This window comes from Temnothorax americanus, unplaced genomic scaffold (genome assembly GCF_048541705.1).
Source record: "Temnothorax americanus isolate GAGA-0224 unplaced genomic scaffold, ASM4854170v1 Scaffold28, whole genome shotgun sequence".
Taxonomy (NCBI): domain Eukaryota; kingdom Metazoa; phylum Arthropoda; class Insecta; order Hymenoptera; family Formicidae; genus Temnothorax; species Temnothorax americanus.
This window is the reverse complement of record NW_027509421.1, coordinates 1,045,641-2,071,139: the sequence shown is the minus strand read 5'-3', so window position 1 is coordinate 2,071,139 and position 1,025,499 is coordinate 1,045,641. Positions and strand designations below refer to the sequence as shown.

At 40.1% G+C, this 1,025,499-nt stretch overlaps 63 protein-coding genes, 3 long non-coding RNA genes, 3 other non-coding genes and 7 pseudogenes across 146 annotated transcripts; 46 read left to right on the top strand and 30 right to left on the bottom strand.

The window, feature by feature from the left end:
• Nucleotides 1-20,919: 20,919 nt before the first annotated feature.
• On the bottom strand, nt 20,920-33,538 carry Drep4 (DNA fragmentation factor-related protein 4). Of its 2 annotated transcripts, none has more exons than XM_077409988.1 (6): nt 32,906-33,538; nt 31,767-31,868; nt 27,721-27,850; nt 26,633-26,844; nt 25,799-26,412; nt 20,920-25,440 (listed from the first exon to the last, which is right to left on the bottom strand). In XM_077409988.1, the coding sequence occupies exons 1-6, from the start codon at nt 32,966-32,968 to the stop codon at nt 25,281-25,283; spliced, it is 1,281 nt and encodes a 426-aa protein (XP_077266114.1). In that variant the 5' UTR covers nt 32,969-33,538; the 3' UTR covers nt 20,920-25,280. The 2 variants fall into 2 exon arrangements, with proteins under 2 accessions (XP_077266114.1, XP_077266115.1); XM_077409989.1 differs by lacking the exon at nt 32,906-33,538 and adding an exon at nt 32,235-32,711.
• Nucleotides 33,539-38,746: 5,208 nt separating this feature from the next.
• Nucleotides 38,747-50,873, top strand: LOC143899601 (very long chain fatty acid elongase 7). 2 transcript variants are annotated; one of them, XM_077409992.1, is made up of 5 exons: nt 38,747-39,003; nt 39,075-39,284; nt 47,002-47,072; nt 47,168-47,439; nt 48,046-50,873. In XM_077409992.1, the coding sequence occupies exons 3-5, from the start codon at nt 47,024-47,026 to the stop codon at nt 48,595-48,597; spliced, it is 873 nt and encodes a 290-aa protein (XP_077266118.1). In that variant the 5' UTR covers nt 38,747-39,003; nt 39,075-39,284; nt 47,002-47,023; the 3' UTR covers nt 48,598-50,873. The 2 variants fall into 2 exon arrangements, with proteins under 2 accessions (XP_077266118.1, XP_077266116.1); XM_077409990.1 differs by having other exon boundaries at nt 38,747-39,284.
• Nucleotides 50,874-57,318: 6,445 nt separating this feature from the next.
• LOC143899660 (very long chain fatty acid elongase 7) lies at nt 57,319-61,429 on the top strand. The gene is made up of 5 exons (XM_077410089.1): nt 57,319-57,730; nt 58,944-59,134; nt 59,653-59,733; nt 59,981-60,164; nt 60,438-61,429. Exons 1-5 carry the CDS (start codon nt 57,670-57,672, stop codon nt 60,782-60,784), a joined length of 864 nt encoding a protein of 287 aa, XP_077266215.1. The 5' UTR covers nt 57,319-57,669; the 3' UTR covers nt 60,785-61,429.
• A 6,310-nt stretch (nt 61,430-67,739) lies between these two features.
• Nucleotides 67,740-79,316, top strand: Bond (elongation of very long chain fatty acid james bond protein). 2 transcript variants are annotated; one of them, XM_077410109.1, is made up of 7 exons: nt 67,740-68,064; nt 69,760-69,877; nt 71,301-71,491; nt 72,424-72,513; nt 72,995-73,051; nt 78,503-78,745; nt 79,137-79,316. In XM_077410109.1, exons 2-7 carry the CDS (start codon nt 69,817-69,819, stop codon nt 79,293-79,295), a joined length of 801 nt encoding a protein of 266 aa, XP_077266235.1. In that variant the 5' UTR covers nt 67,740-68,064; nt 69,760-69,816; the 3' UTR covers nt 79,296-79,316. The 2 variants fall into 2 exon arrangements, with proteins under 2 accessions (XP_077266235.1, XP_077266234.1); XM_077410108.1 differs by lacking the exons at nt 78,503-78,745; nt 79,137-79,316 and adding exons at nt 73,735-73,977; nt 74,350-74,821 and having other exon boundaries at nt 67,798-68,064.
• A 1,067-nt stretch (nt 79,317-80,383) lies between these two features.
• Nucleotides 80,384-142,895, bottom strand: Sit (stuck in traffic). Of its 4 annotated transcripts, XM_077409966.1 has the most exons (9): nt 95,760-96,172; nt 87,391-87,502; nt 87,051-87,272; nt 86,663-86,959; nt 85,547-85,654; nt 84,734-85,005; nt 84,263-84,446; nt 84,009-84,130; nt 80,384-83,866 (listed from the first exon to the last, which is right to left on the bottom strand). In XM_077409966.1, the coding sequence occupies exons 5-9, from the start codon at nt 85,641-85,643 to the stop codon at nt 83,603-83,605; spliced, it is 939 nt and encodes a 312-aa protein (XP_077266092.1). In that variant the 5' UTR covers nt 85,644-85,654; nt 86,663-86,959; nt 87,051-87,272; nt 87,391-87,502; nt 95,760-96,172; the 3' UTR covers nt 80,384-83,602. The 4 variants fall into 4 exon arrangements, with proteins under 4 accessions (XP_077266092.1, XP_077266093.1, XP_077266091.1 ...); XM_077409967.1 differs by lacking the exons at nt 86,663-86,959; nt 87,051-87,272; nt 87,391-87,502; nt 95,760-96,172 and adding an exon at nt 142,755-142,895; XM_077409965.1 differs by lacking the exons at nt 86,663-86,959; nt 87,051-87,272; nt 87,391-87,502.
• On the top strand, nt 115,701-144,464 carry LOC143899592 (very long chain fatty acid elongase AAEL008004). Its single transcript, XM_077409969.1, has 5 exons — nt 115,701-116,342; nt 130,030-130,370; nt 134,921-135,058; nt 136,569-136,811; nt 142,819-144,464. Exons 2-5 carry the CDS (start codon nt 130,032-130,034, stop codon nt 142,996-142,998), a joined length of 900 nt encoding a protein of 299 aa, XP_077266095.1. The 5' UTR covers nt 115,701-116,342; nt 130,030-130,031; the 3' UTR covers nt 142,999-144,464.
• A 994-nt stretch (nt 144,465-145,458) lies between these two features.
• Nd-b18 (NADH dehydrogenase (ubiquinone) B18 subunit) lies at nt 145,459-147,186 on the bottom strand. Its single transcript, XM_077410055.1, has 4 exons — nt 147,132-147,186; nt 146,646-146,912; nt 145,788-145,956; nt 145,459-145,701 (listed from the first exon to the last, which is right to left on the bottom strand). The coding sequence occupies exons 1-4, from the start codon at nt 147,169-147,171 to the stop codon at nt 145,605-145,607; spliced, it is 573 nt and encodes a 190-aa protein (XP_077266181.1). The 5' UTR covers nt 147,172-147,186; the 3' UTR covers nt 145,459-145,604.
• Nucleotides 147,187-147,246: 60 nt separating this feature from the next.
• Nucleotides 147,247-148,746, bottom strand: U2a (small nuclear ribonucleoprotein polypeptide A'-like U2A). The gene is made up of 4 exons (XM_077410054.1): nt 148,518-148,746; nt 148,392-148,432; nt 147,707-148,283; nt 147,247-147,566 (listed from the first exon to the last, which is right to left on the bottom strand). Exons 1-4 carry the CDS (start codon nt 148,597-148,599, stop codon nt 147,526-147,528), a joined length of 741 nt encoding a protein of 246 aa, XP_077266180.1. The 5' UTR covers nt 148,600-148,746; the 3' UTR covers nt 147,247-147,525.
• A 20,262-nt stretch (nt 148,747-169,008) lies between these two features.
• LOC143899602 (very long chain fatty acid elongase 7) lies at nt 169,009-179,656 on the top strand. The gene is made up of 4 exons (XM_077409993.1): nt 169,009-169,257; nt 174,687-174,938; nt 175,019-175,262; nt 175,675-179,656. The coding sequence occupies exons 2-4, from the start codon at nt 174,687-174,689 to the stop codon at nt 176,151-176,153; spliced, it is 975 nt and encodes a 324-aa protein (XP_077266119.1). The 5' UTR covers nt 169,009-169,257; the 3' UTR covers nt 176,154-179,656.
• Nucleotides 179,657-185,285: 5,629 nt separating this feature from the next.
• On the top strand, nt 185,286-217,386 carry LOC143899696 (very long chain fatty acid elongase AAEL008004). Of its 2 annotated transcripts, none has more exons than XM_077410167.1 (6): nt 185,286-185,514; nt 200,814-200,886; nt 205,606-205,796; nt 212,605-212,742; nt 213,256-213,498; nt 214,048-217,386. In XM_077410167.1, the coding sequence occupies exons 2-6, from the start codon at nt 200,826-200,828 to the stop codon at nt 214,405-214,407; spliced, it is 993 nt and encodes a 330-aa protein (XP_077266293.1). In that variant the 5' UTR covers nt 185,286-185,514; nt 200,814-200,825; the 3' UTR covers nt 214,408-217,386. The 2 variants fall into 2 exon arrangements, with proteins under 2 accessions (XP_077266293.1, XP_077266292.1); XM_077410166.1 differs by lacking the exon at nt 185,286-185,514 and adding an exon at nt 188,580-190,220.
• A 2,764-nt stretch (nt 217,387-220,150) lies between these two features.
• LOC143899718 (cell division cycle and apoptosis regulator protein 1) lies at nt 220,151-229,055 on the top strand. Of its 3 annotated transcripts, none has more exons than XM_077410237.1 (15): nt 220,151-220,355; nt 220,865-220,992; nt 221,076-221,347; nt 221,447-221,701; nt 222,028-222,291; nt 222,363-222,588; nt 222,754-223,031; nt 223,775-224,030; nt 225,035-225,100; nt 225,188-225,391; nt 225,523-225,702; nt 225,787-226,137; nt 226,302-226,668; nt 226,768-227,111; nt 227,200-229,055. In XM_077410237.1, the coding sequence occupies exons 1-15, from the start codon at nt 220,298-220,300 to the stop codon at nt 227,482-227,484; spliced, it is 3,534 nt and encodes a 1,177-aa protein (XP_077266363.1). In that variant the 5' UTR covers nt 220,151-220,297; the 3' UTR covers nt 227,485-229,055. The 3 variants fall into 3 exon arrangements, with proteins under 3 accessions (XP_077266363.1, XP_077266360.1, XP_077266361.1); XM_077410234.1 differs by having other exon boundaries at nt 221,986-222,291; XM_077410235.1 differs by having other exon boundaries at nt 220,152-220,355; nt 222,025-222,291.
• A 502-nt stretch (nt 229,056-229,557) lies between these two features.
• On the bottom strand, nt 229,558-283,627 carry LOC143899719 (transducin beta-like protein 2). Of its 5 annotated transcripts, XM_077410242.1 has the most exons (7): nt 281,980-283,049; nt 262,754-263,002; nt 231,265-231,488; nt 230,716-230,902; nt 230,447-230,632; nt 230,024-230,218; nt 229,558-229,945 (listed from the first exon to the last, which is right to left on the bottom strand). In XM_077410242.1, exons 1-7 carry the CDS (start codon nt 282,131-282,133, stop codon nt 229,719-229,721), a joined length of 1,422 nt encoding a protein of 473 aa, XP_077266368.1. In that variant the 5' UTR covers nt 282,134-283,049; the 3' UTR covers nt 229,558-229,718. The 5 variants fall into 5 exon arrangements, with proteins under 5 accessions (XP_077266368.1, XP_077266365.1, XP_077266364.1 ...); XM_077410239.1 differs by lacking the exons at nt 229,558-229,945; nt 230,024-230,218; nt 230,447-230,632; ... (1 more) ...; nt 231,265-231,488; nt 281,980-283,049 and adding exons at nt 251,231-255,569; nt 283,057-283,627; XM_077410238.1 differs by lacking the exons at nt 229,558-229,945; nt 230,024-230,218; nt 230,447-230,632; nt 230,716-230,902; nt 231,265-231,488 and adding an exon at nt 251,231-255,569 and having other exon boundaries at nt 281,980-283,050.
• On the bottom strand, nt 231,820-234,679 carry Mrna-cap (RNA guanylyltransferase and 5'-phosphatase mRNA capping enzyme). Its single transcript, XM_077410243.1, has 3 exons — nt 233,361-234,679; nt 233,102-233,234; nt 231,820-233,010 (listed from the first exon to the last, which is right to left on the bottom strand). The coding sequence occupies exons 1-3, from the start codon at nt 234,272-234,274 to the stop codon at nt 232,285-232,287; spliced, it is 1,773 nt and encodes a 590-aa protein (XP_077266369.1). The 5' UTR covers nt 234,275-234,679; the 3' UTR covers nt 231,820-232,284.
• Nucleotides 283,628-287,726: 4,099 nt separating the features above from the next.
• On the top strand, nt 287,727-290,661 carry LOC143899575 (peptidyl-prolyl cis-trans isomerase). Its single transcript, XM_077409939.1, has 3 exons — nt 287,727-288,029; nt 289,202-289,555; nt 290,216-290,661. Exons 1-3 carry the CDS (start codon nt 287,826-287,828, stop codon nt 290,285-290,287), a joined length of 630 nt encoding a protein of 209 aa, XP_077266065.1. The 5' UTR covers nt 287,727-287,825; the 3' UTR covers nt 290,288-290,661.
• Nucleotides 290,662-291,162: 501 nt separating this feature from the next.
• On the bottom strand, nt 291,163-322,500 carry LOC143899574 (uncharacterized). 6 transcript variants are annotated; one of them, XM_077409936.1, is made up of 6 exons: nt 322,139-322,156; nt 311,452-311,690; nt 297,437-297,686; nt 296,383-296,709; nt 295,017-295,700; nt 291,163-294,602 (listed from the first exon to the last, which is right to left on the bottom strand). In XM_077409936.1, the coding sequence occupies exons 3-6, from the start codon at nt 297,677-297,679 to the stop codon at nt 294,390-294,392; spliced, it is 1,467 nt and encodes a 488-aa protein (XP_077266062.1). In that variant the 5' UTR covers nt 297,680-297,686; nt 311,452-311,690; nt 322,139-322,156; the 3' UTR covers nt 291,163-294,389. The 6 variants fall into 6 exon arrangements, with proteins under 6 accessions (XP_077266062.1, XP_077266061.1, XP_077266058.1 ...); XM_077409935.1 differs by lacking the exon at nt 322,139-322,156 and adding an exon at nt 311,890-312,402; XM_077409932.1 differs by lacking the exon at nt 311,452-311,690 and having other exon boundaries at nt 297,437-297,681; nt 322,139-322,500.
• Nucleotides 299,716-302,084, top strand: Def2 (defensin 2). The gene is made up of 2 exons (XM_077409940.1): nt 299,716-299,881; nt 301,194-302,084. Exons 1-2 carry the CDS (start codon nt 299,785-299,787, stop codon nt 301,388-301,390), a joined length of 294 nt encoding a protein of 97 aa, XP_077266066.1. The 5' UTR covers nt 299,716-299,784; the 3' UTR covers nt 301,391-302,084.
• Nucleotides 318,386-320,604, top strand: LOC143899661 (uncharacterized). The gene is made up of 3 exons (XM_077410090.1): nt 318,386-318,688; nt 319,020-319,195; nt 320,306-320,604. Exons 1-3 carry the CDS (start codon nt 318,622-318,624, stop codon nt 320,573-320,575), a joined length of 513 nt encoding a protein of 170 aa, XP_077266216.1. The 5' UTR covers nt 318,386-318,621; the 3' UTR covers nt 320,576-320,604.
• A 468-nt stretch (nt 322,501-322,968) lies between the features above and the next one.
• Nucleotides 322,969-327,191, top strand: LOC143899668 (uncharacterized). Its single transcript, XM_077410111.1, has one exon. The coding sequence runs from the start codon at nt 323,267-323,269 to the stop codon at nt 324,968-324,970; it is 1,704 nt and encodes a 567-aa protein (XP_077266237.1). The 5' UTR covers nt 322,969-323,266; the 3' UTR covers nt 324,971-327,191.
• LOC143899669 (uncharacterized) lies at nt 326,899-328,219 on the top strand. Its single transcript, XM_077410112.1, has 2 exons — nt 326,899-327,308; nt 327,590-328,219. The coding sequence occupies exons 1-2, from the start codon at nt 326,899-326,901 to the stop codon at nt 327,834-327,836; spliced, it is 657 nt and encodes a 218-aa protein (XP_077266238.1). The 3' UTR covers nt 327,837-328,219.
• A 4,704-nt stretch (nt 328,220-332,923) lies between these two features.
• On the top strand, nt 332,924-430,214 carry LOC143899694 (roundabout homolog 2). The gene is made up of 11 exons (XM_077410162.1): nt 332,924-334,388; nt 356,848-357,156; nt 411,444-411,597; nt 415,395-415,525; nt 416,720-416,986; nt 418,652-418,932; nt 420,283-420,795; nt 421,379-421,609; nt 421,993-422,331; nt 422,418-424,221; nt 424,349-430,214. Exons 1-11 carry the CDS (start codon nt 334,322-334,324, stop codon nt 424,525-424,527), a joined length of 4,275 nt encoding a protein of 1,424 aa, XP_077266288.1. The 5' UTR covers nt 332,924-334,321; the 3' UTR covers nt 424,528-430,214.
• Nucleotides 430,215-431,978: 1,764 nt separating this feature from the next.
• Nucleotides 431,979-433,338, bottom strand: LOC143899697 (uncharacterized). The gene is made up of 5 exons (XM_077410168.1): nt 433,130-433,338; nt 432,847-432,984; nt 432,619-432,725; nt 432,392-432,521; nt 431,979-432,303 (listed from the first exon to the last, which is right to left on the bottom strand). The coding sequence occupies exons 1-5, from the start codon at nt 433,167-433,169 to the stop codon at nt 432,221-432,223; spliced, it is 498 nt and encodes a 165-aa protein (XP_077266294.1). The 5' UTR covers nt 433,170-433,338; the 3' UTR covers nt 431,979-432,220.
• A 314-nt stretch (nt 433,339-433,652) lies between these two features.
• Nucleotides 433,653-436,802, bottom strand: LOC143899695 (kanadaptin). Of its 3 annotated transcripts, none has more exons than XM_077410165.1 (7): nt 435,717-436,802; nt 435,300-435,589; nt 435,016-435,158; nt 434,776-434,936; nt 434,329-434,688; nt 434,062-434,230; nt 433,653-433,956 (listed from the first exon to the last, which is right to left on the bottom strand). In XM_077410165.1, the coding sequence occupies exons 1-7, from the start codon at nt 436,554-436,556 to the stop codon at nt 433,796-433,798; spliced, it is 2,124 nt and encodes a 707-aa protein (XP_077266291.1). In that variant the 5' UTR covers nt 436,557-436,802; the 3' UTR covers nt 433,653-433,795. The 3 variants fall into 3 exon arrangements, with proteins under 3 accessions (XP_077266291.1, XP_077266290.1, XP_077266289.1); XM_077410164.1 differs by having other exon boundaries at nt 434,038-434,230; nt 435,717-436,801; XM_077410163.1 differs by having other exon boundaries at nt 433,653-434,230.
• A 7,811-nt stretch (nt 436,803-444,613) lies between these two features.
• LOC143899597 (uncharacterized) lies at nt 444,614-448,432 on the top strand. 2 transcript variants are annotated; one of them, XM_077409983.1, is made up of 9 exons: nt 444,614-445,470; nt 445,802-445,921; nt 446,704-446,821; nt 446,948-447,209; nt 447,300-447,416; nt 447,510-447,600; nt 447,761-447,906; nt 448,088-448,220; nt 448,292-448,432. In XM_077409983.1, the coding sequence occupies exons 1-9, from the start codon at nt 445,327-445,329 to the stop codon at nt 448,343-448,345; spliced, it is 1,185 nt and encodes a 394-aa protein (XP_077266109.1). In that variant the 5' UTR covers nt 444,614-445,326; the 3' UTR covers nt 448,346-448,432. The 2 variants fall into 2 exon arrangements, with proteins under 2 accessions (XP_077266109.1, XP_077266110.1); XM_077409984.1 differs by lacking the exon at nt 447,510-447,600 and having other exon boundaries at nt 447,300-447,420; nt 447,770-447,906.
• A 5,072-nt stretch (nt 448,433-453,504) lies between these two features.
• Nucleotides 453,505-457,292, top strand: LOC143899596 (uncharacterized). Of its 2 annotated transcripts, XM_077409980.1 has the most exons (9): nt 453,505-453,648; nt 453,988-454,107; nt 454,879-454,996; nt 455,123-455,384; nt 455,475-455,591; nt 455,697-455,787; nt 455,948-456,093; nt 456,275-456,407; nt 456,479-456,796. In XM_077409980.1, exons 1-9 carry the CDS (start codon nt 453,505-453,507, stop codon nt 456,530-456,532), a joined length of 1,185 nt encoding a protein of 394 aa, XP_077266106.1. In that variant the 3' UTR covers nt 456,533-456,796. The 2 variants fall into 2 exon arrangements, with proteins under 2 accessions (XP_077266106.1, XP_077266107.1); XM_077409981.1 differs by lacking the exon at nt 453,988-454,107 and having other exon boundaries at nt 456,479-457,292.
• LOC143899583 (fatty acid synthase-like) lies at nt 457,287-461,660 on the bottom strand (annotated as a pseudogene). Its single transcript, XR_013257545.1, has 5 exons — nt 461,650-461,660; nt 460,648-461,295; nt 460,343-460,581; nt 459,422-460,122; nt 457,287-459,093 (listed from the first exon to the last, which is right to left on the bottom strand). The product of XR_013257545.1 is annotated as a fatty acid synthase-like (transcript).
• Nucleotides 461,661-462,126: 466 nt separating this feature from the next.
• LOC143899598 (ADP-ribosylation factor-like protein 4C) lies at nt 462,127-463,182 on the top strand. The gene is made up of 2 exons (XM_077409985.1): nt 462,127-462,855; nt 462,995-463,182. Exons 1-2 carry the CDS (start codon nt 462,726-462,728, stop codon nt 463,069-463,071), a joined length of 207 nt encoding a protein of 68 aa, XP_077266111.1. The 5' UTR covers nt 462,127-462,725; the 3' UTR covers nt 463,072-463,182.
• Nucleotides 463,183-463,191: 9 nt separating this feature from the next.
• LOC143899595 (cytochrome P450 6k1-like) lies at nt 463,192-471,378 on the bottom strand. Of its 4 annotated transcripts, XM_077409979.1 has the most exons (8): nt 471,107-471,378; nt 467,791-467,957; nt 467,648-467,702; nt 467,333-467,569; nt 466,719-467,053; nt 466,378-466,608; nt 466,008-466,259; nt 463,192-463,472 (listed from the first exon to the last, which is right to left on the bottom strand). In XM_077409979.1, exons 2-8 carry the CDS (start codon nt 467,948-467,950, stop codon nt 463,309-463,311), a joined length of 1,434 nt encoding a protein of 477 aa, XP_077266105.1. In that variant the 5' UTR covers nt 467,951-467,957; nt 471,107-471,378; the 3' UTR covers nt 463,192-463,308. The 4 variants fall into 4 exon arrangements, with proteins under 4 accessions (XP_077266105.1, XP_077266102.1, XP_077266104.1 ...); XM_077409976.1 differs by having other exon boundaries at nt 467,333-467,702; XM_077409978.1 differs by having other exon boundaries at nt 467,333-467,702; nt 471,337-471,377.
• Nucleotides 471,379-474,746: 3,368 nt separating this feature from the next.
• Pp2c1 (protein phosphatase 2C) lies at nt 474,747-482,444 on the bottom strand. 4 transcript variants are annotated; one of them, XM_077409970.1, is made up of 6 exons: nt 481,507-482,444; nt 480,724-481,074; nt 480,418-480,638; nt 480,143-480,283; nt 478,467-479,953; nt 474,747-478,250 (listed from the first exon to the last, which is right to left on the bottom strand). In XM_077409970.1, exons 1-6 carry the CDS (start codon nt 481,970-481,972, stop codon nt 477,878-477,880), a joined length of 3,039 nt encoding a protein of 1,012 aa, XP_077266096.1. In that variant the 5' UTR covers nt 481,973-482,444; the 3' UTR covers nt 474,747-477,877. The 4 variants fall into 4 exon arrangements, with proteins under 4 accessions (XP_077266096.1, XP_077266098.1, XP_077266100.1 ...); XM_077409972.1 differs by having other exon boundaries at nt 478,467-479,911; XM_077409974.1 differs by having other exon boundaries at nt 478,467-479,908.
• A 4,941-nt stretch (nt 482,445-487,385) lies between these two features.
• Nucleotides 487,386-487,458, bottom strand: Trnak-cuu (transfer RNA lysine (anticodon CUU)). The gene has a single exon. It is a non-coding gene; the product is annotated as a tRNA-Lys (tRNA).
• A 703-nt stretch (nt 487,459-488,161) lies between these two features.
• On the bottom strand, nt 488,162-500,141 carry LOC143899682 (uncharacterized). 2 transcript variants are annotated; one of them, XM_077410151.1, is made up of 8 exons: nt 500,030-500,141; nt 499,584-499,957; nt 499,386-499,489; nt 497,132-497,200; nt 496,336-496,762; nt 495,178-495,511; nt 491,449-492,036; nt 488,162-490,639 (listed from the first exon to the last, which is right to left on the bottom strand). In XM_077410151.1, the coding sequence occupies exons 5-8, from the start codon at nt 496,728-496,730 to the stop codon at nt 489,122-489,124; spliced, it is 2,835 nt and encodes a 944-aa protein (XP_077266277.1). In that variant the 5' UTR covers nt 496,731-496,762; nt 497,132-497,200; nt 499,386-499,489; nt 499,584-499,957; nt 500,030-500,141; the 3' UTR covers nt 488,162-489,121. The 2 variants fall into 2 exon arrangements, with proteins under 2 accessions (XP_077266277.1, XP_077266276.1); XM_077410150.1 differs by lacking the exons at nt 499,386-499,489; nt 499,584-499,957; nt 500,030-500,141 and adding an exon at nt 498,234-498,969.
• Nucleotides 492,578-539,166, top strand: LOC143899679 (cytospin-A). 7 transcript variants are annotated; one of them, XM_077410142.1, is made up of 15 exons: nt 498,890-499,026; nt 501,769-501,885; nt 503,553-503,686; nt 512,368-512,462; nt 517,400-517,555; nt 528,200-528,566; nt 532,165-532,533; nt 532,623-532,835; nt 532,904-533,359; nt 533,529-533,964; nt 534,300-536,195; nt 536,655-536,849; nt 537,040-537,213; nt 537,350-537,732; nt 537,913-539,166. In XM_077410142.1, the coding sequence occupies exons 4-15, from the start codon at nt 512,380-512,382 to the stop codon at nt 538,000-538,002; spliced, it is 4,818 nt and encodes a 1,605-aa protein (XP_077266268.1). In that variant the 5' UTR covers nt 498,890-499,026; nt 501,769-501,885; nt 503,553-503,686; nt 512,368-512,379; the 3' UTR covers nt 538,003-539,166. The 7 variants fall into 7 exon arrangements, with proteins under 7 accessions (XP_077266265.1, XP_077266271.1, XP_077266268.1 ...); XM_077410139.1 differs by lacking the exons at nt 498,890-499,026; nt 501,769-501,885; nt 503,553-503,686 and adding an exon at nt 492,578-493,074; XM_077410143.1 differs by lacking the exons at nt 498,890-499,026; nt 503,553-503,686 and having other exon boundaries at nt 500,668-501,885.
• Trnac-gca (transfer RNA cysteine (anticodon GCA)) lies at nt 513,513-513,584 on the top strand. The gene has a single exon. It is a non-coding gene; the product is annotated as a tRNA-Cys (tRNA).
• LOC143899689 (uncharacterized) lies at nt 528,726-532,207 on the bottom strand. Its single transcript, XM_077410156.1, has 2 exons — nt 532,077-532,207; nt 528,726-530,251 (listed from the first exon to the last, which is right to left on the bottom strand). The coding sequence occupies exons 1-2, from the start codon at nt 532,174-532,176 to the stop codon at nt 530,040-530,042; spliced, it is 312 nt and encodes a 103-aa protein (XP_077266282.1). The 5' UTR covers nt 532,177-532,207; the 3' UTR covers nt 528,726-530,039.
• On the bottom strand, nt 538,687-560,414 carry Hdac3 (histone deacetylase 3). 3 transcript variants are annotated; one of them, XM_077410154.1, is made up of 3 exons: nt 560,294-560,414; nt 541,039-541,140; nt 538,687-540,950 (listed from the first exon to the last, which is right to left on the bottom strand). In XM_077410154.1, exon 3 carries the CDS (start codon nt 540,935-540,937, stop codon nt 539,636-539,638), a length of 1,302 nt encoding a protein of 433 aa, XP_077266280.1. In that variant the 5' UTR covers nt 540,938-540,950; nt 541,039-541,140; nt 560,294-560,414; the 3' UTR covers nt 538,687-539,635. The 3 variants fall into 3 exon arrangements, with proteins under 3 accessions (XP_077266280.1, XP_077266281.1, XP_077266279.1); XM_077410155.1 differs by having other exon boundaries at nt 538,687-541,140; XM_077410153.1 differs by lacking the exon at nt 560,294-560,414 and having other exon boundaries at nt 541,039-541,349.
• Nucleotides 542,865-545,121, top strand: LOC143899685 (cytochrome P450 9e2 pseudogene; annotated as a pseudogene).
• Nucleotides 546,968-549,729, top strand: LOC143899686 (cytochrome P450 9e2 pseudogene; annotated as a pseudogene).
• Nucleotides 551,607-554,322, top strand: LOC143899687 (cytochrome P450 9e2 pseudogene; annotated as a pseudogene).
• LOC143899642 (cytochrome P450 9e2 pseudogene) lies at nt 557,237-559,659 on the top strand (annotated as a pseudogene).
• A 141-nt stretch (nt 560,415-560,555) lies between the features above and the next one.
• LOC143899683 (protein unc-45 homolog B-like) lies at nt 560,556-565,777 on the top strand (annotated as a pseudogene). Its single transcript, XR_013257573.1, has 5 exons — nt 560,556-560,929; nt 562,055-562,462; nt 562,801-563,130; nt 563,217-563,660; nt 564,026-565,777. The product of XR_013257573.1 is annotated as a protein unc-45 homolog B-like (transcript).
• On the top strand, nt 562,100-576,167 carry LOC143899681 (protein unc-45 homolog B-like). Of its 3 annotated transcripts, none has more exons than XM_077410148.1 (5): nt 562,100-562,228; nt 572,525-572,687; nt 572,995-573,324; nt 573,405-573,848; nt 574,288-576,167. In XM_077410148.1, exons 2-5 carry the CDS (start codon nt 572,670-572,672, stop codon nt 575,974-575,976), a joined length of 2,481 nt encoding a protein of 826 aa, XP_077266274.1. In that variant the 5' UTR covers nt 562,100-562,228; nt 572,525-572,669; the 3' UTR covers nt 575,977-576,167. The 3 variants fall into 3 exon arrangements, with proteins under 3 accessions (XP_077266274.1, XP_077266273.1, XP_077266275.1); XM_077410147.1 differs by lacking the exon at nt 562,100-562,228 and adding an exon at nt 571,517-571,625 and having other exon boundaries at nt 572,262-572,687; nt 574,288-576,165; XM_077410149.1 differs by lacking the exon at nt 562,100-562,228 and adding an exon at nt 572,349-572,435.
• On the top strand, nt 567,299-571,011 carry LOC143899684 (protein unc-45 homolog B-like; annotated as a pseudogene). The gene is made up of 4 exons (XR_013257574.1): nt 567,299-567,703; nt 568,033-568,362; nt 568,446-568,889; nt 569,274-571,011. The product of XR_013257574.1 is annotated as a protein unc-45 homolog B-like (transcript).
• A 484-nt stretch (nt 576,168-576,651) lies between the features above and the next one.
• Nucleotides 576,652-580,174, top strand: Und (methionyl aminopeptidase und). Its single transcript, XM_077410033.1, has 6 exons — nt 576,652-576,876; nt 577,550-577,624; nt 577,735-578,060; nt 578,309-578,713; nt 578,993-579,260; nt 579,364-580,174. Exons 1-6 carry the CDS (start codon nt 576,732-576,734, stop codon nt 579,567-579,569), a joined length of 1,425 nt encoding a protein of 474 aa, XP_077266159.1. The 5' UTR covers nt 576,652-576,731; the 3' UTR covers nt 579,570-580,174.
• Nucleotides 580,175-581,149: 975 nt separating this feature from the next.
• Nucleotides 581,150-618,012, bottom strand: LOC143899631 (uncharacterized). The gene is made up of 6 exons (XM_077410049.1): nt 617,859-618,012; nt 616,594-617,086; nt 592,269-592,323; nt 584,154-584,313; nt 582,749-582,920; nt 581,150-582,290 (listed from the first exon to the last, which is right to left on the bottom strand). The coding sequence occupies exons 2-6, from the start codon at nt 616,987-616,989 to the stop codon at nt 582,201-582,203; spliced, it is 873 nt and encodes a 290-aa protein (XP_077266175.1). The 5' UTR covers nt 616,990-617,086; nt 617,859-618,012; the 3' UTR covers nt 581,150-582,200.
• A 2,542-nt stretch (nt 618,013-620,554) lies between these two features.
• On the top strand, nt 620,555-623,804 carry LOC143899618 (dihydrolipoyl dehydrogenase, mitochondrial). Of its 2 annotated transcripts, none has more exons than XM_077410023.1 (7): nt 620,555-620,817; nt 621,318-621,603; nt 621,684-622,050; nt 622,119-622,463; nt 622,577-622,668; nt 622,791-623,116; nt 623,389-623,804. In XM_077410023.1, exons 1-7 carry the CDS (start codon nt 620,689-620,691, stop codon nt 623,452-623,454), a joined length of 1,611 nt encoding a protein of 536 aa, XP_077266149.1. In that variant the 5' UTR covers nt 620,555-620,688; the 3' UTR covers nt 623,455-623,804. The 2 variants fall into 2 exon arrangements, with proteins under 2 accessions (XP_077266149.1, XP_077266150.1); XM_077410024.1 differs by having other exon boundaries at nt 620,557-620,733.
• Nucleotides 623,805-625,960: 2,156 nt separating this feature from the next.
• Nucleotides 625,961-629,887, bottom strand: LOC143899627 (prostaglandin reductase 1). Its single transcript, XM_077410044.1, has 4 exons — nt 629,576-629,887; nt 627,707-627,995; nt 627,133-627,406; nt 625,961-626,546 (listed from the first exon to the last, which is right to left on the bottom strand). The coding sequence occupies exons 1-4, from the start codon at nt 629,847-629,849 to the stop codon at nt 626,205-626,207; spliced, it is 1,179 nt and encodes a 392-aa protein (XP_077266170.1). The 5' UTR covers nt 629,850-629,887; the 3' UTR covers nt 625,961-626,204.
• LOC143899639 (uncharacterized) lies at nt 627,307-627,706 on the top strand. The gene is made up of 2 exons (XR_013257554.1): nt 627,307-627,440; nt 627,630-627,706. It is a non-coding gene; the product is annotated as an uncharacterized LOC143899639 (long non-coding RNA).
• Nucleotides 629,888-630,101: 214 nt separating the features above from the next.
• LOC143899613 (HEAT repeat-containing protein 5B) lies at nt 630,102-642,973 on the bottom strand. Of its 4 annotated transcripts, none has more exons than XM_077410009.1 (34): nt 642,693-642,973; nt 642,276-642,462; nt 641,971-642,182; nt 641,744-641,891; nt 641,552-641,662; nt 641,293-641,476; nt 641,059-641,219; nt 640,699-640,948; nt 640,485-640,628; nt 640,152-640,402; nt 639,934-640,045; nt 639,596-639,848; nt 639,395-639,504; nt 639,129-639,292; nt 638,691-638,723; nt 638,198-638,272; nt 637,536-638,093; nt 637,264-637,453; nt 636,994-637,163; nt 636,597-636,918; nt 636,246-636,512; nt 635,978-636,159; nt 635,650-635,895; nt 635,294-635,513; nt 634,914-635,189; nt 634,636-634,798; nt 634,439-634,554; nt 634,065-634,349; nt 633,754-633,990; nt 633,382-633,533; nt 633,092-633,305; nt 632,958-632,984; nt 632,709-632,854; nt 630,102-632,643 (listed from the first exon to the last, which is right to left on the bottom strand). In XM_077410009.1, the coding sequence occupies exons 2-34, from the start codon at nt 642,402-642,404 to the stop codon at nt 632,467-632,469; spliced, it is 6,285 nt and encodes a 2,094-aa protein (XP_077266135.1). In that variant the 5' UTR covers nt 642,405-642,462; nt 642,693-642,973; the 3' UTR covers nt 630,102-632,466. The 4 variants fall into 4 exon arrangements, with proteins under 4 accessions (XP_077266135.1, XP_077266136.1, XP_077266137.1 ...); XM_077410010.1 differs by having other exon boundaries at nt 632,970-632,984; XM_077410011.1 differs by lacking the exon at nt 632,958-632,984.
• Nucleotides 642,974-643,336: 363 nt separating this feature from the next.
• On the top strand, nt 643,337-647,713 carry LOC143899636 (uncharacterized). 3 transcript variants are annotated; one of them, XR_013257550.1, is made up of 11 exons: nt 643,337-643,528; nt 643,866-643,963; nt 644,791-644,853; nt 645,335-645,395; nt 645,651-645,715; nt 645,948-646,110; nt 646,493-646,598; nt 646,782-646,856; nt 647,039-647,098; nt 647,304-647,346; nt 647,631-647,713. It is a non-coding gene; the product is annotated as an uncharacterized LOC143899636 (long non-coding RNA). The 3 variants fall into 3 exon arrangements; XR_013257549.1 differs by having other exon boundaries at nt 645,633-645,715; XR_013257551.1 differs by lacking the exon at nt 645,651-645,715.
• Nucleotides 644,659-644,725, top strand: LOC143899721 (small nucleolar RNA SNORD31). Its single transcript, XR_013257580.1, has one exon. It is a non-coding gene; the product is annotated as a small nucleolar RNA SNORD31 (small nucleolar RNA).
• Nucleotides 647,703-654,592, bottom strand: LOC143899623 (carbohydrate sulfotransferase 5). 6 transcript variants are annotated; one of them, XM_077410035.1, is made up of 8 exons: nt 654,179-654,592; nt 652,718-652,845; nt 651,937-651,993; nt 650,868-651,001; nt 650,554-650,789; nt 650,275-650,473; nt 649,988-650,167; nt 647,703-649,798 (listed from the first exon to the last, which is right to left on the bottom strand). In XM_077410035.1, exons 1-8 carry the CDS (start codon nt 654,231-654,233, stop codon nt 649,477-649,479), a joined length of 1,311 nt encoding a protein of 436 aa, XP_077266161.1. In that variant the 5' UTR covers nt 654,234-654,592; the 3' UTR covers nt 647,703-649,476. The 6 variants fall into 6 exon arrangements, with proteins under 6 accessions (XP_077266161.1, XP_077266164.1, XP_077266160.1 ...); XM_077410038.1 differs by having other exon boundaries at nt 652,718-652,861; nt 654,179-654,591; XM_077410034.1 differs by lacking the exon at nt 654,179-654,592 and adding an exon at nt 653,463-654,032 and having other exon boundaries at nt 652,718-652,861.
• Nucleotides 654,593-655,241: 649 nt separating this feature from the next.
• LOC143899620 (beta-1,4-glucuronyltransferase 1) lies at nt 655,242-697,758 on the top strand. Of its 6 annotated transcripts, XM_077410026.1 has the most exons (7): nt 656,358-656,654; nt 656,754-656,890; nt 688,251-688,876; nt 689,348-689,728; nt 691,114-691,449; nt 691,982-692,224; nt 692,515-697,758. In XM_077410026.1, the coding sequence occupies exons 3-7, from the start codon at nt 688,490-688,492 to the stop codon at nt 692,710-692,712; spliced, it is 1,545 nt and encodes a 514-aa protein (XP_077266152.1). In that variant the 5' UTR covers nt 656,358-656,654; nt 656,754-656,890; nt 688,251-688,489; the 3' UTR covers nt 692,713-697,758. The 6 variants fall into 6 exon arrangements, with proteins under 6 accessions (XP_077266151.1, XP_077266152.1, XP_077266155.1 ...); XM_077410025.1 differs by lacking the exons at nt 656,358-656,654; nt 656,754-656,890 and adding an exon at nt 655,242-656,308; XM_077410029.1 differs by lacking the exon at nt 656,754-656,890.
• Nucleotides 697,246-698,509, bottom strand: LOC143899634 (uncharacterized). The gene is made up of 2 exons (XM_077410051.1): nt 698,275-698,509; nt 697,246-697,726 (listed from the first exon to the last, which is right to left on the bottom strand). The coding sequence occupies exons 1-2, from the start codon at nt 698,507-698,509 to the stop codon at nt 697,563-697,565; spliced, it is 399 nt and encodes a 132-aa protein (XP_077266177.1). The 3' UTR covers nt 697,246-697,562.
• LOC143899616 (RNA polymerase II-associated protein 1) lies at nt 698,329-704,551 on the top strand. Of its 4 annotated transcripts, none has more exons than XM_077410019.1 (10): nt 698,329-698,407; nt 698,492-698,596; nt 699,669-700,162; nt 700,231-700,948; nt 701,027-701,528; nt 701,674-701,843; nt 701,949-702,108; nt 702,185-702,467; nt 702,654-702,757; nt 702,832-704,551. In XM_077410019.1, exons 3-10 carry the CDS (start codon nt 699,701-699,703, stop codon nt 704,165-704,167), a joined length of 3,735 nt encoding a protein of 1,244 aa, XP_077266145.1. In that variant the 5' UTR covers nt 698,329-698,407; nt 698,492-698,596; nt 699,669-699,700; the 3' UTR covers nt 704,168-704,551. The 4 variants fall into 4 exon arrangements, with proteins under 4 accessions (XP_077266145.1, XP_077266144.1, XP_077266146.1 ...); XM_077410018.1 differs by having other exon boundaries at nt 698,492-698,597; nt 699,660-700,162; XM_077410020.1 differs by lacking the exons at nt 698,329-698,407; nt 698,492-698,596 and having other exon boundaries at nt 698,865-700,162; nt 702,188-702,467.
• On the bottom strand, nt 704,202-713,438 carry LOC143899633 (CB1 cannabinoid receptor-interacting protein 1). The gene is made up of 2 exons (XM_077410050.1): nt 713,084-713,438; nt 704,202-706,498 (listed from the first exon to the last, which is right to left on the bottom strand). The coding sequence occupies exons 1-2, from the start codon at nt 713,257-713,259 to the stop codon at nt 706,174-706,176; spliced, it is 501 nt and encodes a 166-aa protein (XP_077266176.1). The 5' UTR covers nt 713,260-713,438; the 3' UTR covers nt 704,202-706,173.
• Nucleotides 713,439-714,362: 924 nt separating this feature from the next.
• Pisd (phosphatidylserine decarboxylase) lies at nt 714,363-717,162 on the bottom strand. Its single transcript, XM_077410040.1, has 5 exons — nt 716,866-717,162; nt 716,536-716,782; nt 716,235-716,468; nt 715,863-716,151; nt 714,363-715,774 (listed from the first exon to the last, which is right to left on the bottom strand). Exons 1-5 carry the CDS (start codon nt 716,904-716,906, stop codon nt 715,308-715,310), a joined length of 1,278 nt encoding a protein of 425 aa, XP_077266166.1. The 5' UTR covers nt 716,907-717,162; the 3' UTR covers nt 714,363-715,307.
• A 297-nt stretch (nt 717,163-717,459) lies between these two features.
• LOC143899630 (ras-related C3 botulinum toxin substrate 1) lies at nt 717,460-719,740 on the top strand. Its single transcript, XM_077410048.1, has 3 exons — nt 717,460-718,529; nt 718,814-719,025; nt 719,438-719,740. The coding sequence occupies exons 1-3, from the start codon at nt 718,157-718,159 to the stop codon at nt 719,738-719,740; spliced, it is 888 nt and encodes a 295-aa protein (XP_077266174.1). The 5' UTR covers nt 717,460-718,156.
• On the bottom strand, nt 718,905-722,310 carry LOC143899637 (uncharacterized). Of its 2 annotated transcripts, none has more exons than XR_013257552.1 (3): nt 722,178-722,310; nt 719,472-719,736; nt 718,905-719,046 (listed from the first exon to the last, which is right to left on the bottom strand). It is a non-coding gene; the product is annotated as an uncharacterized LOC143899637 (long non-coding RNA). The 2 variants fall into 2 exon arrangements; XR_013257553.1 differs by lacking the exon at nt 722,178-722,310 and adding an exon at nt 721,378-721,640.
• Nucleotides 722,294-724,473, top strand: LOC143899617 (putative tRNA (uracil-O(2)-)-methyltransferase). Its single transcript, XM_077410022.1, has 2 exons — nt 722,294-723,253; nt 723,484-724,473. The coding sequence occupies exons 1-2, from the start codon at nt 722,294-722,296 to the stop codon at nt 724,360-724,362; spliced, it is 1,839 nt and encodes a 612-aa protein (XP_077266148.1). The 3' UTR covers nt 724,363-724,473.
• Nucleotides 724,474-724,578: 105 nt separating this feature from the next.
• LOC143899615 (uncharacterized) lies at nt 724,579-740,038 on the bottom strand. Of its 4 annotated transcripts, none has more exons than XM_077410013.1 (25): nt 739,765-740,038; nt 739,143-739,372; nt 738,711-738,826; nt 738,326-738,631; nt 738,012-738,146; nt 737,484-737,648; nt 731,707-731,838; nt 731,320-731,463; nt 731,124-731,241; nt 730,699-730,841; nt 730,397-730,622; nt 730,187-730,265; nt 729,920-730,055; nt 729,709-729,848; nt 729,213-729,566; nt 728,644-728,878; nt 728,341-728,578; nt 728,124-728,233; nt 727,797-728,042; nt 727,312-727,670; nt 727,110-727,239; nt 726,912-727,021; nt 726,581-726,830; nt 726,217-726,493; nt 724,579-726,023 (listed from the first exon to the last, which is right to left on the bottom strand). In XM_077410013.1, exons 2-25 carry the CDS (start codon nt 739,246-739,248, stop codon nt 724,852-724,854), a joined length of 5,427 nt encoding a protein of 1,808 aa, XP_077266139.1. In that variant the 5' UTR covers nt 739,249-739,372; nt 739,765-740,038; the 3' UTR covers nt 724,579-724,851. The 4 variants fall into 4 exon arrangements, with proteins under 4 accessions (XP_077266139.1, XP_077266141.1, XP_077266143.1 ...); XM_077410015.1 differs by having other exon boundaries at nt 739,775-740,038; XM_077410017.1 differs by lacking the exons at nt 737,484-737,648; nt 738,012-738,146; nt 738,326-738,631; ... (1 more) ...; nt 739,143-739,372; nt 739,765-740,038 and adding exons at nt 732,034-734,888; nt 735,288-735,511.
• Nucleotides 740,039-741,129: 1,091 nt separating this feature from the next.
• LOC143899635 (NADH dehydrogenase [ubiquinone] 1 alpha subcomplex subunit 7) lies at nt 741,130-742,524 on the top strand. 2 transcript variants are annotated; one of them, XM_077410052.1, is made up of 3 exons: nt 741,130-741,345; nt 742,016-742,187; nt 742,332-742,524. In XM_077410052.1, the coding sequence occupies exons 1-3, from the start codon at nt 741,277-741,279 to the stop codon at nt 742,415-742,417; spliced, it is 327 nt and encodes a 108-aa protein (XP_077266178.1). In that variant the 5' UTR covers nt 741,130-741,276; the 3' UTR covers nt 742,418-742,524. The 2 variants fall into 2 exon arrangements, with proteins under 2 accessions (XP_077266178.1, XP_077266179.1); XM_077410053.1 differs by having other exon boundaries at nt 741,138-741,345; nt 742,016-742,194.
• A 190-nt stretch (nt 742,525-742,714) lies between these two features.
• Nucleotides 742,715-753,171, bottom strand: Pi4kiiialpha (phosphatidylinositol 4-kinase III alpha). 2 transcript variants are annotated; one of them, XM_077410008.1, is made up of 23 exons: nt 752,944-753,171; nt 751,868-752,261; nt 751,244-751,749; nt 750,853-751,168; nt 750,545-750,607; nt 749,899-750,153; nt 749,600-749,792; nt 749,290-749,500; nt 748,954-749,208; nt 748,518-748,870; nt 747,910-748,330; nt 747,575-747,682; nt 747,302-747,508; nt 746,891-747,167; nt 746,287-746,779; nt 746,071-746,206; nt 745,605-745,934; nt 745,221-745,508; nt 744,829-745,056; nt 744,400-744,746; nt 744,035-744,311; nt 743,530-743,936; nt 742,715-743,354 (listed from the first exon to the last, which is right to left on the bottom strand). In XM_077410008.1, the coding sequence occupies exons 1-23, from the start codon at nt 753,031-753,033 to the stop codon at nt 743,129-743,131; spliced, it is 6,381 nt and encodes a 2,126-aa protein (XP_077266134.1). In that variant the 5' UTR covers nt 753,034-753,171; the 3' UTR covers nt 742,715-743,128. The 2 variants fall into 2 exon arrangements, with proteins under 2 accessions (XP_077266134.1, XP_077266133.1); XM_077410007.1 differs by lacking the exon at nt 750,545-750,607.
• Nucleotides 753,172-754,083: 912 nt separating this feature from the next.
• LOC143899626 (non-specific serine/threonine protein kinase Cdc7) lies at nt 754,084-756,903 on the bottom strand. Of its 3 annotated transcripts, none has more exons than XM_077410041.1 (9): nt 756,654-756,903; nt 755,994-756,240; nt 755,825-755,918; nt 755,604-755,746; nt 755,408-755,519; nt 755,150-755,333; nt 754,930-755,079; nt 754,677-754,792; nt 754,084-754,394 (listed from the first exon to the last, which is right to left on the bottom strand). In XM_077410041.1, the coding sequence occupies exons 1-9, from the start codon at nt 756,694-756,696 to the stop codon at nt 754,272-754,274; spliced, it is 1,212 nt and encodes a 403-aa protein (XP_077266167.1). In that variant the 5' UTR covers nt 756,697-756,903; the 3' UTR covers nt 754,084-754,271. The 3 variants fall into 3 exon arrangements, with proteins under 3 accessions (XP_077266167.1, XP_077266168.1, XP_077266169.1); XM_077410042.1 differs by having other exon boundaries at nt 754,086-754,394; nt 755,994-756,201; nt 756,654-756,902; XM_077410043.1 differs by having other exon boundaries at nt 754,090-754,394; nt 755,994-756,198; nt 756,654-756,901.
• Nucleotides 756,904-757,987: 1,084 nt separating this feature from the next.
• Nucleotides 757,988-760,574, top strand: Pgk (phosphoglycerate kinase). The gene is made up of 5 exons (XM_077410032.1): nt 757,988-758,253; nt 758,531-758,879; nt 758,987-759,325; nt 759,392-759,611; nt 759,734-760,574. The coding sequence occupies exons 1-5, from the start codon at nt 758,192-758,194 to the stop codon at nt 760,009-760,011; spliced, it is 1,248 nt and encodes a 415-aa protein (XP_077266158.1). The 5' UTR covers nt 757,988-758,191; the 3' UTR covers nt 760,012-760,574.
• A 1,825-nt stretch (nt 760,575-762,399) lies between these two features.
• On the top strand, nt 762,400-764,414 carry Rpn9 (regulatory particle non-ATPase 9). The gene is made up of 5 exons (XM_077410045.1): nt 762,400-762,552; nt 762,644-762,757; nt 762,902-763,228; nt 763,333-763,665; nt 764,022-764,414. Exons 1-5 carry the CDS (start codon nt 762,437-762,439, stop codon nt 764,287-764,289), a joined length of 1,158 nt encoding a protein of 385 aa, XP_077266171.1. The 5' UTR covers nt 762,400-762,436; the 3' UTR covers nt 764,290-764,414.
• Nucleotides 764,415-765,123: 709 nt separating this feature from the next.
• Nucleotides 765,124-774,979, bottom strand: LOC143899629 (choline/ethanolamine kinase). Of its 2 annotated transcripts, none has more exons than XM_077410046.1 (6): nt 774,111-774,979; nt 769,056-769,168; nt 768,492-768,971; nt 767,795-768,041; nt 766,202-766,366; nt 765,124-766,107 (listed from the first exon to the last, which is right to left on the bottom strand). In XM_077410046.1, the coding sequence occupies exons 1-6, from the start codon at nt 774,126-774,128 to the stop codon at nt 765,994-765,996; spliced, it is 1,137 nt and encodes a 378-aa protein (XP_077266172.1). In that variant the 5' UTR covers nt 774,129-774,979; the 3' UTR covers nt 765,124-765,993. The 2 variants fall into 2 exon arrangements, with proteins under 2 accessions (XP_077266172.1, XP_077266173.1); XM_077410047.1 differs by lacking the exon at nt 774,111-774,979 and adding an exon at nt 769,584-769,840.
• A 526-nt stretch (nt 774,980-775,505) lies between these two features.
• Nucleotides 775,506-777,164, top strand: LOC143899609 (zinc finger HIT domain-containing protein 2). The gene is made up of 5 exons (XM_077410002.1): nt 775,506-775,638; nt 775,773-776,067; nt 776,142-776,408; nt 776,489-776,692; nt 776,769-777,164. Exons 1-5 carry the CDS (start codon nt 775,592-775,594, stop codon nt 777,078-777,080), a joined length of 1,125 nt encoding a protein of 374 aa, XP_077266128.1. The 5' UTR covers nt 775,506-775,591; the 3' UTR covers nt 777,081-777,164.
• Nucleotides 777,165-778,043: 879 nt separating this feature from the next.
• On the top strand, nt 778,044-899,559 carry LOC143899603 (pseudouridylate synthase RPUSD2). Of its 3 annotated transcripts, none has more exons than XM_077409995.1 (8): nt 778,044-778,271; nt 783,438-783,694; nt 859,823-859,927; nt 866,400-866,487; nt 878,208-878,430; nt 890,817-890,904; nt 893,966-894,142; nt 894,322-899,559. In XM_077409995.1, exons 1-8 carry the CDS (start codon nt 778,070-778,072, stop codon nt 895,141-895,143), a joined length of 1,962 nt encoding a protein of 653 aa, XP_077266121.1. In that variant the 5' UTR covers nt 778,044-778,069; the 3' UTR covers nt 895,144-899,559. The 3 variants fall into 3 exon arrangements, with proteins under 3 accessions (XP_077266121.1, XP_077266120.1, XP_077266122.1); XM_077409994.1 differs by lacking the exon at nt 778,044-778,271 and adding an exon at nt 782,170-782,439; XM_077409996.1 differs by lacking the exons at nt 778,044-778,271; nt 783,438-783,694 and adding an exon at nt 814,904-815,949.
• On the top strand, nt 779,085-781,213 carry Nesd (SHC binding and spindle associated nessun dorma). The gene is made up of 4 exons (XM_077409997.1): nt 779,085-780,076; nt 780,162-780,369; nt 780,458-780,730; nt 780,813-781,213. Exons 1-4 carry the CDS (start codon nt 779,160-779,162, stop codon nt 781,098-781,100), a joined length of 1,686 nt encoding a protein of 561 aa, XP_077266123.1. The 5' UTR covers nt 779,085-779,159; the 3' UTR covers nt 781,101-781,213.
• Nucleotides 899,560-900,398: 839 nt separating the features above from the next.
• Nd-51 (NADH dehydrogenase (ubiquinone) 51 kDa subunit) lies at nt 900,399-902,676 on the bottom strand. Its single transcript, XM_077410000.1, has 6 exons — nt 902,524-902,676; nt 902,273-902,340; nt 901,434-902,102; nt 901,120-901,352; nt 900,849-901,052; nt 900,399-900,769 (listed from the first exon to the last, which is right to left on the bottom strand). The coding sequence occupies exons 1-6, from the start codon at nt 902,570-902,572 to the stop codon at nt 900,583-900,585; spliced, it is 1,410 nt and encodes a 469-aa protein (XP_077266126.1). The 5' UTR covers nt 902,573-902,676; the 3' UTR covers nt 900,399-900,582.
• A 435-nt stretch (nt 902,677-903,111) lies between these two features.
• Nucleotides 903,112-906,554, top strand: LOC143899608 (guanine nucleotide-exchange factor SEC12). Its single transcript, XM_077410001.1, has 4 exons — nt 903,112-903,540; nt 903,896-904,278; nt 904,354-905,048; nt 905,135-906,554. The coding sequence occupies exons 1-4, from the start codon at nt 903,403-903,405 to the stop codon at nt 905,218-905,220; spliced, it is 1,302 nt and encodes a 433-aa protein (XP_077266127.1). The 5' UTR covers nt 903,112-903,402; the 3' UTR covers nt 905,221-906,554.
• Nucleotides 906,555-916,916: 10,362 nt separating this feature from the next.
• Nucleotides 916,917-938,305, top strand: LOC143899611 (scavenger receptor class B member 1). Its single transcript, XM_077410006.1, has 11 exons — nt 916,917-917,265; nt 921,985-922,070; nt 925,904-925,995; nt 926,748-926,908; nt 927,085-927,229; nt 928,796-928,996; nt 932,817-932,977; nt 934,003-934,289; nt 935,378-935,496; nt 936,253-936,378; nt 936,808-938,305. Exons 2-11 carry the CDS (start codon nt 922,037-922,039, stop codon nt 937,102-937,104), a joined length of 1,623 nt encoding a protein of 540 aa, XP_077266132.1. The 5' UTR covers nt 916,917-917,265; nt 921,985-922,036; the 3' UTR covers nt 937,105-938,305.
• Nucleotides 938,306-938,407: 102 nt separating this feature from the next.
• Nucleotides 938,408-941,764, bottom strand: Pll (serine/threonine-protein kinase pelle). Its single transcript, XM_077409998.1, has 4 exons — nt 941,363-941,764; nt 939,694-940,269; nt 939,143-939,582; nt 938,408-938,933 (listed from the first exon to the last, which is right to left on the bottom strand). Exons 1-4 carry the CDS (start codon nt 941,466-941,468, stop codon nt 938,592-938,594), a joined length of 1,464 nt encoding a protein of 487 aa, XP_077266124.1. The 5' UTR covers nt 941,469-941,764; the 3' UTR covers nt 938,408-938,591.
• A 4,331-nt stretch (nt 941,765-946,095) lies between these two features.
• On the top strand, nt 946,096-948,965 carry LOC143899610 (uncharacterized). 2 transcript variants are annotated; one of them, XM_077410004.1, is made up of 9 exons: nt 946,096-946,544; nt 946,660-946,742; nt 946,806-947,016; nt 947,196-947,384; nt 947,462-947,558; nt 948,003-948,122; nt 948,330-948,410; nt 948,536-948,621; nt 948,714-948,965. In XM_077410004.1, the coding sequence occupies exons 2-9, from the start codon at nt 946,735-946,737 to the stop codon at nt 948,819-948,821; spliced, it is 900 nt and encodes a 299-aa protein (XP_077266130.1). In that variant the 5' UTR covers nt 946,096-946,544; nt 946,660-946,734; the 3' UTR covers nt 948,822-948,965. The 2 variants fall into 2 exon arrangements, with proteins under 2 accessions (XP_077266130.1, XP_077266131.1); XM_077410005.1 differs by having other exon boundaries at nt 946,787-947,016.
• Nucleotides 948,966-956,700: 7,735 nt separating this feature from the next.
• LOC143899589 (quinone oxidoreductase-like protein 2) lies at nt 956,701-959,095 on the top strand. 2 transcript variants are annotated; one of them, XM_077409960.1, is made up of 8 exons: nt 956,702-957,069; nt 957,301-957,534; nt 957,613-957,810; nt 957,958-958,139; nt 958,249-958,337; nt 958,413-958,539; nt 958,614-958,743; nt 958,840-959,095. In XM_077409960.1, exons 1-8 carry the CDS (start codon nt 956,830-956,832, stop codon nt 958,891-958,893), a joined length of 1,254 nt encoding a protein of 417 aa, XP_077266086.1. In that variant the 5' UTR covers nt 956,702-956,829; the 3' UTR covers nt 958,894-959,095. The 2 variants fall into 2 exon arrangements, with proteins under 2 accessions (XP_077266087.1, XP_077266086.1); XM_077409961.1 differs by lacking the exon at nt 958,249-958,337 and having other exon boundaries at nt 956,701-957,069; nt 958,399-958,539.
• Nucleotides 959,096-959,412: 317 nt separating this feature from the next.
• LOC143899588 (uncharacterized) lies at nt 959,413-1,017,338 on the top strand. Of its 3 annotated transcripts, XM_077409957.1 has the most exons (9): nt 959,413-959,599; nt 959,670-959,882; nt 965,053-965,215; nt 984,116-984,176; nt 1,007,698-1,007,759; nt 1,007,880-1,008,003; nt 1,008,927-1,009,083; nt 1,010,771-1,011,476; nt 1,011,651-1,017,338. In XM_077409957.1, the coding sequence occupies exons 4-9, from the start codon at nt 984,143-984,145 to the stop codon at nt 1,015,806-1,015,808; spliced, it is 5,241 nt and encodes a 1,746-aa protein (XP_077266083.1). In that variant the 5' UTR covers nt 959,413-959,599; nt 959,670-959,882; nt 965,053-965,215; nt 984,116-984,142; the 3' UTR covers nt 1,015,809-1,017,338. The 3 variants fall into 3 exon arrangements, with proteins under 3 accessions (XP_077266083.1, XP_077266085.1, XP_077266084.1); XM_077409959.1 differs by lacking the exons at nt 959,413-959,599; nt 959,670-959,882; nt 965,053-965,215 and adding an exon at nt 966,679-967,584; XM_077409958.1 differs by lacking the exons at nt 959,413-959,599; nt 959,670-959,882; nt 965,053-965,215 and adding an exon at nt 966,679-967,840.
• Nucleotides 1,017,339-1,018,080: 742 nt separating this feature from the next.
• Nucleotides 1,018,081-1,022,978, top strand: LOC143899590 (protein obstructor-E). Of its 2 annotated transcripts, none has more exons than XM_077409964.1 (4): nt 1,018,081-1,018,237; nt 1,021,447-1,021,725; nt 1,021,927-1,022,320; nt 1,022,588-1,022,978. In XM_077409964.1, exons 1-4 carry the CDS (start codon nt 1,018,222-1,018,224, stop codon nt 1,022,646-1,022,648), a joined length of 750 nt encoding a protein of 249 aa, XP_077266090.1. In that variant the 5' UTR covers nt 1,018,081-1,018,221; the 3' UTR covers nt 1,022,649-1,022,978. The 2 variants fall into 2 exon arrangements, with proteins under 2 accessions (XP_077266090.1, XP_077266088.1); XM_077409962.1 differs by lacking the exon at nt 1,018,081-1,018,237 and adding an exon at nt 1,019,322-1,019,478.
• The last annotated feature ends 2,521 nt before the right edge of the window (nt 1,022,979-1,025,499 follow it).

Sequence of the window (1,025,499 nt, the reverse complement as noted above, 5' to 3'; positions counted from 1 at the left end):
AGAGAGAGAGAGAGAGAGACACGACGTTCGCGACGTAATATCCCTTCTCGCATTTCGGAGATCGAACTCCGAAATTGCGAAATTGCGCCGGAGTTAAACCTCGAACGAGTAATAAAGTATCGCGCACGTAACGGGCGAATCAAGTCGCGCTTGAAAAAGTAACGGAATCCGCCACACAGGACAGCAAAATAGTAAACGAATGATAATTACTTACCCCACGGTTGCAGGCCTCCTCCTCCTCTCCGCGGTCCTCTTTCGTTGTCGACTCTCCGTCGGCGGCCGGCGCGCTCACTCGCGATGACTCGCGACGTTCACGAAAATCGACGATATCGTCGCTTTTACGCGATCGCGCGACACTTTCGACACTTTGCACGGCACTCCCGGTACTTATCAATCTCGCGACGCGGCACGCACATTGTTACACGGCGACGAAAGAATTACGTCGGAGAAGCCACGAACGAAGCTCGCACGATTTGCTTGACGCTCGTAACGTCGCACGTCGCACGTCCCGCAGGTAAGAGATGCCAACATGGCGGAGAGAAATTCGTAAATCGCAGTTAATCGCACAGCCAACTTCACTCGCCTGGAGCAACCGTCGCGAGTCGCGAGCAACCGACGCCGCCGCGACGCCACCACTTGTCAGGCGATTTTGATTAACTGCGATTAAATCATCCACTCACGAGCACCGTGTCCGTCACTCACGATCGTCGGATATCGAAACGCAATACGCAATTAAACGTACGACGTTAATAGAGACTGCTAATAGCAATCGCTAATTAAACACGTCGCGGTCGGTCGCGGCGTCACTCGATTTTTAGGATTTGGGATCCGCTCGATTCTATTCTCCGTGTTCCGAAAACGATCATGGCAATCGACTTTATTCCGAAGCCGTGCGACACGACGCCGGACGCCGCGACGCGACGCGAGAGTCGAAGTGAAGTTGGCGGAGGTTGAGGAAAGCGAGACCGATCGTCCGTAAGAACGTAATGGAAAGTCACTATATTGTCGAATGCGATATACCTCGGTGTCCGTACGCATTCCGCGAAGCACACAGCAGCACGCAGTTTTTCGTAAGCGAAACAGCCGGACCCGGCGATTCGCGCATTACTCCGTGCTACACGTACCGGAGCAATTACGTTAGAACTCGGACGCGAGCGGCGCGGCGCGAGGCGCGACTAACCGGACGCCGGACTAACAGCAGTAAAGGCTTCTCGGCACGAGTGGGAGGGGGGATAGGCCGACTACGTATACCGAAACGCGCGCCGTACGTAAACACTCTATCCCCCCCTTTATCGCCCCTACTCATGTTACCGCGGCGTCCGCGACCTCGAGCCAGATCGCATCGCGCATCGCGGAGTAAACACGCGTACTTATAGGTTCCGTTCGGATCGCGAAAAACTGCAAACATATATCGAATGTGCATTTGATACATGGTGCTTCGCGGAATTTGTATACGGATACCGAGATACGTCGCGAAAAGGCCGGTTCTACAATCAGTAGTACGTCGTAGTCGGATTTCGGAACGCAACCGATGGTCCAATGAGAAAATTTCTTTTTCGAAAGCGAATTTTCCCTCATTGGACCATCGGCTGTATGCGTTCCGATGACGTCCGACTTCGACGTATGACCGATGATTGTGGACTGGGCCTCACATTTTTTTGGATGATCGATCGATCTCGCTTTCCTCAACCGCCAATTTGATTTCGACTCTCGCGTCGCGTCGCGCGGCTATACAGAATAAAGTTGCCATCGTTTTCGGAGCACGGAATGAAGGAATCGAGCGGACCCTAAATCGAGTGACGCCGCGACGTTAATTAACGATCGCTATCAACAGTCTCTATTAACACGTCGTACGTTTAATTTCGTATTAATCGTGTTTCGATATTTGCAATGGCGATCGTGAGTGATAGACACAGAGTGCTCATAAGTCGATGGTTTAATTGCAGTGCAGTTAATCAAAATCGCCTGACAAGTGTATATACATACGCGTCGCGTCGGCGACGGTTGCTCCTGGCGAGTGAAGTTGGCCGCGCGATTTACGAAAAAATCTCTTCGCCATGTTAGCGCCTACCTGCGGGCGTCAAGCGGTTCGTACAGCTTCGTTCGTAAATATTAGTTTCTCCGACGTAATTCTTCCGTCGCCGTGTAACAAATGTACGCGCCGCGTCGCGAGATTATAAATACCGGTATAGTGCCGTGCAAAGTGTCGAAAGTGTCGCGCGATCGCGTAAGCGACGATGTCGTCGATTTTCGTGAACGTCGAGAGTCGTGTCGTGAGTGAGTGAGTGCGTCGACGGAGATGCGATTTGACAACGAAGGCGGCCGAGGACCTAGGAGAGGAGGAGAGCGGGCCTGGGAAGGCATCGGGCGACAGCGGAGCAACCGTGGGGTAAGTAAGTTTTACTATTTTGCTGTCCCGTGGCGGATTCTCCGTCACTTTTTCAAGCGCGACTTGATTTGCCCGTTAAGCCCGGTCTACGTAGGAAAGAGGTTAACGATCGACATGTAGACCGGGCTTTACGCGACGCTCGTTATTCGTTCGAGGATTAACTCCGGCGCAATTTGGCAATTTTGCAATTTCGGAGTTCGATCTCCGAAATGCGAGAAGAGATATTTTACGTCGCGAACACGTCGCGTCTCTTTCTTATTCGCATGCACGGTAATGTTACTCGCACGATTTTTCGCGGATTAATTAAGCGACCAAGTTAATATGCGGAAATATACAGCCGCTTGCTGCGCCGGCGGCCGCGATTGTTTCTTGTATCAAGCATTTTAAAGTCAGATCCATTAAAATGACGTTTTAAAAATTTAACGAGCATGATGTTTACTTGATTATCTCTTGGACACTTCTTTAATGTAAAAATATTTTTATGTTGCAGATCAACGCAGGACGCAGAGTTACCTCTCCGCTGTTGCGCATCGGCCGGTGAGTCATAGAGAAAATATTTTTATAATTTATAATCTTCTGCGCCGACTTTTTATTACACAAAGTTACGCGCACTCACAATCAGTGATAGTGACATCTGAATGGGACCGCGGCTTCTCCGATATCCTGATTGATAAATGATAACTATAAAATCACCTACATAACTATAAAACCAGCCTACTCTTACTCCGTTAAATTTGCAGTGTCAAATTATATATACTCAATGCGAATCATTTTTATATTCCTAGGTATGCCCATTCATTAAATTACATTATTTAATACGATTAAACATGTTAAGGAGCGTATTTTGTAGGCGCTTAAGCAGAGCCTCAGCAAACTCTTGTATATTGCATTCAACTTGTATAAAATCAAGTTACACGTGATTATTATGTTTTCGTATATAAGAAAAAAGTAAAAATATTATGTGTATTTAGAAATTTTTCATTTTTTGGTAAATTTTACTGTCAGAACAATATGGCAACGCTGCGCTTTTCAAAGCGCCGCGTGTAAAATGTGAAGTTGATGACGTCAATGTAAGTGTCACGTTCATTAATCAAAGAATATTGTGACATTTTCTTTTTATCAAAGAGAGATTTTATAATAATAATGAGTGATAAGAAACATAAAGTGAGGAGTAATGTGGGCAAAAATAAAGGACACGTTGTGAAAATCAAGTGTGACATAATGAGCGCACAGCTTGCAGCGTTGCCAAATAATTCCTTGAAAGTCGCCATTAAAAATATTTATCTATAAACCACATTTCAAGTCAACTTTTAACATAAATATTTTGTTTAAATATTCGGTGACTCTGTATTTTTATCGGCACTATCGAAAGTATAGAGTTTAGCAAATATGTAGCGCAGTTAATATTTAATATTTTAAGATATTTGATAAACAAATTATTACATTGAAATGTGGAAAATAGACTTTTTCGATAACGTCACATATAAAATATCAAATTTTCAAAGTCATAATTCTTCTTTATATGCTCGGTATAATGTGGTTTAATTTTCTTCTGGCGTAAAAATTTGCATTTTAACTTTCTCGTACCAAAAAATTAGTTAATTCTTAAGACTTTGGTGTCATGAAAGGAATATACCTTAAATGACGTAATTTAACACATAAAGAAACACGTGAAAAGAGCTTCAGTCTAATGTGTCATTTTTAGACGTTTATGCCGTGTAAAAATAACTTGGATTTGCGGTAAATATTTCGTATCTTTAGCATACAAATGCTTAGCGAAAAAATAATAGCTTTCTACATGCTGGTCGACGAGGATTAGACTTTCTTGTTGTACGCGTGACGTAACAGTAACGCACGACGGTGTTTAACCGTCGCGGATAAGGTCGGGAGGTAGGAGCAGGCACAAGGGCGGAGGCTGAGCGTCTTCGCATCTTCCACGCGCGTGAGAAAGATGCTGCCAATTATCGACTTTAGTGGAGAGGGAAGAGGTAGAGCGGGCGGATAGGAGCGAGAGAAGAGAACGCTTTTCTATTCCGCGACTTGGGTATTGGGTAAACGCGCGCGTATATGTATTCTCACGCATAACGAGGTCGTTCGGAACGAGGCACGGTATCCTATTAATGCCGTTGTAAAGGGGTACACGAGGCGGTGTCCCGTGCTCCTATAGGAGCCGTGTCGTCGTCGAATCGCGATCTTCGGGGAGCAGGCAACTCGGGGTAAACTTCTTAAGGAGGAGAAATGGGGTTCTTCGAAAGCGGCGGACGGAACCATACTTTCATAAAGAACGACCGCGAATATATCATGAGGGAATTTCTCATGTGATATTGGAAACTTCTATTTAGTAAGGAAGATGGAAACGACGCGGTCTCTCTGCCCGCCGCGCGGTCTGTTCAAGATCACTTTGTTACGTTAGCGTTAATGGATTACGTATAGACATTCCACGCTTCGTGCGCTAATATCTCGCGGACGTAAAAATTCGAGACCGACGGCGTCAGGCATACATCAGCGAGATACGCGTTCCCGCGTTTCGCAAGTAATAGTCGACTATTCGCGCATCGGGGAACGGTAATCGGAATAATAAGCGGCAAATAATATTACCGCGCGCGCGCGGTAATAATCTCGGATGCTACGCGCAAATCGCATTTCGTGCCATGCGATATTCAAGCCGGCGCGGCGCGGTGCCCGACCTAATGCCTCCAGGAATCGAGAATCTCGCGCCGTACGAAAGACAAAAGTGTCGTCAACCCGAGGTAAACTGCATCAGCGACCTTGAGTAGCGTGTTAATTTACACCGTAATTCACCGCCTGCATCACGCTCTCCTTCCGCCTCGTCCACCAAATTGCAAAACTTTCTTATGCCACTGCGAGCGGAGAATTAGTTTCTCGTTAACCAAGTTTACGTTCGCACTTAGGGGGGAGTGGGCCCCCCTCCGATGCTGCCAGCCCGGAGCTTCCACCGCGGATGTATTTATGACGGTACGCACGCAGGACACGCATTATACCGAAGCTCTCTACCGAAATAGGGCCGAAGGGTTCCCTTTGCGCGCGCGCGCGAAGAGCTCTTCTCTCTTTCTCCACCTGCGTCGCTCCCGCGCTCCCTTAACGGGCTTTTTTTATGGACGCAACGGCGACGGGATAAGCGTCGAAAATACGGGCGGGCAGACTAAACACGAGGCGTCGTTAACACCTGCTCCATCCCGCGTCGGAATTATCCGACACCCTTAGGACGGAGAGCGAAGCGGAGAGCGACCGACGACGACGACGATACGACGCGGCGACGGGATAGCAACGACGAGAATAGCCGAAACATCGCGCATTCGCGCCACGACCCTCTGTTGACAATGGAATTTCGAGAAGAGAACGACGACGCTTCCCCCCCTTCCCCCGCTGCCTCTCGTCGTATCGCTGACAATGACGATGAAAAATTCAAGCGTCCGCGCCAACGGAACGCGTTATCACGACCGAAACGTTATTTTTTTCGGGATATGAACAGACGCGTATCTCTCCGGAATATGTGTGCGTAATTCGCTCGATTTTCTTGGAGAGCAACTTACTTAATGCGTCTTGAAGAGCCACGGCTCCATAAGTAAAATCGATTTTACGTCCGCAAGTAAATTAGAAAACCTAATATAATTCTCCGTACTACACTGTGTTAAATTCGTAATCAAATTGTATTCAATTTGAGTCATTTTTAACCATTCTTATAGGTTGCCACTGCCCTCACTGCAAATATAAATGTGTTATTTTTACACGCATAAACGTCTAAAAATGTTACATTCGACTGAAGCTCTTTTTACATGTTTCTCTCGTGTTAAATTACGTCATTTGACACATTTAATTGTATCAAATTAAAAATTAATACATTCAATTATGTTAAATACCTGATTTAGAACACGGCAAGAAGAACTTGAGCTAAAATAACACTCAGTGATACTTTTTATGTCATTAATTTAACTAAAACAATGTTAATTTAACTATAAGCTAATGGAGTTAAAATAATACTATTTTGTGTTACAATAATAAATTTCGAAACAGTTAAAAATAAGAGGTAGTTGAAATAACAAAACGTTATCTAACTCAAAGTATTGATTTAAATTTCATCCTTTAATATTTAACAGTGTAATACTACATATATTCTGTATATGTTATTGAAGAAAACACGGATTTACTTTGCGTGCATTTCCAAAATTCTACGCGTCGTAAAATTCTGTATGTCAAAAAAATTCTTTAAAAAAGGAGCATATAAACACTTACCTTAATACTGTAGGCAATATCGTACAGACAGCAATCCCACATCATGCTTTAATTAGTCCATTCGGACGGTCCCTCGATGCAATCACGATAAGTTGCGTTTCTCGATCGCACTTGCAATTCGTTGCGTTCTTTCGATCACACTCGCGATTCATTACGCTGCTCGATCGCGATAACGAGTATAAACTACTAAACAAATGCGCACATTTTCGCAAAATGACAGAGTGACTACTATATACGGTCGCGCGCGGAGTTTGGCCTGGCGGAACTGTTGCACGTTTGCACTCTATTGATGTGACACAGTATATAGTTATATTCAACGACGTATTAATTTACGGGACGTAATGGACGTAAAAACGCGCGTGTGTTCAGGGCCTTCAACAACCTAGATTTTACAAGTGGACGGACAATTGTGAATAAGCGAGGCATCATTGTGGTACCGAAGATTTCCGTGCACTGATTAAGAGAGAGAATTGGATGAAGATTCAAGTTATATACAATTTGAAACGTGAAAAAATTGACAGAGTGATATAATTAGATTCAAATAGTTTAATAAGAGTTTCTGCGTATAACTCAAAGACAGGATTGAAAGCGTTTTTTCTCTTCCGAATCCAAAAGGAGCAAAATGTTCTACACCAAAAAAGTGCAAGAAATATTACTTACGTCGCTGTTATTAATCGGTACCTATATTTTTTCTTTAAACAGAGACACACGAAGTCGCGATATATCTTATATTTAATGACTCAAATTGAATACAATTTGACGAATTTAACAGTGTAGGCTTTCAAGCTTTTCGACAGTTTACGGACTGTCCGGAGACATTTTCGTTGTTTATTAATATAATTGTTTAATACACTTTGAAATACAATACTCTCGAAGCCTCGTTACGAATACTCCACTTCATAAAGTAGTTCGTACTTAACTTTTAATAGATTTTGTTCTCGTTGTAATCTATTTTATTTGCGTAAATTAAATGTAATGAAAAACGTATTTTGTACACAGCAAATTTGTACGAAATTTGATAGCGTCTCTTTCAGAATCTAGCCGCAGATTTGCTTCGCATCCATGATCATTCATTAGTAATATACCCTGCTGTATTACCATCCTCGTTAAACGAGGTCGTTACTAACTAACTAAAATATTTCTAGTTAGTACACTGAGTGTGAATGATGATGAGATTGTTATCAGTCGCTGTTAATCAATCTCATAATTACCTAATTTGCTGGGATTGACGGTAATGTCAGCGAGTCGCTTGATTAAATGAAAAACAACATGAAGGCAAACGAGCTCGCGACGGTAGATATACGAATTTAAAATTTAAAGTTGAAGTTAACTTTGTGCCGACTTGCCGTCGACAATGCGATACTTTGAGAGAAAGAGATACACATCCGCGTTGAATTCGCTAATTAAATTAGGCTTATTAGAGCTCGTGTCGGCTTAAGAAAGGGGAAACGGCATACCCTTCTACGAAAACGTCCGTTTCAGCAAGAAGCAAGAAATAGAACCCTGATGCTAAATATTAAAAGATGAAATTTAAACTACTACCTAGAGTTAAATAACATTTCGTTATTTTTAACTATCATGTGTGTCGAAATTTATTATTTTAACAAAAAAAACTGTATTATTTTAACTCCATTGATTTAGTTAAGTTTACATTTAACTTTAGTTAAATTAATGACATATTGAGTAGGAGCAGTGGCAATCTATTGGAATGATTAAAAGTGGCTCAAATTGAGTATAATTTGACAGTACTAATTTGACAGTGAAGGGAAGACTGAATAAGTTCTCCGAGTGTTTCGTTGCTTCAACGTCTCTAAATTCTCGTCGCGCTGCTTAAAAATTGTATTATGTTTCACGAAGAATCAATTGTATCCAACAGAGGCATGCCAGGCACCGCGACTTTGTGACTGGTCTTTTTTACGTCGAAAAAAAATACCGATCATTAACAGCGGCGTAATACTTCTGCCATAACTTTGTTCGTCGACTTGTAAAATCTAGGTTATTGAATACGCTCATATCGCTTTCCGATAAATTTCAGAACACCGTCATTCGATAAAACAAGCGATTCAAAGGAATTGCTGAAGCATTCTCCCTCCCATTTAGAGAGCACTTAGCTGTTACAAAGCGTTTCCTGGTCTGTTCTTGCGATTACAGCACGAAATTATGTCTCTCCGCTGAATACGAATAATAAGCGCGACGTCGCTAAAACGTCTGTTTTTCAATCGGGCTTTGTTTTACGTTCCTTCTAACTTCTCCGCGGATCTAATCGGGACTCAACGAGAGTCCACATTCATTCGATCAAAATTATAATCGAGTTGACGAGCAGCGTGAACGTCCCAGCTAGTTTAAATATAGATTTACTCGTACATCTTCTCTCATCGTATTTTAAGGAATAATCTCTCCAATTTGAAATTGATAATTTTCATAAACCGATTTTTGCGCCACTTTTTATTTAGATCGAAATAACTTGTAGCGACAACGTTATACACTTCAATAAGGTAAGTTGAGTTAAATTGAATTGTGAAACTTTTTCTGACATAATTGATATAAAAAAGCGTATAATAATTTTAATTAGAAGTGCTCGAATTAATTGCTTAAACAAAATCTCGACAACTTTTATGAAATTTTTCACTAAAAATTTCAGAGAATTAAAAGAGGCTCTTAATTTAATTTTTACCACTTTTCATCTCACGAATATGGCCGAATGAGCCAAATAACGTGTAACTCGAGAATATTTTAATTAGACAGGATGAATACAATTATCGTATTTTCTAAACGTTTTTGTCTAATTACGTCCCTCTCGTCGTAAACAAAGTACTCGTCGAAAGTCACGCCATTCTCTCATAGCCGTAACTTTCGCCGAGTCTACATAAACTTGAAATAATCCATTTGCCTTTTGTGCGTCGCGACCGTTCAAAGCGACGGCCGTTTTATGGAAGTGATAGGAACGTCCTCGGTCTCCTCAGGCGGGAAAAGACGAAATTTCGCCTCGCTGCATTTCTCCATTTCTGTAAGTCCGGGAAGAAGAAGATCCGCGACTAGCGCGCGGTCGAAGATAGAACGAATCGTGAATCTGCAGTACGACGGAGGCGTACCATGGATGGCCATTGTGAATTGTCTGTCTGCCGACTGCCGGCAGACAGAGTGACAGAAGTAAAAGTGCTCCTCGAGTGGCGTACCTCCGGCTGGGTTCATTAGTAAACTGGAGTACCGTATAGTGCGCGCGCGCGCGCGCGTTAAGGGTCTTTTGTACGAGGGTGCCCCTCGCCCCTTACATCTCCCTTTCCGCCTCTCTGTCTCTTTAGCTCTTTCCGCCGAGTACACGCGCGGTTCCTCCCCTGTGCCAATCACGCACGATTCAAATGACAAAGCGAGTACGTATAAAAATATATATAGCGCGAGATCGAGAGGTGCAGGAATGTGACGTTAAAAAAATCCAGTTAAGTTAGTATCGCTGCAAATTTGTTAAATTTTTATATCACATATCTAAATCTATTTTACTCAAGACGTAAATCATACAACAATCAAGATCAAGATCTTCACGCAAAAATAACAATTAAGATATATATATATTTAATTTTTTTGCCTGTGAAATAGAGATTAAATATCACTAATTATGTCGGAAATTTTAACGTCAAATGCGAAGAGATTTGCGAAAACAATGTTAACATCGAAAAAGCATTTTCCGAAACCGATAATAACTTTACTCATTTAAAAATGATGGTCGGTAGAAATCCAATATTCGTCGAATGGGGAAAACAATTCCGGGAATGTGTTTGAATAGAGAAATAATTACTACGAAATTACGGAGCGATGGCACATTGACGACAATGCCGACGTTGTGACGAAGCTGAACAATTAATATTGCATTGCGCGCCGGCTCGGCGGTTTTGAAAGGGCGAAAAAGGGTAGACAGGCACGATCGCGCTACCACATTTTCGTCTATCTGCATACAAAAACTTGGATACTTTGTGTGTACGCATCGATAGATTTGTATATTCCATAAGAATGCCGTTGTCGTCGATGCTTTGTGAAACAATCATCCCAGCACAAGTTTAGATCCAAACTTTACCAAACTGCACCGAACAGACTGTTTGTTGAAAGTATATATGTTCCCATAAGTATGTAAATTAATTGTTGCCTTTAGCAAATAATTTGCTTCGTCGTCGTTTCCTTTGTAAAACGACCAGAAATTAATCTAGTTCCCGCACAGAATTTAATCTTGTTAACCGAAAGCCTTAGATGTATATATTGATAAGATAATTTTAACAGATAATCTAAATTACCCATGTGTGTGTGTAACAAATTTTATGAGAATATCTTATAATATATTAATTCTTTGATACACGCAAAATGCATCATGCAAATTTTTAGCAATAAATGTGTAATAATACGATTCGGAAGAATTTTTATACAAACCATCTTTTTCTTTTATATGAATGTATACGAGTCTAATGTTTTAATAAGAATTGTGAAGCTTGTTTGAAAACCTTTGCTATTAACAGATTTCGTTCTGCATTATTAAACATCAGATGTATCAATAATTGACATATGGTTATACCAAAACGACGTGGCATATTTAAAGACGAATTATTTTCAAGAATATATACATACATATATGCTGCACATTACTTTTGCAATATATTTCCCAATTTTGCCCGGTGCTCGTTTCTAATTATAGTCTAGCTACTAGACTCTGGATTCATTTCACCTCGGTCCAACGAGCATGATTGTTTCTCTGTGCACGCGGCAACTGTATAATTGCCGGAGAAAATCGGGTTAACGTGGCAACGAGACCGCGACACGAAGTATAGTGTAACGACGCGCTGCGTTCACTGCAATTATTAGTCGAACAGGAGAGATAATCAGCCGCGAACGTAGGACAAGCGTATACTTAACCCGGTTAAACTCTTTCATAATTCGTCGCCGTGCCGCGCCGCGTTCAGCCGAGTTCAGCGAGTTTACGAGAGCGGTTTTTGCAAAACCCTGTTTGCAGGGGACTGCGTTTTATTCGCGCTCCCCGACGCGTTACTGACCTGATGACACCGCAAATCAATTTTAGCGAAAGAAACCCACGGGCCATATTTCCATTTTTGTTCGAGTAAGATACGTTTGTAATTTCAAAGATTTCGATACGTATCAATATTTACAGATAATAGACTTATAAATGTATATAATTAATGTTAACCGAATATATTTATGACGCTCGCTGAAAAATTAAAAGTGATATTTATTGTCTCGTCGCCATTGAGTATAATATATTTAAAGTGCTTTGAGATGAAATATATTTAATGCGCGTTGTCTACTGTGTAAATATTAACGATAAATTTCAAATCAAATTTATTGATTATTTGACGATATAAATTGTTTACTGATATGCTGCATGATTTCTAGCCACAAATATTACTGCTAAATATTGTTTAAATTTTATACAAATAAGTATTTTTATACTTGCAAATATAATTAATTTATCAGTCAAATATTTTATAAATTAACGTCTAAATGATTTGTTGTATCGCTTATTACCGATATACTATGTATGCTAAATTTATTATATAAATTCAAAAATTTTTTTAACATTGTTTTTCACGCTGTATAAATTCGAATACAGAGTGGCTCGTAACGTAATTCGCCGCGTTTCGACCTATTTATCGAGCCTATATGTAGAGAAAATGCACGATCGACTCTGATTGTTCGAAAATCGAGTTAACATATACGGCCGGGTAGGGCGGTCGCGTGTTCCCCCATATATACGTCGAAATAATAAAACGGTCATGAAACAATCAGCTACTGTAACGATCAACGATGCGGCGGTGCGTTGCCGCTGTTTCCAATCATTATCGGCTGTCCGCACCGCGCGGGCGTCCCCGCGATCGGCTAATTTCGGGAGTAAAACGGGGCGGGGTCTCTCGACTCAATTTCGTCGCCCCGGAAATCAGTTCCCTTCGAGTTGTTCCTGGCCAATTCGCCCAGCGCGATCTCATAAAACTTTAAATTACGCATTAGCAAATGTAGCGTGGCGCCGATCCCGAAAGTATACGAATCGCTCGGCTGAATATTTAATTTCGACGAAATAAAACTGTGTTGAAAAGACTCGCAGCGTGCATCAGTAAGCAATTTGTATCCTTCTTTTGCAATGTCATTTGTATAGTATTAATTAATTAGAATATATTGGATAATTTCGAATGCTATGTTTCTATATTTCGCGCATGTAAAACGGATCTCAAAGATGATAGACGGAATATATCACTGAACATACGTTAGAATGTTCCGCACAATATTGTTCGCTTAATGATGATATCTATGGGAATTTTAGACATTTCTGTTTCGTTTTTCTTCTTTTTGAAAAAATAACATTGAATTTTTAATATGTTAAATATTTTTATTACTTATCTTTTAATCACCATTATGTTAAATTAAAGTTTACCCTGCAAATTCAAGTATGTTATTTTAGCTGAAGCTCTTCTTACACATTTCTTATGTTATTTTAAATCTCGTCATTTAACATAATTGAATGTATTAACTTTTAATTTAATTATACGATTAAACGTGTTTTTTAAATAACGTAATTTAACACATGAAGAAACATGTAAGAAGAGCTTCAATTAAATGTGTCATTTTTAGACGTTTATGCGTGTAAAAATAACCACTTAGATTTGCTGTGTACTCTTGAAATAAAGTAAAATAAAACTTAAGCTTAAATAATTCGTTTATTAGATCTCAATTTGAAGTTTTGCGGAATTACGATCTGCACTACATGATAGACCGATGCGTTCTTGAATGAGAGTACCGGGCACTTTCGAGCGCGGTTTGCGCGAACGAAAATCAATGTGGTCGTCAAACGTAACGTCGTGCCACGACGGTGGCTTCGTTGTTACATAAACCAAAATTGACTCAGCCGACCCATCATGAAAACACAAAGCGAGTTGTGCGCTCGCGCGTTTGCGAGCGCCACGCGACTCCTCGTTTCATGAATCTTTCATCGCGATCGGAATTTAAGATTTTTCCTCGCGGCGTGCCTGAGCCTGCAGCTCGGAGTATAGAACGGGAATCGTGCGGGAATCAAAGGTACGAGGAGCTCCGAAGAAGGAGCCTTGACCTGGATCGCGGTGTACAAGAGGCGAGTTTCTCTACCCTGAGTTAGTTATATAGGGGTCGACGGCGCGGCGGGCGGCGCGGCGGTACGGTGGAAAAGACGCGAGAGGTGGAGGCGGTAAAGGCGGAATGAAACGAAGAAAGGGGAGAAAAGGCCGAGGAGATTCTAGGCGTATGAGATTATGTAAATTGACCCGGCTCGCACTCGAACCGCGGTATAAAGACGCATTTTCGAGGCAAGTTGGTAGATGTCGAAAAGTGTCGCGCGATATCTAAGAGGGATAGGTAAGGGTACGTATGTAGAGAAACTGAATGCTTTGGAAAATATTCTCTTCGCCGTTATCCGGGTCCTCACAGCCACGTTGGTGAAACGTCTTTGCGCTGCCCTTTGTCATCACGAGATTGTATTCCCGGTGCCCGGACTTTAATTTGCTCATTTTTTATTTTTAAAACTCATCAATTATTCCACAAGATTTTAGAGTTGAATTAAGGAATGCGTCGTAATATTCTTTCAGAGATACACGGACAAATGTAAATTGCAATATAATTTATCGGTATTATTAATTTATTTTTCAACGAAGCGCAAAATAACTTCACTATAATACGTACATTTTAAAAATAATTACCGAGTCGTTTACGCAGACAGCTGTGGATCTGTTCAACTCTGGTAGTTTCTGACAAAACATCGAGATAGCACAAAGGCACTGAGATCTTTTTAAAAATAAAGATCCTCCCGCGCTTCGTGTTCCGCAAAATTATACGGGAATATTCACAAGGCAAGTTTCGCGGGAAACCGAACTCACGTGACACACTTGCGAGATTTTTGGAATAATTCTCGTAGGATCTTCCAACAAGCGCATCGCGGAAAACACCATTTAAGCTCTCCTATAGTGATCTCCGGTGTGACCACGGCTGCAGCTAAAGTGGAAAAAGGATTGGACCAGCAGTCCGAGAGTGTAAAGAACGATTTTCGTCGTCTTGCATTCGCGTTTGACCACAGCAATATTGCGTCTTTCTCCTCGTAATTTACGACGTACGCATCTAAATATAAATACACCCGTGACGTGTATCCTGGTTCTCACGCAATTATCCTACTTTCCCAGAGAATTATTCTCAATAACACCACCCGACCATGCTAGTTGAATTATTGCTCTTTTACATCGATATAAAAGTCCGAAAACAAAGTTTCGCACAAGTACTTAATTCAAACTAATTGTAAGTTAAATATACTGTTCGGTTAGGAAAATAAAATAACCGAGGATTTCTTTGAAACATATATATCATGCATAGTTATTTAATCTTTCAGAAATTTATTTTAGGATTCATTCTATAATTGCAAGTCAATTCTCACTATAAAGATATTTTTATATACATGCAAGATTTTAATTATTTTAATCACTAGACATTTAATTGATTTAGAGACCTTCAAATTCTCTAATTCTTTAGATTGTAGTTTTATCAAATTTCTACAATATTGATGTCTATATAAACAAATAATTATATCCCAAAACAATAAGTAAAATATTTTGTATAAAGTGCAGGCAAATATTTTGCGTAATTATTCTTCCATTTTGCTTTAATACTAAATTGGCCAGAAAAATGTTTCCCTTTCCTTTCCAGCAAAGAATCGTAAAAAGGCACGCTTATACATTGTTTCTAAAGGATTATGGGAAATTTAATCTGCTCTATTGTTTTATCTTCCGACTTCCTTTTATTATTCCTTCTACTCTAACTTCGCTATCTTTTGTTCTAGCCGGAACATTTTAATCCCATTCTCGTGAAATTTATTGTTGATTTTTACATTATTATCCGCGAGAGTATATACACACCCTGCGTTACGTGATGACAAGAGCGAATTTAAAAATCAAGTCAATATTTTTTAGATATTTGTATATTAACTCACAATTTATCTGTTATTCTATAGTCAACAGTAATAAAAAATTTCCGTCTATTTCGACTTAAAATCATACTTTTAAGCCAATTGCATGCATTTGCGCTCAAAATAAAAATGAGAATTTGACCGAAAAACGTCAGCGCATTCTCCGCACACGAATTCGTCACGCATTAGGTTAAATAATTCAACGAATTCCGACCAAACATTAAGCTATCCACGACACATCCTCTCGATCTCCCATGCAGTCGCATCGAGCGCGGCCGGGCGACGAGAGCGGCGCCGACGATGCGAGGCATTTATTAGTTAGAGGAAGCGAGACGCGAGATCATCGCGTCGAAATTGCTTCTGAATTATGCGTCGCGGCTAATGCAGCGCGCTACCGCATTTAAAACATAATCGCAAACGAGGAGAATATCGCCCGGCCTTTTACATTTAACCGTCCGCGGAAACTTCCGTGCTATCCCGGCGCACGTTTGTTGTATTCAAGTTTAGCGAGGAAAAAGACGAGTAGAAGGCGCGAGAAAAGGGAGAGAAGACGGAAACGGATTGAAAACGTCGACTTATCAATAAATCCACCGCGAACCGCGAGAACTTCGTCGCCGAAAGAAAATATCTTTCCTCGGGACAGACGAATAACTGGGAATACCTAATTTTGCTAGATAAAGAGACAGAAACGAACGGATAATCCGAGAAAAGAGGGATCGGGAGGGATGCGCAAATCAAGATAGGGCAAAAGTCATGAAATTAATTTCTGATTGGAGAGGATTACATATAGGACAGGTGCCTTTCTGCTGTACGAGCAGACGTCGCAAATACTGTAGAACGAAAATTATTGTGTGTATCTCTGCCTTTGTACATGAGGCGTTTGAAGCAGAAGGAAAATCGGGAGATATTGTTATATGTCATAATATTGTTACATCGTCGCTCCGAACATTTAAAGCGCTTGAAGCAAGAAATCTTAGACGCTAGGAACTTTGGACTCCCGATCTGCTCCGGCTCCCTGGAACGCTTCAATTATGAAACACAAGCGCTTCGGCGCGGCGCGGCGGACGGCTCGCTTCAGCGGCGTTGAATTGTCGGCTGAAACGAGTCGCGAGAACGATAAGAATCGAGAGTGGCAGTTCTCCGGTAACGTGCCCGTAAGTCGAAGAGTATTGTTCCTTATCGCGCCGCGGATCGCACGAAGCGTATAGTTCCCCGAGCGCAAAAGATATGACGTATGCACGATTGGCATGTTTGATTTGCCGGTCTATGCCGCTACGAAATACGGCACGTTAAAAAAGAAACGGCAAAACAGCCACCGTATCCGCCGCAGTCCGAGGACGCCGCGCCGCCACCGGAAAGCGCGCACACGAACGGAGTATAATCCAATCTCACGCGGAAATTTAATAATCCGAGAGCAGGAACGGGTTGCACTCGCGTTAATAGAATTATAATCGAACGAAAAGAACGAGACGCACGCGCGCGCATCGCGATGTCACATATCTGTAAATAAAAAAAAAAAATTGGAAAAACGCACATAAAGAGAGTTATATGTATACATGCGAAAAATCAGACGCGTCCTGAAACGCGCACCGACAACGCGGCTCGCTGCCGGCGGTGGGTCGTATCAATAATTTTAAACGTGCCGCTTTTTTCGGTAGAATATTTATCCGCGGTCGTGCTATCGATCGTGAGGAAACGGAAGCGTATGCAATTTAAATGATACCGTTTCTCGGATCATAAATACACCTTGATTGACGGGTTGATATTTGTGACGAGAGGAAAAATTCAAAATACGAAATATACTGGCGTTCTCACTGGCGTTTGCTGGTAAGGAAAATACATCGCGGCCCATTTTTTCATATATACTCTTTAAACAAAACTTGTGCGTCTCGCGTGGAGTACACTAAGTAATTATAAAGTACAAATATAATTATACATAATTTTGTTACTACTGAACAATTAAAACAATTTCATCAAGTAGGAAATACAACGGTGTCCTCATTTGCTAATGAAAATTTTTTACTTTTACTGTTAAGCTTATTTTGTCTTTTAGTTTCTGCGAAATTCTTCAAAAGAATTATTTAATACCAAGAAATGTTACAAAAAATTATTTAACACATTATTACATTTTTACACGCACAAAAGGTTTAAAAAACAGTTAATTACTCTTGAAAATTTTGCAAACGTATATACATTATTTAGAAACATTTTACTGTAAATGATCGTTCTAATTAGCTCTTTATCAAGAAGTCGCGAGAAATAAAGGTGTTATAATAAAGTTTGAAAGATCTAATATCGTCGTGTTTCAACGAAGTTCTTAATCGAGCAAAATTAATCGCTAACGATAAAAGCTAACGATAAAAGGAAGCTTAAAATATGCGATAATAGCCTTTCCGAAATTAATCCAAAATGTAACAGACAAAATATTTAATGTATATATATTTTATGCTACCTTGAAAAAATAATTCGTGGAAGCACATGAAGAGCTCGACGTTCATTGTTTATCGTTGACGCGGAGCGTCTCGCGTTCGCGTCATTGCTTCTCGGAGCGCGATCGCGGCAGGTAGTAACAATTAATAAGAGACACCAAGCATTCTCGTTCCTTACCATTGTAACAATTAATGGTTATTGACCAGTGCGATTGGTTTGCTTTCTCAACTATCGGCTCGCAAACGTAACGAGATGGTGATAGTTTATCTCAAAATGTAAGTACTTATAACTCGGCATAACGAATATCTACAACGCGTCTATTTGCGGCGCACTTAAAACTTGGTGCACTTACGTACGTCGTTAAAAAAATGCATAGCTCGTACGACTGCAAATTAAAAAGACACGAAACTCTCTGCCGTGCTCGTACGTTTGCCGCGACTCTTGAGTGTATGCAGTACCTACTTCTTTAAAACAGTTTCTCGTGCGCTCTCATGCAAAACGATCCGCCTGAATATGTGCCGAGCGCATTGATATCGCGACGCACGCTTAAAGTTTCGCCTTTCGCTTGCTAGCAAAATTCATGGAATTTCATTGTTGCCGATGGCCGCTACGGTAAAGAATCTTCGTTATCGCTGCGCGATCTGGATCTCTCTCGTCCGTACCGTGCTTGAGAGTTTTACATATGTGTGCTGCTCGTCGGCCTGTGTCGGAGAGCGAGAGAGACATCGGGAAGCCATCTACGCGAAATTAAACGATAAATCAGTAAATCGTTTCGCAGTGAAGTGATTAGTGCCGGCAGTAAAGTCACTCGAGAGTTCGAGAGGGTGACCGAGAGAGTGGGAGGTGGAGTGGAGAGCCAACTCGAATTCCGTTCATAGGGTCGTAATGGGACTACAGCTCGCTCGCTTCCTCGTTCCCGCTCCTGGTCCGCTTTTCCGCACGCACGCTCTCGTCGACGGGGTGCCGACCAGGGAAGAAAAGAGAGAAAAAGAGAGAGGGGGGGAACCGAGGCTAAATCCGCACTTTTAAGGGGCGATACGTGGCATTTCCAGCGATCCTCCTTGCCCTGACATGTATCGATTTTCGACTTCGCCCGTACAATCGGCAACATATTGTGAGGTAATTTGCACCCCGCGGGGTTACCCATGGAGGGTCACTCAGCCGCAAAAACTCACCGACACGTGAAATGAAAATTTATTCTCGTTATCCGCGCCGGGGTGGTCCTCCGGGTGGTCTTGATTACAAATAAATCCGCCAGCTGCCACTTTGACAGCTCCTTCTTTGAGTTTGTTGCGAGGTTTTTCCGGTGAACGACACGTAACGGGGTGCACGCGGATCACCCCTCGATACCGTTCCCGGATCGGGAGAGAAAGTCTCACTGTCCGTAGGTTTAGTATTCATTCGATCCGCTCGATTAATTGGAAATCCATTTATTACCCGCGCCCCATTTATTATTGGTTTCGCTTCACCTTTTGCTCTTTAGTTGAAATTAGTCCTTCTCTCGTAGGATTAGCATAATTGATTTAATGACTGGTTCAATCAACGGAATGTAAAAGCTTAGTTCATCCGAGGCATTACGTATTACGCTGCGATAATAAAGAAACATATGCGCATGCATGTATCGAGCAAATTGATATGCAAACGAAATTCAATCAAAAATCTCAATTCAAACTCTACCCACGCTTAAAATAAACTTTCGTTGCGAGCTGTTCGTTTTTTTACAAGGAACGTAATAAAAACGAATCCCCCGGTCATAATAAAGAACACGCGGGTATATTTTATTAACAATTTTAAAAAATAATTAATCTTAAATAAATTAAAATGCATTAAAGATACCTGCCCATTTTTTGTACATTTTCTCTCCCTTTTTATTTTTTAAATAATATTTTTGCGATTTTTGCGATTCAACGTGAAACAGCAAACAATAAAAATAATCTTGATTACAGTATATATACAGAAGCAAAAATTAAATTATTCAGGTTGAATTTACGATAAAACTAATTAATCATGTGACTTACAAAAACACACCGGTAAAATTAAAACGCTTGATAAAATAGAGAAAGCTTAAATGTTATATAAAACAATATCCTATCAAGTCCTATCCTCTTACCGACTTTCAATTTTTTGTTCCTATTTTTTTTATCTTATTATTCATATCAGATAGCATATCATAGTATAAACGAATTAAAAAAAATTTGAGTGCAAACTCTGACGGTCAGAATATGTTATATAATAAATAATAATTATTTTTGTATATTGTTCTTTTTTAATTAATCTGTTGGGAAAGTTAATTATCGGATTAGTTTGATATATAAAATTTAACACGCAATGTGATCCAAGTTATTAATTAATTAAAAGAGTTCATAAATTCAAAGGAACAAAAATTATGATCGCTGTCAGAGTAAATTCGTTGTTCGAAATTGCCGATAATATTAACAGCCGTTCTCCCTCTTTTGTAACAATTTCATCTGCTTTAACTTGATTTCGATAGCATGTTTCTCGACTAAAAAATAGCGTTTAAATTCCTACGATCGGATACCGCCTAAGGATAACATTTGACGTATCCATAAACTTTTTACGACACCTTTTCCGACACAAAATGGCTCGGAAATCACGTATCATATTTTGTGCGCGATGCCCCGTGAGATGACAGATAAAATCTTCGTATTTTTATTTCCGTATATATGTAACATATAAACGCTTTATACAAAAGTAACTCAAATATACATTAACAGAAGTTAAGATTTCAGTTCTGCAAAAAGAAAAAGATTTCTTATATACATATTTAAATTTCATCAAGCTTAATAATTTTAGCGAAGCCCGTTTAACCAGCTAGTATCATATAGAACGAGAGTGAAAATAAAACTCTTCTCTCTGTATTGTACCTAAAATATATTTTTCTAAAGTAAAATACGCAGTTCTCTCTTGTACATTGAAAAATACTATATTTACACGTAACCTACATATAGGTATATATGTATAGAAGTATTGCACTTCTATGCAGTTTCCGATTACTTCATAATGTATATATGTCGATATATCATGATGGAGTTGAAATCTTTTCTTCCTTTCTCTTCTTTTAACACGAATTTTGTTTTACATCACGATAAAAGTTGACATTTTGTTATCATTTTTCAACAGAAATTAAAATTTATTTGTACATAAGTATTATATATAACATAATATAAGTTTTGAAATAACAATGATGCATGCAGCAACATATTCTTTCATTTTCTCTTTTTCGATAATCTATGCTTGAAACACATCAAAATATTTTTAACATTTAACATGTCTATTTTGAAGCTACATAGATCTCTGATGGCAGGGAATAAGACATGGCAGGAAATCGATATTTAATCGCTATTTCAAGAGTGCTGCTCTTGAATTAATGCCAGATAAACTTTGAATATCTTTGCTAAACATTAATTAACATTTAACATATATGCCACTTTACAACGTTTTTAACTTTTTAACAGTTCATTATTAAAACAAAACCATTATATCAGTTATATCAATTATTGTATGTAGATATACGAAAATTTCAAAAAAACAAATTGATTTTCATGAAATATTTCTGTTTTAAAAAGAAAAAGAGAAATTTAAATTGAGAAAATGATAAATTATAAAGTCTTTTTTAAAGAAAATATAATTATTGGCAAACTTTTAATAATATCAATTTTTTCCTCTCATCAATATATACATTATGTAACGAACGAAACTTTGAACTGCATTGACCCAGTTGATTAAAGATTTATCTAAAACAATTAGGTCACTCAAATTGCCTACGAATTCTTTACACAATAAAAGCGATGAAAAATATAGAGAAAAAATACCAAATATGGAGCAGTCACATCATTCACATTTTATTTTATAAAACATTTGTTTTTTAATTTACTCGTTGAATATTTATTTATTTGAAATCGTTGTATTATTCATATATGTGGGGACAATATTTATTAAAAATTTAAAAGATATATATTAATAAAATATCAAATTCTATATAAATATCAAATATCAAAAAATATTTAAAAAATGACAAATTTGCATTTGAAAAAAGAATTCATATTATTGATCTTTCTTTGTAAAATATTATAGTGTTTTATGTTAAGAATGTTTTCCACATTTGGTATTTTTATTCTACGTTGCTACGGTATAACTTGTAAAAATCGATTTTTTTAAACTAAAATATCATTATACGAAGCAATTTAGTCAGTAATCAGAAATTTAGACCGATACGTTCCATCGTTACCGTAATTAATAATAACATGAAATTAACGAATATAACTGTATAATAAACGTTCAGATATATTCTGACACAGTTTACCATCGACACATCACTAATTAACAATTTAATTAACAATGAGGTAAAATTAGTAAATATAGTTACACAATTAATTACGTTGCGACGATCATATAAGCTCCTATAGCTTTAGACAAAAACTGTAGATAATCGATCGTCAGTATGTATGTAATAAATCAGTCAAAATATGTTTATGCAGAATAAAGCGCTTAAACGAATAATCGAAAAATTTGCGTTGTTATCGAAAATATGGAATATACTTTAGTTGTTCAAAGAATAACTGAAAAAGAAATATAAAATGCAAGATTATTATTTAAGCATCCAATCAACTTAGCCAGAAAAAAAATTTACTTCATATTTTCGATAGCAACGAGATTAATTCTACTTCGTTTTAAGTTTAGTTCTGCATATTATCGCAACTTTATATAGAATAGGCGCATCAGTGAGTTTATTAAATATTTGTATAACATACCTATATAAAACAATAATTAAGAACTTATATCTTCAAAATCCATATAAAATAATAAAGTTATGTATATTTCTTATTTAATTTCATTTTTGTGTGTAAGATGTAAGATGTAATACACGACTAATTTTTTTAGTTACTTTATAACTTATGTCAATTATATTTATCGGAACTATTATTTGTGTTTTATTAACTTTAAAATTTCACTCGTATTACTTTTGTTATTTTTTTTTACGATATATAAATGTTCACTTTAATTTAATTTATTTCTTCTGATGCGTCCATCATAATATATAATACTTTTTAAACATCAGAAGCGATATGAGTGGCAGCAGTCTACTCAGAAGAGTAAAGACGTTATTGGTCAAAGCCATAACAATTGCTTCTGCACCCTGTAGACAATAATATACAGTGTACAACATACAAACATGTATGCGAAGCAGTCAAATTCTTCGATTAAATTAAGAACAATATCTTTTGACGTGATAAAATATACACATATGTCGGGATTTGATACAGCTCAGCGATGTGCAATGTAAATAAATGTAATCAAATACAAATGCTTTAGAATATTAATAAATCGGAGAATGACATATAAATATTATATAAAATATAAAATTACATTTTTGCATTACATTTAATATTTTTAGAACATCAGTCTATCACTCACATTGATGATAGGCGTTTTTAATTTCTGAGATTTGTAGTTATCTACTTATAATTACAAAATAAAATCCATATTTACAATATAAAAAACAAATAAAAGTAATAATTGAAAGAAAGACAAATTAGTAACATTGAGTACTTTTGTGCAATTTCTTCTGTTAACTAATACCATTTATAGCAATACTTGTTGGAAATATTACCATTTCGTGTATGGTGAAAGTTTCTAAAACATCATTCAGTATAATACATATAAAAGGAGATATATATATCTCTCTCAGAATTTCCGCAATTCCTTTTATTTATCGGTTTTTCTTTTATTTTATTATTAATTTTAATTATTTTAACGAAGATATCATAACATTGACAATTTTTTAGTTATAAGCAATCGAAAATGTAGATATTTTCACGAGTTTCAAAGAGGCGCGAATGGATAACAAGATTTTATCTTTTGTTTAATTTTATATCGAACTTTACTCTCTCTCTCTCTCTCTCTCTCTCTCTCTCTCTCTTTCTCTCTTCTTATTTAATAAAATTTTTATTTAAATTATAAAAATATTTATAGAAAAACATTAAGAAACAATTTTCCAATTTTCGTGAAGAAATAATTTACTTTAAATCAACGAAAAATTGATATAAATACGAATGCGGAATCACGGAAATTATGGGAAGCCTTATATCTATATAGGTATATATCATATATATATGTATCTTTCTCTAAATATAATATATATATATGTATATATGTATATATGTATATATCAGAACTTTGTTTTGTCTTTTATCGAACAGTCAGAATAAAAATATGTCTATAAAAGATAATCTACTTCACAGTTCACGGAGCTCAAGACGAGCATCGGTTCTTCGTTGAAGTCGAATCAGATCAGAAATTAAGCTGATCTGGCCCGATTCTAACGGAGATCTGTCGCTCAGACTCGTTTCTGATTTGACATGATGCTAACAAACAGCTGTCACTCGTTATATTAGATTTTACCTACACAAGCACTGAACATACTCAATGCTTAACGACATATCTGAAACAACAGCTTTTCTCTTTATAGTCGCTGAAGTAAATTAACGGTTCCTCCATTGCGTGCGACTTATGCAACCCTGTATTCGTATAATTGATTTATACAAATAGTTCTTTAAACTATTTGCGTAGAAAAATCGTTACGTAACTATATCGATAGAAACAGAATGATAAAGACAATCATCTTAGGAAATACGCATGGAATTTTTTTTTTAGCTACATATTTGCAGATCTTTTATCGAAACATTGGCGTTCGTCAAGTAATACTTAAAAGTGAGCACAGTTCCAACACCGTTTCCAATTTCGTTTTTGTATTATTCAACCCTATTCTACTTAAGTTTTGTATAATAAAATAATTATCGGAGTCACAAACTTGTGCCTTTTATTAACATATCAATATTATTTGAAACTGAATTTTCTATCCTCCACAAACAGAACCGATCTAAGTCAAATGTTGCAAACTTTGGAATGGACGCTTCATTATTAATGTTATTGCTTATTACTTCGTGCCGCAATGGAAGTACACCCGATAATATAACATTAATAATCACTAAATCTATATTCTATCAACACACACACACAGCGCTTAAACATATTAAATATACTTATTTGTAGAGATCTGTATCTGAAGAGATCGCAGGCGTTCTACGTGTATTACGTATCTGGATGTAACATCTCTTTCACGTGTACAATTACTCTTTGGTATTCACGTACGCGATCAGCACTTTTAGAAGCGTAATATATGTGTCAGAACTTTTATCTCTCGGAATTAGCGCTTTATTTGTGCGATCCTTTATCGTGGCATATGATATGGACTAGCCTTAAATTCTTCACCGTAAACAGATTGTCGTAACAATCGTAGATGTCCTGTTCATTGATCGTATCTTGTCGCGAGATCTGCAGCAGCTGCGGAATAAGCGTCCTTGACCTTTCAATTCTGCAAACAACAAATAACCGAATTGTTTCAAATCTACGAGTCTATTAACTCCTCTCCTGGCATAAATAAACTCTCTTAAACGGAGTTTATCGAATTTATATTTATTACAAAATAAATAAATCGTTTGCCATGTGTATAATATTGGGACGAACTCAACAGATAAAAAGTAATCAAGTTTCGTCGATTATTACGCGCCAGATATTGGTATTGCGTATATCAAATAAATGAAATTGTTCCAGATTTAAATTATCGCGGAAATTTTCACGCATGCAAGGTTGTTAATAATTTTCCGAAATCATCCGGCGCGTTAGAATGATTTACGTTAATTAACGACAAATACCATAACAAATTATCTTACTTGTGATCCAAATTCCATGTAGAGAATAAAGCGAGCTCCTCCTTGGATCTGTACGGATTAATCTTGTGTCTGTCGCCGTAGGGACAGCCGTCGGCGTTCCATCGACCCTCGCATTTAAACTCGCCCTTCCTGTCGCAAATAGCGATTTGCGTATTTCGCGGTTTTACGCGATAAGGACAACTGTCCTCCCATTTTTCGTCGCTCGCCGCTTTCGCGTTCTTCTTTTCGGAATCGAGGAATTTTCTCGCGTCCGTCTCGTCGATCGTATCCGAATCGGCGGTCACATTTGTGTCCAACGATTGAGGCAAACGGAGATACCGTTGACGGAGATATGTTTCGTAGCTAATACGACCGAAATTGCAGGGACAATGGTCGTAACATCGGCCGTAATCGGTCTCGTCAGTGTCGCTTTTAGTCTCCGCTCTACTCCTGTCAAAGTAATACCCGAAATAATGATCCTCCTTGAGCTGAAGCTTGAAGAACGCTATCGTACGCAACAGCTGCTGCCTCGCCTTGTAATCGTTCATGAACACGTCCGAGCACTTGATCTGCTCGATTGTCTTGTAAAGATAAGTGCGTATTCTATCCTGACATCTGCGATGCATGTACGCTTCCTGTGAATGAAGACAAAGATTGGTTTACGTTTTTTAATTCCAGAGTTCTAAATACCAAAAAAAAATATATTGCTTTCAAATGTAAAGAAATATTTTAATTATATCAGATAATATACGTATGCATATATATTAAAGACATTATTTAACAGATGACGTTCGTGGAATACATAAATTGGTAAACATTTGAGAGTTTGAGGGTATCTTACTTTATTAAACTCACCTTTGACATATAATTGGTTTCCAAATTTTCAAACCATTCAGGATGCTCCTGCCTTGTGCTAAGCGCCGTCTTAGAGTCATTCTTGTTCAATACTCTGTTCAACAAGGCGACTTTTGCTTTAAGATTATCCGTCAGGAATTGCGTCACCCTGTCGCCGGCGGTGAGGAAATCAATGTTCACGCGTCTCAGTGCATCGTAGAGAATGTCCGCGTCTGCGGGAAATCGTATGTCCTTGAAAAACATCGCGCGCCGTATCCTCGCTCATGTCGGAAAGATCGCGATTTCTTTTTTTCCCGTTCCGCGAGTTGCATTCGGCCTTGCCAAGAAGTTCGCAAACTTCGAAAGGCTGACACTGGACCCGGAATATTTAACTTTGGCGCTCGGCCAAACGCAGTGCATTCGTTATTGTACCGCGATAAACTTACGTTGAATTTTTAGACCATTGAATTTGTGACTCGGAAGTGCATTTAAATTATGGAGTATCAAGTGGTAAATGTACAATGTTATAGAATATATCAAGTGGATGTAGTGGAACGAAAACACAGTATCAGCTTTGGACAGTGGCGAGTTGCGAATCTATTGATGATAAAAAACGTTGAGAAATCGATTGTGATAAAAGCATCAATTGCAAGAATCGGCATGCATGTATATACAAGATTTACACGTATGTACATACATACATGTATTTAAAAAAGCGATACAGTTCTCTTTTTTAGAAAAACGGTAGTGAAATTTTTTATCGTTTGAAAAAGAAATAGTAAACTGTAATTTACTGAGTAAAGTTAAGGTTTAAAAATTCTATTGGCTATTCTATGATAACTTGGTAACTATTCATCGCCCTTTGACACTATATTATATTAATCCGCTTCTCTATAAATTTAATTTCTTTAGCACACGATAATTATTTATGTTATTGGTTGAAACTGGAACGATTATTAAAATCATCTCAAAGATCAGAAACAGAATATTCAAATTCTGAACACGTGATATCTTTTTCTATCGTTGCTAATATAACCACATTAAAAACTGCTCCAGTTTCAAAGAATATTGATATGTTTAATATTGTATTATGTATTGTTTGTACTAACCAGATAACACTTGTTCCCCTGGCTTCTGCAAAATCAAAGTAGTCTGTGGTGCCAATGTACAAAAATACTCTTCATCGATCAGTGATCCGTCTAGAAGAAAGACATTCACTTCCTCTGGATTGTTAGTTACCTACAAGAATGCATAATCGATCAGTTTACCATTCTATCTAATTAATATTCTGATTAATTTTCTTTGGGGAAGGATACCTGTTACGTTCGATATGTTTACATTGAAAAAACTCTTTTTCTGCTCGTTAATTAATTAACGTTCGTGAACTAACTATTTTGAATAAATGATGAAGTAATACGAGAGAATATTCGATATCTCAAACAAACGTCAAGGCTATAATACATTTCCGTTAGTTTCCCGAAGGGAATATTAATAATTTTTCCGAAGGCCGAATACAAGGTTTTTATCAACTTTTACATCATTTCTCTTGGCGTGACGGTATTATTTTCACATTTCTCTCGCGACTCTGAACAATGGAGATATTGGAGATTGATGCTGCAAATTACCGAGTATTCATGAGCCTTCAATTTTTCTCGAACGACGAGGTTGTTATAAAAGTTTGAACTCTGATAAATAACAAAAAAGAAAATTGATCGTATTACGTTAAGATTATTATTATAATTAAATGATACTATACTTACAGGAACAAATCATTTGTTATGGGCGCGATATGGCTGGCATCAATGTTATCAATATACATTTTAACCTTTCGACTCCCAAGAGGGGCAAGTCGTCCGCTCTATAAATGATTTTTTTAAATAATTCTGCTAGAAAACTTTGATAATTTTTGTGGATTTTCGATTTTGTAATTCATTTTTAAGCTATAAGCTTTTATTTGAGACAAATAAATGCATAATATATACAATTTTCAAGAAGATATACCTTATATACTCGAGCCATACGATCACTTGGGAACTTATGTCTAGGAAATCAGTATGAGAGTCGAAAGGTAAACGCAATCAAAGCGTTGTTTCGAAATTTAAAACTGCTGTTCTATCACATGTATACAATATGGTAGCTTTCTAATAATAATTTTTAATTGTATTGAATATATTGCGCAAAACTCTGACTTAAAGTTTACTTACATTCTAATTTATTTTAATAATAATTTATTCAAGAATGTTAATTTTAAAAGGCGAGTATTCGCGATTTTGCGTTGGCTCGGGTTGACATTTGCCTAGCGAACTATTTGGGTCGACCTTTAAGCCAGCGCGAAAAGCGGATTCACGACCTTAACATTGAGATTACTTCTTGTCCCTGGCCCGGCTGGTTCGATAGAGCCAGCGGTTGCGGGCGAGCGGATGCGGATCCTTTTCAAGGACGCACTGCAACCGGATCGACCTATCTATCCGTGAAATGCGACTATCATCGGCTACGCCGTACGTTTCCGGTCTCTCTCACTTCAAAGTATCTAGCTAAATTTTTAGATACTTCAACAAAATCGTTCTTTCTGTGAGGTAATTGTTGAAAAATGTTTTCAATACAATTGATATAATCCAGAATACATTTAGGGGAACGTGGAACAAGACGGAGTATCGGATTTTTTTTTCCATCACGTATAACACTATCCATGGGACTTTTTTGGAACTTGATCATGCGAAAATCAGCCTATGGTTTGACAGTCGCTGACTTCATTCCGATGCGTTTCGTCATTTCCATAAGTCGCGTTCAGTTTGTGCATTGTGTTACAATATTGCGACTTCATATTTGCTGTTTAAACTGAGACGGAAGAGACGTGAGTATTATTTTGAATTCTTTATTACACTATCTCGGCACTGTTTTTATGAGTTCCCAAAACAGTCGATGCTTTATTTTCAATGCACAAATTTTGCGTTATTATGAAATAACTTAAAAATGTTGCTTCGGAACAAGACGGGGTGGGGCATGACGGGGTACTATCCCGACAAAATTTTGTTATCGAAGTTATTGAAGATAATCAGTGCCTCTCTACTGTCAACTGTCATAATTGTTCCGACGAAGGGTGGATTCGTTATACCGCGCTTGTGCACGATGGGCCACGTAACTTTTGCGCAACTCTTGACAATGAGGATGAAAACGCTGTTTATGTCTGCGTTTTATGTGAGAAATAAATAAATATAGAATATTTACGATTGTCTTAACTAGCAATTAATATTTTATTTCTTTATTTTGACTTTTTAATGTTAAAATTAAATGTTTAAGGCGGGTAAATGGAGCTACTCCGTCTTGCCCTGCCTATGGGGCAAGACGCTGCAGAAGACATTTTTTTCAAATATTGCTTTCTAGACCAATTATTCAAAAAGGATTCAATAAAAGGATTTGTGTTGAAAAAATAAATGTTTTCTTTAGTAGTCATTTCATGTAATTAAACATTAAGTACCCCATCTTGCCTTATTTCTTTTGATCGATATTTACGTCACGTCATCGCAATTGTATTGAGTATTCATATACGCATATCAAAGAAAATAAATGTGACGTAACAGTGACCGAATATCGCAAGCGACATTTTACTTTTCTAATAATTAATATTTCTTCTTATAATATTGCAAAGAATAAAAGGAATTGAATCGCTCACTAATATAAAGATTACAGAAAAAAAATTATTTATTAAAGGATGTCAATATGCATAAAAATCATAATTACACAAATAAAACAGTGTAGTTGATGTTAACATGTAAAATTTTATTTTCTTGAGTATCTCTGGACTGCGCTATCGTATCCGTGCTTAATGAGAAGATATCTCAAGAGTGCCATCTGTCAAATTGCATAACTTCTAAGATATTCTTGTTACTCGATGCAAATCACTGTACACTTTTGATGAATGGCTTTTGTATTTTCGCAACGCTACATTAAGCAAACACTATGACCTATACCACATGTGTGTTCCAATTCTCTATGCCTGTTATCCTGAAGATCATCGCGTATACACTGCAAGTCCAAAAGTGTGTTATTTTAGCTGAAGCTCTTCTTACACATATTGTTTTCCGTTTTAAATCACATTATTTAACATTATCGAATGTATTAATTTTTAATTTAATACGATAAACGGGTAAAAACGTGTTAAATGATCAAACGTATATAATTAAACACATGAAGAAACATGTAAAAAGAGCTTTAGTCAAATGTGTTATTTTTAAACATTTATGCTTATAAAAATAACACACTTGAATTTGCGACCGATTAAAAATTATCATGGACAATAATAATGATCGCAAAGCAACTTGGAAGAACATCGGAACGAAAGCAGGATTCATTCGGAACGATTTAAGTGACTAAATGCGCGCTATAATGGAGAGAAAGAAATGCATTGAACGAGTGTCGAGAGTCGAGTAAATCTACACAACAATGAATCGTTTAAGTGCACATGCACTGGGCGCTATTCTTGCTTTCGACTGCAAGGACAAATTCCACATTCCATGAAGCATTTAATGGCCGTAAATCGAGCAGCAATGAGTCGACTTACGCTCATTCAACGCGCCTGAAACGGGCGTTGTTTTTGCTCTCCATTGTGTCATGGACACTTTGTTACCGTAAACAATGCCGGTGTTTTAAATTAAAAAAAAAGCAAGAGGTATTTAAACTACGATTGACAAGATATTTTCTAAATATTTTTCTCTATCGAGGATACGTCAGTAGTTGCATCAACGTTTATCTCGAACGTACTTACATCTGACGCTTAAAGCAACGCAAATTACTTTGTTACTTTAAATAAAAACTTGCGTTATTTACGTAACGATCGTATGATTTGTATGTCCGTATTACGTAAACCAGCACGGTTTGTCCAAAGTACATAAATCTAGCTCAAATCTATGCCAGTCATCGGCATCTAAATACTCGATAAATGTAAATGCGCGCGCGGCATTTACATGATAAACATAGTTACATTTTCGCGTGCGCGCAGTTTACATTGCGTGAAAATGCGTTGAATTATTCATACGATGTACGGTTTTTGTTTCGGCGCGCACATAGCGAATGAACGCATCGTCCGAAATACCGAAATTAACTTAATATAAAACAACGTAAAGTTCATGTTTGCTTTATATTGATATATACTTACATTTAATTTTAAGCACGCTTTCTGTTTCAAATCCTGAAAATCCCGGCAAGCAATACCGACTTTGCGCGTACGACTCACATCGGTCACTTTGTAGCCTTTGAGCTGAAATCAATTTGCCACATGGAAAGATATAAAGTAATTAAATTGATAAACATTTTTATTAAGGGTAACTTTTTAAAAATATTATTAAAGTCAAAGGACTGCTTTTTAATTTAATATTTTATATAAATGTGTAATAAAATCTTCTGGAAGCAAATACGCAATTAATAAAGCTCTCTGACATAATATAGACTATAATAAAATTTTTTAAATAAAAAATAATATAATTAGGTACAATATAAAATAAAAATAAATCAAATAACAATTATTAGTATTAGATTGAGATTAGAGCGCAGCAACTGTCCAGGCTCCAGGCCAATAAAATAAATTGCATTAAAGGACGTCGGGTAATATTAAATTATTTCGGACCAAGTAACCGCGTAATTGCATTCTGCATCACGTTCAAGGCCACCGGATTTCAGAGCTTTGCACGCGTACAATTTCTTCGAGTGACCCACATTTTATATTAAATGGCGTCCACTCGACACGTCACGTCAAAATGCAAATGTCATGAATAATGAAGCCGCTGATACTAAAATTCATCAAATCCCCTCGCATGCGTTATTACATATATATTGTTGATTAACGGCAAAATGACAGATTGGATACAAATCGTGATATACCATTAGATATCGGCATTTTTGCATGAAAATATTCTTTAGCAATAAACTTTACATTGTAACACATATTACAAAAATAAATACGACAAAGGTATTGCGGTATAGAGATATAATAGATATTTCACTATATACTGAACACTTAAACATTATTATTATATTAAATCAGCGATAGGTAGCTGAGAGGATCTCTTCGCATCCATAGATCCGAGTCTTATTTAATCCCAGAGTGCAAGTGCAACTTAATTAAAAAATAGCCGTTAAATAAATATAATTATTTAAAGAAAAATAAATCTTTTAAGAAGATTCCTCGATTGCCAGTCGCTTCTTCAAGAATGCAGTTAATACGTGCATTCTACTCCGATACATCCAGATGTTTATCGCGCAACTGACATGCCAAGATAAGCAGCACGTGTCGCCTACCTCGCTTTTGCAAGACGACGAGATGTCCGTCAGACGGCGAAAGCAGTCGGCGATGAGAGACATGTTCCGCCGACGGAGAACCGATGACGGTCGTTGGGCGGGAGAGAGAGACGAGGACGAGCCCCTTCACCCGTATTGCACCTCACCAAACTCTCCCGCGACGGTCGCTCTTGCACGCCGCCGCGTTGCCCCACTCACACTGACCCTGACACTGTCGCTCTTATCAGGCGTTCACGGACGTTCGGATAAGATCCGCGCGAGAGAACGGAATAATCGCTCGCGAAGAGAACAAGTGGAAAGACGCGAAGAGAGTAAAAAAATCATTGAATAAAAACAGAGTAGGCACACAGACAGAGCGCAGCGAACAACTGTTGCCGCATCAGGTACTAAACAGACTAGCAGTAAACTGGTCGCGGGATCAGGTAGTGGGGTCGCTGTGAAAACGGCTACTACCACGCAAGTACTGTGGAACTGGTACGTATAAGGACGAAGGTCGGAGGAGAGAAGGGTGCGGTGTGCTGTGGGATGAGAGAGAAAGAGAAAGAGAGAGACGGAACTAGCAATTCCAGCACCAGCGAGACACGAGGAAGGAATGCGTCCCGGTTGGAATATAGGAGATGGAGAACCAGTACATACACCGGAAGACGCGCCTGCGAACTGAACGCTTTTGCGTTCTGATATATAACAGAGGGCAGCATTTGATAGGAAGCCAGGCGGCACAAAGATAAGGCGGTATCGCAAATACCGACGTGAATACCCTTCCGATACCTGAATACTGAAAAGAAAATATTTTCGGCACCAACAGTTATAGCGCTGTTAGTTACATAAATATAAGTACAAGTAGTTAAGACAAAATGTATATAATTACACGTCTAAATACAGATACTGACCGTAAAAAAATATGAATACGGATTTAAATATCTTAAGTGTAATTAAATGATATTTTTGATTAGAGTATAATTTTAAGAAATAAAAAATATATATTATACAGTGAAGACATCATTAGTTATGAAATATTAAATTTGGTATATATCTTTAATTCAATTGTTTTCAAAGATTGCAATATAAATTAGAAAAAATGTACTTTTTGTATGTTAAGATTTTATGCGATAATAAATTTCATTTTATTTATACATACACTGAGAAAAAAATGTTCTGCATTTTAGTAAATATTAATTTGCATTACAACCGTGACACCATTTATTAAAGTAGAGAAAATTTTCCTTTTTATTAATATATTTTTTTCTCAGTGAATGCAAATGTACTAATAAAAAGGAAACTTTTCTTCATTTTAGTAAATAGAAGCAGTTGTTTGCAAACTAATATTTACAGAACATACAGAAATACAGAACATTTTTTTCTCAGTGTATAAATTCTAATTGAATTAATTTATATATAAAAGAGTTTAAATTAAAAATGTAATAAAATAATTAAATTGTATATATATATATACATATATATATATATATAATAATTAAATTGTATATATATATATATATATATATATATATACATATATACAATTTAATTGTTTTATTACATTTTTAATTTAAACTCTTTTATATATAAATTAATTCAATTTATATTCTATATATATATATATATATATATATATATAGATAATAATTTTAATTTGAATAGTAGAATATATAATACTAATAATAGAATATATGTATTACGTAAATTAAATCTAAATTAAATTAAAACCTAATGAGAAATAATGTTTATTTTTTTATTGATTAACATATGATCGGTAGTTACGTATCTAACCCAGAACATTTATATTTTAAGAGTTCAAAATTACTAATAATACGTGTTTATTATTTGGCTATTAAAACTTTTAATTTAGAAAGGCATTTAACTTCATATAAAGAACACATCAAGTCTCCGTTGCCAATTTTAATTTGATGTAACATAGTATTTTACGAAACGCTAAAGAATCGAAAACGAAGCAATATAAAAGAGCACTTCTCAGCAAAACTGAAGACAAAGAAAAGAAGAGATACATTAAAGCAACAAAATGATTTGCAAATTTTATGAAGATTTCAAAGGCCGTGCATATATACCTGCAGAAATGATAATCAAAAAGATTTTTAAGCGAGCCGAAAAATAACTAATTGTTTTTATATAATAATGATTAGATACAATTTCTTAAAATAAACTAAGCAGTAGACTTGATTATAAGCATTTTTATCTTATATATTTGTCATAATAATGGATAAATAATGTCACAGCACACATCGTGACGAAGACTTGGATTGTGATTTGCATTATTATCACAAATGTGTATTAATTGTATTAAATGTGCATAAAAAATAAAACCTCAATTAGCATAATCAAAGAATCTCAAAGTCAAAGATTATCGCGTCGAAAATAGTAGAATATATATACAAAACATATATATATAAAATTATAGCAATATAAGGCATGCTTTTTTTAGTCAAAGAAAATATTGTTGTGTCACATTGTTTTGGAATGTTAAATGGCAAAGGGAGAAACTAAAAGATTGTTGACGAAAAACTTGTTGCTTTACTTTGTTTTGGAATATTAAATGTCAAAAGGACATAAAAAATGTCAAGAGAACCGAAAATAAAAAGGATTATTGAATATTGTAGGAACAATAATAACATTATTTATGCAAATACCAGAAAAATATGGAGAAAAATATCTATGCATCTGTTTTAAAACTTTAACGCCGTTGCTGGACAAAGAGTACTCACTAAGGATGAGAAGAAATATACGATCGTGATAGAGAAAACAACCTGACTTTTCTATTCAACGAAAGCCATCTCGACGGCAAGATGCAATTAACATTATATATTATTGCGAAAGTATGTAATCCTCTTGTTATTATGCTCACGATAAACATTCCATGGAACGATGCTTCACATAAATACATATGTAAAAGCATTGTGTAAAACTACAAAATCCGAAAAACGTGCACGTAATTACTCCATACTAAGATATGTTATTATATAAATCATTATATAATTCTTGACATTTGACGTCATTATAGATTGAATATTTATAAAATCGATAAGTCCGACCTTCTCTCTAAATTGCGCTTGTTAAATATCTTCTACCTGCATTCAATTTTTTTCTTATCTGTTAACTATAAGCAATATAATTTAATAGGTGCACATTATGAGAGAGAAGCGTGCGATTATAACTGGGAAAAAATAACAAAAGAATACATATGAATATCTGTGCAATAATTAACACGCATTTACATATTATAATAATGGTTTGCTTATCAACGGAAATTTATACTTATGTCACGAACGATTGTGCTATTAAATAACAATTTATAATAAATTAAGTAGTATTACTCAGATATAATGAAAAGTAGTATTATCCAGAGTTCCAGAGAAACAGAGGAAGAGAGAGAGAGAGAGAGAGAGAGAGAGAGAGAGAGAGAGAGAGAGAGCGCATTAAATTTATTATAATTTACATTCAGAGTTTACAAAGATATTTGCATACTAAACAATTATCAAGTATAGCGCACAACAAAAGAACTAATTAATATTGCGAGAAAAAGTAACAATTAGGTACAATAATTACAACTTTATATAGCTTCTTAAAGAGTGGTATAAATGATAAATGACTTGATAAAAATTGTTAGAAATGTTTAAAGAAACAAATTTTGTAAATATTATATTGGTAGAAATAATAGATACGTTCAACAGCAAAAAGAAATTTATAATGTGTCAGAAAATTGCCTTGCGACAAAAGATCGGTAAGGCCTCAGGCAAGGTTAAAGGGAGCTGCAAAAAAGCTGCAGACATTACCTTCGTTATCATGAGCACCTTCTTCGCGAGTTCTTTCAACTCGCGTTTATGATCGACCTCAATATACGCGCATAAAATTCGATGGAAAGTGTCTCTCTTGCAACGTCTTCTTATCCATTTAACTACAGATCTAATGTTTTATTAGAGGAATCTTGCAATTTTAAAACCAAATTAGATACGGTAGCAAATTTTTCATACAGCTGGAGGAAAATAACGTTATTTGCAGTTGCTCTGACGTAAGCTGTCTTCTCATTAAAACACGGACATGATTACGGATTATTGTATAAATAATAATACATTACAGACAAGATGCAGGCATATGTATGAAATGTCATCTTGCTCTGGCTTATTAATTGAAGCGTTACTGTAAATAATATAAACAATATACAATAGTGATATATGGAAATATATGAAATATTACCATCTAATAACTGTGTTCATCATTTATTGCATGCTTTATTAATTTCAGTCGTAATATAAAATTGATCGATAGATCAAAGTATCAAATATGATTTATAACTATATTATATATATCTTAAATTTATGACAAGTACATGGGAGGAAATACATATTATTCGAATGTTTAATCTTAACGCTACGTTATCCGAAACATATTACTTATATGTAAGGTTTTTCCGATTATTACACATAATTGATTGTCTAACAGTTATTGACTAATTGCTAATAATCTATACAAATCATAATGTAAATTTTCTCTTGCAAACAGTGTCGCGATTACTGTGCATTTTCTTCTTTCAATCGTCACCACAAATTTTCCATCACTTGCATTAGTCACATATTTGCGTTGTAAGCTAATGGGTTTCAATAGCGAAGTTATAATGCAAGATAACAAAAAATAGGCTTGCAGGGAGTGGCGTATTGCAATTTAGAAAAATAAATTTCGAAAGTAACCAAACAAGTAGGTATGGATTTCGCGAGAAATCTCGAGCGATAGTTAACTAATCAACCAATAAAGCCGTAAGAAATTTGCCAATGTGCTAATTACTACTACGCGCGAAATATACATTGTATATAATTTAGAGAGAGAGAGAGAGAGAGAGAGAGAGAGAGAAAGAGAGAGAGAGAGAGAGAGAGAGAGAGAGAGAGAGAGAGAGAGAGAGAGAGAGAGAGATGTGTGTGTGTAAGCGCAATCGGTCTCTGTTACGCCAAGATTCACAATGACAATACAAATATTCCCATAATCTTCGGTAAGAATTACAAGAATTCTCGAGTCACATTGAGTCGAGTGACACGATGAACACAGATCGTAATTATGTAAATCGACATGTACCACTTTGTTCCTTTTCTAAGATAGCGATTATAAAACATGGATTCCCATGTGACTTACTGAGTATTGATTCAGTATTAATACGTTTTGTTTGATGTCCAAAGTGTTCGCGCTAGATTATTTTATGTATTAAATTCCTTTTTCATATTTTTATGCTTCTTCTGACGCAATTAAGTTACACGCAACGATAGTAAAAGATACTCGCTTTCATGGCTAGCCCATAATTCCCAATACAAGTTCGTGTTGTAATATGACTATTGTAAATATATATACGCGCGCGCGCGAAATAAGAAATTAGATTTTTTTTCAAGGTTAGAATAACTCAAAAACTTTTATACATAACTTCAATTTTTTATTTTCTAAAATGTATCGCGTTTTCGTTTTTTATATCTAATACGTTTTATATCTAAATTAATGGCACGCTTCTTTAGATTACGGAGTTCTAAACAATGTTATTTTCAAAGTTTTTATTAATGTGCTGATATAATTTAATTATCTATTATATATAATTTCTTTTTCGCGCAAAACTCTTTTGAATTATTTGTGAGACGCAGTTACAAGTGAATTACTGATTACTTATACATTATACATAAATCTCGCGTTGGTGGTAGACCTCCAAATACTTAATAACAACACGACGAAAGGAAGGACAGCGGTTTGATAAAAACACTTCGCTCGTCGATACATTGCGCTACTGCTGTTGCTGCTGCTGCTACTACTCCGGAGGACGTCCACGTCGTTTGCGAAAGGGGGAAAGAACCCGCGGTGCAGCGTCGTGCATCCGTCGTACTGTGATACGAACCGCCACTCCACACACGGTGTTCAAACAGTCTCTCGTTAACTTGCATCGGAGACTAATCTCTATTCATCTATCGCCGTCGGTTTTCCTTTTTTACTCTTTCCTATTTTTTCCGATTTTCCTCGTGTCTTGAATCAGATACACATTAAATACCGTTCGTCAGTCCGATCCGGTAAACAGTCGTGTGAACAACGACGATCGTGAGAAAAATCTGATAGACACGGTAGGCACCGATAATAAATAGTCTGATCGTAGCGAGCATCTTACTAGTGACAACGACGATCTTGCCGGTAGTATTGACGAAGACTGCCGGATTATTGAAACTGCGCAAATCTGGTGGATCAAGGATTTTATTGAAACTGCGCAAATTGGTGGACCAAGGGATCTTTTGGGATTGCGAAATCACGATCGAGAATAGCTATTCTAGCCGGCCATCCTAGCTTTGACTGGTGACAAGAAGATTCTGGTCAAGATTTAGTGACTGATTTTATTTTGTATTTTTATGTGAGTATTAATATTATAATTCAGCATCAATAAATTATATTTTGCGGGAATTTTATTCAGATGACAGTTGAAGAACATCCATAGTTGATCCAATTTGTTTTTCCTCTGTTATCAAACAGTATTACATAAAAAGATAACAAAATTTAAAAGAATAAGCATGCACGGATAAGACAATGTTCTATATTTTAAATTTAATCAATCCAAAATTATTTTTGTTAGAGCGAAACTCATATTTTCATAACATTATCCGATCGTCCATATATTATATTTTGTTATATATAAAAAACGGCCGACTTCATTTTACATTATAACTTAAAAGAATAATAAGATTTTAGAAAAATCTTGTAATTTCCTTCTACAAAGGTTAGGAATTTTCTTCTACATAGGTAGATAATTACGTATGGATTTATTTACGTCTGAGTTATGGTAGAATGATTCCTTTAGATCTAAAAGTATAATTCGATCAGCGCAAATTATTGGTTAAGTGCTTATTATACTAGTGTTTCCGCTGAACGTAAACATTACATAAAACATGTGACTTTTGTCTTCAAATACAATTTCGAAAACGTTGATATTTTTACACTTTAATATTTTATTTTATTTATTTTAATTTTTAATTATAACGCTAATTATACGCTAAAGAACTAATGTAAAAAATTCAACGTTTAATTATATAGTTATTTAATAATTATTTAATTATATTGTTATTATAATATAATTAAAATTTGACTATTACAGTATCATTGTTTGCTATCCCGAGATATTAAAATTGTTCCTTTGTACGCAGTATATATGAAGAAATTGTGATAAATACATAATATACGTGTTTATTTATTTATCTACTTATCTGTCTGTTTGTCACGCTAATCAGTCTGCTCAATTGAATCACATAAGTACAGTGTTTCTTTCTGTTTTGGACTTATCCCGATTTGATCAGCTATACCAATACTAGTTTTACATAAATAAAGTGGATTCACTTACGCGGTAAGTCGAGAAACAAAGGAAAACATCGTTATATTAAAATTTCTTCATAGTTGTAAATGCATATGGCAATGTAGAAAAGACTATCAATCACTTCCACGTTCACTTGCATGCCTCAATGAAATTATAAGTGAACGGTTTCCAAGTCTTTTGCAACCCATTGAATCTCATTAATACGTATATTAAAATTTGTAGTTCATACATTTGAAATTCGTTGTTTGACTAATTACTGTTTAATTAATTCCAGTAATTATTAAAGTTATATTAATTTTTAATATCCCGTTTTTTATGATATTTTCATGATATCCACATTATTATGCATTATTATGCATTAGAATTAATTTCACTCAAATTAAGCGTAGAAATGAGAACATACAATTGATAAATGATTTGTTATTTTGATTGGGAAAGCTTTATTTATTCGGAAAAAAATATTTTAATTTTATGAATATATACAATATTAAATTTAAAACGCACATCTAATCGCTGTAGTTTTCTAGATAAACTCACAAATATGGCGATGGTATGTATACCGGTTCTACAGACATTTCACAATTATTATGCGATTCGTGTATTCAATGACCCCCTTATGCCCTCTGCTATTTAAGAATTAACAACTGCAGGATATGTCCGTGTGTTCCAGAAGAGCAACATACATATTAATGTTTCCGTGACAAGACATTAAGAATATATATGTATATAAAGCATTGACCGATCGCGAAATCAGACAATTTCCTCGCAAGTCTCGACGCCGAAGGACGCGTGAATGGGCCGGAACTTTTTAAGGACGCGGCCGAGAAAGTCGCTGACTTTAACGCAACTGATAATGACGTGCCATTATTTTATTTAGATACCTATCGACCGCAAAATTAGTTACACATACGTATACGTATGAAGCGCAAATAAGGAAACGTGGCCGAAGGTCCATACGTTAATACTGAAGTATTAACAAGTATTAACAAGATAAAAATCCGAGAACAATATACTACAAAGACGAGTTTTAAGAAAGCGCAGAAAAAACCCCAGACATATCCGTAAATAACTTGTGCTACCGAACATTCGAAGCTTCCGTTATAAAAATTTTGTTTGGAGAGAAAGAGAGAATCTGATAATTACTTCTTTCCTGTTAATACAGTCAATTAAACATTTTGGACCCAGTATTTTTTTTTTTTTTTTTTTTTAAGATTCTCCGAGTGTTTTTCACTGATTAAATGTTTCGATATATCTACGTTTTATTCGCTAATTACCCCCGAACGTTGGATATTGATAGTAATTTACGTGGACCAATTAACGATTTGTAATACCGCAACGTATACGTGTTTTTACATTTTTTTTTAGTGTAGAGCGCATTTCAAACAGTTAGTAGAACATTAATTGTTTGAAATTAATAGATTACATCTAGAGCTATCGTAATTAATAACGTTTATTAAATTGGCCATTATCTGTTTATAAGTTCATAAAATTTGCATATTGAATCGAAAACTGCCTTTAACAAAATACTTCTTAAGTATCTATTTAATATAATTTTTGATAAAAAGTTTCAAATATTTTGAACTGTGGGTGTAATTATATTATAAACTAAATGAAAATTAATTACATTTTCTACGATATTTATTCCACATTTTTCTATATTCCACTCACTTTGTCGTGGAAATCGTGATAATACATAATTTGTAGATATTATTACCATTAGATATAGTATGATAAAAATAAAGTAAGAACATATATAAAGTTACAAAACGCAGAACTGCGGCAAAATTTAAAATAGGATTTTCAATTTTTTCCAAGATCTATAATTCTATAAGATTATTTTTCTACCATATCAAATATGCATTAATCATGATAAATTAACATTGAAAAAGAAAATTTGAGAGGAAACATATACTTTCCATTTAAGGTAAATTTTCTGCTTATCACAATGAATGAGTATAAAATATCTAGAATTATACAAAAAACAAAGTATATAAAGAAAATAATCAAATATAAAGAAAAATAATCAAAATGATACGCTCGTTTTGTGGTAAAATATTATTATTTATAATGCAAGACTAATAAATATGTACGTAAAGAGACACTGTATATACAATAAAAATAGTCTTACGTATTATATCATTATATCGATGTACGTGTAAAATACAGTGTAAGCAATAAAAACCGTTGTTATGCACGTGTATTTTTTGTGATTAGATGGAATCTGTATTTTCTACGTCAATCGTATAGCTGGCACGATAATTAACATTACCTATCGCCTTTTCATTGAACAATTCACTTTATTAAAGTTTAAAAATTTAAACAATTTAGTATTTGATATGAATTAGCTAATGTTTTACGTATCATTGTATCGATGCACGTGTAAAATATAATGTAAACAATAACAATTGTTATTATTATACGTACGTGTATTTTTTGTGATGAATCTGTGTTTTGTGCGTCAATCGTGGCTGACACTAATTACATTAATTAACATTATCATCTTTTTATTCAACAACTCGCTTTATTGAAGAAATTTAAATAATCTAAGCAATTTAAGATTTAATATGAACCAATAATTTTATAGTCGATGAATATAAAAACCCTAATCGATAAATCTAGGCGGTTCTTTTAGGTGTTATTCCGTAAAGAATGGCTTCCGGCTTTGAGGACGTAATCATTCGTGAGTTAACAGTATAATAATAAAGTATCCAGTTTAACACCGTATTTAAGAAATACTCAGCGACCGATCACGAAAAGGTCACTTTGTTGGAAATGTGAAAGAGAGCAGGCGAAATATTGCATTCTAATGTAATAGCTAGAATCTACGCATAAGGAATCCTTCTTTTGTATGTTCAGTTATAATCTATTATGCTATGTTTATTCATCATATTTTACTACAAGCACTTTTTCACACTTTACGTACGCGTAGTATTTTCCGATTCTGACATCATTATTGCGACTGTGAATATATTAATATTAAATGAGGTATATGATTTATCAATAAATGCAATTCAAATTGCTGCGGGTGGGAATCAGATTGTATTGTATTCGAATATAAAGAAAATATTTAATTTCTATATTAGTAAGAAACACACGATTGCATTATTTCTGAATTTTACACTATATACATATTCAATATCAGCATAGAAGACGTATTTATTATTGATATGAGGCACTTTATTTATAATTATTAAAACCGTATATTTTTAGGTTTACCGTATATGTATTATACAAAAGAAACGATTTCTTACGTGTAGACTCTACCTTATATTATCTTAGGATGCAATATTTCGCCTACTTTCATATTTTCAACGAAGTAGCCTTTTCGTGATCGGTCGCTGAGTACTTCTCAACTACAGTGTTGGACTTAATAAGCTGCTATTTTGACAAAACCAAGCAGATAAGCGGTTCGTAAATGTTTAAGAAAGGGTTTGGAATATTGCAGCTTTGAATTACGCACAACAGATAAATCCTTGTATTTACATCCGCATATTTACATGCGTACATATATACGCGACCGTGGATTAAATACAGAAGAAGAATATTTTTATTTTAAAAGTCCTAGGAAACGCGGATGCTGTTTATAATTTCTAAACCCTATTTATACTTTGATTGTAAATTATTTGCATAATTGTTTATGAAGATGTTTGTAGAATAATATGTGCGGTCAGAGAATAAATAGAAAAGCGTTACCTCTTAATTATGAATTTTCTATAGTTACAGAAAAAAGAATCGATACCGTTCAAATATTACTGTACTGTCTTCCTTGAAATTACTGCGATTTTTTTATGTTAAAACACTACGATTATCCACAATATACTAAAAAAGATTTAATGCAATTTACTACAAAATTATATTAGCGATATTGAATATATATTAAAATAATAATATTTCCGGTCCAAATGTAGTGTTTATGTATGACCAAACGCATTTCTCGGCTGGATGCATAAACTTTTGGCGGTCACCGTCTCGTTCAACAACTGGTCTCAAGGTGGAACACTTACGAAATTTATTTCAATCTTTCTTATTTTGTTAGTCTTAAAAGGGCGACCTTATAAAATTACACATAAGCAAGTACATTTATCTTTACCGAAGCCGCGAAGTGTCTCTTTATTCGAAAATATGCGAAATTTGATGTATTATTATAAGATTAGCGTTTCTTATTGATCAAATCAATCAATTTTGCGTGCAGGCGCGCGCGAATTTACAAACAATTTTGAGGTCATTTTATTGTAACATTTATATATGAATAAGATATAATACAAAGAAATAATTATCATACAATAACCGTCATACCGTACAATTAAAATAATTAAAATCTTATTATATATTTTGATTTTATACACATAATAAGAAGAAATATGTAGTTTTCCAACGGGAGCTAGTCATTCATAATCTTTAGTCACATCATTATTACGATTTCTTTTTATTTTCACATCTTGTCTTAGATCTTTATTTGTGGGAAGCCCCGTGAAACATCGCAACCGGTTTATGCTCAATTTTTTCGTCAAGGTTCTTCATTCAAGGACGCCCTATCCTTATAATTATATATCAAGAATAAAGTGTCCCGTAAATGCATATTATTTGCCGCAACTTTTAAACAAAATTTCATCTAATTTAGTTCTTTTTTCGTATTCGGATACATTTAATATCAATCCTTATTTAATATTGAATGAAAATTAAGCTAAATTAAGTCGAAAATGCTTCGTAGGTAGCATTAACGACGTAAGCGGCAACATGGGATGGTATTCCGCAAAGAGAAATTGTTTTTTTTTTTTCCGCGAACTGCGGTTAACCACAGAAATTTGGCCGCAGTCATATCGTTGTCCTCCAAAGATCTTGATCGTTTCTTTTTAAAACCCGTTGTTAAACGACGATTTACTGCTAATAATGATTTCATAAGACAACAGTGTGACTAGTCGGTTCTTCGGTTCTTGCGACACGCTCGCTGCACAAGTGTCATTATCGTATTACTTGTATTGAAGTAAATTATCAATGTTTTGCTGCTTAGAAAAATGATAATTGGATACATTTTTAAAAAATATATCGATACTTACGTAAGATTGCACTTTGTGAACACAAAATTACGGCCCGTTGTTAGTCTCTTTTAATCTAGGACCTCATAAAACTACGTACTTACGTAGTAGTTCAGTAAAATAAGAAAAAAATATACTTGGCTATCGGGTCTCTTGATATTAAAACAATTAAATAATTTTTTTTAGAATTAATTAAATATGACAAAGAGCTTTTTAACGTATCATTGCAAATAATTACGAGAGAAAATCGTTTCTATGAATCCCTTTTGAGCGAATCATGACGTGTAGAACGAGACCGATCATTGGGGAAGTCCGATCGTCTATCTGGTTTATGCAAGGGGAGCAGCAACGGGGAAAGACATTGCTTTGCTGCAACTTCACAGAAATCTCGTTCACCTTGATTCGCACTTGACCCGTAGCTAGAGAGATCTTTGACTTGAAAGATCTTTCAACTTGATGGATGATCAGAATTCTTGAAAATACCGCACATAAATGCAATCGTGCCACGAATATTTCGTTTTTGCTCCTACTTTTTATTCAACGTGTTCAGTTTTCTTTTACATTTTTTAAATAATACGCAAAATATTATTCAGATGCTATAATAGGAAGATTATATTAAAAAAGAAGTATCCGGTAGAAGTATACATTAAGAAGTTACGTCTTGTATTTTTACACACTAATCTAAATATTCGTTTATTAATTTCATGCGTGCCGCAGATGAAATCTTCGTAATATCGATTACACACTGCCTAACTTACCCGGTAATTTTCTTTAAAAATAGTGTCATATCTAAAATACCCGAATTAGACTTAGACTTCTATGATATCAGCTAATTTTAACTGAGTTTCTGAATGAGCTTTTCTGAGGTTCTGAATGTCTCTTCTAAAAAATAATATAATTAATGATTCTAAAAAAAGACAAAAATATAATTACGTTATAGTTGTATTTATATAGTTGGCGTTGAAGGAATCGACTTTTGGTCCATTTTATATAAAATTTCAGGGATTCAAAATTTAATTGTGTCTTTCGCAGAGTGTTCGTTGAATCCTAATTAAAATTGCACTTATACATCTTACGGCCGTTGCAATCGCTCGTTGCAATTTAGGAAAAGGCACAAACAAGTTTCCATTCCCTTACTGTCCCTTGTAATTTATATTGTCATTAGGACCACCAAGGACGGCCGAGGAGACAAGTAGAACACTTTCATAGTCATTTGTTTTTTAAATGCGCGTTTTCTGCATAACTGCATTATCTTGCAATACCAATGTCGCAACTGTTCATAGAGTAATCTAGTATTTTCTTCTCATAAGCGGTAAAATTAAGACATAATTAACTTTTAATTCATATAAAATTTATAAACTTATAATAAATAAAATAATTAACAATAATAAAATAATTAAATTGTATTATACTTTGTATAAGATAACGCATGTTGTTTCACACAGCGCTGTACTTTTTCTATTACATATTTATTATTAATCTCTATAAAAAAAGATAAGAATATCCTAAAGAAGATAAAATATTTTATTATTATTATTAATACACAAATATATAAACTATAATTTATTAAATTGGACTTTTGCATTCTATTTGTTAATTGTTATTTGTTATTAAAATGCGGTGAGAATAAATTTCTTCTTGAATTTCTGCAAGGAAAAGAATATAAAATTTATGTTAGACAAATCAAACTTTAATATTTTAAACTAATTTACAATGTATTTTTGCAGATTTACGAAGTTAGACTGCGAGATGTCGTACATCGTGGAGTGGTATAGAGATTTGATGGACAACAAACATGGTAATTTTATAACAACAGAATTATATTTAAAAAGAAATAATGTTACATGTTAACGTTATATTACATTATATGTTAAAACGCTTATATTTTTATAGATCCGAGAACGCAAGAATGGTTTTTGGTCTCTAGTCCCGGTCCTGTCCTGACGATCATAGCGACATATTTGTACTTCTGCGTTTCCGCTGGACCGAGATACATGAAGGACAAGAAGCCGTACGACTTGAGAAACACTCTAATAATTTATAATTTTATTCAGGTTCTGTTAAGTCTTTATCTGGTTCACGAAGGTTTAATGGGTGGCTGGTTGTACGAATATAGTTTTATTTGTCAACCAGTTGATTATACATATAAACCGAGTTCAATTAGGGTAAGTCTGAACGCCGTTATTAACATAATAACTTTTATAACAATCTATATAGCACGGAATATTTTAATTATATTCCGCAATATTGCAATTACTTGCAAATTGTGGGGCAAAGGACATTTCCTTCTCCATACGCTTTTCATATCTGTATCATTAAAATTATTTGTAAGCGTCTAACATACATCCTATATTGCTGCACGTTTATAAAGACGTTGCATTAATATATTGCGATAATATTACACCGCAAGTTCTCTCAAATCGGATGTTTTATTGGCTACTCCAATATTACAATAATTTTACGACAAAAAAATCTAATGTTACACAATGTATTTGCAACTTGTTCCGTGCTGTACGGGAAAATTATGGTAATAAGACTTTTGAAGACATTTAATGCACTTAAATTGAGTAGGTATTTTTCTAACAAGCTTCTACCGTTGCACCCGTTATTACGGCAACTTTAAACCAGTGCTCGAATTCAATGTAGATTCCAAGTCCGCCTTAGGTGAAGGGACGTTCCGTTCTCCTGGGAGAAATTGTCGCTTGACTTGATAATTACAATCTATCATTAGCGTATATCCGCACGATCTTTATATAATTATCCTTTTGTAGATGGCCCACGCCGTGTACTTATACTTCATGTGCAAACTGATCGAGCTGCTGGACACGGTGTTCTTTGTTTTACGGAAGAAAGATCGACAGATCTCATTTCTGCATCTCTATCATCACTCGTTGATGCCAGTCTGCGCCTGGATCGGTGTCAAGTTCTTCGCTGGCGGTCATCCGACCCTTCTCGGCGTCATAAACTCCTTCGTCCACGTCTTCATGTATACCTATTACATGCTGGCCGCGTTCGGGCCGCAAATGCAGAAATACCTCTGGTGGAAGAAGCATCTGACTACCATGCAGATCGTGCAGTTCATCATAGTATTTTCCCATAATTTTCAAATGCTCTTCACCAGCTGCAACTTTCCGAAGCCGCTGTCGTTCCTGCTCACGATCAACGCCGGCTTGTTCATTTACATGTTCGGATCGTTCTACGCGAATAATTTTATGAAATCGAATGTGCGAAGGGAATTGAAGGCCAATGGTGCTGCTAACGGCACTACTAGTGTTAATGGTCACGCAATCTCAAAAGAGATGGACCGTGGTAAATCCGATTAAAGGACTCGTTGCCAGAGTCTTTCTACCCGTAGAACTGTAAGTGTGAGAGCAGAAGAATGATTTTTTTTTTTTTCAAGATTCTTTCATAGTTAATTAGGGAGCGGATTAGATTCTTGTAACGTAATAAAATGTCACGCTGGATAATTTTCTCCCTCGCGATTACTCCGCCGATATTTGTACAATGCATGTTATGAAAGTAGATTAATACGTACGAGAGAATGGTATCTAACAAATATGAGTAAAGATAGATTTGACTTATTTGTATCAAGAACAATCTGCTTACAAGCGATCCTTACGCGAATTACGCGCGATCTATAGAAGATTGAAGTATTACTCTTGCATAAAAAATTTATGCCTTTTCGAGTTGCGAAGTGATATTAATGAGATGCATAATACGATCTGGCATGAAATATGTAGATAGAATAAGTTTATCAAATTCTGTTTCGAAGTTCTATACACAGAAAAAAAATGTTCTTGATTTGAAAATATCTTTAGTTTCAACGTGGAAATCTTGAAATGAGATTATATTGCGTTAAACTTGCTTAAAGAAAACTTGCTTGAATGAAGTCATTATACAGTGCAACCAAAAAAAATGTTGAAATAAAAAATTAAAATTCCTATAAGAAAATATAGATTGTTTTGTATATAAGCAAGATCACTCTAAAATTTTATAAGAATTTTAACTTTTTATTTTAACATTTTTTTTCTTGGTTGCACTATATAATGATTTCATTCAAGTAAGTTTTCTTCAAGCAAGTTTAACGCAATGTAATCTCATTTAAAGATTTCCACATTGAAACTAAAGATATTTTCAAATCAAGAATATTCTTTTTCTCTGTGTATTTAAAAAATTCATAATCTAGTGATGTACATCTTGATCACCGTAGTTGCGTACGTTCCAAATTTATGTTTTAAATTTTGCTTCGAAACACAGAAATTGTTTTACTTATACTACTTATAGTATATTCTCAGTACGTGAGAGTATATACTTGCAAATTTAATTCCAAATCTTTTTTTACGATGTAAAAAATAAACAAAGCAATTGAGACAGCGATAATCTTTGAGATGTATGTTTGTGTGTATTTATTATATATTTTTGCTGCACAAAAAATATGTTTTTTACAGAAAAATATAAAAATTTTAAAAATTTTGAAATTTTCGTTAGTGTTAAAGAAAATGACAGAACGCATTTTTGCGTTAGACTTTGTAATATTTCACGAAATGTATTCAACATTTTTAAAGAATACATTAATTTATTTTTTTTTTAAATATATACATCGTATTTGAATTATTGGGATTTTAGATATTATTATTTACATATTTATGTTATTAAGGATGTACTATAATTAATTTTTACGATCAAGAAAGTTTTAGAAGATAAACTGCGAAATCTGTAAAGGATACTTGTAAAAGATTTCTTGCCAAACATTGATAAGACAGAATTATTCAATGCTGTTATTGATGGTTGCACGAACAAATCAAACAATTACATTTTTTTATAATATAAAATCCAGCACCGATTTTTAGTAGAAATATATTGTACCTACTCTGTCTTCGTCGATATCTTCGTCGATATCTTGAATTTTTGTTCATAAGCAAATCACAGTAATATTTGCTTTGAAAAAACAAACTTTTATATATAGAGAGGTAAAAACTATATAGTGGTGTAAGTCAAATTTTCAAAAATATTGACTCCTGTACATAGATGCAATTTTTATATATTGTATAGATTGCATTTATGCGAGTCAATATTTTTAAAAATTTGACTTACACCACTATGGTTTTTACCTGTCTATAGTAGTGTTTCATATATTCTATATACATATACTATGTATACACTAATGTACGATAAGCACTATTGATTATTTAAGTGTTTGACTGATATGGTTAAGTATTCAGTATGTAATTATTCATCAAGACCATTGACTATTTAATTTTCTAATAAAGATTCAATAACTTTCTTATTTTATAAAGAGATATTATAAAATAAACGGGGGAATAATATAATTTATCATCTCATCACAAATATATATATAACTGTTTCTTGCCATATCAGTTAAAAACTAATTTCGTACAAAAAATATTTTTACTGTTTGCTAATGTTATTTTTTAACATATTTGCTAAACACATACATATTTCTGAAAAAATAAAAACTTACTCATTAAATATAAACACGGAGGCCCCTGTTACAATTTAAAAAGAAACAAAATATTATTAAAAGAGACTTTGACTATATCGAGATAATATTGTGTAATAAACATACAGAAAATCAAAATTTGTTAATATACCTACTAAATATTTCTATCGCATTATTTTTTGCGACAATTATTGAATTAATTATTGATCACTCTAACCAGTATAAATTTGGGTTTTTTATAACAAAATTTTATTAACAATTATTTATTGCATTTTTTCTAACTTTTAATGGTATTATTTATCTTTATAATCAATTTTTAATTAAAATTGCATGAAACTTTATTTAAAACAGAAAAAATGCAACTTTTTTTTTTAGTAATTTAAATTATAGGCAACTAAACATTATTAAAAAATTACGTTTTAAAAGGCCAAACTTATTATTATGAAGAATGTAATGTAGTAGAATTAGAATATTGTTAATATTATAAAATATAAATTGTAAGAACGATGATATAGAGAAACAATGGAATAAGGTATACATTATTTATAAATTGCACAGAAGAGAATAACTCGCAAAAATCAAACTACCAGTACATCAAATATACATAAGGAAATCTCATTTTTGCTTCCTCATAGAGGAAGCTTTATTTTCGTAAAAAAATTTTTTTTTTAGTTGCTTTTGCTAATGTGTTCAGAATGTTCTAAAACGTCGAAAAATCGCTATTTTAAAAAAATATCGGTATGTGTGTATGTGTGTATGTGTGTATGTATGTGCCAAATTTACCGAAATTTCTATAACTCCAGAACTAATCAACCAAATCTTAACGAATTATATATGAAATAAGGGTAGAAAAAAAACTGAAGAATATAATAGAATTAATAAAAATTGCTAATAATCAAGGGGTTCTTTTTTAATAAAATTTTGAATTTGCAGAAATGTTTGTTTATGCTTTAATTTCCGCAAATTTGGAGATATCGATCTATTTTTAATTTTATTATATTTTTCAGTCTTTTTTTTCTACCCCTATTTTCATATATAATTCTTTAAGATTTGGTTGATTAGACTAAGCTTTATACGCAATCAAAGGTCCCTAATTTTTAGAAAAATGTCTGTAATAACTTTAACTTCTGTAAATTTTAAGATATCGGTCTATTTTTTATTTTGTTATATTTTTCAGTCTTCTCTATTTCTATTTTATGTAATTCTTTAAGGCCGGTATTCATAGTCGGGTCTTATATTCAAGATCGTCTTAAGTATAGTCTTAAGGCGTCATCAGACAATCAGAGAGCTGTATTAGCATCTTAAGACGTCACTTCCTCTATGAGGAAGCCAAGTGCAAATTTCTAATTTGCACCATTTTTTCAATAACTAGTTTCTCTTTCTCTTTATCTTACCCTCTTTGTCTCACACATATTACTTTATTCCATGAAGAGCGAAATCCTTTTTGTTTACATTAATAACGTGAGAAACAACAGGTAAATTTTTCACGGAATTTAAATATCGCTCAAATAGCATCGAGATGACGTAATAACAGAGTCAAAGGTTGAAATATATATATATATATAAGTTGTATTGAATATCGAATAAATTATTTTTGTATTTTTAATTAAAAAATATTTTAGATATATATGTAAAAGTTTAAATATTGGTATAGTTATATAAAAATACATTATAGGATGCAAATATAAAAAGTTATGCATGCTGAAATTTATAATATGTGAAAATGCAACGTACTAATTGTGATATACAAAGGTAAGTATTTTGTGAAGTACATTACAGTAACTGGTTACGATTTTTCTAACTTACAATTTTTTATCACTAAAAATTTTGTAATAAAATTTTTGGAAAAGATAACAAAAAGTTAATTATACCATAGAGGTTTCTGCATTGAATATTCCAATAACTATTAAAATATTAATTATTAATTATATAATATATAATTATATATAAATAATGATAAAGAATTATATAAATTTATATATTATATTTATTCATATTTTATTAACAATTATACATAAATAATTCATCATTATTTAATAACAATTATTATTTTCTGATCAATCATTTCCTTTACAATCACAGCTAGGTTCTTGATCGCATGCATGGAAACTATAGATGTCTCGCAAGTCACGATATTTATAATCGGAAGCAATGACGTGCAGATTTCGAGCTTTAATATAATTAAACTAATCGGTTGCTTCTTATATTATAACGAAATAATTTCTCTTTCTCGAGCGATCTCCACACATTCGCATTATCGTACGCAATAAAAAAAATTGTCAATTTTTAAAAATTTTTTACATTAATACCATTTACATAGTATATAATGACATTATGATATAAACATTAGAGTAGAACTGATATAACGTATAGGCACACACACACAGATTTGACATCGTTTTTTATAATATTCGAATCTAATTTCTGTTAGTAAAATTGTTAAGACACTAATTACTTTCAGGTGAACCGTTAAATGAGAACTAGTTAGTGTTCGACGATAATATTTTTTATATTTTTATTTCAAATTTCTGAAATATCGAACAAATATTTGTTATTCTACGTGATGGGTAATTAAATATTACGAAATCAATGTGTGTGTGTGTGTGTGTGTGCGTGTGTGTGTGTAAAATCACTTGAATTATAAACTATCATCGCACAAACTGACGAATTCAAGAGTTCGAGGTCGCGGCCTTAGAACTCAGTAAGGCTTTCGTTTCCGCTCTATATGAACGTCATTCATCATATTGGTAACAAAACAAATATATATATAAGGATATCACATCAATTTTATTGTTATCCTTATCAAATAAAATATGTCAAATCCAAAAGCTTATCTCGAAATAAATAACCTATTAATTTGATATAATTCTCATATAATAAATAAACTTAACAGTATAATTTTTATAAAAATTAATATAATATATTTATCTAATAAGTAATTGTGTGGAAGAAAGAAACACAATTATATGTACACATAGTATTTTCTAAAATTCACGGAGACATTACTATATGCAAACTTTTAAATTAGTATATAATATTGCTATTGTTTTTTTACTATTTATACTCTTTATAGATTATAAAAATGTAAGATAAAATATATAAGATTCTACATATCTATAATTGAAAATCGTCATACTTACTACTTTTACTTTAGAAGTTTTAGAGCAATTCTATTGCTTCCTCATAGAGGTGAAATACCTTTGTAATGGTGAAACAATTTTTTTCGAGATTTTGATGGAAATAGGTTTAGAATGTTCTAAAATGTCGAAAAATCATATTAGTAAAAAATGTCCGGAAGTATGTATGTATGTGTGTGTGTGTGTGTGTGTGTGTGTGTGTGTGTGTGTGTGTGTGTGTGTGTGTGTGTGTGTGTGTGTGTGTACGGATTTTTGTACACGCATCTACTTCTACAATTTTTTTAGATACCAGTTTGAATTTTTGCACACAAATAGAGTATCATAGAAAGTATGTCCTCCTCAAATTTTATTGAAATCGGTCTACCGGTATAGATTTTATGCAGATTTTCCTTTTTTTGAAAAATGTGTTTTACGCTGCCGCTTTCTCAATATTTGAGATAGCGATTTATTTTTAATTTTATTATATTTTCCAGTTTTTTTTCTACCCCTATTTCATATATAATTCATTAAAATTTGATTGATCAGATCTCGTATTACACACATTTGAAATTTCGAAGAATTCGTACATACATAGAAGCTTTATAAAACTTGATCTGATCAACCAAATTTTAATCAATTATATATGAAATAGGGGTAGAAAAGACTGGAAAATATAATAGAATTAAAAATAAATCGCTATTTCAAATATTTATAATATCGGGCTGATTTTTTTTATCGATAAAGTATTGTTTTAGTTTTTAAGTGGACAAGTATTTTTAGTATTTTTTAGTGAATGTATATAATTATTTACGCAGTCCCCAAAAGAGTTAAGTGTGAAATCAGAACCTTTGCTAACAAAGCTTCCTCTATGAGGAAGCCAAAACAAATAAATACCGATAATTATACCTCGAATAAAATAAAAACTTGCACACTTAGGAACTATGAGGAAGCAATGTGCAAGTTTCTACTTGCACAATTAAAAACTACGAGGAAACAATGTGCAAGTTTCTACTTGTTTACGAGTAATAGTACACAATTCTTGCATTCTAGCAAGCATTAATTATAACTGTGAACTTAATTGAGAGATGTCGCTAATGTAACATGAAATATTGCATGTCAGTGACGGTACGTTAAATTGTTAAGCACAACAAACGTTGTTGATGCTTGATGTTAATTTTATAGCTCTTTTAAATTGATGAGAATGAAAATTAAACAGAAAAAAAAACAGAAAAAGGATATTAAGAAACATATGTAGTTCTTACATGGATTGCAGAAATATGTGTAATCAATTATAACATAACACAATAATGAATAAGGAGCCAAAATATCGAAAAAAAACTTGCTGCAATATTACTCTGTATATAATTATAATATTATGTGGGTAATGTTTCTTTCTAATTATTAAAAAGTTTTTTAAAGCTGTTATTTTTACATTAACCTTTCAGATGACAAGAATGCCTAAAGTCAATGAAACAGCTTATGTAATGTTTGACGTAAATTGTGTTTTTATTAACATTGAAACATCAATGAACAACAGCGATAAAAACCAACAGCAAGGTGAATAGAAAGAAGAACTCGTTTATAATATTTTTCAATTAAAGAATATATTTTTTATAATTAATACATTAATATGTCAGTGCCTGTTTTACGCGGTCAGTGACAGCACATCGTACATATATGTTAAACGATTTGTCAATATATTGTGAACTTGAATACATTTAAATAAAACAAAAAATGGCTTGTTTGTTCTCGGATTAAATAAATTTTTATAAAATTTCTTTATTTTGTTATGTAACCAAAAATCAAACAGTGCTTCAGTACGGTTCGGTAGAAAAAGTTCTTAGTATTATTATTTAATTTATTGGCATATTGTTATAAATTACTTCTTAAAATAATATTTAGTTAATATTTAAAACGATAAAATATTTTAAAATTACCAGAAAATAGTTTTATTTTTTTTAATTTTCTATTTTTAAATATCTGTGGCATCAGCAATTAAGTCATTAAAAAAGAAGAATGTTTTATTAAGGTTTAATAGCGCAAAAATAATAGTAAAGCATTATATACATTTATCAGTTTTATGCAAATTCTACTTTTTAAGATAATGTTAATTTAATATCACCTCATCTTTTGACATAAATTAATTTGAGTTACTAGCCAGAAAAAGTTAAGACGTACAAAGAAATATTGAAAGTAGAAACAACATATCAAATGATGAAATTTGAATAATTATAATAAATGATAAATTTTCTCAATATTTTTGACGAAACAATGTTGGTTAAATTGCCAATGTGGGCAAATAGGTTTTTTCAAACTGCAGAAATAATAACGTTGCAGTATACATATCTTTTCTTGAATGTCGGTGAATGTTCGTGATTGTTGCAATGCTCCATATTCGCATTCTTAATGATACGTCACGCGTCTGAGCATTCTGAGTAAGTGCAATTACGTTGTAATTAACCGTAATTATCCGCGAGATAGCTGAAACTAAAGAATTGTGTTGCCTACGAATTAGGAGCTTGAAAAATTTTGGAAATTAACTATGTCGACTATAGGGCTGTGTCGACTGGAAGAGATAAATACTTTATTTGGGCTTTATTTGAAAAACTATTTTTATTTATACATGCAGTACGTGAGATGTTAAAATATTATTGGTACTCTCTAAATCTGAATCAGTGAATAGTCACTGATGCGTTCAATGACTATTCACTGATATTAATGTAAAGTATGCCATTTCAATGACTTTTCACTGATTCAGATATACAGAGTATATAATGCAAAATTATATTTTATTTTGAAACAATTGTATATCTTTTAAGATTAATATAGCATTCTCTAGTGCTTTCTTATAATATCAAGCACAAATTTAAATTCACCAATATCTTTATTTTTAAATAGATCAATGACACATAACCTTTACTTCAATATTCTACATTAATTATATAATATGTAATAATTTTAAATAATTTTAATTAAAATTTTATAATAATTTTATGCTCTATTTTTATGTAAAATTATTCTAGAAAATATGAATGTGTGTGTGATGTGTGTGTGTATGTAATATATCTTCCTTACTTACTGCATAACTCTTATGATTAAAACACATATTTAATGAATGACACATATCAAATATTGATTCCACATTATATGCTCCAAAATATACCTCTATATTGTATAATCAATAGACTGGTTAAATTGGTCAAAGGTAAAAGACCGAAAATTCGACAAAGGGTGAAAGGTTGAAATTTAAATTTACAACTTGGAATTTTTGTTCTTCTCATAATATAATTATCTTTAAATATTCAATGTTTTTTTCACAATTGTAATGATGGGCAAAATTGCCTAAGAAGTCATGGTTAGCTAGAAGGGGTAGACATCAGTGCGATACTTGGAAGATCCCGTGTTTATTGCACAAGCTTACTATAATTACAATACAATGAGATGTTAACATTATGACGGAGCGGAAAGGGAAAACGCAATGTCGCAGTCGGTTTTGAAGCTTCGTGGTGACTAGTCGCGTTGAAAGAAATTGTTGAAAAGAGTGGTCAGTAAAGGTATCTCTCAAGTAGTCAAATAAAACGTCAAGTTTCGTGTTACTCAGTTCACCAGAATAAAAAATAATCCAGAATAAGTGCTTGAAAAAAAGCTGAAATTAAAAAACACGCTTTTTCATCGTAACTGACTTATTAATGAAGAAGAATAAGACATTAATCAATTAATGTTCTCCGTGTAAATATCGTGATAAGCCTGACTAATCGCATGACGATTCTTTCGGATTTGTATAAAGATACCACCAAAGTTTGTTCGGTATCGTCATAATGACTGCAATGTTAGAGGAACTCATAGCATTTTATAAATACGTTAACGAAGATTTGGCGGGTAAATGTTTTATCTTATTACCTACATTAGATTTTTTACATTTAAGGATATTTATTATATTTTCAAAATAATTTATGTATTAAAAAATTTCATAAAATATTATTATAAGAGAGAGCAAATAATTTATAATGTCCCTAAATTATAAAAATATTTTAGGAAAAAGAAATCTTCTTTAATAACATTGAATTTGTTTGAAAAATTAAGATAATAATTTATTAAAGATTATTTCAATTTTGCTTGTGTTAAATGTATATATATATGTACATGAGAATTATTTGAAATTTACATGTAGAAATACGCAAATATAAAGTACTGACTTACAGAAATATGCACATAATCCGCATTTAGTACAAGCACATCTTTAAATTAAATTAATCATTTTGTGTCAGTTAATATGTGCCTAGTCACTGAACGGACTTTAAAAATAAAATCTCTTTTTGTTTAGGAGCTATTAAGACAATAAACGATAGTTTTATAAGAAGCCTTTGAGATTATATATTTATATAAAGTATTTATAAAATAATGTTAAAAATTAATTCCTAATATTTAACAGTATTTAAGAAGCTGTATATGATTGTGTTATCTCTCGTAACACATAGTTTATAACACTGCAGTGACATTTATTTGTACATTATTAAGTCCATTTCAATTTATTAGTATTTTTTTGTGCATTCTGCTCGAATATGCATATCATTCAATATATATCATTATAATACGATAACAAGCAGATCAATTACCATCATTACTGAAACTGTCATTACTGAAACCATCATTACTACCTGTTTTTCATCTAGTAAAAACAAAATAACGAATTGAAATTTACGAGAAAGGAAATAACTGCAAGTCATACAGAAATATGACCATTTTCGTCATACCTTTATTTTAATTTTATTAGTTTAGTATTTCAAGATGATTTTCTTAATTTTGGCAATAAAAGTATTATGGCAATAAAGTATATAAGTATAAGTGATTATTATCAGTATATACTTTATATCAGTTTTTATGTACAATTGTATAATACATTAACATTTAATCGAGTAATTATATAAAGCATTATAAGGCATTATCTATGTCCAATTAAATTAAAATATTTAGAATAATTATTTATGAATAATTTTATTTATATATATTTATACGTGTTATAACACGCAATAAAAACAATTTAATAAACTTCTAATAATTTATTAATTTTATTTATTTCTTATATTGCAAGATCCACGTACTAAAGATTATTTCCTAATCGGCTCGCCATGGCCTGGCTTAACTTTGATTGGAGTGTATCTATATTTTATATGTAATCTTGGACCGAGACTTATGGAAAAAAGACAGCCTTTTAAATTGAACAGGATATTGCAAATATATAATGTGTCACAAATTTTATTAAACGCAATATTATTTTACAATGTAAGTCACATTACATTTTTAATTAATTATTTAATCTTTAATTTGTTTTATAAAAATATTTTCTATTCTTATATAAAGAAGAAAAGATAAAAATATTTTCTATTATTCACAGAAATTGATATAAATCTTTAAAAAAATTTTTTTTATTAAATTATGTAATTTAATAAGAACATTGAAAAATTGAGTTTTAAGATGACAATTCTTTAAAGTGTGACGATTTCTGCGAACTTCTGGCATTAAATAACTAAATATTGTGCAATGCAATCGCAATATGAGGGGATAAAAACCATAATAGTGTAAGTCAAATTTTTTATAATATTGACTCGTGTGCATATAGATGCAATCTATAAATATGTAAATTGCATCTATATATGCATACGAGTCAATATCTTGAAAAATTTGATTTACACCATTATGGTTTTTACCCCTCCATATAATAATAATCCAGTATAATTATAAATACTTATTTAAGCTCTCACTCTGTTTGAAAAAGTTTACTTTGTAATTATATATTTCAGGCATTAACAACAGCATGGTTAGGAGAATATAATTACTTTTGCCAACCTGTCGATTTTTCGAATACACCAAAGGCTCTATGGGTAAGAAGAAGTTATTCAACTAGAAATTGACTTTCGTTAAAATTATCTAATTTTAAGACATCAATTTATTTACATTAACAAATGCATCTTGTGCAATTTAAAGTAGCGGTATTATTGTAGTGATTTTTTTTTTAGCTTATATAAGAACAAATATCTTTACTTTTACAGTTTTATTTACATGAAAATAAGATATGAGCAAGAAAATTGCTGGATTAATGTCTATTGTATATATTTGCCTATTAAACAGATCACCAAATTGGTCTGGCTGTATTTTTTTATCAAGTTACTGGATTTGATGGACACCATCTTTTTCGTACTCAGAAAGAAGCAGACACAAGTGACGTTTCTACACCTATATCATCATGTTGGCATTTTAATGGGTGCTTGGGGTGCCGTTAAATATCTGCCTGGTGGTCACGCTACTTTCCTAGGTATATACAAAAAATGCAAAATTTAATTTACAGAATTTACAGAAATTAATGCTTTATATTCATGTCTTTTAATTTGAAATACATTGTAAATTTAGCGATATAATTAAGTAAATTTTATTTCTTTAAAACATAAAAATTGTAGTCAATATAAACGTAAGAAGAATAATATAAAGATGAGAAGACATTATATTTATTAGGATTAAATGTATCAACTAATAAGTTTGTACAGAAGAATTTTACAACGATTAACTAATTACTAACATTGTATTTCAGGATTAGTTAATACATTTGTTCATATGATAATGTACACGCACTATCTGTTAGCGTCCATGAAGATAAACACAAGCGCGTGGAAAAAGTACATCACTCAGCTACAGCTGGTCCAATTTTTCGTGATCACGTTACACTATTTACAATTAGCCTGGGTGAAAGACTGCGGTTTTCCATTGTGGCCAGCATACATAATGGTACCGCAGAATTTATTTATGATTATATTATTTGGAGATTTTTATTATAAAACGTACATCAAGAAAGAATCAGCAAGCAAAATGGCGACACCAAAAACAGAAGTAAACGGCATCTCCGCCGAAATCTTGAATGGAAAACTGAAAGAACAATAAAATCGAAACACGACGTTTAACCTTTAAAGGGCGGGTGTTTGTTTATTTATTTTTTTTATTTATTTTTTTTTTTTTTACTATTTTTCCTTTATTCAACACATCAAATTTTGCCTAAAAACATCAAATAGTTTGTGTTATTTGGGTGGTCGATATTTCGACCACCCCCGCCCTCTAAAGGCTAATATACATGATCTTTTCTGATTTTATTTTATTTTTTGCATTGATACAAATATTTCTCAAAATTAAATATTAGTTGCTGACGACCTGAGAATCTTATAAGATTATTATTCTATAACGTTTGTTACGTTTCAGTTCGAAAAATCTTTTACATATCGAACCTTTAACATTTAACACGTATTCCGTCTCTTCAATCTTCATTTTAATAAAAAAAAGACTGTATATCTAAAAAAATGCATAAGAACAAAAGTAATCATTTCTCATAATTTTTTTGGGCACTGAATACGATCCCGTTTATCAAATAGTTTTATCACATAAAACATGACAATGATATGACATAATGGTAAACGAGATTGTATTCAGCACCCAAAAAATTACGGAAAATAATTATTTTAACAAAAAGTGATTTTTTTGTTAAACAGTGTTAAATTAATACTTGTTACACTCGTCATAATGGAAAAAAAACAACATGATGTAGCATAAATTATTAACATCTAGAATTAAAAGGCTGTTTTTCTAGAAATGTTCTACAATTAGCAATAATAGCAAACTTGCTTGAATAATGCAATAGTTAAAATTGACTGCAAAATTATTCTTATGTCAAATTATTTTTGTGTTAAATGTTAAATGTTAAATGTTAAGAAAACGGCGGAAACTTAGTTGCCAACCTAATACATATATTACCATTCGTTGATAATAAATTTTGTAGCACATATTTCATTGCAACAATATTTAATATCTACAATCGTAACTTAAAATAATTTTTATAAAATAAGTATGAAAATATCTAAGATATAACATGGGCGACAGGAACGTAGTATATTCATTTATGAAAAAAAAAACTTACTATACCTTTCATGTTACTAGGATAAATACAACTCATCTCTTTTTTAGTTAACGGCGCAGTAATTTTTCAACTTCATACTCTATATTCGTCCAACTATTTCTGTATAATAAAGACAATACTAGAAAGTTTTCACAATATTGTACTCGGAATATGATAAACATTAAAGTTAATTAATTAAAGTTTAGCATTAAAAGAGAGATAATTGCGAATTTTACACTAAGTTTTATTTTAAACTTAAAGTTACATTTATTTTTTTTGCAATTTGCAAAAAACATTTACAATATACATACATATAAGATTTCTAATATCGACATTAACATAGTTAATAAATCATTATTATTAATATTGTTATTTATATACATGTAGTCAACAACCCCAACATACAATGTTTTTTCTTCTCTTCTTCTAACAAGGAGACCCATGGAAGTGTTCCCCTCCGATTTTGATGAGCTTTTAGTATGTTGTTCTCTAGATGAAAATAAGGGACACGTATTTTTTTCATATCCGTGAATTTCCTTGTAAGTATATTTAATTAAAAAAATATTTTAATTATATTTTAGATGTAATGTTTACTATATAAATACGCGTGCATTGATATTAAGCCACAACATAATTTGTATTTCATCTATATATAACTTAGATACATAAAAAAAGCAGATTATAATAAATTGTATATAACGTTTAAATATTAACTATATTTTTCCAGCGATATTAAAATTTTGATGTTGCCGATGCAACATCAATCATGTTAACTTCATAATAATTTTGTTTTGATAATGTTAAAAAATGTTGCAAAGGATATATAAAATATAGAAAGATGCAAAACTGGTACATATTTCTAATTAAATTTAATTCCAGGAAAGATAAAACATTTAGTTTGAAAAGAATAACGAAAATATACGTTTGATTGTTCGGTATATGTGAGTATATGCTATAAGGTAAATGTACCAATTTCTAGACGCGTACCTATGTCTGGACATTTTTATTATTTTAGTCCTTAAATAAGTTATAACGCGAATTAAAACCAAAGAATCAAAGATACAAATATTTTTTTGGTATTATATTTTTATCTTTGATTTTTTAATTTGCGTTATACTTATTTAAAAACCAAAATGATAAAGGTGTCCAGACATAGGTCTTAACTGTCACAATATTGGTACAGTTATCTTATAAGAGGAATTTCCTGTATGCTTTAAATTATCCTCTATATTTAAACATACAGAGAGTATTTTCTTCTTCTAACCTACCCAGATAACCGCGATTATCTCGCACTAGCATTATTCTTTTTTATTTTATTGCTCAGTCGAATATATCGGGTTAAACAATTAGTCGTGGCCATGACCGTGGCATGCACACAAATGGGTAGACGACCTACTTTTTCGAGAACACGTCCCAAACGGGGACAAGAGGAAAAAAAAGATGAAAGAGAAGATGAACGGAACATGTATCTAAAAGCATCTCGCTTTCATTACGAAGGTGCTGTCGAAGGTGCCGTTATATTTGATCTTTATCCATTCTTGAAGATCCACGCATGAACGTATAATCAAAATTTTTTTGATAGCATTGCTTTAGAAGTAGTGCTTCTTGAAATGCGTATTTAGAATATTGTGATATTTCAAATTTTAGGTTTTTGTGTATATCTTAAGTACTTTATGAAATTCTTGTAAAAAAAATAGTTTTTATTGAAAGAAAAATATAGAAAAATAATTAAAAAATGGTAAAACAGAATTGAAAGAGATCAATTTCTACAGCACGATTAAAGTTTCATGTCAAATTTAATAATGCGCAATAAACTATGAATTACCGTAGTCGTTCATGAGATATTGTTGCTTTTAGGTATCAATAGAAAAACAAAATAAAACTGTTATTAAAAATATTAAAAAAGACAATTAAAAACTCTTGTTTAAATAATTATATAAATCTTGTTAATTAAAATAACTTTTGTTAAAGAAATTTTTTATAACTCTTTATTATTTAAAAAAATAACTGAGTGTATACATTTCAACCAAATATACTATATTATATACATATAATACATACACCAATTTACAGTCAATGCATTTGTAAATATATTTTTCAATAAAGATAAATAATGCAAAAAAATATTTATAAAAGAAAGAACTGGATTATACTGGGTATTATACAGTTCACATAGATTTTAAACAACATATTTTCTTCTACAGCATAGACAAATATTTTGCTATTATCATGATAATTAGTCGTCCAGAGTCGCCACTATCAACTTTTCTTTTTACTCAGTTTTTATGATTTTTCAGATATTGTGTTATGTGTATAATAAGTATATTTTTACTTTTTTCTTTATTTATCCTTTCGGTTCTTGGAATTGTAGATCACGATTTTTCATCCATTACATGTGGTTTCACATGGAAATTCGCGTTACCTTCGACGCATCAATCGTTAAATGTTAAATCCGCTACAACCCTATCGATAATATCCCGACCGCGTAACCCACTAAAAAGAGATAATTCTACTTCTCAGCTGCAAATCATTAACTTACTTCCTAAGTTAAGAATAGATAGAAAGCCGCGTTGTGTAGGTTATTTTTGCTCATAACATCTTCGCGCCTTTTATTGGCTCGACCGCAATTGATTAGTCATATAATTATTTCGCATACCAATGACGACAATTTAAAATGCATTTATCACTCGTCATTAAGTCACGCGTCATTAAATCACGATACCACATGCTGGCGCTACGGGTGCATTTTCAACGATAATAAATTTTTGTCAGATCGTTAAAGTCAGGTATAGACGCGCGAGAAATTCTTTTTCTTTTTCTTTTTATAAACTTTACGACAGCTCCCGTTATTAAACAATACGTCATTCGTAATTTATTCAAACTGTCCGCGTTCTTGTCCTGAGTTACAAACTGTCCGGAACTTCGAATCTCGTACAATCACGTGCAAAATACGTATACGGTAAGTATAATTAACTTGTCCGCTAAATAATTTAATTTATACTATTAATTCTAATTGTTCTTTTATTCTATTTAAACCGTTCTTGGAACTTGTTTTATTTAAGTCGTGCATGATATTATATTCTGATTTTGTTTGTTATTAATAAATCACGCAGTATTTTTTTAATACTTTTTATAATATACGCACAGTAATCTTACAATTCTTGTTGCTATATAACAACTTGTTATAATATATTTTTATTTATATTTTATACGCGTCTTTTTTTATTCTTTTACGGTATTAACTATACATAAATTAACTGAATGTAAAATTAATATATGCAATCTGCTATATTAATATATAGATGACGTACTATGTGTCTCGACGACATAGCTGCCGACTTTTAAAGACAATCTATTTCTTGTTATACGATCCACTCATCAAATCACTTCCATCATTTAACATCCGGCCAATGTTCTTGAGTTCTAGTTTTGTTAGAGAAATAGTGTTTTTGGTGGCACCTTCTAACGGTACTATCAGTCATGCTTTCATTCTTCAGCACGAGTATTAGAAATATAAATGACTCTGCGTTTACCTTTCCTCTTGCAACAATATATCACAACTCAACGTCAGACTATATTTCTCCGTGGCAGACCGTAATATCCTATTCATCGGCCACACATTGCAGACGGACATACTATTATATACCTTGAAGGATTAATTAAGTATCAATTATTATTGAAATTTATTAAAGCTGGAACGTAGATTTTTTACTTTCTTTATATACGTACATAAATTTTTTATTAATGCTTTTTTGTATAATAAAATTATTTTATAAATCTAAGTTTGATTTTTTTGCGTAAAACATACGGCCGGTTAAATGCTAATAATCCATAGATACGTAAAAGCAACCAAAGTCAGATACAACGGTAGAGGCAGCGAATCTTTTCTATAGAATACTTTAATCTATTATTCTTGCATCGTTATTACTATATCTCACTAAATACGAAATTTCGACATAGTAGGTATTTGCGACGATTTCCATTGATAAGACTTTTATATATGTATACAATATGAATATATTATAACTTCACGCATATATGTTAATACATCAATAACATCTATAAATCATGGACATAGAGTTTTTATGTAAGGCGTATAAATTGTTTGTGTTTTTTTAACACTTTATGTTAATAATGTTAATATCTTCCTCATTTCGTCTAAATTTAAAATATTGATTTACATATTATATTTTAAGCAAAAAATTACGTTAAATAAAATAAATTAAGTAAATTCATGGATATGTATATTGTGAAATATTGTAGCGATCTTTTCTCGAAAAGCAGCTATGATGTCAGAAAATGATGTTCTAAAGACATTCGATAAATATTGACACATCTCAGGTACGGGATAAACTAGCGAATAAAATGATATCTAATTCAAGCCTTGGATATCTTTTATGGTACGAGATATGTCCATATTCATTCACTTATTCCGGGCAAACAAAAATCTGTCATTAAATATTTGAACTTTTTCTTTGCTTATTTTTAAAATGACTAATATTTTTAGCCTGTTTGGTTTTATTAGCATTAATAATATCTAAAAGGCATGTAGATATATATCGTAAATATATTTTAAACAAAGTATATGTTTCCAAAATTTCTTTTATATTGAAAAATAAATTATATATATTATATATAGTATTTAGAATATTGAAATTATTAATACTTAAATATTATAGATGGCATTTTTATGTTTTAATTTATTGAATAAAAGTTATATGAGTTAGTAAGAAATCCCATTACAAAATTACGAATAAATTGTGGTATTATTCATGTCATTAGTCATTTCTCGTTTTGACACATCTTACTTATTCCGGCCAAATATACTATGTCAAACATTTGAATGGATTCGTAACCGCTTTACAGTCCGAAATTCTTCAAAATTCGTAGACGACACTTAACTGATTTACATCGTAAACATGTTATATAATTCTGTATAGACGTAATTTTTTGGTAAAGGTTATGACTTCTATTTTCTTTATTGGTACACGGATGTATAATATCTATTGTCTTTTTATCGTCGATTGTTTCATTCTGATTAAACAATTACATACGGTGTGATACGGGAATGTATACAGATGTATAACGGAAACGATGCCGCAAGAAAATAATTTAATATTTAACAGCTGTTTTATTATTCAAAAGCGGAAAGCAAAATTGATAATACTCGTACGTGCAAGTTGATTTATATTAACAGAATCCATTCGCTGAGATAAATCACTTGTAAGGATGTATTCAGTAATTATTAATGTATATTTAAACATAAACCAAAATTTTCTAAATAAAATTGTCATTAGATAAACCAGAAGTGAAAACTACGCGAATTATTTCGTATAGTACAGTAATATAGGAATTATTTAATTAGTATAGGAATATATTATATATTAATTATACGATATTTACAAAGAATAAAGTCTTAAATAATTTTTATCAAACATGTAATGAGCAAAGTATCTAAAATTAAAAATAAGGATTTTTATTATAAGCTTCAAATATATAGATAAAAGTAAAAGCAAAAACATGTGCTCAAACAATTAATGTTGAAAATTTTTTAATTTTGTTTTGAATTTTTAAATTACACGCAATGTCACGAATGTTACCATGGACAATGTTATTTGTTCTTATTATTTTTTAATTGTCCCTTAATTATTTATTAATTATTATCCGCTTCTTTTTTTTAATTATCAAGTTAATTTTTCTTACCTCGTGCAATATCACGGTAGCTTGTACCTGTGCGTACCTTTTTCTTCAACGTAATCGCGGTCAATGTGATCATCTTCACGAATTCCTTCAGCGTTCTCCTTTTCCTTACTGTCTTTTTTACTACTCCCTCTTTTACGGTTCTCATGTAGACTTCTTATTTTCTTTCTGTACATTCTTTATCTCTTCTTTTTCTCCTTCCCTTAGTTTAATTTCATCAATTTAATTGATGACAAAACTACACTATTTCCACATTAATCGATCCGCATTCTCAATTTGAATGATCGCCGATGGCCTTTTATCGCGTCAATCAAGTAGCGGGATTACTAAAACGACGGTGGGGATTACAGAAAACGCGTTTGCTGGGCAACGGTCTTACTTCATGACATATAACCATCGTGCACGATCAGTTTCTGGTAGGCCGCGTCTCTCTTCTCATCGATCAGAACCTGTGTAGTTGTATTCAAGCTTTCCCGGAATTTCTCGTTCAAGCGTGTTGATCTCGGGAGAAGGTCGCGGTCACGAGGTTTCCGAGTTTGTGAAAATTGCAAGATTTCAATTGCTTATCAAAGAAGAGGTGAGCATGTTGCAAGAAATTTGCGTTTTGAAATTTTTTATTCAAGGTGCATCAAGTGGATTATTGATGCAGAGCTAATTGATTGATCAAGAGCTAATATATACAAATTTGTGATAGATTTTTATATCGATTATTTGTTCTTACAATTGTTTAAATATTAATGTAATAAATAGATAAAAGGTTACGTTAAATATTTATAATACTGGTAATGTTGCAATTAAATTGATCGCAGTGTTGTAAGTGACGATACGATTAATTACAGTTTGGTGATGATATCTGGATTAGTAACACTATGAACTAAATTTTATTATAGTGCGCAAGAATTTAATTAAATTTGCACATTGTGTGTTTATCAAATTCATGTGGAGCAAGAGTTAATAATTTACGCAAAGCAAAATTAAAAAAAAAAACATTTTATTAAGAGCATTTCTTGAAAAATATACAATTTACATTAATATTTTTAACAAAAAGGTAAAAAGGTAAATGTTTATGAATACATCTTTGCAAAAAATGTAACAGTTGTCACGTGCGTAATTATTTTAAATTAGAATTACACATATACACCTCTATATATGTGTTTCTACATTACATATATATTCGCTCATTTGCTGCAACAATTCAAAAATTGTGATTTTTCAGAGCAGACACGATTTCAAGTTTTGAATTATTATAACTTTCTATGAGAATTTTAAAATACCGTATTGGCATATCGCTTTTCTTGCAACTTTTGCGATGTTCTCACTATGACAATGGAGATAAGACTGAGATAAGACGTTATTGTTACCTACATAATTCCCTGAATGATATGTCACACTAGTGACACAGCTGCTTGCTCGAATGAGTTCGTGAAGGTTAAGCATTGTCGATTTAACTATAAATAGTACATGTAACTATTTTTTTTCCCTGTACAAATAACTCAAAAAGAGCGATTTTTTAGTTACGTCATATTGTTGCAGCAAATAAGCAATATATACATTCTCAATAAATATAAAGATACAATTGTTTTAATTTTGCAAATTTAAATTCTTATAATATTAAAAGAAATAAGATCGTGTTATGATATACGATCAAATTAGAACAAACTATTATTTATGGTCTGACCTTGGATCTTAATAGCCTATTACTAGTTCTATATGCATATTATACACATATATTTTTTAACTTGGTGCCGATTTTTTGTCGGACCAAGTTAAAACACATCAGTTATCGTTGGATCATTAAAATCTTTTCCTTCGCCCCCCTCCCCCCTAATTAAATCGATATCGATTTAATTAGGAAGGAGGGGGGCGCGACGATTTAATTAGGGGGGAGGGGGGCGAGGGAAGAGATTTTAATGATCCAACGATAACTGATGTGTTTTAACTTGGTCCGACAAAAAATCGGCACCAAGTTAAAAAATATATGTGTATAATATGCATATAGAACTAGTAATAGGCTATTAAGATCCAAGGTCAGACCATAAATAATAGTTTGTTCTAATTTGATCGTATATCATAACACGATCTTATTTCTTTTAATATTATAAGAATTTAAATTCGGAATTTGATGCCATCTTGGCGACAATTTGCTATCAAAGGTGTATTCTGTGTTTGCTGGGATATCTTTTATACTTCTTTTGTCACACTTACAAATAATATATCTCTTTGAGGTATATAAAATTAAAGTGATTACTAAATTCTTTTACACATATTTCAGATTTCCTGATAAATAATTCAAGAGCTATCCCTATCTTTTGAAAATTACATCACCAATATGACTAGTCTTATACGACTTGTTGTTAGCAATTATAACGAGGTTTTAAAAAACGTTAGAGGTAAGTTCTTTTCAACAAAACGACGCGAAATCTTTCATAAGTGCATTTAAGTGCGAGATATTTAAAATCGTGTACAGAGTTCATTATCGACGTCTCTCATGTACTCGCATAAATTACCACAGAAATTAATAAACATAACACAAGAACGTATGTTCCAAGTATCTATCCACCAGACAAATCACATAAAATTACTAAAAGTGGCGTGGTAATAATTTTTTTATTTCGCGTATAATGATACATTATTTTTATAATACTAATTTTTTGCAATGTAAGCGTAATAATACGCCTAACACTTCACAGATTTTAACAAACTGTTTTCTCGTACATTCTGATAATATAATTTACAATTATTTTGCTTTTTGTTTTATCACATTACACATAATTTAGAAGAAAGTACCCGATTATGAGATACCATATCTATTTTGTGTGATTGCTGGAAGTCTATGGGCAAATTTGAAAAATATAGTAGGTCATTTTGAAGGGAATTTAATAAGCTTTAAGATGCTGAAATGTAAAATTTAATTTAAATATTAATTTTGCTGAAAATTAGAAAAATGTGAAAAATGAGCTTTCGGCAAAATCGCAAAAGTGTGCTCCTATAATATGAGAGACCCCGGGAAATCGCTAATAAAGTGCAAAATACATGATATTGCAATTAAAAAACTTTATTTAAAGTTTTTGAAAGACAAATGTAATGGAGAAGCATATTTGCAACAATCGTAAACCCACTTATACTCAATATTGTACCTAATCTTCCCTTTCCACCCTTCCCTCTCAAATCAAGGACAGCACAGTCTTATAAATTCGTATAAATCTTTCCTTAACGTTAATATAGTATTATATTTTCTCTTCTTTTATTACTATACAATAACTTTCATACTTCAGCAACCCAGGAGTGCCCTGAGTATCTCATATAACGAGCACCACGCCTTGCGGTTTCACGATCACCAAATCGAATCTCTACAATTGAACAACTCAACATATCCCGTATTTTCCTATTAATACGACCTCACTCTATCGTTGCATGCAGAACTTATTGCCAAATATTTATTAATTATATAATAAACAAGATTTAAAGACTCATATCTCCATGACACTTGACAACATCCAATTTCACAATTTCTTTCTCTGCAACGACTACACGCACGATCAAACAATGAATTTTTCACTAAATAGGTTTTACCCCAAAGGCAATAAGTTCATGGTGGAACCAACAGATAGGGCCTATTAGTTTAGCAGAAACCTCGCTGTCGTATATTAGGAGCCTATCTCATAATAGGGGACTTTCCTTATTATTAGAAAGAACATAATGTACCTGCTATGTACCACCATTAGATATAAATATATATTCATAGTACATATAAAATATTTTATTTTTTCAAAAATTTGCCAAAAATTAATGAATTATATTTCTCTACGACAGATCCAATGGTGGATACTTGGCTTCTAATGGAATCTCCGGGTCCTATGTTATGTATTGTCGGCGCATATTTAATATTTGTTTTAAAAGCTGGACCAAAAATGATGGAAAAACGGCTGGCTTTTCAGCTGAATACCGTTATGATTTTATATAACGCATTTCAAGTACTCTTCAGTATTTGGTTGACAAGTTTGGTAAATTTAATCCCCTCTACAGTACATTTATTTCATCTGTACATTTAATATTGAAAACAAGAAAATGTGTCAAGATATACATATAAATACTCCATTCCACATTTTCTCATATTCTATATTCACACACAAAAGAGTGTTATATAAACCACTTGAAAATACTATAAAAAGGGTATTCTAGATAAATACTAATTAATTGTATGTTTGAATAGCTTGAAAATATTACATTATATAATTTATATACTGAATGTTATTCAAATTCAAAATTTTTTTATTTAAAAAATTTTTTTTTTAATTTTTTGAAATTTTTAAATTTTAATGAATACCTTTGAAATTAACAATATACAGAGTGTCTTATTTTAATTAATACACTCGAATTTCTCCGAAACCAGAGATATCGAAATCTTATTTTTTACGAGGTTGTATGCGGTATCAGAAAGAAAGTACTGGCTGCTTTTGCATTTCTAACCAGGCACTGCAGTTCGAACATGCACGAAGGCAATAATATTGTCAACTCGCATTTGGTCATTTGATCTTCGACGACCTTAAGTCATAGCGCGTTGAACTCGTAATGAGATGGGCTATAAACATAGGTTTTTATAAAAATTATTTTCACATTTTTAAAAATAAAGTTAACTTTTATTTGACCATAAAACCCGAAATCAAATTTTTTTAAATCAAAATATGTCCCCCTTGATATCATACAAAACTGAATTTTTGATATCTTGCATGATTTCTGAGAAATCCAAGTGCGTTGATCAAAATGATACATCCTGTATAGGTATACATATATATGTATATACCATTATTCTAAATCAAGTAAGATCAATACATGGAAATTAAATGAAAAATGATTTGATTAAATTATCAGCTTATTGTCATGTGCGTTTTGAGATGTACAATAATCTATTCTAGACAATGTTCGTCGATTTCAGATATGGGACGTTGATGTTAAAAATTTCTTTTTTAATCATGGATGTAATAGTCGTTTATCACCTAATTCACAGGACACAAACGCACGAGCGGTAAATACCTTTTTCCTAATTTTTAATAACATTTAATTTTAAATAATAAACTAAGTATAGGCTCTCCTGAATAAATCAATTAGGGAATAGAAATTGGAGCCACACGCGGTAATTATTGCGCAATTAATAAATAGTCAATAAGAGATAAGATAAGATAAAATATATTAGTCAATATACATATTCGGACTTTTCGACACTTTCTTTGTGTCATCTTCAGCGTGTAAACAAAATTAATATACATGAAAATTACATATTAACAAACGATAATATATTTTATCTTATTGATTATTTATTGATTGCGCAATAATTACCGCACGTGGTTCCGATTGCCTCTCTCACTATTCCCTATTTAATATATATATATATATATATATATATATATATATAGTTTAATTTTAATTTAAATAGTTTAAAAACAGTAGTTTTTAATAAATAAAACATATATTTTTCGCAATATTACATGTATGTATTGAATGTATAGATGTCACGAGGCGCTTGGTGGTATTTTTTCTCAAAAATTATTGAGCTTCTGGACACGGTAAGCGAACATTTAATTAAATTAAATAACAAAATTAATTGAATTAATTGATTAGTTAAAAATTAAAATGCTTGAGTTAGCCGACTCACAAAGATTTAAGAAGACAATGGAGCGTATACCCATGCTTCCGTTATCGATTAAAAGTGGAACCATTGTTTAGTCTTTAGTCAGTTACCCAATGAAAGCTATTGCAACGAAACGTTTTGAAATGTGAATAAAGCGTTTTGCTAACTCGGTCATCGGAAAAACATTTGTCGATTGTTCACATTACCTTTAACAAATTGAACAACCTTTTTTAAATGCTATTTTTTCAGACATAATAACAGAATATATTATAAAGCATAAAAAATATTAAATTGTTGAAACAAAAGCATTTTTGATGTAGAAGTAATACATGAATTTATCATAAACAATATAATTAATGAAAATTTTATTACTTACATACGTCTTTTTAAATTTATTTTTTTTTTATTATAAATTTTTACATTTATTAGTTTTATAGACATTTATATCTTTTTGAAATAAACATCATTAATAACATTACAAATTAAGATATCAATTAACAGATATTTAAAAAAAAAATTATCAAAAAACGTTTAAATAAAATTAGGCAAAGAATTTTATAGAAAAAATGTAAAAATGTAAGAAGAAATTTTTAATATTTAAATGTTTTGCTTTTTAAGGTATTTTTTGTTTTGAGAAAGAAGCAAAATCAGATTACTTTTCTTCATGTTTACCATCATACTATCATGGCCGTCTTCTCGTGGTGCTATTTGAAATTCCTGCCTGGTGAACAAGGTGTTATCATAGGTTTCTTGAATTCTTTGGTCCATGTTATTATGTACAGTTATTATTTCACCGCCGCTCTTGGCCCTAAGTACAAAAAGTATCTTTGGTGGAAGAAATATATGACTTGGATTCAGCTGGTAATTAACTTTTACATATAATTAACTGTCAAAGTTTTATTACAGATTTTTTAATATTTTATTACCATCAATTTTTGCCCATCTACTAATACAACCAATTGGAGGATTTGTATTTTTATAAATCAAAATAATATTATGAGTATAATATTTTTATATTATATTCTATCATAATATTTTTGGCGCAATAGACATATGAAATGATATGAGATTTCATTATACATATAAATGTCTGTTTCATCTTTTTTAGTTTTTTTCCATTAATATTGTTAACAGCACTTATTTATATTTTTATTTTAATTATTTGTTTAATTAAATAAACAGATTGTGGAAACGTTATACAAATTTAATACTTAAGATTCTTTAAAATTTCAGGTGCAGTTTGCTTTAATGTTAGTCTACTTAGTACTAACATTAATCTTGGATTGTCGAACACCAAAAGCTCTGACTTATTTCTTCACAATAGTCGTAATAATCTTCATGTACCTATTTAGCGACTTTTATCGTCAAGCGTATAAAAAGAAAATAACTTAATTATGAATGTTACATGTTGCAAACAATCAGTAAATACAAAAAAATAATTTAAATCTATTTATAACTAAATTTTATACAAATAATGAGGGAATAATATTATTACAAAAACATGAAACAAAGTGGCTACAGTCTACAAAGTGTGCAGTAATGTTTAAATTGTGTCATTGATTTTTTGTCACACAGTGTGTAATAGATAGATGTACATATAGATATATGTAAATAAAGAGAAAATGAGATTTATAATTTATAGAATGTCTGTGTAGCTTATTTTTGAGTTTTAATTAAAATATCTATCTTTTTAAATTGCACTTTTAAATTTTCGAATCTGTTTGTCGACATCAATATCTAAATATTTTTCTTAATACAACACTAAGTTTTTTTAGTCGTTTTTAAATAATTTGCAATTAATATATTAGGAATTACAATTTCCATAATACTATATTATTAATACTATTATTAATTTCTATAATATTATTAGATTTTATATTTATGTCAAGATATAAGAAGTTCCAATATTTATACATTAGATATAAATATAATTATCTATAAAAGATCATTTCTAATTATTATCAGATACATGTTTTATAATTATATTATATTAGATATCAGATTTAAAATTCTATTTTGATTTAAGTATGTAGGAAAATGTGGTTAAAATCGTTAATTGATTGCAGGATTTAACTTAATTGAAATCTTAGATTTAATAATTAAGTAAAAAATTTAGTAAATAATTTAGTAATTAACATAGATTAATGTTGAAAAAAGAGAAAGAGTCATTAGCGTTGAGGTAGAATTATAACAAAATTGTGTATGTATGTGGATTATTATGTATACAATTTTTAGATTAAATTGCACAGCTTCTATAGTCTGTAAGTTCATAAAACAACAAAATATGGATACATAATATGTCAAGTATGTATGATATATAATTTATTAAATATAAATCTTTTGGAAATATTTTTCCTATATATCCAACATATATAATTATGTAATAACTATATATACAATTATGTCCTACCTTATTTTGGATGATTTATAATTGTAGCATATTGCAATCAAAGAATTAAGGAAACATAACATATTGAACAGTTTAAAAAGAAACTTGGCTATTATCTTGGTGGGTTTAAAAACGTTTAATTTTTAAAACGTTTATCATGTAACAGTATATAATTGTATTCCCCTCAACATTGACATGATCCGATTTATCGGGAGTCCCTGTAGAGTATGGATATTATTCTATATGTAATCTGTAATATTGTTGCACTATTTAAAATGACTTAGGCGAGCAGGCAACGTATAGTTTTACATAAAGTAAAGTAGACGATATGAGAGGACTATTCGTGGAAAAACGACCCGTATTAGCCAAATTGTAAGGATGAGGAGAAGACTGCGATGTTAGCTACATTCCGATTCGACCCATTAGTAGGACCAATTAGACAAGGACGCCAAATCAGCTGTTGCCGGAGAAAGCCAAGAATCTGACGGGGCTGCCTGAATATTCGAGGTTCAAATCTAGTAGGCCTACCGGTGAAATTAATGACATGCGCACACGCCAGCTATCAAGGCGGCCCATGCTTTGACCTTTATCAGAGAAGCTGAAAACTCACTCTGCGGAAAGCTGTGTTACTGTGCACATCTTTTGTAATTTCGGGAGTCGTTCTCTTTATTAGTCGGATCGCCGTTCACTATTAAATAATCATCACTGAATAAAGCTATTGCGTAAGATCGTCGAAGTTAGACTACATCGCCGAAGTTATATTATATCGTTGTATTAAATCTGATAAAAATTTGTCGAGAAGGAATTCCAGTTGGCAACTATAAGAAATTCATTAATAAATCTGTATCCTCCTGTCTGAGTCAAAATCTTTTTGTTATTGATTTAATTATTTAGTATGTTATATATTGGATTTAACTTAGTATATATATTGTATATATCTATCGGATGATCAATTATATTGTAGGGTCCTTCCAACTATCCAGTCTTGAGTTCTATTTGTTTTTTTTTTTTTTTTTACCAATTTTATAAAAATTGATTGACGTCCAACAAATATTTTTGTTTTAAAATTTAGAGCTTTGACGGCTACGGACCGGCTGCGTCGAGTGAGGGTGATTGTTATAATTAATAATAGAGTCAGAATTAAAACCCTGTCTCAATCATTATTTTTATTTATCTAATTTCAACATTTTTTAAAAATATTTCTAACATTTTGAAAGTTATGAAATGTTAAACAACACTTATTATTCATCTAAACATTCTTTTTACGAAAATCAACATCATTTATATTGCAATGCACAATTATTTTATATTTTTGATTGGATATATTAAAACAATTTTGTACAACAAATTTTGTATAACAGTTTTTCATATACTGGCACACTTAATAAATACGTGATAATAATCTGTCCATTCAAATTAATTGAAAATATAAGAGACAGAGAATGAAAATATAAGAGACAAAAAATATAAGAGACATAATTTGTCAATGTGCGAATTTGCGTTATAAAATGTTAAATATTCCGCAGTCATTTGTTTTATGAAAAGTATGCTGACTTGATAATTGTTTAAACTACTCATCACTCGTGATGTTTACAATAGGTCGCGTCGTGTCAGCCACTTAATTCATTCGCGAATTGCGCGCCGAAGCTTAAGTAAATAGGTAATCGTATGAAAAAAACGTTCGCGTGTCACCGTATTAATTTCCTTCAAGATGCGATTGCGTCAAGTGTTACGAGAAAACGTAATTTTTCCCTATAAACAGTCTCATTGTTCTATTGGTCCGCTATTACTTAATTTTCGCTATTAACGATCTGTGAACGTATGTATAAAGGCGCAACAGTTATCCAAACAGGTATGAACGACATATTTGAAGATACATGAAAAGTAGATTTGGAATAAAGAATGAAAATTATAATTGTGTTGATATTTTTTTACGGAGGCAGCAATTCTATTTAATGGTGGCCTATTGACTCAAATTTATTGACTCGTTTTTTGACGAACTATTTCGTTTAGTTAATTAAGTTAATTAATTTATAAAAAATTTAATACAAAAAACATATCTTTCTTTAATTATCGACTTGTAAAAGTGGTACCATTGTTCCGACAATTAACTAACAAAAATTATTGCAAACAAACATTTTGAAACATGAACAGAACGTTTTGCTAATTCGTCATCAGAAAATTATACGTAGATTATTCGCATTATTTCTAATAAATTGAAAAAAATGTTTAATATTTTCTCCTTTAAACAAAATATCAAATATGTTATAAAAAAACATAAGAAGTATATTCAATATATCTTTTTAAAATATTAAAAATCTAAAATCATTAATAATGTATCAAATTAAAATTAATAAATAACTATTTTATATAACTATTTTATATAATATTAAAAAGAGCGTTTAGTTGAAAAAAAACAAGAAATTTTGTAAAGAAAATATGTAACTTCTAATGTTCTGCTTTTCAAGGTATTCTTTGTTTTGAGAAAGAATCAAAGTCAGATTACTTTTCTTCATGTGTACCATCATACTTTAACAGTCATCTCTTCGTGGTGTTACTTGAAGTTCTTGCCCGGTAAACAAGGCGTCCTCATAGGTTTTTTAAATTCTGTGGTCCACGTCATTATGTATAGTTATTATTTTATCGTGGCACTTGGCCTTAAGTACAGAACATTTAATTAAATTAAATAACATTTTTGATGTAGAAGTAATACATAAATTTATCATAAACGATATAATTAATGAAAATTTTATTACTCACATAAGTCTTTTTAAATTTATTTTCTTTTTTTATTATTAATTATTACATTTTTATCAGTTTTATAAACATTGATATCTCTTCAAAATAAAAATCATTAATAACATTACAAATTAAGATATCAATTAACAAATATTTTAAATATCAGAAAACGTTTAAATAAAATTAGGCAAAGTATTTTATACAAAAAATGTAAAAATGTAAGAAGAAATTTAATATTTAAATGTTTTGCTTTTCAAGGTATTTTTCGTTTTGAGAAAGAAGCAAAATCAGATTACTTTTCTTCATGTTTACCATCATACTATCATGGCAGTCTTCTCGTGGTGCTATTTGAAATTCCTGCCTGGTAAACAAGGTGTTATCCTAGGTTTCTTGAATTTTTTGGTCCATGTTATTATGTACAGTTATTATTTCATCGCGGCTCTTGGCCCTAAGTACAAAAAGTATCTCTGGTGGAAGAAATATATGACTTCGATTCAGCTGGTAATTAACTTTTGTATAATTGACTGTTAAAGCAAATTACAGAAATTAAACAAAGATATGTTTATAATATTATAAACATGTATTTTTATAATATTATAAATATATCTAATAATATTTTATATTATGTTCTATCGTAATATTTTTGACGACATACACATATTTTGTTATAAATTCCTGTGTTATTTTTCTTTGTCATTCTTTTTCGTTAATGTCGTAAAATAGTAGTATCTATTAATTTGACCAAAAATGATAAGATGTTCCGCCAATATCTATTAATTTAATTTATATATAATATATTTTTAATTTAATTGTTTGTCAAATAAAATAAACAAATTACGGAAACGTTAGCTATACAAAATAACTCTCTAATTAATTCTGTTTCAAATTTCAGTTGCAGTTTGTTTTAATGTTAATTCATCTTATATTAACATTGATTATGGATTGTCAAACACCAAAAGCTCTGACTTATTTCTTCGTAATAATTACTATAAGTTTTATGTATTTATTTAACGACTTTTATCGTCAAGCGTATAAGAAGAAAATAAAGTAGTAATTAGTTATAAATAATTAATTATAAATATTACACTGCAAATAATTAATAAATTTGACAAAACTAAATTTATATATAATCTATCTTTATCTAAGTTTTATATAAATAATAAAAGAATAATATTATTAAGGAAACACAGAACAAAATATATGGCTACAACCTATAATGCAGCAATTTAATTTAATGTTATGTCTTTTCTTTCTTAATTATTTATTTATTTATTTATATCTAAAAATTTAAATTTATTTATTTTATTACATTTTTATATATATATATATTTCACTACTTAAGCATTTATTATGAAAAAATGCACATAATTCTTTTTAGCCTCTTCCGGTTTGACCAAATATAATTACAATAAAGATCTTATTAACTTTTAAATTTTCCTATACAAACTATATATTTTTAATTTAAAAATTCAAATAAAAATTAATTTGATAAAAATTTAGTTCAAAAAAATATACATAAATATGTATATTTCTAATATGTCTTATTTAAAATTACTTTGTTATACGAAAAATTACATATTTTAAATAATTTAGACAAAATATGAACAACATGAAATATAACAAAAGAAGAAACTTATATAAGAACGATATAAAATTTCATAAAGGCACATAGCAAACACGAAGACATGGGCAACGTGTACGTATGATACAAATTGTATGAAAAATTCAACATCTTATGTCATTAATTACAATTGCCTTATCTGATATACACTTCTATAGTGAAGTTGTACAAATATTGGGTTACATTTTTCCATAGACGTATACATATATACATATAATAGACTGAACATTATCATTGGAGAGCTGTAGGCAAGATTTAACATTCTAAATTTAAGAAGATATATGCTTACTAAGATGCTTTCCTTGTCTCCCCATCAACTACACAATTAAACAAGGAAAGCATCCCAGTAAGCATATCTCTGTCTTTTAGATCTTGTCTACAGCTTTCCAATGACAATGTTTAGTTTATTATAAACTATGCATTTTTTACGGTAACTATGTTTATTATTTTCTCAAATAAGCAAAAGTCAAATTTTGCGAAAATTTTGTTAAAAGTTAAAATAAACAGTTACAACAATGTGTCATAATAATGATATACTTTTATTCTACAACAAAAATTACACGCATAATATATAATACAAGATTGCGGTTGACATAATTAGTCATCTATCCAAGTGAGGTCGTAGCATTTAAGCAATCGACCTTATAGTTCTGGAACTGCAATTCTTTGAAATCGAATAATTTCGAAATTAAAAGAAATACAGCAACTGATAATTATTTACATTAAGAATCCCCCATTTCAGTATTTCCAAAGCATAAACTGTACGCCAAACCTTACGCATATTTTATTCCAAGATATATTGAAATTGTTATAAAATTATTATTAAAATATAAAATGAGATGAAGATGAAAAGAAGAAAGAAGAAAGATAAGAAATTATGAGACATTTTATGAAGCACTCAGCAATTGACGCAAATTAGCAAGCAAACTTAAACCCATTGGATTTAATTAATCATTATTTTTGATATTAACGCTTTATTACAGCGTGCATCCAAAATTGATTTTCCTCGTTTAGATTAAACATTTATTTTTTTTAATTTGCATTAAAATTTATTTTCAATTTTTATATAAAAAATTAAGATTTAAAAAATGTAATAATCGCAATCTATTGCAGCGCCACGTACTTTTATTATCAAAGTGATATAAACAATGAGATAAAAAACTTCTTTAATAAACTAAGCATCTAATTATAAGTTTTATTAAATATTTTTGAAAAAGTATATATTAATTCTAGGAGTTTAAGTAAACAATTTTATAACATAAATTTTTGAAATAAATTAGTAGATAATATACATTTTTATAGAAAAAGATTTGATATCAAAATTTGTAAAGTGTAGAAAAAATGAACATGTATTGCTAAAAAAAGTCTAATCATAAAAATATAAATGTTAATTGAGCCACAAGAAACTATCAACTTTTGGATACCTCGAACTTGTTCGAACTTACCTAAATAATATCTAATCTTACAAATTAAATATGTATATTCAGTTATGTATAGTTTCTCATTTAAAAAACAGCTCTGACAAAGAAATATTATCCTTGAATTGCTTTTTTCTGTTTTCGTAACTACGTTCAATTAATTGACATATTTAAAGTTTATGAATATTGTTAATATCACGTACCTATATGTATATCATTGTTATCTTATTCAAAATGACGATTAGTCATATATACTCCTTGTCTTTATAACGACGTCTACAACTGTTTGACATACAGATTTGATTATTGACTTGTTCCGAACACATTTGACGCGTAACTTGGAAAACTACTATTCGAAATCTTGAACGCACATGTTGTATACCGCGCATATATTCATTATGTACACCTGATGACATCTAATGAAGATATTCTCAGCAGAATTCTAAATTATTTTCTCTTTCGAGCGTCTTTTATCAATAGAGAAAACTTAAGTAATAATCTCAAGTTTAAAATTTTTTGTTTTTCGTATTTGTGATTTTGAAAACACTTTTAACAGTTATAGCTACAATTTTGTTGGTTTTATGAATAATTTAAAATTTTATGAATACTTTTTATTTAAAAACGGTATATTTTATATATCTTAGAAATATATCTGTTTGTCTATACGGTAATAATAATATAATAGTTTATTAATAAGAGTTTATTGCTAGACAAGAAAAAAAAATTTTCTAGGAAAAAAATGCAATATAAGATAAAAAAAAATATATTACACATATTTATATATATAAGAGTATCTCCAATAAACCTCATCATCGTGTTGCATCAAACATCACACATGTCAAAATAGCAAAACATAAATCATTGCACTATTCTTAGAAGTAATGCGTTTAATTCACAAATTTTAATGAACGGTTTCATCCTACCTCCCATATTGGTATTATGAACTATCGATTGCGCATTTTAAACAGTGCTCAAAATACGTAAAAGAATACAGAGATAGAATGTACCGTCCAATTGCAAAATGACAATTGAGGAAAGTTTTACATTATTGTAAATTTGAAAATATCTCTCTAAATTCTTTCATTAATACACATAAGCAATTAATTTACGCATTAATTAATAATACCATTCTAGTATACCGTGATTGCGTCTAATCGTGTGATTAATCACAAGATACGTCGCTTATGTCATACATAAGGTACAAAACTATTAACTTCTCGTCACAGTGATCCACTCGTTTCTATTCGTACCCTCCTCACGATAAACCGCAATTTAATTCGCGATTATACCTTTACAACTAAATCTGTATAATCCTACAAGCGACTATCGCGCGCGTTGTTAATTAATATACTTACTACTGTAAAGCTATTAAACCTACCACGTAGTTTTTTAAAAACGGAGATTATGACAATAGTGTTTTAAGTGAACATTTCTCGGTATGTAATATCCTCTGCATTCCATGAAAAATGTGGCAGTTCGATTTTCTGAATAATTAATTTTCTGAAACCTCTCATTCATGAAATTCCTCAATATTGTTGCATAAAAATAATATTATTGTACTTCATATAACAATGACACGAGTGATACGAAGTGTTACGCATTCCGCGAAAAACAATCTTTTCATGTAACAATGAAAATTTTATGATATTGATTATTTAGAATTTGATGACATATAAATCATAAATCATAGATCATAAGCCATAAGTCATAAGAGATAAAATATTGTTTTGTGCATTTCGAAAATGCAGGACCAGGTATAATTTATTTTTAATCTAAAAAATCTGCGGTTTCAAAATCGTAAATTTTTAACCGTAATTAAACTTTGTCAACAGGCTGCAAGATATTCCGTATCATTTAAAATTATTAATATATAAATAATATAAATAGAGGCAAACAGAATGCAATAACCTTTTCATTATTTCTCCACTTAAATCACCATATATAAAATGCGACGATTTAAGTATCCTACACGCTAATTATATGCATGCATTGTATTCTCGAAGACTTAGCTGTTCGATATAACTCCGTTATCGTACAAGAAGATACGTAATGAATGGATCGCTTCCGTTTGTATAAAAGGCTTGAAAATTCAACCGTTGAATAGTCAGATGTGTTCAGTTTGCGCAAATGTCCGGTCGCCTCTGCGTTTTGGTTTACGTTGTCTTTTTTACGGCGCGTTGAACGTTCCCCAGCGTGGAACGTTCCGCAGCCGTAATACGTCGGCTAGATTAGCGGGTTAGAGACTGCGGTGCGATTCAAGTGAAATGGTAGTGACCGTCTCATTGCGATCGCATCGTCTCTTTCCTCGGCTGTACCCGTTTAGTCGCTTTTCCCTTTTCCGTTCGGTATCTTGTGGCTGGTCACTTTCTCCACGGCACCGTTCGCTTTGGTCGAGTTCTGAATCGACGGCGGCGCTGCGCCGTCGTTTTCCTTCTTGGAAGCATAAGCATTATTGTAGAAGGCCGAAAACAGGAAATAGAAGAACATCGCGTTCGGCAGCACCAGAACGACCGACCATTTCGGATAGTCGCAATCGTAGAACAGCAATAGGCAGCTGTGTATAAAGGCGATACAGAATTGGGTCTGTTGAACAAAGATAGAAACAATCAGTTAATTGTGGATTAAATAATTTGTTAAGATAAAATGATTGGTGAAAATTGTAAAAGAAAATGGCAGTCTTGGAAAGCAGATTCATCGATTAAATGTCGATTTATTTGCTCCGTACCATTTGTAGGTTGGTAATGTATTTCTTCCACCAGAGATACCGTTTATGCTGATGGTGAGGTAGCAATGCTGCCAGTAGATAATAAGTGTACATGATGATGTGCACGAAGCTATTTATAATTCCTGTAAAGAAAGTATACATGTTGAATCCACATATATGATCTCGATCCGATTGAAGCCGGCGAACATGTACAAGTAACATTACCAGAAAAGAAGAAATTCGATGCATTATATTACTTATTTATTTTAACGTACCTACAAAGACGCCATGGCCACCGGGATAATACTTCGTAGCGCCCCACGATATCATTGGCATCACGGTATGATGGTACATGTGAAGAAATGTGATTTGCTTCTCCTTCTTGCGCAATACGAAGAACACCGTGTCGAGGAGCTCTGTGAGTTTCGCCAGAAAATAAATGTAAACGTCTCTCGCGACCTAAAACAAATATCGCGCAAGCGGATGAAGATATAATTAGCAGACATTCCATTCCGTTCTCTCTTTCTGTCGCGCTAGAAAAATTTAATTACAATATTCGCATTGTCTCGAACGAATAAAAATATTTTACATTCAAGCCGGGATGATAATAAAGTAGCATATGTATAATATATAACGTTCTTTCAAGTTATGAACGAAACAAATGTCGAGGGTAAATTGTTAGCTAATTGAGAACTCGGTGAAAACTTAGGGATACATTTAATATGCACAAGAGAATATTTACATACTCTTAGAGCATACGGCGCGTACGAAAAATCCACCGGTTCGCATGTCAAGCTGTAATTATGGAGGAATATGGCTTCCATGCCTTCGTTAAATAGCCATGTGCTAAGAAGAATCTGCAAAAAGTTATAAACGACTAGAGTGTTTTTTAGTTGGAACGGCTTTCGATGTTCCATGTTTCTCGGACCCCATGACAATACGAAATAGAGGTAGCCGATCAAAAGGCTAAGGCCGGGTACAGGTGACGATATGAGAAACCAGTCCCTAGTTCGAGGATCTGAAAAAAATTTATATGCAATAAAATACTTATGGAAATTGAACGCCTGTCTTTTTTTATTTGAATTTCGTGCTCGGTTTTATTAATGCACATTAATATAAAGCCAATATGTAGATTATTTGAATGAAAACTAGCTAAATAAATTTTTAAATTAAATTATTTAAAACAATGAGACAAAACAAAGGCAATTTGATGTAAGGCTTATGTTTTCAATCAAATTGTTTTATTATAAATTCTGTTTTGTACACTGTTTATTGTCTCCTGATTTTTTTTAAATAGATTTCCATATTGTAATTCTAAATTACATGTTTATAATTAGCTATGCTGGTGGTACAAAATTAATAAGTGGAAGTACATTACATACAACAAAGTTACATTATCGTCGAAAGTTATGGAAATTAAAGGCTATAATAAAGTAAGAGAAATCATAATTACAGTGTTAATCAAATAAAAAGAAGTATATAAAATCAGAATTCTAATAGTCAAATAAGAAGATCAGAATCTTTTTTTAAGTGTAATTTCATCTGTAACATAAGCTTACCTGATAAATCGTGGAACAGAAATTGCCAGTATCGCACTACGGAGTTGTTGTAGATGTTGGACATTTTGTCGATCGTTGGCGGCGCGGTGATGTTCATTGGAAAGTCAACTGGAAACACCATTTTATGAGTTTATTTATTTTGCAGATATTAAGTTCTCCAGCTGTCATATAATAAAGTGATTTGATTATACTTTTATTCACTCAAAAGTTGAATATAGAGAAGAATACATGCCAGTAACATCTATTTAAAGAAAAGAGTCTACACTTTGGTTTCCGAGATAAATGCAATAAATATGGAATAATTGACGCATGCATGCGGTTTCGAGAGAAGTTTAAAGTCACGTCGTACGTACAAATTACTAACAAAGTTTATTATAAACCGCATATCTGCGGCGCTTATACATTCGCGCAAAGAAAAAGGAATTTCAGCTTTTATATCATCGTTAAACTCGCGAGGCCCTAATTGGGTTAACGTGGCGTTCCCTTGCGCAAGATGCGCGATTTACCGATTGCTGAAATCTGCATCCTTTCGATAAATCTGCGCCTGAACCGGTTCGCAAGTGTCTAGAACGATTCGATATGGTCAGAACTCAAAACGACAGGCACAACAACCCATTCATTTTCGCAGCCTCTAATAATAGGTCGCATTGCTACTTGCTCAATGCAACACCGTTAGAAAAATACGTGTAATCATGTATGTTTAACATAATAGACATCGTTTTCTTTTTTTTTTTATGATATCGAGAACGACAACGGATTTATTTAACTGTGCATCGACCACTTCGCGTGCGTCAATCAATCTTGGCGTTACTTGATAAACGAGTTCCTTTCGGATTTAAAAAAAAAACAGTACTACAAAATATTTTTTAAATAAGATATTCACGTGTTTATCTACCGATTGATACATCTTACAAATGCGATTGTATCAATTTTTTTTTAAACTCTCTTTAAAAATATACAATTTAATTCATTTACTTTTCTATTTATTTTGTGTACATTAACATACGTATATTCACACTCCATGTTGCATTACTATCGTTTTGCCCATATAATTACTACGAACAAATCTGTAATTGTTTGTTATCGAAAAACTGCAAACGACATGCCATTCCATACCATTAAAAATGATACTCCGTGATATTTCCCTACGATCGTCATCTCGGTACGTGCAACGGTTTAATAATGCTCTCCCACGATTAAATCGGATTTCCGTCAGTGCCGACACACTTTCGTACTTGCAGCCCGACGTACGTACAGCTCCTTCTGATTATTAGTGTTATTAGTACCATTATCCGCCTCGGATAACAGAAAACCGCGACCACTGTAAACACGTACGACTTTCCACGCGGCGGAACCAAGTGGAACCACTGCCGGTGCGAGCGACGGCCGACTGACTGCACGCCTGACTTTTCACTAGAGAGTGAGAGGAGGCAAAAAAAAAAGACTGACGTGATTATCGTGGTCGTTCGGCGATTAAAAGCGATTAGCTAATCAAGCTACCAACCTGGTATAGCTACCAACATCTCGATCAAGTACAATTAGGTATACTACGATCGATCTTCCCCGTTAGAGAAGGCTTGTCCCTCAGATGTCTGTACGCAATGAATTTTCAGAGGATGGGGAGACGTCGTCTTAAAATTTTTTTCCAACTCTCCAGCCACGACTTTTTTTCACGGTCTAGTCGCGACTTACGAAAATCGTGGAATCATAAAATTTTACCTTGTTTCTGTTTCGCAAAACCAAACATTACATCAATTATATAATGGCTCCCGGGAGATCGGTCGTTCTTACGAAACGTTCTTCACTTTAGGATATAGATAATCACTTTCAATCATCGAACTTACATGTCTCGACAGTTTAGCTTCACAAACTTATTGTTAGACTTCGCTTCCACCGTCACATTTATCCGATTTAATTTTGTACTCTTTCTTTTCCTCTCGTCTCATAATCTGTTAACTGCAAATTATGAACAATTCTCGTAAACACTCGCTTTTAAAATCACTTTACGCAGATAATAATTAACATAGAAAGTAATTATGTTAAAGTGATTATGTACTATAAGTAATCATGAATAAGTAATAAATAATTATACGGAACTGGAAGCTATGAAAAACGTTACGGTCTCTGTTATTATACTTGTGTGTGTGTGTGTGTGTGTGTGTTCTACAGTTCTTTTACAAATATGCATTATAAATTTATGTATAACGTACTAACTAAATTAGAAACGTACAATTTCGCTTTTATCTCATTGAATTGTCACATTTCACGCCAAATTCTCCTCACGCGATCACTTTTCTAATTTGACTGCTAGTTTTATGTTCTGGAATGGTAACGCAAATTGAATCGGCAAAAACATTATCGGAAATATGACGAGCGGAATCAAATGGTAACTTTTATAAATAATTAAATACGCAAAAAATTGATTACATTTGGCGGGCAAATTGTCAATGTAAAAATATATTTATTTTATTCAAGTTACGCAACTCATGTGGTGCATATCAAACTATACGCTTCTCCCATTACCATTGCAATTACCGTAATTTAAAATGCGGAGATAAACATCTCGAACTGCTGGGTTTGATGCACTTAAATTTATACAACTAACAATCATTTTCGCATACACGAAAAGAGCATATATACCATTGCGCAATGTACATTTTAGATATCCCTCTATTATCGGTATCTCGCATTTACACTTCGTTGATGCAGGAATCAACTCTCGTCAGGTTTTACATAATAAACCGCTAACGCTGTCCACCCCCCTCCCCTCCGCCGTTATCTTTTGTCTTCCAACGATATACACGACCTACTCGGCTGAAACCAACAATTGCTTCAGGACCATGCAAATGACCGCTAATAAATTCACCTTGCGAAACACGCCGTCGCGGCGATTTGTCCTTTTAACGGCAATTGCGACGTACCATCCACTCGTTTAGAGTATTCATGTCCGTATTGGTACACGCGTCTATCACACATGTTCCTCGGCACCGCGCGTCGCGTGCATCACACGCACGTTCCTATCGCCCATCAAGGGTCCGTAATGGTCCCGACCGCAGTTTCACCTAACTATTGCGACACGTATTTCCTTCGTTGTTTCGCTTTTCCCGCGTACCGCTTGGCAGTCGTTCCGATTTATCCCTCTCTCTCTCTGCCTCGTTCGTTTGTCGCACACTTCGCCGACGAATAATACAAATACATTGCTCGTCTTTCTCCTCGCTTTCTTCTTTAATGTCGCAATTCAATAATTCATTTATGATTTGCATAATTGAACGCTATACACGTCCTGAGATTGTGCCTTATTTCAGCATTCTATCTCTTATTATGCCTATGATGACTGGCAAATTAGAGTTGGGACATAATATATTACGCTATCATCACTGATCTTCATGCAAATTATATTTATTCCGTGTCGACCGATGAGTCACTCAGAGAAATTAATTGTCTCTCCGAAATTTTATACCAAAATTATTCTACCAAATATAAAAGTTATCCATCAAGAATGTTTAAACTATATACTTCTCTTTAACAATTTTGGTTAATTAAAAATAAATGATTACAGACGATTTTTCTTGCTTCTGTTGATCTTTCCTGAATGATTGATCTTTCTGCAATTCTGACCTGATCTTTGTGTAGATGTAACCGTTTAAGTTTATAAATAAAAATCGACTTCTATTAGGTGTAATGTACACAAGTGTAAATTATATCAATGTACACGAATAAATTATAGCAGCAGTATCAATGAGCAATTATGCGTTCATGGTCTTATACTAGCGGATCGTGTTGCCAACGTTCATGGTCATTGACAACAGGTTGTCTTAGATTGAATACTGATATACGAATGTTCATGAAACATTACACCTAAAATTATTAGGTACAGCAAATTATATTAAACTATTTTAATATAAACTAAATATGATATAAGCTGATTATAATATACATAAAACTAATGTTACACCAAATGATATCAAAATTCCGAAAGAGAATTTTCAGAATCGCCCGGAAAAAAATCGTCACAAAGCAGAAGAAATAAATAACATAAAAAATAAACACAGAAAGCAAAAACTGATTAATTCTTAGATTGATTTCCTGAAAAACTAGAAAACTTTAAGTCACACTGGAATTCTCTTGACGTAGAATTGTTAAAGTAACTCTATATTTTAGTTAAATAATAAAGTAATTTTATGGTACAAAAATATATATATTAGCTTGTATATTTAATCATTCTTTTAATTTAATTCGTCAAATTGTAAATTTAGTGCAACAATGCGATAATTAAATAAATATTGTAACAATAACACGGAATACCGCTAATGCAAAATGTAAAGAAAACATGTTGAATAAAGGGACGAAAATTTCAATTTCACCAACTGGAATTTTCAATCATCCGGACAAGTAATGCACGTTAGAGTTTGCGAATGTGTGTCACGGGGAGCTTTACCGGCTCCTCTTCCTGTCCGGTGCGCGTTTCTGTGCCACGTTGATCCGGAGGGCTCGAATACCGGTTCGCCAAGTAAGTCATGCACCTTTCGCTCATAGAACGCGTTTGCTCTGTCTGCCGCGACGCGAGTTTACTGACCAGCGATGTACTCAGGGACGGTCTGTGGAATCCACTTGCAACAGCATGCAGGAAATCGCGCAATATTTTATCTGCCGATAATGATCGCCGCGATTTCGATCTTAATAACTATCAGCTCATTGTATAGATATCTCCGTGAAAATAGCGCTGTAACAAAGTAAAGAAAGAACTCGTGCGACTTTTTGCATTTTGCCGTATCACACTATTATCGGCTATTTGCTAAGTAACGCTTGACTAATTCATAATCGGTGAGTCTAACGAGCGCGGGGAAAAAATGCTCCACCTTCCACTTGACGCACGACTACCAATTCAAATACACGATTATTTCATCTTAATTCCTGCATGCTTAAGATATCAAATACTAATTATTCAATCTCAGTCAGTGTAATTAAATTTAACAGTTTAAATCTAACTGGTATTTCTAAATTGCGCACACCGAACGCTATTGAGAAGTTAAGAATAAGTCTTGAGCCTTTTATTACGCAAAGGCTATTATTACCTTATAAGACAATCTTAAGTTAATCTTAGGATAATCTCAGAATAAAGATGTGTCCCTCTCCGTTGTTCTCGCTCTCTCCCACTCACACATCTAAATTCTACATGACCTTTTTTTTTCCACGTACTTAAGCTCGTTTACTTTACGCAAACTCTTTCGACAGCGTCCCATTGTACCGAGCATTTTTAACGTTTTATTAATAATTCTCTCTCTTTTTCTCTCTTTCTCTTTCTACGTACTAACGTCTTTAGATAGAGGTGCTTAAACGCGCGCGATTTCATCGCCACTTGCACAGTGACACTTCGGCAGTATTGCGTTTATGGCAATATGGCAGTAATGCGTTATGCTGTAATTTCACGGCCGTAAAGTCGGTCATCGTCAACAATTTATCTCGAAAAGATAAATTAGGATCGAAGAATAATCAAATGATTTATCGTTAATTACAGTTCTCATTGTGCAATATCATTTCCAAGGTTTACGAGGCGCTTAAACGAAACGGCATTTCTTCTCGCACTATAATTGGCCTTTAATGATCAGATAAAGGAACACACTTGAAAAAAACCGTCTATCGAAAATTATATCGGGAACTTCGACATTGCAATCTAAGAAAAACTCATGCAACGGATAATTGCCGCTGTCATACACGCAAAAGTCATCGATACCGACCTTATTTTCGTGACAGCGCGATTACCAAATTACATAGAGATCGCAATCTTTCAGTTGCAGAAGCGGTGAATGGAAAAGCGCAATAACGCTCACACGCTGCAATTTTATGACGAAGGAAAGACATAAAGAATGGCGTGGTCTACAGTATCGTAAAAAAGAAAGAAGATAAAGCCGCGGTGAGAACGTTGATCGTAAAAACGATCCTTGCAAATCAGGCAGAACTTGACACAGAATAATAAATCTAGAAAAAAAATTAATTTATTAATGCAATTGATTTCAGCTGTTAACAAAATTAGCGTAATTTATACATTTTAACAAATTTACACAAAAAGAAATATGATTGTTCCTATCAAAGTGAAATAATTTGTAACTAATTTTTTTCCTCTGAATGTTTAATTGACTTAAAATACGATCTAACGTAATTATTTGCGCGTTAAAGCTGGTATAAGCAATGTTAAGTAGCAGTTCCTGGTAAATGGAAAAACGATGGAGAAATTGGTTGCACAACGAAGTCGTATTCGCAAAGTATTCACCGTTTTAGTTGTCTTGTTCAAAATCCTACTCGCGCAGTGAGCCGATTGTCTGACAATGAAATATTGGATAGTACAGAAATTATTATTTCATATAAAAATAGAGTTTCTATCGAATATTAAATAGTAATAAGGTACATATTTTCTTATAAATTTGAGACGGTACAAATTTAAGAATTTTTCAAGGCGTTTTTATTTCACATATAAGTTACAGTTATATAAAAACTAAGTTAACGTTTTATTCGATAAAAGAGTACTCAATGATAGAATATAGGCTAAACATTATTCTGACTCTTTTAACTCTGTCTAACCTTGTCATGAATAAATTAAAATATATTATGAGAAAGTGATGCATCGCATATACTTGTTCATGTAATACTCTTTAAATATGTTGCACATTAAATAATACTCAAAATTATTACTTAAATATCATCATTTAAGAAAACATATTTGCTTGTAAGTCCAAATTTGCATTTCTGTATTATTTTAAATTTAATTGCTTTATCAGTTTAAATTCAATTTGCATTACTCATTTGCATTGCTGTACAAAATTGCGTGTTATGCAATTTTTTTATATATTTCCATACGTTACGTTAATAACAGAAATTTATATATTTCTCGTGATATTAAAAGGACATTTAAAGTATTATTTATTAACAATTACGCGATGTGCCGGATATGGAAAAGGTCATTCATGTTATTTGCATTATTCGCGGTAGTTTTTTAGAACTCCGTCAATCCGATTTTTTTAATTATTTAAATATTATTCCTGCCGCGTAATCAAGACCTTTTGCTCGGATATGATACGCGTTATTATATATTGATTCTCTTTGGTCTGAATATTTCTTAAATTGCGCAATTTTTACGTTTTATTTTGCAGAATTCGAATTTTCATGTATAACGAATAACGCTTCGTTTTAATGCGAATACCTGCATGCGCGCGGCTCTCGCGATCTCGCGATATCAACCTTGCGACCACGTACTTTCAGGATCACTTATGCTGTCTTACCAGTTAAGTCGACCAACGTAACAACGTGTCATTGATTTCCTGCTACGCTTTCTTCCCGTCGGCCATTTCACCGTCAATATATATTGTATATGTATATATACATATATACAACTATACGAAAGTTCACGTGCAATAGAGCAAATGGGTATTCGCGACATTCATGCACGCAATCGCGTGCGTGCACGCGTGCGAGGGATAGGCGCGACCGTCTGGTGTGCATGGCTGGACATGCCGTTATGGAGGCGATTGTCACTGACAGTGAAACGAACCTGCGACCTCCTGTATAGGTACATGATTATTCATCATATTCGCTTTAGAATTGCATTGTCGAGGAAAAATATTTAAATCAGCTGTATAAAGTAGCTTAATAATTGGCAATTCTCACGATTGAAACTTCTGTGAAAAGCAGGAAATGCTTTTTCGCAAATCATGATAATAACAATGACAGATAACATATAATTTTGTATGTATTAAAGATAAATTAACTGGTAGCTGGCGACAATTTTAACCGCGGATAAATTTATTTCTCCGCAAGCAGTCCCGCCGCTATCGGTAATATTAAACCTGTTAGAAACACAGGCATGCACACATTCGACCTTTAATTCTTTATTTTGTATCAAGTTCCGAAATTTTTTCAGAATATTATTAATATCACTTGCTGTTGCTTATTAATTGGTTTATATACGTAAAGCAACTTCTATCTTTTTATCGAATATAAAAGCGCCATGAGGCGTATATGAATATTTAACAGATATATTAAATTCTTCTTATTGGTACACGTTTAGTTATTAATCTGAGCGGCGTCTTTATTATTTCCACCGTTTCCGAGAAGGGAATTTAAAAAGTAATTTTTTAAAATCTCTTTTTCACGAGTAATTACATAAATAAAAACATAAACACACATGTTCCTAATATACAAGTTTTCCCCATTAATCCACTTCCTTTTTTTATTCAAGAGAATTCTATTTCTTTGGTCTAAAAACTCTTTATGAAAGTAAAAGTGACCGTCAAGGGATCGCACATGCCAACTGTTCTACACTATGTAACAATTAGTACAAACATAAGTGTGAAAAGTGAAATTATCCAAACTGATAAAGCAAAGCAGGTTGCATAGCGGAGTTCAACGACAGAACGGTCGTAACGGTAGAGGAAAGGATAAAAAGCAATTGTCTCTTTAATTCCAGCTCGATTATTTGACACGAAGATAACTTGTATTACGCGATAATTAAATTAAATTAAATAAGTTATAGAACTTTATATGAAAGCCAGATAAAATGGTTTTCCTTGCTCTCAGTTCTGTGTTAATTTCAGATAAAAGCGGTATGATATAAATTTTATAATCTGATATTCACTTGTGCGCGCCGCATTGTTACGTCGCGGGAAAAGCGACGTAACAATAATTTGTTTATTCAAAAAAACTCAACTGCTCATTCGCAGGATCTGAATCATTAATGAGAAAGAGAAATGATTGTAGCATCGCAATCTGTCTATGTTTGTAACGTACTATCACACGTATGATCAGCGCATATTACTTCCGTGAATTATATGCGTTTATCTTAATTTCCAGTGATCGCACTTTTAACGTGCACGTAACTTATAGAAAAAGAAAAACGCCTGAGCAACGTATCCATCGATAAAAAAATTGATTTATCCGAAAAAATAGAGAGTTTGTAAGAGTAATACGTTTCTATATCAGAGCGCAGAGGCCCTGGCATAATGTGAGACATTTTGTTTTCTTTAGTACTTTCACTAGCAGCTGCACAAGAAGATATTTACATTCCATATCACAAAAACCGCTACATTCAAGTAACTATGTAATGCTTTAGTCGATTTCTACGAAGTTGAAGTTGAATCTGAAAGGTTGATAGCAAACACATTAAAGAGCATATTTTAGCTAACTTTCTGTTCACGCCTAATTATTTTTGTAATAAAAAAGAAAATAATGAAGTATGAAATTGAATTACATATAATATTATAATAAGTAAAATATTCATGTTTTTTGTTTACCACTCTATTGTTTCATTCTACTAAACATGGGCACCATCTTATTAATTAAATTTAATCGTGTGTTGTACACATTTAAGCCATTAACGATCACATTAATGATACAAAGGTTATTGACGCAGCATGAACGGAATAACGCGCGTATTTTGGCTTTCATTTGCCTTATTTTTGTATAATTTATTTATAACAGTCAATGTATTTTAAACAAAAGTTTATTTTTCGATTTAGTTTTAATTTTTTAATTATAGTAAGATATGTTGCTTTTTTAATCGTTGTAAATTACATATAGTAAATATGTATATATACATGTGTGGTAAAAGTTGTAAGAGAGAGAAATTGCTCTCTGTGATAACGAATTTCCTTTCGTTTTATTGTTTCTTTTTTAGAAAGAAAGTTTAATACAAATCTTATGAAACAAGTATTTTTTTTACGTTTGTAATAAACGTTTTCTCTGAATATTTGTTTTCTTTCTCATGTAAACTTGCACATGCGAGTGCAAAACTTTTCGCGAATGTCAGGGCCTACATGCAGATGGTAATCGTAGCATGACACAGAGGAAGTGAAACCACGTAATCGCGAAGCTCGTTAAAATCTATATCAAGAACTATTTTTATTTCTCCTCTCTCTCTTGATAATGATGCGCAAGTAAGTATGTGACGGTGCTCGTAAAAACTGCAGCGCGACGAAGTCAAGAATCTCATGTTATATGAGAAACCCGTCACTTTCATTCAGGAAATATTATTAACTCGGAGTAGTGGTTAGCGTGAACGACTGGGTAACGGTAAAAACCAACGCGCCGATTTTTTACGGGAGTAACATAAGTCATCAGTCTCGTACATTAATTATTCTGCGAGTCTGCAGCGAGGAAGTAACGTCCGTTAATTTTTCCGTAAAAAGTCATGGATCTGCGGGCCGCTGCGGGCAGAGCTTACCTTTTGAATTTAACTTCGCGAGATCACGTGACAATAGGATTCACTAGTTCATCTCCTAGGATAATTTTGCGCAGTTCACTCGAGCGAACTCGCGCAATTCTGAGTGCTCTTCTTCCCTCGTCTTGCAAGCTCGCGCGAGACGCACAAGAAGATTGTGTGATGCGACACGATTCGATTTTCGGAATCAGCAGTAATTTCCCGTTTCACGATGTAACAAGAGAATTTCGTTGCAAAAAGAGAGTTTCGTTTAATTTCTCAGAAAGGGATTGAAACGTCACCGGTCTCTACACTGGCCGTTACTCGAGAGGGCACGATCGCGCGCCGATCCTTTTACGAGACGACTTTCGATCTCGTAATGATTTCGTTCTCACGTGATCCAATGCTCCCAAAGAACTGAACAACCGCGATCGCGATCGTTTGGAGTATGTCCGAAGTGCTTCCCACTTTCGGGATCGGACAAGTGCAAGAAGTGGGATAGTAAAACATTAGAATATACTGATGCTGTTGCAATCACACGGAGTTGGTGGGGTCTCCCACGAATCAAGGGGAACCGCATCGGTCCAGGGGGGTCTGTCTCTCCTCTCTTCTCTGCAAACCAATGACAGCTGCTGTTACGTAACTCAAAAATTAAGAAAGTTGTGCAATGCAACTTGCACGATTATCCCCGGTATGATCTCTCCCGGTTCACGCGCGCAACCCTTCATATCAAAGTTGCGTTTGCAATACACCCTCCTATAGATAAACTAATAGACCTGTTTCTGTCTCTTTCTCTGTCTCTCTCTGTCTCTCTCTCTCTTTCTTTCTCTTTCTTTCTCGAGAAATTGAGAAATTAATGCATTAAAACACCCACATATACACAAATCTACATCCTCAAACTTAAAATCCAAAAAATGTGAAATTAAATTATTTATAGGACGTGCTTTTTAATAAATTTTAATAAGATTGCTGTTTCGTAGCTTTATTTAAAAATTTGTCAATGACAGATTATCTTTCAAATTATCAAAAAGAATGTAATTTGAGCAGTATTTAATTATTTATTTACTTGTGTAAAAGATTGTGTTGTGGTGGCCACGTGTGCTCCTACCGGGATGGCACCACATTAATTAACCGCGTTTTCTCGCGGGCGCTCGACCGCGCCGACTTAAGAATATAAACAAATTCGACAACAATATTCATTGCCCTGATCGACACTCTCACCGACGATCTCATCGGACGACCAAGAGTTAGGCGGGCATATTGTGGAGTGGCACCATCGCGACTCGCAGAGAGTCGCATGGTATTTTTGAGGACGCATCATAACATTGTTACATCCAACCATACACTCTTCTCCATCACTATCATCCACGACGTATCCCCAAAGTGTGATTTTTTAATCATAATCAAGTTTAATTTTTATTAACTTTTGCATATTTCTGTATTTTTTTAACTTTTTATGACAATTGTGCATTATGCTAAAAATAATTCTGTAATTTTTTACGCGCGCTTTCGCTTTAGCGAGAAATTTTGTCTTCAAAGTATATGAAAACTCTTAGTGCCTAGAAAGAAAATGTTTTTTTTTTAAGCTATATTTTGAAGTAGGTATTCTAAGTAAGAAAACGCTGTCAAAATTTTCTTTTCCTTAATTTATCACACTAATGCCGTATTTATAGTCCTTTCTTGAGGAATAAGGATTCCTTGTTCCTTATTAGTTATTCTACATTTTCTTCTTTGATCGATCAAGGAACCTTAAAATTTATGAAGTGTAGAATGAGGAACAAGGAATCCTTACTTATAGCAATACGGCTATAAGACGTATCACTGCATCAATCGTATAATCAAAATCGCGGAAATCTAATGAAATGCGGAAATGTAATGATATACATAATGTAATGAGATTAAGAATCTGTATATGATACGTTGTATTAGTAAAGTAAAGAAAGTGTAAAAAGACCGTTTCCGGAGTATTGTGTAACAGAAAATTTGTGGCTTCCATTTCTCTTAATCATAACTAGACACATCCGAGAAAAAGATGTAATTATAGCTTCGAATATAGGCAACTATTTAACCTGTGTGCCACGTGTGTGCCACCTAAGCCTGCACGTATTAACACAATTAAGTAGTATAATGGCCGGTCATTTTTCTGCATTAGCATTGTAAATCGTTACAGCATGACTTTATCTTTTTTGTTCATTTTAATATCTGTTACGTATTCGTTGAAAAAGTTCACATGATGACATCAAATAGGAAACGCATTACTGTCAAAAAAATAAAGATTGGTATTGAAAATCTTCCTTAAAAAATGCAATATTGGGGACAGTTTTGATTCTGATACATTCATATCCAATTTAAAATTCGCTATTTTATTAATTTATACAGCCGACCGTTATCTTTAATTTAATCATTATATACATAACAACAATGCAGAAAATTTATTTAGATCTAGATAGTTTATTCAAATTATTGTTTCTTAAAAATGTTTGCAGAAACTGATGTGTAATGCAATTTATAATTAATCATTACAGAATAGCACAAAGTAGAAATGGGTTGTTTAAGAAGAAATCGTTGCATTGACGTTTAAATTGATGATAAACGTACAAAGCACTTCTTAATAGCTATAGATGCTTTCTTAGTAAATTAACTCTGAAAATTGGAAAGTGAAAAAATTTTTATCATTAAAACTGCATACTGTATATAGTCATTAAAACTACATATCTCTAATTTATTTGATCTTGATTGCATTTTGTGGCTTAACACATGTATAAGATTAGCACGATATACTTCTACACAACTAAATTCATAGAAGTTTCGCCGAAGGTAGAATTTAATACAATTTACACACACAATTCAGTAACACAATATACCAAATTCAAATATAACATGATATACGTGATATGTCTCGATGCATCAATTTAGTGATTAATTATCATATTAGTTTGAGTATTATGACAATCTATATTACGAAAAAATATTTAAAAAATTTACGGAATTATATTTTTCTTTTATGTATTAAAAATTATTACAAGAAAATTTTGAGAGATTTAATTTTCATGAAATTCGCGAAAAGAGCAATCATGCTTGATAGTGTAAGTTTATAATTTGTTGTAGGACAGGTAACCGCGAATGAAGCGAGGCAAAACGTACGCGAATATTTTATTTGCTCAATCTGCAACGTTAATAACTTGACAATCGTTTCAGAAAACGATGATATTTTACGACATTTTCATAAAGTAAAAATTTGTTCAAAATTGGCTGGTAAATTTAATCGTTAAAATGTAGAAATAGGATAATACGCACAATAATCTATCGCTAAATTGATATGTTGAGACATCATATGCAATCTTGCGTATTGCATCGTCATGATCCGCTTGTATTTTCCGAGAACACGAATTCCCCCCGCAAGACCTTCAATGTGATACCGTCGCGCCGGAGAAAGGGTAGGAGAAAGAATCAGGCGTGTGCGCTATTAAGGCCAAGAGAGAAATCGCGAGTGTATCGCAGAGGATCGCGCGTAAGTAAAAAAAGGAAAGAAGCTACCGATCGAGTGCACAAGCGCTGAATTCCAAGACCGGGAGAACCGATCGTTCGTCCTCCAAGGTCATTCGCACCGATCACCAGTGATTATATCATCGCCATTAAATGGCGAGTCGTCGTTCAATCTGCATTATGTTTCTGACGGTCATCGAAAGCAGCGAAGCCATCAAGCGATTTACAATGGTAGATTTAACGATTTCCACAACGTAATCTCACCGACTTTGTTGCCATAAACCGATATTTGCGAGTCAGATCGGCATGTATTTCGTATTACTAACTTAGCAATTTGTAACATCTGCGAATTATGGTTTTACAGTTTTGCCTAATCGGGAATAGTAATAATTTTATTAAATTTACGTTATAAAATAATTTACATTATAATGCAATCGATTTAAACATAATAGTTCAACGTGAGAGAGCTTTGAGATTTCATTTGCAAAGCATTTTGGAAATAATATCAAAATAAATTTAGCAAGTTTTGCATATGTGTGAAATTTCTCATAAAACATTTTTGAAAATCACATGTCACATGCCAAATATTTTAAGCAGCTATCTAGATTTGAAACAATAGGCATATCGTGTAACTGAGAAAGAATAAAATTGAAATATGCTCGTAAATTTCATGAAAAATAATTATCTCTGATAACGCAAGTTTATAATTTTTATGGAATAGATAATGCCACGAACACAGTTCAGTAACAAAGCGAACGAAGAAAAAAAATTATATAATATACAGTGTTTAAAAAAAATGTTAATACTCATAGGGAAGTAACTTTTTTAGCCGAACGTAACTGATAACACAAGATATCATAGTATACAAATGTATTTCGTCTTTAATAAAAGTTTTCACTCTCATTCATTATTATCGACACATTCTTGGAATTTTCTTCAGATGATCTCCAGAACCCTGAGGCACATTTCTTCGGATATTGTTGTAATAACATTCGTAATTTTGTGAAATCTGGCATAGTGGATACTTACAGTTGGATGGTGCTCTGCCCCACTATGCCTGTGACTGTCCCACCAGGGAATTCGAAGATGAATTGGAAGAGAAGGGCCTCTAACATGACCAGCACCGTTCTCCAGACCTTACGCTGGGTGATATCTGGCTGTGGGGGTCGTGGGGGATGGTAAAAGAACATATTTATGCTACGAAGCCACAATGTGACAAAATCACTGACAGAAAATTGCAAATGTGATTGCAACAGTATCCGAAGAAATGTGCCTGAGGACTTTGGAGACCACCTGGAGAAGATTCCAAGAATTGACGTTGCCAATAATGATGAACAAATTGGAGATTTTTTGAAGACAAAATACATTTGAGGGATATACAGAGAAAAAACACTTAAAGTCCATCCTTTTTGTCGAAATTGATATTATCTTTATATATTATCTCGTAGCATTTTCAAAGAACTTTCGTAATTCTTATCTGTTTCAATCAAGAACAGTATTGAAAATAAGGCCGAAAGATGTACCATGCTGGCGAAAAAACAATCATAATTCACGTGAGGGAGAACCATCAGAGTCCAACATACAATATGAACTACATCTAAAGCGTTTCGATATTCACTAAATTTTGTACTAATTCTTTCAATAGTTTTCTAAGATATTTGATGTCTTCGTGCTTAAAATTGGATTTTTCTCGAAAGTACTCCGGACAGACAATGACTGCTTTTCCTCTTATCCTTTATTTGTTACTATCATATCTTAAAATAGTTACTTCCATATAAGTATTCACATTCTTTTTAAGCGCCCTCCATATCTGCGCTACAGGCTACAACAGGCGTGCAATTTTCAATATATGCAGAGAAATTATTTTTATTCGCTCATAATAATAGGTTATAATTAACTTTGGTATGTTAATTACTTGGTTAGATTCCAATTACTCGGTTTATTAATTTTAAAGATAATAAAATACGTTAACATTGCGCTAAATACGCTAGTGCCATTTGTTATTTAATTAAGCAATCGCATGTTGGCGCAATAACGTTATTGATTTATTATAACGTTCTAATGATAGGTATAAATTACATGTACAGTATGAATTATTAGATATTGCAGCAACGTATCTCGAATTCCGCACGCTTATAAAAATATATCCGTCTTCACAAAATCATATAGCAAGAATTAATATGTAGAATAAAGAATCTCTAGATTCAGTAAAAATATATAAGCGTTATTTTTCCATAAAAATACAACACGCTCGCATCACGATTCATCAATATATACAAATTTTTTAACACCTTGTATTTAAATAAATATAAATATATTACTTTATAATTATTTCAAATATATACTTTTCTCAAAGAATTTAAAACAGAAAATAATTTTACATTCTACATATGACATTCCCTTTCGTGCTGTATAAAATATAACAAATGTCAATTTTTCATTGCATCAAAAAATTCCAAAGCAGCAATAAGTATAGAAAGAAAGAGAAACTTAAATTCCGCCTACGTAAAATCAATCTAGTGCAAAACACATTATAAATTAAATTTCAATTTTTCAATAATTAATAATACCGGTATCGTAAAATTGCCAAGTGTAAAAACAAGTAAAACAACTTGCTTTCTACACCCGAGGGGGAATCATCCGCGACGCGTGATCTTACAATTAAACTCATTTTCGTCCGTTCGCGATGTGTTCATTATATCCTGCGCGAAAAATTAGCACGTCGCACGACAAATTGCGAAATCGGTCGCGTCTAATTGGGAAATCCTCCTGCACATGGAACTGCTCGCAAAATCGCGCTCTCGCAAACGCGCTCGCGAAGCCATATCGCGGCTTCACCTCTCTTTTACCATGTATCTCTTTTACCGGTCCTTTACGCGCTTTTACGCCAACCAAGCGGCGAATGCGGGTCAACTGACGAAGACGAGAACGCGTTCGATGAAATCAGTCTGTTTTTGCAAGGGATATGCTCAACTGTAAAATGTTAATGCCGATGTGTTTCTCTTTTTAACCGAAAGCCAATAAAGGCCATTTCGTACCTCTTGCATCATCTCGCGATATTCCGCGGTTGCTCCGGCAAACGATTTACGGGATACGGTAATCAACGTAACAAAAATGCAATAGGATGCGTTTCTGTTCCGTTAATTTGATAATGACTTGGATATGAATCGCATGAATCTCACCGTTGCGTTGTGCAGCTGCGCGCGATTAGATGACGATTAGAAAAGTAAAAGGATAACGTTATTCCTTTGCTGGCAAGCACCGCAAGCACGAAAGAAGAATACACTTGCATTGTCAGGCGAGTTTCTATGATAGTAAATAGCGTAATAATTGTTTATAATTTATCTCGAATTATAAACATATACGAGAGAGCGAAAAGCGAAGTTACGCCGTCTCTTCGATAAGTGGGTCGCAACAGACAGGTAAAAACCAGTATGACGCAAAATAAAGATACAAAGAACCGAAATAATGTCCTCGATGCAACTTAATTGCGAGAGAAAAAAATGTATTTTCTTAATTTTTTTTTTTGATATGCATTTATGCCTGCAGTTGACTAATCACCAACGTATTAATTAAAATTATCAGAACTATAAATAAATTTCAGATGCGTTGAGAGTGTGTATTAAAAATGCACTATAAAACAATCGATTGAGCAGGAAATTAATCCGTGAACTGTACAGCATCCCGAATTCGCGCGCCGCCCTTTCTATACGCAAGGTAAATGTACCAATGCCGGGACACTTAAGACCTATATGTCTATAGACACCTTTATCACTTTAGTTTTTAAAAAAGTATAACGCGAATTAAAATCAAAAATAAAAATATAATATACAAGAAAAATGTTTTTATCTTTGATTCTTTAATTTAAATTCGGGTTATAACTTATTTAAGGAATAAAATGATAAAAATGTCCAGACATTGGTACGTGTCCAGGCATTGGTACATTTACCTTACATGGTACAAAAATCTTTCTCCTTACGAGGGACATAAGGACGATGAGAAAATAAAGAGGGTGTGTTGCACGAAGAATCTCATTATTACGGAGATGAATTAAGCGGATAATTGACGAGTACCGATTACGATCGTCCGGTGTGACATCGATTGCAACATCTCGAGATAACCAGCCACTGTAAACAAGCCGCGAATAGGGACGTCAGAAAATCAGGGGAGGGGATAAAGAGACACACGATCAGCATCGGGGTATTCGGGGTCTGACGATTGTCTGGCTCGCGTATCGGCGATCAGATTGACCAAGATCGTGGCTCACCGATCGCAGAAAATCTCGCCGCCACCGGTTGTTCGAGCAAGTCGAGCATATGTGCGAGCGAGCGAGTGAGTGAGCGAACGAATGAGGCGAATAAATGTCTGCTTTCTCTGCCTACTCGCCTCCGGTATTTGAACGAGTGTTGCAATTTCGTTGTTGTCGTCGTCGTCGTGTCGTCGTCGTCATTTATGCAGAATCAGTTGAAAAGAGCGACTCCAATTACGCTTTAACTCTTTATAATAGGGAGACAGACAGAGTTAGAGAAGCAGCAAGAGAGAGAGAGAGAGAGAGAGAAAGATTGCTTAATATAAGAATCACATTTTTAATATAATAAAAATGTATTTTGTTTCTTTTTACTTATTCTTTGCTTATTATCAATATAACAATATTATTTTTACACAATATGAATGTATTTTCTTTATCATATCATCACATAATATGAATGTATTCTCATTATCATTGATGTTTTGCACTTGTGATAAAACATATTAATTAAAATTATCAGAACTATGAATAAATTTGAGGTGCATTAAGAATGTGTATTAAAAAATATGCTATAATTAAAAAAATTAAACATAAAATATAGTATAAATTATTTTCTAAATTTGCTCTATATAAAAAATTAGAAAACTTTCAATTAAAGGAGTAATTACTTTAAAATAATTGATTATTATAGTTTGCGATGTGTGACAATAAAGTATATATTTAAACATACACTTATAAAACATACATTTTGTTTAATCTTTCAATTATTCTCAGACCGTACAGCTTCTACATGCAATTTCTATTTGCTACTTAATATATTGAGAAAAGCTTAGTGCTTTAGCTATACTCGTGCTTTAGCTATAGTAATCTCGTTTAAAACATAATCGATTAAAACCGTCAGCATTTATGTGGTACATAAAGGAAATAGGTATAGGTAAAGGTGATAGGTATATAGAGCTCAACTCTAATAAATCATCAACACACAAAACGTCATTGAATATCGTTAACTTATGAACCGAGCGACAAAGAACTCCTGACGTAACAAAGAATGTGACAAATTTGAATGTAAAATATCCTCCTGAATATGGATAATGTCTAGAAACTATATACTTAAAACTATACGGACAATCGCCAGTAGTAACATTGTACTTGAATCTATACTATATAAGCTACAGCCTACGCGTGCTATTTCTTTTATATAATACCTTTATATAATAGAGCTTCGTATTATAAGGCATTCAACTTTTCACGTTAAACGATTTGCGGTGATAACTTCTTTAGTCATCGTCATCCGCTCAACGCGTTGAACTTTTCACTTAACGATTATGTCGTTAGCGCAGCTCAGCCCAAGTGTATATTCTTCAGTAAACATGTAAAGTAAAGTATTCCTCCCTGGAATATTCGACGATAACACCACTGATAACGTAACTCTGGACTGCAGATGCATTTTCAACTCCCAAATGATTCATTTGATGTCCGAGAGATGCTTTATTTTATTTAAACATTAATGATTGTAAAAAAATGTTTCCTCTATTGAAAGCAATTAAACGTGCGATTATAGCCTCTTCTGTTATTCTGCGTCTTCTAATTAATTTGATTTTACGACGTCGTAACCACATCTAGCGTTGTTGCTGCAACTGGAAAGGTCCTCGGTGGATTTCACATTTAGTAAGTTTACCTCGGTAAGTAAATGAAAATGTCAAAAAGTCACGGTTTATGCATACACGGCTCGCTTATCTTGCCACGCGATTTATGAGAATCGCGAACGACGATACGCACGGCATATTTAACGAAGAAATACCTTTGTTTTAACGTTGCGCATTATCGGAACGAAACGCCTGGTGCTGACGGTATATCATTCGTATGAATATTTATCGGTCGCGTGTCGTGTTTACAGTTGCATCGTGTTTTCGTAACAAAACACAATTGATGACGCGATAAAATTATTGGTATCAGTCCGATACATTGTATAACTTCCTTGGAAAATTTTCTCATTTTCAACGCAGTAATATTTGATTTATTAGAGCAAAATTTATAAAAACCTAAGATAACATTTGTATACCTCATATAAGTCGTGTTTTATTATTTATATATTATTTATACTTCGCATGTATAACAATATATGGATTAACACGAGCGCGATTAAAAACATATATTTATGATCAATTAAATTCATAAATTTAAACTTCGTATATAAGGTAAATTGAAAGGAAGTTGCAGGCGTATAAAATTTTTGATGAAAAAGTAATAAAAATTATGAGCTTTATTGTAAATCTACCATATTTTGTAACATAATCTTCTTGGAATATAAATTTGAAACATTTTAAGTTTTGGACAAGAGATGCACAACTATTAAAGTTTTTTAAAAGTAATAAATGAACGGACATTATATATAAGAATAAATCTATAATTTTTGTTCTCACCTGATTACAGTTTTTTCTTATAAAAGAAAAGTCCGATTTTCCGTTATCATAAAACTCAATAGTGTATACTAAGCAACCACCGCGAGCCATAATGAACGTAACGCAATTGACTTGTTTGTCAACCATGCAGCACCTATTAACAAGCATTCACAGAGGTGTTTATTAGAAACAGGAAGAAACTTGCACGAGCAAAAAGAATTTGACGTCACTAATGGTGGAGTACAAAAGGAAAGATCGGCAATTTAAGATGACCTTACATCGAAAAGAAATAACATCCCAGCAGGATGACGTCTAAAGACGTCATTTGACGTCACTCTGCTACCTGGGATTGAACCAGTTTACTTTTATCATTACTTATCAGTAGAAATAATTTAAACGGAGAATTTTATGCAATGTGCGAGTATGAGCGCACTTGCAGATAATAATCCTTTGGATACAGATGAACTATGTAGCGATTGCACACGAATGAAGGAATGGGATTGAAAGAAAAAAGGGATTGCAACAGATAATGTATCTCTCTCTCCGCTTTTCTGCACATTTAAGCGATGACGTAGACGTAGGAAAATGAGTATTGATTAAGAAATTGTATTCTGCGAGCAGATACGTACATGCGTGGTACGCTCTTATAAGCGTATAATTTTCATGATTAGAACAATTGGGAGTTCATAATTTGCAATCATATTTTATGTTGTGCAATTGCACTATTTCAAATATCCGTTCAGGAATTTATTGACATTTATGTATTTGCATGCCTGAGAAACTGGAAAATATAAATATCGATAAATCGCGCTACGGTTATTTATTTTACTTTATTTAAAAAAAAAGAAATTATCTGTGACACAACTTATAAAAAGAGAGTCGAAGGCGACCAGAAGACCAGCAGACAGACACAGCATAAATAGTGGTTGCATTGCGGCAGGCGTGCGCGACTCGCTCTATAGCAAGGCATTCGCTGTAAATGCAACGCGTAAAAGAGTCACGGTGCAGTCTCGCTTCGCGTGTACTTGACGCGAGACACTACCGTGGCTCTTGATATAAAATTAGCGGTCAAGTTTATGAATATATACTTTTAATATCTGTTATATATATTTATCCTATAATTAGTACGTTAATATTTTTATTTATTACTTTATTTAGAAAACATATTCGGAATTATTATAATCATATATCAATTAATAGTTACCGTTCTATAAACAATAGTGGCTTTATATTTATTTTTATGAAAAAAGTAGAAACTCTATGTAAAATTTCTAATAAAATGGATATATAATATATAATTCATTAAAATAAGTAAAATAAAATAATATGTTAAAATCTTGTAAGAAATTGAACTAATTCCTACTATTGTGACAAGCCAAGAATTATCTCACGCAATAATTATAATTTCAGTCTAAATTTGCATATTAAATATAGTGTCGCGGAGGTGCTGAAAATAATTTAAAATCCAGAACGACGAAAGGCTTTACTAGGATGCAATGAAAAGATATAAAAATATCTCAAAATCTCTAGATATTTTTATCACGTATGTTTATATCTTTTTTTTTTAGATCTTTGCATATTTATTTATATATGCACGTTTTATATTATAATTTGAAATATCTATCATAATTCTTTTCCCTTTTGCCAGAAACGGTTACAATATTTTTTTAATTTGTTACCATACAATTATTTGCAGAATATTTTGATAACTTTATTTTTCTTATATTTCCAATAACATGCACACGTGCAAAATACCAATTAAAATATTAAATAAATTGTCTTCTTAAAGAACATTATTTATCAGTTCTTGGCATTATTAACTCAACATTACTGCAAAGCTGCAGTAATGCATATTACAAGGATCGTTTACTTGGATTTATTTCTTAGAGACATACGTGAATAATAATCGCTGGAGGAAAATACGTATTGATAAGCAAGATCTTTCCGCGTATATAAATTAACGATAAATATGTCACGCAATACATTTTACGATTATGAGACATAAAACTGTATATGTATCACATCAAAAAGCAACTTTTTAATATTTTAGATATTTAATATATATATATATATATATATATATGTGTGTGTGTGTGTGTAGGTCCGGAAGTATGTTCCGGGACTTTTATTTTTGATATCGGTATATTCCGGGACATTTGGCAGTTTCCAGGACTGTCCTGGAAAAAATTGATGTCCTACGGCAATTTTCGGGACAGTTTTTTGAATCTGATTACATATATATGCGTTATATTCCAGGACTGTACATTTCAAAAAACGTAAACAGTCCCGGAACATACCTCTGGACCTACATATATATATATATATATATATATATATATATATATGTATATATATAAGAATAATTTAATTTATATTTATAGATTTAAAAACTGTCAATCAAAATACCATCAAAGTAGAGAAGATTGAAAGAATGTTTTGTATATTACTGTGTTTCTATTAACTGACATATAAAACAAACTGACGTAACATTTTATTTAAATGAATGCTTAGTTAATGGATTTTCCTCAGAATAATGATAGTATAAAAATCTTCCACTAGTTCTTCAATCGAACTTTGCTACTTCCACAAATCATTTGTAAATCCCCGTATTGTTCTGACGTAAAATATATGTTTTGATCATTATTACGTGTACCAAATTAATCCTTTGTTAATCTAATTTAGTTAATCTAATTTAACTTTACATTCAAATATAAGCGCGATATTACTTTGGTATTTTATTTTTATTAATAAACATAAATAATAAATTAAAACGTTTAGAAAGAAATAAAATAGTACGTATTGTTATATACAAATAAATATATCAGATATATTATGAGTATTATGTAACTTGTTATGTGATATTGAGAGATAAAGCAAATTCATATTTAAATTATTTATCCTTTTAATTAAAGAAATATAAGGATGCGTCGATTTAATTCAGACAAGTGCACCTTTCGTATGCAACCAGAAAAACTAGTGACGAATGCTTCTATAGAGTTCCTCAATCATACCGTTTCTGCCTAAGCTCTATTAACAGTAAAAGTTCAATAAATTTTCGAAAAATCGACTTTGGAGGAAGATCTACTGCATCTATCACTTTCGAAATAAAATATAACAAGACATCCGAAATAAATCATGACTTCGAGTAGGAATATTCTTTCTACTATATATATATAGTCACAAAATAATTTTAAATAATTAATGTCTTAAATCTGTATTTCTTATTTAAAAAATAGTGAACTTGCGCTATCCGATAGGGCAAATGCGTGAATTCTTGCCACATTACTGAATTTCATTAATAATGATGTTACATGCATCTCGCTAAATTCCGCAGGAGTACTCCTGCCCTTGCTATATAAAAAAAACAGGTTTTACCCACATTCTAAAAAAAACATTAGATATATATATATATATATATATGATATAATTATTAATCCAATGCAACTTTTAGATTTTTCGATCGAATATAGCTTACATGATACTGAATATTTAATCAACACTCTTTCTATTCAATTATTCATCAATTAAATGTGTAATCTAATATACAGGTGACCTATGAATAACACGGTACTTGAATTGCAGAGTCTCGAATAGCAAAGTAAAAAATTGTGACAACCCTACTTTTAAGAAAATTTTTGAAAATAATTCCTTAGAACCATGCCCAAATGCCCAATTTTATTATAAGAATCTGGAGTCTTGAATTACAGTTTTCAATAACACGGGACTAATTAATCGAGGGTTACCTGTATTTTATCAGACAAAAGCATTTTAATTTCTTTACTTGTTTGAAATAATCAATCAAAATAAACATACATTACAAACAAGAATAATGTAATATTCTTGCATTTTACAAATTGAACGTTATTTTAGTAGCAAAATAACTAAATTTTATGAATCAGAGTTTTAACTCGCACATTCTGATTAAAATAAAATTCTATACATTAAAGAATTCAAAACAAGTGTCGCTTTTAACATGTTAAAAAATTGATTAATGGATCATTAATTATCATTTTTCTTTCCAATAAATGCTATATATTTTTATATTTCTGCAACACTATTTTTCAACAATTTACATAAATTAATTTTAAACAAAAAAGACTAAATTATATTACATTATACTATACATATATATATTATTTACGTAATAGGTTTTTTATTTCTTTACATTACAATACAAGCATGTAAATTAATTTATTTTTTGCACTTTGATTTGGTTTGATTTCTAATTAATTTACTTTGCTACATTTTTCTTGCAAAAACATAATCGTTCGAGGAAGAACAAATAGTACGAAGCAATTATTTCTATTTATTTGTTTTTTTCTATTTATTTTAATCAAGACTAATACACTTAGAGAAGAATAGAAGTCGCTTCGACGACGTTGAATATTATATTACTAAGGCAGCGATTGTTGATTCGCGCGCAATAAACCATTAATTTGTATGGAATCATCCGTAATAAATCTTTCAAATCTTCCTCCCTTTATTCGCTAAAACGACTATATTAATATTGAACAACTGATCTACAAACGACTGAGTAACAGAAGCAAGAACTTTACAAAATCTGAAAGATATGAAAAGCTATGCAAAAGATCAAAAATTTTATATGAACAATGTAAAAAATATGTAAAATAAAAATAAAAATAAAATTTTCGCGCATTATTTGCCGCGCTTGGTTTTTATAGTTGGCCCGTTTTCTATATTCGTAGATTTTTATTGGAGCCTATACTTCGAATATGAAAAATATAAATTCACCTGAAAAAAAAAAAGGATTTCTAAATATAGTACTAAGTAAAAAAACACAAAATTTCATATCGAAATCAAATAAACTTAAGAAATGAAATGGATGAAATTGTGTAATGTACAGTTTTTTTTTAAATAACATACATAATTATTAGTAATGAATTGTTGTCAGGTGGGAAAAAGAAAAAGCCCTTTTATGAAATAAAGAACAAAGGGAATTCGGTTTGCATACAGATTTATTGATACATACCTATATTAAAACAATTATAAAACAATTATTATCATAAAACGTCTATTAGTTTCTTAAAATGAAATTGTCTTCTTTAAACGTTTATTTTCGAATAATGAATTATAGATAGAAGTTTGCATTTGCTCTTTAACGACTAGCTGATATATTAATTATAATTAGGCTGATATGAAAAATTCATTATATCTGTCAAATAAAGTTAAAATAAAAACAGAATTTTAACAAAATCAAAGCAAAAATGTCGCCACATTTACAAAGTTTATTAATTCTATTTTTTCAACACGGGAAAAAGTATTTGCTACTATAGCAAATCTATTTGTTAAATATGGGAAAACTAACATTTTTTTGCTGCGAGAGCTAATTAATTTTGCTATTGGAACGAAAGGTTTCGCTATTATTGTAAAATTAATTAGCTCTCGCAGCAAAAACGGTTGGTTGTCCCTATAGTAGCAAATCCTAAAGAACGAACAAAATTTGATTATCTAATTTTAATAAAAAAAAAAAACATGATAGAAAAATAATCCAGAATCTTTTATCAACCTAACACGAAACTCGCGATCTGATTTTTTCGCAACACTCACGATTATGTAAACAAACAGAGATAAAAATATTGACATATGTATCGTTCGTTCGATGACCTAGACCCATTCGATGTTCCATTTCAATTAAACCGATGACGATTGAATTGCAGAAGTTGTATCAGCAGCGTCGATCGTGTTGTGCTGACAAACTATAATTTTCGTTGCTGCATCACTGCATAATGTAGGCAGGTTATCTTTTTACCAACTTCCAACATACCGAGCTCCTCATTGATCGGTACCCAGCAGGTTCTTGACTGGTTGAAATTCTTTGCAAGATTCTCTGTGACCGTGTCTGACACACATTTGGTCGATCACTGACAAACAAATTTTCATACAGTGCATCGGCCGTACAGTGGTCGTCCTTGCCCGATGTTGAGAATCGAAATTGGTTATTTTTATTTTTTCTTACGTTATATAATTTAAATTTCAATAAAAAAGTAGGTACATTAATTTTGGAATATTTTTTCCTTATTATAAAACATTATTATTGGACTTCATAAAGAGCTAGGTATTACAATTATTTGAATACGTTCAGGATAAATGTTAGAGTTTTAGTCGATTTAGAATTTATACAATTTCAGTAATTAATTTACAATTTTAATACTAATAAAATAAAATTTTAAAGTGCCAACGTAGAGTTTTTCGATATCTAAAAAATAGCTTAATAAACGATATAAAATTTAACAATGTGATTTCTTAAGTGTTGGAGTGCACATACGGTGGTAATAGTTCCTTTGTTCGTCGAAACGTTACATGTTGAAATCGCTACTTGTCTAATTTGCTTCCTGATCATTCGCCCGATGCAAGATTGCATCAATTAAGTGCTTAATTGCGTATGATAGAAATGAGAAATAAGTAAAAAATGCATTATTGTGCAATAACAACTAAGAACAAAGCAAGTGACGGGTATTTTTTTAGGGATGCCATTTTTGACGCAATATTTGGAAAGTCGATATATCTATTATATCTACATTGTCAAATCGAACGGTTTAAGAAATACATAATGTACTAAAAAATTACTGACATTTGTATAAACATTTTACAACTACTTCCTTTTTAACTTACTATATTCTTTTATTTGATAAAACTTGAACTACAACAAACATTACTATTTAAATCATATACGAACGTTAAAGACGCTAAGGAGCAGTAAACAAGTTTTTTTCTATTTTTATACCGATATCTTTTAAACGATCTGCGCAACGATCAAACAATGAATTCAAGCTATGACGTTAGACTTTATATTTCCTTAATGGCATTTAACGTCAATGCAGACAAAACCTAAACTTAAACAAGACAAGAGACATCTGAAAGATATTTAAACAATTAGAACAATTATAATCTGTCGAACTTTTACGATATCTGAGAAAAGACTTGCAAAACTTTAAATAAAAAATTGATGGTTATTTAAAAATCTGATTTGTGAAAATACATTTTATTTGTCTACATTGCATTATAAACTCGCTGATAGGAATTAATAATTTTAGTATTAAACTGGAGTTATAATTTGCGCGTGAAACTACTATAGTTCGATGCGCTGTGTGAATCACGTTGCGAAATTGATTAACTTTGGATGTGAAGTAAGCCGATTCAAGTACATCACTTCAAAATAAATATATCATCATGTCGACTGTTTCGCCATTACGTCAACAGCACTTTACTAAAATTGTATAATTTGTCCTCCTACAGTAAAAATAAACATGCCTTATAGTTACACGTCATTGCAAATTTTAACGAATCATAAAAGGAGCAGATAAGCAAACGAATGGACTCTTAAGCCGAAATCCAAGGACTGATAGTTCATCTTCCTGTATCTTCCTGTACGCTGTTAGGAACAAGGAAGTAGAATCCCTCTTGAAATGCACCTACGCGATGACGTTCGTCTTTTGGTACTTTGCACCTCTCGACTTTAGGAAAGACAAAGTAGTAAAATCCGTCAAAGAATAATTAAATCTGGCATTCAATGCCAATTGCTTCATCCTGCCAAAAAGATTTATAACACTTGTGTATTTTAAGAATAACGAAAGGGTGAAAAGAGGGATTCCAAGATCCTTAATTTCACGTTAATTTAACGATATATATTTTTAGTCTACAAGTAAAGGCAATTGTATGTACGCAGAACGTAATGTGTACGCTATACGAGTTATTTGTTCTTGATTCATAGTAAATCTTTTTCAACGTTCTTCTTTTTCGATACAAAATTGATATTCCCTCGAAATAGTATTAATTGTATTAATTGTATTAATTGTATTAATTGTATCTTACAAAAAGCTGCGTATTATGCTACATATTATGGGGAAGATGCTTGCCGAAGATTTGCTTATTAACGCAAAATCATCATTCCTCTTAATGACGAATTAGATAAAAAGTAAACTTGTATACATATAATTAAAACGCAGCAAGAAATGTGATTCTTGTGAGATACGAACAAAAAAACGCATTCTCGAGGAGGAAAATTTCCTCCATTACGTATACTGTATAGGTCTGATGCCTCGTCATCTAATTAGTGACGCGCATGAATGGATTACGAGATTCCCACTGTCCCTATCTACTATCTAGCGAAGCCACTGCCAAGGGAACGGGCTTGGAAAAAATTAGCGGGAAAGAAGACCCTGTTGAGCTTGACTCTAGTCTGGCACTGTAAGGAGACATGAGAGGTGTAGCATAAGTGGGAGATGGCAACATCGCCGGTGAAATACCACTACTTTCATCGTTTCCTTACTTACTCGGTTAGGCGGAGCGCGTGCCCCGAGGGTTTCGTGCCCCGGCGGTCACGGTGTTCTAGAGCCAAGCGTGTCAGAGTGGCGTGAGGCCTCGCGGCCGATCGCCGTTAATACTCCCGCGTGATCCGATTCGAGGACACTGCCAGGCGGGGAGTTTGACTGGGGAGTTTGACCCCGCTGAGTTTATTGTTCGACATAAGAAGCAGAACGTTGTTATCAACATGCACCGATACGCACTTCTTATTTGGACTTTTCCATTACGTGTCAATATTAATTATTACATTATTTATTTAAACGTTACAAGTACTTTTTTTATATCACTTTTTTGTTCTTATATTCTATTCGCTCATTCTTGTTTTACAACAAATACTGGATTTTTTGTTAATATTTTAATAATCATTAACTACTATAAAAATATTTATAATAATACGTAATATTTTATAATAATACGTTCAAAGTACCCGACGATTAGCAGAAAGAATACAAATAATATTAATTTTTACGTTTCCTTTGAAAACAATGTCTCTTTACAAAGAATAAAAAAGACAATATCATACTGCTATTATTTAAAAAATTTTTTGAGTATTTTGAAAAATATTTTTTAAATAATATTTTTTAATAATATTGCAATTTTTATTGCATTCTTATTTTCAGTCAAAATAGTATTAAAATTAACTTTATCTCAAATTGGATAAAGTCGCAATATTTATTTCTGTTCTTGAAATTTAATTTTTAAAAAGGTCCAATTTATCTTCAATAACTCGAAGAAAAATATTGGTGTTTTAATTAATAAAAGGCAACTATGAATTCAATACAAAATAAATGTTTTACATATCTATTTTTTATCGATACTAACACGCGTATTACGCATTCATGTATTACACATTATTGAAATATTACAGAAAATAAAAACTATATGAAATCACAAACGTTGAATTAATTTTCTCATGTAGATAATTAAAGTAAACTAGTGCAAATTTCTTTAAAGTCTAAAAAATCGATCGATATTAAAACATGTTATTCCCCATGAAGGAAATGTGTGCGTTACATATGTACATATTTAAGATATATTGAATTTTGATACAAATTTCGATTATTATGTATTGACATGCGGTTATTTAATATATCAATTTTGCTTGCATGTATAATTAAAAGAATTGTTAAGAATTCACACGTGAGCTCGACAGGATCACGAGTGTTGGAGCTTTCAGACCACGGATATGTGCAAAAGTAGTGTGAGAGGAAAACACGAGGTGTAATTTGAAAAAGACGGAATTGCTAAAAATAAGGAACGCGATACGGGCGTACCACCCTTCGGCCTCGGCATCCTCGATCTTCACCGGAGGCGCAGCGGAGTTACAAACGGCACGCGACCTTGGCCGAAGGATCTCATGCCCGTGGTCCGTCACCGTCGAGAAGACACCTTTCCACTTCCCCTCGGACGGCCACCTGAGTGAAGCGACCTTGACTGAGCCGCGGCGCGCGGGGTTCGCAGACGATCACTTAAGGCCCCACGGTGCAGCCCCTCTCACGCGCGCGCTTGCGGACCCCACTTGGGTAAACCAATACTTAAACCGCGGGAACACCGCGCCGCGGACTATTCCCGCAGCATCGGCCGTTGGACCCGTTAAGCTCACGTACGCACCACCCTCCACCGCACGCGCGTACACGCGTCGTACACGTCCGGATACGCGCTCACGCGGATACCTATATCGCGGCCCACGGGCGGACCGATCGTAACATTTGGCGTACGACTTACGCGATCGCGTATGCGACGTATGTCGCGGGGACATATGTAGGACCCACACGCAAATGTGCCTCGCTGATCCTGACCCCGCGAAAGAACGACCGCGTGTACAGTGACGAGAGCCTCCCTTCGAAGTCTTCCGCGAACCCTTCTGCACCCGAAAGAAGGGGACTCCCTCGCGATCGGCGCGATTCCGTCCAGTGCCCTGCCGATCGACGACGGCGTCCAGCATTTCGGACGCTAGGGAAGTACCAGTGCGAAGAGTCAAGGTTTAGGAGGACTCTCCGGATGGTCCGTTTGACGGGTAGCTCGGCTTTGATGCGGCGCCGCTGAATCACCCAGGGATTTCGGTGACGAAGCAGCTGTGGGAACGAGAGTGGTGAAGTGCACAGTGCCAGGCAGTTTCCGATCTCGGTGGAGCGTGAGTGGAAGGTAAGCGCGTTTCGAAAACTTTGGGGTGGAGAGCGGAACGTTCGAGCGCGAACGGTCGCTGCTGGAGAGCGACCCAAAACAAATTTTTCCGCGGCGAGAAATCGGGCCGACTCCTTAAACGGATCGGCGCGCGTGAGCTATAAAAAACCTGCGCTGTGTGAAAAATCGCGTGTGCGCGAATCATGTATCTTCGCAGCAGCCCTTCAAGAAAGATTGTACTGTTATGAGGCAAAATAATGGGAACGGCTCAACGGAGCAATCGATGCGGGACTATATTCCGTATTTTGGTAGGAGAGTGTAAAAGACGAACTTTTATCGGGAAAAACAAGCGTATTTTTTCTTGTTTTCTTTTACTCGGCTTCGCCTCGGGGCATCATGACGCGCAGGGCCGAAAATTCAACTTTCGGCCCTTGTAGTGTAATATACGATTTACCATTGTCTGTACAGTGCGACCTGATCTTTCGACTACTCACGTACGAAATGCTTGAAGTAGCAAAGCAATACGCTATAGTGTCCTGCAAAGGGTTATTAGGTATAAGGATCAAGGCCAAAATCAATTTTTAATTTTGGCACACATACTACAATGTTACAAGAAAATTCTGAAGTAATTTTATGTTGCAATATTAGAATACCCACAGTAGAATAAAAGAATCACAATATAATTTGTATCTTATACATTATGATTAAACTTATTAATATGCAAAGATACATTCAATAAGCAAGACAAATTCGAATATCACCAATATTTTTAGCTCTAGCCGCAGCATGTATAAGATGTATGTATACATTTTTTAATTTAAATTTTATCAAAATTTTATCTTTTCTAATATTTTTACAATTACAACAATAGCTCCTTTTTTTCAAAACTCATATATATTTAAGCTAAAAAAGAAATTAGAATTAACAATAAAAATCCAGACTGACCAGTGTTGAGTATCGATCTAATAATTTTTTGGAAAAAGAGAAAATTGTTTTAATGCAAAATTTTTAGATGATAAATTAGACGTTTTATAAAATTTGAAAAAAAGCGTAAATTATATTAAAACTATTAATAAAACGTTAAGATTATTGTAAGAAATTTAAAAAATGTTTTAATTAAATTATTAGTATTAATATTTAAATAAATTATTTTGTTAATATTAATATATTTCAATTTTATTAGTAAAAATTTATTAAAAATTTATTGATACTCAGTTATTAATGCATATAATGAATGCACTTATCAATAATTTTAAAATATTTTACATTTTTCTAAATATATCTATATATACGTATATACGTACATGCAGGTGCACAACATAAACTACTGGTAACTTATGTTCCTTTGCACGCAAAATAATTTATTCAATACAAAAATTACAATTATTCTATTAGTAAATTCCTATTAGAAAAAAAAAATCTTCGTGAAAATAATTCTGAATCTATTATTTAAATTATACTTTTCTCGCACACACACACACACACACACACACACACACACACACAATAAAGTATAATAAATGAATCTTTTTTGATGTAGCCACATTATATTTTAATAGCGTAACACAAACATATTTTTATATTTTAATAAGATTTTTGATAAAATTACACTAGTCACACTTATCTCGACATTAATCTTCGGATTGCAATAATATTTTAATGTATTGCTCTACCAAAATTTTAAGACTTTGGTTCGGCGAAAACATCTTGCGAAATTTTATCATAAGTGAGTAATATTGTCACATTGCGTGTAATATTTCCCAACAAGCAAGACGTATGATCATAATTTCTAATATATTCTCAACAGTTTTTAAAAGAAACATGCGCGTGTTATAATAAAAAATAAAACATCTATTTATTTTAAGCTTTTTAAACAAATTTTAAATTTAATTAATTTTCTTCGCAAATCACATATTGCTAAATTTATTTACGCAGTCTTTTAATTAATTTTTTACGCACTATTAATATTGAAGATCTAAATATACAAAAGGTGTAGTAGGCTAAAAGTACAACTCTTGAAAGATTTATTTTAAAAAATATAAAATTGTTAATTAATGCGTGGCAAAATCGTAATTTCTTAACCTGTGTAACGTTCAAATACGTCAATACAAATTTTTGGAAAGTTTGTAAGTAGCGATTCACCTGCAGCGTTTCACAATCGAGACGTTGTGCCGCAAGACACATCCGCACCGTTGCACTAGAAACATTGCAATTGCCTTAATTCAATACGTCTAACTCTGTCATGAATATCTATCATGTATTTCAGCAGACATGACAAAAAAAAGGAGACTCTTAAACATTAGATCATAGAAACTTTGCTCGCCTCACAGAAATCATCTGTCTGGACTGTCTGTATATCGCATGTGGTCAGCTACCTACCTTAATATAAATCCCCACGTACGTGTCCAAGCACGTGAAATGCGTCACATTACACAACCGTTCGAAACACGTTGTAATATTCGGCACAAGGTCGCTGGACCGTTTTCGAGTCAGTTTCTTCATAGCGTGACGTGATTTCGTGTATCCAAGGGAAATGGAGTCTATACCCTTTCAAAGCCGATATCAGAACCGAGCATCCGCAGATACGCGAAAAAATTGACGATTTTCTTCAGACAGGACTCGACATTCGTGTAATTATGAATTTAATTAGCTAGATAGCACGACGGAAATACAGGAATAATATTAATATCATTTCTATATCTAATTTTCGCGAGTTAAATGCTAAGTGACCTAAGTTTCACGCGTGAAATAAACAACTGGAAACACAATGAAACACTGATACGAATTGAAACCAATTATTTGATTAACCGATGTAATTATCGTCACTGCTGAACGCGAATGAATAATGATGGTACGCCAGACAGCTGGAATCATTAATATATACACACAACGGTTAACAATTATCCACCGTGAAACAGATGAAGAAGAGTGGAACGGGAAAGTTTAAACGCGAGTTCAAGGTTTATTTTTAAACACGAAAGTTTAAAGATATATAAATTGACACGCACACACATACTGATTTGATAATTATTGCCGGACAGAAATAATCTAAAATCATCATTTTTCAATGTGTAACGATATACGTGTCGTGCAAACGAACGTCTACGTTACTCGTGCTAACGGATATTGCCAAATTTCTGACGCTCTTGGCTCACATTTCGTACTGGAAACTTGTGTTTTATGGTGATAACATAGCTCCGCTTAAAATTGAGAACAATCGCCTTTAACTGCGACTATACAAGTAAATCATATGATGTAATTGCTCGTTATACTAGGCGAAGACGCATAGTAAATATCCAATTTGTTCCGCAAGAATCAGAACCTGCTATTTTTTGCGTTTGTCCCTTGTTTTTGTTAGAAACCCGTTGAAACGTGACCTATGATTATTACTTGGACTATTCTTACTATATTTCTCTCTAATAAATTCTTCGCGTCCTTATAATTAATTTAAATTAACAAATATTAAACGTTTTATATAATATATTTTAATAGCGTCCTTTATTTGTTAATGCTTAAACAAAAAAATCATACACGCTAATGTGCAGCTATTTTTATTTTTAAAGTATTCAATATAAAGAATATTGTGTGACGACATACAAAAGACTGACCTGACAATACATCATTACGATGAGTATGTTGTAACTTCTAAATAAAAATTTGGCAAATAACAGATTGCCAGTACAGTGAACAGTGAACACGGCATTACAAATGAACGTTATAATTTTATAATAATTTTGCAATAAATTGATCAAGACTTTGTGCGTGAATAGCATTAAATTTAGCTTAGTTTGCGACATGTACAATTTTGTCGGAATCAACAGTTTTCAGTTGTAAAATCTTTAAAAGTTTAACGTTAATATAAGAAGAAATGAACAAAACATTTTTTAAAAACTCCGTTATTTACACGCGTGCTCTCTTTGAGCTCGTTAGCCTTAATAGAATTTTTGAAATTCTTCTAGCCTCGTTAGACCTTACAATTAGATGAAGAGTAATCGTGTGTACTTAATTAAAGTTCTTTAACATCGTTAGTTTCCACCGAGATGAATAATTATCGTAACGCAGAAAGTGAAGAAAGAAGTACATTTCGCGTTTACACGATAGATTAGCGAACGGTTTCATGTGTGTGACACAATATGTCTGTGCAAAGCTTCGAAGATATTTTACTCTAGTCAAGGCTAAGATCTCTCCAACTGCAGAATGTCGAAAGAGCGGTAACGCACCGTTGCTTTTATCCAAATCGAGGACATTAAAACACTTGAGAATTGCAAATAATTACTTTCGAGTTGTATGTCAGTGTAACGATAACGAGACTTGCATCTTGCGTTATCCCTCAAATATTATCTAAGATTTTCCCTTTTTGCGAATCAGCTGACAATGTTTAATCTATACGATGTTGATATGCAACGTATGACTTAAACGAAATATTAGACATTCAAACCCTGAGATTTCGATCAAATGTGATTTGTCAAATATATTGTTACTATATTATTATTGAAAATATTTCGCCCGAAGGCACACACGTATGGATTATTTTTACATTTGAACAAGAATGTTAACTCTTTAGGAAAAAAAAGAGTTCCTCTTTCTTCTTTTCAATTGCTTTTCACAGAAAACTTGGTGCCTTTCAATAAGTTATCCTTTTTGCTGCACTTTTCTCTAATTGTAAGCCATCTATAATTTATTTTCCGGTCCGCTGGAAAAACACTCTTTATAAATAAGTGGTGCAAGGTTGGTGAGCTCGCACTATGGGAAATCTTAATGTGGAAACAATATTAGCCGAAAAACGTGCTTTCACGTCGGACAAAAAGCCGGGTGCAATTTTTACGTTTCACTGCGATCGGCACGTCGATACACGCGTAAAACGTTAGAGCGACAAACTGGGAAACTGTGGCGCGCCTTTACAATTAAGTTCCCAAAAGTGCTATCGGCAACAAAGAAAGTGGAACTACGTACAGCGACGTACGTACGATAAATACTTTAACGCGGTGGTTGATTACACCTGGCTTCGTTCCGCGACCGAGGACAAAACCGTCTGCAGCGATTAACTTCGATCATAAATTTCGGGGGGGGGGGGGAAGACAGGTGCACGATATTGCGAATCGCTTCGTTATCTACTTTCTTCGTGAAAAGAGAAATGTGTGCTGCGATCGCGGATCGTCAGATTTTTTTTCTTTCTTTACGTTTCCATCGAAGAGAAATGCTTAACACGGAAACTCGGGAAAGATCGTGAGGTATTATGTGGAGGATAAGATTAAAACAAGCGAGAAATGCATTTTTCTTTATTCAGGTTAATAAACATTTTATTCGGGTTAAGGAACATTTTACAATAGAACATCAGTAGCGTACGATTTTGTACCGTGTGGCAATCCGATGTCACTATTACGATACGATTTCGCCTTTAGACTGAAATAAGAAATTCGCGCTATATGTTATCAGATCATTTGAAATAACCACGAAATGAAAGATAAATGTGATTCGTATATAGTCTTTGATGATGACCTAATCATCGTTTATCCTTCACCTAATTAAATTTAAGTCTTCTCTTCTTCCTCTTTCCCTTTCATTTCCTTCTGTAGTAAATAACTCTTTCATAAATATTTTTTTATGACAATTATCAATCACACCGTTGAAAGATATTGCGATATTACATTTATATCCTAGTGCCACCATTATTTCGATTAATCCTAATCCTTAGGATTACAATTTGATCTTCTCGCCGCAAACGTAAAACGTTACACGTTAAACGGTAAACGTCAAATGTTACATATCTCTCATAGACTTCTACCTCTATTTTATTTGCTGTATCGTCATTCTATTAACGCGATCGTAAATCCGCGCGCTTCCATCCGGGCGTTTCTAAATAAATGCCGTCGTTAGTCTCGTCGGACGGTGAAAACGGTTCTTAAAAGTCGATACATTTCGATCACGCAAGAACAGGCTAGTAGCACAGAGAAATTAACGAATAATACCCCCGTGTTTTTTTGCCACAGTAAGAAAAGAGTTGCACGATGACGCTTAACGGATAAACCGACAAAGAACCCGTTTTGTGATGTAGGATACTCATTTCCGGACTCTGTAGAATGATAGTGGAGGAAGAGCAATTCCGCCGTAGGGGAATCGATAGCGAACAGCAGTGAGAGAGAGAGTCGTTGAGCAATGTTAAATTGGTGCCGTTAAACGAGCATCGAAGAAGAAGAAAAGACACTTGGCAAACATGTCTCCGTAAAAATCGAGGCAAAATAACAAATCATAATTTATCGTAATCATGCACAATGTACAATAATGTACAGTATTAATCAAAACGTCGCAATTTTTTCTCCTTTACCACAGTTAATTAATTGACGTTAATGAACGTAGCAAACGACTCCATAATGTTGCAATATCCTTCGCGAAGAGGTAAAGCGCATTTTTTTTTTTAAAGAAAGTAGACAGAAAATAAATAACTTTCATCAATATTCGATGAAAGTTTGTCAGAATTATATTTCTCTGTCTAAAAATTAAATGCACGTTAAAAAATTGTCATCAGAAGAATATTCAACGCAAGTTACAACGCAAGTTACAACGCAAATTCTGAACACGGCGAAACTTCTGATTTGTCAAAAATGACAGAATCGTAGAAAATACGTAAAAACCACTTTCTATTAAAAATTTATATAATAAAATTATATGAATATTACATTACAAACAAAGTATTCTCAATTTTTTTTGTTGAGGCAAACCATGCATAAAGATCATGAGAGTATGTATTACAGCTCTCGAACGTTTCCCATAAGAATGATTTCTCGTAGACTCATGCAAAATAAGTTACGGAATTGTAAACCTGAAGTATAGAATCTGACAATAAAAAGATAAGAAAGTGGCATCGCGATAAAAATTCACTGACATGAAAACCATGCGAGAATCACCGAAGGCGTAATACGCGTCACATTAATAGCCAGCGTTACCTACTTAGCACGCTCTTCTTCGACTCTCACCATGGTAATTCAAAGATTTAGGAATCAAAGAAAAATTGCTTAAAACGCGAGAAATGCAAACTAGCATATAACATTCTATCAATCATCGGCGTGATATTATTTTTCGTCCTCCATGCATACATTTTCCAAAAGGAAAGCTTATCGTAAGGAGGCAACGATGTACCATAAACTGTAGATTGTAGATTGTATAGACTGGACTGTTCATCATGTGCCATTCGTGATATCTCATCGAGATATTCCACTCGTAGCACTAGAATACGTCCAATTATCTTTCAATAATAACAATATACAGTCGAAAACGATAAATAATTTAACAAGCATAATTAAAAGACCGCGACAAAAAAATAAAAATTATTTATAAACGCAACAGCATAATGAGGAAAATCTCAAATTCTGTTCTCGCTCGGTGTCTGCTAAAAATTCAATTCATTAATCAATTCATTAATTACGTAATTAATGAGTTAATTGCATACATTTAAGTAACACATAGTTAGCTATAATAAACATAAGTAACAAATAATCGAAGCGTAGAGAAAGATAAAGCAACTTTGTAAATAATTTTACAAGTACAATATTTAACAACATTTGTTTGCTGAGCACTTGCAAAAGTAAACAAAAAGATAGCGGAGAGATGAGGAAACCAGTCTATGGACGCGCTCGGCGAAAGGTAGAATTGTCCTTTTATCGCACTTACGTATATACTAATGCTAACACTAATGGTTTTTCAAGCGCGCGGATGAGTTTTCTTGACACGATTGCAATCCGGTCAATACGCCGTATCGACCGCAATTTCTTAATTTACTACTCACGATTAAACGATAATCGCAAATGTATTCTTTTGCAAAAGCTAAACAGTCCTACACCGAGCGACTGTAGCAGGTACCATTCAATTCACTAACATATATATCTATAGCTGTATTTGAACAGAAAAATGACGGAATACAGTAAATCGAAAATGATTAGTATATATTTGAGATATTTTTAGAAAAATATGAGCCGTGAAAGAATAATAGCTCTTTAATTTTATCTCCAATGTAGAACGTAGTAGTTAAAAATATATAGCGTTTTACGAAATGACGTGGCAATGAGATCAGCTGATAAAATTACAAGTATTCCGAATATTCTTTTGATATCTATCTAAGACAAAATACTGAAACAAAACAGCCTTGGAATGATGAAACTCGAGGCAAAAGTGACACCGTGTTCGCGGCTCGGCGCGAGTTCTTAAAGCAAGTCTCTTTCGGTGGCGATTCGCGGCGCGAGTCCTGAAAGTAAAAAGGAACGTGCGTGTGGGAAAAGGAGTCGCGCTTGAGAGAGAGTACGAAAATATGGACCGAGACGCGATAGGAAAGGTCGAAGAAAATAAGAGGAAAGAGCCAACCGCTTCTTCTCCGCAGGCCCGAGGCCGTGACAACAGCCGTGAATGACGGACGGCAAATATCTCGCGCATGAGACGTGATACACCGCGAGAGGGGCCGCGATCGGTACGGTAATTAACCGGACGGCACACGACCCACTTACCCACTAAACTCGAAGAGCCATCCGTCGCGCGGATGTTACCTTCGTCATCATCGTCGGAATTCTCTCCCATTGAGAGAGAATGCCGCGCCGGCCGCGCGCACGCCGAAGACGACACCGGCCACACGACGTTTCTCTCTTTCTCCTTGTCCCTCCTCTCGCCACCTTCACCCGATCTCACCCTCCTTATCTCGCACTCTCGCGGGACTTTCTCTATATAGCAAGTACCGTTTGACTTTACGGATCCGTGCCGCGCGGCACGGCGCGGCGCCGAGATGAGACGTTAACGTCAGCGCGGATCGAGATTCACATACCGGATGTCTCGGGTGAAACATATGCCGCTATTAACCTTGTCTGATGACGATTCCCCGAGACAGTCGGACTTTGAACATTAGTGCGGTGATATTAGTTAAATTGAGGTGACTAGGGTGAGAGCTCATAAGCATTTTTCAACGTCTCATTTTTCTACTTCATAAAATAGTTAATATTTTCCTGATGGCTAAAAATAGATTTATTTGTTTACCCGATTCCACGTATATATAATAACCATAAGTTATTTATTTTATAATTTTTATTTATTTTTTATTTATTTGATGGTTCTTTCTCTAATGAAGTAGAAAACTGAAGGAATAAATTATGATAAATTAAAAGGCGAACGCGTATTGAGACGCCTATTGAAACGAGCTCTTGTTCGGCACAAACGCGCGCCTACACTCATGAATAAATTAATTTAAAAAATTCTAATTCTAAAGCTGACCCTTAATGGAAGATCCACGCGCGATACTTTCACTTAAGCAATGCAGAAATATTTATAGAAACTCAGATCGTTAACCCAGATTCTCAATAAACGGTGCTATGCAACATATTTTTTGCGCAATTGATTCCGGCTTGACAATATTGACATCGTCAATACATATGATATCGATGTTTTAATAATCGCGCATCCACAATGAAAAATCCACGCATATAAAATCCGTGCCGCGTTAAGGTTGAACATTTCGAGGTCCGCGCGGTGTGTTACGGAATGTAAGGTGGATTTTGCGCGCGCGAGCGCAAGCCGATGCGTTTCGGGACAATGCGCATGCACGGCGCGCGCAAAAAGCGCGACCGTTGAGGGGGAAAAAATGGAAAAAAAAAAAGACAAACCGGCCGCTCTAAGTCGGCGGAAAAGGCGAAGGGCCCACGCAACGACATCGGGCAACCTTCAGTCGCACTGTTGCCGTTACTCCAGTTTTCGCACTCCGCGGAACTGCAATAATCGATTACGCAAACTGCGAAACGAACTCTCCGCTGGCCTTAAAATGCCGCGCCGGCCGGGCGCGGCGATGACCAAACCCGCGGCTCGTTTAATTCTCTGGTCTACTTACCGCCTGCTCATCCCCCCGTGTCTAAGGAGAATTTACAGCCGTATTTCGATGCTCGTATGCATCGAAACGCGATATAACTGCTGTGATAAGCCGCTGCGTTATTTCTATCCGTATAATTCAGTATGATTGCGCTTATAGATGCAATTCACGCCGATATTCGAAGAAAGAACGATAGTCTACGTGCTAGATTATAGCGCAGATTTTAAAACGTTAAGTTCGATCGGGACCACTCCCACAGTCGAGACGACAAAGGCGTTTCAAGAACTAAAAAGATCATAGATTCAACTTTTCGCATGTTCGCATGGTTTTCTCGTAACTTTAACGATTCGGTAATTTTTTATAAATATTACGTATGAGATGATTCTTTAAAAAGTTCCCAAGCAGCGGGAAGACATTATAGTTGCATCACGATTACGGAAATCATCTCGTGCCAGAAATCATAAAGAAATCGCCTTCCCTTTCTTTCTCTGCAGGCGTGACTCTCGAAACTTTCTTGTAAAAATGATAATATATGTCTCGTGTCAGGTTGTCGTAATTACGTCACGAATACGGAAATCATGAGCAGTCGAGTGTTACAAATCGCAATCGATGTTCACACGCGGAGTCTCGCGATGAGCCCGGTGCCACCCGACGATGTGGGTGAAAAAAGAAGCGCCGAGAAATGTCTCCCGGGGAGATGCTTACGTGCGGGCCTAAATTGGGCACGGAATAGAAAACCTGTGTGAGACGAGAACGATTTAGGCGATTACGACCTCTTACCGCTTACGAGAACGAACTGTCGCCGCCGCCGATCACACGAATCGGTTGTCGCGCGCGAAAGCTCCGCGCGACTCATCGCTAATCGTCGAACGTCGTCGTCAGAACCCACGAAAACGCAATCTAACGATTGTGCGACATAACGCGTGCGGCGTGGTACGTAAGATTACGAAATTGACTGACTTCCTTCGTGATGGACGGCGAGAAAGTGTCATTCATGAATTTAATGCTGTCCAACGGCGACACAAGTCACGGCATAAGCATAAGTAATAGTGACAAGCTCTAAATGCCCGGTAAGTGTGTTACGACGCGACGGGAGACCGGGAGAGAGAGAGAGAGAGATGTGTCCCATGCATAACACAGTTGGATGGACGATATCGAATTGTCATCTTCGTCATGACTGTCCCCGCGATTACGCGAGGAGAGCTTATCGGAAAGAATCAAATGTTCGCGAGTGATTACGTGTGTATGTTTACGGTAAAACCCGCGAGATAATCTCCCGTGCGAGTGCCGCCGTTTATTTCTGTTAAATCTCTCTCCGTTGTCATCTTTCTTTCCGAGCGGCACAAAATGTAAACGAATTGCAGATGAAGAAATAAATGAACATTCCCGGTTACTGTTACGCAGTCGAACAAGCACTTAACGGCTAGATTGAAGAAGGATGTTTCCATTAAGAAGGTGTGTAAAAGTATAAATGAAAGTGAATTGAGATAAAATATATGAAAAAAGAACCGATTTAATTCAATATGTAAAACAAGAGGTAATCATGCATATCTATAAATATATATAAATAACATATTTTTTATATTTAACAGCGTGTAACTATAGAGTGACTCGGAGCAACAACGCACTGTCTTCTGATTTGCTGGCAATCATGCTATTAAAATGTTGATATTGTAAATTTCTCTTTGTGCTGGAGAAACGATGCTTTTCTAACATATTATAAATTTACATAATATTTATATCATATTTATAAATAATAAAAATTTCTCCGATTCGTTGTAAAATTAATTCTAAACTAAGTTTCTCTTAATTCCATTAGCGACAAGTTTCTTTCCGGATACATATAATCTATTCTTACACAATTATAATCACATTCTTGCACGTTAAAGTAGATAGATATTAGAACATGTGTAGCAATTTGTGGAGAGTAATACATAATTGGAAAATACAGTGCACGTGCTGAAGTGCTTAGATTAAAGAGTTAATCCGTTGACACCCATTAGTCTGTGTAAAATCGTATCGTTCGACAGCTTTAATCTGAAGAAACTGTCGAGAAATCGTTAGAAATCAGCGATTGATTTTGCGCTGAGTCGCAAGCATCATCGTTATCCAGTAATAAAGGTAACGCTGACGCGTGCGATTTAGCACAGAACACAGAATCACACGTGTTCGGCTCGTCTGCATGTAGCGACGTACACGCGTTAGTACTTGATTAATGCGTATATACACTACATTTAAAATTAAATTATTTAATATTTACCCATAATAATTTATTTTTAAATTGTTGAGTTTGTTACGGAACATGATGTATTATATTATAATGGAATTCTGCGTTAAATGATACCCGATTTACTAGATATCATATGTAACGTTTGTAAACACGGATAAATAAGCGGAGATTCGCCAGTGATGCTTTAATTTCACACGTCGCAGCACGTTGCATTTGAAAACTCCTGATTTCATTGCGTTCGCTCGGTGAGTAGACGGTGATTTATTAGGTCGTATAGAAAACGAGGCGAAAGAGAAAAATGTGGAGAGACGAAGGACGAAAGGGAAGGAGGAGACCGGTTCACATCCGTGCGTAAGTCGCAGCGAAAGCGCGCGGCACAATGACGATGACTTCGCGATAACGCCAGGATACTTAAATGACGTTCGCGACGAGCTTCCTGACCCATTGCGTTCGTCGAAGTCTTTTGATCGACGATTAGGACATGTATATGTAATCGCGTCCGTAAATGTGAACGGAAAGAGTTATCCAGGAATCTCGTCCGATTACAGAATTGCTGTAATCCTCGCCTCGACATACAAATATCTGATAGTATATATAGATATAAAGAAAGAAGAAGAAGAAGAAGAAGAAGAAGAAGAAGAAGAAGAAGACAGGAGAAGATAAATTTCTTAAAAGAAACTTTTTTATTAATTAAATATTAATATTCCAAATATATATAATTTTGCTATTATAGCGCGATAAGCTTGAAAAATCAACAAAATTTTCGTAAATCTTTCTAATAACACATATACATATTTTTTTTATTTTATGAGATAATCGTATTGATCCCCTATAGGGTTACAGAAATTTCCATTTATAAAATTAATTTATTTTATTAAGAATGATTATACACACTCATGCGCACAACTGTTTTCCTCGAGTAGAGATAACTGTAAAACGTTCGGAAAATACCAAACATCAAGGGACCTTATCCGAACAAGAAATTAATCCGTGTCCGAGCCCAACGAAACAAACTTGTGTGAATATAGGTCGCCAGGGCCAGGCTGTATCTGACAATAAACCGGATTGGGCCGGGTAATTTGCCTTGATATGCATGGCTCTAGAAATTCCATGAGGCTTTACCAGGGCACACACACACATTAACTCTTTCACTACTAAGTGAAAAGTGGCTTGCTGAACGCGTTAATCCTTCTTCAAGTTATAAAAAATGATCGCAATTCTCGTTTACGTGATTTTAATGGCACGTTAACACTGGCTTCAAAAAGATATAAAGAAACCTCTCGGAGAACAATTTTCATAATCTATGTTAATGATATTCAGAATATCATTACATATAAAAAATATGTAGGCATTCTCCCCAGGATCGCTACAAAGAATGTTTTTTCTTTATCAATTTCTTTATCAATTTTAGTAAATAAATATTGGATATATTACCCACTTTGCATATTATATATACATATATATTCAAAGGTATTCTAAAAATTAATAAAAATATTCTAATTTTAACGCATCGATCGGTATCTATAAGGTTTCTTGCTACTTTTTAGAAACGTCTGGTTTACGGTTAACAAGGTGTGACGATTATTACATATGTAACACGTTATAATTATATTTTTAACAATATTGGTTTGCATTTTTAGAGATGGCGTCGGCGGCAGCGGAATTAGTAGCGGAGCGAGAGCCGGAGCTGAGGCTCGAGATGACCGACTCGAATAGGACCTTCGTAGGTGCCCAGGGTCTAGTCAGGATGGCCCTGGATCAGTACACGGAAATCCTCACGACAGTTTCCGATCCACGTGTCAGCGACTGGCCGCTAATGGACTCGCCTATACCAACAATACTTATCGTACTTCTTTATCTGTACGGCGTCGTCATATTCGGCCCGCGTATGATGGCCAACAGAAAGCCGTATAAACTCAGAGGAGTCTTGGTGACGTACAACGCGTTTCAAGTCGTCTTCTCGCTAGGGATGCTATATGAGGTAAACATTTTCGATAAAAATTTCGAGAAAACAAGATGGACTTTCGATTTATTGTCGATTATAGTTTCGTTTATTTTCTGGAAAAATAAAATGCTTTTCCAAAATATTTTACTAATGTATTCGATAAGGAATCTTGTCCGAAATCGTTACATCGCGAAACAAAAGTATCGTAGACGAGGAGGAGATATAACCGTTAGATAAATAAGTAATACGGAATGATAATTGGGAGAATCAGAAAAGTGCAATGGTTGCCCCGATGAAGAAGCGCACGAGCTAGAAATCCTAATTTACGGAATCATGCAATCCTTGGGCAGGGAAACGTGTGCTCACAAGAGAATGCAAGAGCAATGGATAAGGAATAAGGAGAGAGAGGAAGAGAATAAGAGCTTGTGTATATGTAAAAGAGAAGAAGAGAGAAAGAGAGAGTCTCGATACGACCTTCTGTGTCACCCTTGACTTTCGCGTTTCCTTATAGCCATCATTAGGTTCTCGTTATAGCGTATATATACATGACGTGCAAAGTTCACGAACAAGCCGACGATCCGCCGGGATCTAAGGACTCGCGACTGGAGCTTGGAAGCCGGTCAGACAACTTACCCGGCTCGTTATATAGGTCACGATGTAAGTATGCCGCCGGTATGGAACATAAATCGAGATCGAAAATGATCGGATGGCTAATCGGGGGGAGGACTTACGAACGATCAAAGCGAACAACCACGAATGGTACTCGTTCGCGAGATCGATACGGCTAACAAAGTGTGACGGTGAAAGGAGATATGATGAATCGTGTAATCGTTGACAAAGTTTTCGACCTAGAACTTCGCCGATTATATCACGCGAGATCAACGCGTTTAGTTATCAAGCTGATATCAAATAGGCGATATAAATTCCCATACCTATGTCTTAATTAAGCTTCATCGGAGTATTACTTCTACATGGGCAATTAAGCAAATTAAATATTTTTTATCTCATTATCTTGTATCTTATTCTGACACTTGTGCAAAAAATGACAAACACATCGATCTATAATTATAGGGAAATTCATAATTGTAACTTAATATATAGATTAAAAAATAAATATAAATATCGTGACCGAATGGAATCCTAAATTTTGCACTCGTTTTCAACCAATTCCTACGCAACTGATTTGCAATAAATAAGATGGAACGGTTTAAAATTCGCTGCCTCGACTATACATATATCAACTTTCATATTTTAATATGCATTTGTGTGGAACCAATTGCGTGGAGATTCATATTTTGTTTAATTATTTTCAATCACTTTACATTAAATTTAATTAATTAGTGTCTTAATAATTAATAACCGGTTAGATTCATCCTTTAGTTGTTTATTATAATTAATTAATAATTCAGACTCATCATGAATCATAGATTCTAAATTAATATGTAATGGATGATAGGCGGTGAAATTTAATTATGCACATATTTATTCATCGACAGAATGCCAATGTCTCCATAAAAAATGCGATAATATAAGAATCAGCTCTATAATCTTTCAGATTATTTCTACAATTTTACAAAAAATATAGAAATTATTATAAACAAAGAATTGAAGATTAGACTAGACTTATTACAGTTATTACTTTTGCTTTGACTAAATCATTCTTCAAAAGATATAATTAATTTAGACGTAAACGACAACAAAACATTGATATAATTCCGATAATATTCAATCAATTAGCTATTTAGAAATTATAAATCATAAAATTGTAATATCAGTTATAGTATTTTTAGCACTAATTGTAAATATTCTTTTAACTCCATTTCGTAAACGTTTCTTCTTTTCTTTTCAATTGTAAGCCAAATGTTTACTTTGCCGTAAGCCCTATTTAAAATAATGGCACAAGATTAAATGTCACGCGTCGGGATTAATCATAGTTTTGATTTTATTGATTAACTTTTCAACAAAGGACTTACAACATAATTTTAAAGATAGAATCTCCACTTTTCCATCGATAGCCTTGACCTACTGAATACCAAACATATCCAAATTTAGTAGCTATACGTAACAGCTTTATTCTAAATAAGGTTGCCAAAATGTAACATCTGCTCCGAATATTAATGGCTAATTAGAATATTAAAGTCGCAGCGAATTATATAAGGCCGATTCTCACTATCGGTCAAGTCACGGTCCGGTCACGATCAAAAGTCGTTGCCATTAAATTCAACGCAAACTCGAAAAAGCAATTGAATCGTGACTTGGACCGTGACTTGACCAATAGTGAGAAACGACCTTTATTTTTCACAGTTCCACCTCATTATCGAATTCTTAGCCAAGGAACTTATTTACAACAGATTCTTGCATTCCATTATATCTATTTATTCTACTACAATCCTTATTAACCTTTAGAGAGCAGAAAAACTATTTTTTTTTACTATTTTTCTCTTATTCAACACACCAAATTTTGCCTGAAAACATCAAATAGCTTGTGTTTTTTGGGTGGTCGATCGGTAAAGGTTAATATCTCCACGAACTTCATCGATATAACATTTTTTCTCTCTATGCATACTCTGTGCATATTTTTACATATTTATTATTGCAATATTAACTTTAGTTAGTACAATAATATATGTATATTCTAAAGAAGATTTGGACATTTATTATTAAATACATCAAGATATTATTTAGCATCACTTCTTGAACGTAACAATCACGAACGAGAGGAAGGAAAAATATATGTACAATGATTGCAGCATTTCCCAGTGGCCGATCACTCGATCGTTACTCAACGATCGATCTGTGCACTCGTTTCGTTATTATTAGCGAGACATCCTGTTTTCGACTTTCCATAAAGTATTCAGTCTCGTGTGCACCACTCCCACGGTGCACGATCGAAAAGACAACGTAAAATTCTGCAATGTGCGGAAGGTCAAACAAGAAACGAATTTTCATGCACCATGGAATGGATAATGAACGATTGCATCCGCGCGAAAGTACACTTTGCAGAAATGACTAACCGCAATAACTGCCGCTTCTATTAGAGAGTCGGTCAGGAGAGCTTTTTATGTACACAAAATGGCACAGCTTTTCCAAGATAGTGTTCTGCTCGTTCGGTTATCCGATAGTTTCGATTCGCTTTGAAACATAAAATCGATAGCCCTTCGCTTCATATCGGAGCACACAAAATGTCATATAAATTATTATCATAGTCAAAATGCGACCACTAAAATAATGGAAAATCTATCTTAAAAATCCATATAATCAAATTCTATTTAGAAGAATGAAAATTTATTCTAGAAATATGAGAATATCTTAAAAACCATTTTTTTTGTCAATTTTTTCGATATTAAATAAAATTATTTAACTATGTTTGCTTCCAATTGCGTGGAAGTTAATTCGAAATCTAGTTCGGAAATCCGAACGCAAAAGAAGGAAAATCAAGATGTTTGCGTAAATGATTAAAAGATAAACATTAGTTTCGGGTGGCGCTCACGATTAGGACTACATAATTATGTATACGCGTGTATGCATTCACTCTATTAATTTTCACAGCTCAATTGACATTGACTTTGTCACTCAATCTTAACCCCGTTTTCTCACCTTATTTATATATCACATAGACTTCATAAATTAATCGGTAATTATAAATTGAAATCGGGTATAAATTTCGCGCAACCTGTGATTATTATTTACATATTGTTTACATAAATATTTTGAGACTTTGTAATCTAATTATACTTGCGGCTATCGACAGGAGATAAAAATACAACCGCGATTTCCGTTTGCGCAGAAGGAAGTGAATGAAATAATTTATATTATTATCAAACTGTAGAATTGTTAGAACTAATAATTTCTATCACGACAGCTGCTTACGGTTCGACGTATGCACCGCGTACAACGAAAGAATTAATCATCATCGTGGAAAAGAGCCAACATTGAGATGAGTATCTTAACGTGTTTTTTTTTTATTAAGATTGGATTGTGTTAAATGGAACGTGGCCTCAAAACCTACAGTTTCTCCTGAAACAGATTTATACTTGCTGTCACTTGCTGTATGAAAATTCGTAATATGTGTAACACACAGTCTTCTTAAGGTAGACTTTCCGATCGACTTATACCGAATCGAGGACATAAACATACCCATAAACAATAAAAGGATGATATAAAATTTATCGAAGACGCCAATGATAATTACAGACACACACACAGCGATCGGATATAATAAAAAAATATAAAAAATACATAAAGTACATCTCTCTATGAAGATTATCTAAATTGTACTATTCCTCTTCCGCTATAATTTTGTAATTTGTTTTACTTTCATCATCCTTCGCACCGACAGAGAAAACACCAGTTACCATTTTTCACGACGTGCGGCGAAATAAAATAAATATTTGTTCAAACTGATTTATTATATTACGTCAGCCTGCATTACGTCTGGCTTCAAAGAGTTTATAAACTTCCTTATCAATGTCGAAATAAACGATTTGTGGTAATCGATTTTTCTCAACGAGGCTCGCCCAAGAAACTAAATTGCTCCGTCGGAGCTAATTGATATAACTAACCGGGTGTTTCCCATTCTTTTGCAGCACTTAATGTCCGGATGGCTATTGGACTACAGCTATAAATGTCAACCGGTCGATTACTCCCACAATCCGTCCGCTCTGAGGATGGCGAACCTCTGCTGGTGGTACTTCATCAGCAAATTCACGGAATTCGCTGACACGGTACGGTTAACTTCCATAAATTCGCATACGTAATACCAGCCGGCGATATAGTCACGTGGATGCAAAGCATGCGATTCGATCAATTTATTCAAGAATAGATTTCTTTAAGTTTAAAATAGTAACACACAAAGAGGAAACATATAGATGACATAAATTAAATTAAATTGCGCGATTCCAGCCGCGCGATAATATAAAAATCTGGATCAAATCTAATTAAAATAAAAGAGCGATAAATGTTCTATATCCGCTTGCGCTTTCGATTCTTAATTCGGCGCGCAAAGTTATTTTTCTCTCGGAAATTGCGCGCATTCAACCAAGAAAAACCGTACCGCATATTTCTTGTTTGTCGTATTACATATATGATCCGGTGAATGCTCTGCATTTTCGATGAATGTATATACGCATAGTAAACAGACCGAAAGGTAGAGAGAGAGAGAGAGAGAGAGAGGGAAGTGGGAAACTATTCCCCGCTAGCTATTCCGCGAGAATCGCATAATTATGTACGGAACACTCGTATATCCCTTCTCACGACGCAATAACCCTTAAGCAATCATTTCCATTAGCGCGAGTGAGCAGGAACGGCGCCGAATCGCCGTATCGTGCACGCAATCACACCGGCGGATTAAAGGAGCAGATAAGATTTAATCGATATCGCCACTCGTTTGTTAGATATTCTGGCCGAATAAATCGACAATCCGCAAAGCGGGTGTTTAAAGCTAGGCGAGCAAGGCGAAGAAGTAGAGAGACAGAGAGGGAAAGCGCTTGAGCAGCACTTTCGACAGCGCGTGTGCGAAATTTCAACCGAACGTAGGAATCATCGCGAAACGGACTTTTTCATCATTCAATTGCTCAATTTTGACAGCGGTATATGTTGCCGCTATCGCGTTCTATCGTGCCTGGATGACGAAAATCATCGCGCTTCGTTAATGAACATAGATATTTTCCAGGAGATACAGCTCGGGAGCCTCGCATTGCCGGCAATTAACACGACCGTGGAATATCGCTCGCTCCTCTTTTTCAATATATTTAAAGAGAGAATATTAAATTAAGTCAATAAAATTCTCCATTAATTTTTTTTTTTATTTTAAAGCTTGATTCAAGGATAAGTAGATCGAAACGAATAGATAAAAATTATTTGAAATCTTATGAAATAAGATAAGTTATTTTTAATTTATATTTATTTAAATTAGGTTAAATAAATTTATATACGATTTATCACTAATAAAAATAACGAATTTTAAATAACAAAGTTCGGATCGAATCTTGGCGTCTCGATCACCTCTTTAATAAAAAAAAAAGTGCTTCTGCTTTCCTAATTCAAATTTCTAATTCCGGAACACGTGTATGCCTTTATTAATTTACTTTTAATTTATTTAATGTGGGTCACGACAGGTGAAGCAGACGCGGCCCTAAACCCATATAGGTCAATGAATCCTAAATCCAAGCTAAGTGACAGGAAATTACGAGAGCTCGTGAAATTTCGTAACAACGTTACTCATCGAAATTTCAGGTATTCTTCGTGTTGCGCAAGAAAGACAGTCAGGTGACATTCCTGCATTTATATCACCATTCTCTAACACCCCTCGAGACGTGGATCTGCGTGAAGTTTATCGCGGGCGGCCATGGCACCCTGGGCAATCTTATAAACAACGCGGTGCACGTGGTCATGTACGCGTATTACATGTTAGCGGCCATGGGCCCAGAATTTCAAAAGTATTTATGGTGGAAGAAGCATCTGACTACTGTACAACTGGTGAGTAGCCAATCGAGTCGCATCTCTTTTTAAACTGATAAGATTCATTCATACATTATTTCAAGATTTTGAATTAGACGACTTGATTAGAGAGGAACTAAGAAGAACCAGAGTTTAAACGAACGACAATCGCGATTTTTAAACGGTTACGTTTAAATAAAATCCAAAACAGTATTCTTTTTAGACTAATACGAATCTCTTATACGTCGTTTCAAGAGTTTGAATTAAAAATAAGAGGAATTAAAAAAGTTAAAATAAACAATAAACAAATGACAATACATGAAATTTTTAGATGCGTTTACATCAAATCTAGAAAAATATAATAGAAGTACCGGAATCTTTTCTTATATATATATATACGTATAATTACTTATACAATTTTAAATACGATTTAGGGCCGGTTGTTCCAACCTGTTGGTAAGCTAACTAATAGTTAAATCATATAAACAAAGACATATATATGATTTAACTATTAGATAGTTTACCAACAGATTGGAACAATCGGACTTTAACGCGGAAAACCATTGAGATAAAAGTCTGCTCCGAATTGTATAGATCGATTTAAAACGGATTATACGTTTGACGTGAAGGAAACTGGAAAAAATTACTATCTTTTAGAAAAGGAATTCTTTCCTCGTTATACGCAGCGTATAATTTAAGCCGACGTTTGCCGGCTCGCACACACTTCGGTTGTACGCAATAGTGCCGGACACAAAACTCCGGGCGGATAGAAGCGGAAAAATGCAACACGTGACCCAATGTGCCGAATCGCAGCAGGCGTGCGGTATAGTGGCGCGCGAGCGATTTTTTTTTTGTTCCGCGCGCGGATCAAAACCGATTCGTGATACCTTCTTCTTGCACAACGCGCCGGGTTTCGCGCCGAGACCGATAATAACCCGCGTCGTTGAAAGTGAATGGATAGACAGACACTACTGACCCACTGAGTGAGCTTTAAAGATTTAAAGGGTGCACATCGGCAATACGTGATATATGCTAATTATCCGTCGAGACGTGTCAGTGGTGTTTGCTCTCCTCCTACAAATCTATACTTTCCGACGCAATGTATGCCTTCGTTCCAACAACAGGCTCTTCAGATGCGAATCAAGTACTAATCGAGTACTAATTACGATGACGCAAATGACTTTATATCGTATTTCGGGAACAGTATTATTAAAAAGATATAACAGTATTATTAAAGATAGCGAGATAGATATTAAAAAACCGAAATGGAAAATTTCGATAATTAAAGATAGATCCTCGCTCGTCGCACGAAAGTCTAATACGGAAAGCGTACTTTATTGCCGGTTTTTCTTGCGTGCCACTTTACAGGTTGAGAGCAGTTTGACATCCAAAACGGATCTCGCTGCGGGTTTTTCGCAGCGATGACCATAACTACTCGAAATTAATCACGCGCTTTAAACAGTTAAATAATTAATAGGGAACACTGCAGTGATTGCTGCCTCGAACCTTCGTAATCCATGAAAACAGTATGCACGAAACTTGTAACGAAATACGTTGCGTACGCTTGAAACGAATTGCGCGAGGATAATACGTTTCACATTTATAGCTTCTAAATGTTGTTTACTCCTGAGTAGAAAGTATTACATTCTGATGTGTATGGAAAAGAAGTAAGATTATTAAAATTATTTTTTTTATTCCGCATTATATTAAAATAAATAAATAATTTTTTACTGTATCAATTACGCCGTTTAAAATGTTTAAGAAAATATTTTCTTAAATCTCTGCATTTATTTAAAAATAGATATTTAAAGTTTAGAAGATTTTTTTTTTAATTCAAGTTAACGTATTATAATATATATACATTTTTTAGCTAAAACTTATTTTCTCTAATTAAATATAACATATTAGGTATCAAATTAATACAACTTATCATCGGACGAAATATTTCGCAAAATGTAAGCTCGAAGGCTAGCACGGTAAATGTACCAATGCCTGGACACGTACCTATGTCTGGCCATTTTTTTATCATTTTAGTCCTTAAATAAAGTTATAATGCGAATTAAAATTAAAGAATCAAAGATAAAAATACTTTTTCTGTATTATAATTTTATCTTCGATTTTAATTGGCGTTACATTTATTTAAAAACTAAAATGATAAAGGTGCCCAGACATAGGTCTTAAGTGTCCCTGCATTGGTATACAATTACTTTACGCACATAAATGAATTAAAGATCAACTAAAGTTAGGCATTGCAGATAACAGTAGAAAATATTTCGCAAGCCATCCTCGCGTTGCGAGAACGTCGAAAAAAATCGTGGCGGAGCTCGTTCTTGTTACCGGCGCAATACGCGGAGTATCATATTAATCGGGGTACCGACTACCGACTAAAATCGACTTCGCCGCCGCTGAAAAGAGGGCACGTTCGAAAAACCGGCGCGGCGGCGGCGGTCGGCCCGGATACGCGAATTGCGCGAACGAACTCGCGATCGCTCACGGATTCTGGGCCATCGGCCATTGGTGTTCGTTAGATCGGTCAATCCTGGTCTCTATACCTAGGCAAAATTTCACGCCATGCGCACGTAGGTAGGGGTGAGGGAAAGTGAAAAGTACAACGCGCGTTGGGCAATTCGAGTCGACTAGACCTCGCTTTAGCCGGCCGCCGAACTCGGCCAACCACGTTGGCAGTGGCGCAACAATTTGGCATTCCGATATGCCGTACGGCACCTGTATACCACCACCATCGCCATCACCATCGCGACCACCATCGCCACCACCAACACCACCATCATCATCATCATCACCGCGACCCGCCGTCGTCGTCCTCGTCCTCGCCACCACCGCCGCGCCGCGCCGCCACGACCGTCGCCACCATACCGCCGTCCTCGTCGCCGTCCTCGTCGCCGTCGTCACCGTCGTCGCGAGCTACCACGAACCGGCCACATACCTACGAAGCCTCACCTATATGCCTCCAACCTATCCCAGTTTATCTCGCAAGAGACCATCGATTCGCTACATGCCGGCGCACATGTAGCGAATCTCCGGCCGAGATACAGGTGTACCAGTGGACTCGCTTTGTGTCCGCTCGTGACGCATTCCTTCGAGGGATTCCGTCGCGAGAGATCGACGAGAACGCATAGATACCATAGGGATACGAGAGGCATTCAGAAAAAAAAAGTTTCTTCGATGACGAAACCGCCTCGAATCGTATGGGAGATTTGTAGATACGCGGTCATTTAATCTTTCAACGTATCGCGGTTGCTACATCGATTACTGCACGCGCGCGAAGGATTTAAAAGATAATATCTGATTGTTTAAATGGGCGGTGATCGAAAATTCATAGTCTTTGCGTCAAAATTTAATTTTGCGGAACGAAATGAAACGAAAAGTTCGAAGAGTTCGGAAACACGATAGTCCGAAAACTTTTCAATAGAATCGATAGCCAGCACTTTTGTCCTTAAAACTCTTAAAGTAATCAATTTGTTTCGCGAAAGGATGACGATTGAATTACATTGACAAAAAATATTTCTAGGGCTTACTTGGCGAATCAAAATGCAAGATGTTTGGCATTTAAATAGATGGAAATTTAAAAAAAATAAAATTCCAATAAACTATCCAGTTCGGGAAAGTCCATCATACTGCAACGCGTCAGTCACGGAATTATGCGTCAATTATGATACACTGTACAAGTTGTAGAAAATGATACGAGCAACATCAATCAAATGATTTCACGGGTTAATTAAGTTACTAGCTAACTGAGATTATTACGGCAAAAAATATTTCTTTCTCGATTTCTTCGATAAATTTAATAATGAGATCTTTGACATTTAAAGTGGTCCTTTCGTGAGAACAAGTATTAGATATATACCTAAATTTGATATATATTAAATATGCAGTAATAAGGGACATGTGTACGAAAAATCAAGTGAGGTTACCGACACTTTACAAGAAATAAGTCATTCTAAATGTGCGTTCGCGGAGCGTGCCATTGTCATTCTATCCTTGTTTATATGTATATCGCCACGGCCGAGGTTTTCAACGAATGATACATGTACTTAGCGATCAGATGAATACATTATTCATGTCTTAAAATATTCCCTGAAGTTTCCGGATTTCGTACATACCTTGAAAATAAGGGCTTGCCGAATGTTTTGCTCTGATATATGAGGTTAAATAAGTAGTGGATCCACGCGCATATTACTTTACCTCGTACTGTCATGCCTGACCTAATCTAAATCGAGTCCAACCGCACTACTATTGTGATATTTTTTTAATTAGTAAATAATTAAATACGATTAAATCGTGCGTGTAAAATCATGTTATATTATAATAATTATTGGGATGTTGTGTAATGTTTGTCACTATGTTTGTTTTCAATTACCTCATGACGGACTGTTACTTGACTAGCTGGGTCCGCGAAAAGACCACCTTAAAAGTAAACACGAAGTAAAAGGCTTTAGCAAATTATCGAATTTGAAAAATTTCTCGCGAATGTCAGATTAGCACGATGTAAAAATAATTTTATTGGCTCGCTCGTAAATCTTACAACACGTCACCGCGTTTTTATTTTATTTATTTTATTAAATCCAATTTTTTAACTTAATTAGCAATATTTATTTTAAAAGATTGTAAGCCAAATTAGAAATGTTAAAAATTGCATAAAATTTAAAACCTGAGCTTCTTTAGAAATAATATCTCAGCGTGTGAATTTTTTTAGATTTTTTTCACCGGTTAATTCTTGATAACGTTTATAACAAGGTTCAAGATCTCTCTGTCACTTTTATGTCAATTTTTATGTAAATTTTAATTGCACAAAAATCATGTAATCACAAATCTTTGAGGATACTTTTAATAATTCTTTATATAAACATAAATTCATTCAATTCTCAACATTTTTAATAGTCATTTTTGTCGATAAATGATATGCAGCAGAGAGAGTCTCTCATTAGAATCCAAAATCTTGAACTTTTGTTATAAATGTTCTTAAGAACTAATCAGTGAAAAAAATCTAAAAAAATTCACATGTTGACATTATTTATCAAAGAACTTATGTGATAAATTTCATGCAACAGTTCTGATATTCCTTACAATTTCCTTAACAATATCTTTGAGACACTTAGAATAATCTCTCAGAGACAGTGTTGTTTATCCGTGGAATACAACATTCGCTCGCAAATCCCGTTTCATGTACCGCGAAACAGGATTGAGGTGGGATTAGACACGATGCTGAAAGAATCAATGACAAAGTAGCGCGAGTTTTTGCCAACAAATTCACGGTGAATTTATATAGCTATCCGAACGCCGGAAACTCGGCCATCGCACGCCTCTATCCGTACTTTCTATAAGTCGGTCAACGATGTTTGACATTTATGCGTGACGAGACTCACCCCAATGAATAAGAATCTCTTTTCTTTCGCCGCCTATTGTACCGATCTCCAAAGACAATTCAGACGTGAGAAAATACCAGTTGTAGTAAGTAAATCTTACACAAAAGTTGTACCGAGGACAGCGCTCGCGCGCTACCAATATTGTCTCATTCACGGACTATGGCCTCTCGATCGTTAAGAGAGAACGATATGCGCTGGGTATATTAGATATACGGACAGTTATTGCTACATACTGCATTGCGTTCTTTCTTCGAATCGCTTAATGAATTCGGTTGCAATACAGAGTTTATCGAATCAACCGAGTAATACGCAACGCACGGCTGTGCAGGAGTCGAGAAAAGCATAATGCGCGTGGATGTAAAATACAACCAAATCAGTCGTTAAGCTTTTATTTAAAAAAATTATTAAATTAATTAATATTTTCATAATTATAAAAGTACAAAATTTTTAAATAAATTACAAAATTTATAAGAATTATATCATGTCAAATTTTTATGTATAAATTATAAAGATTTATACGTTTGAATAGTCCTAAAAAGTCTCGTGTTTCTAGATTTAATATTTTTTTTTCTTTTTTGCTATCGATAGCTTTACTCACCTTATAGATTCTAATGTCCGAATGTATTGCTAAATTGTGCTGAATTGTCGAATCGATTTTGCAGGTGCAGTTTTTCCTGGTGTTCGTGCATAGCGCGCAGGCCCTCATCTTCGATTGCGGCTACCCGAAACTGGTCGCGGCCCTCCTTCTACTTCACTCGACAATTTTCTTCGTGCTCTTCTCCGACTTTTACAGGTCCGCTTACCGCAGAGGAAAGTCCGCGAAGGAACTCAAGGCTGAATAGTACACATACGAAAGGGAAAATCTTCGTTCCAGCGACGAACGAGACACGCAATACACACGTACACACATATCGCGTCGAAATGTGGGCTCCTTTCTACACCGGTGAACTTTTACGCTCGTTAATGTATCGATAGATGAGGGACTCATTGAGCAGCTCATATATTCGAAAATGTCAATTGTTGGCAAAGCGCGAGAGGAATAAATATCTAAATACGCGCGTTCTAGAGAATATCGAAATTTCTTATCTACTCTGCGAACGATGGAATTATCAAAATGTTAACAAAAAAGCGAACCGCGTGGCGCCGAGCAAAAATTGCGTCGGCAACGATTTATAATTTTTGTACAATATAAATAACAATTATAAAGAATTGCAAGTATCGTAGGAGGAAAACTGATAAATGAAAAAGCAGGGTCAGACGGTCAACGGGTTAATCTGCTATCCGCTATCAGTTTGGCAAGGCGATACAACGAAAAGTCTGCAATGTGGACACATCAGGAAGGACTATCCATTAGAAATTCCTTTTAGGCAGCGATCAAATGTAATTGTTTGGGTCGCTTTTGCAGCGATAAATTGTACTGACTCTCGATACATAAACGCGTTGAAACGTCTTCCCGATAGATAATCGAGGTCAGATATTTCACTGGTGCGGGGCGTGGAGATTGCTTCCGTAAGGAAGATGATTCTTATTCGTTGATACTCTCCCCGGACGTGTATTATCCGCAGGACATCTCGGGTCTCGCGCTCACCTTGGATTAACTTCAATATTACATAGCCTTAAATGTTGCTTCTATTATATTTTAATCGGCTTCCATCGCTCAATTAACTCGCTAAAGGAAGTTAAGGAACGCCATGAGGATTAGGTTAAATAAAATAAATGGTAAATGTAATTTTATCCTTTTTGAGGATATAAAGCCTGGAATTTTGAGATTGCGATAAGCGAGGAGGAACGCAAAGACGAAACGAAGCAATAATATAATACATAGATATGATTTGAAAATTACATGGTTACAGTTATAAAAATATTCTGTCGTGTAAAGTCGTGTTGGACTAATCGGTCCTGAAAATCACGCGATCGTGTTCAATATTCGTAATTTTCAGAATTAACGTGAGGCATTGAAATAAAAATTTGAAGCATGAAATTGTTTCTTCTAATTTGTAAATAATTCTGGAGAGCTAGTTAACTGGTGCAACGCACGAAAAAAATATATATCCGATAAGCTTATCTTTGCATTCTAATTAAAGTAATCGAAAAGTATTGCCGCAGCTTTTCGATTCGAGAAACGGAGCAATCGGGAAACATATGTATATATATATGCTCGTCGATGCTGAAGGAGGCTCCCGGATATACCGCAGTACGGTATGGATCACGACAGGCTGCTATCAATAAATTTATACCGAGCAATAGCTAGAAATGTGCGAACAAATTCACATATCCATATCAGCGATACATTCGTGATACAAAAATACCGTCTTCCCGAAAAACCCTGGCGACTTACTGGCGAGTAACTACGAATAAATGAGACTTACAATTCGTCGAAATCGTGCACTAATACATCATATGGAGAGAATCTTAAATTATTTTATATTAATATATCACATTTTATTGCTTCGATTCGTCTTATCAAACTCACCATTCTGTGAGGCACAGAGAGGCGGTATATATATGGAAGTATATTTATTGTTTGATTTTTAACGGAGAGAGGGAGAGAGAGAGAGAATTATCCCGCGAGACCACGCTGATGTTTCACAACTTATTCTACTTCCACGGGATTAACATAGCGAGACGCGAGATGAGACGAATGTCGCGAAGAGGCGATAGAACCGGCGCGGACGCACGGTCCGACGCCGTCGGAGAGGACCCGCGGAGTTGCACGTCCGCGCGGCGCTTCCCGTTTTATCGATTCCCTCGACGAAGCTCTGCCCCTGCGCAGCCACGAGGGGCGGCACGAGGCAATACCGCGCGAACGCCGCGAACAATCGCCGGATTACGGCCGAGGGGGTGTTTGCGACGATTCTCGAGGTTTGACACAGTTGTACGATAGGGTGATAAGTTATTAAGTCTCTCGACGCGAGACAATAATCTTAGGGTTACGGCTCTCGCGTACGCCGGTCGCGCATATGCACCGTCTTGTACATATTGTATCTCCCATTTTGTAACGATGAATAAAATATTAATTAAAAGATAAACGTGAATTATTTTCAATCTGCACCTGTAAATTAATTATCTGATCGACGTACGAAAAAGAAATTAATATCGAAGTGGACACAAAAATTATCTCGTACAAAGCTTAATTGTTTCCAAAATTAAATCTTCCATATTGGTAAATGAATTATTAAAGCTGTATTTTAAATAGTACGTAAAATATCTCATATTTTCTATAAAGAATCTGAAATAATTAACGTAAATTTCATATCGATCTAAATGCAAATTGTTGCAAGGATTATTATTGCGTTTGCCTATAATTTTATAAATTAGAAAATTTATTGTTAAATACATTTTATTGATATAGCTTATGTACAGTAACGGGAAACAATTCCACTTTTGTATATGTGCAGCCTAAGTTACCGACGACGATGAACAAAATTTATCGAAATTTTCTGGACTTTCACGCTGTTGCTGCCTGCTCACTCTTCTGGCGTATCCTCTTTTCTCTCTCGAGGAGACGACGTTCCCTTTCGTATTCCTTCAATCTTAGAGTGTAACTGTAACAGATATAATATTCTTACCAATGTACCTTGAAAACTCGCGTACAACGATACAGATATTTCAAACAACATAGGATACTTACTCTTCAACGTGGCACGCGTTATACTGATGTCTTTCATGCGCGCACTTTAACATGAAAGGATAATGACGCCTCTTGCACTCGTGTAACGCCAAATACTTGTGGGCGCAGTAATCGCGTCTGTCCTGAGGGATTTTCAAAGCCATCATGTCTTCCTCCGACAACTTCATCTCTGTAAATTCAGCAGATATTCCTGGTATATCTGACTAAACTTAGAGTTTGAATCGTTAAACACTGTTGCTATTCATTTCTCGAATATTAATAAACAACATAGACATTTGAAATATGATATACCCTAATTTTCCAAATTATGGCTCAATTGATAAAGCAACAAAACGCATCGTACTGTAAATCAGTCGAGTAGAGTATAGAGTGGAGCAATTATCCGTTAAATTAATCAAACGTAATTAGCCATATATAAAAAGTTACAACCTGCCGACATGATCTGACAGCAGATTTCGCGCTCAATTTTCGCAATCACAATCTGCCATCATATTCTACTACCAAATTCTGTTATGTTCCTGCTGGCATTCTGCCAACAAAATTTGTAGCAAACACTTAGCAACACAAATACTCCGTTTCCATTAGATTCGACTGTCTTTAATAATGGAGGGTAAATGTGAAGCAGATTACAACACATGTAATTAAGTAACCAGTAAAATCATCAAAAATCGTCAACTCCATAATTATATTATTCGGTCTCGGACAGAAAGATCCGTCGAGATCGGGTGACAATCGACAGTGAAACTCCGGCGCGATGCAAATGTTCCGGACGATCAGTCACATACGTGTACACATTCGATTGATAACAAGATACTGCGCGGTGAAAACGAATGAGAGGTTAGATTCGAATATACTTGCCTCTAGGTTTTCGACCATTCGGAAATCCGAACATCGGATCGAACGTCGTTTTACCGTCGGGCGTGGGCATCGTGTCAGGATGCGTTATATAAAGAGCGACCCAATTACCCATGATTTTTCTCAGGTTGTATCCAGCGGGGCGAGCAACTGCGAGAAAACCGTGAGCGCACCGTCGCGTCGCGCTGACATCTACCCATCTACTGATCCAGCTCTTATGTAATGTGTACCACCGCACGGGCGCACGCACAGAGCCGAAGCGTATACAAACTATTTTGAGCAATTATTTATTACATAAAATATTTAATCGCAAATATTTGGAACTTTTATATCCGCAGGTTGACTTTCTCAAAATCATAAGCCATTAAATTAGATTTCTCACAAGATTTGTGAGAGATCTTCTAAATTAGTGGTTTATAATTTTGAGAAATCTCAAAGATTTCTCTACCATTTTTTTGCAAGCTGAACATTACGAATAAAGATTTATACGTTTTATATTTATCCAATTTACGTGGCATAGAGTCTTCATTTTTCAATCAGCGAACTTATGGCACGTGTAGAATATGCATACACACGAGGGAAGATTCAGTGACAACAAGACAAGTCGCTTGAAGAAACTCTTTATTGACTTTGCTGAAATAAACATATTGGTATATTAAAATAGAGCGTAGTGTAACGAGGAGTAATTATAAAAAATCGCTTCGAGGCTAGTCTCCATACTTTATTTGTACAAAAATGCAATATCTGCGTTAACTCTAAAGATAGTAGTAGATCCGTGTAGTATACATTTCTTATCAGCATACGTTATGCTGTTATGTCACGACCTTACTCCGTCAAGCTGCATACTTACAATAGGGAATTAGTTTTGGACTTAAATCATAATTTAATCATCATCCTCTTCCATAGGTTCCGCAGCTCCACTACCTGGAATATAAAATACAATGTTGAATAACAGAATCCATACCGATAGTTCTCGTTTTTAGGTTTGCCAGAGCGCGTCCGACATGGTTAAGAAATATTGTATACATACACGCAATAAATAGAAAGCACGTAAGCTCACGTACCATTTTGCAATCGTTCCTCGCCAGGTATATGACCAGCCTGCAACAATTTACTGAGCCTCTGTACCTCCTCCAAGGAGGACGCGTTCGTAATGGCCTCTCGAATTTTGTTGCGCTCCTCGGGAGTGGTCAGAGGCTTATCCACCGATGTACCCGCCGTTTGTGCCTTCACCTTTTTAGCTATCTCGCGCGCCATCTCCTTGCCACGCTTGCTCCTAAAGTACTCCGTCGCCGACTCGCGTTCGGCCTGCTTGATTTTCCGAAAATCGAGCAGTCTAAGTTGAGGAAATCTATAAACGACGTACTGTCTGTACTGTGGCTTAGCGGACACCGGGTTCTGAAGCAGGCACAAGTTCGTAAGGTTCTTCAGCGGTATCAGAGGCTCCAGGTCGCCCAGTTCTTGTATCATGTTGCCGGTCAACATCAGGGTTTGCAGATTCGGTATACAATGTTCCAGGCCGTCGCCAATTCTGACGATGCGATTGTTATTGAAAAACAGGGTCTTTATCCTTTTCAGAAGCGGAAAACCGTCCAGCTTACGTATGTCGTTATCGGAAAAGTCTATCGTGTCAAATTGATCCTGCGTAAAAAGTAATGATAAATGTAGCGATAACTGTAAGGCTTTTGTCTATAGACACAGAGTATAAATACAGGTTTGTCGTTCCTCCCGACGAAGCCGTGTACCTACCAAGGTCGCGCCCAGATTCTCGATGGTGGGTATCTTATATCCTGCAACATACCAGCGAAACGAGAATTAATAAAACGAACGTAAAATGAACAATAAAGCAATTTCAGGCGCGATTCCTCCACAAACCTCGGAGATCCAATTCGCGATCCCGCACAGGATTTATGTACTGCATCGACTGCTCTATAAGTTCCGGCGTCAGTTTCACCATCGTGAGCGATCAGCGAATTATCGATCGAATCTTTACCGCTTTTACAACGATCTTTCTTCGGGTAGCTTGAACAATACAACCGGACGCATTACAAGCGCTCGCCGCTCACGGAAAACAGAAAACGAGGCAACGAGGTTAAAGCGCCGACAGAGGTAACTGGCGACGCCAAAGCGACGAAACCACGTGAAACGTTTATCGATATTAGGTACGGCAATTCTCCTTATCTGTTGAACATCAACATGTGTATAATAATCTTCGTTTCTTTGTAAGTTAAATAATAAAAAAACTAATAATTCGATTTATATCACACAAAAATAATACAAAGAAATTTCCAGAAAAAAAATTGTTCATATCGAAAAATAGAATAGATAGGGGCGTCGGTAATATCGCGACCTGTTAATTCGAGTGGAGCCACTTCGTATTTCCAACAATATAATTATGCATATATATAAAATGTGTCTATACATATATGTTTTCTTTCTCTCGTATAATCTTTGTTCGTATATTCGTACAAAAAAAAAATAAAAAGACGAAGAATTAAAAAATAATTAAAAGGATAATTTTTGTATTGTTCTTTTTACAAAAAATAAAGTTTTAGAAAATGAGAAAAATTGCCCATATATATAATTGTATATAAATATTTATGCGCGCCTGTATGCATATGCATTAAAATGTTGCTACATGTAATGTAATAAGGAATAAGGAATAAAATTATTCACGCGACTATAATCCTTGACATTTGTCGAATTCGTCAAAATATATCTGCAGCACAGTGTCGCGCTATTTCAGACGGCGATACTGCACGACAGAAAATAACGGTATAATATATATGAATCCTTCTTCCAGATCAACTTGTTGCAAACGTAGAATTTTTTTTCTCCGCGGCGTTTACTTTGAAAAAAACAAGGCGACGAAAACGTCAATAACAACTCAGTTAGTGATTGCGCAATAATTCTCACATAATGATTTATTGATATTATACACAATGTCTACACAATATCCTGTAATACATATGTTATGCCGTAAAGGTATATAATGATTCTCTTATTTGAAAAGATATAAGAAAATACTTAAAAAAAAATCTAAGTGCAACACATATATATGTATTCTGCCATAAAATATAGTAATTTTTTTTATCCGGAAGAATAAGAAAATGTAACAATAAAATTCTTACGCTATTCCGATTATCACCAAATACCCTGTATATTTAAAAAAAAGAAGATAGCAGTGGGTCTATTCTGTAATTCTTAAAGACAGTTTCGTTATATCGTTATATTGTCATTGCGCACCTTTTTACTATATATAATATCTGCGCCCAATTATATATATATATATATATATATATGGTATATATATATATATATATATATATATATATATATGTTATAGTCAAAGCCCGAAACGCGGGCATTCCTAGGATTGACTAGTCAATCCTGGGGAACGACCAAACGTCTTGGTCAAAGCCCGAAATAAGTTTTGCGTTTCGGCTTTTGACTAGTTAATCCTAGGAATAACTAATACGGCTGGTCAAAGTTTGAAACTAAGAAAAATCACTTCGGACTTTGACTAGTCAATCCTAGGTGTGGCTTAATTCGGACTGTGTGACTGTTAACAAATAAAATCAAAATTTTTTTTACTAAATTAAGTTCTTATTGTTAACATAATGTAGCTTTTTATTTAGTCGGGGGTCATTGTTTGTTAAAAAGTTATTAACAAAAAAAAGTTTAGAAAATATAGCAGTTAAATTGAGTATTAGAAGGCATAAATGACTAATATATATATGTCGAAATAGTTCACGCATACACTTTCCACGCGAAACGAGGTGCCACATGGGTTCATGACGCGCTTTACAAGCTCGTTTAAGTACATGCGTGAAATTTATCCTCTGACTATCCTGACTATATTAAATTGTAGATGTTATATGCATACACACACACACACGGGGGGGGGGGGTGCGAGGGGGGCCTTTGGCTTACAACTTAAAGTACATGCTAAGTTGTAAAGCGAGTTCCACGCTGTCTACCGTCGGGGCGGGTGCGGGGGAGGGGGGGGGCGAAGGCCCCACCTCGCACTCCCCGTGTGTGTGTGTGTGTGTGTGTGTGTGTGTGTGTGTGTGTGTGTGTGTGTGTGTGTGTGTGTGTGTGTGTGTGTGTGTGTGTGTGTGTGTGTGTGTGTGTGTGTGTGTGTGTGTGTGTGTGTGTGTGTGTGTGTGTGTGTGTGTGTGTGTGTGTGTGTGTGTGTGTGTGTGTGTGTGTGTATGTGTGTGTGTGTGTGTGTGTGTGTGTGTGTGTGTGTGTGTGTGTGTGTGTGTGTGTGTGTGTGTGTGTGTGTGTGTGTGTGTGTGTGTGTGTGTGTGTGTGTGTGTGTGTGTGTGTGTGTGTGTGTGTGTGTGTGTGTGTGTGTGTGCATAACATGTACAATTTAATACAGTCAGGATAGTCAGGAGTCAGGATAAATTAGTAGATTATTTTATTAGTTTATCCTGATTATATTAAATTGTAGATGTTATATGCATACACACACACACACATGCGGGAGTGCAAAAGGGGCCTTCGGCCCCCCTTCCGCATCCACTTCCGCCGGTAGACAGCGTGGAACTCGCTTTACAACTTAAAGAAATTATAAAGTACATGCATGGGGAGGGGGGTGCAGGGGAGCAAAATCCCCCCGCCCTCGCATGTACTTTCACCTCGTTTCGCGTGGAAAGTGTATGCGTGAACTATTTTGATATATAGGAAAATAATTTATATATATATGCAACGTAATTGGAGAAGTTGTTAGACCGATTCTTTCAATTCTAACAATATAAATTATTTACTGAAAAGAAAAATTAAAAACAGAAAAGGAAATAAAATATTTATAATTGTATTTTTTTTTTCTATTAGTTTTGATAATTTGTACAAAATTAACAATAATAGAAAATAGAAATACCAAAGATTACATAGAAGTTTGAAAACAAATAACAAATACTGTCCTTTCATTATCACGCATGTGTCAAAAAGGTTTGATTATTTTTTATTCGTGCGCGTATATTTTAAAAAAGGCTTCTTCTAATTAACTTAACAGATTACTATACTTACGCGGTGCTACTAATCCCCTCTACTTTTTCGGTAAACTGTCGTGTAACCCATTTTTAAACTTAAGGAGAAAAAAACTATGTACAAGAGTAAAAAAGTAAATAAAAAGCTACATTATGTTAATAATAAGAACTTAATTTAGTAAAAAAAATCTTGATTTTATTTGTTAACAATCACACAGTCCGAATTAAGCCACACCTAGGATTGACTAGTCAAAGTCCGAAGTGATTTTTCTTAGTTTCAAACTTTGACCAGCAGTATTAGTTATTCCTAGGATTGACTAGTCAAAAGCCAAAACGCAAAACTTATTTCGGGCTTTGACCAATACGCTTGGTCGTTCCCCAGGATTGACTAGTCAATCCTAGAAATGCCCGCGTTTCGGGCTTTGACTATAACATATATATATATATATATATATAACGATAACGAAACCGTCGTTAAGAGCTACAGAATAGGCCCACTTGGGATAGCAAGTCCGCTGCATAATTTTGTTCTTACGATCTTATTGTATAATTCAATTTCAACTTCAAATTTCTCGTTGGTTCTGCAAATGATATGCAAAACGTTGTACCTATTTAATCCGTGAGAGAGAAATCTTTTGAAATATTTTACAAAGATTGCGCGTAACTATCAAATGCGAGCAGCGATAAATAAAATCCAATTCTCAATTAAGCGATTTAGTAAACGAGAATAAGTATTAAGCGTTATAAATATTTTGCGGTCGCTACCTGAAGAAACACTTTTCTCGATGTCAGTATCAACGGATATCAACGGAGGCTCGGTGATAAAATAATTAGTAATAATTGAAGAATGTTTTTAATCCTTAGCTGGCACTGTGGAGTATTAAACGCCCCAGCGCTTGGTTCAGCTCTAATTTAAGCCTCCTTATAGTACGAAAATGGTACTAGAATAAAATAGATTTATTTAATTTCAGCTACAAAAAGCCAAGAAATGGACTTGGTTTACAATATACCTTATACACACTCATACAAACTTTTTTAACTTAACGCGTGCAACTATTAATTCATTATTCCGTACTTTATTAAATTTTTTTTAGAAAAACCATTCCTTAAGCCCTAAACGACTTAATCCATTATTTGCGCGTTAAACTCACAACCTAAACTCAAAAATATTTGAACCTAGTCCGCTTCAGCAGTAGGCCAAGAAACGGACATTATTCACCTATACACACACACACACACACACACATACCTTCATACAACAACGCGCAACAACTAATATTAATATTCCATATATTTTTAAATTCTTCTCAAATCTCCTTTAATCCAGGAAGAACCATCCTAAAACTTATAAAACTTGAATTCTAATGCATTCTCTCTATAAACCTTATACTCCAGAACCTATCATATACCTTAAACTCATATCTTCCATAACTTCTGCGTGCGAAACTCAAAAGCCTAATCTTAAAACTACAAAACATAATTCTCTCTCTTTTTTTTTATCCCTACCTCTACCTTAATATTACAACCATTTTTCTATTTTTCAACCACATATTGACATGTTAATAATTCTTTACCTTTACCTTAAAATATTAACGCAATTTTCTCATCTTACAATACTCAATTTAACTGTAAAACCCTTACACTCAAATATTTACATACACCTATATATAATAAACTCGACTAATAACAAATCTCCTGCTTCCTAACTAATACTTTCCTATGTCCCTCTATCTAACTCATCACACCTCCCTGTATATGCCCCTCCTTCCTCTTCTTTTCTTTTCTCTTCCAATATATTATCTTCCTAATCTTAATCTTCCTGATCTTTTGAGTTCATTCCTAATTTAACTCAAAAAACTTATGTGCTCTCGAATCGCTCCTTTCCTTTTCCTTATTTGGTAAATTTCTCAGCACTGCTCCTCTCCTCTCCTACTAAATTGTCTCCCAGCTCTTCTTCTCTCGTTCCCTCCGAAGCAACATTTATTTCCTCCGCGCGCGCGCGCGCGTTCTCTGGTTATCTTCCCGTACCTCCTATCTGCCGTTGCATAACCAATATACCTGTATTCGCACATCCGTGCCATCCAAAGATTCTAATATTTCCAGAAAACTGCTGCGTCCTTTCTTAAACTGTAACGTTCATACCTCTTATTTTTCCTCCTTCCACATTTCCTTCCTTTTCTTCCTCTCCTCTTTTCACCAAGCCTTGTGTCCTCGTTTACTTCCTTTCCTATTTCCATCTTCTTTTACCTTTCCTTTCCTTCAACGCAGATAAGTTTCGCCAATCCTTGTTCCAGGATTACGCCAATCGCTTTCCTTCACCTTTCTTCTGTTCAACTTCTCTCTTCTTCATCAATGGCTTAACCTTTCCTCAGTTACTTATCTTCTTTTACTTCCCTTTCCTAGAACACCTCTGAACCCGCCAATCCTTGTGTCCTAGCTTTATTTCACCTTTCTTTTATTCATTTCCATTAACCCGGAACTCAAGAGTTTTTACAACTACTTTTACGAAAATGGTACTAAAAAATGGAAGAGTTAAGATATAAGAGTTAAAATATAAGAGTTATGAATTTTTGAGTGAAAACAGTCATTTTTTCGTTTTCTTTTACGTTCTCCAATTTTTTTCATACATAATATTACATTTTATCAAAATATTAACCTATGACATTTGTTAAAACAACACTCGAAGACTATCTTGGAATTTTTTTAAATAAAAAAAAATCTACAGCTTCCTCGCAGCAAGCATTTTAGTGGTGGGGTCTGAAACAGCCCCAGTGTGCCAGCTATGCGTGATTCTGGTGAAGTGTGCCAGCTAAGGGTTAAAAGTGTCACATCAGTCAAGAAGATCATATGGATAATCTCGTAGAAGATTTACCGCGATGGAGATTAATAAAAGTGCAGTCAATAGCATAAATTAGTTAGACTATTTTAATATAAAAGCCAAATGAAAAGAATTTACGCGAATTTTAACTAACTGAATTATTTTATTTTAACTAATACGATTATTTTAAGTGTGTGTGGTGTGTGTGTGTGTGTGTGTGTGCTTCTTCAAAATATTTATTAAATAAAAACACCTAAAGCGCTCTGTGTAAAAATCGTCGAATTACGAGCAGACATAAAATTTTGAGGTTATTTTAATTTGTTTATCGTAAAGCAATTTTAGCAACATATTACAAATTACAATTATAACTCACTTGCAACTGTTACACAAATTATAAGATCCTTTTTATCATTTTCTGAGTTTCCTACGTTTTATATTTCCTTCAAATTTTTACATTTAAACGTAATATCGCTTGGACAGATTTTATTGTAAATATACGGCTATTGCGATATATTGACATACTTCTGAATTTCTAACAATGAGTTTAAGTTTCCTAGAAAAAAATAAATAACAAGATTTTGATAAAAACGAAACTAAATAAAAAACCCAAAGTTCAAACAAATATTATTTTGCAGAAATTTCAATTGCGTTTTACATAATAAAATACGTAATGTAACAAATTATGCAAGGTGTTGACGTTTAACGAACAAAGTCTCCTTTATGGAAAGTTACAATATAATAGTTCTATCTCTCTCAATATAAACGTAAAATACTCGGAAAAAAATTTAATAGCATTCGATTGCCGGAACAAATTATTTCCGTTTATTTGCAATTTGTTTTTAATAGAAAAAATTAATATGACGACTGATACTGACAATGCATGAGCATAAATTCATAAGTCTCATACAAATGTGACATAGCAATTTTCAAATAGAGGCTACAGCTTTTATTCGAGCTGCTCAACCGGAAATTGAAGATAAAAAGTTGGAAAGATACTTGTGTCATTAGCCTACGTACATTTCCAGTAACCTTTGTTAATTGCTTCTACGTAATAAATCTGTTCTTAATAACTCAATAGTATCAATTGCTCTTTCTGTAAATTATTCATGAATAAAGCGTATAAAATTTTTTGTAATTGCGAACTTTATCAAATAGATCCGGCAAAACAGGAAGCACCTTTCGCACTGTCAGTTGTTTAAATTACCACAAATTATTTGCAAACTGTAAAAATTCTTTTAACTTTAAGGTGGTCGTTTCGTGAGACCAAGTATTAGATAAGTACCTAAATTTGATATATGTTAAATATACAGTAATAAGGGACATGTGTACGAAAAATCAAGTGAGGTTACCGACACTTTACAAGAAATAAGTCATTCTAAATGTGTGTTCGCGGAGCGTGCCATTGTCATTCTATCCTTGTTTACATCTAATGAACGAGAAAGATAGAACGATGCAAATCGCCACGGCCGAGGTTTTCAACGAATGATACATGGACTTAGCGATCAGATGAATACATTATTCATGTCTTAAAATATTCCTTGAAGTTTCCGGATTTCGTACATACCTTGAAAATAAGGGCTTGCTGAATGTTTTGCTCTGATATATGAGGTTAAATAAGTAGTGGATCCACGCGCATATTGCTTTACTCGTACTGTCATGCCTGAGCTAACCTAACGCGAGTCCAACCGCACTACTATTGTGATATTTTTTTAATTAGTAAACAATTAAATACGATTAAATCGTGCGTGTAAAATCATGTTATATTATAATAATTATTGGGATGTTGTGTAATGTTTGTCAATATGTTTGTTTTCAATTACCTCATGACGGACTGTTACTTGACTATCTAGGTCCGCGAAAGAACTACCTTAACGACTTCCACATACTGTAGTAGTAAAACCAATTTGCGTGGATTAAAATAAAAATAAAAACCAGTTTTTCTAACACGAAGTTAACTACTTCGCTGTAACGTGTCATTAGGGCCAGGTAAAAGAAAAATTTCGTCAAAGTTTTATTGCAAAAAGATGAAGGCCTTGTGCTAGTAATAACGATAGCAGAAAAATATCCGAGTACGAATTCTTAACTATTAACCTTCATAAACCGCTTCCAGAGAATGCGCAGTATATAACTATAGAAAAGCCATTAAATAGGATTCTTAAGTGTCGCGTTAAAATAACTGCGTATATTTTACCCCATGCTTTTGCCCAGATAACCATTAGCAAATAAAATGAGGATTTATACATTTAGAGATGTATTGGTGGCCAGACATTAAGATGCATGCAGAATTAAATTTTACATGACATGAGAGATAAGTCTTTTCAGGCAAGTCTTTGCGCTGAGTTGAGTTGTAGCAGTCGCTGTATTCGCATTCATTCTTGCTTAACATAAACGAAACTTTCCTTCTATTCTATCATTAGCGCCGTCAGGAAAGCAATGTACCGAGTAAGACAGCTTAGTCTTACAAAATCTCGCGAACTTCCTCGCGTAATCTTTAAGAAGATTAAGCTCGTACAAAGAAAATTAGTACAAAGAAAATTTGCGTTTGTATCGATATACGCTAGTCATAAAAAAATGTACGTTTATATGTATACACATATAGATCTTTCTAAAGCTGAAAGGGAACGTGCAAAGAAACCTAAGAATATATCTGAGAGAGAGAGAGAGAGAGAGAGAGAGACATCAAAATATGCCACGTTTGTTTCTTGCATCGTTGAATCTCATTACGATCGCTTGGTATGCCATATGCTGCGAGAAATTACGTGCAAAGTTTAAAACAAAACAGAACTTTGGGGAGAAATTATACCCTGCGTTACGTAAATGGGCAATGCCCGTGTTTGGACGCTAACTTATCGGACAATGAACGCCATCGGCCACGGGAATGATTTACGTCACTCCCGCGACGTATTTTCGCATTTAATGGCATAAATTCCGCGTATCCTTACATCGTCAGGCTCTTCTCAAGAATGTATAATTATCAAATGGAAATTTTTATTATTCAAACGCGTAATTGAAAACATATTTATGTGCGAGAACGAGGTGCTAATCGAGGTAAATTTTATTGCAATGCCTTTGACATTAAGAACATTATAGTTCCTTCCACCTTAAATGTGACAAGTTTAAAAATAAAACAAAAGATTCACGAAAGACTTGAAAGATTTACATCTTTTGCTTGTTTATTACGCTACGCTACGATAAGTCACAAAGTTGCTGATAGTTTGAAAGAAGACAAGGGAGAATTCGTTAAAAGTATTGCGAAACAAACCTGAAAATACCGATGTAATATACAACATTTATCTGTTCTAGTAACATCTCAAGAATATCGAAAAGAACAACGGTAAATATTGAAAATATTAAGGAATGTGACATTCCCAAAGATGAATTCGTTCTTACAATACGACTTATTCTTGATTCCACATTTTTCAAATTTAACAACAACATAAACAGAATTTCGGAACTTCCATGGGCTCTCCCCTGTCTCCCGACCTTGCGGATTTAGTCCTACAAGATATTGAGATAAGGGCGATAAGAATTCTTAATTTTTATCTGCTGTTTTTCTTTAGATGCGTGGAAGACATCGCGATGGCCATTCCCTGCGATATGGTTGATTTGTCTCTAATTTCTAAAATGTACGACTCTTCGAATTCATCCTTTGACTACTGCGACTTTTCAATTTTTGTACCTCTTTGACCGCTGCAGACCTTGAGGTGAGCTCTCCCCTTTCTCTTTCTGTTTCTTTTAACGCTTGACTAAATATATTTTTCTTTTTCACAGTAAAAATGTCCACTATAATCGTAGGTACCAGCTCGCTTGTCGCCACATCTCCTCAAGAAGGGAGCTTCCTACCTCGAGCTCTGCAGGAATAGAATCGTAAATGCTGAAGATGGCTCGAAAGAAGAGCCGAAATGGTCGTCACATTTAAATACACGTTTTCAGTTTTATTTGCGCACCACGTTCCGCGCCCGACTCGCATTCGTCGTTAAATCGTTGACATTTTTACGAATCTAATTATATTATTCAAAATATTCATAAAAGAATGAGAAAAAACGCAACTCTCCATTCAATCTAAATAGAATTAATAAAGCTGTTCCTAGAGGATGGTATAAAAGGGATAGGGGGATTAGCTTTCCTCTAGACTTGAAATAACATATTTTGACTTGCTCATATTAATAATATGAGATATAAATAATATATTAATACAAATGTATTAATAATTATGAAGCTTAACAATTGCTGGCTAAATGTAAAATCGATTAGTGATATCCATTATGCACGGTAATTAATTGTATATTATTAAGACTACAAATCTAGTCTTAGCACAAACTAACAACTAATTTTAAAATAAACAAACTAGTTTTAAGATAAACAACTGATATAATATGCTCGTGATAGCAAATTATTATCATCTGTTTCTAATTTTAATTTGACCATATATAAGATCGTACATAGAATACTGACGTAAAGAAAGCATATGCTTCATTTAACATTCGGCCAGTCATGGTAAGTTTCCCAATCCTTCTATCATTAATATTAATTTAGGATTAAGTATATGCAACCTTTTACTAACGTTATATCAGCTTTATTAAATTATGGAGTTTTAAATCAGACCAAACAGACGCAATTGAATTACTGCGCAAAATCAATAGCAAATAGCATCCAGTTTTAGTAAATAATAAATAGCATTACCGAAAACGAGCAAAAATTTATATCAAAATTTACAAATATGTTTCATCTTGTGGTCCATGTAAAAAAAAGTGTTCGGTACATTAATAAATTTTTATTCACGATCATTAGTTCGTATTATCTAAGTCTGGATCAATCTCACAATTGTGTGCAAAAATGTATGCATAAAATGGATTAATTTAATTAATTGTCTATACTAATAATATTAGTCGCTTAATTGAGAAAAAAGTTGAGATCTTAATCATTAATTAATATATACAAAATTATATATATTGATTTATTCAATTATGTTTTATAAAAAACTAGACACTACAGACGCGCGCTTCGCACGCGCTATTTTATAGCTTTAACATTATGCTATTACTATATATATATTACACTATTAACCCTTGATACACACAACTGTCAAAATATACAATGACAGCTGCAAATGAAGTAAGCGCAGCAAGAGAACCAATCGGCATCGCGGAAAAGTGACATAATAATAATATTAACCTCGCGACACGACGCGAGCTGTCACATCACGACACACACGACGCACTACACGCACGAAACTCGCCACACTCCGCGATGACAGTCCCTCACGGGATGAAACAAGCTACGGCGCGGCAATCAATCGAGATAACCAATCGGCATCGCGGAAAAGAGGCTTCAATTTTTCGATACAAACGAAATTTACTCAGTTAACACGCCTTTTTTAAAAGTGCACAGTGGATAATTATTTCGCAAAAAAAATTATTATCTAAGTTAATCTCCAATTCTCTAGACAAATGTGACAAATGAGACTAAAATAAGATAAATTAGAAATAAAATTAAAAATTAAAAAATCACATTTTTTCGAGAAAATTATTCAAAATAAAAGTAAAAAGAAGGAAGCTATATATTTTTACAAAAATGGAGATGTTTGAACTAGCAGGTTCCATAGATCAATATATCTTGAAGATCAAATATATAACCTTTTAAAGATTTACAAGAGGTACATACACACCATCTTACACATAAAATAAATTTGTATGTTCATATAGGAAGCTAGTCAATTATGAACCTCGAGTTTTTAACAGCCAAATACGCAAATCGCGCAGTCTGAAGATTGATATGCAAATAAAATCCTATTTTGCATGCAGATAAATTTTATATTGCTTTAGAACGTTATCATAAATCTAGGTACAACATAAAAGTCATGCATAATAACATGACATTATTATGACTTTATTCGCTAAATAAAAGTTCCTCGGATATGTCCAAATAAATTTTAAGCGATGAAATGAAAGTCATGATAACGTGATTATCATGATGTTGTTATGAGATTTATGTTCTACCTGGAAACAGCAAAAATGCCGATACATGCACTGAACTTTTGCCATGTGAATTGGCAAAAATGCCGATACACTGAACTTTATTCGAATTAGATTAACCTCGGCGAATTGTACTTTCATAAATGGTAATTTGTCTGGTTGAAAAAACAAGGGAAAAGCACGAAAAGCAATGTAAAAAAGAACGTAACAAATGTGCGTCGTTCACGCGAAAATTGTTCCCTTTTTCTTTCGTCCTTCTTTCACATGATGCTGATACTGTTGCACGAACGAAAGATCATTGAACGCGGCATTAACTATTAAAGGTCAACGAGTTTCTTCTGAGCGGAATGCTTTCGATAGATTCGCAATTAGGATGTAATAAATAAATATATTATCGTGCGGTTTTATGAAAAGAATATTCGGTTATTTTTAATTTAATTTATTCACCTTGAGAACATTTTGTGTGAAAAATTTGAGAAGAAAAAGACCTTGATCTAACAGAATGCGGAATAATATGGAATGAATCGAATCTACATAAAAGTTTTAACATAAGAAAGGATATGTTAAAGAGATAAGCCATTTTACTTCCTCGTCGAGGAAGCTTTATGAGCGAAAAAATATGATGGGGCAAAGTGCAAATTTTTGATTTACACACTTTTTAGTCCATTAACTAAATGGACGCAATCTTAACTAATCACCGAATACTGTTTCTAGAATATCTCACAAACAGTTTCCAATGATTAGGTAAGGTTCCGTTAGTAGTCCAAAAATAGTTTTTAAATTTTTAATATTCTCACTAAGAGAAAAATGTATAATATTTGAAACTATATAATGATATAATATTCCTGTGAAATTCGTAATTTATTGCATATCCCCGCAGGGTTCGCAATCTACTACCAATACTATCCTTCTCCTCTCATTTTAACCCTTTGGACTAACGGCTTAACGTCTCCTTCCGAAAGACGGAGCCCAGTTTTCTCCGCACAAGAGCCTATCTTGCACGGAGGGGCGCAGCTATCGGAAAAACATTCCATGCTTCATGGCTCTAGTGGACTCGAACCTGGTTCCTCAGATTACGAGTCTGGCGCTCTACCACTAAACCACACTGCCGCCCAATGATATAATATAATAATTATAGATAATTGCAATATAAACATAGTATAACTGACTCATGTAAAATTTTTATCAAAAATTATAATTATTTGAAGTATTTTTGGTTTACAATAACCATTTCATGATTACACTAATTTGTGTCATAGTAATGATGACTATAAATATATGTTCACTCTGCTATATCTTGCATGTGTAAATAAACTATAAAAACATGTTTAAGGCCAAAACTAACTATAATATATAGTGAGATTATAGTTATTCCAATCATTTTTTTCTTTCAGTGCACCTTTAAATAATCAATTAAAATTATAATAAAGGATATTCTATGAAATCATGAATTTACTTCTTTATTTATTTTGTCGAAAATTTCTCTTGGCAATCTCAAAATGTAGAGAGAGGACAAAAATATATTTAAAAATTATTGCGGCTTTAAGAAAGAAAAATTTATTACGGTTTGTAACCGTTCGGAACCGGATATGTAAATATCTGACCTAGATATATATAAATAAAGTGACAATGGTTTAAATTTTCGAAATTGAGGAAATACGACATTGCACTTCATGAAAGTTAATAACACTGAACGTATAATCATTGACATCGTATTGACATCAACCGAAGACCTCTCTCACTAGTTTTAATTTTTAATTCCAATAAATTGCGTCGAGGAAAATTGATGACTGAAATAATAGCGCTCATCAAAGAAACTAAATTTTTCATTTCATTTCATCAAAGAAATGCGTTACTAAAAGTTACATTATTATATTGACATTTATATAAAAGAAATATATAAAATTATGTCCACCTATTAATAATATCGTACCTCTAGAAGAATACTATCACAATTCAAAAATTCACAATTTTCAGGAAAGAGGAAAAACAAATTTAATTCCATTTTTTTTTAATTGTTAGATAATTAACGCACGTACACAATTACAAATATTTTATTATAATAAAGTTTATACTGTTTCTTGAAAAAGTCTGCAGTGATTCACTTGTCAATTCACTTATAATATCTACTATTTATCCAGGAAACCGGTTTAAAAGCAGAACGACTACATTTCTGTTTCGGGCTGCGGATTTCCCACATATACTACGTTTACGCGAGCGTTACTTCTGTAGTAACTTACGATATATCACTCGTTTACGCGGAGTAAATTATCATAAGTTACTACAAAATCCCGTTTACGCGAAGGAATTATCGTAAGTTACTACAGAAGTAACGCTCGCGTAAACGTAGTAATAGACTTGTAGTGGAGGCAAATTAGACTTAAAAAATGCGTTATCTCGGAACCGGTTAAAGCTACTCGGTTTTGAACGTCTTTTTTTAAATGTAGGTAATTAAAAACACACTCTACAATGTTTATGGGTTAAAAATTGACACTTTAATTTATTAAATAATTATTAAATAAAAATTTATTAAATAAACAATTAGCGTCAATTTTTAACCCATAAACATTGTAGTGTTTTTAATTACCTACATTTAAAAAAAAGTACAAATCCTAGTAGTTTTAACCGGTTCCAGGATAAAAACCTATAATTTGCCTCCACTATTGTAATATTATTATAATACGTAGGTGACATTTTAGATTTTAGACATACCTACCGTCAAAATCGAAATTCTTTTAGTTGGGACAGTATTCTTCTAGGAATGCGATATCTTGACACGATATATCTTGACTTAGGTATTTAATAACACGTAATAATGAATTATTCTTTATCCGTTTTATTATATACGTTTAATAATCTATTTTATATTCTAGGAGTAATTTACTTCATCTTCCTTTCATAGAGCGACAGTTACCTTGATAATAAAATGAAAAAGAATAAAAACAGAAAAAAGAGAGATTAGGAGCAAATTGACAAGAAAGATCCTGGAGATTAGCGTGGTGCGCAGGTTGTTGGCTCGGTCCGCGAGGTATGTAAACAGCACGTATTGTAGCAACGTATGCGTATACATCTCCTGCGTGCAAACGGCGACTTAAATTCGAACGCGCGCGTTCGTCATCCACGCACCACGCGAATTTTAATTCCGCAAGCGATAATCGCACGACAATTAGTGAGTCGCGGAATGGCACGGCCAAGGTCGCCCCCGGCCAGCAGTCGCCGATATAAAAATTTCTTCGCGAGCTTGGTCTTTGTCTCCTTTATCCATAGTCCGCCCCGACCGCAAACCACTATGCGGATGCGACATCGCTTCCTTATCTGTCCCGACGCCCGGTGTCATTAATTTCGTACGACGCGTGTTTCGTTAATCCATCGTTATTCGTATTAGAAAAAAAAAAAGATCTTAGGCGTGCAGAGCCGCCGTGGATATCAAAGTCTGATAAGATAAATCGGTATTGATGTGTGTGTGTGTGTGCACGGGAAAAAAATTAGATATATAAATTTAGTCGCAAAATATGGAGAACCAACATTTTTTGCAGCGAGAGCAATAATTTAGCAAAACCGTTTGTTCTCGCGGTAATTATTTACAATAGGGTCTTTTCCGAATTTTTATATCGTCTTGCGGCTCTCTTGGTAAAACCTTTGTTGTGACTCCGACAGTGATAGTCAATCGGGGAGCCCAAAAAATATGTAGCCTACCTATTTTTATACCTATTCTTTCCGATATACCTACCAAAACACACACACACACACACACACACGCGGGAGGGGGGTGCAAGGGGGGCCTTCGGCGAATAGGCAGCGTGGACCCCGCTTTACAACTTAAAGTACATGCTAAAGGCTGCGATCCGATTCACGCTTACAACGTTGTAAAAAGCGATGCTTTCAGCGCTGTGAGCGTGAATCGGATCATCCACGAAGCATATCTTGTATATCTTATAATCCACAATTAAATACACAAGATACGTAAACGTGCAGCAAAAAAATTACAATTATTATACAAATAATTACTGTATATTTCAATATAATAATTTCTATACAATTATAAAACTATAATAATTCTATCTTTTTATTCAGAAAAATTCATAATATGTTCAAATTATATTTTTATAAGTTAAACGGCCTTATTTAAATTTTAAATTAAAACGATGTACGTTCAATCTACCTTATCTCTCAGTTCGCTCCTTTGTCTCTCCCATTCAAAATTTATTGTTATTATTTACAAACAAACTGTTGTCTTTACGTCGTAGATTCTTATCATTACCGTTATAAAAACTGCTCTCGCTAAAATCTCTATACCTCATGCTATTCTTCAGCTTCCGTCCGGCGCGATTCGAATACTCAAGCAGATACGAGGGAGCGCTAAACATCGCGCGCTCATTACTGTTTCACGCCACGCAGACCGCTAGGCTTGTTCGTTATATGCGCGGTCTCTTACAAATAAGGACCACCCAGTGCCAAAGTTCGTTGCGCGCATCGCGAATAGTAGTAAATTATATAAATAGCTAACTTGTCTCGATTGCGTCTCGATCTTGCGGAGTGGCTTGGTCGAACGTGGCTCGCCACGCATCTTGAATGCCGATTTCTATATAATCGACAACATATACGCCGTTTACGATTGTTACGCGTCACGGACACACGATGTTCCCACTTAGAAGTACCAGTCCAGTCAACCTAAAAATACGCTGGTCCACAGGTATGACCAAGGATTCAAGAAGTGACCTTGGTCTATCGATGTCAATTTCAATGTCAATTTTTTACCTATTTTTTAATTATGCTCAATATGTAGTTTTAAAGTGACGCTTTAAATTTTCCCAGACAATTATGTATTTACGTGCATCATTACCGATAATAACGATCTTTTACATGTATAATCATCTTGAGTACATCACGTAGATGCGTTGATACGGAAAAATTGAAAAACAGCACAAACAGAGCGACAAAAAGTTAAGTAGAATATTAATATATGTAGTGTCTAATGGAAATTCCAATATTAAAATTGAGACATATGTAAATTGTGTCATCACTTCAGAATTACTTGATATCTCAATTTATCTCTGTTCCTTCATTACCACATTACCGAGACTTCCGTATTTTTTAATTGAGTTCATCGTCCACTTTATGTTACGACAAAAAAAGTCAATATATTCAAGAATCTACGGAAAATTACAAAGAATACGATTTCATCGTATTGCGTCAGTCGTTCTCGCTTGATAAACTGTGATTCATTCGAAAAGTGGAAAATAAAAAAGCGTACTGTTCATCAAATTACCGTGCACAGTTATAGTCTTTAGAAACGTTTATTATAAGAAATATATAGATTCTATTATTATTAGTATTATATGTATTTTTTCCTTGTTATAACCATTATCTTGATGCAGACTATTAGTGTGTATGACAGACTATGTATATATATAGTATAATATAAAGACAATATGTAGACCATCCCTCCTCCCTCCACTTTTAAAAAAGGCGTGTTAACTGAGTGAATTTCGTTTGTATCGAAAAATTGAAGCCTCTTTTCCGCGATGCCGATTGGTTATCTCGATTGATTGCCGCGCCCGTAGCTTGCTTCATCCCGTGAGGGACTGTCATCGCGGAGTGTGGCGAGTTTCGTGCGTGTAGTGCGTCCTGTGTGTCGTGATGTGACAGCTCGCGTCGTGTCGCGAGGTTAATATTATATCACTTTTCCGCGATGCCGATTGGTTCTCTTGCTGCGCTTACTTCATTTGCAGCTGTCATCGTATATTTTGACAAGGGTTAATAGTGTAATAGTAATAGCATAATGCTAGCTAAATAGCGCGCGCGAAGCGCGCGTCTGTAGTGTCTAGTAGTTTATAAAACATGAGTACGATATTCATAATGTGTACGACAGCGGAAAAAATGACATGCTAAATGGAAATTGAAAGTCAGTCACAAGTGCATTAATGATTAAGTGACATTGAAGAAGGTATTAGGAAGTGCAATAAAAAGCTCGTAAATATTTTTGGTAAATGTTTAGTATAACGGTCTCCCCTCCGATTTTCTTAAAACTTTGTAAAAATGTTTATTTCTGTGTGTAAAAAAACATTCTGAGAAGGAAAATCGTCGCTCAGGTCTCGTTTTTTTTTAATTTAATTTCAAAGTTTTGATGTCGGTAAGTTAGGAAAATGATAATTTACGTTTGGGCATACACACACACGTGTGTGTGTGTGTGTGTGTGTGTGTGTGTGTGTGTGTGTGTGTGTGTGTGTGTGTGTGTGTGTGTGTGTGTGTGTGTGTGTGTGTGTGTGTGTGTGTGTGTGTGTGTGTGTGTGTGTGTGTGTGTGTGTGTGTGTGTGTGTGTGTGTGTGTGTGTGGAACCCTTCAAGTCGTGACACAGTCGCTACCCATGACGAAATAAAGTTGTGCAGTATTTTAAAAACGTAAATTATCATTTTCCTACCTTTGCCGACATCAAAACTTAGAAATTAAATTTTAAAAAAACGAGACCTGAGCGACGATTTTCCTTTTCAGAATGTTTTTTACACACAGAAATAAACAATTTTACAAAGTTTTAAGAAAATCGGAGGGGAGAGCGTTATACTAAACATTTACCATATTTTTATTCGCACAAAGTAACGCTATGTAATTATTTTTTTTTTTCATATAACAATATGACAGCATTTGATAACAATTGTAATCAAAGATGCAACGTTATATGGTACTATATATATATATAGATATGGTTCATGAAAATTAATCGCGCAAAAGGGAATTATATTCAAATTATATTCAATTATATTCAAATGGTACTATTCCAAGTTTATTACTGCATCATATTCTAATTTAACCGTAATTGAATACCTATGTTCACCGGATAAATAGTGCATAAATCACGATAGAACGCATTCAATGTCACCTTATATACTTTTTATTATCGGCACGTAAAGAATAAATTGTGCATTGATACAATCTTTACGAAAGATCATTAATAGTATTTGTAAAGAATAAAAAATAAGAGAATTTAGTCTGCGGGAATTCTATTGAACGTATTGTATGCATATCATGACTTGTTTTCGACAAAAATTGGGCAATCATCCTTGATAAGTATGCAAAATTGCACGTAAAAAGCGCTTGGTCACTTGGTCCTAAAAAAAAGCCACCAAAAGCAAGTATTATGCGCAAAATCAAGTATAATACGTAAATACAAAGCAATTTGCTCAAAAGTAATTAAATTTATTCGCCAATTTTTATATAATACAAAGTATTGATAAAAATCATAAAACTAATATTATTCAGCAAATTAATTTAAAATTTTATTCAAATTATATACAAATTATTAATGCCTATTATATGCATGTTAATGCATGTTATATGTATGTAAAACATTTATGTATTTAACTTAAATTATTTTAAAAAAATTTTTAATTAAATAATTTAAAATTATTTTTTTTCTTAAAACATTATACTTCACGCAAAATAAATAAGTATAAGTATCTTTAACTCAAACATTTATCTTGCATTTAAAAGATTAATATGTCGACAATATAATTAAATATTCTTAAATATTATCGATGATACAAATAGGATATTTGCATCAAAATTTCATCAATGCTCCATCATAAACTTTGTTTGTTCGAATATAGTTCTCTGATGCGCAAAGCCACACATATCAAGGATGAGATAATTAAATTCAGAGTCACGCAAATATTCTCGTAATAACTACAGAATAGACTTAGTAAATTGAGTACATTGTAAACAATATTCGAAACATTCTCAAAGGCTAACACAATAGGATGTATTTATAATACAAAATTCTACACACCGACACAATAGACTGATACAATTTACGGACATAAAAACAATTTCCTTTATACTTCGTATTGCGCACAAATTTTTATTATCACCAGGCTTACAAATATACATATATGTTTGCGTATACGAATATGTATTTTTCTTCAATCTTAAGAATATACATTTTAAAAAGAAAGAATTCCGAAATAATTTATTTTCCATTAAATTAGTAACCGGTCATATACATGAGAAGAATGATATTTTATGCAAAATCAATCGGTAATGAGCAAAGTAAAAATTTTTTACAAAGTACCTTTTTCTTGAAAGCAAATTGAGTTACAAGGAACAACAATAAATTAGTACACATATATATTACTCCAATTTCGATTGGAATTTTCTTGTAACAAATCGATATTAAAAAGATCACGAAACTGTAAAATATATATAAATGTAGGTCTGTTATCACTTTCAATTTCGATATATATCTTGTTTATAGTGCAAATAAAAGTAAACTTTAATTTAATTACTACGATTGTCAATTTTACACGTCGCCAAATAAATTTGTCAAGTCACAGACCTTCGCCGACACTCTCATATTCTTCGTGTCACAGCTATATGATTATGCATCGTCGATTCAGGGCGAGTTTTGACGAGAATCACCTTCAACGGAGTAATAAAACCACATGAACGAACGAAGCATCTTCATTCTCATCTACTCTTCCACGAGGATGATAGTAAGAAAGCGCGATAAATTAAGAAGACGTAACCTACGACACGCTCGTGGAGGTGTTCGATGAGAGACGATATAAGGCCCCGTGATAGCGGTGCGGCCTCAGTTTGTCGACTGATGCCTCGCGGAAGAGGTGTCTCACACCTTGCTCGTGCCACGATCTAATTACCTTATATTTTGTCCTTTCTTTTTTTTCTCTCTTCCCTTTTCGGATACGTCACCACGGTGGTACCACGGTCACACACTCGCGAATTCAGCACCGTCTCTTCAGTGAAACTTCTGCACGCGCCTGTTTCGCACCGAGAGGATTTCGCAACGATAAAACCACGCGAAGAGTGACACAGTGAGTATAGCACGATTTACGTGCTCCGTGTGCGAACTGTTGTTATCACACGGCGCAGTTACACAATTCTTTATTACGAGAAATATTCAAGTTAAGATTCTGCGTTTAAACAAGTTAATGATTGTCGGTATATTCCACGTGTGGTAGATCATAAGCACGTTTACAAATATTTATGCTTTTTTTTATAAATTAAAAAAACATACTTTACGAAAGATTTTTTTTCTACCAAGCAATCGATACAATGTTGATATGAAATGAAATAAATGAATATATGTGCGTTTCAATTTGTCATATGTGACATTCGAGTTATGCAGATAGATAGTGAATTATTCTTGGCTGTATTATTAATATGTTGAGTGCACATACCGTAACGATCACCGATTTTATGGTATATAGACTGTTTTCTGTTTCATGTATACACGTACAAAATGTATAATAAAAAAAAAACAGATTAAAAAGCAGATTAATAAATATACTTGGAAAAAGTTGCAAAAGTTGCAAATCTAAATGTAATATTCTTATTTCGAGTTCTACTAAAAAAAATGTTTTATTTGTACATTTATAAAAAAAAATATTTATTTTTTTATTGACAAAGTTAACATGCTCATCACCAAAAATCATATTTCAAAACTAAATATACAAAAAGATTTAGTCAATATAAAAATTTTACATTTATGATGTAAAAAAAAGAAAACGGAGGCATCGTAATTCAAGAAATAATATGAGTTTCCTAATATGAAAACGTTAGAATTTAGTCAATGTAGATCCATTTTTGCTGGATGATATTTCATTCATGTTTTTCTGAATCAATATTTTCTTGTTTGCCTAAGCTCATAAATTAATTTATACGTAATTTCAAATAGTAAAAAAAACCTGATTAAAATTGTATGTTAAATATTTATGTCAGATATATTGACCGTTTAAGGTAAAAACATATGATTAAAAATATCGAGAGGCGTTTAATTAAGAACAATAATTTAATATACATTTTAAAAGCTGCCAAAATTTATTTTTAGTAAAACAGACAAACAAAATGTAGGTATACTACTTACATTGTAGACATTATTAATTCATAAATATTTTCAAGCTAATAAATATTAATAATCTATTTACTTTTTATTTTTAGCATATCGATTAACGATTCATCTTCGTCACACGTCGCTAATTAATTTCTTAACAATAATATTTTAATTAAATATAATTAATAATCATATTAATAATTATTTAATTAAACATAATTAATAATTATATATTTAATTTTCTTATATATCGCACAAATAAACGACTTCCCTCCAAATCAAAAGTTGCAGATGTACATATTTCTAAATTTCTTCCGGAAAACTCTTGACTTTTGATCTCGGAAATATCGCACTTTGTTCTGCACGCCAACACAGAACTCGTTCGTCCTTCACAGATTTCTTCTACGGCACATTAGCGCGCTTGAAAAAAATGTTTTCTTCGTTCCTTAAGGTCGAGCGAATTCCGTTGCACAGACATAAATACGTTGCGCATTAATTAAAAGCGAATTAAAATACGTGTGCCCGTATGAACATACGCAGGCACGCGATCACGCACGTTAACCCGACATCATGGGCGCATGCCGTAAGAACAGCTCAAAGGTGTCGCAGCTCACTTTCGTTATCAAATACATGCGGGAGGATGCGCCTGACTCGTCAAGCAAATAGCAGGCTTAGCTCGTGATTGCCTCACGAGCCGAACGCCGAGCTTTATATCGCGCAAATCCATTATTCACTTCCCTTTCTTTTTTTTTTTCGTTCAAAAGTCATAGTTCACGTCATTGCTCGGCAAAAATACCCGGGGACAATTTACAATGCACGAGATGTGAATTCAAGAAAACTTCCTGTGAATGACGGAGAAGAAATTTCTCATCCGGCACGTGTGCGTTCAAGAAGGATGCAGTCGTCGATGACGATGTCATGGAAATTCCATTATGATTACCGTATTTTTCGACATGATTTACGACCGTATGTCGAAACATGTTTGCAAATTCTATGTTGCGCGTCTTGCGATGAAATAAAAATTATTCGTACAATCGAACAAACACGGTTTTAGGATAATTGCCCAGAAAATTGGCCGTAACGTTCGATCGCGGAAAACGTTTCCGAGACGTTTTGCGAATCAAAGTATTTTACGACGAGCGGGTTAACGATAGCAACGGTACTATTTCTTACATTAGATCACTTATACATACAACGTAAGGGCAACCTATAATCAAAACAATTCGTTAATATTACACTCACGAAGAAAGTAAGATCGTATAAGTTGCACGAAAATCACTTTATGCGAGATGCGATGATAAAAACTGTCCCAATTGCGTTAACGCATGTCAGTGCAGCGACTTTGTGCAACACACGCATATCTCTTCGATAATACTTTTACGTGATATGAAAAAGAAATCATCTGCGCGCTCGTGATTGATTATGGTTAAATATCATAACATCTTAAGGAAAGGATCATTTTAATCTCTCGACTGGAGAGTACGCTTGACGCATCGAGCACACTACGTATGATTAGAGATAAGCTCCCTCGTCGCCGTCGTCGACACATATATCGAACGTTCGGGTCTAAATGTTACGCATTTTTAAAAATACGTTCGCAGTAGAGTCGCCGTATTGCTGCAAGTGCAGGTCGACTCTATTAACGCGGCGGAACGGAGGAGCGAGCAGGATTGCGAGACGAGTATCGATACGACTGGGAACGCGTGTAAGGGACCGCATTTTTCCGCGGCGAGAAACGAGTTTTCAGTCGCATGTATAGTCTTTAACGAGACGGCGACTTTTCCTTTCTGCTGCGAGCACGCGGGTTGCGAAATTCGCGACCGCGGACTTGTGCGAGTCACGCGCGGCGCTGGACAGTCGTTTTTTTGTCCAGAATAATGGGTTTTGTTTTCGTGGAAGTCGGGAATCGCGAAGTCACGGGAACGGGCCGTTTTCGCGTCTCTGGCTCACCTCGATTGAGAGAAGAGCAATTAACCGGGAGACTGGCAAGTACGCTATGCTGTTTAAGACGTGACGGAATCGAATCGGCAAAGGGAACTAGATCGACTGGTTTCGAAATAAAATGCACCAATGAATTGCTAAATTGCAAAAAAATATGGCTTGCAAATATATTTAACAATTTCCGTCCACCAACTTTCTTATCTTGTTACAATAAAATTGCAACAGTAAAAAAAATTATCTTTTTTGGTGAACATTAAATCTTTAGTGTTATGATTATAACTTGTCACTCAAAATTATTTTTTCGCAGTGCTGTTGTATTACTATAGAGAAGTGACAGAGCTCGATAAAGTTCATTATTTAAGTACAATTTTTCAATTTTTTAAAGCGACTTATTCTTATGATAAAAGAACTGAGATTAAATTCCATTTGTTTAACTGAATTATTCTCGAACTTAGAAAAAAATCCTTTATCTTCACCCGCTAATTATGCTCAAAAACCTCTGACGTCTCGATATTTTCATCGAAAGAAGATCTACTCCATTCTAGGTTGCTTAAAGAATTTGTAATTAGTAGAATATCTATTTGATATATCTTGAAAAATATTACTAAAACGCAAACAGACGATCAATGCCTGTCCCAACATTGCTACTGTAGGAACATATATATTTAGTCGCAGCTTTTATGTCATAGAGACGAAAGTCAAATATTGACATATTTAATGCGTCAAAAGTATCACCCACTGAACATTGTGTACCACATTTGATGAGATAGAATCATTTACATATATCATAGTGCAATTTTCACAAAACATATGAAATTGCGTGCTATATATATATATATATATATATATATATATATATATATAGGCATATAATAATGTTAATTGAATAAAATTATTCGCGACGATTACTTTGAAATACTATGTTGCAAAATAATGAATGTCGAAACGGTAAAATCTGATATGTTGCAAACTGAATTGTCATCATTTTTTATTACGTAATAAAAAAAATGAAGATAATGAAGCTCCTTCGACTTCCATGCACGCAATTATTTTTCCAGTCACATTTTTCTGTCTCTTTTCCGGTGCAAATAAGTATTTTTCCTTTTACTTCCACGCAATAATTTTCTGCAAAAATAACAGAATCTTTTACATCCCTCCCACACGGAATTTATGGCAACTTCGGGAACATTTAAACAAAAAAAGTCACGTTTTGCAAAATTTATCTTCGCAACTATCGCGACGAATTACAAAAGCCAGACGAAACGCCGCCTTTTACGTTAACATTTTCTCAATGTTGAAAAATAAGATCCGTACCGATAAGAGCAAAGATCGCGAAGACAAGCGGGGAGAGCAGTGGCAAAAGCGGGTTTCCGCGCTCCTGGATAAACCATTTAGATCACTAGTTAGTTTCTGATCTGCTTTAATCAGGTGAAAGGAGAGGTGGTTTAACCTTCCAAGGCGAAACGTGGCAATCCATAAATCCTCGAAACTTTACGTTGAGCGTGCCGAAGATCGAGTCGCGTGCCTCGCGATTCAAATCAAGCGAGTGCGTTGTGGTGCATTATCTGTTCCCTTTGTTCTCGTTGCGCGCTTCACGGCCTATCTCGTGGAAATACTTTAAGAAATGAAAATCGCGATAACAATGTGCAGTTAATTCTGAGTTCTGAGTCACTGTTTTTTCTGAGTAAACCATGTTCCCATTTATAATATAAACATTATAAACAGAAGAAGAAGAACTGCTTTTATCAGGATTCTTATCGTTTCAAATGTAACTAATTTCAGAATTTTTTATTTCATTAAGTGTCCGTCTTTGAAAAAATTTTCAACGTATTCATATCTTTTTGTATTATATTAAGTGCGGCCGATATACAAGATGGAAAAGCAGGATCTAATTGAAATGATTGCGAGCACGCGGATGCTCTCTCTTGTTCTGGTTTAATATAATTTAAACATTTTCTTTTCTTGATTTAAAATTAGATGTATGCAGCAATGTTTGTTATATTTAGATCCTTACTTTAATTATTAGGCTACGACCGGTATTCTAACGTAACATTCAAAATAAACACTTTAGATCTCTTTTAATTGTCTGTGCCATAATCCCATAGTAGACATCAAACTTGACAAGCTTATCGATGATAATCAATTACATAATATAAAGAAGTATGATTCCGACGACTTCTATATTTCCTAGTTTTGCAACAAGTGTTACTTAAACCGTACACTTATTATAAATCGCGTTACTCAAGCAACAAATATAACCATTTATCTAGAACGATATCTATAATAATCGGTAGACTTTTATATAATAATATCAATTAAACCATAACAACACTGTTTTCCTCTACCATAAAACCTCATCAGTTTTATAACAAGACAGAACGGCATAAAGCGCATTATACTATGATCATAAACGACTTCGCCTTAATGAGAAGTAACACAATAATGACAAAAATATCACTTTGATTTTAGATGGCGCAATTAGTGCGATTGATTTACGATGGTTACCGAGACCTGATGGACAATAAAAGCGATCCGAGGGTCAACGATTGGTCGATGATGAGCGGCCCGTTTCCCACATTGGCGATCTGCTTGTTCTATGCCTATTTCGTTAAGGTCTTGGGACCGAAACTGATGGAGAATCGAAAACCCTTTGATCTCAGAAAAGTGATGATATGGTACAATCTCTTTCAAGTAATATTCTCCACGTGGTTGTTCAACGAGGTAAGTTGCCAAGCGGCTCTGTACAAAATGCAGAAGAAACTCATCGAGATAACCTTATCCTTTTTCTCTCGTGTTCGTAGAGTCTGGCCGGAGGCTGGGGAGGACATTACTCCTTCAGGTGTCAGCCGGTCGATTACTCAAACAATCCGATAGCGCTGCGAATGGCACGAGGTTCCTGGTGGTACTACATCTCAAAGTTCACGGAGTTCACGGACACGATCTTCTTTGTGTTGAGAAAGAAGAACGATCACATTACCACTCTCCATGTCATCCATCACGGCTGCATGCCCATGTCTGTTTGGTTCGGAGTTAAATTCACCCCCGGTAAGCATACAATCTCTATCTTTCATTAGCAGAGCGCAATCGATTAATATCAATCTTCTTGAAATTCGAGTCGATATATATGGGCTTCTACTATTATCTCTCAATATAAAATATTTACACATTTTATTTCGCAAATATGCAAAATGTGAATTCAAATTTAGCGAGATTAGTTTGATATTTGTGTTGTGATAATTAACCCATCAGAAAGCTTTTTATATGTTTAGTTTATTTAAAATTTGCTTTTTATTTTCCTTAAAATAATTATAACATAATAACAATTATATAGCTCGAGTTTTCTGTGTGGATCAACTTGCGACGGATTTTATAAGATATTACATATTCATCTGTTAATAATATCGGGATAAAACGCAACCCGTCTATATATAATACTGATGATTTTTATTTCTTGTAGGTGGCCACAGCACCTTCTTTGGTTTTCTGAACACCTTCGTACACATCATAATGTACTCGTACTATCTCCTAGCAGCGCTTGGGCCGCAAATACAGCCATATCTGTGGTGGAAGAAATATCTGACCACCTTACAAATGGTCCAGTTCATCCTCGTGATGGTCCATGCGTTCCAGCTGCTTTTCATCGATTGCAATTACCCGAAGGCTTTCGTTTGGTTTATCGGCATGCACGCCGTTATGTTTTATTTCCTCTTCCGCAACTTCTACAACGAAGCGTACAAGAAGAAGCGTTTGAAGGACACGTCAGGCAAGCAAAAGGACGATAAGAAAGAACAGAATGAGCACAGAAATGGCATCAAGAAGAACGGCAACGAAAAGGGCGTGATATACGCAAATCAATACAAAATGGCCACCGGTTACATCTCGGACAGCGGCCTCAGAAATCGCGTGTTCATCGACAATCGAGGCTTTGATGAATAATATAAGAAGCCCCGCCCCCAATTCAAAGAGACTTCAATCGTGTATCGAGCGTACATTACACTGCGAATCATTTAGAGCACTTCGCCACATTGCACCACTGCAGTCGCTATCCTCACGACGTGATCGAATAAAAGTAGTCCGTTAAATAGATAGAAGATATTAGAAGAAATAAAAAAATGAGAGGAGGAGCGCGTTGAACGCCTGCCGGAATTTCTGAAAGTCTGGTCTTTTGGTGTTCCTTCTGGGTGCTTCGCGGCGAAGTTTTTTTACGCGTATAAATGAATATGCACTATGTATATTATATGTATGAACGGGTGTACACGTGTGAATGTGTATATTATACTTACATTTCGTGTAAGTTTGCTAGTTTATCGAAGAGCGAAAACAGACTGTGTAACGAAATTGCCAAAATGATCTTTCCAGTTAGGAACCGAACTGAAGCGGAATTGCCAAAAAATGAACTTTCCAGTTAGGAACCGAACCGAAGCTCATTTTTTTTAGATTATACATTTCTTTATAAGAATTAAATCTGCGTTTGCTCATGTCCCCCTTTCTCCCTCTTTCAAAAATAGAGTAGTAACGTATCGAACTCTTGCCGCGTTTCATATCGAAAGAATAAAAAAGAATATTTATTTTGTATAAAAAAGAATATTTAATGAAATCATGGTTATTGTAATTTTGACTAAGCAACAACGATGGTGTAATACAAAATCCGAATAAGGCAGAGACAGAAAATTTATCAATTTATTAATTTAAAGTAAGGATTTACATATTTTTACTGTATGTTTGGAACATACATATTTATTTATTATTACTTTACAACATATATTAAATTTTTAGGATTAAAAAATCTTTTAGTTTTATCTATAATCCTGTTTCCGACAATCAGGTAATCTGTTTTTATTTTATATATTTTGTTAGATATTTTAATACTTTCATAAACATATTTGTTGTGATAAACTACATAATATATACATATAATAATTGTCAGAATTAATTATACTAAAAATTAACTACATTAATTTTATTTTTTACACACACACACACACATACATAAGACGCAACGTTTAATATAAAACTCAAAATTTTCCTTCGTCATATCTTTTGCATAAATAATAAATAATAAAATAAGATAACGTATATGGTCTTCAACAAATTGTAAACGCTTGCAAAAAAATCTGTATTTTTATAGTTTTCTCTTATCAATATAATATAAAAATAACTGCTGTTTAAATAAAAAATAAATAAAATAAAAAAATTATCTTCTTTTAGATTAAACCATGTTTTTTGACACATTCTATATAAATATCTTATTGCAATATTACAACACTGTCTCAAATCAAATTTAATATTTAAAATAGTATTTCGAAATAGTCTTACACGTCATAGTGTAAAAACCACCATTTAAAATATTCTTCTTGGACATTGAACTGCTGCTGATATTTATTTTAAATTTTCTTTTCGATCATCTGTAGGTCAGGTGATCGACTGTAGCTTGCGCAAAAGCAAGCAAAAAGAAACATGGTCACATATATACCAATATCAGGTAATGAATGTTAAGATTGACACACTGTTGATAATAAAAAATAGTTATAGGTATCTTTTTTTTTAGAGATGGAAATAGAAAAGAGACTAACAAAATCTCAGCAAAAAATAATTTACTGTTTAATTGTATCTAAACGTGTCTTATTGTACCTATTTAAAAATAAGAAGATTGTTATAAAAAAAAATTATTGATATCAATTTTTAATTTCTAGTTTAATGTTAAATGAAAAAATTGGTAGAAAGATAATAATATTAAGATCAATGACTTATCCATAAGTAATTCTTATAGATAAGTCATTGAGCTCAATATCATTGAGTTGTAAAATGTTTATGAAATTCTATGAAGTAAAAACTACAATGTTCTTTAATCTGTTATCTTTTGTAAGATTTGTCTTTCTATTTTATTACAATATACCTACACTTTAGTCGCATATAGTATCGTGCAGATTTCGTTGTGCAACAATTAATTTTAATAATTTTTAATAACAATTTGCAATAACTATACCTTAAATTTCTAACAGTTTATATCGTTAGTATTTAATCTTTATTGCATTTAATTAACTATTTAAAATTTTGGAAATCCGTGTTCAAGATTCTCAATCATATAAGGGAATTTTTAACGTAAAGTTAGTTAATAAAATATATCCAATCCAATCCAATTAATTATTACGTAAGCTTAATTAATAATAATTTCTAAAGATAGACAAGTACAACAGTAACAAGTAACAATGTAGTACAAAAAAAGCATGTAATTAATGCAGGTATCAAAGCGTGATAAACATCAATTCGCTATAATAATCTGGCAAGTATCGAGAACTTGAAGAAATTCGTACTGCTCGTGCAAATATTCAAAAGCACCTCAGACGGTTAACGGTAAAAAAAAATACCGGCTTCTAAACCCGTTGGATGAGCAATTTGCTGATTATTCCAGATCGCAAAAACAGCCTAATTGCACGCGCCTCTGCTCAGAATGGGCGAAATAGACGGTGCTAAAATTTCAATGGTGAAAGTAAACGAACGGTGAAAGTCTCGCAAGACGCGGCTTAAAACCAGCCACCGAGTGTATATGTAACCGGCCGCGTTCCGTTTAAATAATTCATATGCATCGGTATACGGGATGCATCATCCATAGATCGAGTATTTGCCGCGGTGCATTCCATGCATTAACGGCAAAAAATCTATTATATGGTAATACCATAGTAAGCCACATGAATATTGCTGGCTGTATGTGATTGAATAAATAATATTGTAATATATTATATATTATTGTACATGGGCTTGACTAGCCACACAGGATTATATCTGTTGTGACTTGCGAATCTATATCCATACAAATATAGTGCTATATGTCTGGCTGTATATAGGTCCAGATTAGTCACATGAATACATCTGGCTATATGTAACCGCATTGTACAGTTGTATATAATACTATACTGAGTTATACATAGGGTGCACTACTTACATATTATTATATCTGGCTTCACATACATTTATTTTATATACAATTAGATATGGTGCTATATCTGGTTGTATATGGGTCCACTGATTGCACATGAGACCATGTATAATTAGATATGACCCTATATAAAAACATATACAATTATATCTAATTATATGTATATATACCAGATATAATCATATATGATTATATCTAATCATTTTTTCTCGGAAAGCCCGAAAAAGCGCGCGACGCTTATTACACGATTTTCATTACACGATTGGAACGTGGAAGTATCGTTATAAACAATTAAGCTCTAATTATACAATACACGAATAAGATTATATATTGAGAAGTACGCGATCTTGTTACGAAGATGTATTAAGCAATTGATAGCAATTTTCTTGTAATAATTATCTTTCACACCTGCGTTTTGAGGTTGATAGCTATTGCAAAGGCAAGTCCCTGCAAACTCAAAATAAAATTCACATATTAAATTCTGCGATTTGTAACTGTAGGGGCCGGAGACCGGGGCTAAGCCGACACTATTTTTTCAAAGGCAATTTTTAATATTTAATTAAAATTTGTAGGCAAATTCAATGGTATATATTTAAAGAGTGTTTCTTCAGGTACAAAATTGATTCAGGAAGTTTTGCTATACGTCGCTTTGTTTTGCCGCCAGGAAAGGAAAAGTGACGCAAAGACAAATTTTCAAATTGAAAAATGCCGGGGTAAACTCGACACTTTGCCTGATCGACACAATTTGATCTGGAACTTATTTTTTATTGTCTGAAACTAAATATACATTTGCTTATCGTGTATTTAGAAAGTACAAAAATTTGGAATTAAGTAAAACAATCATTGGAAATAATGAGAACAAAAATTTTTGAACATTCAATTATTTTCATCTGAACTCATGTCTGAAAAACAATTTATGCAAGTAAATTCGCGATTACACGTGGGCACACATTTGTCATGGGCCATATGCTCCATTACAAGCATCGTTTATTATTGGGAACCAATAAAACAGCGTGTCGATTTAGCCCCTGTCGACTTAGCCCCGAACGTCGTTTTTTACTTTTGTTACTCCAAAAATATAAAAATTTTGAAAATATGCAAAAATTATTATCGGATTCGTATAAAGCATCGAATTTCCCATCAAAATCACTTACCGGTAGATTCGCAAGAGTAAAGCTCGATGAAAGAGTAGACATTTTCGAGAGATCAGAAAAATTACTTTTTACTATCAAAAACATTTTATGTCGCGTTAAAAATTACGCTATAACTCAGAATGTTATTAAATTCCGTTGATAATACTGGCACATAAAGACGCATTTACAGTAGGAAAGGCAAGTTTCTACGATAGATTTAAATTGGCAAAAAGCCTATAGTGTCAAGTTAGCCCCGTTGTCGGCTTAGCCCCGGTCTCCCCTATGTATGGAAAAAAAATAATTTTTTAGATAAAAATTTATTTCAATAGTTCATGGCATAAAGATAATACAGGAAATATAATCGAATGTAACTCGCAAATCTTAATAATTTCTATCAATAAAAACAAAATAAATAAATTATTCATTTTTTACTTTAATTTGGCCTACTTTATAAAAACTATTAGCTATATCGCTGACGATGGAGTGGAAATGTATAACCACAAAAATAATTCTAGAAATATATATATTGCTACACTCACCAACACACACACAAAAATAACACACAGTATTTTAACCAGCATTCGTAACATTGATGATATTATGAATGTAACACATTAAAACATTATAATTAAAATAATATAATTAAAGATAATACACTTGTGCTATCTTTTTAGCCGGGACTGTAGCAAGTATAGCAGTTGTGTAATCTCACCGAAACAATCCTTGCAATGATGCAAGAACCAAGCAAGAACAGCATTCATAAATGTTTATAAACATAAGTGCGTGTTCGCAATTCACATGTAACTTGAAAAATATTTTTGTATTTCATTAAAAATTTTAATTTAAAATCTGTTTTACAAATTTTGTTCCTATTTTCCTAAACACGTTTTTGTATTTTTACATAAGAGAAATAGTCGGAGAAACGTACGGCAAAAGATCTTCGATATTACCTTACTATAATTTGCGAAAGATACACCTGTACTATCTTTTTATTCGAGAATGTAGAAAGTATAGCAGTTTGCATAATGATATATCTCATCGTAATCCTCATAATACAAAAACAACATTTATAATATTTATTCAGCCTAGGGGCCGAAACGTGAACATTTATAAGTTTTTATAAATGTAAATCTGCATGTATTCGCAATTTGCATATAACTTCAAAACTATTCTTTGCATATTTTATTTAAAAAAACGCCATTTAACATCAATTTTGTAGAACAATGTTTCCGTTTTTAGAACTATGTTTTTATAAACATGTTTTTATAAACATGTTTTTACAAACATGTTTTTATAAACATGTTTATAAAAATGTTTTATAAAATTTATTTTAAATGGTTCAATGGTTAAAAATACATGCAGATTTACATCTACAAAAATTTATAAATGCTCTTGTATTATGAGGATTACAGTGAGATATCATTATGGAAACTGCTATACTTGCTTACATATAAGAGAAAAAATTGAAAAAACATAATAGAAGAAAAGATCTTTCGTATATATTACTTCAATATTACATGCAATGTTATCTTTAAAAAAATCTAGATAGCAAGTATTAGTTAAGAAATTTATAATAAAATTAAGAGTTTGATCGTGTAAAAAATACTTTATATAATCTCAATGTATTGTATTATATTTTAATAATTTTATTACCGTTCTCATTTACGAGAACATAAAATAGTCACGCTATAAAAATTAATAGGTATATATTATACTTTTATATCTTTTAAAAATACTATTTTGCATATGTAAACCGCTGAAAATTAAAGAAAGCATTAAATAAACTTTATTAAATAAGCTTACATTATATGAATATTACTTCTAATATTTTTCTCGAACGCATTTCTAATTCAAAGACATATTTGAACAGATAAAGAGCGATTTCTAAAACCGCGTATGTTTTATTAAAAAAAGATTTAATAATCTAAAACTAGGTAATGTCAAGATTTTAACCGAGTTAAGAAGTACCGCTACCGCATTGTACGGTATATCGCCGTGCAGTTCATAGAAGCAAGATCTCTCAACTCAACGTGTTTAAATATAGAGCACATATAACGAGATTTCCTTAAACACAAAACTATTTTCCTAGTTCGCGTTTTATAAATATGATAAAAAAATTAAAACAATTAAATTTAAACTTCTTTATGTATATTTTAAAAAGTGATGTCTTATACTATCTTTGCAGGAAGTAATTTTCTACTTACTTTAAATAAAATATGTCCAAAAGGATACTTTTTATTTATTGTATGTGTGTGTGCGAGAAATATTATATTTTAAAGCAATTTAATTATATTTTTTCTTACAACGTTAAACAAATTATTTAACATATAGAGCAAACGTTTGTCGTATCAATATGACGAAGCTTGTGTCATAATCCATAAAACCACAATTGTGATTTTCTATAAATTAGTCTTACATAAAATACATAAAATACAAAAGTAGTAATTCTCATCATGTTCGTTTCTTACAAAAAAGATATAAATAAATATTCAAAGTTTCTTAGAATTCAGGGTACGTGCATATTTTTCAAACATTTGCTCAGTAAACAGCATTCACAAGCGCTAAGTTAACGTTAATAAAAACCCAAATGCTATGTAAAGGCTCATCGTGTAAACTCATAAATAAAAAAATATCTTCTTTTCATCTTGGACATATTTAATTGGAAAGTAACTGTACACGCCCCAAGTCATCAAACTCGCGCACTTTTTTAAATCGATATTGATGTTCTAAAATTTTTACAAAACGGTCCATTCTTTAATGTCTCTAATCAGTAGAATTTTATAAAGATACTATGCGCAAAATCTTAAACCACCGTAACAATATTTTTGAAAATTTTGATATAACATTTTTATTTTTACATTTTTATAAAAATTTAGTCTTGACAAATTAATATTTTAATATTTTAATTGATATTTGAATATCAATTAATATTCAATGTGATGTTAAATATCTGAATGTAATGTATTGTGTGATAATATAATATTTTTTAAATATTGATAAAATTTATTATAAAGCATAAAAATAAATGGTATTATTGGCATTATTGGTTTCTAGCAGTAACAAATATTAGCTTAGCTAATAAAAATTATCTATGGACTTTTTAACGCAATACCCGATTTGTCCAACTCATCCATCTTTCTATTTCTTTAAATAATCAGAATCCATTTGCTATAACTGTAAAAGAATTATATTAAAAATAAACATCGCAAAATAACTGCTGATGATACACCAGAAATAAGAAAAATATTCTTGTTTTAAACATCTTTAGTTTCAACGTGAAACTCATCTTGAAATAAGATTATATTGCGTTAAACGAAGAAAACTTGCTTGAATGATATTACTTTATATATTTCAACTAATTGTAAGAAAAAAGATTGAAATAAAAAGTTGGAACTTTTGTAAGACGATTGTTGTATGTACGAAATAATGAATGCGTTAATTTGATTGAGTTTTGATTTAACACTTCTTTTTTTTCTGTGAAACAACCAAACACTTAGTTTTATATCCAGATAAGCATTCAATGTGAATGATGATATTGTGACGTAAAGTGTAAGATTGTAGAATATGATTAAAACACTCTAGTAGCTTTTCACACTTCTTCTATATCGCATGTCGATGTGCGTAGAAAAATTTGCATTTATCTATACCTGCGCATTAGTAACGTCTGGAATAAATTCCAAGAGCAGATTGCATCTTTCAATGAAAGATACACTGATTACACAGCAAATGGATAAATATTTAGAAAAAAAATTAGCGTTATGACTTCAAGAGTTATTGCAATCGAGCATCGGCGAGTTATCATGTACGAGAAATAAAATGAATGCGTAGTCTCACTGACAGCGATCAGCAGTTTTTACACTCGTGATTGAAGCTATAAATATCCACTAATTGTAAGTTGTGTAATTAAACAGATCGTAGTCCGATCATGATTCAAATATCAAGGAAAAACTCGATTTAAATATCGAGACAAGAAAAATATGGAAACGGAAAAAAATAAAAATAATGTTATAGAGAACAACAATTATTTCTTATTGTTTAATTTTTCTCATTAAAATAAAATACTTAGAAATAACTAAAACAATAAAGTAATTAAGAAACAGTTGCAAATAAATAATCTATAACTAAAATACATGCGCTAATAAATCATTTGTACACTCTCTATATCGTATCAAAATTTAAAAAAAAAAAAAAACAGAAATAATGTTAAAATGTTTTCTCTTTATGAAGAAGAGCATTAGTTTTTACAAGCTGTTTAACGAAAATCTACAAGAGATGATATTTGCCAAAATATGACAGCACAAACGCTTCACATTTTCGAGCGTGTTTATTCTGTCTGAAAACATCCAATATAAATTTTTTTTAATTATTAATTATAAATTAATAATTATTCTGTCTTCTCTAATTAAGAAATGAGAAAGAGAAAATATATAGTTAGATCATATTATCATATTATGTGCAATGTTATATGTTTTATATGTATATACGTCTCTGTTTTGACTATCAGGAAATTCTGACCATTAAAGTGGACCACTTCGGCGAATTTTTGGAAAAATGCAAAGAAATGTAAAATATACAACGTCATCTGCGTAAGTAGATTGTCAATATCATTAATGCGATTCTAAGGAATGCAGGTGTAGGAACGCGCGTTTTAGCATGTGTAAAGATGGTCGAGCCTTTATGAATATATCTCACATTGATCATTGTAAACACGTGGACGCGGTGACGTTTCGTGCAAACAAAAGCGTCGCTGTTCCTTGAAATTATTGAAAATTTCATTATTCATGATGTCATATCGAAAATATTGACAGCTAAGAATGCCGCGTATTGTCCACGTCCGTCGCGTCACGACGATCCTGTCATCTTTCATCGCAGCATCGGCACGATAAAACAAAATTCAACGGAAAAAACGACGCGCGTACGTCGTACACTTTAATTTTCATAGTAAGCAAGATCCCGGGTAACGTCACCTCGCACTGCGCGCACAAATCTACGAGCCAGTAACGCGATATCGCGCGAGACAGGCCGATCACGAAGGGAACGTGCGTCAAATCTGCAAAGTGCTTCGAAATATTTCAGAACGGGACCGCGAGAAAAGGGATTTGAGATGGGATTTGTTGAACGCCGTGCAATCACGTCGCGTTCGTATATAGATACAGATACAGGCTTAATTTGAAACGGTAACATACGGCATTGTTTCTTGGCTCGGCGTGAATCTAGATCTTGCACGGTAAGGTATATACTCGAGTGTTTCGCTCTGATTTTGACTCGCTTAGAAATATAAAAGTCGATCTCTCTGAAGAGGTTTATCTTATGCGAAAAAAAGATTTGTAAAGAATACACTTGTTTTCACTGGTCGTATACTACATATCTAGAACTTGTCAAAATCGGAAAGAGACACTTGCGTATGTTAGAAATATCGAATCGTTCGTCACGAGAGAAAGAGAGCAGAAAATAAAACATGGAGAAACGTTTACATGCAAGAATACGTTTGTTGGGACGGAAGGGGATCGGATCCGCTGGCCGCAGATGGAATTTCCTAATCACTCGAGATACGAGGGTCGGGATGAAGAATCGCCGTTCTAAGGCCGTGGGGAAAATCGATTTCCGTCGGAATAAGGCGCGAACGGCCAGCATCCCGCGGCCCAGCTCTCGAAGAGGACCAGCAGAGTAGATCGCTTTCGCTGACCGCCGCCGTTGTAACCGTCGTCGATACATGCCAACATGCCTGACCGGCATCGTGACTTGCGTAACTTTGGGGGAACTGTAACGTGGAACGCGGCGACTTCGCTTTTTTTTCTCTCTCTCTCTCTCTCTTTCCGAAGATAACCGGAATCGCTCCCATTCCGGTCCATTTACTCATTTTTTTCTCTAACGCGATCCCGCGCCGAACTTGAGGCCGGCGAACTTGCGCAGTTCTCGCCGATAGAAGAGAAGTCACGGTGTTACGAAGACAAATTCGCGAGTTACGGAGTTAACCCTGAGGACTTTACAGCCGACCTCACGTTGAATAAATGACTTTTTTCGACTCTCGACTTTTTCCCATTAAACATAAAATATTAAAAACTGTTTTAATTCTGCGCATTCTAAATTACAGTCGTAAATTCTCGTATAAAAATATTGAAGTCATTACAAATTGCGAGTGATTAAAATTAAACATTAAATAAATCTTGATCACTCAAGATCCGTAATTACACATGCATACGCACAAGTACACCGATCGTTTCATTAATCATATCCGGTTTTGATTTTTGCTTTTTAACTAATTACACATAAATCATCATTTATTTTAAGGAGGTTCGATGGCTTCATCGGAGGGAGTAGTGGGACGCGGGGGTTCTGGAAACAGCGCACTAGCGTTTGAAGTAGTGGGAATGAAAGGGATTGCTCTGATTGGTCGCCGCGTGCGTATAATTCGTGCTGCTGTTCACGTCGTTCACGACCGTGGCAGTCTAGCAGACGAAAAATCAAGCAATTTATGCTTTAATAATTAATTTTTCTACGAAATGTGCGGTAACCTTCCCCTTTCTTTCGCTCATTTATTTGTAGATTATTAAGTTACATGTGCATATTTTTCTTTCTTTATCATTTGCATTTTTTCTTGCACTTATTTCATTTTGAAGGTATATGCAATATATCATTTCCCATAAAAACCTATGTTAAAAATGCAGCCAGTTCCATGAAATTTTAATATGTTGTTTTAGAATGCAAAATAGAATTATGTGAATTTTTTGGGAATTTTTTACCGTCCCGTTTTGAAAAAAATCTAATCCAAAAATTGTACTTTTTAAGTTTTTGGAGTAGATTTTTTTCAAAACGGGACGGTGAAAAATTCCTAAAAAATTCACATAATTCTATTTTGCATTCCAGAACAACATATTAAAATTTCATGAAACTCTCTGCATTTTGTTGTAGCCATCGAACCTCCTTAATACAAAATAAGATTAAAATTTTAAATTTTTGCTCATATTTCTTCCCCTTATCGCTTATAAATAATATAAATTTAATTATATCCTACCGGTGTAAAAAATTATGTCATGCTAGATGAGATATGCACGACAACGGAATATTTTTGCGGAGAGAAAAGAAAAGTTTTATATATAACGCCGATTGTGTAAATGTATACGCTATAAATAATTTAAAAGAGGAAGATATATTTATATATTAGAGATGAGAGACTATTAAAGCATTGTATGTATCATACTGGATCTATTTTTAGATTTGTCAAATTTTGTATTTTTCAAAATAGTATGAGGACCCTCGAAATTAAAATAAGCGGAAGTAAATGCTATAAGAGTCAGACGCAGATCTCCGTGCGTAATATCAGAAATAACTGATTTTATTAGTCGTTGCGATTTACATCGATCCGTACGTTTCGACTCAACTTTGAGCCATCCTCAACGGATCGATGTAAATCACCACGACCAATAAATCAGTTATTTCTGATATTACGCACGGAGATCTGCGTCTGACCTTTATAGCCTTTACTTCTCTTATTTCGTATTTTTTTAACAATAAGACAAAGATTTGCAATCCTGAAATATACTGAGATCCTGACTTAAACTTTCAAATAAATCAAGACATCTAGCTTGACGATATAGGCGTGTATGGTAATAGACCGACACGATAAAAAGAAAGTAGGTTTCTGTAGAATGCATTTTATATGATGCAATAATTGAACGAGAGAAATAAAAAAAACGGTTTCGCGCTCGTTGCACAAACATATCGGTATATCCCGTTTGCTAATTAATTTTTCACAACATGCCTTCTGTGCAGAGTTGCAAAATAAATTATAATAATGTGATTATAACGTAATGTAGTATATAGGAGTGCATGTTACAATGTGTGTGTGCGTGTGACGCATAAACAGAGATATGTATATTGTCAAACGTTCTTCATACGACGCGCGACGGAACATAGAGAAGTTAAAGAACACTACAGACGTTCGATATTTTTCATAATTGACTTGTAAACTATATATTAAAAACTTTTGTTTCGTTAATTAATAAATAACCATATTTATGTGAAAATAAACTATATGCACAACCAAAAATAAAATAAGTAAATAAGCTATGTTCACAGCTAATGACAGCTGTCAAAAAAAAATTAACGATATATAGAAATAAATATAATTTAATACCTCCCCGAAACAAAAAAATTGTATTCGATATATGTTACAAGTCTCGATTTGTAAGTGTTGCTTTTTATTGAAGCATGTTTTCACTTTAATAGGATATACATTTAGCGAGAATTTTTATCGTAAATTTTCTCGGTTCTGACGTCACAATCTAAGATAGTAGTGGTGAGTGAACAGGAGCCTTAATTGCAATAAGATACAAATGAAGATACTTTCGGTCTCCTGGATTAGGCAAATTTCACACTTGGCGTTCACCATCCGGGATGCTGCGAAGCGGCCGAATCCACGGGCAAAATTACGGTTGAACGTCGTACCGCGGGATGGCGCTAGATTTCCGACGCGCCTCGCCGGCGCGGCGTCGGTCTCGCGGAGACCGTCACGACCGTCACAAGTCACAACCGCTCCCGCGCCCGTGGTGTTCGCCCGTTCCGTCGCTTCCGTCACTTCCATCTACGCGATCACCTATCCCCGGCGCGATTAGCGATTAAATAAAGAAGGACAGCTACCACAAGATTCGAGCGTGGACACGAGCGTTTTCGAACGTCGCGTAATCTCAGAGAGGAGGAAAAAAAAAGGGAGTGCACGCCGGTGAAAAAGAGAAAGAGAGAGAGAGAGAGAGAGAGAGACGAACGAGCCGGTCGGTGCAGAAGTGCGCGCAGGTAACACGGGCGTCGGGCGGAGTTAACGCACGGAGGGAGAGCAGAACGGAGCAGAACGGAGCAGAGGATGTAGGGATCGCGCCGGTGTCGAAGGGAGACGGAAGAGGCGACAACGGCGGTAGTGGCAGTGGCACTAGTCATAAAGTCACTAGTGGCGGCGATAGGATATGCAGGACGCGGTCGGGGGGGAGGCGATCGACTACGTTCGGCGGACGGCGGCTGGCGGCTGGCGGGCGAGCGAGGAGCGAGCGGCATAGGCGAGAGACTCGTCGGCGGCAGTGGACGGACGGACGGCACGGCAGCGGACGGCGGCAGCGTCGGTGCTAAAAGGCGGGGACGGTCGTCGCTCGAGCGTGACCGCGTGTGTGAGCTTAGCAGCGCGGCGCCAGTCCAGTCCAGAGTGTCCAGTCCCTCTCCCTTTCTCTCTCTCTCTCTCTCTCTTTCTCTCACCCGGTTCGCCTTGGTTCGTCTCTCTCCTCCGTCTCCGTCGTCCCTCTTCTTCCGCTTCGCCTCCCCCTTTCCGTGCATCCACCGCCGGGCGACGTATAGAAGAGGAGGAAGACGACGCGTGCCCGCTCGACGGCCGAAGAAAACTTGCGGCCGACGGCGGGCAGTCGTTACTCGAGTTTACCGAGCCGCAACGGCGAGAGGCATAATTTCTCCGTCATTCACCCGTTCGTTCGTTCGCTCGCTCGCTCGCGGCACACTTCATCATCATCACGAGGTCGCGGCCGCGCGGGAAGAAACCGACCGACCGACCGCCGGCGCGGCGCCGAGGGGAAGCGACGACGATCACGGAAGCAGAGAAGCGGCGCCGAGGTTGTTGCCTCCCCGCTCACCGTTTTCCGAGGGAAGGTGGTGCGTCGTGCGTTTTATGTGCGCGTTCAGGTGACAAAGGGAGGAGAGACAACGACGACGAACGCGGGGTATTGTCGCTGCTGCTGCTGTTGCCGCTGTCGCCGTTGCCGTTACTCCATCGCTGCTGTTAACGTTGCCGCGAGATCGCGTAATCGCCGACGTGCTGCTGCCGGCTACGCGGTGGTGCTCGCGAACGAAAGGTGCTCGGTGGCGACTACGGACGGAAACCGGAACGGACCATCCCACGGGGGCGGCGAGGAGAAGAGGGACGTGGAATAGCAGGTGGGTGTAACCCGCGCTGACGGCGATTCGCGCGCGGCCGCGTTAACGTTAACGGCCGGCGGGGCGCGCCGCGTGTACCGGGTACCGGCGTCCGCCGCGGCGGTTACTTTGAGGTTAAGTGACGCACCTGCGATCGATCCGCCCGCCCCGCGGAGAGGAAACCTATCTCGGAGCGACGATCGGGCGAGCCAGGAACGCGCGCGGAACACGAAGGACGCGACCGAGGGAAATCGGCGCGCGGTATCTCGCGTTTCTCGACGTCGCTCGGCCAGGATATGCGCGAGGAACGCGGCGGCCTCGTCCCCGCGAGCCGCGCGAGCGCGCGAGTTTTCACCCGTCCCTCGAGAGGATCGTCCCGCGGCGCGCCGCGCCGGGTCTCTCCGGTTTCAGCGTTTTGTTATTCGCTCGGCGTTTTATTCCGCTCTTTTCTCGTTCCAACCGGCATACCCCGGGCTTGTAACCCCCCAACTTTCTAACCCAAATTCTTTCAAATTCGCGAACCGTCGGAATGTCAAGTACGCAAAACTCGACGCGTGGTTCCTGTGTGATATCTGATTACCCTTGATTGTGAGAAAGATCGAAGCTAACGAGGAAGAGGTTTGACATTCGCTCGAGGATAACTTTTCGCTCATTAACATTCGAGTGTCCTCGATAATTTTTCGTCTTGTCGTGTCAGCGCGATTTATTGAGTCTTGCATCTCTGATCTCGATGAAATGTTCTCGCAAAAGGAATTTTGAAATTTAAACAATTAGGGGAGAATGCCATTTTACGGTCGGGACTGGGTCTTGGTAGCCTAATGATATTATTCATGAATTTGTACCACTGTTATTGTTCTAGCTTTAATTAGACAATTAGAGATAAGACCGTAAGTAACGGCGCGTGGTTTCTGTAAAACTAAGGCGAAGAACTGTTATATATAAAATTCACACGAATTAATATCTATTCTTATTAGACTACCAAGATCCAGTCCTGACAGTAAAATAACGTTTTTCTCAAATCGATTGTATACATTGTATCGTATATCGGTCGTGTTTTCACTTATTTATTTATTAGAAATTTATTTTGTGTGTATGTGCATTAATACTGATATATTATTAAAAATATAAAGTCGTATGATTCGGGAGATCAATAATTTCTACAATGTGATACATAATAAATGTAATTTTATGCGAGTAGTTACATTCTGTGTAACAAAAATGATATAAAAATAAGGTATTTTTATTCACTGTACGGGCACCACTTCTGAAATAAATTCATATAACAGTAAATTTAATTATCATTACTTCAACAAATAATGTAAATAGGTTAGTAATAGCTGTACTGTCAAGTAGAAAAAAAAAATAAAAAGCAGCGCTCGTCCAACGAATAAGTAAAGTAAATCACTAACATCAAAACGACGCCGGAGATTTTAACGATAAATGCGCGATCCGTTTAATTTATTCCAACCTTAATTACTATTGATTATACTATCATGACGAATGAGCGTCAGAAAATACAATTTTATTTCGCAAACTGCACATTATTTGCGACTAAAATTGTAGCAAAAACTTTTCGTGCCGTAAATAAGCAAGAAAAAAACCAAGGTTGTAAGACAAACAAGATTGAATAACGTTTGGGAAAAGAAGAACTTCCGTGTTTGTTCGTTTTTCCACGCGTGTTTTCAGGTCCTGTGAACTTGGCACACCATACCTAAAAATCTCAAGTTTTTTTAGAGTTCTGATTTTCTTTTGAATAGTTCTAGAGTTCTATATAAGCGTTTTAAATAGTTCCGATGATTAAATATAAAAAAATCGAATTTGAAAATATGGTGCGCTATAAGTTCACGCAGCGCACCAAATCATGAAAATCAATTATTTCTTCGAAGTTCTAGTTTGTTTTACAATAGTTCTACAGTTCTATATCAAATATATCAATAGTTCTAGCAATTTAGAAGCAAAAAATCCAGTGCCCAAATTGTAACACCTGTCTAAGAAAGATAACAGTTCCGACCGGATCGTATTTTTTCGATTTTTCCACAGTTTTGCAAAAAATTTTAATCACTTCCCAGTAATGCAATTATTTTAAAATTAAAAACCATATTTAACATATAAGAAATTTTCAAGAAAGCCGCATTTACGGGTTTCTAGGTGAGGCGCTGGCCGATTTTCGACAGTTCTGTGAATTTTATGATAATTATCTTGTAGATTTGAACGTATTCCAACATTTTCCGAAGAGTTCTATTGGTCGGAACTGTTATCTTTCTTAGACAGGTGTTACAGTTTGGGCACTGGATTTTCAGAAATCGATTTTTTGCTTCTAAATTGCTAGAACTATTGATATATTTGATATAGAACTGTAGAACTATTGTAAAACAAACTAGAACTTCGAAGAAATAATTGATTTTCATGATTTGGTGCGCTGCGTGAACTTAGCGACTATATTTTCACTTAGAATTATATTTTCAAATTTGATTTTTTTGTATTTAATCATCGGAACTATTTAAAACGCTTATATAGAACTCTAAAACTATTCAAAAGAAAGTCAGAACTTTAAAAAAACTTGGAGATTTTTAGGTATGGTGTGCCAAGTTCACAGGATCGTGTTCTCATCAACCGCCGCAACGTAACGATTCAATCAGCGTTTTCGATAAAGCACCGCGCCGTAATCATACGCTTTACGCAAAATTTACTTTCGTTGTAATCGCCAAGCCTCGCTATATACTGACGGCTCGAGAGCGGTTCATTTGGGCGCTTTCTCTCTTACGTTCAAGCGGCACACTACTGAAACGTTATATATAAGGTGATAACTAATACCCATAACTCGCGGTGAACTGGGTTGGTGTCTTAACATTCTTGTATCTTAATTATTTTCTATCCGCGCAAATAACTGATGGTTGAATCGTTTGCGACGCTCCTCGGCTTCCGCTCCGAAAAAAATTTCATTCCGTGGAATTTTATCGAGTTTACCCCTAATTGTAAATTGACCTCTTTATCAATTGAAAAATAAATTATACGAGGCGATCCACGTTCGTTCTAACGCCCCCCTCGAATCGCGCGTGTCACCTTCGCGACGTTATAATGCCCGCCAACATCGAAAATGTTGCTCGGAGCAAATAAATGTCGCGACCAGACACGGCATTGCCAGAAGAATAACTTGGTAATTTGAAACGCTGCAAACGGCTACTAGATTGAAACTTTACGAAGGCAATAACGTTACATCGTTGCGGGTATTGTCACTTTGTAATTATATCTAGTGCTAATTAAAAAAATATTAACTAGTCCAATGCCTTGCATAAAGTATATAAACTCAAAACATTTTTGATTGTTTCTTCCTTTTTTCGCTTTAGAATATTTGTGTAATCGACAAAAATTTTCCCACATTTTCATCTTTAAATATTCAAGCGTTATGAAACTCAAGAAAATGTTGGATGTTTTATATGTTTTATTAGTTTTATGGACGTTCAAAAGTCTAACGCGTTCAGAGTTATCAGAATTCGCCTCACGAAGTTTAAAAAGACACGAAAGATTTGATGCCGACTTTAATAAAACTTTGGAGATTAATGCCACTTTCGATTTCAGCATCGTAACGTACGATAGTCTTTCATGAAGTTTATACATAAAAATTATCGCTTCACATCGATCTCTTGTTATAGTCGAAACTGCAATAAAAAATTCTGAATCGTAACAAAGGGTAATCATAATAAGAAACCTTCCTAATCACCTTCATAGTACGAAATAATGAATATTTTCCCTACGATAGCATCAAGCTTATGTCAAGAAAAGTGTTACGTGAATTTTAGCCGTTACCTGTATTCTTAGATTTCTCTGATTAACTGCTTGAAAGCTAATTAAATCGCTAAAATGCATCTCATGCCTATATGTAAAAATACGCATGCTATTTGTGGCAATTTGTTTATTTGTAGCGTTGACTCAAATACCGTCAGAAAAATATTGCGGACTATCATTAGCAATCGCGCGTCTGCACGAGTGATTGGATGATATCGCATGTTGGTTGCGCCTATTAATAAATAACGTAAATAATTAAATACGACGCGGAATATCGGAAACGCGACGGGTGCTTTTTGTTTTTTGACCTCGCGGTTTTTTTTTCCCAATATTTATGCTAATCAAATGGGATCGCCTCGCGAGTCCTCGCACGCTCGCAGCTATTATACACTCCGCGCTGGCCGGATTAATCGAAACGGTCTCGAGCCACGATCCGAAAAAAAAAACAGAGAAAAACGCGAAGCACACGGTGTAAATATAGAATACACGCGCTTTGACTGCATAATCGCGTGCCAACGTTGGGCTATCGATAAAAGCCTCGTTCCTACGTTCGATCGTTGTGTTCTTACGTAGGGTATGAAGTTTAATCCTTCGCGTCTCGACCCTTTATAACAGCGGGATTTTTTAATTTTATATACGATTGACCTAAAATACGATAGTTTTGGTTAGCGTCTGATAATTATACCCGGTATATGTATCAGAGCCTGATGACCATGTATTTTGTGTATGATTACTAACATCATATATCTTGTATCAATATTGCAACGAGGACATTCTTTCGAAGAATTTGCTTACGAAAGAATTAAGAGAAAGTGCGACTTGCATGGCCGATTACGTACGCAAGTTTCAAACGATTTCTGCGTATGACGTATTTTGGCTAGAACCGATTGCCGATTGATTAGACATTAAGCACAATATTCTGTTTCAAGTAAAAACAATGAAACGTTGGGAAAAAAGAACGCGGAAGAAAGAGCAACGTGACTTAATATGCACCATGCAGCTTATACATCTTCCAATCTTCGTGCGTTCAATGTCAACTTATACTAATTATCTTATCCTGTCCGGGAATATCTTATTTACTGTTTGACACGTATTTATAATAAAGAAATTTCAAGCATCAAATTATCGCTTCTCTCGCCTTTATCCGCGATTTCTGCCTTGATCGTCGCGGCCGAACATGACTGCTTCGCGTTGTCATTTGTCGCGATAACGTAATCTTTCATTGCGATTAATCGAAGATGTACGAGGAACTCGCGATAATCATTATAATCAAGAGTCGTGGCTATTCTTAATTACGGATTACGGTACGAAAATAACATTCCATCCGCGATATAAAAAACGATAAAGCGATGATTACGTTGGCCGGTATTATTTAATCTTTATTACGTGTCGTTCGTATAATCGACTGTATTACAGCAAGACGGCGAGCGCATACAACTTTCTACTCTCATAGTACGCTATAAATATAACGGCGAAATTACGTTCATTTAAGAATTATAAATTAAACGCTACCGTTTTTTTTTCCAATTGAATTCGCGCTACAAATCGTGGAAACGTTGACGTTTTCTCTACTTTTCTATTTCCATTGTGTTTATCTTTCGCGGAATGCAACTTGTAACACATACTTCGCACGCGAAACCTGTTAAGCCGTAACTTATGCATGGCAGTTAATCGATTTATAACAATATATAATTTATCAGTTAATTATGCGGTATATAAGGATGTTCTTTTTATTATTTATTTGAATATTTGATACGTATTTTGATGTTAGAATTGTTGATGTTGAATCCATAATTCTCTCATGGATATCTACATCAGTCATGAAATCATAAATATCAAATTTAGATTTTTTCGTGTTTAAATGTTAGAAATATAAATATTACACTCATGCATAAATGCAAATTATTGCATTGCAAGGGATAATAGATATCGATTTAACTGACTATTAACGAGATATCGCTGTAAATTAGTATCAAAATTTTGATTAACCGCACAGTTCTGTTCAGTTCTATTAAACGACACGTAATTCGGTAATTCATGAACGACATTCGCGATAGAAAATTCGATAATTTAATTGATGATATTTAACCGATAATGCATCGCGATGTGAATCATGAACAAGCGGCTGTTTGACGATGTAATCAGCCGTGTTACGAACAATACGAATATGTCAGAATCAGAAAATGCTATAAGAGTAGACTATTAACTCCATATAGGTATTATGATATTACGATAAAATTACATAAGGCATCCTTGAATCTTTATTAAGAATAATCTTGAAAATAGATTTGAAATTGCTTTTTTGCTTGCAGAATTTAAATTAAATATAATGCGCTTTTTTATGATTTCCGGAATACATAATATTCGACGTTAAATATTTTATAACGTTTTTTTTTTTTAAATTGAATAAAGAGTAACATGTTTTAGTGAATATACATTTAAATGTTATTGACGTCTTAACAGCTTCATTAGAAGAAAACTTTATTTCCAAATTGATCAAAATATATAACTGAAAAGATTGGCAGCTTAATTAAAAATTACTCCAAACAGGCCAGTTTGATTGCGAGATTAGTTAGAAATTACGCGTGCGATTACGCATTGTTTCGTGTATAAACAAAATGAGTAATAACTTGCTTGCACTGCACGATTGGATCTGAAGAATATCATTCACGTTATCATTGCGATAACATTTTTATATATGGTAATTTTAAATGCGGAATCTTTAACATTAAAAGGATTAGCTGCGATCGAATAAATATTACGCAATGCTAATTTAAATGAAAGGAAATAAAATCAAGGCGCGTGTATATTTATTAAAAATTTATATTTATTTAAAAGTATGATAAATACCTGACCTATAAAAAGAACTGCTAATTTATTTTTCTGTTATGATTATTACATTTTATAATGTAACTCGACAGTAAGAAATAGAAACTGATCCTAAAACTACCTGTGTGGCAACAAAAATTATTGCGCGACATAAATTACACGATTTCCTGTTGAAATAGCAATAATAATTGCTAAAAGTCATAATAAAATTGATTGACGATACGTGAAGACCTTGCATTTCGCACAAGATATGCAATTAATAGTGTTTTATATAGAACGTATATCTATGAAAGATACAAATGCGAAAGAATTAAAAATGAACATTAAGAAAGGAATGTCGCACCGTTGTCGTAATTAGACGGAATATTTGCAATTTGAATGCAAGATTGATTTATTAGAAACGCACTTAAGCGCACACCTCTAGAAGAGAAAATGTCAAACTGATTAATCCGGTTTTGCGTCGCTGATAAGCCATCACGTGACCGTGCCACAATCGTGCCGATAACGAAATGAGTCTTGTACCGGTTATCTAAAAAATGCTTAAATGCCGTGCCTACTCTTTTAGCGCAAAAATACAACACAATTATTTTTCTCCATAAGTCAAATATCGTAATTTTATAAACCGCGTGCGGTATACGTCACACATACACATGCGTCCCTTCCGCGCCCTCCTTTTAAACTGCCTAACTCTGGTGCAATTGTTTTTGACGCGCCGTAATCGTGTATTTAGTAACTTTCTCGCGGCACACTTCGCGGTACCGAAGGTAGCCTCCTTCGTGTCACTTTTCCGTCTTTCCTTTTTCTCTTTCTCCTTTTTGTTACGAAGGCCTGCCACCGACGTCTACTCACCTGTCTGTTTTACGTAATACGCATAATCGACCGGGGAAGCTACGCCACGTCGGGAGAGCGGGGGAGAGAAATTTACGCGACTCGAGATAAGTCTCGGCTAAATCCCGTTTTGCACCGACAAATGCTTTGGTCGCTATCGGCATTATCTTCTCTTAAACATTCAATGATGGCACATTTGACGACAAAACATAAAAGTCTCTTTGATATAAAATTTCAACGATAAAAAGAGAGGATTGATAACGGCATTAACAAGTGTTGATACGGTTAATATTCGTACCACATATACGATGCCTTCTATAACGATCAGATGTTTTAATTCGATGGCAAATTAAATCGAGTGCAAAAGAAAACTTGATACGAATTTTTGGATCAAAAGAAAGCTTTATTAAATATTTTATGTAATGTATAATATGCTTTTGTACTATTTATGTATTTATTATAGAAAAATAAAAATTTATACAGTACAGGAGACAGAAAGGTCGTCCGGTTGAGTTTCGGAATGCATCCCATTTGGAAGTAAATAAGTATTAATGATCTTGCACAATGATTCATTATAATGCTATGGGTCTACAACGCGAGTCATAGGTCGTGGGTCGTGGGAAATAGACCAATCACAATCGAATTTAAAGAGAGAATAGTCGACTGCGATTGGTCAATTTCTTGCGACTAGATAAGAATAGACAAACAAGATGTCAAGGATATTAAAATGTTAAAAGAATTGACAACTGCTGACATGGTAGCTAATATAAGGATGATACATTCCGGAACTCAACCGGACAACCTTTCTGTCCCCACCTGCCAATCGCGCTAATCCGGTGCTATTAAAATCAAGTTGTGCCGAATTAATGAATTTGCCGAACTATCGGAATGTAAGGAATATATAAGGTATACATAAATAAAATTATATTATTCATCTGGCATAGCCTGGCTTTTAATAGTGTTGAAATTAGCAAGATATTGTACTATATTTGAATGTCTACTTAATCTGGCTATTTTATATTAATTATTAAAGCGACACAATTGGCATTTGTCTGTGTGTGTGCGTGTGCGTGCGTGCGTGCGTGTGTGTGTGTGTGTGTGTGTGTGTGTGTGTGTGTGTGTGTGTGTGTGTGTGTGTGTGTGTGTGTGTGTGTGTGTGTGTGTGTGTGTGTGTGTGTGAGAGAGAGAGAGAGAGAAATTAAGAAGTAAACCGTAGAATCAAACAAAGATCAAAGAGAGTAGGATTGAGTAAATGAATTAACATATATGTTAATTTAACATTGGAAATAATGTAATGTAATTAATTATAATGTAATAATAATAATAATATAAATAATTACTCGGATATGTTGAATATGTTGGTGTTCAAATAAGAGTTGACATGAAAAATGTCATCGCTACGAAAAAGATTAGGGAATTTTTGCAATACCGTCTTTCAGATACGATTACGGTATCTGAAAGACGGTATTGCAAAAACTTCTTTTTAATTGAATAAAATATCCTAATATATCATTGAAAGCAGTCGTGATGAATCTACACGTCATTTTGTGTTACATAATCGTAACCTAAAAACGTTATACAATAAACAAATTTCTTGACGTTTCCATTAAAAGAATATTGGCAGATAATAAACAAGGTACATAATAATGACCATATCGCATTTCACCCTACAAGAATAATTTCTTATTCGTGGCACAGCGCGCGAAGTCAAACTCGGCGCCGTTTTTACACCGCTTGAACAATCATCGTGCCCGTACCGCATGCACTAAGTGCACTTATCAAATATGAATTAACTACGTAACCGCACGTAGGTCCGTATTCACTTTAACGCGCGCGCGCGCGCGCGCGCGATCGAGCGCATAAATATACGCCCACATATACAGTCGGTCGCGCTCGACTACGCATACCTTCCTTACACCGAGATTAGAGCTCAGTGTGTCAATGGCAAACGTCATTGCGGTCGTCGGTTTCAATGAAGATATTCGACGAAATGTTAGCTCGAGCACATTCTACGTGTAACCGTTACTTCGACCCACTAAACCCACTAAACAGACGGCATATTTGACATACAAAATCGGGACGAGGCGTGAGCGTATTAAGAAAATCGCACGTGAATTTGCTCGGAAGAAAATTAGCTCGGGATAGTCGATAAATCCTGTTGATGTAAGACGAAATTTAAAAGAAAAAGTAATAGCTTTGCGCTGTATCTTTATTATTGTATTATATAGAAGAGACCGTTTCTCTCTTAAAACATTTATAAAAGTTAAACAATTAGTTCTCATGTATACATTTATATACATTTTATACATTTTTGGAGCATTGCTATAATATTGACGGAGGTATTCTCAAATGACAGTTATACTTGTTATTCGCAAAAGTATAAGAGACAAGTCACAAGCGGACGTATCCTTTGGAATTGATTGATTTTTCCGGTTTATTTCAGAATCATATATGATAACAAAAACATCGATAGACAAAGGAAAGCCCTTCTTTTTCGTTCGCTATCTCTCTCAATGCTGGTCATAATTGAAATATATTTCTATGCGACCTTAAAGGTTTCATTGAATTATGAAATTTTCAGCGAAGGCTCTTAGCGAAACTTCTCTTTCCTCCGCGCCTTTATAGGAATTTCACTTAACACACAACGTATACTGTGTATACCGTCATGGGTTTCATTCAGAATCGTTACTAACACGCGCGAGAGAGAAATAAAAGAGTCATCGTTTTCTAGTCAATGAAAGCATTGAGAATATTGCAAATATGTGTTCAAAGGAAACGATAGAATTGACTTTATTAGCATTACACTGATTTTAATATACATATATTATATTGAAACGTGTCGTTCTAAGTGCGTTATCCTTGACCGTACTTCGTTGGAACACTGTAAATCCAAGTGTGTTATTTCTACACACATGAACGTTTAAAAATTAAAGATTTGACTGAAGCTCGTTTCACACACATGTTTTGTTGCGTGTTAAATTAACGCATTTAATCGTATTACATTGAAAATTAATACGTTCAACCGTGTCAAATATGACGTGATTTAAAACGGCAAGAAATGCGTGTAAGAAGAATTTCAGTTAAAAAAACACACTTGGATTTGCAGTGGAAAAGCGTTGCTCTCTCGAAAGTAAAATACGAAAAATAATTCTTATTATACTTCACTTTCAGATACTGTTCAAGATGACGAGCGCAGTGACGAGCCTGGTGCATAGTTATAGGGACCTTATGGACAATCAGTCCGGTAAGTCCGATATATTTCAATTCTAAAATACTTGTAACTCCCGCATCCAAGATCCCCTGATATATTTTTAAACCATTCTATACATAAATTCTAATGTAGAATCTTGTTGTTGTTGTTGTTGTTGTTGTTGTTGTTTTTTTTTTTTACGAATTTATAAACTGGAATAAATTAAAAGAGTAGAATATCAATTCTTTACCTATAGACCTATACCATGAGGATAGAGCTTTACAAACACGCGTTATCATTCCGAAACGGTCTTCTCGAAACAAGTTTCGAAAACTCATTTGCTGTTACCATTCAAAAATTGGCCTTCACGGACAAATAGAGATCGAAGATTACGCGACCGTAAAAATGGATTGTTTCTCTGAAGAAGATCTCGTAGAATGCTGCTAAATTATTAAAAATGGAAAATTACCAACGCCGTGATCGATATTGTTGGCGGCGAGACGTTGACAAAACTGGAATTAATGCGTGACGTGCAAATCTAGACATTTTTTCATGCGCGGTACTTATATATACTCGAGTTTTGACATTTTCCCTGAACGACGATCGCGATAGGCGATAACGTTGCCATTGACACACCGAATTCTAATCTCGGCATAAGGAAGTAACGCCACTAAAAACTATTTGAGCTGTAGAATCGAATGACGGTAAAAATTGTTCGTTCCACTTTTGACAAGACTTGATAAATTCACGAGATTGAAAAGTAGCCCAAGCAATACATTCTATATGTTGACACATTGCGTCAATGAGCCACGTGAATTAATGTAATCAACACACGGTGAAATGTGTTTATGCGCGCCGTTCTTTTCTTACTGACATTATGTAACAGCCCAGTATAGTTTCGCAAATATGGTAATAGGGGAGAGATAAAGTAAAGGACATTTATGTAACGCGGCCTATTAAATGGTCCAGTATTGGATGTTTAATTAGATGACGTAACGTTCGCGTACGCGATGTGTTGACGGACAAGGAAGAAAGGGGATCGCGCATCTCGCCCCGATGTTTTCTCGCCGATCGGGTGACCGTGTACGAGAGAGACCGTACAAATTTGCTCGAGAGGTCGCATGAACGACGACGAGAAGCTCGCTTCTCGACAGAAATCCCGCGCGTATTACAACCGAAATTTCAACGATTCCGAGAGTCTGTTTACCGCGCGTATTTTCACGGCGACGAGAACCCTCCAGCCTCCCCCCCCCCTTCCTCCCCCCTCCTTCGGAATCTTCCGGCGTGGGGCGAGTCAATATCGTGTCGTAACGGCCGGCACAAGCGTTCCGTTTCTAATTTCTCCGAGAGCCATTCGGGGAATCCTTGACCCCCGTTTTCCATACGAGTCACTCGGCGATTCCTGTTTCGACATCCTTCGCGATATCCGCGTAGCGAGATACGATAGCGAAAACGAAACTCCCATGTAATTTTGATAGAATCTTATCCGTTTGTTTCCTTTTTTGCAGTTTAATTCTAAGAATAAATTATTTTTATTGCTAATATAACTGGACATATTCACAAGCCGCTGAAGTAAATTTATGTCACTTTAAGCTCTATTGCCGCTGTACGTAATTTCATGTACGCGTTATTTTATATCTTTAGGAAGGCAGATGACTTTTAATTCGTATTTATGATTATTGCGACTATCCAACGCTAAATTTTCCGCTTAATCTCTTCAACTATGCACTTTCGTGTCCCAGGCGTTTTTCAGCGTGTTTAGCTTTGAAAAATTCTCAAAAAATTATTATATCTTTATACCTTCGACTAAAAATCAATGCAAAGAAAATTTGGAAATTATTTATTTAAATATTTTTTTCAAGTTTTCATCAAAATGAGCGTTTGAAAGGTGGAGTTATTAAAAAAAAAAATGGTTTTGATCCGGAATCGTGAATTTGACTCGTGTCTCCCAGTTTGACGGTCACACGCTAAAATCGCCGGCGAATTAATATATCTTCTAGTATATTTAGAAAAGAAAAATTTATTCAAATTAAAACCAGAGAGCTTGAGTCGCCAGTGAATAATTAAGAATTAATAGAGATATAATGTTCGGACCCCCAACTGGCCAAATTTAATTGCTCAAAACAACGCTACGTTTCGACCATAGATTCCGGTCTTTTTCAAGGGTATGTACTGACAAATATTGATTGATCAGACATAATGTCCAAACTATGTCGAATCTAAAAACTAAGCAACAAAGTTGAGAGCTCCGCAATAAATATAAAAGAATATAAAAATTTCTATACATAATTATATAAACCTGAAACTTACAACGCACAAATATGTATAGCCTCTATTATTCAAATACCTCTAGTCTATTATTCAAATTAGCCGACCAAAAGATTCACAAACAAGTAAAAAGACGTTTTTACAAGATATGATTTGCAATTTATATTCTAAATTATTTCGAGTGGGTCTCGCGCGCAAATTGTTAAAGAAGAGAGAAATCAGTATAAAAATGAAATGCTTCGTAGCAAAAACCGGTTAAATACGGAAGGTACCTTATTATGACAGTTATGACAAACTTTTTATATGTTTAATTAGCGTGACTAAAATAGAATTGTGGAAGATAATTATAATTCAAAGATCGATCTTGAATCACGCAATAAACCACACACGTTTGCCGGAGCCAATTGCCGAGGCATCCCTGGTATACGCCTGTTCCACAGGAATTGAAGGAGAGCTAACGTAAATAATGGACGTTCGTCTGTGGCGTCAATACGGCGTTGACGGGGTAAGATCGGCGTTATCTTTAATTGGGGCGTGACGAGAGCAGGAAAATTGCACCATTGTCCGACATTTCGCCGCGACGCGACGCGTCTTGAAATCGATGAAAACAGTAATCCGCTAGTGTGGCGACCGATATAATATTTTTTTCCTTCTTTTTTTCCTCATTAATGCGGAGGGAAGGAAAGAAGGCTTTCGTGTCGCGCGGAAAAACAGCTGTAACTCCGACGAAGTGGCGTCGACGTCGCGGGTATACCTATCGGTTGGCGACTCGTATTTTCCCGCTAATATCGTAGATCGTAGGCCGTACAGACGCGGAGGCGCCTGCCGTTGCTCGGTCGTTGCGACGACCGCCGGGCCGCCCTTTTGCCGCATTGTTGATTTCGTCAAAGTCCTCCGCGAAGGGTATTACGTAACGGCCGAATAGACGCGGATATATAGACGAAATTCGATGCAATATTCACCGTCGCCTATAAGCGCTTCGTTTTGTCATTACAGGTTGCGTGCTTCGTAACTCGCCTGCTTGCACCCACTTTCCTTTCCGATACCAACCGGCGTGCGCTTGTTATTGGGACACCGCATCGCTCTCGCGTCGCTTTTTTTCTAATCGATTAGTGGAGCAAAACTTCCGTGTGTATCTGACTTTCCTACGTCAATATCGATGTCAAGAGACGCGACAGTGTCTCGCGCCGAATACATAAATCTTTTACGTCAAGATTGGATGTTTTGAAACCGTCAACGCCGAGTCAACGCCTCGTAATCGTAAACTAAACGGTCAAATTGGCTCGTTAATTATATCAACAGCGTGAACTGTTAAAACCGAAGCATAATATCGACGATAAGCCGCGTCGCATCGTCAGCGTGTAATCGAGTCGTCAATCAATTGTGTATTGACCAAGAGCTCAAGCTGAAGAATGTTGAAAAAAAAAGCAGAGAGAAAGGGAGAGGAGAGAGAGAGAGAGAGAGAGAGAGAGAGAGAGAGAGAGAGAGAGAGAGAGAGAGAGAGAGAGAGAGAATCGTTCCACGTATCAGTCTCATATCCGTCAGGTCGCACGAGTGCGAGGGCAATTTAGCGGAAGGCGACTGCTCACTCATTCGCGCCTCGTGCACGCACTCGCGCCTTTTTCTGCTTCCTCGTCGTCGAGGGTGGATAGAAAAATGACGATATGGCTACTTTCTAAGCTGCTCGGAAGACCGAACGTGTTACTGCATGAAAATCATCGCTCGGGATAATAATTCTCTTTCACAGGCGCGCGATTTAGAAATATTTTGATTCTGAAAGAAGACGCGCGCGAAACTGGTTAGAACAACCGTCCTGACATTTCTCTGCTAAATTTCCCTCTTAGTTGATACCCGGCGTTACAACACCGGCAGATTCGAACGCGCACTTGTCGACAATGGTGTAATAAATTCTCGTCCGCAACGGTACTTCCTGTCGCCAGTTACGAATTTTGACCCCGTTACAGGTGCGCGTCGCGGCGAGACATTGCATAATGCGGAGACAACTTTTAAATTGTCATCGTACGCTCTACTTTCCAATGTATATGATATACAGTAGACTCCCCTTTTCATATAACACGACGGAAAATTTTTAATATTTGTTTGTTTCAAAGTAAAATAGATAAGAAATATTTGACTGTTACACCTTTAATATTTATTTTTAAATTTTTTTTTTTATAAACTTACTATATTTTATAAATATGTTTTTACATGCATACATAATCTACATATGTCCAATCTACATACATATCTACGTATAAATCTATGTAACTCATATATATAACACGGAACGCATCCCTCGTTGTTACGGAGGTCTACTGTACATTGCGAAACGTCGATACTCCGCGAGGAGCGGAAGTTTCGCTTTGTTCTTGCGCCGGTTCTCCCTAAAATCTCATCTACTTTCTTTCTTAAATGACTTCACGCGCAAACTTTCCGCGACTTCTTTTCGTATGTGATTAAACAGTTTCTTGCTTTTCTAATGTTACGCGTTCTCTCTGTTTCCAGATTCCAGGGTGAACGATTGGGTGATGATGAGCAGTCCCTTCCCAACCGTGGCGATATGCTTGTCGTACGCTTACTTTAGCAAGGTTCTGGGACCGAAACTGATGGAAAATAGAAAGCCTTTCGATCTTCGGGGGGTCCTTATAACCTATAACTTCCTACAGACCCTCTTTTCCACGTGGATATTCTACGAGGTTTGTTTCTCTTACGTTATTTCTCTAACACCGGTTTTATCGCTAGAGGAATTAACACAATAGGGGGTTTATTGTAACTACACACGACGAAATTCCTATAAATAGAAACCTCCACGCACACAAACAGTTAATATTAATCATTCAAGATTAAATATGAATTAAGTAAAAGTAATTGCAATATACGAGATCTTTTAAATAAAATTAAATTAGATATCTCAAATTTGTTCACGCTCAAGAATAATTCATTTTATATCCGTTAATAAATATTGGAGTAACAGTTTTCGTCAAAATTCACGATCCACGATCGTTCGCGTTGAACGGAGTCGACGAGATTACTCCTTTTATAAATTCGTAATCACGGCGATTCGACCGCGATTGTCTTCCCGCGCGGCGATCAACAGGGAATTGCCTTCAATTATTCCTCCTCCGCCTTTTGTTTCGACATGGTCACAATAACTGCCGTTGGCTCGATCAGGCAACAGCCTGCGGTTCCGAAGGATTGCTTCGAGGGAAATCGCGATCTCCCGAGTTAAAATAATATCCTATCGAAAAGAAACAAAAACTTGCCGAGTGCTAAAAGCACCTCGAGATAAAACACCAATAAGTCACTGTTTTGTAGCGCCAAATAAATATTTTTTTCCATCATTAACTTTTTTTCTATCTCAATTTATTCATTTACTATCTTTTTAATTTACTCATTTACTATCTAGATTATGTGGCGTGCATGAATGACACGTTCTGATAATATATATACGCGCCGCGATTATCGGACAATGAAACTTTTCATAAACATGTATCCTGCATGGTCGCGATTGAAATGTTTTATTGTTGTCTTTCCCAACACGGTAATATTGGAATAACAAGGACAATGGAATTCGGTTAAAAATATGCCGAATCGTGGACTTAATTATTGTCTGCGAACGCAAATGGAATTTGCTCAATCGAACGTCTATTGCTATATCACTCGCAATAATCAACGTACATTACGTATTTATTAACGAAACGTACATATTTATCAATATTGTAATTCGATCGAGACGTATTTCCTGTAATCAGGTCAACATCTAGGTCAACTTTCTAATATCATGTTCTACTTCGGGAAAATTTTTAACACGTATACTTAATTTCTGCGTCCATTATCATGAATAATTTGAAGCAACAGAGCTAGGAGATAATGTTGCAAAATACAAAACTAACTTTCAATGCAATTTAAAAGATTTAATTTGCTTGAAAAATTACAACTGACGTCATTGAAGAAGTTATATTTTTGCTAATGCAATGTATTTGTACGTTGATTATTCTATGAATTGTATATATGATTATATATATGAATGTGTGTATATGTAGTTATATATCTCCCACACTTCCGGACTTGACCGATTGGCGTGGATATTTAAAGGCATACATGCTAATCATATCTGGGCCCGCGTAGTCACGCGGAAATGATTAAAAACTTTATCATCTCAAAAAAAAAAGATAAATCACGGTAATGGAAAAAAAAACGCCTTTGATCTTTTTTTATATCAAAGTTATTAAGAAGATATGAAAGAATTAAGGAAAGATATGTCACGAAACGTGTCATATATTACATGATGATTACAAAATACCACATCTATCTTGTATCGATATGAATTTAAGAAAGAGAGAGAGAAAAAGATATCCGCACAAAACGGTTTCTATATTATTACTTTCAGGGAAATTATTTTAAAAAACATAAATTAAAATTATAATATATTATAAATATATATAATATGATATATATAAAAAAAATATATATATATATAGATATACAATATATTATTTTCTTTAAGAATATCTTTTGAAAAAATTAGGCAAAAGAAGATACTGAATAAGTTTCATATTTTATAGACATTCTCACGAAATAATACGAAAGAAGCACTTGTTCTTACTTATTCTCACTTCTTTTTTTTTTGTCAATTTTTCATAAATCTTTACTTTATATAAATTGATATTTTATATCTTGTACTTTCCATTAAATTTTATTTTGTATATATTTTACAAACTACCTTTAACCTGTCCATAATCTTCTACAGTATCTAATTGTAAGACGAGTTTATCGAATTATTTTTTCTAATTTTCCTATTTTTTACTCATTTTTATTGCGAGGCTATTCTAGAGTTAGGACCGATATCACAGTCTCCGATTAACGTGAATACAGGTATAGTATAACTGAAAGAGATTAATGTTTCTTAAAATTCTCGTATCAAGTATTTCATTATGACAAAACGAGATTCTTGCATCTAATCGTAAGATTTTTTTATATTTCATATTACTTTCCGAAATAATTTTAAAAATTGCTTATATATATATATTAAAAATTGTTCAAGAAAAAATTTATAAACTGTAATGAGATTTTATTTTATTCGCAATAAATAATGGTCGTCTTGTATAAAAAAAACTTTAATTAAGCGGATTGACGTCATAAACATGCTTAAGTATTTCATTTAAATTCAGTGAAGCTATACATTTGGAGACCTACAAGAAGAACTATGTACCGTATATCACTTTAGGTCTACGAACGTCAAATGAATAAATTAGAGATTTTGTTAGTAAAATCGACTCATGTCAATACGACCGAATAAGTTGACTTGGCGGTAATTTTCGTTTGAACGGAAAATATCTAAGTAAAACGAAGTAAACGTCTAACTGTCCCCCTAGAAAGAGACGAAGAGTGAGTTTAATCGGAGGATCACGTTAATCGGAGACTGTGATATCGGCCCTTAGTTTATAATCAAATGTCAAAGTCCGTTATGAGGCGTGATTATAGTTGTGATATAATTTATTAGAATGTGAATCAGCACTTCTCAAAATGAACGCGGTTTCTTCGTTTAACATACATACATTTTTGAATTGATTCTAAACGAATACTTAGATATTTTCCGTTTAAACGAAAATTACCGCCAAGTCAACTTATTCGGTCGTATTGACATGAGTCGATTATACTAACAGATTCTCTAATTTATTCATTTGACGTTATCGTAGACCTAAATGATATACGGTACATAGTTTTTCTTGTAGGTCTCCAAATGTATATAGCTTCACTGAATTTAAATGAAATACTTAAGCATGTTTATGACGTCAATCCGCTTAATTAAAGTTTTTTTTATACAAGACGACCATTGTTTATTGCGAATAAAATAAAATCTCATTACAGTTTATAAATTTTTTCTTGAACACTTTGTAATATATATATATATATATATATATATATATATATATAAGCAATTTTTAAAATTATTTCGGAAAGTAATATGAAATATAAAAAAATCTTACGATTAGATGCAAGAATCTCATTTTGTCATAATGAAATACTTGATACGAGAATTTTAAGAAACATTAATCTCTTTCACTTATACTATACCTGTATTAAATTACTGAAAGGATATTACGCACGTATAATTTTACATAGTTATTAGGTACATAGGTCGAACGAACACGCGATAAATGATATCAATTCCGCGATTAAATCAATTTTTGCATATCGCTCACAACATGACCGATTCTGCGAAGTTTGTTATCGTATTTGGTGTATATTAGGTGAGACACGGATTAACGGCGACCGTTAGTTTTTAGGCCCGGTCTACAATGAGTCGTATGTCGCAAGGTAGCCGATGGTCCAATGAGAGAATTTCTTTTTCGGAAACGAATTTTCCTCATTGAACCATCGGCTACGTTGCGACATCCGACTCCGACATACGACTGATTGTAGACCGGGCCTTAAGCGGCAATTTCTAGCAGTATTCAACGATCGATGAGCAACGCAAGATGTCGAGCTGAATCGATAAAAAGAATTCATGGCTTCGCGAACGATTAGATATTTTACGACGCGTAAAATTGCCATTTATCCTTTTGGAAGTTGGAACGGTCGGAAGTCGAGCTATACTCGACCATCACATTTTATTACAGCAACTCGAATGTCGAGTGTTCGACATGGATATTTCTAAGAATTTATTGTATTTTTTTAAATGTTATTAAATCTTCAAATATGACAACGCATTATAATAAAATCCAGTGTTTTCGGAAATATATAAAAGGTTTGTATTTAATTATTATCGAGTTGTTGGAACGAAATGTTGATATTTATTGTAGAGTGCAAGAGGTTAATTATGCCTATTGCAATCGCGTAACGGTAAACTTTACTTGATAAAGTCGTACAAGTGTCGTAAGCTATAAGAGAATATCCTGTAAGACCAGATGTTACACATCGCTCTATAACTCTACTTGCAAGTTATGCAGAAAGGAAATCAGTAAAAAGACAAAAAAGTTTTGATCTTTTTAACCGTTATCAATGTTTACTTTCTTAAATAATATAGCACAAAATAGTATTTACAATTTTATGCAATATTTTAATTAAGGAAGTATTCTGGTGTGAGAAAATTAAGTCGTAGAAAAAGTTACATTTTCATGAATTTTTTGTAGGAAAACGAAAAAAAGCGAGCACATTAAACTTTGTATGTTCTTTTAATCTTATTTTAAGAATATATTTTAATTTTTTAAGTAACAAAAACGTTCTTTTTTATGTTGTATCCTAGTCACTAGGAATTCGCAAGAAAAAACGCATATGGACGGTGTAAATGATTCTAGCTGTTCTAGATATCTGAAACGCAAAAATAAAACATTTTCTCATTCAGAAGAAGTGTGGCTATCGTCTGAATAAACATTATACGTTTATTAGTTCTTCTTATAAATAAAATACTAACAATCATCATTCTTTTATGTTTAACATGTTTCAAATATTTTACGCATATTTGAAATAAATGTTTAAATTTCTTTCTCTCGTTTCATCATTTTTATTTCGCGAAGCAACTGAATCCGATAGCATGACATCATATTCCGTTCAGATACATATTATCGCATTGAAACAAAAATAAGTATGAAGAAATAATTTAAAAACAGTGTTAAAAATTCGTTCAAACTTGAGTGGAAGATGTGCCGAGCGATGTAATAGGTGTGTAACGTAACCACAGCTAACGAACCAATATTTATTCGCAATTTTCCAAGCAAATTACCAATCCTCGAATCAAATGATATTGATGTCTACTTCAAACTCGTGAGTATTATCAATGTTGAATTGCTGACAGTGACAGATAAAAACAATTACACAAATCAAGTACGTAAAGAAATCTCGACATCCGTGTGTAATTTTTGCTTTTTTTTTTGCTCTTTCGAGTATCACATTTTTGGATTATTCAATTCGTTCGATCTTCCACATTTAAATCTCAGTTAAAAATGGATTGTGATTCGATAGTTACGTAATTGAATGCGATTAAGGATCGGTATAAATGAGAGTGGGGAGTGGAAGATTAATTTACTTCGCAAACATAATGGTCGTCTTTTCGACGCGCAACAGATTATAACTCCGGAGTACAATTGGAACCATTTAGCGAATTAATTCCACGCTCGCAATGACCTCGTGAACGTCTGACGCCTTTCAACCACGCGAATCCATTCTTAAATTCAAGGAAATTCAGTTAAGGTAGTCGTCTCGTCAGGGCATGTATTAGATAAAGTTTTCGATTTTGGATTTTATATCAAATTATATGATCAGCTTTGCAGTCGATTTTTTCTGTGGCTCCTTACCGACTATTTACTCTAGAAAATCGATCTCGAAAATCACAAATTTTGCATTACTTCATACAGACGGCACGAAAAAGAAGGCTCTATCACGGTTTCAATCACATATTTTCGCATTTTTCGATTAGATGAAGTGAGAAAAAACATTGTTTTTGTACATTAGATTTCGAAGAATCCGATGCAACCATAAAATATATAGTTTACCGGAGATTTCGCTGCTAATTTTTTAGTTTATTTTAGTGAAAATGCGGTAATCGAGCAGACATTTTTTGGTCGAGGTGAAGTTGGGAAGACTTGGCAACGCCGCTGGCTAATCACTGTAGTTGCAGGTTATGAGGCTCGTCTTTCTTAGCCGACGTGGATAGTGATTGACACCCCTGTCATGCGTTTTGAAACCCTTTCTCAGTAATTGTCAAAATTCAATCGAAAAGTATTTTTCTCACTTGTAACCTTTCCCGACGACTCGCGTGATCAGCCGATTAAAACGGAGTCAAATGAAAAAAATCACATAATTTGGAAAAAGTAACATACTTTGTCACGTATGAAATTTTACACCATACGTCATAAAATTATTTTTCCCTTAGCAAAAATTGCCTGAAATATATTTCTGAACGTAAAATCCTACAAACAGTCACATGACTAGCACGTAGTGAGACGCCTACCTTAAACAAACCGTTAACTCAAAAATTACATATGTCCGTCTGGCGGACGTGTATGCATGCGCTTGCTTGCATTTCTATTTTTTTCACACGTTTTTAAACACGTTTCAAAAAACATTGAAACATGCGCATAATTTGAATAATAAATTTTCGCGAAAAAACCTTACCCATCAGCTAACTTGATTAGAGTTTTATAATTTTAATAGTGCATAAATTTATGAATTACGAACATTTTTTGCGTTAAATGTAAAAATTATATGTTCCATTTCAAAAAAAAAGCAAACTTTTATTTTATATCACGTCAAAGTTAAACAGTTAAAATTGAAATTTTTTGTATCTTTTTACTGATTTTCCTTGTTGCATAATTTGCAAGCAAAGTGAAATATGATTTTAATCCCGATTTTAGGTGCAATTATAATTGATAATCTTCCAAGATAATCTTCTCTCGCGTTTCATAACACGTGTCTAATGATTATGTCGGGAACTCACACATAAAAGATTTTATTGTCGCTACAAGCAGCGTAATCAAATGGTTCGAATATTCATTGTTTCAGTATCTTATGAGCGGTTGGGCGAAAGGTTACAGCTTCCGATGCCAACCGGTGGATTATTCGTCCAGCCCGATGGGCCTCAGAATGGCAAGAACCTGCTGGTGGTACTACTTTAGCAAATTTACCGAGTTCTTCGATACGGTGAGTATCGATTTTCTCTTGACTTGTCGATATCGGGTAAACCGAGGAACAGATGTAAAAACATAAGTTCCACTCGATAAATTCATTTATAACTTTGGAATAAATTTCAACAAGCATCTGAAATACTTGTCGAAGATTCTTTCAATAATTTGTAGAAAAATAGCTGGCTCCGTCTATATCTATTGCTTTATTTAATGTTTATGTTTTTAAAGATATATTGAAACTTCCCAGCTTGTAGATATATTGCAACTCCACCGTTCGTTCTATTACTTTTTATTATTCTTATTAATATGAAGAACCATCATCTCGTTATTTATAAGCGTTTTATATATTTATATAATTATTATATATATAAGGAATATACATAGAACTTCTTGAACTTTAATCGGAATGGTATTTATTATACCATTGGAGAATTAACGAAATAATCCGTTGGGAAAATACTTTAAGCAAAATTATCAAAATACCGAGAAAGATGAAGAGAGTAATCGAAAAGTTTGCATGATTTTTTAGCTGTTCTTTATTCTGAGGAAAAAGAACCAACACGTCTCAACGCTTCACGTAATTCATCATGGGGTAATGCCTTTTTCCGTGTGGATGGGAGTAAAATTTGCACCGGGCGGCCACAGCACATTTTTTGCCCTCCTAAACGCCTTCGTACACATCGTGATGTACTTCTACTACATGGTAGCCGCGATGGGACCACAGTTCCAGAAGTATATCTGGTGGAAGAAGTATCTCACTACCATGCAAATGGTAAGTTCAGTGTTACTTCGTATTATTATGGACTTAGACGTGACAATTGCAGCTATTACAGAACTTCATGCGCTATTATATCTTTTGTAAATAGCATTCTATTTGATATTTTGTCGACAATTGAGCGCATTTTATATTTAAAATATATTCTACATTTATATATATATATATATATATATATAAGATAATATATTTTTTTACACAATAATGGATTTGAGGGGCCGATTTCGAATACAGTTAAAAATTTACACGCAGAAAATGTGTAACTCTTAATCATAAAAATGACCAATGTCCAATAAAATTAGTTAAATAAATAAAATTGACAAAGCGGATTAAAATGAGCCGTTGACCGAGTTCTCAATTTGTTGAAATCCCATTCGCTCTGTAATCCCACTTATCTGTCTGTGTTACTACTTAGTTTCTCCAGCCTTTAAAATACATCAACATATTTCGGGCCACGGCGATTCAGCACAAATTTTGTATGCGTTTAGTTTTTATCATCGCTTTCATTATTACTTACCTGGCAGTTTATCCTTCTTCTGGTTTCAGATACAATTTGTGATGATCATGAGCCATCAGTTCCAATTGCTCTTCATCGAGTGCAACTATCCGCGCGGTTTCATGATCTGGATCGGCTTGCACGGTGTCCTGTTCCTCGGGCTGTTCTCGGATTTCTACAAGATGAAGTACACAGGCGGCACGAGGAAAAACTCTGGGAAGAAGATGCAAAACGGTACATCCGGTGGAGGAGCTTGCATGCCGGTTTTGGATGATAACGACAGTGCGACGCACAACGGCGTGTCCTCGTACACCACGATCTACAACAAGGAGTACAACAGCTGTTACAGCAACGGCACGAACAACGGTTACGTCGCCAACAATAACATTACGGAGAAAAAACTCGCTTAGGACACGTGGGAAACTCGAACACTTTTTTCGGTGTGCCGGTCAGCTGCTCGTCTTGTCGTACCTACAATTACCGTTCGTCTATCGTGAAAAATCATCTCGCAACATGTCTATAAACTTAGGCGTGAGAAACACGAAGCTAAATTACACGCGTGTGTAAAGAGGACAAAGAGACGAGATTCTCGGATGAAAGAATGGCATGCATAAAAAGCGAGACGTCTCGTTAAATATTCTGCGTTGTTAGCAGAGCAGTAGTTGTGTTCACTAACATAGTATCATCGACGACAGGGCTGTTACGACGTTCGTGTTAAAAATAATATAGGAAGGGAAAAGAGAAAAGAAAATAAACGCGGTACTGATCGCTAGAAAAAAAAATATTGCGGAATCTTCATTTCTGAGTTTTGGTGAGATTTGGCGTCGTTGAATTAGTGTGATTTGTGATCTGCCATACGAAAATAGAACATCGATAATACTATCGGCAATTGTTAATAGTACAGATAAGAACATTAGCGCAAAAAAAACGAGAAGACTACTTTTATGGTTTTCATATTTGGCATTATAGAAACTACGCTGCGATTTATAAAAATCTTTAAATTGCGACTAGTAGTTTGTGCTAATTAGAGAGAGATCGCATTCGACGTGAATGTGAGAACAAGCTGGGTAATTAAAGCGCACACGTACATGACGAGGAATGTAGAGCATTCGTCGTTGATAATTATACAAGCAAGAGCGGCGTGTTCGCTGAGCGTGCAATTTTTTTTGTACTGGTTACGTATGTATCGAATACGAGTGTGGATGTTTCTTAGTCGTACGTAATTTCTCATGGCATCTCCCATTGAGGCACATTGCTGAACCATTTCTCTCCTCTTACTATCATTACCAACTCTGTCTCTTTTTCTAGCTCCAACTGTGTTCAGAACTCTAGTGTTCTTAAAAATTATAATCAGCGTGCAAACGAATTCGAATATCGTACGACAGAGTTGGCTAAAATTATATTGCCTATTGGTAATTATAAGCTAATGATTCGTAAAAATGATCAACAAGTAATTGGAAACTGCCTCGTTTCTTTTTCCCCAACAACTGTCGAGTTTTACTCAAGATAATTATATATCTTGCCATTATTTAATCAATTTTTCAAACATGACAACATTAAATTATTATGATCTTAAATTTGCCGTGTTTGTTCTAAATTTTTTTTTATTTTAGGTCCCCATATGTATCCTATTTATAAAATGTATTTTTATTTATATTGTCCAATATTTTGTCCGAAAATATAGCAATAATTTATTTAACATTGATAATTTCTGTTTTTTATCGCTCGTCGTTCCATAACTTCACGGAAGCCTTACGAATTATTAGCAGCATGTATCAACGTCATCGGCTATACCTACATAATTTCCCACATATTTAATTCACTGCGTGGCTTGATTCTACTACTGACGGTACGGTGACGTCTATAGTAAGCTGTCGAAAATAATTTGCACGAATTTACTTTGATCGCTTTGTATTCAAACACGAATGACAAATGTAAGCCGCACTGCGGCTTGTTATTATCGTGCACGACGCGACACGAGCGCTTTAATCGATCGGAAAAGGTACACGGCATTCTCTCTCTCTCTCTCTCTCTCTCTCTCTCTCTCTCTCTCTCTCTCTCTCTCTCTCTCTCTCTCTCTCTCTCTCTCTCTCTCATGTCGCGAGAATCACGAAGCTCTAGTGTCGTAGAATCAAGCTTCAAAAAAGGGAGCGCGCACCGTGCTAAGCGAGTGCTCTCTTACACGCAAATCCGTAATAAGTTTTGATCACGCGGTCGCGGAGGAGCCGAACGAGTGCGAATGTGCCTCGAAGTTATGTATACACATACACGCGGATAATACTATATTCGAGGGGAAGGGCAAATGTTTAAGAGATCGTAATAGTCGCACTACAAGATTAATATATTTGTACACACTTCCTATTTTTATGAATATATTATTTATGGTGATCCAGACTTAAATAAAAATCTCTGATGATAAAACGTTTTTCTCTCGACTGTAATAAATTCAACTTCGGCTATTTTTACAGGCGAATAAGCTATAGCCCTAGCGAACGAGAGTGAGAGCATTTAAACGTTATAGTCTTACATCGTGTTCGTCATAATGAGCTTCCTCATGAAAGTATACACACATCGGATGACGATTAGTCTGCGAGACAAATGGAAATGAGTGTCCGTCATCGAAAAGCGTTCGCGAATTTCTTTTTATTTATGCGTTTATACAACGAGTCTCGCATTTGTAAAACGTTTAAATCCTGCTTTATCCAAACGCGATGACTTCTTCGATTAAAACGCAGAAGCGCATATAGGGTGATGTAACTTACGTAAGCCCCCGGAATTATAAAAATGTTAAACAATGGGACTATGTATATTTAATAGATTATTACACATAGAGTTAATTTATGTACGTAAAAGCGTCTCCTATGTTTCCGTTTATTGCAATGCATTTCGAAATTGACATTGCGGTCGCCGATTTTGCATCGTCAATTTTTTTATTCATTTATCGAGGCTTAGCTTTGTCGCTCCGGTTTCAGTATAAGCGTAATGGTGGACATTTAATTGTCATGTCTCCATTATAACGAAATACGAATGACAACGCATACGCATAATCTGAAAAACTGCCGTAATTGAATAAGAGCGTGCACGAAATTTCGTAAGAGGCGTGTGAATTAAAAAGCGGAAACCTAAATTAAGAGAAATATTTAGCGAGTTCTCCAAAAGCGTTGGAAGATAGAGCTTTACGTAATTTTTTTATCTTACGCACAATAAAAAAAATGCGATAAAAAAGTAAAGTTACTTCCTAACTAGTTAGACGTCTAGATGATAGTTAGACGTATTGTGTTACGTTACCTTAGTCTTGTTTAAGTTGTGATATTGCGGTGTAACAATACTAATTAACATGTTTAAGAAGAAAAGAAATTTGGCGAAATAAACGATGCAGCGTATCATAACTTTTTTTTTATGAGTATCTTCACAAATAACCGTTTTTAGCGAGAATAGTAGATCACGATAAACGGATTGTGAAACTTTTATTAGCAGAGATCAGGGAAATCTTCCGATTTTTTATCCTTATTGACGAACGCAATACTTTTCCTAGAATATTACTGCTTCTGTATTTTGCACTTTATTAACATAAGTAAGCCAGCGAGGGCTTTTTTTCTCCCGCATTGACCGCACAATATTTTTCTAACGGGAAACCAGATTGACTGCAACAGCTATCTGCGATTTCGCAGTATCCTTCATAAATCTTGTTATTTATCGAGGAAATGACTATCATTATTTATGACGGGGTAATTACTAATATTAATAATATCTCATTCTTCTTATATTTCCAACAACAGTTTTACGAAACGATTCCGGAAGTTTGTATGAAATAAAACAACCGAACATACGCCGTATTTTACTTGTTTATTTTATTCTTAAGGTTAAAATCTTTATATTTGAATGTTTTACTAAAACAATTGTTTATATTGTTTGATTATCGATAAGTTATATGTAAGTTACATATAAAACGCAAAGATCCGCGTAGTATTTGAGGGTTGAAGAATAAAGCGATACTTTCACATGTACATAACGAGCGATCTGTGCGCGTATGGTGTGCTATCACGTTTCACAATTTCATGTTTTCAAGCGCACTTAGTAAGGTCTACGAAGAAGTGCGAGAAACTGCGACAATGAGAGAGCGTATCGCGTCATGTACCTAAACATTACGAGCTCTTTAATGATTCTCATTATATTTTTGTACATAATTGGGGAAAATTACGAGAGAATAATAAAATGATTGAAATGAAAGAAACTTGGCGTACTTAAATATATTGCGAGGAAATTAATGACACGCATGCAATGTAAAATTTACCTACAATTAAAAAAAAAATTTGCCATATAGTTTCGATTTCTTTTTAAAAAAGGACATGTATAATTTATATTATAATTAATTAATGTTTAATTAATCATGTAAACGAGAATCTTCGCATACTTGAAATTTATCGCCATACATAAAAAATTATTATTAAATAATTTTCATTAGCCGAGACTATTTTGAATAGCAAATATAAAATAAATTATTTTATATATTTAATACATAAAACAAAATATATATATATAAATAATTTTTAAATTTAGGCAGATAATTATTTTTGGTAGCGCAAAGTGCTGCAATAGCAGAAAATGGCATCTCTTATTTTGGATATTTGCAACATTATTTAAATATTACAAAAAGTGCAATCGATGTAGCTAATTACAAAACACTGATTCCATTTTTCCGATTGAGTGAAAAAATTACGTGAAACATCTATATATATATATATATATATATATATATATATATATATATATAATTTTTTATTTTCTTCCTATGTGTGTATAACCATAATTCATCTTCAATTTCCCTTGATTCGCTATACTCATTCAATCACGGGCAGAAACGAGTAATCGCAAAAAGTAATTATATAAAGTAACAAATATAATAAATAGATACATCACTTACCCCCTGTAGTCGCTTCGCCGTCGCCCGACGTCTCCCCGGGCCTTTCCCCCCTCCGTCGACAACATGGCTGTTCCTCCGCGGCACTCGCGCAACATTCACGAAAACGCGGTCGATTGCGATCACGCGCGCGCTGATCGCGAAAATACAACGATCGCGCGACACTTTGCACGGCACTCCCGACGTTAATTGCGCGCGACGCGCACTTTGCCGCGTCGACACGGGGGATCGACGCGATTATAAGTTTACGGTCGACCGAGGTGCGCTATATACGATCCGTTCGTTCGATAAATGACGCGAACAACAACGGAGGAAGTTCGAAAGCTCGCGCCAACTTCGCGCGCCACGGGCGACTATATGCTACACCTTGTGCACTCTGCAACTTTCTTCGATCGATCTCGATCACTCTTCGAGATAATGACATGAACTTCTACACTGCTGTCTCGATCTTTGCTATGCTTTATCTCACGTTGCAACGTGAAGAAAAGTACAAGATAAAAAGTACAAACTTTATATCTATGGAATATGCGACGTGGCCGTTGCTTATTTCTCGATCGCTCGCAGGCTTCGATCGAGTCAATTTCGCGGAACGCGGATGTAAAAGCGGATCCCTGACAAATAAACGTTGAATTTGTACCGCGCGATTATCGGACATTGAGATATAAGACGCTAGTTACACTAATTACTCACTAATTAAACGCGTCACGTCGGTAGTCGCCATTCGGCCCGGAACTGAGTGCGTACCGTTTTGTTCCGTGTCCCCGAGACTCATCATTAACGACGTGAACTTTGTAAGGGACGGCGGCAACTTCACCCTCGATACGACGCGAGTCAGTTCAGCAATCAAAATTCAATGCTACTCGCGTGGAGATATAAAACGCGGCACTTAATTATATATTTTTACTTATATTATTGATAATTTCAAATATCTCGATAAACAAATAATGTTTTTAATATTTAACATATCGAGATATATTTATATATTTAATAATAAGTTCTGTTTATATATATATATATATATATATATATATATTATTTTTACGTGGCAATCGAATTTTTAGTGGCAAATAGCCGGTGATCCTCGTTGCTGTCTCATATCTTGCACGCGGAATGTCGCGGAATACTTTTGAAGAGGCACAGCGGCGACCGGAAACAACGGGAGGCAACTTCCGCGCTCTGGCGGCTCCGAGCGAGAGACGAGACATCGCAACGACTCGCGTAGCTCCGCGCTACGGCGCTAGTGGTGCGAGTACGTCCCGGAAACATGGCGCCCGAATGAAGGACGCTGAGCGCGAGTGCCTGCCAGATCCGTCGCGTTTCGCACACAGACGCATCCGCACAGAGTCGGCCCGCACGAGGTCGGCCCGCCCGTTCGCAAAATGAGCAATCTGTCGCCGTTCGGCGGCGGCAAGAACCCACCGTGGGTCCGCAATGCAGGTGAGAGAGAGGCTGGCGCGTGCGACGCGTGTTTTTTTTTTCTCCCTACCGACCAGCGATGATCCCGTGCAATCACCCTCGTCGTCGTTCCGTGCGCAACGTTACGGATGGCTGTGCCAAAATTTTTTTTTGCCACGTGCGCACCCTCGAACGCGCGAGGCCGCGGCCCGTTACGCAAGCCCGACGCCGCGCGACGTTTCGTTTCGCGGAGCACCCGAGAGTCGCCCATTGACCTCCAAGCTGGCCGTCGCCAGTGAGACCGTGATCCGGAGCAACGTTGTTTCCTTTGTTCCCCGTTATTCTTTCCCCGCGTTGCTGATTGCGTTTCGTGAAACTTTATCTCGAGTAAAATCAGTTTCTGATCTCCGGCTCCGGAGCAACGCAAGATAAAGTGATATCTCGGAACTTGATTCTCTCTCTTTAGCATATATATTCATTGTGTCGTAAAGAATATCGCGATATAAAAGTTTCTGACTGCATAATGATTTTTGATAATATCTTTGGGAAAGGACAAGGTATACAAAATATCCAGCAGCAAATGTTGGGACAAGCCATGGGCAGTATCGGAGGGCAGCCTATGGTGCAATATCAGCAGCAGACCCAACAAGTTTACCAACAGAGTCTGGGATTGCAGCAGGTAGGATATTCGTGACTTAGTGGTTTGCGAACATCCAGTGTCGGATTAATTGTAACGAGGTTAATATAAATGATTCTGCGTAGCCCAACATCACCATGGCATCCATGGCAACCCTTGGCTCGAATTTACCGTCGGGTATAGCAGGACAGCTGTATCCGCAAGTCGCCACGGTCTCTTATCCGACGCCGCGTGCGCTGAACACAAACGCTTTCCAACCCTCGGTAGCCGGTGTTCCGCAACAGGTTCAACAAAACGTCCCTTCGTCGTCGACGAAGCAGAGAGTGTTCACGGGTACTGTTACCAAAGTACACGATAACTTCGGCTTTGTAGATGAGGATGTATTTTTTCAAACCAGGTAAGTAAAAACTGACAATGAGCAAAGGAAGATACTTTTTTTCTTTTTCTTTCACTTTTGCATATCTTTTAACGATATCTTTTTCCCTCTTTGTTTTAGTGCATGCGTGAAGGGATCTAATCCCGTAGTAGGAGATCGTGTGCTCGTAGAGGCGTCGTACAACCCTTCGATGCCGTTTAAATGGAATGCCACTAGAATACAAGTTCTGCCTATGGGGGGTAATAATAGCAACAGTGCAAACACTCAGCAAACCAACCAGCCGAACCGTCAGCAGCAGCAGCAACAGCAACAGCCAAATAGGACATCCGGCACCTACAATGCTGTACCTCCTCCCACGGAAAATTCTAATAACAGGTGAGGGCAATAATAATAATTGTTAAATCACTATATTATGTGACCTATATCTACATTTCTGCGACATAAAATAATTCTATTTAAATTTGGACACCAAATATTGAGTATTCGAATCCTCTCGTACAATCACCAAATAATTCAAATTCATCAAATATTTATTTAATAAGTGTTTATTAATTTTTGGAGACAGTCATTAAGAACAAGATTTAAGTAATCAGAAATTTGAATCCAAATATTTAAATCTAGATTTCGAAATCAAGTACAAGTTTCAATGAATATTACAGAGAAGCGATATCTTATCGATGGAATTCTACATATTGTAGTAGGTTCACAACAAGTACGACAAATTCCAACACAACCAGCAACCGTAACAAAGTCAGTAGAGTAAGAGAGAGATCTCCTCGTGAACGGAGAAATGACGACGAGGAAATAGAAAGAAAGAGACGCCGCGAAGAGAGAATAAGAGAGCGCGAGAAGAAGGAGGACCGAAGCCCGTCGAGGACCAGGAGGAGCAAATCGCCGAGACCTCGCCGGCGTACGCGTGTCGTACCGCGTTACATGGTGCAAATACCGAAAATAGCGCTTGACCTGTAAGTGCCATTTATATCCGTCTTACGAACGTGCACCACTGGCAGAGTTTTATTGCTACTTATTATTACAGGCCTGAAGCAGATGTTCTTGAAATAAGAAGACGCTATCAAAATATGTACATTCCTAGCGACTTCTTTTCCACTAACTTCAGATGGGTCGATGCCTTCCCACCGCATATGCCATTTACTCTTAATAAACCGTGCTCCTTCCATGTTATGCATAAAGATGTCGATCCGTGTAGTGAAAATACAGCGGTACTAGAACCATCGGATGCCGATTATCTATTCTCTGCGAAGGTCTGTCAAGAAGTTGTGTCACGGTCGTCATAAAATGACAAGATACGAGCAATTTGAGATTTTGTACAAGCGCGCCGACATTTGTAGCGCGATAGAAATCGGGATATGCACACATATGCATATCGAGATGATTTCACGTATTGAATGTCTTTTAATTATTTTTAGGTCATGCTCATATCCATGCCCGCCATGGAAGAGATATACAAAAGGTGTTGTGGCGTTTCCGAAGACAGGGATCCCGATCGCGATTACGTTCACCCTACACGCCTTATAAATTTCTTGGTAGGCTTACGGGGCAAAAACGAGACAATGGCTATAGGTGGACCATGGAGTCCCTCGTTAGACGGTCCTAATCCTGAAAAAGATCCGTCTGTGTTAATTAGAACGGCCGTGAGGACCTGTAAAGCGCTTACCGGCATAGATTTGTCCAGTTGCACTCAGTGGTACGTTTTTCCAAATATAAATATACACTTTTCGTTGAATGTACATCTCTGGAGCACTTTCATAGACAGCTTTTTTTTAAAGCCCCGATTCGTTACAAAGAGCAATGTGATATCACTGATTTCTTCTGCCCGTTAATATTGCACATTCTGTATTTCCGTCGTTACTACTTTACAAACCGAAGGTCACAATTGCGGAACTCTTCATCTCTTAAAAATTCCATCCTTTTTTTTTTTCTTAATTGTCTAGGGCTACGTTTCTAGAGCTATCTCCTACGACGTAAAAACGAATTATTCGAAAAAAAAAGTCAAGATATATATATCTGATAGGTGTACTATCCACGATCTCGACAGAGAGTAACTTCTAACATCAGTTCTCTGACTTGATAAACTAAGATTGTAGCTCGATCTCTCTGCAGTGGAGGTATGTATTTATTCTAAACACGAGCGACCGATGGAGATTGCTGCACTGGATCCCGGTTTCGAGCACACCCTCCCCCCGTCGACGACGATACACGAGCAGTGTCGCGGCAGACAAATCATCACTATTGTTCTATTATTATATGATTGTGACCCACTGAGTTGTGCTTTCTCTCTCAAATGGTCTCTACGTTGTGCGCTGTACGTGGCTTTGTATGCAGTGCGTGGGCTTTACGAACAAGCGAGCGAACACTTAGCATATAAGGCAACACTAAGCGGCATTAATCTGAGTTGACGTTTGCGTATTGTTTTTCCTTGCGGCACAGGTACCGCTTCCTGGAACTCTACTACAGACGCGCAGAAACGACCCACAAGTCCGGGCGAGTGGTACCCTCTCGCGTTGAAACCGTCATACTATTTCTCCCAGATGTTTGGAGCTGTGTACCTACCAGATTGGAATGGGACGGGCTGCAACTCAACTATAAGAAACAACTGGAGCGAAAGTTGCTGCGTGCCGCCTCTAATCCCGACGATTTGGACGCTGCCAATGAGACCGATGAGGCTGCCGCCGCTGATCAAAAGGCACTGCCAACATCATCCCATATTACTTTATATTACCTTTTTATTACTTATTATATATTTATATATATTTTTTCGTGTCACCGTTTCTCCCCACTACTAAACTGGATTTTCAATAGGCTATACTTGTCCATCGATCCTATCAGTAAGTTTAATCTATCTCGGATACTGTATCTTGCCTTCGTTTCTTTTTCATGCAAATCACACTTGTCGATTAAAAAAATCATAATTTAGGTGTGTTTGAGTTAACGTATTGGGGTATGTTTCGATAGACGACAGTAAAATTACAACTTTACTTGTACCATTGATAGATGGTTAAACTCGGATCTCTTTCAATGAAATATATGTCTATGAATTTGACTTCTTCCGTAAGATAAGCTGTCTTATTTTATGGGACAAGTCAAGTTTGACAATATCGCAAAATTAAAGCATTATATACATATGCACAACTTTTAATAAGACAAAGTTTGTATATATATAATTATATTAAGATTACTGTTTTATTGTTGTAAATTAACAAGGACTCTTAACGCAAACGCTTTTAAATGTCGCAAACGAGGATCGACGGGTAATGTATCGCTCCCTTAGCCAATGGCAGTCACATTGCATTAACAAGAGAAGCAAGCAAGCCTAGCTCGGAGAAGAGCGCAGCTGAGCCATTCCCTTTCCTGAAACCTTCACCAACATTGAGAAATTATTCAAAAGTTTTCATTTGATTATCGTTTTTATATTACAACATTATTGATATTATCCATAACCTACCGATCACACAGACACCAGAGCCAGGACACTATGAGATTCTAGCAGTTACTTGAGTCATACTTGACGGTCATCGTGAATGAAGATATGTGTATATCGTTACAATGTGAGAGTGTTGAAAAAAGTAGAGAGTGATGAAAGAATGAAGAGGGAGTGGTTTCGTTTCGTTATAGGGGCTGCTTCTGTTTTGTAGTTTTCTCTCTGGGCTTTTTACTTCTCTTTCACTAACGCGCACTTTCTTTTTTCAGGACGAATCGATGCCCGAGAAAAAGGATCCTACGCACTATTCCGAGCTAGATCCAAAGTCGATGAATGTTAGTGTTTAAATGTGAAAACAAAATTTTTCCTATTTCTGTTCTGGTGCTTTCTAATTCAAATCTAATATGTCTTAATCAATATAGGTGAACGAATTACGTCAAGAGCTGGCAGCTCGTAATTTAAGCTCAAAAGGGTTGAAGTCACAATTGTTAGCTAGACTTTTGAAGGCCGTAAAGTCCGAGCAAGCCAAAGAGGAAGGTCGGCAAGACGAGGCGGATGAAAACGAAGAGGATGTCTCGCCACCGTCAAAGGAAGAGGACGATAAAAAATTCAGAGATAATAAAGATGTAAGCAGTACATATATGTAACATATGCACTTAGTGCAAGTAGTTTTATTGGACATGTAGATATTGAGTATCAAATTATTTCTTGAGAATATTTCAAATCTTTAATATCTATTCATTCACATTGTTTACAGCATGATGAAGACAAGAGAAAACTTTATGAACGCGAACGTACTGTACTCGAAAAGAGATATACCCTGCCTGATTCATCGCATATTATTGTTCATCCATCTAGAATGGCTAAAAGTGGGAAATTTGACTGTACAGTTATGTCTTTGAGCGTATTATTAGACTACAGACCAGAAGATACCAAGGTATTTTATACTTTAGAAATTATTTTAGAAATTATCACCTATTCCAAGAAAGATACTTTATACAAAAATTTTTTGAATATGTAGGAACATTCTTTTGAAGTATCTCTTTTTGCGGAACTATTCAACGAAATGTTGATGCGGGATTTCGGTTTCCGTATTTATCGTTCGTTATCCAGCCTTCCTGAAAAAACTAAGGAGAAGGACGAAGATAAGAAAAAAGATAAGAAAGATGATAAAAGAGATGACAAGAAAGACGATAAGAGGAAGGAAGATGAGAAGAAATCCAGTAAGAAGGATGAAAAACGAGACGATAAGAAGAAAGAAGATGTTAAGGATAAAAAGGATGATAAAGATGCAAAATGTAAGGTGGATGACAAAGACCGAGAAAAGGAGAAAAATGATGATGAAGAAGAAGATGAAGATGATGAATCAGATGTAAGAGAAAGAGAATTTATTTTTTACATTTTACACCTTCCATGTTTTATATAAAAACATTTTCTTTAACTGGCGAAAAATACGCAATATTTTATACGTAACGTATAATATAATAGATAAATGCATTGTATTTTATAATATAAACATTGTTATTATTTATACAGGATGATGATTCCGTGAAAGACGGTAGAAGAGACAGAGATAAAGATGGAAAGAAAAGGAAAACGAAATTATACACACATGATCCTTACCTTTTACTCTCTTTTGTGTATTTCGATCAGACGCATTGTGGATATATATTTGATAAGGATATCGAAGAACTTATTTATACCCTGGGATTGAATTTGTCAAGAGCTCAAGTACGAAAACTAGTACAAAAAGTTGTTACAAGAGATTCTCTGCATTATCGCAAATTAACAGACAAATCGAAGGAGGACGACTTGAAAGACGAAAAGAAAGACGACAAGGAAGGTGACAAAGGTGATTCTAAAGCGGAGAACGAGGAGGATATATTGCGTTCGCTTGCCCTTGGTAATGCATCTTTTCTCAATATGAAACACATTTTCTTAACATAAAACATCGTACAATATGCGACTAAATTTAATTATTACTATACATTTACGTTTACAGGAAATAAGAAATTGTTACCTGTATTTGTGGGTGGTGGACCGCCCTCGAAAAGAGCGCGAAGAGAGGATTGTATTTTAGATAAAGCTGACGAAGAAACGATTCCGGAAGGTATCGTTATGTACAAAGGCTCTTTACTAGATGTAGAAAAACTTGTCAGTCAGTTGAAAAGATCTGAGAAAGCGCGTTTAGATACCGAAGACCGCATGATGGAATTGCAGCACGAGCTAACTGTAGTCAATGAGAAATCTATCAAACAAACTAATAGTATTAAGGGTCTTTCAGAAGACTTGAAAATATACAAAGATAAATTACGAAGCTCAGACGAAAAGCTTAAGAAAGTCTCTGTGAGTATACTCGTTTTTCTGTTACACATATTTGATTCATAAAAAGTATGGAATTTTATCGCCTTACATTTAATTTAATTTTTTACAGGTGGATTGCCATACTTACCTGACTGCGGTAAAAAATATGTATCACATAGCGGCCAAAATGATGCAGAGTGATACGAGGAAAGTAGAGATAGTAGAAATTCAAGATGAAAAGGTTAGCGGAGAGATAAATGGCTCCGAGATGGAGAGCAAATTTAAAACTGACACCAGGTGGGGAGATAACAAAGTCCAAGTAAAAAAGGAACCCGATGTAGACAAGGATAAGAAATCTGACAATAAAACTTCTGTCAAGAGAGAAATCACCGAAGCGGACAAGGAGAAGAAATAAATCACATTATCTATTATAGTATACGTCTGCACCGACACAAATAAAAGTTTAATTACTTATTTCACACGCACGTGTGCATGCACGTGTGCTGTTAGTGACACAAAAAAAAAGAAAAAGCAGATGCAACTAGCAAGAAGTTCATCCGATACCAAATTACGTGATCGGGACTCGATTTTGTAATCTTTTTCACTCGAGTGATATGTGGTGGCATCTTCAAATAATAATTAAAAAACAAGCACTTAACCATGCATAACAGTTTATAGATAGGCAAATATTTTACGTTGCAATTTTCCAGAGATCATTCAGAATAAGTCAATAAATTAAAAAAAAGGGCTTTTGATGTACCCATTGATCTGCCGTTAAGTGCTAGATATTGATACACCGATATTTATCATTATTATAAGTTCAAAACCATGTTAACACCACGGTTACTTGACTCAGAAAAAAAGTGCATAAAGGTTTGTACTGGAAGTAATAATAATAACGCATACACGCGAAATGTATGCGTTTCCATCGTTGTTCCATCGCTTATATGTTACGCGAACATAAAATAATTTCTAAAATGAAACTTACAGCTGTAAGAACATGTTTGGAGCTATTTTGTGTATTTTAAATTTAAGTTATAATTAATATAATATTAATTATATTATAATATTAAATTACATTTTTGTTATCGAATCATTCATCACTTTTTTTAAACAATGTGTTTATTAATGAAAATTGATTATTTTAATTTATCTAACATATAATACATGATTTCACGCAATAAACATCTAATGCAATAAATGTAATACCAATGATGAACTTACATCAATATTTGGTTTCAGGCACATCTGTATTATTATGTTTTTATTAAACTTTGCGGAATTCTTTCTTATGTTGCTGCTGATTGATTTTATGATATCGGTGCAGCACGAAGTATTTAAAAATTATTTTTTTCGAAAAAAAGTTTATATCAGAATTGTCCAATAGCACCAAAACTTTTCGATAATTTCGAGAGTAATGAATCGTGTGTTACTGTTCCGCAATATAAAAATAATTTTTTTTCCTATATTTTAGATGAGAAAATGTATACAGTTTCAGAATTCAGAGCAATTCAAAATGAGAGCGTTTCTTTTCATAGCCTAAGCTAGTATAAATATGACAGATGCATAATATCCTTTAAGTTACGCATTGTAACGTCCACCGAAAATGTCAGACACATTTGCCCAAAAATTATACTTCACAAAAACGTGTTCTCGAACGTGAGCGATCATGCGTGATCTCGCGTTTCAACTCCCAGACTTGCAGTTTGCAACTCACGATGCCAAGGATACTATTTTGTACATAGTTTATCTATTATATAGAAATTTTTTGTAGTTTGTTAATAGAAGGCCACATTCTTGTAAAAAAAAAGGGACAAAAGTAGCATCATGCGAAAGTATAAAAATAAGATCATAAAATGCGCGAACAGTTTCGAATCTGTGAATGTCAACGTTATACAAATCTTATAAAAAAAAATTGTAATTATATCCTTGGGCACATGGTAGTCAAGAATACAACGGTAACAATAAAAATTATTCAAACAGTGACGTGTGTGTGCGTGACAATTTATGATGCATGCCGATTCGTTTTTTAATACAAACTATAATTTCTTTTTTTACTTATTCGGATTGTTCTTGAAATTTAATACAGTTGCGTACTTAAGCTTGAATATTTATTAATTTTTAATCGAATTTAACATCGTCGAAGAATTCGAGATAAATATAGAATACTGAAAGAGTTTTCTATAATTCGTCCTATTTTATTCACAATGCATGAGAAAATATATTACAGTCTATCTATAAAAAAAATTTTGGAAATTATAGTCTATTATTGTATTTACTCTGTTTTATTGTAATACTATATGGAACACGAATTTTCAAACAATTTTTCAGAAACACATAATGAACTAAGAAAATAAAGTAAAAGTAGGATAAAATTAAAAGAACAATTTATTCCCAATGTCGCCTACACAGATCTCTGAAATTTACTCAAGTTTAGGTACGTATAAATATCACTGTAGATGACATTAAGAATCAAACGTTTTAGAAATTCATGCATACGAAAATTATTTTTATTTGCAGAAAATAGGTAAATTCATGTATTAATATTTTATATGATATAGAAAGCATTAGACCCCCCGAGATAATAATTTTATTTTTGTCTTTAATCAATGTCGTCGATAAGACGATAGGTGGGATAGCGAATTAATGTCATTCTGGACATTTCTCTCCCATCTTATCGAGCAATTCCTTGTTATCGCGAATCATCTTTTCCAGACGTTCCTTCGTTGCCTGCGTCTGCCTCTGCTCCAGCTTGCGTTTAGCGGACTCTATCGCAGTTCGGTATCCGGTGACGTTGCGGAGAATCTTGATATGCTTATCGCCCGCGGCCAACAGATATTCTCCCATAGCGTCGAATGCCAGACATGTTATGGGCCCTGCAAAAAAAAATATTGAAGAGTTCCAAGTTCTCTAAACCGCGAAAATCAATATGCGAATTGTGCGTGTAATTTTACCGAGGAAGATGTCCTCTGTGGTAGTATCCAGAGCACCGGTAATAGTGGAGTAGAAAGATAAAGATGATCCATGGGCGATCACGAGGACCTCCGCGTTCGGAGATAAAGCGAGGCTTGCTGGCATCTCAGAGACTGTCGTGCTGTTCCAGGTGCCGGTCATCAAAACGTGCGGATCTTCCCCCTTTTCGAACTCGACTGGAAAAAGACAAATGCGTTGCGCGAGAGTTTCGTACGCTCAGATCCCAGTAAACACTAACTAACATTATAATTTCCTACTCAACGATGTAACTGTTATGTGCAACATGTGTTATATTACACTTGTATTGAGTGTATTGTCGAAATTATAATATTGAACGTAATGTCACTGTTAGAATTGGGCGTTTGCTGGGATCCTACGTTTTGCCGGTGATATTGTTACACTACTTTTTGTATTGTAGAAACGATACGTCCCGTCCTTGGACACGGTAGCCATGTGGCTGGTGTCGGCGCTAAAACCGAAATCCTGAACCCCGGATGTGTGCCCGGCGAGGTCAAACGCCTTGGCCACCGTCTTGAACTCCCCGGATTTGCTGAAGACTACCTCCCACACGTTCACGTCCGGTGTAAAGCCTTGCGAGTGGATAATCTTATCAAAGCCTCCGTATACTTTTATCACTGGCGAAATTCTGTTTAACAGCAAAACGTCTCCTTACCCGAGGCGGCAACGAATCGGCCGCAAGGTGATATGCGTGCGCGATAAGTAGATCCCAGATACATCTCCACCGTCGCCAGCGTCTGTCCTTTCAAGTCCCATATAATAAGATCGTTCGCTTTGCTGCACGTGATGATGTACTTCCCGGTGCACGCGATATCCATCCCAACAACATCCTCGGTGTGACGCTAATAAAAAGATTGATATTATACAAGGCATAAACAGATTCCATGTAAGGTTTAGAGATTCATGCATATGAAAATTATCTTTATTTGCAGAAAATAATAAATTCATTTATTAATATTTACGCGATATAGAAAGCATTAGACCCCGAAATAATAATTTTATTTTTATCTTCTAATCAATTTCCAAAGTAGCAGATTTATACAATAACCAAGTCGTAAATAATAGCAAATCAAGCACAAAATAAAATGTCTGATACAATTATATATTATCCGTTATTATATTTTAAAAAATCTTTCTGAGAAAAATATATAGGCAGCAACAAGAAATATTTTAAACAAGTGATACAGAGACAGGATCATAATACCTGTGGAAACTCCAGTGCCTTGGTCGCAGAGGCCAAATGACCGTCCGGTTTCTTCGCGATCTTGTACACCTCGATGGCATTAGCCACGGCTTTGTGAATAATGAATGCCTTTCCATCCGGGGACCAGCGTATCAATGTTGCGTGATCGAATTCTATGTTAACGCGCAGAGACTTGCGATCTTTCGACGTGAAGTCCTTCGCGTACCATAACAATACGGTACGATCTGCAATAATGCAAAATATGCAGATAAGTAGGATAAATTTGTGCCACATAAAAGAATTTTTAACTACGTGTTATTCAGTATTTTCCGATTTTTTAAATTATTTTTCTCAAGAAGAAACAATCTATATAATTTTATTTTATATTTTTCACTTATTTTTTTCATGAAGAATCTTTTTTTTCAAGTTCTACTATTAATTCGGAAAAATATCGAATCTATTATAAAAATAATATTATATTAATCTAGAAAATAGACTGACAAATAAATACGTGATCGATGTTTTACCATTCCATTAATTATAAATAATGTAGGATAAATAATTACAAAGCGTGAATATGTTATTACAAAGTCCTTTTTTATTCAACAATTAATAATCTCAATTCATCAAAATATGCTACATAAAACAAATGTGTATGATACACTGAAACAAATTAAAATAACTTGATGGAAAGACAATCATGATTAAGAACGGCACGTTTGACACAAAACTAAACGTTGGGATCCATAGTTGTTGTTCTTACATACTGCTCTTTATTCTAAAACGTTACCATGCATTATTCAACCTATTTAACATTCCTAAAAAATTAGGTCGAAGTGTGACCGTAGCTACAAAACATAGCTGCCTAAAATTAAGTCAAAGTACCTTTGAGCTTAAACACACTGCCTACATTCTAATTAAATAAATATAGATTATTCGGAAAGTCTTCATTTCTCAACAATCGGAGTCATGATACAATTGTTGAAACTGTAAAAATTGCAATACATTTATGATTAATAATATGATATAACGCATCTAGGATTATCTTGGTTTTTTGTTTGGTGGTGGCATAAGATCCGCGTCGTCCCGTGCAAATCTGTATTTCTCAATATAATCCAAAAGCCGTTCCTTCGTAACCGGCTTATTGATGCTTTTGCACACAGATTCGGCGGTCGTTACGGAATTGGGAAACGACTTGTCTATTCGTTGACGCATGAAGATCCATTGGCCGTTTTCGAATTTACACTCGACAATCGCGTTATCCAAATCTTTGATCTGCTTGGTAATCTTCATCGAGCCGTACGGCGCCTTCAATCCTCCCACGTAGAGATGCCCGATCTTCCGCGGCAGGATCCCCACGCCCGACTCCGTGACGATCTTCAGTTTAAAATCTACCGAGTTTAACGACAACGGTTTCCATTTTAAAACCTCCGCGGATACTCCCGTGCAGTACTTTTCCTTGGCGGGTTGAAATATCAGGCCGTCCGGTTCGTGAGAGAGCTGCTTAGCGAATTTCTCGCCCAACAGATTTTTGCTCTGCGTCACGTCCCAGAAATACTTCACTCGCACCGAGAACGGTTCGCGTTCCTTTATCAATCGTCCCTCCTTCATAGCCCTTAGCCTGCCGGCGATTATTTTGTTTTCGATAATGGAATAACGATCAGGGTGGAACGGTAATTTACTAACATCCTGTCCGTCATACATAATAACGTCGTACACCAAATATCTAGGAATATTCTTGCCCCTATCTTTGTCGATCACCATTTCCTGCAAAATTAAAATCCCGTGAAAGGTACGACTGCAACATTTTTCGCAACTTTATAAAAAAAAAACCTGTGGGTAAAGTTAGGCGACTTACGCCGTCCATCAGAGTATCTCTCAGACATCGGTTTTCTCGCAAATGTGGAAATGTCAAACCGTTTGCTTCAAAGACGCTGTTTTCCCTGTCTATGAAGAACACCTCTCCGTCACCTTGTACCAACATCATATACCTAAACAAAAACAAAAAACAGTGGATGAGTTTCCAAGATTATTCTCGATATTCGATGTATATAATACGAAAAGTGACTCATGTATACTCATGTATACTCATGTATACAAAAACATTTCCAACTGACCTTGTGCCGTCGGCCTTCCAAGATACTCTATACGGCTTTGTGTGTAGCAGCATTATATTTTCGCAATCCATGGATACGGGCTGAGAACCGGGGAACCCCGACTCCTCCCATCCACAGATTTCCTGGACTCGCCTCTGGATTCCGAACAGTCTCTTTTTTTCTAAGATAGGAGTGACACCAGGTACGCCGGCCATGAACACCGGATTTCTATTAAAAATCTCACGCCTCTTCCTCTTGCCCTTCTCCTCCCGGCCGTTCTCGTTCTCCGTGCTCGGTCCCTCGTCCGCGTCCGCGACATTGGAGTCGTCGTACTCCAGGCACCAAGCCGGTCTCGCGGGCGGCGGCGGCGCGTCCGCCACCTCGTCGTACCGCTTGTACAGCTCCTTAATGTAATCGGCTTTGTAAATTCCAGGTGGCCTCGCGGTGGCGAACTCCGCTATCCCGGCGTCGACACTGGTACCGTCTATCTCCACTAAGTAACTGATTATGAGAAACCCAGTCCTGTTGAAACCGTGCGTGCAATGCACGCCGATGATGTCCAGCGGATGCTGAGTGATAAAATTGCTACAGAGCTGCACGAAGGCGCGGGTCTGCTCTTCGGACGGGGTCTCGCCGTGGCCGCGGCACTGCAGCTTCACGTACCTACAATTGTAATCGTCTATCGTGTCCTTGTCGTAAAACCTCGACGTGTTGGTCAAGTCTATCCACAGGCCCATCTTCATCTTCTGACTTTTCAGATTCTCGAAGAGCATATCGACGTTGAAGCGGCACCCCTCGGGCACCTGGCTGTCGTAGTCCGAGGACAGGGGCGTCTTGAAGGCCAGGAACTTGCCCTGGATCAGCCTCATCGCCTTGCGCGGACAGTCGAGCCAGCGAGGTGGTACCTCGCGGAAACTTTTGTTGTCGCTCGACATTATCGCGGTCGGGTCGACGCGTTAAGGACGTGATACACAGGGTGAAAAAGTGCGCCGCGGCTCGGAATCCTGCGACGAACAGTCCAGCATCTCACTCGCTTAAGCTGCGACGAGAGATAATCGAGTCACACTTAATCGGGAGCAATCTAACCTACTTCCTCGCCTTCGGAGCAGCCGTCGCTCGTGGGCAGGACACTTCCCCGGTGCACTCCCGGCTAAGCTACGAAGTTGCACCTGGACTGGAGGCTGGAGACGATCTTTGGGATCGAAGATTGAAGCGGCGGAGCCGCTTTTAATCCATAACTGTACGGAATCACCGAAACATGCGGTAAGGAATGACATTAACCATGGTGCCCGCCATTGCGCGTAACTGCGCGCTGCGCGCTTGGCAACTCCGATACTCCGATATTTCCATCGGAATTCGGGACCATCGCCGTCGCGCGGCGCGCACAGCGCGCGACATATATAACTATCGAATTCCGAAAGCGATAAAGCGATAAACGAGAATCGAAACGCGCGTCTTTCGACATTCTTCTGAAAAATTGACGAAATTATTTATCTTGACGAGAGAAGCGGATTAAAGGCAATTTAAATGTCGCGTTGTCCAAAATTAACGCTCGAAAGAAGTAATATTGAAGCTGTGAGTTTTTGAGGTTAAATTCTGGGGACTTGAGCTTCAACAGAAAATTTGGTTGCCCGCTGCGCTACTCCGCACTAGCGCGCTCTAGAAGCAGCACGTAAATTAATGTATTAGTGTGGAAAAACATGCACTTTGGTCGATAAAACATTACCTATAAAAATATAATGTTGATTTATCAATCGAGAGGTAATTATTAAATTATTTTTTGTGTAATAGTTATTATATATTACACTGAATTTATATTATATATATTAAAAATTATATATAATTATATTAATTATATTCTCAGACAGCACACACACATATCTAAAAAAAACATTATAAAAACACCTTTTAGATGCATATATGTTTATATTATATGTCTAAAAGGTCTAATATGTTGATATATGTTAAAAAAAAAACACCTTAAAGACGTCTTTATGATATCTTTATGATATCTTTAGACATGCGTGCTGTCTGGTTAATTATATTAATTATAATCTTGAAAGGCTCAAATTATTTGAAATCAATAATTAAAAGTGGGAAGAGCATACTGGAGCCGTAACAAGGTATTAGTGTCGTAATCGTTAATTAAGTAAAAAATTGACAACTCGACATACGTTTCGGTCTGACATTACAAAACATCCTAATAAACTTTAGAGCCGCAGTACACGCGTTTTACCTCAATGTAATTTTTGGATCGAAACCGCACGTGTCTTATAATTAAAATGTCAAGAAGTAAAAGTAGTTAATGTGGTAAGAGAGCCTATACTTAGTGTTCCATGCAGAAAGTCATGTTGTAAAAATCACTAATAATGTTATAATTAAGTTACAGATATGGAGAGAACAAAGTGTCTTAGACAAAAGTTATATATAACTTTTGTAAACGTGTAAATATATCACTAATGATGCTATAAGTTCAAGATACGGAGAATAAAAGGGTTTATATATAATTTGTTCTCCGTATCTTTTACTTGTAACGTTATTAGTGATTTTTACAACATGACTTTACTCTTACCATATATTAATTAACTACTTTTTACTTCTCAACATTTTAATTATAAGACACGTGCGGTTTCGATCCAAAAATTATATCGCGATAAAAAAAAATAAAAAAAAAACTTGGGCGATAATGCGTGTAATACGGCTCTAAAGTTTATATATAAGGATGTTCTGTAATGTCAGGCCGAAACATATGTCGAGTTGTCAATTTTTGACTTAATTAAATTTAAGATTATGGTGACACCCGAACACCTTGTTACGTGGCCTTTTCACTTAATTATGTTAATTATATTAATATATTAGGTATAAAAAAAATGTATACAATTGTATAATGTAACACACACATACGCATTGCCAATAGTCTTTTTGTTCATACTTTAAAGAAAAATGAGATCGGGTGAGGGTGGAAGGATGCTATAGAGAACGATTTCTGAACATCAAGGCGAAGGATGACGCAGGAATTTTGAAACCCAGCCTCAAACACTCGATTTCTCAGTAAACAAAACACGTATGCCGTGCATGTGTATGTACACATTAACCGTACGTTCCCTTCGAACGAGAATTAGCCGCGATCACGGTCACGGTTGTGTCGTCGAAAATAGAAAGCACGAGGGGGGTGAAGAACGAGATGAGCGCGCGGGTAACAGCAGCAAGTTCGAAATCGCCGTGGTCGCCGGCGAAGAAAAATATTCCGGCCTTGAGAAAGCCTGGCTCTCGGCGGTGTCATCGGCGTCACGGCCGTGCCGTTCCCCTTTATTTCGCCGCCGTGCGCGCGAATTTAGCCGCGCTAAAAGCTGCACCGGAGAATAATTCGCGGGGCGAGTTTCGCAGAGTCATATGACTCATTGTCGATTCGGGAGAAGAGAACGAGCGCGATCCCCAGGGTGATCGGCGCCGAGGTCTCTTTTCGAACGTATCGAAACGAGCGTGTCCGAAAAGAGATCCCGCATGTGTGCCCGAACTATTCCCAACTAAACATCTCAACCAACAGTAACATTATATCAATATTATAATTTCCTACTCAACAATGTAGAGGAATGTGATATGACCAAAGGATTGGTTTAGGCAGAAATAAGAGAGAAACATTGGAAAGAATATGGAATGATGAATTAGATATTATAGTGTTAAAGGGGAGGAGTTGGAGCAATTATGGAGAGAGAAAGAAACTAGAATAAAGAAGAATAGATGGGATTAAATATTATCATGAATGCATGGATAGTATGAATGAGTTAAGTTACTTTTGTAAGTCAAATTCATTTCTTGGCATAACCTGAAGTAAATAAAGATTGATTGATTTGTGTGTGATTGATACTCAACAATGTAACTGTCATGAACATGTGCTATATATTACACTTGTATGTGTAATACAGTGGGAAATTATAATATTGATGCAATGTCATAATTAGTCAGTACTTACTGGGTTCTCTTCTCCCCGAAAACAACGGGGATCACGTTGCTGCAATGCTTTTAGCCAAGATTTTTAGCCGAAAAAAGTTCAGGTAAATTGCGGTAAAAATCTCGACTGAAGGCAACAGCGTGATCCCCGTCGAGATTTCTTCGGATGATTATTAAAAATATATAATAACAACTCTCAAATCTCTCGGCGGACACGAGTGAGTCCGAGAATCTCGCTTCCGCGACGCGAAATCGCGGGACGAATTGACAAGCGGCGCGAATGGAGAAGCAGATAAAAATAGATGCAACAAAACCGAATATAAGAAATAAATCTCACGATTTCTAAGTTCTAATTATGCGATGTGAGGCAGATACTCATATCTCATTTTATTAATTCATGAAAATCTAACTTCTCTATTAACACACCGTTCAGATCTCACTTTGAATCTTCATATTTATTACGATTTTGTTGCAATTTTGCTTGAAATTATCTACGACGAGAGAGAGAGAGAGAGAGAGAGAGAGAGAGAGAGAGAGAGAGAGAGAGAGATAAGATTAAAGTAAAGGTCATAAATTTCAGAGTTATTTGAATTTTAATTTATATGTTGCCGTAAAGAATCTTTCGATTCTTTCGAATTCGCTGTTACACAAGTAAGGCACGAAAATTTATGGAAGTTTCACTTTACTTTTAAGGCACCATAAATATGATTCCCTTTCCTTGAACTTGTAAAACGCAAGCCTCTAATTTTTCAGCGATTTTTCAACGGTGAATCGTCTATTAATTTTACGATTAGAACTTAAGGGGTTACCATTGACAGGCCTAAAGTTAGGTCGAAATTAACGAATTTTTATTGCGGGTAAAATTATGTTTTATTAAAAAATGAAAATACATGTCTTGTGTGTAGAATAGTCTTCGGAAAATATCTGCCAAAATTTTCAAAAATATCAAAAATTGAGGTCCTAGGCAGTTATTTTCCCGAAACAGTATTTTGAAAGTCTCAAAAGACTAATCTACACAAGACTTGTATTTTCATTTTTTAATATAACATAATTTTACCCATAAAATTCGTTAATTATGACCTAATTTTAGGCATGTCGAAGGTATATGTAACCCTTTAAAATCGTTTCTCTCCTTTTTCCGGACGGGCTGATCGAATCCGGCTTCAGGCGATCGTATTCCGGATCGATAAATATTCCGTAGGCGGGACGGGCCGTCAAGGATGATTGGGAAATTTTTTCCAAACGGAAAACGCGCGAGCACGCGGTGCCCGCCGCTTTTGTTTGCTGATTGCGACACGCGGCCGCGTCGTCGCCGATCCCGGAGCACCTTCTTCTTCGTCGTTCCCTTTGTGCCGCGAAAGAGAAACGGGAAACGTGGGCCCGCGGCAAAATAATCGGCGCGCCACGCCGCGCGCGAGCACGTATGCGACCGGATATCAAAATATATTATCCGCGTACGTGTCGTTCGTCATCGATAATTCATTTTCGCCTCTTACATCGTATTTTCATAGCACAGCGAAACGTGCTGCTCGATCGCTACTAATGTACCCCGTTCTACGTCCGATTAATTATTTCCAGAAGCGCGAGAAATAACGCGATTGTCGCTTGACGACCCAAGCAAACGCGATACGAAACATCTCCTCGCTTAGGAAAATTCCATAATAATACGCATTCAGAAGCGTCTGTTTGAGAATTAGTTCCAATCGCTCCGATTGCTTTCCCGGCGACGATCCTTTTATATCAGGTCTTCCCGTTTCACTCTCTACTTTCATTTTACCCTAATAAAATATGCAGTTCTTGATATCTTTCTTGTAGGATCTTTCTAGATATTACTTTCACGTCGCTTCGTTAAAGTTCATCAAGTTTGGTACGAAAGGTCTTCTTGTTTAAACGCGCTGCATTAATTTCATAATTTTTATATATTTCCTCAGATGGAACGTTCCTCGAGGCCTCTTCAAGCCTTATTATAACAATTGCATTTTTATTATCTCAGCGATAGATCAAATGACCCGTTTTCTTTTATATCAAGTTCTTTCTACACGCGAGTAATTTTAATGTATATGAAGAGGAAAAACGTTCAAGATCAATGAGAGATGCAACAAAAGAAATTTCGATTTTTATTTAAAATTTCTGACTTTATTATCTTTACTATCTTTTCTTAACTATATATACAATTGACGAAAAATCTTCGAAAATATGTATTTCGACTTGCACGCATTTCAAAAGTTAAAAGAGTAACAGTAGTAAATGATGAAACATCATGTAATATCTCACTAATAAAATATTATATATAAAGTATATACATAATTAAGTATATACATAAATCAAGCAAGCAGATAGTAATATAACCATCATGCTACAATAAATGCAATAATTTATATGATCTTCAATAAATACAATAATTTATCAAAATATGATTAAAACGGCGATGCGAGTTAGGCGCGGTACAAGGTGCGCAAACAAAAAAGATATATATGTATTTTAAAAGTATAACAAACGTTTCTCGGCTTTTCTTTTGAGCTATCTTCGGTGTTTAATAAAAACGATGATAATACATTCCTGCTCGACCCGAGATGGGAGACTCCTTCCTTAGAGAGCTGTCAAGTTGTGCGAGCTCGGAACAAGTGGACGTATTTCCACTCAGGATCGGCAGTGGTCACAAAATTATAAAAATTACATAAAGTCGCACGATTCGGAAATAATTACAGAACACGAATTATAGAACACGTCAGGTATACGTGTGGCGGGTCGAGATGAAATGAGACGTGGATCAACTGGACAATAATTTGTATTTCTATGATGCTTTTGTGTCAAAAAGATAGATGTTCTACCCCTGATAGGCCGATTTTTACGGTCATTAAACGGGTCATTTTTTTCCCGACATTTTCCAACGTAAACGTCTTAAAGTCAACAAATATTTTCATCATTTTCACGTACATTATTTTCAAATTTTGAAGTCACTTTCAACAAACGTTTCCCTTAATCTTTCAAAAAAAGAAAATGTCGAGAAAAAATATGGAAAAGCCGAACTTTTTTGGCAGTCAATGCCATTGATGCGGACTTTTCAAAGGAACAAAGACCACCCTGTGACTGTGATCACTGTTCACTATTATGGAATGCTTTTGATACCATTATGGTTTCTCATATTACAAAATGTGTTTGCAAAAAATGAATGTCATCATACATAAATAATTATGACTAACAATGTAAAGTAAAGAAAGAATAACCATGTAATAGTGTAATATATATTACACTATTCAACAAAAAATTACTTGTTTTCGAGCACAAGAACGAGAAAAATCATTTCTTATAGCTTTTTGGACGCTGAATACAATCCCGTTAAATTATTTAATCATATATTATATAATATGTGTTGTCATCATATATGTATACAATATGATATAACACAGATAATTTCTAGATAATAACGTAAAGTAAAAAATGCACTATATTCAACGCATTATCTATGAGATATTAATCTTATTTAATCACATTACACAATAATTTCATCATTATGAAATTCCTTATGAATATTCTACTGTGTGATAAAACATATACAAAAATCGCTGATAGATAACAATATTAACGTGTCGAACTGTTTCCCTTTTCGCGAGAAACTCGCCGGAATAGGCAAGGATTGCCAGTCAAGTCCGCGAAGTGCAAAATATGTCTATTTTCGGAACTCTCGTCGCTCGTGTCCTCGCGAGTGCGTGCGCTGCGTGCGTAACGCGCTACGCACAAGCGTTTTATCAAGTTCGTCGCCGACGGCCCCTTTGATAAGATCCAAACAAGGAAACGGCGCTCACGCCGTCGGACTTTCGTCAACAATTAATCCGCTAGTCTGATGAAATAGTCTGATCCACGAATATCTTTCTTTTCATCATTCAACTTTAATTACGGCACACGAAAAATTAAAGCAACTGACTTTAAATTCTCTCGAAGAGGAATCTTGTTGTAATTTGAATATTTAAAGCTAATTGAACGCGTGTTAAAAGTAATTGTATTTGCAATCGATATCTACTTGACAATCATTAATACGTATATTAGCGAGTAAAATCGAAAATTAATTTTTCTTCAATCGTACACTGAGAAAAAAATATTTAAATCCAAAAAAATGTTTATTACGGCTTTTAATAGCTTATTTACTTAATATAAATATTGAGTAAATAAACTGTTAGGAGCCATCCAATAAATATTTTTTTGGATCTAAATATTTCTTTCTCAGTGTATTATTCTTCACATTGACGGATGATAATTCTAGAAAAAGCATATATTAATTTAATATCCATTTGTTATCTGCCACGAAACTCCTCGTGAAAAATGGCAAAGCGTGCAAAAACATTCTGACATTTTACGAATCGGAATTTCTAATCGGCGCTTACGTAGAAATTTCATTAAATCGCCGATCGAACGCGATCGGATGTACGCATTAATTGGCCGGGCTCGCTGGCAGCTGCGAGCGGGATCGGCGCGCGCGAAAGGAGGCCAGGTGTGGCGAAGGAACAATGCGATTTATCTCGCACTTGCAAGTTCAATGCTGATTACTCATCCCGCCTCGCGCGCGTATATCAGACGTCTGTGGATTATGATTATCATCCTCTCACGGCACACTTTCTAAATGCCCGGCGATGCCCGCGGCCCCCCTCGAGACTCCGAATCGCGAGCCCGGAACGTGCTCGGGATCGCGCGGCTGCAACCGAAGCCTAAAAATCGAGCACGGATTGGAGCGACGTATCTAGAGCGCCGGGAAAATTCAGATTCAATGGACATCGCGACGAGGTCCGCTTGTGGAAGAAAGAGGGAATTTAAACGTAAAATATAAAAAATCCCGTTATCTCTATATTCTCTATACAAGTCGAGTCGCGTCTTCGAGTATCAATGGCTCGCGAGCTCAAGAAGGAAATGTCGTTATCAAGAAAGAACCGGCTTTCAACTTGGATCAAAATTTATCGCGACGCGATATGCGTCAAACAAGCCTTGCTTAATCGTGAGTTCGCAAACATTTGACGTAATCAATTTGCCGTGGCGATCTAGAATCTAGATCGCTTCCAACGAAATCGTTTAGGCAAGCGATGCTGCTTATATACGAGAGTCATCTGTTATCAATAAGAATACTTCGAGATCAGACGATGGCTGAGAGATCTTTTTAATACGTTTGATCTATATGAATCGGATTACACGTAATCAAACGCGGAGATACAAATATCAGCCACGATATGCATAATAACTTATCACGCAACAAAAACATATCATATGAAGCAAGATGCTCGCTTGCGCTTGTTAGATAAGCCCGATGAACGTTACTTGAACGATATCGGGAAAGCCCCGTAAAAATCGATCGAATCGCTATGCCGAATCGTGCAAACTTCTTTCTACATTTTTAACACGTGTTATACGCTCAGATCGATCAATCACGTTCATCAGACGATTTCGTGATAGTAAAGCCTAATTTAGCGACGGGATTAGTCACGTGTCGTTACATAAAAGAAATTATCCTTCGTTTAAGTTACAGCTGAAGCTAAATCGAGACGCGCTAACAAAGCCAATATGGTGTACCAATCGCGGCGTTGATTACTAACCCACTTTCTGCCTGTTGTCATGCGCGTCGCGTGACGTGGTCGATCTTAAATCTGAGATTATTCAGGAATCGCGTGCTCTCCTTTAATTGAAGCAAATTGTATCGAAATTGAGTCCCGGGATTAATTTATTAAAGTCAGGATTCAAATTCGGAATATATATCGCGTTCACTGATTTACCCTGAATCAGGAGGCGGGAGGGACACTGGGACGTCCAACCGGTCCAAGGTGGAGTATCGTTGACTTAGCGTGAACGCGAAGAGAAAGTTTAACGCCTCCGCGTCACGCCCTTCTTCTCTTTGCCACGGGACTCGCCGCGGTCCTTTCTATCGCGGAAAATAAAATGTGCTCGTCGAGAAAAAGAGAAAGAAAGAGAGAGAGAGAGAGAGAGAGAGAGAGAGAGAGAGAGAGAGAGAGAGAGATGACGCTGAAAGAAAGTTGTTGCATCGTTATCACACCACATCAGTGGTTTTCACCTTCGTAGCTTGGCCGGTCCTGATAAAGTCTAAGCTCATTAACGCCGAAATAACGAGCTTCAAATCATATTGCTGTACGTATTGTATTTTATCATGTTATATTTTATCGTCTGAACAAAACATTAATTAATTATTATATTAATATCGCGTTATAAATAAAGAAAAGCAAATATAATTACAAAATACATAAAAATCATAACGTTTATCTTCTTAATATAATCTTTCTGTGAGATATACTGTATTAATATTTCAATTTTACGAAACAGAATAATTTGGCTACCTAAAATGAAAATAAAAAGAAGCTGTTGAGTTCCTGAATTATATTTGCAATAATATTATTCATCCTACGCGCTACGCATTTCGCAATTTTTCGTTCGTAGTAAAAATTTGTAGTTCGCCAGATGTGCGATTCCGAAAGTTTTGTGATTCATCGAATAAGACAGAAAAATAGCAATGATTTTTTTAGAAATTGGGAGACAAGTGTAAATAAAATTTGCATAGGTCTCGAGGAGGATCTATACGATTGAACGATACTCTAAAAACTGATATTCGCCCTACTCGATCAAAACAAATACGCATTTGTGCAAATTTGGAGAACAAACGTTGCGCCATTGCTTAATACTTCACTCCATGTATTAGCGTACGCTTAAGTACCGTCGTTAACAAACAAGCAGTCGGCTGACGAGCATATATACACGCCGCCGATTATTGAGCAATAAACACAGAGGCCAGCGTACGTCGTTTAAAAGGACGCACACGCGACGATCGATGACGATGACTTGCTGCACCGCATGTGGCATTATGCAATTTATGCCAATTTCGACAGTATGGTCTATGACAAACAAGCCTGCGCATATTACTTTTAATGAAATTCCGGATCCTCGATAACGAACGTCGTAAACACTCGCTGTTGTTCATTAATTCGTCATTATTTTTTATTGATATAAAATATAAATAAATTATCAACTATGAATATAAACTATGAATAATACGTGTGTTTGTGCGCGATTGGCGTCAATGTGACGCACTATCGCGTTTTAAAATGCAACGCAATCGAGATACAGCGATCATAAAAAAAGCAGCATTATCCTTAACGCAATAATTGATATGTATATCAAATATGTCGTTATAGACTCGTGAAAATGTCAACAAATTAATAAACAAGCTATACGAGTCAGGCGCGATATACGTGGTGCGCAAATAATCGGCGCGCAGTTTATCAAGTTGTAATTCGTTACTTCTGTAACTATTAACTTCTTTATACTTGCGCACCACGTACCACGCCTGACTCGTATAGCTGTTTATTAATTTGTTGATATGTATATATACATCGGAAGTAATTAGAAAATAAGCTTTATCTTTTACCGCATTGAACCAAATGGAAAAGGGAAAGTATTTATCTCGAATTTACGTAGGCACAGCCGCATTTTATATTAACGATATTGTTGTGATTTCCTCTCCACGTTTGTACCGTCATTCCGCTGTTTAGTATACCTGCTGTTTAGTATTTTATTATGTTTCGCAACGCTTTCTACATCCGACTTATTCATTTATTCCGGAGCAGTCCGGACGTTTTCGATTAGCAAACTTCATCGACTAGAAAATGAAGAATAACAATATAAGTTAGATGATAGCTTTTTCCACAATGTTTATGTAATTAAGAAAAACTTAGGGTTCCTAAGATTGATGGTGCACGTCTTTCGGATGCCATAGAGACTCGTCAGATAGTTACGAAATTTTTATGATTCATGTCGCCGCGCGACGTGTTCGATTAACGGGAGAAAAAGCATCGGGTATCTAATCGAATCTCAACTCTCGCATGACGACAGACTGTGTATATTCCTATAATATATCGCTCATTTCGTCCACGCAAGATCCTCATCGCGGCCGATCGTTCACCTCGAATCTCCGTATCTCGGGGGCAAATTCAATCAAGTTGAACGGCCCGACGCGGCCGCTCATACGGAGACCGTTAATAAGAGGCGACCGTGAAAGATAAATTTAAAACGACCGACGTCCATGACCCGCGTAAAAATCTCCCGCGGCCGCGTCAGCTGGTGAGCATTGAACGCGCGCATTGATAAGTCGACGACCAACGTGTCCACATTTTTTTTCACCGTTTTTATGAAATATGTTTCTTTTTTTTTTAAGTTGTTTTATTCTGAAAAATGTACAATATTACAGCGAATTTTGGCATTAAGGCTCCTATTCACTATCTCACTGTATCATCTCAGATTGTGACATCCAGAAGCGAGAAAATATATAATCAAAATTCTTGCAAAATATATTAAAATGGAAATATGTTTTTATTAAACAACATTTACGATAGAACCGATTTATAAAATATACCGAAAACTCGAATTTTGTTTCGTTAATTAATAAATAATCATATATTTGAAAATGAACTATGCATAATCAAAATGAAATAAACTATGTTATAGAGAAATAAATATAATTTAATTCTTCCCCGAAACAAAAAAATAGTTTTCGGTATATTTTACGAGTCGATTCTATCGATTGCAAGTGTTGCTTTATATATTGAAACATATATTTCTATTTTAATACATTTAGCAACAACTTTTACCGTATATTTCTCGCATCTGACGTCACAATGAGATAGTAGTGGTGAGTGAACAGGAGCCTCTTAAATAAAACATAACTCTTGTGATGTTTTATATTATACATATATGTATTTTGTGCTTGTTTCTCAAACGTATTCGATAATATGTAACGCGTTCTAGACGGTAATTTTCCGATTATTCCGCTTTTCGACTAATACAAAAACAGATCTAGATACCGACGAATAGCTCTTCGAATAATTACGCTTACAGATGATCGCCAATTGACGTACATCATTGGTATATAGCTATGAAAAGAGATTTTGAATAAATGTCAGACCTTTTATAGTTTATGTAAAGATATATCAACAGCCAAGCCGAGGGTCTCGCGATTGTATCTGGGGGAAACCGATTACCGATTCCCTCGACGGAGCCGCTGGTAAGTCAAAGGTCAGGCTCAACGTGCCTATTGGGAATATATTTCGACATCTGATCTGATCGCTTTAGCAATATCCACGACGCCGACGCCTTGATCTTGCCCGTGGCGCGCAAGGAAAACGTCTTTGCTAAATCGATGACATAGCTTCGATCGTGATCGGCATATATTCCCGATCGCATAAGAAAGCGAGAGGTCAATTAAGGATATCAATTAAGGATGCATTCAAAATCGACCACCGAAAAACTTGTTCCTCCCACGTTGAAAGTTTCTCGATAAAAACTTTCACGGTTTAAAATGTTTTTCTGTATTTATTCATCGACGTCATCGTGCAAAGTACATTTATTCACATTTCAGAAAGTATTAGAAAAAAAATATGAAGAAGGACTTGAGCCTCTTTCTGCGTGCTCTCTCTTTCATCAGTATTCAAAAAGAAATTCTTTTTTTCTATTCAAGTTTAGTTTTCTAACTTGTCTTATTTTTAACCACGTAGCTATACACGTTACTTCTTCTTTTTTCCTTTTTTTTTTTACTTCGACTCAACGTTTGTGAAGAGAAAGTTCGTGACTGCTGAAGAGATAGTATACATTATATATATCAAACGTCGTTCGTGACTTCGTATATCGTCGGGGATCGCTTAAGTAGCAATTCCGTTCTCTAAACATAGCAAACGTCGATATCAGGCTGACTTTAGTTGTACCGATCGCGAACCGAACATAGAAATTGCGTCTCTTGGATACTCTTACTTATTTTGCTCTTTTTTAAGGATTTATAACTATAACTGACTTGGACATCGTCCAGATTTCTTTTAATTGATTCCAGACACGCGCAGAAAGCGTGTCGAGTCAAAGTTTTTATCCCGATATGAAGTTCTCGAGAATTTGTTGTAAAACTGGCTGGTATATGAAGATAGGAACGCTTTGTTATTTCTTAGTCATGCGATATTGCTAAATACGCAATTGCGAATGTAATTACTGATTGTTTAACTACTAAGCGACTCGTTGTTAAGAAGCACAATAACGATAAGACCCACCTAATGCAGAAGATAATGCGAAAAATAAATTATGTATCGTAGTAAATTGCGCAGTCGACGAAACATTTTAAATATATAGATACATGAACGATCGTTAACGTCACAATGTTCGTAGAAATCAACAGTTATTTTTCTGTTCAGCGAGTTTGAGAAATAAAATTTCGAGAAACTTTGAAATAAAGAGTAAGAGAATATCGCAATTAAAACTATCTATCTTAAGTAGAATCAAACTTTACCGCATGTTTGAAACTGACAGACGAGAATTTAAAAAAAACGGAGAAATAAAACTCTCATTACTCCGCCAGAGAGAATCTCTCCATATTATTCTGTCCCTGAAAAAATAAGTAGCGGCGAGATGATATTACGAAATCCTTTGAAGAAGATTTATTACGATTAGGTAACGCTTTCGATTTTCCAGACTATGGCTCTATCGCCGATTTCTCCCCGGCTTCTTATTCTTTTCTTTAATTCAATGTAGGCGCGGGCATCCTAGTATAAGCAAGAAACATTGAAAAACATTTCAACTACATTTAATTAACGTTATACAACGTTTCTACAATCTAGTTGAAATGTTCCTTGATGTTTCTTGCTTATTGGGATTGCATCAACGGGAAGTATTCGTCAATCTAAATCTATAATAAAATGGATACATCACGAAATGTAGGATTCTCGTTAAAATACCAGCGCCGTCGATAAAAATAGATTTATTGTCATTAATTACCGCTATATTCTTAAGCTAAACATTATTTTAATGTGATATCGCGTATCGCGGACTCCCGCGAATCGGCCATTCGCGAACTGGGCTGCTAATCGTCTGATAACAATAATCTGATCAGCATACTCGGCGCAATAACGATTGTTACCTTTCTGCCTTTGGATTTAAATACGTCCCAACCTAATTCCTTATCTAATCTAGCCTGCGAACAAGCCGCAAAGTACATCCGTACTAAAATCGCGCCGGTTGTTTATAAACTCAACAAACCTATCGCAGCATATTCCAAGCTATCGCGGAGCGGAATTTCCGGGGGTCGCGCTTCCGTAAATCGCACTTACAATTAGATTCACAAATAGATGATATACTATCGATGGAACTAAGCGAGCAGAAATAAGATCGAGATTCAATCGGAAAGGGCAACTATGAATAATCAAAAGTGAAATAACCGGAACCGTCTATTACGTTGCAAATGAAAAGAAGACTGGAGGAAATCAGAGTATTATCATGTCTTTATAGTCTAGACTGTCTGGAGTATATCATTAACATGTGATTGCCACGACGGTCATCCATTAACGCCTGATTTTTCAATGACTATTTTCAATCGAGGTCATTGGGTGACCGGCCCCCGCATTTCTTTTAAACGTTTATAAAAGTTAATGTCATCCGATATAAAATTTAGACGATATAGGCGGCTAGATAACAATGTAAAATAAAAAAATGCGCTATTCAACGCATTACTCATAAGAACATATCATTATGTATATTTATGAAAATTCTACTGTGCGTACCAGTAAGACGTACAAAATCTCACTCGCGGCAGACGTGTTAAGTTAAATAACCATCAAGGGAAGCGCTGGGATAAAGAGAAATTTTGCGAGAACCACACTAGTGCACCAGAGACCAATATTTGTTAAAAAAATATTGTCTTCAAAATTGGGGCACGGATGAATTAAAGACGTTGTATCCGAGTCTCCTACTCAATATTTCTGGCGATGAAAACGGTGATCTCCGACCAAACTGTGACGTTGCAATTTCGTGCTCGACGAACAATTCAGAAATAAAGCACGTGAGGAACGAGAGCACTTGATCATATCTAGTAGACGTTAATTCGACTGGCGCATGTGGGATCAACGCGACTGTTCGCCTTCTTCTTTTAAGTGCCCCCCTTCTCTCTCTCTCTCTCTCTCTCAAGGCCTAAAAATCCAAGACACAAAACGATTTCCCTAAACCCTGTCCAAAGGCCTCCAGTACCAACACCCACCGGACCATCATTATCTCAGCGAAGAGCCTCATTTAACGGTTGCTGTCCATATAACGGTTTCTCTCTTCTCTCTTCGCCCGCTCGCCGTCGTTTTCTCCTTGGTAACGTTATTGCGTAACCTCCTTTATGCATACACATCGTACAATTTTTTTTTTTTTTTGTTTAATACAACCGACCAGCCGTATATCTGACGACATTATAACTAAGTACCAGGTGAAAAAGAAAACGCAGGCCTGCAAGAGTTTTTTATGTCTATCGCGTATGCGTAACGGAAACACGGAAGAGAAGGAAAAATGCTAATCCGGCGAGACTTGAATCTTATCTTTTTATCAGAAACTTCAGGAGCTGCGTCATCATTTATACGACGAATATATATTTATTTATTAACTCGTTCGATTAATCTTCGGTCTTTCAGAAAAAATATCGTTGACTAATTTTTCGCTTATCGAGCCCGTCGCGTTTGGCATCAATCTAAAGATCTCGTGGCGGCTCGAGACGTTGAAAAGCGTCTTTGCCAGAGACGCGCGTGCAGCAACCGGGGTCCGGAGGGAACCGACGCGACGTGAAAATTTATCGCGGGTCACGCGTCTCAGCTGTGCCAACGATACAGTCATCGACGTGTTTATCGATGAGCGCGTTGCACCTCGCCGCGCCGATCCGATCGTTATCGCCACGTGCTTCGAACGGATGATATTTCGCGACGCGTAAATACGCATGGTCGAAGTTCATCCGGCGCGACGCAACGCTACGCGCCACGCACCACGCATCTCGTGCGTAGCGGAAACGCGCGCGCCTGTCAATATTTACGGCCGTTGGTTTGACTGGACTTTGACTGACGATAGAGAAGGCAACAACATAGGTACGCTTTTTAATGACGCGCGAGTCCACTTTCAGCACATTTGGACGAGTGCCGCCGAAATTCCGACCATAATGTCGTAAACATTTTACTGTTCCAACGCGAAATAATTATTCCGACAAATAATTCGACGGTGTTTCACAGCGTATTTTAATAACTTTTTTCTCGGCATCGATGTAAACAAGCTGGCAAAAAGCGCGACGATACATTCTTTTTACTCGTCCTTCCTCCGATCTTTCTTTCTCGTCCGTGAAAAAAATCGACACTGATTAACAGCACAGTGCAAAACTGTCAGCATCGTCGAAACCGAGGAATGTCTGTACCCATCAAGACGGCGCGGACAGGTAGCCTCGCAAATGCACTTTTGAACAAACGCATCGCTATTTACAGGACGGTACACGTTGATCGTAAAAACGTCGTCGTAATGTCGTGGGATGGGATGGGCGCAAGAAGGAGAGGATCTCGGACTTTCCACGTGAAAAATACCGCCAACACTTTCCAACGATTTCATTCGCAGCGCGACGTCGCGAAAAAGACGAAGAGACACCTTCGAGCCTCTGAGAATCCGGTCGATTACTGTAATATTTCACGTTTAGACCAGAAATCGGCAAATTAAGTACGGCCCGCGTGTTCTTGTAGGATCTTAAATAATCGAAAGAAAGAATAAAAGAAGAATATCTCGTGACAAGTAAAAATTATGCAAAAATTATATAATTCAAATTTTAGTGCCTTCTTTAGGCCGCAAAGCCTAAAATATTTAAATATACAAGAGAAAAGGCTCATAAGATTAATAAATCATTTAAATTACAAAGGGCTCAGAGCCGCACAGGATGTTCGTGTCGATAATAATATTTCTAATGAGAATTTTTATATACTTATTCTAAGTGAACTACGCGCCGAATATTTTTTGGTCCTAAAATATTTATTACCTTAGCCGTTTACAGAAAAAATTTGCCGACTCCTAATTTAAACCGAAACGCATATTGGGAGCGGGGAAGAGATATTCCAAATAAAAGCAAACACAAAAAAAACACTTCTACATATATTTCATAATCAACATATATTTATGTTCAGAGCTGTATGACAATGCCTTTAATCCTGAAAAAAAAAGCGTTCGTTGGACACTCCTCCCGTATTTTGCGGGACACTCGTCGTTGCTATGCGAAAGTCTTAAAAGATTGCGCTGTTTTAAGACTTGAGTATACCACTGGAAGAACCGAAGAAAGTAAGCGTTGAAATTTGAAATGATCAAATGTCACTCGCTTAGGTTGAGGTCCAATCGCCCGCCCTGACCCTCAAGTTAACAATCTTGTGACTTTCAGGGTTAAACATAGTACAGTCGGGATTACTGATAAAATTATAACGCGAGTGTGTGATAAGTGTGATTCTGCACGGAATCTGTAGTGAGATAGTGAGATCATAATCACCTGGCGCGAGTGCGCGCCTCGTACCTACTTGCTTCACTTTTCGTCATTCAATCGCTTCAATTCCGTCCGTCAAGCCTTAAGATTTATCGATGGCGATGAGTAAAAACTTACTGACTCCGGTTTTTTCCCTAACTGCAGTTTCTCCGCTAGCTTTCGATTCGCAAAATTCGCTTCGCAGTTCCGTTTCCACGTTGAAATTCAAGGAAAGAAAGAAACGAAGCGCGCTGAGAGTAACTTTACTCATCGCTAACGCTAATCATGTGTAAAATTACGGTACGCGAGGATAGAAAAATATATATAAATATATATATTATATACAAGGTAATACTATATTATATATATATATATATATATTATACAATATATATATTATACAAGTACACATATATTATACATATATATTTATACATTATATATATTATATATATATATTATACAAGGGGTAATACTATCGTTATACAAAATCCGTTGGGTCTCCACGTTACAGGCGCGATATTTACATTTAAATATTACATTCGTTATCACTATAGACAGACGATTCTGCCGTTATATGATCGTTAACTGACAATGAGGAATGATTACGGGCGATGGGGCATGAAGATTGTCGATAAAAGCGCTGGGCAGTCTCTCTCATGAAAATATTATACATATACGTCTATTTTGTTACACGCAGTCGATCGTTATGAGAACTCACCGTGTTCACATCGAAAATTGATAAGAAGCTACGCGCGTGTATCGTACACGTGGCGTAATAACAGTACGTGGCTCGCGAACTTTGTTTGGCGGAACATCGCCACTTGGTAGCACGTATAAAGAGAAAACCTTGCGGATGATAACGCCCAGGATATCAACTTGACGCGTAATTCCTCGCGTCTATTCGCACAAGAATGCAATTCGATTAATAAATAATCGATCACGCGAGTATGCATAAGCACGTGCGGAAAAATGCCACTTTTTAATAAGTTTCTTGTTAACGTTCAATGTTTTAATAAATTATTAACAGCGCGATTAAACGCAACGAGAATAATTTTAATCGGCGAATGAAACTAATTAATTAATCAATTTAAATTAATTAAGCTGTGAAACCAACGAGTTCAGCATTTTCCTTTTGCCTTTTGTAGTTGGCGAGCCACGTTAACGAATACTCGACGTCACGATGTTGTTCAAGAAAAATCCATGGTCATCTCGAGCGGAAATTAATGCGGATCGTCGGTGAAAATCAAACAAGAGGCACTTACCAGCATCATTGACGCCGCTCGTCCTCCTCGCGGGAAAAAAAATGGTGATATTGAATAATTGATTGAAATTGAATGAAATATGCGTGATGTCGGGATGGGATATGCATGACAGGATGGATGCGAAGTGATACGTTATACTGAATAACGAAGGCATACGTATCCATGTTAAATACGTAGATTTTCACGAATAGGTATACATATTTTTGCGAGTACAAAATTGCGATCCAAGGATGATATAATATGTACAAAGTATAAAACGCTATGAAAATTACGTATATACAATACAAAACACATACGGATATATTTAAAAAATGCACATCGGAGAAAGGTGAAGTTCAAAGAAGCTCTCCGATTAATTAGTCGAACTGTAATTAATTGTCTGAAAATATAATTAGGACTCAATCAGTAGTCGATCGTCGTTCAATTCGAAAATAAAATAATAAGTTCGAGATAAAGTTTTAAAGTAAATATCAGATCGATAGTAGTCAGGTAAAAGCGTAGTACACATAGCGTAGCAGTGTAGACATAGCGTAGAATAGTGTGAAAAGAAAGGAAAGTATAAAGAATAATGAAGAAAATAGTATAGATTTAAAGTCTTTGACAAATGTTCGACTGCGCGTAGTCAGTGTTGTAAACTTCTCCGTGATGATCGTCAATTATCTCTCCGCGCTGTACGTTACACGTCTGTGTTATGTATTGTGTGCGTGATTATACAATCGTCATCCCTTTATCATTAAAAACAAAAAACGCGGACGCAGGAACGCACGTGAGGAACGCATTGCATTATATATATATAATATCACAGATTTCACCCCTGGGGAAATGAACACTATAGGAAAAGGCGCGGTTCACCCTCAGTTTCTACGAGTCACTTCGATGACACGCGCTTCCCATCGCTACATGTTCTCACCGCGAGTCACCTTCTGTCAAATAAGTCCTTTTTTTTTCACGCAATGATGAGTCCTTTCTCTCGAGGTGACGATTTTATCTACCGATCTATCTACCAGACGAGATTGCCCTGCCACTCGTACTGGGCCTTTCGGAACACCAGATCCATGACGACCCGCGCGTCCTCGATGGAGTTGTGCGTCTCCTCCTGTATCTTCCGGTTGAGCACCCTGCGCGCCAGAGTCTTGAGGCCGTTGCGATACGGCAGGCCGAGGTAATGCGGGAACATCACGCTGGTGTCGACCACGTTCGTGTGGATCAGGCGCAGCGCCCTGAGGTCGTTCGCGAGACCGTGACCCATAAGAATCGTCTCGGCGTGGATAAATTTGAGGAGATCGTTCTGCACCTCCCGCAGAGTCTTGGTGACGTTCAACAAATCCTCCTCCGCGATGCCGCTGAACTTGGTGTTGTAGTCAATTACCTCGGAGCTCGGCTTCACGAGCGTGTCGTATACGATCTGGCCGTACAAATTGACGAGGGTCACTCGGGCGAGCTCCAGTCCCCGCCGCGTGTAGCACATCTCGCAGTCCATCGCGTAGACGCCGTAGTTGTTGTCGTGCAGGTAGACCGGGGACGGCATGGTGCGCACGTAATTCGCGAAGGGCCCGTTGATCCCGGGGACCAGGCCGGTCCATACGTGCGTCTTCCACTCGGAGCAGCCGCGCGAGGATCTCGCCTGATTGCAGCACGTGTAATACCAGCTGTCGTTGGTCATGCGGTTGTACAGCTTGCCGCAATGGTAGACGCAACGATCCGCGCCCAGATATTCGCCGTTCTGATCGACGTAGATCGTCTTTTCGCACCTGACGCACGTCCTCTTCAATGACCCCGTATTGCCGCTCACGCCGGATTCTTTTTTGTCCGGACTCTTCTCGCTGTCGGAACTGCTCTCGCTGTCGCAGTTCCTCACTTTGTTGCCGTGTCTCTTCTCGTCGAGACACATCTCGTCGTCGGAACTATTTTTGCTGCTGGAGCTGCCCTTTCTGTTGCAGCTCCTTTTGTGCTCGAAGCACTTCTTGCTCTCCGGGCTTCTCTCACTGTCGGAGCTGCTCTCGCTGTCGCAGCTCTTCTCGTTTCCGGAGCTGCTCTTGTCGTCCGAGCTCGTCTCGTTGTCAGAGCCGCTCTCGCTGTCGCGTCTCTTCTCGTTTCCCGAGCCGTTTCTGCTCTCCGAGCTTCTCTCTTTGTCGGGACGGTTTTCGCGGTCGAGATTCTTCTCGTTGTCGGACGAGCTCTCCTGCTCGGAATTGTCCGACGAACTGGAATTGCTGTATTGTCCGCTGTCACTCTCGATCTTGGGGCCCGACGGGTACAATACATTGTTTATTATCGCGTGACCCGGTGAGAGAGATGACGGAACGGGGTAACCGTGCTCCAACAATTCCTTCTGCGACAGCGCGTACTTGTTTATCGTCGATGCCAGGAAGGTGGGCACAGTGTTCGGGAACATCGTCTGCCACTGGCTCTCGTCCGGGATGTCGTCATTGCTGGACGTGTCGCTGGTCAACACCTCGTGCGACGAAGGCTCCTCCGACACCGTACCGTGCTGAGAAGACAACCGCGAAGACCCCCGACTCCTGCTCCTGGACGCTCTTCTCGTTTCCTTATCCTCGCGACGTCCGGAGCTCCGCGATTCCGTGCATTCGCGGACATTCGTCGTTTGCAGCGACGCCGATGCCTTCTTCTTGGACTCTTTTTTCTTATACATATACTGCCCGGCGGACTGGACATGCTTTCTCGTCTCTCGCAAGTTCTCATCTTTATTTCATAGGGACAAACAAATATATACGTAAGTTACTCGACCTTTCAAGATCTACATTGCTAAAGATGTCCACACACACACGACACGCGCATGCAAATCTTCTGACCCTTCTGACTTTTCTCTTTCTTTCTTTCTTTCTTTCTTTCTTTCTTTCTTTATCTAATTAATGAAGGGATCTACGTTAATATGCGGTACAGGAAAAATGGCTGGCACACAATGCGAAAAGACAAGCGAACCGGATGTCTAATAGTTCAACGAGCTTTTGCGAGATTGGTTCTGAGAGAAATTGAAAGCGACAGAGCGTGTTTTCGTTCCTTTCAAGGCGACAGATAAGAAGACTTTATGATAATCCGCGTTATCATACTTTTATTGTCGTTAAAATCGTGACGAAGAGGCTTTGTGCGGAGAAAAATGTAAATTTTCAGTAAAAAGTATGGCGTTGCGTTGCGGGCGGCCGCGTCGCGTCGCGTGTTCTTGACCCAAAAATTGCCTTGAATTTTTTCGGCTCGCGGTGACGTTCGTACTCCGACAAGAACGACAAAGGTTTGACATAGTTTTCGTTCGTCGTACGTGGGCGCACGTGGGAAAACAGGCGGATACGCGATCATCCGAAAAACAAACTGCTGCGCGCGAGATAAAAACGAAAGTACGCGCATATAAAATCTTTTAGAATCGGTCAGATCACTCTCACTTTATAGCGACGTTAAAACGCCCGACAGAAATGTACAAGGTAGAGGTAGGACCAGGTCAGATAAAATTAAAGGTGCGGGAAGGGGGAGAGAAGAAAAAGAGAAACGTCACATACGTAATTCGTGCCGGCCGTATCTCGTCCACGTGCCGTTGAACATGTCGCTCGGCGGCATTCGTGACTTCGCGCCGCTCGATTGGTGGATGCGGCGATACGTACTGAGGCAGATCCATAGCGAGGGAAAAGACATCCGAACGACCGTTGTTTTCGCGGCGACACATGTACGCGCGAATAATTTCGGGGAGACGAACCGTGAGTGAGAGCGCTTCGCGGCGTGGCGGCGCGGCGCGGCGCGCGGCGCGTTGTTCTTTATTCGCGCCTGTGTTATCTTGTGCAAACGCGTGACGCGCCGCGATATATTCGCCGCGAACGGAGGGGGGACCCCGGGATTTTACGTTGCCAGCTTCCGCGCGGAAAAGAATGACGCGTGGGAAAGAATGATCCGCGACTGGACGCGTTAAAAAACAGAGAAACTCTGCGAGAGAGGGGGACACACACCTCTCTTTTTCTTGAAAGAGCACTCGCCCGAATAACAACAGCTGCGGAGGCTCCGATAGCCGAAGCCGATGAGTAGATCGATTCGTTTCGTGTTGTTTTACTACTTACTGTCGTATTGTGCTGCGCTAAAGGCGCAATTTCAAAATTTGCTCCGATAAGGATTCCTCAGAAGAATATCATTTTATACGCTGATTGTGAGATATATATATATAGGATGATTCGCAAACATATGAGTCAAGACTTTCCTCACGAGGGAAGCGATCCTCTACTACATTTTCTACAATAAGCTCCTCTCGACGATCGTCTCGTTTCGAACGGATATCTAATTCGGTGCGATTATTTATCACCATTCATCACCATGATTCTCGCTAACGTCGCTTCGCGCTCTGATTGTTAACTGGGAGAGAGAAGAGAGAAATAATTCGCCGCGCGAGAGGGGGGGTACAATTAAGCTGTCTCCCCGAGATATAAAAGTAACGGCGGTAAAAATGAACTCAACGAGGCACGCAACTTTCACTAATTACATTACCGACGAAAAAAGAATGCAACGTATATCACTTTTTGCCGGTCAGCTGCCTCGGTCACGTCCTCGCGATAAATTTGCGTGACGTTCGCGCGTTTGGGCGCTCGTCGGGATAAAAATAGCGAGAACGCGCGGTTGCATTCAGCCGCCCGTGCTCTGGCCGAAGGAGAAACATCTCGCGAAGCGAGTCCGACGCGTGTACATACGACGTAGATGCCCCTGTTCGCAAAAGTCAGGTATTTGCCCCCGAAAAAGAATAGCACACGACCAATAATAAATTTAAATTAATAGATATTAAATCCATCCTGTGTGTATGCAGATTATATTATTTTATTCCTACAGCGCACTTTTACTGAATATAAAAATTATCGTTAAATTATTGTATTAAACATCTACGTGACTGTCCAAGAAGCGATACGTTCCTTGCCTATGCGGAGAAAATATTAGACATTATTAGGTTGATGCTAAAGATTCGTATCAAATAAAATTAGAAAACCGAAAAAGATATTTTAAAAAATAATATTTAGTTGAATAAAAAAAAAAAACAGGAAGAGAGTAAGAATAAAGTTCGTGGCAGTTTTGCTTAAGTTTCAATTTTAAATAAATGTTAAAATTGTTTCCAATTTTATTTAATAAATATGATGCACTTTCACGTCAACCTAATAGCCGAGATATTGGAATACCCGTTGTTTTTTAACAAATCTCTCTTAGTTAAAAATATACTCGAATATCCAAGTTTCGGGTTTTCCGGGAAACCAGATAGCTGGATGCAACGCTGGTCGCTCGAATTATTTAGAAATACAGCAACAATATGGTTAATAAGCCCGTGCACATCTTGCATATCAATTCAGCTCCGTTTACTCAGCTCAGTCTATCAGTGATTTTACTCTTACTTGACTTCCCCGCCAAATTTTTAAAAAATTCGAGATTTCGGCTCGTGAGCTTCCACCGCAGATACCTCCTCGGAGATGTCATCCGAATCACGCGAGATCGGATTTTAGTCACGTGTCACGATAAAGGACAAGCGCAGATTGCGACGTGGATCGCGAGTAATAGACGAAAACGCGCCGAAAGTTTTCGTCGGCGTCGCGCAACAAGCGAGATATTGGTAATTGAATTTGAGCCAACTGCGCGCCCAAACGGGAAAGAGCGAGCCGAGAACCGGCCCGCGAAGGCAACGGAAGGAGAGCAGAGGCAGGGGCGGAGACGCAGAAGGGAAGAAGCGGACATAAAGAGAGAATCGCGCTCGTTGCTCGCGGGTAACGGAATGCAGTATGACGACGTCCAATATATGTACCGTTGCGTCATTTAATAAAATCGTTCCGCTCCTCTCTTTCTCTCACGTTCGTTGGCTCGAAGAAATCCGCTGCCACTTTCCGGCGAAACGTGACCAACAATAAGTCACGAACGCGAGGATTCCCGCGATAATTTCCATCGAACGGATTACGACGTGAAATGAATGACGTCGACTGGTCGACAACTGCGTTCAAGAGCTCGAATTAGAGCTCTGACTAATAGGAAACATGCGATTGGTGCTGCTGCATGCGATGAATTAACGGCAGGCCGTTGAAGTTTATAACTACGTATTATAATTTAATTACTGTCGATTACTTGATTAAAAAGCTGGTTTATTATGCGATCTGATCGTGACTTCGTGTTATCTAGCTTCATTTGCGTGTATATATATATATATATATATATATATATATATATATATATTTAAGCGACGAATCTGGGAGATGGACAATCCCAGATAATATCATCGTTATGTCGTTAGAATCTCGTATTGCAATAAGTTAATCACTATAATATTGGATGTAATAAGGTTAATAAATACTTTACTACATACTTTAAGAAATATAGTTAATAATTAGGGGAGAAGTGCTACAAAATCGTATTACTTAAGACATATTATGTTATATTTCTCATTTGGTACTAATTTGCACGTAAATTAATATTAGAAATTAATGTTCAATGTTTAAGATACCTATTATTTAATTTTTTTTAAGAACAAATTAATTTGTTATGAAATATATTTTATATGATATATAAAAGATATACGACTCTTAAACAACCAGTTTCCTAAATCGTATTCCTATCGATTTCCAAAAACATGTCTCCTTTAAAAATTTATATAATAAATTTGCGAATAAAACCAATGAAAAAATAGTTTATATATAAATATAACAAGTCAAAAAGTATCCGACATATAATAATAATACGATTTGAGAACTCGTGTTTAACACGTTTGCTTATCACATTTAGCTTATCACATATAGGTCGCAAATTATGTAACTATATAGTAACTATCAGTTATATATAACTTATACAAATAATATTATATAGTTATAAAATAATAAATGTTGTAATATAATAAATAAGTATGAGTTATCAGATCGTATCGATTTAAGAAATCTCGTGGTGATAGGATTTAGGAAACATGATAAATTATACAGCACTTGTAACAATATGCAAAAAATGAATGTAAAATATTCAACAATAAATCTGTTTAAAAAAAAAAAAACATAAAAAAGCAGAATATGATACCGTATTTTTAAATTATTATCATACATAAATTGGTCAAAAATTACATTAATCATACCTAATTTAAAAAAATTTGTATAATTTTTGTAATACGTATACGAAATAAGATGTAATGTGGGAATTTTTTGTCAATATTTTTTATTGCCTATTTTTTGCCGTTTTTGTAGTCAATAATAAAAAATAATTAATGAGGTACGATTTAGGTATGTGACAGGTACATATTAGACAATGCCCTCCTAAATTAAGAGATATTTATCGCAAAAATGTATAGTCACATAAATAATGATTTATAAAAAGTTTTATTGCGTTCTATAATCTTCGTTAATAAAAAATACCTATCTCTGCAATTGCTTAGAAATAAACTTCCTTAGAAATAAATCTTCCCGAAAGCCAGTCTTTCAATTTTCTGGACTTTGCTCTTTCTCATATAAAAGCGGCGCTATATTTCCGGTATTGATGTTGTTAACTGCCAAGCTTGTCGATTTTCCTACGTCTACGCGACCGTGATACTTTCTCATCACGCAAAATAGATATACTTAGTAATCGCGTTACTAATGGCTCGCGCCGAACTGTGCCTGACCTACCGCAATACCGAATCGACTGTCTTGATTCAATTAACTTATTCATGCGGCGTCGCACGATATTTCATTCACATTTTATTCATCGATCGATATACAATATAAAACGAAAATAAGTAATGAACACGCGCATTCAGATTATTTAATTCTCTTCATATTCGGATCAAATTTTCAACATGCCAAATGAACTTTAACTCCGGAATGGAATCTCCGATTTATTCGCGTATCCGTCCGCGCCGACGAGCTGATTTATTTAAAACATTCGGTGTTAGCCGCAATTTTTGGCATAAATTTTCGTGTTGGTCCCCACTTTATCCCCTCTTTGTTGTTCGCGCCTCGGCAATGAACTTTCGAATGACATTGTCGCGTGATTAAGGCAGATGATTAAAGTGCATGATTAAGGCGTGCGAAGCTTAGTCCCTAAGTGACAGTATCATAACGGGAGTGATTGCTGCCAAACCGTCATTACAATTTTTTTTCAGTAACCTGAGACGAAGAGTCGCACTCGCACATCATATTTACATATATAGGTATGTTCGGCAGCTTGCATGCTGCCAAGATGTGAGCGACAAGGAAGGGATGGTGGGCGTTAAAGTGAAAATTTAACCCAAAATTGCAAGAATTTAACGAACCATTGATTCAGATTTATTAGGAAAATACATTCAGAAACGGGAAAGAACCTCGCGAGAAAAGGATTGCGAAGCACAAATTAATATGCGCCTCGCATCTTATCGTATCTTATCAAAATTGAACGCTTTAGGAGGCAAAAAAAAAAGAAAATCGCAACGCGTATTATAAAGATAAGTCATCACGAGTTTCATCGATGATCCATCAATGAAAGCGTATTTATTTTCTTTCTCCTGGATGTGTCACACGGAATCCGCCTTTATTCGCGATAGATTCTAACAGAATATTCTCATGTATGATATCTAATAGATATCCGGTATCTGATGGGCGCTATTAAATCTTCTCCGCGGTATGGTATCTATTCACGATATTTACGGTATTTTTCCTATTTAGCGGCATGGTATCTAACTCGAAATTTTATTATTTACTCAGCAAAATGTATTTAGTTGCCTCACAATTGTCAGTTTATACAAACAAAATAGTCGTATTCAACACTATTCAGACACGTCGGGATATTAGTATTGATTGAAGATACACAGTGTCCTCGACTGGTGTGTAATCGGGTTATATTTATTCACAAAAAGAACCAAAAAGAAACGACGGAGCTTGTTTTGTAAGAAAAGTTTTCTCATACGAGAGAAACGTGTACACGAATTTTAGACTTCAACGATTTTTAATTGCGGGACGCTTGTGATGGGAAATGCGGCTGGCAAAATGGAAAATCAGCTAAGAAAGAAAGAAAGAGAAGGGTGATACTATGCCGCTAGTATCTACGTACGAGTTAGTTATCTACGAGACACAATACGCACGTATATGCCCGGCGTAAAGCATAAAAAATTTATTGCTCGATTTGCAAGTTTAAATTGTTCGTCGCGCGATTTATTACATTCTCGCGTCGTGTGGATCGTGTTACATTAACAAATCGACATTAATATTGAAAACAAAGAAAGCTTTCTCCTGCTGTAACGTAACTCTTACGGTGGCGCTTGTTCGTTAACTACGACTTTTCTATATCCTCGAAAATTTTTTATATATTCAAACTTAAAAATAATTAAATTTAATTTAATCACAGATTTAATCTTTGAGACGAGACCGCGGACAATTTTTTAATCGTCAAATTAATTATCCAAATAATAAAATAGATAATTAAATTTTTATTATCGGCGGTAGTAGAAAAAACCACATTGCAATAAAAAAAATGAAATTGCTATCATCTACTCCTATGTCGAGAAGCTATAAAACTTTTAACATTTATCTGTGAAAACCAATTAGTGTAAACTAGACCTCTCTCAAAGCGAATGGTTTGCTTATCGGCCTTCGGATGACACGTTATGAATATCACATATAACTTGTTTAATGATGTAACACCTTCCGAATATAATTGTATCACCGATTAGAGTTACGCGAGCGAAGATAGTGAATATTAGAATCCCTCTAATCAGAGTCTGGCCATACGCGGTAGCAACTTTTGATTGATTCGTTATTTCTTGGCAAAAGCAAGAGAAACAGAAAGAGAAAGAGATATAAGAGAGAAGGAGAAAGCGATTTGAATGTATATTTCTCCCCTTCTTTCTCGCAGAATTTTGCCAGAATTGCAAGTTGGCCAGACCTCTGATTAGAGGGACTCTAGTGAATATTTTCTTATTTTTTTTCAGTACGTACCATCGGCACAGCTCGCGACATATTTGCCGTTGCTGGAGAAGGCCATGTCGTTCACCACGCCGGTGTGTCCTTTCAGCGTGCCTATCGTCCAAGGGTGATCCCGTTCTTGCTGAACCTCTCGACGTTTCTTGTTTTTTGCGCGTTTACCGGACTCACGAGTAGGCTGCATTGTTACCGGTGTCGATGGCGGTATATACATGGGCGATCTCGAATGTTCTGGAACGAATTCATTCCTATCGTAGAACGTCGCTGTAACACACAAAATGTAACAATTAGCGATTAAATACTCCGGGCGAGATTAGACGCTCCGAGAGTCCGAGCGAGCCGGGTTTCGCAACTCTAAGTCGAGACTCTTTCGTACTTGGACTCTTTATACGCATTTAAGATAAAAGCAAAGAAGATAATGAACGTGTTGGAATAATAAGCAGTGAGAATATGATTTTCGCGAGATGAAGTCAACAGTCTTTCGCGTATTCAGTAATATCACGGAATTATTAGGCTATCTCGCCTAATAATTCTGTGAATACGAAACGGACGTCGTGTGATGTTGTACAAAAACACTTATCAAACGCACGCACGCACGCACGCACTTTGAAAAAAAATATATGTTTTTTGAATACATTTATTTTATTATAATTGATTGTTGCTCGATTATTCGATCGATCGATTAATCGATCATTGCTCGATCGAATAATGAAGTAGATAAATACTTAGAATAGGGTTTACATTTTCTTTTAGTCTGTATTAGAGTCCCTCTAATAAGAGTCGCGACACGTGGAGTTTCGACAAAATTCAGCGAGAGATAGAAATATACGCCATTTCTGGGAGGAGACGCAGGGAGCAACAAAGCGGTTGAGGCTCCGACTCAGGTAGAGAGAACAGTCCCTGGGTGGAGGGACACTGCGGACTCCATAGCCCAGAACGAGAAGATGGCGTATATTTCTATCTCTCTCGCAGAATTTTGCCACGTGTCGCCACGTGTCGCGACTCTTATTAGAGGGACTCTAGTCTGTATTTTTACAACACACAGATAATTTAAAAAAAATGTAATAAAATAATAAATTTTGATATATTACTGCCATTGACGACGTATGACGTGGGATTATTGGGGATGAAAGAATTCCTTGCACAATTTTCCACTTCGGATGTAGGCTGATGGTTGATGTAATTCGGTGGAATGCCGAAATAGAGCCCATTGCAGTAATTGCAGCAACTGAATGTCCATGTAAATGGAAATAAATGTCCATTTAAACTAACAGGCACAGTATGTACTTCTAAGTAAGTCAGATGTACGTCGGTCATGTTTAATATGCTCGCGTAATACACGACTCTACTGAAATGCACTGCTCGATTTCAAATAGTTCTATTCGGTTTGAAATTCGAAAAGAAACTAAAGCTAAAACGCCTAAGCCTGAAAAGACACCCCTCCAAAAAGTCAAAAGTCACGACCAATCTTCAGCCTTTCATCCCTTCCATTGTTGCATCGATGGTGCATTTGCACCATCGACCTTGAAGTTGCGGAAAATTTGCCGAAAAAGTCTCGGAGAAAGTAATAAGGAATGGACTCCAGGTAGCAAAAACTATGGTGGGCCAGCGATTCTCGACAAAGTCAACGGCAAACCTTTAATCCCTTCCATTGTTGCATCGGTGATTCATCAAAACGACTGAGAATTTGCACAGAAACTAATAAGGGGGATTTATACTTCTATTGCACATATTTTCAAGAAAAAGAAACAAAATGGCGGACTTTTTTAGTTGCAAAAAACTGCAAGATATTCGTCGAGATATTCAAAAATCCGCCATTTTGTTTCTTTTTACCCAAAATGTTTAATTCTATAGTACCGGCTATAGCCACTTACTTATATATTTTAATATCCCGTTTGAATTTTTTGTTTCAGACGTTTCTAACTCGAGATATCATGTCAACCAGATTTCTATGGGATACCTTTACATTTGTCGCCATAAATAAGAAAAAGAAAAAAAAATGTTTTAAGGTATATTGTAAACCAAGTCCATTTCTCATGGCTTTGTATAGCTGAATTTAAATAAACGTTAAGAAAAAAAATTTTTTTTATGTACTTCAATATATGTGAGAAAATGTATAAAAGTTTCGAGATATTTCAATACATTTCACTATGAAAAAAAAATTCTTGAAAATATGTGCAATAGAAGTATAAAGCCCCCATAAGGAGTGAAAAACTCAAAAGTTTTACAAATCACGATAAAACACATTTGATTTTGCAGGCCTTGATACTAAAAAATATAAAGAGTATTTATTTTACCATTGCGCCATAAGAAGAACGAGTTCTAATTAACAATCACTATAAGCAATTAATCGCAAAAATTAAAAAAAAAACAGCGCAACGTGAGAAATAAAATGCCTATTAGTTATTTTCAAAGTTTATAAATCATAATTAATTAATGCTCATTGAATATCTGATAATAGAAATCAATTGTCAAGAATGATTCAATAGAACAAAGGCAAAATCTCAAATACGATTTATTTTCCACATTCGATTGGTGTAATATTTGCTTGAAAATATATATATTATTCTTAAAATTATCAAATGCACGCAGACAATTTTAGAAATCTCAATTGTAAAATATTCCGCGCGAAACATGTCGTTAGGTATATCTCAAATTTTCCATTACGCCTGCATAGAAATATTAATTTCTCGATAACGTAACCGTATGTAATTACATGTCGCGCATTCCTCAAGTATTCTTTGCAATAAGAGCATCAGAAAACATACAGTTTTTCACTATATAAAAAACAATTGTACACCGAGATGTATTGCACACTTGCTTGTTGAAATCTGAATAAATATCTAGAACTAAAAAACACCTTTATCTCAATAGAGATCATGTTTAATCTTAGACTGTAATTAATTCTTGTGCATCGCACATTCGTCACACGAAAATATATGTACTATGATATTTTAAAATATATATGTTTATATATTATAAAATATAAAATATACGGGCAATTATAAAGTTCTTGTGCAATATTAAACTTTTATAACTTCCGTTCTATACATAATAAAATTAATCTCTCAAAGATATTAGAATTGCAACCTATAAGTACATAAAATGCACAGGTTATTTCACAATTATTGCGTCATCTCGTAATTATTACGAGAAATCGAATTGCTGTGTTAAAACCAGTTTAATCGTCTCATAATATTACTTTATAATTATGAACGTAGACGATGGTGTTTCATTTTATATTAATCATTGCTCATCGTAATTCCATCCGCATTTCTAAGAATCACAGCTTTGCCTTTCCGTGATGGCGTACGTGTTTGTAAATATCGGAATATTCGTATAATCAATAACTAAATACTATTGCTATTCGTATAATCAATACTAAAGCAATTACTGTTGCTCGGACGATAATACAACTTCGTTGATGTTTTTCACCGTCATATATTTTATCAGACGATTCGTGCGTAACGTAACGCTTCGCGCATAAATACGAGCGATATTAATATGTTGATTGCGCGGACGATAAGTATTTGCGCGATCTACATGTTTTGCGATACGTTCGCTGGATAAAAGCTTGGAGAGTATCAGAGTATCGCCTTTGATACGAAAACTTGAGAAAAAACGTTGAATTAATTAAATAAAAGAAAAACGCACGCGCGACGCACATCACGTAATAGCAAAAAAATGTACGAAGTTGAAAAACTCAGCAATTTTTTCCTCTCTCTTCGAAAGATTCTTTCCTCGCGGATAACGCCGCTTATATTCACTCGGAAAAATAGATTCTGAATTATGACGATCGCACGGAATCCTGATAATTTTCCATCGCACGGGAAATCCCGGCAATTTTCTATTGCTTCGAAGGCAAAAATATTTTTATATTTTCACGATCTCTTCACGCATTACTTATACGTCTAAACATCTAAACGCGGCGTTTTAATTATAGATTACCAAACAAATTCATTTTACTATTTTTATCGTTACGATCATATAATTTTAATCGTTCGCACTGAATATTTTGGAAAATAAGATCTAGACAAAGAGAGAATTGAAATCATTGTTAAAATACGACTTTCTCTTTACGGGAACAATAAACGACTATTATAAAGTCGATATGCATCTCATAAAAAAAAACGACAATAAAAAATGTGTTCACATTTTTTTTTCTCCAACAGTGTAGAAGTGTTGGTCGAGTAAGTCGAGTTAATTACTTTATTTCACCTTTTCTACACGCATATTATATCTTAAATAAATTCTCAAATAAAGGTCTTTTTCCATGGCCCCGGAAGAATCATTGCATTTCTCAGAGCCCCTTCCTAAAGCGCATGGAGGGAACTCGTGGTGGTTTTAGCCGGTAGTATCCTATAGCGATGTACATGCATGGAATCCGGCACTTCTCCCCTTTTTGGGGGAGAGGGGGCACTGAGTGCGTGACTGGCTGCTGCCACTGGCGGCGCTGCCCGATCGTGTCCCAGTAGTTTGAAGATTTCCCCACGTTAAAAAAAAAAGGCTTTTTCCATATTTTCGCTTGAAAGAAAATTTATGTCGACGCCCATGCACTTTCTCTTCTTTGTTCGCGTTTCAATGAGTCACTAGACGTACATATAATGCTCTGTCCTAAAAATAGTCAAACCGAAAAGATTTTTATAAGTTTGGTAAAAGGTATGATCATGGTGCATGAGGCCATCACTGAAACAGAGACTCGCATGCCATTTGCCATTTGAGTGCCCAATGTAGTAAGGGATAGTGCTGGGCGTTGACGAAAATCAGGCCAAAAATGGCAGCCAATATATGTGTGTGTGACCGCTGATATAAATTGAATATATATTTGATAGCACATCTAATATTTTTCCAAGAATATTTTCTCTTTATAAGAAACAACAAATGTTACAAAATCCAATATAAAGCTTACAAAAAAAGATGATAAGAAATACGTTCGCAATTTTTCTTTATTTTTGAGTGCTGCAGAATTGTTAGTCGAGCTAATAAAATAATTTCACTCTCATTTTTTACACATGTTCTACACATGTTTTACACGTGTTTTCAAATAAAGGTCTTTTTCCATATTTTCGCTTGAAAAAAAATTTATGTCGACGCCCACTTTCTCTTCTTTGTTCGCGTTTCAATAAGTCACTAGACGTACATATAATGCTCTGTCCTGAAAATGTTCAAACCAAAAAGATTTTTATAAGTTTACGTCTGCCTAGCTGGCCCCCCCCCCACTTGCTCAAAATTTAATGATTAAATTATATAATAATGCGCTATTTATGCGCTCTTCAAATCCGTCAAAAAATAATTTTGCGCTCTTTTTGTTTAATAAAAAAAATTGTTTTAAATGGGAGGGCTGAGTAGGCTGTCAGTGAGCCCCCCCACATGTTAATCGTAAGCAAATCTAAAAAACAAGTACACAGGATTTATGCGCTAATTATGCGCACTTACATCAGGGTAATTTCAATTTTTGCGCCGCAACCCTTAAGGGACTTTCCTCTTGATGCGAATGCTAAAATTCTCTTGTAACTCGTTAAAAATACTAAAATTTGATTACTCAATTCGATTAACTATGCATAATATTTATCCGAATTAAGATGCGCTATTATTTTGAGATAATTACGATTTTTGCGCCGCAACCCTTAGAGGACTTCCTTCTTGGTGCAAATGGTCATATTCCCTTGTAACTTGTTAAAATGCCAAAATTTGATTATCCAACTATACACGAGACTTACCCGAATTATGCGCTATTATTTTGAGATGATTACGATTTTTGCGCCGCAACCCTTAAAGGACTTCCCTCTTGGTGCAAATGGTCACATTCCCGGTAAAGTTTTACAATTAGGACCCCAACGAGAAATCAATTAAAAAGAGGTAAATTCTATGTAATTTTGCCCCCCACCCGAATCCAAAACTGTTGATAAAATTTGAGCCTACGTAGTTAACGCGCTTTAAACACTTAAATACTTTTAAAGCGCTTCAACTAACCTATATAGATAAATTTCCTAGGTTTGCTCACACAATGGGGGGATGCAGGGGGCGGAGCCCCCCCCCGCCCATGCATGTACTTTGATATATTATATAGGATATATTGGATGAAAGCTAATTGTAAGTAATATGGATTATAAGTATACATGGGTTTTTTGACGATATCTTGAAAAATACAAGCGACCCCCAAATTTTATCAACAGTTTTGGATTGGGGGGGCAAAAATACATAGAATTTACCTCCTTTTAATTAATTTCTCGTTGGGGCCCTAATTGTAAAACTTTACCAGGAATATGACCATTTGTACCAAGAGGGAAGTCCTCTAAGGGTTGCGGCGCAAAAATCGTAATCATCTCAAAATAATAGCGCATCTTAATTCGGATAAGTATTATGCATGGTTAATCGAATTGAGTAATCAAATTTTAGTATTTTTAACGAGTTACAAGAGAATTTTAGCATTCGCACCAAGAGGAAAGTCCCTTAAGGGTTGCGGCGCAAAAATTGAAAATACCCTGATGTGAGAGCGCATAATTAGCACATAAATCCTGTGTACTTGTTTTTTAGATTTGCTTACGATTAACATGTGAGGGGGGGCTCACTGACGGCCTACTCAGCCCCCCATTTAAAACAATTTTTTTTTTACTAAACGAAAAGAGCGCAAAATTTTTTTTTGACGGATTTGAAGAGCGCATAAATAGCGCATTATTATATAATTTAATCATTAAATTTTGAGCAAGTGGGGGGGCCAGTTAGGCAGACGTTATAAGTTTGGTAAAAGGTATGATCATGGTGCATGGGGCCATCACTGAAACAGAGACTCGTATGCCATTTGCCACTCGTGTGCCCAATGCAGTAAGGGATATAGTGCTGGGCGTTGACAAAAATCAGGCCAAAAATTGCAGCCAATGACCGCTGATCTAAATTGAATATATTTGGTAGCACATCTAATATTTTTCTAAGAATATTTTCTCTTTATAAGAAACAACAATTGTTACAAAATCCAATATAAATCTTACAAAAAAAGATGATAAAAAATACGTTCGCAATTTTTCTTTATTTTTGAATGTTGCAGAATTGTTAGTCGAGCTAATAAAATAATTTCACTTTTATTTCTTGGTCTTTTTCCATATTTTCGCTTGAAAGAAAATTTATGTCGGCGCCCACTTTCTCTTCTTTGTTCGCGTTTCAACGAGTCACTAGACGTACATGTAATGCTCTGTCCTAAAAATTGTCAAACCGAAAAGATTTTTATAAGTTTGGTAAAAGGTATGATCATCGTGCATGAAGCCATCACTGAAACAGAGACTCGCATGTCATTTGCCATTCGTGTGCCCAATGCAGTAAGGGATAATGGGCGTTGACGAAAATCCCATGTAAGAATTGCCCGTAGTGACAAGGTAGCCAAAGCTTGGCCGGAGCTAGGGCGTTCAACCATTGTCCAAGAATCTGTCAGCCAATACTGGTCCATCATTGGCAATTTACTGGTTGTTGAATAGTCAGGCGTTACAACGAAGGCCGACGCTTGGCCAACGTAGGGCACCCAACTGTCGGCCAGAGTTCTGTCAGCCAGTACTCGACCAACAGTGGTAAATAACTGACTGCCTACTTATAGAATAGGCAGGCATTGTGACAAAGCCCTACGGTTGGCCAATAGTTGGCACCCGCACATCGGCCAATATTCTGTCAGACAGTACTGAACCATCACTAGCAAATGACTAAGCAAATGTCCGAATCATTCGATAGATGACATTTGATAGGATCCATTTCTCTTATTTAAAATTCGACCAACGATGCTATAAGAACGATATATAAATGACGAAACTGCACAACTTATATCAGTTGTATCGTGGAGTCCACTTTTATAATAGAAATGTGACACACTTTTGGATTGATGTTAACGTTAATGTCACCTTATTTTTTAAGACTGATAATAATTAAATAAACAAAACATATATATATATATATATATAACGCATGTATTTTATAACAAAACTCGATTCTTAATTAATTATCAACTAGTCTGAAATCTGGCAACCAGTACTGGCGCAGTACTGAGCCGATAGTAAATCCTATACTGGGGCAGTACAAGTAGACAACGGCTGGGCCAGTACTGTCTGCCAGTATTGGACCGGAGTTATCATCCATGGTTGCACCAGTATTGTTTCGGTACGGTTACCAGTACTGTGCCAGTCTACCAACTCTGGGAAACAGTAATGGCTTAGTACTGGGCCGGTCATAAAATCCTATATGGGAATCAAGCCGAAAATTGCAGCCAATGACCGCTGATCTAAATTGAATATATTTGGTAGCACATCTAATATTTTTCTAAGAATATTTTCTCTTTATAAGAAACAACAATTGTTACAAAATCCAATATGAATCTTACAAAAAAAGATGATAAATACGTTCGCAATTTTTATTTATTTTTGAGTGCTGCAGAACTGCTTCAATATTTGCGCTTGAAAGGAATTTTACGTGTTATATGACTTGCAGTAAATAAAACAAGAAATCTGTTCCAAAGAAATTTTTTTAAATTATAGAATGCTTGGATTGTGTGTGTGTGTGTGCGTGTGTGTGTGCGTGTGTGTGTGTGTGTGTGTGTGTGTGTGTGTGTGTGTGTGTGTGTGTGTGTGTGTGTGTGTGTGTGTGTGTGTGTGTGTGTGTGTATGTATGTGTGTGTGTGTGTGTGTGTGTGTGTGTGAGGATTACATTCGCGTGAAACGTGTGCAGTAATCATCTTGCTCCGTTTGCATTCTGCGACGACAGTTGGAACACGCCTCTAGAGTCTAGATCAATATTTTGTTATGTTACATGTTCGACCAGTTACATGTTTACATGTATTACAATAAAATCCACAATTCAAAATTATTCAGAAACTTTTAATCATACACAGTTACTAGCTTGCTTGCCCCTTTTTAATAGATTATATATGTAGAATGTTGTCTCGTTTAAAAAACAGTAGTAATATTCTTTCGTATAACGCGATGAAGATATTATTATTCAATGTATCTCAAACGATCAAATATCTTTATAACAAGAAACGTATATTTTTCTGAAATAATTTCTTTTAGTTAAATCTCGAATGTATAATAAATCTAATAATAGTCGTAAAACACGTAGTTTAAAACACTCGAGCTATAAATGGTATTTTATTGCGATTTTACTTTTTATATATACTTTACTTCGGAGTTAGATTTACAAACGTTCGATGCTTGCAATGGTTCTCTCAAAAATAAAAAAGTATTTCGCTCAAGAGGTTTCGCTATAAATCGCAAACGGCAAAACAGAAAAGAGTAAGAGAAAAGCTGTAGAGAGAAAACTCAATTCATCATAAAACATGAATATTCGAAGTCGCACGAGCGAACTAGGACTTACCTCCGAGACAAGCAAGGTCGCGCTCCAAAATTTTAACACCGGGAATACGTGCGGCTTTATGCATTCCATGGCACCCACGTGGAATCCTTTCATTGCGTCATGTTTCCGAGACATGTTCCTCTCGATCGCTATGATGAGATCCACGTGTACGCACGCGATACGTCCGCGTATACGTACGCAGCTTATTTATATCGTCGCACGCAAACCGCATATGCCAGGATGCCGCCCGATCGCGGATCGGAGTGGGTACACGGAGAGAATTTTGTCTTAAAATTTACCCTGAAATCATGGTAGTTGTGGGACAACATGTACCACCAAGAATTTTATGCGAGCTATTCTGATTAATATCTACCACAATAAAAAAATATTAATATCTATTACATTAAAATATAAATTATGTTTGATTAATTTTACTAAAATATATCTAAGAAATTTCAATAATTTTTCAAAATTTACCAATCTGCTTGGTAATTTTTATCACGTTGTTTGTAAAATGTCTTTTGTATATTTTAAAAATTCCTTGGTTGCCAAGTAATCCCAAGTTTTATAGTAAATTTAAGAGTAAAATATAACAAAAAATTCTCTCCGTGTACCACACGTGCTCCGGCGCCGCGGCGTCGCGGCGCGGCGGGGATCCTTCAAGTGAACAGGCTTAAATTTAACAAAGAGGCTTTGATAAATTACCTGCCAAATATCAAACTGGCGACAGCGTTCTCCAAAAAAATATTATATCCGTTAAAGAAAATTCTGTGCGTGTTTAGGCAAAAATTTGAGCTGCGTGAAAAGCGAGGTGAAAAGCTTATGAGTGTGTTACGCGAAATTCTACATGCGGCACAAAGAGAATTTATTCATTTCATTCATGAGATTATTCTTTCTCCATTAATATACACATATATATATAAATCAAGATTTGATTCTGAAGTTTTACAATACATTTTGCAGCTAACTATAATATCTCGAATTATATTAGGTATCCTAGATCGTGGATTGTCTAAATTTAAATTAACAAAAAACTGTTTTCTTTTTCTTCAAACCATAATTATATACAATTCAAAACTTAGGCCGGTATTCATAGTCGGTTCTTATTTTAAGACCGGCTTAAGTAATGTCTTAAGATGCTAATACGGCTTTGTGATTGGTTAATGACATCTTCAGATTGTACTTAAGACGGTCTTAAATATAAGAACCGACTATGAATACCGGCCTTATTTAGGCCGATGAAAGAATTTCCTTTTTGAAATAAAGAATGTGAATTGTGTTCCTAATATTCTGGCTTGTTCAAGTCAAAAAGTCAACTTGGAAAAACCCATCCTGTCTCATAAATTAAGTAATGGAGGGGAGAAGATAGGATAGATGGTTTTCGACAAGTTTTGAAGTAGATCTTGATCTATCATATTTACCTTTCAAGAAGGTACTTCTTTAATGACCACTGTTTTCACCATTTCTGCCGTCGAAGAAATCGATTGGATATGGTTTACTTCCGAATAGGCGGAAAAGGACACGCGCCAGATACTCCTCGCCGTGCCTTTCAGTTCGATCGACAAGAATCAGAGGCGAGATACATATTTAAGCGGCAAGTAAAATCGCGATAACGCGATACCGGCATTTATTTTATGACTACATAAAGTAGTTGCGTAATTGAGACACCACTGCTTTAGTTATACGAGACTTCAGATATTAGATAATTAATTCAAACACCTGTTGCGAACGTATACGCGAGCAGAAATTTTTGCTTGTGCATTCCGCGAACATCGAAGCGTGTGTACAATTATAAATGTACAATTATAAATAATTGTAACATGATAAAAACGTCACACATAATTAAACGGAAAGATGAGTATGCTAAAATTTATGTGCATAATGTAAGCGCTACAAAGGTCACTTTGCCGGTGCAATCGTTCCTTAGAATCTTGTATGGTCTCCCAAATATAAATCTTTCATTTTTGTTCACAAAAGTCTCTGAAACATCGCATGTATTTTGCAGAATATATAAAAACTAATGCAAGTCGGCACGATCAAAGATCTCCTTGTAAAAGAAAGTCGCACATAAATCATCACAAAAGAATTTTCAGTATTTAAATTTCCTTACCGATGTGATACTTAAAAAATTATTTAAAATAATAATTAAATAAATTAAATTTAAAATAATAATTTATAAAATGCTCAAGACAGAGTTAATTACGTCTTTAATGTCTTACGTCCTTCGCTGGGAAGATACGTGCATTATCTCTCCCGTGCTTTATTTCTCCCCTTCTAACTTCGACCGATTCGACACGCATGTAACGCCTTTCTCTTTACCGTTGAAGAAATGGAAGAAAATCGTCGGAAGACAGTGTCATCCCTTCCCCCTTTCACCGCACGTTTCGCACTCGATTAGATTACGTTCCTTACTGCGCATCGTTTCATTCGCGTTATCACGCTAGTTTCACTCGCGCGCATCATTCGTGCGTAACAACCGCTCGCGCGATACAAGAAAATAAAAAAAATTAGTAGAAATAAGACGTAAAGCATGTCGGATGAGTGACGCATGTCGTTCGACGTGCAACGTACATTACTTACAAGGGCAGGGGTCAGTGAACTATACGCAGCCCGTGGGTATTACATGAATAAAGAAAGCGACTTATACATGAATAAAAAAAACTGTAGAAATTCACTTTTTATCTTATTATACATGTAAAAGCCATAGTGGGGTGAGTCAAATTTTTTAAAATATTGACTCGTGTGCACAGATGCAATCTATACAATATATAAATTGCATCTATGCACACGAGCCAATATTTTAAAAATTTTGACTTACATGCACCGGTCACAGCTGCGGCTTTCACCCAGTCTATATATGAGCATCTGCGTAACGTCCTTAATTTTGTCAAACCCTTTTCAAAAGTTAACATTTGCATCTTTATACCTGAAAAAATCTTTAATAGCGTTTTTCACTGGCAGAACTGGTGCGCACTCAGTGCACATTAAAGCCGTTGTACACTGATTTAGTCTCTAATATTTAAAGTAATATAAAATGCAAATATTTCGACTGATAAAATACTCAGTACATATTTTACCAAATAGTGCAATAAAGAATATTGAGGATTTCATGATTTAACCCGATTATATTAAACATACACTTTACGTTGGTTTGTGTACGACGGCTTTAATGTGCACTGAGTGCGCACCGGCTCTGCCAGTGAAAAACGCTATAAGAGTTTTAAGGTCCTTAAGATTTTACAGTCTGTACGATTTTCTTTGGCAACGCCAAAGTTAATCCTCGGTCACACCTCCTTTTTCGAACACGTTTGTCACACAGGATTAATTTAACCTCAACCAATTTTCAAGCAGCTGCTGTTCAAAAACTAACAGTTAAGTGGATCGCAAAAAAATTCTAGAATTAAATCTAAACATTGTAGAATGTATTCTCATTATAAAAAAATTAACTTTTTGAGTGGCATTATGTTAAAAAAAATCCTTAAAAAATGTAAATTTCCAGAAAAAAATCAAAACCATAACTTTCATTTTCCAATGTTTTTGCTCAAAACTTTGCATAGTACTCTTAAAATATGTTACTTTAATAAAAAAGAAATATAGTCTAGGATTACTTTGACCCCGTGTGACAACCGAGAGTTGACGCCACCATAGCGATTAGCACGAGTTGTTATCGCTGTACCAGAAGCCGACGACATTCTGCGTATCTTTGATAATAACGTTCCATTCATAAATTCGAAGAAAATTCGAATCGTCCGTAAATTGATAATTGTAACTTTCCAATGCCGATTTAACCCTATTATTTTCACATTTATTTAAGCTAGAAAAAACATACGTGTTTGTATTTTTGATAACATCACCTCTGTAAAGTTAGCACCCCATCTTTAAAAAAATCATTTTTTTCTTTAAGTTCTGAATGCACCCCGAAGAGTTCTAGAGTTCCTTGTCAATTTTAGAAATAGTTCCGGCGAATAAAGCTAAAAAAACCGTTGATTAATCTTGGGGGTGCTAACTTCACAAAATGAAATCCCTAAATCAGCGATAACAATAAAAGTATTAAAAATATTTAATTTTGCCATTAGGATTTCTTTTAGAACTCTTGAGGTGCTACCCAGAACTCTCAACAGAACTCCCAGAACTGAAAAAAATATTTTTTTTATTTTACTCAAAAACGGAATATATCGAAAACTTTTTATATATCGGTCGTAGCGCCTCGAACATTAATAGTTTTTGGTAGAACTCGTGAGGTGCTACTCAGAACTCTCATAAAATTGCCCGGTTTACGAAAAAAAAAATGTTATCCTTCGGAACTTAGAAATTTTTCGACCTGACATACGAAAAATCGCGAGAACTTTTTATATATCGGTCGTAGCGCTTCGAGCATTAATAGTTTTTGGTAGAACTCGTGAGGTGCTACCCAGAACTCGGATAAAATTGCCCGGTTTACGAAACAAAAATTTTATCCTTCGGAACTTAGAAATTTTTCGACCCGACATACGAAAAATCGCGAGAACTTTTTATATATCGGTCGTAGCGCTTCGAGCCTTAATAGTTTTTGGTAGAACTCGTGAGGTGCTACCCAGAACTCGGATAAAATTGCCCGGTTTACGAAACAAAAATTTTATCCTTCGGAACTTAGAAATTTTTCGACCCGACATACGAAAAATCGCGAGAACTTTTTATATATCGGTCGTAGCGCTTCGAGCATTAATAGTTTTTGGTAGAACTCGTGAGGTGCTACCCAAAACTCTGATAAAATTTCCCGGTTTACGAAACAAAAATTTTATCCTTCGGAACTTAGAAATTTTTCGACCCGACATACGAAAAATCGCGAGAACTTTTTATATATAGGTCGTAGCGTTTTGAGCCTTAATAGATTTTGGTAGAACTCGTGAGGTGCTACCCAGAACTCAAAGCAGAACTTCCAAAATTTAAAAAAAAATTTTTTGATTATACGAAAAATCGCGAGATCTTTTTATATATCAGGGCAATTTTATCAAAGTTCTGGGTAGCACCTCACGAGTTCTACCAAAAACTATTAAGGCTCGAAGCGCTACGACCGATATATAAAAAGTTCTCGCGATTTTTCACACGTCGGGTCGAAAAATTTCTAAGTTCCAAAGGATAAAATATTTGTTTCGTAAACCGGGCAATTTTATCAGAGTTCTGGGTAGCACCTTACAAGTTCTACCAAAAACTATTAATGCTCGAAGCGCTACGACCGATATTGTATAAAAAGATCTCGCGATTTTTCGTATAATCAAAAAATTTTTTTTTAAATTTTGGAAGTTCTGCTTTGAGTTCTGGGTAGCACCTCACGAGTTCTACCAAAAACTATTAATGCTCGAAGCGCTACGACCGATATATAAAAAGTTCTCGCGATTTTTCGTATGTCAGGTCGAAAAATTTCTAAGTTCCGAAGGATAACATTTTTTTTTTCGTAACCGGGCAATTTTATGAGAGTTCTGGGTAGCACCTCACGAGTTCTACCAAAAACTATTAATGTTCGAGGCGCTACGACCGATATATAAAAAGTTTTCGATATATTCCGTTTTTGAGTAAAATAAAAAAAATATTTTTTTCAGTTCTGGGAGTTCTGTTGAGAGTTCTGGGTAGCACCTCAAGAGTTCTAAAAGAAATCCTAATGGCAAAATTAAATATTTTTAATACTTTTATTGTGATCGCTGATTTAGGGATTTCATTTTGTGAAGTTAGCACCCCCAAGATTAATCAACGGTTTTTTTAGCTTTATTCGCCGGAACTATTTCTAAAATTGACAAGGAACTCTAGAACTCTTCGGGGTGCATTCAGAACTTAAAGAAAAAAATGATTTTTTTAAAGATGGGGTGCTAACTTCACAGAGGTGATAACATCTCTATTTAGAAGTGTTTAAATACATGTGCTATCAAAACATGTGTTAGACCTACCTAACACAAGATTGAAAGGAACTAATAAATATATGCAATATTATGTTCAAGATAAGATTTAAAAAATACAGACGGATACTATTTTATTACATACCTAACTCTAATAGCGTTTTTTCATTGGCAGAACTGGTGCGCACTCAGTGCACATTAAGGCCGTTGTACACTGATTTAATCTCTAATATTTAAAGTAAAATGCAAATATTTTGACTGATAAAATACCTAGTACATATTTTACCAAATAGTGCAGTAAAGAATATTGAGGATTTCATGATTTAACCCGTTTATTAAACATACGCATTACGTTGATTTGTGTACAAGCCATATGGCTACAACGGAAGGAAACGAAAGGGTCAAAAGAATTCGAAAGTCATATATATATATATATATATATATATATTTTTTTTTTTTCATATATATATTTTTTCATATAAATATTAAAAAAACAAAATAATACTTTAATAAAAACAAGACTTATTTGTTTTTATGCGCGCTTTCATTATCGATGCAAAAGAAATATTCTCTAAATAGAGATTTATATATCTATTAAATTAAAATAATTAAGCTAACTATAGAACACGAAGATATATTATATATAATTATAAAAATTGCGAAAATGCTTTAGCAAAATTTCGATCTTTTCGGAAACGATCGATATACGTAAAAAAAGCATCTTTAATTTTTAAGAAAAGAATTACGAGAACAAAATTAACAATAAGGCAACAAATTATCGCTAATTCCTACACGTGCTCCGCGTTCGATGGCCCGCTTTTATTCTTAGATCTTATTGTTAGCTTTCAAAACGCCGCATATAAATGCAACCTCGCGTCATTTCTAAATGCCATTTTAAATGCCTGGTGACCTTATCAGCACCGAGCTGGCACCAGTTTTGCACCTGGTAATGTCGATGCAAACGCGTACGCGTGCACACAGGCACGTGCACGCGTACCGCGTCTGCGATAACCGGCGGGTCCTTCGCTCGCGATCGTCACGCGCGAATTTCACGCGCGCGCGCGCGCGCGCGCTAACGGGACCTGCGCCTCGTCCTAACGGAAACCGCGTGATCGCGCGTGTCTATTGAAACGCGAACGAAGGTCTCACGCGCGGCGGAAAGGTGCTTTTACGAACTATCTCGCGGACTTAATTTTTATGAGATAAAAAAACGACTAAAGATAATGAGATAAACGGAACACGCGCTGAATCGCGGAGTTCTAACGGGAAAACCCGCGATGCGAATCAGCGATGTGTCCGTCCGTTCGAGAGGAGACTTTATCGTTCTCGCAGGTCGGCCATCGTCCGAGCGTGGCAAAATTTCCTATCTCCTTTGCTTTTTCTTTTTAATTTTATTGATGATGAGACGAAGAAACTCGCCGTTTTCTCTAACGCTTCTTCGCTTGACCGCGACCGAGATCTTAATCGTACGGATCGGAACGATCGCTACACGTGCGTCGGATGTGTTTTCGCGTCTCTCTCTCCTCCAGTGGGAGGCACGTTCAAGGAGCCGGGATTTTTCGAAGGAAGAAACAGATGCCGAGACGAGACGTGGATTTTCTGCAAATTCGGACGAGGTTCTGCGAACACGTGCGAGGGGGAAGGATAAAAGTCGAGACGAGTTTGACACACCTGCAACGCATATGCTTATGTTGTATTAATACAGGGTGGACCATTTTAATCCATCCAGTCGAATATCTCGAAAACCAAGCCCGGGAGAGAAAAATGTTTCAGACAAAAGTTGTTGACATAAAATACAAAATATCTTGTAAAACATTAAGTTTTCGGTAATGTTATCTTAATACTTTTACGCACAGAATAATAAGACGAATCAATTGGTATAAAAAAAGATATAGTTGATTTTAAAAAAAAGTATGCAGATGCGTGTTGCAAATTACATATTTTTTCTTAAAGGAACTATGCCTTTTTTTATACCAATTGATTCGTCTCATTATTCTGTGCATAAAAGTATTAAGGTAACGTTACCGAAAACTTAATGTTTTACAAGATATTTTGTATTTTATGTCAAAATACTAGAACTTTCAAGCCTTATAATTCCAAAAGTTTTTAATGAAAAAAAAACTGTATTATAGTGTTTTGAAAAGCTCTCGAGATTAGCTACAAGAATATGCATTGAAAAATAGGGGTTTCCATTTAAGAAATTAAAGGTGTCGTTTACGTGAGCTTTAAACGACCCTCCATGGTTAAATCAATGACACCATCTTATGGCCCCCTCGAAACCAAACAACTTTTGTCTGAAACATTTTTCTCTCCCGGGCTTGGTTTTCGAGATATTCAACTGGATGAATTAAAATGGTCCACCCTGTATTTTGTTTGTCACAAGAAAAAGGACCCTTCACGATTCGAATGAGAAAAACGGTGTTGGCAGAAAAGGTGCCGGTGGAGCTAGCGGTGGTGGTGGTGGTGGACCAACTCGAACATTGAAAACGTTTTTCAAAAGAATCGTGTGGGGTCCTTCATCTTGAGGTGGCCTTATAGGACACCTGCGTTATTCTTTGACAGATGTATCGCCCCAGTCAAACTTCTCGCCTGGCAGTGTCTTTGAACCGTTCGAGAACATCCCTCCTCTCCTCTCCAATAAATCAATCAATACATCCGATAAACATCAAATAAAATATTATCCTAATCCATTAAGTCTTAGAAGGCCCCTCCGTGCTTTTCTGTTTTAAATCCTTGTAACCCGGTTCCTAATCAAAATTTTTAGACCGCGTGATTGGTATTTAGGAGTAAAGAAAGTTGCTTTTAATGGTACATAAGTACTTTAGCCACTTTTGAGAAATTATATTTTGTGAAATCTTTCCATAAATAAAAAAAAGATAAAATTTTAAATGTTTAAGCTTACCAACAAAATCAATTTTGTATACACTTACAGTTAGTTTAACATGTATATTATTAATTTATTAATTTATTTTCATGATGAGAGAGGTTGTTTGCTCAGTAATTGGGACATTCACAAAAAAAATGCACGTAGGCCTCCTAGGTTTTAATCCAATCCGGATATATGCACCTTGCTTCGTGAGCAACGTGCGAAAGGTTCTCGACACTGAGAGCAGTGAGAGCACCTAAAAATGCAGATCGGGACGTGTGATCAACCTCTGCTTTCGTTGTTTTTTTTTACTCCATTCTTTTAAAATCTTCCGCTTTTCTCTCGGTTTTTTTTTTTTTTTTAGTACAGCCGTAAACTTTCTACCGCAGCTAAACCAAGTTTTTTATTGCAAAACTTTTATTGCCAATTTCTTTCAAACAAAAAATTTATGGTCTTACTTTTTTTCGAAGAGAAGTCAAACATAGACATGAGTTTATGGCGCTTATTCATTTTACAAGCATCACTTCTAATTTTGTTCTTGAAAATACTACGATTACCAACCACTGTACCTTAGAAATTAAATTTAAAATTAGACACTATATAAAAATTTTCAATATGACTTTTTCTAAATATTGTATCTAAATATTGTAATAAACATAAAACCATTTACCATTATACAATTTAAGCTCCTGGTATATCGAAAAATGTATTAACTCCATTTTGACAAAAACTGAAGATACGATTCTTTACCTCTAACAATAAGATATATATATTTTTATTTATTTATTTATTTTGGAAGTGCCGCCCGCGTATAATAAACGAGTACCGAGTATGCGTTATATCGACGAGCCTGCTCCAAAACTACAACACGTGCGTTTTCATCGCGCGTCGACATTTGCGCGAGAACGCACTGAAGAAAGAAAGAAGGGAGAAACGTGGCCGGGCCGGCGCGAAACATCCGGAGCGCGCCGCGCGCCTCTAGTGTGGGACCTATAATAACAGCCCGGTTATCGCTCCGGTAGGCGCCAAGTGTGTCGCATGCGTGCATGCGTGCGTGCGTGCGCGCGCGCGCAAGCGGCTCCATCGCCCCGCCACCCATCTCGCGATCCGCGCGGCCTACGTATTATACATTATACTGATTACTGGACTGATGAACGATGACTGAGAGGGATGCTTACGTTTCTGCGAGTCCTGGCGGGAGCGCGATCGCCGGCTCACGGCGTAGCAGATCACGAGGACGATCCCGCCGGCGATCAACGTGGCGAGCAGCATCATCAGGCCGGGCACGCTCGCGCTCTCCAGCACGTTCGTCGGGCACGTCGTGTTCTCCATCTTCGGCACCGCCGCCGCGTGCGAACGGGGAGAAGCCTCAACCGGCACTTTTGGCCGCGCGAGTCGCGAGAGCGTAGGCACCGCGCACCACGTATACGCGCGCGCGGACGTAACAACACAACAACGGCGCGCACCCCTCACACACGCGCACGTAACGTACGTAGATGCGCGCGCGCGCGCGCGCACATACACACGTACACGTTCCACGCGCGCTCACGTGCCGGGACAGCGGCGCGGCGGAAAGAAGCCGCGGTTAAAGCCCGTGGTATACCGGAGGTGCCCGCGCGACCACGCGACTAAACGAAGCGGAAATCGGAGGGTGGGCGGCGCGCGCGTGTTATCTCCGCGTTCGTTCCAGTCCCACACGCACCAGTCACATGCACGGCGAACACGACGACGTGTGGCGTGTGCGTGCGCGTGCCGCCCGGCGCGTAAAGCGTAAACCGGGCGTTCCGAAAAGCCACAGGCCACTTGAATGATGGTGGGGGAAGGGGGGGTGAGCGAGCCGGCCGCGGTGCGTACGTTTCGCTAGATCGCCGTGTCGCCGAGTGATTTCGCGAATCGGCGCGGCGGGCGCCGGCCTCGCGCTGGTGCGCTCCGTGCTCCGATCGCGTGACCGCAGCCGTGAATCAACGGAGTCACGGAGTAGACGCGCGACACTACCGCCGGCGAAAGTTCCGTTCCGCGCGCGTTCTCGCGAAAGGGGGGTCAATTCGGCGAACACGGCCGAATTAATCGCGCGCCGCGGCGACGACGTTTCCTCCCTCTCCACGCTTCTCCCTTCTGTCTCTCTTTTATCCACCTGTCTAGGTTCACGGTGCGCGCCTCAGCTCCCGCCGTTTTAACGCGGGAAATTTCAAAACCGCTCGTCGTCGCGCCTTCTCTCGGCACGGCGCGCGCGCGATACAAGATTCGATACGTACATTAATATCACTCGTGCTGCAAGATGCGGCGATTTAAGCGCGCGCGATCGCATCCTCCGCCGTCGGGGTCCTGCACTCGTCCTGCACCGCCCGGCCGTGACCCTTGTGCGGCGGCGACCCGGTTATCCGCGCGTGCACGCGCGTCGGCGGGGTCCACGACGCTGTCCCGTGGTGATGGCGTCGCGCTGACATGAAAGGGCCGCCGTCGGTCACCATGCCACGGCGTGATCTGCTCGCGCGAAACGGTAGCATTCGATCCCTCGAAATTCCGAGGAAGAAATTCCGAAGATCCTTTTGTTTTATCCTCTCGTCGCACTCGCGCCGACAATCGTATCTGGCCGATCAGCTCTCCCCGACGTCTTTAAAGTCTCCCGCGGGGAGTGTGCCTCGTAAAAAAAAAAAAAAGCGGGTCGCGACTTACGTAAGCGCGGCGGCAGCGACGAGGACGACGACGATGATGCGCGCGCGGGCCCGGGCCGTGTATTAAAGCCGCGACGGTGACGCGAGACGCGACGCGAGGCGATCCTCTCCTCCTCCCGCGATACGGCTCGGCGCGTGTTTGCCGCGGCGAGTCATCGCGCGCCGGTAATATACCGCTTCGCGGAACCGCGCTTCCGAAGCGCGCCGAACTCCCTACCCACGACCCACGGCGCCTATCTTTTCCCCCTTCTCGCTCGCGAACGTCCCGCGACGCCGGCCGCGACCGACGATCGACACCCCACGCAGTATCGCGCGCGAGCGAACTTGATCTAAATTTGACCTTCCTCGATAAAACGCTTGATTGATTTTCCCAACCGGTGACCGACACCCTGAGCTTCTTCGTTTTATCGATCGTCAGTGACTGTCACGGAACGACTGTCAAATAAGTATATCATATATCATCCCAGACAGCACAGTGTCTAAAATTGGGACACAAGGCGTCATTAAGACAACTTAATGACGTCTTGTGTCCCAATTTTGGACATCGTGTTGTCTGGGATATTTTTATGCAAATCAATGCCATAAATTCAACAGTAAGAATAAGTGAAACAGAGGACCGTTATAAATGTGCAATCAATTAGAGAGAAAAACCTTTTACGGGACTGGAGCTTTTGATAATCTAATAATAACATTGTATGACTTTTGTATAGTTTTTTCAAACTCAATAAGCTACGTTGATTTTTTTTCTTAAATACTATAAACTCAGTATCGTTCTTATTAATATAAAATCATTTACTCCGGCGTGAATAGAAAATCAACTGAGATACGCTTGAATGTGTTAACGGTACTTCTGAACCCAAACAAACCACTGGACGTTGACTGGTATTGTCCTTCGTCAGAAAGCAGGAGCCATTGATTGATTATGAGATTATAAGATTGTTGATTGAAAGATTATAAGAATACCCGGTTCGGCATTATCTGGGGTCGAGAAGATCCTTATCTGTCCGAGGCGAACGCTGTCACGTGCCCAACCAGCGATTCATATAATTACGATTAAATATATTTATGCGCACGTACGATATCATTGTCCAATTTATTTTCAAGCGTGTAGTTTTTAAGCCGAAATCTCCCAACTTAGCAAATATGAACAGGTTTAATTCTCTTCTTTTGGCATGATTTCCCTAAGCTCAAACATAAAAAATTGTTGAGGCTCAGCTCTCCTGAGGACCGCACTCTCTCCACAAAAATCCGGATTTGGAAATCTAATTTTAGATCGCGCAACATCTCGGTTTGATTCAAACCGAATGGCTCGTGGAGAAGAACAAACCGCCTCACTTTTGTATTCTCGGTCTTTTATGTCTCTCGCGATTACGTCACCTCGTCACCTCTGCGATCGCATAACGGCTCGCGATGCATTTTCCGGAAGCGCGTTTATCCTCCAGCTGGAAGTAAATTAACTATTCGTGATGAAGGAAAAACCGTTTACGATCGGTCTTTCCCCGAATCCGCGTCGCCGATCCTGGAAAACATCGCTGGTTTCTCCTCTTCTCGATTCAGAGAGCGACACGGTAGCGATGAGTGTCGCTCTTCCGAGAAGACTCGACACGTGTGTCACGCCGCACGCGAATTGATAAACAGCTAGCCTGAAAACAAATGCGCATCACCGTCCTACGTCGTCTTCAGCGTGACGAAATTCCACGACGCTTTTGCGTAGCCCCGCGGTGTCGTCGGAGACCAGCGGGGACCGCTTTTTTCGTGGAAGAAAAATAACGCGTAATCGCAGAATTGCCAATATGTTGCCATAATCGTGTCCTTCGACGCAGCGCATTTTTTTTTGTGCCGCTCGTGAATTTTTATGCGTGAACGTTCATCCTCGCAGAGAGAGAGATGAGAGAGCGCGCGTGGCGTTCGCTTGAATAATTACCCTTACCGAGTAAGACGGACTCTCGGGTTTTTTTTTTTTTTAATTTTTGATTGACGTGCTAGAGAGCGGCATTTTGTCGCCGCACGAGGATACGGACATCTGCCTCGAGCGAGGATTTTGAACGCCGACCCGAGTCGAGCGTTCATCTTTGGTCGTTCATTCGATTCGGCATATAATTATTGGACCGTTCTCCGTTCGCTAGTACGCGGACGGACGGTCTATCGTAGGACGCTCTCGGAGCGGCTGCGGCAGGATGCATTATAAATGTCCAACCCGTTACTCGCCCCGTTACTTTTCCCTATATATTCAAGGCGCCTTCGTCCTCGATTCTCGACTCTCACGCTCGAGCTCGGGCACCGTGTCAGCAGCGGGTTTAAGTAGAAACAAGACAGTAGACAGGGGGATAATTCGTGGACGCGAAACACAATGGAAGCGTATACATGCATGGTTAACGGAATTAATAATTAATGATGAAATTATTACGTTTCAAGCGTCAGTACGTATAATCAACCGCTCGATTTGGCTGAGCGAATCCGTTTCTCGTGCAACGATTATAAAAGTTGCGACGACTTCGATCTCGAGTTCAGCCGACTTACGTTCATTTCTATTACCAATTTGGATTAACTTCAATCTCGGTTTAAATTACTTTTTACCTTTTTCTGGTTTCAAAATCAATTAAACCGAGATTAAAGTTAATCTGCATTGATATGGCAATAGATATGAACTATCGATTGATCTATCGAGCAGTGCAAGTACTGCCAATAGCGTTTCGTTGACGCAGATAAAAGAATTAATTGTTTAGCAAATTAGATTAGGGACAAAGGAGTCGCGCAATCGGAAGTTCTCCTGTAAGCAATTCGATCTCGGTTGAATTCGTCGTCGATGGGGTTAAATCGGAATTCGATTGAATTCGATTGATTGTTTGATAATTAAATTATAAATTATCGACGGATCGCGTACTGTCGGAAGTTCTGACGTAATTAAGCAATTTGATCTCGGTTGAATTCGTCGGCAATGGAGTTAAATCGGGATTCGCGATTGAGAATCGTTGGTTCTCAATTTTCTCTACTAAATCGCCAATGGCTATAGTTTGCCACGTTATACGCCTTTTCTTTATTGAATTCGTGGCACAAGATTTGTGGAGCTGGATATGCGACGGTACACACGGGATGGTATATTGACAAACATTTAGGATCCCAAGTTCTCAGTCTCCTCTATGTTTACAAACAGCAAATTTCTTCCCCCACCTGTTCCAACAATCGGCAGTTTCCTGTTGAGGTCTCATCGCTTATATGTATAGTGCCTTTCGACACATTCTTTGGGCAGAGCACACAAAATCAATAACGGAATAATAATATTCAATTATTCAAATATATGGAACATTATAGCGATCCGCAGAATCGATATTATTTCGTCACACGTCGCGACAATAATTAAAAAAAAAACTCATTTTCGAGTGATTTAAAAACGAACGCAGAGAATGATACGAAATTAAAAGAGCAGGTTTAGAAAAAATTAATATTGATCGTCAGCTAATGTCAACATTTATGAAGTAATGACAACATTCAAGTCGTTCTTTCAACGGAAGGATGTAATAACTAAAGAATTAGCTCTAGGGCCACTTCGACCAAGCTCTGATTAACTTAATTGATTAGTCGATCGGAAATGACCAATCGCATTTGCCAATCTGCTTAATGAGAAAATGTGATTGGTCATTTCCAATGGACTAATCAACGATTAAGTTAATCGGAGTTTAGCCCTTTTTTTTAGCTTTCGCCGTATATGAGTCTACTTCTTATCTTTTTTATTAGCAAGTGAGTTGGCTAAGCCCAAATGACTGTGTGAATCAGTTATTCTGGGGAAAAACAATATTTATTTAGATTTTAGAATTATACATGAGCTCATAAACCTTTGGGACATAAAAACATCCAAGTGGCGCACTCTAGCGGCAATAGTACGCAGTACGCATAACAAATAGTCGATATAATACCGGCGGTGGGAATGCGCGGCTATTCGTGAAATTTGATTCACAAATTGTTTAGATTATTCTTTGTTTCAAATTCAACTCCGTTTTTCTTCTCCTTCTCTCGCTAAACGCTCGATATATATATATTCGTTTGACGATTAGAGATTTTAACGCTGCAATGATGGCAACGCGCGGCAGTAAGAATCCACGAATAAGTATCTGATTGGCCGTCGAAGTCTGCCGGGAAGCGCGGCGCCCGATTGGCCGTCGCCGGCGGTCCCGCTGCCTCATTCGGCAGCAGGCAATTTTCAACCGAAAACGATCCTTTTATTACATAATATTTTCGCGGAATAACCGGCGAAAGGGCCGCAAAACCGCCGAAACCTACGACGCCGTGCGTACCGCGCCGATCGCCGCGCGTGGAATCGATTTCCGGCGGGTTTCCAGGAGCGGCAGAATATGGCGTTGAGATCGATTTGCCGGCTGTCAATTGATTCGACCTTCAGGCAGTCGAGCCATTTCGGAGCCACCGCCCGGCCGAGACGACCGTCCCACGACACGCTCCTACGAAGTATCGCCGCAGCAGCTGGGAACATGGCACTGCCACGCGTTTTCTTCGACATGACCGCGGACGACAAGCCCGTGGGCCGCATCGTGATGGAGGTGAGCCGAAATTAACGCCCGTACGCGCCGCAACGACCGCCGAACGTCCCGCGCCGCTCCGACCGCGCGCTTCCTACGCGGATCCCGGCGTGCCATGGCCATCTTGATTTTTCCACCGCGCCGGTTCGCGATTCAACCGGACCCCCTCGTTCTCGCGCGACGATCGGTTCCTCCGGTTTCTCCCCTTCGTCGTCGCTGCCGTCGTCCTCGTCCTCGTCGTCGCCGTCGCGTGGCTGGAGTAAATAATCGACGGACGACGGCGATCGGCGATCGGCGGCTGCCGTCCGTCTCGACGAGGACGCGATCGTGCGGAGTCACGGCCGAGCGCGCGACCGTCGTTGGCGATGCGTCACGCTCGCGCGAGCACGCTTTAACCATTACGAAATTTTCCATCGCGACGGCGAACCTGTCGACCGGCCGCGTGCCCACGCGTGCCCGCGTGGGTGCGATAAAAAATGCACCTGTCCCCCGCGCGAGCGCATATTTTTGCTCCGATCGGAGGAGCTACTCCGAAATCACGGAAAATCGAAGGATATTGTGATCGCTCGAGATAAGGGCGTGAGAAAAATTGTGACTCCCTCGCACGGAAGGTTATTACATTTTAGCAATACGGCCGATAAGATAAGACGCTCTTCTCTCTTCCCGTCCTTTTCCGAAAATTATGATGAATTGACAGATCCGTATTTACGTGAAACGTGTTTTTTTTTTTTTTTTTTTTTTTTTTTAAATAAAAACGAACAGATTTTTCCTACGTGAAAAAGATTCCATCGAATGAAAGTATACTGTGTATTAATTGGCGTGTTATATAATTAGAAACTTTGCGCTAGGCTAAACATAGGTTTCCGCTCACGATAGCAATTTTATATTTTGCATAATGCAGAAGCATCGGCTTTTTAACACGCGAGTTTAGAATTTTAAACACAGATGGCGCGAGCTGGAGTAATAGCGCATATTTATATCCTCTATCACGTTTTTTTTTAATCGTTAATATTATTAAAAAAAAAAAACGTTTGTCTTAGCGTGTTGTACATTTAGCTGTTGCTTACCTTTTTGCTGTTTCATTGCTCCACTATATTCTTTTAAGATAAATATATATTTAGAAATTATATATATACAGAGTATAGTCTAGAAATGTCCAGAGAGTTTAATCATATTTTTCATGCAATTTTCAGTTGAGGAAGGATGTCGTCCCCAAGACGGCGGAGAACTTCCGCGCGCTTTGTACCGGAGAAAAGGGTTTCGGCTACAAGGGTAGCAGTTTCCACAGGGTGATTCCGAACTTCATGTGCCAGGGTGGTGATTTCACCAACCACAATGGCACCGGCGGAAAGTCCATCTACGGCGCCAGGTTCGAGGACGAGAACTTTAAGTTGACGCACACCGAGCCTGGTATACTATCTATGGCGAATGCCGGCCCCAATACCAACGGCAGTCAGTTCTTCATCACCAGTGCCAAGACCAGCTGGCTCGACGGAAAGCACGTCGTGTTCGGAAAAGTCACCGAGGGCATGGATGTTGTTAGAAAAGTATGGTTTTTCTGTTACTATTTCTAACGATACTGCATATTTTTTATTAGCGAGGAATTGACGTCTAGTTTTTATTATTATTATTATTCTTTATATTTATTCTTTGGGTATCGTGTAAGGTTGGATGTTATGAGATGGCGGATGTGATATGATGAGGTGTCTCCAAAAATACGCTGGTTTCTGCGAGTTGACCTCAATATGTGCCCAATTTGATCTTGTAGTAGCGTCGATCGGTCGATAAGGGCGATGAGTATTTCCCTGAATTTGTTTATATACATTTAGGCAGCGCGGCCAACCGCTCGTGAGAAAGCGCTTGCCCACGTGCGACTATTTAGTGTGGTGCTGAGCTGCTATCTTAGTAGAGGCACATGCGGCCACCACAATTCTTGGAAATCTCTAACCTTCGATGCACGATTTATTTAGTTATTTTAAGATTCTTTTCTAAGTGCTTTATGCAAATTACAAATTAAAAATCCGTTTGATCAAACCCGAGATCCGCCAGTTACGAGTCAACAGTGAAATATTTTGTCACCTGAAATTATTTATATGTAAAGTAACAGGGTCAAGAATCGAGTCTAAGTTTTATGCTCGAGATAAGTTATTTTATATTCAAATATTCAACAGCCTGGCTAATACATGTTATTTACGTATTGTTTTCAGTTGGAGGCCATGGGTTCTCAAAGCGGCAAGACATCCAAAAAGATCATAGTAGCGGATTCCGGAGAGTTGTAGATCAACTAGATACTGTAATGACTGCATTTTTATTTAGCTGTTGCATACCTATTTGCTGTCTTTATTGCCCTACTTCATCCATTCCTATCGACCAAGGTTCTCTCATCGACGCTAATAATTTGTTATCGGGCACGGAATGTCAAACTTGTCGAATTTTGTAGAAACAAAAGAAATTGTCTGCATTGAAATATTTTCTACTCTATTTCAAGCAATTATACTTTCTTTTTTGTCAGAGGATAAAGAATCGTTTGCAGTGTGACTTTTTTTATAACGAAGGATTTGCTAATTCAGAAATCTTGCTTCGTTCCACAGTCAATACACCTGTGTGTTATAAGAAATATGTGTTAAACTTTTGTTGCGAAATCCATATTCTTCCACACACTCGCTTAGTATCGCTAAGTGATATAGCGGAAATGACACATGTATGTATATCACGATTAGAGAATCCTCATTGTATGTTTTTTTTATAAATATATATATATATATACCATTCCTCTTCTCTGCCGAAAAAAAACATCCCGTTTACCTATCGTAACGCGGGCAATGCCTGAAAGCGATACCATTTTACTGTAATACAACACCAAGTTGAAAAATGTAGTTGCAACAGTCTGAACAGTTTCGATTTCTTAAAAATAAAATTGTTTTCAGAAAGAAAAATAAGTTGTACGTTATTCGCACTACATACATTGTAATTTTGTACGGCTCTATTAAGTAAACTATATTCTATATATATATATCCCTTTAATTTTCAAAATAAATATTTTCCTGAAGATAATATCCAGATGGACATTGCATCTAATCCTTTCTTATCTTATATTTCAATATCTAGACAATAGATCCAGGTTGAGAAAAGTCGATATATAAATAACACACTCTTTGCAACATTTACGATCAACGTATATTTTACCTCTTTTTCATATTCATGTTTTATCAATCTGCTGCGAGAACATTGATAGAACATACAGCACCAATACTATTTACAACTTTGTATTAGGACACTTTTTCGATTGTAACATACGAACAGGAGGGGCGCTAATCTAAATATGTAAGCGGATTTTATCCCTCCACAATTCTTCTTTTTAACGTAACATAAGAATTATAACGAAGATAATTTGTCAACTAATTTTATAATTTCTTTTCATGTTGTTACCGTTACTAAATTAATAAAATTCATTCACCATCTATGTAAATAAAAAATCGATACGAATTCTTATCGAAGAGTCATAAATACATATGTATAATATTCTGACGCAAATAACAAGTAACTTATTTTTTTCTCTTTCTTTTAATCCCGCTAATAATTATAATTTTAGAATCGTTTAAGATATTAAGGATTAGGGATTACGGTGCTCAGAGAAAGACAGCTTGCTATCTGCTTCAGAAATTACCTACTTATTCGAGTTGTCACTCGATTCCAGTAAAATAAAATAACACGCTTTTGGTCTTTTAGTCGTTCGTTTAATATTTGTACTTCCGTCTTTTGTGTATTTATTTGTGTTGCTCCTCCTCGTCAAACAATGTTTACGTGATGTAAAGGGAGGCTCACGCGGAGCTAGAGATTCACGCGGATTTATATAGACTCTGATTACCAATCGAAGAACATTTCTACTCACATCGTATGATTTTCATAAATAAGTTCTAAAGTTCATACAGATCGGGGTAATCACATTACGCAATCAATTCCGTATAGATTTCAAAACTCTTAATAACAACGATTATTATCTTTGGAACATCTTTTTTTTTAACATTGATATATCAAGAGACGTGTAAGTATGTATCGAAATAATGCGTAATCTATAAGTCACGCCGTTTCGTTTAGACATATTTCATCGTAAATTTTCGAAAAAAATGTTTTACGGCTGTAGTTTATCTCTAAATCGACAGCACATAAAGTTCACACTTACTACGTTCTGAAGCTATCGATTTAATATAAATTGAACATTTTGTTTCAAATTTTTCTTAATAAAGCAGCATGAAGATTACGAACCATGTCATTCCAATCACACCGCAGCGGAACGATTATTGCCTCCGAATTAATAAAACACTTGATTGCACACCAAAGAGATACTAACTTAATACTTAAGGAAAATTGCATTTAGTACGCTCTTGTTTAATTATCGTCAGACGCTCCAGGAACAGAAATTGGAGAGTGCCTTGAGAAAATATAATATTCGACATAACTTCGAATATAGGAGGAGCATATAATGTGTGTCTTCTTCATTACCTTGCAAAATTTAAGGAACAAATTACCAAGCGCAAACACGATCGAGGAGTAAAACCGACCGAAGGAAAATACATTTGCGGAACATATCGTACTACTTATTAGTCTCATTCATAAGCTTTCATTTGCGGCTTCGTCAGATGTTTAATTAATTTGCGTTTCACTTAACGCAGTCGCGTATATATTCTATTTCTATACCTTTGAAAGATAAAATTTCCGGGAGGCTGGCTGCAACATGAATATATCTTTTACATCTCTTCTGCTCGAAACATATACATACACACACGCACACATTGTATACCCACAGCAACGTGTATACACCTCGTGCATACCGTTGCTGTACGTACATAGTTATTAAATGTACATGACGATTTTTTTATACATATATATCTCTACGTCCATCCATATATCTATATCATGTATCTGTATATCTATGTCAGTGGCGGTTTGTGCGGTCGAAACGATGTCGAGGAACGTCGACCGAAAAGGAGCAGGAAAACGGATAGAAGTCCGACCATTGAAACAGGAAGAAGGACGACAGATAAAGTTACGCGTAATTAACCGGACCAGCCGCCACCTTCTGTACTCTTCTTTCAGAATATATTATATATATATATATATATATATATATATATATATATATATATGTATATATAATGTACTATAATTATAACGTGTGCATTTCCTTTGGCCCGCAAAGGATACATTAACGTTTATGATTATCCACGTGTTATCTGCGTCGATATACGAGAAATGCCACGCAGAATGTTCTCTCTCTTATAATGTTATAATTTTATCCTAATATATTCTTTTGCGCCAACGTAATTAACATTATCTGCTCGCGACAACTTAAAAAAGTGACATGTTACTAAAAATAATTGTCCCTTATGAAAATACTTCTGTAATCGATTTCCTCGATATTTGCACTATTAATAAAAATTATATGGCGCAATTGTGTATATTGTATAATATATCGAGTTGTTGTGTGCGTAACTGTGTTTTCGCTCAGGGAGTGGACATCAAGGATGATAGATCGCGTTATCTGTCATCTCGCGGCGATCATGAGTGCAATCAGCCGCAAAAGAATCAAAAGATGCTGCGTGTAATCGGGATGAAATCGGGCGGGTAAGAGCGAAAATAGTCCGTGAAAATATCGAACTCAGTGTTTAAGTATTGCGCGAAGGTATTGGCAAAGGCTTTCAGCTTCGTATATATATAAATTGCCATATTTACTAATATCAATTCCCACAAAAAATTAAAATCGCGAATATTTATTATCGATAAATGTTATGCACCAAACATTAATTTCTATTTACTCGTTAAGCGAAATATCGTGTCGATCAAGATCGCAAACAAATTTCGTGTCGACAGAAATCTCACAAATTCGGTAAACACCTTATACGGGTTCATTGCTGATCTTCTGGGAACAGGATTAAGTAAACTCCGAATCCGAGCGTGAGAAGAGATTGCAGGTATCTAAACATATGCTTTATAGGAGATAGATGCGCGCGAGAATGAGTTGAATTATTTTACCGTGCGAAGAAATATGTAAAAAAAGAAAAGAAACGTAGTAACATCTTTTCGATCAAACCTGTAATCTTCCGCAGCTTTGATCTTTCTCTCTCTCTCTCTCTCTCTCTGCGTTTCCCGCCCGATCTTTCTCTCTCTTTGAATCCCTCTCAATTCAAGAGGATAAACAAGAGAACCATTCCAACAGATCGTGGGAGTTAGCTCATGGGATGTAGAACTCATTCGGCGAAAAGCGAAAAATAAATAAATAGCGGCTGTGCGCGCAGCAAATAACTCTGTCAATCCTGTAGATCTTGTTTACAAACGAAACATATGAATTGTAATCGCGAGAGACGGCCCGGCGGTGGTGCACTACTTGACGAAGAGGTCCTTGAGGGTGGAGCAGATCGATTCGCAGTCCGGTTGCTCCGGCTCCTTGTTCCCGCTCGTGAACCAACTGGCGACCTTGCTGGCGCGCGACTTGTTCGGCGACACGGCCGGCTTTCCGGATGAGCTGCCCGACGTTTCCGCGTCGCTTCCCCGGTGGCCCGAGGTGAGGATCTTCTCGATGGCACTACCAAGCACCTATCAGTACCGAATCAAGCGAAAAATTTTACCTTTACGCGACCTTACATTCTTTTTTACGACGTATTTTATCTTGGGTGCGCGAACGAAAATATCTATACCGCGAACATTGGAGCTTTGCTCAAAGTTAATAATTTCTAATCACGATTTTCTCGATGCTTGTAAACGCATCTGATGAAGAAACTGCGTTTGGTTATTTTTTAAATAAATTTTTCTGTAGTGTTAATATATTTAACGAAAACACTCTTCTTCTGGATAATTTGCTTAGTCTGGATTCAGACTAAGCAAGCAAGTGCGAACAAACGCGAACAATTTGCTTTCTTTCAACGACTGCGAAATAGTACAATATCATTATACTATATTCACTTGCTTAGTCCAAGCCCGTCTGAACGGAAAGTGATAACGTTCATTTACCTGAGCGTCCACCTTGGCACCACTGCTGTCGTCCCAGAGAACCTTGTGCCTGGCGTTGACGTTCTTCGCGAGCGTATCTTTTACGGTCTTGACCACCCGCAACTTGTCAAGCTTGAACGTCATCGCGTTCTCCTCGTCATACCGGTTCTTCTTCGACATCGGCTGATGTCTCTTGGCGAACCAGGTGCTCGGCGTGACGATCGCGCCAATGGCGTTCTTGCCACTGCTAGTTGGCGTCTTGACGCTCTTGGTGCTGTGCAGGATGGAGACGTCGAAGCTGTTGGACCGAGAGCTCTTGAGCCGGCTGCGCCTCTGCTCCGCCGTTTTGGCGGACCAGCTCGACTTCTGATCGTCCTTCGTGCCCGACGCGTCCGACGTGCCGCACATGTTTATCTCCGTCGCGGACGACGTCAGGGAGCTCAGGATGGATATCAGATCCGTGTTGGAGCACGTGATACCCGCCGCCGTCGTCGTCGTGCCGTCGGAGAGCGGCCTCGTCATCTCGGACGCGCGTCTACGTCTACGTAAACCCGACGTGGACGCCGCGATCGACGCCGAGAACTCGGAGAACCGGCGTTTCTGATGCTGTATGTATTTCTGCGTGGTGGAGCTGCCATTTCCCTCCAGTGGCTGAATCTCGCATACGCGCTCGTGAGACGGCGTCTTGTACATCTTTAAACGGACCTGGGACGCGTGTACGAGCACGATTAGAGCGCTCCCCGCTTAAACGAAACGTCAAAGAGCTGTCCATTTAACTATACATCAAATTAATGTAAAGTATCTATGAGTGGCTAATGGACTTTGCAGCGATTTCTCTCCGAGGCGAAATTTAAATACGAACTCGAACAATCTTTTTATATTTTTGAAAACTTGAATTATTCACTTGGAAAAATTCCTCGATTTAATTAGACGATCCTACTTTTCGTCTTCGCGTTTTTACTTTCGAAAAGCCGACTTTATAAAATACGAGAACTCTTAAATTTTGAATCAATGTCGTCTGAGAATGTCTGAGAATCGCGATTGGACTTCTGATGGACCGCGCTGCTCTTATATGTTTAATCTCAAAGATAGAAAAAAAAGGGCAGAAAAATACGGAGGGGCAGCTATAATAAAAAATCGATAGCGGACAGTCTAATAAGCCTAAGTGGTTATCATAAGATTACAAGTGATTATCATTGAGGCCCGGATTTTATCTTTCGGTTCTATTAGACCAGCAGGGAGACTATATATACACTCTCATCACTATATAATTTGTTATTCGTCTTATCTCATTTATATTATTTATGTAAGTATTGCCATTGTGTTGTAAACTCTCGATTACTATGACTACTCCTAAACATGTCGTTAATCCAGAGTTACAATCTACCTTTCTGGCCTTGATCTCGGCGATGTCGTCCATAATGTCGAGCTGCAGATTGTGAGTGCTCCCGCTGTTGCTGGGCGGCCCGCTTATCCCGGTGGACGACTCCCGCCGGCTCTGCAATATCCTGGTAGCGCCTCCCATGGGAAACGCGGCGATGGATTCTCGTCGATTGCGCCCGAACAGGGTGGTCGGCACCCTGGAGATCGTGACGACCGAGTGCCGTCGGCCGCCGGACTGCGGTGCCGGCGTCTGCGAGAGCGTCGCCAGGAAAGCAGCCTCTCTCGCCGATGGACCGGAGCCTTCTCCACCGCGTTCGCTCAACCGTCGCACCTAATCACCGCGTGCAATTAACGAGGAGGCCGAACTAATCGACACCGACACCCAATACGGTTTAGCTTATCGCTCGAGAGAGAAATTAAACTGATCGCTGTAAATCCAAGTGCGTGTTATTTCTATATATACACGTATAAACGTCTAGAAATGACACATTTGACCGAAGCTCGTTTTACATGCGTCGTTGTTTGTTAAATTAACAGAGTGTTAATTTAATCGTATTAAATTAAAAGTTAATACGAGCTTCAATTAAAATAACACACTTGGATTTGCAGTGATGGAATAGTGCCATCGAGAAGTTTTAAAAACTGAAATCGTACAACGTCAGATTTTATGCATCTTTGATGTAATTATTTAAAGATCTAGCTTCGTCGCAGCACTTTTGAAAATCTGACTGCGCGCATTACAAACGCTAATATCATTTAAATGCTAATGTCAGAATAATAAGATACTAAATTAAGATAAAATTTGAAAAGGAGTAAAAAAAAGCTCTTTTAAATATATTTTATTTCAAATTTTATCTCGATTTAATATCTTAGGTTTTATATCTATCTAATATCTTTCTCTCTCCGAGATCGATCATTTATCGAGATTATTCTGAACCGAATCTATTTTGGCTATCTCGCGCGCGCGCGCGCGCGCGCGTGTGTTGCAGCATGAAGCAATTGCGTATTTCGATAGCGCCGACCGCGAAGGACTTCCGGTGCACATGCACAACACGTACCTGGGATGCGGTTATCCCGGATGTACACTGCGGCGTCGGCAACGAGTGCTTCCTGGCGTCCCTCCACGGCGAGAGCAGATAGGGATTCAAGGATGGCGAGTCCGGGTCGACGCATCGCGGCGGCGATTCCGCGCGGCAGCACGCCCCTTCCTCCTCGCCCAGCGTGCTTTCTTCGACGACAATCAGCGGCTCGCCGGCGCCGTTTCCGCCGGTCGTGCTCGGGCAGTACGACTGTCTTCTCATTTCTATCCTGGCAAAAATTTTTGGTTTTTCATTTTCCTTTTCTATCCTTGTACAAAGACTTTGAAACGTTGATCTTATTTTCCGGTCCATCGAAATTTCGACGAATTAAACTTTTAACACGGAAAAGAACGCTTGTTTTTTTTTTTATAAATGGTTATCTGATGATGGTATGATTTTTACACCCCAATTAAAAGTCATTGTTATTAATTACATATTTCTAATTGTTCTGTTTGAAGACAATACGTATGTAGATTTACTCAACATTTTTAAGGAAAAATAAAAAAAATATTTAAAAAAACAAAAAAAGCATATTCAAATTACTGACGTGAGCTTTTTTCGATATCGGGGTGTAAAATTCACCCCAGGCGCTCGCGTTCCCGGGTTAATAAAAGTTCATTAAGGCCCAGTTTCACAAGTGTCGGTTAACTTTTAATCTTAGATTAGCTCATTCTTCGTCTCTTTCTAAGGAGGACGTTATGTGTGAAACTGGGCCTAAAACATTAAAACTATGAGCAGACACTTGACAACGGACACTTTATTTGCCCTTATTTTTTAATCGCTTTTATTACAAATATTTCCTTCGTTTCACCCAACAGACAAGCCGGTATTTGGTCCCACATCTATAAACGGAATCATCATCGTCTCGATACGCGCGCTGCTTAAGATTCCGAGCGGATACGAGGTTTCTCAAGTATATGTGCGATGCCGGGATTCGAGAGATTCCCAGGAGGACTTTTTATCTTCTACATCAGAGACAAGCATCTAATGGCGGGTAGCACTGCGCACATAATATATAGTCTCGTTCGGCTCGTGTAATTCCGAGCACGTGCGAGCATTTCGATTCGATATATCCGGAACGTATATCCCCCTCCTCGTTTATCACGTCCGTGTAAATGAGGATAATTTCGGCGTTAAAATTCCATCGATATATTTGCGTAGGATGTAACACCCTCGAATACGGCGGGAGGGGGGGGGAATATCTGTCGGGAATGACAGTAACCGCGTTTGAACGTTACATTTGCGCAAATATTTATAGCATTCGAGGAGAAGTCATATTTTTGTTTCCATAACTGGGTCAGCTGCTACAGCTCGAGCGATAATGAAATTTAGCGATTACCCGATTGTTTAATCACCGATTGTTTGTTCACAGCTTAACCGACACCGCGACGTGTCTCTCGCAAACAAATTGCTGACGAATGACGCTTCGGATATGCGAAACGCGTGTAGTTTTCGCGTTATATTAGCACGAGCAGCACGGCGATTAAAACAACGGGACTTTTACAATGGGAAACGAGTTGTTATTCCGATTGACTTTTATATTTCGTTCCGATAAATTTTAACTCTTTGCGGTCGTAATGCGGAAATTCCGAATTGTTTATAATATCCGTATGCGCCAGCAGGCTTTTATCATCATTAAAGATCAAATCTCGTCGATTTAATCGAAAATTTAAAAAACGGTTCCCTCATTCATAATTGAAACGTACGACTGAGGTAAATTGCCTTTGCTCAACATTCGGTATCGTTAGAGATTTCCTCTTTTACATAATACACCGGTGTGTCAGAAGGACGAAGGAAACGAAGAATATATATCCAAGAAACTTCTCTCTCCCTTTCACGGTAGTCGCCGAGTTATTCCGAGTTTAAAAATTCAATAAAACCGGAATGAAAATACCTGTCGATTTCTTTTTAATTCACCACTCACTTCTCGCAAACTATATTAGTCACGTCCGCGCTTCCGTTCAACGACAGAAACGCCACGATCGATCGACCCGCTTCGTCGCCTCTTTCTTTCACCCTCAGTCGTCGTCCGGGTAACAGCGATAATGCCGGAAATTAATATTCGGATACGCGGGTCAGTTTATGTGGCTGCGGATCTGGTCGGCGGCCGACGGGTCTAGAAATAGCGAGCCGCGAGAAGCCGCGGGGAATTCCGGTGACGGGACATCAGGGGAAAAACGGTGCTGGACGGAAGTGGACCGAGGAAAGTAGACGAGGATGTTATCGGCGGCGGCGATAAGGTATATAAAAAAACGCCGCGTCCTTAAGGACGTCATTGTTCAACGACGCATTTGAGTGCGCACGAGAATATACGTTCTTCCGCAGTCATGAAGCTGCTCGCTTTCCTCACTGTCCTCGCCGTGCTGGCTTACGCTTCGGCCAACACGCTGCCGGCTGTCTACGACGGGCCTACTTACGAATTGAGTAAGTATACATATCTCACCGAGAAAGACCGCGAATAAATTCTCTAATAAAAGTTCAAACAACAGCGAGGTCCTTATCGTTTCTATTCGATAACGGAGCGATCTAACAAGCTGAAATTGATCTCGAATAAATTTCAGGCGAAACCTTGTCAAAGATTTATTCGCCGAGATATCAAGTTCGGACACTTTTTGCCGATAATTGAGAAATTATAGTGAACGCTGGCTCGCGTTGAATATTAATATATTGTAATTGCATTTTCGCGGAGAACGGTCGTCGAGATGTAATACGACGATACTTTGCAATAGAGTAATAAATGTTCAGAATGCGCTGCCTTTTATCTCGCGTTGCATTATAGTTGTAGCATACATATTCTCTCTCTCTCTCTCTCTCTCTCTCTCTCTCTCTCTCTCTCTCTCTCTCTCTCTCTCTCTCTCTCTCTCTCTCTCTCTCTCTCCTCTCCCTCTCTGACGTGCACCCTTTTAACGTACGTACACTGATAATACGCTGTCGATATCCTTTCATAACGAGTTCGATACGACCTTCTCTAGTAACATTCCATTATCATTTTCGAACGCTGAATTAGAAATAATCTTTGAGCTTATTTATGTATGTGCTAGATGTAAGTTGTTTCAAAAGTTGTTTTTTTTTGCTATACCCTGTTAAATAAATAGCGTCATATTATACTCAATTTGAATCATTTTTAACGACTTCTGTAGGTCACCACTGTTCCTACTCAAATACGTCGTTCATTAAACTAAAAAAATATTAATTTAACTAAACAAATAATACTGTTTTGTGTTGGAATATTAAATTTTGATACACATGGTAGTTAAAAACCACAAAATGTTATTTAACTCAAAGTACTGGTTTAAATTTCATTGTTTAATATTCAACTAGTGTACGTTTCTGAAACATCAATTTAAATGTCAAAACTATTTTCATAAGAGTCGCATAAAAAAGTTTGAAGTTTAATTTGCAAGAATCGTATATAATTTCCAATATAAAACTTCGAACATTTGAAAACAGAAAGAAAGATAGAGCGAGTAATCAGTCTTCTTAAATTTCTTCGAAAACTGTTCACTCTTTTCGCTTTAAATGTCAGAAGTAGTGCAAGAAGAAAAGTTAATTTCGCTGCCGCAAAATAATATGTACATCCCTGATGAGACCACCCCCGCATTAATCTAACGATTTGCTCTTGATGCGAGCTCTCGGGACACCGAATACCTATGTACATAAAACGAGTTACCCCGCGCACAATACCCGCTTCTCTATTTTTGTATCGGAAAATAAAGCGAAGGGAATTGCGTTTCAGCGGCAATCGAGGATCCGGCGAACGACGAGATGCAGTCGAATCTGCCGCCCATCCGGAACCGGCGCGTGACCTGCGACCTTCTGTCCTGGCAGTCCAAGTGGCTGAGCATCAACCACAGTGCCTGCGCGGGCAAATGCCTGGTGCAGGGTCGCCGGGGTGGTCGCTGCCGCGACGGCATCTGCGTCTGCAGGCATTAAAGCGTCGTGCTCGCCTTCGAATCGTCCGCGACGACCGCGACCTCCCGGCCAACGCAACGTCCCATGGATCTCGCAACCGGGCTATCGCGCACCCGCCGTCCCACAGTATTGACTACGTATTGGTGAACGCCGTCGCGTATTGTATGTAATCCGAATTAATATTCATGGGAGATCACGAAGGGACATGGTTTAATCACCCGATCGATAGTCCTGGCCTCGATTGTCCCGCCGCGCGAATTTCCGCCGAAAGGGATAACGTCGTTATTAACGATAATTATTTTAATCACTCTCGCGCGCGCGTCGCTATCGAGCGTGTTGATGGTATATAAGAACAAAAGTTCTCGTTCGCATCAGGCGACGGGTCGTTTCAAGGGAAATTGACGGAGTACTAATATCGACGTTATTAATGAAAGTTAATTAAATTGTTTAACGTAATGGCATCGCGATAGAAGATTTGTATAACATTTGTCAGTCGTCTCTCGTCTCTCTATGGCGCGCGCATAAAATCTCGGTTGAACCAAATCTTGTGAAAGTTATTGTGATGAATGCATTGATATTGATATCGAATAGTCATACTATTTATAACGTATATTTCAAATAAAACCGATTAGATATCGGTTATTGCATCGATACCTACAGATTTTTCACCTGTGTACTTCATATTCTATTCGTTATTAAACGTAATGCAAGTATATTTGTGCATATATGTTACTTGTATTAGAACCTGCTCCACAAAGTAATGTAAGTTTGGCAACGATTACAATAATTAGCTCCTATTATTTTATAAAATAAAAGTTACTTGACTAGATTAGGCAGAATAATTGAAATAAATGCATAAAAAAATTAGGCCTTTTTAAAACTTTACACCCAGTATGCAAAACAATTGCTGTTTCATCAAAAATTGCTGAATATATCAGAAATTTATTAAAATTAATATTAACGTAATAAAAAAAAATAGGTGCGCTGATGATACAGCAATTAATCAGACAAAACGTCACATCATTCCGTGAATTGATAATTGACCTTTGCCCGGCCCATTCAAAATCTATTTTCTGATATAAAAGCAACATGTGGATCCGGTCGATAGTTCCACGTTGGCGAATCCAATCACTAACGTAATATCTTTCGGCGCGCTGTGTATATTGATTCGTGCGTTTGCGAACGTGCACAGAACACAGACCGCCGCTGAACAATAAGCTGTTCAACCTGTCCCAGGAGATGGAATTTGAAATTAAATTAAAAATGCGTCGAACAGGAAAATGATTTCTAAGGCTTATTCAATATATATGTATATATTGTGCAACCTATCTCCATATCAATATATTTGCGAGTATTGATCGGAAATTCAAATTTGCGGTATTCCGGATAGGATAATTATCTCTCCATATTACGAAGCATACCTTTTTAAGGTAAATGTATCAATATCTGTCTGGACACATACCTATGTCTGGACATTTTCATCATTTTAGTCCTTAAATAACTTATAACGCAAATTAAAATCGAAGAATCAAAGAAAAAATACTTTTTCTTGTATTATATTTTTATCTTTAATTTTCATTCGCGTTATACTTATTTAAAAACTAAAGTGATAAAGGTGTCCAGACATAGGTCTTAAGTGTCATTGGTACATTTACCTTACTTGGCAATCATATCAGATATCTTTCAAATATATCGATGGACATTTTGTACTCCCCTCGAAAAACGCAAAGGATCCAAAAAACATGAGGCAAAATTATATACGTGATTGCACCGATCCTGATACGTTTGAGAGATACTTATCTTGATTTATCAGATTTAATTCCAACGTTCGTTACTTAAGCATTGAAGGACACATTTCGGATGTCCTTTAGATTTATTCGCCCATTCAACTAATGCGACGTATAACGCCCGTATCATTTCTGCGCACGCACATATGAAAATCCTCTACTCGGAGTGCTCGTCCCGCTCGACCTTCCATCTCCTACCTCTGCTCGCGCGATAAGGGCCATCCACGATGAAAACTGATACCCTAGAAGGGCACTCTAAAAAGTATCTGGATGCATTCCCATAAGAAGATATTAGAGAGATCAAACGGATTAGGACAAAATCGGATTAGTCGGAGGAGTTTCTTAATGCAACGAGATAGAAGTTTCTACGCGGGGGTCATCCGTCTCTCGAATTTATACAAAACGGACGACAGTTTCATTAGCGGCACCGTGCGCCAGATGTTCCCAACCGACATTCGGACTGTACCTTTTTTGTCGCGACGAGACCTCGACGGTGGAAGGAATCGAGCAACAATTAACGGGCCAACTCGCGCGATAAAAAGTTTCGTCGACAAAACCACCGGTAATTAAGCGTGGCGTAGTTACGTGACCCAGGATACAAATTATCGGTCCGAGAATACTCGATATTCGCTTCGCGGAAGCACTTTACGTGCAATTTCCGAAGCGATGTAAAACACAGAGCTGGCAACTCTATTCTATATTCTCGAAAGATGGTCCATCGGTCGGTTCAACGTCGAATTGACGCTGAATTTGTTCCGATAAAACGGGATCTCTTCGGCAGAGAAGAGAGAAGAGAGAAGAGAGAAGAGAGAGAAGAGAGAGAGAGAGAGAGAAGAGAGAGAGAGAGAGAGAGAGAGAGAGAGAGAGAGAGAGAGAGAGAGAGAGAGAGAGAGAGAGAGAGAGAGAGAGAGAGAGAGAGAGGATGCATGTATAAAACCTCTTAATTCGATTCGCGCGGAATCGACGTGCGGCCGACGTCAGCGTTTCAAAGTCATCGGCTTCCGAGAAGAACACGGAATCTCGCTTTCCAAGGGGCGCGACTTTGAACTCTCTCGCTTACCCTTTACGGCGTTTCTCAGCCATTCAAAGTTGCCGCTGTGACTGAAGTCGGCAAATGGAACAACGCCTCGTCGACCAATATATCGGTATATAAAGCCCACAGCTGGTACTCGAGCCCCATTGTCCGCGCGACGTTAATATTGCACGGCGACACAGGCGAGAATGCCTAGAAACGCTAGTACACGGTACAAACGAGAGAAAATAACTTCTCCCATTGAATAAAAGAACATTAATCTTGCGAATGCGGGAACGTTAATCTTACGGAATTTTTCCGCGCGCTAGCTCTTTGCGCGAGGTCGACAAAAAGAGCCGTCTTATTGCCTAAGTTTTCATTGCTGCTTCCGCGAAAATGTTTCCTGATTATTCTTGCTGGATGTAGTTTTTAGAGATGTCTCTCTTTTTCTCAAACGGGAAAAATGTTTCATTAAACGTTCATTTATATTATATTTAAGGGCTCTTTTTAGTTTCGTAACGTGTTTTCAGTTTTCATATACTTTTCAATGAATATAACCATTAATTTTTCGCTTTCAACGAAAATATTAATGTCCATGATGTTCAACGCGGGTTCTCTCGAATTTAAATATAATACTCGAGCAAATATTACGATAAGCGCGATAACGTTCGCCGCTCGCGAAATTGCGTGTTGCGGCGCGTAAACTCGATTTACACGGTATATTTATTCACGCGCGCTCTCGTATGTACGTGCCAATATATTTCCGGTCGTTCGGTCGAGACCGCGTACGCGCGGTCGCTTGAAACGCGCGATACGATCACAGAGTCGGGAAAAGAAGAGTCGCGAGATTTGTTCGGTCTCTGCGAGAAAATGCGCAAAACACGGACAACGTAATCAATCAGATCGTCTGAATGGGATCCACTTCGAAGCTACCGTAACGAACTGCGCTGCGCGCGAACGGCGCGGGTTAAATTTAAGTCAGTTCATATAAGGGTAAGAGTTTATGGAGCGGGAGCCAATTACGACGTAATACCGCAAAGAGGATTCGATAACGGAGAGAGAAACGGAAGAGAGGAAGGTCAGCGTTTCCGTTGCATTCGAATAAATCACATCATCCCCGCATTCATCCGTCTCCCATTCTCCATCTCCATCACTCGTCTTTCGCCTCTTCTCTTTTCCACTCCGTCGATCCGCTCGAATTCTCTCTCATTTTCCCCCTCCCCCATTTCGCTTTCGATATCCTTTCAAGCTCAGCGTGCCGGAAATTTCAGCGTTGGCGCGACACTCAAATGAGATTCGAACGAAGAAGACGGGCGCGACAACCGATAAACCAAAGAGCCCGTGCAGAGTGCACCTTTAGTAGTAAACCATATCGATCGACAGTGTTTACCACAAGCGTGGCAGCTTGGCTTTTGAGCTTCAAAGGTGGCCAGCTGCCGAGCTGCCGCAAGATCGGGTGAGATTGTTCCGACGGGGTTACGCGTGGCATCGTCACCGGTATGTATACATTAGCATCGTACCGGCGAAAGGGCTTTCGGACCGACGAGCTTGGCCTCCGGGAAAAGGAGAGAGAGAGAGAGAGAGAGAGAGAGAGAGAGAGAGAGAGAGAGAGAGAGAGAGAGAGAGAGAGAGAGAGAGAGAGAGAGAGAGAGAGAGAGAGAGAGAGAGAGAGAGAGAGAGAGAGAGAGAATCGAATCGAATCGAATCGAAATTTATTAGACGCGCTGGGACTACGTCCTCTGAAGCGTAAAGACATTATTACAAAAAAAAAACTGTTACATAAACTGTAACAATGCACATAAAATGCAAAGGCGACAATAGAGAAAAAGAAAAAAAGAAATAAAATGTACATATAGAAAAAAAGCGAGAGAGAAGACAACAAAGAGAGAGAATAATCAACGGAGATGCAACGAGAATACTGGGGTGACGGAGTAAATAAATCCTCGCCCGATTATTTTCTCAGACGCGATATACTTCATTTACCGCTAGATGCGGCCGTCTACTACCGGATTTTATTTTAAGAGAAAACCACACTACGTGTCGATTAACGTGGACATTTATACAAAGCTTCTTCCTCTGCGTGTCTATTAATAGACGAAGGCACAACGAAAAAGCATTATGCGACATATTAAATGACGTAGAATGTTAACTAGAAGGTCTCCGATTATGATTAAAATTATTATTATTATTATTGTTATTATTATTGCCGCATTGTGGTTTGTCGGACTTGTCTCGTTTTTCTCCGAAGAGACGAAAAAGGGGAAAATCCGCATTCGCTCGGAAGGATGATAAAAATCCGCGCGAAGAATATATATAAAAAAGGTATAGAACTGAATTTAATATTATATTACGAGCTTCACGCGACCACCGTGTACGGATTTTTCAGGTCTGAAAATCCCTCTTTTACCCTTTCGCGCGAACTTTAATCACCGCGTTGAAGTAATCTCGAGGGGGGGGCGGCTCGCACGCTTCCAGCGTGTAACGGAAAGGTCTTTCGCGCGCGCGTACGTGTACGTGTATACGGGGACGCTGATACCTCACGGCGGGCGCACGAACCTCTACCATTCTTCAAATTCTATACGCGACGTAATACGGGTGCACCGTATTTGACGTCACACTTTTGTTCCGTCTCGTGCATAACGCGATCGACTCCGACCGCCGCCGCCGTCGACGGTCTATAAACGGAACCCGTTAATGTTTCGCGGTCACATGAAAATCGCCAGATGGTGATTTAATGGCGTGCGGAATAATCCCCGTGTCGTTACGGTGGATAAATTATAACGATATTACACACTCGTGACCGACTTCTCGTTAACAAATCCCGCGGATCATCGTCGTCCGCGGCAACCGCGAGATCATTTATTAATGATTTCCTCGACGTGTATCGTTGGATTTTACGGCTCTTTCGAGATGATAATAAATATAAAATTATCCTCCGCTATATCCATGCAAAAGAGAATTGTTGTTTGGGGAACAATATTTTTCGGTTACGTATTTATTCGCCAACATTTGTGTTAAATATTATAATATCGTGTTGTTCAATCCCAAGTCTATTTGTCCCGAATCAGACCGTCTGTTTTTTATGTTCGCAATTAAAGCATTAACTCATCTTAAATTATTTTGTGATTTTTTTACATGATTATTTATGAGAATTCAAAAATATAGAATTTCTATATTACAATAAAAATTGTTATAAAATTTGTTTTCGAAGAGGTCTCACATAACCATTATAAATACATAATATCGATCTTTAAAATTAATAGAAAAAAAATCTCCTCTCTCTCTCTTTACAAGAATTACATTAAATAAATAATAATAATTTAATGCTTACTGCTTTACTACTTTTAATAATTAAACATTTAATATAACTATAACATTTAATGTATAACTGCTCCATTTATTTATCAATGTTATTTCATGCATATGGCATAAATATCGTCTTTAATTTCTCTAATTATCTAAGCACTTTAAACTAGCCTTCCCGCATCAATTACAGATCGGATATTACGTATTTGGACACTATGCCCGTTCCAATATTAATTACCGTTAATTGCAAATTAGAGTAATAAGTCCGCGACGACGTCGCAAGGTTAAAAATGTTCCGTACCAGGCGCGGCTGGTTAAATAATTACACCCTCGCGGACGGAGGCGACAGAGATGAGAATTGTTAAATTCCTCTCATTTCCTTAGAACAGTCCGACGTAAAATGCTCCGGCGGAGCGCTTCCTACAGTGCAACGACAGAATGGTTATTAAAGACAATTCATTCGGCCTTCCAACTCTCACACCGTTGTCCCTGTTGCCTCGTTAACTTCCATTCTTTGTTCAATGCGCAGCCTCCCTCTGTGCTTGATGGATATTTAGTGCCGTGTAATTACGTGAGACGCGCGCCACTGTACGTTACGTTACGTTACGTTACGTAAGTACAAGCTCGCCACCAGACGAAATGAGGCGTCCAAAGGCGACGTGAGACGTGAGACGCGCGGCGGCGCGGGCAACTTAGCGAAGTTACGCGAAAGCAATATATCCGGGAATCGAACCTTTCACGGGGATTAATATTCCTCATCGTCTCCCGTCGAGTTTCCCCGAGGATTAAAGGCGGAAAATCTCGCTCGCCTTCGCCGATAACGAATCGCTCCTCTTATCGCGCGCAAAGAGGCCTTTTGGAGTAGGCCGAGCTTTTATTTGACGTTGAATCCCCATTCGTGGGAATTTGTTTTGCTTCGGGATACGCGCACCGAGAGACGTCAAAGCGCAGGGACATGCAACCGCGGGATTTTCCTCCGGACTTAATTAAATACTTCGGATACCGACTATCGTCGCAAATATTGCCGGAGGGTCGGTCATCTCGAGGATGTGGTACGCTTGGATTCTGCCTTCGCTCCGTCTCATCTTCCTCCCTTCTTTATCCCAAGCATACCTTCTCAAAGAATTTACGCGGCAAACGAACGATTTAATCCCGCCGGCTATATACCTCCAGTTTCTATTTATGTATAATAGTTCAGGAGCTCGAGAAAATACTGTTAAAGATGGATAAATAACGGACGAAAGTTTATGGCCGAAGGTTACCAATCTCAAATTGATATTTATTTTACGATAAAGTTTCCCGTGTACCGCACGTATGGAACATAGATTTCTCACGAAATCTAAATAAAAAATCAATATTTCTCTTCCAAACGATATTTGCATACAAACATGTAAACGGAAATTGTATTTCTGAATTTTATGATGCAGTGGCGTGCTTTTACGAATTTAATACTCAAGTTTAATACTTGAATTAAATATTTGATAATGTCATAATCGATTATTTAACATTTCTTATTATTATTATCTACACACATTAATAATACGTATCTTAATAATCTGTATACCTCAGAGGTATAAATAATCGTATCTCCATTACTAGAAATTTAGCTCCTGATATATTGAAAAAAGTATTAACTCTAATTTTGACAAAAACTGGAGACACGATTCTTTATCTCTAAGGTACAGATATTGTGTAACATAGTGGACAAATATCTCCGTGCTCCCCCGTTCTAATTTTGTCACAGATACAGTGATTTATATTTATTAGTGTCGATTAGACTTTAATCTGCATGTCGTCAATCGACATTTGTATATCGGTTGTTAAGCAAAATCTCTCCGGGTATATTCGCAGCAATTGTTATAGTAAACGGGGTAATTCAAAGCACTCATTCATTTGAAAGCGAAGTTCGCAGCGAATCATGTTACCAGGTGTAATTGATCGAAATCTCGTTACAAAAAGATCATGTATTGTAGAAATACTTTTGCCCGTCATTACTTCCATTTTCTCGCAGAGTGGGTAACAGATTTCATCGTCGCGATTTTCAATCGTTTTATGTAACGAATAGGATTTCAAGCAAACTTTTAGTTGAAATAATTAAATCACTCGCAGAATTTAATCGTTACGTGACAAATGAAATAGAGAAAAATACCGTATGTTTTCACAAAAAAAAAGTTTGTATAACTCAAATAAAATAATAATTTATCACGAAAATATTCAAATGCGGCCATCTAATAACAAAATTCACAAAAACAATTTTTATTGAAATATTATTTTTATTTTTATATTCTACATATATAATTCGTTATATTTTTCAAAACACATTTTGTCACTGCTCGCGTGCACCATTTTATTGTAGAAAATTGTATAGAAATACTATGTTAAATAAAATTGCATTAAAATCAAGCGAAAAAAGATTCGAATTGAATAGGATTATTTATAAATCCGCATATACGTCCTTGTTGACTTTGCTTCTCGCATCATTTGCTTGCCTTCTCGCACAATTCTGAGATTATTTCTTGACTGGATTTCCATCTAAATTTAGATTCGAAGTCGCTGATGAAAACTGCATTTTGAGCGCATCGATCAAGTGTCTCGGGAAGAAGAGGGAAGTTTGAAGGGCTACCGTTCTTTCCTCATTGACCTGTTCTGTTTCTGTACACTGTAACTACGGTATATACGAAGCGCGATTCATTTAGGGTACAGCAGCAAAAGGCCGAAATTACCGAGAGCAATTATTCGCTGGCGAATGCACAGCTATATAAACCTGCCGGTGCTTGTAATTGTCAATTAGACCGACCGTCAAGATTTTATCGATTCGTCGATAATCCCTGTATTTGGCCGTTGTCGATGAAAAGTTTGCGGCTGAAAGAGACCGTTCTCGGAGGACGGTCATATTTTCGGAGAGAAAAGTTTCTTAAGAAAATCATCCAACTGATAAATTATTTAGCAAGGTATTTTCTTTCTTAAGTACGAAATAAATATGGGGATAAATTCCACGATTATGAAAGAAAATATTTTGCTAGATAGCTTATCAACCTTCTAATCGCGGAATGGAATAAGAAAGTAAAATAAAAAATTTTTACCGATACTTTTGATATCATCGATCTGTTTTTAATGTATGCATGATTCCTCGTAATGTACATCGATTATTCGCGATTATCAACGCGAGCAACATCGCGCACCCTAATTTCCTATAATAACCAAACGCGTTTATACAATTGCTACAGTAATATGCAGAAGCGATAAACCGTCCCGTCAACCGAGTTTATATTTAAATAAACTCATATATATAATTCGCTTCTCTAACACTTGACAAATTCTATCCATCGCATTTAATTTCTATGGAATTTTAAGTGCTCCGTTTAACGCCGGGCAAAACTCACGAGCGAAACAATATAAACATTATAAACAATTCTATTTAATAGTCAGTAATTATTGCATAAATAATAAGGAACACGGACCTGTGGGGGAGGCTCATAACAAATTCCAAGGAAAATTATTTCCACATGTGTATATTCGTTTGTGCCTTTTCACTCGGATCGCCACAATAATATCGCATTAAAAAAAAAATCATGATCCAACACATAAGTAATTGACGCTCCAGGGCGAGTCCCAGAATAATCGATCTCCACTTATACAAGTTTCACGATACAAATCCAATAACGGGAGCTGATGTGTATGAGTTATGACGATGTATCTCAAGGGTTTCTGCCCTGAAGGTATGATACGGAGGTACCGTATAAATCCCGTCGCCCATCATTATCCTCCCGGGCTCGCTCTCTCGAGCCAATTAGGGGAAGTAATGTCGACCCCTTGGGCGATAAAGTTTCAAACGTCTCGCGAAGAAGCAGAGTAGTCGCGCGGTACCGCGCGACGTCGCGGGACATTCAAAAGCCACGGGACGACAGCGGGGGGATGAGATCGGCAAACGCGATACGTGGGGCCGGCGTGCGAGCGAAACGGGAAATATCTCATACCTTATACCGTAGAATTGTCGGCCGCGAGGCGATGTTGATCCCCGGGGGTTTGTTAACGCGGCCGCATTCACGGTCCGACTGCGATCCACTCGCTCTGGCACACCACTCGCGGATGTACTATACCGCCACTGCCTCTGCCGCTCCTCGCCGATCCCTCGCTGCTTTGCACACGCACACGCTCCGCGGCGGTGTTCGATCGGTTCCCTCGGTGTAACGACCCCGCGATCTCCCGGTTGCACCTACGTATGGCAGGCACCCTTAACTACACATCGCTCCTCCGCGATCGCGATCGTTCCGCGCGCGATCGTTTCGACCCCCTGGGATTTAGCCGAAGCTCGCCCTCCCGGGATCGCGAGATCGATGATCCCGGAGTCGGTGGTGGTTGTACGCGTGTGTCGATAGATTTTTTTTTTCTACGAGCGATTGCGACGAACTTACCAAGTTAAGGGAGACGACGAGTAAACCCGGCCGCGACGGTGGTCAGAGCGGCACTATAATACGAGCCTCGCGAAAGACCCGGCGCCCCCTCTCACCATCGACCCGGGTTCGCCCGACCAATCGACGCGTGCACCTTCCTGTCGTTTAAGTACATTCCACTGGATCCGGGGACGAGGTGAAGGGGTGGCTCGACTCGCACCCACAGGGGGGGTGGCAAACGGCGGACGGCGGAGGCGCCAACGGTGACGAAGGTACCGTGTTTCACGTGTTGCTTCGGTATGAACACACTGACACGTAATTTAATGATGTCAGCCAGTCGACCCGTGCTCCACGTTCCTCGGAGGAAAATTGATTGTGCAATTGACGCGGCGAGGCCATCTCGAAGAGAACATTCCCGGTATAGCGGGATAGAGAGTCGAGGCAACGCTTCCGATTTTTCAGCGTTGACTCTTAAGTGCGTAGCTTCGCCATAAGTGCAAAGAGACTTTTCGACGCTCCGTGTACTCTCCTTTATGAAGTTTCAACTGAAAACGTGCACACACACACACACACACACACACACACACACATCTGCAAAGATAAAAAAGAGTTTAAAAAAAGATTCAGAGGATTAAAAGGGTTCAAATCAGTAGAAGAATTTGTTAAATATTTATCTTTTAGGATTTCTTAAGCGCAGTTATTTATTTAGAAAAACACACAGAATGCTACGGAAAATTGCGCATTTAAGAGTTACCTCATCTGTCAAAGTCTAGCGACAAATGCACGTGCCTTAAACTGAAAGTTTTTAAATATGCGGAGATACAAAATTTCCAACTCGCAAACTTATTTCAGATTTATTTTTAGAACGTAAATTACTTGAAGTTAAAAAGTCGACTCGGAGGAGTTGAGCACCGTCACGCTGAGACATCTTTTACATTATGTAACACGATGTTCTGGTAACGCGGCGTTTTCCCGGTACACATTACATTATTACATAGCAAGCTGATGATGCTGTAACGGTGTTACTGGTTGGTAATGGTGTATATTGTAATGCGACACTCCTCTGCCAGACGTTACGATAATAAGCTCGAGTTAAAGTGCACGAAAAAATAACCGTGGAGCGGAGCGAAGAGAAGTTTTATGATCGCCTTATGTGGAGGAAATTTATTATCGCGCGCGTAAAAAGCGATATCAAGAATAATAAATTTAAAAAATAAACGTCTCGTCTCTCACATTAATTACTGCGACTCGAGCATCCCGTTGATTCAATCAATACTTTGTAAGATTAGATCATCGCCGAACCACAACAGGTACACATGTAATTCATTATAAATAGATAATTCGTTGAAGAAATTTAATTTTACCTATGTAAGAATTTAACAATTATTTAAAACATTTATTTATCTATTTTAAACAGATGTTAATCCTAGAATATAGTTTACTCTCTCTAACAGAAATATCTCCGACAAAAAAATATCCAAATATATATTTTAAGCCTTATATATAACTGAATGAAAAAGCAGTCACAAAAATGACAATAAAAAATTTGATCTTTTACATTCGGCGAGGGATCAGCTCTTATTATCCGAATCGTTTAGAAGGATTACAAATGATTTCAAGTATAATAAAAAATAAAATAAAATACCTATTTCTGTTCACTTTAAATCTTTCTATATATCTAGCTGTTTTGACAGATATTTTGATGACATTTTTCATGTCGACTTATAATAGGAAAAATGATGGCTCGGAGGTGCAGAACGTACGTGGCACAGAACGTGAAGAAAACGAGCGTTTCAGAAATCGAAGGTCGTAAATAAAAATCCGAACCACATTACATTTTTTACCGGCGCGGAATATAGGTATTATCGGCAATTTCAAGGTGCGACCACACGCGGAGAAGCTGAGGAAGATGAGGTAGTAAATTTTCAGATCAAAGGTCGTCACGAATGATGAAAATTTACGGAACCGGAACGAATGCTCGCGACGATTTATATCAATCGCGCGAACCTCTAAACAACATGAAAATATATATATTATTTTACAGCCAGTAAAAGAAAGAGAAAAATAATAATAATTCTAACGCTAATCATTCTAGCTCTATCGTACGTGACAGGAATAATATTTATTACTTTTTTTTTCTAATTTCTAAAACGTGCGACACATATAATAAAGGCGATGGATTTTCGCATCAATCGCAAAATTATAGAAAAGCAGTCGTAATTGAGACAAAGGCGGGCAGAACAAAGTGTAAAGAAAATGCGCTACTTATTTATACATATAACTCTTCAAAGCCACCCGAGTGCTTTCATCGCAGCGCGGCGAAATTCCGTGTATATACGGGGGATATTTGTCGCTGACAATACAGCGTGTAAAGGCAATCGAAACTTTATGCGATTGTTAAATGGCGACGGCATATCGCTGCGCCGCCGAGTAGAGGCAATCCAACTGCAAATAGAACGCTTAAAAGGGGTATGGTGCTAGGTAGATTTGCGAGGCTTAAACGTATTATGAGACTTGAAATCCTTATAACTACGCGCGAGCTGTTGCATCATTTATTGCATTCCATCGCGATTAATTCTAACGCGCATTATATGAGACAACGATTATCCGGCAGCTTCACTCGAGGAGGCACTTAATGTGCAACACACTATACGCGATATTATGCAAAAGTCAAGCTTGAAAGGTCACGCGTATTGAATTAGGTTTTCTTCCGTTGCTTACATTGAAAGTGAAATTACGGGGTTGCTTAATTAGGCTTAATACGTGTCACAAATTAAGCTTCAAGAAAGTAACAAAAACCTCATATACATATGTAACGAGACCTTGTCCAAGAGATTTCACAGTTCAATTGTCATATTTAATATTAAACATTCCAAAATCATGGCTACCGATCTCCCTCAATTTTTCTAAAGAATGCAAAACATGTCGTTAGAGTGGCGCTTGTGGGCGCCGGAATATTTTCCCTCAATTTAGCACGTCCCAAGTAGCAAAGAGACGTCAAATGACGTCTTAATAACGTCCTCATGACGTCTTTAGACGTCATCTTTGCTACTTGGGGTAACAGTATAAAACGCGTACAAAATTCACGTCGTAAACAATTTTCGTCATCCGAAAGTTATATTCGCCCTGCGAGACGGCAAAATGATATTAGAGCCACGAAACTTATTGCCCGACATTTCTCTTCTACGTCGCGACGCTACCGAGAGGTTTCTTACGCGTATACGTTCTCGCGCGAACGACGGGATGAGTGAGTGCTGGTCGGAAAAGCTACCGGTCTCTTGAGTAATTTATATCCCAGCGATAGTTTTCTTTCCGATATCTATCAAAACTCGTCCGCGAAATGCTTTGTTCACCGGAACCGTTCACCTGACGTCGCAGATGCGTCATTCCCGAAGAGCTGACCTACCCCAAGATATTGCTTTCGGACCGATAGATTTCGTTATTTTTATTCGCGCTTCATTTTTATCTCGCGCACGGGGTGAGGATCGATAGGATTATATCGACGGATTATATCTTCTCGCGCGAAATTCAGTAACATTAAGCTCCCGCGCTTGTCTATGTCGACTGCATGCGACACGAGGAGGTGTCATCGGTATATGTAAAAACCCGTTGTTGACGTCCTCTGTGCAAATATCGAAATTTGGTATTTCGGGAATATGACGGTTACAATTCGCGTATACTCGTGCCGCATGAACGTACGGTCGATGCGTCACGTACCTACGCCACTCGACACAGGCTTACACATGTGTCCCCGTGATTTGACTCTGAAAAGAACATCTTTACAATCTGTATGTATGATATTTATATTTGAACGAGAGTTCCAGCATACAAAAGCCTTCTTGCTGAATTGAAAATGTTTTCTGAAAAAAAATATCGCCAAGAAGGTAATCGCGAATACGCGATTCAATATAATAATGTGTAAATAATCTCACTCATATCGTTTATCAAAATGCTAATGATATGAAATGATGATTTATCAAAATGAAAATTTACAAATAGATGCCAAGGTAACAGGAGCTAATTGCCAATATCATTATTAAAATTAAAATTATTGTAATATGGGAGTAGAATTGAAAATTTAATATTATGTTAATTTTCAAATGTAGAGAATGAAATACGTTACGTCGCGAAAAATAACGCGCTAAAATTAGTTCTAAAAATACATATCTTGACCAGTATCGTTTCCGTCCACTCTATAGCAGACGTATCGCGGGTTATTTCGTATTTGCTCTGCCTTTAGTTTCCTCGAACATCGACTGAATGCAAAGAGGTTCATTCGCCGGTAAAAGTCATAACAGTCGCTGTCTGGGAAACCTGAAATCGATTCCCCTGCGGGTATTCACCCCTGCAATATGCAGGTGCAATATAGACTGTGGTGAGTATACCGTCCTGAAATTATTGAATGTTACATTTCAAAGAACAAATTCCTTCTGTTTCTTTTCACACGTGATAATGGATAAAAACGTGTTGAAATATTGATAGCCGCGTATAATTAACACTCGTACGAGTCGAATTATCGCATAAAAAATATATCAGCATGTATTTCAAAAGCATATATTATACGCTTACAAAGAGCTCTATAAAGAAGAATTTAATTTGCGGATTAATATTCCGTATTAATTTGCTACTTGAAAGGGCAATAGTTCAGCGTATTGTTTATTCACTGTTTATCGCTTTCAAAATTTTAATACATTGTTGGTTACGTACAGTTAAATGTAAAGACTTAAATTACAACGTGCATAACAAACAAAATCTCTGAAAGGATCATTTGATGAAGAAGATTAACAGGAAACTCTATTGTTCGGAAATACAATACAAATTACTTACAATACCGTTCGAAACACCCTTTCCTTACCGTTACGTAATAAACGATTAAGACGCACCAGAAGTAATTTTGCAACACAATAAACGAAGTTGATCAATCTACGTCGAAGATAAACAAGATATGGCCGACATCGAAACTGGAGCTAAACAAGTTTCAGGAAAAAAGAAAAGAAATAATGTACGCAGATAATCCGTAACTTTATTTAATACCGTTGAACGACGGGGGTATTCGTTACTGTGTAACACGGGCACAACATTAGGTCAATCAGAACTTTGCATTGTTAGATTGTTTCGATTGTTAGATCGTCGCGGTGCACGACGCTAAGTGTCCGGTGTGCGAGTTCAATTCAGCATGACCACGACTGCCCGGACGTACTAAAGTGGCGAAATCCCATCAGGTACACATGTGGATCCACTATAAACTTTGGTAAATCCGCTTCCCCACAAACTCTAACCGTTTTCCTATATTTAATCGTTCGAATGGAGTTAAAAAATAGAGACGTTGACGTTTAGAACCGCCAGTGGTGGCTCTCGCATTTTTAAGAGAACCGTCGCAAAAATATTCCGAAAGAAGAATAGTCCTCTGTAATATTGAAAGTCGCCGGCGGTTATAAATGGCGAAAAAGTCATAAAGAGACTCTTTATGATTCTTACTAACACGTGAGAAAAGTGCTTCTGGTGATTCTAAGGTACGATCATATATATATATATATATATATATATATATATATATATATATAAAGTAAAATAAGGGATAAAATTTTCAAGCATAATAGCTTCGCATAAAAAGGGTGAGAGAGATTTATATTATCATATCTCTATATAGCTAACGGCTTTACGTAAATGTATGTATGCTGTCCAACAAAAAATCACTCGAGATAATATGGTTAAAACCGGACTACAATGCCTTATCATACGCTCTACCACATCGCTTCTTTCCAAGCTAGATGTCACTAGCCTGCACTCCTAATAATTCAAGACGTAAGTGTGCTAAAAAGAATATTGCATCTTATACGTAGAATATTTATTCTATGCTTTTATGTATCATATAAATTAAATATTCAGAGCATGGCATATAAAATTGCGTAGCGTATAAAAGCATCAAATTTACATTTTAATAAAATAATTAATTAAAGAACTTGTTATTGTTCCAGTCCACGCTATTTTATAAATAAAAAAATCAATTCTGGATTAAGAAATATTTGCGAAAAATAGATTAAAAGACTCTTGGATATTATTAAGTGATATCGCGGCGCGCATCGAGTTCCGGGTTGTTCCGGAAGCTCCGTCGCAAGTTCCAGGCTTCCAAAGGCCTCTATCGATCGTTTGCGTTTTTATTTGATGACGCTGGCAACGAAACGAATTATTCTTCCCGTTGCCGACAATCATCACCGAGCAATTAAGTCCCGGCGAAGGGTTACGGGATCGTCGGTGCGGCAGAACTGCGTTTCCCAGCGTTCGCCCCCGAGATTGATCGCGCACCCCATACGGATGACGGATGATCGAGGAGAGAGGAAACACGCGTTCAAACATCCCTTTGTCTCAGGTTGTTGTTTCAGGTTCGTCCCGACCGCGGCGGCGATCGCGCACGCAACGGCTTTCGACATCGAGCGGGTCGTGGCTGCGGAGACAAATCCTTTCACCGGTCGCGATTATTGATTTTCGACTTTCGAGGTTTCTGGAGCAAGCCCGACGACGCAGCTGTCGACGCAGGCGTCGACGCCGACGCAGCATGGCGGAACCAGCTGCCGTACACTGGCGCTGGACCATCGTCCGGATCCCTTGCGAGTCTTGCGACTGCCGCACGTGCGAAAGCCCCGCGTGCGTATCGCGCGAAGGCATCAATCGTGGCGAAGATGTGAGCCGCCCACTTCTCGGATTGTCGCGTCGTTGCGATTAGTTTAGTCTCGCGACGAGGCCCCCTCCGAGATGAACGCGAACGCAGACGTCGCTATCACGTGCTTCCTGCTCGTCACACTGATCGCCCTTACAAGCGGTAAGTGCGGAATAATAAAACAATCAATAAATTCATCTTTATAGTAATATAATCTTATCCTTGATAATCTACAGATGCAAAATAAAAGAGACGAATTGAAAGCGAGAGAAATCTACGTAAAACAGATAAATTTATTTGATATAATCTGTCTCATTTTTTTATCCCTTCTTTCCAATTTCATTTCTCAATATAATATACATATCTCTACACGTAATGCTTTTGGAATGCAAGAACATTTGATTGGACGACAAATATGGCAGTCCGTAACTTTTAATATAATAAATTCATATCGATTGCGCGTGTGTGTAATACGGACGTTTATGAAATACAGGTCAGCTAATGTCAAAAGAGCATCGGACCCACGCGGCATCTGAAAGAGCCAACGACTTGTGGTGTTATCGGTGCTTCACTATGAATGACGGTGAGAAATGTATCGATCTCACTGGCAATACTGGCAATACCAGTACCTACAATCATAAATGCGTGGACGACAAAAGAATCTGCATGGTAAGATATAGCATTAGGTTTGTATATATCCTTCGATTTTACACAACACGCGATCCGCCTACATAATTTGTATCATAATTTTGCACACACACACACACAACATTTTGTACAGAATACAATATTACGTGGGAATATGATTGACCTGCTTTCAGACGAAAATTGGAATAGTTCTCCCAGTTGCGTTGCGAGTTTGCGGAAGTGCGATTTTAACGAACGGTTTCGCGGCAAATTCGCGCGAGCGCGTTTAACTCGTTACGACAATTTAAACCACGTTACTTGTTTATCTGAGCAAATTAATATCTAATTGAACCCACACACACGTATCGCGTTCACGAGCGAGCGTCTATCCATGCGGTTAAATTATTATACGCGCGTGAGATCTGCGAATCGCGGCTGTCTATTTACCAGCTACCATCAGCAATCGTCGAAATGTCAGGTGATATATTTTAGAGAGGATTTCATCCACAATTTCCTCCGATTTCTCTAACGTAGCAGAAAGCACGCTGAATAATATAGGACAATACCGTAATACTATCCCTGTAAATTTTTATTTTTAACAGAAATGTGTGTTTAAAATATTAAGTATACTTAATATTAATCAGTCGGGAGAGAAAAAAAACATGAATAATCCTTTCCATCTATTAATACCCTCTCGCGTATACGTTATTCATATATATGCGTTAAAAACGTAACAACCACCATATTTTCGCAATATTTTTTTTTTTTTTGTAGAAAAGGCTCAATCGCATATATCTACAAAATATACAAATCCACAAAGTATGCAGGATACGAGCTATCGGCTTTCCTTTATATGAAACAGATCCTCGCATGAAAATCCGTGAATTTTTCTACGCGGAAACATCGCCGCGTGAAAGCTCTTATAATGGCATAAAATCGCTCAACCAGAGGCCGGACGGCTAATTTATACAATGATAAAACAAATAGCTTTCTTTTTAAACGTAATTATGAATGTCTCTCGTCTAATTTTTCTCTTGCGCACAGATCTCACGTGCTGAGAGTCCAAACAGAAGGACGCTCGGCAAAACTGCACACGCCTAATAAAATTGGGGGGAAAAAAAAACCGATGTGACGAGTGCGCGCGCGTTGCAGGTGAAGCGATTCTCCTACACCACCAGCACCGAGAACTCGACCTCCAGCCCGAAGACGTGGTCCCTCGAGAGAAACTGCACGAACAAATGCGAGCCCGGGTGCATCGTGATCGGCGAGCGCACCAAGCTCTACGCCTGCACCGCCTGTTGCGAGACTAATCTATGCAACAACGGTAACGGCACCGCCAACGACCTAACGATCAAAGAAATCGACCTCCTGCTGGCCCTCGCGCTCCAAGCGATATTGACCGTTATCATGTACCCGTCCTGACAGTGTCAATAAAGCCTCTAATCACAATACATGCCCCTCGACAGCCGCGGCGCTCCGATTTGCCTCATTTGCCTGTATATCTCCCCGTTATATACATAGAAATTTAACGCCTCGTCGACGTGACGCGGAAAACTACGCTTAATATTATTGTGTGTATAACGTGGATTGTATTTATTAATGGTGTAAAATCTCCTTTTTCAAAAAAGTTTATTTACATATTTTAAAATGTCAAAATGACAATGTCTTTTTAAAAGCGTTTTTATTCATGGCGCGTTAAATTTGTTCGCTGCAAGTCAAAATGCCAGCAGTATATCAATCGCGATCGGCGGAACGTTATAACGCACTCCCGAGTTTTTTGAGCTGATAAATCCCAAAATCGTTTAGCTCTTAATGTATTAATTTTTATTAATTGTTTTCTAATTAATAAATTAATTATTCTTCTAATGCGGCTGTAGTTGGTTGTCTAACAATAAATCGAAACAATGTTTATAGAGCGAGAGAAGATTGATTCGCGAGAAAAATTATTAATTATTCTGCGTCGCTTTTTTACAATTGTTTTGCATCGGTCTCAAATACGGGGTAAATAACTTGATTTCTCTCATCTTTAGTCAACCAAACTGCAATTTTATTTGCAGTGCGAGATTAAATTAAATTCAAATCTACCACTGTGGAGAACCTGGAACAAAATGGAGAACAACCTCATTTAAATTTACCGACCGCGTGTCGTTTGAGAAAATGGCGTCATCTAGCATCGATACTCTATGTTGAAGCTGATGGGGTTGCGGTAATATCGACCGCGTGTAAGCAAGACGTAAAAATACGAATATATAATTCTTTTTTTCTAATTTCTTAAATAAGAAAACAATGTAAAAAAAAAAAAAAACGAAATTATATAAAAGAAACAGATGGATGTGGTTACTAAAAAAAAGAAATAATTTTCGGAGTAAATAATATCTGTGCAACCTAGCCGACGGATGGGCCATCAGTTATTGATCGCTATATCAATTATCAGTTGCATATAAATATTTTTATATAACACAAAACAAAATAATTAACCACCGGCTAAAAGAGTAGTTCAACGCGAATTATTTTAAAATATATTTTTATATTTCTATATTTATAATATATTATAGAAATTTATATTAATATAGAAATTTATAATAATATAGAAATTATTTATAATATCTATTTATATTTTTCTATTTCTCAGATAAATGTGTTATATTAAAAAATTATATTTTAAAAAACGTCTGAGCCAGTTCCATGCAACGATCTGAGCGATAATCAATCAAAATTTTCACGCGCAGATATACGATAACTGCATAAACCTAACCTAACCCTAACCTAATCTCATGTCTCATGTCTGATTAGCGGTAACTTCGCTCTCGCTCGAACCGGTTATTTTCGTAAAGCTCAGTCTCGCGATTTGCAACTCTCTCTCGAAAGGAGCGCGAGAAGTCGACGGTCTCTTTGCTGCTACCACTATATACCACCACCATTAACAGAGTAGTCATATTCAGTCATATTCGTCGCTGACGCACTACTCCAGTTGTATCATCTTACCTTTTCCTCGTCCTTGTCCCCCTTCTACGACGGCGACGGCGCCGCGGCGACGGCGTTCACCTTCATCCGCGGTGTTCTTCGCTATTCCGCGCTTGTATCTTCGCCTCATCCGCGAAAGATCAAGCTGGGGATTTATTGCCCGCAACAATCGCACTCTGCGTTGGAGCGCTTTCCGCACGTCGACACGCTTCCCCGGACGAATACTGAGAAACGCACGACAGCAGGAGAAAACTCTTTGCACAATCGGCACGCACACGTCGACATGACTGATGCGCGTTCGAGGCAGATGCACACGGCCGTGTCACATAAATATACGAAAAATCTCTCTTTGTGTCTCGCGATTAATTGGTCGTAAAATCGACAGCGCCCGACCCTACCATGCACGCGTTCCCCGCCGTACTACGTTGCGAATATTTCGCACTTCGCATACGCAGCTCGCAGCAGAAAGTTCCATGATGCGACCAAGTAAACAATTATGCCATGCCTGATTGACGTTGTGATTTGAATAACAATATTGATTTCAGGTCAATCTAGACACCCGGATATGTAGTCCTTTTTAAACTATGTTCATTAAAATATCTTTGTGATTTATTTCTGATTTTATTAGGTTTTTATCGGTCCTTTTTAAACTGTCTATTCCTTTAAAATATCTTTGTGATTTATTTATGATTTTCATTAAAAATAGGTAATAAAGCCTGTGTAAAGTCATTATTGACTAAGTTTTCATGCATTTTATTAGATTTTAAATCTTCTGAAATCCAATAAATTTTAAAAATCTGATGAATTTACATGAAAACTGATATACTAAATATATTAATTGGATGGATTAATAATGCCTTTACATGAAAGGAAATATCTTATTATAAAAAAAAGAAATATTATTTAATTAAATGTTCAATAAATTTCAAAGAGTTCAGCAACACGTGGCTTTCCTTCCTGTCTCCATCAGTTGCTTTTAAGAAAAAGCATCACGCAACGCGTCGATTGGCAAAATTTCCAAACTCTCGTTTCCGTAAGATTCATCGGTTTTGTTATAATGGTCAGTTGCGAAAATTGACCGCACGTGGCTCACAGCCGAAGACAACGTGTCGGTGTTCGAGCCTGTCTACTACCGCGATAAACATTCGCATGGCTGGCGTGGCTGCGTCATCCAGAGACACGGAAAAAAAATACGGCGGCGTTTTGTGCGGTATAGTAGTGCGCTGGCGAGACACCGGTCCCCGGATTGTTTCCGACTTGTCAAACGTCGAGAAGACACGTCCGCGGGCGATCGTTCGCAGTCTGGACACGGTCGGTCAGTGCGAGGAGGCGAGGCATCGCATATGTGCCAGCATGCACGCGCCACCACTCGCTGTGATTTTCCTGCTACGCCTCGTCTCGATCGCGGCCCATCCGACGACAACGAAGGTCGCGGCGCACCAGCCGGTCGCGCCGAAGAAATGCTGCGTCGCCGGTTACGCGTTCAACGAGGACCTCGAGTGCGTCCACGCGGTGCCGGACAAGCTCAACTACACCACGTACGATCTGGCCTGGCGAACGATCTCGTTCCAACATTTGCGGAGGATCACCACGGTGATCGCATCCGGCGTGCAGGGTTTGAGCTGCCGCGACGACGAGGAGGAGGATGACGCCGGTTCGAGGTATCGTCCGCGCGACCATCCGCCTATCTCTTCCATCTTTCACGGATCGAAGGACTACTGCGTCGAGAATATGATCAACGGTACGACGGTGCTGATCAAGTGCGCGAAGGCCAGTTCTTCGGGAGTGACTCCGGACAGAGAGAACTCGACGAAAACGAGAGTGATAATGAAAACTACGTCGACGACGACAACGACGACGACAATCATCACCGTGACGACTATTACTACCATTACCACCGTCAGCGTGGCGAACGTATCGTCGCAGGATGACGAGATGGAAGTCGTTCGTCACTGTGACGATCTGAGATCAGTGTTCTTCTGGGGCGCGCAGACCTACATGGACACCAACGTGGCCCACGTCGTCCTGTCCACCATCGTCGTCGTGGTGTACCTATCCGTTCCGGAACTCGGCAGAAGCATCTACAATCGCGCGGTGCTCCGCCACAACGTTTGCCTGCTGTTACAGGGGTGCCTGCTGACGCTTCTCGCCTACTGCAACTTGTGCGACGTCCCGATAAGCGACGACTCCGAGACGCTCCTGTGGATACTGATGCAGTACTTCACGAACGCCACGGTGTTCTGGCTGAACGTGATCTGCCTCGACATGGCCCTGTCCATCACGCGATTCCGCTGGATGACGGGATCCGGTCAGCAGACGAGTCAGAAGGAGAACAGGCGGCTGCTGCTGTACGGCGTTTTCGCGTGGGGCTGCGCCTTCCTACCCGCCGTCGTCGCCGTCATCCTGGAATTTTGCCCCGGCATCCCGGTGGACTTGCCGCTCAAGCCGAATTACCGCCGCTACCACGACGGGCCGAACTACGTGGTGAACATATACTTCTTCGGCATTCCGCTGCTAACGCTCTTCTGGAACAATGTGCTGTTCGTGTTCACCACGTACAAGATCATACGGATACGACGGAGCACGGAGATAGCGACGAGGAATCACACCAACGCCCTCAGGAAGAAGTATTTCCTCTTCTTGCAGCTGTACCTGCTGATGGGCGCGCCGTGGTTCTTCGGCCTGCTCTTCGCCTGCATGAACAAGCTCGTGGTGATGAAGATATGCCGGCTGATATGGCCGATTCTGTGGCTCCTGATGCTCGCTACTCACAGGAAACTACGGCGTAAGCTCGCGAACAAGTTGCGGTGCGTCAAGAAGAAACCGGAGACCGGAGTCGCGACCATCTCGTAAAACGGATCCGATGTCCGATGACTGTGCGCAATGTGCGCATTCTAGAATCAACGACTTTATTTTTCGACCGCCGAAAAAAAATATGCGTGTGACGCGACGGATCAAGTTCTTATCAGTTGCAACCGCAGCGTGCAAAACCGCGGGATGCTCCTTCCCTAAGATTACCATGTACAAGGTTACGTAATTTCGCGGCGACAACAGTTCCTCCTTGCTCGTCATTATGTTCACGCCAACTGCGCGCTCACGGGCATTCACATTATTTTCTTGCGCAATCCACGGAAAACCTCCGGTTCTCGAGGAAAAGAAGAAACAGAAAAAAAATCTGAGCGATGAGTCGCAGAAAAACTCGGGTTCGCGGCGTCGCGTCGTCGTCGTCATCGTTGCGCGGCAGGATAATAAAGGAGTCGGAGCGCGACGTCGTTTCCTGCCGGGGCATTTTAATTACCGTATTCGCGCGACGCGCCCCATCACTCGCCCCCGCTCGTATTATTTTTTTCCCGTTTTTACAACGTGTAGACTGTAGAATATTAACCTGTTAGTGTACAACGCGAGCGATACATCAAGCGGGCGCTTTTTACGGACGCGATCTTCCGCACCTCGGAAAGACGCAATAAGAACGTGATTCTCTCTCCTCGAGGGAAAGCCCCTCTATGCTAACGGGTTGAAATATAACTCGAAAATATGTACGAGAGATATATTCTTTATTTCCTACCCAGTATTAGGTAGATAACGAGATTCTCGTGCGAATATCGCGTGTATTATAGAAATTCCAATATCTAGTCAAATATGGGAGAATAAACAAGCCAATTAACAGCAAATGGGACTTGCTGGAAGAAATTATCTTGAATCACGATCCTCTCGATGGCGCAATAACGATCAGGTGGAATCGATAACGACCCACGGGCCGTTATTTATTAAAGACATATTGATTTAATGTCCTCGTCCGCGGTACGACATGATAAAAAACAAAGAAAAAGAGAATCATAATAGTTCTCTTAAATCAACTACGATACCGGGATCAGACATTTCTGAGAATGTGATAAAGGATAGATATTATTGTATCGCGCGCGCGTAATAGATAGCGTGTAATATATATACATATAGGAGAGATAAAAAGATTAATATAAGAACTAGCTCGTGCGATTCGGTAGTCGATAATTAAATATAGCGGTTTGATATAAATATGACTTGTATATACTAACTTGCAATACATTGTTATAAATACGACAAATGCATATTTTTCGCGAGAATATACTATTCGAGCACACTGCTCTATTATTTTAGAATGCAAGAGCACGATCTGGAAATAAATTTATATGCAAAAATGTAGAAAAATATTTAACGCAAACTCGGAAAAATCTATCAGGACGAAAACATATCCATGATCAACATTCACAAACAAAATGTGAACAATTTATAGACACAATTAAAACGTACGTTTGAACTGATAATGTTTTATCCATGTACATACGTCCTCTCACGAGCATATAAGAAAGGAAAAAATATGATACACCTCGTATGATATACCTCTGTATGCGAGACATTATTATCGATTTATTACTAGTAATTATTTTAATTGCACATATTCAAATATTATCTTGCTGAGGTCGATTTTTATTTTTATCTCTATTGTTAACATTTCGTACGTATTTTTTAACCGTGTGTACATAGCTGTTCATCTTGGGTTTTCCACACAAAGCTGTTAACTAGAAAGGCTTATATACATGTATAGTTAGCTAATCTTCACAAGTATATACATGGACGTGACGTGAGTCACATCGCCTGCAATAGGTATCGCTGTCATAGATTGCATCAATATTTATGCCGTGCCGTTGCATCGCGCGCGCGCGCGCGTGTGTGTGTGTGTGTGTGTGTGGTGTGTGCAGATCCGTGTATGTTATTTCGCGTTAAAACAAAAGCTAATTTATATGCGTCAAATTTTTTTGTCGGTCAAGTTACCTCCTGTATTTTACGGATCTTGTCGCGTCGTGTCTGCGCGCGATTTGCGCATGAATAAATACAAAAAATATTATATACGAAGTAATAATTTGAAATTTGACATACGTGGAGATATTACGTGCGACAAGCACGCTTCGTTAGCGCGAACTCCCTTGTCAAGAGATATTTCGGTGTTCATTATGTCCGACCAGCCTTTTAAAGCCCGAAACGCTTTTCATCCCGCGGATCCGCCGCACGGCATGCAAAATTACGATGTGGGCGCACTAACGAGAGATCAGAAACAAGCTTTGAACGAAATGAAAATGAACACTCGAAAGGAAAACGAAATTTATCTTAAATCACATCCGGAAATTAGAGGCTTTATCGGTATTTTACTGAGGTACTCGCAAGTGTCTAATAATTTATAATTGCTTTAAAAAAATGTCTCTCTCTCTCTCTTTGTTTAAATTTATACTTAATTTTATTATAATTACTTCGTTATACTTACGTTTTATTACTGTTGTTTACCTATACATGTCACTGTATGGAGATTTATATTTAATCTGTGCCTTTCTTTGAATAATAATTTTATAAAAAGCGCGAAACGCCAATTATAATATTTAATACGCGACAAGAACGTCGTTCGAGATTAATGATGCGTCATTAAAATCGCTCTCGCAGGCACGTCCTATCGAAGCAGCCGCTCATCGATATTCCCGAGGTTGTAGGTACATTTTTCAACAGGCCACGTCGTGAAATTGTTGCTGAACTTTTGGATTACTTGTCGTCCGCCGATGAACGATCGGACATAACGGACGATCTTCGACGGGAAGTATTTCGAACGACCAACGTTGAAGCCAGCGGTAGCAACGACTCGAGCTCCGATTCTGACTTGTGCGGCTGTAACCGCATGAATGAGACTCCATAATTTTGCATGGTTAAATCTGCTCGATCTACGTAAAGAAGAGAAGCGACGCGACTTACATAAATCTGATTAATATATAACGCGATACAATTTAGATACAAGATACAATCGCGCCAGACGTGTGTGAGCTTCTTTAAATATTTAAAATCAAATTAATTCGATTTTTATAGCAGGAGTATGTGCTCTTTATAGAACGCGGTTGTGCTCTTTATAGAACGTTATATAAATACTTGCCTGCCATTAATCTGCCATATATTGGAATCTGAGCCTTATTCTCTCCAATGTTTACCTCGCACACAACATGCGATTACACGGGTGCATTATTCACACAGTTACGTTACATAAACGATGCAACCGGTTCTCTCCGTACATGTTATTGCCTTATTAATCTACTCCTTATGGCTTATCCTATTTATTAAAATGGTCGAACAAGCGACAGTGCGAAAAACCATTATTTGTAATTAATGCGCGCGACATAGGGAAAGTAACGAGACTCCCGTATCGATTAGATAAAAATGGAGCGCGAAAATGTGGTTACGCCCGAGGTTACCTGACAATATTCAGCGACAATATATTTATCTGGTCGTGCTAACGACAGCGGTTATCTTGCAGAGTAATATGATGGGCGGTTAGGACCGGTTGCAGCGATGCCGATCGGCGTTAACCTCGATTAATTAAATTTTGTTACTTCATCCACGGGGTGTACCGCCACTATTATTTTAACGACTGCTCTCTTGCCGACCAATGCCACATACCAATTTTTCTTCGACTAAAAGCCGCGCTATACGCGGACGGTTCTCAAGCTGCGTGAAATTGAGTCGCATTTCCGGCGAGGAAAAGAAATGACAGGAAACGAAGTATCAAAACGCTCAATATCGTTTTGGACATTAATAGGCCGCGACGAATAATCACCCTGAAATTCTTTCCGAGAAAAAAAACCCCGAGATTTTGATCTCGGAAACGCGTGATCAAGATTAAGCGTATCTCTCTTCTGGGGCACCGTGTATATCTTAATTGGACCGCCGACAAGATGGAAACAGGGATCACCATTAAGAATCGGTTAAGGCTGTCAGTGCGATTTATCGCGGAGGGAAAACTCGGGCTCGTTTCCGCCGTCACGTTCGTCTCGATTGGTCGCCGTGTCACGCGATTAGTCGCAGAACGAGATTAATCAGGCCGCGTAAAAAAAAAAAAAAAAAAAAAACGAAGGAAAGAAACGCTCGTAAAGCGAACAAAGCCGCGCACGTCACGCGTTGTATCTCCGTTGCCGGGTAGTTTCCGGTTACTTGCGCGCGCGGAAGGGGTGGGTCGGGGAGTTCGCTCGAATTCCGGTACGCGCGCGGGTGTGTCACACGTCACACACAGCCGCCCTTTCATTCCGCCGTCTCCCGTTCACTTGATACCACTACCCGTCTTCCGATTGCGTCGCAAACACCGTCGCCCGAAGGGCGACTTCTCCCATTTTTTTTCGCAGGTGTCGTGGATCCTTGAGCGATACGCGGCCGGCACGTCTCCACGTGGGAGACCCTCTCCGGGCGGGAGAGGCTCGAGGAAAGGGAAAAAAATGCGACAAGTACCTTAGATAAGTGCCTTTTGATGCTAGAAACGCAGCTGTCTCGAGGCGGATCCGACGTCCTTCGGCGGGTGTTGGCACCGCGCGGATCATCGATGAGACGGTGACAAAGGCGCGCGATGAGCGTGCGCGCGCTGCTCGGGGGAAATATAGAGGAACTTGGAAAATATTCCTGGAGAGAGTACGAGGTCGAGAAAGTTTCGGGGAAAATACTTGGGATCGACAATGTTTATCCGGTCGGCCCCGGCGGCGGCGGCGGCGGCGCGGTTCCTTCCAGGAACTTACCTCGCGCGCGGCTCGAGACGGAGCGAGAGACATTTTATGAAGTCGACCATTTTGGCAACAAATAAATCTCGAAACTCGCCTGTGCCTCGGAAAACCGGAGGTAGCTCTCGTGATCCCTCTATACCGCGCAACTTACATTTTATAAAATATTCCGCGGATAAGAGCCGATGTATATTCCGCAATCCGATTTTAAATCATAATTCCTTCATGACCCAGTTCTTTGATGAATTAGTAAAACGTAATACGCGACCACCGCGAGATAAAGGGTTTTTGGGTAATCTACAAAACGCGTTTATACGCGACGAGCGATATTACCAGCAATTATTGATCACGCCAATGCTGATACATGAAATTTTCCGACCATTATCGGTCGCGTTGAGCTCCCAGGAAATTCGTAAATTTAATGTATACGCGATACATATTTAACCGCGCATACGTTTGATATCTTTTTCCAATTACAGCTAAAAATTCAACTTCGTAATACGTTCCCCGTCTCGCTCGCTCCCGCTTACTTGTTTTCGATGCGCCGCGGGCGAGACGATTCCCGGAAGATAAACAAGTCCGCGTACGCGCTCGGGTTCTAAGTAATTTCTCGGAATTTTTTCGACCTCGCTTACTAGGTAGTCTCCCGGAGTCTTTCGATATCTATCTTTTCGTTTTACAGGTGGATTCCTTTTACAACAATATTCCAGAACATTCCGGAATATTTACTTAGGGCAGCGCGCGGCGACGACGACGGCCTCGCCAGGTACGAGGCGAAACGCAAAAGTTTTATTCACGAGCACGCGACTCTCCTCAGGACGGCCGCCGCCGAGGAGTTTTCTATTCGCAAACGTCGTCTCTCTCGTCGTCGTTGCGCGCACGCAGCTATCAACACAAAGGCATACACGCGGTTCGCAACCGCGTGGTCGATGGGCAATGGGCATCGCCCGGCCGCCCGCCGGCGAGCCGCTTAGACGCCCGATGTTGCGAGAGCCGGTCTTCGGCCAGGAAACAGAGCCGGCTCTACGCGCCGCGCGAGCCCCGCGACGATAAACCGCCGAGATCAAGAAGACTTTGATGCGGGGGAGGCATGGCACAGTCACATCGGAGAATTCTGCTATATTTCACGCGATTCCGTGCCCCATTCGGCTTCCAGCTCGCGTTCTCGCCATTTTGTTTATCCGTTGTTGCAACGAAAGTTCGGAGTTGATGGTGGGCCACTATTTTTACCGTGGTTAACTTTAATGGTCCAAATTTATTGACAAAATTTTCAATATGAACAAAATGTCGCTAAAGAAAAAGATTTTTAACATTTTTTTCTCTTTCGATACAACGATATTTTGTTCTTTATTTTTAGAAATTCCGTTAACAAGTTGGAATCATCAGTTAGAGTTAATCGACGTTGAAAATAGTGGCCCTGTAACGTTGCGGCGCGCGGATTTCGATATAACATTTTGATATTTATCTGATATCGGAAGAACAATAGTGGCGTGTCCCATGTCTATAGAATCGAAGCTCTTCGGTGCACTTAAAAGTATGTCGTAATCTACTAACTGGGCGATATGTAAAGAAATCAATGTAAGTCAATGTAAACGTCTACGAACGGTCTTCAACAAACGGTCATCTATTAATTTTGATTTCTATCTTGTCCAGTACTTTTCAACACTTGATACGAAGCATCGTCGAAGCACTACTCCAATCGCGAGCGAAAGTATCTATCGACAAAGTTATATAGTTTCCGCGAGAGTATCCGATTAGGGACTAATTAAAGTAGTTGTTAAGAACGAGTGTCTACCTACACAGACTTCTATACAATATTATATAACATTATAATATAACATACATATAGGTATATCACATATGCTGTAAATACATTATTAGATATATATTTACGGTATATAATACATTTTATATATCAAGCATATGTTACGATATTTACTTAAAAGTCTGGATCAACCGCTCGGCTGTGGATATCGGCGGGGACTCGCGCGCGCTTAAGCACGATCCTGCGTCGCGGGGTCGCCGCCGCGCCGCGGGGGAAGCGGAACCGAAGGCGGCCGAGCGCGGGCGGGCGCTTACGGGGAAATCTGTTCGCGGCGGGTCCAGGGTCCAGGGTAATCACGAAGAAGAACAGCGGAACCGAATTCTCAAACGGTGCTTCTCGTAGGTGGCGCATTGCCCGGATGCGTGCCATAAATGCACCCGGAACGACCATAATCGTCGCGGTGGTGAGACAAATCCGTCACGCCTCGACTTGTCGCCTCGATAATAAATCGAACGATATCGAACGGTGATTTATTTACGAGTTCGGATCTCTCCAACATCCCCTTCCCTCTCCTCCTCTTCATCGCGATTCGCGGAACGCGGTTATCTCTGCGTTCTCACTTACCGCGGCGCCATCATTGAAATTTTCATCAAACGGAGGGAGCGAATCTGACGCGCGAAATGTCAATAAAGTTTTCACGTTGAAGCTTATCTTTTTAATAACAGATTAGGCAATAACCCCAAATGGGACGTTTTCTTGGAGATTCTCTCTGAAAGTGGTTAAGAACCTCCTTGTCGTGAAGTATTATATGATTCAATTCGATACGATATATTACTTCTTCACGTACCGACATGAAGTTATAGCGTTCTGTATTTTCGCGGATCCTCACTTATAAATTTAATCGCCAGAGCTATTCTTGAAACTTGAAACGTGTCAGAAATCGATTCGTTTCATCGTGTCTTATGTATAAATAAGTATTGAAGTATTGAACCGTGTAAGTATCGAAGAATCATCGGAAAGTGTATATTTTACGAGGTAATGTCATATTTCTATGTTAGAAAATGTCGATATAAAATATGAAAGTCTCGTAAAATATCCACTTGCACCTGACGATGAGGATCCCATCCAACAATTAATTTACATTCAGCCTGACGAGAGAACTCGATTTACCTTCGAAAAAAGCACTTTCAATTTGAAAGAATAAGGACGCTTGCTTTTTATTCCACGACGGATCCAGCGGCGACGGAGCTGCATTCGTCTCGAGATATCTAACTCCCGACGAATTTCAAATGACCGAAAAAAAATTCCACCTCTAACAGTAGTAACAGTTAACAGTTTTCCCACGCGGGGAAAAACGCTGGTAACATTTCACGAGGATCACCCTGTATATACACGAGCATGGGTTTAGTTCTCTCCGGTCGCGCAGGTGGCGCTGACCGGCGCGCTAAATACACGGGCGCTTGCGTAGCGCGCTCCAGTCGCGGATCGGCCTTCGCGTTCGGTGGTACCGCGTCAACGTTCGTATTCCCCGCCGTCGCCACCACGTCCACGTTCCCTCTTGTTTTCGTTCGCGCGAGCGACCGGACCGGCGCGGCGCGGCGGCGCCCCGAGGACGCGAGACACGTTTCGCGCAACCACTATTACCTGAAACGAGTGACACGCGCGGGCGATGGACGTCCGCGGCCGTCCGGATTGACGTCCCCCCGCGGGAGTTAACGGCTCGTTCCCCTGGCTCGTTTCGAGTGACATTCGAGCGGCGATAAACATCGACCGGGCCATCGCTCGCTCGTTCGCGACCCTGCCGTCGCTCTCCTCCCCCCTCCATTCTCTTTCTCGCTTCGATCGAGGATCGCCCACGCTCTCCCCCGCGCCCGCGAGATGGATCATCGGACGGGGCAGTGGCGCGCGCGCGCGCGCGCGACTGTTGACTGTTGACGACGCCGCGCCGACCGACCGACCGACCGCGCGCGAGACTCGGAGTCGGATTATTCTCCCCCTCGGCGGTGCTTTCGTCGGCTTCCCGTAGGAATGGACACTCGCCGTCGTAGCGACGGCGTTGTCAGCGGCGCGGTGCGCGCATCGATCAACCCGTGAGGACAAAGCGAGCGCGAGTTTTAGCCCCTCTCGCCGTAACGGCCAACGACGACAACGAAGCGCGCGGACGCCGAGACGAAGAGTTTGCCGCTCGCGCTGAACGCTCACCCCCCTCCCCCTCACCGGGCCGTCGCCAGCGGCAGTTCGGTTAATCAGTTTCCGCGTTATCGATAACGGATATACGACGCAACGACTACGCAGTGAAGGAGGGGAGGGGAATGGATATTCGCCGCCGCTCTCGTCCCCGTGCAATGGCAGACGCGGCCGCGGACCGGCGGCCGCGACGGGCGATCCGCCTGAAGTAAGCGACGGGTCCTCCACCGCCGGCGGATTCAACGGCGACGCGCATACATATATATATATATATATCGATAACCCCTTTGGCGCGTGAAAAGCGTGTGCGTGCGTGCGCGCGCGCGGCCGCGCGTGAACGCGGCGCCAAGTATTCGCGGAGTGTGTTCTGTGGTGCGTCGGAAATAAGAAGAGGAGAGAGAAAAAAAAAGAGAGAAGAAGGAAACCGTCCGTTTTCGTCCGTCAGCGTGTGGCGTCGAAGAGGAAAGAGAAGATCGACTCGTCGTTAACGAGATCGTCGTCGTCGTCGTCAGCCGATGACGCGCGAGTGTTGATCGGCGCCCCGGGTGCCTCGATCCTCCAGCCTTCTTTCCCTCCTCCCATCTCGTCTCCGTTTTGATTTCGTGTGTGCGTACGTGGGTGCGAGATCGTCTCGGACGGCACGACGGGGTAGAAAAAGGGTACGACGCGCGACGGGGGCAGCCCTCGGATACATTAATGAAGATGTGCCGCGGATTGATCGATCGGTTGCTCCTGCTAGCGGCGTTCGGCGTCACAGTCCAAGGTACGTTGATTTCTCTCCTCTCTTTCAGCCCCCCCCCCTCACCCATCGTTCGCCGTTTGCCACCCTTGGGTCTGCGCCCCCTCCCCTCCCGGGCCGTGCTTTCACGGTCCATCGTGGCCCCCGCGCCCGGCGGCGCGTCGCGCCGTGCGTAAATAATATTGTACATATAGGGTGTCCCCGTTGCACGCGGCGCGGCGTGGCGCTTCGTCGCGTCGTTCAAACGGAATCCCCGATTTTCCCACGAATTCTCTGTATGTGCGCGCGTGTGTCTCCGTTTCTCTCTCTATCCCTCTTCCTCTCGATCGCGTTTACAACAGATGCGAGCGCGGGCTGCTCTCTCAGCCTCGAAAACGTCGAAGCGATTCGATCAGCGGTTCGTCGCGGCGGCGCTCTCCGACGGCGCCGGCGAATCCTATTCGCATAAATTGATTTGCGCGCACCCTTCTTCCTCCCTCCCGTTGTTTCGTCGATCGCGCGCGCACCATCGAATCCGCGCAAATCGAGTTCGCGCGCGTAACGAGAACGCACTTCGGCGTTCGAGTATCACGGTTAAAAGTCGTCGAAGGGTAAATGGACCCGTTGCGGCTGCCGTCGCTCTTGTTGCCAGGCCGCCGGAGCCGTGGTGAACTCGGAAACTCGGAGGGATCGGGGAAACGCTGTTCCCAGCCCTTCGATTCGAAGTAAAGCAATGGGAGATATACGTCGATATCGCTCGTTGATTCTGGAGTATTTGTTTAACGGTAGATTAACACGCGCATCTCGCGTAGTCAAACATTTGCGTTTTAGATAATAAAACGGGAGATAAGATTCGTTAAGCGGGAAGTACGATTGGGGGGGGGGGGATGATGATTAATGTCTCGGTCGGAGCAAACGTGTATTGTTTTTCCAAACGTATTTTCCACATTTTTGTGTAGAATAGAGAAGAAAGGAGCGAAGAGAAAGGAGAGAGGAAGAGAGAACAATCCGCGGTGACAAAATGAACTTTTCCCTCGGTTTCTGAGGTTGCAATATTGGTTGCACGTTGCACGTAATTAGCCGCGATGTAGGACGAGTTGTAAATTATGGGGAATAACGCTCTCGTTATGTATTTTTCCCGCAACGTCACGCCGCGCGCGCATATTTATTATTAATCGCATCGAAATCGCGTAACAAATAATATATAATTGATTAAACTGGAAGAGCAACTTTTAATCGTTTAAACGGGGAACGATTATTAAAGACCTCCCGCGCGAAGAGCGTTTCGATTCTCGCACAGCCTTCTCCTCTATTAATGCTCACGAGGCCCCGGTATCATTTCGTCCGAAATCAATTCTGTTAACCCTCAATTACTTTGATGAAGGCACATCTGACCCCCGATGCAGATAGCTCGTGAGATATCACTTTTATCTTGGAGCTCCGACTCGTTAATATATTGCTTAAATTATTTTCACTTTCCCCCCCCCCCTTTTTCCCCCGTGTCCCTAATTAGCGCGCGAGTTATTTCCTTTGAAGATGACACACGCGATTTTCGACGAGTTTATTAAATTCTATCTTAACCCCCGCTGTCCCTGCCCCCCTCCCCTTCCTCTTTCGCAAAAAACGCTTTATTAATCAAAGCGTAGTCCGATTATTCTCGGCGGCCGTATGGCTGGCTAATTACGAAACCGTATGGCCGGCTTCGAGAGTTGCGCTTTTTAAATTTACTAGACATCACAGACGCGCGCTTCGCGTGCGCTATTTAGCTTTAATATTACACACAACTGTCAAAATATGCTATGACAGCCGCTCACGAAGTTAGCGCAGCAACAGAATCAATCAGCATCGCGGAAAAGAGCCAACAAAGCACGTCGAGACTTTCGAGAAGACTTCGAGAGATGCGAGTATCGATTTAACATGCCTTTTTTTAGAAAGGATGATGAAACGTGGAAAAAAAAAGAAACGCGACGTTATTTCCCCGCGAAATTATATCGCCCGCTTAAATCGAAAATAGGCGAGAGTTAAACTCCTGGCGGGGAGGGAGGGGGAGAGAGAGAGAGAGAGAGAGAGAGAGAGAGAGAGAGAGAGAGAGAGAGAGAGAGAGAGAGAGAGCAGATTGTCTTTTGAAAATCCGCGTAATAGAAACTAGAAACGCGACGATAACCACCGAACACGGTGCTCGCTCGCCATGTTTCCAGGTCGCGTTTATGTTTTCTCGCGGTCCAAATGGCCCACGCGTCGAATATTATTCGAACGTATAAGCAGCATTTTCGCTCGGCGCGCGCGCGCGCGTTACGCGTTGCATTTCACATTTTATCGCGGATTACCGATACTACGCGCGGGTGTAGGAAAAACAAGATTCGACGAATATTATGGGAAAGTTCGGATGGACGGGTTATTTATTTTAGTAGTTTCCGTGCGGCGGCCCATCTAAAAATAGACGACGATACACGGAACGGAGACGGAACGGGGGGGGGGGTAGGCTTCCCCGCGCTCTATTTTTGTTTGCGACGCGATGTTTATCGTTATTCAAGCAAAACTCCGAGAGCCTTCATTCTTATGCGTCCACTGCATTGTGCTCCGCGCGCGTGTATAGGCAAGCATTTGGTTTTCAAAACATTTCGCGTCCCCCCACGAATTTGTTTTTTTTTTCTTCTTTGAGTACATGCATTCCGTCGCGGACTACGAACGCAAATTATATGCGTTTAACGGAGTTAAATAGATCCCTTGGTGTTGTACATCGCAGGATATGATCAAAAGTTCAAGTGTTTAAAATATAATTTTGCATTCGTATATATTTATTACTGCCTAAGTCGGAAAGATAATTGATTACTTTTTCTCTCAGAGAAGACAAAGAGCGTCTTTCGCCCGTAGTCGCGCTATTTCGCCAATTGGGCGAAGTGATATTCATTGGCTTAGCCAACTATTTCCATTTCCTTAAGGAGGTATGCCAGCGAACTCCGCTGTTGAACGCTATATCGATTTCCCTATAATTACGCGCGTGTGCTGGAAATAAGGGCGGGCGGCACGCGACGATTATGTTGAGGCACGTTGGACGATGTGTAAATGATAAATTAAGCTAAGTTTATCCCGTTCCGTAACTCCTTGGATAATTCTGCAAGTCTCTGTGTCTCTCCCTCTCTCACTCTCTTTCTCTCTCTTTCTCTCTCTTTCTTTCTCCCTCTCTCTTTCACTCTCTCTCTCTCTCTCTCTCGCGCTTGCTCACTCGTTCGCGTGCTTTGATCATGCTATCGACTACCTCGTTTCCGCGTTCGTTTTTTTTCCTCCTTATTTTTCTAATTCTCGCACGACCGCTCACCTTTTACTACGAGTCCCGATATAATTGCTGCCGTGTTATTAGTTATTGCGTGGCGCCGAGCGCCGAGGCGCGACGATCCGTCGTCCTCGGTCGGAAACACGTTTTAAATGGCCATTACGGGCGATTGATCCCTCTTGCGCGCTGCGATTAATCTCCTTCAATCGCCGCCGCGACGACAATGCGCTCTGAGGAAAAAAGAAGAAAAACCGTGGCTCATACGACGAGAAGAAAAGCCCGTCTCTGCTTTCGCAGGTGTCCGTACACGCTGACGCGCGCGCGTAAGAAGCTGGTCCCGGACACCGCCGACTATTCATGCTCCCCTTAGAGATCCTTTTCACCCAGGCGGTTCTCTCTTTCAGCCTCGCGCCATATTTACCGGTTCCCAAACAGGAGACGCGCTTATAAGCGAGGATATACAAAGTGACAGTTTTATAAGACGCGAGTTAAATGCGCATCTCGCTAAAGCACGCCGGTTGTTTTTTATACGCTATCATCGTATAGAAATGATTCGATAAGTACTGGAAAGTAACGAAAAAGCGCAAGGTATTTACGTCTTGGAAATCTATATATGCGAATGTGATTCGGTGTGAAAATCTCGCTGAAACGTGAGAGAGTAAACTCGTATAAAATATATGTTAAATGCGATTAAACGTGATTTTGATACAATTACTTTCGCGAAAAGGATTTCTGTAATATATATCAGGAATATTTTATTTATTCTGAACTTTAAATTACGTTTTCTCAACGTACGTACATACCTTATAAAACGTATATACACGCGATCTCCAGCCTGCTTCTCGCGATAGATTCAGACGCGCGTTTCTGCGAAATTTTCCGTCCCGGCCGAATATCGCGGACAGAAAATTTCGTCAACGACAGGCGAACGCACGTATATCGGCCGTATCGCCCGCGTGTATGGGTATATATATATATATAGAGGACGCCGGCGCTCGCGAATTTTCGCATCGCGTAACACTTTACGAGGCATTTTCCCGGCCGCGAACTGGCGCCGAATCGCCGCCACACCGATACCCGGCCTCCCCTGCCTTTTACGTCGGGAGAGACATAAAATATATTTACCGCGCATTTTTTCCTCTACCGTGGAAACCCCCCCCCCTCCTTCCTTCCCTCAGCATACTTGCGATGAAAGTGTTTGCAAACTAGAAACTAGAAACCGTCGCGCGCGCGGCGGCCGACTAGGCGTGGTTACCGACGCGATTCGCGACGCACGATGCTCGACGACATTCCGCGTGTCGTCGTAATAAGTAAATCGTCGTCTTATAATCACGCCACCGCATTTAACATTGCGTCGAGTACCGTGCGTCGTGTGATAAAAACGCGTCTAAAGACGTCTAGATCTACCCGTTGAGGCCACGTTAGAACAAGATGACGATTTATACCCTCCCCCTCGATGTTTATAATTAATGTCATATTTATTATCGATATAACGTATAGAGTATTTATTCGTCAGAAATAAGAACCCGCGAGAATCAGTAGAATCATCTCTGCCTCCTCGTGTGTCTGGATTATATTTAATACGGTTTAATAAGTCATTAGTACTTTTACCACGCTATGCTAAATATATTGAATGTAATCTCTCCGACGCTATACGATCGATCGTTCAGCGCTTGGAATAGAGCGCGCTCATTTCTTGTCGAGCGGAAATTCTGACCAAACCGGGGTGAGTCGCGCGAGTTATACTCGTCGCCGGGTCGTCAAAGGTTACCGCGGATGTGCGGTTAACAACAGCGACAGACGACGCAACGAGGGAGACGAGGCTTCGCTCCGTGAACCAGTTCCGACTTTATCGATGCACCCGCACTCTCGGGATATCGCGTATACGCGGCCGGCGAAACAAAAACGGCACGCGGATGAATAATTTATGACGAAGGACGGCCACCACTAGGTTGCCGACTCCTTGCTCTCTCCCTCTCCCTCCCTCTCTCATCGTGTCAGACGACAACGAACGCGGACGCGTACACACGAATAATTAATCACCATCTATAGTAGGAATCTAAAGATAGTGTTTCGCGACTGACTGACGTGTACATATGGTCTTCGTTCCGCGGTTCGCTCGGCTCGCTCGTAAAAACGGCACGTGGATAATGCCGAGAGTTTCAACCGCGAGAGACAACGGCACGGCCGTCTAAAGAAAGGGTATCTTCCCTCCCCCTCTCTCCTCCTTTCGTCGATGAAAGCGTCATTTCGCGTAAACACGTCCGCCCCCCTGCCGCGTCCGTCCTTTTTGCGCGACGTTGATATCCGTGATACGCAATTAACCCACGTCGAACGGCGTGACAAAGTTCAATAAAGCTCGCCATTTACTCGAGCAGTATCGGGTATTCGCTCGGGTAATCAACGGGGATAATCGTCGAATTCAAGGTTCGGGGCGGTAATAGAAATTAAATTTCGATGTATTTTGAAAAATTCGATGCAATAATAGCAAGTACGATACGCGTTAATAATAGAAGTCTGAAACACGTATCTCGATAGAGCCACATTGTAAACCGCATCACGCCCGACCAGCTGGCATAATGACAGATATTATAAATCGATCGTATTCCATATACGGTTTGTAGAAGTTATGTACAGTCTGAATTATGAAACAAATGCACAGTTGTATTCAACGTTACTGATTAACTTGGGGTTAGGTCCATTTCTATTCCATTCAGGCATAGGAAATAGACTCGTTGGAAAATTATTGTGACATTCATTGTTAAAGACCAGAATATGTAATCGATTGTGGCGGATTATAGTAATTATCGCATGCATACCTTTATATGTAATACTCGTTATAATCTGAAACTGTAAGATACATCAGAGACTCGTTTTGCATAATTAAATTACGAATAATTAGAAATATTTTTCAGATGTGTTTCTATATATTTATCGTTGATGAATATGAAACAGATCTTTTCTCAATCAAAAATTAAATCAAAATTTTACGAAGCTCAAGCTTTCGAAATATTTAACTTAACGGGAAAAAGTTCAGTCTTCGCTATTTCTCAAATGCAGTTTGCTTTAATAACAGATTTTATATTGTGAATTTATAGCATACTTTATTTTTAATAGTAATTCTAAATTATATATATATGAGATTCTTAAAAATTCGAAATTAAAATTCAATCCGAAGCTTATCCTTATTTAACCATTTAACTCATTTTAACCATTTTTATAGAGTCGCCACTGCTCCTACTCAATATGTCATAAATTTAACTGAACCAATGAAGTTAAAATAGTACTGTTAAAATAATAAATTTCGACACACATGGTGGTTAGAAATAACAAAATGTAATTTAAGTTATTAATTTTTGAAATTTTATCTTTTAATATTTAACAGTAGGTAGGGGTAAGAGAAATCGATAAAAGGGTAACGATTATTTGATTTACTATTTATAAACTTGGTAATATCTTTGAAATGAATAAAACAAGATTTATAAATGAACTCGAAAGCGTAGGTTGGAGCATTCGCGTATCGAACCACTTAATCGATTAGACGATACGCTATCGCGGGAATTCGATGCAAATCTCACGAAACACCGTGTACCGTGAATACCGAGACACGAATGAACACGGCCGGGGATGGATAACGGAATGGGACGGCTGTATACGTTGTCTTTCGCATATTGCGGCGTCCACGAGAGGAATGTTGGTTACTTCGTCGCACACTCGACCCGTCCCCCGTCGCACCTTAGCACGTGTGCGCGAGTGCATCGAGCACTCCAATGAGATATGCCGCGTGTCGTTAGGATGCATTCTCGCGCTCGACTCTTTTTTCTCTCTCTCTTTTCGCTCTTTTTTCTCCTCTCTCCCCTTTTTTACTCGCCATCTGCCATTTGCACTCGCTCGCGTCGCCGGCGTGGAATCCGAATGAAGACTAAAAAGGGCTGATCAGAACTTGCTCGAAGGCAAGAGGCGGGCGTTCCTTTCTCCCGCGGAATGACAAGTGACTTCGCGTTATCTTTCACGGGCCGCGACACGTACGCGTGTCGTCCTGGGTCGCCGGGCGAATTCGGGCCCTGGAAATTAATCGCGGAGATTACGCGCTCGAGAATCGAAATCGACGGCGCTATGTATCACTTAACGTCGCAGCATGCGCCATATTTATATCTGGCGCGATATTTAGATTTTTTTTTCGTTATTGATGACACGAATCTTTCATGATATACTTTCGCGTCAGAATATATAAACGTTTTACTTCAAATATATTTTTTCAGCTATTTTTTGACACGATTTCGGGATTACCTAATTATTTTGAAATCTACCGTTTGATTAAATGATTCTTGATACTTTTTTTTTTTAGATTTTTTTCCGATGACCAATGGCATCTTTCGTGACATACTTTCAGAATAATAAAAAATTTAAATATATTCTATTTTTTTTTAGCTTTATTTTCCGGCAGATCGACGATTTCGAGATTACCTAAATATTTCGAAATCTACCGTTTGATTAAATGATACTTACGTGATACTTATTTTTTAGATTCTTTTCTCCTGACCAATGGCACGAATCTTTCGTGACCCACTTTCGTCTCTCAGAACAATAAAAAATTTAAATATACTCTATTTTTTTTTAGCTATATGTTTTCCGACAGATCGACGAATTCGAGATTATACCTTAATATTTTCGAAATGTGTCGTTTGACTGAACGACACATAATACATTGTGCATTTACATAATAAAGATGTTGCTTGGTCGCGTCGAGCTGAGGGTCAAGGACCCTGACATCGTCGCGATATAACGTTAAAAAGTTAGCGAAAACGCGATTTTACGTTTCAGGCAAGTTGACGGTGGTATATAGTCGTTAAATAAACTGTTAGCGCAGTCTAGCGAGCGCCACGGTTAAACTTTCCTACCGCAAACACCTCCGTCGTTCTCTCGTTCGGGGATTTAATGGGAGAACGAAGGTGATGGACTTTGAAGGGCGAGCCGTCAGAGCGAGCGCGGGCGCGGATTTTCAGTTATTTCATACGGTACAAAAGCGAGACTCCGGCGCGCTTTAACCGTGGGATGTAAAACAGCGCCGGGGACCTCTCGGCACCCGCGAGTACGACAAATCCGAGAATGTAAAGCAGCGGCGGATCTTGTCTCCGCCTTGGGCGGTAAAGCACCTCGCATAGCGAGGACAAGAAAACGTCCGCCTCGTCTATTTGACGCGCGCGCGCGCGCGCGCCTCCGCCGTGTTGCCGAGTAATTCGATTCACTCCGGTAATAGGACCGGTATTTGCACTGGCAAAAGTCGGAAATGTACACGCGGTAGTTTTTATATTATTAAACGTCCGCCATCAAATTCTGTTTCAGCTGAAAAAAATTTATTTTCCCTCTCTTGTATAAGTATGCGTTATGTACAGGATACGGTTTCATAATTTTAATCAACTTTGTATTAAGGTGGACCTACGCTATTTCCCGCGCTTCAACGGTAATTCAATTTCATGCCTAATTTCCGCGATATTTAGCGGCAAATTTTCCAGCGTTCCGGGGCAACATCGTATTATTTCCGAAGTAATTGCGACGAGACCGGCGCTCTCGCAGCTCCCGAACAACGGCGGCGATTTTCCACGAGTATGCGCTTTTGACTTGCCGCCAATTAAAATAGACCTTCGGAAAACGGCTTATTTCCAGGCTGAAACTCACCGCGCGTTACGGTCGTTTACGGCGCGCCGCTGCGCGCTGAAAGAAAGCTCTGTCTAAAGTAGCGCGCGATTAGGGCGAAGGAGGAAAGCGGGAAGCGAGCGGAGAGGGAAAGGGAGAGGGAGAGAGAGAGAGAGAGCAAGCGCGCGCTCGTGACACGTATGACACATCAAAGAGACTAATTTAACGAAACGGGGCTACGGGACCGCGATACCGCGACGCGACGCTACAGGAATCGGCTGTTCGCGGAGCAACAGCTTACATTTTGTTGCCGGCCACGCGTAACGACGACGACGATGACGACGACGATGATGAGCGACCGAGAGATCGCAGAATATCGCGCGCGATATATCGGACAAAGGAGCGCGTTGTTCGCGCGCGCGTTGCAGGCCTTCCTCGCCGCGCCGGTCGAGCGCCGAGATCCACCGAGATGTTTTCTGAACTTCGCCCGGCCGAGCTAGAGAAACCCGACGTGAGAGCGCATTCTCTCTTTCTCTCTCTCTCTCCTTTCTTTCCCTTCTCGTTCTCTCTTTCTCATTCTCTTTCTTCTTCCATCGTTGCGCGCTACTCTTCTGCGAGAGAGGTATTTCCGTCAGAGTAGTTCGCCGTCGCCTTCCGAAAGGGCGTATTAGGTCCTATTATTTCGCGCGAGTACCATTACGGATATAATGCCGCGCGCCGGCCTGGGCCTCTCTATCAAGATCGAGCGCGTACACAGATGGCCCGTATGAATGCGCCGAGAGAGAGAGAGAGGGAGAGAGAGAGAGAGAGAGAGAGAGAGAGAGAGAGAGAGAAAGAGAGAGAGAGAGTAGTAGTCGCGGAAGAGAGGCACAAAGGAAACTGGCGTGGCGGGTTGAAAATTTCACCGCGGTGGTTAGATAGAGATCGTAGCAATATCATTAAGCGAAAAGCGAATGCGTATAAGTGTACACCTTGGTTCTCCCGCGTCCTCTCCATCGATCTGTTAACAAGGGTTCTTTCAGCTAATCCATACAGCCGAATTTCCTCGGTAAAAACTCAAACGTTGTTTCTCTCACGCTTCGAGAACTCAAGCCGAATCTCTCTATTCAAGTTAAATCATGTGAACTTGCGTCGTTACCCGCGCTATCTCTAATAGTAATGATAATAATGATTACGCTAGCGCACTACAGCATGTACGGCATGTACGTTACTCGAAACCACGCGCAATAACCGAGCGACGATTTTGTACGTCAGGCAACTCCGTAATTAAGAGTTCCATTGACTTTCCGTATGGCATTGTGGCGGAAAGCGAAATAATCCCTTCACGTATCGCGACATTCTCGGGAAGGGTAGAGAGTCTCGATATTCCGAGATCATCTATTATTACGCTATTATACCCTGTCGCTCGCGATTAGGGCGCCTTTAATATTCGATGTTGCGCGCCGCTCTGTCGCGACAGACAATTTCGATGCTGGCACACGCGGCTGGCTGGCTAGATGGCTGGCTGCCTGGCTGGCTGGTTGGCAGGCAGGCTGACTGACTCTCTGTCTCTCGTCGAGAGAGAGAGAAAGAGAGAGAGAGAGAGAGAGAGAGAGAGAGAGAGAGAGAGAGAGAGAGAGAGAGAGAGAGAGAGAGAGAGAGAGAGAGAGAGAGAGAGAGAGAGAGAGAGGAGGACGTCTTTCCCGGCGCGGATACAGCGCGCGGCAGGACTCGTGAAAGATGTACGGCCCGAAGGTGTCTTCGACCCCGTTAAGTTCCCTTTCTCGACCGTAAAGGCCGAAGATGTGGGGTGCGAGAAGAGAATCGCAAGGGGGAAAACGCACGATCGATAAGAGCGCCTCGTAAGACAATTTCTTCTGGGGCGGCGAGATAGCGAGACAGAGATAGATAAAGAGAGAGGGAACGGGAGCGAGAGAAGCGGGCTTCTTTCTACATCGCCATTTTAGGTACAGGTGTATGCGTGCGCGCGCACGGGAAGAGAGGACGAGAGGGTGCGAGAGAGGAGCAGAGGCAGGGACGGTAGAGAGGTTCGGCGTGGGTGGAAGGGAAGAGATGAGCTCCCCTCCCGCGCGAGCGGCGCGGCGGGAAAGGAGCCCTTTTGCGAGAGAAACGATCGTGCGTTAGAGTCTCCCTGAAACGGTCTTATTTTTTTATAAGTTTCGGCGACCCCGTCGAAGGAGTCGTCCCGAAGGGTGCGCGTCTCGAGATTTCGTCCCTTCGTCAACGGACTAACGGCAACTGTGCGCACACACAAGGCACCCTTCCTTGGAACGTGACTGCTCCTTATACCGGGTGATTTTGCCACGTCGATCGTTAGCATCCGTCGAGATGTAGGACGAGAATAAAATACAAGAAGCAAGGGGAATAAATATATACGATACACTAATAAGATTACATTTAGAGAGAATAACAAAAATATTTAAAAATATTACATTTATGAAAAAAACTGAGAAATTCACGTTAATCTTTTCATGCGTTACGACGAGCCATATTCGTTTATGCCACGTACATCGCAACTTCGATCATTTGTCAGGTTTGGAATGCACGTTCGCCTTCTAAAATTCCCAATTTTTTTTACATATTATTATTTCATCGCGCGTTAGTTGCGCACTTCGTTCTGTCTCGGCCGTTATTTGGGCTCGCGATCGATGAACTTGAGCACGGATTTAAAGCTCTCGAAGCGCGTACCGGGTATCGATAATACGCAATCGGAGGGTATTGGTATCCGTAATACGCAATTGAGTACGGGCACGAGTATTTCGAAGCCCATAGTAGGCATCGATAATCGATATCGGGTAGATATCAACCGCCACTTTGAATTCTTTTGACTGGAGTTTCGCAGGTTTTTTTTATCCCGCCCGTCGTACGTAGCTCGATTTGTGCGACGCGCGCGTATCCGACGATGTAAAACAATATTTCAATTAATCATCTTGCGTGATATCGTCAGTCAAAGTACAATGAATCGTTGCGCGATTGGCTCTCTCTTTCTCCTTCCTGCATTGTAAATAGCGATATCTCGAATGAATAATTACGCAGCAGGAACAGATAGCAAAATCTCACTCTCTCTCTCTCTCTCTCTCTCTCTCTCTCTCTCTCGCGTGTTTTTTTTCCTCTTTAATTTTAACAGAATTTTAACGAACGAGAAAGATTTGAGCACGCTCTTAATTGTCAAATTAATCAACGTTAAATATTCACGGTTATTCCCACTTTTCTTACCTAAAATTTAATTATGTGGAAACATATGACGTCTAATTAACTTTTCGTGTGCCAGTTTCTACTGTTTCATTTTTCGTGCAAAAAATACTAGGTTTTATCTGTGGCCAGTTTAAGTATAAATATTTTTCAACTTCTTTTCTCTCTCTCTCTCTCTCACTCACTCACTCACTCACTCTCATTCAGTGCCTAAGGCTGTGAAATAACATCATTTTACCCGAAAGAACAACGTCAGCAGCTCTGGCATTTTCCGCAAAAATTCCGGTAGAGAATTCCGACATCTTTCACAAGGATTATTACCCTATGCAATGTCGATTATCGGACACCACTTTATAACCCCGCTATTATTATGATCGACGTAATGTTATTAACCAATGGAGAATCAATTAAAAACAGTGGATTTATATGCTGTTATAGATAAACGATTAATTGCGTTGCGAGGAATTAATCTCTAACGAGATAGATCCGCTGACAGGTCGATAAAGCGAAAGCAATTTTTCCAAAGCGGATCTCCCGTTTAAATCTAATTGCGCGCGACGCGCGGTGCATTCTGCCACCGTCGCGTCGCCCGCTGCCTTTTCTTCCACTTCTCTCGTTCTCTCGGAGAAATCAGCCCGTTCGTTAGCGGGACGACCGACGCTAGCCGCGCGACCGTAATAATTTCAGACGCACAAAAGAAGATAACGATCGAGAAGTGGAGAGCTAACCCGGAGGCTACCGAGAAAGAGAGAGAGCCGCCGCCACCAAATTAAAATCACACTAAACTACCGGCAGCATTGTAATTAAGTATTTCTGTGGTAAAAGATCCTTTGGAAGCCTGCCGAGAGAGCGAAATTCTCAGCTCCTTTCCCCTCTCTTTCTCTTTTTCTCTCCGTTTGTCCGTCTCTTCCATTCTGCGATCCCCCGAGTGCACCCACGCGCACGCACACGTGCGTGCACTCGCACGCGCACGCATTTAGCTGCGGAGCCGGTCTTCGCGTGTCTCTCTTTCTTTCGGGTCGCGCGCGCGTGAAATGCGCGCGCCGAGTCATCGCGCAAATATTCCTCCGTCCATGGTAGCCGCGCTATCGTCGTCATCGAGCTTAAAGGGAGGGGAACGGGAGAAAGACAGAGGGTGGAACTACTATAACGTCAATCTGTGAGGGCACTCGGAGTGTCCTCCTTCCCTCCGTAGATCGATCTAACGGCCGGCTCCTCGCCCGGCTTTCTTTACGTCTCTTCCCACTTCGGGCTTTCCTGCCCGTAGCAGCAGAACAAGGGAGGAAATGGCGAATTAGAGCGAATGGGAATGATAAGCGCCAGTGAGAGCATGGCAGAGGAGAGAGGTGGGACCGGAGAGAGATGGAGAGAGATAGTGGGCCGGAGCCCACACCAAACCGACGGTAAATCAATACTGACATCGCGGTCGTGAGGCCATACGCCAAGTCATCGGACGTACAACGAGTAGAATGCCTATTAAGCGACCAGCAACGCCGACAACTATTGGGAAAACACTCGCCAGTATCGCGGGTATCATTATTTGGAGATTATACTCCGGATCGATTACGTCGTAATATGTCTTCGACGACGCTGATGGTTTGGCCCCCGGGAGACCGTTATAGTTTTATCTTTTAATGTCGAATCCTTTAACGAATCTAAAGGGAGAATTTTGCACTGTTCTCTATACCATCTGAATGGTGAAAATATACATTCGGCTTTTTATTTAACAATAGAAATTTATAGATAAGCAAGAAATGCGCGGAATTTTACATGTTTGACATTACTATTCTGTCTATTCGCGATATAAAAATGACAAAATTTCATTCGCGCCCGATATTCAGAGAATTCAAGTCGCTTGAATCATCCGGATATTCCAATATTAGGCCCAGCGATATCCAAATATCGGAGTACGTCCGGAATTCGGAATTGCATTTGCGAAACCCGGTAGCGATACCGTTAGACACGCGAAGTGGTGTACTAGTATTGCGTTACGATTCCGTCGGAATCCGCGAGACGGAGAAAGACAGAGAGAGATGTCGACTTTATTTCTATTTTATGCCGCGCGAGTATTTCGGTTCTTCTCTTCGTGAGCGCGCGCGCGGCCTATCCTCTTTAAAAAGTGTATCGATTGCCGTCCCTCGCGGCGTAAAACGCGCGGAAGTGCCCGGCGCCTGTTATGTACCGACAATGAGAATATTACGTCTCCGGCTGTCGGGAGTCGCATACGCAATTTCTTCCTGTCGGACGGATATTCCCGGCTCCGCCGTCGCGGCCGTGGCGCCGTACGTACGTTTCGCCACGGGAGATGAGTTCGGTTTTTATCCCGACGCTAAACCTGAAGAGCTCTATTGTGCCGGACGCGGCGCGCGCGCGCGAATCAACCCTCCATTGAATCGCGCTGCCTTCCGGCAACAAATCAACTAAATACAATAAATCGTGCTTTATTAACGAAATCCGACATTTCGGACGTCTTTCTTTCGCTAGGAAATAAGCGTAATATTGCTACGGGAAATTACATTGAAGATTGAGTTATTAATAATTCCCGATGCACGTAATAAACGTTTACTTTCTCGCTCGGTCGCTTGATAATTGAAAGTGTCCAGGAATAAATTTATTATCTGTGTCTGCGTGAAGTTATTTATGAGTTAACGCAACATACGTTTATTCTTTTCTATTTTTGGGATGAGTCATATATATATTTAGATAAAAGAGATTTTGCATATCGCAAATTTAAACTTTTGGAACAATTAATATTTTCGTTTCTCATCGATATAAACAAAATCTTGTTATAAGAATATGTCAGGTGCACATAAGGTCACTATTTCCAACGTCTGTTAACTTCTAACCGATCGTTAACTTTCAAATAGCCAACTTCTATTGGCTATTCTGAAAAGTTAACGGTCGGTTAGAAGTTAACAGACGTTGGAAATAGCGGCTCTTAGTGCAACGAACGAGAGAACGCCGCGTTAGCTTTAAAAAGAAATTTTCCAAAAATCTGCTCTGAGTCAACCAAGTAAAAGAAAGAATGACTGGCGAAGTAAATGTTACTTATTTGGTTTTAGAAGAACAAATATTTCGAGAGATATGAGCGTGATTCTGTAATATAATATGCAAAAAGGATCTTCGGATCTTCGATAGAATGTATTCGCAGAATTACTGAGGCAGAAATATTACATCGACGTTGTCGTCGACAAGAGAAATAGACTCGAAAATCTCGAAAGTATAAAAGAAAAAAGACCCTATATATCGCTCGTGTACAGCTCTCTCTCTCTCTCTCTCTCTCTCTCTCTCTCTCTCTCTCTCTCTCTCGGTTGATACACGCTAGAAGCTGAAATGAAACGAGAAACGCCTAGGGGCGATTTAGCGCGAGAGAGCCACGAGCGCGAAGACTCGGCTCGTCGGCGAAATATGACAAGTCCGTAGGCGGTTTTAATTTCGCCGCGTGCACCGCCATTGTTTCCCGTCTCTCTGCACGACGGCGCGGGCGAACAAAAGAAAATCCGCGCGCCGGAGCCCGTGGCGAGGAGCGGCGTGTGCGGTGTGCGCGCAGGGCTCCGCTCTCGAGAACGGCGAGATAGAGCTTGTGAGATACGCGAGAAAAAGGGCCCCAGCGGAGAGTCTGCGGAGTCGACTCTCCGCCTCGACTCGTCTCGACTCGAGTCGAGTCGAGCCCGGGGTTCCATGCCGAGCGAGAGAGCAACGAGAGCATCCGAGCGCGAGATACCGGGAGAACGCCGACCCATAAATCACGTTATTTAATAGATCAACGGCGATGACATCTGTTGCGACGTAGGTGTAATGTAATTACGTGCCGCGGGCGGAGAAGAGGAGAAAGAGAGAGAGAGAGAGAGAGCGAAGGGGTGGAAAACAAAGTTTTCAGCGGGAGGGCGAGCGTCGGAATTAAAATTCGCTATTGGCGCAAGAGTCGATTTTGTAATTTCGCGTCGCGGGACAAAGCGGCGCGGCGCGAAATTTGCGTATTCCGATGCGTAACGCAATCCGTCGAGCGTTTTGCGACAATCGGCGCAAAGAAAAAAGAGGCTAATAAATTACGTATTCCTGAACGTGATTTCCGCGGGATTATTATCCGAATCCGCGAGACCAATGTATATTTGCATTTGATATTTTACATTTTACACGTGATAATTTTGGGCATTCCGGGGGGGGGGATAAAAGCGATATTCTAGCAAAATACCGAAAAATTAATCAAAATCATCGAAGAGGCTTTGTTCGATCTCTCTCCTCCTCCCCTCTGTATGTTCTGCCTTCGGGCGGTACGTATTTTCGTTTTAACTCGGAATTGATGAGAATTGTTGGTTTTGCGAATTTGGAGCGTTTAATAAAATCAAAGCTAAATGTTTTTTTTCCCTCCTTTTTTTTCGGCGGCGCGAACGCGATACGAATTTCTACGTCTCTACGTATATATCACAGTCGATGTCTCATGCGCGAATGTAAATGATGGATGGTACAATACCGCGACGCGAAATGAGGGTGTATAAACGATGGATCCATTTATAATTGCAAATTTCATTTCATGTTTCCATTGTGTAAAACTGCATTATTCCGCGCTTATGCAATTGAGCGCGCAACGAACGCCAAGCAGTTCTTTGTTAGGTTTAATGGTGCCCATCGATTTTCGTTGGCTCTCTCGAGCAATTTCTCGTATATATTAATGCCAATAGATAGGACTCTTCCTCTTTGCGCGCGCTTGTTCGGGACAAATCAAACTCCGTGGCAAACGGGTCTCGACGATCTCTCTCTCTCTCGCTCTCTCGCTCTCTCGCTCCCTGTTTCATAAACACGCGCGCACACACGGATACACATACGCACGCGCATTCTGTCGACATACCCTTGAGGACCGGAATGTGCGGCGCAGGACTTCGATTTCCAGTTAGTTAGGGCAGTTGCGATTTAAATGGCGCCATCGGAAATAGAGGAGGAAATGAACAACGCGCGTGTTACATCCACGTGCCGAGTTTTCCAAGTCGCCTACATTATTATTGCGCGTTGTACAGGAGACCTCCGAGTTGGAATTGCGCATTTAATTCTTCGTTTCGATCGCTTTAACTTTCACGAAGCTCCGTAATCGCATAAAATTCAATACCTGTTTCATTTAACACTGCATGAATAACAGAACGGAATTTTGCACGTTTTAAAAAAATAATGAGCGAGAGATCGTGATGTTTTTTTCCCCTTCAACTATCTAATGTGAACTTCAAACAAACATGAAGAATAAGAAAGAAACATCTTTATTTAGTTTATTAAATTTTTGAATAATATATCTATATGAAAATTAAATCTTTAATATATATTCAGATGTCTTTTCTCGGGTCTTAAAACTGATTGTTTTTTTTTCCTCGAACGTTTTCGAAGACCTTGGAGTGTTTACAGTGCATATGCATATCTATACAACGACCCTGTTCCGAACGAATAATCGGTTAACGCCGTCGAACTCGCAGTCATCGATGCATAAATTATTGGCGTGCAGTCACGCGGATCGAGACGAATTTAGTCGTTACGGCTTGCGATCTTAATCCGTCTAATATTTAAATATAGCTTTATAAATGAATAGCGATTCTAGTATTTTACCAGAGGTAATATCTCGCTAATATCAGGTTTGAAATTTTAACGAGGAGCTCTTTCGCAAATTGCAAGACGGTATATTTTCCCGGGGCAAATAAATTCTACTTATTTTAACGATTCGAGAAGTACCACACTAACCACACAGATGCAATTTATTGATAAACGCGCGGCGTGTATATAGTATATACGCATACGTGACCAATATAAATCTTCGCCGTTGGCGTAACCTAGCGCTATGCTGATTTATAGATATCGAGCGATTCTGCACGAGCAGCGACAGAAATCCGATTATGGCGGAACCGGCGGTGTTACACGAGCGTGTTTCGGGGTGGTATCGCACAATTTCGAGATCCGTAATCGAAGGAGACCCGGGAAAATTCGGAAAATTGATGTAACGTAAGTTATTCGTTAACTACAGGTTGTTCCTCGAGTGTGGGGAACGTGTTACGGACCCGCCGTTCTGTGTCCCGGGTTACTTTCCCATGGACGTAGAGGAGGGGAAGGGGGATGCGCGTGAACGTAGTTTGTTTCGTTTGCATATAAAGCGCGTATCCGTTTCTTTTCGGAAAATGCCCGGCGCGTGTTACCACTGTACCAACGCATGCACTTCTGAATAATTCAAACAAAGGATTAAGCGTCGTGCACCCAGCGTTGCTCCACCGGATGTCTAACCGATGTTAAGAACGGCATTCGACATCCCGGGCACATTCGGATCCTCGTTTAAATTTCACGGACTTAGGAAAGTTACGTTAAACTAGAGATCCGCGCCGAATTATTTTGGTATGCGCGAGACGTGACGTCTGTAAGTCTTCAAGCATGTCACATAAACGAAATTGTAATTGCTACATATAGTGCGTAATTAGCCATGTATAAATATGTGAAGAATAATCGTAATCGACGAGGAATATATTCTTATAGTTTTTCAGAATTTCGAGATCTTAAATACGGCGAGAAATTGTCGGATATTCAACATTGGACATTAATTTCCCTCGGTTTAGGTAACGAGGTGAGGGATTTTTGAAAAATCAAGATCGTTTACCGTTTCACATGAATAATTTATTCGCGTCTGTTTAAACAAAGTACTGGAAAGGTCGGAGCTCTGTTTGCGTTAACCTTGCGCGACGAACGCACGAGAAAGCTAAGTGAATACACAATGGCAACGAGGCGAATGACTAGTGAATATGACGCCTGGTTGGCCTTCCACGGCCAACTCCTCCACACACGGTGTGTCCTAGTGATAGCAAAAGTGGAAACTGGTATGATAATGAGTTGCAAACAGTACGAACCTCCTCGTACATGTCGCTTAAGGGGCTCATATAGCAAAACGGAGATTGAGCAAATTGCCGAGACATAAAGGCCAATTTAACTCTCGGCGATTTAAATTTAAAGGTCAATCGCTATCTAATCGTCGAAATTACACGCTTAAATTCGCTACCGGATCAAAGGTAGAGATTATACGGCATATACTCTCTCGCGTCGGATATTCGGTTTTTTAAATTAATAAAAGAATTTTATCGATGAAAAAATTTCGCGGTTTTATGAAAGATAGAAGTGGGAATTATACACAGCCGTGAAACTTCGATGTGAAGGTACAAATAGTTTGGATATCGTGTAGCTCTTCTTGCTCCCGCCGAAGTTAAAGCGAGCTCTTGTGCGCTCTTGTGTTATCGAGCTCTCTTTTTTTATCATCATCCGTCGTATACGCTTTCTGATTTCGACGGGGTCTCAATTTCTTACACGAGCGAGGTTATATTGCTGAAAAAAATAAAATAAAACATCCATGGCCATTATAACAGGCTAATAATAGGTGCACCCGTGTAATTTGCTTCGTCACTTTTCTGCTTCTCTTGTGCCCTCCTCCTTACTCACATTAGTGAGATCGGGAGATTGCACCTGCGCTTTTTTGCGCTCGTGAAAATAATCGGATCTGCTAATAGTGCGGCCTTTACGGGAAAAAAAGGCGAAGAGTCAATTTCAATTATTTTTTTATCGGAGATTCTGTTTGGAATTCTCTCCCTCTATAAATATCTATAATCTATACTTTATGTTAACAAGACTTAATGTGTGTTTTTCATCTCCATTCGTAATTTAGAGAATTAGATCAACATTACATTAAAATTTCAATAATTAAAAGGTAGATAATTGAAACCATTAATTCATCGACGATTGGATTTTATGTCCGTTTATAATCTCTGTTTTAAATTACATTGTTATATCAAAAATTACTGCTCGGAGAGAAATTACATATTTTGAATTATAAAATATGCAATTATACATTATATATCTGCAACAAATCCACCCTTATTTATTCAATCGCACTGTTTTTCCGGAAAAAAATTCGAAAAGTCCCTTTTTCTCACCTCTCATACAAGTATCGATTCTCTCCGCGCTAAAGTCATCCGATTATCGGTCTCTCCTTTTAATACACGTGTACGCGAGCGGAGGCACTTCGCGCGGAGGAATGCCCCGACTAGGCAGCAGCACGGTGCGCCTATCTAATAATGCGTGTAACCACAGGTAATCCGAGCCACTATCGATGACTAATACCTGCTCGCTCGTTGCTCCGCTCACACCGACGCGATGCGACGCGACGCGACGCGACACGACAATGTATAGCCGTCGCGTCGCGCCGCTCACGTACGTATGTGCACGTATGCGAACGAGCGCGCACGCATAATGCATATGGACGTTCGGCGAGCGACGTATACACCACGGCGAGCCCGAAATCTCGTGGCACGGAGATAGGACGCCAGAGGCGGCGATATTATCAAATTATATACCTGCACTACGTATACACCGGCGGCCAATAATTCATCCATAATTCAGTTATCTAAATAGGACACCCGCGCGCCCCACACATGCACACATGTGACTTTCGCGCTGGATGTCGTACACACGCGAGCGCACTGCACGTGCATTGCGGTGCCCGCGCGTGCATGTGCGTATGCGTCAAAGCGCGCTAGATGCGCGAGAGCGACGGTACGCGATGATCTCTGGTAGCTGTTAGAGCGAACGGCGAAAAAACTGCCGCGGAATTATCCTACCCGATGGACGTCGGATGGCGGTTGTGCACTCCCGTGCACGCCGAGTCTCTATCGAAACGCTTATCGCGCTTTTTATTAACGCCGCGATGCTATCATGGGCAGTAGTTAAAAAAATTTTCAATTATTTTATACTTTATTAACTATTCGCGCAGCAATCTATTAATTTTTTTTATTTACGTAGAAATAAACTTTGTATCCATGTACAATGTATTTTTGAGAGACGGTTTCTGCGCGAAAGAGAGAGAGAGGGATTTAAAAATTGAGAAGCAGAAGCTTCGAAAATCTCTTAAAAGACAGGAAAATGTGACATTAACACGACATGAAGCTCGCTAATAATAAACACGATGAATATTGTATAATAAATATAATTGCGCGTATATATATATATATATATATATATATATATATATATATATATATAAGTATAAATATAATTGAAAATAATTGTTTTTGTTCCTCTCGTTTTTACGTCGCTGTCAGGTTATTCGAGTTATTGTGATGCATAATTCGTACGTTCGTTATTTATAAAATGTCACGGCGAGATGCTACGTAATATTAGCCGGGGCGGAAAGCGCGTTGCACGTAGTGTGTCGCGGCAAATCGGTTTATGATTTGTTTACACCGCGTTGATGAAAACACATGTTGTATCGCATTCATCAATAAATCACTCCCTTCATCCACGCATAAAAACGAGAATAATTGAATTAAAATTAATTAATGCTAGAAATGCGATATCCATGGCATATGCGTCGCAAACGTCCCTGCATTATTTGCATTAATTCGTAGTAATGCGATTCTATATTGCCGCAAATTGCGGTGACTCGTAAACATGTCGAATCGAGTTTACATGGATTTAACTGCAATCGCGTTGACACAAATTACAGTTCGCGTCAACATAATTTTTTTTACTACAATAAACGCAAGCTATACGCATAATTCTTCTCTTTACATTTACGCGACGCGCAACGAGGGCATTAAGCGCTGAAAATTTTACGAGACGGCGCTTAAAAATAAGGCGGGTTGAAGCCGGATTTAATTTTCGTTTCTGAGCTGGTTTACGACCAGGTGTTTGAAAATTAACGAGATCACGGTGTGCACCTTTGCGCGCAGGGCCGCTTCCATACAAAATTGAGAAAGTAGAGAGATAGGATAGTCAACGCGGCAACAAGAAGAAAATTCATGGCGTTCGCGCGGCGAAGAAAGGCGAACTCGATCGCATGAGTACGTAAACAGCGGCTTCGTGATATTAATATTGGCAAGACGGCAGCTTCTTTGGAAGATTAATATTGGCAACGTGCCAATAAATTTATATGATCTCAGTGTTATAAGGTGGTGTCTCGACAGGGTAGTGTACACCGGACGGGAAATAGCGGCAAATTTATGTAAACCTTCTCAACAAACATCGATTAGCATAACCTAATGACGAGAACCTTCGTAAACGGATCTATAAGGCCACTTTGAACCAATATAGCGAAGTGCTCTACCTCGATAGAAACATCATTCGAATAAGAGAGCTAGATTATTTCTTCGAGCAAACTCGATACTCTTACTTATCGAAATGTCACGAGGCATTAATTGGACGTAATTAATCTCCGTTACCGTTTATTTTTATTTAAGACGAAATAAGTCAACGCGATGAAAGAACGCGATGCCGTGCGCGTCGCGGCGAAAATATCTCTAGAAGGGGTGAACTAATTAGATTGCCAAGACGACACGACACGCCGCACGTCGAGAGATTCGCTAAAGAGTTCTCCGTTCCCTTTTTTGCTTTCAGGACAGCTGAAATGTCCACGGATAACCGAGCACCCGTCCGACATAATAGTCGCGAAAAATGAGCCGGTGACGTTGAACTGCAAGGCGGAGGGTAAGCCCGAACCGGTGATAGAGTGGTACAAGGACGGTGAGCTCGTGCAGACGTCGCCGGGGGACGCCAAGTCACATCGGGTCCTGCTGCCTACGGGATCCCTGTTCTTTCTCCGGGTGATGCACGGCAAGAAGGAGCAGGATGGCGGTGTATATTGGTGCGTCGCGCGGAATAAGGCTGGATCCGTCCCGAGCAGGAACGCCACACTCACAGTCGCAGGTAAGATAGCCCCCGTCTCTTCTCTCGTCTCTTTCGCCGCGTCTCCTTTTTACGCCCGGATTATACCGGGTAGCGTGTCAGACACCGCGAGGGAGACCGCTCGTTAAACTCGGAACGAATTGAATCCCCCGTGAAACGGGCTTCTCGCCTCTCAAGGAATTCCACGGTTCTCACACGAGTCCGTTATTGTCGATCAAACAGTCCGACGATTCCGCGAAGAGCGACAGTTAAGCCGGGGAACGAAAGCTCTCCGGGACAGCATGGCATCGACCGGTCGCGCGCGTACACTCGCGTGAACCGGCGCAGTATGGATTAGCTATTGTCGCTGATACGACTAAGCGCGCTGTCCCTCGCCGGTCTGTAATTATTTTCCGCGCGCAGGTGTCGATTAGCGTAATCTTGTAGCCGGCGCCGAGCCGATAAGATACCTCGGGTCGTTTCTATGGAAATCGCGATCGGCGAAATTCATCTATTCGCACTCTGCCAAATAAACTTCATGCGCGATGTGTTCACGGACGTGTAAAGCAAAACCGTTGTAACCATTTAGCTGTACGGTCTCTTTGTAGCTTTGTACATTATCGCGTAGATCAAGCGCCGGTAATTTTTCAATGTCAGTTTACAGTTCAAGGGATTACTCTAGTTGATAAATCGGTTGAATTAATAAATCGCCGAAGCGTAAACACAGTTCATGTGTAAAAAAAGAGCACGCGAGCATCAATAAAACGTAATTTTATACTCGACGGTAAAATTTTTAAATTTTATATACGACTTCATAATTTTACGCGGCGCATTTTGCCTTATCTCGAAGTGCCATTCGTTACAGTCCCTTTCGCGCTCCCACTCTCTTTTTACGATAATCTCATACATACATTTCTCTTCCACTTTTTATAAAATATAGTCAAATAATAAAGATTAATTTTGCTCTGTTACGCCGCAACGTCGAGCTTAACGAGGAGATAAAATATTCAATGACTATACTTCTCGAATGCGTATATCTTACGTCGCAGAGAAGTAATTTACTTTCTCGTTTAAGTTTCTAATTGAACAATTATATGGGAAACTGATAAGCGGAAAACAAGCGCTTTCATAATGCGTTTATCGGCCAAATTCCGCACCGGTGTATTCCAATCTATTCTCAACCGTGTTAACAAGGGAACGAATGAGCTCCTCCCCCTGACGGCAAAAATGGTTGCATCCGCGACTCCGACGCCGACGTCTTCCTCGGTGCTCCCTCCGCGAGCTCACGAGAGCTCCTCGAGTGCCTCGAAATGACTTCTCTCACCTTCGTTCGCTCGCTCGCTCGCTCGCTCATCGCTTGCTCGCGGGATTGCGAGGCAAGAGTTGAACGGCGGCGGCGGTGACGACGGGCGATAGCGTGCGGTGTTGGTGTCACACGAACGAAAAGGGACACCCCGTATGTACGGGCGCAGGAAGGAATAACCGTGATTTATACGGGATAGAAGTCGACTCCTTCGACTAAAACGAGCCATGTTTGTTTAGAGACGATCGATATCCCGGGCGACGCACCCTCGCCTCTGCCCGTCCGTGGTATATGCCCCGTCCGCCCGCTTGCCTGCCTGCCGGCTTGCCTGCTTGCCTGCTTGCCTGCTTGCTTGCTGGTTGGTAACGACCGATTCACTCGCCTCACCTCGCCTCTACTACCTACGAGCGCCTGACGATGCGACACCGACCGACGCCTGCTATACTGGGCGAAGAATGCACTTCGCCCAAGTCCGTGTCCGTGTGTGTACGTAACGCAGCGTGGCCGGGGATCCCCCCCTATTGTGGCCCCCCTCCCCAATTTACGCAGCATCCCCTCGTCACCTCGCTCTCGCGCGCTCGCCAGGCAAATCCCGATTATGATCTCGAGAAAAGATGCCGTACAAATTGAATTAGTGCCCCCGGAGTCAATGTAGCGTTTCTGGAATCGGCCGAATACTGAGAAACATCTGGTGTAACTCGGCCGACTCTCCGGCGCGGCGCGCGGCGCGGCGCGTTGCGATATTGAATATCAGGTTATTGAATATCCGAACGTTCCCGTCGCCGATTGAATCGCTTCCATTTTTATTCCGCGGTCGTGGAGAATCGTACATTTTCAAGCAGGAAAAAAAGAGATCGAGGCGTACGACTGTCGAGGGGGGGGGGAGAAAAAAAAGGGAAAAATCGCGAATGTGCGCGTCGCATTACGGAAGATTAAGAACGATGATGGAGATTCCCGATACTTAATGCGAGAGCGGATTGCGCACGCCGCGCTCCCATGTTATTCCCTTTTCCGTCGGCTCGTTATTTCAAGTTCTCGTACGTATATAATCGCCGTTGTATACTCCGGCTATACGCTGCACACGCGTGCACAGCACTCGGCGGCGATCACGGATGCACCCGCGTGTTTCGCGTTTCGCGTTTCGCGTACGCGAGCATCGGTTACGCCGATGCATCCGAGCCTCGTAATTTATAGAACACGATATCGCTCGTTAATTGCTTATTGTAATACGCGCAGCTATCCGTAACGTGCATTTATGCGACAGCGCCACGGTTAAATATGCAGCCGTAATGGGAGTGCTTATAGCAGAGAACGGACTGGAACGCGCGCGCGGCGGCCGTTCTATCTCGCGGAACCCCGGAATCTCCAGAATATTGATATCGCGTCGCGATAAAATTTCTGCCGAGCCATCTATACGTAGCAATTACTCGGATGCCGAACGCGTGAGGGGGAGAGATGCACCCTTGTGCACGTTCGAGGAAACTGAATCACAGATCAACGTTTTCTATCATATTAATATATAGCGCGGCGCATGAATTTCAAATTTCCTGTACTAATTATTATCGTGCAAATTAAACGTCGGTTTAATCATTAGTGATGAATTAGCAATTGTGTAAAATAACCGGAATGATTATTATTTATGAAATGAAATTAACTTGGTAAAAGCAAAAGGTTTTATACGTTATTTTACAAAACAAAGAGAATCAATTCAATGAATGGAAAATTAATTTAACATTCAACATTTAACATCGTATAACGAGGAAACGAAGTTTATCACTTTATAGAATTATAGCTTGAGATATTCGAGTCTTTTTCGACCTTTTTAATTATTAGTAATAAATTAATTGCCGTAAAATAATTTGCATAATTATTATTTATAAAATGAAATTAATTTTGTAAGAGAACAAGGATTTATCTTATAAAATACAAAGGGAATCGATTCAATGAATAGGAAATTAATTCAACATCATACATAACGAAGAAACCAAACTTCTCATCTCATAGAATTATAACCTGGGAGATATTCAAGTCTCTCCCGTTCTTATGAAAAAAACAGCGGAGGTGCGAAGAAACACGAGGATCTCTCCGGCTTTGTCGCGTTCTCCTCCATCGCAGTTTTAAAGCATCACGAACCTCGCCTTTCTCGGTAACTAGATTCGCCAAGTAGCTGTCTCTCGCGCCCCTTTGTTGTTTTTGCTGCGGCTCGCGCCGGCTCGCTCTTTCCCCCTTCTCTCTCTCTCTTTCTCTCTTTCTCTCTCTCTCTCTCTCTTCTCTCCGTCTCGACTTGCACTCTCTCCGACTTCTAGCGTAATATAAATAGGCCCCGGAGATCGCCACCCGAGAGCCCCCTTTTCACTCTATACGGAACGCGACCCGGCACCCGGCGCGCCGCGGAGACAGGCGGACACGGCTTCTCGATCCGGGCTATCGCCGTATAATGCATAGCTTACCGCGTTATAATGGGAGCTTACGCACAATAGTCATGTACCTCGCTCACCCATAAGGCTCTCTCGACCATGGGCGCCGCTACGCCCATTTTTTTTCGCGTGGAGGAGCAACACGGGGCTTGGAGAGTTCTTTTCTGGGAACCTGTTAGTGTATCCCGGACCGGTCCTTTTTTTTCCGCCTTTGTCCATTCAAAACATTCCATTTTGGAATGTTCTATAAGAAACATTTATAAGGCTTAAGAGATTACAATATTTATATCTACTCGACTCTATATTCTCGTGTTCTCGGCGTCTACAATTATATATATCGATTTCTTATTGTGTCTTGCGATATACATATGTATGTGATGACGTAATTGTCGCACTTTCTCCAAATTTGCATAGATACCGGTTAATAATGTACATAACTACGCTCTTTATCTCAAATATCCCAAACGTTGTTACATAATAATATTGCTTCTTGATAAATGAACCTGTCATTTTTAAGTCTCCTAATATCTCCCGTTGATACGCGTAGTTTGTCTATATGTTCAATATCAATGAGCAATTTATCGCGTATAAAATATGCTTACGTACAGTTTTTAAAAATTGAGTAACATATTTATCACACTGACAGTGATTTATTTCCTGGCTAAGAGAATTATCAAGAGTCTCTTGATGCACTTTTCAATATAAAAGCTGTTGCGAGCGGAGTCACTTTCGTGTAACCGAGAAACGACGACGGACGTGCGGGTGACCCAGATATATTTTTAAAACGATAGAGGATGATCCCCCTTGACTAGTAGCTAGATTATCCCTAGACGACAGCTAGGACGCGACGCGCGGCGCATCAAACGCAATGTTACATCGCGGCGCAATATAGCTTCCGCATCCGAGATGTCTCTTTTTCCCTAACGGGAAACATAAAGAGATGTTTCCGCGGCATATCTTTACAAAATTTATAATTGGGTTCGGCTGAAGTTCGCGTCGGCGAAACTAAAGCTGAAATAAAGAGAAATGAGCGCCGAGGTATAAAGAACCCGGTTTTGAAATTAAGCAAACTCGACGAATCCTCGCGAGCTTTAGCGGCATAATTATCAAAGTTAGGACGCGTTGCGGATTAAAAAAAAAATGTATAAAACACCGAGTTTATACTTCACGGGACACGAAGATGTTTCAATTTTTGAATTAAAGTTTCGCTTTTTCGCTTCGCCAAATGATTTGAACAGGCGAGGAAAGATAAAGAGGACGCAAAACCGCGCTCGGCTGTTTCTTTCTTCTAAGTATACGGTCTCAAGTTTGATGTTTTTCAACTTTACGATATCCGAAGTATACAAGCCAGCCAACCGAAGAGCTCGTGCCAAGATCCGGCGACCGGAATTTCAACCGTTCTCCCTTCCCCGAGATAAATGTGACTGAATTTTGACAGATTAGCATGGCGCGACGGGCGAGTACTTATTCCCCTTAAACGTTATCAAGCGAAGGAGAGCAGGGGGATCTAGGGTTGTTTATTTTAACGCGACGCTATCGCACCTCACGACGCTCGAAACCGACGGCGCGACGACGACGGCGCGACGACGACGACGACGGTGGCCGAGGATGACGGGGGGGAGTCGAGAGAGCGCCAAAGAATAAACGGGAGAAAATGAAGATAAATTGGAGTAAATAGGTGGTAATAGGTATAATGTCGCTGCTATTTAATCTTCATTAAGGCTAACGTGCCTCCTGTCTCCTCCGGCTCGTCTTGCGACGACGATATCGGGTACGGTCACAGAGAGACAGATATGTTTTTAGTGGGAGCGTCACTTCTCGGGTTCGTCAGCTCGATGTATATCCGGGCGGACGGAGCGGACGGATGATTGTTAAAAACTGTGCGCGACGCGTCGCCGCCGGCTGATTATTCATCGGACTATCGAGATAATAATTTTGCAGCCGTGCGACAACGTCGGATGTGACGCGACGTGTTTGTCCTGCCAATAAAATGGAAAAAGCTCGATGGGGATTAATGAATGGTGCCCGCTGAAGTTTTCGCGCGCTCTTGGTGTCACACTCTTGGTTTCACATCGTCTTTATCAACACGATAACACAGTCAGTCCGTTCGATAGCTTCTGCACGATAGCTCTTCTAGCGAAGCTCATCTTAGCCTCCCGGCGATAAAAATTTAATTCTGCACTTTCAGAGTTTTGTATAGATTGAATATAGTTGGAGAATCATTGACAAAGTTTAAGTAAGTTCTTTGAAGTGTTCTTTCGCGCAGAAATGTATATTCCAGAAAAATAACGTCTGAAAAGTTAGTAGCTTGACGTGTTTTACACGCGGGAGTGCCTTATTAGAATGCGGGATATATTACAGGTTAATGGGTACACTTACAGTTAAAACGAAGTTTAACCGATGTCACGAAAAAGACCATGGTCGGGAACACGGGTCCCCTTTGTAAGAAATCGTAGACGGAGGCGGTGACAGGCAATTATAGGTCTGACGGTAATTGATTTGATGCAGAGACGGTAAAACCAATTGGGAATGGGAATGTGAAAGGAAATTGGAGAAGGGGGGGGTGGGAAATAATAAAAAAAAAGGGAAAGAGCAAGAGACTGTGAAAGCTTTATCGAGTTTAATTCTTTATTTTATGGGCCGATATATAATATATATCGTTCACTTTTTTCTGAAAATTTCATTTCCGTCTGTTCAACGTTATTAGTCGATCGATCGTTTATTCACCGTACTGGAAATTATTGTGAAATGCGTTAAATGATATTTATTAATATATATCAAGACATATTAATTGACATATCGTAAATGATATGTCCGTTAATATTGGCACATATCGGTATTATAATTACACATGCCCGTAATTATATACCGTTGTTAACGTAAAGTGCGTCTAGATCTCGATTAATACTCCCGCTCGCACGCTTATGCGCTGCCCCGACTCCTTTAAAATCCGTTCGCGAATAATTATACATCACGTTAGAAACTCTATCGGTTTTCACTTATCCCTCGCAGGCCCTCCCGCCCTTCGATCCCTTCGCGTTGCATGCATGCATGCATGCGCGCATGCATACCAAGGAGGAGAGGAAACGGGACGGAGGTATATAGCGGGAACAAATGCTCGAAGAGAGCTTACTGTATGATCTAACGAATGGACTATTCGGGGTGCACCCCATTTTCTATGCCTCCAACACGTACCGCGCCACGTGGTGCATACATCTGTCCGCCCCCCTGGCTCTCCCTCGGGCCGTCGTCTCGTCCCGTGACTCCTTTCTCTCTCTCTCTCTCTCACTCTCTCTCACTTTCTCTCTCTTCTCTCACTTCTCTCACTCTCTCTCACTTTTCTCTCTTTTTTTCTCTCTCGGTTCCCCCCCTGAGCCAACGTTCGAAAGCCTGGGCTCTTTCACGGCTCCACTCGCGCCCCGTTTCTACACTTTTTCTTCGACCCGGTCTATATTACTATACGAACTACGTACCCGGACTACCCTCATTATTGGCCGGGCTATTAAATGGTTATAACTTTGCGCTCTTTACAACACGTGCCGCCCGCTCGCCGGTTTGACAAGTTTCGCCGTGGCTGTAGTTTCCTTTGGGAGCCAAACCGCCGCCCGTCGCTGCTCTTTGTTAACCCGCGCCCAAATCGAAAATTATTCTCTCGTCAGGGCCAACAGCGATTATAACTGCCGAACTATAGTGGTTAACTTTTTATTTGCCTTTGCTTCCAATCTTCTACGGTAAATAGTCGATTGAAAGAGATTAGGAATAATCATCGTGATTGTTACACATTACGTATATGTAAATTGTACGTAATATTAAAGAATGATTAATATCGCGTGTTCTTAGGAGCGAACATAAATCTTTTGGTCTTTTTCCTCTCTTCCGTGGTAATGTCGCATTTCTTCCTCCTGCCGTATTTTCTCCGCCCGCATCTCTCCCGACTACGCGACAAAATTTTGGCAATGAATGCGCCGAGTCTCCGATGACGCTGCACCGCGCCGAACAATGGCGCGGATTTCCCTGACGCGACATTCACGGCGGAAGAATCTCTATAATCTCGTCGTCGCGCGATTTCGTCCCTTCGACGGGGGGCGTTTTACTCGCGGAAAACTTTATGATAATTCGCCGGTTCCCCCCCTGGTCTCTCCTCTCGCCTGCGTCGTGGCATCGTAACTTGATTGAATACGTCACAAGTGTGTACGCCTCCTCTCTCGCGAGTGCATTTCCTCTTTTAAAAGATATAACTTATTTATCTTACTTATCCGGAGAGAGTATAGCGCGTTTACGATTTTATTAGCGTGAAAAAGTCGAGGTATAAATTAACGGAACGCTACGTGCCGATCGATGTTGATAAATTTGGCTTGAGCTCGACTCACAGAGGGGTGATGGAGGGGGGGGGGCACATTGCACCCGGACTGCATCACCCTAGCTGCATCTCCGGCGCGCGGAACTTTTCTCAACTACTTTCCGCGCGACGGGACTGGGGTAAAGATTCCCCCGTGATGTTTGCCCGACAACTGTATAAACAGGCGGCGATAACGCCCAGTTCCTGTCGGAAATTTCGAAACGCTGTTGTTCGGTAAATGCCGTCCCACCGCGAATTCCGCGTGCGCGCATCCGGAATTACCGGTGGCGGCGGGCGCCGAGCTGTTTAACATTAACAATGAGCTGTGCCGGCGCCGGCAATTATTTACCACATTTTATTATGCGTTTTACGAACTACCGTCCGCCTACAATTTAGTTGTCCAATTCGTTCGGAAACACCGGATTATACGGATTTATTTAATACCGCGAGCCATTGCGCATTAAGCGGACGTCGATTTTATACCGATTCGCATCTAATTGGTTTTATCGCGTACAATTCGGATCGCGCATAATTGCATTTTCAGGCTGTTGTTTAGCTATAAAAAACCAGGGTGCGTGTGAATTTATTAATCTTGTATGGAATTAATTGAGATTGATATTTTTCTGAAGTATGTCGAATGTAAATACGTATATCACGTATAAACTCTGAAATTTTTATTTTAGTCTTTAGTATTTCCCCTTTAAAGATCAAAAATTGACAGTTATCAACGTTCATGAGAAAATCACTGGAAAATTTCACATGCTAAATCATAAACTTATAAAGATTTATATGCATCCTTGTATAACTGAGATATTTTTCGGTACTCAAATATATATTCTGGATATAAGCTTAATGTAATACGTTAAGCTGGTAAACGCAATTTAAAGCACGACGTATGTGATTTATACATTTGGTACATCAAGTATATTCTAGTATAGAAATATATTCCAGTTAAATGTTACAAATCGATAAAACCAGATGCGACCTGGTTCGCGGTTTTCGCTTAGGTTTTGCACGCCGGCAAAACTCGTGCCCGATGACTATACAAATTTCTCCCTTCTTGCGATCCACGAGTGCGCTGCGCAGTTACCTCACGGCGTCACGCGGGTTAATAAACTTCCTTATACCGATATATCTGCGAGCGTTTTGGACAAACGACAGAACGAGGGAGAAAGAGAGAGGAGAAAGCGAGAGAGAGTGAGAGAGGGGGGGAGAATCTATCGCGATAATGAAAAGGAACGAACAGCGACGCTCGTTAGTGCGCTAGATAAACCGGATGCGATGCAGCGCGATGCAATTTCGCGCGATATCGCGATTACATCGAGAAAAAGAGACGGTTCTACGAATTGGATTGCCGTCGTCACCCTCGTCGTCATCATCATCATCATCATCATTCTTGTCATCCTTCGTGATTGAACTTTCGTCGTCCGCGATCCTCGGCGCGCGCGCGTCTATTAGGCGCGTATGGCGCGGCAAAAATTTCCAAGCGGACGTCGTCAATTAGGCGCACACGCGCTGCCGGGCGTTCGTTCCCTGGGCCCCCATTGCCTCTTCCCTTCTCTCCCCGAGCTTCCCCCCGGTTTCGCCTCTATCTCTCTGTCCCGCTCTTTCTCCACCGTCCGAAAAGACCCGGGATAAAATAACACCTAGACACCCTCCGCTCGCTCCCCGACCCTCTTTCGCGTTCGCTCGCTCGCTAGTCTCTCGCGTGGCGCGCGCGCGTGTATCGATTAGCCGGCGCGCGGTGCGAAGCGGAGCGGGGCGTCGCGGAACGTATACGCCGCGCTACGCGACCTGGTGGCGATCACTCGCTCTCTGTTTCTCTTTACCTGTGCCCTGTGGACAAGCCGACGAAAGGTGGGAATCTCTTGTAGCTTTTAATCCATCGCTCTCTCGCTGATATTCCGCTCGTCGAGTGCCATGCCGTGCCAATGCAACGACTCTCGGCGCGGCGCGAGCGCGAGTTTTATCGTTGCGTCCCTGTTTCTTCCGCATCCCTCCTCTTCATCTCTCTCTCGAGTTGATCCGCCGATAGTCGCAATCGTCGATCGGCGAGTCGCGGAATCCGATCCGATCGACGATTCACTCTTCCTTTCGTTTTCATCCGGACGCTGGATTACTCCCCTTTGCCTCCCCTATCCCCTCTTAGCGTTCACCCTCTCGTCATCTGGTCACCGCGTGATCGTTCCCGCGCGCGATTCTACTACCATTGTTCTTGTTGGATACGAGCGTAGTGGCAATCCGCAGGATACGTTGACCCGAGCTTTGTAACTTGCAGTCGATTCTCATTAAAATTTGACTGTAGTTATTTAAAGTCTCTCTCTCTTTCTCTCTCTCTCTCTCTCTTTCTCTCTTTCTCTCTCTCTCTCTCTCTCTCTCTCTCTCTCTCTCTCTCTCTCTCTCTCTCCGTAATCAGCATTAATCAATACAATGTCCTGCTCGGGTTTAATGAATAAAAAACTGCATTTTGAAGAAATTAGTGTTTACAATGTAAGCGAAATGTTAACACATTATAATATTGTCATTTTATAATATATTCACATTTTTTTTAATGTGAAAGTCGAAATCGAGGCTATGAGGGATGATAATGAATCAGTTTCGTAACTCTAATCTTAGAAATCCTTAAATCTATTTTAGCTGATCCCCGAGAGCCCCACCGCGGGCGGGCAAGAAGTGCTAATTAATTGATTCCATATTTTCCGACGTATAAATCCCTCAATCTACTTGAGTAATTCCTTGGCTCCGGGGATAGAAATCCCGTATGGCACGGAGAGAAAAAATTGGCACATGCACGAATATCTTTTTCATCTCGTGCCAATAATTTCCTCCTACATCGTGCGGTGTCTCTCAAAGCAATCACTTACGTATATTACCGAAATGAGCTCAAAATAGACCCACATATGATCGATATTACGGGGAAAGATTTTTTCTTGATTACATTTTCCTCAGAAATACAATCGAGAGAAAGGGCTACACACACACTTTTTCTCGCTCTCTCGCTCTCTTGCTCCCCCGCTGACACCCTCGCGGGAACGGCTCGACAAAATGGTGGTTGTGGGTAAATTAAGTTTGGCGTGAGAGCCGCCCGCGGGGAGAATTTCATTCTATTGCCTGCCCGAAGCGGGCTTGCGAAAGCTCAAAACAAACACGTACGCCGCGGAGGGTAGTAACGCGATAGCCCGAACTTCTGGGCGCGACTTGGATACCCCTAACGAGGTAACCACGCTCTCTCTCCCTCTCTCTCTCTCTTCCTCTCTCCTTCATGTCGTACCTGGATTTATTTAATACGTATACAGCCAGCCGGTCGTAGTCGGATCCCCGAGTTTCTCGACTCCAAAGCCGCACCGAATCGAATCGGGCGGCCGATTCGAACCGAATCGAGTCGGGGTCGAGTCGGCTCAGCTCGACGAGCTCGCCCAATCCGCATATCCTTTCGTTTACCATCGATGGGAGGAGAGAGAGAGAGAGAGAGAGAGAGAGAGAGAGAGAGAGAGAGAGAGAGAGAGAGAGAGAGAGAGAGAGAGAGAGAGAGAGAGAGAGAGAGAGAGAGAGAGAGAGGGGGGAGGGGTCCATGACGCCGTTTTCCTGTTACATCGAATCTCCAGGTTACGTAACGACACAGCTATTCCTATTCTGTCTATCGCTTATCCGAGACCTCGCGGGTAATCAGTGATATATTGTAGATTTTCTTTCGACGGTTACAAAAGAAATCGACGTCGTCGTTGTTGTCGTGGGCGTCGAGCTGCAATTTGGGGGGGGACTTGTGAGCCCTGATTAATCGCTTACATCGTGTCTCTTCGGCTTTATCTCGGTTTTGATGCATGCGCTTTCTCGCGCGCGTCACGAATATTTAATTCCCCCTTCCAGCCGCGAGCTCGACTCGGCGCCAGATAAATCTCCTTGTAAATGATAGCTGTATAAAATGGAATGATAAGAAGTTGCATTAACCTTCTTATCAAAAAACGGTCGGATTAATTTAAATTTCTGAAATAAATAATATTAATATTTATTCTCTCTTCTTCTTCTCCTCTCGCGATATTACTTCCGGGCTTATATTCCGTCGCTGTCAAGAAGTGACGAATTATGCTAAATAAGAATAATCGTAAAATAGAAACATTTTTAAAAACATTATACGTCCAGAAAAGCTGTTATTTTCCGCGGTCACGAATTTAAATACTGAATTTGGCATAATCGGCATGTCTTCCGTTAATATAACAATGTTAATAACAACATTCATTTATTGATAATAACATTGTATGAATGCGGTATCGACATGTTCGCGTGCGACGAAGAGGGGATACTTCCTATTTACACCACGCTCATCCGGACTCTCGCCTTATAATTTGTCCGCTTTAAGTATAGGTGTTATAATCGCAAATAATAGCCGCTTCGCGCGTTCTTCGCCGTGCTAGCTAGTCTGTACTAATTTTCCTCGGCGTTAATGCGCTAAGTGCGTCGGGTAAGAGGTCGTCCGCGTATTTGCCGCTTGACGTTACATTTTGGCGAATTTACGGCAGATTGGTTGGCGGCCCATGACGAAGATTACGGTGTATGCGTATACGTGTGTGTATATATACTATATGTGTGTGTATGTGCGTAGGTAAGTGTGCATGGGCGCGCAAGTCTGAAGAGAAGAGCGTGAACAAGATTACCCAGAAAATGAGAAAGAGGGTATATACGAGCCAGGCGAGATGGCGAATATAAGTTTAGGCGAGTAGAGACGAACCCCTCTATTTGGCCAAGCGGGTATGTTACACCGGCATGGCATTTTGATTATATTGTAGTAATGACGATAATTGTGACGAACGGCGGATAGCGGAAATAGCGATAACATTGTAAAATAAAGACATCGCGCCACCCGCTGAAAATTTGTAACGACTCAGGGAAGACTGAATGAACGAACGAACGTAACGTTCCGCGAATCTCGCGATGACTGTTGATTACGGAGAAGTAGTTAAGCGCTTCCTCAGAGTGAATAGCGCCTCGTCAGATTAAGGACACCGGGAACGGTTGTAACGCCTCCTCCCCTTCCTTCCACGAAAAAAATCTCGAGGATTATCTCGATTAGCCGCATTACTAATTGATTGCGATCTAATTGACGCCGTTTAACACTCGCACTTACTCGGTGAAATACCAAGAAACTCATAGAAACTCATGGAAAAGCATATATATTCCACTATATAAAGTAGATTCTCTTCTGTTGTTAATTAATATCTCGTCATAGAATTATTAATTTCAATGCAAGTAATATTTATAATTTATAAGATGTATTGTAAGAAATGTGTTAAAACACAGTAATTAATTATTTCGTATTTTTTTTATTAAAGAAACTATCGTCGAATCTTATAAGTTTATTTTATACAATATACAAAATGGCCCGTAATTTTAAACGATCGCAACCAATAATATTGTGTAATTTTTGTTCGTAATTTCGTTTATACGAGTTATTAAATAACTACTAATTTTCACAGATGATATCAATTTTATCGTTCAGTTGACTTTATCTCTTGATTTTTGCGTAGATACATTGCTAATAACAAACTTCAAAAGTTACGGGCAAATTATTTTTACTTTTTTTTTAATGAACATTTGAGTGCTTGATTAAATTCTTCTTATTTTTATGACTACCTATATGTAAAAATTAAATATAAATTAAATATAAATTTAAAGCAATAAAGGTTTGTTTTTGTAGGAAAATTTCAAAATTTATTTATTATTAATATATTTTTAAATTATATCCCGAGAGACTATATTATTTTAATAAATCATTAAATGAGAGCCGCTATATTTATTTTACGATGATTTAATTACGTTCTTGATTTAACATAAAAATTATATAATTTCGCTGCTACTACTTTCATATAATTTATTTTCTCTTGTATAAATTTTTGTACTCGTGTATAAATATTTTAAAAGAGACGATTATAGTAAATTAATTTAACGTCAGTATTCTTTTCAAAAGATAAATTTATTTGATAATCAAAGTAAGTTTATTTAGGTGAATTTTACCGTTAAATTTAATGCGCGCGAGAATAACTCATTTATCGAAATTAATCTGCAACAAGAATATTTGACATATACGTTTCTTCTGTTTTGCGTTAAATATTTTGTGGTAAACAATTCGCGGTAACGGGTAGACGCGGTCACTATGTTGTCATTCGCCCGAGCGACTCGGGCGAGCCCAGGTAGTGGCAGTGGCACGAGGTGCTGCGTCAGCTGCGTGTGTCATTTACCGTGTACATCACCTTTCGAAACGCGATCGCATATTAGACATTATCATATTGCTTCCCCGCAAATAGCAAGACAAAATTAGCCAAGCAGAAATCGATATCACCCGAGCTGTGAAAATTAATAATAAATGACGATACGTGTATGTGCTTGAGCTTAGGAATTTTTACGCGATACTTTCGGCCACCTGTGATCGTTTTTCGTAAATTTGAAAGTTATTGTAATAATGTTTTTTGCATTAAGATTTTTTACGTTACTCTAAATTGACGTTGCTCGTTCTTATGAGCTCGCTATTGAAGTATTATATGATGATTATTTTTGATGCCCTCTTTCACCTGGGTATACATAATTAATTGCTGTATCGTTCTGAAGTTAATTAATTATTTACCCGCGTGTATATTTGATAGTTCTATTCTTAAAATTATTTTCCACAAAATATATTAATCAGCTTTGAATTCCGCGGAATTCTGTTACGGTCCTCCCTCCGCAAACCAACGATATTATACCTATATGCCGGATTAAGCTTACGGTTTTCCTCTACGTGTGCTGGGGCAGAAATTGTATTGTATTTCGAACTTCCTGAAAATTGCGGATTGCTTTCTATCTCCTATAATCGCTGGCAAGCAGCCCAGGGGAGGATACAATTAGATGGAACGTGTAGTGCTTTTCTCGGTGACAAGGGTACCATACGGTCGAGTATAGCGAGCGTATTATATACCAGGAGTCGTGAAATTTGGTGCAAAATTCGAAAGATTCGATATAAAAATTTAATAGTTCGTCCGTATTTTTTTTATTTCTTTTAGAATTAGAGGAAACATGTGCTATTACAAAAAAAAACGCGTTCCAAGACGGCATCCTAACATCACCGCTGATAGCAGACACGTGAGGACAAAAAAAGAAACGTTTCTTGGCTCCGCGTTGAAAGCTTTATATTTTTGTGTATCGCGATGAGATACATAAAAGTGCAGTCGAGATAACCCCACGGCGGGGTTATCCGAAACAAGCGTCACGGGGACTTTACTTTCGAAGGTCTTACATTTGGCGCGCTTTCCCGCCTTGGGCGAGAATTCCGACGAAATAAATTGCGCGTACAACACAATGTTCTTGCCTCGGAAAAGCACGGCCTATACACGACGTGTCACCCGAACCCTTGCGTTATACGGCGAATTCACGAAATACCGCGTGCGCGCGACGCGATACGGGGGAGCCGCCGTGTAGTCGCGTAGTCGCGCGCGTGAGGCACGTCGCGCGCTAAATATTTCCCGGTTTAATTACACCCAGGGATATACACGTCGGGCGCGGGTATACGTAAGAACATAATCGTAAAATTCGGGCCGCTCTACCACGGTGTCGCTGGAACACGACCGGCGCCAGGCGGCCTTTCTCCGTAAAGATCTGGCTGTGGTACGCCTTCGCACGCACGCACGTACGCACGCGATACACGTACACGCGTACGCGATCCGGACACGAGCGTACGCGCCAACGCATACGCATACATACGCGCAATTATACTCCTACGTACACGGCGAAACACGCCGGCGTACGCACGTGCTCGCGCACGCAGCCGAGGGCACACGCACACTTCCGTGCCACGGGGCGCTTCGTTCGGTCGTAAGACCGGACCGAGGGGGAAAGGGTCGGTGAAACATTTGAATACAAGTGGCCCTCATTCGCCATAGCGCACCCCAATCAGCCCGACCCACAGAGGGGGAGCCGTTTTCAAATAACGTTTTTGCGACGAAACACGTCCGCGAACGAACAAAACGGGAATGGAGAGCGTCGACGGAGGAAGGATGTGAAACACACCCTTAGCTGCAGTCCGCATCAACAATGATATCCGTCGGCCGCCTTGATCATACTTAAAGTAAGCGTTTATTTCCGTCTTCTTTCTAATACCGGTCGTCCCGGAGCAACGGGGGTCCGTTTCACCAAGCCTCTGGTCCATTCGCCCTGAGTATCTCATTGTCTTCGATTATTTATGCTGGGCTACCGTTTGGGTTACTTATAGAGTTTTCAATGCCTATGGTCGTAAAATCATTCTACGAAATTAAGATGACGATGAGGAAAGAGAAATACCGTAAGAATCTAAAAAATCAGAAATTGACGAAATCCCAACACTTCGCCGACGGGGTCAACACGCCGATGTTTTGGCTTGCAGCAGGCAAATCCAGCCATGCATAAAAAAAACACTTATAAAAAATTATTGTAATTTTTGTCTTTTAAAGCATGGCACGTAATTATCAACTTTTGAAAGAACTGTCACAAAGAAGGAGTTCACATATTAACAAATACACCTAAATAACAGGTAATTTGCGCGATACCCTTTAGTTTTACGCGTCCTGTCGGCACAATGTTAAGAAAGCTGATGACTGCAGGAAAAAAAAAACGTCGCTAAAAGGTTACACCTCCTCGTCCCACGAAAGCGGACAGTAGGGCAGCGGAGACACGCAATACGCTTCGACATTCTCATCACGGGAGTATAAGGGATCCGCGGTGGAGGAACGATGAAATTATAGCCCGTTCGCGGGCGTGAACAATGCGGTGTGTCAATCGCGGGGATTGCCGCGCGTTGCTGCAACGGCCAGGCCGGCGCGCGACAAAAGCACGCGCGGGCGGTCGCGAGGACAAGGAAGGCGGCGAGTGGTGCAGGCGAGTCGGTTTCCATGTTCTATTCCCGTCGAGCGTTCCCAGTGTCGGGTAACAATGGCGGGCATGGATCACCTCTTCCTGCTCCTTGGCCTTTCTCAGTCGCTCTTGAAAATAGAGCTCCAACTTCCCGGGGGGAACGTGCCGTTTCGGGGGAAAATAAGTTTCTCGCCCGCTCGCCTGTTCGCTCGCTCGGTCGGTCGTTCGCGTGCAACGCTCCGCTCCGAAAAATTCCAACTGGAATTTCGCCGCTCGCGGCTGCGAGGTGGAGTTTCTCGACGCGAAATACACCTCGAGAGTCGACTTGGCACGTTTCTCTTTAACGATCGCCTCTCGTAGACACATTTCCGGGGCGAGGCCCGGGCCCGGGTTCTTTCGGGACGGGAGTATCTCGATCATCATCGTCCGAAACGATTGAACCGATCCCTTTGTAACGGATCCACCCGGGCCTGCGTGCTGTACAAACATTCGAGCCCGACCCGAATGGGACAAAAACCGTTTACCATTTTTAGGTAGGCTGTATCGCGTTACTGTGAGCGTTGTTTAAAGTATGTGTGCCTATTTGAGAGGATGGAAAAGGATTCGTATGCGTCTTAAAATACGTTCCCTTCGAAATGGAGCCGTTGTTACACGTGGTACCGCAAAAAGTGTCAATTTATACTACATATGTCCATTTCTATCAATGTAGATTAATTTTAATCTCGGTTAAGAATTAGAAAAGGATGAAAAGTAAATTAAACCGAGATTAAAGTTAAATCTACATTGGTAGAAACGGACATTAGAGGAGACACCCATTACACCAGTTATTTTTTCCGTCGCCTATATCTGTCAGATTAAATTGAATCGTTAACACATTGATTCGATTTGTTCACTGTTACATTTTATGTCCGTGGATCTTAATTTCACTTATTGATTCAAGAACACCAAAAATAACACGGGCATATTGGGTCGCTGCTTTTATAGGATCGCTTTCCGGGAACAATCTAATTTAATTGATTTGGGTCCAAATGGACCCGAGGGACGGATATAACGGTCTCTCCGAAACGAAAGATAGGATCACGTCAGATAATTCTATCTTTTTGCCATTATAATCCTTCCCGGATTACACGCGCAGCGATTGAACGTACAATTTGTATTTTGCATAATAGATTAATAATAGTGGTAATTATATATTGTAAATTAACTGAATTTCGTGTTCCCGTTGTTTCGCTTTCCCGGCTCATAGGACGGGTGCCGAAAATCCCGCCAACGATGGGCCAAACGTAAACGGACAAATGAATAGAATTTCGAGGTAATTTAACATACATAACGTTGTCGCCGCGTTGTATAATCGGCTGCGCGGCAGGGACAGTGCTTGAGCCGTACATCCGGTTATTATCGGAAAACGAAACGGGCCACGAGAGCGAGCGAGCCTCGTTCGCGTTTGCAGCGAGCGCACTCCGATAAATTCCGCGCGCACGCCGCCCATATTCCGGGGCTGCTGGTGGCGCGAAGGAGGAACGGGCGACATAAAGGTTTATCGGGCATCTCTCGTCGAGAGAAGAGGAGTCGGGCGCAGGCGGCGAACGAGCTTACGCCAGCGCGGGACATTCGATCGGGTCGTTTCACGCCCGGGTTGCATGCCCGAATGTCTTATCTTGTCCCGGACCCTGGGACTTTTTTGCTTCGGGAGAATCTCTCGTGAGAGATAGAGAAGGAATGAGATAGGGATAGGGCGGAAGAGGACGGAGAAAGAGAGAGAGTGAGAGAGAGAGAGAGAGAGAGAGAGAGAGAGAAACGCCCCCAAACGGGTCGTCGGAGATGAGAGACATGCGCGCTCGCTTTTGCATGGGAATGGACGGGGCGTGGGAGTAAAAATGGGAATGAATGTAGAGATGGGTTGTACAAGTGGGCGTCATATTCTATTCGCGACGCTCTTGGGAGCGCGCTGACAAGCGAATAACTTAGCGTTAGGATTCAAATCTGTCGGAGTTCCCTGCGCGACGCGACGCGACGAGTCGCGACGTGACGGCGACGTGGCGCGACGCCCGCGGTTTTTCCTCCCCCGATTTGCCCGGATCGATAATCGATCGCCAATACGAACCGTCGTGTCGAGGAATGCGATATGACGGTTTATCTGTAACCGTGAGAAATGGCATTCTCAATTCACCGGAGGGACGGGTACGTGAGCTCTTTTAATTCAATCGTGCGACGGTCGCGACGCGAGCGTTTTTTCGGAGGCATTTGTAGTCAAATTATATGCGTGCGATGAGTCTCGATAAAAGATTTTTAATTCCACCTAAGATCCGTTCTCTCTGAAATAAATTTCTGTACTTTTGTGAAAATTCCATTAAAAACTTTTATCAAAATCGATACGCTCGCGTATGTATAGGGTTTCTTTTTTTTTTTTTTTTACGTAACGTGACTTTTCCAGAAAATAATTAACGTTCGCGTTCGGGAAATGGGTTGACGGATGAGGGGCTAAACTGGCGCAAAGTTGCAACAGTGCAACCGTGCGCGACGCAGTTTTCTCGCTCGCGAGATCCGGGGGACCCCGGTCTCGCGTGATCGTAATTGCCGGGCTCGGCGATCGAGCCAATAATATCCCGATGTCGAGAGAAAGAGAGAGAGAGAGAGAGAGAGAGAGAGAGAGAGAGAGAGAGAGAGAGAGAGACGGGGCGAGCGGGCCAGCGCACGTATCATCGCCGTCTCGCCGACACGAGCGCGCGCGCGGCTTGTAACCGGGCACGAAACATCGCGCGCGATCCGCATATAATTGATTGGGTAGGTTCATTGTGTGACAGTCGCCTCATTAAGATGCGACCGTCGGCGTTCACTGGCGTTCATTTATTTCATCAAGCCTGAACCCCCGGCACGATCGCCGATACGTGCCGCGCCGCCCGGCTGCATTAAAGCTCTCTCTCTCTCTCGCTCGCTCTCGTGCCCCCCCCCCCCCGTGCCCTCGTTCCCATTCGCTCGGTCTTGCTTCGGAGCTCATTCCCGCTTATATACGATGCTCTTTCGCGCCGCGCGGCTCTCGCAGTTGTTGCGCGCCGGTGTCAATCACCGAAATCCGCCCGCCGCCGGCGCACTTTCGAAAGTGCTTCCAAAATATAAGCGACGAGCTGAATTCCGAATATGTCAGGGGTAGACAGGGTTTGCGCGGTCGCAGAGAGGTGTGTGTGTGTGTGTGTGAGAGAGAGAGAGAGAGAGAGAGAGAGAGAGAGAGAGAGAGAGAAAGATAGAGAATGATAGAATCGTTCCAACTACTCCCTATCCTCTCGAAGCTCGCCTGGGATCTCGCGAAATTACAAGCGTGACCGCGTCCCGCTGCGAATTTCGGATTTATACGTCACGCTACCGCGGAGCTTAATCCGCGCCGCGTTTTAGCCGAGTTGTTTACGGCGCGGCTCCCCGTCCATGTGCTCGTTCCCAAAACTATCCCATGACGCATACGTATGAAAATTTTATCATACACGTATAGTAATCATGGTAATATAGCGCATAAAGTAATTTTAATAATATTTTTTATAGATAACTATATTGTCGTGACGAATTATTTCTATCAAGGTATAATCTACCGATCGAGTTTTAACCGAACGATTCCATCTCTGAAATGTCTGTCGTTATTTTCGAGATCTATACCTCGGTATACATAACGTTCTCAACTATCTAGAATTGTCCAACGGTATTTGCCCGGACAATCAACGATGTCTCGAATTTGCTCGCGGTCATTGTAACGTAACGGTACGGCAAACAATAGATTCGATTGATCGTTTCGTGCGCGCTAGAATTACACTTCGGGGAAGATGACTCGTTAGGCCCGAGAGCAGCCAGCTTGCTCAACGCTCGTAAAGTTTCGCTTTCTTCGTCTCGCGACGTTAACCATCTCTCGGTTCTCGCGTTTCGTCGCTCGGCGACCGCGCGCCACGGTCCATTAATTGGGAATGCTCGGGGATGAGTATTAGATTTTCGACAAAATATCCGCGCGCGAGATCGCGCTACTTTGAATGTTAAATAATTCGTTCGATTTAAGAGGATATAGGAACGCGTTACATATGTGATGCGAAATAATGTTTAGGATTCGAGATTAAATGTATGAAAATTCTGTTTTAACGTTCATTTATTTACACGTCGGAATTTCAGTAACAGTAATGGGATCGCAGATAACTTACACGCTATTCAAAATAATGGAGTAATAGATAATCGTGAAGAGATATCTCGTGTTTATTTTTTAAATATCACTCAATCATTTTTTTCACGCGTAAAATTCCATAATACTGGATCTAAAAGATATACAAGAAGGCGCATAGTATTTCACTGACGTTGTAGCGATCCTAACTCAATCGCACGTCTAAGCAATTGCCTCATTTTCGATATAACCGTTATTACAGTGAATACGTTCTATATATCGCAACCTGCAATCTTACTTCTGATATAATGGTTACTTCAAGCGTGTTCGCAAAATTTGCCACGCTCGATAGGTACGGACGCACAATCGCGAGAGCTCGCCAATGCGCTGAACTCCGGGGTTAATCCCGCGCGCTCGCAAACCGGGCTGCGGTACCGCTGCACAATGCGCCGCGAGACGTATCGTTCGTGCGCGCGAGGAGGAGGCAGCCGCGCGGCGCGATGCGGGCTTAGGTCGCGCCGGGGTACCGACTAGAAGCGATGCAATTGGAATCTCGGAACGGTCTTTAGGCGACGTAAAGTAGTATTCTCTCTCGCGCGAGAGAATCTCGTCGGAACAATAACCGGACAAACCGCCGCCGCCGCCGCCGCCGCTCACGGCTCGGTGAGCGTAATTTATATTCAAATGAGTATGCGCCGCATGCCGTCGCGCAGCTACGTCCAGGGTAGTGCTACAGCTTTCTCTTGCCTTTTGCAACGCCTCCGAGCATGGCGTCGAAGCGTTATCGATACCCGCTTTTACGGCACACGGGTTCTCCGCGCGACACGGAAGGGGAGAGAGGGAAAGGAATAATTAGAACGCCGTGCGTGCGTGCGTGCGTGTGTGCATATATACGTATACGTAATGCGCGACCGTCTCGAAGTGTGTCTCGCGGGATAAGAGCTCTCGTAATTACCCGTGGTGGGATTTATCGCGCGACGTCTCGCGAGTCGAGAAAAACCGCGAGGCCCGGAGTCCTATATCGTTCCGCCCGGAGTCCTACGCGCGAATGAATCCTGCTGCCGATACGAGAAGAGCTAATTGCCGTCGCGGACATTCGGATGGACGGTGGCTTTCGAGGACGGGCGACCGTGTCATCTCTCGCCGAGGAAGCGCGATCTTCGATGCGCCGACGCACGTCTGGGCGCTAGTTCGTTCTATCGGCGCGTTGAACATTTTTGTTATTTCAGTGATTATAACTCTTCGAGTGCCAGCGTCGGTCGAGATTTTTGCGGAAAATACCGGTGTCTTTGACAGCGATGAATTCGTAGGACGACGACGACGTTACCTTATAGCCCTGATCAGCTGCAAAGAAGCGAAGATATTTGTATACTTAAAGTGTTCACCGGCAAAACACGTCTGGTATTTTTCGCACGGGCAGCGGCAGAAGCCGGGACTCAAAAGATTAATCATGATGAGGACGATTTATCGGATGTAGTATAGAGAACCTAGTTATCGCTTCGAATAACGTTTCAATATCGATCGCACTACGTATTATTGTTATAATATTGAAATCTCTTCGATTAGATGCTACCATTTGCAAATTGTATAGCAACACGTTTTGCAACAAAAGATTAGCATGAAACTGAACACAGTTTTTGTTCGATCAGCGCTCAGGACGAAAATGCGAATGCAGAGAGAAACTCCGGGGAGAGACGAGAAACTTCTCGTAGCGGAGAGAATAGCAATGCATATTTTATTTCGCAAAATCGCTTGCTTTCCAAGATATTGATTCGACTGCAAGCTTTGCCGGTGAATTTAATCAGAGACAACGCGTTTAACGTGGCGCGCGCGCTTCGAAGTTATAACGTTTCCAATAACAATCCCAGGACAAGTCGGACTTGTCGTTACATCGCGATCGCGTTCAAGCGGATATTTTCAACACGCGCGCAAAAAAGAAGGATACGTCCCATAAATTGGCGGATCTCTTTATTTTTACGTGTTTTTATGCAAACGTATTATGCGCCCCAATTTCACGTCGCGGGCATTGTCCTCTTCAATTACAGATCCGGAACGATAAGATCCGTACGGTAACGTCGACGGGAAACGGCGCAATTTTACGAGTTGCGTATATAGTTTCGCGCCGTAAAATCGTGGGTATCGTATATACCTGGGCCGGAATTAAGGCTACCATTAAGACGTGCCAATATCACTGGTGAATTGATCTCGCGGATCTCTCGTTGGAGCGAGAGACCGCCCGTATTAATATCTCGAGTATCGCGGCGCTATATCTTTCGAAAAGGTAAATATTAATACGCCGTTTACTTAACATATAATCGCGGAGACAGGCACGCTTACCTGAATTCAATGAATGCTTTAACTACTGTCCGTTCACTGCATTCCTTCCACTTCCCGCGGCCGCGCGGCAGCTCTCGTCTCAGACGCTCGCGATTTTTCACCGCGACGCTCGCGGGCCGATCGTACGTACGTATCGTACGTACTCCGGCGAGAGATAGAATCTTCGACTTTATTTTTTAACCGTGCGAGAAGCAAGCGACCGGTATACACACCATATACACACGCGTGTCATTATCTGGAGCGCTTACCGTTGCATTATTCCGTAACGATATGCACGCTGCTGGGCGAAAAATTCCTGCAGACTACGCGTCGGCCGGAGCGGAGCGGAGCTCCGGGCCAAAACGGTGAAGAAGAGAACGGAGCGGGCGAGCGGGGAGAGAATGAGAGGGGGTACGGGGAGAGCCGGAGCCATTACCGGAGAGAGAAAAGGTGAAAAGGGGACGACGGAGAGGAGGCAAGAGTGGCCGCGCACGATGCGGAACACCGTGATTGCTAAATAATCGATGCCCGCGAGCAACCGTGTAAATGGAGCGAGATACACGATGCACGATGTACTGAATACTCGCCTAAACTCTCTCGCGCATCTCTCGATCCCGCGCGGCGCGACGGAGAGAAAGAAGAACGTCCCGCCGCTCACAGCGCGATGAAGAAACGACGTTCCAAGTATTCGCCGTCGCCGCCGCTCCTCGCAGCTGCCGTGTCCTCGTCGTCGTCGTTGTCTGGCTGTTGTTGACACGACGCTGAAAAGTTCCGGGATAAAGAAATGTCTCGAAAACTCAAAAGTTGTGAAACACCGTCGTGTTTCTTCCTATCTTACCTTTTTATTACTTTCTTTATCGATCATTATCGAGGTAGACAAAATAAGACGTGTTCAAGTCCCGGGGAATTTTCTTCGTAGCTCCGCCGAGGAGTTGTATAAACTAAAATGAGAGTTTTGAAAAATTAATTTAAAACGCTTCGGGGAAAACGTCAAGATCGTCTTTTCGTCCGTGGATTACGTGGAACGGGGGAGGGGAGGAAGATTTGATCGTAGATATCGGACGAAAAAACAAGTGAATACCGCGAGGAGCCCCAAAGGCCCCAAAGTGCGTCCAAGGGTTAAGAATGTTATCACCGTCATCATCGTCGTGCTCGTTATATTATATTATAACGAAGCCGCTGTAAACTTTGTGTCCATTAGATCTCCCGCGTGGTCGTTGTCGTCGCATAAATATTTCGCCTATAAGCAGTTCGTGTCGCGGGACCGATAATAGTTATTATTACCGTCTCTTCGGTGCCGCGAGAGAAAGGGAGAAGAGGAGACCCAAAGTGATACTTTAGAGGCCGGTATAAAATTCGATGACGGTGATCGATCGTAACCCGACAAAGGGCCGTCCCGATCGCGCGGGTGTACGGGTCGGGTAACATGGCGTTTTAAAAGCGCATAAAACCGCTGGAAATGTCGGGGATCCTCCGAATTTACCGCGCGCACCTACGGGTGGTCTCACACGATTCCGGGGAACGTTCGTAGATTGAGAGACGCGAAAAGGGCCGGGTGTGGGACGGCCCCGACGGTAGGGTCGAGCCGCATTTGTCACTCGTATCGGTTCGCCTCTCTCGCGGCGCGAACCGAAGACAGAAGTCTCATTCGCCTCCTGGAATAGATAGCTAGACCCTTTTCCCCGGATTTAAACGACGGCGGAAACTCGATAAGCCGACGCGTCTAACGCGAGGTGCATGGGTGGGTGGGTGGGCAACTCCGCTCCCCTCTCTCTCTCTCTCTCTCTCTCTCTCTCCACCTCCGGAAGTAGAATTTATACGCCGCGGAGGGAAGGAAGTCGGAGTCGCCCGGCCGGAAAATATCGATCGCGATTTCAGCCCCGCGATTGTCCGATTGACTCGACGAAACGGCGGAAAGGAAGCGGTTTTACATCGCAAGCGTTATGTTGCTTTCTCTCTCTTTCTCTCTCCCTCTCTCTCTCGCGCGCGCGCGCGCGCGCGCGCGCTTGCTCGTTTTCCGCGTGCCATTTAATTTTATGACCAGCCGCGCGCGCGGTGGACTGCTGCCCCCCCCCGACGCCCCCCGTTCGATGAGACTCGCCCGATCGAACGAAAGTGCATCGGCCGCGCGCGCTCCTCTCTTCCTGTCGCTATTGTATCGATATCGATGTTGCCTTTTTTCATTAGAACGGGATCAGGTTCTACGATACTAGATGCGCAACATTTCAGTTAGTTTTCGAGCGTATGATACTTTCACTGAAAGTACCATCAATATCTACTGCATTATTTTAATACTTTTAATAACGATAATATTTAGCTGCTGATATATATTGATTAGAAAGAATAAATATATGTTTTAGTATTATATGTAATTCGCGCGCGCGTATATAAGTCTTAATACATATCTTAATTATTAATCCGTAAACAAAGTATTAGATGAGACTTGTATTATTTCAAACTCACGCGAAAATTTCACACATCGTCATCAATTAATTAATGTCATTGAACCATTGATATTCATGACCATTCAATTTATATGCCAATTTATACGAAGCTTATACCGGCGAATAATCTTGGCCTACGTTTTACGTTTAAGTATGAATAATGTGTATGATGCCCACCGCGCGGGCGAGGATCCCGAAATGAAAGTGCATATATAGGGGCGGCGGGAACATAAATACACCCCGCCGTGCAAAAGGTATCGTTGCCGAAGTGCGAGAGTACGACCGCGTAATATCGAAGCGCGCGGGGGTGTCGAGCACTTTTAACGGGCGGGGGGGGGACCGGTCCGACACACATCCTCGCGGAATGTATGAAATAATCGCGAGGATCGCGATCGCCGCCCGCCCGCGCGGAATCGCGCGCGCGGCGAGCAAACTGCCGTGTAAGCGCATTTCGGTGTCGCGCACGAAGTATCACGCACGTACGCACCGGTACGGAGGACGAGGATACAGAGACATCACGCGCGTGCACGCGTGCATAAATTCACGGACCAGCGGTGTTCAGAAAAATGTTACCGCGCCCCGGACAGCGGCGACGGTTCTTTACGAGCTAATGCCGCATATAGGACGAGTTAATTAATCGGACGGCCCGGCCAAATTCATGGCGCGCGGAGCCATCGGCTGTCGGTGATCCAGAATGTCGGTACGTCCGCGCGCTGTTTCGAGGGGGGAGGGGGAGAGGGATAACCGGCAGAAGGGAGATTCAACCAGGGAGAGAGTGAAGCGTGTACGTTCTATTGGGTGTCCCCTGTGGACCCGGTGAACCCTTTCATTCTCGTAATTTTTCTTAAAATCGATCGGAGTCACTTTGTTCGTTACGAGCTTGCGACTTTAAATATTAAATATCTTGATAGTGAGTGTCTTTGATGAACGTCTATTTAAAAAAGATCCACTTGGGATTAGACACGAGGGGGCAAACTTTACTCGCCGTAAGTAACTTGCGAATTCGAGTCTCGAAGGACCCTTTGTACTTTCAATTATTCACAAGTGGAAACTTATTATTGATTCTTCGACGTTTTTGCGAAGGAGAAACCGACGCAGAATCCATGAAAAATGTTCGCGGACAAAGGTTGATCTTTGATACGTCCGGGACACCCTGTATAAGGGCTGGTCGTCTGCATCGCGTACACGTCGCATCCTCTCCGACTGTGTCTCGTCCTCTGTGTGTTCGCCGGTGATATATGTGCACGAGTGCGTTGGAGGGCCACGCCTACCAACACCGCGGCCTAATTGAGTGATCGAGTGGCCTCGCGGTGCGTTGGACCCCGCTAACCAGATATCGCCTACGTACACGCCGTTCCGGAGAGAGTCCCCCGACGTACAAAAGGAGTCTGCCCGTTTAGGTCTCAGGCGGTGGGATCTGGGTGTCAATTGTTTCTGGCCATCTGATCGCCGGAAGAGGCAGCTGCATTCCAAATTGGTGGATTAGCGGCCGATAGTTTTTAAATATGTAACAGACTCTACAGAGCTCAACGAGTGTTTATCCAACTGATTGGACAAAGGAGATCGGGCGCGAGCCTTAAATACGCGGAACGTGACGACAGTTTCACCGTGGAAATGATATTTAGATGGAAATTATACCGAAGAAACCGAGTGACACCGTGGAGCCTCGAGTGGAGTTACGAGATATCCGACACTACGCAGTATACACCCGACACATTCCGGGGGAACTCGACACATAAAGGACTCCTCTTCTACCATTGGGTCTCGGGCAAAGAGCCCGGGTGCCAATTGCTTGTTCACCGCCTGGTAGATAGAGGACGGAGACAGCTGCGTTCTCGCTTGGGAGACCGCCGCTCAATAATTTTATGCAAAGAGGACTGCTTCGACATCCGGACGAAAGACACACACGAGCCTGCGTGTACGAAAGTAACGAGGCTGAAAGAGGGATTAAACCCTTTATCGCCAGATTCTTTTTTTTCCGCTTATTAAAAAAATTATGTAACCGGTGACTTTTGAAAAATATAGATATATGAGGCTTTAATCTTTAAGTGTACACGCGTTATTTTTAGTAACATATAGGATCACAGGTGGGATCTGCAGGAATCCCCACAAGTTTTTTGTTTTCTCTAAAAGTAATGTAAGATGTGTATATATATATAAGTTTTAGAGTACATAATAAAACAACTGATATCTCGCATAACAGAAAATATATGTGTAACAAAAATAGCGCTTGGGGTCCAGTCAGACCTCGCACGTGCAGTTAAAGGTTAACTTCCAAGTTATATGGCGTTAAACTAACAAGATTCTGCACCACACATTTTAAGTATGCTCTTTTTGCAAAATTTATTTAAATTTCTCCCGCGATTTTGCATTCAGATACCATTTCGGATACATAACCGAAAGTGTAGATATATTTCGCCACTCTGTTCGCCACACCTCTCCTTATTTCGAAAATCGAATGTCATCACTATTAATGACGCTTACGTAGTTCCACTTCGCCGTAATCCACCGTACCGTATCGATGTTTACACGGGAAACGTGAGATTGGCGCGTATCCTACTAGGTTACACGCCTAGCGAATAATTGATAGGGAAGTGTTCTCGATGATAAAAAATGGAAGGCTCACGTGTCTCGGCTTTTAAAAATTGCAAAGTGTTCCCTTTTCCGTTTTTACTCGCACGTATATTATTCGTTATATGTTCCCGTCGCCGAGGTAAGAACCGACCCGGGAGAGCACCTTTGTAACCCGGGAATCTTCATCGCGCGCGTGAAACGCACGCCGACGCATTGTTCTCGGGTTCTTCCACGGTGCACACGTGGGCCGCGTTGCCGCGTCGCGCCGCGCCGCGCCGCGCCGACAGCGTTGAATTAAGCGATCTCGGAGGCCAGTAATTCGCCGCCGTCGCGTCTCTTTCATTCTCCCTCGCGAGATCATAGACACCTGTAATATAGACGCGGAGAGGAATATTGAGTTAACCAGCCTCGCCGTTAATCGACGCTGAAACGCGGCTGTCTGCGCCTCATCTCGCGCGTTGCCATTCAACGCAATCTTCATCGTCCTCATAATTCAGCGACGATGAAACCGCCGGCTGTCCCGGCGGGAGTATACCGCCGGAATAAAATCGCGCTGCGATATTATACGTCGCAGAGACATCCGCGCAGGGACTTTGATAAGATAAACTATATTTCTATAAAGCTAACAGCGCGACGAATAGAGATAAATATTTTTACGAACGTCCATCTGGGATATTCGCAAGTGCTCGTATCATGAAATATCCTGTCGATGTCGGAGAATTAGATATATACAGAAATAATACACAAATTTTATTGCAAAGCGTTTATTTGAAAATACGCGCGATACGTAACGTCCGATATTAAAACATGTATTCATAATTCGAATTTAGTGCGAGTTTTCGAAGGGTTGGGATGAAGGCGGCTGGCAGGAGCTCCAACATGGCGACACCTCGATAGGCCGCGTAAGCGTGAATTCTCACGGATTAACGCGAGCACATGTCGAGAACGGGCGGCATTTGGCGGCGAGGCGAGAAGTATATGGAGCCCCACGTCTGGCATTCACCGTGAAACTCTCCGTAAAGATATCTCCCGTCGACGGATCTTCGTGGAATCCTTGACGAGGCGGTTACCCCAACTGGGACGCGCGATACGCTTGACAATCACGAGTGCGCGCCATCGTCGTCGTCGTCGTCATCGTCGTCAACGAGTTACAGATGCGCGTCATCCAGAGAGTGACGCCTGTCTGTTTCTCTCTGCGGGGTGTGATGTGAAAACGCATATGTATATATATCGGCGATCGTTTATCGATCACGCGATATTGGATGTTTACATTATGCGGACAGGCGTATTTATACGCGATCACGCACAGGCAAAGACGTCCCTTGTTAGCTTTTAGCACTAATTGAAGATGACAGTAAGTAATCGTTATTGCAGGGTTGGGAAATTGGCAGTTCGAGTGTATAATCGGCTGGAGCGTTACGTAAAGAAAGATTAAATATCATGTTGTGTGTGCCTAATGATAATATTTCTGGAATTGATAATTGCTGGCTTAACAATTAGCAATTGTTGATTATTGAGAAGAACAACTGTGGAGTTTATATATATACTATTAGTTTATTTGTTTCAATATTATTTAAGAAGTTCGATCGTGCGAGATATAATTATATTTTTGAAACGAGGTCGAAAAATAATCTAAATTCTTAGCGCGATTTGATACGGCATATTAAACGCGCTATTTTAAACTCACATTTAAAGAAAGATCTATTTTCACATTTTCAATTTCGAACGCGAGGTAATAGCCGGACTTGATATTTCACGCGCATTTAGCAAATGTGATTGTGCGATTTTCGCCTTTATTTGGCTAATACGAGAATCGGGTAAATGTCAACGGAGACCGACAATCGGACGGGGCGACGTATAAGCGTTAAACACACGGGGCCGGGGCAAAGTGTCCGAAGTGCGATGTGGGGAAAAACGCGCGTTAATGGCGACACGACAGAAATCAATCCATCGCCGGCGCGATCGCGTAGCATGGGTCGATCGTATCTCATAATAGGAAGTCCGTGTTGCCCCGCTGCTAAACTCTCATATACCTGCTATTCTCCGACGAGAGGCGACCAAGAGCAAGCGGTAGAAAGACAGAGAAAGGGCGATGAACAGTGAGAGGGAGTTTACGGTAGTCGTTTGTTTCTGGCCGAACCGGTCTTGCTTGGTGGATACTCGTCCCGGCAGCGTTATCGCGTGCTGACCCGGCTACGGAACCTGGCGTGCCACGAGGGCGAGAGAGGGACAGAGATGCAGAGGGAGAGACAGAGATAAAGAGAGAGAGAAAGAGAGAGAGAACGGAGAGAAACGCGTAATCGTAACAACAGCTTCTTCGGATAATCGATCGATTCGAGACCGAGGCGAGCTTCCCGCCGCGTTTCCGCAAGACAGGGTGAAACGATACTAACCCCCAAGCGCGTGCGGCGTCAGGAAACGGGGGATGAAAGGATCCGAAGAGAGAGAAGGAGAAAAAGAAAGAGAAAGAGAGAGACGGCGAGAGGTAGAAATAGGAAGAGGGCGAAAAAGCCAGAGAGAGCTCATCCTCCTCTCCTTCCCTATCCCTTCGATCCCTCCGACGGGATCCCTTCCCGTCCTATGGGGCTACCCGCGGCCTCCATCAATAAACTTCAGCTACTTCGTTTTTCCCTCCCGCAGTTTCCCTCCGCCATTCCACCCGCCTCTCCCATTCTCTCTCTCATTCCGCGGAATGGCACCGACGGAAAACGTTTCGGGGGGGAAAAAGATATTTTCTCGACAACACTCTCTCACTTTCTCTCTCTCTCTCTCTTTCTCTCCTTCTCTCTACCCTCGGCCTCGGCAACCGGGGTAATCCCCACAGGAGCGTGAAGTAGCTTCGGCACAAGGGGCGTTTCGCGGAAGGAACCAAGGATCCCGGAGGGCGAGTGAAGAGAGTTCGAGACGAAGGCGAGAGAGAAGGCGGAGGGCGGGGGGAGAGGGTGTGCAAGGGTCGAATTACAATTCGGCGAATATGCGGTCTCGCGTCTCCTTTCTTAATATCCCTAACTTAATCCGCCGCGCTCGCGCGCGCGCCTCTAGAGAACGTGGGCGTAAATTGATGTTGAAAACAGAGTTTCTCGATTCCCGCGCGCGCTTAGCCGGCACACCGGCCGGATTCTTCATCTCCACTTCCCCGTCCCCGTCCCTCTTGTTTCTCCCCCTATCCGGAGATATGTCCGTAAAGGGATAATTCTTGTTCCACTCGAAGGAATTCCGTGTACGCATTAACCATCCGTCGCGTAGGATATTCTGTATGCACACGCGCGTGTGTGTGCGTGCGTGCGTGCGTGTGTTATTTTTTTCCTTTTTCCCCCCTTTTCGTCGCGGGCTAAAAAGTTATTCCAGTGAAAGCTTTCACAAATATTCTACATGGCTGTGTAAATTTGCCCAACCCGCTTCTATACCTTCGTTAATTTATGCGATGTGTGTACAGCGCGCGTCGGGTGCGAGATACTGGTATATTATATAGCGAATACGCGTATTCGACGAGTTTTGAATCGAGCGTTTCTTAGTCAAAAATAATGTCACCGCGTGTTCGCGGCACTGCAATAAGTATTAACATTGAAAATCAATAGAGCCCGTTTGATGTTTTTCAAATTCGACTAACAATGAACAGAGTACTTATTCTCTTAATTCTTGACGTCGAGCGACTCTGATGTACCCAACATCCGATCCGTTTTCTTCCAGATTCCAACTGCTCGTTCGCACACGAGCATCGACACAAATAATCCTTGCCCACTGCTCATAACTGCGATAACCACCTCGTTTCCCGTCGGAATCTCCGTCCAAGTCTGTCAGTTATTCTCCCGCGGGGTACCTTCTTGCGTCAGTTTTCCGTGGTTTGTCGGCTCGGGCGGCAGTACGGGAAGCAGAGGTGGAGTTGCAGATACAAATTGCCGCTTCCTTTCATGCGAGTCTACGTACGTCAAGGCGGAATCGCGCGTCAGAGAGAGAGAGAGAGAGAGAGCCCTGCGCTCGCTCCGAGCCGGCCGAATGGTACCGATAAACGAATAAACGCCAAGATTCAAGATACCGGCCCGCGCGCGCCGGTATATATTTCTCGCCGGCGGCGGCGCTCGGCTGAATCTAGATAGGGAGAGCGAGAGGTAAACGGAAGACTCGGGGCTGGAGAAAACTATCGAGATCTAGAAGACTGATTACCCGACGCATTTCTTCCGAGAGTGCGCGCGCTCCCGCCCGCCCGTTCGGCCGAGCGCTTTATTCGCGTCGATCGCGCGGCCCGAGGTCTTTCAATTATTTCCTTTTCCCCTCTTTTTTTTCCTGTTTTCGAAAGCAGCCCGATAAAAATCGGCGGTTCCCCTTCCCCTCCGCGCGTTTCGCCCGCACCGGCCTTCTCTCGTTTAAGATCTGAGAGGCTGTATCGTGCGTATCCACCTAAAATCTTGACCTTAAACTTGGAATTAATCTTTGAGCGTTTCGGGCATACTGATACTTTTATTATCTTTTTTCTTTCATAAATTAATAAAATTATTAACGTCTTAATATAGTAATAAAGTGTCTTTATTATAGATGTGCAAGCTATTCGAATACGAATCGAATCCGAACTATTCAAAAATTTTGAATCTAAATGTTTCAATACGAATGATATGTATTGTCAATTTTATAAAATTATATTTCCCGTTAATAAACAAAAGTACGGTTATGTTAGGTGCAATTTCAGTATCACAATTACTCACTGAGCGGCCAAGTAGTGGTAAAAAAGTTTATTTTTATTTTTTTTACATGGTCTGTGATCCGATCAAATTGTAAATAAAAGTATGAATATGCACAAAAAAATAGTAAACCATGAATATTCATGATAAAATAAACTGTATTATTTTATTTGAATTTCTATGTATGTAATTGGATAATGTTATTGGATATTACTTTAGTTAGAGTATTTAAATAATTTATTTTTTACCTAATTGTTTCAGTTACTGCAACATTAAAAAATATATTTTATTAATTTTACATTAAATATTTAAATATGTTTTTTTTGCTTTAAAAAGAATTTATATTACACATTAAAATACTCTCTTATTATTTACGTGTCAAAATTTAATCTAATAATGATTATATTGTTAATTAAAAATTATATTTCAACGATTCGATTCGAATTCGAAAGAGAAAATTCGGAGAAAATAAAATTTGATTCCGACATAAAAAAATTATTTATTCGCACATCTCTAGTTTTTAGATGCTACATTGAAAACAATGAGCAGAATTAAAATGACGAATACATTCTCGAATCTTATACACAATCCAAAGAAATTCAACTTTTATTTACAACTTTGAAATTACAGCCGTGTACAGACGCTAATTTATTTTCGTTTATCATTAACGAAATAGGAGAATTTTCTCTATGCTCGAGTGTTAAATTAAATTTCTTCGGGAGAGCCTTTTGATTAAATATCTCTAATCTTCTAATGCTCCTTCTTCAAGACTCTTTCATCACCCGCGCCGTATACGAGGGGTCATTCTTTGATCGCTCCCGCGCCCGCCGCCAAGAAAGAAGGCGAAATAATCATTATAGCCGTCGGTGAGGGATGATAACGCGGGAAGAGTAACGACGCGAGAGAGACAGTGATAACGAGAGAGACGTGAGAAACGAGCGATGTGCCATATGGTCCACCGCGCGGTTGCGTGTTCTTGGCGCGCAAAGCGGAACCCGCGAGCGGACTAATAAGTCGCAGGAACCCGTAACCGGTAACGAGCTTGCCGGGCGTTATACACGAACCTGCGAAGTATCTAGACAAGAAGGCGAGAGAGACACAGAGGAACTTCGATCCCGGGGGCTCTTTTGCGTTTGTAAATTGCGCCCATGAAGCCCCGATTTTACGAGGCCCGGAAAGATTAGATTCTCTCTTTCGCTGAATCGAGCCACCGCAGAATCACTTTTTGAAGAGACATCCTCTCGCTAGAACGAATTTTGGTGCCGCTGGGCGCCCGCGGCAAAATTTTACAGTGAGGTTAATGGAAGAGGCGGCTTTTGTATGAGAAATTAAAAAGTTATTGCATGTATGGCAACATAAATGTAAAGAGCTAACATATGTCGGTTAATTTTAATTATACTATGAAATTATCGTAGCGAAACACATACGCCCGCCAAAAGTGTTTCATATTAATAGCCGCAAATGAATTATTTTTGCGGCCGGAATAATATAATGCGGAAATTTTTTGCAATGAAATATTTTATGCAAAATCGCGCGAGGGCGCGTATCCAGGCAACTGAATAATTTCAAATGTTGAAGGGTGGAAATATAAAATCTGACGATTTGTTAGCGTGCTATCTAGGCGGGACGTGTGCGCTCGCCAGATTATCCCAAATTTCGCACTAAATCGAGCTACGAGATTTACAGCATCGATTTATTTTCAGTCAAATGGAGATTTACTAAAACCGGCCGGTGCGGCGGGGCGCGGAAATAGCGCGTCCTTTAAATAGAATTTTAGCCGGAATCGCCGGGGATATTTACTACATACGATTTCATTAAGCCGAGGGAACATTAAATCCAGATTTCGCTTTATATACGCAATGCAACAGCAACACACTTGCTTAATCCTTAACAGTATAGTAAGCGGTTTATGTTCACGGCGGCAGAAGCTAAACCGATTTGTCAATAGTCCCAAGTATATTTTCAATTTTTTGCCCGGAAAAACCGTAATTCACATTCTGCAGAACGGACAGACGTTCCTCTCCGCGGATCGGCGCTACAAGACTCGCGAACGAGGCAACAAATCGGGGATCGAATCGCTCGAAATCCCCGATGACGATGGGTGTTTTGGGCGCGAATTAAGGTCTTGGCCGCCGCCGCGCGCGCGGAGGGGGAGAACGTGCGCGCGAGTTTCGCGTAAAGCAGCTCGGAGATAAAGTGCCGGACGACAGCTTGATCGCGAGACAGCTGTTCGCGCTCTCTGCTCGGCGCTCTCCACATAAAATTAGAAAGACGCTCTCATCGTCGTCGTCGTCGTCGTAGTCTTCGTTGTCTTTCGTACGTCGAGATCACACGGCGCGGAGAAATGCACTCTCCTTGGATGTTCTCTCTCACATACGCGAGCTCTTTCGAGCCGCGTCCGAGAGCGAGTGCGAGAGAGGGAGAGGGAGAGAGAGGGAGAACTACAGCTGTCTCTCGGGTAAGAAGGGCTATCGTTGTCTATTAGCCGGCGTCGTGGCGGAGGACGCGGGGACCCGGGCGGATGAGAGCCGTGCGCGGGGCACGTCGTCGTGCTGCTATTTATACCAAATCCGTGGGCATACCGGATCGGTGGCCGAGGCAGAACGCGTTTGCTCGCCTCGCTCGTACGAGCGCGCGAGAGCGAAAGCCCGTTGTCGCGCCGTTTACCAAAAAGCTAGCGAGAGAGGAGAGAGGAGAGAGAGGAGCCCGGAGTCGCGTCCGGCGACGAGCACCGGCATCTCCGGCACTCGGATATTGCCATTTTCGCTCTTGCGGGATGGCGGGATGGATTTTGTACGTTTCACGCTACACGATTGATCTGTCGAAAATAAAAACTCGTTTTTTTTCTTTCAAATCTTATTCATTTAGAGTTCGTTAATTTGTTAAATTATTCAAATAGGAATATAATATAAGCATCTCTAAATGACATCAATTTTAGAAGGACCAAAATCCATGGTCGAAACTGCGTGACGGTTATATAATCGTTGCAACGATTTTATAATCATTGCCAGTAGGATCGATTAAAGTCCTTACTGCTAATTAGATTCGTTAATTTGCGTCGTAAGACGCACGTGCTAATTTGCCTTTACCGTAAATTGCATTTTTTGCTTCCTTATAGAGAAAGCTTTGTTTTCGTTAAAAAATTTTTTTGGTTGCTTTTGCCAATGTGTTCAGAATGTTCTAAAACGTCAAAAAATCGCTATTATAAAAAATGTCGGTATATGTGTGTATGTGTGTATGTATGTGCCAAATTTACCGAAATTTCTATAACTCCAGAACTGATTAACCAAATCTTAACGAATTGTATATGAAATAGGGGTAAAATTTTCCGGGGAGTACTATAGAGTGTATAGTTTTTTGTTATCTATTTTCTGGAAACCAATTTTTTTAATTTTTTTACTCAAGAATTAGAAAAATATTTCTTGCTTTTTTTTCCCGAAACGAGAGATATAGTGGTCTCCTAGATATTATGGACTGGGATTTAAAAACATTGGTTTTGGTATTTTTATGGTTATTTGAGCCCCGCGAGGCACAATATCGTATTTCATCTCTACCTTTCAGTTCTTTTTTTTTACCCTTCTTTTAGTCATGAATCATTTTCGGCTACGGATCTTTTTCAATTTTACAGTATCATCTCTATCTGATTTTTAGTATCTCACATTTTTGTAATTTTTATCTTCACGCTGTGTTTGCATGAAATTTTTTATTATTACATAAAATCTTTTTTTTTGTTATTTATTTTAAAATGTTTGATTTTTTTTTTACATTGGTAACGCGAAATGTCCATGTTCTATTTTACGTCGATACAGTGACGCACAGTTTTATGGTCGGTACATATAAAAGCACGTCGCGACGCGCCGATTATAGATATAAAAAAAAACCGTATAATTTTTATATCGATACAGAACGTCGACGTTACGACGTCGTGCGTTCAATCGTAACGCACGAAATATTAGTTTTTGCGTGATTTCGCGATGACATACGACGTTGGAACTTGCGCCCGCTCCGGCGAAAAATTTCGCGCCCGCCCAAACTTGTTCGGGAATGAAAGCACACGCTATTTTTCTGGAGAGACCATTTCGTATATTTCCCTCGCGAATATTGCCGCTCGCGCGGCTATGGTACGCCCGGCATGCATGCATGCATACTTTTCGACGAAGCCGGGGGGACGAAATTCCGTAGCGCGTCTCGCGCAAATGCGACGTTTTATTACGGACGACGACGACGACTACGAGCGCGTGCGCGCGCGCGCGCGGACGAAGCGCGGAGCCGAAACGACCAAGTGCATCTATTTTTTGGTCCTCGTCAACGTTTCTTCTCGGTCTCTCGCCCCCGCTGAATCCCACGGCGGTCGTCCTTTACCGGGGTCGCGGGGACCTGTCCCGATGCATTAGTCTCGTACAACTGTTTAGTCTCTACTCGTAAAAAGAATTGTGCGGTCGGGAAAGAGAACTTTTCGAAGGGAGAGAAAACGACGCGTCGGGCGCGCTCGTATCGAGGTGCGCGAACAAAAATAAAAAAGAGAAAAAGAGAGGAGAAAAAATATCAAGGAGAGAGAGCTGCCGGCGCTGCGGGCAGGCTCTATTTCCGTCGACAGGATACCGAAACGTAAACGAACCCCGGCATCTGCCCCCATCGCGCGACGGCGGCGGCGGCGGCGGCGGCGGGCCCTTTACGAAGAGCCGAGACGCGGATCACCGCGTGTTTATGTTCGCGCCACGAATTTTGCCGCGACGACGTCGACGAGCCAACAAGGAAACGCACGTCCGACCCGCGCGCGGACTGTCGCGTCTGTCTCTCACTCACCGATTTTCATGAACTTCGGATACGCCGCGCGTTAGGGCGCAGCCCGAAAGGAAAGACGACAGGCGGCGGGTGTTTTTCAACCGCGTGCCCCAGAGCGGATTCGACGGATTTAAAAAACAGTTCAACAGTCCTGGGCAAAACTATATAACTCGACCCATTTCATTCTACGCGAATATTTTCGCGGGACTGTAAAGCAGGGTCCACATTATCGAGCAGAACCGCGAGCCGAACTTCGCCGCGAACCGATCATGCGTCCAAATTATCGAGCCGAACCGCGAACCGAACTTCGTTGCGAGCCGATCATGCGTCCACATTGTCGAGCCAACGGGCTCGCGCGAGGCTCGCGAACCTCGAATCGAACATCAGTGCGAACCATCGCGTACTCACCCCACGAATTTACAAGGATTTTGATGATACGCGGTTTGGCTCGCAGTGTCCCACCAAAAGTCGGTATTTCGACGAAACATCAAAAGATGCTATTTATGATCAGATTACACGCTTTGTCGGGTGGTAGACTGGTAGTTAAGCTTCGAGCTAGACAAATAATGACAAAAAACAAAAAATGAACGATGAAAGAAAACGTGAGTAATTGCCCAGTCGCTGTATTTGATTCTATCCACGTATGTGCAGTCTACACGTCTACTGATAGACAAAATGGAATGGTCTGATAAAAAATGTTTAAAATTAATTAGTGATTATGAGCAGAAAAGATTATTATGTACGGGACGCTAAAAATCCCGAACATTATAACAATTAAAAAAATGCATATTTATATTTACAATCGTATTTTTAACGTTGCAATATATATTATAAATTTATTGCGTATTTATCATAGATTTAGAGTATGTGTTTATGCAATATTAAATATAGTTGTAACCACTCTAAATATATAGTTTTATGGTTTGAAAAGGAATTAAGCTTTGAATACAAGAAAATAATAAAAGCACGCATATGTATACACATATTTAGTCGTCTTTTCCTGTTTTCATACTTTTTTTATAAGAAGAAATAAGTAAAGAACTCGAATGTGATAGTGACATGTGATAGTGACAAAAAGATGACGACATTATATTGGCATCTCTGCAAAAAGAAAAAGCAAAAATAAAAAAAGTATGGAAACAGGAAAAGAGGTGAGTGAATATATGTATATGTGCTTTTATTATTTTTCTGTATTCAAAACTTAATTCCTTTTCAAACCATAAAACAAAATTTAGAATTAATATTGCATAAACATACTCTAAACCTGTGATAAATACGCAATAAATTTATAATATATATATTGCAATGTTAAAAAATTGATTGTAAATATAAATATGCATTTTGCATACATGTATTAAGAATTTATATAAATTTTATTATAAATTTCAATACGAGATTTAACTCCAAAAAATTTTAACTCATGTTCGCGGTTCGCGATGGAGTTCGATTTGAGGTTCGTCTGCAAGTTCTGCTCGAGATTCGGTTCGGGACTCGGTTCGCGGTTTGGCTCGATAATGTGGACCCTCCTTAAGATATATAAAAATAAACTGTCCCGAACGAGTTTCGTGTATTTTTTTTTTCTATAAATCCTATCCACGCGTTGTTTAATTCCGGGGAAATCTTCCGCACCCGGAGCTTCGTCCGGACGTGAAAAACGTCCGAGAGGATTTGATTATATAAATCTAACTGAGCGCGCGACGACGAGAAAAGCAGCGGGGGACGCGCAGTAAATACAATAAATAGTATAAGTAACAGTAATTACGCAGTGATAACAAGGTGTCGTTTGCACGCCGATCTCGTCGATCTCGCGCTCCATATCTCATGTGTATGTGTGCATTATTATCGCGACCAAATTGCGTTAAGTAATGGGCGCGGCATTTATATTCGCGCTCGCCGTCCGACGATAACGCATTTCATCGAGCCGCGGTATACACTCCAATAAAACAATGCTCGCACGGCTCGATTACCGGAGAAGATTAAATAAATGACCGGACGGGGACAATCGCGCGTCACGCTGATGAAAAGTCCACTCTACCCGCCGCCACGCCGCGCCGCCGCGCCGCATCGAGCGAACCGGCAGGGCTATTTCTAAATCCCAGCCAGCCAGCCGGCCGGCCACAGAAAGCCGAGAGAAAGTTTTCATTATCGTCAAACAAGCGGGCAACTATCCCGCGCTCTTGACTTTTCTCTTCTCCACTCGGCTGGCACGGCGGCCGAGCGCCGCGCGTATCATCTCCCGGGTGTGAAAAGCGCGATCGATTAACCCCTCGAGCGCACTCGCTCGGATCGCTTTTTGCTAACTTCGAGAGGAGTTTTAACGCGGTGGAATCGTCGGGAAATCTTTGCGGCAGCACGCACGGGAATTGTCCCGGAGTTTATCGCGCGCTGCGCGACAAAGCGAGCGACGTGAATTGAGTTGTGTAGTTTCAAGTATTGTTGTACATGACGTTCCTCTCGATTATATCCAGGGATAGCTTTTCTTTCCGTTTCTCACCGAGAAACCGATAGGTCATTACTTCTTTCTTTTTAGGTGGATTACTTATAAGTATTATTATTATTATTTATTTTTTTTTTTTTAGAGAAACGAAGGATTGCAGTTTGTCCTAAGTATCAAACGTTCCAGGGGCTTGGGTATTCCTTTAGATAAATCGGATTTATTAACTTGGCGCAAAGCTGTGACCTACTAACAACGGCGTCTTTGAGAAATTGCGTTTTAAACCACGAGCGACGAGCGTAATACGCACGAATAACAAGAACTGGGAGTAACCCAGTGATTCGAACTGACATTATTAACGTACGTCAGACATGTCCCGCTTCATGCACGCTTTATCACGCCGCGATAATAACGGCACAAATACGAGAGTGAGATAGTGGCCGGAGCCACGCACAAAGCGTTTTATTACTAACCGCGAGGGGGCCGCGGTATATCCCAAGATAAAAGGAAGTGCGGTGAACCTGGAGAGCACCGCATACACAATGGAAAACATCGCCTTTCGATACGCGTTTGAGCCAGAATACTTCAAACTCTCTCGTCCGCTTTCTTTTATCTACAAACGCTTCGAAACCGTTAGTGACTGTGCAAAACCTACTAACAAGTCTAAACATTCCAAGAAAAGAATTTATCGAGAATAATAATTAGAAACTTCTCGCGAGTTTCGAAGTCAACTCGATGCAGGTAATCCCCGAGACAATTTTCATCCGTAAATATATCGAAATAACGAGGATGAGATAATACGAATGTAAGAAGCCCGTGTAAAGCTCGAGATCTCGTTATCTTCTCGAAAACCGAGCTGAAAAATAATACACGTCTCTTTCGTGAGTTTCTTCATAATCTTCATTTGAGCGCAACGTTTCGCGGCTCGTCGTCGTCGTGACCTCTCTCTTTCTCTGTCGCTCTCGCAACGGGTCAACGCATTTACCCTCGAATACCGGCGCGGCGCGGAGAAGAAGGCTTCTGTCAGGACCGCGGCGGAATAGGCGTACGCACTTTTACGGAACCGCATTCCCGGCGCGGCGCAGCCGTCGGAGACGCTGTCGCGGACCGGCAATAAATTTGCGCACTCGCGCGACCTTGCTCAACTTAAGCCGACTTTAACGGAGCGACGACCGTAAGTAGGAATAGAAAACCCCGCGCTTCTCCGTCGGGATTTGGCTAGATTCCAGCCCGCGTTTTCCCGCGCGCGCGTTTATATTGTCCCCGGGGAAAATGGGTCGGCTATAATTGCGCACTTTTCGCGTTCGCTCGATATCGCGTCCTCCGCCGAAAAGCCCTCTTACGTATATAACTTATACGCCGTCCAAGGTTCTCTCCGGCTTCGAGAGAGGAGCGACTTTTCCGTAATCCCGGGAAGACGTCGTCCCGTATATCCACGTCCCGTTTCGGTAGAACGGGAGAATCGTCGTGAGAGAGACGTGCTTCTCGTCGATAACCGGAGATTTAATCTTTGAACGTTTTCCGTCATATCGTTTATATCGCGGAGGGTATTTTCTCGACGATCCAGTTATTCAGTTGGATTTGAGGAAGAAACAGAATACCGCAAGGATACTCCGAGATACGCCAGGGCCCCATCCTGAATGTAATTTCAATGAAAGTTTAAAAATTTGCACTTTACATATAAATCCGCGAAAATACGATCTAAGGCGTGTCTCTTCGTATTGGTAGCATATCGGAAATTGCATTCGCCAGGCATTATATCGGTTTCAAATCCCGATCGAAAACATTCGCGGGTGGCTTGGGCAAACGGTATCGGAAAGGGGGGGGGTGTGTTGACAATAATCCAGAGCTACTCTCTGTCGGGTAGCATCTCCCTCCGGCTGCCGCGTAAATACGGTGAACTGTGTAAAAAGCCGGGCATTGCGAATCCGCGAAACAAAACAAGATCCGCGATACAATTTCCCGTCGGCGGTCTCGCGGCCGCGGAAGCGGCGCGGCGGCACCGGGAAACGCATTTTTTCCGCGCGCCCCGGGAAAATAATTTTTCACGTATCTCGCAATAAATGCGCGCGGCGGCGCAACATGCGACGGTTTATCTGCAACTTAATCACATTGTTGCCCGACCAGATTTACTATAGCCGCGCGTCGCGCCGATTTTAATCCTCGCGTTAGCGCGGCTGGTCGTCGCGACGCGAAGACGAGGGGGGAGGGGGGGGGACGCGACTTATAAGGGCCTGGACTCGCAATGCCGGGGGTCGACGACGGTCCACGAACATTAAAAAATGTCTCCATTTAAGCGAACACGTAACCCGTGCGCGCACCCTCTAACGTTCTGGCGTGTTAGACCGTCCTATGCTTTTTAAGTTTATGACGGTCGTTACGGATACAAAAAACTTTGGAAATCAGACCGGATATTTTCCGCCGTGCCGTTAGGCATTTCGACCTTCGGGAGGAAGAAGGAAATTAATTTAAAAATGTGAGAGAATTTTTTTTCTACGATCCTTCGTCGAGATAACGTTTGTCGCTGGAAAAGGTCGGTAGCGGTGAAAATGCTAATTATCTCGAGAACATGCTAAAGTATATCGTTTAAACGCAGCCCTGCTCCGTATTATACATTATACAAGTATATTAAAATTAATCAAATCAATCTCCTAGCTTCCTTGAAAAAATAAATTTGTTTGAGAACGTAATCTTGACGTTTTTATTTGCACAAACGTGTTTTATATACATATACAATATATATATATATATATATATATTTGGTTAGGATTAAGAACGCCAATATATAAAATTTTATATTGATCGAATTCTCCGCGCTTTTGATACGTTTCCTATAAATATTATGAAAAGCCGTACGCGCGCCTTCGTGTTTTCGCAAGGATTTATGAAATTCTATGAAATTTTTAGAGAAGATTCGTTTTAGAGAAAAAACTCGGAAAGAAAGTATTCGATAGAGTCCCAATAGATTCCGATGGCAAGCCGCGAAAAGCGGAGCCATAGACGGAATCGCGAAATATCTTTCTCGATTCGTAACCACCCTGTATAACACGACGCCGTATCATATCCGACACGTCGGGAGAGGCGAGACCCGGTGGACCGAGCGACCGACCGGTGTGCATCCATTCCGGTGCATATCGCAGTGAATCCCCGCGAGACGCGCGCGCGCGCGCGCGTGAGAGAGAGAGCGCGGCATCGGCGTCGGATGACGGCGGCGCGGCGTGCTTGCGTATTCCGTCCGACCGACACGTTAAAAATGCAAAGCCGCGCGGGCCCGCGGCGAAACGCGCGGCACGGTACAGATAATGACCGGCGAATCAGACATGGCATTTGTGTGTGTGTGTGTGTGTGAGTAATGCGCGCAAGTATAAATCGAGGAGGAAGATAAATCCAGATTCGATAGCCTTCCGGTGGAGAGTGGCTTATAACGCGCGTGCACATCAGGTAGGCAGGCGTTCGCCCACAGGGCCTCTCCTCCTCGATCGAGCGTATCGCGCGCGGCCCGTATACGGGCCTCCACGTACGTACGTATACGTATGTATGTACGCGTAGTAGCCGCGCGGATGCAGCGAGCGGAGAAAGAAAGAAAGAAAGACTCGGGGGGGGGGAGAGAAGAGGAGGAGAGAGAGAGAGAGAGAGAGAGATCTCGGCGCAGCACGCGGTCGTGCCGGCCGAAGAAGAAACTCTCCGCGGGCATTTGCATTGAATACTCTCTTACCTTTCTTGCTCGCCTACCTCTTCGGCGGCGAATAGGTAGGCTGCGCTGCGCACCGTCTCGCGCCGACCGGCCGCCGGAGTCTCCTTGTACCATTGTGCTTATTTATGCACTTTAATTATATCGAATATGGTACGCGCTCTCTTAGCTCGAGAACGACTGTACCGCATGCTCTCCTTCTTCCTCCTCCTCCTCCTCCTCCTCTCTCTCTCTCTCTCTCTCTCTCTCTCTCTCTCTCTCTCTCTCTCTTTCTTCCTCTTCTTCTCTCTTTTTATCTCTCAGTAGCGCGGGTATAAAGCGGCTCGGTTCACGTTCGCGGCCTCGTATATACGTACTCGGGAGCCTGGATGGAATGCGCGCCGATGATGGCGTGTGCGGTGGGTGCACTCGCGCGGAGGAAACGCAATTCGATTCTTTCTCGCGGTGCAGCATCTCGCGCGCGCCGTTGAATAGCATCTCGATGAGCGCTTATACGTATAGATATAGCGGTACACGCGTGTACCTCTTTAATCTCCTCTCTGCCCGTCTCCGGAAGTCCATTCCGGAAGCGTATCAATTGAATTAAATTGTCGTCTAAAAGCATTAACTCGATACGTCCGTCCACTTCGCTCTCCCCTCGGCGCCTCTTTAAAAAAAAAAAATGAAATATTAAGATAAAGAAGGTATTTTGAGAAAAGCAGATTGTGTTCGAACGAATCTAAAAATCGCTTTACATTTTGTATATTTTTAGTTATTTTCCGATAGCCCGCTAAAGATAACGCGAATTGATTGGAACGGTATTTTCTTTATTTACACAACTGGCGAGAGGAGAGAATAAAAATATCTCGAGTAAAATTTGTTTTGTCAATTCCGATTCCGCCTTCGGATCCGATCGCCGCGTCACACTCCGCTTTGGATCGTGAATATTTTCACGACACGCCAGACGCAATAGCGGCGTCTAATGGATAAAACACGAGCCCCGAGAGAGAGAGAGAGAGAGAGAGAGAGTACCTACATCTTCCACGGTGCTTTAACGCACGCGAACAAATATGAGGCCGCTCGATTGTCGCGGCGAACATCGTCGAACGCGACGCCGATAAATATCGTTTATGCGAGCATTCAATGCGGGCTATTCTTCGCGCACACGGCGGTGGAAGCCGCGCGGAGGAGATTTACGAGACGGCGCGGTATGTGCGCGTGTGTCTGTGTGTGTTTGTGCGTCTGTGTGTGTATACAGACCGGAAAGGAGGCTTTTTCCGCGACGCATGGCAACGACGATGATCCGCGTTAAGAAATAGCAGCCCGGCGTTACGCGTGCGCGCGCTCTCATCTCTCGCGAATGCTTTGGTCATATCCCGGGAAATTTTTCAGCTCGCATGCACACAACCTTCTCCACGGGGTAACTTCGTTTACAACAACCGCCCTTCGTCGTAATGACAGCTGCTGCGCGCGCGCGAGACGGAGAAGAGAGGAGAGACGCGTTTTATAATATAAAATCCTCGTACTGAAACACGCTCGTTCGTGAATTATTAAAAAGGCTCTCTCTCTGTTATCTCGCCGTTGCTCTAGCTTAAGGCAACTTAAAAAATTTACCCGTGCTTCATCCATCTCGATTTCGCCGCGATTTATCCTCGGAAACCCCGATTCGATTCCGTACTCGCGGCGCTCACGAATTCAAATGAGACGGGATCGAGAATATAACGCGATTATAGAGCCAAGAAGAGGTATAATATCTCACACTTGTAACGCTGTCGGACACGTGTGCGAGTGAATTTTTCAATTAATCCCGCTCGTTCGTCGGGGACCCAAATTCCCGGAGCAGATACTTCGGTTAAATAAAGACCGGGGATTGGACCCGGAATACAGTGTAGCGCGCGATCCGTTAGTCGCAGATCCTTCTCTAACCACTAACGATGGGTTTCGTGTGCAAGCCTCGGAGCTCCGCTCCGATAGGAGGGCCACTAATGATTTTAAACAAACGGTTGCGCAAGCCCCGGCTGCACAAGCGAGGACCGTTTACTCGCTAATTGGCGGATTTGATCTTCGGCGAATCGATTCTCAAGGTGTGCGCAAATATTTTTTCTGTACTCTATTTCGGGTGAACCCCAGGTACGTACGTACGTGTGTTCGCACGTTTCGTGTACGTGAAAGTTCGTTATTCGAAGATTCTCTCTCGCCTGCGAGAGCTCCGCAGAGTTAAACGCCACGTCGGTTCCGGTATAGAAGATACAATGTAGGTGACGTAAATTGAAACCGCTGAACCGGAAAGGGTTAAGAGTCAGACTTCGAAAGTTCTCGTTCTTGCTGCTCGGTTGGATAACGCGATAGCGCTGCATATCACCGTACAACTCCGGAGCGCGGTTGCGTGAAAATATAGCCCGAGATTCTTTATCGCAGTTGGGGGGGGGGGGGATAAACGAACACGATATCCGCGATCGATGTAGAATAAGCGACCGTTGTTTGTATCAGCGCGGCACGCCACGACCGACGGGCCTAAACATACATCTCTAAGCGCGGGCCAAAATGTTGCGACGTGAGCGATTAACCCTTTCATCGCGGTGGGCGTTTGACGTGTTGACGTTGATTTGCGCGGGGCGTGCATAACACGCCCGTTTGGAATTAAAAGTTGTGCGTAATTCTACGTTAAAGAGCGCCCCCGAGTAGAATTAGCGTCCCCCATTCTTATACAACGAACGAGAGTCGTGTGCCTACGAGAAAATTATGCTTCGTTTAAAATGTCTCCGGCTTGTGTACGAACGTTTCTTATCTGGCCTATTATTTATAAAAGATTAACTTGGATTCTACGAGCTAAATCAAATAATAAAGAGAACGAGATAATCGAAAAAATAATAGAATGTCGGAGAAAATAATCGCGCGCGCACGCAACTCGTGCCTCTGCATTCGTGTATGATCCATCGATGAAAGGAAAAGATTGATGTGAGGCGTAGAGGCCTTGGGGTGCACCGGATCGCTTGGAATCCTCCGTTATCCCGATGAACGCTTTATTCTCTCGTCGTTACATTCCCGTCATTTGCTACGCGGCGTCCGAGCAATATTCGAGCTCCCTTTCTCTCTCTCTCTCTCTCTCTCTCTCTCTCTCTCTCTCTCTCTCTCTCTCTCTCTCTCTCCCCCTTCGCTCTTTGCGTCTCCCTCTCTCCGTGTCTCTCTCCTCTGCGATTCTCCCTCTCGATTCTCAAAGCTGGTCAAGTGCCGTGCATTCTGGCAAGCAAGGGAGTACAAGCGTTCCTAGATGGTTCTCGGTCCACACCCGTATACCGACGAGGGTTGCGCTTCGTGTCTCCCCCGACCCCCTTGTCGCGCGCAGATGTTTACGCTTGTACATGCCTGGACGTCTAGCTACTCGCTCATGTCCTCCTCGTCGTCTTCCTCCTCGTCTTCGTCGTCGTTATGTATACAGGGTGTAAGTAAAACGTACCGCAACTCGCGCGACGAAACTTCGCAAGAAGGTAGCACGAGCACAACAACCAAAAAAAAAAATAGAAGGAAGAACGGGACAAGTTGGCGTAAACATGACTCCGCAAATACCTCCTCTCCGAAGTTATACCCCTCTCGTCGTGTCGAGATACATCGATCGTCGCGAGAGTAGCGTTAAACTTCCCGTAGGAGGAACGATAAGTAATATAGCTGGGTGTATCGCGACGTAACAGGTATCGCACCGATCGATATTCTATTATTGCTACGGACGTCGCTGCATATTCATATTATTTATTAATGCAAATTAGCACGACGCTCCTCCGCCGTAGCTCACCCGCGACTGAGATTTACACGCCGCGAGTGCAGACGCGCGAGGTTCCCGGACGAAGAATCGCCTCGCGAGGCGTTCGAGCGTGACGATAATCCCGGCGTTAAGCGCGAGATAAGCGCGACGCTCATTTCGTATTCGCAAAAACCTTCCCCAACTTTCGGAGCGCGGTGTGTGTGAGTGTGCGTGTGTGTGTGGGGCCGCAGATTTTGCTCGCACCCTGTATGTCACGAGCACGTGCGCGCACGTCCGCTCGCTCCGCAAAAAGAGTGCATGGCATTCTCATTAGTTGGCCCGTAGCGCGCGTAGAACAAAACGGGGGCGCAGGAGTGCGGGAAGGACCCTTCAATTCTTTCGCTCCAAATTCAACATCTGTTAATTGGAGGTCGTTTGCTTACGCGCCGCGCACTACTCACTCCCTCCCCCTGCTCTCTTTCCCTTTCGTTGCAAGGGTTTCCAAGTACCGCCCGCTGTCTCATTACCGTGGAGGATAAGGCTCGACCGCTTATCCCTTTGGACGAGTAGTTAAGAAACGGCGGGGCGGCGCGGCGCAGAGAATGTCGGAGTGGAGGAGAGCGAGAGAGCAATAAGACGACAGGTTGAGGCAGCGGAGAGTAACGGCGACAGGCGGCTCGTTTTCTCCGGGATATCGTTCTTTTTGAGAAACCGATTTTAAGATGTAAAAGGCGCTTTGTGAGAGCCCCATTTATTAAGCCTTTTTTTAGGGAAGATCATGCAAAGGTACTTTACATATTTGGCGAAAAAGCGAATAAAATGGCTATTATATATTAACGTTTTAATATAACGCATTATACTTCGGCATTAAATTTCAGAAATGTGTATAAAACGACAGAAGCCTTCCTCTCCTCTCTCGTCTCTCCTTTTTTTTTAATTTCAGATGGATTTTAATTTAACGAAAGTTCGCGAGATACTTCGAGGCACAATTTCTTTTGTTAAAAATTTGTTAAGGAACGACTCGAGGATAAAGTGTCCGCGCATTACAACGTGCTTCGGGGGAAAAATACTAGCTGAGAAGAGATTCTACGTTGAAAGTGTACCGCCGCAGTTCCAACAGATTCGTCGTTAGGGCCGTTGATAACTTTTCACCGAGAAACGATGAGCCTCGTTACGCCCAGCCGGCCCAGCTGATGCGACACACTATATAGCGAGTGTAATATCGTCGCGCGCGCGCGCCCGGGGATTAAAGGGCGGCAGGGGGAAAGACGGAATCGAAGGAGAGGACGACGACGAAAAGTCGGACGAGACTCTCAAGTTCGACGAAATAAGAGCGGGCCGGTTACTGTCGAACTTTACGAGCTTTAAAGCACCGAATGCTCGTACCCGCCGGGGATAACCCATCGCACTTTACTCGCGTACACGCTCACAGTTTTCCTCCCCCTCCCCCTCGCCCATCCCCCCGTCGCGTAAAAGTCGTTATTACGGAAACGTGGATCGCGTCCCAAGACGACGACGCGGCAGCCGCCCCGTCGCTGCCGCCGCCGCCGCTGTTGCCTCGCGCTCCGGTGCCTACTTGTACCTAATTGGACTGGAAGCACGTATAAACTTGGATTAGATTTCGCCGGAGCGACTCACTCGCCACCAACTGCCGGCAACTAGCGTCTTTAACTTCCGCCCAGCGTTCGCTCGCGAAATGGGGGGAGAAAGAGAGAGAGAGAGAGAGAGAGAGAGAAGGAAAAACACGCGGAAACAGTCTCTCCCGTCGGCGGCGCGGCGGGCAGGAATCATCGTGCTCGAAAGACTTCAACGAAAAGCAAGGAGCTTTAGGTGCTATTAGCGCGATATCTCGAGCCCGCCATTCAGGCTCAATTAGAGAGAGGACGAGCGGTGAGAGAAGGAGAGGGGGAGAGAGAAAGAGAGAGAGAGAGTCGGACGATGACGTCCGTTCGAGCGCTTAACGTAACGCCGACGAATGGCCGACTAAGTAATTGCCCGACTGGAATTATCCTGCGAACGAGGGACCGAAAGCGACGTGACGGACGTTGATGAGTGCGATCGCCGATACCGCAAACGGAGACGCGTATCTCGAGCTAATTGGACCCCGGCGATCGTGCAAGAGGGAAGCTGCTCTTCGAATGGCTCGCTCTCATGAAAGAATGTTTCAACATGTCGGAACATTATGAATTTTTATGTTAAAAATAGTGAGACATTATGAGCTATTAGAATATTACAAATCGAAGTTTTATCCTCACATTTTATTTTCCAACAGTATAGATTCTTTGAAATATGAAAAAAATAATTTTTGTTTGGCGAGAAGTTAATCGTCTGCTTATTTCTTGCAATTTTTGACATTAAATTTTTTAGTGCCTTCACATTGTGAATTCTTATGTTAAAAATAGTGAGACATTATATATTAGAATATCTAGAAATCAAATTTTTATTATCACATTTTATTTTTTAACGATAAGTAATTTTTGATTGACAAAGCTAATCGTCTGCATATTTCTTGCAATTTTTTCCATCAAATATTTAATATATTTACATTGCATATAAAATGAGATGAAGCGAAGTTAAAGAATCCGCTTACGATTCGCGAAGGTATTCGTATCCTAATATTTGCGTTAAAAATTGACCTATATAGCCAAGTTTAAACCAAGTAGGATCGCAGTCCCGGGGAGAGGATCGTTGATTTCCCATAGAAAGTCCGTGAAACCGCGCGAAACACCCCGTGTCTCGTCGGCGCTAATAGTGCCAAAGTTTGGCCGTTTCGCCCCTTTGTTTCGCGACACGTTTCTTCTTGACCAACGACCTCCTTGGCGAAGTTTCGCTCCGCCGTCTAAACATTTCGGCGAAAGTGACACGCTCGCCCGTGCATGGTTGCGCGACGATGTTGCCGATTTCTTGTTCCACAATCGGGCCGGGGATCGTTAGACATTCGTTATATACGATTGGATCCACGCTTCATTAAAGCGCATTCAGCACGATGATAATACGGCGTCATCGAAATTTGGTCGATACTCCGCTCCCGGCTGGAAACCATTAGCCACGATCGCCTAATACAATACCAAATTAACGGCATTACACGGAAGGGTAGTGGCGATGTGCGTGAGCCCTCCGTGTATATATACGCGTGTAAACTTCCCCGTCTCTCCTGTGCGTGTATCGAGAGACGTACAACGTGCGTGCGTGTAGTTTACGGCGGTGGCTAACGATCCGCGACGCCGGGATACGTGGTCGCGGTGTGCGTTCGCATGCCGATTGTAGGAACGGCGCGCTTCCGACGCGACCGATAAAATGATTTCTCTTTTGATTCTCTCTCTTTTTTTTTACTCTCCTCTCTGCGGCTCGAACTGTGAAGTATCGATTATGCGCGGTCGTTGGCACAGAAAACACACTCGGGGATTCGGCGGCGGGATACCCGGGAGTGCTGCGATGATATCGATCGCTCGCGTAGGGAGACGCGCGGCTCTCTCTCTCTCTCTCTCTCTCTCTCTCTCTCTCGCGCGCGCAGAGGGAAGCCTTTCGGCGCGATCAGTAAATCGCAACCGGCCGCGGCGCGAGTTAATTCCCGTACGTGGTTTCGCGCCGACCATTTGCCGTTTTCGTTCCCGAACCAGGACCAGAAATGCCACGCGAGACGGCGGCGGGTATACAGGGGTGTGCGAGCGTCTCTCCCGCGCCGAGAGCCGGGGATCGCGTGACAACAAACGGCGCGCGCGGTTCGGCGCTCGCGGCATAAATAAAGCGGCTCCTTACGCGCGCGCTATTCCTATGTAAATGCGGGCACGGATACGTGGTATACACGACCAGATAATTTTGCCGCCGCGCGGTCTAATTTTAGCCCCGCGGCTCCGATACGCGCGCGCGCGCCCGTGTAATGTCGCGACATTCGCGCGCGCACCGCCCGACCGTGTCACATTATCGATTCGAGAGTCCCCGCTCTATGTAAATGTAAACGAGATCCGCGACGCGAGATTGAGATTTTCTTCACCGCGCGCGCTCCGCTCCGCTCCGCCCCCCCCCCCCCGGCCGACGATGACCGCCCGTAAAATGCGCGCTGTCGCGCAAAAAAGTAGCAGAGACCGACGCTAATGAGAGCAACTCCAATAAGATCTTAATCTGCATATGTCGTATTGGTAGTCTAAACACGGCAATGAAGATTTAAAAAGGTACCGCGAGGAGAGTTACGACTGCCTTTTATTAGTACTTAATTCGCCCAGTTCTTTTTTTACTTCAGGAAATCACAGAGAAGCGACAGTAAAGTGTAGCAGATAAAATATAAATCATAAATCTGTATCTTACAATTAGAGGTAAAGAATTGCATTTCCATTATCGTGAATTTAGAGGAAACAAGGTTTAAAGTTTTTAGTAGGAAAGTGGTGTATTTATTTTAGATACAAAATAAAAGTGGCGACTTGATTTATTGAGTTTTTAATTAAGTAACAACTGAATGTTTATAATAGCACATCCGCCAATACGTGTTGTACCTGACTAAAATTAAGGTACTATAAAAATTTTCGATATAACTTTCCAATGTATATATCTTGGGGACTAGTAGTAATAGATTTAAGACGCTTTACCGTTATACAATTTAAGCTCCTGGTATATTGAAAAATGTATTAACTTCATTTTGTGTGTGTGTGTGACCGGAAACAAACTGGAAATGCGATTCTTTACCTCTAAGGTACGGCACTGTAGTTGTGACGTAAGGCAATATTTTCCGTTTAATAAAAAAAGAAACGGTAATTGTTAGATCGTTAAACACACGCTTAAATAATTCCATTACAATTTTATTATTTGCAGAAGAAATAAATTCAGTGTCTCGCAATTGCCGTAATCGATTCTAGAAAGCCGTTTTGCGCTCCCATTTCGCATGCGCATTTATCCACTTGCTATCTTATATCCTTTTAGATTGAGACAGTGGGAGCCTCGAATAATCCGGAAAACCCCAGGCTATAAAGAGCGCGCTTGATCCCGATTCTGATCCTGATTCCGTATGCACCGTGTACCTATTTACGTGACGTATACTTGGCCCACGGGGGCGCAATCCTCATTTTTCACGTTGCCGCGTGCGCGCGCGTAGCCTATGGGATTCACGTGAATTCGGTATATACCGTATAAGGTACACACAGCGGACCGCGGAGGATTGGAAGAGCAAAGGACGCGAGGAGAGGAGAAGAGAGGAGAGGAGGAGGAGGGTGGGTCCCGACCTCTCCTGCGCTCACGTCACTCCCGGGGAAAGTTTACAGAGTGCCACTGCGACACGGCGAAAGGGGTTGAAAGCTGGACCCGGGACCGAGAGAGACTACGTGGACTCGAGGACGGAGTCGATCCCTTTATCTCCCTCCCCTCCTCTCGTTTTCTGAGAAATTGCGTTACATTTGATTCACCGTCGGAATCGTTAGGGTCTCGGGACCCGAGATAGCGACCCACGTTTTTCAAACCGTCCTTGCCGTCTATGAAAGCGACCTTTCTTCTGTCGAGAGCTCTCTCTCTCTCTCTCTTTCTCTCCCCGCCCCTCTCTCACTCTCTACCGACTCTCCCTTTTTCGTTCTCTTTCCCTCGGTTTGTCTCAAATTTCAATTCGTAGCTTCCAGGCTGGCAGCACGCGGCGGGCTTCGTGCTTCACGCTGCGTGTTTCTCGCAGTCTCATTCCGTAGTCATTCCACGCTTAACCCGGCAATGCACCCGATGGCATGCATCTCCGTTTCCCCTTATATCGCGCAGTTTTGTAACTTTTAGTTTACAATTCAAATATAAGCCTTAATCTATGCGGGGCGACCCGATTTAGAATTCTTCTGTTAAGGGAGGAATAATGTCAACTTCTAAATATTTTCACATTTATAGAATATATATAAAACGCTTTTATTCATCTCTCTCTCCTCTCCGTATTCTGACAAAGACTGAATAGGGCATCTAGTTCTTTTCATACACAAATTTCTAAAGACGCATGGGTATTCTGGAAATATTCTCCATTCGAAATAGCTGCTGTTTGAGTTTCCTTATCTGACCGCTGTCCAAGTAATTTTAGAGAAATCTTGAGAGACTTCTGAAACGTAAATGAACGTTACCGAAAAACTGAATTAAAATATTACGGCGCGCTCTGCGATTTCAACAGAGAATTATTCACACATGAGATCCGACTAGAATAACGAGACGTGTCCTGGTCACCCAAGAATGTCTCCTTTTTTTTCTAGTTGTTTCCCCGGACCCATCGCTGGGTATTTGAAATTCATTTTAGTTTGTCCTAGTTCCGCGCTCGCGGTACACGAGTGAAAAATCGGATGACTTTTGTGAAAGCTTGTTAAAACTTTAGAGCGCGCTTCAAACCGAACGTAGTTATGACACCCTCGGGGAGTAAGTCGATATCAAAATGATTTCAATAAAATATTTGATAATTTGATAATAAAGGATGGAAAAAATATAAATGTAAGAATGCCCTACTTCCGTCCGTCTGAAGAAAAAAAAAGAAAAAAAAACAAAAAGTACAAGCGCTCTTTCGCTCCCCCTGTTGTCACGTCTCTCCCTGTTGTCCCAGTTGCGCGCGGGGAAGTATTGTCGTGCTTCCCAGACGGACGACTGGCAACGTAGTGTCTTTTGTAATGCAACGGTGCATCATCGTGACGGGTTGTTGTCTGTTGCAGTGCTGCGGGATGAGTTCCGCGCGGAGCCGCAGAACACGAGGGTCGCCGCCGGGGAGACGGCTTTGCTGGAGTGCGGACCGCCTCGCGGCCATCCGGAGCCGACCCTCCATTGGAAGAGGAACGGTCACATAATAGACCTGGAAGCGACAAAACGGTGAGCTTTCTTTGTGACCCGCGGGTCCTGGTCCCTTTGAATTTCGTCTGACACACCGCGACGACGGCGACGGCCGAAAACGCAACGAAATTGCACGCCCGACGCGAAGCGAAAAAGCGGTAATGATTAAATGCGGGGTCGACTATTTTGCCGGCGTGGAGAGACCATCGCGGGCCACGGCCGGGGCCCCGTCGCCGTAAATTTAGGCTAGTGTAGCAGCTGCCGCGTGAAAATGACTTTAAGCCAGCCGCGGAGTCGGCGGAGCTTCCTTTTGCTTCTTCCTACCTTTGTCCGATTGTCGTCCGAGTCGTTAGCGCTGGAGCGGACGAGACGGACGGTTCGGATGGTTACACCGAATGTTGCAATGTTAATAAATAAACTGCGCGAAGAGAACCGTGCGACCGCTGCGATAAACATAAGCAAGTAAATAGCGGGAATTTAAATTCACCCGAAAATAAGCGCGGAGTGTTTTGACGCGCGCTTCGTTCGCTCGGCCGCGGTATGGCGATTAATTCGATCTTGTCACTCGGTACCTCGAACGAATGGTAAAACAATAATAAATATACTCCTCCCGTTCGCAATTTGCGAGCCCTTTAAAAGCGCGAGCGCATCCGCCGTCGCATCCGCTTCAAACTCGCCCATTCCCGATTAAATTGCAACGTCGCATCGCGCCGGTACGTATGAGGAAGCGCCTATACGGGAATTTTGCCCTGTGTGTCTCTCCACGCGCAATAATGTCTCGCTGCAGTAAGAGCAACTTTTATGCTCGCGGGATTACGGCCGGGAAATCTACTTTTATAGACGAGAGAGAGAGAGAGAGAGAGAGAGAGAGAGAGAGAGAGAGAGAGAGAGAGAGAGAGAGAGAGAGAGAGAGAGAGAGAGAGAGAGAGAGAGAGAGAGAGAGAGAGAGAGAGAGAGAGAGGATGCAAAAGGGTAGAGAGGAAGGAGAGGGATGGAACTCCGGATTATAACTTAATTCTAACAGCGACGCGCCGGGGTAAAAGGGACGTCGCCGGAACAAAAAAAAATCATATCAAACACCACCGCACCAACGCGAATACGGACGGTTATCTCGCCTTCGCTTTTTCGAAGTCTCGGTTTAAGCGTAGTTTCCTCATGAAGATGGACCGAAGATTCATCTCGACACCACGACTCGTCGATCGGTTGCACATTAAAATATCCTTTTTTACAGATTAAAACGTAATATCTAAACGTATCACAGTCTCTCTATTACACGTTTATTTTGTAATTAAAATGAAAAAAGAGCCGGAAGATTAAATTACTGCATTTATCGGCTCGGATTTAAACGTCATCCGTTTCTATTTGCGGGCGTTCAATGACGCGAATTGAATATTTCTGTATTTAACTCCGTCGCTGATAATATTTTCATCAATCGGAAGTAAATCCATTGCGCGACGTGTCAATAAAATTTTCCGCTGAGGCTTATCGGTTTTAATAAATCATGCAATGATATTCGATGTATTGTAGGTATACATATAACAAAGCGCGGAATTGCGAGAGGAAGTGCCCCGTATTTGCCTACTTGTTGTTCCCGCAATGATCGCGCTATCCGAATTTTACTTTTCCTCCCTCTTCCTCCCTGTCCGTCCCTCTTCCTCCTCTCTCTCACACTGGCTTTCTCCTTCTCACGTTCCCTTTTCCGCCAGGATCAAGCTTTTAAGCGTACGCTTGCGCGAGCTACCTCGTTGTAACGACCCGCGCGCACTTCCGCGCGCTCTTCCGCCTCTTGCCATTCGTATCTCGGAACGGGTGATTTTTTTCTCCCCCGAATCCCCGTGGATCGACTCGATCAAACTTTCATGGGGCGCTGAACGCCTCTTAGTTTTTTTCGCGCCGCGATCTCGCCCCCTCTCGTTGCGTCGTCTCTCTTTTCTTCTCAGGAGGGAACGTCGGCGCAAACCCTCGCGCGACCTCCCTTCCGATCGGCGAAACTCCGTCTGGAGATAAGGATAAAAAAAAAGACTCTTATTATCAAAGTTCTCCAATGCGCGATGAAGAAAAAAAACATAGGGATTAAGGAGAAATTTATCTGCGATGTTTAAGCGCGAAGACGCGGAGTATAAAAAGTTGAGGGTAATTTATCGACTTAATAAATTATTAATTGATTAGATCCGCTGCGATTTTTATTCCCGCGTTGTTTCGTCACGCGGAATGTTATATCGCCGCGCACAGTTCGGTTTTCCTCTATTTCACGTAATTTCACGTAATTACTTCCATTTACACCGTCGCTTTACACCGTATTGTACACGTTGGCTTAACGCTCTCGGGGATCCCGGCACACTCCTTCTTTCTTTCCTTTATGGATTTCCGTCCTCTATATGGGACGCGGCGGTACCCACGTTTTGACCCGGGAGCACGTGACATACGATTTTCCCTTTTTTCTCTCCTCTGTTCCTTTCGGATTTCCAAAGGGGCCGGAGGCGCAAAGCCGACGGAAACCGAGAATGGAGACATTTTTTTTCTCTCCCCGACGACGAAATCTCTCGCGCCTCGGAAACGAAACGAAACGGGAACTCGCACACGCTCGTTCATTCGCTCGCTCGTTTCGACGGCTATTTTCCTCTCCTTCGTCTCGATCAATAGGGTGCTCTCCTCCGTTGCGGCGGCCCGCGGAAACCCCCGTCTCCTCCCGTTTTCCCCTTACTTCTTCTCCCCCCTTGTTTCTCCTCTTCCATCACCACCATCCGTCCCCGCGCCGGATTTACCGATGGAAGCCCGAAGCCGCGATAAATTAGGACAACCGATAGGAATTAAATCCGACCGTATCGGAACGCCGAGACCGCGCTGCTTCTCTCCTCTGCTCTCTTCTATCTTTCTCTTTCTCTCTCTCTCTCTCTCTCTCTCTCTCTCTCTCTCTCTCTCTCTCTCTCTCTCTCTCTCTCTCTCTCTCTCTCTCTCTCTCTCTCTCTCTCCTCTTTTCGAAGCGCGCTCGAAACGGTGGTAAAACGGGACACGGAGAGCGATGGAAGAATGGTCGTGTGGTGAGGAGAGGAGAGCAGATCAAATGGGGCACGAAAGGGGGGAGCAGGAGGAATGAGGGGAGGTAATCGAGCACCACCGACGCGAAAATTAATTGACACTATAAATTAGAGAGCGCGATCGAGAGCCATCGATCGATTCGCGTCGTCACGAGCGCCCGTTCTCCATACGCGCGATATTGTGCATGTGCCACCCCCTCAACGAGACGGCCGTTTAATCTCGCGACCGCCGACGCGGGGAAGAACCGATCCCTCGGGGACATAAGGAACGGCTCGGGAATGTCAAGTACGCAGGCCTTGAGGTACGCGCGCCTTCGCGCGCTTTATTCCCTCGCATAAATAATATCGGGGACGGCGGCGAGAGGGCAAAGGGTGCGGGAGAGACGGGGGGGGGGGCAAAAGCGCGTGCGAAAACGCGCTCGTTCTCGAAAGTTCCTCTCCTCTCGGCGGCCGAACGGGTCGGGTAAGACAAACTGCGTCTCCTGGAACGGAACGATTAACATACGGGGTGCTCGCGAAATTGTCTCGCGCGACAGTTCGCGCGAAAAACGATCTCCCCCACTTGTGCCGGTCTCAAGTTGCGGAAACTTGGGGTAACGTAATACGATAATAATGCATTACGATAATAAATATATGATGTGATAACGTGAAGTATACGGGGAAACATTACTGGACTATTACGTCTACTCGATCTCCGCGCGGGCGGAAATTAATCGTCGTAATTCTCGTCGTCGCCGCTCTTATCGAGTGAGAGACGTCGCGCGCGGTTTCTGATTAATCGTTCATCGACCGTTTCAGGATAACCCTGGTGGACGGGGGTAACCTAATGATATCCGACGTGAGGCCGACCGACCAGGGCAAGTACCAGTGCATCGCCGAAAACATGGTCGGCATCAAGGAGTCCGCGATAGCGGTTCTCACGGTTCACGGTAAGCATTAAGCGAAAGCTCCGTAACACGAACGTGCCTCGTTTCCCTCCCCTCCCCCTCTCTTTCCCCGCATCCCTTTGCACGATCAGGGCTAAGAGGGCCCAAGCACGGATTCGTAGACATCATCGAGCTTAGCTCGGTTTAGCGCCGCACTTAACGCTAATCCCGATTGTCCGATAAGTACTGTTCCGTCTAGCGTAGCTGCCTGAAATCTCAAATTTGGGTGAAATATTCGACGGAAAGTTGGTAGTTAAAGTATCAGCTTTTACATTTTGCCGGCAGCGTTATTCAACTTTAATCGTTGTATATACACAGAGGAAATTTTTTGTTATATTTTACCCTTAAATTCACTACAAACTTGGGACAACTTGGCAAGCAAGGAATTTTTAAAATATACAAAAGACATTTAACAAACAACGTGATAAAAATTACCAAGCAGATTGGTAAATTTTGAAAAATTATTGAAATTTCTTAGATATATTTTAGTAAAATTAATCAAACATATTTTATATTTTAATGTAATGGATATTAATCAGAATAGCTCGCATAAAATTCTTGGTGGTACGTGTTGTCCCACAACTACTATGATTTCAGGGTAAATTTTAAGAGAAAATTCTCTCCGTGTACGTACGTGACATAATCAATTGTCACTCGTAGAACAATATCGAAAAGACCATAAGCTAAAAATGGGAACGCAACCCAGGCAGCAAGCCGACGTTATTTGTCGACATTTTAACGTCAAAATGTCATCAGAAAGTAACGACAAATAACGTCAGCTTGCTGCCTGGGGTTGTGTTCTTATTTTTAGCTTGTCGTCTCTTCGATATTGTCCTAATTTTGCGGGGGATAATTTATTTTCGTGCATTATGAGAACGAATTATTTATCGCCGATCTTTTGATTTTGAGCAAGAATTATTTATTCGCAACGTGATTATTAATATAACGTTTTTATTAATTCATTTATGTTATTTGTTCTTTCTCTCGAACCGGTCGATCGATCGCGCACCGGTAACTAAACGGCGTTAAATAAATAACGTCCACGTGCCCAATTTGTAACCACGGAGCCGTTCGGAATCCCGTTGAAAAGCCACGGGCCGTAATTCGGGATACACACCAGACCCTTCTCCCTCCCCCGCCCCCCTTTCCCGGCGCTATCGGGATTTTCCAACCAAATCCTCGCTTCTGTCTTCGCAGTGAAGCCGTTCTTCCTGGCCATGCCGTCGAACCAGACGATCCTCACGGATCAGACGGCGGAGTTTGCCTGCAGGGTGGGCGGCGACCCGGAGCCGGAGATTCTGTGGCGTCGGAACGACGGCAAGATGCCGATAGGCCGGGCGCACATTCTGAACGACAAAAGTTTACACATCGAGCGGGTGAACTCCCAGGACCAGGGGACATACATCTGCGACGCGGAGAACGGCGTCGGGGCAATATCAGCGAGCGCCACTCTTACCGTGCACTGTGAGTACTAATCCTCTCTCTGTCACTTTCTCCTCCGTCTCTTCGCCACCCCTGCGCGCGCTCGAGAGGATCCGCTCGACCGTGAAATTAATTACGCGCCCGGTGTACGATTATCATGACGAGTGAAGGGGGTGCCAGAGAGAGAGAGAGAGAGAGGGAGGAGGGCGGACGCGCATTATCACCGCATATCAAACCCCGCAATGTGCATCCTGTCGGATGTCGACTTTTGCGCCTGGCTTCGACACGAAATCGAATCTGCGGCTTGGAAAATTCGAACATGTTGTTGAGCAATCGGCCCCGGAGTATACGCGAGATAGGGGGGATCCACGATGGACACGGTATTACAGTCAGACAGCCCAAACTTTACGCTCAAGCGAGCGAGATGAATTCCGAACAGTCATATGTCATATATATAATTGGTAACATTATCGTCGATCATGTATGTCTTTTTTCTTTTCTCAAAATTTATCTTCTTTATTCAAACGAGAAATTAGAAAATTAAATTCTGTCCCGTAATCCCGTAATCCATTCTAATACAATTATGAAGTTTAACACAAATTTAGTTCCAGCCGATTAATTTTACATTAGCTGTAAATAATTGAGACAGACGGAGGATAGAGGATGTTCAATATTTTCGTCGCTTTTTTGAAGTTCTTCGACATTCGACATTCTCTACACGGAGAGAATTTTTCGTTATATTTTACCTGTACCGTTAGGGGCCTCGCAGTGTGGTCCTCGTGGGAAGCGCCAGACTCATAACCCCGAGGGGTACCGGGTTTCGAGTCCATCTGAAACGGGAATTTTTCCACCAGTATATATTTAGACCTGCGCCCCGCCCGCACGAGGGGGGGGGGCAGTTGGGGATTCGTGCGCAGGAAGAAACGGTGCATCATAAGCAATAATTAAGACCCCCCAAAACTTAGGGAGACTAAGAGTACCCCTAAAGACACTAGGATTTTGGAAAAGTGCTAGAGTGACAGACCTGATAAAACCTGGTACTTATGCTAAGGGCTGGCCCCAAAACCACTCTAGCAAAGAAAGTAGCGGGAGGTACAAAGGACTCTTAGGATCTAGGTGCCATTGGGGGCTCAAGTACGAACCCCCCCGCCTTACTACTACTATCTACCTACTACTACTACTACCTTACCGTTAAATTCACTACAAACTTGGGACAACTTGGCAACCAATCAAATATAATTGGTAACGATAGGAATTTTTGAAATATACAACAGACATTTTACAAACAACGTAATAAAAATTACCAAGCAGATTGGTAATTTTGTTAATTTTTGAAGAATTACTGAAATTAGTATATATTTTAGTAAAATTAGTCAAACATGTTTTATATTTTATTGTAATAAATATTAATATTTTTATTATGGTAGATATTAATCAGAACAGCTCGCACACATAAAATTTTTCGTAATACATGTTGTCCCACAACTACCATGATTTTCAAGATAAATTCTAAGAAAAAATTCTCTCTGTGTAGTAATCAATAAATTCGCATTTAAACGGGCAATAACATCGTGCGATAAACATCGTAAAATTTGCATTTTATTTACTTCGAGGATTAGTTTGTATTATCGATTAAGGATTAATCGAGCACTTTTACCGTTAAATGTACGACGAGGAGACGTGTCCAAATCGAGCCGTTTGTCACAGCGAGGCCGGTATTCACCAACTTCCCCAAGGACGAGACGGTAAACGCCGGCACCGACGTCACCTTCTCGTGCGCGGCGCGAGGCGCCCCGAAGCCGTCGATATTTTGGACCCGGGAGGGTTCTCAGGAGCTAATGTTTCCCGGCCACACGTATCAAACCCATTACACCGTCACGGAAGACGGAAGTCTGAGTATCAAGGGCGCCGTCAGGAAGGACGAGGGCCACTACGTGTGCAGCGCCATTAGTCAGGCTGGCGCCAGCACCGCGACCGTATTTCTTCAGGTACGTAAACCCTTGTAATCCACGTCTCGACGGTCGCGCACGATCCTGAAAATCTTCCCGATCAACGTCACGGCTTTTTTTTTTATTTCGTACCACGACGTTACAATAGGTTTGCTTTTTTTAGTTGAATTTCTCGCACGCTTTCTCTCCAACGTGAAAAGAAAAAGAGAAAAGATGAACCGTGCAAAGAAGTTCAGCTAAAAATAACGGGCCAAATATTACAAACTGGCAGTAATCATGCGTGATCTACTGAATCGTGCGCGTCCACACGTAGGACAATGAAAGTCATGTGCTGAACGGGACGCGCAACAGTTTAAAATATACGGGCAAGATAAATCTGTTCGTGTGAGAGAGGCGAGCACGCACATTAAGTGGTTCATTTTCTCGATACATATTTATATCATTCCCCCCTCCCCATCCTTCTTTCCGTTCCCTTTCGGATGAGTGCAGAATTACCATTCCGGCTGGTGCACCGTGGTACCGCGATCCTAGCCTGAGGGGAGTTGCCCCACATTCTGGAATAAAATTCTTATCTACATATAGGGAGCATTACAGCGATCTACTTTGGCGAATGGGAAACTCCATAACTTCTTTCCGCTCGCAGCGGCCAAAGTTGAAAGGTGGTAATATAAAAAGGAAACTTTTGAATTACATATTTCCACCGGCGTGGCTATTCGATGGAACTTGTTAGACGAGATAGCCGTTTAATTCAGTAGCCAGGTATCACGGGGAGGGGGGGCAGTTAGTAATTTACATTCTAAACGCTGCAGCAAAAAACAAATGTGGATTCAGCAAAGTTCCGAGCTAAAATATCAAGGTTCTAATCGCGGACATTTACGTAGTCACTCCATTTGCTCATCTCGAAGAGATATCCTCCAAGTAAAATTCGTACATTGATATAATAATCTAGGAACGGGCGCTTGATTTTTTTAAATGGTCACCCGAGGCGATTGTTACACTCCAATTAAAAGTCATTATTATTAATTACATATTGCATATTTTTGATTGTTCTATAATTTATTAGAATTTAAGACAATATGTATGTAGATTTACTCAACATTTTCTGAAAAAAGTAAGGAGAAACCAAAAAATAATTAAAAAACGAAAGAAGCACATTAAAATTACTGTGGCGTGAGCTGACTTTATTTTTTCATTTTACTGGGATGTAAAAATCACCCCAAACGCCCGTTCCCGGGTTAAAGTAGACCTCACGAGTCTCCTGGACTTGTCTCATTTCCATATCTCAGAATCGGGGGAAGGCAGAGCGTCCACGTGGCGTTTAGACTGCCTTTTCCACTCGACGAGCAGATTAGACTCCGAATAAAACCCTGTCACGTCGGCGAACTATAGGTGACGTCCGTCGAGGAGACTCCACCGCCCATAATCGAGCTGGGCCCGGCGAATCAGACCTTGCCGCTGAAGAGCGTCGCCTCGTTGCCGTGCCGCGCGGTCGGTACACCCACGCCGCGGGTTCACTGGCACAAGGAGGGCGTGCTCGTGCGACCGGGCGGCCGCATCACGATGGCCATCAACGGCACGTTGTTCATCGACGACCTGCACGCCAACGACTCCGGCCTGTACACCTGCATCGCCTCGTCCGAGTCCGGCAACACCTCCTGGTCGGCGTACCTGACCGTCAGCACCGGCGCCAGCTTCCATCGGACGCCGGACGTGTCGGCGCTACCGCAGAATCCGAGCAAACCGCGGATAGTGAACGCCACCAGCAATTCCGTCACCCTGACGTGGAGCCCGGGCCACGAGGGCCAGAGCAAGATTGTCGGTTACAACATCGAGTACTATAGCAGCAACCTGAACACCGGCTGGGTGGTGGCGGCCACGGGCGTTCTCGACGACATCTACACGGTGAGCGTATCGAGAATCTGACGATGATACTTGACCCTCTTTCCCTCGAGTGCTTGTATCCCGCGTCGAGTTTCAACGATCTTCTCGAGGAGGCATTTTCAGTTTTCCCTTCCTTTGTGCATTGTTTTTTCGAAAGTTTAGAGCGCGCACTGCCCGCTGCTGGCGAGGACAGTTGGCGACAGTTACGGTGTTGGGTAACAGGCCGATAAACCTAAGTCGCTTACTGCCCCGTTGAAAAGTCTAATATCAAAGTTTCTAAGCTAGAGCTACGTAATAAAGAGACCGAGAAGCCTAACGCTACAAAGCAAGGGTCTGCGTAAGAGACACTTTAATATCTTCTCGCAAACAGACGCAATATGCTTCGACTCGTTGCTGCGCACATTATAGGGTTTTAACCAGTTTTTCAAGGAGAAGGTAAATTGATTTCTCGAAGATGACAAATATCGCAAATAAAAAAGTAAACGTTTAGTGACCGATAAACAAGCGGGAAAGAACGTACGTTGTATGTATACTTTTTTATTTATTTATTTATTTTATTCGTCAGGCTCTAATGAATCCGGTTTTTCGCTCTGTTCATCAACAGGTGACAGATTTAAGGCCGGAGACCAATTACGTTTTCCTAGTACGAGCGGAAAATAGCCAGGGGCTCTCGCTGCCCGGACCGCTGTCGGACGTCGTGCAAACTACTAACGTAAATCAGCATACGGTACCGCAAGTGGAACTGACTCGCGCCCGAGATCGGCTGAACAGCGAGATTTTACATCTCAAAGAGGTGCAACCGTTGACCAGCACCAGCGTGAAGATCATGTGGGACGTAAGTATCGGGTAACATTATACGCGGACGTTCCGCTTATATCGATTTAACATAACAACGCGCCGGGACTTCGCGGCAGATGCTAACATGGAAATTTCAAAAAATACAACGCGGAAACAACATTTGTTCGTATTATTTTGAAAAATGTATTATTTGTTTATTTTAAACGCGTCTGTTTTAACAGAGATTTAATTTAGAAACTATATTTATATTAAAAATAACGGCGAGCTATCAACTTTTGTTTCATTTTCCTAAAAAGGGGAAAACTCGGAGAATTTCGCGATATTCGAGATACTCGCGGACGCCGACCGTTGGAATTGGGGAAATATTAAAATAACAACAAACGGATTAGAATAACACATTTGATAGAATCTGAATTTTAGATTCTCGGCGCGGCAGATTTGGTGGAGGGCCTTTATATACGGTATCGCGAGGTTTCCGAGAAACCGGAATATCAGATGGTCACGGTGCTCAACGCCGGCGCTACCAGCTACGTGCTGACCAATCTGAAGAAGTACACGCGCTACGAATTCTTCCTGGTACCCTTCTACAAGATAATTGAGGGTCGACCGAGCAACGTGAAGCTGGTCACCACGTTGGAGGACGTGCCCACGGGCGCTCCCGAGAACGTTCACGTGGGGATGATAAATATGACCTCGGCGTTCGTTCGGTGGTCACCGCCGCCGAAGAACACTCAGAACGGCCAATTGATCGGTTACAAGGTAAGGGTCGCCGTTAATTTTTTGCCCGATATATCGCGCGAGTACTTATCTATATTTCACCGTCGATTTGTATCCGCCCGATACAGATTCAGATCAAGAGCAACAGCAGCAACAAGATACTGGGTCAAATGTCCCTGAACGCGTCCACCACATCGGTGATCATCAACAGCCTGACCACCGGCAGTTTGTACACGGCTCGCGTCGCTGGGCAAACCCGCGTCGGGCTAGGTCCTTTTTCCAGTCCGACTCTGTTGAACATGGATCCGGGACAGCTGACGCAATTGCCGCCGCGTACCGATCCCAGCCACGGAGGTGCGTCCGTCGTCCGAGAAACGTGGTTCCTCGTATTGATAATAACGATGATATTCACCGTTATCGCCGCGTTGCTGGCCGCCCTGTACGTGAGACGCAGGCAAGCGATGAGCAAGCAACTGGGTCATTTGAATGTACCCGTGAGCACCGCAAACGATATCTGTCAATTGAATAAGGACACGCTCTGGCTGGAACGAGGTTGGCGGCCGACCAACACCCTGCAGGCTGCCAACGACAAGGACTGCGAGACCAAGTTGCTCAACAATCAGCACATGCTTGCGGCCGGCATAATGGGCATGGCCAGCTCGGAGTATGCCGAAGTAAATCTGACTACGTTCTACAACACGCGCAAGCAAATGCAGGCGCCGCCGCCGGAGCCGTACGCGACCACGACCCTGTGCGTGGGCAGCCGTAACTCAGATTCGATCGAGACCAGCTGCCAGAAGTCGAACTCCAGCGACTCGTGTCTGAAACCGGATTACTCGAGCCTGGACTCGAATCAGGAGCCCAACAAGTCTACGGTGTCGCCGAGCAGCGACAACATGAGCGGCGGCGACGCCGCCTACGCGGACGAGAATCTAGACATGCAAAGGAGACAGTACAGAATAGCGGGCGCCGCGGGCGACACGCCTCAAACTGGTATGCCGATGCCCAACTGGTGCGACATGTTGCCACCGCCGCCTGAGCATCCACCGCCCCTCGGCACATCCATAGCCACTGGCCGGATGCATCAGCAGCAACAGCACCAGCTGCAGCATCCGCACCAACAGCAACAAGTGCCATTCAGTCCACATCTCGGCAAGAGAAGCGTTCAGAACGATCTGGATCACTCAGGCGCCGGTTCGTGCAATCCGCAGAGTCCGCCCACGCCGCCCATCAGAGTGACCAATAGCTTCAGTCCGTCGCCGACACCCTGGAGCGGCGGCGGGCAGAGTCAGCATTCGGAGCCCGGCGCTCTCCAGGCGCCCGGCAACCTACAGGTCCCGCAGGGCAGATACACGACGCTGCCGCCGCAGACCAATCCCCCACCGTTGCCCTCGTTCCCGCAGGGTTTCAATCACTACGATTACAAAAACCAGGAGAACGAGTACGAGAGCGGCTCCGTTATTTACGGCCACCATCAGAACGGGCTGCCAGACGATTACGGCGCGCGCGTCGATCCCGCGTTCGCCCGTTCCAACAATCAGCAATCACATCTGACATCGTCCGCCGTGAGCGAGGAGTTGTATCGGCACAGGGACGAGATGTTCCACAACGACAATCTCTATCAGCCCGAGAATGACGAGTGGGACAGAAAGTCGTGCGACTCCAACACGCATTCGGATGCGTGCTGTTCCTGCTCGGAATCGAGCTGCCTTTACGCCGACACCGTGCAGTACAACGCGCAGCAGTACGGTACCGCCTGTGGCCACAGTAGCAGCAGGACGGGTTCCCGAAGCAGAAGTAACAGGAGTCCGCGAAGAAGAAACAGGACGTCTTCGCCCACGTACAGCAGCGACAGCAATTACTCCTGCATCCCCCAGCGGCAGTGCGGAAGCACGAATTCACAGGAGAGACTGAGGCATAATCGTAATAAAGGTAATCGTTCCAGCAAAAAAAACTTGATTTATTGTTTTGCCTTTAATTAAGCTTAATCCCTACCCAAGTCCCTATTCGAGCGATCAAACGCGTATTCCTAACGTATTCCTGTCTTTATCCCTTTCAGACAAGCTGCCTAGTTTTTCAAGGACGGGCAACTACAGTCAGCACAATTCTTCGGCCTCTAATACGATGAGCAGTACGGGCAGTCAACGATACAACAAGCTAAATAGTATCTTTGCAAGCGGCAATAATCCGAACGCTCCGACGGAGTCTAGTCGACTGGGTGACCATCGTGAAAGCTAAATATTACCTGGATGTAGTAAATACAGGACGTGCCTGAACAAACGGCCTTCGATCACAACGAACGATCACAGTCTCGACTACGGGAGGCCGTTTCACAATCAGCAATGTCGCGGATGCTCATCAAGTACGATTCGATCCAGCGCGCCGTATATATAATAAAAGATAGGCCGCGCAGCGTCTTTTTCGAGAAGGGTTGCTATATTTCTATATATATACCTGGCGCGATTAACGGCCCGCACGCTGGAAGAGTACATCGATTTGATTTGTTGATTATACGGGCTCATTAAAGGGAGCGAGCTCGGTGACAACGAGGCAAAACGAATCTCGCGCTTTCTCTGCGTATACTATCCCGTTATGTAATATCGAAAATATTTAACAGGTTTCGCGATGTAATAGTATTCCAGGACTGACAAACGTTTACGTTTAGGCTGATTACGTGACGGTAGTTTAAGCTCGTAGAGTATTTCTGTGTTCGTACGAAGCGCAATAACGGTCTTCTATCACGGTAGAAGCATAATTTCGACACTCGAGACTCGAGGATCGAACTCCGTAACCGACACTCGCGGCACTTTAACGCTACGCCGATAGACCCCGTTATGTATACACGTATAGTCGATTGTTTTATACTTTGTACTCGGATAAGGGCTTTCAAAAAAGATAACATCGCGAGAAGAGAGGAAGGCGTCGCGTAGGATTATCTTTCTTTGGACACTGCCAAATAGACTGATTAACGTATCATAACGGATCTCGCTTATGTTTTCTTTGTTCTTCACTTTATATCACGCGAAGAGATAGAAGTGATCCCAATTTTCGAGAGATATTAAGAAAAAGAAAGAAGGAAACAGTTTGCTGTCGCGACATGTCGAGTGAACATTTAACGCCTGAGCGATCACGCCGGACTGATATTCCAGTTGAACGCCTCTTGAACTTCGCCGTACTCTCGACTGCCATACATATATACTGCCATTCCCGCTGACGTACTGTTAGTTCGATTAAGTTATATCTTAAACGGTGACTTTAAAAGTCACAATTTAGCTCGCGAGTGCCAGCGAGCTACAAAAAGTTCTCGCGCGATCGCTCCGGGATGAACGTCCACGCGTATAAATGTCCCCTGTGACATGACACGTTTTTTTGACGTGGCGATAGCACAAACGGAGAGAAGAATGTATGATATAACGGGTTGATCTGCCTGAGCGCGAACTAAGAATTTGGATCGCGTAAAACGCGTACGAATCAAGCAAGCGCAGTCAACTGTATTGGCAATTTAATTGGCAAATTTTATCTACGAGAAAGTTTGACAACTCAAAGGCAAATAATATAGTTTATCCCCATAAAGCAATAGAAGACAGGACTGAACTCTTTGTAATTATATAAAATGTAGATTATTTTTTTAAGTAACATTTCTTTATGATATTTTAAATAATATATTTATTTATAACGAGCAGCAAAATATTTGGTCGAAATTATTGACACGATTGCAAATGTTGTGCTCTAAGAGAGGTAACGACTCCAATATACTATAGCAATAATAAGAGTATACGCGTATACGTTGTGGTATCGAGACGAATTTGTTTATGAAAACGAGACTTCAAGATTTTTAGAATAATTCAGTATAGGATAGATCCGCGATACTCTTCGAGTATCAAAGTGATTTCACTCCGAAATCATTATCTCGGAAACAATCGAGCGGGCAATCGTTTCACAATTGTTCCACTGTGCTGTACGGTGCTGTACACGAGATTAACTTATCGATCGACTGTGCCTGCTTGCTCTGTACGCGGAATAATCCTTTCGCTACGGTGGTTTTTGTCGAGAGGCTTCACCGCGTACGAAGCAATTGTTTTCGATCGTGAACCCCAATGTGTAATATATTACGGCTTGTACTGCGGCAACTGCTAACATTCTCGCGCTAAACGAACTTGTTACCGAGTCCATGATTGCATCTGTATGTTAAGCAGCTAACATTCAGGATTGAACGCGAACTGTATTTACATTTCACATTGAGCGTTTTGGTGAATATCGTCAATTCAAACAATTAGAGCAGGTTCTCCCACGACTCGCTCTTTCTTGCCCTCCTCCCCTTTGAGACATTTTTGCCTAAATGACCAAAACGCTGTTGGATAGCCTCCTCTCTTCACGTTTCCTCGTGCAGCTTTAACTCCCAAAATTCCCTCTAGTCGCTTTACGATTCTTCTTCTTCTTCTTCAAATGGCTCGATTCCTGATCCAGGTAACGTCGCCCTACGATGATTACCTTCGATCCCTAGTAAGCCTAGCATATTTTCAACGTATTAGCTCTACCAGCGAGCACCATCCGAGGAGTGCGCCGCGCCGTGCAATTACAGTCGCGTCTCTCAGTACGGATAGCGGATAGGCGGGCATGATCGTCGTAGCGAAAGGAATTAACGTGTCGCGCCCGACGGAACGATTCGCGCTCTCGGCATCGCGACCGGCCTCACAAAGCGTGACATTTATTTTCGACAGCCTGTACTGTACTCAGGCCACGACAAATGGAGCATATTATTTTGGATATAACGTTCCTAAATCCTAAGGCAACCGAGGGCTAATCTCCACGAAGAAGGGCCATGTATAATTCTTCCAAAACAAATGCACGTAGTAGATACGTTTTTAACGAAACGAAGTAACAATAAAACGCGTAATATATACATAAAAAATATACATATTATATATATATATATAAATATACATATTATCATATCACGTAAACGACCCCTGTATAAATTGTACAAAGTTACTTTAACGAGATTAGTCATTAGTTATTAATTTATACGCCGTATCGATTGAACTCGTATCATGTAAGCGACAGATACGTAAGGTATCTCATGTACTTTTTATTACACATGACCTGACATGTAAAAGTGAGAAACGTGCTCGCCGAAAATGTGCGCTCCAATACTGACGATACGAAGTGTGTTGTTTTCGAACGCGTACCTGATTCCGGTTTTATCGGATATTCTCCCGTCGTTATCGCAGTTTAATTCATTTATACGTCTAGACCGTTATATATCCCCGTTAGGAGAAAAATTATAGAATTATACGACAAATCCGGATGAAAGTTGGGATGCAATTGTTTTAATATTTGCAACAATACTTTTAGAAATTTAAACCTTATGAAATATTGATAAATATTTATAGAATTTATTTCTAAATAGTATTTCAGCAAAACAGTATCGGTGTTTGCTGAGATAATTTTGCTTCTAGATGTCGAAATAATTGTGCATAATTTATACCCAAAATTAAATTTATTAATTTTTGGACGAATATTCACAGAAATTTCACGCCGACAAGACCGCTGCATTATGACGAAAGTGTACTTATTGTACAATATTTGCGCAATTTTCTTATCGGGGATATTAATATCACTATCAGAGATAACAATGAATAAAATGAATGATAACGAATAAAACGAAACAATTATATAAAAAAACTAAAATTATTAAAACAGCAAAATTGACAGTAAGATTGCAGGTCTTGAAATTCCTGCTATTTTCGAAGTTTTGAAAAAAGAGGGTGTTTAAGCTCACGTATTCCTTTTTCCATTTATCTCTCGACTTTCTTCGCGATGGGACTTTAGATGGAGAACACAACGACGGTACATTTGCATTCGTAACGATCGACTTATTGAAAGCGTCTTTTGCATGGCAGTCGAAGAAGAATTGCATACTATTAGAACCGTGAAATTTTATTGTCGTCCTCGTCTTTCTCTCCTTTGAAGCGCACGTTTTCAACAGGATGGAGTACAACGTCGCGTCCGTTCGCGGCATCTATAGATGGATCGTCGCGTTTACGGATGATTCGGGCCGGCGTTTCTCGTAGACGGATCGAAAAGTAGAGCTGCAACCCATCCGGGAGTGCTTACATCAGCGAATGAAATATTTAATACAAAAAAATTGTTGGAGGATTTTATTTTTAACGAGCTTATCCGTATCTATACAAGTGTGAAAACACGACCAGGCGCACACATGTGTATTCCGCATTTGCTATTTACCGAGAGCTCTTTCATACGAATATAATTATTTGAAGAAAGATAACAAAAAAATTACAAATTCGCTAAGGAACGTCTGAATCCGTCTACGTTGAACGACGGCCGATTCGTAACGCGCGAAGCTCCATCGATATGTATATACACAACCGAGACATTTTGTACGTATTTTTAAAGGGGGTTTTTAGGCCCGGCCGAGATACGGGCTCCTTTCGACCGCGATAGCGGCGCTACGCGGAGGCCCGTGCGATGACCCCTTTTTCTTTCCTCCCCGTAACGACGCCGTCACGGGAAGAGCGTGGGCGTGGCTTTCCTTTGTACACGCGGGTGTGTAGGCGACTTATTTATTAATTACGACTTTCGATTAAGTGACGAGTAAACGGATCAGAGTTATCTTAAAGGCGCGCGCGCGCGCGCGCGTGCGCTGAGCACGTGGGCTCGTTTATTGACGCGCATGGTGAATCGCTCAAATGTTATACACACACAATACAATTAGCTTCACTCGATTCGAGTCCGTTTTGTTTGAATAGAAAAGCCAACCCACGCGACAGGTACCACTCATTCAGATTACTCGACGTAACAAATTGCCGCTGCCTATTATGTAAATTCTGTAAAAGAAGAAAGAAAAATAGGTCACACAGAGGAATTGCGATCTCGGCGGAGGTGGGAGGAAAGAGAGAAGAAGTAATTAATTAGCAGAGATATTGAATTAAATTTGTTGATTCAGAGAGTTGAACTTCAGATCGTACCTAGTGATACATGACTATATACATATTATACATATATAGTTTCGTAAGAGTCTCGGTGTATAAATTTATTTGCGCGTCGAATAAATTCATATCCAGCAAGACGAAAAATCCATCCAAGCAGGCAAAAAGAATAAGATAATGCGCGGGGAGAAGATATCATCTCGATATACTTTTAGGCTTAGAAAACGAAAAAGGGGGAGAGAAAAAAAAAGAGCGAGCGAGTCGTCGAGAGGAGTTAGACGCGAGACTATCGCTAGAAGGAAGCATCTCATTACACGTATAAATTAGATAGGATGCGTATTTTAAGTATCTCCGTCGTCACGTACGAGTGTGTGCGTCCGGTGCGAGTTCGCGCGACGAGAGTCGCGCTCGAGCCGATGGAGGGAAGACGCGAAGTAGGCGCTTCTAAAGGCCTGCTCCCCGCCTTGTTCTCCACCTTCGCGTGTCTAACGCCTCGTTGAAGGTACGACGGAAGTTTACCTTCTCGGCATTCTGACGAGGTTGCGGGACGTTGACCGCCGCAATCATCATATCATCGTGATGCCACAGCAACTCGTAGCTGCGGCTGACAGACCCGGTGACCCCTTTCCTGACTTCCGTCGTCGTCAGAACCCCCGGGGGTGTCGGTTCGTGTTCCGTTAGAGAAGCGAATGTGCATCCTCCTCGGGAGATAACTGCGTCCGTTAAGGTGCGAATCCACTGCGAACGTTCCGCATGAGCAGGCGAGACGCGAAGGCGTTTAGATCGATGATGATTTTTATCGTTTGATACTCGCGAACCGTATTTGATGCGACGAGCAGCAATGGATCCGCAGCTTCCAGATTGTGCGCGCGAGCTCGGATCGGCGGGACGCAGCCGCGTATTATTGAGGGAGAAAAGGGTTATTACATGCACATACGGGATATGCATACGTCTCTTCGAAGGCTACGGAATCGTGACCCTTTCGGAAAAGCACCGTATTCCTAAATGATCGTGATTCGGCCAACGGACATGCTGCCAAACCATCGTATCAATGCGCGAAGGAACGAGAAAAGATAACGTATTATTTTTATAATTTGTCATCTTTGTATTATTGTTACGATGGTTGAGAGGACTTGTATAAAACACAGTAGCGTTTAACTTAAAAAAGAAAGAAAGAAAGAAAATTGCGCGACTTATACACGTAAACGACATTTAACACGAACATACGAGACATATGATACATCGTACACCCCCAAAACACGTGACAAGTTCATCGAGCAAGTTCAGACGAACTCGTATATAAACGCGCGTATAAACGTTTTACACAATAATAAACGTTTCTCGATCAATCGACTAACTGACGAATCCTATTTGTTAATAAAGCCGCGGCCATCGGCCGTCGTGCGGCACGATGAGGGAACGATTGCATTAACGTTTGAGCGAAATTTTTCGATTTGTAAATTCATATCTGGTAGCGATATCGGGACAGCCGCTTTTGGCGAGAGACGCTCTCCGGACTTCAAACTTTTGGTGCCGCCAAGACCGCCGAATGCAAAGCTGAAGGCCGATAGCTGCGCCGATCGAACTGATCGAGGCATTTTTTCCGAGAGCACAGTTTACAGGGTGTTCGTAATCTGCCGGAAAATATTTCGATGATATATTGACAAATTTGGAGTGAACTTTTTTCTTAATGAAAATTTCAAAGTCCCGATGAAATAATAATATAGTATCTTGTTTTTCAATGAAACTTACTCGCCAAGAAATTCAATGTTGAGAATATTGTAGTAGCTTCGCTCGATATTTCTCCTGAGGGAAAAGTCAATTCCGCCGTTCGTCGAAGTGTTCTTTAATATTAATTTCCAGGTCTGGGGCAGCCTGTCTAACGCAGAGTAGAAAAATTAAATATATCGGAACAGCACTGATCGATCGATGTTGGTGCAAGCAAACTGGTCCTGGATCGCGCTTGAAGGATTAAGTAGGCCGTTAGAGAGCTAGAGCTACGTAAAAATAATTCATATCATTAAGAACACGAGATAGCGATTTCGAATTGGAGGCAATGTGGGAGAGAGAGAGAGAGAGAGAGAAGGAGATAGCCGTTATTCGTCTCTCTCTCTCTCTCTCTTTCTCCGGACCGCGCTTCACGGACCGCACACGTGCGATCACGGATTTCGCCGGAGGCGAACGTACGCGCGCGTGCACGTGCGGTCCGCGGGGACGCGTATTTAGCTCAAGCTTTCCTTTTTATATTCTGTAAATACTGCGAGTAAATAAAAATGGTGAGCATTTTTATATAGTTAATTTTATAATTTATTTACTACGGAAGAGAGACACGCCGCTCGTCTCTCTTCGTCGACCGTCGTCGCGCAAGTGGGAACCGATGGAGATTTAAGAGTTAAAATAGGAGCGTGCATACCACAGGAGACACAACGTTACACACGTATACATACACATAGACGACATACACGCGCACGACTGTAGATAATTTGTAACAGTTGCTATTATTGTCAAGTACCACGTACACACATATAAAGCGACGTATGCTGATATATATCATTGCATATTATACTGATAACGATTAATAAAAGGTAATGTTGAAAATTGAAGGGCCTCCTGTGCGAGAAAGTGCAAGTGCCTGTGCTTTATCTAGAATTTTTTTATCCCTTGTTTCCCCGACATTAAAAAAAAAACACACATTGGTTTTTAATCTTAATATTACTTACATAACGAAATCTATATTGATTTCGATAGGCAAAATCGATCTAGTTTATTAAAGCTTAAGAATTGTACATGTTATGAATTAATGTAACAATTGCACGTACACCAGTTTTTTGACAATTTTTAGAACTTGTAAAAATCGTATGTACCGCAGTTCAAGCATGTCTATTCGATTCCCGTAAGTTACTCTTCCCTCTTTGTTTTCACGGTCGTTAAATCGCAAGAATGTAAATGTCTATTTCTTGTGGGATCCCATAAAATTATGGTTAACCGCATCCACCCTTTTTACAACAGCTCCGTTTCGGAGGACGATACCCACGGGTATTATCACCGGTTAAGGGATTGTACTCTGCAAAATAAAGTGTATATATGGATAGCAACATCATTTAAATTTACCTTGCGATTAGAGGTACGACTTTATGTAACGTGAATCTCACCTGATTTGAACGACTTCGATTTTGTACTTGTACCAGGGGTCTCGTCGTCGCTTGCGGCACCACCGAGTTTTGTACCCACGTTTTTATTTTCCAGCAATCTCAAGACCTTTAGTCTCTTTTTCTCTTTTTCCTGAGCAAAAAAGGCAGATTGCTCCGGTTTATATTTCAAAAATATAAGGGTAAAAATTGTATCCTAACGTATCGAATAACGCGTAGCAAAAAGATACCTCTTCCTCTTTGACCTGAGCTAACGCACGACTCTTGTCGTAAGCCTCTTGCATTTTCTGTCGCGCCAGTTCCACGTTGGCTGACAATTGTGGCAATTCGTCGGTTTCTGGACATACAATCGATACAACAAATCATACATATTTGTATCGTGAGTAACGATTGCAAATTATTTGTTGCCCGTCAAGTGTCACAAGTTTGGGATTTTGAAACAAATTTTATTTACTCACTCTTGCCGAGCGCGGCATCTCGCCGACTCCTCGCGACTTTCCAACTCTTGTATTTCTCTTGGATATGTGGAAAAGTATAGAACGCGATGATGCCGAGCCCCACGAGGTACCATCCTACGGAGGCTATCGGAGCCCAAACTGAAAGGCAAAAAAAAAAGCGTTACAATTTGTTCCGCAAGCATAAAGCTCGTTCCAGGTAACGGGAAGAAAAAGTAATCGCAATGACACGTATGTAAGTATAGGAGTATTAGTAGGCACATATGCAAATTCCCACGATACGTACTCGTTTGGAGATAGCTCGGACTGTCTCGGAAGTTCTCCATGTTCCTTTATGTATTCAAGAAATTTTCCAAGACGTCACAACATGTCACGACTCGATGTGCGGTCCACGCTGCGATCATCGGCCGTTCGACGCTCCAATTTTTCGCTAAACTGGAATGTAAATTCGACACTCGACAGCTCGACTCACTCTGTCTAGGATGCGCGTTCAGAAACATCAGCCGAGTCACTCAAGTGCTGAAAATCCCACAAGCATTTATGTTACGTCGCTCGGTAATTGTGCCTGGTTCGTGTCCGTGCTATGGTTCATGTCCGAACTTCAGATTTTCAGATGGAGGGGATATGGTGTGCGTGGCCAACATGTATGTATGTACATATGCATACATACATACATACCAAACACCAACGCAAGCCCCTTTGTCGGACAGAGGAAGGAAGAGCGAAGAAAGTATCTCCAAAGATATTGAAAATGAAACATTCGTTGATATAAAAATGTTTTAGATAAAAGTTATATAGAGAGAGAGATATATATATATATAGATAATTTAATACATTTTAGGTGTATAAGAAATAAATAACTTTTTTTTAATTCTATATAATGTCAAACAAATTCTTAATCGGAGAGTATTTACATCGTTTTTTCTTACACGTGTATAACGCTAGAGCTAATTTAATATCCATATTTTTCGTTAAGATTTGTCCTGCCGTCCCCAGATTGATCTTGCGGCGGTACCCACGTGGAATAATCTTCCGAGTGGACATCTTGATCGTACTGTTTTTTTATACCTTTCAATTTCACCGATTTACTCTCCTTTTTTCGTTTCTTGTCGTCTGAAACGTTAACATTTAGTTTCCTTGTTTCCTGATCAACGTTTTTCGTGACGCACGGTTTATCGTCAGTTTTCGTACTACCGTTTGATGCCGTGTCGTCCTTACATGGTATGGATTTTTTGCATTCGGACTTGTGTACATTCGCATCTCCTTCGTCTCCTTTTTCTTTTACATCATCATTCTTTTCTTCTGGATCATCAACATCATCATCATCATCTTCTTCATTATCCATATTATTACCATATGATGAATCTCTCTCGGAATCATCTTTGTTCTGAAAAATGTATTATTTTTTTAGTCATAAGTAAAATATATAATAAAACGTTTCCATATAAAAAAAAATAAAAAAAAATACAAAAATAGATTGCTTACGTTTGCCTCAAAAAGCTTTCTTCTTCTTTCCAGCTGGGAAACCTTTCTCGCGGAAGGTTTTGATTTTTGCTGATCATCCTTATCTTCTGCTTGCACTTGACTAACAAGTGGCGGCAAATTGGCCGGCTTTGTTAGGTTTATTAATTTAAGAAGTTTCATTTCTTCTCTGCGTAAATTCTGCAACTCCACTTTCATTTTCGTTATGTCGCTTTTGCTCAAAGTAGACGTATTTAAACTAGACATAAAGGCATCCAGCGAATCCTCGTTGGACTCCCTCGCTTTAGCATTATTTTCTTGTGCTTCTTTTAAGCGATCGTTCAAATGTGAAATTTTGTTCGCGATCTCGTTGTGCTTCTCAGTCTGAAATAATATTAATGAATTAGTTGAAGATATATATTTGTACGTATCATACAAAAATGTAAACGTAAGTGAACAAAATGGCATTACCAATGAGCTATATGTTTCAACTTTTTCCTCAAATTTGCCAGCTTGTTTCATTCTCTGTTCACGTTTCTTCTCTACTGTTCCTGTTCTGTCCAAGAAGTTATCTTCGTCCGAATCGTAATAATCTTCCTCCTCCCAATTCCTCGCTTTCTTCCTTCGACTCTCTGCAATTAATAATCATCAATCATTAGGAATAAAATTTGCATTCGTCAAAACTTATCCTTCATTTATATTATACGGTACCGTGATTAGCTTGTCTCAATAACCCGTGTCTATCTAAGATTCTGCAGGCTTCCAGAGCGCATTGAACAACGGATTCTTTCTTCTTCCCTTTGACAAGAGCTTCCGCTTTCATAAAACGACCGCCAAAACATTCTTTAGGTAAACTGAAATTTTTATTTTTAAATAATATGAATAAAAAGAAGAAAGAAACGACAAGTCACACACACAAAGTACGATATAAAGCATAAAGAGTACTTTTAAAACAGCGCTTAAAAAGATTGTCTCTCATATATAACTATATTTACTTTATCCAACACAAAAATTGGCCTATTCCCTTCTCTTCTACTTGATATTGCAAATCGTATCCCTCTCTTTCGAACCAGCCTCTCAGTGTTTTCTTAGGATCGTCCAAATATAACTCCTCATCTACCATAGAAGCGTAGGGATTCTCCGTCAAATCTGTTTCCTCGTCAGCGTCCTCTCCCATTCCCCAATCAATACCCTCCTTCTCCGCCACCTGTCTCGCTCTCTCCTCTGCTTCTTCTTCCTCTTGCTGTCTGATCTCTCGTTCCCGCAATTCCGCCAATCGTTTTTCCTACGAACAAATATGTTTGAAAGTCTCGCCTTTTACGAGAATACAAGTCGCAACACCCGGCAAACTATTATTACATCGATTTATATGCGACTAACTACATATAAATTTAATTACAAATAAAACCAACTTTGAGTTGAGTAACCGACAGTTCGGATTCCTCCTCCTGATCGTCCGGTGGGGCTTGCATAATGTATTTTCTCTGGCTACAACCGAATCTTATCATATGGCCGCCGTGCAACCGTACGTAGGTCCTCGATTTTATACGATGCCCGTTCCAAAATGTGCCGTGCGTGCTCTCCAAATCGTACAAATAAAAACCCACGGAGTTCTTCTCGTTCCCTGTCGCTCTGTACTGAATAATCGCGTGATATCTCGAGACAGTCGGATGGGCGAGGGACAAGTTGCAGGAAGGCAATCTCCCTACCACGTAGAAACTTCTCTCGGTCAGATCAATCTCCTCCAGAATCATCCCCGACTTAAGGATCTCTAACTTGTACTCCCCGGTCGGTCTCCCGCCCCACTTTGGCTCCGAATAGGGTACAGGAACGTTTCTCGAGTCAGACGTGACAATTTCGTCCGCAGAACTTTCCGATGTTGACTTGTCGCTCTTATCTTCGGCGTCATTCGACGGTGATGGACGAGCAGGCTCGGCAGCCTCCTTACTCACGGACAATTCGGACGGTGGTGGTGGAGGTGCTGTGTCGTTGTTCACAGCGCGAATTTTTCCGGTCTTACCCCGCTTGGGGCCGATCAGTAGAAGCGGCTTCTTGAACCCCGGCTCTTGGCAAGCGTCACCGGCATTATTTCCGGAACGCTCAGACGTGCCCTCCGTTTCCGACCCGGTGCTCTGCTCGTCGCACGCTGGTGATTCGGGAATCGCTTCGCCGTTACTTGCGTCAACGTTGTCGTCGGGAACATCCTCGGGAAGGGAAGCCACGGAAGCATTCTCCCGTTCGCTCGCCTCCATGGTTGCAGCAGTCTCGTCGACTTTTATGCCGGGAGGCAGTCAAGTGTCATACACAAATTCCTGTTTATATTCTTATAAATGATTATTAATTTGTCGTTGTCAATGAGGATTTGAGTGGCACTTTCAATGTTTACGTTCGGATATTATGATCACGTTGAACTCCGCATAACCTATTAAACAAACCATCAGAGAGATACAGGACGATACGGCGGCACGGCGGACGGCGGTGATCCGCGAACACGATACGCCCTCTGGGAACGATGTAAAACGTGCACATGAACTACGTAGCCAATGTCCACGTTTGGGCCACGGGGTAACACATACGTGCACGATTTGTTGCGTTCCGTGCTAATGTCGGTAACGCAGTTATTGATTTTTCGTTATGTGAGCGAGCGAGACAGTAAATTGGAGTGAGCGAGATGCGAGATAAGAATAACACATGCCAGAATTAAGGGGATCCTAAAGCCGTCCGTAATACCACCAAATTAAGAAAATAATTAAGAAAATGTATTATTAATTTCTTAATTTCCAAATTTGATCTTCTCAAAAAAACTTTATACAAAATTTTTTAATATACATTATTTATTATATATTATTATATATTATTTTATATACACTTTTTGGAACTACTTTTCAACTGTATTTACAATCGATTATTTATTTAAAAACACATACAATTAAGAAAAAAAAAGAATCTATAAAAGGAGCAGCAGTGTTATGATGATATACAATTTAAAATACATATATCGGGCGGCAGTGTGGTCTAGTGGTAGAGCGCGAACAAAACGGTAAGTAAAACTTATTACACATATGCCATTTATTTCAATATCTGATACAATAAACAAAATATATTTGACATAAAATTAATATAATATAAACTATAATGTAACTTTATGTAACATTCTTATATTTTTAATATTGTTACTGGCCCTGAAAAATAATAGTTTTTGTAAAATGATATCTAATAAATGTATTATGTTCTTTTAAAGTAACTTGTTTTCCGTAGTAGTAAAATTTTATTTTAAAAAATTATGTAATTGATTTTTAATTATCATAAATTTGTGATCTTTCGTTACGCCAAATGTTTGTGAAACTTCACAACTATGCAAATCAAAATTATTAAATAATGCAGTCACGTGTGTATTTCTTAATGTTTTCGAAACCATTATATTAAATGCGTTTGAACTACTTAATTTATTGTTTATTCTAAAGAAATTAAAATTTTTTTTCTGCAGCACTTACAATAGTAAACGTATCTATTCGAGTATATCTTAACGATCCACAATTTTTTCTATAAATAAACTTAGATGTTACTCCCTCACATTCATTGAACAATTGATAACACATCTGACATTTTATAGACTTTATAAAATCTTTTTTTCAACGTATTTTGCTATCAGTACAAAATTACCTTTTTCAAAAAAGGTAAAAAAAGGGCGCCAAGTACACGCGTGGTTGTTACCTCGAAAAAAAACCCAAGTGGTAGTATCATTAATTTTATTCAAAAATAAATAAAATCTATTCTAACCTAGGTGGTAGTAGCTTTAATTTTTTTAAACAAAATTATTAAATTACAAAATTGTTACTTTATTTAATCCAAGTGATATCTACTTCGAAAAAGCCTAAATAACAAGTAGTATCTATTAAAAAAAAAAAAAGTGAAATCTTTTAATACTGCGCCAATTACAAAAAGAATATATACCTAAAAAAAAAACCAAGTGATATGTATCTTTGTATTCCGGAGAGTCTTTCTATCAACCCAAGTGGTAATATAATAGTTTTAATTCTCCTTGATAAAATTATAATATTACAAAGAATTATTTTAATCACAAAGAATTAAAGAGGTAACATTATAAAATAAAAATATTTAATTAAAATAAAATAAATAAATTTTTCTTGTAAAAAACTTGGCGCTGCTTTTTTAAGGTTAAACCTTTGCACAAGACTTTCGTATGGCAACGTAGTGTAACGAAACGTGGGTCAACGCACAAGAAACGTATCAGTTACGGCGTTAAGCGTCGTCTACAATGGCAGCAGGAGTATGCAATAAGACGTAAGCAGTAAACTATTCTATTGACCAATCACAGTCGATTATTCTTGAATTGTAAAAATCCCATTAGTCAATAACTTACTGCTTACGTCTTACTGTATACTCCTGCTGCCATTGTAGATGACGCTTTATACGTCAATACGTTTCTTGTGCGTTGATCTACGTTACGTTACCATACGAAAATTTTGTGCGGAGGCTCTAACCGATACGTTTCTTGTGCGTTAATCCACGTTACGTTACGCTACGATATCATACGAGAGTCTTGTGCGGAGGCTCTTATCCAGACAAATTTGCATAGCGCATAAACATAAGAAATTAATTGGTTTATATGTATATGTGCAAAAGGAAATAGACCAATCCATCTCTTTATGCATATGCTTATATGCACCTATGCAAGTTTGTCTAGGTTGACCTTGGACAAAGCAGCGCCAAGTTTTTTACAAGAAAAATTTATTTATTTTATTTTAATTAAATATTTTTATTTTATAATGTTACCTCTTTAATTCTTTGTGATTAAAATAATTCTTTGTAATATTATAATTTTATCAAGGAGAATTAAAACTATTATATTACCACTTGGGTTGATAGAAAGACTCTCAGGAATACAAAGATACATACCACTTGGTTTTTTTTTTAGGTATATATTCTCTTTGTAATTGGCGCAGTATTAAAAGATTTCACTTTTTTTTTTTTTAATAGATACTACTTGTTATTTAGGCTTTTTCGAAGTAGATATCACTTGGATTAAATAAAGTAACAATTTTGTAATTTAATAATTTTGTTTAAAAAAATTAAAGCTACTACCACCTAGGTTAGAATAGATTTTATTTATTTTTGAATAAAATTAATGATACTACCACTTGGGTTTTTTTTCGAGGTAACAACCACGCGTGTACTTGGCGCCCTTTTTTTACCTTTTTTGAAAAAGGTAATTTTGTACTGATATCATGCGTTTTGTAGTGTTACGCATCCTCTTCTAAAAAGGGCATGTCATCCATACGATCTATCGAATCTATCATGACAATCAAACTAGCCGCACAGAACCAGCCGCATTCAGGGGCGAATAGCCTCTGCGGGCCCCGGCGCAAAAAATTTTGCATTTTGCATTTAAATTAATAAAAATTTTACAGATCAGTTATATAAAGAATAAACATAGTCGCGAAATTTATTTCAAGTGCATCTGAGCATGCTGAGTGAAGAAATTTGCGATTTTTCCGCTTTTTTTTATAATAAAATCGCAAATTTCTTCACTCTGCATGCTCAGATGAACTTGAAATAATTTTTTTTTATATTGTTTATTCTTCGTATAACAATCTCCAGCTCATATGGAAGTGGCACAAGACCAGTAAAAATTATTATAGTCAATTTTTTCGCAGTTTTCGTTACGCGTTATAGAGATTTGTGACATATATTGAATTTAATGACTTTTGGTGGTCCTGTGCCACTTCCGTATGAGTTGGAGATTGTTATACAAAGAATAAACAATACGAAAAAATTTATTTCAAGTGCATTTAAGCGTGCTAAGTGAAGAAATTTGCGATTTTTCCGCATTTTTTATTACGCGTTATAGAGATTTGTGACATATATTTAATTTAATAATTTTTGGTGGTCCTGTGTGCCACTTCCGTATGAGTTGGAGATTGTTGTACGAAAAATAAACAATATGAAAAAAATTATTTCAAGTGCGTCTGAGCATGCTGAGTTAAGAAATTTGCGATTTTCCCGCATTTTTTATAATAAAATCGCAAATTTCTTCACTCAGCATGCTCAGACGCACTTGAAATAATTTTTTTCATATTGTTTATTCTTCGTATAACAATCTCCAACTCATACGGAAGTGGCACAGGACCACCAAAAATCATTAAATTCAATATATGTCACAAATCTCTATAACGCGTAACGAAAACTGCGAAAAAATTGACTATAATAATTTTTACTGGTCTTGTGCCACTTCCATATGAGCTGGAGATTGTTATACAAAGAATAAACAATATGAAAAAATTTATTTAAAGTGCATCTGAGCATGCTGAGTAAAGAAATTTTCGATTTTATTAATAAAAATGCGGGAAAATCGCAAATTTCTTCACTCAGCATGCTCAGACGCACTTGAAATAATTTTTTTCATATTGTTTATTTTTCGTATAACAATCTCCAACTCATACGGAAGTGGCACAGGACCTCCAAAAATTGTTAAATTCAATATACGTCACAAATCTCTATAGCGCGTAACGAAAACTGTGAGAAAATTAACTATAATAATTTTTAGTGGTCTTGTGCCACTTTTAAATGAGCTGGGGATTGTTATACGAAGAATAAACAATATGAAAAAATTTATTTAAAGTGCATCTTTCTTTTCTTCGCGTAAACGGGATTTTGTAGTAACTTACGATAATTTACTCGTTTACGCGGAGTAAATTATCGTAAGTTACTACAGAAGTAACACTCGCGTAAACGTAGTACACACACACACACACACACACACACACACACACACACACACACACACACACACACACACACTATCTGTCACTTATACTATGTTTACGCGAGCGTTTTACTTCCGTAGTAACTTATACGATAATTCCTCCACGTAAATGGAGATTCTGTAGCAACTTATGATAATTCATCCCGCGTAAACGAGTAATGCCGGGATTACGATGAATTTAACGTAACGGGACGCGACGGACGCGAAGTAACGTAACGTGAACTTAAGAAATTACGATCCCCGTAACGTGAAGCAGCGTGCATTTCAGAAATGATTTGACAGCTTGGTATGAATAGAAGGTTAAGATTAAGGTTATCTTTAAATTACGGCGATCGTAATTTCTTAAGTTCACGTTACGTTACTTCGCGTCCGTCGCGTCCCGTTACGTTAAATTCATCGTAATCCCGGCATAAATTATCGTAAGTTACTACAGAAGTAACGCTCGCGTAAACATACAGTTTGACAACTTTTACAAGGCAGCATATACGTACGTGTTTGTACGATTTTGTAGATACACCTTTCTTCTTAAAGATCTCTCGGCATCAGCTCTTTACGGTCAATACTTATATATATTTCACTATCTGTCACGACGCGGCAACGGTCACGACTATCACACACTTACACTTATCCTTTTCTAGGTTGTAAAAAACTGTCACGCACTGCGACAGTGCACGAGTGCACTCTCGTGTCAAAAATGGGAAAGTGACACACCAGCCGCCATTTTTGTCCGACGTGGACGTTTCTTAAAAAAAAATTTTCCACATTTGGTCTTTGCATTGCAATATCTTCGCTCGTAGGGCACGTAACGAAAAAAAAAGACTCTTATTTATAAATCAAACCCCAAGCTATCGATCGAACCTACTTAGAAGTTGGTCCGTTCACTCGTTATTGAGATCTCAAAATCTCGGATACTCGCAACTCATGCGTTCGCGTAAAAGAGTCACGGTGCGTCTCGCTTCGCGCGTACTTGGCGCGAGACACTACCGTGTCTCTTGATGTATGTATAATTGCGTGATTATTAGCAAGATTTATATGTAGCAGTGGTATATATATAATCGTCAATTAACATATCATTATTATTTTCATCTTCATTATTTTCATATTCTCTTTCTGTATTCGAACTAGTTGATGTTTTGTGCGATGAAACATTTACGATAGGAATATTATCCAACGGAACACAATTTCTTTGTGTGAAGGATTTAATTTCATTGTGATGCAGAAGGCGTTTATATGAAGCTATAAATTGCTTGATACTGGGATTATTATTATATCCTCCCATTGCTCGAATACATGAAAAGAATAATATATCTCCAAGTTATCTTGTGATAACTTATAAGACAATATAGATATTGCAAATATCTCTTCTCTACGTATTTATACAATAAAAACTGTACATTTTTCATATTATATTAACCCAAGAAAACCGGTTTTTGATGTTGTTTCTATCACTGGAACACGTTTCCCTTTGACTTCTAATGTAATAGATGACAAATACTTAATAGATGTATCAAAAAAAGAAAAAATTTCTTTTATGTTATTCTTAGATAATGGCTTCTTATATATATATATATTTACTGTAATAAAAATTTTTTGAATTAAGACAATCAAAAATATTGTTCATTATTCTACAAAATTGGGCTGTGGCAATACAATCTGTAAAATCTAGATGAACATCTTCATGAAACTGCTTTAAGGCTGCGGCACTACTCTCGCTTAAAATTGGTGCAGCTAGTTTTACGTTTATTTTATTTTTGTACTGTTCATTTTATTTTACCAATGTATATGTTTAGAAGTCAATTTGTTAGCCAAATGAAAGCAAGTAAACGAAATTCTTCTCATTTGTTGTCATCATTTTATAAATACAAATGTTCGACGGTATGTAGTTCCCGTGCACGCACAAAAGTTGATACTCTTTATATTACGAAGAAGCAGCAAAGCCTTTTGCTTTAAATGTCGGCCAAATATTCGTGGCATCTTTAGAATGTTTCGCCACGGTAATAATCATTAGATTCATACCAGTATCTTAAAAATGACTATTCACTCGATCTTCCACTGATAATGTAAAAAGACATATTTTATTACGGTTATTAAAAGCATCGATGTCTTATTTCACCTTTATGTTTTCTATGCAACAATAATATCAAGGTATACTATATACACGGAAAAAAAATGGTTACTTTAATTAAACGTCGACGTCACGGGCTGCCACAAGCATAAGTAGTTAATTCAACTAGACATTATTAGACCAAATATTTAAATTATTAAAACAATTATCTGATGTTTTTTATTCATTAATATTGATGTTGCATCAATCAATTTTATCTCAATAACACTGATGCTGTTGATACAAAAAATGATGCTGTTGAAACATCATTTTTTTTCCGTGTAATAAAAATTGATTATAAATTTTTATAATTTACAGAATAAAATGTGATTTAAATAAAACTTGCACAAATTAAATGTGTTAAGGTAATTGATTTTTTCATAGATAATATTTTTTGTAATATTGTTTGCGCGAGAGAAAATCGTTAGTTTAAAAATTATACAGAATGTAAAAATGACAACGTTATGTACAATATAAATTCGTCATTATTCAAGTTTTGTTTAATTATTTTTACGAAATAAGTTTTTTTTTGTAAATACAATAAAATTTTGGATAATTTAACTATTAAATTACATCAAAAATTGTCATTAGAGTTTTATTCTCATATATAAAACGTAAACATTATTTAATTCCGAATTTGATGCCATCTTGGCGACAATTTGCTATCAAAGTTGTATTCTGTGTTTGCTGGGGTGCGGGTGTTACAAAAATAATATCAAGAGACACGGTCTAGTGTCTCGCGCCAACTTACGCGCAGCGAGATCGCTCCGTGTATCTTTACTCGAGCCCGAGAGTTGCGAGTACCCGAGATTATATAATAACGGATCCTAATAACGGCTAAATCGATTAAGTTCTAAGGAAGCTTAATCGATAGCTTGGGTTCGATTTACATAAGGGGAAAGTGTTTTTATTTTTCCTCTACGTATCTTACGAACGGAGATATTGCGATATGAAGTCCGAAATGTAAATATAAAAATATGTCGTAAATATATCGTACAGATACAAGGTATGTTGAACACACATGGATGTAAGATTTTGGGAAATAAAATTTAGAAAACACACAAACGTACACAAAATAGAGATATTTTCACTGAAACATTTCATGATATTTATACCAACAATTTATATTTGAGAATTATTACGTCGAGGTATCGAGCTAAGATCCTTCTTCAAAAATCAAACGTCACTTAAATTAATGCCGATCTGGGACAGCACACACCCAGAAAGAAGAACGTTAAAATAAAATATATTACGCTGGAAGGGGTCGAACCGCACTTGCACAGTCAACTGTCGCACGCAAGTCCCTCAACAAAACACTTGCTGATGGAAACATCTGTTACTTTATTGTCACATAAAAATCGATCATTTAACTATACATCAAAATGTAAATGGATTCAATCGGCAAACAAAAGTAAGAAAACGCCATTTAGGAAATACAAAAATACTCGAATCAAAAATATTTTCAAGAAGGAATTATACACATTTATCAGCAATATACATTGACAACCGTTACATCGACATTTCAAGTGCAAGTTGTACCATTGCGAAGAAATAACCGTAACTCAAGACAGCACGCACTAGAATGAGGAACGTTACAGTATAACGCGCTGTAATGGAAGGGGTAGAAACGCGCATCTGCGCAGTCCGCTGTCACGCTGTCACGCGCGCAACCCTCTTCACGAAGTATTTCTTTATGGGAAATAAACATCTGTTATTATTATTACGTTGCTGCCGTACTCAAATCAATCGATTGCACCATACACACTTTTCTTTAAAAAAAAGGTGCAAATAGCCAGTAAAAGTTGTTTTATAAGGTACTTTGATCACACGGTGGTATATCGTCATATTTTGTCAGAGAATTTATAAGTATTTACCTATGAGAAATAAACATCTGTTCTATTATCTTATGTCGCTTAATCACCGACTTATTTACAGATAAAATAGTTAAATTGCGCGTGTTCCCATCTCTTGGTAATATTTTGTTACATTTTCGATAAATTATATAATTTACGTTAGAATTTAAGCTAGAGTATGAAAAAAATGGAGCAATACAATATGCAACTGATAAAAGAAGAAAAAATAAGCGAACTGGCCTCTCCGGTGTCACATACATTTGCGTGCTCGTGGAGAAATGATCTGTATCGACTCTTTACATATTAACCTCAATCGGTTTCTATTACTCACAGTTGGTCTGTGGCCTTATCAAAGGTCTAAACTTGTTCAACTCCAGTTCGCATTGCTTTTTAGTGTTTTAGCGACATTTATCCTAGCTCAGGTATGTTAATAATTTTAATTATATAATAACAAGATAAAGAATATAACGATTATTTTTAGCAATCTTTTATTTTGCGTTTTAATATATCAAAATCGTAAGACCGTCACAATATTAAATATATTGATATTGATTTTATAACATGTGTTTGTTATTACATATAAAAAAATTTAATTTATCTAGTTTTGCTTAATATATATTGCAGTTAAATAGCTTTCTCATGTTAAATTATGGTACATTGTAAAACAATTAAAGACTTAAAACCTTTCTCTGGTTGTATAAGAAAATAGATAATAATTTTAATGTAAAATTATATTAAAAAATTTCTTTGCAGTTTGCAACATTTCTGACATCACAATGTACTCCAGATCTCCTCATTAATGTTTTTGCATCTGCATTATTTTACATTTTCTTTGCAATTATATATAGTATATTTAGTAATAACATTGAAGTCGTAAGTAAAACATACTGGATGACAATTTGGAAGTTCGTGAAACTAAATCAATTTCATTTTATGATAAGCAGAAAGCAGAAAATAAATTAAACGCTACAGAAAAAACCAGGTTTTTGTACCAGCATGTAATGTAAAAGAAAAGTCATATATAAACTTGTAAAAATTAATATTATAAAAAAGGGTCAACAATTCAGTTCATATAACATAACTCAATAATCAGTTCGAGATGGTTACTGAACTGACACAATAATTGAAGCGTTCTTTAAAACTTTAAAAATTTACATATGCTATCTAACATTAATAACTGCAACTATGCTTTTAAAGAATCTTGGGGATATTTCTTTCATGAAAGTATCCATGTCAATATTTCCTAAATACACATGTTATATTATTGAGTTATGCAATTAACCAAATTTTTATTTGTTTTGTAGATTTTATTTTTACATGTACATAATAAACAGATATTTTTTTCACGCAATATGCAGATAATAATTATGAAATTCTTCTGTAGTGTAATATGTTTAATTTATTTCATTTTGTTGATTAATTACATAAATATTAGCTATTCAGCTTCAATAATTTCTCGAGTGTCTCGTGCGGTATATATATTATATATATATATTATATTCATATATGTGTGTATTATTTTTGGGAAACAAGTTGTATTGTATAAAAAGATCAATTCTTTAAAAACATTTCCGAAAAATAAGTCTTTTTATAGAATACAAACAAGAAAATTTTTTAAAAATGTGATTAAAAGAAATAGTATGCAATATTGATAGATAAAGTGTTTGCTGGAGCAACTGCAGCATAATTGTAACGAGTTAACTGACGAAAATGAAATCAATATCATAAAACAGTATGCTATCTATGCAAAACGTTACACGATTGCGTTAACATGTAAGACAACTGCTTTAGATTTACTTTGAATTATTATATTTGGAATATAGTATTTAGAAAACTAAACGCGCGGCCAGTTTATAATAAATTTTTTAGCAAAATAATTGACCCTTAAATATTTTTCAGTGGTTGGTATATTTATCATAATTATTTTAATTTTATACCCAATTTGGTCGCGCGTTTTTTACATCTTACTGTCTATAAATGAAACTCACGCACGTATTTCGCCGCTGCTTGTAACGGAATATTTTGTCGATAAAAGATATTTCTACTTGATACTTTTCCATACAAATGCAGCCTTTTTTATTGTGTTAATTGCAATGATAGCGACAGGAACAATGTTCATAGTTTACTCACAACATGCATGTGGAATGTTTCAAATTACCTGGTAAGGGAATAAACATAAAAACAAATAAAAAATTTATCAAATTGGAAAAATAGAAAGGGCACTTAATGATGCCAAAAGAATCATTTGCAGTTATCGTATCGCACGCACAATGACACTCGAAACTCTACGAAAAAACAGCTTGCAAAACGAATATTTGATATACAAAAGATTAATTTGTGCTGTGGATATGCATCGCAAAGCTATGAAGTTAGTAAGCAATTTAATAAGCAATATAAATTATATATATATATAATAATTAGGATATAAAATACGCGCATATAATAATATTTTTATTTGAAGATTTTCTAACTCGACATTATATAGATTTAAAATAATGTTCACCTTTTTGATAATAACCGGTGTAATGTGCGGAAGTCTTAATATTTTTCTGGTAAATACTGCCTTTGTTTTATGATATATATACTTATAAATAATAGTAATTATATTAATTACTGCTAAATTTTCATTCAAACAATTCTAATTAATTGTTATTTTTTTTATAATATTGAATTTATTTTTATGACAATTATTACAATATCCATGTATTTTAGATTTTTCAGATAACATCCTTTAAATCTGATATTGAAGAACTCTTATTACGATTAATAATTATGATGTATCTCTTGACTTACATGTTTGTAGGCAACTATTTTGCGCAAAAAATTATGGATCATAATGATAAGGTTTTTGTCGCCGTGTAAGAAATTATTTTATACGATAAAATTATATTATATATCCGTACAACAAATATGCACACATTCGTTATATGGATCACTGTAATATTAATATATACTCGTAGTTTAAGAAAGGTATGATAAAACTGTTTGTAGACACAGATTTTATTTATATTTTTCAATTATTAATTAATCATCACGCAGGTACAACGTTCAGTGGTACGTAGCTCCGTTGCTAATACAAAAAATGATACTGTTCCTCTTGCAAAGAAGAACCAAGGCGTTCACTATGAATATTGCTGGATTGTTTGTGGCATCATTAGAAGGTGCTGCTACGGTAAGAAATAACCTTTCAAAATAACTAACATATATTTTAGAGAAAAACAGAAAAGTCATGTCTTATTACAGTTGTTGAGTACTGGAATATCGTTTTTTACCGTTCTTCATTCTGTGCGGAATTGACCAAAAAACAAATTAACTAACAGTAAAATAGTGAAGTACTGTTACTAATAGTAGTTTTAATAAAATAGTTCTACTAATAGAGGAAAGACCCCGATTATGAGATACTACATCTATTTTGCGTGATTGCCGGAAGTCTATGGACAGAATTGAAAAATATAGTAGGTCATTTTGAAGTAAATTTAATAAGCTTTAAGATGCTGACATGTAAAATTTAATTTAATTATTGATTTTTTTTGAAAATTATTTTAGTTAATTTTTTAAAATTAAATATGCAACAAAAATTTTAATTAACAAGGGGACCTTCAGGCTAACGGATTTTTGTTTTTTTTTCGTACTTACTGTACTTGAGAGTTATCACTCGGACATCAATTTCCCAAAGTATTAAGGCGCGCTTTTCAAAAAAACTCGAGAAAATCGACTTTGAAGAATTCCGAGGGCGCTATGTACACAGAATTTTAATTTTAATGTAAAATTTATCAAATCTATGCTAATTAATATTTAATCGTTTTCAATTTTGTTTTCAATGAAAAACTTACACTTCTTATTTTGAATATTGGTACAAAAATGAAAAACGTCAGGTAGGAAATAAAATGGTTTTATATTTTTGAAAATTACGAGAAAATACAGCGCAAAAATGATATTAATAAAAATATTGTTTAATTTTTAAAAGTGAATTATATGATATGAAATATATAGTTTAAAATATATTGTATACAGTCGTTTTACACGTCAATATTGCACGAACCAGGATGATATTCATCGTAAAAGCAAGGGAAACAATAAGTTTCACGGCATCTAGCGCACCGTACGAACGCAGATATTTTACAGGCGCAAGGTTTTTTTTAAAATGTCTATTGGAAAACATACTTCATTGACGTTAATGACGTTCATAAAAATGTTTCTGTCATCACAAAGGTTTGAAGCGAATCGCCACGCGTATCGAATCATTTTCTTAAAGATTGGAGAGAACAGCTGGTGATGTACAATAGATTGAATTTTAATGCAATTTTCTCGAGAATTAATTAAAATGCCTGTAAATATGCCTGTAAATATCTGCGTTCGTACGGTGTGCTAGATGCCGTGAAACTTACTGTTTCCCTTGCTTTTACGATGAATTAATATCATCCTGGTTCGTGCAATATTGACGTGTAAAACGACTGTATACAATATTTTAAACTATATATTTCATATCATATAATTCTCTTTTAAAAATTAAACAATATTTTTATTAATATCATTTTTGCGCTGTATTTTCTCGTAATTTTCAAAAATATAAAACCATTTTATTTCCTACCTGACGTTTTTCATTTTTGTACCAATATTCAAAATAAGAAGGTGTAAATATTTCATTGAAAACGAAATTGAAAACGATTAAATATTAATTAACATGGATTTGATTAATTTTACATTAAAATTAAAATTCTGCGTACATAGCGCGCTCGGAATTCTTCAAAGTCGATTTTCTCGAGTTTTTCTGAAAAGCGCGCCTTAATACTTTGGGAAATTGATGTCCGAATGATAACTCTCAAGTACAATAAGTACGAAAAAAAACAAAAATCCGTTAGCCTGAAGGTCCCTTGTAAGATTCAAATTATTACATTTCTTGGTAAATATGCATAAAAAGTCAGCATTCACCGATTTTATCGCCACTTAAATATGTTGTAGGGGGAGGGGGCCTTTCTGTGTAATTCTACGCAAAAAATACCTAAGTGAGAGACGGCATTGGTTTAGAAAAAATAGCAAATTAAAGTTTTACAATTTTATTACTTTTCTTAGGTATTATAAAGTAACATTAGTTCTAAGAGAAGTAATTTATTGATATGTGTGTGTAGATAGTACACGTGTAGGCGGGGAGAGGCTACCGTTTCTCCCCCGCAAGCAGGGATGGATGGGGGTGGACCTTGGTTCGCGTGGAAAGTTTCTCACCCATACAACAATTGGGTTGGGTCAGACCTTCGATTACATTGAAGTTCACCCCACCCACCCCTGCATGCGGGATAGCCACTCCCCCGCCTACATACGTACCGTCTATACACGCACATATCAGTAAATTATTACTTCCCTTAGCACTGACATAAACTGTTATATTTTTTAGTTACATTATTTGTTCTTAACTTTTATATAAACAATGACCGCCGATTAAGATATAAGGAAAATTTATTCAAGATTACGTCCTTGACAACATGTCAAAGTCATTAAAATCGGTGAGGTTGCCCAGTTTCTGTATAATTACCTTTTTTATGTGTGTATTTTTTAACAAATAATTGTAGAGATAATTATTAAAAAGTGTAACAATTATTATAGCTTTTAAACTTGTTAAGATAACTTTTACTCTGTTCATCGCTCTGATACTGTTAAAACTGCTTGAGATGTAGACAACCAATGGATGTCACTTTTATAGCGAATTCGGTTGAACATTTGAATGCGCCAGTGCGCACTAGTGCGACCAACTAAATTCGTTATTAATTACAATTACATGTACAAAGGAAACTATGTGACAAACAATAGTAGAATAATTCGCTATAATTATTATTTGAGTAATCCCTAACAAAAATTCTATAAGGCAAAATTATTTATTAGTTGAATACTTTTGTGTTAAAAGACAAGGGCCATTAATTTATTTTTGCTATTACTTTCTGCTTTACATTTTTTTTCTTTCTTTTATAGATTTTATTTTATCGCTGACTAGATTTTTAGAAAAACAAAGGGCATATGGGTATAAGCATGGTGAAATTGCCCCGGGCGAATATTTATTTGCCACTTCGAGGATATGTAGGTATTGATAAAAGACAATAACAATTAAAGTAATTTAAATTGACCTGACTGGCAATATATATAACGTCTTTCCGATATGAACATTGAAAAACTGTGAGCCAACTTGGTTTGTCGGATTCATACAGCACTTTTTTCAGATCGATATCGAGACATTATTAATTTTGACCATGGTTTTGGTCAGTTGATGTTAATTCTAAATTAAATAGTTTTTAATTTAGAAACATTTACTATTTAATATTTATCCATATGTTAACATATGGAAGATATTTATCAAGGATTCCAAAACCAGCTGAATATCTGAATAAACTATTTGATCACGATCAAACTAATACAGTAATCGAAGAAGACAGTGATGAAGACTGAAAATCAATGTGCAATTGCAATATATGCTTTATTATGTTATTTTTAATTTTATCGACATGTAATTATTTTTGTTGGTATTGATGGAGACAAATGCAAAGTTTCTGATGATATTTTAATAAACACATAGATTAATTAATTAATTAATAGTTAATTATTAAAAAACCGTCATTGTTTGTTTTTTTAAATATTAAAAATTAATAAAGTGATCTAAAAATTATTTTATCGATTTTAGTAAAATAATTTGGATTTTTTCGCACAAATCTATAATATATAGATTGTTATTATAAAATAATGACCAATAAATATCAAAAACCGGAAAATTAATAGTAATAAAATAGTTTTTTTTTTTTTTCCCAGTACGGCGCACCATTTCGAATCAATCGAAAAAAATATATTTTATATAAGAGAGTATAAAGCTTCTAAAAAAAATAATTTCATAATTTTGCTCAAATCATATCATGCTTAAAAAAATAATTTTTGGAAAAAAAAACAATTTTTTTTACTGGATAATGAAACTCTATACGCGCGGTTGTTGCTCTGTCTCAAGAAAGTCTTTATATGTCCCTATAACATATTAAAATTTTATCAAAATCGATCAAGCCGTTCCCAAAAAAATTTTTTTTTATTTTTAAGTATTTTTTGATTTACTCGAAAACCCGTTGAGTTAGACGTCTGATTTTTTAAGGGTTATTGTCTTTTATCAATACCTACATATTCCTCGAAGTGGCAATTAAATATTCGCCCGGGGCAATTTCACCATGCTTATACCCCTATGCCCTTTTTTTTCTACATATTAATTATAATCTAGAAATTTTGATTAAGACCCAAATTATACAATAATTAAAATGAGAGAAACACGTAGAGGCCTCCTAAGACTTAAAGTGTTAAGTCTGCAGTAATTGTAAGATAATTTTCCAAATATTATAAGTACTCCTGTAATTTTGTGCAAAAAATATTTTTTTTTTAATATTACTTATTCCAATAAATATACTTGGAATAACATTTTGATTTTACTTCTATTTTATGGCCATTATATGTATTTAGTATCTTTCTTTGTTTAGCTTTGCATAAAACTGCTTACCCATTATATGAGCAACTGTTTCATAAATATTCATTGATCCGCCAATTTTTGCTTTTTCAGCAACAACTATACTGCTTACAACAGGTCGATCCTGTATAACAAAAACACTTTTAATGTTTTCAAACAGGAAGATATTCGTTGTTGTCACATAAAAATCGATCATTTAACTACACATCCTTTCTAGAATAAAAATGTAAATGGATTCAATCGGCAAACAAAAGTAAGAAAACGCCATTTAAGAAATACAAAAATACTCGAATCAAAGATATTTTCAAGAAGGAATTATATGTAACATTTATCAGCAATATACATTGACAACCGTTACATCGACATTTCAAGTGCAAGTTGTACCATTGCGAAGAAATAACCGTAACTTAAGACAGCACGCACTAGAATGAGGAATATTTACAGTATAACGCGCTGTAATGGAAGGGGTAGAAACGCATCTGCGCAATCCGCTGTCACGCTGTCACGCAACCCTCTTCACGAAGTATTTCTTTATGGGAAATAAACATCTGTTATTATTATTACGTTGCTGCCGTACTCAAATCAATCGATTGCACCACACACACTTCTCTTTTAAAATAAAGGTGCAAATAGCCTGTAAAAGTTGTTTTATAAGATACTTTGATCACACGGTGGTATATCGTCATATTTTGTCAGAGAATTTATAAGTATTTACCTATGAGAAATAAACATCTGTTCTATTATCTTATGTCGCTTAATCACCGATTCATTTACAGATAAAATTGTTAAAATGCGCGTGTTCCCATCTCTTGGTAATATTTTGTTACATTTTCGTTAAATTAGATAATTTACGTTAGAATTTAAGCTAGAATATGAAAAAAAATGGAGCAATACAATATGCAACTGATAAAAGAAGAAAAAATAAGCGAACTGGCCTCTCCGGTGTCACATACATTTGCGTGCTCGTGGAGAAATGATCTGTATCGACTCTTTACATATTAGCCTCAATCGGTTTCTATTACTCACAGTTGGTCTGTGGCCTTATCAAAGGTCTAAACTTGTTCAACTCCAGTTCGCATTGCTTTTTAGTGTTTTGGCGACCTTTATCCTAGCTCAGGTATGTTAATAATTTTAATTATATAATAACAAGATAAAAAATATAACGATTATTTTTAGCAAACTTTTATTTTGCGTTTTAATATATCAAAATCGTATATAAGACCGTCACAATATTAAATATATTGATATTGATCTTATAACATGTGTTTGTTATTACATATAAAAAAAATTGATTTATCTAGTTTTGCTTAATATATGTATATTGCAGTTAAATAGCTTTCTCATGTTAAATTTTGGTACATTGTAAAACAATTAAAGACTTAGAGCCTGTCTCTGGTTGTATAAGAAAATAGATAATAATTTCAGTGTAAAATTATATAAAAAAATTTCTTTGCAGTTTGCAACATTTCTGACATCACAATGTACTCCAGATCTCCTCATTAATGTTTTTGCATCTGCATTATTTTACATTACCTTTGCAATTAAATATAGTATATTTAGTAATAACGTTGAAGTCGTAAGTAAAACATACTGGATGACAATTTGGAAGTTCGTGAAACTAAACCGATTTTATTTTATGATAATCAGAAAGCAGAAAATAAATTTAACGCTACAGAAAGAAACCAGGTTTTTGTACCAGCATGTAGTGTAAAAGAAAAGTCATATATAAACTTGTAAAAATTAATATTATAAAAAAGGGTCAACAATTCAGTTTATATAACATAACTCAATAATCAGTTTGAGATGGTTACTGAACTAATTGAAGCGTTCTTTAAAACTTTAAAAATTTACATATGCTATCTAACATTAATAACTGAAACTATGCTTTTAAAGAATCTTGGGGATATTTCTTTCATGAAAGTATCCATGTCGATATTTCCTAAATACACATGTTATATTATTGAGTTATGCAATTAACCAAATTTTTATTTGTTTTGTAGATTTTATTTTTACATGTACATAATAAACAGATATTTTTTTCACGCAATATGCAGATAATAATTATGAAATTCTTCTGTAGTGTAATATGTTTAATTTATTTCATTTTGTTGATTAATTACATAAATATTAGCTATTCAGCTTCAATAATTTCTCGAGTGTCTCGTGCGGTATATATATTATATATATATTGTATTCATATATGTGTATTATTTTTGAGAAACAAGTTGTATTGTATAAAAAGATCAATTCTTCAAAAATATTTCCGAAAAATAAGTCTTTTTATAGAATACAAACGAGAAAATTTTTTAAAAATGTGATTAAGAGAAATAGTATGCAATATTGATAGATAAAGTGTTTGCTGGAGCAACTGCAGCATAATTGTAACGAGTTAACTGACGAAAATGAAATCAATATCATAAAACAGTATGCTATCTATGCAAAACGTTACACGATTGCGCTTACATGTAAGACAACTGCTTTAGATTTACTTTGAATTATTATATTTGGAATATAGTATTTAGAAAACTAAACGCGCGGCGAGTTTATAATAAACTTTTTATCGAAATAATTGATCCTTAAATATTTTTCAGTACTTGGTATATGTATCGCAATTATTTTAATTTTATACCCAATTTGGTCGCGCGTCTTTTACACCTTACTGTCTATAAATGAAACTCACGCACGTATTTCGCCGCTGCTTGTAACAGAATACTTTGTCGATAAAAGATATTTCTACTTGATACTTTTCCATACAAATGCAGCCTTTTTTATTGGGTTAATTGCAATGATAGCGACAGGAACAATGTTCATAGTTTACTTACAACATGCATGTGGAATGTTTCAAATTACCTGGTAAGGGAATAAATATAAAAACAAATAAAAAATCTATCAAATTGGAAAAATAGAAAGGCCACTTAATGATGCCAAAAGAATCATTTGCAGTTATCGTATCGCACGCACAATGACACTCGAAACTCTACGAAAAAACAGCTTGCAAAACGAATATTTGATATACAAAAGATTAATTTGTGCTGTGGATATGCATCGCAAAGCTATGAAGTTAGTAAGCAATTTAATAAGCAATATAAATTATATATATATATATATATATATATAATAATTAAGATATAAAATACGCGCATATAATAATATTTTTATTTGAAGATTTTCTAACTCGACAGTATATAGATTTAAAATAATGTTCACCTTTTTGATAATAACCGGTGTAATGTGCGGAAGTCTTAATGGTTATCTGGTAAATACTGCCTTTGTTTTATGATATATATACTTATAAATAATAGTAATTAGATTAATTACTGCTAAATTTTTATTCAGACAATTCTAATTAATTGTTATCTTTTGTATAATATTGATTTTATTTTTATGACAATTATTACAATATCCATGTATTTTAGATTTTTCAGATAACATCCTTTAAATCTGATATTGAAGAACTCTTATTACGATTAATAATTATGATGTGTCTCTTGACTTCCATGTTTGTAGGCAACTATTTTGCGCAAGAAATTATGGATTATAATGATAACGTTTTTGTCACCGTGTAAGAAATTATTTTATACGATAAAATTATATTATATATCCGTACAACAAATATGCACACATTCGTTATATGGATCACTGTAATATTAATATATACTCGTAGTTTAAGAAAGGTATGATAAAACTGTTTGTAGACACAGATTTTATTTATATTTTTCAATTATTAATTAATCATCACGCAGGTACAACGTTCAGTGGTACGTAGCTCCGTTGCTAATACAAAAAATGATACTGTTCCTCTTGCAAAGAGGAACCAAGGCGTTCACTATGAATATTGCTGGATTGTTTGTGGGATCATTAGAAGGTGCTGCTACGGTAAGAAATAACCTTTCAAAATAACTAACATATATTTTAGAGAAAAACAGAAAAGTCATGTCTTATTACAGTTGTTGAGTACTGCATTATCGTTTTTTACCGTTCTTCATTCTGTGCGGAATTGACCAAAAAACAAATTAACTAACAGTAAAATAGTGAAGTACTGTTACTAATAATAGTTTTAATAAAGTAGTTCTACTAATAGAGGAAAGACCCCGATTATGAGATACTATACCTATTTTGCGTGATTGCCGGAAGTCTATGGGCAGAATTGAAAAATATAGTAGGTCATTTTGAAGGGAATTTAATAAGCTTTAAGATGCTGACATGTAAAATTTAATTTAAATATTGATTTTTTGAAAATTATTTTAGTTAATCTTTTAAAATTGAATATCCAACAAAAATTTTAATTAAGATTCAAATTATTACGTTTCTTGGTAAATATGCATAAAAAGTCAGCATTCACCGATTTTATCGCCACTTAAATATGTTCTAGGGGGACGGGGCCCTTCTGTGTAATTCTACGCAAAAAATACCTAAGTGAGAGACGGCATTGGTTTAGAAAAAATAGCAAATTAAAGTTTTACAATTTTATTACTTTTCTTAGGTATTATAAAGTAACATTAGTTCTAAGAGAAGTAATTTATTGATATGTGTGTGTAGATAGTACACGAGTAGGCGGGGAGAGGCTACCGTTTCTCCCCCGCAAGCAGGGATGGATGGGGGTGGACCATGGTTCGCGTGGAAAGTTTTTCACCCATACAACAATTGGGTTGGGTCAGATCTTTGATTACATTGAAGTTCACCCCACCCACCCCTGCATGCGGGGTAGCCACTCCCCCGCCTACATACGTACCGTCTATACGCGCACATATCAGTAAATTATTACTTCCCTTAGCACTGACATAAACTGTTATATTTTTTAGTTACATTATTTGTTCTTAACTTTTAAATAAACAATGACCGCCGATTAAGATATAAGGAAAATTTATTCAAGATTACGTCCTTGACAACATGTCAAAGTCATTAAAATCGGTGAGGTTGCTTAGTTTCTGTATAATTATCTTTTTTATGTGTGTATTTTTTAACAAATAATTGTAGAGATAATTATTAAAAAGTGTAACAATTATTATAGCTTTTAAACTTGTTAAGATAACTTTTACTCTGTTCATCGCTCTGATACTGTTAAAACTGCTTGAGATGTAGACAACCAATGGATGTCACTTTTTTATAGCGAATTCGGTTGAACATTTGAATGCGCCAGTGCGCATTAGTGCGACCAACTAAATTTGTTATTAATTACAATTCCATGTACAAAGGAAACTATGTGACAAACAATAGTAGAATAATTCGCTATAATTATTATTTGAGTAATCCGTAACAAAAATTCTATAAGGCAAAATTATTTATTAGTTGAATACTTTTGTGTTAAAAGACAAGGGCCATTAATTTATTTTTGCTTTTACTTCCTGTTTTACCTTCTTTTTCTTTCTTTTAGAGATTTTATTTTATCGCTGACTAGATTTTCAGAAAAACAAATTTTTTTTCTACATATTAATTATAATCTAGAAATTTTGATTAAGACCCAAATTATACAATAATTAAAATGAGAGAAACACGTAGAGGCCTCCTAAGACTTAAAGTGTTAAGTCTGCAGTAATTGTAAGATCATTTCCCAAATATTATAAATACTCCTGTAATTTTGTGCAAAAAATATTTTTTTTTAACTATTACTTATTCCAATAAATATACTTGGAATAACATTTTGATTTTACTTCTATTTTATGGCCATTATATGTATTTAGTATCTTTCTTTGTTTAGCTTTGCATAAAACTGCTTACCCATTATATGAGCAACTGTTTCATAAATATTCATTGATCCGCCAATTTTTCCTCTTTCAGCAACAACTATACTGCTTACAACAGGTCGATCTTGTATAACAGAAATACTTCTAATGTCTTCAAACAAGAAGATATTCGTTGTTGCAATGTATGTACCTCCAATAACCAATTCCTTATTTTCTTCTTGCATATCTGCCAGGAGTCCGACATCACCAATAGCACCCCACTGTATTGCTAAACCGTGTAATCCTTCTTCCATCCTTTTTTCACAAATTTTCTCCATTACGGAATTAGCCATCTCATAATTTGTCTGGCCTGCATTTTCTCTTTCACAAGACACGGAGGAAAAAACGACAAAATGTCGAAGTTGCAGACAGATCTTCCTCGACAATTCGTCCATTGTTTTTGTCATCCATGCTTTTGATTTGAACGAATCCTCGAATGTCTGTGGTGATTGATTTTGGAATGTACAATCTTTTAAAACAACTGCAAGATTAAATATAAATATAGCGTCCACTGGTGCTTTTTTTTCAGCAAATTTTAATATAGATTCACAGTCTTCATGTTTCAAATTATCATCGACTGTAACAATCGGTACATCCACACCGTAAGATCGCCATAGCTTTACTCTTGATTGTTGATAACCTGTTCTGATCCCGGCTCGTGATGTTAATACCAGATTTTTTGCACCTCGAAGAGTCAACCAATCTGCTAGCTCTCAACCAAATCCGCCAAGTCCACCCAAAATAATATAGCATTTATGCTCCAAACTATATTATCGTGGATGAGCGAGTAGTGGAGCATTCAAAGGCTCTTGATCCTCTTTGTGAACTCTGATAATTATCTGCGAATAAGCAATTAAGAAACAATCGTTTTTTCTATAAAATAATAAATTATAAATAACAAAGATTTCATATTTTATTTTATTATTGATATTGTTTTGCATTTTATCATTAATTTTATTATTAATTTTAATTAATTAATAATTAACGTTATTTATTAATATAAATACAAAAAGTTTCTTGGTCAAATATAATTATTTAAATAAACCTACATTTGTTACTACCTTTATAGCATTAATTAGAAACAAAGAATTGTTTCTAATTTGATATGATAAAATATTCTGTATCATATAATAACATATTTCTGTGTATATTAAAAAATAATTGTACCTTGCCAATATGTTTTCCAGCGGCCATATATCTAAAGGCAGCTTCTATTTCATTTCTTTCGAACTCTTCTGCATAGTGGTTTAATAGTACCGTCTTTTAAACCTTCTGTTATTGTTTTCCACAACCTTAATTTTTGTTCTGCGTTTGAATAGAATAATTTGTCTAATAAAATTCCATAAAAGCTGATATTTTTTGAAAGATAGATATATCCAAGGAATTATTGGAAAACATATCAAATTTTCCAATTTCTAGAAAACGGCCACCATTTGCTAAACAGCGAACAGATGCTTGTAATTTCTCTTCGGCTAAAGAATTCAATACGATATCCACCCTACAACCTTTTATACGCTGCATAATCATTTGTTCAAAGCTTGTATCTCGAGAGTTTCCGATATTATCTTCGGGAATGGAGGGAAACGTTTTTCTTATAAACTGTCGTTTCTCGACAGTTCCAACTGTCGTAAACACTTCGCAACCTTCGTGAAGCGCAAGATGGATCGCAGCTTGACCAATGCCTCCAGTACCAGAATGGATTAAGATTTTGTCTCCCTTTTTCATTTTACCCCTCATGTATAAAGTATAGTAAAGTAACACGTGCTATACTATACACACACGGAATCGTTGCTGCGTCTTCCATTGTCCACTTGTCAGGTATAATCCAACTGAGATATTTATCGGCCACAAGAATGTTCGTCATTCCTCTATGCATAATATTTTTGAAAATGTATTTATTTATTTAAACGTTATTTTAAAATGACGTATATCTTGCTTATTTTTAATTTAATATTAAATTTAAGTTAATGTTACTTTTTTAAAACGTTATTAATATTAATTAATGATACTTATATAAATAGAAATTAATACTGTCAATTGCAAAAAATTCTTTTTATCACATATGTATTGATACTCGATCTATTTTACTCGTGTGAACATAATCCCATTATCCTCTGGTTATGCGTATTGAAACCAACAAATTATAAGCCAATGAAACAGTCGTTACCGCGTTCGAACGGTGCGATAGTTTCAGCATTGAGTCTGCCAGTAGCTACCATGATATCTCTAAAATTAACAGACCTATAAATTACATTAACGAGATTTTCATGGTTAATGCGAGACATTCTGCTCTGTGCCCAGCAGAGAGTACTCAGATCTCCTTGTACCTGTTATAAATAAACATTAATTAATATTATTTATTATAAAATTTATAATAGAACATCTTAACATACCATCTGCGTAACGTAAGCGCTCTGAACAAGTTTTGGTTCTAACGATGCATGGTAATGGTAAATGCCTGTATAATCCCCAAACGTTACCGGAACGTATAACGTTGATGGGTAGGTCCAACTGTAGCTGCTTCGTGTACAACGGTTCTTGCAAAGAAAATGTAGGCGCTTTGTCATCTTGAATAAATACGCTTCTAATTATTTCGCCGCCTGGTTCTTTTCGCAAACAATTAATAAAACCGAGTAGCCCGCATTCGAAGTCTTCTTCCGAGACGAGAATTATCTCCGTATCTACACCAGTTTCGTTTTCTACATTCATGATTGATTTCAGTTCGTCTACCCATATGAAAATTCGTAATTGCACCGGATTCTTCCAAAGTCAGTAGATAACCCTGTTGCATTAACAGAGATAGCAACTGTTTATATAATTTTTTGCTATTTTTTGTCAAAATATCGAAGCCAAAGACTATCAAACAATTCTCGTCCTTCGACAACTTAGTAATTTTCGTTGTAGAAACGTTGCCGGGCAAAGAAATATTTGGGAATTTCTCGTGGGTCGTCACGAGTTTAGTGTGGTGTCGAATCTGCGGTAAATCATTTAAGATTTCACTAATAAGTGGAGAATTTAAATCTTCTGGTACCACTTTGTCACTATCAATTTATATAGCTAATAATAATGTGATCATACAATTTTATTATAAATTTTTATATTTTTATAAAAATAGGTTTATTGTAAAATATTTTACGTTTTTTGCATATACATATTTGCAATTATCATAATAATTAAATCGATATTTTTATAAAATCTATCAAGTTTCCTAAATTAGTCCAACCGGACTAATTTCACACGGGTATGTCTTTTTTTTTGTATTATTGATTGCAGTTTTAACTAACAACCAACGGGAATAGACCACCAAATGTCAGCACGCGACTACTAAACAAATGCTTACAGTTATAATGATACACGCAGCCTGGAAAGCCGAGTTTTACAAGAGGGGGGCTAACTTCACGCGCATATGCCTTTTTTTCGTATTTTTAATTACAGTTTTCACTACCAATTATCGGGAATGGACTACCAAACACCATCAAACGACCACCAAATGAATGGTAATAGTTATTATTGGATTTTCAGTAGTAGGGAGGCTAACTTCACACAGCTCAGAATTTGATTATGTATTTTGCTAAAAAACTAATATATGATGCATGATATGATATTAGGAATGACATATTACAAAATGGAGATACGTAGCGGTACACTTTATGTGTAATTGTAATCCGAAGTTCTTCGCGAAGTTCTAACTAAGTTCTAACGGTATTTTGATGGTATTTTGATGGTATTTTGACGGTATTTAGAAGGGTGTCACCATGGAGAAGTGGCAACACTGTACAGTCTACGCTAAAAATTGTGGAGTGGAGAGAAGGTCGCGCTGTACGGAAAGACACCCAAATCTTTTGGCTACGATTATAACCGGTGAACGTCCTATATTTGAGACAAACTTTTCAACTGTTTAAATGCATTTATTTCACAATAATTGTACATTATAATAGAATTTATATTTATATAATAAATTTAAAATTATATTGCGTATTCACAATATCCATTGTTAACTTTATTTGTTAATCAAATTAGTATAAAATTGGCCCTGATCGAAATTGAGTCCTACTTATTAGACGAGATACTTCAGTCAGCGCACCTGTGTTTCGCGCGAAACCGGTTGAGAGACGTTAACTGTGAAACGCGCTTGCTTTTCAGACGATGCGGTAGTGGACAGCGCGTCGCAGCGGCGGAGTTCTTTTACGGGCATCGAAGGTTAAATTTGGAAAAAAAGAGATATTTCGCGTAGAACGGAAGGAAGAAGGGAATCTAGATGCTAGGCCGGATCAAAACAAAATAGAAAGAGAAAGAGCGAGAGAAAGAGAGTTCTTAACAGGAAGAGCAGGCGAAGACGAGATAGGGGAGGAAAGAGAACGAGAGAAAGAGAGAGGGATAGGTGCTGGGATGGGCAAGAAGCGGCACGACCGGCGCCGCGGCGGTCTGCTTGTATGAGGCACTTCCCACGGGAACTCCGCTCCATGTGGCGATGCTTGGTCTCGACAATGCCGGGAAGACGATCGCCCTGTACAGACTCATATTTGATCAGTATATCAACACCATGCCGACCTTTGGCTTCAATTGCGAGAGAATTTGCGGCGACATCGGGAAAGCTAAAGGTACGTCTCCTATAATTTTCCACCCTTTCAACCGTCTGTGTCTCTAATACGCTATGTACTCCGAAACTACCGAGTCTTTGCCCTTTTAATGGCAGTCTCTTTGATGACTAATCTAGATGATCTTTGATTTTCTTTTCAGCGGAATTGTCGTGGTATCGATGTTTCTCGAGTTACACGCGATCGAAGAGAATGAGCTTTTCGCAAATTAAATTTTGAGGAGCCAAGCAGATAGCTGTTACGTTACGCATACCTATATATATCGTATATAATAATTACACATATAAATCAAATACAACTTTATGACTGTTATTAAAAAATAAAATATTAAACCGGAACTCTGTTTCTAAGAAAACTTTTATTCCAAAGAATGAGTTTTGTTAAATAAATTATATTAAGATTTACATTAAGAATACGAAAAAAATACAAAAAACGGCAAATATATATTTTTCCTTTTTATCGTTGTTCGATAGTAAGGTGAATACCACCTTTTATAGCGAGACCAAATGATTTCTCATTGTAAACGAATGGCTTCGCTGTCCGGGGATGAGGTTTAAATTTATATTTTGACAGAAGACTCGCGAGTCCAATTTTTATTACTAATTCTCCAGATTGCCTTCCTAAAAATTAATAATACCAATGGAATAAAACTTATATAAAACATTTGTGTAGTGACTTATTATAGATTTAGCAAGTTTTTTCTTATCGATCTAAAAAGTATTTGCTCATCCTTTTCATAGAGAAAAAACCATACAAACATTTAGAAGTTTAAATTATTAATTAATTTATTAATTAAATATTTTTATAAATATTTTTGCGAAAAATAGGGAAACTAACATATAATTAAGTGTACATTTTAATTAAATTACACTTAATTCAAATATGTTAGTTTCTTTGTTTTTCGCAAAAATATTTATAAAAATATTTAATTAATAACGGTGATTATTTATAGATTAACATACCCTCCTTTGATGACTTTAATCTTGACATATGTTGTCCTGAGTAACTTTTTCTTATAACTCAATCGTCGGTCATTATTTAAAAGTTATGAACAAACAAATTAAAATGAAATATATATAATTTTCGAACAACGTGTATGTAAGAATAGTGAGTTTGTATGTAGACCTACTGTAGGATATCACAATGTTTATTATTGCTTATTAGAAGCTTTCATTTCTCTACTATTGCCAGTTTTTGCGTTACTCTTGTCGAGTTTTATTATGTATATCTACACGAATTTCTACATTTAACAGTTTGTGTCAGTTGTGCCAAGGCAAGTAATTTCCTGATATATGTGTATAGACAGTATCTTGTTGCGCTCTGTAAGCAAAGACAGGATGGGGTGGATCGAAGCGAGGTTCACCACACCCAACGCCGATCTACTTATAGGGCAAAACAAGGTTTCTTATTGTACGGTTACATGTGTACTGTCTGTACACACATATATCTTTAGAAAGAAATTACTTCCTTTAGCACGGACACAAACTGTTATATTTTTCAAACTTTTTTGTTCTCAACTTTTAAATAAGTAATAACCGACGATTAAGTTATAAAGAAAAGTTACTCAGGGTTATGTCTTTGACAACATATGTCATGGTTAAAGTTATTGGAGGGGGGGGTACGTTAATCTAAATATTCTAAATAATTACCAAATACACTGAGAAAAAAATTGTTGATTCAATAGCATCTGTGTTATTGAAAAATATTTAACTGCTTTAACTACAACGCTCTTAATACTATTATATGGAAAGTATAATCCAAAAACTACATATTTGTTTCAAAAAACGTAGTAATATTAAAAATATTTTTTTATTTAATGATACAATTTATTGCTTGAGATGCATATGCAATTTTACCAAAATTAGATATTTAATAGCAAATAAATTTGCTTGATTTTGAAATACTATAATTGATACAAATAATTATACTTAATGCGTTAATTCGTACTGTGATTGAAACAAGCACACTGTTGTAGAGATTGAGATTCGTAATAACGTCCGCAATGCGAGTGCAGTGTTGTCAATCCGGTAATTAAATTGACAGACCTTGTACTTCTGTCAAGTATTTTTAACATTTTTATATGAGTACGTTTCTATTTCAACGGAAAGTAGATAAGATTGGCTGAAATATAACTATGCAATCCTCTTAATCCCACGTTATTGCAATCAGTATACATATTTATTTAGTGTAAGTAAAAACGCCATTAAAAGCAATATCTGATTCTGTCATCAAAAAAATTCATTTTAACAAATATATATTTATTTTATTAGAAATAAAAATGTTATTTATATAATTCAATTTTTGCCGGAATTACCAAGATAAACGTTTTCTTATCAAATGTAAAATTCGATCAGAGATCGTAAATAAGGGCCCACGGCGAAAGCGTCTTTACTCGCAGTTCTATCATTGAAATCCATCACTCGATCGGAGTGACATATAGATATGATAATTATTTATTATTTATATATTTATATATGTGGCAGTCGACCAACCGCCACATGTATAAATAAATAAGTAATAAATAAATATTTAAGTAAAATAATGCAATTTGATTAATTACGGTGTCTTATCAATTACAAAAATCATTGCGATAACTACATATTCATTTTGTGAATGTAAATTTGCAATTGATTGGTGGTAAATACGTAATCCCCTCTCTATTAGCTATATCTTTTTTCTTTCCAACTAAACCTGTATTTCAAAAAATTTAAGTTGTGATTATATAATTCAAATCTAACAGGTAATCCTCCAATTTTGTATAGCATACTTTTGATAAAAGACTGTGTTTTAGCAATCAGAAAAAATATATAGAGAATAATATATGATGTTGAAACAATAAATTATAATGTTAACATTGCAATAGCAAATATTATTGCAATAAATACATCTTTCGTTGGCACCCCGCAATGAGATATATTTCGTTGAACCAATTTATATTTTTTTTTATCCAATTACTTTTTTTCTCAGTGTACATTTCTTAAATATAATCAAAGAAATTTTTAAGACGCAACTATACATATATTGTAAAATATATAGTTCCTCATTGTGAAATAAAATGCAAAAGACAGACATGCACAAGACTATAAAAATAATTCTAAACAATAATTCGATATAATAAATTATAGATATATTAATGGATTTATTCAAATCCTCACCAATGCAGCTACGAGGTCCTTCTCCAAATGGCAAATAAGCATAAGGATGCCTTCTTGCTGTCTCGTTTTCATTGAATCGTTCTGGATCAAAATTGTCCGGATCCGGGTATATTGTCGGATCTCGATGCAGCCCCAGCACCGGTATAACAATAGGAATCCCTTTGGAGACTCGGATGTTTGCTATTGGCAAATCTATATCCTGGGTGCAGATGCGGTTCAACATTGGAAGTGGGGGGTATTTTCTCAGAGTCTCTGGAATATGAAAAAGAAAAGTATGAAAATATATATTATCCAAAATACAAACAATTTTTATTTAAACTTACATATTAATAACGAAATATTTTTGTTACTTATTATAATATATACTTGCCATTTATTACTTTTTTAAGATACTTCATATCATTAATAGCCTCGTAGGTGAGATCAGCATGTTTTGCCAACATGTCGTCGATTTCCTCGCGAACTCTGTCCTGTATATCTTGATGTTGCGCTAATTCGTATAGAGCGAATGTTGCTGTCGCCGCGGAGCTTTCAAAGCCAGCAAAAAAAAAGACAAAAGCCTGCGCGGTAGCTTCCGTCATGGTAAGCTTATTTATGGTTGCTGCAAAAATAAATTTCATAAGTTTCTTTAATAATCTATTTCAAGAGAAATCTCTTAATTATTTGATATTAATATAATATATACATTATGTATTAAAAATATATATTTACATTTTACGTCGGTCTTCTTGTCATCGTCAGGATCAACGTAGCCTCTCTCCATAAATTGAATGAGCAAATTCATAAAGTCCTGCGTTACGATATTATTAATTTGTCTGCGTTCCACATTTTCTCGAAACATATTCATAAAAAAGCTGGTGGTCTCTCGGTCCGCAAGGGATATGGAAAAGAAATCCAAAATTTTTGGCAGGAACACAAACAGAATAAATCGTAATATTTTTATTCTTAAAAATTTTTTTCCTTGAATTAGACACTCATTATTCGGATTTTCAATGCAGTTAGACTTTATGCCAAAAGCAGTTGACATTATTACGTCTATGGTATATCTGTTGATCAAATTGGTAAATAATTTTTACTAACTTTTATCAAATTCTATCAAAATGTGCGAAACATCAAAGATGTTAAAAAATTATTGAAATTATGAGAAATAACTTAAATTAATAAAGAAAAATTGATATATAAAAAATTAAGTAAAAAAATTTCTTTACACAAATATGCTGTTTATCTTTTCATAATATTTACATTTTTTATCTTTAAATTCAGGAGTTTCTATTCCTTGTTGTTTGCAAAACTTTGTTTAAGTAACAATTAAAAAAAATGATTACCTTCCAAACATATCTTTCATCTCAACAGAATCTCTCGTCTGTGCTTTGCTTTCTAAATAATTTGCCAGTCTTTCACTACATTTCTTAGCAATTGGAAACATCCTCTTTATTTTTGCCGGAGTAAAAGTAGGTGACATCTTGTAGCGCATATCTCGCCATCTCTTTCCATTTACACAAAATACATTTTCGAATAATGGATTAAGTTTTGGATTAAAATTTATTCCACGATCATGAAAACTTGAAAAATTTTTTATTAACACTTCTCGGATAAGATCTGGATCGGCAATCATCAAATATGGTTTAAAAAATGCATACATTCCTATAGCTCGATGTTCCTTATACTTCATATAGGAATTTTGCAAAAATACACCTGTTGAAAAAGCTCCTTTTTAGATAATTCTGCGATTTTTTTTTTAAGTAGAAATACAAATAAAACAGTGTAAAATAAATGTACTCGCCTATTTGCTGTTTTCCAGTTATAAAATTTGTAATGTTTCCAGTTGGCACAACGGGTTCGATGTAAAAAACGTTTCTTCTTCGCCAAAAATTGAATATGACAAACTTATAATAAATATATAGAGCGCTCAGGGCAATGATGATTAATTCGATAAATACCATAGTGAATCTAAAGAAAGAAAAAAACCAACCTTTTATAAAAATGAAATAATAAGAAGATAGCGTGCTGTAAAAGACGATCCCTATAACGATCTTGCGCATAGATGTTATAAATATAAAAATTTATAAGCTCAATAAAACAAGAGCGGAAATAAAAACGATTCTTCAGTTTCTTTACCCCTGTTTCATAATAATTCTTTAAAATTTGGTTAATCAGTTCTTGAGTTATAGAAATTTTGGCTGTACTTCCGAAAACGTCCATGCTCAGATTTAGGTGAAACTTTGTGAATAGGTTCCTTTTAGATAGAAAACACATATACCAAAAGGATTTTTTGCGACTCCAAAGTTTAGCAACTTTTTTAACATTTTTAACTTACTGTCTCCGCACATACATTTTCCACGCGAAACAAACCAAAACAGCTCTCAAGTAATGTAAACAACTATAAAATCATACACAAAGTACAAATATATTAGTTTATATACAAAACAAATTAAAAAATTATATATATATATATTATGAAACATTATATATTCTCTAATTTTTCCTGAATACACATATTTTATATCATCTAGCAAACATCATTGGTGAAACTTCCTCTGTGAGGTGAGAAGTAGAGATGAAATACCACCTCTACTTAAACGAGCTTGTAAAGCGCGTCACGAACCTATGTGGCATGAAAAGTGCATTATGGACACGTAAGTTAATATACAATAAAACTCATCCCAAAAGACTATATATATTTATGTATTACACATATCTTTTCCAACATTAGTAAACTGCAACATTAGTAAAATAGCAATTTACTAATGTTGGAAAAGATGTGTGTAACACAAAGCTTCCTCTATGAGGAAGCCAAAAAAATAAATACTAATAATTATACATTAAATAAAATAAAAGTTTCCTCATATACATTAAATTTATACGTTAAATAAAATAAGCTTCCTGTAATAATGAGGAAGCAATGTGCAAGTTTGTAATTTGCACCTTTTTACTTACGTTTTCATTATTTGTTTATATATGAATTAAATAATTTCACATTTTTATTTATTTTTTACATAAAATATCTACTTTTTTTACCTTACATCTATATATTCCAATTATATATACATTAATAAAAAATATGCTCAAAATATTTTATAAATATACTGATAATATATCAGGAGATATTCTATAGTAGATACTGGTAATGTGATCAAAATATTTTTTTAATATACTCACAATATACACCAAGAAATATTCTCAGTATATACTGAGTAAGCTTTTAGGGCAGACAATAGAACATCCTCAGTACATTCTCAAAATATCATGGACGTATTTCGAATATCAACAGGATATACCCAATCTACGGTAGTGATATACTGAGTACATTCTCAAGATCTACCTGTGCTGTGTGGGAAGCAAATAAGTTGTTTTTCACGGAAAATCACACGACTCGATTGCCATATATGGAACCATGTTGATAGATTAGACGGCAAAGGGGACACCTGATAGATGAGAGAACCTTACAAAAATTAAATGTTCTATTGCTTTCCATTTTTTTATTAATTAATGAGAAGCTATACAAGTGTATAAAGAATTAATAACATAAATAAAGCAAAGTACTACACCCAATATGTAAAAGTATTTTGTTTATATTCTTACATGAAATTTACAAAGTTAACATTTAATTTAATTTCTAATTCCACTTTTCTTGCACTAACAAAAAGTTATTTTTCCAAATTGATAACGGAACATTTTTAAGAAAAAGGCGTACGTGTTGGCCCAAGAGAGTGCGGATTTCTATTATTATTTATTATTTTTATTTCTTTCTGTTCTTTATTTTTTGAACTTAATATCTTTTATGTATAAAATATATTTCTATTTCATTTTTAAAAGGGACATCATATAAGCGGCGAGATATAAGATATAATATACACGTTATACTTATAGGCATGATTCTTGCGGCGCGGCGATGCATCCGCGGCGGCTAGCGACGGCGCCCGAAGCGCGCTCCGAAGCCGGCCGATCGCCGAGCGCACACGTACATACACGGCTGCTCGCTTGTATGCGTATGCTGTAAGCGGCTTGAATCTCGGAAGAAATATATGTAGATCGAAGTAAACGGCGCAAACCTTCCTTACGTATCAAACGCGGGGTCTGATATTAATTAATACCCGTGCTACGTTGATGAGTTTGTCACGCACATTCCACCGGGAATATTATTAACAATAGTGAAACATTTACAGTACGAATATGAGAACTGCGTTTGAAAGCATTAAACATACTTTTCAAAATTTTCCACGTTACGGGTATTCATTATCCTCCACAAAGCGAGCATATATTTATGAAATTATTGAAGTAGTAATCTTTAATAGCCAAAGAAAATGTTTGAAAAGATATTCTGGTAGTGGTGATCCTTTAAGAATATTTCCCAGTTTGGTTTTTTGAAAAATTCGCAAAGCGATGTTATTAGCACGGATGTTATTATACCGGAAAACGATTCTGCCGGTTTTAAGGTTGCAGAATGCATTCTCTCCGCTTTCTGCCTGCTCTATGTTTCCATACCATCTATATAGGAAAAGGCTTTTTAATTACTCCGAACGGATAATCGCTAAAGCAACTAGGCGGGAGAATAACTTTGAAGAGGTACAGCGGATTGATGGGAGATCCTGAGCGAATATCGCTAAGTTAATTAAGCGGGATGAGAGTTGAAAATTAACGGGAGGTCCTGAGCGAATAGCGCTAAGACAAAAAATTATTAATTACTTGGAACGAGTAACGCTAAAGCAATTAAACGGGGGTATTGAGAGGTCCTGAGCGAAGAGCGCTAAGACAAAGGATTTTTAATTACTTCGAGCAAGTAACGCTAAAGCAATTAAACTGGAGTATTGAGAGGTCCTGAGCGAATATCGCTAGAACAAGAAGACTGAAAATCCTCTGAGCAGATAATGCTTGGGGGATTTCAGCTGATGATTGAGTCATGAGAAGCAGAATTATGGGCCGGTAGAGGAGTGCCTTGAGCGTGTTGTCGCTAGGGTAAGGATTCGATAATTACTCTGAGCAAGTAGTGCTAGAGTAATTTCGAGAGGAATAAAATGGCTATTATGATACAACTCATATACATATTTATATGTGTGCAGGCAATTGAAAGTTAGAGTGAACGAATATTTAGAACTTACTATTTGTTGGAATATATATTATGTATATTACGTATATATATGTATACGTAAAATATATATATATATATTTCTGTCGGGCGCTGGTGCTGACCACAGGTCTCGCCGAGTCGCTAGTGAGAGTGATTTGTGGCACTTAGCGCGCACAGAAATTACTCGCGATTCTTTAAGTTGACACAAACAACAGAAAATTGTCTTTAATATAATAGTAAACGAAAACTGGGTATACGAACTCAGAAGTGAACTGTCTCGTGCCGGATTGGAAGTGTGTCCAAGTGCGTAAAGTCGCGATATTTATACAGAATTAAGGAGGCGGGATTATTTTTTAATATGATTCGATTGGTGGAGTTCTCTTCCGATCGTGACGTACCTTTCGGTTTTTCCCCTATCCCTCCGAGCTAGATATAATTATCTATTTTTTGCGTAAGTGCAAATTCCTTCCCGTGTACCATTCTCTCGCGTTATGCATACGTTTTATACATAAATTCTTTCACGTTTTTAATACAAAAATGGATGTTGATTATCTGCCAAAGACATAAAAATGTGTAGTACAAGTAATCTAATTTTCTTACTTATTCATTTACATTGAATGGTATATGTCCGTTGAATAACGAAAACAATATCTGCGTTTTATTCGTGATTATCTATTTAATTATGAGAGCAATTAGTTACTATAGGAACGATTTACGTAAACTTTGATAAAACACTTCATAAATTCATAAATTATAATGTTATTAACGAACGACGAATATAGTACTTTGATATCTGTTTTCTCTATAATTTTTCCTTCCATATCTTATAGGTAAATTGCGTACCATGGTCACTCAAAATTGATTGTGGTTTTCTGATATTTGGAATGTATTCATTTATAACTTTACTAACACACGTATATGCCGTCGCTTTCTTTATTGGATACAGTGCTACATATTTCGTAAATACGTCTATCATCACAAATAAGTATTGAACACCTCCTCTGGAAGAGGCCCATATAGATCTACTGTTACTAATTCTCGTAGTGACGATGGAATGATTGCTTATTGATATTTAAAACTAAATGTTCTTACTCCGCTTACTCGATCGTATACTTATTACGATAATCTGACTTCTTTTCAAATTTATTTTACATGAACCTTTTGTTTTTGAATAAATAATGTAGAGAAAATATTTATGTGACATTTATTTAATATCTATTTTGCATTAATTATTTAAAATAATGATTTGTAAAAAAAATTACTTGATATAGTTATTTAACTATGTATGCTCTGCTTTAACGAAAATCACAACTTCTATAAAGCAGGGCATACACACGTGTGTATGTGCCCTGCTTTAACGAAAATCATTAAAAACAGTTAAATCGTGCAAAATAACCAAGCATCTCGATTCAAGCAGTAAGGGCTCACGCTGGGAGTTTCTTTAGTTTAATTATGCGTGGGAAGCACACACACACACACACACACACACACACACACGGGGGGGTGCGAGAGGGGGCCTTGTAAAGCGAAATTATAAAGCACATGCATGGAGGGGTGCAAGAGGGCTTACATGCGTGAGCGCACGTAAACAGGAAGGCTTTTCTCCCCTGCATTCCCCTCCCCCATGCATGTACTTTATAATTTCGCTTTACAACGTAAATAAAAAGCTACATTATGTTAACAATAAGAACTTAATTTAGTAAAAAAAATCTTGATTTTTATTTGTTAACAGTTACAAAGTCCGAATTAAGCCACACCTAGGATTGACTAGTCAAAGTCCGAAGTGATTTTTCTTAGTTTCTAACTTTGACCAGCTGTATTAGTTATTCCTAGAATTGACTAGTTAAAAGCCGAAACGCAAAACTTATTTCGGGCTTTGACCAAGACGTTTGATCGTTCCCCAGGATTGACTATATAGTCAATTCTAGAAATGCCCGCGTTTCAGGCTTTGACTATAACATAGGATGAATAATAATATCCGCTAAACTTTGATATCTGATGCATATGTAAAATCATTTTCGATTGTCAAGCGATGTCAAGTGTCAAGTAAACGGATCGAAATAACTGCAACTAACTACGTCAATGCATAAATGTCAAGGTGCTATGTATACCAAGTTTGTCTGGAACTTTTCGTTAAGCTTTTGAGTAAAATATCTCTGAAACTTTTAAGGAGGGTGGTTCCTTAAATCAATTTGATAAGAATGAATTAGTTTAAATTTATGGAGGATAATATACTACGTTTACGCGAGCGTTATTTCTGTAGTAACTTACGATAATTTACCCGTTTACGCGGAGTAAATTATCGTAAGTTTACTACAAAATCCCGTTTACGTGAAAGAATTATCGTAAGTTACTACAGAAGTAACGCTCGCGTAAACGTAGTAACTTACGATAATTTACCCGTTTACGCGGAGTAAATTATCGTAAGTTTACTACAAAATCCCGTTTACGCGAAGGAAAATCCCGTTCGTTTATGCGAACAAATTATCGTAAGTTACTACAGAAGTAACGCTCGCGTAAACGTATACATAGTCGGTTCTTATTTCGAGACCGTCTTAAGTAATATCTTAAGATGCTATAATACGGCTCTGTGATTGGTCCATAACATCTTAAGATTGTACTTAAGACGGTCTTAAATAGTTATTTAAGACCGTCTTAAGTTCAATCTTAAGATGTCATGAACCAATCACAGAGCCGTATTAGCATCTCAAGACATTACTTAAGACGATCTTGAAGACTATGAATACCGGAATATGATGAATACCGGCCTGTGATTGGTTAGACTCGTAATCTGAGGAACCAGGTTCGAGTCCACTAGACTCTAGTGACTAGAGACATGGAATGTTTTTCCGAAAGCTGCGCCCCTCCGTGCAAGATTGAGACCCTTGTGCGGAGCAAACTGGGCTCCGTCTTTCGGACAGAGACGGCCGTTGGTCTAATCCAATAGAAATATAATTTATTTAAGGGAATAAAAGAGATATTATTTTGATATTTTGATTTGTGTATCTAAATGAAAATATAGTTTGTTACAGGTTGTGTAATATAAAGCTTCATTGACGATTGTACTATTGAAGTAGGTAAATCGGATGGATCAGATGCAATGAGCTGCAGTGGAAATGGAAAGCTACAAAAAACAAAACAAGAATTTTCATTCGATAAAGTATTTGCTCCCATAAGAACGGCGCGCAAGGAAAGACTCGATGCTCGATCCTCGATCAGATCCCCACCCCCGAGCTTTCTTGCGTTTATATACGCTAATCGTTTAATTAGATATTTGTATCAGCGATCGAGAAGTTTATACCGATAGACGATACTTTTCACTTACCTTCGAATTCTTCCTCTTCCATTGATCGTCACGAAAATTTACTGTCGATTTTAAAATCTCTTTTCTCATCGGTGCTTACACTTATGAATTTTTACATTATAAAACTTAATTAAAATCCTAATAAATCCAATAAAAGCTTTTTACAATTAAATATGTTGGAGATAATTTTAGTTTAAAATTAAGATTCTCGGACTAAATTTTACACAGTATGCATATTCTTTAAAATTTAATCGATATCGAAGCAATAAATAAATATTGCTGAAATTATAACAGAATTTAATAATCCTTCACGATTTATAGGATGGTTCATCGCAAAACAAAATAATCGCAGAAACAGTCGAGAGCGTCAGTTTAATATAATAGGATTTATATATCTCAGTTTATTTAATTAAAATATACAGATTATATATATATAAACGTGATCACACATTTGTTCGAGTTCCTCCGATATTTATTCCCCCCCTCCCCGCAATTATCTTAACCTGAGATAAATCGCTATATAATATTTCTTCTCACTAACAGTTCTTCTCTTCGTCTCTCTTACAGCATTAAACTCTTTATTCTTTATCTCTTAAAAAATACTCGGTTTCATCATATATGTACGATATAACAAATGATAAATCTACAGGCGCGTCGGGTAGATTCGACATTTTCGTTTTAAAATCGCCTCTCCCCCCCCCCCGCAATTTGTTTCAACGCCTTGTTCCTTTCCTGTGTAATCGCTTAAGTTCATCTATACAATATCTCTGTTTATATATAATATATATGTCTATTAACACTGTATATTTACATGCAGCATGAGACCTATGAACATGCACCAAAAAGGGATAAATACTCTTAAAATAAAAATCTTCGCCGTTAGCTAACACGCATATGTCTCTCCCCGCGGTAACTCGGTTCTGCCCCCCCCCCCTCCTCGCAACATGCTTTTACTTTTGAAATTTTACCTCGAAACTTTCATCAGAAATATAAATCCTTTATTTACACGCACACACATACACACGTGTTCGCGAGTGGTAACTATTGTAGGCACGCGTCATCCTGTTCCTCTCTTTCGCTCTCTCCGTCTTTGATAAACAGCCGTCTCGCAGCGTGTACACTGCTTCGCAGTGACAATTTCTCTCCGAGCAGCTTCCCGAACGATATATAGCATATATTATCTGCGCGATCTTATTTACATAGAAAATCGAATCACCTTTTAAAAGCTAATTTAATAAATAGTCGACGTAATATCGATAAATATATACTTATGATTTACATTTTACCCTTCTTAGTAATATACTTCATCAGCGTTTTCATCATTTTCGCTCGCTTTTTTTTCTTTTCTTTAGAAATGTATAAACCCTAAAGTGACTACATTCCGTAAGATACACGTATTCTTTCTCGTTACCGAAATTGCTCTAAAATATTCTTCCTCACAGATTGCAGAGTTGATCACGCAAACAAGAGAGGAAATAAATGTACATTCGTAATATAAGTAAAACTCATCGCATCTCTATTCGTCAGGCAAATATAAAACAAACGCGTTATGCGTAATTTCCGCAACAAGAAAGATGGATATTCCTGAATCCGTCTTCTTTTCCTCTGCACGAGATGCAAAATGGATAGCTCCATGTGAAAGACTGATACAGAAGATTATATACGCTGTATTTTATATTCTGACATTAATATACGTATGTATATTAATGTCAGATATATACATATATCAGATATAAATCTTTCTTACCCCGATGACTTAATCATTATTATTAGATCACTAGTATGATAGTGCACGTTTGTATTTGGAACACAATTGTTGTACAATTGTTCGCACCGACGGAAATTTGAATTTCCTCGATTGTTTCTTTCCTAAGCTGTGTGCCTCGAACATTCCCTCTAGTTATAATCTATACTTTTATAACGCACAATAAACAGTCGTTTGGTGCTTCGTACCGAGTGGTCGTTTATTCGAGACCATGAGCCTGGAATCTTTTCCAGAGGTAGATTTAAATCCTTTTCCTTTTTTTTCCATATATTATTTATCTACGCAACGGTTTTATTATATATATCTATGAATCGATGTACTTCGCAGATAAAGGCTGCCAATTATTCTCATATATTAATTCTTATTGTAATTCTATTTACACGCAATTACAATTGTTCCAACAACCACTCCGTACTTAGCCAAGGCAGATCAGTGTGATTGCATATCCTACGTACTAGAAAATAGTTGAATGCCTTAATCCGTAGATTTATTCTCTAAATACGGTGTGCTTTTTTTGACTTGCGAATTCTTTCCGAGCCGTTATCGAAGACTTTTACGGATGAAGCGGAATCAACGAGGAAGGGAGAAGGGGAAGAAATTATTTTCCAGGAATACACGCACACAGCTACGAGCCCCGCGAAATCGTATTCCATATTCAGCGTTTAATCACCTCATTCGGTCTAAGGTAAAGATTGCAAACAATAGTTATCACTGAGAATGTGCAAGTGTGAGATATGCATACAGACCCATGCCTTTTAATGTGCAACCGTACCTTCTTATTGTCAGGCTACTTTACGCCCATATTATACTTTCATGTTTTTTTTGTCCTACGTGACATTTGCTAATCTACGCGAATATTGGAAAGCATACAAAAGATCGCGAATATTTTCTTTGCATTTTTTATATATTATAAATTTCTCGTGGTAATAATTTACTATATCGTCCTTCAACCATTCTTCTTGTATGCCAATTCGACTCGACTTAAATATAAAAGAACACTTTGAAAATTTGCATTTAATATCTGCCTTTGTAAGAGAAAACGATATAATCTTCCTTTATAAAGCGAAAGCACAGTCTTGTAAATTATACAGAGAATTTCGGATATAACGATACTCTTTCAAGGATGACTAGTTTAATTTCTTTTAGTTTAGTCCAAATGATATCGCAGTACATCCTTTATGAGGAAAAAAAAAAAATTAATGTGATCATGTTTAATAAATAGAATGGGAGAGCGTAGCAATTTATTTCCATGCAAGCAATATTATAAAATGAAATAGATGTATGCACTTTTTATGTATGAACATAAAAGGTCCGTGTAAATAATTCCAATAACAAAATACAATCGGTATATGCAATAAATCAATAGTAATTGTCACAAGCAGATATAAGTATATGTGTAGGTAGTTTGCGATACCAAAATTCAACATATATCAAAATAATCCTGCCTTGCTTAATCGATTTATATCTGATTTTATTCTACTTTCCAAAACAAAAAAAACAATGACTTATCATGCTCAGAGCCCCATTCGTAGTAAACATCTCGAATAAAAAAAATATATGGTCTCAAAGATGAAAGATGGAAAAGTTTTTTTTTTTTTAAGAGAGAGACATAAAATGCACGTAACAATCGCTGTTATATCGTAACTAGATAATTCGCAGACACAGTAAAATTAAGGGTAAGAATGTCATACCCTAAAAAAAAACTCGCAAAACTACAGTCCTTAACTACCACCTCACTTTCCAAGACGTTTGATTCGAGATCGCGTGCTCAGAGATCGAGCACTAGGATTGTACGGTGATTTGACTTTCTTAGCTATGCCAGAAGTGGAACCTGCTGTCGAGGGATTTATGGTCGCGCAAGTACTCACGCTTCCACCGTTACCGTTCGCTTGTTTAAGTTTACTGGCTGACAATGAGGAAGACCTGACTCTACTCGATTGCAGCGATCCACCGTTCGCGGACTGCTTCAACTTGTTCGGTAGAGGCAATCGATTTTGTTTCACTACGCCATACTGATGTACTAATTGCGCAGATATTGTATGTCCGGCGATGTCTACGTTGCGCGAACGTAGTGTTTTCACAGGTGTTGCTGCCATTGTGTCAGACCTAAACAAAATATGAAATAGCAAAGTTTAGTAAAAGTTCATGGAACATGTTTAGACGTTAGTAAAATGCAAACTATATTATTTTAACGATCCATTTAATTTGTTAATCTTCAATATAAGTGATAATATTATTAATATTTATATCATTTCATACGACTTTATTCCAATATGTCACGCGAAAACTATTTCCTGAAAAAGGTAATATAATTAAACCAACCTTAACCATCGCTGCGGTAATGACGTATCCGTAGGACCGATTATCGTTACCGTCCTATTTATAGTTCTTCTACCGTTACAATTAGTCGTTCGATTATTCCTCCCTTGGTCCCAATCCCTTAGGCCAAAACTACCTCTTAGATGTTGCAAACGAGGCGAACTGTTGATGGACGATCTCCTAATGGCTTTAACAGGCGTAGCCTTTTTGCCTAAACTTCTACGTTGGAACGTGTTCGATGATGCAGAGAGCGTCGTTAAACTGGCGCCGTTCAACGACGAGTCTGGTCGTCTATCCGACGTGGGCCAACTTAATCGGGCATTAGCATTCTTCATCGCTTGATTAGCCGGGTCGTTCTCGTCGGTGGGACTGTGCCTTTGGTCCTCGGAACGCGTCCTCCTCTTCGCGCACGGTTCTTGCTGCGCGCAGCTATTCTCGATTCCAGTTGAAACCGATGCTTGCGTGATCGCGCTGTGCTTGCGTTTATTATTTATGCCGCGATCGCTAGTCTTTAACGCACTTTTCGTCGTCTCCTCCACTGTCGTGCTTCCCGCGACAGATGATTTCTTTACCCTGCTATACCGCGATTTCACGCTCGCATAAGTCTTCGAATCCGGACTCGACGTAACGTCAGCGAAAGCATTTTGAGTTTGAGAAGAGTTCAGACTATGTCGTCGCTTCATCGTTCTGACGTCCACCCTCGCGGGAAATAAAGGGTGCTGCTTATGTCTAGATCCGTTCAAAACGCCATTCTTCACCTCGCCGTTGTCGAAACTGTTGCTCTTAACAGGAACAATGCCGCCACTCCGACGTAACCTACTTACGAAAGGAGCGGATTGAAGCGCCTCCTCGTTCGCACCGAGAAACGTACTCTGCCGCGTCACGTTAGATACTCCTGTCTCGGATATGACTTCTTTAGGCTCGGCGAACTTGATTGCCGATTTCGGATTTGATTGGATCAGAGTCTGCGCATCGTCGATTTTCGCTTTCTCGTTTTCATTCTCTTCAGCTACTTGCTTTATCTCGTTCTCAGGATGTTCCGATTTCTCGTGATTGGTTTCATTAGCTTTCTTACTTTCCGCATCTCCGGATTCTTCTGCCATTTGACTGGAGGAGATTTCGGCGACCTGGATACTCTCATCAGCATCAACAGTCCCGATACTCTTGTCTATCGCGGTATTCTCCTGTAATTCCGATAAAGTGTCAATATCGGACAAAGCTGATTTTTCGGGACACGGAACTGTCTCCGGCTGTAACGTCTGATCGACAGCCTCCTCATTTCCGTTCGACGAATCCGGTTGTTTGGGATCAATGTCGAGATCCGTGGAAGCGCTTAGCGGCGGTATTGGCATACACGGCGATATAATTTTTTGATTAACTGCCTCGATGTTTTCAAGCTCTTTCGTCGTAGTTGGCGTGTGCGTTCCGTGATGTATAACACGATCCTTCTTTTGATTAAACAGTACCTTAAACAAAGCCAAATGTGATCCCTAACGCATTAATAGTTTTAATAGTTCTTAGTATTGATAGTTTTTAAATTATCAATAATTTCATCAAATTTTTAATTTGTTACTCAAATTTTTAAGGCTTGAATTTCCCGTTTTAATTTCGTCAATATTTATATACAAATTACTTATGTATATATATTAGACCACAAATTTTACAAAACAAATATTCACCTCACTGCGACATGGTCCCGACGGGTCCAACATTAATGTTACAACACTGGTATTATCTGCTCGTAATCTCGTCGATGACCACCTCTCCAATGCACGATCCACGAGACTTTTCGAAGGATTTATCCACATTTGTGTATCAGCCTGTTATCAAAAAAATTTGTATACCTCACTGTTACATTTAAATTATCAACATATATACACCAGACAACTTGTATACACTTTCACTTTAATATAATAATATGTATAATTAATAACATAAAATAAACATAACTGACCCCATTACCGGTCTGTTGAGAAGCTATCAAATGTTTCTCATTGTGTCTGTCTGTGGCTTGAACAATAGCTACCGCAGCTTGCGGTGATAACATATTCCATAGGCCGTCAGTGCCGAAAATAAGACAACGGTTCGATTTAACGTCAACTGGAATAACCTTCACGTCCGGCTCGGGAGAGACGACAAAAGTGTTCAATTCAGAATTGTAACTCCATAAATCACCTGAAATCAATTTTTGTTTAAATTCTTTCGCACAAACTCAAAACCATCGGATACAAAGGGATACTCGCAAGTGTATAATTCTTACCCAGGGATCTCGCTACTGCAAGGAACGGAATTTCATCCATGTGAGTTGATCTTCGAACCGGACCTTTGTGCCCGATGCGTGGTCTGTTCCACACGACCCTCGGGACACCAGATTTACTGACCACTTTTCCACCCGATTCCTGTATGCGCGTCATCTCCGGCCCGCTCTCCGGCTTGTGATCCTTCGTCAGCGATTTCGCCCTCCATTGGGGATCACCTTCTGCCTGATAGCCCAATATAATAGCGGAATCTCCCACGTGACCTATGTATATCTTGCCCTTCCGGATGAAGGCGATGCTGGCAGTCGTGCCGGCCGTAGACGGCAGTCCGGACGCGGTTCTCGGCCATTTATCTGCTCAGAAAACAATGCCAGTTCAAGGTATACGTTTCACAATACAAAGCGAGCTCTTCGCGATCAAGGCCGACGCGCCCGTTACGCTTTACGCGCGCGCACGAGCGACGGTATCGCCGTGGGAATCGCCGCGATCCGGATTCGCGAGGTGACGGGAAGCCGTCGTTTTTTTTCCCCTCATCGATCCTCGACCTCAAATTTTCAGGTTAGCTCGAAGAATTACATAACCTAAATTCTAACCTAATTAGGCCTAGTCGCGGCGGCGATGGCGACGGTGGTGGGGGAAATTCGCGGGACGACGACAGAAATTGTCGGCCGTCGCCGCGGGGAAACCGTACGCGGGGGACAAAATCGTAAATTTAAAATTCGCGCGAAAGCTAAAAAGATGGTCGCGCGAGCGAGTCGCAGTCGACGCGACGATCGTCTTCGTACCGAGCTCCCGCCACATCGCGTAGTGCGTGTTCATGTATCCGTCCCTGATCGCCCGCAGCACGTCCTCGTCGCGCTCGCTCCAGAAGTTCCTCTGCTTCACGATGAGATCCATGAGGTTCTCCTTGGCGAAGGTCGCGGCCTCCGCGCCGCCGTGGCCGTCGAAGATCCCGAAGAAGGCGTACTCCAGGTCCTTGTCGTCCGATGTCGGCTGGAACGCCACGCAGAACATGTCCTCCATGTATTTGCGACCGCCCTGGTTACAGTGGCCGGTCACCCGCAGATTAACGCCGATACTGAGCGGCATGTCGATGCCGGCGTGAACGACGATCCGTTCAGTAACGACGACGACGACGACGACGACGACGACGACAACGTCGCCGAGGTGCGAAGAACCGTCTGTATATACGGTGCGCTTATTACGCACTCTATCACCGCTACGCACACTCGTCGAACGGAAGCCTCGCATTTACTGGGCAGGTCCATGCACGTCGCGCGCAAGAGAGAGAGATAGCGTTGTGGAGGGTGGTAGAGGAAGGTGGAGGGGGGACGGTGACGTTGCGCGGTCGGCGACGGAGGGCGACGCGGTGGGGATCGGCGCCGGACGAATGGCAGCGAACGACTGAGGCGCGAGAGGGGAGTCCCGTTTCCCCCCTCCTCCAACCGCTCTGCCCTCGACCTCACGCATACATGCACGTGCGCGCGCGCTCTTTCTTCTCTCTCTCTCTCTCTCTCCCCTCTTCCTCTCTCGTTCGTTCTTTCTTCCGCGGCCGCGGCGCGTCCACGATTTCACCGACACGAGCGCGGCCGACGTTCGCCGACGATTCTCGAGAAACGGCCGGAGCGGAAGATTTTGGAATGCACACACACGTTTCCGCTACGCCGTGCGTGTTTTCGAATATGCCGCCCGCGATCGATCGCCCGCGGGTCGCGCCGATCGAACTGAACTTCGACCGCGCGCGTTCCGTCAACGATTTCCCCGCGTTGTCGAAGCGCGACGCGCGGGAGAGGCGGCGGGCAGATACGCGACGAGGACAAGGGCTGGAACTGTGCGCGTACATACGTGTGCGCGCCTCGCTCCGCCGTCGTCGTCGTCGTCGCTCGGAGAAGCCTTGAAAGTCGGCCGCCCCGATACGACGGCGAGCGGAGTCGCGCGATGCGAACCTCAACGCCTTTAAGCCCCGTGTCTCGCGATATAATATTTGTATTTTCGACTTCGCGCTTTCCCCATTACGTCCAATTACTCGGCCGCCACGTGCTACCGCCCCCGCGGGCGGGCTTTCTAATTGGTCGCGGTGAGACTGCAAGTTAGAAATGCGCTTTAGCGCCCGAAGATAGACAAGTAGAGATAAGAGCGCGCGTTTCTGGACTTCGCGAAGTTCGCGGCCGGTTTGATTTCGTTTACGAACGGCGCGGGTAGAGGGATATATTGTTGCGAGCCCCGAATTTTACTTCGGATAGCGCTCGAGTTGTTTGCACGCGCGACGAACGAGGACGCGTTTCGAGAAAGAAGGACAGCGAGATGCTTATCGTACGCTCCCAACGTTTTCGTTGTCCTCGTAAAATAGATAACGACGAAATTTTGAGAAGAAAAAATAACAAACGAGAAGGCACAGTCTTGCGACTTCATCGCGGGAATTTGCTTCGAACAATCGATCTACATAAATCGCAACTAATTTTTGAAGAAGAGAAAGAAAGAAAAATAAATTAGATACGCGCGGTCGCGCATATCGCTCCGAATTGATTTACCCGCGATAATTATTTATCTACCGATTAAGCACGGCTTCCGATCTTTATTTCGAATCACCGTCGAGGCGCGTCGCCCCTCGAAAGAACACTCTCACACTCTCACCTATCGATAAGTTCACTTGTCGCAATTCATTTCTCTTTCTTTTTTTTTTTCCCAATTCGAATTACTTCGGTTTTCGCGCGGCAAGAAGAGAATCGACTTTCGAACGGAGATTTCGCGTAAATTTCGCGTTTTTCGATTATAGGCCGGCGCGAAACTGAAGACCCGTTCCTTTCGTTTACATTTTTTTACTTTTCTTTTTTCCCTTCTATTTGTATAAAAACGTGTCTTTTCGCGGAGACAGCGTGAAGCGCGCGGCCGGTCGAGCCGACTCCTCGAGTCGATCGGGGCGCGAATCACGTATAAGGTTAAGGATTTAAGGCACGCTCGTGTTAACCACGTGCTAAACGTAAGACAGACTATAGGGAGACGGACATTTTGTGAAATTTCCAAAAGGCGACCCACGGCTCGTATTCAAGTAACACGCTACCTTGGTCGTATTGCATGCGCGCGCGCGCGCGCGCGGCTGCGACCAGCCGGCGGCGCGTTCCCCTTTCCCCGCTCACCCCCAAGCCGTGCCGCTCCTCCGGCCGCATCCCCACCGCGGCGGAAACTTTTCCGCGCCCCCTTCGCCCCGCGCGGTTTCCCCGCTGCCACGCTCCCAGTCCCGCGGCGAGCGCACGATATCCCGCCATTCCCGCCATACTCCTCGTCAACGCGCTGGCCCGTCAAACTCCGGAGCTATATTCATGCCGCGCATCTCCGCTCACGCAGTCTCGCCACGTTGCCGCACTTCCTTTCTCCTCGATCTCTCCGTCTCCCTTCCTCACCGCGTCACTCTCTCTCTCTCTCTCTCTTTATCGCTCGCGCTCTCTCGCCGCCGCCGCGCCGCGAGCAAGCAACCTGATTTCTTGTCCAGCTCGGCCGGACGACGCGTTGTCGTCGCGCGAAAGATGACGCACTTGGAAAAATTGTCCAGAGCGCTCGATCCCCGAGCGAATTTTGAAATTCGTTCGGGAATCGTGTTACGTCTACGTTCGCATCGTGTCATGTCCGTTAATCTTTCCCAGAGACGTTTCCAGCGCGATTTAAAATTCGAGTCTCGGGTTTCTCGATACATATCCGCTTTCGGATATTTCACACGGCTTATCCCTCCATCCCTCCCCTTTCTCAACGATCCCTCGCGGTTGTCCAACGCAGGGAAGTTGAAATCTTGAATCTTATTGTTGGCAGCGAAAACGGCGACCCCGTTGGCACGGCGCAAAAGGCCTAAAAACGAGCCGAGAGAGCGATCCGGCGAACCGAAAAGTGCTGAACGTGCCGTCGCCGTCGTTTTGCCGTGGCGCGCGCGCGGCGCGGTTATCTCTCTACGCCGAGCAAGCAAAACACACGGTGTGGGGCACGTGTTTGAACTTGTTCGATCGCCACGACGACGAGCGGCGGACACGGCGCACGGCGGACGACGACGTGGCAACGTCGCATCGCGCCGTTCAAAATAGCTCTCACCAGCTGTGTAGCGACTTTCGCCCGACCCGACGGATTAAAGTCCGCGCGGGAACGCGCGCGATGACTCTCCCAGGGCGCGCGTCGCCGATCCGCCGGGCTTCGGACTTCGATCCTCGACGCTCGACGTTCGCGAGGCAGCGCGAACAAATCGGCCCCCGGGAAGCCCGGTTCCGCACCGTTCGGAAATCGAACGGTGGCCAATTATTCGAGATGCGTCATTGATTGCATCATTCATCATTCCCTCGGTAAACATGGCCGCCGACCGTAACGCAAGCATCACTACGTAAATCAAGCTTGCGAATCGCGGCGGAGATCAGGCGTCAGATTCGCGACGAAATAGAAAATAGCTGGAAAAAGCAGGACGGGAATGATTCCTCGGTCAAGATAAACGTTTCGGAAGTTTCTTCCGGGAGGAATTTAAGATTGTTCCCAATCGCAAATCGATAATTCGCATCAGGTCTGCCCGCGTCCGGCTTCCTGTCGCGGGCGTATCGAACGGCATTGTGTATGTGTGCCGGCGCCATCTGTGTTTTATTGGCTACAATAAAAGGACAGGCCGCTAATGTGTTATTTATTTTCCACAAGCGTGTGTACACACGTTATATCATAAATTCCTAAATTCTGTCAGCATCGCGGCATCGCTCGCACCTTTTTTACAACAGTCGTATTTCTCAACGTTATTCAAGATGGTTCTTGTTGGTAAACGATAAATAAACGCAAATCTCTGTGCCGTATTAGGTTTGTCCGTTTTGCAGATTGTAAACGGACCATATTCCGATTATTTAACTCGATCTCTCATTGGTCGAGCTGTTTCGAAGAGCTCGCGCGTAAGGGCGCGCGAATATGGACGTCGTCGCTCAAAAGAAAAAGACTCGCGGGATCGCGGATGCAATCCGTTATGTAATTCCGCTGAATTCAAACTCTATCGAACGAACGGAAATACCTCCGTCTATTCGTGGCGAACGAAAACGGGACACTCGGCCGCGATGATCGTATTTTATTTCCGCGTTATCGATAATTCACCGAGCTAGAGATCGCCGTATATCAGTTCCGATTTCCGGTCGTTTTTTTCTCAATAGAATATAACGGATGCGATAAAAACGTTCGTGTAACCTTTTACGTGCGCGAATATCGGTCGGCGAGCGAAAATTCTTCAACGCGCCGCAGATTATTCATACTATTCGTTTTCCGCGTGACGTTGCCACGCGCGTCGCGAAGGAGATGCGCGTTTGTGTGCGCTACGCTCGCGCGCGGCCTTCGCGGGGTTTTGTTAGCGTCTTTTTATCGATTGCCCGCGTCAGGTCGGCGCGATTACGCGGACACACACGTGGCATCCGGTACCGCGAGCATTCCTCAGCTATATAGACGAGACCGTGCAGGCGGTGCAGGTTCGTGCTTGTTGAGTCTCGTTGATGCCTCGCCCGGGCCTGTTACGCGTGAGTCACGGGACTGGGTGACGGACTTATATTGGTAGGATTGCTCATTCTCTTGAAATCTCGAGAGAAACGACGGTCGCGCTCTTTCAATTGGCGATTGTGTAGAATAAAGACGACCGTGCCGCTCTTCTACGTGCAGCAAACTATGAACTGTGACTAATGATTTCTTAAACAGAAATGCGAGACTTTTAAAGAAAGGCACGAATTAAGATATCTATAGTCCTATAATAACACATATAAGTATGTTTTTTTTTCCCAGATTTTCTAGTTTTTCGAAATTATTGCATCATTTTATCAGTCATCATTTTGTTATCAGTTTGACGTCGTTTTACGTTTCGCGCGGTTATCTTATATTTTCATATTTTATTTTTACATTTTGTACATACTGTAGATAAGATTTCTTGTCTTTTCGATTTTCTAAAATAATATGCCTTTCGTTTAAAAGCATTCTGGGAATGTCTCGAGAGTGTGCCTTTCGTGACGACAATAACAATTTTATAGTGGCATAACTTTTAATCATACTCTTAAAGCAATAAACAAACAAGACAGTAAAAAACAAATTTATTAACAATAAAAAATTATGTTTAAAAATAGCTGTAAAAAATATTAGTGCCAAGTTAATTTAATTAAACTATTATTATCAATATATAAAGGATAAAAAATCAAATTATAACTAAATTATTGTACTTTTTAAATAGAAATATATTGCGATGTTGATATTAAAAATTTGGAGGAAGGTCCCTCAAGAAGCAGAGTGGCGCAGTGGAAACGTGCTGGGCCCATAACCCAGAGGTCCGTGTGGATCGAAACCACGTTCTGCTAGTGAGGGGTTCTCTTTTACTCTCGACATACAAAAAGTTTATTTATATAACAAAAGTACTTTTGTTTTGAATTATCTACTGGCGACGAAAGTTATTGTTTTGTTTTTATTTATATATTTTTTTGTAAATTTCTTTATACTTATGCGTAACTTATTTTAATTATGTATAATTTTATATAAATTCTTTTCTTTAGATATATTTCATATATATTCTTTTATATTTCTAAAAATTATATTCGGTATTTATTCCTATTCCATTTAATAGTTCTTTTATCGAAGTTTTATAAATATCTAATTTTAATATATCACGAAAAAAATTAAAAAATAAATTCGCCCAACGTGGGGCTCGAACCCACGACCCTGAGATTAAGAGTCTCATGCTCTACCGACTGAGCTAGCCGGGCTACTTGGAATCCCCTATATTTAACACGAGTATTAAGGGGACCCTAAAGTGAAGTAGGCTGAACTTCCTCGACGTCGGTAATAATGTCAACATTTCTAATCCTGTTTTCTATGTCATATATCTATATCTGTCCTTGTCTAACGAGAGACCGCTGTCCTTGTTTCGCGTGCCGCGCCATCTCTCGCTACACGCAATGTCAACCTGAATGTGCTTTTGCACATATAAAAGTTTATTTAAACTAATCTTTTTTTCTAGGCTTTCAATCTTAGATCTAATTGCACGATATTGTTCTTAAATGTTGTCCCTAGGTCATGCCGGTCTAATTTTGTGGATATTTATTGTGGAAATTTTGTACAAAGCAAACATTGTCGTCGCGTATACCAAAAATTAACAAAAATATTAATTTTTTCTCGTTTTCGATATAACGTCGATCACCGTGACCTAGATTTTGATGCGTACTTTAATTCTAGACAAGAATTTTGCATTTCTATAAAGCCAATTAAAAGATTAGTGCTAAGAAAAAAAGCCGGTATTACAAACGGCTTTATTATTAGGATCCCCTTAAAGGTACAGTTAAACAATAACGATCAATACTTTCGTAGCCTTCAACACGACAATATTAAAACAAATCCAAAAAAAGGCATAAATAATTATAAATATAAAAAGGGAGTTGAAATAAAGAAAAAGTGACGAAAGTGAACGGATAATTGTTGCACAAAATAAATCTTTATTAAGACTGATTATACCTTAGTAACAAATAGCTCGTTACAATCCTGACGGTGAATATATTATGTACATACAATCGTTTCTTTTATATTAAAATGAACACAAGAAGTACTTTAACGTCGCACTAGTACGGATCTTTATGGCACGTGAATGTATTTACTGTCGTTATTGACGTATACGCTTTATTACAACGCAATGTACAATGTAATTTTTTTTCGTTACATTTGTAACCGGGATGATCGTTTATTGATGGTCCCTGCCGGCAGTATATGGTTGACCAACCAAAACATCCAATTAACTTAATCATTAATTTATATAAATATAATTATTAATTTTTTATTTTATTTAACACGTAGAAAAAGAGACTGATTAGGGAGATCGAATTATACAATTAGATTTGGACGAGGTTGCCTCTTCTGCACGAATTCTCATTGATATTTCAGATCGCATTTTCATCGCGATTTATAATCTGCTATGATATTCGTAATTATTCTGTGTGCGACAAACAGGTACTAACCATTAATCTAAGCGACCTAACAACCTAATTGTACTTAAGAAGCATTATCTCCCTATATACGATGTTAATCTAATAACATAATTAAATTAATCTAATATTACAAGGACTCCGAAGGGTTTAAGTTTATATATATATGCATTCGCAAAAATAAATATACGTATTTATTAGTTTATAAGCGCTTTTTCACGATATGAACACATTGTATGACAACATTAACAATACCAAATCTATCCTCGCCTACTGCAAAAATAACTTCACTCTCAGAACTCCGTTGATTACCAAAAATCACTCGCATCTGTATACTTTACCGAAATATCATTGTTTAACATTGACGGATAAACCTAAAAAACTATCTCGTCTATCGATAAAACGGGATCTTTGAGTAAATTGACTCTAATTTTTACTTTTATTTGCCGAATGACTAATGTATCGCGAAGAACAATACAAATGCCACAAACAACATCGGGTTCTTTCTCAGCTCGACGTTGCTGGCCGTCGAGCAGCCGGGCGGACATTCCACCTCGACGGTTCGATTCTCATAGAGCAGGTTCCTCATGATCTTCTTGCCCTCGCACGAGTTCTCCACCTTGACGAACTTGATCTTCCGCGTCTCGAGGAACTGCTCCAGGTCCATGCGGCATCGCCACTTGAGGGGGTTGCCGGCGAACTCGACGATGTGCAAATTCGGCATGTCCTGAAAATCGCTCGTAAAGATGCACCGCAGATCGTTGCCCTCGAGATTCAGGTAGACCAGCCTGCGCAGTTGACGGAATGCGCCGGGTGCGACGTAGCGGATCGAGTTACCGCGCAGATCCAGCCGCTCGAGACGTTCTATGTTGAAGCAGTTCGCCTCGATTGACGTCAGCGGGTTACCCCGAACGGTGAGCCGTTCCAGGGAATCCAGACCCTTGAAAGCGCCGGGTGAAATCGTCCTCAGGCCGCAGTTCCTGATGATCAGCTCTTGCAACTTTCGAAAGTTGTAGAGAGCACCGGTCGGGAGAACGGGCAAATGACCCTCGTAGAATTCGATGTAAACAGCGTCGCGTGGCACGTTTTTCAGCATCAGCAGATTACCACCCACGCAACGATACCGCGGTTCCGTGGACTCGGGAATTCGGGCGCAGGAACCCTCGAGCGTCTCGTTGAAGAGGCCGATCGAGGGTGGCTCGGTCGTGGTGGTCCACGGGATAGTCACCACCGTGGTGGGCGGTGTCGCCGGAAATCCGGTGACGTAACAGTCGTCGTTCACGTCGAACAAAGACTCGCGATGGTACGGTATTCCGCGGGAGTCCAGGAAACTGGCCAGCTTGGTGCCGCAGAGGCAACTCCACGGATTGCCCGACACCTTGAGCGAATAGAGATGCGGCATTTTACGCGCCATGTGTTCCACGCCGAGGCAGTTCATGTAGTTCTCGGACACGTCGAGGCTGTACAGTTGCGGCACCACGTCGAACACCTCGTTGGGGATCCGGGAGATGTGATTGCGCGAGAGGTCCAGGTGCCGCAGATTCGTCAGGCCCTCCAACGCCTCGAACGTGACCGTTTTCAGGTGATTGCTGTGCAGCGACAGGTGCTCCAAGTTGTACAGGTCGACGAAGGCGCGATGCTCGATCGTCTCGATGCCGGAGTCGCGTAATTCTAGTCTGGACAACCAGCCGTCGAAGCGGGCGAACGCTCGCGCGGAGATCGTCTTCAGGTTCGAGAGGACGATGCGAATCGCGTGGACCGAGCGAGGTAAAACGTCCAGTTCGTCCATCGAAGTGATGCCGCTGCAGGTGTAAACCTGTCGCGACATTTGGGTTCTGTCTCGCACGCAAGTACCCGTGCGAGGCGGCGGTCTCTCCGTGGGAGTTTCGACGATCGGCTTTATCACGGTGATGTTTCTCTGGCTCAGAGTGTCGTCGAAAGTGGTCCAATACACGTGGCCGGTCACCGAGGTCTAAAAAAATGAGAATAGATGTAGTACACAGTATTTTATTAACTGTTAATATTAATTTAATATAATATTAATTCGGTTTTAACATTTTTTTTTATTAAGCGGTATCCATAATTAATGTAAAGAATCTAAGCCGATTTTTAGTACTTTTCGAAAAAAAATCTAAATTTGAGAAAGTTATAGCTTGCTAAAGTTTTTTTGATGACGGCAACTTCAAAAGGTATGACGTCACAACAAACATACTATATTTTCTTCAATTTTGAAGATATTGCAAAAATTCAAAAAGTTTACAAAGAAAGTATGAAGCCATGATATCTATCAGACCGCTTAATAAAAAAAATTTATGTTAAAACCGAATTGTTAGTTATATAATTAATATTATTAGGGTCAATATATATATATATATATATATATATATATATATATAGTAATATTAACCCTTTAATGCACAATTTTTTGTAACATTCCGAGTATTTTTCTGACAAATAATGACTGCTTAAAGAATAAAAAAAAAAATACTTAAGAAAAATCTTTACTAATTTGAACTTTCCCAAGAGAAGAAGGTTAAAAGAGTCTTCCGGTCTAAAAGGACCAGAAGGGTCAGTAAAGACCCTTTACAGATGTGTAAAAACCGCACGTTTTCAGTTCGAACTTCATAAGGGAGAACATCGAACTTATAGTTCTAAGAATTAGAAAAGAATAAAAAGTTAAACGAAAATAAAAGTTAGAAAAAGTAAGTTAAATCGATTAAAGTTAATATTGGTAGAAATTAATGGAAATTAGATTTTTTTTTCTCGAGTGCCGCCACTCACATCCGGGTGCTGCCACACGTCGATCGGCTCGACAACCTCGTTCTCCTCGTAGCAGCGACCGGTGATCTCGAATCCCACGTTGCGGTCGGTCAGGTATCTCTGCAGATTCCTGCGGCAGTCGCAGGACAAAGGGTTACCGACAATCTCGAGGCGCTCGAGGTGGCGCAGGTGCGCCAGCTCCTCCAACGGCAGGCAACGCAGCCGATTGTGCCGCACGTCCAGATGGCGCAGGCTGCCGGCGAGCGGGCTCAGCGCGCCGGGCTCGACGCGCTCGACGCCGTTGCGCTCGAGCACCAATTGGCGGAGCGCGACGAGATCGCCGAACCAATGGGCGGCGACCGCGGGCAGCCGGTTGCCGACGAGCGCGAGCCGTTGCAGCTGATGCAGACCGGCGAACGCGCCCGGCTCGATCGTGCCGATCGCGCAATCGTGCAATTCCAAGCTGCGCAGGCTGTTGCCGAAGCGGAAGAACGCGTACGCGGGCAGCCGGTCGATCCGCAGCCCCGTGATCTGGATCCACGTCGTCCTGTCCGGCAGGCGGTCCAGCGACGTCAGCGCGCTCGTCTGGAAGCGGTTGCCGGGACGTTCCTGCGCGAAGAGAGAAAGATACGAGCGAGCGAGATTAGATAATCCGGGATCGCGCGATCGTGATTGCAATCGCGATCGCGACAAAGGTGAGCGTGCTCGCTCGTGCCGATATGCGCTGATCGCACCGGTTACGTCTACCAGTTCGTGTTATTTTATTGCCAAATTCCGTTTTGTGACGCTATACACGATCTTCAGTCGCTACATCGGCGACAGCCGGAATATCGGGACTCCGGAGTTTCGCTCTCGCGAATTTTCCGGAGCAGATTGGTGTCATTGGTGAACGGCTATCGACAACGACTGTGCGGAGTTGCGGAGCTCTAATCGCGATCGTCATAACGGCGATAGCGGACGGTAACCTTTGCCTCCTACGTGACTCGTATCGGCCGCGGCGCGTCGATTGCGCAGCGAGCGCGCGATTTTTCGTTCAATCCCACGGCCCACGGCGAGAGCCAATCGGGGCAACAGCCCCGGGAGTCACGTGACTGACGTGACCCGGCTTGCGCGAGCTCGAGTGTCGGCCGGTGTCCGTTCGCGAGTGTCGCGTCGCGTTCCGTCCCGAGGACGATCGTTCTCCGGGTTTCTACACCCGGCGCGGATCGGACGCGCGTCGCGTCGGCCAGAGACCGTCGCTCGTCGCTCGAGGATCGCGTGCGGGCCGGTAACCGCCTCCCCCCCCCCCCGGGGAACCGGCAAGGCCGGAAGGGGAAGTCGGGCGACCGCGAACAATCGCGTCGCGCGGATCACGTGACTCACGCGCGTCCGTCCGCCATATGTCGCGCGCGGTTTTCGCCGGAGCAGCGGACCCGAGTGCGCGACGTGCGCGTCGCCCGAGTGTGCGGACGTTCCTCCGCTCGCGTCGTTCGCATGTTTTCGCGCGTGGTTTTCGGCGCCCGCGAGGCGAGGCCGCGCGTCGCCGCTGGAGCCGGAGCCCGGAAGGAGCCGTCGAAGGGGGACAACGACGCCCGAGGGGATGCCGGACGACAAGCGAGGGTGGTCCGCGGTGCTACCGAGCACGCCGCTCCGTCCACCGATAATAGGGTGAGAGTTTGTTTGTTTACTGAATATAATTTCCCTAACACACACACACACACACACACAACGGCAATTTTGACTCACAAATAGTGAAGAGCAGCAAAAAAGCGAATTAAAAAAATTAAATCAATTTTAAAAGTAACAATTTTTTAAATCAAATTATTTTTAAAAATTGTTTAGTACGTAGCGAGAAGTTGTATAAAATTGTATCCATTGTTTCTTTCGAAGCAAGCGTGAGATTTTCTGCGGTATTGCTGCATCGAGCGGAAATTTCTATTGTGTGTTTTTTTTTTATAAAGTTTAATGCTGAAACAATCAGTTAATCATGTTCGCTTGATATAAAACAATTTAAATACACATGGCTGGCGAACAAGCAAGGTCTGTGTGCTAAAAATATTATATTATAAATTCAAAACATATATATAAACGTTTCGGCCCTAAATATAGCCTTCAGTGTAATAAACAATTATCGTTTAACGAAAATTAAATAATTAACGGAAATACTGAAGTCCTACATCGATATATAGATAAAAAAAATTCACAGAAATTATAAACTATTCACATAACTCGCCGCATACAAAAGACTCGCTTACGTCCCTTTATTCGTGTATGTACATGCGGCGAGTTATGTAAATAGTTTATTACCCTTGCTTGTTCGCCAGCTCTGTTTATTTATATTGTTTTAATGCTTAAACTATTTTTGGAAATTGCCAAGTTTGCGATCATAACGATGTTTGGGATTTTTTTAAATGGCAGTTTGCAAATCGATCGAAATGATCGAAGAGAATAATTCTTGCTGTGATTGGTACTTATTTATTATACGGCCACCATTTCTAAAATAAATAAATATATATACTATATACATATATATAACGGTAAATTTTATTCGAGCTTTACTTCTAAAATAAATAAATATATACAACAGTAAATTTAATTACTTCAAAAAAGTGTAAGTAGGTTAATAATCGCTGTACTTTCAAGTAGAAAAAAAAAATGAAAGTGGCGCTCGTATAATGAATAAGTATTCTAATTATACATATATGATGTGTAAAGCCTATAAGATTATATAAAGGATCTAAACTTGCTTAAAAGGATTTAAATTGATTTGATGTGAAAGCCCGATTTTTCACGCTACGAAAGACTTCAATCACTTCTAATGAAATGCCACCGATTTACACCCATTTATGGCATCTCGCATTGATGGTCGTATCAAATTAAATAATTATTTGCGCGCTTGGCTTTCCTTCGCGTGCGTATAACGCTTGGAATTAAGAGCGCCGAGACTAACGACATTACACGGTCGTTAGACCGCGCAATTACATCCTTAATTAGCTATCACGCGCAAACGTTGGCATTAAATTTCGACTTTCGCCCGTGATAGGCGCGCGATAAGGCCGGGCTGCTTTTTAGGCGATAGAAATCACAGAGCGCGGTGAGACACATTGTGCGATGATGTTATCGGATACGTAATTATAATCGAGGCGTTTCTGCTTCATCCCGCGATCCCGCGGTGCGACTCCCCGAAACGCGATACTTGGAAAAACAACGCAGCTCGACTCGAGCCGTATTGCCTTACTTGCCGGTATATCGGTGCTCGATATGCGGCTGCAGCTCATTCCGGATCGCGCGAGACGGACGATATACAGGTAACCCTCGAATAACACGGTACTTGAATTGCACGGAGGCTCGAGTAGCAAGGTAAAAAATTGTGATGACTCTACTTTTTGAAAGTTTTTTTTTCCTTTTTTTTTTTAATAATCCCTTGGAATTAAATGTGCAATTTTATACGGATCTGGAGTTTTAAATTGCATTCTTTTCAATACGTAACTAATAAATCGTGTTACTCGAGGGTTACCTATATATATTCAGGAAGCTCGCGATATTTTTCTGACAATTTGTCTTCACAAAGATCTGAAATTTCTGATTCAATTCGAATTGACCTGAAACGTTAATCTTTTCATTGCTGTTGGCGCCTGTGGGCTAAAAATTCCCGCAACGAAAGGATTAAAACAAAAACTGACTTATACATACGCAAAAAGAAGAGCGCTCAAAAGCGTATAAATAGGATAAAACGTTTGAGCTGTGTTATATCATAAACAATCGAGTTACCTGGAGATTTCCTATCGGCTCGATGGTTATCGTCGGAGGAGGAAGCGGGATTTCGATCTGCGTCATGCACTGCGGATTACGGTACGCGGTGCAGATTCTCGGTCGAAATCTGCACTCTATCTCCTGAATGATCGATCTTTCGCGGAAGAACCTCTCCATTCTCAGCCGGCAGTCGCACAGCCACGGGTTGCCGTCGATGCGCACGGTCCTGAGCGCGGTCAGATGCGACAGCTCCTCCACCGACAGACAATCGAGGTCATTGTCGCGCAAGTCCAGGGTCTCCAGTCGCGGTAACGTGCGAAAAACGTCGGGCTCGACGTGCACCAGGCCGCATCTGGAAGGAGAAACGCCGTGCGTGCTTTATCTTACTGTGTGCGTGAACACAAGCGCGTATTACTCCGCGCAACTCTCGCGATCTCGTAATTCTAGAACTGGGAGGAGAAGGCGCAAAAATTCCGAAACTCACGAGGGATCTTGTCATCTCGCGAACTAGACAATTTTCGTTCTTAGTAGCGGCTGGGGACGTCAAAGATTCTAATAATTATAAGAATTTTAATAATTAACGTCTCGGGACAATTGAGGTCAGAAATATTGTTTCAGTGAAATTTATGGCTCTTCGGATTTCGAGATATTTTTGACGTTTGAAGCGAACTCACTGAACGATCTCTGCAAATCGCGGAATTCCGAATGATCAGTTTAGAATATCTGATATTCGGACATCGAATGACGTCACCGTCGTAATGGTGTAATGAATAACTGGGTCATCGACATTACCGAATGTATAACTGACGCTTTATATAAGCTGCTGCACGCGTGGCCTCGATCTTATCGGTGTACTCGAATTTCATGAATAGGTATATGCGATGCAGGACAATATCGTCGATGACATTTTGCATTGAATCACGAGAGTGGCGTCGATTGCCACGGGTAAAATAAAACGAAAAGGTGATAGTAATAAAATTATTAATTTCTAAATCGCAATTATTTTATAAAAATGGCGCACTTTCCGCAGAATTAGCATTGAAAAAAGCTACAGCTTCTTGCATTTCCGAATTCCGTCACATTCTTTTGATATTTTTCATTCGAGCAGCGTTTTCTCGCCATATGCTCTTTCCGTAATCTTGCCAAGCTCAATTAGATCGTGCGAAAAAATGATACCTGTCCAGGACCAGTCGTCTGAGATTCGGCAGGTGACGCAGCCACGCGGACCTCACCGCGTGGATCCTCGTGCCGTGGAATATCAGCCAATCGAGCCGGTGCAGGCCGCGAAACGCCGCGGGTTCGATCAGGTTTACGTGGCAATTGTAGAAGGACAGGCGACGTAGATTCGGGAATCGGCGGAACGCGTCGTCGGGGATCGCGTGGAAGCGCGACACCGAGAACTCGATCCACTCGGTCTCGCCGGGCAGCTCGTTGAGGTCGTTCAGGTCGCCGTGGATGCACGCGTAGGCGATCGACCGATCGTTGTCGGCGATCGGCGCTAAGCTGCATTTGCCGTGCGCTCGGCCAATTAGGCCGACCAACGCCCAAAGCAGCAATATCGAATTGACCATCCTTCTTTGCGGTCGCGGTGCCAGTGGGTCACCTGCGGAAGAGGGAACGGTCTTTAACGTGATGTATATTGACGGTTTACTCTCACAATCATATATTCAAATCGGTGTACGCGACATAAAATTAATATGTTACATAAAATGTCAATCAGTGTATATAAACCAAATATAGTATATGACGCGAGTGTGCGTGAATGTAACATGTAACTCGCCATGCTTTGGAAACTTTCAAAATTAATACTTTTATTACGGATTATTTAATGATATCAGAAAACTGTATAATTGCCCTTTTAACTTATTATTATATTATTTAGCAATTGGTACACAGAAATACTCATTGTCAGTATTCAAAGCGAGATATGAATGCTTTCATGATATTGGAAATGTAGTAAACATCCCTCTACCTGGAAACTCGTACTGGTAATGCGCAATCTCTCCCGCTCACTTTGTGGCTCGTCGAAATCGTTTCAGCCCTGGAAACGTGCGAAACAGATTAATATCTTGACATTTAAATGCGCCGAAGAATAGCAACGGATCGCGTGAAATAATTCGAGCGGCATAAATCATCGTGTACGGGTTTTATTTACATTTACGTATTGCGCCAGTTATAATAAGTTTCGCGATGATCTCACGGTCAGAGAATAAATGCGGACCTAAAGTGTTGATGCACGTTAAGTGCACCGTGGTTAATGCCAAAATTTTCGTTTCGCCGCGGAGTTTTCGCGTTGCGTTTGACGCAACGCTCAATGTCATTACAAAGTAATCCGGACTTTACGGTACCCATTGTCGAAGATATTTTATCCAACGTGCGCTTTACGTAACGTCATTTGCACGGAGCAAACTGAAAGAGTCAAATAGATTTTTTTTGTATATCTAATGGGCTTAGTCTGCATAGCAGATGCGATCTCGTATGCATGACCATAATAAAGAAAATCAAGGTCGCGTTATTCAGTTTGCTTTTCAACAGACTCACGCGCTCAATGCGAAATCAGCCCCGCACGAATCCGTCTTCCGATCTTAACACATTCGTTATTATCATTTAGCAGTTGAGTAAAGATTACGAAATGGCATTTTGAAATCGCAATACGTAACTGTAATAATAAACGCACATCGGGAAAAGAAACTGATCTACGTTAGATGAGCCTGTATGAGATACTAAATCCAAATGTTTCTTTTTCCGTAAGAGATAACTGAGTTTTTTTTTTAGAAGATATCCTCGGCACACTCTGTTAAATTCGCGCAGTGTCAAATTATATTTTATTTAACTCGGTCTTGACCATTTAGGTCGCCACTGCTTCCACTCAACCAATTTAGTTAAAACGACATATTAATTTAGCTAAACCAATGAAGTTAAAATAACACTGTTTTGTTAAAATAATAAATTTCGACACAGATGGCGGTTGAGATATTTAAAATTTTATCCTTCAATATTTAACAGCGATAATCGTGACAGAATTATCCAAAACGTCGATACACGGATCCATATCTCTTCTCGCATTAACTCACCGTGAACGAGCGAACACTGCGTAAACAATGTCGCGAACTATGCCCGACCTCCTCGCTCGACGACAGGCACTGCGACGCGTCGCGCGGCACTGACGCTCGCATCTGTCAAAAAAGCGGAAGAACCTCGGCGATGATCTCGGTCGTGCCGCCGCCACCCACGGGCTATACCTCCGTTTCTGCCAAGACGAGACGTTGATTTTCCGCGTCGAGACGAGATCCCCACCGCGGCCGCCGGTCAGTCGATCAGTCGGAGCGGCGCGCGCTCGCGCTCCTTTAATGGCACTTATATTTTTCCGATCGCGCGGCTAGTGCGGCTACCATCTCGAGCGACGTCTCGCTCGCATTTTTCAGCAACGACCTCGCGGAAGTTTCCGATATCGCGGAGCGCGACCTCATCCGATCGCGATGGAACGAAAATTAATTTCGCAGCGAAGAGAAAAAATTCCGCGTGCGTGAAGACTATACGTTTTTAATTCGGCCGGCTTTTAATTGCGCGAAGAAAATTAACGCTTCAACTAGACGTTTTTGCAATTGGCGCGGAAAACGTTTTAGCGGTGCATCGGCGATGCGATTTGTATATATTCTCTCGCAAAAAGCACGAAGAGCTTTCTACATGACGCACGTTATACGTGTCGAAATCGATATAGGAGGTGCGGCGCGAGCATGCGAGGAGAGAGAAAAAGATAAATGCATCCGGAAATGATGTGTGCTCCGTGTCCGGCAGATCGCAATCGGCGTGTCGCGTCGAAACGACTGAGCTCGCGAATCGGCCGTTTCCTCATTATATAAGCTCGTAAGGCCCAAGGTCGCCCTTGTTCCCTGCGCCGGTAATGCACACCGATTCCTGCCTGCTGCAACGACCTATCTTTAGCACGGCGCGCTCTAGTTTGGCTTGTAATAAAACTAGACGCGTAATACAGGGTGACGCGTAATACGCGACGCGAACGAGTGGAGGGGGGGTTGGCTGACAGTGAATTTTTGTTCGCGACATTCGATGGGAAAGAGGGGGTGTGTGAAGATACCACGTTCGCGCGTGAATCCTTGTCTGTATACATCCGTAAGACTTATATTAAAAAGTACTTTATTTAAGTAGATCACTTCTAATGAAATTATACGTTCTAATTAATGTGCGCATTCCAAAGAGAATTATACCTTTGTTGACAATGAGTCATCCACGATCATTGTAAATTGATCGTGTTGGTTGCGAAGAACCTCGGAGAAGTCACAATTCTGAAGGCTACGGATGTAATATCGTTCTGGAAAATAATTTAATAGAAAAATTCTACGATGTGAAAAAACGAACGTTAGGATCGAATCTTACAATTAGTATTTATAGTATTAGGTCAATACCTAAATTGAACGATGCGAGTAAAGCGTTACTGTCACGATGAAAAAAATTGACAAATTTTTTTCCCCACGATTCGTCAGCTCGAGTCTCACGATCGAACTCCGTCCGCACCCCTTCGTGCCCTTGTTTCACCCCGCGTGAAAACGCCCGCGCCCCTTCGTGACCCACCCTGTACTCGCGTTTATTCCTATGGCACCGCGTGATCGGTCCACACCTGCGTCGAGCCGCTACTACGCCCCGCGAAAATGGTAACGCTCTTCGGGCCGCCAAGGTCTCTCGCGACGCGCCGATGACGATGTCGAGGCCCTCCTCGTCTCCCTCGGTCGAGCTTCTTCTCTTCCTCTTCTTCTTCCTTGCGCCTCTGTCTCGGTCCCTCCTACAGCGACTGCATTTATACGACGACGCACGTACGCGGTGCACACGCTATATAGCGTGACGAAACGCGTACCGTTTCAAAACGCTCCGCTTGTTGTCTCCCTTCGTCTGTATGGTGTCTTCTGCCCCGTCCTCTTCCGCGTGCGTCACGTCGATTTCTAATTTTTTGCGCGAATCGCCGATTCCGGTCATCTCAAGTATAAATATAAAGAACGAACGAACGTTCGGTGGACTGGATCCCTGGTACAGAGAGCGTACTTCTCTAACGTTTTCGAACGGAGTTGGCAATGTTCTCCTTGGCAAAGCGGAAGACTGAAAATTTAAGAAGACACGGGATGTTGCGGCAGTGGACTTGAACTTGTATTCGTCGACCGTTTTGCAATCGGCTGCGTTCTTCTCTCTTCTGAAGGAACATTTTCCGCGACATTGAATATCTTGATCTTGACATTAAAACTTTTATGGAATTAAGGTTGTTCTGTATTAAATTAACGTCAAGATTTTGTTATCTGATTACATTGACATTTTAAATTCAAGTAAAAATTTGTCTTGGCAGGCCCAATTAATTTTCGCAATGCTTAATCTTATCTGTCTAATTGAGCGTATGTTAAAGAGATAACGCGAAATTGGCGCGAATAAAAATAAATCGCTTAATTACAAATTGACAGAAAAGTGTATTGTTAAATTTAAGTAGGTTTTTCGACATCCTTGTAAACAGAGGAAATTCAGTTAAACAATTCGATTTATCAGCCTTAAATAAGCACATCTAGTTTTGAGCGAGAAGTAGAGCAATTATTTTCTTGCTCTATCGAGCCGTAAGTTTTGTGCGAGAAGTGGATCAATTATTTTCTTGCTCTATCGAGCCGTATCGTATTAAAAAAGCATATTAGAACATTAATGTAGACACGTAACTACCGGTAAAAAAAATTGTAATTACAATGAGACGACAAGGTGCAACGGTATATACGTGTGTTATTATCCAGTGCATCGATAACTCGCGCTATTTGCGTATTACGATACGCATTTAATGCGTTATGCAATGTCACGGCCTAGTCCAGAAATGCGCATTACATCATACAACCCACGAAGGTCTGATTGCACTTTGGGAAGAGCATACTTAATTGAACGAACGAACAAGCGCTTCACGCGCGTTTTTCATTTACGTGCCATTAGCTCAATTAAATCGCCATACATATTTCATGGAAGATGGCCGTACGCGCGAACTAAGCTGAGCATCAAAATATATATAGGAAGACATCTTGACGTCTTGACGTTGCTACAGATTTTTCTGAAAAATTTATCTCGTTTAACTTTTCTACTCTAATTTATGCCAGGCAAATTAATTTCCGCAATGCTTAATCTTATCTGTCCAATCGAGCGTATATGTTGAAGAGACAACGCGAAAATTGGCGCGAATAAAAAAGTAAAAGATTCAGGTGCGAGAAAGGACAGTATTATATCGCGAGATATCAAATCTTCTTATTCGAGGGGACAGGATCGGGGGCATCTGTCAACTTCATCGGTAGATTTTATTTCCGAGGGAAGTCGCTCGGAGCTTAATCGGATTTCGACGCACGGTACTCGACGTGATCAAAAATCGCGCCCGCGCGTTTCAGACGCGCCTCGCGGCGTCTGTCAATCGATCCATCTATCCCATCCACCCATCCATCCGTCTACTTTGCCCATATCCAAGCCGAATGCCAAAGACGATGCGGATGCATCGTCGTCGTCGTCGGGGGGCCGTCGGCACTCGGCAGTCTCGCGCGGGCTGTCGTTCGCGACGCATGCATATTGCAGTTCCGCGTTCGTTCGTAGGTACGCTCGCTACCGCCGGCGCCGACACGATCGACGCGATCGTCGTTGCAAAACGACCACCTCCTCCCGACCCTGCGATGATCAACAGCATCTTCGTGGTGTCGCGCGACCAGCTCCGTGAGTACACGCGAAATCGATGGTCCGCGACGATCTCGAACCGTAGGGGAGACCGAGGCTAAGCCGACAACGCGGGGCAAACTTGACACTATAGGCTTTTTGCCAATTAAAATCTATCGTAGAAACTTGCCTTTCCTACTGTAAATGCGTCTTTATGTGCCAGTATTGTCAACGGAATTTGGTATAACATTCTGAGTTATAGCGTAATTTTTAACGCGACATAAGCGTTTTTGATAGTAAAAAGTAATTTTTCTGATCTCTCGAAAATGTCTACTCTTTCATCGAGCTTTACTCTTGCGAATCTACCGGTGAGTGATTTTGATGGGAAATTCGATGCTTTATACGAATCCGATAATAATTTTTGCATATTTTCAAAATTTTTAAGTAAAAAACGACGTTCGGGGCTAAGTCGACAGGGGCTAAGTCGACACGCTGTTTTATTGGTTCCCAATAATAAACGATGCTTGTAATGCAGCATATGGCCCATGACAAATGTGTGCGCACGTGCAATTTCGAATTTACTTGCATAAATTGTTTTTCAGACATGAGTTCAGATGAAAATAATTGAATGTTCAACCATTTTTGTTCTCATTATTTCCAATGATTGTTTTACTTAATTCCAAATTTTTGTACTTTCTAAATACGCGATAAACAAATGTATATTTAGTTTCAGACAATTAAAATATAAGTTCCAGATCAAATTGTGTCGATCAGGCAAAGTGTCGAATTTACCCCGGCATTTTTCAATTTGAAAATTTGTCTTCGCGTCACTTTTCCTTTCCTGGCGGCAAAACAAAGCGACGTACAGCAAAACTTCCTGAATCAATTTTGTACCTGAAGAAACACTCTTTAAATATATACCATTGATATTTTGCCTAAAAATTTTAATTAAATATTAAAAATTGCCTTTGAAAAAATACTGTCGGCTTAGCCCCGGTCTCCCCTATACGATCGAGATATCTCGCGGCATCTCTTACGCCGCATATGAATTCCAGATTTGTCCTTCGCGTCACGTGCGATCGATTTTCCTCGATTGGAGAATACAGATCTCTGTTATGAATTTTTTTAATAGATTGTATTTACAGTAGAATATTTGTACACGTCAAAATTATTACAATTATTAATGCCAGCTGCTTTATTTTTTTATCAAACTATGAAGAGATTATACTGACGCAAAATTGGTATTTTATATTTCTGTGTAATATGCTTGCAGCTCAATGCTGTCGGAGTGCTATTCATTATAACGTTATCGTGCAATAAGAGATTGCATTCGATCGCGCCTTATCGAAATTGTATAACCGACGTTGGGATCGAGGGATCTTGAAGAATGTCTCAGAATTTCTCTATAACATCCATGTATGTGGCTTAAAAATTTTGTGTAAAATATTGATTGAGAGAGAGGTATATTTTATACTATATAAGAAAGAGAAAGACTATATTAAAGAACAGTAACATTTTATATATACGTTCACTTTTCTTATTAATTCTTGGTCGTCGTACATACTTGTATTATACCGACTTATATTCTGGTGTTAGTAAAAAAAAAATTGTTAAGCCACTTAGGATGTAATTGAGGAAGAGTCGGTGTCCCTCTTTCGATCCGGGGGAAAGAGGGACGATAGGAAAAAAAAGGAAGCAGGCTGCATTTTCTTATATGCTCTATACAGGGTTCTGATCGAGGGCAGCCGGAAGGAGAGTGCAACCGGCGGAAAAATGGATTCTCACGACGGTTGCGCGAGGTTCCCCCGTCGCGAGCCGCGGCTAGATTTACGTGGGACGCCACGAGCCATAATCACGGCAGGTGGGTAGAGCCGAACAGGTATTTGGAGCGCGACAGACAGGCGGGCAAAAGCGCTCTCCCGATGCTGCGGCGCGTAAAAATGCGAGCGAGCGAGAAGAACGCGCGACGACGCGTCGGTTTCGCAGCCGTGACGGCAAGTTTCTAGCAAATGAAATTAGCGGCGATTAGGTCAGAAGGTCACCCACTTAGCGAAGACCAAGGTCAGCGGAGGCCGGAAAAATTCCGCGGGGTGCTCGCGAAGAGAGCCGAGCATGAAATAAATAAGTTATGCCTACTTCGCATTGAAATCAGAAATGTCCAGATTTCGGACTTTACTTATTCTTCTGATAGTGAGATGATAATGATTCTTCGAGGTTTTATCACTTCGATAGTCTTTATTCTAAGAATTCGCGAGACAATTGAAACTTCGTACGGATTTATACATGACAACGAGTAAAATTTCTGAAACCGATTCCGAATTCCGCTTATAAACGCGACGACTTCTCGTATACCCCGTTCATTAGCGACGATCAGATGATGCATCATCGGTCATCTCGGAAGGGCAACGATGACGAGAGCGTCGCTCTTGGAGCTCTAGATTGCAATTTAGCGGAATGCGGGTATAACTCGACAGAAATGTTAAGGAAGATGAATCTGATACGACGCTTTTACGTTGTACGAGGAATAAATGAGGATCTATATAAGTCCGTGCACATGAATATAGGTATATCTATATAGAGGAGAAATTAACTCTTGAGAAATTAGATTGGAGCAACTATGTCGCATCAGACAGATTCTGGCGTTTATTCACAGCGTGCGCAACGTACGTCATGCATAAGCATATCTCATCTTTAATAAGATACGATTTATCTAAACTTTTCTCGAGCATTATAGTAATTTGGCGATACTTTGATTTGTCCTGCATGCCCCGTGAGACACTTAACTCGCCCGGTCGGATAAGTGTCCCTTCCTTTCCGTTAATTCCGAGACGAGCCTTATCTTAATGGACTAATTGCCGCAGCGAGACTCACCGCGGCCGATAGAGATCGGGTGCGGCGACACGATGAGAGTCTGAGTGATGGAGATCGCGAGAAGCCGGCTGAGAGGAGGGAGTCACACCGAGAGAGAGAAAGAAAGAGAGGTCACTCGCGGAATAAGACCGAAAGGAACGATGGCGGAATGGAATGGCATGGTACGCGGTCAGTTCGCATTGAGCTGCCGAATCGGCCGCGTTTCTTCCTCTCGCGAGGGAATCGATCGTCACGAGCGCGGATCTCTCGCCGCTCCTTGACTTCGTCTCCTTTGGACGGGAGAGGCGGCGAGCGAAAATTGGACACTACCTATGTGCAGGTGCGCCCCTCGTGATTCCTCTCACGTCGATTTCCGCGATTCGCATGCCGAGGACGTGTGCGACGCATCCTAAGGCATTCTAGTCGGATTGTCTCGATTGCTCCGCGGGAGAGACGTAAATAAGGCCCGCATGGGGAGTAACGGCGAAGTATCGAGTATAGCTGAGCTTCCACGATCCCGCTGGCGTGATCAGGCTTAATGAGCGGCGTGAATATTCGAGCGCTAAATCCCTTAACGATCGTAAGGTTTTTCGAACAAAATCGGTGGAATGACATTGAGAAGTTTAACGATGAAGCACCGTGAACAGAAACTACATAAACGTGTAAACGCGATATATGAGGATTATGCAGGTAAAGAATAGCTGCGCTGATTTGGGACTATAATTAGCATCGTGTTTGTTTTTTAACCACGGCAATAATGATTTACATTTGCAGAAAGTCATTGTAAATTAAAAAGACATTAAATTAAAAAAAAAAAAAAAAAAAAGGGACGTGGAGGTCATGGTTGCTCTCAGACAGCTTCGTCATTCGCCTTGTGATTTTCTTCAGAATGCTCATAACGGTACTGATGTAACATCGTGGTAACAAGGAAGGAAACGTTGCTGCTTCATCTGTGTCGAAACAAAGCGTGTTTAAATTCAATCTCGCGTGCACGTCGGCCGTTAATCCGTTAATCGAGCGTTAACTTGAGAAAAGATGCAGCACTCACGCTTACATTACGCGAAGACTTTTATTATTCAGTGACGGGTGTTAAACAAAAGAAACATTAAGCTTATTAAACTGGTCAGGAATGAAAATCATTTACATTATATGAGAAGGTTGGAAACGTTAATGGCGCTTTACTCGTTAAAAGTAAATTTCGCTTTTTTTCGATACTTCGAAACATTCTGAACATGATACACGGTTCAAATCGTTACAACGTCTCGATTCCTATACAAAAATTTCATCGTCATCTTCCTCGTCGCATCGGCTGTCTCGCCATACTATAGTCACGCAATCCGGAGCGAGATATGGTCGTTGCGGGTTGAACTCGCGTCGTCGCGTGTCATCTATCGATGCATGTGTCGACGCACTCCCGACTCCCGGCGATTCATCGCAATGATTCTGATGTCCGGGATGTCCCGGTTCGACGGCTCTCGCGAACAGCGCGGCGGCGCCGTGTCTCTTCGCGGAAAGCGAAATCCAGCGGTGCGTCGCGCTCGCGTTAATAAACACGCGCGCACCTGTCCGCGCGAGTCAATTTATTCGCGTTTCGCGAGCGGTCGTGCGAACGCGCGATCGCTATCGCAGACAGGCGATAAAGGTTGGCGATCCGCTCGAACGAGAGAACCGATAAGCGCGGTTCGAGTACGTTCGCGCGTGTAGGTTGCGCGATTCTAAAGCTGTCTCCACGCTGCCCGTGAAAATCAACCCGGGTAGGTTACATATTTCTAGGACGAAATCATCCTGGAATAGAAACATATAATAAAGTATATGATTGAAAGTACAATAGGGTTACAAGAGATAATATATGTGGGATTTGATGGACGAAGTCCGACCTTCGACATTTGAGTTGAAATTTCCCGAAAGTATCTCGTTGGAAATGTAAAAATACGGATAGCAAGGAGTTCGGGGTTTTTTAAATGGTATTAAATAAGACAAGTTTAGGTTCATATTTCCAATATATTTCTTCTTTCCCTTATAATGACGCGACTAAGATACACGTATCTCTCGTTTTAGAAATGCTATAGGATCTATCGTTTGCTTTAATTTCATTCCGCACTCGTATCTTTACGCTTCGACAAAAGATACAAGCCGAGTATATTCGAGTGCAAATCGGGAAAGTGATTGAGGAGAGCCGTTTCTCTTTGCGCGCGTATATTCGCGCGATGTGAAGCCAGCGTAATACGCGCGTCGCTGTTACATTGCCGCGGCTTGCTGCCGCTGTTGCCGGCAAAGTGTAGGCAAAAGACCAATCGTCGCCACACCCTGCGGCTAGAAGCGAGAAACATCGAACGGCGATGGCGACGAGGACGACGACGACGACGACGACGATGACGATGACGATGACGACGACGACGACTCGCCGATAACGCGAGCAATAACGATCATCTCCGATGCATCTGCGGCGGTCTTGGTCGATGGAACGCGGGATTGCCTTTTTAGCGCGCCTTCGGAGAGAAATTGGTATGTGATTGCTTAATACACACGCGCACACACGCACGTACGCGTGCATAATGCATAGTAATAGTATCCAAGGCAATTGCCTTGGACCGTTGAACCTATTAAAATGCTATAAGGGTATATATATTCGGATTTTGTTTCGGGTAAACGAATCTCTTGGATTTTTGGTTCCTTGGATTCTTTAAGTGTCAGCAATACGTGAAGAATTCAAGAATCTTGGAATTCTTATTGGATTTTCTCCTATATACTCTCGGTATCCTCCCTATTTTCGGATCCTCGAATCTCCGAGCTCCGCAATATTGGATACCTGATTTCTGGTCGATTTTTCTCTGCGTTATAATTGTTCTGAGTAAAGGAAAATAAAATGAAACAAATTTCTCGCGGAATGACATGTCCTAATTACATCGATGCGTTGTGCTTGTTTGCAGTGTTGGGTTTTTTCTATAGCGCGCGAGATCGACGACATCGCAATTAGAATAATTTTGGCGCGAACGTTTCGGTATACAGAGTGAACGACTGTATAGCGGGCGTCACTTCTGCTATGTCGTAAATATCAGTAAACACGAAAATATACCCGGCTCGTCCCGTTATCGCGCTGCGGCTCATCACGCAAAGCCGATGATATATCCTTCGTACACTTTCGCGCGTATACTATACGCGCGGCGACGTCACCCTCGACGCCGTCTCGCCGTCGATTTTTATCACGAGCGCGCGCGGGAATGGATCATCGGGAGCCAATGATCCGTCCCGCAGGAATTCCAATTCCCGCGCACGAAGGAAACGTGCGACGTAGTCGTCACTAAATAGGCAGACACATACGCGCGATCGTGCGTATACGGGGTGTGCGCACAAATTTTTCAAGGAAAATCTAAGGAGAAAATCGAAGGTAGTCCACTTACGTCGTAAAGATCTTGGGAACGAATGTCTTATTTCCGCATAATAATTAAAAAACTTAGATATATATTATATAATATATTACGTAATTGTATGTAATATAATAATTATAATAATATAAATATGCAATAATAATAAAAAATTTGGAAAAATAAAAGACCAATACATAATTTTAATTGTCAAATATAATATAGGTGTGTGATAATAATAAATCTTAGCAATAAATACTGTAGAAAAATTTAAAGATATGTCCCAAAAATCTTTCTCGGCGTGTTCAATGATAAACATTTTAAGTGTTTGAACTAAAGTTCTTTGAATAATTCGGAATATATTGCGATGATTAAAAATATCAGTAATTATGTCAAGAGGGATCCACAGAAATATATTGAACGTTTTCGATATATGCACTCTTAGAATATATCGCGAAGTAGATCGGAGTATCGCGTATATTTATCACAGAAACCAATCTCTTTAAAAATCCGAGAGAAAGACCGAGGAAGACGGGTTGACCGATAAGATCGTTATTCCGGAGATACGAGAAATCCCCGGAGATATTGCCATTCGCGATCCGAGAATTCGCGGGACGTAACACAGTCACGGGGACGTTGCGCAACCTAGAATCCATGATCCGAGAATGTAACGGGAATGATGCGAGAACGATTCGAAAAGTCGTGCCGAGAATGTAGCGATTCGGGGAGCCAGAAATTACGAGCTGTTGCCCGAACGATAGTTCACCTCGCAGTCGATTCGATCTACATCCTGCGGCCTCCGCGTAATTCGCAAATCATTTCGATTCACGTTTACCCTATAGAGCCGCAACGCTGCGATCAGCAAATGAAAGATTCACATGTGCGTGAGAACAATTAAGTGACCGCAAATTAATTTGACATTCGATAGTTGACACATCACATTTTCTTTCTTACTCGTTCGAGCGGAGACGCGGTAGATTCGGGACACCCCGTATACACTTTGAGTATTCGTGGCGAGAGAAAGAAAGAAAGAAAGAGAGGAAGAGAGAGAGAGAGAGAGAGCGGGTACGGGTGCAGGGTAGTACTTAGGTACGTATGTACGGAGCGTAGTTACGTACCGGGCGTGCATCTTTATTATTGGTCGAGAGAGTCCGGTACGTGCGCCCGAGGTTCGATGAACCCTCGCAAGGTATATACGCATGTATACGGACGTATAGCCTTCCGATCGAAGTCGCCTGGTGTTGTGGTGTCCGCGACGGTTCAAAATCCTGCATGCCACACGATCCGCCGTGTTTTCGCGGGACGGCGCCGATAACGCCGGCCGATCCGCGCGCGGCGGCGATTGGAGATCGGGGTCATCGGGATCGGAAAGGGTTTTGGATCGAGGTGTCAGAGATAAAGCCGACACTCCGGCGAGCTTTGAACGGTCTCCTGCGCTTCTTTCCTCACGCGATTAAATCGTGTACCTGCGGTAATGAAGTTACGAAAGAGAAAGCACAAGTGATTAATCGGGACCGTTAATATCAATGAAGAGATTGTTAATAAAAATGTGTAAAAATGAAATAATAAAACTTTATAAAGTTTGCGACGGCGGATTGTTCGTTTTGGATTTGGATACAACTTTGTGTTGGATGCAACTTTGCGTTTGTGTAGGCGTAAAGGCGCTCGTGAACGCATATATATATGTATACACACACCTATCTCTCTAGATATTTTCTAGCTTATCGCTGGCAACTTAATTCTTATCTCGTCAGTTCGAATTCCACCAGTCTTCGGCCGCGCTTCCCCGAGTGTCACGGCGTCGGCGAGGATCCGCGTCCGCTCGAAATAAAACATATTTCGCCCGCGGGTCGAGCACGAAATCGCTCGGTTTCGCTCGTCCGTTCCGTCGAATCGGCGCGCGATTCTCGGCGTTTTGCGAAAATCGCGAAGTCGCGCGCCGATAACGGTCTGCGCGGTGGATTGTTCGCGGACGATGTTTTTTCTCGCGGAGCTCCCGTTAGCGCTGAAGACGATCCTTTAGGAAGTATCGATCACGCGTCCTCCTACGGCGGGAGCGTTTAATCTCGCGGAGGCGTGAATCCTTGGCATCGACGACGATTTAGCGGGTGTGAGACCGTACGTCGTCCTCCCGCCGTGTAACGTGAGTCGTGCGTGGTGCGCGTTGCAGGACGGTGATTCAATGCGGGATTTTATCTGCTGCTCAAGATGATCCGGCAGTTTCTAGATGCGCTGGGCGGGAATTCGGTAATATTTCGCGATTACGCAGCTGTATTCGCGTATCTTTTCCTAGACGTGTTTTACAATCCTTGCCGTCTCGCGCAAGAAATGTCTTTTATAAATATATCCGATTATTCTTTAAAATGTCGATTGGAGATTATGGCCTAGAAAACGGCTTATGATATACAATATATAGTAACAGATAAGACGCCGATAACTGGTCTCGTGTCTATTGAATGTTCCGCAATCGATAAGCCGTAACACATATTTGGATAAAATTTTCTATAAAGTGTGATACTGTATATGAATTTGTAAATAAATATCGTAGATTCAGAATACTTTTCATTTTTGGTTACTGCTTGGTTCGAAATATTGATTGATATCTGATGTAATTCATTTTTATTTGAAGTTCTGTTATAATTTTGAATTTATTTTGTGCTCTCTTTGGTGGGAACGAGATAAAAAGATCTCGGTGGACCTCCCAATATCTAAAAAGTTTGAAATATTAATTGATATCTGACGTAATCCATTTTTATCTGAAGTTCTGTTATAATTAATAAAATTGAATTTATTTTGTGCTCTCTCTGGTGGGAACGAGATAAGATCTCGATAGACCTCCCATATCTAAAAAGTCACATTATAACTCAAAGTATATACGAAGTAAAAGTTGATTATAATTGTTAAAATTAAGCTTCATAAATCATATTAACTTTCTCGCTATGAAGTATATAGTACTTTTCAGATCATTAAGGTAATTTACACAAACATGTTAATCACACGTAATGCAATAAAATTAAGCGATTTCAACTCTCTACGCGTGAAAAAATAATTGTCTCTTTTGCTTGCGTTTCGTGTCGTCGTCGTCTTACGCGCGCGGGAAGGCCTACTGTGTTATAATTATTAAGGCGCGGCGGCAATAAAACGATCAATAATATTGATCGATGTTGCGCGTTTCCGAAGTGATCTCCGAGATCTGTCACCGCCCAGCGTGTAATTGCCCGCGTTTTACGGCGTCCGATTACTTATCCAGCTGTCGCGCATAAATCACGGCCGAATCAGAGCGTCACGGAAACGTTGGCCGGCGCGGCCACCGATAATTATTTGTTTTTAATGCGCGCCCGGGATAATTACGGCGTCGTGATTATCGCGAGCGCGCGGGCCCGCTAAAAGACATCGCCGCAAATCGGACGCGAGTTTCGCGGGCGCGATCGATCCGGCGCGGCGATAGCGTCCCGCTCTTCATTAAATCTCGTATCCCCGATAATTCCGACGCGTTTAACGGCTTTACCTCGCGATTTAATTGCCGGCTCTTTACCGCGCGCGAAACAGAGTGGAACGGCGCACGTTTCAGTGCGTTTTCGCCCCATCGCGCCCCTTTCCCAATTGTCTATTTCTGCCGGAGGCAGATTCTTCGCGGTCGCGAGACGTTATCGCCGCAGATTGCGCGTTATCTGCGAGCGACACGTTCTTTAATCGCTTGCTTATCAGAGCGTTTTTGTGCAGGGAAACCGATCGTACATGCGCGCGTCATTTTTTAATATTTGTGTCTTTCCGGCTTTCAACAATTAAATGAAATGTATACTCCCATTTGTGCAGAGGAATATTTATTTTGCTTATTGTATTCTTTGTGTGACAGTGATACATATTTTTCTGGTTGATAGTATTTTAAGTATATATACGAAAGTTATTTTGAATCTTTAAGATCAATTCTCATAATTCGTCGTCGATGCCTAAAACTTGTCACTAAAACTTTATTTGCATCACGTATACAACTGTCACAGAACTTTCGGACTTTAACTTCAATTATCATTATAAGATAATTATAGTTGTTCGTGAGTTTATATTTATACACAAACATATTTTCGTGAGTTGATGGGGGCACTCGTTAAAAAGTAATAAGTGAAACAGGATCGATATGAATCTTACAATTAATTGGAGAAGATTTTTGCATACTTTTTTCAACTCAGTAAACTGCGCGCCGATTAATTGTCGGTCTTAAAACACAGCTTTTTGTTGAATTCATACATAAATATTATTATTAGGCCACTAACAATCCCAGCCCGACCGAAAACGGCATTCTCTCATTGAAACGTGTTGTACCTTTCAGGCTCGAAGCGGGATGTCCGTGGGTTCGGGCGGCCGGGCGCCGTTTAAGCGGACCACGCAAAATATACAGCCGCCCAGGAAGTCCAGCCGAAGCCAGTGAGTGTATATCTTAATTGCCATATTACGGATCACTATATAAATTCGCGCTAGATTTTACTTGGCGAAACCGCGAGATTCTGCGGAAACACGTATGGCCTTACCCAGATTCGTCGATAAACTTCAAAGAATTATTACATACTGCAATCAATTTATTATACACAAATTCCAAAATATTTATAAACATATAGCAAACGCTAAAGAGCTGTGAAACAAGTATATAGGAACAAGTAAAATATCTAAATTGTAATTGTCCTAAAAGAAGTAAATTAAAAATCTAAATAAAATAACAGTTCTCAAGATGTTTAAATTCAACTTAGGAGAGCAATAATTATTACTGTAACTTTACAAGATGTACAGTCAAAGAAATAATTGTACGATTTTGTAAATTCCTGTATTATCGACCGCGCGTTACTCGCGACGCGATTTTCGTAGCGAGCGAGGCGCGACAGAGGACGACAGCGTGCAGTTTCGTCGTCGTAGCGTAATATATAGGAATATAGGCGCTAAAAGGCGCGCTTGTTACCGTAATCGTGATAGACGCGGCATAGCAGTAAGACGGATTCCTTGTCCGTCACGGATCGGGAAACCGGTCCCCCTCATTATTTTTTCCGGGAAGTCCGTTATCTATATATACCTGCCGTTACAAACGACTTCTCGTCTTTACTTCCGGGAATCTTTCATCGCGATTCGAGAAACTATACCGGCGCTTTATACCGTTTAATGCATCGGAAAATTGTACGCGTCTAACCGTGTCAGCCGTGAAATATTTTATTTAGGTCGAAATAATAGAATCTTCTTTCCATATAATATTCGAAGCGTCAGAATGAAGAGCAAAGCGTAGTATAGAAATACGGAATAAATTATGTTATGGAAATTTATGTTAAAATTGAAAACATTTTAATTGATAAAGCTTCTTTCGATATTTAGCACATACGTTTTCGTTTAGTCATATTTTAACGTACAATTTTATATAAATATTCATTGAAGTAGGATTTCAGCGTGCTGGTCAGGACGGAAAGCGCGATTTAAAGACGGACGAGTATCATCGGGGATATAGCTCAGTGGTAGAGCATTCGACTGCAGATCGAGAGGTCCCCGGTTCAAACCCGGGTGTCCCCTTTAATTTCTTTTTTTTTCGTGTTTAAGCTGTTTAAAATTATCATCTTCATTTGCCTACGTTGTTACTACTTCCTTTTAAGCAAATTACCGCTAAATAAACTATTTTAAGAGGGAGAAATCTTATCGACCAATTTTATCTTCCTACTAGATTGCATTTCTCTTACTCTCTTTCAGTAATTAATATTAAAGAGATATTTTCTCGTTGTAATAACGAAATCATTAAGTAGCTCCGCTATTAATTTCCGTTTTCGTAACAAGCCGCTGAAATTTTCTCGCACCGCGGAGTGCACGCAACAAATGAATCTCCCCGTGAAACTTATATATATAACTCCATCGTGGTTATAGATGTTACCCGTGTAACTTTCCTGGATTAATAATAGGTAGAGACGCAAGGTGTGTCGCAACCTCCCTTTGGCTATAGCAATGGCTATAGCATTAACGCGAGATCTGCTCTCGCAGATAGAATTACCGCGGACGCGCCCGTAAATTCACGTCGCGTTTTATCGCATAGAAAATCCAATTCTCGTGGACGAGCGAACCACGATCGAGCCACGTAACGGAGACAAACGGGCGATGCCGACGCACGTGCTGTGGACCGGTGTCATTATCGCGAGCCGGTTCGGCGACGACCGTCCTCTATAGGAGACTCGGCTCTTCTATATACCTGCGATGTGTCCGCGCAAGCCGGAAAAACGCGCCGCTGCACTGTAAATTTCTTTTATGTAACACGTGCATGGAAAGTGGCCCATTGCGCACGCTACGCGTGCGTGATAGACCACTTTTCACGCACTTGCTACATAAAATAGGGTATGCAAGTCGTGCGGTAACCGCACTCGGGAATTTTCATCTCACAGCACTTGTTGCACAAATAACTATTACTGCGACCACGACGCGGTGACTCGGTCTCGTTTTCTTTCAATTATAACGTCCGATAACAGCGTACGCGTACACGCACGAAAAACGCTTGAGGTTTATCTCTGATCTATCGGAAATGATGGGATAATATTGATCGGAATGTCAATCTTCACGTAAAAGTTTAGTTTCTCGTGTAATAATTTAGTTAACATATATATTGAGTGAGTCGTGACCGTTGTGATAACAATCAAATAAGTAGAAAATGTATCAATGTACGGTCGGGCTGGATCTTTTGTGCCTATATTTTTAGTGTAAATTTATGTAGGTATACATATTTGTCGCTTCGCAAACGCCACGCGCTGTTGCTGTCCAGTGCTGTTGATGGTCTTGAAACGCAATCTGAAGCTAAAACTAGAATAGCAATAACAATTACATAATTAAATTGCTAATCAATTTAACGATATCGATATACTAATACGCAGCTATAGAAACATTACAAAGGATATTTTAGTTGACGCATTATCGATATTGCCTCGGCGATTGATTGAATTAATTTCTTATTTTTTATATATCGCTTATCGAAAATATTTCAATCCTTTTTTTTTCTGCACCCTCACGAGAGGAGAGACAAGCATATCAGACTTCTCGCGTCGGCACAAATTACGGCTTGTGCCCCGGTGCTCGATTCTATCTGCGGCACGACAAATCGGTCATAATTTACGTAATGCCGGGTGAGCGTTGTTAACCAGGTGCGGTAACGCTGACTTGAAATGAAATCAATCCGTTCGCCGTGTCCGTCGAACGATCAAACGATCGATCGTCCGTTCGTTCGTTCGTTCGTAACAGGCGGATCCGACGAGGGGGCATTGACCAGCGTTCAGCGATCGCGGACTGACCTCGTCAAGTGGCCGATACAGACTGCTGGAACCCGTCGATACGCTAAACTCGTCGAATCGGGTTCTCGGGTGTCTCGAATCTTTCCCCACGTCCTTTTCAAATGCGCGATTTCGTCCCAGGCTCTCTCGACGATAACGCTGATGGGAACATTCAACGCATGACACGTTCAGCATCGAAAAATATCGGCTAGTTAACATTAACTTTTAGGATCGTGATAATCGGTTATAATTTTATATTCATATCTGTACGCAAATATGTCGACGAAATACTTCTGACTGAATATAACGGATCATAGGAACATTTATGTATATTTTTCTGATTTTTTATAATTATATATTCTTAAACCTATCTTGTTACGTAAATTAAATTTTATCTTTCTCTGTCTCTATGAATGTTCCCCTAATCTTTTGTCAGTCGAAAGTGTGTTTTGTCAGTCTAGAATAACAGAAAATCACTAGGAAATTAAGCGGCTTATTAGCAGTAAAGCCTTCGCCGTCATCTCATTAGTCAGCTTTCCCGACGACGTTGTTCTCTCGATTATGGCTTCGCCGCCGTATAATGTGCGATAACGAAATTAGCGTCGGTGCGTGAAACTGACCGCCCCCGTCCTTCCTGATTGTTCCCGCGCGGGGGGGGGGGATGGGGGAGATGTTAACGGCGCGCACGCACAAACGTTACACAATCCTCGCCGTTAATCATCTACGCCATGTACACGCACTTCTCTGCGCTGCCGCATTGCGTTATTACGCGCGACATTACGTAACTATAATTCTATCGATTCTTTGCGCAACGAGAAGAAGGACGAGAGAGAGAGAGAGAGGAGGAGAGTCCGCGGCTTTCCTGCATTCGCGTTAGAACGATCATTATCGCGCGCGGGCGGACGATCGTTCACCGCCTTCGATTTTTATTGTGCAACGAAATTGCGGACTGCACGCCGATTGTCTCTGCGTCGCGCACTCCTCGCTCCGTTGTGGGCGCGAATAAATGACACATCGTGCATGAAATCGACACGATCCAGAAATTGTCGACGGAAATGCAGAATATTCTAGCATGTTACTTTTAAATTAAATACATTTTTCTGCTAGCGTAAAATGATTCAACATAAATGTACCTTCAATCCTGGCCCGTAATTTGGTTAGTTAGAAAGTTATTTTTGTTCGTAATATAAAAGGATTAATGTAAAATACTGAGAGACGCATGGTGCAATGGACAATATTTATGAAGCAATTTTCTCTTTTTACTTAGTATTAAAAATATTTTTAACATAATCTTTGCGTATTACGTCATATTGTAAGATCGTCTGCTTTTTAAGGGATCAATATTAAGGTAGTTCGATGATGAAGGGCCGAAGTCAAAACAATGTTTATAATTTTTTTATTTATATGATTATAAAAAAATAGAATAACGCATCGCAAAGCTTCGTAACGACGTAAAAAGACAATTAGTAAATAATTTTTACGTTGTAGAATAATATTTTGCCTGAAATAGATTAAATAAAGTGTGTGTTAACGCGTCGCTTGACTAGTTTTCAACTTTAATTATTAATTTAAAAAAAACTGTACGGTGGATTGTGCATATTCACCTTCAACTATAGGCTTCCTCACAGTGTCCTCTTTCCATCGATGTATATTGTTCAGACATTTTTTGGCAAAAGATTTTTCGCAAACTCGTGTTATTCATAGGAAAATAACCTCTTTTCCTATTAGACCAATGTTTTAAAATCATTAAAATCACCTAATTTTAAAATTAAATATCTTGAGAACGGAACTGTGAATTATCTTTTTTCTGGGCTTAATCGATTCAGGAGAGTTCCTTTTTTCGATATAAAAAAAAAATAAAACCTATCACTTTTGGCAAAAGTTGTTCATCATCGAACTACCTTAAAGCGGCGCGGCGGCGCCTCGAAGACAAAAGACGTCCGTCTTCATGACTGCTCTCCGAAAAGAAAAATTAATTGGCGATTCGGCCAATTAACCGCGGCGCGGTCATTCCCCCGTTAATTAAGAAAAAAATATCAATCCCCGGTTTAATTTAATCCGCAGCCAATTAAATGTGGATTTCAGGGCGAAGCCAGCCGAGCCTGCGGCACCAGCACCCAGAGCAGCGCCGAGCGCGGGGCGGAAAAGGGACCCGGTCGCGTCGCTCTTCAGCGCGAGAAGACCGTCGAGAAGAGTCGTACAAGGAGACAAGGCGACGAAGCCGGGCGATCGACGGCTAAAGTGAGTCCTCGAGCATGGTTTCTCGCGCGATCTTCGCATGTGCGGATGTGAGCCCGTGTGTTGTAAAAAAAAACCGGGGAAAGAGAGAGAAAGAGGGAGAGAGGGGAAGAAGACGCCGCGTCGCGCGACCGCGCGAAATGCGCCCGTTCGTCGCTATAGTTCTCGCGAGCCGGGGTTCGACGACCCGGGGCTCCGGCGGCTCCTTTCCCCACGATTTCTCGATGCCACGCGTTGTATACGAGAATGGTATTAAGGATATATCTCCGGGTATTATCTCCGGGTATCCCGGTTGTCTGCTCGGTTACGCCGCTGAGAACGTCGCCAAGATCGCCGCGACGAATGTCCGACCGTAATCTTGATGCACGGCGAGATGTGTGGCGTCGGTCGTTTTACGTTTACGTAACAGGTGAATTCTCGGGCGAAAACGCGGCGCCTGATACTGATATACACATTTTTGTGCGGTTATATTTGTTTTACCCTGTTCTAAACGTATTTTTCATGTTTTTTTTACGTTTTATCATTTTTTCTTGAATTTTAATGACACGACACACGTTATGTTTTTTTTAACATCTACTTAGCACACCTTGTCTTGTGCCATGCGTGTTCTCCGGTTGACCTCGTTATACGTATCTGGTGCAGTATATTAGAGCTATTTCCGCGTGTCTGTCAATTTTTATTCCCGAGGTGAACGCCGCGGCACTTGGCGGTCAATTGAGAATTTCCTAGCGCGCGAGCGCGAGTTCTATCTTTTTCTGCCCTTTAATCCTGATTCGTTCGCGCTTGTCGTTTGCATATCGCGAAGCATGAAAAAGTGGTCGGTTAATTAAACGCGCTTAATTAGCGTCATATTTTTGACACAGAATCGACAGACTGATCTTTCCGCCGAAAATATGCTATAGCCAGTTACGTGTCGACCGGTCGATTTTTTGATTATTGATTTATAACGCGAGTTCAGCGAACCCAGACGTTACCTTATAGAAATAAATAAATTGTCAGACTCTGCTGGGCTGGAACGAGTTTCAATGATAATCGACGACGCGTGATAATATATTAACTCGATGCATTTATTTAATCTTGTGACATTTGGAGTGTGGCGAGATCTCTCTATAAGATACGAGAAAACTGATGCATGTTCGTTAATCGTCGATGGGCAGCTAAATGAAAGCTCGAAATCCATAGGAGAGCAGCTATTGAATAAAAATTTTCGGTATCCTTTTTACATGTTATCTAATTCTATCGAGTTTCTTGTAAAAAGAATCGAATTTTGTCCAGGAAATTAAAGGTTTATAAAAATGTAATTAACTGGTCGGGGCCGAAAATGCTTATTTTTCGCGCATTGTCGCGTCAACAACAGATATCGGGATTTTCTTAAACGCGTCACAAGGCGCATTCGCGCGTCTCGCGCGATTCGCATTCGCGCTCACTTTCTCTCATTTCCCGCTCCTCGGCGGTTGGATTTCGCGAATCTTTCGAAATATCGCTTGCGCCGATAAAAGGAGGCGGACAGTCATGCCGCACGATTAAAAACCAGTCTAATCCTCGAAGCTACAATAATATCCCGATGACTGGCGCTATCGAAACTGCTGGTGTCATGTTTGACACTAAGCACCTTCTGTTGGCGCAACAGGTCTCTTTTTTTTAATCGTATCTTAATTTTAGTAAAGGAAATTTGTATAGCTATTTCTAGCAAAAACTTGAAAGGAAATAAATGCGTGCGGAGATATATAGATACATAGCGAAAAATAAAAGTACAACGATGATTGGATTAGAATATTAGTCTTTTCAAGTAGTATGATTTTATTCCAACTTTACAACTAGCAACAAAAAAGTTGATAGATCTGTCTCTGGATTTGAGTTCAATGTTAAACGTCGTCGTCAGGATAACAGGCTTTTGAAATTTACTTATGAACTCGAGAGCCCGCAAAGCGACAGGTGAAGCTTAGCAGTGTGTTATAGAATGGAGCTGGTTCGCAACTTTGTGTCACGAATTTTTTATTTTATTCTTTGCACACGGGAACCTTGAATATTCGTGTTACGCGAAATAACGTTTTTCCTTCAATTTGCAACTGTGGGGATCGAAAAGGATATACGTATGTATCGCGCGCATTTATTTTTAGCCTTTAGAGTTCCTTGACTTTCTTCTATCATATATACATAATGCATGTACCTATCGTACATAAATTTAGTATCGCGTATCTCGAGCATCGCGCGTGCCGCGTAAAATCGTCGCCGACTTTTTGTACCTTCTGGGGTATTCGTTAATACTTGAGCGTCGATGCCCATGTACGCGTGGGTCTCAGGCCCATCGCTACCGACGACCCACTCCGGCAATGAGAGCGGCACTCGGCATCGGCACTGACGGCACTCCGACCCACATACCCAGTGAATCAAAAGTCAATGGGCGGCGCGACGCGCGCCGGCGCCAATGCCGGTGCGTGCGGTGCGTTCGCCGCAATTTACGCCGGTCTCGCGTAAAACCGCGAGAGAAGACATGCACGCGCACGTCGGTCGCGCATGAACTTGCCGTGCCGGAGAGTCGCGCGGGTAACCGGATTCTGGCGAAAGCGGTCCTGGGAGCGCGGTTCACCAGGCAGAAACTCACTTTTCAACGTAATACGTTGCGATCATCAATTGCGATGTCAGGATTATTGCGATGGTTCAAATGCCGACTACATTCATTTCGTCGAAAGCATGCATCAAGACTACTTTCAAAAGATGATTTTGAAATTAATTTTGAAAGTATCTAAATTTATGTTGAAGAATCGAAAGTGAAGAATAGCAGTTTATAATTTTAGGTTTTTCTTAACAATTATATCAGCTTGGACGTAAATATTATTACAAAATAATTAGAGGAAAGTCCCCTATTATGAGACAGGATCCTAATATGAGATACGTTAAGCTAAAAGGCCCTATATAGGCCCCATCTGTTGATCCCATCATAAAAAAAACCCCGCCATCTCATATTAGGTTGCCTATCTCATAATAGAGGGGACTTTCCTCTATTAAATAGCTAGATTTTTTATTTTCTTAACTTTGTTTCTTCAATATATAACATTGGACAACTCGATCTGTCGAGCATTGAATTTAATTGTACAATACCAAAATATTTTTACGTTATATCGTATAAGAAATTATCGCTGAAGAGCTGAGAAACCCGTCAGACTCGACTCGTATATAATAATCCATTGGAAAATCTGAAAAATGAAAACGCTGGGACAGAATGATAAGTGCGTAATGATTTTACAAGAAGGGGCTCTATTCCAAAGTCCATCGACATCCTGCGATCCCAGTGGCGTCTGCGCCCGATTTAACGACGTGGTAAGAGCGAAGGAACATACAATCGTGATGTATCGAGCGTTTAAACGCTGTCCCTTGGTCCGCGAGGCGGATGGGATCCGCTCGACAGAGCGGCCACTGTGCGCCGAGCGATTAAGCGGCCTCCGTCGCGCGGAGGAAACGAGTGGCTCTAAACGAAAGGGTCTCCGAAGAAGGGCAGGAGCCAATTGACTTCTCTCGCGTCCGAGAGAGAGAGAGAGAGAGAGAGAGAGAGAGAGAGAGAGAGAGAGAGAGAGAGAGAGAGAGAGAGAGAAAGGAACGATGAGACGAGCACGCGAGTGACGTCGTTCGCTCTCGAAAGAAATGCCGGATCTTATCGCGACGCTTCCATCCGGGTGTCGTTCTCGCCTCGTCGATCGTCGTGAACTTCTGGAGGTGCAGGACGGTTCGGAAGATCACCGCGAATCTCATAAAGAGATATTCTCTAATAAAAATCTGATGAAAATCAGAGCGAGAAAAATAACAAAAAATGTACAGCTCGAGGAACCGTATCACGTTCACATCACGAGCACGACATGCGTGTGTGATATACGACTGTTACAATATCTTGTAATATTTGTTTGCGCATATGGCTGTGCCGAGAACGTTTGCTGAGCAATAAATATGACGCTATTTTTTCTCGCTCTTGTATCTCCCGTTTTTTCCCGTTTCTTGAGAGAGATTTCGTCTCTCTTGTCACCCAGGCAGTTTTTTCTTTTTCTTATAGGCATCTAGTTTCGTGGAGAAGTTCCATTCTTGCGTAGTCTGCGACGACGCGCGCATCTCCGCCGTTGCTTTCTCTCTCGATTACGACAATTGCATAATTCTAATGCGCGATTCGAAGACATTTATCTCTCTCCAACTAGAAACACCTTTATGGACAGAGTGACGTCAGCGGTCGATACTTTTCTCGAACAAGCCGGCTTGTATCCTACACCTTGCGATAAGGAATATCTACTTATGTCTCGTTCGAGCGAGATAAAGGGTATATATGAGCGAGCCCGAGGCCGTTCGACAAAACGGAGTCGTTTTTTTCTCTTTCAAGCGTTCGCCTTACACCTCTGATGATAACGCTTGAAAATGGAGTAGAATTTCATTTCATTCCAGAATTTTTTATTCATCGAAACAACGCGATGCTGTAATAACAACAATGATTTTGCAAATAAAAGTACTGCGATGATAAATCAATCGTAATTGAAATAAGAAACAACGCGGAGATACGAAATATCGCAAGGCGCCGCTTTATCATATAACATTTAATTTTATCTTTCCGACAACGAGGAAAGAATAAATTTTGAACTCCAAGCAGTAAATTTACCATCCATAATTTTCTCTCTTCGCGGAATATTCTTGCCGGGAAGTTAAATACATTTTAAATTGAATTGCTAGTGGAGAATCAGAGATACTGGATTGTGAATTTAAAGCACGTTTAAATTAGCGACGCGCGCGATTTCGTATGCAAATGTGTTTGCTCTCAGGTGAGGCGACGTAATTCACGAGAGACGCGGACAAACACTTTTATCTCGGACTGCGATTGCGATGTATAAATTTCCAGATGAGGCTATGCTCATCGAATTCGACGACGACGACGACACACGTATCGTCTGCGCGCTCTGCATGAAATTTAAATCGTATCGCAGCCTTCGGCTCCGGTATGCGCGCTTAAATAACTGCTTACGCATCACCGTGATACGATATCGAAATATTAATGGCCGGATGAATAACGATTAATAAACAGATCCGTGAATTTCGAGGCGCAGAGACGAGTTTTTTTTTTCCTGAAGGCCTGAATTGACGTCCACGAATCGGCGCGATTCCGATTATAAATTCGCTGGTGTCTGCCGAACATAAAGCTTAACGTAAAATTGTCCAGTCAATTTTTATTCCGAATAACTTATTCCTCTCAATAAAACTATATACATATAATCTGTCATTCTTCATTTACAGTCTTAATTTAGACGATTAATTATTTTTACATATCATGTATTTTTAGTAGATCTCTTTTAAGCCAAGGTAGGCCAGAATGCAAGATTGTAATATATAATATACAATAATTCGAGTTATTTATATAAATCTAAACTACAATCAAGTCTCACACACGCGCGTGCATAGATTTTCCAGTTATATTCGTCTCCAGTGGAAATTTATATTCTGCTTTTAATGACCGAATGTAATATGCTTCATTCTAACGGGCGCAAATTTCTATCGGCATTCATCGTAACGGAATCTCATCGAACGGTCCGCGAATGCCGCACGAGGACACAGTGCCGTCTCTGTTCCGCGTTATCTCATCGATCGCGCGATCAGACAGAGAGCTTCACGGCTCGATCACTTCGTCTTCTGGATTCTGGACGTTGCTGTCGCGCGAGCGAGGACTCGTCACGTCTCGCCACGTGTTACGAAAATCGACACCGCACTGATTCGCACAAAGAGCAACCGTTGTTGTTTATTTCGTCCGCTTGGTCACTTGGGATCGGGATCGACGGGTCGAGAGCCATTGGATAATATAGAGCTGCGATACAAAAGCCTCCATACCGTTTTGAGAGACAAAATAATTCATGAAAGTGTGAGAGAAGCTTGGAAGTGAGATTTTAGTTCAAAATTAAATGAATAATTTTTTAATTCACACGCACGTTCGTTGCGCGTGCGCATTTATATCTGAAAAGTACAACATTATTATGACATAACTGCATATTTTCCTGAACAGCCGTTCACACTTCCTTTCTTCTCTTCGTGATATACTTACGGCTCGGATTTCTACTCCTTGCGCAGTATTCTTACTTTTCCTCGTTCTCAATGCGAGATATTCTTGCAGAGAGCGAAATCTAAGATCGTGCCGAAGCGATTGTGCGGGAAATCTGGAGTACATATTGCAGCCCCGCACATGCACATTTTTACTCGTGCAGGCCATTAAAGCGGCTCATATACCCGCTGACGAGGAGAGCTCGTCGAGGGACCGTCGTCGTCGAGGAGTGTCGTATTTCCGTCGGCCGGAAAAACGCATACATACCGGTTTGCCCCGGGCGGAGGTTCGGCGCGCGTGCAAATACAACCTTACCCGGGCCCTCCCCCCGGCGTGTGGCCCCTGCGGGATATGGGGCCCCCGTATCCCGTATCGCGGACGAATGATTTTACCGCACACGCTATGTGCATTCGTCTTTCTTTCAATTCCATTTTTCTTCGTCGAGCTGCGTCAAACTTTTATTATTGAGACACCTTTGCTCGAAATTTCTTTAAAATAAATTTGTCAAATAAAAGAATCTAGATTTTTCTCGAAATCATGTTAGCTCTGTCAGTAATACTCCCACACAATATTCCCCCATTAGTGAATCGTTTTAACGATTTAATGTTCTCCGTTACATTTTCTCATAATTGTGTCTATACTTTACGAAGAGGGAATTCTGATATAAACTTAGATTCACGTTTCCGCTGCGTGTCCAAAGCTAACTCCGATTTCTAATTTCTTATGTTTACCGTTCTGATAAATTTCGGGAGTTTATGGCCCCGTATAGAACCGGCACCGGCACACTAATAGTCACGTCGTAAACGGTATCACGAATGCCTTTACGACTGACGCATCGACAATAACTAAACACGGCCGATAGCAATATCTGCCTGTCATTCGACCATCTAGCGAGCGGCGAACGGTTAGGCTTGACGTTTCGAGCATTCCATTCTGCTCCTCCGGCGAGCTCCACTCAGCGATAAAAACTTCTTTGTTCTCCTCGTCTAGAGTACAGTTACGAGTACTCGTCGAGATGATCAAACTACATTGTCTATATACGTGCATGCAGCTACAAGTGTATAAAGCGCACGTAGATTTCAGACATTTGACTTTAGCGTGATTTTGAAAAACATGCATATAGCGAGCGATCAAATCGAGATAGCGCTGCATCATAGGCACGTCTGCAAATAATGAAGAACGTACCCGCGGAATGACAAGAAGAGATTTATCTACCTCGCGTCTCGTATATTGCGAAGGCGAAGGAGACCTTTCGGCCACCGGGTACATACCATATGTCGACCGTATGAGAAAACTGGTCGACCGGTGAGACGTCTGCGGATTCCGTGTGGCCTCCTTAAGCAGCTCCTCCGCTTCTCTCTGCCCTTCCCTTCCCTTCCCCGATCGTGCCATCCTCGACGGCGATGAGGCGCGTACCCGTTCCCAAGAGCTCGACGGTTGTCTCTCTCGTCCCACCCAGCCCATCCGAACAATTATCTCTCTCTCTTTCACTCTCCTGTCTCCCTCTCTCTCTCTCTCTCTCTCTCTCTCTCTCTCTCTCTCTCTCTCTCTCTCTCTCTCTCTCTCTCTCTCTCTCTCTCTCCCCCCTCTCTCCCCCTCTCTCTCTGATCGAAAATCGACGCGATTCCGAGTGATCGGAGCGCGTCAAAGGGCAATCGGCCGTGTAGCAGTCGATCGGAGATTGCTAATCCGCGATTACTACGATCGACTCTTACCTCCAACCCTTTCCTCATGTTATATGCGTATACACAACGCATCTTAGATTCTGCTCTCCGCACAGAATTTAATTTAACGAATCCGTTATCAACATTTCGCAAATTGTATCCAATTTAGACGTTGGTCTTCTTAGATCATGTTTCGTTCAATGCGCAGCCCTAAAATTTTAAAAATTAAGTTGATAGGATATAGTCAGTGATTAGGTATTGAATTTTCAGAGGCTCATGCGACGCTCTCTGAGTAGAGAAAAGAATTTGTTCAGTGTTCGAGAAAGGATGTCTGTTCGTCAAAATTAATCTACATTGTTGAATATAATAAGAACGCGCAAATTAGCATTTACATTTAAGTTTCAAAGATTCGCGTGTAATTTAATTCGAGGTACTATCCAGCGTCGCGCATCCCACGTGGCATCTGTACTCTCTCGGTCTGGACAGCCTATTCCCCGAGTGGCCCGCAATTACGCTCTTTAAAAGGCGACGCATGGATCACGAGGGAATTCGCGACGATCGAGGAGAATTCCTCAATGGCCGACGAATGCGGCGGTCCAAGTGCGAGACCTCTCTGGCTGCATTTACAACTCGTTGGCCCTTCGTACAGCGAGTCCGGCGAGGCGGCCGCCTAAGAAAAGCCTTGGTCGGCCGGCAGCGGAAAGGAGAGAAGAGGGATGGAGCAGAATTATGGGAGGGGAACGATTGTCGGGCTCGTGTATTCAGTACTCGATGCACCGTCGCGCGGTGTGCGTCGTCGCTGGTGCTCCACGACCGGTCGAATCGAATTATCATCGTCCAAGTTCCTCGACGTCCGGGATATCGTCGGGAGGACGCGTCCCCCGGGAATCATCCACCTGGGCAAAAATATTAACGGGGAAACGGGTATCTGACCGGGGATCGACGTCGACTCCCCTTCGCTTGGCTGAATTCCGATCGTTCTTGCGAGGACCGTCTCGTCGACCGTCCTTGGGGATCCTTGAGAGGTCCGCGCCTCCGCAAGGACATTCGGCCGTCCTTCCGCGGCGTGCACGGCGAAACGTCTCGCGGTCGTTGGCCGAATCCGAGAGCAACAAGTGGTCGCGCCACGCGACGAGACTGACGTCTCTCGTTCGGTTACTCCGGAGTCGCCTCTGTTCCTCCCGACGACGGGGCAGCACTTCCCCGAAAGAGAAAAGGAGGAGGAAGCGGCGAGGACTCTCTCGACGGCGATCGAGGAAGAAAGTGGCTCGAGGCCGCTCGCTTCCACGCAACGAATCTTGGAATTCCTCGGCGAAGTGCGCGCCACACGATGCGGCGATCGTCTGTCCGTGTCGTGTAACACGTCGCCGTCGCCGATCGGCGCGTCCTGAAACGGAAGGATAACGAGAGAAAGCCGGCTCCTGATGGGCCCAAGCCGTGCCAAGATCGCCGGCGGTGCTGGAGACGCGCGATAATGCTGCTCGGTGAAATTGGCGGAGCGACGATTCCTGCGCGACACGCGCACTGGCGGCTGAACGCGAGACACGCACTTGGACGCGTCCCGAGGGAACGGAGTTGATACATAGGAATCTGATTAGCGCGTGTGGCTGATGCTCGTCGCGCGAACCGAATGACCCGGAGACTGGCGAGAATAATAAGTTTTTCTATCTACACGTTCGGCTGATGTCCGTGCTGGATTTGGTCGCAGATCTGATGACTTTTGAGGGAACGACTGAGTGATCTGTTGAGGATTCTGTTGAAAGTGTATCGGACTTTAAACGCGATCGAGGAACTCTCATTGCGAATTTCGGGATCGTTCTTCAGAGACACTAATTATACAGACATGAGTTATCTGTCTTTATCTAAATTGATGACGGCTCACTCTCGAGCGTGTCGAGATTGAAGTGCTACGATTTTGGGAGGTGTTTCCGATCAGAAACAATTTCCCCTCAAAGTGACGCTAATGGATTAAATAATTCCCGATTAGGATAAGAGTTCCAAGTAGATTATCGGAGTGCATTCTGAATTCGAAGGGATCTCGTGAAGTTGGGATCGTCCTTCGGAGAAACCAATTATACAAACATAAGTTATCTGTTTTTATCTAGATTGATGACGGATCACTCTCGAGCGTGTCGAGATTGAAGTGCTCCGATTTTGCGATCAGAAGCAATTCGCCCCTCAAAGTGACACTAATCACGTGGATATGGATTAAGTGATTTCCGATTAGGATCGACAATAAAAGTTCTGAGTAGACTATCGGAGTGCATTTTGAATTCGAAGGAATCTCGTTGTTGCGAAGTGCTGATCTAAATCTTCTGTTTGTTTTTTTTTAACGTAATGTGACGTAAATGCAATCGGAAAGCTATATATTGATTTAAAGAACATTTTTAAAATGAACTGACATCTCCGGCGGGGCACACGTGCGACCACCGCCCACCGAAAACGTCTCCGTTCAGTCGTCTCGACGCATCGCGTCCTTCCGCGCGAATCCAATCGAGAGACAGAAACTGCTTATCAAACGCCCCCGCGCTCGCGATAGCTCGCCGGCAACTCGTATCCGTGACCTAGCGATGATTACGTTCGTTACGTCGTAACCGGAGGAGACGCGACAGGATGACGGTCGTGCCGACCCGCTCGCTCCTCTCCTCGCCCGAGTTCTGGAAACGCTCGCTAACGGGAACGACGATGTCATCGTTCGTTGACGGCGAGGGTCGGTCCAGGTCGTAGGCGTTCCTTCTCGTCGACGAGACTCGACTCGAAAAAGAAAATCATCCCGTTTCGCGCTGTTGCCCCCCCCTCTCTCTCTCTCTCTCTCGGACTCTCCCCGAAGTTTTCTTGTCGTGCCACGAGAAACAGGATCGTCTGAATTAGCGCGGCGACCAATCGAGTGACCATGATGAAGTTCAAATTGCTGTTTCGCAGAGGACAGCCTAGCCAGCAGCAGCAGCAGCAGCAGCAACAGCAACAGCAGCAATCGGCGCAGCAGCAGCAACAGCAACCGGCGCCGCTGCGCCAGGCGCCAAGCGCCTCCTCGCTGGAGGCGAAGAGCGACGTCTCGCCGACCGGGAACAACTGGGCCGGCTCCCTGGGCAGCAAGGAGCCGGCCAGACCCAAGGTGACGACGACGTCGTCGAAGGGCCCCGCTGCCAAGGCCTCCAAGATGCAAGAGCTGGAACGCGAGGTCGAGGCTCTGCGTAAGGATCGCACGCGTCTCGAGGCGAACTTGCGCGACGCGACGTCCGATGTTCAGAATCTGCGCGAGCTGCATGCCGAGCTGGCCGCCTTCAAGGTAAGCGTCCGAAAAACCCAGCATCGAATCGACAAATAAATTTCTGACTATTCAGGAGCGATTGTTATAACTAGTTATACATAAATATATATCTGTACCTTAGAGGTAAATAATATCGTATCTCCATTATTATGAATTCAGAGAAAACAAGGTTTAAAGTTTCAAGTAGGAAAATGATATGTTTTTTTAGATATAAAATAAAAGTAGCACAACTCTTGATTTATTAAGTTTTTAATAAAGTAATTTAACTGACATGTTTTTAATGGTACGACTGTCAATAACACGCTGTACCTGATTTAAAGATTAGGCACCATAAAAATTTTCAACACGACTTTCTTTTAAACATATTGTACTTAATAATTAGTAATAATATACATAAGATGCTTTACTATTACGCAATTTCAGCTCCTGTTATATTGAAAAATGTATTAACTCCATATTTTGACAAAAACTGGAGATGTGATTCTTTACTTCTAAAATACATATGTGTGCGTTCGATATTTACAAAATATCGAAAGCGTGACGATTATTCATAGAAGTCATATCTATAGCCACTCACTGGTTCATTCCCTGTTTATTTACGATTTCTCTACATTTACACTTGCATTTCCATTATTTGTATAATATCATGGTTTGTTTTCGATGCTAAAAAGGATGTACTTAAAAAAAAAAAATGTACCATAGGTGTATCCTAATATATTCTTAATTACCTTTATTATTCCTTTCGACATGCTTTTGAATTGTCTTTCATTTAAAATTAAAAATAATCGTTGTCTTTCAAGCATTGTCTCATCTCCAAGATTTCATACCTATAATATAAGATAGTCAACGGTAGCTTAAATTCGTCCCGATGGCGAAAAGATTCGAAGAAGTTTTTTCTTTATCAGAAGCGAAAGAGTGATATAAATAAACGCGTTGCCACACGAACACCTTCACACAATCCGATATTATTCTGTAATAATATCTCGCGCTTGTCCTTCTCCTCGTTTCGCGCACTGCCCGACCGAAAGTATACCGAAACCAACTTTAGCGCGCTATTTTGGATATGCGGTTACCTTGTTATGCAGAGAGGCAGAATCTTTTATTGCTTATTTTATAGAATCAATATTATTCAATATGCACACACACACACACACACACACATAGAGCTCTGACTTTAAATATAGAAATTTCGAGTACTTCTGATATCTCTCTCTATTAAAATTCGATCACGCGCAATAATTTTCTTTCTATTTGTGACGTTAATTGATCTTTCCGAACAATTTGCTAGAATTAAATCGATAAACCGACGTAATTCTTATAAAATTCAAAATCTGTTAATTCAGCTGCGGAAAATATCCTCTCCGCCGCATTTCAGACGTAACGTATCATCGATACTCCATTTCTGTCGGCTGAAAAATAATAACGTGCGGAATGTAAGTAAGGCGCATTTTAAGCTAGCGATTGCGACGCAAAATGCGCTCGATGAATGAATTATGTCGCGCCGCACCGTCGCTCTGATTCATCTGTACAGTTGACGTTTCTCGCATCAATTCCTTTCCCCCTTCGCAAGTGTGCGCCGTACCTGGCGTGCTCCTTGCACACGTGCATACCTGCGCCGTTCCCTCCCTCCTCTCGGGGCTTTTTTTCTTTCACGTCCCGTACAAGGAAGGCGACGTGAGGCACGGTCGAGGACGACTGGGCGGCTGTAAAAATATCCACTTTGCATCTAAATTACGCTTAAATAGATCGATCCAGTAAAAAAAACACTGCCGCTCCTCTTCTCTCGTTAAATCGCCGGTGTTTCGGCGCTACAGGGTGTCAAAAATTTACGTAATCGGGGTGCAACAGATTTCTACCTCGATCAATTCAGAGTCGATGCCCCTTCGAAGTTTAATCCAATTATTCTTTCAATTTTTCAACATCCGATGTCAATTATTTCGACATCTAAGTTCCAAATTATGAATTTCTATTGAGAAATTGTGCTGTACTCTCTCTCTCTCTCTCTCTCTCTCTCTCTCTCTCTCTCTCTCTCTCTCTCTCTCTCTCTCTGCAATTTAATCCATCGAAAGAGATCTTTCATTTTTATAATCTTGAACATTTCTCTAATCTCCACAAATATACACTGTTAAATTCGTAATTATTTTATATGTAATTGTTATAATTAAATTATATTCAATTTGAATCATTTTTAACTATTCTTATAGGTTGCCACTGCTCCTACTCGATATGTCGTTAATTTAACTAAACCAAGGAGTTAAGGGGTGGAGTTAAAAAAGTTTCTCGAAGAATCCCTCGCCAAGATATCTTCGGCCCGGAACACTGCGCGAAAACAATCCCATTGTTGTTCTCTCTCGGGTTTCTTTTACCTGCAAAATCTTCACATTTTTCCGCAATCGTCACGCTTGACGCTTGTTTCAGCCCGACCGCATAAAAATCCGCAGCTATTCTCAAAGAATACTCTACGTTCTGCAAAGCTATATCGCAGGGTGTGCGGTGCACGGTGCACCCTCCGTGTCATTACCCCCTCCCCAATAATCGTTGCTGGGACGATTGCGAAACCCCCCTTTCCGTTACGCAATCGAATTCAATTTTCGACGCTGCGAGATGGAAAATTCGCGAGTCGACAAATCGCGTTTCTCTCGTCGCCGCGAACAGCCGGGATCAGCGGGGGTATCATTTTCGGCCGGCCGCGGCGCGGCGTCGGGATCTGAACTCGGCGGAAATTATACCGGTTTCAGTCCCGGAGCTCGTGTAACCGACGTAACCGTTAGAACATTAGAGCGAGAAAGACGGAGAGCAGTGGAGGGGGCGAGAGAGAGAGAGAGAGAGAGAGAGAGAGAGAGAGAGAGAGAGAGAGAGAGAGAGGGCACGAAGAGTCGTTTTTGCGTGCTTGAAAGCGGAGCCAGAGGGCGTAGAGCGCGGCGGGGATGTTTACGCTGTTTACGCAGGAAGAGAGCCGGGGAGGCCGAGCGGATCCGATATGAAGAAGCGTTGCTTCTCGTCGCCCACGGTAAACCCCCTCGCCCGTCCTGACGTAGAACCGCGGGAGCCCCGTTTCCCCCTGCCCCCCGTCGCGATCGCCGTCGTGTGAACGTCGCGGAGTTCCGTCCTACCGGCGTTGAACCGTCTCCGCGTCGCACGTCGTTTGACTCTAACCTCGAATCCGGATTGGCTCCGTGTCGCAACCCCCCTCGCCCGCCCGCCCCCCCCCCCGCGTCGGTCGGTGCGTTATTTACGCGTCGTTCCTCGTGCGCCTCTGTTTTTCCTCGAAACGGGGGGGACGAGGGACGGGGGACGCGAATGTTATGATCGCGAACTGTCACGATTGTTTTCCCACGCTTTTTCCGAGCCCCTCTTCTCGGAGTGTGTCTCGTGCGAGGATATTGTAGCCCCCTATGTGCAAAAAGATCACGATACAGATATAGCTGTTAAACGTCGATTTACGGTCGTAAATAAGCAATTGCAGATGTTCTTTCGTTGTAGACACTGCGTTAGAACCTCATTTTGCTTGAAATATTGCATGCCTACCTTGAAACTGCTCCGTTCTATCGATCTCACGTTGATTAAGTTTGAGTCGTTGATTAACGGTGTTTGTATTTGTCGCTTTGACACATAGGAGCAGCATCATCTGGAGCTAGAGCGTCTTACTGAAGAGAACGAAGCTCTTCGCGTTCGTCTCAGGGACGTGGCGCACTCTCCGCTGTCGGATTCGGAGAAACAGCAGCTGCTGTTAGATGCCTCGAGGCTCCACAACTCCGCGCCAGCCTCCATCGCCATTCCTCAGGACGATGGTTCTGCACACAATGCCGGCACACCTCAGGAAGGAGCTCAGTGCACCACTCCGGACTGGGACAAGCACTCCTCCAGCTCGATGTCCGAGGTTTCGGTTGCGTGCTTGCAGGACAGGATCCTGCAAATGGAGGAAACGCATTATTCCACAAACGAAGAATTACAGGCTACCATTCAAGAATTGAGTGACTTACAGGTACGATTCTATCTTGTTAATATTGAAAAAAAAAACATTGTACGGAAATGAGAATACAAGTTTTTAACTAATTAATGCCAATCACACAGGCACAACTGACCGAATTACAAGCGGATAATGAAAGGCTAACAGAGGAGAAAGGAGTTCTTTTGGAGTCACTGTGTCGTCAAACAGAGAAGCTAGAAGACTCCCGTTCCAAGGTTGACACTTTGCAGGGACTACTTTTAAGGGAGGAACAGCCACAGGAAGCATCCAAAGGTTACAATACAGAAAGGGAACAGAAACTTGTAGACCTCCTGAAAGTGAGTGCGCTAACGTTATATGTGTAAACAGGAAATGGGCGATTGCTGATTTATTCGTATGGTTATAGAGTGCGCAAGAGGAACGAGAGACTCTGCTTCAAAAGCAGGAGGAGTTGACGAGTGAACTGAAGAGTCTGAGAGCGACTGCTGACGCTAGTGCGGCAGAGACTGAACGCTTGACGAAATGCGTCGAATTACTGGAGGCGTCAGTGGACGCAGCAAACGTCGAACGAAAGCAGTTGGACTTAGAATTGGCGGAAGCGAGGCAGGAGGGCGCGAATCGCAGTATAGAGATCAGTAGATTGGCGACTTTGTTGGAGAACGCGCGAGCGAAGATCGAGGAGTTGGAGCAATCGAGGCAGCTGGAGAACAAGAGCGAGGCGGACGAACTGCTAGATGCGGCCAGAAGGGAGAAGGACACACTCGAGACGCAGGCAGCAGCATTGCAGGAACAGTTGGCGCGCTCACATTGCGACCACGATCGATTGAGGGATCAATACTCGCAGCTTCAGGAAGAATATAAAGTATGTTTGTTTTGTATGTGTAGAAAAGACACAAACTTGAAATTTTTCAAGCAATTTTGATCGAGAAAGCGACTAGTTTTCCTTAAAACTGTGAAAATGTAGAAGTAAACTTTTTCGTTTGTGTAAATAATCAATCAAGGAAATAGCTTTTATACAAATGAAATTTCAGGTGGCTCGAAATAATGCGAAATCCGCTATAGACGACCTAGAATACAGGCTGAATCAGTTGAAGGATGAGCGACTGTCCGTGAGCACGGAACTGCAGCTCGTCCGAGATTCCTTGGCGGAATTGCAGACGCAATGCCAACGGCACCTGGAGGATAAGCGGGAGCTGAAAGCCGCACTGAGCGAGGCGCAACGAAGAGAGCGCGAAGCGCAAACGCGTCAGTACGAGTTGGAGCGCGCGTTGGCCGACGAGCGTAAGCTGAGACAGGAGGAGAGCGCGGAGTGGGAGCAGTTCCAAACGGACTTGCTGATGACCGTGCGAGTTGCCAACGACTTCAAGACCGAGGCTCAGAGCGAGTTGGAACGCGTGGTAATGGAGAACAAGGCGCAGAGAGATAAGCTGAGAGCGCTGGAGGCACAACTCGATAAACTTAACAAAGGTAAACAAACGGGAACGGTCGACTTCTCTTAAAACAGAAACTGTTATGTGATAGTATATTGTGATACGTGACGAACGTCCAGGATTGTGAAGATTTAATAATAACACGGTAAAAAAAATTGTATATGATATACTAACACATAATACTCTCTAGGCAAAAGAAAACATACGAGGAATTTAGTAAATATTGTCGGAAAAAGGGATATTTCTCAATAGAACGAAATTTACCGCGAACATTAATTTTGTTAAATCTATTTCACATATATAGCTATTTTGTTAGTAAGTTTTATTAATTTTGTAATTGTTCCTTTTTTCCTCAATCGGACTGCGTACTAGATAGCACTGTAGTGAGTTGCAAGACACTCGATGTCACTAGCGGGAATAAAGAGAAAATGGCGAGTGTTTTATTAAAGCGTGGTCGAATGATTTTAAAAAAGCGTTGCGACGCGAGAAAGCACGCGTTACGAAATGGCTTATTCAAAGCAACGATGAGTGACTGGGACTCACATAAAGCGAGGCTTCAGGATGTCGATACCGCGAATCAAGACGAACCCGGTTTGCCGAATGATAATCTGCCTACCAACACAACTGGCGCATCAACACTCAAGGAAGCTATCAAATTGGAGGACAAATTGATTTCCGGCGAGGAGATTGAATTCTGTCCTGCGTATCGCATCGACAGCCGAAATACTGAATGCGCCACCGATGATCCAGTTGAGCGTTTAGCGAGTGAGAATTCGAGACAATCAAAACCCTCGAGGAGCGATACGTCAAAGTTCTACGTGAACAATATTGAACTGGATAAGGCTCCTCACAATCCATCTGATAAATCTCTAATAATTGCGGAAGATTATCCGAAACTGTACATTACCGTTACGGGCACGTCCGATAAAGACGCGATAGCCAAGAGTGCCTTATTAAAAAGTATTCGCAGTATTCAAAATGGCAACGGAGATTCGTACGGCATTAACATTTCGAACAGTCGATTCTTCGTGCCGAAGGATTACATATTTTCCGGTGTGGAAAGCGCGATGAACGACCTGAAATTCGAGGTCGATCCGGAAATGGGGAAACTGTTGCAGAGAAGTTACAGCAGTCCGCAAGTCAACAGGAGTTCGCCTACTCTAGCCATCATGGACGCTGGTCCGTCGTCTTTAGATAATACAACTGCGGAAACTTTGACTGTGCCGAGCGACGCGATAAAACAACGGGCAGATTCAGACGTCAGGAGTGCAAAAGCGCTTTCAGATTCAGCCGTGTGTTTAAAATCAAAAGAAAGCGAGAAAAATGAGCAAAGGCAAAGGCTGTTTTTGAAAAAACGTGAATCAAAACCGAGCTGCGAGATAATTGACTCGAAACCAAAAACGACCGCAGAATCACAAATTAGATTTCATACCAAATCATTAGATGAATTTGATAATTGTCGTCGTATACATGAAAACGAAGAAAAATCACAGGAAATGAGATATGAATCTTCTCTGGTAAAAGCGTTTCACTTAAAAAACGAAGCAACAGAACGAGAAACATGCAATAATCAGTTATGGACAGCGAAACACGTGATCATCGATCCTATGCCAGGGGATAAAAAAGTTTTTGATATGCTCGAGGAATCGAAAATACCAAGCTCGCTCAATGAAAATATCGAAATAAAGTCTCCGAAATCTATGAATACAAATACTGAATGTGAGAAAATAAAGAGTTCTCACGATATATTAAGTGCTCCTCTAATGAGACGGAAATCGTATCCGTTGTTAACGCCCTCGGAAATCGCGTATAAATCAAAATTTCTCTCATCGATTCCAATTGTTTCATCGGACACACCGGGAAGAACTTTGAGTGTTGATTCGGAGAAAGAAACGGAGATCTCGGAACCATTGAAGTATTCCGTTAACGAAGAAAAAGAAACCGGATCTTCAGCGTTTAGCGAACAGTTACAAGAAGCAAAGTGCTCGAGTCCGAGCGAGACCAATCGATTGAATCGCATAAGATTCCTGCAAGGTAACACACAGGCAAACGAGAACAATTCTCAGATTGAGAAAGCGACTCCTTCCGAAAGTAAGCTTCGCGCAACGAGCGAGGAAGTGTCGCAAAGTAATGCGGACTTGGAGTCGGATCTACCCCCACCGATGGGACGGACGTCATCCTTAAGAGATAAGTTTGAGACGATCGTAGAGGACGTGGAATTGAGGACGCTGCCGGGACGGCGCTCGCAAATAAGCGAGTCTTGCGACCGTAAGTCGCTCTCTTAAATGTGGGAACCGCTTGCATCGCAAAAATTCGGCCTGTTGTCCGTCCCGGCTCCCCGATTTAGGCGAAGAATGCAAAATGCGTATCTTCGCAACGCTAGCACCTACATTGTGCCGCTCGTGTTGTCCCTGGTTAACTGTCACCCGGCTTTCTTTGTGTTTCTCGATCTCTCGGCATCTTTACACGCTATGATATACTCGCTTATTTATCTATCTTTATGTTTCTATCATGAAATCATCATTTTGTCCCTACTGAATTAATCCGTACGAGCGTGCCATTTTCCATCCGTGAAGTGAGGGGACTTTCGTCCAAGTATATTAATTACCGATTATCTGTGCTTTATTTTACGTACAAACTTACGGCTTATTGCTTTTACTATTTGTTCGCGGAATTATTTGTATATGGCAATTCGCTGAGTATAACGTGTATTTGGAAATCTTTCAGCTAATCAAAAAGTGATACAACAACCGCCTACGAGGCCGGCCAGCACACCGACGGAGACTCAACAATCCGTGCTGACGAGCGTGCAACAGGAGATAGCTGCTCGTAGGAAGGCGAACATTTCGCGTCAGGACTCGAGGCTTTCCGTTAAGTGTCTGATCGAGAGCATTGAAAATGCCACGAAACAAGCTAAAGCTGGTAAGTGACCATAATACAATTTCAGATACATTAACAATTATCAGTATACGTTGTCCGCGATGGTATTTACTTGAAATTGCGATATAAAATAATAGATAAGAATATTTCGTTTTATGATATATATTTCATTTTATTCATATATTTCAGAAACAAAAAGAAGTTAAAAGAACCGATATGTTTTATGTCTTAGGTCCTGGAAGCCGAAGCAGCTCTACGTCGTCTTTAAATTCGATTGGAACTACGGATATTATGTCTTTGAAGGCTCCCCTCAGAGACCAACAGCAAATCAACAATTTAATCTGCACGGCGAATTCGACAAATAACAATAAAACACAATCTACAATCACAAAGAAACCGGTATCAGGTAATTATTAGTAAAACCTCGCAAGAGCTTAAAACGCTCGTACGATAAAAACAAAATAATCGTATGAAAATTTACTATGCATTTTGGGACGGGGATTCTTCGTACCTAATCGTGCGCTTTTGTTGTTGTTACACAGAAACAAAATCAACGCCTGTGGTTTTGAGTCCGGGCGAGTTGTTGGATTCAGCCGCTTTGAACGCCAAGGCGATCGACTTCGTGCGTCGAAACAGCGTCACCGATCTGTCGGAGCGCAAAGATCCTCTGTGTGGCTTAGTCAAGAACGGCGGATCCAAGCGTAACGCCTTGCTCAAGTGGTGTCAAAATAAAACGATAGGCTACCGGAATATCGATATAACTAACTTTAGCAGTTCCTGGAACGATGGCTTAGCGTTATGCGCGATTCTGCACTCCTATTTGCCGCGAAAGGTACCGTACGACACGTTGACGCCAGTCGAAAAGCGGCGGAACTTCTCGATCGCCTTCTCTGCCGCTGAGAGTGTTGGCATACCAACTACTTTGGTAAATTGATTAATAAATTATCTCTGAATAACTATAAGTGTACATGAGCATGAAGTACGATAACTCATTAAAATAATTTATAATAAGCCGATAGTTTAATCGCGTAATTGTATATCGAATTGTTACGAATATAGTCTCTTGTGAGATTAAGAATAACGTAAATCAATTCTCTTTCCACAGAACATCGGTGAAATGTGTCAACTCGAGCGACCCGACTGGCAACAAGTCATGACGTACGTGACTAGCATTTACAAGCACTTCGAAACGTAACTGATCACTATTCCATTTGCATTGCCTGTCAGACGGCACGTGCTACTGTTGAATGCGCTCGGCATTGCGAGACGAGCGAGAAAGACCAACAGCATCTAGTCAAGCAATTTTATGTTGAAAAGAAGAAAGCTATGCAGCAAGAAAGATTCCGAAGATTTATCGAAGATCGCTGGATCAGCACTGCCTACTAATTATATCCTCTTGTACGCGTTGTATATAGTTTCGAATCGGAGGACGCGCGTATGAACCGCTGGAGTATATGCAGAGTTCGAGGGAAGACCAAAACACCAAATGGAATTGCCGTTACTATGAGACTGAAAACTTTATATATTATATATGCATATATATGTACACGTACATACGCATATGTGGCGTGTGCGCTTTGTAGGACACGAGCGAACTCGAGAATTTTTCGTACGTCGAATGAAAAAAAAAAAGGAGCCGTATAACTGTGTAAGCAGCTCCGTGAGCAGCTTTCTGCAAACGAAAATGAGCCGCGTATAACCGCGCGCGCGGTGTTCCTCAAAGAACGAAGCCCAGCGTAATACGCATTCGCGAAGAGTACGCACGCAATTGCCTCTGCATCGTAGTCTTTTGCACTGTTCTTGCAGAGTAAATCAGAAATCGAGTATTTGCGTTCCTCTCGTACCGAATATTTTTGTACGTGTATTATTTTTCGAGAGACTTTTTGTAGAGTTTACAAAATACGAATGTACAGAACAAAGCGCCTTAATTTAAGAGATCTAATTTATTGCAATTAGTCGCATTTAGTGCTCTTACCAAGCGGAGAGGTCCGTCCCCTCCCCCACCCCACATTATTTCCGAGATAATCTTTTTATGTTTCTATTCTAGTTAAGGAAAGAAAAAGAGCTCTAAAAGGAACAATTAATGCCGTGCGAAGATTAAGTTCTCTGTGATATAGCGAGATAGCCCCGAGACAGAGATACAGACGTTATCGTTATTACTATTACTACTATTACACTATTATTCGCTATTAATATCGTCCTCATCGTCGTTGTACCATTGTAGACAATACGGATATTGCTGTCTGATGTAAAACAATAAACTTGCCTAATGGATATTTAAGATCTAGATATCCTGAGTAAGCGTATCGCACGATATCGGTTTTTTTTTTCTCAATAAAGAAATAGTTTCCTCTCTCAATAGCAATTTGAGATAAACGAATTCTTCATTATCTAAAATCTATATCTAAATATAGATTTCACATATTTATCCAAAGTCTGCAAGATTTATTTGAGTAAAATATGCTTGTTTCGTCATCAATATAAAGGAATCGGTCTGTATAGTTTACATATTTACACTTTTGCATTGTAAAAAAAAGCTTAAAAAGTATGCACCGCATCAAATAGCCCTCGTTCATCTTGCTTCATACATCACTTTGAAAGTTTAATAATTAAAATTTAGTAATTGCACAATAGCGTCTATTGTCCTGGGACATCAGTCATAGAAAGCGATAATCTCAGTACGTTTTACGGCAGTTTCCGTGTTGCCGGTAAATCAAAAATAATTGAATTCCAATCGCGTACAATTGGCTGGAGTCTGCTGGCTCTATGTGAAGGACCGCGCGATCCTAAACGTGTTCACGTTCTCGTAAACCGTATTACTGTCTTTATCACGAATCGCCCACGTCCATCTTATCCTGATCTTTGTCACCGGCGTAATACTCGTTCGCCGGCTCGACGATCTTGTCCGTGTCCTGTGGATTCTGCCGGGAGTCCGGATCCGGTTCCGGCTGCCGCTCCTCTTCAGGTGGCAACGCGTCGCACGGGACGTCCTGCATCTGTACGCTCGGCGAGTGCTGAATCATTTTGAGATTATCGCACACGTGTCTCGTAATTGCCTCTAAATACTGCTTGCTGTTGGCGTTGTCCTGTCTGGTGACGACCTCGGGATGTAGGGTGAAGTCGGGTGCGAAGTACTCCAAGTACTCGGTATACGGTAACTCGTTGCTGATCTGCTCGTCCACGAGCAGAGACGTTTCGTAAGTCCAGCACCTAGCGACATTCCGCAATGTGTAACCGCCACCGCCGACAGTCAGCAACGGTACGTTGAGATCCCTCACGAATTTCACGCACTCGCCGTGCCCCTTCGTGCTGAGGCTGAAGCAACCGAGTCGGTCGTTCGCGAGGGAATCGGCACCGCATTGAAGGACTATCGCCGTCGGCTGGAAGAACTCCATCACGTGCGATATGACGGGCTTGAAGACCTGAATGTACGACGCGTCGTCAATCCCTTCCTTCAGCGGCACGTTGACGGAATAGTAACGGCCGCTCTCGGCACCGATCTCGTACATGTCGCCGGTGCCGGGGAAGAAGTAATTGCCGTACTTGTGAAACGACACGGTCATCACGCGGTCGGTCAGGTAGAAGGCTTCCTGCACGCCGTCCCCGTGATGCACGTCGATGTCGATGTACAACACCCGAGCGCGGTATTTGAGCAATTCCAGTATAGCGATGACGATGTCGTTGATATAACAGAAGCCGGACGCCTCGAATTTCTTGGCGTGATGCAGACCGCCGCTCCAGTTGACGGCGATGTCGCAGCAGTTGTTGTTGAGCTTGGTGGCGCCGTCCAACGATGCGCCGGTGTACATGGAGCAGAAGTCGAAGAGGCCGTCGAACACGGGACAGTCGTCTCCCACATTGAAGTGGCTCAGGTACTTGGTGTAGCCCTGCAGGTTCTGCGGCGTGACGCGCTGCAGGAATTCCACGTAATCCTCCGAGTGGAAGCGGCACATGTCGTGGGTGCTGGCGCGGTACGGCCGGTAGATCTGCATCTTCCGCTGGAGGCCGTAGTTCAGCACGAGGCTGTGAATGACGGAGAGCCGGTGCGGCTTCATGGGGTGACCCGGGCCGTAGTGGAAGTTACCCACCTCCGGGTTGTAGAAGTACGCCACCTTCTTGTTGTAGCTCATGTCGAGAGGTTATCTGCGCGACGACCGACGACAGGTTTTATGAGCGTCACCGTGAGGACAGACGGGTTTCACGTCCGTCGAAGATAAACGCAGATACGCACCTCATATTCCTCCCCCGGGACGATATTTCAACGACCTGGCCGCCGGCGATCCCGGAATCTTGCCGTCGCCGCCGTGGCGTAGAGTCGGGGAGGTTAGGGAAACTGAGAAAAGAGATGCAACTTTTAACTCGGCTTTAATTCCAAATTACCCGAGCCCGTCAACGAGTGCCGGAATCCTGTGTTCGACCCTCGCCGTCGAGCTCCTCGGCGTCCGGATAGACCAGAGACCAATTCACTGCGGCTATTTATCTCGCGACGCGACACAACTGAAACGAGACGCCCGATGTCGCCGTCGCACGTCGCATTCAGTCGCATTCGGCTCGAATCTTGAATCGGTCTTTTCCGTGCGGACTCGTGTCGCATACCGACAGGTGCAAAATTTGATTGATTGAAGAATGAGAATGGACACGCTCGCGTCAGTGAAATCTTTTTTTAGATGAAAACTAGCATTTCTCTACGTGCACAAGATATTGTATTTTAAATTACGTAGCTACGTGCGCGAATATTTGTAACACGCGCTATGTTTGATTCTGAGCGAGATAAAATTCCTGTGAAAAATCAAAAATTAAAAAACAAAATACCGTTTGTCACATAAAACACTCGAGTTAGTATGGTTTCACAATAATTAGCGCTTTATAAAATAATTATGGCCTGTAGATACATCGCGACGGAAAGACAACTTAAATTTATAATTTTCTCTTTACTTATCGCTTGGATTTCTATCGCTTAGATCTCGATTTCTATAATGAATATGTTTATTATAAAATTTCTTTTATGTAACACGTGCAAGTAACACGTGCAAGTCGTGCGTAAAGATGAAAATTCCCGGGTGCGGTGTGACCGCACTCGCCTTTCATCTTACAGCACTTGTTGCACAAATAACTATTATAAAACTCTTTTTGCCAGTGGCTCATTGATACCACAATTTCAAGTTTAAATCGCGATATGAGATTTATTCTCAACAAAGTAATAAAATAAAAGCTTAACAGATGCATGCAAATTCAACAATAAAATAATTTACAACATCAATCAAATAATGTCAAATAATAACGTTTTATTAAAAGAGAATACTATGAAAAATTGCCTCGATAAAAAACTCGATAAAAAAACAATCTCGATAAGGATATAAATAATTAATTAATTAATTAATTGAGTAGACTTATTGATTCCCTAAGTCCCGGTCTACAATAGTCTACAATAGGTTTCACGAACTTGTTAATCTCTATTAAATAATTTATAGATAAATAAGTCTTTCGCGCATCGGGTTCGTCAGCTACAAACCTTCAAAAATGACAAAACACGCGTTTTTTATATAGGAGGCTGCAACATCATCTTTTTCGTAAACGTGAGAGAACAATCTTGCTTGCGAATTCGGATTCAGCGCACAATAAACTATAAGAAACTACTTTTCTTTTCCATACCGCAAAAATCATGTAGACTTGTATTATCAGAAGATGATATCGCATTTCTGTATTATTTCATTCAACTTGTTGACAATAACATTGCTAAAATAGAAAGACAATTGACCTCTGAAGTTGGCAGAGATCAGAGATGCAAATTTTGAATTTAATCAAACTTTGCAATTGCTATATTTGCGACCGAAAGTATTAATACCGCTTGCGTTCATACAATTGGCTGCTTGCGATTAATATAGAGTGACCTTGATCCAATGTAAAAGAGCGATAAGCTTAATAACATATAGATAAAAATGTTTGCGAAGAAGTGCGCCGTCATTTCAAGGAGATAGTCATAGCGACCTTATGACATTCATATCTGAGCATTTACACAATTCATATAACTTTATCGTGGGTCGCGATGAAGAGTTACATGTAGCAGCCAGTCATAAAATCTCACTGATGGTGTGTACATCTCATCGCCATATCCAACGAGTCAACCGTTTCTAATAATTAACGCTGTTTTTCCTCGCGTCATTGAGATTACTTTAACAATCAAGTGTGGATATCCGTTTCATCAATCCGAAACGGAAACTGCCGACGACCAGAATTTAATCAGGAACGTCTTCTTCTTGTACAACGAATCTGTAGATTGATCCTGTCGCGATGGAGCCAATTACTTTGCTTCTGACTATTCTGACAACGATTATATGTTTATATTATTTTGTTCTAAGGAAACTATCTTACTTCGAACGACTAAAGATCCCGCACGTGAAACCGATTCCATTATTGGGCAACATGGCACCTTTTATTTTTCAACGTACATCCCATATGGAGCTGGTACAAAGATTCTACAATCTCTTCTCAAACGCAAAATACTTCGGCCTCCAGGATTTTATAACACCGACCTTCGTTATCCGTGATCCGGATCTGATTTCCACGATTGCCATCAAAAAGTTCGACAACTTCTGTGATCACGATAACTTCGTGATCCAAACTCTTGATCCGATAGCCGGTAGAAATCTGTTCGACATGAAAGGGGATCACTGGCGCGAGATGCGAAAGCTTCTTAGCCCTAGTTTCACATCCAGCAAGATGAAAATGATGTTCGGACTTATGAGTCAGTGCGCCGAGAACTTCGTCGATTTTGTGGCAACGCAATCCGGAAAAACCGGCAAGACATATGATATGAGAGACATGCTGGGCAGATACGCCAGCGACGCAGTGGCCACGTGTGCCTTCGGCATCAACGTGGATTCTTTTAAGCACCCGAACAACGAGTTCTTTTTGCTTGGTAAAGAAGCAATGACTTTTGACAGCTGCAGGTTGGCCTTCAAGGCGTTCATGCATAGAAACTTCCCGCTACTCGCAAAACTCCTGAATCTCAAAATGTTTGGCCCAAAGATAGAGAATTTTTTTAAAAATATCGTCTCCAACACAGTGAAAGTCAGGGATGAGAAAGGAATTGTTCGTCCGGACATGATTCAGTTGATGATGGAGACTAGAAATAAAGATAGTGGACCTGAGTTCGACATTGACGAAATGACCGCCCAGGCGTTCGTTTTCTTTCTCGCCGGATTCGATACTTCATCATTAACCATGTGTTTCGTCACGCACCAACTCGCTGTCAATCCCGATATTCAGAGCAAATTAAGAGAGAAAATTGATGACGTCGTCAGACAGACCAACGGTAAACCTACCTACGAGGCCATCAATCGCGTGAAGTACTTAGACGCCGTGATAAACGAAGCTCTCAGATTATATCCGGCAGCATCTTTCATAGACAGAAAATGTGTCAAAGAGACCGAATTGCCACCAGCGACGTCAGACGGCGAACCGATCACGATAAAACCAGGGGACAATATATGGTTTCCAACTTTCTCTCTGCAACGCGATCCAAAGTATTATCCGCAGCCAGACAAGTTCGATCCAGAAAGATTCCTTAACAATGATGTGGATAATTCGGTTTACATGCCATTTGGTATCGGACCTAGAATCTGTATTGGTAATAGATTCGCCTTGATGGAAACAAAAATTATGCTGGTCTACCTGCTTTGCCGCTGCGATCTCGAATCCGATGTTAAAACTGCAAATCCCATCGTGTTGACGAAGAAATCATTCGCCACATTGCCGGACAATGGCTTCTGGTTGAAATTGCGAGCAAGAGAATCGAAAATTCCTGTTATACAAGGGATATCGAACGGACACGGAGTTGAGGAACAGTAAATGAAGCATATTTACAATTTATCAAACATAAAATTATATACTTAGTAAAGTTGTTCTTTCTAATTTGTAGCTAAATTCCAACCTTTTCCTCAATTATATATTATGTATAAGAGAATAGAAATTTCCAAAAATTGTTTTTTAAATACCGTTACAATTGTTATATGACTTCATAAATGGTTATATGTAAAGTATTTGAAAATTACCCGCGTACAAAACTTATTTAACTTATACACATATGTGTAATTTTCAATTATGTAATATACTTCTACTTATGTAATATACGCATATGTATTAAGATAATATTTAAATAATCATCTTTCTTTTGAAATGTTTTTTAAATTAATAAACAAACAATAAAACATAGTAATACTCGATTGAAAAAGAGAAAGAAAAAGTGAAAGAGAGAGCAAAAAATGTATGTAAGACAAAATTAAGATTAAAATTGATTATAATATTATATGTACACAGGAGTATATTAATATATATACATACATGACACTATTAAAATAATATATTCTAAAATAATAGAATACTTACTTATCATTAAAATAGCGACAAAATTGTTAATTAATTAAAAATTGTTTTTTTTCTGCCCAAATAAAATTAATTTTTGCAACCAACTAAACTCTCGTTAAAATACGATAATTTACAATTCTTCATTTAAAGAAAGTACCTAATTATAATTTTTATATTTGGCAGTTCAATATAAAAGGTAATTCTCCATCTGCAATACAATATAACATTAATCGATTTAATATGTTTATAAAATATAAATCAAATATTAATTAACAATGCACAAGCCAAGAAATATCATAATATGGCGTTAGAAAAATCTTCAATAGGGAAAAGAGGGGTAGGATGACGACCTTAAGATTTGCCGATTTTTCCTAATTTCTGTGAGAATGTAAAAATAATGATCTATTATTTTTTTAGATTCACTAAAGACTTTCATATAAACTGTAAAAAAAAAATTTAGAAACTCTAAATAAATTAGAATTAATAAAAATTTACATTTTTTAAAAACGTGTCGTTTTCGTCATTTTGCCCCCATATGCGGGTAAAATGACTTTTAGTAGTGAATCAGAAAATGAAAAGTCAAATTAAATTAAAAATAAACTTCTTTACGAATAAGATTTATTTTATTGTAATAAACTTCTTATATTGTTTTGGTGTTATAACATTTTAACGCAATAAAAGAAAAATAAAAAACAAAAAAATCAGTGAAATGCACACAATAAAATTTGTTTACACAGGTAACCAATATTAAAATACTAACTAATTTGACGCAGTCACATTTACAATGCACATTAACAATTATAAATGCATTTACGGATACGTTATCTTGCACACGCATGACGTTCGTCATCTTACCCGCAGTCATTGGAATAATTTTTTTCATTTAATAAAAATGTTGCAATGCGAAAAATGAAAAATACTAGTATGTCATTCTATACATTCTTAGCTATACCATACTATACTATAATAGAGAAAGTGAAAGTATTTACTATGATTACGTCATTCCTTATGAACAAACACCAAAAAGTTACATATGGGTGCATCCAAAACACATTTCTTATTAGGTATATTATCCACTTTTGTAGAAAGATTGAAATCAAACTACAAGAGATTGCGTGCTATTATCTAAAGCCTTTAATGAGTTAAGCATCGACTCGTTATCTGTTATTAGTTTAGAAAAATTAGCAATTTGTCATCTTACTCCCCTTTCCCCTACTTCCTCTTATCTGTTTCTATTTTAATTTTATTATGTCTTAATAATATTTGAAATAAAAATATTTCCTTATTTTCTATTCAAAAATATTCAACAATGATGTAGTTAAAGTGAAGAAGATCCACGTATTTATCTTCAGTTAGTCCTTAACCGAACTCAATTCAAAAAATAAATGTGGCCTGCAAGGGTTAAGATTATAAAAAAGATATCAAAAATCAACAACATTAGCGGAACAAAAATAACTTATATTATTATCATTTATATATTGTATCAAGTACAAATACGTAATAAAAATTATGAATTATCAGATGAAGAAGATATCATCTTTCTCTATTGTCTTATTATTAGAAATTGTTGGATAATGACATTGTTAAAATAAAAAGCCAATTGACATCTGATCCAATTCATTTAAAAAGGCGACAAGCTTCACAAATTGATAAAAATATGTTTACGAAAAAGTGCGCCGTCATTTAAAAAAGATAATCAAAGTGATAAATGACTTAATAATCATATCTACGTACTTGAGAATGTTATATAATTCTATCCTGGCGTCCGTGCAAAAGTCAGTCGTAAAATCTCACGCATGGTGTGTATATCGTGTCGCCAGATCTATCGAGTTAACCGTTTCCATTTAAACAAAAGTTCTAAGGACAATTAACAAAACTAATACAATAATGTAATTTGCGCTTCTTATCGTATCGATAACATTATCAATTAAGTGTGGAAATCGTTTCATCAATCCGAAACAAAAACTACCGACAATCAGAACCGTTTCAGAAACTTCTTCTTGTGCAACGAATCTGGAGATTCCTGTCGCGATGGAGCTATCTACTTTGCTTCTGACAATTCTGGCAGCGAGTATTTGCTTATATTATTTCGTTCTAAGAAAGCTATCTTACTTCGAGCGACTAAAGATCCCGCATGTGAAGCCGGTTCCATTATTGGGCAACATGGCACCTTTTATTTTTCAACGTACATCCCATATGGAACTGGTACAAAGATTCTACAATCTCTTTTCGAACGTAAAATACTTCGGCCTTTACGATTTTATAACACCGACCTTCGTTATCCGTGATCCAGATCTGATTTCCACTATTGCCATCAAAAAGTTCGACAACTTCTGTGATCACACTATCTTCGCGAACGAAACTGTTGATCCTATGGCCAGTAAAAATCTGTTTAACCTGAAAGGGGATCACTGGCGCGAGATGCGGAAGCTTCTCAGCCCTAGTTTCACATCCAGCAAGATGAAGATGATGTTCGGACTTATGAGTCAGTGCGCCGAGAACTTCGTCGATTTTGTGACAACGCAATCCGGCAAAACCGACAAGACGTATGATATGAAAGACATACTGGGCAGATACACCAACGACGCAGTGGCCACGTGTGCTTTCGGCATCAACGTGGATTCTTTTAAGCACCCGAATAACGAGTTCTTCTTGCTTGCCAAGAAGGCAATGACTTTTGACAATTGGCTGGCCTTCAAGTTCTTCCTGCATGGAAACTTCCCGCTACTCGCAAAACTCCTCAATCTCAAAATGTTTGGCCCAGAGATAGAAAAATTTTTCAAAGATATCGTTTCCAACACAGTGAAGGTCAGGGATGAGAAAGGAATTGTTCGTCCGGACATGATTCAGTTGATGATGGAGACTAGAAATAAAGATAGTGGACCTGAGTTCGACATTGACGAAATGACTGCCCAGGCATTCGTTTTCTTTCTCGCCGGATTCGATACTACCTCAACAACCATGAGTTTTATAGCTCATGAAGTCGCTGTCAATCCCGATATTCAGAGCAAATTAAGAGAGGAAATTGATGACGTCGTCAGAAAGACCAACGGTAAACCTACCTACGAGGCCATCAATCGCATGAAGTACTTAGACGCCGTGATAAACGAAACTCTTAGATTATATCCGCCAGCATCTTTCATAGACAGAAAATGTGTCAAAGAGACCGAATTGCCACCAGCGACTTCAGACGGCGAACCGGTCATAATAAAACCTGGAGAAAACATATGGTTCCCAGCTTTCTCTCTGCATCGCGATCCAAAGTACTATCCGCAGCCAAACAAATTCGATCCAGAAAGATTCCTTAACAATCAGGTGGACAATTCGGTCTATATACCATTTGGTGTTGGACCCAGAATCTGCATAGGTAATAGATTCGCCTTGATGGAAACAAAAATTCTGCTGTTCTACCTGCTTTGGCACTGCGATCTCGAGCCCGATGTTAAAACTGCAAACCCCATCGTGTTGACAAAGAAATCATTCGCTATGTTGCCGGAAAAGGGCTTCTGGTTAAAATTGCGAATAAGAGAATCCAAAACTCCAGTTACACAAGGCTTATCGAACGGACACGAAGTTGAGAGACAGTGATGAAGCATATTTACAATTCATCAAGCATGGAATTATACGTATATTTAAAGTCCTCTCTCTCTTTCAAATAGTTCGGTCTTTTCCACAACTGTACATATAAAAAAATAGAAATTTCAAAAAACTATCTTTATAAATACTGTCACTTTAAAAAAAAGCGAAATAAAAATTTATTCTCATTTAGAATATGTTCTTTTAAAACAGTATAATTGTAATACGATTAATATCTTTACAGTATCTACTACCAATTTCTCTGTAAACAATATCTCTCATATTGTCTTTGCTTATGCAATATAAGTCAAATAAATTTTGTACGTAATAATTCGAATGAAAATATTATGAGTAGATCATTATTCACTTGTTACATGACCGCACATATATAGTTATAATATATGTAAAGTATATGTCACGTACAAAACGTATTTAACTTATACACACTTATGTAATATGCATATACGTTAATATAATATTTAAGTACTTACTTTATTGTTGATATATGTTTCTTTTCTCTTTAATGTAATAAGCAAACAATATGAAATATCATAATACTCGATTGAAAAAGAGAGAAAAAAAGAAAAAAAAGAGAGAGAGAAAATCAAGATTAAAATTGATTATAATAGTAGGTATACGTACGAGGAGTATAATTAATTTATAAGAAATTACAATGAATTTATGTATTCTAGGACAGTAGATTGTTTATCATTAAAATAGCAATAAAATAGTTAATTTCATCTAGAAATTTTTGTCTGGTCAAATAGAATAAATTTTTGTAGACAACTAAACTGTCGTTAAAGTACGAGTAAAGTATCTTTAATACAATATAATATTAATTAATTTGTTTTCGAATCAAATACATTAATGAACAAAACACAAGCCAAAAAATATAATTAATATTAATAAGATCTTATACTTTCTGTAATTTGACTTTAGTATAATGTTATTATGTTATACGTGTTTATTATGTTATTATGTTATTATTATATTATGTTATACGAATATTCTTATAACATTTGAAATAAATATTTCTTTATTTCTTTCAAAAATATTCAACGATGATGTAGAGTTGAAATAAGACCCACGTATCTTTAAGTGTAATATTTAACCCAACTCAATTTTTAAATAATAAACTTCATATGTCAATAATAATAATCTTAAAACAGTAAGATAATACAACTTATTATAAGACTATCAAGATGGTGCACAATTGCTATATAAGTAGAATGGATCATTCATTTCATTGTCAATTAATTCAAGTGAAAAGATCCAACAATTTATTAATTTCCCGCATTTGGATAAAGTATTAACGGGATTATTTAGGCAAATCCTTGGGGTGCCAATCATAGTAGCACACAATATAAGTGCCTATTCATTTCTCAAATCACCATTTCTATTATTATCACATTCAGTTGATAGAATGATGTGTCTTTAACTGCGAACTTCACCTTGATAAATTTTCTTGTTACATTGTGTATTGCATAATTTTCGAAAGCTCTGATAACATAAAACTTATATTTATTCATAGCTTAAAATAGAAAATTGCATCAGCAAAAACAAAAGTTAAAATTGTATTAAGTTGTGCCGATTAGACGTTCATTGCGGAAAACAACCGTGTCAATTTCATTAGAATTTTAGTCATGTTCTAATTCTACGATATCTTCTAGACAGATACCTGTGTTCTATAAAAATCGAAATTTACTCCGATTTATATAACTCTATTAATATTCATTTTATGAATCTTTTGATCTCTATTAATTTTTTAAAAATTAATTAATATAAATATATAATAATAAAAATATATTTAAAGTTATCACATAATATGTGTTTAATTAATATACGAAGCATTACTTAAATCCAAATTTTTTCTTGAAAATTATGTAACTAAAAATTAAATTATTTTCTTAAAAATTATGCAATCAAAAAATTATTCTGCAGCTTTTACTGTATTTATACAGTAGAAAAAAACTATCTCTTATTCGGTTCTATCAATGTTTTATATTGGATGTGATGCACATCAATAAATCATGCATACGTCATCGCGGTTCACCTTCACCCTGATAGCACAGTGTCAGTTGGTGCCGTCATGATGCCGTCGTGTTGCTGTTAATATGCACGAAATTCGTGTATATTAACAGCAACACGACGGCATTATGACGGCACCAACTGACACTGTGCTATCAGGGCACTTAATTCCCGCAATTCATTTAATGAAAAACAAGTTCTACAAAAATAGAAATGAATTCATGAAAGAAGTCAATGATAGTATTATCGTCCTTATAATTTTGGAAAAATTCCAGAACTAAAAGCTCTCTTGTTCTTAATTCAAATCCGATTTATTAAATCATTAACGTGTTCTTTCAGTACAGTGTTCTATCTTTTTACATATAGTTAAAAGAACATTGATTTATATTATTACCGTATTTTAGCTATATTTTTAGATCTATTTAAGTACATTAATTTTAAAATCAAGGGACATTATATTATTATGAGATGTGATTAAAAATGAACAAATAAATTTATAACTTGTAACAAAAATAACAATGGCTAATCTTATTTGTACTTGCTGGATTACTGTCTTTTTTATTTACAGTCACGATAAATTAAAACTATACAGAATATATAAGGTTATATAAAGATGATATAATAAGAAAATAAAATAAATACATATTATGCTTTTATCATTTACGTATTGAATCGTGCAAAATATGCAACAAAAATTATGAATTATCAGAAGAAAACATCATATCTCTTTGTTATTTTATTCAAATTTTTTAGCAATGGCATTGTTGTAAAATAAAAATACAATTGATGTCTAATCCAGTTTATTTAAAAAGGCGACAAGCGCATATTGATAAAGAATGTTTACGAAGAAATGCGCCGCCATTTAAAGAAAATAATCAAAGTGATAAATGACTTAATGACATTCATATCTACCCACTTGCGAATATATAATTCTATCCTGGCGTCCGTGAAGGAGTCAGTCGTAAAATCTCACGCATGGTGTGTGTATCGTATCGCCAGATCTATCGAGTTAACCGTATCCATTCAAACAGAAGTTCTAAGGACAATTAACAAAACTAATACGTTAATGTAATTTGCGCTTCTTATCGTGTCAATAACATTATCAATTAAGTGTGGAAATCGTTTCATCAATCCGAAACAAAAACTGCCGACAATCAGAACTTAATCAAAAACTTCTTCTTTTTGTATACAACGAATCTAGAGATTCCTGTCGCGATGGAGCTATCTACTTTGCTTCTGACAATTCTGGCAGCGAGTATTTGCTTATATTATTTCGTTCTAAGAAAGCTTTCTTACTTCGAGCGACTAAAGATCCCGCACGTGAAACCGGTTCCATTATTGGGCAACATGGCACCTTTTATTTTTCAACGTACATCCCATATGGAGCATGTACAAAGATTCTACAATCTCTTCTCGAACGCAAAATACTTTGGCCTCTACGATTTTATAACACCGACCTTCGTTATCCGTGATCCAGATCTGATTTCCACGATTGCCATCAAAAAGTTCGACAACTTCTGTGATCACAATAACTTCCTGAACGAAACTCTTGAACCAATGGTCAGTAAAAGTCTGTTTGATCTAAAAGGGGATCACTGGCGCGAGATGCGGAAGCTTCTTAGCCCTAGTTTCACATCCAGCAAGATGAAGATGATGTTCGAACTTATAAGTCAGTGCGCCGAGAACTTCGTCGATTTCGTGGCAACGCAATCCGGAAATATCGGCAAGACGTATGATATGAAAGACATACTGGGCAGATACGCCAACGACGCAGTGGCCACGTGTGCTTTCGGCATCGGCGTGGATTCTTTTAAGCACCCGAACAACGAGTTCTTCTTGCTTGCCAAAAAGGCAATGACTTTTGACAATTGGCTGGCCTTCAAGTTCTTCCTGCAAAAAAACTTCCCGGCACTTGCAAAACTCCTCAATCTCAAAATGTTTGGCAAAAAAATAGAGAATTTTTTTAAAGATATCGTCTCCAACACAGTGAAGGTCAGGGATGAGAAAGGAATTGTTCGTCCGGACATGATTCAGTTGATGATGGAGACTAGAAATAAAGATAGTGGACCTGAGTTCGACATTGACGAAATGACTGCCCAGGCGTTCGTTTTTTTTCTCGCCGGATTCGATTCTTTATCAACAGCCATGTGTTTTGTAACAAACGAAGTCGGTGTCAATCCCGATATTCAGAGAAAATTAAGAGAAGAAATTGATGATGTCGTCAGACAGACCAACGGTAAACCTACTTACGAGGCCATCAATCGCATGAAGTACTTAGACGCCGTGATAAACGAAACTCTTAGATTATATCCGCCAGGAACTTTCATAGACAGAAAATGTGTCAAAAGGACCGAATTGCCACCAGCGACTTTAGATGGCGAACCGATCATGATAAAGCCTGGAGACAGCATATGGTTTCCAGCTTACTCTCTGCATCGCGATCCAAAATACTATCCGCAGCCAGACAAGTTCGATCCTGAAAGATTCCTGAACAATGATGTGAATAATTCGGTTTATATGCCATTTGGTATCGGACCTAGAATCTGTATTGGTAATAGATTCGCCTTGATGGAAACAAAAATTATGCTGTTCTACCTGCTTTGGCACTGCGATCTCGAGCCCGATGTTAAAACTGCAAATCCCATCGTGTTGACAAAGAAATCATTCGCTATGTTGCCGGACAAGGGCTTCTGGTTGAAATTGCGAACAAGAGAATCGAAAACTCCAGTTACATAATACTTATCGAATAGACACAAAGTTGAAGGACAGTGAGAGGAGACATGTTTATAATTCATGAAGCATAGAATTATATGTATACTTAAAGTTACTCTTTCAAATTGTAGCGGAAATTCAATCTTTTCTCCACAATTGTACATATAAAAAAATAAAAATTTCAAAAAACTATCTTTATAAATACTGTTACTTAAAAAAAAAGCGAGATAAAAATTTATTCACATTTAGAGTATGTTCTATGTTCTTTTAAAGCAGTATAATTGTAATACTACTAATATCTTTATAATATTTACTACTAATTTTTTCTCTGTAAACATACAATATCTCTCTTATATATATATATATATATATATATATATATATATATATATGTTATCTTTTTGTTCATACAATATAAGTCAAATAAAATTTGTACGTAATAATGAATAAAAATATTATGAGTAGATTATTATGCACTTGTCACATGGCCGCACATATATGGTTATATGTAAAGTATATGAATGTCACGTACAAAACATATTTAACTTATATACACTTATGTAATATGCATTTACGTTAAGATAATATTTAAGTAATTACTTTATTGTTGATATATGTTTCTTTTCTTTTTAATGTAATAAGCAAACAATATGAAATATCATAATACTCGATTGAGAAAGAGAGAAAAAAAGAAAAAAAGAGAGAGAGAGAGAGAGAAAATCAAGATTAAAATTGATTATAATAGTAGGTATACATACGAGTATTATTAATTTATAAAAAATTACATTGAATTTATGTATTCTAGGACAGTAGAATGTTTATCATTAAAATAGCAATAAAATAGTTAATTTCATCTATAAAAATTTTTGTCTAGCCAGATAGAACAAATTTTTGTAGACAACTAAACTCTCGTCAAAATACGAGTAAAGTATCTTTAATACAATATAATATTAATTAATGTTTTCGAATCAAATACATTAATGAACAAAACACAAGCCAAGAAATATCATCAATATGTTATTTAAAAAATCTGAAATAATTTTTCTCGTAATTTTTCTTATTTGACTTTAGTATAATTTTATTATGTCCGAATACTCTTATAACATTTGAAATAAACATTTCTTTTGTACCATTCAAAAATATTCAACGATGATTTTGAAGTGAGATCCACGCATCTTATTGTTAGTCTTTATCCCAACTCAATTTTTAAATAATAAACTTCATATATCAATAATGATAATCTTAAAACAGTAAGATAAAAAACTTATTATAAGACTCAAGATGGTGCAATCTTACCGATATTCACATGTGTGCACTTAAAGTATAATTAACTGATATAGAATTGAAAAGTTGTTTTTATACCTTGCACATTTTTAGATAACATCAGAACGATGAGATATCGTTTATTGATCGCAAACATTTATAAGCTTCTAGATAAAAAATTAGAGAACTAATAAAATCAATGGTAGCAATATAAATTAGATTTATTTATAGCAGAGTTGACAATCTTGTATATTTTCGTGTTTTGTAGATTATGCAAAATTAGGATCAAAATAATTTTTAAGTTATATCAGCTTCTTAATAAAATACTATATAATATCTGATTCTAATTTACTTTGTTTAAAAATGTTACAAAAGTTTAGATGTATACATATCCAAAAGTAATTAATTTAAGTTTCTTGCACTGCATCACACACACACACACACATTCACATTTTGTTTTACATTAAAATCCTAACAAGCAATTTAAACAGACTACAATTTTATGCAAACAGATACAACATTTTGAATTATGCACAGACACAAGTTTCACAAGATGTGAAACAGTAACTGAAATAAACATGAACGAGCAATCCACAAAATGTAACGTTATGCATTCACCGGTGCATATGATTGCTAAATTATATGCGTGTAGAAGTTTTGCAAAGTGCAGCTAGTGTTTTTTAAAAAGTGTTTCTTAAACATGCACTTTCTTGTACGTTGTATAAAAGAGACTTTTACATTTCTTTTCACGTTTATTCAATTAATTTATAATAAACCACTGATAATTTTTATTTCAACTCAATATATTATCCATCAAAACACATGGCTTACATTGTAGTATAAAATTATTTTACTTTAGTTCATAAATAAAAAACACGAATGTAATAATGCGACTATGTATTCCGCAATTAATTCGATTTGATTTTTAATTTAGTTAAGTCATATTTGTTGAAGTGACAAATGTATGATCAATTTGAACAACTTTTTTTGTATTCTCAAATATTTAATTATATATTTATAAATTATACCTATATTTATATATTAATAAATTAAAAATAATTGTGAAATAAATTATTTATAAAAAAATGTATATTTTTTTAAATATTTAGAAAAGGATAAATTTTTAATACAATTGCTATATAAGAAGAATGGATCATTCATTTCATTGTCAATTAATTCAAGTGAAAAGATTCAACAATTTATTAATTTCCCGCATTTGGATAAAGTATTAACTGGATTATTTAGGCATATCCTTGGGGTGCCAATCATAGTAGCACACTATATAAGTGCCTCCTCATTTCTCAAATCATTTCTATTATTATCACATTCAGTTAATAGAATGATGTGTCCTTAACTGCAAACTTCACCTTCATAAATTTTCTTGTTACATTGTCTATTGCATAATTTTCGAGAGCTCTGCAGATAACATGGAAATTATATAAAGTTAAAATTTTATTAAGTTGTGCCAATTACACGTTTATTGCGGAAAACAACCGTGTCAATTTCATCAGAATTTTATTCATGTTCTAATTCTACAATATCTTATAGACAGATACCTGTGTCCTATAAAAATCGAAATTTACTCCGATTTATAACTCTATTAATATTCATTTTATGAATCTTTTGATCTGTATTCATTTTTTAAAAAATTAATTAATAAATATATAATAATAAAAATATATTTAACCCTTAAATGCCACACCTCTCAAGAATCTCGTAAATGACATGAGGGGTCTAATAGACCCCAGCATGAAAAATGTCTCCTTACTCATTGATTTTTTGATCTTTAGTTATGAAAATTTTTTTCAATGTCGTTCAAGGCTTAGAAAAGAGAATAAAATGCTTATATTGTTAAAATTTCAATTTCAACATAGTATAAAAAATTAAGTAAACTGAGTACTGCTAAGTGTACAAACGGGCAGGTCACGCACTCAACTATCATCAATGAGAGCATGAGCTCCATTTTTGGCAAGAACATTTAAAAAAATTTCATTCTAAAGGGTCTGGGGTCCGCTGGACCCCACGGGGCATTTAAGGGTTAATGTTATAACATAATATGTGTTTAATTAATATACGAAGCATTATTTAAATCCAAATTTTTTCTTGAAAATTATGTAATCAAAAATGAACAAATCAATTTATAATTTGTAATAAAAATAACAACAATTGCTAATCTTATTTGTAGTCTTTTTATTTATCAGTCACGATAAATTAAAAATATACAGAATATAATGTTATAAAGAAAATATAAGAACAAAAACATCTAAAAAAATAAAAAATTAATTTATATTGTGCTTTTATCATTTACGTATTGAATCTTGCAAAAATACGCAATAAAAATTATGAAAATTATCAGAAGAAAACATCATATCTCTTTTTGTTATTTTATTCAAATTCTTGAGCAATGGCATTGTTGTAAAATAAAAATACAATTGACCTCTAATCCAGTTCATTTAAAGAGGCAATAAGCGCGTATATTGATAAGAATATGTTTGCGAAGAAGCGCCTCATCATTTCAAGAAAATAATCAAAGTGATAAATGACTTTATGACATTCATATCCATGCACTTATAATGTTACATAATTTTTATCGTGGCGTCCGTGCAGACGAGTCAGTCGTAAAATCTCACGCGTAGTGCGTGCATCTTTATCGCTAGATTTATCGATTTAACTGTTTCCATTTAAACAAAAGTTGTAACGCCAATTAACAAAACTAGTACGATAATGTAATTTGCGCTGCTTCTCGCGTCAATAACATTAACAATCAAGTGTGGAAATTGTTTCATCAATCCGAAATGAAAACTGTCGAAAAACAAAACTTAATCAGGAACGTCTTCTACTTGAACAATTAATCTGGAGATTAATCCTGTCGCCATGGAGCCGTCTACCTTGCTTCTGATTATTCTGGCAGCGAGCATTTGCTTATATTATTTTGTTCTAAGACAGTTATCTTACTTCGAACGACTGAGAATCCCGCATGTGCGACCAATTCCATTGTTGGGCAACATGGCACCATTTGTTTATCGACGTACATCCCACATGGAGCATCTACAAAAAATATACAATCTCTTTCCGAACGCAAAATACTTCGGCTTCTACGATTTTATTACGCCGACCTTCGTTATTCGTGATCCAAACGTGATTTCCACGATTGCCATCAAACAATTCGACAACTTCTGCGATCACCGTAACTTCGTAAACGAAACTCTTGATCCGATAGCCGGTAAAAATCTGTTTGGCATGCGAGGGGATCAATGGCGCGAGATGCGGAAGCTTCTTAGCCCTAGTTTCACATCCAGCAAGATGAAGACGATGTTCGGACTTATGAGTCAGTGCGCCGAGAACTTCGTCGATTTTGTGGCAACGCAATCCGGAAAAGTCGGCAAGACCTATGATATGAAAGACATACTGGGCAGATACGCCAGCGACGCAGTGGCCACGTGTGCTTTCGGCATCGGCGTGGATTCTTTTAAGCACCCGAACAACGAGTTCTTCTTGGTTGGTCAAAATGCAATGACTTTTGACAGTTGGCTGTCCTTCAAGTTCTTCATGCATAGAAACTTCCCTCTACTTGCAAAGCTCTTCAATTTCAAGATGTTTGGCCCAAAAATTGAGAATTTTTTTAAAGATATCGTTTCCAACACAGTGAAGGTCAGAGATGAGCAAGGAATTGTTCGTCCGGACATGATTCAATTGATGATGGAGACTAGGAAGAGAGCTAGCGGACCTGAGTTCGACATTGACGAAATGACCGCCCAGGCGTTCAGTTTCTTTCTCGCCGGATTCGATACTACATCAACAGCCATGTGTTTTATGACGCATGTACTCGCTACCAATCCTGATATTCAAAGTAAATTAAGAGAGGAAATTGATAATGTTCTCAGACAGACTGATGGCAAACCTACCTACGAGGCAATAAATCGCATGAAATACTTGGACGCCGTGGTAAACGAAACTCTCAGATTATATCCGCTGGTATCTTTCCTCGACAGAATATGTGTCAAAGAGACGGAATTGCCACCAGCGACTTCAGACGGCGAACCAATTACGATGAAGCCTGGGGATTGTATATGGTTCCCAGTTTTCTGTCTCCATCGCGATCCAAAGTACTATCCGCAGCCAGACAAGTTCGATCCAGAAAGATTTCTTAACGGTGACGTGGATAATTCAGTCTTTGTGCCATTTGGTATCGGACCCAGAGTCTGCATAGCTAATAGATTTGCTCTAATGGAAGCAAAAATTATGCTGTTCTACCTACTTTGGCGTTGCGAACTTGAACCCGATGTTCAGACTAGATTTCCTGTGGTGCTAAACAAGAAAACGATCTTCATGATGCCTGACAATGGCTTCTGGTTGAAATTGCGAGCAAGAAAATAAAAGACTCCTGTTACGTAATGCTTATCAAATGGACACGGAGTTAACGGACAGTAATGAAAAGCATATTTACAATTCACTGTGGAATTATGTATTTAAAATTGTTTTTTCGAATTGTAGTGAGAGTCCAATTTTTTCCTCTATCATTACATATATAAAATATAAAAAAAAACAGTATAGAAACTTTTTAAATATACTTCTTAAAAAACAAAACTTATTTGACTTATATATAAACGACGACAACATGAAGGATATTATATATATTTAGTAGTATTATAATTATTGTGCTTTCTAAAAACAATATTAATGTTGGTAAATTTTTACCTCATTTTTTTATTACATAACTTTTAATTATGTAATATATTTCAACGTATGTGTGTGTGTGTGTAATACTCATATGTGTTAAGATAATATTTAAGTAATTACTTTATTGTTGAAATATGTTTTTATTCTTTTTCATTTAATACCTAAGAATAAATAAAATATAATCATTCTTAATTGAGAGAGAGTGTGTGTGTGTGTGTGTGTGTGTGTGTGTAAAAATTAAAATTAAAATGGATTATAATATTACATACAGGAATATAATTAATATATAAAAGATTCAAAAACTATCTTCTTATAATATTATGTATATATGACATCATTATATAAATTCACATATTCCAGATATCCAGATTCCAGAATTCACATAACTCTAGTAGAATGTTTATTTGTCATTAAAATAGCAATAAAAGTGTTAATTAATCTGTCAATATTCGCTTTCGTCTGGCTAGATAAAATAAATGTTTGCAAACCATTAAACTCCTCCTTAAAGTACAAATAAAGTATTTACAGTTATTCCTTAATACTTAATCATTTTTTTATACCTTGCAATTTAATGACTATATCTGTAATATACAGTATAATATTGTCGTAATCGATTTAATATGTTTATAAATCGAATACATTAATTAACAAAGCATAAGTCAAAAAATATCATTAATATACGAGAGAAATGTTCAATACACTTTTTTCTTATAATCGCGAAAGTCAAGTCATCATCAACGAACCGACATGCGCGAACTGTTAGTAAACAGAGATCATCGATGGAAAATAACGTGCGGATACGTACTCCTTTAATAAGAAGGAGTCGCATCCATTTTCAACGTCTAAACTATTTGACATACCTATTTTCCGGCATTGCCTCTCCTCACTTGACGCGTGTCCGTGCTACGCCCATAATTTTCATATTGAGAAACACGATACACTCGACCGAGTACATCACGCAGTCACACACACACACACACACACACACACACACATGTGACGTACGTAGCAAGTGTTTCTCGCCACGAAAATTATGGTCGTAGCACGGACACGAACCAAGTGAGATGACTTTATCGGTAGTGCCGGTATATGCCAAATAGTTCCAACGTTGAAAATGGTTGCGAGTGGCGTGCGAGGCGAGGCAGTCGGTGAAACCCGGTAATCCCGGTATCAAAACAAAACACAAAACACCGCCGGCGGCCGCTCGCAGGTAGTCGCAGGTTTCTCTCTGTTTATTTCTGCCTCATTTTACTCATTATAGCTTAATTAGCTACGCCGATCACGTGGTTACAACCATCGGCACGAGGTAGCCGCGAGCCACGTGTCCTCAACGCCTCAACTTGGCGTCAATTATTGCCGGTTTTTAGTCTGGTCACCCCCGTTGAGAAAAGTTGCCCGGTAAAAAAAGTAAACACGTGGCGGAGAAAGTAGAAAAAGTTCCGAGTGCTCGAGCAGCATCGAAAGAACGTTATACGAAGAGGAAGCTATCCGATCAGGTAAAGCATCTGCATTTGTTTCACCGACGATCTGAATCAAGATTCATCAACAATATAACGAAAGCTATTTTTAAAAATAATAGGTGTATGATGCGCAATGCGCAGTAACAATCGGGAAAAGAAAGAAATCACACGAGAGCTCGCACACGCGAGATCATTCGCTCAAGAAATGAACAAAGAATTTTAAATGCATTAAAAACCGATAAACACAAATACTCGCTTGACGGTACCTTAAATATTTTCATATGAGAAAACACATCGATGTGCATTATGAGATTTATCCTCGCGCAAATAAATGTCTCGCGTGTTACAGATTAACCCTCCGGAAGCGAACGCCGAACCGCTGCCAGTCTCTGGTGACCCATGTGTCTTGACTGTGTTTCGTTTACACTGTATATATTTATGGCTCCATGAGTATTGGGCTCTAAATAGTCTATAAATTCTAAATAATAAAAAAATAAAAAACCAGTAATCTGTCTCCGGAAAGTTAATTACACAGCTTTCACAATCTTTCTCGGACATGCTTTCGTCGAGAATTTAAATCTCTGACACGTGAAAAGGAGTGTAAATTTCCCCTGACTCTTGTAGTAAAGCGTACATAATTGCATCTCTTGCTTCAAGACTAAATAAAATACTTGCATGTAGTGTCATAAAAGTCGTCTGGATAGTTCCACATCGTCTATTATAATATGCACAAGCGTCTCTTGGAGATTCTGAGAACGAATTACTTAATTAATAATAATTACTTAAAATACTTAAACGATCGACTTCTTCTGTTGTTTTCCAATGTTCAACAAAAGTCAGCTGTCTAACATAAAGATTATTGCAACAATTGATTACAATTTACATGCAGGTCTCAGTAGAAATTGTATAGGCATTGGATAGCGTATTTATTTTTGATCCATTATATTTTGGGTTTGTTTTCTGTTGCTGAACTAGTGCAGCCAGTTCAGCAACAGACAACAGACCCTATTGTCTCATATTTGCACATATAATTATTTAGTATCTAATAATTGCATCTTCTATACTTTTTGCATTTAAGATAATACATACCATATAGAGTATCACAGAGAGAGTTATTTCATATTTAATATATAATGCAGCGTCATATATTTTGTGTTGTAGAGTTATTCCACCATGGCAAAGTCAGTTATGACTGCACAGGAATTGAAAGAGAAGGGTAATGAAGAATTTAGCAAAGGCAATTGGTCAAATGCCATAAGTCACTACACAAACGGACTAAAACTATCGAAAGAGAACAACGCTGAGAAAGGAGTTTACTACAAAAATCGTGCTGCGGTATATTTAAAGCTACGCGATTACGAGAAAGTGGTTGAAGATTGTGACAGTGCGTTAAAGATATGTTGTAACAAAGCGCTGTATCGCAGATGTCGAGCACTAGAAGCGTTGGAGAGATTCGAGGAGGCATATCGGGACGCGGAGATCATTATTTCATCTGACCCCAATAACAAAGTTATTCAGCCCGTAGCGACGCGCTTACTTGAAATTGTACAAGAACGTAGTAAGGAAAATGCAAGTATTAGTGCCAAGATAAATATATAACTTCTATAGAAATACATTAACTCGCGAGAGATGATAAATAGGTCTATATGTAGATAATGTGAAAATTGTAACGTACTTTTCATACCAGATACTTCAGTAAGAGTTTCTGTTTAATATCACATATGATTTGATAAATGGTTTTTAAGAGTTTTACTTTCTTTTATTATATATAAGTATTATTATTGTTAATAGTCCTACACATCTTATATGGATAAAAATTAAATCATACAAATATAATCTTAGTTATTTTTTTATTTATTTTTTTATTACAGATCATTATATTTAAATATAATTTTATTTTGCATTAGGTATCACAAATGCTGGATTTAGCATTTAACGTGAGTGCAGATAACGACAAACGTGAAACCGCTATGAACAATCTGCTTGTATTCGCACGTGAAAGAGCTGGTGCTGAAGAGATTTTCAAAAAAGAAGGCGTATCTAAAATCATTCAACTTGTGAAAGTGGAAAAGAACGAAAAGGTGATCTGTACTGCGATTCGCATTATAGGCGAATTATGCAAAAACAATATTAATCGAACCGAGTCCGTTACGAAATTCGTGGGTTTGCTTTGGTTTCTGGAAATACTGAACAGCACATCTATACAGAGAGTTAATGCGTCTCAATATTGTTTGCAGGTAAATATCGAGTAAAATACATGCAGTTATTTTACACATTTTACGTATTTCAGTAATTAAGAATTTATTGCATATCTCGATTTCAGAATATATTGAACACTTACAGCGGCATGAATAACAAACCCGATTCGAAACCTGACGATGCGTTGTGCGCGGCGCATAAGGAAGAAATTGACACGATTCTATCGTGTCTATTGAATAGCGTAACGAGTAGAACGATAACAGGCCTTGCTAGAGACGCAATAATAGAACTTATTATGCGTAATATTCATTGCGTAACTGCATTAGACTGGGCCGAACGATTTGTCGAACTTCGCGGTTTGCAAAAATTAATGGAGGTGGCCGGTGAAATGGAGGGATACAAATGCAATTCCTCGATGGACATCACATCTTCCACACGAACTAAAACCAGTATGTGTTTGACAAAAATATATGAAAACATGTACTATGATGCTGCTAAGGAAAAATTTATCAACGTTATTGAAGAATTTATTAAAGATAAATTGCTTTCACCTGACACAGAATCCAAGGTATTGTCTTCCGAGATTTTTTTTACTATTTGAATTATTTTTTTATACTAGTTTTTTGAACAATTTAAACTCTTACTTTTTAAAGCAAAAATGTCGAAAAAGATTTTTTTAATTATTTATCAATATTGTATATTCTGTAAGTTTTAAATACGATTATAATAGAGTTTAATCGAAATTTATTGAAGAGAATATGACTTTTTTATCCAGTATTTCTTAAAGCTAAATTTCTTTTAGTTTCTCAAACTAGAAATTTTCTCTATTTTTAATAAGAATTAAATAAAACTAATTGTATTGATATTTCTTTAAATTAATTATTGGTTCACAAAATGTAGAAATTCATAAATTGTTACGTGATTGTTTTACAGGTGCGTATAGTACTTGCGATAACAACTTTAATATTCGGCCCGCTAGACGTTGCGGACGTAATTATCTGTAAAAAAGAAGTTATTGGGTTGATCCTTGCTATGGCGAAAACGGATGACGTACTGCAACAGAAAATGGTTTGCGAATGTATCGTTGCCGCTATAACCAATTGTAACAAGGGCAACATATTTATATGGCGAGGACGAAATATATTGCAGAACCTGTATTATTCTAAGCATGATTCAATTCGGATTCGAGCGTTAGTGGGTTTGTGCAAGTTATCCCATTTCGAAGACGTACTCTGCACTCCGACTATGAAACTGTTCCCGCATGGAGCGGCGAAGGAATTGGCCAAGGTTTGCAGACGATTCTTGATCAATTACAAGAAAGAAGAAGATATGATAAAATGGGCCTTAAAAGGCCTGTCGTACCTCACTTTCGACGACGACGTCAAAGACGAGTTGATCGAAGACCAACAAGCCATACGAGCAATGATGGAGCTCACCAAGACTGGTGATCAATCGATTTCCTACGGCGTGCTTGTAACGTTGATAAATTTGTGCAACGCTTATGAAGATCAAGAACACATACCTGAGATTTTCGAATTGATGACGGTTGTCATACGTCATTTTGCCGATAAACACGTTGTGGCCGACGACGAAAGCGACGCCAGAATAAGAAGAAGACTATGCATGTTAGCGAAAGCCGGTATGACCAGCACTCTAGTGAACCTCTCCAAAACGGACAGCCGAAATATTAAGGAATTGACAGCCACCGTTCTTAACGCGATATGCATTCCAGACGAAATTAGAGAAATAATTGTTCAACAAGGCGGCACAAAGGCATTATTGTCGTTAGCGCAGGATGCCACATACAAGACAAAGAAGGAAGCTTCGCGAGCCCTGGTCCATCTAGCACACACGTTATCTCCTGAGGTTGCATTTCCTGGACAGATAATCATGGAGGTTGTTCGGCCGATGGTAAATCTCCTGAACCCAGAGTGTTCCGCTGACGAGAATTGCGAGACTGTAACAGCTCTGTGCAATCTTGCTAAAGTCAGCGACACCATGAGAGCAAATATATTCAAGGAGGGAGTGTTTCAGAAGATCGAGGCCTTCGTGTACGGGAAAGACATCCTTTTGAAAGTGGCGTCCCTAGCACTTATCGGTATTTTGTTATCAAACCATGAAGTCGCTATCCAATGTTTCGAGGAGGACAAATCTCGAGTTAAGCATCTTATGTTACTGTGCAAGGACAAGAACCAAGGTACTAAGTTTGCAGCAGCTGAAATTCTAATGGCGCTGACGGCGGCTAACAGAGAGGCGTGCAAGAAAGTTTTTGACTCGAATTCCTGGTTGGAATCCCTACGCCTTTTACTCACTAATTCAGAGGATAGGATACAAGAAAGGGGTATTATAATTGTGGTAAATATGTTGAGAAGCTCGAAAGACGTCGCTGTAAAACTCATGGAAACAGACATAATCAAAATACTGACGGTATTGACTAAAAATGATACCGTGCCAATCAATGTCAAGGAATTGGCATCCGTTGCTTTAAAGGAAGCTGCAGATCGATCCGGTAACGAAGAACGTCGACAAGCAATCATCGTCATGATCGAACGGGAATGTGATAGAGCACGTCTATCAGGACAATTGGACCTTCTAACCCGTTTGCAAAGAGACTTATGGGCATATGAACTTGTTGAAAATATACCCACAAACGTAGACTCAGAAATCGCAAAAGTACTAGAAGGAACTGGACGACGATGATTTCATGGGAAAAAAGATGGAAAATATTAATTCAGAGATTTTATTATATATTTTTATATTTCAAATAAAATGCTTTAAATAATAAAATAAATGTTGCATTTTTAAATTTCTGCAATTTCGTCGTTTGAAACGTAGTTATGCAATCATAATTATATTCGTGTTTGTACATCTTTAAATATATGATTACTGTGCAGGATATATATACATACATAGTTTATTACATAAATTTGCCAAAGTGTAATAGTATTAATATATTGTACAAAATAATACAAAATAATACACGGAGATATACATATATCACTGGGCCGAGCCCGCGCTTTTGAAAGTCACATGACGTGCAGCATTGTTCCTCGTTTGCTACCACCGGTCACGTAAACATTTTGACTGTAAACGCTATGACTTGTATGTAAGCCGCGACCGATTTGCCCGCAATTTGAATTCTTACCGGTTTATTTAGTTACACTCGTTGAAAGCTCGAGGAAAGTCGAGAAAGTTAGGGTGTTCGAGCAGCAGAACGGAAGAACGTTACAAAGAGGAATTGAGCTATCCGACAGGTAAAGAATTTACATTCTATTCTGTTTCGCAGACGGTCTGAACGAAAATTCAACAATATAACAAAGGCTGTTGAAAATTGTGTGAGATACGTTAATAATAATCGGGGAAAAACCACACGAGGTCATTAATAATTCAAGAAATGAACAAAGAACTCTAGATGCATTAAAAACTGAAAAACGAATACTCGGTTGACGGTATTTTAAGTATTTTAACGTAAGAAAAAATGTCGATGGAATGAGATTCATCCTCACGCACGTAAATTTATCGCGCGTCTCAGATAATTCGCTCGCCTTTGTCAGATTCTCTTTCGTCGGGGAAGTTGAATTTCCGTAAAAAACGGAGAAGGGTAAATTGTACTTGATTCTTGCAGCAAGGCGTATGTACATATAATTGCATCTATCGCGTTAAGACGAAATCAAATATTTGCATGTAGCGTCATGAGTTGGCTGGATAAGTTTCACATCGTCTAATATGCACAAACAGCTTCTGGAGATTCTGAGAATAAACACTAAATAATTACTTAAATAAATTCTGTTGTTTTCCAATGTTCAATAAAAGTCAACTTTCCAATATAGAATAAATTATTGCAACAATTGATTACAATTTATATGCAGATTACACACTAGAAGACGCATTATTATTGAACTGTGCACATTTATCTTTTATCCATAATACATATAAAAGTAATTAGGCCTGTTCCTTTTAGCTGAACTTTTTTCCAACGTCAAAAGAAAAAGAGGAAAGATAAACTGCAAGAAGTTTAGCTAAAACGAACAGATCTATTGTGTCGTACATGCGTATAATTATTTAGTAATAATTTCATCTTCTGTGCTTTTTGCATTTAAGATAATACATGTATCAAGAGATATGTTATTAAATGTCAGACTGCTCTTTCTATGTTAAAACATATAATGTAACATCATATAACTTGTGTTGTACAATTATTCCACCATGACAGAGTCAGATATGAATGCACAGAAATGGAACAACAAGGGTGTCGAAGAGTATGAAAAAGGCAATTTTTCAGAAGCATTAAGTCACTACACAAACGCACTGAAACTAGAAGAGACCAATGCATATAAAGGAATGTACTACAGAAATCGAGCTGCTGTATATTTAGAGCTGGGCGATTACGAGAAAGTGGTTGAAGACTGCGACAGTGCGTTAAAGATATGCTGTAATACAGCATTGTATCGCAGATGTCAAGCACTAGAAGCGTTAGACAGATTCGAGGAGGCATATCGGGATGCAGAGATTATTATTTTATCTGAACCTAATAACGAAGATTTTCAATGCATAGCTGAGCGCTTACATAAAATTGTACAAGAACGTAAGGAAAGCTCAGATAGTGCCAAGGTAAATATACATAACCGTTACAAAAGTTCGTCAACTTGCAAGACATGATAATTTAATCTTGATAAAATAATAAAAATGCAACACATTTTTCATCTTGGATGATAAGTATTAGTAAAAGTTTTTGTTTTACTCAATATCACATATAATTTGACAAATGGATTTGAAAATTTTTGTCTCTTTTATTATATAATTATTAATTCTTGTTGATTAATAGTCTGCACACTCTGTACGGGTAAAAATTACATCATAAACATTTAATCTCACAGTTTTTTAAATTTTTATTACAGATCATTATATTTAGGTATACGCTTAATTTTGCATTGTATTAGGTATCAAAAATGCTGGATCTAGCATTTTACGTGTACGCAAGTGAGAAGGAACGTGAAATCGCTATGAATAATCTCCTTGGACTCGCACGTGACGAAGTTGGTGCCGAGGAGATCTTCAAAAAGGAAGGTGTATCGAAAATCGCACAACTCGTGAAAGTGGAAAAGAACGAGAAAATACTCTGTAGCGCGATTCGTATTGTAGGTGAGTTATGCAACAACAATATTAGTCGAACCGAGTCCGTTATGAAATCCGTCGGTTTGCTTTGGTTTCTGGAAATGATGAACAGCACGTCTGTAGAGAGAGTTAACGCGTCTCAATATAGTTTACAGGTAAATATCGAGTAAAATAAATGTATTTATTTTATATATATTTTAGTCATTTTTAAAATTTATTGCATATTTTTCGATTTCAGAATATATTGAACACTTACAGCGGCATGAATAATAAACCTGATTCAAATCGTAACGAGGATTTATGTGAGGCGCATAAGAAGGAAATAGACACGATTATGTTGTGCTTGTCGTACAGTATAACGAGTAGAACAATAACAGGCCTTGCTAGAGACGGAATAATAAAACTTGTTGCGCATAACATTCATTATACTGCGTTAGACTGGGCCAAACGATTTGTCGAACTTCGCGGTGTGCAAAGATTGATGGAGGTAGCCAGTGAAATGGAGGAATACAAATACAAATACAAATCCTCGATGGACATCACATCCTCCACGCAAACTATAACTAGTGCATGCTTAGCAAAAATATATGAAAACGTGTACGATGATGATGGGGAAACATTCATCAGCGCCATTCATAAATTTATTGAAGATAAATTGCATTCGCCTGACATAGAATCTGAAGTATGAATTTTGCAACTTTCGATCTTTTCTTGTTATTTAAATTGTTTGAAAATGAAAGGCCGAGTCGTTTTTAGCTATAGCCGATTTGAGCAATTTAAACTCTCTATTTTTAATACAAAAATGTCAAAGAAGACTTTTCAGTTTTTTTTCAGTTGTCAATATTGTATATATTCTGTAAGTTTTAAATTAAAATTATAGTTATAACAGAGTAATCGAAATTTATTGAAGAATATGACTTTGTCATCTAGTATTTTCTGAAGCGTAATTTATCAAAAATGTCTATTTTTTATCCAAATTAAATAACGCTGTAGCTTCCTTGATTTTAAATCAATATTGTTTGTCGGAACGTAAAAATTAATGACTTGTTAATCTATTGTTTTACAGGTACGTGTAGTAGTTGCGATAACAGCCTTATTATTGGGCCCGTTGGATGTTGGAAACAAAGTTGTGGCTAAAGAAGGGATTTTAGAGATGATCCTCGTTATGGCGGGAACGGATGATGTATTGCAGCAGAAAGTGGCTCTCGAATGTATCGTAGCCGCTGTGAGCAGAAAAGACAAGGTCGACGCGATCATAAATCAAGGTGTTAATATATTGAAAAAACTGTGTCAGTCTAAGGATGATTCACTTCGGATTCGAGCGTTAGTGGCTTTTTGCGAGATGGGTAATTACGGAGACTCAGACGCGACTACCAGACCGTTCGCGGATAGAGTGACCAAGGAATTGACCGAAGCTTGCAGACGATTGTTGATTTATCCAAAGAAAGGAACAAACAGTGTGAGAGAATTGGCCATAAAAGGTCTGTCGTATCTGACTTTCAACCGCGGAGTCAAAGAGAAGTTGATCAAGGATGAAAGAGCCATTGATATGGTGATCGAGATCGCCAAGACTGGTGATCAATCGGTTCTCTTCGGCGTGCTTACGACGTTGGTGAACTTGTGCAATGCTTACGACGAGCACGAACCTGAGATGATAGAATTGACAAAGTTTGTCAAATATCATTTTCCCGAGGAATCTGAACTGGACGACGACGACTTCGAAGATAGATTGTGGGCATTAGTGGCCGTCAATGTGATCAGCGTTCTGGTGAACCTCGCCAAAACAGACAGTCAGAAGTGCAAGGAATTGATAGCGCGCGTTTTCAACGCGATATGTATTCTACAGAGAGTGAGAGAAATGGTTATTGATGAAGGTTGCGCGGAGGCATTGTTGTCGTTAGCGCTTGATGGCACAATCGAGGGAAAGAAACAAGCTTCGCTAGCTTTGGTCCGTTTGGCACTCACGAATCGTCTTGAGATTATATTTCCCGGTCAACTACTCACGGAGGTTGTTCAACCGATTGTAAATCTTCTGAACCCGGAGTGTTCCGTTGATGACAATTACCGGACTCTAATAGCTTTGTGCAATCTAGCTAAAGACGACGACAGCATGCGCGAACATATATTCAAAGAAGGAGTATTTCAGAAGATTGAAGGCTTTAGGTACGAGGGGAACTTTAGGTACGCTAATTTGAAATTGGCGTCTGCAAATCTTATGAACCTGTTGTTTTTAAGCCGCGAAGTCGCTATCCAGTATTTCGAGCAAAATAATTCTCGAGTTGAGTATCTTACGTTGTTATACAAGAACGAGAATCAAAATATTAAGTTTGCAGCAGCTGCAGCTCTAGTGAGGCTGACGGTGGCCAACAAAGAGGCTTGCAAGAAAGTTTTCGACTCGAATTTCTGGCTGGAATTCCTACGCTCTTTACTCACCAATCCAAGCAATAACACCCAAGAAATGGGTGTTATATTTGTGCTAAGTATGATAAGAAGCGTGGAAGATGTTGCTGCAAAAATCGAAACAGACATAATGGAACTACTGAGAGCATTGAGAAACAAGAACAGTACCGTACAGAACAAGAATATCAAGGAATTGGCATCCATTGCTTTAGAGGCTGTTGCGGAACGATCTAGTAAAGAAGCACTCAGCGTAATAAGATGGGAACGTGATACAGCATGTCGATTAGGACTATTAAACCTTCTAAATTATTTGGAAATAAAGTTATGGGTATATGAACATACTGAAAACCTTGTACCCTTAAACATATACTCAGAATTCGGAAGGATACTAACGGGACAATGATCTCTTTGTTGAAAAAGGACAAAATATTCGAAATCTGCATGCCCTATATGTTCCTTATATTTCAAATAAAGTGTTTTAAATAATAAAATAAATGTTACATTTGTACTTTTGCAATTTTATCGTTTGAAACATAGTCATGCGATCATGTATAATTATAATTGTGTTTATATATTTATAAATATATGTTTACTGCGCAAGACATATTTAGATAGATACGGTTTATTTGTTACATAAATCGATTAATATTATTGTATGAAATAACACGTACACGAAGACGTACATACATATACATATAGCACCGGGCTGAGCCCGCGCTTTTAAAAGTCACATGACACAGCTGATGCAGCGTAAAAGTCACATGACATACAGCTGATGCAGCGTCGTGTCTCAATTTGCTACGCCAGTCACGTGGCTGTAAGAAATGCTGTTACTTGTAAGCCGCGATCCGCGCCCTTAATCCTCAATCGACTCGATCTGACATTTAATGTTTGCCGGTTGTACGGTTTATTTAGTTGCTCTCGTTCATCGTTGAAAGATCGATCAGTTGAAAAGTAGAGAAAGTTAGGGTGTGCGAGTAGCACGAGAGAACGTTGCGAAGAGGAAGCTATCCGACAGGTTAAAGAATTTACATTCTGTTTTGTTTCGCAGACGGTCTGAACGAAGGTTCAACAATATAACAAAGGCTGTTAAAAGTAATGTGAGATACGTTACTAATAATCGAGAAAAAGAACTACACGTGGTCATTAATAACTCAAGAAATGAACAAAAAACTCTAGATGTATCAAAAATTGAAAAACAAATATTCGGATAAACGTTACCATTTTTTCACGTCTGAAAAAATGTCGACGCGGAATGATGAGATTCATCCTCGCGCAAGTATATTTATCGCGTCTCGGGTAATTCGCTCGCTTTTGTCAAGTTCTCTTTCGGGAAAGTTGAAATTCTCGACGCAAAAATGAGATGAATGTAAATTACCCCTGACCCTTGCAGCGAAACGCGATAAAATATTTGCATGTAGCGTCGTAAGTCGTCGGGATGGTTCCCCATCGTCCAGTAATCCTCTGTAATTGGAATATGCATAATTTTTCTGGAAGTTCTAAGAACGAACGTTGAATGATGACGTCAGTGATTGATTTCTATATTGTTTTCTTCTATTCCTTTTTGCAGTTGAGATAATATACGTATAAAATATCACAGAGAGTCATCTCATGTTAGAACATACAATGCAGCGTCATATATTTTGTGTTGTAGAGTTATTTCATCATGGCAAAGTCAGACATGACTGCACAGGAGTGGAAAGAGAAGGGTAATGAAGAATTTAGCAAAGGCAATTGGACAGACGCCGCGAGTTACTATACAAACGCACTGAAAATAATAAAAGAGGACAACGCTGAGACAGGAGTGTACTACAAAAATCGAGCTGCGGTACATTTAATGCTACGCGATTACGAGAAAGTGGTTGAAGACTGCGACACTGCGTTAAAGATATGTTGTAACAAAGCGCTGTATCGCAGATGTCAAGCACTAGAAGCGTTGGAGAGATTCGAGGAGGCATATCGGGACGCGGAGATCATTATTTCATCTGACCCCAATAACAAAGTTATTCAGACCGTAGCGACGCGCTTACTTGAAATTGTACAAGAACGCCGTAATGAGAATATGAAAATCAGTGCCAAGGTAAATATAACTATAGAAATGCAGTAACTCGCGAGAGATGTCAAATAGGTCTATATGTAATGTAAAAATTTTAATATATTTTTTATACTGGATACTTCAGTAAGAGTTTCTGTTTGATTCAATATCATATCTAATTTGAGAAATGGATTTAAGAGTTTTACTTTCTTTTATTATATATAAGTATTATCATTGTTAATAGTCCTACACATCTTATATGGATAAAAATTAAGTCATACAAATATAATCTTTTACAGTTAATCATATTTTTGTTATAATTAATTATACACATAATTTTGCTTCGTATTAGGTATCACAAATGCTGGATGTAGCATTCAACGTGAGCACAGATAACGAAAAACGTGAAGCCGCTATGAACAATTTGCTTGTGCTCGCGCGTGAAAGAGTTGGTGCCGACGAGATCTGCAAAAAGGGAGGTGTATCCAAAATCGTACGATTTGTGAAAGTGGAAAAGAACGAGGAAGTGATCGGTAACGCTATTCGTATTGTAGGCGAGTTATGTCAAAACGATATTGATCGAACCGAGTCCATTGTGGAACATGTCGGTTTGCTTTGGTGTCTGGAAGTAATGAACAGCACGTCTGCAGAGAGAGTTAACGCGTCTCAGTATTGTTTGCAGGTAAATATCGAGTAAATTACGTGTAGTTATTGTATATATTTCAATAATTGAAATTTTTTTTTTGCATATTTTTGTTTCAGAATATATTGAACATTTACAGCGGCATGAGTGAGGAACCCGATTCAAAACCCGACAAGGCGTTATGCGAAGCGCATGAGAAAGAAATTGATACGATTCTGTCGGGCTTGCTGAATAGTGTAACGAGTAGAACGCTAACAGGCCTTGCTAGAGACGCAATAATACAACTTATTATGCGTAACATTTATTTGGTAACTACATCAGACTGGGCCGAACGATTTGTCGAACTTCGCGGTGTGGAAAAATTGATGGATATAGCCAGTGAAATGGAAGACTACAAATATGAATCTTCGATGGACATCACGTCTTTCACGCGAACTATAATCAGTGTGTGCATAGCAAATATATTTGAAAACGTGCACTGTAATGCTGCTAAGAAAAAATTTATCAACGCCATTGATGAATTTATTAGAGATAAACTACTTTCATCTGACACTGAATCCAAGGTATTATCTTCCGAGATTTTTTTGATTATTTGAATTATTTAAAAATAAAAAGTCTGTGTTCTAGTTTTTTTGAACAATTTAAACTCTTACTTTTTAAAGCAAAAATTTCGAAAAAGATTTTTTTAAATTATTAGTATTTTGTAAGTTTTAAATTAATATACGATTTTTTATGATAGAATGTGGCGGCTACGAGGCTACGAGCGCCCGAACGGATGGCGGCGCAACCGCCACATAGAATTTCATCGAAATTTATTAAAGAATTTGATTTTTTCATCCATAGTTTTTTTTCTAAAGCTTAATTTCTTTTAGTTTCTGCGACCAGAGATTTTTCTTATTTTTAATCAAAATTAAATAAAACTAATTGTATTGATATTTATTAAACTAATTATTGGTTCACAAAATGTAAAAAATCATAATTTGTTAATCGATTGTTTTACAGGTGCGTATAGTACTTGCGATAACATTAATATTCGGCCCACTAGACATTGCGGACTCGATCATCTGTAAAAAAGAAGTTGTTGAGATGATCCTCGCCATGGCGAAAGCGGATGACGTACTGCAACAGAAAGTGGTTTGCGAATGTATCGTTGCCGCTATAACCAAATGTAAGAGGGCCAACAAATTCATATTGGGAGGTCGAGATATATTGCAGAACCTGTATTATTCTAAGCATGATTCAATTCGGATTCGAGCGTTAGTGGGTTTGTGCAAGTTAACCATTTTCGAAAACGGACTCTGCTCTCCGACTATCAAACTGTTCCCGTATGGAGCGACGAAGAAGTTATCCAAGATTTGTAGACGATTCCTGATTAATCCCAAGAAGGAAAAAGATATGAGTAAATGGGCTATTAAAGGTCTGTCATACCTCACTTTCGACGACGACGTCAAAGACGAGTTGATCGAGGACCAACAAGCTGTTCGAGCAATGATCGAGCTGGCTCGATCCAATACCAAGACTGACGATCAATCGGTTTTCTATGCCGCGCTTACGACGTTGGTGAACCTTTGCAACGCTTATGTCGAGCAAGAACACATACCCGAGATGATAGAATTGGTAATGTTTGCTAAACGTTACTTCGAGGGATATAATCTGTTCGACAGAAACGCAGAGGGAAGAAGAAGCCTGTTAGCGAAGGCCGGTGTGATTAGCGCTCTGGCGAGCCTCGCTGAAATGGACAGTCAGAACTGCAAGGAATTGATAGCCCGCATTTTCAACATGATATGCTGTCCGCGCGAAGTGAGAGAAATAGTGGTTCAACAAGGCGGCACGAAGGCATTGTTATCGTTAGCGCTGAACGGCACAGACAAGGGAAAAAAGGAAGCTTCGGAAGCCCTGGTTCTTCTGGGACTCAACAAACATCCTAAGATTGCATTTCCCGGTCAGATGATGATGGAGGTTGTTCGGCCGATCATAAATCTCCTAAATCCGGAGTGTTCCATTTTGGAGAATTCTGCGACTCTATTAGTTTTGTGCGACCTTGCTAAAGTCAACGGCAGCATGCGAGAACATATATGCAAGGAGGGAGTGTTTCGGAAGATCGAGGTTTTTCTGAATGACGAGGATCATGGTTTGAAATGTGGGTCTCTAACACTTATAAACCTGTTGTTTTTAAGCCATGAAGTCGTCGTCCAATATTTCGAGCAGGACAATTCTCGAGTTAAGCATCTTACGTTGTTGTGCAAGAACGCGAATGTACTTATTAGCTTGTCAGCAGCTACAGCTCTAATGATGCTGACAGAGGCGAACAAAGGGGCTTGCAAGCAGATTTACGATTCGAATTTTTGTTTGGAATCTCTACGCTTTTTACTCACTAGTCCATACAGTGAGGTGCAAGAAAAAGGTATTTTAATTGTGACAAATATGATTAGAAGCACGAAAGACGTCGCTGCAAAACTTGTGAGAAAAGGCATTATGAAACTACTGGCGGTATTGAGCAAAAGTAATACCGCGCAAAACAAGGTCAAGGATTTGGCATTCCTTGCTTTGGAGGAAGCTGCGGAACGACGAGAAGAAAGTCGAGAAGCAATCATTAACATGATAAGAGAACGTCGATCGGGACATGTTACATTAGATCTGCCAAACTATTTCCTAAGAGAGTTAGCTTACTGGAATATAAACTTATATTGAAGATGTACCCAAAAACATAGAATTCGTAAGACTGAACGACGATGATTTTATGAAAAAAAAAAAAAAAAAGACAAAATATATTGCATGGTTAAGATCCCATTATATATTTAATAAAATGTTTTAAATAATAAAATCAATGTTGCTTTTAAATTTATGCAATTTTGTCGTTTCATCGTATTCAACGTATATTCACGCAATCATATAATTATTATTAACGTATCTTTCAAATATATGATTACTGTGCAAGATATAGGTATAGTTTATGTTCAAGTCATTGCAATATAGTAAATGTATACATTTACTGATTTTGCGCTTTTACTGTGACATTATAGCCAAATATACATTTGATTCTATCTGATCTAATGTAAGAAAATGTCCGTGGTATTTAATATTTTCCTGCAAAATATATTATCGCATTTCAAAAATTGAAGGAGGTTTTTTGCGCGCGTGACCAGAGAGAAGCCTGAAAGAGGCCATCCCGGTCTTTTTCATGGGACCATCCAACCTGTATATGCAACCGTGGATATATGACCTCTCTCTCTCAGGTTTATCTCTGGTGCTGTATTACCTTGCGCGTCATATAGTCGGTAAAAACGTTCGCTACCTGCCGGGCGATCGGTAATCCGACCGCCGCAAGTTTTTTTTTTTTTTTTTTTTACGCGGTCGCGCCAGAGCGGCGGCTGGCCGCTGGCGGACTGGCGAAGTGCGGACTGTGCGGAGTCCGCGTTGTTTGGCTTTGGCCATCACTCCCGAAAATGGCGGCCGTGCTGGACGAGGTCGGCAAGTCCGCCGAGAAACTCGTGGACGAGGAGAAGGACGAGATTGTCGACGGGGAGGACAAGACCGGGGCAGCGGAGGCCTCGAAAAAGAAGAAGAAGAAGAAAAAGAAGAAGAAGGCCGGTACGTTCTGTTCGAGTGTTTGCCTCCTCAAACCGACGAACGTGCTCCCCGGGTGTCACGCCTCGGTTTTTCGCGCCCCTCGCATTAATTAAACGCATTTACTTCATCGTGTCGCGATATAATCGGTCGCGAAGTCCACCGAGACGATTTTAAACCTTCTTAAACGCTCGCAAACTCATTTCGCTTCCGTACATAATAATGCGAGTACGTCGGTTCATCTCGAGTTGCTTTTAACGTTAAAACGGAGCAATAATCTTGTCAAGTTTCAAGGCTCACGGGAATCGCTTCTCCGAATGCGATATTACGTGGAAATATTTTGTATTTATATGTACGACGTTGGTAATTGCTGTGTGAAAATTGATTCTCTTGCACATATCGTTATTGAATTGTATTTCAGTCGGGAACATGTGAGTTGAAAGTGATGAATATGAAGCAATAGTTGTACATTGGAACATTGTGACTCGCAGGAAGAAAGATACATATTTTATGTCTCCAAAATGTTTTTGTATCCTCTTTCTTTGATTCTAAGCTTATATCTAATTAAAAGTTCCATATTTTATGAAATTAAGAATTCCATAACATTCATATATATGCTAGCTTTCATAAAAGAAATTGCGTTCTTGATCTTATTGCGTTATTTATCTGATTGATAATGGATATTTTCGTACATCAGGTGCTGGAGAAGCTAGTGCAGATGTGCCAGAAGGAGAAGAAGAGAAGGCTAAGGATGACGACGCAGTGGCCGAAGGTATCTCGCTTACAGTTTCTAGTTCCTCCAATATTTTTATAAGTACAACTACAGGGGCTTCAACGTTTATGACTCGATAACAATGACAAATTGTTTGGTGAAATTTTTAGGTACCACAGAGGTAACCGAGAACAACGGTGAGAACGAGGAGGCTAAGAAGAAAAAGAAGAAGAAGCGCAAACCCAAAGATAAGGGCGGTATTAAACAGCAGACGGATCCGCCGAGCATTCCCGTGTCAGAATTATTCCCGGACGGTAATTTCCCCGTGGGGCAAGTAATGGTTCACGGATCCGCTGGGATAGACGACAGGATGGCGAAGATGCGCTTCACAAGTGAGGAGGCGCGCGCCCTCGACAGAATGCATAATGATATTTACAACGAGGCCAGACAGGCGGCCGAGGCACATCGACAAACCAGAAAGCATATCATGAAATGGGTATGTAAATGTAAAGTCTGTGTGTTGTTGCAAAAACGCAAGTTCTCGATTCTCGAGTATGGGTTAGATTAAGGCTACGGTCAACGCTACAAAGCATTTGTAGCGTCACGTTGACCGTAGCATAAACCTTAGGCTAAACATAGAGATATATATGTTGCACGAGCAATATAAATTTAATATATACATTAATATATATTCATTATATATATTAATTAATTTAATATATATTTCTTTAATAAATTCCGCAGATCAAGCCGGGAATGACTATGATAGAGATTTGTAACGAGCTAGAGGATACCGCTCGGAAATTGATAGGGGAGGACGGTCTCCTGGCTGGATTGGCGTTCCCGACTGGCTGCTCCCGCAATCACTGCGCGGCCCACTACACCCCAAATGCCGGTGATCCGACTGTTCTCGAGTACGATGATGTCACCAAGATCGACTTCGGTACTCACATCAACGGACGTATCATCGACTGCGCGTTCACTTTGACATTCAATCCTAAGTACGACAAGCTGATCGAGGCTGTCCGTGATGCTACCAATACCGGTATCAAGGCCGCCGGTATCGACGTGCAATTGTGCGATGTCGGTGCTGCTATTCAGGAAGTTATGGAATCGTACGAGGTGGAACTGGATGGCAAGACGTATCAGGTATGAAATATAGAACGCGATATATGCAAAGTATCTCTCGATCCCGTGGCTTAATTTTTTTCTTATTTGGATTTATGATTATCCAGTTATCTTTGATAATAAATTGCTTAGTTGATTTTAATAATCGAGCTTTGAAAATAAAACTCCTGGTTTAATCGCAAGTTCCTAAGCTTTAATTCGACACGTAATTGTGAAAATATTTCAAACAAAATTAATAACAAAAATCAATATTAAAACCACAGATAATAATAGAGATTTAATTAGATGAATCTTTTGTAGGTGAAATCAATTAGGAATCTGAATGGCCACTCGATCTCCCCTTATCGCATACACGCTGGGAAAACGGTGCCGATAGTCAGAGGCGGCGAGGCGATTCGAATGGAGGAAAACGAGTTTTACGCGATCGAAACCTTCGGATCTACCGGTAGAGGCGTAGTTCACGATGACATGGAATGTTCGCATTACATGAAGAGTTTCGACGCCGGTTTCGTGCCATTGAGACTGCAAAGCAGCAAGTCACTTCTTAATACTATCAATAAGCATTTCGGTAAGAAGCTCAACGAATACTTGATTGGCTTAAAAGAAATAATAATTAACAGCGTAATCTTGTCGCTCGAAAATTCGCCACTTTACGGATATTCGCGTTTCAGGTACTTTGGCTTTTTGTAAACGCTGGTTGGACCGCGTCGGTTGCACCAAGTACCAAATGGCGCTGAAGGATCTCTGCGAGAAAGGTGCCGTGGAAGCGTATCCGCCGTTGGTCGACGTCAAGGGCTGTTACACCGCTCAATTCGAGCATACACTCGTTCTGCGTCCCACATGTAAAGAAGTAATTTCCCGCGGTGACGATTATTAAATCGGCCGTTGTTTTACGTGAATTATCAACGGATGTCAAGATGTATTTTAATCTCGATGTAACATCTTTGTCAAAAGCATCGCATTCCGCAATGTGCGATGCGGTAAGAGTAATTATTACAATACGTTAGTAATTTGGCATTTCTGAATGTGATGTACTATCCGTAGCTTTATTTTTTTTTTTCTCGATCGTGAAGAAGTATCGCAGCGACAGTGCGCGAGTTTTGACGTAAACGATAAAAACGTACCGGTAACATCTATCAAACGCCAGTGGGCCTATTCTGTAACTCTTAACGTTTCTTTGTCGTTATATTTGCGTTGCACAGATATTATATATAGTAAAAAGCTGCGCAACGATAATATAAATGATAAACTGTCGTTAAGAGTTACAGAATGGGTTCGCAGGTGTTCCCGTGTCGTTTAGTGACACATCTCTTTCGACTTTTCTTTCTTTTATTTCTACAGGCATCTATACTTCGAGAAAAAGATCTATATTCGCTGTTATATTTCTCGCAACGTTTTTTTTTTTTTTATTACTGGTTTCTTACACGTTGGAATGGAAATGGGTTGATGTTTAGTGTTGAATAAAATATATTTGGAATCCGAGATTTTATCATTGTGATGATCTCTCTTTTTTAAGGTCCTTATCGTGTTTAAGTTTATATTAAAACATAGAGTTTAGCCTATACATACATACGACAACTGTACAAAAAAGAAACGAAAGTATCCTCCATTTGTGGCTCCTCTATTAATGTGATATATTTCCTTACGCACTTAAGCGCGAGTTATATATATTATAAGATTTTCATGGATCGGTTGGTAAATTAAAGTTGTAACAAACTTAACGGCTTACATTATTTTCGACCTAAGATGCTGCGCACCTTCGCAGGACTCGTCAAACATAATGAGCCAGGAAATACAGTTAATATTAACGTCGATACTTAAATACGATTAATAATAATTGTTACTATGCAAGGCAGACGTCGGATTTCTTTTACTGCCGTGTAACGAAGAATACATGGTCCCGCGGAGTTCTGACTTGTTTGTCTCTCGTCTCCTAGCGGAAACTACTATTACTTCCAGTGGCATCACTTCCGTATAATCGTAACGATGTAATTTTGTTCAATTCGCATAAGATTACTTGGAAATAAGTTCTAAACGATCCGTCGTTATAGCTGTACTGACTCGCGACATCAGAAGTCACCGCGACAAATCGGAAACTTCAACGGCAAGTGCGATTAGTTCCACGTATTTTCGCGGAATTCGTCTCTATACATTTATCGCGAATATGTTCATTTATTCATACGATGCATTTAGTGAGAATGCGGAGGACGAAGTAATGCCACCGGCGATCTAAGCTTCGTACAAAATACACTCTTTCTACGTGCCCGAAATCGCGTCGAAGATCGTGGGAACCACTGTCGTGATTTCTGAGAGGAAAGGGAACGGATCGTCGTCTTCAGCACGAAGAGAACTAGTCCAGAGGCACGGATACTTATCGCGGATGCCCGGACATTCGCGATTCACGACTCGTGCTCGAGCGATTAATCCTAAACGGTGCAGAGCGGTATTATTTTACTCTTGTAACGAAAGAATAGATTTTATCATCATTATGCAGACGAATTCCTCGAGATCCTTGGGAAATACTCGCAGTCGACGATTTTTACGAAGTAATTTTGAAAGTTATCAAATTAAAGAGAACGTTACATATCGCTTAAGATCAAAGGCTCGCAGCAGAGATAGTTTCCCATTTAAGTAACCGACAAACATCGTCCACGAATAAATTCTTTCGCGTTATCTCGCCGCTACTATCTATTGTCGATCTGTTTCTACTGTTACTATCACGCCGCCGATGCCTTCGCGACGAAATGTCCGTCCTCGTAAGAAAAAATACATCGGTTATTATATTCAAGTCGACGCGTTCGCGCGTACAATACAACATAATTACCGCATTTGCGATAATTAATCGTATATAATGACGTTATCGCGTCGACGTACTAATTGGTCGTCAAACTAAGCTCGGCACACGCTGATCTATTATTAAACGAAGACACGTGGTTGGTTGCTGATTGTATTGCACGTCGAGAGACCAGATATATGTAATGCGTTTTACGAGAACAACTTGCGCGCTGCTTGATCCAGGGCAATACGCAAACGACACCATAATTTACGGCGCCTAAACCGACGCGTCGTAAAGATAGACCTAATCTTCGAGACACGTCGTTTGGTCCTTCGTGTTGTTTGAGAATGATTTTACGGCGCGGGATTGGCGCGGCGACGTGGCGGTGCTAAATGTCCGCGAGACGTTACTCGAGATAGATCCCGGAGATCCAGATCCTCTACCCCTGCTCGTGATAGCGATCAAATGCGCGCTTACATTTCATCGTGTTATCTTAACGCCTATTAAGACTTTAACGTCACACACTTAAGCGACACACGCCTCTCGACGCGCCAAGTGACGCCGCTAATAAATGTTCGTGCCAAGGAAATCTTATCGGGTTATGCGTATGTACACTGATTGCAATCGATAAGGTGCCCAAGGGTGAAATTATGAGCCGCCCGAGCGGATCGTTCTCTTCACCCGGGCGCGACATCGCTTCGCGGGTTGCGCGACCTTCGATCTTCACCGGCTTCACTGGGACTCGGTGCGGGGCCTCAGCTTCGCCCTCGCTGTTATCAGGAGGTTGCTCGGCGGCTCCGTCATCGACCGCGATTGCCCCTGCTGCAAAAATCCATCTTTTTTAAAGAAACCAGTTGATTTTAGATCAGAAGATTTAGATTTCTAAGTCAGAAAGGTGCAGAATTTAATCTGATAACCAGTTTTGCACGGCTCAATCGCGAGTCTCAAGAATACAGGAACAAAAAAACGAACTACATTGTTATATTTACGCGCGAACGTCTTCTGCAATTTTGCGATAGAACGGAACTCGTAATCACAGATATCTGGCGATCCAAAGATCTCAGAGTTTAAGAATTCTAGAAGAGAGCTAAGACGTCGAACGATCGATGATCTTCGAGGATTAGGATTATATGCTTGAACGGTTTCTCCTAGAATGCGGAGATTAAAAAACTGAATAGTCTCTTTCGAGGATTTTGAAGATGGAAGGGCTCGGGTGTCGGGATCTGAAACCCAAGGATATAATTTTAAAGATCAGCTAATTGGGCGTTATCTCAGATTACCGTCAGTTGAATGTGTCTCGCTCTCTGCTCGATCGCCCTTTGCAAGGCAGTCCTGGGATCGTCCTTGTAACTTTCCTCACGGATCCTCTCAGCCTCTCTTCTCGACGCGGCTTCCCTTTGCTTCTCCAGGGCACGTTGCAGCTCGCTCTTCTGGTTCAAGACGTTCTTGCCACTGCAGAAAGACAGAGAAGCGTGTATTTATTTAATGAGGTAATCTTTCCTGATTTAAAAAAAGCGCAGCTTTCGCTACTACAATTATATAACATTGATTTCCAACGAGTATAAAAATTGAAACGTTTCAGAGAAATGTCAATATCGAAAAGGAAATGGAATATACGAAATAAAACTTTCACAAGTTCTTGAGTAAACAAAAATACATGAAGATTTTTGCGTGCGTAGAAATAAGATAACGCAGATTTTGCGAACGAGATAGAAACGCGCCGTAAGATTACGTTGTCTCGATCGCAAATGAAAAAAAAAAAGAAAAAAACCACGCGAATTGGCGTGAATTACGTGCCAAGGTAAAAGTCGGTAAGCGTGAACCGTTTAATTCCATCGAAGCGTGAACGAATCGCAGGTGTGTCGAGCGCGCGGTCGCGTACTGATTAGACGTAAACAGGGGAATTAACGTGAAAAACATATTTTGATTCTATCTCGATTGACCGCGATCGAAAGTAAGTATACGTAATCGCGCGAGAAATAATATTACACGAGGCGCAAAACTCGGATATAGTCCGCGCGATAACTCAATTCTGATACTCGATCACGCTCGGATTCGCGCGCGCGATAAAAAAAAAATTCGTTGCACAGAAGTGCCAGCTTTCATCAGGAAGTTTTTACACGCGGCTAATCGGCTTTCCGTTTTCATCGCGAATATTATCTCCCTCGCGGTGTATTAATTAATGTATTAATTAAATTCCGAATGCGCGCGCGCGCGGTGCGGCGGAGAAGCGGTAAAATATTTACTTTAGGGAGGAATCGCTCATTCGAAATTCCGGCCTCACCGCAGACCGGATAAAAGAAACTGGTCTGCCTCTGGTGAATGAAGAACCTCTCGCCGTAAAGAACTCAGCGTTGGAGAATTAATGAAATTATAAAAACATTCGGAGAAACTTTAGAGAACTTATTAAGAGAAAATTTTTTTATATAAAAAAATCTTAAGAAAAGAAATTTAAAACATTCTGCGAGAGATTAATTCTGGCAGAAGAGGAACAGCAAGATGAAGTGTTTCTAGTTTAAATTTCTAGTTTCTATATAGTCGTTTTATGTTGTTATATTTAGATGAAACAAAGAATTGTTTATCGAACTTAAAGAAACTATAATTTATCTCTACTAGACATACATTGTAAAAATATTATTTTCCCGAAGTAATTTCGCGTTTTAACGAAGAAGCAATTCAACTTACATTTTCTGATTGAAAAGTAACTCCCTGTGAAGATCCTTATGATTAGTGGAGATAAGGCAAGGATTGTATGGTTTTCTCGGCAAGATCAGGCCGTCTGGTCCCATGTGAGGAGCCGGTGGTGGCGGAGGAGGTACGCCCAGAACCGGTGCCATTTTTCTTCCTGAAAACAAAAAAAAAACATCACAAATTCGATAAGCAATCCCTTTGAATTCAAGACTCAAGCGGCATATCGTATTTGCGTGAAAATTACAAACATCGAGATATCGAGGATACTCTAGTAAATCTTCAATCCTCACACGAAAAATTGTTTCGCACTTTTTCAAGAATTCGAGAGAACAAATCTTGAAATCGACTCTAACATTATATTATAAATTGAATAAATAATGTTCAACTTTCTCGAGCTATTGGAAAAGTGAACTAAACTTGTTACTAAATTTCGTTTATAACAGAAATAATCGCGTGGATAAAGTCGAGCAATTTCACTCGGTTTTTGAATCTCACTATAAAATTGCAGCGTTAATTTAACTACGTGTCACGTTACAAAATTTTAATTAAAGAACTTTTTTCGACGTCTTGGAATGATCGAAGAGAGGCAAAGACTTCTGTGCGTTTATCTATCTATATAATTGAAAATTAGATGAAGCGATACTTTGTGAATTGTTTTCTTTCTGACAGAACAACGACCCGACCGACGCACACGATTATTCCCAAGATTGACAAAAGTGTAGCTTGGTGTTTAAGAAGTATTCACCCTCCAACAACGCTATTCTCGCTCTCACCGAGCTGCCCTGCTCGCACATCGTCGTGGTATCGCGACTGAGATGCTTCCTCCAGTACGTGAGTATCAAAGAGAGGTTCTATATATTTTTGTAGGGCTTCGTCGATATAGCCGCGTTAATGAGATAAGGGAGCCGCGCGAATAGAATGGTGGCTCAAGGTGAAACAAACAGTACGTTTCCGTTCCGATTGATCCGAGTCGAGGGTTTCAACCCTTTCGTTATATCTACATTTAAAAGGCAACGGTTAACAATCAAATAATTTCTGATATTTATTAATATTAATGAATATAGATTGTTACAGATAAAAAAAAATTAGAAAAAGGGTTGAAGAAACACTTCCGTTCCCTTTGCGGGAGTGGACGCAACGCGTTTTCAGATAAAAATCGTAGCGTGTCGAAATCGCAGCTTCACGCTAAGGAATCGCGCCACGAGATTCCGTTTGCTGTCGGATGTTCGCGGCGCGATTTTCTTCGATACGCGCTTAAAAAAAATCGCTCCTCGTTCCAACAGTCCAAATATCGACGCTATTAGATACATTTGTCGTTGCTTATCATCGTTTGTTCAAGATACCATACGGTCCAATAGATTAATACATGTCATTTCTACGTAATCGTCCAGATATGAAATCGCCAGTCAAATTGAAAAGCTAAAATAATGCTATATATTCGATCGACGTATTTAAATATATAGATTTTCGAATTTCATCGTTTATATCGATGAAAATATTATGACGTAATATTAATTAAAAACAAGATTAATAATATCCACATATATAGATGTATTAATATTAATTTTTTGTAGACAAGGATTGACAGAAATACACGTGCAAATGTAACTAATTGGAACATTGCGATATGTACTTGCAAATTCCTCGTGAAAATCGCGAGTGCCAAAATGTCGGATGTTTCTCGCGTTACATTCGTACGGAAAAAAAATGAGCAAATTTATTTCGAGCCGTCCGATGAAATGTTCGATCGAGTCGCGAAACGAGGTCGCGAAAGTAAGCGAACGTTTCGTTCGCGTGCATCGCGCGGGCCGCACGCGCAATTTTATGGAAATCCGGTGACAGGTACCATTAGGAAGAGGTCGCACGATATTTAATTAAATAATCTCACACACACAAGTTACACCCGCTCGATAAAGATATCCAAATTAAATTAAATTTATTAACTTTATCGTTAGGTCAATTAATTCTTCTCTTTCTTCATGACGACGCGACGTTATGAAAAAATTCCTGATAAAAGTATTACAGAGTGCAGAGGAAAAAACGATATTTCCGTTTATTGAAAAAAAAAAAAAATTGGATATTGTCAGAGAAGACATTTCTTAGCCGGTTATTCACACTCGGATGTTATTCTACTCTGTTTATTTATTCGCAGAGTCATTGACTCGCCGCGACGGTGCATTGATCCGAATTTTTAAAAGCACGAGATAAGCCGGCAACGCGTACGTATATACAGTATGCAACGCATCATTAGAGTAGATATAAGTGTGCAGCACCGAGATAAGCGAGTATTCGAGCCTTAACAATTAGATACGAGCGCACGTATAATCATTGACGATGAATGACGGAAAGTATATATACCTCATCTTTTTATCTTTCTCGAGTGCTAAAATATATATTCAAATCACACGCTGTAGGAACTTTCTCGGAGATTACAAATTACTTCAATATGATAGCTGCTATATTTCGCGCCATCGTGTCTACATTAATAGCCAGTAGTAAAAGTAATATAATACTTTTAATGAAAAATGCGACAAATTTTTTGTCCACTACTTTTATAAAACCCAAGTTGAAACTTCGTGTTTCAGCGACACCAATTTCCACCAGAAAGCACGCGATATAACTTATTTAACTGATAAAAAGTTGATTGATTGTTCCACGTCACGTGCTGCGCCTATATACATCAAGTAAATTACTATATAACGTACGTCATTTTTTATTTATGGCGCTTCGATTCCGCTGCGGGTATTCGCGTATTTTCATCGAACAGCGTTTGAATCAAGTTCATCGAAGCATGATACACAGAAGGATGACGTTGTGCATGACAATCGGAAGCCCGTTACGCGACTACTTACGCGTCGCGCATCGTCAGCCTCGCATATGGGAAATATCACTGATCCCGATTCAATTTACGACAGATTGCTATATAAGTTAGCTTAATATTTATACAGAATCGGAAATATGAGGTCCACCAAAGATGCGCCGTATGCTTTTAGAGATAAAAATTTCTCGTGAGCGTAAATGAAAGTCCCAATTGACGCCAGAACTTCCGCCCTTTATTTAGGCTATCGATAAGCTTTTCTTACAAGCGAGTAGAAAAAAATCAAATACAATACATATTAATTATTTATGTTATTTGCATGATTTAAAGAATAATAATATTATCCATCACGCAATTAATTAAGTATATCAATTTTCATTACAATATGTCCATCGTTAAAATAAATTAAAATTAATATTGTCTACCTAGTAAGTCTGGATTTTGATAAATGTTAGCAGAATCTCGAAAACTGAAAGATATCGATCAAATGCCTCGAGAAAAGAATCGTGAAAAGTGGCGTGCATTGTGCTTCGTGAATAAACGTTCTTTTGTCGCCATTCATACTTCACACACGGAACTGAAAAGATACTGATAATGCAAAGCCGAAGAAAGTGCATGCAGGTAACGGGATAACAGGATTATATAAGACCCGCACGTGTCATATTTACCACCTTATTGCACTTCGACAGAAATGGTATTTCGATTACGGTGAATATATAATTCTTCTATTCACACATGCGCTAATTATGTTCCGACTCGACTAAACGCGTTGCACAATACGTGCCGTAACTCGTAACTACAAATTAATAAGATCTTACGAGTAGATAAATTACCATGATTTATCTAACACTCATTAATCTATGTAATAGCTTTATCAAAAAAAAAAAAAAAAATCAATATCTCCACGTTCATGTTTCTCGGAATTCAAAAGTCGTTTTACTTTTTTCAGGCGTAAATGCCTAAGCGCGCACGTAAACTTGTATACTTTATCTCTGAGGATAGGATATAAAGATGACACAATCGAAAAATCCGCGGATTAGAAGGCTCTGAACAAAATCTCAAGAGACTCAGTTTCAAAAGATTTCAGGAATGCAGAAACGAAATAAGATATAGAAATGAAAATACGATGATGATTTAAAAAAAAGGGGACAATACCATTTCGAAGGAAACATCAAAAGCTCGTAAGACGTCAAATTCGCAACATAATTATCGAACGTTCAAATTATTTCCAGCAAATGTGCTGTGATTTACAGTACGAGAAAAATATTTAGTCAAAGCGGAACTTGCTGGGAAATTATATATTGTTTTACACAAGAACTAGTAAAGTTTCATTTTTAAGAAGAGACACGCCGGGAAGCTCGAGCTTTCCTGAACCGTCATCAGTTTCATTCCATTCAACGATCTAGCAGGCCGCACCAGGCCATCTGTAAGTGATGCGGTAATGCGCTCTCTCGAACTCTCGACGTGGGCGGCCCTTGTCGTCGCGCGAGGATCCGGACCGGATCCGGATTGTTGGATTTTACGAGCGGAAAGTGAATTTCGCGCCCGGGACGTCCGGCGAGGCGAGGCGCGACGCCGTTAATCGCGTGCGGGCCGAAGCGTGTTTTACAGCCTTCGCGGCCGCTTATCCCGAAGCGAGACGTCGTGGAACGTGCACGCGGGCGCGTGCGTGAGATAATGACGAGCGTTTGCGAGATCCAAATCGAAAGTTTAATGCCGCGCGAAATATCCTCCACAACGACACTTTCCTCGATCTCTCGATAAACAAAAACTGCGTAACTCTCACTTTCGATCTCGATGACGGCACGCGATCTCGGAATCTAAACGCGAACTAAACATCAGAGAATTTACGAAGCTGTAAAGCACTGAAGCTATAAAATTTTATCCGCGTATATGTCTGCCCATCCTAAACTTATTGATAGGCTCCGTGATCGATTTGTTCTCAAAAAAATAATTTTTCTTCAAACATATATTAGAGCTCTCAACCCAGCCAAATAATCACTTACAGTATTAGATTTCTGTAAGGGAATAAATCCACTATATGATTTTAAATAAACGATGACGTTTCTGTTATTTCATCATGAATTATTTAGTGAAATTTAGATCGCGTAAATAACTCGGTGAGAAAAAAAAAATGCAATAACGAGTATTGAAAAAGGCGAGATGATAAGCGAAAGAGAGCGATTAAACGAGGATCTTAAAAACCCATTACAAAAAAATGGCTTCTCTCGTTAAATGAGCTCGTTTAATAGATTTCGAAGAGGCTCTAAACTCGAGAGAAACCGCGCGGCGGCGGTCGAAGTCGTAATCATTAAGGCCGTAATCGCAGTTACGGTATAATCGCTAATTATTCATTAACAATTAAAATCTAATTACGAAACTATACGCGTATCGCGCATCGCGCAGCGGCAATTACTGTTATCCTTGAATCCTGGTGGAGAAAGATCATATTAGACCGGTCAACAACGCGGGCGCTTTCGATCGCGCGTTACGTTACGTAGTTTCGACCGCGGACTAAATCAAAGATGACATAATGATCTAATAATCCGCGACGCGATACGAATCCGCGAGATTCGTTGTATCCTCCTGTTCTTCTCTTCCTCCTTCCTACTTTCACCGAGCTTACCTAACTTTTATCGCTACACGCAATTGGTTTCCATGTTAAACAAAGCTCCGCAACAAAAAAAAAACGAGCCTATACCAATAAAAGCGCTGCGTGCCAATTAATGAATTAACGTGGGCACACTTTAAAGTTGACATGATAATTCACAAAAAGACTGTGACGAATAAAAGATAAAAGCAGAAAAAAAATATCCAACGAAAGGGGCCTGTTATAAAATAAATAATGGAGAAGTTTCTCTATAATCACTATCCTTGAATAATATTCACGAGACATTTTGCTACAGCGTCCGTAATTTAAAACGAACGGCACGTTTCTCCTTCGTTCCTCATAGTCAAAAGTTGCACAATGGCTAAATCTCAAATTTAAAATTAAATAATAAGTGACACTTTGTTATTTCTTCGAATCTCGAAATCGGGGAATAATTTTATTCGCGCGATTTATATTACTTGAAAATTAAATAAAGCTTGTCGGGGCATTATGCGAGCGATGTGCATGCGATAAGAAAATTATACGGTGCGGGGGTCATTCAAACCTTCCGAAGTGTGTCCGAAGGGATTGATCTCGGGACCCGAGAGGAGTCGGGGAGTGTCCCGTTCGAGGATGACGCGGCGGAATTAACGAGTCGCGTACCGGAGAGACGAGAGACGAGAGACGAGAGACGAAAGGGGATGAGATGAGACGCGCGTATAAGCCATCAGCCTCGGAACATAATTTTCAGGCAGATGTGCGGCCGCGGAAGGGAGATCATTGCACCGCGCCGGCAAGGAGCAGCTGAAGTAGCGTGAGAAAATGCGGCCGGATCATCAGCGTTGCAGACACACGCAGCGGCGCGCGGCGCGGCGCTCTCGTACGCTCGCGCACTCGCCCGGAATGATAGTGACCGAAGGGCAAAGTCAGGGCCGTCGCAACCCTCGTCGAGGACGAGGACAAGGACGACGGTGTTACGTCATGAGAAAAAAAATGCCCATTCTCCACCGCGGCATCCCGAGAATCTTCAATGAAACCCTCGGCCCGGTTCCGTATTATATATCTTATCCGCGGGAAAATCGTGTGCTATATAAAGCGCGAGTTATCCCCGGGACCGTGTCCTGTGCCCGAAATAATCTCGGGTGTTTAGATGTACGACAGGATAATTTGTAGACAGATTAACACGCGTCTGTCTTTAACACATTTGACTTTGTGGTTGTCTCTGGAGCAGTGGTTACAATCAGACATTTTTTTGGAAAAATTTAATGAATAATTTTTTGAAAATATTACTCTTCAATTATAAAAAAATGATATATTAGAGGCATTGTGTGAAAAGCCTGTGTTACTGTAAATTATGAAATATAAAGCAAAGATAGAAATACTCAATATTTTCTTTTCATATACGATAATGTGTTAGAAGATAAGAAAAATTTTTTGAGATTCGGGTTTTAAAATGTTTGCGACACTTTTTTAATTTTCAATTACAATTTGTTCCTAATGTCAAACAAATAATATCACACTCACACAGTAAAATAACATAATTACGTTTAATTCTGAACAATAAAAATTTATAGCTTGAAATTAAATGAATAGAAAGACAAAGTGTATTGAAATTCGGAGAGAAATGAATATTTTCGTCAAAAATAATTCTCCTTTGATCCACAAAGACCAAATAAATATAACATGGAAATATTTTGAAATGCGGGATAAGTTCGTGATCGGAGCAGTATTCTGAGTGAACCACTTATCGATGGAGCAGCTATGATTTTTACGAAAACATTATAAAAACACAATTAACGCGGTGCAATTAGGTACACGCGTGTCGTATAAGCGTGTCATATAATAAAAACGTCGATACGTGGCGCACTTGATTTACGAGGGGAAAATCGCACTGTAAATTATAGCCGGAGTTGTAAAGACCAGAATCGTAAATTTTCAACGAGTGTGAAACGTCTCGAACATTAGGCTCCAATTAGAACGAAAATGAGTAATACACGAACGTCACGATGTTTCTCCTTTAAATAAAATTGCGCGTTCTTTCGATGTATGCAACCCACACTACATTTCGCTGTTAAGACTTCTTCTAAAAAAAGAGACACTAGTTTCATAAAGTAGTTAACACTGATGTAAAAAATAGCATAGAGTCAGTGTGAACCGCACGTATTAAATTGTGAAAGTCATCGTGCTTAAGTAATTAAATGAAATCAATCACAGAAGTCTACAGACGAAACTTCATTACTTAACGCGTTCTTCATTAAAAAAAATTCCAAGTTATATACATATATATTAACACATAGGTTCAAAATAATTTATACTTTACTCGAGTTTATTCCCAACCTAATAAGGAGACAATTATGCAATAATCATTTAATGCAAATCTTCGACAAATAAAAATTCAAATAAAATTTCAAATAAATTAATAATAACGCTCAAAGAAAATTCAACACAGTACCTTTTAATTAATATAAATTAAAAATTGAAAAGGGAGATCGAAACTCTCTCTTTCGTACAGTCCTGAATTATCTCATTGTGGACTTCTTTATGTGATGGGATTTCGTCAATGAAACCAAGGTACCGCCGAGTGTATCGGATGAACCTAATCTCGTGCGGTCGTCATCGTTGATTGCGGCTCTTAGCGAAGGAATGAATGAGGAAGAAAAGGAAAAAAAGAAGGGAGAGCGTTACAGTTCCAGTGACTCACCGTTTGTCAAACCGTCGACGTCGTCCGAGTCGCACTTGAGACCGTTAGTAATCACCTGAAACACATACGTAGACTTGATTAACGGCGGTTTATAGTTACAGTTAACGTTACGGAAAGAGATTCTAAGAATCTAACATTGAATATATATTCAATGAATGATCTATTCGTACATAAAAACACGATGACAAGCTACAATTAACGGGTCAACCGACGAGCTTTGTCGGTCATCTGCGTCCCGATCCAAATTAATTCTTGAAATTATTATAGCGGTCTATTCAATGTTCGCATTCTTCTCCCGTAGAGCTGCCGCAGTCTTTAATTTATTAATTTATCTTGGAAATAAGTGTTCGACGATGTGTCATGAAAGAAAAAAATTCCGTCCTTTCCTTATCATTAAATTATTCGTTATCTGTTATAATTAATCTGTATTATTAATCCTCCGTCTGTATACGTTTTTTTTTGCACCCTTAGAGTGTATACGTGGATCTGTCACGCTCGACGATATTTTTCCCTACCTTAAAGTATTTTTAAAGAATCTAAAAGAATTCATGAAACATCTGTCTGCATTGTAGTTGACGATTTTATAGTATTGTATATTTTGATAAACATCGTTTATTTAATATTTTCTGGCAAGTTTTTGCAAATTTTTTACAGTTACGAGCAGATTTTTTGTTCGAACGCCGTAGAGCCACGTATGCAAACGGAGGGTTAAATTACTTATATTACAGAATCATATTTGATTAAATTATAATCATTTAATTTTTGGTGCACGGTTGGCGTGTGAGTTCACTTATTTCGAAACATCCAACAAAACGATTACATTCTCTATTTCTGCGTCTGCTTCACCCGAACGTGAGGAAGAACCGAAAGCCGTATATTCGCGGGCGGCGTCTCACGGCTTCCTGTCGTCGTCGTCATCGATGATTTCACTGAGATATCACTCTCACTTGGCCGTACGCCAACACGTTATTCAATTACAATCGCGATCTCGACTACCGGGCTTTTGCGAAACGCCATACGCGTTTCCACGGACTCGTGTAAAATCGGATAAAGCCGCCGCTTCCGGTTAGTATATCTAAGAAATGATGATTGGTAATTGCGGTTTTCCATCCGGCATGTGCAGAGGCGGCGGTTCACCGCTACGCAGACGGTCGTCTATCATAATCGCTAAGAATATAAATGAACGTGACGAAAATCCAGTATTACGCATGGGGAAACGTATGGGAAACGCATGTTAATCGCGCTAAAAGTCAACCATCAAGCGTACGCTAATGACACGACATTAGTTAGCCTAAGTCTTGCGATGCAACGCGAGATACAATCCTGAGAAAGACGTTCTAATCCTTAAACGCGCAATTTGTTCCCGCTATCCACGCGGGAAAATCCTATAGAGTTTCGTGCAAGTCTACGTGAGAGAAATAAACGAAGAAAATCTCTCTTGATCGGCTGACACATAAATTATCTTGGAAAAATTATAATTATCTGTACAAAAAACTAATTTACAAGAAAGAAAGATCGCCAAGTTGTTTAATGTTGAAAAGAAAAACGTGCAAAATTTTTCAAACATGTGCCTTTAGACGCATTCTTTTAAGAAAATACTTTTTGGCTTAAACACAGATAAAAAATCTTGTTGATATACACAAAATTCATACATAGTCAGAAGCACTCTCGTTTTCGTATACCTAACTGGTTATGGAAAACGATGATTACCGGGTCCACGAAAGATGCATCGCATCGGGGCTCCGTTGGGTGAATGAAATAAACTTCTACGTCAATTTACGATAATGCCTGAATATCATATCATCAATGCTGAAGGACCGGAGTTATCGTTAACAACTTCCGCCCTTGATTTCGGCCGCCGATAGCGCTTATACGAATACCAAGCGCAAGTAGAAAAAAAAATAAAAATAATTAGCACTCGCGCAGCGTTATATTCGCCGTATCGTCATGATATTTTATATTTTATAAAATATTTGGCATAATAATTTTATATCGGTGTTTAAGGGCAATATATTAATATAAAGGAGTTTCTTTATTTATAGTTTTATACGGTCTGTTTTTTTACATACGTGTGTATTCTGACTGTTTAAATGTTTCTCGTTTTACAGTCGTATTACATATAGAATTACAAATAGAATTTTCTGCCACGAATTATTGTCGGAATAATCTATCGGATATTAGTCAGCAGAATCGTGTGGGAAATTCGAAAAGGCGACATGACTTAGGGATACCGCGATGACGGCACGGTTCACCGCAAATCTTATAGTACGCTTTTTTTGCCATTCATATGCAAAGCTGCTAAAATTAATACTGATAATGCAAAGCACGCGGGTAACAGAACAACAGGATTGTAAAAAAGTACACGTGCCGTTTTTGTCATTTTATCAATGCGACAGAAAAAAGCCTGATTTCGCATTATTTTTCCCGTCTCGCTTCAACTTCTTCATCAGGAACATTGGCATACATACGTTTCTTTTTAAATGTTAACGAAGGAGAAACGAACAATATTAATTACAATATTCTTAAGTTCTTTCATTTTTTGTTCTTCGTTTATTATTTTGGATTTAAATAAAATAAAATATGATTATATAAAGAAAATATTAAATCACTTTTTTTAATATTTGTTCCTGAGAAGACCAATCTGTTTTCGCATTAAAACAACGTATCACAATTCGATTTACTGACCATCTAGCCAGACGATGATAGACGTTTCTTGTATTATCGCGATGAGAACTCTGAAAAATCATCGTTTTTCGCCTAACGATGACGTTTAGACGTCAGAGACACGCGAGAAAGAGGCGATTGTCCGTCGAGAGTCAAGGAAAATCAACTTTGCGCCGCGATTTGCGCACAGTTCGACGTTTCTCCTCTTCGTTAAAACGAAACCGCCTTATTGCTACACCGTATATAGACCGTAAGCAATTTCGCGGAGCATCCATCCACCGAGTATTGTATGTAACTCACTAGCGGCGCACGATGCACAACCGCATAATTGTACCCCCCTCGCACGCGTTCAACCGCACGTGCTCGAAAAGTGTTTGGATTTTCGCCCTCGGCGGCGGCGGCTCGTTGTTTGGATCGCGCGTGTTTACGTACACACGCGGCTACGTAGAACAAGTTCCGACGGATTCGGCGTGCCGAAGGGGGACCGTGGCCGTTCTCCACGCCGGGTGTGTTCCCCGGAAGGAAGTGGAAGGGTATTAATATTTCTCTCGCACGGCATCAACGGGGGAGCGGCAATTGTCGGCGGTGGTTACTCAATCTACTCGTTCTACTCGCATTTGCGGCGCGACGGGGGGAAAAAAACACGAAGGCCAGCTGACCGAATTGTTTGGAGGGATCGGCCCTTTGCGACGCGGGAAAGACTTGATTATTAAAACAATTCGAGAAAAGGAAACAAGATATATATAGACAAGTAGATAGTAGAAAAAGAGACAGAGAAGAGAGAATTTCGTTAATGTATATGTGAGAAACTTAATATATCTTTATATCATACTTTTTGTGCATATTAGTCGTGATTAAACATGCTCGAAAAACTGAAGAGCTGACCTTAAAAAATCAATCCCGTTAGTAACTATAAATAAAATTAGTTAAACTAATTAGTTATTAGTAGGAGTTATTTAAGACATTAAAGAAAAGATATTATTTTCTAAATTCTCTACTGCTGCTCCAGTTCCCAACATTACATTAATAACATTTTTACACCATACATTTATATGATTGAATATCGATTGTCTATTTTACTCACAGCAAATCAGTCATAAAGCGAAGGTTGATAACATCTTCAAAAGGTATGCGCGTTTTCTTCGCGCAGCGAATCATTCATCTATATATATGAATTATGTGCGTTCCATCGTAACGACGCATCGGTCAGTTTCGCTCGATGAGACGCGCGTGACGTCGCGTATGTACAACAATGGGCCGAGAAAAAGTGCATTTGCATACACGCGGCGCGAATGTGGTCATAACAGTCCCACCTTGGCATTTTTACGATGCGATGTTCAAGCGAGTTATTTTCTCCGCTTTTAAGAGCGACCACCAACGCGAGAAGAAAAAATCGAGCCGCCGCGCGCGCCGTCGCGTTTCTGAAAGCTTATACGCCTCTCGCGAAGATCATCCCGGCAAATGCTTCCGGTACGATTCTCGTCTCATGACCTCTTGCCTCCGTTTTATCGGAGCTGTCCCCGAAACGGCCAATTTAACGTTTAAATATCCGGCGCACAAGAGCGCGCATTTTCTCTTCGGCACAGAGCGATAATTGTCTGCGAACCCGTGATTTATTTCCCGTTCAGTAAGTAGCAGTTCAGTTACGAGGCGAAGGAAGCCAAGATACGCGAGAATATCTTGTCCGTCGCGACCCTATAGAAGACCACCTAGTTTTCATTCGTATAGATCGCTCGGAAAAGATACTTTCGCCCATGAATTTTCTTTCCTTTATTTCGAGCTTTAACATGCGGAATGCAAATGCGCGGAGCTTCTCCATATTTTCTTTCCGTAGGCACGCGGATCAGTTCTGCGGGATCAGGTTCGTAGCAGATTTGCTATAAAGAAACGCGAATTGAAGAAATTGAAGAAAATTGCAGAACATAAAACCGATTTTATTTCTCTATCGATTTTCCAAGGATGTTATTTCGACGTTATTTTACTTCGAAAAATCAGCGATAAAGATGTTTGAAACCAAAGTCCGATAGTTTCGTTTCACGTCTGTTTTAATTCTGTCGAGATTGACTGAAATTTGCAATTCAGAGAACGCAAGAGCGTACCAGGAGAGATCGTAAATCCGAGGTAAATCTCGCTTATTTCCGTTTACGTAATCCACAATAATCGGAGTAGCTTGTTTTTAAAGTCCATATCTCCCGAGCTGTAGGGTATAATTGGCACCACGACGCGCGACGCAGCGGTCGTGACGGAGCGATTTATAATTCCTACGGTCTAAAGTCGGCTTCCACTGCCGGCGTGCCGTACTTAACAACATAAACTTTACGACGTGGCGGATACGCCGTGAATATCCTGATTATTTCTCCGACAATTCTCCTCCACTTTCGATTTTCTCTGGCCGCAGGAGCGTCAATAAGGAAGCTATACGGGTGCACGGATCGAGAAAATGTATCCGGTCACGACAAGAGTACATTTTGTGTACTCTTCAAATATATTACATTATATTTATATATATTACATTATATTTAAATACGTATTACACAAAGAAACTGAAAACAAATCGAACTTTAAATTACGGAGTAATTCTCAGAGAGTAATTCTTATTTATGGTCTCGTTATCGAAATATTTAATCTTAAATATTAAAGAGAGAGAGATATATATATCTGCAGAGGTTTATGATCAAAGAAATGTTAAGAAGAAAACGAAAAATTTTCATGGATCAAAACTTTACGTAAAAACTGTACGTCGTATATGTCTCTTACGTCCACGCGGATTGGATCTTTCATCTTTTCCGCTTATACCTTTGACACGTGCGTTGACACATGCATAATTTCTCCCTTAAAAAAAAATATATTATGTATATATAACGCGAGCTAAGTTGCGGAAATGTCAAATGTTCCTCCTTAGAATACGCGATCGATTTCCCGTGACGATCTTATTCGCGATAGGTGCGGCCAGCATCCGATCCTTTCATCTCGCGTGCATATCGCGCCGACAAACGACTTGACGTAATAAACGGTAATTTCACGAGACTTGGATGGGTTCTGGGGATAGAATCGGGTCCACGGGAGCGCTTTCTCCCAATGGCTCCTTCCGGCGCTTCCTCCTTCTAATAATTTATGGCCCAGAACCCGTTCGGCTGCTCGCACAACTCGCAAGTTGCGAAATAGCCGACGCGTAAAACGTTAGACGCGCTCGTAACATCCGCGATAATTACGTTTTGGAGTCGGCAACAGAGGCGTAGCTACATCATTAGGCAAAGCATTTTTTATTTCGATTAACGTTTCGTTGTGTATTTCGTATCGGTTATCGCCCGCGTCGAATATCAATCTAGTGTTGAATTTAGATTGGTAAAACTTGTTTGTCTTTCACGCGTCCATTCTAAAAGGCCTCTTGAATTTAATCTAAAATGTACGTTATAGATATATAATGGTATTGCGTTTATATAAATAGCGATATATAATGAGCGATATAAAGATTCGCCGATTAACACAAACACGCGGAAGAGTCGATGTCTTCCTCGATAAGTCTTGCGTATAAGCTTCAAAATTTTTAACCGTCGACAGTTGACCGCGCGTCCGATACTGCGCCGTTTTCGTTCGAACGAGGGACTTTAACGCGTCTTTAACGCTGATAATCGTCGAATGGCCGATTAAGCACAGCTGTGATATCCGGCATCAGGATAATCAACGATGATCACGCCTGTCTGTTTCATAATATTCATACGGCGAATAATACGTTATACGTATACGTATGAAGTGTAGATCAATCTTTTTTATTTTTCTTTTATCTCCTATTATCTATCGAGAGGCACGTACCTAGCTCGATCTCGCGCATTTTTCGCATCTAATTCGACAAAGAGACGAGCCACCGGCAAACTATGTGTTAACCGTTAAAATCCAAAGCGAATTCTTTGGGATATCCAAAATATCACGAATTTTCGTTTGCTTATTGTCGAACCGTTCAGAAAAATAACAGCTTTCTTACATTTCATGCCCTATACGCTCCGTCCTAGATTAAAGAGATTTAAAAAATTGTACGCGTCAAAACGAAGCGTTTCAAACGCGAGATATTTCTGTCCTGGATTTGCGTCCAGGATCGACGTAAAAGTGACGTTTCTCGCTTTCTCGCTTCATCGAAAATACGGCAATCGAAGGTCCTACGAAGGCGAGCACCTTCGTTTTATCGGCAGTCAGGGATCGGTCAGGGATACTCCGATAAATACGGAAACTCGCGCTCTTGACGAACGGCGCGTCGATGGTCTTGCTTCGCTCGCTCCGTTGGCTAATCAACACGTTCGTTACCAAGGACTAAACGGAAAACCGACTACAACAAATACGTCTCTGCTCGATTTCTCGGCTACAAGCTGCGAGAAACGTCGCAGATATACAACGTGACACACTGATGTACGAAGAGGCCGAAAGCACGTCACGTGCGGCGCACGTGTGTTACGGTCAAACGGCCGGGAATGCGCGACGCGGTCACCGCGGAAAAAGGGATTTAAGTAGACTAAATATTTGCCGGCTTTGACCGTCAAATCTTTCGCGAAAGCTCCACCGCGAAGTTCTAAATCTCTCGAGGAATCCGGCGATCCTTCGAACGTCCTTCAGAATTCTCTCGCGATTAATGGAAATCCTCGAAATATTTTCGCGGCTCTCTCGCACGTGGTAAAGCGCCTTTTAAATGCCTCCGGGTAAGGTACCCGTAAATAGCTCCGGAGTTCTCGCGCAAGCAATCGCGATCTACGTACTTTCGAATCTATACCACGAATGGTAAACGGTTTCTCCGCGTGTACGCGTTTACGCGGTTCCCGCGAACAGCGAAGGTTCTTTAAACATCCTGGATCCCTCGCGCGTGGCGGAGATCCCTCCGAAACGGCTTCCGAGAGAGTCAGAGAGAATTCTCACGAACGTGAGAACATCGCGACGATTACGCTCAAGTGACACAATTCATCCATGCACGTCAGTATCGAGAATAATAATCGAGCGTGGATTAAATACGTACCGGAGCCCGGAGCGGATGTCACACGTTGTCTCGTCGCTGGAGCAGGCGCACGCTCTTCGATATCACGCAGCGGTGTAACGGCGCGAAAATTATATCTCGTTACTTTTACTCTTATTCGCCCGTGCGTGTTACGTCGTTACGTGTTCCTTACACGCTCTCGCTCGAGCGCGCGACGCGAACTGACTGACACTATACTGACAGCCGGCGCGGCCGCGCGCCGAGACCGCTGGCGCGCGCGCGCGCGCGCGGGGCGAGAGGACGCGAGCCGGCGAGCACGCGACCCCGTCGTCGTCGTCGTCGTCGTCGTCGGCGCGTTGTAACGGGTATACGCTCTTGCGCTATCTACGCATCTCCTACGGCAGCAACGGCCGTGAATCCGCTGACATTCACGGAAAATTCTCTATAAAGAAAAAACCTTACAAGGGTGGAGAGAAAAAGAGCACTTTGCGTCGCGCACGGTTAATACCGGCCTGCCTCGCTATTTTTATGGAGCGCGCAAATAGTATACGCGGCTCGTCTCTCAAGGATATAGCGTCTCTTTGCGTATTTAATACAAGGATCTCGATCTAAAAGCGCCTGAGGTCTAACGGAACGAGAATGGAATATTTAACAACAATTTTCGCGTCGAGCAAGGTTCTTCATAATTTCGATCCACTTATATACAGTGACGAATAAAAGTTTTTTTTAAACAAATAAGAAAGTGAGAGCACGCGGTTTATATCCTTTCTCGTATAATGTGTGCAAAGACGTAATTTAAAGAGTCTTAAAAATTTGTCAATTTCAATAATTTACTTCTGAGTCGGCTAAGTTGAGTATATGAAGCCATTCTCCACGTTTTGTATATTTCCCGTAAGAATGAAAGACATTTCTTTCCTTCTAAGTGTAATGCGATATTTTTGTGTCACTTTTGAAGCATGCGACGACGCGGGAATACCAGAAAGGCGCATGGCCAGTCGCCGATGCCTCGAGCTGTGTTGGACTGCATTGCAGCCATCAGTATAGTCCTGCAATGCAGTTTTCCACGGCGCAGGGTTCACGGTCGTGGGAACGAGCAGGAGCAAAACTCCTCGTAATCCGTTACGATTATCTCACGCTTGTATAGAAAGGTGATTGACAAACGCGGTAATTGTAGCGAGATATCAATCCAGATATCGATCGACGGCCGTGATTTCGCGGCGCTCTCGATCCATTTGAGCGCTATCAAACGCTATTTATCTAATGGAATCGAGACCGAGGCCTTCAATACTTTCACGACGATAAAGGCTTCGAATCTTTTATCTCGGCAAGTAGCAGTAAGAGAAATCAATATGTGTGTGTGTGTGTGTTGTATTCCCTTTTCTCCTCCCCCCCCTCCCCCGAAAGTTTGAATATAACGTTTATACCTTTCTTCGTCGCAGAAGAATATCGCCTTCTCATAGAGACGATATACGCAAAATACGTGTACAATCGAACGTAAACTTGTGATGATTCGCAGCACCGCACCGTATAATAGTCAGCGCATGCGGGCAACAAATCGTCGTCTCGGTTCTCTTAACGACGTCGATCGTTATCGCGCGATTGTCGATACGAAACGGACAATTTGCTTCTCGCACGCGTGTGAAAATCGAATGAACGAAACGAGAAGGAAAAAAAAAACCAGGAACGCGATCGACATTCGCCGGGATTGTGCGCGCAACTGAATCTCAGCCGAGAAAACGTGCTTCCCATCGAAAGCACCTGTACCACCGCACCGGCATTTACACTTTCACTCTCTCGTAATCGACAACGGACTCTGCCGAGCCATTTGAACGCGTAGATTCGTGGAACAATTTTTCTAGTCTGCCGACATCGAGCCGTCAATAGCCAAAGTAATTAAAGGTCTTCCTTTACAGAAATTTAATACCGTGAGTGATTATTTGGTTACTGATTAATTACTTATTTTGGAGTATTAAAATTAACCACTGTTTTTTTTTATGCTTTCAATACTGAAAATAAAAGTAATTAATTACTATAGCCAAATAATCACTTACAGTATTTTTCTGTAAGAGTTATAAACGTTGTAATACATTTTAACATTACTGCGTGAAAAAATAATTTTGTGCCAGAAGGGATATACGGAGAGATGAAACAGCAGAATTATTTTACTGCAAAAATTGATGACAGGGATAAATAAAATTTGCAATGCATAAATAGACGCAGCGTGAATAACAAAATTACAGTTTTCTCGTGAATTATTCTATGGACAAAAGGTAAAAATAGATTTCTATTATTACGAAGCGTATATATGCTTCCGTGAACATAAAGGCCGGAGTCGATCGAGTGCCAAAGTTCGTCGGAAAACCGCACAGTTACGATGCAACTTCGGGATGCAGGTGCAACTTGGCTGATCGAAGAAATCGGCCACTCGGGAAACTCCGAAAGTTGGAAATTGTAGCTAATTGAAAAGTTGCGGTGCATCACTCGGATAAATTCGCGTTGATCTAAATTTCTAAAACTGAATCGATCCTCTCTCTCGAGAGTGTACTTGTGGGTGTGGATATTAATAATAATAATAAAAAAAAAAAAACACGTTCAACATGAAGCTTGAGCTCCTGAATTCTTTTTCCATTGGTATACTTCATCATCTTTCAAACGGAGAAAATTATACGTGAAAATTAATTTTTGAGCTCATATGAAAAAATTACAGTTTTAGTAGGGGGGGGGGGTGCCCTAGAATACTTTTAATAAATAGTTAAAAACCTATAATAACAGGCAAAGTCGTGAACAGGTGTTCGTGAATTTTAGAATGTTTGCCCCGCGGATTTAGGTCGGAGATATCCTGCGTAAAAAAGTATCGAAAATTGGGTAAGCTTGTATCGCATATTTTAAAGTATTTCACGTTTCCATGCACGCGAAGCGAATCGCCCGAGAAATCGAGACTAATCGAAAAGCTGTGCGAGGATGTTTTTCACGCGGGGCATTGAACAGCGCCGGAATTTTCTGTCACCTTATAATTCACGGCGCCTTTCCCTTTACGTGACGCCATAATTTACGGCATTTTAGAAATTAGATATGCGCTACTGCATATCTCATCTACGCAATTTATCCCGACCGTGTGCGTCCAGATGCAGAACGCGAACGTGGACCGTCGATGAAAGTCGCAAGGATATTTGCGCGCGTTAATTGCGAATTATCAATTACGATGCACAATATGTTGCGCTCAATGAATATATAATTTATACACGGGGAGTAGCAATTAAAGGAAATAATTGCAAGATATCGCGTATACGTGCAAGATAATTGCGTTATCTAAACTACGAAAATATTATCCAAATTAGTATTATTATTTGATTAACGGATTAACTAATTAATAAAATGATCCTTATTCAAATAGCGCGAGCTGAATGACGTAGATGATTAATAATATCAATCGTCAGATCTTGCCCGAGAGAAACTTCAAATAAAAATGTATCAACTTCCTTGATTGACTTCCGGTCCTCTTTTCTGGGTGCAAGGGTAACGCGCTGTTACGCAACAGCGTAATAAGTATGCAAATTAGCAGAGTTTACCGAATGCCGCGGTTAGGACGTTTCTCTCTCTCTCTCTCTCTCTGGTTGATTGATTGAACATATATACGTTTGCATACGTTCCTGTCCTGCGTGCGTTGCGGCGCGATGCGTTCGACCGTTTAGAAAGCGAGCGTGCGTCGCACTCGCGCGCCGCATATAAGCTTTGTTTTCTCGTCTCCCTGAGAATCGGGAAAAGCGAAACCGAATGTGCGTGCGTGTATATATACGTCTCCCCCAGCCTCCGTGTCGCGCGAAAAGACAATGAGGAACGACGGTACCGTGCTACCGGTACCTGTTACATATACATATATATATGCGACATCCGACAGCGCGAATTTCTATCTTCGATCAAAATCAAAGGGAAAGGCACAACGTTTGGCTCTCTGCCCTATGCGAAACGAATTGGCAGCGTGGAATAACAACGAGGTGAAAGAAATGTTTCTTTTCGTGAAACATTTTTGCGATCAGACAAAAATAGCGTACTTTTGTCAGCTGACATTGGAAAGTTCGGGGGATAAAAAAAGTCTGCAATATAAGATAAATTAATATAAATTTGAGGGAATAATTTGCGTTGTCTGCGATTGCATTATCTTTTTCATTTCTACAAAACGTTCGTTACCAAAATTGCCGGATAAGAGAGCGCGCTCCTGATTTCCGATATGTCAATGGGGAAAGTCCGAGCGGAGTTCGTTGGCTATGGAAATTTCGAACGATATTTATTCAAGTATATACATAAAAGTAAAACGTCCACCGGGACGGAGAGTTACAAATTATGGCACATCGATCACCTCAATTTTATCATCACTTCGCAATCGTCGTTCTTTACATATGTATATACGCTTCAAGCCGTAAGTCTGCCCGTTTCGCGCGTACGTGCTAACAACGCAATGTCGGCAACGCGAGAAATCGTGTCTCCTTTTTGAGCCTCGCGTAATAAATCACCGCGTTTTCGCATCGTTAACGCACCGCGCGTTAACGCAACGCGCCTTCGCAAGGGTTAATCTGTAAAAGTCACGTAAATTGTGAACGTAAAAATTTGTAAATCTATACGTTAATTAAAATTCTATGTCAAAAAGCATTAAATCAGTATAAAGTCAATTGAGAAGAACGACATGTGACAGAAAAACCGTAAAGAAACGAGACACGCAAAATCGCTGTCGACAGAACGTATATCTCGATTCTTCGTTCTTTTCCTTTAGCAAAAATATCCATTACCTGTATCAAAACATCCTCGGTCATTATATAAATGTATTTCTCGTTACGCTTTTCAATTGCAGTTTTAATAGACGACACGCTAATCCAATTATACGATACATTTTTTTAAATTCTTTAATTATTAACGTGTAAAATAGGTCAAAATTAGTGTATGAAATGTTGAAAGAAAAAGTTCTGTATATTTAAATTTAAAATATTATATATATATATATGCTTGACTTGTGTCTGATTGATTTTCCTGCAACAAGTTAACACACTTTTACGCGCATTCGCGGACGCGTGAAAATCACAATCGCGATCGTTCCTCGACGCGACAATTTTATGAAAATCGACGAAAATTAGCGCGAGCCGTTCTGCTCTCACGGCCGCGACGAATTTTCCCGCGTAGAACGAATTCTTAAGCCTTAAACGCCGCTTTCCGCGCACGTTCACGCGCCGTGAAGTTCCTGTTCGGCAAAGGTAATAATTCCAACGCGCGCCGCGCGCTATCGTTAGAAAGTAAAACGTCAGAAGACAGTCACAGAGCGATCTTCTGCCACCGTGTCGCCGCTAAATGTCGCGGGCAGACAATAGCGAATAACGAAATGCGTGTGCGTGCACCTCGGGGCTTGGGGCGACAGGATCTCACTTCTCTCGGACGGAACGGCGGCTCTCGTCTTACGCGGACGTGTCCAATAATCAAAGCAGACTTTTACGCGACACGAATTTTCCGATAAGAAAATGATAGTCGCGCGTTATTCTGCGGTTGCGAACGTGGCTACCGCGTGCGTACGAGAATCTGACCTTCTGCATCTGATATTTCGTTCACTCTTGATTTTATAATGCCGTTTGGAGCTGAGGAAGGTTCGTGTCGTAGAGTTTTAATTAACATTACGAATTAAAAAATGGAATGTTTATTAAGATTTTTAGATTATCTAGATTCTTTTGGCTTCGCAGATTTTTTATATCTGGTATATATCCTGCGATTTATAAATATTATAGCTTTTATTATATCTTCAATTTAGCAGATATAATTATAATTCCGATCTTTATCTTTAATTTAGCAAATATAATTATATGTATAACTCCGATTTTTATCTCTCTCTTTGCAAGAACATTTGATTTATATTTATATTACGACAGAAATAGAATTTTGCTGCAACAATCGATATTGTGTACAATCCTGTTCCGTTTTTCTCTTCGGTAATTATAAGCGTTTCTCAAACCGAAAATTTGGGAATTTAACTGTAGACCGAAACAGCGTTCTCGTCGAATGCACACGGAACTACCGCATTCGCTTTTTTTTTTTCACGTGCACAAGTCAAATGGCAGACGTCGCAACCGTAGGAAAGTGTTAATGCACGGTTATTGCATGCGGGAGCGAAGCTCCTATCGGTATACGGTAGCGATGGAGTCATTAAAGCGCGACCAAATTACAACCGTTCCTCGCTAGCATCCGTGAAATCAGCACGTTGTCTCTCTTCCGTACCGTAATGAGTCACAGGACTATGACATGTACGAAATACACAGTCGTGATCGTAGAATTATAGACTAAGGTAGTTTCTTCCTTCCCGAAGAGAATGCATATAGCTACTTTCGAGCATATCGACGCTCCTTCCGCAATTCGAGATCGAAATTGAAATATCGTATTTCTATTCGATTCACTGCTGTATTTCGACAGAATCCTAATAATAACAATTGGGATTTAATTTGTCGAGATATGTGACAAATTTGCGACATCCAGTTAAATTTTCGACACCGGACTTGAACTTTCGTAATCAAAGCTTTTATAGTAGGCTAATAAATTAAATTTTACATTCAAATGCGATTATATACATGCTAATCCAATCCGTTGTATCTTGTATGTACATTCAGTGTTACAATCGGGCCGAGTCCGAGAGCGTTCGGATCGGAAGCGAACACCTGGCGAACGCGATCCTGTGCGAGCCACACGTTTCTCCGCGGTGGATTATGTAAAACAAAAAAAGTACCGGTCCAACAGGATCGCCCGCAACATTCTATCGTTAGAGAGAAAGAGGGAGAGAAAGGGGGAGAAAGAGAGAGATAGATGGATGAGGAGGGCGCGTGCATTGCATGCATGGCTCGATTTTTGCCGTGTTCCGACGCCGATAAGCAACGGCGAAAAAAGCGTTAACGCACGATTAGCGGGGTGTTAAAGTGTTCGTCTCAACGGACGCGAAGCTATTACTCGCGAATCGGCTCGAGCGAGACTTTCTTACGTCGCCTCCTCTTTCTCCGCGCCGTCTTCGGTCTAAATTAAACCTACGTACGTTCGTTTGACGCTTATGTTAAACGCCTTTTTTGCTCCTCCCGCCGGAAATTAACCGGGTTGGCGTTAATTCCGCAAAATCTCCGACGGCTTTCACGTAGAAATCTACGCCGTCTACGGAATTACGGCGATACGATCTATACACGAGACACTTTTACCGCGGCGTCTCCTTCATCTTTCTTGACGGGCGCGCACACGCGCGAACGCGCGATTTAATTGATTCCGCTTGATAATATCGGTGCGACCGTCTTTAGAAAGCGGTCCTCCTCTTCTTCCATCCCGATCATAGCTCGTCGCTCCGCGAGCGCAGAGCGCGGCGCTTATATTGTCGTTACTTTAATTGAGATGAGTCACGTTGCAAACGTTATTAATACAATAATCGGCACGGTAATTACCGAAGCCGGCGACGGCTCGCGGGCGCGATGGGCGATGATTTCTCTCTACACAGCGGCGGCAGACCGAACGCATATGTATCACACGTTTCAATAATAAATGATCAAATGTCCGCCGCTATATATATGCAAGAAGTATATGCAAGCAGATTAACTCGATCCATCATTATTAAAATAGAAATTAAGCTTCTTTTTCCAATCGAGTCTCGCCATTTGTCGCTTGTCTCCGTCGCGAAGGAAAGATAATATAATCGGAGAACAGAGCGCGATACACCCGTCCCGGTCGGCGGCGCGCGTATCGCAGTTGATCGATAGTATCGATACAATGTATTGGATCGTTAGAAAGTAAAACAGCATCACGCAGAGATTAGCATTGGCGCGATCTTTCACTTTTTAATACGCATCTCGTGTCGGGACTGCGTCAGATTGCGTTTACGTTATACCAGCTTCGAAACTGCGCGTTCAATGAAATAGCACGTTTCTGCACGCGTACTTACCGGTGAATTTTTGCGACACGGCATAAATTCGGTCGGATCGATCCTATATTCCGAGGAGAAACGACGCGACGGTTCGACGAACTCCCAACGCGTTTCAACGCGCGACGCCCCGCGAATGAAACGGTCATTTACGACCGCGCCGCTCGTAATTCAAAATCAATGCGATACGCGATTCTCGCGAGTCGAAAAGAAACGAGGAAGCTCTTATTCGACGAGCTTTAGCGAGATGGGCGATCTTTCGCCTTGATATACGGAAACTCATAACCGCGCAGAAAACGAACGCGGTAAACGCCTCTCGATATACGTATTCTCAGCGTATATACCTATACGTTTGAAAATTACCCACATTTGGGAGTCAAATTCATTCGCGTTGAGCGCACACCGCCGGGAAATTTCCGTCGAAGAAAAAGCGACGTGACGGGAAGTTGAAAAGAAGTCAACCCCGGTTATTTGCTCGACCGTACACGATGAGTCGAGAACTCATCACGCGTACTTAATAAGAGAAAAAGTGTCGGCTCGATTTCTTCAGCGTCATCGTCTGCGTTAAGACGAACGGAACAATGGCAAGTGCAATTTCCGCGAAAGAGAAAGAAAGAGAGAGAGAACGCGCGCGTGAGCGGATCCGCCTTTCTCCAGCTCAAGACTCGTAATCACGCGTTTTGAAGGGCCAGAGGGCCGTTCGCGGAACAATCACGGCGCGCGGTTGCACTCGACTCCGCGACAGAATACCCACGAGATTGTGCCTCGCCGCCTTCGCGGCGCGCTCTTGCATTTAATTGCCGATTACCGCCCGAAGAGAGGGAAATGCTCTATTAGGCGGGTTATTAGGCTGCCATCGGCCGATTTGAATGGAAAACCGTCGTAGAGGAGGACCGTTTTCCGACGTCAGGAATCGGACGCGCGACGGAAATAATTTCGCACGCTGGTATAAAGAATGCGCGTGTCTACCGTGCGGAAACTATAGTTTCCCGAGCGCGGCGCGTAACCAGTTCGCAGTTTAATTAATGCCGTTATAAGACCGGTATAGCCCCGTCGCGTCGCTGCCGTTGCCGCACGAAAATACACAAAGCGTTTGTGTACTCACCCTGCGTCGCGCGACGACCTGTTATCTTTTATTATCTGTCGCCGATTAACTGTAAAACCCGACCGAAAAAGGTCAAGTGTGCCAATCGTGCCAATCGTTGACAGTGCGCGCCGAGACGCGCAGCTTTCGCTTCCAAAATGAACGCGCGATTGAATAATCGGAGTATATGTATATACACCTTTGTAATTTTAATCACAAAATCAAGTAATTTTTCTATGAAATATATTTGAGCAAAAGATTACGATGGCATATACGTTTTAATCAGGATCCTTCGGATTCTTTACTGTATATTCGCCGCTGTTAAACCAATTCTTATGTATCTCATTATAATATAATATTATAATATCATATTATGAAGTTTTGGTAATGAATATTTAAACGAGAGAAAAAGAGAGAGAGAGAGAGAGAGAGAGAGAGAGAGAGAGACTGTACTAAAATTAATTTTATTTTAAATTAATTAAATGCTAATTAGCGATTTCGCCAACAACTGAATAATTGTCCAAACTTCGTAATACGTGTAAACCACAGAGACCATATGTGGCCATCGATAAGCGTTATCTCACGTTAATTATTCGACGAGCGCAATAAGCTCGAAAACTGTTTGCGCCATGTATAGGAAGATTCCGAAAGTATAAAATGAATATTAAAACACGATTTTTATCCTTTATGAAAGTAAAACTGATATATACGGAAAAAAAACCTGTAATTTTCCTCGTAAGATGTGGAGATCAATCTAAAATTGTCCAATTAAAATTGCATTTTCTCGACCGAGATTAATCTACATTATATCGCTTGAGATTACATTCAAATTAGTGGTTAATTAAAACAGCTATTACCTCTGTGAACTTGAATATTTTGCTCTGTATAAATATGGGCGTCTCCGAAGTCGCACAAGTAGGTAGAGGTATAAAGGTATGTACGCGCGATGCGGACGAGGTGGAACGGCGCGATTGCGAGAAACAGCTGCTGCGGCCGAGAGCGCACCGAGCGATCGCCGATGACGAAATAAGTACACGGAGGACTCTATACTTCGCCGACGCACATACGCACGTACGTACAATACGGGCGTGGTGTGTCGCGAAGGAAGGCGTTTTCCCGTTGCGTTACGCAACCGCGGTGCCCCGACGATGCTCCGCTTGTCGTCCTCTCACGCCGCGCCGCGATCCGCGGCTTCGCGGGCTCATTTTTACACCCGTGTTTTACAATATGTGTTACACGCGTCGCGACGTGGGCGGCGCGAAAGGAAGATGAAATTCCAAGGTCGCGATACTGATGCGCGGCGCCCGCGTTTATTATCGTCGACGATTCGCTATCATCTCTCTCTCTCTCTCTCTCTCTCGGCAGCTAAATAACCATCTACGACGTAAACATTCGGAGTCTTCGAATTCCTTCGCGATACAATCGACTCTGGCGCGATTTCAGTCGGCCTGATTTTTTACGTGCTCTTTTACTCCAGTCGATATTTATCGCGTTCATGCTTAACAATCGATATTCACAGACGTGTGAAATAATTTTCTACAATTAAGACTCTATTTTTCTTTCTTTCTTTCTTTCTTTCTTTCATATATACGCGTACACACACCTTTGATTTTTGTTCGATATAAACTGAAAACGCTATATACTTGGTGTACGATTGTTTGATAAATATACGCTCAAAAAAGTTGCGATGCAATTCCGCTGCAATTCTGCCGAAACGGCCGCATTGTTGCAGAGTTTACCGATATACGTATCGAACTGCCTCTTTATTGTAGCTTCGCCCCCCAAAAAAGTTTATTTATTCAATATGAAAAGGCGAAATATATTTTATATATATATATATATATATATATATATATATATATATATATTGAAACTTCGACAAACAAGTAGGTAAACAACTAAAACTATAAAGATGAAAATTTCCAAAAAACGGCGTAAAAATAACTTCAAAAATGTGACGCGATATATTCGATCTCTTACGGCAAATTTTCAAATAATCACATATAATTCGAGATAATAAGATACTTTTGAAGGCTGAAATATATAGTTATGAAATTAAGCGAAGATCATCTCTAAAATTCTGTTAATAATTTTAAAACGATACATTTACATAAAATGGTACGTTTCTTATCTTTGGAGGAATTTAAGGTCGACAATTCCTTCGATATTTTCGCTTCTATGCGTCACGTACATGCGATACCACGATTCGCGTAACGGACTGCGTCATGCATGTGCAACGTGTGCAAGCACAGTGAACGTCAAAGTTAAAATTTGTATCACAATTTTTTCGCTCATTTGTCACGTGCACGCGTGCAAGAACAAATCACGCAGAGAAAAACATTTCCCGCTTGTTAATTAAACATGTTAAATAAAACTTCGATACACGTTAATCGCGATGTTCTTTCATACTTTACTCTCGAATGTCTGTCATATCTATTCACGAAATCTTCCGGAGCACACAGAGTGGTATCAAAATCTCTCTCTCTCTCTCCCCTTCTCTCTCTTTCTCAATGTGTAAATTCTTTTCTTTTACCTCTGTCATCGACCGTTGTCCTCGACCATCCAAATTCACTCGCGGACACGGGCGGCTTAATTGCAGAGGCCTCGGAACCGGCGCGGCGTCTCTGGCGCAGCGGAGCGTAGAGGATCGTCGATCGAAAACGGCGAGCCGGAATCTCGGTTTTATACGAGCCCGGTCGACGTTACGTATCGTCGCGCTGCGAAACACTCCTCGCGCAAAGGGGAAGGGAAAAGGGGAGCGAGAAGATCGCGGCTTTTCGGAGCAGAGCACGCGGCGAAAAATGATTAAAGCACGAGCGTAAACATCGGACTGACCAGGACTGACGAGCCTACGTGCTGCGCTGCGCCGCCGCGTCGCCGCGCCGTGTGCGAGACCCAACGCGCGCCGCATCCGACGATCCGACCTCCAACACAGGCTGCTTTCATACCGAAACCGTAAGAGATGCAACCGTGCGGGGATGCAGCGCCTGCATCTGGTTGGCCGACGGCCTGCATCGGGCAACCTTGCGAATGCGATGCGCACCTTGACGCCTCGGTGTGTCATTCCTTTTGTGCAATATAACATATGATAGCGTAACGTACAAAGATATTGTTGATGTGGTTGAATAACAGGAGACGCGGTTGCGTAAGATGCGCAGCTACGAGAGATACATAGTTCAGAATTAAAAATTTATATTCATATATTCCGTTTTTATCTTTCTTTTTGTATATCTGCGTCATAATATTGATAAAAGTATACATGCTTAATTAAGGCTCGTGGCACGTTTTAGAGGCGGATAAACGGGTGATGAAAATAAAACGCGTTAAAGAACGTCAATATAATCATGATAATTTCAGGAGTTGCAGAATTTATATAAAAACAATCGATAGAGATAGGTATATAAATTCGAAACGCTCGTCCGAGATTCATCTTAGCGGCCGCTGATTCTCGATCGAGTTAGCTCGGGCGGGTTATTGGCGAGCAATCTTGGGGAACAGCGATAATTTCATGAAGGATCGATTGAATATTTATCAGCAGCGTTCCCGAGCCGCCTCCCCTCGCCCCGGCAATTAATCGTCGTCCCCCGAAATAGCAGCTTCCTCGTCGATATCGTAACGCTGCCCGGCTGCCGGTCGTCGACCCCCGTTGCACCGTGTAACCGGTGTATTTCGAGCAAATTTCCAGCTAAATCCCGATTCGTCTTACTCGCGCGCGAGCACGCGTCTATAATCTCCTTACGACATCGCGAAAAATCGCGGTATCGTTACGCCGCCGTTTTGTTTTTCCGCAGACTCCCGGTGCTTATTTGCATTGCTCGCCGCCACTTCCCGAAAGATTTGCATACGTGACCCAAAACGACAGAAGCGCGATGAACAAATTCTGTGGGGGGAGAAACTATAGTTTTCCCACCGAACTGGATTTATCACTTGCGTTACGTGAGAACGATTTTATGAGAACAACTGTACACGGTGCTGGAATATCGTTTAGCGACTTAACGAGATGCAAGAGACATTTGCTCCATTACCTTGAAAAAGCAAAATTCTTGAAAGCTGGGTCGAGAGAGGAAATGTCAGGAGTGCTCGAAAAATGATAACCAGGTATAAGAAAATAATGCGAAAGAAGGGCGAAAAGAGAGATAGCTATTAGAAAGATAATATTATTTAAGACTCTCCTCTCTTTTTATACAAATTTTTCAAAAACGCAAGAATCTTAAAAATTTTAAATCACAAACGTTTAAAACCAAGAAACATTTGCTCTATTATCTTGAAAATGCAAAATTCTTGAAACCTGTGAGAGAGGAAATGCCATCAGAAGTGCTCGAAAAATGATAACAGATGTAAGAAAAGAATGTAAAATGAGATACCGCTATGAAGAAAATATTATTCAAAAATAAATTCTCCTCTTTTTATATCAATTTTCCAAAAGATCTTTTGAAAAGATGCAAGATCTTTAAAATTTTTCATCAGAATCGTCATAACTGTTTTGTCTAAGCAATGTCATGTCGCGCAATGCAACTCGTATCTCTGTGAGCGCCCCTTCAATTCGAATTCCGCACAAAGGCGTCCGGTGGAAAAGAACCTGCCACGGGGACCGCGTTCTCCCTCCAAGACCCCGAACCTAATTCGTCTCAGGGCCCCACAATGCTCCCGCAAACACCTCGCCTCACCGTCACTAATGCGACAGTTCTGAGAATTTTAGAAACGACGCATCCGTCATCCGTGCAGCCGTCCCGTATGGATCTCTCTCTCTCTCTCTCTCTCTCTCTCATCCGGCGTTTCCTCAAAGTAAAACCTGGCGGGAAAATTTCTCGGCGCATAAACGAACTTAAGAGCGGAAAATCGCTCGTGATTTCTAAGTAATTTGTAAAACTGCACATACACGGCGCGCGCCCGCGCGCGCATACATACGTGTGACAGGATTTTTGCAATATTTCTTTCTCTAAGCTGCGAAACGAGTTAACGCAGAGAAAAAATTAACCTTATAAAAATTTCTGTCCTATATTGAATTTTTCTCGTATTTTATAACACAAATTTGTGTAATATTGTAGCACGAGTTATGTTAAATTCTAATCGTACGTGAATATGTATATGTATGCTTATATATTTCATATTCTTTACAATATATATATATATATATATATATATATATATATAGATTGTAAATATATATATATATATATATAAAATAAAATAAAAAACTCTTGAATTTCTGACGTTTTCTATCTATTGCAAATATACATATACATATTTCAATTCATCATAATGATATATATTATGTGTATTTGTCATTTTTGCTACGCGAAATTCGCGTTTTCTTCCAACTCTAATTAAAGTTAAATCTGTTTACACCCAAGTTTTCACGCATGATATCGTCCAAATCGTGGAATCTTCCGCACCGGTAAACACTTGCTACCTAATTCCGCAAACATGACTTTATAAACTTTTACTCGATAGTGACGAACGTATTAGCCTCAGTTGCCGAAACTGGGCGAATCGATACCTATAACGGACGGGATGTGTGATAAAAATGATGAGAGTCTAGAAAGTGAAGGAGAGCTATAAAGCGATACCCCGAGTTTCTTAAGCCTCTCAAGGATAGCGAGCATATGCGTATCAAGTGGCATGATCGAATGCCGGTTTCGAATCTATTTACGCAACTTTATCGCCGCGCATGTGTATAGTATTCCCCATTGGCATATAAATAAAGAAACGGGTTATTACGCAGGCTCCAACGTGCCGCATTACCGACGAGAGATCTGTATAATCTTTGGTAATGAGTAAAACAAATATACGTACATACTGGCAGTATAAATTTCAGCAACGAAAATTTCACGAACGTTAATTAGCACGACACGCCACAGACGAATATCTGCAATAAATACATTTTTTTTTTTAATACGTAAATTATGATAAACAAATTTTAGTTTTCATTTTATCCTCGATACGGTAGATTAATTATAACGAGAGTAAAATAAGTGTCACGGGGTTTGCACAATCAAAATAACGGACTCGATTTCTTTCGAAGAACTCTTTCGATATCTCCTTTTTAACATTCATTATTATACCTATATATATTCTATACCTCTATTCACTCTCTCTTATACTCCAAATACTTTCATACTTTAATTTAATTTAATTTTCAAAATACGTGAAATTCTATTAAAGTTTATTAAAAATTAAACGGGGAGAAAACTACCGCGTGGGTTTTCAATTTCACTTTATAATTCTCCGAGTTCTCTATATGTAATTTCTACATTTCTCGCACGACCACATTTCCAGATTCTGTTCCCGGTCAACGAAAGTGGAGTTTAATATTGTTCCGGGGAAACAAATCTCGTGCCCGCACACCTCGTTACGTCAACGTCGAAAAAACGTGTCGAGGCGCCGAGATTTCACTTCACCGACAAAAGCGAAGGCCGGCGATTCCGCGCGGACGAGTCCGCTGCCTCTTCGGCGAGGCGCGTGTTGACGCTCCTTCCGATACTTCGGCACGACGAGATTCTCGCCGAGTCGATAGCGCACCTGTAAGACACTCGTCCGTCGGCTGAGAAATACCGTTGTGACCGGACCGGACCGCGCCGGTTCGGTGGCTGACGGTCCCGATACACACGCGGTCTCTCCGTCGGGTTAAATCGAGCGAGATTTTCCCCCCCCCCCCCTGCACAAAAACACGTTCCTTCTCCAGGAAATTTAACGCATTTTTACCGGTTTCGCGCAAAACACTCACTCGTGACTCACGCTCGCGATCGATCGATTGCCCGAACTTTATCTGCGATTTTTGTTGTCGCATGTGCAAGCCGCGTTGTAGTCACGTTTTCCTGATGATATATAGCTGTCGATCGATAACGCTAATTACGGAAATGCGGGTTAAATGCTTCGTATAAAGTATTGAATATCAAAACGCTCGGGAAGTGCGTCGTGAGTCATGTATATAAGAATAGCGAGGTGATTGCAAGTGCGGAGAAAAATTGCGAAGAGAAATTAAAAAAAAAAAGACGACTCTCTCGAGATTGTAGAACGCTTTAAATATCGTTGGATGCGTATCCTTGGATAGATGTGTGATATATATTTAGCTCATCTCCCGGCTATTTTACGAGGATAAGTAAATCAAGAGAGTCGAGAAGAAACGTGGAGTCAATCGATGATCCACATTGTTTCTTGATTCGCGTTGCGGAAAAGCCACAAAATAGTTCATTCGTCAATGTTCACGCTCTTAAAAAATTCCCAAGATTTACGCTTAAGTATATCTCTAAATGAGAACAATCGGCACGCGATTTATTATCTGAGCCTCTCGGAAGTCAACCCGATCAATACTTCGTAGTGTCAAATTATATTCAATTTGAGTCATTTTTAACTATTCCTATAATAGGTCGTCGCTGTTCCTCGATATGTCGTTAATTTAACTAAAACAATCTTAATTTAACTAAACCAAAAAATGGAGTTAAAATAATACTGTTTAAATAATAAATTTTGACACACATAGCAGTTAAAAATAACAAAATGTTTTTTGTTTTTTTAATTCGAAGTATTGGGTTGATTTTTATCCTTTTTAATATTTAACAGGGCACTCTCAAGTTTTTTGCAAGTGTCTCAATTTCAGTGTCAGAAGAAACACAAGATTGGCTCGTTGTATTTTAACGACCGGTTATTTGTCTTCCGGGAGAGGCTCATTCGGTCATGATTGTTCCCACGTATATACCTCGCTCGCCTGATCGCAAGAGGAAGGCACTTTGGCGGAGAGTTCCCTCGGGAGGTCCTCGGTGCTCGCGACGCGCTCGGCCGCGCTTCCGGAATCGTCGTCCGCGTCACCACGCGCGGAACCGGGGGTGACGACGCTTCCCTCGCCGTCGTCGCCGTCCTTCTCCCTCGTCCGCTGCTCGTGCCTCGAGAGCAGCTCGCGCTGCTTCTGGAAGAACTCGGGCTCGCTGAAGCACTTCTCGAGGCTGACGGCGCGCTGGAGGGCCGTCGGCGAGCTCGGGGTCGAGCGCGAGAACTCGAGCTCGTCCCGCAGCAGGTTCTCTGCGCTCTTGTTGCATATTCGCGGCGGGTCCTGGTCGCGGAACGTCCGGCGTTGGCCCTTCGATACCTCGCACATCGCGACGCTAACCAGATAATGCTCGTCGCCGGGAGAAAGCCGCGCGGCGCGCGTCCAGCGACATTTCACGCGAGCATTTATCGGACCAGCGCAGCGGCTGAAAGAATTTCAATAATTGTTATGGATCAACGAGGAGATTCGCTTGGCGAAAGGATATTTTGAAACAGAAAAGGGCACTTCTCTCGAAGCTTTCGTATCGCCATCGAGATACCTGATTTTATTTCATAAATGATCACCTGGGCTGATTTTTACACCACAATTAATAGTCAATGTTATTAATTACATATTGCATATTTTTGATTGTTCTATAATTTATTAATATTCGAGGACAATGTATATAAATTTACTCAAACATTTTTCCTGAAAAAAAATAAGAAGGCACCAAAAAATATTTTAAAAACGATAGAAGCACACGTTATACAAAATTACTGTGACGTCAGCTTTATTTTTTCGATATACCGGGGTGTAAAAATCACCTCAGGCGTGAAGCTTCGAATTATCTCGCGGAGTTTCGTTTCGTCGCTCCTTTCCACACGAGCATCATCGACGGAGATACATCGACGTTAATTTTAGAAGACGCTGCAGCGTTGGCCTCTGTCCTCGATTCGAAAACAAATCCACTTTCCCAACGGCGAATTGTCCGGCGATAATAAATCGAGCCATACGCCGGCAGCTAAATATATAACCTCAGGGGTGCGTATATGAACACCACTCGATATCTCGTCGATCGCACCCGTTCGCGGCGCGTGGGAACTTACGGCATCCCCGAAAGAAGGGACGCCTGGGGACGCGCGACACCGCGTATACGACGCTCCCCGTTTATCGTTAACGCGTGGAGAGAATTCGCACCCAGGGTGGACTGGACTTACCTGTCCCGTCTAAGCCGCGACGAGTACGAGGTCCTTCACCCGGCTCGGATCCTTCGCGGAGGACGCAGCCGCGCGGCACTCCGATTCCGCGAGTCGCGACGTGACGCGCGCAGACACCACCGTACGCGAGACTACGGACTACCTCTCCGCAAGGGACGGCGGCCGGCCACCCCGCGTGCGTCATGCGGAAGGACATCTGTTGCCCCTTTGCCCGCGACACCCCCTCGGCGAGCGAGCAAGACGCTCTCGCCCCTCCTACCGCTCTCACCGTCCCTCGTTCTCTCTCGCACGTACGCGGGATCGTTACGCTCGCACCACGCACGCGTGATGTGTGTACATACAGGGTGGCGCGTGGAAATGCAAGCCCGGCGCCGCGCCGATGTCGATGAAGGGTGTACATACAACGCGTCATTATTACGGCGGTACAAGTCGCTCTGTCGATGACTTGTAATATATTTGTCTTTCTAATATAATAAATTCAACTCGTATCATGATGACATTATGTGATTCCAATCGCAGAAACACCGACATTTATGTGTACACGTTCTTGTCAATTTTTTGGATATTACCGACACAAGAAAAACGGACAATATTCGCCACAATATTTTTCATTTCTCATTCTTTCTCTTCGCCTCATTTAATTGCTGTGGATTTAAATAGGGTAAAATGTAATTAAAGGAAAAATTATAAATCATTTTTTTTTCTAACTTTATTAAAAATTTTTCCCCGCGCGAAGAAATTAAAATAAGGATTAAAATAATTTACTAAAATGCAGCTTTCAGCACTTTAGTCAGTCTATTCGGGATTTATAATCGATTGCTTGCTTTTCTTTTTAAAATTCATGCAAGAGGGGGCCCTTCGAGACTCGTTTACAATACTGCTTATTCATCTGTCTCTTTCTTCCTGCCCTTCCCTTATCCCCCGCTCTTTATCTATATTCTACCACCGCGGTCCCTTTATTATATTATCTCATCTTCTCTTTCTCTCTAATTATCCCCCTATTTCCTTGCCTCTCTCTTCTCGAGTTTCGCTCTTCGCCCTTTCATCCCCTTATCGCCCCAATTCACGCTCCCTTCCTCTCTCCGTCATTTTTTTTCCTTCCCTTTTCGCTACGCTTCCCCTCTCTCCCCTCTCCACCGCGCAGTCCTTCCGATCTACCCTACGTACGGAGGAACAAAAAAAGGAAAAGGAAAATCGTGCGGGGCTCGTCGTGAATTATAACCGACGCGGGGGATGCACAGGCGAGACGACGCTGGCGGCGTCGCGACGCCACCTAAAATGCTCATGCGTCAATCGATCCGCGACTTTCGCCGAAGGAAGAAATTCTTGCCCCGGCGCGGGGTCTTTATCAATCGCCAAAAGTTCGTCCTCTACCCTCGATCTTGCTTCCTTTGAAGCCGCAAAATGTAACAGCTCAATTCTCATCTCGCAGACGCGAATCACGGCGCGAATAACAGATTTTTCTTTTCCCTTCTGTAGGTTATTGTTCGCAAAAATGACACGTTGCGTATTGTTTATCCACGTTCCGAATGACTAAAATTCAATTTATGATAAATAAGTGGAACTTTTGTAAAACTGCTGAAAAATTAATAATCGCAAAATCGAAAGTACAAGTATTACGTTTCGTAAAAGGGAATAACCGCCTTTATTAAAGCACACATTTATCTTTTATGAATTTTAAGAATTATCCCTCACGTTTAAATTTATATACGTAACGAAGTGATACAAACTGTACTCTGGTTTTAAAAGATAACTCGAGAGATAACTTTACACAAGAACAATTTTATTCTCCAAAAGAATTCCATTTTGCTTCATAAACAATTAAATAATTCTGAAACAACGATTCGCATCACTGTGTATCAACCTTTAACGTTTTAATAAATTATCTAGAGGACTAATACATTATTATTATTGATTAGAGTTTGGCGTCAAGTGGGGAAGAGGAAAGAAAGGAAAGGAAGAAAACACGTTTATTTAGACATGTTGGAGAAATGTTGCTGAAGGGCCACTTACCCTGAGATAAGGTAAACTTTCCAAACATTGAGAGAAGTCTTATTCAGTTCCCAGTTAGAATTATATAAATCGAATTAAGCGTTTTGCACAATTGTTCAAACCATCGTCCGAAAATTCAGTTTTGTATATATTGACTTCGTAAGTATTATATATCTTTCTTTGTTAATTATATCTTATCGCCTAATTGCTTAAGGAATACTTGTAAAAATATTAAAGCATGCTACGAGAATCGAGAATCTGCGTTATTTTAATAACTGTAATTTGGCAAAGTCTCGTCTTAAAGTTAATAGAAATCGCAAAATCAAAGTCGCATGAACGATCTTGCGACTTCCATCTTACGTTGTCGCAATCTCCAGATACACCGGTACATCTCATATATAATCGTTTTCTTTCGTAGGTTATCATAAAAAAATAGCAGATGTAAGCGATTTTCATCGACGTTGGTAACGGATAAAATAGGTAAAATAGACCACGCACACTCGATTATTCTTCGAGCTCAAGGAGAATAATCGACTGTGATTGGTCTATTTTCTTACAGCCTTAACGATTACGACTTTGTTACGTGCAATATGGCCTTTTTATAACCTTCCTTCTAACGCCAACCGCTTGACGGGATCCCTGGCGCCATCTCTCGGCGTGATCCTTGAACTAGGTGCATTCTACGACCGCGCGAGAATTATCGGCACCCCGCCACCCCGCGAGGCGAACCTGTCGCAATAACCGGTACGGTAGGCCTTTCCGTTTCACTGCCGCGAATCTTTTTCCCTTTGCATCCCTTCCGTTCGGCGTCAGGGATTCGAGGTTGTGTTTTGAAAGTATGATGCAAGCCAGCATTTGGAACTTGGTGACCACGTCGATCAGGGTGAGTAACGGACGACCGGATGATTCACGTAGGACGATTGTTTCACTCGGATATCTCTTTCGTAACGTCTCGTCGCCAGGCCAGGTCAGCGTGGTTATCTTTTCAGTCAATTAGTGAGAATCTTTGATGATCATTCCTGAAAAGATCTCATCAGTTGTATCTTTAGATTCTTAAGAAATCCTCGGAATTCCTGTATTATGCATAATGGCAGCTTCACGGATTGGTTATGTCATTGCTCTCTCTGTGTGTTGGTGACGTTGGTGTATGTACCACCGAAATCTGTTCTTTTCAGCTGTTCTCCGGTAACGCCTTCTGCACTCAAAAATGAAATTTTGAAGAGAAAAGGAAAAATATTGAATGAGAACAGAGAAGGCGTAGCTGAATAATGACAGAACGATACCACAGGATGATAAGAGTTTTTAAATAGACTTTTAATTTTATTTATCATCATTGATATTTTATATTAATTTATTTTACATTAATATCATTTATATTTCCTTGTTCCTGAATTGTCAGCAGTTTTCCTCGCCAAATGTGTGCAAATGTTGTAATATATAATTTCTTTTCTTTTCGTTTCCTTTCAGCCAACATGCATAAAGCGTGTTCTACCTGGCATAACAAGTACCCAGCGGCGCAGGTACGCCAGTACGCTGGACGCAGATGTAGTGGTGATCGGGGCTGGTCCCGGTGGATACGTAGCTGCGATTAAAGCTGCGCAATTGGGCATGAAGACTGTATGCGTGGAGAAGGAGCCGACTCTAGGTGGCACGTGTCTCAATGTTGGATGCATTCCGTCGAAGTCACTTTTAAACAATTCACATTATTATCACATGGCGCACAGTGGAGATTTAGCGAACCGTGGAGTTGCCGGTGAGTAACCTGAGCAAGACGAATTCTTTTGTGGGAAGTGTCATGTTATCGGACAATAAAACACGAATGACTCTTTGCAGTATCGAATGTTCAATTGAACCTCGAAAAGCTCATGGAACAAAAAACGAACGTGGTTAAAGCCTTGACCGGTGGTATAGCGGGTCTGTTTAAGAAAAACAAGGTCGAGTGGGTCAAGGGTCATGGAAAGATCACAGGCAAGAACCAAGTCACTGCCCTAAAGCCTGACGGATCGGTGGAATCTACTATCAACGCGAAGAATATTCTGATAGCGACCGGTAGCGAAGTCACGCCTTTCGCCGGCATCGAGATCGACGAGAAACAGGTTGTGTCCTCGACGGGTGCGCTGTCGCTCAGTGAAGTTCCCAAGAGGCTCATTGTCATCGGAGCTGGAGTCATTGGATTGGAATTGGGCTCAGTTTGGCAAAGGTAATGCGCTAAATTCGCTTTTAACGCAAAAACTCGTGCACTCTCGCTAAAAATTATCATTTTTACAGACTGGGTTCCGATGTAACGGCCGTTGAATTCATGCCGACGATCGGTGGCATGGGCATCGACGGGGAGGTCAGTAAAAGCATGCAGAAGATACTCGCGAAACAAGGACTGAAGTTCAAACTGGGAACGAAAGTCACGGCTGCTAGCAAGCGTGGCAATGAGATCGTGGTTTCCGTTGAGGACGCAAAGGACTCCAACAAAAAGGAGGACTTGGCGTGCGATGTGTTGTTGGTGTGCGTCGGCAGGAGGCCGTACACGCAAAACTTAGGTCTCGAAGATCTGGGCATCGAGAGGGACGAAAAGGGAAGAATACCCGTGAACAATAGATTCCAGACGGTAGTGCCTAGGTAACTATGAAATTTTTAAATCGGAATTGAACTGTCATTCGACTTTAAATCCCTCCAATATATCTGTGATAAAATATGATTTCGAATAACTAATTCCATAATTAAATTCACAGTATTTACGCTATCGGTGACTGCATTCACGGACCAATGCTGGCTCACAAAGCTGAGGACGAGGGCATAATCACAGTGGAAGGTATTGCCGGAGGTAAGTGTTAATTGTAATTTAAATACGACTCATCTCATTTTAGTGCTACAGATACAAATACGAACTTGCTTTTTTTTTTTTTTTACTCAATCTGATTAAATGTGGATTATCTTGCGATGCAGGCGCGGTTCACATAGACTACAACTGCGTGCCGAGCGTGATATACACGCATCCGGAAGTGGGTTGGGTCGGCAAGACGGAGGAAGATCTGAAGAAGGAGGGCATCGACTACAAGGTCGGCAAGTTTCCGTTTATGGCGAACTCCCGAGCGAAGACGAATCTCGAGACGGACGGCTTTGCGAAGGTACTCGCCGACAGCAACACGGACAAGATCCTGGGCGTACACATGATCGGACCGGCTGCGGGAGAGCTCATCAACGAGGCGGTTCTCGCGATGGAGTACGGCGCCAGCGCGGAAGACGTTGCCCGCGTATGCCACGCACATCCAGTAAGTATTTAACGTCAATTTTATACTAAGCAGCTTCATTTTTTGCACATGACATCTTTCCACGATTAATTCTCCATGTCTAGAAATTTTATGCAAAAAAGAAAGAACAGATTAAAAATAATCTCTAATCATTTAAGTCATATCACTTAGTATATTCGACTGTTAGGGTCTCACTGAAATTGACTTTAAACTAAAAAATTGAGAAAAAAGATTTAAATAAATTATTTTATCGGGCATGTTTTATGACACGCATTTCCTCTTCTTTCTTTCAGACGTGCGCCGAAGCGCTCAGAGAAGCTCATCTGGCAGCTTACTTCGGCAAACCTATCAACTTTTAAATTTCTATGGAGAATAAGCGAATCATCACACTTGTTAGTCTATATCCTAATGCGTTTAGCACTAAACGTGCCTGTCTTCTTTCAAAGTTTATTGAGATAATACATTTCGTGGACAGACACGTTTATGCTCCCCGCTAAACGCGTATATATGATTTACGCGGCTCTATACTTCACATCGTAGCCTGGATCTAGTCTACGTATCAACGTACATTGCGCGAACCGTAGCGCGTTGTATAAGGGGGATTACGATTGTAAATAAAAGCTGGAAGCCATTATACCTAGAGATATATAAGTTTATCTCTGGTGATTATTGTATTTATTAAGAATAAACGAAAGATGCGGCATTATAATATATCTCGTATTCTTTAAAAATTGTTCCAAAAGAAGATAAAAAGATATATATATATACATGTAAAATAACAGGTGAAAAATAAAGAAAGAGAGTGAAATAAAAGTGTGCAACAGAGAAAGCTCTTGAGCAAATTATAAAAAAATAAATAAAAATCCTTGCGTGTCAAAACTAAAAAATATATTGTTTGCTTAAATTTTATCGAGGGTTGTGTCTATAAATTTTTATTAAAATCGACTTGGTTCAAATTTATCTTTCATATTTCTAGAAAGAAATGAACATTTAATTGCAATCGTAGATACATTTTGCATTTCTTTTGATTATAAAATATACAAAATAATTTTTAATGACTCAGTCATCGTTTCAACGTTGTTTTCGCTATCAGAGAGAGAGAGAGAGAAGTTTGAGAATGGACTTGCCGGCATTTTAGATAGAACCCGTCTCTCTATGTGTGCACAAAATATGCATTAATATTTCGCGCGATTAATGCACTTCACGTGTTTACGATCTTCCATCTGAAAGATCATAAAAATTATTAGAAGAATTTATTTGGATAAGAGGTTAGATGGGAATTAGATTTTTCGGCATCGAAAACCTCGGTAAAATCATCTGAAGTAGCAGAAAAGCACGTCAGGCAAGGAGGTTGTTACAAAGATATTCCGAGCGAAGTTTGCCGCCTCGTATCGACCGCGGTCATTGGAGCGCGTGGAGGCCTGCAGCCCCTTCTGGTCGTACCTTGATCGGTCGAAACTGTACAACAAAATAAAGCACAAGAACGAACCTTGCATAGCATTTGATAGTTTTTTGGACGTAGAAAACGATCCCGTTTGCCAAATTGCTCTTTTACATCACAATTTTGAGATATTTGCAGTTAAAGTTGCAAAAATGGGCTATTTTAGTGTATTTTGGCATATTATAACTGCGATATGTGACGTATCGGAGAATTTTAAGCGCAATCAAAATTATGTTGTTAGGACTTTCAGCCCTTAAAATAAATTTTTTGTGTTGCTTATGACACGGTTGAAAAGATATTAATGATTAACGTATAAGAGTATATTGCATCAAAGTTGCGACTTATATGCGACCCGGTCGTGTTTCGCGTCATGCGAAAGAGTGTAAAATTATTGCGCTCATCTGCCGGCTGTAATCAGCCGGCGATAGAAGAAGTATTTCTCCTTCCTGTCGTTGGCTTTGCCGCCAGAATGGATTTGGCCAAAAAAGGTGAGGTTGAACTGGCCAGAAGAAATAAGAGGAAGAGAATCTACACAAGGTAGGTTGGTGTTTAACACTATGGACGCATTACAATGTTCCAATTGTTTAATTATAATTTAATATTAACATGTGAAATTTCTGTTTTAGCATTATTATGTTTATTAATTATATTCGTTTAAATTACTAATCATTTATTCATAATCGACATATTATACAAGACGCGGCAACTTTTACTTCTCGTTAAAATATACACCATAAAATTTGAAAAATCTCATAATATACATGTATTTTTTCGAAACAGCGAGATATATCTTACATTGCTTTGTTAAATAATTTATTTAATTATTTAATAGAGTTTTTACAAAAGTGTGTGTTAATGAACAAGCATTGTGTCAATGTATATTTTTGAAACTTGCATAATGTTGGCTGAATTCCAAGCTTCGTTTTTCTCATCGATCATTTTCTAACAACATTTTAAAATTGTTCGTCGTCTAATTCTTTTTGATAAAGCATTCTTAATCGCAAAACATTGCCAAAATATAAAGATGTTTATAAAGTTGTCTTTCAAAATTAATTTTCTATTTTATGAAATAATGATCGAAGAATTAACAATAAGATAATAACAAGTTTATATAATAATTTATTGTTAGTTTCATAATTATGTCATTTTATATGGTAATAGGAATTTTTCTCATGGGAAAGAAAAGCACAAAGATTTTATATAAAATATTCTTTATTGACCAAACTTTATATTTTATCACACGTTACACAATATGAAAAATTATCTAGATGTCAATTATATAATGATACATATATAATTAATATATAGATAATTTTTTATAATCTTGTTTTCTTTTATTGTAAATTGTAAAATCCAAAGATACTATACAAACTGCTTGACAAGTAAAAAAAACTGGCTATTCTTTCTATTTTTGAAAACGAATGTTTGATGATTATATATGTGTTAATTAATTCTGGTCTTTTAAATGTCTAAACGCTTGATCAATATTAACAAACGCGTTAAGGATGCTACAAAATATTCGCAGAATACAAAGTTCAAAGCGCACTTTTTTTCAATATTTCAAGAATATGAAAAACAATTTGCAAATGCAGTTATGGAATTACGAGCGAACGGGAATATTTATAAGAAGTATTAGCCAATCAACAACGCCGATCGCTACGTTGATGTCTACGCTTGGACGATCGCTTTTCCGATGTTCTCGCCGCGCAGCATGCCGATGAACGCATCGAACATGTTCTCGAAGCCTTTTGTCACGGTCTCGCGGTAGTGGAGCTTGCCCTCGCGTATCAAACGCAAGTTCTGCACGATTCCCTCGTTCCAACGATCATTCCAGCGTGTAACAACGAAACCCTCAATCTTCAATTGGTTGAACACTATCGTGGGTTGCAGGATCCCGCACTTGGGCAAGGACGAGGCGTCCGCGTCGTAGCTCGAGATGCTGCCGCACACGGCTACCCGGCCGAATTGCCTCATCTGGTACATGACCGTGCTAGAAATCTCTCCGCCAACCTGCAAAGTTAATTAACAAAGTTTCGGCTCGATGCTAACCACAGGAGAGAAGGTATAATATAGTTTATTTTTTCAATCGGTTCTAAAATGATATTTTAACACTAAAGCTACCAATGCAGTTAAAATAACTATAATTAAATTGAAAAGTTAAAATAATTTTAAACAACTGTAATAAAAAAACACCACTCAAATTTATATTTAAAAAAAATATGTACGTACATTTTCTGAGTTCTTCTATATGACTTTCATCACAATGATTAAATCGATCGATTTATTTTTCCCTTCATCCCTTTTTTCAAAGATATATATATGTATAGTATTATTTAAATATAGTAAAAACTAATCGTAATAATTTGTTAATAGTTCCACTGTTAACAAATTATTACGAAACAGACTTTGACAGATTGCAACATGATAATTTTAAAAGTTACAGCAAACGATGATCTTTAACGCTTTCGCTGAGAAAAATTCTGTCAAGGAGCTTATTGGAAGTATATATAAATAAAGGTTGAAAAGCGATGATCTATGCACCGTGTTTAATTGAGCGAAATAAAACGCGCGATAACTTAATTATATCAACACGTACGTTATCGAAGTAGCAATCCACGCCGTGCGGAGCGGCTTTGCGTATGCTGGCCGCGATCGGCATGGTCTTGTAATTGATGGCGGAATCGAAACCCAATTCCTCGGTGAGCCACTTGCACTTCTCGTCGGAGCCGCATATGCCGATGACAGTCAGGCCCAGATTCTTGGCGATCTGGCCTACGTGCGAGCCGACCGCACCTGCGGCTCCGGTGATGACGATTGTTTCGCCGGGCTTCGGTTTGCATATTTCCATCAAGCCGAAATATGCCGTGTTCCTGCAAAGAGAGATTTCCGTGTAAATAATTTACTGTATGTATTTTTCTTCTTGTTATTGACATATTGGAAATGTCTCATAAAAAAGAATTAATTTTTATCTCGAACAGGAATTTTTATTTTATATATACTCTGGCACCGATTTACATAATTTAAACAAAAGCTCGAAGTTCAAGTGCATATAAATAACTCAGAAACGTGTTTTATGTTTTATGTGACGATAAGCAAGACGATAAGCAAGTGCATGTCATTTATACCAAGGCGTATATTCGTGCGTAAACATGTTTGCGAAAATTGTTTACCCCGGCATTCCCAGCACGCCTAGGCCAAGGGACGCCGGCAGATCGCCCATGTCCGGCAAAATGTACGGCTGTTGTAACGCCGTATCATCGACGACATTCGGATTGACTATCGTGTGAGTTCTCCAACCCAGGCTTGCGACGATCTTCTTGCCGACCGGAAAATCCGGGTTCTTAGATTCTATGATCTTGGCGATCTGACCGCCGATCATCGTGATCCCGAGCGGGAATCTTTGCACGTACGGTCTCATGTATGGGTCCACCGAAAAGTATTCGGCTTCCACGAGATATTCTGAATAAAAAAGTAAAATTATTTTATCAAGAGATAATTTGTTATGGCTAATAAAATTAATTTGATATCAATAATTAAGAGAATAGATCGAGTACTGTGTGTGATCTCAATTTAACTATTAATATTAGTAAAGTATTTATTGTTATTATTATATTATTATTATTATTATTTAAAAATATATTAATAATTAAGTTAATTATTTAATCATTAATATTATTACTGACTTATATCTCAAAGTAAAAATAGAATTATATATTTTGAATGACATATAAGTACCATTTTGCTATCGTCTTCATTTTTTAAATGCTAAATTGTCTCATTCTTCCTTATCTATGTTCTGTAATAATGCATATGGCATTATTAAAAGTCAGTTCTCACTGTCGATCAAGTCACGATCCAGTCACCGTCCAGTCACGATCCGATAAAAATTCGTTGCCATTAATTCGTTAACATAAACTCAATGCAAACTCGAAAAAAGCATTGTATTTAATAATGGCAACAATTTTTTTATCGGACCGTGACTTGACCGCTAGTGAGAATTTTCGAAACTAATAAATAACAACTTAATGTAAACCAATTTAAATTTATGATTACTTGCACTTGAGAATTATTTGTATATTTTGTATAAATAATCCACAGTCCAGAAAATTATATATTACGGCAGAAAATGTAAAGAGAAGACAAAAGTCGAGCAATTCGCTGACAGTCTTACAATCCATTACAGAACGAAATAATTCGTTTATCAAAAAATTAATACTATATCAATATTTATATGAAAGTTATATCTTGCCGATGCGCCTCAAACACAAAACATATAATATATGCATAAATTACTTGCGCTATATAAATTAACGCGCTTGTTCGATGAAATATTCAATACTATATATCTATTCAATATTATTCTAAATTCTCTCTAAGTTCTTATCGCAGTAACATCATTATACGATTGATTATTGTGCGAAATGTGATTCGTCATCGTGCGCTTATTTGCCTCGCTTTATACTCGAAATGTCGTATATATATATTTTTTTAAGTATAAATATTAGATATCTCTCCTACCGACAACACAGTCATATAAACTAATCAATAAAATAGATAATATAATATTTAATTGTCTAATTTCAAGCTAACAAATGTAAAAAATTCACAATTAACTTATAACAAATAAATTAATGAAAAATATAATATGAAAGATTGACTGAATTTTGATAACTGTGCACACAATCTCACATAATAGTAAAGATTAAAAACTCTCAATCTCGTAATTAATTTAATAAATTTTCATTATGATATATATGAATGTTTAATATTAACTATAATATGTATATGTATATATAATCGTCAGACAAACAAATATTATATTAATATGATAGATATATAACTTGGTAATTTATAACAAATGAAAGTTTCTTTGTAATTCATTTTTTTCTCTTAGAGAAGAATGTTCGTGCAGAGATATAGAAAGCGTAATAGGATAATCACACTTGCATGTCAGTCACACGCTTATAATAACACCCTCGATGACACGCTCACGGACACATATTCGCACAATGTTGTGACAATTACGTAATTTCTCTTACCTCCATTCTTCAACGGCGGCAGCTCTTCTTCCACCAGTTTTAAATCCGTCGGTTTCGCATCGTTCACGAAATGACTCACCACCACATACTTTCTCGCCTTCACCATCTCGCGTAAATGCGTCGAGAACTTTCGGGTCCAGGGGCTCCTTGTGTTCAATCTCGTTGCTGTAACGTCGTTAACGTTGTCGCGAAAGGGACGAGCAATTACGGTCGCGTTGAAGTGATGCCGACCCCACGACAGCTCGCGCTGCACTACTTTGAACAGTTTGAACATGTTCTCTACTACGATCGTCTTTATATTCACACACGAGTCGTTTGAAACGCGCGTACACGCATATAGGTAGGATTTCCCTCTTATAGTTGAAGAGGGGGAACCAGTCTGACGAAGATTATCAGTACCAGTTGTCCGGCTCGGGAACAGTTTGAATTATCATATCTAATCAACGATATTCTGCGAGATAAGCGCTAAATATATATATATATATATATATATATATTAAAAAAAAGGCAATAGAATACAATTAAGTTAACTTATCTAATCAGTTATTTTTATTTTCGTCGAAACTGCAGCAGTTATGTAATACAACGTTATGTATAAAGGTGCCTTTTCATGCTGACGCTCGACGCTCATTTTCAGCGGCAAGAAGGTCGCATGACCACACGTGACGTCGGCGTCAATTGAAATTTATGAAAAGGAAAACAGTGTCAAAATTTCGGCGTCTTCGCGCTGCTTTGGCTTTGACGCTAAAGCTGAGAAAATCCAGCTTTCTTTGCTTGACGCTAGCGTCAGCGCGAAATCACGTGATTTCGCGATACGCTGAAACGAGCGTCCCATGAATTCGCACCTTAATTGTACCATATTCATCGGAGAGGATTCCAATCAGAACGCGACTTAAATATACATGGAAGTTCGGTGGATCAGATACGATAACACTATATATGTAGTATAAATGGCCGTGCTCTCTTCGGCACGCAATTAAAAGTTACAAACAATCTCAACGGGTCCCTAAAATAATCATACAAAAATAGTAGAACATCTCTATCGAGCACATAATCCATTTCACATTTATAATAATTCGTCCTGGTTTACTTTTACAAAATTTAGTCGCGGCGCTACGTCAGATCTACCGCAATTGCAATTCGAACTCAATTATGTACAGACATCGCGAGATTCGCTACGCCGAACTTCAAATGGAAGTTGGAAATGGAAAGATAGTTTTGTATTTTGCGAACCTAAATCTCTCCGGTAAAAAAGAAGGAATCTTCAGGAATTCAATTTCACAATTAACAATAATAAATTATTAATTGTAATTCCCGTCGATTCTTTTTACCTACATCTCTTTTTCGATGACACCGTTGCGCGATTACGAAATCGCGACATCGCGATAAAGTTTATAATCTATATAAGAACATCCGTTATGCAACAATAGCAATCTAAATTTCTAAACGTTTGTATCTAATCTACGTGCTCGTCTATTGTGATTTTTCTAAGACGAAAACGCAACACAATACGATCAATGTCAAATTCAAAGGAAGATATTGTTCGCTTCCTAAATGATGGCTTCTAATTTCAATTTACATACACATACATTTATGTTACGCAGTTCATTCTTCTTTTTCTTTCACGTCGGGCTACAATCTAGCGCGATTAAAGATCAAATACAAAAAAAATTGTTGAATTTTACAAATCGTTTCGCTGTAATGCCCAGCATTATACGGTATTAATTTACCGAAGGCGCTTCTCGTGCATCTTATTGCAGTCTAGAAAAAAAAATCATTACAAAGTTTCTAATATCCCAAAAAAAGCTCGGTATAATTCGATATGTTACATCAGACATTCGTTCGATAGAGAATCGCTACCCCATTACTATCCTCACTCTAGTTACGCAAAACAAATACATGTACATATGTCTTCTCTGCCTGCATCTGTGTATTAAAAATCGTTAAATAAAAACGTAGCGGGTTATCAGTCTTCCTGTCAGAAGAACGTTAAATATGTTCTTGATTAAAACAGTCTATACTTCAGATTGATCTTTAATCGTTCGTTTTATGGCAAATGTTTTCCCAAGGAAACCCATAATTATAATTTATTAATAAATAATTCTATCGATTACACGGTTAGTTATACTAAAAATTATTTCAAAGTAAAACTGAATCGTGGATTAATGATCCGAATGAGCACGAAAATATCTATATTATATTATCTATATAACTCTTATTTTGTGCATATATATATTCGCAGTCATTTAATTTTTAACACCACACCTTTCATGGAATTAAATTGTTGCTTGTTATCTTTTATAATCCATCGAAATAGTGAGGCGAGAATATATGTATATCAACATCTTTATTTGCATCATTGAATAAATTAATAATCTGTATGTTGTAAAATCTACGCTAAATTCTACATATGTATATATACAATTTGAAAGTATGATATAAAGTTATCTTTTTGCACTTTAAAAAACATAATAGGAAAATCAGGAACGTTATTGTAGTTGGCAATGAAGAAGTTAAAGTGGGATGAAGAGAAGTAAGATAAGTATCATTTTATAGTAGCGATTAAATTGATCGTCCGACATCATTTTTCCATCCACGTCACCTTTGTCCTATCCTTTTTTATATCCGTCGTCTAATTTCTAATCCTTTTATTTCTAAGTACAGTCGAGTACGATTTTCTAACGGCGAAATATCACTTTATAATTATCACGATGCTAAGAAGTTGTAAACAGTAATTCGATTTTGCCTGATAATTCATAATTGTTGGGTCGAAATCGCATTAACACGATCGGGTCTACGACAAAATTGCTAATATCGTTATTTACGTTAGTCTTACGAGGTTTTAATAAATTATCTTTTATTTCTTATCTGCAACAGATACGATCCCCCGTTTAGTTGAAGTTGGAGAAATCGGTTTTTAATTTGATCGACGGCGCGGATATCTTGATCTGCGGTTTCACGGGATCAACCGGCCGGATGTGCCGCTGCGCCTGCTGATGGCTGGTCCTTACGGCGTTCTCCAATTTAGTTTTCAGCTCGGTAGACTGCGACATCAGTGTCTTAAATTCCTAGTGACATAAACAATGATTGGATATACTCATGTCATTCGAAAGATATTTTCGAAATATTGTACCTGCGGATACTTCGGCCCGATCTTGTTGAGCCACTGAAAACTCTGTTGATGGAGACTCGCTTGATACTTAGTAGCGTGTTGAAGCTCGTCCCCTTCCAGCAAGTAATTGATCAAAATCGGCACAAGTAGAGTCAGCATTTGAATACCTGGTGATTTTATGAAACGTGTATGTTAAACTCAAAAAAATGCACAGTAAATGATTAGTAATTGATTGGCGCATTAGAAAATTAGACTATGAAGACCGCACACCTTTCCACACACCTTGTAACAGATCTCCTGTAAGCGTGTAACACATATTGTATTAACATTTCACGAACTAATATATACCTATATATAATTCAGTAGTAAAAGTTTCTTATATAAGTTCAATTAGAATGACTTACGATTAGAGAGATCGGCGAGACCTATGAGGGCTTCCACTGTGCTGACGCACTCCAGCGTAAAAGTCAATTCCATGTCGTTTGTCACCTGCTTGCTCTTGTCGCTGTACAGGTATTCTACCAGTCGTGGCGCGAGCGCATGGATGTATGGAGTACTTACATTACGTTCCGGATGCAGAAATATCGTTCTTAACGTTTGCACGCATTTCAGCCTCACCTAGATGCAAGATTATTCGATTATTTTTAAGATCAACAATTAGGAATAACATTTTCTTCGCATGTCATTAGCTCACCGTTAAATTTTCAGACTGGAACGCGTGACGAAAGTGATTAATGCATGGAAATTGTAGATTCGGAGCGCTCACCACATCCGGCGACGCGTGGAGCACGAATACTGCGATACCTAGCATCATTGTCACCTCATCCATCTTAGTTTCGTCACTGCCTGTAAAAGCAAAGTAGGCAAAATAAAAATAAGTAAAGTATATATAATATATATATATATATATATATATATATATGTTAATTTCTTTGATTATTATAATATATTTCGACGCAAGAAACGCGCGCACGACATAATATTTTATTTTGATTTCTGATAATTTATAAATAAGAGGTATGCGTAGTTTAATGTTCCTCCTCTATAAAAGATAAAATTAACATACCTGTTTTGGCCAGATCTATAATCTTGGCAAGCGCGCTTCGCAGTAATCCCGTCCATTGCTCTTGACTCCTGTGATCCCGGGCGTACTTGTTATTGATGAGACTCTTGACGCAGTGTAACGCAGCGTGAACCGGCGTTTCCGAACCGGCTTTCGTGCTATCATTGTCCGTACGCACCGCGGTTTCGCGTATCACGCCCGTTGCCAAATACAGCAGCGTCGGGAGAATTGCTACTGCGCCTTAAGAAACATGATAAATTGCTATAAAACTGTTGATTAACAATGTTAATTATATAAACGCTTTGCGAGGGTACCTTGCGAAGAGCATAATGTAGGGAGAGATTCCATTATATTGAGGGATGATGCGATCAGCTTGCCACTCTTTTCGGACGGTACGTATCCTTTCTGAGATAATATGGCAGTAGCACCGCCGGGATTCGGATTCAACGCTGGTATCTGTCGTACCAAGAGACACAGGCATACCTCCAGGACAGCAAACACTAATGATGAGCCTGGCGTAAGCTCGCCGCTTTCTTCTCCCTCGCCCAGCAGATCCAGTTCTGACGTTTCAGTGTTTTCTTGATGCGCCGATGCATTATCTAGACAAAAAAATACACATGTTTTTATGTATGTATAATATGTATTATTTTTATCAAATTTATCGAGAATAATTTCGGAGTCCGCGTACCTTTGAGTTTCAATTTTTTTCTTGCAGCAAGATCTTCCTGCGCTGCTTTCATCACTTGCTTCAGCACTTCCATCACTATCATTTGGATGACATAACTCTCTCGTGTTAAAAGCAATCTTTAAAGTAACAAACATGTCGATATTAATATTACGCGATAAAGACATAGATCGTGTATTTTCGTATATATGTGAAAGTACCTATGAAGAACGTTACACAATTCGATAGGCAAGGAACGATCCGTGATAAAGACCTTACGCGCCCATGTTGAATCGAGTAGCGTGTACAACGCATTTAAGCATGTCTTCATATTTTGCGGGGATTCGGAAGAGCGAGGGCTGCACAAAGCTTCCATGCATATACCTGCAAATAATTATAATAAAAGATAAATGTTGCATATATATAATCATATAAAGTAAATCATGTTGATATACACACGTAAACACACAAGTTAATGTTTTATATATTAAATACTTACCAAATAACAAGTGAAAACGTTCAACATTCGTGTTAGTTTTACAAGCAATAGCTTCATCGTTGTTATTATTATTGTTATGATTATTATTATTAGCAAGATTCGTCGTCGCTTTATCCTGGGGGTTGCTGTCTTCCATTTCGAATCCTCTCGCATTGAGCCAGAGGGTCGCGGCGTGGAGAATCGGCGCCCATGATTCTACGTAGTGTGGACGTGCGGATTCCATCGTGTCTGTCGTATAAAAGGCACCACCGTCATGCGGCAACTGACTGGAGAATTCTGGGGAGATAGTCATAATGATAGTTTTAATTATCGTCATTAATGTTAACACACAGTTGCTTACTTAGTTTCACATCGTTAAATTTTATTATATTCAAAAATACCTGGTGGCAAAGAGAGCAATGCATGATCTCTTAAAGCGGATAGCCAATGTTGGCTCAGACTCAGAAGCTCCGGCTGAACGAGACTCAGCAAACTTTCGCTCTGAAACTCGAATTCCCCAAAATCCTCTTCGTCGGCTTCGTCGACTTGATTCGCGTTTCGATTGGTCGTGTCTTTGCTATTCAATGCAGATCCGTCTCTTATCATCGCAACTACATACACCTGTTAAGAAAAATCGAATTAATCAATTTCTTTATTTTTTTTTTTATAATGCTCAATAATAAAATTTGCTCAGTTATCTCATATTTGCTTATACTATTTCTATTTTAAATATGAAAAAAAATATTTTTTTATATACCTCTGCCCATGCTTTTAGAATCGCCAATCTCTCCAGCGTCGACAAGCTCTCATTGTACAACTGCGGCCGAGTTTTACCTTCTCTCAATTTTTCCAGAGATGACACGAGTAACTGATGCACTCTTCGTAGATCATTGAGATCCCTAGCAACACCGCTGCCGATCCATGCGCTGCAAGCCTCGCAGGCTGCAGCTGTAACGTGCGACGGTGTTTCCGTGGAAAATGCTGGTCTTAAAGCAGCTCCGACCTTTAAACAGATTCATATTTAATATAAAATATAACAATCATTAAATACAATTGTAAAAAATGTAGAGTGAATCGAGACACACTTGCGCTTGAAACTGCTCCAGCAATAAGTGTCCGGGAAACTCCGGTTCGGGAACTTTGGCGAATTTATCAATGATCTCTTGCAAGGTTTTGAGACCTTCGAGCCGCAATGGGTCGCAATCACTCGTCGCGGCCATGAATGCCATGCGCACCAAGTCCGATAAATGTAATACCAGAAAATCTCCTGTAAAACCCCCGTAAGAACGAGTATTAAAAATCAAGGAAAGCCTATGACAGAGGCGATTACAACGTTAGATTTATCAATCGTACCTTTTCCCTTAGATTGCTGCATTTCTTTGGCCAAGGCGAGATCAAAGTGCGCCTGCTTGTCACTCATACAAGCCGCGACGATGCGTCGTACGCATTGTGCCGCGAAGACTCTCGTTGGCCACCTCGGTGTGATAGACGGTCGCTGTTTAGTAGACTCATCGGCGTGGAACTCAGCCTGGTCGTCGTCACCCTCTGCATCCGCTGATTCGTTATCAGCGGCACTATCCTCTGCATTCGCCGCGTTGCCTTCTTCGATCGTACTCGATTCTACGTAATAAAGCAAAATATTTTAGCAAAATAGTTTCCGAAGAATGTATCATCAATGATTAATTAGAAGAACTTGACTATTACCTGAAGCTATCGTGAGAACGTCTTTGCACAGTGACAACCATTGAGACAGGTTGTCGGCCGCTAATATGTGCAGCATGCTCGTTAGAGTATCGTGAATATCTTTGATTAATTTACTATCAGTTTCTGTATCCAGCATACTAAATAACACGCCTGGAAGACCGGTCTCGGTAATAACGAGGCCTTCTACCACGTTAGTGTCTCTGCTTTCATTAGCCAGGGTCATTGCATGCTCGCATACTTCTTTCGCTTCGCGCTGAGCGAGTTGCCGAAGACAGGATATCGCAGCTTTACGCAGAAGTAAGTGATTGCTCGATAGGGTACGCTATAAAAAAATAATCAAATAAATTAATAAAGATTTTATGATAAATGAATCTTTAAGTGCTTAAAAAGGCCTTACGCATAATGTAGGAACGAGAGAAGACAAATTGACGTGTCTGGGTGCGAAGAGATGTAACTGTTGAAGGCAGCCGGTCGCTTCAGCTTGAACAAGTGGGTCCTGATGATCCTGCATAATGGCACACGCGCACAAAAATGACGACCGTGCCATGCAAATTGTTGTCGTGTTGCCTGTAAAATAAATTGTTCAACGAGTTATTTCCCGTAAAAATAATAGTCCACACTCCATCTTCGCAATTACCCTATAATCAGTTAAATGTTATATATCTACCTTGTAATTCTGGCCCTATCGTCGTGATAAGCGCCGATAAAACCTTTCCGATACATTGATGTACGTCGATGTAAGAGTGAGGAACATTTAGAAGAAGGGTCAAGGCTAAGGATAACGTAGGCTCAACGTAGCCTCTGAACATTGGTCCACCGGAATCAGCTATCAGAGCCAAAGCGTGCAGCGCCCAAACCTTAAAAAAATGTATTTTATAATTTTTTGTCAAAGTTGATTTATTGAAGACAATAAAACGTGACAGCATGGCAGTATCTTACTTGCACTACGGGAGATGAATTATCCTGAGCGAGTGCGAGCAGGATGCTGACACTAGTGTTGAGATGCTGGCTAGAGCCCATTCCGCCGACATATTTATGAAGGCAGCCTAACGCCAACGAGTGACCGGTTCTGCTGGCGACGTCGCGAGCAGATTTCAAACGATCAAAACTGGTTTGCGCCAATTCCGCGGTGAACTTGGGATCGGATATCACCTGAGCCATTCTACCAACCGCTTCTCCCGCCGCCCATCGTAGAATAGGATTGCTGCTGACTAGCGTGCTGATGATAAGATTAGTGGCGGATTTCTTGACGTCTTCCTGCCCGAAGCCTGTTTTCGCCTCATTGAGGCCCTTCAAGCCGCTCAAAACTGCCGTGAACACATTCATTTGTATTGCTTCCTGCCTTCCGGACTTGGTGTGCTTTATGCACTCGCTGAAGTGATCCAACATCTGCAGTCTGTGCTTGTTTGCTACACGTGGAAATATCTGGCCGAATAACGCGACCGATAAGTCAATCACCGCTACACCCAAGGGCAGAGGACCAGGGATCATTTCAAACTGTAATCATATGCAATAAATTTGTATTATAATTTTATCCGTATTATAATTCACAGCAATTTATATTATAAAATTTATATGGAATGGTTACTACTTAAACTTACGTGTGGCATTGGTCTATAAAGGCAGCATGTATTATGTTCCAATGCCCCAGATCCCGCAGCACTATTTGGTTGGAGCTGAAAGAAATATTGTGAATTATAATAAAGTACGAGTTTGAGATCGGAAAAAAAGTAAAGCTGTATCATGTAAAACCTAAAAAAAATATAAAAAAATAATTAATACAGATAAATATATTTTTTAAAACGAATAAAACATAGATTGTCTTAAACTGACGTGAGTAAAACATTAAATAATAACTACTATGTGCAATATATAAGGTATCCGATGTATTCCAAATAAGCACATTAAAAACATAAAATGGTATATGTATATATACTAACTAATAACATAATAAAATAGAATAATATAACATCAAAATGAGATGCACATAAAAAATGTATAATAATTTTTATAAATAGTTTTATATATACAAACATAAGTAGAAAAAACGAAATAAAAAAACGTAAGGCACACTTTACAGAACACCTTACTCACATGTTCCAAATCTGCCCTTCTGTTTGGTTCCATCTAAACACGAGGATATTTGCAAGTTAACGCAAAAATTACATTTTAAATTAAAATTGCAAGAATATATATTATTCTTTCTATTTGAAATTAGCTAGATATTATATAAAACATGAGTTGCGCAAGTATAAAACAAGTTATATATACAAAGATTTCAAAACACGTTTCTTGAGTTATTAAATCGCAATCTTTTATTATTGGATGCTAGAAAGAGTATGAGTTGTGCATAAAACACGCAAAATTATAATTAGTCCGCCGAATTAGTAAAAAATCAGTTTTATTAAAGCGATGATACTTTCATAAGTTTTCAAACAAGATCAAATAAACAATGACTCACTCACTGAACACGAAGATGTTATTTACGAAAATAAAAACCATATTGCGATATATATATAGAAATTAACTCACCTGATCTTCTATTGTACGATGATCAGTCTCCTGCAGCCATGTACCAAGAATTACCGAATCGTTAGCGTGGCAAACTACACTCAATAAAGAAGTAGTTGTATTCCCAGGATTATCCGTAAGCGTGAACTCCGATACCAACATTCTCAGAAGATGCGTGTAAGAACCTGTACGATATCACCGATCAGATAGGCAAATTGAAAACCGAGGAGTAAAATATAAATGGAAAATTTTATATTGTTCATATTCATAGTATATATAGATTTTACCTTCAAACATTTGTGGTGGTAGCAGCAATAACGTTTCGTATAAGCGCAAACGAACCATGGCCGCAGGAGCTTTCAATTGTTGACCATAATTCTTCAAAACAGGAGACAAACTGAAAAAGAGATATATCCAAGTTGCAGAATCGGTACTTCAAATATGTTTTTTATCATATTGTATAAAAATAGTATATCAATATTTAATACTTCGTCAGCATTGCCAGAGCGGATTCGATCGGTGTGAGTAATCGCCGTGTAATGTCGTCATTTAAAAGTTCCGGGCAGTGCAGCAAGAAGCTATACATAGCGGACAATGCGCCGGCACGTCCTTCCAAAGTCACTTGCCACGTGAAAGCGTCGCCGCGAGCTTTTTCACTCTCGAGTTCCTTGTTCGAGCGTGGGAAGGAGTTTCTCCATAGAAGCAACATTCTCGGTAATAAACCCTTCACTACTGCCGTACCTGTATACATATAAATTACACATGCACGTGTGGGTTACTCTTAAATTAATATTCATCGTGAAATAAATCGTTAAGATATTTATACCTAAAGTCATTATCGCTCCTATCAAGAGCCATCCTGCGTGCGTGCGATTTAAAGATAAACGACTGTTCTGACTTGCGCTTCTCAGGAGCTCTTCCGCTGTATTGAAAATTATCTGAAAATCGAAAGCTTGATAAATTAATTCCGCATGATTGGTATGATAAAGAAGGGTAATGTAGCTTAAAATATAGTTTAAAGTATAGTTTAAAAAGGATATATACCTTTCCCTTAGTATGAGGGACTCCCAAAGGTGACAGACGAACGCTTCCTAGCGCCGCGGCAAGAGCACTGCTGTAACCGGCTATGGCTTCCGGTGAGCTACGCATATTCTCAATCCCGTCGACGCAGCGGTCGATCAGAGGTGTTATTTGACTCGGCACTGCCACGCATATGCATCGTAAGCACCAGGAAGCCGCTAGTCTAGCCGCTTGACACGGATGCACCAGGACGGCCATTATGGCATCGATTAGACCTGCGATAAATAATTGTATCGTTCAAACCGATTATTTATATATTAAAGAAACAAAACATGTTTCAAATGCGCGAGTACGTACTCAGAGATTGATCGGATAACAAATTCGTGGCTGTGGTACCTAATCCCAATATCAGATTTCCCATTTCTTGTAGCGCACACACTAATAAATGTTGGCTGAATAATGTTTCCTGATTGCAATCTTTGGCGTTTTCTGGACTGAAATCTGGTAAGAACGCATCGAGATTACGGGGCAAGTATATATTAAATATTGACGCTTGAAACATTATTCTTACCGATGGAATTCATCTGCTTCAAGATGATATGCGCTATTTCTTTGCAAGCAGCTGCCTGAGCGCCTTCCCCTAACAATTTGCCGATTGTACCGCGTAATATGAAATTCACGCATTTGCGCGAGTATACCGCCTCAACGTGCGAGCTAGCGGCTTTCGGGTTTGTAACCAGGTCTAAAACGTGCGCAATTAACGTGCCGATATTTCGTTCCAGCCAAGTACCGCCTAACATTTGAACGAACACCACGTATGCCTGTAATAGCGATCGTCAAATGTTTGCGAGATATTTTATCATGAAAAATATACCCTTCATCACATGTAAATTTGCATGCTGAGTATAGTTATACGTCTGTAATCACTTACATGTGTTACACCAACTCGCACTTCTCTATTTATGCTGGAGCTTCCTTTTATTATCTCGCCGGTTCCTTTTAAGAAGCCAACGCCACCTCTTAAAAATCCAGACATCAAGATATTTAACACCTCTTCAAGCGATGCTTGTTTAGCACCTTTATTGGGTGCAACTAAAAGCACAGAATATGCGCGTTAGAATAAGGTTCGGATGTATAGTTTCATAATGTATTTTCGCTTGTATACCTGTAGGATTTTTTATCTTGGGTGAAGGAAGCTGTGTCATTGCCACCAAAGTGCCTAGTAATTTAGCGACGGAGCATCTCACTTCGTAATTTGAACCCTCGAACGCCCGGAAGCACAATGTTGCAACGCTTTCGATTTCGGTCGTATACAAAAACGGAGCGTGATTTAACATCTCCAACAAACACTGTATAACAAAAGTGAATTGTCGTAATTAAAAAAATAAGACACATGATCGATTTCTTTCGTAAATATAAAATACCTTAGCAGCGGCACATCTTACTGCCATCACTCTGTCGGTTAGATAATGCCTCGAAACTTTATATATTTCCTTATGCACATTGGTTATCGCGGATCCCATTCCAGCACACACCTTATTATGAGAAAAATACACGTTATGATCACATATTTTATCTAAATAGTTAAAAAAAATTTAATAAGATCAATTTATCACCTTTTCTAGCGTATGCATAATTTCTATCCGCGTCTGTGATTCCGCCGAACGTAAGGACTTTATCAGAATCTGTACAGTCTCCTCGTATGACCTGCCCATCATTCTTCCCAGTTTCTCGTACATGCATCCCACACAGCAAATAGCAGCTCTAGAGAAATCGAAACGTATGTATACATATGGTGCAGAATTATTGATTACCAACGAAATTAATAATAATCAGTATTCACAGTTTCGTGGGTAGAAAGCTTGGCGAATCGTCCTTATTCCTCAAGATATCGTTGCACTTGTTGACAGTATCGAAGAGCAGGAACGTATCGCCCACGCTGAACAAAGTTGCCAGGCATCTTGCAATGAGACGCCGGGTAGGTGGACCAGGTGCTCCTTGCATGTGCCTGGTCAATTGTTCCACCAACTTTTGCTGGCATCCTTTAATATCACTCTGCGAATAAGATTTGCCGCAATTAGAAATTTATCATAGGTATATTATTATACAAGTTTGACAGCTACCAACGTCAGGCTTTTAAGTCGATACCTTTTGGGCGGCAACCAGAACCTTGTCCAGAAAGCGTAGCCATTCGAAAATAAAGACCGGTCGCTTAGCCTCCGGGATTTGATTAAGAGCATCCTCGTTGAGGGTCAGACTATGACTCAACTCCATCATTGTTTCTGAGTAAATGCACACACGCCCAGGCTGCTCTCAAATATCACTCAATCTCCTCCTACAATGCGATCAGATTAAATTCTGTCCCACTTTACAATTGCCAGCTGACGACATACGGACTTGCGACTTAAAGTTAAGGGAAAATGTACTACGTGTATCAGGGATGTTATCGGAGCGCCTTCAAGGGCGTGTTTGTCGCGTGTTATCGCGTTCTAGGACGAATCGTACGGATGTACGGTGGCGAAGACGCGATAAGACGCGATTGGAACGCTCGGGTGATATACGCACCGCAGAAAACGGCGGTCCAGGTGTCATCACTCGGTGGGCAGAAACGTTTTCATGGCACTTCTCGTTCCTCGCGGGACGTCACTCCGCGTCACTTTCGCGCTCGTGCAGATCAGCGGGATCAGCCGCGTCGCGACGACAGCATCGTCCCCGGCGTCGTCGTTATTCAACGCGAAACTCCGATCCGAATTGTCGCAACGACGAACGATACCTCCACCGTGCGGATGACAAATTTTGACGTAAAGGTTAGGACAGATGACAGATCGGACTGGGTCACTCCGCGTCCGCTGGTGGCGCAAACTCGGTGAAGTCAGCTCCTTTTCGGGCCACAATGCGACGTTTTGTTTTTTACGCCTGACAGCAAACTTTATAATTCTATTTACTAAACATATATTAATTATAATTAATATATTTAATTTATATATTATTAATAAAAAATTAAATTATTTATAAGATGCGTTGAATTTTTTTTTTCTCGACGATCCGCGAGTAAAATCACAGGAAATCGATTATCGCGTTGCGATATAGAAAGTTATTTCGTTTCCGTCCGCAAAAAAAATTCCTACGCGCCGACCCCGGCGATTGGTCGAAATATCAAGCTCGACAACTTCATGTGAATCCGCCATGTTGCGGAAGCTTCCCATCGAGCGCGCGGCTCCGGCGCGGCCGCCGCGCCGCGGCTAGACGCGGCTAGCAGTGCTAGCTTCGTTCAGTTTCAGTAGTTCAGTTCGTTGACGTTGAGTTCGTTCTTCGTTCTCGACGTTCTCGTTCTCGTTCATTTCACGGCTGGAGCTCTCGGGGGACGCGTCGCGCGTCCCGTTTTTTCACGGAAAGAAAAGGTAAGCGCGAGATCGTTTTCGAAATCCATCGTCATCCGCGTGCACACCTCGCTCAAGCATCTTACGGCGAGCTTCCTGCACACGATTTTTCCTTAATTCAACAGTCTCGATTGTATTTGTTCGATTATATTTCGAATTATTAGCGCAGAGCTTGAGCACGTTTTTTTTTTTTTTTGTTTTTGTTTCGCCACGACATGATGAGCACATTAGTCTCGTTCGTATGATCGTTTCTTGATTATAAGCCTTACGTCTCACTGATCACGTCGATTCGCGTGGCGACGACCTCGCCGGGTGCTTCTACATCGCCTAAATTTTGGGGTTTCCGTTTTTCTTTCAGTGCTGGATTTTGTAAAGCCGAACCTCCTTCTCTGCCTTTCACTCCTATATCGAAGAGCAGCCGCTGAGTAGCTCGCGCTTGTCACCGCAATCGTTTTAGTGAGTATTTTATTTCTCCTATGTTCGAGAAAGGATCTCGATCCATCGCCGGCGTCTTGTGCCTCCGCTCGGCTCTCTTAATGCCCGTATCAGGCTGCGGATTGGGATTGGGAAATTTGACTAATCGGAGCAAAGTTTACTAAATTTGAGATCAGTTTTCTCTATTCTGATTTATTAAATTTCAATCCAATCCCAATCCGTAGTCTGATACGGGTTTTATTCTCGTTTGAGTTTCATTTTGAGAACCATTCCGCTTCAAGATTATTATAATATTGAAGTTTTTCCTGCGTTCATTAATTATGGCAATTTAAACGCAGAAAGATTATTTCACAAACCGTATTACGTAAAACCTATGATTATAATTATTGGATGCGCTTTATTTAAGAATAGAATTTCTGATGCGGAGTTTAGAAGAACGCGATTTAGATTTCTTGTTCGTGAAAAGATTCCAAGTTTTTCCATTGTTCATTAATTATTAAAATTTAAACGCAGGGAGATTATTCCACAAAATGGAGTGCATAAAACTTTCGATTATTAGATGCACAAATTTATTTGAGAATAGAATTTCTGATGTGAACTAGAAGCACGTGGTAGATTTCCAGTTTGCGAATTGATTTGATTTTTGCTTCGTATACTTTAATGTAACATAAAAAAAACAAGATATTTCTATAATCGATATATAAGCTCTACGAATAAATTATAATGATGTATAATTACTGCCCCAGTCTGAAAACTATGAATGAATCAGTTGACTGACAAAATTATTTCTACCTTGTTTTTTTATTGATATAATAGAATATATTTTAATAGACATGTGTCTCGTTTAGAAAGAGATGGAAGAGCGGAGATTGCGACCTGTTACAAATTTTCCTTTCAACTCAGGCATTTGTGTAAGTTGTCTATGTTATTGCTTCATATTTAAAAATATATATTGTTTCTCGTAATATTCGTAAGCACAATTATAATAGAGATAATTTATAAGTAACGATGCACGCATGATGAATACATGAACGAAATCGCATTCAGTCAATCTGAATAAATTTTATGATGGATAAATACTGCTCCAGTCTGAGAACTTTATTTGATATATAAATTTATTTAAGAATAGAATTTCTGCTTTGGACCAAGATCACGCGAGTAGATTTCCTGTTTGCGAATAGATTCGATTTTTTGCTTTGTTTATTGTAACATAAGAAAACAAGATATTTCTACTATCAATATAAGATCTACAAATGAAAAATATGATGATAAATCGCCCCAGTCTGAGAACTATGAATGAGTCGATTTACTGATAAAATTGTTTCTATCTTGTTTTTGTATTGATATATTACGGAGAGAATACATTTTAATATTCATGTATCTCATATTTAGAAAGAGATGGAGGAGTGGATTGCGGCCTGTTACAAATTTCCTCTTCAACTCGGGCGTTCATGTAAGTTATCTATATTATTGCTTCAAACTTAATAATATATATACCGCTTTGTAATATTCGTCAGCACAGTTATAATAAAGAAAATTATAATTAACAATACATGCATGATGAATATACAAATAAAGCCGCACTCAGTCAATCTGAATGCATTTGATGATTATTGTTTCTGAATAGCAATAATTTCAATGAGAATGTGTAAATGAAAGAAATATAACATGAATTATGCATGTATTGTAGGAGTATATACCATTTTAGATGTTCATCTGAAGAATAGATGAAGGCAAATCTTGGTCAGACCATGAAATGCAATAAGAATTAACGTAAGTCTAAAATTTCTTAATAAAACCTTTAATAAGAAAGAGATAACGTCAAAGTTATATTGTGAAAGTTAGCTTTATTGTCTAAATAATTAAAACGTGATGAATTTTATCCCTGTCATACATAAAAATATGGTGATAAAAAAATGTTCTGATGTATCAATTTATATCATTAATTGTGCAATATAAGTGAAATGAAAAACTTTTTAAACTAACGGAAACGTTTCTTTTTCAGAATGAGAGAAATGTGCTGTAAGCGACGGGAAAAATTAACGGAGCTACCGGGACTCGAACTCGGGATCCTTCGCTTCTAAATCTCCTACAATGCAAGAAAGAATTGAAAGATAGTCGCTGAATGATAATGAACTGTACATCAAAATGACATCTCTCTCAATAAAGTAAGAATTGTTTATATATATATTTTTTTTTTTCTGATTGTATGATAATTATAAATTTGACAAGCATATGTCTCTAAGAATCTCTTACTGCTAAATTTTTTACCTGATAACAAAATTTAATTATTTTAACTTTTTTATACAAGTACTGTATATAAAGAATATTTTATGTTTAATTTCCATTAATAAGAAAGATAACGTTATATTGTGAAAATTAGCTTCATTGTCTGAATAATTAAGACATGATGAATTTAAGTTATCCCTGTCATACATAAAAAGATGGTGATACAAATTTTCAATTTTCTGATGTATCAATATGTATCATTAATTGCGCAATATAAGTGCAATAACTTTCCAAATTAACGGAAACAATTTCTTTTTCCAGAATGTGAGAAATATGCACGGAGAATTTGCAAGAAAGAATTGAAAGGTAGTCATTTCGCTGAGTGATAACGAACTGTACATCAAAAAATGACATCTTTCTCAATAAAGTAAGAATTGTTTGTTTTTTTTATATATATATTTATTTCTGATTGTATGATGATTATAAAATTGACAAGCATATGTCTGAGAATACCTTGCTGCAAAATTTTTTATCTGATAACAAAATTTAATTATTTTAACTTTTTTTGTACAAGTATTGTATATAAAGAATATTCTATGTTTAATTTCAGATCGATATTGATTTGCGGAAACAATGTGACCTTGAATAATGAACTGTACATCAAAATGACGTCTTTCTCAATAAAGTAAGAATTGTTTTTTTTTTTTTTTATATATTTATTTCTGATTGTATGATGATTATAAAATTGACAAGCATATGTCTGAGAATACCTTGCTGCAAAATTTTTTATCTGATAACAAAATTTAATTATTTTAACTTTTTTTGTACAAGTGCTGTATATAAAGAATATTCTATGTTTAATTTCAGATCGATATTGATTTGCGGAAACAATGTGACCTTGTGCGTGATTCGTAAAGATATCTGAAGGTAAATATTGAAGAAAATACTAGTTAAATTATATGAATAATACTGACCCATGATACAAGATTATAAGATACGGAATATGATGTTATGAAATATATACGCTATCCTGATTATCTATGATTGGTTCTTGCCCTCGCTGATTTTATTGGTAGAAAAAAAGAATTTTCTTCTTTTGTATTTGATCTTAAGGTTGTTATTTTTGTTACAGATGCACAATTAACTTTGCTGCTTAAAAATAGCCGGACGTCAAGGTAAAACAGATCATTGACATCAATATATTTTATAACGTTTCCAAAATTTTTTTTATTAATATTTAAATGTGAAATTGAGGGAGATCTCTAAGTCATTTTAATGAAGAAAAATGAGAAATGTATTAAAAAACATTTGACATTTATTTTTTTAAATGATGTTTTTATAAATATACGCTATGATGTGTAGTGATAATTAGAAACTTACTGAACCAATAAACGGAAAAATTGCACAAGTTGCAATTACTACGTTTTGTTTGCTTAAAAAGTTTTGTGTTACTTTTTAGGGAGAGAAGATAAAAAATGAAAGATATGGATGGGAAGAGATGATGGACAAGATGAAATAAATAGCGAATATATTCCATAGAAATGTGATTCTTTTTATTGGAGAACCTTTACATCTAAAGTATAAAATGCGAAGTAATACGCGTTCCTCTTGGACTAGATACCCATTCCGCGAGAAATAGTACATAATAACGGCGTGAGATTGCACGAAGGTGTTATTGCAAATTTACATTAGCGTCCGCGTCAGTGGATCGTCAACTTGTGCGAAACGTTATAGTCAGATCTCATCCGTACGTACGAGAAACATCACATTCATTTCGTTAATCTTTGTTTCATGCAGGGTGATAATGGAACAACGTAAATAATAATTAGGGTTCGGACTTTGAGTTGAGACTGTCCTCCGATAAAACAAATGGGAGGTGGTAGGGTCATAATATCTAGTTTCATATAATATCCAAACTCTATTATATATAATAACATAATATATACGCTTATTGAAATCGATTCTACTTTAAGTGAACGCGTGAGAAGGTTTAATCGATCACACAGAGAGCTGATAATAATCTGGCGCTCGGTGCATAACACAAGGACGCGAGTACATGAGATATAACGTAATTACACTATAATACATAACGGAGAATGTGCCAGTCAGCCGGCCAGGCTGTCCAGGATAATCAATATATGTAGCGTGTAAAGATTTAAAAAAGTATTCTTATTCTCTAAATCGCCAACAAACAGCTCACAGTAATATTTCTTTTATCTAAAGTGTGCAGTGCTATTACGACCATGTCGTACATTATAAAAATCACACGCGTTTGCGGGCAAGTTGGTCGCGTCTATATACTCGTAATAATTCGTCGTTGGCCGCATCGAAGGCCGGTGGAGTGGAAACTCATTCTTGTCCTTGACATACGCCGTCCGGCTGTTTCCTCGGAACGTTGTGATGAGCAAGAGATAAGATCGAGTGTTCCGTGACACGAACGAGCTAATTGATATTGCGTACTTCTCCTTTTCGTGAATCACATTGAATATCGGTAGAAATTTTCTGTCGGACAGCGCAGAAATAAATTTTCAACACCGCCGCTGATTCATGATATTGCAAAACACGATCCTAACATTACATGAGATTCAGTTTTCGTTCACCATCGATCGATGGTTAAGATCTTTTCGTCATTAGACACGATACAATTCTTATTAGATAAATGTTCTTTGTTTCATATTGAATATATTTCGTAATATAGTAATATCATGTCGTTGATCTATAAGATAAAAAATTAAATTTGGTCGTCTCTTGCTTTTAGCGATGAATTAGTATGAATCCAAGAATGGAGGGGGTATACTTTGTGTTCCGTAATCGATATAAAAATTTCAGTTTCTTACATATGTGGAATATTTCTTAAAGATGTAAAAAGACAATATAACGATTCAACGATCATTACAAATCTCTTTACAAGTTATCTATAATTACAATTAATATTAATGAATATAGTTTATACATCAGACACAAAATACCCTTCCTCTCTCTTGAAAGATTCAATATTTAGAAACGATTTAGATCGTGTTAGTTATACGATAGAAAAATTATGAACGAATCTCGTTTTCGAGTATGTCGCCATTTAAAGAAGTAGCCTTCTTATCGGTTTCACAAAGCTGAAAAATCGGCATTCCGTAAGTTTTTCTCCTTTCGAATAAATCAACATTGATTCTCGTTACGTGGCTATCTTCCTGAGTGACCGCTAGCACCTTTCGCTGAATATTTATATGAACTACGGCACTTTCGACCGCTGCCGTTCGCTATACTGATATACTATACATCATATCTACATTGAGCATGTCGTCTGCCAGTTGTCACAACTGGAGCCGGTAATTTGTGATAGGATCGAAGTCTTTTTGGTGTGTGGAATTTAAGGCCATCACATATCCCCACAATCGCATGGCGGTCGCGCATACCTTCTGTATTTCACGAACCTCTTCGAAGTCTAAATCAGCCCGCCAGTGAAATGGTGCGACCTTGGAATTCCGGAAGGTGCTCGACACCCCGCCTACGTCGTTCTTCGTGTGCGTGTCCAGGAATCTCTTCACGTTCACGTGAAAGTTCAAACCGTAAAAATTGTAAAGCTCCTTCACGTGCTCGTAGGGATCCACGGACAGATCCTCGTAGCGCACCACTCTGTTTATCACATACGAATGTTAATAAATGTTCAGTCTTTCATACTAATGAAATTTATAATTTATATAGGCATATGGTGATTTTAATAAGTCGTTTGAAAATCGTGCGCGGAATAAATTTTTGCAAATGCCGAACGTATAGTGACTGGCAAAGCAACGGTATGATTATATTGATTATCCGGTGTTATACCTGAAAGAACGTGGATATTTTTTTGACAGTTCTACCGCCGCGCTAAAGTCCGATACCATGTCTGCGCAAACCAGAGCCGGATCGGAGCAATCGGGCTTAGTAGGACACCATTCCCTGTGCTTTCTGGATTGCAGAATGCCTCTCGGATCACGAATGAGAAGAACTAGTCGCACACCCAAACTGCAATACAGATGAACGCATGTTTTTACGCGGTACGAAGAGACGTTAATGTCCAAATTAGATCTAAAGAACATCGCATGCTTTACGGTTATCGCATAATTCCTTACTCTTCTTCGGCCAGAAGACTTTCCGCTATTCGCAACCTCAATCGTACGAGCTTCATCGACTGGAACGGAAATAGTCGGCAAAATTTAGAAACGAAACGCGGATCCCAACAGATGCGTTTATGTGCTTGGCATTGCCGCCATAAATGCGTGTTGTGATTAAATACCCAAGGATGAGTTTTCCCATAATCCAGGTACCGATCTGTAATCACAATTATACGCAATCATTAAACGATGCGCCTCGAGATAAATTTACAGAAATTTAAAGATGCGTGAAATTACCGAGCTCCTTGTATTCGCAATTCAACAGAGAGACTATCCTTGTCAAGGATTCTTCAGCGAGCGGCGACTCTCGGATTTGCACAATTCCATAGTCAAGCAGCGGTTCGTAATGATAAAAATTTGCTGGATGCGCGTTCACTACGTCGCCGAGAAACGTGCTGCCGCTTCTCCAGCTCGTCAGAATTACGCTTCTCATGGGTCTACCGCCCTTCTCCATCACTAAATCTTCAAGTTTGCTGCAAACGGGTAATGGTTAAACGTTCTGATTTTCAAATTCGGTACGAAAGTTACATTCTCGCGCGCGCGTAGTTTACCTCACATTTATCCCATATCTTCCGTTTGGATACTCATAATTTTCCATCTCTCTCGCAATCGCCCTCCTTTGTTGGTCAACCACCTCCTGAATTTCGGCGATCGTGCCATTGTACGCGGATCCCGTGATATACGCCTAAAAAGCAAATTGAAATCAATTACTAAACAGGGAATTATTTGCTCGTTACTTGTTAGCAACATTACAAATAAATGCAGGGTTAAAAGAAAAACACTTGAACTTTGAAACGGGCATGCGATATACATGTCCGAAATAAGCGAACGGGAAAATGAAATCACATTTTTTGATATTTAATCACATAAAAGCAGATTTCTAGCAGACAGTTTTGAATCACTCCGCTAATTTAAATGAAGATAAACTTGAAAATCGCGTGGATTAACAAACGTTAGTTAAAAACAGTATCTATATTTATATATCTTCAACTCTCTAGAAATAAGATACATGTAATATGTAAAGATAACAAATATCGTTCATGTTTCACGAACAAGCAGAATAAACATTTAAAATTATAATCCAAAAACAGAGGACATACGTTAGTAAAAAGCTAGTACGCACAAAAAAACATATACATACACACATATAATATATATACAACGAGCAGAAGCTTTACAGAGTAATAATTCAATAAATTCGATCGATTTTAATATATGACATCACATGCAATGAAACGAAATAAAATATATTTAAAAAAACGCGGATTAACTTTCTTTATTAAAAATATAAATTGTTAAAAATATAAATTTGTTTTTTCCATCTTATTTGTCAGTTAATAACAATATAATTATTAATGTTATAAATATAAACACGTATGTTTTAAGAAGTGATAAAAATACACAATTTTATTATACCCTATTAAAGTTAACATCGTGGAAAATAAATTGCAAAAAAAGAGTAATCTCTATTTCTTAAGGACAGGAGCTAGTTACAGCTTTCGCTATGCTCGCTGTGTCAACATTGCGATAAGATAAGGCACTCTAACGATAAGTGGCACTCTAAACAGCAATTAATAACAAGTGCAGCATTTGCGCATTCAGATCGATACGTGTGCATACCTGGCTCACCGTTACCGGCTCTTGGATTTTGGTGGTCCGCGGCCTTATCTCAATATCCTATATCGTGGGAGAAAAAAAAAGCAACGACGTTTTAGCGTTTCGTTTGTGCGTCTCGCGTCGTGAGCACGAATATACATATATTCGCCGATGGAAACAATCGTGACGTGGGAACAACGATCTTTCTCTCTCTTTCTCAATTCTAGGTATAGCGTGTTTGACGTTTCTGAAGGATGCAGGTGCGAGCAACGAGATACCCATGATTGTACCGTGAGATTACTGTTGTCAAGAGTGAAGGTGAACGATTAAAAAGTGTCAATCCACGCGTGATCATGCTGATTTCGAATTATCGCGTTACCACAGGTGTCTTTTCTTATTCAAATTTCACAGACAAGATACGAATTGTCAAATGTTAAATGGTACCGAGTTGCAGCAAGTCGTGAACTTCCCGTCGCGCGCGATTTGGTTTCCAACAAGCCGATGGTCTCCGATAAAATATATTGCAGTTGACAAAATATCTTATCGTTCGGGACGCGGTTGATCCTCTGACATTTCGTAAACGACAGATAGCGATGTGTGAAAGGAAAAGAGGGAGGGAGGGGACACAAAGAGAGATGGAAACAGGGAGAAAGAGGAGTCGCGCGTCTTCGGTTCGCGTCAAGACAGATGGATAAAGAAAAAGAGTTTAGGGTGCAAAAGTTTGAGACATTACCGTCAGAAAGAGCGTGCGTGTCTGGCGTGACTCAATTTAGAGCAATCACCCCACCTCCGAATATTTACTGACCGATATCACCGGCTGCAGCCGATGCTCGAGGTAGCTGCTGTAGCGCTGGTTAAACGCTAGGAAGAAGATGCAGACGGACGCCAGGGCTACCAGACCGTAGAAGCTCAGCCGCTTCGACATCCTTGATCCTGGAAAGCGCAGGAACTTGAAAAAAGACAAAAGAGACCATTTATATAGACTTTTTTGAATTTAGGCGACGGCGGCGGAGCGGAAACGCGACTTATCGGGGAAAAATATAATTATTCGCAACGTATCGCGAGAACGCGTGACGATAAAATTTTGAAATTAAAATTCGCCCGATATTTAAATTTATACAACGAGACGACACATCAAACTTTTCCACACGGAAATCGCAGTATAACGACGAGGCTCGGAAGGGAAAAACGCGAGGGAAAAAAATAAATATTCATTATTTTATCTTCGCCGAAAGAGCGCGAAAGCACCCGCGGTAATTAAACGCGACTAATTAAAAGAAAACCGTCGTCGCGCGAGTCCGAATCTCCCCGCGCTCATTAAAATTCCAGAGCGCGTATAATCGCGATAAGGATTGGCGTGGTAATCTCGATCGAATAAAATCACGACAATAGGGAGGCCGGGAGGGGAGGGGGGAGGGGGGAGAGGGAGGTTTTCCTCTTTCGCGCGGCCCGACGGTAAAACGGGGCCACGATAAGACACGAGCGCGACGAAACGATCGATCGCAATTAATTGCTGGGCGGCCGCGGCGGGCTGATTCGTCTCGTCTCACCTTTCGCGAAATGAAATCCGTCGCTGGACGATGAGGCCTCGCCATCGCTCGCCGTCGTCGCCGGAAAGCGTTCTATCGGCGAAACCGAACACCGGCAATCGTCGAATGTCGCCCGCGACGTGGACGTGGCATAATAGCGAGAAGTTACGCAAAAAAATAAATAAAGGTCCGCTCCGCGCAAAACCGCCGCGGGCGATCCTCGGGAGCGCGACTCGCCGGAAGAAGCACACACGTCGAGTTTCTAACCCACGTTTAAGCATACGCACACGCGTTATCGCGCTACTTTTGCGTTTCGCGCGCTCGCTCGCCCGCGCGAATAGCGAGGACGTTGAAAGCGGTATCGGCTCGCTCGCGCGCGACCGGGGGGTCGGGTGGTCGCACGTGTGCACGTGCGGAGACGGAAAGCGAAGAGCCGACGAGAGAGAGAGAGAGAGAGCGACGGCGAACGGCGACGCGTGCAACGTCTCCGTCGGCCGTGCTCCGGCTTCGCGGCGGCGAATATCCTGCTATTCCCGCTTCTCCATTCCGCTCCGCTCCGCGCCGCGGCGACGAGCAACGGCCGCGAACACCGCGAACACGCTCGCGTAGAAGAGGAGGAGGAGGAGGAAAAGGAGGTGGCGGCCGCGCTCTTTATCGCGTCCGCCAAATGCAACGGAATTCTCTCTCTCTCTCTCTCTCTCTCTCTCTCTCTCTCTCTCTCTCTCTTTTTCTCTCACCTCGGAATCGTGCTCGTGCACTCGCTGCCGCCGCACGTTCGGCCAGCTCAACCATGACGCTGGAACGACAACGACGGGAGTCGCGGCGACGCGCCGCGGGCCGCGCCGAGAACGGCGAGGACGCAGCGGGGAACGACGACGACGGTGACGACGTTCATCGCGTCGGCCAGCGACGCTCAGACAGACGCTCGTGGCCTACTAACGGGCTCGGGGGGCCCGGACGCGCCCGCAGGCGAGAGACGGTATATAACGGCCTGCGTGTGCGTGTGACGACGGACGACGGACAACGGCGAACGCGGACGCCGTATTGCGGGCTCGTGCCCTCGTGCCAGGCGCGCGCCGTACAGGCGCGCCAGGCGGTTTACTTTACCTAGGCGCAGCGGTACGCGAAAACACTGTGTCACGAGGTTCGCCCGAGTGCGACTGCACTCACCTGCACTTACACTCCGGGCTTCCGGAATCCGGGGCGACACATTTCCCGTTCGCTGCTTCACGGCGCAAAAGCAAGGCTGAAACGCGAGGCGACGAACTGCGAATTTGTCCGCGCGATTCGGCTCCGTTTCGCGGGGTCGTTGTTTTTATTTAAAAAGTCTTCCCTTCTCTTTTTTCCTGAAAGTTTGGGGGTGCGTGCAGCCGTGCCGCGTCAAGTGCAGAAAGTGCACTGTAAATACGACCGAGATAAGACGGACCTACTTTTACTCGATACGAGAGAAATTTTCCTTTAACTAAATGCCCGAAACACTTTAATAGCGTATAGCTGACGTTTAGAGATCTCGTTTAACGTTCTTGAAGATTTACGGAGCGTGTAAATCGTAGAAATATATGGTACGATCAACACGGTACTCTCCTTTCCAAGCGTTGATAAACGCCGCGATCGATAGGATAAAACGTATTCGTTCCTACGCTATTGCACCGCGGAGTATCGCAGTTACGTTCTCGAACGCGCGCTTCGTTTGTAATTTCAAACTTTTCCCCGCCTGTTCCACGGACGCGAAACAATCGACTAATCGATATACAACTTCCTATATATTTTTCACAAATGTCATATATATATTTATTTTTCATTTTTTATACATGAGATCGCTGTGCAATTATCGACGCGCGCCGCCGCGCGTCGCGAGTCACGACGGTTCTGGACGGTTCGCCCGGCGGCGCCACGGGCGGCGCCGCGCGCGCGGCCTCGCTCGTTCGCGGTTCGCCGCTCGCGCGCAGTTCGCGCCGCACTTCACTCAGTTCAGTCGGATGCTGACATTCGAGCGGCGCGTTCGTTATCGCGGGGAAGTTGCTCTCGCAGCGCGCGCGCGCGCGTAAACCCTTTTCCCCTCAGCGCTCTGTCTCCCTCTTTTTCTCTCGCACTCTCTCTCACTCTCTTCTCTCTCTCTCTCTCTTTTTCTTCCCCCCCTGGACGGACATGACGCGCGAAGCGTAGCCGCACTTTCGTCCAGCCGAGGAGCATCGAATTATCAGCCGCTTCTCCCTCGTCCGTCGCCGCCGCTTTCTCGACGACACGCACGCACGCGTATATATACATACGCGCGACGTACGCTCTCGCGCGAGCCGTCTCTCTCCCGCATACCCCTCTCTCAACCCTTTCCACCCGTCGCGCCGGGGCGAGCCGAAAACTCGTTATGCTCCGTCCCGGCTCCGAACCGGTAACACCTCGCGATTAAGCGAGAGGGAGAGACAGAGTGCGCGATCTTCGTCGTCGTCGTCGTCGTCGTCGATCCGGAGAGGCGAGGGATCCTTCGTTAGGAGGAAACGAGAAAAAAGAAAGAGAAAAAAAAACCAGAAACCGCGTCCCGGCGAGATGCGCCGCGCCGCGCCGCGTCGCGTTACTCCCCGTGTTGACGCCGCGTGACCAGCAGCGCGAGGAGCAGCGGAGTTCCGTTTTCCGATTTCGGGAAGTGCGCCGCGCGATCCCCGGTATACGATCTCCGCCACGACCCATCTGCCGCTCGACGCGACGTCCCGACGAACGGGCGGCCCTGGAGGAGGACGAGAACGAGGGGGGTGGAGGCGGAGGCGAGGAGGAGGAAGAAGAAGAAGAGCATTTTGGGCTGCCGAAAGAATGCGAGGCTGAGCTGCCGCCGTCGCCGCCGCTGCTGCCGCTGCCGCTGCCGCTGTTTGCTGGTGAGTATACCTCTTCCTCTTCCTCGTCTCTTATTCGTTCTCTGCGCGGCGCGGCGTCGGTGCGAGTCGATGCGACGCGGACGGGGCGAACGTTCGCGTCCGCGAAAGTGGTCCAAGGGCCGCCGCGTCCGCCGGCCGTTCGTCGCTCGACGCCCCGCGTCCCGAGGGTCTCCAATTTTCCCCGTCCCCGTTCGACCGTTCCGGCAACGAGAGACACAGCGGGCCGAATTTCAGCGACCGAGAAACCGCGTAGAATTCGGACAATTTGTGCGCATCTCGCGACGTTTACGCTGTTAAATATTTAAGAAAGGGTGCAAATCTAAACCGACATCTAAATCTAAACCTTGTGAGTTGAATAACACTTTTTTTTTTATTTTACCATGTGTGTCGAAATTTATTATTTTAACACACAGAACAGTATTGTTTTAACTCTATTGTTTTATAGTTGAATTAACGGCGTATCGAGGAGCAGTAGGCGATCTATAGGAACGACTGTGAAAAACGACTCAAATTGAGTATAATTGGACACCACGAAATTAACCGGATAACCGCGAGATTTACGCCTACGACGCTTATTTTGACGTTAGTTTTTTTTTTCTACGGCAATGTTCTGGCGTGTTGCGCGACGCAAAAACAATGTGTTGTAATTAGCTGGACTTTGGTCTGTGATTCGGATCGTTTTCGCGATTACGGCATATGTATAAATTGATTTCCGTAGCCGCTCGATGACCGATACGGCTCAGTTTTTCAATTTAGGTATCGTAAATAGAGTGTTTTGTTAACTTGACGACGCGATGAATCATCGATGATTACGTAGATCGCCTCCGCAAGATAATTATCACATAGCTGAGAAGCGTAGCTAATAACAATTAAATTACAAGTTATTGGTCCAACGCGTAAATGACGAAAGTCGCTTCGTCTAATTAAAATGAAGAATTCTAGGTTTTTTCCTCGAGCCTCATTCAACATTTATAGAAGTGAATATAATTCTAAACAAAACGATTTGAGATGCGTTGACGTAAATGACGAAAGTCGCTTCGTCTAATTAAAATAAAGAATTCTAGGTTTTTTCCTCGAGCCTCATTGTACATTTATAGAAATGAATATGATTCTAATGGCAAGTTCTCCGTCGTTAGAGCCTTAATTGTTTTTTTTTTTTTTTTTTCCAAACGCTAAGAGTGTATCGAGAAATTCTTGATTTTACGCATTGATTTATACTGTTTATACATCATACATTTTTGTTTACGTTATTTATTAGGTATGAGTAATATCCTCATCTTTATGCGATACGCGAAACTTATCAGCTCGGGGAACATTTGTCAAGCGTTATACAATCGTAACTCAGCCGTTAGGCGAATGATGGACGACGCGCCAAGCGATCCACGAACGCGTTTATCCAATTTGCCGCGTCGGCTAAGTAACAACCAAGTTGAATTAAATTAATATTAATTTACGTAACGCAAACCGAAAACCGCCCTTGCGTGGTTTTCGCGATTCATCCGCGTCGTTCGTCGACTCGTTCATATTTATCGGCGCCTTTTCGCGAGGAAAGCGCTAATGAAGTCCGCTCGAATCTCTTTCTCAGCGGGAAAATCATTGGCTTCTTTTTTTGTTTTGTTTCGAAGCAGCTCAATGTAACGCGTAAACAACGAACAACGGATAGTTCACAGTTTGATCGCAGCGAAAGCTCGTTACGACGACGCTATACGCGTCGGATGCTCGCGTTGCGCGCTTTTACCGCGTATCGAGTACGTACATACTTACCTTCGTTATGCCGGGGACGGTAACCGGGGTATTCCAATGAAACTTCGTTACCCCGCACGAAATTTCATTGCACACGGCTCCGCGCTGCGGCGGAATTTCGCCGCGTGTTTTCATCCGCTTCCGCTTCCCGCCTCCGTTTGTCGCGCGCGCAAACTTGCGCGCGAGATATACGCGAGGTCGCTCCGCCCGCGCCGCCGCTCCACAATTGCAATTTAATGGACGCATTTACACGTCGCGGGATAAAAGGCAATACTGTTATTGGGCACTTCAAAGAACGTGTCCTCATTATAGAATTCTCTTTGAATAAATAAACGCACGGCGTAATCACTGAGCCTCTAAGCGCTACGCAACGCAATGATTTATTAAAATATTATTTATATATATTATTAATATTATACTAGCTGGTTATATATATACCGCGGGGTTTCGCCCGGGCGTCTTTTTTTTTCAAACAACTTTATATGTGTCGTTGCAATTTGAATTCCCATTTTTTATTGTAAATTCTTATAGCTTTCTTTGTAAGCTTTTTAAATTTTTTTTTAATTGGGTTATATCACAAATTGCACATAGCCTATGTCACTCAGGAAGATATATAAGCTATCCACCAGTGTAAACATTTTTCAAATCGATTCAATAGTTTCTGAGATTACCCTGAACAATGGAAGAGAAACAAGCTTTTCCCTTTTATATTATATAATAGTAAGGATAGATGTTTATTAATATTATTATATATCATTATATGGAGAGTGTTAAACAAATTTTTAGAACATTCATCAAAACGAGGAGAGTCCAGTAAACATGGTTCATAAATACCTGTTAAGATATGGGTCAATAATATACTATAAAAGGCGTTCTGTATGGTTCCCATTCATTATCATACGGTCCTTTACGAATACACCTGGCTCTCGGATTTGCTGACACGCATTAAATACACGTTCCTGCAATGTTTTGCATGTCATCAATAGGTGTTGAATCCACCAAGGTTTTTAAGTGTCTTCGTGAGTCAAAAATCTAAGGGATTAAAAAAGGTCAACGGACGGACAGACCAAACTGTTGGACCACCCTGACTGAAGGATGTGTGACAATGAATGGGAACCACGCAGAGCACTTCCTATACAGTAGGTGTACGATAAAGACTGTCCCATATCTTAACAGATACGTTTACCGGATATTTTCTTTCCGTTTTGATGAGAATAATACCTAATGCTCTCAAAATATGTAGTACTTTTTTTAACTCTACATATATTTAAAATAGAATTTAAAATAGAATAAAATTAAAATAAAATTTAAATAATTTATTGACGTATTATTCTGTTTATAAAACGCGATGCTTTTATTGGGCCTTCAAAGAATGTTCTCGTTATAGAATTCTCTTTGAATAAATAAACGCACGGCGCGTAATCGCGGAGCCTCTAAGCGATTGCGACACAATAATTCATTAAAATATTAAAACGAGAACTCGATAATAAGATAAGAAGCTTTTAAAACGTGAATTAATGACTGCAAATTCGAAACCCATTCGCGATGTATGCAGCCAGTTGCAGGGCGATAAAAGGTGAAATGCGAGGCGGAAGTAACCGGTCACTAATCGCGCGTGCTGGATCTCGTTAGAGAATTATAGTTCGTTTTCTTATTACACACCCGGTGTCTCGGTAGTAAATTTTCGCCAAACGAGGCCGCTCGACAAATTGATTGGGAAATTCGCGATGAAGGATGTAAACAGGCGACGAGATAATTTCGGGACATTCTCGAGGTACTCCCAACTTTTCGTGCCCCAGATTCACTGCAGCATTTTTTGTTTTTCTCCTTTTTTTTCGCCTCTATGAGGACGCTTCGTCAGATTTCAGCTCGATTTGCCTTCGGCAAAAGTTTCATTAAACTTCCTCGCAATTTTTTCGAACGACTTACTTCAAATATCGTTCGCGTCTTTTCTCCCCCTCAGATGAATTGACGCGAATCGAGCGCGAGGAAATTTCCGCGACACCCCGTATACGAGCGCGTCGTTGATTATGATTGTCCTATACAACCGTGAGACGTTCGATTCTATTGTTCGATTCTCGACTCTCGTGTCCGGAACACGCCGCGGAAAGTTTGGCAGAGATAGTCCAGTCACTATGTACATTTAAAAAAGACATAATTCTGACCCAGGATTTTTCTTTGGGGGGGTGTTGGGGGGTTCAAGAAAAGCTTAATCTCAAGTATTCGACCTTTGTTTCCCGCTTTTTTTTTTTACGGGAGTAAAAAATGTGAAAAATGGTTTTTCCGCGATAACTCGGTTTCTAATAAAGTTACAAGGTCTAATCGGAGCTCATTTTAAAGTTTTTTTTACGCTCTACAAATTATGTCGTATGACATTTTTACGTATGATCGATTGTTTTCGAGACATCGAACGAGAAAAGGAAATAAAAAAGTATGAGAGATATTTAGTTTTTTTCTTTTTACTCATTATTGTCGTCTAAAATTGCAAAAATGCTTCAAATGAAACTTGTAGAGCGTAAAAAAACCTACAATTTTTATTTGTTATTCATTTCATTTCGTTGAAAATTACGCCTTGTAGAGCGCCTCAAAGTGGAGAGTCGTCGCCATCGCGTCAGCGGTAAAGTATTTCTTTCTTATAAACTTACTTCACACAAATATTGTCACTTAAGATATAAAACTGCACGCTTTCATGTATTCTTCAATGAAACGGTAAGTGTAATTAAGAAAACTTGACGGTTTCAAAATAGCTACAATAATTTCAGGCTTTGCAAGATTTATTTGCAACTTTGAGGCGTAGCGCGATATGAAATTTTCAACGAAATTAAAGTAATAAATAAAAACATTTTACGATTTGTATTGCTGTGCAAGTTTTATTTGAAGCGTTTATACAGATTCGGGTGCGAAAAACGATAAAATAGAAAAAAACGAACAAAAATGCTCAATTTTTCTTTTTCTCTTTCGATATCTCGAAAACTATCGATCGTACGCCAAAATATCACTGAACGTAACTTGTAGAGCGGGAAAAATCCTATAAAAAACACCTATTATGTTACTTTTTTGCGTCAATGAAGTCGGAAATCTTAGCGAAAGCGTTCGGTGCCGCGTATCGACGTAACCAACGCGCCGCTAACGCGATGACGACGACTCTCCACTTTGAGGCACTCTACAAGGCGTAATTTTCAACGAAATGAAATAAATAACAAATAAAAATTGTAGGTTTTTTTACGCTCTACAAGTTTTATTTGAAGCATTTTTGCAATTTCGGACGACAATAATGAGTAAAAAGAAAAAAACTAAATATTATTTCCCTTTCTCGTTCGATTCTCGAAAACAATCGATCATACGTAAAAATGTCATACGACATAATTTGTAGAGCGTAAAAAAAGCTTTAAAATGAATTCGACCTCGTAACTTTATTAGAAACCGAGTTATCGCGGAAAAACCATTTTTTCATATTTTTTACTCCCGTAAAAAAAGCAAGCGGGAAACAGAGGTCGAAAACTTGAGAATAAGCTTTTCTTGAGCCCCCCAACACCCCTCAAAAGAAAAATCCTGGGTCAGAATTATGTCTTTTATAATCCGTTTTTTTGTACATAGTGACTGGACTAAGACGCGTAATTCCGTTTTAGCTCCCGCCCGCGCCGCGGTGCGAATCGGTTCGCGCGAACGATATCGGATCGGCGTATAGATTAATTTTCCACGTCGACGACGGAGAAATGATTCAAACGCCAATTATTTATAGCGCGAATCTATAAGCGGGCTCCATAGAGCGACAGTGTATGTACATCGAATAACGTCGAGGGTAGAATTAAGCCGTCTAATTTCATGTGACCTGGAATTGTTATATATAAGCGGGTATATCGCTTAAGTTGTTAATCCGTCTTTGAAATCGCGCTTGTTAACGAAAATCGAGATCGTGACCCGGTACAAGTTACTCCGTATAGTAAGATGCGCGCTTCCATCGCAACGGCGCGGCGTGGAATTTAATATCTTTGTAATTTGACGGGAAATAGAAACGGCGTAATCTTGCGAGAATAGCTTTAAAACTTGGCGAAATAACTTCAAAATAGCGCCGAGAAAGTTCAACCGACGACCTAAAAGAGAGAGGGGGGGGATATTAGACGCCGCGCTATATGGCGTGCGCTTTTCGCGGGGACACTCTGTACATACCGGTCGAATCTATTTCTGCATGTTGGAGATCGCGTTGTCAATCGCGTGCACCCAACGCGTCTGCACGCGCTCTCTCGCCACTCGGTCACCACGCAGTCAAAAGGGGGAGGGGTCTTTCCTTCCTTCCCCTCCCCCCTCCCCCCGGGTGCAGGATTTAGTACGCGATAAAACGTGAAAGGGAACGTCTGATGGGGAAAGTCGGTTGGTCGCCAAAGTGATCAAGAGATCACCCACAAGCAGAGCAATCTTCTTTTTCCCGGGCCACGTTGACCTTTGCGGGATATGTATATGTGCGCGGGCGCTAATATCGGTGACATCCGGGAACGATTGCGCAAGCATTAGGGCTCGTGCACAATGAGAGGAATATATAAGGAACAAGGAATTAAACATAGAGAGAAGCTGGCGTCTTGAAAAAAAGATGCGACCACTATGTTTAATTCCTTGTTCCTTATTCCTGGTATTGTGCATGAGCCCTTACAGTCCCCTCCCCCCTTCCCCGAACGATATTTATCGTCTTCTCGCTCCATATTGCAGCCTTTTGTCACGTGTTTGTTTTTCTCATGGGGAATCTTGGATCCCTCTGGGAATTAATATAGATCCTTTTATTAGGATGAGAGCGCTTGTAATATACGTTAAAGCACAATAGGGAAGTCTAGACTTTCCTAACGGATGTGCGAAGTCGGCTCTTCTCCTTGACCGTATACGCGTTCCCGTATATGTAGGGCGATCCCCTAATTACGAAGGTATTTCATATTTCATGTAAAAGGGATCTTTGTGAATCAAGATGTGATTAAATATATAAACGGATAAAGGAAACTCCAGTCTCCCTCGTTAATTGCAAATTGACTCGATTCTAAATTTAAACTCCACATCCGAAACTTCACTCGAGACTTAACCGCGGAGGAAGTTTAATGTTGGAAAATAGAAAACTCGCTACTATAATGGCGAATTCCCGCGCGATCTCCCTCGAAAGAACGTCTTAGGCTTAAAGCTCTCGCTAACTTTTTAATCGTATACTTTTACATTTTGTATTTACTTCTAACGTCAATTCCGTCGAAGAGGAGCGAGACAGGTCTTAATTCTTCGCCCCGGGAGAAAGGGTCGGGATAAATTTAGAAATTTTAGTGAAAACATACGTGGAACAGATCCGTCACTTTTTAACTGCACGCGCGTTAAAAATGGCGAAAATGTCCGAAATTGACGTTGAATATTGCCGGTCGCTGGCGGGGTATCTTTTCTAATTTTGTCCGTCCTGCAAAAGGTTAAAACGTAGAAAGCGACTATATTTTTAGCGACTTATCAGCATTGCTTTATCTTTCTTTATACGTAGGGTATACATCTTATTTTTAATTTTATTCTTAATCTTTTTTTGTGATCCATGACATTTCGACAGTGTATATACATCTTATAAGATTTTCTCAGACAGAATTGACAAGCGTCACGCGTAATTTTAGATAATATGCGTCTTTTACGAGGATTTGAATATCCGATTATCGAAATAATTCCATTGTCTGGTCGCACGTACAACGACAGTTCATAAAATTGTTATCTCGCGATAAGTATCGCGATACGCGAAAGAAGTGTCTGGATATAAACGTAAACTTTGTAATAATCCTTTTTTCGCCGTTATCGCGTTCGTCCTGATTAACTGCGATTAACGTTTACTCGTGCTTATATATGATAAATCTGCACGGCCGATTTTCCTCGTTTTTTTTATTTTGTGATTAACTGCGCGTTGCGCAAACACTTGTGCAATACTTTTTAATATTTCCGCGCATTAAAACGATGTTCCTCGATTAAAAAAAAAAAAAAAAAAAAACGCGGTAACACTATTACGTTTCTCGGAACATCAGTGATGGAATGATTGTGATTGAACCGCTAAATTCTTTAGAGCTCGAAGATCATAAATGACGGAGCTTTAAAAGATTCAATAGAATATTACGAACGACATTAGAGAATAGAAAATTATGAACCATTAATTAAAAATTCAGTGTTACTTCAATTAAGCGCTTCAACATATAACACGCATATAGCTGCTAATTCCTGCTGATGTATTATTCATCGATAACGAATCCTTCGACCGGAGAAATTGCCTAGTCATATAATCTTCATGGTCGGCGGAGTGACTCACACAATGGTCTCTTCCTCTCTCTCTCCAATCGGAACTTTCGAACAATAAAACTTTTTCAATCGCAGTCCTCCCTTTTTTTTCTCTTCCGCCGAAGATCCGATGCAATCGCTGTAAATATGCATTTTATTGCCATCTGCACACGGCGTGTGGCACACAATCGCATTGTCGTCCCAGCGTTTTGCAAACGGTATCGCGGTATATTACATCGTTATTTATTCGTCGCGTTTCACATTGCGGCGAAAATGCATCGTCGCTTACACGCACAAAGGGCGGCCCCGCGTTGCCTCTTTATTTTTATTTTTATTTTGTATGCACAACGAGTCACATCCCGGGAGAGTTAATCATTTCCGTTTTTAATTTCCTGCCGTTGGTTTGTACGGAATTGTGTGTTTCAAACGCGTGGCTGCTGAACGCTTCGCCCGGTGTCTCTTGTGTAACACGAGGATACCCCATACGTCGTCGGTGAATTGTATAGCGAGGAAAAAAGTTGGAGTCAATCGCGCGCAATCAAAGCGAGATGCGATTTATTAATTTACGCGTTGCTATACATGGCAAAATCGGGCATTGTGCGGCTCGAGTTCGTATAGGAAAAACGAATAAAAATGCAGACAAATGTAATAAAGCAGATAAATGAGATAAAGCAATATTACGTGGCACGACGCAAATATAATACAACGATGAAAAACACAACGTTTCGATAATGGCGAAATACTTACTTGGGGATATTTTGTAACGTATTATTTCGACGTAATACACTTTCGATTTTACCGGATCAAGGATGACCGTTTGCAAAGTTAAGTGCTCGCGATAAGAGAGAGGTTTAGCAATCACGGGACGAAGATAATTTTGTTTGGACAAGAAAAAAAATGGTTAAGTGGGCACAGGTCTTGTGCGCGTCAGAAATCGCCTTTTTGGGAGGGGCGTTTGCGCTTGATAAAAGGGACGAATGGCTCTGTTCGCACACGACACGCCAAGTTAGGGCGACCGCCAGCAGTCGCGAAGCAGGAAATCGATCGGCCGGTCGCGTCCGCCGCTCTAGTCGGTTTCGTCTCTCCAACCTGATTCCCGGCAATGAGATCACGCGTCCGAAATTTAATTGCATTTCCTCCGGTCGCCGGCCACCGTCCAAATGAGCATTACGCCGGATCGATTTCATCGCGGGAGAAGAATTATTGTTTGCCGATCGAATGTCTGCACCGGCTGCTTCGATCGAAGTTCTTTCGACATTGTCGTACACATTGCAGAAAAAAAAATATTCTTGATTTAAAAATATCTTCAGTTTATGAGATTATATTGCGTTAAATGTAGAAAACTCGCTTGAATAAAGTATTTTATATAGTTCAACCGAAAAAAGGTTGAAATGAAAAGTTGAAATTCCTATAAGAAGATTATAAATTGTCGCACCGTATATATACGAATTTATATGAGTTTTGATTTTACTTCTTTTTTTTCTATGCATTTGTTCATAATGCTGACGAGAGAGAGGAATGATAGGAACATATTGAGGATATATAAATTATAAGAATATAAATTATATTACTTTCTCTTTTATTTTATTTAAAAACTGTACAATATTTCCACGTAATTGCGTGCAGCAACCGTTCTTATATAGCATAAATTATATCATAGTTGAAAATAATTGTTAATGCTAGACTGCAGCAACTATATATATGTATATATCGTATATTTTGTAAAAAGATATTACCCTGTCCTGCGACACTCATCAATACGTGATACGCTTATAACGTAAAACGTTACACACCGGCGAGTGAACTTGCTTATCGATGGCAATTCTCGTGAACGTGATAAGATATTCCGGCAAATTTGCGAGAACGAAGAACGATGCAACGTGCGTCGCCTCTATATACCTCTAACCCCGTTCTTTTTTTCCTCTGCAAGCTCGTCGTCGCGTGCCGAGCGGAAGACGAGCAGCTGGATCGCAGCCCCGAGGCCGTGGTGGAAACGAGGACGAGAGCGTTGACTCGCGCGATGTGACGGACATAAATCGCGGATTCTCAATTAACCCTCTACCACTCGACAATCGTCGCGCGACCGTGCGCGGAGAAGAAAGAGACGCGACGCGCGGCTTTGAACGATCGCCGTGCGGCTGTTATCGATTCGACCTCGCGAATCGCGGTTTCTCTATAATAGTCCCGGTCACACAAAAGTATCGAGCAAATGTTTCTCTCAAGCGCAAAATATATACACCCCCGGTTCACGTTGATGGTTCGGGATGTGAGCTTAGAGTAAATCCAATCTGATCCTCTATATACCTTGATCCATATCTAAAGTGCATCTGAGCGATCGTGTCGGTTCAAATCTGAGGTATTCCGATTCGAATCCGGGTTTAGTCACGGTACAGGCGCTCGAAGTTAGCCGACCGCAGCGGTGCAGTTGGTCTAGGTGCGGACCGCGCGGTAAAGGGGTTTACGCTAACGAGATGCCGATTAACGACGATCGTACACGCCGAGCGGATCGCGGCCGGGCAATAGTCGAGGTCAAGTCTTTCTCGGGCAATTGCAGAGCCAGAGCCAGAGTCGGTCGGTCGATAAGGCTTAACACCTGCACCCGAGCCGACGCAATCGTTGGCCCGCACACGATAATCGTTACAGTCCCGCTGCCAAAATCCAACCTCGGATCGATCGCTTTCCTTGCACCAATTTTAAATTTATGCGGGACCGGCACGAGCGACTGCAAAACACACAGCTACGCTGGCCAACTTTTGCTTACGCCCACAGGCGGTTCGATAAAATATATTTCAGGCCCAACGGCCCCGCGAGCGATAACACGATTAAATATGTCCGTGAGGTATACATTTGTTTGCGATGAACTAATTTAGGGGAATGTGTGTCATTAATATTTTTAAATTTTTCCATTCTTCAAAAATATCCTGATGTTAAAATTAACCCTCCGTCTGTATACGTGGGTCCGAGCCAAAATATCTGCTCGTAACTGTAAAACTTGCAAGAGCCTGCCAGAATATATTAAATAAACAATATTTATCAAAATGACTATAAAATCGTTAAGTACAATGTAGACAGAGGTTTTGAGAATTTTTTCAGATTTTTTAAAATACTTTAAAGTAAGGAAAAATAGCGTGACAGACCCACGTATATACAGACGGAGAGTTAAATTCGTGGCGCATCCGCAATGCATTCCGAAACTCTTGCCGTCCGTTCCCCACGTTATTAGTAGCATCTGGTTAATATCCTTGAGTCGAATGTTTATTAAACATTCGTGATTATTTCGTCGCAGTCGAGACAGAAGGCACACGGCGACGAGGGAAAACTATATAGCGCCCTGTCGTGCCCGGTCGCCTTAGTCGGGACTTAAATATTTATCCGTCTTATCTAGCCGAAGTGCACTTAAGTGCGCACAAGCCGCATGCATATTCCATCAGTTAGGATGATGACGCAGGGGTCGCGCGACATCCTCGAAACGACCTTGGCGAGAGCGCTCGTGACGAGGACGATCGTGAGGTGAAAGCTCTCCGGACGGCCTTCCGACTGGAAGTCGAACGCACTTGATGACGGACGAAGGGACGCCGTTGTCTCCCGCGAAGAGAACGCAGACGTACGGAGGATATTTCGATCGATCAGATTTCGAAAGGTGGATAACGGAGAATTGAGAAATCTCGACCCTCGGATTTCAAAGCCCTCCGCGAAATTCCAATCGATATTTAAAGCCCCCTTTCCCTACTGCGGCGCCGAACTTTGATGAATTTCAACTACGTTCTCCAGAAATACACATACATGGTTTTGCATATGTATATTGCTTGATGTGGTTATATTATAATTAATTCGGTGGGTGTCTTTTAATATTAAAACAATTTGTTATCGCAAGCCAATAAATTTTCGAGAAATAAGTTATTGGGTAGAAAAATTCGGAAGGCTTCGCCGTTTATAAATTCGTTGCTTTACGGAATGCAAGGATGATGCAAGGATTATACGCCATAATTGATCAAAGACGATCGAGGTTGGTGTCGTTGCGTCACCACTTACAGCTAATGACTTCGTGCTTTTTGCGCTCGATCATGCGGCTGTCTCCCTCGCGGATAATCCGTCTTAATCAACCAATCGTAAATCGTACTCCTAAGGATAATCGCGACGTTCTTATAATATCGCGAAATTCCCACGAATAATCGATGATGGGAATAACGTAATAATATATTATGCATTACATAATTCACCGGCCTGGTGTATATAGGCTGCTTCGTAAGAGCAGTGAATTTTTAAACATTTAATTATGCTCGACGACCTCGAACGCCGCGTTTCACGCTTTCACGCCGCATTTTCACCCGAAGCGTGTACAATTGAGATCGCATTTCTAATTTAATGCCGAAGAAAATTAGGGGAAAATAATAAATTTCGCTTTCACGCCCTTCAACTTGGATTCGGTTAATTCGGCATGTAAGTAGATCTCGACCAAGAGCGCTCATGTTTGAAGAATCAGTTTGAAAACGTGCGACCTTTCTAACATTAGCACGCCTGTCGCGTACGTATACGATACCGTCGTGAAAGTTTGAACAGCTTTCGTCGGTCACCAGCGACTGTGTCAGCGGTCGAAAGTAAAATCGGAGCGACCGCCGCATCTTAGATGCACGGACGGACCTTGCGTAACTTGATTATAGATCGGCGAATTCTTCTGAGCGTTGTACAGAGTAAAAATTGGGATAAATTGAAAAGAGCAGTATTTTCAAGAACAACATTATTAGACAGTCTCGCCATCATTAAATCAATCTTGGTAAAAACAGTTTTCCTTTTATTATGCGTCGCGTATCTTCGAAAATCCGGAAATCTGTACATTTCGCGAGACTTGAAATTGGAATTATTTTTATCCAGAAATGTATGCCAATTGCAAATAACTGTATGTGCACGACATAGTTTGCTCATCGTCTTAAGTAGACATTCTCGAGGTCGCTGTCGAGAAATTCGATGGTTCGGGTGATCGTGCGTTATCCCAGGATCGCGATCGAGAGAAGCGCGAGAATGGATAAGCATCTTGAAGACGAAGAAGAAGCTCCCGTCGAGAGACGAGACGTGAAAGTACTCGCTGAACCGCCTGCGCTCCGCGAACATTTCGCGAGGATCGAATTCCTCGGTCGCGATCTGCATACTGTATCTTCGGAACATTGAGCAACGATCTATCTTTTCCTTGAAAAGTCGTAGGAGGAAAAGAACGGTGAAATATACAGTCCAGAAAGTTCCAGGTATGAAAATTATATATGTGACGTTAATAAGAAGAATAATGAAACGCTTTACGCGCGTATATATGAGGAAATAAAAAATGTACACGGCGCATACGATTTATAAACATTATAACAGAGAAACTGAGAAATATAACGAGATGATAACGCAACACTTTACCAACAATTAAAGTCCGCAGAAAAATTGTTGAATATTTTCGCGCTTGAAACATATATGCTATAAAGTATTTATCGTCTTTCTATGTAGTTTAATTTACAAGTTATTTCAGCTCTGTTTCTTCGCATCTAACTGAAAATAAGTAATTAAGAGCGATTGAAATATCAAATCACGATGGAAGTGTCAAATGGAGTTACTGTAATACGGAGAACTTTGTAGTTCACAAAGTTCTCTAATAAAATTATCCGGGAAACATCTATATAGATCCGTTTGACGAGAGATCCTCCGGTCTTTCTTTTGACTCTCACGGGAGAATGGCGGTTTCCTTTTAGTTACACCAAGGGTTAATTCACGGGGGATGGTACAGGGCGCATTTGCAGGGGCGGGCAAGGGTGAGCGACCGGTCAGAGTGCTTCTTGGCGAGAGAGGGTACGTCATAAGGACGCAAAGGCGTCGCAATCGATATCCACGGTGCGGTAACGCGACGCCGTGGAACGCCGCTGCGATATTTGTCCGCGATATTAATTGCGAACAACATATCGAACGAGTCCTTCGAATTCCTCCCGTCGAGAAGCGCCGAATTTTAATCGCCAATTTACGGCGTGCCGGATTTTTTTTTTTAAAGAAATTTACGGACAATTTCGCGGAACGATTTCCCCCGTTCATGGGCACAGATATGCGTTTGACTTGACTCATCTTGGTACGAGTATTTCTTTTTTTTTTTCACCATATCGGAGAACCGGTTACCGGACAATTAACGACCAGCAATCAACTGAAAATCGTTTTCTCGTCTATTAACTTCGACTTTCCTGCATGCGGACTATATAGGCAATTTGTACTTGCTGTTAAGTTATTTAAGAGAGAGAATTGCTTTTAATAATTTCTTTGCGAGATAAGCAAACGTATGCGATTGAGCGCAAACATATCGTACGGACATTTTATTAGCTGTTTTACCGGCACCTTGACCTAACTGACCTAACAGATGTTCGTAGAAATGACACGTATATATGCTAATAGGTGACTGTGCAACCGTCCGTCTCAATACGAGTTTGCGTATAAAAAGAAAGTATGCCGCTTCTCGGTAAAGATGCGTGTATTTTTTTTCTCGCGCGTGTTTTTCGCGTTATTCATAATGGATTTCGATGACTCGATCATCGAGTGAATAATCGCACTGATAAGCGATTTTTATAGCGCTCCTCCGTACGCGACTAGGTAAAGCGCATAGAAATGAACAAGGTATTAAAAATTTTCTACGTGTTCGTATTATGTGATATAGCATATCGATTAATCGCAAAATTAGATTGTCAATAAAAATCATTAGTAACAGCGAAAAATATGATAAGAAATGGCTTATCCGTGAATTCGACGTTATAACGTTGTATTACTTTGAAGCGCACGTTGCAATCATCGTGAGCGTCTGGATAAAAATCTCGTATCTCTGTGTTCCGCGAGGCGTTCATTAAAATCAAGGCAAATATATAAATAAAAATAACGGGCTCGTTTGTATTCGCAAAGGCGTTCGTTCAAAAATCGATGCAAATATAGCTAGATAAAAGAATTTTTCCTTCCTCCTCCCCCTCTCTGTACCGCAGATTTGCGGGGGGGGGGATTTGCGGGGATAAATTCAGCGCGTAAATTCTTGCGATGGTACACACCGAAAAATTCGTCATTCGCGCGACGAAAACGAGCGAATGCAGGAAGAGAGTAGAGCGAGCATCTCGCATAAAAATGTGCATATTACCGTGTGTACGGCATAAATATCGCGTTGCTAAATGTGCCGTCGCGGTTGAGCGGGTTTTAGGGAAACAAAGAACACACGATTCCCGCGACCCCGCGTCTCATGTTTCTCCGTTCGTGCCTACGCGAACGGATTCGCGATTCGACGTCGTCATTGTGAATTTGCGTTTCCGCGGCTGCGAATCGTTCCTTCGTGACCGTCCACGGAAATCCGACGATTCCGACGAAATTTAATCGCTATTTGTGAGAAAGTGGCGACGCGAAAGAAGAACAGAAGACTGTTTTACGAAAGAGAGCCTAGCTGAACGGAGGGTTGAAAATTTTGCGGATCGAGAAACGAAATAAAATTTCGACGCAACACGCCAATTGATTTAAAGGACACAACGTGTAAAAATTCAAGCCGCGGCACCCGGGACCAGGGGAGAATTTAATTTCCGGTGAGAAAGAATTTCACGATACACACGTCGTATTATTATTACCGTGAATGGTATTGGACTTCATATAGAATATTATACATATCGTGATTCAAACGACGGAGAATTTGCATTAAGATAACTTGGGCGGCTTGAAACTGCAAAAATATGTAAATCGCGATCGTTTATCGATCTTACGCTGTTAATTACGTTTGAAACGGAATTCGCGACTTTTCAGTGCTCGTTATGGGAAATTGCGCCGAGTAATTTCAGCATCACGTGCCGTATAATATAACTCCGTTTTTACCTAAATGTAATTGAAGGTGTATCTTTTTTTTTTTTGTAAAATACGTGTATTTTCTAAAATGTTTTGCAATTGTTATAAAATGTACAGTTATATGTGAAGTGCTTTCCGTGACGTGCTTTAAAAGTAAATACTTTACACTATAAAATACTTTAAAGTAAATACTTTATACTCGTTTTCTCTCTTTATCTATTATCGGTGAAACGTGTTTTATCTAGATTGCATGGCGGGATATGACAGAAATATTGCAATTTCGATTTGACGATTATACGATGCATAATGCGCTCACTGTACATGATAAAATAATTTTCAAAAGTTACAATTCGTCGAATGAATTTTCACGAAAGAATCTATAAATTTTCAACGTATCGCCAAATTGGTATTAAAAATTTTACAATAGTTCGTATAACAAATAGAATTCAGTTGTGCTTGGGTGAAGGAAAAGTTTCGCGACTTGAAGAAAATTTCGAGGGACGTCCCAAAGAAAATTCACGTTAAAGTTTGTATACGTCTTTCTAAGAAAACTTCTGTCAGCCGGAAGCCATTTTCTACGAGAAGAGAACCTGAAGAAGCGAACGTGGCGCTCACTTTCTGGGACGGCGAGAAATTGGAATATTTATGTAAAGTTCTCCACACTTATATTTGTTTCGGGATACTTCATTTTGTCCGTGCAATATCACGTTTAAGTTGCAAGTGAATCGCTCAATATTGATGTACATACGGCGTGCATAAACTTCTAACTTCTATATGTAGATAAGAAAAAGATTTGCAGAGATTATTAAACAGTCGCGCGTGTATCTGAGAAGGAAACTGTGTGTTTGTCGAAAGTTGGAAAAAATAACACGCAGATGTATGCAAATCGGAGGAGATAAGTATGTTAAAGCCCGTTATTTCGCTCGCAACCTTGAGATGATTTTCTCGTCTCGAGGCAGCCGGTATAGCGTTTACCGTTAAAAGGCGCGCGACGGGAGGCGCGTGCCTTAAAGTCAGATAGCTGTACTTAATGCAGTACGTGAATATGGAGCTTTCTTATCGCGAGCGATTTACACGTTTAGCGCGTTGAATGGGCGCGACGCGGATATTCGGCAACAAGCGGGTCGCTAAACGCTATTATGGGACACGTAAGTACCCTAAGATCGGGCAAGAGCATTAGCGTTTTAAGCCTTTGAGCTGTTGGATGAAACCATACCATGCACATTCGCGGAATTCTAATTCCGACGGTATTAGTAGTTCCATTTGGAAGGAGATGGAGTACCGCTGAAATTGTTTTGAAGCGAAAGCACTAAAGGGCTCCAAAAGGCTTACGCGAGAATTTGCCGACGTCAAAATCAGTCGGGGGCTGCGAACTCAATGTTACATTTATCCAGATAAAGTCAGTTATCGATCGGATATAGGAATATCTTTATGCGAAGGGATATTTGGACGACGTAAAAGATTGTAGCTTCCACAGATCCGCGGAAGGGTTTAATAATTTCAACGCTGTAGGAAAAGCCGTGAGAATACAATTAATTTATGCTAATATCTATTTTAATGTTTATCACATTTACATCGAAGTAATTCACATTATAATATTTCCGATTATTCGTGCATATTTTATGTAAAATTAAAAATTCTATAACATTTATATAATTGTTCTATTTGGCCACTGTAAAACGAACACGTATGAAACGAAAAATTCTAGAGATAGCTTAAAAAATATAAAATAAACTAAATTCATCATTTAATATCGAAATCACAGAAAGATTAAAAATTATAATCGATACATAATATATAACATTTAAGACGCCGTAATTACACATCGTATGAAGTAGATTAATTAAGGAATATAAAGTAGATTATGGAATAATTTTAATGCTTGAAAATTAAGCCGCGCGATATAACATTCCTTCTCGCTCGTAAGGGAAAGTGGCGGATCCACGAGGTTTCGAGCGCAGAGCGGAGATATCGAGCGTAACAAGACGCGATTGATACCGGTCGCTGTCGCTTCGCGAGCGAGCGAGCGGCGGCGATTGGATCCGCGATCCACATTCCGGCGATCGAGGAGAACCCGCGCGGACGATCGCGCGCGCGCGCGTGCGTCGGTATCGGGAAACCGTGAACTTGCACGTTAGAATTTGTGCCCGGCTTCCCCGCCGCGCGAGGGAAAACGCGCCTCGACGGCAACGGCGACGATGACGGCGCGGCGCGGTGAGTGCGTTCGCGGCTCAAGGTTATCGCGACGGACTTTCCGCCGAACCGGTTTCCATCAGCCGGCGACATTAGACATACGTGACTTTCCTACGTGAGTGCGCGAGCGTGAACTTCCGCGAGGTCGAACCGCCACGGCTCTCACGAGCTCGCCGCGAATCGGGTTTAGCGCCGGCAAGGAGCTCGATAAGGAAGAGAGAAACCCCGCCCTGAATCCCGAAAGGTATCAAGATTTTTCGCTTTTAATCGCACGCGTTGCGGGGATCACAATTTTCAGCAAAAAAATGTGACGCGCGTCGAATTTTTTGTATCAGCTATATGAATTTCAATTTAATCATTTACGCAATTGATTGAACTGAATTGAAAAGAGAAACCGTTTATATCTCTCCAGTGATTTATTTGGAAACGTGATTGGAGATCTTTTTACGCACGATGCAAATTTCAAATCCGTTAACGTTCAGCAATAAATTACATTTATAATAATTCTATTAGTTCATATATAACAATGAAATTTTCCTCCGATTGCTCCGTTATTATTCTCCGTTCTACGATAGAAAATTTTACATGAATCAACCGCGCATCAAGATCATGTAAATTAATATCACTTCGTGGTGTTTGATTTGTACATAAATAGAATTTCTCCCTATCGCTGGATCGTCTCAATCATGCCTTATCAGTCTTATCACGTATAACTTTCCCGTGATCGCCAACAATTTTTCTTTTGCGTCAGCCGTTTCCTTCCTCCTCCCCCGATTTTTTCCTCCAACCGTGCAGCGCAAATAAAGGTGTGCCTCGTTTGCAAACGCGGGTGCGTGACTCGTTCCGTCAATTTCGTGATTAAGGGGAGCGCTAAGTATCGCGCGCCCTAGATTTTTTAATTAAAGGGGCGTAACCCGGTGCCTTTTGACGCGGTGGCACTGCGTTTACGCGATCGCTCACGACGATTCAGTGTTGTGGGTGACCGTGTTTCTCGTTACCGATGTGTCACCGCCTCTCGACGATCGGGAGGAATCCGCGGGGAGGACCCGTAATTAACGGTGTGATTGCGCACCTTGTGTGCGCGCGAGCGCCGCGCGTGAGTCGATTTATCGTCGTAATTTTGAAATGGTAAACGAGACCGCGCGAATGCGACAAGCGGTTACGCAAGTTGTGCACTTCATTAACAATAGTGCTCCGCTCTGTTAGCGTCGATTTATGCGCGCTCAGGAACGACGGGTACGTGCGATTTTGCGCGAAAATCTCGGCGCTCGTGCAATTTTCCGCCGCGACAGCAAGGCGAATAGTGGAGGAATTTCATACGGCAGCAAATATATTTGTTCGTCGCACTTTTTATATTTTTATATTTAGATTACACTCAGATTTATACGCAGTTGTTTATCGTATGTGTTTATCCATTGTTTATTTCGTTATTATATTACATTATATATATTATTTGAAATTATATGTGACATTTATCACGCTATAAATCACTGCTGAGTTAAAATCTTTCATCTGTCAACGCCCAAGCGGAGCATCGTCAACAATTGGCGCGCTCCTTCGCGCGTGTCGAACCTCCGCGGCTGAGAAAAACATGGAAAATAATCGCCGTTAATTTCTCGAAGGTGAAAAAAAGGAGGTGACGGTGAGAAAAATGGGAGTAACGCGGGTTTCTTGCCGCGGCGGTCGCGCGAAGGCGAGCGCGATTCAGAAGCCGGAAAGTGCGATCGAACGCGCTGCAAGAAAAACGTCATAAAAAAGATCGGATTATTATACCAGATCGGAAGGCGGAAAACCGGATTACCTTGAGAAGCCGGCGTAAAGCCTGGCACCTAAATATATAGGTGGTGCGCTTGCACGCGTGCGTATGGGCGTTATACATTACTTGCTCGCGAAGAAGCGACGATGAATCGATTGACGATGCGCTACTTCGCGTCTCGAAAACACGATGCGGTGTCTCGAATCACTCGCATTATAACGTCGCGCCTCTTTATTTTGTCAAATTCCATACAATATACCAGCCGTTTCTCTCGTTTTCCCCTTATTTTTCTCGCGCGATCATTAAATAACGACGAAGTTAATCTCGAACCTTGCTAAGGCGTCGAAATTCCCGAGTACAGATGAAAGCAGAAACGCGCTATCGCTTCCATTCCCCTGCCATTCCGATAACGACGAAGATACGGGGCCCGCAGAAATTTCCGACGTCGTAATTTTAAGTAACGAATTTTAACATTCACGAGCTTGCTGATTCTCCTCGCGATTAATTCCGCGATTTCGCCGACGAGAATGGAATTCTTCCGAATGCCTTCTCCGGAAGAACGACGACCCTGTTGAATGCATTCGTTAAAAGCACGGAAAGCTCGCGCGCGCGCGCGCGCGGATACGGTATATATGACTCATCTCGAGGAGGTGCCCTTATTACGAGCACGAAAGTCGATCGATCTCGATGCCGGAGATCAAACTGTCGGGAGAGCACGCGGGGAAAACGCGCCGGGCATGCGCTCGCAACAAATCACAGATCGTTGCGAGGAATTATCGCGGATCGGGTACGTGACGGTACGGAGGCCTAATACGTGCCTGATCGCGGCTCGCCGTTGTTTGGCCGTTAACGTCGATCGTAGTAGACGTGCCCTCGAGGTAGACGTGCACGCGCGCTGCTAATAATAGGCAGGCCTATCAATTTGCGCGCTGTTTTGACTTTTGTCCGCGAATTCGATCCGGTTACTCGAAAACATGCATGTTTGTTCCGCACTCGCTCGCGTTTGATCCAATTTCCCGTCAAGTATTCTCCTCTTTGCATTCATTATTCGAAATATTTGTCGCCGACGTTTGTTCCGGAGAATCGTGTACGCGGGGTTAAAACGTATTTCGCATCATCGATCTAATTAACACGTTGCTTTTGCCTTATAGCGAGTTTTGTGTATCCTTCACCATGTACGTCATGGTAAAATTTTCATATAAGTATACAATAATAAAATATTATGTAACTTGATTAAATAAGACTAAATTCTCATGGGTAGGGTAAACTCGAGTAAGATGGCCATAGAGGAAAGATGGCCATGTTCATTCGAGATTTCACGACGAGCTAGGTTGAAAGAACATTAGGTTGGCCATCTTACTCGAGTTTACCCCATTGCGTTAAATTCACACTTTTTACTTGGCATTGTTATTTAGCTAATAGCTAATAAAAATTTTATAGATGGCATTTATTTTTGTTAAATTATGGCCAGGTTGGCAGTTGAGGTTCGCAGACTTAATCTAATACGAAGCTCTTTGTTTCGTGTAACTATTACGAGAAAATAATTCGAACGAAAAGGTGCACGCTAGCACGTGTCTAACTACAAACTTAATAAATAAATATCTTAACGAAATTATTTAACTTAAATAAATATCAAAACGACTAGTTAATAATATGACGAACTGCTCTTTCGCACAGCAGAGAAACAGAATTTACTTTACTATTTATCACGTACAAACTGAAATAAATAAATCTCTTATCTGTATATAGGGCAGCTTGCACGCTCAGAAAGTCAGAAGGTTCTTGCTAGGTGTTCACACCGGGACGATGCACTAAGGGAAAAGAGAAACTTTCATGCGTGCCGATTTCTTGCTAAGGCCAACCTACCCTGCACTAGAAACTTTCGACTAAGCAAAATTACTAAAAGTACCTTAAGCCTGTTCTATTTAGCTGAACTTCTCGCACGGTTCGTCTGTTCTCTGTTTCTCGTCACGTTGGAGGGAAAAAGAAAAAATATAAGATGCGTGCGAGAAGTTCAGCTAAAAAGAACAGGTCTTATATTTTAACAATTTTTTACAAGCGTTTTAAAATATTTCGATTGCGCTAGTCACGAATTGTCATCATTATATGTGTTTATTAGCGGTTGATGTATATCTTACAAGCATTCAGAGGTGAATTGGAAAAATTAGCCGCGTGGAAGATTGTGATAACGTCACCGCAATTTCCGGAACGACACACAGTCGCCATAGTTAATAACTATTAATTCAATCCTTCATACATATTTTCTAGAACGGAAATTGCGTAAAGAAAAACTGCTATCCGAGCGAATAAAAACGCTTATTCCATTAATATTCGTAAGAGTATAAAAGAGTATTTATATAATAAGAAACCCTTTACTTTTCCGATGTTACGTGCGGGAGCAATTTGTATGTGTAATTCTACTGAAATTTAATTTGTCGTCATAAAGGGATCGGCGGGTGACGGGGGGAGCACGAAACGGCGACGCTTTCGTGCGTGTCGATGAAAAAGAGATAAAAGATTTCGTCACGATGATGTTGACGAGAGAGGCATATTGCAGCGAGATCGGCGCGGCTTTACTGCGAGTTTATCGTATCGGGGAGATTTATGTGTCGGGCGCGATAAGTGAACGCGAACGCTCTGCCTGCCATGAAGTAATTATGAAGGAAACCTATTAGCGCGCGCTCGATCTCACAATCCACGTATATCCGAAGGAATTAGCGCCGGTTTATTTCGCAAAAGTGTATCTCACGACGTTAATAATCGGCGATATAGTTATACGAGCTGCACGAATCCTCTCTATAATCATCTCCACATCGGTCATTCTTGTGATATTCAATATAACTCGGATTATCGCGCGGCGGAGCGAAAGGTCGTGATCTGCTGTTCATTAAAATTAATAATTAAGAAAACATCTGAATACCGAGAATGCCAAAATATGCATGAGCAGCGAAAAAATGCGTAATTACGCGCGTTCTAGATGTTACACTTGACTGAACTCGGTAATTGGTATTCTGTAATTAATATCGCTTCCGTGATTGCCGCTTTTGATCCCCAGTATTTCGATCGGAGGTCTCGGCGCGCCGACGTCACGTACGCGAGACCTTTTTCATTCATCAGCTTTACCCGATCACGCATCGTCGTCGCATCGATCGCCACCGGCTCGCACATCGCGTGCACCACGGAGAGAGAGAGAGAGAGAGAGAGAGAGAGAGAGAGAGAGAGAGAGAGAGAGAGAGAGAGAGAGAGAGAGAGAGAGAGAGAGAGAGAGAGAGAGAGAGAGAGAAGCGTATCGCGATATAAATAATTTAGCCGGACTGTCGCTTAAGTGAAGACGCCCGCTATACCGTCGCGCACAATGTCACTCTTTATCGCGCGTACGAGAAATCTTTAACGGCGCGCGCGATTCGCGTTATCATCGTTATCAGCGATTAGCTTGAATCTCCGCATCTGGCTCTATATATGCGGTTGTTTCGCGACCGATCGCGATGGCAGCGTGAAAATTACTCGTCCGCTCGGCCGCGCGACGTAATCTCCCCAATTTAGCATGTATATTAAAACTAAATTGAATCGCGCGCGCGCGAGAAGGCGGCGATCAATCGGCTTCTACCGATACGGGGTATATCGGTAACGCAATAAATTAACCGCCTTAATTAAATGCCGAAGATTTACTACGGCGGAAGAGAGCTCGCGCTCTCGGTCCCGGATAACGGCGCGACGTTTATCGGGGACGTGCGATCGTGTTTAACGAAATAGCGGTAGACGCGAAGCGAGACGAAGTATCGGCGATCGCGATTTTACTCGCCTCGATCCGCGCGTCGCGGATTCGTCGCGCGGTCGACGAACTCGGTGTTAAGAGGGTAAGAATGTATATCCTCGATGCGCCGCGATACGCATGATTCATCGCGCTTAATTTTGTTGTATCGAACAAACGCGGTGACGCGCGCGAAGGCGAGTGGAAGGCGAAAACGTGCGTTCCCAGTCCCCTTAAGTATATGGGGGCAATGCGTGAATCTCGACGCGGTGTTCTCGGCCCAAAGGGTGGAAAACAATCGTTAGGTTCAACCTCGCGATCGAAATTATATAATCTTCGTTTGCCGTGACTTGGCGTGCTATTTCTCTTTTTCTTCGCTTTCTTCTATAAATTCTAGAATTTTTTACTTCTCGCGAGCTTTGCTTTTGACTCTCATAAACAACAGGGCTGTGATATATTTTCCGCAGCTTATTCGTGACAATAAATCTATCCGCTTCGTTTCGTTTGCCCGATTTCTTTCGCGATTTTGATTGGACTCGCTCGTCGCTCGAAACGATCGCAGAAAGCGTATCCTTGACGAATAACGCGATAATAAAATCGCTCGATCCCGCGCACGTTCTACGTCATATTATGCGAATTTCGTGCGAAATGACGAGGGAAAATTGACTCGCGCGTCGTCGCGACTGGCAAATCGAGCTTTTTCTATACCTGCGCTTTCAATCGATCGAACGACGCAGGAAGATTGTGTTTATCTTTCCGTTTCCGATATTCCGACGATATTTCAAATATATATATTCGAAATTAACTCTCTAACTTTACGTAAAAATAATAACAAAAGTATATAATATTTCTAAAGTACATTCGTAAATTGCCAACAATGTAATAAACAATTAACCTTTCATTTCTTCCGGCTATAATTGGCAAACGTTGTTATTAACGTCTTGACGACGAGGACCAAAACCAATGGTCGAATCGTCACGATGAGTGTTTGCCAATTATAGCCGGAAGAAATGAAAGTTTAATTGTTTATGTTTATATAATGTTTGTTTTTATTTCAATGCGAAATTGAAAAGTGCAATATTTTAATTGGGTCTCTCTGGGAATTTATGCCATAAAACTTCATAACGCCACAATAGATATTTCAATGCTGAGAGTGCAGTGTTACGGCGGTGTGTGCGCACATCCCGTATACTTACCATTTTCATTTTCACGAGGAAAGATCGCGTTACGATCCCGCGTGACGCCGCGCGCGTCGTAAATTGCGAGAGACGCAAATTAAATAGCCAGTGTGTCGCGCGGCGTTTACGTGACCGGCGCGGCGGCGTCGCTTCTAACGTTTATCAAGAAGATCGTAATCGAATGATTCACCTGCAACTTATACTAATAGTTAAAAATAATTTAATGACATTTTTATCGCGCGACGAGCGGCTGCTTGCGCGTTAATGAGCGCGTGCGCGTGCATATTTGCGCATGGCCGCCACGGTTGATTCGTAATAGCCGTGAAAGACTCCGGGCTCCGATTTTTTCGCGAAGTTCCGTCGTTGTTTTAACCAGTTTATAAGCTTCCTGTTTATGCAACGCTGATAAGCTTCTCGGTGCCACGCGAACGCAAAAGCTTAACTTCTGTCCATCGCTAAATATTTTCTAGCTTTATGCAGCGTGGTCGAAAAACATGCGCACCACACGGAGCATGAATTAAACTCCCCTTTGTGCCTCTGACTGCAGCTTTTGATATTTTTTTAAACTCGACGCGAGTTTGAAAAAGAAAAAATAATTCTCAAGTTACACGGGGACAATTGCGCGAAATCGCACGATTATGTGATATCAAGGAGTTATTATAAAAATGATGACTGCAGTGTGAAGTTATTTAAATGATATACACACACAGTAGATCCCTATATATAACATTATTATATAACGGATTTATATGTATAACACGATGGAAAAATTTTAATATTTGTTTCTTTCAAAACAAAATGAAAAATATTTTACCGTTAGGTACATACTTCATATTCTTTTATTTTACATTTTTTATAATAAACCCTCACATGCTTTATAAATATAATGTTTTCATATGGATACACAATCCATATGGCATGTATAATCTATGCGACTCGTATAACACGGTAACGAAAAACATCCTCTGTGTTACATGAAGATTTTATAATACTGTGTTCGTATTACGTTAAAATCGTACACTGCTTCTCTCGGGACGTATCTTATAATGATAAACTTCTCTAAATGCTCGACGAGATAACTTTTAATTAACGAGATCATGTTGGAGCCAATACGTCGCGAGATATGGTCTTGGCGGGAGAGTCGAGAGTTCGTAGTCACCGGGCGCGGCAGATGGGACGTAAGGCGATGATTAACGAGCGCGAATCATTTCGACGCCGAGCCACTATCAATTTCGGTCACCGACGCCTACTTCCTGAGATGGGCGGAAGACCTGAACGGATGCGCGTGGGCTTTCCAGGATCGCGATGCCGGGCCGATCGTGGATCGATAACGCGGATAGGGATCGTCGCTCGGGGTCGCGTGCACGTGTGCATGCGGCTCGGCGTATTTCTCGTTTGGAGAAAAATACGACGTCCTTTATTGCCGCTTCCGAAATCGATCGATTATCGACATGCATCTATATAGCTTGGAAAATTTCACGTTATTCATGCAGCTCGTGGCGTAAAGTAATTGAGATACATATACTCGCGCTCGTGCGCCGTCAATATAAACGTTGCGAGTGTCTTCATTTTTGACGGAAGCTCGCGGAAATAATATTTTTATTTAACTTCTCGGCTGCTGCCAAGAAGTGGACTTGGTTTACAATACGTTCCTTAACACACTCATCCATATCCACACATCGCCCGTCAATCACAACAATTTTGACGGGATCATTCCTCACTACTGTGTGCTCTCGCCTATCTTTTCTCATCTCCGCTTCTATCTTTTTCCTATATCCCTATATAATTTTCTTAATATTTTTTCTTTGGTTGTATCTAGTTTGTCGTTCTATAAACCGGTTCTTTATACTGCTGCACTCCTCCACATAGTGCTTCAAATTATCTCTTCCTTCCTTGCAGAACAAACACATTTTTCCCCCCCTCCCCACTATACATGTTCTCCGATTCCATGTTACCACATCTCAGATTTATCAGGGCTCTGATACTATCCCCTTCGATCTATTTATCTATGTTTGCCCTCCTTAGATATTCCGGTCTATTTCCGTCTCTCTCTAACTCTTTATACTTCCTGTTATACTTTGACTCTATTATATTATTTTTTTCCACTTGCCTCTGTATCTCCCAGTCTCTTAATTTAATCTCTTCCCCTCAGTTCCTCCCTTCTCTCCTTAAGGGGATCCTATAGTGGCAGTGCACTTTATTCACTAAGTGCACACTTTAACTCGTATTTTATTTATTATAAAGTTTTAAGAACAAAAATGCAAAATTAGGCTGTTTAGGGCACTACAGATGAGCTTACTGATTAAAAATATCATAAATGTAAGATTTATTCGATATTTTGGCTAAATTCTTCTAATTACGAAAAAAATTACGAATAAGAAGAATTTAGCCAAAATATCGAATGAATCTTATTCCATTTAGGATATTTTAATCAGTAAGCTCATCTGTAGTGCCCTAAACAGCCCGATTTTGCATTTTTGCTCTTAAAAATTTATAATAAATAAAATACGAGTTAAAGTGTGCACTTAGTGCATAAAGTGCACTGCCACTATAGGAGCCCCTTAACGACTCGTTCGCTTCCACCCCCACCCGTTTCTATTATAGTACCTTTCTCTCTCTTTATATACCATATCTGTCTTTCCATTTGTTTTTCTCTTTCTTTATCCAACATTTCTTGACCCATCTGCTCTCATCCATTTCCCTAATCTTTTCCTCATATCCCATTGCCCTTCCACCCCGTCCTATCCTAAGCTTTCTCAACCCCAGTTCCGTTGACATTGGGTATCTTGGAGTACAGAACTTTAAATCGAAAACCCATCTTGCATAATCTAGCATAATTGTTTCCAACTCCTTTTTTTCTTCCCATTCTCAAATTTCCACTCCAGGAAGCTTGCGGAAATAATTTTCACGACGAAGACTCATCGGGCTATTTGAAAGGTGAACGTTAGAAAAAAAAATTAATTAAATATGTGCAAATAGTTTTACAGAGAAAAATCGCGCGGTAAAATCTGGATTTTCTGTTAAATTTATCAAATGAAACAAAATAATGGAACGGAGCAGACATTGTATATCCGAAAACATTATTAAAATGGTCTTTGTTATGGATTGCAGGATATTATATTATTACGTTTATTGAGCCACCAAAATTCGCTTCCGATCGATTAAGCTTATTATGCTCGACTGACGATATTTATAACGTTGATTTATTATTCATGCGATACATAGGCATCTCATTAGTCGGGCAATGTCGTTCGTCATCGATGAATCAATATATCCGAGTCGAGTGGAAAGTGAAATTGTCATATTGCTTTATTACAAATATTTGAATTGAGCTGATAGTCATTGCCTTTGTCGCAGATATGTCTCTGTTTTTGGGTAACTCGCTTTGCTGCGTATAATGAGCTCGTTATTTTTTACTGTTTGCAATCGCAAGCGTTTGATATAATAGCCGCTACTGCGCAAGAATTGATATTACGATTAGTATCAATTGTCAGCAACTGTATACGAGTAACAATAAGTTGGTTCTTTTTTTTAATCTTTTTGAACATCGCATAAGTCGCGCGACGATCATTATCGCTTCGTTGTCTTTTTTAACAATCTTATTTTTAAATATACTTCTTTTGGAATATACGTCCTTCGTTATAAGAATAACATTGTAAATAAATTATATTATGCTATAACTTTCAGAGAGGTATGTGTATTTTATATATATTTACACATATCTAAAGCGTAATGTAATTGGAGATAGCAACAAAGTGATTTGTTAAGTACGGAAAATGCGGCTGTCTCGGGGTGTGTTAATATTCGCGAAGTTATAACAGAAAAGTTTCACGGGGCTGCCGTACACACCGCGCCGTTTCCACGTCCGGGGGGGCGCGCTGAAAGATTCGAGTGAAAATTTCCGCGAGATAACGGCGCGATCCGTTATCGCGAACTTTCCGTATATATAAGCGCGCGAGCTTTATGAAAGGATTGCACGGCAGGCGTGGGGGATCGGCGTGTGTTCGCGTTTTAAAAATAGCGATCGCGTTTGCGTTCCCGCGATCAAAGAACTTCTACGCCGCGCGCCCGGCCGTTGATGAGTTTTCCTCCCCTGCGATCGATGATGAACGGATGGTTGGCTCTTTGAGGGAAGTCGATAATTAAAAACCTGTCGCCTCGACGATGGGAAATCGTCGAGGGAGCGGGGGCCTCGCGGATTTTACTTCCTTTCTCGCGATCCGGTGCGTCCTTCGTGACGTTTCCTCTCCGTCGTTTCGTGATTCCCTGCCATCCATTTTATATCTTTACCGTCACTATTTGTTATTCGACGCGATTGTTGACACCTATCGTTATCTGCCCAAATTTTTTACTTCTTACACGTTAAGTAGAAATATTGCGTAACAGACTGTGCTGCTTCCCAGGTGTGTTAAATGACGTAATAATGAAGTCTTGAAATTGTGTGTGTGTGTGTGTGTGTGTGTGTGTGTGTGTGACCGTATTCCTGGTCACACACACGTCTTCAGTTGGACACGAGTTGACGCTATTTATAGTACTAGCATTTGTGAAATTGTTACCGTATGCGTGTCCCACAAATTTTCATTCTTCGCACGGTAGCAGAAGTATCGTTATTCTTTTAAATAAGTTACGGTCGATTAAGCTGCGGTCGCTGGATGAATAATTAGTGTCATAAGTGAATTAGCAGGTGAATCACAGCAGACGTCTTCAAGAAAACAGCATATAAGTTTATTATTATAACAAATGTCGTAATTGCAATTGCGTTAGTTATCTCACAATTCAAAAAAATTGAACCAACTTTGTTTTTCCTCTCTCCTGAAAATTGTGAATTTTTGGAGTTGTAACAGCAGTATTATTCTCGGTGTGCGACATAATGACAAGATATTGTATGTACTGCGATATGACAAAATAACTGCATTGTGGCTTGAATAGCGCGCTTAACTTTGTTATCTAGCTATTTGTATCGTTGAAAATTTTATATTAGATGGTATTTATTTTTTACAAGCGTTTTAAAAAACTTTGCCGATCGCGAACGATCACAATTGACAGCTAACGAGCATTCGTATTGACCACGGCCGTCGAATCGAGCATCGAGCTCTTATCGCGAGCGAAGGCGGTCCGGTCCTACATCGGAAATCACTTCTATCGCGCTACGCATTGTGTGGGGAAAAAGTTAAAGCCGCAAAGCCGCGTGTATCTCTTTCCACATCGCATCGTACATTCCACTTATGCCCATTTACGTGACGACGATTGCGCGTGTATAGCGACATAAAGTATCGATTAAGTGATATTGCGATAACGGTGCTAATTGTCATTTTTGTGTTACGCGCGGTTATCGGTATCCTCCTATTTTTCCATTGCTTTGAAGCAGATAAATCCCACTGCACTTTATCTTGATGGACAACTGCGTAAACGTTTGGCGTTCGAGTCGATAATACGGCTATATATGTCGGCGGAACACAAAGCCGCGAGAGACGTTTATTACGCGACTCTGCATCTTTCTTAAGTCACGGAGAGTGCAGGGATTTTGCAAGCAGAAATCGCGCGCATCATGTGATTTCCCAATGCTGCGCCGATAATTCCAACTTTAAGATTGAATTATACCGCCCGGCTGTGTTATAACGGTCGAATATCGCATGCCGTAAATTATTCTCTCGCGGCACGAAAACACTGTTGCCGCATGTTTTCCTACTGAAGTAGTTAGTTTTAAAGCCCGTTTCCCCGTCGCTTTTTCATTTAGAAGCGTTTGTCTCGTATTACGGGGAGGGTGACCCAGTTGTAACGGTATTACTTTTTAATCGAAGTCGCTTCGGTCAATGCGGAATCGATCCTCTTCGACGCGACGTCTCACTTCTCGGCGCTATGTACTTCCCGCGCGACTACCCCTTTCAATTATGCAGAACTTCGTTTAAACGGAATAAAAAGAAGCAAATTTTAAGACTCGATCGGTCGTAAACGGAGTCGTGCCTCGGGAAATTTTCTTTGAGGGGAAATCAATCCCGCGGATTACCGGGAAAACTCGTGACCGGAGAAACACGCGCGGCGAAAGGAGTATATCTCGTCTTCCTGCGTGAAAGTCGTCGAAATTATCGGCGGTGACTCGCGAGTCCCGTTCGGCGTTCGTTCGCCGAGAAGGAGGCGTTGACGCAAGATCGGTCACGAGGAGGAGGCCGACGACTTCTTATTAGTCGTTTCTTTCCGTCTTTCGATAATAGCCGTCCTGTTCGTCCCTCCCCCCCCCCCCTGTCGATTTCACTCGCCGCGCTCGCGCTGGAAACCACGGGATCACCCGCGGTCCCGTTGGCGACCGGAATCTCCGCGATTGCTCAATTCGGACCGCCCGGTCCCCCGGTGATGTCGCGTTACGAGCTCGGGTTGCGACACATCTCGAACGTCGAACGGGGAAGAAGATGCGAGATAGGGGGAAAGTCGTCCTCGTCGGCGCGGCGCGGCGTAGCACGCGCTATAAACTGGATCGTGAGATAAATTAGATGCGATCCAACGAGCGATATCGCAGCTGTTGCTGTACTTGCTATGGTTGCTATACTTGCTATTGAAGGGAGATGAAACGGGGCGGAGCGAACGTGTACCTATTTGCAGCGAACGCTTTCTGCCATGCCGCTGCAGCGTTTGAACATACTAATCGTTACTTACGCGATATAAAAATGCGAAATGTTTATTTGCGTGACATAATTCTGGTTATGTGTTAATTAAACGTTATATTTTACGCGTTATTGTGTTAATATAACTGCCCATAGATAGCGGGAAATTCTAAAAGACGTTCATAATTTTTCAGACGTTCTTTAGAGATCTTTTAAGCGGCTTTAAGACGTTTTTAAGACGTTTTTTAGAAGCTTCTGCTGGCTGGGTGCTGTGTGTATAATTTAAAGAAAGCTTGCCTATATGTAATTCGCAGTGAGAAATTCATTTTTAAATGCTCCTTTCATCAGTGCGAATTAAGATAAGGAATCAGGACTACCAGAGAGAGATTCAATGATTTTATAGCTCTTATTTTCGAGAGCTCAGAATTTATTATTATATAAAACGGATACCAATAGTACAGATGTTTACTATATAGTTTCCTAAGACCATTGAAGCCGCCTAATGGGAGCGCATATAGTGGTACACGCGCTCGCGTGTTGTCAGTACGCAAAGTTACAGAATAACTATATATCGGAACAATTTGTAGCGACCTCCGTCGTAATCAAAGGTCTTTTTCCACTCCCGTTTCAGGTGCTGCACGCAACCGAGCCCCGGTCGACCAGCCTCCGGGGGACCATGAGCAGGTCCTGATCGCCGAGACCAGTCGTGGGTCGCGAAGGGATGGACGCGGCAGGTCGACGCCATCAGCAGGAGAAGAATCACAGACCCGAGTATCGATAATAAGAGCGGGAGATTGACATCGGTCAACCGGCAGGATTGCCCATCTATAGATCTTCGCGTCTCCTCGTCACCGCGATTGGACCTGGAGGATGAGCATCGCGGCCATCGCCCGCAAGAACTGGGCGCTGCGCCTCTCGGTGGTGCTGAACGTGTGCGTGCTGCTGTACGTGTGTGCCCACATCGGCTCGTCCGGGCCGTGGATCGAGGAACCGCCGACCAACTGGGCGGCGGCGGCGCCGCTCCAGTCGGACACCTACGGCGGCGCCTTAAACGACCTCGTCAACGGCACCCAGAAGGGCGCCGCCGCCGCGTCGTCCTCCTCATCCTCGGCCGCGGTCGTCGGCGCCACCAATAATGCGGCGCCGACAAACAACGGCGCCGGCCGTCCTCCCAGGATCAGTCGCGTCACCACGACGCCTCCCAACGAAGTCAAGGCCGAGGCCCTCGACAAGCCGCAGGAGCACCGTAATCAGACGGTATTCACTCCTTCCGTTTTCTACCGCTTCTTCCTTTTTTTTCTCTCTTCTCCCTTCTCTGATCCCTCTGATTCCTTCGATCTTTGAATGACTCCTGACATTTAGATTAATCATTGTCATGCGGCTTGTCCAATTGCTAGAAGCGGTCTATGACGATAGGAATGAAGATGTAATCGAAAATTAATAGAAATCGGGAGGTATACATCGTAATTAATTTGTATCAATAATACATAGAGATAGAAATATTCTCATTAGTCTTATGCGATATTAATGAAGTACATTATCGTTATTCTGTATCTAAACTCGTCGAAAGAGGCGGTTCGAGATGCATCGGGTATGTCGATAGAGGTATTCATCAGGCTTGTAGGCGTTCGCCACCGCGCGCTATTCACGGTATTTCCGCCGCTTTCCATGCAAATTTCCCCCTCGAACGGCGATTAAACTCTCTCTCTTTTTCTTGTCCTCGTCCAGATGAGGAACGGCACGACGAGCGTCGCGCGCGAACCGATGAGCCTGAGGGACGCCGTGCCCTGCCACGAGAAGTCGACCGAGCCGAGGCGGGCGCAGCGCGGCGATTACTGGGTGCTGTACAATTACGTGCCGATGAGCATGGCGGTGAGATGCTGGGAGAGCGTGACATACACCACGCACGCCGACTACACGTTCCTCGACAATCTGGAGCCGCTGCTGGAGCGCTGGCGGGCGCCGATATCGATCGCCATGCACGCACCCGGCACCGACTTCCCGGCGACCCTCGACGCCATCAGATACTCGAGGAACTGCGGCAGTCCCCTGGTCTCGCAGCTAGTGACCTTTCACGTCTTCTTCAGCAGCAAACACGTGCCAAAAGTGGTAAATAGACGGGCCCAAGATTAACCCCTCGAGTCCTTGAATCAGCGTGTTCCTGAATCCCTCCCGAGTTCCGGATACACCCCGGGCATCTGGCAAAATTCCTAACTAGATATGATGAATTAATTCCGGTTAATCGTTTTTCAGCCTGTCATTGAATGCACCGCGTGTTCACCAAATCCTTCTCGAGTTCTGCACAGTCCTGAATCTAATTATCTCGCAAGTATCGAGTACGCTCTAATATGATACGTTGATCGATATTCCGTATTTAGAATATCAAAAGAATCACGCTAAAGCCTGCGAAGTGCTCAGCTTTGTATATATATGCACAGCGACTTTTCGATGATCTGTGTGTGTGCTCTCCCTTATGAAATTCAAACTGAAAACATGCTCTGCACATCTGGCTCTCTTTGGCCTTTCTGGCCCTTCTGGCTCTTCTGACCCTTTTGACCCTTCTTTCCTTTCTGGATGGGAAGATCTACACAGAAGGGGAGAAATATTCAAAAAATATTCAGATTGCTACGAAAAATTGCGTATTTAACGATCAAATTTGTTACGCACAAAACAATTATTAATGTTACAATTGCTATTAATCTTATACTTACATTCGCGAAATTATAAGAATATTTATTTATATTAAATGTGAGATCTCTCTTTTTTAGACCTTTCGTGGCGATTTTTTCTTATCAGACAAAACAGGATTTTTTACTTCGATATCATTTTCTACAATTTTTGGCCATTTCACGGAAAAAATCAATGAGTTATTCTGCCTGTTAATGCCAAGAACTACGACAAATTAATTAAAGATTCGATATCAGACTGCGATAATATGTTTCTCGAATGTGGTGCGTGCACGAATCTACCTTATGCATATGCAATTCGTCCGTGAAGGGTATTTAGCTCGTACCACGAACCAGGATTGTTCGTTGCTGTTATTGCTGTCTATTTGTAGTGTAAGCACTTCGGGTCTAACGGATACGCGTATCTAGACATCGTAAAACAGCCTCGCGGTTTCCGCGTGCGGTTTTGTTCGCGAGGGACGAAGCTCGCGTGGCTCGCGTTTTGCAAACGAGTCTTTAACGTAATCGCGATTACAATCGGAAACCACTTGTCCTGCATACATGAATATCCTGTCGTTCACTAACATTATATTCCTTCCCTCGAAGATGCCAACAAAATGCAATGTTCTCTCTAGCGTATCTCACAATCTAATGATACAATTGATGATATTAAAATGTAAAAAAAATATATGTATAAAAATATGAAAGATCGAAAAAGCTATTATGCAATTACGTTAGTAATCTTGCGAAACTGTTTCGCTCGAACTTGAAGTTTCCTGATATGTTGAAGTTTCCTTTTCAAATGCTCGATTTTCGATCCTGTCTTAGATACCGCCGTCGGAGAAGATCGCCTCCGACACGTACAACTGCTCGCTCGGGGCGCCGTGGGTGAACGTCAGCCTCGCGAAGATGTACAAAAACGAGAAGAAGCTGCTGTACCCGGTAAACGTGGGCCGCAACATAGCGCGCGAGTCCGCGCCCACCTTCTACGTGTTCCCTAGCGACATCGAGCTGTATCCCAGCCCGAACCTGCCCGTCAAGTTCCTCGAGATGATCCGCAAGCGGGATCAGCCGGCTCTCTACAAGCCCAATCCCAAGGTCTTCGTGCTGTCCATCTTCGAGGTGGACGAGAAGAGTCAGCCGCCTAACAATAAGACGCGCCTGGTACGTTTCGCGCATCGCTCGCCGGTCCGTGGTCCGTCAGGGGCAATTAAGCACGCGCGAAAGAGAGCGCGACGAGGCCGACGGTGTGTGCGACTGTCGTGTCGTTAATAGCGCGGACGCGCGAGGGTCGACGGCGAATCAATGGAGCTTCCTTTGACCGTGGACCTTGATACGTAGAATTAGCGTTGCTATTGTCCGGCCGACGTGCGTGCGTATCGCACGGCACGGCACCGCGCACAATACACCTTTTGTCGGGTTCATATTCAGAACTAGCGCGGCATAACAGAGAACGATTGTGCAGATTATCTGCGTAGCATTTCTTTTATCCTTTTTATTTGTTTCTCAACTTAGATGAACGGTATGTCGGAGGTCGAAACGTCACAGATCTGATACGCCCAGTAACTCATTTTCATCCTCACAAAACGCTCGTAATCGGGACGGATATTTTTGGGAACGGAAACGGATTTGTTTACATGCATCTCGAACAACTCGTTGCAAAGCGCCGTTTCGAAGAGCCCATGTAAATTTGCAGATACAGATGCTGAAAACGGGCACCGCCATACCCTTTCATAAGAAATTATGCTCCGGCTGCCATAACGTGCCGAAAAGTAAGGAATGGCAGGAAGCTCCAGAGACGGAGGACCTGCACGTGTTTCACGTCGGCAAAAGGACTGGCAGCTTCGTACACTGGGAGCCGATCTTCATCGGGACCAATAACGATCCTTTTTACGACGAAAGGCTCAGTTGGGAGGGAAAGAGCGATAAAATGACGCAGGTAAACATTACCTATCCATGCAAAATATCTAGAATAAGAATGCGACGTAAAAAAAAAATAAAAAATCGTCATTATCTTGAAACATCAATGGATTTCAGAAAAGATAATGATATATTTTAAGTATAACGTATAATTTTTAGAATGATAATTAAGCATTAATATTTCTCTTTAACGATATAATTAGACAATATATATGTATAAAAAGTTAAAAGTAAAAAATTCTACCATCTTTTATATTATCTATTGATAATTTCGTCAGCAATCAAATTATCGTTGGCGAACGCTTGCAGGGTTACGCGCTCTGCGTTCTCGATTATGACTTTCTCATCCTGGACAATGCCTTTCTGGTGCATCGGCCCGGCATCAAGATCTTCAAGAAGGATCCGCATCGCGACATGCTCACCGCCAAGACGAACGCGCTTATCAAAAAGATCATCATGCCGGAGCTGAAGGTGTTGTATGGCACGAGGAAGGGCTGCGCCGTGTAGCCCGTGGAGTCACGGGCACGACGGCGCGTGCTTTACAGATGCTCATCCATACGATGGAATCATCTGCGACCCTCCCTGTCGTCTGCATCGTCGTCGTCCTCGTCGTCGAGTTTTGTCGCGCAGCAACAAATCGCCCGGATTCGCAGCAAGCTGCGATTCGCTCTGGGACCCCGGGATCGTGTTCACGTGCGCGTCGTCCGACCCCCTCGCGAGTGGGACCCGAGAAAAATTCGCTGCGATTCGTAGAGAACACTTCTCCTCCTCTCGAATTATCGCCAACTCAACGGTGCCGAACGAAAAAATTATCGCATAAGTACTCGGTGAGTTTAGAGTAACAACATTATTTCACGGACGCGTCGTGCTCGCGTGTGATAAGCGCGTCCCTTCGCTATCGCGATCATCATCGATCATCGTTGCCATCACTCTTATCATTAGCAGCGTCAGTACTAGTGTCTTACGGGAAACGTCGAGGCAACGTGAAGAGACAAGGATTGCACGAAAGAAGTAATGTACGTCGCAATGTTCAAATATTCTCTCGGTGGTAATTCTCTAGTTTTCGTAAAAAGGATACCTAGTGCGTAAAGGAGTCGTACTACGTATTGTTTTTGGATACGGTTCTATTTTTAGACACCTGTGCGTGCAGGTGCAGGTATAAAGTAATACTGTGTAGATAGACAGTAAAACGTATCTTTTTGAGTACTTAAAATTAGAAAATGCTACATTCGCTCGCGTGACTGCCGAAACTCAGTGACCGTATTGTTTTCTTTTGATATGTAAGAATTAATTGTATTTATGTAAAATGTTCCTTATTTTTTTTGTCTTCATGAATATATACGACGTTGCTTCTTATTGCGAATACGACGACCAAGCCGTGTCGACTGAACTAATCCTTCGCAATCTGACCCGATCACGTTCCGCCGTTTTGTTACCTTCGTTCGCGAAAACACACCATTATCCGTCACGATCGAAACGGGTCGAATGGGGTCCGAAAATATGATGTTATCGGGGTGGCATTGTGGTCTTGTGGTAAAGCGCCAGACTCGTAACTCTGAGGAACCGGGTTCGAGTCTACCTGATCACAGGAATTTTTATATTCCAAACTGCACCCTCCGCACGAGTGGGGCTCGTGCGGAGAAACTGGGCTATTTTTCGGAGGAGAAATTAAATTTGAAATTGGTCGTCAAGCTTGGGGAGCTTGGGAGTTTTGGATCAAAAATGAATTTATTTATAATTATATGCCTGTGGGTGGCCTGTGGCTAGAACGTAAATCGTATCGTGATGGAAACTTATTACAGCTTTCCACATTTTCGGTCTGGATATTACGCAAAGACAAATAATGGATGACTCATTGATCGGGTTACTCTTGCTGGGCAGAGTTTCTAGAAAATTTATATCAAATATCCCTCAGTCTTTTAGACGGTTATTTTTTTTCCATAAATAATTCTGCGTTCACTAAGTTCTTGTTTCAATGTCTATAAGCAGAAGGAGAACCGGTGAACAGTTCGGATTGCGAACTTTTAATGCGTGTGGCTTATCTAGACGCAATTATATTTAACTTAGCCCAAGCCCATCAGTCAATGTAGAACTGAACTTCCAAATATAATACGTGAGTTAAGTTGCTACACGAAGAAAAAAAACAAAAAGAAAAAGGGCATATCTTTCGTTTCGATACGAAATTCAAGTGTAGATTATCTATAAAGATATTTCTATGTAAGCAAAACAAAGATAAATTTAACAGCTTTTACTTGAATAAATTTTAACCAAAAAGTTGCAGTAAAAAAATTGTGATAATAATAAGATAGTGTCGTCTATTAATTTAACATCATTTAGAGATAATTCGCTGAATTTTTATAGATAAAGAAAGATCGACAGATAAATTTTTGTCGGATTTCTATCAATTTCTTCATGCAGATTGCTGTTATGTAATATTCTACAGATATCGTATTTGCAAATAAATAGCCGGCTTCGATCATAATGACGGTCACGATCCACGAGGAAGTCGCGTCGGAACTGGCACCGTTCATTCATAACTGTCATCGAAAGTACAATAATCCTGTAGACATACTGATTTATGTGAGGCACCGTTTCATTATGTACAACTCGTACTTGCTCGGGAGAGGATTTATCCAAGTAAAAAATACGTCTATCTACACAGTATTACTTTATATCTGCACCTGCACGCACAGGTGTCTAAAAATATAACCGTATCCAAAAACAATACGTTCTGTAAGAAAGATTCTATAAGAGAGAATAGTATAGCTTTGAAGAAGGTGATCTTTCAGAAAAATTTCGGGAGCTTTTCTGAGGATTAAAAGACTAGCGATTTTACTCAATTAATTGAGAATTGTTAGAGATATTTCGTGCAACATCGTAAAAAAAGATTAACAATGCTGCCATGTAAAACGTGAGACTCATTCGTTGTTTTTTTCTTATGCTGGCATAAAATACAACTGGATTTCTTGTAGCAAGATAATATAATATTATATATATACATATATGGAATATAAGCGTAATGTAAACTATATATACTTTTCTATTATCACCCCGAGTAATATGACCAGCGAATGTACATAAATGATCTTTCGTAATCATTAAGACTTGAACGAGAATAGTCGAGTCAGTATGTCGTACGTCGAGAATGATTAGTTAGGATGATTCTAATCGGAGCAAGATGCTGACTCATTTTTTTGTGATAATATTAGGGCACAAAGTAATTAATATTCCTGTAATCGCGCTTCGTCCGCTGTAAAAGGCATTCTTGAAACCGAATATTAAATGATTTCTCATATGCATAACGATTATCGTTGAGGATGTTAATTAACTTTTCCAAGGTTCATAATTCGGTATAATTTATATGTGAAAATGTTAATAAAATTTATATGTAGATCAAATGTATTACTTCAAGAGTATGTACATAACATATTTTCGTTTATATCACTCTTGTTCAGAGCCGGGGGCTATATCGAAAAGTTAATTAATATTCTCAGGAAATTAATATATATGTATATGTAATGTGTATATATATATACAAAATATATACATACTATGTAAATGTGACGCGTTCAGTCTACACGTCGCCGATAACGTTTTCTGTAAAGTATGGAGCTCGACTTACATCGTATAAGTTCCTTTTACCTCCTCGCCTTCTCTCTTAATTTATCGGGGCTGTGCAACCGCGCGTGTGTATATATTTATCGCTTGTATGTATGTATATGCATATATATTACAATTATATGATCTCGAAATTGCACTTCACAATATTTATGTTTAATCAGTTCAACTTCTTGTCGTTTCTGCAATTGTCTTTTATAAAAAGATAAATTTACAGAAATATTTCAAAGCACATTTTTTGTTTCGAAATAATATAATTGTAATACATATAATCTAATATAAATAATGTGTATTCTGTGCCTTATATATATAATTGTCTCTTTCTGTCTCCTCGCGTGCGTGCGTGTACGCGTGTCAAAAAATGTGTGTGTGTTGTGTGTGTGTGTGTGTCAAATATATCGAAAATGTGCGCGCATGTTTGCAGGAAGCTGCGTGAATGACGACGGAGACAAGCTAAAAAAAGCTGACTCAATTATACAATTGATACGCAAGCCGTAGAGATCGATTTATACATAATTGTAGCGCAAGATTTTTATATCTATTCCCGCTCCCCCCTCCCCTCAGGAAAAAAAGTGTCGCGACGAGAGGAAGGACGGATCTCGCATGCGGAACGAGAAAAACTCCCTTTCCCTTCGTCTCCTCTATATAATCCAATTCGACGAAAAGCCACGCCACGCCAAAGTAATGCAATACCGACATTACGATCGCTGAGCTTGTCTTTCTTGACTGAGCATTTTCATAAAACAAACACGAGACTGCGAATGAGTTCTATCGAAAGTCGTCACGCGGATGACGTGTGATTTTTTTTTCCCGAAGAGAATTACTATGCGTTACGGTGCTTGTAATTAGTATAAATACACGTGACTGTAAATAAGTGTTGTCTCGTCGGCTATTTTATTCGAGAAAAAAAAATACATTCCGTAAATTATTCCAAGCGAATCCGAAATTCTCGACTGAAATAAGAAAAAAAAGATACCTAATCGAGATTCGTCGCGTATCCTCGTGTAAGGATGTACTTCGGCTTTAATCAATGAAAATTACGTTTTGATTATAATATCTGAAATTATAATACTCGAAACGTTCAGAGAGACACGAGTATTTTGCTTAGATAAAGATGCTGAGCGATATTTTGTCGCGCGATTTTACGGAGGCAATATTCCGCCCGCTCTGTTCAGAAATTATATTTCACCTAAGGATACAATAATCGAAATCATTGTATCACACATACACGACAGACTCTTTGGCTTTTCCTCCAATATAATTCTGATGTCGTGAGTACCGAGGAGATCGCAGCTTTGCTTCGAAGCGCGCAATAAGCTGTATGTACATATTCGTAAGAGAGAGAAAAAAAACGAGAACGCACACGCAATCATAATAAATCCGATATATGTATATAGGCGAGATCGTATTTTTCCAAGCGAAAGGAACGTTCGGTCGGAGGGTTTATTTAACGTTTCCCGAAGGGGATTCACGGGAGAGCCTTTATCCCTTGCATCTGTTTTTCCGAGCTTACTTCGGGATATCTCTCGAAAGAGAGTGAATCTTCGCAAAATTGTCTCTCAGTTCGTAAAACTTCGAAGCGTCGACGTGTGAATTGTTATTTTATAAATCGTGTATGTTTAATTCGTGCAAAATTTGAAACATAATAATTAATATATATATATATATACACACACACACATACACGTGTATTACTTTAAACAGGCGGAGAAGATGAAAAAGGACTATATTTATTTTGACTACAACGCGACCGGTCGCTGGATCGAGAACGCATGCATTGCGAGTGAAATAATCGTCGAGCGGTTTGGATCTCGTTCTGAACCGCTCCCTTCGAGATTCCCGGGTATGATCAGCGTACCACGATTGCGATGATCGGCGCGCGTCGTGTTCTCCAGCGTTGTGCCTAGAATAAATAAAGTAATTTATTAAGCTAAATCAATGAAGTTAGTTCTTTCCTGCCCGAGTCGGCGATAATATATGTAAAAGTACATTTATTTATAAAAATATCTGAGGCGACACGGGGATGTTTCGAGGATACTCCTGGTGAAAAAATTTCTCATATTTTCTCAGAAATTTTGTGAGAATTGAGACTCGTGAAAAATTCTGGAAAAATATATAAAATTCCTCAGATATTTTCAGAAATAATTGGACGAGAGGATTTTCGGAATGCTTCAGTATCTGCGCGTATGTGTGAAAATTTCTGATAAATTGCACAAATTTTTTTCATATTTATTCAGATTTTTACAAAGATGTGTGTGTGTGTTGGTGGAAAAAATCTGATATATTTTTTATTATTTTCTGTTTTTTAAAAAAAGTGTTCCAATTGGTATTAAAAAATCGGAAAAATTCTGAGCATTTTGAGAAAATCCGAAAATTTTTATAGAAATTCTGATTAATAATATGAAAAATTCGGACAACGAGACATATTTTTCAATCGTCGGTAATACCTACTTTTCTTATGCACAGTAAATGCAGTCGTCGCGTTTTTCGTGGCGCTACTGGCGCTAAGAGCTAAGAGCAACGATTGACAGCTGATGGGAACGCATCGGATCGCGTCGAACTGCATCGCGTGAGGTAAATTCAGGTGAGTTGACGAGATGACAGCAAAACGCGAATTGTCACGATAATATTTCTTGTAACCTGCGATTATCGAGTTTCGGTTTTGCAGGTCCTGTTCCGTTGCCATGTATGATTACAAACTGTTGAGAATGACAGAGAGGTTATAACACACAACTTGAGAGAATAAGAAATAATTAAAGAAGAATGTAATAAGGTAACACATACAAAGATTATATACGAAAAAGTGAATTAGAAGTGTAAAAAGAAACCTAAAATTTTGAATAGGGCATGTTAAATATCATATAAAAGAAGAAAAAAATATTTCATTACTCGACGAACTGGCAATAATATAAATAGTATTGGGCACCGAGGACGAGCGTGGCCTAGTAGACAGCGCACTGGTCTGTTGAGCCAAAGGTCCCGGGATCGATTCTCGGTGGAGCTAGAAAATTTTATATTCGCTCGTTCTCCGCTCGGAAGGCAATGGCAAACCACCGAGAGTATGTCTTGCCAAAAGAGAACTTCTCTGAAAAAATATAGCCGTTCGAAATCGGCGTTAAACTGTAGGTTCCATATACAATGTGTATGATCCACGTGCGCAACACTTGTATATGAAGAGAAGTCACCACGCTCGGGCACGAGTAATAGGAGTATGAGCATGAGGATCTTGTGCTGCAGATCTGCAATTTGTGCGTTAATTCAGTAGTAGTCATAAGAGCTCTTCTTCATCCGGATCGCTATTTTTTTTTTTTTTTAAGTTGCATCCAATTGATGCACCAACGAATGCTTTATCTTGCATCAGTTACACATAAATAAGGAAAATATTAATTAATGCAATTGCAGCATAATATAAAAGAAAATTATTCTTAATAAAGAATTCTTAAAGATCATCTTCTTTTATATTATGCTGCGATTGCATTAATTAATATTTTCCTTATTTATGTGCAGATGTGCAGCATGCAGGGGAGACGACAAAGAGTATATGTAAATGCTCATATTCAGTACTATTACTCGTGCCCGAGCGTGGTGACTTCTCTTCATATACATGACGTGTTGCGCACGTGGATTATACACATTGTATATATGGAACTTACAGTTTAACGCCGATTCCGAACGGCTATATTTTTTAGAGAAGTTCTCTTGGCAAGACGTACTCTTGCGTTTGAATTTCCGTCCATTTCACACAAATTAAAAAAAAAATAGTGCTACTATTTATATTGTTGCCAGTTGCCAGTTAGTCGAGTAATAAAATAATATTTTTTGTTTTTAATCGCTGGCGGAGGAAGTTAGTTTTTCTATATAAAAAAAAACCTGAGAGATGGCTGGTGAAGCTGCGTGGAAGAGACCTAAAGCGGGCGACAGCGAGGAGGAGCTTCTGCGCCAGCAAGAAGAGTTTTTGAAGGCGAAGCAGCAACCGTCCGTAAAGCCAATAAATCCAAGAAATTCACCCAACGCTTCGGACGGTGCTCCGAGTGCTAGCAGGGCAAGATCCCAATTCTCGAAATTGAAGCAATCGAGGGCGAAACAAGATGTGGTTTCTACCTCGCGAGGCAGCGGAGAAGTGATAAACCCGGCTGTCAAGGACAATATTCGGGAAACGACGAAGGGAAAGTTGGAGGACATGGTCCAGAATGTACCTACGGCGTCGTCGAACATAATACTTGGCAATATCGTGGAAAGGAAATTCGACGAATATGAGTTTAACAACTGTGTTACCGCAACAGTCAAGTTAGGGTTCCCCGAGGTTTTTAGATTCGACGACGCGTCACTTGTGAAAAAAGTATGTCTGAATGAAATGTGTTATCTGTTATTTTTATGCCAACTGTATAATTTTGTTGCTTTTTGTAGAAGACCGATGGTAACCAGAGTTTATTCTGGCAAAAAGTTTCAGAGGTGAAATCTGTGAGAACTGAGTCGGTGAAAGTTCAGAGGGATGAATCTTCCCATTGCGACAAGGGAGAGGCGATTGCGATGGAAGATCAGTTGGCCATTGGAATTCACAAGGAAAATTTGGAAAAGCTGGCGCAAATGAACGAGGCGGAGATATTACAGGAAAAGAGGAAGCTTGAGGAGACTCTTGATCCTAAGATAATACAGTTTTTAAGAAACAAAAAGAAGAAATCCGGCAAAAGATCAATCGAACAGGGCAATAAGCAAAGTAGCATTTCAGCCGCGAGCAAAACCACAGCAATGGATATAGAAGTATCCAGTGATAAGAAGATGAAGCTTTCGTCAAACGACAATTCAAACGACTCGGAAATGGATTGCAAGAATGATACAGCGAGCACTTTAATTACAAAAAAAACAACAATCGATACAAGATCTAATAAGAAAAAGACAAAGTTTCCTTCGGATGATGTCGATACAAAAATGGATTGCGAGGATGACTCCTCGAGCATAATCCCAGGATTATCCAAAGAATTATTCGAAGAAAGCAAACAGAAAGGATGGCTGCATATGAACGCTCCCGAACCAGAAAAGTTGAAGTGGATGGAAGACTTGCCGGAAAAGAAAAAAGACGAGCCCGATCCGACCAAAGAATACAACGCGAGATTTGATTTCAACGGTGAATAACATATCAATTCTGCTACGACATTGATTTTTCTCATCTTTTACTTCTATTATCTTTTTTGTATTTTTCCAGGTCTTTTATTGCCGTACAAGGATGAGAGCTTAACTGTAGACAAAGGCCTCCATCATCACGGCGAGGAACCCGAACGTCCCGGATATTCCCTTCAGGAGTTGCTACAGCTGAGCAGGTCTTCCACTCAACAGCAACGGGGTACAGCCCTTGTCACCCTGGCCAATATCATGGAGAAGACGCGCAAGGGTTGGTACGACAAGGCCCTGCATCCAGCACCACTGGTCGCGCTCAGTCAGAAGAACATTCTGCTGCTGCTGAGATTCTCGCTGGATGACTCGTCGGTGGCTGTGGTCACGGCGGCTTTGCAAGCTCTCAGAGCTTTCCTGGTCAGCGAGGCGGACGAGGTATGCTTGGACAGACTACATGGATTCGACGGATACGCAGAACCCACCTTGACGCCTCAACTTGAAGACAAGGATACAAGTAGCCTGAAGGATCACGAATTGGCACAGTTGGATACCGTGGCTACGCTACTGAGATCGGATTTTTTATTGAGAATCAGGTACAATTTTGTCATTATTTTTAGTTAAATTTGTAATACTTTGATTTAAATATTGATAATCTTAAGACTCTTGTAATCTCATGACTTTATTATAGTCTTCTTCAACAGCACATGAAATTGTAAAATTGAGTTTAACCATTTGTAGATACATTTTAAATGAGATGCATCCACCGCCTGTTGGAGTAACGTGTGCCTTAGAGATACTCATCCGTCTCGCGAGACATTTGCACATTACGGCATTGAATATCTCGTCCACGCCATATTTGTTAGACACCATTGTCCAGAATTTTATACCACTGTCTATAGACCAATTAGGTAAATTAAGCTTGAAGTTATTAGATAGGTTTTAAATAAATCTAAAATCTATTTATTGGATGAATAATTATTGGATAAGATTTAAGAATCTGAATCTCTTTACAGCGATGCAGGACACGATAAAGAACGTTTACGGGATTCCCGTAGTTGAGGCGATTAAGTTGTGTCGTGTTCTCGTCACGTACGGCAAGAAACCCGTCGCGCAGAAATTGGATAACTTCAAAATTATTCAAGCCATCCTAACGTACATTAGCAGTGAGACGGGGTAAGCATTCTCATGCGTCTCATGCGCGTCTGCTAATTTTACATACATTTATTTTGTTAAACACGTAATACTTTAGCAGGAACAATGACATAAGTCTCAGCATCGAGAGCCTGCGGCTTTGGCGAATATTGTTGCATTACGGAATAGGATTGGACAGTGTCGCAGGCGCCCAGTTAACTCTCATATCGCAATTGCAGTTATTATTAAGTAATCATGATATTCAAAATACATCCGAGTTGGCGTGCTCGCACGCCGCGGCCTTAATTGCTGTGGCGAGTCACGAGAAAACATTAAAACCGAACATCTCTACGTTGCTGGCGAAGTGGAGTACACAGTTGTCGTCGGTATCTAATGTAACGGTGAGAGCAATTATTGATCTGGTCGTCATCAATTTATCAAGAATTATTAAGAAATAATTACATTAAAAAATGCTAAAAAATGTTAAGGCTATATTTGTAGCTTGTATGTTTTCTTAGTATTTATCAACCTTATTGTTATCTTGATAATATCAATATTCGAGAAGGCTTATGAAATGTAAATTTTAGTGGGGTGTTATGAAATTAATCGCAAAGAGTTTATCCGCCGTTGACGAGATTTCTGCATTTAAAACAACGTGGCTATCCAACCAGCACGTTTTCTCAAATCTTCGGTAAGAGACTTTTTTTTTACTACTTCAGAACGTGTGTATAAAAATGACAACTTACAATATTCATTTTGTTGTAGTTCCAGTTCAAATTTATTGAGCGACTGTAACACGACTACGGATCGGGAACCATCCTGCCTTCCAAATTTGAATGTTCTCACAGAGAACGGAGAGTTGCAGCCGATCGTGTCGGTGCATTCATGCATACCATTCTTGGCGACGATACTGAATACGTTTCACAGTAACTCACGCGTAGCAGAAATTCGTGCAATACTCGAACACCCGTCTGTCCGCAAATACATACGAGAGTTGGAAACGACCGAGTGGAGTTTGGAAAGATCGTGGTACAGCAGAACGGAGTTGTATCTTTTGACAGCGGTAGTAAAATCAGCATCCCTCCTCGGGGACACAATCAATAATCAGACAGCGCAAATTGTGTGGAGAATCACCATCAAGCTCATCTCGGCGTTGCCCGCGGATGCCGCGGATCACGTGAGGAAGCTCCTTCAAATCGCGTTATCGAACGAAAAAGTGAATTTGGAAATGATCACTAACGAACTGGCCAAATTGGATCTGGCGTCCACGGTAGACCAGCTCGAGATAGGCTCGCATTCCGACGCGGCGTCGCTGTACGAGAGATACGTCACGCCGAATGGCGATTGGAATCAAGCGGCGATGCCGAAGGACTGGCTATTCTTGCCGCTGGTTCACATGTACACAAAGTGCAAAAACGATATCAAATTGCAGTCGGAGGATAAGGACAGCGTCCTGACGGTGCTGAGCCTGACGTTGGTCTTGCCCGATCTCATGGAAAAGCTGTCGCCCACTTTGAGATTCAGCAGACTGATACTGGTATACCTCTGCGACACCATCTACCTGGACATCGATGTGTCCACACTGCTGCTGAACGTTCTGTCGAATCTGTTGAGGAGGTACCACACGCGATTGAACTTCCAGACAGAGCTGCCGGGGCTGAGCTCCTTCACCGATCTGTTCATCGCGCTGTGCGAGCACTTCTGCTCGACCTCGTACGGCGACGACGGTTACGCCATGACGTTGCTGGTGGCGGCGGCGCAACGGCACGATCCGCACTATCGAAAACTGCTGTGGTCGGAACACGCGGCCGCGCTGCGATACCTGAAACTACCGCCGGAGAAGTTGGTGTTGCCGCTGAAGGAGTATCTCTATCCGGAGGAGGACGACACGTCGCTCATAGAGAGCTACATGACGGCGCTCGTTCGCGGAGTGGTCAGGGAGACTTGGTGCCCGGTTCCCTTCACGATCGCCTTGCATCACTCGGCAATGTATCTGAAGCGCTCGAACAGGCTGGCGGTGCGAATGCGTGCGCAAGTGGAGAAGTTGCGGAACAGAGATATCGCCGATGCATTGTTGCACTACGTACCACCGCAATTATGAATGTAAAATGAGAACAGAAAAGACGGCGGCCGTGTGATTTTGCATTGTATGTAAATTGTATATATTTCTTCTTAGATTTCATACCAGAGTGATTGTTAATTATACATTTATAGGAGTAAGAAGTTGCAAAAAAATTCCGCGCATTGCGATCTCTAAAACTTGATTCACTGTCCATTCTTTTTCGTCATCCACATTAGGACGAGCAAGACTGATTGCAGTGACAGTACAACGAACACACAGTGTGAATATTTAAATACATGCACGTGCCTCGATTGCGCCCACACGATTGGCGTGACTTCGAAAATGAATGTTTAATCCACGTTTGCATATGAGTCATATGACATATGACACCTTCTAATAAAGTAATAAACATATAATCGAGAATCACCCTGTATATGCAGTACACTTATACAACGACAATTTCGTTAAGATTCATTGAACGAGTAGAGAAAGTAGAAACAACTTGCACAATTACAGTAAGCTTAAAGGCGTTAATTGGTCACTTCGATGATTGCCCAAGTTTTCGCGGTGCTTCGAGTATATCTATATCGTAGCGATCGTCATCTGAGAACGTTTCTGCAATTAATTTACACACGACAGCGTGTGTATCGGGCGAGCTATCTCGATACAAAAATCCTCCATCCGCTGGAGAAGTTCGAAGATATGAAATAAGAGAAGAAGAGAGACGGGAAAATTACCGTAAATGAGAAAAATATAACACTAAAGCGAACGCGTTAACAATACGCGCGAAAGTGCATCGTGCACTTCGATCGCGAAGTTTCACGAAAGCTGACACCGCGCCGTTGACGAGTATAGGACGTCAGTCGATGTTTTCAATTAAAAAAAAAAAAAAAAAAAAACGTTCTTCCTCACAGCGGCTCGGCATATTAACTCACGATTTATTCGTCTGACGATTAAGTCTTAATCGGTAATCAATAACGCGTATGTTGGCGTATGTTCGACACATAATACATACGTAAAGCGTCATATGTAACAAGTATTTCATTATCGATGTGTTTTGTATGTGTTGGAGCTTGTTTTTCTATCATATCGATTCCTGCAATAGTTCTCTTCGCTAAATAATGGAAGATATCAGCCGAAAATAATTGTGATTGATTATTTCTTCCAACGTTAGATGTTTATTATTTATCCTGTATCGAAAGTAGTGTGTAATAATTACTATACTACGATTTGTGCAATGCAATTGATGCAATGCAATCGATATTAACGCATAGAAGCATGAAACTTCTATAGGATATATTTAAATCCTAATTTTTAAATTTCTAAGATTATAAGAATAATACTCTTAATTTCGTTCAGGCGATCCCTTTGATACAAAATTTCAGTGTTCCTTTGATGAAGCAGAGGAATCCTCAAAAGATCAGTTTGCGATAGGCTTCTCTGACTAACTTGACCCACGCTATTAACACAATGTTGTTAGCCAGCTGGACGACGTTCAATCTCAATTACGCGTCGATCGAGATACTTTCACGGAATTTCTACGCAATTTATATTCCTCGTACTAAATTGAAAATACCCTTCTAACGAAGTCTTTCTCATTCAACATAATCTGACGCGACGATTAACTTAAGTTCGTCCCAAAGTTCATTTTCCAAGTGTTGGGGCGAATATTTGGGCAAAATTTATATAATTAAATAGCTAGGCAAAATTTTTAGGGGTTCCTGTTTTTCTATATTAATGAAAAAAAAATATATCGTAATTTTAACAATTTTGGTCAAAATACATTACGACTTCGTTATCGATTCCACCTTTATATGCTTATCTCGGGGTTTTCCAGGCAAAAAGTATATGGACCCAATATTAGAGTTCTTAACTCATCCGAACATAAACCCCCCCGTGCAACCTGTGTTTACCATTTAACGAGCGTAAAGTATTCAGCCGATCGCGTGCGAGAGGCATCGATTGTGCGGCGCGGCGCGTCGGGTTCCTCGTCGTTCCTACGTAGCGAGCCGATACGCGCCGGTGCGGCGTGATGAGACGTTTCGTTAAGATTCTATGCCGAGCTTTCTGTAGGTCTCCCGGTCCACCGTGACGAGACGTCCCTCGACGCTCGAGCAATCGAGCTCGATGCAGTGCAATCTGGAACCCCACTCGCAGTGGCTCTGATCATCCAGCCGGTAGTATTTGATCTGCAGGCAGGTGGTCAGGAAACCGGAGCCGTGGACTCTCATGGCGATCGGCAGATCCTCTCGGTGACCGCGCGCGCTCGCCGGGATATCCTTGGTGCTGTGATAAGCGCTGTAGGCGCACGCCGTAGCGTTCCTCGCGCGTTCGATCGCCTCCACCTGTTTCCCTCCGATACTCAGGGACCTAAAAAAGTCGGCAGGATATTTAGAAAATTATGTTCTGTAAAGCTCTCAAAGTGTGGGCGCAAGCTCTTAACAATTTTTATATTCGTGTTTTCTATTTTATTTACGGAAGAGAATTGCGCTGAATTTAATAATTATTATGCTATATATATATATATATATATATATATATATATATGTAACGTTTTATTTAAATAATTTAAAACCTAAAATAATGGGCTCAAGATTAGAGTGACGAACGGAAGACGGAAAGATTGCGCGTCGACTGGATAACGAACGAACGGAGAAACTCCCATTATTGCACATCCCACATCCTCGCTGCGGCATTCCGTTTGATGACCTATTTATTTTCGACCAAAGCTTATAGTTGTTTATTTCCAAAAGAGCATCATTTGCTTTTGCTTATTCGGCACATTGACTGTCCGCAAAGCGAGAAAGCCGACAAAAGTTCGAACGAATGCAACGGAAATGACGCGGAGTCTCTCAACGCCGGGTGGAACTCTTTTATTTTTTTTTGTCGCGAAAATAGATGTTTTGCGTGGCACAATCGTTGCCACGTGTGTTGTATACTTTGGCAATATTTTTTCTCACGCCTGGCATAACGTCAAAATAAACGGATCGACGATTATTAATGTATACCAACAAAACATTCCTATAAGTCAACTCGTCGTAAAAGTGCGTTTTACAGCGCTTTAGAAATAGCGATCTAAATCGGCAGGAAAACGACGTAAATCAGAAAACTAAATTACGTGTCGCATACGAATGCAGGTTCATCTAAGAACCTTATATTGTATAAAAATTTCAAGCACTTTTTAATCAAAATATATTAAACTACTTTTTATATATCGATTATACCCTTTCGCAAATTAAAACGCGCTTAATTTTTATCACAGTAAAAAAAAGACGCTGTAATTAAAGAAGGAATTATGTAACAAATAAAATAAAACGTTGTTACACTAATAAAAGATCTTTAAAACGTTCACTGTACTACTTCTTAATCCTTTAATTCGCTGACATCGACTTACCGTTAATAACTAAAAGCGCTTACAATTATTGGATAAACGAGTTCAAGGATGATTACTTAATCCCGAATTGTGCGAGAACTATACGTTGTTGCAATAATATCTGCGAGTGGCTTGGTCGTTCTTGCTTCACCCAGATCCTTGGATCCTGACCGCGAATTTGGATCTTTACGTCAGGTCGATATTTAATTCTGGACGCTTTTGATCCTTATATTAGATCGATAGATCTTCAAAGCTGGTTTAGTTTAAGCTTTGATATATGAATACGAGGCGCACTTGACTCACGCTTCGACTGGCTTTATTTTTAGAGGTTTCACGAAGGCGACGACGACGACGAGGGTTCGCGCAAATGACCCGCGTGCGTGCATCGCGCTTTATCGTCCGAAACAAACAATCGCGTGTGGCAGCAATCGGATCATTATCTAGAAACGAACGGTCTGTAAATCCTGTAAAAGCAATGAAAAATTGAACGTGAGACAACACATAATATACGATGAGGAGAAATGTGTATGCTTTTTTTTTTGGTCGAAGAAAGAGTCAGATTTACGAATCACGCAAGAATTATTATAGCACGTAAATGCACTCGCTTTCGTAAATTAACTTTCTGCAAAGTCGCTCGGATTAAAATTCTGTCGCAAAGAAAATGAGTATAAAATTTTACAGAATCTGTTCAAGGAGAACAACGCTTCGCGGGTACCAAGACCATTCCTGAATCCGAATTGGGTTTCAGCTGGTACTCGCATTTCCTGAAGAGATTCGGGTGTGAATTATTCTAAAAAATATTTTTAGAACATGAGACATTGAGACTAATCATGCGATAGTCATCGCAGCGTGAGGCCTGAGTCTTTTTAGACAGAGTAATAAATGTTGATTTCAACCAGTCGGAAGGGATATTACCTGATATATAAATCGCATTGAAAAGTGCGATCAGTAGATCTAATCCCTCTACCTTCTCGGTCGGCTATCAGTTTGATGACTTCAGCATATACGCTGTCTGGATCGGTGGCTTTTCCATTTTTCTGAGCTTTTATTGCGTGGACAACCTCGTCCTTGGTAATTTCTGGTCCGCACTCATTTATGTTTTTGTCTACTTGCAATGCGGAGGCGTATTTGGTCTGTCGTCGTCAAAGAGCTCCTCCACGTATCTCTTCCATACTTGCAGTTTTGCTTATTCCACTCCCGTGATTATTTCGTTGTTAGCATCTCTAGTAGGGTTAGAACTTGATGTCTTCGGGCACGATTTGTCACGTTCTTTTATTTTTTTGTGCACATTGAACGCGTCATGTTTTTCTTGAAGTACTTCGATTTCCTTGCATTTCTCCAGACACATCCACTGTTCTTTTGCCTCTCTGCATTTTCTCCTGATCTTTTTATTGATTTCTTTGTATAGCCGAGGATTTGGTTTTTGTATCCTTCTTTCGGTCATGAGCTCTAAAATTTCCGTGCGGTCATCCACTCCTTTTTCCTTCCTACCTCGGGGAATCCGATGTCCTGAACCTGTATCTCATCCGGCCGTTATGGTGGTCTTTATCTTATTCCAGGTTCTTTCTATTTCCACTGTGGTTTGTTCCGGTCTCTGAATTTCCTTCGGTTCATCCTTGAGTCTGGAGCTCACGTGTGTCTGCATGTCTGGTTTTTTCAGCTGTCTGATATCTATCTTTTGCGGTGTTATCGCCTTCCTCATGACTTTTGTAAGACGTCGCATTCGGAAGTCCATGACGCCTGGGTTGTGGTCACTGTTAATATCTGCACCAGGATATGTTTTTATCGTTTGCACATATTTGCAAAGAGAAACTTTCAATATATATAATATATACATAAAATGAGAGATTTTAGATAATAGAACAAGAAACGATAAATTGAAGAGATTTGAAAATATATAATTCACACGAGTTGGAAACATTTTGCCGAAAAACGAGACGTCCCGTGCAGATCTGGACGGGCAGAGATGCATGTTGCGGGATACATCGGTCCAGGTTTAAAGATTAAAAATGCATGGTGCAAGAGCTACATCTAAAATAAGAGATGCGAGCCGGGGAATTGCAGTCGTGGACTGGCATATCCGAAGGAATGCGCGCGCGGTCGATATAATAGCATTATCGCGTTCGTAAAAAATGCAAAACGCCCCGTCGTAACATCATAAGCTCGTCAATGTGTCTACATTTTGCGTTCTCCTGCCTCACTTCCGTCCGTAAGGAATTATTAATGCGGAAAACAAGGACGGGGCAAACTTTCCGCTTATTACGAAACTTTAATCGTTCGACTTTATAGGCATACACAAGCCGCATGCGAGGAAATATATAGGGCACAGGCGCGTATGTATATGCAATAATTAATTGAATGCACAGCGAGTGACATGTGCTCCATTACGACGAATTAATCGTTATAATTTGTTTTCAGTGGCGGGCGCACGATGAGGTTCTCGTCGCGGTCGAGGAAAATTGCTCGTCGTGCTCCGACGACTAAAATCGAAAAAGCAGGCCACGCGGCAAGAGCGCATCGCGTGATTCGGACTAATAATCCGCGCGGCTGTTTAAAATTCTCCACCGAGATTTCGGCGATAGCCGCGATCGGGAGGAAAGCCGGATTTTCCGTCGTCGGCGCGGGGGGGGGGGATTTTCTCCATTGTCCGAAAAATTACACGGGGAGGGGGGAAGAAAACTGCTCAGTTTTATTCTGGCGCGGCCGCGTGACACGCGAGCCTTTCGTGACTTTTCGAAGATCACGCGGACACTTCCGGCGGACTTGGTGATCGCGCCGGCGCGCGAGTGGGTGAAATATTTATGCACATCGCATTTTTGCTCGCGTATATAATCTCCATATTCGATTCCGAGTTCAATACGTGTGCAATACGAATCACGTGCAAATCGCGCCCGTTCGCCGTAAATCACCGCGGAATGTTGCGCACGGACAGCTAAAAAGAGGAAAAAAAAACAGTCAATTTTCAAATTTAATTATCAATAAAACATCTGCCTCTTGCCGTTTTATCACGACTCAATTATCGAATGAAAGCTATTATGCTAAATTCCTTCTTACCCTTATTACCTCATATTGATATTAAATTCCTACATTGTTGTCTCAAACTTCCAGCCTTGAGTCTATATTGTGCTGAACATCACGAAGATTCGATAAACAATTTTAATCCAGGCGGGTTAAGCGCGGCGCCTCATACTACGTTTACGCGAGCGTTACTTCTGTAGTAACTTACGATATATCACTCGTCTAGGCGGAGTAAATTATCGTAAGTTACTACAAAATCCCGTTTACGCGAAGGAATTATCGTAAGTTACTACAGAAGTAACGCTCGCGTAAACGTAGTATCAGTTTCCTTGGCATATATTCCGGCTCATCCGCGATTATTGTGTGTATATTATATATATATATATTCCGCGCGGCGAAGTAATTACGATTTATTACCGACAATAACGATGCGATCGTTCTCAACGCGATAGTTATCAGAAGCTCCTGTTACCGGGGGAGGTATATAATCGCAATAGTATGGGCAATATTTCAAGCCTGAGCCCCCAATCTACACGATTGAATTCATGACACACATTCATTCATCAAGTGGCAAGCCGCACACAACCGCGGTCGGGGGCGTATATACGAAAGACACATATCCATCATGCTTCATCGCTTCCGCGATAATAAGGTTCCCCGGTGTCGTATACAACAAGTTGATCGTCCACGTTTGCACCCTCGTGGAGCGAGGTCGGGGGGTTTGTATCACATCGATCAGCCAATAATTAATAAGTAAGTAGCACGTGTGCGCTGCACGAAGCGCACCGTGTAAAATCACGATCGATCGATCCCTTCCGAGATTGGGACGGGGAGTTTTGCAGTTCAAGCCGATAACACCGTCGCGGTCTCTTTCTCGCGCGGGCCCGCCACGGGTCGGGGAGAGCCTGCATCAGAGGTATAATTGCAGCTTGCAGCTGGTGCGCTCGCACACCACGTTTAAAAGCCTCCGCCTCCACGTGCCGCCGATTTCCACGATTGTGTGCCGCCGCGCTCGTGCACGTTTTAGAAACTGTGCTCTGCGCGCGCGAAAGGGTATATAGTTTATCCCGCGCCGAGATCATCGCGTATAATGCGATCTCGTTTTATAAAAGCATATAAGACGGGAAACGTAACGCTTTCCCGAGCTCTGTGATGTACGCGTAATTGCCTGCCCCTGTATACTTATCAATCCGCTCGTGTCGATTTAACCGGCTGGCTGCACGCCGATTGTCGCCGTCATTCGCACGGTGCTTATTCGATTTCAACACTGCGCGCTCCAAACTTTCCTCGATCCGAGTTTAATATGTTCAAGCCGCCGGTGTTTTGCGAGTCCAAGCGCGACCCCGTTCGTTCCAATTATGTTAAAAAGTTTCGATCTGTACAGAAAATTTTCACGATGCAATGCGATATGAATAAAATGAGCTAGATTTCTAACATTAAACAAATTTTAATACCGATTCAGATTTACTTATCTGCTAAAAAATTACCCCAGGTCTTTCGTTTAAATGTAAAAAGTTAAAAGTTCACATATTTTATTTAAATTAAAACTGATGAAAAAATTATTAAACTAATTTATAGATACTTAATCTAATCGGGATCTAATATCATTCCGCTTTGTTTTTAGACTAATTGAATGGGGCAGCAAAATGTGGCTACGATTAAGTTATCCACTCCTGAAATTAATATTAAAAGTGTCTGACGGTTCAGAGATCTTATTTCGGTATATTGAATAAAAAATTTTACTCGCGATATGACAAAAACATTTAACGCAGAGATTGGCGATTATTTTCCCTCCGTTACATACTCAAACACAAAAGTAAACGTTTTCAGTGCGTATTCGGCAGCCGAGTTTATTTTTAGTATTACAGCTAATTGTAAGTTGGGATTATTAGCGATTCTATAATCCGAACATATATATAGCGAGAAACCGTAATCCTCGTCCCTGGAGCATAGGAGCTCAGACGTTGAAATTTATTGCCGGCTCCTATCCCGTCTTCGCGCTGAAAATGATCGTATAAATTGCTGATGAACCGCTATTAGTCGAGTGGGACTTTTTCACGATGGTTTATAGACCTAAAAAAAAAAAAAAAAAAGGTAACGGTCGCTATATGCTTATTTCGTGTAGTCCGAGTAAGATTAAATAATTTGAGCGCTGGTGCAGACCGTAGATTCTATTCGGAATCAGCCAATTACGATTTGTTCCAGATATACGTGTGGATTGGATTCTAAATATATTAAAGTTTGGTCAATACAGTTAAATTTTCATCGTGTAACGAAGAATGAATCGACCTGTGAAATTATAACAGAAACGATATACGTCCAGATATATCCAGTTTGACATACATTTACTTTTTCTCAAGTAAAACTAATAATACAACTCGGCGACTAACCACCGATCATCGAGATAACGCGACACGGAGTCGCTACTTGGTCCTACTGTCCTCCTAAGAAAGAAAAATCTTCGACGTCTGGATTCAAGCGGGGAAGAAAGGGCAGGCAGAAAAAGGCGAGCGCGACCGACGTACATATATATATATATAAAATTGCACATTCACTGTACCCACTGCAGCAGTTGCGGCGGTTTAAAGCTGATGTCGAGCCGATAGGTCGTCTCGCAGCTCAGCTTCACCGTCTTCAGCTGCCGGAATCTGGCGGACGTTTCCATCTTGCAGAAGACCGGCCCGGCGCCCGGTTCCCTCCTGAGCGACAAGGTCACGCGAAAATGTCCATCGGCCCCCATTTAGCCGCCGCTCAGATACCCCATAACAATCGCCCGGAGTCTTGGTGCCCCAGAGAGGAAGAAAAAGAACAAAAAAAAAAAAAAAAAGGAGAATATCGAGCGGCCACGTATGCGGGAGACACGCGGTGTCACCGACGCGAGTCGGCGGTACCGCGCGACGCCGACGTCCTGTCCGACGCACCGCTATGTAATATCGGCGAGCCGCGCAAGAAGAGGAGGCGGTGCAACCTGCGCCGCGGGCGTCGCGACGCTCACTGATCGCTGATCCGCCGAACGGAGTTTGACGTTTGCGACGCCGGCCGGCTCGGCGGATTTCCTCCTTTTTTTTTTCGTATACCGCACCGTGTATCTTCGTCGGGAGATCCAGACAGCGTTAAGCTCCTGGCAATGATAAACGAGGTGCATGGAGCTTTTGTTCGAGAGGACGCGGAGATATTCTATCGCAGGATGATGTATTAGCGTGTATTTAGGCAATTCACGTGAGCAGAAAAGATAAATTTTTAAGCTGTCTCTTTCTCTCTCAAAATTTACAAGAAGGATAAATTTAAATTAACTAATATGAATTTGCAAGGCAGATAAATTTAAATTAGCGCGTTAAAATTCGTAAGCGCATGCACGAATTAATACATGATTAATTTTTTTCGAGTGAAGATCTCAATGCATCGATAGTTTAATTCAAATGTATGAACGAACAAATTCGACTTGACTCTCCTAAGTCCTAATGCCTGTCATTTCCGATTTTCCGGTAAACAGGTCATCATCGATTGTGTCGCTTACGTTTACTTCGGAGAACATACATATTTATGACTAAGAGTATGTACATCAAAGTAATGCTTCTAATAGCTGTTGCTTATGTGGTGTGCAATTAAGCAGGACTGGGAAAAGGCTCGCGACTTTCCAGGTTTAGAAAAAGTATTATTGGCGGAATATTAATCAGAACAATATAAATATGCGGAAATATTATTTCACCGTAAATTAAATTCTCAATATCAAAAATTAAATTTACGATAAAAATAATAAAATAATTAAATGTGCAAAACAAACGGTAATTTAATAAATTTGTCTGGATGAAATAATTATTTAACAGTAGAGACTATGCGGTATACTCTCTATAATTGGTCTTTTTATTATTTATATATCATAAAATAGATACGTCATAAAATATATCCGCGCGATTAAGCATTGATATTATAATTAATTCTGGCCGAAAGTGCGGAGTCATGTTCGCGCGCGCTGGAACAAGCCGAGGCAAGAGATACAATGATTGAATTCGAATATTTTCCAGAAGTAACACATTAATATTAACGATAGAAAATCGGTAAAAATACTGCTGTAAAAATATAACGGGGTCAGCAAGACCACAGTGCTTCATATACGCGCGGAGATTCAAGATACGCGACATGCCTGTGTGTAAACCTTTTCTGGTTTAAAAAAGAAGTTAGAGCTTTAATTGAGGAAAGTGTTTCATCTAGCGGCCTTGACCGGTCGACTTAACTGCAAACAAAGATCGATTTGGCATGCAACTAAAACAGTTTACGATCCGACCTCTATCGGTGGTGACGCACAAGGGAGAAAAAGAGAAATATGTTTCCTTACATTAAGAGGCTCCCTTAATAGTTTTTCGTCGTAATCGCATAAAAGTCCCAGTCCCCACACAGGCGAGACACGTCTGCGTACCCGGTCGCAGCAATAAATCAACTGTGTCAAATCTGCTATAAACCAATCTTTTGCGCGATGTCACAGTATCGCGCAATTAAAGTAACGAACGAGCGCAATTAGCAGGGAGATGTATTTACATGTTATCTCCGACAGACCCGCATGAAATGACGACTTTCTCGCGCACGAACACGGCTACGTACAGAAGCAATCACAGGATCGATACTCACTCGAGAAAACTGTGTCTCTAGAGTTCTCGTAACTCTATAGTGATCTCTTTATTGCGCCTACGTTTCGACTTCAAAGACGCAAGAGTGTGCAAGGCGTCAAAAAAACGTCTCTTTACAGTCTCCAATAAAATTAGAATAATTCCTACTTAATTGTACCGTTTCTTATACTCTAGGCTTCCATATATCTCTCCAATCCTGCGCTACGTTCATAATCAGATGCTGTCGTTTGATCTGTCTTTCGTCAGACTCGTCGACGACGGAAAGCGCGCTCAATGCCTGCCCGACCTTAATGGTCTGACCGATCTGCAGGCAGAATTGAAAGTCTCGCGGCGCCTCGAACAGAAGCACGATCGTTGATCCGAGCCTGAATTCGCCGAACAGCTCGCCTTTGGCGACACGCGCGCAACCTAAACTCGCTTCCTTCCAATGCACGGTTTCCGGCCAGTGTACCGTATTGGTCGTCAATTCCCGGTCGCAGTAGACGCGTATGGAGCCCACGTTCGTTGCCCCGACCGCCGCGTAAGCCATGAAGCCGCCTGCCCATTCCCCGACGTACACAACGCGTTCGTTCAACGAGAACAAGTTGGGCAGGTATTTCAGCACCTTCGGATTGACGCTCAGCAACTTTCCTAAGAGAAGAAACAGTAACAGTTCGCTTAGAAAAATAAAAATAAAGGATTTCAATATACGGAGCTATTTTGCAGAAACGAGACACACCTGGAAAGTGCCGTCGGAATTTTATATCCCAATCGGTAGGACTGTGAAATCGATGATAATCACCCGGTGCCAAGTAAACGATCAATTGATACAGTCTATTATCTGGATTCTTCAGTAGGGAATTAACGTAATCGTCCTTCCGCATAGTTTCTTTTGCAATTTGGTTCAACGTGAAACCGTTCGGATCGCCCAGAAACTGCCTGAGATCGTACGTCGCTCCTTTCACTTGCTCCACGCGGCAGGAAGTCACCGGTCCAAAATAAAGCACTTTACCGTCCGCAGGAGAAGTCTGAAGAAAATTTTTCCAGATATGTCCAACTCTCATAACAAGTTTAAATAGAAATATAATCAAAGTTTGTAATAAATATTTACCATATTTGCATTCTGAGCGATTGGTCTTGCATTTTGTTTGAGCTTTCTGACAAAAAATTCCACCAGATTCGGAAACGCGGACAGATCCAGCTCCACCTCGTCCAGGTCGGCGTGAAAGATATTCGCGTAGAACCCGTAGAGCGTCGGCCTCAGGCCGACCGGCAGCTCGATGCTCGTCAGCCAGCCCCATATCCTGCTGGTCGTCCTCAACGGCAGGCAACAGTAGCACGTCGCCTACGGCGAGAGGACTTAACATTTCGACAACGTGACAGAACTTAACGCATAGATATCTGTCCATTACTATAACGTCGTTCAGCAGTTCCGGCCTGTCGTCCACGTCAACGGGATACCCGTGCTTGTGCAGGTAGTTCCATTGCGTTGCTGCGAGCAGCGAGAAGCCGACGACTCCAGTTGGGACGCCGAGCCGCCACCATCGACTCGTATTCCTGACGAATCGCGCACCGACTTGACTCGAGACAGATCGCTCGGCAAGCCTCGCGGAGCATTTCGACGTCGCTCTCAGCGAAGAACGACAATATTGGCATCGCCTGGGAGAAGTCGATAGGTTATGTCGGGGCGCAAGATTGCAGGTTAAATTCTCGAGTTGCGATCAAACGATAGAGAAACGTACCTGACGAGGCGACCCAGTCTCCATAGATTATTCCTAATCATCCCGCAGCTCGTTTTATTTATTATTTAGCCTATAAATCGTATGACGCTAACGTTGCTGTTGCGGGCAGTGCACCATGTGCAAAGCCGGCTCCGAGTTTTGGCTTGGCTGCATTCTGCATTCCGAAATTCACTGTGTCAGCTGTCAGCAACTTTCAGTACTGAAAATCTATACTATACGTGACGTAAAATATAGATTTGCCGTACCGACAGTGAATATCGGAATGCAGCCTAAATAATGAATGCGCGCGCACTTTCGAAGTACGACCTTTCGAATTTGGTAGCAGCAGGTAGAATAAAATATTACAAGCCTTCGCTTGAAGTCGAATATATATTTTATTGAATAAAGCGGATAATGAGATTATCGATAATGATGAATAATATCAAATCTTTCGGATTTTGTAGCGCAGGCTCGACGAGAAAATAATCCAAGGGAAGAAAGAGAAACGCGGCCTTGGAAAATTGTCAGTGCGGACTTGCGGACTTCCAAATCATATTAATTGCCAAAACCGCCGCGGGTCACGCTAATTAAAGAAGAAAGAGAACCGCTCCGAGCAGCAGCTTGGCGTACATTGCTCTCAATTACGCGCAAACAGATTAACCATCGCCAAAAATTACCGCTTACTCCGTAGTGAAACGCGCGACGCACGCGAGTGCGAAGTGCGAAAGGGTTGAAGGACGCGGCGCGGCGCGCGCCGCTCACGCGCGTCCACCTGCCCGGCGTGCCCGCGTCGCGTCGCCGCGCGCGCGTGTGCGCGACCGCTGGGTGTCTGTGTCTGCGTGTGTCGTGCGTCCGCGACCGGAGGGCGCACACCAGGAGGCGGGGGCGCGGTAACAGGTGGCTCCGCGATGCGGCAGGTGAATCGGGCCAGCTCGGACCTCGGACTGATGGCTTTTTTTGTGCGCCTCGACCGACCACGGGTTCCCCCCGCTCGCGTTCTCGCACAGTAATCCCAGTTCTCTTATTGTTTTCGCGCCGCTTATCTAGGTCTCGCGACTCTCGCGCTCCCCCGTCCGCCGCTAGACCATAGACGCGCCAGGTCGACCAGCGGAGCACCGTCCCGACGACGCTGTCCACGTCGCGCCGAGGAATGACGTGTGCGCGGACGCGACGTTGCGGCCGAACGGCGACCTGAGGTGAATCAACGACGTCGTCCACCGTCGGCGCTCCGAGGAGACGGGAAGGGTTTCCGCGAGGGTCACCCGTCGTATCCGCGCGTTGACGACGCGCCGTTCCCCCGACGGACGGACGTATGAAAGGTCGGAGCTGCGGTGGTAGGATCAAGAGCGAGACAATGCCGCCGTCCTCGCACACCAACTGGACGAGGCCGTTGCTCAAGGGCGGACAGACGACGCAGATGATGCAGGCTGCCAGGCAGCAGCAGCAGCAGCTGGCGACGGCGACGACGGCGACCACGGCGACGACGACGTCCTCGATGACCATCGGAGTCGCCGCCGGAGCGCAGAATCAAAATCTGGCGGAGCATCCCGCGACGCCGCTTGACAGGAGGATCAAGGTGGTCCTGGTGGGCGACGGCGCGGTTGGCAAGACCAGCCTGGTCGTCTCGTACTCCACCAACGGCTTCCCCGGGGAATACGTGCCAACCGCGTTCGACAATTACAATGGTGCGTATATAATTTTGCATGACGCAGCCTTCAGGATTGTGATTCGCGGGTACACCTTGCAGATATTGCGAAGCAACATGTGTATCTTGTTGTGTAGAATACAATTTTTAACATGCATGACAAAACAAGATATTTACTTTTGCTTTGTATCCTAACTGATCTTTTAATTGTAATTTTTTTTTGTCTACATTCATTGACATTTCATTCCGAGCAAGTACATATAACAATGTATTGATGTTAAATCAGTCCAACGGTACTAACATCTTTGTGATATATTTATCTAGTGGTCGTAAATGTCGATGGACAACCGCTGAACGTCCAGCTGTGCGATACAGCGGGCCAGGACGACTTTGATCCCCTGAGATCGTTGTGCTATCCCGAGACAGATGTGTTCCTAGTTTGCTTCAGCGTTGTATGCCCCTCATCTTATCACAGTGTGGCTTCCAGATGGATCAATGAAGTGCGAAAATACTGTCCCAATGCCCCAATCATTTTGGTACGATATCCAGAGAGAGTTCTGAATTATTTTTAAATAGAATAGAATATTTCTGATGCGATTAAATTTATCATGATATACTACCAATATCGCAATAATGATATTACAAACGATACAATTATATGTATATGTATATTATATGTATATTATAATTGTATTGTTTTAAAATAATTTTTTAATAAATATTATTGTATTAGAAATCATATTAAATTGTATCATTTTAAGAGATAGATAAGAGAATACAATATATAATTGACATAAATTGATACATTTCTAATACAATTAAATTTATCATAATCTACTACCAATATCGCAAAAATGATATTATAAATGATAACAATTATATATTATAATTGTATCATTTTAGTTCAGTATTATAATCGTGTTATTTAATTGTATTGCAATTTTCTAGGTGGGGACAAAGAGTGACTTAAGATCGGACGTACGTCTGATGCTGCAATTGGCGAGATACGGTCAGGCACCGATCACCACTATCCAGGGCCATCAATTGGCGCACAGGCTAGGCGCCGTCAATTACGTAGAGACGTCCTCGTTGACGCAACACGACCTCAAGGAGGCCTTTGATCAGGCGATAGTCAGTGCCCTCAATACGCGACGCGGAGGCGCCAATTTACTATACCGGCGTAGGAAGCCGCCCCCGTTGTGGCGTAGATGGTTGTGCTGCTGGGAACGGCCGTCTTCGAGCGAGACCTAAACAAAATCCTATCTTAATTGATAGAGACTCTATATACTTCTTTAGAAATCCCTCTGTGATCATAGGCGGTCGCCCTGCTTCCTGTCAGAATCGTCATCCCTCGGCATAACATACTCAGTAGCTACAGTTGGTTGAGGATTATCTCGTCGTAAAAATAGAGCTGCGTTGGTACTTTGTTATTTAGATTTTAGACGGGACTACTATTAATAGTCACTCGCGCGCGCGAGTGAGAGCCGAGAGCAACCGTGTATTTACGCGCGATGCTTCAACGTGGCTCATTCATTTCCATCATCTAACACGTAATTTTTATACTGTACATTTTTTATGCGTTTCACAAACTAACAAACTGCCAGAACAAAACGCCAAAATACGATATGTCGGTTAGTAAAGCCGAACAGTAATGCCTAACTCGCGCGAACGAACGATCCGTAATCAAGGGTGGCTCAACATGTACAATTGACGAACACACGAGCGACTTCGTCGGGGAGCAAACGTTAATCGAATTAACATTTCTGACAGAGCGGAGCGAGCGAGTGCCGCCCTCGTGAAAATTCCTGAAGCCGCATGGCATAATTTATTGTAATATTAATCGTATTAATCATTATTTTTGTTACTAGCATAATAATTGGCTACTCGCTGGTTGTGATTTTTTCGTGTACGTAATATCCTTGTTTCAATTGTGTCGCGGTAAAGATCGGTTCTTTCCCCATTCTCTTTCACCCCCCTCCCCCCTCTTGCCCTTTCTTCAAGGATATTAGGTGGCCCCTTGTTTTACGACCACCGTAGCATACAACAATTGTATATTTTTTACTTGTTGCGACCTCTCGTATATATATAAATATATATATTTATTTTTTAATATCTTTGATATATATCGGTATTTTAGTAGAGTAAATGTAGCTTTAATCGGACACTTTTTACAGATCGGCGATATGATCGTGACATCACGCACATAGAATTTATATATAGCGTTTATAAGCGACGGCGTTCCAGTTAACAATATTTCGTAAAATACGTTTTTTTCTTTTTATATAAGCATATGTGATGTAGTAGCGTTTGTACGAGCGATATCAACCGTATAAAAGAATATCAAAATACAATAATTAGCGATGAGAGATAAAACGCGAGTGCGCGTAAGAGGTATATTCGGCGAATATCGGACGTATACTCGGGGGGGATCTTGCTAGAAAGATTGCTGTGATCTTACTTGAAACTCTTCACCGGTAATTCTACTGTGTGTTGCGTATGGAATTGTATTGAATAAGACTGCTGAAAAGATTCAAAGACTCTGCGCAGTATCGTAGGCTTAATCTGCTGTAACACCTTCATTTCCATCACATGACATCATCAAAAATAAATTGTATATAAGTATTTATTCATCGAAAAAAAACGAGAGTGGTCTTTTCGTGCGTGTCATTTATGACGCAGTCTGTCAGGAAAGAGCGCGATTGGCATAACTTTTACATGAATATCATTAAAACATCATGATAAATACGAACTATCAAGTAATTGCGTCGCTGTTAGATAAGATGTAAAGAAATTAGAAATCGCCAATCCTTCTTGACAGAATGTATGTCACGTTTGAGATTAGAGATAACATTTTTCATAGCTTGCTTTTTTAATTTTTTTTCTCTTACCTCGTAAGATTATAATTTTCGTGTGATCTTATTTTAATATCTTCATTAATTTGAACTTTTTTTTTTTTTTAATTGATACGGCAAACTTGTATCGTTATAACAAAAAACAGTGCAAAGTCACAAAATTTGCTTACGTTGTTGACACAAATCTGCTTTGAACTTTGACCAAGCCTAATGAAAAGTCTTTGTTTTCTATCTTATCAATAGCGGGTATATTCTACGAGAATTGTTGTACCGTACGTCGAAAAATAGTGATAGAGAATGGGAAGGAGGGGAACACTCCTGGGCTCGCTCCACGTGCGTCTCGCGATCATTGGGAAACGATGGCGAACCGAGTGCTCGGCAGCGCGACGGTGAACACGCCTAAACAGCTGTACAAATATTTATTGCGCGAATGCGAAAAACTGCCGGAACACACGCAGCAATATTACAAGCACTCGGTCAAACAAGTAAGTGCGGAATGATTTTCTGATTACGGTAACTCCTGCTTGACGCCTAATCAAAAACGGATCTATTAAATATCAATGTCTCTAACTAACGATAAGCTATCATCTATTATAATTTTCACGAGAAAAGTATCCCTCTTGCGACGAATCCTCTATTAATAAAGTAAGCTTTTGTTATTGGAAGCATTGTTTTTTCCCCAGAGTTTCAAGCAGCACGCCTCGGAATCCGATGAGGAACGCGTGCAGCAAATCATGGAACAGGCACTGCTGGACGCTAAGTGGGTGATACAAAAGGTACTCCTCTCGCTATCTACCTATATTAACTTTAATATTTGAATAAGCGATAACTCGTACCTTTTTCTTTACATTCGCCAGTACAACCAGCCAGGCAGTATCCCAACGCCCAAATGATAAACACAAGTTGTAATCTACAAGAAGCACACGTGGCAAATTAGTATTAGATATAAAAAATGAATTTTGAGGAGGTCGTTAGTGAGAGCACTAACAGCAGCAACTCACAGTTTTGGAAAGCCATCGGGATCTGGATGAGAAACCCTCATGTGGTTAACCGTCGAATCCTGGCGTCCCAAGAGCTATTAGCGGTCGAAGTCAACCGCGACGTTCCGGATATTTTCAAACGCGTTGAGAAGCTGCAGGTGAAACCTGACGATTTTGAGAGCGAATCATCCACGGGAGATGTAAAATATTTCTTGGACATTTTGAGTATCGCGGAATACTGTCAATCGGTTCAATGTACGGATCCGATCGAGGCGGTGAGCGACAAGACGTATCTGCACGTGAGAAAGCTGCTGCCACGCAACACGCAGGTATTCTCGTCCACGCTGGAATTCGTGTTTGTCGACAAAGGATCGGCGAGCGTTACCAGTCTCCACAAACCGATTGTCCCGGGTAAACAGTCCCTGGGCCCGTATACGGCCTACAGGATACAACATCGCGAGTACGTCTCTACGTGTATAAACGTATGTAAAACGGACGACGATGGTCACGGTAGAAGCTGCGATTGGCTCAAATCCAAGTTCTTTCCACGGCTGTTGAGATGGATGGACAGCGAGAACGACAGCGCCGGTCCGAGGATCAGCTCCCTCAGTCTCGTCTCCGTCGAGAAGTACACCTTGCTGTACAATCGGCTGAAAGAGAAGTACGGCACGGAAATGGTGAGGATATGGCCGGAGAACACGGACCCGGCGAAATTCGTCTACGAGGATGTCGCAATCGCGACTTACCTGTTATTGCTCTGGGAGAAGGAGAGGCTGGAGAAGGGGACGCAGGAATTGCAGTCGTTCGTCGATCTCGGCTGCGGAAACGGTCTTCTCGTTTACATCTTGTCCAGCGAAGGTCACAGGGGGACAGGAATCGATCTGCGCAGGAGGAAGATCTGGGATCTGTTCCCGGAGAGCACTCGTTTACAAGTGCGTGAAAAATTCGCTACAACTGTTCCACTTGAATGAACTTGGATATTACGTCAGCCCATAATTATCCTGTAATTGCTCCTTCTAATTTTATGAGTAATCTTTTTACTTCATCTCTATTGATCGATAAACACAAAAAATTTATGGATTGACATAACATTTAACGCCAATACTCATTTTATCGTGCAAATATACTTTTGTTTTATTTTAATAATCATATGGCATTGTAGGTCGGCACGATCGTTCCATCCTCGGACACGGTCTTCCCCGGCGTGGACTGGATCATAGGGAATCACTCGGACGAGCTTACCCCGTGGATTCCCGTAATTGCCGCGCGTAGCTCCTACGAGTGCCGGTTTTTCCTGTTACCGTGCTGCGCCTACGAATTCGACGGTAGCAAGTATCGGCGGTGCAACGCCGCCGAGAGCCAGTACTCGGAGTACATGTGCTACGTTAGAAGCGTATGCGAGGGTTGCGGCTTTCTCACATCAGTGGACAGGCTGCGAATCCCGTCGACCAAGCGGACTTGTTTCGTCGGATGGAAGAGGACTTGCGCAAAGGAGAATATCGCGGCGCTGGACGCCGATATCCAGAGGATCATAAACGCACGATCCCGAGTGGATGACGTGAAGACCGAGGCGGAGAACGGCGATCTGTGGTCCGCGAGCTTCAAACCGAGGGACTCGACGGAACGAACGCGAAATTGCACGCAGCTGGACAAAGAGCTGATCCTCGAGATAGTCAACGTGGTCGCGGCGCATCTCCTCCGCGCGGGTCGCCGAATACCGTTGGAACGGAGACCCGGTGAAACGTGGAACGCCGGCGGGCAGATCGGCATCGGCGAGGTGGCGAAACTGATCGCGCCCGGGATGCTGCAACAGCTGCGACACGAGTGCGGCGGGCTGCAAACTTTATTGAAGAATCACAGTCACATCTTTTGCGTCGCTCAGGGAAAGGTGCAGCTCAGGATTCCCGGCACCGTTGACAAGAGGAAGAGAAGGAGAAGGAATACTCGCGAACCTTTGAGGAAGGTGAAACCTTGCTGGTTTCACAAAAACCACCCCGACGGGTGTCCCGCTCTCGAGATCGATTGCGACTTCCAGCACTGAGTTTCCTTTGTTGTTTGTTGTTCTATGTTGCGAAGTTTTATATGTACTTATCCAAGTCAAACGTGTACGTAACACGGTGCGTTTTATTTTAAATAAAAGAAGATAAATGTCGGTTGTTGTGTGACAAACTGCTAAAATAAAAAAAAGATTCTTTCAGGCGACAATTTCACGACATGTGGCTCAGCGATATAAAATATAACAATAGTCGACTAAACAAACGGTATTAAATTATATCTCGAGCATATTGTTACAGCATTAGCGATACGCAAAACACATCACAGCATTTATCATTATAATTAACGATTAACGTACGAAATCCCTTTTCTCTTCACATCTGTTCACTATTTGGAAGCGTAGTATTTAATCGTTGGTGAACTTATTTGCGGCACATTTGTAATTAGTACATTGTATTACACACCTACGAGCGATTTGCTCGAATCACAAGATTTATTTTCTCGAAGGGACTTCTTAAAACTTTTTAGAAAACGTTTACTTGAGAAAATCTACCACCAGTATGTCGTCCAGATTTAGTAGCTTGGTATCGCCGCCTTGATTCTCCTGTAGAAGCGCGCCCAACATCTGCTGGCCACTCTTTAGCTTCTTGACGTCGAGCATGACCAGCTGGTGGACGCGTCTCAGATGCGTCTGCAGGTTGCACTTTTGCGTGAATAAATGCTTGCAGTGCGGGCAGGAGTACGGCCGATCACCGGTGTGATGCTTCTGGTGTAGCTGCAACGTAAACTTCTGCGCGAACGACTTGCCGCATTGCTCGCACTTGTACGGCCGTTCCCCCGTGTGAATACGCTTGTGCCGTTCCATCTGATACGGCTTCATGAACGTTTTGCCGCACACGTCGCACTCCTTCCTTGAAGGCTGCGTCGAAGCCTTCGTCGTCGTCGTTGCCATCGTCATCGTTCGATCGCTCGTCCTCACTTCAGATACCCCGGCGCCGGTGTCTTGAGTCTGCATCTGTACGGATACAGGGGGCATACAATTGTTTATCTGAGTAACTGTCGCGTTGCTCGTGTCCGCAGTTGCCGTCTCCGTCAACACTTGGTTGGTTATCACCATGCGATCAGCGTTACCCAGGTCGCAAGCTTCCTGGAAAGGATCCGGATTGACTAACTCGATCACATTGGTTGGCACTCCGACGCCGGTGGTATCGGAACCGTTTGTCGCCGGCTGCGTCAGCAGGATGTCGTCCGTTTGAATGGTAACGAGACCGTTCGCCAGCAGGAACTGCAGATTCGCCACCAGCTCGTTGTTCTCGTTCACGGACAGCATAGAATTGTTGTTGAGAATCGTCGCTGTCGTCGCGTCGGCGTGGTCGAACGCGATTTGATTCGGCAGATGAACCGTAGTACCGAGATTCACTGTCTGTTCCAACGCGGGATAATCCAGATTCTGCGATGACGCAGTCTCGTTGATCGTGGTAGGGGTCGTCGTCATTATCGTCGACGCATTGTCTAGAGAACTATTGCCGACTTTTTCGAGGCTGGCCGCCGCTTCCACCACCGCAGCGATCTTCGAATGCTTTGGCTTGCGCTTCGTGCCGCCCATAAGAGACATAAATTCCCTCGCGTGTTTCCGCATGTGTACCTTCTTGTGACCCGAAGTGCGGAATCGTAGATCGCACACGGGACACTTGAATGGTTTCGAACCTAGAAGATTTAAAGCGTATCGTTATGAATTATCGTTTTTCTTCAAGCAAGATTCTCATATTCAGCACACATAGCTCTAATTTAAAAGTTATAGATGAACGAGATATTCAAACAACAAGAATTGATCCTCCTTGTAATTATTTTCGCTAAATTGTGATATAAAATAATTCATTATTCAAGGAATCACTCTTACCCGTATGCAATCGCATGTGGACCTTCAAACTGCCCTTCGTAGCGAACATGCTGCTACAGACGTGGCAGCAGAACGTCTTCTTTCCCGTGTGAACCTTCATATGCGCATCCAAAGTGCACTTGACTGCAAAGCTCTTGTTGCAGTGATCGCACTTGTACGGTCGTTCGCCCGTATGCGTGCGAATGTGCCTGATGAGGTCGCTCGGTTTACGGAAAGTTTTCGGACAGTACTTGCACTTATTAATGTATTCCCTCGTCTCTTTTTTCTCCGTATTCTCCTGAATGATCAAATGACGTTACAATGATAAGTCACTTGGTCGATGCAAGACTTTGTGCGAACCAGTGCAAATATTGTGTGTACTTACGTCAACGCGGTCAATGCTTTTTCTCTCGGCGACTGCGGCCATCAAAACCTTCTCGGAAACCGACGGGTTCGGATCTCGCATATACAGCGTTATTATCCCCGATAGGTCGGGGTTCGAGGAAGTAAGATCTTTCTGAGAACTGTCCGGTTCCGTGGATGAAACATTCCAAGACTCGGTATGCATTTTATTGTGAAATTTCAATTGCTGTTTGCTGCCCAGTGTCTTCTGGCAGGTCGTGCATCTCCACCGCCTGTGAAAAAGTAAAAAAAATCATGATTTTTTATTGAGACATGTTTGAGACATCTTTCGTTATGTCAATTAAATCATTTACTGCTTCGTGTGCATCTTCATATGCCTGCTGAGACCGCCATTTGTACAGAATCGTTGGGAACATTCCGAACACTCGTACTCTTTGGCACCGCGATGAGTTTTCAGGTGTTCCTGTAATAATTATGTTAATTGCATGATTATTTTATTGCATGACTAAAGTAATTGCAATGTACGAATATCTAGGAAATGTTTCTCGTACCTTCAATCTCTCTGTCGTGAAACCTCGATCGCCGCACACGTGGCACTGCAGCAGAGTGTTACACCCCGCCGAGCTGTCCATGCCAGAAGAAACAAGCGTCTCCGACTGTATTGTGCTCTGGAAATTCTTCCTACAGGCAGCGCATGTCTCTTAATTATTTGATAGTAAAACGGTTTTACACATACGAATTAAAATAACTTACATAAACAAAGAATTTTTTTCATTCTCGCATGACACAGTACTGCTTTTTTGCATTGTTTTTTCATGTTCACTTGTGCCTTGTATCTCCGATCCATTTGTGGTGTCTGCCTTCGCGATGACTTTCGAGTACTTCGACGGGGACACTTGTGAGAGTCTCACCAATTCCGAGCAATTCTCCTTAGGACTTATTACCACCAGATGAGTGTTTCTCGTAATTTGAGAAGCGTCTACATTGCTGTTTGTGGTAACTGGACCAGCTCGTTGTTCCTCTTGCTGGTTGTTTCCCATGGATCTGGGCAAAATATTGGACATACTCGTGGAGTTGGTCGGATTTAGATCGATGTCCATATCGTTATCCGTCTGGAAAATCGATTATTAATATCATTTCATGATTATAGAATATTAATATTTTATCGAGATACTTTTGTATCGAGCCTACGCGTAGGTTCTAAAACCATATCGCTTTTACATAGAAAATGCATTTACCTGCAATGTAATTTGGTTCATATCAAACGAATCGAATTGTGACATGAATATGTTATTGTTCGATGATTCCAGATTCTTGTTTTGCTCATATATAATATTGAGCACCGGTTGTTCTCTGGAATTGTTGAGAGAACTCGTGTTCGCCTCGTCCATCTGCCTTGGTAGATTGTTTGCTCCCAGCCCGAGATTCATGTCGATATTAAACAGTTGCTGATTCAGAGTCTCTTCGATCTCTCGTATGCTTTCCTACAAAATTTTCCAAACGTCTTATTCATCACTCTTTATATTACAACACATTTATAAATCTCTTATGAATATTGGAATTACCGGCGTGAGAGTTTGATCCCCTGAGTAATTAGGTAACGTGATAGTACCGGTTTCATCGGCGTGTAGCGTCTGCGAAGTTCCTAAATTAGTTGTGTCGACAGATAAATTTTCTGGAATCATATATATAAATAGATTTAATTCTCGTTGATTTCTACATGCTTAATTGATTTTTCTGTAAAATTTTGCATGTAATTTATATCTTTTGGAAAACACATACGATTCACTATCGACGACGTTGCGTTGTCCGGGAGTAAAAAGGATTTTTCTTTCTCCGCACTGAGACTTTGAAACTGATCGGAGAAGGCCTGTGTAAAATCTGGCGCCATTTGCGGTTGAAACGACACCTCCATATCTTCGGCGAGTGTGATGCTCCCCGGTAATGCTGAGGTAGCTCCTTTATTCTCGCTCAGAGGCTGCGGCTCCTTTTGATTCTGCGTCTTTTGTTCCTCTAATTGCTGTTCGTGCGTATGACATTTTAATACTTCTAATAGTTTCTACAACATACGTTAAATATACCAACCCGTTGCGCCAGCTCGTGCTTGTGACTTTTTATGTGCTTCCGGCAATTGACGTTCGTCTTAAACGTCTTTTGGCAGTACGGACACATGTACGGTCTTTTATTGCTATGCGTGACTAAGTGCCTCTTCATGCTGCTCTGCGTCGAGAATTTCGTGTCGCACATCGAACAACTGTACGGCCTCGCGTCGTCGTGCGTATGCAGGTGAGATTTCAGAACGCTGTTCGTTGTAAATCTCCTGCAAACCAAGAAATGTAAGCATTCTGATCGATACGCGGGCTGCGTTCCTTTTGGGCGCTCACGCGCTGTAAGCTGCTGTAAGCATCATTCTATCTTCGTTGCACATCGAATATCAAACGAAGATAGAGCGATGCTTACAACGCGTGAGCGCCCAAAAGGAACGCACCCGCAATGTAAGATATATTAAAAGTTAAATTACGCAAATAGATTAATCAAAAAATTTATTTTTTTTGTGTATGTATATACACGGTGTGTATATACATATGGTTCTTATACTGAAGAGATTTTTTGTTCAATTTAATATTAGACTACACAAACGTTAGATCTCGAACCTGTCGCACTTGGAGCACTTGTAAGGACGCTCGCCAGTGTGCCTGCGATAATGTTGCTTCAAATGGCTGACTTTCCTGAACGCTGCGTGACAGACCCAACACTCGTGCGGCCTGGCCACACCGACACTTTCGTACAATTGTTTCTGTTTCGACTGCACCTGCACCACGCTGATTTTATTATCGGCATCGCTGATGACGAGCGGTTCTTGCAGTACCACTTGCGGCACTAGGCTCTCCGCTTCCGGCGATATCTTGGGCTTCTCCCGTGCGTGAATCTTCATGTGATTTTTTAGGATGGTGCTCGCGCTAAATGACTTGTCGCATATGTTGCACTTGTGCGGTTTCGTGTGTAATCTGAGATGAGAAAAATTATTTTTATTAATAAACATTTGGATTAGTCTTGTTATGTCTTGTGCAAAAAAAACCAAGAAAGGGAAAGATAGATGCATATGCAAAATGATAAATTAAATTATATAAAAAACGTTGAAATTTTTGCCTCGTGTGAGCGGTAAGGCTGCTATGACACGCAAAGGTTTTGTCGCAGGAATCGCAGGCGTATTTCTTCAATCCGGTGTGAGTCCGCTCGTGCGCTATCATTGTCGACTTTAGCGCAAAGGAACGCACGCAATACATACACTGAAAGTTGCGAAATAAGTCAGATGTAACATCGCGATCCGTATTTTCGAATAAAATAAAATTTTAATTACCTTGAAGGGCTTCTCTTGGGTGTGTACGCGCAAGTGACGTATCAAGTCCGACGGCTTTTTGAATTCTTTCGGGCAGAACGAACATGCATACCACCGTACGTTTCCTATGCAGCGTTGTTTTATAGTGAGATACTTCCTGCGAATGTAGATAGTTGCTTATTACACAAATATAAAGTTTCGTCTATTCCGTCATCACATACAATTTTTTTAATTGCCGATCTACTTTTCATCACGATTTTACGTTCCCCGTAGAGTGAAAATTATTACCTCGAAGTACCACCAGCAGTTCTATCCAACAGCGTGACATACGACGTTGGCGAATCCGTTTTCTTCGGTTCCGCGGTTTCTGCGAGCAAAGGAATTAGGTATTTATATCATTCGAAGTAACAACACTTATAGAAAATTACATTTATAGAATATTTTATATTCATATATTCAGATGTTTATCACTTAATGAATGGCGAATAAAGCAATTACCTTTCGAAGTGCCTTCGTTTTTGTTCGGCAAGCCGCTGTTTTTCAATGCTTGTTGCAGGATATCGTTCTGTTCCGCACTTAACGTCGCGGTTCTCGTGGAATCTGCGGTATTGTTCACGACGGATTCCAAGGATGCCAATTGCGATATGACGCTGTCGACGGTCGCGCGCATGTCAGCTTCTGACGAGATATTGGAATTAGCTTCCGAGGACTTGGCGACAGATTCCTATAAACAAGCGCAACGTTTATAACTCCGAATCCTATCGAATTCTATCATTCTGTGTAATAAGTATTGCACTTACCTCCGAAGAAACGGAATGCATTCGCTTTATGTGTCCATTTAAACTGCCCAGCTTCTTAAAGATGCAGGAGCAATAGGAACAGGCGTACGTGGGTTCACCTTCTGGCGCATTGTGTACCCTGAGTATATGCGCCTTTAGATTCCCTAGAAAATTAGACAGTAAAACTCGTAGCGATTTAAGATTCGTATGATTTCCAGCGCATTACAGACAGATGTTTCCGAACTGATGATACTTATGACCAAAAAAAGATGATTTATGCAGAATAAAAATTTTTTCCTAAAAGACTTGTGTTTCAAGAAGGATTATTGTGAAGATATTTAATAACATATTCGCACTTCCTTAGGCTTAACTCATTTTCTCTTCGATTGTATTATCAGTTCAGAGACATTTCGCATATATAATGTTAATTACGAATTCTCCCAAACCTTTTTGACTAAACTTGGCGTTACAGAGGCTGCAGGTATGCGGCCGAATGCCCGTGTGTTGCCACGTATGGATTTGCAACGAACTCCTTTGCGTGAACTTCTTGTTGCACATGGTACACTGCATAAGAAAAAGCATATGTATGAAACTATTGTTCAAGGTATTATCATTAATGAGTCTCTTTCATAAAACGTTTACCTCGAAGGGCTTTTCTCCGGTGTGTACTCTGATATGTCGCATCAGTTGGCTCGGTTTTTGGAAACTCTTCAAGCATATGGTGCATTTGTACATTGTTTTATGTTTCGTTCCCCTCTTAGTTTGCTTTACTATCTTCGTCTGTAGCTGTAGAGAAATAATAAACGCGATAAGACTCCCGGTCACACGCAGACGCGATCTGTTTATTAGAAGCGTAAAAGCGCTCCCAAGGAAAAAATAGGATGAAGCGCAGAAAGAAGCTACAGTTTTATGCAAAAGGAAAAAAAAAGGTAAAGAGTCTAACAGAACATTGATAGTGTTGTTGATCTACTTATCAAAATGTACAGTAAGTAAATTTGATAAATTACTTAATAAATTCTTCCTATTTACCCTGTAATGCTCGCGAATGTGCATTCGGTAGAGTGCGGGCTGGACGAACTGTTTGTTGCATAATTTGCACTTTCGCACATCCTCGCTCGCCCACTTCTCTCCGTGAAGTTTTAAATGCGCGTCCAATTGAGCCTGTTACAATACACGCAAAAATAATTTAGATCTTAGAAATAATTGTAAATTATTTTATATCATCTATTTCAATGCTATTTCACACACGAATTATATGAAATATTTCATCTATTTAATTCTCCATAAAGTACACATCTCCGAACATCCTTGCGGCTGTACGTATAATAATTTTAGGGATTACTGAGATTGATGTACCTTATAATACTGAGCGCTGATACCAAGTGCGAGATGGAACACGCGCGTGCAGATGAAGAGGAGCGCGAAATTCAGGCAGTCTACGGCGAACGACATATCGGAAGACGGCACCGTGGCTCGGATTATGTCGTGTAACATAAAGTAATACGCGCCGGCGGGCAGTGGGTACTTATATGGCAGTGCTTGGAGCAAAAAGTAGGACGAACACAACGCGGTGACCCACGGAATTATCGTGGATACCGATCGGCCGTTTCGAAGAAACGCCTTTTTCGCAGTATCAACGCCGATAAAGAATGAACACAACATTGAACACGAAATTTGACTGTTACTATCGCGTCTTGATAGTAAATTGAATCGCGCGTATGCCGCGCGTACACAGAATTCCGCTAATGACTCGCGTCGGGCGATAAATCCAGACTCCAAAGTCGCCCGCAGCGACTTTTCATCATCTAGCGATAAAGACAACCGAAGAAGGAAGGAGCGAAGTAAATTGAAAATCAGACTACTCGTCTTGGAGATCAGACTACTCGTCAAGCGATTAATTATATACGTGGAGCTTTATTGCATTATGTCGACATGGTTCGCGATGCGGCAGCCGAACGAATGGCAGAACTCGGATCCCACTCTCTCTTTCTTCCTCCCCTCTCTCTCGATACTTTCTTCCGCTACGCTTTTCTTCCTTATCTTCTCTCGGAGAATTTCATATCAGAATATATAATAATTCTCTTTTCGTATCTTGTCTCTCCTTTTTCTCTATCTCTGTATATCTTTCCCGTTTATCTTTCTTCAGCGAATTTCATCTCGCGCTGCATATACGTAATATAATTCTCTTTCTTTCCTTCTCGCAGCGTCCAGAGCCTGGCAAGGACGGTTTCAAGACGGATCTCGAGATCGTGGGGATTACCGTGCTCTTTTAATACCGCGCATCGCCTCCGGTATTGCGTCTGCGAAGGAGGACATTGCACTTTTTCCGGCACGCATATTGTTAGCGGTCCAGCCGCGGCAGTCACCTCCCCTCTCGCCCTTTTGATCTTCCCAAAGACGTCCAATCTTCTTTCGTCTCGTTCTTCTTATTCTCCCTTCCGCCCACGGATCGTACTTCTCTTCTTCTTCCGCTTGATCGACCTACCGTTTCTTCGTCTTCTTCTCTCTCGCACGCTTCCCTCTTCCGAGTTTCGTCCTCTCGTTCCAGCAGCAGCAGCAGCAGCAGCAACAGCAGTCTTTTTTCTTTATTCGCGATGACGAAATTTCGATTCATCAACGACAAGCCCGCCGCTCGCATCTCGGATTCCTCAAATACTGTCGACAAACGCCACTGGCGATCTGCATAAGTAAACTTGAGACGGCATAACTCGTAAGTCCGTAAAATTTTACGATAGGCGAAAATTTTAAGACTGGCAATATTCCAGATGAGATGACAGAAAAAGAAGTTCTTTCACTGATTCTGCCTTTGCGACCCTTACATGAAAAACTGAAGTTCCACGACGAAAGCGTTTCGGAAAATATTTTCCATAAGTCTATAGGGCACTATACGGTTTGCCGTAATAATCATTCACAATCATTAATTGAGAAATAAAAAATCTAATAAAATGTGGAGCAATGTGTGAGATTAAGAATATCTGTTCCGTCCTCGTGAGCCTGGAGTTTATCTCATTTTCTGGCAGCGTCCGAAAGAAAAATCTAGATTGAATCGACGGATACATTTCGTTGCAGCGATTCTCTTTACAACGAAGCGCATTGAATCACCAACGCACGGAACATCTAATCACGTCGGACGTAGCGATTCAGGAAACGACCTCCGGCGATACACCGCCCACCCTTGAGGAGAGCGCATTTTCGCTAAACCACTCTCCTATATTTCGCTTCTTGTCATAAAACACTCGTAGATTCGTACAGCCGTGTAAAACAACACTCTATATTCTGAATGGGAATTAATGTCGAAGAGAACGCAGAGCTTTTTGTAAAAACGCGTTACAGCGTCGGAGAGACTTCACTGGGCCAAAGGACCGAAGAATCAGCTTTATAGCTTCTTTCCAGCGTCTTCCCTCGTCATTCGAAGATGAGAACGATCTGGGCAGCGCGAATCATTGCACAGCGACGGACGAGCAATTGGCGTGTCAAATGTCATGCGGGCGCGGGCGACGCAAATGACTCGAGACTGAAGAGTATAGGAAGAAGAGGTTCGACGGCGCGCGTTCTTAAGGGACGGAGTTCCTAAAATACGGTCTCGAGGAAGCGTCATCGGTTTCCCCGTATTAAATCGCTCTCCTTCTCGCCACCGTTCCCCACGCCGTCGTAGATTTCGCCGATCGCCTCCCTCTGGTCTTCATCTTCTTCAACGCGCGTCACGCCGCGGTCGGATTATTATTGCTTCGTGCGTAAACACGAGCGCGAAACAGGCCTTTGCGAAAGATCGCGCTGTCGCTCCGGGCGTTAAGTTTCTTCCGCGAAGAAAACTTGATCTTCCGTATGCCTTCGAGGTATGAAACAACGCGGTACGACCGCCGGATCGTTTTTATATCTCAATTCGATCGCGATGATTAAATATCGCTCGCAGGACGGACGAGCAATCCCGACGGAGAGTCAAGCGATTTTCAGGGTTAATGTTACTAATAATAGCGAGTTATCATCGGAACGGCCGGCTATATATCCTCACTCTTCCCGGTAAAGTTCAACGGTTCGTTTCTTATCAACGGCGGTCGCATTATCGGCGCTTTTATTTCGCCGGACGATCCTTCCTCTCCGCCGTTTCACTTCTGCCTCGCTCGCGAACTCGTTTTGTATTCGTTATCCCCTATCGATGCACGTTCACCGTAGATTATCAATCCGAGACGCATCGAGCACACCGACTCCACCTAAGCAACAAAAACGCACGTCAATTATTTATGCTCGGAATTTTTCTCCCTTTTTTTTAACATATAAATTTCGTTTCACGTGTCGCACGCATCGTGTATTAAAAAGAGACACCATCTGCACGATTTCTATTACGATCTTCGAGATTTTCGGGGAAAGGCGAGGGACCACCGCGAAGACGTTTCAAGTCCGACGCTAGAAAAAATATACGAGTCCGTGGACGAGCGTGTAAAAACTGCCGGAACGACCGTAAGCTGTGTTTCGAGAGAAGAAGTTCTTCCCCGTCGATACTTGGTAGAAGACAAGATATTACAAAATACAAAATTGTGTGTGTGTGAGTGTCCATTGCCAAATGATCTTGCAAAGAAATAGTTTGTTCCGGTCGCGTGTAAATTACTTGCATATTTATTTTTCAAGTCCTTTATCCTTTCGGTGGTAAATTCCAACGTTGCAGAACACCAACGAAATACGTGCAAGTAACTTTCGAATGTGTAGGACCATTATTTAATCAACGCATCGCGCAACGCATTCCCTAATTAATCCAATAAGGAGAAGTTAAATAGTTTTGCGACCACGCCATCTTGCAGACAAATAAACATATAAATTCTCGCGGCGAATCGCACGTTTCGTAAAAGGGATACGCGTTCGGCAACGGGATGACAAAAGCGCGTGCATGTGTACGCTTCGCGAGTACCCGCTGCTCACTGACAAAGCGGCTGTAAATGTCGCTTACGTCGTCGTCGAAATCATATTCGTCGTCATCGTTATCGGTTCTCCTTTCTCTCCGCGAGTTGCTTTGAGATTCATCCGAGAAGTGTCATAGTAAATGAATCATATTAGATCTGATAGCTTGAAATTCAAATCCGCACTATTTTTATATGAACAGAGAGATTGTTTCTCTTATCTGTATCTTCGCCTCAATCTTCTTTAATTTTCCTCATTTTTCTAAAGTAATTATTTTTCATATTTCTTAGCCTTTTTCATCTTCAAATATGTTTCTTCATATTTATACTGATTTTCTTTAAATTTCTGATTAAAATTAAGATGCTTATATCACTTCCTCTCCTTGGTCTTCCTTTACATAAACTAAATCCTCAAACTTACAATCCTATCTTAATACATCCACGATTTTCTCTATTTTCTCATCGATTCTCTCTTCTTGTACCTAAAATGTATATTTGTGTATACTCAAATACACTGACCGAGACGGATTCGACGATGCAATGTTTCCTGGAGTCTGTTCCGCACATTTCGCCCTCACACGCGCGTTCACGCGTGTGCGTGGTCGTGCGGCGCGTGTCGGCAGCCAAACGCGAGGGCAATCGGCGAGAGATCTGTGTGAGATCATACGATTCGGTTGCGTAATTCGTGCGCGCCCCATTAATACAGCCGCCGTCGCCGCCCACTTGCCCACGTTTTACGGCCCACGTTGCTATCACGGTCACGCGTGATCGCTGCGACGATCGGCGATGATCCCGATCGATTCCTATTTTCTTAATATTGTCTTCGTAAACTCGGGCACGTGGGATCGCAACGTTATATCGAAGACGTCTTCTTCTGACAGAAAACGCACACGTTTCTTCTCGCTGGCCGATCAATTAAAACGCTCGATCGAGGACATCGCGCGTTATCTCGAATGCACGATTCATTAATTCCGTTTCCTGCAAATTATTGCTAATGGTGCTTGTTATACAGATACTGTTATGAATATGTAGCAGAGATGAAGCAGCTAAATACCATTTTGACGCTTGCGAAGTGTGCAAGGCCGATTACAGCTGGTGGCATACTTTGAAGACGCTATGAGATAATGTCCTCTTAATCTTCGAGAGCATTGAAGGGAATTATTAAATCATCTCCTTTATGTCTTTGACTGCAGTCGGTCGCGGGTCGACATACGGCGAGAGAATCGCGGGTTCCTATATTTTCTACGATCGTTTTGATTTTGGCTGGCTGGCGCCGAGCAATAATAAATCGTTATGGGTCACCGAGATCGACCCTTGATTAAACCGAGTAACATCCGTTTTATATCGCGGCGTTATATCAGCAGGACCAAACTTGTTCATTGTCTAAATCTTATTCGTTAATAATAAATAGTTCTTACCGATCGTTCAAACAACCGACGCTGTGAAACAATGATAAGTACATTTCGAAGAATAGATTCGCGCGTGTTAAATAGGTAATTAGAATTTGTATGTTATCAATTGAGGTTTATGAACGCCAACTCGGGCACGTGGATCAATTGAGGAACGAATGAACGAGCACGAAGCAAAACAGCCAGCACTTTAGACCTTAGCCGCAATAATTATGTATATCGCATTCGCAATGATGAATGTTATCAGTAGGTCGGTCTGCGCGATCAGCAGAAATGCGCTAGCAGGACAGAGCATCGATAAGGTAATCTTAGCGCGATACAGCTCTTATGTATATGCAGACTGTTTCAAATCACCAGATTGATATTTCAAGACCCGTCTTTTTGTGACCATTATCGAAATTGTACACAGAAATATTGAATCTTCGGCTGCTTGGTTATTTTACATGTAGAAATAAATTATGTTTATACGTACAAAGGAATAAGAAGCAAATAATTTCAGACTTACCTTCGTCGAAAAGGCGTCCTCGCACTCCGTGCAAAAGAGATTCTCCTCCTTTTCGTGCAGCAACATGTGAGACTTGAGACTCGCCATTCTCGCATATTTCCTACCGCATTCGGGGCATTTTGGGTCGCCGGTATTATGCGTTGCCATATGAAGCGTGAAATTTGTCTGTAACGATACCATTGTGTGAAGTTACTAGACTGAATCCGATCATTGCATCCAAGATCAAGAAGCAACTTTCTCTTGCTACTATTAATCTAATTCTAATAAGAGATTAGCCAGCGATCAAGCACATTTATTCGACAAAAATTATTTAGATGTACGTTTTGCAATCCTAATTATTTTATATATATATTCTCTGTTTGATATTATCTTACTATGTTATATATATTAATTAAAATAAATTAAAATTATAAAATAACATGTATATATAAGTATAGTGACTTGATAAATATTTTCTTTTTCTAAAGACAGATACATAATCATGAGATTCATTTAAAGAGCCCTTTGATAGAAAAGAAAAGGACTTACTGGAATATTAAATGATGCTGGACATTTGGGACATCTATGCGGTTTCTCTTCCGCATGATTTTCCATATGTCTGCGGTACAATGTTTGTTTAGTAAATTCCTGCCTGCATATATCACACTTCAGAGACTGCGCATTCTATGACAAAATATTAATAATATACAATTTTGTGATAAGAATAATTCAGAGAACCATGGTATAATATAAAATATAATAATTCCAATATATATCACGCAAAATATAAATCTATTGTAAATGACTCAAGACGATAAAAATATCCTCAAGCTGTAGATACGCTAATCGACGATATTACATACTTGCGAAGTTACTCCAGTCTTTTTTGGTCTCCCTGGAGATCTTTTGTAGGCGTTCTGTATCATGGATACAGTTGTCGATTCGTTTTTAGCATGATTGTCAACCGTTGATTGCCCTTTGTCCGATAACACATTGCTATTATCTCTAATAGGTAACAGAGATTCCGTAACTCCACATTCGTTTGTATCCTGTACTTTCAATTGCTCCGTGACTGCAGATGCATTCTCCAAATGTTGCATCAGTGGCAGTAGGTTTGTTTGTTGCATCACAGTTCCCGACAAACCGTCCACATTCAATTGGAAGACAGACTGAAAGAAGAAAAGCGCGTCGTGTCCAACAAATCTCGATGTTGCTCAACGTTTTCAAGATACTATTGAATCCACATACCGGATGTAAAATAAAACTTCCATCCACAGTCTTTATCAATGCTGGGGACACCATGTTATTTTGTGGCATTAAAGCGATTGGTGCTGCCATGAATTCCAGCGTGCCGTCCTCATGTTCTGGGGGGAAAAAAAAAAATCAAACTTCAGTGATTTCGCATGAGCAGAACCTCGAGCAAAACATATATATGTTTATTAGATAATCTCTCTGTTTACTTGCATGTTTACTTAAATTACAATTCTGTTAAGCTTAGTACATTAGTGAACAATGTGAAATTCTAAACATGTAGATTGTAGATAAACTTTTTAATTACTGTGTACAGAAAGCTACAGAATATATGCATTGCAGTTATAGAATTATGTACGCAACTTTGGATCCCTTCTAATTATTACGCTTAGATTGTTTTTATGTAATACGTCAGTTTTATCCTCTCACCCCCTACTGCCAGCAGCGTATGACCATCGTCCGCAGCGATAAAACCAATCGGCACTGTATCACTGGAATCGGTCAGCTCCATAATCACATTCTGTTCTGTCAACATGCTGGCATACTTTAATGCGACGACAAGTAGCAGTTGTCAGACAAGCAATACGAGCTTCTAGAAATGCCTCACTTGTATGTAATCTGCTGCAGGCCCAGGTCCGAATGTTCAAGAATAAATCTTTCTGTAACAAAACATTAATTGACCAATGATTACAGATTACAGCAATAATTAGAACTCATTATAACCTAGTAGAGGCCTAAATGTTAGTTCTAGACTACAGTTCCTACTGTCGCGCGCATAACTGTATTATTAATAAATTAATGATTACAACGATAATTAGATCTCTTAACGTTAATCCGACGCAAGTTGAAATGTTCCACTAATACAGTTCCAGGCTACAGTTCTTACTGTCGTACAACGTATTAATGACAAATTAATGATTATAACGAAAATTAGATCTAAACGTAATGTAACACAATTTAAGTTACAGTTCTCACTGTTAACACGCTCAACGCATCATTAAGTGTGTCGCTTATAAGGACAATTAGACCATAATCTCTGTGCAAATCTAACCTGATCTAACCTATAAATCCAGAACGCGCAGTGTTATCGTTAGGATCTATAGCGTGTCCCCAGTTCGACGTGACCGAGCTGTCCCGATCTGTTCGTCGTCCCCGCGGCGGATATTTGACCCCGAACTTCTCGTCTGCTCTCCGCTGCTCTCGTCCACCTCACACAAACGCCTCCATATATGTTGTTTTCTCGCTTTGTTGTGTGTTGTGTGTGTTCTCTCCTTTCCCCTCTTATTCATCCGCCCACGCGTTTGCTTTAGCGATGAGGATGCGCGCCGTGCCGATGATCACCGGTTCGTCGCATTCACGGCGCGGCGTCCGGCGTCCGCTATCCGCTCCCTTTAGTTCCTTTCCCTTAAAATTTCTATAATTTATTATTTCTCAATCTTTGTTCCATTTGTTAATATAATTTCTTAATCTTTTTTCTATATATGTTATATTAAATAATAAAAAATTAATAATCCGTTCCGCATTGGCAATAAGATATATAGCATAGCAGAGGTATAATAATTAAGTACATCAAAGGTGCCGACACTCAGTGTCGCTATACTGGGTAGGGTATAGTTATATACTGTGGTATTGGTACCTTTACCTTAATTGAAATAGTTTTTGTTTAATAGTTTCAGACAAATCAATTTACTTTTTACATGTTTACTTTTTATATTTTTTTACATACACTTTGTAAAAATTATCTGATAAATTAGATTTAAAATAAGTTAATGTTTAATAAAAATATTCATAATTTGAATTTTTGGGGCGATGGTGTCATTTAAATTCTTTGTTCGTATACTAGAAAAACTACATTAATAATATCGCGTTAGTAAATTCTTGATATTTTTTTACGTTTCTTTCGTTTAGAAATAAATCTCCTGTGATACTTTTTCTAGTTACAGTTTTTCTAAAACAACTTTCCGTAAAGTTCGTTGTAAAAATTTATTTTTATACTGTTCTCTGAAATAAACTCATAAATGCTACCTATATAAATGTTGGCAGAATTTGTCAGCTGTTTCCTCTTGAAAATTACACTATAATTTTTATACATTTAATTTTAGAATCTATCGTTTCTCCATAAAATATGTACACTTTTAGAATAAAATAAAAAATAAAATATAGCTCGAAGTATTCGAACCATCATATTTTTGCTTCCACGCGAGATGAGATGTCACATAGGTTTACAACTTTCCATGCACGCGTGGAAAGTGGAAAGTTCACGCGTGTACATACTTTGCAAGGCGCACTATGTGTCCAGTTGTTGGGAAATAATTCAAATAAAATTTTCACCCATCGCACTCTTTTTTTATTACAAACATCGATTGCAAGCACGTGACGACAATCGAATCGTTTCCACGTCGATTTACATCGATATGATCGATATGATACAAGTGTTTATATATCAGTGTTTATTTGTTGAGGTTAATTCTTAATTCCTTGTTCCTAGCTCTTCGATTGCCGAAGTAAATGCCGCGCTGAGTTTAATTATTTCTTAATTAGCCGGTCGACTCGCGGAAGAAGGATGCCAGGCCAAGTCGAGCACCGGAGCGTCACGCCGCTAATAAAATATTTCCGTGAACTCTGTCGAGGCGTAAGTCATGGCAACTCGCTCAATTATGTAACCTTGTTTTGCGCTTTTGCGACTTTTTGCGCATCAGATCACGTTATTTCGCGTTGTTGACGCGTGTACATATTTCCCGAACAAATCTTGTCGCCTGCCTGGAAAACGAGTCACTGGCTGTAATATTTATCACGTGTTTACATCCAAATATGCTAAACTTAATTTCATCAATATTTCATGGAAAACGTGTACTTATACATTTCACTTGTAAATTATATTTTTCTCCTTTTGTTTACAATATATTTACACAGTTTCTTTGATGTAAAGATGTATAACAGAAGTTTTGGAGTTTAAAAAGTCACATTTGATAGATTGTGTATCTTTTACGATAAACTTTGAGAAGTTAAAAACCCCCCCAAATTAAGTATATAGAAGTTTTCCACAGAGTACAATGTACTTCCAAGAGACTTTCCTCTAAACGTTAGGTCGATAAGAAATTATATGTAAGTTCCTTCGATTGCTTTCAGATAGCTACTTGAATTGTGGTCCACTTAACGCTACAAGCGCTTTGGAGCATTCTTCTTCTCCTTTCTTTCAATGAAGAAAGAAGTAGAACGCTTCGAAGCATTTGTCAGCATCAAATTGATTACAGCCGATAATGCACGTCCTGAAATTTTATTGTTCTTTATATTCTCTGCAGAGAAAAATTGTGCAAGGCCTCAGGTACGCGGATGAACAGGCAAAGCGTACTCAACCCCCGCCGGACATACCGGGAGGCCCGTATCACAAAACTTCGCAAATTTACTACTACCTCCGAGATGCGAGACGTGAAGTTCAGCAACCGATGTTGATTGCTGGCTCGAAGCAAATTGGTACAGAGTGAGTTTAAAAGGATTAAAATCAATACCTGTCACGTTTATCAGAATAATTGAAAAAACTGATTTACATATGGAAATTCTTTCATTAAATGAGCAAGTTAGTGAGCTATCGCTATTAGCTTATATGTTAACTTTTAGGAAGAAGCCTCTTACCGACCAGAAATACATTACCCCGGGGAAAACTTATAATTTCTGAGCTCTTAACTTCTCCGAGTCAAGTCTAGCTGTTGGTTGCCTCGTTCTGCAAACACATTGATTAATATTGTTCAATGACAAGTTTGCTTAGCTACTGTACATAGAGAATAAATTAAACTGTTTTTTTTTTCGTTCATTCAATTGTTAATTACACCCTCGAAATAAAATTGCACGTAAAATTATGAAGACCTCGGGAAACGGTGAGTTGAAATAAAAGATGTATACATATTCTTTCTGATGTCTTACGAAATATCTATCGAGATATGATTAAATTCTATCGTGGTTGAGAATTAAAATACACCGCGAGATAACGGATTTCATCGTCGTTCATGGTTAAAGTAATTTAATTTTTACTCATTAACAATACATAAATTAATAACGGACAGGAATGTACTCGTATACAGATGTGCTGCATACAGCAGACATGTACGTGCATATTCATATATAAGCGATCTCTCATAGATAATTATGATACATTATTACATACATACAAGGCTAAACGCTTTCGTAAAATACACAGTGGGACTAAAATAATATTGACACCAATACATTTGTACAGTTTCACAGTCAGTAGTTATAATGTGATATCTAACAACTGCAGTACCTCAAGTACTGATTCTAATACCTGATTCTAATTCGATAACAACAGTCGTAGCGAGCACAAAGCATCGCCCGTAAACAATCACCTGGACGGGGAAGAAAGAGGGGAAGGAGGCGGAAGTAAATTTTCCGGTAATGATTCAATAGGGGATTTGATTCTGATAATACTGTATCATATCGTAAGTTTTCGTACGGAAGTTGAGGTAGCTATTACGTATTACATTGATCATAAAGATCGCCGCGTCACGATCGGTGGCGGTCGGCACAAACCGGCTGCGTAGGAGCTTGATAGTCTGTCCGCGGAAGCACGGTAATCCCGTGTCGAGCATGAGGGAGACGAGGGAGATGATGGCTTCCTGGTAGGGCCTACAAGATAAAGAATATTCAAAAATGCATTTAAGTAACTATTTAGTAGTATGAATGATTCTAAATAGCCTTTACATACGTTAATATCCGAATGTAAACTTGTTTTATTATTGCGATATAGAATGTGTGGTGCAAATGCAGACACTTAAAACGATATTGTTGAAATAACACTCACCTAACTGCGAGGAAGGCCTGCACGCACAGTTCCACGAACCAGCGGAACGGCGCAGCTTCCATTTTGCCGCCCATCACGAGGACCATCTCGTCAGTGAGCTTGATATCAGGCTCAAAGCCCAAATTACCGCCAGGCGAGCTCTCGAACATGAAGCCAAAGTCAATGTGTATGATATGACCCTGAGTGTCTATCATGATATTGCCGTTGTGACGGTCCTTTATCTGTAGGAGGTAGGTGATTACGCTGTAAGCCGCCATCGACTTGACGAAGTTACGACGAACGTTTTGGAACTCCTTGGTCGTCTCGTCGCCGTGTTGCGTGATGAAGTATTGATACATGTCGCTGTCCGTTGTACGGCCGAGTTGATCCCTCGACGTTGCATGCGGCACACATTCTATCACGCCACACTGATAATACATAAATATAGATATATAATTATATATACATAGATATATAATCCGAAATATCAAAGTGTACCGTTATGAGAAATTAGTATCTATCTTACCCCGGGAGCTGTAGCTACCACTCTGTAGGGAAACAGGAAGAGATTCAGCCCCACCTTCTGGAATACGTTCTTAAAAATGCCGATCACTTGCAGGGCGAGCATGTCTTGTCTGACGTCGTCGCCGACTTTAAAAATAGCGGCCTGCCATGTCTGCTCTTCCGTTTCTCTCTTGTTCTCGACTTTCCCGTTGGTCGACACCGCTAGCGCGATATTCTCGAGCTCGTTGATGCCGTATCTCTGTACTTTGAAGCGCGCTAAGAACGGCGCCTTAGCAGCACTGTAATTATAGGATAATTGCATAATATTTTTCATATTCCATAATATATATACATCGTCGTCTTTTTTTAAATTCTTCTAAATCGTACCTTTGCATAGGAGTGCCACTCTGATAATCTATATCGATGACCATCGCCTCGGGATTCGACGGCAGATAGCAACCAGGTTGTACTTTTACCCTAGCTAAAGCATCCAAGCACGCGGCTTTGCGTTCCGGCCCTTTGGGATACGGCCGGATTTCGCCCGAGATGTTAGTGATCTTCTCGAAAAAGTCGAACTCCCTCTCGTAGAATTGTTTCGCCGGGCCGGACAGGGCGTTCAGAATATTCTTCGTCAACGAATCTAAGACGTCGTACAGCACTGGATCTTTCACCTGCTTATCCTCGTCCATGTATACATTAGTGTGCATGTTCCATATCAATTGATGTGCCACCACCTAAACCATGTCAAGCCAAAGCGATTACGATTCCTTACAATTTAATATTCAACTTAATTTTAGATCTTGCGATACGTATTACCTGTGATCGTTTAGCAATCTTCTTAATAAACTCGATTACATAGCCCATTGTGTCGTGACGGACAGCTTGCACTAGCTGAGGTATATAGAAAAGCACAGCGTCGGCTGGATAGCTGTCCAATACTTGCACTGCGTATTGCGCAGAGATGGGATGATGCGGGAATTGTCGCGAGAAAAACGCTAGCGCTTGAATCGGAGACACTCTCGCCCACGTTAACATATAAACTAACTGAAACAGAATCAAAATTTTTTACAAATATTTTTTATAAAGAGATGATAATTTCTAACTTCTCTACTTATTAATTGCATATTAATATTACAGATTATGAAGTAAAGGTTTGAGTAGCTAATTTGTAAATTATTATTTATAAAACGTAAAGTTAAAAATCTCACTTCAGGTACATCGTTGAGAAGCGTATCCGTCGTAACGAGATACTGCAATGCTTCCGACACATGCATGACTAGCACGGGTTTAAGGCGCACCAGGCCGCAGATCTCCTTGATGATGACTTCGTGATTCTTCAACCGCACCGGCAAGAATATGGCCAGAACAGGACTGATCTCCCACGCGAGTCGCGTATATTCTCGCCAGCGATCGTTCATCCCCTTGGCACGCCAGTCCGCGATACTTCCTTCTCCTTGCAACGCGAGTTCCGGTCTTCCGCTGGGATTACGCCAGACCTTGACAAGAAACGAGATTTTGACGTTTAGAAGCCAATTCTCGTTATTGCGACAAATCATAGTTTCTTGTATATTTGTGACTCATTAAAAACTCACCAGTAACATTTCGATTTCAACCGCTAACAACTCGAGAATCAAATTTCTCTTTTTGATGTAATCTTTCACGAGAACATTGGCGTTTACAATTCGTTTGCTGCGATTGCTGCGTTTGCTCAATGTATTGGTACTGGTCGACATAGGCATGGTGTTCATCCATACGTTGCTGGACGATCTCGAGAAGTCGTTCGGCGTAGGAGCTAGCGTGGCAGCTAACGAACCAATTGTCTCGCTTGGAATCATCGCGGTTGTATAAGTTTGAGATGTCACTATCTCAAATTCGTTATCGGCCCCTGTCATCATTAAGTACTTTTTGTCGCTATGCATTACCTACGGAAATATATAAAATAGATTAATACTAGAATAAATTTCAGTATTTTAATGAAAAACAAAAGGAATAATTTTGTATAATTTCTATAAATAAAATCAGTATCTTAGTTTTTAATTTTTAACGTGCTGAGCTTACCTGCCAAAAGCGTATCAGCGTAACTATGTCTTCGCTAAGCTGGTCGATCTCTTGGGTCGGCAATTGGCGTTCTCGACAGAAGTAATCCAGACAATTGGAATAGATGCGTTCTCGCAGGACATTCTTACTTAAAGTTCTGCAAAAATAGATCCAATTATTTATTTTCTGTCATAGTCGTGACAACGTCAATTCACGCGATAATGAAGGATATATTACCTTGGTAAAACGTCACCTTGCAGCAGTACCAAGCCGCATGAGAGAAGTTTAAAACGCACGCCAACCGCGGCGACGTGTCGAGTGATACCGGCTTCCTCGCCGGATGCACCGACAGTCATGGGTAACGAGCGATGCAGGAGTAGGGCGATCATATCGACCGTCTCCTGGCAACAGTACTTGGCTGTCTCGACGAGCTCCACTATGAAGGACACCCAGATATCGTGTGGTTTCACCTGTGGCGGATTAGGTCCGAGTTTGCAGCCCTCGTAGACCGCAAGCGGACTGACCTCCTCCTCGTTCGGTGCGAACAAGCCCATCCTCTTGTCAACGGTATACTGCCACGCGAGTAACATCTCTTGCAAAAATCGCAATTTCAAATCTGGCCGTACAGTTAGGATCCACTGCCAGCACTCGACCGCTGTGGTCATGGCTGCGGTCGTGAACAGTTCTATCTGCGAGCACGCGACCGAGTGTAACAATCGTCTATGTATACCTATAAGTGTGAAGTCTAATCAGCGCAAAAATTGAAGAGACGCTTGCCAATAAATTGCCTTATAAATTAATTAAAGATCGAAGATTACAACGTTGACTAGTTCAAATTTACCAGGCATGGATATCAATAGAGCGGTAGCGCGCCAAAGAGCTCCGCGATGGATAGTATCATCGCGATCCTGACAGGCGCGATGGACAGCCTCGATCAATCTCTCGACGACTTTGTCCCTACATTCTTCCAGAGTCACCTCCGCGGTTGGCGATTCGGTGCGTGCAAGGGCAAGCATACCCGCTACCTCGCCGGCGTGCCACGATCTCGTAGACATCATCGACAGCAGCCACGAACTCGCGCCCTTTACGGCGCGTGGCCTCTTATCCAACGAATTCGTCTGTTAAATATATCGCTTCGTCAATATAATTAATAGCGAGTACAGTTATCACTTACAATGCGTTAAATAGAAGAATGGTTAAGATAAAATCTAAAATAAAACGTTGTATGATACGCTTAAACATTGCTACGTACATTTGCTGGAATTACTGTGGGAATCGCGGTGTCCACGAATTCGAGAACCGAGTCAATGGCCAACGACAAACCAGAATGATGTCGCATGCCAGCAGACGGTATTTGATTGATGTACTCTTGTAAATGCGACCTGGTAGCTTGCGGCGCCCACTTCATGGCTTCCTGCACAATGCCCTTGCATCTCGCGGTAAAATCCTTCACGATAATCTGCAATTCGCGCGACGTCACGGCAACAGTTTTATTTTAACAAATAAAGCGTCAATAACATCATACCTCTCTTGCTTCAATAGTGTTCATCAACTCGATGCTATATGGCGTGCCGGGTATTCTTAAGCTAGGCGTTTCCTCATTTGGGTCGAGTTGTAACGAATACGATAAAATCTGCAATAGTCATGTAATAAAGAAGTCAAAGTATAGAATATACTAAAACAATAACTGTAAGGGCCGGTTGTTCCAACCTATTGGTAAACTAACTAATAGTTAAATCATATATATGTGTCTTTGTTTTTCCTTTAAATAAAACAAGGATAGACATATGATTTAACTATTAGTTAGTTTATCAGTAAATTGGAACAACCGGCCCTAAGTATAATAAAATAAATAAATACCTGTAATATGTCCAACATACTCCAAAGGACTTTACAGTTCCACAATAGATGCGGGAAAGCGTCCACTAAAGCGCTGAGGTATTTGTCTGCCACTCGCCTGATTTGCTTGTGCACGTGATTGAAGTGCACCAGCAGAAATTGCGCGTGATTCTCGAGCTCCTTCTCACGTTGCTCGTCCTTCGGTTTGCGCTGCATCACATCCTTGAATTTCGTAAATACGGAATCCGCTACGCAGCATATGCACTGCCACATGCCGCTTTTGTCTTTCTGCAAATCGGTATCGCACAGGTACTGCATTATCGGTTGCAGACTCGGTTCAGAACTGTTAGCCACCCGTAAGGTCTCTGACCAATAAACGGAGAGCAAGTATGTGCACTGCGCGAACTGTAGCTTGGTCACGTATGCCGATATGTCGTTTGTACTGAAAAAAAAAAAATCAAAAATTGTATAATAGATTCAAAAAATTCAGAAAAATATATAGATATTTCGATAATAAAATTTACTTATAATTAGAAATAGATGTCACGCATTAAAATATAAAACATTATTCAGACAATTAATTAGATTGATTAGAAATCGGTAGACGTGGCGATTAAAGTGAATCGTACCGGGTGCTTATCTTCAATATTTGACTCCGCAGCTCTTGTAGCTCATTCAACGAGACACTGTCGTTGCGCACCGCCGATGTATACTGCAATTCTCGCATCTCGAGACGCGCGCTGGTCTGAGAGATAAGGTAGGGCGACTTGACAGCGATCTCCTTGACGCCATCGTACCATTCAGGCGGCCACAATCTCGAAGGATGATCCGCGGCGAAGCCCATTATAACGCAGTACAACCAAAAGTCCTTGAACAGCTTCAGAAGTCGTTTCTGCGGATGTCTGATCGGTGGTAGACGTCGCACCAATATCGCGATCACGGGGATGAGTACTCCTAGATTTCCAGCGCTACTAGCTGCTTTCTGTGAAACACAATATAAAATAATGCTCTTTATCCACTTACTGCTGACGTTTTGTCAAGATTATTGGTTTTAAGCGATCTTACCGTCGCAGCGATACTATTCGGCATCTTGTCGCTGGCGCGTTTACCCTCGAGGCCCAACTGCACGAACAGTTCCAGAAGATGCAGCAGCAAGTCGTCCAACTCCGATTCGCCCTGTAGATTTGCCGCTATGTTCGCCAGGGCGTTTGTAACCGCCTTGGAAACATGGCAGTACTGTTTGCGATCGTCGTTCGCGGCGTACGTTGCTGTACTCGACCCCAACGACATGGAGAACATCTGCATTATCCCTTCATAAATCTGCATAACAATGATAATATAATCATTCGAAGAATGTTGTAAATGATTCTTAATATTTTGAATGAGTGTTGCCTCGCACACCTTTGGTTCGCACTTGGCAATGATCATGCAGCCCAATTGATCCACTATGAGGAAATCGAGGTCGCTGGGAGTGCGGCAGAAGAGCTGCTGGAAAAACGGGAAGATCGTGCGCATCGTCTTCGGGGTGTCCTTCAGCGCCACGGCGACGTGGCCCAACATGATCACGATGTTCTTCGACACCACTTCGTTTTTTAATTTCTCATCGCTCTCGCTGAAACCAAGTTAAAATTGCAACTTTTCTTCGCATTACCTGCGCTGATATTATAGTGAAAAATTGTAAACGTTGACAAACTCTTTCGATAAAACGTACCCATCGGATATGTCCGCGGTGTATAATCTGTTCGAGACACTGGCCACGAGCGCTGGGACGCAGTCCGGATTCACAGAATGCGCGGCTTCCAAAGCGATGCAGAGGTTGCCGATGGCCGCGTCGCGAAGTTTCGCAAACGCCGTGTGCACCGATGATGTCGTCTGTTTCGAGTCGCTTATTTCCTTCCCTTGGACTGTGCAGACGTGGGCATATATATCACGTTTATATCATACATGACAAACAATAATTTTATGATTAATCAAATTAATTATTAATATTATGTGACAAAGCTATTTTACCCAGCACTTTAAACTGATGTTCCTTCATGGAGTATTCACTGTGCTGTCGATATAGCTTCAAAAGAATTGGCGATGGCGCGATGAGGAAGTCCCGCAGGTAGTATATAGACGTGCTGGCTATGTTGGGAAATTTCTGCGCCAATTTTCCCAGTCCCTCGAGACAAACCAACAGCAATGGCATGTGCGCCAGCACAAGCTTGGGCCCGTGATTGGAATTAATCTTCTCCACGAGTCGTCCGCACAAACTATCCGCACCTGAGAATTAATGTACAAGGCTTTCTGCATAAAAATATAAATATATATATATATATAAGTGGATATATATTTTATATAAATATAATTGCAACGCTTTGACTGCTGTAAAATTATCAATTGGTTATTTAAATGCAGCACATGTAAAGATGCTTTGTAAGTGTCGCTCCGTGCGTAAAAATCTGTATATATAAAAAACGTTATTTTGAAAAATTAACATGAGAAAATTCACAAGTCTTGAATCAACAGTTTATCTACAACATCAATTTAAAATCAATTAAAAATACTGTAAAAAGAAGCAAATTGTTATAGCAAAGACATTTGTTAATAATTATTAATGGCAGTCATGTTAACGAGGATGTACACGAGAACACACACGGGTAACTCAATATACCCTTGCCGATCAGCATTGAACTGATATCTGCGAACAGCGCGGACAAATCATATTCGCCGGGTACTGGAAAAATAACGTGAGAGCTTTAAAAGATCTGTGCTTGGACGGGCGTCGCGATCGAAACAGACATTGATATCTCGCGGTCACACTGGTGCATGCATTTAAAGTTACGAGCACAGTCACGAAAAACTCCTCTACAGTGTACAGATTATTTACTCTCGTGAACGTAGTGCTCCTAATTTTAGTAAAGAGATGCTTCCGCGGCTCACGATCTCTGTTTCGTCAGCGACAAATGGACGTCACCTCACCTGTTTCATCACCGATCGCCCAGACCAGCAGGTCCACGCACGCGGAGTTGGCCATCACGTTCACCTTAAAGCGATTCACAGTCCGGAAATTTGTGTCAATGTCTTCACGCTCGCTCGCGTCGTGCTGCCGCGATTGCAGCTCCGTTTGACCCGAGAGAAACAGACCCTTGACGAATTCCTGCACGTCCCTCGTGAACGGAGCCGGTAAGTCGCGATGATTTTGCAGCAGCTCGCGCAACAGGGCCACCATAACGAGATTCATCGTCTCGCTGAACGTACGATACGGGAAAATGTGTACTTGGCCGGAACTGTACACCTGAAAATTAATGCAAAACCAATTAGTATTACATATAAGTATAGATACAAATATAATAGGTAATGTGAAACTTACTTGCTGTGCCTCTTCATCCAGAAACGTCAGGATCTCCTTGGTAAGTAATTTTTTGGCCAAAGCCAGCACACTCTGTAAATGCACCACGGTAAACTGCATCCCGGCCCTTCTCTCGGGGCTCTCGTTGCAACGCATCTGCGGGAACTGATTAAAACTCGATCCGTAACGGCTGAAGAAATACGTCGTCGGATCGTACGGCACCGACAGAAAGGACTGCAGCGACGGTCTCTTGCCGCAGTGATAATCGTGACTCTCGTAGCCCGGCAACGAGTTGTCGATACAAGAATTAAAATTGCCACTCAGAGATCGCGGGATTATGGGCCTGAAGTTCGAGAAGCTGTGCTGTTTCTTATCGGGCATCAAGCGAATTTCCGCGCTGCTTGCTGGCGAGGGCATCTCGCGCCGTGGAAAGATACGGCAGAGCAGCGGCGGATCCGTACACGCGAAGCGACCCATGGATCTCGCCAGACCGATCAGCACCGGGACCAGGCACTTGCACAGCGATACTAAAACAATACGTAATGTCAGAATTAAAAGTTCTTACTTTCATTGGACAATATGTCTTAAAAAAAAAGAACATCCTGATGACATTTATAAAAATTTACTAATTGATCTATCACTTACTTTTCGCTTGCAATCCCCTATTGCTATTTTGATCCTTGTATCCACGTATCAGATTGGTCAGAACGGCGAGTATCTCGACCTGGGTCGAGATGATTTCTTCTCGCGCCGGTTCGCACCTGGCCGCCACATCGCTCAGCAGGGTGTTCAGGCAGAAGCTGAAGCGTTCCGCGACCGGAACCCGTTCGGCGAGCGAAACTTTCACCTCGTCGCGCCACACCGCCTTTGGAAGACCGCGCAACAATCTCAATAGATACGGCAAAATTTTATCCCGGTGCTGGAGGCCGGATTCCAAAAAATAAATTCCCAATGCGACGGTCGCATCCTGACCTCTCTGATCCAGGCGGAATACACCCAGAGCTGAATCTTGTGGACATAACTTGTACAGCTTGGCTACCTGCAATTAGACATAAAAAATATTATTTTCAGATCCCGATAAAAGTTGCATTAATCTAATTCCTTTAGTCGTAAAAAGTCAAACAGGATGAGCTCTTTTAAAAGAGAAATAATCTTACAGAAAATATTTTAAATTATTGTATTTAAGTAACAATTTATATTCTACTTAATATTAACGTATACATTTTTTAATAAAATAATATATATATAATTCCATTTTTTTTATCATTATTTTATAAAAATTCATAATCTTATAAAATATCGATTTCTTCCTACTACAATATTTTACAAATAACTGTACATACATTTATCATATAATCCTGATAAGTTATACTACGTAATTTTTCGAGTCCGTGTCTCTACGCCGCCGCAAAAAAAAACATATTGTTATTGTATTTTCTAAGATATTTTTCACAGTCATTATGCAAGCTGCAATCGTAATTTTTTCACAAGGCAGCAGCGTTAATTATCATGCATCGCACGTGACTTTATAACAGATCTCAGAGTGACGCGATATCCTTCGGATTATGTCATAACATGGAAATGTCAGGATGTCAGCTGACACTTCCTGTAATGTAATCCCGATAAAAACGACGGAGAAGGCGGGGTGCGCGATAGTTGTCCCGTGGTCAAAGAATTGACGTTCGATCGGAGAATTCTCTCGGGGAGTGGATTCAACTTACTTTTTCCCACGGCGTAGGCTTGATAGCGGCCAAACATCTCGCCAATTGTTGGACGGCGTTCGAGAAAAACAACCTCTCGTCCGCCACCATTTTGCCGAGCGATTTCGCCTGCTCGCCACTGACCAAGCTGACAGACTGGATACTGGATTCAGGATTCAGGGCATTTCAGGGGCGAACCGCGAACGTCACAGTCAGTAACGTCGTCTGCTAGAGTGCGTTCGTAAATTGCAGAAGTTCGCAAAGGTTCATTCAAACGGACCCGATTGATAGAAGTTGCAGCCAGTTCAGCAATAAAAAACAGACCTATACTGATGTAATTCAAACCGAGCACCCCTATTGGTCGCTTGAGATACCAGATACCACTTCGGCAAACGTGTTTCAATCTCTCTACCGCGTTATCAAACTCGCGAAAGATTGAAATACAAAAATTATTGCAAGCTATTCAACAAAATCAAGGATTCTCTCTTGTGTGAGACCACGACGCGCCTTTTTCATGACTCTCATGAATATACGATAGCTTTATTTGATACAAATCTATCGTCAATTTAACGAAGACACAGAGAATATTCACAAAAAATAGCAAGTTCCTTACAAGCTATGACAAGCTCAATAATTAATTACATGCTGTATAAATCAACAATGAATAGAAAAAATGTACAAATTTTGAATTTTTTTTTATTGTACAGATAACACTGTTTATATAACAATTACTTTTTTTAAATACAAGGACAAAAATGATCATTTTCTATAGTTTTCTGAACGCTAAATACGACGACCCCGTTTGCCACTTGCTCTATCACATAATTTTGAGAAATTTGCATTTAAAATTGCAAAAAGGACTATTTTAATATATTTTAGCATATTATCTATCCAAGAATCCATCAGAATCCAACGTACAATGTAAATAGTTGTTATATAAATTTCCCGAAGTGCGATTTTAATATGTTGTATAAAATAATACACGGAAATATTGTATAAAATATTTTATCAAATTAGCTATCTAATTATAGTTATATATATATATAGCATCAGAAAATCATACATATAATTAGGATGGAAAATCATTATTGCATCTATTTCTATGACAACGGTATATTTAAATACAATATTACATATTTAATTATAGCTAATATCGTACAGTTATGCTATGTAGCAAAAGTCATCCATTTTACAAAAACGGCAAATTTTAAATAATAAATTTATTTGAACAATAAATAATAACGTAATAAACTAAAGCTGTAATTTTAATGAAATAACAATTATAAAAATTTACTTTCCAAATGTTTTAGAACACATGCATTAACATATCTGAGACATGCGCCAATGTATCACGAACTCAAAAATGGATGAATCAATGCTTGCTCCGCGGTAATACGTGTCTTGTAATCTAGATCTAGAAGTTTCATCAATAGATTGTACGCTTCCTTGGGGTATTCGATATCTGGCGGTACCTTAAATAAGTTTTGCAGTAATTCTGAGACATTGCAAATAAAAAGCATTATACGTTATTGAAGCAATAGGGAGGAAAATTAGACATTAAGGTTTTACTCTTGCGGTAAAAGCAACAAAACGAGATTATTACGTCACTATTGACGAGGATTCTGCTATTTGTAATGACTTGAATTGTCTTATCTTTTAACACATAAAAATCCAAGATTCAATCTATGATTATATCTACTTTCTCCTGCAATATTGCTTCGTAAAAAAATATTTAAAATATAAACGAGATATACCTTATGTATACTATTCTCTGTATCATACATCATAGTTTTGTTTCTTTGTTTTAACTTTAAGCACAAAGATATAATGTCCACGCCTGGTAAATTTTCACTAAAGATAACTTTTTTACCTGAATCAAACAAAAAGAAAATAAATACTAAATATACTAAATATAATATACAAAATTAATAGAAATTAATGAAACAAAAGATATAAGAACTTCAATAAATAACTCATTTGTCATAATCGCAATATGTATCAAAATACCTAATTTTTGTGCACACTTTTGTACTTCTTTAGAGCCAAATATCGTTGTAATTTCCGCTAAAGCCGTACAGTCGTCGGGCGAACGGAAGAACGGTTGTGAACCACTGAGTATGCATAACATTATCACGCCGCAAGCCCAGATATCAATCGCTGAAATTTTGCATTTGTCACTAGAATTACAACTTCGTTTTTCGCGTTATGCGAAAGTATTTCTTAATACCTGATGTTTGTAACAGATATTTCAATAACACTTCCGGAGCACGAAACCCAGGCGTGCCTGCACGATGTGCCAGTTGCTCTGGTCCTTTTAAACATGCCATGCACACTTTAGGTTTCCCGAAGCAAGGGCATTTGTTATTCGTATCTCTTTTAGCGGTAAAATCAGGTTGGAGGCTTACGTTATTCTGAAACAAATTACAGCGAGAGATGAGAAACGATTATTTTAACGCACGACCACTCGTATAAAACATTACTTTACTTCGTTAGGTCTCTTTCGCTTTGTACCAAATGTTTCAAGATTTGCTTCGCTCATTTTTCTCAGTTTCTCCACCTGGCACTCTTGTGCGAGGCCAAAGTCCACTAGCAAATATCTAAACAAAAATTGTATTGGATTGTAGTTTTCTGAGATTGTAGGAAAAAAAAAAAGTATTTTTTCCCCTTTCGCCCAAATTTACCTTCTATTTATACGATCGTAGAGAAAGTTATTAGGTTTCACGTCCCTATGTATGACGTTAAATTTGTGGACTCTTCGTAAAGCAGTTAGTAGTGCTCTCATGTAATCCCTCGTTTCTTCAACAGTCATGTCTTGAACGTATTCCTAGTTATAATTATCACCGTGAGTAGTTTCGATATAATTTTCGATGAACACAGATTCAAATATAAATTGGAAACTTACTGAGAACTTGTCGTGTCTCATATATGGCATTACGAATACCACCGAGCTGCGATGCCTCAAACACAATTCTAATCCAACGATGTAATCTTTCCCTCTGAAATATCACCAACGTCAGCTAATTTATATTTTAAAACGACGGTACACCGCCTTTTCTAAAATTTACCCGTACCCTAATTGTTGCAAGTACTGCAATTCGCGTTTGATCCTATCGGGATGGCAGGTGGGAATCAATTGTTTCAACGCATACTTCTTACGTCCGTTGGAAGATTTCAGGGTAGCCAGGAAGACAGAGCTGAACGCACCTTTTCCAACTTTACAATGCACATCGAACAGCTTGCTCACTATTGGGATTGACGTCGCGAGATTTGTACAGCCTGCTGGAACAGCACGCGTCATTGTCAAACTCGTACACATTTCTGTTGCAAGGTAAACAATGCCAAAATGTTTAATTCCTTGAGAACGTTAATATATTATTTTAACATAGCCAATCAAATAAAAGCAATATAAGTAATCTCAAATCGTCTTAGGGTGAGTTTTAATTCTTGCGATTCAATCCACAAGTCTTGAAGATTTGTCAACGAAGCAACGTGTAGGTACAAAATACATGATAGATTGTGGCAAAAAGCCACGGCAAGAAAGACTTGAAAATTAACGCAAAACGATAACAGAACCTAACGATTTGAAAGCGACTGACATAACAATGAAACTACGTGTATATTTATACAACGTAATGTAAATGTATTTATGCAGCAAATAAGTTTAAAAAAAAAAAATAAATAAATAAATAAATAAATAGCGATAATTTTCCCAGAGCAAGAGTGATACCTACCGTCGTTGTCGCTCCCGTCCTGATACATGTCGTTGGACTCCATCCTGTCCCGTATTCCCGGAATATTTTTAGCTCGTCGTGTCGATCACGTTAACGTGCCATCGAATTCATTTTCTTCCGCGTTCGTGTCATTCACCGCTGTTGATTACTTTCTACTTAATCGTCGGCGCGCGACACAGCTGAGTATATAACCTGAACCTGAACATAACCTTAAAAATTGGCGGCTGGCGCCATATTCGCGCATTCGTAAACAGCAGGTGCGATAAAAGTCGATTTTCATGAGATCAAGGGTATTAATTCATTTGTCGTACGGCGAATTTTTCAAGCGCATTGATTGGCTACAAGATGGGGATTTTTTTAGAGACTCGACTGTTCGCTGTAAAAATTAAAGGTTTGTCGCGAGATAATAAATTTTTCGAATGCGCTAATTGGCTAAAAGAATTTAATTTGTAATTATACAATTCGTTGTTTTTTAAAGTCTAATCTTTTTTTCTGTATGTAAATAACAAACAATAAACAATTCTCATGATTCTATAATTTATAATTTTAATAGAATTAATTTCTTATAGTTTATTAAAATTCCAGACAGCACGCACGTTTAAAAAAGATGCCAAAGAAGATAGATATATTATTTGATTAATTGTTGAAATTAAGTCCAACCGACGCTATAATTTAAACTATAATTCAAACTATAGTTTGTTATTTCTAATTTAATCCTCTTATCACATATCAAACAACAAAATATATCCATAATTTCATTTAACTATATATATAATTCGTTGTCTCAAAAATCTATAATTTTCCAAATATATTAAACAATAAAAGAACAAATCTCTCTACGTTAACAATTCAGATATTGCGTAATAAGTTGATCATTTTCAAATTGTTCAACAGATCGTTCGAAATCGAGACTTATAATTATATATATATACTTGTGATTTTTCGAATTGAAATATTCCTTTATTGCGCACGCGATTGGTTGATTGCTCCTTAAAGTAATTAGTCCATAACGCGGTTATTCGAATCCATAGATTTTTGCGGAATCTCGCAAGAACCCTGGACGGTCAGGCAATTAATTAAATTACTTGCGATAAGCTCGTATTTCACAATTCACAGAATTGTTTCGTAAGAATTTTGTTCTCGACAGATTCGTTGCGATGCATTATTCTTTCGGGAGAGAAACTCCGCGAGAGTATAACATATATATTTAATATACGAAGATCGCGCGAATAAGCTGCAAATCAGAATTCATTAGGATTTACGATATAATTATTTGATCCAGGACGATGCCTCCGATCCGGTTGGGTCGGGTGCTGCAGAGAATTACGGGAGGTCGCCACGCTCGACGACCTTGCTTTGACTTTGGGACACCGACTTGCCGTGGCTTGGGCTTGGACTCGTCGAGCGACGGGCAGCAGCTGCGTGACGTTACGCGTCTCGTTGGTAAAGGGTTAGCGAGCCTCGTCACACCCGGCGGTAGCGGTACAACTCGCCTCTATTTGCACGACTTCGGAATCGCGAGGGAAAGCACGATCGCTATGGCGCTCAACAAGCTCAGCATCGACAAGGTGGAGTTGGCGGACAAGAGGGTGCTTATACGGTACGTGTGTTAAGCCCATTCTACAATAGCCGTAAAGTATGCATTAAGACTTAAGCAGTAAGCTATTGACTAATGGGATTTTTACAATCCAAGAATGATCGGCTGTAGTTGGTCAATTTTTACTGCTTACGTCTTAAAACATACTTTTACGGCTATTGTAGAATGGGCTTTACAGTCCTCCCGACAAGATTTCATTGTGAAAAGAAGGCAGAGCGAGGAAACGGGCGAGGTATACGCAAACGTAACGGGGATATAACGAGACAAAGTGACTTTCCAGGGTCGACTTCAACGTGCCGCTGAAAGAGGGGAAGATAACGAACAATCAGAGAATCGTCGCCGCGCTGGACACGGTGAAGTACGCCATCGACAAGAAGGCCAAGTCGGTCGTGCTGATGTCCCATCTGGGCCGGCCGGACGGCAAGAGGGACGAAAAGTACACGCTGAAGCCTGTGGTCGAGGAGCTGAAGACTCTCCTGGGAAGAGAGATTCTATTTTTGAACGACTGCGTCGGACCCGAGGTGGAAGCTGCTTGTGCCAATCCGGCGCCTGGTACCATAATTTTGTTGGAGAATCTGAGATATCACGTCGAGGAGGAGGGTAAGGGAGTCGGTCCTGATGGAAGCAAGGTGTGTAAGGATTATTTTCATTATTTTATTTAATTCAACATCAACTATCTTTAAGTACGAATATGTAAAAATAGGGAACATAAGAATGATATATCGATTTATTTCAGATTAAAGCGGACAAAGACAAAGTCGCCGAATTTAGGGCGTCTCTGAGAAAACTGGGAGATGTGTATATAAACGACGCCTTCGGAACCGCCCATCGCGCTCACAGTTCCATGATGGGAGATGGATTTGATGTAAGAGCGAGTGGTTTTCTGTTGAAGAAAGAACTCGAATACTTTGCGAAAGCTCTGGACAATCCGGAAAGACCGTTTCTGGCTATACTCGGAGGGGCTAAGATCGCTGACAAGATCCAGTTAATTAATAATCTCTTGGACAAAGTGAACGAGATGATTATCGGAGGTGGCATGGCCTACACGTTCTTAAAAATATCCAAAAACATGAAGGTACGTAATATATTTAGTAAGAATGATAGTAATATTTGCGGTACAAATTTCTGATTTCGATTCTAGATTGGAAATTCACTGTTTGACGAAGAGGGAGCGAAAATTGTGAATGACTTATTGGATAAAGCGAAAAAGAATAACGTCCAGATTCATCTACCGGTGGATTTTGTGACCGCCGATAAGTTTGCGGAGAATGCAGCGGTGGGAGCTGCGGATATTGAGAATGGTATACCCGATGGATGGATGGGTCTCGACGTCGGTCCAAAATCGAGAGATTTGTTCGCAGGTGAGTACATTTTTCCATTATTTATGACAATTCACATATTGACATATTTTTCGGGAAAGTTATACACGACTGATGCGTTAAGTGTTCGATATAAAGGCATTAATCATATCGTCTTGACGCAGAACCAATTAGGAGAGCAAAGGTCATAGTATGGAACGGCCCAGCGGGTGTGTTTGAGTTCGAGAACTTTAGCAAGGGTACGAAGAGCCTGATGGATAATGTCGTTGATGCCACGACTCGGGGAACGATCACTATTATCGGCGGTGGGGACACGGCGACTTGCGCGGCTAAGTGGAAAACGGAAGATAAAGTGAGCCACGTGAGCACCGGCGGTGGTGCGAGTTTGGAACTCCTGGAGGGTAAAATATTGCCCGGAGTCGCCGCCCTGTCTTCGTCGTAAATTCGTCTTCGAAGTATTAATGGAAAGACCAATCGTACCGCCATGTTTTAACGTTCGTCAGTTCTATAGAAATTTAACTAGTAGCGTTTGAACTTTGGGGTGACAGATATATTCGTCAAACTCGTTAGCGAGACCAAGAACGTGTCTATTTTTTGTTCCGAGTCGTCGGTGTAATCGTGTCGCTCCGTTTTTCGGAATTCCAGCATTCTTTCGCGAGGAACATTGAAATTTTACGTTGACTCTTAGATCTCTATAGTACGATTATATTAATGTACAGTTACTGGATGTGTATATTATCTGTAAAATGTAATATACTAACAATAAGATAACAATATATAAATTTATCTTGTACATTAGCTACTAAGGATATAATTGTAAGGAGAGACAGTCGCCGTTATACTAAGTGTAATCGTCCCCGCACGGTAAAAAGTTCGCTCATAGTTTGAACACAGACTTCGGATTGCTCTGCATCGTATCGAACTGTAAATATTATCTTTTATTTAATAGAGTGATTATATACTTCCGGCCGTCTGTAATGTCGAAAATAAATATCAAACGCACGATCTTATGCCTTTTTATATTAAACGTCTTGACATTTACATATATATATATATTGCAACACCAGTACCGTCCTTTTTTCTCTATATTAGAAAATCAAAATTGCCAAATAGTAGAAAATCTTGTAACATATAATATATAGCGATTACTTTGTACAGGACTAACAAAGACAGGTAGTACCAGAAAATACACGTATTTGAAATAAAAAAAAGGAATTGGTAAATAAAATAGTTGTCCGTAATTTTGAAATTTGGGTGGCCCAATTATGTCAGAAACTGTATGGAATATACTAAGACTCCTGTGGTCCACGGAGTTTTAGCATATTCCATACTGCCCCTGACAACAAATCTTTTCTTCACAAATTAATAGATGAAGTCAACACTTATCCTCTTCTCCTACGGATACTCTGCCGACATAGGGTTATCGACTACAACTCTCGCAATATGAAATATGAAGATTTATTGTGGGTTGTCATATTGTCTCTCTAAAAGAAGACAAAAAACATAAAGAATAATAATCTTTTCTTTTTTAGCATATGCTAAAATGCATTATAGTATCATATATGTATATTTATAATTATAGCGTTAAGATTATATGTATAATCTAACAACAAGTATATCTAGCTTCCATTCGCATTGCTAAGTACCTTTTTTTTTTTTTTTTTTTTTTTACGGGGGAGAAGTCGCTGGATACCCCCTCCTCCGGGGCGAGGAGGGCGGTTATGCGGGAATTGCACCCGCTAAAACTCCCCCGGGATACCCTATCGACGCTATGCAAGGAGGCCTCGGGACAAACATGATCTCAACCATGGGCCTCCCCGATTGCTAAGTACCCTAAGTACTGACATTATTACATAGTCTGGCACACATGTGTGTGTTGAATATCATTAAATAATTATTTTAAAAAAAATAACAATTATTTTTTAATTTTGTTAATGTATAGAAAAATGTTTTTTTTTTTATAAATCTGAATATCGGGAGCTCTCTTCTGTGTACTTCTACTACCACGTGGCACACACGTGCACGAGCACAAAAGAAAGAACAAAAAATTACACTATTTAGATTGATCACATATTCGTCAGACTTACGTTTAGTTTCTAAATGACTATAAAGTTCCATTCTACAATAGTCGTAAGAGTAATAGTCGTAAGCAGTAAGCTATTGACTAATAAGATTTTTACAATCCAAGAATAATCGATTGTAGTTGGTCAACTTTTGCTGCTTACGTCTTACCGCATATACTCTTACAGTTATTGTACAATAATGAGTTTAAGATTTTCCGAAATGTATTTATTATCTTTCCCCATTTTTTATCTCATTTTCCGATACACGTTATAACATGTTCTACCACGTGGTACTGTGTTTCACACGATAGAAGAACATACGGCATACGCACGTTCACGCGCACCAAAGAAAAAAAATTGCTTTTCAAAATGTATTTTTTTAAATTTATTTAATGTGTTTTTTGTCTCATTATGTTTGATATATAGCGATCTAACAATAAGTTACACGAAAGATCACACAGTGAATAAAAAGAATTAATTATATCTACCGGAAATTTTTAACTCGGAACTGAATCAAAAAATTAATCAGCAAAACTAATTTTTATCGATTTTCATACTACTTACTGTTTATCAGCAAGGCAGTTTTGATTTTTTCCGTATAGAATGAAAAAATCATGAAAGAAACGTTGGAACTTGGAACACACGTGGTGAGCACATACTATATATTGCATACTATTTTGTATTTTCTGTAGGTTCACGCACGTGGACGCGTTGGGAGCGTTGCCCCCACCATCTGGCACGAGTGCCGTGCCGAGTGCCATCTCTCGTTATAAATCGCGTTGTAATCGTCAAACATTGTCAAGCATGGCGGCGACCGTGGCGGTGAAGGATGTTAACACTTTTCTCAGCCAAAAGCAAAATGTTGCCGACAAGGAGCTCGCCGCGGAGTGGGCGCAGCTCGAGGAGCTGTACGGCAAACGGTAGTATGATAATGCGATATTTTGCGCGATGGGATACCGCGGGATAAGGAAACTGCAACGACAAACCTCCTCGGTCTTCGGTGACTTGCAGGCTTTGGCATCAGCTGACACTGAAGCTGGAGACGTTTGTGAAGAGTCCGGTGCTCCAGCAGGGGGATAATCTCGTGCAGCTCTACGTCAACTTCCTGTCGACCTTCGAGAACAAGTGAGCGCGCGCGCTACCGATTAAAATTTAAATAGTTAAGGCCTTGTACGGTATTCGGTATTCGGTTCCATTACCATTTACATTTACGTTAATTTATGTACGAGCTCTTTGTTTATCTCATTTATTTATTTTGTTTTCGTGAAGAATAAACCCATTGTCATTGGTGGAGATACTGGCGCACGTGATACAGCAGTTCCAGGATAAGCAAGAGGCGATTAAATTCCTGGAGAAGACAGAGTCAAAGGTCCAGAGCAACAATGAGGCTGTCGCCCTTTGTAAGGTTCTCAAAGGACAGATTCTGCTGGATAAACTGAACAATCAGGAGCAAGCGAAGAAGATCATAGAGGAAGTGGAAGCTATGTTGGATAACGCCGACGGCGTTACAACGGTTCATGGACGTTTTTATCTTCTCGCCAGCCGGCTGTACAGATTACAGGGCAAACACGCCGAATATTATCGCACAGCATTAAGGTACGTTTACACATAACGCGTATAAGCTTGTTAACAAGATTACGCAGTGTTTATAAATTTTTATATATTTTACAACTAATGTAATCTTTTGTTTTATTATTAAGATATCTAGGTTGCATCGAATTGAGCAGCTTGAGCAGACAAGAACAAGAACAGCACGCCTTCTTTCTCGGTCTTGCGGCGCTTTTAGGCGAAGGCGTCTACAATCTCGGAGAATTACTAGCGCATCCAGTCTTGGAGTCGTTAAAGGGCACGCCGAACAACTGGCTCGTCGATCTGTTGCAAGCCTTCAACGCTGGCGATATCGTCGCGTTAGAGAGATTGAAGCCGCAATGGAGTAAAGTGGCTGATTTAGCGGCGCAGGAATTAAAATTGAGACAGAAGATCTCGTTGCTCTGTCTCATGGAAATGACTTTCAAGCGGCAAGCCAACAATCGGTACGTATACTATTTAACTGTTGTTGAATGTGGCGTGAAGCGTAAGGTTATATCGTTATATGTCTTCTCCTAAAAAATACTGTTGACGACTCGCAATGAATTGGATGGTGACTTTACTAGTATATACTAAATCGACTCGTGAGAATCCTCTCACGAGTCGATTAGTAAATCACTTTGCTAGATTTGTTTAACGCGATTTGATGAACTTAGTCAGCCAGGCCGGGCGCTCGCGAGAAAGCGCGCGGTTGATTAATGTGGTGCCGTCTTGATAGGACCGTACAATTCAGTTATGAACATGCATCATTTCAAAATTGAATGGTTTATTTGTCAATGATGTACGACGTTTTTCATTCTAGACAACTGACATTCACGGAGATCTCTCAGGAGACGCGTCTACCTCTCGGCGAAGTGGAATTGCTGGTGATGAAAGCTCTCGCCCAGGGACTCGTACGTGGTGCTATAGATCAAGTGGCGGGTACTGTCAATATGACCTGGGTTCAACCGCGCGTCCTAGATCGCAGCCAGATCGCCGGGATGGTACAGCGCCTCGATGGATGGTGCAAGGATGTTAGCTCGATGGAGAAACTCTTGGAATCGAGGGCCACTGAAATCCTCACTCTCTGAGTGTATAGGCCACTTTCGATTTACTCATTTGTTGTGTCAGCAGAATGTTGGTTCGCGTATTCATAATTATAAAATCAGTTTCTTAACATGTGTGTCACCAATAAATATGAACGATTACTTCCTTACATTCTCTACATTGTGCACTTATTGACAAAATCCTCTGCGCTTCTTTTCTTCTTTGGATTACGGGGTAATATCACCTTGTGAGCTTGAAATAAAGGATCAATTTCTCTAATTTTTTTTTTAATGAAAAAATATATCGAAATTTGGTTATGCATATATGGTTGTTTTTTATGAACGGTTTTGAAACACAATAGCGGCACGCGAGCTTTTGCACGAAAATTACATTTTTCGACCTTACCATACGTCTAGCTCCCACAATTTTAATCCGATTCATTTAAAATTTGAACTGTAGCTTCAAAATGACCTAGTAAAGTACGTAGGATTTTTTCAAAATATTGATTTTTGTAAAAATAACATCGAAATGAAGAAAAAACATTTTTTTTTCCGAAAAAATCGACCAAAAAACGTTCATAAAATGGATAAATTTTAATTGATCGAAAAAATCCTACGTACTTCACTAGATAATGGGCGCGTTTAGCAGACATAACTGTTGTACAACTGTTGAGTTTGTCTTATTAACACTCTGCGTTGATTGGCTGGTTCTAAAAGTAAGAGCCAATCACGTTTGACCATAATTTTTTTAAAAAAAAAAAAAAAAAAAAAAAAAAATTGAGAAATTGACCCTTTATTTCAGGCTCACAAGGTGATATTAACTTTTAAAAACGAAGGTATTGTAATTTTTTATAAAAAGTTATAAAAATACAAAACAGAAACAAGAAGTAAATGTTTTATTTGGAAATTCGTGAAAATACATTTTTCTAGTTGTTGGTGCGTTGGTATCTATAATATATATCAGTGATGAATTATTAAATGCTGTCCTCTTTCGTATAATACTAAGTACTTATACTTAAATACAGTACATGAATTATACAACCTTAAGTAAAAATAGCCTACTAAAGCAAATATTGTTAATTCTATTTACAATTTATACGTATTATATGTAGACAACCAAGCACGAATTTGACTTAATATGATTGGCAACAATTTGAAATATAATCTTATAACAAATATATATAAAAGCTAAAAAGATTAAATATACAATATCGTCAGACATTACGGACTTTTCCACAATTTGAGCACATGATTCTGTACACTCAGCTCTTTTTCAACTTCAATCTCTTGTTAAAAAAGAACGGAGTTCTAATATTCCATCATTTGTTTAAGTCTTTCGAATAAAAAAAAAAATTAAGTACACTTTAGTACTCCGCTCTCTCAGTTCTAATAAAAAATCAATGAAATGAACGCAGTTAACAGTACTAAACGAAGATCAATACGTTTAAGTACATGCTTATTCTATATCACATGATTGACTTTCCACTTAGTCTCGACTCTTGCCCTTCTCTTGCTTACATTATGTATCGTATGCAAACAATGCAATTAAAAAGTAGCGGGCTACATTATTTCGCGATGTATGAAATAATGACTTTAGCGTGCTCCCTCTGTTAAGAGTTATTCGCCGCTTGTCAGAGCTCATTAATACCATCGGTTAGAATCGATGGGCTAAACAAAGCTAGCTACCCCTATGTAGCAAAATATTATATAAATTTGCAAATGCATCTTCCCTTATTCAATCTTGTTCTTTCAGTCTATATCCATAGACTTTCTCTTCAGGCTGCCATCCAAAACTGGTGGTCCAGAGGTGAGAAATTTCTCTTTCAGATACATGTAATTTTTCAATCTGGAGCCAGCGTAATCCTGAAACATATAACACAATGTCCATATATTTAAACGAATCCAACGGAACATAGTCAAAGAGCGAGAAAACGAATACAAGAGCCAAAATACATACCCAATAGCCAAACGGTATTTGTGAAAGTTTCGCGTTTACGACGCTCCAGAGACCCCAGAATAAGTGACTAGCTAGTGAAAATATCCTCACTTCCATCATGATGCGTTCCTCCTCAAGAGATCCTTCTTTCCCCAATGTTTTCAGGTAGGCTCTTATGAAGTTGAGCTGTTGAGAGAAAAACCATTTTGTAAAAAAAAAAAAACTGTATATTAAAGAGGAGGCGTAGAGGGTTACCCTACACTCTTGTTTAAAAAATTGATTTAATAATGTAAATATATATAATCTTTTTTAATAGATTCATTAAATAATCTCTTAATAAATTCATATTCGTACATTAAAAAATTCTCAGTGATATATGAAACTATGTAGTAACTAGTTTGAAATGGCTTTTACAACGCATTAAAAACATTGTACAGTAATATGAACAAATTAGACATACACAGAGCTTGATTTTCTAACAAATAAGATATAAATATCAGGCATTTAAAAAAGGAATAATTTAGGGTGCATTACATAACAATATAAAGTATACATCAAAAAAGTATATTTTTGTAGATATCGATGTAAGAAAAAAAAATGATTGATATGAATTATTCACGCCTATCCATTACTGTCAGAAGATAAGTGTCCCCTATTTATTTAAAGATTCCCGTTAATATATATTCGTGACAAATTATCGTCGGTAGCCTGGATTGTTGGAAAAACCGTTCGCAAACTCAGGTATGAATTCAGCACATATTAATTATGCATACGGAACACGTGTCAATTAAAGTGCTCCAATGGAAGGTAATGCACTTTTAATAAGCACCCGAAAAGATACGTTTCGCAAAGGGTACGCAGGCTATGAATTGACTAGTGAGGAGAGTGTACAGGTACTCTAGAATCGTAGATGAGCGGATTGGTGCTGCCAAGATGGTGGTACCGGTGGCACCCTGGTTCCCACAAATGTAGAGCACCCACAAGTCGGGATCCATCACACCACAGACAGTTTCACATTGCCGGCCAATTTTTTCTCTGTTTGCAGGCATCAGCCTTGTCTTGACGGATTGCGGTCCTGTGAAACTAATATATACACACGCAGCACACGCCAAGCCGACACCCTGCCTACTGTGCCCTGGTACAGTACCGAAAGCATAATTTTTAGCAACCGAAAGCTGCCTCATTGCCGAATATTGTAAAATTTTGATCGAAACAATTCGTACATTACGCGTTTTTACGATTTACATGAAAAATGCGCGCATTATTTTCAAATTTTTCATTTTGCATCTCCGAATTAGGATGTGAATTTGGGATAAATATCATATTGTAATCGTAAAAATAAAAACGAAAAAAAATTTCTTACCTAATTACAAGAAAGAAATCAATCGCTATTAAAGTTTACAAATTTTTCCTTTGCTACAACTTCCCCCTTATTGATTTCATGACATGTCCATTATGCTATACCTATATTTTTTAATTATGAATATTATACTACCAATGATTTAATCCGCTTACGAAAGAACTCATGATATGATAACACTGGATGAAGCATATTGAACAGATATCTTACCCGGATTACTTCATCTCCCAAGCCCTTCTTTAATTCGTGCTTACCTTTTGCTCCTTCGTGGCACCACCGGCGGGACGTTCGTGAAAAAAAGGATATTCCGGTGCTGTGTAGTCGTACAGCCATTCGGCGAAATGATTGGCGATATCAAATCCTCGATAGTTGTAGGAACAATATTCGAAGTCGATAAGTACTAACTTGGGCTTTCGCGTATTTTGCAGGAGGAGTATGTTTCCCTCTTGCATGTCATTGTGGCAGAACGTAACTGGGTGCTTTTGTTGCATTACAATTGTCCTAAAACAGAGATTGGAAAATCTAAGTCTCTTACGTATCTCGGTGGGAAATAATGTTGGTATATTTTGATACGCAAAACGCTTTGAAAATACAAAAATAAAGTATGCGCGTAAAAAAAAGGTAATAATTGCAACAATTTTTAAAATTATACGATTATAATTTGAAAAAGATATCTCATTTTTTCATTCTTCAAGATGTTTCTACTGCTAGTCGTGCTTACATATGTAGTTATTTGGCCATTTCTTCCTTTTAGGTAGTAAAATAATTAATTTCATCCGTTAACGCTCCAAATTTCTAGAATTTGTTCATATAAGAATAATTTTTGTCTTTTGACATAGCAAGAGTGGACGATAAATGGCAAATAACTCAAAAGTTAACTCTGGTTATATGTAACGATCGACAGTTAGAGGAGATGTCTTTTTTGTAAAACTCCAAATATCACTTATTTACCTGAGCCAATCGATCTCGTGCTCCAAATTTATGCATTTGATCGCACCGACGTTCTCCAGCTGCCGGCTGTCGATGTCCTCGCTGTTCTCGAGGACGTTTGTCGCCGTGTTGAGCCAGTTATTCATCGTGTCCCATATCCACGTGGGCTCTTTGCTAATTGGTATCTGCATCGTGTGTATCTGCCCCATCTTCTCCGCGATCAGCAGACTCAGGGTCGGATCCGCCAGTTCCTTCGTGAGCAACGGCCGGGCCGGGATGTATTCCTCTATACGACCGCCAGGGAACACTCCGTGCAGCTTGGGGCCGAGTCTCCTCTCGGACAGTAAGGTGAAGATAACGGATTCCGTGATGAGTCCCTCTAAGGCACGCTCTCCGTGCAGCTGTCCGTATAGACGTAACAAAACCTGACGAGGCTCTCCCCTGACCGGGACCGTTCCCTCGGGAAGCTGGACGTTGTACAGCCAGTTACTCAGACCACCGCTGAAAGTAATCGAACGTGCTTCGTCACTTATCAACCTTGCGTCGCTCGTGTATCCCTTCTCTCCGTAGAGAAATCTCACGAACCTGATGCGCCTGAGAATAATGTTCTCCGCCGTGATATGTTTCCACACGCCGTGCAAGTAATCCCGACAGATCCTCGCGGCAGTTTGCCTCATCTCCGGATTCTTCTCCGACATCTGCAGACAAAGAGAAAGAGAAATTTAATCGTATCTCTGGAACACTCGGCGCATAAAAGAAAATCACTCGTTTCTCAAAGCTAGAGCATACACAATTGGGTTCTTAAGTAAAATTTTTTTATTAAGCGGTATCCATAATTAATGTAGAGAATCTAAGCCGATTTTTAGTACTTTTTGAATTTAAAAAAAAAAACCCAAATTTGAGAAAGTTATAGCTTTCTAAAGTTTCTTTGATGACGGCAACTTCAAAAGATTTCGCAACAACATTATGACGTCACGCACATTTTCGTGTACTATATTTTCTTCAATTTTGAAGATATTGCAAAAATTCAAAAAGTTTACAAAGAAAGTATGCCATGATCTATCAAAATATACTGTTAGGTAAAAGTCGGTTAAAGACCGAATTTTCTCTCACCGGCTACTGACAAATCATCTGAACGATTACTTGACTTGACGATGGAGGTTATGCGACAAGGGTAACCAAGGGACTGTGACACGTGCAACCCGAGACTGTTCGTCCGTTTGTTTGTCTCAGCGAGGCGTGCGATCGGGTGATCGGATTCGCGGAATCTAATTATAAATCGGGCGGATAACGTGCGAATATGATGCCAAAAGACGCGATCGCCCGATCGAGATCATCCGCTGTTGACACGTAAAGCGATTACCAACACCAACGCATGACGCATGCATCATGACGTCACTGTCAGTGGATCTCAATGCGCGCTTTTCACGGGCCGCAAGCCGCAATCTTGAATTTCCAGCCATGCGTGTTCGCGTAGCCGCTTCCCGGTGGACAGCGAATTCGAAACTAAGAATAGGAATCTCTCGGAAAATTAAAGAATTCCCCTTGCGAATCATCCCTCGCGATTAACGCGTTGAATCCTTTTTCAACCCTGTAACGTCCCCACGATTGTGAACATTATTACAGCCCATCGAGCTCAGAGGCTTTTTATTTTTAGATGTAAAAAAAGGGAGATGAAAATAATTGCTCTCTGCGTAATTGTCGCTGCATTTTCCAGCACGCAGAATCAGAAAAGGCATAATTAGTCGAAATTACAAAACAAAAGTGGAACCTGCATTTGGTAAACAGGTAAACTATAACTAATAATTAAGTCATATATATGTCTTTGTTTTTCTTTCGAATTAGACAAAGATAGACATATATGATTTAACCACGGTGGATGTATACTTCCACCATGGATTTAACTATTAATTAGTTTATCGACAGGTTTTGGCCAAGGGCTAAGCACCCAAGACTTCTTTGAACGAGTTTGCACGGATCGTTGGAAGGATCATTATACAGTCTGCTATTAAAATATATTAGACGAGCGATGGATTGAATTTTTTTCCTTGTTTACGCAGTTCTACAAAATTTCATGACTTATCCTATAGGCTGCTAGAATGAGGTATTTTATTTTTTTAATGATTTTTTTGAAGAATCTCCCTGATGACTCATGGTCAGCCTAGACTGCTATGACGAGTTATTTTGTTATCTGTATGATTTTCCGAAGAATCTCCCCGAAGAAGCGATCGATTGAATTTCTTTCTTGATTACGCAGCTCTACAAAATCGCCCTGATGACTCATTGCCAGCCTAGACTGCCATGACAAGTTAGAAGCGACTGATTGAACTTCTTTCCTAATTACGCAGTTGTGCAAAATCGCCCTGGTGACTACTCATATTGTCAGACTAGGTTGCTAGAACGAGCTATTTCGTTCTCTTGACGATTCTCCGAACTTCCCCGAAGAAGCATCAGAGCGTCGGTGACAATCTCGATTGTAATGACAATTTCTATTTATACTATCGAGCACTCCTTGACCGCATTTTCGATTCGAACGTGACAAGCACTTTTCGTGACAATGTTCCGTTCATCGCGTGTGGGAAGGAGCCCTCGCACTTTCATCGCGCAGAAACATAAGAAGTGTGAAATCAAAATCTTATATGAGTATTCAAGCAATATAATATCACTTCAAGATTTCCACGTTGAAGTTAAAGATATTTTTTAATTACATCAAAAATCAAGAGTATTCCTTTTTCTGTATAAGTATTGAATTGAAAAAGAATAACGCGGAGGAGAGCCCGGGAAGCGCGATCGATCCTCCGCAGCCGAATTCCTTTTGGCTTGCGAAAAGGAAAGATTTGCGCAACCGATAAATAACGAGCACGGATTAGATCATCAAGACTTAAAAAATATACGATACGAGTAAAGCGCGTAAATTCCAGACGTTCACACGACGTTTCGGAATGTTAAAACGCGAGCTCCGTTTTTCTGCCGCGCTATGCGCGACCGCGGTGTTTCATATATATGATTTTTCTTTTCCTCTCTTTCTGCGAACGCAGCACCTGGATATATACCCGGGTGCCACGCTCCTGGCGAGCCGTTTTCTTATCTACTTTTCTTTTATCTGCATTTTTTTTGTCTCGAGGATCTGATCGACCGATTTGAAATAGGAAATATTAACAAGCTTTTGTGGTAACGTTATTTAAAATGAAACATATACTCGACGCTTTTTCTTTTTTACATATACATATATATATATATTTTTAGTGTTCTTTTTCAGATTTACATCTTTTAAGTCTTATTGTTAGTGATTTTCATCGATACCTTCCGGTTGCGTTGTTTTGTTAACGAGCAGAAAAATAATTCCATTATAAACGGACTCGATTTTCCTTCAACAAAATCGACATTTTTTTCCGACAAACGCTGCAAATGGAAAACGTTTTGGGATCCACTTCTCTCTTCCTCCTGCAAATATCTATTTTTACGAACGAATAAATTGAACAGAACCCGTGCATTTCCGCCCGTCGGTATTTCCGTCTGTCTGCTCGAATTCTTACGCAATCGCATGTTTCAGTTCGGCGCGGATAGAATAACGATCGGGTTAAAAAAAATAGCATAGCATTTTTTTTCCTTTTAAAACAATTATACGAAAACAACTTCCTCTCCGAATGCAGAGAGGTCTTCTCGCTGAGTTATACCATCGCACCACACGGAAAAAAAAGGTTTTGCTGCAACAGCAAATCTATTTGTTAAATATACATTTTTTTGCGGCGAGAGCTAATTAATTTCGCGACAATAGCAAAACATTTTGTTGCAATAGCAAACAGTTTTGCTCAACTTTGCTATTGCAGCAAAAAATGTTGGTTGTCCGTATAGTATAGCAAATCCTTTAGCTACATTTGTTTCCGTGGCAGAAATGTGTGGCGATCGAAAAAAAAAAAAAAAAAAAAACCCGACAGTTTCGGTCGGATTTAAACTCTCGGATCTTTGGATCACTATGGAGCATCAGCGCACATTTCTATACGCGATCGCCACACTTGAGATGTGTTCCATAACTCACATATGCGTACTCGATCATTTCCCTATAATGACTGCCGCATTCGCTTTGGACGCTTTCGCGCAGCCAAATATCATGTTTTACATAAACAATAGAAAAATGCGCATTGCACATATGTGTATTGTGGAACATATTCTTTTGATTTGGCATACCGCGTTAAAGCGATAACGCATTAATATATACTGCGCACATTAATCTGTCTCTAGATAAACAAAATAGTCTGCAGTTTTGCGCGCAGTTCAGGAAGTTCGCATCAAGGTCTATGAATGGACGTGAGGTCTCACAGACACTGCTTTCATGACCTTCGATGTCCATCTCTCGGCGCCCGTTTTCAAGGCTTAAAAAAAAAAGAAAAAATAACGCTATGCACGTATTCCGGCGATTAAATGCGAGCGAGTTTCAAGAGGATATTGTGACTATCGGACGATAGATAAGCGAAAATTGATAAGCGGCGACATTCCGCGGGAGTTCGAGATTCATATAAGCCTCCTCAAATCCGCGCGACATATTTGTATGCAAATTAGCGTGTCCCAGCTAGCGGACAGTCCTAAAAGACGTCTCAAAGACATCACAAAGACGTTTAAAGGACGATATAATTTTTCAAAATGTTCTTTAGACGTTTTTTAAAGCATTTTTAAATGTCTTTTTTTAGGAGCTTCTGCCAGCTTTTGGGATAGCTAAATTTCATCGGAATCCGTAAATCGAAAGGTAGAGAAATGAGAGGCGAGAGAACGCGCGAGAATTGGAAGCGCATGTGATTCTCTCTTCGTGAATTCCTCTGCACCTATGAAATCAGATATACGCTGACGTCGTCGAGAAAGGAGACGAGAGGAGAGGAGAGAAGGAAAGGGGACGGGGAATAAAGCGCAGCAAGAGGATAAAAACAGCAGTAATGATTCCAACGAGTAAACACATATATTTTATTAATAAACAGTTTTTTTTTTAAGCCTCCGAGAAATCGAGTGGAATAAAAAGCGCGACGTCTTAAAGGGTCGAAAAATAGCGTCGGTCCCAAGTTTCCAACAAACAAACACGTGTTTTATTTTTCTACCAGCTTCGGGGAAATCGCGCGGAAAAGGGATTGAGATGGAGTTTGAAAACAACGTCAGTTCCAACGTCGCGCAAGTCTTACAATTAGCTGCGGGGAAATCGGAGCGGAATGGAAAAAAAAAAAATGCGACGGAAAAGAGACGTCAAGGTCGGAGAAGCGTAAGGTTTTTTTTCCGGGAAGCGATTAAAGCGACGCAATTAAGTCCCCATTAGGCGCGCGTATTACGCAATAACCTGCGACGAGAAAAATTCCGTTTCGCGCTATGGAAAAAAACTCCGAGATGCGGCAATATATAGGACCTGTTCGTTTTGGAACTTCTTGCACGGTTCTCGCCTTTTTCTTTTCATATTGGAGAGAAAAAGAGAACAATCAAATTAGAACAAAAGCAATTCACGGTCCGAGCTTCGATTTTGGTAGCCCAATAACATTTCGACGTATCGCACGTCTTAATTTTTTTAAGAGGAAAGATGAACCGCGCAGGAAGTTCAGGTGAAATAAACACGCCTATAAAAATAGGCAAACAAAGAAAACAAAAATCAAATACGTTAAATACCTTGTCCTCGGCGCCCATGTCGAAATCTCGTCGGACGTCGAACGCACGGCAAAACGGACTGAAACGACTGGCCGGGCGGCGCTTCGGAGACCGAGAGAAAGAGCGAGAAAACGACGTCGGGCGAGCGGGCGAGTTGTGGGTTGCGGCGATCCTCCGGCCTCCGGATTCCCCCGGCGATGTGGCACGCGCTCCCTAGCGCCTCTATTATAATTATCGCCAGCGCTAATTATCACGAGCGACGAGCTGCGTTCCGGTTCCCACGCGGTGTGAGGACGAGCTCCCGGTTGTTCCCGTTAACGTTTTACGGACGGGACTGGTCACACTGGTCGAGGGGACCTTCGACCTTCGGGCCAGGTACTTATATTCCGACAGGCACACTGTCGACGCACGACGACAAACTCACGTGCGGCGAAGATGATAATCTGGCACGCGCAATATACGCAGGCAGGTGTATTATTCGGAGGCGTCGTGGAGACGGAAAAGGATACGGTTCGGCTCTGAGAAAATCCTCGGGAAACCTGATGGCACTCTCCGGAAGACGCGTGACGGCCGGCTCGCTCGACGCTGCTCGGAATAATGACCGATAATGACGCACTCCGGTTCAGTCGGGCGCCGCCTGGTACTTGGTTATCCCGCTTGTTTTCGCCTCGCCCCGCGCGCCGATCCGAGTCTAGGCCTGGCGCACACGAGCACGAGGTGCAGGCGGGGTGGGACGATGAAGCCGATGCCGATAGCGCGATGCGGCAACGCGTCGCCGCGCACTTATCGCGCGCGTGTGCGTGCGCATGTATATATACATACAATACGTACGTGTGCTTCGAGTGCCGCGCGATAAGGCCCAAGGCCCGAAAGGGGGAAGAAGAGCGGAGGAATCGCGCGAGGGTATAATACGCTCGTTAATTCTCGCGGGCGATTACGATTATCTTTCTCCCTTCTCGCGCGCGATAAAGCGGATCGAACGCGCCGCGTTTTTATTACTCTCTATCGAAATTCCCAGTTTAGCGCCCGAGCGATATTGAACGTACGTTTCGAGAGGTCCGCCGGGTTCGCCTCTCGACGCAGCGGCAGTACGTAACTTTCCTAATGCGAGACGTATACTCAATTGGTTGTCGGCGAGTAGCAGCGAGTAGAGGAGGAGAGATGAAGCTCAACGAAGCTGATGCGAAGGGCTCGAACAGGCTCCAAAAGTTCGCTTGCCCGTTGAAATCAGGAACAGTACGCGAGGCGACATCTTCCGGAACACCGAGGAACCGCGTTTCCACAGCCGCGGTCGATAAAGTAGAGCGCCGTCGGTAAAACAAGGTAGCTTCTTGTCCGGCAGGGTCTGTTTTTTCTACGTTATCGCGCCGGCGCATCCCGCGCACGTGCATTCTTCAATCTTCAGGTGCGAGGTGCGAGCCGTGCGAGGTGCGATTGATCAAAACAACGCTAACAACAGCAGTGTTCGTGTGAATGACAGCGTTTCGTCAGAGAGATTCGAAATGACGGAGTCTCCGGGTACAAGTTCGGCCGCTAAAATCTGTGAATTGTAAGTACAACGTTTTACATCGAAGATTTAATTGTGATGTAATATGCAAGAAGCATACGTACAAAACTGCAACATTACAAGGAGCTCGAGTCCAATATTGCGTCGGCGTGTAACGTTTTTTCTTCTCACAACAGGTGCAACAAGCACGGGCGTCGGTATACCTGTCCGCGATGTGGCCTAGGCTATTGCGGGGTCGAGTGTTACAAGTCGGACGCGCACATGGATTGCTCCGAGAGCTTCTACAGGCAGTGGGTCGAGGAGGAGTTCAAGTCTCGGGAGAACGATCCGGCTGCTAGGCGAAACATGACGGAGATCCTTAAGAGGGAACACGAGGCGGCCCTGGGGGATGACGTCTTAGGAGAAGATAATTCGGACGAGGGGAGCACCAGCGGCGAGGATTATCCGTTGGATTCGGACGACGAGCAAGAGGCAATTAAGGACAGACGCGTTAGAAATTTGTGACTCGATCAACGCTCGTTCTTACGAATATGTATATCTTTCAGCTTCTCGACTTGGAAACCAGATTGCGGAATGTCAATTTCGAAGATCCGAATGAGCTCTGGTCAGCCTTGTCCGAAGCGGAGAGGCAAGAATTTGAGGCGCTGATAAAAAATGGAGAGGCGGAAAAGTTGCTGCCCAAGTGGGTACCGTGGTGGACTCGCCGCGTGGAAAGAAAATTAATTCAGCCTGTTGAAGAGGACATTAAGGATGCCTATAGCGATTTGAAATATCCCGCCTTGATAGACGTACCGTTATTTAACGATGTGCAGGTTGGCGATAAGTTCGTATACTCAAAATAATATAATTAATATAATGGTTACTACAATTAAACGTTATTGTTTGTGTTTAGAAAGCATCCCCCTGCGTACACTTTAACGTGACAAATGTGATATACGCTTACGCATATATTGCTCTTTACTACATTGGAGATTATTCGAACTGTGCCGAGGAGGCTGCCCGTGTTTTTCTGACTATCTGCGAAAATATGAGGGATAATAAGGTTTTCAAAGATGCGGACTCGGCGATTGAATCCGTTATGGAAAACATAAAAAGCGTTAGTAGCTTGTGCACCTATACATTGACACAAATGTGTATACATTATAATCTATTATTATTGAATATATACCTAGGTTGATTGGTTGCCACGAGATGAACAAACTTTAGCGGCGTTAAGAGAAGCTGGCGCTTCCATTTTGCAAGGACCAGGGCCCGAGATGAAAACCGTTTATACGTCCGCGTCACTCTCCGAGCTCCACCGATTGCTGGCAGCAGCGAAGAAAGAAATTTTTACCTGCAAGAGGAACAATCAAGAATTCACAAAGAGATTTTCGCAGAGACATAGCGACGACCCAAGTCTGTCGAGAAAGAGTATGCTTCTGTGCTCGAAGAAGCTGGAATATTATTTATCATGGGTAAAAAGCGCCGAGACAGAGGTCTTGTAAATGCGCAAAGTTTCGTTTATTTATCAATTATACTGTACGTTGTGCTGTCGTTTATTAAAAAATTAAAAAATAATATTCTATTAATATATCATTTAGATCCTTTTTATTATTCACGTTTAATCCTCTTAATCGAATATTCTATGTTATCAGTGCTTTGTGACGATCCGTTCCCTTCGATGTCTCTTTTGAGTTTGCCCCATTCTGCAACGGCCTTTAAAGCAAGAAATGCTAATTCTTTGATCTTCTTGTTTCGCATGGTGTCGTTCTCATGAGTTTTACAGCGACTTCTTTCGTACTTCTCATCATATTTAATGCAATTTCGGTACCTTTATGTTGTAAGAGTCATCGTCTTCATTATCGAGTAAAAAAGGTAAGAATCTCTTCAAAAATTCCCAGTCGATTAATTTTTTGCAAGCCTCTTCGCTGACTGCCGTATAACATATAAAGAAGACAGCAGCTGAAACGTTAATAATTAGTAATTAGCGTTACTAATATTTCAGCTGCTGTCTTCTTTATATGTTTATCTTTGTCTTCCGGCATGACACTAAATTGTTTACGAGTTGTGTGGACGTTTGCTGCGATATATTATTGAATTTATCGCCATCATGCGTATACAGTGCTCGATTATTCTCTCAACATCTGCCTCGAATTTCGAATATACATTTTCGCACGCTGTCGTTGACACTAGCTAGATTGTACAAAACTGTTATAGTGTCGTGTATCTCGTTAGCGGGACACCTTGGAATATGTCATTGTCAACGTGATAATTTGCAGATTTTCAGGAAATTTAAAATTGGCCGAACGACCTTCGTGATCCGATGACCAGGAAATGCAATCTCAAAAGGTAGCGTGAGTGCGAGATGAAACAGGGCTTGTGAAGCATATATACTCATTCGGGAGCCGATCCGTTCCATCCGTTCCGTGTCAGCCGAGCCGCCTTCTGGAAATGGAACGGGAACGGGCGACACGGGCCGCGGGCGTACGGGCTAATGGAATGGGAACGCCACGCGTCATCAATATGGCGGAGGCGGAGGCTTCGTTTCCGCGCGGCGCGGGCAACTTCGCGCCGCGGCGGGCGTCACGGCGTCACTCACTACACGTCGACACGTCCCGTTTTTTACTTTCGCGTTCACCGCGTCCACGCTTGCCTTATACAGCGGTCATTTTTTCGCTTTACGATCCTGATATCAGGTAAATATACACAGGTTGATATCGTAGATTTGCAAGTTGCGATATCTGCAATATTTGCAATATCGCGTATAATGGAATCGCTTTGTCTCGATCTCGAATATTCACGCGAAACATCTTTGGCCGAATATAAGGGCCAAAGCACGTAACATGACAGATCGGGATACGCCGAAGCTGCTTGTGCGTTACTTTACGTCCACGACTACGGCCGTCGCGTCATATGCGCTTTGGCCTTAAGTCTTGGCGAAATATATGCGTTCGACGAAATATTCGAAGATGCATCTTCACGATGTGACGCTACGCGGAGTCAAATGCGGATGGTTAATAAAAGTTGATTAATCGAAAATACGCAATTCAATTTTAACATTGCACGCACAGTACATAATAATTTAGTTTATTAATATCGCAAATATATATTATGTAAAATTATTACATTTTCGAAAAATAATCAATATATATATATATCAAGCTTTTCTTTTTCTCTCCAACGTGAAATGTAATGTGTTCACTTTTTAATTATCAACCTCGTTTCAAGGTATGTTATGTATACACGATCGACTCGCTCCCTACTCCCCGAAGTCCCTTCGTGCCCTTTATCCAATTCACCAATTGTCCTTCGACGCTCCGCGATTATATTTATCCATCGAGTTATCGACGAGCCTGGTTTTGCTCGACGTTTTCGACGGCGTCTCCTCGATGTCGCTTGTCGCTTCCGAGCACGTGTATTTTTCGAAACGTAAAACGCGTTGATGACTCGCGGAAAATTTTCCAACGTAAGTATAACGCATAAGTAACGCCCGCGCGTTGGGAAATCTCGTGCCCGAAATTCGCCTCGATCACGCGCCTGTGTGTGCGTACGTGGAGTACGTGTGCGTGCGCGGAATATGTAAAATGGGCGAGTACACGAACGTGTACACCTTCCACGACAAGACCCTCGCCGAGAGGTTGGAGGAGTACACCAACATCCTGTCGTCGCGTGGGAAAATAGTGCCCGCCTCGAACATCCGTACGGAATGGGTCTGCGACGTGGAGCTCGTCATCGAGCCGGTCGGCTGGCAGGCGTTGTGGAAGATATCGCGCGCCACGCGCGAGAATTACGGTATCCGCTATCCGACCATCGTCAAGGTGGAGGTCCTGGGGATGGACTACCCCATGTTGAACGCCCTGGTGAAGATCACGGCCGTCCAGGACGACATACACCTGCCCGAGAAGCACGAGGTCCCGCTGATCGAGCTCTATCCCACCATCGAGCAGGCGAACCACAGCTTGGACATAGCGGGCACGGCGCATTGCGTGGATCGCCTGCGTTTCTTCTACAATTACCTGTGGATGCCGTGGGACGAGGACGAGGACGACAACGTCGATTGGGTGGAGCAGCACCTGGAGCGTAGGATCAGACTGTTCTTCGACATGAATAACGGAGTCGTCGGCAAGGAGACCTGCGACGTTATCAAATCGTTGATCGCCGAGGGTAAAGAGATACGGAAGAAGATCTCCACGTACGAGGCTTTGCTGCCCGAGGACTTCCAGGAGGACGACGTTCCCGAAGAGCTGGCCCAGGAAACGTGTACCTTGATGAAGCTCCACTTTCGGCTTCAGCAGATCAAAGCGGAGATGGACCTGCTGGAGAATCCCTCGTTGAGAGGATTGCTCGGGAGGAATCAGTCGTACAATAGAAGAAAAAAGCGTGGCGATAACGAAAATAGAAAAAACGTGTGCTATTTTGTGTGGCTGGGGGGTGTTGTCAAAGAGCTGCGGGAACTTTCCAGTAAAATTCAAACAATGTTGCCCGAGGATACGCCCATTAAGTACGTTTCGATTCTATCGAGCAAGGACGTTTGAGGGGGTTAAATAATTATAATCGTTATAGTTTCTAAATTGTTTGTATTTCAGAATCTGCGGCTATCTCGACGACGTTATGGATATGTTCGAGACGGGCGATACTATTTTTTTGGGCAAAGGAAATTATTCGATTAAGAATTCCAACGGGTTGCAAGAAGGAGGTTTAATTATGGGACTTTCCGACGCAGAGAACGCCATAATTTCTCCTTCGCTCGAGCCAGATATGACGTCGTCTCTGTTCGATTTATCGGGCAATGAGGTATGCCTCGGTAATTCATTTTCTGAACTTCTGTCGTTTCTGCTACTTCTGTCGTTAATTTTGTAATTTATTTTGTGCGATCCAACAGATATTGTTGAGGAATATCTGCATCGACCTGGGAATACTTCAGGCAGGCATAATTGTCAGGAAGGGCTGTACCGTAATTGTAACTGGTTGCAGAATACGTGTCTCTGATGTCGCCGCAAGTAACAGCGCTAAATGGGGCGCGGTTGTTATGCCGGGAGCGAAGTTGGTACTTGAGAACACGAGTTTCCAAGGATTAGGGACCGCCATCATTATTTATGGTACCGGCGAGGTCGTTACGAACGATTGTATCTTTGAAGGCTGCGAGGGTGTACGGGTAAAGTTATTTTGCATTAGTCTCCGCTGCGTTGCTCTTTAGAATATTTGTAATAAATGTGTTACGTCTTTTTTTTTCCCAGCTCAACGACAATGCACGTTTTACCGCGAGCAGATGTTCCTTCGAGCACATTGAAAAGGGACAAGCCATCGTGGTAGAAACTGAGAAAGTAACTCGTTCGGAAAGCGTAGAGGTGGGAAGCGAATTGAACAACGCGTCTCTAAAAAATGTCTCTTTAAGCGAATGTAAATTTCCCAACAACGATAAAGGGGATATCACGTTAAGACCGAAAGATACCGCCGCTCTCACCAGATACGTTGCTGTGGTAGAAGAAGGGCCAGCTCCCAAACGGGAAGCTATGGAATTATAAATTTTGCATTATCTGTTCACATTGTCGTAAATCCTTAGAATGATTACCCTTTTGATACAAAGAGTGCGAGCTTTTTGGTATATTTATAAAAACGAATTTTATAAGCTTTCGAATATTTTTCTACAGAAATATAATCTAGTTAAGAGAAAACCTATTGCGTAGGAATAATTTTGCGTCTTGCCCATGCGAAGTTTCATGAAAATTTGTCGCTAATCCACTAATGTTCATTTCTGTTATAGATTAACTTTAATCTCGGTTTAACACTTCTTATCTTTTTCCAATTCTTACGTCCATTTCTCTACCAAGATGGATTAACCTTAATCTTGGTTTAACTTCTTATGCTTTTATAATTCTTATGTTCATTTCTACCAATGTTGATTAACTCTAATCAACTCGGTTTAACTTATTTTTCATCTTTTTCAAGTTCTAAGAGTTAGAAAAAAGATGGAAGATAAGTTAAATCGAGATTACAAGTTAATCTACATTGATAGAAACGGAGATGATTAGAACTAGAATAAGATAAAAAGTAAGTTAAAACCTGGTAACAAAATCTCTCGTAATATGTCTCGGAACATTTTTTAAATATTTTCAGAAATAATTGGAAAAGAATTTTCGGAATATTTCAATATTCAGATGTATGAAAATTTTTGGGAAATTGCACAGATTTTTTCTCATATTTATTTAGATTTCAAAGATATGTTAGCGGGAAAAATCTGAAATATTTTATTTGTTATTCTGAGTTTTTTTGGAAAAAGTTTCAATTTATAAAAAAAATCAAAAATTCGCAGCATTTTGAGTTTTAAAATCTTTTTAGAAATTCTGAGACATTTTTCTATAAAATCGAAATTAAAGTTGATCTAATACATCGGTCGAAATAAATAACACAACCGAATAGAATTTTTTTCTTGAAAACACGATATATCGACCGGTTGAACCGTGATAACGTATCGATGGTTCAAAGTTCACAAATCGTATTTTCGTACAAGTTATTTCTCACGCTAGATGTCGCCAACGTGAAAGATTCGATTCGACGCCGGCGGCCGGATCAGTGCTCGCGGTCATCTTGGAGTATCTCGGAGCGTGCGGCGCGTCGAGAGATATATATATATATATATATCGTATTGTATACTGGACATGACAGTCCTGAGATTACGAATTTCGACAAAGGTGATACCGACTCGCCGCGTCCGTCACGAACCCGCCACGAGCGCGCCCGCGCTAACGCAGCCGCTCGCTCCGAGGCGGAATTTCGCGGTGTTTGGCGCGTGCACCGAGCCGTACCCTAACCTCGTCCGCGGGTCGTCGACGAGTCGGACGCTTCGCCCTCACGTTGACGAACGTGAGTATATCTCTCGTCGCACGATCGGCTCTCGAATGTGTCGCCTCGCGACGCGTACCGGATGTTCGCCGAGTATCGCGAACAATATACGTCGCAGTCGCATGCGTGTTGCGCGCCTTTCGCGGCGACAAAAGGGACAAGGGCAAAGGGCACGACGCGTTCGCAGAAATTGAGAAATGCGCGCGACGCGCGTTTTCTCAGCCCTCGAGTCGAGCGAGGCCGCGTTCGCGAGCGTCGCTGCGAGTACTCCGCGTTTTCTCTTTTCTTTTCCCCGCTCCCCTACCCCCTTTTGTCGCGCCGGCCATGTGCTCGCGCGCGTTGACACGTGCGCTCGGCGCACGTATGGCCACGTATGAATGAAACGTCACTCGCGCCAACGCGCGCCCCGAGCGCATCGATACAAATTATATATATATATATCGCGTTTTTATGCAACTCAATACTGTAAATTCAGTATTTTATTGCTCTTTTTCATATAAAGTCATTTAATCCGGCGTGAATGAAAAATCAGCTGAAATACGCTCGACGGTGAACGTGTTAGCTTTGCAAAGTCTACTAAAGGTAGCACATCCGCACTGTAAACGGATAAAGGGTTTGCACAATATTCTTTGTTGACAAACCAAAAGTTAATTAAGCTGTCGCGCATGTAACTTTACCCCTTTTGCCTCTGTATAAGCTTTCCTGAACGAAAATTAAATTGCATCGAAAATCTAACCCGGCCCGAACGAGCGCGAACAAACACGAGCGAACGCAGCTTGTTTCGATAATTGCAAAAACGAGCGCACCGCAAGTATTGGCGAGCAATCGAACGGGTTTAAAGGCTACGTTCCGATAATTCGCCATGCCAGTACTAAAAATCTATGGTGTACACGACGTAAACTACAGATTCTCTGGCAATGATTATCGGAACGTGAGATATAGCCAAAGAAAGAATAACTCGTTAAAACATCGAATGCGCGTACTAATGTTCGTTTTTCTCTGTTTTTTTTGTTTCACAGTTTTCCGCGGTCGCGCGTTCGACGTGCCTTCTCGACGAGTCGAGGCGCTGATTAGGGCCGAGTGGAAGTGCGCGACGACGAAGTCACCGTTGACGGACGCGTCTCGCGACATGGTGGAGACGACCGCAGCACCGACGCAGTCCGTCGACGGACAAACGCAGTTCGGTAACACGCGTCACTTCGAAGATCCGTCAGACTGCATCTTCGTCTTCAAGAACACGTTCTCGGATTACGAGGAGCCGCCCTCCGACGAAGAGGTGAGTAACGACATTCGACTTTCATATACAGCTTTCTGTATACGCAATATTGCTCGTTTAACGAGGCGATTCTACGTGGCGAAGTGGCTCAGTTATTGCGCGACAGCCGCTTACATATTTTTCGAATGTTGCCGGAATCTCGCAATCGCACATCCCGCGCCTAGTCAAATAATATCTCCGCAAAAAGAAAGTTGCGCTTCGGTTTCTTTGAAATTGCGACATATACGCGGATTGTGATCTGTAATTTATTACGGTGACACGTATATAATAATTCTCGAACGTGCCGGTTTGATTTGCCGAGTAAAAAATACCGTTGGTTCGTTTCTCTCATGAATATACAGCTCGGCTTGAATTATACTTGTTAATTATCGAATTGATATCGAAACACACCGATTAAATATTTTATATGTTATCTTTTCTTTACCGCGGCTATTTTTACGGGAAATTTTCGTTAAATTTTATTTGTTTCTCCTGTTTTTGCGATAATGCGATAATGCGTGAAAGAATTTTGAAACGCTCTCTCTCTCGTGCTACATATAGTAGTAGAATAATTAAAAACCGGTTCGCGTTGGGTATGTTTAATCCAACTCCGATCGTACGAATAATCCGCTACACATGTTCGCATGTTAATCTAATAACAATCATTTACTTTGATTAATACAAGGTCGAACGGTTGTGCACCTTCGAATTGCGCGGCGTTTATGCTTGATCGAACGTAAATTGGCGTGCCGGCGCGCATGACCCGAAAGTTACGCGGGATGTGCGCGAAAACGCTTCATGTTATAACGTATTTAGCGAATAAAGTAGCAGCCTATGTGCGTGTTGGCGATTGTCGCGGGACTGGAGAAGCCTTCGATTGGCTTCTGGCTCGATGTCGGTCGCCGTTAGAAAACGAGGAACGATAAAAAAAAGTCCGGGGAACGATTTTAAAGCACGACTTTACGGTCGATCACATGGCGGCGGATTAAATTATTCCGCTCCACATTTTTCTTTCAGTCGCAAGGGGCTCCCGTGCGTTCTCTCTCTCTCTCTCTCTCTCTCTCTCTCTCTCTGTCTCATTCCGTCTCTCTCTCGCTCTCGTTTGGATGCAGTAAAGTCCGATACCATCATGCTGCACAAACGCTTTAATACCCGATTGCTTTCCGCTCTGCGTGTGAGACGTCTCGCTCGGGGAGCTTTGGTAAAATATTATTATTCAAAGGCACCCACGTCATAAATCGCTCGTTTCTGAAATACTCGTCTCCGGTGTAGGGCGCAAAATCGTGGTTGAATTATTACCGCGCGACAAGTCTCTCTATCGCGCTGCATAAATGATTGTCGTGTCGTATTACAATAGGATTATCGCGAAAGGATTTCCCGTTTTTTCCCGCGTGAAACGGAATGTGATTAGCGTGCGGCGAAAAAAAGAAAAGCTTTACTTTTCACGCGGACAAAAGCTATCCGCGGTGTGTGAAAATTTTATATATTTTATTATTAACGTGGAAACGTCGCCGTGCATGTCGCTGGAGTAACAGGTCCGTTTAAACAATATCCGAAACCGCGAATTTCAATTTTTCTCGAGCAGGATCGACGACGCCCGACAGCGGGATCTTACAAATCCACTTCGTATAACGTCGATTATGAGCGATTCGCGCATAATGCATGCATATCCTCCGTCGTATCGCGATCGCATCGCGTGTGTCTCTCAGTTACTTGTTAGGTCGCGTGTTCGCTCGTTCGCGAGGACCGTCGTCGCGTCGTGGCGCCCGATAGCGCCGAGATAAAATGTCGCGACCGAACGCGTACAATGTGTCGCGCGCGCGGCAGTACTTTCCGAAAATATCCTCGCTCCGGAATTGCGAAGTTGTTGCAAAAAACGAAAATAACCATCTCTCCGAGATAGTAGTCGGTTCGTGCGATGCGCGTGGGAAACGAGCGCATTATATAGGTCCGATAAGAATAGTCGCGACTACGAGCAGGTGAGACCGCTCGAGTGCGAGAAAATTTATGCGAGGAGAGTCGGTCGCGCGGTGTAACCGGCCACGCGCGTGAATGTTTAATCAACATGTGCTTAAAAAGATCTCGTCTTTGGCGACCGCGCTGCGTTGCTGACTGCGACAACGAAAGAATATTTCTCTCGGGGAATGTGTGGATCGTTTGTCGTCACATTGATACCTCAACGCAAGAATAATATACGTATAATTGTGCGTGATAATTAACACGCGGGAGTTAAGAGAGAGGCAAGCGGATAGCTATATACGCGGAAACGAGATGGAATTATGACGGCGGGGGTTGAAAGGGCGAAATGTTGAAACGGAATATGAGAGACGGAAGACGATGTATAACGGTGAAAACGATCAATCATTCGAGAGGACCAGAAAACGGTTGCCTCGCGGCTGCAAATAACATCCCGCGTACGCGTGTGTGCGTATGCGTATACGTGCGTGTGTGCGCGCGCCGGTCGAAAGCATCGGCGCGGGACCGGGACGTATTGCGAGTTACCGTACTCGGTCGCTTCCGTCGGAAGCCCTGAAACGTCCTGCTCCTTTTTTTCTCTCTGCTCGTCAGTATACAGAGAGAGCAGTCGCACAGTTTGCCTCTTCTCTTTTTCTATAGAGCTCTCGCTCGCTCTAAATTTCCTCATTAGCGACTCTCCGCGCGCGAGTGTGTCGATTCTTTTGCAGTTGTTTCTTAATGAGGGGCTGCTTTTTCTGCATATATACTCGTGCCGAAATATGCTATGAGAGTAATGGGAGAGATAATGGAATTTTTTCTCCGGTGAACGCGCGTGCGAAAACGAATATCGCAGTCGCTTTCCGATCTGTGCCAAGTCATTCTGCCTTTAAACAACGCATGGAGATTTTCCAAACCGATTAAAGCGGGACGACGTGGCGCTGCCAAAACTCATAATTGTGCATCCTGGTGGGACGGGGAACAAGGGAGAGACGCACCCATTTGCTTTGCGAACTCAACGAATCGCTTTATTCTTCGCAATGTCGCGTCGCGCATTAATGACGGACGCGGCGGCTGTCGAAGCGTCGTGTCATATCACCTGATGTTTCGCCGCACTAAATATACATCCCCCGGTTTTGTTCGACTCGTCCGCCGGACGGCGGGTCGACGCGTGTCGCCGGTCAAATTTTGATAAGCGACGAACGCGGTCGGATGAAATCCTATATCTGCTCGGTGCACCGAAAGTTAAATATTATCGACCGCGATCGCGACGACACGTTTCGATGATAAAATAACCGAAGCCGCAACACGTACACGTCGCGGCTTCGGCGCGCGCTTTCGTCGGGTTTCCAGCAATTAAAACACACGAGTCGCCTGATTCGTCGGGATTTAATTTCAATTCCGTTTCGCCTGGCGATCCCGATGAACAAATTAATTTACTTTAACAGGATCTCTTATCTCGCGAACACTCTCGTGAAAGATATTTATCGTGCTTTGTAATCCGGATCAAAAGAAGCGAAAAGCCTATCCGATCTTTTAAAAATATTAGACAAAAGTTTAGAGCCGCGTAAAATAGTTTTTAATTTAATTTCTCTAGAAATAGTTAAGAGTGCAGAGTCGAATAAAATTGAAAATTTCCTGACGTGCGTAGGCAGTTGGCTATTATGTGTGACGCAAATGTTTTACGACGCATCGTATATATTGTCCGCTCTGTGTTAATCAGCGCGACGACAGGTATGTCACGTGATTTAGCTTGCTTTTAAGATTAAATTAACTTGCCTAGCGCTGCTGAGAAAATGCACTTGGTTATGAATTATCATGCCTCGCGCGCTGACTTGCCGCTTAACTATCAGCTCGTAAATCACGATATATTTGCACCGTATGCCTTATGCCTTCGATAATCCATGGCGAGGTAAATACACGCCAATATTAGCCACTGTTATTACACGTTAGCATCTACGTTATCGAGATGCTCGATCCTTTATGCACGATTAAAATTTTCGCCGTGGAAAGATGGATTCTCTGAATTTGCCGAGAGAGAGAGAGAGAGAGAGAGAGAGAGAGAGGAGAGAGAGAGAGGAGAGAGAGAGAGAGAGAGAGAGAGAGGAGAGAGAGAGGGAGAGGGAGAGAAAGAGGAGAGGAGAGGAGGAGAAAGTGAGACAGAGAGAGAGAGAGAGAGAGAGAGAGAGAGAGAGAGAGAGAGATGAGAGAGAGAGAGAGAGAGAGAAAGAAAGGAATTCTCTCACCCTTCCTATTTTTCGCGTCTCCTGCCCCGCCCTCGCGGATAGCGAAGATGGTTAACTAACTCGAGAGGCGAATGATTGATGCCAGACATTTACACGGTGCATAAACCGGTTAACGCGGGCGACGACGTTTACGGCGAAATTTTTCGAATATCTCGGCGCAATGATGAAATTGGCGGGCAATAGATCAATAAAAGCGTTGTTGCCGGCGGCAAAGGAAGGGATCTAGGCAGCTCCAGCTGCGGTTTATTTCGGGTTTTAGGTCCGTGGATGCACGATGTCTCGTCTCTAAGAGGCGCGCGCGCGCGCGCACACACACGCACACGCTCGCGCGCGAAGCGTGTAAACGCGAAGAGAGAAATAGATTATTTAGCGGCCAGTAAAACCCAGTAAAACGCAATGTATAGTCCGCGTTTCTCGTTTACAGTGCCGCTGCGCGACAATCATAAACATCAGCGCAATTTTGTTTACGGTGTGTATAAGCGCCAGAATGAGATATACGTACGCACCTGTCGCGAGGAAAACGTAATTACCTGCGCGGCCGCCGGCGCGCGTGCCGAATTTAAGAGAGCTCCCCGCCTCCTCGGTCTCGCGTCCGTGCATTTGATCCGACCGTGATAATCGGAAAAACGATCGTCCCGCATTCGCAGGTGCATTTGGAGAGCCCGATAAATTGCAGACGCGGGTATATATTCGCGGGGCTGTATTTCGTATCTCTGGAATTGAAATTGCGCGCCGCCGAAGACCTCGCGCGACATATCGGTTTATACGCGCGACACACGTCGTGTGTGTACCGCACCGCGATGATTTTCTCATGCGGCGTTTATATACTGCGGGTTTTGGACTGGGTTTTTGAAATAGCACGCGCGCGGATGGAATCGCGTTCAGGAAAAAAGGCAAACTGCAGATTGGTCGGCTCAACGCGACGAGCAATATCGAATGGGGAAAGAGAACGGGGGAGGGGGACAAGTGATCCCGACCGCTTTGTTAATCCTTTTCCCAGTCCGCCCGTTCCGAAAGAACGGCCTATTAACTTCAATTTTTTTGTCCCTCCCCCAGGTGAACGCTATTTCCCAACGGCTTAAAGGCGCTTTGTCGTGTAATTGCGCGTACAAATGACGCAATTTTAATTCCGTTTTAACAGGGGACAATAGTGACACTAACGACCGTACGAATAATACTAAAGAGAGAGCTAATAACTCGGCAAAACCGAAAGAGCTAATTGACGACAAATCCATCCGGTTTATATCGAGTTGTGTATCGCGCGTATACAATTGAACGCAATTTTTTCTATTCTTTTCCCCGCTCATGAATAATACGCTCGCTAAATTATTCATAAGTCACACCTTGCGTGCCGGATAAAGCGTCGCTAGTTCTAAAATAAGATCCCAGCCGGTGGAGTGGCGTCGTACCTTTCGCGAAATTAAAAGGTTAATTAAATCCTGCCTGGGATGACGAAAGTCGCGATGAATTCTGCTTTGCAGAAATGATGAATCGTATATTTATATTAAAATATCAACCATGTTGCAATGTCTTCGAGTGTGTCGCTAAAAAAAAAAAGAAGAGAGAGGGAGAAAGAAAAACATATAAGAAACTGGTTTCAATATTATTGTAAGCGTATTTTTCTTTCGGAATAGCGCGAGCTTTTAATAGATGTTTCGGTTCCTTACCGCCGAGATTTCGATCAGGAGATGCGACTGTCGGGACGATCGATGATAATAGTTAAAGCTGAGCGATGACCACAATAACGACTGTGTTTAGATAACCATCTTTCTATCCAGTGGATAACAGAGGGGTTTCTTAGGAGTTGGGGAAGAACTTTATCTACATTGAACAAGGTCACGTTCGCGTGCCAGCCGTCGCTTCTGGATTTTCTTAGGTGATATACGTATCGTCGTGCTTGAGCAGTTCGGAATCTGTCTCAAGCCGCAGAGACCATATAAGCTTCTTAGGTACGAGTCTTGGAATCGTAACTTTCCGGCTGCAGACGTCGTCGTGCCGTTGATATACCAGAAGTCACATCTCCAATCATCGCTGCGCGAAGCCGGGAACGTAATGATTAATAATTCAGTAGCCGGCGACGTTATAATATGCTAAAAAGAAAACAGGCAATTTTGTGACTTTTCCCATTAACTGCGAAACGCGCACTTTCTCGTTATGCCAATCTAAAATTGGAATTAGTTGCTTTAATTGCGGTTAACTCCCGGTAATTTCCGGTCAGTCAGCGGTCGGTGTCCTTGGGGAGGGGAAAGCTCGAACATCGTCGGGGCATAAAATGTTTATATGTCGGGGCGCTGCACCTGCTAATTTTGGCGCGTTGACACCCCGTGGCGAAAGAGAGATTCGATCTGTGCGGCTCGCGAATGGGGGAGGTGGCATTGAAGATAAGCGGGAAGGTCGCGACGGATCACGTATTATACGTATCGCGCACGTGCACGAATATAACGCAAGTCGCGATCTGGCGCGCGGACGTGTAATGCGGAAAAACTTTCGAGAGCGATTAGAACGTACGGCGTATATATCGCCGACGCGACGTTCTTTATTTATGATATGTTTAACCGAGAGTAAACCGTTGCGCAAACGGCAGCTTCTTCGTGCATGGATAAATGGAACTTCGTGGTAAAGAGGTGGTTCAAATAGGATGTCAGCGACGAAACTTATCATTCTCACATATGTCCGAGCGTAAACGCGTCCAACCGGAAGGCCATTAGGTCGCGTTTCAACAACGGCTACTCGGAATGGTTTCTTTATAGCACTTCCGCTCTAATAATTTGATTGCAGCAGTCTCTTCTAAATTTAGGTTCGCTGTATTATATTAGCTCTTTATTAATTTAACACTGTGCGAACACCGTGGGCCTTTTAAGGCACAGCCGATTTTTTATTTACGATTTCTACGGGAATGGGAAAAAAAAATTGCAACACGTAAGCATAGAAATCCTATGTAAGTATAGAAATTACCTTTTGAAACCTTAAAGATGATATATGAATTTTTATAGATGTCTCGTAACACAGAAACGCTTTCAAAAATTCCTTGGGTTTAAAAGTCTCAGGATGTCCGCCGGGTGAGTGCTCCAAAAAGCGGTGTCCGCGCAACGTTAATTTAATTTATTTGATTATGCCAACTTAATAGACGACAATGGCGGTTCGTTGTGTCTAATATACGCTTACACGCTTTACTACACTGTTAAATGCCTAGTGTCAAATTACATTCAATTTGTTATTTTTAACCATTTTTGTGGGTCGCCAGTCGCCACTCAAAATGTGTTAATTTTAACTAAACCAATGGAGTGAAAATAATACCGTTTTGGGTTAAAATAATAAACTTCATACGTGGCATACATGGTTAAAAATAACGAAACGTTATTTAATTCAAGGTATAACATATGGTTTAAATTTCATCCTTAAATATTTAACGGAGCACAGGTATATAACACAGCTTAATATTATGTACGTTTCGTACGCTCATTATTACGCGTTATATTACGTCATACGAGATCTCGTACGAGATAGTGAACATGTTAATCACTTGGTATCAAATTAGAACATAATCCTGCTAGGTTGAAGCTAGCTCTTCCGCTCGTAATTCCCGTAAAACGGGATCGTGAAATCGGGACGGCGCGGCGGGAAGGATAGGCGGCTTGAATTAATCGGCGAAATGGCGAAATCCCACGGTGTGAGCGGGCGGCGAATATAATTTGGCACGTGTGTCACACGCGGGGCGCAATGCGCATAAAGGAACGTGATGGGTGAGAAGCTGATTTACGATCCTCACCCGCGCGGTACGACAGACCGCACATTTCCGTGGGAATATTCTCCTCCCGCTCCCGCGCAACACACGGTTTATCCTAAATCATCAGTTTAAATCGCCTCGCGTGGGCGACGCAATCTGACTGCGATTGATGTCCACCGGGGAAGAATTTCCGAATTTACGCTTTCCGGCTGGCGTCACGTTATAATTAGACGATTACTATATTTACGCCCATATATTGTCACGCGCGCGCGCGTTTATTGTAGCGCCGGTATGTACATACGTCGCATTACTGTTTGACGTATGCATGCTCATTGTGCCGCGCGACCACACCGCCGAAATTATGTTAACCAGCGTGCTCGACGTACACACATACACGCGGCGCAGTAAACAAATTATTTTATTATCGTTTTGAAACCTGCTCATTTCCCCGCGTCTCGCGCGCGCGCGGTTAATGTGCGCGCACGCGTTAACGCGATGCGGGCTTTTGTCATCTTATTAAGCGTTACAGCTTTTTGTTGATCGCTGGAATTCTCGAACGTTTCGTCGCTCTTCGATACTATAAGTAAGCGAGCGATACCGGGCGTCGTTACACGAGCGGTTAAATTCGCCGTATGCGTTATAAGAGCAAAAGGCACACGCGCGCGCGTCTTCGGGAGAACTGCGGTGCAATGATTCATGCGGGGCGATTTATTAACTCGTATTAGCGGCGTCCCGCGACAACGCGCGCGTCGTAAAAGAAAGCCCCGCGGGGATAAAATAGGAACATAGGACTCCCTTTTGTCGAGGGTACGCGGCAACGCGCGCGTCGTGTTTATAATTATCGCCGCCGTCGCGCGTTGCCGCTATTCCGCGGGCGGAAGGTATACGTGTACATACGTGCCGTATGCGGACCGTCCGTCCCGCGTCTTGGAAGTGAGCGGCAGGCCACCCTGCGATCCGTTAGGTCCAACTATTTCTGTACCGTATGCCCCGGTGGCTCTTTACGCATCGCGCGACCCGCCGCGCCATTCCGCTCGCTCCCCGTTAAAAGACGCTTCGAAAACGTCGAAATCGGAGACGCGAAGGCGTCTTCGTTCTTCATTTGTTTCGTCGAAAAGCCGCGTGCTCGTCTCTGACAATAAGAAGACATTTTCGTTTCCTCTGATTTATCCGCGCCATCTCCGCCGTGTCTCTCGCGTAATTTTGTAAGCTGGCATCCGCACGGACGCGTCGTAGCCTCCGTCCAGCTATTTTAGATTCGTTTGTTTCGACGCGGTTCGCTTTTACTACTCTAAAACTCATAATTAACGTTACATGGCGCAAATATTCTATTGCGCAATGGATTGTTATGTAAGAGTCGCGAAAGATTCTGAGGAGAGATTGCGTGCGCTACAGAGATAAATTCTGTCGCACATTCTCCTATATGTCTCGAGTCTATAACTATATATGTCGTCGATATAAATTATATTGATGGAACTGGATCGACGATGTTGCAAGAAGTAGCGGAGATGTGGAATATTGTGGAAACGGATCGATTTTATCTTTCATGACAAGTCGCAAACGCTGGTACAATACGGCCCAGTATTTACAATTATTAAATTTCGTGTAAGAAAAACATTTCATATCTTGAGACACAGACAGTTTAATATTCACATTTTGATTAGAGATTAATTAGGAATGTACTTGGTTGATTTTGTATTAAAAAAATGGAACATTTACTTTTTACTTAAAATTTGACACTATTAAAATGCATAAGTATAAAATATTCCGAGTGTGGATACTCCGCAATACTATGATAATTACTGGTCGATGAGATAATTACTCATCTTGCATATTCAAACTTTTGTCCCAAATGATATAAAGTCAAATTATTAATAAAAATGGACAGGCTATGAAAAGAATTAGAATAAAACCGGCTTATTTATTATGAAAATAGATATACTTGATATGTTAGTGTGTTTTTTAATAAATTGGTCGGAACATATTCATATTATCTAACGTCAAAATATTTTCTGTTCCTCTTTTGATTCTTTGTGAAATGCATATAAGAGAAATCTCTAAATATTACTTTCTTATATTATACCAGCTTACATAATATTTAATCTTGGAAGCAGAAATCAAATATAGATATCTTCTATAAAAACAATATTGGAAGAGAAAAATAGAGTGCAGTACCTGAAATAACAATGTTATATACGTTATATAAATAATTTATATTTTTATTTTGTATAAATAATACAGTATACATAGATATCTTATTCCAATTTTTATTAACCATGAAGCCATGAATATCACGAAAATATTTAAATACAAATTTTATATTTTAAAAATGCCAAACTTTTATATTTGAAATAATTTTATTTTACTCTTTTTTTTCTCATTTTTCATTAATTATCTGAGCAATAAACTAAATTGAAAAATAGTTTTTTATAATTTACTACATATATATATATATATATGTAGGTCCAGAGGTATGTTCCGGGACTGTTTACGTTTTTTGAAATGTACAGTCCTGGAATATAACGCATATATATGTAATCAGATTCAAAAAACTGTCCCGAAAATTGCCGTAGGACATCAATTTTTTCCAGGACAGTCCTGGAAACTGCCAAATGTCCCGGAATATACCGATATCAAAAATAAAAGTCCCGGAACATACTTCCGGACCTACATATATATATATATATATATATATGATAAAAATGGTTTAATGAAATATTATTAGTGTATTACGTGTCCACGATGTTCTCATTTGCGCGCGTTTCTCGAAAATATTCAATAAATTAATGATTGTACTAACTCCGAGATTAGATATTTGTACTGTTCTATGGTTCACACATTTATTCCCAGATGCTAGATTTCTATGAAATGTTAAATTTATATCCATATTCTACTTTGAACTTTGCACCTCGCTTTGCACTTATGCGCATATATGTACTATGTATGTACATATTATATACATCATATATCCGATCTAATTTTCACACAAATCTATTGTGGTAAAATAAAAAATAATATTTCATTTTCACCGATACGATGTGCAGCGGCAGAATTGTGTGATTACGATAAAACTGACCTGAAAGATAGAAACGTATATGTAAGTTATAGCAATGCTCCTCCGAATAATTAATACAGTAGTGTTGCGAATAATTAATAACTGTGCAGGATTTAATAGACATAAATTATTGATTTTGTCAAATAACAAATATATATAATATGAAATAATTTATCTCATGATTGCTGTGTGTGTGCTCGATGCTTCCTTCTCCTGTCAGATTTTTTCGTTGCATTGGTACACAATTGTGAAAACTCGGTCAATTACGATCACATATTAATTACCAGAGTTACGAGATAATCGTATGACGCACTTTGCTCGACATTTTCCACATTGATCGAACGCACTTTACTATTGTACATTGCAGCGGAATTCCGTTGAAATGCAATCGTGAAAATAATACCAAAAAAATACGATCTTTTAAAAAATACGAAATTTTACGATCCGTTCGATATTCGAAAATCTCGCAAATCAACTCATCGAGCGAAAAATCAAATAGCGGAGGATTTTAACAAATCACGATGTATAAACGCCGAATTTATGCCGTGCAATTGAATACAAAATATGGGCCTGAGGCCTGATTACGGTACTCATTTAAATCACTCGACGACTCGTATTATTATTATTTCGTGCTATATTATTCCAAAGATAATGAGCGATGCAAATTACATTTGGAAGAGCGAAAAATTCAAAACACGTTGCGAGGTACATACATACATTCAAATGTAATCGTTGAAACAGTTGTTACAATTCGTGTAAATATGCGCCAATATCGCGATAAAACAATGATTTGTAATTTTCATCTCTTTTCGCTTCCTTTTCGTGGAATAAATAAATTTTACGAAATACTTGCTTCGATTATCAACGGATTTATCATTAGAGTTAATTAATCGGATTAATAATAGCTAATTAAAAAATAATCACGTTTAGTTTTCTGCTATTTGATATACGATCACGTGAAGTGATCGCTATCCTCTCCTTTTCTTCTCATTGTCAAGAAGCGAATGATAACGCGTTGACTTTGTGTAGAGACAATGCATACGAATAATAACACATATCATCATAAGGTAACGCGTCGGCAGAATCGTTATTGTCTCGAAATTGAATCTCTTGTAAAATAAAATCTCATTAAATATTTTTTATTTTTTATATTTCGATAAATGAATTGTTACCGCACATTTTATGCTTTGTTTTATGAACTGATTAGCATATAAGATTTTTTATCTTTCACTGGTAATCGTTCTCTCTTCATTTTTCTCTGCTACGAGAAAAATGCTACGAGTTTCAGAGAATTTATTAAGATACATAAATATTCTTTTCAAAAATTGATTAATGAAACGTGAGAAGTAAAACTCTGTTCGTGTCTCAAACTTCTCATCCGAGTTTATCTATTAAATCGCGATTGCAATATGGCGTAACGAATATCAAATTGATTATTAAGATCTAGTTATTAAACTGTACTTCAAGAATGGTTTTAGCCAAGTTCTTCAATGGAAACGCAATTATAAATACGGGCGTAAATTTCGCGATTATTGTTGCGACGGATGTAAGTAAGTCGCGTTAAGATATTGAGCAACGAACTAATTGCTGGACTAGAGAGTTGAAATAATTAATAGCGCAGAGCAGAAGGATTACTCCATTTTGCGTAAAAGAATATAAAAGAATATAAAATATACGACGGAGAAACCGATCCGAAGTCAATAATAGTGCTTGCGAAATTGCGAACGATCGCGAGATCAAATCTAATCGTGCGTTTACAAAATTACATCTTTTATCTACTTATTACACGTTTGAAAAGATTTGTAGAATTCCCCGGGACAATAGGATATCGCGAAAACTAAGGGAAGCGGATGTAATGACGGCGGGTTCGCGCGGGCATGGACATCGGGAGTTCGGGGGACACAAACATATTTTCATCGAGCACGCGCCATCGTTACTTCATGAACCATAATTCCGACAATTCCGCGTGAATTTTTACGAAGCTGAAAATAGCGCGTCCGCGGTGTGGAGCACGCGTGGCCGTGACTGCCGAATTTATAGAGCTCCGTCCGAACGTAGTGCCAACTCGAGCATTGTTATCACTCGTTTAACGACTTTTGCGGGCGAACTTCGCCTTTCATTCCGTACCGAGAACTCGGTCGTTCGCGATCGCGGGATCCCGCCATCGACATCGTTTACATCCTCCATCCAGAACGGATACGTCCGAGGGAAGCTCGATTTCCGCCTCGCTCGGTTATCCCGGGTATGATCCGCGAGCGTCGCGCTTCGAAGATTCCGCGAATTTCCGCCGCGATCCACGAGCTTATACATCCACGTGCCCTCCGCGGTTCCATCGATTCACGTCGTAGATATTTCTCGGCTACGAGCATTTTTCTCGTCGGCGTTATCGAGAGGGAGAGACGGAGAGGGAATCGCGTGCTCTCCGTGCTTCGATAATAATAAAAATAAATTCACATCGGTCTCCTTCCAAGCGTGACATCGGGAAAGATCAGAGAGAAGTGGATAATCCATCAAGAAAGCTAATATCTTTAGTATATAGTCGCTGAACGCGCGCCGCGAACAACAAAAGAACCAAATAAAAAATTCCGCGTTTCCGTACAAACGCGTAATATTCTCGCATTAAATAACTACGTGTTAAAACGTGACCAGTGATTAACGGTGATCGCCGCGATTCTTGATCGACAATATCCGCGCCTATTGTGCGCAAAAAAACCGCTACGCCACACGTATGCCTAATCAATTTTTTTCGGCTCGGCGGGCGACGCTGACACACACACACACACACACACACACAGGTCCGTGAAGAGGCGAATAAATTAATTGTGTAGAAAGGCGGCCCCCCCCCCCGGCCACGCAGTTTCCCGGTACACCAGCCAGCCGGTACTAATAACGTTATTATATCACGCTCGCGTTTGTTTCCGTAACGTTTAACGGCGGGTCTCTCACGTATAACTGGACGGTGCGACGGCGCGGCGTGGATTCGACATTCCGCGCACGGTCTGATTTCCGGTTTTTCCACTTTTGCTTTTGCTCCTTTTCTTTTTTTTTTTGTTCTATTTCGCTTATCCGCGCGTGTGAATTTCAACGCGCGAGAGAGCCGGTCAGCCTCGCACAGCTCGCATGAGTAGTGAAAGTCGACCGCCCCGATGTTGGGTCTCGGTCCAGCGACTCGGGCTCTCTGTATGCTCTTTTTTTTTATTTCTTTGATTTTTTTATCTTCGCTTTTTTACGCGACAATCTGCATCCGCGAAACGGGAAGGTACCGGAGGCTGTAAAGCGGCAAGAATTTCCTCGCGCGAAACAACCGCTATCGGCTCCGAGAAACTATACGGAACTACATTTTATATACCGCGGCTAGTACGCGCAGGTGTTTCCGCAGCAATTGATAAAACAGGAATGTTCATGGTGTTTTCATATACATGTTTCTGTCTTATTCCTTTAAATATTTAGACACTCGTCTATCATCTATAATAAATCGCGGTAATTAAGTGACACGGTTTAATTATTTATCTATTCGCGTTCGCGAATAATCTTGTTCTGCATAACTATTAATGCGTTTCAAGGCTTAGAGGTGAGATTTGGATTGCGGAGTTCGCGAGCGGTTTACACATGTCATCGCGCGCAGATAATTTCGTCGATACTTCGCCAACGAACTGACAACCCGACAACTCGCGACGCGACGATATAATCTAGTTACGAGTAGTTCTACTTTATGGACTTATACGAAAGCTCTGAATTATTACACGTCGCACAAAGCCGAAGGCAGTTCAAAGCTAATTCTAATCATCGCCCCTATACAGAGGTATTTATATATTCTGGCTTACAATGTATATGATCGTCCGTGAACCCGACATGCAACATACGCCGGGTTAATAATTTTGGCGCGTATACGCGTTGTACGAAATTTCATCACGCGGCGCCGACAGAACGTGGTGGAGTGAACCCAATGAACTCTGAAGCGACAGTAATGTAGCGGAAATTGTTTATATTTCAACGCGAGAGATTTGTATTGTTCGCCGATCTCGAATGAAGGATGACGTAAAACATGTCGAATCGATCGGTATGATTGATCAATTGCGACAATAAAGCAATCCTCCGACAGCAGTTTCGTATGTGACGTATATGAATTATGATCGCCCGTGTCGAAAACAGCGTTCGGCGGTACGTCGGTCAAGATATGGCGGAGTTAATAGGTCATCGCGCGATGGGAAACGTCCGGCTGGAATTTGTACGAGGCAATCTCGGGCTCTCCCACCGGAGACCGTGCGTGGCAATTACTTTCGCTTAATCGGAAGCCTCGCGGGCATTCTCTATCTGCGTAATATCATCCCAATGCCAATGTAACGGTGTCCTTACGTCATAGTCCACTTGCGTAATATTTCTCTCTCTTTCCCTCTCTCCCCCCATCTCTCTCTTTTTTTTTCGCTGTCCTTGCGACGCCAAGAGCCAAAAAGAATGGACCTTGAACTGGAAAGCGACAACGGCGTTAATAAATTACGTTCCGCAACAGATTTTAAATTTTCTTTTGTACAAAAAGTAAGAATGGAAGACGCAACGGCGAAAGTTTCGAGTCCATTCATATCTCTTATTCAGAGTTTTACTCTAACAATAAGTTCAAAATATTTTTTTTATAAAAATGTTATTTTTGAAATATTTATTAGCAGTTATTACAATTTTATTTTGTAATAACTCTGGACGATGATCATCTGTTGGGTGATGTTGGACGTGTACGCGGCGCTGATGTGCTTAATGTTGTTTCGTTGATTTGTCCGGCATAATGCCGCAAGTGTAAACGAAACGTGGAAGATAAAACGTGGAATGAATTAATGTGGATACGTTACGGCCGTCGGTCGCGACGACGACGAATAGGTGTGTGCCGGTGCCATGAATGTGTTCGTGTACTAACCGTACTGTGGATCAAAGGGTGTCACGTGTGTGCTAAATAAATAGCTTCTATACGCCGCGGACGATAGTTATATAGCTGCATTGCTAATTCGTCAACGACTGATGCAAGATATTTTCGGTAAAGTACACTTACTCGCTAAAATAGTTGTTATACGGCCAAAGCTGACGAAGTGAAAATTTCAAATCGCGATTTTACAAAGAAGCCGCGATGAAATCATGATTCGAAAGCATTTCTCGCTTGTCAGTCTGACACACACACGTTTCGATTTTCAATAAATAATAGTCGATTTGGCACGGCGATCAAAAGATTCGATGATTTGTCGAGGATAAGGAGACGACCGTTAATTCGACGCACGCGACGTCATTAGCCGAAAGTTGTCGGCGCTATAATAATATAATCCAGCGAAACGACGCGTAGTCGTCGTCATCAGAAGTCAGCGATCGGTCCGACCGTTCGCTCTCTCTCTCTCTCTCTGGATTTCTCATGAAAAGCAGTTAAACCTGGACCACAGCCAAGGTGTTCCGACGTTGGTCCCCCGTTTCGCGTCCCGGTGACGGTTTCGATTTCTACTGATTATGGGGGAGACGCGTGGTGGCAACGGCGGCGCGGCGGTGATGCTGCCGCTGCTGCTGCTGCAGCAAGTACAACTTGCTCCGGGAGCGAATTGCAGAGTGCAAGAGACAGAGGAGGGGGGAGGGAGCATCGGGGTCTCGATGTCTGGGCGTCCCCAGGGGCAACAGGTACTCACACGTTGCCATTAGCTTTTCCGGGAGACAGATCGGCCGACCTATCTACCCCAGGGGGGGAGGGGTAAGGGGCGAGAGATCTACCCGGCCGCGCCGCCACGTGCTCGCGCTAAATATAACGTCTGTCCACTGTCTGCCTCTTTCCACCGTCTGTACCTTCTTGTCTCGCCGCCGCGCGTGCAGCCTCGACGCGGTCGCGGGCCCGTTACCTCTTCTCCTCGGAAAGGCAGATGTATTTTTATGGCAAATGGGGCGGAGTAATCAGCAAGCACACGCTGTTTATCCGTATTTATTTATATTAATCTGTCCGAAATATTAACGCATTAACTGTATATAAATCATACTTGTCCGGATGAACGTTTCGTCCGTGAACAAGACCGGCGTGTCGAATTCAATCGACGACAGCTGCACGTGTCGATGTCAATTCCGAGGGAACTTTGAACTTTCGGCTTCTTCATCCGAAGGATAGGCGGGGGAGGGGCACTTTTTGTCAGTCCGAAACTCATTGTATTTCTACGTGGAGAACAGAAAGTTTCAACGCGGCACCGGCCGGGCGCGACGGATGCGTATTGGATTACCCTGTTGTCCTAGTTCGTCGGTCGCGATAAACTCTCCTCGTATATACGATTCTCACCAATCCCACCTCGAAATGCATTTTTCATACTCCCAGCCCGTCCGGCGCGCTACTCCTTTATTTTCTTCGCACACCTATACCATATAATCTAGATATTTTCCACGGTCACGTATGAATTATATCGCGCGTGTAAGATGCCTCGGCATTGAAACGTATAGGGGTGATGAAATCATATTTACAGGAATTGTATTCTCTATTTTCGTCTCGTTTGCCATATTCTATGTCGGGCGCGTCAGCGTGTACGGAAGTCTCGTATTAATTTTTGGGAGCTTTCGGCAATTTGGATATAATTGAATCGCGGACTCCTTTCGAGAAGACGGAGGAGCCAGAAGAAGGCGGAGTAGGAAGGAAGAGGAAAATGGCCGATGGGGCGGCTTATGCGAATAACTCGAGGTTGGCACGGTCACGTCGCGGCTCTCCGTCCGACTCCATGTTCTCGTCATCCTCTCTTTCTTCCTCTCTCTCTCTCCTCGATCGGCTTCCCGGTGCCTCTCGTCCGTCTGCCCCGTCTCCAACATGCCACGGCCAATTTCTGTCCCGCCGCATTTGTCTCTCTTTGCCAATCGTAAAGGCGCTTCGCGGAGCGTTGTGGAGCCGGCGGGAAGCCTGCGGGAAAAGATACGCACGTGGGGCTCGGCGACGCGAGACACGGGTGGCGCGGACGGATCGTCGGAGGTAAAGAGTAGATACACTGTGGCCAGCGCAAAAACCGAATTCCGTCGCGGACCGGCGCGGCGGCGGAATAGCTCGGCACGGTCAACGATCGCGACTCTCCGATAGCTCCGCGCCGCGCACTCGCGCCCGTATCGCCGCATCGTATAGAGACGTGTGTCGCGTAATTCGACCGAAATACCGTGGACAGTTCCTTAATTAAGTTTTACCCGCTGCCAGAGGTATACGATGCATGCACGCGGTGTGTGCCAAGACTAATCCATTTTCCTTCGGATAGAGATCGGAGTTTCAGGAAGTGGATACAGCGATATGAGAAATTTAGACCTGGCTAATTTTTTCGCCACGGAAATAGTTTGTAAAAAGCGTTTGTGATATTATTCTTGGAATAACGTGTTTAACGTCGGTCCAGAAGGTGTTCGCGTATCACAAAATAGATGGTTATTCAACGTATACATGCCTCACAAAGGCGGATCACCTCGTTAGCTGGCTCGTTGTTAACACGTTGTTCCAGCGGGCGCAACATTCATATCGCGTTAAACGTCTGCGTGTAAATTGTCCTTACGAGAGGGCATCCTCGCCACCACCCCGAGACTCGGGTTTTGCTTGAAATACCGGCGCGCGAACTTCTTAATTAACGTCCTTCACCTGTTGCCAAGCGACACAATATACCCCTTCAGGTCATTGCAACGTAAATTACGCTCTCACAAAAAAATCTCATTTGTCTTACTACGACGAAACTATAATATTCTGAACAGTTTCAAGCGCATTTCAAACAAAATAAAATAGTGCGGAGCGTATTTATGGCTGTGCATGTAAAGTTAATTGTCTAACCATGTATATCATGAATTTTAAGTAATATATAACACATAAATGTTATATATATATATATATAGAAATTTGTAATATAAAAATATGTTATTTATATGATATTAAGGAATATGTGACACACAAGAACATCGTGCATTAAAAGAAACATATTAAACTCAGGCTTTTATTAGCGAAAAGTTTTCGCACTGTGCTTTATAAAGCTGTCCTCTATCGGCTGTTGTGAAAGATGTACGGGGTCGGAGCCAGCTTACCGCTAATACGGGCGCGAAGCGTAAAAGAGTTAAATAATGTAAGTAGTCTCGGCAGTCGCGCGGCTATCGTTATGCCACGGCGCGGTGTTTTCGCGGTGGAGAGATGGCGCATTCGCGATGAAAAATGATGTCTGCTACGTGGCAAGTGAGATACGACGTGGCCGGCTAAAGCGGGCTAAAGAGGACTAAGCTTAAGTTAAGGCGATTCGGTAGTGCATCTCTCGACTGCAATGCGGAGCATTGAATTTCCCGACTCGTCGCGGCTGGACTAAAATAAAATATTGCGTATTTTATGGTATTATTTTTAACTGCGCACACTCCGCGACCGTCTTTGTTCGATATTTAATCCGTTCGGCCTCGGCAGAGTAGCCTGAATTGTATAGTATCGACAAGAAAATTCGAGGGAATAAAGACAGGCTCGGAATTAGCGAGCTTCCCGACATTGGTACAGTCGCGGCGCTTTCGTTGTTGGCAAGGCAACGTTTAACGTTTCATCGTGGTTCGTATATAGACATTATGCCCGTCGATACTACGTGAAATATTTAAATGCAAAATTATGCACGACGTTTTCGGTGCGGAGCAACGTAATATGGCTGGAGATGGAAGACGGCGCCGCGGCGATACAAATAAACTCGCGTTTCCCTTGATCTCCGAGACGATTTATTATTTGTTCGTTCGTTTGCCGAAAGGTATTGATATCACACACGCTCCACGTACACGCAAATATACCAAGTTTCCTGTCTCTGTGAAAAATGAATACATTTATGAGATATAATCATTACTGCGTGCATACGGTGACTCGTTAAATTTTTGCAACGTAGGAAACGATTTCAAAAAGAATCTCTACAGACTTTGTGGGATACTCCATGACGTTGTACATCCTACATACATCGGCTGCGACATCTCGGGTATTATTTTTGGATTGCAATTACGTCTCGGTGTGCCAGTTTATTTAATGATTGTTTGTGTCTTGACCGACATTTTTGCCATCGAGTTTGTCGCGCGATGATTTATTCATTAGGGTCGATCGGATGAATACTTATATTCGCGTTTTCATTAACAGCGATTTGTTTGGCCACAATAACACATTACAGCCGAGTAAATGCACATCAGTGCCGATATTCTCTACATAATCGATACGGATTGCCTTCGTCCGGCAAATAATTAGGTCAGACTCAGATTTATTACATTCACCTTTCCCGATCGAAACGTTAAATCAGCATCGCGTAGAAATATTCTTAGAACCTTAAAACGTTGGTATAATTGAAAAACTGGGTTTTCTCCATTTAATCGTTTAATCAGATTTGTTCAGTGGGATATATGAGTGATATTAAATTCTCGAAAAAGAGAGAATTGAACTGATCAAAGAGTAGAATTACCCGTACCAGCTGCGTCGTCAATGTTAACATGTTTTCCCGCTCTCTTTCTCTCGCGACCTCCCTCGATGATCCGATGCTGAATCTTCGGTGCGGTAGGTCATGGCGATTGCAGTAGCATCTGGTAGCAGCGGAGTCGTCGTTATTTTTACGTGGAAAACTTTATTCTCCCTTGATCTCCTTCGAATGAGAAAGTGTCGCGCGAACGGCGGAACGACGACGAAACGAACTAGTCCCATTTCAAAGGAAGCACGTGCCGGCGACGAGTCCCTAAAGACCGTCGTAAAGTTTGTCGATAATGAAATGTCGAAACACCAAACACACACTCGTTCACCGGGGTTCGGATCCTCCCGCGACTGCGAGACTCGGTTACTTTGATGTGCGTCATTAACGGTCTCGTTAGCAGTAATATAGGGGGCCATCCCGCGTCTCGTAAAAAACGTGTCGCTAAACAATTAAGTGGCCGAGAAATAGACGCGTGCGCGTGAGACATTTTTTATCGGTTTTTTTTTTATTTATGTTACCTAAATGAGAGAGCTCGCAAACAGAACTACCAATTGACCGATCGTGTTTCCATTACGACACTTCAGTGGCAGACAAGAGAAAGTTATTTAGCGGCGCGACAGAACACGTCGTTGATTTCGTGACACGAAATTTCGATTTCCCTGCCTTATCTCGTTGAGAGAATAAACGAGATGCATTGCGGTAAATCGTGGCTCGGTAATTTATGACTAATACCTTGAAACGCTTCAGAATTTACTCTTCTCATACAAACGTTTATACGTGACATGCATTTATAACATAGATTTCTATATCGAGGAATATTATGATTCAAATCAATCTCGATTAAAACTAAAAGAATTATTATGAATTTCATATAAGGAAAAATGTGGAGCTTCACAAGCTTCGGATTTTTATCTTTTACATTCAAAGAGAACTCTTTCGAAATGAATCAGGAATTATTTTGGGAAAGGCACTGCATTAATTATATCTGAAAATGAGATATTAACGCTATGAGCAGCTTCAGATTCTTATCTTTTACATTTAAAGGGAACACATTTCGAAATGTATCAGGAATTATTTTGGGAAAAGCACCGTATTTTAATTATACCTGAAAATGAGATGTTAACGCTATATGAGAAAACGAGAGTATTGCTTTTATTTTTAATTAAAACGCTAGATAGCATCATTTTGGTGTAAAATTTCCGTAAATGGAATTTTTTTCGTACCTTTTTGGTTGTAAATAAAACATTGCGCTTGATATAAAGTGTATAGCGACTACCGGTTGCTACCGTGTGCGGAATTTTTGTCGTGCACCAAATGGGATATGGCACCGTTTGCTACCATGTGGAATTTCCGCTACACTTGCCAATTCCGTCCTGTATATGAATGAGGAGTTTTGCGAAAATATGGATATACCGCCAAGATGTTCTCGTTGATGTTTACAAATATGTCCAAATATCACATTATTCATGGAGAATTTATAATTAGATTAATTTACGTCTATCAAATGGCGGGTTACCTAATTCACAAAGCAGATTTTATCAAGAAAAGTCAGGAATTAAATTAATATTTTTATCAAAATTTAATTTAAATTGTGTGTGTGTGTGTGTGCGCGCGTGCTTGTTTTGCTATTCAAAATGTTAAATACATAAATGAAAATTTTGTACATTTTATTAATTTTATTCGTTAGAATTATAATTTTTTCTCAATATTTAGCGTCTTCGATATATGTTGCGGCCGGGACAGTTGTTTTTGCCGGCATGTATGTTTACGAACGCGTCCAATTTAACCATTTTTTTGCGCTAACGTGTTCGAAAAGTGAAGTTCTCTGTACTCGGTACAGGTCGACAAATTTACACTACGTCGGCAGCGCGCGTAAACCACCGCGACCGTTAAAATGCATCACTTGGTCATCGATTTATCGACAAAAATCGAACATGCTAGTGGTCATTGTTGCAGCACACGGCTGCATATTCGCGTTGGCGTATCTGACGTTTAACTCTTCATCTGCAAGCGTTTTCATATACTTTCCACATCGCGGAATCTCTTTACCTTATTTAATTCACACGTAAATTAAAACCACACACACACACATACACACACATACGCACGTAGTTATAAATTTTATTATTAAAATTTTAAATTTAGTTATACACGTGCATGTTTTACATGTACCGTATAATTTTTTAATAACGTATCTCTTGAAGATTAATTAAAATTGGAAATCCTAATATGAGAATATCGAATAACAATAATTTTAGAATTAAGTGATCGATTAATCAATGGAATCGCGTAAAATTTGCCCGTATTAAAATGTGGTTACACTAAACTCGTTATTGACTTTCACAGTTTAAAGTTTAAGTGACATTAATTTTTATAATCTGCTTAAACTGATTTTGATTTCTCACTCTTAATTATTTATAACGAGCTTATCTGACTTATTCGAGACTCGTGAATAGTGTATAAACTTCAAGATTCGATATAATAAATTCCCTGTAATATATATTATATACGATATCCGTGATGCGCGAAGACACCGAACATTTTTACTATGAACGGAATATGACGCTAACGAGCCTATAAAAAGAAGCTCGTAAAATGAAAGTCGTAATGTGCGGTAATAGCTTATATTCGTTTTAAATTAACGCGGCACGCAGAGAACGGAGTATTCGACGTTTATTCGGTACATATGATGCATTAAGTATTTCGTACGCGTCGGAAAACAGCCGTTGTGTTTTCGTAACGGCATGCACGTCGTGTACGCCGTGTTATAATAACAAACACCGACCGTCGCACACGACGTACCGGTTTACCGTTGCGAAAACAAGGTCACTGTGCTTGGTCATGTTATCATTCGCGCGGCGAGCCGCTCCATGCGTTATTTTCCATCGAAATGCGATCGGGACAATACAAGTGCCCCGAGGAAACGCGCTTCTCGCGCTCCTCACGAATAGTCAGTCCGCTGCGCGGCCAATCAATTCCCGCGAGCGATGACTCGCGAGCGGATCGTGGCCGCTGATGGTCGAGATGCAGGGTATCTTCGCGCGTTAGGGCAAGGATCGATGCGACGGACACGGGAATACTGTTTTCCGATGGTTATCTTTAACAATTATTAGGTTTAATATGCACATCGCGGTTCAATTGTCTCGTCTGTTTAAATGTAACTTGGCCATCATCATTTTTAAATCGAGAACGCGAAACGGCACATCGAGAGACTCAGGATCGTCGTGGTCTATCGATCGTTTATCGGTACGTGTTTCGCGGAATGTTCTCTGTATATTTGCGCACCAGCAATATTGAATCTCGGTTGTGAATTCTCGTATGCTCGTCGCGCCATCGTTCCTTTAATTAATTATGCGATATCGAGATAAAGTTGTCTCAGGCTATTTGCAAACTTTCGATCTTCAACGGAACGGTATTTACAACGCGTTTAGCTTGTAGATACAGCTTTGTTTCTTGAGAAGTTTATAAAACCTTCGCCTTTCGAGATTCGCGAGATTCACGCTTCGGGTGTCGAGCGAGATTTTTTAGTGTCACTGTCGTAACGTAACAAAGTGCGCGTCGCGTGTGTAATTAACTGTGTTTTTCGCGAGTGAATATCGTGCTGTGTGCAACGATGGAACCTGAGAGGAGGAGAGGCGGCCTGGGAGGCATCGGGCGATGGAGCAACCTTGAGGTGAGTAATTTATTATTTTTCTGTTGTCTATTACTCAGAAAATTAATTATTTATTCTTACGACGGCCGCACGTGTAACGTATTTCGCGCGCGTACATCGTGTAAGATGAAACATGAAATATTTCTGATCATTATATTTGTATTTTACAGATCGACGTATAGTTTGCGTCACAACTCCGCTGTTGATGCGCATCGTATCGGTGAGTGCGAAACTATCTTTTATCTTGATCGTATATAAGTAATGGATCCGTGAAAAAATTGCATAATGTATTGCTGCAAAATTTACGTAATGTATAATATGTAATATGTATAATTAACATTCAAAATTAAAAGTAAAAAAATATTAGAGGTAAATTTAAAATTTCATAGAGTTATTACTTAAAAATGGATGGCTAAGACAGATTAGGACTCTAATATTTAATTCTGAGATATGTTTTCATATTATACGAAGCGCAAGTTTTTCAGAAAATGCAATACCCCATGAGGATATAATATTTTAATATAATATTATGTTGGATATATATTTTAATCTGAATGAGATTGTAATTGATTACATTTCTGAGTTTATGTAGATAAATAATGGGAGATACAGAGGAATAAAGAGAAAACAATAAAATAATATTATAACAAGCTTTTGTAGAGATGATAAAGATTTTGTTTGAAATCCCCCATGGGGATGGTGTTCATATTTCAAGGATAACGAAGATCGGAAGAAAATATTTATGTTAAATGTATTTGAAATAGAAGATATTGTGTGAATTTAAATGAAATTAATAATACAAATAATATGAATAATAATATGAATACAAACATAAGGAAAATTTGTTAATATTTAGATGTGACTTTATTTTCTCTTCCTTTCTCTCAAATGTTTTCTTAATAGAATTTTAAGTTTCTACCTGGCTTCTTTATTTTTTCTGTCTAAAGATACAATATTTTATAAAATATTAAATCAATATATTCCGAGTGTTTAATATATATATATGCCATAAAGATAAATAAAAGATATATGACATAGTTACATTATATAATTTAAAACTAATTTATTTAGTACGAAATGTACTTTAATAATTATTAATTGCTTTTATGCTGACATTTCTACTTTACTCTTCCATAGCCTATCTATCCGTATATTTATTAATAACTTTATATTACTTACATTAAGTAAAGAGATGCGACGTTCGTAAAATATTTTATCGTAAAATTTATTCACGGATTAATTAAGTTAAGTAATTAGCGCGTAACATTTAAAATGCTTTAGTGGTTATTACTGTTAGTAATACGAAATTAAAATACAAACTCAGCTGAATAGTAAAGATTGATATCGCTTGAAAATTGATAACAGTATATATGTATACATATGTACACAGTTACGAGCTTAGGTACACGAATTCTATATAACGATATTCTTCAATATTAATCGTTTATAATTTTAAAATTATTATCTCGACATTTATATTAAAATTGTCAATTTTAATTAATTTGCAAAATACACTTTTAAAATATTGCACGATGGTTGTGAGATACTCTGCGTAATTAACCTTACGTGAGGCTAAAATATCGTTCAAGTATTCTTGTTAGCAAGAAAACAATCAACTCAAACAGAGTAGAGCGCGAATTACAATTCTAAGTCAACTAATGCTATTTGGTTAGAGTTGGCGAACTAGTTATCACGTGTTTTCCTCATGTTTGTAAAACGCCGAGATGCATAAAGCTAAGATCGAAACTATAGTACGAATGAAGTTTGACCTTTTCGTCATAAGTTTATCGAAATCGAGTTTTTTTGTAACAAAAATCCATATGTATATCATGCACCTTTTTCACCGTTATTGTCGCCCAAGCGAGCCCGTGACCACTATACTGGCAAGTCGACAGAAATGTCTAACGCGATGACACGGACTCGCACGGACGTTTTCCTTTCAAAAACTGCAATGAAAATCGAGGCGCCGCGAGGCCTCTTTTATCCGACGGCGTACAAATATCACGAGAGTAAATAGCCCGGGGCGCGGCTCCCTTTGTCCACCCACGCGAGTTATAGCACCAAGTGGAGAAGATATATACACGCGACTGTAATTCACCTTGAGCCTCTGAGAGACGAGATTGCCGGCTGGAGAACCACCCGCAGTCGTCCATTTCGGTTTAGGAAGAAAAGTCCGCAACGGGAACGGCGGAACCGGGGGGCACACCTTTGGTAAATACGTTCTGCATGCGCACTTGCGCTCTGTGAAACCCGGCAACCGTTATTTTTAATCAATTATAAACTTGCGTTTTTCTTCGTTATCTTTGATAACGATTTTATACTTTAGAAGATATCTCTCTCTCTCTCTCTCTCTCTCTCTCTCTCTCTCTCTCTCTCTCTCTCTCTCTCTCGGTGTATAAGGAATATGTCAGTTATATTATTATGCATATCAAAGGATTATAAATTTATACTATATCCAATTTATTAGCATATGCGTTTGATCAAGTTGACCTGGAGATTCTTATACATCTTTGCCCCAGTCAACGTGATAGGAAGGATCGCTGGAAGATTATCAAGAGACAGTAATTTGACAGTTAACATTTGTTTCTCGCGTAAGTGGATTACGATTTGCATATTCGCGTTACGTCGACCGAACAAGCTGTTAGTAAGTCGACCAGCGGGGCTGATGTGTCACGATATAAAAAGAAAGGGAAGGGAGCGAGGGAGAGGAGGAAAAAATATAAACGTGACCCACGGCAATTATCGTTTTAAACTAATATAAAAACGTAACTAATATTAATTCGTCCTGTCAGCGTTGATAATCTAAAAATTATTTATTTCGAGCTTACCTTTTCGCGTCAGGTCACATCAGATTTACATCTTGTTTTCACATTATTTCATATTATTATTTTGTAGATGTATCTAAAATGTATGTTTGGCGAGCGTATATCGATTTGTATGAATGGGTACTAAATGCCCGTAAAAGTGGGACGCGCGTCAGAGAAAATTTTTTAATCGGGCACGCGATCCTGCGTGCGGCCCGTGCGTGTATTCACCCGTATCGAGTGATACGGCTACGTTACGTTAATGTGTGTTACGCAAAAGTTGCTCCGGTGGCTCCCGTGTCAACGATCCATCGCGTGCGTGCGCATTATGAAAGTACGTTTATAACGGGTGTAACCGAACGAAGGGAAAGTAGCTCGGCACGTATACGGAAAGCTCGACGTACGAGCGACGCCTCTCCTTTTGTTTGGATGCGTCTTGACTCTTGCAGACAACGCGTGTTTATGGCGGTGGACAAAGGGAACGTGCGGTTCGCGTCAACCGCGAAATGTGTTCACGACGAATACACTTTACGATAATGCGCGCCGGCTGCTCGACTTTTATCTAACGGGTGAGGATCCCTTTAAAGTTTCCAAGTCGCTCGAATCGGGCTCGAAGATCTCTAGCTTTCACGACAACGCTATAGATCGGATTGTCGGCAGGTTTCCCCCCCCCCCCGTCGGATTAATCTTTTTGTTTGGAACTTACTTTTACGTAGCGCCCGAAACTTTAATCTCGATAAAAAAGAGCATAAAGAGTTTCGAAAGTTCAAGTGTAACCAGGAAATATCGAAAACTTCATCGTTGGACGTGGAAGAGTTCTTGCTTATATAATTTACTGATATTCCGAAAGCGAATGTTTGTGGGAACTAAAATATTCGCTCGCAGTCGCGATTCAGCTAATATTCCCGAGATCCATTTCACCGGTTCGAAGATGCGCGCCGAAATGTAAATTTTATTGCGATACAAATTGGAAAAGTTACAGTGCGTAGACCTTCGTATATGCACATACCGAAAGCTGAACGACAGATGCGTCGATGATGAGCGAGCATCGATCATCTTTCTTTTATGAACGAGACTCACGAGTCACAAGTGATTTTTGCGAATTACACATTTTGCAAGTCGCGCAAATAGAAAAGCTCCGCGAGTTTTGTCATCGTTGTGTGTGTTCCTTCGGTTCCTAGGCAAAACTTCGATTGGATTAATACAATGTCACGAGCAGCCCGTGGATTCTTCCTCTCGCCAAGTTTTCAGTTGCTTTTCTCATCCTTTTTGCTGCTCCGTTAAGCTGAATAACACAATGTCTGAATTCCTTGTAAAATCGCTAGACGAAGCGTCTTTGAGACTCGATCATAATTTGATCGAGGCGGGGTTTCAAATTTGCAAGAATAACATGTTTTTCTCGGTGGAGAATTTTCTTTTGTACTCCTGTCTGGTTTTTATGAGTGTTATGAGTTTATACGTGCGCTCCTGAGGTGTCAAGTAATTAACGGAATCGTTAATCAACGACTCCGGAAATTCCCCACCGTTAAAGTAGCGAAACCCTGTTATTAGCAAGAAACGTCATCAGCGCATTAATATTAATATTCGGCAGCCGCTCGTGCACGCGGCCAATCGTTTGTCAATATTTACTTTGACATATTTGACATATTACATCCAGCGCATCTCGCGCACAGTTATTCGCCGATGGCTGTATAGATCGGGGAGGGCAATTCAAGAAATTGATCGCACGTTACTTTATGAGTTGATATATCCGATAGAGATATGCGAATCTAGAATTTTTGATGTCGAGTCAAATCAAATCGAATTTCACTTTCTCTTTCGAATTCGAATCAAATCGAATCAACAAAATTTCATTCGAATCGAAGCGAATCGAATCGAATTGAAATGTAATTTGTAATTTACAATATAATTTTTATTAGATTAAATTGTAACGCGTATATATATATATATATATATATATATAACTAACGAAAGACTTTTAATGTAGAAAATAATATTAATTATGTATAACATAAATTCTTTAAAGCAAAAGACGTATTTAAATATTTAAATAAAACTACTAAAATATACTTTATTTAATGTTTCAGTAACTGAAAAACCATTAGGTAGAAAATTATAGATAAATTATTAAAATGCTCTAATGTAATATCCAATATCATTTTTACCCACGTGCATATATAGAAATTAAAATAAAAAAGAATACCTATCGTTTATTTTATTATCAAAACTCATAGCTCTCTTACTATTGTTTAGGTATGTTTAAATTTTTACTTACAGTTCGATAGGGTCATATAGGGCACGTCAAAAATAAGTAATAAACTTTTTGACTATACTTAGCCGCTCGCAGTAAGTGGTTATAATATTGAATGCGCTCACTGAATGCTAACATGATCGCATTTTTGCTTATTAACGGGAAGTTATTTTATAAAATTGACAATGTATATGTATTCGAATTTGAATGCTCTATAATATCCACCACGCGATACAGTGCGTATAGACCTCCGCATTTGCACATACCGAAAGCTAAACGACAGATGCGTCGATGATGGGCGAGCATCGATCATCTTTCTTTTATGAACGAGACTCACGAGTCACAAGTGATTTTTGCGAATTACACGTTTTGCAAATCGCGCAAATAGAAAAGCTCCGTCCTTGCCCCAGGTACAGTCTCCTTTTCAGGCGTACCCTGTATACATTTCAATGCCATATGGAAATGGAATGGCCGACGTCACTCTGCGGCTCGAAAGTGAATGGAGGGAAACACATCATGTTTACACGCAAGATATTTGTCTTTCCACCGCCGCGCCGCGAAACGATATCGGCCGCTCCAGTTCCATTTTGGATAACACACGACTTGTTCGCATAACGTCGAACTCCGTCTTCCACGATATTATCAGTTCGGGCTATATGTTTAGAGTGATATGCGGTCGCGTCTGCTCGGCAATCCCCGTCGATTGCGAAGGACGACGGACTTGTCCGGAGTCTACATAATTCGCAAAGTAATATCGATAAATAAGTGATATAAACGAGTCGACGGGGGCCGCGTTACGACGGACACGAGCCCGTCTCCGGGACTGATGAAGTTAGATGGGGTCAGTTGCCCGGGTGTACATCCAACTTCGAGACAGCCTAATTAAACTACACTCAGTTATAATTTCTCCGAATATGCGCGTTGCGCGGAGTATCCGCTCATGCGAGTATCGGCTCGGCCATGGAAACGCTGTAAATTTACTTCGTAATTAAAGTGTTATACCGATACACGATCGAACCGTGAAGTGAAAATTTAATCTACCCTTCTTGTTCTATTATAAAATAGAAAACTTTCTTTTTATTTCTGCGTCACAGAGAGAGAGAGAGAGAGAGAGAGAGAGAGAGAGAGAGAGAGAGAGAGAGAGAGAGAGAGAGAGAGAGGGAAACATTGATTGCTCTCAGGAAGCGAAGCTCATGTTGAGCGATTATTTTGGTCACGATGGTTACTGGTTATTTTCCTATCTTTATCGTTATTTACCACGCTGATGATTAATTGTCGTTATTTGCGCGTGTGATTCCGCCTCTTATTTACGTCGCCATTGTTTCAACTAAAATTAGCCGGATTATCTCGAGTTTTTATTATCGTTACGTAGAGGCGTTATATATATATACATTTCTGTCGTATCTTCGACTCGCATTGACATCCGGCGGCTTGCTCTCGCGGTTCACGTCGAGATTACTCGTGAATCGGATCTCCGTTATATCTCTGACGTAGACATGCGTCAGGCGCTTCTGTTCGGCGGTCTAACCGAGCTGCTCCGAAATCAGCGAGCCAGCGAACTGAATGATTCGGATTCAGCATAAGTTATACCGCCCGGCGCCCGATGGATATCCCTTAATTCTCGTGAGCGAGTCAACGCTCGCCGCAACGTGCTTCCTGACAAAGCTCGATTCTGCGACGTTCGTGCGCGCCATCGGTTTTCGAGCGCACATAAATGAAATTTTCGCGGGGAACAAAGTTACCGCGGATTCAGTTCGGAATATTCCCCTGGTTGAATATTTGCCTATCAAATTTTTTGCGTTTCTAATTCTGTGTTCACAATTCTGTAAAACTCCATTTTTGTTCAATTTTTGTTATTGCAAGTTGAAAATCGTATCGCAAGTTCTCGTAGATAGTTTTCATAATAATATTATGTAAAAATAATGTTTTACTATACTACACAAATCTACGTGAGATTTAAGCGCATTATTACTTTTTCTCAAAATATATTATTATTTTTAGCACCGTGTACATAAAAATTAATGTCTATTAATTAAAACGAAGGATATATATTTAAAAAGGTTAAATATCGATTTTATTAAAAAATTACAAATAGCTGTCTGCTCTTAATCACGATAAAGATAGCACACAACGGCGGGAAGAATAACAGATTGAAGGATATATCTCATTTCCTCGCTCGAAATTCTTTGGAACATTTTTTCACCTTAACGGTTTTATAATAACAAGTTTGAGATAAGAATATGTAATTTAAGGTATTTGTCGATAATTACATTTTGCATAATTCGAACTAAACTCGTTTTGCGGCGGCCGGCCCGGCGCGGCGCGGCGGTGACGGTAGGGAGGGAACGATGGTGGGAGTCGACGCGCGCGGCCAATGCGGCCATGTGCTCGTGTCGTAGCGCACGATCACGATCAGTCGACGCCGCGCGCTCGCACCGAACGGTTAACCTTGCCGAGGGGGTATCTCCTCGCGAGAGGACAAACGTGTTGTATCTGCTACATACGAGCGTATTCCCCCTCCCCCTCGTTCTTCTCCGTACGACGTGCGCGCATAACCTCGCACGCACAAGTGCGCGCGTGTCACGTGTGTCACGGGACACCGAGCGCGGCAATTTATTCCCGCGATGCACTTTTCCCGAGCGCGCGATGACGACGGTGACCGCGCGTAATCGTTTCTCGCATCCTTCGAGCATCCTTGTGTGACGTACCTTTTCGGTCGCGAGCGCGAAAAGCCGTGAAGGAGGAAAAGAGGAGCGAGCGCCGATCGAGAGGACTCCCGGGACAGCCATCTCGAAAAATGCCAAGGTGATCGTCTCACCCTTCACGTCCCTCTCATCTCCTGGAAAGACGATCGTCCGCGCGAAGCACCGTGTGCTCCTTTCGCGTCGGGATCTCCGTTGGTTCCGCGCGCGCGCGCGCGCGTTTCTCTCCCGATCTCGTCCCGTCGTGTGCGAGCTGGAGCGTGAGCCTCCCAGGAGACACGTCTGTCGATCGCGATTGAGATCCGCCGGCCAGGATGCATCACACGGCGCCGTGGTATCTGCCCTGGGGCCTGAAGCTGGTGCCGCTGCCGATTCCACCGGGACACCCGGCTTCCGGCATCCCGAATCCCGCTGGCCTACACCTCCTCACGCCCTTGCCGGGAATCTACGCACCGGAGCCGCGTAAGGTACGCCACGATCCCTCTCGTACTCCCGTACTCTCGTTCCGCGACTTTGTAACTTCGCTATTGACTTAATTTCTTCCGCGGCACGCTTTTCGCGCATCTTTTTCGCAAAACGTAAAATCTCATTTCGAAAGTAATACAACGACGTCGCGAGCGAGGAAGAGAGTTACCTCGATGCCTCGCCAAAAATTGAGTTAAGCGGGCTAGGAAAAAGTTGGGAAATTGATTTCGGGTCCCGGAGCGAGACTCAAATGAGATATATCGCGCTTCACGTTCAAGCTGCGAAATTTTAACTTTAGAGTCGCCCAGGTTTAAAGTTCGTTATCGCCGAAGAAAGCGCGGCGTTTCGCTCCTTTCGGTTATCGCCGAACGAGTCTCGGCCGTCTCGGCGATCGTGCCTCGAGCGAATGTTTCGTTGAGAACGAATCGACGAGGTATATAGCCGCGATTGAAAAGTTGCAATGTTGTTTCGCGGAACTGATGGGAACCGTATCAACCGTCTTCCCTCTTTCGCGGAATCACCCACGAGCGGTGCTTTGAGCGACTTCCATTCGTCAATGGAAATATTTAGGGCGTGATTTATTTATATCCCATGATGCCGCTGACGGACGTATATAGATCGGAATAGATCGTTTAGTTAGGGGCTGTGATGGTTGATAGAGAGAGCGGGTTATAGGCGCGATTGCATCAAGCGTTGTGCGCACGATGACGTGAGCGGCGAGATGATGTGCCGTGTTCTTGCTTCTCTTCGTGAATCACGCTGTGTCGCAATCGAGGCATCAGATTATCATTTTATTCAAAGTAAGGACTATGAATATAAAATGATGAACGATCTTGGTTTAATTGACAGGTATTACCCGCGTCGTCTTTCGTTGAAGCTGCAGTAGCTAAAAATTTGCATTTGGTTACCTTAATAGACAAATAATTAAATTGCATTGTAATATTGCAGTTTATATATAAGTTTATATATTCCTTTTTGGTAGATATACACGAAAGATTTCAATTGTTGAGCATATTCGCTGGGAAAGGTGAAAATTGAAAAACGTTGACGAAAGAAGCTCGCCGGAATTAGACTTGCACTCTATAACAGACATTTTCTGCGTTATTACCATTGTCAACAATATATATTATGTCGCGTAACGAGTTCTCCTATTTATAAATAACGAGATAAATAATTAGACCTGGTCCGTGTGCCAAATTCGATCCAGTTATCTGTCTGTCCTTAGCGCGCTTCTATTCTAGGTAAAATCTAAATAGTCGGCGCGTGTACGAAGACTACGAAGGCGAATGCATCTAAAATAACCCGCAGAATGCTCGTCGCGTGTATTAGAGATAGCGTGACGGGTATTCATACCAGTCGACGCGCGCGTACACGTCCCGCGAGGAGTCAGCAACCCTAAAGCACGAGGATCTTTGAATTCGAATTTGCGTTCGGATGCCATGCGAACGATGGGTGCTGAACGACCCGATATCTGGGCTAGCAAAAATTGGCCTTCGGTATCGCCGATAAGCGAGCGAATCAATTTGTGCGGCGGCGGCTTGTCTCCGCCAAGCCCTGACAAATGAAGAGATACTTTCTTCGTTTTCTTATCTCTATTTATCTAACGGCTTTAGAAGAGAAAGAGAAAAATAAAGCGGAGAATTGTCCTCTCACGAAAACCGGGATTCTAATAATAAGACACGAAACTTTCGCGAGTTGCGATTGGCGGAATCCGCGCGATTCGACTCCGAACCACTCTTTCGCACACGCTTCGTCAAACTCAATATAACTATACGTAAATCTCTCTTCCCACGTGTTCGGCGCGTACTTAATAGCGCTTCTTAATGCTGTCGCACTTAAAACGTGCATTTTAATAATGGATAGAGATCGATTTCGAAATGCGCGCAGGCGGAGGACGCGAGTGTTCATTCCATCGTATTTCCAGAATGGAGCGGTCCATTCCGTATATCGTCGATTGGAAAACTCGATCTGACAAGTTCCAGGACAAAGGCGGGATCGTAGACGTATATAATAGACTGAACATCGCCATTGGAGAGCGTCCAGTAAGATCTGAAGGATAGAAGATATGCTTGCGGGGACGCTTTCCTTTTCTAATTGTCACAATTAGAAAAGGAAAGCATCTCCGCAAGCATGTCCTTCGGATCTTGCCGGAAGCTCTCCAATGGAAATGCTCGGTCTATTATATACGTTTTACGGGCGGGATATACCTACGGAGAGACGTCGCGCGACGTCTGCGCGCGGCTTCGGAATAATGAAATTACCGGGAGGCAAAAGTGGCCCACCTTCCCTCGCGCTTGCATCCCGCCGCTCTCAGGGCCACCCTCCTTTGGGTGAAGAGCTTGCGGGGGAGGGGGGGGGGGCGTTCTCCTGAAAATTCATGTCGAGCAGGCACACGGGTCGTCGTCGTAGCAGCGCACCACCGGCGGGTACGCTCCAATGGCGCGGTAAACGTTTCCCGAGTGCATACCTATAATTTGACGAGCACTTTGCCGTCACTTCGCTTCGCCGTTCGCATTTGCGGGCGGCTCTTTTCCGCCAGCGACGCGCGCTCCTGCCCGGAGCGCGGCATTACCGTAAGTCGTGGGATATAAAGTCCTCGGGACAGGAGAAAGAAAGAAGGTCACGTCGCACACAGCGACCACCGCCGCGACCGTGCCACGCACGATGACGTCGATCGAAGTGAAACTTAGTTAGAGGAAAACCGACTTTAGTTTTAAAAGGCTCTAAGCCTGAACGTTACCGAATTGCCGCGAGCGATGGAGTCAATTTTCGTCGATTAGCAGATTTTAGCGAATTCGTTGGTCGAAGGAAGAAACGACGGCAGTTTTGATATCGCTCATGTATATATCTCATATATGAATTAGCCAAAATCTACTGATCGCGCGCGAGGCCCGCTTTTGCCTTCCCGGATATGTGGATCACGTAGTTATAATGCAGCCACGTGTGTGCACGTGTTGCACGCCAAGTTACGCGCGGGAGTCGACGATATGGCACGGGGAAATTTCACGGAGCGAACAGGTGCGCCGCGTCTTTTCGCCCGGTTCGGCGATCCGTCTTTCCCATCGCGGAAATCTAACGCTCGATCGACCGCAATTCGACGTCCCATGCGAGTGCTTTCAGAGCGCCTCGCGCTTTTCGGAATTTCCGACATTTCAAGAAGAAGCGGGTATATTAACAATAATATGACATTTAACTATTAAACTATATTAAACTATTAAATTATCGATATTTTCCATTCTGATGCTGCGGTATATATACTTGAACATTAATGCGTTCTTCTACTTGATATTGATATTTGGCACTTTGCCCGTTTTCTCTTTCTCTCTCTTTTTCTCTTTATTGGATTTTATTTAATGGACTTGTTGACATATCCGTAATCGACGTGTCTTCGAGCTTGGATTCGCCTGTCGTCCGAGCAAAACCGAACGGCGGTCGATCATCGTGCACCGATGACTTTTAGCATGGTGGCGATAATTGAAATATTCGATTTCCATTGATTATACGAAACGAATTTTATAGAGAATATCGGCATTTATTAATTTATTATCTATGCACTTGATAACTGAGATAACGTCAAATTCGCGGGAGATTTAGGTACGTATTTCAACTCTCGGTTTATCTTCGATGATCCGATTCACAACGAATACATTTTCGCAACGTTGATTCGTAACTCGTTTATTATAACTGTTATTATTGCGCGCCGGCAATATTGCGTTTAATACTCGTTATTTTGCGCGCAAAGTATGAACAGGTATTATATCATTATCCTCATAATAATTGTGATCCGACGATCGTAGTTATATAAAGTGCCCATTAGTTTCTATATGCGGGATAGCTTCGCAGAGCGTGTACGCCAGAAACGAGAGTCTTTTTTTTTGTTCTCGGAAGAAGTTGAAATTGAGTTTCTCTAAGCGAAGTTTTAATTTGCAGTCGTTTTCATAATTTCTATATTTTCAGAGCCGGACATCTTGGTTATTTAATAAGTCTCGGATTAAAGTTTTCCCCAAGATAGATATTAAATGTTAGAAATGTTTACATATTAAGCGCGCGCCCGGTCGTGAAGTCGGAGAACTCGCGAGAGGAGCCGATTTAATTCTCGAGCTCAAGCAGCTCAGTTAATCAAGCCCTCAATTAAGCCCCCGCCTCGCTGGGATCGATTCAATTGTGAATAACTTGAAGAATCATTCTCTGAGACAATTGCGCGTGCGTCTCTGACTAATTTCGACGAGCCGTGTGCGACGAGCTGACGAACGTTAAATCCCCGATACCGCTGCTCTCGCGCCCGTGCAACGGAATCTGTCAGTTAAGGACACGTTCTCTCGTCCTTATACTAGAGAAAATCGATTTTCTTAGGATTTTCTTAAAACTGTGAATATACGTTAATTTAGGTGTGCTTTATGCGTGGTATAACGTTCAGTATCTTTTCCGGTATAAAAAATCAAGATACTGAGCCTCAAAGTTTCAACTTTTACTAATGAAAAGGTTTTTCAGGCCGAACGGTAAGAAATACGAGGTTGGCCAAGAGAACCAAAGTTGCTCCTCTCGTCGAGTTCTATATATAAGGAAAAAATGCCAAAATTAAAAAAAATTAAATAAAAAATTTTTTTTTTTAAACTTTAAGGTCCAGTATTTTTATTTTTTATACCGGAAGAGGTACTGAAACTTATACCACGCATAAACCACATCTAAATTAACGTATATTCACAGTTTCAAGAAAATCCTAAGAAAATCGATTTTTTCTATTAGTATAAGGACGAGAGAACGTCCTTATAAAAGGCCACATCGCGTTAAACGGCGAAATCCGCAATATGGCAATATGCGGGGCTGCGCGACGGCGCATATCCGTGCCATTAATTCGCAATCTATTTATTTACCGCGATCGCGCGCTCGTAACGTGGCGTTTGATCTTTGCCTATATGCATATGACAATGCCGCCTGTTCCGTTCGTTCGCTCGCTCGTTCTCTCTCTCTCGGCACGATAAATGCGTTTCTCCGTGCGTTCGTCGTTCGCCGCCACGATGGTGCGGGGCCGCGGTTATTCCGGGCGCTCAATTATCTCCCGCACAATGAGCCGATCGCGAGCGACACAGCTCTGCTCCGTTTTGCGAACTCGGATTGACCAAATTTAATTCGTGGCAAGATTTAATGAATTTTTATTTCAATCAAGAGCCTCTGTGTGATGTTTGAGAGTTTTTTCTTCGTTAATCTCAAGCGTAGCGTTATGCATAAAGTTCAGATTTTTGGAGGACTCTTCAAATGTCCCTCGACTTAAATTAAAATTACACCGTGGCACAACAGATGCGAGCGAGAAGCAAAAGCGAATTTTTATTATATAAAAATCAAATAGCTCCGGAGATACGTGCTCGTTATACGTTTTTCGCGATGTCGAGCGAGGGACGGGAAATGAATGTAAAAGGGGAGGAAAATGGATAAGAGAGAGCGTGGAAGTAATGGGCGAGCGCGGGAGAAAAGAGCGGCGCGGGGGATAGAGAAGCGGGAGCCGAAGCCTTACGTAATATATAGACCTCCGCGTCGTTGACGGATGACAAGAGCGTCTTCTTCGCTGCCAGAGCAACCGAGGTTAGATATCTCTGTGTTTGCGTGTATTTATATAGCGGGAAGAGAGTACGGCCTCGTTCGACGAGAGAGAAGCGGTTTAGCAGCGGTGTCGGAATTAGAGACGGCGGCGACGGCGCAATATCGATATTCCCGCGGAGTTGTCGATGATTGATTGACCGGAAAGTATTGATCTACGTCATCCTTATTCCGTCTCTCCTTCTCTCCCGGGACGCGAATCGAATCTTCGTTCGATTCTTACGACGCCGTTATTCTCGTCGGAGGATACAACGTATCTCGCAATCGCGCGAAATAACGACAAATTATCGATAGCTATTATAAATACCGATATTTCCCGGATAATGTCGGTATTTACTTCGTCGCTCCGGCCCGGGATATCCTCGTTCTCTCATGAGAGCGCGGCGGCGGATTTTCTGGAATGGTGGATAGATCGCGCGGCGCAGATTCGAGCGGCCGCACGAGGACCGGTGAAAGTGCTCGATGTTGTAATAACACGTCGTCGTCGTTGTAATATCTGCCTGCTGCTGGTGCAACGCGCACACGTGCGAGCGCCCAGATTGCGCATTCGAATCCTTATACGCGATGTCGCTAACGATGTCGTTTTTATCGCGACTGCCGAAGTTGACGGTTATTATACCTTCTTGTAGTATCAATATCATCAATCACTCTTATCACGTTCCCGAATGATTGATACGCTGGGGAAAATCATAACGCGAAATGAAGGACAAGACGAGACGACACGCGGGTAAAGCGACAGGTGCCGATTCCGAAAAAGGAGAAAAAAGTGATAAAAGAGATTATACGTATAGGTGTTTTCTCCTTATTTCCACGAAAAGATCGACAGGGCTGCGGTCGATCGACGCGAAAATTCTTTTCTTCTCGAAAATGGCTCCCCGTTCGATTACAGCGCGATAAAGAAGCGAGGTATTGTCCGCGTGGCGCGTGCTCCCTCGTCGGACACGCGGATACCGCGAACCTGCACGTATTTCGGTCCCGGAGCATGTGTGCTTGTCGATGGCAGTGCACGATGGCTGAAACGGTCTTCCGTTCGTTCGCCTTCGCCAATTCATATCGAGAGTTGGACAGTCAAAGACAGTTCTCGTCGCGTTGAGGTTTTGCGAACTTTAATCTAGTCCGGAGTACGGAAGCCCGAAGAGACCCCATTAAATTGAAGTTCATGGAACTTCCTCTTCTGTTTCGCTATTTCTGTTGGCCGACGATACGAGAATTCGCGATGAATAAACTCGCGAATAAAGAATTTAGAACTAGACAACATTAGATTCTTTCTTATTGACGTGTAATTGACGTTTATTCATTAAATCTAAATATATATATATATATATATATATATATATATATATATATATATATATTTAGATTTTAGACTCGTCTTAATTAAATTTTATAAAGGAAGTAATACAAAATTGATCTTTAAATTTTGCTGTCATGAAATAAAATAATCTATTACTCAATGAATTAGAGAAGATGCCTTTTTCGGGATAGATCTTGGTATAGCCTAATAATAATATTTCTATATATAAATTTTGTATACTTTTTCCAATTCAGTGAACAATGCGCCGATTATTTGTCGGTCTTGAAAGACAGCTTTTTGTTGGAACAGTAAATCCACATACTTGAATCGATAAGACCGGGAAATAATCGGCGCGCTGTTTACCGGAGTTGGAAAAAGTATACAAAATTTGTACAGAAATATTATTAAGCTAATATCCGAAGATCTGACAAAATGGCATCTTCTCTATTTAGTTGTAAGATTCATAACAGTCCCATTTCAGTCTATTCTTCTTTCGGTCCATTAAAATTGAAATCGAAATCGGCTATCGGCTATCGTGATTTTGTCATGTACATCCTGAATATCTATTTATGTGCGTGATTTTCAATCTTTCTAAGACATCGATATTCTTACGTTAGAGTGGAAAAATGAAAGATTAAAATAGTTATACCAGCGGGATCGACGATTAGCGGTAATCGAGGGCAATGGGAGAATTCAGAAACTGTCAAGGCTTCGTTTTCTTTATACCGGGTAATTACGTAATGGTACTTCCAAGGAAAGACATATTCGCAACGATGGACGTTAAAGAGACGCGAGGAATATTCTACGTCTTTATATTGCGCGGCGTGATTTTCTCTCTGTGTGCAATCTTTCGGTCGTATGAATCCTTGTACAAGTCTAGAAAAAAATAACGACTGTTAATGGTATAGTCTAACAATAGTATAAGCTTTACGATTTTAGCCCGTATATATACGCAGTACGGTATAAAATAAATATTAATGAGGATATATACGAGAGCGAGGTTATATAGATACATTAGAAAGTAAGCAAAAGTTCTTTATGGCGAATAGATAAAAGCCAAAACATAAACCTTAGTCTTAAGGGACGCGCAGATCTGCGAGGTCTACCCTTGACTGGTTTATCCCCGTATGATCACGTACACGTCGTACACGAATATACGTGCATACCTATGCAATACGGCCACGCCGCCATTAACCAAATGAAATTTCAGATATATTATACGCGTATACCCTGTATATATGCCGCGGTGTACCTATATCGGCCGACCCTCTCTCCGGCGCAGCCTCGCTATCACGGAATATTATGTAGTACATATACGCGGTACATTAAGTGCAACGTAACAGGTATGGATGAACCAAATAATTGAAATACCGACGGATGAGTTCTGAGCAAGCGTGTTTAATCACTTACAGCGTGAAACCGGTGAACCGGCAAAGTCGAGAGACTTTAAAGTTCAAGAATATTTAGAGTGCAGCAAGAGCTTACTATATATATATATATGTTACATGAAATATTAAATAATAAAATTACGAATTATGAACTTAATCTTAATGCTCCGGTTCTCACGGCGCGGCGCTGCGATTGATGATTTTTTTTCCTCGTGTGTAATGTCGTGTAAAGTATATATACATTTTCGCGAGCATCGCGGAAATTCACCTTCTGTATACACGTACCTCTGTTTACGTAGGCGATGTATGCACGGGTATGCAGTCGCGTCGCTCAAACGACGCGTCTCTGACAGTTTCGAACGATGACAGGAATACATCAGGAAGCTGCAGCTTCTGTGACACATTCCTTCCCTCGTCTTTTCGAATTGCCGGTTTATCAGCTTGTCCCCTGGCAGTAGCCTTTAAAGCAGTGTACCTGCTCGTTTTCTGCAAGGCACGCGCAAAGGTTGACGGTGACGTTGACGGTGTTTCGCAAAATTCGCAGAGATTGAGAGCGCCGACGCCGACGTGAGCGCGCGTCTTTCTCCACCTTTTGGAGGCCGCAGTAGCCGAGCTTCGATGAAATATTTACGTCGTCTTCAAATGTGTCGCGCACACCTCGTCTCGCGTTGTTTCCTTCGCGCCTAATGACTTTATCTTTTATTAATACCTGACTCGCGCGCGACTCTCGGTATAAATCAGAAAAATAATTACGGACGCATTTGGGGAAAAAGTCGATGCGAGGAGAGCTAATCCTCGTGTCACGCGAGCGTAACATCGCTCCCGGCGTGAAATTCCGGCGGGAGAGCGGTAGGAGCATCGATTTTTCCGCTCCCTCTTCCATTAATCATTTATAAAGCAGCATATTTCGAGAGTTTTTTCTTAATATCCGCGCGTCATGCGCGGAATTCTCTATCAACGGCTGTTTTTGGAATTTTAGGCGAAAGAGGAAGAGAGTGTTGTTGTCGCGACTGCTATTCGAGGAACTGGCGATAAAAATATGCGCGTTTATCGGCGAACCTGAGAAATATTTATATTAAGTATCGGCAACTATATACGGGGTCATCGATTCTAGGCAACCGCTTCGAGAAAAAAAAAACTTATGACATCTGTCTATCAAATGTATAATAAGTGTCTCTTGTGAATAATATATGTACGTATGACGCACGATTTTCTTATAAATTGTACAAATCTTTTTTGCTCCAAACTTTTTCGCTCGCAACTGTATACTTTGTTCTATACGTGGTATAGGCTCGTTTATTAAATTTATTGAACTATGTCGAATATTAGTGGTATCGCGGCTATCTGCCTTTTTTATTTCACACAGCGTGATAACAAGTGAAAACTGTGCTATGTGTATCGATATCGTTGAATATATTGTTAAAATTAAATTATTTTTATATCAACTTGAAAATGAGAAAAATCCAGCGGGTGTTCCAAACTCTCACTGCCATTTTAATCATGTTTCTTTCAATTCTGTTGAAAGAATGAAATAATGATTTTATAGATTTCTAATGAAATCTTTTCTAAGAAAAATGGTTTTATCGAAGAGAGATACAAAATGAACCATGTAATCATGTTTATATTTTATAAAATTCGGTGCCAAATTCACATTCTTTATTGGTTATCGAAGAAACCTTGAAAGAGAGATTGTTTTAAAACGGAAAAATTTACAGAAGATTTAACACCTGATTTTAATAAAATTAATTCCACTTCTTGAAAATGCTACGCACGCTGCGCGACATGGATACTTTTTAATATTAACATATTACATGATTTAATATTAATGTTAATATTAATTTTAATTTTAATATTACATGATTTAATATTAATTTTAACATATTACTGCACGCATAAATAACGCGAAACAAGTATGAAACGAGTTCGTAGTAATAAACGAATGCTCGCTTATAGGGCTTAGGAATTACGTAAATCTCTGCTGTGCAAATGAAATCGTTAACGTAATGACGGTTTTTCGATTACGTGGCTGACAGTTATGTCGCTAATGAAAACCATTTGTACATTCCTCCGCATTAATATCTCGCGCCGGAGACCCGGGTCAATTTCTGTCATGCAACACCCCACATCGGTTTGTGTTGGGATCTTGCACCTATTCGTCACGTGTGGAGATATGGTCACAAAAGTCCGGTTTCTTTTCGTCGCCATCGAGAACATCGAGATCCCCGCGGTGCGATCGAAAATCGAAAATCGTCCCCCGCCGTCTCTCTACTTTTTACGTAATCGATACCCCGCGTGACACGCGACGTTTCACGTAACGACCGACGCATTTCCATGGCGACCCGGGACGCAATTGTTGTATCTCGCTTCCGCTATATTTAGCGTTGTAATTAGCGCGAGACAGAACTCTCCGCTCGAAAGTCGGAGCGGTTCGGGCTCACAAAATCTTTCCACGATAATTGAACGCGCGATCACGGCCCATTTACCATCCGTGTCTCCAAGACGGTATGTAAACGTCGCGCGACGTGAGTTTACGCAACACGGGGCACGGCACAATAAATATTTTGGCACGAGCTGGTAGCCGCCGTCAAACGCCATTTCGTAATCATAGAATTCGCTCGTCGTCGTCGTCGTCGTCCGGACGAATGGCGGGGTGGTGGGCCCCCTCCCGGAAAGCGTTCCCGAATAATTAGTCGCGGGTCAAGGCTCGCGCGGTGCTACGGGCAACAAAACTGCGACTCGGCTGTAACAAAACGAAAATAGGAGGAGAGCCCCCGGGGCGCGCGGCGCGGCGCGGCGCGGCCTCGAGCCGTCCGTCAGCGCTCGAGGAGACGAATTCGATTTTTCGTTAGACCGTGCTGAGACCACATACCGTGGCCTATTTAAATTCTTTAATTGATAGACGCCATGTGAATAGATCGCGTGCCTTACGACGTCTGCCCCCCTCGGTCCCCCCGCTCGCTGTGCACCAAACCGCGGTATAACCAAACCGTGTCGGCGCGTCGCGCTGTTTGGGTTGCCGCGCTTGCAAAAATTGATTTTCTCAACCGCGTGTGTCGCATCAGCTGGGCTATGTTTATCGTTACAATAATGCGGCCGACACATTGGCTCGCGCGAGAACCATTAATCACAGCCGAATTAATCCTACGAACAGTGCTACGAATCTTCTCTCTCTCTCTCTCTCTCTCTCTCTCTCTCTCTCTCTCTCTCTCTCTCTCTCTCTCTCTCTCTCTCTCTCTCTCTCTCTCTCTCTCTTTCTCTCTGCATAATAAATAATAATAACATCGCCGTCGAAGTTCGGAGTTCATTTTTCTTCAACGAAAAACGGAGCGGGGGTCGCATGCTTTTTGCCAATGCATCTCGGCGAACAGCTCTTGAACTTTTCGCGCCTCCTGTCACCGTGCGGGCGGTTGTGTGTCACTTCCGTTTGTGGAAGGAAGGTAATCCAGGATTCCGGCGGCGGCTTTTCGACGGACTTAGCGTTTGCGTGGGGCGGCCTCGGCGGGGTTTTGCATGCGAGCGACTCGCCCGCACCTCGACGAGGGATCGCATTATCCTGTATCTCCGGTGATCTCCGCCGCGGAAACTTTCGTGTTCCGTTCGAGTTTTGGTCAGCCGGCGCGGCGCGGCGATGTGGCGGGCACGCGGGGGGGGGGGGGGAAAACGCGGGGGTTCGTTAAAGCGTGGTTAGATGGGGGATTAAGGGCGTCCGTAGGTATTCAGGCTGCGATCGCAATCAGCTCCGGCCGACTGAGTGGATGTATGCCGATCTCGTTGATTTGATCGCGTGAAAACGTTGCATCGGCGAGAAACGCCGCGCAGGGTGTAGACGAGAGCGAAATCAAAATTTAGCTTAAAATAACGGAAGGAATTATTCAGTGAGGAATATGTCAAGTCTCTCAAAAATATTACCAAGAATTTCGTAAACAAAAGTTATGTTTAACTTTTGTGAAACTATCGTACGCCGCGGTCTTTCGCAATTTAAAAGGCATGTTCCTCGCAACTTTTGAATGGTAAATAGGCGAATTGATAAATATCCCCCAAAATAAATAATCGATATCGAATGTCGGGTTAATAAACCGGCTCTAATTGCTTAAAATTCGCACTACTCGAGGAAAGGAACGTTTGCTGAGTTTGCAGGAAAAACACGAGCTCGACCATTTCTCCGGACGAATCCATTACTTTCTGAAGAGTTAAGTTGAATCATGCGCGCAGACGTTCGCGCTCGTAATTACGGTGTCGATAATGATCGTCTCCTTCGCCCTGAGATTCGCGCGATAATGAGCGCCGTTTAATCCCATTTCCGCGAGATTATCCCGGCCCGCACGGCGCGCTCCGATTATCTGCTTTTACTTCCGAATTTCAAAACAAGATGTGAATTGAATTGGTTGCAGTAGTTTGAATATGTATAACGTTCTCTTTATTATTCTGCACGGTAGAATACACCGTTGCGTAATAAGAAATACGATATGCAAAATAAAAAAGAACAACATGTAAAGTATATTGACAGGATTTTTGTAAAAATCTGATACGCATTTCGCGTTCGACGTCAACGTTTCGGTATCGCCAGTCCATTGTGCGCTTTACTCGATTGTGTAATTAAAAACAGCAACAACAGATTAACCAGGCGATCGATTGACATCAGGATTCACAGGAACATCTGCGTATGCACTCGCGCAAATTTCGTGTTTTCCCTCTGTCGGGGAATGCTTTTCAATAATGTAGTACCGAGGAACACGCTGGTAGTCGCTGAAATTGCGCTGTTTATGTAAATGAAATTGCAACGGAGATAAAAAGTTTCCTCCAAGTTCTGTTCGCCGGCTCCCGCGCGCAAACTTTTTAAATTTATACGGATTGCTTGATTGCTAATTATCTTCGTAACCGACGCAAAACTGCGAGGAGACGACGTAAAGAATCACGGGGAGAAAATAATATTCACGAACGAAAAGTTAACTTCTTTTTTTTACACGGCGAAAAATGTGATACGTCAAGGATAGAGTATTAAGGTATTTTGTTATAGGTATTTGACGTCTATTGAAGATTATAAAAAAAATAAGGACCCCCCGACGTGTATTCTTGATCCATCGTTGATATTATCGTGAAAAGTGACATTTATTCGTTGCGTTTGACACACGAGCATAAAAGTGTTTCAATATTAGAGCATTTCGAGAGTTATTTTGAGAGTTTTGAAGTTTCCAATCGATATCACCAAGCGCAATTTCATATCGCGTCCCAGGCTCCTTTATTCGCGCCCCGATGCGGCAAAACGTCGCGCGTCGCCAAGAAATATTTCGCACTCGAACGTTCCCGATACGATGTCACGAACACGCTGTTCTCTTTGGAAGTCGGTATAGTTTCCGGTAAGACGAGCGATGAACTCGAGAATGTAAATGACGGATGCGCGGCGTGCAGCGATCTATCCTCGAGATTTGCATTATTATTTCTGAGATATTGAACGACACGGAGACAATGGAGCCGGTTGCGGCCTGACAAGGCGGGCGACATAATATGACGGCATTTGCGACGACGACGACGACGACGACGAAGAAGCAGCTTGCGTTTTAACTACCGCCGTTGAGTTTCCCTCGTTTTGTCGCTAAAGGGTCCTTCCGAGATTAACGTGTTGAGACCGCGGGGCTTAAAATGGCCTCGTTAACTTTTGCGTTATTTTTGGCGAAACAATGAGATCTCCGAGATACATCGCCCCGGCGCGTTTATCTCGCGCTTGACAAGAGAGACTCGCGATAGTGCACGGTGCACGTGCTATCTCCATTCCGGTTTTCGGCGCTGTGTTTGTAAACGGCAATTTCGCGCACGGTGTTTGCGAGCGTACAATTAGCGCGGCCGACGACAAATACCGCGGATGAAAAAAGTTTAGCTTTTATAAAACAGAAAAAAAATGTAGAAATAGAAATTTAATGCAAATAGAGCAGAGTGTATAAAAAACCAGCCAGCAAATTTACTCTTGCATTTTTAGCGTGCCATTTGTCGTTATTTAATGACGGAGAGAGAGAGAAAGACCGTTATTGCGTTAGTGGATAAACTTCGTCCGCCGAGTTAGTTTTCGAGTTGGTTTTTTAGCGGCGCGCGCGGCGCGATCTTCGTTAGTCATCGACAATGAAGCCGCGTCTAATCCGAGGCTGACAGCGTCGTTCTCTACGAAGGAGCAGAGGATCAACGCGGAAGGAGGCTCGAGGCTCGACGTCTCCCGAGGGGGTTATGGGGGGGTTACTTCGTAACTAGAGAAGTCGCTGTCGGGTGTGTGAGGGATGCGCGGGTCTGAGGGAGGACGTTACAACCGCCGGGACAGACATACGGCGGCATTACAGCGATGAGACTGCGCGCCGCGTCGCGTATTTTATGCAGAGTGTATATGCACCGAGTCCCCGGCAGGCCAGCTTGTCTATGCGTCGTAAGATTTCCTAGGGGATAAGACACCGCAGCACCGACTTCGGCTATATCGGCGCCCTGAGCGAGATATTTCGTCCGGAGAGAGAGAGAGGGAGAGAGGGGGGGAGAGAGAGAGAGAGAGAGAGAGAGCGCGGACGCGGCCCCTGGATAACTCAAGTCAAACTTATATTTATCTCGTGGAACTTAACGGTGTTGGCCCCGAGGAGAGGGAGAAAAACAGGATAAAGTAATTATTAAATCGCTTAAATATTAAATTCTCTCTATATATACTGTCTTAAATATTAGATGCACCCAACTCTCTTTTTACGCGGTTCTTTTTTGCGCGTGTTTTTTTTACGCGATACTTTTACTTTCGAGAAATTTTTGTAATCTCGTGTATATGTACAGACCCTAATTTTAATTCCTAATAATGAATCAACGAACATTTTTCAATCGGACACGTCCTTTCGAAAAAAGCGAGTAATACTCTAGACAGACTATAGGTACAAGTGTGAATAAGTCACAATGTGATACCAAATTAAAGTTTTGTTTGGTTAATTATATCTTTTTAAAATCATTTAAAGTTTCTCTCTAGCTGTGCTGTCAGCAGAACACCCTGATGAAGTAAAACATAAACCACTTTCTCAATACATACTGCAAGGTTTTTTGTGGTTGGCCCAAATATAAGCACTTTTTACACGGTAGATGCATACCGAGTTAAAAAACTGTGTAAAAAGAGAACTTTTCCAAATAGCATGCCATTTTTATGCGGTTTTTACAAATAACGCGATTTCTTTCTTCACGTAGAACGATTTAAAAAAAAAGAATTGGATGTATACCTCAATTATATTGAAATCTTGATGCATTCTACACTTTGTACTTTTTTTTGCGCTGCGGTCTTTATTAATATCTAATAGGCGGAAAAGAAAAATTCGAACCGTCCGTTTCGAGTGACTTTGAAACTAATTATTGTGTCGTGCTCGTCGAAGGACATGAAGACAAAAAGAGAGAAATTTAATTGATTCCCCGTCCAGTACGGTTCAGCCTTGTGTTTGCTCGTCACGCTTCTCGCGCGGCTTCTTCTCAGTTAATGATCCTCGGTTGCTACACGGCGCGGCATTTGCATGCGCGACAAGGAGGAAGGAGAGAAGTACAAGCCTGTCACGTCAAGTCAAGTATTTGCACGTGCCGTTGCGCACGGAGATGCGAACGGTACCGAATGGGGTACAAAGTGCGAGAAACGTGAGAGAACGTTTTAAATACGCGGAAATCGCTCGCGGATTGTCGATTGTATTTAGAAACTTGTGGCGTTAAGTATATATCCTGATACACAAAAAGCTACGGGAGGAATTTCACTTTTATCGAGCACTTTGACGCAAAAATAGCTCAGGAAAACTCGATTAGGCCATCGGCGATTGCCCGGGGAAATTGAACCCTATCCGATAACGATACGTGTCAGTCTGAAATGAAATTTTCTAATAACGAACAGGATGGACAATGCGCTTTCGCGCGCGCGCGCGCGATCTTTTCGTCTTATTATTCCGCATCTGCGGAAACGTGGAATCGGATTTATATACGCCGATAGGGCTTGCGCTCGTACGGGGATTATTTCTGGAAACTTGGTTAAGCCGCAATCTCTCGATTGCTCTGTGCGGATCGTTGAAGGGTGGATTTTAAGTTATATACTTTTTGGGGCGGCACACGCGCGCGGCAAATCGGGTTTTCGAATCGCGATTACGATCGTCCGACCTGGCGTAACTGTTTGGGATGATCGGCACGTATGCCCTTTCGCAGAAATTTATATTTCTCTATAAAAATAATATCGTGCCAGGATTTAAAAATTCCATAAAATGAGTTACCGAGGTTATCGCAATAATGGTATATGACCGAGGACAAATATAAATCGGTATAATTTAAAATTTAAGGACTTATTCGAGTTTGATTCAGTTTAAAATATTTTTCTCTCTCAGTTTTACCATTTTCATGAAATTTCAAGATCTCTGAAACACATAGACCCAGCGCCGTAATTTAAAGAACACATTGGCGGGGTTCCCCTCGGTGAGATAAGGACCAATTTTCTTTACGCAATCTCCGAAGTACTCCGGCAATGATAAAAATACGCGCGTGGCGGTATTCGTCTACGTGGGCATTGGTGGGCAGCCTTTACATCTGGCTGACGGCCACTTCTTACCTGCGATTATTAGCGAGATACTCTATTTTCACGGTGTTGCACACGTGACGAGCCTCAAGGCGAGGAGGTACGTTACACGCGATGAATGCTCGGGTGGCGACACGTCGGGGACCGTGACCCGTCATCGCGCCATCGCGAGTATTCGAATTCGTGCCAAGCGAGCGTTTTTCAATCGCGGCGACGAGCCGGGGCTGTCGCGAACGCGACGGAGAAGAATTACCGGTCGCTGTTTATAAATATTTGACTTTCCAGCGGACAGTGTCTAATCCACCGTTCCCTTCGCAACGGTTTGCGTGGGGAAAAGGGAGAAACCTAGGCTCGAGCTCGCCGATGGCGAGACGCGCGTTTGCCGTGCCGTGCGCACACGGGGCCGCGCTCACGGTCGTGCATGTGTTTTTGCTGCTAACACCCCGCGGTTTTGTACAGCGAGCGTGACAGTGATGACTGTCTAGTCCGACGCGAGATGAAATAACGTTCAGAATTACCGACGTTTAGAAATTGAAGAACGGTTTTGTTTTCCCCCGCGGGATATAAACGAACGTCATGCCTGCTTTATGGGCCGACAAACGTTTTGACGCGCATGACGAAATATTTTTACGACGTTGGTAGAGATATGATTATTTTTTCACGTTGTTGGAATTTTTTTTTTTTTTTTTTATGCGGTACCTAGTTTTGCTATTGCCGAAATGCGAGGATTTTGCTTACAAAAAACTCCGCTAGATTAGTGGACACGTAGGTAGAAATTAATATATGGAGAGACTATTAATAAAAATAGTAGCTCTCTCCCCCAGTGTTCGACAGATCTAAATCAATCTCGTCTCTCTCAACAGAAGAAAGCTTTGGACTTATATTTATAACTCTTAACGAAGCGTCATAGGAAATCAATTCGTTGCTATATCTTAAAGCGTGTCGTTTTTGCTCTGACGATTTTACCAAAATCTCGAATTTTCCGAGTTTCTCGATATCGAAAAAAGGTCCGATCGAGGGTGCGGCGCAAAAATTCACTTCCAGAACGAATGGTCGTTCATCGACAATGCGAGGAGCGTGCTACGTGCAAAAGAATAAGAGCCATTCGAATCGAGCTTTTCGACAGACCGATCGTCTTCAACGCGCTATCTCGGTTCCGCCTGTCGGCATCACTTTGTCGTTATTCGCGTCAATGATGCTAGGACGTCCCCCCTCCCCCCAAAAAAGAGGGAAAGAGATAGAGGAATGACGAGAGTGACGTTTTCGTCTGACAGTCCGAGAAAAATTCACGTCCACGAGAAAAGCAAACTGTGGGACGTCGACGTGAAATCAATTAACGTTTGCCGCGACAGTTCCCCTGCTCTTGTCGAGTTGTTTCTGCATCGTTATCGACGAGTTACGGAGGTGTTATTATGTCACTTTTCATCCGAGGTCAGTTTCTCCGAGAGAATCCAAACGGAAACGGTGCATCTGCCTCTGCCGAGTCGAAGTTCCATTGTAACGAAATGAAATGAAGTTTCTCCAGAGCGCTTCGCGATGACCTACTGCTGAAAGTTGTTGCAACTCGAAATGTTAAGTTTTTCAGCTCGGGCCATTTAAACGTTTCGAGCCGCGGCACCGTAAATACGCTTCTCTCGACGATTCCGAGCCTCCTTAGGGAACAAGTGTTCAGTCCGTTTGGTCTATCAAACATGTATACAATATGTTGAAACGGGAATAGAGCAGGTGACGCTCGACTTTACATTCCCGGCTTCATTCTCGCCTTTATCTCGCCGCGTTCGGTCCTATTACATCATCTCGCGTCAAGATTATTTTATTAATTGATATTAGATTCGAATTGACGGCCTTCCACCCCGAATGGCTTTTACATGTTTGGTATTGCAAACCCGGACGATTTGTATTCGCATTATTCGCTGAAATATGTGGAAAGTTACCGTGAACGTTTATGCAAAATGACGCGCGCGTTTTGACCAGGGAGGAAAATAATTATTTATCGATGGCAATGCGCGCTGCCGTCGCGTCGCATCACGCACATCAAGTCCGCGCTACTAATTAACTGTTACATTTGACTTCAATTAATTACGATGAATACCCTGCGGTAAAAGTGATACCGGTTACACGCGCCATGTCTATTACGGCCCGGAGTTTGGCCAATCAGATAGAATTTCGACGAACGGTGATGCATGGAGTTTATGAAAAGCTCCCACCGTTCGTGACGTGCTTTACTCGCGCGATCATATACGCTGCAACGTCATTGCCGAGTGATTATGTTCACATTTTGAAACGCATACACGTCGAGCGGAACAATAGTATACACCATTTCTTGATTTAGAAAAAAAAAAAATTACGACTGAAGGGCTTTGTTTTAAATCTGACGTGGCAACGGAACGTTCCACCCATATGTTATATTCGATCATTCGCGAGGAATTGCATTTTTCGATCGTTGCGACGCGATTGTCCTAAATATCGTGTTTCGACGAGAAGCGCACGCCGAACGAAATAGCGATACCAAAGTTGCATTGGTCTCGAAAAATATTTCGGAATCCAAAAAAAGAAGAAAAGAACGAATTAACGGAGGGAGAAAAAAATAGAAGCTGCTTTTTTTAATTTCGCCGAACCGCGGTGGCCGCAAAAGGTGACCAGGTCACCCGGGGAATATCCGCCGCGTCACCACCGCAGCGCGGCGGCGACTTGTTAACGGTTATCGCGATTAAAGCGGCGACGCCGCATATCCTAAGCGGTCCCTATCGCGCCGGCGGCGGCGGCCGCGCGGACAGCGGTTAATGCGCAACGATCGCGTTTACGAGTGCAACGTGGCGTAATCGCACCTGCGACCGAAAAGGGTGGGATTTCTCTGCAAAACCCCCCTTCCCCCCCCCGCGCCGTATCGCGCGGTCGATAGACGACCGCGGGGGCGTTTACGACGCGTCAGCGATTATACGTCCTCGTTTCTCGGTTCTCGCCGGGACGGAGTTGTCTAACTAGAGTCGGCGTGATTAGCGGCGGAGGATTTCGGTCGAATCCGCTTCTTATCTATTTATTCGGACGGAAACGCGATAATTTGATTCGCGAAGGATTCGCCGGGAAGATTGCCGGCACGGAGAGCCTGTCGCGACGCGGAGGGAAAATCGCGTCGTAATTTCCCTGTCCCTTTTACGATGCCCCCTCGCCTCGCAGCGACGGATCTTTTACGACCGGCGACGGGCCGGCAACGCCGGCACGGCGTTATTTCGCTTAGATAGGACGCGGATGAAACACAAATGAAAATTCCAACGAGAGCCGGACTCGCGCTGATGCGCTCTCTCCCAAAATTGCGCGTTTTCAAGGCGAGGTCGGTTTTTTTTATTCCTCGCTCCATACAATTATGATCGTTTATATTTTACTTTCCTCCATCGTCTTTTTTTTTCGTGCAAGAGAGGATTTGCGTTCTCAGTGCATTGTGTATTTGCTTTCCGAATAACTTTTGCATTGTTTCGCGGGAGATGCGGGAATCTCCCAATCAATCTTGACTCACTCGAGTCATTTCTCGTTCTTACATTTCCCTTTCACTCGCTTTATAAATTGTTTCCCTTTTCCCGCGTTTTCGTCGTCGCTATACTTGTTGCAACATAATCCCTGTTGCATCTCCGACCCATGTCATCCGCTAACGTTGTTCCCCGCGTAGCGGATCGTCTCGCGAAAATAGAGCGAGGGAAGGGGACGTGAGAGCAGAAGCTGCGACGAACTCGTTTAACTTTGAACGTACGAAGTATGGGATCGCGAACTTGGTTCTCGAGCAAGTTTCTCGCGCTTTGAACCTCTCTCTCTCTGGTTCGCGCGCTCGTATCTGCGCTTGTTATCTAGCGGAGGGAGATTCGTTAAGATGCGCATATGACGACACCGCCGGCGTGAAAAACACCGGAACGACACGGCGGCCGATACGATCGCATTATGTCGCGGTTGTGTTCCGCGTCGGAAACTTTCTTTCGCGTGCTCAACTCTCTTACGAAACTATCGCCGTTCGCGTTTACGTGACAGCGCGACGGTACACACCTATCCTCGACGAATTCATTCTCGACGAGCCTGATATTAGATTTCCGCGAGGCGGGGATAGTCGAAAACTTCGTTTTACATTTGTAACTCTGAAGGGAATATACTCGGGAGCGTTACATACTTAATCGCTCGAAGCTCGCGAAATTATGCCGGAGTCTCTCTTGACAGGAGTTCGCCGTCCTGTTTTCAACGCACACTCGTTCAATAACGCGGAATATGGGGGGGGGGGGTATACCTGAAAGCGGATGAGATTGGTATTAGGGAGAATTACCGAGCGACTCCTGAAATCCGGTAAGTTTCGAGAACTCTTCCGAAGAACTATTAGTTTCGCGCTGCTGATTGCGATCGAAAACATATACCTACGAACGAGTTCCAACGCGATTATACAACGACCGCTGTATCTATCTACCGAGATATAAATTTGGAATTTAATCGCGCGATACACCGATGTCTCGTTCTCTCTTCGGTGGCGCGAGATATTCGCAAATTAGAAAATAACTATCGGGGATATGAACGCGCAATTTGCCCAATACTTACGGTCATTTCACACTCGTTCCGACGAATTTCCCATTATTCCCAGTTGTTCGGGATGACGATACTCGTTGGTCCGTATATCGGCGTTTGTTCCAGACGTTCTCGTCACGAACGAGATTAACTTCCGGTCGCCCGTGCGGGACGGAACATTGGCGATTTCCTCTTTTTCGTTATGCAGACGAAAGTCGTGAGATAGCCTGCGCTCGGTAGAGATTAAATTTCTTTAAGCGTAAAACGTGATCCATGCGCGGTCTTTTTCGACCTTATGTATTATAGCTTATAGCCTTCGTGCAATTGCATGAATTCACTCCAGGATGTTGGAGCTTAACCAGCGATCCGGCATTATCGTACAATCCACCCGAATGACCTTTCGCAAGTTTTACGGCTTATAAGGATTAAGGGGTCGTTTTTATCTCGGTAACGACTCCGAGGTTTACCGCAATGCGCTGTCGATTAAATATCGGATTAAATCTTTTCGCACAGAATGCCGCGAGAAGTCGTAACGTGCCGTTAATAGGGAATTAATCGCTCGTTTCGCTTTCGGATCATCTTAATGGTTTCAGGGGCACCGCGCGATCTCTCTAAATATTCTTTCAAACCATTTCAAAAATTGTTATATTTTTTTTTATACGCTGCACGTATATTTATATATATGTACACGTGAAATTAATTGCAATTAATAAGTTAGATTCACTTTTTTGATTGCACGGCTTTAATTCATAACTTTCCTAAGGAATACAAAATTATCATAGTATATATAATAATTACACACACATTTATATTATTCTACTTATTATCTAATTCATCTATATATTCGTCGATTCCTGGGTCAGGCGAGCGTTCGTTGACTCGGTAAGTACGTGTGCGAGCAGTTTCCTCCAGCGCAGCGCCAGGTCGAGGAAAGTAAAACGCGGTGAAAGGCGAAGCGAAGGCGATCCTTGGAGCAATTCCGCGCGGTTGATGCGAGATATCGTAGCCTCGTAGGATCGTTAGCTACTGTTGGCTGTAAAACGGCGCTTTGCTCGTGGCTCCTCGGTAGGATGGCTATCGTAAAGTGCCTAAGGTCGATGGAGTTTCGCCAATAATAGCCGGAAACTCCGGAGCGTCTTCGTCTCTCGATTATTACCGCGTACCCGCGATACTCTTGCCGTTGTTCCCGCAAACTTGTCGGCGTTATCATCCGGGGGGGGGGGGGGCTTACGCGTGCACCTGCTGCGTCGCCCAGCGTATACATCGGAGCGTGGTTTATGCATGTTGTAACGAAGGTTGCATCGTCAATGCGGTTTACATTCGCAGTTCCGCGCTGCGGATAGCTTATGAATAGTGAACGCGCGCAGTCATCGCTGCAGTTCCCCACCGTGAATTTGTGGACCTACAAATTAAAGTACAATGATAGACCGCCAGCGAAGCCATTTGACGCACTGTCTTAATTATTTAGAAACGTTACTGGGGGAGGAATGATTCCGATCGAAGAGTGATTCTGTCTTCCAGTTACATGCAAAATTACCATGGACTTGATGGTCGCAGTCGTTTGCAAACGCGAAATATTTTAATAAATAAATGACATCTTTAAAGTTAGAATATATTAAATTCTTTTTCCTAGCTGCGCTATGTAGATACGCATAAATGCACGTTTCTGGATCAGTGTCATTCCTTATTGGCGCATCATTTACGGCGACATATCGGGCGACATCGCCGGCAACCCGAGCGATTCGTCTCTATCGACATTTTAAAAAGAATATTGGCGACTCGAGGCTTCGTAGCGAGGTCAATCGCTATACTTCTTCGGCAGGTAGCTTTATTATCCTGCAGGGCATAAATTTAGTTTCCGTTAGGGTAGAGAGTGTGGGGTAGGAGGGAGGGGGGGGTACACTGCTCGGTCACGTGTGTACCGCTTTCAGTGGCAGGTAAAATATCGCCACTGGCGAAACGATCGGGCGAGAAAGAATGACTTTCGAAGGAGGCAGTTTCTCGGAAAAAAATTGGGCGGTTTCGGCTTATCGTGGCGTAAAAGACTGGTTTTCAACCAAGTGCATGTACAAGCACGTGGGACGGAATACCAACTGGTTTTCGAGTTTTAATTATTGGAAATCGATCCGTACTTGCCCCCGCTAAATTAGGGAAATGTAACTACTGTTCCACGTCGGCTTGAAGGAGATTGGCTCCGCCGTCATCTTCATAATTGAAAGTTGCATAATTAACAATTAAGAAGTAACAATTTAATTATTCTAATTACAGATTGCGATCGTATCTGGTTATTTTCATTTCTCGATCACTCTTCTGACTCCTCTTCGAGATATCCTTTGACAGGTTTGGAAATATTTTGGTATACGATCTCTTTATACCATTCCAAAATATTTCTAAACTTGTCAGAATGCAATCTCATTACACAAAACTGTTACGTATCACATTATGGTGGAAGACATTTCTGCTGTTACGTCAACTTGCGTTTCTTCTCAGAATTTCTTTTTCAGAACTTCGATTCTATTTTCGACCCGATATGGTCGGCCCCGATTTTCCTATATACCTCCGCACCAATGTCGTAATGTCAAAGTTAATACTCGTCCGATATTCCAGCTTCATATATCGATCACGCTTGATCATATGATCTGATCGGTGCATTGCGCGATTAGCGAATTAACAGTGGCCCGAGAGAGAGAGAGAGAGAGAGAGAGAGAGAGAGAGAGAGAGAGAGAGAGAGAGAGAGAGAGAGAGAGAGAGAGAGAGAGAGAGAGAGAGAGAGAGAGAGAGAGAGAGAGAGAGGGAGAGAGATCACTCGGAAGTAATTGCGTCTGCCTCTCTGCACAGAACCACGTCTCGTTCCCTTCCGTTGCCCTCCTTATCCCTACTTGTGCCCTCACGCCGCCATCGATCAGCTGATCGTGCTCTCTGAGGCAGAACGCCGCAGATACCAGAAAAAGATAATTTATATGCCCAGGGTCGTGTGGTTGCCACATAGAGCCGGCGGTTTCGGCTTTCGAGAAGATTACAGCGGCGCGACCGGTTTCCACCTCGGCTGTTGTTTGCACTGCGATACATATCGAAAGTTTTTGGCTCGAACGCGACCTTTCGAACGCGAAGAATACGTTGCCTCTCGTTATTGCGATACCGCGAGGCGGAGTTCTCAGCCGGTTTGACCGCGTTCAATTTTTAATTAGTCGCTCACCTTGCTCACTTGGGAGTTACTCGATAAACGCAAAAGAACAAAAGAAGTAAAAAAATACACAGTTAGGAAAGTTGCGGAATTTTAAATTTGATTCTCTCCGCTACGGTATCGTGAGTTCGAGTTACTTTAGGTTTCAAGCTATTAAAACTTTGTAAGCTATCGAGATGTTTTTGTGCAACTGCGAGGTCTTTGTTTTCCGTCGCGGAGACGCTTCGGATCAATACACAGACGCAGTTTCACATGAATATTTACAACAACACCCGATATTTAATCGCGATAAAAAAGTAATAGCTGGAAGATGAATGAGATTTCATGTTTCCTCTTTTACATTCCTTATACTCGTGAGAAAAATGCCCCTCTTCGGGAGCGGAGGAAAAAAAATTTCCTATTAAAGAAGAAATAGAAATACGCGAACATGGAACAAATAACAAAAGCATTAAGAATACATTATTCGTGACAACGCGGTGGGGCTCTCCCCTTTCAGTCGCGACGTTTTTTGTTCCACGGTAATTAATAGCTTAACGATGGAGGCCTCTATGGAAGCTCTCGTGCCTTTCGCGAGCGTGTAATTTTTTTTTTATTTCTGACGTCTCATATTTTTTATCTGGGTCACTGCAATTATTTTTCTAATTTTTACATCATTACTCGGCTGGCTATCAATTCCTCTTGACGTTGAACGTCGGAGAAATTACGTGCCATCTTCGGTATCCGCATTAACAAATAGAAGGTCGTCGCGAGAGGCGCGTGAAACCCGCGAAGTAAGATAATTAATAATGTGCACAAGGTAAAATAATGAATAAACAGTTAATATCCTTCTTATTTCTTGTTAATCGTATCCTCAGCTTACGACACACTTGACGCTTTTGAAAAAATAATCCGCGTGAACTCTCCAAATTGCGGCGGGCGTGTGTAACATATACATGAAATTAGCACATTTATGGAAGAATTAGCATATACATATAGATTAAAAGTATGTCGAAATGCATCATTAAATTCTAGCAGGACTTTCTGTCTGAAAACACTCGCCCGCGAGGTATTGACCTTTTTTCTCTCTCTCTCTCTCTCTCTCTCTGCACTATCGTTGCATACCTGACCTAACATTTCCGACGTCGGTTAAAAACGGCCGGCGTTTAATATGACGCAAGCCGAGCGTAAAGGGTTGAGATTGTAAAAATTCGAGGTCTTGCAATTAACGCAGTTGGGGAATGCGGAATCGAAATGCCTCGATGAGCGATTCGCCGCGTCAGCGGACACTCCGGGAAGTCCTTCGTTATTTTATTCCCGCGCAAGAAATACTTATATCCTCGCGAAGATACGCGCGCTGCGCGCACACGACGCGGCGTTCGATCGCGCGCGAAGCCGCGTTGCGCAACGCAATTATTACCGCAGCCTCGTCAGGTGGAGTGACGCAACTATATAAATAGCCACCGGTTAGCGTTTGTTGCACACGTGAAAAATTCTGTCATCCCGTGAAAGAGGGCCAGGCTCGCTCGAACGTATCGTGCCGGGCCGCGGCCGGCAAAGCGCAACCCGAAACCGGACCTTTTTTTTTTTTTTTACGCAATCGCGTCACGTTCTTTGCCCACGGCAGGAATTTCGTTTGTCCTTCGAATTTTCATTAAAAAAAAAGGTCGCTTTGCTATTAACCAGGCGTACCATGCTTGGGCCATGACAAACTTTATTCCTATGATCTTTTCGCGGAGAGAACCGTGAACAATCCTTGCCGCCTTCTTTGTATCGATTATATGTGGCCGACGTGTGAAGCCAAATAAATGCAGCGAGCAGGAAATGAAATAGTCAGAAATGTCGGCACGACTCCGCGATTAATTCCCCATCAATCATCGTCGAGCGAAATGGCCCCGCAAATTTTGTTCCCGTGTAAGAGGCTTGACATGCAATGCGTTCGATGTTATTTTAAGAAACACGCACTTTACCGCGAGACCACGCGGGAGTGTCGCTAAAATAAACGGCTGATTTAACGATTCTTTTTTTTTTTTTTAGTGAAGATTCCCTAAAATGCTATTAACATCGAACGTGGTGGATCCGACGGCGAAACTGTCCGCCGTATCTAAATTGAATCTCGGAGTTCCGCGTGTATCTCCGTCTCATTGTTCGGTACAACGCGAACGAAATTGCCCGAAAAAGAGAGAGAAACCTCCCCGGCTAAGGTCAGCCTCTCAAGGGTAGACAAACACTCGCGAGAGTACAATGACTCCCAAGTCATTCGAGAAGGGGACGGAAAGTTCATCCCTTATTACCGGCGAGAGCCGGAATCGACGTAAATTAAACTTTCGGTTTCTAATTGACAGCTACACCTTAGGTTTTCTTTTCTTTCCCCGCCCTCGCCTCGTTTCTGTCTGACATTCACCCCAGGATTTGTCCTTCGAGCCAGACGATCGTAAACCCCGATTCCCGTAGCAAGGTCTCCCTTCTTTTCGTTTGGCTCTCGCCTCGAGCCTCTCCTCGTCTATAGCCTTTCGCAGTCGCTCTTTCGCTTTCTCCTCGCAGACGACACCCCACTCCCTCGCGGTCGCCCATCGGCGCGGCCAGACGCCGTTGGTCGGGAGCAACAGGAGGCCCTCTTATCGACCGTGTGCCTTGTGCGTATGTCTCGCCCTTTTCTTTTGTCTTCGTCTCTCTACTGTTTCTTCAAGGGACAGGCAAGGGTAGGCGAACGAAATCAAGGGTCGTCCCTGCGCGGTAGTGGTATTACTACTTTTGGCTTTTAATACGACGAAACAGAATAAACAGTGAGCACAAAGAAGATAAAATAGTCTTTCAGGATTTATTTATTGTGACTTAAATCAATTAACGCGTACGTGTTAGTGCGAACATAGATATACGGGACGACGTTATAAAAGTGTGAAATTCGTTAAGGATTAATGGAAAATATAAAGCAATCTTCCATATCGAGCGTCCTCTTGCGCATACGCCAGTTCGCCAGAGGCTGTTTCTCTCATTCTCCGTTTTCCTGCCAGTCGGAAATCTGGCGATGGAATCGCGCGGGTTTCCAATCGCGTTCTATGTCGGGGACGAGCAAACCGCAGACAGGCGGAGGAAATTATAAGCGTGGGCCCAACCCGCCCAACAAAGAAACGCGCCGGATATTAGCTACTAGAGGCGCGCTCTCGCGCAAACGAGCGAAGAAGAGCGGACGACGGGCGGTAGCGGGCGAAAAAAAAGTAGGATCTAATTCACTCGCGGTTGAATAAACAATGTAAATTCAGCATTTCTTGCGAATTTTACATTTCCCACCGACGCGGCACGTATCCCGTGTCTAAGCAGTCGTACTTTTTGCCGCCGTTGCAGCACCGCTCCCGTTTCTCGCGCGCGCGCGCGCGCTCGCGCGAAAGCCAATTTAGAATTTTCCCTAGCTAGATGTGCGCGGAAGGAAGGCAAAAGCTTTTACGGGGCATATACCTCGTATAACATTCGCTTCGTTTTATGCAAATCGCTGACGGCGGAAGTCGGCGAATGAAGTTAACGCAGCCTCTGATCCGCGACTGCGCTATGAGCTATACTTTTACGAATTCAGTACGGCCATCTGTGTATAATTATGTTCATTTATAGTTTAATAAAAATGACGTATATAATTTATATTTAAAGCTGCGATATTTCATGTTTATATATTTCAAGCTTAAGATATAATATTTTGTATGAGATACGCAAGATTATCCTTTATTATATTGTCCTGTGATTATCCTGGGAATGAGCGCCTGATTTTTTTTTGTAATATAGCCTGGGATGATTTTTACACTCCAATTAAAAGTCATTGTTATTAAATATATATATCGCATATTTTTGATTGTTTTATAATTTATTAATATTTAAAGACACATAATCTGTATATAGATTTACGTACCATTTTCTAAAAAAAGTAAGGAAAAACAAAAAAAAATATTTTAAAAATGAAAGAAGCACGTTAAAATTACTGTGACATGAGCTTCTTTTTTTCGATATTGGAGTGTGTAAAAATCACCTCAGGCGCCCGTTCTCGGCTTAAATAACAGTATACTTACTAGAGCTACTTAGAAAAAGTTATATGACAACGAGGTATCATGTTCCAGATGTTTTTCCGTTTCTCTTGTACCTTCAAGGAATATATACTTGTTTGAAAACATCTTACAAGGATTGCTGCTGTTTGCCAAAGCAAACTGCTCAACAGCAACGTAGCCTCTTGTCGATCGATCGCCGTGCGTAAACCACCCCTCGTTTTAACTCACGTTCTTCCCGCCTTATTCCCCGATAGTTCGCGGTAGTTGAATTTAGTGCCTTTTGCCCCGCCCTAATCTTCCGCAGTTCACGATTGAGCTCAATGGTGATTTAAGCGCGGTCTGATTTATAGTTAGCGAAAAATTCGCGAGTCTTCTATTTTACAGGTTTGCTTTTGTAACTTCAATTTTTTATTACAATACAGAGTTAATTAGTCATGTAGCTCTTTGCAGCTCGAAAGTATGTGTACGAACGAACGATTTCTCTTGTACTTCCAGCGGGTTTCCGACTCAAAGGAATATTGTATTACAGTCTTGGCGTTTTACAATTACTTATTTTTTTTTATCCGCCTTTAAAAGATATTGCAGGAGAGTTCAGTTCCTCTGAATCATTCCGTAGACTCCGGAGTGCGCATATAATTTTATGAACGCATCAGTGAAATTACTTTTCTTTGTAACAGACCCTTCCGACTCGTCCTTACGTGTGTTTAAATTTCGTAGGTCGACGACCTCGCGCACGTATACGAAACGTCGCAAGATATTTACGATCCGTGATTATTATCGCCGTTTCGCATCTTTCCCGCGGAGGTCTTTCTAATTCGCGAAAGATCCGCTAATCATCAGCGATGCCGCGTTTTCGCGATCGCCTATCGCTTTTTATCCTGCAATATTATCGCGAGCGTTTCGGGAGCGGCCGCCCGGCTCCGGCCCGTCCCTCATGGCCGAGCTCACGAAATTCTTAGGCGAGGTCGAAATCACCCCCGTGATGTTATAGCTTCGACTTCGTTCGAGTTTACTCCGGGATCGATTAGTGCAGCCACGTCAAAGCGATACCCGCGTAGTTCTCGACTTCGTGCACACGCGGTGTCCGAAGAAACGCGGCGCGATCGAAGGGCTGAAAATGGATGGGAAATGCGAAATAAAGTTTGTTCGCCGAAGATTTTATTTTCGGGAAAAATAGCCTTGCGAAAGTCGATATTGAAACACGTGACGATCTGGATTCGGTCTTTCGAAATACATTTCAAATAATTCTATCGTAGAGATACACCCCGTATGTACGTGTACACAAGGAGGGCACCATCGCGACTCCGGCTCGCCGAGTTCGGACGAGTTTGCCTTCCGGGTGCATTATCGAATGTACTCTAGCTTCGGGGAAAGAAAGCGGATCAGGTTTTTCAGGGCGCCGGGTCGGCCCGCGATATTTCGTGTGGGTATCACGCGAAAAAGTATATACTCTCGCGCGAGTCAGGGACATTCTTTCACGCCACCTTAATCCTAGCTGGCCACACTTATTTTCGAGTACCTTAATTCGCCACACTCCGGTATCTGTGAAACCACTGACGCGCTCGAGTATTTTAAAATGGCGATTTTTTTTTGCATTATCAAGAAGCCGCCATGAGCTTGCGTCATGTCCGAATCGTCAGTCTTTTGAATGGGAGCTTCTTTCGGGTTCACTTAACATCCCCTCCGAATATATCTGACGCGCTCGAATAAATTTTTTTTTCCCGTTTTCAACCGTTCCGTACAGCCACCCTCACCATGCAAACCGGCAGATTAACATACCTCCAATATCAGAGACACGTGGGGCATATACACTATCAATATCTGACGCGCTCGAGTATTTTCATGTGACTATTTTTTTTTACATTTTTGAAAACCTGTAGACGCTTCCCCCACCGGTGAAAGGGTGTACATTATATAACCTTTTTTTCTTTCTACCATCTAATCTTCAAAATCCAATAGGTTCCTACGACGCTCGAGTAAATCGCCATTTAGCCTTCTGTGGGCTCACCTACTATTATCATCGTGTCGACGATAAAGAAACGCCAACGAGAGACTTAGTCCAGTCACTATGTACATTTAAAAAAGACATAATTCTGACCCAGGATTTTTCTTTTGGGGGGTGTTGGGGGGATCAAAAAAAGCTTAATCTCAAGTTTTCGACCTTTGTTTCCCGCTTGCTTTTTTTACGGGAGTAAAAAATGTGAAAAATGGTTTTTCCGCGATAATTCGGTTTCTAATAAAGTTACAAGGTCGAATCGGAGCTCATTTTAAAGTTTTTTTTACGCTCTACAAATTATGTCGTATGACATTTTTACGTATGATCGATTGTTTTCGAGACATGGAACGAGAAAGGGAAATAAAAAAGTATGAGAGATATTTAGTTTTTTCTCTTTACTCATTATTGTCGTCCGAAATTGCAAAAATGCTTCAAATGAAACTTGTAGAGCGTAAAAAAACCTACAATTTTTATTTGTTATTCATTTCATTTCGTTGAAAATTACGCCTTGTAGAGCACCTCAAAGTGGAGAGTCGTCGCCATCGCGTCAGCGATAAAGTATTTCTTTCTTATAAACTTACTTCACAAATATTGTCACTTAGATATAAAACTGCACGCTTTCATGTATTCTTCAATGAAACGGTAAGTGTAATTAAGAAAACTTGACGGTTTCAAAATAGCTACAATAATTTCAGGCTTTGCAAGATTTATTTGCAACTTTAAGGCGTAGTGCGGTATGGAATTTTCAACGAAATTAAAGTAATAAATAAGAACATTTTACGATTTTTATTGCTGTGCAAGTTTTATTTGAAGCGTTTATACAGATTCGTGTGCGAAAACGATAAAATAGAAAAAAACGAACAAAAATACTCAATTTTTCATTTTCTCTTTCGAAATCTCGAAAACTATCGATCGTATGCCAATTTATTTCTGAATGTAACTTGTAGAGCGGGATTTTTTCTTTAAAAAACACTTATTATGTTTCTTATTTGCGTCAATAAAGTCGGAAATCTTAGCGAAAGCGTTCGGTGCCGCGTATCGACGTAACCAACGCGCCGCTAACGCGATGACGACGACTCTCCACTTTGAGGCGCTCTACAAGGCGTAATTTTCAACGAAATAAAATAAATAACAAATAAAAATTGTAGGTTTTTTTACGCTCTACAAGTTTTATTTGAAGCATTTTTGCAAGTTCGGACGACAATAATGAGTAAAAAGAAAAAACTAAATATATCTCTCTCATACTTTTTTATTTCCCTTTCTCGTTCGATGTCTCGAAAACAATCGATCATACGTAAAAATGTCATACGACATAATTTGTAGAGCGTAAAAAAAGCTTTAAAATGAGCTCCGATTCGACCTTGTAACTTTATTAGAAACCGAGTTATCGCGGAAAAACCATTTTTTCACATTTTTTACTCCCGTAAAAAAAGCAAGCGGGAAACAGAGGTCGAAAACTTGAGATTAAGCTTTTCTTGAGCCCCCCAACACCCCCCAAAAGAAAAATCCTGGGTCAGAATTATGTCTTTTATAATCCGTTTTTTTGTACATAGTGACTGGACTAACTGGGAATGCGAAGTGCTGCAGAAACGTTACTTCGCGAATTATGCACCTGTAGCTGTAGCACGCGAAAACAAGGAAGAAAGAAAGAATTAAACACGTGCATCACGATTTCTTAAATCTATCCCAGCGGAATAATTGTTTCACGCGCGTATAAAGACCGATCTCTGTAACGAGTGCGAGTTTTTTTTTTACAATGTTTCGAAATTCATAGGGCAATCTCCTTAAACTGCGAAACTAAACCGTTAAACCGCGAAAACTTTACGCGACATGCGAATGAACAGTTCGAAAAACAATTTGCGATACGAGGGAGGCCGTACGCCGAAAGTTTTTAATTAGTACAAACCGCCGCAGGTTTAATTACGGAATGCGCGCGCAATGGTAGTACTTATAAGTATGCTATACTTTATGGAACGGAACAATAAACCTGTTAAATTACAGCGGCAAACGTAGCAAAGTGGTAACAGCTATTAAAACTTCAGTCAGACGGTGCGTAATGAAGTTCCCGGAGCGAAACTTGCGAGGCTTAACTACGATTTCTAATACGCGGGTGGGTAGAGCTTATATTGTTTCAATAACTATTAGCGCTTTCTCGACATTAAAGAGCTCGCTACGATTGCTGTTAAAATGGAATCGGATTGCAAGCGGGATTAAAGAAATCTCGTGCACAGTACCATCAGCAGTATCTTTTATCGAGAAAATTAATCCGCGCGGAGCGATGGGAATCCCGCGTGTACATGAAGACTTGAAGCGACACGCGAGACCGTTTCCATCCGTTTCGAACAATTCCGCCGTTCATTATTATTGCGCTGAAGAGCGAATCTCTCGTTGGATTCGGTTTCGACCAGCGGCGGAAGAGCCGTCGAGACGAAATAAAATTTGCCCTCTTGTATCGGAGAAAGAGAGAGAGACGAGAACGATAAGTCACGGACGTCGCGTTCGCGAGCCCCGTTACTCGCGGAAACGAGGGCAGGGTGGAAAAAATTCCACCCTGCGACTGCAATTGCGCGTCGGGGAGACGTGACTAATACACACCGCGCGGGGGGGGGGGGGGCACGTGAAGACACGGGAGCCCACGATGCGTGCCAGCGCGTAATTCTTCTTCCTGTCCGCGGGGTGAATACCGCGGAGCGCGCGCGGGGGACGATAATAACCACGGTAGGAACGATACCCTCGTCCGGAACCACATAATTTTTTGTTATAATTAAACGTTCATTATATCTAATGACGGGCACGACAGCGGCTTCCATTTAGCTTTTCAGTTCGCTTAAAAATACGATGTTCGGTGCACCTTGACTCTCTCCTCGGCGAAACACGAACGGCGCAACTAGTTTCGCGAGGGTACACGATGACGTTGTCTTTTTTCTTTTTATTAAAATATATACTGCAATTCTGAGGGAAGGAGGATACCGCATAGTTGACGTCGAGGGCGTATGCAGATGAGCGGGTTGGCCCAATTAGTATAACGCTCGTACAGTTTTCTGGCTCTCTCGTGGAAGCGCTTCGTCGTTCGAGCGAATGCAGTCGATATCCTCGAAAAAATACGTAGGCACTAGGCACTCGTGTACTCGTGACTGGAACACGTGGTGAACTGGTTACGAACGTTTTTAATTGCCGGTATCTTCAATTTGTTTCTCTCTTTCTCTCTTTTTTCCCATCTCTTTCTTTTTCCGTCGCCGTTTGCCGTTCGCCGCCAACCTCCGATTTTCGCATATATTCACCACGGAAACCAACCTTCTCTCTCTCTTCCTCTCTTCCCTCTCGTCTTTTTTTTTGTCAGAATAAAAATGTCAGCACCTCTCGGTACTCGTCGTTTCGCTCGCTGAAACGCGTTCTCGTGCGTGCAAACCGCCGCTTTGCACCGGGACGAGGAAATTAATTAAAGCGTCTCGCTTTCCACGGTGCATCTGCGGGATGAGAATAAGGCGCGCGCCGGAGGGAAACAAACGGAGGAGCGTACAGCGCGCGAGATGAGATGCGAACCCCCGAGAAGAGAGAGGCCAGAATTTACATTGAGCTTACGTGGCGGGGAGCAAACCGGTGTTTTTCCGCTATTGATAGATTCCTCTCGACACATTCGTTCTTTTTTCGGCCGCGAAAAGTTTTTGACGGGCGAGCGATCGCGGATTTGGGAGCGGCTTCGGCGTCCCCCGTTTCCCTCCTGTTCGGGAGGGGGTGGACGAGGGAGGGGGGCGCCAACGGGTGATTGATCGTCGTAACTAACTTCGAGGTATTGAATTAAATTGCATATTACTTGACCGCGTAACTCCGGTCGATCCCGGAGAACACAGGAACAAGCGCTCCCGACCTTTCCCGCCGTCCTCGTTATTCTGAGTGCATGGCGGTTAACGTCGGTGCATACCTACTGACGACGTTAATTAATGCACCGGGCGTTTCACTCCCGGTACATCCACGGGAGCGTACCATCGACGTTGAGTGCACACCGATGCATCGTCACGTTACATTCGTTACAAGTAGTAGCTATCGAGGGGGGGGGGGAAGGGGGAGTTGAAACGCGCCCTCTCCGCCCATTGCTTATACAGACACGACGTCGATAGGTGGATGGCGCGAGATTCTCGAGGGATATATCCCCTACCCGTAAATACCGAAAAGAAAACCATTAATTTAATAACGGATATTACGGGAATTAAGGGAAAAAAGAGCGATATTAATTACTCGAGGATTAGGGTTAATTAGTCGCTATAAATTATATCACATTTAATTTTAAGAGCGTAAATAAATCACGAGGTTTACGCGCGATCTCCGCGAAAGTAAAGTAATTAGGTCTTCGTAAGTTATGTTATAATAACGGGTACCGGATTGCGTTCTTTTTACCCCCCCCCTCACAAAAGAATTCTATATTTATGCTTTTAATTTCGTACTCCCGGCTTTTCATTCGTCGTACAAGCGTTGCCTTGTCCTATTGCTCTTGGGAGAGCAAGATCGAGCGGCGGCCGTGGCAGCCGCGCATAGCGAATGCGAGAAATACGTTTCTACGCGGAATGGAAAGTCGAGGAAATGTGAAGGGACGCCGCGGCGCCGGGGCCGCCGTTGCCGCGCGGCGAGTTTTGTTAAAAATAAGAGCTCAAGGGACATGCAGAAATGGGAAATTATTCCGACGTCGACGTGATATTTCAGCAGCTGACGCAGGGAGAGACGCTGCGAATATGCGTCTCCAGATATTGCGCGATATTATATTTATATCTAAATGCACTTTTTACGAGTTGCGCGCTCGTCGAACGAGACCCGGTAACAAGGCCGCACGATTTATCGCGAATAAGTTTCGTTTGTGTATAATAAAAATACCTCGAGCTTTTTGTAAAATTATGTAAGACAGACGCATTTCAATCGCACATTTCTTGCGGCTCGATATGTCGCACATTAATCGCCTTTTACTTTTAAATTGCGAAATCATATGGCCTATTTTTTTTTCTTTTAGTTAAATTTCTTGCACGGTTTTTATCTTTTCTCTTTTTCTCTTCAACGTGAGGAGAAAAAAGAGGAAAAATGAACCGTGCGAGAGGTTCAGGCCAAAAAGAACAGGCCTGCAGAGAACTGACTGCCCGAACGCAAATCGCGAGTGGATCGAAATTGAGAACACGCACCCTGTGTCTCGCGGGGTGTCAACCACCTAAAAGTTGAAAGGGGTGCATAATTAATATTTTCTATATATACGATGCTGCAGCGCTTTAATCCGGTTTCTGGATACGCCACTGGTGTCCAGAACAGTGCTACGTGTACGAATCGTACGTGCCGCGGAATATACGTGATATTGGCACGCAATTCAACCCCTCTTTGATCATTTCTCTCCCTTTCTCTCTCGTTTCTTTCCGCCTTTCTCGCGGCGGAGACGAGGGGGCGCGCAAAGAGAGAGGAGAGAGTGCAAGAGACCGATCAAAAGGACATCGCGTGCCGCCCGCTCGTTCCGTTCTCCCTCCGGTTCGTGCCATTTTTTCTCGTTATTCGCATTTCAATTAACCTTGTTGTTGTTCCTGCCTGGTTTTTTGTGCGTCCGTGTCATCGCGGCCGATGCCCGAGAACTACTCGTCGCCCCCCGTGTTTGGGAGAAGGGTCATTTTTTCCCTTCTCTCGACAGGTTTTACCCGCGCAGAAAAAAAAATGCACGATCGTTTTCTTTCCCCGCGTATTTTATTATGCATTGGAGGATACGCCGATATAGTTTCGAGAGAAGGGAGTGTTACCGATCAGAGAGCGTTGCGTGTCGCGCATTCATTACGCCGCGTCACATCGCCCCTTTTTTCCCATCCCCGTGTAATTTAATTAAACTCGCGGTTACTCACCTGGCGCGTGTTTCGTATTTAATATTCTGCGTCGCGCCCGCGCCTCTGAATTTTTTTATCTTACTTCCATTACAATCTGTCCCGCGCGCTGTGCGTTGCCGCGAATGCTTCCTTTCTTTCTTCCATCATCGCCATCGCCCATCTTTGAAGGACGAACGATTTCTGCCGTAATGGCTCGCGCGGTTACAACAAACTTTCTCGCGTTGAAGTGGAAGTATCTGATTGCGCGAAGACACGCGAAGTTTAACATCTTGTTCGATCCGGGGGCGCGTACGAGCGTGCTCGCTGTTAGACGAGATCGATGGAACGTTTAAACAATGCCAGATAATAATGCTAATTCCCCGTAGGAAGAAACAGTTTTGGGCGCAGGTGATTTTAGACGTCAAGTAATTAGTGCCGGTCTACAACCTTGCTTTAAAGGATATTTAAGCTCTAAGCCCGTAAGAAATTGACCACTCGATTGTGATCGGTCAATTTTTTACGGCTTAGAGCTTAATACCCTTTGAAGCAAGGTTGTGGACCAGCGCTTACGCGTATGGACAGATTTTGTATTTTGGCGCTGTGTAAAGCTTGAAAATTTTGTCTTTGTAAGAAATTTTATGTCCGCGGAACATTCCTGGAAGAAGCAGCGAGCTAGGGATTGAATAAGTTAGACATGAAAATATATCCTCTTTGTATCTTCCTGGCTTGATGTGCACCACACGACTATATATCGGCGTACTTCATGCAGCTGGACGATTCTGCAAAAGCCGCTCGACGAGAGGATCGCTCAGCCGTTTGCAAAATATTTATGGTAACTGGGTATTATGCTGCTGGCAGGTTTTGTTTCTGCACATTTTATGCGAGATACGGCTAAGCCCCGAGAATTGGCAAACGTTTCTAACAACAATATTTGCAATATATTTGCAAATACTTCCTTAATCAACAATTCAAAGCCACGTCCTCGATTCTACGTGATTGTTAACTCAATGCTACGCTTTTAAATATGTACACGCATATCGCTGAAGAAATCCCATTAGGGACCGGGACGTATATGCGCCCGTTCGTAGTTTAGTTTCATGACTGATCGCGATTTAACTTATTGATCATGTTTGAGAAAGTTCCGCCCGTTCTGTATCCGCATGCAGCGCGCGATATGTCAACTCGATTCGAACCGTCGTATTCCCGGTTTCCTCGCGGCATACCGCGGTCCACCCCGATAATCGTGAAGCGCAGTGATTATATCGCTCTGCGGTGCACCCGGTGTTTAGCTTGCTGCTTCACAAGAGAGCGCATCACCCGCGCGAACTCAATGCGCGTCGAAACTTGGCAATAATTTGTGCGCGGAGCGACGCGTGTCGGGTCTCAGTTTTCGCCGGCGAAGTTTCCGCCTGAAAAATCCGTCCGTGGTGAAAATAAATTAGCGCTGACTTGCAAATTGTGTTTCGTCGGCAAATACGACGGAACGGCGAAGACGATGGAGGCGGTGCACGAGGTACCGGTCTCCTTTTTCTCTCTCTCTCTCTCTCTCTCTCTCTCTCTCTCTCTCTCTCTCTCTCTCTCTCTCTCTCCTCTCTCTCCTCTCTCTCTCTCTCTCTCTTTTTCCTCTTTTCTCGACGCCACTTCGTCGTTTTTCGTATTGATAAAACAGTTTCAGTTTTATGCCCGGGATGGCGGTAGCCATTCGCGAAAGGTCAGACTGTCCCGAAGATTTATATCGCGGGTAAATAAAGTGTCCGAGTATCTCGCAAACGACGTTACTTCGTCAGTCCCGGTTGTATGAACTAGTTTTAACGCAATCTCGGAGAGAACGTCGAAGGAAGATGTTTGTTCTAGGAGCTAACCAAGGTTAGTTAAATAACGTGGGGACGTGAGATGTTGACGTTATCCTCACGAGACCGACGATGTCTTTTATCTAACGTCGCGTTTTAACGAAAATTCGTTTCGAATGGTTTCCTATAGAGACTTTCGAGAGACATTAATTATATTTCGCGACGAAAGACCGTCTCGCTTTGTCAGCCGTCGAAGCGTTAATTTTTGCGCGCTAGAGACATTTTACGTGACAAAATGTCACGGTGATGATCAAAACCTGGGTGTATCTATATGCGTCGTTCAAGAACGACGCTCTAATGTGCGTTCGCGCGCTCGAGAGCCGCAACACTGCTGGTGCAACCGTTTCGTGCAATTTTCGCTTGTATATTGCAGCTTTCAGACCGCAGCTTTCACGGTAAATTATACGAGATTGATCAAACAACACAACAGTAGCTTGGTCTTGGAAGATTGTAATCGCTGCGACAACAATTCGATGAACTACAAGAGAGTGGGGTTGCGTGCCACATAGACAAATTGCAAGTTCGTAGTTACATCGAAGGAATTTTCGCGTATATAGCAATATAGTACCCGCTCAAGTCCTTTTCCTTTATTACAGGGTAATTTATTGCGAAGTTATATTTTAGCAGCGAAGAGAAGTCCTGCGATGGAATAGCCTTTAACATCGAAATTATATGGCTCGTATTTCTGTGCTTCGCTTTTACAACCGGCGATATAACGCGGGATTTCTCGGACCCGGCAACAACGTGCGTTTACGGGTTCTTTGATCAATTCGGAATTCTTTGATCCACGGAAATTAAATGAAGAATAAGGTATTTGTACTCGTGAGAAGCCTATAGTCGTTCCGCCCGTCGACCATTTCTGTTATGGCTCACGCCAGCCGGCTCCAAATTGATCAAAGAATCCGTAGATGAAACGTAACACCCCGTGAATAATCACCGTGCAAAAGTTTTGCCGGTCTAATCATCGTCTGCAGGTGAAACGCGCGGATCGGGTCTATGGGGGGGGAGGGGCGGGGAGTTAAAGCTTTAACAAAGCTTCGCCGTTTCGCGCCCGCCGTTCGACGGTGGTATTTAACTATTAGATATAGAGGGAGAAGAAAGGGAGACATATAGAGGCTTGGCGGAGACGGAGAAAATGAGGAAGAGAGAGAGAGAAAGGGGCTAGGCCCGGCTTCGTGCCGCGTCCATTAGGAAATGAGGCATCATCCCGAGCTTAACGAAGTCGCGACTAAACGCTTCCACCGCGCTGTCGCTTCTCACGCTCGCTTTGCTTCGAATTATTCTCGGATTCGGATAAGGCAGAGACGCGAGGACAACCGCACTACCGCGCCTTTTCTCGTCGCGTCGTTCCTCTCGTTTAATCTTACGCCCACTGTACACCGGGAATATTCCCCTAATTGCCATTCCGCGTGAATTATACGCGCGCGGATAAATTCATTCCTGCGACAAAGCTCGCCGCGTTGACACGCGATCGTGCCCTTCGACCCGGTATCTCGCACAGCGTTCTAATCGTGAATGCGTCACGCGTTCCAGCTCCCGTTTACGCATTCGATTCCTTTTTGTTTATGTCGCTGTAAATATTTCAGCCAAGTATCGTAGCGGAGGAACACTTGGCTCTTAGCACGATTGCCTTAAAGTCCTTTCTACATATATTTTTTCTTTGCAGTTCCGTGAACACTCCTGCGTCGATATATACCTCGACATTAATATTTATATCCGATTAATATTATTGTTATGTAGCTCGTAGCGTTGAGTTTCTTCGTGATAAAGATTAACGACTGCTAGGTTATGGTGCAACGCGCCAGTAAATGATAAATCGTTGTCACGCGTTGGTGGCTATTATTGCCACCGTTGCCGATGGGATGGCCGTTTTACTCGGAGCGACTATTAATTAACGCGACTCGATGATACCTGACAAACTTTTTTCCCGTGCAATGCCGATCGATCGGGCACGTTGAAATATTGGGCCTGCTTCGAGCTCTTTTCATGCTAAATCCCGCGGTCACTGTAACGGCTAATGTTTCCTTTCATCTCTTCATCTCGATAATGAACGCGTACGTTTTTTAATCGTTCATTCTTTTTAAGCCGAGGCACCGAATCAATCGGCGACGAGTTATTATCGTTCAGGAATCATTAAGCTCAGTCACGCATATATATACCTTGAAATATTCATGAAGGCACTAACGGAGGACACTCACGTCGCTAATGGAATGATCCATCGCCGTGATAATCGACTTAATAATAATAATAATAACGTTCAATCAGACCGGCGAGCGTTGGCCCCCAAGCTCATTTCCCAATTCCGTGTTCTTCATCATCGAATGCCGGAAACGTCAATCTGGGAATTACGTTATATATATCGAGACACGGTAATAAACGTGTAAACACTAACGAGCCGGCATTAAACGTTACACGCGACCAGTGATTGCGATTAAATGTCGACGGTAACGCGGCGTTCTCGCACGATTAATTGAGACATATAGTATATGCAATACCGAGCTGCACTCGGTCAAGGCGGTGAAAGAAAGATCTCTGTGGGTGACGGCTTCAGTCAAGGATGATGGAAGTAGCGCGCGGTCACTTCGCTACGAAAAGCAATCATTTTCTTTATTTGTTATGAACACGGTTACAAGAATTTTATCGTCGTTTTTCATGGTCGTTTATCAATTTTTTTTGAGTTTTTGGCCTTCTGATGCCTATTTCTATCAATGCAGATTATCTTTGATCTCGGTTTAATTTATTTTATATCTTTTTTTAGTTCTCTCTAAGAATTAGAAAAGGATATAAAAGAGTAAGTTAAATTGAGATTAAATTTAATCTACACTGGTAGAAATGAACATGCGACCAAATAGTTGACGTCTCACGTAGCAAGACATTATTGTATATTTACATGTGCTCTCGTGCATATCTAACATTGTTAATAGTCGCGTTAGGTTGCAAAAATTTCGCGCATTTTCATCTTGTATCCCGCAAAATGTAAGTTGATAAGCATGGCAATTTGGCCGGCGAAACGTCGGCCGGGCGAAACGGCGTGGCCGCGGAAATTCATAAAAAAATTCGCGGCATCAGCGAGGACACAAAGTGGGACACCCCGCTAATGACTCGGAAGTGTATTACCTCGCTTGTCCGTTGTCCGTCCGTCCGAGGGACGGACGCGCGAGTAAACGGATAAATTGAGTTCCAGCGGTGGCGCTGAAAATGTAAATCCTGAACGCAGGCGATCTGCTTTCTCAATTATATCGCCGGTGATGGATGAATCCCAATGGGCGGTCCGCTTTCCCGAAGAAAAGCGACGCTTATACCTACGTCCCTTTTGTTGTGCGCGCGGTCGCTGTTCCACGGATTTATTCATAAATACCGTGTGACGAGACGAGTTTGCGGCGACGGCGGCGGTCGCTTTAACTCCGGAAATCGTCTTCTCCGCGAGATTTGGACTCGATAAATATAGTACAATACAAACTTCTCATTATATCTTTATTATAAGCTTTTTGTCAAGTTCATCTCGCGAGAATGAATTTTCGATGATAAATCTTTTCACAAATTGGTCTCTCGAAATATTCCCGAATGCAAATCAATGTTACGCATTCACGGAGGGATCTAATTGTTAGAAAAGTGTGACGCAACAATAGCAGCGGTTCTCTCCGCGAAACACAGCGGGCGGGAGAAATTTCATGTCGAGCAGTTATTCATCATTTCTTTTTCGTCCCGTACGTAGAAGAAAGTTTTCGACCTATCACGCATGTGGCCGTGCGGCCGCGCATACACATATGCACATGAGACGCGGCCGCCATCACGTACCGTGAAAACGGGAGCTTTCGCGTCTCGTTCGTCGCGTTTTCGGCTATTTTAAGGGAGACGAATCGCGGCCCAAGCCAATTCCGCAATCAAGGCGCGAAACGCGAAAGACATCCAGACGAGCGCAAATCACGCTCTCGGGAGCGTCCGCGTCTTCTCGACGCGATAGTCGACACACGTCATTTTTTTTTGTACACTTTGCGGGATACTTTGCGACTTCTCGAGATCATGGATTGTGCCAAGAACGTGCGAATCTACCCGTTGCTTTCTCGTAGGACATTTCGACGAGTGTCATGGTGGAAGGATATCGCCAGGGTGGAGAGAAAGAGCTACCGCAATGCAGGCAAGGGCGTTGTCAGGGGCGACCCTATAGCGACCCTAAAGCCTCATTCGCACCGAATGTGTACGGCGATACGTTTGCGGAACGGCACCCGCGTGTCCGATCGGTCTTTCGATCTCGATTCGATATGTCAGCCGGTGCGGACTATAACTCGTCCGACCGGTCGTCCGAATTCACACGTTCGCCATTTGTCGGTTGCACGCTGGTGGTTGTACGCTAGATCGCGAAAACCGCTCGCGATTCACGCACGTTTGCGGTGAATTTCGTAATAAACCGCAGAATTCGATGGACCGCGATACCGATAATACCGCAGCGAAATGTTTGAATGTCCCGCGACATTTAAGTTCATTATATATATCTAATGAAATATTTGAGTCACGATTTAATTCGTGCGCTTTTTCTTCGATATTGTTTCTTTCTTCCTCTTTCTTTTCATCCAATTTTTTTTCCACGGGTTTATATTTATAATTTATAATTGTAGAAGTTTGTCTATAATCCAGATCTCTCTCGGTGACAGGATTACGGACGGCTAATAGGACGTGCGATATAATCCCGTTAATTCCTCGTTATGCAAATGGCGCGGGACACGCGATTGCGTAATTGTGTTAACCCTCAGTTGAACTGCAGCATCTACATTTCCGAGGGACATTCGGGGGCATCTTGGGATTCTAAAATTCCTCCACGTACACCCATAAGTCTTTCAGTTTCAACTGCACTTTCTACAATTACCTTCAATTTTTTTTGTTCCTCCCTTACGCCTTGTTTCGCTTTAAATGCAAGAAGCGTAGGAAAGCGGAGCTGAAAGGAGCACACTTCACGTTCGTCGTTTAAGTTAATTAAGAAAACTAAATTATATGCACTAAAACGGAAGCGCGCAACGGTTACTAATTCACGACACGTTCGTTCGGCGACTCGGTATCGCGTTTCGGGCGGATTTCGAGAAGCAGCGTGAAGCTCGATGGGTTCGCGTCAATATTCGCGACACCGATTAAGATTTGATGTAAATCACTGATCGATTGATTGTTCTTCCGTCCGTCCCGTCTGTCCTTTCGCTAATCGATGGGAAGGGACAGTCATTACCGGGTGGGCGTAGCAGTGTCGAATTATCAAGCGCCAAATCAAGCTCTCCCCGGACTCGTGGGGAAGGACTCTGCCCCTCTGTATTTGCTCGTCCCATTAACGCCGGATTAGTATGTGGAACGTAAATGCGCGCATAAAATAGAGACGAGTTAACCGAATTACCATAAATCGATGCCGTCCCGTGCCTTTGCCGCGGCAACAACAACGGGGCAACATCCGGATGCACAATGGCCGATGATGCCTTGTCTGTGTTCATTGTACCCGATGGACATCCCGCGGGCCGCTAATCTATCTATTTAAACCGTCTCGGCTTGCGCGACGATTAAAAACGGTATTTAGCAAAATTAAGGTCACGTCAGCGCGCTATTTCAACCGGTCCAATATGTGTGTGTGGAGGAATAAATAATGAAATAAATAACGAGGTTTACTTATTTTCATTGCAGGTCGAATTAAAGCCCCTGCGGGAGGCGGCGGTGGCGGTCCCAGCGCCGAAGATCACCGAGAAGCGAAAAGCCGAGGATGCCGATGCCAGCAAGGATCTGAAGAAGGTAAACATATTCGGCTTGTTTGCGCCGACTGTTTGAGAGGAACGATTTAATAGATTACAGCCCGACGGCGATGTTAAAGGAGGTCGCTTTTAAATTGGAGACGAAACGCCCGCGCTCTTCAAGGATACTATCGAATTACTTCGGGCGCTATGAGTTACTTCGGTATTCAAGTATCTTTAAGCTACTTTGCCACAGACCTCTTTGGAAACTTCAATTGGTTGGAGAGGCTCGTTCTTTTTTTTTCCTCGTGCGCTGAACCGATTTTTGGAATTACGTTTCCAGGACTTTCATTACATCGATCGATTATGACGCATCGCTATTCCCGTCATTCAATATGTTTCCCGAATCGTTTCGCCGTGTACCGTGTACTGCACCGCGTTATCGAGGATTTGCCGAGTGATTCTCGCGTCGGTTAACGCCGCGTTATGCGGCCGTATACCGTTAACCATGGAACCGGTATGGATGTCCATTTCCAAGCCCTCGTAACTCACCGAGGGCCGACCGACAGGCGCGCGGGGGGGAGGACTGCCGGAGGAGGGTCCGAGTTAGGCGCAGATCACGCGTATCCACCCACCATCTATTCGCCGCTGCGTATCTCGGTCGTCCTCGTCGATATTCGGCGCGTCGTAGCGTCAGCCGCGAGGCACAGCCTCATTAATCTGCACGCCCGTTCGCTCGCTCATTAACGAAATAAACGCAGCCCGAGAGGCGGCGAGCCGGGGCCGCGCGCTTTGAGAAACCCGAGTTGTCGGTATAGTCACTGTGTTGCGAGAAGTCGTTGATAGCCTTTGACGTTTAGCTGTATACACGGATTACAAGTCCGCTCTACGATGCAGCAAGAGTTAACGATGTTGTTGTAACAATCGTGATAGAATAGCACGCGAAATAAAAAAGAGACTGTATATGTATCTTCTCGTAGACTCGTCTTTGTCGCGTAGAGAATTGCCGAGAGGTGTTATGCAATCTGCAATTTTGTTTCTTTTTTTTTTGGAGAATTATTCCGCAGAACGGCGATCGTTACGTTGCACTTATACGTTAACGTGGCGGTCGAGCAGATGTCCAATCGACCGGCCATAACGACCAGAAACATCACGGATAAAAATAGCGAAATTAAAAGTAATTTTTTTTCGACGCATATCTCGCGAAAGAAATAACGCGAGTTATTCCACCTCGCGTCCCTCATCCTATTACTTCTCCGCGATTAACCACGCGATCACCGTCGGTCGTTAATTTTTTTTCTCACTCTCGGGCCACAGTGGTTTACAGTGCGCTTCGAGTTAAGCTAAGATAGCCATGAAATTAATTTCCCGAGGCAGGCGCTTAAGAGTTTCGAGCGAGCACTCCGGCGGGTCGAGCCAATAGCTCGTTAATCCACCATTGATCTAAGTAAACTCGATGGCGCGTGTTTAAACTCGCGTTCGGCGCGTCGTTTTCCCCCGCATTTTATAAGACGCGCTTGAAAATACACCTCGCCGCGGCCGTGTTACTTCCAGCGGAGGAAGTTTCGCCGAGCGAGAAACGTATCGCTGCGCGAATCGACGGATGAGTAAGCAGCGAGAAAGGAGAGGAATTACTCGACGCGCGTTTCCTCGTCTCTCCCGATCAAACGTGACGGATCCAATCGATTCTCGGCGCGCGACGGCGACGATCGAAACAAAATCCACCGCCTTACCGGAAACGCGCGTCGCGCGGCGAGCAACGTACGGCGTACAGCAACAGGCGGCGACAAGCCGCGTGTGCCAGAGATTCGCGACGAGGCGTTTGTGTCGCGTATACGTGTGTGCATTTGCGCTGGATGGTCGTTCACCGTTTCGCTTGCTCTTTTTGCCGCGGCGCGACCCGGCGCCGAGAAAGTACATTACGCTGGATGTCGTATCTACCATCCGCGACGTCACCTCTCGCGCGGCGGATTTGCTCCTTTCCCCGTGCTCCGTCTCGTGCTTCGTCGCGGGATCGTGGAATTCTTTGCGCGTCGCGCGGCCAAAGAAACTCTCGACTCCCGTCCTCGCTAAAGTAGACGATACGTTACATCCGGCTGCGCGAAAGTAATTTATCTCGCCGACTCTCCGCGCGAGTGGCGAGTGCTCTCTCTCTCTCTCTCTCTCTCTCTCTCTCTCTCTCTCTCTCTCTCTCTCTCTCTCTCTCTCTCTCTCTCTCTCTCTCTCTTCCGTTCCAACACGTCGTAAATTAAACCCGGCGAATATGCATGCGATGAAAGAACGTTGCGCGCGAGTAACTCGATGACGAAGTAAGATATGCCGCTGCGCGCGACTTAGGGGATGATTAAGTTCTCCCCCATTATTTTACGGCTGTTAAATCTTATCGCGGGAAGACGATCGCGTTGTGCCCCATTTATATACTCGCGAGCGGGAATGGGCACGTCGTCTCGTGCAGCACGCGTGTTACGCAAGTGTGTACGCGCGAAAGGCAGACACGCGTTCGATGCGGTAGAATTCGCTATGTCCGAAATCGGAATGTATACACTATACACGTATACGAGGGCCACCGACTGGCATGTATCTCTTTGTCTTCCCGCTCCGTGCATTCTACGCGGTTTACGATATATTACAGCGCATATCCCATTTGCGAGGTTTTCCTGCGTAAATCCGCACCGATATATAAATATATATCTTGGCTGTCTCGCGCTCGGAGCAGTTGGAGGGGCCTGCGTTTTCTAGAATCACGATGTAGGACGAAGGAGTCTACACTGGGCGAAGGGCAAGCTTAAATGGCACGCCGCGCGCGTGAGACGGCGAGAGGTGAGAGGGAAGGAAAGCTTCTCGGGACTTGGAGGAAACCCTCGGACGATGAAAGCAACGCGGTCGATCGCCCCCTCCCCCAGGAGCAAGGGAGACCGTCGCTCGCGGGACGGAGGTAGAAGCAGACCCGCAGGCGACATATAGGCGGGGCGCGCGGACGGTCGTTCGAGGCTGGAGAGTGAAAGGGAGGGATGTTTTAGGGCCGGTCGATACAGCCGAAAGTCCAGAGAGCGAGCCGAGTGGCGCGAAAATTCGTGCGGATGAGGATATATCGTCTCGCGCGAGGGGGGCTTAAACGGAGAAAACCGAGCCTCGGTTCGAGGGTGGTTTTTGCCCCTTACGCCTGCCTGCCTCTCCGACCTCGCCACTTCGCTCTTCTCTCGCGCGCGCCCCCTCCCACATCGCGCCTCGCAATTCTATGCTCTTTGTGTAAGTCTGGAGGGTCTCGTGTTTCCTCTTCTCGTCGTCGTCGTCGTCGTCGTAGTAGTCGTCATCGTTTGTCGTCGTTGTCGTGTGGTCGGCCTTGTTCTGCAGTTTGCGGCGGTAACTAACATTTTCACCCCGAGATTGCAAACAATACGTAATGCGAGCGTTAATTATTTAAGCAAAAATTTCGAGCACCCTTGTTGCGGTTAACGAGGTGCTCGACCGAGCAGGAGTCCAATTGTTTTATTTTTCACGAGATGGCAAATTATTTCGTATTTTTTTTTAAAGCGTATATTGAATTGATACACGACTAGGTGTTCGGCAGGAAAACTGACTGCCTGTCGAAAAATTTATCACGTTTATTGTCGCGAAGAAAATTTATACGCGTGACACGTGTTGTGGCTCCGATCATAAATTTGTAGACAAGATTTTATCGTTCGATATTGCGAATGATTGATTGTTTCATAAGAAACAGCCATGAATATCTTCCTCCGCAAACAGCCACCCTATCTTTCTCTTATCGTACTTTACATTTGATTTGTAGCGTTTTAATATATGCTTTTTGTCGCGCAGGTTGCTTACGCTTTGTTACTTCCGAATGTGTTGTCACGCGCGTTGAATTACTATAAAGTATGCAATTGATTACTTCGTGTTATCGTTCAGTCAATTATGAAACGCGTTTTCGAACGATGCAATTAGTAGTACTTTCGAAGCAAGCTTGTTTGAGTCCCAGCAGCGCGCGCATATGGCCGACGTATAAATATACATATTAATTTTCACAAATGTTCCCATTTAATATCTGCTATCTCGCTCTCGCGAAAACGAGCGGGCTGAAAATAGCCGATCATTATTATAATTAGCTGTAATGCAACGCTAACTCGATGCACCGGTGCAAAAATGCGATTGTGCACTTTATACATTATTCAGTGTAGCGCTCTCCCGAAACGATTATAACCAAGTTAACTCGGTAAGGGAAAATATGCGGGTACTTTAATTATTAATAATATTATATGCGAGATGCGAGTACTTGATTATCGATACTTTATCTAATTTTGCGAAACGGAGCCGTCGTAGAATTGTTATTTCTGCGGTATACCAAATTTGATTACGGCGTTGTCACTTCATTTGCGACGCACCGCGACTCGCGTGAGGTTTCCCATTTCGCTCGAATCTTTGCGACAGTCTAATTGCGTTTCTGCCGGGAAGACGTTCGCGGTTACGTCCGATAATTATTGATGAACACGTAATGTCTATAGAGAAGTCTTTCTCGTCTCTATCGATACCGCTGTGTCCGATCGTATCGTACCGCACGCCACTATCGGCCATCGAAAATTCGCGCAACGCTCCGTATAATCGGATTTACGCCGGTCGATGCTCTCGCGATTTCGACTAATTATTGTCTGCGTTAATTAAAACGTGTCGCGTACACGGATATTAGGATCCAATAATGTAATGCGCCGTTTGTTTCAAACGAGTGAAACGCGGTTATGCGATGCGCGCCGGATGTCGTTATTAATTTTAATTAACGATCTAATTAAAATGATTCCTTTGTGAGGAAACCCCCTTCGTGGGAGGCCAGCGCGGCTGTCGCTCTCTTGGTCGTCCATTACTCTGTCTATATACGGGACGTACAAGAGGCCTTCGGAGTAGAAAACCACTTGCGGCATGCGACCATCCCGCGGATTTGAGCGCGAAGTGCGCGCTGCTCAATATTTGCTTCAATTATTGCTCCATATTGCAACAATTCTCGTGATAACGGCCGAATCCACTGGCGGAACGCGCATCAGGGGCGACCCCGTTTTAATGAGAGAATTTTCGAATCGGCGTATACGACGAGGCATCAGCCGTAACCCCCGGTGATTTACGTTTGTTTCGCGCTAATCGAGCCTCCGAACCGAAGCGAGATGCAAGCGCGAGGTGCGTCGCGGGATGCAGAGCGGGCGAAAATGCGGCGCGCATTATGCGCGCGTGCACGTAGCGTACGGTGTAGCGTTTTACTTTTTAATTAGGCGCACGCGCTCGACGGCAGTCCCAGCCGCGTTCTCGTTTCGCCTTCGTCATGCTATACGTTTATGCAAACTTGCACTTATCTCGTTACGTCGCACTTGACGGCCTTGCCACGACGACGCTGACGACGACGACGACGACGACGACGACGACGTCACCGTCGCCGCGTAATTCCGGCCATTCCGCGGTCTTGCGAAACTCACGCGTTTCTCGCCACGCCATACGACGTAACAACTAGTCCCGGTGTATCCTTTTGCCGTTTCCTCGCTTCCACGAACACGACCGCGTAAATTTCAGCGAACACGTGTAGACCACGCCGTTAAGAAAATTTCGCGGGGCTTTCGCGGCACGAACGACGGAACTTTCGGTCGTTCGAGAGATTTACCGTCGCTATCGGGATTCATATCGGAGTGCACACCGGTACTTTCTCATAACGCGGAAATCTTAAATTCTACGCATGTCCAGGACGTATCGCCATTCCCCGTGATCGATCCGTTTCGATGGGCGATATCCTCGCGTAATTCTTTTTCGTAAATAAACGTCGTAAATAAACGTCCACGTGATAATTCAATAAACGGACGCCGGCTTGCTGCGGGTCACTGACAATGCCCGCGAAACCGCGGCCGTGAGTTTCTATTTTCCAGCTGCCCGCTGTTGTCAGCGGTCCCCGTGCCCCCTTATTGTCTGGAAGTGCTGGGAATTTTTTGTACGATAAATTTATCGTCGCCATACGTCAGCTCTCTCTCTCTCTCTCTCTCTCTCGCGAGCGCGGCGTATGGAGCCGCCAGCCAGGACTAGCTCGTCCACTTACCTATCTACTGCGCCCTTTATTTCAGTCGCAAGTGACAAAAAACGCCAGCATATCTCCGTTTTTAATCGGGTCCGCCATAAATCCGGCATAACCGCGATTTTTTCGCGCGGATATTAATCAGCGGAGTAAAAACTGGAGCGCGCGCGAAGTCGCGTCCCCGGCGAAATACAGTTTGCTTTCTCGAGTTAAGGGCACTCGATAACCAGGGATATCCTCGCCGTGTATTTTCGCGCCATTATCACTCGCGGAATTACGTTTATCCATTCTCGTCACTTTTGACTAATTCCCTTTTTCAGTGTCAGAGAGGCCCCGGGCTATTGTTTCACGAAATTCTATTGTTTTATATCTTTTATACGTCCCGTGTACACCAGAGCGCAGTTATTCCATGTATACCGGATACCGCGAAGTTGCATGTAACCGCGGCTGACCACTCCGCAGTCTCTTATCTACTATACGTTCTTTGTTCCAGGCAAAATTGGAAACGAAAGCGCTGAAAGCGAAGAGGCCGGGATTCACGGACGAGCGGTACAACGAGACCAGTTATTACGTGGAGCACGGTCAGTACCTTCTGTCAGACGTTTCGTACTTAATCCGGCCAGGGTCGGCGGTCGCGTCTAATACTCCGGATTAACCGGCGGATTAACGCGTCGCTCCGTGATTCTCGTCTTGAACTCCGACTTCGAGACCGACGAGAGATCGCGAGAATCGTTCGCGCGTGTCATATTGGTTTCCACACTGCGCATTTGGGATTTTTCAATTAACCACGCTCGCCGGAAGATACAATAGCTTCGACCAACGTTTTCCGATCCGCGCGCGGTGTTCGCGAAAGCCAAAAATGCCGCAAGCCGGCCTTGAACGAGATCGATTGATTTTCGACAATGTTAGTCTTACACTCGGGCGTGCGAGTTCGCCGGCCACCAACGAGCCAAGTAATCGTGGATAATCCGCCGGATAAATACGAACCGGTGCAATAATCTACCGGCCTTCTCTCCCGTCGATGACCGACGAATGAAGGGAGGAATGAGACACTCGACTGTTCTCTCGGAAGTCCGAAGTGAACACGGGATAAAGTGAAAATTGCGGCGCAACAGATTTGACGAGGCATTGACGGCGTGTTTCTGTTACCATCGATTTTCAATCTCTTCATTATTTTCGAATTTCAATGAACGAAAGGATTTCAAGTAAGCATCGACCGTTTCCTTCCGCGATAACGCTTTACTTGGTTGATAGCCTAAAAAAGAATTTTAAGAACGATATTCTTAAGATCTTAAATTATCTCTCCAAAATCTATATTCTCGACATCTTAAAAAGCTCTTTGAGTAACATTTTCAGTTTTATGACGATCAGTTTCTCGAGCATTCGTTGCGAGGTAACATAGGAGTTTTCTGACAGCTCGTATATCTAAAATTCAAATCGAATGACACAAAGAAACGCTTATCTTAATCTTGCAAAGGCGCCCCGTCACTCAAAGAAAAGCTTCAAAGAACTGCGGGCGAGCGATAACGTATTCGCCGCGTGCGCTGATAACCGTCCTTGTCGAACGATACGGTAGCAATATTCTTTTGTGGAATAAAACTGTCGCGTCATGTATAAACTCCCGCTGCGCAGGTGATATATACGTATAACAGTTAAGTCAATTTCGATTCGGTTGCATCTGTCTGCCGCGCGGCTGTCGCTGGTTTATCGCGTGCCAATACACGCCGCGATCGGAACATCCGGAACCTCTCCGCAACCTCTCTTCGCGTATTCGCGTCTCGCACCGTATATCCGCGAATATTATTTCGGCATCGCCGCGCGAATCGCCTAATGGGCAGACATCGCGAGCTCATTATCGCCGACAGAGCCGGCAGCGGTCCGGTCGTGATAACGCGACGGTGTGTGTCGTCGCGGGCGCGGAAAGCGAGGAAAGCACGGAATCCGAAAGCGCGCCGTGAAAACGGAGAGCAGGCGACTGGGGAATAATTAAATTAACGTTTCGACGAGAAGGGAGACTTATCGGTTTATCGTGCGCCCGATAATCAATGCGGGAGTAGATACTCCCGTATAGAGAGACGTCGCTATTTCCATCTCCATCGCGCGCGCAAACCGCCACGGGTTTTTGCAACTTCAGTTTTATCGGTCCGCATAGGTCATAGAAGAGGAATTTTTGAGACACCCTAAAGAAGAATTTAACAGTTTTGTTGCGGGGCGCGGCGCAGTGAGACCGAGAGATTAAAATTGTTCGACAAGCTGCACTTCGTAGATGTAATCGCGTTATCGCACAAAGATATATATCTTGTCGCGCGAACAATTTGTAAAAGATCTTGTAATTGCGTCTTTATCGAGCCAGTGAATCGTTAAAGGGATAGACAATACAATTTTAGTGCTTTTAGCGCTCAGGAAATCTTCTGTGCTTCGTGCAGATTGCGATACAGCGTGCGATTAACTTTTCCAGTAGTTCGAGTCGACGCTTCTTTCGCCGACGAGCCATTGGCGCGATTAACGTATATCCAGCGCGAGGAGAGAAAAACCGTGGCACCATCTCCATCGGGAACGATCGTTCGGCGCGTTGTCGGATCGAGCGATACGTGCCGTACGCCGACGTGAGCTCATTATCGCGAGTTAGGGTTGCCGTTCACGATAACGGCCGTTTACAGCGTGCGGCTGCGGTGAGAGAGAGAGAGAGAGAGAGAGAGAGAGAGAGAGAGAGAGAGAGAGAGAGAGAGAGAGAGAGAGAGAGAGAGATGTATATAGAGAATAGATGAGGAGGAAGTCGAGGCGAGAATACGGAATTGCCGTCGGCGGAAGACGCACGAAGAAAAGCCGAAAGGGAGAGAGAATGGCAGAGGCAAGGCCGCGAAGGGTGCCGGGGGTGGTTACAGAGACGCGAGAAAAGGGATCGATCGATCGGATATTTAGACGGGCGAATGGCAATATCGACAACCGATATCTGTTCCACATTCGAATATAATAGAGCCGTGCGAACGACGCGCTCTGGGCATCTCCCCCTTCTCTCTCTCTCTCTCTCTCTTTTCCTCCCTCTCACTTTCTCCTTCCCACCCATGCAGTGAAACAAAGACCTATTAATGCCACTTGGAAGACAGACAGCTGCTGCACATACGTTCTCCGAGTACGCGCTTCCTCCCCCGTATCTCCATTCCCCCCCTGCATCTTGCGCCCCTTAAATGCATCACGCTCGATCGAACTCGAAGACGTCGCGCGGGATGTTTTGGGTATGCAGGTATGCTCGCGGGCGCAAGCTCGTTGCGGGAAAATTAAGGGCGGCGCATTGTCCAGACTAGGTCACAAGGATTTTCGAGTCACGCTCGCGGGTAATAGTTTTCCATTTTTCTTTCCCTCTCTGAAGGAATCGTAGGGTTGGGTTTCTAAAAGGGACGAACGACTTGTATAGCGGCGAATTATTTCTTTTCGAAAATGGAACGTCGGGGACGTTGGGATTTTCGGGCGACGATATTATTTAGAAGCTGCATGATTGAAACTACGACATCCCATTCTGGAGGACTCGCCGAAATGGCGGATTTGACCGTATCCAGGGTAGTGAATTGGCACGTCGTAACGCCACAAACGCCGGATTTGGAAGCCCCGAAATCCGAAACGTCGACTTAACCGTCGCGCGCGTGGTACACGCTGTGGGATCTCCGCCATCTGCGATCGGGGCGTCCGATTTCCAAACGCACGCGTGCACGACTTATGGGGGGGGGGGCGAAGAACCGACGCGGGTGATTCTACGTGATTCAAATCTAGATCCGACCCTATATTCTCTCGAGTTAAGAAACCCGGCGTACGTTATCGAGTCGAGAGATCTTGCGGGGTCTTGGCAATTCGGTCTCGGCACAAACCAGCCGCATTTTCTCCCCCTTTCCCTGCCCTCGTTCCTATATATCTTTTTCTTCGTGAAGTTTCGAAAACGCGTTTATTCACGAGAATGTCCCGAAGAAATCGACCGGAGGAAACTTGTTGGATAAACGAATTTTGAAATGATACGTAACGTTTTAATATTTCGTTAATAAATTATCGTGCACTCGAGAATCGTGACGTCGATTGGTCGCTTTATTTGCTACACAACGGGGATTTTTTGAAAAGCATTGTACCTCCTCGCGCCACACAATCTGCCAACATGCGCGACTCTAATTGGCCACGAAGACATCTCTCGCTGCTTTGAGCCCGCCCCGAAGACGAGACTTGGCACTCGCAGACGGTCTTCGCGAAGGTAGAATAATGCTGGCAGCCCTTTGCGACTGCGGCAACACCTGCTCGCCGGAAGCTCTTGTGCGATTCTCTGTGTTCTATCTGGCAGACGTTGGAGACTCTTGACTTGGAAGATGGCTAATGCGACATATGAGATATCATCGCTGGAATTAATTTCATTACATTAGGCATACCGTTAGACAGTAACGTGCAATTATTTTGTCTCGTAGTTTTTTATCTTATCGATTTTCCTTTAACCTAATTAATTTAATTATTTAATAGAGTTCTACGTATATATATATATATATATATATATATATATATATATATATATACAGATAGCTCAGCAAAGCTATCAAAGGTGACTCTTTCTATTATTATATTATATAATTATTTGTTGACTCTCCTGGGAAAGTGACACATCTCTTTCATTCGCTCGTCTATTCAATTTATTTTACAATATTGGATTTTCGACGTCGCGCCGCCGCACGGGACGGAAGAATTCGGTGCATGGATAAATTAACACGAGCTCGGTTGAATCGCTTAATTGGTTAATTAACGATGTAGCAGAAATGAAATCGTAAAACCTGGCGGGGAACACGTATAGCGGGTGGTATAGCGTACTTGCGGCGCGACACGAATGCTACATCTCGAGGATTCTGTAATATACTTGGCGGAAGGATAGTGACTCTGTAATAGAAGTCAGGCCGCCGTCGAATCGAGATATAGGACCGTAAGTTTGCTCGGTGTTTTACGAGCTTTCTTCTTTGATGCCCGCAAACTTTTCCGATCGTGGGGAAAATAGGAAAGGGGGAATAGAGGAAATGGAGCGCGCGCTATTTCCAGCGGGAAATTTTTTTCTTCCCCGCACGCTATGCGTTATGAGCCGATATGCGAATTTATTTAGAACGAATCAAATATTTATATAACTCTAGAGATCCGTTATATCCGAGAGAGAAAAGGAAGACTACCCGCGCGAGAGGTCGTCGCATTAGAGGCGACCTGATCCATATTCATATACTCCTCACCCTTCTTGTTCTGCATATTTAATTCGTCGCATGTAGAACCAACGAAAACAACCTGTGCGTGACGAAGAATTCGTCTAACTTCGCGACCGCGCGGGCTGTGTTGGTTCACGGTGTAGTTCGTGCTTCATCCTGTACTTAGCGGAGGACAAACAGAGATCGTGTGCGCGATATACCGAACGTCGGCCTAAGCTAGATCCTGTACGTTGATTGACTAAGTATAACGATGAACTACTTGGCCGTAATGATTCGTTTATAGATCCTTACGTGGCGCAATCGTTAGATCGACGCATTGGATTAAACGACAGATTTAGGACGCGGATTAAATGTCTGGGCGATATGTAGCGCGCGCGCGCGAGAAAGGGAGAAAAAAAAAACGGTCGTTATTCTACTCGGCTGACGTTTTAAAATCCGAGTGAGCTCCGCGGCACTCAGCGGCGATACGGTAATGGCCGAACGCCGTTTGGAGAGTTTTACGATTTTAAAAATGGCAGTTGACACGCTTTTTGATTAAGGACGTTCTCTCGTCTTTATACACTAGAGAAAATCGATTTTCTTTAGATTTGCTTGATACTGTGAATATACGTTAATTTAGGTGTGCTTTATGCGTGGTATAACGTTCAGTACCTTTTCCGGCAAAAAAAAAATAAAGATACTGAGCCTCAAAGTTTCAAAAAAATTTTTAAATTTAATTTTTTTTTAGTTTTGGCATTTTTTCCTTATAGAACTCGACGAGAGGAGCAACTTTGGTTTTCTTGGCCAACCTCGTATCTCTTACCGTTTGGCCTGAAAAACCTTTTCATTAGTAAAAGTTGAAACTTTGAGGCTCAGTATCTTGATTTTTTATACCGGAAGAGGTACTGAACGTTATACCAGGCATAAAGCACACCTAAATTAACGTATATTCACAGTTTCAAGAAAATGTAAAGAAAATCGATTTTCTTTAGTATAAGGACGAGAGAACGTCCTTAACCCGAGAAAACGCTGGACGCACGCGCGCGAAAGCGTTAACGACACAACACGTATTTTTTATTCCATTCACCAGGAGATATAACTCGCGATATATCGGGCAACGCCGAGATTTCTCATTTCGCTAAAAATAACACACGATTGTTTATTGCCACGGGAATCGTCACGCAAGATTTATTGAGAGATAAGGGCTCGCGTAGGTTGGCCCGTAACGGTATATTACTCCTGTAAGTAGTAACGCTCGGTCAGAGATCAGTCCGCGCTATAAGTAGAAAATTTCGCGCGCACAGCGACATGACACGGTGATTGAAGTGCGATTAATATTTTCGATCCAGCCAGTTCCGCTGCAGGCTTTTCTTATTTCGATTTCCCGATAGCGGTTTTACTTGTCGACTCGCGTGAACGAAGATTGGCGTGTATTATTACCTCTCGTAATAAGCGTGCAAAATCTCGTCCTGTCATCGCGAAGCACCTGCGTCGATCTCGGTCGCGATTAATTTTTATACAATGCCTTATTATCCGGTTTCACAACGATAAATCTCCTCTGTATCTCTCCACGTTTTACTCACCGCGGTTCACAACCACTCGTCTAATCTTATCTCCGCGCGAATTATACACGCCCGCACCCGCAGACGGGTAACACAAGCCCCGGAATTTACTGGCGAACGTCGGCGGGGTATCGAGATTACACGAAATTCGCGTGCGGCGCGATGGATCCGTGGGACAACGCACATCGAGCGTCGTGCGCGATGCACAGCGAGCGTGACTGTAAATTTGTGCGAGTGCCGCCCTCGCGATAACGCTCGGTCACGGAAATGTACGATATCGAACGCACGTTTTGAGAAAAAAACCCCCCCCCCCCCCCCCCCAAAGAGAGATGCGCGGAATTCAATTAAGTTCTCGTTAAGAAAACGATACGTTCACACGCCTCGATCGATGGATTTTATTTATCACGTGGCGCTTGTGCGCAGACTTGCGGTCACCCTGTATGTCCGATATGCAACATCCTCCGTAAACGGCATCGCATTTCAACCGTATGGGCCCCTTTCCAGCACCATTCGCGGTCGCATATGGAGATACGCGCTTTATGCGTGTTATGTGAAATAAACAGCTGGCGGTTTTTTACTTGACGACTGGCGACAGAGCCACGGTTAAGGATTTGGAGGATGATAAAACATTTATGTGTGTACGCGTATATGCGCGCGGAAACGCACACCCACTTTGGAAATATGCCATGCGATTACCTTTCTCCCTCGCACTCCCTCGCCTCTCCCATATGTGGAGGGCGAAACGCGCCGGGGTGTTATGAATTATACATGTACAAGCGGAGAGAGATCGATACGGTATTTCGAGAGTAGGATCGCGACCGGTTTAAGTCATATTTTATTATCGCCGTTTGTTTGAATGCGCGAGAACGCCGGGGAATAAAAGTGTAACGGCCGCGGTATTGACGTATGTAACAGGATGGTCGATTTCCGAAAGATATTAAATGCACGGATCTCCGAGACGCGAGTGAATCGGTTACACATATACGCGCCTTTGACAGGTGTGGGTGCAAGATTTATATGCGGGTAACTGGATTGGCAAAAGGAAAGAGAGAATTTTTACGCGGTATTTAAAGGTAGGAAAACCCTCCGATGTGTGTTGCACGCTCGAAGCGCGGAACGGAATACATTATACGGAACGTGAATTGTAACTCTGATTTGAAGATTGTTTCGGTTTTACACACATATCCTATTCCGTTTCCGCGTGCGTATCTCGCAGCCTGTGCAGGTGATATATTTTCGCGATGTGTGTTATACACGCGAAGTTTTTTCGTACATTTACATACGGTGCGTAACGCCATTAAGGACCTTTTCCGGTCACGAAATGGTATTTACAATCTTCCCGAGGAAACTCGAATGTCAAAATATTAAGTGATATCCAGATACCGCTCAAATAGAGTACACCGCCCATGAATTTCGCAGGGACATGCGATTATTTTAGCTGGATTTCTCTCGCGGGACCTTCTCCTGCCGAGGTCTTCTCCTCTTCGATCGGTTCGGTCTGCTTTGTCCGACCGTGAATTATATCCGATAGCAGACAAATAAATTAAATCTCTGCTCTCAGATATAAATAGAGAAATATATTCAACTATTAAATTCTCTAAATTAGAGAATCGCCAAGAATATCGCTGTATGTCATTAACAATGGCAAAAAATGTTGGTATTTTCTGAGAAGAGAATGGACGCGTTTCCCCACTATTTTTCCGTAATCTCTACGGATCCTATAATTGTATCTTGTATAATTCGATTAAAAATGTCACGAGAGTGTCGCGTTGCCGCGATCAGCTGTGCGCGGGGCATTCGAACGGTGAGGACGAGAGAAGAGGGTCGATCGTAAAAATGCGAGCCGAGCTGCAACGGAGGGTGTGTTTACTCCCGTTGTAAAAACGGCCGTGCGTATATACGCGAGCCGCGGAGTGCCACGTTGTGTGTCGGCAAGCGATCGATAGCGAATGAAACCCAAAGCGGCCCACGACGACACCGCCATTGGTTTGCTACTCGTAAAACAAGGCGTCGGTCGTTCCAGACGGGCGGGACGTCAGGGCTCACCCCTCGAGCCCTCCGTAACCTCCGTGAGCTGACTCACGACGAGACGTGGCTTCGTTTCCCCCTTGACTTTTCTGAAAGCACGGCTCGATGCGGCGGATGCGGCCGATAATCGATACCAGGAATCACTCTGTTTTGTACAAAATTAGTAGCTGCCCTTATATAGAGTTAAGAGTTCTAATAAAATGCCGGGTAGGACGCTCTATTCTAGAGGAATTTTGAGGCCGATTTAATTTGTAAAGATTATTCAATGTTAAATCTAATTATATTATACGCGTGTGGCAATTATTATACACTATTTGGATGGCTCGGTTAACTATAATCTCGGTTTATTCGTCATATCTTTCACTCTCCGAATATCTCGATGATTAATTTTCATTCTAGTTTACCTTAAAATTAACTGAAGTATGAAATGTAAAAGACATTATTAAAACGATATTGAATAGCAGTAATATAACACGACCTTACGAATCGCAGCGACTTTGCACCGAAGCTCTCGAAAAAGACTCTTCCGTCTCGAATCGCTTGCGTCAAACATTTTCCGGCTCGGTGTTTCTCGAAAATCAATTCCTACGTATATCGGCGAGAGGCAAGGATCGGGATGTCTCGCCATCGACGAGAAAAGAGATTTCTGGGGCGAAATTCTGCGGGCGCGCCGACGGATTTTCCGTTGGCGCAGAGAGTATCGAACGGGGAAACCCCCCCGAGAGCACGGATGATGTTACAGAGCAAAACGGGCGGCGGGGGGATACTGCGAGCGATGCCGAGGAGAAACAAAAGGGAGTAAAGAAAGTATTGCGCGGTTGTCAGGGGATAAGATGTCGGGGAGTCTCGGGAACAACCTCGACATCGCATGGCAATTACCGGCCCGCTGCAATGAATACGGCGGGTCGTGTCCCATTGGTGTGTAATAGCGTCGTAATTACTTTAAGCCACGGTTGCCACGGCGGATTCGATAGAATCCACGATCGTCTGAGACTAAACGAACCGAGGAAAAGGCGACTTTTTACGGTTAATTACTACGTTACTGGATATTTTGTCATTCTTAATTACGTTCTCATTAATTCGAGGATATCTCGTTATATACAGTTGTATAAGAAAGGAGATATGCAGCGTGCGGCGACAATGTTGTAGCGATTTTTTTTATTACCAATTTATATCAACCAGTACTTTTGACGTTCTTCATAATACGAATTCTTCTCTGAAGATGATATATTTCTCAGCGCGACGACGTCGATGGGAAGCTCTCTTCTTCACGGTCTGTAAGCAGATCGCCTAATCTTCTTTTTTCCTTTCTTGCTCGTTTCGCTCTTCTTCTTTCTCCCTTTCTCCTTCGAGCTTGTTTCTTCCCCCCTCCCTCGTATGCGCGAAGACGATTTCCTTCCGCTTCTCGAGAAGCTCTTGGCTAAACGACCGCGTCCCGATGGTTCCATTCCTCGAAAGCTCGAAAGCCCGAGAGGGATCAATCGTTCACTCGGTCCGTGCCGAACGCCCTGAGAGCACGGCTAGCTCTTTCGAGACATTTCGATTGTCAAATGTGACCTCCGCCTCTTTTATAGTTCCGGCAAAGAGTGCCTGCCGTCGAGTACCGTCGTCGACGTTCCGAAGGCAATTTAATTAAAGTAACTTCAACCGGGCGAGAATACGAGGGGTTTTTCTATCCCTCGCGAAACTGTTTCTATTTATTCAGGATCTTCTACTCGCGCGCCGATTTAGATCTCGCACAAAGGCCAGGCCACTGCCAGCTCATCCGGCCCGGAGTAGAAACCGCGTGCGGTCTCTTTGACGCGAATGCGTTTTTGTTCTCCGTCTCCAATTTTCCTTCGTCGACCGAATGAAAAGACTTTTGTGTAATGCGGCGAACTCCCGCTTATTTCTGTTCCCGCAAGGACTCGACTAGCTAGAATAAATTAATTTTTCCGCCTCGGACGTACGGTGCAGTTGAAAATTGCGACAGTAGCGGATTGGAATACATGTGGAGACTAAGTAAAAATATATCTCTCCTCTTTTTTTTCAACGAAACATTTATGTCAAACACGATATGAAGCGCGGAGTAATTCCATGCTCTTTTCATTTCAAATGTCAAACGTTCATTAATCCCCTATAGACAGGCTGTCTTTTAAATAACGAGCATGCTATCGGAAAAAAAAAGCTCCTTTGACGCGACTGGACGCGGCGACGGGACATTAATCAAACCTCCTCGCGGTATTAATTTTTTTTCTGACCGGAATAAAGCGCGGAAATCGCTCGGACACGAGTCCCAAAGCGAGAGACTTGTTCGTGAGACGTGCAGCACGTTTCGAAACGTGGCGAACTACTTTCAGGATGGTCGATGGACAATGAAGGGAACCGTTTCGGGGTCGTAAAATTCTCAGGAGTGTCTCTCTTAAAGCCGGTAACGGCGAGCAGTACGTTTACGTCCGTTTCGCCACTCGATTTATATATATTAACTGTTTCCGTATATATATATACCGACGCGACTAATAAAATTACTCGAGAACGACGGAGGACGATGGAGAAACGCGAGCGGGATAATATATCAGGGGGGAATAAGTTTTAAAGGTATCAAATTATTCAATCAAGCGAGAGCGATATGGCGCGCGCGTGAATTCATAAAGCGCTGTATATCTTCCATTAACCCCGCGCGCTCCCGGGGATCTCTCTCTCTCTCTCTCTCTCTCTCTCTCTCTCTCTCTCTCTCTCTCTCTCTCTCTCTCTCTCTCTCTCTCGCGCGAGGAAGCTGAGAAAATTATTCCTCTTATTCGGGCTTATTAATCAACTTCCCGACTCGCCTCGCTTTTCTCTCTCTCCGGACGAAAATCTCATTTGAGGGTGACGCGTAACGAAGATTCGAACCGACGGATTAATTTCCACTTAACGCGGAAGGGTGAGAGGGGAAGCAAAATCCGGAAATAACGCGCGGTTCCGCGCGCAAGAAGCAATTTAAAGCACGAAAAATCTCCAAGTCAATCGCTATCGGAGTAACAGGATGTTCCAGAAATTTAAATACGTCCTTTTCCCCTCTTCTTTTTATCTCGCCGAGAGATACGAATAAGAAAGACGCGATCGACTTTTTATGTTAATCCCCGACGTAGATTTTGCCCGCTCGAGAGCAAAATCATCCTTGCAGCGGCGCGGAACGCGGTGTAATAGATTCGCAAATAACAGCGACATTTTTATATGTATATATCTGCCGCAATATGATTTATTATGTGATTCCGCATCCATGAGAGATATCATATTCTCGTATATAATTCACACTTCGCCCGTTCGCCTTGGAGCACGGCTCCGAGGCGCCCAGCTCGGATGCTAATCTCCAATTAATTGCGGACAAGCGCCCGCCGGCGATCGCGCGAATCGCGTTTCGCAACGTGACTAATATAGCCCCCGTTAAACCTCCGTGCATGACATTTAAAGACGGCTTACGGGATATTCCAAGTAATTATCGTTCTCTTTCTCATCCTCGTCTTCATGGTCGCTCCCCGGCGCTGATGTGTGTTTCAGGTCTCCGTAAGGTATATCCCTATTACTTTACCTTCACGACATTCACGAAAGGTCGATGGGTCGGCGAGAAGATCCTGGAGGTCTTCGCGAGGGAATTCCGTGCCCATCCAGCCGAGGAATACGAGAGATGTATTCGCGCCGGCACCCTCACGGTCAACTATCAAAAGGTGGACGTCGATTACAGGTTACGGCACAACGATCTCCTGGCTAACGTCGTCCACAGGTACGTGAACGTTCTACCGGAAGCGGGTCGGCCGTGTCGTTCTCTTCTCCCCCCCCCTTACGTCGTGCACGGTGCAATTGATTTTTGCGAGCGTTTGTCACCCGTCGTCGTCGTCGTCGTCGTCGTCGCCGGCGCGAGAGCCCGTCCTCGCGACTTCTCGCGGAAAATGTCAAGTGACTATTGTGAGAAAAGCGCCGTCGAGACTCGTGACTAAAGTTTGATTGAATCGCGCGACGATCGACGGCATCGAGCTGCGGAATGAAGAGAAAATTGCGCTTGTACGGAATTAACGTTGAGTTCAGTTTCTATATTTTGGACCGCTTATTTGGTCGCGAAAATGCAATCTCGCGATGTTAAAAAAAAACGGACAATACTCGCTATTTTTTCTTCCTTTTTTTTTTTTTAAATGGAATTTAGTAAATTGCGAGTGCATATTTTAAACTGGCATTTCATAACACCAAAGTGCTGTACGTGTTATTCGATGTAAAAGGCACGTTCCTTTATCTATTTATATCGGGCGCACACGAGACACGTACAACGTCGGGGTTTCTCGGGTACGCTTTAAATCCACTTTTTATCGAAGCGGGGTAGCTTGTTTATCGGTCGACGCGGGAATTTCGGCCTATACGTCGGGCATACAGCTCCGGCGGCGTATACATATTTAACGATGCCTATTGGCCCCGTATAAATCCAGGTTAGCTTCCGCAGGAATTTACTTTGATTTCAGAAGAGCCCCGGGAATTTGGCGAGCCTTGTCAGAGGCGCGCGCAAATGAGATCGGGTTTAATTTCGGGAATTTCCGAGTTTAACCGCTTAGAGCCTTGTTTCGCCCGCGCGAGCGCGGAACGCGATGTATCATTGTGATCGACAAGCTATACCGCGCGCTGAGAAGGATCATCCTTATTTCGCACGTTATATATTTTTAGCTAACGCGTTCTCATCTGCCGCCACGGATATATCCACCCGATGGAGGATATGACGTAACGCGAAATGCGATCGACGGCTCAGCCCGGCGAGCGAGCTGTGTTTGCGCGTTACGTTGCATTATATGCGAGGAAGGTATCTAATGCGGATCAAATTTAGTTGATTTACACGAGACGGAAACGCATGCGTGCTGGAAAGCGGCTCAGCTAAAGGCGGGCAACATCGGATTAGTGCAGGGATTACAGCGGTTGCTTGTAACAGAAGTCTAAAATGCATAATCCGTGTATAAACGGTTTAATTCGCACACGCCAGAGCGCAGCATCCGTTATTCGCAACGTGGGAAGATGGACGGAAGCGGGTAGAGAGCGCGAGAGAAGAGTCGTGGCCGTCTGTAATATTTCGGGACGCCTCGAGAGGACGAGTGACCCGGCGCGTCCCTCTTGGCTTTTCGAAGTTAACTAAAGTAAAGACTGGACGCGATATCCGCGAAGGTCAGGACGATGTATAACCGCGCAGGAAACGCGCGCAACGATGGCGTGTCGGTCGAATGGCTGCGGCGGTAGAGGTCCAACGAACTCGTAAATCATCCGCCTCTCCTTACTCGTCGGAGCGGCGTAGATAAGAGGGAGCCTCGGCGAATCCTCCGCGTGCGCACGAGGCCGGGAACCACATGGCCGGGACTCGTGTGATTATATCCTTGGCACGGATATATAAGAATCTAATAAGCCACACGAGCGCGCCGCCTCTCGAGAGCGTTTTTAAACGCTCCGACGCTCAACGAGGCTCGGCCCGCTATATCGGCGCCGGTTATCGCATAGGAACGTGTGGATGCGCCCGCGAGCTTCTGCTCCGTCATTCGAGATAGGAACGCGGAGAAGTCTCGAGAAAAGAGATGCCTCGGAAAGATGAACGCGCGTCGTATTTCGAATTGGAAAGGAGAAAAAAAATAAGTGAACGAAATATGAACTCTCTCTGCTTCCGTCGTCGCCGTTCGTCGCGAGTGGCGGCGGCAATCCTCGCTGACGTACGGAAGCTGGATTAAATTATTTCACATCTCGCGCGCCGCTAATACGGTTCGCTCGCGCTTGCATGATAATTCCAGCAATTATCCTGGGCAATTGTACTTTTCAGGCGCGCGCTCGCGACACGCGGACCACTCGTGTCCTACATTTTCGCCGCGTGTCTCCCGCCGTCATTATAATGGGCAAATTCCGGAGTTAATTCGTCGCTCGCGAGAGGGATATTTTTATTTTTTCTTTCCACGTCGATTTTTCACGCCGACGCGGAGACGTGCAAGCTGACTGACGGCGCGGTAAAACTCGCCTCCGGGCGAGTTTCTGGCGCGTCGATTGAGTTTCCGATGGGTGAGCGAAGTTAATCGGGTGGAGGCCGACCGGGGAACAGAATGTGGTCGCCTGGCCGCTAGTAATAAACAATGAGATGCATATCGCGTGACGTCGTCGGGGGATCGTAAAAAAAAAAAGGTGCATTTGGGAGATAAGGTGACTCTCCGGACACGCGAACACAACCGTGCGATTCTTCGCAATTAAAACGCTCGAACGCGAGTGAAGCGTCTCGTCGATCGCCGCGCGATACCGCGAGACACGTTGTCTTTCCACGATTAAAACTTCGCAATTAAAAACGGGGATCGCGAGTGTAATCTAGGTCAGTCGTGGGAGTTTTGCATCGCGGGTGCGCGCGACCAACAACGACCGACGCGACGGCTCCCCCGTTTCGTTATTTATATACGTTATCGCGGAGCAATTACGTTACGCGCGCGTTGCATAAAGACGGAATCCAAATATGGGGGAGAAGCAACATCGCGCCGAACATCGTGGGTTGTTACGATAGTCGGAACAATTGCGGAGATGGATGGAAAATAAATTGGCGGCGGTGGTAATACCGCACCTGTGCCGTCGCTGATATTACTCGCCGGTTGTTGTCACGTCTCGGTATATGCACTCGCGAAAGTTTTGCAAGCCGCCATTGTCACGCTCGCGAAGAGGAGCATTTTCCCGGCGAGAATGCGCCCGAGGGAATTAGCTCGCGGTCGCCGTGAATTTTCGCGCGAAAGAGAAATGTCTCGCGCTCGGCCGCGTGTTGCCGGTAACTTGTGTATATATTGTTCCCGCTAAATAATTCAAATATAATTATATTCTCTCAAGATAATACCGTTATCGCATTGGTACGCGTTGCTAATTAATCGTCCAATCTAAAGTATAAAATTTAAACGTGTTCTCTAGATTCTTTCGCGTTCTTCTACGCTGTTAAATATTAAAGGGCAAAATTTAAACCAATATTTTAAGTTAAATACTATTTTGTTACTGTTAACTACTATGTGTGTGTGTGTGTGTCAAAATTTATTATTTTAACACGAAACAATATTAGTTCAATTATATTGGTTTAGTTAAATTAACTTTGTATTGATCAGGAGCAGCAGAAGGCGGATCTATTAGGAATGGTTAAAAATGACTCAAATTGAATATAAATAATTGACATTACAAATTTAACAGATTCTTTCTTTCGAAAATGTTGCCTCCCGGCTATAAATTGCCGTTTATATCGCATCGTTTTGTTTTTCTCGAGAACTCCTACGTTGACATCATCCGCTCGAATCGCCGTTTGATCACAGCCGTGAAATTCCTCGGGCCATCCGTAACTCGAGAGGACGAAGGAAAAGTCCCCGGTGTTTTCCTACCAACAGCGTGTTCTCTTTCGGGGGGGGGGGGGGGAGAGAGAGGGATTCACGGCGGCTGAGAGGAAAGGAAGCGCGAAGGAAAAACGACTTTGGTAATCTCGCCTCGAGGGCGAGAAAGCTGAAACGGCGACCGATATGCCTCGAAGGACACCGGCGTCGCTCGCACGTTCGACGGTGCAGATACGCGAAGGACACGATCGTGGAGTGTCGCAATCGCGCTTGGACGACACGGCTGGATAACGCGAGACCTTTCGCAACCGCGGCCGGCATTCCGTTCGGGGCATCCATCACCGTGTCGATTCCCATCGCGCGAATCCGGCAAATCGCTTCCTAAAGTAGCCGTGAATCACCTGGTAAACAAAGCGGTGTTTGCGCGACGCGAGTCCTCACGAGAACTGCCGGGTTAATCGATTCCCGCGAACGCTCGATCGCCGTCCCCGTCGCGGTAATTGATGTAACGAGCGAGGCGCGTCGTGGCACGTTATCGCACGTTTTCTTCAGTCATTCATGTCGGAAAAACGCGTCCCTGATCCGCCGCCGGCAACGGGGAAGAAGTTTTACTTTCTTACGTCAAGTGACAAGAAACAGAAGGTCTATGTTAATAGAATGGAAATTGCATGGATGTGTTCGATTATTATCTGTAGAACACGGTGGCCGTGGGCGACCAGCTAATTATTAACTCCGCGGAACGGAGATAGAGATCTGAAGGTTTCGCCACGCACGGCGAATCGCTTTCGACGTATTGTCAGAAATAATAGCTTCTTCACGACGAAGCGCAGCCTGTGCAGCGCCAGAGAGCGGACGCTTCAGCGGCAGCAGAGAGACGCATCGTTTACCGCTACCATTTTTCAATTAAAGTCCCGACGTCCGTGGTATCCGCGATCGATGGTCCAGAATAGCCTCTCAAAAGTCTTTGGAGAAAACTTGTGGGCGTGACGAGCGTCGAGCTCAGCTCTCGCCGCCGGCCTTCATTCCGGGATCGTTCCTCGGGAACCGGGAACGTTTCCCGGTTCTACGTGCCACGTTGTTACAAGCGCTCTCTCTCTCTCTTTCTCTCTCTTTTCTCTCTCTCGCGTCCCTCCCGGTGATGCGGGAAATTCGGTGGGATGATTCAATTAGCCGGAAGAGCCTCTCGGTAGGCGAGCGATCCGCTTCACCGTCAGCGCCGTGTAATTTCGCAGGAGAATTGGTCCCCGTCGATGCATCGGCAACGTAACGGCGCGGCGCGTAGAATAGGATGCGCCTCTCTTCCGCCTTCCAAACGATTAATCTTCCCGAGCTTCTTCTCGCAATATCGATCGTGTCACCATCTCCATCCTCGCGCGGAACATATCTCGCGGAACGTCTTGTGGAAACGTCTTGCGGAATCCTCGTCGTATAACGTTCGTTGAAGAAGTAATTCGGTTAATATCCGCTTTCTGATCGACTCTCGGCGGATTTGGCCGAGTCACGAGCGGAGGGTAATCAGCGCGAAGATCGATCGCGAAGACGCATGATGCCGTGGCGGTGCAAGAAGCTAGGGGAGCAGGGGTGCGCAACCGAACCGTATTAAAGTAACGCGACGTAACGCGATATGACGAAAGACCGAAGCGCGGAGGTAGCGAGCGTGAAAGAAGACAGCCGTGAGATCTCGCGCGAATTTCACTCGCGGGTCGGCCGAGGATATAAACCAGAATTAAAACCAGGCACGTCGTGGAAAATGCCGGGCGCCATGCACCCCTGGACTAGAACATGGAAATCCATGCGCGATCCGCGAACGATAAGGCAGGACACCTGCGGGGGCACTCTCCTTACGTGTTGCGAACACTAGGGTGAAGCGCAGAAGGAGGTGCCCGACCTCCAACCTCCGTCGCGATACCATCGTGCACCCCCGGTCCACGCTAATAAATCAACCTGTCGCCGGACCTCCAGTCGCGCCCTCGACCCGCGACACGCTTCTCTATCACCCCCGTGCATCACACCCGCCCGGGCGCCGTCTCTCTGCCGCGCCGCCGCTGCTTGCTCTCCGTAAGCCTTCGGGGTTTTGCCAAGGCTCCCGTTCACTTCCGGCTAGCTCGCGTGAAAATTGATTCATTTTACGCGATGGCAGAACCGATAAACCGCTCAACTAAATGCGTCCGTATGAGGGAAAGCGTAATGTGATTGAAAGAAATGTCTGAATTTTGCGACACGCGCGTGATAATATCGCGAATTCGAGGGGTATACTTCATTATGTACCGATTGAAGGATCGTGAGAAAACGCGACAGGACGGTCTTTTTCACAGAGGTGAAGATTAGGCGGAGAAAGGAGATTACCTCCTTCCATCGCGGAACGAGGACCGCGTGGCGCTTTTTTTTCTCACGGTGGCTAACCGCGCTCGGCTAACGTATAATTTGCGATGGATTAATCTCCCAGTAGATTTAGCGGTCACGAGGTAATTTGAAATTGGCGAGAAGGAGAGACGCCGTCTATTACCGCCGAGGAAGTCACCGCCTCCGTCTTACGATCTGTGTGTCCAGGAGTGCGCGACGAGTTTACCTATGTGCATGCTCAAAGTAATAGAGGATTCTCATGGAATTCTAATTCGACACTGCGAACGCGTCTCGCGGAAGGAATTCCGCGATGTTGACCCGGGTTGACATAATCTGCCTGCGTCTTTGCATTCGCGTCGTCGCTCGTTGTTTCCCTAACGATATGTCAGAAACACTTTCGTCTGGCGACGTTGAACAACCGGCGGATATCGACTTAACGAGCATTGAATAAGTATACGAATCCCGTCTGGCGTTCTCGGTTATTTTAAGCGAGTAAGATTGGGAGATAATTAATCTTCTTTCTCGTATAATACGCGGTATGAAGACAAGTTTTGTTAGCTACATTGAATGTTATGTCGTTGAAGACCAGTCCTACGACAGTATCTTATCAATTTACACATAAATTGCAATCAAATATACTTAGATAGTCACGTACATCACTAATAGAGGAACAACTGAAGGAGATAACGTCAACGTAGTCACAATCGTGTGCACGGCATTATATACAGTGTTTTTCGAGAGTGATCTAGGCCAGGTAGCCTAGGTCTCGGAACTTGACAGTTTCTAACTGCAATTAACTCGGCCGCGTCCCCCCCTTCCCCACGGTCCTTTATATCAATCGGTCAAGTCTTGCTCCTTTCGCGACGAAGGCCGTCCGTCTTGGGTTCTCTTGTCTAAATTCCTGATGCAAGTGTTCCTGTGGGGTGTGTCTCGAGAGCGCATTCCACCGTGACAAGATCCCGGGATTCGCCTGCAATTCGGCGAAATTAACGATCTACCCCGCTTGCCGCTGAGCTTCGCCGGGACGAAATCTATCCCCGCGGTTTGATCGCTCGATAATCGTTTTATGTCCGCGCGGTCCTTTGTGCCTTTGGGAAATTTTAACCGCGGCACTGAATCGACCTGTCTGTTCGGGCCTAACGAAGCGAGATCGCGCGATGCTACTTCAGAAAGTAGATAATGAGCCTTGGGAAAAATCCTTTCTCGAGAGATAGCCGAACGGATTTTCTACGGATGACAATCGAGAATTGCGGGAATAAAGAAGAGTTGCAGATCATGTGATAAAGTAAAATTGCACAGCATAGATATTGAGTTTAATGTATACAGAACCATGGATGTATTTAAAAAAATATATTTCTAATTATCCATATGGAACTCCATATGAAACGAAATACTTCTGATTCGAGTCGATTATTACAGGTAACGGTTACAGTTTCAGATCATATTGTTATCATACCGTTATTGTTAACTGAGATAATCGCAATAGAGTTGGACAGCTGACTGCGAGATCTTGCGGGAAGTCGACGTCAACGAGTAGACAATTAACTGCCGATATAAGTCAGTCTAGTTAGCCGATCTGTTTCTCGATAATCGCGTTATTCATTGTACGAGCATTCGTCCCGGTATAGGACTTGATAGTTCGGGCGGGTAAATTCGAATAGTCACTATAGCTGCGGTCTCCACGATAAGCAGAGATCGCTTTGACACATCAAAGCGTATTGGACCGAATCGATGTTTCATGCATGAAGCTGTTACCGGTTCCACGGCGGAAGGTAGTAGCACACCAGTTAAATCGGTTCTCTATGAACGGTCGCGATTTTATTGAATACGTCGTTACCCCAAATGACAGCTGGTAACGATTTTACGATAGAGACATTAGAATTATAATAATGGCGCAGTAATAAACGTGCAATTGTCTGAAAAAATAGCATTAGTATAATATATTGAACGGATATCTCTCACGTAGCTTCTTTAAAAATCTCCTCGCATTGAAGATTCGCGTGGTAAAAACTGACGGCAGATTCGATCGATGTTTCACGGAGATCTAATCTAGCGGCCGATGATGACTCGTTACGTAAAAGTTGATCGTCGGTGAATTCCCACGGGGCGACTCGCGCTGATTTCGTTAGAATATCGTTACCATAAATTTAGCCGAGTCGACGAAATCTCCTCGGAAGCGGCTCCGCTCCGAAATACGGAGTGATACAATTACAAGCGGGAGGGAGATGTTGCTCTTTCTCTCTCTCTCTTTCTCTTTCCCTCGCTGTTTGCCGTTATGATCGGTCGCGACGGGGGGCTATAGCGGTGGAACTCGGAACGCGATTACATTCATATATTAATTATGTGAGTTATGTATTAATTGGAGTGCGCGCACAGGGGTCGACGGTGTCCGCGCGTAACGTGACGCGTAAAGCTTTTCTCTCGCACACGTTGCGTACCATTGATGCTGTTACACCGAAATTATGCGCCTTGAAATTTTGATGTCGCAAGCATTCCCGTTTGCCGCGCTCCTGTGCAGATTAAATACCGCACGAGCGCTCCATTACGCTTGAAATTATTTTTGACAAGAACGTAGATGCGCGAACGCGCGCGGATGACCGTGAAAAGCTGATGAAAACCTTCCACATCCTTCCGCATTATAAAATAGATAATAGAGCGATAAACGCGTCGAGTTACGTAAACATCGGTTCGCATAGCGAAATGGCAATGCGTGATTGCGAAGGTAGAGTCAATATTATTTAGTTATAATGTAGGACTGTATATAGAAATTTATGCAAATACCAGGTAATGCGTTACGTATAATTCTATAAACATTTCTGTTTACAGTAACATAAATCCTCTACACATTTGATCACCAAATAGTGCGGTAAAAAATAAAGCGTAACGGAGCTGTGCGACACGTTTCAAATATTTATATAAATAGGCGTTGCATATGATTTAATATCGCATAGAATTTAAAATCGGCAAAATAAACATTCGTTTTGAACGGAAAATATCGGGAACGCCCCGTGCATCAACGTCGACCGCGCGCCGGCAGAGTCAATATTATTCGATTCATATATAGAACTACCTACATACTCGCGCGGGTGTGCGCCGAAATTTCGCTAAATTCACTCATTATAAAATCATTTTCCGTACGCTTCCTTGGATTTCTACCGATTTATTCGCAACCGGGCGCGTCGCGGTCGCGGAAAAGCGTATGCGCGCTGCAATAATCATTCGGCGAAGCTTCCTCGTGTGACCCGACGTGTGCATTTAACGCGTCCATATCTCTCATCCGCGACGTCGAAGCGGCTGGGAAACGCAACGCGCGCGTGATAACACAAACATGCGTCCCGTATACATTCTGGTTAATTGTTCAAAACCTCGCTCACAATGATTCCGCTTGTAACGAGATATCGGTCCAGGCGGAACGCGATCTTTTTCGCCCGCAGCCTCTCTCGCGGCCGCGGTCAGTCGCGGCGCGTTAAATTAACGCGGAGGAATCTCCGTCAAAGCGACTGGGTGCTTGACGCGCTCCCTCCGTCCTCGATCATCCGCGGACTCGTGTTTTCGCGAGGTGCCGTTTATTGCGGTCGACTGGGCCGAAAATAAATTCGGCAGGCCGTCGCGGCATCGCCTTGCCGAATTAGCAAACGCATAGCAAACAATAATTTCCCCGCGCTCCTCCGGGGGCTCCGCAATAATATATCGTCGCGCTCTTGCATCGCCGCGCGCTCTTTGCGATCTCTGTCCTCTCGACGCGCGTACCTATATATCTTGTCCGGAGACGACGCGTCGCTGTGTGTCGCTGCGGCATGTGACCCGCGTTAAATTTGGATGGCGCACTCAGGACGTCGCTCGTTCCCGTGGCACGCAAACCGATTGTTATGTCGTCGCACCTTTCGAATGTCACGCGAGCGAACGACGGCGAGACGGATAGGCGAAGAACTGTGGCACGCGACATTTTAATGGTTATAGTTAACTCGAGAATGCTTTCAGACGAAATAACATCAGAATTTCGGATAAAGAGAGAGCTGATGGCTGGCGCGGCGGCTCTCAATATGTGAGACCGCGACTCGTCGCGTATCAAATAACTTTGCCAATTGGATCTGAAATACAGGGGAGTCGGATATTTCATACATTTGATTTATAATATCGTATTATTTGTTAGAACGTGAACTTTATTTTCGCTAATATCTCGACGGAACGGAATATATATGTGATTTAATGTTCCCTTCACGTGACACGCTTCGAAATTCCGTCGCGAACTTTAAGGTACGCACGGCGCGCGCGCGCGTGTATGTATATGCACAGGCGAAGAGATACTTTGAGAGCGGCGAACCCGAAATGTTTGGTGCGGAAATGTGATTTATACGAGACGGAAGCGATTTATTGCCTTTTGTTGTGAGGTTGCATAATATCGTGTCAGCCAATTGGAAGATAGAAGTTGCATATTCTCGATTTTGTATACGTAGTACATATATATTTCGGCTCTCGTGTGCGAAACGTGAATTATTTTCCCGAAAGAAAATTCCGAGGACACATGGAACGGAAGAATATGTCGAATGAGACTGTAAGAGGCGCTGCTCGATTACTTATGTCCCTCAGGATAAGTACATGTTTAACCTGCGTGATGGTTTTTCAATGATTTCTACCTAAGCGCTTGAAAGGGAAATGGAACAATAGATATCTTGTGCGTAACCGATAGAGCAGTGAAAAGGATTAGAACATAGTGCGTGACTAACATCGTGATTTTTTTTGTCAATGTAGCACCGCAAGTGTGTAATTTTAGCTGAAGCTCCTCTTAAACGTTTCTCGCTGTTTTAAAGCACGTAATTTAACACGATTGAACATATTAACTTTCAATTTAATTACAATTTAACGTGTTAAATGACGTAATTTAACACGTAAAGAAACATGTAAAAAGGGCTTCAGTCCAGCGTGACATTTTTACACGTTTATGCGTGTAAAAATAACACACTTGGATTTTGCAGTGTAATAATGCGCGTAATAACGGCAAGGCGACTTTAGAGATGCAACGACGAAAGTCGACGAGTAAAATCGCGCTCCATTATTTATAAATCCTGGGATAATTAGATCAACACCGGCCGAAAGGGATGCAATTTTACGTTTTCGAGGAGCAAACTTTTCAGCTCAGCCACGAAATGCCATTATATAAATTTGCCTTCGAGATTTACTTTTATGATTTAATAACATATCTCTCGTGGATCTTAGCGCACCACCAACGTCTACGCGACTCCGGCGCGCCGGGATCTATTCCGGGGCGATTTACCTGAGAATGGAGAGCTAACGATGCATCGATTCGCGATTAGTTTTCGAGAGGTGCGCGCGTCCGGGCCCGCCGGGATTTTCACCGCGGGCGTCGCGATTTATAAAGTTTACGAACGTCTTGCTCGCCAAATTGAATTCTGTTTGTCACGTGTTTTATCCGATATTCGCAGCTATCCGGCCTTCATCGCAAACGCCATTTATCGCGAATGAGGCACTTTGCAAAGTGGACGGGGAAAGATTTTGCAAATCCAATCTCTCTTTCTTTTTCTCTCTCTCTCCTCCCCCCTCTCTCTCCTTCTTTCTCTTTCTATCCACCTATTTTTTTTCTCTTAGCCGAGGTTTCCTTATTGTTCCCGCGGAGAGAATGCACGTGCACAGGACAGGACACGTATAGTGGGTGCGACCGTAGTTTTGCGGAGTGCAAATGCATTAGGTAGATGGAACTCATAATTGGGGCCGCCGCATGCACGTGCATCCACCCGCCGTATTTATTTCGTCTTTCCTTTTTGTCGGTTTTTACCCCCCTCCCTCCTTTTCCTCTCTCGCTCCCACTTTCGTACTGTTCCTACGTCTCACCTCGCGGAACCACCCTCTTCGCCCGTTTATCTCAACGTTAGATAAAAGCGCAGCTGTATTTTCACGAGACGCTGTTTTCAACCCGTTCGCTCTTTTGCGTATTTTTTGCACGCTTAAAAACGCAATCGGTACGATTTTTCCACCTTTTCCGATCGGATGATGTATGCAATCGGATCCGCACGTGAATAGAATCGCGAAAAGGCGCAGCGGGTGTTGATTGCCGATTGCCGAATCGCGATAAATTGCGGTTTGTTGCTATCAATCGGCGATCGATCGGCGGCGCGCCGCCGTTTCTCCCCCGACATTACTGTAATTACCTACCTACCCGTCTTGATTATCGGTTAGCTTCAATCCAAGTCGGCCGACAGTACTTCCCATGGGTGTACTGTCTGCTCATGCGAGAACTATACTCAGCATTTCGATGCGTCTATCGCGTGTATGACGAATGTGTGTTTGTGCGCGCGCGCGCGCGTGCGTGTGCGCGCGTGTGTATACGTGTATGTCTACGTACGTGCACCACGTACGTGTGTGTATGTGTGTGTGTGTGCGTGTGCGTGCGAGACGTGTAAGCGCAAACGGAACAAAGCCACACGTTAAGCTGGTTGCGATTGGTGTGTTGCAGACACGAGGTGCCTGTCACCTCGGAGCCGATCACGGTGATACACATGGACGAGGACGTCGTCGTGGTCAACAAGCCCGCCTCCATCCCTGTAAGTGGTGTACTGCCAGAACTGTACTGCCAAAAAAAAAATTGTTTGTCGTATTGTCCAAACGAGCACGGAAATACATACACACATACGCATGGACATGTATACACACACGTATACTTCTCTCGTCTTGCATGGTCCCCTTTGATAGTTTCCACGCAACCCAGATCGCTTGATTTGCTGGAAACCCGCTCGTTTCAGCTCATCTGGAAAAGTCCCGGAAGCCGCTTTTCATTGAGTATACATGTGATCGCCTTTGCTGCAAATTATTCCTGGAGCACGCTCCCGCGGGTTATAAGATCCCATATCGTTAAATTTAGAATTTCCGGAGTCAATTCTTTTGCGCTCTCGCGGATGAAAATTTTCCATCGTTTTGTCTAAAATATACATATTTTTGAGTGTATTTCCAAATTCAATTCTAGCGTGTCTTAACCGGGGCGCGCGGCGGACTTCCGCTCCTTCAACGACCTTCTGATTTTTCGTTAGCGTTCCTGGTATTTTCCTCTCTTTCTCTCTCTCTCTCTCTCTCTCGCTCGCTTTCTCTCTGTTTTTCTGTGTCGACGCGCGAAAGGCAACTAAATCGCCGCTAACGAGTCGTTTTTCAGACTGGTGTAACAAAACAACGCGGTTAACAGATGTATACCTACGCGTCAAATGCCAAGGGCCTCTGACGAGCTCCGCCTTTTTAAAATGCAACGTTTCGACGCCACCGTCGGTCGACCTCGGTCTCTCTTTTGGTCACTTCGGGACGCGAAACAATCATGACTAAAAAAAGAAAACCGTGTTAGGGAAAAAAAAAAGAGGGAGAGAATTTACGCGCGCACGCAGGCGACTCGCATAAATGTCCCGCGGTCGCGCGATGCACTACACGGCCGCGCGAATAAAACTCACCTATTAAAATGTTAATCGCGCGCATTACGACGCTCGCAAATCACGGATAATTTACTCCGCGCTATTATTGCCGCTCCGCGATAATGTCGGACTCTCCTCGCGGACTCCGCTGCAAAAACGCGCGGCTAAAGGACAGACGGCACCTCGCGTCATTTCGCGAAATGCGACACCGCGGTATTAAAGCGGCGATATCGGTGATTCATTGTTGCAAATTAACGGTTACGACGGACGGTCCCTTTTGTTTTCCACTTCGCGGCAATTTTCGTCTCAGTTATTTCAAATCCGCGCTGAAGTGTACACCTGCTGAGAAAATAAAGCGTCCTAGAGTGTCCAAAAAGAAGAGACAGCTCGCGAGATTTTAAACGTACTCTTTCTTTCTCTTTATATTTTTTTATTTCCCGTCCCGTTCTCTTTTCTCGTCTTCGCCTCCTCGGGAAACCGTTGGTTGTGTAGCCACCGCACCGCGGTGGTGTGGTGGTTGCAAGTTTCATTCTCCCACGACAAGTCGTGAGACTTCGCTCGGCGATAAATACAGCCGAGCGAGCTCTCGGCCACTTTTCCTCTGTTCCTCTCAAATGTCACCGGTGGCCGCCGCGCGTCCTCGGCGGGGGATCGTTAACAGGAGCTTGCGCAACAAAACGGCCGGGGCATTAATGCAAAAATAATCCCGACGCGCGCAAGTATATAGGTACTCGGCGAGCGCGCGAGGGCGATGCGCGACTTAATGGCCGGCTTTCTCGAGTATCTTTTTTCATCTTTACCCTCGCCGCGACGAGACCAACGGGGTCTCGCCTGACAAATCGGCCCCGAATTAATTTTCGCGTGCAGACGTTGTTAAAAACCGTTATGCAATCGCGAAGCACGACTTTGCCGTGCCGCTTTCGCTTCCTCGTTCTCCTTTCGCCATTCCCCGAGTAGATTACGACACAATAGTCATTCACATTTTCAGCTTTTCAGCATTTCGTATTAATTTTCTAATATCCATTTTTATCAATGCAGAATTAACTTTAGGCTGCGTTCCGTTATTCACTGCCAGTACTGAAAATCTATAGTGTATATGTGACGTAAGACGTAACTATAGATTTTTAGTACTGGCAGTGAATATATCGGAACGGAGCCTTAATCTAATTCTTAGAACTAGAAAAAGATAAAAAGTAATTTAAACCGAGAAAGTTAATCTTATACGTTAGTAGAGATGGACATAAGTCAATTTTATTAGCGACGAACTGTGCCACAATTTTATAAAATTTAAATTACATTTATTTATTTATTAAAAGGACATTGATGGAAAAAAGAAATTCGATTACGCTGCGCGAGGTCTGAAGGTACGCCGGGGAAAAACTCATTATACATACGTCAGCGTTAAAAGTTGGAGATTCGTTCGCTCGAAGTTCTTGAAATTCATTCCGCGACGGAGGGAAGGTGCGAAATTATTGCGGCGGCAGGTAGAAAAGTGGCCTTCGATCGCCGGATCATTGTAGCGATTCGCCGGAGTCGCTGGGCGTTCGATAGCCGTTCGATAGCCGACGTGTATTATGATGCATACGTGGTGCCGCCGACAGACGCGGGGGCGGACTTATCGAGCCAGGTCCGATACGATCCGCCAGCTAGAGTCAGCCAGCCCGGTCGTTGTACGTTGTATACCTACAATGCAGATCCGCATCGTCGTCGGCCGAAATGCATAAAGCGCGCCGTTCCCCGTGCCATGCCGATTCGAAACGATGAATCGACTCTCCTTTGTGGGCGCGATTGCTTTTTGTCCCGAATTTGCCAGGAGAAATGGGTCGATCGTTCTTGTGCGGATGCATACGTGTACGATCGTGTGTGTGTGTGTGTGTGTACCTACATCGAATTTACATTGGCCACATGCCGATAGACCACGCGAGTACATTTAAGTAGTGGTAAGCTCCGTAAATTTACCGTCCACATCTCATTTCCTGAAGATATTCTGGTTAATCGATGAAAGGTCTATCGTGAAATACTGAAGATGCAATTCTAGATGCTTCGAACTCGGGAAACGAAGCTACGTTAGAGTCTCGACGTTTTCCTTTTCTGGTACATTCGGAATTCATATATCTAGTACTTGGACAATACATTCTTGAATCTCCAGATCGTTATCTCTTCAAACGCTTCGCGCGAGGATGAAATGTTTGACTCGTGTCTCTGTTCGCAGGTGCATCCGTGCGGTCGTTACAGGCACAACACCGTGGTCTTCATCTTGGCGAAGGAGTACAACTTGAAGAACCTCAGGACCATTCACAGGCTGGACCGGTTGACCAGCGGCATCCTCCTGTTCGGCAGGACGCCGAAGAAGGCGAGGCAGATGGAGCACCAAATAAGAAATCGACAGGTTGGTTGCGTAAGTCGTGCGTCTCCGGGTATGCGAGAAATAAACGTGAGAGACGTCGCACAGCTGGCGTCGCTCGTTCGTCGTTGAACGACGGAGGGGACGCTTACGTTGGCGAGAACACGACGAGCCGACCGCGCGTAATCGTTCCGTGTGTTGTATCCCGTGTCTCCACGTTCCAGGTCCACAAGCAGTACGTGTGCCGAGTGGAGGGTGAGTTCCCCGAGGAGGAGGTGATTTGCTCGGAGCCGATCGAGGTCGTCTCTTACAAGATCGGCGTCTGCAAGGTCTCCGAAAAGGGCAAGGATTGCGTCACCCGCTTCAAGCGTCTCAGCTACAACGGCAAGTCGTCGGTGGTGCTGTGCAAGCCGCAGACCGGGCGCATGCACCAGATCCGCGTGCATCTGCAGTACCTCGGCTATCCCGTGGTGAACGATCCGCTCTACAATCACGTGGTCTTCGGCCCGCACAAGGGTAAGGGCGGTAACATCGGCAAGACCGACGAGGAGCTCGTCCGGGATCTCATCAGCATCCACAACGCCGAGAACTGGCTCGGCATGGACGGCGATTCCGACATGAGCCTGTTCAAGCCGAAACTCGAGCTGGAGGAACGGATGCTGGGCTCCGGCAGCGACAAAGACAACAGCTCCTCGCCGTCGTCCACCCCGGGCCTGGTCGAGGACGAGCAGCAGCAGCAGCCGCCGCCGCCGCCGCCGCCGCTGCCGCCGCAGCAGCAGCAGCAGCAACAACAGCCGCAGCAGCAAGAATCCCTCAAGGTCACCGTGGGCACGCAGACGGGCTCGGAACCGCCGGATTCCACTTTCGCCAACGACAAGGTCACCGTCGACCCGCACTGCTACGAGTGCAAAGTCAAGTACAGGGACCCGAAGCCGTCGGACCTGGTGATGTATCTGCACGCGTGGCGTTACTGCGGCCCGGGATGGGAGTACGAGACGCCTCTGCCCGCGTGGGCGGCGAGCGATTGGACCGGCGACGATCGATAGTTCGGACGACGCGATCGAGGACGATCCACGCGGATTCCTCGGCGAGCGATCGTCGTCATTGCCGTCGTCGAGTCTCGACCCCCCCTTTTGATATCCTTACCCCGTGCCTTCCATCCGCCAATGAGCGATCTTGACCATCGTGCGCAAGCAAGTACATGTAGACAAATACGCATACACACAAACGTATACACACAGTAGGCAAGCAGAGACGTGTGCATACCCCTGCAACTTGGCCGTCGGACTTTTCGGGGTGCTGCGGCCCGAGAGAAATGGGATTGCTGGAACAATCTCACGTCGCTCGATATTTACATTTCTGCAAATCGTCGTCGTCCGTCGTCGATATGTATGCGACAACTTGGCGTTATCGCGAAACCAATTCCGACGGCAGTCCGGCGTTTACGCGCAGAAATGTCACCGCTCGTTCTCTCGCGGCAAGTTCGCCCGTCGCGCGCGGACGTCGTTCCCGTTCCGTTATATATTTCTGGCAGAGAGTCGCGCAAATCCATCACGCGCGGACGATCATGCGCGGGGAAACGGTCCGAAACGCGACGTTATTATGCGGATTAATCATAGCGACAAAAGACAACCGTTGTTACCGATCCTATTACCTACGTAAAACTGTCCTGATTTTGGGAGCCAGCTAATAAATCAGATTATTATTACTGTTATTTTTGTCTTTCCGCGGAGCATGTTCCGATTTTCTCAAATCAACCACGTTTCCTCCGAGTAAACCTATAGAGCGCCTTGTACAGTTAACGCAGTAAAGTCACGTCGAGATGTAATAAGGTGCAATGATTGTTCCTACGATCGTTTCTCTCCGCGTAACAGCCATAAGAATGTTCTTGCACGGTCGGGTCGGTCAATGTGGATCATATAAGTCGCAGGACTTCGTTGTAGCTTCCGAATTAATGACGAATATTAATTTTTTTTCCCCTCAGAAAGATATATTATAACAAATATAGGCGATCTGTGATTACATTATTGGAATATTTATCGAAATGTTTTAGCGATAAAAATACGGCCGTACAGCGAGGCGGCAAAGGCTGATGATAACTCTATTTTTATTTCAATTCGCGATATATGCAGAAGAATATGATTAATTTTTGATTGTAATACGGACGAGATTCGTATTAGTTACGATACGTCGCGCGCATAGAAATTGTATATAAAAAATAATTTGCACGAACGCTCTCAACAGACTGAGACAAATGTATATTCTGGAAATCGCGGTAGAGTCTCGGCCACTTTTATGAGCAGCGGCGGTTAAAAAGTCACTGCCACTGGAGCGAGATACCCCTAACATGTAAGGGAAGATTGATGTGTCTGTCGGAGATGGCATGGTATTTCGATGGATCGTATCATTCATCTTGATTTATGACGTAGAAACGTGGAAAGCCGCGCGTTTCTCGTCTATTTTCTATAGTCGCGGAGAAGTCGTCCGGCTCGCGCGCAACTACTCCCCCCCGATCTTACGGCAACATTTTGATTCACGGGAGATATACCCGCTCGATCCATTTCTCAAAATTCCAGCGCTTTGCAGAAGCAATGTCTTATCATCCGAGAATAAACGATCGGGCGCGGAGCAGCGGTAGTATATATATATGTGACGCGTTTCGTCCTGACTCGATCCGACGTTCTCGGGAGATGTTCTCGGTAAATCACCGTCGTGGCTTCGAATTTGACTCGAGATTCGACTTCGGTCGGACCGAAGTGAATAGGCGATATCGATTATATTCGGCGGCGGTGTTGCTTTTGGCATCAAATCCGCCTCAATACTTCGTCTTGACAGAAGTCAGCTATAACTGGGAGATAAATTTATCTCCGGCGGGGATCGGCTTTGGAACAATTTCAACGAAGCCCTGCGATTTTCCGTATTATCGTACAGTGGTTGTGTATCGCTAGTATACTCGTTAAGAGAAAGATTACCGTAAAACATCGTGAATTTGAACGAGAGGGAGAGAGATCGAGAGGAACAGAGAAATAAACGTCGGTATTAATCGTATATTAACGCTATTAGAGGAAATCTCCCCGATATGGTATCTCTGTTACTCGCGATTGTCAGTCTCCTATCGCGCCGAGTTCGCCAAGTTCTCCGAAGGACACCGCCGACTGCGATCGTATTCTCGAGACCTCGCGCGCGAGTAAGTAAACGACATTATTTCTTACGTTCACCGACGACGAGACTACGTTCCTCATTGAGGACGGGCGGTCCGATTCCCATTCACACGTGCGCGCAACGCTCTTTCGCACGGTTTCGAGAATAGACTCCTTGGAATCGGGGCGAGACGCCGATCGGGGGAGAAAGAGGAGGAGTAAGACGCGAAGGAGATGGAACCGTATCCTCCTGAAGTGGGCATAGGGTAGGGGACTGACGTGCGGGAACCGCGATAGAGACGCATCTATTTTTATGGCAGATATTTAAGTAGGGAACCAGTGCGCGCGGTGCCGCGGGTCCAGCGGCAGGGTTCTCCAACAATAAGCGTGATCTTGCCCAGAAGACAGCCAATGATCATGCCAAAGAGCGTGCGACCAGCGAGCTTTCAATCATATCGTGCATAATGTAACGCTCTCCTCGAGATGTCTTCGTCGGCCTCGAGAAGAGCGCGGCCCGTCCGCGCGCGCGGCCGGGCCGGACAGAAGGAAGAGACAAGGTGTTTCGCAAAACAAGTACAATCCGAGAGCGAGTGGATAAGCGCCTGCTACAATTTTATTTTATTATACAAAGTCGTCGCGTTCTCTCGTCTCCGTGCGTCTTCGAAAGGCCGCGAAGGACACGCGAGAAGCGTTGTGCGTCTCCATCACGCCAACTTCCACGTTGTCAGGCTCCGTCCTCCGTCCGCAGTCCGCTCCGATTCGCGTATACCGCAGGGATCGATCGGCAGAAATTGCTATTTCGTGAACTTTTTTATTTCATAACGATTGTGTTCTGCACACGCGCGATGTCGAAGAAGCCCTCGTACGCGCATACGAGGCCTGTTTCGCGTTACGCGTTGCGCGGTAACACGCGGCGCGAAGTGTTTGCAAGAACGGGCGGACAGGGACGGGGCCCAAAGCGACAAAACACACGGAGCAGACAAGCTCCGCGTGTGACGCGGTGCTTCAGAGGCCTGTATTTTGGCGTCGAGAAAGAGAGAGATCGTTAAGTCGTCGTGAGCAGTGATGGGAAGTGATCCAGAAACAATTGGGCGAAGCTACAGACGCGGCGAATGCATCAGATTACTATGCCTTCCGATGAAATTAGCGACTCTTTGACTCTTAAAACGTCATAATCCGAGACACTTCTCTTTTCTAAACGGGGCCAATTCACGCGCGACCGCGTCTGGATGCTTGCCGAAGTATGATCTTCGACGACAAGTGCTACGACCTGCGATTGTTACGCCACGACGTGCCGTATCAACGAGATTTAAATTAAATTAAGTTCGCACTGCCGCGCGACATATATACGCTGTTAATTTACGTTTAGGACACGGTCGAAAAATTTGTGTGTTTGCTAAGTATATATATATATATCTTTAGAATAGCTTCCCCGTTTTAGTTTTAGAAACGAGAGCGTGAGAGCCTTAGGGACGATTGCTTTTAGGGTTGGCATAGCTATTAACTTGATAGATTCTTCCTGAAATCGGATACTCGAAAGGATCAAGATACGACTATCGGAAGAAGCAGTTATCCTATTTACCTAAGGTTTAACGCTGGTTATAATATATACAATGGGTTAGTGCCTAAAAATGTTCAAGGAAAATGTGTATCGGTATCGTGCCTAAACATTTTTTCAATCTGGAGAGAGCACTTGGGACAAACCAATCTTGCCATCACTGCCCGCGAGTCATGAATAAAGGAGATGCGAAGATAAAGGGGAACGTAATATCGGATTCGCGACGAAATGAAATGGATTTTCTGGATTTTGGTATAGATATGTATACATAGAGAAAGAGAATAAGAGAGACGGAGATAACGTAACACAAACGGACCTATCATAAAAGACAGTGTGTGCGCTTACTAACACAAGCGGGATAGCTCGCCAGAGGAGACGAGCTACCCCGAGAATGTAACGGCTAGCTTAAATCTATTATTTAAGAGTAAACTAACGATAATTCGAGAAAACGCGAAAAAGACAGTTCCGATTTTAGTGGCGCTAAGCGAGAAAGGGGAGCGAGAGCGGGAGAGAACGAGAGAGAGAGAGAGAGAGAGAGAGAGAGAGAGTGCGAGAAAGAGTGCGAGAGAAACGAGAGACAGGGAGAGCAGACGCAACGGTCTGCGGAACAAGCGAACGTGCTTTTGTATATATGTATTGTATACGCACATTGTACCGTATCTAAAGTCACATTATTATCCGTATTGTAGCCGGCGGAACGTTTTAGCGCTAGTGAATTCTCTTGTATGATGAACGAATAAAATGCAAAGTATCGTTCGATAAAACTACCGGCGAACATCTTCATCTCCGGACGTGCCCGGTTTTACATTTCACCCCGAGCTCGTAAGTGGATCGTATGCATGATTCATGGAGGAGAGCGGCCGGCTCCTCCTGCTTCATTCTCCGGTGTTCCGGCAAAAATATTTTCCATTCAATAGTCGTATCATTTATTTCGCATAATTCATCGCCGATGGCGTTATACTGTTGCTGTAACTCGTGGCAAGTTACTTTGAGAGCCCCGCAATGCAAAGCGTAACTATAAGTCTCGTAAAAACCGCGTAACGGGGAGCACGCTGTTTGCATAAGAAAACGCGGGAGGTAAATGTTATCTTGTATGGCTTTAAGTAAACTCGGCGGAGTATTCGAGGATAAATCGAATCTTCTCACACTTCTGCGCACACGATCTTCTCTCCGAGGTCGTATATTTCTCTCTCGAAACTTCACGTCGGCCAGTTCATATTCTTATGCTGCTGTTTCATCCCGTGTGTCATCTTTGAAAAGGTAAGCTGGATCGATTGCGCGATCTGTGTAGGATAGATTAGAACTTATAAATTCCTTAACAATATCACGCTATTAAACCAATCTTAAAAGCATAGTATCAATTTTCCTCTCGTACTAAAGCGCTCGAAATATACGATTATTTCTCCTGGTTTCCGGTGAATGACCGCCATTAAACGAAAACTTTTGCTCCAAGGCACTTTGCTTCGCCAGTTTTACTTTTCTTTAAACGTGAACATTAAACCGTTACGATATTTTCGATGTAAACCCGTGTGATACGCGATCGTCCTAAGTAGCACGTCTACTTACAATTTACGTATATAGACACGTATAGAAATATAGCCAGTTTTTCTCTTATATTTCTTTTATTAGTCGAACCTCCAGGACATAGCCCGGGTTCGAAGAATATCGTTACATGGGAATCGTGACTATTGTGTTTAGATTCATTTATATACACCGAAAATAAATATAAAATCTCACAAGGATTGCTCTAAATATCTTCTTCCGTTATATTCCGTCTAATCTGTTTCTCAACTTGACGCCGCTCGTTTCTGTTCCTTCATGCGCGCTTCGATTTCTGGCCTGAAATGCCTGATCAGACCCTGCACGGGCCACGCGGCACCGTCCGCCAGAGCGCATATCGTGTGCAATTCTATTTGTTTCGTAAGCTCCCATAGCATGTCTATCTCGTGTGTCTCGGCGTTACCTTCCACGAACCTGCAAAAACAAAATTGTTACAAAACCGGATAATAATTTTTTATGAACGAGATAAAGTTATAAAGTTATCAATGTCCACCTTCTCAGTATTTTGTACATCCAACTGATTCCCTCGCGGCAAGGTGTGCACTGGCCGCAAGATTCGTGTTTGTAGAAGCTTATCAAACGAGTGATGGCTTTGATTATGTCCGTCTGTTTGTTCATCACGATCACCGCGGCCGTGCCGAACGAGCTCTGTACCCTGATGAGATCGTCGAAGTCCAGCAGGACGGTGTCGCACACGCTAAAATTTTCGACTCTCGTGACTCTCGGAACGTAATCGGATCGTCGTCGAGGATCTCTTTGTTTACCTCTTAGGAATGACGGGGGTCGAAGAGCCACCGGGAATGACGCCTAATAAATTATCCCATCCTCCGATTACGCCTCCCGCGTGCCTCTCGATCAGCTCTTTCAGAGGAATGGACATTTCTTCCTCGACGGTGCACGGATTGTTCACGTGCCCGGAAATGTTGTAGAGCTTGGTTCCGTGATTGCGCGGACGTCCGAACGAGGCGAACCACGCTCCACCTCGGCGACAGATTGTCTGTACGGATAATATTATCAAAATAAAATGAATGAGGTAAATAAAGTAAAACAGAAAGAAAAATGTATCGGTGATGCGTACAGGCGCCACTGCTACGGTCTCGACGTTGGTGACGGTTGTGGGACACCCGAACACGCCGACGTCGGCCGGGAACGGTGGTTTTAGCCTCGGTTTTCCCTGTTTTCCCTCGATGGATTCAATTAGAGCGGTTTCCTCGCCGCAGATGTACGCGCCCGCCCCTCGTTGCACGAAGATATCAAAGTCGTAACCAGAGTTGCAGGCGTTTTTCCCGATCAGACCGGCCTGGTAGGCCTCGGCTATGGCTACCTGCATGTTGGACGCCTCGTTGTAAAATTCACCGCGTATATAGATGTAAGCGGCACACGCTCCCATGGCGCGACCGGCGATCAGGCAGCCCTCCACGAGTTTATGCGGGTCGTGGCGTAGAATCTCGCGATCCTTGCAGGTACCCGGCTCGCCCTCGTCGGCGTTGACCACCAGATACTTGGGCCGACCGTCGGAAGGCTTGTTCATGAAGGACCACTTCATCCCGGAGGGAAAGCCGGCCCCGCCGCGGCCTCTGAGACCAGAAATCTTGATCTCATTGATGATCCAATCGGCACCCTTGGCCATTATCTCCTTAGTCTTGTACCAGTCGCCGCGGTTCATGGCACCCTTCAATCGCCAGTCATGTCTACCGTACAGGTTCGTGAAGATGCGATCCTCATCGGCCAGGGGCCCTCCTCTTTTCTACGAAAGAAAAAAAGGAAGAAAGACGATAACAATGCAAACACCACTTGGCATTCTCGTTCATCGTGGCTATACTTGAAACTAGATAAGGGCACGTCGAGACTTTGGAGGCAGGAGAGGTGGGACTACCATGGAGGGTAACTAAGACGAACGTCGAGTAACAGCCTCACCTTTCCTTCCGGGGCGGCATCGGCGAACGTTCTCTGCTGCTGGCTGCTCAAGCTCGATCCGAGGAGACCTTTAAATATAGCGCAAAATTATTCTCAATTACATAACCTCGTAGGCCAGTCGTGGCGAGCGGAGCAGAGCGCCTTCGGAAGCACGCGGGGCCACGCTCGCTCGCCGTTACGTCGCGGACGGCCTGTTCGTGGTTCGCAGCAGCTCGCGTGGCCGAAATAACAAGTGGACGCTCGAAACTCACCTAATTGTCTCCTCGGGACTTGAAAACAACGCACTATGGCACCTGCCATTTTGCGGGGCTCAAGTTGCCTTCGGCGGCGCACTGTGCAGTGTGCGCAGCTGACAGAAACGGGTCAGCTGTCAGCTCCCTCCATCGGCAAAGCGGTATCGCCGGTATCGACCATCGGTTTTCCCGCTGGAACCTGGAACCAACGTGGAACATTGGAATTCGATACAATATTCAAATTTACTAAAAGTATAAAAAGTGAAATAAAAGTTACTGAAAAATTACTGAATATATTTCAAAATAAATCACAATTTTTCTTATATAAAATAATATAATACTGTAAAATATATATAATAAAAGTTAAATTTACTGAATTTAACTGGAAACTGAGTTTTTACTGAAATATTGATGGAATAATAATGGAATAACAACGAAATAGGGTCAATTGAGAGAAAATTTCAAAATATATTTGAGTAAAATTTCATAATATTTTGCTCTTGATTATTCGCAACTTCGCTTTTTTTTCCTCTCATTCTGCAATCCCGACGACGTCGCGGTGGCGCGATCTTGCAAACGGAGCGCGCAACCGCGCGCTGCTCCGACTGATTACGTGGAACGCGCGTGTTGTATCCTCGGCTCTCGGCTATTATGTCCGCGCAAAGTCCACGGGTCCGTCGTCTTCGGTGGTGACCGGTGACACGTGAGCCGCGTGTGTTCCCGTTTCAACAGCTGTTCCCGGAGGCGACGATGGAACACGGGCGTCGCGCGCGCGATCCATCCGGGCAGTGCTGATCCCGGCAGACTACCAGAGGGACTCCCCGACGGGATATCGCGCCGTTCCTTCGAGATCAACGAGCAGCCGGAAGATCGCTGGACGGCGAGATCTGCCGCGTCATGCCCTCCAGAAGGAACAAAGGCGGCCTTCTGGCCAGGGTGAACTTCCCCCTTTACACCCTGCAGATGCTCACCAGCAGGCACATCCTGGTGGGAGGCGGCGGCGGCTCCTCCAAGACTGGCGTTGCCAATGGATTTGTGAGTTTCTCAGCGTCCCAGATTGCCAGCGGAAGAATCTGTCATTTCGTAACTATTTAAATGTATTACGTCATTCGGGACATTTGGGTAATTGCGAAATGGCAGATTCTTCATTTCTTCCGTTCATCACATTTCACCAGCAGATTTCGTTATATTTCTGCCATAAATATTGTAACAGATATGTCTACTTTTGCAAAATTTGTTTTCAACACAGATTTGACTATCTGGGATTTTTTCTCGTCAAGTTCTCTCTCTCTCTCTCTCTCTCTCTCTCTTTCTTTTTTTTTTAATTGGTTCAGGATCTTGATACGTCAGCGTTATATGCGGGTATTTTCAATTCAGTCTGTTGTTGCAGGAAATTTTTGAATTATCACACAACGGAGCACACTTTGTCGCCGAAGAAGTGACCAGGCACGAGACGGGTCCCAGCGTGGTCATGAACTGCGCCTCGCATAACAACGGCAAGAAGACGTGGATAGTTGCCGGCCAAGAGAGCCACTGTCAACTGTACAACGTGAATCCTAAAGTGGTGACTTTGGAGAACGGAGAATTGATCAAAGGACCGACAGCGGCGGCTAATAAGGAAGGCCTCAGGCACAGAAGGAACAGCGAAAAGATCGAGGAAGTTCAGCCGCCGAAGGAAAGGATAGAGGAGGTCAAAGATGACAATTCTAATGTCAAGAGCAAGAAACTGCAGTTGGTTCTCAAACCCGCCGACAGCGTGCAGACGGCTTTCGGGTAAGACAGTTCGCTGCGTTTATTACGTCGAAGAACATTAGGCTGATTTCTAACGAGAAACATCTTCGCTTACAGGAACGGCGAGCCTTTACAAAGAGTCGTCAGGGTGAGCTTGCAAGGGGTGATTATGGCCACGGGCGGCACGGACGGTCGAATTAGATTATGGAAATTCCCGCAGCTATACAAATTGCACGATCTTGACGCGCACGGGAAGGAGATAGACGACCTAGATTTTAGTCCGGGCGGCGGCCTGCTGGTGAGCATCGCCAAGGACGGCAAGGCCTTTTTATGGAACGTGAGCGACGGTACGAGGAACAAGGAGCTCACTTGGACACCGTCGGACGGTGCGAGGTACATGTACAAAAGGTGCCGATTCCGAAAATCGGCGGAGGACAAGACGAAGATCGATCTGTTCGTGCTCTCCAACGCCGTCGCGGGAAAGAATCCCAGTTTCCTTCAGTTGTGGGACGTCCATACCGGGGTCATCGCCAAATCCGCTTCCTACAAGGAAACGCTGTCGGCGTTGGCTGTTTCCGACGACGGTAAATTCGTCGCCGTCGGCACGATGTTCTCGGGCAGCGTCGACATATTCGTGGCGTTCAGCTTGAGGAAGGCGCTCCACGTACCCGGAGCGCACAGCATGTTCGTCACCGGCCTGGAATTCTTGCCAACGAAACTGGACGGCCCAGCGATTACCAGTAACACGGAGACCGCGGTCGTCAGTATCTCCGTGGACAACAGAATCTGTATACACAGCATACCGTTCAGACGTAGGTATCTTATCGAAGCAAACGATTAAACGGTTACTTCCGGAGTTTATTGAAATTAATAAGCTTCTTTTTTTTTAACATTTCAGATACACTGCCCTTCTGGTTTGTCATTATACTGATAGTCATGTGTATATGCGGCGCGTTTATCCTCTGCAGCTATCTCGGTATATGACCCACGAAATGCGCGACCGAGCTGATGAAGCAGGACATTATCTTTTCCTAACTATCGTATTAGGCCGATAATTGCTCGCGCGGAAAGATTAAAAGTAAACACAAATGCACGATTCACTCGTAAAACGGTGAATGCTCAAGAATCTTACATACACAGAGACGCGTCGTAGGATTATCCGCGTGAAATGCAGGTGCTGACGTCGACGTCTCGTCGACGCGCACGATATAATTAGCTTACGAAACAAAGTACACCGTAACTCTGTGAATATGCACAGGGGCTAGGAGAGGAGTATTCTCGGTTTGTTTAGCGGTTAAAATCGTTACGATTCTTAATAGTTGAATTTATCCGATCGAGTACACAGATTTTCAGGAAGCGTTCGCGCGATTTAGATATAGACGTGACGTCAGTCCGGGTGCTACTGTGATAAATAAACTACGTTGGAGTGCTTCCAACAGATCGGAGCCGCACCAATAGCACATTTGTATTGATGTACATATAGATATTACGTTCTGTCAATTTTTTTAGCGCGAAAGGAAGGCTTTGACAGCCGCGCTACGTCGCGATTGTTTCCCTTCCGCACGAGTACGCTTAAATGATTTCGTTTATGGCAAGTAACTTGGGATGTGTGTTTCTCGTATTTACGGCGAACGACCATACTCTCTGTCTCGTATTACAGACGAAAATCCACAACTCTCATCGCATTTATATGCTGTATTACGTACACTAATGTCTACTGGTGTATTTTTTTCTTAATTATATGTCTCTCTGTACTTTCTTTATAAAACATGTAAGATACACGAATGATAAGAGTGTTCGTGGTTAGATCCCAATAACCCTGGCGCCTTAATTTGACGATGGTTTCTGGTAGTACTCTTAATCCTGAACAAAAAATTATATGGGTCTTATAGGGCTAACTAAAGTTTTACCAAACTTTAACCCTGTATATCTCGAAAACCAAAGCCCTACAAGACCTATATAATTTTATGTTCAGCGTTAAAAGTACTACCAGAAACCATCGTCAAATTAAGGCGCCAGGGTTATCGGAATCTTGCCGTGTTCGTAACGATCGACGCTGTGCTAATTAGCAGTAATTGTTGCTACGTTTCGCGAATTGAGCTTATAGGTACCGTTATTTATTTACGCACTTTCTGAAGTTTCTTAATTTATTTTTACAGCGCGTATATTTTTATCGCAAAGTTGTTCCGGCTAATGGTTAAAGATTTATTTGAATAAAAGCGTACATGTATATGCGGAACCTCCTCCGCTCGCGGAAGATTGTGCAATGAATTTGTAAGCGTCTCGACCACTTCATTAATAATAAACGATTAAATATACTTCACCGTGGTACTAAAACAATTGGAGGGGTTAAAGCCATAGTGGTGTAAGTCACTTTTTTTAACTTATCGAGTTAAGTTCATAGATGCAGTCTATATACACATGCAGATATGTTGAAAAAAGAAGAAAAAAAGTGGTCAAAAAAATTGACTTACGCACCACTATGGCTTTAACCCTTCCAATTATTTAATATCCTATGTTTAAAATAATTCTGTTAACGTATTAACTGTATAATAAGCTTAGATATTTACCTACTTATATTTAACGTTTAACAAGTTAGATTTTAATTTAAACGCCAATTTTCTAAATATAATTTTGCAATTGTGTATAAATCTTTAATTATTCAAAATTTAAAAATAAAAGTTTTATTAGCGGTCGAAATAAAAATTATCAAAACAAAGATAAATATTATTGTTGAAATACACTATTTATTCGATTTTTTATTAAAAAAAAAACGATTAAACAATTTATATTTAAAATTTATTATTAGTACACACACATTATAAAATTTCTCGTTACATATTAATCGAACTCCTGCAATTTTCTGTTACGCACGTGTTAAATTGTGTATTAAAATTGAAAGTTATTATTATGATGGTTGCAAACTGTCAATCGAAAGGGATTAGTAGCTTCAGGCGATGTTAATAAATTCATAAATCAAAGCGCAAAGGATAATATAAACATAATCAAGTTCAATGAATATAAAGAACAGAATATTTAGCATATATTAATTTTCTAACACTATATACCCATATAGCAATACGCTTGCCATTTTTACGAAATATACGTGCATAAACTCGTGACGCACATAAAAGTGTTTACGCAAATAATATAAATAATGCATGTAAAGCTGCGCCCACACACACACACACACACACACACACACAAATACTCTGCAGCAACAGTACTGAATTTATTTCAAGCAACGGTTTTCTTTTTTTCAAATTTGATATTTGTTACATTTTTGCATCAACAATTTACACCAGGCTCCATTTTAAGCAGTTTACATGTTATTGATGGAAACAATTTACATATCTTTACTGCAATAGCATCCATAAACATGCATCCTAAACGGAGCTACGATTCATGTTTACGGGATGTTTGTGGCAAAAATATAGTTGTTTTTAGTAGATATATACGCTTGCATGATTTTGCAGGTCATTTGAGGACGCGAAAAAACAGAAAATATTGCGCAGATATTACTGGCAATAAATTAATCGATAAGCGAGGATTTTTCGCAAATCGAACGAAATAATCAAAGAGTAAGTATACATAGTATATCGGTTATTTATTAATACGGTTTTACATAATGTATTTTCTCAAAATTAATGTGTTTGACTAGGAAGATAAGCTACATATCTGAAATGTATAAACACTTTATAATGTACTGTAAGGCTTGCCTCGATTTAATGAAGTGCAGATTTAACTACCAAAGAATGTATTTCCGAGTCTTACAATAACTTGCAAGGACATGCAAGGACTTGCAAGGATTCTCCGGTAAAGCCGGCCATATTTGTATCATAGGAAATATACATTCTTTGGTAGTTAAATATGTACTTATTTCCCGTACACACCGCGGTTTCCTCCTACGTGCTATCCTGATAACCTCATTAAATCGAGGCAAGCCTTACAGTACTTTATAATTTTGTATTACATATATGTATCGTATTGCATTATATGGTACATTTTTTAGCGTAAAAAAAACAGATTTTATATTACATGTAAGTTATATATGTACACATACATACATACAACGTCATAAATGCCTTCCCATTTTTGAAGATAGTCGCGTTTGAGTCAAATAATAGATAGCTATTATTAGCTATTAATTTAACTTGGATGCGCGCGCGCGGCTATTTTTGGGTGGAAAGGCATTTATATGCCTTTTTACGCCCGGAACAATGAAAAAATAAAAAAAGAATAACGCACACGTTCCGAAGAGAAGATGATGAACGCCGATTGAAATCCGTGGTGGACGTTTTACTGATATATTTCAAATGAGACCTATAAATTGCAGTTCCGTTAACTAGAAAAATTCAGTGTCGAGACACATCGATCCAATCATAATCGAGATCCGGTTTCTGATTGCTGTAATAACTTTACTGATTACTGACAATCCGTAACGATATCCGGTTTCTTGATTATATATATATATATATATATATATCCCTATTCGCTCCAACCATGCCTTTCGTGTCCCACGAATTTTTAACAGTCGTTTGTTCCGGAAAACAAATGATCGTGAGAGAATCCCCTCCACGCCGGAAAAAAGTTATTGTGGCAGGTGGCAGGGAACCTCAGGTAAAAATTTCAAAGTCCTAGCTCATTTAATAAAGTCTCGAAACGGCGAACAATCAAAATCTCGGTAAGACACGAAAGTGCATGGTTAGAGGATTACGTCAGTGTTGTGTGAAAGGTAAATGAGCATTTTTTTCGATAAAAATGTATTTTTGTCTATAATTTAACCGTATTTAAAATATTTTTGTCGTTAAAAAAAAAAGTAACATTCCACAGAGGTCTATTATGGCTCAGAGGCAAGTGAAAGAGGTGGGGAGGAGCTACGATTATAAAAAAAAAATCAATTTTTTTACATAAAAAATATCTGTCACTTCAAATTCGCCTTTTCTTATTCAGAAATTCTTTTTCTAGCATTCTTTAAGTCCTTAAAGTCCTTTTGTACCATTTAAAAATTACCAAATTTGCGGCGACAAAATTAAGTATTCCTATTTAATTAATAATTATCTCATATTTTTTTCTCATTTGCATTACTTTTAGCTTTAATTTGCGTTTTGGTTCATTAAGCTTCGTCAATTTGTTCGTGAGTTATGATTTTTTAAGTAAAACGAGTCGTAACGTGTGTTTGTCAACATATAATTCTTGTAAAAAAATATTTAAATAAATGATTTCCAAATTTTCTTTACATTGATTTTTAGTCGAAGGTACAAAGATATAATAATTTTTGGGGAATTTTTAAAAGCTATTAACGTTTTGAAAAACACGTCTGACTTGAAAGTGCGCATGGTTGGAAAATTAAAGGGGCGGAAAAAACGTTGGAGTGAATAGGGATATATATCTTAATGATGAATACGAAAAAATCGAAAGATTATTAAGTGAGTAAAAATTATAAAATGTATATCAGATTTAATCAGCACCAGTAGCTCAATATCATCATCGAAGTTAATTAAAACAATTTGTTATACGAGGAATTCCAAATAAATGCACTGAATAAATTATTATTTTAATATTTCGTGGTGGCAACATTATAATTTATAGGTGATACATGATCTTGGGTCTCGTTTTTCTTTTGCCTACAACGTGTGCTGTTCCATAAAGTTGTCGTGGTACCAATTGGTACCATTCGTACATTAACATTCGAGCAAGCAGATAGCGGTTCTTATATATTACTCTTCGATCTCAGCATGATTTATCATACGATTATAAGCATCTCGTGACGGCAATTATAGTATTGCGACACTTTATTTATCTCTCGAAAGCAAATTATGAGAGACGGGATTAATATTTTTATCATTTACGTGCAACCTTATAACTTCGTTAATTATATATTACTTTGATTCGATTTATTTATTTATTTTTAACGCTCTGAATTTATGACCTATTTAAAAATTTTGTTTTACAATTTTTTAATGTGTGATCGAAACTTAATCTCGTTTATGCGCTTGTACTAACTAGAATGTTTTTTTGCAGGAAAATCCCGAGAGTAAAAGAAGTTTGCGGAAGTGAGATTGATGCAGAAATTAAAGAATATAAGCAAAGCGACCAGTTTGAAGACTTCAAGACGAAGATGTAACGATAATTAAAAGGATATGCTATTTAACATTTTTGCACTATTATATCAAAATATGACAATTTGTAAGCTGTTATATATACTTATTTTGTCCCTAATAATCTACCGAGTAACTTTTATGATAAGATGAAACTTGATCGTTATTTTATGTGCTTAAATTAATTTTTTAGAGCTGAATTAAAGGAGCTTGCGCGGAAGTGGACGATACAGAATAAAGTATTTTTGCAGATCAAATACGCGGATACAAACATAATCAATCCGTGTAAAGGCTCTGGTAACAATCAAAGAGAGTGTTGAACGGGCTAGGTTAAAAATTTGGTATCATAAATAAAGGAATTAACCTTTGTGCACCGTCAACAGCGCTTGGCTCTTACTTAGCCCGTTCCACACTCTCTTTCAAACATAATCAGTTTGAAGATTTTTTTTAGAACGGACAGATATATAATATATAATAATAGATATAGCTACTTAATAAAATAGGTGTCCATTCTGACATAGGCTTAGTTAATGTAAAAATTGCCAGGCATTTATAATAATAATTTAATCCTCTGCCAATTTAATCCATGTGATTTTTGAAAACTATATACTCACTCTAGTATTTTTTAAATCACAATTAATGAATCAATCAGCGTTTTCCGTTCTCCCGTTTTCCGACTCTATCATTTCTTTTACAAGCAAAAAATATGGTTACAAAGAATTAATATAAATAGCATTTTTAATACTACACTGTAATAATTGTAGTACAAGTAATTTATTAGTTAATTTTAATGCCAGACACGTTTATTCAGATGTAAATTGGTTAATATAAATGTTAGTGGCACTTTTTCTGGCAATAGAAAACGTATCGTGTGGCGATCGTGGCGCAGAGAAATGTACACTGTTTTAATGAGCCGATTTGAATTCAAATCCGACTAAAAATCGTAGGTTTTTATTTGGCCACCACTTCACTGAAGGTACCTAATGGCTATCCACTGAGAATGCTTTTTGCAACGTGAGCTTCTCTGTATTTGGTGAGGGAACCGGTCTCGGTTTGGGGGTGTTGGACAGTAAAGTGGCAACCTACTCCCAAAGCACAAATGCTGGTCTCGGAACCTCAAGGAGAGGCCAATCTTCTCTGCTACATGGGCTGCAGTGCTGAGGAAGAGGAAGAAGAGGACGTATCGTAAGTATTTCTGCATTTAAATTACAAATCCCAGCTAGCAGAAAGTTTTAAAAGACGTCTTAAAAACGCTTAAATGACGTCTAAAAAATTATATTGTCCTTTAAACATATTTGTGATGTCTTTAAGACGTCTTTTAAAACTTTCTGCTATAACTATATATCTAAACTATGTTTTATTATTTTTTTTACTTTTTATATGGTTTTACGTCACATTTGTTAATAATAAATTTTATTCAAACTTCGAAAGGCCAAAACTTATAATGCCATATTAAATTTTTTTTTTAATAAATGTACTAGTTTAAATATGCATTTAAATAAAATTAAAATCGAAGCATAAAAAGCAATTTATTCGGAAATTTTGCTGAAAATTGATTATTTTATATTGATTCTTTTAGTGATCGATTTTCTACAGTTTTAAAATTTTATTTATATTGTCAATAGAAAAATATAGAATTGGAAAATTCGTTAATATACGTACAATATGCATGAAGCACATGGATATATATACAATATGCATTGGCAATTTTAGTAATATTGCTAGACATCGATTTATTATTTTCCTTCCTTTTTACATTTGTTTCGATCATGATTCATGATTCATGTACTCATGTGTTGTTCTATCTACGTCAAAGATAAACAAAAACCATGTTTAATTAACCATACAGATTTATGTCTATACGATTTAATACTTCTCAAAGTTCAAAGAGTATGTAAATGATATGTAAAACGGCATTGTGTTTGGAAGTTAATGTGCATCAAAGTGGAATGCTCTTTGTATAGAAGGTGATAAAGGTTTTATTATTCTATTATTAAAGTTAAGAAATTACGGTAGACAGAAAAAGAGAGAGAGAAAAAGAGACAGACCACGCGACAAGAAACTCTTGTTGATTTTTTGCTTATTTTTTAACATTGTTTGATCACGACTTACAATTAGTTAGAGACGAATATTTACGCAGCATGTATTATTTTCTTACACAGATACATTTGTTTTTATATAGATCAGCTTTATCTTCATAAAATTAATTCGATCTGTGCAACAGATGATTAATAAATCATCTTAATGTTATACGTTTTGTATACCTTTGGATTAATTTACATCTTAAAATTATTTTCTGGAAACACACAAAAATGTAAAAATGTATAAGAAAAGATAATCTAAAAAGATTAACATGAGATCTGAGATATGCAAATGATCTTGTACACTTGTCTTACGCGGAGTATATTCGTCTCACGTAGTTTTTTTTTTTACGCACTTAAGAATCGCATAAACGGAGTCTGTCAGTACAAAGGTCTGTCAGGAGAGAGGAGATATAAATTTAATTTCAGTTTTTTTTTCTAAATTGTGAGATAACTAACCATAGTTGCAATAATAATATTTTGTTATAATGTGTGACTTATAGTGTTTCTCTTGAAGAGGTATGCTGTGATTCACTTGCCAGTTGACTTATGACACTATATATTCAGCGACCGCAACATTATCGGTTTAAAAGAATAACGACATTTCTGCCTCGAATTTCGCACACAGACTTGTGACACTATTATAGCACGTTAGTCATTTCAGCCATTCTTTTTATGGGTTTAATTCAAAATCGAAATTTTTTGAGTTGTGATAGTATTTTTCTGGGGATGCATATGTATAAAATTTATACTTGCAACGTAGAATACGTAAAAAAATTTTTTGTGGAAACGGATATTAAGATATAATAAACAGCTCTCGTTTTTATATGCTAATTAAGAGATTTTGTTTAGGTTTAAAAAATATAATAAAAAAAAGCAAATTGAATAATCTTCAAGTTGTTATTTTGATTAGATTTTTTAAGCTACTTCTTTAAAGAAATTTCAACGGAAGTCTTGCGGAAATTTGAACGTTTGGAAATTTTGTAGAATACTTTCAAAAAATAATTTAAATCACTTTTTTATTTATGTACGCATTTGATATTAATAATAAATACGCGCTTCTCAATTCATATTAAATGCATAAATAACTACTTCAGCGTATTGAACATCATGTATGTAACAAATAAATAAATAAGATAAAAAAAGATTTTTTATATATACCATTGAAATAATCGTTGTAAAAGTTAAGAAGAAATTTCATCATGTGTTGCAATGTAAAATTTAATCTGATTGTTGATTTATTATATGGAGGGGTAAAAACCCCTTTAAGATATTGACTCGTGTGCATAGATGCAATTTACATATTGTATACATATTGCATCCATGCACACGAGTCAATATCTTAAAAAAATTGAATTACACATATCATACTGTTAGCGTTATTAATTTTATCATAAAGAAACCAGAAACACGTGTATAAGCTGCAGGAGGGGAAGGAAGATGAAATCAGTCATTTTAACTTTCAACACTTTAAACGTTGAATATCATTAAAATCCATTGTAATTCTCAAAAATTTTTCTCAACATTTTGTTGCCGACAGAATTGTTTTCAAGAAAATTAATTATGACAGGACATACGGCAAGAACTGTAGTTACAATTGTCATCATCACTTGGAAATTGAAATAAACATCTTTCAAACACTGAAGAGATGTCATTCTTCGAAAGGAAGATTAATGAATCCGTCTTAGTACGCTCGTGTTTCTTTGGCTTCTCTTTTCTGTTGTATCTATTTCACATAGGCATAGCGAGATAAACCGTTTAGCATTTTATTTTTGCGAACAAATAAACATCTATTATTAATTCTATATGTATTTTACAGATGAAGACGCAGTTAGTTTTCTATATTTTACAGTAAAGATTTGCTTTTAGAAGAGATTAGCGTAAGTTGAAAGCTATAACAATCACTAAAGCCATGTGCGCGTAAAGATTTTAGAAGAAATGCAAATTGCAAATACAAAAAGGAAATTAATTCTATCCTCGTGTATTATAAAGAAGTACTGTTTTTTAAACGGTACGTATTGAAACCAAACGATCAAACAATTTCGTGTTACAAACTGAAAAAGTAGTTGACCGCTACTGCGTTTAGCGCGAGTAATGCACCCGCAATCAACCGTAACTCATTATAGAGCAACGGTTCTTGCGGTTGTGTAGCTGGTTGAACTAGTAATTTATCTTAACTCTTAATACACCAAAACGAACGCGGTGATTTACTTGCGGAATCATTCTTCACGCCATTCAAACGCTAATTATGCTTAGAAATAATTGATACAATATGATAATGTCGCAATGTCCAGGCAGCCAAAAAGCCATGGGCGTTATCTTAGGGGAAAAAATGAGAAAATTAAATAAAAATGTGAGTGGATCCCTCTGGATGAATAAAAAAGACATTTGACGATAAAAAGTACACCAGGAGTACTAATTAATTAATTCACAACGTTTAAATGATATATTATCCACAACGTTTAAATTTTAAATTAAAAAATTAATTTAAATAATAGAATATTAAATATTAAAATTTAAATATTAACGTTCGTTATAATTATATTTAAATGTAAACATGAAAAAAAGATTTGCCTGTTTTAAATTTTAAACGTATATTATATAGCTTTATAAGACTTTATGGTCTAAATTAATTTCTAATTATTGCCTAAATAAATTACAGAAATTATGTATACCTATATCTATAATATTTATTTGTATCTGTCATAAAAGTGCAGAAAGATCTGCAGATTTTCGGTTCAGGATGGATAAGTATAAGAAATTTGATTACACTGTCCGTTTTGATATTTTCACTGTAAACTGTACTAAACACCGGTTGTTTCAACATAAGTATACTATTGCAATATGAGTGTACCACATTTCTGGTCGTAATCGAGTTCGATGGTAATAATTAGTGAGATTATCTGTTTACTGTTTTGTCGGCTTGTATTCTGACTACATATTATTTCTTCTAATAAGTAGATAATGAATTGCTTTTTTTTACTTGTTAGTGACTTTATAGAAAAAATCCTTAGCTGCTGCATAAAATGAATTCATGCAAATTTTCGCGTTTTATTAAAAAGTCTGATACATTGATAAATCAAAAATTAAAATACAACCTCGTTTTGTTTAGAAGAGGAAAATAAAATGCGAGGAGTAACTTTTTTATTACCGCCAATCGTGAATAACAAATTATTAAAAAATTTGGAAGGGAGAAAAAGTGGAATTCTAGTGTGTCGCTATCATCGCGCGATCGTGGAATGGCTTTGGCATTATTTTTGAAAACTCTCAGACAGTTTGCTTGAAAAGTTTTGAGAAATCCCTATATTTTATTTTATACAGCCGCAATATCTTTCAAGTTATTTTTTAATGACAATTTCTCGCCAATTTCAAATTAACTCTTCTTTAACAAAATTATTTAACAGCGTGAATAATTAATAAAATTTTACTTTTATTAATAAAAGTACATTTTTCAGGGTAAATATTGACGATTTAAAGATGCTTTTTAATTGTAATTCCTTAATTTAATTGTAATTTAATTAGAAATTCCTCGGGCAACTTTTCGTTCAAATTCCGAGAAAATCCAGTTCGACAATCTTGAAAAGCAGTTTGCAATGTAATAAACGCATCTTATTGTTAGATGAGAACTGCTTTATCTTTATGATTTTTGCAGCAAATCAGCACTTGATGGAATAAAGAAATGTGTTTCTTTTGTTGTACGGATCTATGACAGCAAAACTTGGTATAACAATAATACAACAACATATTGACATTAAAAACTCAAAAGACAATTTTTTCTTTGGTTTCTTCTGCCCCCTATTTTATATATAACTTTTTTAAATTTGGTTGATTAGAGCCAACTTTATACGCAATCAAAGGTTCATATACGAATTTACGAAAACAAAGCTTCCTCTTATGAGGAAGCAATAGAAATTAAATTATTTTCTTATTTATTATATTTTGACGGTTATATATATATATATACATTTTTTACACTACATCTGATGCTTTTCCTCATATATTTCAATGTTCTTTTATTTACTAGTAAAAAGAAAAAGAATGAGAAGTGCACTCGTTTACAGATTGGAATATGTGGTTTTTGAGACGGTTCTCTTTTAATATCATTTTAAATTTATCTGGACAGTTTTTATTATTTCTTTATTCTATTGATTCTTTTGATTAAGAAAAGGATAGATAAAAATGCGAAATAATTGACCGAGGAAAACTGCAAAGAATAATATTACTTCAATTAATTATGATCGATCGCAACTTGAAGAATCAAATGGAATGCATATGTATTCAAGATTTTTCACAAAAAAAAAAGTAAATCTAATTTTCTAATCTAGTTTCTTATATGGAATAAAATTTGCTTAATTGTTGTTCGTTGACGACAATTATATCACACCGCGATACAGACGATTACTATACAGCCGGAGGCTGTATACCGGACCGAAGAGGAGGGTCGTCTGGGTTACTCCCAAGAGAACGACGGTATAAAGGGGACCGCACGTAAGTCTCGTACGCACTAAACATACGATTGAGAAAGAGGGAGACTGTGAGTCGCTGAGGGAGCATAGAATATCGACGAAGTGCGGCGCGTTTTCCCGTTCTCCGAAATTTTTTGCTCGAATCTCAAAGTGACCGGAGCGGCGACGCGCGGCTCGACGGTTGGGTGCGATTTCTCGTTTTGATTCTCGTCGCGCTTGTTCCTCAAGTTTTTTCTTTTTTTCGCGGATACACGGGAATAATTTTGTGAGAAGTGATCTTCGATTTCGACGCGCGCGAACGCGACGCGACGTCTCGTCGACGCGCAGACCGTCTGCCGGAGTCTCGCTCGGCTCGGCGCATCCCCTGCAACGGACTACCAGGTGCATCACTTTGTCGTCGTGTGGAAATATTACAAAGTATAATAGGCGTTGCATTAATTAGAAATTGATAATTTTAGGTATTTATAATACATATTTTTTCTCCCTTTTTCATTCGTAATTGAAATTTAATTAAAAATAAAACAGTTATATTTTTATATTTATAGATTGTTTCGTGAGAGCGCAAAGATCTAAAGATCTCAAGTCGGCATGTAAGAATTGCGTATTATTTTCGTGAAAAATAAGTTCAATGGTTAGTTTCTTTCCAACGACCGTGACCCTACTGACGTTGCTAGAGTTGAATATTTGCTATATGCGATAAAACGTTTCATTAGTTTTGGTCTTATTGGATAAACACTAAACTTTGTCTCAAATGTTCCTTTCTTATCAGTCCCACCAAATGATAGCATGTTGCAATTTTCTAATTACATTGCCGAAATAACGTGTAATATATCCAAACGATTTTTGGGATAAGCTTATAGAATTATAAAATTGTCATATTAGTTATTTAGAGCAATCGTTATTATCATATTAAAAAGATATATAAATACGCGTGTACTTTACCCGCGACTCTTATCGCTTACCCGATTCATATACTTTCATATTAGCAGGGGAGCTCGCGGAGAATTATATAATTAGTAATGAATCTCGGCAACATAGATATTACCGCACTTACGCGGTGCGGCATGTATCTTTTTTTTTATTCTTTGCACTCTTTTTGTGCGAAAGCGCGAATCCAATCTACTTTCATCGAGATAGATGGAGGTGTTACATTACCTATTTCGTTCCTCATCAAGCGCATAATCTCGTCTCACCACCTAATGAATTACACGTATATCGTACTCTTCTAATCGCACGTGTATAATAATATTATGATGTTCTTGTCGTAGCATTGGCTTATTCAGATATAAATCGTGTGCGGGATACAATCGTTGATGGTTCTCGCATGTCTACTCAATATGAAAATGAGCTTAAATAGCGGAAAGTATACGAAACTGTACATACGCTCGATGCCCTATGAGATTGGTAATGTCACATAAATGATAAAAATTCGATAAAAATTCGATATAACTTCTCTAATAATCTAGACAGTAGACAAAATACCAGACTCAAGGCAACTTTATGAAATGTAAATAAACGCGATAAAAGATTCGTTATAAGAGACTTTTATTAAACGCTAATCATGCATTGAAAAATATTATGGAACTATTTATTATAAAACTATTATATTTATAAATTATTAGTTTAATCAGATTTATTCCAAAGTAAATGACAAAGAATTTGATATGGTTAAATATTCTCATAATAACATGTAGTAAAATAATTCTATTAATTTCGATTTTAGATCATTTCTGGTATAATTTTTAAATTTTTATAGACCTATAGGTGTAATTGATTATTTCAATACGTTTTCCATCATCGCATCAATTTTACTTGATTTTCTCTGTCGCACCCATCGTGATTTACGTTGTCAAGTTTGTTATATATATATATATATATATATATATATATAATATATATAATATTTATAATAATAATTTTCTAATAATTTTAACTTTTTTTTTTCACATTAATTATTACTTCCGGTATCGGTCGATTGTGCTATCGACTTTGGTTATCATTATTTTAACAAAGTATTGTCCTTCCTCTACGTGAAGATCTATTTCAAGTTGAGTTTTTCAGTTTTCGTTAGTAATTCGTAGCGAACACACTTTAACTTAAATAGTTAACTCAGCGTTGTATTGTAATTCTGCTTACCAAGTGAATCGTTGCGAAAATAAAATTTAATGAAGAGGACAGTTCTCTACACCTAGTCGGAAAGGTGATGTCGATTTAACGTTAATTTGATATTTAAGATATTGATAACATGATAACCGGTGAAATTGAAATAATCGACGTATATGGATTTGAAACGGATATAAAAGTTTCTTTACGTCGTCATTCAAAGTGAGTCATTTATTATGATGTTACTTAAGTTTTCAGTTTAGCGCGTCAGCGCCTAATGTCCTACTAATGTCTATTTTTTCAATGTTGGTTTAACTTACCTTTTATATTTTTCTAGTTCTAAGAATTAGAAAAGGTAAGTTATATAAACCAAGATTGAAGTCGCTGAGTTAAGCATTTAGAGCTCATTAGCAGAGCTTATATATATATATATATATATATACTTTAATATGTGCTTGATTATCGAGTTAAAAAAGCAATATATTCTTCGTAATAAAACAATAAAGGTAAAAAAAAAATTACTATCAAACTTTATGCAAGAGAAAAGTGAGAGTTGAGAATCATTACTTTCCCTTGTATAAAGTTTATTCTTTTATTACGAAGAATATATTGCACTTAACCCTTTGGACCAACGGCTTAACGTCTCTTTCCGAAAGACGGAGCCCAGTTTGCTCCGCACAAGAGCCTATCTTGCACGGAGGGCGCAGCTTTCGGAAAAAACTTTCCATGTTTACATGGCTCTAGTGGACTCGAACCTGGTTCCTCAGATTACGAGTCTGGCGCTCTACCACTAGGCACACTGCCGCTTATATTCTTCGTAATTCTATAGGGAATATCACTTCAACAAGCATCGATATTATTTATCATCACATTTAGTAATTTTGAATAATCCTATCCAGTTAAAATAAAATATTCAGTAAAGAGATTATTTTTGTATAATGCAATTCACTAATTGAAAACGTTAGTAATGTTTATAAACATTTACACATATAAATTTACTATAATACTTTTATATAGGTGTATTTTAACAGTTAGGCGCGTGATTAATTGATACGAAATAACTATATCAGTGAAAAATGATGAATCACTAAAGTTCGCTTGACAGTAAACTGTTAGCTCGTGATCGAAATAATACAGAACGATTCGGCACGTTTCTATACACATGCGACGAAATCTACTATAATATTATGCTGTATTTGTTTGTCGAAAAATATATAAGAGAGATTTATGCGATTCGAGCATCGTCATTTGACTCAAGCTTCTGCTCTTGACAATTAGTAATGCGTAATTAGTAATTAATATTAGTAATAATTAATAATTAGTATTGTCAATCGATTGTCTAAGAAAAATAAGAAAAAAGACTAATATAAGAGATAAAAGTTATATATAATGTAAAAATTTGATAGTTAATTTTTAAAGTTATATATAATATAAATTTAATAATATAAATTTAAGCTACAAAGAATAAATTTTTATCAGAAACCGAAGAAAAGATACGGAAAATTCCATTTTGTCATTCGGCGTGTAATGCGAGGAAAGAATTTATTAACAAGATTATATTTCTAAGTTTGATATTATAACAATGTTTTTAATAGCCGATATACGCATGCGAGTATAAGACTCAATTGTTGATAGCGAACTTAAGCGTGAACAGATAACCGTAAATTAATGATTCCACTTTGTTTTCGAGCCACTATATACATATAAAATGCGTGCATTATGAATGACGTTTATTCATGTCTTTATTTTATAGATGATAAGTTTTACAACTTATAATGAATGGCTGTCCGATACTACGAAGAAGGAAAATAACACATACTTCGTGGTAGCAATCCGATTAAGTGAATTGCGTTGTATCCGTTTTACAGTGATACTTATTTTTCTATCGAAAGTTTATTGTAAAGGCATATGATCCGCTTTGTTTGAACTGATTATCGTGAATCCTCGTTCTATAGGATATTGTGTATCATTTTTTGGGTCAGCGTATTTTAAATTGAGAAATAAACTGTGTAATGATATATCTTCCGTTTACTCAGATGCATATATATTTCGAAAATTATTTCTTTCTAAAATTTAAAATACGCGCGGATAGATATTGCTTATATTGCGATTAAACGAAATAATTGATATACGGTAAATCAGGCGGTATTAGTTAACTGCAAACACGTGTTTTATGCTGCAATAAGAAGCGGAAAAGCGCGGGTGTGAATTGAAATGACCGAGAATGATATTGACATGGTTATTTCCATATCTTCGTGATTCGTTTTGTGACACGCGATAGTCTCACGTGTTTGTCTCGTGAGTCAATAATACGCTAGACAAGGAAAATATCGGAGAAAAGCGTCCGTGGACTTTACTGAGAAGGAAATAGCTGTGACCGCGTCATGCAAATACGCGTAAGGTGCTAATAGCATCGGCAAACTCACGGTGAATGTCGCTTAAATTTACTTACGGCAAAAATAAACGGTACCGCGCAGTCATATTCGCGCGTGCGATCGCGATAAGCTAAAATTGGATCGTTCAAAACTTGATTAATTGAGAGCTATCTGTAAAATTAATTCATATAAATGGAATAAATGACCAGAATGAATCACTAATAAATGATGCAGTACCATATTTATATTGATATGCAAAGGAAGAGTGAGTAGGAAGAGAATCCGTATTTACGATCAGTGTCTTTCTAATTCTTCTATAATACCTACTTAATAAAAATAAAAAAAAATTGATGAAACTAAACAAATAAAACAAATCTGGTAGACAAGAGAACAATTGGGGGAGATTAACGTATATCTCTCGTTTCTCTCTCACGATTACTTTTTAAGGTACTGGCCTTAATAAAGAAAAGAGTACAGAAAGATTTGACGAGATAGCGTCACACAAGTGCATATTCAATCAGTCTGACAGTCACCTCGCATGCAATTTATATATCATTTACCTTGACTCATTAAGCATATTGCCGATTTACTTAATAACCGGATGGTTCTGTTTTCATTTCAGAAGTCAAGGTGACGGAGAAAAAACCTAAAGCGAGAAAAATTGGGTCACAGCCATGAAATCCACGATCGCTCTGCAGCAGTTTAAAAGTGAGTAATCTCTAACTTGTGCAACGTGAGGACGCACGAGGCCCGATCACTTAACGACAACGACGATAATTAACGTTATTATTTACTGTATAATTGGTATAAATTTTTGCCAGGATGTGCATTTAAATAATATCTCAAAGAAATTAGATTTACGTACTGTTACTTATTGGCGATTACATTTAAATACTAAACTCGTATGGAGATAGGACTATAGAAAAGATTTATTTTACGTAAATATATTAAATTCTTATAGATTTCACTTTTATGTCATGTTGCTCGCGTAAATATGTGTTTGTTCTTCCGCATTGTTTTATAATTAACTCTGGTGGAATGAAGATCATGCGAATCTTCGCGATAAAATCCATTGCTTTCTCGAAATCGACAAGTTCAAATGAGAACCTGATCGAGTGACCTTGATTGAGCTCTCTTTTTACTACAGATAACGCACGATTCAAGTCAAGGTAAGCTGCTATCAGGTGTTGTTTCAAGGTGTAATCTACATTTAATAATTTATGTCAAAGACACTAGGAAAGTATAGCAGAAGGACAAAAATTTTATGATGAAACGTTTGTTTAGAGGAGAAGTGAATAAAATGTAGGTATTACATATTTACGTTTCATTAAATACAACTGCTATTTATAGCAACAATTATACACATGTATAATTGTTTTTTTTTTTATTCTTGCGAATAACTTTTTCCCGGCAACGTCTCCTTTCAAGGTTCATTCCGAGGTTATCGTTCTTAATATGTTTCATGACTCTGTGTCGTTCAATTTATCTCTCCCAATTACTCGATTAAATTTTCTTGTCATTAATTTCAAGCGGCATTATTATAAACAGCAATTTTTTTTCTTAAGTTTTGAATTTTTCTATTTAGAATTTCGGGGAAAATTATCTAAACATCTCACAATTTATCGGTTTTATTTACCGAAGTACTTAATGATCAATTCTAAAAGATAAACGCAAAACGTCGGAAATTCGGTATGTATAGTATTTCAAAGTTCAAGAGAAGTGTGTATAGTCGATAGATTTGTAAACTAGACATGTTTTCAAATATGATTCTCGGAAAGATAAGAATGAGAGGATATTTGTGATGCGCGCTGATATGTACTTGTACATACGACCCTGATGCGAATCGTTGACGACATTCGTTGCTCAATGGACACGATATGAATTTGTAAGATCTTCCTGGTATTATAATTAACCATTGAACACATTTCGTTTAAGCATAACAGTAAATTCAAATTCTTTCCAAGCAGTTGATCTAAATAAGAATGAAAGTAACGGTGAGATAAATACGTTACAACTGAGACCACAATAATATTTGCGGCGATTCCAAAAATATAATAAAAGCATTTATAAAGAATCTATTAATTTCATTATTGAGAGTCTCTAGTTATTTATTGATTTATTGTAAATTAAGAAGACTATATTTTAGTATTATAGCGCCATATACAGGGTGTCCCATTTTAATCTTTCCACGCAATTGTCTGCCGAGCTATTTGTTTTTCGAATACCCTGTATTAATTCCGCACTATAACACTAATGACTAAAAAATAGTCTTCTTAATTTACAATAAATGAATAAATAACATAGGGACTCTCTCAATAATAAAATTAACAAGTGAGAGGATTCGTTAAATAGATATATCATCCATCTCTCCGGGCTATAATTTTAAAAACAAAACTAAGAAGCAACAAGTAAAAAAAAAGTGAGCTGTGAGAGTGGCACGCGATGCGCGATTGACAGTACGTGTATAAATTACATCGACGTATGACTTATACGCACTGTCAACCTGTCCGCGAGTTCTCAAAAAGCTCACCTTCTTTTTTTTTTTACTTATTTTTATTCCAGAAAAGTCCAGAAAGATGAACGATTATCTATTTAACAAGTCCTCATATTTCACTGACTTGTTTTTTCCTCGTTATGCACGAACGGTTCCGGGAATTTACTTCCAGAGGGGATTTCTTGAACGGTCCAGGACATTGAACGCTATTGACAAATCGCCGGTCTTAAAAGTATACGAAAGGATCTCGCGTGTGGTCAATGACTGTCAAATGAGTCTCGTGCGATACACGTTAAGCCCGTAGTCTACAACTATACATGGGCCGCAGTTCGCAAAACAAGACACACGCACAGTCTACATGTCAATCTAATTTCTTTGTGTATAGAATTAGATTGACATGACTTAACGCACACAACGACACGCACGTGCGGAATGACGGTAGCGCGAGCGAGATCGCGAGCCAAATTCCGCTCAAATTCACGCCTTCACGCGATATTGGGCGAAGTCGAAGGTGAATGGGTAGGCAAATATGTGTCGAACGACATCGGTTTTTTGACACGTTATACTAGAAGCGCGAAGTGGTGAACAGAGATTTGTCGGAGATGTATTTCTGCGTTCAATATTTTTTCATGACTCATCCAGCATTTGTCGGTTTGTTTATAAAAAAAAAACCCAGCTGTACACGATAATGGAGGCGTTTTAAGTGTTTACTTCACGCTAAGTTATTTGATCGAGGAGCTCATAGTCCGCGTTTAGGAATGTGAATAATCGCCGAATGGTTGACGCGAAAGGAAAAGTGTCGCCACAAAAAAAGGCATTACATTTCATCAGATATTTTTTGTTTTACTCGCCTTACGTTTAATTTATCAGTATAAAAAATTATCACGAATTACGGTTCACTAATAATTCACTTGCAACAATTGAAATGACCAATATTCATATCGGTGCGTAAATTACACATTATTGATATACATTAACGCGCGACGTTACGTTTATTGTTTTGCACAGCAGCAATAACTATTGTAAATGCGCGTGATCATTTCACTGTGATCATTTCATGAATTTCTTAGCACTAATCTTTTACGTGGCTTTATAGAAATGCAAAATTCTTGTCTGGAATTAAAGTACGCATTAAAATCTAGGTCATGGTGGTCGATTTTATATCGAAAACGAGAAAAAATTAATATTTTTGTTAATTTTTGGTATGCGCGACGACAATATTTGCTTTGTACAAAAATTCCACAATAAATATCCACAAAATTAGACCGGCATGACCTAGGGACAACATTTAAGAACAATATCGTGCAATTAGATCTAAGATTGAAAGCCTAGAAAAAAAGATTAGTTTAAATAAACTATTATATGTGCAAAAGCACATTCAGGTTGACATTGCGTGTAGCGAGAGATGGCGCAGAACGCGAAACAAGGACAGCGGCCTCTCGTTAGACAAGGACAGATATAGATATTATGACATAGAAAACAGGATTAAAAATGTTGACATTACCGACGTTGAGGAAGTTCAGCCTTCACTTTAGGATCCCCTTAATAGATGTGATAAGGCGCGTTTGTGTGTGAAACCTGCTCATATTATTCCCGTTGATCGATTTTCTAAAAAAGCAGAACCGATTGTAAATAATTGCATCATCTACATAATTGCAGATTTTGCTCATGTTTATATATTAGATATAATTATATTAGATATATAACAACGAAGATGAAAAATGTAAAAGTTTTTTAATAGAAAGAGATAGTAGAACGAGATAATAGAACGGATTTTAATTATTTATGCGCATTTGCAGGAACGATATATAATTAGCTGTATAATGCATGACAGTTATTTTGATATCTTATCGTATCTCATGCGATCGAAATATTGCATATTAGGAGAAAAAAGCTTTTATATGTATATTACCTCTAGGAAATCGATTATATACGCAAAAGTTAATCGGACATTCTTCGTAATGCGTAAAATAATGTGCGTGTATAGCATAAAAATGTAATAAATTACAATGATTCGTTAAGAAAAAAAAATCTCTTCTTTTTATAGAATGCATCATCTTATTTATGATAGGCATCGGATGCAGCTCCATGACATATATGATTTACATCACCGATCCGACGTCCATGATGTTGGAATATGTAAGTATTTACACACAAAAAAAGAATATTCTTGATTTAAAAATATCTTTAGTTTCTCAACGTGAAAATCCTGAAGAGCTTACATTATTGCGTTAAACTTGCTTGAATGACGTCATTATATAGTTCAACTAACAAGAAAAAAATGTTGAAATACAAAGTTGACATTCTTATAAGAAGATATAGATTGTTTCGCATATAAGCAAGATCACTATAATCTTCTTATAAGAATTTCAAATTTTTATTTCAACCATTTATTTTTTTCTTAGTTGAACTATATAATGACTTCGACCAAATTTCATTCGTTTAACGCGATATAATCTCATTTCAAGATTTCCACGTTGAAAGATATTTTCAAATCTTGGAGTGTTCTTTTTCTCTTATGTATAAATAATGAAAAATGCAGAAACCAATTTAAAAAAGCAAATAAAGAAATAAAAAATTTACAGAAAAGGATTTCAATTAGGGAAATATATTTAAAATGTTCTATTTTGTTAGTTTGAATAAAATAACTTCGTTCTTTAGACTGAAATGACAATGTCAATTATTTTAAAGAACGTAAGCAGTTTTTATGGTACTAAATTATTCTCTATTAATTTTGAATAATAAGTCAATTAATCATTATAAAAGCTTTCTGGCAAAACGATTATTAATTTTTTCCATTTTACAAGTTGCAAAGTGCCAGGTGATATATATTCCGATATAAAATATATTGAATAAAATATGTTGATGGAAACAATATATTATTTTTATAGAATTTACAATTGAAGCCGCACTCATTGCTTTTCTCAATATGGCAGCAACCACCGCTTAATATTTATTTAAACGTATATGTATTTAACATAACCAATCCAGTAGAATTTCTAAGTGGCAAAGAGAAGGTCAAATTTGAAGAAATTGGGCCATATGTATATCAGTAAGCATGTTTCATATTTTTTTACTATTATTATAATAAGATATCATGCGGGCGTATTGCGAATAAAATGTTTTATATATATATATGTATACTATTACCTAATTGTAAGTGCTTTATACGTAAATAATTCTTCTAGAACAACAAGCGTATATTGCAAATATTCTATGCATTTTCAGAGAATTTCTTGTCAACGATAACATTACGTACAATGATAACGGCACAATGACTTACATTCCTAGAAGAACGGTAGTTTATGTTCCCGAACTGTCGACCAGAGATCCTATGAAGGATATAGTCCACGTCCCGAATGTACCTTTCTTGGCAAGTAAATTAATTATTAATTATCAATCGATACTAGAGATTAATTTGATAATAAAACCTCCCAATAAATTGCGACACATTAATTATATTAACTGTGATATCATTAAAATATTAATCTCGAACATTATTTATTTTAAAGAATTGTAAAGCTCAAACGTGTTACGATATATCTTTAATCATTTGGAGCGAACTTGGTTTTGTATTAACATACCTTTAGAATAAAAGGAAAAAGAAAAAATGTTCCTATAATTTTCTCGTTTCAGAATAACATCTTTAATTATATGATTTAAATTCTATGTAGATTGAGATATGCCTTTGATTTAATTGTGACTGCACAATTCCTTCTGTCTGTCTGCGAAATAATGAATAGTTAAGTAGTTAGCGCTGCCAGTGTTTCTTCGCTGACAGATTTTATGCATTGCTCGATTGTCAGATAAATCTATTTTAGCAATAATATTCTTATAATGTTATTTACAATTTCGATATCGTATTACGCATTTTTCCAGAGCAACTAGACATGTCAACATGAATTATTAGTTAGTAATTTAACTCTGTAATTCTTGTTGTTTACAATTTTACTATGCATTAATTGGAAGCCTATTATACGCACAAAGCTTATATAAAGCTGATATGTTTGTTACGTTACTTCTTGTCATGGAATATTCCTCATTTGAAACGTTCACCTTGAATGTTCTATTTTTAAAGCATTTTTGTTAACATATGAGTTTGTTTATTTATATGAATAAAATTAAAGTATATATTTCTGGTAAAAAAAATAATAACGAAAGCAAAATTATCTATTTTAAAGCAAAGCGTGCAGAAAAAGCATGTCTTTTTGTTTAAATTTTTGTTTTTGTCGAAAAAATCCAATCCATACGATTTAAATATATAATTGTTATTAATATTTGTATGCTTAACGATTTCAGAATATTGACATTTTTATGTGATATTTTAACTTACGTTATTAATGTATCTATACGGTGGTCTCGCGTTGCGCGTGTACTTGGCACGAGACACTACTGTGTCTCTTGAAATAATAATTTTATTTGTAGTTAAATTGATAACGTAAACGCTTTGATCGATAATAAAGTCAAATGTCTGTACTCAATCTTCGCAAACAAGATTGATAATGCCCATTTTGTTTTTTACAGACACACATAATCAATTTCTATAGACGCAGTTCTTGGCATTACTTTAATATATTATTCATTGAATCTCTGTTAAACAATCTTTTTATCAGAAAAACAATTCATGCATAATTCCATATTTTATCTATATATTAATTCCAATTATTGTCGATATTCTTCTTATCATTATTTCTAAGACTTAATTTGTTACAAATGACACGAAAAGAATGCGATCTAAACGTAAAGCAAGAAGTTGTTCTGTTACTTCGTTAGCGCAGTGATTCATAAAATAAAATGCAATTCTGAGCCTTCAAGCTTCATATATTATTTTTATTGAAAGAAATTACATTTACTCTTTTTTGATTAATTTAATTTAATATTTAGGATTACTTTGAATAATTTTGTAAGATATTTACGCAAAAAATACTCTGATACGCAGGGCGCCACATCCGCTTTGAGTAATGCCGGATTTATGGTGAACTATCCCTTTGTACAACTGGCTAATATAATGAATGTGAAATCGATACTCAATATTTCGGTGTACGATTATCTATGGGGCTACGAGGATTCAATGGTAAAATTGGCCAGTGGAATCTTGCCGAATTTTATCAACTTCCAAAAATTCGGTCTCTTGGATAGGGTGAGTAAATATTACATCTTTTATATCTCAAGGAATATCATGCACTGAAATGCATAGATAATATTAAAAAATGATTGTACATTATTTAAAAATACATTTATCAGATTAATCGCCAATTGCTTATGATCCAGCTTAATCTTGTGACGTAAATTAGATAATTTAACATAGATATACATATATTTGTACCTATGACGCAAAATCATAGACTTATTGCTAAGTACGTAGCAATAGGGAAAAAAGAGATAAAATATTCATCACTATAATTCGCGAACAAAAGCATATCTTCAATTTTCTCTTTGTTAACTTATGTGTGTGTGTGTGTGTGTGTGTGTGTGTGTGTGTGTGTGTGTGTGTGTGTGTGTGTGTGTGTGTGTATGTGTGTGAATGAGATAATAAGATTTGTAGGAACATTTAATACATTTGATATATTCTATATGAAACTAGAGATAATTTTTTTCTTTGCCAGTAATAATTAACATACAGGAGACGGTTTAATTCAACCCAACTAGCCATTTATTAATATAATACCTACTTAAACACATATAACGACCATAGTTTGTGGTCCTTATCAAGTGTAAACTAAGTCATAAATTTAAAATGTGGCTATTGTACGAAATATCTTAATTAGAGAAATACTGATAATAAAAAGAAAATATTTTAAATCACGCAACATGTAATTTAAATAATTTTCGTTTTATTATCAGTTTTATTAAGATGTTTTGTAGAATAGCCACGTTTTAAATTTGATATATTTAGTTTACACTTGATAAAGAAGTTTGCGGTCATTAGCAAACCATAGTCGAAACGTTGTATGTTTGAGTATTATATTAATAAATAGCAAGTCGGGTTGAATTAAACCGTCTCCTGTATTCTGTATGACATAAATAAATTGTGGAAAATTATTACTTACTCATTTGTAACATCAAGCAATGACTTCAATACTTTTTTTATATCTACTGAATCTATTCAAATTTATTTCCAGCAATATGTATAAAGTTGACTTTTGCCATATTATTAAATCTCTTCGGTCATCAATTATCCGTATTTCCCAAGCGTTAGGAAGTCTAGAAATCCAGAAGGAGAATGCGCTTCGGCGTGTATATTTATCCGGCGGCGACAAAAAAACCGCTTTACGCAGTTTATCATTTAACCAGTTTGGAGTGCATTGGTCAATCGATGAATTTATTGCGGCCTAGTTCTTATCGATAGAATTTAATCATTAGGCATATAAAAACGTGGCGCACTTTTGCGGAACCGGACGCAGAAGTTATATAGCTTCGCCGGTGTGCTTTGCTTTAATCGAGCTCGAGCGGTACGGCTGACGAAGCGGCTGGAAAAACGTACCGCTGAAATTGACCGAAGGTGTCAGCGGCGCAGGGTGAAATCCAAGGGAAAGGGGAAGGGGTGTTAGGGGAAGGTTTTTAATAAGTCATACAAACGCCAGTGCTCATTCGTAATTACTAAATTGTGGACAAACTGGTTGAAATCCACATGCATTTCTGCAGTCGGACATGCAACGCGCGATCTTGTGCAAAACGTACGTGTCAGCAACCATTCGTCAGTATATCTGACCTTTGAATGGAAAAATACGTCTACTTATACAACATTATTACAACGATTAATTTCGTCGCATGTCGCATAGAATGATAATGTTGAATAATAAAAACGTTCAATGAAGAATTTCAATCGTCGGCGATTGCGTCATCCGGTCGGTTCAGATTAAAGATCATCCTACAATCACGCTGCGTATTGTCGAAAATTGGAAGAGAACACTCAGGTTTTGGCACAAAAAGAATTAAACCGGTTTCTCTCGGTGCACAACTTGACCTTCGCGTCAATAACGTCACCGTGCATGATATTTCAGAGCCATATTTTCTGTTTTCCAGTGCCTGAAGAAATTCTGGGTGGAATTATATCCGAAAGCGACCGAAATTTCGCTCGTAGCAAGAAAATAAGTTTCCACATATCCTGCCTGAAATCCACGTACGCGCAAATTCACTCAAGCGCACGCATTTTTTATGCACGATTAACTATTAGTAACACTGGCTATCTAATTCTCTCTCTCTCTCTCTCTCCCCCTCTCCCTCTACTTCTCTCTTCCTCTCTTTTTTCTTTTTTTTGTGTAAATATAAGTTAGGTCGCACATGCAGGATGATCGTTTTTATATAAATTAGCGAGTAATTTCAACACACAAGCAGAGAATATTTTAATTAAATAATTGCAATCATATTTCATATAATTATATTTAAATAATTTCAATCTTTGCCTATTTTCATCACTCTAATTTTCTTAACATTACCCAAATTTAGCAATTCTATATAATATATCTTTCCATTTATCGCTTCTTTTTTTAGCATAAATTATTAACATATATTATGCCGATTATAGTAAAGAATATATAAGAATATATAAGAAATATATAAAAAATATATAGGAATTATAGTAAAGAGGTTTTGAATTTTGTCTCCTTATTCCTATTACGTTTCGCTTGTAGATTACGTTTAACAGAAACAGATAGTATTATTTGATAATTTGTGGCACCCCGATCGCGATTATATGCGCCGGCAGTATACGCGCGAAAGCAAAATGGAACAGTGTCGCGGACCCGTGTGTCTTGAATTGCCGTCGCTTTTCGCAATTACGAGCCGCTGATCCTTTCACTATTTACACACGCTCGTTTCAGGGTTCACGAGGTTAGTGTTAACGACTTTAAGCACTGTATGGTCCCAAGGGATACGCATGATTTCCGCACATATCTTTTTCCTCATCGCATTAATAATTCAAATTGCGCGTTCAACATTTACCAAGATTGTTGCTTATTTGGGAGTACGTAAAAAAATAGGAAATCAAATCACGTATGTGTGTGTGTGTGTGTGTGATATTTAAAACATAATTTATATCGGAGAATTTGAGCAACATGTTATGCAAATTTTTAATTGATTGGACTTTGCAAAACACATATATCATAATAATATTAATAACAACACATTAAAAAATAATAAAATTTTTAAATAAAATCTTGCTTTGTGCTCTGATAAATAAATAATCGTAAATTTAGTATAACGATAAACCGTTTTAGCATTTTGAAATTTTATTCACTGGCTATTCTCATGCGTGTGTCAAACGCCACTGCTGTATTTCAATATTTTAGCGAATCTCATGCGTGTGTTTCATTGTTTTATATTTTATCAGCTTTGGAATAAATCTTGCAAATTTATTACTTTAATGTGACGGAAAATTATTGTATTTTACAATCGTAAAACCGATAAATTATTCTGATAAATTATTCTTAATCCATATATTAATTATATTATTATTAATGCATATATTAATGTACAACTAAATAATTGATTCATCAATTATGCTGGCAGCAAAAGAAGAAAGAAAAAAGCAAAATTTGTAAAAGCGATAAAAAATGTGAATTATTTACTAATTGTTCAAAAGTTATGTCGTTATCATAATTGCGCAATCTACTGCGCTACTGGATTCCATAAATTTAATCTACAAAACCTTAATGACCTGTTCCTTAGTTCCGAAAAAATTAATGTATATATATATTTTATCTTTAGTTTTAGTATACTGATTATGGAAATGCGTGTATAAACATTTCGCAAATATTTAGATTTACTTAGAAATCGTAATGTTAGTTATATGCAGAATTAAATAAACAACTTTTTACGCAAAAATTGAACAGATAGGTAGACCGTGTTATTTATGAAGGGAATAATGTGTTTGAAAAACTTTCAATAATAAAAAAAAAACTGAAACAAATTTTAGTATAAATTTACTGAAACTTATATCTGTATTATTGATATTATAGATGTACGACGAGGGTGAGAACACCGTGACGATTTTTAATGAAAAGAAGGCTGACATGATGGAAGAGAAAGGGCGATATCTCAGCATCGATTTGTACAACGGTAGCCCCGGAATGTCGCAATGGGGATACGTCGAAACGGAAGGCAACGAGACGCGAAAAGAGTAAGTGGTTTTGTTCGTATTGACAGACGACGACAAACTAACGACAGGCTTTATTGAAACGTTTCATCGTATTCGAGTATAAAAAATTATCCGTCATTCTTTACTAATCGGCAGTTCTTGAGTTATACGCGACGAAGATAGAGTACGAAGCAACGTTTTTATTATTATTATTATTATTATTATTTTTTTTTTTTTTTTTATTATTCTGTCGAAAGATGCTAAGTGACATTTTAAGAGTATTATAAAAATCTACGGATGCTTTTGTTAACGATCAAACAAACGTGGTAAATTAAAACACCTTTGAGAGCGTAAACTATACTGACGCAAATAACACCGCGGAAGCTGAATATATATTGTTCCGAGAAGTGTTAGAAATGCCGGCGCATTCCGATAAAATACTCTACCGCGTATTTTCGCGATGTCGCAATTCTTTCCTCGATGATTTCCCAATATTCTTCAATTCGTCAAAATGACAAATTTATTTCTAATTCTTTTACAAACAAATCTCAGCAATGTGAACGATGACGTTAGTGTCGTTATAGTTTAATTCCGATACATAAATAATGTTATATGTTTTACATTAATGATCGGGAAAAAGTTTTTTTACAACTTGTCTCGATATATAGAAAAAATTACTTACTCATAAAGTTACAAAGAAGATATAACGATTACATGTTTAATCTTACAATCAGTAACACAATCAGTGTATATATATATTAGTTATATTACGATCGATTTTGTAAAGATTGAAGGGATTGTATGTATAAAGAATTAAGAAGCGATAAAAAAAAAATAGAGAATAGATAAGATTTCCGATTAAATATAGTTTATTTTATACATTTGAATCATGTTAATCTCTGTATTAAGATTCATATATTGATCAATCGGTATCGGGATTAAAATGTATGGAATGAAACTGTTATTTAATGTTCCTGTTATTTCTATAAAATTAAAACTGTTATTTAATGTTTATATTATTTTTATGAATTTAATAGAAACCTAAATAATTGTTTCATTCCTTTTAGGAATACAATTTGTAATAGGCTTCGAGGCGCCACGGAAGGTATCGTGTATCCATCGCACATCGACAAGCGTGCCACTTTTAGAGTCTACAGAAAAGCGTTTTGTCGTCCGCTACCGATTCAATTTAGAAAAGAAGTTTGGGCGGATAACGGCCTACCAGGATATCTCTATACCCTCAGGGACGATTTCGCTGATCCGCCCGATCAGAACCCAGATAACGAATGCTATTGCCGTAAAATGAAGACGTGTCTGAAGAAAGGATTGTCTGACGTAACACCGTGCTACTATAGTACGTAGATTGTCAAACTAAGCCAAAGACGGCAAATTTGAAATGCTTTACGCATCCTTACGAGAGTCTTTTCTTTCTTTTCCTCCAGTAATTCTCTTCTAAATCATAATTTCATCAAATTGCGTTGAAATAACGTGTAATATAGATTACACTGTCCAACAATAAAAAAGCACGAGAACGAAAATAATCGTTTCTCACAACTTTTCGGACGCTGAATACGATTCCGTTTGTCAAATTGTTCTATCACGTCACAATTTTGAGAAATTTGCGGTTAAAGTTACAAAATGGACTATTTTAGTACATTTTGCCTTGGCATATTACGACTATGATATATGACGTGTTGGAAAAGTTTTATTGCAATCAAAATTAACTATATTATTAGGCCTATCAGCCTTTAAAAGGAATTTATTGTGTCGATTAAAAAGATATTGATGATTAAAGTTTATTGCATCAAAGTTACGACCATTAAGAGAATCTATAAGATATTCTTTAATTATGTTATTTAAACTTAAGAATTTTTCAGGTCTCTGAACACCAATCTCTGATGTCAAAGTTGATAAATTTAAAATGGCGGATATTAAAATTAAAAATAGTCGAATTTTTACTTTTCATATTGGCTCCGTCATTACGAATTTATGAACATCAGATTAATATTCGACGACCTGACAAACTCTTAAGAGTTTGAACAACATAAACATAATTAAGAAATATTTCGTAGGTCCAATTAATGGTCTATATGTAAGTCGCAACTTTGACGCAATAGGCTCTACGTTAATGATTTAATATCTTTGTGTAATTCTCTCTCACACTTATAAGATGCGAATTATTATACATCTTTTTACTATGATAAAGCATCGCTTATGAAGTTGTAACTCTATAATCGTCGTTTCGCTATGTACCGTTCCATTGCGTAATTGCTATAACTCGCTCAGCGAGTCGTGGCCTTACATACTGCAGGTCATTTGCCTTGAGTCAGCGGTAAATTATTATAGCTTTGTCGCACAATGTCAATAGCCGTGAAGATACGCGCGATCCCTCAAACAGAACGCATTGCCAAGCTTAATAAATAATTCATTTCCCTGGTTTAGATATCCCGGTGGCGGTATCGCTCCCACATTTCCTCGGTGCCGACCCGAGTTTGCTGGAAAATGTCGAGGGTCTTAAGCCTGATCCTGAGAAGCATGGGTCTTACGCAATTCTGCAGCAAGTAAATAACATTAAAAATTCAAAGTAGTTGCAAAACGTTTGAGAGCATAATTTTGCATTAATTTTTAACGATATATCGTGAAAATCATTCTTTTGAAGAAAAACGTTGCTGGAGAAAAATTCGCACGAATTTATTGACCAGCGGCAAATATTGAAGATCATACATATATATATACATATATATGTATATATAGTTGCAGTAGATAAACTTACATGTAGTACTCACCAATTACTTCCATTTTCTGCTACTTACATTCTTGTATAATTGGGATTAGATAAGTCTTACGTATGGATTATTCAATCGCCACAGAATTTCTCCGAATTGCGTACGAAGAACACGTTTGAAAGTGGTCCATTATCCATTGCCATTTCGATCTTATCTAACGTCTATGTAATGATGACATGAAAACGCAACCGTCGATATATATCGAGAATTTCTCTAAGAAACTTGGATCTTCTAATTTATCTACGCTAATATATATCAAAATTTACATAGTATTGAAAGCTTTTTCACAAAATAAAGCATAGCGTGATCAATAAGATTTTCAGAGTAAATTATAGCGAAAAGTATTTTTAAAAGTAAAAAAAAAATTTAAATCATCCAAAATACGATTAAATAATTATTTCCTTGAAATGAAATGAAATCACTCGTGAGCAAAAAGTAAGAAATTCTGACGTTCTCCGATTTTCTAACGTTTGTTTAGGCATATATATACTTGAGCGCGAGCTAATCGAACTTATTTTCGCATTTTTTCAGACGATCGGTGTGCCCATATCCTTTCGCTCAAGGGTGCAATCAAATCTGATAATGCAACGCTCACGCTACAATTCGAAACTTGCTGTATTCGATGACCTCGCGATACCCTTATTTTGGAGCGATTTGGTGAGTAATCAGCAGCTCTGCAACTAGCGTACAAAGATCTCCTTGTGTGAAAGCTATATATCTCCACTTTCTCCAATCTGTTTCCTTTATTGTACCTATAACTGGCCGCGACTTGCGGTGCAACGTTATCATCGATGTTTTAACGAAAAAAATATTACTCAACTTCAAATACGCGGATTAATAATGCGAAATAATTATGAAGTTATTAGTAATATCCAAATGTAAATTTTTTTCTAGTTGCACTTGATAGTCTTGTTTTATTCTATGTTATTTAAATGGAATTTTTCTATCAATTCGTTTAAAAAAAACTTTTTTCTTTAACTGCATAAGATTTATATAAAAGTTCTGCATTTTTTAAATACACGTTTTAAACATTTTTCTCATGCTCATAATTGACAGCTTCCGATAACAGAAATCTCTTCTTTGCAGTACATTCTGTCGCTGCCGACCTATCTGACGATTTTATTGAAGTTAATACTCCGAATATTACCGATCGCCCAGACAGTGTTGATGTATGTGCTCGGTATTATCGGGGTGACGACGTCGGTATTATCGTTGATATCCATTGTATGGATACTCAATCATCAACAGCAACAGGAGCAGGAAATGGACAGGAGTAATCCCGATTTGAGGATACCCTTATGTAATGGCCAATATACCTCCATCAATATTTTACCGACGATCAAGAGAATCACGTCGAAGACAGATTGTTTGATAGACAATTAGATGCCGTAGTGACTGTTCGCGCATCAGTGTGGAAGTACGGAAGAGATGCGATCTTTTTTTATGAACACTTACATGTATCACCGGTGCGCGGTCCGCAGCAACAATCTTGAAATGAAGCGAATCGATGGAATCACCTTATTTTTCTTAGGATGATTTTTTTTACCCGCAACATCACACAATGGCGGAACACTGTACGAGATCATCATTATAGCGCGTAGGAAATTTAGGCAATGCACAATAAAATGTACATATAAACGGATGATATGTTGAGCATATTTACGATATATATTATATATCTCGATGCAAGTATTTAAACTGTAATAAGTTTCAAACACGGAAAAGATTTAGATAAGCTTTCGGATGTTTTTATCGTGTATATCTTTGGTTAATTATTTTAATATACTCAGCTAAAAAATTGTTCAAATAATAAATACATCTATGTTAATTGTTTAATTAAAGTGAGAAATATAAGTTGTAATTATGACATAATAGCATTGTAAATGATATATATATATGTGTGTGTGTGGTATGTAGAAATATTAAATTAATACAATTTTTTAATTTTTATGACTTAGTATGTACCCTTCAGTTAACATATTTAATTTATCGTCACGTGAAATGTTTCATATTACTAAGATATATTATTATTATTTTTAGTATAGAACGACAGTTGTGCAAATTATAAACGTAACAAGAAATTGACTAATTGTTTTATAATTAATTTCAGATACTGGATTAAACAAGAAAAAACTTTACGAAAAAGCAGAGAATTGATTGTTGTCTTTAATCTTGTAGGACATATGAGATCATGAATAAATTTAATTTTAATTTATTCAGATGAGAAAATATATTTTCCTTTTCTGTAGTCTGTTTGATATGAAATTGATATTATAAATAAGTAATCGATGACGACAAAATAATATAGTAGCCGCTAAAAAAAGAATGTTATTGCGTAATCTTTTTATACTGTAATGCTAAGTTTATTTATTCGTACTGTTTTTTGCATATATAAAATGACGTATTAACGTACACTTTTACAATAAGCGATAAAATATTACGAAGTTAGTCGAGAAAAGTAAAACATGATAAAAATATTTTACTTTTTGTACCAAATATGTGGCAATTTATATGTCGTTAGTAGTCCATCATTATAAGTCCATTTATTTGAATGTTCTAAGTGAATAAAAATATAATGAGATGAGTGTGTAGTGTTTATGACCTTTTATAAAATTTTATAAAATTAAAATGTCATTATATAACACCAATTAGCATATATATAACATATATATATAATATACATATATAATATAGAAATATAATTGTTTTATAACAACAATATATTTACAATATGTTATCCACTATATGACTATATGTATGTATGTATGTATGTATATAAAATCCACTTTATCACAATATGCTCATCATTTATATGTGCAAATAAAATAAGTATATTCGTCTTAAAAATATATATGTAATGATTATGAATTTCATAAATCGTTCAATGTTTGAAATACAAGTTCCATTTCGGGTCGATTTTGCGCCGACCCTTTAGAACACCATTTTCCTATGGATATTAAATTACCATAAACCTGTTGGTTCTCTTCACCACCTTTCTTGTCCATCAATAAGGAAATGTCTTTGTCTTTCCAAGCTTCAATTAAATCTCCTAACAATTTCTTTTCGGACCGTGAATCGTCATAAGCTCGAAGACCAGTTGCCATTTCGAATAAGACTATGCCGTAACTATAAGTGTCTATTTTTGTAGATAATTTTTTGTCACGTAAAAATTCTTCTGGCAGGTAGGGTCTAGTTCCATGAATTCTGCTAATCTAATAATTATTAATAGTTACTTTCAACAATTTTTCATAACAATTGTCCATTGTAATACCATAAAATGTATTTTCACATTTAGTGTTTTAATTTTTTTAAATAATTATAAAATATAAGAAAAAATTTTGTAGTTTTCTAGCAACTTGAGCATAAAAAAATCATTCATGTTAAATTTTTATTTATCTCTTACTTATTAATAATTACTTACCTTCATACTGTCTCTTTCAGGACCTTCCCGCGCCAAGCCAAAATCACCAATCCTGGGCTCGAAATTTTTATCCAACAAAATATTCGCGCTTTTAATATCACCATGGATCAATGGTTTTTCCCCGATGGTGTGCAAGTATTGCAATCCACGTGCTATACCTTTAGCAATTTCATGTCTTTGCATCCACGTTAACGGTTTAGTCTTTTGTCTTAATAGCAGCCTATCTTCCAAAGACCCGTTCTTCATCAGCTGATAAACCAAGCACGGTGCTTCGCCGCCGAGACTGTATGCATATAAAGGCAAGATATTTTCATGGGTACGAGAATTCAAAATCTTTATTTCTTTCAATGATTGCTGCAGCTGCAATATGTAACTTTCATCCGAATCGGATCCCTTTTGTCGGATTTTTTTTATCGCAACATCAGTATTTTTCCAGATGCCTATAACGTATATAAATGTAACTTGATAAATCAAGAATCTTTTAAATCAGATGTTCTCAATCTGATAATCTATTTTTGACAATCTACATGTCAATAAATGAAATAATATACCTCTGTATACTGTTCCAAAACCACCTCTTCCCAATATGTTGTGCTGATTCCATCCATCTGTAGCAATAGCTAGTTCACTATAACTTGCGTGTGGCAAAGTAGTTTCTGTTCTTGGCAGTGGCGATTCGTTAATCTTTTTTTCATTACTGCCAATATTCTGCGGAGAGAAAAAAGCAGCCACTGGTGAAGCTACTAACAAATTATTGGAGTTGCTGGGGCTAATACCCGATTGCGCCGTTGGTTGATTAAAAATTTTATTAACACTTTGCTGCGGCAGTACGCGTTGATTAAAATTCTGTGTGCCAATCTTCAAATCTTTAGTGTTCTTGTTGACCAACTGCTTACGCGGCATGTTCCGCAAATTTCCTTCCCCGTTGTACAAAAGCGGATGAAATTTCTGATCAACGAAAGGTAATAACGGTACCATTGACTGATAGTGTTGCATTCTGGATAATAACACAAATAGTTCTGCTGTTGTGTGATTATGATGGCCCCATAATGTCAAGAGCTCATCTGTGGGATTCTTCTCCTTTCTTAAACTTTGTATCGTTAAGACATCATATTTCATCCAGGTACCTGCCAATGTTACATTAATATAAAAAAAATGTAATTAAAGATAATACATAACATTTAACACATATAAATAGTTATTGCATATCCAGTTTAAAACAATCGCTTGCTATTGCTAAGCAAAAGTGGTGCAACATTAAGGTGGTTCATGCAGTACTTGCAAGTCAAATAGGCAATTATTCTTATTAGTGATAAATAAGTGTGATTTTTGTCCGTAAAAATCAGCATATAATTAGATTTATTATCTATGACATCTTTAATGTTATACGACCTCTACGTAATTAAAATATTGAGACAAAAGTCACATCTTTTACTAGAGTTGTGAGCCGTGTGAATATATGTACAACAGCAGCGCGGCAACGTTATGATAAATAGAATAAACAATGCATGTTAAAATTATTTGGACATGTTATAACCTCATTGTATTAAAACTTGTATTTATTCAGTATTGTAGATCTTGATCAAACTTAATTTTAAATTCTTTTTCATTCCTTGCTTTATTCAGCGTCCAGAACATGGTAAACGTTGAAGGTTTTGGGATATGCGTTATACTCATCAGCTGACACATGCGTTGCCAAGCTGCCGCTCGAGTCCAGCTGTCAGTTCCGTGTTGTCGATTTAGTCAATCGAAAATTATGTTTTATTATTATATAATACGGTCAATGAACTCGGGGTTCGTCCAGTATCTTGCAAAATGTTTATTGCATCGTTTCGTCAGTTTTTGGTTTGTTCATCTATTTTTGAAGTATTGTAATTTTTGCAGCATAAGCGCTTTAGCCTCGTTTTTTGCAAGAGGGGCTACCCCCCCGCGTTAAATTGGCAAAGTTTACGGACATATATCTCCGGAACCAAACGGTTAAAAAATCCGAAATTTTACAGACACACTCTAGGAACGTTAATCTTTCATTTCATATCACATTTTTCGGGCTAACTACATTTGACCTAAATGCATGAACCACCTTAAAAGATAAATACAATATCTAATGTAAAATCATAAAAAGCAGATGACTGAAGTGAATAAATTAGTAATGAACAAATAGGTTAGTGTGTGACAAGGGTATATTTATCAAGGGTACACGGGGATTTCCTGATGACATACCAGCCAGCTCCTCCCACTTATCATTTTGGTTCATAATTTTGCAAAATTCTGATCGTTCAAAGAAGGGCAAGTTGTAAATGTATTTGATGCTCTCCGTTGTGGCCATTTCACAAATTTATCAGATCACAATTGTGTATTATAAAATTCAACTCTTCCAACAGACGTCCATCGTCCATACTCAATATTGCTTGCATTCGGGGAGCACGCTATTAGCACAATTATCGTCCAACCAAAAACTGTTCGAGGAGACGCTTTGTGGCGCTGTAATATACGATGATGACGTCACTGTAAAGGCAGCGTGACGTCATCACTCTCGCGCTATTTTCGCTATTATTTTCGAGGTGAGGCACGACTATTGGCGCTTAAGCTGCGTTCGGGGAGCTTGCTATCGCTGTCGCGCTATTGGCTCCTCGAACGAGCCTAAAGGTGCGATATTGTCGCCATTGTCAGTCTTTGGTGGTTTATGACAACACGAACCACCAAAGACCGACAATATCGAAAAGTGGATGTATACATAGCACGGACATGAACCAAATTCTCATCGACAGCATCGAAAAGTGGATGTGACTCGTAGTTCCAATTCCTGAAAGTGGACGTGTGGCGCTACTGTACGGCCTGCAAAAGCGTCCCAAGAAAATCGCCGTCATTGCGCCTCTCATCCTTCTCTCTGCCATGATGTTCTTATTACATCATGACCTCGCCCACTTCCGCGAAACAGAAGCGCTTTTGATTGGTCGGCTACGCGCGACAGTTGCCCAGCTTGTTTCACTTGGAAAAAATCTACCAAGGAATAATTCTATAAAATTAATTTATAAATAATTTATAAATTATATTTTTATAATAAAATATATAATAACTTGGTAATTCTTCAGTTTAGCTACAGCAGCACAAAAAACGATGAACTTAGGTTCATTCGACGCGTTTTTGCACGAAACGAAAGAATCTGGCAGAAAAAAGTGTCGCTCTGCCCCGCGACGCGAGATATTAATCGTTAAAGTTGACAGGAATCAGGTTATGATTCCTGTCATACCGACGACATGTAGCAACACTAAACGTGCCCTGCGGCCACATGCGCATGCTCAGTTGTCGCACGCGCATGTAAAACTGCGCCAATTTTAAATGAATCAATCGTGCAGAATAACCAAGCATCTCGATTCAAGCAGTTAGGTCTCACGCTGAGAGTTTCTTTAGTTTAATTATGCGTGGGAAGCATGCATGTGCTTTATAATTTCGCCGAAGGCCCCCCTCGCACCCCCGTGTGTGTGTGTGTGTGTGTGTGTGTGTGTGTGTGTGTGTGTGTGTGTGTGTGTGTGTGTGTGTGTGTGTGTGTGTGCTTCCCCCGCATAATTAAATTAAAGAAACTCCAAGCGTGAGACCTAATTGCTTGAATCGAGATGCTTGGTTATTCTGCACGATTTATCTGTTTAATGATTTTCGTTAAAGCAGGGCACACACACACGTGTGTATGTCCTGCTTTATAGAAGTTGTGATTTTCGTTAAAAAAAAGCGTCATTTAATCTATTGTACATAAGTTAGATGACGCGCTTTAAACACTTGGTAAATATGTATAATAGCGGACCCAGCCCCAATGACCTTGACCTTGACATATGTTGTCAAGGTCACCCTCCTGAATGACCTTCGGAAGGTTTTAGCCGTCGCTCGTTACACGTTAAAAAGTTATAAACAAAAAAAGTTTGGAAAATATAGCAGCTATTTTGAGTATTGAAAAGTTCACGCATACACTTTCCACGCGAACCTAGGTCCACCCCCACCCTCCCCCTGCTTTCGGGGGATGTGCGGTAGCCCGTTTCTTGTTTACGTGTATACTGTTTATGCATACACAATATATATGTCGAAATAGTTCACGCATACACTTTCCACGCGAACCTAGGTCCACCCCCACCCTCCCCCTGCTTTCGGGGGATGTGCGGTAGCCCGTTCCTTGTTTACGTGTATACTGTTTATGCATACACAATATATATGTCGAAATAGTTCACGCATACACTTTCCACGCGAACCTAGGTCCACCCCCACCCTCCCCCTGCTTTCGGGGGATGTGCGGTAGCCCGTTCCTTGTTTACGTGTATACTGTTTATGCATACACAATATATATGTCGAAATAGTTCACGCATACACTTTCCACGCGAACCTAGGTCCACCCCCACCCTCCCCCTGCTTTCGGGGGATGTGCGGTAGCCCGTTTCTTGTTTACGTGTATACTGTTTATGCATACACAATATATATGTCGTAATAGTTCACGCATACACTTTCCACGCGAACCTAGGTTCACCCCCACCCTCCCCCTGCTTTCAGGGGATGTGCGGTAGCGACATATATATTGTGTGTGCATAAACAGTACACACGTAAGCGAGAAAGGGGCTACCGCACATCCCCCGAAAGCAGGGGGAGGGTGGGGGTGGACCTAGGTTCGCGTGGAAAGTGTATGCGTGAACTATTTTGACATATATATTGTGTATGCATAAACAGTATACACGTAAACAAGGAACGGGCTACCGCACATCCCCCCAAAGCAAGGGGGTGGTGGGGGTGGACCTAGTTTCGCGTGGAAGTGTATGCGTGAACTATTTCGACATATATATTAGTTATTTATGCCTTTCAATATTCAAAATAGCTGCTATATTTCACTTTGCATGCGCGTGCGACCACTGAGCATGCGCATGTGGCCGCAGGGCATGGTCGTTAGTCGCTGCATCTCGTCGGTATGACAGGAATCATAACCTGATTCCTGTCAACTTTAACAATTAATATCTCGCGTCGCGGGGCAGAGCGACACTTTTTTCTGCCAGATTCTTTCGTTTCGTGCAAAAACGCGTCGAATGAACCTAAGTTCATCGTTTTTTGTGCTGCTGTAGCTAAACTGAAGAATTACCAATAACTTAAATAATACCTATAAGTTTATTTTTTATTTAAATAATATATAAAAATATTAAATTAAATAATATATTAATTGATACTAATATATAAATTAAAATTTATATTAGTATCAATTAATATTAATTTACAAAAATTGCCTCTTTAATCAAGAAAGAGGAATTTTCATGCGTACTCCAATGTGCGTGTGTATTTTAATATAGATATATATATTTGAAGTTTATATAAATTTCTCTCGCAATATACGGTACACAAAATTATAAACAGAACTCTATCCCAAATTCCGCCACGAAATTCTATACATATCTGTACTAAAATTTAAGCAACTTTAACGAAAGATTTTGTACGAAATATATATATCGCGGCAAAAAATGACGGTTAGAATTGTACGTTCCATTCCTCGATTCCCGCGCGAATATGCATGTATATGAAATATATATTAAAATTTATACATATATTGGAAATACGTATGTAAAATTATAGATAAAACTCTTTTATATTTGTACAATTACAATATTATATTTCTTAAATATAGATAAATCGCGCAAAAATATATGTTCCGATTAAACAGCCACCGTCGCGTCGCACCGAGACGGAACGTAGAATACAGCCAGTTAAACCTGTGAAAGTTAACGAAAAATTCGGCATACGTTGATCTCTTATCGTTCGTTGAAAGTTTTCGGTATTTTTTAACCGGCCGCGGCCGCGCGCGTCGTGCCCGTGCCGCGTCGTGCCGCGTAGAGGGGAGGCCGTGACGTCATACGCCGGCGCGAGGCGCGGCGGATCGATACGGCGTAGGCACCGCGCGCGCAGTCCGTACCAAACTGTACTAGCGGCGCGACCGTTGAACTCGAAAGCTCCGTACCTCGAAGATCGGCGCGTTTTCGACGTTGTTTTTGACGACGAGCGGACTTGTCACTCGTTTCCGTCAACGCTTGGAGTAGCGTTACCTGCGCGAGTGACTCAGTTATTATCGTTCTCCCGAGGACGTTCGCACAGGTAGGAAATGTTTGTGCTCCCTCCGCGCGCGCTCGTCACCGACGTCACTGTGCTTGTTAGTGCTGTTTTCTGAACGCGCTCGTTTCGGTGATTGGCATTCCTGCTTCCTCGTTCCGCGGGCCGCGAGTACGCGCTGTGCGTGTTCAACAATTTACAAGTGCATATCAAGTGTTCGGCGAAATGAACGTGTCGTGCGACGTGCTCGCTCGAGACGTCGAGGCGAAGGTATGTACGGCAATTGTGAACGACGCAGTTTCGCTGTGATATTCGCGGGTGATAATCGCTCCGCGTCCCGCCATATCTGGGACTCGCGAATCGCGAATGTGTATCTCGTGTCGCGCTTTGAACGCTGTGCCGGAAATTGTCGCGTCGACCGTCGTGTGATTTGTCTCCGATATGATTCTCTTCGTAGGGAAAAAGAGAGCTGAGTGTAGTGAGCGATAGTGTCCGTATCGAGTGATTCGAGCAACGGAACGCCGTGATACATCGCGCCCGTCCGTGAGTGCCCGTTCATAATCTCCGTATATCTCGCGTCGCGTTTAACGCTCGGCAGCAGGGCGATTCTCTAACTTTATAACGACAATGTCGCTATCGTTTCGTAGCGACAATTGTCGCTTGCGCTAACGACACTCTAACGAAAATGTTATTCCGTAATTCCGGTTGACGTGGGTTGACGATACGATATCGATACAAAATACAATATCGACGTCGTTATGAAACGTCGTATATCTTCATCGGTGTAACTCTATCAATTTTCTCTTAACCAATCAGATCATGGATTTTTATGGATATATCTGAATGTATTTACGAACGCGAAACAAAATTGCAGAGAAAGAGAGAGAAAGAGAGAGAAAGAGAGAGAGAGAGAGAGAGAGAGATCTTAGATGTAAGGAAAATTAATTTTATATTTGATGAAAACATTAATATAAGGTTAGTCTATAATATAATTTATAGTAAAAAAAGATGATCCTCCGCATTGTAACATCCGTAAAACATACGTTACGCTACGCTATGTATTTTTATCATCTTTTTTTATTATAAATTATATCCTAACCTTATATTCTCAAGTAGCAAGCTGACGTTATTTATCGCCATTTTAACGTCAAAATGTCTTCAAAAAGATCTTTTTGACGTCAAAATGGCGATAAATAACGTCAGCTTGCTACCTGGGTTGATGTTCTCATCAAATAATATTTTTCAATATTAAATTAATTTTTCTTACATTAATTAGATTTCTTTTATCTAGATTTATCTAGATATTATTTTTGATAGCAGTTCTTTCTTTTATCAGGTAAGAATAATATTTTGTATTAAAAATGAGTACCTAATTAAGTAATATGTTATGTGTTATCGTTATTCTTGTTCAGAAGCTTTAAATCATGTATATATAACTTTTTGTGTTACAGCTTTCGTTATAAGAGAGAAATAAGTGCTAAAGAAATAGTGTGCTTTCATTATAAGAGAGAAATAGTGTGCTAAACATGACAGAGTAAGTACAATCTATGAGAAATTCGTGGTTATATGTATAAAAAGTGTAATATATCTTTTTCAGAAAAACTAGTAAAACACGACAAGGCAGAGCTAATCGCCAACAAATTGAGGCTCTCATATGCCATTTGGAACGCCATCCATACATGGCCACGGGAAAATTTAATAGCATTAACGGAAATGAAAATGCACAGGACAGTTGGAACGAATTAGCCACATTATTGAATTCGTTAGCACCAGATGGAAAAAAAAAAGATGTGAAATCCTGGAAGACCGTAAGTATATATAGTGCATTAATATTCTTTATTGATATGTGTGTGTATATATATATATATATATATATATATATGCACCATATATACAAATATATGTATTATTTATAGTATTGTGATATAAGGATTAATATATTTATATTTTTATTATTTATATTATGGTATATTACGTTATGCTGTAGACTTGGCGAGATTATAAATCCAGAGTTTCAGAAAAAGTGCAAAAATTAAGACGATTAAGAGCACAGACAGGAAATAATCCAATAAATATTACTATAGACGAATTGGACAAGCGTGTGTTAGGTATCATTGGACATGACTATGTTCAAGGTTTACCTAATGTACCAGATAGCTTTCCAGAGGAAAATAATGTAAGTAAAAATGTTTCATATAAAAAGATATGTATACTTATTTCTATGCAATATATTAAACATTATCTCATTTGCAGAATGCTATAGAAGAATTAACAGCAGGAAATATTGAAATATTAAACATTCCGCCTGTGCCAGTTGTTATTCCAGAGATAACAAACAGAATAGAGACTGGTATGTTTTTTTATTTTATTAATGTCATAGTAAAAATTCATTTAAACGTAATATATTTATAAATAATTTTAATTTTAGTTTATCTTTAGCTACATGGTGTATGTGTTTGCATATTAACTTTCATTTATACATGAATATGTACACTCTCGGACGGAATAGCCTACAAGTATGAAGTTGGGTGCGTTCAGAGTTTATCTTTTTCTTTTCAATGTGAAGGAAGAAAGATAAACTCTTAATATACGGCCAACTTCATACTTGTAGGCTATTCCGTCCAAGAGTGTACGCTATGAAATATATATTGTATATTTAATTGTTTGGATTTTTGTATATGTCCAATGATGAATATCAGTTATTTTTACGTATTAATTTTATTTTTATATGCATATGAATATTATAAAAATATATTTTATACAAAAAGATAAAATTAATGTCTTATTTTTTTAGATACTACAGTTTTAACTTTAGAATTTGATGAGGATTTCAATGAACGTATATTTCAGAATGAAGATTCTGTACTTCAACGTCAACCATTGCAAGATATTACAGAACCCTCAGAGTCACAAAGTAAGTGTGTGTGTGTGTGTTTGCATAAAATATAAAGAAATTGAAATTTTATACGAACATTTCGTGCGATTAAATAAAAAAGGATTTTCAGTGTCCCACACGCAATATATGTTTGTACCAAATTAAAATTTCTTTAAATATAGAAATTTAAAATTTTATCTACAAATATGTATTGTATATTTCAGATTTATCTTTATATTTTAATAGATATACCGGAAGAACTACCACCGCAAAACTCATTCAATAAAAAATCAAATAAAAAAAATAAATTAGAATCAGGCATGAAACGTAAGTATAGCATAATTGTCAACAAGTTTGAAGTAGAAGTTGTTACACATGTACTCAGGCACGTGGCCACGTGTGCGTGCATGTATGTGTGTCAGTGTGTGTATAATAATCATAAATGTTTGCAGATAATGTCACACGGTTAGATTCACACTATTCTGAAGCTCGAAAAGAATTTGCAGACATCGCAAATAAACATGCAGATGCAATGCACGTTAGTATCCATGTTAATTAATTATTAATAATTTAATGTTATATAAATTAATTTCAATGTTATGTAATTTAATTTTAATTTGTAATTGACAGATATTAGCTGAAGCTGTGATGAAAATAAGCGAAGCGATTAACATAATGGCTGAGAATGGAGAACGACAAACGCATTTACTGGAGATTATTCTGGAGAGGTTAAAGTAAACACATTAAGATACTTTTACATTAAGATACGTTTAATAATTATGTTATAAGTATTTATGTATGTGCAATAATAATAATGTAGATACATTAAATAATATTTCTTAACTCAATAATATATTTAATAATAATATTTCTTAATCCGCACTAATATAATACTACTCATTCTTATTTGATTTCTCGTCTTATTCATATCTTATCCAGGATAATACAACCGATTAAATAAAATTTTATGCCTCTACTTAACAACGTTGACGATGTTAAAATATAAGATTATTTTGCCAATTTATTTTAGATATATCCTCCATACACACACGCTCATACATATATAACCGAATGTGACTTATTATCTTACGTGCTCATCCGCCCTACGATAATTAGGAAACCATTCCAGCATTAATTGATTTTGAATACGTTGTGCTACCGCGCGAGGTCCTCTCCGAAGTTCTGCTTCTATTTCTGCATTGTTCAAATGGTATGCAGGTGCAGGTTCATGTGCATTTTCAATTTCTACATCAATAGGTAATCTGTAATGCAAGCGCATATTATGTAAAATAGCACATGCATTGACAATTTGTCCAGCGATATTTGGTGCATACATGAGAACACGCTGGGACGATAGACATCTCCATATTGCCTTTAATACACCGAAAAACCTTTCGACAATGTTGCGTGCTTTACATAATTTTAAAGTATATTGATACTGTCTACTCCATTCGGGATAATGCGCCAATGGAGTCATCAGCCAAGGCTCTAATGGATATCCAGCGTCACCTAAAATACATAAACATAAACATGATAACTTATATAATACATAAACATATCAAAAAGTATATATATAACTGTAGGGCTTAAATTATTTTTACCAATTAAACATGTTCTTCTCTCACCACGGTTATAATGAAATTCCATTGCTCGTTTAATAGCTGAAGTATTCCATATGTATGCATCATTCCGTGCTCCTGGATATCTTGCATTTATATTTAAAACTTTTAAATCTGGATCTACTATCTATAAAAAATATTCATAATCACACGTATGCACACACGGGGAGAAAGAAAGAGAGAAAGAGAGAGTTAAAAGTAAATATGAAATATAAAACAAAAGTAATATAAATCTTATGAATTATACTTACTGCTTGGACATTCAAGGAATGGTTACCATGATGGTTCATATACGCTTCCTCGTGAATATAAGGTGCTATAATGTTTACGTGTGTGCAATCTATTGCTCCAATACAACCAGGAAACGGTTGTGGAGCATGTAAAAATTTATTTCTTGCTGCAGTTCTTTCTTGCACTGTCATTGGAAATAGGATCCATCGTCGCAATAGATATACATTCATGAAATGGGTTACTCTGCGTATACAACGACTAGTAGATGGTTGACTTATAACAAGTTCACACTGATTGCCAACTGGCCTTTGATAACTGCCATTAGCATAAAAATTGATTGCTGTCAACACTTGAATCTCCGCACTCAAACCATTTATGCGTATTGTCATCAAGTCATTCCTTAATACATCCACAATATGCATCACTATTTCTTGAGAAACTCTGAATTTTGAAAGAAATTCATTGTGTGGTAACTCGAATGGATTCTGAGCATCTCGCAAAATTCTTCTCTCAATTCGTCGTTCAACCCTCCTTACTCTTTCTTGGAGAATAAATAAATCCCACACCAAATATGCTTCAGCCATCTAACTAGATAATAAAAACAAGAAAAAATAAAAACTAAAATACATAAAGAAATAATTAATAGTAAGATTCAATTAATTTTATGTAAAAATTAAATCTGAACTCAACATAAAAAAATAATGACAGACGACGTTTTGGCAAAATTAATTTACAAGACAATTACATTAATGTAATTGTCTTGTAAATATACTTCTCACAATTATAAAGTATACTTTATAATTGTGAAAAGTATGTTTTTCGATTTTACGGTATAACGTACATTATTTTTACGTTATTTCTTAGACTGCCTTTCGATATTCACTGCCAAAACAGAAAATTTATAGTGTACGTGACGTAAAGTATAGATTTTCAGTACTGGTTGTAAATATCGAAACGCAGTGTTAGTATAAAATAATTAACGAATAAATAATTACTTACCCGACTGCAGCAATAAGCCTTGCTTTTTACGGCAATGACGACGACAGGAAAGGCATACAATTTCTGCCTGTAATCTGGTTTCTGATACCAGATTAGAAATGGAGATGTTTAAAAGAAATCACAGAGGATGGTAGAGGACCAGTTTGTAAAATGCTGCAACAAGAGAAATATTCCATATTATGTTTAAAAAGCTACTTTGTTATAAAGTTTTCTAAAAAATAATTAGTTAAGAGTAGCTAAAAATCAATTACAAGCATTCTGAAAATGTTTTTAACATTTTGAATATAACCTTAAAATATATTTTTGTAGCAATGGTATTAGAAGATAAAAAGTATAAAAATATATAAAATATTTGTCTTAATGTATTCGTTGGCTTTATTATTACATTTATGTACAATATTGAATTTATTATTAAAGAATAGAAAAGGATTACCTTCTCGTTTTCCTCGCCGTCCCGTGCCTCAATCCGGAAATACTATGATAGTGGTTGCGGTCGACGGTCGACTTGACGCTGCAATTGTGTCGCTATCAGCTATCGAGGGGTCTCGTACCCCTCGATACGCTAACGATAAATATCGATAATTTATCGACACTTATATCGACATTTATCGTTTCAATGAGTTGCAGAATAGAATTTTCGTTAACTGTGTCGATATATCGACATAGCGACGCTTAACGATAGCGAAATTGTCGTTATAAAGTTACAGTCACGATTCTTCGTCGTCATACATATCGATAACGCAGTTTTGCTTTCGCGAGATTTTGTGCGTGCAATATTTAATTTCAATAGCGTATGTATCTTCGATTAACCAAGTGCGCGTCTTTATTAACCGTCCGCTCGACGTAGTATCGCGTCAAGTTGCCGACACCTCGGAACATTTCGTGTCGCATTAACGTAACGCGCCGCGCGGCGATGAATACGCGGTACGACGCGGGGCACGCGGCCGCGGCGTCGCGAATCCTTCGAATTTGCACGAAAAATTGTTACCTAGCCTGCTTTCATATTACAAAGTAAAGTATACTTCCTTCCCATGGGTACGACCTTGGCGAGGTGGGAATGCTCAGTACCCAGTACGAGGATTTTACCCAAGCAAAACACTTGTTCCGCTTGGATAAAAATCTAAAGACGGGGAAGCTAACGTACCCTCGCGTCCGCCGATTTGATTGAATAAACGAACCGCAGCCGGTTCGTCGAGTTTGCTTCGGGAGTGCCGAACGGTACGCGGACTAAAGGACTTTTCTAAACGGGAGTGCCGTAAAAGTATCGCGCGAGAAAGGCTTTTATTGATACGTAGTCCGCGCGCGCGTGTAGTTTATTATCCGCGAGTGTTTCTCGCGAGTGTCCTGTGCGTCGAGAGGAGAAGGAGGAAAGGAAAGAGAAAGCCTGACGTCCTGAGAGGAGGAGGAAGCCTGAGAGAGGCATCGGGCACCGGCGGAGCAACCTTGGGGTAAGTATCATCTTTTAGCTACATAAAATTAATAATGTGTTTCCATTTAATCGACGTGTTTAATTTAATGTTAAAAGTATTTAAGTTAAAAGTAATTAAAGAAAGAGAATTTGTTATCTAAAATTTTATTCCCGTAAAGATCTGTTTCGATAAACAGATAATTGTATTGTTAAATATTTTATTGAAAGACGAATTTAGAGACGCGTAAGAATTAACTTTTCAAATGTTAATAATTTTGAGCGCTTTTTTAATTTAAATCTTTCGTTTGTATGTTATAGTATTGCCGTAGCTACGTGGCTGCACAACTCCGCCCGTTGCGCATCGAATCGGTGAGTCAATGAGACATTTTTTTTATTGAGGTAACGAATCTACAAATAATTAAATATAGAGCAAAAATATATCTCGGTACGTGTCAACGTACATACAATAATTTATAGTGTGAAAATATTACATTTCGTAGATTCATTGCCTTAAAATGGACGGGCTAAAACTGATTATGGCATATATTTAATCTTGGTATCATTTTTGTTTATCGTTGTATTTACTGATTGTTATTGATTTATTGTGCCAGTGTGCTTGCGGAAATACTCGCACACTTCGCGCGCACCGAGCTCGCGAAGAGCTCGTCAAATTATGTTAACAAAACTGTCTTCTATATAAATGACTTTTAAATAAAATTGTTTAAATAAAATTTACATAATAAATTAAATTTTGGAAATTTTAGTATATTGATATCAATTTTACTTAAAACTAGAGTTAGTAATATTTTAGATACAAAAGAAAAAGTAAAATAATATTCTAATAATAAAAGTAATGATTTTTTAAATACAAATTTTTTTTTAGATTTTTTTAAAAAATTATTTTTGTAACACTTTTTCATATAAAAGAGATAAAAATAAGTAAAATATTGTGTTAGATGTTATAAGAAAGAAATATTTGTAGATAGGAACAAATTACGAGTTATAGTTTTAGGATGTGTTTTATTTTTATATATATATCCATTTATATATATATTATATATATATATATATATATATATATATTATATATATTCCTTTTTCCATACCCCTATATATTTAACCAAGATCAAATATTATGTAAATCGATGCAAAGAAGCAATATACATATATAGATATCTTTAGAATTTATTTGATACTCTCTAAATTTCTTGGAGTGGCAGTATTCCTACTCTAAGAAATTTAGAGAGTAGAAAATGTGACAATTATTTAATTATTACTAAAATTTACTTGAACATAACATCGATTATACCCTAATTTTTTGTAGCCTATCCATTTATTTTTTATTGAAAAATTTATGCTAGATAAAGTCAAGTAGCATGACGTGAGATTCTAAATATTCTGTCGAGAAACGTTAAAAATTTTTAAATTATTTTAGAATTGATATGATATAGTACACTTATTCAGTTTTGCAATAATATATGACTACATTATATATTATTAATATATATAATGTATCAAAATAATTTTGATAGAAAGTAAAAAATATAACGAGATACATTTATATCGATAATCGTAAAATAAAGATTTGCATATATTATTTAATTATAACAATGCGGTTATTGATTAATTATAATATTTAATTATAATATTAATTGTACGGGAAGTTTCTTTTTCTTGGATCTCACGTCATTTTATTCTGTATCTTACTTGATATATTTTCGAGATGCGTACCGCATGAACAACATGCATAATAACGCATCTTTGTGTTTTCGCGGTCGGTTTTTTGAGAAATTTGTCATTATTCATTTTTTAATTTCGTCTACATTATAAATTTTAATTTTTTGCGAGATATAATTGAGATATTTATATGTATAACGCAATATTCATAGAACGCGAAATAAAATTTTTTTACAAACTTTTTACACGCTTGTCGTATTAAATATCGCGCGGAAATTGTCTTTCCGTAGCGATGTATAATTTTCGAACGATAATTGTCTTATAACAGCGGCGCCTCATGTACGTGCATTCGGTAATCATTTTTTGATTACCGAAAAATACACGGCCTTTGCCATGATATAAAATCCTCTCCCACTGGGTACGACCTTGCCGATGGTGGAAAGGTTCAGTACCTCGAGGTGTTAAGGGTACATATTATGGAACTTTTCAAAATGAATTCCGATCGGAATTCATTCCGAAAAGTTTCATAATAAGAACTCTGCACTCTGACGACGGGGAAGCCAAAGGGAACCCATTGCACTTCGCTGCCGATCGTATAAAAACGGCTTGTCGCGTCGCGCTTTCGAAAGTGCCGTTCAAATTCGTAGTGTTTTCGGGAATACCCTTTTTTTTTTTTTAAATAAAAAAGTTAGGCGTTTAAAAAATCGCGTCGCGTTGTCCCATCGGAACGGGGCACACCGCACCGCGATAGAAAAGAAGTTAGGCGTTAAAAGAATCGCGTCGCGTTGTCCCTTCGGAACGGGGCACACCGCACCGCGATAGAAAAGAAGTTAGGCGTTAAAAGAATCGCGTCGCGTTGTCTCTTCGGAACGGGGCACACCGCACCGCGATAGAAAAAAAGTTAGGCGTTAAAGAAATCGCGTCTGCCTGTCACTCGTCAGACATCACGCTTAGTGGGGGCTAAGCGTGTAATAAATCTACCTGTCACTCGTCAGACATCACGCTTGGTGGGGGCCAAGCGTGTAATAAATCGACCTGTCACTCGTCAGACATCACGCTTAGTGGGGGCTAAGCGTGTAATAAATCGACTTGTCATTCGTCAGACACCACGCTTGATGGGGGTCAAGCGTGTAATAAATCTGCCTGTCATTTGTCAGACATCACGCTTGGTGAGGGCCAAGCGTGTAATAAATCCCTTCGGTCACTCGTTAGGGGGATCCTAAAGTGAAGGCTGAACTTCCTCGACGTCGGTAATGTCAACATTTCAAATCCTGTTTTTTATGTCATATATTTATATCTATCCTTGTCTAACGAGAGGCATTTGTCCTTGTTTCGATTGCTGCGCCATCTCTCGCTACACGCAATGTCAACCTGAATGTGCTTTTGCACATATAAAAGTTTATTTAAACTAATCTTTTTTTCTAGGCTTTCAATCTTAGATCTAATTGCACGATATTGTTCTTAAATGTTGTTTCTAGGTCATGCCGGTCTAATTTTGTGGATATTTATTGTGGAATTTTTGTACAAAGCAAATATTGTCGTCACGTATACCAAAAATTAACAAAAATATTAATTTTTTCTCGTTTTCGATACAAATTCGACCACCATGACCTAGATTTTGATGCGTACTTTAATTCTAGACAAGAATTTTGCATTTCTATAAAGCCACGTAAAAGATTAGTGCTAAGAAAAAAAGCCGATATTACAGACGGCTTTAGGATCCCCTTAGACCGTGTAGGTTTTTTAGCCGGTAGGAGTCCGGCATACCCGTCTGCACCTCCTGAGGGGCGGCGGTACTCATGATGAGTTTTTCCTACAATAAAAAAAAAAAAAAAAAAAAAAAGACCACGCTTAGGGGGCTAAGAATGTAAGAAATCCTGTTGTTACTCGTTACACAACTCTTCTGTCTTTACTTAATCGAATCGTTCATTTGAAGTACGCAGGTGACAAAAAAAACAGATTTTCAAGTCATAGTATAAGTTTCAATTTTTATCGGATATTGATAATAATTAATTGGTCACTCAGGATATTTTACAAAATCACTTGGCCAAAAGTGTCGTCAGCTCTTCGACTAAATAATTAGTTTACTTCACTAAAAGTTCATTTTACTTCAATATTTATTATTCATTTATTTATTTATTTTTTATGTGGCTTGCAATGATGTATAGAACAGCGAGTGACAAATTTTTGCCGTAAGACTTTATGTACTGTCTCTGGTCAAATTTCACATTTGAGAATCTATTACAGATTCTCCGAACCCGAAAATAATTAAACATTTACTTTAACGTTTCTCGAGTGGACATTTGAAACGCATAGGTGCTCCTAAGTATTTATATATTATCCTTACAAATTTTAAATTTTATATTTATTAATATTTATTTAATTATATTTGCAATATCGTGTTGTCATAAACCACCAAAGACTGACAATGGCGACAATATCGTGTTGACACAAACTACCAAAGACCGACAATATCGAAAAATGGATGTATACATAGCACGGACATGAACCAAATTCTCATCGACAGCATCGAAAAGTGGATGTGACTCGTAGTTCCAATTTCTGAAAGTGGATGTGTGGCGCTACTGTACGGCCTGCAAAAGCGTCCCAAGTATCATTGCGCCTCTCATCCTTCTCTCTGCTGGCAGTGAATAAAGGAATACAGCCTTTATTTGTTTTTAGTTTTCTCGCGCCGGCGCCGCGCCTCGCCGCGGCGCGCCGCACTCCGCAGACGTCGCGTTCGCTCGCGTTTTGCGTTTGACGTCATGATACTCTATAGGTTAGGTTAGTGGTTAGTGGCAGTAATAGCGACATGTCATCTACGATAGGATGCCGAATTCTCGCGAAACTAAGCAGGTGCAGATTGAGTGGCTTGCCATTGCGGATTATCGTCGCGAGGAGGTTTAGCAACACTGCGGAAAAAGTGGAATCTGCGAAGAGCTGCGCGCCAGCTCCGCAGCCGGGGGAAATTCAAGCCGCATTGCTAAAAGAGTTTTCCAGTCCTCTCGTAATAGAGAATCTGGAGCCGCCCAGGAGAACACGGGAGACCGAAGTAGGCATAAAAGCCGATTGAAAGCTTATCTTGCAGAAATTAAATATAATACAATTATAATCAATATCTTGTATTTAAATGTCAATGATACTGAGAATGTGTATCAATAACAATTGCAGTTAATTTCCCTCTATTCTCCGATGTTTTGTACTACCTAAATGTCAATAATATTGAGAGATTGCATATATATATATATATATAGATTCAATGATAACTGGTTAATTTTCTTAGGTTCTCATCGATGTTCACTATTGCGCTTTAAACGTTTCCGATGCGCTTCTCAGTCAGAACTTGTACACGTTCGAACCGAAATTGCCGATGATTCTCGGTCATGAGTTTGTCGGGAAGCTGGTGGAGGTTGGCACAGAGGCAGAGAAAAACGGCTACAAGGTTGGCGATAAGGTCATTGCTCTTAACAAGGAGCGATATGGAGGCTTGGCTGAGAAGTGCTTGGCAGAAGTTGGGGTAAAATATACATTTGGAACTGGAATTTTCTGAAATGTTTAATGATAGCATTCTAATAATGATCTTTTTCGTATGTAGGATATATGGAAGGTACCTTCTGTGAAATCAGCTAGCTCTGCGGATTTGGCGAGTACCTTAGACAGCTATATTACTGCGCTAGTCGCATTAGAAAGAAAAGTTGAGCTCAACGAGAATGACATGATTCTAATAAACGTCGGCGTAAGCGGCATTGGCCTAGCAGCTGTGGATCTTGCAACAAATGTTTTCAGGGCCAAGGTGATTTTTTAATTTTTATTCCTTTTCTTTTTTACTTATGCCATGGCATATCATGATTATTTTACTTCTAAAATATTGATAAATGAAGAAAATTGAACACAGGAGATGTTGCAAATATAATACGATTTATATAATTATTTTTAAAAGGTCATTGGAGTTTGCGCCACAGAAAACTGGGCCGATCGAGCTCGAGATATGGGAGCATTCGCGGCTCTCAAATACAGCAACAAGAAGCTGTTGAACCAGATAGAAGATATCACAGCCGAACGAGACATCAAAGCTATCTTCGATGACGAAGATGGAGCGTATTTCAAGAAAATGTTGAGTTGGTGAGTTGTAAATAAATTTATTGATATATAAGTAAACTTTTGACAGATTAAGACTGTATGGATCTCGATCAAGTAAGATACGGAAGTATATCGACAGTAATATTTTTAGTTTTACCGATATCTACAAAGACGCAACGTTAAAGGACTTGTTGCGCAATGACAGTTTCGCTGTGGTGGTGCATCACTTGTCTCGCGAAGGTACACAGTTTCTATTTTGAAATATTCGTAACTTAACGTAGGACGGTGCATTCACTTGTAGCCTCTGTCATGAAGGGCGCGTGATCATAGCTGGCACTGCGGCGACCGTGACGGACAATTGTTCGGAGGTGCAGAAAGGTTCCTTCAGCATCACTGGCTTTAATCTTGCGGAATACAAAAAGAAGAAGCCTGATATATATCGGTATGCCATACATTTGTAATATCTTTCGTTGCCGATTGACAAACATTTCATTATTTCGTTCGTCTTAAAATTAGTCAAGCGGGAGACGATGTCCTACAATTCCTAGAAGAAGGGCTCATTGCACCGTCTTATTCGTTGATCGCTGGTATGCGCAAAGTCAATGACGCTTTGCGGTCCATTTCCGAAGATATACTTCCAGGGAAAGTAAGTAGATAGATTTTTATATATTTTTTCAATATTAAGAATTTATTAAATACACGTTTGCATATCTATAACCGTTGTACGTATGGAAATTCGCAGGTCGTCATTGACATGAGGAACAAGGAAGCTGAGATAAAAAAAATCGTCACGTGATCAGACTCGTATGAGGTGTGTTTGTTCTTGATGAGCATTTTATAAGCATTCTTTATGTTCTGATCCATCTTAAAGACGAGAAAAGCACGCTACCAGTGCACAGTGATATTTATATTTATGAACAAGATATATATTATACAAGTGGAATGTATTAATATAGCATTAAGATTGTTAATAAAATCTTCTTATCTAAATTTTATAATACTTTTAAGCACACTGGCGCAGTTATACGTTCTATGTACCGCTCTACATCGCAATTAGCAGCAGTCATTAGATTTTCTTGCGTCTAGTTGACCAGCACGATTTGCATGGCGTTACAGTTTTTTTTTTAGCGTGTCCCGACTTTAGCATTGCCAAAGAAAGATTTACGGCCGCTTGATTGAACGCGGTTTATGCAAAATGATTGACAGCGATTACTTCCATTAAGTGAGCCATTTTAGTGACTCACGAGTCTCGTTGGTCATGCTAGAGATATTACGTTGACATTCAAGTTAACTCAGCAATTTTTATGCGCAGATACTTGCATGGCTTCCCGTTGGCGTGTTTAAACCGAACCATCCCGCTAATGAGACGTCGAGAGTTAATTACGTCGAAGTTAATTTACACCGGCAGCTATATAGTATATAACGAAGTCAGTCTTCGCGTCGCGGGATTGCATTTATTTGTGACGTGATTTTGACATAATTAGCAGTCGGCGGTCTTAACGGTTAGTATAATTTCTTTTTCTGTAAATACTTGAAGATTTAAAAATGAAACCGAGACTGGTTTTTTTTTAGTTTGCGCGTAACGTAAAGAGCGATCGGCGATTTCACCATCAGCAGCTAATCGTCTAGCCTTTTATTCTCCGCGAGGGGGGGTCTTCTCGGATGGCAGACGACTGAAAGTGCCGATTAGCCCGGTGACTCAGGAACACGATGACGTACAGCGTGGGCGCCCTAGATTGTGCGGACTGGACGCGACCAGACGCCGGTACCCCTCTGGGGTAGAATGTAAGTCGCAAAAAATTACGTTGTCCTTCTCCCGGACGTCCTACGTTGCGTGAAGGCTACTCGATCGAAACCTGTCACGGGGCGTCACTGAGGAATGCGACACATCGTGACAACCGTGATTGTTCGTGTTATATTTAGATTTAGATCTATCAAGGCTGCTTTCGCTTAAAAATTTAACTTCTGGACAATGGATCATTATATACAAATTATTATAATATATTAATATTAATATAATAATTTTTTAATATTCGTAGATTTGACGTTGATTTGATTGTCAAAAAAGATTTTTTATTCAACCTAACTGATAATCTTTATTAATTATAATTGTCACGTTTTGATCCTTGGTTTTGATCCTTTTCATACTGATATAAAGCATCCTTTTTTTTTTATTCTTCACAGTGATATACTTATTATTAGTATGAAAGTTATATCGATTGAAAAGAACCAAAACCAAGGATCAAAACGTCGTGACAATTATAAATAATAAAGATGACCAGTTAGGTCAAATAAAAAATCTTTATTGTTAATTATTTACTGGCGAAGTTTAAGTTTCCAATTTAATATTGTCAAAATTAGTTGTATCAGGATTTATTTCGTCAGTATACAGCGGAACACGCGTTAATTACCTAAAGTTTAATTAAATTAAAATAATTATAAAATTATATTTTTTAATACATTTAATTGTCTCGCAATTTCATCTCCCAACGAGATCTTATGCGAGTTTTCCTTTTATTTTCTGATTCTGACTATTAATTTTCGCGTCGCGGAGCTGCATTCCGTGATCGCAAATTCACTTGTGCCGAGGCGCGAACAGTTGGCGCGTTCCAAATGTTGTTAACGCTGTCCGGCCGGTGGAGGCCAATTAGAGCGGTTTTACGTCGTTAATCATAACGTGGCTCGAGTTCAAGGTGGCCCCCGCCTGATTAATCGTAGGCGTGGTGCGCGCGATTTCCAAATCCAATTGTCCAGTCCGTCTCTGGACGTATATCGCGAGCTCACGGGTTCCTTATGTAAATGCGCTCTCTCCCCCTGAACCTTGAAGTAAAATCGTCGTCGGCGCCGTCGCGGAATCAAGGAAAATTGATTCCGCCGGTCGTTCTCGCACGAGCTTCAAGTCTGAAACATATTTACACACGTATTTATATATACGGTAGTTTTCTCTCGCAATATTTTTTCACGGAATTTGAATTGATTTTTCCTGGCAAGGAAGATCAATTTTTTTATTAAAAATAAATATTTTCTGACGAGGCGAATAAGGAGAAAGATAAATGATAAAGTCAGATTTGCTGGTGGACTTTAATAGAAATTTTATTTAAAATTTTGCTTTCTCCTCCTCGTTCTATAAATAACTATTTTAAATGTTTTTGCTAAGGACAGAAGTTACTTAGTTTTGTTTAATATTTCTCTTCCTTTCTAACTCAAATTGAATTGTCCCGGGAACGGCCTTGGGCTAATTAATGTAAGGGGGCTCTGGTGTAATAGGACACCTTTGATGAGACACCGCAAATTGTCTTTCGACAATTTTCGCCTAAAGGCTATGCTTAGGCAATTACGTACATCTGTCAGTGCGTATCCCAGACAGTTTCGTCAGTGATATACGATTCAGATAATATCAGGGCGTTATACAGTCGCGGCATTTGCCAGATGTTGTAGATTCGCAGGCAGACAAACGGCGTAGTAAAGATTGTATGCAACTAGCGAGATTAACGAGCGAGATTTCACGGATTTTGCTATTTGCTCGTTTAAGACTAACATCGCGCGATACTCATCGTCCTCTCTATCGTCCTCTCCTTCCGCTAGTGAGCGTATGCAGATATTACGTGTCTAAACATATTTGAGCGTAAATACACGTTCCGCGAAAATTATAAATGTGATAAATGAGCGATACGTTCAAAAAAGACCTGAAGAGACAGATGGTCCCGATGCAAGATAAAAAACTTTTTATAGAAAAATTATAGAGAACTCCGCCTCCATTACATTATTCGCTGTATTAGTTGAAACCGCGGGTACGATCCTGCATGGTTGAGATCCTTGGTCCCGCACGAAACTTAAAGTCCTTCTTCGCGCAGTCCTCGTATTCGCGATATTCTTGCGTTCTACAAACTTTTCGAAACGTTAAATCGCGAACTCTGAATTTCTGGATGGCTGGTCGAAAGAAAAGTGTCATTTCTAGAACTTTTTACGAAATTTATGTGGTGTATGAGCATCGCAAAATCGTCGACGAGCACGCGTTGAAGGTATCGAGCATGTGGGATTTCACGACGGGAAATGTTATATAGAATAGAAAACACGCAAACGCGCGCTGTTCCTTGGTATTACATCTTCGCACGAAATCCACGCTCGAAGAAGAGACCTCGGTGAAATACGGGGTTGAAAATTATGCGTCGCTATTAGCTGGACCATGAATAACTCGGAGACTGCCCGGTAATTACGCGGTGTGACGTTAATCCCTCCGCTGTAAAATTCTTTTACACGCAGCTCGTGCAATTAAGGAACATATAACAAACTGAAACTCGTGCGAACTAACATTCTGCAGATTTTTCTTCTCTCGTAAATTTCATGCGCGAAACAAAAACATTATAAAACGTTTGAAAAAAAAATTAAAATTAGCAATTGATTTGCTCTCGCTGTAATTATTCCTTGCATGGCAAACGTTCGCGTTTTAGTTTGCCTGAAGTAAAGCTGAATTTATATTAATCACTATAAACATCATGGTGTACTCATTAGAATCGTCAGTTTAATCGCGAGACCGTGAAGCGAGCGTTCATCATCAGTCGGACTCGTTTCACGCGGGGATAAATAACCGTTAGATTTTTGTGAAGCCATGAAAGATACTCCTTTTTTACCCTCCGCGAAAGTTCCCAGGCGTCCTCCGCGGATTCGAACATTTCTGCAGGACTCCGTCGACTTTCTTCGAATTCGCTCGTAAAACGGCCTTATAATATTTTACACTCTCAACGATAGACAGCAATTACGCTTTTACGTAACGGCGTAACGTATCGCGAGTCGGTTGCCCAACGTTGTGATCCACGCCGTAGATCATCGCGAGATCGGAGCACAGAAGGATCCGTAAACGCCGACGAATGTATTTCGCAAGTTCCCGAGAAGAATGATGATCGTGCTCGTGAACGTGCGTTTTCCGGTTTCTCTCGTCGACCGCTGCGATCCGCGATCAACAAATCGATTCTTGTCGCATATTAAAAGTCTGAATTAGCGGGCCGACAAAAAGGCGGAGAATTGAGTCGTTACGAAAGGAACGTTATGCGTAACGGACAATCTCATGCCAACCGGAAACGTGCGGTAGGCAGGTACGCACTGGCGTAATATCGCACCATTGTAGATCATTCCGATCACAATCGAGCGCAAGTCGCTCAAGGATCCTTTGAAATTGTCTTCTGGAACAGGTTCCGCGAGTGCGACGAGTAACAATCTCGTTACGGGGACGGCATTATCGGTTGATAAATCGGAGTTTAACGAGCGAAATTATGGCCCGTCCAACATCATCAATTATTCGTTATTTAACGTCACCGCAATGCTTTACCGAAGGGATCTAAATTGTTTTTGCAAACTGAACGAACAAGGAACGAGGCGAGAGAACTCGCCTCTTAATCGCGTTCGCGATATAATACGCAATTTTTGCGACGCAAATGGAAACGATAATGGATTCGTAACGTTATTGTATACATATAGATTTGCTTTCCGATTGATTTATCGCGATGGGACTCTGAGAAAACGAACGCGCGCGTTTGTCTTCGCGGCGAATTAACGAAACGCGGCGTTTCATGCAAATGCCTCCACTTTCGATCGCTCGCTCGCGCGACGGTTGCGACCGCGGTAAGCGTATAACAGCCTTGGGAGCGTAAGAGCTTTCGAAAGCGCGTAAAGCCGAGCCGAGGATCGCGGCGCGGTTTTGTCCCGGGAGCCGTAATTTAGCCATCGCGTGTCTTTGAAAGAGAAAGAGAGAGAGGAAGAGAAACGGGAACCCGGGACAGTCCTAGCTGTCGCACGCCACGGTTCGTCAGGTCGCCCGACCGGCAAAATAGTCACATACTAATAACCGGAGCAAAGAGTTGTGTAAGCCGGTGGGTGGCCGCCTTTCTCTGCGAGCTGCGACTGCCAGGTTTAGCGCTGAGCACGCCGCCGCGCCGCGTATACACCGACCGCTCGATTTTCTGCGGCCGCCGAGAGCCACGGAGAAAGATCGGCGGACACCCGCGATTATTGGAGAAGTATACGTGTTGAGAAGCGGGGGAAAAAAAGGAGGAGAAGAAAAAATATCCCGCCAGCACGGTGACGGTGTTGGACTGGCGAGACTTGAGAACGCGGGTTCCTCTCGTTGAACCAACACTCCACCTTAGACCTAACTTCGGTAAATAAGAATCCGGGAAGCGGAAATGAAGAGACTCGATTTTTCTCTTTCGGGAAAAACTTGCGAGGAGATCTTATGAAGATAACCATTGAATGCGTGATTTTAAGACAGATAAATTAGAAATATTGATCAATTCTATATAGGAGTTGAAGACCTGGCGCGCAAATGTATGAATCGTTGAGACTTGACAACGATGTTGAATTTATTTTGTATTATTTATTATTATTGTGGTTCACAGAATTACTTATTTTAAAAAATAAATGCCTGTAATCATTTTGAAGAATATCGCGCTAATAACCGAAAGAGTCGCGAGCTGCCGCGAAAAGCAAATAGTTGCTTTGTAAGTTCCAAATATATATCTCTCCCGATCTCTATAAATCACTTAATTTTTTTTCACGGTTTTGGGTTTTATATCTTCAAAATCAATTTTGCTCCCTTTTTGTCTCTCGCCCCCATTTTTTATATCTTGATCTCTTTTTCTCTTTGTTTACAATATGGATACGGTATTTAAATGGTTTTTATTATAAAATGCGCAAAAAATTACAATTTTTTTATCGTAACGTAAACTTATCTCCCTACGTTATTTTGAAATACTCGCATTTAATAGCTTCAATTGGGAATTTTTTCAATTCTCATGAGATTTTTCTTTCTTTTCTCTTTTTCCGAATACAATAATGCATTTACGTTCAAAATGGTAATCTCCATTCTATATTTTATATTAAAGGCGATAATTTTTGTTCTTCTGTTTTTCGTTTATAGAAATAAAAAACTGATTAGCTCATTTTTTAAATGAATTTTCAGGTAGACTTTTCATCTGCAATTATAAGACATGACGACGCTATTTTTGGTACTGATCGCAGAAGCTATTCCCCGCGCCCCAGGCCAGACATAAAAGGAGCATTCACGAAAAACTGGACAACTGCAAAGAACAAGCTGGATTCGAGAGATCGGACGGAAGGTATAGGTAAGTGAATTGTCGCGAAGGTCGCCCAGCTTACTTTTCCCTCGCACTTTTCTCGGTTGATTCTCGGCTCCTTGGCGGACCTCTTACTCCCGTCTGTCTGCCTGTCTGTCTGTCTGTTACACTTCCATTTCACTGCACCGCTACGAGCCGTTCCCATAAGCGGCACAGTTAATTTCAATGCTCAATGCGGTTCCCATATAATAAAGCATAACGAATATGTGCTCACGTGCGTATTTTCTCATTATATAAAGTTTTTTACGTTATATTAAAACACTCAGATACGGTTATTATTATGCTCATCATGGCCGAAAATCATTCTCTTTTCGAGAGCCGAACGTTTCTTACATGAAATGTAAAATTGAAAATCCAGTCAGCGTTATACAGACATTTATACATATAATAACGCGCGCGGTAGTTATCTAAGGATCGTCGTGAGGAAGAATATTTCGGACGAATTATTTAGCAATCGCGATATTAAAAGACGATTAGGCAGTGTACGAATACGAGGATTGCAGCGACTCAGTCATATTTCTCTGAGCCTTTCCCTTGAAGCGTTGACAGGGCAGTGATTAAGACCGTCGAAAGTGCCGTTCGTGAGCGCGCAATTTCGGCAATGTCCATCGAGAGTGACGTTAATGCCCGCCCGTTTCGCGAACGACCCCGTGAACTGAACTCTGCCCTCGAGAAGGCGCATAACGCGGCCGCTTCGTACTTTTTTCGTTAGAGTAATTATTACCGCGCTGCGGCGGTTCGTAAACGACGATTTATGATTTATGTTCTGCGTTACGCGGGCACGAAACGTTTGTGAAAAACGCGTGAGAATCACCCGTTGCGTAACGAACAGATACTAATAATAATAATAATAATAATAATAATAATAATTTCATTGCTTATGTAGGAGATCTGATTTTGAAGTCATGCAGTTCTGAGGAGCGTAAAGAAAATGATGAGGGGTCAATGTTACCACTTTATAGCAAAAGATAATTCGATCGCAAGAAAGCATAACGTAAAGTGAAAGAAAATAGAATTGAAAAGAATATTAAGGGATTAAAGAGATGATAGGAATTTTGTTGGACTCAAATGCAGTGGAATTAACAGAGACACGGTCAGCACTAGCAGCAAGCAATCATAGTTTATTAGCTTTAGAAGTGAATAAAGTCTAGAGCGATCAACACAATCAGGAAGCGTGTTTCCTTCCGTGGATCCAAAACGGAGTCCGCTGCACACAATCCGGCATGAGCTGAAAGGAAAATAGAATGAAAGCAAAGTATATATATATATATATATATATATATATATATATATATAAGCTAATATACATATTAAATAAAATATAAACTAAAAGTGAAAATCCATGCATTGCAAATCGACATTCTTTCGCGTGAGAATTTTCTGAAAAATAATCCAAATTTTTTCAAATTTTTTCTCGGGAAATCAAGCTATTTTTTTTTCGAAATAAATGAAGGCTTGTGTACACGCATTTCCGAAAAATTACCGATTTGCCTGATGGATCCGGCATTTCAAGCAAGATACCGGTGCCAGAACGAGAGAAGGCTTTGATGGACGAAGGAGAAAGAGAAAGAGGGGATCTCGTGCTAACAGAAGGGATAAGAAACCCATGCACGTACTCTTAACCAGTCGGTGCGACGACTTCAGTCTGACGATCGCTTCCACGGAGCGAGGTTGACCGAGTCCGACGTTAATCCGGGATTGTCCGTCGGTTCGAGCACACGGTGACTCGGATCCTGGCGTGTGATCGGTGCAAAGAAAAAAAAAAGAAAGAAAAAGAAAAATAAAGATTCGACTGTGTGCTCCGAAATTTTGGCGCGACAAAAACATTTCTTCAGGTCGTACTTCGTAATAAAATTCGAGGGGAACCAAATTGAGACGCGATGTAAGAATGACGCGTATAAAACTCGCGACGGATACCCCCTAAAAATATCGCGCCGTTAAACGGATGCTGGGATTAAAAAAACAAAGAGGGAAGAAATTTATCTTTTCCAAATCTTAACTGTTTCCGGGAACGCGAAGGCAGGCCGGAGAGTTGGTCCTTCCGGCGTTTTATCGCCGCTACAATTTACATAATAACTGAGTTTATTCGAATGTAGTAAATTCCCCGCGTCGCGACACGAATTTCTCGCGTATAGGAAGAAAAAACGCGTTTCGCGTTTTCGCGACTTTGCGGCGCGCGAAGTGCGTGGTGTGCGCGGCCGGCGGCGGCGGGAGAAAGTGCCAGTTCGCTGTGTGCGTCGGTTTTTCGGTGGAATACCCGCGGCGACGGCGGCGGCGGAATCGATGATCGATCGTCGTCATCGGCGTCCCGCCCGACGATGAGAGACTCACGTCTCCCCAGGACAGCATGACTTTCGGTGCGTGCGACCATCCGCGTGCGTTAACATGCGCGAAGACCCGCGTGTCCGCGGGTACCGCTAGATCCTGCTGAAGTGATAACGCCTGGCTCAGAGAGAAAAGAGACCCGCTGACAAGGATCGTCGAACGCGAGAGAGAGAGAGAGAGAGAGAGAGAGAGAGAGAGAGAGAGAGAGAGAGAGAGAGAGAGAGAGAGAGAGAGAAATCGAGGATCAATCGCGAGGATAAACCGTTGGCCGGCAGACGCGAGCTACAGGTTGGTCATTCTTTCGCGCTTCTTATCCGCGGCCTTCTTCGAGGATAATGAGTTAAATGGATCGTCGCGTATCGAGAGTATTCGAGAGAGAAAAGCCGGCGGATTTAACAAAATGCAGTCCGACCGGTTCTCGTTCGACTCGATGATTATATCGAAGGACTTCGAAATTGTCGCGGGATCTTACGACCGGTCGTCTCTCCTGAAAGTCTTCGTTCGCCAGTAGGCGTTCCGCAGATTATTTTCAGCGCAATTAGGCAAAGGGGACACACCTAATTTTGTTAGAGGCGAAAAGAGGAAGAAGTGAAAGTTCGGGAGGAAATGAGAAAACCGGATTTTTCTGCGAACGCGACCGCTTCTGAGTTCGATCGCTCAGTCGAACGGACAGTCGCGGTCGCGGCAATTCACTTTTTCTTCTCCTCTATTTTTTTTTTATCTTCTTTTTGGGGGATTTATATTTTTAGTTAAGTGTCGCGGGGCGACATTACGTAATAACAGGTTGCATATGCAACATTATGCGCGACCGCCTATGCATAAACTGATTTCAACCAGTTTCTCCAATATTTTTGCCCGATTCGAGAGATACCGGCTTTCACTATATAACTATATGCTTACGCATACACAAAGGTCTCCTAGTCAAACAATTTAAATTTACATCCTATTTTTCTTCCGCTGTTTTCGCTCTCATTCTGTATTACGTACACGTATAAGTCGTTCGGTTCTTTCGGCTCTCAGACCTTTTTTAGTATAATAATTTCACTTACGTTAAAAAAACACGCTATAGTTATTAATTTAATCGTCAAGTTATATTTATGTTTTTATTAAATCGAGATAATATATTCACATAATATATTCACGTGTCGTGTCAAAAACTTATAAATAATATAAGTATATCTGTAATAAGCTTAAGAGAGAATTCCAACTTAGAAATCTAATAAATCTATTACGCTTATTCATATGATAAATAATACATTTGTATCTTTCCAACAAGAACACAACGGCTTGCAATTTTAATTATACGTCAAAGTTAATTTAATTAATTTAATTATACGTTATATATTATTTGTGGAGCAGATATAAAATGCTGACGACCGCTTTTGATTTTAACGTTGTTAATTAACGTTAAACAATGCACTTTCTCGTGGAAAGTCAACGGCACGTATCCAACAATTAAACTTTAATCAATATTCGAAAAGCAAGAGAATGCAATGAAAATAAATGTACACTGCGCGAACGATAATCGCTGCATAATTGCCGCTCAACGACGAGTTGAGGTGCCTCTGAAAAAAGGCCGAACGATTAAAGAAAGTTGCAAATTAACGTGCCATTGTGCGCCGTGCCGGTTTTCTCGGTACTCACGGCGCGCCAATTTTCCGCGGTAGAAACGCCCGCCTTTTTCCAGCGCGGAGCTAGGAAAGCGTCGGTCGCAAGAAACTCGCCGCAGCGCCAGCGTGTCATTTGTTGCCGCAATTACCGTACGAATGGGCGGATGATAACACCTAGCGATCCGTTGCGAATTCACGTCCCGCGGAGTTTTAGCTCCGGCTCCGGCTCTAAAAACGGGCCAATCGTCTCCGTTGAGAGTCGCCGCCGTTTGTATTTGTGCGATATCGTGAATATTTGTCGTTGACGAAAACACGCGGCCGAAACCGCCAGTCGATCGCGCTCCGATCGGAATTATGCGACGACTGAATAAATGACGCAAATTTGCTAATTTAGATTTGAAATACGTGTATTAAAAGCACATATATCCTTACAAAATATTCCGATATTTATAATTTATATCTAAATTATCTTTTTGTATCTCTAACATTATTCCTCTCGCTTCAACGTCATTGAGTATGTATAGATATCTCTTAATTAGCATGTCCTAATCAGTATAATCGTGCGCGTGTGTTTTGCTTTCAATTTATGACTTTTACCATTTCTTTTTGTTGTTCAATAAAAATATTTGCAATTTTAGCGTCGATTCTGGATAACGCAAAATATGAAATCTGCGTCTTAAATTTAAATATAAAGGATCGAATTATCCAATCGTCATTTTGCAATATATCCAGCTGTTTGTCAATTCAATTGTTGATAAAGACTTACATAGTTAAAAACGTGAACTTTCTGGCCACTTTTGGCGTGATTATTTTTGCCAGGAAACGTGCGAGGAAGATCGCGGAGACCCCTTCCTCGTTTTGCGCTCGATTGACTTAGCCTTGTTTGTCGAATCGTTGATTGAATTCCGGCGTTTCCCGAGGCGCCGCGCGGGAAACTCTCTCGCTTTCATTCGCACACGTGCTACGCATTACGGCCTTACAGAAGACACGCTCCGCACGCCACATCAGCAATTTCTAACTCCAGCCCGCGAGAGATCCCGCGCGATAGAATTTTTAATGGGGAAAATCTCCTCTCTGTGTGCGCAGCCGCGCGTGTAATTTCAGCCATTGGGGGTTCCGAGAAATTATAAATTATATTATATTCGCGTCGATCTAAAAGTGTAATGCAGCATTACGCGTTACACAAAAAGTAAAGGAATGAAACAGACCGACGAGATACGAATCTCAATTATGCACGATGCGAGGAAACATCTGTAACGAGAGAACTATCCAGAATTGAGAGAATGAGTTAAATTAAATAATAAATCGTGCTGTTTGAAGTACAATCACAATTGAGAGTGACACGCGAGATTCTTATTACGCGTCACTGTTACTCCCTTTTCCACTTTTGTGGAAGTTAATCGATCGATTAATTTTTACAACAGAATTCCTGCGACAGATTCCAAACGAGAAGTATGCGCGGCGCGTTTCAGAGGGGCCGGATTTCCTGTCGCGGATAGATATCTCGCGATCTAGGTCGAAAAGGTGTATAGATACCCAGAGGTACGCGGTTTCTCGTCGTAATCTACTTGTCGATCCGCGATAATTGCTAGAAAGCACCAGCGAGAATCATTGCCTCGTCCTTTTAGCTCGTTCCTCTCGAACTGACCGGAATCACCAAGGACGAAGGATTCTTATTCTTCTTTTTTCCATTCATGAGTTTCCATCCCATTCTGACTCTCGGCGAGACAAAGCGGCACATTTGCACCTCGGTAGAGTTGGCGAGCGGCCGATTTAGATAACAATTTTTTGCCATTAGCCCCCCAGAAAAAGGAGCGTAATTCAATTCACGCGTACGTAATTAGCATAAACATTTTTGAGAAATTCTATCGCGTCTATTAAAAGACCGCATATCGAAAAGGAAAGCCGGCCAGTCGCGTTTCAACTATCGCCGCTCGGCGATTATGCTTATTTTATTGGCGACTCGCACGGCGCGGCGGCGGCGGCGGCTGACCACCTTCGGTTATATCTACTTACTTGTCCGGCCGATATTTTAATTCGCTCTATTTCCAATGAGATATTTGACCCTTTGACCGTAGCCGATTAACTTCCAATCTTTTTTTTAGTGACGCGAGAAAATATATAAAAGATCGAGAAATAGATATAATTTATATTACAAAATAAATTCGCCTTTTGCGAAATTAGAAAAAAATACGTGATTCTGAATTTCTAATTTTCAATTTCGTCTCGTCTCAGATTTTTCTTTTTTTCTGAAGAAATGAAGAACAGGAATGAAGGATGTAGTCCAATCTTGCAGTTAAGTTCTTCGCGTCTTAAGTACGATCGTCTCGAGACGCTGTATAATCATTTCATTGGATGGATGTAATCTTAAGACCATCTGAGACCGAATTTAAAACGATCTTAAGTATAAAATCGGACGATCACCGTCCAAGGATAATACATCGATCGAGGCTTCAGTGGATGCATTTTTGTGCGAAGTTTAGTTTACGCAACATGCGCCTAAAATGCGTTTAAAGCTCATGTCGGATCGGAGCGACGGTGCGAGGCGGTAATCGCGAATCCGATTTCTTAATATGTCGTATATGTCCAACTTGCTCTTGTCGTCCGATATGAGATCCGCGTTGGCGAGAGCATCGATTCTCAAGATGTATCAGGAAAACGACGGTAATATCGAGTCAATTTCACAATTTTGCACGCGAAATGCATTTTGCGTTGATCAACCTCGCAATAAAAAGCCGCGTTTAACGCATCACGCGGAAATTCCGTATTAAACTATTCACGCACCGGACTTTAAGTATATCGTTTAAGTTCTTAATTTCAATCTTTTTCACATTTGACACTATTCACTTCAATTAACTCTCTTGCAACAATAGCTACGGAAAGAAGACAGCGCATGAATGTATTATAGAATTGAGAAACGATTGCACTTATAATTAGTACAAAAATGAAAAAGATCTTCCCTCACGGTCGATCTCTTTTTAAAGATTCAACGACAGTCTTTCCCATCTTAAAAACTCGAATGTTCCTTGCGCTTTCTTTTTTCTTTCTTTCTTTCTCCACTTCTCTTTCTTGATCCCTGTTTCTCTGTCGCTCGAGGTGCACACAATCGATAACTCTCTAATGATAATCGATACCGCATTACGCAAGAGCGCCTTTACGACACGACCCACGCGCGAAATGCATTGTTAAACCTTTCCCGAGTGTCGTGTTACGGAAGGAACGTAAATCGCGCGAATAGGCGTTTGCTCCAATTTCCCTCCCAAGTCGCCAGTGTCACTCTATCTGCCTTATCACACTATTCGCACGTGGCACTGTATTGCCAGGACTTACATGTTACGTCGCACAATTGTTCCATATGACTCTTTTATTGTTATTACTGCGCATGGGGGGGAGTAATTTTACGAAATACATTTGATAATTTTAATATCTGATATAGTTAACGAATAAAGATTCCGAAGTGTAATATGCAATATCGCTAGCTTAAAAATTAAAAAAACCTTGTTATTCAATATCAAGACATTCACACACTATTAAATTACGACAAGATTGATTTCTGTAAATATCTCGCGATTGGATCTTTAATCCAATCAACTGATTTAGAGAAATAGATAAAGGATCGAGGAATGCGTCCCTTGAGGGCTAAATAATTGTGCTGAATTCCTCGACGCGTATTATCCCCCGCGTTGGACGTTCTCGCTGAATTTCGAAAGGCCTCTTGTTCCGCGTGATCGATCGACGTGATCGAATCTGATAGACGTAAATGGACTGTTGATGCTGGAGACAGCTACGTTAAACATGTCCACACTTTCTTCGTGCGTTTAGCTTTTCTTGTTGGCGCGAGCTTCATCCATTGTGTCACGTCCTGCACTCCTTAAATATAACGCATTACGCTGTATATATTTCTTTGTGTACTTTACCTTGTTAAAATTTTCTCAAGCCGTTTCAAAAAATTCTTTTAGCTGTTTTGCCTAAATTTTTAGTATAAATACCTATTGTTAATACGAATATATATAATAATTAATATTATATAGGTAGCAAGGTGATATACTTGTGCAAAATATAGATTTTAATAGATAAATTTTTACTACGAATGAGAGGGAGGTAAAATGAAAATGATCTTCGCTTTAAGATTAGTAAAAGAAATTAATACAAATTAACAAGCGGTCAACTTCAATTTAACGGTCGCTAAACATCCGGTGCTCGTGAAATCTCTTTTACGTTGGCGATTTGCGACGATGATAAAAATCGCAAGGGATAGCATAATGAGGATAACGAGGTAGCGACGCGCGGTTGGGCGAAACGACCGGGCTGACATACTCTTTCTTTTTTTTCACTTTCACGAATCACGGCCGATCGCGACCTGCGTGGGATGACTTTCGGATTATCGGATTAATGCCCGGCCGTTTTCGCCGATGCCAAACGACGTCGACGAGAGGCCAGGTGGATCCGATTAACTTTAATAATCGCGGGATGTAAACAGAAAGGATGAAAGTCAAAATGCTGCTATTACGGGGCTTTGTTGTAATAGCCCCCTCCCCCCCGTTGCTTCATTGTAGGAGCGACAGCTCAATTATCCGGACGACACATATTAGACGCTACTGAAAGACGACGAAGATTTATGAAATCCTTACCGTCGACTTAAGACTTCGTTTCTTTCAATTGAATCTTCTTCGGCGATTATTTAGCCACACATTAGCGCCGATTCGTCACAAAAGGCAAGTCCGTCCTTTTATTGCCGTATTATTGCCGCTAATGTAATTACTGTCGTTAGTGAATTTGCATAATCCGTTCCGTCTTCATCCGTTCTACTTTGTTCATCCCACGTTGTTTATAGCCCGCCGACAGATTACAGATTACCGCGAGGCGGCTATTACCGCGAATATTTCCACGAGGGGGGTCCGCGCGTGCTCTCATTATGAGTTCGTTCCGCCACCGATTTCTCAATGATATAATCGGGTTAATGCGGCGAGGGAGTCCGGCTACGATAGGAGCCCGGCGAGCGCGGCGTTTCAAGCGCGTCCGGCGCGCGAAGAAAAGAAAAAGAAGAAAAAGAAAAATGTAAATTAATATGCACGCGCCAGTCGCTTGCGTGCGGCTTGCATGACTCGATCCGCGCGGTGTAGGCGTAATGACGTAATAAAAGAACTTGTGGGGCGAGAGGCCGCGGCGACGGCAACCCTTTCGCCGGAATCGCGAACCACGGTTCGGTCGAAGGGCGTTTACGTTCTGCGGGACGCGAAGGTCGCTCGTCACCGTCTTTATCCGTTTGAAATTCTGCAGAAATTGTGAGACCGAAATAGCGGTCGCGTGGCGGCCTGAACTTATGTCACTCGAGGCAGAGATATTTAATCGAAGCATAATTCTAAAGAATAAGAAATCTTTAAATAATAATTTTTGATATTGCATTGACACGGATCATTTACTCTTTTATCACAAAAATTGTTGAAAATATTACGGTGGACCACGATAACCACTGCCACTTGATTTGGCGGCGCAGTAGGGCAGATATCCCTCCTTCTCTTTTGCGGTTTTAGAAGCCGAGACAGACAGACAGAGAGACGTGTATTTCATATCGAAACTGACCTTCCGCGCTGACTAGCCGCAGAATGAGATTGCTGACATTCCTGGTTTCAAGTAGCGGTGTGAATTACGATACCGTCCACAGATATCAATGCGAAGTAGATTTCTCATTGTTAGTATATGTATATGTTTGCGCCTGATGTCCTGATTTGACACAGCATTTCTTTCCTTCCTTTCTTCGAAATAATTTTATTTTGCAAAATGCAATTTACGTATCAAAATAAACGCAATCACGTTAAAATTTTTTTGATTAATTGTTTTTTTTGTACCACATGAATGGGACGAATAAATCCCAGGTAAAAAAATATTGAGGCAAGCCAACGAGATTACACAGCTTTACGAGATCGTTGTACATTTTAATCGGCTGTCACCTTGTCAATTAAAGGCCCATTACACGCGACCTTTCGACATTTTCTGCGGCTTGTTCATGAGTGTGCGGTCTCGGAACGATTGAGACGTCTTTCGCAATCGGCCGGTCCCGAGGCTATCGCGCCTCGAGATGTATTAAGATGCGTTTCGCACCACCGCCGGCGGGGGCGAGGGATGTCACGCTGTTTACCGCCGCATTGTGCCGCGTAAAGATCCTTTTGCCACAAAAGCCGCGCGGGAACGTTTCAACATGAGCGATTCATTCAGCGGGCGATTGACGCGGCTCGTTACGGCCGCGCAAAACCCGCAAAAAGAGCAAAATACAATCGGTTAAGCGGACGGTGAACGTTTAGAGAGAATGTCCGCTGCCCGGACTTACGTGTAATGTAACGCGCGCCGCGGTATATCGCTGCACGTCGATACATTGACCTGGTGTTCCACTGCGGCATAGCGCCCGGAGAACCGAACCGATCCGATCCGATTCGCGGCCAATCGTGAAATGCGAACGATTCTTCGCGTGGCGCCACGATACTTGAAGTTTTCTCCGCGAGATTGTCACGCTGAGGAGGTTCGCGCGATAACGAGGAAACTAAATCGTCATTTTAAGTTAAAAGATAATCGTGACACAAAATTTAAATCTTAAAATTGTACAGATTGTTCTGTCATCACTGTAAAATATCACAAGAAATGTTGAGGAAGGTCATCATTTTGTGCGAATCATTCGCTTCTCTTTTTAACGTTATCTATTTTCCTATATAGCAAAGCAGGAAATTCAAATCCTGTGAAAATAAAGATTTAAAATTAATTAAGGAACACAATGACTACGTTTACACAGCGGCTTATAATCTGGTTTAATAATTACCGTATACTACCCGATTCAAAATTTTTCTGCTTTTGATTATAATGATCATTTAAATATGAATGTTTTGATACTCTAACCATTTTAATCAATCTCTTTCGGATATATGTACTAGAAATTGGAGTTTAAGTATCAGAAGAGGCTCATATTTAAATAAACATTATAATATCAAAAGAAAAACAATTCTGGATCGGATAGTACACGGTAGTCATTAAACTGGATTATAAATTGCTGCGAACGTAGTCGGTAATTTTGTTATCCATTTGCATCTCTAATACAAAGACCACTAATTACTTCCTGATTCAAAAACTATTAATAAATATTTTCGTAGAAAAATGTATGAAGATAATAAAGTCAACAATCCTCGCGAGTGAACGTATTTCTCGCGAGTAGCGCGAATTAAGAACGGTGATTGAGTCTTCGGCGATTTCCACAGATACATCCGTCCGCAATCTCGTTCGCGAGCCAAGATTGATTTATGGATCTACGGGCAGATCACGAGCCTCGCGTGCGGGAGTCTTGGGTTGCGTCGCGTCGGCACGGTTGCGTACCTACCCCGTTAAACGTCGGTCGTTGACACATCAAAGCACCGGGCGGGTATTCGCGAAAAAGCAGGAAGTCGCGGTTTTCGCCGAAGTCGAAAATATTATACTCCCGTTTCGTCGTGTATCGATCTTACCGCGTTTTTTTTCGCCGCACGTGATTTATCGATAATCGCACGGTCTACACAACGCGCCGCCGCTCATTTATTCCGCACCACACTGACGAGCTGATCGTCCGGATAATTGGGTCTTTACGTAAGGAGATCGGTAGGAAAGTTCTCTGTATTAATGCGCGGAGACGGAAGACGCGCGTGGCGAGTACTCCGTCGACGATGTACATACCACAGTTTCGGCGATCGGTTGTGTTCACATAATTACCACAACAGTTGAATTAACGTGGGAATAAACAATGAATTAATCCCGAAATAAATGAGCGAAGGGGAATGTATGTACGTAGTGCATTTTTTAATAATGGAAAAAATTTGATCGAATTATTATTTTAATGAGTCCAGTTAAGTGCTCCATAACACGTAACTTAACAATTTAGACGTCAACGCGCAATTAATTTATATCTATATCGTTCGGTTTTAAGTATCTTACATATTCTGCAGCGCAAAATGTAAAAATACGAAAACCTGTTCAAGCTGAATGCCGATACTTCGTATCGGAGAGAATTGCTTTTAAACATTGTTCGCACACAGTTTCTTAAAGAAATCAGATAGATCTTTGGATCTCAATTACCTCGTAGGATATTCGTAACTTCCTGCTGTTGCAGAAAAGGGGTGAACCAGAGATCCAGATCGTCGGCACCGGACGATCTGGTACACGCGAACCGATCAATTTCCGGTCTATCTGAAACGCGGAAACTGAAACGTAATTGGAGATCGATCCCACGTAACGTCGAGATGCGTAATCGCCCGAGCGAACCGCGCCAGAAGACAATGTAATCATTTTCATCGGAGCGTCGTGTTTATTGATCTAAACACATTTGAATTAACGCGTTAATTCAAATGTGTTTAGATCAATAAATTCCTATTTTATCAAAATATATAGTCGATTACGAGCCCGGTAGATTAAAACACTGGAGATTAAAATATTTGACGAAAATCTAATCACGAAAATATTTTTGTGTATTTTACAGCGCACTGCTTTTACGAATCTCTGACGTTCGATTACGCTTTGATTATGTATAGATTCTTCATTCTGATGTAAAAGTCCGAATATCTACAGATCTTCCGGTTTTTTAATTCTTTTTTAAATCTTCGAAAAAAATCTTTAAAATTTCTTAATAAATCTTTCTTAGATTCTTTCTCGATTCTTCCGTGCCATTGCACACAGATCTTTACTCCTATAAATTCGAGCCTCTGCGTCGACCTGATTCCGAAAGTTCGCGTTTACGGTGCGACTTGAGACGTTTTCCGCATTTTCTCGCCGAAGAATCGACGTCGCACGAGTTATTTCGATACGTGGGACTTCGCGAGAGGAAAGAAACGCGGCAGCTCGTGACTCGCCATGAAAGGGAATAAAGCCGCACGATCGGATCGCCGCGCCGGGGATTCGCCGCGCGGATCGGTTTAGAAAGTTCAGGATGCGCTCACGAGGCATCCATCCTCTCTGCTCGCTCTCCCATTCGGCTCGCGCGCACGAACGCGCCGCGCCGTCCAGCTCCGTCTTAATTCCGAGCTGTCACGGCCAGAATAAATTCTACGGTGCAGGAATCGCGAAAGAGAGTATGGACATTGTTTCGCGGCGCTGCGTTTATGTAATCCCAGAATTATCGTCATTATCGTTCGAGTTTCGATCTTCGTTGGCGAGATATTGTTCGGGCAACTCGCGCGCCGACTTTGCAATCGAAGCTGGATAATGAGGATGCTCCAAGCCCTATCGTAACGTAATAATGGAGATGACGCGTGATGGAAGGATCCATCGATTTACGACAATCGCGTCGTCGATTAAGGACGTCAATTAACATACGAATTCTTTATAGAAGAAATTTACGAAGCGTATCGCGTATTTCACACTTCTAGATACGTAGAACCATTATAACAATTTTCCGATATTTATAAGACATTTAAAGACCTATAATATTATTTTCGCCTTATTAGGGATTAAATGATAAAATTGTATATATAATTGTATTAACATCATGTATTTGAATTTACAATTTTATGTTTAATTAAGTCTGTTTAAATTTTCTAACAGGATGTTTTCAACTCTTGCGTTTTAGTTACTTCCTTAGTTTATCTCGATAGAAACGACTAATAAACGACTTCTCTTGTAGATATTAAACCTACACTATATTCGAAATGATAGTTAATACGATAGTGATCAATAATCGCGATCATCAATTATTGATAATCTTATGGCGATTAACATATCGTTAGAGATTAGAGAGTGCCATTACATTTTTATAACACATATATACTCAAATTATTAGAACGTGCAAAACGAGAAAGATAAATCCACGGTGCAAAAATTCGCTCGTCATAAATATATATAGATAACGTATCGGTGAAATCAATATCTCTCTCAGCCTAGAAAGTTTGCCAGATTCGACTCTAAAGAAGCGACGCGTATGTTTACTATGTGCTATCTAGTAATTAGAGATTAAAAAGAAAGTATCGCTTGAATGACTCCACACACGTACACAGGCGTATCGTCAGAGCTCGATATTACTACGAGCGCCTCGCCACGCCGAGAAATCGGTGAGATATAATTTATTCCGATCCTGTGGCATCCGAGCGGTTTCGTTTTTCAATATCCGGACAGGCGGATCGTGCGGGAACGTAAAATATCTCGGAGATAACGGTGCATGAATGAACGAGAGAGTGTACGACTAACGCGAATCAATCATATATTATACAAATGCCACGAGGGATAATTGCATTATTGTATATATACATAAATTATCACTGTTTTCCGCGATTTCTCCTCGCGCGCATTCGTTTCCTCCTATAAGACGTTTCCATGATTTTTGTCAGAAATTAAAAAATTGATTTTATTTCACGGTGAGAATTGGTTTAGCGCTCAAACGTACGACCTTGAATTTCCTATATACTTTCGGAAAGAAAGGTGGAATCCGCGACGTTAATGTATGCGGAACGCGACGTCGCCGTCGCGTCTCCGAACGATTTCGAATTCGCTTTCCTCCGCGTAAAATTAGAGCCGACGGGTCGAGAACTATTAATTAGAAACGAGAAAACAGCCGGCTTCCTGGTTTCTCGGCATTCAACTAACACCGAAGTCGCTTGCCTTCAGAGCAGTGAAACTATTTCACCTATCATCAGTGATGCTACTTCACCTAACTGGTGATCTCAAAATCTTAAGATACACATGATAGAGTATATATACGTATAGTGACGTCTGGAAAAATTGCAATGACCGCTGTTATCATGATAAAGTACGAAGAAATGAAATAAATGGCTGCTAAATAACAGTGAGAAGGTTAAAAGCAGGAACGCTATTTTATTCTATTTCATATGCATTTTGACAATCGCGATCTTTAAACGTTCAGACGCCACCATGTATACTTCTTCAAGTATCAAAATCAATTTAACAATATTTAACGACCCTACAATTATCTTTCTTTGCGAGCAATGCGAAAATGGAAATCGATCGGTCGTGAATCGGCCGCGAAATCCGGCACGCCCGAGGGTGCGGCCGCTCTGCGTCTTCGATAAAACGCATCGTGCGTGTACGAGACCGAAGGGGGGAAAGTCGTTCACCGTGGAAACGAGCCACGGTCGGGCCGATGTGCCGGTTTTACGTAAGGTGAAAATCGTCTTTCAGGAGCGTCGTCCACAAGAGACGCGAGGAAAGTGCGCCGAAACGGGCGGAGACGTCTTGCGAATCGCGCGCACACGTAAACAGCACGCATGTCGAAAAGAAACATACATATCCCGCGAAAATAAAAAATACCATTTACGAGCAATACGTTTATACACATGAATGTCGCTGTGATTTCCGTTATTGGAAATAATACGAGATGACGAAGGAGGAACGCGCTTGTACCGCGCGCGTTTTTCAGACGCGCGATAAAGGCGAAGATGCGATTAACTGCATACCGCTCTAAATTTAGGCGTAATAAAAGGGTTGTTATTCACGCCGGCAGGAAAACTATAAATATCTTCGAAAATCGTCAATCGGCGAACGTTTAACAATAAACCTCCCCCCCCGGCGATCGTTTTACATTGATTTACAATACCTACATCCCAGTGACGCGGTCGCAACCGCCGCACCGTGCATCGGGCCGGGTTAAGAGCCGTCGATATATCGCCTCGCGTGATTTTTCTCGGCTTAACGATCGTACGTACGTGGCGGAGATATCCATCTTGCCTTTTTTACCCGGCGGAATGACTATCTCGAGCTTGGCCGATGGGACTGACAAACCGCGCGCGATGTTATGCATATACGCCCCCGCGCGTTGGAAAGCAGGCTCTCGGGAGAATGATTGAATCGCTCTGATCATTCATAACTGCCACATAAACGTACCGAAGAAACGCGCCCGATCGCGGGACCGCGCGTGTTATCGGCGTCATTTATCCGTACGACCGCCGAGCCACGATTCGTTATGATAAATCGAGATCCGATAAACGTCGCGCCGCTTTTACATCGCAATAAAGCGCGCGCAAGCCGCCGCAGCTGTGCACTTGTGCAACTTGCGAGTCTTGCGACCTTGATGCTATTCGAGTTGTATGTATACGGGATTGCCAAATATCGCGCGCTCGTTTTGCAAATGACCAATTTCCTATCCAGACAGTTCCCCGGCTGTTTCAGCTTCTCATATTCTCGGACGCGTAACGTGATAATTTTTACGCCCTTTGATCAGGGTTGATTTCGCACAAAAAAAGAAGATAATTACAGAATCGAAAAATATTGCATGTTGGTTGGAAATTAATTCCGACGTCGCGCACTATGGTTTCAAATCCAATAGATGTTATTTTACCCTATTCGCTATCCTCCAACCATGCCTTTCGTGTCCCACGAATTTCTAATAGTCGTTTGTTCCGGAAAACAAATGATCGTGGGAGAATCCCTTCCACGCTGGAAAAAAGTTATTGTGGCAGGGAACCTCAGGTAAAAATTTCAAAGTCCTAGCTCATTTACTCTCGAAACGGCGAACAATCAAAATCTCGGTGGGTCACGAAAGTGCATGGTTGGAGGATTGCGTCAGTGTTGTGTGAAAGGTAAATGAGCATTTTTTTTTTATAAAAATGTATTTTTGTGTATAATTTAAGCGTATTTAAAATATTTTTGTCGGTAAAAAAAAATTTAACATTCCACAGAGGTCTATTATGGCTCAGAGGCAGGTGGAAGAGGTGGGGAGGAGCTACGATTATAAAAAAAAATTAATTCTTTTACATAAAAAATATCTGTTACTTCAAATTCGCCTTTTCTTATTCAGAAATTCTTTTTCTAGCATTCTTTAAGTTCTTAAAGTCCTTCTGTACCATTTAAAAATTACCAAATTTGCGGCGACGAAAAATTAAGTATTCCTATTTAATTAATAATTATCTCATATTTTTTTTCTTATTTGCACTACTTTTAGCTTTAACTTGCGTTTTGGTTCATTAAGCTTCGTCAATTTGTTCGTGAGTTATGATTTTTTAAGTAAAACGAGTCGTAACGTGTGTTTGTCAACATATAATTGTTGTAAAAAAATATTTAAATAAATGATTTCCAAATTTTCTTTACATTGATTTTTAGTCGAAGGTACAAAGATATTATAATAATTTTTGGAGAATTTTTCAAAGCTATTAACATTTTGAAAAACACGTGGGACTCGAAAGTGCATGGTTGGAGGAATGAAAGGGCGAAAAAAACGTTGGAGTGAATAGGGTTTATTTTCTATTTTATTTTTTCCGTATGTTGTTTTTATATAAAAAGAGAAAATAACAATTATGATGGAAATAGTAAAAAATATGAAATATGAAGTTAAATAAATATTCTTCTCGGCCGTTATGATATAATAAATCATATTTGAAAGATCGCGATAATTAACATTGCTACTGAGTCAACGTGTCAAAGTCTAACAATCTCGATGAAAGTGACTTTTGCCAATAGCTCAGAAGTAAAGAATCGCGAGAAAAACAAAGAGAAAGTTACATTGCACAATAAAAACAAGTGTAATCGCTCTTAAGAATTTCGGAATACCGAGGATCGAAAATACTCAGGAGAATTATTGAACAAAATCTTCTCCGTTCGCCAAAGCGAGATTTACATTAATTTCCTTTCATTTTCTCAGACACGACACATTTTCCTGACCGTGCAATTATCGCGTTCAGTAATAATACGGGCCGTGAAACCCATCGGCCGTTTCCTCGTCGACAGACACGCCGTTATAACGTTAACTTGCGCGACCTGAATCATTTTCGTTTGCAACGCGGCCCGGTCATTGTTCCCGATGGACTTTCGAACATCCCTCCCCCCCTTTCTCTGCCCATGTATGCACATGCGATCTTGTTTATCATTTTTCACATGTACGAAATCGGTACATGCGGCGCCGCAGCCATGTAGGTTTGATAATGACATCAGAACAAAATAAATAAGAATGCACACAAATGCACGGTTTCTGACGAAGTTACCTTAAATATTTTAAACAATTATTATGTTTTTCTTATTTTCAAGTATTAAATAACGAAAAACTAACAATAAAAATTAAACACACACAGGAGGAATCTATTAAAAATCCACTCGATGCATGTGTGAAAAATTGAAATGTCATGCGATACATGTATTATAACAATTTTCTTCTCAACATTAATAATGAATCATTAATTGAAGTTTGCAGAAAAATAAACGTCCGTGAAGTATCGTAAAACGAAAAAAAAGAAAGAGTGGTAAAGCGTGACAAGAAATTCTTGTCTGAGCGCGATGAGAGATTATGAAGTCGCGGAACGCTGGTAGAACGTGGCAGAATCGCTCTTTAAATTGCGTTCTTGACTGTTCCACCAAGAACTTTCGCTCGAGGAGTTGCCTAAGTTACGCTTAATTAGTAGACGGGCAATTAGCTAGCTGCTAGCTGCTCGAGTGGCGCCCGATAGATCGACATGGCGCTGAACGCGGCACCCGCGGTATTAGACGGGCGTTTGTTCCTCTTCTCCGCGCGCCGAGGCTTCCAGACAAATATTGACACTGACGATAGAGATGTCACACGTCCTTTGAAGCTACTGACCGTCCGCAAGAGCGCACAAAAGCCCAGCGGACCGCGGCGGGACGAGTTTATTTGCAATGCCTCGGTTAATTTCTTTACGCCTCCGGGCGATTTAGTAGCAATTAGCGCGGCTAGTTATTACGTTATTATCCTCCAAGAGCAAATTGTTAGAATAACATTAGCGTTTTGACGTTGACGTCGTGTTTCCGACGTTGTACTCGATATACGTAACGCTTTCTCCATTTGTGAGACAATTTTATTACCTGTTACGCGGGACTATTAAAGATATATGCAGCGATTTCCGCAGAATTTAATGCTTACGTTTAAATAAATTTGATGAAAATTTATGTACAACATAATTATAATGACCTAGTAATGTATTACGAAATTGAATATTTATTTTATTTCGTAACCGTTGTCTGACGATAGCAATGTATTTTTTTTTTTCAGGCTGAAGAAATCAATCATATTGTAGCCATGAACCTCGCGTTGCATGGATTTTTGCTGCAGGGTAAGTTTCGCGATGTTTCGATCATTTTGGTAGTGACAGGCAAAGTATAATTGACGACATATGTGCAAATTGTAAAGAGCGTCCTCAATTTAAAAATAGAAAAATATAAGTATATGTCGAGGTATATGTATAGAGCACAAACCTCATTTAATTTATATATATGAATGTACATTATATATTATTTAAATATAAATATAAATAATATATACATATGTAAATTAAATTATAATCTATACATATACGTATACTTTAATCTACGAGTGAAGGAAAAGAAGATGAATGGGATTCGAAGACCCCATAAAATTGTTCTCCAAATCTTATGGAATATGAGAAGTAATCGTACGACGAGATATAATAATTCCGTTTAGGAAAGGAAATTAAATCAAATCATCTCTCATTAATTCTTTAATTCGCGGTCGCGGGATGAGACGCGGCTCTCCCCAGTTCCGTGACTCACACCCCGTGTGTTCGTATGCAGACGACACTTTTTCCCCGGTCATCCTCCGCGGCAGGATGCATAAAACTCGACGTTCCACGATAACGATCAATTCCCCCTCGAGCGTTTCCGAGGATTAAGCGCGGGTTGACTCGCGTGCGCGCGAGGCGATCTCGAGGATGTCCTCGAGAGACGCCCGGCTCGGCTCGGCTCGGCTCGTCCGCTAACTAGGTTTTCGTGCCGAGACCAAGGTGTTTCCTGCGTGGATGTAAACACGCGCGTGGCGATCGGGTACGATTCAAGAATCGCAAATGAATCGCGCGAGCGAGCGAGCAGCCACGACACGTCGCGAGAATTGCGAATGAATCGTCTCGCGAAATCAGCGTTAGGGATTGACATCGGGAAAAGGACACGGATATAAAAATCCTAATAAATAATGACCGATATATGTATGTAACATAGAATAAATAAATTGTTCAAAAACAGAATGTATAAAATTCACAAAAATTGTTAATAAGCGTAAGATCCCCCGCCGCGATGATTGAAAATGTCAATTTATTTATTCTACGACACAAATTTAAAATATTATAAGACAATATATATATATGCCCGATAATTTTTTTAATAGAAGAGAAGTTTGTTCGCAAGAGAGGAGAGAGAATAAAGAGAAAATATAATTGTGGAAATAAATATATATATTTTCAGTCAAGGAAATTGGAGAACGCGCATGAAACTTGAGAAATATTCAAATCGCGAGATCCCTGATGTTTTAGCACATTGGCGAAGTTCACGAAGAACAAGATAAAAGTTCAGTCATATATTCTCACGTCCGTATGACACCGGACGCCGGTTTACGGCGGCCCTTGAAGGATGAAAATAATTTCCAAGGACCGCGAGTGGCACATACGCTGTTAGTGCGGGAGAGTAACGGCCCGTAGAGCGTAAATTCGCGAGAGGACGACGTGGAAGGGTGATTCGACGACGGCGGATAATCGGCGCCGGATGGAATCGGGAATCGGAGAAACGAAAGGATGATACGGGCATTCTGTGCAAATCGCGCGTAAGCATCTCGTTAGACCACCAGCTGCGCGCGATATCTGCGAGGTATAATAAAAAATGTAAATCCCAAGTTCTCTCACGGCGCGCATTTATACGCGGGGTGGCCGGACGATGGGCACGCGGTTGCAGCAAAAACGTTTCGCAAGCGATTGATAGAATTCAAGAAAGCGCAGGGAGAATAAAGCGTGTTTTGAATTTGCGATAATTTACGCAACTTCTTCTTGGCGATTTATTGTCTTAGGCTTGTATATTACTTGAGTATTATCTTGAGCCTCTTATCTATATTGTTGCCTTCGCACACAGAAACGAGATTGCTTTTGAAGAAGATTTTTCTTCCTGCTTCACGAATGACGTGAAATTCCTTCGCGTAAATTCGTTAACCCACATAATCTCTCCACCGGCGAGGAAGAGTCTTATCGATTTTTGCTGGTTGCGTCGTCAAATTTATCACCGAGCCGACGTCGGACACGACCGCTTATAGCCTCTCGAGACTGTAATCAGATTGCGCGTGCAACGGTTCTCCGACGCTAGACAAATAAAAGGTGCAATCGGAACGCCCACGCTTCGCGCTAGATATGGGACGCGAATACGGGGCCGTGTAATAATCGAGGCCCGGACCGCGCGCGGCATGGATGACGCACGGGGTGATATATCTGCGGATTCTACACGTTCCGCATAAAGAGTACCGTCTATTGAAACCCCGTCGACGACGGACGGTATGCGGCCCCGTGGGATATCCGCGCGGCGAACGTATGTATGCATCGCGGTCGCGACGCACGTGGGACGAGCCCGCGAGCGCATCATCGACTCGTTTGCGCGTTTTATCGCGGAGCGGGATATTCATCCTCGCCGGTTTACGAGCTTCCGGTCGTCAAGGACGTTCCCAGGTACACGGCGACAAGCAAGTTTTGCCGATAAATCAATCTCGATCCCGAACAGCTGCCAATAAAAAGGATAAGAACGGTGCTTCTTTCGCGACAGGTCCATTTCTCCTCTTTTCGCTTAAGAAATATGTCTTGTTGCGCTTGTACATACAATCTGAGAATTAATTGTTAATCGAGAATTTATCATCTTTCCGAGTGAATTTAGGCAAAGGGAGCTTTAGTCGTTCACTTTCACCCGCGCGGTTCACCGCAACTCGATTGCGTTACGCGATAGATTCGCAGAAAAGCAAGTTAAGCACGTCATTATGTAGCCGTGACTTTCATCCGAAGTCTGTTTCTGCCTTAATTAACACGTACACGTACGTTGCACGGCCTGATCTCGCGTTTCCGCGTGTCTTCCGGCACTTCTGCGCTCGCCACGTGAATCTCGAGCTAACAACTGATCCAAGATGAAATTTCTAATGTGATAAGAACAGCGCGCGCGCGTTTGGGATATGCAAACTATCGCTGAGGAAGTAACAAAATGCTACCAATGGGAGGGGATCGCTTTATACTTGCAACCGTAATATTGTACCGACGAGATCAATGGTTGAGTTGAAAACGCGTAATGACGACAAAGAAAAAAAATTCTTACATAATAAATAAAAGAAGAAATTATACATAAGCGCCAGAATTGGGGAGGGGGGCGGGAAAGCAGAGAAGAGTCGAAGTCTACGTGGCGATGAATGCAGCAATAAAGTTGGTCTGCGTAATGGAAAAACGCGAGGGGGGAAGAAAGTGCGAGGAACGTTTCGTACGCAAAGGCCGTTTTGCATTCCCAGCCCACGACTAGCGAAAGACCGCGGGAAGTGAAAAAGCCACGGCTACGATCACCGAGTTCAAACATTAAACGGGTCAAACAGTCGCCGGGAAGAGACGTTGGGGACGCGGGTCGATGATCACCCCGCCGGTCGTTTGCGTTTAACGCCCGGCTATATGCCGGGCAATCCGTTGGCGTACGCGAAGAAAGTCGCCGCGACTGCGAAGCACGTAATATAACTCGCGAGAGTATAAACGGACGCGAGCGCGCGAGGTATTTGCATCGCTATTCGTGCGTCCCGCACATGACTCGTCGCGCGGCGGATCTATTTATTCTTTGACATCGCTGTCAATTTGGCGAAATACCTTCACGCGTTCAATATAGCTTCGGCGACTTACTATTACTATCTCACTTTACTTAGCGTTCGCCTTCGCGTTTCTCGTCGTTTTCGCATTTCGACATTTGACCGTATTATTCTTTCTCCATGAAGGATAACGAATATCGGAGGATAAATGAAGATGTACCGAAATCTTCAATTGTTCGATGAAAGGCTGTTTAAATGAAAGATCGTTCCCGCGTTTCTCAGAGAGATCTAGCCGTTTCTCATTGACATTACTCGCTTACGCAATTGCGTAGAAGTTGGGTAAAAGGTGAAGGTAGAAAATAATAATCAATCTTGAGGCTTCTGTGTCTCGCGGAGTGATCGCGCGCTCATGAGTTCGCGCGTCGTCGCTTCGACACGACGACGCCGCTCTAAAGATAAATTTCTTTTATGTAATTTCGCGTGATCTTCAATGCGCTTTTCATTTCGCGCACAATGCCCGCGATTGGCTTTCACTCCGCTCGTGTTCGATTGATGCCGCGTTGCGCATTAAAATGGAAAAATTCACATTTGTTTCGAACAGATGCACAGATCCAACAGAACTCTCGTTGTGCCTGAATTAGCGTCGTATTCAGGTGAGAAATGAATTACACGGAATTCGCGGGTAATTTCTCAGTCTCGCGACTCTTGTCTCGCACAATCGTCTCGTTAATCTTGCAAAACCTAACCGTTATCATTTGTAGGAGAAACACTGAACATGCGAAAAAAATTCCTAGTAAATCGTGAAATTTAATTATACGTTACATAACCATCGGGTCGCAAATTTTGTATGTGACATTAAGCTATCCTGCTGTGCGGTAAACGTGAAAAATCGACAGTATCAGCTTACTTTGAAGATAAAAGCCACGCGAGCGTTATATTCCCGTTCGGTCGGTCCAGTCTTTCGCCTTTCTATCTTTTCTTTTCAAACGACATACACAACGCCGCGCCGGCTCGCGTAACAGTTGTGCAAGCAAAAATCGGCGAGTGATAACAGTTGATACAAAGTTACCGTTTGATCGCGCGATACACATTTCCTCGGCACTTCTCTCTCCGCGTCTTTCTCTCTCTCTCTCTTCCTCTCCTTCGGCGTGTGTGTACGTGCGTGTCTCACTTTTCTCCTTACGTAACCGCGTAACTCCGGCGCAAGGATGCGGTTAGACCTTTCGAAGCGTGTCTCTCTCCCGATGTCACGTAAGACGCACATTAGTCAGTCACAATCTTAATTTCACTCTCTCACGTGGCCGGACGATCATCGCGCGTGATAATCGCCGCACGCACTTTCGGCGGTGTTCCTGCATGCCCGGGCAAGGGCTCAGAAAAGTATTGAAGGAACCGAGAGCGACCAAAAGGGGGATTGAGAGCAAATATGCGAATTCTGCATTCCGCGCATTTGCTCGCGGACCGTCTCGTTTATTTGCGAAATGCAATTAAATTCTTCCGATTCGGCGCGTCTAATTGGGATATGTATGATGCGACTATACGCATTGCTACGTAAATATATTCGCAAACTGCGCCGGTCATAAATTGAACAATTAATTTCACGAATTTTTTATTAGTCTCATTGAGTTTGTTAAATTTACTTAAATTTACTCGAGATTGTTTCGGTGATGTCGAAAATGTTATTCAGAAGTGTGAGGTCCATCATAGGAGCACATCTCGAGAATTAAACTAATGAAAGTCTATGAAGGCCCAGTTTCACAAGCGTCGGTTAACTTTTAACCTTAGGTTAACTCACTCTTCGTAAAAAAAAGTATGCCATTTCAGTAGTGTTTTTGAAACACCGAGCGTTCCATCTTGTTCTCCATTTCTCTTTTGAAACGCGGGATATTAAACGCCTTCTACAACGAGCAATATGGATCCTTTTTAGTCCTGTTATCTGCATCGCCCCGCCGATAGCGCTATTTATTATTTCTTACTTGACGGTAATAGTGATTATTATTATATAATTATGTTACTTTACGGTTATATCTTATGACGTCTTATATGTCAAAGAAACATAACCATCTGGAATTAATAATATATCTATTTTTCTTCCTAAAACATATTTTAATATCAGTTGGATAATGTGTCGGATAGTATTTTTTCAAATTGCCACATTGCTCGCAATTAATATCAATTTCTATGTAAAAGAAGTAAATTTGATTTATTAGCAAATGTAAATCATTAAATAAATATTAAGTTTTTCCAGATTGAAGATATCTTCTAAACATAATGCTAATAAGCATTGCTCATTATGTACGGAATTCGCGAATGCGGAAACGAATCGCAGTTCAGTGACGCGCGTCGCGATCTAGCACGTGTGTACCGCTTCGGTCGATTCGGTATTTATATCTTCGCGAAAAACAAGTTCGATCACGCGGCGCGCTAACGGAATCGCTCAAGGAGAAAGAAAAATTCGTTCGCGTAATTGTACCCCGACTGTTACGTCGCGCTATCGAAATCGCGGTGAATATCGAGAATCGTGCCAAACGGAGTATCGAAATCCCCGGTACGAGGTTGAAATATTCCTCGTACGATGGAAAACTTTCGCAAACTGACGAGGAAAGTCAATCGCGAAAATTCGCTTTCCTCGCGCTGACCTTTCGAGTAAGTAAATGTAAGGAAACTTTGTAAATGGTATAGGAAACTTACTCTCTCTGACGTGACGCATACTTGAGATAATTCACAAAAACCGATAATAGCCTTACGTAATGAATGCGGGGCGTAAGTACGAATAAACGAAATGTTTCCTGACACCTTTGTCCGGCACTTTCTTTTCTTAAATGTAGGTCAATCGACTCAATCCGTAGAACGCGTTCTTAGGTTACGATAGCAACGCCCAGACCGTCTTTGCGAAATAATAAGTTTGGCGAGAGTTTCTCTATATCCGTCACGAAAAATATTTTTGGCATTACATCGTTGCTTCTTTCCTCAGGCATTTTGCGATATGAACGCGTTGTGTAAATATTGAGAAACAAAACATAAACAATCATCATCAAAAAAATTTTGAATTCATCCTCTTATATAATTTACCACAACGTACTATTTAAAAAAAAAAAAAAAAACAACCGATGGAGTTTTTTAAATAAATTTCAATAGACTTGTAATTTTGCAACCGTAGAAAGGAAGCTTGGAACGCGTTATCGTTGAAACTTGCCAATTCAATTCGATTTCAGAGTTTCGTCAAAGTTCGGATATCCGTTCGTTGCCGGTTCTACGGCTTTCGATAGCGAGAGGGGGACAAACGCGTCGATAGGGAAAGGGACGTTGCCCCCGTTCGGAGATTGCATTTTATCATTATGCACTTGCAGGCGCGATTCCTTTCCACGGCTCGTTTTTTTTTCCTCCTCCTTTTTCCATTTTGCCGTAATAACAATAATAACATTACCGGCTCTCGTTAGCCGGGAAAAGTTACGACTGACGCGTCCTTGTCTTGCGGGCGGGCCGTTACCGGACGCGCGATTAATTCGTGATTTTTGCATTCCGGCCACTTCGCAATATCCCACGGCGATTATTTATATCACTGATGGAATTCCGAAACGTTTCTTCGCATGTCTGACTAATCGCCGATCAATCGCTCGTATCACGAATAAACGCAAACCAATTACTCGGATTTGAGTGTGGATCGTTTGTGAGGCTCCGTCAGCGATCGCAGCGAGATTTACGCGAACAATAGGATCCTATGCAAATTTTTATTGTGCACGCGACACGCTGCGTCATTAAGAGCGAAATGTACGCCGCCGCGTATCGATGGTCTCGGCAGGAAGACTGTCTTAATTAATATTTCCGCGCCCGATGCCCGAACAATCCTAATTAATGCGTAACGCCCGAAAGGGAGACAATGGTGCGCGTGGCTTCCTCCACGGCCCGCTCTCTTTTTCCTCTCTTTTCATAGAGGAACAGTCCTCTTTGGTCTCTCTGTGTCTCACGGTCGATGGAACCCGCGCGCCGCGGCGTGGAAAACTTCATCGATTCGACGCTAATTACAACGATTATTGCGATCTCATGAAAATTTCGCCATCTGATTTCTGATTGCGGCGCGTCGTTCATTTCCACGCCGTTTCCCGAGAACAATTTGCGCGTCCATTATAGCGATTAATAGGGGGGTTTCTTTGTGGAACGCAGTCGCCGCGTCGCCGCCGCCGCGTTCGCGAATTGCGAGAAAAGATGCACGGATTACAATGAAAATTGCGTGTATTACCACGTGTACCGCGCCACGTGTGCGCCGACTTGATGACGCACTCTCTCGTTCCTGTAAAACGAACTGGCTGCCGTAAAAGGCGTGTTCACCTTTCGCGGCGCTAAATCACTGTATTCCCTAATAGATTCCATCTCGCCATAAATTTCGCTTCCCGCGAACCCACCGATTAACACTGCGCTAATAGAAAGAAAGAGAGAGAGAGAGAGGAAAAGGAAATTTTTGTATTCAATGAATGTTATTGTAATCAGAATTAAAGACGACGAATTATGTATCTCTGAGCGAATGTCTGAAAATTTATAATTTATCCTATCAATGCAGAACAACGGCGAGAATCGCGGAAGATTGATAATAATTTCACATGTATCTTATATATACATAAAAATAAATTTAATAAAATATATTTATTTTTCTGCATACATAATAAATTTAATATACAAAATAAAGTAATGTAAGATAATATATACAAAACGAACCCCTTCGCGTTCGTTTGTTCTTCTCATTATTACCAATTCCAGTTCTCTATCGTGCTTAACGATCGGACCCTTTACAATGCGCGCACCGATTTCGCGGTGGCCGAGGAAATGAACGGTCAAGAAACAGCGCGGGAGAAACAATGACAGACGCGACGCGAAGGACATTCCGTCGAAAGGGAGTGCCTGGGTCCCGGGTGAGTGTAGTCTCTCGTTGTAATAATCCACTTCCTCCCGTGCGATAAACCGTCGCGGCCGGCTTCTCGCGCGCGCTCTAGCTCGCCAGAAACGATTGGTTTCACGAGCTTCTTGCAATTAAAGCGGAGCCGAGGGCAGGAGCCGTGCGTCGCTCGACTTTCACGCGTGCCGATATATCGGGCCACTCGTTGCATGTGCAACACGCGCCGCGGACATTCGCGTGACGGTTTTCGCGAGCCGGTCGCGAAACCCCGCCGCGCCAAGCTCGCTAATTAATTCGTATACACAATTCAGTTTTATCGGTTTTATTAATTTTGAGATCCGTTGAATTAATTTGTCCGTCGTATATTTTATTTGGATTTAACGATATACCGCACGCAAGCACACACAAAATCGTCAGCCAAATTAATCCGGCAATTGAAAAATACATGTTTATTCTTAAAATAATGTCGCGGACGCGACTCCCGATACGAGGGGGTTGACGTCGACCGCGACATTACGTTCGCTGATAAGCACGTTTCTCATTGAGCGGAATTACGCCCGACGCTCTCGCGTGTAATCTTATTACCGCCGCGATCAACGACTTTCTGAGCGCACTCGAGATTCCGCGATTAAGCGCGGCAGCGCAGCGGCTCGCGAGGCACCAAGCAATCGTCGGATTTTTCTCCGCGGCGCCTGGAAGACGAAGACGAAGATTAATCATTACTGTGCTGACGCCGCGGCCGCGCGCGCATTTGCATACGGAGTATATGTATACGTATAATCGCGCGATTGTTTATCCTCTGGAGCGACATGTCGTCCAGTCATGGATGAATGAGTGAGTGAATGAATTCTCTCGGGGAGAGTCGCATCCCCGAGGCTCATTCATTTCTCTCTCTCTCTCTCTCTCTCTCTCTCTCTCTCTCTCTCTTTTTTTCTCCGGTTGCGGTTGCGCGAATACGAATCCACCTTCCATCGTCGTCGCGTACGGAAAAGTTCGCGTTACTATATTATAAATCGCCGCTGTTTTCGCCGAAAGGAGCGCAACAAATCAAACCGACGGCGCGTCATTAATATTGTCGATCGAAACGGGAAAGAAGCGACGTTAGTTCCTCGCGTTACTTCACCTGGCGGTCAGTTTGATAAATGATTAATAATAAGACGGCGGAGACTTTGCCGCGCGGAGTTCGAGAACACAGAAGCCTCTCTCGCAGTTATTAATATTGTTATTTATATTATACTCATTGCGTTATTTGCGTACCGGCCAGCAACGTGTCGGCTATTTATCCAACGAGTTTCCACGCCGCACAGTCGCGCTTTGCACTTTGCGCCGGAGCCTGTTTGCCGGAGCAGTTTCGCGCGGCGAGATCGACGCCCGGAGGTCGTCCGGAAGAAGGAAAATTTTTTTACGCTCGACGCCGACGTCTCGTTTGAGACGGAATGTGCCGCGATACGAGCGTATCCGATGCCTCGGGGGATAATGGAGGACTTCCGTTTCCCGTGGCGGGCCGCGAATAGCAATGACTTCGTTCTCGCGTTCTCGCGCACACTCGCTCATACATGAAACACCCGCGTGTGCCGTGTCAGCCGTGTGTGCGTGTGATCTACGATTTCGCCTCGTTTCGCGGATCGAGGATCCAAATCGAAAATCCGGCACATTTCGCAGGAAATCGAGCGAAACTCGACGGCAATCCGAGACACGTTCCCTGTCGAATAATCTCTTGGACGATAAAAGATGAGTCGAATTTTTCTAATTATTAAAAACAATTATATTATGTATGAATTATTTTTAATTATTTTAATATTATTTTGAATAATAGAATAAAGAAGATCAGACCACTTGAAATGCAGGAATATACGCAATTTTGATTTTAGCTAACGACATACGCGCCGTCCGCCCTCGCGAATAAGCGGCGACTTGCCACGTCCCGTGAGAAGATCGTTAAAGACCGATGTCGTTGAAGGGACTGGAAACGGGCGCGGCTTTAATTCGCGACGAATTGAACTGATGGAAATAGCGGAAAAATACGCATTGGCGTGACAGAGTCACCGCGAACGAGAGCCGCGGCCGCGGCCGCCGCGCCGTCACGCCGGTAGCGCAAGTGACCGGGGACATTTCGAACACGTTCGCGAAGTTCTATTTATTCCAACGTCTCGCGGTCTTATAACGTCCGGGTATATATACCGCTGGGTGTAATGTCGGCTCTAGAAAGTGTTACGCAGGATTCGCACGAGCGCAATCGACGATATGTGCAATGCAACGTGTGTCCCCCCCCCCGCCTTCTCCGCAGCGATATCGCTTCCCGCGCGACGTGAGTGCGCCCGATCGAGCGGGAACGGCGAACTCTCGATCGGGAAGGCGGAATGCCGCCTTTTATTCTTCTTTCTTTTTTCTATCCTTCCTTCCCCCTCGACATCGGTGCGCCTGTCGTCGCCTCGCCGCGCGGTTCGCGAATTATTACGTCTCAATTTACGCAAGACCGCGAGCGCGTTACGCGCGAACCGCGCGAGGGGTATCCGCGGGCGAGCAATCCGCCCGTTCTCGAAATAATTACCGCGGCGGTCGATTTATCCTGCCGGCGAGAATGTTTACCGTAAACACGTCAGTTTTGATTGATCCCTCTCTCGGATCGAACGACTCCGCGGGAAACTAATGATGATTATGCGCGCACGAGGAAAGGGCGCAGAAATCCGATGTAATTCGCGCCGCAAATATCGAGCCGGAAGTTGCGCCTTTAGCGCGAGGTGATCTATAGCGAGCGAGAAACACAATCGGCGGGAAGGGATGGAGGTGTACGTATATACATTATATACGTAGGTGCACGGGTAAGAGGGCGGAAGATAGATTGTGGCAGCTCGAGCTAATTATCCTTGCGGATCTAGATCCATGAGCGACCGCGTATCGACTCGTTGAGATATTATTGTGCAAAATCGCGATATATATATAGAGCCGCCCGACGCGAAAATATGACTAGGTGTGTAACCGCATTGTAATGCCGTTACGTGATTCGCGCGCTCGCTCGCGTAGCGGAAAGGAGCCGAGCGCCTTCCTTGCGGTTTCCTCGAGCTCGTTGGTGGCGCACGTGCGCGGATTCGGGGCTGTGTCCTGTCCTCCCCCTCCGCACGCGTTTCGTCCCGTTCGCGCGCTAGATAAATGTCGTTTGACCCGGATTGACATCGTCTGCCCGCCGCCGCTCCAAAGAACATTCCAACTTGATTGCCCGGACGCATAATTATGCTAATGACCTTTTATTTATAGAAGACAATGCCTCAAAAGAAGGAAGAACGCGATGAAGGAAGACTTGTTTTTTTTTAATTTTTTTTTTATTTGTGTCTTTCTTAATGTCTAGAATTCTCGCAAAAATAATCCAGTTCCGTAATTTACAATATGCAAATTACTTCCAGCAGGTTTCTTGCAGAATATCTTCTTTATTGAGTAACGGATTATATCTGCTGCTATTATCTTTTATTAAAATTTATTGTTAAATTTATTTATTAAATCTGCATTCTACAAAATTCTCATTTATTATTAAGCAACGGATTATATCTATCACTGACATATATTTTGTTAATTTTAAGATTAAATTAAATATGATTAAAATAGTATAATTTTTTTAAATATCAAAATTTATTTAGGCATTAAGATATATTTAAAATGCGTATTTGCACTTACGTGTTAAATATGCGTTCCATGAAAAATTTAGGGGACACTGAAGGCTGATGCGTCTCTAAACACTCTTAATTCGCCATAAACGGAACGAACGAAAGAGAAAAGTGGATGGAATAAAGAAGTGCGGTTCGGGAGAAAGTTTACAAAGGACAAGAATTCGGGTGGCGCTGTTTAGGCTCTCTCGTCTCGAATGGAGAACGTCCTCATAAATATTTAAGCAGCCAATTGGACCGCCATGACCTCAGGTTTTCCTCTTCGTCCGCGCGAGCCTCCTTTCCTTCCCCGCTATAGCTGTAAAAGTTGATTCTTTTTCTAAATGCCAGGAGCTGATTCACCCGAAACCATCCGGAGAACTCGTTTCCATCGCCGTCACTTTCCCCCCGCCGTTAATAGCTTCTTATTTGATGCGTTCTAAGCTAAAAATGCGAAGAGCACTTCTCTCATCAAGATGCACTTAACGGAATCTTGTATTAACTTATGGAATCCCGTTGACGATTTTCTTGTATGTTCAATTGCGAAAATGAATGCACGCAAGACGATTAAAGCTGTTTAATAAATACGATTCGAGACAGAGTCTCGTGCAACCATCGTACAATATTTTAATAACGCATTCTGATCGGAAAATACTGTTCTAATAATATTCTTTAATTTTTGATTTTTTTTCTTATGAGAGCTGATTTGATAATAAAATTATATGTGTTGATAAAAAAGGTTAAAATTTTTCTATTTTAACTAATATATAAATAGAATATACAATTAAATTATTGTACGGTGGGGCACACCAAAGTCAACTGACAAAATTAAAATTGCTACAAAAATATCCCTCTCTTATTTTCTCATTGACAATATTATACGTTAAACGAGGACGTGACACCAAAGATAAACGAACGACTCGCCACGCGAGTGCCAGATCGGGCGCTAATGCGAATTCGAGTACGGCGGAGCGATAAATCCGCGCGCAACGGTATACGGGCTTTATTCGTGCCTTAACGTTCGCCTTGTAAATAATTGAACCTTGACATTACGAGGAAGGTGTGCAATTCTACTGTCCGTCTACCGGGAGTATGATATTCCCGACACTCTTGCGCGCGTGTTGCACGGAGGTCAGCCGCGGGGCTACGGGGCGGAAGCATGCAAATTGCGATTACCGTATTAATCGTGACCCTTGAGTACGCACGTAATTTTTTTTTTGTTGCGTTTATTTCTTGCGCGACTCATTGTCGACACGTCTCGTCGATCACGATCACGCGGGAAATTTCGAGTGTGGCCGCGCGGGGCGACGGCTTTGCTTAACAATTTAAATTCTTACAAGAGGATCCTCGGCGTTTCTCATCCTCTTATCTCTTTGTTTGCTCGTTCGCTGCCTCTTGCAATAAGAAGCTTAAAATCTGCAAGGATTGGAGAACAGGCTGAATAAACCCTGGAGAAGCGCGGCGCTCTTTTGCATTGTAATATAATATATTCTAATGACTTTTATATATGTATTTAATATATAAATCACTATATATATATATATATAGGCGATATCAACAATACCGGTATTAAAAAGGAGGCACATTATTTTATTTTTATTAATTACAATGAAACTACGCTATGAAATAGAAACATCGGTCGTATTTTAATCCGTCAGTCGCGCGCGAGTACTGTTCACGATATCCCGAAAACATGACACGTGACGTGACTCTTCCTCGTTATATTACGAAACTTATTTATTGCTTTTCAGTCGGACGCGACCTCCTATACCTAATATGACTGACACAAACGAGCAGTTGCGCAAGAGCTATATTCTCTTCTTTCGACCTTAAATACCTGCTCGTTCATCCCGCTAAAGAAACTTAACTGTACCTCCTCTTCCTCCTTCGTCTTTCTTCCTGCGCGCCATTTCCCCGGCGCTGCATTAGACGACTGCAAGTGGCGCAACGCGACGATGTGTATTTAGAGACACCTAGACATTCCATAAACAAGAGATAATTTTTACATATGTATCTTTATTTAAGAAAAATAAAAAATTACGGAACGATGATCGAGGTAGCTACATTGATACGTTAATAGATACACGCAGACAGTTTCACGTGAGAAGAGAGTATTCACAGTGCTTGTTGTATACCTACATCAGGAAAATGATGATTTTTATCTATCTTAATCTTATTAAAACAATCTACTTTTTTATGTGCTTGTCAATTTATAATGGCTTATCTTGATGTCTAGAAATGTCAGAAGATTGATTTCTCGAATTCGGGATCAAAATTTTCCCGCGAATAAAGCGAACGGCGATATTTCTCGGATCCCCCGTAAATCACTTCGGGTCGGATACACTTCGCATACATCTTTAATCTTACGGTATCTTCTTGCACTGTAACCTTTCGAAACGAGCCGACCTTTATTACGAATTTCGCTGTTTCAGAACGAGAGACAACGGGTTGTCTTCTACCTGCTTGGGGACTAGCCCCGGGCACTCTTTCCATGCTATTTCAGGATGTTATGACAGTTAGAAAGTGAACCGATCCGCGACCTTCTCATCCTTTTACTATCACGCCTCGGTTTTGTAACGGTTCGCTTCATCTGCGTTCTGCTCACTTCACTTCACCTTCACTTTCGTTCTCGTTGATTTTGCCTTAGTTTTTCTTTTTGGTTTTGCGCTCCGGTGAATGATTTGTGGTTCGCACACTTTTAGTAAACAAATTAATGAAGAAACTCGACATTTGACCCGCATAGATTTTAATCTTTAAAGCATTACTTCGTGCTGGATAGAATTATATTTTTTTTTTCACACATTTATTATATCTAATAATTTGTTATTTAATATGTTGTAGTTGTAATAAGATATTGACATTACATGTATATCGTTTGACGCGAATGATCAGTATGGTTCGCAAACAAGAAGCAAGACAGCCAGTGAGTAACACACGCGGAAACGGAGCAATCTTTGACAGCCTTCGTTAACATTTTAATTGGATAAACGCTTTCGTCTAGGACGCCTTCGCAGCGATTTCCAATTTCAACAGCTTCCGGATCCGAGAAACTTCCTTCGTGCATGCACGCATCCAACATTGTTGCGAATTTTAACACTGCAATAATCTTCTTCATCACTTATAACGCTTATATTTTTATGTCTCAAATATAATTTGTTTTAAAATAAAGAACATTGCAAAATATTGCATACTTAAGATTATTTTGCATTTCAAGATTATCTAATCTGCTTTGAATAAAATACCTGACGTATAATGTCACGGATGCCGTGTATTTTTAATAAAAATGTTTGTTCCATGCAAATTCATTTTTCTTCATACCTCGGTCGAAAGTACGTACTTTCGTCCCTAATAGCAGGGACGAAAGTTTAACATTTACTCCCTGTGAAAAGTACACGCGCGCTCTCTATAACTTTAAACCTTAACGCCCTTTAACCTTAAAAATAGTCATCAATATTGTTCTGGGAATAGCTCATCTAATGAATCCGTAGACCTGGAAGAAATTATACGTAATTTCGATCCAGAAGCTCGATTGATAATAAATACAGATACGTTGCCAAAGAAGTCTGTTGATCGATACAATCTTGTTTACGACACGTATAAAAAGTGGCAGATAGAACACAAAACTTCACTGTCAAACTGTGAAGAAAATAATTTGGTTGTGTATTTTAACTTGACTCTTGGAATGTATTTGATGCCTGCCCCCCCGACCAGCAGCACTCGCTTCGCTCGTGCCGCAAATGTCGGGGGCAGGCATCAAAAACATGCTTATTAACATTTAAAGTTAAAAAAAGTAAAATTAATAACGTACTTTCGACCGGCTATGAAGAAAAATCGTATACACTACGCGGGCCAAAAGTTGAAATCTCGGTCCTGCTCGTCATGATGCCCTCGGCTTCGCCTCGGGGCATCATGACGCGCAGGGCCGAAAATTCAACTTTCGGCCCTTGTAGTGTAATATACTATATTCATATTTTCAATTTATATGAAGTATTGAATTTATTGAAGTTGTACACGTACCACGAGTTAGACGATCGCGGTTCCCTCAAATCTGGAGCGTTTCGAAATTATGCATCTCGAGTGGCGATCGTTTTCAGGAAGATCATTCATCCGCGTTTCTACCTGCTGCGGCGTGTAATTATTCAAGCAGCATCCGCGCGTTGCGATCGGCCGATTTCCCGGATCAGTTTTTCAAAGTGCTTTCTCGTGATGGATTATGCTCATCGCGCGGGTCGCGGATCACCGATGGAATTGACGTAATATCGCGACGTGCACCGACAGCAGAACAGTGTTCCACGCACTAGTGACGAGATTCAGCGTAACGAGAAATTACATTAAATCAAGCCGTCGAAAGTTACGATTCATCCGTCAAAAGTATTGGATCATCTGTGTGACAAAAAGTAACATTTCGCTTGTATTCCCACAGAGTATATTTCGCAATATTTATTCTTCAAAAACCAAATAAATTAGCATTATGAAAATTTCTCAAGTTTGAAATTCTTGTTAAATATTTCGGCGACAAAATAATAGAATGCAATTCCAATCACAAGGTAAGTCTCGATAGAAATTTTAAGGTAAGTTTAATGTAAATCCTCCATTGCAAGAATTCGGTCAGCGTTTAATTAAACGGAGTACGGAATACGGAGATCGGTAATCGGAGTTTACCGCTGTGTACACGGGGTAACATCTGTTTTTGTGCGTCGCGTCCGATACTCCGTCGAATACCCGCGCCGACGGACGTAAATTACGCTGGTAATCGCGGACGTATCGACATAAAGGCGATCTATGTGAGCTCGCGGAAGGTGAAAGGTGCTCTTCTTATACGCGATTCCGCAATGCGCACCGACGCGACGTGCCCTTTCGGGCTGTATAGTAAAATCGCGGGGGACGTATCACGGCTCTTCCTCGTACGTGACATCCTTAAGACACGGTTAGATGGTACTTACGCATCGTCTGGCGCGCGTTTCCGCGATCTGAGAGAACGGATTATAACGGACCAACGATTCACGATCGAGCTTCGAAGAAATGGATATTTGCCGGCGATAAAATTTTTCTCGGCTTTAGTCGAAGAGATGATCACTTTAGATATACACGAAGTTGCAAATATGGGAATTATGACGCAATAAAATTTCGAACGGGATTGATGCGATCGAGGATCGAGGCCCGCGTGCTTACATCTAATCACACCGAGGTGCTAATTAACGAAGCATTAGCCGACGTCTTGATCGGACCCGTGTAATATCGAGTTATGGCGATATTGCGCTAGTGCTGTGAATAAAAAAAAACGGGATGGCCGGGTGGCGAGATCCGCGTATAATTGGCGCGGCGTCGAAGCGCCGGCAATAATTTGATTTCCTTCTCGCTCGATCACAGTAATCAGCGTAAAGAATGGGTTTCGCGCGGGTAAAAAGTATATGGTGCAGCTCTATGAGATCGCGCGAGGGGCAGGGAGGGGGCAAACTGGCTCCCCGAGATGAGCCGCCGGAGGGGATTGAGCAATACTCCTGCCTGATGGAGTAACGCCGTCGGAGCGACGCTACTGTAACGGTAATATCACGTTAATGGTAGTGACGGTTAGATTGCGATAATCGGGATTTGAGACGTCTTCGTTCCAGAGAGAGAGAGAGAGAGAGAAAGAGAGAGAGAGAGAGAGAGGGAGAAAAGAGGGGAGGACTGAGGAGGCAAAGCATGCACAAAGCTGCAGTGGTTGTCGATTGCGAAATCGTACAAGACGTAAATGCGAATTAAAACTATCAAAATGTCATTATGCAAAGGATATAAAATAAAGCCTGTCTCTGTTAACTGTAATGCAAACGGATAATTTGCGAAGAGTTACCTTTGCTGATGCGTTGCTACAAATCGTTGCTGCCGCAAGTCATACCTGTTTCCCTCCACAAGGCCGTCCGTGTTGTAAACGCGTGATATGAAGTTGAGCGAAGTCGAGGTGCTTCTTCATCTCGTTTGCGAGAGCGTGGAACAATTTAAAAAAGAAACACGGAAAATTAGCTAAGCTTCGACTTCAATTAACATTTACGCGAACGACCTGTAAACTAACGTATATGCAAGGCCGATTGGGCAACCTACGTCGATGGCCGAGCGAATCCATAATTTATTCCCATGCAGGCGTAATTAATATTCGCGAAAGGAAGGGGAGCGGAATTAATTACCGCGTCGCGACCGAGGGTTGCGGAAGCTTCGGGCTAAAAATGAATCTCTCGGATTCGCGAGCGACTAACGTTGCCGATCGATTAACCGTTAATTAGCCGCGAACGCGGGCGAACGAGAGCGTGTAATCGCCATATATTGCCCGTAGAGCCGCCGATTATTATCAGCACGCCGACGCAAACAAAAGCGCTCTGTTCTTCCCTGCGGTACGCTCACTGGTCCGCCTCGATCGCGGAACCGTTTCCCAATACACGATCGATCCACGGTTCATTTCAAGCGCGGCTCTGTCCGAGCCCGCTTACTTTCGATTTCTCGCCGATTCGCGCGATTGTCGATATTAATTAAGTCGTTCGCGCGATGGTGCGACCTGATACTTTGTCTCGCGCGGTTTCCACGTGCGTGTGTTGCGGGAACAATGTAAAAAAAAAAAATACCGTCCGCTTTAGTTAATCTAACGAATTTATCTAACCATATTTTTGAACACAACGTAATACCAGCATCTCTCTTGTTCGCCTTTGAACAGAAATACAACAGTAATCGGCGTTTGCAATGGTGTGTCTTGAAACCGTACGTCTTAGTTAATCTAACAAATTTATCCAGCCATATTTTTACAATATGAATATATCTTATTCTTATTTGCCTTTAGACAGAAATAAAACAAATCAGTAAATATTGTTCAAGCTTCATTTTTATATCTAATTGATTAATCGTGAAGTAATATACAGTTCTGTAATTTATTTACGGGGTTCGTCGTATTGCTGATTGACATTATAAGCTTCGCTAATAGAAGAAAGATACTCATATTTAATTCCTCCCCGTTACGTCTCCAACGATCGTTTGTCTCTGGAGAACTTTCGAGCGATCGCTATCTCGTCTATTCTAGTCCAATTGACAGATTATACCCAATTATACACATATAAGTCTTCCTGATCGCTCGGTAATAAAGCGTCATAAAGATCGATAGGATCTTTTGCCTCGTGCCGAGGACGGTCGGCCGCGTGGGAGGATCCGCACGCTTTCACATCTTTGCGAGACCCGCGCGCGCGCTTATGAAATGGTCCACTCATTGAGATCGACCGGGATGCTGTGGACAGCGGTAACAAATGGGATAATATCGGGGAAGATACAGTTTATCGACGAAATCGAAGATCGCGCGCGAAGACGAGCGACGGACCGGTGCTAAAGCTGGCAGTTCTAAATGTCACGGGATTCACACAGGTGCTTACGCGCTAAGGGATTATATCACTGGCTTCTACGCTTCTTCGGATACGCCTGTACGGTTGCGCATGGTGAGAAAAGAAGTGAGCAACCGTATACGTGCATCTGGACCATTATACGTGTATAGATATATATACGCGAAGCGGCGATACGCTCGGCGGATGGTGGAATCCCGTCTCCCGCGTAAGCGAGCGCGTCATTAAGCGAACATTGCAATGAACGAAAGCCGGATTGATTATTACTATAATGCACGATGCGCCACGTGCTTCTCCTTCGGCGTTACGTCGCCGTCGCCGTCGGAGATGCAGCGTGTGCACGCGCGTGCCCCACGCGGCTGCGATGTCAGGAAATAATCTCGACGATGATTAACGATCGAGATGATCGCAGCGATGCGGAATAGACATGTCGCCGCGATCGGTGTTTTTTTTTTCCCGCGCGAAAGAATCTGAAAATGCCTGCGCGAAGTCCGCGTTTGTCGATAGACTGATGATATTTCGCATTTCTGAGAAAATTGCGAGATTAAAAGGTCCTCTTCCCTCTTGGACTTCAAAATGTCAAACGAATTTTCGACGGATGTAATATTTTACATTGCGTATAAAAAAACAGCGAAAACAAAATTAGAAGTGACTTTTATATAAAATATGTAAGTCATAAATAAGAATAATTGAGAATTAAGGATTAAGAACATAAATATGTAAATACATAAGTTATAAGCTCATTAAGGCAAATCAGGCAAATTAAAGCAGTATAGGTAATATCGCGCCGCATACATGAATCTTAAATTACTTTTACTGTGCATATCTGACTCTTTAAAGCTAGATTATATGCACATAGAATATTCATTTGCAATAGCCTTCTTTGTAATATCACTCTACGATTCCTGCAGACTAAAAGGGATGTAAATAAAATCAAATAAAAATGTATAAATAAAATCAAAATAAAATATCGATTGGCTTTTGACCTCTTTCTTCTTCTTCCGGATTCTCTCGTAATAAATTGTTACTTTCAATTAAATTGATACCAGCACCGCACGTTCCTCGACAACAAGTTCGTAACATTCTGGCGCGGTTACGAAACCGTGTTCGTAACGATTTGAACTCAGATTGCGTTTTCGAATGTTTCGGATGCCGGACAAGATAGAACAAGAGGAGGATCGCTTTGATCCTGCATGCGGCAAAGAACGGCAAAGGGACGCCGAGTCGTCCGCGATCAATGAAGGCAAAAGTCCATGACCAGAGCGCGACTAGATCAGTGCAGAACGAAGTCGGAGAGGAACGCCAAGGAGTTTCAAAGAACTTCGTCACAGTTGGCCGAGCGCGGTATGCCCGAGGAATTATTTATGAAATTTCGGTTTCTACCGTAGAATTCTGACTCTGACGTGTGCCGCGACCGCGCTTTCCATTTCTTCCTCCTTTCCCTTTTTATAACCTCTTATACACGAGACGCTCTCAACGTGACTCGATCCATATAACCCTTTCGCACTTTCAATCTTCCTAATCGTTTGTTTTCTTTTGTAATACGTACAGTTTGCACGCAGCGGTCGGATTTAGTACCGCTGTTCAAGTTCAAGGGCAGTTTATGAACGCGAAGCTAACTATAAACTACTTGGCAGTCTACCCTGATAAAAAAATTTCTCGTATCTCCTCGGAAACTTTGTAAGAAATTAGATTTATTAAAAATTCTGAAAAAATATAAAAATAAAAATTTCTGATAAATTGCACAGATTTTCCCTGATCATATAACGTATTTGAATACCTCAACATATATATATACCTTATGAAGGTATATAGCAGGGCATTCAAATACGTTATATAATCATAAAATTATTTCTAAAATTTTAATCTTATACATATGTATCATATGTATTTCAAAGTATTAATGAAACTAAAATTTCTCTGAAAAACGTTCCAATTTATATAAAAATATTTGAAAAATTCTGAGCATTCTGAGAAAATCTGAAAATTTTCATTAAATTTCTGATCAATAAAATGAGAAATTCTGAGAAATCTTTCCACCAGGGTAACGTAAAATAATAAACAAAAAATATCTCTATATACAGAAAGATAATTTTTCATTTGTATCTGTTATTACAGAAAAATGTTATTCCTTGTAATATACACGTGAGTGGAAATTATTAAATAATCAATTTCAACGTAATACAAGATACAGGAGAGTGGTATATAGTCATGTTTAATGTAAGCGGCACGTCTGTACCCCTGATCCGAACGAAATCGACAAAGAATGAATATTCTTTCACCTCGAGAAAGCTATACAACATTAATATAACAACGTTGCCCGCGGTGAAACTGATGGAAACTAATGTCGCATGCGGCATGACGTCGCGGGCCGGGCCATCGTGTCGTGTCGAACGAAAGGTCAGCGTATGTAAAAAAAATAATCGGCGAAACGCCCGATGACGGGCGTATCCGACATATATACCGCGTTTCTGCTTTTTGTTTCGCGCCGGTTTACGCCATGCCGTTTCGACGTGTTTTTCTTTCCTATCCCTTCGCCTTTTTATCCGAATTACATAATTGTATATCGCGCGCGCGCGAGATCGAGCGGCCTCGCGCGCTATAGGAGAACACGCGGAATATATATTTTACACGAGCGCCACACGGTGAAAGGCCCGCGTTCGTCTTTGCGCGTTGCGAATTAAAAGTCGCCCGTAGGACACGATAATGCCTCGTTTCGTTTTACAGAAACGGCTGCCAGCAGGTGCAATTGCTGGCAAGGTAGCGCTTCACGGTCAAATTGTGGAATGAAACGGATGAAAGCGGGCGCTGAAAGCGCTCAGCCGGAAATATAATTAGCAGACTTATTGCAATATTATCAATAAACTCAACGATATTAACGCTATTTTAAAAGTTTATGAAGCATTTAAATATTAGATGTTTAACAATTAATTTTATTGTGAGAATAAAATAAAATTGTATAAATAAAAATTGTACAATTTCTCGTGACATATTTATTTATTTATTACCGTGCTTGAAATATTGCTTTCGTGCTTCAACGTGTCGACGGGACATCAAAACGATAAGCCGTAAATCAATTATAATCGCGTTACATAAATCTTGATATCGATAAAAAATATGGATCTTGCAATTTGAATACCCAGAGGGCTATTAGCATGCCGCAACGAACTACGAGACGGAGAGCCGGAGCGAAGAATATAATTTAGTCCGACGGTAACAATTAACACCTGTCTGGCACGTGTTAGATAAGTGAGGTGAAAGTTGCCTAACTCCACTATCATTACTTTTTCGTTGTATTGCATCTTCCGATTTTTCACGAAGCCTCATCTTTTATTTGGCGAAAAATATATACATGCTGTTATGACAGATGTAAAATGCTTATTTCCAAGGATGAATAATTTTTTCCTCAACCTCCTCCTCTTGCACACTTAAACCAATTTTAGATCTATTTTATTGACATTTGTTCAGTCTGCTCTCTCTTTAATCTTTCGCCGGTTTAGTGACATTTTATTCAGTCCGTCCGCGTTTATGTAACATTGCAGTTACGCTGTATTATGTTGTATTTATAACGGTAGCAGATCGAACTAGCAAACTCGAATTTATGGAGCAGTCTGGTGCATTAACCTATCGTCGGTGCGTGACGATAGTTGTGCATAATTATAGCTGCAACTGGTACTACGGGGTCCCCGGAGACCCCGGGCCCGATTGCGAAACTGCATAAATTACCTTCGCGTAAATTACACGATTGCGCCGAATGAGATGGCGACCGCAAGATTTTTTTCCCTTTAACTTTCGGCAAAAGATTGACTGCTGCATTATCTCATCGACGCGCCTATCGAACGTGATGCACGCGCGACTCGAGAAAAATATCGCAAGCGAAAGTCAAGCTCGAGGAAAACGCGTTTACTAAGAATAGATTCGTGATTGCATTTTAGAAAAAATTTCAAGAACGCGTTCAATTTTCTGAGAGTCACGCCGCACCAGCGGGATTTTAGAGTTCCTTTCCTTTTTCGATCGTCCATCGAGAGATATAAAAACAGAAACGATTTATCTCGGACCGCGCAAGTTATACACCCTAATCTTGCAAACTTTTTCGTTGCTTTATCATAATTTCTGTGTTGTCTCACGCCCCGTTTGTTTTCTTTTCTTTTTCAGTTTTCGTGTCCATTCTCGACTTTCGTCATGGCCGTTTGTTATGCAGCGCGGGGGAACCTGGCGTAAGTGTTCAAAGTTGATTGAATAATTCTGAAGGATAAATTAACGCTTTTTAAACGAACCTCATCGCGAATAGTAGCCGAATTTTCTTTCCGCTGAAGCGCCGATTTCTGATTTTCAAGTATCTGGACTTCGACAACCTGCCGGAGACGAATTTCTCGTGTCAAGGAAAGGTGATCGGCGGATACTACGCGGACGTCGAGGCGGGCTGTCAAATGTTTCACGTCTGCACCATCGGCCAGAAAGGTAGTTCTGCATTATGAAGGCGGGATTCCCAAATACCGCGCCAATTGTGGCTTAAATCATTTGCATTTTAACGCATTTGCAAGAGAAAATTAAAAAGAACATTTGTTGCTTCATTTCGCTGGTGTTTTTCGGAAGGAAAGTCACGAACAGAAATTCTAATCGACGAATTCTAAAGATCGAATTCGCGCACGACGGGGAGACCGATTCCTCGTGACGAGTCAAAGGCTTAGGTCAGTAAACGTTCTTCGACGACCGTGACATTCTCGCCGTGAGCGATCTCCAGTTATCGATATTACAATACTCCAATGGGCAGCCTTTGACTTTCTAATGAAATAATCTACTTACCTTCAAAATAACACATGCCGATCCTATATAGACTCGCGCCGCTATTAATTACTGCTTCTGATTCTTTTCTAATCCGGGTCCCCGTGCCTGATAAATCGTCGGCTCTCAGCCCCGGATCCAAATAGCCGGCTCCGACTCTTTCGTCGCGTGAACGCTTGACATATAAAACGATTTGCATAATCTCCCGTATAAAATCGACTTTATGGACTTATGGATCGAATCGAGGTGGACACGACGCGTGTAGGTCTCTCCGGGAGTTATGTAGAATATAGAGTACGAATATTTCCGAAATATGCAAAAAGCGTCTTTCGTGAAGATAAATCATTCTCTCGGTGAAGATGCGAGTGATCTCAACTTGAAACATAAATAAAATATATGTAATTTATATTATAGTTAATTTGTTCGTGATTTTTTTAAATTAAGTAACGTTAATATCGTGAAACTCGACTGATGATAGTCGAATTCGAAGTCAGGGTCGCACTAAAGCCACGACGAGATCTTTAAGAACGAGCACGCCCCGTGATTCTAGAGCATCCCCGATTAATGGCCCTCTTCTTCACCGTGAGACCTGATTTCAGACGAGATTATGGACATAAAATTCCTCTGTCTGAACGGGACCGTCTTCGACCAGGAGACCAGAGTCTGCGAAAGGGTTGACGAGGTCGACTGCAGCAAGAGCGAGCGATTCTACAATCTGAATCTGGAACTCTACGGCAATAACGCTGTGACGCTCAGGTAATTCTAAGGACGCGAACCGCGCCTTATTTTGCTGTATTTAATAGCGTGACTATATAAAATCTAGTTTTCTTTTTTGTGTTCGTCGGCCCAGAAGGTAGCGATTTACACGGTGCTGTAACGGAGTAAGAAAATGGCTTGTCTCAAAGGGTTAATGATAATTCTGACTTTCTGGAAATTTCATTAATGACACGGCAAGTCGAACGCTAATCTATTTTCCGGTTTCACATTGATGCAAATCGCTGCGAGCAGAAACTGGCTATCGAATGAAAGAAGTTGTTGCACACTCTGATTGCTTCGCCGGTCATATACAAGGTGTCGAATACGCTCGCAATTCTCGGCAGACTCGGACGTTCACTTTACGTTTCGTAAGGACCGAAGACATACCGAACATACTTCTTCTATTTCACGTAATTTATCCTCGGTCTGTATAAAATTTTGTGTGGAATAATGCGAATAATGACGCGAATAATGACAACATCGATAGAAATTATTGGAAATTTAGAAACGTAGAATGTAAATAAATAACGAAATTTTTTTGCCTTTGGCTCTCTAACTCGAATAAATGTTCGGTTTTCTAAAAAATTTAATTTTGATGTAACGATCCAAATAATAAGATTACTAATCATTGTTTATAGTTAATAAAAAAAAATTTTCCAAATTTTAAGTATGCTTGATAAAAGTTTACTATCAAAAGTGAACGTTCACTAAAGCGAGCGGAACACCCCGTATACGAGGTAATATCGAATCGCCGCATTTCAGAAATTCTCACTGGCATTTCGCGGATTGCTACATTTTTCCCGCTTCGTTCCGTTTGCGCAATGTCCAAAGCAACGCTCCTAGAAATATGATCGTGTAATGTTCGCGAGGCGAAAATGAAACGGCGCGGTAAATATCTCAGACTCGCATTCACAAATTCGTACGCTTATGCGATGCGTGCCATGCGTATTTTTTACGTGCAAACGTACACCTCGGGGAGATTCAGCGTCTCGAAATCTCCGTAACGTAAAAGGCACGTTATGTATTATACGTATGTATATACCTATAAATATTTCAACGGCTTTCCTTCGCTTGGTATCCCCGGGAATGCCGGCGTCCTCCTCTCACGGCCGCGGGTGTATGCAGATAAAAATTATAACGATTAACTGTCATATGACCAGCGAAATTTATATACAATTCATATTTGTATGTCCGACAAACCCGGCTAAGTCATCTCCTCTCTCGACGACTTATATTTTCGATCGGCAATAAATCTCGTTCCCGCGCCGCTCATTTTACCCTCGGGAACTAACACCCCGACCTCTCCCCATCTGTCTTGCACCTCACACGTTATTATCATCCGTCAGCGTAATCTCGCGAACCACTGACGCGCAGGAATGCATCGTCGCGACACTCGAGCACCCGCTAACGACGACTATTTTCTTCCCAAGAATTTATCACGTCACGCGACACGATGAATAGATAAAGAAGATACTCGCTCACCCGTATCAAAAGGCAGACATCAAGATCGTAGCCTATAAATCACCGGACAGTGATGCATGTTCCATGTAACGTAATATCCAATTTCGTAAACTCGTGCAAAAGCGCTACCGAGAGAAGTCACGCGTCTGCGAAACAATGTCGTGATTCATCATCGATCGATCTACCTTCTTTAACGCTGCACGTCCGTTTTCTTCATTGTTTACAGCTTACACGAGACCGGCGACGACGTGGACGATCTGACGATTGACCCGGTGGAGGATCACCAGTCGCGAACTACCTCGGCGCGACCCAGCACGACGAGCACGACCAGCACGACCACGTCCCGGCCCAGCAAACCGTCCACCACGGCCGCCAGCGGTTCCTTCCAGCATCCGTCCGGCTATCCGCAGCATTATCAACCGCAGCCGCCGTTCCCGCAGGTGCACACGAGCCAGTCCAAGTCGCTGTACGACGATAAGAACGGCGGCTATCATCACCGGTACATCTTCCACAACGGCGGCGAGCGCACCAGCAATCAGGCCACGTCCTACCAATTGTTCAGCAATCAGGGCGGCGTAAGCTCGACGACCGTGCCGCCGGCGCCACCCCCGCCGCCCCCGCAGATCCACCAGATCAGGTACAGCTCGACGGTGGGCCCGCCGCCGCAGATCATTCACAGCGAACCGTCGACCGTGACGCCGTTGTACCACGCGACGTCCTCCACGATACAGACGCTGCTTAACAGCAACGCGAACAGCCCGGCGGCCTTGATCAACCCCATATTTCACAATCACGGGATCGCGAGCACCACCGAACGCGAGTTCACCGTCCACAGCAACAATCCGCGCGAGACCACCGACTATCGCGATGACGACGATCGGGAACAGGATATAAGGGCACTGGAGGCGATACAGTCGGCGAACAAGGGCAAGGTACGTACAAGATATTTCATGTTTAACCGCGTAAAATTTGATAATAAAAATGGTACAGCAATCGCTAAAAATTATTTCGATATTTAGTCTGCGGTTTAAATCCAGACAGAATTAATTTTAATACAAATATATTGTTAAAATCTCTCTTACGTTTCTCTTTATCTCTGATATTAGATTTCTAAGCTGGCGATATCTCCGGTGCCAAGCCCGCAAGAGTCGTCCCGAACAGTGCAGACGAAGACAAGTCAGACGTCGCAGCAGCAACATCACCAGCAGCAGCAGAGGATATCCGGCAACTTTTTGCCGACACCGGCCACTGAGACGACCGTCAGATCATTCTATCCGACGCCGAGGCCTTCGCCGAAGCCCCCGCAGTCGTCGCAGTCAGTCACTCGTCAGGTTACCCAACACATTCACGTGTCGCCGGACGAGAGAGTGCCGCAGCTCAATTCTCATCATCGGATCACCATAAGTCTGCCGCCGTCGGATATCCAGAGACTCGTGCAGAATCCGTCGCCTCTGCTGCCCTCGCAATCCCGGGTGATCGTCACGGCGAAGGCGAGCGTGAGCGATGAGTCCGGCAGACCCCTAAACACCACGCAGTTGGTGACGTTGCCGTTGCCGACTATACCGGCCAGCTACGACGATTACAAGGAGGGTGACGAGTCCTTCGATCCCTTTTATCGCGACGTTCCGAAAATTCGCAAAAATCGCCAGTACGCGATGGAGAGAATGAGATTCTCGCGCGAGAAACGATCGCTCGAGCAACCGTATCATTTCATTTACGGAGCGGACAGTCGTCAGGATGAAGATAACGCGAAGAACAAAGAAAGCGCGCGTGATCGGGTCAACGTCGATTTCCGGATTCTTAAAGAGAGTTTGCTAAAATTTAGGGATATTTTATTTAGCGATGAAGCGAACGAAGATTCCTCTCGTAATGATGCTGGAGAAATTAAAAATAATACCGAAAGTGTTGAGATGAATAGCGAAACTTTCGATACGACACCTGTAAAGCAGGCGAAAGACAATATAATAAAAAAAGTAGATTATTTAGAAGACTTGAAGACAGAAGCTTCGAAACACTTGGATCTAAATAAAAGTACGGATAGAAATGAGGACAAAGAGGATGAGGAAACAGGTCATAAAGATTCATCTTCAAGTGTCAAAGTTAATACTAATAAATCGCTTGATAAGAGAAAGCACGTTAAGAATACATCAGGATTGGAATTTGAATTTTACGCTGAATCTACTACTGCTCGTCCTCGAAAAAACGAATCTCGAGGAGACGTTATAGACGTAATAATACTCGATTCCGATAATGATTCCAAAGTGAAAGCCACATCCGCAAAGACTGACGCACCTATCGAGATTATCATCGAAGAGGAAACGAACTCTGGCACGCACGACGCATCGAAGACCAACGAGAAAGTTGCGCACAGAGAACAAATCGCGGGATACCTGATAAAGAATGAATCGGAGAAGCGATCGAACTCCGTCGTCGGCGAGGAGAGACAACTGGTAGTTCCACGCGAAACGGCGAAGCGAAAGGGTGCCAAGGATAGCGGAGAACGGAAATCTGCTCCGAGAAGGAAGAGTTCCCGAGTAAGGTCGCCGAGAAGACGCATATCCTCGAGGATAAAGCAGCAGAGAACGGAAAATGTCGAAGCGGCAGAGGCAATTCAGCAGAAAGAAAACGTGGAAAGAACGACTACTAGCACTAGCACTATTGCTACTAGTACTATTCCTACTACTACTATTCCTACTACTACTTCTACTACCACTGTGACCCCATCCGTCGTATCTTTCAAGACGAAAGTTGCGGAGCAAATCGACAGCAACATTTTCGGAGAGTCAGAATCACGAACTTTTAAAGAAATTGACACGAGGGCGATCGGTCAACGTGACGCGAAATATTCGAAGAGCTTGCGGGACGACAAAAGCCAGGACGCCAGCAAGAATAAAGAGATAGAGCAATCGTTCGATCACCAGATTATAAAGGATCACGCGAAGAATTCTGAACTACGTGCCGATAAAACGAAGGAAGAAAAACAAGAAAAACAGGAAACAGAATCGATATATACGCAGACGACTGACAAGGAAGATACGATCTTCACCAAGATTCCACGAAGCGCAGAAGAAGCGAGATCAACGGAAGTTACGCCCGTCTCTGAAGAAAAGAAGTCTTCTAATGAAGGATTCTCTTCTAAGGAGGACGAAATTCCGGACGATGAAATTAACACGAGTACGAATGAAGGAGAAAGTTCGCAAGATTTCCCTAGCACAATTTTTGCCGGCGAAGTTGCGACTTCTCGTGAAGGCAACTTGGAGCAAGAAGAATCGTCTTATCGCGAAGACGCGAGTGAGGGATCAAGTACTGACGTTTCGGACGAGGAACAGAATTCAACCGCGAGGTACAGCGAGGAGAATTCCGAAGAATCAAACGAATATCAGGAGATAACGGAATCGTCCGTGGAAAGTACGCGTAGCATTCAAGAGGAGCCGGAAAGTACCGAGGGTTCCACCACGCTTGCGGATTACACGAATTCCGAGGAGTACACCGACTCTCAGGAGGACGTCGCGGGATCGACTGAGGAGACCGAGGGCAGTACCGAGGGTGTTCTAAAATTCACGGACGAATTACCTATATCGGACGATAAAGAGAACGTGGAAGTGACAGAAGAAATATCATCGTCTGACGAAAGCGGCATGCACGATTACGTCGACGATAATTACGAGCCGGAGAATTACAGGGGGACAGAAACCACGACGAAATCGATTGAATCCGAGGAGGACAAGAACGAGGAAGAGAAGGATGACGGGGAGAAGAAAGATGCATCGGTGAAAGATTCCGATCGTGAGAATATAGAGACGCAGCGGATGGATGAGAGCGTCGAGGCGGAAACGCAGACGGAATACACGGCGAGTGTCACAGAGGTCGAAGATCTCCTTCCTATCACAAGTTTAACCACGACTTCATCGACCACAACGGCGTCAACCACGATAGCGTCGATCACAACAGCGCCGACCACGACAGCGTCGTTCACGACGGCGTCGACTACAACGGCGTCGACTACAACGGCGTCGACCACAACGACAGCTTCGAGTACGACAACTAAGACCACCACTCGTCGGCCGATAACTACCACTCCTCGTGCCACACCACCGAAACTCTTTAAGCCTACCGGGAACAAAAGAATTTATGCTTACAGCCCTCCTACGACGACCCCGGTTCCGGTCGTGATCAAACCGAGACTGGGTCTGTACAATCCGAAGCCGGCGAAACCGCCTAAATCTTATAACGAATTGGCGCCGAAGCCGATGATCAGAAAGCTCGTTTTATCACGAAAACCTCCTACCACCACCGCAGCTACTACTACTACTACTATTGATACTACTACTACAGAAAAATTGAACACGGAGAATCCGGAAATGACGACGGAGTTTGTGACGATGACAACGGTAACGGCGCCAACGACGACGACGGCAGCGACTACGGCAGCAACGACAACGATGATAACGGAGTCCGGTAGAAGCGAGGAGAACGGCCTCGAGAACAGACTAGAAGCGAATGAACATACATCCTTCGATCCTTCCACGAAGAACGATCAGACGAACAAAGAAGATCAACTTCCAAGCCCGTCCGAGCAGAATAGTCCAGTCAACTCTTCGGACGTCGATCCGGGAATCACGACCACGGAGATCGAAGCTTTCACTCCTTATCCTCTATCTGGATTATCCACTCTTGGGTCTTCCACCGAGCAGACAACGAAAGAGATAGATGTTAAGCCGCAGGAAACGACGGAGAGCACGGATATTCTCACGACGACTGATATACCGACGACGTTGTTATCCGAAAAGTCTGAGTACGCTGAGATCACACCGAGTACCGAGTACCTCGAAATAGCGGAGACCACCACGACAGCTTCCACTGCCAAAGTTTCTCAGCAGAAGACTTCTCCGGTTTCTTCGGTTCCTCCGATTCCTGATCGCGCGACGTCGGTCTCAATCTTAACGACCGTCTTGCCGAAATCGGAGGACGCCGATCCCGTCGCGTCGATGGAAGAAGCCGCGATCTTCAGGTCGAGCGGGTTTCCGCGTCGAAAGCTCGTGAACCCCCGGAAGCACCCGAGCTTCAATTGCCTGGAGAGGGAGATGTATCGTTTCTACGGTGATTCCAGGGATTGTCGATTGTTCCACTATTGCTCGCCCGGCTTCACCTCGCGGCAGGTGCTGGACTTCCGGTTCGTGTGCGAGGAGGGCACGGCGTTCGACGAGGTGACGCAGAGCTGCCGTCACGATGTGCGTAACCGGAAGTGCCGGGTTCGCCAGTGAGAGCGTCCGCGAGGGAGGACGCTCTCCGCCTCCGTTTCGTTTTCTCCGAATCGCGCGTTTCCTCGATTCCGTTGATTTTGGTAATTCGTGAATCCTCCAGGACTCCTAGCGTATTTATATTTTCTTCCTTTCTTTCTTTTTTTTTAACACACAGAGTACGTAAGAATACCCCGAAGAAGAGGGCTCTCTCCTTCTCCTAAGCCCATTGCCATAGCGCCTCGCGCTGGATTCACACTTATTAAAGTTAATACTGATCGACTCGCGATCGTCGATTGGATCAGAGAGGGAAGCGAGGAGACAGCATCGTCGGCGTGGTCTTCGTTCACCTGAAAAAAAAGTCGCACTTGTCGTTAGCGTTAAGTAAGAGAGCGAAGAAGTCGGTTCCTACGTTGTTCTCGAAACGTGTTGACGCGAGAGACATTAAGCGGAGATATAGTCGCGCGGACTGAGAAGCGATCTGTATCGCGATCACTCATCGCGCAAAATGATTCAGAAACGCGAAGCGTGAAAATTTCTTAACATTGCCGAATATTGCCGAAGAAACTACGCTCTACGGCTTTATCCGTGCCCTTGGCATCTTGCTCGTACGCAGCGCGATAACGAATTAGCAGCCGCCTTTTGGCCGAATAAATAATAATTTTATCGAAGACAAAGTCGAATATATTTTTGATAAAGTATTTGCGACTGTGCGCTGTACTCATGTCTCAGTGTAGTGTAATTATATCTAAAAATATTTCTAATACACACAAATCTTCCTAGAATTTCGAATAAAATACTTTTGATAAAACACACATTTTTCGAAACTATATTTTTTACAGATTTAAATAATTTTAATTGTGTACATACTGAAATATATCGAACTGAATACCGCAAGCATAGACGATCACATCGTTTATGGCGCTCGTCGAATTAATTCGTCAAGATATCAAAAGTGCAATCAGATAAAACATCATTGCTCAAAGATCTAGGTACGAAGGTAGCTTTATAAAACGTTAGATATTTCGAAGTAACGAACGTGCAATAAGACGTGTAGTCGACTTAATGTATGACATGTGAGAAAGTTGATGAAAGAGAGATTGCGGCTTACAGTTTGCATAATTCGTTTCGTATATTCAATTACATGCATTCTCTGCTGTCAGACGCGACGACGGCACACCTGTAACGTAATGCCGGTCAAATGGATTCGCGTGTGTGTGTGTTACCTCTCGTAAATGCTCTTAATTTCCTACCACTAATTAGCGCGCTTCAATTACGAGCGGAAACGAGCGCATCTTTAAAGTCAGCCGTAGATAAAGTGTAGATATATATTTTTGCGAACTCATTTCGGAACATCTCTAGCGATTTAGTTTAGATAGAATCTAGGAAATTCGTACGTGCCGCTAAATAAGCGTTAATTACCGCGTGTGTAATATATGTTGCGCGTATACGTTTCAACGGCGTATACATTACACACGTACGTCCAAATTTGTATCTATTATATATTTTTTAAGCAAATATGTACCATGTCAATAATAATTGTATATTCCCATACGCACACGTGACATTTATTCCGTCTTTTAAAAATCCCTCGAGTTATATCTTTTCGCGATTTAAGATTAACGTAACTATTATATAATTCGATTTTTTTTTATCCAGTATACTTTTTCCAAAACACCATTTTATTTAATTAATTAAAGCAAATTTTTTCAGGTAATTTTCAGGTAATGTTTCCCAACATTTCTCTTTTTCTAAGAGAAGAAATACCAACCTGGCGACACACTATCTTCAGTTGCTAAATAAGTAAGTCCTGAAGCAGTGCCGTTTGATGAAGTTGAGCAGTAATATTAAAGCGTAGATTTACCTGCAGTCGTTAAATGTTTAAAGTTAAAGTTCTATTACGTTAAATTTGATAAATAAATTGTTCCGAAGAAGGCCAAGTAAGGCTCAAAACGTAAACACTAATACTGTATATCGTTATTGAAGTATTAAATACATTTTTAACATCTGTTAATTGCTCGAATTTTGGCCGTTTTAAACTACTTAGCTGTTGCTTTGTCGAGCGAAATTCCATTGTTATTTGTTCGTATCTCTTATAATAATTATAATAAATTATAACTCATACTAATTATAAATGAAATATATAACTAATTACAATAAAAAATTGAGCGCGTAATATATTTGAGCCGTAGAAATTTCTGACTCATCGAATCTAATGCATTGTTACATGTTGCAACACGCGGAATTATCGCGCAGTGACATGCGAAATATCTGGGGAATAGCCGTCAGTATTTTGACGTGATGTAATCAAACGTTGGTCGCGCGCGTCACACGAAGTAAAAGCCTACTATAGACGTCCACCTTCCACATTCGACGCAACTTGTTCTCGTCGGTATCAGGAAAATGTCAAGGCTTCATTCGCGGAGTCTGGAGCGAGATGCTCCTCTCCTCAGGTATGCAAACATTCGTGTTTTTCGTCTTTTTTAGTGGTTCTACGTGGGAACAAAAGAGAAATCAAGAGAACGTTTAGAAAAATATGTTATTATATCTCTTCAAGAAAAATAGAACTTTATCAAAGTTTTCTTTCAGAAACAAAAGATAAAGAAAAGTGAAATATGTATTAAAAACATATTTTTAATTAATAATAACAGACGAATCCTCAATTAAATTACGGATATTAGAGAATTCAATTCTGTTAAAATTAAGTATCTCGATTCATATTTCTTTTACGTAAAAAGGTGCTCGAGATCGCAACAAAAGTGCCATATTCGGTACGAATTATGTATTCATGTTGTAGCCTCATTGAATTATAATAGCACCCTGACAACAATTCTTTATGTAAATTATATTTACGCACCAATCTTCGCAATTATTGCTGCGTATGAATTATGCAGAAAAGTACGGTATGCGCATAAACGAGCGTCTGAATGCGTCGCGCGTTACCGCGTTGCTCTTTATCGGATATAAGATCGACTCGACTTCTTGGCGATTCTCGTTTCAACGAGATGAACAAGGCTAGATGACATTTACTTTTCTTTATTCTGACATTCGAATCCAAGCAGGCGATCCTTCTGCTTTCCAGGATATTGTAAACAGATACAATGGTATGATGATCGACTGTTAAAGTTATTACTATATAAACAGAAAAATGACAGTATTTAGGACCACGTAAAACAATTTTGGCATATCTACGTCAATCTTTCTCCTAAAATAAATTCTAATTGTATGTCCAAAAGTATTATTGACCATAATCAGAATTTAATGTCAAATAAAATCACGAGTATGGTGAAATTAATTTTAAACGGCAGATCAGGCACTAACGGGCCGCATCGATCGTTTTCTAACTCCGTGTTGTGCATGCCAAGTTGAGATAGAACGCAGGATGAACGAATCCGCTCGTGACGCGGAGAGAAACGTGTCGGCTTTTCGGTTACGCGGACGTTAAAATCTTTTTACTTTGAGAAGAAGACGCGACGGGACGATTTTTACACCGGCGGACGAAGACGTTATCTTCTCCCGCTCTCATCCGCGTGCGAAGATGATAAAAGCACGTCGAGAGACAGCGATGCGTCGTAGTCTTTCTTTCGGGATCGGGCCAGAAGGAACGTGGATTTTAACGACGACCAGTCCGAAATGGCCTCGAAATCGATCGTCCATCTGCTAATCGCCTACGGCGTCATCGCCGTAACATCGTGTGAGTAAGAATTTACCCCGCGGTGGTTCTCTCGCATGTCCGAGAAAGTGAAATACCGTCGCGTCGTCCGTTCGCCGATCGGAAAGGATTGTCATCGTTTCTCACAATGTCGCGTTATTTTGATTCCAGAAGTAGTGATGTGATCTTTTTGACGCCACAAGTGTAACATTCTCTCAGATTCTCTTCTGCGAGATCTTCTTCTCTGTGTGTACAATAAAAAAAATCCCTTCTCGATATAAATCTACTTTTATGTGCGACACAAATTTTAACTGCACCCCCAATGCTTCTGTCTTTCCTTCTTTTTGTCAAGTCGTTTAAAGCATATTCGTGTAACGTTATTTCAAGCAATTTAAACAAATTGTGACAAAATAGACTCAGAGTAATTATAAATTAAAAGATATATATATTTTCTTAAATTTTTAAACCGAGTTTTAATTTATATTCAAATTTCTAGTAATTTAATGTTAAAACAATAATTTTTAATTTGCAGATAAAAATTAATAATTGAACTTATGATTTGTTAGACGTATTCTGTTTTTCTGGTTAAATTCCTGGTGTAGATTTGACATTTCAGAAATTGGAAGTTTGCTCATACGAAAGGAGTATTTTCAATAAAGCCATATTACGTAATATTACGCAAGTAATTACGATACGTAATTCAGCTTAACAAGGTTGGCTAACCTCCAGGATGCTTTGGAAATTTGTGTACATACAATTTTATAAATGCAACGCGGCCTGAATAGTATAGTTTACTATCATATCACTGTACGTATGCTCAGTCACGAGCGCATTGGCAATTTGTATGCGATGCGCTTGCACGCTGACAGGGAAATAAATTTTTAAGCTTAAAACTTGGACACGCACATGAATATTAATCTTCCTGTCGTAGTTAGACTTATGACGATCACACATTAATAAGATTACGATGCGATGCACATTATAATTTAAAAGAAAAACATTTTTGTGTCTTTTCTGTAATGCACGATGAGCGTTCCAGTGCCTTTTTAATCGGAGAAACTCTTTCGAACAGTTTCGACCTTCGGACAGAAGGAGTTGGCGATAGGTGGGATTAATACTCGTCGGCCTAACGACGGATAATCGAGTTTGTAATCAGCGAAACTTTCTCTCTCTCTCGTTGTTTGCACTCATTACCTTGCGCAACTTCTGCCCCGCGGAAATGTCTCGCGGGAAACCTCGTCGGGAATAAGTAGCCGCTGGCAGAACCATCGCCATCGTTTCTCGGCTTTTCGCATCGTCCTGAAATCTGGACCGTCTTTTTTGGGGCGTCACCCGAATATATTTTATCTCCTTAATGTTCAGGAAGGACGCAGCATCGAAGAAAATTTCTCGCATGATTTAGTTTTGTTCGTAGCGCGATTATTTCTCATCTATTCTTATTGGGAAATATTCGCTGATGTCATTTTATTTCTTGAAAAGTGTCCTCGGGCCAATCGGGTCCAGTTCTATACTGTTTGCAAATTGGTTATGAACACGTTGCGCAAGTGTGATGTGCAGGTAACGTTAATGTATGCAATATCTTCGTAAAGCTGGTCGAGCGCCGGCGACCGTCGAACTTTCGCCGCGTCGCACGTAATCGCGTGCACTGTGTTAATGCGACTTATTAATACTGTCCGGACGGGCTAGTTTGACGAGTTTTATACTAAATTAAATCGATGTCTCGAAACAATATGTTCATTCCGCGTGAATTTAATATAGTGATATAAATGACATAATATTAATAGCTGGAATTATGGAAGAAAGAAAAGTTTGTGATCGTTCAATGACACTTTAATTAAAGTTATTTTTGTTAAAGTAACTAGCAAGATAAATTACTTTATATAATTGATATTAATTGAAACGGATATCTAACAGAAGGAATAACTAAGCGATATATATATAAAAAATGTATTCTGTACTTGAACCGAAATTTTTCTAATTAAAGTTAAAAATGATTTACTGCCATTTCAGCGCTCAGTCAAAACAGCAGATTCGTGAATCAGCTATTTGACAATCAACCGAATCGCGGTCAGCAACAATTCTCGCCGAAACGTGGCCAATCCGCGTCGTGTCCAGAAAGGAACGGCCGCTTTCCGGTCCAGAATCAGTGCGACGCTTACATTGAATGCATTGACGGGATAGCCGAGCAGAAGCTATGTCCCGAAGGCTTGTTTTTCAATCCTGAAGCGCGCTTCAATTATCCCTGCGGATATCCGATCGACATAGATTGCACGGGCAGGCCAAATTTACGTAAGTCCCTTATTTAAATTAGTAACTTTTTATCAGAAATATTCTATCTAAGATTCTAACGAGAGCGATGTTAAATAATTCAATCGTCTCGCGTTTTGTTTGTCTAAAATCATTGGAGATTCAGCGAAAAAATTTCTGACGAATCAGGTTGATCGCACGGAGGTGCGATTGAATAACGAAACGTCATTAAATTTTCTGCAGAGCCGGCAAATCCGACCGACGACTGTCCCCATCAATACGGGTACTTCAAGATCGGCGATCATCAACACTGCGGCCAGTTCATGAACTGCGTGGACGGCAGGGGCTACGTGTTCGATTGTCCGGAGGGTCTGGCCTTCAATCCGCAGAGTTATCGATGCGACTGGCCGGACCAAGTGCCGGACTGCGACGCCGAGACTTTTCTCGGTTTCCGCTGTCCAGAGGTGAGGAACGGTCCCTTCCTGGACACCGAGACTAAGTTTTTCCGCAGCCCCGTCGACTGCCACCACTATTACATCTGCGTGAACGGCCGTCCGAGATTGCTGAATTGCGGCATTGGAAATGCCTTCAATGAGCTCATTAACGTCTGCGACGCCGCGGAAAATGTCACCGGCTGGTGAGTGATTATTTAAAAAGTCTTTTGTCCTTTGCACGGGATGTATTTCTCCTTTCGCTTATATATTTACAAATATTTTTTATTGTAACTCTACCAATATACATCAAAAGATGCTTAAAAAATATTCAAATAAATAGTTACGAAAAATGCAAAATATTTTTTAATTAAATAATGAGCTAATTTGTTATCACATATGCTCTAAGATTCTTTTCTCGATGTTATCTAATTAAAAACGAGAGAATATATATTTAATTTAACTTTTTTCAGCGAACACGAAGCAATAGCAAGAACCACCCCGGCACCATACCGACAGACAAGGCTTTTTTAAATTCTGATGATACGATTGAAAAATAAAAAAACAAAGATTGACAGCGCAATAGTTCCGACGGAACAGCAATCAAGAATTGCAGCAAACTTCCATATGTGGTACGATATATTTTCGACACAACAAAATTCCATGTGGGATGTAAATAATGATCCGTACAATTGAAAAACACGTTATATTGTTTGAGAATAAAATAAAAATCTAATTGCCATACGTGCGCTGATGCCATAAATAATGTATATACTATTATTGCTTAAGTTGCGCATTAAAAGTACATATTTAATATAGAGAACTGTAAAAAACTGTTAATAAATAAAAGCGTATAAAAATAAACACCTATCTCCCAGTGTGGACTCTCTTTGTAAACGGTTGGTTTTGCAACTAAAATGCAAGATTACACATTGCATAGTTTTATGGCATTGAGTTTATAATTGACAGTTTGCTGAAGTGAACGTTATTCGATAATGAACTAAATGTGTTAACGATTATAAAAGTTTTCTAGTGAATTCTTGTTAACAAAATTTATTTATCCATTGTTATTTGTTTATATTTTATATATAAATATCTAATAGCCCTCTCTCCCTCTCTCACTTTTTCTTTTTTCGACAATGCCGATAAAACATTTTGGTGCGCGTCCGTGCTACATCTGCAAACTGCAAATGTATACATCATATATTATATATTATACATTTGCAGATGTAGCACGGACGCGCACCAAAATGATGTTTTATCGATAGTGTCGGAAAATGAACATAGTACCAATTTCGAAAATGGTTGTACTGGCAGTAGTGTACAGGGGCCAGGCTTTCGACAGTCCCACGAAAAAGACCGGGATGGCGTCTCTCAGGCTTCTCTCTGCCAGTACATAAGCGTAAAAAATTTACGATTTTAGATCCCTTTGTTATTGACCGAGCCGTGCGCTTCGACTAGTTTCGCGCTTATGTCAGATAACGCCACCGATACAATTTTCGCGATTTGTTTTAATTATTATGCCCGTTCTAGATTGGAGAATGATCCTACTCGCGGCTCATCCTAGTGAGTAGTGTAGACATGGATAATCAATGATTTTTATCCGTTAAAATAAAGATGGAATTTGAAATTTTAAAGAGACGCGATATTCAGAATTTATGTAAATCGAGAAAATCAAAATTTTGTATTTCTCATATATAATATAATTTTACCGGAGATTACCCGAAATTTATAAAAACAGATAATAATCGTAATACTAGAAGAGATACACGTAAATGTACCTCGCACGTATTTTAAGAATCTTGGAATATATTTTAATTAGAGGGAGAAATTGCATACAACGAAAAAACAAATATTTTGTAAGATATATGTTGTCGGATTTAATCGAGTAGTTTTTATTGTGTATTAACCTTAAGATTGTTCTAAGAATTCATTTACGTAAAATCGACTCTTCTAATATCCGCCCTACGCGGAATAAGACTATTATTTCTTGGAATTCTCCCTCTTTCTCCCTCCTCTCTCTCTTTCCCTTTCTTTGAGTCTACTATAATGATTACATTGTTATCAACACTAACCACACAGAAGCCAATGAGCAAACCTGAAAGCCGCCGGCTTCTGGAATTACGGGGGTGGTGTAAAAGGGCGCAACCGTATCGGCTACAATTGCGAATTAAATTGTACAGAATAATAAGTCTCCTCGAGACATCAAACACAACGAGTTCTTTCGACCAAAAGTGAAATTAGCAAATAAAATAAAGTACAATGAGATAAAAAGACGACACAACGAAAAACAAGATTTTAAATCGATCCGTGAAAAGGGACTCCCATGGCGCCTCACGATGAAAGAGAGTCTCCTCTCACCCTCTTGGCGCCTATCTATCCATTTAACGTGCTTTTTTTTCGAAATCGTGTTCTACTCGCGAAGGTGACATCGCAAAGGCGGGGTTCGTGATTATAAAGAAGCACCGCGTTGCGGCGATAAGAAATGCCATCGCGCAGCAACAGTGAAAAAGAGAGAGAAAGAAAGGGGGAAGGTTAGAAGGAGAAAGAAAGAGATAGAGAAACCGTTCGTGCTGGGTGCGAGTGTCCGGAGACCACCCGTTGCAGCAGCGGGCCGCGAGGGTGGTCTGACGTAACGTTGCGTTACGTCAGACCATGCTATAGAGCACCAGAGGGATGGCGGTGGTGCGCGTGAGGGTAAACGTGGGCGAGAGGTTCACGGGGTTGGGTCGGAGGTGACCGGCACGTCAATAGGAGAATCCTTCGGCCGCCGGGTAGGGAAACGAACCCCCGAGTGGGGAGTAGCTCGTGAAAACTCGCGGCCGAAGGACGCGGGAAGGGATAAGCCGCCCCGATACGTTCTTCCCTCCCTCGCGCAGTGTCGCGCACCTTCTTTCTCTCTCTCTTTCCCACGACACTTTCGAAATATGTGACTTCCGGTAACGCACAATTTCCGCGATCGTACGAGTTCGCGCGGCCTGAGGGTCGCCAGGAGAGTCGCTTACCATGTTTGAGGGTTGTTCTTTCGAGGAAAGTAGTCGCCTTGCCTGACTTTAATACGTTAATACCCGCGGGATCGTTGCCATAAATATTAGTTAGAGTTAGTGTATCGAAGGGACAAACAGGAAGGCCGAGCGGAAAGCTGGCTGTTGATTATAGAGACGTTCAGTTTCAGTAGAAACATGTCGTTGTTAATTCCGCTCTAAAATTATCCCCTTCGGTCTGCGACCTGCAGCTCGAGCCGACACGGTACGGTGATCGCGATAACGCAGAGATCGACGGCAGATCCAAAGGGATCGGTAGCTCGATCGAGCTCAGAGCTTCTGACTCGTACGCCGTACCTCGTACTGCGAAGGGGTACCGACTTCCCTAATTTCGCAGCGCC

Bases quoted from the DNA above. Each gene is read 5' to 3' on its own strand.
- Drep4 (XM_077409988.1), bottom strand. From the start codon at position 32,968: ATGTCTCTCATCGCCGACTGCTTTCGCCGTCTGACGGACATCTCGTCG. The intron at 26,413-26,632 runs GTGAGTTTAATA...CTTCATTCACAG, and splicing joins AAACCAATTATATGTCAAAG to GAAGCGTACATGCATCGCAG. The intron at 25,441-25,798 runs GTAAGATAATTT...TGTTGTTTGCAG, and splicing joins ACATGGAATTTGGATCACAA to AATTGAAAGGTCAAGGACGC.
- LOC143899601 (XM_077409992.1), top strand. From the start codon at position 47,024: ATGTCGTACATCGTGGAGTGGTATAGAGATTTGATGGACAACAAACAT. The intron at 47,073-47,167 runs GTAATTTTATAA...ATATTTTTATAG, and splicing joins TTTGATGGACAACAAACATG to ATCCGAGAACGCAAGAATGG. The intron at 47,440-48,045 runs GTAAGTCTGAAC...ATCCTTTTGTAG, and splicing joins ATAAACCGAGTTCAATTAGG to ATGGCCCACGCCGTGTACTT.
- LOC143899660 (XM_077410089.1), top strand. From the start codon at position 57,670: ATGACTGCAATGTTAGAGGAACTCATAGCATTTTATAAATACGTTAAC. The intron at 57,731-58,943 runs GTAAATGTTTTA...TTATATTGCAAG, and splicing joins CGTTAACGAAGATTTGGCGG to ATCCACGTACTAAAGATTAT. The intron at 59,734-59,980 runs GTAAGAAGAAGT...CCTATTAAACAG, and splicing joins ATACACCAAAGGCTCTATGG to ATCACCAAATTGGTCTGGCT.
- Bond (XM_077410109.1), top strand. From the start codon at position 69,817: ATGACTAGTCTTATACGACTTGTTGTTAGCAATTATAACGAGGTTTTA. The intron at 69,878-71,300 runs GTAAGTTCTTTT...TCTCTACGACAG, and splicing joins GGTTTTAAAAAACGTTAGAG to ATCCAATGGTGGATACTTGG. The intron at 78,746-79,136 runs GTAATTAACTTT...TTCAAATTTCAG, and splicing joins ATATGACTTCGATTCAGCTG to TTGCAGTTTGTTTTAATGTT.
- Sit (XM_077409967.1), bottom strand. From the start codon at position 85,643: ATGAACATCACCGCGCCGCCAACGATCGACAAAATGTCCAACATCTAC. The intron at 84,447-84,733 runs GTATGTAAATAT...TATTTGTTTTAG, and splicing joins ACGCGCCGTATGCTCTAAGA to GTCGCGAGAGACGTTTACAT. The intron at 84,131-84,262 runs GTACGTTAAAAT...CTTTCTTTACAG, and splicing joins TGGCCATGGCGTCTTTGTAG to GAATTATAAATAGCTTCGTG.
- LOC143899592 (XM_077409969.1), top strand. From the start codon at position 130,032: ATGGCGTCGGCGGCAGCGGAATTAGTAGCGGAGCGAGAGCCGGAGCTG. The intron at 130,371-134,920 runs GTAAACATTTTC...ATTCTTTTGCAG, and splicing joins CGCTAGGGATGCTATATGAG to CACTTAATGTCCGGATGGCT. The intron at 135,059-136,568 runs GTACGGTTAACT...TCGAAATTTCAG, and splicing joins TCACGGAATTCGCTGACACG to GTATTCTTCGTGTTGCGCAA.
- Nd-b18 (XM_077410055.1), bottom strand. From the start codon at position 147,171: ATGAAGACTCTATGCCACGTAAATTGGATAAATATAAAAC. The intron at 146,913-147,131 runs GTATAAATCTTT...TGCTCAAAATAG, and splicing joins AAATTGGATAAATATAAAAC to TTTGTATACGCTTCGGCTCT. The intron at 145,957-146,645 runs GCAAGTATATTC...CTGAATTTACAG, and splicing joins GAATGGTCGAAAACCTAGAG to AGATGAAGTTGTCGGAGGAA.
- U2a (XM_077410054.1), bottom strand. From the start codon at position 148,599: ATGGTGAAACTGACGCCGGAACTTATAGAGCAGTCGATGCAGTACATA. The intron at 148,433-148,517 runs GTTTGTGGAGGA...GGTATGTTGCAG, and splicing joins TCGCGAATTGGATCTCCGAG to GATATAAGATACCCACCATC. The intron at 147,567-147,706 runs GTACGTGAGCTT...TTTATATTCCAG, and splicing joins CGAGGAACGATTGCAAAATG to GTAGTGGAGCTGCGGAACCT.
- LOC143899602 (XM_077409993.1), top strand. From the start codon at position 174,687: ATGGCGCAATTAGTGCGATTGATTTACGATGGTTACCGAGACCTGATG. The intron at 174,939-175,018 runs GTAAGTTGCCAA...TCGTGTTCGTAG, and splicing joins CCACGTGGTTGTTCAACGAG to AGTCTGGCCGGAGGCTGGGG. The intron at 175,263-175,674 runs GTAAGCATACAA...TATTTCTTGTAG, and splicing joins CGGAGTTAAATTCACCCCCG to GTGGCCACAGCACCTTCTTT.
- LOC143899696 (XM_077410167.1), top strand. From the start codon at position 200,826: ATGACGAGCGCAGTGACGAGCCTGGTGCATAGTTATAGGGACCTTATG. The intron at 200,887-205,605 runs GTAAGTCCGATA...CTCTGTTTCCAG, and splicing joins CCTTATGGACAATCAGTCCG to ATTCCAGGGTGAACGATTGG. The intron at 212,743-213,255 runs GTGAGTATCGAT...ATGATTTTTTAG, and splicing joins TTACCGAGTTCTTCGATACG to CTGTTCTTTATTCTGAGGAA.
- LOC143899718 (XM_077410234.1), top strand. From the start codon at position 220,298: ATGAGCAATCTGTCGCCGTTCGGCGGCGGCAAGAACCCACCGTGGGTC. The intron at 225,392-225,522 runs GTAAGCAGTACA...CATTGTTTACAG, and splicing joins AATTCAGAGATAATAAAGAT to CATGATGAAGACAAGAGAAA. The intron at 227,112-227,199 runs GTGAGTATACTC...AATTTTTTACAG, and splicing joins AAAAGCTTAAGAAAGTCTCT to GTGGATTGCCATACTTACCT.
- Mrna-cap (XM_077410243.1), bottom strand. From the start codon at position 234,274: ATGTCGAGCGACAACAAAAGTTTCCGCGAGGTACCACCTCGCTGGCTC. The intron at 233,235-233,360 runs GTCAGTTGGAAA...GTTTTTGTTTAG, and splicing joins TGGAAGGCCGACGGCACAAG to GTATATGATGTTGGTACAAG. The intron at 233,011-233,101 runs GTAAGTCGCCTA...TTAATTTTGCAG, and splicing joins GAGATACTCTGATGGACGGC to GAAATGGTGATCGACAAAGA.
- LOC143899719 (XM_077410238.1), bottom strand. From the start codon at position 282,133: ATGGAGAACACGACGTGCCCGACGAACGTGCTGGAGAGCGCGAGCGTG. The intron at 263,003-281,979 runs GTAAGCATCCCT...TGTGTGTTACAG, and splicing joins CCGCCAGGACTCGCAGAAAC to CGACGTTCTACGATAGGAAT. The intron at 255,570-262,753 runs GTACGTACTGAA...TATGAAATAAAG, and splicing joins TGTCGCGAGCTGTGCCGATG to ATGAGAACTTGCGAGAGACG.
- LOC143899575 (XM_077409939.1), top strand. From the start codon at position 287,826: ATGGCGTTGAGATCGATTTGCCGGCTGTCAATTGATTCGACCTTCAGG. The intron at 288,030-289,201 runs GTGAGCCGAAAT...TGCAATTTTCAG, and splicing joins TGGGCCGCATCGTGATGGAG to TTGAGGAAGGATGTCGTCCC. The intron at 289,556-290,215 runs GTATGGTTTTTC...TATTGTTTTCAG, and splicing joins GCATGGATGTTGTTAGAAAA to TTGGAGGCCATGGGTTCTCA.
- Def2 (XM_077409940.1), top strand. From the start codon at position 299,785: ATGAAGCTGCTCGCTTTCCTCACTGTCCTCGCCGTGCTGGCTTACGCT. The intron at 299,882-301,193 runs GTAAGTATACAT...ATTGCGTTTCAG, and splicing joins CGGGCCTACTTACGAATTGA to CGGCAATCGAGGATCCGGCG.
- LOC143899661 (XM_077410090.1), top strand. From the start codon at position 318,622: ATGAACGCGAACGCAGACGTCGCTATCACGTGCTTCCTGCTCGTCACA. The intron at 318,689-319,019 runs GTAAGTGCGGAA...TATGAAATACAG, and splicing joins ACTGATCGCCCTTACAAGCG to GTCAGCTAATGTCAAAAGAG. The intron at 319,196-320,305 runs GTAAGATATAGC...CGCGCGTTGCAG, and splicing joins ACGACAAAAGAATCTGCATG to GTGAAGCGATTCTCCTACAC.
- LOC143899574 (XM_077409932.1), bottom strand. From the start codon at position 322,247: ATGAGGCGAAGATACAAGCGCGGAATAGCGAAGAACACCGCGGATGAA. The intron at 297,682-322,138 runs GTAAGATGATAC...TTGCCAGGATAG, and splicing joins GGGACAAGGACGAGGAAAAG to AAATGAGAAGACAGTCGTAC. The intron at 294,603-295,016 runs GTAAATGAACGT...CGGTACTGATAG, and splicing joins GTGCCAAGGTGGACGCTCAG to GTGCTTGGTAGTGCCATCGA.
- LOC143899668 (XM_077410111.1), top strand. From the start codon at position 323,267: ATGGCTGGCGTGGCTGCGTCATCCAGAGACACGGAAAAAAAATACGGC.
- LOC143899669 (XM_077410112.1), top strand. From the start codon at position 326,899: ATGCGTCAAATTTTTTTGTCGGTCAAGTTACCTCCTGTATTTTACGGA. The intron at 327,309-327,589 runs GTACTCGCAAGT...TCGCTCTCGCAG, and splicing joins TTTATCGGTATTTTACTGAG to GCACGTCCTATCGAAGCAGC.
- LOC143899694 (XM_077410162.1), top strand. From the start codon at position 334,322: ATGAAGATGTGCCGCGGATTGATCGATCGGTTGCTCCTGCTAGCGGCG. The intron at 416,987-418,651 runs GTGAGTACTAAT...CGTTTGTCACAG, and splicing joins CGCCACTCTTACCGTGCACT to CGAGGCCGGTATTCACCAAC. The intron at 418,933-420,282 runs GTACGTAAACCC...GGCGAACTATAG, and splicing joins CCGCGACCGTATTTCTTCAG to GTGACGTCCGTCGAGGAGAC.
- LOC143899697 (XM_077410168.1), bottom strand. From the start codon at position 433,169: ATGGAGAACTTCCGAGACAGTCCGAGCTATCTCCAAACGA. The intron at 432,985-433,129 runs GTACGTATCGTG...TTTGCCTTTCAG, and splicing joins TCCGAGCTATCTCCAAACGA to TTTGGGCTCCGATAGCCTCC. The intron at 432,304-432,391 runs GTGAGATTCACG...TTTATTTTGCAG, and splicing joins ATCGAAGTCGTTCAAATCAG to AGTACAATCCCTTAACCGGT.
- LOC143899695 (XM_077410163.1), bottom strand. From the start codon at position 436,556: ATGGAGGCGAGCGAACGGGAGAATGCTTCCGTGGCTTCCCTTCCCGAG. The intron at 435,159-435,299 runs GTAAATATAGTT...TAAAAATTTCAG, and splicing joins CAATTTTTGTGTTGGATAAA to TTTACCTAAAGAATGTTTTG. The intron at 434,231-434,328 runs GTAAGCAATCTA...TACATTTTTCAG, and splicing joins GAAAGCTTTTTGAGGCAAAC to AACAAAGATGATTCCGAGAG.
- LOC143899597 (XM_077409983.1), top strand. From the start codon at position 445,327: ATGATCTGTATCGACTCTTTACATATTAACCTCAATCGGTTTCTATTA. The intron at 447,417-447,509 runs GTTAGTAAGCAA...TTTTATTTGAAG, and splicing joins ATGCATCGCAAAGCTATGAA to ATTTTCTAACTCGACATTAT. The intron at 447,907-448,087 runs GTAAGAAATTAT...ATCATCACGCAG, and splicing joins GATAAGGTTTTTGTCGCCGT to GTACAACGTTCAGTGGTACG.
- LOC143899596 (XM_077409980.1), top strand. From the start codon at position 453,505: ATGATCTGTATCGACTCTTTACATATTAGCCTCAATCGGTTTCTATTA. The intron at 453,649-453,987 runs GTATGTTAATAA...ATTTCTTTGCAG, and splicing joins CGACCTTTATCCTAGCTCAG to TTTGCAACATTTCTGACATC. The intron at 455,592-455,696 runs GTTAGTAAGCAA...TTTTATTTGAAG, and splicing joins ATGCATCGCAAAGCTATGAA to ATTTTCTAACTCGACAGTAT.
- LOC143899598 (XM_077409985.1), top strand. From the start codon at position 462,726: ATGCTTGGTCTCGACAATGCCGGGAAGACGATCGCCCTGTACAGACTC. The intron at 462,856-462,994 runs GTACGTCTCCTA...TTTTCTTTTCAG, and splicing joins CGACATCGGGAAAGCTAAAG to CGGAATTGTCGTGGTATCGA.
- LOC143899595 (XM_077409976.1), bottom strand. From the start codon at position 467,950: ATGGTATTTATCGAATTAATCATCATTGCCCTGAGCGCTCTATATATT. The intron at 467,703-467,790 runs GCGAGTACATTT...CTTTTTCAACAG, and splicing joins AACTGGAAAACAGCAAATAG to GTGTATTTTTGCAAAATTCC. The intron at 467,054-467,332 runs GTAATCATTTTT...TTTGATCAACAG, and splicing joins ATGAAAGATATGTTTGGAAG to ATATACCATAGACGTAATAA.
- Pp2c1 (XM_077409970.1), bottom strand. From the start codon at position 481,972: ATGCGAGGCTTCCGTTCGACGAGTGTGCGTAGCGGTGATAGAGTGCGT. The intron at 480,639-480,723 runs GTAAGAATTATA...AATTGATTTCAG, and splicing joins TGCAGTAGCGAGATCCCTGG to GTGATTTATGGAGTTACAAT. The intron at 479,954-480,142 runs GTGAATATTTGT...TTAATGCGTTAG, and splicing joins CGGGACCATGTCGCAGTGAG to GGATCACATTTGGCTTTGTT.
- LOC143899679 (XM_077410139.1), top strand. From the start codon at position 492,901: ATGTTTTCGCGCGTGGTTTTCGGCGCCCGCGAGGCGAGGCCGCGCGTC. The intron at 493,075-512,367 runs GTGAGAGTTTGT...TGTACCTTTCAG, and splicing joins CTCCGTCCACCGATAATAGG to GCTCGAAGCGGGATGTCCGT. The intron at 532,534-532,622 runs GTACGATTCTAT...CCAATCACACAG, and splicing joins AAGAATTGAGTGACTTACAG to GCACAACTGACCGAATTACA.
- LOC143899682 (XM_077410151.1), bottom strand. From the start codon at position 496,730: ATGGTCAATTCGATATTGCTGCTTTGGGCGTTGGTCGGCCTAATTGGC. The intron at 492,037-495,177 runs GTAACTCGATTG...CTCTTCGCGCAG, and splicing joins AGCCGATAGGAAATCTCCAG to GAACGTCCCGGCAACCGCTT. The intron at 490,640-491,448 runs GTGAGTGGCGGC...TCATTTTTTTAG, and splicing joins ACGTGTGGCAGCACCCGGAT to ACCTCGGTGACCGGCCACGT.
- LOC143899689 (XM_077410156.1), bottom strand. From the start codon at position 532,176: ATGATGCTGCTCCTATGTGTCAAAGCGACAAATACAAACACCGTTAAT. The intron at 530,252-532,076 runs GTAGGCATGCAA...ATATTTTTACAG, and splicing joins TAGAACGGAGCAGTTTCAAG to CCGCCCAGTCGTCCTCGACC.
- Hdac3 (XM_077410155.1), bottom strand. From the start codon at position 540,937: ATGAGCTACAACAAGAAGGTGGCGTACTTCTACAACCCGGAGGTGGGT.
- LOC143899681 (XM_077410147.1), top strand. From the start codon at position 572,274: ATGGCAAAGTCAGACATGACTGCACAGGAGTGGAAAGAGAAGGGTAAT. The intron at 572,688-572,994 runs GTAAATATAACT...GCTTCGTATTAG, and splicing joins ATATGAAAATCAGTGCCAAG to GTATCACAAATGCTGGATGT. The intron at 573,849-574,287 runs GTATTATCTTCC...ATTGTTTTACAG, and splicing joins CATCTGACACTGAATCCAAG to GTGCGTATAGTACTTGCGAT.
- Und (XM_077410033.1), top strand. From the start codon at position 576,732: ATGGCGGCCGTGCTGGACGAGGTCGGCAAGTCCGCCGAGAAACTCGTG. The intron at 577,625-577,734 runs GTATCTCGCTTA...TGAAATTTTTAG, and splicing joins TGACGACGCAGTGGCCGAAG to GTACCACAGAGGTAACCGAG. The intron at 578,714-578,992 runs GTATGAAATATA...AATCTTTTGTAG, and splicing joins TGGATGGCAAGACGTATCAG to GTGAAATCAATTAGGAATCT.
- LOC143899631 (XM_077410049.1), bottom strand. From the start codon at position 616,989: ATGTGCGAGGTATCGAAGGGCCAACGCCGGACGTTCCGCGACCAGGAC. The intron at 584,314-592,268 runs GTGAGTCACTGG...TTTTGTTTTCAG, and splicing joins CGTCGACGGTTTGACAAACG to GAAGAAAAATGGCACCGGTT. The intron at 582,921-584,153 runs GTAAGTTGAATT...GTCTTTCTGCAG, and splicing joins TTACTTTTCAATCAGAAAAT to TGGCAAGAACGTCTTGAACC.
- LOC143899618 (XM_077410023.1), top strand. From the start codon at position 620,689: ATGATGCAAGCCAGCATTTGGAACTTGGTGACCACGTCGATCAGGGTG. The intron at 621,604-621,683 runs GTGAGTAACCTG...GACTCTTTGCAG, and splicing joins AGCGAACCGTGGAGTTGCCG to TATCGAATGTTCAATTGAAC. The intron at 622,051-622,118 runs GTAATGCGCTAA...TCATTTTTACAG, and splicing joins TTGGGCTCAGTTTGGCAAAG to ACTGGGTTCCGATGTAACGG.
- LOC143899627 (XM_077410044.1), bottom strand. From the start codon at position 629,849: ATGTTCAAACTGTTCAAAGTAGTGCAGCGCGAGCTGTCGTGGGGTCGG. The intron at 627,996-629,575 runs GTAAGAGAAATT...TTTTTTATTCAG, and splicing joins GCCGCCGTTGAAGAATGGAG to AATATCTCGTGGAAGCCGAA. The intron at 627,407-627,706 runs GTAAACAATTTT...CTCTCTTTGCAG, and splicing joins GGCGTGCTGGGAATGCCGGG to GAACACGGCATATTTCGGCT.
- LOC143899613 (XM_077410009.1), bottom strand. From the start codon at position 642,404: ATGATGGAGTTGAGTCATAGTCTGACCCTCAACGAGGATGCTCTTAAT. The intron at 638,273-638,690 runs GTGAGTAAGGTG...TATTTCTTTCAG, and splicing joins GAAGGGCAGATTTGGAACAT to CTCCAACCAAATAGTGCTGC. The intron at 632,644-632,708 runs GTACAATATTTC...TTATGTCACTAG, and splicing joins TCGGGCCGAAGTATCCGCAG to GAATTTAAGACACTGATGTC.
- LOC143899623 (XM_077410034.1), bottom strand. From the start codon at position 653,507: ATGGCGAGGCCTCATCGTCCAGCGACGGATTTCATTTCGCGAAAG. The intron at 652,862-653,462 runs GTGAGACGAGAC...TCTTTTTTCAAG, and splicing joins CGGATTTCATTTCGCGAAAG to TTCCTGCGCTTTCCAGGATC. The intron at 650,790-650,867 runs GTAAACTACGCG...ACCCGTTTGCAG, and splicing joins AGATATGGGATAAATGTGAG to CAAACTTGAAGATTTAGTGA.
- LOC143899620 (XM_077410025.1), top strand. From the start codon at position 688,490: ATGAGCATCGCGGCCATCGCCCGCAAGAACTGGGCGCTGCGCCTCTCG. The intron at 689,729-691,113 runs GTAAATAGACGG...ATCCTGTCTTAG, and splicing joins GCAAACACGTGCCAAAAGTG to ATACCGCCGTCGGAGAAGAT. The intron at 692,225-692,514 runs GTAAACATTACC...GAACGCTTGCAG, and splicing joins AGAGCGATAAAATGACGCAG to GGTTACGCGCTCTGCGTTCT.
- LOC143899634 (XM_077410051.1), bottom strand. From the start codon at position 698,509: ATGGCAACGGAACAGGACCTGCAAAACCGAAACTCGATAATCGCAGGT. The intron at 697,727-698,274 runs GTAGGTATTACC...TATTTATTCTAG, and splicing joins ATTTACTGTGCATAAGAAAA to GCACAACGCTGGAGAACACG.
- LOC143899616 (XM_077410019.1), top strand. From the start codon at position 699,701: ATGGCTGGTGAAGCTGCGTGGAAGAGACCTAAAGCGGGCGACAGCGAG. The intron at 700,949-701,026 runs GTGAATAACATA...GTATTTTTCCAG, and splicing joins CGCGAGATTTGATTTCAACG to GTCTTTTATTGCCGTACAAG. The intron at 701,529-701,673 runs GTACAATTTTGT...AACCATTTGTAG, and splicing joins GATTTTTTATTGAGAATCAG to ATACATTTTAAATGAGATGC.
- LOC143899633 (XM_077410050.1), bottom strand. From the start codon at position 713,259: ATGGGGGCCGATGGACATTTTCGCGTGACCTTGTCGCTCAGGAGGGAA. The intron at 706,499-713,083 runs GTGGGTACAGTG...CGACTTTTTTAG, and splicing joins AAACCGCCGCAACTGCTGCA to GTCCCTGAGTATCGGAGGGA.
- Pisd (XM_077410040.1), bottom strand. From the start codon at position 716,906: ATGATTAGGAATAATCTATGGAGACTGGGTCGCCTCGTCAG. The intron at 716,783-716,865 runs GTACGTTTCTCT...GACTTCTCCCAG, and splicing joins AGACTGGGTCGCCTCGTCAG to GCGATGCCAATATTGTCGTT. The intron at 716,469-716,535 runs GTAATGGACAGA...CTCTCGCCGTAG, and splicing joins AACTGCTGAACGACGTTATA to GCGACGTGCTACTGTTGCCT.
- LOC143899630 (XM_077410048.1), top strand. From the start codon at position 718,157: ATGAAAGGTCGGAGCTGCGGTGGTAGGATCAAGAGCGAGACAATGCCG. The intron at 718,530-718,813 runs GTGCGTATATAA...ATATTTATCTAG, and splicing joins CGCGTTCGACAATTACAATG to TGGTCGTAAATGTCGATGGA. The intron at 719,026-719,437 runs GTACGATATCCA...GCAATTTTCTAG, and splicing joins CCAATGCCCCAATCATTTTG to GTGGGGACAAAGAGTGACTT.
- LOC143899617 (XM_077410022.1), top strand. From the start codon at position 722,294: ATGAATTTTGAGGAGGTCGTTAGTGAGAGCACTAACAGCAGCAACTCA. The intron at 723,254-723,483 runs GTGCGTGAAAAA...ATGGCATTGTAG, and splicing joins CGGAGAGCACTCGTTTACAA to GTCGGCACGATCGTTCCATC.
- LOC143899615 (XM_077410013.1), bottom strand. From the start codon at position 739,248: ATGTTGACAGAACAGAATGTGATTATGGAGCTGACCGATTCCAGTGAT. The intron at 728,879-729,212 runs GTTCGAGATCTA...CTTGGTTTGCAG, and splicing joins AAGTGCTCCAAGTGCGACAG to GAGATTTACAACGAACAGCG. The intron at 728,234-728,340 runs GTATGTGTTTTC...ATATGATTCCAG, and splicing joins AACGTCGTCGATAGTGAATC to AAAATTTATCTGTCGACACA.
- LOC143899635 (XM_077410052.1), top strand. From the start codon at position 741,277: ATGCCAGGCCAAGTCGAGCACCGGAGCGTCACGCCGCTAATAAAATAT. The intron at 741,346-742,015 runs GTAAGTCATGGC...TATTCTCTGCAG, and splicing joins TCCGTGAACTCTGTCGAGGC to AGAAAAATTGTGCAAGGCCT. The intron at 742,188-742,331 runs GTACAGAGTGAG...GTTAACTTTTAG, and splicing joins TGCTGGCTCGAAGCAAATTG to GAAGAAGCCTCTTACCGACC.
- Pi4kiiialpha (XM_077410008.1), bottom strand. From the start codon at position 753,033: ATGGTGGCGGACGAGAGGTTGTTTTTCTCGAACGCCGTCCAACAATTG. The intron at 751,750-751,867 runs GTAAGTGATAGA...GTATTGTTTTAG, and splicing joins TAGGGGATTGCAAGCGAAAA to TATCGCTGTGCAAGTGCCTG. The intron at 745,057-745,220 runs GTGAGATTTTTA...ATTCTGTTTCAG, and splicing joins TTCTCAACGATGTACCTGAA to TTAGTTTATATGTTAACGTG.
- LOC143899626 (XM_077410041.1), bottom strand. From the start codon at position 756,696: ATGGAGTCCAACGACATGTATCAGGACGGGAGCGACAACGACG. The intron at 755,747-755,824 runs GTAAGTTTCCAA...AATTATAACTAG, and splicing joins TGAGACACGACAAGTTCTCA to GAATACGTTCAAGACATGAC. The intron at 754,793-754,929 runs GTATTTTGATAC...TGTTTGATTCAG, and splicing joins AAAGTGTGCACAAAAATTAG to GTAAAAAAGTTATCTTTAGT.
- Pgk (XM_077410032.1), top strand. From the start codon at position 758,192: ATGGCGCTCAACAAGCTCAGCATCGACAAGGTGGAGTTGGCGGACAAG. The intron at 758,254-758,530 runs GTACGTGTGTTA...GTGACTTTCCAG, and splicing joins GACAAGAGGGTGCTTATACG to GGTCGACTTCAACGTGCCGC. The intron at 759,326-759,391 runs GTACGTAATATA...TTTCGATTCTAG, and splicing joins AAATATCCAAAAACATGAAG to ATTGGAAATTCACTGTTTGA.
- Rpn9 (XM_077410045.1), top strand. From the start codon at position 762,437: ATGGCGGCGACCGTGGCGGTGAAGGATGTTAACACTTTTCTCAGCCAA. The intron at 762,758-762,901 runs GTGAGCGCGCGC...GTTTTCGTGAAG, and splicing joins CTGTCGACCTTCGAGAACAA to AATAAACCCATTGTCATTGG. The intron at 763,666-764,021 runs GTACGTATACTA...TTTTCATTCTAG, and splicing joins AAGCGGCAAGCCAACAATCG to ACAACTGACATTCACGGAGA.
- LOC143899629 (XM_077410046.1), bottom strand. The intron at 768,972-769,055 runs GTTCGTGAGATT...GATTACTTTCAG, and splicing joins ATTATTCTCAGGCGCATCAG to CGGTGGTCTGAGTAACTGGC. The intron at 768,042-768,491 runs GTAAATAAGTGA...TCTCTGTTTTAG, and splicing joins CACGAGATCGATTGGCTCAG to GACAATTGTAATGCAACAAA.
- LOC143899609 (XM_077410002.1), top strand. From the start codon at position 775,592: ATGACGGAGTCTCCGGGTACAAGTTCGGCCGCTAAAATCTGTGAATT. The intron at 776,409-776,488 runs GTTGGCGATAAG...GTTTGTGTTTAG, and splicing joins CGTTATTTAACGATGTGCAG to AAAGCATCCCCCTGCGTACA. The intron at 776,693-776,768 runs GTTAGTAGCTTG...ATATATACCTAG, and splicing joins TTATGGAAAACATAAAAAGC to GTTGATTGGTTGCCACGAGA.
- Nesd (XM_077409997.1), top strand. From the start codon at position 779,160: ATGGGCGAGTACACGAACGTGTACACCTTCCACGACAAGACCCTCGCC. The intron at 780,370-780,457 runs GTATGCCTCGGT...GCGATCCAACAG, and splicing joins TCGATTTATCGGGCAATGAG to ATATTGTTGAGGAATATCTG. The intron at 780,731-780,812 runs GTAAAGTTATTT...TTTTTTTCCCAG, and splicing joins AAGGCTGCGAGGGTGTACGG to CTCAACGACAATGCACGTTT.
- LOC143899603 (XM_077409994.1), top strand. From the start codon at position 782,235: ATGACAGTCCTGAGATTACGAATTTCGACAAAGGTGATACCGACTCGC. The intron at 866,488-878,207 runs GTCAGTACCTTC...TGTGTGTTTCAG, and splicing joins CAGTTATTACGTGGAGCACG to GTCTCCGTAAGGTATATCCC. The intron at 890,905-893,965 runs GTAAGTGGTGTA...CTCTGTTCGCAG, and splicing joins ACAAGCCCGCCTCCATCCCT to GTGCATCCGTGCGGTCGTTA.
- Nd-51 (XM_077410000.1), bottom strand. From the start codon at position 902,572: ATGGCAGGTGCCATAGTGCGTTGTTTTCAAGTCCCGAGGAGACAATTA. The intron at 902,341-902,523 runs GTGAGTTTCGAG...CTATATTTAAAG, and splicing joins AGTCCCGAGGAGACAATTAG to GTCTCCTCGGATCGAGCTTG. The intron at 900,770-900,848 runs GTGGACATTGAT...TTGTTTTTGCAG, and splicing joins ATGTACAAAATACTGAGAAG to GTTCGTGGAAGGTAACGCCG.
- LOC143899608 (XM_077410001.1), top strand. From the start codon at position 903,403: ATGCCCTCCAGAAGGAACAAAGGCGGCCTTCTGGCCAGGGTGAACTTC. The intron at 903,541-903,895 runs GTGAGTTTCTCA...CTGTTGTTGCAG, and splicing joins CTGGCGTTGCCAATGGATTT to GAAATTTTTGAATTATCACA. The intron at 905,049-905,134 runs GTAGGTATCTTA...TTAACATTTCAG, and splicing joins ACACAGCATACCGTTCAGAC to ATACACTGCCCTTCTGGTTT.
- LOC143899611 (XM_077410006.1), top strand. From the start codon at position 922,037: ATGAAATCCACGATCGCTCTGCAGCAGTTTAAAA. The intron at 926,909-927,084 runs GTAAGCATGTTT...ATGCATTTTCAG, and splicing joins ATTGGGCCATATGTATATCA to AGAATTTCTTGTCAACGATA. The intron at 936,379-936,807 runs GTGAGTAATCAG...TCTTCTTTGCAG, and splicing joins CCTTATTTTGGAGCGATTTG to TACATTCTGTCGCTGCCGAC.
- Pll (XM_077409998.1), bottom strand. From the start codon at position 941,468: ATGGCCACAACGGAGAGCATCAAATACATTTACAACTTGCCCTTCTTT. The intron at 940,270-941,362 runs GTATGTCATCAG...TAACATTGGCAG, and splicing joins TAAGTGGGAGGAGCTGGCTG to GTACCTGGATGAAATATGAT. The intron at 939,583-939,693 runs GTATATTATTTC...TATACGTTATAG, and splicing joins TTTTGGAACAGTATACAGAG to GCATCTGGAAAAATACTGAT.
- LOC143899610 (XM_077410004.1), top strand. The intron at 947,017-947,195 runs GTAAGTATATAT...GTTATGCTGTAG, and splicing joins ATGTGAAATCCTGGAAGACC to ACTTGGCGAGATTATAAATC. The intron at 948,123-948,329 runs GTAAGTGTGTGT...ATATTTTAATAG, and splicing joins AGAACCCTCAGAGTCACAAA to ATATACCGGAAGAACTACCA.
- LOC143899589 (XM_077409960.1), top strand. From the start codon at position 956,830: ATGTCATCTACGATAGGATGCCGAATTCTCGCGAAACTAAGCAGGTGC. The intron at 957,070-957,300 runs GTAGGCATAAAA...TAATTTTCTTAG, and splicing joins GGAGAACACGGGAGACCGAA to GTTCTCATCGATGTTCACTA. The intron at 958,338-958,412 runs GTACACAGTTTC...TCTGTCATGAAG, and splicing joins GCATCACTTGTCTCGCGAAG to GGCGCGTGATCATAGCTGGC.
- LOC143899588 (XM_077409957.1), top strand. From the start codon at position 984,143: ATGAACCTCGCGTTGCATGGATTTTTGCTGCAGG. The intron at 1,009,084-1,010,770 runs GTAATTCTAAGG...CATTGTTTACAG, and splicing joins AATAACGCTGTGACGCTCAG to CTTACACGAGACCGGCGACG. The intron at 1,011,477-1,011,650 runs GTACGTACAAGA...CTCTGATATTAG, and splicing joins AGTCGGCGAACAAGGGCAAG to ATTTCTAAGCTGGCGATATC.
- LOC143899590 (XM_077409962.1), top strand. From the start codon at position 1,019,418: ATGGCCTCGAAATCGATCGTCCATCTGCTAATCGCCTACGGCGTCATC. The intron at 1,021,726-1,021,926 runs GTAAGTCCCTTA...AATTTTCTGCAG, and splicing joins CACGGGCAGGCCAAATTTAC to AGCCGGCAAATCCGACCGAC. The intron at 1,022,321-1,022,587 runs GTGAGTGATTAT...AACTTTTTTCAG, and splicing joins GCGGAAAATGTCACCGGCTG to CGAACACGAAGCAATAGCAA.